Below are 966,085 nucleotides of genomic sequence, written 5' to 3' on the forward strand. Positions count from 1 at the left end.
ACACCGGGTTAGAGAAAGGTGATCTTGGCTCTTTGAGTCTCAACACCCGCCATCACTACAGAGCTCACTCCGATTGTGTGTTCTCTCGCGTTTCAACCCTCCTCCCAGCCTTTTCTCTTAATTATGAAATGCCTTGATTTATGGCGCTTGGGTTGGCTTTTCCAGCTTGCGTAAGGACTCGCCATGATATAGGACGCCGTGGACCCATTTGCTGCCACGTTGGCAGTAACCAATCGCCCTACCGGGCTTCAGGGAAATGGTGTGATGGCGGCCTCTGTAACAGAGCCCCAAAGAAATGGCCCTGCAGAGATTGGACAGGGTTGGGGTATCTCTTAATTTGTGGCTTGCCAAAAATCTGCATTCCTTAGGTTTTGTTGGCACACTTCAAAAGAGCGCCAGGCCTTGAGTGCTGGCAATGAATCACTGCTAGCGAAACTGCATCGCTGCCTATTAATGCGTGAATCCAAAGACGCCCTTCAGCCTTGGTTGCTAACTCCAGATTGGCTGTTTGGGTAGTTGTGGGTTTAGGGCTCCCTGGCGAGCCTTCCAAAGAATGATGAAGCTTTGGGACGGAGGCCTTCTCCAATGGAATTTGGTGTGTGTTGGGATTTTTTATTTAAAAAAAGAAATAAAATCTTCCCCCGTCTACACTTTGATCTCTGTTTTGGTGTCTGCGAAGCTTCACACGCAAAATGCAATTATTTTAACAAAGGGGAGTGCCAATCTTGGTGGAAAATCAGGTGCGAGACCAACACGGTAAACAGATCGAGCAAATAGGGTGTGTAAGAAGCCTGTGGCTGGTTTGGAAAGGATTGGAAGATCACTGTATTACTCATAATCCCTGCACACACATGAGTACAGTCTGCTCTTTCGCTTTGGCGCATGAGGTCATAGCATTGCAGAGTTGGAAGGGGCCACAAGGATCATCAAGTCGAACCCCCTGCAATGTAGGAATCTTTTGGCCAATGTAGAACCCAAGTTGTCTCATGCTCTAACCAACAGAGCTATTCCAGCTGTTAAAATGCTTTCCTCCCTCACATCCCACGCTCATCCCCGTTTCCTATCTGCTGCTTCCCTCTCGAGCAGCTGAAATACAATTTTGCTGTGGCCAAGGATCCCCAAGGTTTCCTAGGAATCAAAATAATTCCTGCCGTGGCTCCCATAACCTGGTGCACTCCAGAAGTTTTGAACTCCCGTCATCTTTTGCCACCACGCTCCCTCCTGCACCCTTTCTAGGCCAGTGCTTGCCACCTTCAATTTTAATCAGCTTGTACCAAAAGTAATTTTATTTTATTTTTAATCTGCATACCTTTTCAGCACATCAGAAAGGTGCATTGGCTAGATAGCTCCATTGGTTAGACTATGGTGCTGATAAGGCCAAGGTTGCATGTTCAATCCCCGTATGGGAAAGCTGCCTTCATATTCCTGCATTGCAGCTGGTTGGGCTAACTAACTGGTCCTTCCAACTCTACGATTCTGTGAATTCCAGTCAATTGATCCAATGCTCAGTCCATTTAAAGCTGGTGATCTGCGACTGAGCGTAAAAACCCTGTTGAATGCAACACAACTCACTTCTTTTAAGCACGTATTGTATGGCTTTATAAATGTTGGAAGCTCTGGTACTCGGTGGTTAAGGATTCACCATTAAGTCAAGTCTTCGCCAACCTGCTGCCTGCAAGGTACCTTGAACCACAACTCCCGCCAGCCCAGCCGCAATGGGAATTGTAGTCCAAAATATCTGGAGGGCATCAGGTTGGCATTAAGGAAGAAGCATGTGCAATGAGCCCTTTAAAGCAGAAAACACACCCTCTCAATGCCATGCCCCTCTCTGCTCCTGCTCTGATTCTTCCTCTTGTGCTTTGGCCTGAACTGCAACTCAGACGGTACAGCAAAAGACTTTTAATCTCAGGGTTGTGGGTTCAAGGCCCATGTTAGGCAAAAATATTCCTGCATTGCAGTGGGCTGGACTAGATGACCCTCAGGGTCCCTTCCAATTCTATGATGAGTCCTTGAACTGAGATAATGCCTCACGCCTGCCTGGGTGAAATATAGAGGCAAGTTGGTTGTGTGTTTGTTAGACCTGTATTTTTCCATGCAAGCAACAGCACAAGAGAGAAACAGAGTTGCTTCCATTGCTCTGCCTCCTTTTTGCCTCTGGCCCCATCAACCGCTCGGATGTGGCCCCCATGAGGCGCTGTGGCCCTCCAGCCGTAAAAGTTTGACCATCCCTGCTTTAGAGCAAAACAGGAGCCATCAGCAGGTCAACAGATTTCAACTGACACTGAAATAGCCATTCAATTTAGCGATTGCTAAAATAGCCTTTTGTGATTGTGCAAAGAAATGAGAGATAAGGTGAAGCCATATTCAGGTCCACCCCGAATTTCAGACGGAAAGTGTCGCCTTCATTCCATACTGCTTCAGACACAATAGAATCAAAGCCTTCAGCTTCGTAAGTTAAAATCATTATTCAATCAACAAAAGTTTTCTAGTTGATTAATTCACTAGGTAAATGGATTAGACATTGCAGCTTTGATAAATAGGAGCCCCAGGACATGAACAGTCACCTCCCCAATAAAGGGTGAGCCCCCTGATGACATAATGGGCTTAGTGGCCAAACCAAGCCTGGCCAATTAGTGAACCAATTTGTCTGCCTTGTCACTTAATCTGCCTGTATCCCTTACCCCTTCCTAGGGCTCAAGGTAGAAACTTGTTTTTTAAAAAAACAAAACAGTACAGTATGACAGAGTTGTGGAATGAAATAAAAACAGTAAACCATTATACAAAATTAAATCATGCTTCACCGAATATCATACTGTATTTTAAATACCCCACCCAAAATGAAGAATGAGAACTTTCTGACAGTAAGGGCTGTTTGACAATCTCCCTTGGGAGGTGGTGGGCTTTCCTTCCTTGAAGGTTTTTAAAGAAAGGTTGGATGGCCATCTGTCATGGATGCTTTAGCTGAGTTTCCTGCATTGTAGGGGGTTGGACTAGATGAACCTTGGGAGTCCCTTCAACTTCTACAGTTCTACGATTCTATGAACCTCTCTGCGAAATGTGGTTTTACATGCATTGGCAGGGGATATGAGGAGACTCTGCTCTGGTCAGACCTCACCTGGAGTATTGTGTCCAGTTCTGGGCACCACAGTTCAAGAAGGATACTGACAAGCTGGAGCGTGTCCAGAAGAGGGCAACCAAAATGGTCAAAGGCCTGGAAACGATGCCTTATGAGGAACGGCTTAGGGAGCTGGGTATGTTTAGCCTGGAGAAGAGAAGGTTAAGGGGTGATATGATAGCCATGTTCAAATATATGAAAGGATGTCATATGGAGGAGGGAGAAAGATTGTTTTCTGCTGCTCCAGAGAAGTGGACACAGAGCAATGGATTCAAACTTCAAGAAAGAAGATTCCACCTAAACATTAGGAAGAACTTCCTGACAGTAAGAGCTGTTCGACAGTGGAATTTGCTGCGAAGGAGTGTGGTGGAGTCTCCTTCTTTGGAGGTCTTTAAGCAGAGGCTTAACAGGCATATGTCAAGAATGCTTTGATGGTGTTTCCTGCTTGGCAGGGGGTTGGACTGGATGGCCCTTGTGGTCTCTTCCAACTCTATGATTCTATGACTCTGTGTCAGAGCTCATGCTTTCCATGCAAAAACAAACGGTCCCAGGTTCAATCCCTCTCCAGGGTAAAGTTGCAAAAAAACTGCTGCCAGAAAGCACACACTGCTAAATGCACCCATTGCCTGACCTGGCCACATTCACACCATGCATTTATGGTATACCTGAAGGAGCGTCTCCACCTCCATCACTCTGCCCAGACACTGAGGTCCAGCTCCGAGGGCCTTCTGGCGGTTCCCTCGCTGTGAGAAGTGAGGTTACAGGGAACCAGGCAGAGGGCCTTCTCGGTAGTGGCACCCGCCCTGTGGAACGCCCTCTCATCAGATGTCAAAGAGAAAAACAACTACCAGATTTTTAGAAGACATCTGAAGGCAGCTCTGTTTAGGGAGGATTTTAATCTTTAAGAAATTAGTGTATTCTAATATTTCTGTTGGAAGCCGCCCAGAGTGGCTGGGGAAACCCAGCCAGATGGGCAGGGTATAAATAATAAATTATTATTAAGGTACATTTAAAACCATCATGGCTTTCCCCAGAGAATCTTGGGAAGTGTAGTTTTTAAGGGTACTGAGAGTTGTTAGAAGGCCCCTAGTCCCTTCCCAGGGCTTCTGCCCTCAGACCCACCAGTCCCTTTTCACAGGGAACTCTGGGAGTTGTAGCTCTAGGAGGGGAATGGTGAGGGTCTCATAAACACTTCCAGCACCCTTAACAAACTACAGCTCCCAGGATTCTGGGGTGGGGGGTGGGGAATGCATTGACTGTTTGAAGTGGCATCACAGTGCTTGCAGTGTACGCTGTGAATGTTGCACCGATATAAGGCCATTTCTGGCAATTTCTTAACTTATGGTCCTACACAAAGGCGGCCTTACAGTTTACCGCAACATATTGTGTTACCTGTGAGCAGAAGTACATTTTCTCGAGCACATTTTAATCCACCCACCAATTTTTTCCAGTGCTGCATTGTAAACATGTGGAAATCACTTGTCCCCGCCCCCTCAAAAAAAAAAAAAACCCACACATGCACACTTGTTTTTTTTAAAAAAGCATTTCAACCCTCCTGTGCGGGAAACAGATCTCCAGTTGCTATCAACACAATCTAGCTGCAGAGGTGTGTAGGGATAAACTAGGGACATCACAACTCGTGAATGGTCATAATTCTTTCCATTAATTAAGCAGGGGAAGATTTTTGCAATAACCATTTTTATTAAAGGCTTCCCAACATCTTCTACAATAACTAATCTGGAAAGAAATAATGCAGAAGAATAGGGAAAGAAATCAGGAAAGAGAGAAGAAATAAAATAGCATAAAATAGTAACAACCACCATGATCGCAATGATCCTAATAATACACAGTTATATATGTATGTATATAGATCTGTACCATTCAATCTGTGCACAGAGAGTTTCCTCCTCCCCGCTCCTACCTGGGAGGGTTAGCAGGGGAAGATTTTCAAGCAATTGCACCTGCAGTCAGAAGACTGGCCTCAGCTGATGATACGATAAGTTGAAAGTTCCCTCCTGACTGAGGAATCCACAGGTGATGCCCACTTTGGTTTAATCACTCATCAGGTGGGGCTCCCCAAGAGAAAAATGGGGGCCCTGATTCTCTGCAGACGAAGACCTTGACATCCCGCAACACTCCTCCACCCAGTGTGGAGAGCCAGTGTGGTGTAGTGGTTAAGAGCGGTAGACTCGTAATCTGGGGGACCGGGTTTGTGTTTCCGCTGCTCCACATGCAGCTGCTGGGTGACCTTGGGCTAGTCACACTTCTCTGAAGTCTTTCAGCCCCGCTCAGCTCACAGAGTGTCTGTTGTGGGGGAGGAAGGGAAAGGAGATTGTTAGCCGCTTTGAGACTCCTTAGGGTAGTGATAAAGCGGGCTATCAAATCCAAACTCTTCTTCTTCTTCTTCTTCCACCCTGCTGCTGTCTTATGGGAAGGAGAGCGTTTTTGCACAAAACCACAAGAGTGAACATCAGGTTCCAAGGTCTGGAAATCAAACTGCAAGATTTGGCTTACAGCTCCATGACATGGCGACCTGAGCATGAATCCTGTTGAATTTGGGTTTAATCGAACCGATCAAGAAAAGATGGATTGAGTGATCGTGTGGGCAAGCTGGAATGAGCAGAGCTGAACGTTAAGGGCCAGACATCCTTGGATGTTGTCTTCTCCAACTAAATAGAAGCCCTTGTTACCTTTTGCCTCTCACATTTGTTTTTGTTGTTTTTCCCTCTCTCAAAATATGTAAGCTCTATGGGGCAGAGATCTCTTTTCCTACGGTTTCTCTGCAAAGTTCTATCTACTTAAAAGCATCAGGCTGATGCTCAAAGATCTGTCTAGTAGTACAACATCCTGAATCCCAACTGCCACCTTTTATTTAGGAAGCCCACAAGCAAGACACAGACTCACCCATAGCTGCCAAGTTTTCCCTTTTCTCGCGAGGAAGCCTATTCAGCATAAGGGAAAATCCCTTAAAATAAGGGATAACTTGGCAGCTATGGACTCACTGAACTGAGTATTTAGGTAAATTAGCTTGGATTCAGGGCAGATCGCAGCTGGAGTCTTTCAGATACGGTACTGCTAATCTCTCCACGGCCCTTGGCATCAGGACTTTTGCACCCTTACTTCCTTTTCATTTCCTGCTTTCAGAAAACCCATACTCTCTCACACACACACATATATACATAACCTTTGCTAAAATGGAACCATCCAGTTGATTTGGACTAAAATTCCCATCAGCACCAGCCTGCCTCCTGAGAAGAGTGTTTCATCAGCAGAAAATCTTGCCCATGTTTTAGCAACTGATGCAGACTAGCGGTTGTGGCTGATGATAGCTCGGGGGGGGGGGTGAATCCAACAACATTGAGCCTATAGAATCATAGAATCTTAGAGTTGGAAGGGATCCCAAGGGTCATCTAGACCAACTCCCCGCATTACAGGAATCTCAGCTAAAGCATCCATGACAGATGGCCATCCAACCTCTGCTTAAAAACCGCCAAGGAAGGAGACTCCACCACCTCTTGTGGGAGACCGTTCTACTGTCAAACAGTTCCTGCTGTCAGAAAGTTCTCGTTCTTCATTGTGGGTGGTGGTGTATTTAAATTCCATTTGATAATATTCTGGCTTCTTCTCAGATCATATAAACCTTTCGCCTTTTAAATTCCATTTGATATTTGGCGGAGTGTGCTTGTGATTTTGTTATTTCATATACTGTAACCGCTTGCTGTTTTAGTTTATTCTGCAATAACGTCAACGTTTTTTAAAGTTTTCTCTGTTCCTTACCTGGTGTGTGGGCAGGGGTGCTCGAAAATGTTTTCCAGGATTTCAGGCGAGATTTCTCACCCGGCCCTTCCTGGAGGTGAGGGAGACTGAACCTTAGACCAGTTTCCAATTAAAGACCATGTCCCAAAGTGAAGGCCAAGCACCTAGAGATTGGTCTGTCTCTGTCTTGGGATTCCTGCGTTGAACGGATTTAGACTAGATGCCCCTTGGCCAACTCTGTAATTCTATGATTCTATGCATGTTGTAAGAAGAGTGTCAAAATGGTTTGAAAATGTTTCCAGCCCTAACTATCCCATTTTGCTCCACGGGGTGGTGGAGACCCTTCTTTCATGTTCTGAATCTACACCAGACCAACAGGTGTGAGGATTCTCCGGGGCTGCTCAGAGGTGGTTGAAAGGGACTCTGCATATGCTCAGGGGCACTGTTCTCCTGTCCATGCAACTGGATGTGTTCCAGAGTTGAACCCAGTCAGTGAAAACACTGCACCTACTCAATGGCACTCTGCACTTGCTCATGGCTACTGTCCTCCTGGCTTCACATATGCCCTAATAAAATCCAGCCCAGCTGTGAAAAGAGGGGCGCTCTGCACTTGCTCTGGGGTACTGTCCTCCTGGCTCCACATATACCCTAATAAAGTCCAGTCCGGCTGTGAAAAGAGGGGCGTTCTGCACGTGCTCAGGGACACTGTCCCCCATGCGTCCCCCCACCCACTTAATGATTGGAAAAGAAGCTGCGCGAGCCCTGGAGGACCCCCGCGTCCCTTCCCCACGCCTCCCTCCCGACGGCGCCAGGCCCTCCTACCCCTCCCCGCGTTCTCTTCCTCCAGCGAGGCAGGCAGGGCGCGCCCGAGGCGGAGCCGGTCCCTCCCCAAGCGGCCCGGGAGGAAGCTCATAAATAGAGCGCGGCCGGGCGGAGGAGGGCGCCTGCCGGAGCGTAGTGCAGTAGATAGAGGGGGACGTCGCCCGCTTGCGCGCCCGCCTGCCCGGGACTCGCCGGTTCGAGACCCGCCAGCCGCCCTCCTGGCATGGCTTCGCTGCTGGGTTCATACGCCTGGTCCGAGACGCTGGAGCTGCCCGACGGGGGCGCAGTATCCGCCGGCGCCGTCGGAGGGAGCCGGCCCGAGAAGGGCCCCCCCGAAAGCCGCATCCGACGCCCCATGAACGCCTTCATGGTGTGGGCCAAAGACGAGAGGAAGCGCTTGGCTGTCCAGAACCCGGATCTGCACAACGCCGAGCTGAGCAAGATGTTGGGTAAGGCGGACGCGGGAATGAGCGAGCAAGGAGTGCGGGAAAGAGCGCATCTCGCTATTCGCGTTTTGTTTTTTGAAAGTTTTTTTTAGGTTTGATTACTTTTTTAAAGTTTTAACAGTCGGTTCTATGTTTTTATTATCTCACAGTTTGCTTTGCAGACCGTCTGATTTAGCCGGCGCTCTGTGCGTAAAAAGCCTTTCTGCGCGTAAAAATCGGTTCAGGGTGCGGGGTGACTGCCCAAAGGCGCTGAGATCGCGGCCTTTAACAAGGAGGAAAGGCCTGATCCGGCTGCAGTTCAGCAGTTCCCATCAAAAACATCGATAAAAGAACCCCGGGTTTAGCTGTCGCTTTGGAGTCGATGGGGACTTTGAAGTGATGGGGTTTGGTCGGCGCGCTCAGGAGTCGCTCCGAAGCGGGTCCCTTTACAGTAGAAGTTCTTAGGTGGGAAAAATCCATCCGGATTTCCCGTCTGCTGCGGTTTGCTCAACCTATCGGATCGGGGCCTTAGTATCTCGGAATCGGGAAAAGCCGGTGAAAAGGAGTCGAGTCGCTTTCTTTTTCACAAAGTTATCAGATTTCGACATCTTTTTTAAAAAAAAAAGTGAGGGGAAAGGTTTCTGAGAGCGCGAGGATGGTGGGTTGTTGTTTTTTTTTGCACGCGTCGCCCTATTTTATTTTATTTTATTGCTTAAAACTGCTTTAAAACCGTGCGAAAGTTTAAAAGATGCCTCCCTAATCCCCCTACCCCCGCCAAAATAAAATTAAAGCTAAATAAATAAATGACCGTGCCTTTTTATGATTAAAAGCTCACCTTTGCAAATAACCCGTTGGGCATAATGAGATCAGTTTTCCCGGAATAAAGCTGGGGGGAATGTCCTAAAGTTTAGGCTACTGCTAACTTGACGTGTCGCAAATGCACACAATAAATCCGGGGGGGGGGGAATGTTTCTTAGCTATGTTCTGTATTGTTCTGAAAAGTGTCAGCGACCTAATATAAACAACATGGTACATATTTTAGGGGAGGTGCTTGGAAAACTTTGAAAGCTCTCTGATAGGCGTCTTTCTGTTTTCTTCCCGAAGTAGTTATTAAAGGGCAGGAGGGAAGAATAGACATACTGTATACTTTTATCTAGGAAATTAAATTGCAGCTTTATTTATTTTTAAATCAATAAATAGGGCATGTAAATTTGGTTTTAATGTTGGATACAGCACACCAAGAAGAATACTGCTGGATATTTTTTTCAAAAGGAATGAAGAATATTTAAATCACGTATAATTAAATCAAAAACAACACAACAGCTGTGATGTACTTATTCATATCTGTATAGTCATTGTCTATTAAACTCACGAGTCCCTCAGTTAAGCAGAAAGGTCTCCAAGCCACTGGCAACATATTTAAAAACATAAAGAAAGAGTAAATATTATACTATAGACGCATTTACACAGAAACAGATGCAATGATATTTTTTTAAAAAAATACACAAAGCAACAATAACAAAAAAACAAAACACATTAAGAACAAGGATCAGCAAACAGTCAATCAAAAGTTTAAGGAGAAAAGGTATTATCTCCAGGTTTTGGTTTTGGTTTTTGGTTTTTGTTTTGCCAAGGGGGTGAGCACTACATGTTAATAAATATTTATTTATCATCTTCCTAGCCATGTTCTACATAAAAAGTGCCTAAAGCAATACATTTTGCTAAAACATTTTTTAAAAAAATTAAAGTTCAACAGCAACAAGGGGGAAAAAACCACTTATAAAATCAAGATAGCACGAACATATTGAACACTTAAATCAAAGCAAATCAGCACATCCCGTATCAAGCACAAATACCAAAGGTTTGTTACACCCGCAACTCCTTGATCTGAATTCATTCTCTTTCTGGGGAGACGCAGAGAGACACTTTCCCTTTCAAAACAATAATTTTATTTACAATAAAAATTGGGATTAATTTAAAATCCGATGTGGGAAAGTGGTAATGAATAGCCAGCTCACAGTTTCCATCGCTGAATACTTTTTAATGTTTCTGCACCTCTAGAAGTAACCATTTAAGCCAGTTATCCTAAGTTTATGTGTCCGTTAGAAGCAAATTCCACTGAAAGGTGCATTAAGCATTCAGTCAGGACCAGTTTTAAATAGGGCACAAGGAACTTTTAAATATTCGCATCAGTGTTTCAGGTTTGCACTGCCTCACCCTAACCAGGCTGACTTAGAAATAAATGCCTCTGCTTTCAATTGCATTTACTTTTCCAAGTAAGCATATGTAAGGTTACAGCCACGACTTGCTCCAAGGTTGTGCAGGGGGAATCTGCAGGAATATCTGTCCTTGAAAACTTTTTCTGCCGGTGATGCTTTCCATTTGATTTCTCAAAAGCTGCAGTGTTAGTTTAAAAGGCGATGCATCGAAATTAGCAAGATGCGGCTTACTTAAAGGTCCATGAATTTAAGTGGGTCTTCTTCGACTAAAACTTACTTCAATGCAACCCACTTTCCCAAGCATGATTACAGATGAGATTTATATAAGGTTCTGCCATATTAGAGGTTCCACTTGGAACCCCTTTCCTAATAATTCCTGCCATGGGTTTTCCTTTATCACAGCTGCTACGCACTGCCTTGACATTTCCCTCAAGCTTGGGCGTCATGACCCCAAGATCTCTTTCCTGCTTAATCGCTGCCAGTTCAGTGTCATGTTTTCATTTAGGGTTTGGTTTTATTTTCGTCCACTGTGGACCACTTTCCAGCTCAGGGTGCTGAATCTCCTGAAACTCCCATTTTGCTGCCTGTTCCCCCAGTTTGGAGAGATCTTTGGGGGGCTCTTTGCGGTCTGTTTGAGGTTTCGCACTCGTGAGTCACTTGATGTTGTCTGCAGACCTGATTCCCTCGCCGTTCGACTCCTCATTCAGCACTCCCTCACACTGTGTTACGAAGGATCAAGCCCCAGTAACAATTTCTGCATCCAAAGGAAATTTCCACCAATAGGAATACCTTGGAACACTGGGAATTCTATAGTTGCTTTTTTAACAAGATCCACCCCCCCCAGTCTATGCCAGGCACTCTTATGCTGGTGATAAATGATGCAAGCTGGATATCATCTACATTATACATTACTTAATTTGCAGGTTCTAGAGAAGACTAGCTGTGCGGGAGCAAAAAAGAGCAAAAGTGCTCAACAGTTAACAAGGCTTTCATTTCTCTATCACTTATCATTTCCATTGGTAGACCGCTTGCTATCTGAGATCTCTGAGTGGTTTGCAATAGATAAAATCATAGAATCATAGAGTTGGAAGAGACCACAAGGGCCATCCAGTCCAACCCCCTGCCAAGCAGGAAACACCATCAAAGCATTGACATATGGCTGTCAAGCCTCTGCTTAAAGACCTCCAAAGAAGGAGACTCCACCACACTCCTTGGTAGCAAATTCCACTGCCGAACAGCTCTTAATGTCAGGAAGTTCTTCCTAATGTTTAGGTGGAATCTTCTTTCTTGTACCGGTAGTTTGAATCCATTGCTCCATGTCCGCTTCTCTGGAGCAGCAGAAAACAACCTTTCTCCATCCTCTATATGACATCCTTTTATATATTTGAACATGGCTATCATATCACCCCTTAACCTTCTCTTCTCCAGGCTAAACCTACCCAGCTCCCTAAGCCGTTCCTCATAAGGCATCGTATCCAGGCCTTTGACCATTTTCATAAATAAATAAATAGATAAATTTTCATAGATAAATAAGTACAAACACAGTAAGCGCCATGAAATCCATATTATTATTATTTATTAAGTGTAAATAATAATAATAATAATAATAATAATAATAATAATAATAATAAATTTATTTATACCTTGCCCATCTGGCTGGGTTTCTCCAACCACTCTCGACGGCTTCCAACCAAATATTAAAAACAGTACAGCATCAAACATTAAAAACTTCCCTAAACAGGGGCGCCTTCAGTTGTCTTCTAAAAGTAAAATAGTTGCTTCTTGCCCTGACATCTGCTGGGAGGGCGTTCCACAGGGCGGGTGCCACTACCGAGAAGGCCCTCTGCCTGGTTCCCTGTAACCTCACTTCTCGCAATGAGGGAACTGCCAGAAGGCCCTCGGTGCTGGATCTCAGTGTCCGGGCTGTATGGTGGGGGTGGAGACGCTCCTTCAGGTATACAGGATCTACCAAACAAAATATATAAACAATGCCCTTGCGCAGAAAGACGGAATTAATACAAACACAAAATCAATACAAAAATCAGAGGGCCTTACAAGGCAGTGTAATGCAAAATTTCAAACAACGTAACAAGCAATATTCACACAACCTCTCAACCTCGCTCACTCTTCTTCTTCTTCTTCTTCTTTGGCGATCACTCGTAGCCGAGTAAGGTTGTCTTCAAAGGCGAGTGTGGAGGGTTGGGACTTTTGGAACACATTTCTTGAGCTGGTGGGGGATCTGTGGAGGGCGACAGAATGGCAGAAACTGGTGTGGGGTGTGAGGAATAGGACTCCCACGCTTTGTTTTTTTCCTCTCCCCTGTAACTTGATGCAGAGCAGGCAGAAGTTCAACAGGTGCACCTCTCTTCCTGCTTCCCCAAGCCCAGCAAATTCTTAGCATGTTTATCATTAATATAACTATTTATTGATCCCTTCACACAACAAACTCACCAGGGGCACACAACGCTAATGGAAAAGAAAAGAAATTAAAGCCACTTGACAGTGCTAAGTGGTTTTACCAATAATAAAACTGCACCTCTTGACATTCTGCCCGTGAATCTGCACCTTAAAATCAGGAAAGGGCGGGGGGAGGTGGCACAGGGTGGGGAAGGTGGATGGAAAGAAACGATTAAAGCTGCTCACAGACTCTGGGTTGTGCCTACCATTAGTCCTGCTCAGAGTAGACCCATTGGAATAAAGGGAGCTGAGGTTGCCATGATCTGCATTGGACGGCAGCTTGCTCTGCTATGATCCGGTGCTGCAGTCTGGGGGAGAAGAAGGATCTGGGGGGAAGTCAAGGCAGGATAGAAATGCAACAGATTCGCCAAGCTCATGCTAAACATCCTTGCTTTAAAACGAAGTGTGGTGCTGATAATGCCAAGGTCGTAGGTTTGATTCCCGTATGGGACAACTGTGTATTCCTGCACTGCAGGGGGGCCAGACTAGATGATCCTCAGGGTCCCTTCCAACTCTACAATTCTATGATCCTAACCAAACCAAGCAAAATTTGATGTTCCTCCCTCCTCCCAGCCCCTGGGAGCATCGCTCGGCATTTAAAACATCAGATTCGGATTGGTTTTGCATGTTTCGGTGGGTTGATTATCTGTCCTTAACCAAGTTGATGTGCATAGTAGGAACACAGGCAGCTCCTTTACGCAGAATCAGGCCAATGGGTCCATCTAGCTCAGTATTGTTGACACTGGCTGGCAACAGCTCTCCAGGGTCTCTCCCAGCCTTACCTGAACATACAAACTGGGGAGTGAACTGGGATCTGCCACTGAGCTGCATCTAAATTCACCTTATGCTCTTTCTGAGATGCTGCAGATTAGAGTGGCCGAAGGTGCGTAAGTTCACCAACAAAAGCTTTTGCTCCTTGCGAGGTGGAGATACCGCCCCTTGACATTTCCTTTTTCCTTCCTTGACGCAGCAAAACTCCAGGAACAAAAGTGCTCTCAACTCACAAACCAGTTGATTACATTTGCACTCGCTAATTAAATTAGCCCTGATCCGGCTATAAACACGCCGGCATTCTTATTGCCGAATTATTTCAGATTTATCTCTCCGCCTTCATCGACTTTGCCCCCTTCCGAAATTCTGGATATACTTGGGTGTCGAGAATGAGATGTTGGGCGATGGCAAAAGCGTGCTCACTCAAGAACATTTAGATGTGAAGCGGGTTTTAGAGGGTTGTCGGTTTGCTCTGAGGCTGCTGGCACACTTGGCAACCATGGCAAGTGGAAGTGGAGTACCCTCGGTGAAGTCCATTGAGTTCAATAGGTCTACTCTGAGTACAGCTAGCGCTGGACATCACCCTATAAAGCCTCAAAGTCGCATTTGCCAGGGGTGTGCAAAGAATCGCCTCTCCCCATATGAACTGACCCAGACCCTGTGATCATTCCCTGAGGGCCTTCTTTGTGTGCCCTCTCCATGAAAGGTCCGGGGGGGGGGCAGCAACACATGAGCAGCACTCAAAGGCTTTGATCAGGTGCCACGCAATACCCGTTCCATATTTGTAAGAACTTGATTGTTCAGTGTGGCAGCACCGGCACTTTGGAACTCCTTGCCACTTGAGATCAAGCAGGTGCCTTTGCTTTTCTCTTTTCGGCACCTGCTAAAAACCATTCTTGTTTAGACAAGCCGGTCCGGATGCTTAGAAAGTTGAGGTGATTTCCAGCTGTTTTGATTTTTGTGTGTTTTTTAAAGTATGGCTGTGAATTTTTCTCGCTTTTATTATTTCATCTTTTCATAAACTGCTTTGAGGTTTTTTTTAAACAACCGAGCGGTGTATAAAATGTATGAAATAAATGAATAGGTTGCACCAAACGAGCTGAATCGTTATTATTATTAATTAATTTGCGCAGAACAGACAATGTTAAATGCGTAGCGTTGGTGGTGTAACATAAGCCGAAACTTTAAAATGATCGCAGTCCTCTGTCCCGAGCAGCCTACATTCTCAACGCCAACATTCTGACTATAACAGGCACATAGAGAAGAGGACTGGAAAGGGAGTTGATGTTAACAGGGGGTGACTGTGAGCCGGTGGGCCGAGTCCAGCTCATTGCAATGCATGCTTTGCTTAATTTTCTCTTTGTGCCAGCCTTAAAGGGGTTTCCCCTCCTCCTTGCTCTCTTCGCAGGCAAATCCTGGAAGGCTCTAACCCTCTCCCAGAAGCGGCCGTACGTGGAAGAGGCCGAGAGGCTGCGGGTGCAGCACATGCAAGACTACCCCAACTACAAATACCGGCCACGGAGGAAGAAGCAGATCAAGCGGATCTGCAAGCGAGTGGATCCGGGTTTCCTGCTGGGGCACCTCTCCAGGGACCAGGACTCTGCTGCGCCAGAGAAGCGAAGGTGTGGCAGGGCGGCTGGAGAAAAAGACGGGCATGCCGACTACTCTCCCGGTCCGGTGTTTCCCAGCCTCGGCAGATACCGGGAGGTTCAGAACAGCGGCGCTGGTACCCCCATGGACACTTACCCCTACGGCCTGCCCACCCCTCCAGAGATGTCCCCCTTGGATGTGATAGACCCTGAGCAGAGCTTCTTCTCCTCCCCCTGCTCCGAAGACCCTTGCCACTCCAATCTGCCCGGGGCCCCCTACTCTCTGGAGTACGCCAGCGGCTCCCTGCAGTGCGGCCGCCCTCTGGGCCACATGCCCATCTCTCAAGCCACCCACCCCGCTTCTTCCGCTTGCTCGGCTCCCCCCTCGTGCAACTACTACCCTCCTCCATCTTTCCACCCGGCCATGCAGCCCCACGGCCTCCACCCCCACCTGGGCCAGCTGTCGCCTCCCCCCGAGCACCAGAACTTCGAGAGCCTGGAGCAACTGAGCCAAGCGGAGCTGTTGGAGGAGATGGACCGCAATGAGTTTGACCAGTACCTGAATGCCCCTGGACATGCGGAGCCCGGTGGGCTGGTCGTCAACGGGCACATCCAGGTGTCTCAGGCACCGGGCGGCTCCCATTCCTCCGAGACCAGCCTCATTTCCGTCCTTGCCGATGCCACAGCCACTTATTACAACAGCTACAGCGTTTCTTAGGCGTGTGGGGAGAAATTGGCTCCGCAGGCTGACCGAGGACAGGCTTTGCCGGACGATAAAAACCTGTGGGTCACCTTTGGCCTCTCTCTGCCCTTTCTCCTCAGGGTTTCTCTCTCCCCCCCCCTTCCCCGCAGCCGTCTGATCTGAAATCACCTTGGACGTTGCCTGCTCGGCTTCAAGACTCTGTCGAGTGCACCTAAATATTATGAGCATCTTAACTTCAGAAAGGCCTTTTGAAAGTTGGAAAGTTTCAGTTGGAAAGGCCCTTTCGGTTCCACTTCAAAGGGTCGTGGGAACCTTTTGATTGACCGCCCGAGCGTCTTAATCTGGAAACATTCCTGTCCCTCTCATTGGATCGAAGTGTCTGCATTTCCCCCTATTGGGACGATATTAAATATGTCATTCTAAAGCAGGCATCCCCAAACTGCGGCCCTCCAGATGTTTTGGCCTACAACTCCCAGGACCCCAAGTTACAGGACCAGTGGTTGGGGAAGATGCGAATTGTAGTCCAAAACATCTGGAGGGCCTAAGTTTGGGTGTGCCTGCTCTAAATCGACACAGGGAATACTCGTCAATTAAAATGTTTTTCACCTTGCCCCCAGTCAAATGTAAGTAATCCCCAACTGGTTGCTGGTTACTCTGCTCCTCCACTCCGGTGTAGCATTTTAATTCTTCCTTCCTCTCTCTCTCCTTCAGTTTAGGGGAAACTGAACACCGCCCCTTGAATACCATTGGAACGGCGGTGGGGGGGGGGGTTGAGTGTGTTCTGTGTTGGAGTTTGAATGCAGTAAAAATATATATAGGTAAAACACTACACGGGGACATATGAGCAGTGTTTCACCAATATAGCAGCAGAAAGCATTTAAAAATTAAGTGATAAGATAGACAAGGCAAAGATGTGTTATGAACGTAAAACATAGAACGTCAGGTGTCCCTCTGAGTCATCAAAACCATTCCTTGATGATCCCTTGACATTAAAAACCATGCGTGTAGATCAGGCATCCCCAAACTTCGGCCCTCCAGATGTTTTGGACTACAATTCCCATCATCCCTGACCACTGGTCCTGCTAGCTAGGGATCATGGGAGTTGTAGGCCAAAACATCTGGAGGGCCGCAGTTTGGGGGTGCCTGGTGTAGATCCTCTCCAGGTCTTCGTCATAGAGTCTATGCTCAGCTTTCTGTCCTTTCCTTCCTTTTTGTGGGGCTGCCGTGGGATAGTTTCTCAGGTTGAAGCCAGAAATAGCCCGTCAGAAGGGTTGAAAGGGATGGGGCATCCCCGGTACACCAGGACATTTCCTTCCCCCCCCCACCTACCGCCAACTACAAAACTTCTTTTAAAAATGATGTTAGTAGGACGAATATTCACCCTTTGGAACCGATACCTCTCTCGTCCACTCCATAAAATCTGACCATCAGTCTTGCAATAACTCCTTTGTAGAAATGGACTTATTTGAAAGGCTGATTTAGCACCTATATTTTCAAACTTGGGAGCATAGTTCATGTAGAAAGCAGTGAGGGTTTTGTTGTTGTTGTTTTAGGTGGGAAAAACCCTGGGAGAACGTGCATGCTTGAGTGATAAGTCATAAGGATTGCTGATCCCCAGAGAGGCCTTACAGTACCAGGAAGAGAAGGGATACCTGAGGACACCTCAATGATTTCTTAAAAAAATAAAATGCAATATTGCCACCAAGTCTCAACATGTGCCCTGCATCTTGGGAAACACAGAAATCCCTTAAGTGTGCCTTGTGAAAGGCAACCTTTGCATCATGGTTGTTTTTTTTCCAGAGCAAGGGTGAAGTTGGTTGACTTCCAGGGGTGTCAGCCTTCTATGCACACATCTGCAAAATGACTAAGCTGCACAGGGAGAATTTCACTTAGAATCATAGAATCATAGAGTTGGAAGAGACCACGAGGGCCATCCAGTCCAACCCCCTGCCAAGCAGGAAACGCCATCAAAGCATTCTTGACAGATGCCTGTCAAGCCTCTGCTTAAAGACCTCCAAAGAAGGAGACTCCACCACACTCCTTGGTAGCAAATTCCACTGCCGAACAGCTCTTGCTGTCAGGAAGTTCTTCCTAATGTTTAGGTGGAATCTTCATTCTTGTAGTTTGAATCCATTGCTCCGTGTCCGCTTCTCTGGAGCAGCAGAAAACAACCTTTCTCCCTCCTCCATATGACATCCTTTCATATATTTGAACATGGCTATCATATCACCCCTTAACCTTCTCTTCTCCAGGCTAAACATACCCAGCTCCCTAAGCTGTTCCTCAGAAGGCATCGTTTCCAGGCCTTTGACCATTTTGGTTGCCCTCTTCTGGACACGTTCCAGCTTGTCAGTATCCTTCTTGAACTGTGGTGCCCAGAACTGGACACAGTTCTCCAGGTGAGGTCTGACCAGAGCAGAATACAGTGGTACTATTACTTCCCTTGATCTAGATGCTATACTCCTGTTGATGCAGCCCAGAATTGCATTGGCTTTTTTAGCTGCTGCATCACACTGCTGACTCATGTCAAGTCTGTGGTCTACCAAGACTCCTAGATCCTTTTTCTTCTGACGCTTCGTGCAGGATCCTTCCCTGGCGAAAGGGTCCAACTCAGGTCTTCTCCATAACGAGAAAGCAAAGAGAGGGAGAGAGCAAAGCTTCCTGTTCTCACGGTGGACAACATGAAACCTACAAGCAGATTTTGAGCATAATACCACTCTCCTCACCTAGTAGCCGTGGTTATTCTTTGACTCCAGTGCCAGGCATTCAGGGATACACTGCCTCTTAACCTGGAGGTTCTCTTTAGATAATCAAGCCTTTGAGACGTCTGTGAATCTGCCCTATGCCCCTTCTCAGGTTCTTCGAGTCACTGGCAATGGTGGCGACTCAAGCAGTGAATGCTCAATGTTTTCTGTGCCTCGTGCAGAGAAGCATTTAATTTTGCTTGGCGACCCCCAGATCTCATCTGGGAGGAGGAGGAGGAGGAAGCAAATTTCTCCCTCTACCCCAGATTTCTTCTCGCCATGCATACTTTTTATAAACCCCTGTTTACATTTCATCAACAGAAAGTACCGAATTAGGGTATTTTCAAGGGGGACTAGTGCTTCAGAGCAGACTGTTTGCTAGTCAAGGTGAAGTTTGGATGTTCTCTGAGAGCCCTGAGAGAAGTGACCTGGCGGCCATCCAACTCTCTCCCCCCCCCCGCCCCCCAAGACAGGTAGCTGCCCTACGATGGCAACAGAGAAAGTGGACACCCCCAGAGAGAAAACCCTCTCTCTCGTAACGCCAGAACTCGTGGACAGCCAATGCAGCTGAATGTTGGAAAGGTTCAGGCCAGATAAAAGGAAGCATTTCTTCAAGGAATGCCATAGATAACCTGTGGAACTCCCTGCCACAAGAGGCAGCCGTGGCCACCAACTTGGATGGCTTTAGAAGAGGATTAGACAAATTCTTGGAGGAGGAGAGGGCTACTAGCCATGGCTACTAGCCAGGATGTCTATGCTCTGCTTCCACAGCTGGAGGCAGCAATGCTTCTGAATCCCAGTTGCTGGAAACTACAGGAGGAGGAAGGGCTCTTGGTGCTCAGGTCCTGCTTGCAGGTTTCCAACATGCATCTGACTGGCCCCTGCGGAGTAGACGGGCCACTGTTCTGACTCAGCCAGCTCTTCTAATGTTCTTAACTGGCCTTCCCTAGAAGCTCCATCTTCCAAGCCAGCTCATTCCATCACTTGAGAGCCAGTGTGGTGTAGTGGTTAAGAGCGGTAGACTCGTAATCTGGGGAGCTGTGTTCGCGTCTCCACTCCTCCACATGCAGCTGCTGGGTGACCTTGGGCTAGTCTCACTTCTCTGAAGTCTCTCAGCCTCACTCACCTCGCAGAGTGTTTGTTGTGGGGGAGGAAGGGAAAGGAGAATGTTAGCCGCTTTGAGACTCCTTCGGGGAGTGATAAAGCGGGATATCAAATCCAAACTCTAAATGCAGGCTTCCTCAAACTCGGCCCTCCAGATGATTTGAGACTACAGTTCCCATCATCCCTGGCCACTGGTCCTGCTAGCTAGGGATCATGGGAATTGTAGGCCAAAAACACCTGGAGGGCCGAGGTTGAGGAAGCCTGACTTAATGACTCTCTTGGCAGCGACGTTTTTGCCCAAACCTTTTATTCCAAATGTAACTTTGAGGGGGGGGGCTTTTCCCCCCACCCACCACAGCTCCTGTGCTTTGTGCCTCTGGAACATCCTTTTTCAGTATGGAGAGGAGCTGTTGTCTCATCTCCTCCTGTATCATTTTTTTTTGTCCTGGTCAGCAATCATTAAATTAGATGGTAGGGTGACAAGCGAACCACTCCCTGATCTGCCACTCTGGGCCATTTCCACACCTGGTGAAACGGCTCTTTGTAGGCCCAGCGTGGCAGGTCAGGTCTGGGTGTGGCTTGTCATTTCCAGGCACTCCTCCAGCTTCACGTTGCTTTGCACAACATGCCGAGATGCCGCGCTCTCGGTGTGGCAAGAAAACGAGAGAGGTTTCCATGTCCCGGCCATCTGCAGCAGACATTGTGTTGCAAGTCGAACCACCCCATGCTTCTCTGAATCTAAACCGTGGTTTCCCAAACTTGGGCCTCCAGCTGTTGTTGGGCTACAACTCCCATCATCCCTAGCTAGCAGGACCCAGTGGTCAGGGATGATGGGAATTGTAGTCCAAAAACAAAAGGAGGCCCAAGTTTGGGAAACCTAGCAGGGCTCTTTCTTAAGGCTACAAACCGGTGCTTCTAGGAAAGGGGGATAAATTTGAGTTTGTTTTCATTTTAATGAGAAACTACCCCATTTGCTCTTGAACCAATATGTAAACTGAGCCGTGTTCGTCCTTCGAAATGTGCAAGAGTTTGAATTTTGCAGTGCCCACCCCTCAACCAAACAGTCTGTGCACTGTTGCATATGTTAGAGAAAGTGCACACAAAACGCGTATCTCAGCAAAAAACAACAACAACATACAGAAACACATTTTATCAGGGGAAACAGCTTGCCAAAATGTGTACGTCGGTCAAAAACTGGATGCAAAATTGTGTTCCTTCAGAGGAATTGGCACTGAAGTGGGGATGAAATTTCATGGGGAATAATAATTTCAAAGATGCAAATTGCTGCCAATAGAAAAATGAGAAAGTGGAAAGATCCCTCCAGGCCTGCCTTGCACGTTTCATTTTGCGGTGCACATGTGCGTTGCGCACTGAAAATGTGTGTCTTTTAAATTGGAACTTAAGGGGGGAAATGCGTGAAACAGGAATTCTGTTTCCTTGGGCAGAGACTGCAGGCAGATTCTCATCCTGTGTCTCTAACAAGGACATCTCCCATGTAAGCAGCTATAGGCTGGCAGCCTCTGTGATCCAGCCTCTCCAAAGATTTTGCCATTTTGCAAGACGAGACGTTTTTGCCCTTGTTTCTTCCCGCGATCCGGAGACTGCTCCCACACTGTTGCAACCCCACTGACGTGAGTGGGAATACGATGGGGCCGTAAATCGTTTGCTCTATCTTTAAAACTCACCGCCCAAGTAAATGTGTGTCGCGGGTGCGGTTTCACGAGCCGCTTGCTCCAGCAGACTAAAAATCAGGGCGCCTTGCAGAAATAGTTATGCAGGCTGACGCTGCCAGTTGAAAAGTTCAGACGTTTCAGATGTTTTGTGATTCATTTCAGAGGCTGGCTATCGGAGAGCATATTCTCAGAGATGTGATTCATTCGTGTGCTCCAGGGCTGAGTCTTGGCTTTAACTAGATCCCCTGACTGTGCGAAATTAATTAATTTAACAGCCTATTCTGCACACACACACACACACACACACACACACACACACACACACACACAATTAATCTTCTGCGTTTCACATCCCAACGTCTTCATCGTCACTGGCACAAAGTCCCTGCAAAGCTTTGTTGGAAAGGATTTCACAACCTCACAACGCTCTGGTGTTTTTGTCAAACTATCACTGAAGGAAGCCGCTTTTAATGTGTTAACCGTCCCCTTTTCCAGCATCAGTATATCTCTGCCTGAAATGACATTGTACATACCGGTATCTGTGTCACAGCATCTCCCCCTTGTCTAGCGCATTCCTGGGACGTTCTTGTATCGATGTAAATTGACTAGTTCCTGCTCCCTCCTTTGTTAATCAGTTATTTAATAGAGTTATTCTTATTGTAATGATTAGTTGGCAGGTTTTATATCATTCTTGTTTTTGTTTTTTCTAATAATGTCCCTGAAGTATGTGATTTAATATACAAATAATACTTCTATATATATATAATAAATATATATATAAATAAATGAATTAAACACCAATGTTTAAGCTAAAACATTCCTTTTAATTTTGCTTCCCTCTGTGATCTTAAGTGTGGACATTTTCTGTTGGCATAAAGTATTTAAGTTAAATAAATGCATTTTTATATGAAAATTGTCAGTCTTTTCGGAGGGCAGAAGGTTTGGGGAAGGTGGATTCTCGTTCCTTTTTTTTCTGTTGCCACAAAGATAAAAGGCCACACGCTACATTTAAAACATTATTATTGAAATTCTTCTAAAAAAATACTAATAGAAAACAAAATTAAAAAGAAGGGAAAAATACATTTAAAGCACTGTAATGCCACTTTAAATAGTTGTGGCGCCCCTCAAATAATTCTGGGTGCTGTAGTGTAATAAAGATAAAGACAATTGTCAGGATCCCCCTCCCAGAGTTCCCTGAGGACAAGGATTGTGATTGACAAACGACTCAGGGAACTGTAGCTCAGGCAGGGGGTGGGGCTGAACAAGGGTTTCCTAGCAACTCTCAGCACCTTTCACAAACTATAGCTCCCACAATTGACTGTTCAAAGCAGCGGTTCTCAAAGGGTGTGGCAGGAGAGGATGGCAAGTGTGACTTGAAGGTTCAAGGGCAATCAAAGAAACATTTAAACATAGAATCGTAGAGTTGGAAGGGACCACAAGGGTCATCTAGTCCAACCCCCTGAAATGCAGGAATCTTTTGCCCAACGTGGGACTCAAACCCACAACGCTAGAATTAAGAGTCTCGTGCTTCAGTGTAGTGTAGTATGTTATCAAAATACTTTTTTGTTGTCTTTAGTTGTGTTCTATGTTCGTTGTTCTTTAGTCGTTTAGTCGTGTCCGACTCTTCGTGACCCCATGGACCAGAGTAACATAGCTGCCAAGTTATCCCTTTTTTTAAGGGATTTTCCCTTATGCTGAATAGGCTTCCTCGCGAGAAAAGGGAAAACTTGGCAGCTATGCAGAGTAACTCAGGGCTGATTTCCTTCAGAATGGATATAGGTTTGATCTTCTTGCAGTCCATGGGACCCTCAAGAGTCTCCTCCAGCACCAAAATTCAAAAGCATCCATTCTTTGGCGATCAGCCTTCTTTATGGTCCAGCTCTCACTTCTCAGATGCATAGGTAAAGGGACCCCTGACCATTAGGTCCAGTCGTGACCGACTCTGGGGTTGCGCGCTCATCTCGCATTATTGGCCGAGGGAGCCGGCGTATAGCTTCCACGTCATGTGGCCAGCATGACAAAGCCGCTTCTGGCAAACCAGAGCAGCACATGGAAACGCCGTTTACCTTCCTGCTGTAGCGGTTCCTATTTATCTACTTGCATTTTGACGTGCTTTCGAACTGCTAGGTTGGCAGGAGCTGGGACCAAGCAACGGGAGCTCACCCCGTCACAGGGATTCGAACCGCCGACCTTCTGATCAGCAAGCCCTAGGCTCAGTGGTTTAATAAATAAACACTCACATTTTTATTGATAGGGAACATTTAAAATAATGAAGAAATGATTCAGTAGATTGTAAGAAACAGCAGTATGTAATAAGGGGGTAACAAACCAGAAATGGAAGCCGAGTGAAGGGGTGAAGATGTAATATGTATGTTATTGATATGAGATGTTTGTAATGACAGAAAAGAAAGTTAATAAAAATTTATTAAAAAACAACAAGCAACAAACTACAAACTACACTTTGTAGCATGCTTTGGATTAAACCATGCGCTTCAAATGTGCTTTAAATGTATGCTGTGTGCATGACACACACATAACACCAGTCTTGAAAGACCTACATTGGCTTCCAGTACATTTCCGAGCACAATTCAAAGTGTTGGTGCTGACCTTTCAAGCCCTAAACTGCCTCAGTCCAGTATACCTGAAGGAGCGTCTCCACCCCCATCGTTCTGCCCGGACACTGAGGTCCAGCACTGAGGGCCTTCTTGCGGTTCCCTCGCTACGAGAAGCCAAGTTACAGGGAGCCAGGCAGAGGGCCTTCTCGGTAGTGGCACCCACCCTGTGGAATGCCCTCCCACCAGAGGTCAAAGAGAACAACAATTACCAGAATTTTAGAAGACATCTGAAGGCAGCCCTGTTTAGGGAAGCTTGTAATATTTAACAGACCAATGTATTTTAATATTTTGTTGGAAGCCACCCAGAGTGGCTGGGGAGGCCCAGCCAGATGGGTGGGGTATAAAAAATAAATTATTATTATTATATATAAGGCTGAGATATGATATGATAGCCATCTTCATGGATCTCAAGGGCTGTCACATGGGAAAAGCTTGTTTTCTGCTGCTCAAGAGGGTAGGACCTGAACCAATGGATTCGATTTACAAGAAAGGATATTCCGACCCAACATCAGGAAGAACTTTCTGACAGCGAGTGCTGTTCGACAGTGGAACAGACACCCACAAAAGGTGGTGGACTCTCCTTCCTTGGAGGTTTTTAAGCAGAGGTTGGGTGGCCATCTGTTGCGGATGCTTTAGCTGAGTTTCCTGCATTGCAGGGGGTTGGACTAGATGACCCTTGGTGTAACTTTTAACTCTACAATTTTTTAAGTCTAGGAAGCATCATCTAAACCTTCCCAGATGGGTGGGGAATAAATATTATTATTATTATTATTATTATTATTATTATTATTATTATTATTATTATTATATTCATAAAACGTTAGGAAAGAGGGAGGGTGTTTCGTGGGATGTTCACTCTCTGGTCACATTAACACTGAATCACCTCAGCCTAGGGGGAAGTACCAGCATCGATTAGCTTCAGCAAATAATAGAGTCATAGAATTGCTGAGTTGCAAGGGACCCTGCAATGGAGGAAGGAAGTCCTTCTGGTAGGACTGCCATATGTCCATGTTTTCCCAGACGTATACGGGATTGACCTGTTGGAGATAGTGTCTGGGCAAAATTTCAGAAAATCTCAAAAGTATCCATGGAAACCCGGAGGTATGACAGCCTTACCATATTGGAAGTGTTGTGTTTTTGCTGAATTTCCTTAAAACAGCTGAATGAAAAAGTTCATTCTATTTACTCTTTTTTAAAAAATTAAAAAATCCCCAAAAGAACAACAACAACAAATTATTTATACCCCGCCCATCCGGGTGGGTTTCCCCATCCACTCTGGGCTGCTCCCAACAGAATATGGAGGAGGGAGAAAGATTGTTTTCTGCTGCTCCAGAGAAGCGGACACGGAGCAATGGATTCCAACTTCAAGAAAGAAGATTCCACCTAAACATTAGGAAGAACTTCCTGACAGTAAGAGCTGTTCAGCAGTGGAATTTGCTACCAAGGAGTGTGGTGGAGTCTCCTTCTTTGGAGGTCTTTAAGCAGAGGCTTGACAGGCATATGTCAAGAATGCTTTGATGGTGTTTCCTGCTTGGCAGGGGGTTGGACTGGATGGCCCTTGTGGTCTCTTCCAACTCTATGATTCTATGGAGTTCTATGAATATTAAAAACATGATAAAACATGAAACATTAAAAACTAATGTTATAGGAATTGGGGGGGGGGCCTTGAAGACCCAGAGAAGTAAGGGTTCTGACCCAGGAGGAGTCCAAGAACCTCAGCAAGAGGAACAAATTAGGAGCTCTTACTGACAGCGAAATGACAGAGACCACACCAGGACTTCCTAAAAAGCAAGGCGATTTATTCTAAGACAAAATAAAAAGCTGTTGCAACAGCGGTTCCCCTCTCACGTCGCAAGACGGAGCGAAGAACCCCGAACAAAGGGAACTCCCCCCCCCCAAATTCCTATAACACTTCCATAAACTGTCCCCTTGGAAACAACAACAACAACAACAACAACAACAAATTATTTATACCCCGTCCATCCCAACAGAATATTAAAAGCACGATAAAACATGAAACATTAAAAACTTCCCTAAACTGTCCCCTTGGAAACAGCAGAGAGCATTATTACTCTAGGTGCATTTACACACAATCTATTTTAATTATTTTGTTCAACAGCATCCCCTCCCTCACATACAGCCAGGGAATGCTGGGGAGCCACGGCAGAGCAGGGACCCATATGAGGCTTGTGGAGGAGAACTTCCCAGAAAGTTCCTTCGCTGCAATTTACGCCCTCAGTTCTCCAGATGGAAGAAAAGCGAAGTGCATGTTAAAAGCGATGGTCTGGTTTGCTTGTTTGTTTATTTCATAAAATTCACATGCTGCTTGGTTGTCATAAAAACCTCAACGTGGGTTATGGAGAGAATAAAGCAATTAAATAGTTAAAAACATTCCAGGGAAACAAAATCAGCAGTGAAATAAAAATGGATTAAAAGACCCTCCAATGTTCTATGCATCTGAGTAGACCTATCTAAACAAAAAACACTTTTAGCAGGCACCAAAGAGCACACAGCCTGAAATCAATAGGCGGGGAGTTCCAAAGTGTAGCCAACGCCAGACTAAAAAAGTGATTTCTTACAAACGTGGAACATTTATTATGTGGGACTTGTAATAGTGCTGGTTCTGTGATGATGGGAAGAGGTTATTGCCATACTTTTCCGTGTGTAAGACTATCTTTTCTTCTGTTCAAAATCTGGGCTCGTCTTATAACAAGGATAGTATCTTCCCCCTATTTTCTTAAATCGGAGTCCCCCCAAATAGGGGGTGTCTTATAGGCGGGAAAATACGGTACAGCCCCATTGAAATGCGTTGGGGGTGCCTCTCCGACTTCATCTGCTTGCCCTAGGAACTGCTACAGAAGGAATCACATCAAAGATCGAGCAATTCTGAGAACATGGGAAACCTCAAGAATGCAATGCAGAGGCGGTTTGTTGATCTGCGTCTGTATGTTGCTTTGAAGTAGGTTTGTGCAACTGCTGGGCGGTACGATGCTATCTTGGTGATAAAGAAGCTATCGACATCTTTTGCCTCACCTGCAATCGAGGCACTTTGAACCAGCCTATTCTGCATCTTAGGTCTGGGTAGAGAAAACCAGCGGTTGCCAAATAGTTCATCCTCCCTGCCCTCCCGCCCCCCTGCTAAAAGGCACCCATCAATCAACAAGCCATTGATTGATAAACCTGGCGGGCTGATGATTGCGTCTCAACCTTTGCAAAGAGCAATCAAACCACAGCAACCCAATTTAGCCCAATCAAGTAATGATAACTTTACATGTCATTAAAAAACGGTGATATGTTTGGACATTGCTTCTCGGAGCATTCCATGTGCACATCAGCATTCCATGTGCAGGATCAGGCCAAGGGCCTGTCTTAGTGCAGCAGCCTGTAGACCAGGCATTGCCAAACTTGGCCCTCCAGCTGTTTGGGGACTACAGTTCCCATCATCCCTGACCACTGGTCCTGTTAGCTAGGGATGATGGGAGTTGTAGTCCCAAAACAGCTGGAGGGCCAAGTTTGGCCATGCCTGCTGTAGACAATCAGATGCCTCAGTGGGAACCATGCAAGCAGGATCCGAGCACAAGAGCCCTCTCCCCTCCTGCGGTTTCCAGCAACTGGAATTCAGAAACGAGAGCATAGCCATCACAGCTAAAAGCTATTCATTGTCTTCTCCATGAATTTGTCTAATCCTCTTTTAAAGCCATCCAAGTTGGTGGCCATCATTGGTTGGTGGCCATTCCTGTGGGAGCGAATGCCTTCTTTTATCCGTCTTGAATCTCCCATCCTTCAGATTCCTTGGATGCATAGCTGCCAAGTTTTCCCTTTTCTCGTGAGGAAGCCTATTCAGCATAAGGGAAAATCCCTTTAAAAAAGGGATAACTTGGCAGCTATGCTTGGATGTCCACAAGTCCCAGTGTTAGGAGAGAGAGAGAGAGAGAGAGAGAGAGAGAGAGAGAGAGAGAGAGAGAGAGAGAGAGAGAGAGAGAGAGAGCTTTCCTCTCTTCTCCATGCCAGGCAATTTTTTTTGCAAACTTCCATCAAGTTGCCTCTTACTTGCCTTTTCTCCAAACTAAAAAGCAGCAATTGCGTTCCATCGACTACCCTTCTCCCGCCAATCTCAGGGGAAATTCCATGCCATGGAATTGTGGTTGGTTAAACTGGCATTCCCTGGGAACTGGTAGCAGAGCGCAGCAGGGACGAAACACTGCTGCTCATTCCACAGCAGGGACAATGGTACCATCTCCTGGGGAGTTGTCATAAACGGCCTTGGCCCAGTATACCTGAATGAGTGTCTCCACCCCCATCGTCCAGCCTGGACATTGAGGTCCAGTGTTGAGGGCCTTCTGGAGGCTCCCTCCCTGCCAGAAGCAAAGTTACAGGGAAGCAGGCAGAGGGCCTTCTCGGTAGTGGCACCAGCCCTGTGGAACACCCTCCCATCAGATATCAAAGAAATAAGATTGAATCCTGACAAGACAGAAGTACTGTTTGTGGGGGACAGGGGGCGGGCAGGTGTGCACCTGGTCCTGAATGAGGTAACTGTGCCCCTGAAGGACCAGGTGCGCAGCCTGGGAGTCATTCTGGACTCACAGCTGTCCATGGAGGCGCAGGTCAATTCTGTGTCCAGGGCGGCTGTCTACCAGCTCCATCTGGAACGCAGGCTGAGACCCTACCTGCCCACAGACTGTCTCACCAGAGTGGTGCATGCTCTGGTTATCTCTCACTTGGACTACTGCAATGTGCTCTGTGTGGGGCTACCTTTGAAGGTGACCCAGAAACTACAACTAACCCAGAATGCGGCAGCTAGACTGGTGACTGGGAGCGGCCGCCGAGACCACATAACACCGGTCCTGAAAGACCTACATTGGCTCCCAGTATGTTTCCGAGCACAATTCAAAGTGTTGGTGCTGACCTTTAAAGCCCTAAACGGCCTCGGCCCAGTATACCTGAAGGAGCGTCTCCCCCCCCCCATCATTCTGCCCGGACACTGAGGTCCAGCGCCGAGGGCCTTCTGGCGGTTCCCTCACTACGAGAAGCCAAGTTACAGGGAACCAGGCAGAGGGCCTTCTCAGTAGTGGCACCCGCCCTGTGGAATGCACTCCCACCAGAGGTCAAAGAGAACAACAATTACCAGACCTCAAGGCAGCCCTGTTTAGGGAAGCTTTTAATGTTTGATGGATTTCTGTATTTTAATATTTTGTTGGAAGCCGCCCTGAGTGGCTGGGGGAACCCGGCCAGATGGGCAGGGTATAAATAATATATTATTATTATTATTATTATTATTATTATTATTATTATTATTATTATTAACAACTATCTGACTTTTACAAGACATCTGAAGGCAGCCCTGTTTAGGGAAGCTTTTAATATTTGATGTTTTATTGTATTTTTAATATTTTGTTGGAAGCCACCCAGAGTTGCTTGGGAAACCCAGCCAGATGAGTGGTGTATACTGTAAATAATAAGTTGTTGTTGTTGTTGTTGTTGTTGTTGTTGTTGTTGTTGTTGTTGTTGTTGTTGTCAATCCTCTGCATGCTAGACATTTTTTCTCAGAGAAGAACTCACTCAATAAATTCAGCAGGGGAAGCAGGTGTGTGTGTGTGTGTGTGTGTGATGTTAGCATGCAGGTCTGAGAGTTAAACTGCCGCTTTTATTTTGGAAAATAAAATAAAAAACCCTGTTAACAAAATAGCAAAACAGCTTTTGGGTTCTCCAGAACCAGTGGAGGATTGACAGGGCTCAATAACCAGCTTGTCTGGAAGTGGCCCCGGATGGTCTGGGAAGTTACTGTCCGCAATGAGGCCTTCGTGATCCTAGTGAGACAGAAGAGAGGAAACTGTCTCCCTCTGGCACATTTTTGCAGCGGTGGCTCTGCTATGAAGCAATTAGAGGCAGCGCCTTCCAAGGGTGAGAGCCACAAAGAGGGAGGGAGGCAGACAGGATTACCTGATGTGGATGGCATGACCCACCTGTTGGGCTGGAGAAGAAATTCAATTCAGTTCAAGCTTAAAGTCAATCACACCCAATTTGCAATTTCCGAGGCAATCCGCAAACCAAAACAGAGCCGTCTTCTGAAATCCTCACTTCTTCGAATTTCGCAATGCGGTTCTCCAGCCAAGCGATGTGTACAAAACTGCAGATAAGTTGGGTAAAGTATGCGTGGAAATGCCTACATCAGTGTAGACAACATGCAGACGCGCATTAGGGACAATTGCTTTGCAAAAAAAAAAATGCAAAAGAAGAAGTGTGCATGCACACGAAAGCTCATACCAATGACAAACTTAGTTGGTCTCTAAGGTGCTACTGGAAGGATGTTTTTATTTTGTTTCAACAATGCATATGTTTGAAATGTTGGTGTGTTTCACAATGACTTTTTAAACAGTCACAAGTTCAGTAGTACCCCCTGCATAGTTCTCTTGCAGGAGCTGGTTCAAATTGTCCGAGGCTGCACCAAGATCCCTGAAGCTAGAGGAGTGGAAATTCAATTTTACTTTTTTAAAAAAATTACCCATCATTCAGGTCCATCTGCAGCCTATATGATTGCCGTGCAGACTGCTGTTGTTAGTAATCATGAGGCAACATTACATCACCCTTCCCGGATAGCCACTGGAACCTGGCCCATGTGTGTGAAGATCATTTCCTTGAATCTTGAGAATCGGGGGGGGGGGTGATTTCCACCCCCCCTCCTCAATACCCTTGATTGCCAGCCCCAGAACTCCGGGAGTTAAAACCCAAGAAAGGAAATGTTGTGGATGCTGCAGCCTTCGGATCAGGACTCTGCAAAATATCTGCTCATAAGAAGAGCAGCTTAGTTCTGGTTTCAGAATAGCCTGGAAATGTGTTGCGTTCCAGCAAATCGTGTTTTCTGCTGCTCCGGAGAATGGGAGTCAAACCAATGGATTCAAATTGCAAGAAAGGAGATTCCACCTAAATCTCAGAAAGGGATTTCTGTTGGTAAGAGCTGCTAGGGGAGCGGACCCCCTCGGAAGGTGATGGACTCATCTTCCTTCCTTGGAGGCTTTTAAGCTGAAGTCGTGGGTGCTTTAGCTGAGATTCCTGCACTACAGGGGGGGGGTTCCTAACATAATAATAATAATAATAATAATAATAATAATAATAATAATAATAACAATAATAATAATAATACTTTATATACCCTGCCCATCTGACTGGGTTTCCCCAGCAACTCTGGGCGGCTTCCATCAGAATATTAAAATACAATGATTAATCAAATATTAAAAGCTTCCCTAAACAGGGCTGCCTTCAGATGTCTTCTAAAAGTCAGATAGTTGATTATTTCCTTGACATCTGATCGGAGGGCGTTCTACAGGGCGGGCGCCACCACCGAGAAGGCCCTCTGCCTGGTTCCCTGCAACTTGGCTTCTCACAATGAGAGAACCGCCAGAAGGCCCTCAGAGCTGGACCTCAGTGTCCGGGCTGAAAAATGGCGGGGGAGATGCTCCTTCAGGTATACAGGACCAAGGCCATTTAGGGCTTTAAAGGTCAGCACTGACACTTTGAATTGTGCTCAGAAGTGTACTGGGAGCCAGTGTAGATCCTTTAGGATACAGTCATACCTTGGGTTGCGAACGCTGCGGGTGATGCGTTTTCGGGTTCTCTGCGCTGAACCCGGAAATACCGGAACGGGTTACTTCTAGGTTTTGGCGCTCGTGCATGCGCAGAAACACAAAATGACGTCATGCGCAGAAGCGCCGAATCGCATCACGCACATGCGCAGACGCGGCGCTGCGGGTTGCAAACGCACCGCCTGCACAGATCACGTTCGCAACCTGAGGTATGACTGTATATGGTCTCGGCAACCATTACCAGTCACCGGTCTGGCTGCCGCATTCTGGATTAGTTGTGGTTTCCCGGTCACCTTCAAAGGTAGCCCCACGTAGAGCGCATTGCAGTAGTCCAAGCGGGAGATAACTAGAGCATGTGCCACTCTGGCAAGACAGTCCACGGGCAGGTAGGGACTCAGCCTGCGTACCAGATGGAGCTGGTTGACAGCTGCCCTGGACTCAGGGTCCCTTCCAGCTCTGCAATGCTATAATTCCATGAAAGAGGTCAATTTTTATCATAGGCCTCTCAAAGCTGGGTTTGCGGCCACCTCTGGGACAAGGTTAGTAGGCGAGACATTAGCCGTTCAGATCCTCCTGCTCTCCCAAGTCAAAATACTTTCTCCTGCTCTAATCTGCTAGGGAAGGGAATATATTTTCCCCCTGCAGAGGCAGGGCTCCCGCTGTGCTAAAGGAGAAGGAATCAAGGCACGACACTGGCGTGTTTTCCTGCCAGATCTTGCCACTGGAGGTGGCTTGGGCTGCCGAGGCGAAGGAGAGGATGTATCCAGAGCTGTTTCCTGCCTGATAACAGAAGCCGGCCCCTCGAGCCGGATGTTATGAGCCCTGGTGCTGCCTTCATGTTTAAGCAAAGGGCTGAGGAGGAGAAATCACGGCTTGTTTATTCTTCAAGAAAAATAGCCCCCCCCCCTACCTCTTTCTCTCTCGCTTTCTTCCTCCTCATGAACACACGTAGAGGGGCTGCCTTGGAAGCATGGGGAAATAAATGGCTCTGTTTGGATTTTTCTCAGTCCTCGTCCCCCCGATCTTAGATTCTGCACTACTTTGCAAACTGGTGTTTTTTTTATATAAAGTCCCCATGAAAATTCACCAGCATTTTAGCATGAGTGTCTCTCCCAATAACACACATTTTTGTACCAACGTCCTTCCGCAGATTTTGGAGAAATCTGCAAGTACTCCTCTTTGTCCTGGCTTTTGATGCTTGAGGCGCAATGCCGCAGCGGTACCTATTTATCTACTTGCACTGGTGTGCTTTCAAACTGCTAGGTTGGCAGGAGCTGAGACGGAGCGATGGGAGCTCACCCCTTCGCAGGGATTCGAACCCGAGGCTCAGTGGTTTAGACCACAGCATCATCCCTGAACCTTAATAAATAAATAATAATACAGTGGTACCTCGAGTTACGAACTTAATTCGTTCTGGAGGTCCGTTCTTAACCTGAAACTGTTCTTAACCTGAGGTACCACTTTAGCTAATGGGGCCTCCCCCTGCCGCGCGATTTCTGTTCTCATCCTGAAGCAAAGTTCTTAACCCAAGGTACTATTTCTGGGTTAGCGGAGTCTGTAACCTGAAGCGTCTGTAACCCGAGGTACCACTGTAATGTGCGTCCTCCCGTTTTTTGTTTTTTGTTTGCAAAGCAATTTTTATAATCCCCAGTGGAGATTTGAACCCTGGTCTGCAAAGTCTCAATCTGACACTATAACCACAACACCACACCGGCTCTCCTAACCGTGACACCATCCTGCAAGTTATCACAGCATTCTGTTCTTACAAGACATGTAACTCGCAACTTGAGCCCACTTCAAATGCACGATTTCAACTTTATGCGATTGAAGGCCGACCCATTGAAATTTTTTAAATTAAATTTATATACCTCTTATACCCGTAGGTCACAGGGCAGTTGACAGCACAAAAATACAAGATTTTAAAAAACACCACAAAATACATAATAAAAAATAAGATTTAGATCATATTTAAAACGGCATCGGATGTCCATCTGCCAAAGGCCTGGTCAAATAGGAACATTTTTGCCTGGTCCCTAAGCAGGGCTGTCTTAAGCATATCTGGCGCCGTGGTGCAAAGATCCCTCCGGCGCCCCCCTCCCCCCGGTTTCCCAGAGTTCTGTGAAACAATTTGGTATTCTTTCTTTTTAAAAATAAAAAAGCGCTCTTTGGGTGAGGCATAAGATATCAAATAAAAACAAAGGACAAAATATTAGGGGAGTTAAAAGGTTGAAACAGGTTTGACATCCACTTGATTGGAAAGTAGTTTTGGTCTCTTTCATCCTAGCCCACCCCTCTATTCAAATAATAATAATAATAATAATAATAATAATAATAATAATAATAATAATTTATTTATACCCCACCCATCTGGCTGGGTTTCCCCAGCCACTCTGGGCGACTTCCAACAGGAGACTAAAATAATCGATTAAAGATTTAAAGCCTCTCTAAATAGGGCTGCCTTCAGATGTCTTCTAAAAATCAGGTAGCTGTTTTTCTCTTTGACATCTGATAGGAGGGCGCCACTACCGAGAAGGCCCTCTGCCTGGTTCCCCGCAACTTGGCTTCTCGCAAGGAGGGAACTGCCAGAAGGCCCTCGGCACCGGATCTCAGTGTCCGGGCAGAACGATGGGGGTGGAGATGCTCCTTCCTTACTCCACCGCAATATTGTCTTATTATAGCAGTTTTGGTAAACAAGAGAGATGGTAAACAAAAGAGAAAGAAGAAGAGATGGACAGGCCGAAAGAGGAGGGATGCACAGGCTCGTAAGGTGATGACGTGGCGCCAAGAGGAGAAAGCGGACAGCGGCGGGAGATCCTCTGCCCGTTGCAGGCTCTTTGCACGCACACACGGCTGCGTCCATGGGCTCGTTGGCTCGCGGGCTTTACCTGGGTCTTTGCGCCTGCTGGTTGCTGGTGGGCTGCGTGGCCGCGAGCAGCAGGAGTCCCAGGGCCACGGAGGTTGTGAGGCTCTGGGGCGCCTCCTCCTCCTCATAGAATCATAGAGTTGGAAGAGACCACAAGGGCCATCCAGTCCAACCCCCTGCCAAGCAGGAAACACCATCAAAGCATTCTTGACATATTCTATGATTCTATGAGTCCTGGAATGAATTAAATTCCTCTTGCGAGGCACCACTGTAGGTGGAAACTAATTGGGAGCTAGTGCAGTCAGACCAGGATCTGTGTAATATGCTCAAACCGTCTTGCCTTGGTGAGCAACCTGGTTGCTGAATTCTGGACCAGCTGAAGTTTCTGAACTGTCTTCAGAGGCAGCCCTACGTATAACGTGTTGCAGTAATCTAACCTTGAAGTTAACAGAGCATAGACAGCAGTAGTTAGGCTGTCTCTGTCCAGATAGGGGCGCAGCTGGGCCACCAGCCGAAGCTGATGGAAGGCAGTCTGGGCCACTGAGGCCCCCAGAGCCTCGAGCGACAGCAAAGGATCCAGGAGCACCCCTAAGCTACGAACCAACTCCATCAGAGTGAGAGTAATCTCATCAAGAGCAGGCAACTTCCCAGCCATTGCACAAATCAAATGCAAGGAAGCTATTTTTGTGCAGGGTTTTTTCTGGCACGCTCTGCAGCAAGATCTCGCAAGAACTGTCTGCCTTGTGGGGTTTTTTTTTTAATGTGGGTGGGGCCTGTTCAACTCTGGAAGGTAACAGGTAGGTAGCCGTGTTGGTCTGGGTCGAAGTAAAATAAAAAAATTCCTTCAGTAGCACCTTAAAGACCAACTAAGTTTTTATTTTGGTATGAGCTTTCGTGTGCATGCACTGAAGAAGTATGCATGCACACGAAGTATCTGAAGAAGTGTGCATGCACACGAAAGCTCATACCAAAATAAAAACTTAGTTGGTCTTTAAGGTGCTACTGAAGGAATCTGAAAGGTAAGATTGCTCAAGTGGGGGCAGTTTGAGTATACATGTTTTTCGGATATATGCGTCGTCCCAGGAACATAACCCCCTCATAAGACGCGAGTTGCCCGTATCTTGTTTTGAACAATGATTTTGTGTTGGTTTTATTTCTTTGATCATTGCTTGCTCTCCTGAGCATTGCTAGGGGATAAGTCACCCCAGATGTTAAGTTAGCTCAGGGGAGGTGTATTCCCTGACTGAAGGCTCTGTTAGAAGAGGATGGGAGCCCCAGGTTACCTGTCCTCTTAGGTTAAACATTCCCTGGCTTCTTGGCGGTTGCTAATGTCATTGGCCACCTCATGAGAAGAGAAGAATCCTTGGAAAAGACCCTGATGTTGGGGAAGATGGAGGGCACTAGGAGAAGGGGACGACAGAGGACGAGATGGTTGGACAGTGTTCTCGAAGCTACGAACATGAGTTTGACCAAACTGCGGGAGGCAGTGCAAGACAGGAGTGCCTGGCGTGCTATGGTCCATTGGGGGCACGAAGAGTCGGACACGACTAAACGACAAAACAACAACAATGTCATGGAGCACATGAAAACATAAGCCATAATAAATCTGTTTGTCTCTTGAAAGGAAGGGTGGAATAGAAAGTTAAGATGATGATGATGATGATGATGAAGAAGAAAATGAAAATTTGGTGCCTCAAAAATTTATTGTTTTTGCTGCACCACTGTCCTTCTGGAAATACTTGGCTCACTTTGGAGCTACAAATTACCTTCTTGTACCATACTTTGTCATTTGAATCCATTGGTTTGTGTCCTACCCTCCAAAACAGCAGAAAATGACAGGATCTTTCACGGGACAGCCCATCTTTGAAGATGTCTATCATGCCATATCACACGCTGAAGTCTAAGGGCCAATTCCCTGGGGAATCATGTGTCTTCCTGGAAGTTCTTCATGCCGTAATTAACAAGGCTGGCTAAACCACAGAGGTTGCTCCTAAATTACCTTCATTAACTGCGGCATTGCTGTTTGAACATAGAAATGTTCACAGCCCGGAAAAGAGAAGACTCAGAGGAGATAGGATAGCCATCTTCAAATTCCTCAAGGGCTGTCACATGGAACATGGAGCAATCTTGTTTTCTCCTGCTCTGGAGGGTTGGACTCGAACCAATGGCTCCAAGTTACAAGGAGATTCCCGACTAAACATATGTGGAAACTTTCTGACAGCAAAAGCTGTTTGACAGTAGAACGGACTCCCTTGGGAGGTTGTGAATTCTCCTTCCTTGGAGCTTTTAAGCATATGTTAGATGGCTACCTGCCAGGGATTTTTATAGTTGTAGTTCCTGCCTTGCAGGGGGTTGGACTAGATGATCTTTGGCGTCCCCTCCAACTCCACAGTTCTCTGATTCTGTGAACATATCCCCATTCAACTGAAGCTTCTTTCATCTTAGATATTTCCATCGTATTAGTTCCTCTCCCCACCCCCAACCACAGACCTTTCCCTCTTATTTCCAGTACGTTCTGGGGACCCTTCCACCGTGATCACGCCCCTCCCTATGAGCTCTGGGGAGAGTGGGACATTAGTCGTCTTGCCGTGGTCTCAGGAAGGAAATTCCCCAATCCGCTTGGATGCAAGGCACCAGCCCAAACAGTGTCTGATCTTCCCCTGAAACCCCATGGAAGGAGAGAGCAAGACTCCCGAGAAGATGGCTCAGAAGTCGAAAGCAATGGATGGGGGGTTTGGGAAGGGTGGGGTCTCTGAGGCTGACTTACCTTCCTGTTTGATTTGTTTATGAAAGGGCAGAAGCGAGAGGTTCCTAAAGAGGAAGACCTGAGCGGAATGAGAGGTTAAATGCCGCTGGGTTTGCTTAAAATATCTGGATTTGTTTTATGTGCTTTCAAAGTGTGTGTGTGTGTGTGTGTGTGTGTGTGTGTGTGTGTGTGTGAGAGAGAGAGAGAGAGAGAGAGAGAGAGAGAGAGAGAGAGAGAGAGAGATTTACTCCCTACTGCAACATAGTGTGCCAACTTGCTTACTTAGATTTCCAAACATTCTGCCGGAATGCTGAGGACTGAGTATTAACAGTGCATTGAAATAGCCAGACTGATCCAGGTACAGTGGTGCCGGGCTAGACGAATTTAATTCCTTCCACGGGTCTTTTCTTATAACGAAAAATTCGTCTAGCGAATCCCATAGGAATGCATTGAATTTTTTTTTGCCCATAGGAACGCATTAATTGAATTTCAATGCATTCCTATGGGAAACCGCGATTCGCTAGACGAATTTCTCATAAAACGAATTCGTCTAGCGAGGCAACCTCCGCTCGAAAAATCATTTCGTTAAGCGGAAATTTCGTTAAGCAGGGCATTCGTTAAGCGAGGCACCACTGTACGTTGATTACACCCCCTCCTACATTTCTCCGATGAAAATAGGGACGTCCCATTACATACACTCCAACATTTCTCCGAACGAAATCAGAGACGTCCGAAGGAAAAGCAGGACATTCTGGGATTAAATCAGAAACCGGGATGGCTTCTGAAATAGGGACACTCGGAGGGCCTGTGATCAGTATGTGTGCAATTGGGATTCTGTGCCCATTATCGCCCATAGAGGTGGTCTATCCCAGGCATCCCCGAACTTCGGCCCTCCAGATGTTTTGGACTACAATTCCCATCATCCCTGACCGCTGGTCCTTTTAGCTAGGGATCATGGGAGTTGTAGGCCAAAGCATCTGGAGGGCCACAGTTTGGGGATGCCTGGTCTATCCCTTTGAATGGAATGTGTCACATTTTGACAAACCCTGAGATGCGCATTCCCAGCCATGCTCTGTGCGCTGCCAGAAACTGGATCAGGACCGAAGGCTGCAAACATAAGCAGGACTAGTTTTCAGGACTGCCTGCCAGTGGGAACTCGGAGGGTAACATAGCTATTTAAAACAATGCCCCCCCCAAAAAAACCACATGCCAGCTTGAGTTGAAAGAAATATTAAATGTTTTAGTTTATTTGGAAGGGTAAAGACAGAAGGAGCTCACGATGAACCCTTTGCAGTATCCAAAACAGTCTCTTTATCCTTCCATAGCCCTGGCGGGAAGAATTTTTGTTGAGAAAGATGGAACGAAACCCTCTGATGTTTTGGTGAATGTTGGTGTTTGCTTCATCTACATTTAGGCACACACATCTGTTTTTGGGTTTCTTTGTAAATCTCTACTACCCCTGTGAACAAAGGGACTTGGGGTTTGTTCTCAGTGAGGGAGTTAACCTGTGTCTGCACGAGACAGCTTAAGGCTGCAAGCTGGGGGGGGGGGGTGTTCACGTGAAAGAGGGAGACAGAAAATTATCTCCATAGAAAACCAGCGTGTCAGAGAGGAAGGCAAGGCCACAACACTTCCCCCCTGATGCGCACGTTTTCTATGGGATGTATTTGAAGGAAAGTGAGGTTCCACCTGCAGTCTGAAGTGGGAAAGCCCCAGACACAGATTTATTGTGGCACTGAGAATTCGCCTCAAAGCCAGAGGATGAAGAAGACGACCTGGAAAAGAGAACACAGGCATGGGATTGAGAATGTCAGGGCATGCCTGGGGGGACCTGAATGCTGTCCTCACTTCTTTTTCTTCTTTGATTTCTTCTCTTCTTTTGCAGCCTTCGCCGCCGCCTTTGCCGCCGCCTTCCTCTCCTTCTCCCTCTCCTTCTCCTTCTCCCTCTCCTCCATCTCCTTCTCCTTAATCTGAGCCTCTAATATTAAGTCCTTCAGCCTCTTCTGCTTGCTGACCTTCCTTCCATCAGAAGGACAGAAGGGTGGGGGGTAAGGTGCAGGCGGGTTGAGCAGCAAAGCCTTCTTCTGGAGCCGGAGCTGAAGGATTTCAAAGGTGGCCTGGATCTCGTTCTGGATGATATCATGCAGACTCTGGACCTGGGCCTTAATCGCTTCTCGGACAAGAGACATCAGAGTCTGGAAAACAAAGACAGGGCATTGTGGCTTCTGACGTTTCCGCTGGACTTAGAATGAACTTGCCAATGGACTCCCAAAATGGTTAACTAGCACAGCAAGGTCGCTTGAGGTTGTTGAGCACGTCAACCCCAACCTCACATCTTTATTGGCATATAGACAAAATTCTGAAAGCTTCAGTACAGTCGTACCTCGGGTTACGAACACCTTGGGTTACGAACACCTTGGGTTACGAACACCTTGGGTTATGAACACCTCGGGTTACAAACACCTCGGGTTACAAACACCTCGGGTTACAAACACCTTGGGATACAAACACCTTGGGTTACGAACGCCGCAAACCCGGAAGTGTTTGCGCATGCGCAAAGCGCAGAAATCACAGAAATTGTGCATGTGCAAAATGGCACTTCGGGTTATGACCATTTCAGGTTACGAACTGCGTCCTGGAAAGGATCGTGTTCGTAACCCGAGGTACCACTATACAATGAAATCACTCCTCAAAATCTGCACCTAACAATTAAAATGCTGTGGTCTGGCATTTGCAAATCCTCATTGCATGCTGCAGAAACTTGGCTACCATCTCCATCTTAATGTGTTCTCCAAGATGTGGAAAAAGGAAAACCGGGACATTTCCAGATCAAATCAGAAACTAGGTCGGCTTCTGTGATTCTGGGACTGTCCCTGGAAAATCAGGGCACTTGGAGGGTATGCACCTCCCCTTTTCACTGTTCAAATTAGATTTCCACGTCCGGTTTATATGCTTGCAAAACAGGTGCATCGCAAACAAATGTGGCCGCTGCCGGCCACCATGTTTGCCCCCGATATTTGCAAGGCCCGCCGCTTCTCAGCGACTAGCTCTGCGAAGGTTTTGACCTTGCGCATTCTGAGAAGCCAGGGTGGAGCTTGGGAACTGGCAAGAAGGCCGGGGAGGGGCCGGGGAGAGAGTGTGGGGGCCAATGTGGGTCAGGGAGGCAACATTTATGATACTTGTCAGCAGAAGCCGTCAGGCAGCTGTGAGGACTGGCCTTGTGCCAATCTCCCAGGAGCTGATCGAGGTTGGAGGAGAGCCACCGGATCTCGAAGGACGTCCACGGCAACGGGACCCAAGCCCAGGAACTGGGAAGGATGGGTGCTGGGTCCCCCCCCCCCCAGTTTGAGCACAGGGTGGTACGCTGAACAACCCACTGAGCACTCCAGGATAGACGTCTCGGCTCGAGTTCAAAAGGTGACATTCTCTGAACTCACCCGCGGCCGTTGCTGGCAGCGCATTGAGGCACACACGTGTGAGCGTTAATTGCCAATTAATTCCACTCCGTAGATGGGCTGGCAGTAATAGTAAAAACACGTCAGAGTTTCATTCGGTTTCCCCAAACAGTGCGCTCCCAGGCAGGGAAGCAAGTCTCAGCAAGGAGGAGATTTTCCGTCTCGAGGGCGATAAGACACGTCGCAGCTTGATTATGCAAATCAGGGCTGGGGAGAAAGTTTTGGATGAGGCAGCCACAGACGTAACTCTGAAGTGCTGTCAACAGGCTGCCAGGGACGGGAGACCCAAAAGACGTAGTTTGGCAGCAAGTGGAACCTGTGGTACAAAGTGGGATCGATGCGCTAGATCCCAAAGAGGGCAGTACCACACCCTGGGGGCCAGTGGGATTACCTAGGGGGCTGCAACGAGGCAAGGGGGAGACAGGGGGATGCTGGGGGGTGCCAACATCCACTAACCGCTACTGCTAGAGGCATGAGCTTCTGAACCCCAGTTGCCAGGAACTGGGGTGCCAAGTTCCAGATGTTACTATTATAACAGAAAGACCTTAACAGCTGGGCGCAACTTTGTGCACAAGATCGCCTTACCCCAACAGGTACCCGCTCGGCCGCTTCGATCCACGGAATTGCCACTACTAAAGGTGCCACACAATACCCCAGCCCCCATTTGCTGCCTCCCAGTCATTTGGTGCACTTTGGAACTCCCTGCCTATTGATCTCAAGCAGGCGCCTTCACCATATTCCTTTCGGCGTCTGCTGAAGGCGTTCCTGTTTAGACAAGTGTACCCAGATGCTTAGAAAGACGGCGTGAATTTCGACCTGCTTTCGTAGTTTTGTATTAAACTATTGAAGGATGGATGGCAGCTAACAGATTGAGGTTGAATCCTGACAAGATAGAAGTACTGTTCGTGGGGGACAGGGGGTGCGGATGACTCCCTGGTCCTGAATAGGGTAACTGTGCAACCCAGGAGTCATTTTGGACTCCCAGCTGTCCATGGAGGCGCAGGTCCATTCTGTGTCCGGGGCAGCTGTCTACCAGCTCCATCTGGTATGCAGGATAAGACCCTACCTGCCTGCGGACTGTCTCGCCAGAGTGGTGCATGCTCTGGTTATCTCCCGCTTGGACTACTGTAATGCACTCTATGTGGGGCTACCTTTGAAGGTGACCCAGAAACTACAACTAATCCAGAATGCGGCAGCTAGACTGGTGACTGGGAGCGGCCACCGAGACTACATAACACCAGTCCTGAAAGACAATTCAAAGTGTTGGTGCTCACCTTTAAAGTCCTAAACAGCCTTGGACCAGTATACCTGAAGGAGCATCTCCATCCCCATCGTTCAGCCCCTACATTGAGGTCCAGCTCCAACTGCCTTTTGGCAGTTCCCTCCCTGCGAAAAGCGAAGTTACAGGGAACCAGGCAGAGGGCCTTCTCGGTAGTGGCACCTGCCCTGTGGAACGCTTCCCATCAGATGTCAAGGAAATAAACAACTATCTGACTTTTAGAAGACATCTGAAGGCAGCCCTGTGTAGGGAAGTGTAGGGAAGTCATTAATGTTTTATGTTTTATTGTGTTTTTAATCATCCGTTGGAAACCGCCCAGGGTGACTGGGGTAACCCAGCCAGATGGGCGGGGTATAAATAAGTTGTTGTTGTTGTTGTTGTTGTTTGTTGCTGCTGCTGCTGCTGCGATTTATTATTATTATTGATGCCATAGAGCAAGCATCCCCAAACTTCGGCCCTCCAGATGTTTTGGACTACAATTCCCATCTTCCCTGACCACTGGCCCTGTTTGCTAGGGATCATGGGAGTTGTAGGCCAAAACATCTGGAGGGCCGCAGTTTGGGGGTGCCTCCCATAGAGTTATCTTTTTTGCAAACTGCTTTGAGGTACGGTACTCTTGTTGTTTACACATTGCATAAATTTTATGGAGCAAACAGTAATAAAAGAAATCAATGCAGCTGTCTGCGAGAAGAGGCTGCTACGATGGAGTCGGCAGTTAGGCTTTTGCCCCAAGCTCACCTCTTTCTCCAGGGTCGCCGTTTGCGTCCGGACGCTCCTGTAGACCTCCTCGAGCATGTTCTCCCTCTCTCTGCACAAGGTTCCCCTGATCCGCACCATTTCGGCCTGCTTTTCCTCCTCCGCTGCAGAGATGGCGGCCAGCTGCTGCTGGTACTTCCAGGCCCTGATTTCCATGCCCCTCCTCAGCGGCAGGGGCTTGGGGGGAGCGTAGACCTCCAGGCTGGCAAAGGTCTGGCAGCGGTCCCTCTCCTGAGCCAGAACGAACTGGTGCAGCCCATAATGTTTAATGAAGGTGTTGTGGAAGTAATCGCAGACGGCACGCAGGTGGAAGTCCGGAAGCGTCACCCGGAAGGCAGAGAGCTTCTCCTGCAGGAGTTTGATGGCTTGTGAGATGGGCAGACCTGGTGGCAGAAGGGAAGGAACTCTGTTGGTTGCATTTACAGTATCCCCCACCTTTTTTCTCCTCTAAGGAGCTCAAGGCAGCGTGCATTGTTTCTCCCCACCCCCACTTAATTCCCCCCTCTAATTTTTATTAAATTTTCTTTTTACATTTTAGAATATTCATTTAAACAACCTTAAAATGTCAAAGACTTCCCTTCTTCTCTTTCCATGGTTCATTTTGCGTAACATAAATCCCTGCATATTTTACATAAATTTTACTAAACCATTATTACACCCAACAAAACTCGTTCACACTGTTGAATTTATCTTAATGCCGCCCACGTTTTCAAATATACACAGTTTCCCCCTATATATTCAAGAAACATTTTCCAATCTTCTTGAAACGTATGTTTTTCTTGTTCTCTTATTCCGTATGTTAGGTCTGCAAGCTGCGCATATTCCAACAGTTCAAGTTGCCATTCTTCTTTGCGCGTGGAAACCCTTTAACCTGGCCTAGAAATAAATTCAGACAGGACTCAAATTTTGGTTTGGTTTAGGCAGAATTTAGGCCATAACTTCATTGATTACAAATCAAGTGAGTGGTTGCATAGGCTCTGGTTCGGCTAAGCTCCTGCAGCATTGCAGGACGCGCTGACTACGGATAGCAACCATCAGTCAGACTTGGGTGAACACCTGGAACAGAGGCAAGCAGGGGTGTCTGCCACCACGCCTCCCCCCTCTCCGCCAGCTTCGCCAACTCCGCATAATTCACCAGTTTTTCTTGCCATTGATCTTTTGTTGGAATTTCTCCAATCTTCCACTTCTGTGCTATCAATATTCTTGCTGCTGCAGTCACATACATAAACAGTGTCCTTTTCTCTTTCGGCAGATCTTGTGCTAAAATACCCAACAGCAGGCATCCCCAAACTTCGGCCCTCCAGATGTTTTGGACTACAATCCCCATCATCCCTGACCACTGGTCCTGTTAGCTAGGGATGATGGGAGTTGTAGGCCAAAACATCTGGAGGGCCGCAGTTTGGGGATGCCTGCCCAACAGGAAGGCATCTGGCTGCTTAACAAATGTTATTTTAAACATTTTTAAAAATTCATTATATATCATTTCTCAATATAACTTAACACTTTTACAATCCCACCACATATGGTAAAAGGTCCCTTCAACCTCTTTACAACTCCAACACTGTTCATTTTTATATAAAAGGTAAAGGGACCCCTGACCATTAGGTCCAGTCGTGACCAACTCTGGGGTTGCGGCGCTCATCTCGCGTTATTAGCTGCGGAAGCCGGCATACAGCTTCCAGGTCATGTGGCCAGCATGACAAAGCCGCTTCTGGCGAACCAGAGCAGCGCAGGGAAATGCTGTTTACCTTCCCGCTGTAGTGGTACCTATTTATCTACTTGCACTTTGACGTGCTTTTGAACTGCTAGGTTGGCAGGGACCGAGCAACGGGAGCTCACCCCGTCGCAGGGATTCAAACCGCCGACCTTCTGATCAGCAAGCCCTAGGCTCTGTGGTTTAACCCACAGCGCCACCTGTGTCCCTCATTTTTATATATTTTGGCCAATTTCACCGGTGAGATATACCATCTATACATCATCTTCATATAATTTTCTTCTAACAATCTGTAAATTTCAATTTTACTTTCCAAAGTTTTATCCAATCTTCGAATTGTATATTGTGGCCCATTTGATCATAACTGATTTTACTTCCTCAGCTTTCGTTTCCCATTCCAAGAGGGTATTGTACATCCTTTTTTTTAAATAATTTTGAGTTCTCTTCTATTACTTCCTTTTGGAATTTAGAAACCGCATATAGAAAGCCTTTCTTATTGCCCTCTTTGAAAATATCTTTTAGCTGCCTATGATGCAACCGACTTTGAAGATGTTCCTTTATTTCATCAATTTTAATCCCCTCCTCCTGCTGTTCGACATCCGCATGAACCTGCTGAGTGGGGCTACCTGGAGTCTCGGAGCGTGTTGGCAGCAGCACCTTGATGATGCTCAGCTCTGCTTCTCCTTGACACCTGCAGGTGTGGCACGGGCTGTGCTAGATTGACGTCTGGCCTTAGCAATGGACTGGACAAGAGCCAACAAACATTTATGCTCAATCCAGGCAAGACGGAAGCACTATTAGTGGGTGGCTCCCTAGGCAGGGTGGGCAGGGTGTGGCCTGCTCCAGATGAGGCTACACTCTCTCTGAAGGAGCAGGGACATAGCTTGTGGGTATTTCTGGATCCACAGAAAAGCTCAGGTGACTTTGGTAGGGCAAAGAGCCTTCCATCAGCTTTGGCCGGTGGCCCAGCTACACTCCAATCTGGACGGGCGCAGCCCAATTTCTGGTGTCTATGTTCTGGCAGTCTTTGCATTAGTTTACATAGAATCATAGAGTTGGAAGAGACCACAAGGGCCATCCAGTCCAACCCCCTGCCAAGCAGGAAACACCATCAAAGCATTCCTGACAGATGGCTGTCAAGCCTCCGCTTAAAGACCTCCAAAGAAGGAGACTCCACCACACTCCTTGGCAGCAAATTCCACTGTCGAACAGCTCTTACTGTCAGGAAGTTCTTCCTAATGTTTAGGTGGAACCTTCTTCTTCATCATCACCTTCTTCTTCATCATCACCTTCTTCTTCTTCTTCTTCTTCTTCGGCAATCACTCGTAGCCGAGTAAGACTGCCTTCCATCAACACGGTTTTAACACTGAGCCCATAAGTGACTGTGGAGTCCAATTCTGGATCCACCCGTCCTTCCATAGTGGGGACATTGGTTTCTGGGCGGGTATTGATCATGGTGAGGGTTTGCCAAGCGTGCCTTCCTCTTAGCACGTTTCTCCCTTTCGCCCTGAGTTCGAGCATCTTCAAAGCCCACGACACCTTTGGTAAAGGCTGTTCTCCAGTTGGAGCACTCGCGGGCCAGTGTTTCCAAGTTGTCAGTGTTTATACTACATTTTAAAAAAAGATTTGCCTTGAGAGAGTTTTAAAGCTCTTTGGTTGACCACCGGGATTACACTTTCAATTTTTAAATTCGGAATAGAGTAGTTGCTTTGGAAGACGATCATCAGGCATCCGCACAAGATGACCAGTCCAGTGAAGTTGATGTTGAAGAATCATTGCTTCAACACTGGTGATCTTTGCTCCTTCCAGTACACTGGCATTAGTTTGCCTGTCTTCCCAAGCGATGTGTACAATTTTTCAGAGACACCGTTGATGGAATATTTTGAGGAGTTGGAGATGGCGTTTATGGTCCACGTTTCACAAGCATAAAGTAAGTGGAACCATAGAGCTGTACAGTCAGAAGGAGATCCAAAGGGCCATTAAATTCAACCCCTTGCATTGCAGGCAATACTTTATACTTATGCTTCTGCAGAGGACCATGGCGTCTGGTGTCTCGGATGACCCATCTCCATCACTGGCTGGGAGTGGGACTGCCAGGAAGAATCTCGAACTCCTACCCCCCTTGCCCGCATTACTCCCAAATATTCCCATCTGTGCAGAGGTCAAACATCTGCAGAAGAACTCGAGGTGTCAAGAGGACAGCAGACATTTGGGAGCCAGTATTTGAACAACATAGCAATTAATACTGAGCAATATTTATCTAATGGGATACTACAGCTGACAACATTTATTATCTCTCCCATTTCATATTTAAAGGCTCTTGTCTCGGGGCGGGTGGCGATGAAAGATCCTTGTTCCTTTCGGCTATTGTTTAGAGAGCGATGTTGAGTCAATAAGGTGGAGCTGTAATGATCCCAATAAATATGGATTTGGGATTATATTGGCTGCAAAGAGAAGAAGGCGGCTGCCTCCTGTCCGCAAGGCTCGAAACAAATCAAGAGTTTGAGAAATGGTCTCAAGGCAAACAATAGACGGTCATTTTCGCAGCTTCTTGTCCCCTGTCCTTTCTATTTTGATGCACTGGTAGCACCAATCATTTCACTTGAAAGAGCAGGCAAATGAACCTCTGCTCGTTTTAGATGCCTAACCTAAAGCTTATCTTGCCCACAATCACAAAAAAAAAGAATCATAGAATCATAGAGTTGGAAGAGACCACAAGGGCCATCCAGTCCAACCCCCTGCCAAGCAGGAAACACCATCAAAGCATTCCTGACAGATGGCTGTCAAGCCTCCGCTTAAAGACCTCCAAAGAAGGAGACTCCACCACACTCCTTGGCAGCAAATTCCACTGTCGAACAGCTCTTACTGTCAGGAAGTTCTTCCTAATGTTTAGGTGGAATCTTCTTTCTTGTAGCTTGAATCCATTGCTCCGTGTCCGCTTCTCTGGAGCAGCAGAAAACAACCTTTCACCCTCCTCTATATGACATCCTTTTATATATTTGAACATGGCTACCATATCACCCCTTAACCTTCTCTTCTCCAAGCTAAACATACCCAGCTCCCTAAGCTGTTCCTCATAAGGCATCGTTTCCAGGCCTTTGACCATTTTGGTTGCCCTCTTCTGGACACGTTCCAGCTTGTCAGTATCCTTCTTGAACTGTGGTGCCCAGAATAACATTGGAGCACAGTTTCCACTAAATGTAAAATACGGCAGCTTCACCAATTTTAGGCTGGCTCAGAAGGGTTTGGAATATTGCTCTGATTACCAAGGCTGCATGCTTTTTGAGAAGTTTTGCTTCAGGGAACAGAATGATTAGATTACTTTAAAATTGATTCTTTGCAACATCGCCGTCATCCTCAATAGCTGTAGTATTATTTGGAATAACAAGTTTCAGGACAAAACAGCAAAGAGTCTTGTGACACCTGAAAGGCTAGCAAATTTATTATGGCACTGCCATGGGCTTTATGCCTACTTCATCAGATTCATGGGTTGTTATCCTGAATTACACACACAAACACACACAGTTATGGGGTGTGTGATATTGTACACGGTGGGTTCAGAAGGAAATGAAAGGCAGAAAATTATAGGTGGTAATAATTACCTTATAATAAGGGCCATTAAAAAAACAGTTTTTGATAACACAGACATCTTGGCATCGGTAAACCAATTAACGCATGAAGTGTGATTAAAATCGATTATGCTGATTCATTAAACAAGGGAACCTCTTGTTCTGGTGCATATCCAAGGACTTTATGCTGCAATGTTCCTTTGTAGAGCTTTAATTCAGTGACCTTAAGGTCAGCTGCAGAATATTTTGGGAGGCTGAAATGCTCGCTTCCCTGATTATTAGTATTATATAAATTATGAGGGACACGGGTGGCGCTGTGGTCTAAACCACTGAGCCTCTTGGGCTTGCCGATTGGAAGGTCAGCGGTTTGAATCCCCGCGACAGGGTGAGCTCCCATTGCTCTCTCCCAGCTCCTGCCAACCTAGCATTTCGAAAGCATACCGGTGCAAGTAGTTAAATAGGCACCACTACAGCGGGAAGGTAAACGGCGTTTCCATGTGCTCTGGTTTCCGTCACAGTGTTCCATTGCACCAGAAGCAGTTTAGTCCTGCTGGCCACATGACCCAGAAAGTTTTATGTGGACAAATGCCGGCTCCGTCGGCCTGAAAGCGAGATGAGCGCCGCAACCCCAGAGTCACCTTTGACTGGACTTAACCGTCCAGGGGTCCTTTACCTTTTTATTTTTTGAACCTTATAAATTATTTACTCCTTATGGGGTCCCGACCGCGGGATCACATTCATCCAGTGCTTTACCAGCTGCACTGGCTCCCGGTGGAGTACAGGATCAGGTTTAAGGTGCTGGTTTTGACCTTTAAAGCCCTATGCGGCTTGGGACCCTCGTACCTACGGGACCGCCTATCCTGGTATGCCCCGCGGAGAACCTTAAGGTCCACAAACAACAATATTCTGGAGCTCCCCAGCCATAACCTGGCTAGATTGGCCTCAACTATGGCCAGGGCCTTCTCAGTATTGGCCCCAACTTGGTGGAACACTCTTTCACAGGAGACCAGGGTCCTGCGGGATTTGTCATCTTTCCGCAGGGCCTGCAAGACAGAGCTGTTCCGCCTGGCCTTTGGGTTGGATTCAGTCTGACCCCTGTGTTTTCCTCCCTCATGGTTTGGATTTATGGACTACTTAAAACGAGGCTGCATTTTAAATTTTAAATTTTAGTATTGTATTTTAATCTGTATTTTAATTAATTCTTTTCTTTTATGTCTTATTGTAATTTTATTGGTGTTAGCCGCCCTGAGCCTGGTTTTGACTGGGGAGGGCGGGGTATAAATAAAAATTATTTATTACTATTACTATTACTATTATTATTATTAATTAAATTCGCATACCACCCTTCATCTGAAGGTCCCGGGGCAGTTCACAACAGAAAAAGGTGTGTTGTTTTAATTTGTGTGAGCCTGCCTTGAATCCTTGTCTGGGGGAAATGCAAGATATGAATAAATATCTCAGGAGTGGGGTCCCTAAGGAGGTTGGGTAGCGCCTTGTACGCCTCCTTCCAGCAACTCCTGAAGTCCAGCTGGTGCCCGATGTCTTGCTCTGCTTTCCTTTGGACCACATCAGCGAGGCCAAGAGGGGGGGGGTCTTGTTGTCTGGGCAGTTCAGGACCTCCAGACACACTGCTTGTATCTATCATCTATCTATCCCCTGCCTTTTTTAGCCGACAGGGACTCCAGGGACCTTACAGATACAGCAGCAGCAGCAGCAGCAGCAGCAACAACAACAACAACAACAACAACAACAACAACAACAACAACAACAACAATTCTGGTTCAGTTAGCAGAGCCTCTTAACCTCAGGGTTGGGGGTTCAAGCCCCATGTTGAGCGAAAGATTCCTGCATTGCAGGGGGTTGGACTAGATGACCCCCGGGATCCCTTCCAACTCCGTGGTTCTATGGTGAAACAGTACCCAACCCAGAAGCCTTTGACATCCCCACGTCTCCAAGCACAAAGAATCAAATGGCAGGTAAAATTTGCACCAGAATGTTGAGAGGCCTTTCAGAAAGAAATGAAGAGAGGATCACAAACTGGTGCGGAAACGTGAAGAAAACCAAACTGAAGGTTGCCGAACCGAGAAACGGAAACGGGTGGGTTCTCCCACCCCAACCGACCTCTCACCGACAAGACGCCTCTTGTCGTTCCCCTTCAGCACCTCGGAGGCATCCCACCTATGAGGACATCACAGGTCTTGGCTCCAGAAATTGGCCTGGTTTCTGCTTGAACAAAGCCCTCTCTTTGAGAGCTGCCACTCACGATTCCCACCGGGGTGAGTCGAGGAAGCGGCATGTTGTTTGTGGGCTCCTTTGGAAAGCTGGGGAGGGGCAGTTGCTTAAAACGAGAGCTGCACCGGGACACCTAGAAGTCAACTCCTAGGGGTCAAGAGGTCTTCAGGCCCCCCAATAAAACATTTGAGGAGGTTGGGGGCCCCCAAAGCTGATGGACATTGCCATTCGAATGGGGTGGTGTGTGTGTGTGTGTGTGTGCCATGTCAGGTGATCAATTATGTGAAACTTTGAAACCAAACATTGCAAACCTGGAAGTAAGTCCAGTATACCTGAAGGAGTGACTCCACCCCCATCATTCTGCCCAGACACTGAGGTCCAGTACCAAGGGCCTTCTGGTGGTTCCCTCGCTACGAGAAGCCAAGTTACAGGGAACCAGGCAGAGGGCCTTCTCGGTAGTGGCACCCACCCTGTGGAACGCCCTCCCACCAGAGGTCAAAAAGAACAACAATTACCAGACCTTTAGAAGGCATCTCAAGGCAGCCCTGTTTAGGGAAGCTTTTAATGTTTGATGGATTTCTGTATTTTAATATTTTGTTGGATTGTTGTTGTTGTTGTTGTTGTTGTTGTTGTTGTTGTTGTGATTCCAGTTTGCAAACATTTTTCAGAAGCCGAACGTGCTCCGTTTTGAGTGTTACGCCGACGAATTTGAGTGCCACACTTCCGTTTTGAGTGTTACGCCGAGGTCTGTCTGTTTCTATTTATTTTGAGTTTCTGTTTCTGCATCTTTTTGGCTTCGTTTTTGTGACAGTGTGGAACCCAGTTCAGCTACTGATTGATTGATTGATTGATTGATTGATTGTATGACTGCAGTACTTTGTTTATTGCTTTCATTTTAGGGATCCATGGTCTCGTTAGATAGTAAAATTCATTTTAAATTACTTTTTTAGGGGTTTTGTTTTTTTAAAAGTCTGGAACAGATCAATCCCTTTTGCATTACTTCCTATGGGAAAGCGTGCCTTGGTTTCGGAACGCTTTGGTTTTGGAATGGACTTCCGGAATGGAGAACCAAGGTACCACTGTATTGTCTACTCTGACTGGCAGCTGCTCTCCAGGGTCCCAAGCCCTGCCTGCAGATGCCAGGACGATCGAACCTGGAACCTCCAGCAGGCAAGACAGAAGTTCTGACGCGGAGCTATGGCCCATTGCGTAAAGCTATCCCTGGTTACTTGTTACGATGGCTGCTGCCGGTCTTAGAGACAATTTGCCTCTGAATCTCAGTGGCTGGGGAATACAAGCGGAAGAGGACTTTCGCACTCAGATCTTGCTCGTGGGGTTCCCAGAGGCATCCGGTTGGCCCCCATGAAAGCAGAAGACTGGATGGGTTAGATCTTTAGTCCAGTTGCAGACCTATGTTTTGTGGGTCCTGGAACTTGAACTGCTACGGGCCCCCCTTTGCAACCAGCAACGAGGTCTGGCTAACCACTGTTTTCTTCTTTCTTTTCATATCATTTTTATAAAGTCTCCAAAAACATTTCAAAGCATTCTATAAAGCAGGGGTCAGCAAACTTTTTCAGCAGGGGGCTGGACCATTGTCCCTCAGACCTTGTTGGGGGGGGGGGCAGACTATATTTTGAAGGGGGGGGAATGAACGAATTCCTATGCCCCACAAATAACCCAGAGATGCATTTTAAATAAAAGGACACATTCTACTCATGTAAAAACATGCTGATTCCCGGACCGTCTGTGGGTTGGATTTAGAAGCCGATTGGGCCAGATCCAGCCCCCAGGCCTTAGTTTGCCTTCCCATGCTATAAAGTCTCCAAAAATATTTCAAAGCATTCATCATCCTATACATTTTTTAACATACAAAGTTTGTTCTTGACTTCCCACCCCTCCTTTCCTGATTTTTTTTTACTCCTTTTTATTAGCTGTTTTATAACACATATTTTTATTGTCTAAACCCCACTGCCATGCAGTAATCTGCTGCTTATATTTCAAATCCTGCCCACAACTTCACATATGGGTGATATTTTGATAGACAATCCACCAGCGGTCTCCATTCTTCCTTAACCACTTTGTCATTGTGTTCTGTTAATTTGGCAATTAATTTCTCCATTCCAGCATAGTCCATCAGTTCCATGAATTGAAAAGGATGTTTAAACTGATAATCCTGTAAAGAAAATAACCCTATAGCCTTTCTGCTAGGAATAAACGGAGGTCCTGAGAAAACTGACTAGTTTATTTATGTACACGAGAACAGCAGCTAAAACTTTATATGCACAAAGGTGGAAAGAGAAAGGATTACCAGCTAAGAAGGAATGGCTTATGAAACCACTGTTGTCTTTTTCAATGGGGTTGTTCCAAGACAGATCACCATATATATTTTTTTCTAAATTAACTACTACACCTCAGATTTTGATTAAAATTGCTGTACCAGATTATCTCACATGTCAACATCACTGATGTGAACAAAAGAAACCCTATGCCTTACAGCTTTTGAGTTATTGGGGAATCATAGAATCTTAGAGTTGAAAGGTACCCCCAAGGGTCATCTAGTCCAACCCCATGCGGTGCAGGAATCTCAGCTAAAGCATCCATGACAGATAGCCAGCCAACCTCTGCTTAAAAACCTCCAAGGAAGGAGAGTCCACCACCTTCGGAGGGAGACCGTTCCACTGCTGAACAGCCCTTACTGTCAGAAAGTTTTTTTTCTGAATGTTTAGTTTGGAATCCCCTTTCTTGGGATTAGGGGCGCCTCTGGGATTAGGGGCCCTGAAGCTTAAACTTCATTAGTTTCATAGCAGATCCGCCCCCTACTTTAACCTTCTCCAACTACAGCGATCTTCCTCTGTGCTTGTGGCTGCATATGCTCTTTCATAGTCTGTGGCAAGGGCACGCCCTTCGTTGGGAAAGCAAGGGATCACAGCCACAGAACGGTGGCGGGTGACTCACCCGCAATCCCTTCCCTAGCGAGGAGGAAGGGGCAAGCTAGCTGGGAGTAGAGGCAGTGTTTGTTTATTAATTTGATGCATTTATATTGCCCCTCTTCCTCCAAGGAGCTCGAGGTGGCATGCTCGGCTCCCCTCTCTTCATTTTATTCCCCAAAACAACAACCCTGCGAGTTAAGTTAAGCTGAGAGGGAGTGGGGATTTGAACCCAGGTCTCCCAGGCCCTTGACTCTAAATACCTACACCGCTATCCATCACACAGGCTCCAAATACTGTTTCTCAATGCCACTTCCTGGAAACCACGGGAGGCGAGGGGGCTTTTGTGCTCAAATCCTCCAGCATTTCTCCAATGAAAATGGGGATGTCCTATTCCATTATTGTTATTATTGTTGTTGTTGTTATTATTATTATTAGCTGGCCCGGCCACACGTTGCTGTGGTTCTTTCCTGTGATTCCCCCCACTCTGTCCGGGCACATGACTTATCCTGCCCCTCCCCCCACCCCCAGCTCATCCCTGTGACTGCCCCCACCCTGTCCCGACCCATGAGCTATCGAGCCCCCTTTCTCCCCCCCCAGCCCTCCGGCACATCCCTGTGACTGGCCCCACCCTGTCCTGATTCAAAAGGTATCAATCCCCCCCATCTGAGCCCTCTGTTGTCTCCGGGGAGTGTTGGCCCCTCCCCGTTTCTCCATACCTTGGCCCCCACCTTTGGAGAAGGAACTGTCAGTTTCTGGTTACAGGTAGGTAGCCGTGTTGGTCTGGATCGAAGTAAAATAAAAAAATTCCTTCAGTAGCACCTTAAAGACCAACTAAGTTTTTATTTTGGTATGAGCTTTCGTGTGCATGCACACTTCTTCAGATACAGTGAAATGGAAGTTTCCAGGCACTTATGTAGAGAAGGGGTGGGGAGGGGTGGGGATGGGGAGGGGGGATCACTCAGAAGGGTGGTGGAAATGGGTGATTGACTGACTGATAGCTGTTGATGACTGCAAACGACTGCAAATGGTTTTGCATGAAAAAGCAAGGGTTGAGATGGCTGAAGATCGCTTATCATGTATAATGAGATAAGAACCCGATATCTCTGTTCAAACCAGGTCCCTCCATGGTTTTGAGCTTGGTGATAAGTTGCAATTCAGCAACTTCTCTTTCCAGTCTATTTCTGAAATTCTTTTGTAGTAAGACAGCTACTTTGAGATCTTGTATAGAATGTCCTGGGAGATTGAAGTGTTCTCCTACTGGTTTTTCTGTCTTCTGGTTCCTGATGTCAGATTTATGTCCATTTATCCTTTGGCGTAGGGTTTGGCCTGTTTGTCCAATATAGAGAGCTGAAGGGCACTGTTGGCATTTGATGGCATACACAATGTTAGAGGATGAGCAATTAAATAGTCCTGAGATGGTGTGTTCTATACAAGATCTCAAAGTAGCTGTCTTACTACAAAAGAATTTCAGAAATAGACTGGAAAGAGAAGTTGCTGAATTGCAACTTATCACCAAGCTCAAAACCATGGAGGGACCTGGTTTGAACAGAGATATCGGGTTCTTATCTCATTATACATGATAAGCGATCTTCAGCCATCTCAACCCTTGCTTTTTCATGCAAAACCATTTGCAGTCGTTTGCAGTCATCAACAGCTATCAGTCAGTCAATCACCCATTTCCACCACCCTTCTGAGTGATCCCCCCTCCCCATCCCCACCCCTCCCCACCCCTTCTCTACATAAGTGCCTGGAAACTTCCATTTCACTGTATCTGAAGAAGTGTGCATGCACACGAAAGCTCATACCAAAATAAAAACTTAGTTGGTCTTTAAGGTGCTACTGAAGGAATTTTTTTATTTTACTTCGATCCAGACCAACACGGCTACCTACCTGTAACCAGAACTATGGAAGGCACCACATTGAGCCGCATGAAATGGAAGTCCATCAACCTCACCAAGAAACTTGCCCAGGTACAAACTGACATCCTCTTTCTATCTAAATGCAAAAACCTGGACATTGTACCTAAGGGTCTTAGAATTAAGAACCCTCTTCAATCAACTTATCCCACAGAATATGCCAGAAAACTATGCCACACTTTATCTAAGAAACTGCTGAAACATCTTATCGGCGTTCTGTATTCCAAACAGAAGTTAATAAAGGAGGAACTCTCTGCACTGGAGAACTCCATCAGGAATCACCCGACCTGGCAGAAGTTCCACAAGGAAAAACAAACCATTTACCACTCTCAACTGGAGTTACTGAAGAACCAGAAAAATAAAAAACTCTGCAACCTTTCCAACCTACAGGCCACCAATCAAAACAAGATCAACAACATTGTCAATCTTTCACAGCAAACACTCAGCCCAGCTGAGGAATCCGTCCTTTCACGGGGACTATCATTCTGCCCTGCCAAATCCCAACACATGATTCAGTTCTGCGGGGACCTGGAAGCATTTTTCCGCCGTTTACGCCTGAAGGAGTATTTTCATCACACACAAGAACAAGACAAAGTAGAACAAACTACATCCCCACAACACAACACCTCTCAACTTACTGGGGAACAACCATCACCCTCCAAACGCATCAATGAACAGAACATTGACCACCAACTACCACCGAAAAGAAGTTACACAAAAAGGGACTCCACATGGACCCCTCCTGATGGACGCAATACCACACTAGATCTGTACATCGAATGCTTCCGCCACAGAATCCAAACGGATGTGACCAGAAAACACCATCGCTTACAACAAAATCTAAACCATGCTGAAAGGAGAGCCATAGAAAATCTCAGGAACAACCCAGACATTATAATTAAAGAGGCAGACAAGGGTGGAGCTGTCGTCATCATGAACAAAACTGATTACATCCAAGAGGCCCACAGACAACTTTCCAATACTGCCTTTTACATGAAATTGGACTCAGACCCCACACAAGCATACAAAAAAGAACTGAACAAGATTATTAAGGAGCTACCCCTACACATCCAAGAACAGATCCTCACAAACACACCAGCGGAACCTCAGCCAGGAACTTTCTATCTTCTACCCAAAATACACAAACCAGGAAACCCAGGACGCCCCATCATCTCAGGTATTGGCACCATTACAGTGGGTGTTTCCGGCTATATGGACTCTGTTCTGAAACCATATGCTATCAGTGCTCCCAGCTACGTACGTGACACCACAGATTTTCTGAGGAAAATACAATATTTGAACAATCTTCCTAACAATACTATACTAGCCACTATGGATGTGGAATCTCTATATACCAACATCCCACACAATGATGGTTTACAAGCCATAAGGAACACCATTTCAGATAAAACCACAGCGGACTTTGCTACCAAACTCTGCCACTTTGTCCTTACCCACAACCACTTCAAATTTGGTGATGACCTGTTCCTCCAGATCAGCGGCACAGCCATGGGCACCCGCATGGCCCCACAGTATGCCAACATCTTCATGGCAGATTTAGAACAACGTTTCCTTAACTCCTACCCACTCAAACCTCTCCTGTACCTGCGATACATTGACGATATTTTTATTATCTGGACACATGGACAACAGACCCTGGAAACCTTCCACCAGACATTCAATGACTTTCACCCCACCATCAACCTAACAATGAACCAATCTATGCAAGAAATACATTTTTTGGACACTACTATAAAAATACAGGATGGACGTATAGACACCACCTTATACAGAAAACCAACTGACCGACAAACATATCTACATGCTTCTAGCTACCATCCCAAACATACCAAACAATCCATCGTATACAGCCAGGCCTTACGTTACAACCGCATCTGTTCCAACTCTACAGACAGAGAATCTCACCTAAGAGATCTACAGCAAACCTTTTTAGAACTAAAATATCCACCTGATGAAGTTAAACAACAGATCAACAGAGCCAGACAGATACCTAGAGAGAACCTGCTGCAAGACAGACCCAAAAAAGAAAATAACAGAACACCACTAGTCATCACATACAGCTCCCAAGCTAAAACAGTACAACGCATCATCAGAGATCTACAGCCTCTCCTGGACAATGACCGCTCCCTTTCTCAAGCTCTGGGAGGAAGACCTTTCATTGCCTACAGACAGCCACCCAATCTTAAACAACTCCTCACCCACAATAATACAACCACCAGACTTAACATGGACTCTGGTACCAGAGCCTGCAATAAACCCAGATGCCAACTTTGCTGCCACATACACCCAGACAACACCATTACTGGCCCCAACAACATCCAACACACCATCTCAGGACTATTTAATTGCTCATCCTCTAACATTGTGTATGCCATCAAATGCCAACAGTGCCCTTCAGCTCTCTATATTGGACAAACAGGCCAAACCCTACGCCAAAGGATAAATGGACATAAATCTGACATCAGGAACCAGAAGACAGAAAAACCAGTAGGAGAACACTTCAATCTCCCAGGACATTCTATACAAGATCTCAAAGTAGCTGTCTTACTACAAAAGAATTTCAGAAATAGACTGGAAAGAGAAGTTGCTGAATTGCAACTTATCACCAAGCTCAAAACCATGGAGGGACCTGGTTTGAACAGAGATATCGGGTTCTTATCTCATTATACATGATAAGCGATCTTCAGCCATCTCAACCCTTGCTTTTTCATGCAAAACCATTTGCAGTCGTTTGCAGTCATCAACAGCTATCAGTCAGTCAATCACCCATTTCCACCACCCTTCTGAGTGATCCCCCCTCCCCATCCCCACCCCTCCCCACCCCTTCTCTACATAAGTGCCTGGAAACTTCCATTTCACTGTATCTGAAGAAGTGTGCATGCACACGAAAGCTCATACCAAAATAAAAACTTAGTTGGTCTTTAAGGTGCTACTGAAGGAATTTTTTTATTTGTCAGTTTCTGGGTTCTATTTCCCAGTATTTACTTATGTCTGAGCCCTCTGTTGTCCCAGGGGAGTGTTGTCCCCTCCCCCCTGTATCTCCATACACTGGCCCCTACGCACGCATCGTGAACATTTTTATATACTTAGATTTTAAAAAATTGAAATAAGAACATGAGAAGCAGAAGTTATTATTGTTTAATTTTATTTTGGGGGTTGTCATTTATTTTGGTGGGTATTGTATGATTTGGGTGTTGTTGTGGGTTTTGTGGGTTTTTTTTTTTGGTTATCTGGATTTTCTAATTTTGGAGTAGGTGTTTTGAATGTAGGATGTGGTGTTGGTTTTTTTGTTTATTGTGCTGTTTGCGATGTTTTATTTCTCTAGTTGGGGTTGTCATTTATTTTGGTGTGTAGTGTATGATTTTGGTGTAGGTGGTTGTTTTTTGGTTTTTTATTTTTGGTGTAATTTTTTGGAACGTAGGATGGGATGTAGTTTGTTTTTTTAATGTGTTGTTTGTAACACATTTTTGTAACAATTTTTTTAAAATAGTTTTTATTGTGGGTATAATTGAGGAGTATTTGGTGTTGAGAAAGGTGGGGAGAAGTCCGTTTGGGCAAAGCCCAAAGCCAGGGGGGAGAGGTCTGTTTGGGCAAAGAAAAGGACCGGGGGTGATGATGCGCCCGGACTCAGAGAACTACTTTAAAAATCCCGATGGGGGGGGATCAAATAGCAAAGCCCCACAGCCCCGTAGCAACAGAAGGCGTGTTCCGAAGTGCCCGAGCTGTTCGGTTCCATAGAAACCCAGGAAGTGGCAAGGGGAAGGTAGGGGATTGTAAATATCCGAGGACTTAAACTGGGGAGAGAAAGTGCATGGTGGTTGTTTTTTTAAAAAGACATAGAAGCTTGCAATCAGTCATAGTATAAAGCCTAGGTTAAAAGGGGCACGACTGCCCTTACTTAAAATGGCCGCCGGAGCCTCGCATGTGATACAACGCCCCTAAATTAAAAAGCAAAAAACCCTTGCCTTGCCCCCAAGTGCGTGTTAGGGGAAATGATGAACGACTGCCTAATGCTGCCAGGCATTTATTAATGCAGCCGCCGGGAGAGGCTTTGGTGGTGGAATGGCCGTTTTGGTGGTTCTTGGACGGTGGTTGATGATGTAACGATTTGGCCCCGCCCTCGGAGATCTGCCTTTCTATTGGATGCTGCCGGAGTCTTCAGACCTTCTGCTGGTGATGTGTAATTTGGGCGCCAGTTTTTTTGTGTGTTTAATCATTATTTTAGGTGTGAAAGGTGTGTTTTTTTGAGGAAAAAATTATGCCAGGTCCCTCCCTGATGGGCAAGGTACGCTTCATCCTAATTTGATGCAATTTGGTTCAGCGGTTACGGTGAAAGGCTGTTACATCTGCATGCACAATGCCTACATTATATATATATATATATATATATATATATATATATATATATATAATTATAATTATAATTATAATTATAATTATAATTATAATTATTACTTGCCCACCTGATTGGGTTGGCCCAGCTACCCTGGGTTGTTTACAACATATATAAAAAACGTAAGAAATCATTAAAGATTTTTTAAAAAAACTTCCCTATACAGGGCAACCTTCAGATGTTTCGGGGGGGGGCAGATAAGTTCCATACCCTCCAACGTTTCTCCACTGAAAATAGGGATGTCCTAAGGAAAAGCGGGGTCAGATTTGATTCTGGGATCAAATCAGAAACTGGGACGGCTTCTGTAAATCCCGGACTGTCCCTCGAAAATAGGGGTGCTTGGAAGGTTTATCTTGTTGGATTCCCACGGACCTCTAGTTGCCCATTGTGAGAAAAGTATCCTCTCCTTATGTGCTTATGGGCTTTCTCCTCAAAGAAAAAGAAGGGAGCTTGGGTGCATTTTAGGGTGCTGGCTGCCTCTCTCTGGCGGTCTGTGGGATCTGGCTTCCTGTTGGCCACATAGAATCATAGAATCATAGAGTTGGAAGAGACCACAAGGGCCATCCAGTCCAACCCCCTGCCAAGCAGGAAACACCATCAAAGCATTCCTGACATATGGCTGTCAAGCCTCTGCTTAAAGACCTCCAAAGAAGGAAACTCCTTGGTAGCAAATTCCACTGCCGAACAGCTCTTACATGACCCAGAAAGCTGCCTGTGGACAAACGCTGGCTCCCTCAGCCTGAAAGCGAGGTGAGCCCCACAACCCCAGAGTCGCCTTAGACTGGACCTAACTGTCCAGGGGTCCCTTTACCTCTCTGTTGGGGAACGTCTTAGAATCAAGAGAACTGCAGAGTTTTGTTTGCACGTGGTTTTGAGGTGGGCATGGCAGCGGCCAAGCCAAGCCAGATTCCTTCCCAATCCCTTGGTAGGGACATTTAGGCCCGCGAATGCACTTTTGCAATGCTCAGGGGAGGTGGGGAAGTGGGGAGGTGTCCTCTGGGTCACCTTTACCCTGCACACTCTCTGTTTGCAAGAGTGTCATCCTAAAACTCTGCAGATCAAGGCAAACAAACAAGCCTTCACATTTCCCAGCTTAAGAGGACAAGATCCTGTTAATGGAGATTTGGCTGGGAGTTAAAGACGCCTGGCTGTTGCTGCTGTGTCTCTCTCTCTCTCTACCGACCCCCCTTCCTCAGGCAATTATTGGCTGTCCGTTCTAAGACACCCAAAACCTCCGCATTTGCAAAGAGAGAGAGAGAACGAAAGATAGGAAATAGTCTCCTAACAAGAGCGAGTCAAAGGCAAAACGCCTTGAAGTGAAGGGCAATGCTGTTTTGATGGAAAGAATCGTGACTTATGGCCGGTTTGTTTTGGCTGCTTAAGAGCATAAAAAGAGTCTTGCAGTATCAGGCCAGTGGTCCACCTTGGTCCAGCATCCTCTTCTCACTGTGGGAAACCAGATGTCCGGGGAACATGTGCAAGATCCGAGCACAAGAACCCGTTGTTTCCACCAACGGGCATTTGGTATTCAGAGCCAGTGTGGGACTACACGCTCTGACATGTCTCTGATGAAAATAGGAACGTCCTAAGGAAAAGCAGGATGCGGGTGGCACTGTGGGTTAAACCACAGAGCCTAGGGCTTGCCGATCAGAAGGTCAGCAGTTCGAATCCCCGCGACGGGGTGAGCTCCCGTTGCTCGGTCCCAGCTCCTGCCAACCTAGCAGTTCAAAAGCACGTCAAAGTGCCAGTAGATAAATAGGTACCACTCCGGCGGGAAGGTAAAGGGCGTTTCCGTGTACTGCTCTGGTTCGCCAGAAGCGGCTTTGTCATGCTGGCCACAAGACCTGGAAGCTGTACGCCGGCTCCCTCAGCCAATAATGCGAGATGAGTGCCACAACCCCAGAGTTGGTCATGACTGGACCTAATGGTCAGGGGTCCCTTTACTTTTAAGGAAAAGCAGGACATTCTGGGATCAGATCAGAAACTGGGAAGGCTTCTGTAAATCTGGGACTGTGCCTGGAAAATAGGTCCGGAGGTGTAGTGGTTAGAGTGTGGGACAAGGACCTGCGAGACCTGGGTTCAAATCCCCAACTATGGAGGCAGAGTGTTGCCATCCTGGCTAGTAGCCATTGACAGCCCTCTCCTCCTCCATGAATTTGTCCAATCCTTTCTTTTTTAAAAAGCCATCCAAGATAGCGGCCATCGCTGCCTTCTGTGGCAGCGAGTTCCACAGTTCAACTGCATGAAGAAGGACTTTCTTTTATCTGCCCCAGATCTTTCACCCTTTCCTGAACCTTATGCAACTCTACAATATCCTCTCGGAGGAGGAAGGTGTCAGCGATGGAATATTCGCAAGCAGTGCATCTTCTGTGGTGGAGGTGGAAGCTCAGAGATGGGTGCTTAAATACCTTTTAAATACCTTTCATTACATCCCGCTGACTTCCCCTGGGGAAAACCACTCTATAGTGGTCAGTTGGAGCAAACGGCCAAGTGGCTGAGCCCAGAATGGCAAGGGAACAAGAATTCCAACCAGTGGCAAACGGATTAAGACTCCCGTTCCGCCTGTCTTTTTCTTGAGACTGGCTTTGGCTTGTGTTTGGAACGGGCGGGGAGCCATCAGGGGGGTGTTACACATCTAATTTGCCCCTAAGACAAATGTGTAACATCTAATTTGGCCCTCAGCCCGGCGAGCGAGTCTCTGGGTGGTTGTGCATCCTTGCACAGCTGTGTCAAAAGACTCCCGCCGGTGTGTGTTTTCCAAACCCCCCTGCAAAAAAAAAAAAAAAAAGTCGGTTCACGTTGCGATGTTTTTTTTACGCTTAATCTGAAATGGATTCTTGTTTGGTTTTGCCCCCCACAAACTTTTGTTTCTGGGGATTAGCTCCCTGGCTCACCCTGCCTCTTTTGCAAGACTTCAATCAGTCATTTTATCACCTCGATCTTCCCTCCCCCCCCAAAGAAGGGTAAATTGGAAAGCACAGGACTGATTTTTATTTTTTATTTTTTAATGGCAGGGCAAGGGAGGTGCAGGTTCCTTCCTGACTGTGCCAGCATGCCCCCGGCTCTTCTCACCCTCCCTCTGACACTCGCCAGGTGAAAGCAGGTAGATAAGATTTCCACGGCAGGATAGGCTCAGGGGTGCTGTGACAAGCCTCGTGGGGGGTTCGTTGAACATGTGCCAGAAAAACAGGGATTATCCCAAGGCCTCCTGCCCCTGAACTGTTTCCATTCCAGCTGGTCATTCTATGAACTTTAAGAATGGGTGCCTTTAAGAACCAGCTTTCCCCTCTTCCCTCCTCACCCCTTTTTCCTTGTGTGTTGTGCCTTTCAGATTGCAAACCTGCAAGCAGAGGCTGTCTCATCTCAATTTACTTTCCGTAAGCTTCTCTTGAGAGCTTTTCTCGTGGCTGAAGAGTGCAGTACAAATGCTCCGAATAAATAAAGTAGGTTTGTTCCCCACCCTGAAATTGACATGCCACGTGGCCCATTTAGTGTTAGCATAAAGGGGGCCTACACACACAATAGCACTGCGGACTCTCCAGCCTATGGGTCTAAGTAAGCCCAGCAAGTGAGGGCATGTGCCCCCCATATATTCCTCTCTGGCAACTGCACTCCCCAGATCTGGCAACTGCTGAGGCTACCACAGGCCCCAGAGCTGCGCTTCTACAAACTCAACTTTTAGCGTTGTACTTCCAAGCCCTCTGGAACAAGTTACAGTACTAGCTGAAATTATGCAAGTGCCTAGCATTATGGTGGGTGATTTAGCTGAGATTCCCGCATTGCAGGGGGTTGGACTAGTTCTATGAATCCATTTGATACCTGAAGATGCTTTTGTTTGAGAAGGCTTTCCTTTGTGTGTGGCTCATTTTAACTGTGCATTTGTAGAAATGGCTTTGTTTTTAGACTTTGTGGAAATGGTTTGATTCGTTTTAAAGAGCTTGCCATTGTGGGGAGAGGGCATTTCATCTTATTATTGCCTTGTGCAATAATAAGATAATAATTGTCTTATTATAACATGTGGAACGTGTGCAGAAGTGGGTGACCGAGATATCGAAGCGTCTGGAAACCAGGGCTGATGAGGAACGGTTGAGGGAGTTGGGTATATTTAGCCTGGAAAAGAGAAGACCGAGGGGCAATATGAGAGCCATCTTCAAGTTTCCGAAGGGCTGTCCCGTGGAAGACAGAGCCAGATTGTTTTCTGGTGTTCCAGAGGGCAGGACCTGGACCAACGAATTAAAATTACAGGAAGGGAGATTCCCAGTAAATAATCAAAAGAACTTTCTGACGGTAAGAGTTGGTGGTGGACTCTCTCCCTCAGGAGGTTCTTAAATCGAGGTTTGAATGGTTTGAATGGCCACCCTGAAGAAAGAGGGTTTGCTATACAAGATTCCATATACAAGGCACCTGCTTCATGGAGTTTTCCAACAGGGCAAACACAGTTGGAGCATGGAAAAGCCCTATGACCACTGAGCCCCTTTTGCACTGGTGACCAGTGGGCAGGGACTGGGGGCATGGCCAATGGGCACACCAGCATCCAAGAGTGGAGTTCGCACGTGTGATCTTGCTCCCCCTTCAAGCTTCCACTGGATACGTGCAAATGCAGGTATAATAGGTGAAGAGATGCCAAGAGAGGATAAAGACTTCTTTATGCGTGCAACGACGGCAGTGAGAATGCTACTTGCTTGCCCAGAGATGGAAGGAGAAGCAGCAACAAAAGAAAATAATGGCAGATGGAACTGATGGAGTAGGCAGAGATGGCGAAACTGACAGGGAAGATCCGAAACCAGGAAGATCAAGTATTTCTAAAAGACTGAAGGAAAATTTCAATTTATTTAAAAGACCACCGTAAACGGTTAAAATCACTGGCAGGGATTTAATGACACTTGTAATGTGGAATCAACTATGGTAACTATAGATATATAACAGCTGGACAACGGTAATAAGATGCAGTGAATTTGATCTTAAATATGGAACCCATGGAGGGAGGGAAGGAGGTCCGAAGGTTCAAAAGAACCTTTTATTTTAATGTTTGAAATGGTTAAAAATGTAATGAACTAATAGTTATTATTATTATTATTATTATTATTTTATTATTATTATTAAAACAGAACCCAAACCCCAAAAAGTGTGTGAAGCAGTCCCGGTGTGGGTTCATCTCCAGGGTCGAAAGATAAAGGGTTGCGCAACAGCAACTAATCTGCCCCCAAATGCAGGAATCTAATCCTTCTGGGATGAGGTGGAGGTAGGGACAGAGCCACACCCTCCTGGTTTCCAAATCAGGTGATGCTTAGTCTGCCCTGACTTTGTGACCTATTTAGGAGCTAAGCACCACAGAACCAGGAAGTCTCTGCCTGCCTGCCTGCCTGCCTGCCTGCCTGCCTGCCTGCCTGCCTGCCTGCCTGCCTGCCTGCCTGCCTGCCTGCCTCTCTCTCTCTCTGCCCAGCTGGCTTCTCTTTGTTTTCGTGAATAATCAACATGTTTCTCTCTAGGGATGTCTTCTTCTTTGGCGATCACTTGTAGCCGAGTAAGATTGTCTTCCATAAACACGGTGTTGGGGCACGATTTTTTATTATTATTATTATTATTATTATTATTATTATTATTATTATATCACGCGATCACTCGTAGCTGAGTAAGATTGTCTTCCATGAACATGGTCTTAAGAGTGAGTCTGTAAGTAACTGTGGAGGCCAATTCTGGATCCACACATCCTTCCACAGTGGGGACATTGGTTTCCAGGCGGGAGTTGATCATGGTGTGGATTTGCCAAGCATGTCTTCCTCTTAGCACATTTTCCCCTTGCGTCCTGAGATCGAGTTTCTTCAAAGCCCATGACACCTTTGGCAAAGGCTGTTCTCCAACTGGAGCGCTCGCAGACCAGTGTTTCCCAGTTGTCAGTGTTTATACTACATTTTTAAAAAAGATTTGCCTTGAGACAGTCTTTAAACCTCTTTTGTTGACCACCAGCATTACACTTTCCATTTTTAAGTTCAGAATAGAATAGTTGCTTTGGAAGACGATCATCAGGCATCCGCACACTATGACCAGTCCAACGAAGTTGATGTTGAAGAATCATTGCTTCAACGCCGGTGATCTTTGCTCCTTCCAGTACACTGGCATTAGTTTGCCTTCCCAAGCGATGTGTAAAAATTTTTGGAGACACCATTGATGGAATCTTTCGAGGAATTGGAGATGGTGTTTATAAGTGGTCCATGTTTCACAAGTGTACAGTAAAGTTGGTAGTACAACAGCTTTGTAAACAAGCATTTTGGTTTCCCTGCGAATGTCCCAGTCCTCAAACCCTCTGCACTTCATTCGGGAGAAAGCTGCACTGGCAGAGCTCAGGTGATGCTGGATTTCAGCATCAATGTTGGCGCAGACGGACCTGTGGCACTGCAGGATTTTAGCTCTCATCCCCGCCCCCCCAGCTGTGGACCATGGCCATACCCTCCGACATTTCTCCAATGAAAATAGTGACTCCCCGCTCCAGCATTTCCCCAATGGAAATGGGGACTCCCTATCCCATACCCTCCAAAAATTATCCAGTGAAAATAGGGACACCCTACCAAACCCTTTTTCTCTGTGGAAAAATTCCCCATATCATGGATCTGCTCTGATCACTAAAACCATCCCGGAGTCCGGGGCGGGCGGGCTGTGCCAAGCTGCTTAATCCAGGGATAGGGGGCCTTATTTCGGCTGTGAAACATTTCCCATCTGGGACACTTTCTGGAGGGTTCATAGAATCATAGAGTTGGAAGAGACCACAAGGGCCATCCAGTCCAACCCCCTGCCAAGCAGGAAACACCATCAAAACATTCTTGACAGATGGCTGTCAAGCCTCTGCTTAAAGACCTCCAAAGAAGGAGACTCCACCCATTTTCTTGGCAGCAAATTCCACTGTCGAACAGCTCTTACTGTCAGGAAGTTCTTCCTAATGTTTAGGTGGAATCTTCTTTCTTGTAGTTTGAATCCATTGCTCCATGTCCGCTTCTCTGGAGCAACAGAAAACAACCTTTCTCCCTCCTCTATATGAAGCCGCTCCGGCAAGGAAGAAACACCCAAGGAAGGCTGGCGAGGGGTGTGGCTTTGGGGAAGTGGGTGTGTCTAGGGAGGAGGCATGGCCTCGAAAGAGCCCCGAAGACTGCCATTGGTCCCTGGACCTGAGGTTCAATGGCACCTGGTGTAGATCATTGGAAATAGCTTTTCCTACCATTGCAAATATTCCATTGATTGATGGATTGATTGATTGATTGTATCTCACCTTTTTTCCTCCATGAAGCTCAAAGCGCCTTACATGGTTCTCCAGATCCTCGCTTAATCACAACCGCCCTGCAAGGTGGGTTAGGCTGAGAGATGGCGACTGACCCATGGGAGGGGCACCCATTGAACTTAATGACCCAAAGTGGGGATTCAAACCTTGGTGTCATGGAATCGCAGAGGTGGAAGGGACCCTGAGGATTATTTAGTCCAACTGCCAACAATATGCAGAAATACACAGCTGTCCCTTATGGGGATCGAACCTGCAACGCTGGCATTATCAGCACCACGCTCTGACCAGCTGAGCTATCCAGCTTCCTCGATTGGTGGAGATCTCGGGGCCACAAATATCCATGGTAATGGGAGAGCATGGGGGTGAGATGGGGCTTAGCCCGCACCACAAGCTCTTCCTGTTGACCACACCTTTGGGTGGAGATTCCCTCCCACACTTTCTCCTCCATCACCCACTTTTTAAGCAGAGAGGTTGGGTGGCCACCTGTCTCGGATGATTTCGTTGAGATTCCAGCATTGCAGGGGGCTGGGCTGGATGACCTCTGGCGGTCCCTCCCCACTCTGCGATTCCATGATCCTTAAGGAGCAGGCCTTATTGGTGGAGCACTTGCTTTGCGTGCAAGATGTCCCCCTGGTACCATCAGGCAGGGCAGGGAGAGACCCCCTTTCGGAAACCATGGAAGGGATCTGACGCAAAATAAGGTGAAACCCCCCCCCCAATGTTCCTCCAAGCCTGATCAACCCTGATCCATGGAGAAGAGGGTGTCTCTTGTTGGCTCCTGGTTCTGGGGGTGAAATGGACTCTCCTGGTGAGAAGCAGTGGCAGGAGAAACGTGTGGGTTTCTTGAAAGGATCCTCTGGGTGGCTACTGTGTGAAACAGGATGCTCTGCCGAATGGATCCTTGACCGTAATCTTTCAAGGGCAGCTCTATAGACACAGGATAATGTTCAGAGAGCAAACAGCATTTGCCATGACACCTGGCCTCTGAAATCTGTCCGTCAAGCCTCTTCTGTCTCCACCCACCCACCCAGAAACCGATGTGAACCAGCCTGGCTTCTCCTGTAAATATTTATCCATTGGTTTGTTGTTGTTTAGTCGTTTAGTCGTGTCCGACTCTTCGTGACCCCATGGACCATAGCACGCCAGGCACTCCTGTCCTGCACTGCCTCCCGCAGTTTGGTCAAACTCATATTCGTAGCTTCGAGAACACTGTCCAACCATCTCGTTCTCTGTCGTCCCCTTCTCCTTGTGCCCTCCATCTTTCCCAACATCTGGGTCTTTTCCAAGGATTCTTCTCTTCTCATGAGGTGGCCAAAGTATTGGAGCCTCAGCTTCACGATCTGTCCTTCCAGGGAGCACTCAGGGCTGATTTCCTTAAGAATGGATAGGTTTGATCTTCTTGCAGTCCATGGGACTCTCAAGAGTCTCCTCCAGCACCATAATTCAAAAGCGTCAATTCTTCGGCGATCAGCCTTCTTTATGGTCCAGCTCTCAATGGATAAATATTTATCCATTGGTTATTTAAAGAATTTCTATCCCGCTCTTTCAGCCAAAAAGAAAAAAGGACACACACATTCACACAGACAGGGAAAAGCTTACAGATCACTTTTTCTTTCTTTTTTTTTTAAAAAAGACAGTTCTCTGCTTTCACGTTTGCAATCTTAAAAGATACGGCATAAAAGGAAAATGGATCAGGAGGGAGGAGGAAACAAGAGCCGAGTTTTCAGTTATAAGTAACTAAACAGCAGCTAAGCCTGATCTCAAGGATGGCAGCCCCCACCCCACCCCCATGTCCCCATCATCCCCCTAAAAAATGTCTCTTGCTCCCTACATGACAGATTCCTAAGGGGTCGTGAAAACAACCAAGTCTCTGAGCATGGATTAGCTGTGTGTGTGTGCAAAACCCAGAGTAACAGTAAATCTGAAAATGGAAGTTTCGATGTTGTCTGCCTGGGTGTAAACCTCTGTAGTGGCGGGTTAATCTCTCTTGATAGTCGGATGATCTGTATTGCCAGACTCTCTCCTGTGTGGGCGGAACCTTATCGCAGCATCACCTGGCAGGTAAGCCCGAGCTGAAGGGAATTGGGAAACTGGGAGAATCTCCTCAGTAAAGACAATATCTTGTCCAACCTTCTTGCCACCGTCCCCAACCTGGTGCCCTCTGGAGTCTCCTTCACTGGGGTTTTTTAGAGCTCAGCTGGGTGGCCGTCTGTCAGGAATTCTTCAGCTGCGATTCCAGCATTGTACGGGGTTGGACTAAATGACCCTTGGGGTCCCTTCCAGCTTTACAGTTCTCTGATTCTCTAATCCAATGATTCCAGCCACCCCCCAAAAACACTCTGGGTACCAAGAAGGGCCCTTGAGGGGCGTGGCTTGGAGAAAAGGGGTGTGGCCCAGTGAGAGGGGTTGTGGGCCAGACAGGGACGGACACATCCGCCCCTAAGGACTTAAAGATTCACAGCCAGGACCTAGGTGTAGAGTTCAGGGCCTCCTCGACTCCACATCTCTTTAAGCCCAGAGCTAAGCCACACCTTAGCTCAGTGTGAACTGATGGTATTATCTCCTATTCAAACAAAAGCAGCTCTGGATTGCTCCTAATTCACTTCTTGGCAATGATATGGGGGCGAAAGCAAAGACGAAGGGGGGTGGGGGTGGGAGAAAACACACAAGCCCTCCTCTCGGGGGAAGAGGTCAGGGCAAATTCCCGTGTGTGTTTGTCGAGAGAGGCAGTGTATACAACCGAAAGCATGTCCATGCCTGTTTAAATGCCAAGCCGCTAATGGGACTGAATAGATGGGTCTCAACGAGGCTCAAGTCTCGTTGGCAGCCAAGACACCTCGCAGGAACGGCCTCAGGCAGAGGCATTTCACTGCCCAAGGTCGACAAGTTGACACACACACACACACACACACACACACACACAGCCGCTTGTTGTTGTTGTTTAGTCGTTTAGTCGTGTCCGACTCTTCGTGACCCCATGGACCATAGCACACGAGGCACTCCTGTCTTCCACTGCCTCCCGCAGTTTGGTCAAACTCATGTCCGTAGCTTCGAGAACACTGTCCAACCATCTCGTCCTCTGTTGTCCCCTTCTCCTAGTGCCCTCAATCTTTCCCAACATCAGGGTCTTTTCCAAGGATTCTTCTCTTCTCATGAGGTGGCCAAAGTATTGGAGCCTCAGCTTCACGATCTGTCCTTCCAGGGAGCACTCAGGGCTGATTTCCTTAAGAATTGATAGGTTTGATCTTCTTGCAGTCCATGGGACTCTCAAGAGTCTCCTCCAGCACCATAATTCAAAAGCATCAATTCTTCGGTGATCAGCCTTCTTTATGGTCCAGCTCTCACTTCCATACATCACTACTGGGGAAACCATAGCTTTAACTATACGGACCTTTGCCGACACACAGCTGCACTAACTCTTAATTCCATGCACAGAATCTGTCTGGACTCATGCAAACCATAGGTCTGATCCATTCGATGCCCATCTAGTCTCTGGCATCCTGGTCTCACCGTGTCCCACAAGCAGGATCCGAGCTCAAGAGAATTCTCTGCACCTGTGATTCCCGTCAACAACTGGTATAAATTATTATTATTATTATTATTATTATTATTATTATTATTATTATTATTAATTCAATTTATACACCACCCTATACTCGGAGGTCTCAGTGCAGTTCACAAACAAGACCAGAACATATAAGATCAAGCCAAAAACAATAACCCAATAAAAACCTCAAAAAAGAGCCGCATTCTAAAAGGGTGTTGGATGTCAATAAGATCAACCAAAGGCCTGGTTAAAAAGGGACGTTTTTGCCTGGTGCCTAAAGGTGTATAATGGAGGCACCAGGCAAACTTCCCTGGGGGGGGGGAGCTTTCCACAGACAGGGAGCCACTGCAGAGAAGGTCCCGTTCTCAGACCTCTTGAGGAGGCGGTACACGAAGGATGCCCTCGGAAGATGACCTCAGGCTCCAGGTAGCTTCATATGGGAAGCGGCGGTCCGTGAGGTATTGCGGTCCTGAGCCGTTTGTCCTGAGCTGTCATGGCTGGTGACTGTGCTAGAGAGTCTGACCTCATAGGATCATAGAGCTGTAGAATTGGAAGGGACACCCCAGGGTCATCTAGTCCAACCCACAGCAATGCAGGAATCACAGCTAAAGGATCCATGACAGATGGCCATTCAACCTCTGTTGAGAAACCTCCAAGGAGGGAGGAGCGCACCACCTTCCGAGAGAGTCTGTTCCACTGTCGAACAGCTCTTGCCCTCTTGCCATAAGTTTCCCCTAATGTTTCGTCAGAATCTCCTTGTAATTCAGATCCACTGGTTCGGGTCTGACCCTCTGGAGCAGCCGCAGAAAGCAAATTTGCTCCATCTCCCATGTGAAAACCCTTTAGATATTTGAAGATGGCTAATTTGTCACCTCTCTGCACACCTTCCAGCTCGTCAACATCCTTCTGCACCTTTAAAAAATAAATTAATCTTGAGCTGTGCAATATCCCAAGAGGGGATGCTGTTTGGACCTGTAAAAGAGTATTGGGAAATAATCCATAATGAATTGGGGGGGGGGATGTTTAAAAGTGCTTTCCGAAAAAAACCCCAAACAGAGTCCCTTTTGGGGGGGATAATTCAGCCATAGCTGCCAAGTTTTCCCTTTTCTCGCGAGGAAGCCTATTCAGCATAAGGGAAAATCCCTTAAAAAAAGGGATAACTTGGCAGCTATGAATTCAGCTGGAAGTTCCCAGGTATCAAAAAAGGTTGTTTATGTATGCTACTGTTTCAGCCTGTGTTTTGTTAGCCCAAAAATGGAACACAAGCGAGGTCCCAACTAAAGAAGAATGGCAACTGAAATTGATGGAATATCTCATCAATAGGAGTATAGCGTCTAGATCAAGGGAAATAATAGTACCACTATATTCTGCTCTGGTCAGACCTCACCTGGAGTACTGTGTCCAGTTCTGGGCACCACAGTTCAAGAAGGATACTGACAAGCTGGAACGTGTCCAGAAGAGGGCAACCAAAATGGTCAAAGGCCTGGAAACGATGCCTTATGAGGAACGGCTTAGGGAGCTGGGCATGTTTAGCCTGGAGAAGAGAAGGTTAAGGGGTGATATGATAGCCATGTTCAAATACCCTGTTTCTCATATTTTAAGACATACCCATAAAATAAGCCACAGCAGGATTTTTAAGCATTCAAGGAATATAAGCCATACCCTGAAAATAAGACATAGTGATAGGCGCAGCAGCAATGCCGGCCGCGGCAGGAGGAGGAGGAAAAAGACATCCCTTGAAAATAAGCCATAGTGGGTTTTTTTTGAGGAAAAAATAAATATAAGACGTGTCTTATAATATGAGAAACACGGTATATAAAAGGATGTCATACAGAGGAGGGTGAAAGGTTGTTTTCTGCTGCTCCAGAGAAGCGGACACGGAGCAATGGATTCAAACTACAAGAAAGAAGATTCCACCTAAACATTAGGAACAACTTCCTGACAGTAAGAGCTGTTCGACAGTGGAATTTGCTGCCAAGAAGTGTGGTGGAGTCTCCTTCTTTGGAGGCCTTTAAGCAGAGGCTTGACAGCCATATGTCAAGAATGCTTTGATGGTGTTTCCTGCTTGGATGGCCCTTGTGGTCTCTTCCAACTCTATGATTCTATGATTCTATCTGCAGCTTGCAGGCCTAACATATAGAATAAGAGAACAAGAAGAACATACTATTCTGTTGGGTGCCGCCCAAACTGGCTGGGGGAAACCCAGCCAGATGGGCGGGGTATAAATACTACTACTACTACTAATTATTATTCAAACACACACAAAAATAACTTTTAGGGAGGGTTTTTTTAAAGGGGGTTTGTTATCAATATTAATTTTGTGTATCTTTATCTTAGATCTTATCATGATTTACGTAGCAATTGATTGATTTGGTTCTGCACTTTTTGATATTTGATATTTATTCTTTATGGCTGCTTTTGCTATGTTTGCAGTCCTGTGTTTTTTTTCATGTTGTAAGCCGCCTTCCAGTACGCTGGCATCAGTTCGCCTGTCTTCCCAAGCGATGTGTAAAATTTTTCTGGGACACCGTTGATGGAATGTTTCGAGGAGTTGGAGATGGCGTTTATAAGTGGTCCATGTTTCACAAGCATACAGTAAAGTTGGTAGTACAATACCGGTAGCTTTGTAAACAAGCATTTTGGTTTCCCTGCGAATGTCCCAGTCCTCAAACAGTGGCACCCAGATCTCGATGCTGGTTGCAAAGGGGCCCCCACGACAGTTCAAGCTTCAGGAACCCCAAAATGTAGGTCTGCCACTGACTTGTTATTGAAAATATCGATAACAAAAATGATGATGATGATGATGATGCATGGTTTTATCCACGGAAAGGCAGCATGCAAATAAAATTACATTTGCATGCATAACCCTCAAATGCCAAAAGGCTGAGCAAAGCGGTGTTTCTTTACAACGCATCTGAATGGAGGGAGTTCTGCAGTTTAAAGGCTAAGAATGATCCCAGACATCTTGTTGTTCTTCCTGCTACTGTTAAAGGAAATCACCTGGATTTCTACCAGGAGATCCTGATCTAACTTCTTCCCACCCCCGCCTTAGGGCAGATCAAACAAGCGCACATCCCCACAGGTAACGCTGTGGTGTATTCAACATGTTCAAAACACCTCCTGGTGAAGGAAGCACAAAATGGGATCACAAGCCTGGGCAAGGCACAGTCAGGATTTGGGGTTGGCAAAGGGGCCTTCAGAATCAGGAAGGGGCAAGGGGTGTGGGGGAGAAACACCCTGTGAGCACCCTAGAACCGTGCAAGCAAACCAGACTCTCCAAGTGTCCCTATTTTCCAGGGGCAGTCCCGGATTTACAGAAGCCACCATGGTTTCTGATCTGATCCCAGAATGCCCTGCTTTTCCTAAGGCCATCCCTATTTTCATCAGAGAAATGTTGGAGGGTATTTTTTTTGTTCGTAGGGACCCCAAAGGTCATCTAGTCCAACCCCCCTGCACTGCAGGACTGCAATATCCCTATTTTCACATGAGAATTGTTGGAGGGCATGCCACTCTAAGCAGTCAAGACTGCTTCCCTCCCAAAGACTCCTGGGGGCTGTAATTTGCAACACGTGCAGAGTTGCTAAGAAGCTCCCTATTCGCTGAGATTTCTGCGTCAAAGTGGGTTGGACTAGATGACCCTCGGGGTCCCCCCAACTCTATTATTCTATTTTACAGTGGTACCTTGGTTCTCAAACTTAATCCATTCCGGAGGTCCGTTCCCAAACCAAAGTGTTCCAAAACCAAGGCGCACTTTCCCATAGAAAGTGATGCAAAACGGATTAATCTGTTCCAGACTTTTAAAAACAACCCCTAAAACAGCAATCTAACATGAATTTTACTATCTAACGAGACCATTGATCCATAAAATGAAAGCAATAATCAATGTACTGTACTAAAAAATAAATGAGACAGTGTTGAACTTGTAGAAGATAAAAATTATCATCCACACAGTCACAAAAACAAGTTAACCGAAAAAGCCTCAAAAACAAAAATGCAAAATAAACAGCAAAAACAAAAGTGCCAAACTTAATCCATTCCGGAAGTCCGTTTGACTTCCGAAATGTTTGAAAACCTGGTGCAGGCGCCCAGAAACAGGAGCTGACAACTATATTGGGCGTTTGGCTTCCAAAAAAAAGTTCGAAAACCGGAACACTTACTTCCAGGTTTTCGGCGTTCGGGAAACAATGTGTTTGAGACCCAAGGCATTTGAGAAACAAGGTACCACTGTAATTCCTGAGGACTGGAGAGGCCTGGTCCCATCAGCCTCAGCCGGGTTGTGCCTCTTGATATTATTTCAATGACCTCTGCCCTGCTCCCCTCCCCAGCTCGCCATTTGAGCTGCCCAGTCATTGTTTTTTTTTCCTGCCTCCCAGAAAAAAGGTCAGTCGAGATCTAAGTCTTAATCAGAAACTGACAGGCAAGGAGCGGCAGAGATGTGTCAGCCAGCCTGTGGCACAGGGCGGGGGCTGTTTCCTAGATCTGCAGCCTGGATCACCCCCGGGCAAAAAAAAAAAAAATGTTGTCCAGGCTACAGGGTCACCTGCCTTTTTTCTGGCAGCTTGCTTGGCTGGAAAAGTCAGCTGGGAACCAGGAGAACTTGCAAAGCATCTCTCTCTTGGGATGCTGAGCTCAGCTGCTTGGGCTGCAGGCTTCCCCAGCTCTGGGTCTCAGCCCCATGGCTGGGGGAAGGGATTCTCTACGCACCCAGCTGCTTGCCGCCTTTGCGGTTCGCCGCCCGGGTGCAATCCCTGCCAGCGGAATCTGCTGGCGGCTGATAACCACAGGATTGATAACTAACGAAGGCGGGCTCGTAAAAAAGGAATTTCCACAGGTGTCGTCTGGAGATGGTGAGACCTGGCACGGGTGCCACAACACACTCCTGCAAGAATTCTTGCAAGGCTACTGGGGGTGTAGTTTCTGTTGCCCGTGCTCTGATAAGGTTTGCTCCTATTAATGAGACAACCATTCTCATTAATCCAAGGGGAACTGATTCCCAGCAAGGGAATCGCTTCACTTTTCCCGCGCCCACACGTTTTACTGTCTCTGCTCCTCCGCCTTCAATGAGAGCCCCCCACTTCCCAATGGAATCTGTTCCACTGTCAAACAGCTCTTACTGTCAGAAATGTATTCCTGAGACTGTGCTGGAATCTCCTTTCTTGTAACTTGAGGGCATTGGTTCGGGTCCTAGCCTATTATATTAGTTTGGGCCCGATCTTATTATTTCATTTATCTATATCCGCCTTTCTCCCTGAGAAGAACGCAATATGGGTCCCAGATAAAATTTGTTTAGTCGTTTAGTCCTGTCCGACTCTTCGTGACCCCATGGACCCCAGATAAAATAGAAACAACAAAAAGCATACGAACGCCCTCTCTCAACAATCATTTTTTTAAAAATTAAACATTAATTGGTTTTTTTATTTTGTTTCACTTTTCCCCCTGACAGGGACTCAAGGCAGTTTTCAGATAAAAGCAACAACAGCCAAATAATGTAGAAAAAAACATTTAAAACACTTAAACATAAAACTACACACACACACACACACACACACACACACACACCCCTACTCTCCAAGTGGCACAATGAGTCAGTGTGTCTGGCTGTTGAACAGAAGGTTGGTGGTTCAAGTCCACCCCAGGGATGGCTGTGAAGAGGATTCCTGCATTGCAGGGGGTTGGACTAGATGACCCCTGGGGCATCTTCCAATTCGACAATGCTATGATTCTTTGAAATCTATTCAAACCATACCGCCAGCCCTTTCATTAAAAGCAGCCAATTCCCAAAGGCCTGTTGGAAGCAGAAAGTCTTCATCCGCTGGCGGAATGACAGCAATGAGGGAGCCAGTCTGGCTTCTCTAGGGAGGGAGTTCCAAAGTGGTTCGGGAGCAACCACCGAGAAGGCCCTCTCCTGCGTCCCCACCAAGCAGGCCAGTGAGGGTAGTGGGGCCGAGAGAAGGGCTACCCCCTAAGATCTTACGAGTCCAGGGAACTATGTGTGAGGGAATATGGTCCTGCAGATAGCTTGGACCTCAATTTTTTTTTTTTTTTGAGATTTTAAAAAATACTTTATTGGAACTTTAAAATGAAACATATATCATTAAAAGACAGATAAATCATAATTTTTAAATCCATTCACTCCTCAAAAAAAGAAAAAAGAAAAAAGAAAGAAAAAAGAAAATTATATACATATAACTCATATAGCTCTTATAAATCATATAAACCATAAATCATATATAATCCATTCCATTCATACATCTTAATATAACGCTTCAAAAAACAACAACAACAAGAGATTAAAAGGGGAAAGACCAGAGATAGGGGGAAAAATAAGGAGAGGGTTAAACAGGAAGAAGAAGAAAGAAGAAAGAAAGAAAAAAGGAAAAGAAAAGAAAGAACGATACAAAAAAAAAAGAACAAAATAATAATAACTAACCTTCCTACTAATTACTACCCGCTTTCCTTCTTCTGAACCTATTGACTGCCATTTCTCATTTCCCCTGTTTTTATAATATTCTGTTTATCTAAATATTCTTTCTCACCTTTTATAGCTTCAATTTATGCACGTTACTAATCTATTTTCTAAATTTTCTTTTTCCAGAAACTCTTGCACATATTTCCATTCTTCTACTATTTTACATCTAGGAATCTCTCTTATTATCGCCGTTAGTTTTGCCAATTTTAGATACTCTACTAATTTCTCTTGCCAATCTTGAGTTGTCGGGATCTTTTCTTCTTTCCACTTTGATGCTATTAAAATTCTTGCAGCCGTGCAAGCATATAATAAGATGTTTATTCTATCCTTTGGGAAATCCAATGGGACCATGCTTAAGAGGAATAGCTCAGGCTTCTTTTCAAAAGTAAATTTCATCATCTTTTTTAATTTTTCATAAACCTCGTTCCAAAATTTTGCCACCTTTGGGCATGTCCACCAGCAGTGATAGAAGGAGCCTGTCTTTTCCTGGCATTTCCAACATTTGCCATCTCCCGATCTATAAAATTTTCCAATCTTTTCCGGGGTTATATACCATCTATAAAACATCTTTAAGATGTTTTCTCTAATTGTTATACATGCAGTAAATTTAACATCTGTTTTCCATAATTTTTCCCACTGACTAGTTAGGATTGGTCTTCCAATATCAATTGCCCAGGTTATCATTACTTTTTTAGTCAATTCATCTTTTAATTCCCAATCTAATAAAAATTTATACATTTTGCCTAATGGTTTTTTATCATTATTTATTATTATTTCTTGTAATTTTGACTCCTTACCTAAAAAGCCAATTGCTTTATGTGAATTAAATATACTTTGTATTTGGTTATATTGTAACCAACTTGAATTCAGGCTGTTTCCCTCCTTCACTACCAGGTCCTTATATGTTGGCCATTTTCCATCTCCCCAACTAGGTCTCATCACTGACATTTCCACGGGGGATGCCCACCAGGGGCTTTTTGGCTCCACTAAGTTTTTAAACTCTTGCCAAATCTGAAATAATGATTTTTTAACTATGTGGTCTGTGAATTCCCTATTGTTTCCTTTTTGTTCCATTAATAAGTAGTTATGCCAACCTTTGATATTACGGAAACCTTCCACCTCCAACAATTCTTTATTCTCTAAGGTTAGCTTGGACCTCAATTTTGTAGAGCTTTATAGTTCTTAACCAGCAGTTTGAATTGTGCCCCAAAACCAGACTAGTAGCTAGTGGAGCTTCTTGGGACAATCTGCTCCCGATAACCAGCCCTGGTCAGCAATTTTGCTCCAGCTCTTTGAGCAAATTGAAGTTTCTGAGCACTTTCCAAAGGCAGCCCCATGTAGAGCAGGTTGTTGCTGTTATTACTACTACTAATATTATATATATTAAATTGGTATACCAATCACAAGGCAGTTCACAGCATAAAAACACAAAACCAAAACGCAAAATACTGAATGAAACAAAAACAAACCAATGACCCCTCTCCCATAAACACCTATAAAAGACCCAAGAATGTTAATCAGCCAAAGAGAAACATTTCCTCCCGACGCCTAAAGATATGTAATGAAGGTGCCAGGCGAGCCGCCCTGGGGAAAGCTTTCCACAAACCAGGGGAGCCACCCCAGAAAAGGACCTGTTCTCGTGCTGCCACCCTCCGGGCCTTTTGTGGAGGGGGCACACAAAGAAGGGCCGCAGGCAATGATCGCAGGGTTTATACATACAGATAGAATCATGACAAGATAAGTGGTACCTTGGTTCTCAAACATAGAATCATAGAATCATAGAATCATAGAGTTGGAAGAGACCACAAGGGCCATCCAGTCCAACCCCCTGCCAAGCAGGAAACACCATCAAAGCATTCCTGACAGATGGCTGTCAAGCCTCTGCTTAAAGACCTCCAAAGAAGGAGACTCCACCACACTCCTTGGCAGCAAATTCCACTGCCGAACAGCTCTTACTGTCAGGAAGTTCTTCCTAATGTTTAGGTGGAATTTTCTTTCTTGTAGTTTGAATCCGTTGCTCCGTGTCCGCTTCTCTGGAGCAGCAGAAAACAACCTTTCTCCCTAATAATCCATTGCGGAAGTCTGTTCCAAAAGCAAAGCATTCCAAAACCAAGGCATGCTTTCCCATCGAAAGTAATGCAAAATGAATTAATCCGTTCCAGACTTTTAAAAACAACCCCTAAAACAGCAATCTAACATGATTTTTACTATCTAACTAGACCATTGATCCATAGAATGAAAGCAATAATCAATGGACTGCACTATAAAATAAAAAAGATAGTATTGTAGATGATGAAAATGGAAATTTAATTTTTTTCTTCCCTGCACTGATCAGGGGCGGCTTGCCCATTGACTCTAGTGGTGCGGGGCCCCAGGGCGCCGGGTCGGCAGGGGGGGCGCTGCGTGGCGGAGCCGCGCAGAAACCACGCTGCGCCCGCCCACCAGCCGCGGGAAGAAACAGGGCGGGGCGGGGGCACCGGAGCGATCTGCGCACCAGGGCGCCCGACCTGCTTAAGACGGCCCTGACACTGATGATAGTCATTGTTTGGATGGGGGGGGGGCTTTTATCCATTTCCACAGTCGCACCATCAATCAATCAATCAATCAATCAGTAGCTGAACTGGGTTCCACACAGTCACAAAAACAAATTAACCGGAAAAGCCTCAAAAACAAAAACGCAAAATAAATAGCAAAAACAAAACCGCCAAACTTAATCTGTTCCGGAAGTCCGTTTGACTCCCGAAATGTTCGAAAACCAAGGTGCAGCTTCTGATTGGTGCAGGTGTCCCAGAAACAATAGCCGACGACAGCCACACCGGACGTTCGGCTTCTGAAAATCGTTCGAAAACCGGAACACACACCTCCGGGTTTTCGGAGTTTGAGAAACAATGTGTTTGAGAACCAAAGCGTTTGAGAACCAAGGTGCCACTGTAAATAAATAAGCAAGCAAAGTGAAATTCTCCCCCCGTCCGTTATGCAGAGGCTATCCGTCACGCTGGCTTGACTCACCTATGGTTTCCTCCAGCAGCTCCCCGGCCAGACTTCCCACTTCCGCCACAGCCACCCAAGACAAGCCCTTCTCGGTGGCGAACACCAGGCTGCGGTAATGGATGTCGAGACGGATGCTCTGCCGCATATCCCGGACCTCGTCAAACTCGTCCCACCCCAGCAAATCCCTCAGGTGCTGGCGGCCCGTTTTCTGCTGATGGAGGAAGGAGGAAGAAACGTGAGCGACACATTGAGGCCTGTTATTCCAAACACGCACCCACCCTACCCCCGGAAACCCTCCGTGATATTTTATCAACCCTGCCTACGAAATTGCCTTACCCCACGTGTGACCGCTTGACCCCTCTGTTCGGCGGAACTGGCGGCAAGACAGGTGCCACGTACTGCCTGTTCCGCATATGTAAGAACTCAGATATGTTCGGGTGGCAATACGTTGCCCTTTGGAACTCCCTGCCTATTGATACTAGGCAAACACCTTTATTGTACTCTTTGTGATGCTTGCTGAAAACATTTCTGTTCAGGCCAAGCCTACCCAAGTGCTTAGAAAGCTCTTGTGAGGTTAAATCTGTTTGTAGCCTATAATCATTTTAACTTTTTTTTTTAAAAAAAGAGTCTTAAATAATTGCTGTTAACTTTTCTTATTGATAATGTTACTGTTTTATCTTTTTTGTAAACCGCTTTGAGAGGCTTAGTTGTTGTTTTTTACAATCAAGCGGTATGTCAATTTTGTGATGATTGATTGATTGATGTATGAATCAATTACTTGATTCATATTTCAAGAGAAATAACTAAGCAGTTTACATATTTTGAGCGTCTGTTTTGAATTGTTTTAGTTTTGTTTGAAACGTATGGCCTCCTTTTTATTGTTTTCAACTGTTATTTTGCTGTTTTCTTGTCAATCACGTTGAGCTGATAGTGTAGAAAGCGATTAACAAATTAACAATGATGATGATGATAATCTCTTGACAAAAGGGGAAACAATTCCAGGCTTTCGCCACCCCTTACGGGCTAACAACCACAGCTCAGAGCTGCAACACATTGCATGCTTCGAATACAGAAGTTCCTGGGTTCAAGCCCCACATCTCCACTTAAGAATACCGTGTCCAGTTCTGGGCACCACAATTTGACAAGCTGGAATGTGTGCAGATGAGGGTGACCAAGATGACCAAGGGTCTGGAAACTAAGCCTTATGAGGAACGGTTGAAGGAGCTGGGTATGTTTAGCCTGGAAAAGAGGAGACTGAGAGGTGATATGAGAGTCATCTTCAAATATCTAAAGTGCCTGGAAGATGGAGCAAGTTTATTTCCCCCTGCTCCAGAGTGTAGGACCTGAACCAATGGATTCAAGTTACAATAAAGGAGATTCCAACTAAACATCAGGAAAAAATTTCTGATGACAAGAACTGTTCGACAGTGGAACGTTCTCTCTCGGGAGGTTGTGGACTCTCCTTCCTTGGAGGTTTTTAAGTAGACGTTGGATGGCCATCTGCCATGGATGCTTTAGCTGAGATTCCTGCATTGCAGGGGGTTGGACTAGATGACCCTTGAGGTCCCTTCTAAGATTCTATGATTCTATAGGCTCAGTGTTCAGTTGGATTCACCCCCCACTGAGCTATCACCAGCCACAACCGCTATTCTGCATCAATTGCTGGAACATGGGCAAGATTTTCTGCTGATGAAACACTCTCCTCAGGAGGCAGGCTGGTGTTGATGGGAATTGTAGTCCAGATAAACTGGATGGTTCCATTTTAGCAAAGTTTGTGTATATGTGTGAAAGAGAGAGTATGGGTTTTCTGAAAGCAGGAAACGAAATGGGAGTAAGGGTGCAAAAGTCCTGATGCCAAGGGCCGTGGAGAGAGATTAGCAGCATCCAAAAGACTCCTGCTGTGATCTGCCCTGTATTCAAGTTAATTCACCTAAAGACTCAGTTAATTATGCCCTTCATTTAAGAGGCCTAGTTATGCACACAGCTAATACTGCCGGCTCTCTTTGGTTCACCTCAAGCAGAATATTTCTCTGAGAAACACAAGCAGGTAAAGGTGGGAGGTTTTTGGTTTTTTTTAATTTCACATATATGTTCATCGGGTCATTACTGGCAGTGACGGACCAGGAATGAGACCTTGGGGTCATAATAGATAGCTCAATGAGTCTGTTGGCCAGGAAAAATGCAAATGGAATTAATTCCAAATATATAAAAGGATGTCATATAGAGGAGGGTGAAAGGTTGTTTTCTGCTGCTCCAGAGAAGCAGACACGGAGCAATGGATTCAAGCTACAAGAAGGAAGATTCCACCTAAACATTAGGAAGAACTTCCTGACAGTAAGAGCTGTTCGGCAGTGGAATTTGCTACCAAGGACTGTGGTGAAGTTTCCTTCTTTGGAGGTCTTTAAGCAGAGGCTTGGCAGCCATCTGCCAGGAATGCTTTGATGGTGTTTCCTGCTTGGCAGGGGGTTAGACTGGATGGCCCTTGTGGTCTCTTCCAACTCTATGATTCTATGATCTTTACAGTACTTGGAGGAGGGTTACAGGAGCAGGAGGCTTTGTGGCATTCAGCAACGCTTTTCCTGGGAACCTACCAGTTCATTGGTTTATTATTCTATTGATGCCTGAGTGGATATCAGCTGCAGATCACTGATGACACCAAAATAGATGTTGTTAAAAGCTAATCACCAATAGATATACAGCAATGAACCCTCAGTTATCATAACTCAACAAGAAAGTGAATGTTCTTTATTAAAGAGGTGTGGCTTTGCCGCTTTATGAATGTATTTCCTGTAACAGTGACTTCTAACTTTATTGTCATTTTCTCTTACATGCTGCCCAGAGAGCAGGTTGTTATAGGGCAGCTTGTGAACCGAATAAATAAGCAAATAAATAAATAAATGCAATCTTCATATCAGAAGGATCTTGCCATGTCATGTTTTATTTCCCCCGAGCACTATGTTGTCAGAATGTGACCTCTCTCCCCCCTGTCTCAAAACACATACACGCAAAAACTATACACAACATTCGCAAATCCGGCCAAATCTGAAAAATCACTCCCAATTGAAGATATCAAACGGTTGACCCCGAACAGTGCCGGATTTATGTACTATATAAGCTAAATATCTATAGCTCTGGGGGGGGGGGCTCCCAAAAAATTAAAGGGGAAAAAACTGGATGCATATTTCCAAAATATAAGGTAAAAAACAAATAAAATAAAACCTACATACAGCAACAGTGTTTTGTGTTGTGTATGGACCTATTTGGTCCATAAATGACCATATAGCATATATTCAACACAGAAAACAGCGGCAATTTGTTGTTGACAAAGGACAGCCGGACATATCAAGGGCCCCATTACCTTCCATAGCTTAGGGCCTCATCAAACCTAATTCCAGCCCTGACATTGAACACTCAGTTCCAAAACCTGAATTCTCACATAAAGCTGAGACAGATCCCTGTTCCATCTACGTAGCTCAATATTGTCTGTACTGGCTGGCAGCAGCTCTCCAGGGCTTCAGGAAAGGAGTCTCACTCTCCCAGCCCTGTCAGAGATGCCTGGGATCAGACACGGGACTTTGTACATACAAACCACAAGCTCTGCCGCTGAGCTACGACCCTCCCCGCACAAAGGTGTCCTCGTGCAAATCTGCCAGGTATTTCTTTGTTCCCAAAATTAATCCGCCTCGTCTTTATATTCTGGTTCCTGAGAAAGTGAAAGTTGGCGAGCCTTTCGTGTATTGCATTTCAGGGCGAAGACCTCAACCCCCTCCACCCCCATCTGCAAAGCTCAGCCTCGACTTTGCTTCCCTTTTTATTTACCGGCAGCTGGAGGACTTCTTCCACACCCTCTGCTGATAATTTGGCCATCCTTCCCGGGACTGGTTGCTAGGAGACGCTGGCTTGTGATGCACAACCATGGAATGAATAGGGAAAAGGAAAGGTTCTGTTAGACGCTCACCGTTCCAAATTAGGTGGCTTCAGGTGAATGCAGCAAGGGGGAATCAAAGGCAGCTCACAAGCAAAAGTGTCAGCCTGCAACATCAGGACCCTTGGCGATTTGGGGAAGGGTCTAGGATGCCAAGTCTTGCCAAGGGTGCCATTCTGCAGCTCGCCTTTGGAAAACAGACATACGGCCAGTTTTCCGACAGCCCCAAACAACCCCCTGTCTGCAAGGAAGATGAATTCACGCAGAGACGGTTGAGCATGACGCTTTCACTATGGTTCTCGTGAAACTGTTGGGCCTTCTCGGTAGTCCCAAGCCATAAGGTGGCTAGATTGGCCTCTACAAGGGCCAGGGCCTTTTCAGTATTGGCCCCAACTTGGTGGAACGCTTTTTCACAGGAGACCAGGGCCCTGCGGGATTTGTCATCCTTCCGCAGGGCCTGCAAGACAGAGCTGTTCCGCATGGCCTTTGGGTTGGACTTAGTCTGACCCCTGTGTTTTCCTCCCTCATGGCTTGGATTTATGGACTACTTAAAATGAGGCTGCATTTTAAATGTTAATATTGTACAGTATTTTAATCTGTATTTTAATTAATTGCTTTTTATGTTTTATTGTAATTTTATTGGTATGAGCTGCCCTGAGCCCGGTTTTGACTGGGGAGGGCGGGGTATAAATAATAATAATAATAATTATTATTATTATTATTATTATTATTATTACCGTAGTTGCGCCCACCCTATGGAGCGCCCTCCCAATGGATGTCAGGGAGATAAATAACTGCGCAACTTTTAGAAGACATCTGAAGGCAGCCCTTTTTCGGGAAGTTTTTAATGTTCAATGTTTTGATATGTGTGTTGGAATAGAGAGGCTGCCCCAACCCAGCCAGATGGATGGGCTATAAGTAATAAAGTTGTTGCTGTTGCTGCAAGTTTTTGGCACCTTTCCCAATGAACTGGAACGCTGGGTTTTCTTTCTCTTGGAAGTGTGACCTAGGGCTTCTCCACACCGGACCAAAATGTGGATTTGTACTAGCCTGTCTTACTGTCCAATACATCCCCCCCCCAGTGGTGCCCCATACTTCATAGAATCATAGAGTTGGAAGGGACCACAAGGATCATCTAGTCCAGCCCCCCTGCAATCCAGGAATCTTTCATCCAACATGGGGCTCGAACCCACAACCCTGAGATTAAGAGTCTCACGCTCTGCTATCCCCATTTGAAAGCAGGGGTCTTTTATGTTTAGAATGTCCCCAAAAGGCTAGTGCAAACACACACACACACACACACACACACACACACACACACACACACACCCCTGCATTTAAAGGAAGAAAAGTCTTGGGCAACCCTGGGGTCTACATTTTGCTCTGGTGTGGACAGGCCCAAGGCCCTAGTCCTCAGTGAGAGGGTTTGGCCTGTGTCTGGACTGTACCACTCAAGGGCTCAGATGAATGAACATTCCTCCGTTAAAAAGAAAAGAAAAAACAGCCCCAAGCTATCATGTCAGGAAAGAGAGGTCTTCTTAGCCTTTGCAACGCCCTCAACTGTGACATAAGGGGCAGTCATAAGGATTTGGAGATAAAGTGTTTTGAACTCTAAAAGGACTACATGCACTTTGGAGAGACAGTGTGGTGCAATGGTTAGAGTGCTGGACTAGGAGCTGGGAGAGACCTGGGTTCAAATCCTCGCTCAGCCATGAAGCTCACTGGGTAAGCCTGGGCCAGTGATTCTCAGCATCACCCAGCAATAACAGGTTTGTTATTGGAATTTACTGGGGAACTGGGGAACAGGAGAACCATTGGAGCTCCTTGCAGGAAAACGTGGGGTGTAGATGCAATAGATAAATAAATACAGCCAACTATCATTTTCTTTTTAAAATATAAAAGTAAGCACAACCTGCTTAAAAAAAAATTCACTGGGGAAAAAGGATGTTCTCGCTTTATAGAGCTGGAGCCGATATCATTTTAAGCAGACACTGGGTGACCATCAGTCATGCATGGTCTAGTTGAGATTCCTGCATCGCCGGGGGCTGGACTAGATGATCGTTGGGGGTCCCTTCCAACTCTACAATTCTATGATGACGGCAATGAAACCCAGTGATGGTGTCAGCCATGCCCAAGGGGCATCGGAAATGCAAACAGAGAACCTTGGGTACCTTCTCTCCTCTCGGTCTTAGAATCACTTCTGCTTGCATAAACTTCAGGGCAGGAGAATGCTACGTGCTTGAGGCTTAAAACCTCCAGGATAATCAGGATTTCAGATTAAGGCTGCTGATTATTACAGACAAGGAAGAGGCCCAGGGGATACAGATCACTCCGGCGCAGCTGTGGGGCCATCGTCAAATGCACTCCCAAGTAGCATAGGGACCCAGGAAGCTGCCGTGTGCAGAGTCAGGCCAATTTGTCTCTGTATTGCCTGCACTGGCCAGCAGAGCCTCTCCAGGTTTTTAGACGGTTCTACCACTGAGCTACAGTTCCTTCCTCCCCAAACATGACCGCGGGATGCTTCAAGCTAAATAACTCTGTATATGGTTTAAAAGAGTTTTTTAAAGTAAAAACAAGGACATCCCAAAAGTTGTTGAGCTTTGCTTTTTTTGGACAAGCCCCCCCCCCAAACAATGTCCAGGAAAATGTACAAAAATTCAACACCTTCTATTCCTGAGAGGCTTAAATGATATTTTCAATGCCAAAAGGAGGAGGAGGAGGAGGAGGAGGAGGAGGAGGAGGAGGAGGAGGAGGAGGAGGAGGAGGAGGAGGAGGAGGAGACACAACACAACATCTCAAAGCCAAAGAGTCCAATATTCTTGCAATAAGTCCAAGAGAATAATTCTCTATGTATATATTTGTTGCTGGTGCGACAAATTTTAATGTTTGATGTTTTATCGTGTTCTTAATATTCTGTTGGAAGCCGCCCAGAGTGGCTGGGAAGCCCAGCAAGATGAGTGGGGTATAAATAATAATAATAATAATAATAATAATAATAATAATAATAATAATAATAATACTTTATTATTATTATTATTATTGCAATACTATTATTGTTATGTTACCGTATATTATTATTACTTGGGCATTCTAAATATCATAGAGGAGGGTGAAAGATTGTTTTCTGCTGCTCCAGAGAAGTGGACACGGAGCAATGGATTCAAACTACAAGAAAGAAGATTCCACCTAAACATTGGGAAGAACTTCCTGACAGTAAGAGCTGTTCGACAGTGGAATTTGCTGCCAAGGAGTGTGATGGAGTCTCCTTCTTTAAGCAGAGGCTTGACAGGCATATGTCAAGAATGCTTTGATGTTGTTTCCTGTTTCGCAGGGGGTTGGACTGGATGGCCCTTGTGGTCTCTTCAAGCTCTATGATTCTATGATTCTACGTGGGAGGTATTACCAGGGTGATTGTCCCGGGTGCAATAAAAATTAGGGGTGCGCCTCTGCAGCTGCTGCCTTCTTCCCACCCACCTCACCTGAGCAGCACACTGAGCAGGAGTTGGTAGAGGGTGGGCCCTTGTATCCCTTGGCCACGCAGCGTTCCCCACCGGAAGTGGCCGGCTCCCTCGGCCAATAATGCGAGATGAGCGCGCAACCCCAGAGTCGGTCACGACTGGACCTAATGGTCAGAGGTACCTTTACCTTTACCTTTATGCAATACCAGTACTGTACTTTCCTTGCCCCAGGCACTAGCAAGCCATGCTATGCCACTGCAAGTGAGGAATCAAGATCTCCATCGAGAGCTGCTGCCCCTGTGGATCCTGCCGGTCACCTCACCTAGCCTCCTGGGTGGGCTGGCCCTGTGGCCTCTGTAACATGGGGGAGGGGACATCTAACAGAACTTCTCCAGATAATCTTAGTGACCATGCTGGGATATAAGGACTTAGTTAGGCGGTTATCCAGGGCTCAAGGTATCCAGGCCTTTGAATATTAATACACGAGCCTTGATCTTAGCACAGTCCCTGCACATTTCTTCTAATACACATGGCTTTGCACAAAATCGTGCTTAATAAACATATTTTGCAAGCACTTCCCCCCGCCCCCAATGAAATGCATTTTACATTATTTCCACCAATAGATGCATTTTCGGGTATTCTTTCCCTGAAGACATTATTGGGTTGGGGAACTGCATCAGATAATCCGGAGATATTTAGCAGGACTAATTCTGGAGTTGCTTCTATTTCTTGTTTTGTTATTTTGCAGATTCCCCTGCAATACTAATATCCAAATGGATTGAATTTGGGGCATTCCCACCACGTGGGGAGGTATGTTCCTGTGGTGGTGCAACAACAACCCCTCCCCTCCCCCCCCCAACACATAAAAACAAACCTCATTGCCACCAAACGAACGCAACCAACTAAACTCTGGACAACTCCAATCTCTTGCAATGCCAACAGATATGAATATATATTTAAGCTACCCTCAAAACGCTGACACAATGACTGCATGAACACTATGCAATAGAATGAAATATCAATATCCCCTATATTTTTCCTCTCTCTCCCCCCAACTGCATATTGCATATATTGTAGGGGGTTGGACTAGATGACCCTCGGGGTCCCTTCCAACTCTCCCTTATGATTCTATGATATGACCACAGGGTCTCATAACAAACGTAAGCGAACTGTGGAAAATAATCTATAAACTGAAATTGGAAACACTACATGTACTTTCCCTTGTTTGGTGCTGACCTTTGAAGCACTAAATGGCCTCGGCTCAGTATACCTGAAGGAGCGTCTCCAACCCCACCGTCCAGACTGGACACTGAGGTCCAGCTCCGAGGGCCTTCTGGCGGTTCCCTCACTGCAAGAAGTGAAGCCACAGGGAACCAGGCAGAGGGCCTTCTCGGTGGTGGCACCCACCCTGTGGAACGCCCTCCCATCAGATGTCAAGGAAATAAACAACTATCTGACTTTAAGAAGACATCTGAAGGCAGCCCTGTTTAGGGAAGCTTTTAATGTTTTATGCCTTATTGTGTTTTAAGAATTCTGTTGGGAGCTGCACAGAGGGGCTGGGGAAACCCAGCCAAGATGGGCAGGGAATGAATGAATGAATGAATGAATGAATGAATGAATGACGTTTGTTACACAAGGAAATCTTAAATGAAAAGCGAGAGACGTCCACGGTTTGCAGGATAGCTGCATTCAGGACGACATGTTGTTTTGGGAAGCATAGATTGGGAAGGTTCGTATTATAATGCTAACCCAAAGAAACATATTTCAATTCTCCCCACTCATGATTCGCAGCCATTAGTATTACTGTACAGTCGTACCTTGGAAGTTGAACAGAATTCGTTCCCGGAAGTCCGTTCGACTTCCAAAACATTTGGAAACCAAAGCGCGGCTTCTGATTGGCTGTGGGAAGCTCCCGCAGCCAATCAGAAGCCCCGTCGGACGTTCAGCTTCCCAAAATAGTTTGCAAACCGGAACAGTCACTTCCGGGCTTGCGGTGTTTGGGAGCCAAAACGTTCGATAACTAAGCTGTTTGAAAACCATGGTACAGCTGTATCTGATACCAGAGGCAATATAGAGCCATTGTGTCCAAACACTTAAGATCACGACTTAACTCTTGCAAAGAAAAGGCGTTGGTGCATTTTTTTGGAGGCCCGCAAGCTGCTGCACCCACCAGGATACGAATAATCTCCATAACCTCATTACTCTCATGAGTTTGCAGATGGTGCCTGGCCTGTAAGCAGCTTTTCTCCTCATCCTAATCCTATTCAGAGTGGCCATTGCCCAGCTAGAGGGACCCACCACTTTCTTCTCGCTTTTCCGGAGAAACAGGCCTCCTCTCACGTAGCCCAGGATGGAGCCAGGATCCCGGAGGCGAAAGGGTGGATTGAGTCCAGGACCACCGTAAAACCCCTTCCGGCCAGACTTGGGAAAAACAATGGGTCACCCCCCAGAAACTGTAGAAACCTTTTCAGATTGAAAGCAATCTAGGTTCTGGAAACTGTGGATTTTGTACACTGTTCCCGGGAAGAGGAGAAAGGCTCCGTTTTGGGTCCCAGCTCAGAACTGAGAGATGTCCTTGGGTGACCTTGGTAAGTCAAGAATGAGATGCATTTTAGATTTGTCAGGATGCTAAACGTCGAACTGCAACCGGGTTTCATCCAAGAATTTGGGCTTGAGCCTTGTGCTGTTGAGGTCTATGGGGACAGGGGTCCGATCCTCAGCTCATTTACTCCAGAGCAGCCCTGTAAACAAGTCATGTGTGCTGTGGCTTAAGTTGGCAGCGATTCTAATTCTAACGCTGAACGGGTTTGTTGGTTGGTTGCCTGATTGAGTCAAAAGCTTATGCGGCAGAATAGTATCTAATATCTAATATCGCTTTCTTTTCCTTTTCGTAAATATTGCAGGTTGCTAGATCTCATGATTGTGGCCTACAGTCACGAGGAAGTGCCTCCCTGCCATTCCCCCTTTAGTAAAAACTTCAAGAAACTTGAAAAGAATACTTGGATCATAGGAAATCTAAATACCCAAGATAAAAGAAATCGATCTTTATTTAATTCTGGCTGCAGAATATGGGTTTTCAATGGGCACAGTTTGATGCTGAGGAGGATCGAGGTAGGAACAGAGCTATGAGCAGTGCAAGCAGGGTAGAGATGGTGGCGCAAGAGAAAAATGTGTTCGGTTTTCATAAGTGAACTTGCCTATTTTGTACATCCTGAACCAGAAAGACAGCTATCCTGCAAAATTTGTCCATCTGCAATCTTTGTGATGCAGGTTCTCCAATTGAAAATTGCTTGTAGAAAATATTGCTGTTTTTATTAGTTTTGTTAATTAAACTTGTATGCCGCCCTTCATCCAAAGATCCCACTCATTAGGAGACATGCTCACCACTTCCAGAAGGTCCAGATCTGTTAATGAGGCACTGCCTGTCCTTTGGAACTCCCCGCCTATTGATATCAGGGGGCACCTTCACTGAATTCTTTCCAGCACCTGCTAACAACATTGTTGTAGACTACAGGTGTGTGCTTTAATCTGTTTTTAGCTTATGTACCGCCCTTGATCCAAAAAATCTCAGGGCTGTGCACAATGTTAGAAACACATCACCAAACATCAATGATAAAAACATAGTAAAAAGCATACTGACAGACAGCCCAATAGTAAAATAATAACAATAATAACAGTCCTCTCGCCTACACTGCCACAGACCATAGAATCATAGAATCATAGAGTTGGAAGAGACCACAAGGGCCATCCAGTCCAACCCCCTGCCAAGCAGGAAACACCATCAAAGCATTCCTGACAGATGGCTGTCAAGCTTCCGCTTAAAGACCTCCAAAGAAGGAGACTCCACCACACTCCTTGGTAGCAAATTCCACTGCCGAACAGCTCTTACTGTCAGGAAGTTCTTCCTAATGTTTAGGTGGAATCTTCTTTCTTGTAGTTTGAATCCATTGCTCCGTGTCCGCTTCTCTGGAGCAGCAGAAAACAACCTTTCTCCCTCCTCTATATGACATCCTTTTATATATTTGAACATGGCTATCATATCACCCCTTAACCTTCTCTTCTCCAGGCTAAACATACCCAGCTCCCTCTTCTCCAGGCTAAACATACCCAGCTTAGTTAATAATCCACAACCTCCCAAGGGAGTCCGATCTGCTGTCAAATAGTGGAAAGTTCTTCCTGATGTTTAGTCAGAATCTCTTTCTTGCAACTTGAATCCATTGGTTTGGGTCCTACCCTCCAGAGCAGGAGAAAACAAGCTTGCTCCATCTTCCATGTGACAGCCCTTGAGATATTTGAAGATGACTCTCCTATCTCCTCTCAGTCTCCTCTTTTCCAGGGTAAACATACTCCTTCAACCATTCCTCAGAAGGCCTGGTTTCCAGACCCTTGATCATCTTGGTTGCCCTCCTCTGCACACCTTCCAGCTTGTCAACATCCTTTCTTAAATGGTGGTGCCTGGAATTTTCCTCCAAAGGCCTCTACCCACGGGTTTCAGGCGGGTTTCACGTCCGAGCCTGGGGATTGAACTTGGGACCTGCTGTGTGCAAATTGGATGCTCTAACCATTGGGCTACAACCCTTCCCAGGGCCAGCCCTGGATGTTTTGCCCCTAGAGGCAAAACTGAAAATGCCATATGAGCCATTCTTAGGAAGTCAAACCGGGCCACCACATGTCTGTATGCTGCGATGAAAGACCATCCCGTTTATAATTCAATACTCGTTCTTATGCACGCTAATCAATATGACTACAGCTTGCTTGGCAAGGGAAATCTGTAGAAAAAGAATCCCCAAATCCTCGAGTATCTCTCCTCCCCTAAATAAGCTGCCCCATAGAACAACCACCCCATGCAAGCAAGATCACTGCACTGGCTAGAACAGGTGAGGGAAACTTTGGCCTCCCAGGTGTTGCTGGACTACAATTCCCATCTTCTCCAGCAAGCACGGCCAGGGGTGCTGGGAGTTGTAGTGCAGCAACATCTGGAGGAACAAAGGTTCCCTGGAGCTGTGCTATAGAAATTCTTCAGCAGATATTACACAGGCATGCAATGGGTGTTGCCTGTCTCTCTTGCAGAAGGCTCTGAATACGTTATATAAAATAATTTTGGAAATGGTTTAGCATCAGGTGCAGTAGTGGATGTGCAGCAGAGGAGGTAGAAGAGGAGACAGGAGGGTGCACAGCTCCTTGGAGAGAGAATCTGCCACCCCTCCCAGCAACTTCATCGGCTCGCATCATGGGTGGGCCAGCCCTGGACCTTCCCCTAAACTGCCACAAGGTCAGCACACACATTATTTCTGGGCAGAGTCTATTCCAGAGTGCTGACTCCGCACATAAAAGGGCCTCCCTTGGTTGCCACCCTGTGGGCATCTAAAGGATCTCTGCAGCTGTCACGTTCCTGGCAACAGGATCACAAGTGCAGTTGTAGAAGCATAGTCTCGCGGAACTGCAGAGTTGGGAGGGACCCTGGGGGTCATCTAGTCCAACCCCCTACGCTGCAGGAATAACAACAACAACAAATCATACTACTACTACTACTACTACTACTACTAATAATAATAATAATAATAATTTATTATTTATACCCTGCCCATCTGGCCGGGTTCCCCCAGCCACTCTGGGCGGCTTCCAAAAAAATATTAAAATACAGAAATCCATCAAACATTAAAAGCTTCCCTAAACAGGGAAATCATAATAAGATCGTAAATCATAATAAGATCTAAGATAAAGATGCGCAAAACCAATATTGATAACAACCCCCCTTAAAAAAAACCTCCCTCAAAGTTATTTTTTGTGTGTGTTTGAATAATAATAATTTATTACTTATATCCCGCGCATCTGGCCGGGCCTCCCCAGCAGCTCTGGGCGGCTTCCAACAGGATATTAAAAACACAACAAAACCTCAAACATTAAAAACTTCCCTAAACAGGACTACCTTCAGATGCCTTCTAAAAGTCAGATACAGTAGTATTTATTTCCTTGACATCTAAAGGGAGGGTGTTCCACACGGCAGGTGCCACCACTGAGAAGGCCCTCTGTCTGGTTTCCCTGTAACCTTCAGTACGGGAACTGCCAGAAGGCCCTCGGAGCTGGACCTCAGTGTCTGGGCTGAACGACGGGGGTGGAGATGCTCCTTCAGGTATATTGGGCTGAGGCTGTTTAGGGCTTTAAAGACCAGCACCATCATTTTGAATTGTGCTCGGAAATGTACTAGGAGCCAATGTAGGTCTTTCAGGACCGGTGTGATATGGTCTCGGCGGCTGCTCCCTTTCAACTAAAGCATCCATGACAGATGGCCATCCAACCTCTGCGTAAAAACCTCCAAGGAAGGAGAGTCCACCACTTCTGAGGGAGTCCGTTCCACTGTCCAACAACTCTTACTGTCAGAAAGTTCTTCCTGATCTTGAGTCGGAATCTCCTTTCTTGCAAATCGAAGCTGTGGGTTCAAGTCCAAGCAGGACAAAACAAGCTTGCTCCATCTTTCATGTGACGGCCCTTGAGATATTTGGAGATGGCTCTCGTATCTCCTCTCGGTCTCCACCACCAGTGTGGTGTAGTGGTTAAGAGCGGTAGATTTAAAGGTAAGTGGGGCACTGACCCACCAACCACCGCCTGTCCTCAACCATTTCTCACCTGCTTGCCATCTTACCCACAAGCTATTCTAGAGGACGGCACTGCCTGTTGGCTTAGTCGCAATGTTGCCCCTTTAGAACTCAGCAGGAAGGAAGATGATGGGGACAAACAAAGCGTTGGCTCTGCCTGTTATTGGCTCTCTGGCGCCACCTGCTGCTCAGCTCCTTGCCTTCTGTCCCACCAGCACCCCCTGGGCGCAATACTTTAGGTTCCCCAAAAACCTATAAGGTAGAAAGGAAAAGAAAGGCACACTCAGAGGGGGTGGTGGTGGTGGAAGGCCAGGGTGAAAGCTGTCGCAAATCCTCTGATGACCCCAGACATCGAGAGCTGCTATAATGGCAGGGCCCTTTTTTGTGGCCCCAAACCTTTGGAACGCCCTTCCTAGGGAAATATGTGCGGCATCAACATTTGGGTGTAAATTTCTCCTGATATTTTTGAATGCAATTTCACCTAATATACACAGTTTTGCAATGACATGCTTCCTCATATAATGTGTTGCCTTGTGGTATTTTCACTAATATTCACTCACGTCCATACACACTTGAGCTTAGCATATATGCATTTCTGTACTGTATATGTAACTCGGCTGGAAAACTGCATTGCAAAATATAGGGTGGCCAGGTCTCGCTTCTCACATCGTTTCGAATGTGAGAATTAGGTTTGCCTTCAAATCAAATTTCTTCCTTAGCTGGGAGCTATTTCCAGGCAGAATGTTTACATTGCCTCCCAAATTCCAACTGGACATTGTTTCCCTCTCCACAAAGAGTTTTCAGATATGGGGGCAGTTTAAAAAATATATGTTAGAATCTCCAGTCATTGAAGTTTCATATGACATTTAGCCTGGTCCTAAGGTTACGATCCTAAACTCAATTTAGTGAATGAGGGCCAAAGAGCCCAGTGGGATTTACTTCTGAGTAACCATGCTCAGGATGGCTCTGCATGGCCAGAAATGGGCAGCTTTCTCCAACCTGATGCCCCCCGAATGTTTTGGACTACAGTTCCCATCAGCCCCAGCCAGCTCGGCTTTGCAGAGTCAAGTAATTTTGAGGCCCAGTAATTTACTCCCAGGGACGCGGGTGGCGCTGTGGGTTAAACCACAGAGCCTAGGGCTTGCCAATCAGAAGGTTGGCAGTTTGAATCCCCGCAACAGGGTGAGCTCCCGTTGCTCAGTCCCTGCTCCTGCCAACCTAGCAGTTCGAAAGCACGTCAAAGTGCAAGTAGATAAATAGGTACCACTCCGGCAGGAAGGTAAACGGCGTTTCCATGCGCTGCTCTGGTTTGCCAGAAGCGGCTTAGTCATGCTGGCCACATGACCCGGAAAAACTGCCTGCGGACGTATGTTGGCTCCCTCGGCCAGTAAAGCGAGATGAGCGCTGCAACCCCAGAGTCGTCCGCGACTGGACCTAATGGTCAGGGGTCCCTTTACCTTTAATTTACTCCCAAGTAAGGAAGTTCAGGATTGCAAGCGAACAGTGGAAACCAAGTAAATACACTTCTGCTTGGAGAATGTCGACTGAACTAATTCATTTTGCAAATGGATGAACATGAAGTGGAATTTCTTCCTCTGGGGGCGTGCTGAACTTCCTCTTTCAAAACGAGCTCTCCAGTTCTGGGCGAGGTGCGGAAGTGGGTGAAGCAACCAAATGGATGCAAACGTCACCTTAGCTCACTAGGCTGGTTTCCGCAGATGCTCAGACATCTCTCTCTGCCCTCCAGTCTGGCATGCAAAAGGCATTCTCAGAGCTCAATGAGACACCCCAGGGAAGAAAAACCACTTTGGGAAGCAAGGAGGGCAGTGAGGGGTGTGGCCTGAGGAGAGAGGGGGTGTGGCCTCAGAAGAGTTTCACAGGCCCCATAAAGAGATTTTGAGGGCCACATTTGGCTCTCTGAACCAGTGGTTCCCCACCCTCGGGGTGCTGTGGGGTTGCAGACTTCCTCTTTCAGCAAAACTGCCAGAGAAATGCAATGAATGCCCGGTGAAAAGTTCCTCTTGCAAGCTGTTGTGCATCTCAGTGTACCTGTTATTGCAAACTGGCCCAGAAACCCTGAATTAAGCTCCACCAGTGAATTTATGCCTCATCACTGGGAGATCCCTTCGCCCACAGATTATTGCACTGTCAGTTTTATTCCTCCGCGTGCGGTTAAAAGATCCTGCTGCGCATTATCTTGCTTCAGCTCTGAACCGCCCTGCCAGGTCAGGCTAAAGTACTTAATGCTTCGACTCCTGTCACAGGTAATCATGGCTAAGATGCCGCTCATTTTGCTTCGCAAGTGACCTCTTCCAGCTATATTAGGAGTGGGGGGTGGGGGAGGAAGTTCTACTTTCATTAAGAAATCCCTTTTTCTCTTCCCCCTCCCCCAACAATTTGTGCACCTTTTAATTTCACACGTTCCAGCTTGTCAACATCCTTCTTAAGCTGTTGCGAATGAGGGAGAGGCGGTGGGCAGATGCAATCCCCACACTGCCGTTTCAGGCGCCCAAGCCACCACGTCACTCCCAGGAGAGACGCGTGGCTCTGGGCACGCTGCAGGCCCCGAGATAAGCCCTGGCCCCCACGGTGTGGCCCCCAGTGGCAGTCACCTTTCATTGCGTTTGTTGGCTGAACTACAGTGGTACCCTTGGTTAGGAACTTAATTCATTCTGGAGATCCATTCTTAAGCTGAAACCGTTCTTATCCTGAGGCGGCGCGCTTTTGATAATGCGGCCTCCCGCTGCGCGCCTGCCTCTGGCGCGCAATTCCTATTCGCATCCTGGGGCATAGCTGCCAAGTCTCCCGTATTCCCCAGGAAACCCCCATTTTTCCAGCTCTTCCCAGCCGAAAAAACGGATTTTTTTGTTTTTCCCAGGTTTATTCTGGCGCGGCAGCCATTTTGGAACTGGGCGGAGCATGCTCAGAAGCGACTTTTGATGCTGCTCTGCCCAGTTCCAAAATGGCTGCAGCGCGACTTCTGGCACGGCGACCATTTTGAAACAGGGCAGAGCAGCATCAAAAGTCGCTTCTGAGCATGCTCCGCCCAGTTCCAAAATGGCGGCAGCGCTACTTCCGGTCTGCTACTTCCGGTCCAGTCCCTTATTTCTCAGGCAGGGACTTGGCAGGTATGTCCTGGGGCAAAAAGTCCGCAACCAGGAGCAGCTACTTCCTGGTTAGCGAAGCTCGTAAGCTGAAGCATTTGTAACCAGAGGTACCACTGTAAAAAAGTTCTGTGAGCCCTTAAAAAACAACAACTCATATTTTTGTCATTTTGTCAAACACCCCCCCCCCCCCAGTGAGGACACCCGGGGTGGCCCGCACCCCTTTCCTCCGCCACTGTCCCCATCTAGTTAGTGCAGAACCTTACAGTTGTCACTATTTAAATACATTCTGTTAGTTTCAGCCCAGTTCTCCAGTCTGTTAAGGTTCATCTTGAATCCCGATTTTGTTCCAGCGTTCTCGGCTACCCCTCCCAGTTTGGTGTCACCTGAAAATGTGATGAGCATCTCCTCAATACCTTCATCCAAGTCGGTTATAAATACCTCTGGATTTTGGACACCTGACTTAGCTGGATAACCGTGCTACAAAATTCATGTAAGTACACATTTTAAAGGGTGGCTGTGTTTTGGTTCCCTGGTTCCCTTTGGAAATTGGCACTTTGGTAAAATAAAGGTAAAGGGGCCCCCGACCATCAGGTCCAGTCGTGTCTGACTCTGGGGTTGCGGCGCTCATCTCACTCTATAGGCCGAGGGAGCCAGCGTTTGTCCGCAGACAGCTTCTGGGTCATGTGGCCAGCATGGCAAAGCTGCTTCTGGCAAACCAGAGCAGCGCACGGAAACGCCGTTTACCTTCCCGCCGGAGCAGTCCCTATTTATCTACTTGCACTTTGACGTGCTTTCGAACTGCTAGGTGGGCAGGAGCTGGGACCGAGCAACGGGAGCTCACCCCGTCGCGGGGATTCGAACTGCCGACCTTCTGATAAGCAAGCCCTAGACTCTGTGGTTTAACCCACAGCGCCACCTGGGTCCCAACACCAAATATAAATACAGTAAAAGCATTAAAAACAAAACCAAATCAAACAAAAAAACCAAACAGTTGATTAAAATATAAGTTATAATACAGTTTAAAATGAAGCTTAAACTGCAGCCTCCTTTTAGTGGTAACCTATCAAAGCCATAAGGGGAGAAAACGTCAAATATTCACCAGGGCCAACTATCCATGCTGGTCCTACATGGGCCAGCAAAAAGAGCCGAGGGAAAATTTATATACAAATCCCATATAAGGGGTTCCATCAAAAATAAATAAATGGGGGGGGGAGACTGAGTCCAGCCCAAAGGCCAGGCGGAACAGCTCCGTCTTGCAGGCCCTGCGGAAAGATGTCCAATCCCGCAGGGCCCTAGTCTCATGTGACATAGCGTTCCACCAGGCCGGGGCCAGAGCTGAAAAGGCCCTGGCCCTGGTTGAGGCCAATCTAACCTCCCTGGGGCTTGGGACTTCCAAAGTGTTGTTATTTATGGACCTTAAGGTCCTCCGCGGGGCATACCAGGAGAGGCGGCCCCTTAGGTACGAGGGTCCTAGGCCGCACAGAATATAAAAATGCAGAAATATATAACAATAACAAAGCAATAACCCTCCCTTCTCCACACACCCCCAGTTTAAAAGGTCGTACAGTGGTACCTCTACTTACAAATAACTCTACTTACGAATTTTTCTACTTACAAATGGAGCTCCATCCGCCATCTTGGTTTAGATAGGATTTTTTCTACTTACGAATTTTTAGATAGGGTTGCTTCGACTTACAAATTTTTTCTCCCAATGCATTCCTATGGGAATTCAACTTACAAATGTGTGTTCGGAACCCATTAAATTCGTAAGTAGAGGTACCACTGTAGATTGTTTAATTAGCCAAAGGCCTACAGAAAACAGTCAGACAAGACACCTAATGATATGCAATGAAGGCACCAGGTGAGTCTCCCTAGGAAGAGCGTCGCAAAAGCTGGGAGCCACCACAGAAAAGGCCGGCTTCTTGTGTTGCCACCCTCTGGACCTCTCATGGAAGAGGCAAACCAAGAAGGGCCTTGGATTAATTGGGCCCAGAAACTAAATACCGTATCTGCATCAGAGTTTTCCCCAGGAGCATCCGTTGACAGGGGAGGTCTGTAGCTCAGTGATAGAGGGTCAAGCTTTGCTTCAACCCTTGGCATCTCTGGGTATGGCTTGGAGAGATCCTCAGTTTGAAATTCCAGAGAGCGGCTGCCGGTCCGTATGGACTGAGGGGGCCGAGAACCTCAGGCCCCAGGAGAAGGGAGGGAGGTTATGTGGTGGCCTTGCCCCCACCTCCAGCCCTAGGAGCCTTCATAGGGGAGCAGTTTCCAGAGGAAGACCTGGGAGGGGAGAGAAACCCTGTTTGCCATCAGGTGGTGGTTGGTTTGGACCTGTGCCATCCCACCTCCTGCCCAAGGAAGCTTCGGAAGGGAGATGCTGCTGCTATTGGCTTTATGTGTATGTGTTTTTTACGCAGTCATAAGGGCAGGGTACTGTTGTTGTTGTTGTTGTTGTTGTTGTTGTTAGCTGAACAGAGTGAAAGATTATGAGTCACAGGGTGTGGAGACTATGTGCATAAACTTAACAGTGCTTGGTTTATCTTTTGGCTGCTATTCTGCTAATGTTGTTGATACCTCGCAAGACGAAAATAATTTGTTCCGCGGGTCGTGCCGTCTTACGGAATTTTCGTCTTGCGGAAACAAACGGCAGACGGCAAAAAAAAAAAACCCGGCAAAAAAAATTCGTCTTGCAAGACGCGACCATAGAAAGCTTTGTCTTGCGAGGCAACAAAGAACCGCTAGACGCTTTCGTCTAGCGAGTTTTTCATTGCGCGAGGCATTCGTCTTGCGAGGTAACACTGTATTGTTTTATAGATTAAAAATGCCATATTTTTAATCATATAATATTACTTTTGCTTTAATTGTGATGTTTCGCTTTTTTTTAGTTGCTGCTTCATTAACAGTGTTTCATAGATTGCAATTGTTTCTCTTACAGTTTGTTAATTATTCCGTACGATTTGTGCTGTATTTGTGGTGTTCTCTTATGAGCTATCCTACCATTGCTATTTATTGTTTGTAAGACGCTTTGGGATTCATATGAATTAAAAGCGGAATAGAAATCAAATAAATCAAATCAAATAAATCAGGGGCTGAATGCAGTCATCCAGGCCTAGCTGGCCTGTTCCCTCAAACACTGATAAGGTCTTTTCCTTTCCTGGTTGGACGATAGAGTGTATAATAACTAGTTCAATGTCAAAGAGCGAGCTGGCAGTACAGTCATACCTTGGAAGTCGAACGGAATCCGTTCCAGAAGTCCGTTTTACTTCCAAAACATTTGAAAACCAATGTGCAGCTTCCAATTGGCTGCAGGAAGCTTCTGCAGCCAATTGGAAGCTGTGGAAGTCCTGTCGGACATTCAGCTTCCAAAAACCATTTGAAAACTAGAACACTCACTTCCGGGTTTTGATTGGGAGCCAAGGCATTCGAGATCCAAGGCACGACTGTAAATCACTCCGTTGAAAGTTGGAGTTAACTCTTTATTAGCAAAAACATGATCTTCACAGACTTGGCTGAGCATCAGGTCTTTATGAGTACAGCAGCCCATTCCCCATGGGTCTTACTGCATGAAATCAGTTGCCAAGACAAGGAAGTCCCTACCTCCCCACAGCCGTCTAAGTCCCCTCCTCTCCAAGGCTTTTCTCATGCAGAGACTGTGCCTGCATGCAGCTTGTAACTGCTCCACTCATTTCAGCCCTCTTCTGGTTCTGGGAGATAGGGCTGGAGAGCTTATTGCAGCAGGAGGGGAAGACAACCTTGGCTCGTCCCCAGCCTGACTCACCTCTGCCTGACTCTCCTTCCTTGGAGGTTTTTAAACAGAGGCTGGATGGCCATCTGTCAATGATGCTTTAGCTGAGATTCCTGCATTGCAGTGGGTTGGCCTAGATGACCCTTGGGTTCCCTTCCAACTCTACAACTTTATGATTCTTGGCCTCCCTCCTCCCGCTCTCCTGCTTTAGCTTCTGCCTCTGATTCTGGACTTCTCTCTGCCACAGACTCTCCCAGGTCTCTAAGCCCTGTTACCTCTTCCCAATCTTCTCCTTCCTACCAGACATCATTGTCCCACATCATTCCTGCATTGCAGGGCGGGGGGGTTGGACTAGATGACTTTGGGTGTCCCTTCCAACTCTATGACTAAAATCAGGAAAGACTTTCCGACAGTAAGACTGTTCAACCGTGGAACAGACTCCCCTCATTGGCAGTTTTTAAGCAGAGGTTGGAAGGCCATCTGTCACGGATTCTTTAGCTGTGACTCCTGCGTGGCAGGGGGTTGGACTGGATGACCCTTGGAGGTCCCTTCCAACTCCGCAATTCTATGATTCTTTGATTCTGCATCAGAGCAAGGGGTGTGGGTATGGGTGGGGGGGGGGAGAGAGAGAGAGCACCAGCAGTGTCAGCTGCCTCCAAAGTTGAAGGTGGCTTTGAATACCTTCCCGAAGCGATTACATGGCTTTGCTGTCTAATGTTAGCAGCAATGTCCCGATTAACCCTGGGAGCTGCATGCTCAGTTATTTCGAGGGCAGGGCGAGCGGCAGTGCAGAGCAGGTGCCCGTGGCCCTGGTCTTGAAGCCCAGCCTTGCGTAAGGGCCTGCGGACATTTTACTTAACCGCTGGTCCCTTCACTGGGCACCGGAAAGGAACAAGGCACTGCGGACTACCAAAAAAAGCATGAAGCCAACTCGTGTAAGTACAGGCACGTATATTTGCCCTGCTTGTGATCCAGAGTTGTATACTTGCCTGCCTGTCTTGCTTTTGGTTTGTGGCCCCTGTTATGTCACCCACCCACCCCCAAACCCCGGAATCCTTGACGTGGCTTTTCCTCCTCTTATCCCACCCAGACCTTATTTGACCTACCCCCAAACACACACATAGTTGTGAGATGCAAAGCGTTTCCTGATGCGCCAACCCATCTTGGTTCTGGGGGAAGGGGGAGAAGCTGTGGGAACCAGACAGAGGGCCTTCTCGGTAGTGGCGCCCACCCTGTGGAACACCCTCCCATCAGATTTCAAGGAGATAAGTTAAAAATACAACCTTTAGAAGACATCTGAAGGCAGCCCTGAATAGGGAAGTTTTCAATGTTTGATGTTTTATTATGTTTCTGTATATGCTGGAAGCTGCTCAGAGTGTTGGGGCACAATTTATTATTATTATTATTATTATTATTATTATTATTATTATTATTATATCACGCGATCACTCATAGCTGAGTAAGATTGTCTTCCATGAACATGGTCTTAAGAGTGAGTCCGTAAGTGACTGTGGAGACCAATTCTGGATCCAAACGTCCTTCCACAGTGGGGACATAGGTTTCTGGGTGGGAGTTGATCACGGTGAGGGTTTGCCAAACATGCCTTCCTATAATTATAATAATAATAATAATAATAATAATAATAATAATAATAATTTATTATTTATACCCCGCCCATCTGGCCGGGTTCCCCCAGCCACTCTGGGCGGCTTCCAACAAAACACTAAAATACAGAAATCCATCAAACATTAAAAGCTTCCCTAAACAGGGGTGCCTTGAGATACCTTCTAAAGGTCTGGTAATTGTTGTTCTTTTTGACCTCTGGTGGGAGGGCGTTCCACAGGGTGGGTGCCACTACCGAGAAGGCCCTCTGCCTGGTTCCCTGTAACTTGGCTTCTCGTAGCGAGGGAACCGCCAGAAGGCCCTCGGAGCTGGACCTCAGTGTCCGGGCAGAACGATGGGGGTGGAGACGCTCCTTCAGGTATACCGGACCGAGGCCGTTTAGGGTTTAGCCCTTAGCACATTTCTCCCTTTCGTACTGAGTTCGGTTTTTATACTACATTTTTAAAGATTTGCCTTGAGAGAGTCTTTGAACCTCTTTTGTTGACCACCAGCATTACGCTTTCCATTTTTAATTATTATTGTAAAGAACAGCTTCCTGGTTTTCGACAAACACCCAAAAGGCTAGACAGCACCCTTAAACCTATCCATGTTTTCTAGTGCAATGGATGTGCTTGTTTTTGCAAAGAAAGTTCTGTGAAAATGGGCACAAACTTTTTTTCAGCATTAGCCTCCGGTCGGTTTCAGCATCCAGCATTAACCACCCAGGGGTCCTTTACCTTTACCTGTATACCTGAAGGAGCGTCTCCACCCCCATCATTCTGCCCGGACACTGACGTCCAGCACCGAGGACCTTCTGGCGGTTCCCTCGCTGCGAGAAGCCAAGTTACAGGGAAGCAGGCAGAGGGCCTTCTCGGTAGTGGCACCCGCCCTGTGGAACGCCCTCCCATCAGATGTCAAAGAGAAAAACAGACTTTTAGAGGACATCTGAAGGCAGCCCTGTTTAGGGAGGCTTTTAATGGTTAATAGATTATTGTTTTTTAATACTTCTGTTGGAAGCCGCCCAGAGTGGCTGGGGAAACCCAGCCAGATGGGCGGGGTATAAATAATAAATTATTGCTATTATTATTATTATTATTATTATTATTATTATTATTACCTTTTACCCTCCACTGGGAGAGTTGTCAATCAGCCACTCCGGAAACTCTTACAGCAGGTGTTCTGCCTAACTTGGCAAGAAAGTAACTGGTTGCATGAGGACATGCGTGGAGGGATCTCAGGGCCCAAATACGGCCCTCCATGTCTCTCCCTCTGGTCCTAAGAACTCTCCCCAGGCCACTTAACTCCGTACCCAAATGGGGAGCCCCCAAGGGAAGGAAGCTCAGAGTCCAGGGAGTGGTGGGGGGATGACAACGAGTGGCCAGAGGAAAAAGGACAGGGAAGAAGAGGTGTTGGAAGCTGAAGAGCAAACAGGGCTTAGTGAGCTGGGAGAGTCTGTAGCAGAGAGAAGTCCAGTGTCAGAGGCAGAAGCTAAAGCAGGGGAGGAGGGGTGCCAAGAGGCAGAAATGAGTCAGGCTGGTACAAAATCACAGGTTTCTTCCCCTCCTGCTGCAACAAGCTCCTGGAACCAGTAGAGGTATAAAGGGGGCAGAGGAGAGGTTGGCTTCATGCAGGCACAGTCTCTGATTGCTTGGGGGGAAACCCTGGAGAGAAGGGGACTTAAATGGCTTTGGGGTGACGGGGACTTTCAGTCTTGGCAACTGATCTATGGGGCAAGACCTAGTGGGGATGAGCTGCTGTGCTCATTAGGCCTGTCACTCTGCCTGGTCTGTGCAGATGGTGTTCTTGGAAATAAAGAGTTAACTCCTCTTTGCACAGCGAGATTTACTGCTGCCTCGCTCCTGGCACTAATAGACCCATGTGTGTGTGTTTTATCAAATATAAACCATACGATTCATAGACACCTCTTGTTCTCGCCTTGCAGTTACCTCTAAGCATTCGTCAGGATGACGCAGGAGCCCACTGACCCCCTCTCCGCCGCCAGCCCCTACAACTATGAACAACCCCTCCCCCCCGTGGCTCGGACCAATGCCTTCACCCAGGTCCCCCCTGCCAAGAAGATAACATTTTACAAGAGCGGGGACCCTCAGTTTGGAGGGGTCAAGATGGCCATCAACCAGCGCAGCTTCAAGAGCTTCAACGCCCTGATGGACGACCTCTCCCACAGGGTCCCCCTGCCTTTCGGGGTGAGGACCATCACGACGCCGCGGGGGTTACACTGCATCAGCACCCTGGACCAGCTGGAGGACGGAGGGTGTTACCTGTGCTCCGATAAGAAATATGTCACGCCCATCAGCATTGGTCCTGCCGGCCGGAGAGCTGTTCCTCAGAAGGTCGGCCAGCCGGCCAGCACGTTGCGGAGAGCAGCCCAAGACATCAAGCGCGAGGACCACTCGACCGCTTTTGCCCAGCAGAGTCCGCGGATACCCAAGAAAGTCACTCTGGTTAAGAACGGGGATGTGGCCACCAGGAGGCCGATAATCCTCAATCGCAGGAACGCGCGGAGCTTCAAGACTCTCTTGGACGAGATTTCGGAGATCATGCAGTTCACGGTGAAGAAGCTGTACACGTTGGACGGGAAGAGGGTGAGTCTTTGTGCCGCAGAACACTTCGTAGAAGAGCAGCCTGACTTGGCTGCTTCGGTCCAAACCGTGTGTACTCTACACTAGTGTTTCCCAACCTTGTGCCTCCAGCTGTTTTCGGTCTACAATTCCCATCATTCCTGACCACTGGTCTTGCTAGCTAGGGATGATGGGAGTTGTAGTCCCAAAACATCTGGAGGCACAAGGTTGGGAAACACTGCTCTACACACCCAAAAGTGCAGGGCGCAAATTGCAGCATGATGGGAACCCCAAGCAGCCCAAGGAAGCTTGGTGGCTTCTCTCTTAGAACCAGGCAGAAGCTGAGCTGATCAACCAGTGGTTCTCAGAGTAGGTGGTAGTGCCTCCTGGGGGGGGCAGTGGGATGACCGGTGGGGGGTGCTAAGAGGCAGCAGGGTGGCAGGGAGGTGCTGGAAGTGCAAATGGCCACCAGACTTTGAAAAGCCGGTATCACTGGATCAAGTCCATCCATTTTGTTGAACTAATTAAACTGAATAGTTTGAACTGGATTTTGGATAAATGTGAGCAATTGAATTTTCTTGTGCTGTTCTCTTCCTTAAGGGTTCTCCCCCTCCCCAATTTTGTCCCTAAAGCAACTTTGTTTGATGTTTTATCGCATTATTATTATTATTATTATTATTATTATTATTATTATTATTATATAGATTAAGGCCAGAGGTTTTCAACCCTTTTGAGTCCACGGCTCCCTTGACCAACTGCATTCTTTCTGCTTGCTTGCTTACTCCGAGGCTGCCTCTGTTCCTGGCACCCAGCACCCCCTGGCCAGCCCCAGGGGCACCCTTAGCCTGCAGAGCTTGTAGCCAGGGCTGCTGCAACAAACAGCTGTGCAAGCCTTTGGGAGACAGAAACGCGAGAGGACATCAGAGGAGGGAGAGAAGGACAGAGGCCGGTGTTGACTGCGGTACCCCTGACCATCATTCAGGGCACCCCAGGGTGCCACAGCACATGGGTTGAAAACCACTGGATTAGGCCAAAAGAGAGCATGAGTAGCTCATAGTCACTCAGCAAGCTTTAGAGTAGACCGAAGTGAGAATCTGAATCCAGGTCTCCCCACTCTGAGGCCATATTCACACCTTGCCTTTAAAGTGCTGTGATACCACTTTAAACATTCATGGCTTCTCCCAAAGAATTCTGGGAGTTGTAGTTTGTTAAGGGTACTGCTGAGAATCATTCTCCTATTTCCCTCCCTGTGAAGAGGTGTTGAGTGTTAAACCCCTCCGTGAAGGGAATGGGGGACTCCTAGCATTTCTCAGAAACCTTAAGAAACTACAGCTCCCAGAATTCTTTGTGAGAAGCCATGACTATTTGAAGTGGTATCATAATGCTTTAAATGTGCTTAATCTTTTTCTTTTTAAGATAATTTTATAAGCTATATAAAAAAAATCCTTCAGTAGCACCTTAAAGACCAACTAAGTTTTTATTTTGGTATGAGCTTTCGTGTGCATGCACGAAATCTGAAGAAGTGTGCATGCACATGAAAGCTCGTACCAAAATAAAAACTTAGTTGGTCTTTAAGGTGCTACTGAAGGAATTTTTTTATTTTGCTTCGACTCAGACCAACACTGCTACCTACCTGTATTTATAAGCTATGTAACCTTCTTGTTCAATTCAGTCTTTTTACATGGTTTTTTAAAAATGCATTGGGATTTTTTTTTTTGTAATTATGTGGTTGTTTTTTTTATAATCTAATAACGATATATTGTAATGGTTGAGAGTGAATTTCTGTTTAATTATTTGTTGATGTGTTGTATGTTAATTTTATTGGGTATGTTTTAATGGATTATTGAATATTACTTTATTTGATCAAAGTTGTTTACTTTAAGTCATATTTTTATTATGATTTATTCGTATTGGATCGGATTGCTATAAGATGCGTGACATTTTATATTTTGCTGCTTTTTCAGCTTGTGAATTGCCTTGTGCATAGTAATATAAGAGAGGTGATATACAAATTAAAAGTGAAACAAAATGAAATGGTGTGAATGTGGCCTAAGTCCATCTTTCACACCATACTGGCTCTTAAATCAGTTTGTGTCAGAACAAAAGACCTGGCGTCAAGGCCAGCCCACCCATGAGTTGAGGCAACTGCCTCAGGCGGCAAGATTCACGGGGCAGCAGATCCTGATTTAGATCTTTATTCCCCCATGTTCCTAATGTAGATCTTCACTCACCCCTTCTTTCCTGGTGGGGAGAGAGCTCATAGCTGCCAAGTCTCCCGTATTCCCTGGGAAATCCCCGTTTTTCCAACTGTTCCTAGCTGGAAAAAAATGGATTTTTTTGTTTCCCCCCGGTTTATTCTGGCACGGCGGCCATTTTGGAACTGGGCGGAGCTTGCTCAGAAGCGACTTGATGCTGCTCTGCCCAGTTCCAAAATGGCTGCAGTGCGACTTCTGGCGCGGCGGCCATTTTGGAACTGGGCAAAGCAGCATCAAAAGTCACTTCTGAGCATGCTCCGCCCAGTTCCAAAATGGCGGCAGCGCTACTTCCGGTCTGCTACTTCTGCCCGGTCCCTTATTTCTCCGACAGCAACTTGGCAGGTATGGAGAGAGCTGCCATTTTGTGATTCGCTTCAGGTGCCAAAATTTCTTGGGCCAGCCCTGCCTGGCATATATGGGACCCGGAAGACATGGAGGTCAGTGGCTAAACTAGTGGATACAATCCTGATCTTCCATGCCTCCTCTTCATATTCCTACATTTGACAAGGGGCTCTGTGTGTATTTGGTCCTTTAATGAGAGCGTACCTTCTTGTTTGCTTCTCATTTTATCTCCTCCCCTTTGCTGAGAACACAATAGGACCCCAAAGATGTATGGAGATGGGGGGATCAGAGGTTCTCCAGATGGTACTAGAAAACAACTGCCTTTATCGCGGTCTGTGCTGGGTGATGGGAGATGGAGGCCAGCAACATCTGGAACGCCACACCTTCCCCTACGAGGGGCTTGTCAATGTGTTCACACGAGCACGGCTTATATTGACATTTACCTTCTGCTTTTGAACTCACCTCCTCTTCCCTTCTCCTTCGTCCAGCTCACAAACTCCTCTCCTGAGCTCACCCCACAAGAGCTGTTTCCCTCGCAATCCCAACAGTCACAGAATCTTGGAATGTTCCTTTCTGGTGCTTGTGAAATAGGGAAGACGGGGGCCCCACCCGTTTATCTCTTTGCTCGGTTGAGTAGTACATCTCAGTGGGTCACAGAATTGACCCTTAGAATTGTAGAGATGGAAGGGACCCCAAGAGTCATCTATTTCTCCCTGATGTTGAGTCAGAATCTCCTTTCTTGTAATTCAAATCCATTAATTTGTTTCCTACTCAAAGTAGCAGCTCCCTCAACTCATAAGGCTTGGTTTCCATAGCCTTGATCATCTTGGTTGCCCTCATTTGTACATGTTCCTGCTTATCATAGAATTATTGTCTATATCCTTCTTAACTTGCAGTGCCCAGAACTGAACACATTATTCCAGGTGTGGTCTAACCAAGGCAGAATAGAGCAGTACCTTGATCTGGACCAGGCATCCCCAAACTTCGCCCCTCCAGATGTTTTGGACTACAATTCCCATCTTCCCTGACCACTGGTCCTGTTAGCTAGGGATCATGGGAGTTGTAGGCCAAAATATCTGGAGGGCCGTAGTTTGGGGGTGCCTGATCTGGACACTAGACCTCTGTTGATGCAGCCTAGAATATCACTTTTTCCCCAGCTACACCACACTGTTGACTCATGTTAAGCTTGTGGTCTACTAGGACCTCTAGATCCTTTGCACATGCACTACTGGCAAATCAGGTGTCCCCCACCTTATATTTGTGCACCAGGTTCTTCCTGCCTAGGTGCAGAACAATATTTACCTGCCTCCATTCTGCAGGGACCTAACCTGTTCTCCAAGAACCCTCCAAGATTGTCTATAAGATTGTCTGAGATTATATCCACAAGCTCCTTTCCTAATCTTAGATGCCGCTCATCAGGCCCTGGAGATTTGAATTCATTCAAAGTAGCTCTAAGTGTTCCTTTAACACCTCTTTTCCTATCTTGGGCTACAGCTCCCTCCTTACATCATTTATTCTGTTATCACCGGGTTGGGCATTGTGGCCCTTTTGGGTGAAGACAGAGACAAAGGAGGTGTCGACCAGTTCTGCATTCTCTCTGTCTTCTCCACCCAGAAAACCATTTGATTGTTCTTCCTCTTGCTTCGGCCATAGCCGAAGAAACCTTTTTTAATTCTTTCCATGGGTGTAGGCAAGGGGGAGGGGGTGGCAGCCAGCTGCCCTCCTAATCAATAAAAATCAATATGAATACATTGATTTATATTATCAAAAGGCCTGCCCCCCCCCCAACAAAAATCCTTTCACCCATGATTATTTCTACTCATTCTGAGCTTTCTCCTGCCTGACCTTCTCCCTGCAACTGTTAGCTACTCGAAATTTCAGCTTACATTCTCCCCAAAGTTTCTGAATTAAATGGCGATTTCCTACCCCCCTTAATAGTATCATCATCATCATCATCATCATCATTTTACTTCCACACCTTTCTCCAGAAGATTCCAGGGCAGGTTTCAGGGATTTAAATGTGCAATGTTATTTGAACGTGTAATATTATTATGCAATTATTTGTACATAATCTTGCCTTTCTTTCTTTCTTTCTTTCTTTATTTATTTATCCGTTCATCCATTTCTTAGGCCACTTTTTAATTTATTCATTAAATTTGTATCCCGTCCTCCCTCCCAAAGGAACCCAAGGTGGCAAACATCAGAAGGTTAAAGGCCACACTATTTTGACCGAGGTACAACTGTATTTTTTAGTACTTCTTCCTTGTCTGGGTAGCCAGGGAATGTGCAGAGAGCAAGCTATGGCACAGAGATAACATTTACATTCATTGTTCCGCCAACTTATGATTGACTGATTGATTGATTTCATTGCATTTGTATCCCACCCTTTTCATTTAATCCCCACAATAACTCTGAGGGAGGTTGGGGCCGAGAGGCAATAATTGAGCCTAAATCCCCCCCCCAGTCAGTTTCATGGCCAAATGGGGATTTGAACCCCAGCTTCCCAGGTCCTAGTCAGACACTCCTTAACCACTAACACTAAACTGGCTCTCTTTTGCTTCTGACCCTGCATGGATTAACTTGTAAAAATACTATCTCGTGACTTTTAATGTAATTTTCGATTAATGTTCCTGGGCTTTGTTTTATGGCGGTTGTTGTTGTTGTTTAGTCCAGGCATCCCCAAACTGCGGCCCTCCATATGTTTTGGCCTACAACTCCCATAATCCCTAGCTAACAGGACCAGTGGTCGGGGAAGATGGGAATTGTAGTCCAAAACATCTGGAGGGCTGAAGTTTGGGGATGCCTGGTTTAGTCGTTTAGTTGTGTCCGACTTCATGACCCCATGGACCAGAGCATGCCAGGCACTCCTGTCTTCCACTGCCTCCTGCAGTTTGGTCAAACTCATGTTCGTAGCTTCGAGAACACTGTCCAACCATCTCATCCTCTGTTGTCCCCTTCTCCTTGTGCCCTCCATCTTTCCCAACATCAGGGTCTTTTCCAGGGAGTCTTCTCTTCTCATGAGGTGGCCAAAGTATTGGAGCCTCAGCTTCAGGATCTGTCCTTCCAGTGAGCACTTAGGGCTGATTTCCTTCAGAATGGATAGGTTTGATCTTCTTGCAGTCCATGGGACTCTCAAGAATCTCCGCCAGCACCATAATTCAAAAGCATCCATTCTTCGGCGACCAGCCTTCTTTATGGTCCAGCTCTCACTTCCATACATCACTGCTGGGAAAACCAAAGCTTTAACTATACGGACCTTTGTCGGCAAGGTGATGTCTCTGCTTTTTAAGATGCTGTCTAGGTTTGTCATTGCTTTTCTCCCAAGAAGCAGGCGTCTTTTAATTTCGTGACTGCTGTCACCATCTGCAGTGATCATGGAACTCTCGCTGCCTCCATTTCTTCCCCTTCTATTTGCCAGGAGGTGATGGGACCAGTGGCCATGATCTTAGTTTTTTTTGATATCTTTTATCCCTTATGAAGGAGTTGTCTCGCAATTTTGCGAATCGATTCTTTGGCAGGTTGATTTGCTCTCATGTTCCTATCTTTGGGTTCTGGATTCCTGTACTTGTTATATCATATCATGCATGTCTTGCGCTTTGGGAGTTGTTTAACCCAGCGATGTACATCACCCATAGAACGTATGATATGGGGCAAGGAGAGATCTTCAATAACCAACCCATAAAAGCCTCTAAAATAGGAGGGGAATTGGACTGGGACTGTAAGGAAGCTAATAATAGAATCAGAGAAACAAAGAATTGTAGAGTTGGGAGGGATACCAAGGGTCTATACAGGAATCGGAACCACAGTGGTACCTTGGTTCTCAAACTTAATCCGTTCCGGAAGTCCGTTCCAAAACCAAAGCGTTCCAAAACCAAAGTGCGCTTTCCCATAGAAAGTAATGCAAAACAGATTAATCTGTTCCAGACTTTTAAAAAAAAACCCCTAAAACAGCAATTTTACATGAACTTTACTATCTAACAAGACCATTGATCCATAAAATGAAAGCAATAAACAATGTACTGCAGTCACACAATCAATCAATCAATAGCTGAACTGGGTTCCACGCAGTCACAAAAAGAAAACAAAAAAGAGCCGCAAGAACAAAAACGCAAAATAAATAGCAAAAACAGACCGATCTCAGCGTAACACTCAAAACAGAAGTGTGGCACTCAAATCGGAAGTGTAACACTCCAATCGGAAGTGTAACACTTAAGATGGAGGCGTGGCACTCAAAACGGAGCATATTTGGCTTCCGGAAAATGTTCGCAAACCGGAACACTTACTTCCGGGTTTGCAGTGTTTGGGTTCCAAGTTGTTTGAATACCAAGGCATCTGAGAACCAAGGTACCACTGTAATCCTTTCATTTCTCTGTGATGTTTGGGAATTTAACCCCCCTTGGAGTTATCCCAAGTGGGATAGCTCAGTCAGTAGAGCATGAGACTCTTAATCTCAGGGTTGTAGATTTGAGCCCCATATCAGGGGGCTGGGCTTGTCATCCCTTCCATTTCCACACTTCTATGATTCTATGATTAGCCTGAGAACAAGGTGGGTGGGGAAGGCAGTTCTCAGTTATGCTGGGCAACATTATAGCAGAAGACCCGTGGTTTTGGGACTGTGACCGAAGGAACTTCAGGCTCCTTGTTGGGGTTCCTTTGTGAGGCTTGGGCTTCCCATCTGCTACTGGGCCAAATATGTTCCGGAATGTGAGGAATTATAACCTGCTACTATTTTTGTGACAGTAGCTTGGCAAGTCCACGTTTGATGAAGCAGCACATAAACTACTTTCATAGTTCCAAAGAATTTTAATTTTTCCTTCTGAAAATGTCAGGTAATGACAAACAAACAAACAAACAAACAAACAAACAAACAGAAACTGCTTGGCAATCATTTCTATGCAATTTTGCACACATTTTTACTTACCAAGCATTAATTTAACTGAAATACCTTTCGGATTCCCAAGTCACGTTGCAAATTTTTAGCACCCCCTCATTTTTCGGAAGTTGAATGTTGAAAAATTCTACATGCCCTACTGCCCTGCGCAAGCGATCTTGCCTTCCGGAGCAGGCACAAAATCTTGCCAGATCTCACGAACGCCTTCCGAACCCATGTGCCACCTTTCCAAAGCCCGGAAGGCAAGGCAGAGGGCTTAAAAACTCTTCCCGTGGTGGGGAAACCTGGAATGGAAAGAGCTTTTAAAGCTTTCTGCCTTGCTTTCCGGGCTCTGAGAGACATTCACATAGTCTCTGGAACCTCTTCCAAGATGTTGAACGGCCCCTTGCAATGGTTTCCCCCTTCTCTCCCACACCCAATTTTAATTTTAATTTCAGCCAAGTCAGTGGCCGACCTACATTTTGGGGGCCCTGAAGCTTGAACTTTCATGGGGGGCCCTTTGCAACCAGCAACAAGGTCTGGGTAACCACTGTTATCTGCTTCCATGGGGTTGTTCCACCACACCTGCACAACATCTGTGGTACTGACTCTCAGACTTTGGGATCTTTGAAATATTAACAACAACAACAACATCAACAACAACAACAACAAATCAATCTGAGTCATGCAATGCAAATTGGGTCTATTAGACCCAAAATGTTTAAGCAATGTGGACTAAAGTTGGTTCTGGGGGCCCTCCAAGGTTAGGGGTCCTGAAGCTTAAGCTTCCTTAGTTTCCTAGCAGATAGACACACACACACACACACACACACACACACACACACACACACGAAGTTCATAATGCTATGATTGCACAAATAAAACCTGTGTAAGTTGCAAGCCTCTGGTACAACTGGATCTTCTTCTTCTTCGGCGTTCACTCATAGCAAAGTAAGATTGTCTTCCATGAACACGGTTTTAACAATGAGTCTGTAAGTGACTGTGGAGGCCAATTCTGGATCCACACATCCTTCCACAGTGGGGACATTGGTTTCCGAGCGGGAGTTGATCACAGTGTGGATTTGCCAAGCGTGCCTTCCTCTTAGCACGTTTCTCCCTTGCGTCCTGAGTTCGAGTGTCAAAGCACATGACACCTTTGGTAAAGGGTGTTCTCCAATTGGAGCGCTCGCAGGCCAGTGTTTCCCAGTTGTCGGTGTTTATACTACATTTTTTAAGATTTGCATTGAGAGTGTCATTGAACCTCTTTTGTTGTCCACCAGCATTACGCTTTCCATTTTTAAGTTCAGAATAGAGCAGTTGCTTTGGAAGACGATCATCAGGCATCCGCACAACATGACCAGTCCAACAAAGTTGATGTTGAAGAATCATTGCTTCGACTCCTGGTGATCTTTGCTTCTTCCAGTACACTGGTATTAGTTCGCCTGTCTTCCCAAGTGATGTGTAAGATAAGTCCAGTTTTGACGTCTGCTGTGCATGCCTCCCCTCCAGATTGACAACATGCAAGCTCTGCTGCACTGCCCCAATGTCCTCGTCTGTGTGGGGAGAGAGCCCTTCAAGCCCATCGTGGTGGAAAACCCCAGGAAGCCCTCCTCGGAAAAGCTGCCCGGCCTGCCTTCACAGTCCAACAGCAGAGGCAACGTTGGCGAAAACCACGAAAGTAAGAAAGAGGGCAGGGGGCTGGATTTGGGTTGGTGGTTTGGAAGCAGTTCGTTCTTTTTCTGGAAAACGTGTTGGTCACCCACCCCATCCAAAGGTCTCAGGGGTGAAGTGACCTAATCTGGATGGCCTTCCTGGATCAGAATGAGGATCCATGTAGGTCTGTATTCAGACTGCAGACAGCAGCCACTCAGGTGCCTTGGGAAACACTTGGTTATATTCCAGCATCTAGAAGCCAAGGGTACACTGCCCCTGACCATGGAGGTTCCATTTAACTTATCCTGACTGAAATTAATTTCATTTGTTTAAATGCTGGTATAATGAATCAGATAATTTCAGGGTTGGAAGGGGCCCAAAGGGACATTTAGTCCAAACCCCTGCAATGCAGGGATCACAGCTAAAGAATTATTATTTTTGTTATGTCGTGAGTGCGATTTCAGCTCTTCGTGAAGTCATCTCAGAATAGTGATTCAGCATACTAGCAAGGAACACCTAGGAGTCAAGTATAACAAGAACAGTCTTCTTTATTGCAGTAGGAATCTTGACTGACTGGAGGGAAAGGGTGAGCTCCTTTCATACTCTCAGGAGCAGGGGTTGGGGAAAGGATACATTTAGATTTTGGCGGGACCCTATCAGAGTGAGGATCCAAATTGTGCTAACAAGTTAACCAATAGCAACTGTCACCGCACTCATTTGAATCGCCCTGGAGTGGGAAAGGTAGTTACAGGACTAGCAGAGAAACTCGTGTACACAAATTAAACCAATACATAACAATTTTCTTTACAGCAATTCTGTAGCTCAGATGGGAACTTGGGGGAATGTTTAAAGTGGGGAGGCTGCATTAAAAATTGATTTTGCATCCTCCTCTAAATGTCGCTTGAGTGATGTTGAAAGGACTGGCAGTTCCAAAGAGCACTTTTGCAAAGGGCCTCCCCCTGCTCCCATTTGAGGCTCTTGTGTCCGGAGGGGAGGGGCTGCCTTAAAAGCCCTTTGCAAACAGCCATAGGGCTTTGAAGATGTTGCAGATTCTTAAGTGTCAGACAGGTCATAAAACAGCAGCAGCAGCAGCAACCTCTGTACCTTGGCTTTTAACACCTGAGGCATATGTTTTTAGGACCCACCTTATATTAATGCTGTGGGTTGTTTTAAATTGTTTTTGATGTTTTGATGTTGTAAGCCACCTTGGGACTTTATGGCAAAGGGCAGGTAATAGTAGTAGTAGTAGTAATAATAATAATATCACTGAGCTCGCAGTTTACTATCTTAAGTACCGCTGTATGGTTGGCATAATTCCTTATATTTTTCCTTTTTGTGTTTCCTCAACACCCCCATCTCCTGCAAACTCCAGTGAACTTTGGACTCAAAGCCAAGAAGAGTGTGATTCACCCCCGGTCGGCCTTGAGCAATCGCTCCACGAGATTCTCTTTGTCGTCGGAAAAATCCTATCCAAACGGCCTTGCAACATCGCCAGAGAATTGCGCCCCCTGCTTGAGCCACTGCCCACACTCCAAAGCGGGCAACCTGGTTCATTCCTTGGTCAACGATGACATCGAGAAGAGGGTGCACGTGAACAAAGATGGCAGCCTGTCCGTTGAGATGAAAGTCCGCTTCCGCCTGCTCAACGATGAGACGCTCCAGTGGTCCACACATATCAAGAAGTCCAGTCTGAGAGGCAAGATACCCTGTGAAGAGATGGGCATAGACGAAGACAATGGAACAGACCCCACAGAGAAAGAGAACCCGGAGGCGAGCTCAGAAGTGGACGACTCATTATATCCCTGCGATGCCGATTCCTACATCTCGAACCTTGACGTGTCCGAAAATGAGGAGGCATGTTGCCGCAATTGTGGCAAGCCGTGCAAAGACTATGACATTTGGAAGAACCCTATGCATGCTTCCCAGAAAGAGGAGCCATGGGTCAAGAACACCTGGTACACCCACTCTTCTTGCTCGAGCACATCGTCCCACCGTAGGGTCGTCCGCAAAAAGACGGCCTCCGTCGAGAGCAGCCATACCTCGTCCAGCGGAGAAGAATATTCCAAGCATGTCGTACGGGAATCCTCATGTTACTCGGAGACTGTAGAGAACAGGGTAGAATACCGTGCGGTCAAAAAATGCCGTTGTCAACATGGCCAGAGCAACACGAGCAAAAGGGGGTCACCCGTGGAAATGGATTCCGCAGCTTGCTTAGCCAATGCCCAAAATGAGGACAGTGCCACAGCGACTGCAGAAGGAATGGAGGGCAACGGCAGCAGGGCAGGGAGCAGCAGGTCAAAATCATCTTGCTGTTCCACAGAAAGCCAGATCAAAGTGTGCGAGGAGAGCAGCAGCGTGGTGAGGACCATCTCCTCCCGTAGCATCGAGGCGAGGGAAGAGGTTGAATTGGAAGAGGCCAGCTGCCCGTCCTCTCCGAAGAGCCCCTGCAGCCAATCCGTTCAGTGTACCACACCTGAGACAAGAGGCAACCCGGATGAGCCTTCAGAAGATGCTCAGCCAATCTCTTCATTCTCCGTGGAGGAAGAGGCGGACAAGGAACAAGAGGAAACCAGCGAAGTTCATTCCGCCTTGGAAAATGTGGCCTCCAACCAATCGGTCAGGGATGAAGTCAGCCAGTGTGGGAGCTGCTCCACAGAACGGTCCTTCCATTCCAAAGCTTGCGATGGGAATAGCCAGAGAGGAGACAGCAATGAAACGCAGGTGTGCAGCGCAGCGGCTTCCTCTTGCTCCAGGAGGAGCAAGCACAGCCGCAGTCACCGAGAGGCAGGCGCCAAAGTCTCCAGGGTGTCCACCATCAAGAAAAAGAGGACAAAAAGGTCTCTGCGTGCAGAAGATGCACGGTCGAGCAGCAGGGCCTCTTGCTACTCCAAAAGCTCCCCAGAGATGGAGGGAAGAGAGGGCGGGTGCCATGCATCTCACGACTCAAGCTCTCCTCGTTCCAACGTGTCGTCCTTAAGCGAAGCGGCGGCACCTCCCGCCAACAAGGTGGAGAGTGCAAGCAGCTCTTCCAGGCATTGCAGCCAGTCCTCCAAGAGCACCAAGAAGGGCGGCCAGCCGGATTCCTCCAGCAAGGAATCATCTCCTGGCTCCAGCTTCTCCAATTCCAACGGGGAAAATGGAACTGACGGACCATCAAGGCCGGGGAGCGTGCTCGAATCCACATGCTCCAAATGCGGCTGCAGGGTGGCAGTGAGAAACAATGGCCTTGGGAGCATCCAGTCGATTGTGTCTTCCCGTTCGGAGAGTAAATGCGCAGAGACAGAGGCGTCAGGCAGGAGCGAGCATGCTGGCTCGCAGTCGAGCATGGCGCAGTCCTCGAAGCCGAGGAGGAAGAAAAGCAGCCTCCATGCCAACACAGAACACTCTAGCCAAGCTTTGGCATCAGAGTCTGCGTCCATGTACAGTTTGCACTGCCCAGCTCCCCCGAAAGGGAGGCCAAGCGACAAAAAAAGTCGGTCTGCTGTGCTGAAGAAGAAACCTAACAATGCCAGCACCGCTGAGTCAGAGCCAGCTGCAAGCAAAGGGGAAGAGGAAGCAGCCCATTCGCAGCCCAGTGAAATGGAGGCGGAGAACAGGCCGGGGGATCCTTCTGAAGCGCTGAATGACGAGGCAGGATCCTGCCAAGGAGAGGCCGAGGTGGAAGGCGATGAGGATGTCATCCCTTCTTCTCTTCCCAATGCCTCTCCAGAAGAAGTTGTGCACGAGTGGTTGAGGAAGATTCCCTCGAAGACTCTGCTGATGAAATGCGAGATGCAGGATGACGGAGACGGCACAGAACTGGATGCTGAAATGCCCAGTTGCTCAAACAACCAGGAATCGTTGGGAGAGGAGTTGGAAGGAAAGAAAGAGGAGGAGGAGGAGGAAGAAGAAGAAGAAGTGGCAGCCAAGGAGGCAGCTGAGGAGGGGGGCGTTGAGGGGGCCATTGAGGAGGGAGCCGACGAGGATCTCATTGATGAGGCAGCTTCCAAAGCGGTTTCAGAAGAGGCTAAGGCAGGCCAAGCAGAATGCAACCACTCTGTCATCTCCAGCCAGAACAACCACAAAAAGGACTTGCCCAGCACCATCCAGACCTCTGTGCAGATCATGAAGGCGCTGCTGGCTTCCAAGCAAGAAGCCAAGTTGGACCGTTCACACAGCTTGCCTGAAGTCTCCCCTACGATGGGCAGAAAGCTCAGCAACTCGGCAAACATTCTGATCACGTGCCTGGCTAGCCTGCAGATCCTTGACGAAGAGCTGGACCCCTCAAGCAAGTCCAGCAAATGCCTGAACAGGCCAAGGTACACTGAGCTCTTGAACATTTTCCAGGCTCTCTGGTTTGGGTGCACGTCAGAGAAAGGTGGCACGAGCTCAGGCCTCCAAGGAGAAGCCCCTGAAAAAGTGCCCTCCACTTTCAAGGACCATAAAGATGGTGACTTCACACCCTTGTCCTCTTCTGGGGTGGATGTGAGCAGTGGCGATGGAGGCTCAGGAGAGGGGAGTGTTGCTGGTGCCCGAGACTGTGCCTTGTCGCCAGAGAAAACGAACGGATCCAAGCCCACCAAAGAAGAGGAGAAAGAGGAGGCAGAACAAGAGGGAGGCTGTAGTGAGGAAGAGGAAGAGGAGCATTCCCAGCCTTGCTTAAAATCTGAAGGAGATGAAAAGGCAGCCTCTACTGGAGGAGAGGAGGTGACAGAAACCAATGAGAACCAGGGCAGCGATGTTGGTGAGGAGGAGGAGGAAGATAAAGAAGTTGTTGGAGAAGAAGAAATGGAGGATGTCGAGGTGGAACAGGCAGAAACTGATAATGCTGGTGTAGACTCTGTTGAGCAGACCCAAGAGGACCCCACTATCAAGGAAGTAGAAGAGAGTCCCAGTCAAGAGAACGCTGATGAAGCTGATGAAGAGCCAAGCAACAATCAAGAGAATGGTGATGAAGTGGCTGAAGAGCCAAGCGATAATCAAGAGAATGTTGAAGTGGCTGAAGAGCCAAGCGATGATCAAGAGAATGGTGATGAAGTGGCTGAAGAGCCAAGCGATGATCAAGAGAATGTTGAAGTTGCTGAAGAGCCAAGTGACGATCAAGAAAATGTTGAAGTGGCTGAAGAGCCAAGCGATGATCAAGAGAATGTTGAAGCGGCTGAAGAGCCAAGCGACAACCAAGAGAATGGTGATGAAGCAGCTGAAGAGCCAAGCAATAATCAAGAGAATGCTGAAGAGCCAAGCAACAGTCAAGCTGAACCCGACCCAAACACAAATAAGAGAGAACCCCAAGCGAGTGTCGAAAATCAGCTGGTGGATGAGTCAGAAGCTGACACAGTAACCAGCAACATAGTTTCCCGCCAACCCACAGCAAAAGCTTCCCTCATCACCCCACAGAAATCTATCGACCCCGACCCGGTTTGGGTGCTAAAGCTTTTGAAAAAGATCGAGAAGGAATTCATGGCTCACTATGTCAGCGCCATGAATGATTTCAAGGTGAAGTGGAACTTGCCAAATAGTGAGGAGTTGGACTTGATGATTGCACAGCTGAAAGAGGAAGTGAGCCGGAGGATCCAAAAGAGCATCGAGAAAGAGTTAGGGAAAATCAGAAGCAGGGCGGGCAGGAGGGTCCCGAGGCCTCCGGATGAGGAGCTGCGCCGTGATTCTTCCATCCTGCAAGTGGAAAACCGAAGGCGCCGTTTGCAGAGCATTCACAAAATGTCCCTCTACAATGACCGCAGCAAGCCGCGCGAGACAAGGGAATTAGATGAGGAATTGGATTTTTTCAGTACGACCATTAGAGACGACATAAGTGACCCCCCTGGGGAAGAGGAGTACTGCCCTTGTGATGCCTGCTTCCAGAAGAAGATGGAGGCCAAAGCCCTGAGGTCTCGAGGGCCGGTGGTGGCAGCCAATGCCCCCATTGTGAAGGCCTTTGACCTACAGCAAATCCTGAGGATGCAGAGAGGCAAGGCAGAAGAGGACATCGCAGAAGAGGAAGCAGAAGGGGAGGCCACTGAAGCTGAGGCAGAGCAGGAAGTGTTGGCTGATGAGGAAGAAGTAGAGCAGGAAGTGACCGAAGGTGAAGCAGCTGAAGCCCCAGCAGATGGGGAGGAAGAAGCATCAGAAAACCAGAACTGTGAGGAAGCCGAGGGGGAGGAAACTGTGAACGAAGAAGTATATGGTGAAGCACAAGAGGAAGCAATGGAGGAAGGAGAAGAGGGAGAGGAGGAAGTAGAAGAAAAGGGCGAGGGGGAAGCAGAAGAAGAAAAGGGAGAGGAAGTAGAAGAAAATGAGGAGGAAGTAGAAGAAAAGGGGGAGGAAGAGGAAGTAGATGAAGAAAAGGAGGAGGAAGCAGCAGAAGAAAACGGGGAGGCAATAGAAGAAAAGGGAGAGGAGGAGGAAGAAGTAGAAGAAGAAAAGGGTGAGGAAGTAGAAGAAAAAGGGGAGGAGGAAGCAGAAGTAGAGGAAGTAAAGGAGGAGGAAGCAGAAGAAGAAAAGGGGGAGGAAGTAGAAGAAAATGAGGAGGAAGTAGAAGAAAAGGGGGAGGAGGAGGAAGAGGAAGTAGATGAAGAAAAGGGGGAGGAGGAAGCAGAAGAAGAAAAGGGGGAGGAAGTAGAAGAAAATGAAGAGAAAGTAGAAGAAAAGGGGGAGGAGGAAGAAGAAGTAGATGAAGAAAAGGAAGCAGAAGAAGAAAAGGGGGAGGAAGTAGAAGAAAAGGGGGAGGAGGAAGCAGAAGAAAAGGAGGGGGAAGGAGAAGAAGCAGAAGCAGAAGAAAAGGAGGGAGAGGGAAGGGAGAGGGAAGAGGAAGAAGGGGGAGAGGAAGTGGAAGCAGAGGAACAAGAGGGGGAAACGGTGGTTGCAATGGAAGAAGATGAGGAAGTGGGAGCCAAAAGTGAAGGAGAGGGGGAAATGAATGAGGAAGAAGAGGCAGTAGACGAAGAAGAAGCAGCTGCAGAGGAACCTAAAACGGCAGCTGATCCAGAGGCAGTTGAAGAAGATAACCAAGGAAATGAACCTGAATGTGCAGAAAACGATGATGGCGAGGTCTCTGAGGCACCAGCAGAAGAAGAGGAACAGCCTCCGGCAGACGGTGCAGAAGAGGATGAGGACGATGCCAAGCCAGAGGCAGAGTATGAAACGGCAGAAGTAGAAGAAGCAGGAGAAAATGAAGCAGAGGCGAACGGCGAGGAAGCAGAGGCAGACGAGGGCAATGAACCTGGGCAGGATGGTGGCAGTGAAGACCCCAGAGAAACGGAAGAAGGAGCCACCGAAGGGGCAGAGACCCAGAGAAAAAGGTCCGCCTTCTCTTCTATGGGGAATTGTTCCCAGCAATCCCAGAAAGGGTCTGAGGAGGGGAATGGCGAAGAAGAAGACGAAGACTGTAAGGAATTGGAGGGTGATGGTGGTGAGGATGGAGAGGCAGAAGGCGACGCAGAGGCCAAACCTACAAAGATGTACCCAGATAGTGAACAGGAGGAGGAGGAAGAAGAAGAGGAAGAGGAAGAGGGAGAAGAAGACCGAGCATCCCCTCAGGCAAAGAAGAAACCCAAAACTGAAAAGAGCAAAGGTGGAAGCGGCTCAGTCCCTAAAAAGGAGGCGAGCTCAGAGGCGATTGATCAAGATGACCTGGACTTTTAGAATAAGCCATCCAAGACCCAGGGGACCATCGGAGAAGCGTCTGTTTTCTCAAGTCCTACTAAACCAGACATCTCTCACCCTCCGATTCCCTTCCATGCTGTTTGCATATATTGACAGCGCAAATACCTGTGCATCTTTGTAACCGGGGGGGGGGGGCGGGGGGGCGGAATCGGCCACAGCAGTGCAGATAAGCAACTTCCTGTGGCGAATATTGCATTACAGGGAGTGTCTTCTGCACATCGCAAACTGGAATTCCTTCAGAGCCCCTTGCACTCAAGTCGTGAGGGCGAAGCATTTGCTCCCAAGGGGACGGGGCATTTGCTTCTTGAATGAGAAGCTTCGCTTATGGACAAACCTGTCCGGTGTTCCAGGGAGTTCCACAAGTGTTTCGTGCGCATAGACAAGGTCACACACACTTCCACACGCATGACGACGTTTACACGTCATTTGAATGTCGCAGCTTACTTGAACTTTTAATATAATCCAATTTTGCTCAACAGATTATGTGTTTACCACGGAGACAATATGTCACCCCTTTTACTTGAGGAGGGAAAGGCAGCAATATTGTATATCTCTGTTCCCTGCCCCCCCCCCCCACCAAGCGAATTGTAGCTTTCCAGGGGGAAATGGTTGATGGAAAAGAACAATCAAATCTCATTTGCACCGCTGTATAAAATGTGTCTGGTTTAAGCAGCAAGGAGGCTGTCTTTCCAAATGTGTGGGTTCCCCCTGCCTTTTTATATTTTGTAAAAAAAAATTAGCTTTTTTTAATTGTTTGTTTTTAGTCAAGCATGTAAATGTGAATGAAATGTGGAAAATGGATGAGCATCACATGAGAAAATAAAACAAACCTGATTTGTTTATCCATGTTTTCTTTATTTTATTTTTTAAAAATGCCCCACCCCAATGGGAAGCTAGAACCATGCACTTGGAAGGTACCTCAAAGGTCATTTGTCCCAACCCACTTCCAAGGAGTCCTGCCCCTTGCATTGCAGGCTGCTCCTCTGTCAAACAGCCAATACCACCAGGGAGTTCCTCCTAAATTCCAGACGAAATCCCATTTCTTGTCATTTGAACCCGCTGGTTTGGGTGGATTGCAGGCAACCCCTTTCCCAAATGCATTGGGAGGCTGGCATGGGGGCAACCCCACTGGTCAAAACGACCTACTGGTTGCAGAGGGGGAAGCTCACGATCCTTTCTCCCACCCTTGACCCATGTAATAGCCCTTCCCAGGTGGCTCAATATATTGTGGTGACTCACAAGATGGTGCCCTAACTGCCTTTGAGTCCCATTTTCCCAGCATCATCTTTGGCAATCACTCGTAGCCGAGTAAGATGGTCTTCCATGAACACGGTCTTAACAGTGAGTCCGTAAGTGACTGTGGGGGCCAATTCTGGATCCACAAGACCTTCCACAGTGGGGTCGTAGGTTTCCGGGCGGGAGTTGACCATGGTGAGGGTTTGCCAAACGTTCCTTCCTCTTAGCACATTTCTCCCTTTCGTTCTGAGTTCGAGCATCTTCGAAGCCCATGACACCTTTGGTAAAGGCTTCTCTCCAACTGGAGCGCTCGCAGGCCAGTGTTTCCCAATTGTCAGTGTTTATACTACATTTTTTAAGATTTGCCTTGAGAGAGTCTTTGAACCTCTTTTGTTGACCACCAGCATTACGCTTTCCATTTTTAAGTTCAGAATACTGTAGAGTATTTGCTTTGGAAGACGATCATCAGGCATCCACACAACATGACAGGGTATGGGGTATGACATGATATGGGGTGTGATACAGGGAGTTCTCCAGCCATGAGGAGTGGTCAGGAGGTTCAGTGGGGGCAGCAGTAAGGGTGTCACTGCTGCCCCCAAATCTGCCCCCTGAGATAATCACGACAATCTGCCTAACAGCAAAGCTGCAGCCTCTAGATATCCGAAGATGGCTATCATGCGCATGAGACTCTTAATCCCAGGGTCGTGGGTTCGAGCCCCACATTGGGCAAAAGATTCCTGCATTGTGGGGGGTTGGACTAGAATACGCAAGTTTCTAGTTCTCAATTGAACCTGGCAGCGTGTCTAATTTTAGCTGCCTCCCTTGCTCTGAACCTTTGTGCCGCGTGAGCTGCTTCTGTAGGTCAGCCAGGAAATGCTCTGGGGCTGAGCTCTCTAATTCGAGACTCTCTGCTCCTTGCATAAAGGCCTCACCTTGCTTCTAAGCATGAACATGGGCAGAAACATCAGGAGCAGAGATGGGAAGAGGCTGGTGAGCTTCGATTCCCACAAATATTTCCTGCAAAGCATCGCCAAATGTCAGCACAAGGAGAGGCTGGCTGCTTTGATCCTCAATACTTTTCCTTTGCCAACCCTCCCCAAGTCTCCTCTTTGCCAGTCAGGCTCCAAGAATTGGATTTTCCAGTGAAACAAGGAAAAGGGTGCTGGGAGGAGACAGAGACTGGAGATTGGAAGCTGCAGGCGGGGACACACACACACACACACACACACACACACACACACACACACACACACCAGAATTGGTTTGCACATTGGATGCAAAGACACTATTGGGATTCTTCCATTTTCCCTTGAACATTTAGGATGGGGGTTTCATCTCCTTGGGAATCTGAGAAGTTGCCAGAGGCACACAAAAATAACCATTACCCAGAAGAAAAACTGGTGATGCTCAGAGCTTGCTGAATCAGGCCCATCCAGGCCACTATCCTATTCCCACGGTAGCCAGCCAGTTACCTGTGGGAAACCTGCAAGCAGGATTCGAACACAAGAGCAACTCTCCCCTCCTGTGGTTTTGAGCAACTGGGATTCCGAAGCATCGCTGCCTCCGACTGAGGAGGCAGAGCCGAGCCACAATGCCTAATAGCCACTGGTACTGCTCTCCTCTTCCTTGAATTCATCCAATCCTCTTTTAAATTAGCCTTCTACTTTGGACTTTGGTGGCCGTCGCTGCCTCCCATGAGAGTGGATTCCATTGTTTAATTGCACAAAAAAGCACTTTCTTTCTCAGAATCATGTGCCTCCCCCCAAAAAATAAAACTGGCAAAACACCTACACACCCAAACAGGGGCGTAGCCAGGATCAAAACTAGGGGGGGGGAAAGCCATGGTCGTTCAGGGGCAGGGCCACAAATTGGGAACGTGGGCGGGGCTACAGGGCCAGCTGGCCTGACGACATCGTGGCGGCGGCAGTGGCGGCGGCAGCGGCCACCTTGTGCTTCTGGGGCTGGCAGCGGCGGCAGCTACCCTGCTTGGCTGGAGAGGACGGGAGGGTCGGGCAGGCGAGAGGGGGTGACAGGGCGAGCGAGGGCGAGGCAAGGCACGGCCGCAGTCACGACGGCTCCGAGGCGTTGCTGCATATCAGCATAATATTTCAACCATGTTGTGGGTTCAAGCCCCACTTTAGGAAAAAATTCCTGCATTGCAGGGGGTTGGACTAGATGACCCTTGTGGTCCCTTCCGACTACAATTCCATGATTCTATTGATATATTACCATAGCATATGCATCATTCTGCTTTCTTGAATTGTCCTACTCCTAGGCATAGCAGCCAACTCCTAGAGGCCTAGGTGCCTCTCCCCCCCCCCTCTGCACCCTCATTAAATCCGCAATAGAACTGTTAATGTGATCCCTGAATGCTCATTAACATCTCTCACTGAAGAACAATAGGGTGAATAGGGTGAACCTTGCCTGAAGGGATATTCTGATCCATTGTCTTAACTGCTTAAGTACCGGTAGCCACTTTGCTTTATTTATTTGATGTGTTTTTGTTACAGCTGTGTTCCCGCCACCCCCCACCCCCAGCAAGTGGAGAGCTGCTCTTGCTAAAGCAAAGCCCTTTCCACTTCAGTTTTTGGAGGGGGAAAGTGCTGGTTATGGTCTGTAAAATACAATAATTTTTTGCTTCTAGGGGGGGCAGCTGCCCCCTCCTGCCCCCCTGTCTACGCCCATGCCCCCAAAACAAAACACAGTCTAAATCTAAAATCTAAATCTCAAATCTTTATTGTGTTAGCATACAGTCATAGCAAAATAAAACAATACAAAAATGCCAGAGACAAGCAACAAAACATAATTCAAGGCGATATTGCTGGCGTAATAGCATTTAAATTACCCTAAGACAATGATGCAAAGGTTTAGGTGCCAGCGCCAAAAATCTAATATACGGATATATGTAAAGCATAAAATAGCCCAAAATAGGCTCGGCACATTAAATTAAAAAAATATAAAAGAGAGAATTAAAACAGAGTCAAAAAATGAAGAGGGAGTTGACAAAACTTTCACTAAAAGTGGGGAGTCAGGTGGTCTTGGTGCGTGCCAAGGGGGCATCTGAGGGAACAACGTGGGGAACCCCAGATCTAGGGCGTGCTGATCTTACCATAGAGTTGGAAGGGACCCTGAGGATCATCTAGTCCAACCCTCCGCAAGACAGGCACATGTAGTTGTCCCATATGAGGATAGAACCCGCAACCTTGGCATCATCAGCACCAGGCTCTAACCAACTGAGCTATCCAGGCTGACTGTGGAAGCCCAGACCTTTGCTCTCTCTTGAGTTGAGGGAGTGCATTAACGCCCACATGGAAGAAGTAAGGGGCTAGAATCTGGAATGGTGGGGGGGGGTTCACATTTCCTACCCACCCCCTCCCACTGCCACACAAGCACATTGCAGACCCTAGAGCCCCAAATGCCTGGATTAGGGAGGCAGGTGCTGTTGCTTTCAGGAGTCTGGGAGCCCTGGAAATGAGAATCTGCGTTCAGGCACCACTGAGCAGAGGTAGGCATTTATTTCACGGGTCTGCCCCAGCACAGAGAGTGTGTCCATGCAGTGCCAGATTTACGTATAAGCTAAACAAGCTATAGCTTAGGGCCCCACTCTCTTGGGGGCCCCCCAAAAAATTAAAGGGGGGAAAAACCGGACGTACATTTCCAAAATATAAGATAAAAAAACAAATAAAATAAAACCGACACACAGCAGCAGTGTTTTGTGTTGTGTAGGCTCCTATGATGTAAGTCATGGGCCCCGCCTGCTAGCCTGCTCCCTAAAATATCACTGGTTTGCTCCTTTCTATATATAGGGTGCCTACATTCTGTATGGGCAAATGGCTTTAGATACCTATTAGGTCCACAAATTACCATATAGTATATATTCAACACAAAGCGACCATTTGTTGTTGGCAAAGGACAGCTGGACATAGAAAGGGCCCCATTACCTTCAGTAGCTCAGGGCCTCATCACACCTACTGTAAATCTGGCCCCATTTCCATGCAAAGGGCAAGACTGTAGCACGATGCGCAGCAGAGAAGCCCATTGCTAAACAGGCTCCTAAATAGCTGCTGGGAAGAGAAAATCACCACGGCCCCAGCCGACGTCACCCCCCCCCCCTCCGGTCAATTCTGCAGAGTCGTGTTTGCAAAGCCAGCTTAAAGTCATTGCATCATGTTCCGTCCCAAAGGTGCAAAGAGGAGAGTGAAAGACTTCCACGGCTCCATTCTTATCACTGGCGGAATTAATTACATTGTCAGCCTCCTGTGGCAGCTGACCAACTGCAGAAGCAGTTTGTGGATCTAATCTGATCAGCCTCACCTTTGGATGACTTTAACCACCTCGGGGAAAAGAGTGTGGATTCAGGCAAGGTACCCAGAAGGTCTGTAGCCCAGGCTATCCAGATGAATGGATAGAGCGCCTTTCTCAGGACCAAACTAGAACAGGGTGTTATTCCAAAAACAGCAGGAGGGCTGGGGCAGAAATTCAGTCCAGCTCATGCGTAAACGTGAACCTTCCTACTTTTAAATTTTGTACGTCTCTGAATTTCGAAAACACAGTTCTCCAGCCACGTAACATGCGGAAAGCTGCATGCATTTGGTTTAAATAATAATAATTACAAAAATGCTTAATATTAGAGGAGATAGCTTTTCAAAAATGTGTCTATCAGGCAGTGCAGGGGCTGTGTGGCGTAGTGGTTAGAGCCAAGGTTCAAATCCCCACTTAGCCAAGAAGCTCAGGGAAATCACTGCCTCTCAGCCTAACCTCCCTCACAGGGTTGTTGTGAGGATAATGTGAGGGGGGAGAACTATGGATACCACTGAGAGCTCCTTGGTAAATGTAATCAATCAATATATATCAGAAGAAATTTGCAATGCGGTGCTGATGAATTTTCATGAGTAGTTTTTTTGGGGGTGGGGGAGAGGACAGCTCCCAAACTGATGTGGAAATGTGGATAAATGAACTTAAGGGTGGAACAATGAAGAACCAAAACAGGCTGATTGGCCTCCCCCAACGGCAACCAAATCTTTGCTCAAAGCTGATAGGGGAAGGAGGAGCCATGGGGCTCAGGGGAAATGGGGGCTGCCACTCTTGAGTCCCCCACCTCACTCTGCCTAATGCTAGGGCCAGAACTGCTTAATATGATGTTGTTAATTTGTTAATTTTATAGATCCATAAATTGGTCAGATTAGCCTCAGCCAGGGCCAGGGCCTTTTCAACACTGGCTCCGGCCTGGTGGAACGCTCTGTCTCATGAGACCAGGGCCCTGTGGGATCTGATTTCGTTCTGCAGGGCCTGTAAGATAGAGTTGTTCTGCCTGGCCTTTGGCTTGGAATCAGCCTGATTCCCTCCTCCTCCTCTTTCCTTTTCCTTCTGTGATAGAACCCCTATTTGGGGACTTCCCTGGCTTTTTTCTGGCCCACGTAGGACTATAGCTGCCAAGTCTCCCGGTTTTCACGGGAAACCCCCGTATTTTAAACCGTTTCCCGCTGGCAGCCTGGATTGGAAAAAATCCCGTAAATCCCCCGGATTTCCTACCTGCCAGGGAGGCTCCATTTTGGGTCCTGGCGCCGCCCGATTTCCGGTGCCTGGACATGGGTAGCGCAGCACCGGAAGTTGCTTCTACGCAGCTATGCGTAGGACCAGCCTGGATAGTTGGCCTTGGTGAAGATTTGATGTTTTCTCCCCCCAAACAGTTTTTGATCTGGGCTTCCCCTGAAATGAGTCTGCATTTTAAATTGTATTTTAATCCTGTTGTTTTTAAGTTGTATTTTAATCAATTGTTTTTATACCCGATGTTAGCCACCCTGAGCCTGGTCTTGGCCAAGGATGGGGGGCTTTTACCTATTTCCGCAGTCACGCAATCAATCAATCATTAGCTGAACTGGGTTCCACACAGTCACAAAAACAATTTAATCAAAAAAGCTTCAAAAACACAAAATAAATAGCAAAAACAAAAGCGCCAAACTTAATCCATTCCGGAAGTCCGTTTGACTTCCGAAATGTTCAAAAACCAAGGCACAGATTCTGATTGGTGCAGGTGCCCCGGAAACAATAGCCGGCAGCCACATTGGATGTTCGGCTTCTGAAAAACGTTTGATAACCGGAACACTGACTTCCGGGTTTTTGGAGGTTGAGAACCAAGGTACCACTGTATGGCCAATAGGGTCAATGCACCCTTAAAGTCAACGGCATCCTTCATGGAAAACAATGTTCCCAAACGAGCAGGACAAGTTCCAGGGAGAGAAAAGTCTCTGTGCTCCTAATTTGAGGCTTTGCTAATTGAGTCCCAAGAGGGGATTCCTGCGTACAGAATGACAGCAACTGCAGAACTGGAACTTTAGCTGTGGCTCCCCAGAGATGACAGTGGCTTCTTTCTGCGTTCATCACATTCAGCTTCAGAAAAAAGCACTCTTTCCCCCCAGGTGAAATAGAAATCGCTTTCTCTCTTTCCTTTGCTTCAGCTGAAAAGGTTCAGATAAGTTTTGGGTGGCATTCTTTTCTCTCCCTGTTTGGGTGAACCTACAGCCTACACCAGCCTACAAAATCGAAATGATAAAATAATTATTATTATTATTATTATTATTATTATTATTATTATTATTATTATTATTATTATTATTTCTACCCCACTCATCTGGCTGGGTTTCCCCAGCCACTCTGTGCGGCTTCCAGCAAAGGATTCAAAATACATTAAAACAGGCACCCCCAAATTTCGTCCCTCCAGATGTTTTGGACTACAATTCCCATCTTCCCCGACAACTGGTCCTGTTAGGGATCATGGGAGTTGTGGGCCAAAAAATCTGGAGGGCCGCAGTTTGAGTATGCCTGCATTAAAACATCAGCCATTAAAAACTTCCCTAAACAGGGCTGCCTTCAGATGTCTTCTAAATGTCAGATAGTTGTTTATTTCCTTGACATCTGATGGGAGGGCGTTCCACAGGGTGGGCGCCACCACCGAAAAGGCCCTCTGCCTGGTTCCCTGTAACTTCGCTTCTCGCAGGGAAGGAACCGCCAGAAGGCCCTCAGAGCTGGACCTCAGTGTCTGCGCTGAACGATGGGGGTGGAGACGCTCCTTCAGGTATACTGGGCCAAGGCCGTTTAGGGCTTTAAAGGTCAGCACCGACACTTTGAATTGTGCTCGGAAACGTACTGGGAGCCAATGTAGGTCTTTCAGGACCGGTGTTATAGGGTCTCATCTTTGCAGGACCATCCCAGGGAATAGCTGAGACGCAGCTTGGGCACTTGGCATCAAGTCCCAAGGCGACGGCGGTTCCCTGAGATGAGCAATACGGAGCGGTACAATTCATGGCAGCAAACGCAAAGAAGGGAGGCAGCAGGAGGTGAGCAGAGAGAGGCCAGGGATCAGCTCTAATGGGAAGGCTTCACTTTGATATATGGGGCCGGGGTGGTTATTAATAGCATGCCGGGGTTTACCTTTAAAAACTTACGGTGGATTATTTATTATGTCACTGCTCTGAGTCTATGATCTATAGAAGGGGCAGGAATATTTTCTCGGAATTTCTTCGGGAGACAGGGTGGTGGCGGTTCCTGTGCAGAGAACGAGAGTCTTTAATTAAGGACTTAATCCATAATTGCTTGCGCCCAGCCCTTCATGGGTGGCAGCCTGCAAACGATATACTTTCGAGTAGGGGATGCGAGAGGAAACCAGTTTGGTTCAAGCTCACTTCCCAAAACAAAGTGCAGTGACTCGTCCGGATTTTGCAATGCATTACTCCAACCAAAGCACATGTCCCAAAAGTGTGCATTTTAAGAAGGGGGGGGTAGTTTGCACCGAAATGCATACGTTAAAGTGAAATACAGAAATGCATTCTGTTAGGGGAAATGGGTTGCCGAAATTAGGCAAAACTGTGTACAAAGATATGTATACAAAGGTGTGTGTCCGGCACCTTTGTGAGAAAGTTATCAGTGAACACTGAAAATGCACCTCTTTAACCTTAGAGGGTTATCTAGTCCAAACCCCTGCAATGCATCTGAGATGTGTCTACCTGGATTTCAAAGGCCAAATTGACATCTGGGGGGAATTTCCGAAAGGCGATGCTTTGTTCTGGATTCAGGCATAGGCAAACTCGGCCCTCCAGATGTTTTGGGACTACAACTCCCATCATCCCTAGCTAACAGGATCAGTGGTCAGAGATGATGGGAGTTGTAGTCCCAAAACATCTGGAGGGCCGAGTTTGCCTATGCCTGTCCTGGATCTTAGAGAAGCCAATCGAAAAATCATGGGGTTTTTTTGGCGATTCAACAACTTTGGATTTTTTACTTTTTGGAATACGACAACCCAATGTGTGTTTTCAGAATACCCCCTATTCCTGTGACAGGAATCTCTTTCCACTGTTTTTAATTCTGAATTTTAAATTATTGTACCTTGCCCTGGGACTCACTGAAGGAAGACAGTTAGTAATGCATGCTGATTTTCAAGAGGATTTGCTTTTTTCTTTCTTTTAAGAACATCGCAAACCGAAGTGGAAATGCAAAGAATCGAACTTACCATTTGAAAAATGAGAATGGGAAACAGACCAATCAGTCCATACGAGCTCCAGAAGGCTAGGGAAACTCACTTGTGGGTGTTTTGAGTTTAATTTTTTGCGTATATGCAGAACCCTTGGAACTGAACCTCCACATAAGATGCAATTGTACTGCAGAAGAGCCGGAGTAACTCAGGTTTCATTGCCCAAGGAAATGGATTCATATTAGGTTCGGGATGAGATCTTGGACAGCTGCTGCCGGTCAGAGTAGGCAGCCCTGGGCCAGAAGGACTGATGATCTGATGCAACAAATAGCAGCTTCGTGTAACCGAGACAAGGAAGTGTGCCTTCTCCATGCAAGAGGTTATTGACTTACCACAAGGTGTGGAGCATAGCTGCCAAGTCCGGGTCGTAAAGATCCGGGATCGGCAGCGCGCGCATGACCGGAAGTTGCGTGACGCAACTTCCGGTGGCGCTACGCCCTTCTATGGGCATCAGAAAATGGCGGCGCCAGCGCCGGAAGTCGCTTCTGCGCATGACCAGAAACACATAAAAGCGACTTCCGGCGCCGCCATTTTCTGATGCCCATAGAAGGGTGAAGCGCCACCGGAAGTGGGCGGGGCTACATTGCCTGCGCCGCCCAGCTCTTCCGAGGAGGCGGGCCCAGGCTCCCGCTCCCGGCGCGAAGCTCCAGAGGCATGCAGGGAACGCGAGCCTGTGGCTGCCTCCTCCGCTTCCCCCCCGCTCCTGCTTAGCGCTCCTCCGCTTACGCTCCCCGCGCGCCTCTGGAGCTTCGCGCCGGGAGCGGGAGCCTGGGGCTGCCACGCCTGCGCCCCTCAGCCTTTTGCTTCTAGGGGGGGGCAATTGCCCCCTCCTGCCCCCCTGCCTATGCCCATGACATCTTAAAAAGCAGAGACATCACCTTGCCGACAAAGGTCCGTATAGTTAAAGCTATGGTTTTCCCAGTAGTGATGTATGGAAGTGAGAGCTGGACCAGAAAGAAGGCTGATCGCCAAAGAATTTATGCTTTTGAATTATGGTGCTGGAGGAGACTCTTGAGAGTCCCATGGACTGCAAGAAGATCAAACCTATCCATTCTTAAGGAAATCAGCCCTGAGTGCTCACTGGAAGGACAGATCCTGAAGCTGAGGCTCCAATACTTTGGCCACCTCATGAAAAGAGAAGACTCCCTGGAAAAGACCCTGATGTTGGGAAAGATGGAGGGCACAAGGAGAAGGGGACGACAGAGGACGAGATGGTTGGGCAGTGTTCTCGAAGCTACCAACATGAGTCTGACTAAACTGCGGGAGGCAATGGAAGACAGGAGTGCCTGGCGTGTTCTGGTCCATGGGGTCACGAAGAGTCGGACACGACTAAACGACTAAACAACAAACAAGCAGACACCGGATGGATCATCTGCCTGAGATTCTTTACCTGCAATTCCTGCATCGCTGGGGGTTGGACTAGAGGACCCTTGGGGGTCCCTTCCAACTCTCCCGCGATTCTAGTCCTGCTGCCGTCTCAGCGATGCCTGTGCGAGCTTGAAGCCAATATGCTGCATCTCAGCGCAGGCTTTTCCTGGTCAATAGCCCCTGCGGAAACCACCCCGGCTTCATTTTTCACACTCCGCAGCTGAAGGATCGGCTTGGGATGATATAATGTTCTCCATAACCTGTCCGTCCGGAGAGACTCCCGGCTCACTCAATACCTTGTCAGCCTGACAGGCCTTCTGCGGCAAAAGGGGCCTTGATGGATCTTCCCCAGCTAGATTTCATATATCTTTGGGCTTCCAAAGGGGGCTTGACAAACATAATTGGTGTCACTCGGCTCAGCCCAGCACCAAATGCTGACAAAACAGTTCGTAACAAGGAGCTCGGCCGAGTCGGCCTCAATCGCATGAAGGAGAAGGATGAAATCCCATGCCTTGGCTCCATGGTTTGGTCTCAGCTTCCTGGGCAGCCCATCACCTTTGAAGGACATATGACATGCTGAACCCTGGGACAGGGTGGCAAACAGCTAAATGGCACCTCCGTGTCTTGAAGAAGTCTGCTTTATGTTTTAATGTATTATATATTTTGATGTTAGACACCCTGAGCCTGGTTCTGGCCGGGGAGGGCGGGATATAAATGAAAACTAGGCCAAGGTCACCCAGGGGGCTTCACAAGCAAGTGGGGATTTGAACCCTGCTCTCCCAGGTCCTAATCTGACACTCTATGACATCACACTGGCAAGATGGAGAGAGAGAGAGAGAGAGAGAGAGAGAGAGAGAGAGAGAGAGAGAGAGAGAGAGAGAGAGAGAGAGAGAATCTGTCTTATTTTCAAGGTTCGAGATTTTGATTTGAAAAGCCCGCCTCAAAAAATGCAATTTGACATCAGCGTTCAACTTGCAGCTCCTCTCGAAGGTTGTGTTTCCTGGTAGGTTAAATGAATGAACGGACAAAGAACAGAATTTACTACACGCTTCTGCATGTCACCTGCCGGCAAACTGTCAAATGTCAATTGCTACTGCGTGCCAATCACCTGACTTGAGTCACATACAATGAATTACCTTCCAGAAAGTGCCAAATATCGACTGTTACATGTCAAACGCTGTCAAATTCTGCTTGCTTCTGCATGTTAGTTGTCAGATACTCTCAGATACTGACTGTTTCATGGCAAACGCTGCCAAATATTGCCAAGCATAGCGAGTCTGCTGTAGTGCAAAGTGTGTTAACAGCTACCAAGAAATCATTCAGGGTCAACTGCGTCCTGCATTGCAGGGGGTTGGACTAGATGACCTTTGAGGTTCCTTCCGACTCTGGGATTCGGTTCTCAAGCAACAATTACCATATTTTTTTTCTGTGTATAAGACGCCCCCATGTATAAGATGACCCCTATTTTTTAAATCCAAAATTAAAAGGTAAAGGTAAAGGGGCCCCTGACCATCAGGTCCAGTCGTATCCGACTCTGGGGTTGCGGCGCTCATCTCGCTCTATAGGCCGAGGGAGCCGGCGTTTGTCCGCAGACAGCTTCCGGGTCATGTGGCCAGCATGACAAAGCTGCTTCTGGCGAACCAGAGCAGCGCACGGAAACGCCGTTTACCTTCCCGCTGGAGCGGTCCCTATTTATCTACTTGCACTTTGATGTACTTTCGAACTGCTAGGTGGGCAGGAGCTGGGACCGAGCAACGGGAGCTCACCCCATTGCAGGGATTCAAACCGCCGACCTTCTGATCAGCAAGCTCTAGACTCTGTGGTTTAACCCACAGAGCCCACAGAGCCACCTTTAAGAAATCAATATTTCAATTTTTGACTATTTTGGGGGTTTTTTTTAGAACATGGTCTTATACACGAAAAACTATGGCACTCACCATCAGATTGGCAGAGGAGAAAGCTGGGAACAGCATTTTGAGGCAAAGTTTCTTTTCGAGCTCTCCTCGACACCCACCTTTCTAGGAAGTCTGTGAAAAATTGGGGGGGTGGGGCAGAGAGACGACGACATGGGTTCTGTCCTGAGAGCTTCCAGCATCTAATTGTTAACCCCCCTCCCCCCCTTTGCCGTATTGTTTGTGTTATCAGCAATTCACATGCACTACACTGCCTCACAGGAAAATATTTCTGCACCTGGCATCCAGCATGTATCCTGTCTGAAAAGGCTCCCATTCAACGATTCAGCCGACACCTACCTGGGGAGGAAATCTAGGGAGAGCACACAATTGATGGAAGATACAGCAGCAGCCAGGCATTGAAATAATGTAGAGAGAAAAAAGTGTTACCCTGAGGTTCCTTCAAGTCCCCTGGGAAAGAGGCAACGGTTCTGTGATAGGGGAGAAACTTCTTTGTCCGCAGAAATGTTCAGTTCAGCGGATGTTTGGCTGAAGGAACTTTATTGGTATGGCTAAAAGAGCGTCTCCATTGAGATCTCCCATTTATTTATATTTTAAGGACAGCCTTTTCCAACCTGGCGTCCTCTAGGTTGCATTGCAGGGGGGTGGGACAAGATGACTCTCGGGGTCCTTTCCAACCCCATAATTCTATTATTCTATGACTTTGTTGTTTAGTCGTTTAGTCGTGTCCGATTCTTCGTGACCCCATGGACCAGAGCACGCCAGGCACTCCTGTCTTGCACTGCCTCCTGCAGTTTGGTCAAACTCATGTTCGTAGCTTCGAGAACACTGTCCAACCATCTTGTCCTCTGTCGTCCCCTTCTCCTAGTGCCCTCAATCTTTCCCAACATCAGGGTCTTTTCCAAGAAGTCTTCTCTTCTCATGAGGTGGCCAAAGTATTGGAGCCTCAGCTTCAGGATCTGTCCTTCCAGTGAGCACTCAGGGCTGATTTCCTTCAGAATGGATAGGTTTGATCTTCTAGCAGTCCATGGGACTCTCAAGAGTCTCCTCCAGCACCATAATTCAAAAGCATCAATTCTTTGGCGATCAGCCTTCTTTATGGTCCAGCTCTCACTTCCATACATCACTACTGGGAAAACCATAGCTTTAACTATACGGACCTTTGTCGGCAAGGTGATGTCTCTGCTTTTTAAGATGCTGTCTAGGTTTGTCATTGCTTTTCTCCCAAGAAGCAGGCGTCTATGAGTATTATTTATTAAATTTGTATACCGTCCTATAACCGTGGATCTCAGGGTGGTTTAGGGAACCAGTGACTCAGAGGCGACATGATAGAAGTTTCTCACATTGTGCATGTCTTGGAATCACAGAATCACAGAAATGTAGAGTTGGGAGGGTCCCTAAGGGCCATCTAGTCCAACCCATTTGCAATGCAGGTATCTCAGCTAGATCATACATGACCTGAAGGAGCGTCTCCACCCCCACCGTTCAGCCAGGACACAGAGGTCCAGCTCCGAGGGCCTTCTGGCGGTTCCCTCCCTGCAAGAGGTGAGGTTGCAGGGAACCAGGCAGAGGGCCTTCTTGGTAGTTGCTCCCACCCTGTGGAACACCCTCCCACTAGATGTCAAGGAAATAAACAACCATCTGACATTTAGAAGACATCTGAAGGTAGCCCTGCACCAGGAAATTTTCAGTGTCTAATATTTTATAATTTTTAATGTGCTATAAGCATCCCAGAGTGACTGAGGAAACCCAGCCAGATAGGCAAGGAATAATATATTATTATTATTATTATTATTATTATTATTATTATTATTATTATTATAGCTTAAAGGTGGATAGGGAAAAGCTTTTTCCCCTCTCTCGTAACACTAGAACTGGTGGACATCCTGGAAGATTCACGAGAGACCAAAGGAAGTCCTTTAAAAGAGGATTAGGCTTTAAGAAAGACATCAGATCTAAGATAAATTAAGGACTAGTCAAATTAGGATAAAAGTGTGTGTAGGCAACAAGCAATGTGTAATTGAAGTAAGGAATAGACAGGAGTTCGGGTCTATAGTTCAAAGACCAATTCTTCCTTTATTGTTTTGTAAGTAATACTGTGTTCTTTTTCATTTCTGTTTTTCTTCTTCTTTTTTTCTTCTCGGTGTATCAACAAAAAAATCAAATAATTTTCTTTTTTTTAAAAGAAAAGAAAGAGGATTGGGCAAACTCATGGCTACTGGCAATGATGGCTGTGCTCTGTCTTCACAGCCAGCGATGCTTCTGAATATCAGTCGCCGGAAACTGCAGGAGGGGAGAGGGTTGCTCTTGCGCTCGAATCCTGCCTGTGGGTTTCCCAGGGTCATCTGCGAAGAATTCGAGATGAGATGGACGTCAGCAAGGAGAGAAACTGAAATTGATTCTCTCATCCACAGTTGTAGTCCACAACACCTGAAGAGGTTTGCTGGGGGTGGAAGCAGGCGATGCCTTTCTGGTTTCCCCCCTTTGCTATTCACACAGTTTTTTAAAAAGCCAGTAGGGCCCTGATGCCCCCTAGTGGCAGTTCCCAATAAAGCAACACAACAAGGGCTGATTCTAGATCGCAGTCCTTGAATGCCACCGCTCTTGTGCGATGAGCTGCATGGCAGAACTGCAACAGACTTTGCACAGTTTCATGGATGTAGCAGTTGTGGGTGTGCACATGCTCTTAGGCTCTATCCAGTTTAGCAGACTTCCGATGGGCTGAAAAAGATACAGGGCCTCCTCTGTCGTAGCCCCGTCGGAGTCCCGTTGCCAAGCAAGGAGTCTGCGATGAAGACTTCCCTGAGAGCAGAATCCACATACAAAGTCAAGTCTGTTCCAAGGGCCGGGCAGGCAGCAATGTGTGTAGTCAGCCAGTCCAGAGGTCAGGGAATCCAGATGATCATAGAGTCAAGGGCCCAGAAGGAGAGCAGGAAGCAGCAAGGTCGGAACAGGAACCACAGGTGTCGTTTCCAGCATCTGACTGATGCTGAGAGCTCTGTTTAAGAAGGCGGAGTTCTCATCAGTGTCTTCTCCTTGAAGGCTGATCAGCTGCAGGTATAGTCACTCCCCCTTCAGGCTGCTGTTCAGAAGGTGAAGCGGACTCATAGAATCATAGAGTTGGTAGAGACCACAAGGGCCATCCAGTCCAACCCCCTGCCAAGCAGGAAACACCATCAAAGCATTCCTGACATATGGCCGTCAAGCCTCTGCTTAAAGACCTCCAAAGAAGGAGACTCCACCACACTCCTTGGTAGCTAATTCCACTGCCGAACAGCTCTTACTGTCTGGAAGTTCTTCCTAATGTTTAGGTGGAATCTTCTTTCTTGTAGTTTGAATCCATTGCTCCGTGTCTGCTTCTCTGGAGCAGCAGAAAACAGCCTTTCTCCCTCCTCTATATGACATCCTTTTATATATTTGAACATGGCTATCATATCACCCCTTAACCTTCTCTTCTCCAGGCTAAACATGCCCAGCTCCCTAAGCCGTTCCTCATAAGGCATCGTTTCCAGGCCTTTGACCATTTTTGTTGCCCCCCTCTGGACACATTCCAGCTTGTCAGTATCCTTCTTGAACTGTGGTGCCCAGAACTGGACACAGTACTTCAGGTGAGGTCTGACCAGAGCAGAATACAGTGGTACTATTACTTCCCTAGATCTAGATGCTATACTCCTATTGATGCAACCCAGAATTGCATTGGCTTTTTTAGCTGCTGCATTACACTGCTGACTCATGTCAAGTTTGTGGTCTACCAAGACTCCTAGACCCTTTTCACATGTACTGCTCTCACCCAGGTGTCACCCATCCTGTATTTGTGCCTTTCAGTTTTTTTTTTTTTTTGCCCAAGTGTAGTACTTTACATTTCTCCCTGTTAAAATTCATCTTGTTTGCTTTGGCCCAGTTGTCTAATCTGTTAAGGTCATTTTAAAGTGTGATCCTGTCCTCTCGGGTATAAGCCACCCCTCCCAATTTGGTGTCATCTGCAAACTTGCTCAGGATGTCCTCAAGCCCATCATCCAAGTCATTGATAGAGATGTTGAATAAGATTGGGCCCAAGGCAGAACCCTGTGATACCCCACTAGTCACTTCTCTCTAGGATGAGGAGGAGCCACTGATGAGCACCCATTGGGTTTGGTCAGTCAGCCAGTTACAAATCCACTGAATGGTAGCATTGTCTAGCCCGCATTTTACCAGCTTCTTTACAAGAATATCATGGGGCACCTTGTCAAAGGCCTTGCTGAAATCAAGATAGGCTACATCCACAGCGTTCCCTCCTGGCTCATGACACCCCCCAGACCGGTGTTTTTCATAGCTTGCTCGGAGGTGCCCTTCTGCAACATCTCATTGCTTCTCCAGTGCCACAAAGGCCTGTCAGCAAGACAGCAAATCTTCGAGAGACCCTTGGAACTCAGATGTGACGGTGCCTGTTAAACTTCTCCTGCAAAACACATGGGACAACGTACAGCACACCTCTGGACGATTCTACCATTGCAGGGGTTGGGCTAGAAGATGAACCTCAGGGGTCCCTTCCAACTCTACAATTCTATGATTCTATGAAATGAGTGATAAAGTTGGGACTATAAGGGCCCCGAGCCAGCTTTTAACGTATCCTGGACCCAAAATAAAAAAAAATCCTTCCAGCAGCACCTTAGAGACCAACTAAGTTTGTCATAGGTATGAGCTTTTGTGTGCATGCACACTTCTTCAGATACACTGAAACAGAAGTCACCAGCCCCTTATGTATAGTCAGAGGGTGGGGAGGGGTATTACTCAGAAGGGTGGTGGGAGTGGGTGATTGACTGATTGATAGCTGTTGACGGCTGTTAACAACTGCAATTGGTCTTACAGGAAAAAGCAAGGGGTGAGATGGCTAAAGATAGCTTTATCATGTATAATGAGATAAGAATCCAATGTCTCCATTCAGACCTGGTCTCTCCATGGTTTTAAGCTTGGTAGTAAGTTGCAGTTCTCTTTCCAGTCTATTTCTGAAATTCTTCTGTAATAAGACAGCTACTTTGAGATCTTGTATAGAATGTCCTGGGAGATTGAAGTGTTCTCCTACTGGTTTCTCTGTCTTGTGATTCCTGATGTCAGATTTATGTCCATTTATCCTTTGGCGTAGGGTTTGGCCTGTTTATCCAATATAGAGAGCTGAAGGGCACTGTTGTTTGTTTTGACTACGTCAGAGCAACACAGCTACCTACCTGTATCCTGGACCCAAGTTCTTCAGGCCTCCAGCTGTGGAAGCAGAGAATAGCCATCCTGGCTAGTAGCCATTGATAGCCTGCTCCTCCCCTGTGAATTTATCTAATCTTCCTTTAAAGCTCATTTGGACCACTCTGAATCATTACACTGCAGACAAAATACATCCTGCAAAACAGCCTCCTTGTGCCCCCCCCCCGGCATTTTGGACTACAACTCCTATCAGCCCCAGGGGCGCCAGGTGGAGGGCACCAGGTTGGGAAACGACGCTTAGAAAGTAAGAGAATGTGCAAATTGCCAGCCTTTGGGGTTCAGCAGCGATGCCGAGAGACCTGGCAGCATGTGTATAGTAGCATCATCTCAGCTACTCCGTTTCCGATTTCTGGTGTGGGACCCGTTGCGCACAATAGAGAGTTCCTTCGATTGGCAGGAGAGAGGAGGCCGTTTCCTGTTATGAAAACACAGCCAAGAGCCTGACACTCGGGGGGGGGGGGATCTGGGTATTGGTGCAATAAACAATGCCGATTCAGATCTGCAACAGAAAACACAATAGCACATCCCCTATCAATGAGAAGGCAGGAGCACTTGGTGTGACCCCAAGCGCATGGACCCTCGGCAATAACTGCTTTATAGGCAGGAACCAAATGCGATTCAGTACACGCAAATCCAAAGTGATACACCAAAGGGAAAAAAGAATAAGAATAAAAAAAAACTCACATATCACTCAAGGGGGCTGAGCTACCAGGAGAGAATCCTTGGGGTCACCCAGTGGGTGCTACCTGTGAAAAAGGTGAACGACATGCAATAGATCAGGGGTGGCCAACTCCCAAGAGACTGCAATCTACTCACAGAGTTAAAAACTGGCAGTGATCTACCCCCTTTTTGGGGGTTCGGGTCAAAGTTGTTGAGTTTTTTTCAGGGAGGAGGTAAAATGTTGAGCTTTTTTTAGGGGAGCCACAGTTGTTCAGCTTTTTTTGGGGAGAAGCCAATGATCTACTAGTGATGTACCACAGACGACCAGTGATCTACCGGTAGATCACGATCTACCTGTTGGACATGCCTGCAATAGATCATTAGGAAGGGGCAACAGAGCACATTCATGTTCTTTTGTTAAATTCCAGGCGGGCCTATTGGGGAAATATTAGCCAATCGTTTTAGAGGACCGTTAGCAAGCTTATATTATATTTACCATACCTTGAAAGTTTATATAGTCATAAAGGTAAAGGTAAAGGAACCCCTGGCCATTAGGTCCAGTCGTGTCCGACTCTGGGGTTGCGCGCTCATCTCGCATTATTGGCCGAGGGAGCCGGCGTACAGCTTCCAGGTCATGTGGCCAGCATGACAAAGCCGCTTCTGGCAAACCAGAGCAGCACACGGAAACGCCGTTTACCTTCCCGCTGTAGCGGTTCCTATTTATCTACTTGCATTTTGACGTGCTTTCGAACTGCTAGGTTGGCAGGAGCTGGGACCAAGCAACGGGAGCTCACCCCGTCACAGGGATTCGAACCGCCGACCTTCTGATCAGCAAGCCCTAGGCTCAGTGGTTTAACCACAGCGCCACCTGGGTCCTACCTCAGGTTAAGTACGCTTCAGGTTGAGTACTTTCAGGTTAAGTACTCTACGGACCCAGAAGTGTTTACTTCTGGGTTCTGCCACGCGCGCATGCGCAGAAGCAATCTGTGCATGCACAGAAGCACTCTATCGGCACTTTGCGCATGCGCGCTATCGCCGCTCGGGTTAAGTACTTTTCGGGGTGCAAATGGCACCCCGGAACCAATTAAGTATTTAACCCAAGGTACCACTGTATTTTGTTAATCTTAAAGGTGCCACTGGAATCATTAAAAAAGATTCTTTCATCTTCCATCTTGTTATTTATTATGACGTTAGCAAGCAAGCAGCCTCAAAAAGGATGGCAGGCCTGCAACTCTAATCTTGCTCCCAGGAGAGGCAGAGAACCACCCCGAGATCTATGGGTATAGTAGGGTGGTATACAAATTTAAATAATAATAACTCTAGTCCTAGGTAACTTACGGTACAACCCAGAATGGGGTCACGCCTTCTGTTTGCAGCAACATCTGGCTAGCAGTTGGGACCGGATGAGCATGTTGATGCAAATAGTTGTCTATATCCATATTGCTGTGCCCAGTAGCCCCTTTGCTTACCAGCATCTCCCTTGCTAGATCTGGATTCGTTAACCCCTAAACGGCTCAGTTGGTAGAGCATGAGACTCTTCATCTCATGGTCGTGAGTTCAAGCCCCACGTTCCTATATAAAGTTTCATGGGGGAAAGCGCTATCAAAGGCCACTAGCAATGATGGCTCTGCTCTGCCTCCATGGCTGGAGGCAACGATGGTTCTGAATATCAGTTTCTGGAAACCACAGGAGGGGAGGGGAATTTCTTGTGATCCGGTCTGGTTTGCAGGCTTCCCACTGTGAGAACAAGAAACTGGACCAGTTGGGCCACTACTCTCATCCAGCAGGCTCTTCTTAACCATCTTAAAAATACTTAGGACATGTGCCTAGTGGCAACATGGGCTCTCCTGGAAACCAGGCTCTAGGAGGAATGGTTGAGTTGGGTATATTCAGCCTGGAGAAGAAAAGCCATAGAGGTGAGAGGGGGCCTGAAGTCCCCTGGGGAAGAGGTGATGGTTCTGTGATAGAGGAGAAACTTCTTTGTCTGCAGGAATTTTCAAGTTCAGTGGATGTTTGGCTGAAGGGACTTTATTGGTGTGGGTATCTCCATTGAGATCTTCCATTTATTTAAATTTTAAAGGACAGCCTTTTCCAACCTGGTGCCCTCCAGATCAAGGGGATGGAACAACTTCCCTATGAAGAAAAGTTGCAGCGTTTGGGATGTTAGTTTATTATCTAGAACAGGCATAGGCAAAATCGGCCCTCCAGATGTTTTGGGAACACAACTCCCATCATCTCTGACCCCTGGGTCCTGTTAGCTAGGGATGATGGGGAGTTGTAGTCCCAAAACATCTGGAGGGTCGAGTTTGCCTATGCCTGTTCTAGAAGCCAAGCCTGATGAGGAACGGTGGAAGGAGCTGGGGATATTTAGCCCGGAAAAGAGCAGAGTGAGAGGAAATAGCCATCTTCAACTATCTCGAGGGCTGTTACGTGGAAGATGGAGCAAGCTTGCTTTCTCCTGCCGTGGACTGTAGGACCCGAACCAATGTCTTCAAGTTACAACAAAGGAGATTCTGACTAAACATAAGGAAGAACTTTCTGATGGTAAGAGCTGTTCGATCCTGGATTGGACTCTCCCAGAGCCTGGTGGACTCTCCTTCATGGGAAGTTTTTAAACAGAGGTTGGAGGTCCATCTGCCAGGGATTCTCTAGCTGTGATTCCTGCACTGTAGGGTGGGATGGACTAGATGGCCCTTGGGGGAACCTTCCAACTCTGCAATTCTCCGATTTGATGACGCTGTGACCTAGTTCCCCAGGACCATCTACACTCCATGTTCAGGAGCATGTGTTCCTTCTTCCACCCTGCATGCCTTCACTGCGGGAAACACCGGTGCATCCCAGTTGTCACGTAAGGCGTGGAAGGGCATCCGAGTATTTTACTAAAACAGTGCTTGCTTTTTCAGAAGGGAAGCTGGGTTTGCCAGGCGCATTCAGAGAAAAAGGAAAGAAAGAAAAAACAACAACTCGGGGAATCGTCCCACGCAATTGCAACATCGCTCATTCGAGAATAATTGCCACGATAATGATTCACCGGGGAATCTGGTGGCCGTAAGAACAACAACCTTTGGTGGAAGGCCTGGAAGCCTGGGTGGTGTTCGCTGGCATCAAACTGACATGGACGCAGCCTGTGTTTTTTCACCATGAATGAGCGCAGAAGTGCCCACGAGGGGAAGAGGAAACCCCTAATGTAGTTCTGAATAGACCTGTGAAGAGGGATAATAAAAGTTGTCCTGGATTTCCTCTCACAGCAGGTGTTTCCTTTGGTCCTTCTATTCATTCATACTTTGGGTAGCCAGAGGCTGCCAAGATTATCATTATTATTATTATTGTAGGAATGCCCCGCCACACTCTACTGACCTGTGTGAGAGAGAAAGCCAATTTACTCGCTCAATTCTCCAACTGTGGCTCTTCCACCAATGCCGAATTAATAGCCGCCAAACTATATGTATTCCCGGGGCAATTAAGATTTACACCTAACATTGAAACATGGGCACCCACTCCACCAATATACCAGCTCCCTCCCCACCCCTCAATGTACCAGCAGTGAAGGTGAAGCATCAAAGTCGTGGCTAGTAACCATCCATAGTCCTTTCCTCTGTGGATTCCTCTTCTATAGCCATGCAAGTTGGGGGCCATCACTGCCTCCTGTGTCAGCGAGATCCGTAGCTTAACTCTGCACAAAGAAGGACTTCCTCTTGTCCCAAATCTTCCAGCATTCAGCTTCATTGGAGACAATCACTGTAGACTGCAATGGACCAGCGATCCGGCTCAGGGTTCTGTAACCAAAAGCAAAACTTCCTCTCCCTTGAAAAGCCCAAGCCCAAGTAGGAGAATCCATGGCTCCCCTTACATCTTTCATGCCCTCCCTAACCCCCAAATCCACGCCGATTCCCCATCCATAGGAGTAGTGGCCTAGAGAGAGGCTTCCCACCTTCCTCTGCCCCTGTGTTGACTTGGATATCTGCAGAGAGATATGGGAGACTGTAAGAGCTCTGTGGGCTCCTTAAATTCCCAATAACTACAGAAGTCTTTTCCCGTGACCCTCTAAATGCTGTTAAGACTACAATTCCCATCATCCCTGTCCTTTGGCGTGCCAATGGGAGTTGGAGTTGTTGTTTAGTCTAGTCCTGTCCGACTCTTCATGACCCCATGGACCAGAGCATGCCAGGCACTCCTGTCTTCCACTGCCTCCCGCAGTTTGGTCAGACTCATGTTCGTAGCTTCGAGAACACTGTCCAACCATCTCGTCCTCTGTCATCCCCTTCTCCTTGTGCCTTCAATCTTTCCCAACATCAGGGTCTTTTCCAGGGAGTCTTCTCTTCTCATGAGGTGGCCAAAGTACTGGAGCCTCAGCTTCACGATCTGTCCTTCCAGTGAGCACTCAGGGCTGATTTCCTTCAGAATGGATAGGTTTGATCTTCTTGCAGTCCATGGGACTCTCAAGAGTCTCCTCCAGCACCATAATTCAAAAGCATCAATCCTTCGGCGATCAGCCTTCTTGATGGTCCAGCTCTCACTTCCATACATCACTGGCATCTTTTCTACTGTCTATCAATTGCATCTATATCCCACTTTTTCCTCAAAGAAGTGTTAGGCAGCACCCACGGTTTTCCTGCCCTCCTCATTTGACCCTTGCAATGATCCAGCAAGGTAGGTTTGGCTGATAGATGGCGTCTGGTCAGTAGTGAGCTTTGTGGCATTTGAACCCTGGTCCTGGTCCAGCACTCCAACAATTGCACGACACTGGCCATCACCACATAATTATTAGTGTGGTGTTGTTGTTGTTTATCTTAGCTTGCTTTGCAAGAGAGGGAAAGGACCTTAGCTTGGTGGTAGTACCGCTGCTTTGCTTGCAGAAGGTCCCAAGTTCCACTCCCAATGTCATCTCTAGATGATCTCTAGGGCTGGGAGAGACTCCGCTTGACAATCCTGGAAAAGCACTGTCAATCTGCGTTAAAAAAAAAAAAGGACCCCTGGATGGTTAAGTCCAGCCATAGGCCCTGGGGTTGCGCACTCTTCTTGCTTTCATTGTCTGTGGACAAATGCCGGCTCCCCTGGCCAGCATGAGTAAAGCGCTTCTGGCGCAACTGGACACCGTGGCGGAAACCAGAGCACACAGGAACGCCGTTTACCTTCCCACCAGAGCAGTACCTATTTATCTACTTGCACTGGCGTGCTTTGGAACTGCTAGGTTGGCAGGAGCTGAGACAGAGCGACGGGAGCTCACCCCATCGCGGGGATTCAAACCGCCGGCCTTCCGATCGGCAAGGCTCAGTGGTTTAGACCACAGCTACAGAGCTAGTTGAACCAATGGTGTTATTGAACATAAGGCAGCTTCTTAGGTTAGAGAGAGAGAGAGAGAGAGAGAGAGAGAGAGAGAGAGAGAGAGAGAGAGAGAGAGAGAGAGAGAGAGAGAGAGAGCACGAACCAATATGAGAATGACCGGGGTGTCTATGCAGATGTTACCGAGGGAAGGTGAGATTCCCACACTGAAGAGGAAATGCTGTGCCTTTTCTGGAAGGCCTGAAATCCGTCTGAGGAAATGGCAGTGAGTCGGATTCTCAGAGGCAGAGGGAGATGAAGGTAAAAGGGGGGTCTGGAAGGCATCTATTCTTAGAGAAAAGGCAGGGGGAGGAGGCAGAACGGCAGCAGGGGGTGGGAAGGGGGATTTATTATTGCGAGACTTTGTTTACTCCAAGAACTGAATGAATCAAATGACCTTGTTGATTGTCAAAAGTCTGAATGGAGAGCAAGGTGTGAAAGGGGGGCGGGGGAGGAGGGCATTATGTTATTATTGTTCATTCACAACTTTTTCCCCCTTTTATTTCCTCTCCTTCATTTTATTGCCAAAAACAAAGCAAAACATAAAAAAGGTGAGGAAGACTGAACCCCCCCCCATCTTCTCAGATCCGTTCATGTGGGTTTCCGAGTAGAGATGAGGGGTGGGGGTGGGGATAAATTCACTTTTGTTTGCACTTTGATGAGAAATGACCCAATTCACACTTTTTGAAGCAGTACACAAACAGAAACGACTATCCTTCGAAATTCGCACTTCTCTGAATTTTGTGATGCAGTTCTCCAGCCCAAGGACGCATGTGAAAATTTGTAAATAAGGGGAAAGTGTGCATTAAAATCCCTAAATGAGTGAAATGAAAAGGTGTTGTGTTACGGGAAATTGCACCACGAAAATATGTGTATTGGCCTAAACTGCCTACAAAATATTAGAAAGAATTTGTTATCTGCTTGGGGAAACCCTTTGGACTCTTCCACGCAAGCTCTTTATGTGGTTCCTGCCTCATCCAGCTGATTTGAGGCCATGGGACAGTCTTCCAGCAGAGGTTCACCAGGCACCCCCCCCCTTTCGACTTCCAGGAGTCCCTTGAACACATTTTAATGCCAACAAACCTATGCAGTTCTTGCGCACACATTTCTTCAGCGCTTAAGTCATTTTGATGATTGTCCTACAGGTGAAACTCGGAAAATTAGAATATCGTCGAAAAGTGCATTTATTTCAGTAATGCAACTTATTATTTTTAATTTTTCTTTTAATTTTTACAAATGCTTTCATTTGGAAATTCCACAGTAATAAAACAAATAGTTACAATAACACAAAAATAAACACCGCTATTACATTTCATTAATTACATTCCATTTATAATTGACCCGACTAATGACAAATAATTACAATTACAACAAATAAAGGCTTGACATATCATAGAATCATAGAGTTGGAAGAGACCACAAGGGCCATCCAGTCCAACCCCCTGCCAAGCAGGAAACACCATCAAAGCATTCTTGACATATGGCTGTCAAGCCTCTACTTAAAGACCTCCAAAGAAGGAGGCTCCACCACACTCCTTGGTAGCAAATTCCACTGCCGAACAGCTCTTACTGTAAGGAAGTTCTTCCTAATGTTTAGGTGGATTCTTCTTTCTTGAAGTTTGAATCCATTGCTCCGTGTCCGCTTCTCTGGAGCAGCAGAAAACAATCTTTCTCCCTCCTCCATATGACATCCTTTCATATATTTGAACATGGCTATCATATCACCCCTTAACCTTCTCTTCTCCAGGCTAAACATACCCAGCTCCCTAAGCCGTTCCTCATAAGGCATTGTTTCCAGGCCTTTGACCATTTTGGTTGTCCTGGACACGTTCAAGCTTGTCAGTATCCTTCTTGAACTGTGGTGCCCAGAACTGGACACAGTACTCCAGGTGAGGTCTGGAGTCATACATCTATCTCATATATTGGTTTCACCTTTTAAGCTGCATTACTGAAATAAATACACTTTTGAACGATATTCTAATTTTCTGAGTTTCACCTGTAAATTGTCTGCTAAGGGTGGCGCTATGCCAATGAGCCTCTTTGGCTTACTGATTGGAAAGTTGGCCATTCAAATCCCCATGACAGGGTGAGCTCCCGTTGCTCTGTCCCAGCTTCTGCCAACCTAGCAGTTCAAAAGCATGCCAGTGCAAGTAGATAAAAAGGTACTACTCCAGTGGGAAGGTAAAGGACGTTCCTGTGTGCTCTGGCTTCTGTCATGGTGTTCTGTTGCACCAGTAGCAGTTCAGTCATGCTGGCCATACGACCCGGAAGCTGTCTGTGGACAAACACCGGCTCCCTCGGCCTGAAGCGAGTTGAGTGCTGCAACCCCCATAGACACCTTTGACTGGACTTAACTGTCCAGGGGTCCTTTCCTTACCTTACCTTTACCTTTATATAAAGGTACAGCACCCTGGTTTTGCAAGAGGGCCATCTAGATATACTTTTATAACTCAATCTATATGAACAAATGCACTAAGTCTTCTCTTGCTTCTCCCACCGCCATGCCAGGTGCTAGGAAGAATGGCCGCCATGCCATGCCAGGTGCTAGGAAGAATGGCAAGCTCCCACAGGGCAGCGCAGAAAGGCACTTATGAGCTTGCATAGGCTGGCATGACCAGTTGCTAGGGAAAGACTCTCAGAAACCAAGTCTCGCCTCCCCGCAACTGTTCCTCCCCCCAAAAAAAGTTTGCCCAGAAAGCTCCTAAAAGATAGCATCAGTTTTGCAGCGAGCGGAGAAGTGTAGCTCATTGCTAAGCAGAACATAAGATATTCCAGAAGACCCTAGTGGGTGGGGAAGGCAATGGTGCCACCTAGGGGCTTTGCTGAGGAACTACACCGTTCCTTGAAAGGACAGTGCGCTTTGCAGCGGGAGACTCGGCCCCTGGAGCTGAGTTGAGCCTCCTTCAGCCTCTTCCAAGGAACTATTTGCCTTGGGCTAACCTCTTGGCTCCCCTTCTAATCCCCCTGCCCTCCCTTCTCCCATGCTCCCCACTGATGTGCTGCTTGCCGAAAGGAATGCAGCATCCATTGAAAGACCCAAGGGGGGACAAGTACCATATTGTCCCGTGTATAACACGCCCCCTATTTTGGGGGACTCCAAATTGAGAAAACGAGGGGAGATTGTATCTGTGTACAAGACGACCCACAATTTTGAACGTAATTTTAAAATTAAAAAAAACCCTAGTCTTATACACGGAAAAATACGGTAAGTTACTTTTAAGTACATCAAGCAATGGGGAATGACAGGGGTGGGAATAAACACACACACACACACACAGGAACAAGGGAAGAAGCTCGGACACTGAGCTATGGTCCTTTCCAAAGTGCTCATCAAGCCCAGCGACACTCTTGTCTCCCAACTGCGTTCAGGCCTTGGCAATGGTGGCTGGAACCCCCTGGGACTCTTGGGGCAGACGGCAGGACACCCAGACAGTAGGTGGTGCCAGAGAGCCAATGATGGGTGGGGCCAAGGAACTCTGGCTTCGTCCCATCATGGATTACTGCAACGTGTTGTCCTTGCATTTGGTCTGGAAGCCGCAGCTACTGCAAAATGCAGCGGCCAGACTGCTCATAGGGGGAGGCTACTGTGGCAACATGGTAGTCAGCTGCTGGGGTGGCTGCACCGATTGCCAATTTGCTACCTGGCCAGGCTCAATGTTTTTGTTGAAACAAAATAAAAAAATTCATTCCAGTAGCACCTTAGAGACCATCTAAGTCTGTCATGGACTGCAAGAAGATCAAACCTATCCATTCTTAAGGAAATCAGCCCCGAGTGCTCACTGGAAGGACAGATCCTGAAGCTGAGGCTCCAATACTTTGGCCACTTCATGAGAAGAGAAGACTCCCTGGAAAAGACCCTGATGTTGGGAAAGATGGAGGGCACAAGGAGAAGGGGACGACAGAGGACGAGATGGTTGGACAGTGTTCTCGGAGCTACGAACATGAGTCTGACCAAACTGCGGGAGGCAGTGGAAGACAGGAGTGCCTGGCGTGCTATGGTCCATGGGGTCACGAAGAGTCGGACACGACTGAATGACTAAACAACAACAAAGTTTGTCATCGGTATGAGCTTTCGTGTGCATGCACGAAAGGTTTTTGTGTTTATCTACAAAGCCCTAACCAACTTGGGCCCAATGCACCTTGGGGTCCACGTTATACCTTATACTACTCCTCAATCCCTGAGATCCTTGGGTGGGGCATGTCTGGTGGTTCCCCAAACCCCCGATGTTCAGTCAGCCTTTACTCAGAACCGATCCTTTAGCATGGCAGGTGTTGTTCTGTGGAACTCCCTGCAGGTGGAGGCTCAGCAGGAATCATCTGTGCTTTCTTTTAGACATCCCCTAAAACTCCGTGGCAGTGCATGCCTTTGCAAAGTGATTTTTTTAAAAAAAACAACAACAACTAGTATTTATTATTTTTTGTACTGATTTTTTAAAAATGTAATTGTTGTTGTAGTTTCAAAATTACAAGGAAAGGAATAAAATTACAGAAGGAAAAGAAGAAAGGGGCGAGAAAAGATACCAACAGAAAAGCAGTATCAGAGCAGACATGGAGAATGATTACACTTGTTGAGGTTTAACGAATACTTCTACATATTTGGAAAAGAAAATATCACGGTAATTACCAATATGTTGAATGCAGAATGGCTTAAACAAAAACGTTAATCTTAATCTTTAGTGATGTCTTATTTATTTATTTATTTATTAAATAATCTTTATTGAAATTCCGATCAAAACCATACAACTAAAATACATACAAACAATAAACAATACAATACATAAACAAAGCAAATTATACATTTCATGCCTCATTATCTAGTGTATACGGTACTGCTAACGATTACTAACACAAATCAAAATCGAGTGCCCAGCACAATTAATTTTATACAGTTGTACCTCTACTTACGAATAATTCTACTTACGAATGTTTCTACTTACGAACGGAGCTCCGTTCGCCATCTTGGATGCGGTTTAGATAGGATTTTTTCTACTTATGAATGTTTAGATAGGGTTGCTTCAACTTACGAATTTTTTCTCCCAATGCATTCCTATGGGATTCGACTTACAATTTTTTTCGACTTACGAATGTGCGTTCGGAACGCATTAAATTCGTAAGTAGAGGTACCACTGTAACCATAAACGATGTAATAACTAGTGATGTCTTTATTTGCCGCATTATAATTTTGCATGCTGAATGCTGGCTTGGTGTGCATTTTTTGTAAACATTTCTCTTTTATCTAAGAAATAAACGGTCGGTACTGTTGATTCAAATGCCTAATACATGCTGGGAGCTGTACAGAAATAAAGAAAGTCTCTTTCCCCTACCGCCAGTAAACAGCCTTAAAAAAAGCATGACACAAAGGGTGAGGAAAGTGGCAGGAAGAGGAGAAAACTTTCCACAGGGCAGGGAATGAAAAGATAAAGATGCGAAGGAATAATTCTCATCTCCCACTGAGAACTTCTCAGCAGTCTCGTTGCAAACAATTTGCTCTTACTGCAGATTTGTGAGCCTACAGTAAGGCAAAAGCCATTAGTAACAGCACTATCAATGATGCAAATGATCCTTCTGCAACCGGCTTCCTTCCAGATGTTGTGGGTGACCCCTCCCCATCATGATGTCATGGAGATTGAGATCAGGTGATTTGTCAGGTGAGTGATGCTGCCCATCTGTCAAAAGGGGACACACTCCTCTGGCATCCTGACCCGGAGTAGCATATTTGGTGGTGCAGGTGTGAGAGAGGAGGGCCAGAGGCAAATTCTGGATTGCCAGGGGTGGGCTAGAGGTGGTCTGTGGCCTACGGAAGCAGCTGATGTATGTACACAGCATCTTCTGTTGCAGTGCAGAGTGTAACCACAAGATGTCCCTCCGTATTGCAAAATGTGCCACTACTTGCAAAAAAACCCCCCCAAGAAGTCAGTCCTGGGGGAAACATGCAGGAAGCATGTTCATTTGAGGGCCCTCAGGTTTCGTTTTTCGGAGCTTTGTTTATTTTACGCATGAAGAAAGCGAGCGAGAACTCGTGCAACAGAGAGAAAGAGCCTTTGCGAAGCGGATTTTATTACAATAAACGGAAAAGTATCGACATCAGAAATGAAGCAACGGCACAGGCGGCGGAAAGGAAGGGAGAGTCAGCCAAACCGGGAACGTGGAATTCGGGATGAGTTATGACAATGTCATAATCCCCTTCGGGGATTAATGGTTTTTCTTCCTCAGCCGTTACCTCTTCCATCTCAGCCAAACCGGGACCAGGGATTTCGGAATCAGCTACGGCAGCGTCCACCCCTTCGGGGATAAATGGTTTTCCTTCCTCGGCCGTTACCTCTTCTATCCAGTTAAGGTAGCTGAAAACCACAGTGTAGAGAGCGGGGCTGCCCTTTCCTTCGCAGGCCTCCCCCTGACTGCCTATCCCAACTGCAAACCATCTCCTGTCTTCTCCAGAAGTGCAAACCAAAGGAGCCCCACGGTCGTCCTGGGAGAAGTCGGAAGGAGGACACAAGAGAAAGAGGTCAACGTCCTCATAGAATCATAGAACTGTGGCGTTGGAAGGGACCCCATGGGCCATCTAGTCCAACCCCCACAACGTAGGAATTGGAGTGAATGAATCCTTAGCAGATGGCTACCCAAACTCTTGTTTACCTTCAAGGTAGCCTCTTTCACTGCTGAACAGCTCCTCCTGCCAGAAAGTTATTCCTAAGGTTTAGTTGGAATCTTCTTTCCTGTAATTTGAAACCACTGTTTCTGGGCCCTACTTTCTGGAGCAGCAGAAAGGAAGCTGATAGCAGAAAGGAAGCTGATAGCTTTGCACTATTATTTGCGGTGAGGGGTTGTTACACCCCTGTTAGGTACCCCAAATCTGAGATGGTCCATAGGCAAGCTTTCCTCTCCATTGGCCCCCAAATTCACACAAGAGCCACTTGATGGGCAACCAAAATACCAGAAAATAGTGTGCAAATGTTGGGAGTTTTCCACAATCCTTCACCACCAGGCTAGGCGTTCAATGACTAAACACCAAATGATTTTATACATCGAAAGCTTCTCCGAGGTTTAGCGACAATTGGGTTGGCCTAATCAAGGAATGGCCCTAACGTGGTGTGAGGGACAAGGTCTACCGACAGCCCCCTCCCATCGTGAGGAGTAGTTCTTCCCCCAGCACCAGTTGCAGCGGGGAGGGGGAAGAGTCTAGTGGGGAAGCAGGAAGTAGAGGACATGGCTCTGGCAGGGTCGCAGAGCCCTTGCACCGCTTGGGACAGGAAGAAAGGGAGAGGGAGAAGGGGAGGAGGGAAAGCCCGGGAAAAAGACCTCTCCCTCCGATGCCGGAATTACGCAAAAAGCAAAGAAGGAGGAGATTTGGGATTCCGAGGCTTCTTTGCTGGAAAAAAACGTGGGAGTCGCCATTCCAGGGTTCTGATTGAACTGAAAGCATGTACACTGCATAGATCTATCACTGTAAATAGATTGCACCTAATAAAAGCATGAAAAGGCAAAGACGGAGTAGCGTCTTCACTCTAGAGTAGTCACCCCCTCTGTGACACGTAGATTGTGGATTTTCAATTTGATCGAAAAACTCAGCCACTTTAGTTTTTTTGTTTTGTTTTAAATGTTACTAAAAACATCAAGGGAGAAGTTTTCTGAGCCCGTTTCCTATGCGTGTTTCAACCAAAACAAAGGCATATTCTTCTCCGTTTACCCCAGTCTCCATTTCATGCTGTAAGGGGGTGGGCCTACAGGGAGCAGCCACCCCCCATCAAATCCAGCTCCTCTGACAGCTCGGACAGCAGCGGAAGGACAAGAGAAAGGAAGCAGGAAATGAGCGGAGGGGGGCGGGGCTCAGACAGTTTACAAGAGCCCTTCCTGCAGCCTGTGGTATCAGCAAGGAAGGAGGGGCCAGCAGAAAGTTCCAGCGGGGAAACAGCAGAGGGGCGTCCTTTCAATTTCACCCCGGAACTGAGGCGATCAGCGGCTCACAAACGCAGGGGGAGGAGATTTGGGGTCTCCAAACTACTCTGCTGGGGGAGGAGCCGAAAAGCGCCATTGGGAGAATCTGATAGCACTGAGTAGACATGTTTTCCTGAAGCTCTTGCTTTGTAAATAGCTTGCATAATAAAAGCACTAAAGACAAGATGGTTTGGAGTGTCGTTGCTTGAGGGTAGCCAGCAACTTCCCTGACACATGCCTTTTCTTTTGTTATCTCCCCTGTGTCAGAGTTGAACATGGGTGCCCCTCAAGGCAGGAGTCCTCTGCTCTCGCAGCCTCGAAGCCCCCAAAGAAGAAGAGGAGGAGTTTGGATTTGATATCCCACTTTATCACTACCCGAAGGAGCCTCAAAGCGGCTAACAATCTCCTTTCCCTTCCTCCCCCACAACAAACACTCTGCGAGGTGAGTGAGGCTGAGAGACTTCAGAGAAGTGTGACTAGCCCAAGGTCACTCAGCAGCTGCATGTGGAAGAGTGGGAATGTGAACCCGGTTCACCAGATTATGAGTCTACCGATCTTAACTGGCTCCCTAGGCGCACCATAGATAATAAATAGCAATCACGTGGTTTATAAATTCCCCACATTCCTCACCCTCCCTTGTTCCCTTTCACTTCTGCATTTTCCATACATTTTCAACCAGTGCTATTTTTCTAGAAAAAGAGGTGCTGGAACTCACCAAAAAAACACCTCCCTCGTTCTCTTACAATGGCAATGGTGCCCACCTGAGAGGTGCTGGAACTAAGTTCTGGTGAGTTCCGGCTGGGGGGGGGGGGAGAGGAAGCCCTGGTTTCAACCCTCTGCAAAACCTCCTCTTGAGTAAAGAATATGCATCCCTTTCTAAAGTGTTTCCACCTCCAGCCACAGGCTCACTCCTCCGATCACACACAGGGTGTATCAGTGGAGGCAGAAATTCAGGACAAGAAAATGAGGAGGGGGATGGAGAGGGAACAATAAGAGAGGGAAGGAAAAAAGGGAAAAGGGAGGGAGAGGAACAAACATAATCGAAAGGAGGGATAAAGGAACATGAAGACATCTCTCTTCCCCTGGGGGACACGGCTTGTATATATCCCTGTATCCCAAGTTGAAGGTGACCAGGACTTCCCCCTACTTGTTAGCTTGCTAAAATAAGTCTTCCCCATCTCTCCGGAGGCTGTGTAGAGAAACATTAGCAGCCCCCAGGAAGCCCGGGGAAGAGATCGAAGATCATTACCGCATCCATCCTGCCTCCCCAGCCTGCGGCACAGCAGCACAGAGCCAGGCTTATTATACCTTGCAGGTCTCCTTCCCTTCTTCGTCAGAGACAGCACACAGCATGCCCTCCGTCAGCTGCTCTACGCTCTTCGAACAGGTCTCCCTGCTGACCAGAGACATTTCCGTTTTCTTTAGCACTCTGATCGGTGTGTTCTCGTCGCCTGCAGGCACAGAGGGAAGAGGGGGAGACAGCGCCATTCAGAAACGACGGGAGGAGAAGAGAGGGGTGAACGGCGGGGGCTTCATTTAGGCCTCACCGCTCTGTGCAGCGCGAAGACTTGTGCTGTTCTGGAATTGAGAAAAGGAGAGCCTGTGTTTCTCGAAGCCAAAGAGGGGCCTGGGATGATTCTAGTGGCATGGCATCAAGGAAGAAGGGGCTGTGCTGCTGGCCAGGGCAAGGGCCAAAGGACCGGGCAATTCAGAGGCCAAATCTATATAGCCTGCCAGCTACAAAGGCTGGTGTTTCCACGCGCTCTAGATCATTTTGTGCTGGTTCCTCCCAGTGAGATCTCGTGGGGAGGTCTCTGTCACAAGCCATTGAGTTCCCAGTTCAAGCTCAGAGTCCAACAGTTTCGGTTCCCCCCCGTTTCTCATTCCTCAAATCTCCCTAAATATTAAGTTCGGTTATCTGTATCTTCCTATCAGTTTGGGGAGGAAAGCCCTTTAAAGTTCTCATGAGAATCAACCAGCACCTTGGTACAAATTTCTCCTGTTTCTATGCAATTTTGTCACACGCACACATTTTTTAAAAAGCAATTCTCCCTAACATAATGCGTTTTTATATATTATTTTCATGTACACTTTACACGAGCATGTGTATTTCCTGCATGTTACTTGGCTGGAGAACTGCATTGCAAAATTCAAATGCAAATTTCAAAGGGGACAGCTGTGTTTGGGTTCGCATGGGGTTTCAGAAACAGAGGATTTGATCGTTTCACCTTGAAATGCAGACCGAGCCATTGGATACCTGCACATTCACACACCCCCATCTGCTCCGACTTACAGCAGCTAGTGTATGTGTGTGTGGCAAACTCAGGGGAGTGTTTTTTTACTGAGCCCTGGACTAGAAAATGCAATACCAGCCGTGGTGGATCTCCAAGTTGCCGCCCAGCAGTCTTGCCACACGCCAAGGTCCTGCAGCGTGGGCAGGCAAATGGGAGTACTCTCTTCACTGAAGTCTATTGGGGAAGCCAGCAGGAGCAAAGCAACGTCGTTGTTCAAGTTTGTACAGTCATAGTCTTCGTGGATGAGCACTCTGTCCAACTTCATCCTCTCCAATTCATGCCCATTCAAAGGAACCACTACATGGAGATCTGAAGGACTTGGGGACAAAGGAAAGAGAGGCAGGGCATCAACAAAGATCAAACAATGAACTGCAGGGCCGTGTCCCAACGAACCAATGACTTGAATTAGCATAAAACAGCTTAGAAAGGATGGGGAAGTAAAATGGTTTGGAAACGGATTGTTAAAAGGAGCTGGACAAAGTTTGCAGGAAATCGCCAATCAGGGGAAGGAGGGGGGGAGTTTTAAAAATGCTTAAAAATGTTTTAATAAATTAAATAGTGATGTTAGTAAGTAAAAATTGGGAATATTTTTTAGGGAAATTATAGGCTAAGGGATCTAGTTTAGAGATGTGATTGAACATTTTCTGGATAAAATTCTATATAAGATGAATATAATTGATGAAGTAATAACTAATACTATGATATAAAGTAATTGATTAAATGAGAAAATTGCTGAAGTGGGGTGTAAAATGAACTCGGGGAGGGAGGGACGGGGAAGCCGAAGTTATGTTAAGGAATATTAGATAAGATTTAAAGAATTTTTTCCTTTTCTTTGTGCTATTTTTACATTTTTCTTTTTTGCTTGCTTTTCTTTTATTTTTGCTTTCTTTTTTTTTCTTTTTTGTGCCTTTTTATTGTTCTTAGGACATTTGATTATGTTATGATGATGTGAAAAATGCTTAAATTGAAAATCTTCAATAAAAATTATTTGAAGAAATAAAAAGAAAGGATGGGGAAGGCTTGTGGGGCAACATTTGTGTGCTGGGATCCATGTGCTCTCCCCCCCACCCCCCACCCCACCATTCCCAAGGTGAAGCAAAACAAATGAGAGGCAAAGTCTCAGGCTGGTACTCAGAAAGTTGAACATGCAGCAAAACATTGCAGTGGGAAACATTCTTGTACAGCATAAAAAAATTCCTTCCAGTGGCACCTTAGAGACCAACTAAATTTGTCATTGGTATGAGCTTTTGTGTGCATGCACACTTCTTCAGATACACTGAAACAGAAGTCACCAGACCCTTATGTATAGTGAGAGGGTGGGGAGGGGTATTACTCAGAAGGGTGGTGGGAATGGGTGATTGGCTGATAGGTGTGGTAAACCTGTTGATGACTGTTAACGACTGCAATTGGTCTTACAGGAAAAAGCAATGTCTCTATTCAGACCAGGTCTCTCTATGACATTGGAAGAAGTGTGCATGCACACAAAAGCTCATACCAATGACAAACTTAGTTGGTCTCTAAGGTGCTACTGGAAGGAATTTTTTAATTTTGTTTCGACTACGGCAGACCAACACGGCTACCTACCTGTAACTAGAATCGTGTACAGGTTTCCTGAAAGCCAGCTCTGCCCTTTTCCAGTACACTCCATTCTATTCCCTCTTTGCCCAGTTTCCATTCCACCCACGCAACAGTTGGGCAGCACTGACCAATGGGCATGCTTAGTAGTCATTAAGCATTAAGCCATTTGACCTCGCTCTCCTTGGGTATTCTTTTTTCTAGTACAGTCGTACCTTGGATCTCAAATGTCTTGGCTCCCGAACAAATCAGCTCCCGAACAACCGAAACACGCAAGTGAGTGTTCCAGTTTTCGAATGTTCTTCTGGAAGCTGAAAGTCCAACAGAGCTTCCGACTGGCTGCAGGAGCTGCTTCCTGCAGCCAATCAGAAGCTGCACTTTGTTTTCTGAACGTTTTGGAAGTTGAACGGTCTCCCGGAACAGATTCCGTTCGACTTCCAAGGCACGACTGTATTAAAACACACCCACCCACACCTGCTCCTCTTACTCCTTGCCAAAGCACCCCTGGACCACCCACTCGCCTGTCTGGGGTGCCCACCCACTCACCTGGTTCATGTGCTGCCTGGCTGACTTGTCTCTCTGTCTTCCGTTCCCTTGTCTGCTTCCTTCCTCTTCGCCCTCCAGGTGTCTCTTTGCACCACACCTTCCCCACAGGCTATGTCAAATTTCCACAGCTTGCCTGGATTGCTTGCCCACCTGGGTGGGCTGCCTGCCTGCCTCACCCACCTAGGCCAGCAGCTGCCCATCTTTCTGCCTCCTTCCCTGGTTCTCATCTCCAGTTCCCTCCTCCTTGCCTTTTATAATGGCCTAACACAGACATAGGCAAACTCGGCCCTCCAGATGTTTTTGGGACTACAATTCCCATCATCCCTGACCATTGGTTTTGTTGGCTAGGGATCATGGGAGTTGTAGTCCCAAAACATCTGGAGGGCTGAGTTTGCCTATGCCTGGCCTAACAGCTCTGAGACCCAAGCTTGCCACCACACTGTAGTTCATAGCACCACCCGTCTGCAGCCAGGTGAACTGCAGCATGATGACATTCCTACATTTTTATTATATATGTGTGTGTGTATTCGAACATGAGCCTTGTGATCCACTTCTGTTGTGTATGGATGGTGCTTAGGATCCAGACCAGGCATCCCCAAACTTCGGCTCTCCAGATGTTTTGGACTACAATTCCCATCTTCCCCGACCACTAGTCCTGTTAGCTAAGGATCATGGGAGTTGTAGGCCAAAACATCTGGAGGGCCGCAGTTTGGGGATGCCGGATCCAGACTCAAAGGATGCGTTTGTGATTAATATATAGTATTGTTTGAAGAGTGCTCCAAAGAGTGTTTGGAGAGTGAGCTTCCTCAGGGACAAAGGTTCTTTTTGGATCATACTCTTAAGTTATCCATTAAAATAACTCAAGGAATTTTTTTTTAAAAAAAAAGACAACTTGATATCTACTTAAAGAGAATCCTCAGTACTCACAGTTCCTCCGTGTAGCAGTGAGCTGCAGACAAGACCCACCAACTGCTCAGAATCACACCTCCACAGAAATGCTGCTCATTTGATTGGATGCTGGCATGCCAGGGAAGTGTCGTTGCTCCTGATCCTGAGATGGCTTTGAATTCAGGCCACAGGCCACAAGGCACAGGGGGCAATGCCTGTAGCTCTGTCAAGAGATAGCAGAATTATTTCATTCCCTGCAAGATTTGTGCCCATATGGCAGACTAGGGAAAGTGAGGCCGTGTTGGCTGGAAGTGTGTGTCTTGGCCATGGGCCTTACAGTACGATGACTTGTGTTTCAAACCTGTTTTCTTTCCCCCCCTGGTTCCTGTGGACAGCACTAAGACTGAGGGCTTTTTGCCACCTAGATATCAGGAATAAACGACGTATCGTGGAAACGGAACCCGCCTACCTGTGTGGGAGATTCTCATGAAGGATGCTAGCAACAGGAGAAGGCACTGCAGCATTTTAGCCTTGTTCTAAAGCGGCCCTCTGTCTTCATGTTCAGACCAGAAGCTACAAGAAGCAACCCCATCATTCCTCATTGTATGGGCCATAAGCAATCTGTTTGCCTCGAAGTGACATCACTCACAGTTCCTCCCACATTGCCAGACCCCATGTGATGTCACCCACCAGCCTATTCCCTTATGGTGATGTCATAATGGAATGCTGGGTCTAGGCAGTGAGTTGGAAGGCTGGCAACCTGCGGATGTCTAGCCTTTGTTAAATTCCCCAGGGGGACCTCTGAATACTGAAAGAGGAAGCGTCACAAGGGAGCCGATGTCGAGATTTGGCAATCCCAAGGAAGAAAAGGGAAGGTGGCTTTTCAAACGAGCTTCTTCTTCTTCTTCTTCTTCTTCTTCTTCTTCTTCTTCTTCTTCTTCTTCTTCTTCTTCTTCTCCTTCTCCTTCTCCTTCTCCTTCTCCTCCTCGTTCTCTCTCTCTCTCTGTGTATGTTAATGGAAAGAAACCAGGAATCTAGTGACAAATGCATCTGCTCTGCGAGGTTTTTTTGTACGCATTTTGGGTTGAAAATCTGCTTTAAATGTGTAAGGCAGATGGGCTCCAAGATATGTGGTGGGCGTGGGGTGGGGGTTGCAGAAATGCCTTAAAAACCATGGAGATAATGGGCAGGTGCGTCTTGCATCCACGCACAGCAGCACTTACGAACGCAGGAGGCCGAGTGAAACCTCTTCCCAAATAGCGGTAGCCCAGCATAGCAATACATATAGCCCCAAACAGCTGAAAGGGGACATTTGTTTTCTGGAATGAGAAAAACCGCTCCAGACACTTGCTGAGCTCAAGGCCCGTGGTATCCGATTTGCTAATAAATCCACAAATCTCTTTGTGCAAAAAGCAAGGCAGCTTCGAGGCTGTAATTTCTTACTGCTCCTTGGAATCAGCTGTAGTGCTATTATGCTCTATTCCCCTTTTCACCCCTGCACCTGGGAAATTACGATAGGGCCAGGTTCCCTGATAGTGAACAACAGAACAATTCAGAGGTATAACGCTCCCACACAATGCGCTCTGTTACTATAGGAACCATGCCTTCTAAGGATGAGGGGGGCAGCTCAGGAGGGAGGGCAAATCCACATGTTAGACCCTAGCCAAGGGCAAACATTGAAAAGGATGGGTGGGTGGGGGATGTTGCTCACCACTGAGCCAGTTTGGCCCCACGGCCGTGGGTGCCATGCAGCGTGCATGGCCTCGGCACCAAAATTTGTGGGTACCCGGTCCCTTCACGGGGAATTTTCTGGGTGCCCAGGGGAGTTGGTGCCTATGCCACGTGACCCATTCCCACCACCCAACTGCAGGGCGGAATGAGAATGCCCTGAAGCAGTTGTGGGACTGTGGTTTTGGGCATGTGGCCATTGAAACGATCCAACCCACATTTGTTTGCCACGGCAGAGCAGATGGAAGCGGGCTGAACGGTGGTGCGAGGATTGATTAGATGGTTGGCGTTCCAGCGGTGGGCAACTCGGCCGAAACCTCAGTTATGGAGGGACCTGATCTGTAGTTTGAAGGCAGCTGAGTCTCGAAGCATAGGTCGGCAGCCTCGCTGTACAGAGCCGAAAAGCAGCTCCTAGGCTTGGGGTACGTGGACTCGAGATAATAGCACAAGACATCTTTTTTTTTCCTTAGCAACCTGTAGCTCTTTATTGCATTACATTTGATACAGTCTCCTTACTGGTCCAGACCACCACGTGGGTCAAGAGAACCCAGGTTTCTTTAGCTTTCCCCATGTCACAGCTGCTCTCACAAATAAGAAACAACTGCATTCTTTACAACTGAGTGAAGGAGTGGGGAGGGAATCACAGAAGTCATTTCAGTGGGGGGGGGGGAATTGCATGCCACAGACATCTGGGGCAGTAACAGAAGGGTACCCGGGGGCCGAAGATCTTATAAAACTGCACATTTGATGCTACAGAAATCAAACCTTGTGGCTCCTCCTTCAGTCAAGAGACTTCTGCACAGTCCAAGCTCTCAATTTTCACACTTATTTCCAGCAGATTCCCCACCCCAAGAGGATAGCAGCTTTATATACCACAGCTGCAAAAGCAACTGAGTTGTGCCCACGTAGCTCCCCTCCCGAAATACCTTCCGACAGAATTAACTTCTGCAAGAGCATACATAAAAGATCGGTGGCCTGAATCCACAGAATTAAGGCATTAGCTGAAAACAGACTGATATAACTGAGCTCTGGCACCAGTTTCAAAATGAATGGGGCCCTATTCACACCTTCAGGATTCCATCGTGGTAGAAGAGGGACCATTCTTGTCATCCCCACCCCTCTCTTGTCACATTCTCGTTGCCTGCCCCTAACCCCCTGCATGTATTGGCGTTGGAAGATGTGAAGTGGGAGCCTGCTTTCCTCATGATGGGGTGTCATGCTGGTGATATAGAACTCTAACAAAACTAGGCTTCTAAATCGTGGGGGGGGGGGAGAGGCTGCAGAGGCTGCTTGCTTCAAACCTTCAGGCCTAGTGCATGGAGGGTGGTGGGAGCTGGGTGACAGGGACACAACAGAAGGTGGGGGCAACCAGAATATCCCCGCCAACCCTGCAAAATATTCTAACCCCGTGAACGGGGCTTGAACAACCAAACGGGGGCTTTGCAAGTATGAGCATTTACAGCAAAGAAGCTGGAGGGGTGTGCAGATGCTTTGCTCTTTCTCCGTTGTCTGCTTCTCAAAATCCTCTCCCGGGGGCTTTCACCCCATCATCTTGTTTTTCCATCTCTCCTCTCTCCTGCATGGGAACACACAGCCTTGCCTTCCAAACCCCCTTCAGATAACAGGGCTAATGTTGGCACACGGCGGGAAACACCCAGTCCGACCCTGGGTTCCATTGCAGAGACTATGTTCACCTAGGTGTTTTTGTTGGGATTCTGAGCCAGGTAGATTCTGCAAAATTACACATGACAGGCCTTCCTGGACTGCACCACTTCAGAATGTAGATTGGGGGAGTGCAATTTTGAATGCTCCCCTTTCTTTTTTTAAAAAAACCCAAACTCTTTGTGCGTAGAAAACTAATATTCCAGGCTATGGTAGTACACTGATGAGCTGATTTTCTTCATTCTGTGAATTCATTTTTACTTAAATGGAGGAGCATGAAACAAAAGTGATTTCCCCCGTCTGCGTCCTGAAGTGGTGGAGTCCAACAAGGACTCCCAGGCATGTGGCTCTGCTAAACGTATAGCTCAGCTCTCAGCCTTTCCTTGCAAGCAGGTGCCTTTGATTTCTCGGCATTCACTCGTGGGGAGAGCACCCCAAAGACTGCAGCCAAATTGTAGGAAAGATCCAGAGCGTGTCCCTTTGTGTCTGGCATCTTGCTTTAAGGTGCTGAGGTGGCAGGCAGGAGGGAAAATCACTTTTAGACGCCGATGGGGCAGGAGACCCCAGTGCCTCCAAGTCCGCAGTAGCCATTAGGGTGCTTGCTGAGGTACTGCTGGTGATATTCTTCAGCGTAATAGAACTCTGGAGCCTCGCGGATCTCAGTGGTGATCGTGCCGAAGCCTTTCTCCGTCAACACCTGCCAGAGGGAGGAAAAGGGGGGAGAATCCCATTAGGAGTTGTGTAAGGGGGAGAGAGTATAGAGGACCTCCCCCTCCCATCAGGAGCAGTTCGTCCCCAAGCAGCCAGGAAACATAGCTGCCAAGTTATCCCTTTTTTAAAGGGATTTTCCCTTATGCTGAATAGGCTTCCTCGCGAGAAAAGGGAAAACTTGGCAGCTATGCCAGGAAAGCGCAGAGTCTGAAGGGGCTAGTCAGAAAACGGAGAGGGAGTGCCAGGTCTCTGGCAGCATGGGAGAGCCCCTACTCCTCAGGAGGGAAGAGAGAGAGGAGGGAAGGGGGGAAAGGGGAAAAACGGAGCGTAGACCCTTTCCCCCGGCACCGGAATTAAGGAGGAGGAGAAAGGGGAGGAGATTTACTGTCCCAAGGCTTTTATGCTGGTCAAAGTTGTGTAAGGGGGCAGTGCCGGATTCTGAGACGGAATGAGAAGACATGAAACCGACAGCTCATTACACTGTAAATAATGTGCACCAATAAAGACTTTAAAAAGACAAGCATGTGGAAAGTTGTTACTCAGGAGTAGCCATAACAACCTGTGACAAGTTGTTTGCGCTGAGGTAAGAAATTCATTTGAGTGACCCACCAGCCAACCAACGGAGTCTATAGCTAGGGGGTCTCCACACACGTGGTTGCACATGGCCCCTCCTCTATATGTGGGTGTCAGGAGAGGGGTCCACAGTGCCAAGGTGAGGGCTACCCAGGGAGGACATAACATAAGCAGAGCCTGATAGATCAGGCCAGTGGTCCATCTATTCCAGCATCCTGTTCTCATGGTGGTCTACCAGATGCTCCAGTCCCATCAAAGTTCCTTCCTTACTGTTTCCTTCCATTTCTGGGTGTGTGTTTAAAGAACCTTTTCTCTTAGTTGCATAGCTTGGAGGGGGAGGGAAGTGGTGTGGTTTTTTTTACTGCAGCTGTCAGAGAACAATTTGGAAACAAATTGGTGTGTGTGAGTGTGTGAAATTACTTTCACTTGCTTTCCAAAATGGTAGCGATATAGGTACTACAGAAAATGGGGGTGGGGGGATTCACTATTTACCAGAGACTTGTTCCAATCCATTGATTGCAAAAATGGATTGCTTTGATCCAATTCCTCCATGCAGAGACTGGCTGTGGGGGATCCCATATAACCGCTTTATCTTGCCAAAGATTTTGGTTGAAATAAATGGTTCTTACATAGTGCAATCTCAGCCAAGAAGGAAATGGAATGAGTGGGAGGATGCTTGTAGAGCTGATTTCTCAGAAATGGGGAGCAGCTAATTCTCACCCCCATTAGGTAAGAATTCTAATACTCACCCCATTAGGTGAGTAACCTGATATCTGTAATCACCTGGGAGAGACATACCTAGCCAGCCATATCCTTCTTGGAACTGAGTCCATAAGCTGACTTCATGGATACAGCACACAGCCCAATTTTGGGCTTTTCTGTTGTCAGGTTTCCCCCCAATTTTTTTCTTGTTCCCCATCACCCCCTGCTATGCGTAGCATTCCACCTGATTTCGACTCCTGAGAACTTGAAAGCTTGCCACAATTTTGGAATGTTTTCAGCTGACCTTAATAAAGGGACCTAGGTGGAGCTGTGGGTTAAACCATTGAGCCTAGGGCTTGCTGATCAGAAGGTTGGTGGTTCGAATCCCCGCGACAGGATGAGCTCCCGTTGCTCAGTCCCAGCTCCTGCCCACCTAGCAGTTCGAAAGCACATCAAAGTGCAAGTAGATAAAAAGGGACCGCTCCGACGGGAAGGTAAACGCCGTTTCCGTGCGCTGCTCTGGTTCGCCAGAAGCAGCTTTGTCATGCTGGCCACATGACCTGGAAGCTGTCTGCGGACAAACGCTGGCTCCCTCAGCCTATAGAGCGAGATGAGCGCCGCAACCCCAGAGTCGGACACGACTGGACCTGATGGTCAGGGGCCCCTGTACCTTTTAATAAAGGCATTGCCTAGCTGAGGATTTGAGGAGTTCCCCCTTCTCCGTGGACCAACACAGCTACCTTTGCTTTTCATGTGCAAACAATTTGAAGGTAGGAGAAAGCCTGTTGGTTTCCTTGAACCCTGTTTACTTACGTATCTCTTCAGTTTATATATACCCTGCCCTTCCTCCCAAAGGAGCCCAGGGGGGAATGTGACCAAGATACCCAGTTTGCTTTAGTGGTTGGCGTGTCATACTAGGACAACGGGAGAGCACAGTTCGAATCCGCACTCAGGGACGGAGCTCAGTGGGTGACTTTGGGCCAGTCTCTGCCTCTCAGCCTAACCTACCTCTCTGGGGTGTTGTGAAGATGAAACAAAGAGCAAGGTGAACTACAACACACAAATAAATAAAGAGTTAAATCCCGAGTCTTCGAAGCAGGCATGTCTAGAGTTAAATCCTGAGTCTTCGAAGCAGGAGTCTAGCGAAGCAGGCATGTCTCCAGGGGGAGCAAAAGGAGGGGGAAATGTATTTTCCCTAACGGCGGAAAAGGTGTTTGGAAGAATCCAATTCCACGGAGTTGGACTGTTGTTGTTTTGGCTGCTGGCACCATACCGTGGGGAGTCTAAGATGGTGTGGAAAAGAAAAGGAAAGCTTTCTTGTTTACATCTGAAGTCTGAAAGTGGTGTGCTGTGAATAAACAAAGGATGCTCCCCCAAAATGCTGTGTCAGCGAAAGGCCCTCCCAGCAAAACAGCTCTGCGGCACATGCCTCTGAGCCAAAGGCGTACAGCAGCAGCTCAACTTTTGCCTTCTGCGCTCTCTTGTTTACCCAGAGCACCCTGTTTCTGGATGCCTTCAAATGGCATCCTGCCCCTCACCCACCCACCCACCTGTGCCTTCTGAAGGCAGAGCGACTAAAGCGGAGTTTGCATGCAGCTGGACCTCTTGAGCAAAGTCAAGTAGTCGTCCTGTGGTTTGGGGGTAGCAGAAATCAGGTCACCTTTCTTCATTCCTGGGAACGTAAGATCTGAAAACAGGAGGCAACGGGAGGCGGCCCAGACGCCAGTTCTGGCTGGCAGAGAAGCAACTTTTGACCTGTAACTCGCCCACGTTCTCCTAGCAGATAAAAAGAGCCCTCCAGACCCTGCCAGTCTCTGAGCGGCCCACGCGCGCTTGCTGCAGGATAGGCTTCCGACCTTGCTTTTGCCACAAACCTGCTGGTGGCAGCTGATAAATCAGGGACGGGGGCTCAGACTCTGACCTCTGTGCCCTTCCGTATATTGCTCTGCTGATGAAACCAGCTGCTAAAATCTCAGAATGGGGTCTAGGGTTAGGACAGGCTGTTCAGTCCTGCAGAGGAGACTTTTAAGTTAAAAAGAGAAAGGATAATTTAAAGTGCACATCTGTGCCCTCTCTTTTTTTCCAGCTCTCAAGGGCGCTGGGCACAACTCCTGCTCAGAGGCTCCCTTTCTGCCCTCTGAACAGGAACTGTGTTTTGCTTTTAACCCCTGCAGATCTGAGTGTGAAATATTCACCAGAGAGGCTGGCTGCTTTGATATCTGCCCATCGCAATGGACACCTAAGCTTCTGGCTGCACCCCTCTCCCCCAAATAGCCACTGGACTATGGAGGCCAACTAGACTATGAGCAAGATGCATTCAGCATGATAAATTTATTGGGGCAAGATTGGAACGGCCCCGTTTCCCATCTCTGGTGGAAGTTGCAGAAGCTCCAATATGCAGGTGAAAGTTAATCTGTGTATGTGACTGAGGGTTTATCCACCTTCTGCCCTGCATGCTTTCTAGGTACAGATATGCACTTTCGTATCCGAGTGCTTCCCCCCCCCCAGACTGCTTTCCTTGAGGAATCCTGATCATTACCACTGAAATGGAGTAAACAGCAATTCAGGTTTTCTGTGAATTGCCGTTTGCTCCTAATCAGTGGCCAATAGTGGCCTTTTGGGGGGGGGAGGGAAGCGGCAAGGTAACCCGTCCCCCCCCCCAAAGCACTTGAACAAGGACCTGGAAAGACCAGACCTCTGCCTAGAAATGTGGAGCAAAGGTTAAGTGTGGATGAGCCCTGCATTTTCCTTTAGACATTATAGCAGCATGTACTTCAACCCATACCATTTCCCTGAAACAGCCCCAATTGACTAATCCACTAGGAAGCCACTCACCCACTAGCTTGCCTATACAGTAATTTGTCTGCTGGGAGAAATCAGGGAAAGCTTCTTTGAAACGACATAAAAAGCATATATGCTTAGGAATATTAGGTGTTAGGAAGGCAGGAAACTGCCTTGTCTGTGTCAGACCAAGGGCCCAGCTGACTTGGTATTGCCTTCACCAGCCTTCTTCAACCTAGTGCCGCCCAGTTGTTTGGGGGCTACAACTTCCCTAACTGGCACACCCAATAGTCAGGGAGGGAGGGAGCTAGAGACCAAACTATCTGGAGGGCACCTGTTTGGTTAAGACAGTTCTACACTGACTGACTGGGACTCTCCCAGGTATTATGCATGGGCAACAGCGGTCCTATTTTTGTCCGCAAAATCCTGGAGATTTTGCAGGGGGTGTTGTGCTCCAAGGAAGGCACGACTCCAGGATCTGACACCTCTTGAAAACCTTCTTCTGTTTTATTGTGTGTTAGTCCTTGCAGCTATTGCTCTTCTCACCTTTATAGCTGTATCTCTTCTGGAGGGCTAGCACTTCCCACGCCACATTCCCACCATACCACTTTAACAGGCACAGCGTCCCCCGGCAAATCCTGGGACATATAATTTGATAAAGGGTGATGTGAGGTGGTAGAGGAGACCTCTCACAGAGCTACAGTTCCCAGCACCCTTAACAAACCCTTTTTTTGGGGGGGGGGGAGCTGTTAAAGTGTATGTGAGTGCTTTAAATATATGGCAGGGCCTCTCTCTCTCTCTCTCTCTCTCTCTCTCTCTCTCTCTCTCTCTCTCTCTCTCTCTCTGCCTTTTAAACAGGGTGCGGTCTTATAAACTACATGCTCTGTCCCCCTGTTAGAGTTGCTCTCCTTCCCATCTTCCATCCTATTGCTCTCTTTCCAGCCACTGCAGAAGCACCAGATGCAAGAGAGGGAAGAGGCAGGCGAGGGAGATGGAGGGAGGGAGGGAGAGTAACAAGGAATGCACCGTGCCTTTCCAAGAGAACTTGGCTTTTGCAGTCCCTCTCCTTCCCTGCCAGCCATGGAACAGCAGTGACTTGGCAAGAGTTAAAGAGACAGATGTCAGTCTCATCTGGTTGCTTTGGCTCCAGTTGTTTGTTCAAAATGAACAGCAAAGCCAAGCAAGCGTGGGGGTCTTTGTGCCCAGAGAGAAAGGAAATGAGCAAAGCCCTTCTGGTCAGCGCCTCTGACTCTTGAAGCCCATGTTGGTTTACATGGCTTGAATGAACTTGACGAAGCTTGCGAGGCACAATTGGGAGAGAGAGAACCATCAGGCCAAAACTTAAACAACAGAGAGAAGGGAATGCTTGACAGCCCCTGCGTTTTGTGGAATGTGCAGAGAGGAGCAACTGATCCTTTTAGCATATTCCAGAGCCATGGCATCGACTCTTTTGAGTGACCAGAAGACCACAATAAGGCCTTCCATCATGGTCTGTGATGCAAGTACTGACGTCCCATTGGCTTCGCTGGAGCAAGTTCATGACTTTATTGCATCATGAGGTTGGGTAGACAAAAGCCTGCTTCTGACACGTGAAATGGACAGAAAAGAGGACTGCTTTATACAGACAGGGATGTTACTAAACAATAGACCAGGTTAACAAAGTAAGAGGTGGGGGGAAAATGGGAACGCAAAACACAAAGAAAGAATGCTTAGGACCATGGCATTATCTCCTACTGATTCTTTTAGCAACCAAGCCTTATAGAATAATAGAATCATAGAGTTGGAAGAGACCACAAGGGCCATCCAGTCCAACCCCCTGCCAAGCAGGAAACACCATCAAAGCATTCTTGACATATGCCTGTCAAGCCTCTGCTTAAAGACCTCCAAAGAAGGAGACTCCACCACAATCCTTGGCAGCAAATTCCACTGCCGAACAGCTCTTACTGTCAGGAAGTTCTTCCTAATGTTTAGGTGGAATCTTCTTTCTTGAAGTTTGAATCCATTGCTCCGTGTCCGCTTCTCTGGAGCAGCAGAAAACAACCTTTCTCCTTCCTCCATATGACATCCTTTCATATATTTGAACATGGCTATCATATCACCCTCTTAACCTTCTCTTCTCCAGGCTAAACATACCCAGCTCCCTAAGCCGTTCCTCATAAGGCATTGTTTCCAGGCCTTTGACCATTTTGGTTGCCCTCCTCTGGACACGTTCCAGCTTGTCAGTATCCTTCTTGAACTGTTGTGCCCAGAACTGGACACAGTACTCCAGGTGAGGTCTGACCAGAGCAGAATACAGTGGTACTATTACTTCCCTTGATTTAGCAAGGGTCTGGATTCCCCTCAAATTTCAACTGAATGGTTAATACTTTGAACTGCTTTTTAATACTTTTTAAACTACTTTTACCTACTTACATTTATATGCTGCCTGTCCTCCAAGGAGCTCAAGGCAACTTCTGTTTTGTCCCCACAACAACCCTATGAGGTATAGAGACTGACCCACCCAGTGGGGATTTGAATCCAGGTCTCACTGGCCTTAGTGGTCTCCTTCTTTGGAGGTCTTTAAGCGGAGGCTTGACAGGCATATGTCAAGAATGCTTTGATGGTGTTTCCTGCTTGGCAGGGGGTTGGACTGGATGGCCCTTGTGGTCTCTTCCAACTCTATGATTCTATGATTCTAAATGCTCGCAGATGCATGGCTCTTTAAACAGAGGTCGCACAGAACCCGGATGCTTTCGGAACGGTTCTCTACTTAGCAATTGCCACTCGAAGTCACTGACCTTCTATGTCAAGTGAAGCTACATCATCAACAACAACAAAAGGGGGGGCGCCGATTGTATGTGCCTCTTTGCATACGCACATCAGTGCATGCAAGAAGAAGGGCCGCTTTGTAGAGAAACTTGCCAACAAACCTACTTTTGGTGCCATCTGCTCTGAAGAGAGTGAGCACCTGTTCGGAGCAGCTGCTGAACGCGGAACGTAGGTAAGGGAGAAATCAGTTTCATTCTCGACTTGGCCTGCTGCAGGTAGCACATGGGCCTCACCAACGGGAATGCCAACTGTTCCCTTTTAAGCTTGTCCTAATTAGGAAGCGGGGAGCGTTCTGAAATCTCAAAACTGTTTGGTTAGATTATTACAGGAAGTTCCAAGAGAAGAGAGGATGGCGAGCCTCCTCCCTCTCCTGAACGCCAGTTTCGGTTGCTCTTTTTTTATCAAGGATGCCAGCTTATTGCTGGGCAAGGGGTGGGGGAAGAGTGGAAAGAGCACCCCGAGCTCCTTTTCACACCTTAAACCAGCCTCCATTGGCACGGTCCCTATCAGCAGAGCATAAACAGCCCTCCCCCTGGCCCTCCGGCTTTCATTTGCAAGTGACTCTTTTGCATGTGATGCTTCTATCAGACACTAAAAATACTGCTGTTTTAAACAGAACATTTCAGAACAAGGATTTAGATTTCAACGAGACTCGTGTAGGGGGCCTGGAAAGGCGACAAAATTGCTGAGAAGAGATAAAGTGTTCCCTCACCCCAAAATGTAACATGAGAAGAGCCCGGCTGCTGGATCAGGCCAAATGGGGGCACATCTAATCCAGCACCTTGTTTCCTACAGTAGCCAAGCAGATGTCCCAAATGGGGAGCCCACAAACTGGGCATTGGGGCAATAGCTGCCTCATGCTCTTCTTCCCCAGTGTTTAGAAGTGTGTTGTCTCTGATCCCGGAGAAGGCCTTATTCTCAATGTATTGGTCTAATCCAGGCATGTCCAAAGTCCATTCCGGGGGCCTAATCTGGCCCACCGGTCGGTTTAATCCGGCCCCTGTGGCAGTTTATTTCCTGGGGTAAAATCCTAAAAAAAACCTCAACAACTTCAACCCTAAAAAAAGGTCAATAGCTTCAATCCTAAAGAAAGGTCAACAACTTGTGGTCGGCCCTCACGGCCCTTCACTTCCTCAAATCTGGCCCTCTTTGAAAAAAAATTGGACACCACTGTAACCGGTCCTTAAAAGCCGATGAAATTGGTGACCATCGCTACACCTTGTGGGAGTGAATTATATAGTTCGACTTTGCTTTGTATGAAGAAGCACGTCCTTTTTCTCTGCCTTGAATCCCCTGACATCCAGTGGCTTTGGGGTTCTAGTAATACAAGAGGTTGAGGAATAACTGCCTCCCATCCACGTCTTCACACCACGCATGCATTCATGTAGCTCTATCGTGGTCCTTCTTTCTCTCTGTTTTATTAAACAAAAAACCTTTCCACATAAGGAAGCCTCCTGACCATGCTCGCTACCCTTCCCTGCGCCTTTTCCTATCCTACAGTAGTCTTCTTGAAGTCACAGAACTGACCACTAGCCCCTCCCTCCCCCCTCCGGCCGCTCACTCTGGAACCCTCCCAAGCAGACGAAGGCTGCACCGAGGGGGAGAGCTCCTCTTCTGGGCCTGTCTGGCCTGTCGCTCAGCCATGTGCAGGACTCTCCTCAAGCGGGGTGTCCGAGGGGGAGGAGGGCCAGCAGGACTGGGACTGCCATGCTGTTGGGGAGAGAGGACAACCTCTGACCCATATCTCTCTCTGCATCTGCACTCACCCTGTGACTCTCAGCCTCTAACCCTGTCCTGGAAGGTCCTCTCCTGATCTCCCTCTGCCCCTAATCGCTCAACCCATCTGCTTCTAACACCTCCTAGTTCATCCCTTCCCCCCAGACTGCTCTTCAGTATCCCAGCGCCACGATCTGGGGTCCACGTTATCGTCTTCTGTGTCCTCCCTGGGAGGCTTTTGGCTGGGCGGCTCCCACCACTCTCCCTCATCCAGCCAGTTCCTGACAGATGGACTGTTGGTTTGATTTGGCATATGGTCAGCTTCCTGTGCTCCTAACACTTAGCCTTGGGTTGATGGTGGGAATTCAAAGTAACGGTTCTTCTTACAAAAGGGGGGGGAAGTCAACACGGAGGTAATTCCGCCGCCCAGCAGGGGTTCCTTCAGTTTGCGTCATTAATCGAGCCTGCAAGTGCCATGGTTTGATCTACAAGGGCTTGGCTCCCTCTTCGCTGCTAATCTCGGTACCATGTAGAGCTCCCAAATGAATAATGTAGTGTTTGTGTTTTCCAAGCCAACTCCATTATCTCGCAAGGTACACCTGGCATTTAGGAGGCAGATTTCCCTTCATCGAAGTGCGCAGGCAATGGCTTGAGCTTTTGAGGTGGAGAGAGTTTTAAATCAGAGTTTGGATACTGACAGTCGTGCAAGTGTTTCCCATGGTCACCTTCACAACAAAGCCTGAGGCCAATATAACACAGGGCCCCGGGTGGGTGGGGAGAGCGGCTTGGACATGAAAAGAAACCTCCCTTTTTTTGCTTTGCAGCAAGAACTAGAAAGACAATAGCATCTGGCAAGATGTCTGGACCAGCCGATTGTGTTATCCTACCCTAGACAGGATGGCACAACCAACACATCTGGCAATGATCATGGCACTTCATTCATGGATTCCTTCCACTTCTCCATTACACGGCAGGAGGAGGAGGAGGAGAAGACAGCTACTGAAGCTGTGCTCAGTTCCTCACTTGGTCTCCTCTGCTCCCTGATGGTAGGAAACATTGGGGAGCTGCCCCTCCAATTATGGGGGGGGGTCCAAAACACTCGGCCCTCTGGAGTTGGCACCCCTGCAGCCATGTATAAAATTCTGCATAGCATGGAGGAAATGAATGAGGTGGTATTTTTCTCCCTGTCTTGTAATATTAGAAGCACCCAATGGTGGCCATGTTGGAAGATTCAGGAAAGAGAAGGAAAATACTTCTCCATACGGCTCATAGGAATTTGTTCCTGCAAATGTGGTGGCCAACAGCTTGGACAGCTTTAAAAGAGGATTGGGCAAATTTATGGGGGATGAGACTATCGATGGGGGAATAAGACTAACCACAATGGCTATGTTCTGCCACCACTGTTGAAAGACAAGCATACTTCTGAAAACAGTTGTTGGGTATCAGAAGTTGAGATACCCAGGTCCTCCTTCTGGGTTTCTCACAGGCGTCTGGTTGGCCACTGTGAAAACAGGATGCTGAACTAAATGGCCTGATCCAGCAGGCTCTTATGCTTTTACGCTTATTCCTCGCGCAATGACTGATAAGCGTCATTACACACACCAAATAACTGCAGTGATCAGGTGACTATTCCAACAGAAGAACAGTGAAATCTAACATCTTTGTGTAGCAAATGAGTAGAGGAGCAAAGACAGCTTTTTAATGTTTTTACAGCAAGGAAAAACCTCTGGTTTTGGATTTTTTTTAAAAAAGGGTGGGGTGGGGTGGGGGGACACAAATCTTTTCAATTCTGGGTCTCCTCTTCATTGCTAAAGCTCCAGATGAACCGAACTGCAAGATCCTCCCCCCATCATGCTGTTAAGAGTTTAGGTTCTGTTGGCATCTCTTCTCTCCGAGAGGAAGACAAGCAGGAAGCCTAACGCGCCACAGCTGAGAACACGCAGATTTAGAAGCAGCAGGCCGGAGCAGATGGGAGAGCGATTGCTGATGCCGAAAGTTATTGTCTTTTAAAAATCTTGGCATTTCAAACAACGGGGGAGGGGAGGGGGCAAGAATGACAAAGAGAATGGCATGGAAGTGGGTTTGGATTTTTGCTTTACTTATCCCACTACTTTTCAAAGCTGGGAAGGGGTTAACCTCCCCCTACATAAAAGGCAGGTCACTGCCATAGGACACCAGCCATGGCAGACTAAAGTTGAGGTGGTCTAACCTTCCTTCTCTGCCTTAGGTGTTCGTACATATCGTTTTGAAACCGATTCTCAGTTCGCTGGACTGTTTCCAAAACTCTCTTATGAAATATCTGCAAATTACCTTGAGACATGTATGCAAAAGGTGATTAATAAATGTACAAATAATAATAAACAAGCAAAACAAAACAAAAAATTGAGGCCGTTGCCAAGGCCTTTGATCAAGGTTTAGCAAAGAACAGCTAAAAAATAAATAAATGCTTGGTACCCTATACTTCATATTCCTAAAATTATTGAGGTAGATCAGGAAGTGAGTTACCTTGAAGGTTTTCTATAAAGCTTTATTCAGACAAGAAGCCTCAAGACAAAACCTTGATAGGATTAAAAATAAATAAATGGATTTCAGTGACTCTCGCAGTAATCCCTAGGCTTTTGTCATGGTATCACTACTGACAAAGCTCTTTAAAGAGTAGCAAGAGTATAAAATTGCTGCAATTGCCACTTAACACACAACATACACAGAGCTAAGGCTCTGCAGTGTGTCAGTGCCATTGGGTGACATGAATAGCCCTATTGCAGAGATGCAACACTTGTCCCAAGGACAAACGGCATCAATGGTGGCAAAGGAGACATAATTCCCACCCCCACTGCAATTGAACAAGATTCAGAATAGGGCATCTGAAAATGATAATTGCAGAAATGCCACCTGTCTGATGCAACTCCTCATGGACAGGAGTGACTAATCGTGGAGGCTGAAGTGTGTTTCGCTGTGTAATGGTGAATAGCGCTGCTAAGGCATTGTGCTGATGAATGGATGTCTCTATTAGAGCTGTGAAGACGGGGAAGTTCTCACCGGGAGCTCAAGAAGAAAGCAAGAGGCAGAACAGGAAGGGGAAATTAGGCCAGGTGCAGAAACACTTCTGCTGGGAACGTCTGCAAGGTAAAGAAAAGCGTGGTTTATTTTTACAGCAGATCTCGAGTTCAATGAATCAGTGGAAGAAAATGTTATGAAGCTTTGGGACAATGGAGGCGGTGCCTTTATGGAATGTGCCCCGGGGACAACTGCTACAAGTCATTAATGTCCCAAAGTTAACATGACCGCTGACTGTACAGGCCGCTGTATCAGACTTCTATGAATATTGTAAGGTCAGCCTAAGGGCCTACTTGCGCTCAGCCTTCATGTCTTCCAACAGCTTGGAAATGATGAAAAGGGTTTCACCTGAGGTCCTCTCCTTAGGGTGTTTGTTTGCAACACGCAGGGAGTTTTTGTAACGGGGGGGGGGGAGCATTCAAATAAAAAACCCCACAGTCTGCAGGAAGAATTCCAGCAAGTCATGTTGGTGGAAGATCAGATCAACCCTCAGCCACTTGTTTGTGCCTCCCCTCAGCAAGGGAAAAAGCAATGTGTCAAGCATCGAATTTTTTTGTTACACTACCTGCTGGTCAAAAACGCCTTAAGTTTAAAAGAACGTGATGTGCAGAAGTAAGGCTGGTGTGAGGGGGTGCCATTTCCCCACTGAGGACATCAACGAGTCAAGAATGGCTGTTAACTCTCATATTTGTAGACTTGAATCTGCCGTTGGTCCAGCTAGCTCAGGGTTGTCTACACAAAATGGGAGTCGCTCTCCAAAGTCTCTGATCCGGCTCTTTCTCAGTCCTCCGAGACTGAACCTGGGACCTCTTGCATGCAAACCACATTTTCCACCGCCGAGCTACAAAGCCATCCTCCTCGGGACATGGGACTTTATACAGTGGTACCTCGACTTACGAACGACTCGACAACCGATTTTTTTTTACTTACGAATGGGGTTAATGGCTGTCTCGGCATCCGGAAAAAAACCGCGGCTGTTTTAGATAGGGATTTTTCGACTTACGAATTTTTAGATAGGGTTGCTTCGACTTACGAATTTTTCCATTTCCAATGGAAATCGCGTTTCCAATGGCGCTTTTCGACTTACAATTTTTTTTGCTTACGAAGGTGCCTTCGGAACGGATTAAATTCATAAGTCGAGGCACCACTATATATGAGACTGGTCCCCTTCATGGTACAAACCTAGGCTTGCTGGCTGATTTCAAGGCCATTTGCTCCAGTGGTTCCGGTTGCCCCTGATCTCTCTCCCCTGCCCAGTTATAGGGAGAAAGCAACCATCAATCCTCCATCCCACCCTCCAGCTCCCCCATCACTCACTTCCTCCTTGAAAGCCCAACCTGAGCAGTCACAAGAAGCGGCCACCATGCCTCCTGCAACTGCCAGTGTTGGTGCCCATTGGAGGCAACCCCAAGCGGCATTCTCTTGGGATTTCCGGGTGGTGTTGCCTGTCAGCCCCTGCCCACACCCCTCCAGAATATGATTATAGTTCTGCCATATGCCAGCATGCAGAACACACAGAGGACATTTGAAAAAAGGGGGGAGGGGAACACACCCAAAGCCTTATGGCTACCTGGGGGCTCTTTGGTGATGACAGGAAGGACGAAGAGGCAGGCTGAGAAGGAAGCAGAAAACCTGTCACAAAGACATGGAAGCCAAGGCAGCGGGTTATGGAATGGGGGCGGGGGAGAGAGAGATGCATGAAGCACAACAGTGTGAACATTAAAAAAAAATACAGTGCATTTCCCCACTGGGGAGGCAAACCGCACAAATTGGAGCAAAACAAACGTGCTGTCATTTGAAACCTTTCCCCGAGTTGTTCAAACACAAATACCAAGACAGTAATAATAATAATAATAATAATAATAATAATAATAATAATAATAATGATATAACAAAAAAAAACCCTCTGCACCAGCCTTTCCAACCTTGCACTGAACTTGGGGGTGTCGTGAAGCATTATTTACACTCCATCTATTTATCACTTCCTCCTCTTAAGCACCTGACCTTGTCAAAAAGCTTAAAGGTTATTTTTTTAAAAAAATTATAAATGAACAAGACTGCTCTACTTATCTGTTAGCATCTGGGAGGCCAGGTGAGGTCAGTCCTGGTTCAGAATTTTGAATATGGTTCAGGGAAGAGAGCGAGAGCGAGAGCGAGGAGGAGAGGGGTCCTGGGTATGCATTGCAATTCTCTGCTCCCTTCAGCCTGGCCTTAGTGTTGCTACATACTAAGTGATTTGTCATGTAGTCAGCTTTAAACAAGTACCAATATGCCCAAAGCTAGTTGCATTTTTGATGTCTTTGCTGTGGAGTTTAGGTCAATCGTCTGGGCAGCAGAGTTTGCTACACTATATGGACGTGGATGTGCCGGACTTGCCTCAGTAATGAGAGCCAATAAACTGAAGCTCGATCCAGATAAGGGTGAGGCACTGTTAGTGGGTGGCTCCCTCGACTGGATGGATGGGAGGTGGCCTGCTCCTGAGGGGGCTACACTCCCTCTGAAAGAGCAGGTGCACACATGGCGAGTGCTTCCGGATCCACTGCTGTTGTTTGAGGCTCAGGTGGCATGGAGTACCTTCGGCTGGTGGCCCAGCTTTGCCCCTATCTGGATAGGGATAACCTAACTTCTGCCATCAATGCCCTGGTAACCTCTAGGCCAGATTACTGCAGTGGGTTATGCGTAGGGCTGCCTCTGAAGATGGTTTGGAAGCTACAGCTGGCGCAGAATTCAGCAGCCAGGTTGCTCACCAGGGCAAGATGGTTTGAGCATTGAAATATACTAGGAGTCCAGAGTGAATTTCATGCTCTTTATTCAGCTCGTAGTCATCAAGGAGAAGAGAAGAAGAATGCCCTTTTCCCAAAACCATCTGCTGATGTACATTATTTTCACAATGGGCTTTGTGTGATTGGCTACTTCAGGGCTACACCAGTGGGCCAATCAGTTTGTGGATTGACTTCTGCTAGCAGCCTGATTGGCTGCTCCTGCAGGCCAATCAGGTTGCGGATTCACTTCTGCCAGCTGCCTGATTGGCTGCTCCTGCAGGCCAATCAGGTTGCGGATTCACTTCCACCTGGAGTTGGATTGGGTGGCTCCTGCGGACCAATCAGTCTGCTGATTCTGGATCCTATTGTTCTATGATTCAGCTCAGCACATAACAAGCATATAACGCTAATCTTGGCCTGACTGCACTGGCTGCCGTTTTCTTTCCAGGCCCGATCGAAAGTGCTGGCTTTGACCTATAAAGCCTTAAATGGCTCAGGACCACAATACCTCAAGGACTGCCTCTCCCCATATGAACCAACTCGGACCCTGCAATCACCTGGGAGGCTTGCCCAGCACAACTGCTATTTATCTTTTAGGCACCAGATGAAAACATGCCTCTTCTCCCTGGCGAATTAAACAACCTATGACCTTTTAAATGGGGGGGGGGGAGTATTCGAAGTTAAGGAAAGTTTAAGTTGTTTCCCCTACAGCAGAGCTGGATTTAGGGCAGTGCGAGTGGTGCAGCCACACTGGGCACACAGCCAAGGAGGGCACCTTCTCAAAGTCCAAAAAGCACTTCCCCAGCTTCCTGGAAGGAGAGAGGAGGGCTGAAAGACGCTGCCAGAGCCTTGTGCCTCCTTCCTAGAGTCCTGTTTAATAATAATAATAATAATAATAATAATAATAATAATAATAATAATATATTATTATTATTATTATTATTTATACCCCGCCCATCTGGCTGGGCCTCCCCAGCCACTCTGGGCGGCTTCCAACAGAAAATGAAATAAAATAATCTATTAAACATTAAAAGCCTCCCTAAACAGGGCTCCCTTCAGATGTCTTCTAAAAATCTGGTAGCTGTTTTTCTCTTTGACATCTGATGGGAGGGCATTCCACAGGGCAGGCGCCACTACCGAGAAGGCAGAGGGCCTTCTCCCCTGCAACTTGGCTTCTTGCAACGAGGGAACCGCCAGAAGGTCCTCGGCGCTGGACCTCAGTGTCCGGGCAGAACGATGGGGGTGGAGACGCTCCTTCAGGTATACTGGACCGAGGCTGTTTAGGGCTTTAAAGGTCAGCACCAACACTTTGAACTGTGCTCGGAAACGTACTGGGAGCCAATGTAGATCTTTCAAGACCGGTGTTATGTGGTCTCGGCGGCTGCTCCCAGTCACCAGTCTAGCTGCCGCATTCTGGATTAGTTGTAGTTTCCGGGTCACCTTCAAAGGTAGCCCCACGTAGAGTGCATTGCAGTAGTCCAAGCGGGAGATAACTAGAGCATTCACCACTCTGGCGAGACAGTCTGCGGGCAGGTAGGGACTCAGCCTGCGTACCAGATGGAGCTGATAAGACAGCTGCCCTAGATACAGAATTGACCTGCGACTCCATGGACAGCTGTGAGTCCAGAATGACTCCCAGGCTACGCACCTGGGTCCTTCAGGGGCACAGTTACCCCAATTCAGGACCAAGGAGTCCTCCGCTCCTGCCCGCCTCCTGTCCCCCCAAAACAGTACTTCTGTCTTGTCAGGATTCAACCTCATGTTTAAGATGGGGGGGGTCCTAGTAGAGTGACATATTACCAAGGTTTTCCCCTGCCCTCAGCGCTATCTGCCCTACACCCCATTCACCAACACAGCGTCTTGGACACACAACTTCCATCCCCGCTTTTCAAACTCAGCTCCTTCTGTTTAGGCGAAATAAGGAGTAAAAGATCAGGAATTCCCTTTTGTTCCCCCAACCTGAAGGTAATAAAAAAGTTTGGGGAAGCAATGCTTCAGACTCATTTCCCCAAGTGGCTCTGTAAATAACACTTTGCCAGAGTGGCACGCTAAATTGCATGGATGAATACATAGATACGATAGACAGACAGCTAGATAGACAGACGGATCTTATTTTGATTGAATTTGTTCTTGTAAGCAGCACGGGAGATGCTACTTTTAAGAAAAACACAGTTAACAGAAATATGGGTTTCCATATTTCCTCGATGTTTTCACATTGCTGGGGGGTGGGGTGGGGTGGGGGAACAGCATTTCTTTAAAGTCCCCAACATTGCCATCAGTTTTATCCTCATTATCAGCAAATGTTTCAATGGGCCTTTATGAAATGTGCAGCCTGCACAGTGTTCTAAAAGGGTGTCTGCTGCACCGCACTTTGTGCATTTTACTGCACTGCAGCTGAAGTAAGAAGAAAAAACACAGGGCGAGTCAAAAATGGAAATTTGTCTTGCCGTGAATTTCTGTTTACTGGGGATGATGGATGATGTTCCTCATGAGGATGATGGAAGGAAGGAACAGGCAGGGTCTGTTAAAGCATTCTGCTGCCTCTCCATGGGAGGAGCCATCATCCCTCTCACCAGACCAACTAGGAGAGCAGGCAGCTCTTTGAGCCATTTCTCCTTGCTCTGCTGGTGAGCTGGGGTGTGTGGCTGATGGCTTGTGCTGCCAGTGGTGGTGCTGGAGTTCCCTGTTCCTTCCACATGTGTGTTGGTCAAGGGGCTGCCTGTTGTACCCTGGTGTGGACATCCCCCTTTCTGCCGTGCTCCTCTGTTCCATGTCTGTCTCTCTCTCTCTCTCCCCCCCCCCCCCGGTCTAGTTCAGTCTCTCAACTGTTAGGTTTTTAGTCACTGACGGAGCTGAAGTTTGAAAGTCCACGCGGGATCAAAGATTTGTCCATTTTGCTGGTCGGTATGGAGAGGGGGCAGAAAGGTGCCTGTTCCTCCCAGTCAGAAGCACCAGGCCAATGAGCAATGTCACCAATTACCCACAGGTAAAGTGGCGCATAACCAGATGTTGCCATGCGGCAACAGTCTCCACAAGAAGGTGAAGCTGGATGCTGTAAAGTTTCAGATTAGCTCCTTGGTTCATGAGAAACAACATCACAGTTGACACGTCCCCCGTGTCTTCCCACACATTCAGCGGAGCCAGAGAACCCTCACCATCGGTTATATCTGTTTGGTTACTCTGACTTTTAAAGCCTCCGAAAAAGTGTTTTTAAGTGGGATGTTGTGCTGGTGCCAAGGCAGCATCTGGAGCTCAATGTCACACTGGTGTAGGAGCAGATGTGGGCCTGTGATGGAGCTGCCCTGACTTCCCATTCACTTTCATGGATGGAGATGTTCTGTGGGATGCAGGCATGAAATGCCCCAACTCGGGGAGAGGGGAGGTGTTCCACAGAGTTTTGCCACTGGTCCCTCTCCACCAATAGGGGTGGGGGTGGAGGGACCAGTGGCAAAGCTGGGCAGTGGAACATTGTGCCACTCTGCTGCCGCCGAAGCCTCCCTTACCTCGGTTGCTTCTGCAGTGGTGCAGGGGGGATGCTTGCAGGGCCACTGCATTTTCAGTTTCTGCCGCCTCACCCCGTGTCATGGGTGAGCCAGATCCGAGCGTAACACACTGACTGTTAGGATTCTTTTCCCGTGTTGCGGTTATGGGATTGTTTATATCACATGACAGTGTATGTTTTCATTCCACGTTGTGGCAAGTAACAGAGACAGGATGTTTATATTACTGTGTTTCCATGATGTCCTCTGTTCTTTCTCTTTGCTGTCTGATGCTGAAGAGGAAGGAGCTGAGTTACGGCGCTCTGAGTGTGTATATGTAAGTAAACATAGTTTAGCCAAATGCTGTGCTACTGAGTGCCTATTCTCTGCTGATCCTGAAGTGTGCTGATGCCTCTTAGGTATCAGTCGCTGTGATGTTCGGGCTGGAGAAAGACTTTGAATCTCCTGAACGAACAACCAGGAGGGAGAGAACATGCCTGACCCCTACTCGTGTGTAGGACCTCCTGACACTGACAGTCACCTGCTCCCCAAGGTTTCAGAGTTCAGACAGGAGCCATTGCCCATTCTAACTGGACATGTTGGGGATTGATGCTGGGGCCTTTTGTTATGGAAAGCAGATGAACTATCACTGAACTTTGGTCCTTCCTGTTGATTTTTTATTTTAAAAAATCTATGTGTCACAATCAATTACAGTTTTACACCTTGAGTATTTTCCTAATATTCAGAATTGGGGGTATTGAAGGGGCTTAGTGGAAATGAATTTTGTTGTTGTGTGCATATTAAAATTATGGGGGGATTCGCCTCCCCCCCAATAATCCTCTACTTGCAACAGAATATCAGTTTGAGAATACCAAAAAGTCGATTTTCCAAAACAAGATGAGATGGATTCTGCCTTTCAAGGAAATGCAGCTTGGAAGCTTTTTTTTTTAAAAAAAACAAACAAACTGAGCACATGCAAGACTGTATACAAATCATGACCAAATGAGTACAAAAACTGAAGAGATAGGTAATATCTGACCCTACAGACGAATGAGTCCATTCAACTTCATCTCAAATGTTGACCTGACAGCCTGCCCCATCTTCCTCCCACAGAGCAGACTAGCACAGAACAGCCCTGACAAGACATGATCCATCCTGATGCATGAATGACTCGGTTTGTCTTCCTCAAATGCATGAACAACAGCAACGGCTCTGCACACAGAAGGCTTTTAGAACTGCAAGGGCACTGGAGAGGTGAGGGCGCTCCAGAGGCATCCCTTTCTCATCTTCTCCTCAGACGGATCAGCAAAAGCAGAGGAAACACAGCACCCCTCTGTTGTGTCTGCCAGCAGTGGGTAAATGTGAAAAGAAGCACAACCTTTCGCTTCTGAGAGCCACAAAGATGTGTGCTGAAAAAGGGGTGGAAATGAGACTTTTAACATCCAATTCACTCTCGGCTAGACAAGCCAAACACTGTTGCAATAGGATCTCAATGACACATATGTTTGCCTTCTCCTTCTCCTTATGGGCCGAACTTAAAGCAAAAGGAGTATTAACTGAATTACTGAAACCCTTACTACCCTTACATGTAGATCTTATGATTTGTATAATTTTTTTCTGGCTGATATTGTTGTTTTTTGATGGATTGATCAATGCTTGATCCATTCTATCAATTTTTGATTGCGTTGGATCCAGACTTAGTCATGTTTAGAGTAAACCTGCTGTGGCTAACTCAGGTTTCAATGATTTCATTATGTTTACTCAAAGGACAAATAAGTCTGGATCTGACTAATTGTATTTAAATGTTTAATTTATTGCTTTGGGGGCATTTTGGCTGAAAAGTAGAATGTGAAAACTACTGCTGCTATTATTACAACTACAGTTATAATTGGAAGCTGGAGTGATATCCTTACACAGAGCCAGGAAGCAGAAACATCCATTTTAGGAGCTCTCCTGAAAGCAGACTAATCCCACAATGTGGAAGAATGGTGCATATACTGCTGTACCAGTTATTCTGTGAAAAGACAATGAGGGAAGAATTGGTTCTGAATGTCCTTTCTCTTGCTGCAACAGAACTCCAAGGATCAATCAATCCAGGGCCTGGGTGTCAGGCCTTGGACTCAAATATGAACTTAGAGGTGAGATCAGCTTAGAGATGAGATCCGTGGTCTTGACCAGGTTTTATCTTTCTGCAGAAGGGTGGGTTTCTCCGCCCCTTTCAATGAATGCATCATGTCAGAGTGGCTAAACGTGGTTAGTGATGAAGAGCTCCTATTCAGACACCCATGGAGTGCTGTGGTTGTCGCTGTATGGTTGGGGCTTATTGTGTCTGGATAAATACTTTGATCCACTCCCACTGTGGGCCAACAGAAGGACCACAGCTCAGTGGCATTCAACTAAGTTTCGCTCGGAACACAGCCACTGAAATCAATGGACCTGACTTAGCCATGCTCATTAATTCCAGTGGGCCAATTCTGTGCAAAGCTTAGTTGAATTTCACCCTTTGTGTCCACAAGGGCCCCAGTTCTTTTCTCAGCATCGCCAGTTAAGAGGATCAGGTCTTCCTTCTTCTTTGGTGATCACTCGACGTCGAGAAAGATTGTCTTCCATAAACACAGTTTTAACAATGAGTCCATAAGTGACTGTGGAGGCCAATTGTTGATCCACACGTCCTTTCACTGTGGGGACATTGGTTCGGTCAGGGGAAAAAGGGAGGCAGACTATGATTAGGGCACCTTTTTAGGCCCCTCGCCCATTTCGGGGTGAGCAGAGTGGATCCTAAAAAGGACTGCTCAGTCGTGGATACAGCTGCCGAGCTGCTCAACTGCCTCGTTCCTTGAGTCAGAACGACCGGATCTGTATCCACTGCCCATGTGCAGGTTCATGACTAGGGGCTTCCAGATTTCACGATCCTGCCCCCGTTACCATTTGCCGATCGCCATGGGACTTTTGAGGTTTGGGTTTGGGGTGGGTTTTTGGAAGACGCCTGTGTGTGAATTTGTTTTATGTGTGTAGATCAGGGCACGCTGACCAATGCACAGTCTTCGCAGGACATGACATGAGTAGTCACGACAACCGGTAGATTCTTATCTGCTGCAGCCTTCATTCGCCTTCACAGCCGTTGTAACATACTGCTTGTTATCACCCACCTGTTCTTGGACTTCTTGGATCATTCTTTGTCTAGCTCCTTCCCTTTGACCTTAACACCTTGGGTGACTCTGCTGGGAGTACGAGATTCCCGACGGCTTCGCTCACAAGGGTCATAGGAACATGCAAACCCACTCACCACGACAAGGTGATGATCCAGTGAGTGAGAGAGGATCAGGTAGCAAGGTCCCTGCCTAGAACATTGGACAGCTGCAGCCAGAGAGAGAGTGGACAATACTGGGCTAGGTGAACAAATAGCCTGACCTGCTGTAAGGCAGAATCCCGTGTTCACTGGCCCCTTTGAAACTACCCACCTCAGCATCATATTCCCTTAGGGCCAGCAGCACTAGGGCAGTTACTTAACAACTTATCTGGATGACTCAACCAAGGAGCGGGTTCAAGCATCTTGAACTTGCAGAAGCAGTTTTTTGTAACAGCAATAAGTCTGGTGGATGAGCACTGGAATCAACCAGAGTATGTAACCAAACGGGGAGCACGGAAACCTTACTTCAAGGTCCTGGAAGGTATGGCCATGCATAAGGAGGATAAAAGTGCTTACTCCTTCTTCCCCTCTTTATCTCAATTGGGTCCTTGTCTTATTTTCGTTTAAAGTTACAGACCAAACCACCAAAGACGATCCCAATCAGAGAGTATGTGCCCAAACAAAACTGGCAAGATAAAAAAGGAAAAGAGAGATGCTTTGGAGGCGAGCCAGAGGAAATCACATCCCCTTGTCAGAGAGAATATTAATAATGTAACAAATTCTCACCCAGTGCTCTCCAGCCTCATGATTTTTTGATGGAAAGATGCTACTAGGATGGTGTGAAGGGATTATGCACTTCATGCGCCAGGCAGCATTGTGCGTCTCGGTCTGGGCAGTGGGGTGAGCGGAGGAGCTGAAAGCCAAGGCAACTTGACCTTCCCATCTGAGAGAACGGCTCTGGATGGCAGCCGAATGTGCCCACCCCCCTGCATTCAGCCAGCCGTGCATCTCCATGACACCCAAAGCAGCTCCAATAAATGTGCTTTTGGTATGGGCATGTTGTTCTCTGAGTCACAGTTAGAGAAGTCAGATTCCGTTCTCTCACTGTGCTGTCAAGTTGGTTTGCCCTGTATCTAGGTCCCTGTCCTGAAAACATTTGGTTCTCGTTCTGCTTTAAAAACACTGCGGTTCTCAGCAGGTGCTAAATAGATGTGTTTTATATAGCAGTGCTATGCTGAATTATTAGCAGTGACAATTCTTTTGTTGCAGAAAGCCCAGGCAATTTGTGCATGATCTTCCTTCATACACTTCTTTGCAGAACCTATCTTCATTTGGCCATTTTCTTTCTCTTTTTATTTTTCTTGCATCCCACCCTGCCTATGATTATTTCATTTCTATCCTACCCTTCCTCTAAGAATCTCAGGGTTGTTCCATGCTCCCTTCCCCTTCATCTTCACAACAAACCCTGGGACACTGAACAGGCTGACAGTCACAGTGACTGCCCCAAGACCACGCAGTGAACTTCACTGCAGGATCGGGGTTTGACCCTAGGTCTCTGTGGCCTTAGTCTGACACTCTAACCCTATACTCTTGGTTCTTTATATCAGGTGTTCTCTCACCACAGATGGTCTCAAAGATCTGATGTTGAAGGCAAGGAGTGGATGAGTGTGAAGAGCTTGGCTTCCATGCAGGAGCTTAAACAGTTGTGACTCAGGGTGATGATCTTCCAACAGTTCTGCCTGGGCAATCCTTCCAGCTGGCCAGATGGAATGATCCCCCCTCTCCTCACCCCACATGCTTTTCAGGGGGCTCTCCCAGAGCCAATTTCAGGGGGCACAGGGGGACATGAGAGGGGAAAGTTCCATTGCAAAAGTGAAAGTCCTTGCACTGGGCTTCCACTGGCGGGGCTGGTTAAGTGAATCCCACCCTTAGAATCCAGCAGCTGAGCTGAGTTCCTTGGATTCAGTTGTTTGTGTCTGTGGTCGCAGTATGGACACAGGAAGGAAGGAACACAGAAAGGTGCCTCATTCTGAGTCACACCTTTGGTCCCTCCAGCTCAGAATGGTCTACAAAGAAGGAAAGAATGGAAAGCTGGAAAGGAAGGCTCAAGAAAGTTGAGGCCACTGTGTCCTAACATGCGGGGTGAAGGGGAAATGTCCATGCCTACATCTGACATGGGCGGCAAGAGCTTCTATCAGGCTCCCAGCTAATCGAAGCCAAGCTAGGAGGAAACCAAGGAGAGGAAGAGAAATCCTGCAGGACACCAGTGAAAGAGCACAGGATCTGCTTCTGAAGTGGTCCGCACTCAACAGCAACTACCTTGCCACTGAGAGTTGGGATGGCTGTGATATAAAATGGAAATACAGGAGCGTCAAATGGGTGGTGCCTTTTTAATATGCGGTATTGGGTTGGCTACACTGTCAGAAGCTCTCTTGTAGAGCTGAAAGAAGGGTGGAAGATAGGCTAAATAGGCTCAAGAGATACAGAGGCATTTTCAGTGCATAATACTGTGATCAGCCTTCTAATTTAGGATAGGACATGACATAAATCTGAGTAAACTAATTAAGCAAGTAAAAAGGATGCTGTCTGGAGCCCTCCTGCGTGTTCTGAACTCCCAAGAACTTCACCAAGGCTCACAATACTGTGACCCCGTGGGTCCCTGGATTAAGTTTAGAGCGTAACCCATTCTAGCACAACCGCATAAAAGCTCTACTGTTCTTAATCTTTTTACTGATATGCCAACATGTAAAAGAAGCACAGGCACCACACAAGAGGAACTTCAGCGGCTACGTAGCTACGAGTTCTAATGCCGTCTGACAATGGAAGACAGCCCAAGGTCCCGGTGAAAAGCCAAAAGGATACTTGGCAAACCGACAAGGATTACAGGTGTGAAGAAGCACATTTAATGTCAAGTGACAGGATGTTTCTCAATTTACATGTAGCTTATTTATTCCCATGACCTGTGTCATAAAAACAAAATGTAAATTAACTCTGGAAAACTTTAATCAGCTGTGGCACCCGCTATATACAGCAACAGTTGCAGATCATGGAATTTACCAGCTTTGAGCATACTTTTGCACACAGATGACAAATTAGAGCTTGGTTCTGTTCCTTCCTTCCTTCCTTCCTTCCTTCCTTCCTTCCTTCCTTCCTTCCAATTGGCCCATTCCAAGGGTTGTGTTTGGGGAAGGGTGAGTGAGGGGTAACAGTTTAGAAACACAATGCTGACAAAAACCAACCAACCAACCACATATATGCAAAATCTTACCCCTTTCATAAGTTGCAAAAACATAGTTGAGCAATATGTTTCCTAGGACCAACCAAAATGCCACAAAATAGAGAGCAGCCATTCCCTCGTTCCTAGATAATGCTACCCAATTTGGCTTTTAATGATTTTTAAAAAAACTAAAACTGATCTCCAGCATTGCTAATATAAAAAAAACTACCATGTTTCTCCCTATTTCTGTTTTTCCTGCCTAACAATGAACCTACATTAGCTTCACTTAAAGATGGGGACAGATCCAGGTAACTGCTGGATTGCATAGTTTTAAAAATAGGGGATCAACCATTCTTGAGTTTTTCCCAGCATTCCTACGTACAAGTGTTAGGTTCAAATTCCTGCTTGGTTGTGGACAACCTGAGAAGGCTTAGCAAGCCAACCACTCTCAACTTCTGCTCTCCAGTTGTAAAATGGGAACCATGCCAATCCATCTCTCAGGTTGTAGTGAGGACAACCAGAAGGAATCTGGAAAGCACATTGTGCCTGTAAAAAGATATAAATTACAATAACAACATTTATTACAGTTCTATATCCCACCTCAAAGGAAATCAGAGAACTATCGGCCTAGAAGGGTCTCAAAGGGTCTCCTAGTCCAGCTCCCTGTGATGCATATATATGGTTTTTATTAGTACAGTGGTACCTCGACTTACGAACGACTCGACAACCGAATTTTTCAACTTACGAATGGGGGTAATGGCCGCGCGCTTAAGAATGTCTCGACATCCGAAATAAAACCGCGGCGGTTTTAGATAGGGATTTTTCAACTTACGAATTTTTAGATAGGGTTGCTTCGACTTATGAATTTTTCCGTTTCCAATACATTCCTATGGGAAATCGCGTTTCCAATGGCGTTTTTCGACTTATGAATTTTTTGACCTACGAAGGTGCCTTCAGAACGGATTAAATTCATAAGTTGAGGCACCACTGTAGTAGTATGCCACCTTTGCATTACAAAAATGTAAGGAAAAATAAGTCGGCATAAGCAATAAATGAAAACATATCAATCAGCATACAATAAAATCAAACAATTCCCATATGATCCATAATAAGGTGTGGCAACAGAAATACAAAAATGAAGTACCAATAACAGCAAAAAAATAAGCATCTCCAAAATTAAATTAAATCCTGACCCCCAATAAAAACTCCTAAATGATGGCCCACCCCAACTGTCTATAAGCATCGTGAGCAGCAGGTTTCGTAGCTGGAGTCCATCATGGCCCAACCTTCCCAGGCCAGGTAGAAATCAGTTAGCAAAATAGGGAACAGGTCTTTTAAGAGTCACAGCAAAGATGGTTCTCCTACCCATTTTATCCATGCGCAACAACCCTGAAAGGTAGGTTAAGAGACAAGAGACTGGACCAAGGTCAGTCAGTGAGCTTCACGGGTGGCTGGGGAGTTGAACCCTGATCTCCCAGGTCCTAGAGTAGACCAACACAACCCGGGCTCAGTAACTTTTGACTCCTTCTGTGCTTCTTTCCCCCTGCCCTCTGATATGGCTTGCCTTCGTTGCATGAAGATCACCTGGAAACTGTCACGGGACAGGGTGGGCTTCATATTTAATGGGATTTAGGAACTGTGTGTGTGTGTGTGTGTGTGTGTGTGTGTGTGTGTGTGATCCCGTGTCCCTGAACCCAATGGCTTTCCACTCTCTCTCTCTCTCCACCCCCCCTTTCTATGATTCTATAATTACACGATCAGAGAGCAAAGAGGGGGGAAATCAAACAAAGCAAAACCTTTTGGTGTTCCAAAGTTCTCCCCCAGTGTTCTTCTTTGAGGCACATTTGGTATTTCCCCCCCTCCCCCTGCCCCCTTTAATTCTGGCCGGCTTTCAATTCCCGAAAACCTGATACAGAGAGTTACTTGGTATTCTGAAGGCGTTATTTTAAGAAGAAACAATGTAAATTGTGATTTGGATGGCAGATGGCTGGCAGTTCACTGCTTGGCAATGCAACATGTATGGTATGTTAGAAAGTCAGAGCAGCAGGTAGCGCAGCCCCGTTTGAAACAACCACAGATGCTAGGAAAGGAGCGGGGGAGGGGCACAAGCTGGTCAGGAAATTAAGAACAGGAGTGAGACTCACAGGGGGAAAGGAAGACCATAATTAGCTGAAAGTTTCTTCCACCAATCAGCACTCCCCCCCCCCCCGCTCCAAAGTGCACCATCAGAGAAGCAAAAGGGTCTGGATGAATCCAGCTTCCTTTCATAGAATCACAGCGTCGGAAGGGGCCAAGAGTGTCATCTAGTCCACCCCTTGCAATGCTGGAGTCACAGCTAAAGAATCTCCGGTAGACGGACATCCAACCTCTGATTAAAAGCCTCCAATGAAGGAGGCAGGCATCCTATTCTACCCTACCCTAGAGTGTTGCCTACATTTCCGGTTCAGTACTAAAAGTCACAAGAAATAGAAGAGGCGCCTACCACCTGGATGAGCAGCTAGGAGTCAGGCTCCACCTGATACAGTTTAAAGGCCTCTCAGCACTGCAAAATACAGTGGTGCCTCGCTAGACGGATTTAATTCGTCCCACGGGTCAATTTGTATAACGAAAAATTCGTCTAGCGAATCCCATAGGAATGCATTGGAAAAAAATTAATTTTTTTGCCCATAGGAACACATTAATTGAATTCCAATGCATTCCTATGGGAAACCGCGATTCGCTAGACGGATTTTTCGTAAAGTGAATTCGTCTAGCGAGGCAACCTCCGCTCGAAAAATCTCTTCGTTAAGTGAAAAATTCGTCTTACAGGGCATTCGTCTAGCGAGGCACCACTGTACTCTCCACCACAATATAATGGTTGCCTCCCCACCTCCCCGAGGCCACATTGTGAAATCTAACCTCCAACATCATACCTTCACAAAAATGAGGGTACTAATTAAATCTGGTCTGCATTTCTAAAGCAGGCTATCCCGAGCCTCTCCACTGTTCTAGTATGGGGAGTGAGGGACAATTTCTCGGCAAGGAAGCCAGAGTGAATGCCTGGGCAAAGTTTTCAGTGGTGGAGGAGATGGAAGCTTCAGCACCCTGGACAGTTCCTCAGTCAACTTCCGCCAAAAATTCTCTCTGCCAAATTAGACTCTGCAAAGTGGCTGAGAGAAAGACTACTGCATACAAGGCAGGAAGTTAATGCTTACCTTTGGCTACATTTCTGCTCAAATTTACCCCTCCTTAAAACTCTTCTTCCAACCATGAAAGAAAATAAGCACAGAGCTGCTGATGCAAGCAATTTTGACAGGAATTGCAGGAGGAGAAGCATGAATATAAGAAGGTATTAGGCATTCTTTGCCTACCTAGCCCCAATGCACTTCCACTCCCAATGGCCACTTTTATGTTTTAAGAATCAGGAAACTGTTACATAGGTCTGCTGTGTAATACAGTGGTACCTTGGTTCTCAAACTTAATCCGTTCCTGAAGTCTGTTCCAAAACCAAAGTGTTCCAAAACCAAGGCACGCTTTCCCATAGAAAGTACATAATGCAAAATGGATTAATCCATTCCAGGCTTTTTAACATGAGTTTTACTATTTAACGAGACCATTGATCCATAAAGTGAAAGCAATAAACAATGTACTGCAGTCACACAATCAATCAATGAATCAGTGGCTGAACTGGGTTCCACAGTCACAGAAACAAAACAAAAAGAGGCACAAAAACAAAAACGCAAAATAAATAGCAAAACCAGACAGGCCTCAGCGTAACACTCAAATCATCAGTGTAACACTCAAATCAGAAGTGTGGCACTCAAATCGTCAGCGTAACACTCAAAATGGAACACGTTCAGCTTACGAAAATGCTTGCAAACAGGAACACTTACTTCTGGGTTTGCAGTGTTTGGGTTCCAAGTTGTTTGAGTACCAAGGCGTTTGAGAACCAAGGTACCGCTGTACCTAACTCTTCCCTGGTCCTCTGCCACACCCAACCCTGCCCAGAAATGTCTTAGTAGCATGAATACTCCAGCATCCAAGATGCCAGGGACTTTCCTAGAGTCTGAGGTTGAGCTGTGCCATTGTAAGCAGGTATGGGTCACTCAGGTGATCTTGAAATACAAAACTTTCGAAGACAGCCCATAGGCATGAACTTTATGAAGGCTAGATCACCTAGAAACAGACTCATAGGGATGCTATTAAGATACTGTTTTCCCTTCTAATCAAATCTGTTTGGATCTTTTAAAGAATGTGTGCACAGGAATAGAAATCTATGTGGTATGGAGGGCAGTGTGCACTCAGACCCATAGCTGTCAAGTTCTCCCTTTTCTTAAGGGAAATTCCCTTATGCTTAATAGGCTTCCTCATGAGAAAAGGGAAATCTTGACAGCTATGCTAAGACCTGGACTAATGTGACAATGGCAACTTAGTTCCCCAACTGGCTTTTGAACTTAACCTAGTGTTCCAACACAGTTCTTGCCTCAAATGCAGCAAAAGGCATTTTAAAATATGCATTTTGGGAGCAAATACATTTAGAAACACACATTTAATTTGAATTTTCTCGCTGACTTAAAAACAAACGAACGTGGAAATAGGATGGAACAGGCTGATGGGCAAACACATGTGAAAGCGAAATGGACTGGAAAGAGGTTCCTTTGTTCATCCATACTTGTGAAGTGTTAGAGGGGTACAACGGCTTGTTTTATGGCTCACTGCAAAACTACAATTCCCAGGATGTTCTGCATTTTCCCATGAGGTTTCAGTACAGTATCTTGGGGCTGTGTTTCATTTGCTTCATGGCTGCTCTCCACAGTTACTGTAATGTTCTGCCGTTTTATCACAAGACTTAACAGCTAGATTTCACATCTGCTGCAGAGAGAGCAAAGGGGCGGGGGAGCCAGTTCACAATAGCAAACGAAAATGCAATTAAGATAAATGGAGCAGAATCAAAAGCATTGTTGTGAAGAAAAAAAAATTGAAAGACTAGTATTAGTTAATCTGTGCTACAGATTAATTTTCAATAACGGAAGAACGAGTCAAAAACAATAGCCAAATTCAAACAGGAAGACGGTCACTGGAGACCAGCAGAGTGCATGCTGAGCTCCTATCAGTATGAATCAGCCCCACCTCAGCTGCAGTTCTCCTTTGTGGCCTTGGACAAGGGCTCATGCCCTCATCTCTAAAACTGCAAAATATTAGCAGCTCAAAGGGACGCCATTTTGCAAGACCGTTAGAGAAAGCATTAATAATAATAATAATAATAATAATAATAATAATAATAATAATACCTTTATTGTCAATGTACAACCTGTGTACAATGAAAGTAACCGAGCTTCCCTCCCCCCAAAAACACTCAATCTCATTGCACTCTGTGTGCTTGTTGCACAACACACCAACCCCGAAAGTCAGTTGCTTTATTATTTTCCGTTCAGCAGCCTAACAGCCCATGGATAGAAACTGTTTTTTAGCCTGTTGGTATGACTGATTATACTTCTATATATCCTGCCCGAGGGTAGAAGATTAAAGAAGTGCTGGCCGGGGTGTGAATCGTCCCTGAGAATTTTTCTCGCTCTTCTAAGGCATCAATCCCTGCGATGCCATCTACCATGTGTTGTGTTCACCACCCTCTGTAAAGACTTTCTGCCCGTGGCTGTTAAACCAACGTACCACACTGTGATACAATATGAGAGGACACTTTCTATTGTGGACTGGTAGAAGGAGGTCATCAATTGTTGCTTAACATTGTTCTTTCGCAAGACCCTGGGCCTTCCTAACCACCTGTGTTATATTGTTTTTCCAAGTGAGGTCTTCACTATGGTAAACTCCCAGGAATTTAAAGGAAGAGACTCTCTCCACACATGCTTCCAGCTCCTCAAGAAGACAGTCAGACCAGCAGCTTGTGCTCATATCAGGGTTGTCCATCAAGCGCCCTGCTTCCACTGAGGCCTCCTGGTGCTCACAGGCATGGGTCTGGCCTCTTGCCCCACAGTGGTGGCAATTCCCACTAGTGCAACCTTCTTCAACCTCAGCAGGCATAGCTAAGAGTCGGGATTGGTAAGAGTGATGCCTGGGGACCCAAGGTTGAAGAACAAGGCTGAAGAACTCTAATGTCAGCTGGTACTAGTGGAAAATGTAATGCTGGTGGTCAACAAAAGAGGTTCAAAGACTCTCTCTCAAGGCAAATCTAAACACTGACAACTGGCCAACACTGGCCTGTGAGTGCTCCAATTGGAGAACAGCTTTGAAGGCAGTCGAACTCAGGATGAAAGGAGAAACATGCTAAGAGGAAAGCATGTTTGGCAAACCCTCACTATGATCAACTCCTGCCCGGAAACCTATGTCCCCACTGGGGAAGGATGTGTGGATCCAGAATTGGCCTCCACAGTCCCTTATGGACTCCCTGTTAAATCTGTGTTTACGGAAGACAATCTTACTCGGCTACGAGTGATCGCCAAATAAAGTGGACATCTTCACTGGGTGACACTGCTGGTCTCTGTTCCTATCATGAAATTACCCTTGTTCACTCAATATTTAGGGGTAATGGTCGGGAAGGGCTGATTTGACTAGTCAAAATACTTAATAATTACCATCTATATCTGCTCAGTATGTATGTACACCCAGAATTCAGGCAGTTGGACCCAGAGATTCCTTTCTCTGATTGAAGGAGACTCCTCTCCAATGGAGAAAAGGAATCTTTAGATCCAAGCCTAATAAAATTCTCTCTCTCTCTCTCTCTCTCTCTCTCTCTCTCTCTCTCTCTCTCTGTGTGTGTGTGTGTGTGTTTTACAGGCAGTGCATGAGATTTTCTTGCGGTAAAAGTAATGTATTTGGGCAAAGCTACTCTCCCATTTTCGCAGATGTTTAGATGCTGCCTATAAAAATAGCACCTGCATTACACAGGAAAAGAAGCTTATATTGACAAATCAATATGTTGGGTAAATATTTTTAAAAGATGAAGAAAGAGAAGATTGGCAGGCCCGTGGTTTACCACAGGACATATGCCTTCAAGGGAAGTAATGAGATTAGAAAGTGAGGGCAAAAACAGATGGCTTAAACAGGCAAAGAATAGCTCATACCACCCAGGCAGAAAGTCTCATCTCAACATCAATCATGTTGAAAGAGGGCTTGCTCCTGAGAAAGTAGCTTATGGAATTCAGGGCATCTAAATGGATTTCTAAGGAATAAAGGCTTAATTGTTGTGCCTTCATTACCTGAGTTGCAGGTTGTTGTTTAGTCGTTTAGTCGTGTCCGACTCTTCGTGACCCCATGGACCATAGCACGCCAGGCACTCCTGTCTTGCACTGCCTCCCGCAGTTTGGTCAAACTCATGTTCGTAGCTTCGAGAACACTGTCCAACCATCTTGTCCTCTGTCGTCCCCTTCTCCTAGTGCCCTCAATCTTTCCCAACATCAGGGTCTTTTCCAAGGATTCTTCTCTTCTCATGAGGTGGCCAAAGTATAATATATCTTTGCAATGGCCACCACACCCTGGAGCTCACATCAGCGGCCTCTAGAGTTATAAATACAAGCAACTGACACAGTGAGGTATATGGTTAGGTTATGGGAGGACTGGGAGTCACACATATTGCCCATTCTTTTTGCTTGGCCCTACCTTCCCAGGGACTTTAAACAGGACTGGTTAACACCCAGGTAATTTCATAGACTCATAGAGTTGGAAGAGACCCCAAGGTCCAACCCCCCTACTCTGAACATGTATGCTGGGTCTTAGGAATGTGTTGCATGTTTACTCAGAAGTCCTTTCAACTGATGTGAAAACGTGACGTTTGTCCAAAGTGCACAGTGTTATTTGTATGCTGCAATTCTGCACAGGTGAAGAATGTGATGCAGAATTTAAACTTCTTGGGAACTTCAGGCACAAAATATTAAAAACACAATAAAACATCAAACATTAAAAACTTCCCTATTCAGGAATGCCTTCAGATGTCTTCTGAAACTTGTCTAGTTATTTATCTCCTTGACATCTTAATCTGACCGAGGGAGCCAGCATTTGTCTGCAGACAGCTTCCAGGTCATGTGGCCAGCATGACTACGTAAGCCGCTTCTGGTGAAACAGAACTCCATTTCCAGGAGATCACCTCCCCCCCCCCAGGTCCAAGGCTGTGCATTTTTAAGAATATTCTGAAGCCTCTTCCTATCAACAGGCAGGTCACAGTAAAGGTAAAGGGACGCCTGACCATTAGGTCCAGTTGCGGACAACTTTGAGGTTGCGGCGCTCATCTTGCGTTATTGGCCGAGGAAGCCGGCGGACAGCTTCCAGGTCATGTGGACGAAGCCGCTTCTGGCAAATCAGAGCAGCACATGGAAACGCCATTTACCTTCCCGCTGTAGCGGTACCTATTTATCTACTTGCACTTTGATGTGCTTTCGAACTGCTGGGTTGGCAGGAGCTGGGACTGAGCAATGGGAGCTCACCCCGTCACGGAGATTCGAACCGCTGACCTTCTGATCGGGAAGCCCTAGGCTCTGTGGTTTAGACCACAGCGCCACCCGCTATGGGATGCCATTTCACCACTACTGAGAAGGCCCTCTGCCTGGTTCCCTGTACCCTCACTTCTCGCATCCGAAGCTGGACCTCAGTGTCTAGGCTGGATGTCGGCAGTGGAGATGCTCCTCCAGATATACAGGGTTGAGGCCATCTAGGGCTTTAAAGGTCAGCCCAAACACTTTGAATTGTGCTCGGAAATGTAATAGGAGCGAATGTAGATCCTTTAGGACCAGCGATATAGTTCTGGCAGCCACTCCCAGTCACCAGTCTAGCTGCCACATTCTGGATTAGTTGTAGTTTCCAGGTCACCTTCAAAGGTAGCCCCACGTAGAGCACATTGTATTCTTGGCTTCTATTGTGCCATGTGTCCTTCAGTGCTTCTCTGGTCTTCCTAAACTGCAAACCTGGAGGTTACAATCTATGTTAGCAAGGACAACGGAAGAGGAGAAGGCAGGCGGAGAGAAGCACCACCACAATGGTGATGCTCAGATTAGCAGAAGGTTACCATGCCTGTCATCATCATGCTCTGTTTATGCACAGGTACAACACTGGACCACTGTTTGACCCAGGGTGGTCATTTCCCCTTTTACATGCACTGCCTCCTTTGAACGGATCCTGTTAATCTGAGGAGGTCATTTCAAAGAGCTGCTGAACTGTTGGGATTTGCCTTCCCTTCACATAGTTTTGTTGACACAGTTTTGCCTGACTATCGTTTCGTTGCTAATGCCCTTCCCACACACACCTAGGAAACCAGCACTGTGTTTAGTGTGTTCTATATATGGATATTGGCATGGAAACAGCATTTTTGCTCCACGGAGCTGATCCACTTTTGCTTCTTATTCCCCACACCTATTAATTACAGTCTTCTGCTCATGACATCATGATTACCGGTAGCTGCCATGGGAACAATGGTGGGGCTGTTTCTCCTAACACCCGTTCCAGGGCAGGTACACCTGATGGCTACCAATGCCACCAGAGCTAACAAGACCTTTGGGTGACCACTTTACAAAGTTGAGTACAGAATTAGTCAAAACAAGCTGCAGCCTGAAGTATTCCAGCCAACTATGCCCTTGCTCACAATACTCCATTGCATTCTCCTTCCTTCCTGGTTTACCACTGCCCACCCCACAAATATGGCATTATTTCATGGGCACTTGGCTCAAACCTGCCTCAACGTACAGGTTTGCTTACCCCACACCTTAGGCCTTTTTTGTGCTTCTGCAAACTTTGAGGTTCTCCCCAAGTCTGACGATCCCTCCCTCTTGTGCACCGAAGGTGCTGCTTTGTCTAGAAAAGCACCAGCGTTCACAGCCTGAACATCAGAAGCAGGAGGAACATCACCCGGAGAAACCAAAGCTGCAATCCTATTGTCCCCCCCCGGAGGATGTAAACAGATGTCTGTGCCCTTACATGGAAGCAAGACCAATAGAAAGCAGTGGAGTGACTTCTGCAAAGGACTCCAACTCACATCGGCCACAGTCTGCATGGCCAATTGCCAGGGATGATGGGACTTGTAGTCCAATGACACCAAATCAGCTGGCCCTGATTTATAGAACAAAACACCATCTCTTCAAACAATGGCTGGTTTCTAAAGTGCCCACACAGCATTCCAGGGCCTTTCCATGTCCCCCACACAATCACCCTGTTTCTCCCTGAAGCCCCCCAAAAGCTGCTCCTGAAGACCGAGGTCCCTCTGGAAAAAGAGTCAATACGGGGAACCCATTAACCTTTCACATGTCTGCAGATTTTTTGCTTGCACACAGGGATCTTGATATGCAAGCCAGGATTGTCTTTTGGTGGATACTGCCAATTAAGTGTGTGCGTGCAAAATAATAATAAAGGTTTTAAAAATAAACCAAGAAACAAATAATGCTCTTGTAGCTGAGGAGGAACAGCAGAACAATGGCTGGGTGTATGGATCGCCTTTGATAATGGAAAGCACAAGGGGAAAGCACTAAATCAGGGCACTGCGTTGGCTGAGATGTTCTGCAATGGTGGTTTGGCCTTGGGCCATGCTTCTCACAAAGCGTTATACTCTCAGCATCTAAGACAGCCTTCCCCAACGTGGTGCCCTCCAAATGCTTTGGGATACATCTCCCATTAGCACCAGCCAGTACAGCTACACTGCCTGTGGCTGATAGGGAATTGCTTTAGCTGAGATTCCTGCATTGTAGCGGGTTGAGCTAGATGATCCTTTGGGTCCTTCCCAACTCTACAATTCTATGACCTGGAGGGCCCCACATTGGGGAGGGCTTTTCTAAGGCAAGCAGAGCTTGTGCACAGAGTCTTTTCCTCCGCCAGCCTTCAATCCGAGACCATTTGGGATTTCTATATAAGCCCATAACAAGACATTCAAAAACCACAGCAGCTCTCCCTCCGTTAGTTCACATATTGGCTGGCAAGAGGCCTTTCTCGCTTTTCTGGTGCTTCTCTGGCTGCTTGCACTGGATCCAATTCTCTTGCCAAGCTTTTAAGTTACAGGAACCCTTTCTCGGGGCGCAGGGGAGGAAAACACCAGTATTGCCAGGCAGTTCCCACTCGCCCCACGGGAGACAGTCCCAATACTTTTGCGTGTCAAACAAAAGGCAGGGAAAGGGACAGGTGAAATACTTCAGGAGCAAAGCACTGCTCTAAAAATATCCAGGCTCTAAACAGAGAGGCGGCGGCGGCAGTGGCTCAGACATGTTACTAAGGAAAGTTAATTAAAAGAGGGAGGGAGATCTATGCATTCAACTGCTGCCTACCCCCCACCTCCAAGTCCCAAGCCCCAAACACAGGGCCTGGCACTTATTCTGATCCCTGGAGTTCGGCGCGCGTTTTGATTCACAGACTGCATCATGTTTGCACCAGATGGCCCAGAGTTAATGAACACAAACTCATCACTTTTGCTCACCCGGGGAATGTGCAACTCAACCTGATTTGTACACGGTGGCTAAAAATATTTGCGTATTTTTAGGGAGTGTTTTACTGTTAGAGAACGCCACTTGAGGGAAGTGTTAAAAAGAACACGGCCTCCTTGACAAATATGCCTGTGCACGTTACAGACCCTGCTGGAGGAGAGCTGGGTTCCGATTCTTTCTCTCTTTTTTGAGTTTTTTTTTGGGGGGGGAATCAGCATCTGACACAAGCAATGCTAGCATGCTCACAAAAAACCCTCAAGGCCTATAAGCTAGCAGTGTGTGTTTGACTGCATGTGCTTCTGTGGGAGAGATGACAGCAAGGTCTGCTTGGATTTCTCTAGAAGTAAACCTCTTAGAAGAGGAAATCTGCAGCGAAATTGTGGCATAGGGAGCTTCCACCACACCCTGCTTTGCACACACACACAGGGGGAGATTCAGTTGATGCTGCTTTTGTGCAAGAGCCTGATGGCATGTTCACAGCGGGGTTTACTGAGGCTCAGGTGTGCCGATTCAGCCCAATGGATTCCCTGCAAGCTACAGAGCAGCCGCAATGAATCTTGCACGAATCCCCAGTAGCTCAGAAGACAAACTGGAGTCTCTCTCTCTCTCTCTCTCTCTCTCTCTCTCTCTCTCTCTCTCTCTCTCTCTCTCTCTGTGTGTGTGTGTGTGTGTGTGCTTCTTACTAATGTGATAGACTGTCACAGCATGGAAACAAGTTCTCTGTTGGCATTCGTGATGACCGTGCAGACAATAAAGTTCCACTCAAGAGTTCACCACTCGATAGCCTGAAGACGGGGATCTCGAACCACATGCAGATGAATTTAATTGTGCAATTAGACTGGCATAGCAAGTCCAGGTTATCAGGGTGGTTGGGCAGGGTGAATGGCAGCTTTGCTGATATAACGGGAGCGTGGCAAGCTCCCTCGCACAGGTAAGGAGGGGAGAGGCCCTCATCTCATGCTTTGTAAAACTCCTCTAGATTGTATAGATTGCAAAAGCAGCCTTGTCGTTTCCTCCTATTTCCCCCAAATCCTGCAGTTCAGGTTTTGCATTATTGGCAGGAGTGCTTGATAGAGGCTGCTAGCAATGGAAATGCAACAGAACTTGGGGGCTGAGAAGGAAAGTGGAAGCAGAGTTGTAGGCTATGCACGTTGTCCAGAGAAGCCACAGAACCACCAGTCGGCTGCTCTTACCTTTACAATACAGGCACTGAGGAACAATGCAGCAAGGGCAGTGATTAAGAGAGTGAGGTGGGAGCCTTGGGTTCAATTCTCCCCTCAGCCATGAACTCACTGTGTGGCCTTGAGGAAGCCACTTGGCAGATTACCTACCTTACAGGATTGCTGCAAAAATCACTAAGATAGCATGCATTGCTCATTTTAGGAATTCTATTCCCAGGGAAGAATTCAGCACTGCACTGTGTTGAAGTCCCTTAGCAGTGTACCAGTTGCACTAGCAGAACGGCATGCCTAAGAGAAAGGCAGGAAGCCGGCAACCCACTGCCATGTTGGCCCTTATAACTGACAACGTTGTGTGCCACAGGCAGATTGCAGCAGTCCTAATCCTTTCTGTTGCACAACTGGCCGCACAACCAGCTTCCGCCTTTACAGCTGTTGTGTTGGGTTTCATATTGCACAATCATCATTCTTATCGTTAGCACAACAGCCCTAGCTGAAGCCGGGCCCTAGAATTTGGAATTTTAATGCCACTTGTTTTATAACTGGATTTGTTAAGGGGAAACTTATGTGTACACCCTCGTGTTACCCAAATTGCACATGGGCTACCTGAACCCCACATCTGCAGTGGAAAATCTTCCTGCTTTTCAAAACACACACTTTCGTTCACTCTTTTGCCGCAAAGATCCCAGTGAGCATCAAATCTGAAGTCTAGAAGGAATTCCCCCTGCCCTGCTCAGGCTTTTCTGCTGCCTGTGGCGCACAATGTGGTTGATTATAAGGACCAACAAGGTGATGAGACGGTTTTGCCTAGGGGTAGGCAGCTGGGACTAGAAACTACCAGCAGAAACTGCTCGAAGGCTGGCACCCCCCGCAAACTTACGAGGGGGGAAATAAAGTTGGAGGGTTACTTCTGTGTGATAACTGCCCCAAACGTTATCCCCCAGCCAGGCGTGACCTTCGATTTGACTCTTGGCAAATGCAGCGCTAGAAAGGCACTCTGTTCCTATTCTGAGAGAAGAGATTAGTTGGGAACTGGGCAGCTGGGCCCCGCAGCTGGCAAAATCGCACCAGTGAGTGGCCCGTGCCAAGCCAATATACTATAGGAAGAGCGCATTCTTCCATTACCTCCATCAGGAGGGAAGCTTGCCAGGCGCGTATTGCTACGAAATGGCTTACTCTACGTACAAGGCTGAATGCAAACACACAGCTTGGAATGCAGGGTTGCTGTTCCAAGTGGCATTCCCAAGTGTAGCATGAGAAGGGAGGGCGAGGGCGAGGTGGGGGGGGGGAGAGCTAAGGGCTCTGGTTATTTCCGTAAGAGCCCTTTATGTGTGTGTGTGTGTGTGTGTGTGTGTGTGTGTGTGTGTGTGTGTCTGGCGAGGGAGATCCTGCCAGCTACTTCCACGTACGTTGCGAAATTACGATAGAGATGTCAAGGGAATGCTGATAATAATAATAATAAAAATGTTAAAAAAAAATGCACAAAACCTCCAGATAGAAACTCATTGTGCAGATTGAACCATTTCGGTTTACAATATTGGTATTAAAGATGAAGTAAAGCTGTTCAAGCCAGATATGCCAGAGTTGTCCTCTAGAGGATGGAAGAGGGAAATTAACCCATATGTGAAGCGGGCTGGAGTCAAGAGGCATTCTTCCTGAAATAATGTTAACACTTTCTACTCCATTTCCCATCTTTTCAGCTGTGTAGCTGTTTTCAGAGGTGTCGTGAGACATTTTTGTTAGATTCACCTTGAATGGTGTGTGTGTGTGTGTGTGTGTGTGTGTGTGTGTGTGTGTGTGCATGGGCAATGTTTTATGTGTCAGACAGGCCATTTTTATACGTGTTTCTATGCATTTTTACTTCTCTGGGGCCTCACATCCACTCCCATTCTACCAAGATGGATTTGCTAACTGCGCGATAACGCACTCTAAAGTTGCACTGCATGCCAAGACCTTGCCTTTTACATGCTTAGCTGGTTAGCGAATTCTATCGGGCTCATAGCTGTCAAGTTTCCCCTTTTCTCGCGAGGAAGCCTATTCAGCATAAGGGAATTTCCCTTAAAAAAAAGGGGAGAACTTGACAGCTATGAGCTGGCTTAGGAACACTGAAAAGGACTTGCACAAATGTAGAACACCTAAATGTGAAAAGGGGTGCTTTCTGAACTGGGCAGAAACGTATAGGCCCTACGACAGTAAGAAGAGCACAGAGAGACACTAAAAATGCATTTCAAGTTTGGTGACACTTCTTCCAGACAGAGATGGACCGATCAGTCTATTTCCATTTTAGATCAGTTCTACATGGACTCAACCACAGGTCCATTCCACACTGTCATCGCCGTCACACCCACCCACCGATTTTTTTTAAAAAATGAAAAATCCAAATTTAAATTATTTGCCTTTTGTATGCATTTTGTAAGCATTAACCCCATAAAATATTTCTGTACGCCTTTCAAAGCATTTATCCTAAGATATGGATTTTTACATGCACTTCCTGACAAAATATGTATGTTTGTGCACATTTGTTTCTACTGAAAGTGCATCAGGAAACACACATAGAGATGCGCATAATCTGAGTGACAGCTGCGTTCTGCAAATTAGGTCAGTTTGCCATAAAATCTGGTCTGAACAAAGCTCTCCTCCGTCCTACTTCGGAGCAACAGCAAAAATGAGGCAAATCCAAGCTGAGTCGGTTGTCATGAAGGCTCTGTTATTTTATACTTATTATTTTTGTAGTCGAAATAATGTGATGTGTTTATACAGTAAAGATATTCTTCTCTCACAATCTGAACCAGGATTTCTAATTTAAAATTAGTAGGTTTCCTCTGTGGAAAGAGCTCACATTTCCCAAGTTCCAAAGAATGCTTTTTGCAGTTCTTAAGAGGCAGGTGTGGGTTAGCGAGGACAAAGAGAGAACTTAACCACAAGTCCCTGTTCGGGCAACATGCTAAGCCAAACTTTGCCTTAGCGCAGGGTGGCAGTAAAGAGGACCAGGGAGGAGGAAAGAGGCTGTGAGCGCCTCTCCAAGTGCCCTACACCAGGCATGTCAAACCTGCGGCCCTCCAGATGTTTTGGCCTACAACTCCCATGATCCCTAGCTAGCAGGACCAGTGGTTGGGGAAGATGGGAATTGTAGTTCAAAACATCTGGAGGGCCGCAGGTTTGACATGCCTGCCCTACACATTCACATGGCCTCACTAACCCACAAAGCGGTTTACCAAGTTGTGTGAATCAGCCTATATGGCTAACAATAACCTAAAACTAATATTAGAAAATGGTATGATGGGGAAAACTAAACCTAGGCAAATAACCAGCTGACCTGGCCTTGGTAACTGTGCCATTTGAACTATGAAGTTTTAATTAGTTGCTTTTCATTGATTTATACTTAAATCTATGTCACACCACGCTTGTCATATTGTATCTGTCTCCGTTTCAGTTTTGTGATGCCCTCTGGTTTTTTTGCTGCATTGTGCATATCCCTCCATTATATTGTTCTACACTGTGATGGCCTATGGTTTTAAGCAATACATTTGAACAGATAGGTTTTTAAAAAAGATTTCACAATTGTCTTGCCATCGATGTGTTCAGCGGGTTATGGATAAGTTCGACTTAGAATCATAGAATCATAGAGTTGCAAGAGACCACAAGGGCCATCCAGTCCAACCCCCTGCCAAGCAGGAAACACCATCAAAGCATTCCTGACATATGTCTGTCAAGCCGCCGCTTAAAGACCTCTAAAGAAGGAGACTCCGCCACACTCCTTGGCAGCAAGTTCCACTGCCGAACAGCTCTTACTGTCAGGAAGTTCTTCCTAATGTTTAGGTGGAATCTTCTTTCTTGTAGCTTGAATCCATTGCTCCGTGTCCGCTTCTCTGGAGCAGCAGAAAACAACCTTTCACCCTCCTCCATATGACATCCTTTTATATATTTGAACATGGCTATCATATCACGCCTTAACCTTCTCTTCTCCAGGCTAAACGTACCCAGCTTCCTAAGCCGTTCCTCATAAGGCATCGTTTCCAGGCCTTTGACCATTTTGGTTGGCCTCTTCTGGACACGTTCTAGCTTGTCAGTATCCTTCTTGAACTGTGGTGCCCAGAACTGGACACAGTACTCCAGGTGAGGTCTTAATGTGAGTGTCTCTTTAGGAGAGCCTCAAAACTTGACAAACAGATTGGGCCAATAAATTGTTTTCAGTGCCCCTATGAGGCTTCCTCCCTACACATTTTTGAGCTGATGCTCCTTTTCCTTCCCCGAATATACGTAACAGCCAGCCTGGTGGTAGCTGATGAACAGAACCTGCTCTCAGATCCCCCCTCTCAGACGTGAAACTTACAAGTTGGCCTTGAGGATATCACTCTCTCTTGCCCAAAGTTGCCCCTCAAAGCTGCGATAACAAAATTGTATAGCCCTAGTAGACAAGCCCCTTGCCACAAGAAGGTATGGCCGTTCTCTTCCATCACACACTGCAGGGCATGCAGACAAATACAGGGACACTTAAGAAGCTGCAAATTGCCAGATCAGTCTCTCTGTCCATCTCCACGTGAGCAGTCGCCACCCAGGGAGAGTATTGGAGAACATGACTGCTGGAAACCGCTGTCCAAGAGTCCCCCGGAAATTTACATCCGGGTCCTGCCCTCGTGAACAGAGTGCAGATCCTTGCCCCTATCAACGGTTATCCATTTTAATCACTTTCATTTTCCATCAATGTCAGCAGTTACTAGCCTCCACAGTTGAAGGAAGCAATGCTTCTGTCAGCTGCTGGAAACCACAGGAGGGGAGAGGGCTCTTCTGCTCGGGTCCTGCTTGCGGGTTTCTGACGGACATCTGATTTGCCACTGTGAGAACAGGATGCTGGACTAGATGGGCCCTTGGCCTGATCCAACAGGCGCTTTTTATGTTCTTATCTAGGTTTCCTTTCAGGTACTTTGCACCTTCCCTGTACGGCTGGGCTCTCCCAAGATGTCTCTGCACTGCCCATTGCCGCTGCTGCACATACAGACCTCAGCTCTCCCTCCATCCCGCTTATCCTCCCGGCTCCTCGCTCACTGGGTCTTATTCTCTCGTCTCAATTTCCCCGTCTCCCTAATTTAGCTCTCTAGTTTAAAGTCTTATTAGTGTTGCATTAGAAGCACGAAGACTCGTGCTGTCATAACAAAGAGACAGAGAGCTTGTAGGCCCACTTTGCAAAGGGATTAAGTGGGAAGCAAGGCACCTTGCTGCATACTAATGATGCTTAAATAATGCTACTCTAGCACCCTCGTGGCTGGGTTAACAGTATGCAGGCTTCACAATAAGCAAGGGATGCAATTTGTGTGCTCGTTATGAGTTAAGATAATGGGAAAATGTACAATCCAGCCAAACAAGTTTGCCATAAACAATAGTGTGCTGGAGACGATAGCCCTTCTCTCCCTTTGTTTCGTTTCTATTTGTCTCCCCCTTCCCTCTCCCAATACCTTTATTTCTGTGATGGCATTAAGTGACCCCCTATTTCATGTGCCTCTCTGATTCCAGTTAAAGAAACAATGCTGCAAGGATGTTTCACACCAATATTTTGAGAGCTTCTTTTCATTCTCCTGCAGATACAATGCCACGTGTGGGTTAATTATGATGCGTCAAGGTTAGTAGGTTTTAAATCTTGCCCCCCCCCCAAAAAAAATCTGTGTTTGCTAAGAAAACCAGTAATTTCCTCTGCATTTCCATTTGGAGTGAGTGCGTCTGTGATATTGTGTGGATGTGGTATCAGCGGTAATTTTCAAAATAAGGTAAGCACACCAGTTTTGGGGAGAACCGGCTTCTTGAACCAAGGCTGCAGAATTTCCCCCCTCTGTGCCATTTTCTACCTTCTATAAATCAAAACCAGTCACTATAATCTCAAGCGTGATGGTAAAATAAACACAAGTGATGAAAGCGGAACTGGTAGATCCAGATTCAAAATTCCACCTCAGCCCTGGCCATGTCAATGAGCATGAACCACCTCGGAGGGTTGTTGTGTGGACCAAAACAATAAGGACGGAAAGTAATGTTTCGTTGAGGCTTTTAATACATAAAAAGAACTGAAAAGGGTTACTGATACAGGCAGCTGAGGTATTCAAGTCACTGAGGGGAAGAGCCGTAGCTCAGTGGTTGAGCATTTGCTTTGCAAACACGAGGCCCCGGGTTCAATCCCCAACATCTCCAGGCAGGGCTGAAAATGTCTCCTGTGAAACCCTGGAAGGTTGCTGCCAGTCAGTGCATACAATACTGGCCTAGACAGACCAATTGGTGGACTATGTATAAGGCTATATTCCTATTTTCCTAAGGTGCAAGCAGGTAGCCGTGTCGGTCTGACACAGTTGAAATAAATAAATAAATAAATTGTCCAGTAGCACCTTAGAGACCAACTAAGTTTGTTCTGGGTATAAGCCAGGCATGGCCATACTTGACCCTCCAGCTGTTTTGGGACTACAGTTCCCATCATCCCTGACCACTCGTCCTGTTAGCTAGGAATGGTGGGAGTTGTAGTCCCAAAACAGATGGAGGGCCAAGTTTGGCCATGCCTGGTGTAAGCTTTCGTGTGCATGCACACTGAAGTATCTGAAGAAGGTATCGTGAATGCATACAAAAGCTTATACCCAGAACAAACTTAGTTTGTTTCTAAGGTGCTACTGGAAAAAAAAATTTTTTTATATTCCTAAGGGTTGAGCAATGATTGACAGATGACACAGAAGGAAGCACGGAACACGCAGACTTGCAAAAAAAATAACCCTTTTCACCATGAACCACACTCTGCATGTACTCATTCTGTGTGGAGCTCTCAGAGGAGGAGTGGGGCTGAGAATATACGCAGAGGAACCTGCCTACAGATCTTTGACACTCTTCTTGCCTTCCTCTCCTGAAGGATAAACAAGAGAAGAAATAACAGATCTTGAGTTCGCCGTACACAGGCCTACCAGCTTAGCATCACTTCAGAGCGCCTCAGAGGATTAGTGGTCCTCGACACAAACAAACAAAACAAAACAAAAATCCCTGCATATTAAACACACATGCACCCACAAAACCTGGAATGCCACAAAAATGGTAGGCAGGAAACCTTCTTCTTGACAGGCTGGTTTTCTACAGGCAGGGAGTTTTGGACATGGCATCTCACTTCATTAATGTGAACCCTCATCTGCAGCCTGAAGAGGGGCAGCCCAGACACAGATCTGACATTTCTGCAAGAACTAGACCTTTGTGACACCAGCTTTCTCAGCGTTTAGGGGGTGTGGGGCGGGGACTCTCTGTTGCGGGCAAGGAAGGAAAAGCTGGCAAGGTAGGAGCTGAGGGTGATTACTTGGGTGTCCAGGGCAAACAACTACCGCAAAGTAAAAAGTCGCTGCTGTTACTAGAAACTGCGCCTCTGCAATGGTCAAGCAGAGAGTGCAAACACTGAATGGTCCAAAAGACACACTGACTTTTTTCCCCAACCTCCAGTTCGATGAGGACAACAATCCGCTGGGCTGTTCTTCACGGGCTGTGCTCCACACGAGCTTCTGCTGCAGCAAGGCACTGTGGTCCACCTCCTGACTAGGGCCGATATTCGAAAGTGACTCATTGAGGAATTGCTCTCCATGGTAAACACAGGTGCAGTTTTTTTGCCCCTTTTAGTGATCAAACTGGCTTGGCGTCTTCAACATTGGCTCCCAGTACGTTTCCAAGCACAATTCAAAGTGTTGGTGCTGACCTTTAAAGCCCTAAATGGCCTCGGTCCAGTATACCTGAAGGAGTGTCTCCTCCCCCATCATTCTGCCCGGACACTGAGGTCCAGCACCGAGGGCCTTCTGGCGGTTCCCTCGTTGCGAGAAGCCAAGTTGCAGGGAACTAGGCAGAGGGCCTTCTCGGTGGTGGCGCCTGCCCTGTGGAACGCCCTCCCAACAGATGTCAAAGAGGAAAACAACTACCAGACTTTTAGAAGACATCTGAAGGCAGCCCTGTTCAGGGAGGCTTTTAATGTTTAATAGATTACTGTGTTTTATTTTTCTGTTGGAAGCCGCCCAGAGTGGCTGGGGAAACCCAGCCAGATGGGCGGGGTATAAATAAAAAATTATTATTATTATTATTAACCCTCTGATAAGAACCATCTGTCCCCTTAGGGATGGCTAGAGGTGCTGAAAGCACGGGCTCCTCTGGGACTCCAAGAGCTCCCTTGTGTCTTCCGTAAAGAAAATCTTTTGGACCTCAAAAAGACTTGATCTAAAAATGGCCAGGCCAAAATCATTAATGCCAACTGTACATATGCTCTTGAGTTTAACCACTAGAAACACAGGGAGGACAGAAAGATTGCAAAGGTGGAACTCCATTTCCAGGAGATCACCTCCCCCCCCCCCAGGTCCAAGGCTGTGCATTTTTAAGAATATTCTGAAGCCTCTTCCTATCAACAGGCAGGTCATAGTAAAGGTAAAGGGACGCCTGACCATTAGGTCCAGTTGCGGACAACTTTGAGGTTGCGGCGCTCATCTTGCGTTATTGGCCGAGGGAGCCGGCGGACAGCTTCCAGGTCATGTGGACGAAGCCGCTTCTGGCAAATCAGAGCAGCACATGGAAACGCCATTTACCTTCCCGCTGTAGCGGTACCTATTTATCTACTTGCACTTTGACGTGCTTTCAAACTGCTAGGTTGGCAGGAGCTGGGACCGAGCAACGGGAGCTCACCCCATTGCGGGGATTTGAACCGCTGACCTTCTGATCGACAAGCCCTAGGCTCTGTGGTTTAGCCTACAGCACCACCCGCGTCCCTAAACACTACTAAATGATTTATAGGGATGGGCTTCAAATATCTGCATTGTATTTTTAATTGAACTGAGATTGCACATTTTATCAACCAAAAAACTATAGTTGAATTAAAGTGATGTACAGTAAGATCACCAGCAGATGGCTGCAGCTACAGCTTTACTATATGTCTCTAGCAGTGGTGCAACACTATTATAAGGTACCGGAAGCAAATGTTCAAGGAATAACAGGAGCTGGATTTTTGCATAGGCCACAAGTTCTCCTTTTAAGTGACACAAGAAAGTACAGTATGTTAAAAACAACAACAATCCCAAGCCAATCACACAAAAAGAGAGTTTGTTTGGAATTTCTTAACTGCTGCCCAAATGATTATTGCAAAGAACTGGGGAAACAACAGCAATCAATTTGCTGAGGAATGGGGTAAGAATTTGGCATACTTTACGAACAAGAAAGCTTACGCTCTTACTCAGATACATTTAAGCAGGCAACGGCCCATAAATGCATTTTGAGGTGTGGGGAATGGCAAGCATTCATAGCTTTTTGCAATGAATAAGATCCTGGAAGAAGAATCTGATCACGTACATAATTTATGTTCTATTATTTACAAATCCAGAGAGAAATTGGGTGTTTTGGTATATATCTGTGAGAGTGTTATTAATTGCAATACTCAGTATACAGTGGTAGGTTGGGTTAAGTACTTAATTGGTTCCAGAAGTCCGTACTTAACCTGAAGCGTACTTAACCTGAAGCGTACTTAACCTGAAGTGAACTTTCCCATTGAAAGTAATGTTGTTGTTGTTTAGTCGTTTAGTCGTGTCCGACTCTTCGTGACCCCATGGACCATAGCACGCCAGGCACTCCTGTCTTGCACTGCCTCCCGCAATTTGGTCAAACTCATGTTCGTAGCTTCGAGAACACTGTCCAACCATCTTGTCCTCTGTCGTCCCCTTCTCCTAGTGCCCTCAATCTTTCCCAACATCAGGGTCTTTTCAAAGGATTCTTCTCTTCTCATGAGGTGGCCAAAGTATTGGAGCCTCAGCTTCACGATCTGTCCTTCCAGATCTGGTTTTCCCCATTCTATTGTTTTCCTCTATTTCTTTGCATTGCTCATTTAAGAAGACCCTCTTGTCTCTCCTTGCTGCTTTTTGGAAATCTGCATTCAGTTTCCTGTATCTTTCCCTATCTCCCTTGCATTTTGCTTGCCTCCTCTCCTCCGCTATTTGTAAGGCCTCGTTGGACAGCCATTTTGCTTTCTTGCATTTTCTTTTCCTTGGGATGGTTTTCGTTGCTGCCTCCTGTATAATGTTACGAGCCTCCATCCATAGTTCTTCAGGCACTCTGTCCACCAAATCTAAATCCTTAAACCTGTTCCTCACTTCCACTGTGTATTCATAAGGGATTTGATTCAGATTGTATCTTACTGGCCCAGTGGTTTTTCCTACTTTCTTCAGTTTAAGCTGGAATTTTGCTATAAGAAGCTGATGATCTGAGTTACAGTCAGCTCCAGGTCTTGTTTTTGCTGACTGTATAGAGCTTCTCCATCTTTGGCTGCAGAGAATATAATCAATCTGATTTCGATGCTGCCCATTTGGTGATATCCATGTGTAGAGTCGTCTCTTGTGTTGTTGGAAGAGAGTGTTTGTGATGACCAGCTTGTTCTCTTGACAGAACTCTATTAGCCTTTGCCCTGCTTCATTTTGAACTCCCAGGCCAAACTTGCCAGTTGTTCCTTTTATCTCTTGATTCCCTACTTTAGCATTCCAATCCCCTGTAATGAGAAGAACATCCTTCTTTGGTGTTATTTCTAGAAGGTGTTGTAGGTCTTCATAGAATTGGTCAATTTCACTTTCTTCAGCACCGGTAGTTGGTGCATAAACTTGGATTACTGTGATGTTAAAAGGTCTGCCTTGGATTCGTATCGAGATCATTCTGTCATTTTTGAGATTGCATCCCATTACAGCTTTTGCCACTCTTTTGTTGACTATGAGGGCCACTCCATTTCTACTACGGGATTCTTGCCCACAGTAGTAGATATGATAGTCACCCGAACTGAATTCGCCCATTCCCTTCCATTTTAGTTCACTGATGCCCAGGATGTCGATATTTATTCTTGTCATCTCATTTTTGACCACATCCAGCTTACCTCCATTCATGGTTCTTACATTCCAGGTTCCTATGCAATATTTTTCTTTACAGCATCGGACTTTCCTTTCGCTTCCAGGCATATCCGCAACTGAGCGTCCTTTTGGCTTTGGCCCAGCCGCTTCATCAGCTCTGAATCTACTTGTACTTGTCCTCTGCTCTTCCTCAGTAGCATGTTGGACGCCTTCCGACCTGAGGGGCTCATCTTCCAGCGTCATAACTTTTATATGCCTGTTGTCTTTGTCCATGGAGTTTTCTTGGCAGGGTTCTTGGAGTGGCTTGCCAGTTCCTTCTCCAGGTGGATCACATTTAGTCAAAACTCTCCACTATGACCTGTCCATCTTGGGTGGTCCTGCATGGCATAGCTCATAGCTTCTCTGAGTTATTCAAGCCCCTTCGCCACGACAAGGCATTGATCCATGAAGGGTATTGAAAGTAATAGAAAGTGGATTAATCCGTTCCAGACGGGTCCGCAGAGTACTTAAATTGAAAGTACTCAACCTGAAGCGTACTTAACCCAAAGTATGAGTGTAATTGGTTCTGGAGGTCCGTACTTAACCTGAAGCAAACTTTCCTATTGAAAGTCATGGAAAGTGGATTAATCCGTTCCAGACGGGTCCGCGGAGTACTTAAATTGAAAGTACTCAACCTGAAGCGTACTTAACCTGAGGTATGACTGTATATCATTACAATTAAGAACCCAAGGTGAAATTGCATGAAAGGAGAAACAACCGTTTTTCATTAACCACCATAAGGCTAGAATTTTAGGAAAATCTCACAGAAGTTATGAAGTGGGAGCCTGTGGACAAATGGCTTTGATTTCAGTACATAGTTGTTCACTTTGGTAAATCTACAGAAAGCGGGAGCTGGGCATTGATTTTTCCAGCATTGACGGGGATTTAGTTGAAAAACCCAGTTACTGGGCAACTCTGGTTTATTCATAGCTGCTGCAGCAAAATAAAGGAGCCGCTTCTTATTTCATTTAAACAACAATGACCAAGTATGTCTCTTGCTTACCCTGATCATCAACCCGTTTTTGGAGACTTGCACCTTGCGCTCTTCTTTTATCCTTGCGTGTGAACATCATGGGGGTGTGGGAGGATAACATAAAAGCAAAGACACTGGCAGTGATCTGGGTGTTTGGGTGATGTGGGTGTCCAGCTGACTTCAAGCAAAAGTTGCTCCATTTACAATGATGTTTCAAGGCACCGTTAATGCTTTGATGAATCACACCAAAGAGAACTCAAATAATTCCTAGGCATCGGGCAGAGAGTTTAACATGCAGGAGGGCAAGCGCTAGAAAGCCCAGGAAAGAGGACGAGGCAGACAATGGAGACATATAGCTTTAAAGAAGCAAAGATTAAGATTTCTTTTCCAAACTTGCTGGCTGGGCTCTTTTCTACGGGCCACGTTTCAAATGCCTCCAAATAGCTCCCTCAATCTGCCAGTGTTGGATGTGATTCTTCTCTTTCCGTTGCCAAGAACGTGGTCGGTCCTTGCAACTCTGGGATTCCCTGAGCAACGAGGCCACGTCAGTAATGAGCACGGAGCCTGCGGTTCACGTTGCGGTCGCACGCTGCAAATGAGAAGTTTCATGAGAGGTTGAGGCACCTTTCGTGGTGGCCAATCGTGGACACCCTGCTCGTGTCAACCGCCTTCCCGTCATTCCATGGGGGGCAGCTAGCTACCAAACGCACCATCCGATTTGCCAGCACAAACTGCGCCAAAAACACTCTCCCCTCGCGTTGTGTGGTTGGTTCTGCTCCTGGCAAGCAAGCGAGATGCTAACCAACAGTTGGAAGAAGCCATGAGCTTTTGGCGGGGTGGGCAGAAGCAGGTACCATGATCATAAAGCAAAGTAGGCCCCATCCACGTACAGAGGTCCTCTAAGGTAATTATGCTACAGCTGGGTCTCCATTCCCTGGTGCACATAGTCTGCAGCATACTTGGACTAATGCTTAATGCAGCTCTTATCATTTGCTGTGTGCTCAAGGGAAATGGGAGCTGAACTCCCAATCATTCATCATTCTAGAGAGTGCCTCATTAAACTAAACAATCCAATAAAAAACAAAGTCAGATAAGATATAGCTAAAGTTCTTCAGAATCAGTTTATCTCTTAGTAGATTTTATTGTGGAGAGGAGGATTGAGGACGGATTTGCTAGTCTCCCGGGGCCCGAATTTGGAAGGTGAGGAAAAATACACTGCAGAGAGAATCAAATGTATTATTTCAAGCTAGAAAAGTTGGATTCTTTGAGGGCTGTTTAAGATTGGCCTGCATATCATGGACCCAGGATTCTTCCAACTGACTTGTTCAGAAGTAACTATGCGCATCTGCAGTGACAGGGAAGGGGTGCAGAATCTGACCCCTGAGCAAGGTATGCCGATGACTAAAATGGCTAAGGTCTGATGCTTCCAAAAATGGCCTTTCCCCAGAAATTTTGGAAATACTTAACCAATTTAAAATTGCATTGACTTCTGATGAAGAAAGGGTTTCTACTGGAGAGTGATCCCTACTTGCACTCTCAGAAGAGGCCTATTTTTTATTTTATTTTTAATCCATCTAGAGGGTTGATATGGGGAGAGGTAGGGATGAACACATAGATGGGACAATGCTTCGGAAAGAAAGGAAGGAAGGAAGAAATCTTTGTAATGAGGTCATGTTTTTCAAAACTACGGGATGTTTGTTTTCCTGGGATCCTTGGTATGGAAAGATCTGTACATGAAACATTACCCACACAAAATCCTAAACCATTAGGCATGTGATAATGTTCCTACTGCAGCAAAGCTCTTTGCATTGCTTCATATTAGGATCATAAGAAGAGCGCTGCTGGATTAGAATAAAAGGGCCAAACAGATCCCTATATTGAGATGTGTGTCTGCTCACAACTGCAGCAATCGGTGTTATGGTTGTGGTTCCAGGGGCTGGGCTGGAGAGAAATAAGTATCAGGTTTTCATGATGCTATTGCAACATTAGCGTCATCACGGGCATACGCACTGTGGCTCCCAAGCCTATCGGCCAGAGCAGTTCCAAACTCACAGGCTGAAGAAGTCGACTGCCCTGAAACAAACCATCTCATTTTTTTAAAAAAGAGTCACATTAGCTAGGTGTTATATTTCTTGGCATCGCTAATACAGCTATGAATTTATAACATGACTCTGGGCATGTGCAAAGTGTTTCCCCCCCCTCCCTGCTTAGCAGAGCTGGAAAAAGCTGAAGCAGTTGCACGCCTGCATGCTGGTGTTTAGGAGTCTGAAACATTTATTTTTAAACAGAATGTGTGAGAGACGGAGGGAGGCAGAGAGAGAGAGAGAGAGAGAGAGAGAGAGAGAGAGAGAGAGAGAGAGAGGGCACGGATCAAAGGAGAACCGAGTTTAAAATTAAATCTGGTCCAGGTGCAGAATGGCCCTCTCGGTCGCTCAATTGTCATAGCAATTCTGATGACAGCTGTGCTGTAAATGGAAGTTAATTATAATATCTGAGGCCTGTCATCTGCATTTCCGCCGTTTGAACTGGCAGGAGGAAAGGCCCCCACGTGCAACTGCATCTGAATCCTAAGCAGTTCAAAAGGAAACGCAGCGAGACATTAAACAAAAGGAGCCCGCCGCTCGCACTTCCCAGCTTGACGACTGTCCTTTGGCGACACCCATACTTGAGGGTCAAGATAATGGCATTGACCGGCAGGGGACCAGGGTGGGTGGGGAGGGGAGGGGGCTCTCAACAGCGCAAGCCGGGCAGGGTGCGCAGCTGGCCATTCAAGTGACCTCTTGGGTGCTGCCCTTCTTTGACATTGCCTGTTAATGCGTCCTGGGCTAAGGGTTGGTCGGAAACAATGGCAGGCAGGCACCCTGCACAGGCAACCCTTGACATGGCAGGCCTTTTCTTCCTGCTTTTGAGGATGCAGCCAATGGGCACGTTCCCTAGGCTGGGTACCATGGCAACCATACTGCAGCTCAGTAGCACATTCGAGGCATCACGTGCAAGAAGATGAATGTGCTGGACGGAAAGGGGGGGGGAAGCAAGGAGGCGAGGAAGGAGGCCAAGAGGCAGATGATTGCGCTCAGAATTATACATTCCCACCAGGGGGAGCGAGTCCTTTTTAAAGTGCAAAGCTGGCCCGTTTCCGTTTTTTAAAGGTCCCAGGCCATCACCACTGTACACACCACATATATAACACACCATATATATATATATCACATTATATTGCATGTTGTATTTTATATATATGTTAGGGTTGCCATATTTCAAAAACGGAAATCAGGACACAAAAGTTGAAGTTTTGGCCAAGTTGTTGTGGCCAAAGTTGTTGATCCCAGACGTTGTATATGTGTGTACACATGTATATACACACAGAGACACGTGTCTGCATTCTTCTCCATTACAGACCTGAAGCAATGATTGTTGTTTTAAAACCAAATGCAACTCTGACCCAATGTTTTGGGAAGATGGGGAAGAACGCCATCCTGCCCAGAGAATCTATTTTCTCTCTCTCTCGCGATTTGCACAGAAATTAATGATACATGAACCCCAAATTCATTGCACCGGAATCCCAAAGAAAAGACCCCCTGAAACGCCTGTACAATGGAACAAATCTACATTTAACTACCCATCCTCCAAAGTTATCACTCAGACTTTCATCATTTATGTAAGTGGTGATGCGGGGAGTTTAAAATTTAAAAAATCATTGATACTGGAGTTGCACCAGTCATCGCTGCTCAAATATGAACAGTTGCTATCTGTACACCAAAAATGGTAATCATTGCTGCCAGACCTCAGGCAGTTTCATTTGCACCAGGCCTGACTAGTGCTTAGTTCCGGGACCTGCAGTCTGGACAGGGCGCACACCTGGAACATGTAATATACTAATGAAGAAGCAGTTCCCTTGACCATGTGTGTAGTCAGCCTGGTGGGCAAGGAGATGGGCCTTTCAGGATGGTGTGTGTGGGTTTCAGGTAACCTTCCATACTTTATACTTGTGAATAAGGCACTGCAACAGGGATATACTTATATCCCATTCTTCAGCTAAACCTATCTAGAGAAATGAGTAATCAACTCATCACAATTAAAACACTCTACCTGTCTTGAACAAACCAATAAATTGAAGAAACTAAGAAACAAACCTATATTTGCAAAGCAGGTGTTAGATCCTACTAGCACCACAGAACACATTCCACCTTTTTATTTGCAGTACCATGAACATTTATATTCCGCTTTCCCCTCTACACTCCAAGCTTTGTATAATGCCGGTAATCCTTTCAACTCTGTAAGGGAAGCCAATATTATTGTGTCAGAACTTGGGTGGATAGAGGCTGAGGGTGAGCAGTAATGACTGGGTTGCTGGTGCCTAGGTGAGCTATGCTATCTGACTGTATCTTTAGCTGTATCTTTAGCTTCAGGCCCAACAATCACCATTCACGAAAGGCTGGTTAATTTGAGTTTCGAGGGAAATCCTTGAAGCTGAAGATGCCCAGCAATCTGAGAGATTTTTTAAAACCCTGAAAGTATTTTCCCAGGAGCTGTCTACAGAGTACACTTATTTTTCACTAAAGAATAAATCCCCAAGATTTTAGTCAACTAACTCAGTGGTTCCCTATCAGGGGTCCGGGGACCCCTGGGGGTCCATGGAATGCACCCAGAAGGTCCACGGCCCCATCCCTTGACTCCCCTGCTTGCAACTATATTTTTGTCATTTTCACATTGTAATATCACAGTTTTTATGGTCTGTTTTAGCGCTGTGCAATTTTTCAATATACCGTCGTACCTTGGTTCTCAAATGGAATCCATTCTGGAAGTCCATTCGACTTCCAAAAACGTTCGAAAACCAAGGCGCTGCTTCCGATTGGCTGCAGGAGTTTCCTGCACTCAACTGGAAGCCGTGGAAGCCACGTCGGACGTTCGGCTTCTAAAAAAAACTTTGCAAACCGGAACACTTACTTCCAGGTTTGGGGCGTTCGGGAGCCAAAACGTTCGAGTCACAAGGCGTTCGAGAACCAAGGTACGACTGTAGTGGTGATAACACTGCGATAACTGTTTGCAGTTACATATGCAGCAATGTATGGGACCCAGGTGGCGCTGTGGTTAAACCACTGAGCCTAGAGCTTGCTGATCAGAAGGTTGGCGGTTCGAATCCCTGTGATGGGGTGAGCTCCCGTTGCTTGGTCCCAGCTCCTGCCAACCTAGCAGTTCGAAAGCACGTCAAAATGCAAGTAGATAAATAGGAACTGCTACAGTGGGAAGGTAAACGGCATTTCCATGTGCTGCTCTGGTTTGCCAGAAGCGGCTTTGTCATGCTGGCCACGTGACCTGGAAGCTATACGCCGGCTCCCTCGGCCAATAATGCGAGATGAGCGCGCAACCCCAGAGTCGGTCACGACTGGACCTAATGGTCAGGGGTGCCTTTACCTTTACCTTTTATGCAGCAATGTATCGCTCCTCGCATGAGGCAAAACAGGGCAGTCGATTTCCAGGCACTGCCGATATTGCACAATGATCTCAGCTGATAACGCTGCTCATCTGAGACCAGGGCAGCTGATCGCTCTCACTTCAAGGCACCGTAGCACTACTCTCCCCTGGCACCAAGGCAGAGCAGCTTTTCTCAGTCATCAGGAAAGAAGAAGCCACAGTGGACATGCATTTTTGCTGGCTGCCACCGCTGGCTGCCCCGCTGACAGCAGCTTGATGTGCCCCCCATCCCCTCCCACTCAAGCCATGTGGCAGAGGTGACTCCGCGTCCTCTCCTCCCCGCACCCATCCAATCTCTGTGACTGCTCCTTCCCTCATCCCCACGCCTGATCTCCAATTTCAGACATCGCGACATATCAGAATATTGCGGCGTTTAGCTGCTGATATATCACGATGTTGAAAACCAGACTATCACTCAGTCCTAGTCTGTTTTTTAGTATACCTAAAATCCTTTGCTTATTAGGGGCTACACCACATTTTGTTCAAAAATTTGCTTTGCAGAGGTAACTACCATAGAGTTATCAAAATTTTCAAAAGTAAAGGGGACCGTTGCTTGGCTTTTGAGAAGTACGGGGTCCTCGGTAATTAGCTAATTGGGAACCACTGAACTAACTGATTGATGGACATAAATTCCTCCAGGCAACTGCTTTCTCCCCTTGAAGATAGAGAAAGAACCCAATAGCCAAATAAACATGACCAAAAATGTTTCCAAACATTTATACATATGCCCTTCAATCTCAGTCACTATTAATGTGACAAACATAGTGTACAGGCTTCATCACCAACCTCTCTACAAGTTCAATTCCCTGTGCTGGATTTGTGAGTAAAACTAATGAGCAGCCGAGCTTTTGTAAAAAGTGTACAGGTGTTTTCTACTTGGTTCCGGGGACCTCCCTGCTTTCCAAGAGACAACAAAAGGGGATACATTATAGGCCGCATCAGATGGCAGGAGGGGTATGTGCTAGGCTGCAAAAATTGTGATAAAAGGGTTGGGAGGAGGCGTTAAAACATATTAAAGATTTCCACAGAAACTCAGATACAGCAGTGGATACATTTGGGCAACAGACAAAAACTCCCGAAGTTTGAGCGACCTAGACCCACGTGCACATCCAGTTTTTAACTAGGCTCCTTTTGGGGTAATTCCCAGTGCTGAGCTGCTTTTTGCAGAGCAAGGTTTAAAAAGCAATTTGTTGTTTTCTGCTGGGAGGCCCTTGAAAAAGTATGGCGTGCCTGTGCTCTTCCTCTGCTGGTTCCTGTGGATTAATTCTTGATGTTGCTTGAGTGTGCCAGTTTCGGTAGTGTTTGACTTTGGTACTCAGAACCACCCCTACCCTACAGGACTCACAACTTTCCAGCTGCCCTACATTTTTAAAACACATCTGCTGGCAAGTTGATCTCCAGCTGTAACTCTGCGTTCCTGCCTTCTCTTGCTCTGGACTAGTTACAGGTAGGTAGCCGTGTTGGTCTGACGTAGTCGGGGGGGGGGGGGGAATTCCTTCCAGTAGCACCTTAGAGATCACGAAAGCTCATACCTATGACAAACTTAGTTGCTCTCTAAGGTTATTTATTTTTTGCTCTGGTTTTTGCTCCTTTGACCAAATTCTGCACTCTGTGGGGCCTTGATCCTGTAAGAAGCATTGGCTCTCGCTAATACACAATAGCCTATGTAGGGGAAGAGGGCACATTCTGATGTGGCTACTGAGGAAAAGGCAGCTTCAGCCAATATACCGTAGGAAAGAGCAAACATGAGCCGCTTCATTTGACTGCGCTGCAGTCATGTCTCAAGGCCACCAGAGGGCAATGAAATAAACCAGGTTCTCCCGTGGTCATAATTCTGAATTTCAACATCTTGCAGCAGGCAAGTCAATTACAGCAGCTTTCCCCTTTGCTGCAATAAAATGCCATTGAATAATGTGGATGTTTATTTGCTGTGGCAGTTGATACTTAACACCAATTTGCACATTTGGAAGAGATAATGACAAGTTTGGAGGGGCACGGGAGGGGGAATGGGGAGAGAAATGATGACACAAGATATAATTAAACAATTGAAATAGTAAGAAATGATTACACCAACACAGAAACAGGGCAGGTGATGCCCGACAGTTGCACAGAGAGATAAATGGGCTATTTAGCATAAGCAACAACTGGAGAGTCAAATATATTAATGCCATTAATGCGGATTCCAGGCAAATATGTTTTAGAACACACCATGCAAGCGTCCAGAGCCATGAAGTGTGATCCACAGATATTCCTGGCACACCACCACATGTGCCAGAGCCAGCTAAGGACCTAGCCTATCCGAGACATCCCTTGGGCTAAGAGACTATAGGGCTCTGCACCCAATTGACATGTGCCTTCTGTAACTGGTCAGAGTAGAGGCAACAGAGCCGTGCTGAGAAACAGGTGACCCTGGATGGGGTCTGCTGCAATGGATCTTACAATTCTATCGGTGGATGGAGCAGATCAGAAGGCTTTCTAGCAGTCAATGATTACTTGAACAACCCTGGCCTACCATAGGGACGGAGGGGAATTTTGTTCGATCTGCATGTTCAAGCAAACTAACCTAATTCACACCTTCCAGACTAACACACAGACTGGAATGTAATTGTCTTTGGATTTTGCCCTTCTCCAAATGTTATGATACGGATTTTAGCTCTAAAAGGTACCCAAATGCATTAAAAGAAATACACCCCGTCATGTTAAACTATGTTTAGAAATGAAAGCATTGAACTAAAATAGTCCTTAATCAAAATGTTGTGATAACATATATATTCAAGTAACGTCTAAATACAAACTTGCATACTTAAAAAGAAAGGAAAAAAGCAGAATGAAAAAGCGTGTGTGAAATCAACCAAGACCAGAAACAGACTGGCCCTTAGCCTATTTATGGATGCCTTTACTGCTTTCATTCTATTTTGCATGTCGCAAAGTTTATGATATACTTTATGAAAGTGTGGCTTATGTATATTTCAATAAATAAAATTAAGTAAGTTTCTTTAGAGGCTTCCTTGATGGTATGGCTCTGCAATTCTCTTCTTCAGCCAGAGCTGGGCAGCGTCACAAAGTCTGAATTGCTGCCTGACACCCTTTGTGTCCCATGTTCAGAACCAGCTGCAGGCTTGAGTCCAGGCAATGGCCTCTGCGGGAATATTTGCAAGCTCCTCTAGCCCACCTTCCCAGCCAAAAACATCTAATACTGAGAAAAGCAGGTATAACATGCTGATTGGCAATTCACTTATCCCCACTGACTCAAGTCCACAAGTCAGATAAGGCAGTGTTTCTCAACCTTTTTTGGGCCACGGCACACTTGTTCCGTGAAAAAAATCACGAGGCACACCACCATTAAAAAAGTTAAAAAATTTAACTCTGTGCCGCCCTATATTATAATTATAACTGTAAGAAACACTTGCCAAATATTGCTTTCCGGTGGGTCAGTGATGAGTCTTGGCGGCCGCCAGGCTCGTTTGCACTGAGCTTTGGGAAAGAGGAGGAGAAATATTGCTTTCCGGCGGGTCAGTGTTGTTTATTGGCGGCCGCCAGGCACGTGACAATGCAAATCGCCCTTCTCGTCGTGGCACGTCGTGGCACACCAGCCAGCGTCTCGCGGCACACTAGTGTGCCGCGGAACAGTGGTTGAGAAACGCTGAGATAAGGAACACACAAAAGCAACTTCCCCAGATTTTCCAGGGTGTGCTTGTTGCCCTGAAAAGAGAAATCCCCACCCCAGCATTCCTTATGACTTAAGCCCTAAGTAGCTGCTTAACACCCACATCTGCTAAAGCGGTCTCTAGTTCACAAAATCTTATGCTATAATAATACTGGTTATCCTTTAATGTGCCACAAGCCTCTTAGTTCTTTTTCTGCTGCAACTGACTCTCTTTGCCTGGAAGTTGCTCACTGAAAATTACAGCTAAACGACACTAAATTACACCCTTCATTCACTGAGATTGCAGAAAGATTATTTAACATACTGTATATTAAATATCTAAGGCTGCAACTCCATATGTACTGAAGCCCCAATAGGGCTCATTTGTTCCAGAAGACACTGCACATTACCTAAATTAAGGACAATATTGTCCCAAGAACAGATAAAGATGTTTCATTTAGACTTCCTATGAATAATTCCACTGACTTGATCTTTCAAGAAACATCTGTGCAGATAAGCAGGAAAAACGGTAAAGAAAAGGGAACTGCTGAATTAAAATGCAAGAATATTAGCATGGGAGGAAGCAAGAGAACAACTCAGAGTAAAAGAGAATGACGAGGTATACATGGAATAAGTAGTAAAATGAACCACTCCAGAGATAAAGAGACACTGAGAAAGAGTCTGGTGAGTATGTTTGGAACAGCCTCACCTCTTTCAATTCATCAAAAAGCCTCTTCAGTCTCCTCATTTAAGGAAGTCAAATATGCATGGGGGACAGTCTCTCTTGAGACTGCATCATCTTGGACTGCAAGTAGGGATCGACTGTGTTGAATGTACCCTTATGCGCAACCCCCCACCCCCACCCAAAACCTTTGCCTGTGGAAAGGTATCCTATCAGTAAGGAGGAAAAGGGGAAAGGGAAGCAAAGGACTGGCTAGAGACAAATCAGGCTGCCATCCCTGATTAGAGGGCCATCGCTTGCATGGTCGCACGGTCACGTCCGACCTCCTATCAGTCAGACACAGGCCAGTGTCCATCCAAGTTGGCAGCCCAAAACAGACAGACAATGACAGGACTGCCAGCTCCAGGCTGAGCACACCAGGAGGGGAGCTGCGGACACTGAACCTCAGCTTGTGGGTGCGATGAAGAGAGTCAAACCTGCCAGCTTAAAATCTGCTTAACCCTTCGCAGGACCCCGCTGACAATCTGTGCCAAGCAATCCTAAATCTACAGGTCTGGTACTGCACTGCCCTGTCCCCCTCGACCCATCCTCACCCTCTCCTTTTGGCATTCATCATGGCAAATTTCTGGAGGTGAGGAAGGAAAGAGTTGTTCTTTCAACTTTCTCCAGGATTTAAATCACATAGCAGCTCTTGGAGCAAGAATACCGACATCATCACTAGAACTACCCACAGCCCTCTGGGGAGGAAAACTACACTGTAAACCCAAGTTTCAAAGGTTACCAGCTGACAAAGAGAGCAAATCCAATATGTTTGGGGGTGAGAAGTCAGAGGTAGAACATATGCTTTGCAGGAGAAGGTCTCAGGTGTGCAAGGGTGATGCTATTGTGTGCTTTAGTATGTAAGGAAGCGGCCAACTTACCAATTGCCAGTCACTCTTGAAAGCTTTACACCTTAAGAAGAGCCTGCAGGATAAGGCCAATGGCCCATCTGGTTCAGCATCCTATTCTCGCAACAGCCAACCAGATGCCTATGGGACTTCTGAAAGCTGGATCTAAGCACAACAGCACTCTCCCCACCTGCGATTCCCAGCAAGTGTGATTCCCAACAACCTTCCAAGATACCCCCAGACAAAAACTATGGAGACGACCTCCTGGTAATCAAGAGCTCCTTGATGTAAGCTCATGTTTGACTACAGAGCTGGGAACTGACATACCGTTGAAGTATCTCTCTCTAGTGCATTGTTCAAACTCTTTCTTGTTGTTGTTTAGTCGTTTAGTCGTGTCCGACTCTTCGTGACCCCATGGACCATAGCACGCCAGGCACTCCTGTCTTCCACTGCCTCCCGCAGTTTGGTCAAACTCATGTTCGTAGCTTCGAGAACACTGTCCAACCATCTTGTCCTCTGTCGTCCCCTTCTCCTAGTGCCCTCAATCTTTCCCAACATCAGGGTCTTTTCCAAGGATTCTTCTCTTCTCATGAGGTGGCCAAAGTATTGGAGCCTCAGCTTCACGATCTGTCCTTCCAGGGAGCACTCAGGGCTGATTTCCTTAAGAATGGATAGGTTTGATCTTCTTGCAGTCCATGGGACTCTCAAGAGTCTCCTCCAGCACCATAATTCAAAAGCATCAATTCTTCGGCGATCAGCCTTCTTTATGGTCCAGCTCTCACTTCCATACATCACTACTGGGAAAACCATAGCTTTAACTATACGGACCTTTGTCGGCAAGGTGATGTCTCTGCTTTTTAAGATGCTGTCTAGGTTTGTCATTGCTTTTCTCCCAAGAAGCAGGCGTCTTTTAATTTCGTGACTGCTGTCACCATCTGCAGTGATCAAGGAGCCCAAGAAAGTAAAATCTCTCACTGCCTCCATTTCTTCCCCTTCTATTTGCCAGGAGGTGATGGGACCAGTGGCCATGATCTTGGTTTTTTTGATGTTCAGCTTCAGACCATATTTTGCGCTCTCCTCTTTCACCCTCATTAAAAGGTTTTTTAATTCCTCCTCGCTTTCTGCCATCAAGGTTGTGTCATCTGCATATCTGAGGTTGTTGATATTTCTTCCGGCAATCTTAATTCCGGCTTGGGATTCATCTAGTCCAGCCTTTCGCATGATGAATTCTGCATATAAGTTAAATAAGCAGGGAGACAATATACAACCTTGTCGTACTCCTTTCCCAATTTTGAACCAATCAGTTATTCCATATCCAGTTCTAACTGTAGCTTCTTGTCCCACATAGAGATTTCTCAGGAGACAGATGAGGTGATCAGGCACTCCCATTTCTTTAAGAACTTGCCATAGTTTGCTGTGGTCGACACAGTCAAAGGCTTTTGCATAGTCAATGAAGCAGAAGTAGACATTTTTCTGGAACTCTCTAGCTTTCTCCATAATCCAGCGCATGTTTGCTATTTGGTCTCTGGTTCCTCTGCCCCTTCGAAATCCAGCTTGCACTTCTGGGAGTTCTCGGTCCACATACTGCCTAAGCCTGCCTTGTAGAATTTTAAGCATGACCTTGCTAGCGTGTGAAATGAGCGCAATTGTGCGGTAGTTGGAGCATTCTTTGGCACTGCCCTTCTTTGGAATTGGGATGTAGACTGATCTTCTCCAATCCTCTGGCCATTGCTGAGTTTTCCAAACTTGCTGGCATATTGGGTGTAGCACCTTAACAGCATCATCTTTTAAAATTTTAAATAGTTCAGCTGGGATATCATCACTTCCACTGGCCTTGTTATTAGCAATGCTTTCTAAGGCCCATTTGACTTCACTCTCCAAGATGTCTGGCTCAAGGTCAGCAGCCACACTACCTGAGGTGTACGAGACCTCCATATCTTTCTGGTATAATTCCTCTGTGTATTCTTGCCACCTCTTCTTGATGTCTTCTGCTTCTGTTAGGTCCTTACCACTTTTGTCCTTGATTATGGTAATCTTTGTACGAAATGTTCCTTTCATATCTCCAATTTTCTTGAACAGATCTCTGGTTTTCCCCATTCTATTGTTTTCCTCTATTTCTTTGCATTGCTCATTTAAGAAGACCCTCTTGTCTCTCCTTGCTGTTTTTTGGAAATCTGCATTCAGTTTCCTGTATCTTTCCCTATCTCCCTTGCATTTTGCTTGCCTCCTCTCCTCCGCTATTTGTAAGGCCTCGTTGGACAGCCATTTTGCTTTCTTGCATTTCCTTTTCCTTGGGATGGTTTTCGTTGCTGCCTCCTGTATAATGTTACGAGCCTCCATCCATAGTTCTTCAGGCACTCTGTCCACCAAATCTAAATCCTTAAACCTGTTCCTCACTTCCACTGTGTATTCATAAGGGATTTGATTTAGATTGTATCTTACTGGCCCAGTGGTTTTTCCTACTTTCTTCAGTTTAAGCTGGAACTCTTTCTAGGCTTCCTTAGAAGCTTATTAGGGGTTCCTCCGGGAAAAGATCATTAATGAAGGCTTGGGTTGACATGGACCAATGGTAAAGCCCAAGAGGTTTGGCCAGTGCCCTGTGTAAACAGCAAGGGCGCTGCTGAATGGGACTCTGAATCTGACATAGGTTCCTCGAGAAATGCATAGACTCACTGGCAAGCAAACAGATAAGGAAAGGGCTCCCTCGGGGGAGGAATATGAAAAGCGTTGCTCTGGTGCTCAGTTATTTTTGACTATGACTGTCAAAAGCGTTAAGAAAAAAGGATGATGCCGGCAGATTTAAATGCAGAAGAAGAAGCTGCAACAGTATAAACCAATGTCATGCAAACCCCAGATGTTCCAACAGAGAGAGATGGCAACATCAGCATGGAGTTCACGGTTCAGAGTGATGAATTCTCTCTTCTGCGAGGTGCGGCACCATGAAAAAAGTATAGCGAGGCCAAAATGATCTCTCATTTGAGTGCACTAATAGCCACGCAGGAAACCCAACAGGGAGCTAGTCTCCAGGAAGGCTGGAAAACTCACGCTGGTACTTAGAACTCTGCAAAACTTTGCAGCAAAGTACAGCCTGACGGCTTAAAAAGTTGGTGATGGCTTTTTTCCACAAAGGCCGGGTGCTTGTGGGGGACCTGAAAGTCCCCCTCACTGTTAAGTTCTACTCAGCCTTACCTTTTGGTAATCTTCTTTGGATCTCAAAGCCGCCTCCATCTGTTCTGGGGAAAACGTGTAGATGGCAGACCGATACTGCGTGCCGACATCATTCCCCTGCCTCATCCCTAAGATTAAAAAAGAAGATGAAGAAGGTGTGGGTGGCTCAGTTCTTCATCCCAGAGGGTGAAAATATAACCAATCAATCTAATGTTAGTGTTGTCCTGCCATAGGTTTAGAAAAACAAGCCCTTCGTGTGTTGTACGCCCACAGTTGACATTTTTGCCAAGTGTATTTCCCTCTTGCTTAACCAGAAGTGAATGCATATTATGGCTTAGTGACATCACTGGCAGCCATGTACAGCTGTAAGGCATTAAGAGAAATCAAGAGAGTGATTGCAATATGTGCTGTCATTTAATTCACTGAAATCAAGAGGCTGCTTAAAAAAAACACGGGAGGGGGGGTATAATAAAATCACTCAAATAATCCAATTGTAAAGAGGCCTTTAGAAACTCTCTAATGAGTGGGGAGTGCTTATCTGAGGAGGCGGTTCTGCACCCTTACAGGAGCTGGAAAGTTTCCCCTATAATCCTGCTCTGCTTTAAATAGAAGGAGGTCCCTTTGCTGGCTCTACAGCAATAGAAGCCTAAGGCTCATTTGTTACTTCGTCACTGTAGGGAAATGGGCTGAAGATTAAGAGAGGGCTGCGTGCCACTATAAGAAGCTTGAGTGGAGGTATGGATGCACACACCAAATTGATGGCATTATGCTGTGAGCTGGCACACAGGCAGACAATGACAAGGTGGAGTGGCCACCGATAAAGGCAGCTCAGGGGTGGCAAGAGCCAAGCCGAAGTTGGCCCTGACCAGGTCAACAAGGACAGCCTTTCTGGCACCTCTGAAGCAGCCAGGTAGAATGGCGGTTGGTGGAAACAGTTCAGGTAAGGAAGGAGCCAAATGGCAAGGGATAGTGGCAGAAGCAGTGAGCATGAGACCATACCTTAAGGTGGCATAACAGGACAGGCCGTTTTTGCCTCTCGTACATAAGCCATCCCATGCGTGTTGCACCCATGATTTTCTAAATGACTCTGGGACTGCGCCACTGCTGTTGTCAAACAGTTTGGACTTGCTTGTGAAATGGAATAGTTTGCCTGCTGCACTGCAAAAAAGGCAGGCCAGGGGAAGAGGGAGATTTTGCCGCCCTGTGAGGCAATGCACGTTTCATATAAGTGCCCCATTTATTGCTGCTGTTTCATATACGTAAATGCACCATTTATTTTCAGGAGAACATCAATGTGGCCTTAAAAAAAAAAACTTTTCTTCTTCTCCTCAAAACGCTGGTGCTTACTATCAACTCCCCCTGGCAACTATTGCTTGTGGAAATCTCAATAAGCAACAAATGAGGCAAGAAATTCAATTTAGGAAACAATAGTGTAGAATGACCGATCCTGATAATCCTTTCTTTGTTGAGAAGACAGTCTACCCAGGCAAGCACTACACTACGTCTGTGAGATGCGTCACCTTAAAATTTCACCTGGAAGCCTTAACTCCCCCCCCCCAAGTGATGCCTTAATCAGCAAATCCGGAGCAACCTTAGATTTGTATCACAGTCGCCAAAACAGAAGGCCTATTTACCATTTTTGGCCAGGTGGTTTGAAAGTCGCATTTTCCAATACAACTTTTTGGTTCCTGAAATTCATTCTGATTGTGCAGATAAAATACCACAGAAAGAACTCTGCAGGATGTGTTGCTGGTGGGTGAAAACGGTCCAGATCCAAGGATTTCCACCTCCTGATGGTGGAGACTTCAGGCACCATCCTGGCGCCCGGGCATCTTCGCTTGGTCACAAGTGACTGATAGCCTGTTACAAAATGCACTAGGTGCATTTCAAACGCTGCATATCACTACTGAGACTTCAGAACCACATCCCCACCTACATAGAAAAGTCATATCGGCGTCTAAAATAAATCAAAACTCAGGTGTCACTTAACCGTCGCCGTTCCCTCGTTGCGAGAAGCCAAGTTGCAGGGAACTAGGCAGAGGGCTTTCTCGGTGGTGGCGCCTGCCCTGTGGAACGCCCTCCCAACAGATGTCAAAAAGGAAAACAACTACCAGACTTTTAGAAGACATCTGAAGGCAGCCCTGTTCAGGGAAGCTTTTAATGTTTAATAGATTATCGTGTTGTATTTTTCTGTTGGAAGCCGCCCAGAGTGGCTGGGGAGACCCGGCCAGATGGGCGGAGTATAAATAATATATTATTATTATTATTATTATTATTATTATTATTATTATTATTATTATTATTATACATCTGAGCCCAGAGGGGTGGTGCATCTGAGGGGAAAGCCCTGCTCCACTTCCCCATTGACCTCATTCCACATACGAAAGGAATTACAAGCTGGACCCACTCCCTTGATCTTGAGGGGTGGCTAGGTCTGTAAAGACTTGCTCCCAAAACTGCGCGCAGAAACCTGGCCATTTAAAGCTTTTCTAGTAAGTAGCACAGGCATAGGCAAACTCGGCCCTCCAGATGTTTGGGGACTACAACTCCCACCATCCCTAGCTAATAGGACCAGTGGTCAGGGATGATGGGAGTTGCAGTCCCAAAACATCTGGAGGGCTGAGTTTGCCTATGCCTGTACTAGCACTTTAGAGTGCTAGTACTCTGAAGAAGTGTGCATGCACATGAAAGCTCATACCAATAGTTGGTCTCTAAGGTGCTACTGGAAGGAATTTTTTTATTTTGTTTCGATTACGGCAGACCAACATGGCTACCTACCTGTATTCAGAGTTGCGGACAGTCTATGAGAAGCCACCACACAGCTCCCCTACAATTGGCTGAATATGAATTAATGTATATATACTAATGGAGCCTAGTCTGCTATGGAAACTTGTTGCCATGCTGACCCTCAGGAACAAGAAATGCAAAATAGTTTGAACCGTGGGCATCTCTGAAACAAGGGCCACCTCACCCAGCCAACACTAAGGATTTACTTGTTCTGAAGCATGGGTTTAATTCTCTTACCAGAACCAACAGAATTTAGAACTTATTGACTTAGACCCAGGTCATGCCAGTTATACAGAGAAGGGCCACTGCTCAGGGCTGGTGCATTTGCTGAACCTGCAGAATCTCTCAGGTTCAGTCCTCATCATCTCCAGGTAGGACTAAGAAGGTCCCTTCTGAAACCTTGGAGAGCCACTGCCAGTCAATGCTCCAGCCAAGACAAAGAGTTAGAGGGATCAAATCGTCTGACTCAGCATGCTTCCTGTATTCCCGAGTTTCTGTGAGCTCTCTGTTAGGTAAGTTCTAAAGAATTTTTAAAAAGCAAACCATACCTTGAGCCAGAGGTAACAAGGGTCACAAGAAAAAGCTTTTCCTCCAGAAGACTGGGAAAGGTGCACACAGACACAACCATACTTGCCTCCATGCAAGGGTTAGGATAAAGCAAGGTTTTTGCTGACATATGTTCTGCTCTCCAGCACCATCACCATGGTGCTGGAGGAGACTCTTGAGAGTCCCATGGACTGCAAGAAGATCAAACCTCTCCATTCTTAAGGAAATCAGCCCTGAGGGCTCACTGGAAGCACAGATCGTGAAGCTGAGGCTCCAATACTTTGGCCACCTCATGAGAAGAGAAGACTCCCTGGAAAAGACCCTGATGTTGGGAAAGATGGAGGGCACTAGGAGAAGGGGACCACAGAGGACGAGATGGTTGGACAGTGTTCTTGAAGCTACGAACATGAGTTTGACCAAACTGCGGGAGGCAGTGCAAGACAGGAGTGCCTGGTGTGCTATGGTCCATGGGGTCACGAAGAGTCGGACACGACTAAACGACTAAACAACAACACATGTTTTGCTCTGGTGTAGATTATAGTGGTCTTCAATGTGCATACGGTATGCAAGTTAGTTGCTAAACCTGGCGCGCTAATTCTCAGCTGTGCGTCATGCAGGCACCATAGGTGAAATTAACTGAAAGTATGAAAGTGAAAGCAAAACTGTTCAGCTAAAAACTGTCAGAAGTTGTGATTAGCTTAAAGAGAAGCTGTGATGTGGAAAAGGCATCCAACAGGAAAGGTGAGCAGTATGTTATAGAAATGCTCCACAGTAGCTGAAATATGGCAATGGAATTGAGATTATGTCGTGCTTCAAACTGGATCAGGAGCACACCAGAATGCAGACCATAATACAGTATGTTACACAGCTGCCTAAGCCTCCTGTTCCAATGTAATGCAACGGTATCATTGAGCCAAGAAGCAAAGGCGGCCTTGAATGCATCCAACAAAGCCTACCATATCTAAGAAGCATTTTGTAGTCACAAAAAACTCACCGGGTGTTGATAAACTACAGATCACGAAGAAGCCAAAATTAATCCTTGCAGTGGGATTAGCAACTAGATGAATAATCTAGGCCTGTGACCATGCTAATTTTCAAAGTGGAATTACCAGGTTTAATTCAGTTCTAGTGTAAACTTGGATTGCAATGGCATTTTGAGAGCATAGCTGCCAAGTTTTCCCTTTTCTCGCGAGGAAGCCTATTCAGCATAATGGAATTTCCCTTAAAAAAAGGGAGAACTTGGCAGCTATGTTTTGAGAGTCGCACACATGGCACTCCTAATCTCCCCCTCTCATGAAAGGCAAGAACCTAATGGAACCATTTTCCATTTCCCTCCATTCTCAAAGGATCCAAGTGGTAATGGAGACAAATTGCTACACTCTGAAGCGCTCTTTTGGCATGGGGCAGTGAAACTGGAAAGGGCAGCTCATAGCTCTTACTTGGGTTGTAAAAATGTTTCTTTGATTTACAGAGTTTTCTGCAGCTGTCACTTGTCTTCTGATATATCGATCCGTGATTTTCCTCTCCCCACAATCAATACCTGCTGAGTTAAGACTAATAAAACTCCCTTCCTGCAGCTCATCATATGATTATTTAGCAGAAGTCATTTGTACCGTGTCGCCCTGGCTTCATCTCATCAGTCACTGTAACGATTCCTGTGGAAAGAGCTTGAGAGTTGCCAATGGAAAAGGGAAAATTTTGAAGAGAAGGTCATGGCATGTTAATGAGTTGGCACTGAGGCCGTCCCACTTGTTTGGCATGGGGAGAAGCAGCTCTACACCCGGAGGAGGAACTCGGTAGCTAAGTTCCCAACTGCAACTGCCCCTGGTGAAGCTGTAGGCCAGAAGGAAATCAGGGCCTCTGCTTTACCAAACTTAACTGCCTGTTTCAGGTTTCACCAAGGCAACAGCTGGAGGTAGAGCAGGGGCAATAACAGCCCCTTACTATGGAGTCACTTGCCAGTTCAGAGCCCGAAGTGTGGGATATTCAAAGGGCAGTCAAACCAATGGTTCATTGATTCAGGTAGGTAGTTGTGTTGGTCTGACGCAGTCAAAATATATATATATATATATATAAAAATCAGTAGCACCTTAAAAAAAAGGTAAAGGACCCCTGGCAGTTAAGTCCAGTCGCAGACTACTCTGGGGTTGCGCCGCTCATCTCGTTTTACAGGCTGAGGGAGCCAGCATTTGTCCACAGACAGTTTTTCTGGGTCATGTGGCCAGCATGACAAAGCTACTTCTGGTGCAACGGAACACTGAAACCAGAGCAGCGCACAGAAACGCTGTTTACCTTCCCACCAGAGTGGTACTTATTTATCTACTTGCACTTTTTGAAGTGCTTTTGAACTGCTAGGTTGGCAGGAGCTGGGACCGAGCAACGGGAGCTCACCCCATTGCAGGGATCCGAACCGCCGACCTTCTGATCAGCAAGCCCAAGAGGCTCAGTGGTTTAGACCACAGCGCCACCTTATAGACCAACTGAGTTTGTTCTTGGTATAAGCTTTCGTACGCATGCATACTTCCTGGTATCTGAAGAAGTGTGCATGCACAAAGCTTATACCCAGAACAAACTTAGTTGGTCTCTAAGGTGCTACTGGACACACATACACACATATGGCAATGGTTCGTTGTTTGCTAAGATAGGCTCATGATAGGAGCTGAAGCTCAAAAGAGTTTTCCTGTAAGTTTGCTAGAGAGAACTCTGTGAGACACTCCCACTGTGCCCTGCTAGGGGTGTTGCCATATATACCGTAGTCTCCTCACCTGCCTGGGCACACTCTCTTTTGCCTCTCTTCTCTCTTCATCTCATCACCAAACCAGAAATCTGAGAACAATCTGCATCTCTGAGCTCCACTGCTCAGACACCACCTTAAGCTAGACTCAAGCATGTCTTTGTAACTGAATCACCACTGTAAGCCTGCCTGAACAAAGCTCCCATAATATTCTAGTGGGAGAAGCTGGTAAAATGTGGGTTAGACGGTGCTACTGTTATGTGGATTTGTAGCTGGCTGACTCCCTCCTCATTTTTAACATGTCAAAATGAAATAGTAGGCCCACAGCAGAATGCAGAATGGTGGCTAAGGCCCCCTTTCACATTCTATATGGGTACAGCTGTTCTTCCATGCCTCTAAGAAGACACATCTGTTCATTAGAAAAAACAATGTAATTTCTAGTGACTAATTTTAATTATTTGCAGATGATAGATTCCTTGTGCATCTATAAAAGGCTCAGGCTTCCCCATTCGGTGACAAACGAACAGGCCCTTTAGGCGAAATGGGATGGAGTAATGAAAATCTGATACAAACTGAGAAAAATGAGTGAATGGGGCAGGTTGGTCTCTTGAGAAAAAGGGGATTCCCTGGGTCCTCCCGCTCATCAGGTGACTCAGAGGCAGCAACCAGAGCAATAAACTGATTTCACAAGCTTGGCTTGCTGTACAGCATGGTTTAATCTTCAGTTGCTGCTGATTATAGGATTCATAAGGTCCTTTTGAAAGCTGTCAATGAGCTGTGAGTCACATATTCCACCACTGCCCCCCCCCCCCGCCACATCCATGGTGGAGGAGTAAATATGGAGACAGCATAGGTAACAGGATTCAGAGTTGCATTTCATGTTGGAAGAAAAATATGGTGGGAGGGTCACCAAATGGCATACAAAGCCCAGCATGCTCATTGCAACTGAGCTACTCCACTAGCCAACCAGGGGGAAGGGAAAGGGCTGGGCAAGCTTGAAAAGTAGCAACAGACAGGGCAAACAGAGGAGGAAAGTGGGAAATATTGGATCATCCTCCTGAAAAGATTCGACTGGGTCTTGTTGAAGGGAGGAGGCAGCCTCTAACTTCCCCCAACCTGCTGCCTTCCAAATGTTTCCGACTGCATCTTCCAGCAGTCCCAGCCAGCAAGGTGGAGAAGGCTGCTCCAAGCCACCTCTCTCACCTCCCCTGCTGCTGGATTCTGAATGCTTTGGGGTGGGAGGAACAGCAACAAGGAGCTGCTCTCAGCAGCGCTGGAGCGTATGCCCACGCTGCCCGGGGCGGGCGCACAGGGCATGCCACCGAGGGGGACGGGGCACAGAGGGCACCCTTCCATGCGCCACAGTTCAAAGTAGGAGAGGGGCGGGGAGGCTGCTGCCCACTCTTCTCCTGCTCTCCGCTGCCAGGTCAGGCCCAACCTGTCAGCGCAGGTGGGAGGAGTTGCTGCGGCCAAGGAGGGCTGCCCTCTGCTGCCGGGCCGTAAGAGCTGCTGCCAACAGGTGCGAGGTGTGCCACGGCCGAGCACAGGTCTGCTCTTCTACTCCAGGTCATGCCTAGCCTGGGGGCGAAGCTGGGCCAGGCACAAGCGCCGCAGCCAAGGTGCAGCTCCTTCTGGCACAAAGCCAGGCTCCGATGAAGGAGCCTGCTGTGGGGGCGCCTGCTTGTGCCCCCTCTCAAAATTGCACTCAGGGCCACGGCACCCCCCACGCTATGCCTCTGGCTCTCAGGCCCCTCTGCTCTCAGTGAGGTGCAAACTGAAGGATAACACCTGAATTCCAGGAACTGGTGAAAACCTGTTGGAAACAGGACACCAATCTAGGTGAAACTTTGGTCTAATCCAGCAATAGTCTGTATAAAAAGTGGGTGTTACCAAGCTCTTGTGGGGGGGGATTATTTTGAATGGGTGGAAGACACCAAGGATCCATCCACCTCTCCCTTTGCTTTTGTGAGGTACAGTCACCTCCAAGATCACAAATCTGTAATGAAGGGACTCATGCTGTGAGTGGCATTTTAGAGCAAGTTATCAGTCAGCAATCCCTAGGCTGAAACTGCCCTGTTTCCTTATTTCTCTTCCTCCAGACATATACTGCTTTCAGCCTGCAGACACTTCCAGGGAGGAGCTAACAAACCAAAGTACTGTACTGTACCTGGCTAAGACAATTGTCTAACTCACTGGTGCTAATGGTCTCTGATCAGCAAGCCCTGCAACCTCTCACTCACTTCTCTCTAATTGTAAGAGATACCTGTAGTAATTCTAGAAAGATGGAAAAAAACGCACCAAATTCACAGAGGATAAAGCTCTGTGCCTGAGTGAAATTATCAACTGTGAAGAGGCCTTTAATTTGAAAGACAAAAGATCGCATTAAGGAAGAAACTGTAATAATCAAAGGTGAAAGGAATGTCTATTGTCTTGTTCTCTGTTCTGTTCTTTCTCTCTGTGGGAATTTTCACAGGCAGGCATCTGAGGGGGGTTGGGGGGAAGGCTGCCTTGTGAGCTTCCTGCTCCTCATTCTTCCCCACCCCATCAATAAATGCCGGCAATCATACTCTCAAGCTGAGGTGTGATTTCAAGGTTCATCTCTTCCTAGCAGCTCGAACACTAATTATCCCAGCTGTAATTAGTAAGATAATTAAATACTGGCTCGCTCATCACTCTACCTTGTGTCGGGTCATGATTCTCCCAGAAGACCTTGAGCAGTTTCTCAAAGCTGATGGTTTCTGGCTGAAATACCACTCGCACAGCTTCGGTATGGCCAGTTCTCCCTTCAACGAAACAAAGAAGAAGAAGAAGTCAAAGTATTACTCACAAAAGGCCACCCCAAAAGAATGGGCATCTGTCTCACTAATAAATAAAAATGGCAATATAAATACGTGGATAGGATAAGGATTTCTAATTTGCTTGCAATTTTACCACATCACTTTTCAGGTGGTTTGAGAGGAGCATTTGCAGTGCATTGCGATGGATTCCTTGAGCAGAAGCCTTGCAAGACGATCACAGAAAGTCCAGCTGGTGCACGTTTGACTGTAGCAGCCATGATGCTGGAGCACAAAGAAAACTAAGCCAGAACCTCTGTTCTGTTCCACAGTTCATGGCGTGAGGAAGGCTGGGCTTAAGTTGCTTATCAAGTTCCACGCTCTCTTTCATTTGTGTGAAAAGTTACCTCCCATTTTCAGGAGGCGGGGTTGATATACGATGCAAGCAAAAGTTGTGCTGCTTTGACACTCTTTTTTTTCTCCATGGTTGTTGCCAGTTTCCATTTTCTTACTTGCTCTCGCTGTCCTCAAGTTCTTTGCTCTCACTGCTGTTAACCAGAAGTTGGCTCTGGCAACACATGCAATTTTATTCATGGCATTGCATTGCTCTGATGTAATGATACCCTACAGTGTGTGTCGTTAAATTATGGCACCAATGATGCCTGCAAATGAATTCACAGCCAGATCAAATGAGGGCAAATGAGGGCTGAGGGCAGCAACAGACAAAGAAGTGCTGAGAGGAGGACACAGTCAGATAAGTAAAGGGGCACCAAAGAGTACTGAATCAGCAGAAGGGCTTGGCAAGGTAAGTAATTCTTCGGCAAGCAGTTTCTGAGCTCTGGGTGCAGTACTGAGCCTAAGATTTCAGATTAAAAACTGCTACTGCTGGAAGAAAAGGAGGACCTTTTCCTGCCTCCCCACTTCCAGCCACTCTCTGAAGACTGGAGAAGAATATTATCATATAATCATAAGAATATGGGGTGGGGGTGGGGAGGGGAAGGACTAGACCATGTGAAAAATGAGCATAATATTTTAGCTGCAGTTCCTTCATTTTCAGCTTTGTATTCTTGCTATTAAAAAAGCATGCCTAGATGCTCCATAGCGGCACCCCTGACCTAGGTTTAAGGTGCCATTTAATTCCTAGCTTTCATATCTCAATTTCTAACACTGGTAGGGCCATTATATTAGCTGTGCTGGAAAACCAGCTCCACAGGGCTTCTCACTCTCTAAACTGCCACCTGACATCAGCTACTTTATTGGGCTGCAGAAAAGACCGAGAAGGGAAACGGGGATGTAAAGAGAGATAAAAATGGCAGTGGCTCGGGCTTTTGGGACCCCAGATCTAAACAACTGTGCTGATACAATGCATAGAGGAAATGAAAGGTTATTTCATGCACACAATTGCATAAACGCATGGGTATGTCAGTTCTAACCCTGGGCTGCTAGTCGTTTTCATGTTAACCAAGCAGTTACCATTTTACGCCTGGTAATAGCAGTTCTCAATTAAAACTATGTACAGTGCAAGGGGGAAAGGCATGATTAATTACAAATTATTCCTGTAATGGAATTACTGCATAATCTACCCAGTGGATTTGGTTACCTCAATAACTCTCAAATTATTAATTGGGGATTATATCTATTTTATGGTTAAGTTCAATCCCAGGATAAGAATCGCTCTTCTGTTGCCAAGAACGCTGATATTCAGCGTTCTGTGAATGAAATTTTCAAATAACTTCAGTCCAGAAGACCAGAGAATCAGAGAATCGTAGAGTTGGAAGGGATTCCCAATTGTCATCTAGTCCAACCCCCTGCCATGCAGAAATCTCAACAAAAGCAGCTAAAACTTAGAACAGGAGTTTGCTTATTTATTTTATATATTAAATAAATTTATATCCTTTATATATGAGATAATTTCTCATAAGGCAGAGAACAATAATATACAGTTAGGCAAACAAATAACAGTATTCTACAAAGCAATCCAATAAAACATAGAACAGCAGCACAATACTCATAGGTAGAATACCAGAAACCGACATTACCCCTACACAAAATGAAACACTAACTACTTGGTTTACCACAACCAGAAGCGAGTTCACCCCTGGCCCATGGTAGTTTTGCATTAAAACTACCGTACCCTTGGAAAACCCTTGGAAAACACAGCAGTAGTTTCAAGCCTATTCCCATCCGTTTTAGTTCACTGATGCCCAGGATGTCAATATTTATTCTGCCCATCTCATTTTTGACCACATCCAGCTTACCAAGCTTCATGGTTCTTACATTCCAGGTTCCTATGCAATGTTTTTCTTTACAGCATTGGACTTTCCTTTTGCTTCCAGGCATATCTGCAACTGGTCAACCTTTCAGCTTTGGCCCAGCTGCTTCATCAGCTCTGAATCTACTTGTACTTGTCCTCTGCTCTTCCTCAGTAGCATGTTGGACACCTTCTGACCTGAGGGGCTCATCTTCCAATGTCATAACTTTTATATGCCTGTTGTCTTTGTCCAGGGAGTTTTATTGGCAGGGATACTGGAGTGGCTTGCCAGTTCCTGCTCCAGGTGGATCACGTTTAGTCAAAACTCTCCACTATGACCTGTCCATCTTGGGTGGCCCTGCATGGCGTAGCTCATAGCTTCTCTGAGTTATTCAAGCCCCTTCCCCACCACAAGGCTGTGATCCATGAAGGAGACTGAGGACCTATAGGGGCTATTAGAATGACACAACAAAAATAAATCTTGGAAGTCTTTGGGGGGAAAGCACAGGGGAAACATCTGTTCATTGCACAACAGGAATAACGGGGAGGGAGAAGTAGGAAGGACATGGAGATATATTAAAACCATTGAATAATAATGGGAGAAAAGGCACAGGAGCTTTTAATTGTGCCTTCAAATCTCAAACCTCCAAATTCAGCACTCATTTCTGTCCTTTTATTGCTAGTTGCAACTGGGGATGGGGAGAGATGAAAGAACCAAAGTGGAATGATGGGGAGGGGGACTGCTTCCTGTTAAGAAAGATATAAGATATTAGGATTAAATGTAGTAGGACACAGTACGGTAGTAAAAATGTGTACAACATAGGGTACTTTTGATTTGTGGGACAGTGCAAATATTTTTGTACATTGCATGTGTGCATGTTCCTTTACTAATTAAGTACTTTCTTCTGATAGTCACACTAAATTTGCAGTGTATGTAAGAGCTGATTGACAGCGGAACAGACGCCCCCGGAAGGTGGTGGTCTCTCCTTCCTTGGAGGTTTTAAAGCAGGCGTTGGTTGGCCACCTGTCAGGGATACTTTAACTGTGATTCTTGTATTGCAGGGAGTTGGTCTAGATGACCCCGAGAGTCCCTTCCATCTTTACAATTCCATGATTCTATGTGTGGGTGGGTGTGCACCAAGTAAGCAACATGCTAGGATGCCGAATGCGAGTGGATGAGAGAATCCAAGGATCTCGTTTTATAGCTTCTTGGTCGGGTCACTTATCGTTGTAGTTTCTGAATCCAGAGCAGCCATCATCACCTCCTGAAGTGTGCCGAGGGGTAAGAAGGAAGACCCGTGCTCCACAAGCCAGAGTGGCCTGGGAGACCTCGTGGTGCTTCCCCCCCCCCTGCCCACCCAACTCTACATAGGCAGAGAAGGCACCCGCCTGGTGTCAAAGGAAGCATGTGAGCAGAGCTGTCTTTCCCATTGGGTTTACTGGCGCATTGCGCCAGGACGCCGACCTCTCAGGGGTGCGCCAGCAAGTGGTGGAGCTGCACGGCTTTGCCGGAGGCCTCCCCTTTCCCTCCTCCACGCCTGCCAGCTGCACCCGGTCAACGATATGGCTGGCGGGCGTGCAGCTTGCCTCCCAAGCCGCCGCAGGAGGAGAGCGATCCCTGCAGAAGCTTAGGATGGAAGCTGCGCCCCGCCAACTATATGGCTGGTGGACATGCAGCTTCCTTCCCAAGCCCCCGCGGGAGGAGAGCGATCTCCGCAGAGGCTTCAGAAAAGGTCGACAACTCTGGGAAACGGGGGGGGGGCACCGGAGGGATCTTTGCACCATGGTGCTGGATATGCTTAAGACGGCCCCGCATATAAGGATGCCTTCCCCCAGTTCTTCTCCTACCCCATCTTCATGATGGCACTGAACTTATGAGCCTTGCCTTACACCTTGCATGCCTCCTTCTGGCAACTCCTGCAGCCAAGCTGGTGCCCAACGTCTTGCTTTTCTTTCCTTTGGACCACGTCAGCAAGGCCAAGAAGGGGGTTTTGTCATCTGGGCAGCCCAGGACCTCACCTGGAGTACTGTGTCCAGTTCTGGGCACTGCAGTTCAAGAAGGATACTGACAAGCTGTAACGTGTCCAGAGGAGGGCAACCAAAATGGCCAAAGGCCTGGAAACGATGCCTTATGAGGAACGGCTTAGGGAGCTGGGTATGTTTAGCCTGGAGAAGAGAAGGTTAAGGGGTGGTATGATAGCCATGTTCAAATATATAAAAGGATGTCATATAGAGGAGGGAGAAAGGTTGTTTTCTGCTGCTCCAGGGAAGCAGACACGGAGCAATGGATTCAAAGTACAAGAAAGAAGATTCCACCTAAACATTAGGAAGAACTTCCTGACAGTAAGAGCTGTTCGGCAGTGGAATTTGCTACCAAGGAGTGTGGGTGGAGTCTCCTTCTTTGGAGGTCTTTAAGCAGAGGCTTGGCAGGCATATGTCAAGAATGCTTTGATGGTGTTTCCTGCTTGGCAGGGGGTTGGACTGGATGACCCTTGTGGTCTCTTCCAACTCTTTGATTCTATGAAATAGTGACCAAGTTGGAGCCCCCTTTCCGTGGGCAGGGCCTATGCTGTTGCTGGGATGCTGGCATGGGGCCTGTGGGTGGACATGGTCTGGGACCCATTGCCAGGCCTGCAAGTCTGTGATTCCACATTTGGAAGCAACGTGAGCCTAAAACTCTATAGAGAATTCTTGGAGACATCAATCGCAAGGTGGAAAGACACACTAAGTCTATTTCAAAGTGCCTTTCTAACGAATATGCATCTTCCACCCCTCTAAGTACACAGCAGATACAAAATCAGCAGGTGTAAGGTAATAAATCTGGATAAAACTCAAATAAGGCTTCCTGTAGGGAACATTTCTGCTCGTTCATGTTATAATAGTTTTGTTGTGCAACTTAATAAAGAAAGGGTCACTGCTGAAGATGAAAACTTCCTGATTCCGGAATGTATTTTCCGATTTTGCTCTTAAAGCATGTTCGTTTCACTCTGAGGGTGCCTTCATATCTCATGTTAAAAACAGAAAGTTCTCCTCAGTCAGATGAGCAGCCACACAGTCTGGGGCAGGAAAATTTCAGGAACCTTCTGTGCTCAATCTTAAAACTTAAGCAGAGCCACGGAACCTTGATGGATTGATCTCAGGTCAGAAAATCTCAGTGTCAAACAGCTTTCTGCTTCTGCTCGCCAAATTCAGCTCAACCACATGAGGCCAGCTTTTCAACAATAAATGTTCATAAGAAGGAAGCTTACAGCTAGAACCGACATGCTGTTCTAGGGCCTATTATCCTTGTTTCTATGTAACAAGGCCTTTGTGCAATCAAGCTCTACGGCAAGCAGCTGGGGGTTGCCATGTGTCCCAAGGCCGCTCGATACGAAGTGTAGATGTGGGTTGAATTGAAAGTGGGTTAAAGCCAAAGTATGCTGAAGCTCCGTTGATTTAAAACAGCACTGGCAATTTCTGCAGAAGTGGCACCTCGCTCCAGTCCGCCTGATCCACATTAGTTCAAGACAGTGCTTCAAGAAACAGGGTGGTGACAACAGGCTTTCCATGGAGGCGCAGGTTGCATCCACAGCTAAGGTGGCATTTTTCCATCTCCGCCGTATTAAGCAGTTGGTCCCTTACCTCTCTCGCCCTGATCTGGCCACAGTGATCCATGCAATGGTCACCTCCAGGCTTGATTATTGTAACTCGCTCTACGCAGGGCTGCCCTTAAAGCTGACCCAGAAACTCCAGTAGGTGCAGAATGCCGCGGCGAGGCTCCTTACGGGATCCCGGCCGCGGCATCACATTCATCCAGTGCTTTACCAGCTGCACTGGCTCCCGATGGAGTACAGGATCAGGTTTAAGGTGCTGGTTTTGACCTTGAAAGCCCTATGCGGCTTGGGACCCTCGTACCTACGGGACCGCCTCTCCTGGTACGCCCCGCAGAGGACCTTAAGGTCCACAAACAACAATATTCTGGAGATCCCGAGCCATAAGGTGGTTAGATTGGCCTCTACTAGAACCAGGGCCTTTTCAGTATTGGCCCCAACTTGGTGGAACGCTCTTTCCCAGGAGACCAGGGCCCTGCGGGATTTGTCATCTTTCCGCAGGGCCTGCAAGACAGAGCTGTTCCGCCTGGCCTTTGGGTTGGACTTAGCCTGACCCCTGTGTTTTCCTCCCTCATGGTCTGGATTTATGGACCACTTGAAATGAGGCTGCATTTTAAATTTTAATACTGTATTTTAATCTGTATTTTAATTAATTGTTTTTATGTTTTATTGTGGTTTTGTTGGTGTGAGCCGCCCTGAGCCCGGTTTTTGGCTGGGGAGGGCGGGGTATAAATAAAAATTTATTATTATTATTAATTATTATTATTATTATTATTATTATTATTACATATTATCACCTATTTTAAAGAAGCTGGAAGCACAGACCCCCCCACCCCACCCCCAAAAAAGAGGTATTTACAACCTCCTGGACCCACTGGACATCCTTTCCCTGCTACACAAGATGAGACAGGAAGGGCAAGTGTCAAGTACTGGTCAAGCGCATACGCTATGGCTCCAATAACTGAAAGCTATTCAATAGACACTACACTGAACACCTTCCCATGTCATGGATGGATGCAAGGAATGCTATTCTCAAAGTGCCTAGCAAGCATGTCACCGCATGCTACAAAGGGTTGTGCCGTATCTCCCCTTGGGTCAAAATGCAAAAGGCCTTGAGCCACATGGAAAAGCTATATTGGGAAACAGTGTAATGCCTGGAAGGGAGACGGTCTTTTGTAGCTCTAACTGCAGCAGGGTAGATTCCTATCACAATTAGACTCATCACAAGCATTTCTCCACCTGCCATATGTATATATACCCTCTATTATGTAAACTTCAGACATGGCAGATACAGCACACTAACAGATGGGATGCCCAGGAGGTGTTCGGATGCAGCATGCGCTGACCCATCATCTCATGTTGCAACGGAGGGTGTGAGGGTGCACTAGCCAGTTGGGTGTCAGGGACTGGCAGGAAGTTGAGTGTGCACTGGGGGAAGGGGGGCCGGAGTCTGACTCGGGAGAGGGGGGAACTGTTCCAGCCAGGAGGCAAGAGTTGGAGGCAGGGGCGGCTCCAGAGATGGAGGCTGGAGCTCAGGATGGATCGGGAGAAGAGGAGGAAGAGGCAGGCCAGGTAAGTGAAGGGCTGGGTGCTTCCCTACCCTCTCCTGAACAGCTGTCTCCCAGAACCAGGAGGGGATTGAAAAGGGATGAGCAGAGGAAGCTTCCACGTAGGTGAAGTCTCCAACTGCGTGCACGGAGTCCGTCAGGGGGCGGTACATAAACTGATGGAGGGGGAGTGGCCCTCAGTTGCTGCAACTGCCCCATAGAGTGTGGAACTGGGACAAAATGCTTGTTTACAAAGCTACTGTGTTGTTGTTTAGTCGTTTAGTCGTGTCCAGCTCTTTGTGACCCCATGGACCAGAGCATGCCAGGCACTCCTGTCTTCCACTGCCTTTCAAATTAAAGGCCTCTTCACAGTTGAAAATTTCACTCAGGCACAGAGCTTTATCCTCTGTGAATTTGGTGCGTTTTTCATTTTTCTAGAATTTCTACAGGTATATTTTGTTGTTGTTTAGTCGTGTCCGTCTCTTCGTGACCCCATGGACCAGAGCACACCAGGCCCTCCTGTCTTCCACTGCCTCCCGCAGTTTGGTCAAACTCATGTTGGTAGCTTCGAGAACACTGTCCAACCATCTCGTCCTCTGTCGTCCCCTTCTCCTTGTGCCCTCCATCTTTTCCCAACATCAGGGTCCTTTCCAGGGAGTCTTCTCTTCTCATGAGGTGGCCAAAGTCTTGGAGCCTCAGCTTCACGATCTGTCCTTCCAGTGAGCACTCAGGGCTGATTTCTTTAAGAATGGATAGGTTTGATCTTCTTGCAGTCCATGGGACTCTCAAGAGTCTCCTCCAGCACCATAATTCAAAAGCATCAATTCTTTGGCGATCAGCCTTCTTTATGGTCCAGCTCTCACTTCCATACATCACTACTGGGAAAACCATAGCTTTAACTATACAGGCCTTTGTCGGCAAGGTGATGTCTCTGCTTTTTAAGATGCTGTCTAGGTTTGTCTTTGTTTTGTTTATGGCAGACAATCTTACTCGGCTACAAGGGATCGCCAAAGAAGTGCAAAGATATCCAGAGCTGCAGAAGCAACTGTGTTATCTTTGACGACAAAGAGTTAACTATCTGCTGTGTGCATTCCTTTGGCTGGGAAGCATCCCTGACCCTAGGAAAGAACTCTGTGGTAGACTCGTAATCTGGTGAACTGGGTTTGGGTCTCCGCTCCTCCACATGCAGCTGCTGGGTGACCTTGGGCTAGTCACACTTCTTTGAAGTCTCTCAGCCTCACTCACCTCACAGAGTGTTTATTGTGGGGTAGGAAGGGAAAGGAGAATGTTAGCCGCTTTGAGACTCCTTCGGGTAGTGAGAAAGCGGGATATCAAATCCAAACTCCTCCTCTTCCTCCTCTTCTTCCTGTAGGTTACTCAAGGAGTGACACCACCCAGGCCAGCAACTGACCAGTCTGATCTGAAGTGGAGAGGGGCTGGACCAAGCCTGACCAGTGCAGGATATGGTCCACAGGCTAACAGCTGTCTGCCCCTGCTGCAATGTGTCCACTACCTGACCCTGCTGCTCTCCCCACTACACCACCCAGCTTACTCCCAGGGAGCCCTGGACCAGTGGAGGATAAAAGTTTATCATGCTGTTGTTGAAAAGCTGTTTGCCGGAAGCTAATTGCCTGTTCAGCCTATATTCATTTCACACTTGGAAAGCATAGCCACTCTTAGAAGATTACATGAAGTAAGCTCTTGCAGTGGATATTCCAAACAAGGGAGATCAGAAACATGCAGTCTTGGAAAAGAGCTATTTGTATGCCACCTAACCACTGTTTGTAAATTTCCCACCAGATTGTCAGTTTAAAATCACTGAAAATAGCTCTCTGATTCGGCTTAATGGAGGCTGCAATCACAGCCTGTGGCAGCTGCATCAAGGGGAGAGAATCTGTCACCTCACCTTATTTTCCTGTGTTGCAGTCATGCTTCTTGGGGAAGGATTAAATATGCAAAAGAAAGCCTGTGTGTTTACAGAGCTCTATCAAGACCTTGTCCTGCCCACAATCATTTCCCCCCTTAAATTGCTTGAACAAGATACCACTGGGTATCTTCTAACATGATGCAGCTCATTGCATAACCACCTGATCTGGCTGTACAGCTGTTCAACGCACACATTTTTTGTTAAACAATCTCCACAGAGTTAAAATTATCATAGGGTAGGTACCGTTCCACAGGGGACATTTTCAAAAGCTCTGACATTCTGCTCTACCACAAGCAGGGATATATGAATTTGTCAGATTTGGTTCTCTCTGTTTCTCATTTTTCCAACCTTAAATTCAGTTCTTCATATTTCCAAAGCATACAAACAAACCAACAAAAACCCACCTTTTAGGAAAAAAAGTTCTCATGAATATTTGTCAACATTTTAGTGCAAATGCCTACTAATAAATATATTTTTGGTATGCAGTTTTGACTAATATACACGTTTCCCCTAATATACTGTAATGCATTTTTTGTATTTCCATTTCACTCATAAATGCATTTCTATGCACACTTTCCCTTGGCATACACATTTTTGTACACACTCCTGGCTAAAGACCTGCATTGCAAACTTCAAAGAAATGTAAATTTCAAAAGCCATCTGTGTTTTGGTTCACATATTGGCTCCAGAAGGGTGACTTTGGTAAGAACACAAGAACATAAGAATAGCTCTGCTGGATCAAGACAGGGACACACCTAGTACAGCACTCTGTTCTCACAGTAGACAACCAGATGCACCTGGGAAGCCCACAAGCAGAGCCTAAGCAGAACCAGCACTCTCCCCTCCTACGGTTTCCATTTACAGAAGTGTGCAGTCTACAGTCATGGAAGCAGAGCATAGCTTCCATAATGGCTATCAGCCATTGAGAGCTTTATCCTCCATGAATTGGTCCAATTCTTTGAAGCCATCCAAGTTAGTGGCCATTGCTGCCCTCTGTAGGAGCAAATTCCATACTTTAGCACCATACTGTGTAAAGAAGCACTTTCTTTTGACTGTCCCGAATCTTCCAACCTTCAGCTTCGTTGACTGTCTATAAGTTCTAGTGCTATGAGACGGAGAGCAAAACTTTCTTCCATCCACTTTCTTCATGCTATGCATGATTTTATAAATTTCTATCATGTTGTCTCTTACTCACCTGTTCTCTAAACTTGTTGTTGTTTAGTCGTTTAGTCGTGTCCGACTCTTCGTGACCCCATAGACCAGAGCACGGCAGGCACTCCTGTCGTCTTACACTGCCTCCCGCAGTTTGGTCAGACTCATGTTGGTAGCTTCGAGAACACTGTCCAACCATCTCATCCTCTGTCGTCCCCTTCTCCTGGTGCCCTCAATGTTTCCCAACATCAGGGTCTTTTCCAGGGAGTCTTCTCTTCTCATGAGGTGGCCAAAGTATTGGAGCTTCTCTAAACTAAAAAGTTCCAAATATGTTTGTAACTTTTCCTTCTTGGGGAGTTTCTCCGTTGCCTTGGTCATTTCACTTGACCTTTTCTGAACCTTTTCTAAGTCAAAAATACCTCAACTTGACCTTTTCTGAACCGTTTCTAACTCAACAATATCCTTTTTGAGGTGAAGCGATTTGGTATTCCAAATAAAGCTGCGCCACAGATTTGTATAATTCCATTATGCTATCGGCAGTTTTATTTCCAATTTCTTTCCTAATTATCATTGATCCCCAGCATGGAATCAGCCTTTGTCACAGCTGCCACATACTGGGTTGACATCTTCATCAAGCTAGCTGCTACGATCCCAAGGTCTCGCTCCTGGTTAATCACTGCCATTTCAGCCCCTGTGAGTATATATGTGAAATTAGTATTTCTTTGCCCCAGCATGCATCACGTTATATTTGTCTGCACTGAATTGCACTGTCCCTGTTGCTTTTTAATCACCCAAACAATTTAGCATCAACTGCAAACGTGGCAACCTAACTGCTCACCTTGAACGCTAGATCATGTATGGACCATTTTAAAAGTGCAGGTCCAAAAGCAATCCTTGGAGGACTCCATTTACTACACACACACCCCCCCAATGAGAACCATCCATTTATTCTTACTCTCTGCTTCCCATGACTTAACCAGTTCCTGCTCCACAAGACTATATCACCAGATATTCCATGACCGCTAAGCTTACGTAGGAGTCTTTGGTGAGGTGTTGTTGTTGTTTAGTCGTTTAGTCGTGTCCGACTCTTCGTGACCCCATGGACCATAGCACGCCAGGCACTCCTGTCTTGCACTGCCTCCCGCAGTTTGGTCAAACTCATGTTCGTAGCTTCGAGAACACTGTCCAACCATCTTGTCCTCTGTCGTCCCCTTCTCCTTGTGCCCTCCATCTTTCCCAGCATCAAGGTCTTTTCCAAGGATTCTTCTCTTCTCATGAGGTGGCCAAAGTATTGGAGCCTCAGCTTCACGATCTGTCCTTCCAGGGAGCACTCAGGGCTGATTTCCTTAAGAATGGATAGGTTTGATCTTCTTGCAGTCCATGGGACTCTCAAGAGTCTCCTCCAGCACCACAATTCAAAAGCATCAATTCTTCGGCGATCAGCCTTCTTTATGGTCCAGCTCTCACTTCCATACATCACTACTGGGAAAACCATAGCTTTAACTATACGGACCTTTGTCGGCAAGGTGATGTCTCTGCTTTTTAAGATGCTGTCTAGGTTTGTCATTGCTTTTCTCCCAAGAAGCAGACGTCTTTTAATTTCGTGACTGCTGTCACCATCTGCAGTGATCAAGGAGCCCAAGAAAGTAAAATCTCTCACTGCCTCCATTTCTTCCCCTTCTATTTGCCAGGAGGTGATGGGACCAGTGGCCATGATCTTGGTTTTTTTGATGTTGAGCTTCAGACCATATTTTGCGCTCTCCTCTTTCACCCTCATTAAAAGGTTCTTTAATTCCTCCTCACTTTCTGCCATCAAGGTTGTGTCATCTGCATATCTGAGGTTGTTGATATTTTTGGTGAGGTACTTTCCCCTTAAACTCATCTCTGATCTATCTGCATTCCTCGCAATCCAAACCATCTCACACCACAGAAATGTTTAAAGGCCACCATGCTTAGCAGGTGTAGCAGGAAAGGGTCATGTGTGACTAAAGGCACACAGAAGTGAGCAACAACCAGCACTTTTATTATCTGTGAACCTAACTGAGGGACAGTGCAGAAGTAAACTGGAGAAAAAACTAGAGGGGGGGGAGATGGGTGACGTAGAGAAAGAGACGCAGAGCAAAGCAAGGTGGGATACAGTGCTCAAATTATGGTTGGGGGAGGGTATGGACGCCCACTCCCTGACTCCCCCATTGACCTTCCCCATAGCCTTCAGTTGTTGAGGGAGTCATCATAAATGGTAAGGGATGCTGGGCCCTCTCTGCCTGCTGTAATTCAAGTACTGCTAGCAAGGGAAATCATTTGCGTGCATCCACCCCACCCCTATTTTTATACAACATTTCCATACACATTCACTCCACTTTTGGTGGTCTTATTCCTAGGGGTGCATAAAATCCTTGCACCCATCTTCCTTGTGCTCATCTCTGGCAAGCCAAGAATTCATGCCTCGTCATTCTGCAACATGGCCTTCTGCCACAGCATTAATTGAAGCTTTTGTTTATTCCCTTGCTCCACATTCAGGACACCACTCCTTTGCAGATAGCATTGATTTCTGCTCTCCCGCTATTAAGGACCAGTTGTACCTTTAAAACAAAACAAAAAAAAGATTTCCTATCTGAAAACAGAACACTCCGAAGCAGCGCTTTAAGATCTGGTTTTATTCTGCCATCAGGTGTTGTTAAACATTAAAAGCTTCCCTAAACAGGGCTGCCTTCAGATACCCTCTAAAAGTCTTACGCTCTTAAAAGTTTGCAAGCCACACTCAGAAACTTCTTCTGGAGCAAGGGATTATGTAGCAAGTTTGAATTTTAGCTGAAGGTGTATACAACTGGTGTTTTTGTTTTTTTTTACAAATTGAACCAATTCAGCCAGAACACCTGAACACTTACTTCTGGGTTTTCATTGTTCGGGAGCCAAAAGGTACGAGTACCAAGGCATTTGAGAACCGAGGTACGACTGTACTTCTCTCTTGTCAGGATTCAACCTCAATCTGTTAGCCACCATCCATCCTCCAACTTCATGTCTTCCATGTACAGCAGAGGAAAAGACATTCCAAACTGCAGGGGCAAGCGTGGAAGACCCCTGCTTCCAGGCCATCGCCCTGTGATATTCTGTAGGGTGCAATGCCGTGATGCTTTTGTACTTAATTACTATGTAAAACTTGATGGCAGAAAGTGAGGAGGAATTAAAGAACCTTTTAATGAGGGTGAAAGAGGAGAGCGCAAAATATGGTCTGAATCTCAACATCAAAAAAACTAAGATCTTGGCCACTGGTCCCATCACCTCCTGTCAAATAGAAGGGGAAGAAATGGAGGCAGTGAAAGATGTTACTTTCTTGGGCTCCATGATCACTGCAGATGGTGACAGCAGTCATGAAATTAAAAGACGCCTGCTTCTTGGGAGAAAAGCAATGACAAACCTAGACAGCATCTTAAAAAGCAGAGACATCACCTTACCGACAAAGGTCCATATAGTTAAAGCTATGGTTTTCCCAGTAGTGATGTATGGAAGTGAGAGCTGGACCATAAAGAAGGCTGATCGCCGAAGAATTGATGCTTTTGAATTATGGTGCTGGAGGAGACTCTTGAGAGTCCCATGGACTGCAAGAAGATCAAACCTATCCATTCTTAAGGAAATCAGCCCTGAGCGCTCACTGGAAGGACAGATCCTGAAGCTGAGGCTTCAGGAGAAGGAGGCAACAGAGGACGAGATGGTTGGACAGTGTTCTCGAAGCTACCAACATGAGTCTGACTAAACTGCGGGAGGCAGTGGAAGACAGGAGTGCCTGGCGTGCTCTGGTCCATGGGGTCATGAAGAGTCAGACACGACTAAACGACTAAACAACAACAACTATATAAAATGTGGCCCTGCAGGGTGAAGGTACTGACCAGTTCTGGAAACTGTTCTGCTAGGTGCTTTTGCATAATTACCATAGAGGCATTGCAGAGTTTCCTGGTCTTATCTCACCTCTGCTATGGCTACCCTTTTGCCAGCCTGACGAAAGAGGAAATGGGGTTTCTACGACACTGCATGGTATTTCAGGTTGGGAAATGGCTTTGACAGAAATGGTTGCCCACTTCTGTCATAAAGCAGTAACTAAAAATGTACATCACAATAAGATTAAGATATACACATATACACAATTTATGCTCTCATATGTGTATCATCTGGGACGCAGGTGGCGCTGTGATCTAAACCACTGAGCCTTGGGCTTGCTGATCGGAAGGTCGGTGGTTCGAATCCCCATGATGGGGTGAGCTCCCGTTGTTCTGTCCCAGCTCCTGCCCACTAGCAGTTCAAAAGCACGTCAAAGTGCAAATAGGTAAATAGGTACCGCTCCGGCGGGAAGGTAAACGGTGTTTCCGTGCGCTGCTCTGGTTTCGCAAGAAGCAGCTTAATCATGCTGGCCACATGACCCGGAAAAACTGTCTACAGACAAACATCGGCTCCCTCGGCCAGTAAAACGAGATGAGCGCTGCAACCGCAGAGTCGTTCGTGACTGGACTTAACTGTCAGGGGTCCTTTACCTTTTTTTATGTATATCATTTATTTTTGTAGCCATGGTCTCACAATTTCACACTTACTGATGGCTAGCATCTTGCCAAGAATATAAATGAAAAGTGAAATATTGTGCTTTCTCACTAAGAAAAAGTTAGCCACTGGGAAATGATCAAGCACCAGCCAACGTATTTCTGTTGGGACCTGACCCAGATTTAAGCTCTCAAGTTTAGCAGATAAAACGCTGAACACATCAATCATTAGCCTTTAATAAATCTTTCCAGATATTTCACTTTTTCTGTGGCAAACCTTTTAGATGTTATTAATTTCCATCCCTTTTTTAATGAATTGCTGTGCCCATGTTTAACCTTCGGAATCCACATAAAATAAATTATTACTGATGATTAATTATGCTGTGAGGGACCAATAAGAGCAACTTAGTTTTGAACCATACAGGGAATTAATTAAAACTGGCTTCAGTAAACAGTTTGCTATTTATGCTGCCACTTCTCCAGAATAAAAGGCCTCTTCCCTCCCCTCTACTCCAATGATCTTGAATTCTCAACAAAAACAATGCAGTGGGACAAAATCCTTGTCTGTTTGCAAAAGTGAAACTGTGAATTGCAATTACAAGAGGTCACCCTTTTTTTAAAAAAAAAACCCTTAATAGCTGATAACATTTCTAAGTATGACTTTAGTACACATGAACCCCACCCTAACCCACAATCTCAAGCCTACCAGTGATGAGAACAGATAATAAAAGAAGCTCCTCCTGGTCATTCTATTAATATACAAAATCCCGAGGAACTTGGATCCACCTTAAGGCCAACCTGCTTGACCACTCAGATCACCTGGAGGAATGCTTTTAGTGGTCTCCCATGTTTCAGAAGTCTGACTGGCATCGACAAAAAGTTGGCACCTGCCTCATGGTGTACAATACTCTGCCAGGACAGATTCGGCAGGCACTCTCGGTGCTAACTTTCAGGACTCTCCTGTACACCTTTTTATGCCAACAGGTCTGTTCAGTTGCCAGTTATTTTCATATTGCTTCATGGTACCTTTTGTTTTGTTGTGTTTGCATATATATTGCGCACACACACGCGCACGCACACACACACACACACGTATGTATGATATTCTACTACAGTGGTGCCTCGACTCACGAATTTAATCCGTTCCAAAGGCACCTTCGTAGGTTGAAAAAATCGGAAGTCGAAAAGCGCCATTGGAAACGCGATTTCCCATAGGAATGCATTGGAAACGGAAAAATTCGTAACCCTATCTAAAAATTCGTAAGTCGAAAAATCCCTATCTAAAACCGCCATGGTTTCCTTTCGGATGTCGAGACATTCATAAGCACGCGGCCATTAGCCCCATTCGTAAGTCGAAAAATTCAGTTGTCGAGTCGTTGCAAGTCGAGGTACCACTGTACACAACTATGATGTGGGTGGGTCTTGAAGCCTTGCCTCAGGAGGACCAAATGCGCCCTGCTGGGAGAGCCTCTTCTGTTTTTAGGTCACATTTTCATTTCTGGGTTGCTTATTTTTCCAGGCTGAGCATACAGCAAACGCTACAATGCAGCAGGATACCCAGTTCTTGAATACATATTACTAGAGCAGCCACATCACTAGAGCATTCACAAAATTTGGTATGATTAACAAACCGTATCACTGCTTGATTATTATTTAATTTCACAGACAACTTCTGCTAAGAAATAGTCTCAAAATGTAATGCAAACAAAGGCCCTCAGTAGAAAAGGGATTCAGATATTATAATGGTGGTGTATCTGTGCATGTGCTAATCTGTTTACATATACATTCCAATTTACATATTCATCAATGTAGATACTGCAGAGTAGTATCACACCTAAATATTTTGCTCCACAGGGAAAATAGTAGATTTGAAGGAAAGGATTGTAACTGGGGAAATTGAATGGATGGGAAATGGTTTGAAATATGCCATGATCCTCATTCCAAATGGGCCTTTCCCTGCCGTGCTGCTTTGATCATATATATCCAATTTCACATCTTTTCTGGTCGTAAGTCCTATGTGGTGAACAGAGTAAGAGATTTATCTAGGTGTTCAGTCATACGTAATGAGATGCAAGACATACAGAAAAATGCAAAAATAAAAATAAAAAATTATGCCACAAAAAGTGCAACAGGAGTAATATCAGCAAACAGCCTGATTTACATATTCTCCTCCCACAATGACATTTAGACATTCTGGAGTTCTCATAATGCCTATATTTCAATTCCCTGATTTTAACATGGAGACAATAGTCATCTTCTCAAGCTTCTTCTCAAGAGAATGCGGGAATGGAATAAAAAATTTTCATGCCGTTATGTTTAAAAGATACATTTCACCATTAAATCAAAACAGTGTGGAGGAGATAGACTACTACTAAGTGAGTCCACTATTCAGCACTTAATTGTTTTTATAAATTTGTCGTTACGAATTGGAAGGATACATCATATGAGCACAGATTCAATTTTGTGAAAATTATGGAGGCGACTACATTTTAAAAGAATGGCATTGCAGGCAATAAGATGAATGGCTAAACCAAAGTGGCCTTCGTTAAGCTTAACTTCCGAATCTCATGTCATTTTCCCCATTCCACTTTCCCCATTTCAGTTCTCCATAAGTTGCTAACATTGATCAGACTGAAAGCAGTAGGGGGTAAGAATCTTTTTTTAAAAAAACAAGAGCAGTCCTGATGTCAACAGGGCAAGACTCCTTCCTTGGAGGTTTTTAAGCAGAGGTTGGATGGCCATCTGTCATGGATGCTTTAGTTGATATTCCTGCATGGCAGGGGGTGGGACTAGATGACCCTCTTGGTCCCTTCCAACCCTTCAATTCTATGATTCTAAGAGATAAGGCCAAACACTACCATACCCCATGTAAGCATTCTTTGGCTATGGTTATTAAACTTAGCATGTGGCTGACCACATGGACCACAATGGCTGTGCAACTGCTTGTGGTTTATTTCATCCTTTAATTCTTAACAGCACTTTTAGCAATCCTGACCCTGCCTATACAGTCCGTACCACCATCCCCTTCTCTGCCACCCCAGTGGTTGACGTAGGTAACAAATATGCCGAGTTATGAAAGCATGAAGCCAAAAGTTGCCTCCACACTTGCTTGTTGTCGTTTTATTCAGAAATGGGAGATTAGACACACTCATGTCAGGCTGCTACAGCACATTCAGCAGAAAGTTCAGCTGCATACACTTTATGGAAATGTGACATTAGAACTGAATAACTGGAAGACATTTCAGCCACAATTAACATTTGATACTGTTTGGAAAGAAAACACAATTCATTTCTAATTTTGCCACTTCGGTGAGCAAACACTGGCTTAAGTCAACTGGGAAATCAGAACACAAACTAGCAAAAGTTGCAGAAGGTGGCTACTCAGAGAGTCTTCACTGAAGTTCTGATTTGGACTACCTCTTTAAATCTCACAGATGTGGCAATGAAGAACTGAAGCATCTCACTCAAGTGTGCAGGCTTGAGATAAAGATGTGTGGTCACACTGAGGCCAAGCATTGCCCTAAAAAATTATCCAGGTAAGTAGGTAGGTTACTCCACATCCAGACAGCCTCCTACATCTCCCAGTATCTGATGACTGTCCTTGCAGCCCTCAATTGCCCTTTGGTCTTCCTCTAGTTTCTTCTGTGAGGAAGTTCCTGGGAGGAGACAGGGTGCCAAAGGAGGTTGCAGGCTGTCAGATGAAGGAACACTGCCACAGATGGAGCATGGCCAGAGTGGGTAGCTGTCAATTTCTCTGCTTGCCCTGGGAAGACAAAACTGGGTGGACTTTGCCTCCTCCCCTCACCAGCTCTTCTCCCTCCCCTCTGTCCCCTTCTCTCTTCTTTTGTGGCAAGAATCAAAAAGGAACAATGAGAAGATTCCACCTAAACAATAGGAAGAACTTCCTGACAGTAAGAGCTGTTCGGCAGTGGAATTTGCTCCCAAGGAGTGTGGTGGAGTCTCCTTCTTTGGAGGTCTTTAAGCAGAGGCTTGACAGGCATATGTCAAGAATGCTTTGATGGTGTTTCCTGCTTGGCAGGGGGTTGGACTGGATGGCCCTTGTAGTCTCTTCCAACTCTACGATTCTATGATTCTACGAGGAATAGAGCATAAGACTCTTAATCTCAGGGTTGTAGGTTCAAGCCCCACGTTGGGTGAAAGATTTCTGCATTGCAGTGGGCTGAACCAGCGGTCCCTCCCAACTCTACAATTCTATGAGTCTCATGGCATCTTAAAGGCCAATAAATATAGTATGGCATATATTTCCACGGAGTACATACATGGATTACATCTGATAAACTGGACTCTCTAGTCTACAAGAGCTGAAGTCATAATACAATTCTTACTCTCTAAGATGCAACAAGGTTCTGCTACTCCCTACCCTACCCAAGCTAACATGGCTATCTCTGTGGAAGTTAATATCAAAAGAGAAAACTGCCTTACTCAAAACATATAAACCCAAAGAAGAACTCAGATAAATAGGAAATAATACAATTGTAGCAAGTTATTTACAGGACTCTGCTCAAAAGCAATAAAAACTGCAGCACACCAATACTCATGTGCTTCAAGGGTCTTCCCAAAATAACAGACACAAAATTATTAGATCATAAATCAGTCCACCGACCAACTGAATGCATTTTGACCATGGGCCTTCCTCAGCCACTCCCAAGTCCCAGCATGGAGCACCCTTGGGAATCCCAAACTCCAGGCACATTCAGCCTGCGCCCAAAGAAGCTTTGATGCAGATCTTCCACAGTGAACTTCTCTGGAGATTTCTGAAAAAGGTCTTTCCATGTGCCTTTCCTGCTTACTGAGCGCTCCCCAGCCCAGCTCCCTATCTTCACACTAAAGCTCCTTGGCACCCACTGCAAGTTGTTTCTGTTTTCAACCTCACTCCATTTCACTAGTTGCCACTTTGAGTGGAAGCAGGAGGCCAAGGAAGAGCAGTTGTTGTCGTTAAAAATTGTATACCGCCCTATACCCATAGGCCCTATACCCCAAGCAAACCTCCCATCAGCCTGCAAAATATGATTATTTTTTAGTTAGATTTATAGCCCTTACTCCTAAGGATGAGATGTAGTGACTTGCCCATGGCCATTGAGCTTCACAGCTGAGCAGACCCTTGGAAGATAGATGGGCATCCCACTCTGACATATGTGCATTAAAGAGAGTCAACAAATTTTACCATATGAGCTCCTTGAGAGACAAACAGAGGAAGGCCCTTGAAGCCTGGAGAATTCACAGGTAGAATTTAGCCTCCTCTTTCAGTTATGTTTGTGAAACCAGTATACAGTGGTACCTCTACTTACAAATAACTCTACTTACGAATGTTTCTACTTGCGAATGGAGCTCCGTCCGCCATCTTGGATGCGGTTTAGATAGGATTTTTTCTACTTACGAATTTTTTCTCCCAATGCATTCCTATGGGATTCGACTTACAATTTTTTTCTACTTACAAATGTGTGTTTGGAACACATTAAATTTGTAAGTAGAGGTACCACTGTAGCTTTATTAGCAACATCTTCATAAGGACAGTGCACTACACTTTTCTCAGTGAAACACAAAATAGGCTATGAAGCCCCCTCCCACCCCCACCCACATTTTAAGTGTGCTCAGAATCATTACCCTAATGTGAAAGAGAATGCACACGACATATGGAGGCTGTTGCTCCTTGGGAACAGCAGTGTATAAATGGCGGCTATAATATTACACACAGCAATTACAGAAATATCACAATTTCAGGGAAATAGGATGTGCCCTGTAAACGTCATCATTATTATCACTGCAGCTCCTTAGTGTTGCATTGTTAAGAGAACGTGCTTGGATATGGAACTGAAATAAGAATATTAATTTTTAACAAAACAAAACGCAGCAGTGGACGAGAGAGATGCGAACAGGCAGCCGACACCATCTGCTGCCCTTTGGAAATCTGCACTGATAGCAGCTGTAGTCCATTCCTGTTGTTCATGGCCATGTCATAGAATCACAGAATTGTAGAGAAGGAAGGTACCCAAGGGTCATCTAGTCCAACCCCCTGTCATGCAGGGTTCTCAATTAGATCATACATGACAAGTAGTCATCCAACCTCTGCTTAAAAACCTCCAAGGAAGGAGAGTCCACCACCTCATGTGGGAGTCTGCTCCACTTTCAAACAGTTCTTGCTGTCAGAAAGTTCTTCCTGCTGTTTCGCCAGAATCTCCTTTCTTGTCACTTGAATCCATTGGTTCAGAAGCTAGCCTCCGGAGCAGGAGAAAACATGCTTGCTCCATCCACCAATGTGACAGTCTTTTGGATATCTGAAGATGGCTATATCTCTTCTCAGCCTGGTCTTTACCAGGTTAAACCTGGGACGCAGGTGGTGCTGTGGTCTAAACCACTGAACCTCTTGGGCTTGCCAATCAGAAGGTTGGCAATTCGAATCCCCGTGGTGGGGTGAGCTCCCATTGCTCTGTCTCAGCTTCTGCCAACCTAGCAGTTCGAAAGCATGCCAGTGGAAGCAGATAAATAAGTACCGCTCCGGCGGGAAGGTAAGCAGCGTTTCTGTGTGCTCTGGTTTCCATCACGGTGTCCTATTGCGCCAGAAGCGGTTCAGTCCTGCTGGCCACATGACCCAGAAAGCTGTCTATGGACAAACGCCAGCTCCCTCGGCCTCAAAGCGAGATGAGCGCCGCAACCCCATAGTCACCTTTGACTGGACTTAACCGTCCAGGGGTCCTTTACCTTATTACCTTACCAGGCTAAATATGCACAATTACCTCAACCATTATTCATAACGCTTGGGTTCCAGATCCTTGATCCTTTGCACACGGTCCAACTTGTGGCACACACCCCTTCTAGCTCTGGGGGCAAACCAATGCACTCGGTCTCCCCACCCCACCCCACCCAAAAACAACCAACACATTTCCCCATCATTTTCTTTGCCTCAATAACAAATGTGTGCATTTCTCAGAAGTATATTTCTCGCCACAGGCACTCATCAATTTTTTGAAAGTCCAGATTTAGCCATCTGAAGGGCAGATATGCAAATGCACTTAATGCCTACCATTTACTCAGTGTGCAGTATCAGCAGTTCAGCAATAGGATCGTTTTTTGCATCGATCTGACTTCTGGGGAATCTGCCAAGTTACAGAAAATGCCAGGCCATGTTCTAGGGGGCACACTAAGTCAATGTCGCGTTTGCCAGGGCTTTTGTGATCACTGATGCCACCATGTGAACTGGACCCAAAGATGCGCCCGTCACTCTTTCGTGACTTCACATTACAGGGCAGAAGCTTGTAGCTGAGAGCAAGCTATCTTTCATGGAAGCTCAGCTCTGATTTTACAGATTGTCTCATCAAGGAACACCTCGTGAGCTTCCAGCAAACCCCAGAGTTCCCCAAGAACATAGTTTGAAACTTCTTTCGTCCAGCAAAATTCCTTATTTTCTATAATGAAATAATGGGCAGCAGCCAACACCTACCATTCCTTCAGATCTTACAGAGTGCTTTGATAGCTTTGTCCTGTCCACCATTTAGCCCAGGTGAATAAGGCTAACCAGAGAAAGTGACAGAATGGTACAGTAAAACAAGCAGAAGAATGTGGAACAATCAAGGGTGCACAACATACTGATAGTCTCCACTGAATCTGTAAACTAGTCATTTAAATCCTTACACCCTTTCCTTATAAGAGAGGCTATAAGGAGTACAGACAAAAGCTCAACAGGAATCCATTCTCTCGACAATGGCTTCAACAATAAAAGGAAATGTTCTGAACCACACTCATTACTGTCTGAAGACTTTAATCTTGTGATCTCCTTCAGAGTCTGTTCTCAAAACCCTTCAGGTATCCTTAGAAGCCATAGAAAATGAGGATAATGTTTGTAGTTTAATTATGCAACTAAAGCATCACAGAAAGCTAGGTGATCTGGCAAGGTGTAATGACGTCTCAGCTATATTGCCAGGAGAGTGATGTCTTTTTCTCTAAGTTATATGATAGCTGAATTTTCTAATGGAGGTGGGGACATCCCACGTACAGGATAGGTGAAACTAGAGGGGGGGAGAGAGAAAACTTTGCACTGCTCATTTTCTTTATTCTGCTCAGAAAGTGGTAATTAACATGGGGAGTGTCATATACTTTTTTTTACATGCCCCTATTATTGTGCACTCGTGTATGTAAGCATGGTTTTTACTTGACAAGATATAAAGCAATGGTTTGGGCATTGGGCAAGCTTTCTAAGTAAGCAACTATATGGAGAAAATTTCATATACAGTCATACCTTCTGATTTCATATACAGTCCTTCTGGTGGTTCCCTCACTGCGAGAAGTGAGGTTACAGGGAACCAGACAGAGGGCCTTCTCGGTAGTGGCACCCGCCCTGTGGAACGCCCTCCCAGCAGATGTCAAGGCAATAAGCAACTATTTTACTTTTAGAAGACAACTGAAGGCAACCCTGTTTAGGGAAGTTTTTAATTTTTGATGCTGTACTGTTTTTAATATTCGGTTGGAAGCCGCCCCGCCAGATGGGCGGGGTATAAATAATAAATTATTATTATTATTATTACCTTGGCTCCCAAATGCCTGGGTACTCGGACGTTTTAGTTCCCAAACGCCGCAAACCCGGAAGGGAGTGTTCCAGTTTGTGAACATTCTTTGGAACCTGAACATCCATTGCTCCTACTGTGGCTTCTGATTGGCTGCAGGAGCCAATCAGAAGCCACGCTTTGGTTTCCGAACGTTTTGGAAGACTTCTGGAATGGATTCCGTTCAACTTCCAAGGTAAAACTGTATTCAGGTTTTAGTTACAGGTAGGTAGCCGTGTTGGTCTGGCTTTTTTTTTCTTCCAGTAGCACCTTAGAGACCAACTAAGTTTGTCATTGGTATGAGCTTTTGTGTGCATGCACACTTCTTGATGCCCAAGTTACACCTTTTCCAGGTAGTATAGGACAGCAACTCTTCCTCTTCAGGTCTGTCCAGAATAAAACACATGTCATTCACGATTTGAATGTGGACTAGGGGGCTGTCCTGAAGTGTATAACCAAGAACAGGATGGATGACCTGGACGGCTCCAGATACTTTTGGTAGTTTGGCCAGCCTCTTGAATGCAGGGAATGACAATCCAGAAGAGGATTTTCTCTGCGACAGCACCTAAATTGTGAAACTACCTCCTCACAGACGTACATCGGGCACTTAAATCATACTGTTTCCACCTTAAGTTGAAGATGCACTTTTGATACCTAACAGTAGATTACACTGTTCTGTTCTGTTTGTAATTGTTTTATAGTTGTATGTATATTATATTATATTACATTATATTAATTGTTGTTGTTGTTGTTGTTTAGTCGTTTAGTCGTGTCCGACTCTTCGTGACCCCATGGACCAGAGCACGCCAGGCACTCCTGTCTTCCACTGCCTCCCGCAGTTTGGTCAAACTCATGTTCGTAGCTTCAAGAACACTGTCCAGCCATCTCGTCCTCTGTCGTCCCCTTCTCCTTGTGCCCTCCATCTTTCCCAACATCATAGTCTTTTCCAGGGAGTCTTCTCTTCTCATGAGGTGGCCAAAGTATTGTAGCCTCAGCTTCAGGATCTGTCCTTCCAGTGAGCATTATATTAATTACATTATATTATATTATTGTAACCTGCCCTGGGACTTTTTGCTGAAGGGCTGCATAATTTTTTAATATAAATAAATAGTTTCCCACCTGCTCAAGGTGAGATCCCAAGGTGGGATTCCAAAGCAGTGTACAAATAGTAGAACTGCACAATAAATGATGCCAAAAATATAAAACAACACAATATAAAACTTATACTGAGTTGGAGAAGGTTGGATAGTGGAAAATTCATCTTCAACATGTGCTCTGAACTCAATAGAATCGGGGCCCACGGTTCCATTCTGCCTTGGCACTATCACATTCTGAGCCTTCCCTACTTTTTCTGGAAAGGTATGCTATGTATCCAATGCAACTCTTTCCCAAATGAAGCTGAACCTGCAGAAGAGGCCTTGAATTTCTTCCCATCAATAAGGGGAAGGTAGAACAGAGAAAAGCATTGTTCAAGATAGTGTTTGTGTCGCCTCCACAAATCCTTAAAAATTCTTAGAAACATTAACCAAGGACACTGGGTTACTTGAGTGGCAATCTCATTTCTCCTTCTCTTCATGCATCCCACAGTAATATCTAAAGTAGCTTTTAGACTAGGATTATAAAAGGAAAAAGCCAACCACAAAGAACATGATCAGGTGGGTCTCCCCCAAAAAGCTAATTATGTGACCAGCATAATTTGTCACACACTGCCGTAGGTATCATGGCAACAAAGCTAATGGCAGGATGCATATATTTAAATTGCTATTAATTTTCAAAGATCACTCACGCATATTAAAAGATAAACTGACAGCTGTTGAGAAAAACCATCAGAGGGTGACAAGATTTAAAACAGGCCAACGAAATGACTTTCGGGGTAACACGATGATAAATAATGTTTAAAGCACATGTTTCCCCATATAATTACTTTTTTAAAAAGCTACCCTAAATTCCGGGAAATTACATGGTTGCATACCCAAGTCTGAATCAGAAATATAATGTAAAAACATTCTGATTTCAAGAAGTGCGGGCGGAGGTAATTGCAGTGAAGCAGCTGATAAACCACCAAGTACTTTCTCCCTCCATCAGATTTCAGTTCCACTTGAGATGTGCAGATTTCAAATAGCTTATGAATACATTGATAAACAAAGAATTGTTCTGAACATCTGTAAGCAAACTATGAAGAGATGTTTCATACTGAATGAACATGAGTTTCACATAATGCTTGCCAAAAAATGTGTATTTGTGTATTGAGTAAAATGCACTGGAAATAGTCCAAACACTTACCCATTGCAAATGCCTTTTCAAATTTGCATCTGTAGGACAATTTACTGTGATGTAAAAATAATTCCCTATCAGAGTACTTATCGGCTTCAGAAATCCGAGCAGGCCGATTGCTCCTTCAGTTCAATGCAGCGTGGCATCCATCTTGCCACCAGAAAAGGTGCTGTGCACTAACTATTCTTAAAATCACATATATAATAACTCATGTTTGCTCCTAGTTTCTGCTAATAGTACATGGCAATCAAAATGGGGTCAATTAATCTTAGAAGGCACTCTGTTACTCCTGATGGTTAAATTACAACATAGCTGTTATGGCACAGAGGCTGGGACACAACCTTTGCACCCTTTATGCATAGGTGCCAACTCCCAGATTGAAAAATCCGGGATCAGCAGCAGCGCGGCACCGGAAGTCGCGCTGCGGCCATTTTGGAACTGGGCAGAGCAGCACCGGAAGTTGCTTCCACGCATGCTCTGCCCATTTAAAAAATGGCCGCAGCACCAGAAATCACTTCTGCGCGTGTCCAGACATGCACAGAAGGAGCCTCCCCGGGCCGGTAAGAATCCGGGGGATTTACGGGGTTTTTAAAAATCCGGGCTGCCAGCGGGAAACGGCTGGAAAACGGGGGGTTCCCGGGGAATACGGGAGACTTGGCAGCTATACCTTTATGGCCAAGAAAAATCCAAGTGCACCCAGTCTCTAATGCCTTATTCTACAAGCTCCTAGCACACAACCCTCTAATTGCATAAGAAGTCAAATTATGCTGAGTCTGCCCATTGGTCCATCTAACTCAGCATTATCTGACTAGCAGGGACTCTCCATTGTTTTGGACATGAGCTTCTTTTCCAGATCTACCTGGAGACGTCTATGATTGAACCCGGGAACTCCTGCATGCAAAGCAGATACTCTATGGCTTTTCCCCATTTTGGACTCGTAACAACACTCCAGTCATTCCAATGACTTCTTGGATTTCCAGGGCAGTTGGGCTGGCCCATTTGAAGACCTTGCACCCACAGGAAACCAAGGACGCCGTAGCACCTTGAGACACTGGTCTTCTACTAGCAGGTCAAGACCCACAAATGACTGTGCTGTGACTTAAGGTAGATTGTAAAAGTAAGCTTCCTAACCTTGCAGATTGTATGCAATCCTCAATGCAAAATATTACCAGGGAATGGGGGTATTTGCTGGGCACATTGTCACAGTTCCCACAATCCCATGTAAGCAGGTAAAAGGTAAAGGGACCCCTGACCATTAGGTCCAGTCGTGACCGACTCTGGGGTTGCATGCTCATCTCGCATTATTGGCTGAGGGAGCCGGCGTATAGCTTCCAGGTCATGTGGCCAGCATGACAAAGCCGCTTCTGGCGAACCAGAGCAGCACACGGAAACGCCGTTTACCTTCCCGCTGTAGCGGTTCCTATTTATTTACTTGCATTTTGACGTGCTTTCGAACTGCTAGGTTGGCAGGAGCTGGGACTGAGCAATGGGAGCTCACCCCATCACAGGGATTCGAACCGCCGACCTTCTGATCAGCAAGCCCTAGGCTCAGTGGTTTAACCCACAATGCCACCTGGGTCCCCATGTAAGCAGAGCACTAGGCAAAACAAATAAATCTGCGCTTAACTGTCAAAATGGATATGGGTTACAGAATTCTCCCTTTTCTTGGCACAAAATCAGGGTTCCATTGATGGAACACTTATTTTATTTATGCTTTTCAGTGCAGAGTGCACAGAGCCCAGCCATAGCTCAGTATTTGAACACTTGGTTTCCATACTGAAGGTCACAGATTCAATCCCTGGCCTGTATCTCCAGCTAAGTGGACCTCTTGGTATCTCAGCTGCCAAAGGCTTTTCTGCCTAAGTCCTTGGCAGGCCAGAGTAGGAAGCCCTGGTCTACATAGAAAGATCAATGTCTGCATGCTTATATGCCACTAATCTTACTTCTATAGATTAGTCTTAACCACCTGTTTGTTTGGGGGAAGGGACTTGCATCACACCGCTTCAGAAAAAGGCTTATAATCCCTGAAAGAGCCAGCCCTACCTGAACAGACCTCTTCATAGGTGGGATTAGGGGTGTGTCCTCCTGCATAGCCCACTTGAGTTGAGTAGACTCCTTTCTGCCGCCAAAATTTCCTCTCTGCGCCCCAGAAGCAGCCCATCCCTGTATGGAACAAAATAAAAGGCATTCTTGTTACAAAAGATTTACAAGGTCTTTGCTTAAAAATGCATATTCAATGTGCCATACAACACAGCTAAAAATAAAATAAACTATTCAAGAGAAACAAAACAAAACCAAGAACAATAAATTCAAAAAAGGGAACCCTGTCTTCCAATCTGCTGTGAAAAACACTGTAAAAATTATAATTAAAAGGGGGAGGGAAAGAAGAAGAAATGATTACTATACATTTAAGAACATTTTTTTTAAAAAAAGCTCTGTCAAAACTGGTGGCACTATGACAGAGTTCAGACACTCACAGGTGTGCCTGGACAGGTTCCCCAGACTCTGAGTTTTCATTTAAAAAGAAAACCTACCTGTGGCAGCCATTTTGAATTATGCTACACCCCATGGCAGCCGTTTTGTGACTGGCACCATTGGTACTCTCCCAAAATTCAAAACATTCCCACTGGTCTAAAAAAGGCTGGTAGCCCCTGCTATAAGATCTATCCCAAGGGATAGACCAGTTGTTTCATGCAGTCACTGTCTGGTATCAATCAGTCCATTAATGTCCTCAGTAGAATACTGCCAACCCCTGCCAGTTCCAGGATGACCAGAAGGATGTGGAGGGCAGCTGGGTCAAAAGTTTATCAGTAGTACCAATAGGATCACACTTCCCCTATGTAACAAGGAAGAATCTGAGCAGACCCTTTGATCCAATGGGAGGGAAAGGAACTCTTCAATGACAACCTAATCAGATGTTCTTGCAGTCGTCATGAACACATGCTTTCCTTAAAATAAAATAAAAAACTAATTCTTCTACACTTTAGATGGCCCATTTCCTTAAAAAAATTGATTTCAAAATGCACAACCTTTAGGGACGAGAATCCTCATCCATGTAAAAGCCTTAGGGTTGGTTAAATGGCAATTGTACATATTTTTACAGCATAATTTTCTTTTAGCTGATTAACAAACTGTCAAAACACAATAATTTGTATTAATGGCAAACATTCATTTAATGTTCTGCTTCCTGGCATCTGCAATCTTTAAAGGTGGCAGAGCAATAATTAACTAAATTAGAGATCATACAGGAATTTGGGGGGGGGACCCTCTCTAGGCTAGTCAATTTATGCATGAAAATAATATTCAAAGTGCACACAAAAATGAGATATTTATTCGCTGACATGGCCAGTTAGCCATTAAGTCTGAGCTTCAACTCAACAGAATTCCACTAATTTTAACAAGAGCTTCACCAATTCAAATTATCTGCAATTACAAGTTAGCAAATATCTAAATATAAACAGGACCTGGCTTGAAAATTCTCCCTTTGAAGCTGAATGCTCCAAAGCAAGCAACAAATTAAATAGCAGACAGGACGGACCTTGGTACAACAGGCGCCAACCTGCAGTCTCTTGCCCTGTGAGTCATTACCTTAAAAAAAAAGCCAACTTAACTAGGGGAAAGGCTTCAGGTAGAAGCAAGGAAAAGTGTCTTTTTGTGTTCTTCCTTGAATCAGAAGTCCTACATATCTAAAGTGGGATTCATGGTGATATCTATTTCTTAGCTCAGAACTGAGAAAGTTTGCTGTTCTTTGTGATCCTTGTGACAGGGAAGGGGTGCTACTCCCCTATGAAATTCATCCCTTCAGATGTCTAGAAGAAACCCAAAAAGTTCAACTGCTTTTGGATGGTAGCCAGTAGGTGCTAGCTTCATTAACCATGTTAGAATAAAGACGAGTTATAACTGGAGAAACTTGGATACTCTTCAAACCTAATGGAAGGAATTCTGCACCACCAAGGCCACCTGAGCCTCAAAAACCGGCAAAGGATCCAGAAGTACCCCCACGTTGTGTACCCACGCCTTTAGAGGGAGTGCAACACCAACAAGAGCAGACAACCTCCCATCCATCCGGTCTAGGGAGCCACCCACTAAGAGTGGGTTAAGCTTCAGTTTGTTGGCTCTCATCCAGTCCATTGGTGAGGCAAGGCAATGGTCCAGCACGTCCACTAAAACACCAGCAGATGTAAAAGACAAGTAGAGCTGTGTGTCATCAGCACATTGCTGACAACATACTTCAAAACTCTGGATGACTCCATTCACCGGTTTCTTGTAGATTTTAAACAGCATGGGAAATAAAATTGAACCCTGAGGAATCCCACATTGAAGGCTCCATGTTTCCCCTGTCTCTCTCCCAACAGACGTCATCATACAGGCCACCAAAACAGTTTCTAGGCCAACACCAGGCCTAAACCCCAATTGAAATGGATCAAGAAAATCTGTTTCCTTCAAGAGTGCCTGGATCTGGTCCACAACTACCCTCTCAAGAACCCTGTCCAAGAAGGGGAGGTTGACCACTGGACAATAGTTACTTAGATCTTCCAAATCCAAGCGGCTTCTTCAAGAGTGGTCTTATCACTGCCTCCTTCAAGCAGTCAGGGGCCACCCCCTCTCGCAAGGAGGCATTAATCAGCTCCCTGGCCCAGCCAGCAATTCCCTCCCTGCTAGTTTTTATCAGCCAAGAGGGGCAAGGGTCCAGAATACAAGTGGTTGCCCTGAAAGAACCAAACATCTTGTCCATATCCTCGAGCCTTACTATCTGAAATTCATCCAATATAACAGGACACCTCTCGAGATTCATCCACTTTAACAGTGGAGTCAAGGTCCTGGTGGATGCAAGCAATTTTATCCTCAACATGCTTTGCAAACAAGTGACAGCCAGCCACCATCGGTTCTGCCACCTCCTTTGGGTCAGACTGTAAAAGGTCCCACACTACCCAGAAAAGCTCTGCTAGACGGCACAATGAGGATGCAATGGAGGCAGCAAAGTATGCCTTTTTGCTGCCTTCACGCCCACTAGGTAGGCACAATGGTGTAGCTGCCTCTCATAAGGAGCAATGGCATCTTTGCCCACACCGCTGCTGCTGCTGCTGCCTGCCAGCCACTTAATTTAAAAGAAATGTACCCCTGCACGCTCACGATGCTGTTGCTGCCAGCTGGGCAGCGGAGGCAGCTGCTTCCTCTATCCCATGGAATGGTCCAGTCTCATTTTCTTCTCTTTTAAATGTGCCAGCCATTTTGTGTTATGCTGTGCCTCCATGGCGGCATTTTTGTGTGATGCCACGTTCCAAGGCATCAACTGTGCAACTTGGCAACCCAGAGCAGTTTCTCAAAATTCCAAATGTGCCCACTGGCCCCAAAAGTTAAACTACAACTCCAAATGGGTTTGGGATTTGTTTTTTTGCTTTCCATCTTTATTTTTAGGGCTGGTTCTACTGGACATCCTGTGGTGCATTCTTTTCTTTCTTTTTTTGCTTTTGCTTTTTCAAAAGTGTTTTAGGCCAGGTCCTCTCTAGGAGTGAATCAGAAGAGCTCTGCGGCCTTCTGACAATTTCAAAGATTCTTTGAAAGCTCAGTTAACAGAACAAAGCCGTACCTGCCATCAAACGGATTACAAAGGTATGGCCTTCCTTTGATACTTCAGAAACCAACTTCAAACTAAGTCATGTACTCTGGCCGGCTCCTACCTTTGTTGCTGGTTGAAATGTACTAAAAACAAAGAGACAATATAATGACAATCTAAGAATAATTGTACATCCAGAATATTCTGTATCCAGCAATGTATAAAAAGAACTGAATAGAGACTGCGCAGAATTGTATTCTGGGTCACAAAACCATTTGCTTCCCAAACTGTACCAGTCGGAGTACATGCTTGCAAAGCAGGACCCAGCAGGATTGAACCCTCCTGCTCTACGCAGTGTGGTCGAGAGCCAGGGAGAAGACACAGTGCCTCCTTCCCCCACTCTATAGGCTTTTGTAAAAAGCATTAGCTCCACCCCACCCCCAATTGGTATCTGGCCAGATCCAGGTCAGGTGTTTCCTGGGTCACCCCAGAGAGTGGGGGCAGGTATAGCCCTAGAAACTAACCAATTATATTTGCCATTTATGATTCTTGGTATTCTTTGGTTTCTTGGAATCCCCAAGCAATGTCAGGTACTTTCAGCTGGTAAGACAAGATTAGGACCCTCAAACAAGGCTAAAAACAACATGTTAGAATGCCTGGGAAAATAAGCATGTTTAGTTAGCCTTGTCTGGGAAGTTATCACTACCTCTGCAACTGATTAATAGACTGCTGACCACTGTGGTCATGTCCACAGCCCAGAGAATAGCTTGAAGGTATGTGATTAAATTTGTCAGCTGAAGCTCAGGAGAACTGGCTCAAAGCAGTGCCTGGATTCAAAACCACCTAGGAATCATTTGTACACTTTAGCCAGTTCTAGGCAGCATTGGGGACATTGAAAAGTTCTCCAGACATGACAATATCATGAACATAGAATCCCAGCATTAAAACTGATCATCTACTTCAAGAGAACATGTATCCCACTTGGATCAATTAATAGACAAAGTGAGGGTTGTTGTTTTTTGTTTTTCAGATCGTGTGACACACTCTGCTCTAAAGGAGACTGGAGAGTGCATGCCAAAGAGATGCCAGACATCCCCTGGTGCATAAAATATAGTAATGAAGGCAACAGGAATGCATGCTTCAGGGCAGGGGAGCCCCATAGTTAGGGTACTATCACTGAAAAAACTCTGGAATGGATTCAACTAAGCAGTATCCCTAGCAGGCTTTCCCCACTCCTCCCCTCACACCATCTCCAAAATTGGCCTGTGACAGTAAGGGAAACCCCCAGAAAAATACACAGGAGGAGGAGGAGGAGGAGGAGGAGGAGGAGGAGGAGGAGGAGGAGGAGGAGGAGGAGGAGGAGGAGGAGGAGGAGGAGGAGGAGGAGGAGGAGAAGAAGAAGAAGAAGAAGAAGAAGAAGAAGAAGAAGAAGAAGAAGAAGAAGAAGAAGAAGAAGAAGAAGAAGAAGAAGAGGAGGAGGAGGAGGAGGAGGAGGAGGAGGAGGAGGAGGAGGAGGAGGAGGGGAGGTCATTCAGTTAGGCAAGCAGATATGTATTTTTAGTGTGGTGTTGAATTCCTCCCTCTATCTCCAGTCACCACCCTTCCTAACTTCGAAAGGCAAGAGCACCTAGAGAAGGGTGCCCAATAAAGATCTTATTTGCCAGGTAGGTTCAAATGCCGGGGGGGGGGCAGATACTCTGAAGTGCCTGGTATGGGGGGGACCATTCTACTGCTCTGTGGAATGGAATGAGGGAAAGGCTGCTCTGGAACTCAGCAGCAGGCAAAAGATCCCAGCAGTGTCAAAGAGCCATGAGTCAACTGGGATGGAGTTTGAGTTCTACAGGATCTTACAGTTCTGTATAGAACTGTTGAGTTGGGAAGGGCCGAGAGGCCACCTAATCCAACAAAATACCAAATATATAAGCATCCACTCAAGAGACTCCTCACAAGTCACCATAAAGCATGCATGCACAAGCAAGTTCACCCAACCAGCCACATCCTGTGGGCAACAAGGAACTTTGCTACCTGCCTCAGGCTGCAAAAACAAGAGGGGAGGCAATGAGAAGGCACCAAATCCTAGAAAAGAAGGGGGGAGACCTCCAGGTACACAAAGACATGTTTTATTCAGCCCAGCGAAGCTTGGGGTTCAATGAAACATACTTCTGTTTAGGGAAGCTTTTAATGTTTGATGGATTTCTGTATTTTAATGTTTTGTTGGAAGCCGCCCAGAGTGGCTGGGGGAACCCGGCCAGATGGGCGGGGTATAAATAAATTATTATTATTATTATTATTATTATTATTATTATTATTATTATTATTATGTGCATCTGGAGCTCTCCTCCTTTTTCTCCCCAAACACCTGGAAAGTAATTGACTGGTGGACTGCAGTGAAGCACAGTGTGTCAAGAGACCAGGTGTCCTTAGTGAACAAATACCTTGAAAGGACATGAAGGCTGCAATCATTTCCAAGGGCAATATTACTGGGGACACACCAATACCACACAGCATACCTCACCGCTTGGTTATGAAAGTCCCTCCCGCAGCGGAGGAACAGAAATGACAAGATATACAACATATATGTTTATCTAACTCTGCATTGAACCCAAGGAGGTGGTCTGTTCCTACACCTACTCCAGGGAGAATATTTTAAGAATTTTTCACTTCTAGAAAGAATGCTATGCTTCTGAAAAGAGTATTCTGCAGATCAAAAAGTCTTTTGAAAAGCAATTTGCACTGACATCAAACTCAACGTGCACTGAGATGGATAAAGAAGATACAAGCTGAGCAGATGAAAAATAAAACATAAACTGCAAAATGTCAGAATGAAAAATACAAATTATGGTACCTTGGGGAAAAGACCATGAAAGAGAGCATAAACAGGACTTACACATACACTCAAGAGTTTACAGTTGCATTGCCTTACAAAAAATCAGAGAGAAAGCATAAAAAAGATATATATGTGATCCTTTGAAATAAGAGAATGCTAATGCAACCTCAATCAAGGACAGTTTCCCGTATTATTGCACACTGTACTTCAAAAATGTCCTTGGTAATGTCACAGTAACTGCAGATGTTTTGAGGGAATCTAGAGCCCAATTCCTTTGCTTCTCCATGCCTCGTGTAACCATTTGCCTAGTGTAAAAGGTGAACACATCAGACCAAAAATGGAACATTTTCAATACAAAAAAATTACTCTCAATTTGCTTTCCAGTGCAAATGATTATAAGTATAGTAAACTGAAAATAATTAAGTTTAAAGTATTTAGAAGATGCAACTGTTCTAAAAAACGAGAAAGCATTGTTTGGTTATTGTTTTTTAATCATTGATTCTCAACTGAATGCTCAGAGAGGACCTGCTCCCAAATCCCAAACCAAAATATATCGACTTGTAACACTCAAAAGCAGAAGGAAGGACTTGTAACCGAGCAATTTATAAAAAGTAAAATCAATAAAAGTGTAGGGCTGCGTTCACATGTCACATTTAAACCACTATGTGCTCATTGCCCAAAAATCTTCCTCCACCACACTAGGAGCGACAAGTCACAAGCCTTGGCTTGTTGCGTCATCTAAACATGAGTTCATGGTTTGTTTCTCTCAAAATCAAACAAACCTTGAATGATAGCCAAGGTTGCAAGGTCTGCCACATTCGGATTCAAGTCCCTGCTCAGTCTTGAAGCTCACTCAGTCATCTTGAATGAGCCACCAAAGAGTTAGGAATTCTAACAACCAAGTGGAATAATAATTGTAAATAATTTTATAGAGCACACACAAAGAGCTGTACTGATTGTCAATATTATTAATGATAGAAAAACTTACCAAATATTGCCATGTGTGTTCCCTCTGGAAAAGGTTCGACCATGCTGTTTCCATTCACATGGTGTTTATCTAAGAAAGAAGGAAATAGGTACCTGTCAGGTAAGAAAATGTATCATGGGAACAAGCCCCTAAAACGTATTTATATCTTCGTTACCTCAACTAGCACGGGTTAATGCTAAGTCCATTATTCATAGCAGTGATGATAAAGGCAATTGCCATTTGCAGTAAGCAAGAGGTTTTTTTAATGTTTGTTCACAATTCACATAACAATTTTTATTTACAGCAGGCCTTCTAGATTTAAGGACCCCGATTCAAATGTTATGGGTGTTACAGAGGCAAGGTGACCATGTAAGCTACCTAAGGAATTTAAGAGGCCCTCTAATACTCTCTACAAGTGCCATTTGACAATTCCTTATTTCGTTTTTTTTTTTAATGTGCTTCCAGGAGGAAGGGGTGGGGACACCAATGACAGTAGTAGTGGAGTGGGAGAGCTGAAAATAATGTCAATATGTATATGTCACATCTGGCAACCAGTGAGCCCCTTTGGTTTCCGATAGCACATGGGTAGACAAGTCTATAAAGCCTGGGACACAAATTTTCACAGCCCTTTAGCAACTAAGATGGCTGATTTACCGGAAGAACTGCATTTAGTGTTAACTCTGGAAGTATATACTTGATTCTGACCAAATTAAGCCTCCTGGTGTATATTTTGCTCTAGGAGGCATAGTTTGGTCAGAATCAAGTCTACACTTCCAAAGTTAACGCCCGGCAGGCATTTGGCACAGATAATTTTATCTATGCCTATTCTCTCATGAAGGCATTCTGTGGTGGGCATTACCTTCGAGGCCACAGGAAGGTAACACCTTGGGGTTGGTTGTCATGGCCTAAAGGTCCACCCCCAGCTCTTTATTTTCATGAGAGCTCAATAATTTTAGCTTGAACTGTTAATGTCTCCACCACATATAATCAATAATGGTTACTTTGTTAGATACTTGTTATTTACAGCTAATAGGCTTTTAAAATACTTGCTTTCAATTATGCCTGTGTGAAATGAAATTCACTTCTGTATTTTATTTCAATACCAATTTATTGTGCTGTTGTTACACACGGGTCTAAAGAAAATATAGAGCGCCATTAATTTTCTTAAACAACCTCCCATTAAGTCAGAGATCTAAAAAACCTTTACAACAATATCCACTACAGTGCCCAGATATTTTAACGTCAGGTTCCATTGGCTTTGATGAGACCACACCAACGCAATTAGCATGTAATTCTGCGGGAACATTTGCAAAAAACAAAAAACTGAACCAGCAATGGTCATGAGGCACAGCCAAGCAGGTTCCAATAAAATGAGCATTTGGGGGAAACAGTACAGTACATATAAAATTGAAGTACATAATTTAATTTTCATGTGTAAGAACAGGATGCTGTACTAATGGACCTTGGTCTGATCCAGCAGAGCTTTTCTTCCGTTCTTAAAGTCTGCAAAAATAAATGGAACAGGCTAAAGCTGCTCCATCTGTACACTTGGAAGAAGCAAAAGATCACCCTCCCGAAGGAAGAGCAGGAGAAGTATCTGGGAAGTATGAAGAAGAAAGAATAAGGAAAAGGCCATACCCAATAGCAGAGCACCTGCTTTTTCCGCAGAAGTTCCCAGGTTCAATCCCCGGAATCTCCAGGAAGGGCTGGGAATATCCCCTCTTTTAAACTGTAGAGAAGCCACAGCAAGTCCATGCAGACAATACAGTGTTACCTTGGTTCTCAAATGCTTTGGTACTCAACAATTTGGAACCCGAACACTGCAAACCCAGAAGTAAGTGTTCCAGTGTTCCATCTTTTTGGTAAGCCAAACATGCTCCATTTTGAGCATTACACTTCTGTTTTGAGTGCCACACTTCCAATTTGAGTGCCACACTTCCGATTTTAGTGCCACGCTTCCGTTTTGAGTGCCACACTTCTGTTTTGATTGTTACGTTGAAGTCTGTCTGTTTTTGCTATTTATTTTGCATTGGGTTTTTGTTTTTGTTTTTGCAGCTCTTTTATTTATTTGTTTTTGTGACTGTGTGGTCAGCTACTGATTGATTGATTGATTGATTGTGTGACTGCAGTACAATGTTTACCGCTTTCATTTTATGGATCAATGGTCTTGTTAGATAGTAAAATTCATGTTAAATTGCTGTTTTAGGGGTTGTTTTTAAAAGTCTGGAATTGATTGATCCATTTTTCATTTCTTTCTACGGGAAAGCACACCTTGGTTTGGGAACACTTTGGTTTCGGAACAGATTAAGTTTGAGAACCAAGGTACCACTGTACTGCGAAAGATGGGCCAATCTATCTCTCTATAAAGCAACTTACAATGTTCCTAGGATATGGACTGTCTGTTCCATTTATTCCTTGCAAGTTAAAAAGCCCCAAATGTTTGTTTTAAGTTCTAAACTAAAAAGAAAAGCACTACTGTAGGAAACGAGTAAATTCCTTTTTTCTGAGAGTTGCATGGCTTAAGGGGGGAGGAAGAAGCACTGGCAATCTGAGATGCAGCAATAAATCACAAGTGCCATGAAAGACAATACCGGTAGGATTGCCATGGGATTACTGTACACTGGCAGAAGTTTCTTCCACCTGATTTCCAGCCCATTCCCAAACTTACCCCTTAACTCCCACTCTTTGTAACAATCCTTCACTGCTGTGAATAAGCATCAAAAAAATATCTGGAAGCCAGTGGTTTGCATTTCAGACTTGCATACAAGATGCGAACCAGAAAGAGATGGAAATAATGTATTTCATTTAAAAGTGGGTATTTGTCACTGTGATTTTCTCTTTCAGTATCTTATAAGTGAAACGTCTAATGTCAGCGGGTGCGGGGAGACAGAGAGAGAGAGAGAGAGAGAGAGAGAGAGAGAGATTGTGTCCATTTGCTAATGCTGCTTTCCACTCAAATGTTCCTCTTCAACAGTAGAAGAGTTAGCTCTCATTGTCATGATTGAAAGAACTTGCTCAACTAGCTTCACTGGGGGGTTACATCTTTGATTCTCAAGCATCTGCTCCTCGTGCTACTCAGCAAACAAAGCTTGGAGTTGGTACTCAAGGGAATTTGAGAAAATTACAAGAGGGTGGGTGTGGGTGGGTGCTTTCAGTGCTGTTTACGTATTTTCTTTTAAACTGAGCCTAAATTAGTTGTTTGTCTCCTGGCCCACTTTAAACTTTCTGCAAGGTCAGGCCAGCATATCAGACAAACACAGTGTTTGCCCCAATGCTACACAACCTCCCCCGATGTCTTAACTGCCTTTTAAATCCCCAATTGCACCCTTTGCTATACACAGTTGTGCAGGATACTGAAAATTCTCATGTTGCAAATGGCAAGCTGTTTAATCTTAACCCCTAGCAAAGGCACTTTAGGCTCCTGCTTCTTAAAAGGATGTCATATAGAGGAGGGAGAAAGGTTGTTTTCTGCTGCTCCAGAGAAGCGGACACGGAGCAATGGATTCAAACTAAAAGAAAGAAGATTCCACCTAAACATTAGAATGAACTTCCTGACAGTAAGAGCTGTTCGGCAGTGGAATTTGCTACCAAGGAGTGTGGTGGAGTCTCCTTCTTTGGAGGTCTTTAAGCAGAGGCTTGACAGGCATATGTCAGGAATGCTTTGATGGTGTTTCCTGCTTGGCAGGGGGTTGGACTGGATGGCCCTTGTGGTCTCTTGCAACTCTATGATTCTATGATTCTAATCTCCTGTTCCGAACACCACTGCCACTGAACCCAATCTCTCTCCCAAGATCTCCAACAGCAGAACAATTCCCAGCTCCAGGGCTTTGAGGGCTGAATGACACTTGCCAGGAGACTAGCAAAAGAAAAGCCCCCATCCTTGAAGAGCAGCCCCCACCAAGTACCCTCAAATACTGCTTTTCATTTGGCTGGACGGGAGCTTTGTGAAAAACAATATGGCTCCAAGTTATACTGGGAACAAATTATTTTCACTTATTAAAATTGACACTGGCAAAGGGCACTGTGGTGGCTTAAAATAGTTCCAGCAATGTTTTCATGCAGTTGATGTATCGCGATGTGACACCCCACATTCGACTGCATCCATTATATCAAGCGGCATTACTGTCTGCACACTGATTGATGCTACAAAATATGAAGTGTTTCAGTACAATATTCAGTACAATATGTCAGTAAATAATTATTTTAAACTGGGCCAAAATTCCTTTAGGTAGGATTTGGAAATTATTATTTTTCTCTTTAAAAAAGTAAAAAAAAAAGTCTGGTTAGGCATTCATAAGAAAAAGAGATTCAGGTAGGTAGGTAGTCGTGCTGGTCTGATGCAGTCAAAATAAAAAAAAATAAATAAATAATTGTCCAGTAGCACCTTATAGACCAACAAAGGGAGCTGGATATGTTTAGCCTGGAGAAGACAAGATTAAGGGGTGATATGATAGCCATGTTCAAATATATAAAAGGATGTCATATAGAGGAGGGAGAGAGGGTGTTTTCTGCTGCTCCAGAGGAGCGGACACGGAGCAATGGATTCAAACTACAAGAAAGAAGATTCCACCTAAACATTAGGAAGAGCTTCCTGACAGTAAGAGCTGTTCGGCAGTGGAATTTGCTACCAAGGAGTGTGGTGGAGTCTCCTTCTTTGGAGGTCTTTAAGCAGAGGCTTGACAGGCATATGTCAAGAATGCTTTGATGGTGTTTCCAGCTTGGCAGGGGGTTGGACTGGATGGCCCTTGTGGTCTCTTCCAACTCTACGATTCTATGAAAGTTTGTTCTGGTATAAGCTTTCGTGTTCAGGTATCTGAAGAAGTGTGCATGCATACTGAAGCTTATACCAGAACAAACTTAGTTGGTCTATAAGGTGCTACTGGACAATTTTTGTAAAAAAAGAAAAACAGTTTGCACCATTGCTGCCAGGAAAGGGAAAGGCAGACTTAAAACATATAGCCTTTTAAATGATTTACACATTTCTCTGAAATTATGAAAATTTACATAGGATTGCAGTTACATAGGATTACCACAGATGGTAAGCAAATCCCTAATCAGTCTCCATACTCCACTGACACCCACATCCACAAGAACCTAGCTCACTGTTCTTCTCTTTATATACATTCGTCAGTGCTCGTTCCCCTTCTCCCTTCCCCTTCTCTTGTTCCCCCTGCTTTACCCTGAGATTTGCAAGCTGTTCCCTGAATTCAATTATTCTCAGGACAGTGGACAGAACAGACAACTGAAGACAGTGAATACGAGCAGACACATGAGAGCTGCATGGTGAATGCAGCTGCACTGAGAGTGAGTAGCTCATCACCCAAACAATAGCCCCAAGCCCCAAGCACTGCTTCCAACCAGACCCTCAAAAACCAGATGGGCCTCTGCTTTGCTCCAGTAGGACTGCTGTTATGGTGAACCGGGACCCACTACCACAGCCTGACCTACAGTGGGTCGCACGCATAAACTTATACGGGAACAAATTAAAGAAGCAGATCACCAAATAAATGCTTGGCTTCAAAGAGGGTCCTGCGTCTGAAAAGGGTGAACACTTCAGATATAAGATAAAGAACACGGGACAATGTATTATTGGATCGCTGAGATCCAGATTTCACACCTCCTACACACCAAGTCAATGACCATGCAATATTTCAAGAGGTAAAAAATAAAGTTGTTGAGCTTTTTCAGGGCAATCCCCTGATAGCCCAAGCCGCCCACGCCAGAGCTAGAGCCACCTGCAACTGAGCACAAGCCTGAACCAGAGCATCCTGCATGCAAACAAAAAAAATAAAAATCCCAAAATCCAGGATATTTGCAAAAATTCCCTCTGGATGGGCATGTAGGACCCCAAAAGTGGACACATCCAGGAATTCCCAGACATATGGCAACTCTACCTTAAGAAACTTTAAGACAGAAATAAGGAGCATGAAAAAGTAGAAATACTTTGCACTGCGCTTCTACTCACTGGATATGGCATCAGAATCATAAAGGGAAAGGATCATTTGGGTCATATATAAACCATTCACTGAATGAACTAAGTGGGAGGCACTGTATTAATCACACAAATGAATGATTTCCTGAGTGTGGACTATCCACTTTGTTGTGAATTACTGAATTGCAATGAAACTTTTACTAACTTTACAGATACATGAAGAGGGAGGAGGATAAAGTGAGGCACATCTGTATAGAAGCATCTTGCAAATATAACTTGCTCAGAGTGAAGAGCCACTATAGGGCCAGCCAGCCTTAAGTCACCTAGTGCTGCTTTCACTGCCATTACATAGCTGGTGGTGCAGCACAGCAAACTAGATCATTAAGTTCCTCTACTTGAAAGCTGTCCTAGTAGTGGACAAGTAGGGCATGATCACCTCATCTGTCTCCTGAGAAATCTCTATGTGGGACAAGAAGCTACAGTTAGAACTGGATATGGAACAACTGATTGGTTCAATATTGGGAAAGGAGTACGACAAGGCTGTATATTGTCTCCCTGCTTATTTAACTTATATGCAGAATTCATCATGTGAAAGGCTGGACTGGATGAATCCCAAACCGGAATTAAGATTGCTGGAAGAAATATCAACAACCTCAGATATGCAGATGACACAACTTTGATGGCAGAAAATGAGGAGGAATTAAAGAACCTCTTAATGAGGATGAAAGAGGAGAGTGCAAAATATGGTCTGAAGCTCAACATCAAAAAAACTAATATCATGGCCACTGGTCCCATCACCTCCTGGTAAATAGAAGGGGAAGAAATAGAGGCAGTGGGAGATTTTACTTTCTTGAGTTCCATGATCAATGCAGATAGTGACAGCAGTCACGAAATTAAAAGACGCCTGCTTCTTGGGAGAAAAGCAATAACAAACCTAGACAGCATCTTAAAAAGCAGAGACATCACCTTGCCGACAAAGGTCCGTATAGTTAAAGCTATGGTTTTCCCAGTAGTGATGTATGGAAGTGAGAGCTGGACCATAAAGAAGGCTGATCGCCGAAGGATTGATGCTTTTGAATTATGGTGCTGGAGGAGACTCTTGAGAGTCCCATGGACTGCAAGAAGATCAAACCTATCCATTCTGAAGGAAATCAGCCCTGAGTGCTCACTGGAAGGACAGATCCTGAAACTGAGGCTCCAATACTTTGGCCACCTCATGAGAAGAGAAGAATCCTTGGAAAAGACCCTGATGTTGGGAAAGATTGAGGGCACTAGGAGAAGGGGACGACAGAGGACGAGATGGTTGGACATTGTTATCGAAGCTACTAACATGAGTTTGACCAAACTGCGGGAGGCAGTGGAAGACAGGAGTGCCTAGCGTGCTGTGGTCCATGGGGTCATGATAGAGTCAGTCACGACTAAACGACTAAACAACAACAAGGGCATCTGGTCCCAGAATCCCTGGTTTAAGTGCTGGTACCAAACAGGTATACCTGTAAAACACCATGGTGGCAAGGCTGGAAGCTACTGACTGGATCTAGAGACAAAGCCACAGAAAGGGGCCTGTGCACACCCCTTGGAGGCTGGAAACTGGGGAGCATCAGAGCTACAATTACTGCTTCCTACTGATATGGAACAGCAAAATATTATTCTTTAAGGAAGGAGTTCGAAATCATTAAACTAGCAATGCTAAAATGTAGAATACTAGTTCACTGTACTCCCTCTTGCTTGCTTCCTTGCCATGTTGCTTAATGGGCCCTAAAGGAAAAGTTGAAATTTCCGGAGCCACAATCCACGAATGCTACATTAACATTGTTCAAATAGTCTGAAATTTCACTTTCTAGAATACTTATTGCAGTAGTTTATAACAATTGCTGTCAACTGTGTTTTAACTGACACCACTTTCAAGCAAAGTTCCATAAAATCTGCCTAAGGTAAAGCATGTGATATGAAATGAATCTCTATACAAATGGGAAGATTTAAAGAATTTGGATGTTAGGATGACGGAAGACTTCCTGAGGTTGCAGCTGCAGCACATGAGTAAAACAGAGGTCATTGTCCAAAACAGCACGTCAAATCCACCAAGCCACAGAGACAATGTATTTTAACCACTAATAACAACAAATAAAACAGGGGGGAGTGGGATTCTGTAAAAACAAAAACAAAAAGTGAAGAACAACATTGCGAAAAGAAACAAATGAACTGGCCAACTAAATTCAGAACAGGGTAAATTCAATATTTGTTTATCCCCATATACTAGGCTGGGGTCAGGGGCTGAGTTGGAGGTTGAGAGAATCATGGCTTGCCTGAGGCTACTGGGTGAGTTCATGGCTGTGGCAGAATCAGAAATGGGGAATCTTCCAACTCACACTATTTTACAGGCTACACTGGCTCCCTTGGACACTGACATTTGTCAGGAGTCAACTCCCTGTGTACAAACGTAGAACAAAAACACTGACACCTTCTCATCTGGCTCACAATGTCGCAGTATTATCATTTTGGAGATTGAACGCACGTCTCCAGTATGCTGCTAATACAGCACAAACGGCAACCCCACCCCCACCCCACCCCACACACAACAGCCCTCGTGAAGATGTCAGTAGCTGTAAGCAATATGCAGGCTGTGATAGAGTATCTTCCTTGTACACACTCCCCCCCCCACCTCCCCTTGATGGCAGATTATCTGCCTGGAGGTTGCATTAAAGCTTCATTCAGCTGTCAGTCAACAGATGAGCAGGAATGGTTCAGTGCCTCTTCCCCACCCCCGCCCACTCCCATCTGACAGTGATAAATGATCAGGAGTAATGCTCAGATAAGCTGGAGAGTTCCAGGCCTCCCTTTTAGAATCTTGTTTCAGACTAGCCCCCCCAGCATTCCCCCCATTGGGGTACCAATGGAAACAACAAACAAATAATAATAAATAAAGCCCCATCCGCAGCACCTCGGTGGCGAATTCCGTGCGGTGTTGGGGTTTAGCGGAAAAGGGAAATTCTGGAAAGGGAATTTCTGCTTTGGTTGGGTTGGGTGCTGAATTTGGGGCGCTCTTGAATGGTTCCTGTTCATTTCAGTGAGCACTGGGCAGAAGAACCACCCACTGGATTGTGCCCCTTGTTGGTTAGTGGAGTGTGTGTGTGTGTATGGTTGGGGACAGGACCACCTTAGGAACCAAAGTATCCTGGGTCAGCAGCAGTTCTTGCCAGGGAAATTAAAGGAAAGCCACAAGTTCTGTGAAGAGCCTCTACAACCAGGTTTCAGTTCACACATCGTCTTTAAATAGATACAGGTTTTGGAAATAAGCAGCAGTGCTTCAGCTGCCCTGTCCAACAAACTGTTTAAAAAAGAGATATCCAAAAGAGAGAAAGTCTGCACATCCTGCTTTGCCCTCTTGGAGATAATCTAGATAAAGAAGTTCCCAGGCCAAGGGAGATTCCATGATTAAAACATGAGATAATGGGTCTCCAGAGGGAATCACAAGGCAAGCAGTTGTCAGGGGACACCCAGTCTTCTTCCTTCCCTCTCCAAATGAATCATAAGGCTGGACAAACAAGCAGAAGCTCAATGTGCTCATGTAATAGTACGGTACCCTCTTTTCTTGTACTGATTTGTTGTTGTTTAGTCATTTAGTCGTGTCCGACTCTTCGTGACCCCATGGACCACAGCACGCCAGGCACTCCTGTCTTCCACTGCCTCCCGCAGTTTGGTCAAACTCACGTACAATTTGCATCATTTCACATTATTGGCATGAAAATTCAGCCAACAGGAAATGGTCATCTGTACAGTTCTGACCAGAATATGAAAACTCAATCAGTATTTTAAGCTACTGTATGTGCAATATTTTTTACAGTTGCAATCAAAATTACTCAACCCACGTTGCAAATCAAGTTTGTTATCAAAATTTACAGACTTTCAGCTACTTGCAATGAGTTTTAAAGCACTGTTAGCACAGCACCAAGTGTACCCCCCCCCAAAAAAAAACCTTCATGAGTGCACACTAGGTATCACACTGCACCCAAATGCATTTCTTGGGATGCAAATCCCATTGATCTTATTGGAGCTTGCCTCAAAGTCGACAAGCCCAAGATGACAGCCAAAGTACCGGTATTCTCTCTCTCCGGTTCTATGATTCATATTATTAATTTTAAAAGTTTTCTAACACTTTTAACTTTCTGGACAGAAGTGGGGGGGGATCAATAGATCTGGGCTCTTTTGTTTCAAACTGGTTACAAATTTCTATATTAAATGCAGATTTCCATTATTACTGATCTAATAAGCCTTATTCTCATCTGGGCTATCAGCGACTCAATAAGTAATTATCATTCACCTTAGGCTGTTCCAGTCCATTAGACCAATACTGATGACTCAGGAGAGACAATAAATGAAGAGCAGAACACTGATAAAAGAGTAGAGAAGCAACATAAGCAGGGAAATGCTGTGGATGTAACTCTTTTAGTCTTGGCTACGCTTGCTGAATGCGTTCAATGCATATAAAGATCGGGGCGATCAAACAGGAAAGTTTTTTCTCAGTAAGGCAAGTCGGGCACCCTACTTCTGCACTCTTATAGGGTGTGCCCTATAAGACCCTACACCAGCAAATAAGCACGCAAGAATGGTGCAATGACTGCCAAGTCAGCTCAGCATAGCAACCCATGGCGTTCTCCAAGCCACCACACAGTATGTGTCAATGGCCCAATGGAAACTGATCCATTAGGGTGAATGGGGCACTGCCCCACTAAGCTCAGCCAGCCCTCAGCTGCCAGCCTCCTTGCTAATAACCAGTCCAGGGGGTGGCAAAGCTGCCAACTTTCCAATATTTGATCTCAGCGCTCCCTTTGTAGAACACAGCAGGGAAGAGTATGAGAACAGTATCAGAATTAACTGGCTCTGCCTAATATTTGCTCTGCCTCCGCCAGTCACTTTTCTGGAATCCATCTACCGTTGGCCTCCCTGCCTTCTAACCTACAAGTCCCAACGAGTACGGGCCTCCACTACTCAATGCTATCACACTAACAACTGACCCTCCCATCCCATGCTGCACATTTGTAATCTACAAGTGCTCCTACATTTATGAGATGCTGCTGATAGGAAGTACAGTGAAGATGGGCCAGAAACAATCCTGAAAGTGGCCTTCTCCTGTGTTCCCAATAGCGACACTGTGCTTGAAATATGAAAGTGACTACCTGTAATGGGATTTTTGGGGAGGGGGGGGGGTGTTGGCAGGCCCTCCCGAGATGGAGGGGTAGCTCTGTCAGAACAAGTCACAGCTTGTTTTGAAATGAATTCCACTGGCTTGGGTAGAACATAGTTCCCAACAGGGTTGTTGTGATATATTTGGTCATTTCCAACCCCCCTCCCATTTTGCTGCAGATTCATGTCTCCGTACACATGCTTTAAATTTTAGTTAAAGGGTGAAGATAAGATAATCCCAAAGCATGTTTAAGCTTCTAAATATTAAACCTGTCTCAAATTGGATTGATACAGCATATTTCCTTTAATAGGCTTTCTATTTGTTTGATTTAAATTAAGTTATAGATTTGGGTGGATCACGTATAAAATAAATGAAGCTAAAATAGATTATGTAAAAGATACAATAAGAAATTTTGCAATTCCAAAATATTCCAATGAAATGAAAGAATAGCCTAGTGAAGTATATCCTCAACTACATCCGTTAAATAAGCTGTCCAGATTCAGATATTAAGAATTAATTAATAACATTACTTAAAATTAGAATGCAATGATAATTTCTCACGGTTAAGTAGTACAGCATTGCTTTAACATGTTCTCTCTAAAAGCTTTTTAGAAAATTAAAGCTCTTCCAATACATATGCCATTGTATTTTCTGTAGCTGACAAAAACTGACAATTATAATTGAAATAAGAAAATTAAATATACTTTAGAAGAAATTCTGCCAAATACACCACTTTTATTATGAACTGTGATGATATGAATATAATCAGAAAGTGGGAAATGGGAGCAAAACAGCAAGTATAAGATTGGGGGGGGGCCTCTGGGTACTCACTGCTTTTCCTGTTATGGAAACCAAGGTTAAAAGAGAAAAACACCCCAAATACTATAGTCAGCATAGTATTCATTTCTATACTGAAGATTAACAGTAAGCTAAAACCAAAACACGTGGAAGGCTCTGCATCCTGAAAGGTGATATTATAAATAACTGTAATAAACAATAAAACCAAATGGAATTGCACCAGCGGTTGATATACTGTAGCATGATAACAAAAATGTATAAACAGCTTTACATACTTTTGACCTGGATCAGCTTTTTCCATTTTTACAAAGTTGGCCCAGTCCATGCAGGTGGCCACTGGAAATGCAACCATGTTTATGAACCTCCACAGAGCTCACCTTTCATATGGCACAGTGGCCCAAGCAGGTCAGGAAATTTCTTCTCTACCAAAACAAGCCAGGAGACACTGTGTACTTGCACTTTCAAAAACCTTGTAATGAATTCAGAATGAGTTCCTGTAATAATCTTGCCTGATATGTGGACCGATTCTTGTAGGGTCTCAACCCCAGATGCCAACGCAGTAACTAAATCAAACTAGTACTGGACATAACAAGGGAAGACACAATAGTTCATTTACCAGGTCATTTTCCACTGTGATACGATAGCAACCATCTCTCAGCAGTGCCTTTCTACATTCCAGGTAGGATAAACAAGCCAGTTCCTGTAAATGTTGTTGGCATCAGTCTGTCTTGAGAGACAATGGAGTGCCTTTCCAGAGGTGAAGTCAAACTGTTGCATTAGCAGCACCAAAGGGTTTCCCCAGTGTGCAAGCCTGGGTAGTGTGTATGGAGGTCCTAGGCTGCCCAGACAAGTCCCCGCTCTTGGCCTCGCTGATGTGGTCTAAAGGAAAGCAGAGCAATATGTTTGACTCTAGTTTAGCCTCAGGAGTTGCCAGGAGGCAGCATACAAGGTGCCATCCAAATCATCTTAAGGTCTCCACTCCAGACTTGCATAAGGTTTACTTATTAGGTTTTTCTTCTCTCAAAGATATCCAGCAAGGCAGTGGAGGCTCAGGGCCAGTGTCCTCCTCCTAGATGGGCTGCCTTTCCAGGTTGAAGAAACCCATCTGTCCCTCACTTCCCTCTCCAGGATGTGCAGAAACCACCTTCTTGACCGTTGGACCCACTCTTGATCTCGTCCGCTCAATCCACTAGAGCCCATCTTTGCATGCGTGGAAAGTCCCAAACTCATTGAGGCTTTGAGACCCATCAGCTACCCTCACCTGGTTTAGCCGGCCAGTTGAAGCTGTTTCCCAGACTTGTGGCCGCTGACAGCTTCTAGGAGTCACAGGTGAGAGCTGAGTGCAGATGGGGACCAAAGGTGGACAAACTACCCCAGAAGGAGCATGACGTGTCCCCCACCAGAGGTACTACCCCACCCCATACACCCCATGGGTGCCAACTTGAACAAAATATGGGCGGGGAAGGAAAGCCCCACCCCACATAATTGATCACATGATGTGGCCCATGCACACCATTTGAATGGCAATGCCCATTAGCTTGGGGGGGGGGGCTCATAAAAAAAATTATTGGCAGGGCCAAAATCCCTAGGAGTTGGCTCCTATACCAGCTCCTGTAAATATATAGGCACAAATCTAACATCAGAATATTCGGAAACAAGTAAGACAGCATTACACCCTACATGGAATTTAAAGTGCCCATCTATGTTGGGCTACTTTTGAAGGTGACTCAGAAACTACAACTAATCCAGAATGCAGCAGCTAAACTGGTGACTGGGAGAGGCCACAGGGACCACACAACACCGGTCCTGAAAGACCTACGTTGGTTCCCAGTACGTTTCCCAGCACAATTCAAAGTGTTGGTGCTGACCTTTAAAGCCCTAAATGGCCTCATTCCATTATACCTGTAGGAGCATCTCCACCCCCATTGTTCAGCCCAGAATTATATTATTATTATTATTATTATTATTATTATTATTATTATTATTATTATTATTATACAAAGCAACTTTAAAGGGAAACTCCAGTATTAAACTGCTGGATTACAACTTATCAATACATAAATTCTATTTATCTAGATCTGAACAAGGGTTATTGTTTCCTGTTCTTCCTCAGAGGCTAATTTACTAAGCAATGGTAAGATTATGCTTATCACCAATTATTGCTATAGTATTGTGAAGGATCACTGTGCTTATTTGGCCTACACTGAAGCTTTAATTAATTTCAGAGAGTGTATGGTGCTTTCTGTGTTTTATTGCCATTTAACTTTCACTGTTTTCTGTCCTCTTCAACCATGTGAACCTGGCAACTGAGGAATACACTTACGCATCTGACATAGTGGGCTCTGGCCCACGAAACGTAATACCGGGGTGCCTAACCCCTGCCTGTGGGGTACGCACGCATGCCCCCGCTCAAGATTTTTTTGTACCCCACATCCTCCCCATTTGACATTTTCTAATATATCTTACTATATAATCTTTTAGTAAGAAAAAAAACACCAGACTGCAGGTTGCATGGCAGCTGGTAGGGGAAGATGCTAACAGGCAAGGCCTCCCTGCAACATGCCGGACGCATTCAGTGGGTGGTTTCTTTTCTGCTTCTGCTCCTTGAAGGCAGATGTAGGGGAGCTGGTGTCACTGAAAATCCTGCTGCTACTGTAGTAATTGCAGCACATGATGATGTTTAGGAAGACCTGCATCTTGTGAGTTGTAAGAGTTCAGCTGTTAGGATAATCCTGAAATGTTTTTCTGCAGTGGAGATTATCCTACTAAAACACTGGTGGCCTTTTCTGTCAAAGAGTTTCATTTCTAAAAAGCCTGCGATCCAAACCCAATGGCTGCTTTGTTATTTTTAAATTGCACCCATGCAGTTTGTCCTCAAGAGCCAAAATGAACTGAACTTGTAAGTTTCAATAAAACTTGCTCTGCTGTGCATGTTTCCCTCCTCCCCTTCAGGGGGGTAAAAGTTTAGACCCTTTGCATCTTGTGCATCAAATTAAGTCCGGCATGGGGACTCATTATCACAACCATCTAATTAAGAAAATACATCAAGACTCCTAAACGTTTATTGGACAACTTCAGCAGGAAGAAAAGGCAAAACTGGCCAGAGGAGAACTAGGAATTAATGGAGATACTTAATTAAATCAATATTTGCAACAGCATTCACTGGAATCAAATTGTTTTCTATGCTGGATGGAATGACACTGCTGGGAAAATTTTACATTGGCATTTTTTAAAAAAATTATTCTCATTCTTATGATTTGTGCGCACGTACATGCGATACTTAGAAATTAGGTGAATCCAGAGCCATTCGGAATATTTCAGGGCAAGGGCTGCATTAGCTCTTATTACCCTGTTTAGTTATTATTGTTTGTAGTAATTACATCACAAGAATTAGCCATGTTAATTATTGGCACAGTAATTCAGTCCTAATTGCTGCCACTGAAAATAGCACCCAAGCAGTATTCAGTAGTGGCAACTTTCAGCGGAACAACTTCTGCTTGTAAATGGAATTAGTCTGGAGACATAGAAACTGGATACCAACCCAAACCGTGGGACTAGTACATGCATAGGCAAACTCGGCCCTCCGGATGTTTTGGGACTACAACTCCCATCATCCCTAGCTAACAGGACCAGTGGTCAGGGATGGTGGGAGCTGTAGTCTCAAAACATCTGGAGGGCCGAGTTTGCCTATGCCTGGACTAGTATGACCCCCTGATACAACTTTGCAGGATGACTCACTGAAGATGCAATGCAGGCAGCAACATCCTTTCCTGGCTTCATCACCACTTGGCAGGCAGAACTCTGTAAACTAAACAAGCGTTCAACCACCTTTAGGGAGCGTTTTCTGCCACCTACACCCAGTCACCTCCCAGTCTGCTTCATTGCTCACAGCTCTTTGGTAAAATTAAGGTGCAGAGCAGAACCAGAGGCAGCGGAGAAGAACCCGTGGGAGCGAGTTTTTTTCCTCATCTCACCAACTCACAGAAAAATCAAGGCATCAAGAGGATCTGAATTCCCCCCCCCCCATTTGTACCATTTATACCGGGCACAGATTTCAGCTTTGTTTGTACAGAACTTAGATGCCCAGGTATGTAATTCTAATTTGCTTTAAAAACACAGAGGGCTCGCACACACATAATGCTAAACCAAGGTTCAGTGTTATACAGGTGATCCTCAGAAATCTAGAGTAAAGGGACAAAGACATACACACTCCGCCCTCCCTTCTTCCACACATCCAGGATAATGACTGCTACTAGCTTTACTTTCATTTTCAAAGAATCTCAGCTGAGCATTAGGTTGCAAATCAGAAATCCTGGTTTAAAACAAATACAGTGGTACCTCGGTTTAATAAGAGTCCGGTTTAAGAACAATTTGGTTTACAAACTCCGTAAAACCGAAAATAGTGTCCTGGTTTGAGAACTTTACCTCGGTCTAAGAATGGAAACCGAATGGTGGAAGGGCACCAGCGGCAGGAGGCCTCATTAGTGAAAGCGCGTCTCGGTTTAAGAACAGATTTGGTTTAAGAACAGACTTCCGGAACTGATTAAGTTCGTAAACCGAAGTACCATTGGTAAGTCAAGGTTTGAAGCTTTCTCAATTAGCAAGAAATAAACACTGCTTATTTTAAACCAGGCCTCCTTGTTCACACGTACACTCGAAACGGAGATTCATGCCGGCAGGCGAGGGAAGCATACAAACTCAATGTTCTACTTCAGCTTGCTGAGCCTTACCCGCATAGCACTGATCACAGGTTAGTGTTCCATGCAGACTAGCCCAGAAAATACACTGTCTTTTGCAACCCTTTCAGAATCTCATTTGCTTAGCCTTTGAAGATATAAGAACCAGAGAATGGTTCCTTATCCCATTAAAATGTGGTGGAACTGAATATCCCTGCACAAAGATCAGAAGACATGTATGCGTGCAAATGCATGGAACATTTTAGGAACCAGAATCCAAATATTGTGATATAGCAACTACAATCAGCTAAAACTGCCCTAGCTTTATAAAACGTAATAATGAAACTGGCCACATGTATGTACTGTAGTTGGTTGTTGGTTTGGGTGTTCTAAAGAGATGTTGCTAAATTTCTCCGCATTAAGCTTCTGCAAACCTCCATTAAAAAGCTTTCACGAGTAACAGTTGCTGTTTCCATAGAAACAGAAGATCATAATTTCTGTGAAAATATAAAATCTTTTCAATGTGTTTGATGGCAATTTTCTCCAAATGACCTCCAGATAATTAACACAATGGTTTAACCCAAGCTTTAACATAACTTTCTATGAGCCAAGCTAATTTTCCCCTTTAAAAAAAAGGAATGTATTGTTCATCCAAGACAAAAAGAAAGTCCTTGAAACTCTGTGATCTTTTCTGAAGAGCTTTTGTGAATGTGGCCTGTTAATGTTTCTTCTCCTATTAACACATTTGATCTAACCTTGTGGAAAATTACACGTATTTATGACCTCTGTGTCTTTGCTGAATTAGCAATCAGAAAACCTGCAGTGCTAAAACCAAATAAATGGAGAAAAGTCCAATCAATTTGCATCCCATTGTGACAGCCCGGACCGCATTCTTTCTGAAATCATGAGACTGCATTTGCTCAATCGAAACCTAAATAAAAGCTGTTGTTAAAGGGATACGAACTATGGGTTTTACTTTTTGATATAATTCTATACCCCCTCTTAGTGTGGGTAGAGATCATAGACTGCAACACTCCAGTAAAAGGACAAAAGCAAATAACAGATTTTTATTACTAAATGATGCTCACTCTTCTAGTGATGCTCTTCCTACAAGCAGTAGGGCCTCTGGGGAACACAGGCGTGGATGGTACCGGTACTAGCAAATGTGCTATGGAAAAGGGAGAGAGATCTAGGGCTGTAGCTGAGCTGTAGAATACATGTTTTGCATACAAAAGGTCCTAGCCTCCATCTCCAGCACTTCCTGACAGGGCTACAAAAGACTCCTGCTTGAAATCCTGGAACACTGCGAGTGGCCAATACAGACAATGCTGAACTAGACGGACCAGCTTCCTATGTTCTTCCTAAAACACAAAGTGAGGAAGAAAGAAGGCAAGGTATGGGTAGAAAGCTAGGGGGAAAGGAATGGGAGTAGAGTAACCCAGCAAAATGGGGTACAAAGAGACTGAGAAGTGCATGGTTCAAGATGGGCAAAATTTGGGGTCAGGCGCCACTTACCACAGAACTGTGGTTGACATACAGGCGCATCAGCCACTCTGGCAGCATGGATGCCCAGCAAGCAAAAGTCTTCTGCCACCTTTCCTGTTGGGTCAAGCCCTGATGGGCTCAGAGAATACTCTGACAACACATAGGTAAAACTGTCTGTCAACATATATGGGAGTCCACTGAGGAGTCTTAAGTAAGCCACTCTTAAGCAATTACCTTTAAAGCCCTAAAAGGCCTCGGCCCTGAAGGAGCGCCCCCACCCCCATTGTTCAGCCAACACACGCTGAGGTCCAGCTTTGAGGGCCTTCTCAGGAGCGGCACCGGCCCTGTGGAACGCCCTCCTATCAGATGTCAAATGTCAGGTGTCAGGTATCAAACAATTACATGGCCTTTTGGAGACACCTGAAGGCGGTCCTATTTTGGTCACCAACTCGAGTGCTTGCTACAAGAGAAGCCTAGAACTAATAATTTATTACTCTCGTGAGATACTTTTAAACAAAAAATAGTGAGGCACCCTGAAAACCAAAGAGCTCCCCCCCCTTGCAGTGTTCAATGTGCAATGAGTCAAACTCATATAAGAGACAAAGGAACCCTGGAGCAGGAAGAAAGAGCAAGCTTGGCTGCCCGAAACCTGGTACAGCTGCCTAGTTGTAGGCAAGGAAAACTTAAAGGATCGGAGGCTGTGGGATGGAGCTGCTTAAGAAAGTGCAATGAACTGATACAGGAGGCAACCAGGCCTGTAAGGCATATGCTCAAGGTGTTGAATCAAGTCTGAACAGGAAAGGAAAGTACCGTATTCGGTCACTCGCTCATTTTCTGGTAAGCCAGACTGCACATTCCCTCAGGCATATTCCGCTGTTGCTGAGTTGCTGCAGCTGAGATTTGTGAGTGGCGACCTAACATGCTGCATTGCCCACACAGCTAGATGACTCTCATGAAAACAGCAATTCCAACATAATCCATGAACAGGTTTTGTGTGCAAAGTACAAGGGAGAAACACTCCTGTTTCTGGGTCCTTTTTTTCAGAACAAGAAGTTATAAACCTTCTCTAAATTCCAATATACAGTATGTCGTTCAAGGGCTGCACTGGTAAATTGCAAATCTAGATCTAGATAGATGCATCTGTGAACATGAATGCTAGTTGCCATCAAAGTTGGCATAACACCGGTCCTGAAAGACCTACATTGGCTCCCAGTACGTTTCCGAGCACAATTCAAAGTGTTGGTGTTGACCTTTAAAACCCTAAACGGCCTCGGTCCGGTATACCTGAAGGAGCGTCTCCACCCCCATCGTTCTGCCCGGACACTGAGGTCCAGCTCCGAGGGCCTTCTGGCGGTTCCCTCACTACGAGAAGCCAAGTTACAGGGAACCAGGCAGAGGGCCTTCTCGGTAGTGGCACCCACCCTGTGGAATGCCCTCCCACTAGAGGGCAAAGAGAACAACAATTACCAGACCTTTAGAAGGCATCTCAAGGCAGCGCTGTTTAGGGAAGCTTTTAATGTTTGATGGATTTCTGTATTTTAATGTTTGATGGATTTCTGTATTTTAGAATTTCTGTTTTGTTGGAAGCCGCCCAGAGTGGCTGGGGGAACCCGGCCAGATGGGCGGGGTATAAATAATAAATTATTATTATTATTATTATAAAGTTTCTTCCCTTGGAAGTTTCTTTCCCTTGCCTACAACCTCAGAAAAAAAGAAATTCTTGAATAAAAACTGCCACCTTCTCAACCACATGTAAAAGGCAATATATTACCATAATATAAAACTGAGGATATTCAAACAAACCTAAACAGGCAGCATCTTCACATCCTACGAGATTGTAAACAAATAAAAGAAAAAACCCAACCATAGGCCCTTGCTCTACAGATGGGATGGAAATAAGCAGGCATCATCAGAGGACACATGAGCAGAGATTCTGACAGGTTGGAATGAATTATGCATACAGCAAAGAATTGCAAAAAATGAAGCTTGGATATTTTCAGCTACGAGACACAAATTCAATAAGCCAACCAGAAGCAGCATTACAATGGATTAAATACATGGCATGTTTCTTTTTCAGATGCATTCCACCATTCTGCAGAATGACAACTTGCCTGAATGTTTTGTTCTGGAATCTACTTACTTGTTTTCAGCTCCTAGCTAATCAAATATCAGAGTATCAGATGGTTATTTGCATCCTTTTTTGCCTTAAACTATCTCAGAAAACAATTGAGCACTTTCACACCCTAGCAAAGACCACTGCCTGAGGCACTCCAGTGAGCCTTAAGCACTCCAATGAGCATCAGGCAATCACCATTTAAATTTCTAACGATGTCCTAGAACAGGGTTAACCAGTGTTGTCTTCTCCAGATGTTGTAGGACTCAAATTCCTATTGGCTCCAGCTAGCATGTCATGGGAGATGGGACTTGCATAGAATTGTAGAGTTGGAAGGTAACCTGAGGGTCATCTAATCTACCCTCTGCAATGCTTGAATCTCAAGTAAAGCAACCATGACAGATGGCCATCCTGTTGTTTAGTCGTTTAGTCGTGTCCAACTCTTCGTGACCCCATAGACCAGAGCACGCCAGGCACTCCTGTCTAGCACTGCCTCCCGCAGTTTGGTCAGACTCATGTTGGTAGCTTCGAGAACACTGTCCAGCCATCTCATCCTCTGTCGTCCCCTTCTCCTTGTGCCCTCCATCTTTCCCAACATCATGGTCTTTTCCAGGGAGTCTTCTCTTCTCATGAGGTAGCCAAAGTATTGGAGCCTCAGCTTCACGATCTGTCCTTCCAGTGAGCACTCAGGGCTGATTTCCTTCAAAATGGATAGGTTTGATCTTCTAGCAGTCCATCCTCGGCTTAAAAAACCTCCAAGGAAGGAGGGTCCACTGCCGAACAGCTCTTACCATCAGAAAGTTCTTCCTGATGTTTAGTTGGAATCTCTTTCCCTGTAACTTGGAGCCATTGGTATGGGTCCTACCCTCCAGAGCAGGAGAAGCCAACTTGCTCCATCTTCCATGTGACAGCCCTTAATATATTTGAAGATGGCTATCATATCTCTTCGCAGTCTCCCCTTTTCCAGGCTAAACATACCCAATTCCTTCACCCGTTCTTCGTAAGGCTTGGTTTCCAGATCCCTGATCATGTTAGTCGCTCTTCTCTGCACACATTCCAGCCTGTAAATATCCTTCTTAAATTGTGGTGCTGAGAACAGGACACATTATTCCAAGTGTGGCCAGACCAAGGCAGAACAGAGTGATGCTATTACTTCCCTTGACCTGGACACTATACTATGCAGTCCAACAACTTATGGAGGGCACCACACGGTATACCGGTACCTTCATCTTTCAGTGCCCCGCTGGATGCTCAAATTCCAACACCTTTTCAAGCTTAAAGCCAGTCCTGGGGTGTTGCTTACAGGAATTACTACCCCACCCTCAGTGTGCCAAAGTTACTTTATCAAGACTGACAGAAAGCCAGTCTGCCAAATCTGAGGAGCACTCAAAGGACCAGAAATGAGCCTGGTTGATGGAGAAACAGCCTGGGGAGAGGGTTGCCACCTCTCCATTTGAAATTGCCCCTGCCATACCTCACATCCTGCCACAGGCCTGCCACCATAGCATCCAGAGAGCTGAAAAATGAGAAACTGCCTCAGTGTCCTAACAGCGATCTGTTCAAAACAATGCCATCAACGCCACATTCACCTATCATTTCATTCTTAAAGTAAGCCTGGCAACACTTCCTCATCAGCTGGAGTTTGAAGAAGAGGCTCAATTCTAGTCATTTCTCCTCTCAAACATCCCAGTTTTGCAGGGGAAGAGGCGCATTTGTGAAACATACAAAATGACAGTAATCATGGAGTTTGCGTGTATCGTCTTAAGCAATCAAGGCAGAGATTTAAGCATAGTCAGATGTGCCTATTCCCAAACTGGCCACCTCTGATGAGCCAGCTGTGAGCTACAATTGCCACATTCTAATATAGGCAAAGGTTGGGGGGAGGAGGAGGCATCTGATTCTACACAGGATTAACATAATTATTCACAGCAGGATACTGCGGAATTAATTTAGCCAATCAGAATTACAGTTGGGGGCTGGGCATGTGCAAGGCTGAATATGAGGGGGGAAAGATAAGCAAACACGGAAAAGGAGGCAGCAAAAATGCTACTTGCGCCTTGCTAATGTTTTGATTATTCATCACTCAGAAGAACTGGAAGACAACCAAGTGAAAATGTAACTGTTACATGAAGGTCCTTGGCTCCCATAAGCAGACTTGAAATTAGAGAAACTGTGAATGTGTGTCAATAAGAAACGAAACAGCATGAATGTTATTACTGAGACGCCGTGTAAGCTGCAAACTGGACAAATGTATATTTCTCGGCGGCGCTGCTCTGGGATTTCTGAAGCAGATATATTCATGATTTCCAGAGGCGCAGGATTAATTTAGCCTGGAAGTCCCTTGACCCATGCAGAATGGAATGGGGGGAAGGGTCTTCATTCAGTGGCAGAGCCCATGCTTTGCAGGCACACAGGTCAAAAGATATCACTGGGCTGGGTGGATAAACAAGTATCTGGTATAAGGCAGGTTCTTCCGTTCCTAAGAAAATGACATGCATAACTCCTAGATGGCTCCTTACGTGTGAGTATATAAAGCTGCCTCATAGGGAGTCAGACTAGTGATTAATTTAACCCAATACTTTATACTTGTTTTGACTCAGGAATTGGATTCCCTACAACCTGGAGAAAGTTCTGAGGACACCATAAAGCACAAGACTGAATGTGAGTATCATCCCTTGAACGAATATCAGAGGACTTCACATAAGAACCTTAAGAAATCCACAGTGCAACAAGCTCCACAATGTGAGGTTATTCTACTCTCCTCCATTGCAAAGAACACCAACGTCAAACCTTCACCTGTGAAGGAAGCCAATCAGCCTTGCTAGAGCCAACAGCTGATCCCAAAGGAACTTTGACCCAACCACAGCCTACCTCAGGCATCCCCAAACTTCGGCCCTCCAGATGTTTTGGACTACAATCCCCATCATCCCTGACCACTGATCCTGTTAGCTGGGGATCATGGGAATTGTAGGCCAAAACATCTGGAGGGCCGCAGTTTGGGGATGCCTGGCCTACCTAAATCATCAGTTACTTTCAGGTTTTCACTAGAGTAGTGTCATAGCCCGCCGTCCCGTATCTTACCCTGTGCGTGTTCTCGGACTTGTGAGAGGACGATTTGGTCTTCATGCCTCCGTGAATTAGCAACAAACTACCTTTTGAATGATGGAGATTGAATATTTTAAAAGTAGCTACTTGAAGTCCGCTCGATTTTCCAAAAAAGAGACACACGTGCGGCACTATTAGCTGCTGGGGGCTGCCATCTTGGCTAAAGGATTCTGGGATGATCCTGTCACATGAGGCATGGGGAAAATGGAAATAATGAAAGCTGATTGGTCTGTGGAAACTAGAAGGGGCGAAGAAATAGGACGCCCAGGGAGGTGGAGTTTGCAGCTGCAAAATCGCCCTTCTCGTCGCCGCACGTCGCGGCACACCAGCCAGCGTCTCGTGGCATACTAGTGTGCCGCGGAACAGCGGTTGAGAAACGCTGCCCTAGACCATAATTCAAGCAGCGACAGATCTAAGGTCTTAGGCCCTGTTTTCTTTCCCACATTGGCAGCAATCCTTTTAACTGGAAATGCAGAGGACTGGCCCTGGGGGTTTCTATATGCAAAGCCTGTACTCTGCCACTGCACTCAAGACCCTCCCCTTGAGCACCTTTGAGAAATGTGGATAGATTTCACCTAGTCTCCATGCTTACACTGGCCTGCTTAGAGTGAAAATTCTGTGTAATATCTTGTCATCCATGGAAGAACCAGCGTTAAGCGGCTGGATCCACAGGGAACTTGGCTAAAGAATGCACACCATGAGCAGAGTTTCCTTTATTCTTCCCTGCAAGATATTTTGATATTAGCATTTTTTTGAGCATCTTGGAGTAGCCAGCAACGAGAGATCCAGCCAAGCATGGTTTTGGACAGCTCTGCACAGGGCCGGTGCAAACAAAAATAAAATAAAAAAACAATTGATCCTCTCCTTCTCCTTCTCCTCCTCCCCCTCCTCCTCCTGCCTGCTTCCTCGGAGCCGCTGCGGGACGAGCTGCCCAAGCGAGGAAGCCATGGAGAGGCGAAGGCGGGATGCTCCCTCACAGCCGACGCCGCTCGGGGCCGACGCCGCATCATCCTCCTCCCCGAACTCGGCTGTGGCGATGGCGGCAGCGCTGTGAGGGGGCGAGGCGGCGGCGGCCAGACGCTCAGCGCACTTCCCCGGGCAAAGAGACTCGCGGCGACAGTGCTGTGACTAGTAGGTGGGTGTGACCTTTCCAGACCTGTTAAAAGACCAAGTCACGTAGCCACCTCCCTTCTTTTTCGTCCTGCCTGCTTCCTGCTTCACCTGGACTAGGTTATCTCCCATATGGGGTAAACCTTTTGTACATATTTGTAACTTTTAAGCCTAAAGCCTGCCTTCAGGGATCACAACGTGCTCTGCCTGATCATGAGTAAAACCGCTTTTTGTTACTTATGAATAAGACTGTTGTGTCTTTATTCTTTTAGAAGGAATAAAATGGATCTTACCGTACTAGGAATAATAGAATATATCTCAATCTGGGCAAGCCAGATTGAATTGTTTATTATTTTAAGAGACTCACACAAGTCTGCAACCAGCTTTCTGCTGTGTAAAAGAGGGAATGCACTCTGCTGTATAAAGAAGGATAATATTAATCAATATATCCCCTCCTGTTACCCACAACATTCCCACAGCTAGAACTCATGGACATCCATTGAAGCTGAATGTTAGAAGATTCATGACAGACAGGAGGCAGTACATAGCTGAACTATGGAAACTCAGGCCCGCGGGACGCAGTGATGATCACCAACACAGATGGCTTTAACAGAGGACTGCACAAATTCATGGAGGATAAGGATATAATGATGGCCATTTTCTCCCTCCGGTGTCAAAAGTGGAAACCCCAGCTGCTGGAAATCCCAAGTAGGGATAGTGCTGTACAAGGCTTGCAGGCTTCCCACTGGGGCATCTTGTTGTCACTGTGATGGTGGACTAGATGGGCGTCTGGCCTGATCCAGCAGGTCTTCTTATGTCCTTCTCACATTGACCCTGAGAACGGCTTGAACTTGCCGGCCTTTACACATTAGACTCAACTGCATGTGCCGTTTGCAGGAGCATAGCCAGTGCCACTGACTTGACGCTTCTACTACGTTGATACAAGCTTTAAAACCTGCACGTTCAATTGGCCAACTGCCCTAGAATGAAAGGACTTGGAGCTTCTCAACTTCAGGTTTCCTATACAATGCAAGGGTGATGGTGTTTGGGGAGTGTAAAATACCGTAGGAAGCCAAACAGCACGTCAGCAAGACAACTGGGCTCTTCTAAGCCCAACAAGAAATTCTTCTCTTGCCTCCTCCTGAATTTCTTCCTCTTTATAAAAGGCAGAATGTGCTGACCGTTCCACAAATGACCTCAAGCTGGTGGCAAAGTCACCATGCCTTATTTGCTCTCGTGAATACTCTGGCTGAAGATGCTCTTTGCACACAAGAGTGCATCCTGTCCCTTTAAATCACTCTCTTCTGGAGTGATGGTATGGTGCACCAGAAGCCTGTTCTTTGTGCCGGAATTCTGCAGGGATCAAAGGCATTAAGTGGGGCAAGCAGCACTCTTTGAGTTTCCTGGAAAAGCTAAACTTGTGTCTTTGCTTCTGGTAATAATGAGAAAAATGACAGGAAGGCTGATGCCATTTTATATCTTGCAATAATGGTTGATCTATGCCACTGTCAATGAGAACCATGATTCAATCTATAAGGATATAGGGCCCCGCGATGGAAATGGTATAACTGCAAATCCTGATTAACAATCACTGCAACACTAAAATGGGTTCCCATAGCAACAGGGCAGAAATTATACAACAAACGCCTTTGCCATATCAAATAAATTATTCCGTGAAATGTTCCTTTTTCGGAAATCATTTGGCTTTCTGCTGCGTTGACGCTTAAAAGTCTGGCAAGTGCTACTTCAGATGCTTGTGCCATACCTCTCAAAAAAAGATGCTAAACTCCATCATCATTTGCAATTCAAATATCTGAGAGCTGCTTTTCTAAAATACATGCAGAAAACCACAAGGCGCAAACTGACTGAAGGTAGAATTGGCCCAATTTAAACAGACGCATTGTTCCTGACTCCAGGCTGTTGCTTGCCCTGCCCAAAACATGGGGTGAAGTTTCAGACTCGCTTATGAATTGCTTAACTTTGATTTCCTTTCCTATGCATCTCCCATTCTTTGAAAAATGGCATCTCTTCCTTAGAAAAAAAGGCACACACTATTTTTCACACTTGGAAGATATATTGCTGCAACTGTGTATTGCTAGTCCAGACAATTCCAAAGGGCTCTGGCCAAGTAACAATGCATGAAGCATCCATAAAAGTCAGCTATAAGCCAATAAGAGAGAGAAAATATTATTAACAGAAACACATACTATTTCAACTCATCGGCTGTCATTATGCATTTATCATTTTAACACTTCTCCAAATCAGCTTACAAAACATGAAATCACACTCCAACAGGTAAGATGAAGGTAAAAAAGGTAAATGACCCTGGATGGTTAAGTCCAGTCTGAGGCAATTATGGGGTGCGGTGCTCATCTAGCTTCAGGCCGAGGGTACCAACATTTGTCCACAAACAGCTTTCTGGGTCATGTGGCCAGCATGACTAAACCACTTCTGGCACAACAGGACACCGTGACGGAAGCCAGAGCAAACGGAAACACCATTTACCTTCCTGCCACAGTGGTACCTATTTATCTACTTGTACTGGTATGCTTTCAGACTGCTAGGTTGGCAGAAGCGGAGACAGAGGAACGGGAGCTCACCCTGTTGCATGGATTTGAACTGCCAATCAGCAAGCCCAAGAGGCAGCATGAAAGAGATAAAATAAAAGTCAGCCATAGATAAAGCCGCCAGCCATCCCCCACAGAGAAAATTTGAAACAGAAGAGACTCACAAGTCTTCCTTACAGTCCACAAACGGAAGCAAAAGCAGCCACTACCAGGCAGGCTGTTCCATAGAAACGGGACAACTACAGGAATACAGAATTGGAGGAAAAGATAACAAGCTAAATAACTTTAGAGACTCTTCAAGGAGCTCCATATTTGTGGGACGGGAACTGAAAATACCTCTTTCCGTGTGCTCAACCTGGTGCAGACTGTGTTTTAAGTTATTTGCAGGTGTTATGCTAGGATGACAGGGGGTCATTATACTGGGTCTCAGCAATGCAGGGCTTTACATGTCAAAATGTCTCTATGTTTTAATGGCAAAAATTTCATCAGGCAGTAGAGAAGAGGATAGCACAGAAGCAAGACTATTCTATCACTTTTGCTGAGAAACCAGCTGCCTTTGGCCTTCCCTCAACAGTCACTTAGCAACAGTCATTTCATCAAGCTCCCTCAGCAGCTCAATCTTAGCTGGCCATTACAAGTTGTAAGAACAGGAGCATGCATTTTTTTCCGCCCTTCCCTTCCCTTCCCTTCCCACCCCATCCCATCCCTTTTCCTTTTGTGTCATGTCATGCCTTTTAGAGGACAATCCTGAGAAGGTGGGGGGATTGTTTTACTACTGACTTCTGATTTTTGAAAGCCACTCTGGGATAGATATGGGGGAGAAAATTGTTTGATTCGCCTTCCAATTTGCACTTCCCAACTTAATAAGCAAGCCGAAACACAACTACCCTCCAAAATTTGTACTTAAAAAACAAAAACAAAGAAAGAATAAGCACCATAGAAACAGAAAATCACCTTAAAATGTTTGCTGTAATTAGGAAAGTCTTTGTTAAGTGCCTGTTAAGTCAGGATCCTATGTGTCTTATCTCAGTCAGGATGGGAAGGAGTCCCACAGGACTGGACCTAAAATACTGAATGGAAAGCTGGTAGTTAGACCAGATGCAAGGGTGGCCTCACATACAGCACACTGCTATAATCAAGCCTTGAGGTTACCAATGAATGATTCACCATGGCGCAGTTATCCCTGTCCAAGAATGATCGTAGTTGAATTACCAGCTGCAGCTGGTAAAAGCCACTCCTGGCCACTGAGGCTAGCTGAGCCCCAAGTATCAAGAGTTGGATCCAGGAGCAGCCACAAAGTACAAATCTGTTCTTTCAGAGGGAGAACAACCCTATCCAGGACTTGCAAGTAGCCAATCTCCCAGACACAGGAACCATTCACAATTCCTCCATCTTCCTGGGGTTCAAACTCAGTTTCTGGGTCATCCATACCAAAACTACATCCATATAACGTACTAGACCAGGGTTTCCCAAACTTGGGTCTCCAGCTTTTTTGGACTACAATTTCCATCATCCCTGACCACTGTTCTTGCTAGCTAGGGATGATGGGAGTTGTAGTCCAAAAAATAGCTGGAGACCCATGTTTGGGAAACCCTGGTCTAGATCATGCTCAGCCTCTCCTGACTCAGATGTTGTAGAGAAATAGAGCTGTGTATCATCAACATACTGATTACACATTGACCCCAAAGCCCCTATGACCAGGGAGGAAAGGAACAACTGTAAAGCAAGGTCTACTCTACAGAGCTGATCCAGGAGGTTGCCATGGTCAATGGTGTTAAAAGCCACAGCAAGATTGAGAAGCAGATGGAAAACTGCATTCCCATGTATCACTCTCAATACAGGTCATCCATCAGGCCAACTAAGGCTGATTCGGTCCAAAAACCATGCCTGAACCCAGACATAGTCTGTATCCTTCAGTTATCCTAGTTATAACTGCTCCATCACTGCTCACTCCCTCACCTTGTCCAAGAAGTGGCATTTGCGACCAGGCTTTTAAATGTTGCAAACCATGGGGTGCTGATGGGCTTCTTCAGTAGTGAATGCATGACTGCTTGTTTAAGGGCAGCTAAAGCAACACTCCCTACTAACTTAAATAATTCCTTTAACAAGACGTTTCTGGAGATTTCCTATATTGATGCTTCTTTTCAATTATACTTTTTTTTAGAAGAAGAAAGTCCAAAGTAGAAAAAAGTGGTCATCAGGTGAAGCATCCTCCTTTGGAAGAATAACAAAACTGATTCAATTTATTCAGAAATGCCAGCCAGTTTACTTTATTATGCTGACTACAATATTTCATTTTCAAAAATCATTTTCAAGAACCATTTTTTACTCTCCAGCTTGGAAATGTAAAAGAATTGCAAACAGACAGCGCTGCAATTATGGAAGCAAATGAGAATATTCTTCATTGATTTTTGTTGTGAAAAGTTTCCAAGTTGCAAGCAAATAAAAATTACAAGCACAATTCAAGAGCAGTGATCAATATCAAGTTACTTTCTCTCATTCTTTCTCATCATACCCCTTACTTATATAAACTTATTCAAAGGCACAATTACTATGCTGGCTACTAGTGACAGAACTGAAAACTTATTTAAGTATTTTTATGCCACTCTTCACTCATATTCCCAGGGTGGTTTACAAAAAAACACTATAAAAATACAAAAAATATAATAAGTTAAAAGTCAAATATATCAAGATTACTTTAATTTTAGAAAGAATCTTTGGAAAATTCATTAAACTTTGCTGCTAAACTTATCATCAATAAATTTAATAGAGGGTTATCCAATGCAGAATTTGGCATTGCTCTCCCTCAAGTCAAGAGCAGTAAGTTACTGGAACTAAAGAGAAGAGGGTGGCCTGCCTTTTCTTAAGCAGCAGCTATGAGCCTTTACAGATGCAGAACCCACTATTCAGCTCCAACCTCCAACAAGACTTCATTTTCCCCTGTATTAATTTTACCTTTACATCTTACATCTATTGATCAAATTCCATCATATCCTCTCCTTCTCCTTTTCTGTTCGCTCTCCCTTTCCCACTCTCACCAGCATTGCATATCCCTCTTAGGTCAGTTCACAAACCACTTGTGAGTTGTGAACAGTGCTATTCTAGAAAAAGTGGTGCCGGAACTCACCATGAACTCCTCCCTTCTTTTCTTAGAATGGCAATGGCGCCTACCTGAGAGGTGACAAAACTGAGTTCTGCCGAGTTCCAGCTGGGGGAAAAGCCCGGGTTGTGACCAATCTATTGAAATCTACTGTTCTAATTTGTGGGGATGGGTTAAGGAGAAAAGCAGCTCTATGGTGCTGCAAAAATGCAACTAAGATTTTAGATGCAAGAATCCCGAATTTCAACCTGAACGCCATTCAGTAGCCTCCTATTGGTCACCACCATTATTGAACTATATAAGCAAGAGCACAGGGGCACTGATCAAAGGAGAATTAAATTATCCTGACTCTTGGGAACAATGCCCCTGTATCTATAATTTTTAAAAGGAGCTGGCCATTTCTACCAGTGTTTCACATTGTTCATGGCTCAGGTTCTTCTGCTGCTTTCTGCTTTTTAGCTCACATTGACTATTAGTGACTTCTCTGGACCTCTTTGTACATCCCAGAGAAACTGCAGCACAAAGCCTCGTCGTGAGTACCCACAACTGCAAGAGCTGCAAAGCATAGTTGAAAATATGATAAGCAAAAGGCACTTAAGGAACGCCTCAGAAGACCAGGCTGGGAAGGATTACAAAGGCTGGCCTCCATTTTCTTGTAGTCCACACAAGGGGGGGGGGCTAATGTTTGTGGGCTAGTCAAATTAACGGGCTTGTTTGCAAAGGTTGGTTGGATCTCAATTGACTAGGATGGGAAGTAAATTAACTTGCAGCTGTACATACTAAGCACTCAGTACCACTTCATGCATTTATGCATTACCCTAGAACAGGGGTGGCCAACTCCCAAGAGACTGCGATCTACTCACAGAGTTAAAAATTGGCAGTGATCTACCCCCTTGTTGGGGGTTCAGATCAAAGTTGGTGAGCTTTTGTTAGGGAGGAAGAAAGCCCCGTTTATTAGGGGTTCAGGTATTCAGGTAAAAGTTGCTGTGCTTCTTTAGGAAGGAAAGCCCTTCTGGGGGGGGGGTTCAGGTACAAGTTGTTGAGCTTTTAATAGGGGAGCAAAAGTTGTTGAGCTGATTTGGGGGGAGCCAGTGATCTACCACAGGTGTCCAGTGATCTACCAGTAGATCACGATCTACCTGTTGGACTTGCCTGCCCTAGAAAAACAATGTTCTATAAACACGTTTTGAAAATCTAACCTATCCCAAGAAGGAAGGCAAATGCTAATAAACACTGGACAATTTTTTGCCTCCAAGTTCCTTGTGGAAAACCGAGCACTGCTGAAATAGGGAACACCAAAAGGTTAAGTATGATGCAAGAAGGCTAATTCCGCCCCCTCCCTCCAAAACAAAAAGTGGGGGGAAACAGTGTTCAGACCTTGAGTACAGATGTCTGTGTTGAAACAATAGTGTGTTTTTTCCCCCAAAAGCATACAGAGCTTGTCCATCTTGCTCCCTGTAATTATAAGAGAACACAAACAAAAGCACACTAGGAACAGAACAGCAATACACAGTCACATCTCATCAGGGAGGAAACATAATTGCACTAGGTCACTTCAAGGGGAGCCACAACTATGCTCTCTCCTTTTGTACAGCTATATAGAAGAACACTGTACTTCAATGTGAATTCCCCCTGCAACCTTGGGGGCTAAAACAAGAGGGGAAAAGCAGCTAAAGACAACTTATATTATTAGACAGACACGAAGGCTGACAGCAGAGAGACAGGCTAAAAGGTCTTGATTTGTAAAAAGCATTGGAGAAAAGAATTGTTTCTTAATAGGGCAGTGAACGTGAAGAAATTGGGACAATTCTCTCATTTCATAAAAGGGAGAGATAGGAAAAGTTCTGCTTCTTTGTTGTTGTTGTTGTTGTTCTAAGGCCGACCTTCGTGTTGCCCTCTCTTGATTAAAAGAAGACTTTTTTCTCTCCCCCCCCAAAAAAAAAGCAAGTGAAAGACATCAGGCACAATCACAGATGTATTTAGAGCCACCTCCACAAAGCAGTTAAGCTGAAAAACTTGGGTTAAGAGCAACTACCGGTAAGATAACTCAGTCCAAATATTTACTTGGAAGTAAACTTGCTTCCAAAGAAGAGCGCTTAAGATTGCAGCATGGATGCTTGCGTGTTAGTACGTAGTAATACCAGTAGGTATATTTAGGATTGTAACCGAGCTATGTGGCTATGGACCTCAACATACGTTCCCTAGAAAACATTGAAGTGAAATCAACAAGACTTAGGACTCCTCCACACCCCCATTTACTCTGCTGCTTTCCCCTGGGGAAACCCGATCTTTAGCGCTGAATGGGAACAAAGGGCAATCAAGTTTTCAGCAGATTCCTGCCTATTCCGATTTAACACCAAAGAGTGGGCTTTCCAGGGGAATGCGGCTGAGCAAAGACAAAACCACCTCCAAAGCATGGGGCAGGTGGAAAACTGCTCAGACCTGTGCTTTCTAGGACAAGCGGAAGTGTGCATGAGCTCTTGCTATCAAGTAAATTCCTTTAAGTACAAGATTTCGAGTAAAGGAGTTCAGACTTTCTCCCAAAACTATACAGCTCTTATCCAAGGATTTCAATTAAAGTACTCCACAGCAAGGAAATTGACTACCGTTTTAATAACTCCAAATCTTAGTTCCAGGTTTGCAATGAAGCCATAGCAAGAGCAAAGGGACAAGCAGTCAGGCAAAAATGTGTAGTTCCTTCCCAGATCTACAGTTCCTTAGATTGTGGTCCTACTAAGGTGAAATTGTTGTTGTTTAGTCGTTTAGTCATGTCTGACTCTTCCTTCATGAGTCGGACACGACTAAACGACTAAACAACACTCTAAGGTGAAATACTGAAATCAAGACTGCTATAGTATACAGTGGTACCTCGGTTTATGAACACAATTGGTTCCGGAAGTCTGTTCATAAACCGAAGCGTTCATAAACCGAAGCGAACTTTCCCATTGAAAGTAATGGGAAGTGGATTAATCCGTTCCAGACAATGAAAAACACCCCCTAAACCAGCAATTTAACACAAATAATACTGTCTACCAAGACCATTGATACATAAAATGAAGGCAATAATCAATATATTGTACTATAAAATAATTACCGTAAGACAGTATTGAAGATGGAAAAAAATAAAATTTATTTTTTCTCTTATCTGGACTGCTGGTAGTCATTGTTTGGATGGGGGCTCAGGGTCCTCTTCGCTTCTGTGGCAGCAGCAGCGGGGGTAGTTCGGCGACGGAGCAACTGGGCTAGGGCCTCCTCCTTACCCCTCCGCACCCCGCTTTTGCCCCTGGGACCCTCCGGCCCCGGATCTTCAGGTGGCCAGGCGATCCCGGCGCAGCGGCGCAGCAGCAGCAGGTGCGGTGGTCAACGGGTCCTAGGCTCCATTCTCAGAGGGACTCCTCTCCCTCTTTGGATTGAGCGTGGCGGCGGCGGCAGAAAGGTCGGGTCCAAGGCCTCGGCGCTCCGCGAGGCGGGACATCCCAGACCACTGGCCCCTGGGGCTCTGCCTGGTCGGCGGCTGCGTGCCCTCAATTTTGGGCTGTTGTGCTCGCCGGGGGAGGGGCGACCTCTCGGCCGGTCCACCAGGCACCCCCGGCACCCACACGCCGTCGGCGGTGTCGGCGTCAGTGGCTCAGGAGCCGCTCGGGCAGCGCGAACATGCTGGCTGCCCTCAGGAGCTCCGCGGACTGGGCCGAAGGCACGGAAGCGCTCCAATGCCTTCGGCCCAGTCCGCGGAGCTCCTGAGGGCAGCAGCCAGCACGTTCGCGCGGCCCAAGCGACTCCTGAGCTGCTGAGACCGTCATCGCTGGGCACCCCCGGCACCCACACGGCGGCGGCGGCGGAGCTGCTCGGGCCGCGCGAACGTGCTGGCTGCCCTCAGGAGCTCCGCGGACTGGGCCGAAGGCAGGGTAAGGAGGGGTAAGGAGGGGTAAGGAGGAGGCCCTGGCCTAGCTGCTCCGCGAAGGCATCGGAGCGCTTTCGCGGATGCTCCGATATCTCAGCGGAGGCCTCAGCAGGCCTTGGAAACCTTGGAAACCTTGGGTTACTTACTTCCGGGTTATGATTGTTCGTAAACCGAAAGTTCGTAACCCGAGGTGTTCGTAAACCGAGGTTCCACTGTACAGTCATATCTCGGGTTACAGACGCTTCAGGTTGCATCTGTTTGGGTTGCGTACCACGCAAACCCGGAAGTACCCGAACAGGTTACTTCCTGTTTTCGGTGCTCGCGCATGCGCAGAAGCACTAAATCACGCTTTGCGCATGCGTAGAAGCGCCAAATTGCGACCCGCGCATGCGCAGACGTGGCGCTGCAAGTTGCAACTGCTGCAGGTTGCAAACGAGCCTCCCGCACGGATCACGTACGCAACCCGAGCATCCACTGTATTATAGTACTGACCCTTACATTTACTTGGATCATTTGAATACCTGCTGAGGGTGCCTTCCTGCTCTATGGCTAACAAATCCAGACCTAAGAAATATACAAACTGGGCTGGTTATGTCTTCTCCTCTAGAATATGAATGGCATCCTTCTTTAAAAGGTGTTAACTAAAAGGGAGTGATAGAAGAGACAACAAACAGACCCACAGCAGGAGGAAGAAGCACAAGTCAGGGATTCTGCACAAATACAAAGGGCTACAAACTGACACAGAGGATCATGGGATGTTTCTTTTGTTATTGCCAAGAGAAACTGGCAGTGCTGATAGATAGGGATGCAAGCATATACCTTGTAGAGCCTTTGAAAGCACAGAGGGAAATGTCTAAGAGCAGCAAAGAAAATTCTCCACCAGTTTTAAGTGCTTTCTTCAGAAGCTGACAAGACTTACAAATATTCAGCAAAATAACCAGGAAGCTTCTGAAGGCGAAGGAGAACATTTAACAGCGACGACAAAAAGAAAAAAGTTTTCCACACTTCTTAGATATCACACACCCAACACAGCAGTGCAGAAGTCAACATGTTCCAATTTCTTACAGTGTTGTAGCAAAGCTTTAGGGGGCATACATTTGCACCATACAGGTTTGCATATATAAGCTTTGATAGAAGAGGTATGCATCCTCCTGCCAAGAGGCAAAAGGCATCAAATGTGGTGTGAAGAGCGTTCTGACAGCACCTTTGATGGGACATGAGGGGAGGGGAGGGGTCATGGGGGAATTGTCAACTTCCTTTTTTTCTCCTGTTTATGTTATTGAACAGTGGGGGGAACGGGAACGGTTCATGTTCTACAAAGGAAAGGAAAAAACCCCATCCCTTGATCTGGAGTCATCAGAACTCCAGCACAGCTTAGGTGGATGTTAAGTCTTCTGAGCAGAATCGGCACCAGTTCTGCACAGCCAACAGAACCAAATAAACGTTGGAAGTAGCAGCATGGTAGCAGATGAATGAATGAATGAATGAATGAATGAATGAATGAATGAATGAATGGAAGAATGAGTGTCAGCAAGGGAGTGTGATGAATCTGTAGGTGGAGTCTGGGTGAGTGACAAGTGGATAGTCAACTGAGAAAGACGGAGAGGTAGAACAGTTGAGACAAAGTGTGAGAGGGCTGAGCAATACTAGAGAGCAGCAGCTTAGGTAAAAAAAAAATGAAATTAGGGTAGCTATTAAAGGGGGAAATAAAGTATGCTTGCTTAGGATAGTAAAATGGCTACTTGTTCAGATTGTTGTTCAGGGCAGTCTCAAGCAGATCAAGCACCCTGGTGCTGAGGGGCGGAGATCGCTCCGGCGCCCCTGCCCTCGTAGGGTGCAGCATGGTTTCCGTGCGGCTTTGCCGCGCAGCGCCCCGCCTACCGGCACGGCGCCCTAACACACCGCACCACCGGGACTCTACCTAGAGCCGGCCCTGTTGTTGTTGTTTTCCATAAATAAATATATGTACATATTTTTAAATTTATGAATGTGTTCTGGTCTGGGGGCTTCCAGGTTAGTAGATCTCACCCCACAACTGTATATTTCAAAGCCAGCACAAGTAAATAAAAGGAGAGTCCCTGGGGAATGCTAGGGTGAGTCTCGACTCCAGGTACCAGCTGCAGAGCTGACCTACTTTCTACTTTCTACTCTTGAATCGGCAAAAATAATCCTGTTAAGAGTTTGCATTGAATGAAGTGTTTGGCAATTCTCATCTTGCAAATCTTCACACGGGACAATAGATGCTTGCACCCAGTGTCCATATCTGACCCCCCCACAGCTTCTTGGTACCGCTGGGTGCCACTGTCCCCAACAGCATGGTAGTACTGATGTTAAATGCAATGTCAGTATGTAATGAGACCATGGTTGTACATGATTTAATAGCAGAGGAGGGTACTGACCCAGTGTGCATCACTGTGACTTAGGGGTGGGGAGAGATGGCTGGTCCAGATTTTACCCAGCTCTGCTTCACTGGATACCCAGCATAGGACCAGCACAGGCTAAAGGGTCGGGAAGGTGAGGGGGACGTATTTCACCGGAGTTTGTTCTATCTAACCAGGAACCCTCTCTGCCCTGGAGCAGATCTAGAGGGCCTGCATCTGGCAACGAGCCTTAGAGGCAGATTAAGGATGCAATTATTGTATCAGTCGCACAGCTGTCCAACAACCTCCCTGACCAAGCTGGGCAAGGTAGTCCCAAGCATAGTGCTGAAGGGATCCTGGATGATTAATTCTGGGTGACTTCAACATTTATGCTGAGGCTACCATTGGACTGGCTCTAAATTTCTTGCCCTCCACAGCAACCATGGGACTGTCTCAATCCATCTGAGGGGCTCTCTCTGTTGAGAGAGCTGACTGGTTGCCAATTTGCTACCAGGCCAGGTCCAAGGTACTTGTGTTAATCCACAAAGCCCTAAACAATTAGGGCTCAATGCACCTTAAGGACTGCCTGATTCCTTATGTTCCACCTTAGTAACCGAAATCCCCTGATGGAGCACTTCTGGTGGTTCCCCACGCCCCTGAGATTCAGCCAGCCAGCCTTTACTAAGGACCAAGCCTTACGGGTAACCACAGAGATTCGGCAGGAACCATCCTTCCCTTCAGATGTCTTGTGAAAATGCTTTTCTTTAGACAGGCCTTTACAGCATTATTTTTTTCTTTTGCCCAATCAGTATTTATATAATTAAATTTATTTTATATAATAAAAAATATTTTTATAATAAATAAAAATATGTTTTATATAATAAAAGGTGCCCGGAGTGGCTGGGGAAACCCAGCCTGATGGGTGGGATATTATTATTATTATTATTATTATTATTATTATTATTATTATTATTATTATTATTTTATTGGTGTTTTTACTGATTTTTAAATTTTCTTCTTCTTCTTATATACTTGCTATATTTTTAATGAAAATACAGATTATAAATTTGCAAATAGATAAATCTGCTTCCTTGAGCAGAGATGTCAAAATATCAGGTATGGCAGGCGGTTTATTTTCCCTGGTACTATTATGTCAGCTGCGTCTGCCCAAGCTCTTCTTTATCTGCCCTTTCCTTGCTGCTGTTCATTACAAATCACTGCCTTTTTATGAGTAAATTATATAGTAATACTAATATGTACCAGGGATAATATATAGGATAACAGATAACTACAGTGTTAATAAAAAGCTGTAATTCTCTGGAGTACACTTCTAGGAGTATAAAATGGACTACACATGTAAATCTCAATATGAATGTTAGCAGACCTTTGTGAATGATTTAGAGTTTTATACTCACTAGTTAAGCAGCACATTTTAAAGAGAACTGTCACTTGTTTAAGAAGCGGTTGAAACTGAAGCACTATCAGCATTGTTATAGTTATCTGTCAATAGATATAGATATAGATATATAGCTTTTCAATTCCTACAAGCAATTAGTTTACTGCTTTTATATGTGCAATTGTTTCATATATTTTTTATAGTATGGTGAAATCACTTTGAGATGTTTCATAGGAAGAGATTTATAAAAGAAATCAATCAATAATTAATTCATTAATTTCCTGCAAAGTGCAGCACTGGATTCATGCATCTCATCTACGATGGGGTGTCTTCACCCCCTTATTCACAGCTGAGATGTACAGGACGAGTCTTTTAAAAGAGGCCCCGTGGAACATGTGTACTCTGTATCCACGGGGCCTCTTTTAAAGGACTCACCCTGTACAAGTGCTCTTTTGCAAGTTACAGCAAAAGCAAAGAAAGGGTGGACACAGCAGGAAGCACATGTGCAACTCCTGTCCCTGCTCTTGTTGAAGCTATGAGGGAAAACAACAGACTGGAGTTGAAAACAGAAGGAACAGCAATTTTTTGCATATGTGGGATTCAATGTCCAACTCACTCTCAATTTTCATTAACAAGACTGTTAGTAACTATGGGAAGTTAATGCATCTTGCAGGTTTTAACAGGGACAATCCCAGCTCCGCTCCACAGAAAGAGCAGGTTTTGCTGTTCTCAGAATACAAAAATAGGTATTCAGCAAGTATTTGTAGCATAAATCCTCTCAATGTGACTTAGCTATTTCTAGTCTAATTAGAACCATATCACCTCTCCAACATCTACTTGATTTCTTTGCTCTGGAGATCAGATTCAACTAGGTAAACTTCAGGTAGTGCACATTATCTATTTTACTCATCTAGAACCTCAGCTTGAAAAGTTTGCTTTCTAGTACTACAAAAAAAAAATGGGACGCGGGTGGCGCTGTGGTTTAAACCACAGAGCCTAGGGCTTGCCGATCAGAAGGTCGGCGGTTTGAATCCCCGTGACGGGGTGAGCTCCTGTTATTCGGTCCCTGCTCCTGCCAACCTAGCAGTTTGAAAGCACGTCAAGTGCAAGTAGATAAATAGGTACTGCTCCGGCGGGAAGGTAAACGGAGTTTCCGTGCGCTGCTCTGGCTTGCCAGAAGTGGCTTTGTCATGCTTGCCACATGACCTGGAAGCTGTACGCCGGCTCCCTCGGCCAGTAACGCAAGACGAGTGCCGCAACCCAAGAGTCGTCCACAACTGGACCCAATGGTCAGGGGTCCCTTTACCTTTTTACTACAAAAAAAATACTTGGGCCAACTATCAAAAGCATAGCTGCCAAGTTATCCCTTTTTTTAAGGGATTTTCCCTTATGCTGAATAGGCTTCCTCGCGAGAAAAGGGAAAACTTGGCAGCTGTGATCAAAGGTGCAATTTTCTACACCGTCAAATGTATATCCAAATCTTTATAAATACAGAAAATGCCGGCCAGGAGCCAAGTAATACGTATCTTAAGCCTGGTGTCATAATCAGCCTGTCCAGCTGAATTAATTTGCCTCTGGTTGGAAACAACTGCTTCTTTTAGTGCTAGGAAGAAGCCTCCTGGCAGAAATACCTGTTTGCTTGGTATATACACAGTATGCATGCCTGCAGCCCACTGCAAACATGACATCTCAATGACTCAGCAAAGTGTGCCATCTAATCCCTGATGGATCATGCTTTCATCATGCCCGAACCAAAACGTGATTACAGTACTCTGGTCGAGTAGCCTCTACATCAGGCATAGGCAAACTCAGCCCTCCAGATGTTTTGGGACTACAATTCCCAACTTCCCTGACCACTGGTCCTGTTAGCTAGGGATCATGGGAGTTGTAGTCACAAAACATCTGGAGGGCCGAGTTTGCCTACCAGATTTTTAGAAGACATCTGAAAGCAGCCCTGTTTAGGGAGGCTTTTAATGTTTAATAGATTATTTTATTTCATTTTTCTGTTGCAAGCTGCCCAGAGTGGCTGGGGAAACCCAGTCAGATGGGTGGGGTATATAATAATAATAATAATAATAATAATTATTATTATTATTATTATTATTATTATTATTATTATTATTATTATTATGCCTGCTCTACATTAAGGCACAGCACCTACCTAATGCTGGTTTGTGTCATCAGTAAAATAGTGGACAGAGCTGACTGGGAGGAGCAATCCCCTCTCAGCCTCTTGGGAACAGACAAGGAGCCAAACCACAGGCTGGGGAGGCAGGAGGTGGAATGCAGCCATCGTAGTCTCTGAATAGCTGCCCCAGGGTGCCAAGGCATCGGATCCAATTGCATGGAAGAGCTGTTTCATATATAGATAAGTCCAAGCAGCCAGAATATATTTATAGAGCAGAAATGTTATGCTTCACATATTTCCCCTCCATATTAGATGTTGATCATCTTTTCATTTTGCACATATTATGTCAGCTCCCCAAAAGATAGCTGTGCCTCTTTTGTGGGTTTTAACAGTGTGTAAGTTGATTTTAAAAAGAAAACACTCTGCAAAGGAGCCCCCTGGGATTTGGAATTCATTAGCATGCTAAGGGAACATGTGCCAACAGGAGAGGTTTAAAACAAGCCCCCTAGGGAATAGGGAGGATTCTTAGTGACTGCCGCATTCAACTCCAAAAGAGAGCATTTGATATAAAGAAAAAGCTTTTGCTATAACCAGCTTTCCAGGGGAATCTAGGAGCCTTGCATCAATCATTCAAATACAGTTTTGTGTTCAGTAAGTTAGTAAATAATCTGGACATTGTTGTTGTTTAGTCATTTAGTCATGTCCAACTCTTCGTGACCCCATGGACCAGAGCATGCCAGGCACTCCTGTCTTCCACTGCCTCCCGCAGTTTGGTCAGACTCATGTTCGTAGCTTCGAGAACACTGTCCAACCATCTCATCCTCTGTCGTCCCCTTCTCCTAGTACCCTCCATCTTTCCCAACATCAGAGTCTTCTCCAGGGAGTCTTCTCTTCTCATGAGGTGGCCAAAGTATTGGAGCCTCAGCTTCACAATCTGTCCTTCCAGGGAGCACTCAGGGCTGATTTCCTTAAGAATGGATAGGTTTGATCTTCTCGCAGTCCATGGGACTCTCAAGAGTCTCCTCCAGCACCATAATTCAAAAGCATCAATTCTTCGGCGATCAGCCTTCTTTATGGTCCAGCTCTCACTTCCATACATCACTGCTGGGAAAACCATAGCTTTAACTATACGGACCTTTGTCGGCAAGGTGATGTCTATGCTTTTGAAGATGCTGTCTAGGTTTGTCATTGCTTTTCTCCCAAGAAGCAGGCGTCTTTTAATTTTGTGACTGCTGTCACCATCTGCAGTGATCAAGGAGCCCAAGAAAGTAAAATCTCTCACTGCCTCCATTTCTTCCCCTTCTATTTGCCAGGAGGTGATGGGACCAGTGGCCATGATCTTGGTTTTTTTGATGTTGAGCTTCATTGTACCCAGTACAATGTTGCTAATAAAGAAACAATGCAGTCCCTGCGGTATTGGTAACAGTGGTTTATAACACCACCATTTATGTGGTCGCCAAACAACCACTCCTGTTGGTCATTCTTGGGAAAACACCACGGTCGAAGAAACAAGGAATCATGGGAACCTTAGAAATTTGGTACAGACTGGGCCTCTGGAAATTGCACAACACAATCCTATGTATGCAACTGTTTATTCAATGGTCTGTTCTCCCAAGCAAGTGTGTTCAGAATTGCAGCCCAAATTAAGCAACAGCCTGAATCATTCAACCTACAGAGTTAAAGGAGATAGCAGAAAAGTTATCAGAAAAGTTCCACATAAGACCAAAACACCCCCACCTGGAACAAGCTAATATTTTTCTAACTGGAAGAAGGATAGAACAATAGCTGTCACTCATCAAAGCCTAACTTTTAGGAAATGAAAGGGTGTCTTAATGAACCTATGGCCATGCTTCCTTTCACTGTAGGAAATGAAAGACACTTAAGGAACCAATGGTCATGTTTGTGTAGAAGACTATTATATAAAACCCATTATCTAGGAGATTTGGTTCATTTTATTTTTGCTTTGTTTTACATGCAATACTTAAAATGCTACATTATTCTAAGCATTAGCCGCCCTAAGCCTTTGGTGAGAAAGTGGATTAAAAATCTAAAGTCCACTCTGAAAGTCAGCCCAGCCTTTAGTACAGCTGTAGCTTGCTTCTTAGCAAAAACTATAAGCTTTCCTCCAACTCATTAAAACACATACAGAGTTGTGAGGTCATTAAATATCATTAAGAAAAATAGAATCATTACGAAATGTAATTTTAATTTAATTTCCCAAGTGAAATGTAGATAATAAAGGGGAGGTTAATAAAAGGTGTGAAAATGCAGCCAGAGGAAAAAGGCGCTCTGTTCTATAAAATTTAATTAACTCTTTCAGGATTCAATTGAATTTCAAAGTTATGTGATATTTTATTTTTATTTTTTTGTCCAACTCCTTTCTCTCACCTTAACTTTTCGGGCAATAAGCTAAGCTATTCCAAGTTTCAGACATCTCATGACCACAAAAGAGACTCCTGCTGAAAACTGGCGCCAGCTTTATTTTTTGAGAAAAAGCATCTAGTCCTCATGACTGACAATTTGATAATATGCATATTCGTCCAGAAATAAGTTACACTGTGAACCATTGCTTACTTTAATGTAAGTGAGCATTCTATTTCAGCCAGAAAAAATATTTTTAATATGTGAGACAATTTTGTTAAAGGATCAGGAATTAAAAGTCCCATCTCTTTTTGTCCTAGACAGCAGGGGATTGCAAAGAGGAGGCCAAAGTTGCTCTGCCCACATGCAAAAACCATGAGACCTAAGCCTTGGGGTTCAAGGAAAATTCAGGTACACATTTGTTTCTATCCTCTCATTGCCTCAAAGTCCAAATCAAAATTGTTTATTTTTGCTATTACAGCAACAGGAGATAATAAGGCATCGTCAACATCATAATTAGCAATGCAAACAGTTTAAAACAATCAACCAGTAGACTTGAACATACAGTATCTTCAGAATTATAATGTTGTCAATTCACAGTATTACAGTATTAGCTCTAATACGATTTGCCAGGCACACAAATATTACAACATATTATTGTCTAATACAGGCACGTCCAACAGGAAGATCGTGATCTACTGGTAGATCACTGGACATCTGTGGTAGATCACTGGCTCTCCCCAAAAAAGCTCAACAACTTTGACCTGAACCCCCCCCATGGGGCTTTCCTACTCCCTAAAACAAGCTCAACAACTTTGACCTGAACCCCAAAAAAGGGGGTAGATCACTGCCAGTTTTTAACTCTGTGAGTAGATCGCAGTCTTTTGGGAGTTGGCCACCCCTGTATAGATGCAGGGCTCAAATTATGAGGAGCAGAGCAAAGTAGGGGGAACTTAATAACATCCCCAAGTCCCACTCTGACTCCCCACCCCTGCTATTTTAGCCGAATCCAGGGTCTTCTGAAATCCATTGTCAAAAAGGAACCATCCCCACCACGGCACGGCCCAGCCCCTAGTATTTTGAGGACTGAAAAGATAAGTTAAGTATAACAATGCAAAGGAAATGTGTATATAAACAAGATTTTCAGTTCAATTTTGGACTGGCAAACACTGCTGTAATTATGAATTTTAAAGTAAAATGCATTGCTTGCACAGCCAGTAGCAATACTTCCCCCCTCAAAAGGAGCACTTTCTGATATTTTGCCGTTGCTACTGAAAAAGGAGTTGCTTCATTCATAATTCAATAAGAAAAATTCTGTATTGGAGACCTCTGAATTGTATCAACTATATTTCAGCATTCTTAGTTTTCCTTTTTAGTAAAATTGTCAGCCTTTTAGTGATAGGGATTTAAAACCATTTACATAAAATTTGGTTGTCCATTCTGAGCCACTAGAATAAAACACTGTAAATTAAAATATTTAATGATTGTGGGAAATTGCAGAGATTGATTCTAAATCCTCTTCAGCCCAGGACATCAATTTTCAGCTGTCTCATGAAGATGCCACTGAAATTATGCACATTAAATGTACATTGTGTAGGCACTATCGTTGTATAAAGCACAGCTATTGTTATTAATTCGGAGACTGTGGAATCGAGCCCCACTGGACAAAAGATTCCTGCATTGCAGGGGGTTGGACTAGATGATCCTCGGGGTCCCTTCCAACTCTACAATTCTGTGATTTATATCCCACCTTTCTACAGAGGAGCTCACGGTTCCCCTTTCCCATTTAGCCTCACAACAACTTTGTGAATAGGTTAGGTCAATAAACAATAACTGGCTCAAGTTCACAGAGCGAGAGCTTCGTGGCTGAGAAGGGATTTGAACCTGATACTCCCCAGTTTTTGTTTGAAACACAAACCACTAAACCACACAGAAGGCGTTACTGTCCCACCAGATATGAAAATTTATTTGAAAATGGCAGTGATGGTTATGGAGACTCAAGCTGGTATCCTATTCTCCTGTGGTCCTCCATGAAGCTCATTCTCCTATCACTTCTATGGCAAATCCTGCATTACTGTGGGCTGGACTAGTTGAAGTTTTGAGGTACCGGTATCTTCCAACTCTGTAATTCTAAGTTAAGTTCTCATTTTGTATGTTCTTGACTTAAGATTGCAGAAAATATATGAGCTGCTTGCTGGACCAAACCGAAAACTGTTTTTAATTTTTATTCCAAATGCCCATCCTATCCTCCAGGAACTCTGCTTGTTTTTTGTTCTTGTTTTTAAAGAGCCCAGCAAAAGCTATCAACTCTCTCCTTTCTGGATGCAACTTCAGTGGGTAGTTTTAGCAGAACAGCTCTAAGATCATTTCCCCTGCAGCAGCTATAAAACGTTTATAGTCTTCAAAAAGCTACACTAAGAACCTGCTGTTGGAATTCTCCCTCATTAATTGAGCAAAACAAGCCCATGCAAAGCCTTTGGTAAAAGACACTATATTGCATTAATTAATCATTTAATTTTCTTCTGAAAAAATATTTCTTCCATTCCCACAGGCAATCCCAGTTCTTCAAAGGCTAAGACTGCAGTTCACTGGGGCAGCTACAAAACAAGATGTAGAGTTGCACACAGGGGCAGCTGAAGCCTATTTATTAGGATCGTATATTATAGCAAAATCACTTTTGCCTATACACTATATATAAAAAATTAAAATGCACCCCTATTTGGGTCCATGTTGAAGAATGCAGCTTTAAAAAATGGGGAAACAAATGCTTTATTTACTTTAGATTTCCATTCTATTGCAATGGCTTGGTGTAAATTATGAACAGAACTGCCAGATGATTAAAGAAATCTGAACTGATAAACTAAATGTGTTTAGTTTATCAATCAGTTAATTAATTGATTAAGATTGCAGCTCATGCACACTTTCCTGGGATAAAGCCCCACTGAACATACTGGGAAGTATTTTTCATGTAAATGTAGAACTGAACTGTGATCTCCCATCATTTACCTACTCCTTCATGAATCACTGCCTTGTGAATAACTCAGAGAAGCTATGAGCTACGCCATGCAGGGCCACCCAAGATGGACAGGTCATAGTGGAGAGTTTTGACTAAACAGGATCCACCTGGAGCAGGAACTGGAAATCCACTCCAGTATCCCTGCCAAGAAAACTCCATGGGCAAAGACTACTGGGCTAGGCTCAGGGTGATATTATTGGTGTAAAGGTAAAGGTAAAGGGACCCCTGACCATTAGGTCCAGTCATGACCGACTCTGGGGTTCCAGCGCTCATCTCGCTCTTTTGTCTGAGGGAGCCGGTGTACAGCTTCCAGGTCATGTGGCCAGTGTACAGAGCCCTAAATAGCTTGGGAATCAGGATACCTGAAGGATCCTCTCTTGCCCTACATACCGAACCAATCACTATGCTCTGCAGTAGAGGGAACCAGCAGATGCCATCAGGAGGCCCTTTTGCAAGGTGTCAGTATCGGGCCTTTAGTGTGGTGCCACCTACACTCTGGAACTCCCTCCCATTAGGTATCCAACAAGCACTGGTTTGTTGTCTTTTCACAATACATGGTAACGCAGGAGAAGGCCTTCTCAGTGGCCGCTCCCAGACTTGGAATTCCCTTCTGAGAGAAGCTAGACTGGCTCTCTCCTTGTCCTTCTACTGGGAGGTGAAGACTGTTTTATGCCTGCTAACTGCTTTTACGGAAAGGGCTTTTAATAGTGCTGTGCTGTTTTTATCTGGAATAGATTTGCTTTAATATCGTTTTAATTTTATTATAGTTCAATAACTTTTTAACTATGATCATTAATATGTTTTTAGCTTTCTGTGTTTTATTCCTGCTTGTTTTGATTTTTGTGAGCCACCTTCAGTCCTAGTTCTGAGAGAATAATGGAACATAAATAAATATAATGATGATGAGGCCCTTAATCTCAGGGTCATGGGTTCAAGCCCCATATTGGGCAGAATATTCCTGCATTGCAGGGAGCTGGCCTAGATGACTCTTGTGGTCCCTTCCAACTCTACAATATGATTCTATTATGGTGATGATAATTTTGGGTGTCTGTTGCAGGCTTTCCTCTTTCAACAAGCCTTCTGATAGTGTAATCCATATTTGGGGAGTCATCATAATTCAAATTAAGATAGCATAAAGTACACAGAATGCATAAACTACATTCAGGCATTGGGCAGTCACTGGCTGAGGCAGCCTAAGCCTGGCAGATGGGAAACAAGGCTTAAAAATAGAGTTTTCAATTAGCTTTTTCACTGGCATAAATTCCACCAGGTTGCTAAGTCATGCTATCAAGATGTACCGGTACAGAGTTAGGATCCAATATAAATCCACCCCCCTCCCAGTACAGTCCCTCCCCCTCCTCCGGAACACCTATTTTTCAGGGCTTACTTGCTGCCTTATGAGACCTCTTCAGTTCAAGAAGGATACTGACAAGATGGAACGTTCCAGAAGAGGGCAACCAAAATGGCCAAAGGCCTGGAAACGATGCCTTATGAGGAACGGCTTAGGGAGCTGGGTATGTTTAGCCTGGAGAAGAGAAGGTTAAGGGGTGATATAATAGGGGTGTTCAAATATATAAAAGGATGTCATATAGAGGAGGGAGAAAGGTTGTTTTCTGCTGCTCCAGAGAAGCAGACACGGAGCAATGGATTCAAACTACAAGAAAGAAGATTCCACCTAAACAGTTGGATGCCTCCTTCCTGCAACTCCTGCAGCCAAATCAGTGCCAAATGTATTGCTTTGCTTTGCTTTCCTTTAAATCAAACCAGTGAGGTCGAGAGCGGGGTTGTGTCCTCTGGGCAGTCCAGAACCTCCATACACAGCACCCAGGCTTGCACCAGGGGCTATTACTTCACTGCTGATAACACAACAATAACAATGCAAGAGGCAGCAGTTACAGCCACAGCAGGTGCTGCACTCTTCCACTGTCTCCCAATACAGACAGATGATAACATGATGGTACCTGTTCTACAAGCCTTGATTTAGACCAGGCTAAGCCAGGATGAGGGAGTTACACCGGCGTATCTCTGGCTGAGCCCGGATTAGGTTATGCAAGTGTAGCCAGAGTGAGCTGGGAACCTGCTCACTGAGCCAGAGATCCACCAAATGTTAAACCTTGCATCGATCTAGGGTTAGAACTGAGCCAGAAGATTATTTTTATCCCAGTCAGGATTGGATTTAAATTTGCTTTATATACATGCTGGTGTGTGTGTGTGTGTGTGTGTGTGTTGTATTGTGAAACTGCTTCAGGCATAGCTGCCAAGTTATCCCTTTTTAAAAGGGATTTTCCCTTATGCTGAATAGGCTTCCTCGTGAGAAAAGGGAAAACTTGGCAGCTATGGCTTCAGGGTGTTTCATAGGAAGTGATTCATTAATGAATGAATGAATATTTGGAATTGGAATCAATTCATTGTTTCAAATGAACTTATAAAACAGATTCCCCCCCCCCACAAAGCCCTGGAAAAATTTCTGCTGCTGACCTCAATCAGCTCAACTAATACTCCAATCAGTTCAAACTATTTTTTATTTGTTTTGTTAATCTGCTGTTGCTAGTTCTTTTTACAGATTACTGCTGTTATTTTATCTCAAAAATTGTTGTTGTTAGCTGCCTTGTGACACTGATGAGAAAGGGGGGGGTTAAATTTTTGAAATGTTTTATTTTAAAAAACTGAAGATCATAAATGGAAAGCCTTTTGATTTGCACTCATTTTTGTTCTTAGACAACAAAATTCCCTTGGGAGTACAACATTGGTAGAAAACTGAACAGCATTTAATCCCCCACTCTTGTCCACTGCTTCAAAGTCATCAAGTGGTTCCCCCATTATTTCCTAATACTTGAACATAAAGGTCAAGTCCTTCTGAGGCAGCCAGTTTTAACTTTGCATTCCTATTTACTTTGAAGCAAGTTGTGTTGATTCCAAACACACTCCCTTTCAAGTGCTTAGGATTGCTTCCATTTCAAGAATTGGCCAGGTCACTAGCAGCAAACTTTCAAATTAGAATGAGAATTATCATAAGAATATAATGATAGGATCACCGTCAGAGACTTTTCCAATATCAATATTTGACTACAGGTTTGCCAAAATATAAATGCTTTTAAAATCAGGAGCGCGGCAAGCGATCAGTAATTGGCAAAGGCTTATAATATATCAAAATAAGAGCACGTCTCTCTTGTACAAAAGCAATAATCCAATCTAGTTTTTTCAAGTGAAGACTAGGAGCCCAAAGGCCAAGCAGTTTATTCAAATAAAGGAACTGGATTATTACCTCATAAAACAGCACAGCACACTGATGATTACCTTTCTGCTACAAGCCTTGTCAAAATAATATCACCCATAAATGCTAAAAACATAACCAGCAGCAGAGAATAAGATGGTGCTGGTGCAGGGAAGGGGGGAGGAAATGCAGGGTTTTTTTTTGTCACTTTCCAGGTAAAATGAAAACTAAGCCTGTCACTTTTGTGGAAATAAGTTCCATTAAAACTAATGAGACTTCCTTCCAGGCAAACATTATTTGGAGGGAACACTCTGTCATACAGCTTAGCATCAGGCTCAAGAACCAGCTACAGACTTGTAGATCTCCTCTTTGGAGGAAATTTCCTAAGTCACTGAACAGCACATTTCCATGGGTTATTCCACTGAAGCAGAGAAAGAATCTTCAGACTTAAATTGTCCATCGTCAAATCTTGTGACCACCTAATCTCTGGCACCCTTGAATGTGAGAGATGCCTCTTGCCCCAAAGCCCTCAGCATCCTGCCTCACCACAATCTCAAGGTAACAACAGGCTTAACAGTATAGCCAGCATGTGTACAAGGCAAGAGCAATGCTGCTTTAAATGTAGGCAGACCCCTCAAAGGGAAGCTGGCCTGGGCAGCATTGTAGAACTCCTGTGCACAGCAACTAAGAGCATTGATGGACTCTGCATTTAGAGTTCCAGTGCTCTGTCCAAGGTACTGAAATATTGCCTGAATTTCCAGCTTTCCTAAATCAACAATCTACTTGATGTCTACCTCGTCAGCATGTAACACCTGTGTTCAGAGATGTGCACTGCTTGCCAATTTGCTACTGGGCCAAGCTCAAGGTGTTACTATAAGCATATAACGATGCCTTATGAGGAACGGCTTGGGGAGTTGGGTATGTTTAGCCTGGAGAAGAGAAGGTTAAGGGGTGATATGATAGCCATGTTCAAATATATGAAAGGATGTCATATGGAGGAGGGAGAAAGGTTGTTTTCTGCTTCTCCAGAGAAGCGGACACAGAGCAATGGATTCAAACTACAAGAAAGAAGATTCCACCTCAACATTAGGAAGAACTTCCTGACAGTAAGAGCTGTTCAGCAGTGGAATTTGCTACCAAGGAGTGTGGTGGAGTCTCCTTCTTTGGAGGTCTTTAAGCAGAGGCTTGACAGGCATATGTCAAGAATGCTTTGGTGGTGTTTCCTGCTTGGCAGGGGGTTGGACTGGATGGCCCTTGTGGTCTCTTCCAACTCTATGATTCTATGATTCTATAAAGTCCTTAACAACTTGGTTCCAGTTTAGCTACAAAATCTGCTTACTCCACATGTGCCTACTCAACCACTTTGATCAACAGAACTGGCACTACCGGTAGTACAGGTACCACATAATACCCGCCCTGAATTTGTAAGAACTTGATTGTTTAGTGTGGTGCCACCTACGCATTGGAACTCCCTGCCTATTGAGATCAAGCTGGCGCCTTCACTGTACTCTTCGACGCCTGCTAAAAGCATTCTTGTTTAGAAAAACCTACACAGATGCTTAGGAAGTTGAGGTATTTTTAATCTGTTTTAGTATTTTAACTTTTGTATGTTTTAAAATACTGTTGTAAACATTTTCTAGATTGTATTGTTTGATCTCTTTGTAAACCACTTTAAGGCATGGGGTTTTTTTCAATCAAGCAGTATGTAAATGTGATTAAGCAAATTAAGCAAAAGAAATAAACTCCCTTCATTCTTCACCATTACCCACACCGGCTGGGGCTGATGGGAGTTGAAGTCTGAAAATATCTGGAGGACCTCAAGTTAGCTACCCTTGACCTAGACCAGGCATCCCCAAACTGCAGCCCTCCAGAAGTTTTGGCCTACAACTCCCATGATCCCTAGCTAACAGGACCAGTGGTCGGGGAAGATGAGAATTGTAGTCCAAAACATCTGGAGGGCCGAAGTTTGGGGATGCCTGACCTAGACAGAAGGTACTCCCCACAGGCCAAGTACACAGTGCTTCCTCCGTGGAATGTGGCTCAGACAATTTACTCTTTCTGTTCTTCTGTATTCCTTGATACATCCCACAAAGCTGACCTTTATGAGGGCCTTCTGGCGGCTCCCTCATTACAAGATGTGAAGTTATAGGGAACCAGGAGGAGGGCCTTCTCAGTTGTCATGCCCAGCCTGTAGAATGCCCTCTCATCAGATGTTAAGGAATTTTCTGACTTTAGAAGACATCTGAAGGTAGAACTGTATAGGGAATTTTTAAAAATTTGATATTTTACTGTGTTTTAATTTGTTGGAAACCAATCAGCGTGGCTTCGGTAGATGGGTGGAATAATAATAATAATAATAATAATAATAATCCCTTGCTTTGCAAACCCAGTCATCTTACTCACTCTTCATTCGCTATACACAGGACATTCAATGACAGTTCAAACTCAAGTTTATGATATCACCTGGTTCCCAAACATATACATAATTGTGCCCACTTGGGTTTATTTATTTCCGGGGTGGGGGTGAACCTACTTTGTTCCTTCATCAAAAGTTTCATTTCAGAATGAAGAACCAGACATACAGCTCTAACTTCTGAACTGCACTCATGGGTAGGAAGTTCTTCCTAAAGGTTTTACCTGCGCTCCCAATTTTGAAGAAATGTTTGTCAGCCTGTCCTGGATGGGGAAGGTGTACAACTGATTCCCCTCTTTCTTCCTCTCTTATTGTTGTTGCTGTAAATTGCCAACAAATCACAGCAACAACTGAGGTTCTATACTTAATTTTTCATGGTGCTTGATTGTCTTTGGATATTATTTTATGCATTATTGTTTAATGATGTTGTGCTTCCTCTTGGAAGGAAAGCGAGATATAAATGAGCACTGAAACAAACAAATGTTTAGGGAGTCTGGCTAAGACAGGCATAGGTAAACTCAGCCCTCCATATGTTTTGGGACTACAACTCCCATGATCTCTAGCTAACAGGACCAGTGGTCAGGGATGATGGGAATTGTAGTCCCAAAACATCTAGAGGGTTGAGTTTGCTAAGACATGCCTGCCACCTTGAAAGCAGAGCGATTGGAGAACTGAGGAAACAGCCTTAACCAGAGTTTCACATCCCAGTATTCTTATAGACAACCATTACTGCTTAGTTTATTCAAGATTAGATTGCTCAGATTTTCATTTAACTAACTAACTTTTCATTGAAACAAACTGTAGCTAAACATTTTGTCTGCCTAAGGCCTAATACATTATTAACACATTGCTGGCAATGGGATTTTCTAACAAAATTCTAACACATGTCATACATGCTGCAGCAAAAAGTGCAAACCCCAGGAACTACTCCTATGCAAACCTCATCAAATCAATGGAGATTGAGCCAGAGCAATGTAATATTTTAATACTCCATTGCGAATCCTAACAATTTCAATGAAAGTTGTGCAGCAGCTACTCTGACTGGATTGAATTCAAATTAGCACCTCTAAAGAAATATAGCATTTCAGAATAAATTGGCAGTTTGTATTTTTGATTTCTCCCCTAAATTACATGATCTGAATCTATTTTAAAGAACATTTCAACATTTGGTTATTTTTCCAGCTGGCTCACTGCACTTTTGGAGAGAATTTCATTCCAAAAGTTTGGAATTTTGGGTCCTTAACACACAAACAATGCACACTTGTGACATCTCAGTTTGGGGGTTCAGAATAATTCCTTGGCAATCATTTGGCTTAAAAGTTTTTTAAGTTTTGAAAAAGGTAAGCAGAATACTAATGCATCTTGCATGAATACGTCAAAGTATATTTAAAGCAGGTTCCTTGGTATCCTCCTTAAAAAATCTGCATACTTTCCCATACATATATGTGTTTAGGAATTGCAAGCAAAAATTAGAATAGGTTTTCAAGACCAAAGGGCACAATCCACCAAAGTAATCCTGCTTAACTGTGTAATCCTACACATCTGCTGTGTTCCCCTGAGTTCAATAGTTTATTCCTATATAACTGGGCATACAATCAGAATCCTAAGCACACCTAGTAGGGAGGAAATCCCATTGGATACAGTGGATCTAACTTTCATAGAATCATGCACCGGATTGGACATTCAATCCCATTCAATCCAATGGAATAATTCAATGTGTTTAAATATCTCTCTTTCAAATCAAAGCGACTTTAAAGTGCTTACCTTTGGCTGAATACTGTTCATCTTATGTTATGTTATGAAGAATTATACAAAAGATAAACACAGAAAAAGCACATTAATAATAATGGTAACTCCAACCTTATAAAATGCAATCAAATCTACATGAATATTAGCATGAATGTTAGAATAAACTACATGCAGACCTTTCATTTCCAAAAAATTAAATTAAATGGGATCTTACAAAGAGAGTCCTATATATCTTTCCAAGAAAGCCATTACAACAAACACTGCAATAAGACACAAAAAGAAGTTCAGTGACAGCATTTGCTTTACTGTAATGACTCTGGAATCTGTTCAGCTAGGCAAGAACTTTGCTTTTAAAAATATATCAACTAAAAACTCCAACTAAAAACTCCAGCTATTTTTGGCTCTTTAACATTCCAGTCCTAAACTTGTTATTCATAAAGTTCTTTGAATTTCAAGGGAATTAATTTCTTCATAAGTGTGCTTGGCATCAGAAACGTAACAATTTTCTGTATCTGAAGAATTTCACTGTATCTGAAGAAGTGTGCATGCACACGAAAGCTCATACCAAAATAAAAACTTAGTTGGTCTTTAAGGTGCTACTGAAGGAATTTTTTTATTTTACTTCGATCCAGACCAACACGGCTACCTACCTGTAACCAGAACTATGGAAGGCACCACATTGAGCCGCATGAAATGGAAGTCCATCAACCTCACCAAGAAACTTGCCCAGGTACAAACTGACATCCTCTTTCTATCTAAATGCAAAAACCTGGACATTGTACCTAAGGGTCTTAGAATTAAGAACCCTCTTCAATCAACTTATCCCACAGAATATGCCAGAAAACTATGCCACACTTTATCTAAGAAACTGCTGAAACATCTTATCGGCGTTCTGTATTCCAAACAGAAGTTAATAAAGGAGGAACTCTCTGCACTGGAGAACTCCATCAGGAATCACCCGGCCTGGCAGAAGTTCCACAAGGAAAAACAAACCATTTACCACTCTCAACTGGAGTTACTGAAGAACCAGAAAAATAAAAAACTCTGCAACCTTTCCAACCTACAGGCCACCAATCAAAACAAGATCAACAACATTGTCAATCTTTCACAGCAAACACTCAGCCCAGCTGAGGAATCCGTCCTTTCACGGGGACTATCATTCTGCCCTGCCAAATCCCAACACATGATTCAGTTCTGCGGGGACCTGGAAGCATTTTTCCGCCGTTTACGCCTGAAGGAGTATTTTCATCACACACAAGAACAAGACAAAGTAGAACAAACTACATCCCCACAACACAACACCTCTCAACTTACTGGGGAACAACCATCACCCTCCAAACGCATCAATGAACAGAACATTGACCACCAACTACCACCGAAAAGAAGTTACACAAAAAGGGACTCCACATGGACCCCTCCTGATGGACGCAATACCACACTAGATCTGTACATCGAATGCTTCCGCCACAGAATCCAAACGGATGTGACCAGAAAACACCATCGCTTACAACAAAATCTAAACCATGCTGAAAGGAGAGCCATAGAAAATCTCAGGAACAACCCAGACATTATAATTAAAGAGGCAGACAAGGGTGGAGCTGTCGTCATCATGAACAAAACTGATTACATCCAAGAGGCCCACAGACAACTTTCCAATACTGCCTTTTACATGAAATTGGACTCAGACCCCACACAAGCATACAAAAAAGAACTGAACAAGATTATTAAGGAGCTACCCCTACACATCCAAGAACAGATCCTCACAAACACACCAGCAGAACCTCGGCCAGGAACTTTCTATCTTCTACCCAAAATACACAAACCAGGAAACCCAGGACGCCCCATCATCTCAGGTATTGGCACCATTACAGTGGGTGTTTCCGGCTATATGGACTCTGTTCTGAAACCATATGCTATCAGTGCTCCCAGCTACGTACGTGACACCACAGATTTTCTGAGGAAAATACAATATTTGAACAATCTTCCTAACAATACTATACTAGCCACTATGGATGTGGAATCTCTATATACCAACATCCCACACAATGATGGTTTACAAGCCATAAGGAACACCATTTCAGATAAAACCACAGCGGACTTTGCTACCAAACTCTGCCACTTTGTCCTTACCCACAACCACTTCAAATTTGGTGATGACCTGTTCCTCCAGATCAGCGGCACAGCCATGGGCACCCGCATGGCCCCACAGTATGCCAACATCTTCATGGCAGATTTAGAACAACGTTTCCTTAACTCCTACCCACTCAAACCTCTCCTGTACCTGCGATACATTGACGATATTTTTATTATCTGGACACATGGACAACAGACCCTGGAAACCTTCCACCAGACATTCAATGACTTTCACCCCACCATCAACCTAACAATGAACCAATCTATGCAAGAAATACATTTTTTGGACACTACTCTAAAAATACAGGATGGACGTATAGACACCACCTTATACAGAAAACCAACTGACCGACAAACATATCTACATGCTTCTAGCTACCATCCCAAACATACCAAACAATCCATCGTATACAGCCAGGCCTTACGTTACAACCGCATCTGTTCCAACTCTACAGACAGAGAATCTCACCTAAGAGATCTACAGCAAACCTTTTTAGAACTAAAATATCCACCTGATGAAGTTAAACAACAGATCAACAGAGCCAGACAGATACCTAGAGAGAACCTGCTGCAAGACAGACCCAAAAAAGAAAATAACAGAACACCACTAGTCATCACATACAGCTCCCAAGCTAAAACAGTACAACGCATCATCAGAGATCTACAGCCTCTCCTGGACAATGACCGCTCCCTTTCTCAAGCTCTGGGAGGAAGACCTTTCATTGCCTACAGACAGCCACCCAATCTTAAACAACTCCTCACCCACAATAATACAACCACCAGACTTAACATGGACACTGGTACCAGAGCCTGCAATAAACCCAGATGCCAACTTTGCTGCCACATACACCCAGACAACACCATTACTGGCCCCAACAACATCCAACATACCATCTCAGGACTATTTAATTGCTCATCCTCTAACATTGTGTATGCCATCAAATGCCAACAGTGCCCTTCAGCTCTCTATATTGGACAAACAGGCCAAACCCTACGCCAAAGGATAAATGGACATAAATCTGACATCAGGAACCAGAAGACAGAAAAACCAGTAGGAGAACACTTCAATCTCCCAGGACATTCTATACAAGATCTCAAAGTAGCTGTCTTACTACAAAAGAATTTCAGAAATAGACTGGAAAGAGAAGTTGCTGAATTGCAACTTATCACCAAGCTCAAAACCATGGAGGGACCTGGTTTGAACAGAGATATCGGGTTCTTATCTCATTATACATGATAAGCGATCTTCAGCCATCCCAACCCTTGCTTTTTCATGCAAAACCATTTGCAGTCGTTTGCGGTCATCAACAGCTATCAGTCAGTCAATCACCCATTTCCACCACCCTTCTGAGTGATCCCCCCTCCCCATCCCCACCCCTCCCCACCCCTTCTCTACATAAGTGCCTGGAAACTTCCATTTCACTGTATCTGAAGAAGTGTGCATGCACACGAAAGCTCATACCAAAATAAAAACTTAGTTGGTCTTTAAGGTGCTACTGAAGGAATTTTTTTGTAACAATTTTCTATGTACATTCAGGATCTGCATAAAGATTTTTTAACACAGTCATGGGCTTGTTTTGCAATATATATATATATATATATATATATATATATATATATATATATATATATATAACAGCTGGTGGCACAACTGAACAATCTCATATTTCAAAAAAAGTTCATCAACTATTTATGCTAAGTGAAAAGGACCCATACTAGACTGTCATAACTCTGAACCAGTAATGAAGGAAAGAAATGGAATAATTCAAGGCCTAGTTGACAAGATATTTGTGTATTTGTTGGTTCAAACTTAGGAATAAACCATTCCACTCCTGTGTCATAAAGTTAAAGACTGTGTTAAGAGAAAATTACTCTGTACTGTATCTAATTGCATAACTAAAATCACACTAAATAAAAAAATTCCTTCAGTAGCACCTTAAAGACCAACTAAGTTTTTATTTTGGTATGAGCTTTCGTGTGCATGCACACTTCTTCAGATACACTGGAAACAGAAGTGGTTTCAAGTGTATCTGAAGAAGTGTGCATGCACACGAAAGCTCATACCAAAATAAAAACTTAGTTGGTCTTTAAGGTGCTACTGAAGGAATATTTTTTATTTTGCTTCGACTCAGACCAACACGGCTACCTACCTGCAACTAAAATCACACTGAATCTGATCTTCAGTCATTGTTAAACTACTTAATTCAATAAACTCAAACTCAAGCAAATAAATTGTGGGGCTTTTTCTACCAGTTATCTCAATCAACAGAACAGAACCTACTTAACCCAAAACTTTCCTCATCCTGAGTGATCAGGTCAAATTGCATTCCCTGCCATCATCAAACAATTTTACAGAATCCATTACAATTTGCTCCTGAAGTATACAATTCGCTAATTTCACAAGTGTCTTTCGAAAGTTATACTATATGCCCAAAACTGTTTCCAGGCACTAAAACAAATTGCCATCTTTCTAGCTGCATGTCTTCAAGCAAAGACTGGTGCCTCCAAGCTGAACATTGTGGGTTTTCCCTGTTGTCAACAATTGAAAGGAAACATGCTAAGTAAAGGAGGAATCATTGAAAACAAATGCTGCTGCTTTAAGAAAACACAAAACACTATTTTACATCAATATTGAAACTATATCATTTCACAGCGGATATAGGAATATATATCAGAGGGGATCCCTTTTAAAAGTTATCATTTGCAATGTATTATAAAGGTGAAAGAAAGAAAAGCTTATACCCTCAAACCAGTTTTTTTGAATAAAAACAACTGTCCAGCTTGATCCTAAAAGCTTAAAGTCAATGAGAACTTTTATTCTGCAAATGTATGCCATTTTAAAAAAAACTTAGAATCTTCCCCCCGCCCCTGCACACTCATCCCCATCTTCCAACCTTACTAAACATACAAAATTCAAATACCGTATTATCCTATATGTATAAAGACAAAACACTGTGGTGGCTTCTTTAAGAAAGGCTGCTATTTCCCAAACCAGTGATGGACGAATTTTAATATACCGCCGCTTTAAAACAAAACAAAACAAAACAAAAAAGCCCAAGCGACTTTTAATAATCTTCTAAGTTTGAACACCGAAAACTTCTGAGTTTTTTTCTGTATCCCAAGATGGTTTTCTTTCCTGAAGCTCAAGCCGAGAAAGCAGACAAAAGAAGCCGATTTGACTGAACAGTGCCAAGTCTTGCCTTTTTTCCCCTTTCTTCAGCTCGCTCGCTTGCTTGCAGCATGGCAACCTTCCCAAACAGTCTTGGCAGAGCTCCAGCCTGTGCCAGGCTGTTGGAAGTTCTTGTTTCCAATAGATGCCCTTTGCAAGTCAATATATAATATAAATATATATATATATATATATATATATATATATATATATATATATATATATTCACACACACACACATATACGTGTACGTGTGTGTGTGTGTGTGTGTGTGTGTGTGTGTGTTTACTTAGCCAAAATTGTTGGTTAGAAACCAAATCCTGGCACCAGCATCGCTTCATCCTGCCAAATCGCCTTACAGCCTTCATGGTTTTGTACACTGCACAATGGTAACAAAAACATTTTACTCAGTAGTCCTGGAGAACTGGATGCAATGCGCACCATTCAGCGATAAGAAATGTGTTCTCTATAAACGTCTGCAAGCAATACCTAAAGATGCCAAGCTTCTTTCGAAGGAGGTTCTACCCATAACATTAAGAAGCATGGAATACTGCATTAATATCAGGCTGACTGGTGATAATGGGGAAAGCGCCACTATGGAAACAGACCTAAATCATGGCTAAAACTGAAATTATAATCATTTTGTTCTCAGAGAAAATACAAGCTATGTTAATTCCCCCCCCTTGTGTCTCATCTTGTCAGATATCTTGTCAGGTGGAACCAGAGACAATGGGTGGTCAGACCACAACACACAACAAGGCATTGAATTGGGACCAGTTCATAAAAAGTGCTTCCCTCTCCTACAAATGCCTGGTGACACTATGCTAGCATTGAAAAGGAACTCTTAAAGGGATCTTGCTGTCCATTTGCAAACATTTCTTCTTCTTCTTCTTCTTTTTACAACAAAAACAGTATCAGGCACACCTAATTATTATCCACCCCAAACCACGATTCCGATGTTACAGTTAAAACACACTCCTACAGAAGGCAGCGATGGCCACTAACTTAAGGTAAAGGTAAAGGGACCCCTGACAACTTCACACAGACAACTTCACACAGCACTTCAAGTAGCTGTAAGACAGCATGAGAGACAATATTTGGGGGAGCACAAAGGACAATTCCCAAGGGGAGAAGAAACCATGCCACTAAAATTCATATCTCCAATTCCCAACACACAAGTGTAGTTGAGAAGGAATCATAGAATCATAGAGTTGGAAGAGACCACAAGGGCCATCCAGTCCAACCCCCTGCCAAGCAGGAAACACCATCAAAGCATTCTTGACATATGCCTGTCAAGCCTCTGCTTAAAGACCTCCAAAGAAGGAGACTCCACCACACTCCTTGGTAGCAAATTCCACTGCCGAACAGCTCTTACTGTCAGGAAGTTCTTCCTAATGTTTAGGTGGAATCTTCTTTCTTGAAGTTTTAATCCATTGCTCCGTGTCCGCTTCTCTGGAGCAGCAGAAAACAATCTTTCTCCCTCCTCCATATGACATCCTTTCATATATTTGAACATGGCTATCATATCACCCCTTAACCTTCTCTTCTCCAGGCTAAACATACCCAGCTCCCTAAGCCGTTCCTCATAAGGCATAGTTTCCAGGCCTTTGACCATTTTGGTTGCCCTCTTCTGGACACGTTCCAGCTTGTCAGTATCCTTCTTGAACTGTGGTGCCCAGAACTGGACACAGTACTCCAGGTGAGGTCTGACCAGAGCAGAATACAGTGGTACTATTACTTCCCTTGATCTAGATGCTATACTCCTATTGATGCAGCCCAGAATTGCATTGGCTTTTTTAGCTGCTGCATCACACTGCTGACTCATGTTAAGTTTGTGGTCTACCAAGACTCCTAGATCCTTTTCACATGTACTGCTCTCAAGCCAGGTGTCACCCATCCTGTATTTGTGCCTTTCATTTTTTTTTTTTGCCCAAGTGTAGTACCTTACATTTCTCCTTGTTAAAATTCATCTTGTTTGCTTTGGGCCCAGTTGTCTAATGTGTTAAGGTCATTTTGAAGTGTGATCCTGTCCTCTGGGGTATTAGCCACCCCTCCCAATTTGGTGTCATCTGCAAACTTGCTCAGGATGCCCTCAAGCCCACCATCCAAGTCATTGATAAAGATGTTGAACAAGACTGGGCCCAAGACAGAACCCTGTGGCACCCCACTAGTCACTACTCTCCAGGATGAGGAGGAGCCATTGATGAGCACCCTTTGGGTTCGGTCAGTAAGGCAGTTACAAATCCACTGAATGGTAGTATTGTCTAGCCCGCATTTTACCAGCTTCTTTACAAGACCATGGCTGATGGTATCAGAAGCCACCAAAAAGACAAGACCGTTAGCAGGGTCATCTTCTTCTCTCCTTCTCTCAGTACAGATAATCAGGTACTGACTTGTATGTAGCTAATATGTATGTACCGTACTTTTCCATGTATAAGACGAGGGGTGTTTTTTTACTGAAAAATTATGTTAAAAATTGGGGCTCGTTTTATACATGGATAGTGCATAGGGGGGCCCAGTTCCAGTTCCGGTCGCAGGAATGGCTGACCCTTTTTCCATCTTTCCGACCTTCATAAGGAATTTGGCGGTTGCTAGGGGAGTAAATGGCAACCTCCCCACCTCTCCGGGGGTTACGGAGAGGGCCGCAGGCCCGCAGATGCCCCTAAACCCACCCCGACTGTTCAAGGGGCGGGGGGGGGCAAGGGCTAAAAGCACTTATGGAGGAGCGGAGCTCCCCGGACGCCGACCTGCGTAGCGGGATCTCCATGATCAAAGAAGATAATTGGGCTTAAATTCATGGACGTGCTTCAAAAAGGAAGGGCAGAAGCTCTGTTTATTGCCAAGGAATTTTCGCTGCTGAGCGTGAGGAGTGAGGGAGTATAACATCGGCAAGAAAGATTGATTGGGACACCACGAGAAGGGAAGTGAGTCTTCTTTATTCTTTCATACACTCTACGAGTTATTTTATACCTTCCCGGACGTGATGTCCTGTTTGTTTGGAACAAATGAGAAATGGAACTTAACTGTGTGAGTTAGACTCTATAAAACTATTGATATGATATGGTTAGAAGCTGTAAAACCGTTGAAGAGAGGGCCTCCCCTCCAACTGGACAATCGGAGTGCGGCTGGAAGCGTTTGGATTTATGAGGTGTGACGCACTTGGAATTTGAACAGCGATCTGAAGTTAAGTTCAGCTATGGGGCAAGGAGAGCTATAAATCTGTTAAGAGTTTCTACATAATGTGACAGCTGTGCCTATGCCCGGAAAGCTGTAAATTTTACTATGATCGTCTGCAAAAAAAAAACGTCGAGAAGAAAACGAAAGTGATCTGAGCTTTTCAAGATGGCGCTGTTTTGTGTTGAAAGACCTACGCAAGAAGAAAGCACTCCAGACAAAGAGGATTTAGGGGGATTTAGGGGGAGGCCGGACTGATTAAAACTCACACAGGAGAATGAATATATGGGAAATCTCATTTGATGCTTATTTCAGCAGCGGTGGAAAAATCGGATGAATGGATGAAAGAAGAAAATATTTTAGTGATTGCAGGGGAAGATCGAGATTATCATGGATTATGAGTGACTATTTGGACTTTAGAATAAAGACGGCAGTAGGCAGTTGCGAGAAAACCCCAATTTTTTGAAGCATGGGAACTCCAAAATTGTATATGATTTGGTATAATATTCGGTTTAATTGATATGGATTTGTATAATTTGGAATAATGGATGTGATATAGTTGTATTTTAATTGGAAAATTAATAAAAATAGATTGTAAAAAAAAAAAAGATAGTGCATAGGGGGGATGTGGTATTGGTTTCTGCCACGATGTGGAAATTGCCAGTGACTATTTGCTGTGTTATTGGTGGCTGCGGCAAGGGCTGGTATTGATTGGCTGTCGCTGTAGCATTAGGGTGGGTGAATGGTGGCTTGTGCCAGCGCGGGGACATATTTTAGGTGGCTTTTGCAACGTGTGCGGGTGAGCGATTTCCTACAACGCCCCCCTAAAAAAGCTCAACAACTCAGGGCGATCTCCTCCCATTTTCTTAATTTTGCGTCCCCAAAAATAGGGGGCATCTTATACACAGGGGGTGTTATGCACAGAAAAAATACGATAAGCCACTCTGGGAGCCTTTTCAGCTGAAGAGTGGGGCACAAATGCTAATAATAATAGTAATAATAGTAACAAATTGTCCAGAAAAGCAAAGTAAGTTTCCATCTTCAAACCATGCATAGAAGTAGCCTTTTACTAGGATCCCTGGGGAAGGATAGGCTGCTGGCTGCCACAGGAGAGCCACAGTTGAAACTGAACAGTGTGCCCAAGTCATAGCACCCTCAGAAGGGTGGCAAGCAGCTCACTGATATAGCAGAGATAGGTTATTTGAGGTCCCTGCAGGAGCCACTCATACAAAGATTGGTAGCTTCAAGAACACTGTCCAACCATCTCGTCCTGTGTCATCCCCTTCTCCTAGTGCCCTCAATCTTTCCCAACATGAGGGTCAAAAGCACCATAATTCAAAAGCATCAATTCTTTGGTGATCAGCCTTCTTTATGGTCCACCACTAGGAGAAGGGGACGACAGGACAAGATGGTTGGACAGTGTTCTCGAAGCTACGAACATGAGTTTGACCAAACTGCGGGAGGCAGTGCAAGACAGGAGTGCCTGGCGTGCTATGGTCCATGGGGTCACGAAGAGTCGGACACGACTAAACGACTAAACAACAACAACAATGGTCCAGCACTCACTTACAGTGCTAGCATGGTCTTTTCCAGGGAGTCTTCTCTTCTCATGAGGTGGCCAAAGTATTGGAGCCTTAAGAGTTTAAGGCTCTTTAATACAGAGTTTAAGGCTCTTTAATCACAGCCCCACTGTCTTACCTATAGGGACACAGGAAGCTGTGTTATACCAAGTCAGACTAGCAGTACCCCTAGTTCAATAGTGTACACTGATTTGACAGTGGCTCTCCAGGGTTTCAGATAGGGAGTCTTTTACAGTCCTAGCTGGTGATGCTGCAAAGGAGATGCTCTACTACTGAGCTATAGACCTTGCCCAATAAAAGCAGATATTAAAAACCAGGGCTTGTTGTTAGCCTCCTGCTAACAAATTAATTCTTTTATGTATTCCAAATGTTTGTATTCCAAAACATGCACTGAAGGCAAAAACCATTAAAGACTGCCAAACTTTATGCCTGAAGGGTAGGTAAGCATTTACATTTCACCCTATAGTGGTGGTAAAGCTTCTGACAGCTAATTTTAAAATCTGCTAAACCTCAGTAGGCTTAGAAAATGTTGAAACCGTACATGCACACATAGCAGGGAAGAAGTCCCCTTGAATTCAGTGGGATTTTCAGTGAAGCTTAGGGCTTCACTGGAACAATGTACATTTGGCTACCTATCAGCACTGTTGTTGGTGTCCAGCTCATCGTGACCCCATGGACCAGAACACACCAGGCACTCCTGTCTTCCACTGCGTCCCGCAGTTTGGTTAGACTCATGTTGGTAGCTTCGAGAACACTGTCCAGCCATCTCGTCCTCTGTCGTCCCCTTCTCCTTGTGCCCTCCATCTTTCCCAACATCAGGTCTTCTCCAGGGAGTCTTCTCTTCTCATGAGGTGGCCAAAGTATATTCTACATTTGTGTGGAAACTAGCTGCAGACCTTGCACAACTTGCAGGTGAGTTGAGCTAGTTTTTGTTTTGACTAAGTCAAGCCAGCTCAGCCCTTGGGAAACTTCTGATACCATAGCCTGGGAAACCACAGAGGAGGAGGAGGAAATGAGCAGACCAACCACAAAGTGGAAATATCACTTTCAAAGCAGGAAAAAGAGAAATGAGCCTGGAAATGAGCTGCCTAAATAGCTAGAGCTGGTTGATCCACAGTGCTAGGCTCAGTTAATGTAAGGATCTTTTATTATTATTCATTAGCAGCTCTGCATACCAAAGGAGTGACTCAGGTCTGTGAAGTGGCAGCACTTCTATTCACAGCAGCAGACATCAGGTCCATACTGATAACCGCAAGTGAACAGAGTTTCTTCATCCCTGGGGTATGGGGAAAGCGGAGACTCTCTCAAGGGAGAATTTGAATAAAAAGAAGGAATCAAACCCAGTAACCGCGGTGGACAAGGCATATTATAATGTTATCTCTGGCACAGCTATTTTGTTAATGATAACCTCAGAAAAGCTTTTGGTATGGTTTGTTAAGCCGTATCACAAATTCATCCCTCAATTGCAGTACATGAAACACTGTCCTTTAAAAAAATGTAAACACAACCTTTGGGAAATTGGAGATAACAGATCCTTTTAAGATATTCTCCCTCTTTGGCGTACATAACCGTTTTATTCATGGATGAACGTTTTCCACAGGTTCCTGAAAGGCTGGTCTTGCTGCCACTGTTAATAAACTATAGAAGCTATAGGACTGCACCTTCATCCCCAGTACAGGACCAGATTTTCAGCAATAAGGGATTTTACACCAGTGTTGCTGCATAGGCTTCCTTGCTCAGCAAGGAAGCAGCACACTTTGATAAACCACAGTTTCTCAGCATAATCTGCCTCACAGGGAAGTTGTAAGAAAAATGAAGTAATACTCTGTAAACAATCTTGACATAGACTGCAGGAAATATTTCAAAATTATTACTCTCTGCTCCATAGTCCCCAGGATGTTTTGATAAAGTGTCCAGAAACAGAAGAGGGTAGGGCCAGGTCTTCTGTATCTTTAATTGGCCCACAGAAGAGGGAATTCCGGAAGGTGCAGTTTTCCTAACCGTTCCAAAATTCCCTCTTCTAAATGCATGTTTGTCTAATCCCAGATACAATGTGAAAAACCAATCAGCTGCTGTATTTTACTTGAGGGGCTTCTCAAGCCTTGGCAGCCAGGCACTGAAGAACGCCCTCATGTCAAGTTATTTTGTTCCATAATCTGGAATAAATTCTCAGAGCAACACACAAACATCATTCTCCGAACAAAGATCTTCTCCGTTTTCTTGTGGTCAGGTTCATGAATATGCAATCTGCTGAATACGTCTCTTTTATGTCTTCTTTGCAATCAAGGGATTGCCATTTGGGTAAACGTGTCCACCCCTCAAGTGATGCTGTTCCCCAGCAACCTGCTTTTTATTGCCAGGGGGGACCCTTCTGGCGAGATACCGTGTTTCCCACATTTTAAGACACCGTCTTATTGCTTTTTTCCCTCAAAAAACCACAGGGTGGCTTATTTTTGGTGGCATGTCTTATTTTTTTTTTACGTTATTACAGTTTTTACAGCACCTTAAGGTCTTCTTGGCCGGGCCAGGCTGCTGGCTCGGGGCACTGCTGGGCACTGCGCGCCATGCTGCTGGGCTGTCTGAGCGCTGCTGGGCGCTTTGAGCAGCTGGGCGCTCCGCGCGCTCCAGCAGCCGTTTCCAGGCGGCGGGACGGCGACGGCGAGGCCACTGGCTCTGGCGCTGAGCTCCGGGGCTGCTCGGCGCTCCGCGCGCTCCAGCAGCCGTTTCCGGGCGGCGGGGCGGCGGGGCGGCGGCGGCCGGGTGGAGGCGAGGCCGCTGGCTCTGGCCCTCAGCTCCGGGGCTGCTGGGCGTTCCGCGCGCTCCAGCAGCCATTTCCGGGTGGCGGGGCGGCGGCGGCTGGATGGAGCTGAGGCCGCTTGCTCTGGCGCTCGGCTCCGGGGCTGCTGGGCGCTCCGTGCGCTCCAGCAGCCGTTTCCGGGCGGCGGGACGGCGGCGGCTGGATGGAGCTGAGGCCGCTTGCTCTGGCGCTCGGCTCCGGGGCTGCTGGGCGCTCCGCGCGCTCCAGCAGCTGTTTCCGGGCGGCGGGACGGCGGCGGCCGGATGGAGGCGAGGCCGCTGGCTCTGGCGCTCGGCTCCGGGGCTGCTGGGCGCTCCGCGCGCTCCAGCAGCCATTTCCGGGTGGCGGGGCGGCGGCGGCTGGATGGAGCTGAGGCCGCTTGCTCTGGCGCTCGGCTCCGGGGCTGCTGGGCGCTCCGTGCGCTCCAGCAGCCGTTTCCGGGCGGCGGGACGGCGGCGGCTGGATGGAGCTGAGGCCGCTTGCTCTGGCGCTCGGCTCCGGGGCTGCTGGGCGCTCCGCGCGCTCCAGCAGCTGTTTCCGGGTGGCGGGACGGCGGCGGCCGGATGGAGGCGAGGCCGCTGGCTCTGGCGCTCGGCTCCGGGGCTGCTGGGCGCTCCGCGCGCTCCAGCAGCCGGTTCCGGGCGGCGGAACAGCAGGCCTCCTCGGCCAGGCAGAGGCAGGGCCGCTGGCTCCGGTGCTCCTGGGTGCTCCAAGCTGCTGGGCTAGAAACTAGAAACTGGGCTAGAAGCAACAGAGGCCCGGCCGCTGGCTCAGCTCTCCGCCCGCGCTGCTGCAGGCATGGAGATACACTATGTCTTATTTTCGGGGTATGGCTTATCTTTCGCAAATGCTTAAAATTGCTGCCCTGGCTTACTTTATGACTACGTATTAAAAAGGGGGAAACACGGTACTTTGGCTTACAAGCCCATCTGAATCCTTCTGGGGTGGGGATCCAACTTTGCACAATAAAGCTTCAGGCCCATGCACACCGCAGTGTGAGAGGAATGTTAAGCAGCTTTTGAAGAACTCCAGGGATTGGAGGGGGGGGGCTTTCAGGTGAAAGTGTTGGTTAATGAATATTGTGTGTAGTACTTAGGAGGTGATAAGACAGTGTTGGGTTTTGAGGACTCCCAGGAGCTGTATTTCTCTGACAGCCGGTCAGGCCATCTGAAATGCATACATATTGGATACTGTTCATCTACCATATTGCTTCTTTTCCACGAAGAATTTCCACCTAAGGAACAGCTGCATTATCCCTGCATCATTCACCTGAAGTATGAACACAAAAAAACTAACACATCCCTGTTTCTGGTTGCTGTTGCTATAAATTCCAGTGGAGAATACATTGTAGGGTACAGGCACATTGCACATGAGAGAAAAGTTCTTTTTTAAAAAAGAGGGGGAGGGAACACTATAAACTTCTATTATGCCATCTCATACTCGCCTTTCCTGGAGGGACGCAGGTGGCACTGTGGTCTAAACCACCAAACCTCTTGGGCTTGCCGATTATAAAGTCAGCAGTTCGAATCCACATGACAGGGTGAGCTCCCATTGCTCTGTCCCAGCTCCTGCTGACCTAGCAGTTCGAAACCATACCAGTGCAAGTAAATAAATAGGTACCGCTGCGGTGTGAAAGTAAATGGTGTTTCTGTGCGCGCCGCTCTGACACTTCTCATGGTGTTCCATGCTCCAGAAGCAGTTTAGTCATGCTGGCCACATGACCCAGAAAGCTGTCTGCAGACAAATGCCAGCTCCTTAGGCCTGAAAGCAGACATGAGCATTGCACCCCATAGCCAAATTCAAGTGGACTTAACTGTCCAGGGGTTCTGTATTTTACCTCACCTTTTCTCACCTTTTCTCTAAACTAAAAAGTCCCACATGCTGCAACCTTTCTGCATAGCAGAATCGCTCCATCCACTTGATCACTTGGGTGGTCCTTTTCTGAACCTTTTTCAACTATACAATATCCTTTTTGAGGTGAGGTGACCAGAACTGTACACAATACAGTGGAACCTCGGTTTATGAACACCTCGGTTTATGAATTTTCAGTTTATGAACACCGCGGACCCGTCTGGAACGGATTAATTCATTTTCCATTACTTTCAATGGGAAAGTTCGCTTCAGTTTATGAACGCTTCAGTTTATGAACAGACTTCCAGAACCAATTACACCCATGCTTCAGTTTATGAACGCTTCAGTTTAAGTACTCCGCGGACCCATCTGGAATGGATTAATCCACTTTCCATTACTTTCAATGGGAAAGTTCGCTTCAGTTTATGAACGCTTCAGTTTATGAACACCGCGGACCCATCTGGAACGGATTAATTCATTTTCCATTACTTTCAATGGGAAAGTTCGCTTCAGTTTATGAACGCTTCAGTTTATGAACAGACTTCCGGAACCAATTGTGTTCATAAACCGAGGTACCACTGTACACCAAATGCAGTCGCAGCATAAATTTCTATAACAGCATTATGATATCATTTTGTTGTCAATTCCTCTCCCAATTCCTAGCATGGAATTTGCCTTTCTCACAGCTGCCGCACACTGGGGTTAAATAATAATAATAATAATTTATTATTTATACCCCGCCCATCTGGCTGGGTTTCCTAAGCCACTCTGGGCGGCTTCCAACAGAAGAATAAAATAATCAATTAAAGATTAAAAGCCTCCCTAAACATCGAGGTATCTACCCTGTTTCTCATATTTTAAGACATACCCATAAAATAAGCCATAGCAAGATTTTTAAGCATTCAAGGAATATAAGCCATACCCCGAAAATAAGACATAGTGATAGGCGCAGCAGCAATGCCGGCCGCGGCAGGAAGAGGAGGAAAAAAATAAGACATCCCTTGAAAATAAGCCATAGTGTGTTTTTTTGAGGAAAAAATAAATATAAGACATGTCTTATAATATGAGAAACACGGTACTATGATCCCAAGGTCATGCTCCGAGTCCTAGTCCGTCGCTTCTGGTTCAGTCCCCATGAGCATGCGCAGTAAGCCTGCAACTTATAAAGGGGGCTATGTTCTGCAGCTTGTGCCTAAAGCCAAAATCGTGTATAGTCAAAACCCTCTGGGTTCAATGATGGGTGGGATGCCAATGTCATTTTCCCAGAACCCTGCCCCCTTAAAAAAAACAAAAACTTTTTTGCCCTGTGCATAAATCTGAAATTTAATGTGTTTAAATTGTGGGCTTACTGTATGCCAAATTAAGGGTTCCCTCACCCTGGCATGTATCACTTTACTGTACACTTATTTGCAAAGAACTGCATATGCCATTTTACCACCCACTCACTTGTTTTGAAGAGCTCCCTTCCTGTTTCAATGACCCCGAACAACTTAACAACCCTCTGCAAACTTGGGCCACACCTCTGCTGCCTTCCCAACTACAAGAGAACATTTTATGCAATGTGTCTTTTTAGGTACTTTTCATTAGAGCACGTCTTCTTTTTGCAAATAAAGGGGGAGGAAAGTAGATATTTTATTGTAATGACATTTTTATTTTATGTATAATGGCATTATGGTAACGTATTATTTTTAGATGTTTCTATTTTAGCTGTAAACCACCTTGAGTTCTTGAGGGGAAAAGGCAGGGTATGTATGTACCGTATGTATGTAGGTATGTATGTAAAAGGTAAAGGGACCCCTGACCATTAGGTCCAGTCGTGACCGACTCTGGGGTTGCGCGCTCATCTGGCATTATTGGCCGAGGGAGCCGGCGTATAGCTTCCAGGTCATGTGGCCAGCATGACAAAGCCGCTTCTGGCAAACCAGAGCAGCACACGGAAACGCCGTTTACCTTCCCGCTGTAGCGGTTCCTATTTATCTACTTGCACTTTGACGTGCTTTCGAACTGCTAGGTTGGCAGGAGCTGGGACCAAGCAACGGGAGCTCACCCCGTCACAGGGATTCGAACCTCCGACCTTCTGATCAGCAAGCCCTAGGCTCTGTGGTTTAACCGCAGCGCCACCTGGGTCCCTCAGGTATGTATGTATAAATAAATAAATAAACATTTTCCCCCAACAGTCAGTTGCAACCCTTAACTTTCCAAAGCCAGAGGTGTGCAAGGAAGTATAATTGAAAAACCGCCTTATGCAGGCTGTGAGTGAGATGGAATGCCCTTTATTGGAGCAAAGCCTGGGGACAGCTCAGTCACTAGAGCACGACACTCTCAATATCAGGGTCGTGGGTTCGAGCCCCACGTGGGGAAAATAGATCCCTGCATTGCAAGGGAGTTGGACTAGATGACCCCCGTGGTCCCTTCCAACTCTAAGTGAAAATCATTGCTTCAGTTGCGAAACAGCCGCCTCCACTGCTCCTTAGAAACAGCCAACCTGATGTAACCTATGCACCAAATATAAGACTCCTTGGGTACTCCTCAATTACCTTATTCATTTGGACTGTGACCTTTAATAACACTTTAAGTTCGGGACTGTCCCCTCGCCTTTGATAGAGGTTGTTTCTACGTACATAATAACAAAAATTTCTTAGTTCATTCTGTATTAGTTTATGCATTTTATTATAGCCGGTTACGGTTGTGTATTACCGTAACCTATGCACCGCCTAAGATTGCGGAGACCCTCGCGGAGCATGCGCACTGGGGCTTGGCTTCTCCCTCGGAGAGAGGCGGGAGGCGGGCAAGAGGCGCGCATGCTCCCTCCGAACACCACCGCGAGGTCCCCGACCCACCTCCTCAGGGCGCAGGCGCCGAGCGCGGCCGGGGAGAGCTCGCGCATGCGCCACAGCCTCGAGAATAACTTCTCCCTCACGAGCTACGCTCTCTCACACACATATCCTCAGACCAGCGCCTCGAGGCGCATGCGCGGCCTTCTCCTTCGCTCTGGCTCGAGGCGTCCGGCTCCCCTCAGGAGGCCGCTTTTTAGTCTTCTCTCTCTCTTCCCGCTCACTTACCCAGGAGGCGCACAAGAGTCCGGCTCCGGCCGGGCAGGACCTCTCGTTCACTGGCTGCCTTGAGGGAAGAAGAGGCGGCTTCTCCCATGGCTGCGATAGCTAGGAAGAGTCTGCGGAGACCGACGGAACTCATCGCCCCTCCCCCACCCCATAAACTGGGGCAAAAGGGACGGAAAGGCGGCATCCGTCAGGTGGCGCGCGCATGCGCAGGGACAGAATCCCTGTCGCGAGGCTCGGGGGGTGGGCGGGAGGGCACGTGGTCAGCGGCTGGGCGCGCGCGATGGGGAGTCACGTGCCCCGGAGAGGAAAGGTGCAGTTGCGCACGCGCGAGTGGGAACATTATTTGCTCAACTTAGCTTGCATAATATTGGGGGTTTTCTAACGCCTTAGGGGAGAAAGGGCGGGCAATGGATCAAATTACGTTGCAAATCTCCCCGCGGTGGTTGGTACAGAAATGCAGTTGTTGATCATAAAATTAATTCTCAATAATAAAGTTTCTTGTAATACAATATAGAGTAACATTATAATAATGTTACTCTATATTAATTTATTATGTCTGCTGCATCAGAGGCTAATTAATGGATTCAGGTTGCAAAGAGGGAGATTCCGACCAAATGTTGCCCAAGCAGGTGTGATGGCATGGGTGTAGCCAGGGACCGAACTGAGTTATCTGTGACACAGTTGGTCAGTTAAGTATTTTTATTTTACCTGATTTCGGGAGGCAGCCTCCCCCCCACGCCCATATGTGATGGTAGTAAAAGGTAAAGTAAAAGATAAAGGACCCCTGGACAGCTGAGTCCAATCAAAGGTGGTTATGGGGTTGCGGCACTCATCTCGCTTTCAGGCCAAGGAAGCCGGCGTTTGTCCATAGACAGCTTTCCAGGTTTTGTGGCCAGCATGACTAAACCACTTACAGCACAACAGAACATTTTGACGGAAGCCAGAGCACATGGAAACGCCATTTACCTTCCTGTCACAGCAGTACCTATTTATCTACTTGTACTGGGCTGCTTTCGAACTACTAGGTTGGCATGAGCTGGGACAGAGCAACGGGAGCTCACTCTGTCATAGGGATTCGAACCGCTGAGCTTCTGATTGGCAAGCCCAAGAGACTCAGAGGTTTAGACCACAATGCCATCCACGTGCTTACGAATTTAATGCGTTCCGAACACACATTCGTAAGTCGAAAAAAATTGTAAGTCGAATCCCATAGGAATGCATTGGGAGAAAAAATTTGTAAGTCACAGCAACCCTATCTAAAAATTCGTAAGTAGAAAAAATCCTATCTAAGCCGCATCCAAGATAGCGGACGGAGCTCCGTTCGTAAGTAGAAACATTCGTAAGTAGTACTAATGTAGTAGATGATGCGCTGAATGGGTGCCTGGATCTTGGGAATGGACTGTCTGAGCACATCTGCATCAGGGGCCGACTTTTTCCCCAAAGAAGGTTTCGTACCTCAGTGACATGAGAGGTAGAAATGCAAAGGGCGCAGCTCACCCTAGCATGGCAATGAAGTGATAGGAAGTGCTGTGCTATTTCTACTTCTTGTGCAGCTGGGGGGGGGGAGGCAATGAAAATCTCTCAGGAAATATAGCACATCAGGAAGAACTTTCTGATGGTAAGAGCTCTTCAACAGTGGGATGTACTCCCATGAGAGGAGGTGGACTCCTGTTCCGTGGAGGTTTTCAAGCAGAGGTTGGACGGCCATTGTCACGTATCATCTCGTCGAGATTCCTGCATGGCAAGGGGTTGGGCTAGATGACCATGAGGTCCCTTCCTGCTCTACAGTTCTATTATTCTATTTACTTACAGCATTCATACCCTACCCTTTTTGGCCAAAACACCTTTCAAGTCAGCTTACAGAAAACATGTCCATAGAGGGCTAACAATAATAAAAATACATGTCGCATGAGGAAAAAAGGAATGGAAGGGAGGAGGAAGGAAACTACCTAAGGCACACAGGTTCCTGAAGTTATAGGCAGTCTCAGTAATAATAATAATTTATTATTCATACCCCGCCCATCTGGCTGAGTTTCCGCAGCCACTCTGGGCAGCTCCCAATCGAGTGTTAAAAACAATACAGCATAAAATATTAAAAACTTCCCTAGACAGCGCTGCCTTCAGATGTCTTTTAAAATTGGGATAGCTGCTTTTTCCCTTGACATCTGGTGGAAGGGCGTTCCACAGGGTGGGTGCTACTACCGAGAAGACCCACTGTCTGGTTCCCTGTAACCTCTCTTCTTGCAATGAGGGAACCGCCAGAAAGCCCTCGGTGCTGGATCTCAGTGTCCCGGCTGAACGATGGGGGTGGAGACGCTCCTTCAGGTATACAGGACCGAGGCCGTTTAGGGTTCAGTGATGGTTCTGGCTGTCTTGCCCTTGAAAAATAAGCCCCTGTCCTGAAGTACTCTTGACTGTCTCCACCCCACAGATCCAGGAGCAGAACTGGAGGAAGCATCTTGGCCTGGAAGTTAGGGCACCTCTTGCCGCATTGTTGTTTTGTAACACAGCGAGAATGGACTTTGCAAAGTTCAGTGGTCGTATTATTGCTTTTGAGGTACTTTAAGGTTTTATATGTCAAAGCATCTACTTTGAATTGGGCCCAGAAACTAATCAGCAGCCAATGCAGCTCCCGAACGCCTCCATTTTGGAACGTTTTGGCTTCCGAACACTGAAAACCTGGAAGTAAATGCTCCAGTTTTCAAACATTTTTTGGAAGCCAAACCTCTGACGCGGCTTCCACTTGAGTGCAGAAAGCTCCTGCAACCAATCAGAAGCCACGCCTTGGTTGTCGAACATTTCGGAACCGAACAGGCTTCCGGAACAGATTACATTCGACAACCAAGGTTTGACTGTACATGCTCAGACCATCATGCCCCGGTGAGTAACCTGGCCACCAAATCCAGGTGAGTAACCTGGCCACCATGCCCCCTCAAATAGTTGCTGACTCCCAGCTCCCATCACCCCTAACTGGGCCATGCTGGCTGGGGCTGATGCTTATTGATGCTTATTAAAGTGAGAGCTGGACCATAAAGAAGGCTGATCGCCAAAGAATTGATGCTTTTGAATTATGGTGCTGGAGGAGACTCTTGAGAGTCCCATGGACTGCAAGAAGATCAAACCTATCAATTCTGAAGGAAATCAGCCCTGAGTGCTCACTGGAAGGACAGATCCTGAAGCTGAGGCTCCAATACTTTGGCCACCTCATGAGAAGAGAAGACTCCCTGGAAAAGACCCTGATGTTGGGAAAGATGGATGGCACAAGGAGAAGGGGACGACAGAGGATGAGATGGTTGGACAGTGTTCTCGAAGCTACGAACATGAGTCTGACCAAACTGCGGGAGGCAATGGAAGACAGGAGTGCCTGGCATGCTCTGGTCCATGGGGTCATGAAGAGTCAGATACGACTAAACCAATAAACAACAACAACGTGATAAAATGTAAACCATTGTATGTCAGTCTTCACTAGAAGAGTGGTACATAAGCACCCTAAACAAACCTTGGGGATTTCCTCTTAACTACAATAACAGCTGGTTTTATTTATTAATAAATAAAGGACCTTAAGGACACAACAAAGTATTCTGGTACCTAAAGCATGGGTAGGCAAACTAAGGCCTGGGGGTCAGATCCGGCCCAATCGGGACGGCCAGGAATCCGCATGTTTTTACATGAGTAGAATGTGTGCTTTTATTTAAAATGCATCCCTGGGTTATTTGTGGGGCAGAGGAATTCGTTCATATTTTTTCCCCAAAAATACAGTCCAGCCCCCCACAAGGCCTGAGGAACAGTAGACCGGCCCCCTGCTGAAAAAGTATGCTGACCCCTGCCTTAAAGACGTAACATTTATTATGACATAAGCTATTATGGAGCAAGGCCCACTTCATCGGATGCAGCTCCATTAGATTTTCAGCGTCTTAAAATTATAAGGTTTCCGTTCAGTTTATTTATATGCCTAAAGCGAATTGCGATAAACATGTCGCTTGCCATCAAAATACAGAACATTTGGGGAAGCATAATTTGTTACGAAACATAAATAAACTCAAACGAAATAAAATCGGCAGCTTAATAAACCTAGGATAACACTTAGGCTCTGTACAGTTAGGCGGGGCTTTCTGACATCTGTTCTCAAAATGCGTCCCAGCTTTACGGTCGTTGCTGCTGCAACCCCCCGTGAGCGAGCAGGCACTGCATGTCACGTAAAACGCAAACTGGGCCTCCAGCTTCTTGCAAATGCTTCCGTCTTAATCTTTTCCGCAGCACCAGTGTTACACGGGCTGAAGAGGGGCTCCCTGAGAGTTAACTGCAGGTGTGCATTTCTTTCACACGGTATTGATTCCTTAATGCAGCCTAAGATGCTCACAGGCAGATTATAAAGAAATGCGCAGGCGTAATGACATGCATCGTGTAGGTTGTTAGTTTGCGTAACGCCACGTTTTCAGAGTTCTGAACGTTACCAAATGGACCATCTCCTTGGGTGGGGCGGGGGGAGGGTTTCTTCTCCTTCGGCAGAAATTTTTGGTTTTTGCAACGGATTCCCTCAAGCCACCTGGTGGATTTCCAGCGTAACTACAGCATCACGGAGCTATGCCGGCAGCTGAACACTCCTAGTGACTCTTGTTAATGCCAGTGTCGGTCCCAAAGATTGAGAACAACAGGGCACGTCCCAAGAAAAGAACACAAATGCCAGAGGGCAGAACTAGCTCCATCCAGGAGGAATCATCCACTGACTAGTGCCCTGAACCACAGGGTACCTGGCGGTGAGTCCTACAGGTGTACATGGTTCCATGGCAGATGCTAACACATAGTCCAACGAGTCCAAAGTCCGGTCAGGCCAGGTTCCTGCCCCTGCAGCTGATCCGGGGTCAGGTCACCTAAAGGTCACTCCCACACAAGAACAGTCCTAAAGAGCATCTCTGAACACTGAAGGAGCGTCTCCACCCCCATCGTTCTGCCTCCGGACACTGAGGTCCAGCACCGAGGGCCTTCTGGCGGTTCCCTCATTGCGAGAAGCCAAGTTGCAGGGAACCAGGCAGAGGGCCTTCTCGGTGGTGGTGCCCACCCTGTGGAACGCCCTCCCATCAGATGTCAAAGAGAAAAACAGCTACCAGATTTTTAGAAGACATCTGAAGGCAGCCCTGTTTAGGGAGGCTTTTAATGTTTAATGGATTATTTCATTTCATTTTTCTGTTGGAAGCCGCCCAGAGTGGCTGGGGAAAGCCAGTCAGATGGGCGGGGTATAAATAATTATTATTATTATTATTATTATTATTATTATTATTATTATTATTATTATCCAAGCCACGATCCAACCATTGTGGGGAGTTGAGCTGACACAACACCTCCGCTCTGCTTCCCTTTTATACCTTGCATGCTGCTTGCAGCATCTGGGCTTGACGAGGCTTGTGACCCTCACCTGTCCTGAGCCTACTTCACCTGGGGAATCGGACAGCTCCTCCCAGAGCTAGCAAGCCTCACCTGGCCAGCTACTGAGCTGGGCTGTGAGCCCTTGGCTGCCTCAGCCTCCTAGAGCATCCCTCCTGCTTCTCCTTAGGCCTCAGAGTCCACTGTGTTCTGGGAGACCCAGGCCCCTCTGGTGATGGGTATTGCTGCTCTGGCTCCCTATGCACTGTCCCCCATCCCCTCAACGTTATCCACTGCCCCACAAGTACTTTCCACACCAATCATCCCCAGCTTGCCACAGTGTGACCCGGTCATGGCTACACCCTTCGCTGGGTTCTTCTTCCTTGTTCCCGCCATTCATGACTTCAAGATTCTGAGTGCTAGGTTTTCATAACTGAGTTAATTGGCATTGGAGGCAAATTGCCTCTCTCGGATTTTAAGCATGGTGCACCAAGCAACATCAACTTGAAGGTGATTTCAGTACAGAAGCACTCATGAAAGGAGAAACAGATCTGTGCTCAAAACAGGTAAGAACTTTCTCCAGTCCAAGGGCCACATTCCCTTCTGGGAAACTTTCTGAGGACAACATGCCAGCAGTGGGCAGAGCAACAGATGTAAATTTAGGCTGGTTTCTGCACACACAAACCCCTGTCTCCCACCTAGAAAACAAATGGTCATCGTCTGAGTTCGAAGACTCATTCCATCCAGGCAGAAACATTTCAGCTGCAAAGGAGAGCCAGTGTGGCCTAATGAAAGTCATGCAGCACAGGTAGAGAGGCCAGGAGAGCCTGAGGTTTTCCACCCCATAGTAGAGCATAGAAGAGACCAGCTGGGGAAATGGGAATCCCCAATGGAATTTCCATATTTCCGTTATCAAGGGCATTTAATTACATCCATTGAAGCTGAATATTTGAAAATTCAGGACAGACAAAAATAATAATAAAAAGGGATGGCTTTAAAAGAGGATTAAAAGGTAAAGGGACCCCTGACCATTAGGTCCAGTCGTGACCGACTCTGGGGTTGCGCGCTCATCTCGCATTATTGGCCGAGGAAGCCGGCGTATAGCTTCCAGGTCATGTGGCCAGCATGACAAAGCCGCTTCTGGCAAACCAGAGCAGCACATGGAAACGCTGTTTACCTTCCCGCTGTAGCGGTTCCTATTTATCTGCTTGCTTTTTGACGTGCTTTCGAACTGCTAGGTTGGCAGGAGCTGGGACCAAGCAACGGGAGCTCACCCCGTCACAGGGATTCGAACCGCCGACCTTCTGATCAGCAAGCCCTAGTCTCAGTGGTTTAACCACAGCGCCACCTGGATCACACACAAAAGAGACTGCCCAAAATATCGATGGCTAGTAGCCACAATGAGCATATTCTGCCTCCACCGTCAGTATGCCTCTGAAGACCATTTGCTGGGGGTCCTAAGAGAGGAGAGTTGTTGCTGCACTCAAGTCCTGATTGCGGGCTTCCCATAGACATCTGGATGGCCACTGTGAGAATAGGATGCTGGACTAAATGGGCCTTTGGCCTGATCCAGCTGGACTCTTCCAATCGTCTTTTCCTCTTAGTCTCATTGTCAATTTTGCCGTTTCAGCGTATTCCGTTACTTTGACTTCCCAATCTTCTTTAGCTGGGACACCTCCTTTCCAATATTGTGCTAATAATGTCCATGTGGCTGTACAGTAGTTGCATACATAAATAAATTCTTTTGTGATTTTTGTAAATCCACTTCTATAATACCTAAAAGAAAAGCTTCTGGTTTTTTAAACATCATCTTCATTTCATTATAAACCATTTCCCAATATTTCTTTACAATTTTACAATCCCACCACATATGAAAAAACGTCCCTTCAATTGTTTTGCATTTCCAACACTTGCTTTCCTTAGTTTTATGCATTTTTGCTCATTTAACTGGCGTTAGATACCATCTATACATCATTTTCATATAATTTTCTTTAATCGCCAACACATGCTGTGAACTTCATCTCATTCTTCCATATTTTTTCCCAACCCTCCATCTGGATATTATGTCCCACATCTTGTGCCCAGACTCTTCCAATATTCTGATGTTCCAGCTATGCCAGTGGTCTGACTTCGGTACGAAGTTGCTTCCTCTGCTCCCATCTGTCCATGCCGAACATCCCACCTCCACCTCCCAGCATCTCCTGGTAGGGCCGGGACCGAATTCTGGAGAGCATCTGCCAGTGAAGGTCTGACACAAGTCGGTCCCTTGCCTTTCCCGCCCCAACCTGGCCACAGTGATCCATGCAACGGTCACCTCCAGGCTTGACTACTGTAACTCGCTCTACGGAAGGCTGCCCTTGAAACTGTCCCAGAAACTTCAGCGGGTGCAGAATGCTGTAGCGAGGCTCCTCACAGGGTCCTTGCCATGGGAGCATATTCACCCTGTGGAATATCGGGTCAGGTTTAAGGTGCTGGTTTTGACCTTTAAAGCCCTATGCGGCGTAGGACCCTCGTACTTATGGGACCGCCTCTCCTGGTATGTCCCGCAGAGGACCCTAAGGTCCATGAATAGCTTAAGTATCCCGGGTCCTAAATAAGCCAGATTGTCCTCCACCAGGGCCAGGGCTTTTTCATTTACAGGTAGGTAGCCGTGTTGGTCTGACGTAGTCAAAACAAAATAAAAAAAATTCCTTCCAGTAGCACCCTAGAGACCAACTAAGTTTGTCATTGGTATGAACTTTTGTGTGCATGCACACTTCTTCAGGGCTTTTTCAGTGATGGCTCCGACCTGGTGGAATGCTCTGTCCCATGAGACTAGGGCCCTGCAGGACTTGATCTCCTTCCGCAGGGCCTGTAAGACAGAGCTATTCCGCCTGGCCTTCAATTTGAATTAGCCTGATCCTCCATTCCCTTTTCTCTTTCCTTTTTCTATGAAGAAACCCTTATGGGACCCCACATTTAAACCCTTCCCTGGTCTCCTTGCTGGCCCTAGCAGGACCAATCTTGGACAGTTAGCCCTGGCGATCACTTGATGTTTACTAAACTGGATTCCCCCCCCCCCAAAAAAAGACCCTGAATTTTTTGAATTTTACTGACATGGATGCTACATTTATGTTGTATTTTATGCTGTTTTTAAGCTGTTTTTTTAAAGTCGCTTTTAATCAATGTTTGTATTTGCTGTTAGCCGCCCAGAGCCCAGTTTTCAAATCGGGAAGGGCGGGTATAAATAAATTATTATTATTATTATTATTATTATTATTATTATTATGCTTCCTATGTTCCGATAAATTGTTCAAGGTGTTGAAAAATGAAGAAAACAAAACAGTCCCTGACTACAGTCTTAATAGAAGCAAAGATTAGGTGGGGACGAGAAGAAGCAAATTTAGCCACTATGTCTTTTTGCAAAGCACCATTGTGTACTATAGGACTTGCACTCGGGAATTGTAGCCATTAATTTATTAAACCAAACCCCCATGAAGATGGCCAGTTGTTATTCACGTGATGGGACAAACATCAGTCATCGAGGTGGAAAGATGGAAAATCAAACTAAATCCACTGAATTTTCATTAAGGCCGAGCCCTCTGCTCCTGTACCCTACTGGCTCCATTCGACATTTATTCATTGTGATAAGGAAGAAAAGGTCGCGCAGAAGTCATTGCCAACACATGGAACCAGGGTGTTCTGTCTTTTATTCCTTTGGCCAATTTAAGTATGTTGACAAATTTATGTTAACATTTCCCCCCCTCCTGACATACTAATGGCCATATAGCTTGTTTTTCCAGCAAATTACACATTATCTCTAATGGAGAAAGTAGGGGAGGGAGTTCCCTCCCACCCCACCCCTTCACTCCAAGGATGCTCAACAATTTCCAGCAGCTGAAATGAGCATTATTGAGAAGACATAACAGAGAGGCATTGGCCACCTCTAGCACCATCATAATATGAGCTTCCATCATCTTTATTACCAGCCACACAATGCACACAAGCACATTTTGGGGGGGCTTCTATAACGGCTTTATATTGTGGTTATCTATAAGACTCCACCTAACATTGCGTCCCAGAATGCGGAAACGCCTTTGTGCTTTCTGATTTAATTGCAAGCAATATACGATCTCGCTAAGCCGTCCAAGGCATCTGCTAATGTGTCCCCTTTTCATTTGCCCACTTAATTTCCCTTTATCTATTTGCACTATTTTACCGTGATTGTGTGAGAAACAACTACAACCAGGCTTATCACTATTAGGGAAGACATGACATTCGTGAGATATGGAGCAGCCGCACTCCTAGCCAGTAGCCTGTGGCTTTTTTTAAAGGGTCAGATTAATATACGGAAAAGAGGTCTCTCTCGGTAGCCCAAAGTGGCCATATAGTCAGGACCACACCTAGGCCTGGGAGCTTACGGATTTGGCCCGGGGGATAAAGAGCCTCCCACTGGCCCATGAACCCACAGGGGTCATTAAAGGTGATATGGAATGCTTGTACATTTCCAAGCCCAATTTGACCTACTGAAAGCTCTACTGCTCAGGACCACAATCTGTTCTGGAGCACCTCAACCAGTAGGAACCTACCTGGGCCTTTAGATCATCACCTGAGGCTCTTCTCTCACTTCCTCCTTTAAGGATCCTCGTTCTATCTCCCCCAGTGCTTATAAGAACATAGAATCATAGAATAGAATCATAGAGTTGGAAGAGACCACAAGGGCCATCCAGTCCAACCCCCTGCCGAGCAGGAAACACCATCAAAGCATAATAATAATAATAATAATAATAATAATAATAATAATAATAATTTATTATTTATACCCCGCCCATCTGGCCGGGTCTCCCCAGCCGCTCTGGACGGCTTCCAACAGAAGAATAAAACACAATAATCTATTAAACATTAAAAGCCTCCCTGAACAGGACTGCCTTCAGATGTCTTCTAAAAGTCTGGTAATTGTTTTCCTTTTTGACATCTGTTGGGAGGGCGTTCCACAGGGTAGGCGCCACCACCGAGAAGGCCCTCTGCCTAGTTCCCTGCAACTTGGCTTCTCGCAATGAGGGAACCGCCAGAAGGCCCTCGGTGCTGGACCTCAGTGTCCGGGCAGAACGATGGAGGTGGAAAAATATGTCAAGAAAAGCATTCTTGACATATGCCTGTCAAGCCTCTGCTTAAAGACCTCCAAAGAAGGAGACTTCTTAGAAGGAGACTAAGAAGTGCTTGCTGTATAGGGCCAATGCCCCATCTAGGCCAGCATCCTGCTCTCACAGTGGCCACCCAGATGACGCCTTGGGAAACTTGCAAGCAGGATTAGAGCACAAGAGGACTCTCCCCTCCTGTGGTTTCTAGCAGCTGGTATTCAATTTCAGAGGCATTGCTTCCTTCCTCCAACTGTGGAGGACAGAGAATGACCATTGTGGCTAGCAACCACCCACACCCCTCTCCCCCATAGATTTGCCTAATCCTCTTTTTAAAGCCATTTACGTCGATGACCATCACTGCCTCCTGTCAGAGTTCCATAGTTTAACTATGTGCTCAAACCATAATATCCTGGTAGTATTTGGGGAGTGTTAGACCAGCCTTCACCAACCTGGTACCCTCCAGGCCCAAGCCACCATGAGGCTGACAAATCGCCCGTAACGGAAGTTAGGAAATGGAAAAGGCTCGTATTGAGCCATAATGAATGAAGATACACGGAGACAACGGGAAAATGATAATTTATTATGTTACTTTACGATATTTTACTTTGTAATTTGGATGTTATATGAATTTATTTTCTGGATGACCATTGGAGATGTCTAGTTAATTATACAGAATTGGGAATGCAGTACTTAGAGAAAAATATCTAAAGAAATCTGAGGTAGAGATAAGTGGAAGTCTTTAGCGGGAGGATTATAGATTTTTGATCAATTAATAGGATATTAATATTGGATCTGTGGGTATGAATGATGGAATGAATGTTTGTTCCTTCTTGTTTTTCTTTTTTCTTTTTCTTATTTTCTTTTCTTTTCTGTCTTCCTTTCTTTTCTCTTCTTTTATTGCTTAAGTATTTTTGAGAACATTTATGGTTTCGCTTTTGATTATTTACACCATTAGTTATGTTTAGATTACTTTATTATTATTTTTTACATGTGATTTTGCATATTATTATTTGGTATGTTTGTGTGTACGTCCTGAATGTATTTTAAACTAAATTTAAATAAAGCTTATTTTAAAATAAAATAAAAAAAGGAAATGGAAAAGGCTACGCAATGAAGAGAAGAATAAGGCAGATTGTGCCTCGTCCTTGACTGTAAGGCTTCAAGACTTGTCCTTAATGATGCAAGGATGAAAAGGGGGAAGTGGCTGGCCGGACAATAGCGTCAAGGAGATCTGCAACAAGAACTTGATTTCAGACCTTGACCACTTGAAGGACTGAATTAAGGAAGGAGGCCCAAATAAGAGATTTGCTACATTAATGCAGCTTGCAGAAGAGAAACTCGGGTTATAGGTATATATGGGTGGTTTTTTCCCCAGGGGTGTATGTGTGTGTTATTTCTCAGTAGTGACCCTCTAATATAGCAGAGGTGGCTCGCTGTTGATTCCATCAGGCTAGCTGAAAGTGGCAGGGGAGATAATGAACGGTGCGAAAAAGGATCACAGACAACTCCTCTTTCTTCTGCTTCATAGCACTAAAGACATCTCTCTGCCACCTGCAAGAGGAGAAGTCGTCAACTGGACCAGGGATGCGGGAGTGAAAGGGAGAAAAATAGATGACATTATACAGTGGTACCTCTACTTACGAATTTAATGCGTTCCGAACGCACATTTGTAAGTCAAAAAAAAATTGTAAGTCGAATCCCATAGGAATGCATTGGGAGAAAAAAATCGTAAGTAGAAGCAACTCTATCTAAAAATTCGTAAGTAGAAAAAATCCTATCTAAACCACATCCAAGATGGCGGACGGAGCTCCATTCGTAAGTAGAAACATTCGTAAGTAGAGTTATTCGTAAGTAGAGGAACTATTATAAAAGGAAACACACGACTCATCTATAAACAGTGTGCAATTAGCTGATAAAATGAACTGCCACAGCTCTTGCTGGGGTCCTGGCTTTTGCTGGGGGGGGGGGTGTTTTTGCATCCTGCAGCCTTCCAGCTGTCCATGCATTGAAGGGGTCATGAACCATGGGCCCCAGCAGCCGGACTTTAGTCCCTTGCCCACCACACCACCATGGCACTTGGATGCGGCAACAAGCTGTGGGCTGGCTCTCCGGAAACATAGGGAGCTGCCTCTTGCTGCGTCAAACCATTGGTCCATCATTGTTGGGGGGGGGGGGACCCTGAGGCTCATCTAGCCCAATACTGGAGTCTCAACTTAAGCATCCATGAGTGATGGCCATCCAACCTCTGCTTTAAAACCTCCAAGGAAGGAGAATCCACCACCTCCCGAGGGAGTCCATTTCCACTGTTGAACAGCTCTTACTGTCAGAAAGTTCTTCCTGGTCTTTCGTTTGGAATCCCCTTTTTTGTAACTTGGAGCCATTGGGTTGAGTCGTTCTCAAGCAGGAGAAAGCAAGCTTGCTCCATCTTCCATGTGGCAGATCTTTCTCTTTGACAATAGTTCGTAGAAGAGGCAAGTGGGCGGTGGTGACATGGCAGAAGCAGGGCTTTTTTTTTTTTTAGCCAGAACTCATGGATACTCAGCCCTTCCGAGTGTCCCTATTCCCCAGGGACATTCTCAGGTTTACAGAAGCCATCCCAGTTTCTGATTTGATCCTAGAATGTCCCGCTATTCCTTAGGATGTCCCTATTTTCATCGGAGAAATCATAGAATCATAGAGTTGGAAGAGACCACAAGGGCCATCCAGTCCAACCCCCTGTCCAATCCCCATGTTAGAGGGGGTGTCTCTGTTTTAATTGGCGAAATGTTGTAGGGTATGGGAACTCTGTTCTGGCATTTCTCAAGAGGCTCCATCCGAGGGCTCCACTCCTTTTGGGTGTAGCCTTCCGGGGCCTCCCTTCTCCTTAGCCAATGATTACCACAGGAGTCGCAAACATTATGAAATCCCTTTTGTGGGGCGACAGCATGTGTTTACCCATTTCACGCACTCAAACCCCCAGCCCAAGCTAGGTCTGCCATTTCCTTGTGATATTTTTTTTTGTCACAATTTCCTCCGCCCTCCCCGCTCCAAATAATCTAAGTGCAGCACTTTCGTAGCTGCTAATGTGATGGAGAATGAGAACTATAATGGCATATAACTAGGGGGGATCTAATTTTAAAGGGAAGCTGTCAAAGTTTAGAGTAATCTAGTCTTAATTAGTCCATTTAGAATTCCACTCTGGTGCCTCAGCTTAAGTATAATTACACAGAGGCCTGACGGTGTTTAACAAGGGACAGACCCACGAAGAGATGCTTCCCATGTGGCAACACAAAAATGTGCAGCCCCAATAAATTCCACGGCGGTGGGCGTACTTTTACAGTGAACTTCCCTGCTAAGAAATTTAAGCTTGGCCAAACAAGAGGAACATTTCCTTTTCACTTTGCTAGCAAAGATCGACATTGGAAAAACATATCAACTGATTTTACAGATCTGCAAGTGAATTCTCTGAAGCTACAAAGTTTGGTGTTTGTACCTTCGCGCAAACCTGCCAAATAATAAAACATACAATCTGATCCATCTTCAGCAGTGTGTGTGTGTGTGTGTGTGTTTGCTATTAGCCAAGCACTAAGCATTGTTTCTTACTTAAAAACAAACACTACACGCAGAGGATGGCAGTCGGAGGAATGTCAACGCTGAAAGATTTCAAGAGGATATCGGGCTAATTTCCATTTCATTGTATTTGAAAAATTCTACCCGGTTATTATTATTATTTTATTATTAGTCCACTTTGTTAGCCACTTGCCAGCCTCCAAAACTTTAAGTTCATAAAGCATAAGCATACATTCAGAAAAAGAATGGTACATTACAATAAGAGCCATATTTTGTTTAGTCGTTTAGTCGTGTCCGACTCTTCGTGACCCCATGGACCATAGCACGCCAGGCACTCCTGTCTTGCACTGCCTCCCGCAGTTTGGTCAAACTCATGTTCGTAGCTTCGAGAACACTGTCCAACCATCTTGTCCTCTGACGTCCCCTTCTCCTAGTGCCCTCAATCTTTCCCAACATCAGGGTCTTTTCCAAGGATTCTTCTCTTCTCATGAGGTGGCCAAAGTATTGGAGCCTCAGCTTCACGATCTGTCCTTCCAGTGAGCACTCAGGGCTGATTTCCTTAAGAATGGATAGGTTTGATCTTCTTGCAGTCCATGGGACTCTCAAGAGTCTCCTCCAGCACCATAATTCAAAAGCATCAATTCTTCAGCGATCAGCCTTCTTTATGGTCCAGCTCTCACTTCCATACATCACTACTGGGAAAACCATAGCTTTAACTATACGGACCTTTGTCGGCAAGGTGATGTCTCTGCTTTTTAAGATGCTGTCTAGGTTTGTCATTGCTTTTCTCCCAAGAAGCAGGCGTCTTTTAATTTCGTGACTGCTGTCACCATCTGCAGTGATCATGGAACCCAAGAAAGTAAAATCTCTCATTGCCTCCATTTCTTCCAATACACACACACACACACACACACACACACACACACACCCCTACTATATGGCTCTTTTATATACAAAACAATAGTCATATAAGAGCCATATAGTAGCCTATAAAAAAAACCAATAAAACAGCAGCAAAACCAGACAACAGAATCATCCCGAGCTGCCAAAGGTCTGTAAGTAAATACAGTCATACCTCAGTTTAAATACGTTTCGGTTTGAGTACTTTCAGTTTAAGTACTCTGCGGACCCGTCTGGAACGGATTAATCCACTTTCCATCACTTTCAATGGGAAAGTACGCTTCAGGTTAAGTACGCTTCAGGTTAAGTACAGATTTCCGGAACCAATTGTGTACTTTAACCGAGGTACCACTGTATACGTTTTTAACCTGCCGTTGAAAGGATGTTAATGATGGCACCAGGCAGACTTCCCTAGGAGGAGCATTCCACAAACGGAGCTATAACTGAAAAGGCCCTCTGTGTTGATACCACCCTCCAAACCTCCCTCAGAGCTGACTGTTAGCAAAGTCACTAAAATAATGCGACTGGAGTCTGGAGAGAAAAGTCCTGACAACACTTCACTGAGGAAACTCAACTCAACTGCATAATCTTCTGAGCAACAGAGGGGTTTTGTCACTTCAGGAACTTTGTCCTTTGCAGGAAAAGCGTTCAACTAAACGTACAGAGGGAAGCTGCCACCAACTTGTACAGTTAAATGAGAATGGAATTAACCTTAAAGTTATACAATGGATGTTCTCTGCTGCTGCTGCAGTTCCAATAGGAGCACCCAAAGGAGGGTCTCGGATGACGTTTGAAGCGTCCAGGTGGCATCATAGCAGGAGATGTGCTCCAAAATATATTGCTAAGCTGTGGGCCGTTTGTGGTGGCTTTCACATCCAATCTCAGGGCTGGGGAACCTGTGGGCCTAAGGGCTGCATGTGAGCCTAATTTTTACCCCAGGAGCAAAGAGGAATAATCTGATTTCAGCTCCTGCCCACTGGTGGTATGCGGCCCCCAACATATTATCCCTGAGGGATTGTGGCCCTGGACAGAAAGCTAGTTCCCCACCAAGGGGAGTGATGGCCACTGACTTGGATGGCTTTAAAGGAGGAGTAGACAAATCCATGGAGGAGAAGGCAACTATCTACGATGGCTGTGCTTTCCCTCCTCCATTAGATGCAGTTATGGCTCTGAATACCATTTGCTGGGAACTGCAGGTGAGGAGAGTTGCTGTTGCATCCAGGTCCTGCTTGCACACGGGACACAGGTGGCACTGTGGTCTAAACCACTGAACCTCTTTGGCTTGCCAAGCAGAAGGTCGGCAGTTTGAATCCCCGCGACGGGGTGAGCTCCCGCTGCTCTGTCCCGCCTCCTGCCGGCCTAGCAGTTCGAAAGCACACCAGCGCAAGTAGATAAATAGGTACCACTCCGGCGGGAAGGTAAACGGCATTTCCATGCTCTCTGGCCTCCACCAGGGTGTTCCGTTGCACCAGTAATGGTTTAGTCATGCTGGCCACATGACCCAGAAAGCTGTATGTGGACAAACACCGGTTCTGTTGGTCTGAAAGTGCCGCACCCCATAGTCACCTTGGACTGGACTTTTTAAAAAAAATTTATAATAAATCTTTATTAGTTTTAAAATAAGTATAAAACAAAACAGAACAAAACATCCAACTGAAATACAAACCAACTTAAAATACAGATAAACAATCATATACATTTCAGCATGCTTTATCCTGTCTTCTACTGCATCCTTTCCCCTGCTTTGTACATTTTCATATTCCTATTTGTATTCAAATCTTCTTTACGTTTCGACTTCCCCTTCTCCTCCTCCCTGGCTTCAGATTTGTTCACATCTCTGCTGCATCCAATATTTTCCTTCTGGGAGTTCTACAAGATATTTGTTTTTAACCCAAGCTCTTTTACATATTTTCCAAATTTTCCCCAATTATTTTTAAATTTTTTATTTGAACCACCCCTTATTGAATTTGTCAGTCTGGCTAGATCAATATAACTAATTAATTTTTCTTGCCAATCTCTGATGGTAGGGACTTCCTGGCTTTTCCATAACTTAGCAATTAGAATTCTAGCTGCCGCCACCTTGGACTGGACTTAACCATCCAGGGGTCCTTTACCTTTTTACCTACCTGCTTGCAGACTTCCCACGTGGGTAGACAGGAAACAGGAAGCTAGACTAGATGGACCTTTGACCTGGTTCACCAGGCACTTTTTATGTCATTAAGTAAGGCAGAGCTTTCCAAACTCATAGCTGCCAAGTTATCCCTTTTTTAAAGGGATTTTCCATTATGCTGAATAGGCTTCCTCGCGAGAAAAGGGAAAACTTGGCAGCTATGCAAACTGTGTTGCGACACATTGCTGTGTCGGCTGCAGTGTGCAGGTTTGTCATGCAAACTCTCCCCGCGCTCCTCCCGGGTCTGGAAAGGGGTTAAATTAACCTCCGGTTTGCTAGTAAAACCGAATCACTGTGTCGTGAAAGGATGCATGTCTAAAAAGTGCTGTCACCAACATGAAAGGTTTGGAAAGCTCTGAAGTAAGGGATGAGAGCGCTGGTCCGGACACATCCTGGCACGTATTCCCAAATTGCAAGTTAACAAGTCGCCTGAATGGAAGCCAACAATGAAACGAGGAGAAGGCAGCCATTTTAAAAAAACAGAGGCGCATCTGAACAGAAAATGTCAAGTGTTGCCGAAAAGGCAGCCACAAATGGAGCGCCTTCACGGGGACAGCCGACGGAACGGGTTCCTTGACGCGGAAAGTGTTTTTGGAGTGTTTAATTGCCAGCCCTACATAACAAACTAGAATCATTATATAATTAGCAAGAAATTACAGATCCCATTAGGCGCTTAGAACAAGCCAGATTAAGTTCTGATTATTTTTTAATAAGGAGGGAAGTTTGATGCATCGTCGAGGTTCTCTGCATAATGATGCTGCCTCCAAGAATGAAACTGTTCTTTCCATCTCCAAACACTTGAAGCTGGAGCAGTTTGGGGGGTTTACACGGCAAATGTGACTGCTACACGTGTGTAGGCCCTGAATGGACCAGGTTTCCTGGTGCCAGGGGTGTAGCTAGCCGCTCCGGCACCTGGAGCAGCGGGGGCGGGGTGATCCGCACACGGGGGCACTGTGGCGATCCACACTCCACCCAGGGTGGGGGGCACCACGACAATCCGCCCAGGGGGGCGCCGCGGCGAGCTGCCCATGGAGACCCCCTGTGGACACAAGCCCCACGCTGCAGTTTCGGGGAGCGCAGGGCCCCGAGCCACCGCATCACTCCTAGGAGAGATGTGTGGCTCAGGTACGCTGCAGGCCAGGCCCCACACTAAGTGCCGCCCCCCCACAGTGTGCCATTTTGTCACCCCCTCAGGGATGACACCCGGGGCGGAAGCACCCCTCGCACCCCCTTCCTACACCCCTGCCTGGCACGAGCATGTGAGCGATGCGTCTGCATTGTGCAGAAATCCTCTTTTTCAAAAGAGATGCCCCGTAGCAGAGGGGCAACGCTGAAGAGTAAGTTTGCTCTGGGGCAAAGGGTGCCAAGTTCAGTCTCCAGCAAATCCACGTAGGGCTGGCAAAGATCCCTGCCTGAAAACCCAGATAGTCACCGCCAGCAAGTGCAGGAAACTCACAACTTGCACAGGGGTTACATTCCAGGGGTCAGCACAAAAAAGCCAAAATTGTTTAGGCTCAAAACAACCCCTTTGAACTGCCCCCTCCACTAACAAACTTTTCTTTTTGGAGCTGGCGCTCTAAATGGGTCTTATCCCCCCCGCCCAAGCAAGAAAGAGAGCTTTAGAAGCCCTTTGCCTTGCTTACTGGGCTCCGCGAGGCTCTTGCAAGATCTCACAGGGCTGTCCAAGTTCCTGTGAGGTTTTGCAAGAGCTCACGAAGCAACTCCGAGAGCTAAAAACTTCTTTCCACGCCGGGAAAAGGTCTGTAAACAAGAGCTTTTAAGCTCTCCACCTTCTGTGCATTTAATTTGTGTGATGTCAGCCAGTTGAGATCGCATATGTTAAACGCACATAAGCTGCGAGTTGGTTGCACAGACAGTAGTGAGCTGGATGGACCACATTGGGCATCTTAATTGCTATAGATCAGGGGTCCCCAGACTTACCCGGCTTTGGGCCGGTGCCCACCGTGCTGATCGCGTGGCGGGCCGGAGGGCGGGGGAGTGCGCGCCCGTGCGCATGCGCACACACACTTACTGGTGCGGTGGCGCGCTTCCAGGTTGGAAAAAATCGCCGAAAATCGTTTGTGCGCATGCGTATGGGCCTCCCCCGCCCCGGAAGTGCACCGGAAATGACCTCTTCTGGGTCGGGAGAGGCCCATACGCATGCGCACAAACGATTTTTGGCGCTTTTTTCCGATCTGGAATAGCACCGCCGTGCTGCGTGTTGTAAGAGCAGGCGGCGGCAGCTGGCGGGGGGGTCATTGCGGGCCGGATTGGGAGGCCAATCGGGCCGCATCTGGCCCGCGGACCGTAGTCTGGGGACCCCTGCTATAGATTGTGGATAACATTACTTGTTCGCTGCTTCCCAATATACTAGTAAGAGTGCACTCACATGCAGAGTAAACAGGGAGTGTGGACAAGGCCTACCTTATTATTATTATTATTATTATTATTTATTAATTAATTATAATTATTATTTATACCCGCCCATCTGGCTGAGTTTCCCCAGCCACTCTGGACGGCCCCCAATTGAGTGTTAAAAACAATACAGCATTAAATATTAAAAACTTCCTTAAACAGGGCTGCCTTCAGATGTCTTTTAAAAATAGGATAGTTGCTTATTTCCTTGACATCTGATGGGAGGGCGTTCCACAGGGTGGGTGCCACTACCAAGAAGGCCCTCTGTCTGGTTCCCTGTAACCTCACTTCTCGCAATGAGGGAACCGCCAGAAGACCCTCGGCGCTGGATCTCAGTGCCCGGGCTGAACAATGGGGGTGGAGATGCTCCTTCAGGTATACTGGACCAAGGCTGTTTAGGGCTTTAAAGGTCAGAACCAACACTTTGAATTGTGCTCGGAAATGTACTGGGAGCCAATGTAGATCTCTCAGGACCAGTATTATGTGGTCCTGGTGGCCAATCCCAGTCACCAGTCTAGCTGCCGCATTCTAGGTAGTCTAGGTAGCCCCATGTAGAGCACATTGCAGTAGTCCAAGCGGGAGATAACTAGAGCATGCACCACTCTGACAAGACAGTCTATGGGCAGGTAGGGTCTCAGCCTGCATACCAGATGGAGCTGGTAGACAGCTGCCCTGGACACAGAATTGACCTGCGCCTCCATGGACAGCTGTGAGTCCAGAATGACTCCCAGGCTGCGCACCTGGTCCTTCAGGGGCACAGTTACCCCATTCAGGACCAGGGAGTCCCCACACACCCACACACCCCCTGTCCCCCCAAAACAGTACTTCTGTCTTGTCAGGATTCAGCCTCAATCTGTTAGCTGCCATCCATCCTCCAACCGCCTCCAGGCACTCACACAGGATCTTCACCGCCTTCACTAGTTTTGATTTAAAAGAGAGGTAGACCTTGGCTCTGGAAGAAAATGGGGCATGATAGTGCCATGGTAGAGCCTGCATGGTGTAATGGATCGAGCATCAGACTAGGGTGTGGGAAAGACCAGAGTTCAAATATTGCCCCCAATTTGGCCTTGTTGTGGGGATTAAATGGGGGGGTGGGGGAGAGAGAGAGAGAGAGAGAGAGAGAGAGAGAGAGAGAGAGAGAGAGAGAGAGAGAGAGAGAGAGAGAGAGAGAGAATGTATGCCTAGCTTGAGCTCCTTGGAGAGAAATATGGTATATACTTGCAAAAAAAAAAGGAATAAATGACATCTCCTGTTAGGGATTATAGGTGCAGAAATCCCCCCCAAAAAAAATGTTAAAATCGTCCATCTATGTAACGAAAGCAGCTAGGATACCGGGTACTATATGCACAGAAATGGAAGAAAGAAGTTCTAACCAAATAAGAATGGATAATTAAGACAATGGACTATGCAGAATTGGCAAAATTAACAGCAAAATTAAGAGAATCTAACAATGACTGTTTTGTGGAAGAATGGGTGCCTTTTTCAGACTATTTAAAGAAATATTATAGTATGATGAACTCACGAGCAGGATTTGCACTATCGTACCTTGGGTTACAGGCACTTCAGGTTACAGACTCTGCTAACCCAGAAATAGTACCTCGGGTTAAGAACTTTGCTTCAGGATGAGAAAATAAATTGCATGACGACGGCAGCGGGAGGCCCCATTAGCTAAATTATGGTAGTACCTCAGGTTAAGAACAGTTTCAGGTTAAGAACGGACCTCCAGAACGGATTAAGTTCTTAACCCGCGGTACCACTGTAATTAGACTATAATACTGTGGTTACGATTTGATAGCAGACTCTCCAAGTGCCCCTCTTTTCCAGGGACACCCCTGATTTAGAGAAGCCACCCCAGTTTCTGATTTCATCCCAGAATGTCCCACATTTCCTAAGGACGTCCCTATTTTCATTGGAGAAACGTTGGACGGTATGGAGTTATCCGACCCCCGAGCCATCTGAAGGCAATCCTGTATAGGGAAGGGAGGTTTTTTTTAAATTAAAAAGTTTAATGTTTTATTATGTTTTTATATATGTTGGAAGGTAAAGGGACCCGGGTGGCTCTGTGGGTTAAACCACTGAGCCTAGGGCTTGCTGATCAGAAGGTCAGCGGTTCGAATCCCTGTGGCGGGGTGAGCTCCCGTTGCTCGGTCCCAGCTCCTGCCAACCTAGCAGTTCGAAAGCACGTCAAATTGCAAGTAGATAAATAGGAACCGCTACAGCGGGAAGGTAAAGGGCGTTTCCATGTGCTGCTCTGGTTCGCCAGAAGTGGCTTTGTCATGCTGGCCACATGACCTGGAAGCTATACGCCGGCTCCCTCGGCCAATAATGCGAGATGAGCGCGCAACCTCAGAGTCGGTCACGACTGGACCTAATGGTCAGGGGTCCCTTTACCTTTACTATATGAGTGGCTGGGGCAACCCCTTAAGACGTGCGGCTTATAAACAATAAAATTATCATTATGGAACGGGATGTTCCTATTTTCATTGGAGAAATGTTGGAGGGGGTGGGACAGACAGAAAACAAGATGCAGCAGCAGAAGGGGAGAAACAACAGCTCCAATTAAAATGGGGTTGGAAGCCAACAAAAATAAGAGAAAAGATGGAATTGCGTTTGGACTGTACTGTATATGTTAGAAATGTTGAAATGTAATAAAAATATAATAGGAGGGGAGAAAATAGCATCTCCCTCCTGTCTTCCTTCCTAGGAGGCGCCATAGCCACCCACTTAACCCCAGGGTGTGACTCAGGATCCATTCCTCATCTGCCTCATTGTCTCAGGCCGTTGACAGGCTTAGCAGAGATCCAAGGAAGCAGGAAAAGAAGCCTTTTCACCGGAGACCTTAATATATGCGCATATGAAGAATGGGCAGAGGGTGCGTTGACAGAAGGCACGTGAGGTCATTGGAGAGCAGATGTCACGTCAGCTGGGGAGAGAGAGGAACTGAAACAGACCAAACTTGGATGAGCCCAGCAGTTTTTCACCTGCTATCCTGGCCTTTCTTTTCTGGTGACAAAAAACCGCAAGAGCCAAGGAAAAAAAGTGTCACTAGAGAGCTGGCCCATTCTCCTTTTCTATTTTATTTTTTGCAGAGATAATCAGCCTAGGTGATGGTGTCTTGCTGCTGGGGGGGGGGGATATGTGGAAGGAAGGCTACAAAGAGTTTTATCTGCGATCAGCACTCTGGCTTTGCGGTAATGAAAAGATTTGCATAACAAATGCTTCCTTGGTTGCTCTTGTTCAGGCCGAAATAATTCATTTCCCCAGCTAAAATAAATCCACCTACTAGTGAGGGTTTGCTTGGTGGGAGGAGGGATCAGCCTCGCTTCCCTCTCTCCCTATGTGATTCCCTTTAATTTGTTGTTTAGTCGTTTAGTCGTGTCCGACTCTTTGTGACCCCATGGACCAGAGCACGCCAGGCACTTCCTCTGATGGCCTCTCATTTCTCTGCCTCCTGAAGGCTTGCACAGCTGTTTGTTGCAGCAGCCCTGGCTACAAGCTCCCCAAGCGAATGGTGCCTCTGGGAGGCACCTCTCTTGGGGGCAGGGGCAGCAGTAGCAGCTGCCCAGAGGACTCCCAAGGAGAGGGGGGGAGGAGAGGAGGCTGAGGGAACACTCCACAAGGGAAGGTGTTCGGGAAAGGGTGAGAGACTGCTAGCTCTGCAGGCAAGGAGTGATATAACTGGGCTCCTGAGCCCTACAGGGGAGTCGCAGAAAGAATGTAGTTGGTCAAGGGAGCCAGGGAGTCTAAAAGGTTGAAAACCTCTGAACTATAGATTTTGCTCCCATTAAGAAGTAATGATGGCCACTAATTTGGATGGCTTTAAAGGTGGACTGGAGAAATTTGTGGAGGATATCAAAGGCTGCTCACCATGGTGGATACGATCTCCCTCCACTGTTGGAGACAGTTGTTGTTGTTTAGTCGTTTAGTCGTGTCCGACTCTTCGTGACCCCATGGACCAGAGCATGCCAGGCACTCCTGTCTTGCACTGCCTCCCGCAGCTTGGTCAAACTCATGTTTGTAGCTTCGAGAACACTGTCCAACCATCTCGTCCTCTGTCGCCCCCTTCTCCTTGTGCCCTCCATTTTCCCAACATCAGGGTCTTTTCCAGGGAGTCTTCTCTTCTCATGAGGTGGCCAAAGTATTGGAGCCTCAGCTTCAGGATCTGTCCTTCCAGGGAGCACTCAGGGCTGATTTCTTTCAGAATGGATAGGTTTGATCTTCTTGCAGTCCATGGGACTCTCAAGAGTCTCTTCCAGCACCATAATTCAAAAGCATCCTTTCTTCGGCGATCAGCCTTCTCTATGGTCCAGCTCTCACTTCCATACATCACTACTGGGAAAACCATTAGTTTTAGTTTATGCACTCCTGTACTCTGTGGCCTCTGCTGCCTTCCAAGCACAACCTAAGGTTCTAGTTTTGGACCCATGAAGAACTTCCCCCCATTTTGTGTCCGCCATATTGACTGAAGAAGCAGTCGTCACGTTCTCAATGGTGCTTCCTGTGAGAGCATCCTCTAGGGTCCTCTGGGCATTAAGAAACCATCAGCGATGGAAAGGAGATGAAGCCCCGACCAGAGAAGAATGGCAGATGAAGTTGATGGACTGTGCCAAAATGGCAAAAATGACCGGAAGAATCAGAAATCATAGAAGACCAAAATTTTAATAAAGAATGGGGGCAATTTATAACTTACCTTAAAGACCATTGTAAATACTGTAGTTAAAATTGTTAGCAGGGTTGGAATATTGCTTGTAGTTTATTGGTGATTTTTGGATATAATGCAGATGTAAAAGATGCAGGAGGAAATGATTATTAATAGGACCCACAAAGGGGAGGTTGGAAGTCCAGGTGATTCCTTGGAATCTTGTTTTTATTATCTGTGTTCGATATATGATTGTAAAATTTTAATCTGAAAAGCCAAATAAATTTAAAAAAATAAAAAGAAACACACATTTTAAAACCAATAAAGATCTTTAAATTAAATAAATAAATAAATTTAAAAAGAAAGAAACCATCAGTGAGAGGAAACACAGAGGCATGGAAGCACCAAATCATCCTGGAATTATGCCTGGCTGCCAAGTCATCAGATTCTGTATTTTCTGTATTTTTCTTTTCTTTTTTCCAAAAAATAAATTATAAGGAATCATCATTACAACACCATAAGATAACTTTACCCCCCCCTTTTTTTTACAAATGAAGTCTAGGGTACTTTAGGGGTCACCTGAACTCTTATATCCCCATATGCCGGGTCAATCACTGAGATCATCCACAGGCACGTAATTGGTCTTTCCCTGAGTTGATACGACAACAAGAAACCAGGGTCGTGGTTCCAGTCCTGTAGAACGCCCTGCTCAGGGCCGTCTTTACCTGGGGGTGCAAGGGGTGCAGGGCACCCGGGCACCAAATTCTGGGGGGCACCAGGCGCTCACTGCTGAAGCAGCCTAAGCTCTTAACTATCTACCTTTTATGAAATAATAAACAATTTTGATCAAGCTAGAGAAACAAAATACATATATACCTGGGTATTACCAAAATGCATACCTACTGTTTCACTAAAGGACTTTCGACTTTGTGCGCTCATTTACCAAAGACGTGCTGTGCCACCAGCAGCGCTTGTCCTTCACAACGGCGGCGCTTAACTCAACAACGGTGCTTGTCATTCACAACGGCGCCGTGCATGCGAAATTAACTCTTACATCAAAATATTGTGTTATGTATTGTATTGAGCTGCTATGCGGAAGTGGGGTCTGTGGCACCTTTGACATGGCTGATGTTTTCTCCTAGGTAGGTGCCTAAGCAATACTTATAAGTTTAAGTGTGGTGGTGGTGTATGCTCAAGTGTAAGTGTATTGTAAATAAATAAGCAAATTAAAAAGTTTGTTTCTTTTTCCTCCCTTCGTAAACAAGAGATAAGGCGTAAACGTGGTGTCTGACATAAGCATAACAAAAGTTAATTTGGGGGCTAAACTAAATTTGGGGGCGCTGGGCAGATCTTTGTACCCTGGTGGCGCATATGCTAAAGACTGCGCTGGCCTTGCCAATGGAGATTCAACAAGCACCTTCTTTGCCAACTAAATGCCTGTGCAAAGCTTTTCTATTCCTCCAGGTCTATGTAGCCACTTAAGAAGACATCCATCCACAAGAGTTAATTGATGCCTGTGCTTTAGTTTTTTATGGTTTTATTGTATGGTTGTAAGTTTTTATTGCTGTAAACCGCTTTGATTTTTTTTTTTAATGACACAGTGGGATAGAAATATAATCAAACAAACAAATTGATTACCCCACATCTTGGGTCCAAGTTAACCTAAGGACCACCTGAGCACTTATATCCCAGACTGATGGTTGAAGGGAGGTTAAGATGTCGCGCCATATTACAGAGGCACCACTGGTCTCAACCAGAAGTCGGGCATTTAGAGTTACGAGTCCCATGCTATGGGACACTCTTTCAGGCACCCTTGCTTTTGATTTTCAGGTGCCTCTAGAACACTTTTTCATGCCAACACTCTTAGGTGGTTGTCCAAAGTTTTCTTAAGCAGCCAGTCATTTTAATGGTGGTTCCTCACTGCTATTAATGTGTTTCTTAATTATTACAGTGGAACCTCGGTTTATGAACACCTCGGTTTACGAATTTTCGGTTTACAAACGCCGCGGACCCATCTGGAACGGATTAATTCACTTTCCATTACTTTCAATGGGAAAGTTCGCTTCAGTTTATGAACGCTTTAGTTAGTTTATGAACAGACTTCCGGAACCAATTACACCCATGCTTCGGGTTAAGTACGCTTCAGGTTGAGTACTCCGCAGACCCATCTGGAATGGATTAATCCACTTTCCATTACTTTCAATGGGAAAGTTCGCTTCAGTTTATGAACAGACGTCCGGAACCAATTGTGTTCATAAACTGAGGTACCACTGTATTTTTAAGAAAGCTTTCACATCGCTGCACAGCACCCTGATATTTTATGTGTTGGTGGTACAGAAATACTTTTATAAATAAATAAACAAGGAAAACAAATTGTAGGCCATTCCTGGCCCGATGGCACTGGCTGCCAATTAGTTTCTGGGTCCAGTTCAGAGTGCTGGTTTTGACCTGTAAAGCCTTCAATGGCTCAGGACTGCCATACCTGCCTCTCCCCTTTTGAACCACCCCAGACCCTGCCATCATCATCTCATCTGAGGCCCTTCTTCATATGCCTCCTCCATGAGAAGTCTGAGAACGGGCCTTTTCTGCAGCGATGCCCACCGCACGACCCTAAGGATTGGCTTAGGCTGCTAAAGTGGTTGCATCTCGAGCTTCCTGGTCCATGGAGTAGAATCATAGAATGGAATCACAGAGTTGTAGACTTGGAGGGGACCCTGAGGATCATCCAACCCCCTGCAATGCCGGACAATGCAGCTGTCCCATACGGGGATCGAACCAGTGCCCTTGGCATTATCATCACCATGCTCTAACCCAGTGTTTCCCAACCTTGTGCCTCCAGATGTTTTGGGACTACAACTCCCATCATCCCTAGCTAGCAAGACCAGTGGTCAGGAATGATGGGAATTGTAGTCCGAAAACAGCTGGAGGCACAAGGTTGGGAATCACTGCTCTAACCAAATGAGAGCTCAGGGGGGGACCATGTGCAAGAAGCATCACAGCTACACCAAGTTCTCAGTGTAAAATTGAGGAGCCTCCCCAACTCCCCTTCAAACTCAGGTCTCTTCCAGCCCCCCACCCCCACCCAGAGGATTCAATGGATTGAAACTGGGACCTTCTACATGCCAAGCAAATCTACCACTAAGGCTACGTCCCTTCCCCACTGATGACCACGGGGCACTCCAGGCCACTGGAATTTTTGACACCCTGCTTAGGCAATGTCTAAGGAAGACATTTCGCAACTTGCCTATGGTCAAGGAAAGAGAGAGCAGCTCGAGTTTTGCGGATGGCGTCGTACAGGAAGCAAAAACTGCTTGTGTACCAGTGAAGAGAGTGGGTTGTGAGCCGGCAGGTCCATGCCCAAATATCAGCTCAGCCATGAACTGATTGGTTGGCTCTGGAGTCCTTTGGATGTTGCGGCTTCCTTGTTTCATGAGGACCAACTAAAGTGTAATTTCACAGCCAGCCACCTCATTAGCAGCAGCTTGCCCCGAAGAAGGAGACAGCATGCATGAGAGCTTTAAATCCAAAAGGGAAATGCTTGCAACCTCTTCTGCAGGACACCCACCAAACGGATCGGCCCCAAAGAAAGAAGCACGTCTGGCTTTGACCTGTGGACACCATTAATACATGTACCGTTCCGGCACAATGAACCGGAGCAGAACAGCAATAATTTTTAATTTCCTCTCTTGGACAGAAAGGGCTGGTTTGCTCCAGTCATGTCTGCCTGGGCATGGCTGATCTCTTTTCGCATGCAGGAACGGGCCCTTCATCTGCCTCCATACTGCAAGGTTAGAGAAGGAGGAGATTCAACACGGGGGGCTTACACAAGCCCTGAAAAAATGTGAATTGACAAGCAAATATGACTGGTGGTTTTTTATTTACACTGGGTGTATTGCCAATGCCCTCATCAAAGGTGGGCAGAAGGGGTTGAGGCTAGACTGCGGATGTGGGCAGACTCCTGTCAGTACATAACACCAGTTTTTGAAAGCTTCACTTCCTGAGAATGGGCTGTTTTGCCAATGACAAGCGTTTGATTTGGCCAAGAAATTAAAGGAAGTTATAGCTCTTTGTTAATTCCCCCTCTAAACTCAAAGAGGAAGACATCTGTAGCTTCAGAAGGCAAGGCTCTTTTCTGCAGCAAAAGTAAGCCATCTGTCTAAAGCAGGGTCCCCAAACTAAGGCCCGGGGGCCAGATGCGGCCCAATTGCCTTCTCAATCCGGCCCCCGGTCGGTCTAGGAATCAGCATGTTTTTACATGAGTAGAATGTGTCCTTTTATTTATAATGCATCTCTGGGTTATTTGTGGGGCCTGACTGGTGTTTTTACATGAGTAGAATGTGTCCTTTTATTTAAAATGCATCTCTGGGTTATTTGTGGGGCATAGGAATTCGTTCATTCCCCCCCCCCAAATATAGTCCGGCCCCCCACAAGGTCTGAGGGACAGTGGACCGGCCCCCTGCTGAAAAAGTTTGCTGACCCCTGGTCTAAAGCACCGAAACAGATGTGGGCGCGAGTTTTGTTCCTGTGCACACCTCTGTTATGCGCACCAGGTACAGGCAGACTTCAAACAAATGGGATCTACTTTGGTTTTTTACTAGGACCTCAAGATCCACCAATCAGTACCAGGTGTGCAGTGCAGGGGCCAGACTCTCAGAAGTAAGGAACAGCATGTCTCTGAGCCACCTGCTGCTCAGCCCAATCATTTATTTCCATTATCAGAAGAAACACCATCATGCGTCTGCTAGTCACTGTAACTCTCCAATGCTTTGACTTTACCCCCTTATGGCACACACTTTCATTGTCTCCTGAGACAGATGGACGCCAGCTTACAACTAATAGCCTGCCTTTCGTCCCAGACTGGAACTCAAGGCGGCTTACACAAATCAAAACAATGCAGATAAAATTCAAAAAGCACATAAAAGATAATCAATATAAAGTAATTAAACTCTAGCAGAATCAGAACAGTATCAAAAATGACTCTGTTAAAACACAGATAATATAAACAGTACAGCACTATTAAAAGCCCGTTCCTTTAAAAAAACCAGCCACTTCCCAAAGGTCTGTCAGAACCTTAAACAGTCTTCTCCCACTGGCAGAAGGACAAGGAGGAATAGGGTTGCCAGACTCAATAGAGGACAGGACTTCTGTGCCTTTAATTGCCCTGCTCTCTTTTGAGTCTGGAAATCTTAAAGAGAAACCAGCAGACCCTTTGTTTTCTGCTGCTCCAGAGAAGCGGACACGGAGCAATGGATTCAAACTACAAGAAAGAAGATTCCACCTCAACATTAGGAAGAACTTCCTGACAGTAAGAGCTGTTCGGCAGTGGAATTTGCTACCAAGGAGTGTGGTGGAGTCTCCTTCTTTGGAGGTCTTTAAGCAGAGGCTTGACAGGCATATGTCAAGAATGCTTTGATGGTGTTTCCTGCTTGGCAGGGGGTTGGACTGGATGGCCCTTGTGGTCTCTTCCAACTCTATGATTCTATGATTCATTTCCAAGCAAAGGGTCTGCTGGTTTCTCTAAGGTTTCCAGACTCAAAAGAGCAGGGCAATTAAAGGCATAGAAGTCCTGTCCTCTATTGAGTCTGGCAACCCTAAGGAGGAAGCTAGTCTAGCTTCTCTAGGAAGAGACTTTCAAAGCCTGGGAGCAGCCGCAAAGAAGGCCCTGTCCTGCGTCCCAACTGCAGACCCTCCAAGTGTCCCTATTTTCCAGGGCCGTCCCTGATTTAGAGAAGCTGTCCCGGTTTCTGATTTGATCCCAGAATATTCCACTTTTCCTTAGGATGTCCCTATTTGCAATGGAGAAATGTCGGAGGGTATGGAGTTATCTAACTCCCGAGCTGTCTGAAGGCAATACTATATAGGGATGGTGCTATGACGCAGTAGTAATAGTTGTGTTGCCAGTCCAACAATCTGTTCATTAACCGGAAAGCACATTTTACGACTGACCAACCATGGAACAATGATGTGCAAATTGCCAAGGGTGCGTTGCCTCTTTCGCTGGGGTTTAGGTGGCAGAAGTAAACTGCAAGCCTGAACAACAAGCCCTGGGTTTAAATAACACGCACCTCCCCAAACACGTTTTGGGTGTATAGTCAACAGTGAACTTCCCAGCTTCCCAAAGGGCCCATCAAATCCTCTCTGCTCATCCCTGAAGAGGCTGTCTTTCTGCCGCGGCTCGCTTTGCTTCCCCAGATTAGCCTGACCAAAAATAGCCAAACCTAATCCCATAATCCAAAGAGCCTTTCCTAATAGCGGATTTGATCTGAGTGTCTTCCTTGCATCGGCCTTTTAACTAGTTCCCCCCACTGTCAGAGACATTGGCCTTTCCTGTTTCCGAGGTAGGGAAGCCGGCCCAACTGTTTTGCAAAATACATAACAAGGCACTTCGAGCTGCTTTTGCACTGCTTCACACTGCAAAATTTCAGGAATTTTGCATGGAAAGCCCCAGGAACAGAGCCTTGCCAGAGTTGCATAGATCTCTGGTTACAACAACTGATGCAATTGGATAACAGCCCCAAACACACACACACACACACACATACACACACACACACACACACACACACACACACACACACACACACACCAAGAACCCTGGAGCTCGCAAGGAAGCTAAGGGTAGGAGAAGGGAAACTTGCCGTTAATTTGAAGACGCTACAATGAATCTGTGCTTTATGACACACTCTGATTCGCTCTGGCCCTGCGAGATTTGTCAAGCCCAGCAGGGACAGCTGCCTATAGATTTTCTTTCCCCTCTCCTTCCTCCCCTCTCTCTACTACCCAAAATTAATTTCTGCTGTGGATTCAACACATCACTTCCACGGCTCCGGAATGAGGTTGCATGTTCCCTGTTCGAGCTGCTGCATTTCCCCACCCCCCCTCCCCACTCCACCTCTGCATGAACAGCAGAAAAAAAGCTGGAAATTCCCTGCAGTCAGCATTTCATCCTTGGTGCAGCCGCCCTGGGCAGCAAATCAAGGGATAAGGCAGGGGTGGCGCTGGGGATGAAATTAGGTTTGCACCATTACGCAACTCGTGGAGGAGCACCATCATTCAGGAGCTATGAAAGGCAAAGTGCGCCAAACACACAAACAAGCCGCCGGGGTCCTGGTTTTTTTGGAAGGCATATAGGGCATTTTTTGAGAGCAGCAAACGCAGCAGCAAAATGCAGTTGTCTCGATGGGGTGGAGAATTTATGTACTGCATTGGGTGGAGCTGGTTTAACCCTCTGCGTTCGCCCTGACCCCCCACCACCACTGTGGAAACGGAGGGGGAGAACGCGGAGCTACGTTGTTCAGATCTGTCCCCTTCTCTTCCACTTGCTCCTTCCTGCTTGCTGGTCTCTGACAGGCAACCTGGCGGACCACTTTGAGAGCAGGATGCTGGCCTAGATTGGCCTGATCCTGCAGGCTCTTCTTATGCTATCGTGTTTTAAGTTTTGTGTGCTGTATGTTTTATTTTATTAATAGTATTATTATTTTCCCTTAAGCCACTTTGAGGCATATAGTGAAAATCAGGGTATAAATTCCTTAAATGGAGAAATGAAACTTAGCTTAGATAGCCACAACTTCCAGACTAGCTAATATTTTCCAATGGTTTATTTTGTGGGGGAGGGGAGGTTCTTCTGTATTTACAGAATGAACCACGTAACACACCTCTGCTGTGCTGGGAGAGAACAGGTGTCACTTTAATAATAATAATAATAATAATAATAATAATAATATTTATACCACACCCATCTGGCTGGGTTTCCCCAGCCACTCTGGGCGGCTTCTAACAGAAAAATGAAATGAAATAATCTATTAAACATTAAAAGCCTCCCTAAACAGGGCTGCCTTCAGATGTCTTCTAAAAATCTGGTAGCTGTTTTTCTCTTTGACATCTGATGGGAGGGCGTTCCACAGGGCGGGCGCCTCCACCGAGAAGGCCCTCTGCCTGGTTCCCTGTAACTTGGCTCCTTGCAATGAGGGAACCGCCAGAAGGCCCTCGGTGCTGGACCTCAGTGTCCGGGCAGAACGATGGGGGTGAAGACGCTCCTTCAGGTATACTGGACCGAGGCCATTTATGCCTTTAAAGGTAAGCACCAACACTTTGAACTGTGCTCGGAAACGTACATTCTTTATCGTTCTTTTCATCCTCGGCATTCCTGGATCTCTCATCTTGGCTTCCAGTGTCTGATTTGGAATCCAGTGCCTTACTGATGAGGAAGGAAGCCAAACACATTTATCTACCTAAGGTTGACTTTATCTGTTTTGGCAGCTGCTAACACACACACACACACACACACACACACACACACACACACACGGAGCTTGCCTTATACTAGGTAAGACTCTTTATCCAGCTCTCCCAGTATTATCTATTTTGATTGGCTCTTCAAGGTCCCCAGCAGAGACCTTTCCCATCACCTGAACTTATTTGGGAAGCATCGCTGTTTCTGAATACCAGTTGCTGGGAACCACAGGAGGGGAGGGGTGCTCAAATACTGCTTGGTGGTTTCCCATAGGCACCTGGCCAGCCACTGTGAGAACAGGATGCTGGACTGGATGAGCCATTGGCCTCTCCTTATTCTCTTATGTTCTCAAATGGGAATGCCAGTGATGGAACTTGCTGTCTTCCTCCTGCCAACATCTATGATCCATGTTCACCCGTTGAGTGACAGCCCCATCTGGAGAGGCGAGCTTCCCATTCTTCCAGCCACACTTTCAAGTTCCATCTTGAGTTCCCCAGCCTGGCGTCCTCTGCAGTAAGCATGGGGCTGAAATTGAAATTGAAATGGTTTATTATGGTTGTAAACCAGCACATTCACAAAAATAAAATCTGCATTTATAAACAGTATACAGCAAACCGCTTAAGACTTAAAATTGAATTAAACAGACGTGTTGTTGTTGTTGTTGTTTAGTCGTTTAGTCGTGTCCGACTCTTCGTGACCCCATGGACCAGAGCACGCCAGGCACTCCTGTCTTCCACTGCCTCCCGCAGTTTGGTCAGACTCATGTTCGTAGCTTCGAGAACACTGTCCAACCACCTCATCCTCTGTTGTCCCTTTCTCCTTGTGCCCTCCATCTTTCCCAACATCAGGGTCTTTTCCAGGGAGTCTTCTCTTCTCATGAGGTGGTCAAAGTAATGGAGCCTCAGCTTCAGGATCTGTCCTTCCAGTGAGCACTCAGGGCTGATTTCCTTCAGAATTGATAGGTTTGATCTTCTTGCAGTCCATGGGACTCTCAAGAGTCTCCTCCAGCACCATAATTCAAAAGCATCAATTCTTCGGCGATCAGCCTTCTTTATGGTCCAGCTCTCAACAGACGTATGAGAACCTAAAAATTTGAGATACCATACGGATTGACCCTATCATCCTGGAGGCTCCCTTTGACTATTTTCCTCACAGGAAAGGGAGGATAAACTGCATCTGCAAATCTGCCTGCAGAATCTGGCGACTGACCAGGTCGTCTTTTGATCTTTTCCTAAGAGGAGGGCATTTAATTTAGACTTCTCTGGAAGGTCAGCAAGCCTCTCCAGTAGGGAGGCAATGGTGTCTCTGCGTGCCTCATCGTAGAAGGGGCATCTAAAGAATAAATGTTCGGGGCTTCCTATTTCCCCTAGTGGGCAGGTACACAGTCTCTGGTCGTATGGGACTTTCCCGAAGGATCCTTCCAGAACCAGCGAGGGTAACGCCGAACTTCGGGCAAGAGTGAAAGCCCTTTTTGCGTTTCTGGATTCGAGAAAATAGAGGTATGCAGCCGGGGCAGCAACGTATCTCTCCTTTTCTGCGATTATGAAGTCAGGGGACCTCAGGCTGTCCTGCTGTCTCTCAGAATCTATAATTCTTTGTTTGACCTCGGATCTTGCTTGACCCAGGCCCAGATTTAAAAGGGCTCACCCTATTGTGGGTGTGGGTGTGCTTGAGGCCGTTTCCAGGATTTCCCCAGGATATGTAGGGTTTCCAGTTCTGTTGTGGAGGTTTTTATGTGATCGGCCTAGTAGCTGTCCCTGGTCCTGATTCCCTGCCTTGGCTTCCCTTGTCTGTGTTAGAATCTTAGAATCATAGAATCGTAGAGTTGGAAGAGACCACAAGGGCCATCCAGTCCAACCCCCTGCCGAGCAGGAAACGCCATCAAAGCATTCTTGACATATGCCTGTCAAGCCTCTGCTTAAAGACCTCCAAAGAAGGAGAATCCACCACACTTCTTGGTAGCAAATTCCACTGCCGAACAGCTCTTACTGTCAGGAAGTTCTTCCTAATGTTTAGGTGGAATCTTCTTTCTTGTAGTTTGTGTTGAACTGGCTCCAGAAACCACTGCCAGCTGCCTCTCATTCCACCACCACTACCACCACGTGATCCCATGCCATGTTCTATAGACTTCATTCAGTCAGGACAAGACACAAATCCAGATGATTGCTTGGGTTGCTGCGTCCTTAGATCTGCCCTGGCCCCTCGGGGTCTCCATCCTTTCTTCTCCCATCATTCTTAAGTAGAGAGGTTTGAAATTTGCCGTTGGGGTGGGAACATATTGCTTTCCTTTGCTATTGTTTCTCTTTCCTTCTGCTATGCACTCTCATGAGGCATAAAAGGGCAGTGTGGAACCAGCGATTTACTCTGCTAGTGACGCCTCCGTAAAATAGATATTTGCATGATGCATATTAAGATATATGTTGCGTCAAATGGTTGCTAATTTTGTTGCAGAAACAAACATGCAAATAAATGTTTTCTTCTCACTGTGTGTGTGTGTGTGTGTAGCACCCATCATGCTATGCAAACCCAGTGATACAAATTCAATCTGACATGGAAAAACATTGCCTCCAGCAGTACTGACTTATTGCTATTGCAGAAGCCTTGCTCACAGACAACACTCTGGAAAATATTTCATACTCTTGTGGGTTTGTGTGTGTGGGCGCGGTGATATAATATATTTAACTAAAGCTGCAATCCTAGCCCCTCTTACCTGAGAATGTGCCCTGTTAATTCAGTAGGCACAGTGTCAGTTTGGGAAGAGGCCTTCCAGTGGAAGGAAGAAGAAGAAGAATTTTTAGATGTTGGATCAGCAGAAGGAAAACTCAAAAGACTATCAATCGTGTTTATTCTTAGAATATTGTTTATCATTAGACATTTCATTAGAACCTATCCTCTGAGATGTGCATGTGTTTATGTGTGAAATATTCTAAATAAATAGCATAAACATTAATAGATCAGATCTGTAGGTTAGGCAACATGATGTTTACCATCTGCTACCTAGGCCATGTGCTACTGAAGCATGCCAAGCAGCCCTTATGCAAGATACATTCTTCATTGCTCAAATTACTGGGTGGGGCATAGGGACACCACACTCCTTATTTTTTACTGATGAACCCTATAGCTGCTATTCTCAGAAGACAACCAGGGGATATCATGATGTGGCTAAAATTGGGGCGGGTGAAGCATGTGGGTAGCCAATGCGATGCCCTCCAGATGTTGTGGGCTATGACTCCCATCACCCCTTAGGGCATCTGAAGAGCCCTGCATCTGGGTCAGGCCAAAGGGGCCCCATGTATTCCAGTATCCTGTTCTCACAGTGGCCAACCAGGTCCCCCAAAGGGAAGGTCCCAAAAAGGCCCTGAGTGCTGTCCCCACATGTGGTTCATAGCATATGGTTATCCAGAGCTCTACTGTCTCCAGTGAAGCTGAGACTGCCCATAGCTGCCAAGTTTTCCCTTTTCTTGCGAGGAAGCCTATTCAGCATAAGGGGAAATCCCTTAAAAAAGAGGCATGAGAAGGCATCAGAGGAAGGAAGGGAAGGGAAGAGGGACAGAGGACAGTGTTGTCTGCAGCACCCCTGACCATCATTCAAGGCACCCCAGGGCGCCACGGCACACTGGTTGAAAACCACTGCCATAGTTTATTTGTATGCTGTTTGAAGAAGTATTTCCTTTTGTCTGTCCCAAACCTTCCAACATTCAGCTTGATTAGCTGTCCCTGAATTCTAGTGTTATTGGAGGGAGGGGGAGAGAGATCTACTTTATCTTTACGATGCATAATTGTATACACACCAATCATTTCGCCTCTCACTTGCCTTTTCTCTAAACCAGTGTTTCCCAAACTTGGGTCTCCAGCTGTTTTTTCAGACTACAATTCCCACCATCCCTGACCGTTGGTCCTGCTAGCTAGGGGTGATGGGATGTTAGCATAAATCCTCTGCATGGCACAGATGCTGCATGTGGATGAATGTTTACTTTATGTGATTGCTGTAACTTTCCCACACAGGAGCTCAAGCTGTAACCTGATCTCCTGTCATGTGATGTTCTTTGTTCTCTTTCTACTTTCACTTTCTTCTGAACTGGAGAGTGATGGCCGAACACACACTCTCTGAATAAACGTAGATTAGCACCTACGATTGTTTGCTGTCTTCTTTACCGAAGCCAGTGGCAGTAGTAAGAATATTGGTGATTTACACCCCAATATTCCAACATGGGAGTTGTAGTCCAACAACAGCCGGAGACCCAAGTTTGGGAAACGTGGCTCTAAACCACAAAGCCCCAAGTGCTGCGAGATTTCCACCTCCTTGATCATTTCGGTTGCCCTTTTCTGAATCTGTTCCAACACTGCAATATACTTTTTGAGTTACAGAAAACAGAGCGCAGAAGAAGAGCCTGCTGCATCTGGCCAAAGAGGGCCCATTTAGGCCAGCACCCTGTTCTCACAGGGGCCAGACAGATGTTTATGGGTGGCCCCTGTGAGATGGTCAGTATGCAGGACTGAGCTCAGCAGTATACTCTCCCTTCCTGTGGTTGCCAGCAGCTGGTGTGCAGAACCATTGCTGCCTCTGAGTGTGGCTAGTAGCCACTGAAAGCCCTCTCCTCCAAAGTTCATGAAAGCCCCAAGGAGGACACCATTCATGTGATTTTAATCACCAGCTGGCACAACTCATAGCTGCCAAGTTCTCCCTTTTTTAAGGGAAATTCCCTTATGCTGAATAGGCTTCCTCACGAGAAAAGGGAAAACTTGGCAGCTATGGCACAACTGTGATATTCCACACACACCTCTGCTGTTTTTCAAGGTTGGGGTCACCAGGGCCGTCTTAAGCCCATCCAGCGCCCTGGCGCTAGGTCCCTCCAGCACCCCCCCTCCAAAGCCTCTCCAAGGGCCCGGGAGTGCCAAGCGGACCATGGCAGCAGCGGGAGGCCACCTCCGAGGACTCCGCGCTGCGCCTCCTTCTCGTTTCCCCAGCGCTGGGTTCTGCTCAGTCAAGCTTCGCCACCAGCGCTCGCACCGCGGGACCAGCAAGAGCTGCTTGGGCGCTGTGCGTGCGCTGGTGACAAAGCTCGACTGAGCGGAACCCAGCGCTGGGGAAACGAGGAGGCGCAGCGCGGAGTCCTTGGAGAAGGAGCACAGTCCTCGCTAGATCGCTGGAACCCTGCGCTCACTTGGCGCCCTTCCAGCGCCCTCCAGCGCCCGGCGCCGTGGTTCTCTGCGCCACTAGCCTCTATGGCTAGGACGGGCCTGGGGGTCACTTATGACAATTGAGACAAATCTGCTTTTGTGGAATTTAAGGTGGGAACTTCTGGGATCTGTGTTTCTTTAGACAAAATTCTTACTGCGGAAAGGGAGCGGAGGCATGATTCATTGCTTTCCCTGCTTTGGGTGATGATCTCTCTTACTTTGAGATGGCACAGGTGTGCATGGTGGATTCCCCAGCAAAAAATAACCTGTGGAAACATATGGAGGGAGTGGAGCACCCAGGAGGGATTTTAAGGTTAACACCTTTCCAAGAAGATCTTTGTGCCAGATTTAACCCAGGCGCCTTAAGGGTTTAACTATTAGAATCTAGCTAGGAGCAAGCGATTACATGACCTCTTTGCAAAAGATGTAACGCAGTGGCTAAGAGCATGAGCTGTGAGCCAGGAAATTATCAGATCAAATCTCATCTAGGCTATGAGTTATTTAGGTGTCCTTAGGTAAACTGCTATCTCTGAACCCTCTCTCCCACCCCACCAGCAATATGTGGGTGACAATGGCCTGCCTTATAGGGCTGGTGTGGAAATGGCTCTTATGGAAGCAACATCTCTTTGCCTTGGAACTCTCCAAGGTACTGAAGGTCCCTTGTAATTGGATTTTGCTAGCCCAGCACCAGCAACAGAGGCCTCCTACTCCAGCCCACATTGCTGAATGCTCTGAAAGCTCTCAAAAAGGCCAAATCAAGCCACATGTAGATCTTTCTCTGTGTGTGCACCCTCCCCCCCTCAAAAAAAAGTTGGGACACGCCCATGTCAGGGATATTCTAGCACAGATTCCTTGCAAGGAATTGGTCTAGATCAGGGTATGGGAAACCTTTTCAGTCCAAAAACTGCACTCCCTTTATAGCAACTTTCTGGGGCCTCATGCACAGAGCTATAAATGGTAGTTTTGCCTCCGTGCCTCCCAAATAGCAGAAGACCTTGCTTTGGCCTCCCCGGTGCCTTCTGAGATTTCCACCAGACATTTCTCACCCACTCTCAAGGCTTGATGGCTTGGAACTTGGGGGACGGCCATAGCTCAGTGCTGAGTGTCTGCATTGCATGCAGAAGCTCCCAGGATTCCATCCCCAGCATCTCCAGGCAATGCTAAGAGAGACCCATGCCTGAAACCCCAGAAAGCTGCTGCCAGTCATTGCTGATCTAGGTGGGCCTAATAATAATAATAATAATAATAATAATAATAATAATAATAATAAATTATTTGTACCCCGCCCATCTGACTGGGTTGCCCCAGCCACTCTGGGCAGCTTATATAAAACATAATACAGTGGTACCTTGGTTCTCAAATGCCTTGGTACTCAAACAACTTGGAACCCAAACACTACAAACCCGGAAGCAAGTGTTCCGGTCTGGGAACTTTTTTTCGGAAGCCGAATGTGCTCCGTTTTGAGTGTTACACTTCCGATTTGAGTTACGCTGAGGTCTGCCTGCTTTTGCCAATCATTTTGCGTATTTGTTTTTTCGGCTTTTTTGTTTTGTTTTTGTGACTGTAGAACCCAGTTCAACTACTGATTGATAGATAGATTGATTGTGTGACTGCAGTACATTTTTCATTTTATGGATTAATAGTGTCATTAGATAGTAAAATTCATGTTGAATTGCTGTTTTAGGGGGTTGCTTTTAAAAGTCTGGAACAGATTAATCCATTTTTGCATTACTTTCTATGGGAAAGCGCTCCTTGGTTTTGGAATGCTTTGGTTTTGGAACGGACTTCCGGAACGGATTAAGTTTGAGAACCAAGGTACCACTGTAAAACATTAAATGTTAACAAGATTAACAAACAAACAAAAGCAACACTAAGCACTGTTGAATTTACACACTCTTTCCCCACCCCATGACTCATAGTCTTCCATTCAGTTCATCCTAGGGCTGGAAGACGAGACAAGGCAGGTGGAACAAGCCCAATGGACCCAATGGGTGGACTCAGTAGAAGACAGCTTCCTATGTTCTAGATATAAAGATAGACAGACAGGCATATTGTGGAGTTGAGATCTGAGTCCTATTCTGATTTATGCGCTTTGACAGAATGTACACAGCCCTAGGTCCACACACCCCAAACATCATTTCAGTGAGGCTCGTTTGGAACGGAGCTTTAACGAAGAAGTGCCATTGAAATGAATAGTGACCATGAATCTGCTGTTCTAGTTGAATCGTTCCTGCGATCAAAAACCTCTGCAATCCATGGGAGGTTTGCCATCGTGGGGAACGAATTGCACGTGGTACCTGAACCTATTTATATTTTATATCCCGCATCTTTTATTTTGTTTTATTGCTGCTGTTCCAAGTACAGAAATGAAACAAGTTGATGTTAATAGGCTAGGCATGAATGCTATAATAATAGTCATGCCTAGGCTCAAGAAACCTCGCAGGGTGGGGGAACATTTTAAAAGGGAAATGAGATCCCAAATTTAGCACCGGGAGATTAAGAACACGGGTGTGCATAGCAACGGATTCTGCGTTGATATGCTCAAACACCCGCCCACCCAAACAAGAGGAAAAACACGTACCTCTTCCAAAAAACAAAACAAAATGCATATACTCCCCCCACTGAAATAATAATAATAATAATAATAATAATAATAATAATAATAATAATTTATACCCCGCCCATCTGGCTGCGTTTCCCCAGCCACTCTGGGCAGCTTCCAACAGAAAATGAAATAAAATAATCTATTAAACATTAAAAGCTTCCCTAAACAGGGCTGCCTTCAGATGTCTTCTAAAAATCTGGTAGCTGTTTTTCTCTTTGACATCTGATGGGAGGGCGTTCCACAGGGCGGGCGCCACTACCGAGAAGGCCCTCTGCCTGGTTCGCTGCAACTTGGCTTCTCGCAACGAGGGAACCGCCAGAAGGCCCTCGGTACTTGACCTCAGTGTCCGGGCAGAGCGATGGGGGTGGAGACGCTCCTTCAGGTATACAGGACCGAGGCCGTTTAGGGCTTTAAAGGTCAGCACCAACACTTTGAACTGTGCTCGGAAACGTACTGGGAGCCAATGTAGATCTTTCAGGACTGGTGTTATGTGGTCTTGGCGGCCACTCCCAGTCACCAGTCTAGCTGCCACATTCTGGATTAGTTGTAGTTTCCGGGTCACCTTCAAAGGTAGCCCCATGTAGAGTGCATTGCAGTAGTCCAAGCGAGAGATAACCAGAGCATGCACCACTCTGGTGAGACAGTCTGCAGGCATGTAGGATCTCAGCCTGCATACCAGATGGAGCTGATAGACAGCTGCCCTGGACACAGAATTGACCTGCGCCTCCATGGACAGCTGTGAGTCCATAAGCACAACAACAACAACAACAACAACAACAACAACAACAACAACAATGGGGGCAGCCTTGGTGGGTGTCAAAGGGGAGAGGCCTGTGGTTCACATTGGAAAACCCAAAATTAGTGACTTTTTGCAGCTAGAAGGGAGTTTTATGCATGCAGCCTCGGTAGTGCTGCCCTGTGCCACAGCATTATGTCGGCTGTGAGTATAGCTACAGTATTCCTTTTTTGTATCTTCTAGTCTTACACAGCCACTAGCTCTTGGAAGGTATGTGACGGAGCACACAGCATATAACCCCATTTCTTCCTGCCACAACTGTTCCACCATGTTCTTCTGTTAAAATCTAAGTAGCTCAAAGCACCATCATTACAATGCAAAATATTGTCGCTATCCCTCCCCCCCAAGCTGGGTATGTTTTTCTACAATAGCAATTAGTACTGGGCTTCAGGTGTGGAGGAGGGAGGAGAACCACATTGAACTCTGGGAGTTTTCAGGTGGCACTACTGTAGAAACATCGGGAGACACAAAGCTGTCACACCATTCTTGGTCCACCAGAATTGCCTTAACTGACTACCTGTGGCTCTCCAGGATCACCGAATCATAGAATGATAAGAGTTGGTAGGGACCCCAAGGGTCATCTAGTCCAACCATGTACCCCACCTCGAGCTCCTTGAGCTGTGGGGGAAGAATATAAATGCAATAATAAATAAATTTGTGGAAGATCTAATGCAGGGAAGCTGTGCCATCGCCACCCATCAAGCTTGCTTGCTGGCCTGCGCAACAAGGAGACCTTCTAGAGCTGGCTCCAGACTCCTTGTGCTAAACTCAGCAGGCTTAGTTTAAGCTCTCCTTAAGAAACGACTTTCAGAAAGCGCCCAGGCCCCCCCTGAGGTCAAGCAGGCCTTGATCTGAAAGGTTGTTCCAGGGCTCAGGGAGAAGTGACTGATCCATTCTGACATATGGGTGCAAGAAGGACTCCCTTGGCTGCTGCGTAGTTTTCCCTTTTATTATCCAGAACTGGGTGCGTGGCACACAGTGCGGAAGAAGACCTGTGACAGGCTCCAGTCCTGACAGAATTTTCCCAAGGTCAGATGAATGAGCAGTGGCCAGGGAGAGGGGTGTATAGGAAACATAGACAGTGTCATTGATTCTGCTCAGATTTGTTATGAACAATTCCAGGCACACCCATCACCACTGTCAATATTTATTGCAATCGCCTAGCTGGGTTCTCTTTTTTATGAGGATGTTTTGCAAATTGCCTGTTCACTCCAGCCACAGCCACAGCCTCTATGAAGAGGGGCTCACAAATCCATATAAGCCAAGTTAATCTTTGGACTTTGTCTTTCAGAGAGTGAGTTGGAAACTAGGTGAAACTGCATCATTTTTCAGATTTTTACTATTTGTTTTTGTACTCAGACATGTAACCGCAGCTGCAATGGGTGAACTCAAAGGAGCAACATCTGAGTTGCCTGGTTGCTGTCCTTGGTTCTGAAGAACCAGCTTCTGGCTGCCCCATTGACAACACTGGAGAGAAGCTTGGCAGGGGGTTGAACTGGATGGCCCTTGTGGTCTCTTCCAACTCTATGATTCTATGATTCTAAGCATTTCTCTGCACGAACATACTGGACCCTTTCAGTCCAGCTCAGCAACCTATTCACATCTGTGGCAGTGACGTGGACCAAGAAATTGGAATTAATGACAATAGTAGTAGCAGTAGTAATAATTTTACTATTTATACACTGGGCGGCTTCCAGTACATAGACTTACAAAAAAATATCGAGTTGTTCTGAGGCCCTTCAGTTCCTCTCTTTGCCATTTCTGAGACCACATGCCATTGCCATCTTGAACATTGCAATGGGCATGTGCACACAGATCACATATGATAACATACATGTGAACACATGCTCTGCTGCCTAAAGGACTGCTGCACATAACTAAGGATGGCACCACTCATAATGGGGAGTCAGTGGGATGTCGGTGAAGATCTCAACTGTCTGGATGCCAAAATACAAAAATACAAGGGCCAGCAGCAAAGCTCTGGACATAAATGGCAAATCCTTTCTCTGTCTGTTTCCTTCTGAGTAGTATGTGAAATAGCCCCCTTCCAGCCACGTTTCCTGCCTCTGCTTGAAAACCTCCAGGCTAGGAGAGATTCCACACAGCCTCCTGACAGAATAGCTCTTAATAAGATTAGGAAGTCCTTCCTAGTGTTAAGCTCCACCTGTTCTGGTTGCCTTGACTCAAAAAGGATATTGTAGAGTTGGGAAAGGGTGACCAAAACGTTCAAGGCGACTCCCTTCAAGCTTGCAGCATATGAGGCTTGGGGGATAGAGAAAAGATGAGTGAAAGTTGACGTGATGGAAGTTTATAAAATTATGCACAGAATACAGAAAGTGAACAGAGACTCCATGCAGTGCCTAGTTAAACTATGGAACTCCCTGCCACGGGAGGCAATGAGGGCCACCAACCTGGACAGCTTTAAAAGAAGATTGACAGATTCTTGGAGGAGAGGGCAATTAATGGTTGATCTTTGCTTTGTGGTCAGAGGCAGCCATACTTCGGAATACCAAATAAAAAAAATTCTTTCCAGTAGCACCTTAGAGACCAACTAAGTTTGTCATTGATATGAGCTTTCATGTGCGCGCACACTTCTTCGGAATACCAGTTGCTGGAAGCCACAGGAGGGAAGAGGGCTCTTGTGCTTGAACCTTGCTGGTGGGTTTCCCACAGGCGTCTAGTTGGCCACTGTGAGAACAGGATGCTGGACTTAGATGGACCATTGGCCTAATCCAGCAGGCTCTTCTTGTGTTCTGAGTTTAAGGCTGTTGCAGTTGTGCCTCTCTCCTCGGTGGACAGGGAAATGCAACAGCCCCCTCGCTGCCTTCTGCAGATCCTGCAATGAATGGCTCGACATTTATCCCCTTTCTCTACAACCCCCCCTTTTCAATCTCCTTTTCTCTGGGCTAAAGCGCATGCATCTTCTCCCCCATTTCCTCCAGCAAACCTCTGCCTCCTCGCCTTCCGGGCTCTGCCCACCTCCTCCTTGAGCTCCCCTGCCTAGGACTGAAAATCGCACAATAAACAGCCCTCGTCTCCTTCAAATTCACCTTGAATGCAGTAAGGTGGGTTGGAAGTGCGTATGGGTGGGGTGGGGGTGGAGAGGGGGGGAGGAATAGCTCTCCTTTCTCTGACAATAATCAGTAGAGTGGCTGGGGGAGGGAAATAATGGCCTTTAAAAAAAAATAGAGAAAGAGACACACTGTACCACTGCAGCAGCCTGCATGCAGCCTCAGAAATTCTCGTTTCTACTCCACCGCAGTGATGTCAGCTGCAAAAGATGGCTACTCCCTCCCTCCCTTAGCAACTCTCCCCCCACTTCTCTCTCTCTCCCCCCCCCCCAGCCCTGTTCCTAGTTTCATCATCGACAGCAGTCAAACTCCAATGCACAACACATGCTCTGCACACACAGAGAGACCTCAAACCTTCCCATATCTTGCTATTTGTGTCTACATAGGTATCGAAGAGTTTGCTGTTTGTGTTGGGTTTTAACAGGCAGGGTTAAAGCACGGTGCGGGATCTCTCTATTTTGCATGCACCTCTATAGAAAGCTCTCTTTAATCAGGAACCACCTTTCATAGATATCGAGAGGGTTGTGTTTTGGGTTGTTTTTTTGTCCTCAAATTATAGCGAACCACCTGGAGCTTTTGCAAAACGCAAAACCAGAAAGAGGGGCATAGAATTGCCCATCAAGAGGAAATCTCCGGGACGTGGAGGCTGTTGTTGACAATTCGCAGGTTAAATGCTGGCGGCGCATGGATTCCCATGTTCGCAAATGATGTTGTGGGTTACCCAACTCGGACCGCCAGCATTCCATGATGGATGGTGACCAAAACAGGATGGTGTGTGTGTGTGTGTTAATCTGGGATTGTCAGCATGCACATAAAGGATGCCCCATGACGTGCCCGAAATCTGGGGCACTCCACACTGCAGCGTACATGCGTGTGGATCCGTACATACATCCACAAGCGCCCCCACGGAAGAGGAGGGCGGAGAGACTGGGGGTGGGGGGGGGCGCACACACAAACATATCCAAGCGATGAGTTCATTCAATCTTCCCAGCCAAAGAGCTGTCAAGATGGGACCCCTAGATGACCTTTTCTGGTCAAGGTGAAAGCTCAAGAGGATTCTTGGCGATGAGAGGTGGGGCGGGGTGTGTGTGTGTGGGATGCGTTAAGAAACCAGCCTCTCCCTCCCTCCCCAGACTGCTGTCGAGAGAGGCCGAGGTGGATCTTCCAGCGCTTCTTTTATTCCCCCCTCCCCTTCTCCCACCCCTGCCTTAGCAGCCGGGCTGTGGGTGCTGCTGTGGTCCTTCTTAGGCATCTCCAAAGCCTCGTCTCTCCCTCCTCCCTCTCCTTCCCCCAAGATCCCAGCAGCACCACCGAAGAGGAAACTCAAAGAGACGGGAAGGCAAAAGGGCAGCGCCAAGACCTTGCGCAGAGCGCTGGTTACAAGGGGAAGCGGGCGGGGAGGAAAGAATAGGTGGAGGGGGCTGATAAAGCAGCTGCTGATGGAGTTTTTTGGGGGGTTGTTTTTTAAAGGAATAATCCCTCTCCAAGACTAAGGGGAGGAGGAGGGCAGAACGAGGAGGAGGAGTTGCTGGAGAGCCCTGCGGAAGGGCAGGCAAGTGGGCAAGATAAGCGCGGAGGTTTTCTCCTAAGGAAGGACATCCTTTGAGGCTGCCCCTCTCCTCCGCCTCCCCCCCCCTCCCCCAGGTGATCTGCAGCCTCCTTTCTTTCTCTTCCTCCTCCTTCCCCCCATCTCCCCCCTCCCCCCCAACCTCCAGCCTAGGATGGCGCTTCCCGGGTCTCCAGATTGAGCATCAACTGCAGAAGCGCCTCACAGCCCGCAACAAGCCTCGTCCTGCCTGCCTGCCTCTCTCTCTCTGCAGGGCACAGCGCTGCGTGGACCATCGCGGGGGGACCCCGGCTTGCCTCTTCCCCGGGCTGGTCCCATGGACACATCTTTTCCTCTCCGGAAGGTTTGGAAGAGTCTCAAGTCCTGCTTGCGGATTTTTTTTATATAAAAAAATCCCCCCTCTCCTCCTTTTGATCCAGGAAGACTACCCCCCCTTCTTCCCCCTACTCCCGACAGCATCTCTCCCCCCTCTCTCCATCCCTCCCCCCTTTTCTTGTTCTCCCGCTTCCCCCACCCCAGAGAAGAAGCTACCCCCTGGAGGGACAAACCGAGCCCTTCCCATAAAGGGGAGCCCGGAGATGGAGAAAGTGGGGGGGGGTAGTCTTGCTTTCTATACTGGAGGGGCTGGTTTGTTGTATTGGGGTTTGTGGCGTCGTCAGAAGCAGCTTTAAAGCAAAGAAACAACAACAAAAGAGCGTTCGGGAGAGGATGCTAAATGGAACGTCCGTGTCCAGGCGCAGTCTACCGGCTCTTGAATATCAGCTGCTGGGGGTGGGGAGGGGGAACATGTAAAGGCTGGTGGGGCGGGAGTTGCTGCTTGTGGGCTCTTTCCGGAGGCATCTGTTCGGCCGCGGTTGGAAGCAGGAGCCTGGTTCCAGTGAGGCAGGTCCTCTGGAGAAGAAAGTCCGGTTGGGTGTTTGTAGGAAGCTCGTGCTCTTACCGTAGGTGTCATGGGAAAGGGGACTCCGCGGAGTTTCCCCTGCCTCCTCCCCGGGAGCAGGAGAGGTGAGGACGGAGAGGAACCTTGGACCAGGGGAGGTCCTGGGAGATGTTTGGTGCTGTGTGTGTGTAAGAGAGAGAGAGAGAGAGAGAGAGAGAGAGAGAGAGAGAGAGAGAGAGAGAGAGAGAGAGAGAGAGAGAGAGAGAGAGAGAGAGAGAGAGAGAGAGAGCTCTTGCTTTGGGTTGGTGGGGGAATCGCATGATAATCCGAAAATAATCTTGTTGGTGGCCTGCAGAAGGAATGCCGCTGCTTGTATTTGCCCGCATTTATTTGAAGGGGGGGGAGGCCGGTGCCCCCCCCTCCACCTCTCTGGTGGAGGTGTGTGTGTGTGTGTGTGTGTGTGTGTGTGTGTGTCGGCTTTTGGAGGAGGCAGAGAAGAGGTGCCGAGGCTTCGATCTCATGAGTCTCTTTTAATCTGGGGCACCTTGGCAACACCACCCCCCCAAATCCATTTTTAAAAATACGTTTTAAAAAGACACTCTGGGGGGTGACCTTTGGCCACGCTCTGGCCAAACCCATCTACCTAAGCAAGAGAGGGCTTTGAAGCTGGGGCGAGGATACGTTTCTGTGTGCGTGTGCGCGCGGTGGCCGGTGGGGGGGGGAGATCTGGCTCCCTCCCTCCCCCTCCTCTTTCTGCTGCTGCATTTTGCATGAGCTATCTAGGTCATTAGCATTTTAGCGTATGCAAGACTTGACAAAGCAGGAGACAGATGGGCCCCCGCTTCGCCGCCGTGTGGCCCCCCCTCCCCGCCTCCCCCCCACCCTTTGGACCACTTGGGACCTTCGCTTTAGAAGACTGACTGCTGCAGTCAAAGACTGGCTACCTCCCCCATTCCTCCTTTCTTTCTTCCCTTCCCTCTCTGCTTCTCCTTCCATCCTTCCTCCCCGCCGAGCCCAGGCCTCGCTCTGCCTTTGCAGAGGCTGCGCGCTCAGAGCATCCTTTGCAGAAGAACCAAAACGCAGCATCACCGACGCAGCATCCGCAGCATCAGGACCAGTAGGGATGCTCTTCTTCGTCTTCCCCCCCCCCCCAAGAAAGATGCTCTTGCAGGGATGGGTCCGGCGTGCGGGGCGGTGGGTGGGTGGGTGGGATATAAGGGCACTGGCTTCTCCCCTCTCCCCACAACCTAAGGTCCTCTCCCCCCTCCCTCCCTTCTCCTCCGCCCCACTTCTCCTCCTGGCATCAGCTCTTGTGGGGGACGGGGGGGGGCGGAGAAACAGGGCCCACCGCCCACTGCAGAGGTAGCAGATTTGACAGCGGCGCCCGCGAGGGGCTTAAGAACAAAGACGCCCTTTTGCAGAGGCATCGTCATCGCCTCCCTCCCCCCACTATTGTTTGTGGGATGGGGTGGGATGGAAGTGGGGGTGGTGGGAGAGAAAGAGAGGAGAGAAATAGAAGCAGGTTTGGGGAGGGAGGTTGGCTGATCTGACCCCCCCTCCCTCCACTGGTCCTCCTCTCTCTTCCCTCTTCCCCCTCCCCACCTCCACTCCACTCCACTTAGAGGGTGGGGGGTTTGCCCACCTCGATTTGGGCTGCTGCTGCCGCCGCTACCGCTGCCTGCCTGCCTGGGGCAGGATCAGGACCAGCCGAGGCCCCCTTTCTGCGTGTTCACAGCGGACCTTGATTTAAATGTCCATACAATTAAGGCACGCGGTGAATGCTAAGGACGAGGCTGCCGAATCGTCGGGGGGGGGGGGTGGAGGCAAGCCGAGCGACCCAGCAGCCCGGCGCGGCGGAGGTCTCTGGATGATGCGCCAGTCAGTGCCAAAGCCCCCCCTCCCCCCGGATCTCTACTCTAGCCCCCAGCCTATGCGGAAGGAAGCCCCCCGTCCACTCTGACCCACACGCCTCGGACGCCCCCCAGGTAAGTGTGCAGAGAATTCTTGCACCAGCAGCAGCGCCACTTCCATCCGTTGAGCATGCTTAACTCTATGGCGGGTGGGGGCGCCCGCATTGGATTGGGCCCCTGATGTGTTCCGGGCTTAGCCTGCCTTGCCCCGACAGAGAAACCCCCTCCTCTTTTTAGTTTCCAACGGGAGCTGCCCTATGGGGTGCCTCTTACCCCCACCCCCATAGGGGTCACCTTCTGGGCATGTGATATGAGAGACACCCACAGGGTCCCACCTAGGAAGCAAGGAGAGGGGGGGTCCCAGAGGGTCTTCTTCTTTTGTGTGTGTGTCACTAAACCAACCCTTGAAATGTCCCTCGTTATTTGGTGGATTTTTTGTTTTTTTCAAAATTTCCCCACCTGCCGCTGGGGCCCTCAGCCCTAGAGATTGCTGCTAACTTGTCATTTCTGTGGGGATATTGGGGGGGGGGGTATGGAAGCTCTGCGTGTCTTGCTGTGCATCACTGGGGGGGGAGGTTTACTACAGTGGCTTGTAGTCAGCTGAGTCCTACTCAGAGTAGACCCATTGAAATGAAGTGAGCCGTGCCCATTAACGTCCATGGGTCTACTCTGAGTAAGGTTGCATACCACCCAGTGTTTTGTTTCGATATGAAGATGAGTAGGGCACATTGCTACCCTGACTGCAAATGAGGCTGTAAATCTTTTTTATTTAAAAAAGAAAAGAATTAAAAAAACCCCAAAGAACAATTATTTTGTAAATAAATTAATATTACAGGCATGTGACAAATGTAATAGGCAATCAAAGCTTGCAAAGGAATAACCTATTGAGAACAAGAATGTATAGACAGTATAGAAAGCTAAATATGATAGATACAGATAGAGATAGTTGATATAGATATAAAATATCAATCGGTTTCTAGAAATTTGACACACACAGAAAGCTCAAAGAGCTGTTAAAACGCAGACTAGGCTCCTACTAATGTTAAGCACTTTTAGGTTCCATTGGTTTTAATAGGAGAGTAACCAATGTAAGCCGAAATTTCTCCTATTGAACTCAGTTAGTGCTTGAATGTAAATGGATTGTGGCCATGTTCTACCAATGTGTGTGCGTAGGAGCATTGTACTGGGGGTGGGGTGGGCTTGTGATTTACATCATATTGCAATCAATCGGGAAACTCCCATAGATTTAATGGCAGCGTGTAATTGAGAGATAAGTGATAAGCATTTATAAAATCTGGATATGACTGCAAAAACAACAACATTGCACATGATCACAAGGCTACAGTACTATCTAGGACCATTAAATAGGACTGGTGTCATTGGATGTTATGCAGTGTGGATGTCACAGAAACAATTTTGTGTTTGTGTAACACACACACACACACACACACACACACACACACACATTCTTAAGCATTCATGGCAGATTTTTATTGGTTAGATTTGTCATTTAATTTTCTCATCTTATTGTTGTATATTTTACATTTGCAAAAGATTTATCTGCAAAGGCTTGTTCTCTTGAATGCAAAGACTGTATGTTTCTGCAGGATGACATAAGCAAACTTAATACAATTTGCCCTGCAATTTTCTTCTTATTATTATTACTGTCATTAGTAGTAGTACGATGGTGATTATTTGCTGCAATTATTATTTTAAAAGGTCATTTGGGATATCAGTTCGCTTCTCTGCAGCAAATAGCTACCTCTCTCTTGAGTACCTTCTGCTGAGAAATCAAAAATTCTCCTCTAACTATGAATAGCTTTCGTTTATTACTGGGGAAGAGTTCTGTAGGATTATATAGATAACCAGCATTTTAAACACCCAAAACAAATACACCGTAATGGAAAACATATCCCCTCCTAGCATCTATACACAGATGTCCAGTGGGGAGGGGGGTTTTGCACTTTCCCTCCCCCAACCCCCAACTTTAAAAATATAATTTAAAACTGAAGGACCCGAGGAGGGGGACAGCCCCATGTGTGTGATATGGGAGGGGGGTTTTGCCTGTCAGCCTCCTTGCCGGATAAATATGCCATTTTTTCCCCTTTGTATGGTAATACAGACCTTGGCCCCCCTCCCCACAACCACCTCACCCCCCAACAGCTGCCCCAGCATCTCCACAATGGGGACCAATTACCCTGCAGAATTGACCCCCCCCACCGTTCAATTCATTTTACATCCCCTCCCTCCCTTGCCGCAGCAAGGCAGAGAAGAGGCAGCGTATAGATGGCAAGGGGGGGAGGTGGGGGAGGAGATAATAAACCAAATTATTTATAGGATCAAAAGAAAAAGAAGCAGAGGAGGTGGTAAAAGAAGCGGGGGGGTGGCCCTCTCCAAACAAGGGTTGAAAAAATGGCCCAGCGAAGCTACGGACTACAGACAAAGCCAGCTGCCTTGACTTTGAGGGCCTGTGTTTTAAGGTGGGGGGAGGGGGAGGAACACTCTCCCCCATGAAAGCCCTCTTAAGATAAGGAGGTGACAGAATGAAGGGGGCTCTGATCAATATTGGAAGCTAGGAATCCTTCTGGCTTTTTATTTCAAAGAAAATGTGTTTTTGCCCTGTTTAAGGCTACTACACTCCACAATGGGTTTTAAATGCCTTCCAAACAAGCTGGGCTAGAGACGCTGGTGGATCATGCCCCTTATTTCAAGAGTGAGCCAATAATAAGAAGAAGAATAAGAATTAGAATCGTAGAATTCTAGAGTCGGAAGTGTTCCCCCAAGAGTCATCTAGTCCAACCCCCTGCAATGCAGGAATATCTGTTCTTCTAAGTAAGGCCTTGTCGTTTGCAAGCCAGGCTGTCTGCATTGGGGGCAGAGGGGGAGAACGTGCTGATGGGATTTGTAGTCTGAACCATCTGGAGGGCACCAGGTTGAAGAACCTAGGTCTGCAGCCGCAAGCAGAAAAGAGAGCAAGAGGCCACTGATGGAGAAGGCAGGCCAAACCTTTTCAATGCAGTTAACTCCCCACATCAACAGGAACCTAGGAAGGCGTATAATACCAGGCTCTTTGTCCATTGATCCATGTGTTGTCCGCTCTGACTGGCAGCCGCGTTTTTGGGCCTGAGGCAGAAAAATGTCTTTTCCCACCGAGCCTTTGGATTTGGAGATGCAGGGGGCTTGAACCCAACGTTAGGTGCCTTCTGCATCTGAAGCATGTGCTCTGAGCCTCTGAGCTGCACTCCTCCGCCCTCTCCTGCAAGTCATCCAGTCCACAGTCATCTGACCCTAGAGAAAGCAAGTGGGTTGGAGCATTAATGCACATCAGGAGCAGCTCCCTGGGCCATGCATTGTTGCTCGTGGCTGCAATTCGGGCTGCATTGATGCCGAAGGAAGGGGGAAGTTTGCCCGTGCATTAAATGCAAGAAACTTTATTTCTTTTAAAATAATTTTATTAGTTTTTTTTTTACACAAAATGTGACATTATTCTTTTCACTTTCAACAGAATAACTTATGACATGTTGACTTCCTAACCTTAAATCGGTGATGTTCCTGTTGCCTTCCTTTATCTGCTGCCATAACTGCCATTTATTTTCTATAACTCATGTTGTTGTTGTTGTTTAGTCGTGTCCGACTCTTCGTGACCCCATGGACCAGAACACGCCAGGCACTCCTGTCTTCCACTGCCTCCTGCAGTTTGGTCAAACTCATGTTTGTAGCTTCGAGAACACTGTCCAACCATCTCGTCCTCTGTCGTCCCCTTCTCCTAGTGCCCTCAATCTTTCCCAACATCAGGGTCTTTTCCAAGGATTCTTCTCTTCTCATGAGGTGGCCAAAGTATTGGAGCCTCAGCTTCACGATCTGTCTATAACTCATGTTATCATTTATTTATTCTCTTTCCCTTGCCTATTATTCAACTCCTGCTTGCAATTTTATTTGGCTACACTGTAGTTTTTTCTCCCAATAGCCCCCAAAGGACCTCCACTCTTCGACAAAGTTCTCCTCTGTCTGATCTCTTATTTTTGCTGCCCACCTGGGCATCTCCGTGTAGCTGTTGACCTTTAAAACCAATACTTCTTTCGTTAGGACGCCTTCGCCTTTCCATTTCTGCGGATACGGGATTCTGGCTGTGATAGAAGCATACGCAAACAACGTAACCATCTCTTTTGGAACCTCTAAATGCACTGAACTTTAGAGCAGACTGCCACCCCTTCTCAGTTAGGTGTAGATCGGAATGGGCAATTTCTGCTTACGAAAGCAGGGATCCTAGAACACAGGAAGCTGTGGTCAATGGTTCACCTGGCCCAGTGCTGTTGACACTGGCTGGCAGCAGCTCTCCAGAGTTTCAGGCAGGGAGTCTTTCCCCGCCCTACCTGGAGATGCCATTGGGGCCTTCTGGGTGCATGGGAGATGCTGCCCCACTAAGCTGCTTTCCAAAGATCCCACGGAGTGACAGATCCTTTTAAGATGCCATCTGTCCGCTTGTGAGCTGAGTGGCTCATCTGAATGGGCATCCAAGCCGAAGTCGGTGTCCAGCGCAGGAAGGGACAGAAACCTGCAGCATGTTGGACGGGTGCAAGGCTGGACCCTGCATCCCACTGGCACCCCAAGAAAATAGATTCAGGGTCAAGCTGTGATGTGGAAAGCCCTCACATTAATTCAGTGCGTAAGCAGCGCTCCTGAACATAGGCTGGTGTGTTGCAGCCTAGCAGGGCCCTTGATCCTAAAGCCAGCCCCATTCATTTCAACTCGGTTCATTCATTTCCCCAGATTTGTTTGTCCTGCGCCAAAGCGGCGAGAGGATTCCACTTCTATCTGAAATATTGTATTATTCATATAAAGCGGTTTAAGTGGTTTGGGGACTGCACCACAAATCTGGGGCCTATATTTTTTCTCTCCTCCACCCTGTTCTTCGTTCATGGGGAAATTTATCCTGACCATTCTGCTTTCCAGGTAGCGTGCTGAACAAAAACCCTTACCATTTCCCGAAAACCCATTAATCTCAGCATCAAGGAACGAGCATCCACAGCAAGGCGACCATAAAAATGGCAATGAAACCTATATTTGGCGGCCTCATAACTCACTGTTCTCTTGCCTCCATCCCACAGGAATTCTTTTAAAGGGGGGAAAGCAATTCTTTTTAAGGCCACCTTGCAAAGACAGCCTAGGCATGCTTTTCCGATCTTAGAAGTCCCATTCAGCTAGTGCTTTTTTTCTATTAAAATGTTTAAGGGTACTCTCATTTTCCTACTTATATTGAAATGCTGCCCTTCAGTGAGGCCAAACTTAGATTCACAAAATGTTTAGGGGTATGCGTACCCCTGTGCCCCCCCCCAGAAAAAAGCACTGCATTCACCTCAACGAGAGACATTTCCAAACAAACATACTTAGGGGCTGAGCTGCAAGTTAGCCAAGTCTAAAAGGGATGCAAAGTGGGGTGACTTAATTTGACGCACACACCCCCTTCAGAAGCCTACTGCCACCTGCTTATTTATTTCCATGCAATGCATATCCTCAAGATTTTGACATGGCTGGCATTGGTCTTAGTAATTTAGTGGCATTTGTGTCTATGGCACTTTGCAGAGGAATAAACAAATGTAGGTCTCCGCCCCAAAGAGCTACCAAAACAGCAGAGACGGGAGAGGAAAGAAAGGGTTTACAAACCAAAAACCACCCGTTTTGATCAACAAACAGTATCTAAAATAAAGTAAAAAGGCACAATAAAGTAAAAAAGAGCCATTAATGAAAAAAATAAAAACAGCAACCCAAACTCAGATCATGCAGAGTCTAAATTCACAACTCAAATGATTCATGTCTGTTTTGCTGTGTTTGCTAGGTATCTGCAGGGGTGGCCAAAAGGTGGATCTCAGGAGTTTATTGAGTGTGGGGCATATAGGGGGATCAGCCTCAAGTCAGAGCCCATTCCAGATCTCCCCAGGAAAACCTCCTTGCACCTGATTAGAGGACGTTGCAAGATCTGAATCACCCAAGGAGGAAGGTGGAGGTGGCAGAGCTTGGCTCCAGAGCTGAAGGCACATGGCTAAATGCTCATCTAATCATGCATTCTCCCTTTCACCCACACTGTGAGGTCTGCTGCAGGGGAGCGGGGGATGCTAAAACAAAATGGGAACCAAGATTTCTTGCAGGGCTCGAAATACGTTTCTCATTCAACTGGATCCCGAGATCTCATAGGGATATTTTCTCAGTACCTTTTGCAGATGGAGAGGAGGAGGCCTCTGTTATTTTGTTTACAGTTTTAACTAATAAAAAAAATCACATTTCCCCATGTCTTGCTGTTCCTGTATGGGTCAGCCGTTGAAAATTGATTGTCCCACTGTTAACATGTTGGGATTTGGGAAGCTGGCCTAATGAATTTATGATAATCCTTTTCACCATTTCTGGCTCTTGTCTCTAACAGGCATATGTATTAATTGTTTGTGTGTGTGTGTGTGTGTGTGTGTGTGTGTAGTTGCCCCACGGAAGTGCAAACTATGGCCTCAGATTCCCCCCTCCCATTACTGCTAAGATGATGGTAAATAATGATTGATATGCACATCTCTCTGTCTAGCAACAGAAATTTCTACCTCGCCCCAGAAGTTCAGCCGTGGAAGAGGCAGCTAGCGGCACAATCCTAACCATCCCTATGCCACCGTAAGTCCAATTGAATTCAGGGGGGCTTACTTCCAGGTAAGTGGGGTTAGGATCGCAGGCTAAGCCAGGAAGAGGTGAGAGGAAGAAGGGGAGAGGCAAAGGAGCGCTGGATAAATCAGTGTTTAGGTTTTGCTACATATTGGGGGTGAAAAGCATTCAAGAAACTCCCGTATGAATGAACCTTCCCATCTCATGTATTGCTTCATTTATTATTGCCTCTGGGAAGGCCTGGAAGTCAATGGCAGAGGACTGCATGGCCAAGTTCGTGGGCTCGATCCCCACCCGACCCCAGTTATAAAAGGATCTCAGATTCGTGAGAAGATCTGCCCAAATTCTGGACGAGTGTTTGTCAGGAAATGAGCAAAATACTCAAGCGTCCCAGTCCTCCTTTAGCGCAGCTTTGTTTACTAAATCTGTAGCAAGATTTTGATATCAGGATTAGGATGGCAGTGCGAACAGTTATCTGGAACCCCCAGACATTGAAGCATGCGAAGCCTTATTTTTTTTTTTTTATGATTTGGCATAATATTTGGCTTAATTGATATGCATGTGTATAATTGGATATAATTGAAATAACTGAATTGTGTTTTAATTGGAATATTTAATAAAAAGTATTTTAAAAAAATCTGTGGGTTGACAAATTGAAAAGCTTCAGCTCCCATGAACTCTTGACAATGACGTTAGGAGCTGCCAGAAGCCAAATTGCCCCCCAATGAAAAACCTTGCAGGATTTGCAACTTTCACCTTCAGTATGAAAATATATGGAGTTTTGTTGTTGTTTAGTCGTTTAGTCGTGTCGGACTCTCCGTGACCCCGTGGACCAGAGCACGCCAGGCACTCCTGTCTTCCACTGCCTCCCGCAGTTTAGCATGAGCTAAAAAACAAAACTCATAAATTTCGTGTTGCCAAAAGCTTGGAGGGCCCTGAAAAAAATTCTATGCTGCTTGGTGGGGATTTTATCTTAGATGCAGACACACAGAGGACTCCCTCTGCACAGCATGAAACTGAGTTTCCTAAAGGTCTTGAGTGCTCTACCAACCTAATATTAAGTCTTTCTTGGGTATATTGCATAGCTGTTTTGTACTTCTAGTGTTCCTGTTGTACTGATTTGCTTGATTTATTCAATAAAATCTGTTCTGAAAAATGAAAACAAAGATTTGTGAGAAGATCTTTGCCTAAGACAAAACCAGCCTTCCCAGACCCACCCACCCCCCAAAAATCTCCCTATTTTCCAGGGACAGCCTCAGATTTACAGAAGCCGTCCTGGTTTCTGATTTGCTCCTGGGACATCCTGCTTTTCCTTAGGATGTCTCTATTTTCATCGGAGAAACGTTGGAGGGTATGGAGTTATGCGACGCCCGAGCCAAGGAGATAAATAACTACACAATCTTCAGAAGACATCTGAAGGCAGCCCTGTATAGTTTTATTATGTTTTTATATATGTTGGTAGCTGCCTAGAGTGCCTGGGGCAACCCAGTCAGATGGGCAGGGTATAAATAATGAAATCGTTGTTATTATTATTATGGAATGGGACACCCCTATCTTCATCGGAGAAATGTTGGAGGGTATGCCTTCCCCAGCCTGATGTGCTCCAGATGTTAGAATCATAGAATTATCCAACCAGCTACAACGCAGGAATCTCAGCTAAAGCATCCCTGACGGTTCCAATCCCAGCCAGCACTTGGCTCCAGGTTGAAGAAGACTGCCTAAGATCTTGGAGAGCTGCCAGTCAGAGATGGCACAACTGGAGTTGGTGGCCTGGCAACGTCACATGTATTGATTAACAGACACCCATTCATGTGCTGCCTGGATGTGATGGTCATAAAGACGTCGGAAAAGCCCTGTTGGACCAGACCGCCGAGGCCTGCCGGAGCATTTGCTATGCTTGCAGAATGTCCTGGGTTCAAACCCTGGCATCTCCAGGCCAGCATCCAAAACCCTGCAGAGCTGCTGCCAGTCAGTGTTGACCGTCCTGAGCTAGATGGACCAATGATGCATAAGGCAGCTTCTTGCGTGCCTGTGCAAGCCGTGAATGTGGTAGCCTCCTGCTTCTCCTGCGCCCCAGTACCTGATAGTCAAAGCTAGACTGCCTCTCTAGATGGAGGCTCCACTTAGCCCATAGGCTGAAAGCCAGTGAGAGAGTTCTCCTCCTCCAGGAATTTGTCTAATCACCTTTTAAAGCCTTGCAGGTTAGCGGCATAGCTACCAAGTTATCCCTTTTTTAAAGGGATTTTCCCTTATGCTGAATAGGCTTCCTCGCGAGAAAAGGGAAAACTTGGCAGCTATAGTTAGCGGCCATCCTCACATCTTCCAGGCATGTGTATATTAATATTTTAGTGTGGCAGCACATGCACTTTGGAACTCCCTGCCGATTGACATCAGGCTGGCGCCTTCACCGAACTCTTTTCGGCACCAGCCAAAAACATTTTTGGTTAGGCAAGTTTACCCAGGTATGTGGAACGATGACATGCGATTGTGATCACTAAAAGTCAGCATGGGTTCCTGAAAAATAAGTCATGTCAGACTAATCTGATCTCATTTTTTGACAGAATTACAAGCCTGGTAGATGAAGGGAACGCTGTGGATGTAGCCTATCTTGATTTCAGCAAGGCCTTTGACAAGGTGCCCCATGATATTCTTGTAAAGAAGCAGGTAAAATGTGGGCTAGACAATGCTACCATTCAGTGGATTTGTAACTGGCTTACTGACCGAACCCAAAGGGTGCTCATCAATGGCTCCTCCTCATCCTGGAGAGTAGTGACTAGTGGGGTGCCACAGGGTTCTGTCTTGGGCCCAGTCTTGTTCAACATCTTTATCAATGACTTGGATGATGGGCTTGAGGGCATCCTGAGCAAGTTTGCAGATGACACCAAATTGGGAGGGGTGGCTAACACCCCAGAGGACAGGATCACACTTCAGAATGACCTTAACAGATTAGACAACTGGGCCAAAGCAAACAAGATGAATTTTAACAAGGAGATATGTAAAGTACTACACTTGGGCAAAAAAAATGAAAGGCACAAATACAGGATGGGAGACACCTGGCTTGAGAGCAGTACATGTGAAAAGGATCTAGGAGTCTTGGTAGACCACAAACTTTACATGAGTCAGCAGTGTGATGCAGCAGCTAAAAAAGCCAATGCAATTCTGGGCTGCATCAATAGGAGTATAGCATCTAGATCAAGGGAAGTAATAGTACCACTGTATTCTGCTCTGGTCAGACCTCTCCTGGAGTACTGTGTCCAGTTCTGGACACCACAGTTCAAGAAGGATACTGATAAGCTGGAACGTGTCCAGAAGAGGGCAACCAAAATGGTCAAAGGCCTGGAAACGATGCCTTATGAGGAACGGCTTAGGGAGCTGGGTATGTTTAGCCTGGAGAAGAGAAGGTTAAGGGGTGATATGATAACCATGTTCAAATATATAAAAGGATGTCATATAGAGGAGGGAGAAAGGTTGTTTTCTGCTGCTCCAGAGAAGCGGACACGGAGCAACGGATTCAAACTACAAGAAAGAAGATTCCACCTAAACATTAGGAAGAACTTCCTGACAGTAAGAGCTGTTCGGCAGTGGAATTTGCTGCCAAGGAGTGTGGTGGAGTCTCCTTCTTTGGAGGTCTTTAAGCAGAGGCTTGACAGCCATCTGTCAGGAATGCTTTGATGGTGTTTCCTGCTTGGCAGGGGGTTGGACTGGATGGCCCTTGTGGTCTCTTCCAACTCTATGATTCTATGATTCTATGATTCTATGATTGAATCTGTCTTTAGCTTAGCGTTGGTTTCAATTATTTTTTGGCTGTTTTAAATAGTTGCTCTTAGCTGTCAATTTTACTGTATTGGAAAAATCAAACAAAAAACAAACATTGTCGCACATAAGCAGTGGTTTTGGTTTTTAAACAATGGAAACCACGTTTTATGGGACAATTAAAAACAAAACAAAAAAACTCTTCCCCTCTGCTGGAGTTTGCAGATAGTGGGAGAAGATACAAAGACTTGAAAGCAAATTGTGTCTTAGTGCCACCTAATGAATTCTTGGTGGAGGTGAAATTTGAGATGGTTCATAGCTCATGCACTAAGCCAGCCTTCAGGAACCTGGTGCCCTGCAGACATTATTATTATTATTATTATTATTATTATTATTATTATTATTATTATTATTTTATACCCCGCCCATCTGGCTGGGTTTCCCCAGCCACTCTGGCCGGCTTCCAACAGAAAAATAAAACACAGTAATCTATTAAACATTAAAAGCCTCCCTGAACACGGCTGCCTTCAGATGTCTTCTAAAAGTCTGGTAGTTGTTTTCCTCTTTGACATCTGTTGGGAGGGCGTTCCACAGGGCGGGCGCCACTACCGAGAAGGCCCTCCGCCTAGTTCCCTGCAACTTGGCTTCTCGCAATGAGGGAACTGCCAGAAGGCCCCCAGTGCTGGACCTCAGTGTCCGGGCAGAATGATGGAGGTGGAGACGCTCCTTCAGGTATACTGGACCGAGGCCATTTAGGGCTTTAAAGGTCAGAACCAGCACTTTGAATTGTGCTCGGAAACGTACTGGACATTTTGGAGTGCACCTCTCATCAGCACCAAAGCAGCATGGTAAACTCCCTATGGCTGATGGGAGTTGTAGTCCACATAGCAGCCTATCACAGACAGCCTAGCGCAGTCTGTGTGCCCATTCCATCTCCACACTGGGTTTTTTTTAGTCAGAATTCACAGGAACTCAGTTCTGGCGTTTCTCAGGTGGGCGCCAGTGCCATTATAAGAGAACAAGGAAGGCATTCATGGTGAGTTCTGGCACTTCCTTTTCTAGAAAAATAGCACTGTATAATGTGTGTGCAGGTGTACTCACATATAAATAATGTTTCCTTTGTATTGACTGTGCACATAAATATTCCCAAAGCGCACCCTTTCTGCAAAGTCCTTGCTCCTTCTCCCTTCCCTTCTCTTCAAATGTATCACAATGCATTTAAACCCTATTAAGAAGCAATTAAGATCCCATCCATCACAGAACAGTCATCCAACATTTTAAATCACATTATAGCAGAGCAGAAACATCAGACACCAGGAAAAGGGCTTTGGGGGAGGCGGGGGGGTTGGGGGCGGCCCCCTGGCTGACCACACAGCTACCAGCGTTCTGTTTTTATTTTCATTTTCTGCTTGGTGATGAAGCGGGAGGGGCATTCTCCTTCCCTCCAAAGAACATGATAAGGAATTGGTTTTTCTCCAGGACAAATTTTCATCACCAGTGCAACACCTTACGGTACCTTTAAAGGGATGTATAAATGGTATGCAAATACATTTTCCTATCTTGGTTGCAGTCTTATGCTTATGTAATCGAACACCGAATTGGACTCGCTTTGAAGGCTCAGGGTGGGTGGGGATTTACTCACAAAGGAGTGGAATCGGAACCAAGGTTTTAGCTCAACTCAACCCAGTGCTGCTGGGCACCTAGTTGTCCAAAAATATGTTTCCTTGGAGTGAAACCAACAGACTCAAAGGCTAATAGACTAACCGCAGCGTTGGTTTTCGCAACATAGAGGCCACTACATCAGATGCCTGGAGAGAGAGATGTGCCGTGGCAATTTTACGCAGCCACCCAAACACATAGCATAACATTTCTTAGCCACAGAAATATAACACAGTGGTGAGTGGGTACCCATTGGGACCAATGGGGTGAAAGGCCGGGAGGCCAACAGCAGGTGGAGCCAGAGAGCCAGTGACAAGCAGAGCCAACTTACTCTAATTTTGTCCCCATCTTCCTCCTTCCTGGTGAGTTCTTCAAGGGGAAGACTGAGATGCACAGCCAAGGCCTCCTCCTTGACTAGTCGCAGATAAGGAGGCAGGCAAGATGGGGGCAGGCTGAGGACAGAGTGGGGTTGATAGGGTGGCCTCTTTTGCCCTAAAGGATCAGCCTCCGCTGAAGTAACAGACCCAAAGCTACAGCCTTTTTGGTGTATTTATAACATCATTCAAGTCTAGCAAGGCAGTTTCGCTTCTTTGATTCTTTGTACCTTTTTCTCTCAGCAAAGGAAAGCCAAATTATGTTGGAGGAAGAGTGGACCCAAGAGAGAATCGGAATGAGCAATCCCACACCCACTGTTGACCCCAGTTGTAGGGAACAGCTCATGCTCAGGACACCCCGAGAGTTGTTGAGCTTTTTAAAGGAAGACCCCCAAATTGTTGAGCAAACCCAAAAGATCCAGGACAAAGCGCCACCTTTCAGAAATCCCCCCCCGGGTCATCAATTCCACCTTTGAAATTCTCATAATGTCCGGGACATATGGCAGCCAATAGGACATATGCCACATAGCCCATCCTGATCAAATGCCTTCCTCCCCAAAAGCAATAACTTCAAAGTGGTTAAGATCTGGAATAGCAATGTGCAAATGTATGCTGCTAAGACCTCCTTGGAGGCCTGGGTGGTGGTGGTGGTTATGAATTTAATTAATTGGTTGGTTGGTTATCATGGCCATTCAGGATAGCTCTGTTGGTAGAGCATGAGACTGCTAATCTCAGGGACGTGGGTTCGAGCCCCACATTGGCGAAAAGATTCCTGCATTGCAGGGGGTTGGACTAGATGACCCTCGTGGTCCCTCCCAACTTTGCAAGTCTATGAGACAGGGCTCATCCCACACAAGCTTAAAAGATTTGTCCCTTCTGAAGTGCTTATCTACGGTAGGAAGCATCATGGGTTAAGCAAGACGCCCCGTAGAATGTCCTCTCAGCTGGCATTTGAGTAGTCACAGAATTGTAGAATGGTAGAGTTACCACAGGGTCATCTATTCTAGCCCAACCCCCTACGATGCAGTCAGAAAACAGTTCTCCCGTCAAAACAATGGCTGAAGACCGAGACCCCAAACGGAGCATGTTAGTGTAGCCTCTACAAGCCGGAACTGTGGTCCAAGACAACCCTGGATGAATGGGTCTCATTGCACAAGCTACTGCCCCATTCATAAGAGCGTGCATTGCTTGGACTCGAGGCCTCAGTGATTCCAGCTCCAAACTCACTACCCCTCCCCCACCCCTGCTTCATGCATTGACGCGTTGATCTGTCATGAGCTAAACAGGCACCCCCAAACTTCGGCCCTCCAGATGTTTTGGACTACAATCCCCATCTTCCCTGACCACTCGTCCTGTTAGCTAGGGATCATGGGAGCTGTAGGCCAAAAACATCTGGAGGGCCGAAGTTTGGGGATGCCTGAGCTAAGAAAACCCTGGTCTGATTTCAGCACCACCAACCGAAAGGCTTTCTGTGGACAGCTCCCTGGTCTCAAAGGCTGGCGCTGACGCTGCTGCTCTTCCCCTTATTCCGGGAGCGTATTCCTTTCCGGGAGCCAAAAGCAGCCGCTGAAGGGTGATTCACTCAACCAGGCCGGCCTGTGGCACGGCTGCCTTTTGGGGCAGCCTGCCCAGTGGCCAGCTAATTGTGGGCGACTCTGACACTGGGTCAAGGCTTTGCTTTAGAGCGCAGCTAGTTTGCATGGCGAGGGGTTAATCCAAGTGCACCCCCTGGTGGCAAAATATGGGGTTAACATACAGAAGGATAGGGGACCCTGGAAAATGTTGATATTTGGAGGCAGGGCCAAAATGTGGGCTTCTGTGGTCACTGAATACATGAGCTTATTCCATTACACCAAGAGTGGAGCTTTTTTTCCTAGCCTGAGGGCCGCATTGCCCTCTGAAGCAAACTCCCGAGGGCCACATGGCAGTGACGGTTGGGGCCAGAGGCAAAGGTGCGTGGAGCAACAAATGTACATTTTGCCTTTGTACAGAAGCTGGATTCTGCACACATGCATTCTTTCTCTATCTTTCATCCGGGCAAAAAAGAGGCACAATCAGAGTCCAAGGACTCATTCCAGCCAGGCAAAATGAGCCCAGTAGGGCTATGTCCTGGGGGAAGTTCAGAAGGCCAGTTGGCCCCTGGGCCTGTCCTTCCACACCCCAGCATTGCATCTTCTCAACAGCCCTGTGAGGTAGCTTCGACTGAGATACTATCTAAAGGTCGCCCGGTGAGCTTCATAGCTGTGCAGAGGCTTAAAACACATCATTCTCCCTGTTCAAAGCCTCTGATACTGACTCTTTGACCCCGTTGCCAGTTCTTGAATGAAGGATGGCCTCTGTGGTTTTCTTGCAAGAGAAGGGGGGTGGAGGAAGCACCAAGCCATATTTAATACTGCAAATTTGCAAATTCTCAGTAGCAAGACTCATTTTTCTCCTGCTGCAGAATCATTCGAGCCCCCTGTGCATTTCACCAAACCTAGCCTAGTGTTTGTTTTGCAGCTTCCCAACTTGATTTTGCAATTAAAACATCAATGTGATAAGATATTTCCTGCCTCGTTTTATTATTATGAACCTTAACCCACCAGCACCACTAGAAGACCTGTATTTCTAATCCAGTAGAAGACGTGATGTTTTCTGGTTTATTGTCCTGGCTGCCACTGCAGTCTGTACCCCCGCTGCTTGATATTTTAAAAACCTCTATGCGGTGTACAACATAACAGCAATAAACACTAACATCGAAACATTTATAATGCCTGTCACAGTGGCCGGAGTGGACTACTTCAGAGTAACGACGCTACGCAGCTCTGCATTTTATTCTTTTATTGGTGCTGCGTATTTACAGTGCTCAAGTCATTGCTATTTACACGGAGCGATGTTGTCAGTCGGTTTCAGAACCTCCTAATGGCTTTTGGCGCGTCTTTCTCCAACACAAAAGCTTTGGCAGACCCATCCTCTTGCCCCTCCTCTTCCTGCGTAATTCTGGAGTTGGGGGGATGGGTCTTCCCCCCTTACTTGCCCCTTCCTGTCCCACCTGGGACCCTGGCTCCTCTACCTTGCCTAAGCCTCGGACACGACTTCCTGCTTCCCCACTGGAATCGGAACTCTCCCTGCTTTCCCCTTTGCTCGGGGACGGGCTTGAACTCAGGAGGGGAGGGACTTCGCGATATCCCCTGTCCCTCACATCCACCCCCCTCCCAAGCTCTCCTTCACCCCTCCCCAGGCCCCCCCCATGTGTCGGTGACGACTGGAAGCCTAAAAACTCGGTGCTCTCCGAGCCCGTTGGTGTGAACACCTCCCCCCAGTCCTGCGAGCCCCCCCCTTCCGCCTGGGAGGACGGGAATCCCAAAAAGTCCGTGGCGTCAGAGCTGGTGGGGGTAAAAATGTTTTGCCAATCTGCTCCTTCCTCTGACTGGGTGGATCTTGGCGACACCCATACCTCATCCTCTGGTTCCTCAAACTCCGCTTCCCAGCGCCATGGTGAGCTGTTCTCCCGTGCCTCCTCCTCCTCCCCCTCCCTTTCCATGTGCCAGGGCTTGGGTCTGTGGGGAAAGAGGGCGTGAAATTCTTCCACCAAGAATTCCTCCTGTATCTGAGTGGCGGGAACCCATTCATTCTGGGACGGTGGAGCATCCTCCCATGCCATGAGGTACTCCAGGCCCCCCACCCCCCACCTTGAATCCAGGATGGCCGTGGCCTCATTGAGTTGCTCCCTGCTTTCCCTCTCCCCCCCTCCCTCGGGGGTTTGTTCGCTGTCTCTGAGCCTGCTGCTTTCCCTGTACGGCGACAGCAGCGATCTATGAAACACTGGATGCACCCTCATGTCCTCTGGCAGTGCCAGCCTGTATGCCACCGGGTTGACCTGTTGCGTGACCGTGAAGGGGCCCAGCCATTTGGGTGCCAGCTTTTTGCACCTCCCTCTGGTGGGAAGGCCCTCCGAGGACAACCACACCTTGTCCCCCACCCTGATGACCTCCCCTTGTCGCCTGTGGCGATCTGCCCCCTTTTTGTACGCTTCCTTGGCCCTCTCCAAGTGTTCTCTGAGCTGCTGGTGCACCGTCTCCAGTTCCTCTGCCCAATCCTCAGCCTGTGGGCCCTCCTCCTCCTCCTCCCTCTCCCTCTCTGGGAAAGATCTGAGGTCGCGCCCGTAATTGGCCTTAAAGGGCGACACCCCTGTGGAGACGTGCACTGCATTGTTGTAGGCAAATTCTGCTAGTGGCAAGCGATCCACCCAGTCCGTTTGCCGCTGGCTGACGTAGCATCTCAGGTACTGCTGCAGAATGGCGTTGACCCTCTCCGCTTGTCCGTTGGTCTGCGGGTGTCTAGCCGTCGACAAGCTGACCTCCACCTGCAGGAGGTTCATGAGCCGCCGCCAGAACCTGGAAACAAATTGGCGGCCACGATCCGAAATAACCCTTAAAGGTAATCCATGCAGTCTGAAAATGTGATCAACAAACAGTTTGGCTGTCTCTTCTGCCGAGACTGCCCTGGCACACGGTATAAAGTGACACATTTTGGACATGAGGTCCACCACCACCAACACTGCAGTCTTACCCCTGGACGAAGGCAGATCTGTGATGAAGTCCATGGACACCACTTCCCACGGCCTGTGTGGTGTGGCTAAGGGCTCCAGCAACCCTGGTGGCGCTGCTCTGACCACCTTCGCCCGCTGGCAGGTGGTACAGCCCCTTACATAGTCTCGAACATCTTCCCTCACCCCTGGCCACCAGAAGTGTCTCATGACTAGGTGAGTGGTCTTGTCCCTTCCAAAATGCCCCGCTGTAGGGTTGTCGTGCATCTGCTTGAGGACCGTACGTCGAAGCTGGGTGGTGGGTAGGTACAGCGCACCCTTGTAGAAAAGCAGCCCTCTGCGTTCTGCAAAGTCTTTTGCCTGCTCCCTCCCCCCTCTCAGTTCTCTGAAGATGCGGTTGGCAAATTCATCCGCTGCCGTCAGTGCTGTGAGTTCTGCCTCGCTCACCACTGCTGCTCCGCAGGACCATGCCGACGGGGGGAAAATGTGCCTTGGGGCTGGTGGCGCCTCCTCCTCCATGTACTCTGGCTTGCGGGAGAGGGCATCCGCCCTGACATTCTGCTCTCCTGGGATGTAGTGTATGGAGAAGTTGAAGTTCGAGAAGAACTCCGCCCACCGTATCTGCCGCTGGTTGAGCACCCTGGCAGTTCTCCAGAACTCCAGGTTCTTGTGGTCTGTGCACACCTGGATGGGGTGCTTGGCGCCCACCAGGAAGTGTCTCCAGTGCTGGAACGCCGCGTGGATCGCAAGAAGTTCCCGATCAAAAACTGTGTAGTTTCGCTCGGGCTGGGTCAACTTCCTGGAGAAGAAGGCACAGGGTCTCCACTCTCTGTTGGCGTCCAGTTGCAACAAAATGGCGCCCACAGCCTTATCAGAAGCATCTGTTTCAATGCGTAGGGGCGCGTCCTGAACCACGTGGAACAGGTTCTGGTCTGAGGCGAACACCCTCTTGAGGCTTTCGAACGCTGCTTGCGCCTCTGGTGTCCACCTGAACTTCTGCTTGCCTCTCAGGCAGTCAGTGATGGGAGCCGTAACTCGAGAGAAGTTCTTGATGAACTTCCTGTAGAAGTTGGCAAAGCCTAGTAGGCGTTGGGCATCTTTGCGCGTCCTGGGGCTGTGCCAGTCCAGGATGGTCTGCACCTTGTCCTTGTCCATTGCCAGCCCCTTGTCTGACAGCTTGTAGCCCAGGAAGTCCACCTCCTTGGTGTGAAACTTGCACTTCTCCAGCTTCACATACAGGTGGTTCTCCTTCAGGCGCTGTAACACCTCCCTGACGTCCTTCACGTGCTGCACTGGGTCGTTGGAGTAAATAAGGATGTCATCCAGAAAGACCAAGCATTTCCTGAAGAGTAGGGACCCCAGGACGTGGTGCATGAAGGCCTGGAAGCATGCTGAGCCCCCTTGCAACCCGAAGGGCATCACCAGATATTCAAAAGAGCCCAGAGGCGTGAACATCGTGGTTTTCCACTCATCGCCTTCCCGGATCCTGATCAAGTTGTACGCCCCCCTCAGGTCTAGCTTGGTGAAAATCTTGCCTCTGCGTGCCGCTGTCAGGAGATCATCCACTCTGGGCATGGGGAAAGCCACTGGCTCTGTCACCGAATTCAGCCGTCTAAAATCCACCACAAGACGGCGCTGTTGCGTGTCTTTCTTGTCCACCCAGAAGACCGGGCTGCCCCCTGCTGCCTTGCTTTCTCTGATGAACCCCCGCTTGAGGTTCTTGTCGATAAAAGCGCGCAGATCCTCCAGTTCCTGGTCTGACATGGCGTACAGCTTGGCTGGGGGTATAGTTGCCCCAGGCACCAGGTTGATCTGGCAGTCAAAAGGCCTGTGTGGGGGCAGGTGGTCGGACTCCGCTTCACTGAAGACCTCCTGCAGGTCCCAGTATGGTTTGGGTATCGCCTCACCCCCTTTGACGTGCATGGTGGCCACCGTGGCTATCGGAGGCCCCTCCCCTGGTTGGTGCTGCATGCAATGTTCCAGGCAAAAGTCCGATCCAAAAGTGATGCATCTCTGATGCCAACTTATGGAGGGGTCGTGGCGCGCCAGCCAGCTCATGCCCAAAACGATTGGGGGGTCTGAGATGGTGGTGACGTTGAATGCCAGTGTCTCTGAGTGCCTTCCAACCGTCATTCTCATGGGGGGGGTTTGATGAGTGATGGCCCCTCCCAGCAGCTCTCTGCCGTCAATGGTTGCCACGTGCAGAGGAAAATCCAGCTGCAGAAGCTGGATCTGGTGCTCTTCTGCAAAGTTTCTCGAGAAGAAGTTGGCTGAGGCACCACTGTCAATTAGGGCGAGGACCGTCAATGGATAGCCATTTGGGAGCGTGAGCGTCACTTCTAGAACCACTCCTGCTCTGGGAGGGGTGGGCTGGCTCTGCTCCTCTCTGTGCGGGTGGGTGGGCTGGGGCTGTTGTCTGCTGACTGTGCCTGGCTGCCGCCCCTTGTCTCCTGCAGCCAGGCTTTCCCGTTTCCCTGCTGTGGTGCTGCGTCAGTGGGGGAGGGCACAACCGTTCCCGCCTTTCCTTGCCACTCCCTGCGATGTGGGCAGTCTCTGACGAGATGCTGGGGGGAGTTGCAGAGAAAGCAATTCCCACCCCTTCCCTCCTTGCGTCTTGGCGCCGCTGGGGTTTGAAAAGCCCGCGCGCGCGCGCTATCAATCTGCATGGGTTCCTGGTCCTGACTGGCCCCAGGCGTGGCTTGAAAGGGTTGTTGAGGGAGTGGCTTCTCCTGCGACCGTGGGAACCAAGCCCGCTTTGCGCGCGTTGCTTGCTTGTCGCTCCATCTGGATTCCTGCCTCACCCCCACCGCCAGAGCCGCTTTGCTCAGTTGATCCATATTACTGGGCTTTGGACCTCTCGAGAGCTCATCCTTCACCTCCTCATGCAACCCCAAGTAAAACGCCGCTTGCATTGGGGCAGACTCCAGATCCCACCCCAATCTGTGCACCAGCATGGTGAATTTCGCCCAATACGCGCGAACTGTCATATTTCCTTGGCGTAAATTATGAAGTTCCTCCTTAGTCTGGTCCATATGACTATCGGACGAATACATCGTTTTCAAACCTTCTAGAAATAGTTTGACATTCTTCATGCAAGGATTCCTTGTTGCAATTAACGGTCTTAGCCACTCCCTGGCCGCCCCTGTAAGGTGCTCCACAATAAACGCTACTCTGTGCTCATCATCAGGGAACTCATCGTGGTGCAGCTCAAGAGCATACACAATCTCAGTCTCAAAGCCCTGAAACTCCTTCGGGTCTCCATTGAACTTGCTTACTAGGGTCCCGGCTCTCCTTCCTGGCAGCACTTGGACTTGGGGTGCCCCTCCCGCCTTGTTTTTCTCTGCATCCAGCTTGTTTTGGAGGTCTACCGCCACCGCCCTTAAATGCTGCTCTTTTTCCTGGAGCTCTCTCACCTGTTCCGCAAGTTGTAGCCGGTCGTCCTGGACCTTCTTAGTCTCCTCTTTAGCTGCCTTCAATTCTCCCTGCGCCTGCAGCGACAGCTGTTGCAGTTCTAGCTGGGCTTGCTCAGCGATCTGCCGCCACTTCTCCGCCTCTGACACGCTCATCCCGGCAACTCCAAAGTAGCCCAAAAATGATTTAGGAGGTTGCTGTCACAGTGGCCGGAGTGGACTACTTCAGAGTAACGACGCTACGCAGCTCTGCATTTTATTCTTTTATTGGTGCTGCGTATTTACAGTGCTCAAGTCATTGCTATTTACACGGAGCGATGTTGTCAGTCGGTTTCAGAACCTCCTAATGGCTTTTGGCGCGTCTTTCTCCAACACAAAAGCTTTGGCAGACCCATCCTCTTGCCCCTCCTCTTCCTGCGTAATTCTGGAGTTGGGGGGATGGGTCTTCCCCCCTTACTTGCCCCTTCCTGTCCCACCTGGGACCCTGGCTCCTCTACCTTGCCTAAGCCTCGGACACGACTTCCTGCTTCCCCACTGGAATCGGAACTCTCCCTGCTTTCCCCTTTGCTCGGGGACGGGCTTGAACTCAGGAGGGGAGGGACTTCGCGATATCCCCTGTCCCTCACAATGCCCCTTCTGCAAAACTCTCTTTCTCCAGAAACGGTTTTTTTGTTGCAGATTTCGTGAAAGGTGAAGGGTTTGAGCGCCCCCTGGTGTTCTCCTCCCACTGTTTGCTAAGACAACCGGCTTTCCACTGCTATGAGATGCCACTCATTTTGAATGCAGAACCTGTTCTCCTTTTTTTTTTTTGCAAGGTGTGCCTAATTTTGTATATATGATTTTTATTAGATTTTTTTGTTTTACAATTTTAAATACTCATTTAAACATCTTTAGAAAATCAGTGACTTCCCTTCTTCTCTTTCCATGGTTCATTTTGCATACCATAAATCCCTGCCTATTTTACATGAACTAAACCATTCAGTATTCCATTATTACATCCATCGAAACTCATTTACACTGTTGAATTTATCTTAATGCTGCCAATGTTTTTGAGTGTGCACAGTTTCCCCTCATATATTCAATAAACATTTTCCAATCTTCTCTAGAGGAGAGCGCAAAATATGGTCTGAAGCTCAACATAAAAAAAAAATAAGATCTTGGCCACTGGTCCCATCACCTCCTGGCAAATAGAAGGGGAAGAAATGGAGGCAGTGAGAGATTTTACTTTCTTGGGTTCCATGATCACTGCAGATGGTGACAGCAGTCCCGAAATTAAAAGACTGCAAGAAGATCAAACCTCTCCATTCTGAAGGAAATCAGCCCTGAGTGCTCACTGGAAGGACAGATCCTGAAGCTGAGGCTCCAATACTTTGGTCACCTCATGAGAAGAGAAGACTCCCTGGAAAAGACCCTGATGTTGGGAAAGATTGAGGGCCCTAGGAGAAGGGGACGACAGAGGACGAGATGGTTGGGCAGTGTTCTCGAAGCTACAAACATGAGTTTGACCAAACTGCGGGAGGCAGTGGAAGACAGGAGTGCCTGGCATGCTATGGTCCATGGGGTCACGAAGAGTCGGACACGACTAAACGACTAAACAACAACAAAATCTTCTCCAAATGTGTGTTCTTTTTGTTCTGTTATTGAATGTTAAGTCTGCAAGCTGCGCATATTATGTCAACTTAAGTTGCCATTCTTCTTTAGTTGGGACCTCGCTCGTTTTCCATTTGGGGGCTAACAATTTTGGGAGGTCAGGGAGCAAGTGCTTCACACCCCCCCCAAAAAAAAACATTTAGTTGCTTTCCCTGCTCCATAGGAAGAAAAGCGTTCTATATGGTCTCTTTCCCTAAGTTTTAAAGTCCCATTGACTTCAGTGGGGGAGTCAAGCAGAGAAACACAAGCTTTTCAAGTTCGAACATGGCTACTGGTCATGATGCCTCCACAATCAGAGGTAGTGATTCTTCTGAATCCCAGTTGCTGGAAGCCACAGGAGGGGAGAGGGCACTCATACCCGTGTTCTGCTTTGGGTTTCCCAAAAGCATCTGGTTGGCCACTCTGAGAACATTGTCAGGGACTGGCAGGGGACTGCTGAGTGTGTACCGGGAGGAGAGGGGGCCAGGGATTTTTTTTTGGGGGGGGTTGTACCAGCCAGGAGGCAAGAATGAGAGGCAGCTTCAGAGCTGGAAGGTGGAGCACAGAATGGGTCGCAAGAAGAGGCAGGCCAGGCAGGTGAAGGGTAGGGTGCTTCTAGCCGGGAGCCAGCGTGGTGTAGTGGTTAAAAGTGGTGGACTCGTAATCTGGTGAACCGGGTTCGCTTCCCCACTCCTCCCCATGCAGCTGCTGGGTGACCTTGGGCTAGTCACACTTCTCTGAAGTCTCTCAGCCTCACTCACCTCACAGAGTGTTTGTTGTTGGGGAGGAAGGGAAAGGAGATTGTTAGCTGCTTTGAGACTCCTTAAGGGGAGTGATAAAGCGGGATATCAAATCCAAACTCTTCTTCATCTTCATCTTCTTCTTCTCCTCCACCCTCTCCTGCACCGCTGTCTCCCAGAACCAGGAGAGGATCGAAGTGGGAAGAGCAGAGGCAGCTTCCACGTAGGCACAGTCTCCAGCTACATGCACACAGTCTGTCAGGGGAAGGTACATAAACTTGTGGAGCAGGAGCGATCCCCAGTTGTTGCAACTGCTCCAAAGAGCATGGGTGTAGGAATAGCTGCCTGGATGCTACGTTGGCGTGGGGAGGGGGGGTATCCAGAGCTGGAGAAGCAACGGTGTCGCCTTTGACAATAAACAGTTAACTATGTGCTGGGTGCATTCCTTTGGCTGGGATGTGCCCTTGACAGAACAGGATGCTGGAATCGATGGGCCAAGGTCACCCAGTGACCTTCATGGCTGAGAGGGGATCTGAACCCTGCTCTCCCAGGTCCAAGTCACCTGGCTTGAGAGCTGTACATATGAAAAGGATCTAGGAGTCTTGGTAGACCACAAACTTGATATGAGTCAACAGTGTGATGCAGCAGCTAAAAAAGCCAATGCAATTCTGGGCTGCATCAACAGGAGTATAGCATCTAGATCAAGGGAAGTAATAGTACCACTGTATTCTGCTCTATCCATTGTACCTATCCATTCTTAAGGAAATCAGTCGTGATGTATGGAAGTGAGAGCTGGACCATCAAGAAGGCTGATCGCCGAAGAATTGATGCTTTTGAATTATGGTGCTGGAGAAGACTCTTGAGAGTCCCATGGACTGCAAGAAGATCAAACCTATCCATTCTCAAGGAAATCAGCCCTGAGTGCTCACTGGAAGGACAGATCCTGAAGCTGAGGCTCCAATACTTTGGCCACCTCATGAGAAGAGAAGACTCTCTGGAAAAGACCCTGATGTTGGGAAAGATGGAGGGCACTAGGAGAAGGGGACGACAGAGGACGAGATGGTTGGACAGTGTTCTCGAAGCTACCAACATGAGTCTGACCAAACTGCGGGAGGCAGTGCAAGACAGGAGTGCCTGGCGTGCTATGGTCCATGGGGTCACGAAGAGTCGGACACGACTAAACGACTAAACAACAACAACATTCTGCTCTGGTCAGACCTCACCTGGAGTACTGTGTCCAGTTCTGGGCACCACAGTTCAAGAAGGATAGGATCCAGTATAAATCCACCGCCCCTCCCAGTACAGTACAGTCCCTCCCCCTCCCCCGGAACACCTATTTTTCAGGGCTTACTTGCTGCCTTATGAGACATCTTCAGTTCAAGAAGGATACTGACAAGCTGGAACGTGTCCAGAGGAGGGCAACCAAAATGGCCAAAGGCCTGTAAACGATGCCTTATGAGGAACGGCTTAGGGAGCTGGGTATGTTTAGCCTGGAGAAGAGAAGGTTAAGGGGTGATATGATAGCCATGTTCAAATATATAAAAAGATGTCATATAGAAGAGGGTGAAAGGTTGTTTTCTGCTGCTCCAGAGAAGCGGACACGGAGCAATGGATTCAAGCTACAAGAAAGAAGATTCCGCCTAAACATTAGGAAGAACTTCATGACAGTAAGAGCTGTTCAGCAGTGGAATTTGCTACCAAGGAGTGTGGTGGAGTCTCCTTCTTTGGAGGTCTTTACGGCCATATGCAGGAATGCTTTGATGGTGTTTCCTGCTTGGCAGGGGGTTGGACTGGATGGCCCTTGTGGTCTCTTCCAACTCTATGATTCTAAGCCCAACACTCTAACCACTAGGCCACACTGGCTCTCACAATTATATCTCGTGAGAGATGAAGTTGCCAGCAAGCCAAGGCAGGAAGGCACTTTTCCAGACTTCCATATGTCAGAATGACAACTGCAGTTTTGCTTCAGGGAAGTGTCACCTGCATCTTACACTGGGCTGTGCGGTTTGTAGTACTTTATTCTGCAACCACAGCATCACTTTTGCATCTCCCCCTCCTCCTGTCTGCACCCAGATGCTTTCAACAGGAGCTTCCACTCTCAGATTCATGGATTTCCAATCAAGCACATAAATTCTTTACACCCAACTCTACTCTGGCCAGAAGAATTGAAACAGTCGTTTTCTCCATTAATTGGCTGGTGTCCCTTTGCATCCATTAATCTATTGTTAGTTTTCAAAACATGCAACAGATTTAAAAAATTGTTTGACAACCTGCATCCAGCAGAGGGTTTGCGGGTTTCATTCGAGCCCTTATAATTGAAAACACTTTGCACAAATAATTTCTCCCATTAACAAAAACAAAAACGCACCACGGACAAACTTTATTATAATAGGATGAATTTTCTTACTCGTCCACAAGGTGGCACTGGTGCATATCTAAAGTCAGCTGCTCAGAAGGTTTTCATACCCCTGGACACACATTTAAGTCTTGATTACTTTTGCAAGCAGAACTACCGGTAGCAGAAGACTTGGGGATTTCAGTCTTTGTTCCACGTCCCTTGTGCACATGTTTCATCATAGGCTGAGCTGGTTTAGAGATTTGGGGTCATGATAGATGGGTGGATGGCATGGGGAAAGGAATCAGAGAAGGGATTTATGTTATTTTATGCAGAGTAGAGATTGGCATGCATATGACTTAAGTCAGGCATCCCCAAACTTCGGCCCTCCAGATGTTTTGGACTACAATTCCCATCTTCCCCGACCCCTGGTCCTGTTAGCTAGGGATCATGGGAGTTGTAGGCCAAAACATCTGGAGGGCCGCAGTTTGGGGATGCCTGACTTAAGTTAAAATACGCAACGAGATCAGCCCTCAGCGTGAGTCCCTGCAGGCATCCTGCCACAGAATCCAGTCTCCTGAGACACATTTTTTTTAATCTCTCTCTCTGTATGTTTTAAAAACAAAACAGCAGGTTTCTAGTCCCTAATATTGCAAACAGAGGCTTGGAACCTGCAAGCAGGGAACCCTGGTGAGATCTGAGAAGCCAGACAGGGTGTGCCAAATGGCCGGTGCAATCCTGGAAGCCAAAGGGTGTGGTGGCTTCAGCCCAGACCAAGGTGAGGCCCTCCTAAACAGGATTTCTAGTATCTGCTGGGCGGAGGACGGAGCTTGAGTGCTGTGACTAACACGGAGCAGGGTGCAATTTTTTTTTTTTTTAAAAAATGACTACCACTGAAGATAAGGTCTGGGCCTATATATACATGGCCTAGATCCATTCAAATCGGTGAAGCAGTTTTGTGCTAAGCAAAATGACGGACCCGTCTAGCTCAGCAGAACCTCTGCTGACTGGCTGCTCTTCTGCAAGGTCTGTTACATGGGATGAGGGAATTTGGATTTGCAGGGTATTGGTCCTTCGCAGCTTAGCTGGGGCTTGGCAGCAAAGCCCCTCACCCCGGCTCAGCCAGCAAAACTTAAGTCAGTGTGTAAATAATAATAATGATAATAATAATAATAATTTATTATTTATTCCCCGCCCATCTGGCTCGGTTTCCCCAGCCACTCTGGGCGGCTTCCAACAGAACATTAAAATGCAACAATCTATTAAACTTCCCTAAACAGGGCTGCCTTCAGATGTCTTCTAAAAGTCTGGCAGTTGTTTTTCTCTTTGACATCTGGTGGGAGGGTGTTCCACAGGGCGGGCGCCACTACCGAGAAGGCCCTCTGTCTGGTTCCCTGTAACTTGGCTTCTCGCAACGAGGGAACCGCCAGAAGGCCCTCGGCGCTGGACCTCAGTTTTCAGGGCAGAACAATGGGGGTGGAGACGCTCCTTCAGGTATGCTGGACCGAGGCTGTTTAGGGCTTTAAAGGTCAGCAGCAACCCTTTGAACTGTGCTCGGAAACGTACTGTGCTCGATTATCATCTTCAAAAGCAACTACTCTATTCCGATCTTAAAACTGGAAAGTGTAATGTTGGTGGTCAACAAAAGAGGTTCAAAGACCATCTCAAGGCAAATCTTTAAAAATGTAGTATAAACACCAACATCTGGGAAACACTGGCCTGCGAGCGCTCCAGTTGGAGAGCAGCCTTTACCTGTAACTTGGCTTCTCGTAGTGAGGGAACTGCCAGAAGGCCCTCGGCGCTGGACCTCAGTGTCCGGGCTGAAAGATGGGAGTGGAGACGCTTTTTCAGGTATACAGGACCGAGGCTGTTTAGGGCTTTAAAGGTCAGCACCAACATTTTGAATTGTGCTCGGAAATGTACTGGGAGCCAATGTAGGCCTGCCTAGATATGTCCCCCCAAAATGGGCAGGGCAAGGAGAGTTGCTCCACCCCCTTGATCATTTCAATCGCCCCTTTTTCCACAGTGTTTCCATCTCTGCAAAATCCTTCCAGAGGACGCACCATGGATTTTTATAACGCAATTATGACACTGGCGGGTTTGTTTTCAACTCCCTTTCCTGATAATCCCTAACAAGGAATATACCTTCCACTCCATCCCAAAGCAAATCAGACTGTTGCAGGAAGGGGGATCTGAGGCTGAATGTCACTGAAAGGGACAAACTGTTTATGTAATAAGCATATCCCTGGTGACAAAGTGAGCAGCACATTCTCACAAGGCAATCCTCCTCCGCTTGTTAACTTAGAAGTTAACGTGTCCAGAAGAGGGCAACCAAAATGGTCAAAGGCCTGGAAATGATGCCTTATGAGGAACAGCTTAGGGAGCTGGGTATGTTTAGCCTGGAGAAGAGAAGGTTAAGGGGTGATATGATACCCATGTTCAAATATATGAAAGGATGTCATATAGAGGAGGGAGAAAGGTTGTTTTCTGCTGCTCCAGAGAAGCGGACACGGAGCAATGGATTCAAACTACAAGAAAGAAGATTCCACCTAAACATTAGGAAGAACTTCCTGACAGTAAGAGGTGTTCGGCAGTGGGATTTGCTACCAAGGAGTGTGGTGGAGTCTCCTTCTTTGGAGATCTTTAAGCAGAGGCTTGACAGGCATATGTCAAGAACGCTTTGATGGTGTTTCCTGCTCGGCAGGGGGTTGGAATGGATGGCCCTTGTGGTCTCTTCCAACTCTACGATTCTATGATTCTAAGTTAAGTTCTCCTCTATTCAGTCACCATGGGTCTTATTCTCATGCAACTAGCCTGTCCCGGTGAAAATTCCTGCAGTTTCAGCAGAAGGATAAGGCAAGGGTACTTAGCAGCAACTTGGATCAGATCCTTATCCTGTCCCATGATGGAGTGAGCTCCCGTTGCTCTGTCCCAGCTCCTGCCAACCTAGCAGTTCAAAAGCACGCCAGCGCAAGTAGATCAATAGGTACCACTGCGTCGAGAAGGTAAACGGCATTTCCATGCGCCCTGGCTTCCGTCATGGTGTCCCGTTGCACCAGAAGCCGTTTACTCATGCTGGCCACATGACCCGGAAAGCTGTCTGTGGACAAACACCGGCTCCCTCGGTCTGAAAGCGAGATGAGCGCCGCAACCCCATAGTCGCCTTTGACTGGACTTAACCTTTACCTTTTACCTTTTTTACCTAAGTTGGCTGTATAGAACTCTATACCACCAGGTACTATCTAGAGATGGGACGTGGGTGGCACTGTAGTCTAAACCACTGAGCCTCTTGGATTTGCCGATTAGAAGGTCAGCGGTTCGAATCCCCGCGATGGAGCGAGCTCCCGTTGCTCTGTCCCAGCTCCTGCCCACCTAGCAGTTCGAAAGCACACCAGTGTAAGTAGAAAAATAGGTACCGCTCCAGTGGGAAGGTAAACAGTGTTTCCATGCACTCTGACTTCCGTCAGTGTCTGGTTGCGGCAGAAGTGGTTTAGTGCGGCAGAACTGGCTACATGACCCGGAAAGCTGTCTGTGGACAAACGCCGGCTCCCTTGGCCTGTAAAGCAAGATGAGTGCCGCAACCCCATAGTCACCTTTGACTGGACTTAACGGTCCAGGGGTCCTTTACCTCCCCCCCTCTTTTCCCGGAATGATGTAACCTTCACAAAGCAGCGGGGCTTTATTTATAATGGATGCTATTCCTCTCCGGTTGATGGTTCTCTTAAATTCTGGTCTCGACATTTGATTATGGAAGCTAAGAAGAGCCTGCTGGATCAGGCCAAAGGGGCCCATTGAGTCCAACATCCTGTTCTCATAGAAGCCTGTAGGAAAACTGCCAGCAGGATTCACACATAAGAACATTTCTCCCCCTCCTGTGGTTTCCAGTAACGATGCTTTAAAAATGCTGTAAGCCTCCTTGAACCCCAACTTGGGAACAAGGTGGGATATAAATACGTATAATGTTGATGGCATTTGTCCGTCTCGAGAGACAATGGAGTGTGTCTTCAGGGAGAAAAGTCTAAGGCAGGGCAGTGTGTATGGAAGTCCTGGGATGTCCAGATGATTGGCTTCGTTGATGTGGTCCAAAGGAAAGCAGAGCAAAATGTTTGGCCCCTTCTTGGCTGCAGGAATAAGTCCCGCTGCTCGGTCCCAGCTCCTCCCAACTTAGCAGTTCGAAAGCACACCAAAAAGTAGATAAATAGGTACCACTCGGGTGGGAAGGCAAATGGCATTTCCGTGCGCTGTTCTGGTTTGTGCCAGAAGCGGCTCAGTCATGCTGGCGACATGACCTGGAAAAACTGTCTGCGGACAAACGCTGGTTCCCTTGGCCTGTCAAGCGAGATGAGCTCCGCAATCCCAGAGTCGTATGCGACTGGACTTAACTGTCAGGGGTCCTTTACCTTTTTAAAATGATAATATAGTAATACTAGGAGCAGGGTCAACCCTAGATGTGCATATGGGGCTGGGAGAAGACTCATTTTTAGTGGGTATAGTAGGAATAGCAGAACCAGGCTGCCATATCGAAGAGGCCACAAACTCCTCTTCATTTTCTTATGCTGAAGGGACAAACCAAATATTATCACAAAAGCAACCCAGAAAGCATATTCCACGGTGTTATTATTGCACGAGTGCTTGCTTTTCTGCATTCCGCTCCACCCGCCTCCTGATTTAACTCGGGAGAATTTCTCAAATTAATTTCGTATCTGACTCGCGCACGCTGTGATTTAAATGCCGCCTAAACAGGGACCGCCTCCGCATCTCCTTTTGCGTGGAATTTATTTAGTGCACAGACGCACATGAGCGCAACCTGATTCAGCCACAGGGCAAAAGGGGGGGAGCGGGGGGAATGGGTGTGACCCAGCCCTCCTACTCAGATTCGATTTCAATGATGCTTTAATCAATGCACCGAGCAGAAGTAACCTGTAAATGAAGGAAAGCAGGAGATGGAATTGGGAAACTGGGACAAACTGGATGGGCAATAAGTGAGCAGACAAATGGCGGATGCCTAATGGTTTGATGTTGTGCCGCAAGCAAGACCAGGTAGCTCAGATCTGCAGAATCAGGGGAGAAATTCAGGCAAAGGGAAGAAAAGGTAAAAGAGGCATGAAATGAATGAGGGACAAAGTTAAAATCAGGGTCTTCCTGTTTAGGCCAGGCTCCGGAAAGACCTCTCCATGAATTCAGATGAACGGCGGTAAATAAATTTAATAAATAATAATAATAATATAATAGTAATATTGTTGCAGCGGCACAATATTTAATTGGGTATAAATGGGATGCTTAAGGGCTAGATGCAAGCTTTATGCGAAACCAAACTGCATTCCTAACCAATGTTCACAGATTTTTAACTGATTGCATTATTGTATTTTTAAATGGTTATAACTACCATGGGACCTACCCTGATTCCTTCACAATCTAATCAATAGCCTTCGTAATAATTTTATTCCTTAAGTTTATCAATTTTGTTGTCCCACCCTTCCTCCGAGTTGCCCAGAGCTGCTTCCTCCCCTCCAGATTCAAATCTCCCATGAAACCTGCCAGGCCTTTCCCTCTCTTTCAACCTAACCTACCTCGCAGGGTTGTTGCGAGAACAAAAGGAAGGAAGAAGCATGTTTGCCGCCTTGAGTTCCTTGGAGAGATATAAAATGCAATAAATAGCAACACTCACATATACCAGAGCAATCCTTAATTTTCCATGGGAGAAATTTGGAAAACACCAAACTAAACCGTAGCCACGTCCTTTCTGAGGTGCTCAACCTGCTTCCTAGGCTCCTTCAAGGCAACAGCCTTTGACTGGACTTAACCGTCCAGAGGTCCTTTACCCATTTCCCTACATACAGTACCATATATACACACACATACATTCACCCCCTGCACGCCAGTGCAAGATTTAGGTATAAGCTAAACAAGCTATAGCTTAGGGCCCCACTCTCTTGGGGCCCCCTCCAAAATATACTTCTTCTTAATTGTTGTTGTTGTTTAGTCGTTTAGTCGTGTCCGACTCTTCGCGACCCCATGGACCAGAGCACGCCAGGCACTCCTGTCTTCCACTGCCTCCTGCAGTTTGGTCAAACTCATGTTAGTATAGTGGACGCTTGGGCTGCGAATGTGACCCGTGCAGAAGGCATGTTTGCAACCCGCAGCGCTGCGTCTGCGCATGTGCGGGTCGTGATTTGGAGCTTCTGTGCATGCGCAAAGTGCCGAAACCCAGAAGTAACCCGTTCTGGTACTTCCTGGTTCGGTGCGGTCCACAACCCGAAAACGTGCAACCTGACCCGAGGTATGACTGTAGCTTTGAGAACACTGTCCAACCATCTCGTCCTGTCGTCCCCTTCTCCTTGTGCCCACCATCTTCCCCAACATCAGGGTCTTTTCCAGGGAGTCTTCTCTTCTCATGAGGTGGCCAAAGTATTGGAGCCTCAGCTTCACGATCTGTCCTTCCAGTGAGCACTCAGGGCTGGTTTCCTTCAGAATGGATAGGATTGATCTTCTTGCAGTCCATGGGACTCTCAAGAGTCTCCTCCAGCACCAGAATTCAAAAGCATCAATTCTTCGCCAATCAGCCTTCTTTATTGTCATATTTTCATATCTTTATTGTCATTGTCGCCTTGCAGGAACAACAAAATTACTCGGTTGCTACATCCACTCAGATAAAGCATTCCGCATAATTCAGAATTACAAAACCTAATTAACAAAAGTAAATATAATACAAAATAACAAGTAAAATAAGATGACTTCAAAGTCCAGGCTTTCCATTTAAGGCCAAAATCGCTCTAGAGAAGAAACTGTTCCTGAGACGGCTCGTTTATGGTCCAGCTCTCACTTCCATACATCACTGCTGGGAAAACTATAGCTTTAACTATATGGACCTTTGTCGGCAAGGTGATGTCTCTTCTCTGCTTTTTAAGATGCTGATACATTCTGGAGCAGGAACCGGCAAGCCACTCCAGTATCCCTGCCAAGAAAACTCCATAGACAACGACAACAGGTCCATAAATGACCATATAGCATACATTCAACACAAAAAACAGCGACAATTTGTTGTTGACAGCTGGACCCTTCAGTAGCTTATGGCCTCATCAAACCTAAATCCGGCCCTGGCTGAACCTAGAAACCTAGCACGTCAGGCTGTCTGGCTCTCCCCGACGTGCTACTTCTCTGCGTGCGGGGAATTCTCCGCGCAGGTGAGCGCTCAGGCGCGAGAGAGCCGCCAGCCAATCAGGGCCGCGGAAACAAGCCGCCTCCCTCCTCCTCTCTGGAACCGCACCTGCGAATTGCCGCATGGGACTACGCTTCCCAGAACGCACCGCGCCGGGCGAAGCTTTCTCTCCCTTCTCTCTGTCCCTTTCTCCGCACCGCTTTCGGCGGACTACAATTCCCAGCGGGCTTCGGTGCCTCCGTACCCGCCTGGCTGCTCCCAGGACCACGTTTCCCGTTAGGCAGCGGGGCTGCGGGCCGGCGACGGGAGCCGAGAGGGGTCGAAAGAGTGTCGCTGGGGCCGCCGCGGTGCATGCCGGTCGCCGTAGTCCTGGAGGGAGTCTGTGGCTCCGCTCCGCCTCGTCCGCGAAGACGGAAGCCTGGAGAGACCCGGAGAGGATCGGCGGCGGCGGCGGCGGGAGAGGCGCTGCTCTGGCGGAGATGGGGGACTCCAAAGTGAAGGTGGCCGTGCGGGTCCGGCCCATGAACAGGAGGGGTGAGTCATGGGGAGGGAGAGAGGGAGGGAGGGGAGGAGACCCCCCCAAAAAAAGCAGAGAGAGGGGGGAGTCACCCCAAAACCTGGGGAAAGGGGGGGGGAGAAGAGGAGAGACCCCTCACCCAAGGAAGGAAGAATCCCCGGTGGAAACACTCCCCCCCCCGGGAAGATCCCTCCCCCAGTGAAAGTAGGGGAAAGGGGAGACACCCTTGAAAGGAAGAACTTTAACCCCAATGAAAACATGGGGAAGGGGAGACACTCCCCCCCAAAAAACGTGGTGACACCCCCTCAGCTGAGAGATAGGGAGATGAGGAAGCACACCTCCCACACACCGATGGGAGTGGATGGGGGGAGTCTTTTTGCCCCAAGGGATTTGGGGGGGGGAGGTGGACCCCCTGCCTTCTGAAAGGTGGTGGTGGGAGAGAAGGGAAATACCGCATAGGGGGTTGTTCGGAGGAGGAGTGGGGGGAGAAGGAAAGAAGGGTCTCCCCTTCCCCTGGAAATGGTATGCGAAGGGTTAAAGGGGGACTTGCAAAATGGGCAGAATGGTGTTCCTCCCCTCAAAAAGCAGTTGGAAGAGAAGTGGGGGGGGGGAGAAGGAAAGACACCCCCCCAATCTAAATGAAGTTGGAAGGGCACCCCTCACGAGAAGCTGAAGGAGAGAGGGGGCAGACAAAAGACTGGAGGGGTAACAGAGTACTAAGAGAAGATCCCCCCACCCCAAATAAAATTGGGCAGGGGGTGACCCCCCTTCCTTTCAAAAGGAGATGGGGGGAGAAGAGTGAACTCCATTCAGGAGCTGCAAGGAAGGGGCTGCCTTGATTTGATGGGCAGGGATTGCCCCATCCTTTATCAATTGGAGAGGAGTGGGGGGGGGAGAAGTCCCCCCTAAAAAACACAACAACCATGGGGTGTGATAAAGCTTTGCCCTTGGAGAGAGAATCCAGCCCATGCAAAAATACTGCATTGGGAGGGACAGAAAGACCCTCCCTTTCTGTGGGCAGCTTCTTCATAAGGGTGGGGTGGGGGGGGGTCAGAAGAGACCCCAAACTCTGAGAAAGTAAAGAGGGAAGCTGATGCTGTGGGGGAAGGTCCATAGGTTCAATCCTCAGGCCTCCAGGTGCAAAGATCTCAAGGGACCTGGCTGGGTCCTTGGACTGCTGCTGCCAGTCAGAGTTGGGTGGCTGGCTGAATGGCTTGAGCTGGCAGGGGGCAGCTCCCTATGCATTGGCACTATGGTGGCCTGGTAAGTGGTAGACCTCCATCCTGTTTGTAGAACGTGGGGTTCACTTGTCACATGGCAGGGTGAACGACCAAGGAACCCAAACCTTGGAGGGCAGAGTGATGATGTTGAGAGGAGAAAACTCAGTCAGATCCTTGACCCCCTTGCCCAAATACTGAGGACTGGAGGGGTGTGGGGAGAGCACGCAGGAGATGCAAATAAACTCTTGGAAGAGACATCATAGAATCTCAGGAGCTGGAGGGTCCAACCCTCTGCAATGCAGGAATCACAACTGCAGCGTTGAGGCTCCCGCTTTCCTTCTCCCTCCTTGCCCTTTGGGACGACCTTTCCTCATTCCCCAAGCCCATTAGGCGAAAAGACCCCCACCCCCGTGCAGGGGGTGGGACTAGATGACCCTCAGGGACACCTTCCAACTCTGCAGTTCTACGATTCTGCTTCCTGTGAAACCTTGAAACGATACCCTGCGAACGGCCCGCTGCGCTTTTCCCGCCGTTGCGTGTGGGCATTTGGCCTCCTCCATTTCGAACCGAGCTCAGTGGCGGTATTAAGCGTGCAGTCAGATGCATGTTAGGAAATTGGGTGCTCCCAAAAACTTCTGAGCTCCTGTGCCTGCAAGCAACTTTCTGTTTTTTTCCTTACTGCTTAACGTGGTTTAGTGTCAACACACCGTGAGGTCGCAGGAGGTCCGTGGAGGTGGAGGTGGAGGGAGGTTGTGTCATAATACTATTATAGCTGAGGTGTGTCCTGTTAGACGTGAAAAGAGTCACCTTGCCATGCACTCGAAGGGACGGCCAGTTCTCAGTGGGTGTTCCCAGTTGCTATAATGTGAATGTGGAATTTGCAGAGGTGTGCTTTTAAGTACCAGAGGTTAACCTGCATGTTACTTAGCAGGCGTTAGTTGTGGAAGGTCTCGGGTTCGGTCCTTGACATCTCCAGGTGGTGCTTGGAGAGGCCTTGGTCTGCAATCGGTTAGGCGGGGAATCGTTGTTGGCACCCGTCCAAGAGACAATGGAGTGTGCCTTCAGGGGTGAAGTCAAAGCGCTGCGCCAGCAGCACCGAAGTGACCTCCCTGGGGTGCAATACTGGTGGGCAGTGTGTCCGGAGGTCCTGGGCCGCTTGGACAACAAGACCCCCCTCTCGGCCTTGCTGATGTGGGCCAGAGGAAAACAAAGCAAGATGTTGGCTGCAGGAGTTGCAGGAAGGAGGCGTATGAAGTGCCATCCAACCGCCTTATGGACTCCACTCCAGATCTGCGTAGCGTTTTCTCCTTAGCCTCCCGAAGATGTCTCACAAGGCAGCAGAAGTTTAGGATCAGAGTTTCCCTTCCCCTAGATGGGCTCCCTTCCCAGGCTCCCTTCCTCACTTCTCTCTATAGCACACGCAGAAACCACCTTCTTGACCATAGGACCCACTCTTCGCCTCATCCGTTCCATCCGCCCTGTCTTTTCACGCAGGGGAAATCCCCAACACCCTGAGGGTTTGAGACCCATCAGCTGCCTTTATCTGGTTTAGCTTGCCAGTCGAAGCTGTTTGCTGTCTTCTAGGAGCCACCTTTAGAAGGGTGGGGACCAAAGGTGGAAAAACCACCCCAGAAGGAGCAGGGCATTTCCCCCTGCAGAGGTACACGTTCTCCCCAAACACCCCATCCAGGGAGTTGTAATGCACATTTGAAAGCAAAGGGTTTCCCTCCCCACCCAACACGCATAGACATGCCCCCAAAGCAAATGTGCTGCTATCTTCATCCCTTCCCGTCATTGGCTCAAAGGCAAGGAAATTCATATTTCAAAGAGACGGGTCTTAAGCTTTGCATATTAGCAAACATTTGGTATGGGTTGAGATTACCTGTTTCTTTTTGCTGTGCTGGAGAGTGAGTGGAAATTCAGGACTTGCACTGGCCATGAACTCTCATGGAATCGTGGAGTTGGAAGGACCCCCCTGTGTGTGTGGGGGGGGGGGTTGTCATCTAGTCCCACCCCCTGCAGTGGAGGGATCTTTTTGCCCAACGTGCAACTCGAACTCACGACCCTGATAATAAAGAGCCTCAGGCTCTACTGACCGAGCCCTGCAAGGCACAGGCAGCCATGCGTGTGTGGAGCAGGAGAAAAACAAGACTTTCTCACCATGCAGAGTTATTGCAAAGTTTGCAACAAGATAAGGCACGGAAAAACACACCGAAATGCCATGTAATTGGGTGATATCCAGGATCACTTGTACTCTGAGTAGACCCATTGAAATCAACCAAATCCATTAGGTTTGTTCCGAGGGTGGCTAAACGCTGAATGTTGCCCATGGTAATAATAATTTAGTGGTGGTTTGCTAAAGTTTTTGCAACAGGAATGTTGATGGGTGTGAAACCTTGGAAGCTTTTTCTCCTGAATGTGTGTGGGGTTTTTTTAATAAAAAAATTACTATTGTGGATTTGTCATCCCCTGAGGGCAAAGGGGCCAGGCAGGCAGGTTTCATCTCTGAGCTTGGAGAGCAGCCGGTACATCTGCTTCCTTATTACTTATTGATATGCTGCCTTTTTAAAATTTGTGCTCCAGAGCCGGGGTAGAAGATCCCCCTTCTGAATAGCTTTTGTGCTAAGCTGCCAGGCTTGTAAAGCTGGCAAGTCAAGAAATAGCAAATTGGGCTCTTGGGCAAAACAGGTTCGTCCCCTTCCCCTTCCCTTCCCCTTCCCCGTCCCCTCAACCCCGCAAGAGAGCGCAGGAAAGCCCCTTTACACTGTCAACTGCCTGCATCTTTTCCTTGCATTGGCCTTCCGAAAACGCTATTGATTGGGTGCAGCTTGCCCACCGCATCCTCCCTAAGGTGAAGTGGGTCAGAAAGCGGAGACTTCCGCCACCTCTCCTGAGCAGGGGGTCAGGGGTGTGTTGGCGAGGGGTTTTGACGCAAGCCGTACCTGCTTCTGCCCATCTGCTCTTTCACCCCCAAAGAAGTTTTCTGCCTCTGCTCCTTATAAGGGAATTTTATGAGACATCTCGAGAGCAATAACGTCTCTCAGGCTTTGGTTGGGCGGGGGGGGGTATTAAGGAACCCCCTTCCTCAAAAGTGTGAAACCAATTATAACTGGAAGACTAAACAGGCTTGTGTCTGTCGTAGCTTTGTTTTATTTCTTTCGACGCCCGTGCCCTTTTCGGATTCTAAATGCACAAAATATTCAAAATGTACTTTAAGCAGAGAAAAGACTGCATTCGCAAAGGCTATAGGACCAAAGCCGGCCTCTCTTAACCTTTATGTGTGTTTTTTTTTTAAAAAAATTCCAAACCCCCAAAGCAAGGCCATGCGGCTGCGGCACATGTTATCAGAACGTAGATCTATTTTTACATCTGAAACTTGTGCATGCATGTGACCAGCGGAGGGTTGCCCATAGCTTCTTTAAACTGGCAGATTTTCCCCGGCGTTGGGGGGGGGAGGGATGCATTATTTCCTGCATCAATCCTGCCTCTGTTCTCCTTGAATGTGGCATGCACCAAGGCTCCTGCGTCAGTTTGTCTAATGCATGCCATTGTTCCATCTAACAATAGCCTTATCAGGAGAAGATGGCTTTGTGATCTCTGCCCCCTGGGCTACAAATACTTCATTCCTTAGGGCCATATGTTCAAAGCTCCGTCCTTTTAACTCTTTTGCCTTCCAGGTTGCAATTCGCCTTTCAAGGTCCACCCAGTGGTTTGGTGGCAACAGACAGTCAGAGACCTGGTCTAGATGTAGTTTCTGGCTTTCCAAACCACAGTTTAGCAGCCACAAATGACCGTCAAGGCTATGGTCTTAAGTATTAATCGGTGTTAGTAAACCAGGGCAAAGTTTCATAAAAGTTGTTTGCCATCCTTCTGTATGATGCACTTATAGGAATATTGGGAAAGTGCTCTATACCAAGTGTGAGACTCTTAATCTCAGGGTCGCGGGTTCCGAGGCCTACACTGGGCAAAAGATCATTGCATTGCATGTGGTTGGACTGGATGACCTCGGTGGTCCCTTCCGGCTCTACGAAATTCTGTTCCGTGAGTCATTTAGCTCAGCATTGCCTACACTGGCTGGCAGCAGCTCTCCAGGGTTTCAGACATGGGGTGTTCCCAGCCCTTTCTAGCGGTGCCAGGTTTTGAACGTGGGACCTGGATGTTGTACCACCGAGCGACAGCCTCCGGCAGTATCAGGAAACCACCGAATCCATATGTGCTAGAGTATCCGAGCGGTGGAGCCCTGGCTAGGGTACAGCGATGGCGAGAGAGGTGATTGTGTGTTGCAGAAGTACGGAGTCCAAGGGAACTGTGTCATTGGTTCCTCTGTGACTGCATTTGGATGTAACACTAAACCGTGGTTGAGCGTTGCATGAACTTGGGCTCCCCGCCCCCTTGCCTTTCCTCCTCTGGTGTGGCTGCAAGCGGGACTCCCCTGGAAGTGGAGAGGGTAGGCTACGAGCCCCATGCATGCATGCATTTGTAGCACCGCTGCTCTGGCCTCCCTTAGGAGGGAAGGGCGGGATACAAATTTAGGGAATAACTTAATCAGAAGCAAGAAACCACAGTTCCGGCCTGTGTGTTTGCACTGGAACATCAAGGTGCACAACAGGGGAAAGGAGCCTTTTTCAGCCGAAGGGCTGCATTCCCTTCTGGATGGCTTTCCAGGGGCCGCCTAGTGGTGGCGATTGGGGCCAGAGGCAACACGGGGCAGAGCGATGAATGTAAATTTGATCTCCCTTTAGTGCGGTGTTCCTTAACCTTGAGTCTTCAGCTGTTGTTGGACTTGTTACGGAAAAATCTGGGTGCGAGGCTGCTCTGGCACCCAGCCTCGCACCCAGATTTTTTCGTAACGGACTACAACTCCCATCATCCCTGACCTGCTAGATAGGAATGATGGGAGTTGTAGTCCAACAGCAGCGGGGGGGGGGAGTTTGAGAAGCACTGGCTTACTGTCCATGAGCACACAGAGACAAATTCCTCTGTTCAGTGCCAGTATCAGAGTTCAAGGACACATTCCTGCAGACAGAGAAACTCAAGGAAGGGTGCAAGGCATGTCCCTTGGGGGGGGGAGGGAGTAGGGTGCCCAAGAGGGTTGCAAATCCTCTGCCCCTTGGGCCCTGAGCTTTCCCCCACCACGCTGTAAAAGGGTACTGCGGCGCCTTATCTGAATTGCCAGTTTTCAGCCGGGCTGCTTAGGATGGATGGGGAATGAAATTGCTTGTCCTGCCACCTCCTTTCCTCTGTGTTTGTTCTGGTGTTTAATTATACAGCGTGCGCTAGATTCCCTGCTGGAACCAAGGAACCTGTTTACACAAGGTGGTTAACTCCCTTTTCCTGCACAACTCCTGTTTCTGTTGCTTGCCTGTGCTGTTTCTGGGCTGCGTCGACGTGAATACGAGCTGAAAGGTGAAAGCTGGAGTCTTCTTAGGCTTAATTATGCTTGGAATCGTAGAATCATAGAATTGTGGAGTTGGAAGGGACCCTGCGGGGTCATCTAGACCAACCCCCTGCAATGCAGGAATCTCAACTAGTTCATACGTGGCAGGTGGCCATCCTGCCTTAAAGTCGTTTTAAAATTGGCCTTCTTAATGTCCAGAGTGCATGTCTGACTACACTCCACTTTCCCTTGCTTCTGTATCATGAAACCCGGGAGGACACGATCACTTCTTGCCAAGTTTCTGAGTACTTTCACTTCGTCGATCAATTTCTCCCTGTTGGTGAGGACCAGGTCTAGGACAGATGATTCCCTTGTTGCTTCTTTTACCTTCTGGGTAATAATAATAATAATAATAATAATAATAATAATAATAATAATAAAGTCCCTTCCAGTAGCACCTTAGAGACCAACTAAGTTTGTCATTGGTATGAGCTTTCGTGTGCATGCATGGTATCTGAAGAAGTGTGCATGCACACGAAAGCTCATACCAATGACAAACTTAGTTGGACTCTAAGGTGCTACTGGAAGGATTTTTTTTTTAATTTTTTGTTTCGACTACGTCAGACTAACATGGCTACCTACCTGTAACTAGTACTTCTGGGAAATGAAATTGTCAGCGAGGTCGATGGGAGGAATTTGTTGGACTTTACATCCTTGGCAGGAAACAAAAATTGGGGGAAGTCTCCCGTGGCTGCTATATCTCTCCTTTTTGAATGTTTGTTAATCTGCTTCTAAACGGAGTGGCAGCCTTTGCTGACAATTTCCTCCCCCCCCCCCCGTTTTAAGACCAGGAAGATTTTAAACACAGTTCGTTTTATTGGCTTTGAGTGCCCTTGTAAAGTAACTTGCACGGCAGGAGGAGTAAAATCTTGGAGAACGTATGATGGGGAAGCAGACAGGTGCCTGTGTAGTTTGTTTTAGCATGCTTAAAAATAGACCAGTGCCTAATGCAAGCTTTGCAATAACATCAGTATTCCTGAAAGTCTCTTGCACTTGTAAGGCAATTATGCCCATTTTGAGCGAAACTTCTGTAGCTTTGCAGTCCACATGTCTGTTCCTATCAGTAAGAGCTGTTCGACAGTGGAATTGCTCTCCCTTGGAAGATGGGCTCTCCTTCCTTGGAGGCTTTTAGACAGAGGTTGGATGGCCACCTGTCCAGGATTCTTCAGCTGTGATTCCTGCATTTCAGGGGGTTGGCCTAGATGCCCTTTGGGGGTCCCCTCCAACTTTCCAATTTGATGATTCCATCTCTTCCCTCTCCCCCATCTTTGACTATCTTTCTTCTGTGCCTTTAATTCATGGCTGCCTGAAACATTAAAATGGATATGAATGGAGCATATTCATTTAGAATACCTTTTAATTGCTGGGTCAAAAAATTGCTGGGCGGGTTGCATTTTCATTGCATGCAATTACTTAGCAGAAGAACGATTAAGCCGAGAGCGAGAAATGACGCCTCTTTGTTATTTGAAAATTTTGTTTACCGTACCCCAAATACTTAGGACACGCAAGCTGGTCTCTGACCGTAATAAATTTCATGTCATGTACTTAGGGCACTTATGCAAATTCCTCTTTCAGTGGTTTTGACTTCCTCACCCCCCACCTTCCTGCGGCAAGGCAAAATTGGATCACAATTACCTTTTGCGTTTCTGACTCTCCTTACTGCGGAGATCTGGGTGCAAGTATTGTATGTTTCCCTGCAGACGTACCCATGCATAATTAACCAGCTAATTACCACGGTCTGAAAATTTTATGGATTGTAACCCAGACTTTTATTGTAAGGTAGGATTCGGAAAAGAGTGTCTCCGGCTGAACAGAAGCCAGTTCTCTTCCATCTTCTCAAACTCACCTTTTTGGCCACGCTTGCATTTGGAAACCCCCCCTTTTTAATTCATTTATCATATGTTTCTGTGGTGCCTGTGCTGATTATGGGATGCACAACCTAGTTGGGGGTCCCAGCTCACCCGTTAAAGACCAGTGGTTTAAGTCACGCTGCTGTGGACCCCTCCCCTCTCCCAAATTCCCCTATTAATCGTTTCAGTCGTACCTTGGATCTCAAACGCATGGGCTCCCGAACAAATTGGCTACCAAACGATCCAAACCCAGAAGTGAGTGTTCCGGTTTCCGAACAATTTTTGGAAGCTGAACGTCCAACGCAGCTTTTGCGGCTTCCTATTGGCAGCAGGACACTCCTGCAGCCAATGGGAAGCCGCGCCTTGGTTTTCGAACGGTTCTGTTCAAGAACCAAGCTACAAGTGTACTTCAGATAAGTTCAGAGTCACCGGCAACACAATCCTGTGTGTGCTTACTCAAGAGTTAAGTCCTGTTGATTTAAATGCGACTTGCTCCCAAGGAAATATCAGTGTTAGAAGCTCCTTAAGCCACGGTTATGGTCACCAAAATGGAATGCCTAGATGCCATTTTCAGGACAGACGGCTTGAAATTCATATTCTTAAAATAGGACTTTTGGGTTCCTGAAATCCGTTCTGATTGTGCAGATAAAATATCATGGGTAGAATTCTGCAAGATGCGTTTGCTAGTGTGTGAAAACGGTCCAGATCCAAGGATGCCCAGGCAGGCACCTCCAGGTGGTGGAGACGTCAGGCACCAACCTTGGCACCCGGGCACCTTCACTTGGTCGCAAGTGGCCGATAGCCAGGTGCAAAATGCCCCTTGCCAATTTCGAATGCTGGTACTAAATATAGATTGGGTTGAAGCTTAAGGGAAGCTATTGGACTCACATCTGCCCAACCAGAATGGCCATTGGCTAAGGGTGATGGGAACTGTAGTTGAGCAACACAAAAGGGATCGTGCTACAAGTCTCTGAAACTTCAGGAGCGATCTTTCAAGCCACATTTATTGACTTTGGGCACAATCCAAAGGGGGACATCTGGGCAAGCTGCGCTGAAGGAGAGCGCTGTTCTCGCACAGCTTCCCTTCGTCCGAATGCGGCTTAGGCGGCCGAAATTTCAACCGGATTGTGCCCCTGCTTTCTGCAGCTTCTTCCATGCAAGGCTGTGCTTTCTGCAGCTTCTTCCATGCAAGGCTGTGGGCTTTCTGTATTCCCTCCTTTCCCCGCCAGCCGCCATGGAGTCAGTTCAATTTTCACTCAGCAAAGGCACTTGGAAAACGGCATGTGTTGGTGGGAGAAATGGATTGGAGATGTGGTTGTCTCATGTTACTTGATTTCCCTAATCAGTAATGCCTCTTTAGAATCTCTCTCTCTCTCTTTGGAATGCCAACTGGAATCCGTTTGCTCGAAGCAGCCGGGTTTAATTCCAGAAATAAAGAATAAATAGTAATAAACCTCTGTGGGAGGAACTGATCTTCAAGCATTGGCTGCCAGGCCAAATTTGACCCAAATGTTCAATCTCTGTGGTTTTCAGTCTTGGGAATCCTGAGGCTCCTCAGAGGCTGGCTGAAGATTGGACTTCAAGGGAGAGCTTGCTGGATCAGGCCAGAGGCCCATCAAGTCCGGCATCCTGTTCTCACAGTGGCCAACTGGATTCCTGTGGGGAACCTGTGAGCAGGATCCGTGCATGAGTGGCTTCTCCTTTCCTGCGGTTTCCAGCAACTGGTATTCAGGAGCATTATTGCCTGCAGATGTCAAGGTAGAGAGCACAGCCATCGGATAGCCTTCTCTTCCAGGAATTTGTGCAGTCTCCTTTATGTTGGTAGCCAGACTGGCAGACTGACCAGACGAAACACAATCTGTCCACCATTTGTGAGGAGCGTTCGAAATTTTGCACCTGGCTTTCGACCACTTGTGACCAAGTGAAGATGCCTGGGCACTAGAATGGCGCATGACACACCCACCATCTGGGGATCATTGGATCTTGACTGTTTTCACGCACTAATGCCCCATCCTGTAGAATTCTATCAGTTATATTTTATCTGCACAATGGGAATGAATTTCAGGGACCAAATTGCTTTTTCTGTGCAACCTGAGCAGGAGCAGGGAACAACGCCATAGTTCATTTTTGCCACTTCTCTTCCCTTAAACCCACTCCACTGCCCTGCTCACAGTTGCGAAGAATATTCCTACGTTATGAATGGTCTGCGTCACTGACTTTTCTTCTTAACCTAGCTCAAGCTTGTCATCTGAACCAGCCAAATGTTTAACTCATAATCACAGTCAGTCCGTCGTTTGAAAAAGAAGACTTTTGAGCCGTCTTGCCCCAAAATGGTAACTAGACATTCTGTTTTTGTGTATGCCATCAAATGCCAACAGTGCCCTTCAGCTCTCTATATTGGACAAACAGGCCAAACCCTACGCCAAAGGATAAATGGACATAAATCTGACATCAGGAATCACAAGACAGAGAAACCAGTAGGAGAACACTTCAATCTCCCAGGACATTCTATACAAGATCTCAAAGCAGCTGTTTTATTACAGAAAAATTTCAGGAACAGACTGGAAAGAGAAGTTGCTGAATTGGAACTCATTACCAAGCTTAAAACCATGGAGCCACCTGGGATGAATAAAGACATAGGATTCTTATCTCATTATGCATGATCAAGCTTTCTTTAGCGCCTCAGCCCTTGCTTCCCCCCCCCAGGACCAATTGCAGCCATCAGCAGTCGTTAACAGCCATCTACAGGTTTACCACTCCCATCAGCCCATCACCCATTCTCCCCCACCCCCCCACCCTCTGTATATACATAAGGGTCTGACGCTTCTGTTTCAAGAGTATCTGAGGAAGTGTGCATGCACACGAAAGCTCATACCAAAATAAAATCTTAGTTGGTCTTTAAGGTGCTACTGAAGGAATTTTTTTATTTTTGTTTTGGCGACCGCAACCTTGATTTAAGGAACCATTTGGTGCCTGGTATGTGAGTTTCTATGTGAGTTTCTAACACTGGGATGTTTTTTTGGCACTGTACAGCTACAGGAGAGCATGGCATACTTTATAGTGGACCTTTCAGTTTGTGCATGGCAGCAGTGAGGCCAAACTGGCAGAGGGTGCCTGGACCTTAGGAGGTAATCCTGAAACCTTACTTAGGGCAGAGAAATTTTGACTATAATCGCAGCGGCTCTCCAGCCAACAAACTGATGAAGGCTTCCCCAAGGGGGGAAAGTTCAACAGCATCCATTCTAGTTTCACAGTTGCAGTCTTCCTTCTAAAGGTACTCCTTTTCTGTGCTTCTGTACTTGGTTTAATTTCAATAGTAGCTGCCTGTAATGTTCTAGTCTAATCCACGGGACACGGGGGGCGATGCCACATTCTGACAGCGCAATGTACACTGCTGGGCATTGCTACCAACCCTGCTGGTACTTGCCACAAGTGGAGAGGCAAGGATGGAGTTGGAGGGCAGGCCCTGCGAAAGGGAGGCCACCCCAGACTGCAGGATGCCAGCTTGAAATACAGTCATCCCTCATGATGCGTCGGCTTCAGGTTGCGTGTTTTCGTCTTGCGTCCTGCGGCAACTTGGAAGTACCAGAATGAGTTACTTCCGGGTTTCGCCACATGCGCAGAAGCACTAAATCGCGCCTGCGCAGACGTGCCGCTTCGAGTTGCAGGAGTTGCACGTTACGGATGGGCCTCCGGAACAGATCCCGTCCGTAACACGAGGTACCACTGTAAGCTATGTTGAGCAGATTGCTGGGGAGCAAAACATCTGTCTGTAGGCAGCCAGCGTAGCAGGCTGTCAGTATAGTTCTTGCTTATTCATAAACGGGGTTTGGAGGGTGTCCATATTCCCATCCCTGGCAAACTTAGCCTTTTGCCCCGTGCTTCAAGACATCCGCATCAGAAAAATCTGTTGGGTTTTGCATGCCGCTACGCTGACATTAGGAGCCGGAACTCGCCATTATAGGAAATTGCGCCTCTCTCAAAATTCAAATTGGTTCTCAGGTAATGAACGGCACTGTGGCTTTTGTGAGAGGCATTTTGAAACGCATGTTAAGGACTCCTCCTGAAATGAAATAGCTAAATCTCAATGTTTTTTAAATGGCCGTACAGTTACAGAAGATCAAAGGTACCGAAGGAGTATACCTCACTTACTAGATTTGCAGGGACTTGGGAAAAACCTCTACTTTCTGCATCCTCATCCCAAACCAGCAACCTCCTAGGTAGGATCTTCCAGACTTTCTTCTGACCTTGCTGTATCCTTTGAATTGAAAGGGACCTTCATTTCCTGTGTGGACTGATGTCTACCGTAGGCTTCACCTGTAGCGGATATTTCCCAAGGTGGTGATGGGAATTTGACACCCGTGGCTTTTTCCAAACATAGCAAGCCGATAATTATCTCGGGATGGAATTTTCTTTCAGTTTCGGTGAAGCGAAAGAATAGCTCCTTTTAGGACCCGTGGTAGCCCCCTCCTATCCTCTCCCCAACCCTTTCCCCTTCCTGAGATATTCCTTATCTACAAATGGCTTTTCTCATGGCCAGGTTACCTTTTAAAGGAACCCAAACCCCTTTCTATCAGAAAGCCTCCTTCGAATGCCAATGCTACGCTCCGTAAGGCAGAGTGGGAGTGGGGTTAGTTCCGGGAATCCAATTTCTTTTTGGGAGCCAGCCTCAAGAGGGATCCAAATTCATGGGGACTAGCATCATGCTTCGTAGGTGCTTGGGCATTTGGAAATCTTGGGATCCACCCCACCCCCCCACCCCGCCTTTGCAGTAGAACAGTGTATAGCATGTTCCTCACCTTCTGCATTTGAAAGCTTACAGCCTAGCGACTTAAAAATCCCAATTAGTGACAGATTGGAGGTGGGAGGGAAGGCAATGGTAGATTAACCGCCATAGCAGGTGTGCACTTCAAAGGGACACTCAGAAGTGGAAATAAAACCTATTTGCATTTCCCGGAGAAAACCTGGGAAAGCGTTGCGCTGCCTTATCCTCGGTGCAGAGCCTGGTATTTCAGAGATGTCTCGCCATATTTTCCATCTGCCTCCACGCCCCCACTGGCCCGTGGATCGGCTATGCCCCCGAGGCCTTGTCATCCTCAATTTGTCGTCTTGGTGTTGCGATACCTTCAGCGCAGCAGGGAGAGGAAGATGCACGGACCCACTGGAAAGCTGAAACTGTCACAGTAGCGTTGGGTGGGTAGGAGAGAGGATGAGGAGACCCTGCTCTATGGGCATGATGGGCAAGTGTTGGGGACAGTGATGGAATCCCTCCGTTTGCTTAATCGATTCCATTTGTGAATTGCTTCCCATAAAATACCTTGAAGTGAGCTCACAGAATTGATTTACTGCTTTTAATGTGTTGGTACCTGCCTGCCTCTAGGGAGACAATGGAGGAGTATACCTTTTTTGGGTGCGACGTCAAACCGTTGGGAGAGTTAATGGTTGGGCCGGTGACCTGTTTGGGAATTGCGAAAGAAGAAATATTCAGTATTTATTTCATTGCATCTTGCCTTTCCCTGCAGAGACCTCTAGGTGGTTCATGTGATTCTATGATGCTTCCACCCCCATTTTATCCTGACAACAAGCCTGCATCTTGATGGAGTAGGGTGTGATTGACATTTTTCAAAGAGGACCAGATTTGATGAAGTGAACATGTGTGAGGGAGGGCCGACCAAAGTTGTTGATCTTTTTTTAGGGTTGAAGTTGTTGAGCTTTTGGGGGATTTTACCCCAGGAAATAAACTGCCACAGGGGCTGGATTAGGCCCCTGGAGTGGGCTTCGGAAATGCCTGACCTAGGGTCACTTGGTGGCGTTTGTAGCCGAGTGGGGATTTGAACTCTCTGGTTTTTCCAGCCCTAGCCTAACTGCTGCCCCGTGTCAGATCTGATGAAACCCACTCCTGTCATTTCCACATGATTCAGTTCACTCCTTACCCATGCTGTTCTGTTGATATGGCAGAGCAGTTTTTATTTAGGGAGAGAGAGGCAGGGATGGGGGTCTTCAGTTGTTCAGCCTGGGCGCAATGGACTTTGGAGCATCATCTCTCTGGACCGTACCAAGACAGGAAGGTATTCAGACCATAGGAATGAAATGGAGGCACCTGCTCTGGTTTCTTGTGGAAAGACATAGACTGGAGTTGGGCATGATCTTCTGCAACAGCCTTCTCTCTCTAATCTGTCTTCCAACCAGCCCTCCATACATCTTGGACTATGGCCCCGGTCCCTGTGCTTGCTGAGGCTTGATGGGAATTGTAGTCCCAAACATATCCACCTTGTTGTTGTTCTGCATTGCACCTGCTGTTATGCTACGGCCCACCTGAAGGCAGGTAAAAGCCAGAGACTCCCTTGGAAGGTCTTCCTTTCGGTGGCCAACGTTGAGCTTTTAAGTGTGATCTTGTTTTTAGCGTGGCTTCGTTAAAACAACCTTCATCCGTGGGAATGGAGGCTCGGGCAGGAGCACCCGGATGTTCATAGAAAATATATTAGGAATAAATTGCATGCATTTTTCGTGGCGGATGTAGAATCACAGAACTGTAGAGTCGGAAGGGGCCCAAGGGTCATCCAGCTCAACCCCCTGCAATGCAGGAATCACCATGTTGCAGTTGTTCTGTAAGAGTCTTATCCAGAAGTCTCGGTAGTGGCATCCGCCCTGTGGAATGCCCTCCCAGCAGATGTCAAGACAATAAGCAATTATTTTACTTTTAGAAGACAACTGAAGGCGGCCCTGTTTAGGGAAGTTTTTAATGTTTGATGCTGTACTGTTTTTAATATTCGGTTGGCAGCCGCCCAGAGTGGCTGGGGAAACCCAGACAGATGGGCGGGGTATAAATCCTTTCTTGGTGGCATCTCTGTAAAACTGGGGGGACGCTGCTGGAACGACCCGGCAGCTTCTGTGGCCAAGTGCGAAGTTGGAGCTGGACCAACATGCAGATTCGACAATGTGGGTGGGCAGTCAGAGTGAGGCCCTTAGTTTGTGCCAGTGAGTGGGAGGGCTGGGGCCAAACAGGACCCAAGAGGCTAAAAATCTGTATCGAAAGACCGATTTTAAAACACATCAGCAAGAGGACCAGTGAATGAACGCCGGCTTATGGAAGACGCTTTCGTCTGATTTGATTCACTATGTTTCTGTTTGATTTGCTATGTTTTCCTTCAAATGAATCACACAGCGGCTTCCAAAAGATAAATAGCAGTAACATCCCTCAACATTACAAATGCAGCATGAATTACACGGAATAGATGGCAAGTCATCTGCGGAACATTTACAAGTCATCATTAAAACAATTGCGGCCTATGAAACTCTGTTAACAAAACAAAATAAGCCATGCAGCAGAATTACAACAAAAGTCACGCAGGAGTCATTGCAGCCTTCACAATCTATAAATCAGATATAATCTTCAGAGAGCTTCAGAGAGAAATCAAACATATAAATAGATATATCTTGAACTTGAGGAAGGGAGGAGCACAACGAATACAAGGAATGATTTTTTATGAAAACAGAAATAGGACAGGAATATACAACTTTTGAACGTAACTGCACAGAAGGGCACCGTTGACTGTTGCGATTAATAATGATGACGCGTTTTGTAGGTTATCAAGCAACTAAATAACGGCAGCGCAAAACTAGCCGAATCTTTAACCTGACTTTCAAGCATTGGGGTGAATTGGGAAGCTCAGCAGAAGTATTCAAGCAGCGCCACTGAACGCCTCTTATTTATTTTAAGGCAGGTTTTTGACGTTCTCTTTCCTTCCCCTTCCAATAGAAATAGATCTGCATACGAAGTGTGTGGTGGATGTGGACGAAAACAAAGTCATCCTTCATCCTGTGAACACTAACCTTTCAAAGGGAGATGCCAGGTAAGTCTTATTTTTCCTTAGGAAGGAGAAACGGGAGTTTGGTGGTGCTGGTTTAATTGGTTGGCTGCTGACAACGATTTCTTTTCTTGTGTATTTGTGTGTGGCAGATACAGGAGACTGGTTGGGTTTTTTTGGCGGTTGGCACAGCGAGCTGGTCCAAACACGTATTTTTGTCCTGCTTAGCTACTTTTCTGAAAACGTGGTTTCAATATATTGCTGTTGTAAAAAAATGGCTGCTGCTCCTTGCTCCTCAACTCCTATTTCCAACCGCAGTGTGGGGAGTTGCTCAAAACTTGTCTGGTGTCTTCTTCTTCTCCCCTCTCCCTCCTTCCCAGGGCATAAAATACGACTGTTTTCAATGTGACAGCCAGATTTGGGGCAGGCTCAAATGTCATCTTGTTAGAAGGGAATGTATTCAGACGTTGAAGCAAATTTGCTCTCCTGGCTAGTGGGGGAAGGCAGGGGAATTAATAGGTCCTGATTGGAGGGCGACGGCGGGTGCTGTTTCTGGATGTTGGGGTGGAGAGGGTTGCTAAACGCTGAGAGTCTTTCTGTGAGAAAGAAAACCAGCTCAGCTTTGCCCCAGCTGGCGCCTCCGTAATGTTTTGGACTACAGTTCCCATGGGGCTGATGGGAGTTGTGGTCCAAAACATCTGGAAGGTGCCAGCTCTAGGCAGGCTGCTGCTGTTTGGACCACGGCTCCCATCAGGTGGTCGGGGATGAGATTCGGCCTGCTGTTTTGTTTTATTCATTTGATTGGTGGGCTGGTGCATTTCTCCCTCTGCCCTTCAGCCATAAAAGCCCCCTTAGAGCGGCCTGCAACGATCAATAATGCGGCAGACATGTGGCTCAGAGTCATGGGCTCTTGAGGGTTTTGTACTGTAACCCACCAAGGCCTTGATTCAATAAGCTCCCTCTGCAATATGTCGAAGAGCTTGTATTAGTTTCCCTTAATCTCTGACCTCGTATTGACCAGTCCCCCAGAAAGCATCCATACCCCTTTCCCTCGGGAGAATATCTCTTACACGCATGTCTTTGCACACTTCTTGCAAAGGGCAGATGTTTCCCTTGCAGCCTGGGGAGGAGATCCTTTCTCAATCTTGGCCGAAGGAGATTCCCCGAGGCTGCAATTTTATACCCACTTACCTGAGAGTAAGCCTCATTGAAGTCACTGGGCCCTGCTTCTGAGTAGAAGGGTATAGGATTTCACTTGGGCATCTGAATTCATGGAATCGTAGAATTATAGACTTGGAAGGGTAATTGCACCCAGCCCACTGCAATGAAGGAATTTGCTTCCACTAGTTATGGATGGTTGTGAACCGGTTCCTTTCCACGAAATCACACATACGATGCAAACTGCAGCCCTGAGATGCTGCTTTGCGGAGTGGTGAATCCCAGAGAGCAGGTGAAATTCCAGATTCTGGTGTGGCTATGTCTGAGCTGCGCTGCCGTATTACTAATGCTGTTTCAGCTCTCCCTAAGTAGCTGTTTGGTTAGCTGAAGGCACGTATGACGTGTATCTCTAGTAGCAGAGATGAAAAGCAGGGCTATAATCAAGCTCACGTGCATGGTGCGATTCTGCAGAAGCACAGGGGGGACTGCAAAATGTGCAGGATTCCGCTTACGGAAAATATTTGCTAGCAAAATGAGTTTCAATAGGGACCAATGTCAGGTTTTGCGGTTAGGCAGGAAGAACCAGATGTGCAAATACAGGATGGGGGACCCCTGGCTTCCTAGCAGAACATGTGGAAAGGATCTAGGGGTCTTGGTGGACCACAAGCTCAACATGAGTCAGCAGTGTGATGCAGCAGCAAAAAAAGCTAACGCTATTCTAGGCTGCATCAATAGAGGTCTAGTGTCCAGCTCAAGGGAAGTGATAGTACCACTCTATTCTGCCTTGGTCAGACCACACCTGGTGTCCATTTCTGGGCACCGGAGTTTAAGAAGGATGTTGACCAGCTGGAACATGTGCAGAGGATGGCAACCAAGATGATCAGGGGTCTGGAAACCCAGCCTTATGAGGAACGGTTGAAGGAGATGGGTATGTTTTGCCTGTGAAAGAGGAGACTAAGAGGAGATATGAGAGCCATCTCAAGGGCTGTCACATGGAAAGCTGAGCAAGCTTGCTTCCTCCTGCTCCATCTTGGAAGTTCGTATTTATAAAAGCAGCTATAGTTGGAACGTGGCTGTCTTTCAGTATGAGAAGATCTGAGTAAACAACCAGGGTTAGGAGCCCCTAGAATGGCTCCTGTTTGTGGCAGGCCACACAGGCTGGGGGCCAAAGCCCCTTCGTGTTGCAAAACTTTGAGCCCCCCAACATTATCAAGAGGCCATCATATTCTGGCAGTGTTGGTGTCTTTTGATCTTCTCGTTCTGCTCATATAAGCTGCCAACATCTACCTATTCTGTTTGTTGCTGATGAGGGTGTCCGGATTCTACCGGGAAGGAGAGAAGGAGCGAGGTAGAAATTTGGAGGAGGTGGGGGCAGCTACCACCCTCCCATGTGGTCCCTAGAAGCAGTTTGCAGGCACGGTCAGGACTTCTGTGGACTTGAACTTGGAGCTTCTTGATTCCATTGACTCAGCTCCTCGTTGCTGGATTGGAAATTAATGGTCTCTGCCACTTCCCAGCACAGACTAAACACCATTTGGCTTCTGCCTGGCTGGTAGAAAACCACAAGAACGAGGCTGTCGAACATGGGAACCTCGGGGAGCAGCAGGGGAATGTGCAATTAGGATTCATGGCTTTGGGGTGGGCGGCCGGCCGGCCAGCTGAGCGATCCCATGTTTCCGCGCTGCAACTTTCGCTTCCGTGAACTAAGCCCACTCGCTTCAGCACGGGGCAAAGTTCACACTCCCCTATCAGGATTGCAAGGTAGGTTGTGTGCTTTGAACGCTGGCACCCGTCCCGGCGTCTGAGCAAATAGCCCGAATAGCTCCAATGCGGATCTGAGAAACCACAGGGGATGTTGTTGTTATTGTGGCAGAGGCAAGAAGGAGAGGGATTCTTTCTCATCAGGATGCCGGGTCCTGGGGTCACATCGCCACCTCGGGTTTCAGACAAACAGCGACCGAGGTGGTTAGAAAGTTCTGGGCTGCACATTCTTCTCTTTTCCCAGATCTCAGGGAAAAGCAGTGCTGAGTCGAGGTCGGTCCTGCGTCAGCAAGCATGTCATGCAGTGCTCTTCAGTTGCCCAGCTCAGGAAATGCAGGATTTTGCCTTGGTGCAAACTGCCTCCTGGGGGAAGGATGCAACGGATGCTCCTGGAGAAGGGCCTGCAGTGGCCACCTGAATTTTGAGACCTTTTCTGCTCCGCCCCCCTTCTTCCTTTTGCCTTGGAGGCATCTCATAATGTCAGCGTTCTAGAGAGAGAGCTCCGTTTCCTCAACACCACAAAAGATTTCAGGCCGCAGTGAAAAGGGTCCTGTCACCAAGTATGCAAAGCAGGAAGCTAAATGGATCAGAGGCAACATATAGCGGCATTGCACCTAGTGATGTTAAATTCTCGAGAATAATCTTTCAGAGGATATTCTCGATTAATGAGAGCATTAGAGAACTTTCATTTAAAATAGGAGAATATTCATTTTAATGCATTGAAAATGATAAAGTTTTCATGCATTGGAAATGATATAATTAGTTAATATACATGTTTATTCATGGGAAGACTTGTTCAGGTGGCAACCAAAAACTGTTCAGATAATTTTATTCAATGGGGCAATGCAGTGAATTCACATTGTTTGATTTTTCTGCACCAAACTTGAACGTGAATGACTCACGTTAATCACTAAGCCTGCCACTAACCGTATATTTACTATCAACTTATGAATTCCAATTATGTTGTGTATGTGTGAAATGTAGCTTTTAAAATAAATGGAATATAAAAATGTTCATAAAATTAAATGAATAGCATTTTTAAAACTAAAAAAAAAAGTTTTCTGGAGCTCACATTTCAGAACTGCCAATGGTGAATGACACAATGGCCAGCAATGTAACTGGATTTTTTTAAAAAAACATTACTGGCAATATCACAACTTGACTTATTATTTTAAAATGTGGGTTGTAAAACTGGTTCTTACATTAGAATTTACAGTTTGTGGAGAATATTCTCTGGAGAATTTTCTAGCAGAGAATATTCTCATTCTCGAGAATATTCTCCGGAGAATATTCTCACCTCTGAGTAGCGACCCTTGCGTTTCTGCAATAACACCTTGCAGCAGGTCTTGCTGTCAGAAAGTTCTTTGAGTCCTGCCCTCCAGAACACAATAGGATCCTGCCTTTTATCGCGCCAGACCTTGGTTCATCCAGCTCAGTATTGTCTACGCCAGTGGTGTCCAAACTTTTTTCAAAGAGGGCCAGATTTGATGAAGTGAACATGGGTGAGGGCCGACCAAAGTTGTTGACCTTTTTTTAGGGTTGAAGTTGTTGAGGGTTTTTTTTTAAAGGATTTTAACCCAGGAAATAAACTGCCATGAGGGCTGGATTAGGCCCCCGAAACAGACTTTGGACGTGCCTGGTCTACATGGACTGGCAGCAGCTCTCCAGGGTTTTTCAGATGAGGTGACTTTACAGCCCTGCCTGGAGATGCTGGGGATTGTGAACTTCATGGGCCTGGAATAACTCCCAACTGAGGATATTTTAGGATCATGCCCTCTGACAGATAACTCTGTCCAAGTTTTGAGATTATATATATATATATATATATATATATATATATATATATATATGATTTAAATTCTGTTTCAAATATTAGAAAGATAGAATGCATCACTGAATGTTGTTGTTGTTGTTGTTGTTTAGTCGTTTAGTCGTGTCCGACTCTTCGTGACCCCATGGACCAGAGCACGCCAGGCACTCCTGTCTTGCACTGCCTCCCGCAGTTTGGTCATATTCATGTTCGTAGCTTCGAGAACACTGTCCAACCATCTCGTCCTCTGCCGTCCCCTTCTCCTAGTGCCCTCCATCTTTCCCAACATCAGGGTCTTTTCCAGAGAGTCTTCTCTTCTCATGAGGTGGCCAAAGTATTGGAGCCTCAGCTTCAGGATCTGTCCTTCCAGTGAGCACTCAGGGCTGATTTCCTTGAGAATGGATAGGTTTGATCTTCTTGCAGTCCATGGGACTCTCAAGAGTCTCCTCCAGCACCATAATTCAAAAGCATCAATTCTTCGGCGATCAGCCTTCTTTATGGTCCAGCTCTCACTTCCATACATCACTACTGGGAAAACCATAGCATCACTGAATAGCATCACTGAATAGTTTTTAGGTATGGCTCCAGTGTGCCTACATTTTATAACATTTTATAACCCCTGTGCTCTCTAGGCCAGGGGTAGGCAACCTAAGGCCCGTGAGCCAGATGCAGCCCAGTCGCCTTCTCAATCTGGCTCTGCAACGGAGCTATGAGGCCAAACGCCCCCCCAGAGTGCTGAGTTGTGTGCCGACATTTGCAAGCACCTCTCTGACCCGTGTGCACGGGAAGTTAGAATTCGCAGCAAATGTCGTGTGAGCCTTCGGCAGATCATTTGATGATTTGGGCTGGGGCAGAGTATTATTATTATTCATTCAATTTGCATACCACCCCCCCCTCATACCTGCCAAGTTGCTGTCAGAGAAATAAGGGACCGGGCGGAAGTAGCAGACCGGAAGTAGCGCTGCCGCCATTTTGGAACTGGGCAGAGCAGCATCAAAAGTCGCTTCTGAGCATGCTCCGCCCCGTTCCAAAATGGCCGCCGCGCTAGAATAAACCGGGAAAAAACAAAAAAAATCAGTTTTTTCAGCTAGGAACAGCTGGAAAAACGGGGATTTCCCGGGGAATATGGGAGACTTGGCAGCTATGCCCCCCTATAGTCCGCAGGTCTCAGTATGAGGGCTGCGTAGCTATAAGCAATGGTCGTGAAAACGTTTGGGGCATATAGAGCTTTAAGATATGTACCCGCTCCTACTTTCTCGGGGTTTTTTAAGTCGTTGACGCCAGTTTTCCTGGCATCCTTTTTATTTGGAGGCTGATAGTGGACAGGCTGGGTGTCTTTCGAAGGCTCTGTCATAGCTGACTGCCTTTGTTAGGAGGAGCACTTAAATCACAGATAGCCCCTTGGGCAAGAGTATAATAGCATGTAATTGATAAGCCATCAGAATCAATTGCGGACTGGCCTGTCGCAGGCTCGGACCGTCTGCAAAATGAACTGTGGTTCAGTTAAAACCAGCCTACAACCTTCCTTGAAGGAGGGAGCCGGCTGTGCTTTTTGCCACATGTGATATGTTGTGAGCGAAAGAGACATGCTCTCTTGAGGCCTTGGAAGGGTTTGAGACCTGATTCCTGCTGTTCTCCCCCTCACCCCCAACTTCCAACAAAACTCTGGGGGAAGAGCATGTGAACCAGGCCTGCACATTTATTTCTTAATTCCTTTTACAGTCGTACCTTGGTTGCCGAACGCCTTGGAACTCGTACGTTTCGGCTCCCGAACGATCAAAAACCGGAAGTGAGTGTTCCGGTTTTCAAATGATTTTCGGAAACCAAAGTCCGGCGCGGCGTCCAATTGGCTGCAGGATGCTCCTGCAGCCAATCAGAAGCCGCGTCTTGGTTTTCGAACAGTTCCGGATGTTGAACGGACTCCCGGAACGCATTCTGTTTGAGAACCAAGGTATGCAAGAATTTATGGGGAGGCTGGACAGAAAATTCACACAGGAATAGTGACTTTGTGTTAAATCTCGCTTGAAAATATATCAGAAGCTGTGACAAGAGGAAGAGAATAACAAGAAAGAGCTGTTGGGAAAGATTGGGACTATATTGGACTATAATGATTGGAAAGAATTTGGAATTTGGATTAGAATGGCAGCAAGTATCGTTACTCAGAACCCTCAGATTTTGAAGCATGGGAAGTCAAAAATTGTATGATTAGGTATAATATTTGGTTTAATAGATATGTATTTGTATAATTTGGAATAATTGATATGATATGATTGGTTTGTAAGTGAAAAACTTAATAAAAATTGGTTGTTTTTTTTTAAAAAGAGAACCAAGGTACGACTGTATTACATTTGTATACTACCCTGTACCCGTCGATCTCAGGGCAGTTCACAACATAAAATCACAGTAAAAAATGCATAATTAAAAACAAAAACGAAGGAAACCCAATAACCCCACCCCTTCCACAACACGTCTTAAAATGGCATTGATTCTGTGGCAGTGGCCTGAGAGGTTGGACAGAGCCAGGAGATCAGGAGATACAGCCTCTCCCTAGCCATGATTTCATGCCATTTCAAAACTTAAAAAAGAACCCCAAACATTATGGTGATAAATTTGCAACTTTTGACTTGGTGGGCAGTAATGCAGATTATTATTATTATAAGTGTTGACGATGCGGGCATAGGGTTGATGCAGAGGTCATTGCTTACGGTGGAAACATCTGTTCAGAAGGCAGAACTGGGGAAAGAAGCGCTGGATGTGAAACCATGCTCGGAAAAAGCCGCACCCCCCCCCCGATGGTGCGCTTCAATAAATCAGGGCTCTTTCCTCACCTGGAAAAATGAATTTTGCTCTCGGCATCTTACCCTGGAGCAAAGCGTTTGCATCTGCGGTGGGGAGCGTGTCAGTCATCACATGAGGAGAGTTTGAAAAATGTGAGACGGAACCGGGAGTTTCTGTTCCTGTTTTTTTTTTTTTTAAAGAAATGATGGTGGCTGTTGGTTCCCTGCCCCCTTCCTGAGTGGGGAAGCTGTGCCTCTCCCAGTATTGCCAAACTGCAGTTCCCATTATCCCTGACCACTAGCTGGGCTAGCTGGGACTGACGGGAGTTGGGAGTTGCAGGGTCAGAGTTATAGCCTCTCCCCTCCTAAAGTTCTGGGTCCAGATTCAGCTCCCTGTGTAGTTGCGATGTGTATATCTCCAGTGGCACAGTGGATCGGTGTGTCCGGCTGTTAACCCGAAGGCTGATGGTTTGAGCCCACCCTCTCTAGCTCTATAATTTTATTCTGTGAACTGCCCTGAGAGGCCCTCGGATATAGGGCAGTATATAAATTTAAATAATAATAATAATAATAATAATAATAATAATAAGAAGAAGAAGAAGAAGAAGAAGAAGAAGAAGAAGAAGAAGAAGAAGAAGGTAAAGGGACCCCTGACCATTAGGTCCAGTTGCAGACAACTTTGGGGTTGCAGCGCTCATATCGCTTTACTGGCCGAGGGAGCCGGCGTACAGCTTCCAGGTCATGTGGTCAGCATGACAAAGCGCCACCCACGTCCCTTGATAATAATAATAATAATAATAATAATAATAATAATAATAATAATAATAATAAGTCCCAGCCCTAGGGTGGCCTAGGGGAAAATCAATTAATTTTTTAGAAGTATCAACAGCAGGGGATGAGATAAGTTCAACTTTCAGGGCTTTGAAAGAATCAGAGCATTTTTGCTTCAATGAGCTTCCGAAGGACGAGCATTCGATTATTTTCAGGGGCCACCACAGCACAGGCCCTGCTCCTGGTAGACGCAGGTTCTTCTTGGTTAATCTCAGAAGTTGGAGGGAGGTGGATATTTTCCCTGAGACAGTTTGGACCCCAAACAGACAAATGAGAATACTAATTCAGTCCTCAAGGACACGAGCTCTTTGTTAAATCCCTAAAATGAGGGAGAAACTTTCCCCTGGGCATACTCTGCATAACTGTGTAGAGCAAGTTTTTCCCCTTGAGCTCCTTCTGGCAATCCTTGTTGAGCTCTGAATATTGGGTTTAGTCATCCAAAGATGATCATATTAGTGTTTTGTCAACAAACAGCCTGGAGGAGAAATGTGCTTTTTCTTAGGTGGTGTGTTTGGGTCTTTGTATGTGAGATTTTATACTGTCTATGGGGGGGCAGAATTGCCTGTGATTCCCCCCCCCTTTACTCAAAAAAGCTGACCGAGAGGTCAACATAACTGGTATTTCTTGGCTATAGCCAAACATTTGCTCCTGAGCTGGCCCCTTTCATTTTTCATTTTTATTTTTGGTGCAGGAGATTGTTTGCTTTGAGTAAACTTCCAGGTCTCCCATCAAGGCTCTGGAGTGCTTCTGTTATATATTAACCCAGTTTAGCCTTGTGCATGAAGCCTTTTTTGCAATTCCGATTTGCCCATTAGGAAAACCTCATAGGTGTGGCTACCATGAGCCAATCCCTGAGGAAGAGCCAGGTTCCTCGGAAACTTACCCAACGGGTAATTCTGGTCCATAGACTCCAGTCTTGTGACCATCCTCTCTCCCTGGTTGCTGGCACTCCCATTGCAGGGAGATGTCTGGGACCTGGGGCTTAGTGCAAGTCAAGGAACCTGAGGCTAAATATCAGCTTCAGCCAAACTTGGGTCTCCAGCGGTTGTCGGACTACAACTCCCATCATCCCTCACCACTACCATAGCTAGGGATGATGGGTCTTGTACTCCCAACAACAGCTGGGGACCCATGTTTTTGAGAAACACTGGTTACGACTTTAAAGGATCAAAGGAACATAGCTGCCAAGTTTTCCCTTTTCTCGCGAGGAAGCCTATTCAGCATGAGGGAAAATCCCTTTAAAAAAGGGATAACTTGGCAGCTATGCAAAGGAAATAGCAGTATCTGCAACATGCCCGCCCATGTAAACTGGTGTCCAAACCATTTTGGATCCGAATTTATTATCTGTCATGGATGCTTTAGCTGAGATTTCTGCATGGCAGGGGTTGAACTAGATGACCGCTGAGGGTCCCTTCCAAGTTTACAATTCTATGATTCTCAGGCCCACACAACCCACTTTCAAAACAACCCAAACCTTCGCCCTGGAATCGTTTCTTAAGTGCAGGCGGCTGCGTAGGAATTTTCTCGTTGGCGCACTGCGATGATGAGCCGATTACAGTTGCTTGTTCCCAGCTTTGGGTGGTTCGGAGCTGACGATAAATCCCTTTAAATCTCTCTCCACTTAGAAAAAAAAACCCCACTTACCCAGGCAAGCCCGGACACTGTGGTCCAACTCTGAGGGCCTTCTGGAGGTTCCCTCCCTGCGAGAAGTGAGGTTACAGGGAACCAGATAGAGGGCCTTCTCGGTGGTGGTGCCCGCCTTGTTGGGAGCCGCCCAGAGTGGAAGTACGGTACCCTTCAGTTTTCAGCATAGGGTGGCTTCAGCTTGTGGTTTCAAATGAGCTCTTCTTGCTTGGCCAGCCTCGAGAGTGCATCTCTTGCACCCCTTCGTATCTGGCCCGGCTGTCGGTTCTGCCAGCGTGCCGGGGGGGGGGGATCTCCATTGAAATCCATGTGAGCCGCTCCGCTAGAAAACAGATGCAAGATAAAAACAAAAACTGGGGGGGGGGCTTCATTTCCATCCCAAATACACCAGGGCTTCTGCTGAAAGGAAGATTTTTAATTAATGAGATCCCCGGGGACCGAGTAAGATACTTCCCCCTTTGTCTTCTGTGACATCTCTGTCCGTGTCTCTTTGCGCCGGAGACAAAGGTAGAGAAGGCCATTTTCCCTTCCCCACGTAACCCTGCGTTTTATAGGGGCTCTTTTATTGCTGTGTCCTCTTTATAAGTCCGTTTTACAGGAAGGCAGCATCTGCTGTTGGCCGTCCAGAAGGCAAGGACCCTTCCCTCTGGGCTGGAGTGTCTGCCCTTTTGACAAGAGAAACCAGACAAGGGTACCAGGCTTCAGCCGCCGTCCGTCCCCCTTCTTCGCTCTTCTGCTTTTAAGCAATACTGTATGATTTTAATTGGGGCAGCTCCTTCTGTACCTGCTCTGGCATTTCACAAAGGAGGGTCTGGGGCCGGAGGAATCCTTTGGCAGGCGCGCACAACTTGTTGGCTGACTCTCCCTGCCCGAGACGGCTGCTTTGTTCTCCTGTTAAAGCCAGTGCCGTTTTGAGAATGGAGCCTGTTATAGAAGAATGTTCATAATCCTAATATTAAGGAGCAACAAGTAGAGCTGGATAGAAATATTTCGGATTCCTAGGTGCTGGCCTGAGATTTCCTGGAGCCTGCACAAATTTTTAATGCCACCCACTTGCTCCATGCCTTCTGTGCCCCTCAACGCACACTTTCAGAAGTCGCTTTAGTAGTTCCTCTTAAGCAGGGAGAGCGAGGGCAAAATGTCCAAGCCCTTTTGATTGTAGAGCCTTAAATTTAAATTCTAGCACAAGTTTCAAAAGGGTAAAGGGATGCTAGACGCTGCTCCTTGCAAGGTCTTGATTGAAGGCGGTTGACTGACTGAACCCGGAGTACTCACGAATGGTTCCTCATCGTCCTAGAAAAATGTTATGAATGGGGCGCTTCAGGGTTCTCTCTATAAACAACTTGGATGAAGGAATTGTGGAGAAGCCTTAAAAGTTGGGCAAAAGATGGGTTGGATTCGTGGTCCCTTCCAATTCTGCAATTTTGTGATTCTTAAGACAGTGGAACCGTCTCCCTCGGAAGGTGGTGGACTCTCCTTCCTGGAGGTTTTTAAGCAGAGGTTGGATGCCCAACTGTCAGGGATGCTATAGTTGAGATTCCTGCATTGCAGGGGGTTGGACTAGAATTATTATTATTTTTTAAGCATTTGCTCAAAAGTTACAACACAATACATTTTCAATCAGTATATCCCCTTGGGGGTCCCTTCCAACTCTGCAATTCTATGAAACAGCCGTTCTCTTCCTGTTTGTAATTTTTGCAGGAGGGAGCGAGAGGCCTGAGCTGCAAAACCATTCTTGCTGGAGGTCTGAACTGATCGCTGAACTGATCCTGAGCCTCCTCCTCCTCCTCCTCCTCCTCCTCCTCCTCCTCCTCCTCCTCCTCCTCCTCCTCCTCCCATCTTTCCATCTGTTCCCCCCCCCCTCCTGCCTTCCTCCTCTTCCTCCGTGATTCTGCCCACCCCCGTCCACTCACAGAAAATTAGGCCAAGGGCCTGAGGCTGCAGGTTGCCCAGCCCTGCTGCGATGGGGGCGGGGGCAGGCAATCATTTTCACAGCTGAAGGGGGGATCCTTTTGTGAGGAAGGAGATGAGGAGGGTGCCCCCTTTCAAGCTGTTCACCCTCCAAGGCCAGCTTCCTCCACACACCCACACGGGATGAAGGGTATCACCAGGCGGCCAGCCGTAGTTCAGAGCATCTCCTTTTCATGCAGAGGGCCACAGGCTCAGTCCCCGACATCCCCAGGGGAGGCTAGGAGACAACCTTGCCAGAAACCCTGGAAAGCCACTGCCAGCCAGTGTAGGAAGTACTGAGCTATAAGTGCATGGCAGCTTCTTCTGTTCCTAGTCACCAGAGTTATCTCTACTTCCAGGGATGCTCTCTCGTGGCCGGATAGTATTGCCCCTTTGTCAGCTCTTGGTGGGCGTTATTTTTCTGCATGGGTATTTCATCTCTGCTAAGCGATGCAGCCTCAGGCCCTATATTTCTTATAGGCACACTAAATAATAATAATAATATATTTATACCCCGCCCATCTGGCTGGGTTTCCCCAGCCACTCTGAGCAGCTTCCAACAAAATATTAATACAAATACAACAAAACATCAGTCATGAAAAACTTCCCTAAACAGGGCTTCCTTCTGATGTCTTCTGAAAGTCAGATACAGTACAGTGGTATCTCCGGTTTCGTAAACGGAGAGACCACTTCTGCGCACGCGGCAAAAACCCGGAAATATACTTCCCGGGCTTGCCGCTTACGTATCCTGAAGTTTACATAACTGGGGGGAGACGTAAGCGGAGGTATGACTGTAGTTGTTTATTTCCTTGACCTCTGGTGGGAGGGCGTTCCACAGGGTGGGTGCCACTACCAAGAAGGCCCTCTGCTTGGTTCCCTGCAACTTGGCTTCTCGCAACGAGGGAACTGCCAAAAGGCCCTCCTTGGAGCTGGATCTCAGTATCCGGGCTGAAGAATGGGGGTGGAGACGCTCCTTCACATGCAGACTTGACTAACATAAGATGCAATAGTTCTCTACCCTTCTTAGTTTTTATTGTGTGTGATCTGTTGCATTGGCGGCTGGCTTGCACAATTCCCATAAATCTTCTTGTGGTGGATCTGCAGAGAGTTATAGCCCGGAAAGCAGGGGCGCCTTTTGACACCCAGCAAACAAAACTTCCTTCCTAAATCGTAAGGCGACTCGTGGGCGTAGCACTGGATCGCAGCTGGAATGCCTTGCCTTATGCGCTTCGCAGTTTCGCCCTCCCCTGCAGTGACTCTTGCAATGTCATTGTTAATTTGGGATGCAAGAACTTCACAGCGTGAACCTTACCAGGGTCACTGTTGTTGACTTGGTTGTGGTTTTGCTGCCAGGATCTCCTGCTGATCACTTTCCCCTGCCCTGCCGAGGCTTCCTTTACAGGTGGAGGAGGGTTGGATGGTGTCCCACCTCGAATTGCTTAATAAATATCACTGGACTGGTGTCTGTTTGCTTTGCTGAGCTGGCTCAACTCTCCTCCTCCTCCTCCTCCTCCTCCTCCTCCTCCTCCTCCTCTGCTGCCTTGGAGTTTAAGCCCAGGTACTTTCGCAGCATTCCCCCTTCTAGGCCTTTTGTAAGTTTGCAGCCGATAAGGAAGCCTTTATCTACCCAGTGAGCAATAGACCCGGGATGTTTGCATATAGCTTTGTGTCCTCCCTTAAACCCTTCAAGGGCGCTCTCTTGCGTGAGCTGGAGAATCAAGGGACCTTTCTAAAGGGAGGCTCTCCATTCCTGAGCTCGTAGCTTTGAAGGAATCGTGCGCTTGAGAGGCAACCAGTACTAGGCCAACCCAAAAGGAAGCTGTCTTGTGGCATCAGAAAATAAAGAAGGAAGAGTGACAGCTCGGTGGTAGACCATTTGCCTGCACGCAGGAAATCCCCGGCATCTCCGAGCAGGACTGGGAAAACACCCCTGTCTGAAATCCCGCAGAGCTGCTGCCACCCAGTGCTGACATTACTGACATTACTGAGCTAGATTGACCAGTGGTTTTACTTGCTTTAAATCAGGCGGCTAACAGATTGAGGTTGAATCCTGACAAGACAGAAGTACTGTTTTGGGGGGACAGGGGGCGGGCGGGTGTTTAATCTGTGATATTTTAATGTATTTTGCTATTTTTTGGAAGCCGCCCAGAGTGGTGGGGGAAACCCAGCCAGATGGGCGGGGTATAAATAAATAATAAGGGACCCTGAGGGTCATCCAGTCCAGCCCCCATGGGGGGGTCTGTTTGAGATGTGAAATAACCCCACCTCCTCAAAAACAGCAAAATAATGGGCGTAGGAACATTAGGACGGAAAAGCAGTGTGTAGTTCAATTGCGGACGGGCACAAAGGGTTCCACCCAACATTGCGGGAGCCCGGCGTGTGTGTGTGACAATAATAATAATAATAATAATAATAATAATAATAATAATAATAATAATAAATTTTATTTCTACCCCGCCCTCCCCAGTCAAAACCAGGCTCAGGGCGGCTAACACCAATAAAATTACAATAAGACATAAAAGAAAAGAAAACAATTAATTAAAATACAGATTAAAATACAAAATTGTTGTTTGTGGACCTTAAGGTCCTCCGCGGGGCATACCAGGAGAGGCAGTCCTGTAGGTACAAGGGTCCCAAGCTGCATAGGGCTTTAAAGGTCAAAACCAGCACCTTAAACCTGATCCTGTACTCCACCGGGAGCCAGTGCAGCTGGTAAAGCACTGGATGAATGTGATCCCGCGGCCGGGACCCCGTAAGAAGCCTCGCCGCGGCATTCTGCACCCGCTGGAGTTTCTGGGTCAGCTTCAAGGGCAGCCCCGCGTAGAGCGAGTTACAATAATCGAGCCTGGAGGTGACCGTCGCATGGACAAGGCCCGGTGGCGCCTAGAGCAGTCCTGCAGTGATGGCTCCCAACTGGGATGGGTTTAAAAGAGGATTGGGCCCATTAATGGAGGAGGAGAGGGCTAGTAATGGCTGCTAGCCAGGAGGGCAAAGCTCTGCCTTTGCAGTCGAAGGCAGCGGCGCTTCTGAATCCCAGTTGCTACAGGAGGGGAGACTTGCTTTCGTGCCCCAATCCTGCTTGCTGGTTTCCCACAGGCCCCCGGTTGGCCACTGTGAGAACAGGGTGCTGGGCTTGATGGGCCAACAGCCTCTTCTCAATTTCTCACGCTCTCAGTAAAGCAGTGCTCTTCTTTCTCAGCTGGAACTTGCACCGCAAAGCGTCCCCGTGGATTTCCTGCCCTGGATCTGGCTTGAGAGCAGTACATGTGAAAAGGATCTAGGAGTCTTGGTAGACCACAAACTTGATATGAGTCAACAGTGTGATGCAGCAGCTAAAAAAGCCAGTGCAATTCTGGGCTGCATCAATAGGAGTATAGCATCTAGATCAAGGGAAGTAATAGTGTGAGTGTGGTGGAGTCTCCTTCTTTGGAGGTCTTTAAGCAGAGGCTTGACAGGCATATGTCAAGAATGCTTTGATGGTGTTTCCTGCTTGGCAGGGGGTTGGACTGGATGGCCCTTGTGGTCTCTTCCAACTCTATGATTCTAAGTCCAACACTCTAACCAATAGGCCACACTGGCTCTCACAATTATATCTCGTGTGAGATGAAGTTGCCAGCAAGCCAAGGCAGGAAGGCACTTTTCCAGACTTCCATATGTCAGAATGACAACTGCAGTTTTGCTTCAGGGAAGTGTCACCTGTATCTTACACTGGGCTGTGCGGTTTGTAGTACTTTATTCTGCAACCACAGCATCACTTTTGCATCTCCCCCTTGGGATGACCCTTGTGGTCTCTTCCAACTCTATGATTATATGGATCTTTATGGAGAAGAGTTTGCTTTTGCTGTTTCGAGGTGAATCCCTCAGCCTTTTGACGTGCAGGGGCCTTGTTACGGCACGCTAAATATCGCCCCTGTGAGACGACAGCGCCATTGTTGGCTTGAGGGCTTCGCTCGCTTTGGCCTTTTGCGTTAATGGCTTGGGCCAAGTCGAGCTTGAAAGGTTTACGAGCGGCAGATGTGTCGGGGAGCCCGCGGGGGTCTTAAAAACTCACCCCCGGGTGACCCTGACCCGTTGCCATGGCGTCGCCTTTGACCAAGCCAAGGGTGGTCACTGTCCGTACTCTGCGCACCGTGAGATGCCCATGCGCCGGGGCATGTGCCACTCCTTTAGCACAAAGAGAATGTGGCCCTGGAGGGAGGACCGGACGGAGGTTTGTATAAAAGCAAGCAGTGAAAACAGGTTTCCCTTCTCTCTCTCCAACTTGCATAGCACCCAAAACATGAGGTCACCCAGTGGCATTGATTGACAAGGGATTCAGGCCAGGCTAAAGAAATGTCTTCCCAGAAGCAAGAAGTCCCAGCAAAGGAAGAATTGGATACAAAAACATACGGAATATGCAGAAATAGCGAAACTTACCGGAAGAATAGGAAATCAAGATAACAAACTTTTTATAAAAGAATGGAAATAGTTTATTGAATATCTAAATTGTAAACAGATAAGAACATTGGCAGGATTATTGTAATAATAATAATAATGATAATTATTATTATTATTTGTTTGTACTCCGCCCATCTGGCTGGGTTTCCCCAGACACTCTGGGCGGCTTCCAACAAAGATTAAAAATACATTAAAATGTCACATATTAAAAACTTCCCTGAACAGGGCTGCCTACAGATGTCTTCTAAATGTCAGGTTGTTATTTATCTCTTTGACATCTGATGGGAGGGCGTTCCACAGGGCGGGCGCCACTACTGAGAAGGCCCTCTGCCTGGTTCCCTGTTGCTTTGCTTCTTGCAGTGAGGGAACCGCCAGAAGGCCCTCGGTGCTGGACCTCACTGTCCGGGCAGAGCAATTGAGGTGGAGATGCTCCTTCAGGTATACTGGACCGAGGCCATTTAGGGCTTTCAAGGTCAGCACCAACACTTTGAATTGTGCTCGGAAACGTACTGTGAGCCAATGCAGGTCTTTCAGGACCGGTGTCATATGGTCTCGGCGGCTACCCCCAGTCACCAGTCTAGCTGCCGCATTCTGGATTAGTTGTAGTTTCTGGGTCACCTTCAGAGGTAACCCCACATAGAGTGCATTGCAGTAGTCTAAGCGGGAGATAACTAGAGCATGCACCACTCTGGCAAGACAGTCTGCAGGCAGGTAGGGTCTCAGCCTGCGTTACCAGATGGAGCTGGTAGACAGCCGCCCTGGACACAGAATTGACCTGCGCCTCCATGGACAGCTGTGAATCCAAAATGACTCCCAGGCTGCGCACCTGGTCCTTCAGGGGCACAGTTACCCCATTCAGGACCAGGGAGTCCTCCACACCAGCCTGCCCCCTGTTCCCCAACAACAGTACTTCTGTCTTGTCAGGATTCAACCTCAATCCGTTAGCCGCCATCCGTCCTCCAACAGCCTCCAGACACTCACAATTGTGCTCAAGGAGACGAGCCCATCCCCTCTGCCCTTCCATGCCCCAACCGGCCTCAACTGCCTTCCTTGCCCCCTCGCCACAGCTGCCGTTGAAAAGGAAATGCCTTGCAGGAGGCATTTTCATCCGTTCTAAAGGACCACCAAAGCAAAGGAGAGATAAGAGTCTTGGAGAAGACACTTCCTCCTTAGCAGAAACGGCCATGGCAAAAAAAACAAACCTCTTCCTCCCCAGAGCTGAACCCACTCCCCCCCCCAAAAGCCCCAACTGCAATGTTTTGTGGGTGGGTTTCCGTTTTCTGGTTTCTCTTTCCTGATCTTTAAGTGATTTCATGAAAGCGTTGCCTAAAACACCTGGTATCCAATATCAGTTGGAGAGAACATTGAATTGCCTCCAGAGAAACGCCCGAAATTCGCCAGGCACATTTTGCACCCACCCAAGTGTTTTCAATACTGTCTCTTTGCTTTGTAGAGTTAGGCTACTGCAGGTGTCTTTAGGGCAGGAATAGGGAACATGTGGCTTTCTGGGAGTTTTGGGAACGTGATGCTCCCATTACACACAGTCACAGAGTATGCCGATGGGAGCTGGGGTCTGACACCATCCAGAGCAGAGTGTGTTTCTCTAAATGGACTGTGTCGGGTGACATAAGGATGGTTAAACCTGCTGTTGAATAACGATGTGTAAATTTTAGAAACTTGACTCTTCCTTGTGCAGAGACCAGATGTGTTTTCCTGGTAAAACATTTATTTCCTACTGCTTCCCTGTCTCCCAGCTTCTTTTCACTGCCCAAATTTCCTTTACGAGGAGGAGGAGGGGGAGGAGGAGGAGGAGGAGGAGGAGGAGGAGGAGGAGGAGGAGGGGGAGAAAGAAGAAGAAGAAGAAGAAGAAGAAGAAGAAGAAGAAGAAGAAGAAGAAGAAGAAGAAGAAGAAGAAGAAGAAGAATGTTGTTGATGATGATATTCTAAGGAAAAACAACTTCACGCAAAATTTTGTCTACTCACAAGAGGTTTAAAGACTATCTCAAGGCAAATCTAAAAAAAATGTAGTATAAACACCAACAATTGGGAAACACTGGCCTACAAGTGTTCCAATTGGAGAACAGCCTTTACCAAAGGTGTCCTGGGCTTTGAACACACTCGAACTCAGGACGCAACGGAGAAATGTGCTAAGAGGAAGGCAGGCTTGGCAAACCCTCACCATGATCAACTCCTGCCCGGAAACCTATGTCCCCACTGTGGAAGGACGTGTGGATCCAGAATTGGCCTCCACAGTCACTTACGGACCGTATTTATGAAAGACGAAGAAGGAGAAGGAGAAGAAGAAGAGGAGGAGGAGGAAGAAGAAGGAGATGAAGATTGCAGGCACCACCTAACCGTTTTAGGGACTCCACGCTGGATCTGTGTAGCGTATACTCCTGCAAGGCAGCAGAGGTTTAGGATCAGAATTTTCCTTTTCCTGGATGGGCTACCTTGCCAGGTTGACAAGCCTCATCTGCCCCTCACGTCCTGTAATGTGTGTGTGAGATTCCTGCATGGCAGGGGGTTGGACTGGATGACCCTGGGGGTCCCTTCCAACTCTACAATTCTAAAATTCTGTACTGTCTTGGAATTAATTTCCTCTTCTCCCGGCCACACCTGGACTTCTCACTTTACCACGTGAAATCTGAAGCGGTGGTGCCGCTCAGGGTGTTGTCCCTTATTAATTTGTCGAAACAGAGGTTATTATGTGTACGAGTAGCTTTGAAATATTTCAAGATGTGTGCTTTTAACGTCAAAGCAGCAGCGCTTCCCTGCCGCTGCCCGAAACAATGAATGGAAGCCCGTTGTGTTATGTTCACGTAGCCCGATCCTCCCCTGGGAATATTTCATTATTAAGTCATGAGTCTGCCAATATGAAACGTCAAGGAGGGGAAATAACCGAGGGGTGAGGAGAAGGGTTATTTCGGATGCTGTGCGAAGGGTAAGGCTACAGCACAGTCAAAAGAATGATCTCTTTTTCCCTGGCAGGGTGGGTGGGACGGGGTGCCAAGTTTTAAAAACAGGGTGTGTGTTTTTGCCATGCCTCTCTCTAAACTCAAGCTGGCTAGCAACAAACGCAGTTGAAAACCCAAGAACTACCAAGGGGGCAAAGTTGACATAAATGTTCAGTCCTTTAAAATCCAACAAAATCGAGAGCTACACATGATTAAATCAACAACAGTATTTCGTAAAGCCACATAGCCTCATAAGAGAACTTTCAAACCACCACCAGAGGCCTTTTGTAGAATCATAGACCTGTAGAGTTGGAAGGGACCCCAAGGGTCATCTAGTCCAACCCCGTGCAATGCAGGAATCTCAGCTAAAGCATCCCTGACAGATTACCATCCAACCTCTGCTTAAAAACCTCCAAGGAATCATAGAATCATAGAGTTGGAAGAGACCACAAGGGCCATCCAGTCCAACCCCCTGCCAAGCAGGAAACACCATCAAAGCATTCCTGACAGATGGCTGTTAAGCCTCTGCTTAAAGACCTCCAAAGAAGGAGACTCCACCACACTCCTTGGTAGCAAATTCCACTGCCGAACAGCTCTTACTGTCAGGAAGTTCTTCCTAATGTTTAGGTGGAATCTTCTGGAGAGTCCAGAACCTCCCGAGGGACTCTTCTTCCACTGTTGAACAGCTCTTACTGACACAAAGTTCTTCCTCTGACAAGGACCGATGGAGTAAAACTGTCGAGGAAATCGGTGCTTTTCAATAAACCTGCCACGGTTTTACTACATAATGCAATACTGGTAGAACACGGTCGGAGACCTCAGAAAACACTTGTGGGATAAGGTAAAGGTAAAGGCACCTCTGACCATTAGGTCCAGTCGCGGATGACTCTGGGGTTGCGGCGCTCAACTTGCTTTATTGGCTGGGTCATGTGGCCAGCATGACTAAGCCGCTTCTGGCAAAACCAGAGCAGCGCACAGAAACACCATTTACCTTCCCGCCAGAGCGGTACCTATTTATCTACTTGCACTTTGACGTGTTTTCGAACTGCTAGGTTGGCAGGAGCAGGGACCGAACAACGGGAGCTCACCCCACCGTGAGGATTCAAACCACCGACCTTCTAATCGCCAAGCCCTAGGCTCTGTGGTTTAACCCACAGCGCCACCTGCATCCCTTTACTTGTGAAATACCTTTGCTTAAAAACTGAAATTACCTGAAAGTTAAATGTAAATACAGTGGTGCCTCGACTTACAAAGGCGATCCGTTCCACGGCGCTCTTCGTAAGTCGAAGTCTTCGGTTGTCTAAGCGTCCGTGTCAAAGCACGATTTTGTGCTTCTGCGCATGCGCGGACAGTGCGCGCAGCGAAAAGACTTCCGGGTTTGCCGACTTCGTAAGTCGAAATCTTCGGAAGTCAAGTCATTCGGATGTCGAGGTACCACTGTAAATAGACATTCGGCACCTCGGGAAGAGGGGGTTGTTGCTTTTTGTATAAATGAGTGAAAGGAATAAAATATTTTGGGGAACGATCACTAACCTTTAAATCAATTTCCTCCTTTAGAAATCTGTTGCGTATCTTAGCAGCTGTGATTTTTGTGGGCAATTCTCATCCCTCCTGTTTCCTCGCTCCCTTTCTAGCTGCCTCGAGTTTGATTTTGATGTATTTTACATCTGCCAGCCATAGTTTAATCAAAGCAAGTTGTTGTCTCTTAAAGACAGTGGAAGAGAGCCGGAAGTTTGGCAAGGCTCTGATGGGACAGTCGTCTTTTTTTGCTGGGAAACAGCTGCTCAGAGCTAACGATTCGCTTCTTGCAGTGTGTTCAACACCTGGCATCCTATTTGGCCGACCCAATGAAATCTGCAAGGTTCGGGCTGGCTTAGCTCTTAGGCTACGCAAGCTTGTACTCGGGCAGCCCCTGAGCCAAATGGGTTGCCCAGAGTCATGTTAACATAAAAAGTTAGTTCAATATTTCATGGCCCCTTAATGTATTTTTAGGTCGTATGGGTGATGTGCAGGTAGCATAAGAGAATCCCTTTTACTTCTTGGAAAATAAAAAAAATTCCTTCCAATAGCACCTTAGAGATCAACTAAGTTTGTTATTGCTATGAGCTTCCGTGTGCATGCTTTCCCCCTCTATTTTATTTTTAAATTTCTTATTAGATTTCTTTGTTGCCCAGGGCTGTTCACAAGGCCTCCCAGCCCACAAATTTGTTTTAATTTGAATATCAAGAGAGCGCCGTGCGAAGGAAAGGAGCCCTGCAAGGCTCCCCGTGCCAGTCCCGAGAAAGAAGAGGGGAATGTTAGAAAAGAGGACAGAAGTTTTTAAATCTAAGCTTCTTAGGCCTCCCAAGTACAAAACAGGCGTTCGGAATTGCTGGCCTGAAATGCAGCTTATTCTCGGTGGGTGGGAGAACGATGGAGCAGATGTTGAAAGCCCACCCCATGAAACAGAGAAAGCAGGACAAGCCTTTGAGGACGGGGCAGAATGCGACTTGCGCAGAAACATGACTTTTCTTCCCTTCCCCGCGATTCTGGTCCTCATTGCTGAAAGGGAATGGAGGGGCCTCGAATACAAGCCACAGTCCCTTTGGATGTCCCAAACATGTCTCTTTCGTTGCCATCTTTCTGCATCTTCTCCAGGTGCTGCTTGTTATTAAGTCTCCATTTGATTGTTTCCCCAGCTTTTATCCCCCATCTGTCACTAAAATCTGGGCTTGCCTGCTCCCCCCCTGTTCCCACCCACCCTATCTGCCCGTATTTGAAGCCCCCTTTGGTAGACACTGGGCACACAGGGGTGGATTTCTGCCATTTTGACCGGAACGGGGTAGCTGCTGTTTTGCGGGGAGTTTGGCGACGAGGATGAGACCAGTTACCCGAACTCCAAAGCCGTAGCAGAATGGAATCTGTAGACCATATGTAGAAAGTTCTCTTGCAATTTCTGCCAACACAAACACACACACACACACACACACACACACAGAGAGAGAGAGAGAGAGAGAGAGAGAGAGAGAGAGAGAGAGAGAGAGAGAGAGAGAGAGAGAGAATTGTCGCTTTGCTCTTTGGGCAAACCAGGTCATTGAGAGCTTATCCCCCTCCCCTCCTCTCCCACCCATAAAACCCTCCCTGACACGGTGTGGCAAACAGGACAGGCTTGCATGCCATGAAAAACATGGGAGAGTTGTGGCACCAGCAACATGCAGCCAATGCCTGTATATATTTCATAGAATCATAGAGTTGGAAGAGACCACAAGGGCCATCCAGTCCAACCCCCTGCCAAGCAGGAAACACCATCAAAGCATTCCTGACAGATGGCTGCCAAGCCTTTGCTTAAAGACCTCCAAAGAAGGGGACTCCACCACACTCCTTGGTAGCAAATTCCACTGCCGAACAGCTCTTACTGTCAGGAAGTTCTTCCTAATGTTTCGGTGGAATCTTCTTTCTTGTAGCTTGAATCCATTGCTCCGTGTCCGCTTCTCTGGAGCAGCAGAAAACAACCTTTCTCCCTCCTCTATATGACATCCTTTTATATATTTGATGTGTGAGGGTCAACCAAAGTTGTTGACCTTTTTTAGGATTGAAGTTGTTGAGCTTTTTAATTATTATTATTATTATTATTATTATCCCAGGAAATAAACTGTCACAGGGGCCGGATTAGTCCAGCCAGAGGGCCAGGTGAAGTTGCCTGGTCGTTGTTGTAGAAAGGACTGTTGAGCTCTGCCACTCTTAAATTGCACTTTGCTTTCCGTGTGTGTGTCTGTGTCCCTTCCTTAAACCAAAATCGGTCTGGACTAGCAGTAAGTCAAAGGAGAGGAGAAAGAGCCACAGAATCACAGAATTGTAGAGATGGAAGGGCCATTTATTCCAGGGGTGTCCAAACTTTTTTCCAAAGAGAGCCAGATTTGATGAAGTGGACGTAGAATCATAGAGTTGGAAGAGACCACAAGGGCCATCCAGTCCAACCCCCTGCCGAGCAGGAAACACCATCAAAGCATTCTTGACATATGCCTGTCAAGCCTTTGCTTAAAGACCTCCAAAGAAGGAGACTCCACCACACTCCTTGGCAGCAAATCCCACTGCCGAACAGCTCTTACTGTCAGGAAGTTCTTCCTAATGTTTAGGTGGAATCTTCTATCTTGTAGTTTGAATCCATTGCTCCGTGTCCGCTTCTCTGGAGTAGCAGAAAACAATCTTTCTCCCTCCTCCATATGGCATCCTTTCATATATTTGAACATCCTTTCATATATTTGAACATGGCTATTTTAATAGCGTCAACGACAAAAGCAAATTGAAAAGCGTAGCAAGGAAATGCAAACCGTGCAAATCCAATCTGATTTCAGGAATTGGGCATATTCAGGTGCGGACAGCATGCAAATTGCTGGTTGGGGTGGGGGGAAGTGTTGCCAAAGTTTTAGAAAGTCGTGGCTTCAAAACTCTTTCCCCCTTCCCCAACCTTGGTTTAGGGACTCTCCATCCCTTAATTGGACGTGGCTTCTGCATCTGCCAGCGTGGTGCAATTGCTAGAGTACAGTGGAACCTCGGAACTTGAACAGAAGCCATTCCGGAAGTCTGTCCGACTTCCAAAATGTTTGGAAACCAAGGTGCGGCTTCTGATTGGCTGCAGGAAGCTACTGCAGCCAATCGGAAGCTGCGTCGGATGTTCGGGTTCCAAAGAATGTTCACAATCCGGAACACTCACTTCCGGGTTTGCGGCTTTCGGGAGCCAAAACGTTTGACTCGCAAGGTTTTTGGGATCCAAGGTACGACTGTATTAGATCTGGAACCTGGGAGACCATGGAGCTCACTGGGTGATCATGGGCCAGTTCCTGTCTCTCAACCAAGCCTACTTCACAGGGTTGTCGTAAGGGTGAAATGGGGAGGAGGAGAACCATGCGCACCACCTTTAGCTATGGTGCATAAATGCAATAAATAAATAAATAGTAATAAATGCTATGGTCCATGGGGTCAGGAAGAGTTGGACACGACTAAACGACTAAACAACAACAACAAATAAATTTGTCTTTGAAATGTTTTGATTCTAAGCAAGGCATCCCTCCCCTGGGTACTGCGTGGAAGAAAATGGGAAGCCAGGTTATTTTCCCATCTCTCCTTCCTCCTGAGACCTCTCTGCTCTTTTGAGTTCTTTTAATAATAATAATAATAATAATAATAATAATAATAATAATAATAATAATAATTTTTATTATTTGTAGGCCGCCCATCTGGCCGGGTTCCCCCAGCCTCTCTGGGCGGCTTCCAACAAAATATTAAAATACAGAAATCCATCAAACATTAAAAGCTTCCTTAAACAGGGCTGCCTTGAGATGCCTTCTAAAGGTCTGGTAATTGTTGTTCTCTTTGACCTCTGGTGGGAGGGCGTTCCACAGGGTGGGTGCCACTACCGAGAAGGCCCTCTGCCTGGTTCCCTGTAACTTGGCTTCTCATAGTGAGGGAACCGCCAGAAGGCCCTCGGCGCTGGACCTCAGTGTCCGGGCAGAACGATCTCATAATTTTATTGTTCTTTTTGTTAATGTCTTTGAGGTTTTTTTTAAAAAAAATTAAAATTAAAATTAACAGCCAGGCAGCTTGTAAATTTTATGAAATAAATGCATTTATGGGTGCCCAATGTCTAAAAATGGTTTGCAGCTCCCCAAGGGGCTTGCTCTACCCACTCAGCCACAGCATACTTCAAAAACAGATGGTTGGACATAGGCCGAAAGTGGCTGAATGTCCATTGTTGGGTGGGGTGGTGGTTTGTTTTTAAGTCAATGAACTGACACTTTCTGTAAGAAGCTTTCCCTCTTGCAAAGAGGTGCTGAGTGGTGGCAATGCAAAGTTATAAAGATTTTTGGGGAAATGATATATAATGAATTGGAAAAAAAATGCTTAAAATAACTTTTGTTAAAAATCCAGAAGCCTTTTTATTAGGAATAACAGGAAGGGAAATACCCCCCAAATATAAAAATCTATTTATGTATGCAACGCACGGCCACATGCATATTGATAGTCCAATGCTGGAAAGAGGAAAAAATTCCCACGAGAAAAGATTGGCAAATTAAGCTGATGGAATATGCAGAGATGGCAAAATTAACAGGAAGACTCAGAAATCCGGGTAATAACAAATTAAAAAATGAATGGGAAATTTTTATGGCATATATGTCAAAGCATTGTATACAAGGTGATATATCAGCAGGATTCTGAAAATATTTGCAGTACAGTGGTGCCTCGCTAGACAAATTTAATTCGTTCTACGGGTCTATTCTTATAACGAAAAATTTGTCTAGCGAATCCCATAGGAATGCATTGAATATTTTTCAAAAAAAAATTTGCCCATAGGAACGCATTAATTGAATTTCAATGCATTCCTATGGGAAACCGCGATTCGCTAGATGAATTTTTCATAAAATGAATTTGTCTAGCGAGGCAACCTCCGCTCGAAAAATCCTTTCGTTAAGCGAACATTTCGTCTTACAGGGTGTTCGTTAAGCGAGGCACCACTGTATTATGATGATAGATAAGAATTAGATATATACAGATGGAAAATATGACTTGGACATGCTTGAAATAACCAAAAATAATGGAACCATGGAGAAGGTAGAGGGAAGTCACAGGATTGGAAAAATCCCACATTGTGATATTGTATCGATGTTTATTTTATATGATGTTGGTTATGGAAAAACTAATTTAAAAAATTACACACACACACACACACACACACACACACACACACACACACCAAGAAGTGCTGATAACCTTTTCTCAAGCGCTCATTGGACTGCCATTGACCAGCCACAACAAACTAGGCTCCATCTTCCATCTCACCGCTTCCAGCACCCTTCTGGGGAGGGCAGGTCAAAACGATCTAACTGGTTTTGATAAGTGGGTGATTCTGACACTGGGCGGGTTTAGTTGATTCATTAAGGGCGGCACCCACAATGGAGCAAATAGGCATGACTTTATTATTAGCAGAGACCTTTGCAAAGGCATTGCAAAGAGCCACATCTAATTCACCTTCTACAGCCTCGGCTTCCAGAAAAACTTGCACCTTCCAGAAGAGCTTGGCTGGGTGTGAATCCGAATGCTAGTTGCAGGAAGGGAGAGGGTTCTTGCGCCCGGGTCTTGCTTGTGGGTTTCCCCACAGGCAGTGTTTCTCAAACTTTGGTCCCCGGCTGTTGCTGGACTACAACTCCCATTATCCCTTAGCTAGTCAGGGATGATGGGAGTTGTAGTCCAACAACAGCCGGGGACCCAAGGTTGAGAAACACTGCACAGGTAATACCGTCTCTCTCTTTCAAGTGCCACTTGTGTTTTCACCTGCAGCATTTTGCTCCGATTGGACCCCCCTCGGTTCCTCACAGTCCTCTCCTCTGTCCGCCCGCAGCCTTGCCACCCTTTTGATTTTAAGCTCCAGCAGTCTGGTTCCATCCTGGCTCAAGTGGAGCCCATCCTGGCTTGCCCTGGAATGTCCCCCAGTGCCTTGTTGTTGTTGTTTAGTCGTTTAGTCGTGTCCGACTCTTCATGACCCCATGGACCAGAGCACGCCAGGCACTCCTGTCTTGCACTGCCTCCCGCAGTTTGGTCAAATTCATGTTCGTAGCTTCGAGAACACTGTCCAACCATCTCGTCCTCTGCCGTCCCCTTCTCCTAGTGCCCTCCATCTTTCCCAACATCAGGGTCTTTTCCAGGGAGTTTTCTCTTCTCATGAGGTGGCCAAAGTATTGGAGCCTCAGCTTCAGGATCTGTCCTTCCAGTGAGCGCTCAGGGCTGATTTCCTTCAGAATGGATTGGCTTGATCTTCTTGCAGTCCATGGGACTCTCAAGAGTCTCCTCCAGCAGCAGAATTCAAAAGCATCAATTCTTCGGCGATCAGCCTTCTTTATGGTCCAGCTCTCACTTCCATCCCCCAGTGCTAACAAACCCCAAATTCCAACCTCTTGACACCATAGTCACATCCGTAGGTTGAGACCGCAAAGCTGTGCCTGTTTTCATGGCATTAAAATGAGCAGCAAAAGAATAATAATTAAAGGAAGCATGCTGGAAATGCCTAAGGAAGGTGAGGAACGGAGAGTTGGGTGCCTCTTATTGCTCAGGGTTTTCCCCTTTTGACTTTTTATTAGCCTTTTCTCCTCCAGAGCAGACGCACTTAACCATCCTGACTCACTAATTGCTGCCACAGTCTATTGTGGTTTTCACAAATTAAACAAACCGCACATCATAAGCCCACGTGTATTGGCTACTTACTATAATTTACAAGCCTAGTCTCAAAATGAGCCACCACTGGCTGAGTGAAAGGGTGTGTATTTTAGGAAGGTGAAATGAGCATGAGCCTATTCCTCATTTCCCCCCCCTTTCTCAACAAACATTCTGATGTCTCTCCAAGGACTTTCCTGAAAATTTTAACGAACACCCTTTAATTATTTGAGATTAGTGCCGTTAAAAGAGAATGAGGATGTGAAAGGCCGGGATTTAATCTCTTTCCCAGACAAACGCAGATGATTCCCAGATGGAAACCGAGCATCTCCTCTCATCTGTGTTGCACTTCGGATGTGATAAAAATCTGTGTCGCTCACCTTCCCTGCCGCCAAACTGGAGCCCGCTGAAGCCTGAGTCAGGGCTGGCAAGAAATGCAACGGGAAGGAGTAAGGCGAGCCAGCAGGAGTAGTTTTTCTGCAAATAATATCCACGCATCCTAACACATTTCCAATGTTTCCTAGAAGACAAAAGAGACGGAGATCATGAAGAGATGGGTTGTTGTTGTTTAGTTGTTTAGTCGTGTCCGACTCTTCGTGACCCCATGGACCATAGCCCGCCAGGCACTCCTGTCTTCCACTGCCTCCCGCAGTTTGGTCATATTCATGTTCGTAGCTTCGAGAACACTGTCCAACCATCTCGTCCTCTGCCGTCCCCTTCTCCTAGTGCCCTCCATCTTTCCCAACATCAGGGTCTTTTCCAGGGAGTCTTCTCTTCTCATGAGGTGTCCAAAGTATTGGAGCCTCAGCTTCACGATCTGTCCTTCCAGTGAGCACTCAGGGCTGGTTTCCTTCAGAATGGAGAGGTTTGATCTTCTTGCAGTCCATGGGACTCTCAAGAGTCTCCTCCAGCACCATAATTCAAAAGCATCAATTCTTCAGCGACCAGCCTTCTTTACGGTCCAGCTCTCACTTCCATACATCAGAGATGGGTTACCTAACCTTGAAGCTGAGTATTGAAGAACATGCTTTGTGGACTTCGTTCCCAGCAGAAAGGGACCCACCTGGCGAGCTTTGACCATCAAGTAAAGACTTACTTATACTAGAAGGCCTTTGCTGTGACCTGATATCTGCTCCCTGCATCTCCCAGCAGCAGGTGTTCAGAGCCATCCTGCCTCATTGCTTATAGCTTACCAGGCGAGTGCTTAAATGCAAGGTTGTGCAAACGGGCCTTTTCTGCAGTGGCTCCCCATTTGTGGGATTCTTTCCCCAGAGAGGTTCACCGGGCGCCTTCATTAGGCATCTTTAGGCGCCAGGCAAAAACGTTCCTCTTCAACCAGGCTGAGTGACATCCAATGCCCTTTTTAAAATGTGCTGGGCACAGGGGAGGGGGTTATTGGGTAACACCGTTTACCTTCCCGCTGTAGCGGTTCCTATTTATCTACTTGCACTTTGACGTGTTTTCGAACTGCTAGGTTGGCAGGAGCTGGGACTGAGCAATGGGAGCTCACCCTGTCGCGGGGATTCGAACTGCCGACCTTCTGATCGGCAAGCCCAAGAGGCTCAGTGGTTTAACCCACAGTGGAAAAATACGGTAATGTTGCCGTGCTGAGAATTTCTCTCACTTTTGTCCTCAGCGCTCATTAGCTGTCTCTTTCACGGACAGGAGAAGAATTATCTGCATCCAGGTCCCCAGGGTCATGCATGTGTGTACATGTACGTGGTCCGCTTTGATGTGGGCAAAACTAGTACGTAGGCAGCCACCTTCGCAGGGCAGGTGCCCTGCAGATGTTTCGGCTGATAGGAATTGTGGCCTAACCCATCTAAGGACCCCAGGTTTGGGGGAGGCTGCCCACAGGGATTGCCTGAGCTGCAAGCTGTGCCTGGCTGCCCTGTGGTTTGCTTTCTGGTCCTCCGCTTAGCCGCGAACATCAAATGAGGCTGTGTGTGCATCTTTGTGGAAAGAACACAATGCTTATTTGAAATCAGCCTTTTGGCCTATATTGAGCTGCTTGTTTTACACAGCGTAATCCTCTTTTTGAAACCTCCATATGCAGGAAAGGGCCACAGGGATTATGTTCTTATTGCTGCTTTTAATCCCAAGCGCTGAATAATACGAGCACAATAAAGACCTAAACGTTTTAAGTGATATATAATAACATAATCCTGTCTCGCAGTTTTGGGGGGGCGGGGACGAAAAGCCTTCGCCGCTGGAGGTTGCTTGGCTGGACAGCTGCGTTGAAAGGCAAGTTTCAAATGGGCTGTTGTGAATTGCGCGGCTCTCATTGCATTTCCTGCTTCAGTCACATGCTTGCACGTAATGATAATAAACCATGGTTTAGTGTGGCGTGCATGAACCACAGTAGGTCTTTCTTGTCCTTTCACATCTCCTTGTCCCACACAACTGAGAGGAGAAATTCAGCAGCTTCCACTTCTGCTTTTAGCTAACCATGGTTTGCTGTGCCTTTCAAACCCAGAATTGCTGTTAAGGCTAACCACAGTTGTTTTTAAAAAAACCTGCTTAGAACTCATCTCTTCACCTGGACTTTCCCGAGGGGTAAATCAGATGTGTCAATGTATTAAGATGATTTACAGATTCGTGACACATTTTGTGCTTACCTTAGGAATGTAAATTCTCCTGTTCCTTTTATGCTATTTACCACCGTGATGGTTTTTGCCCCTTAATGTTGGTGTTTCAATCTCCTCCCTGCCGACAGAGAAATACATAAATCAAAGCCAGCTTCAGAAACCGCTGTTTGATGCCAGCTTCTTTGAAATTAGCCATAGTTAGCGCAAACCACATTTTTGTTGTAACAGACCACATGACAAACTGCAGTTAAGCAAGAGCTCCCAGTCTTTCCCTTTTCTTGGAGGCACAAAGTTTGCTCCGTCTTGTTCCTCTCCATGCACGCCGTACTAAGCCGCTTGCGCGATGTGCGAACGCAGCCAGCTTTTTGGAACTCACACCATATTGCAAAAAATGGCTTCTTTCCTGCTGTATGTGCGTGGATGCTTGCCAGTCCGCTGTGTGGCATGCTCGTTCACACAACCCAGGTGACATGAACGTGACACGAGGGCTGGCAACGTCAACCCCACCGTGTGGGAATCCCATGCACACAACCACAGTGCCTGGAAACAGGCAGTCTGATTATGCATCCATAGCAGTGACCAGAGGAGGAATGGCCTAAGAAGAGCCTGCTGGATCAGGCCAATGGCCCGTCCAATCCAGCATCCTGTACTCACAGTTGCCAGCCTGTGGGGAACCAGCATGCACAAGAACATCTCTTCCCAGTTTCCAGCAACTGATCTCCAGAAGCATTGCTGCCTCTGACTAAGGATGGCAGAGCACAGCCATCCTGGCTAGCAGCCATCATTGACCTCTCTTCTTCTTCTTCTTCTTCCTCCTCCTCCTCCTCCTCCTCCTCCTCCTCCTCCTCCTCCTCCTCCTCCTCCTCCTCCTCCATCATCATGAATTTGGTTCATCCTTTCTTTAAAGCCATCTAGGTTGCTGGCTTAACTGTGCGGTGAGTGAAGAAGTACAGTGGTACCTCGCAAGACGAATGCCTCTTGCAACGAAAAACTCGCAAGACGAAAGCATTTTGCGATGTTTTTGGTAATTTGCAAGACGAAGTTTTCTATGGCCGTGCTTCGCAAGACGAAATTTCTTTGCGGATTTTTTTTTTTTGCTGCGGCAAACCGCATTTCGCAAGACGAAATTATTGTGATTTCAAAATTTCTGTACATCTGTGGTCTCATGAGTGCAGTGTACAGTAATACCTCGGGTTTACGAACACAATCCGTTCCGGGTCGCAGTTCGTAACCCGAAAAGTTCGTAACCCGAACGCGACCCGAACTGCCATTTTGCGCATGCGCGCGTGCTGCTTTTGCGCATGCGCGCGCGGCGAAAGTACTTCTGGGTTTGCGCAGTTTGTAACCCGAGCTGTTCGTAACCCGAGGTGTTCGTAACCCGAGGTGTTCGTAACCCGAGGTACGACTGTATAACGTTCAATTCTCTACAACAATCGCAAGACGAAGCGACTTGTGGAACGAATTAATTTCATCTTGCAAGGCATCATTGTACTTTCCTAAATCTTCCCACACCCAGCTTCGTTGGGCGTCCAGAGTTCTGGTGTTGTGTGTGTGTGTGTGTGTGAGAGAGAGAGAGAGAAGCTTTTCTCTATTGCCTTTCTCCACCCCGTGCATCATTTATTTTTTAAAAAATCCTGTCGTGTCGCCTCTTGCTCTCCTCTCTAGACTTAGAAGTCCCAAACGCAGTAGCCTTTCTTTGCAAGAATCATAGAGTTGGAAGAGACCACAAGGGCCATCCAGTCCAACCCCCTGCCAAGCAGGAATCACCATCAAAGCATTCTTGACATGTGCCTGTCAAGCGGAGTTACTCCAGCCAGAAGCGTTGGTCCTAGCACTGCACTCTGACTTCTGCTGCTGCTCCTACGGTGCTTTTCTCTGTGTGCCTGTTGACTCTTAATCGGACGCAGGTCAAGGTCAGATCATTGTGCCAGGAGACAGTCCAAGCGACACACATACCTCGAGAGCTGGACGGCACCTCTCCTTTTAAGCACAAGTGGCCAATGAGAGAGGACCTGCAATTCGTGTTTTATTCCTGTGACTCTCTCTGTCTCTCTCTCCCTTCCTCCTCCACCCACTCCTCCTGCTGGCCAGAGGCGGCTGGAAAATGTCAGGGTCAGTCTGCTTACACCTGATGGGGGAGATGACAGGGTGTTTCGTCGCTAATATTGCTGGTTCCTCTCTCTCCCCCCCCCCCCCGGCAGTCTCATCATGTGGTTATCTCACATTGGGAATGGCATTTGGATTTCTGAGAACTGCTTGCCTTGGGAGAGGTGGTCAGTGCTTTCCCTGAAAAGCGGGGTAAAAATATAATAAATTGGGAGGCAAAGATACGCACAAAAACGAGAGCGCACTTTGGAGACTCATCTTCTTGCAAACAGGGCTGGGTGATATATCGATATGCCGTCCAAAACCCTTTTCAAGTTCATATCATGATATCGGTTTCATCATTTTTAACCTGGCAATATATTGTGAATCATAGAGCTGGAAGAGACCACAAGGGCCATCCAGTCCAACCCCCTGCCAAGCAGGAAACACCATCAAAGCATTCCTGACAGATGGCTGTCAAGCCTCTGCTTAAAGACCTCCAAAGAAGGAGACTCCACCACACTCCTTGGCAGCAAATTCCACTGTTGAACAGCTCTTACTGTCAGGAAGTTCTTCCTAATGTTTAGGTGGAATCAGGCTAAACATACCCAGCTTCCTAAGCCGTGATGTGTGTGTTTGTGTTATGCAAAAAATCACAATGTGGGGGAAACCGTGAAGCCAGCCAGTGCCTCGACATAGCTCCATCCTTATTTCAGACATTGCGATATATCGGTACATCGCTATGTTTAGCTGGTGATGTATCGCGATGTTGGAAACCAGATATCTCCCAGCCCTACTTTCAGGATTTGAATTTCTGCAAAATCTGCGGGATCTTGACCCTGTCGTATCTGCGATCCTATACAGTGGGATCTCGTGTTACATATCGTCCCCCTTGTGAACGCTTCAGGTTACGAGCTTCACCAACCTGGAAGTAGATGCTCCCAGTTGCAAACTTTCACCCCGGGATGCGAGTGGATGTTGCGCAGCGGCGGCAGCAGGCACCATTAGCGAAAGCGCACCTCATGTTAAGAAGGGTTTTGGCTTAAGAACGGACCTCCAGAACGAATTAAGTTCATAACTGGAGGTAGCACTGTATCTATTTACTTGGGTGTATCGCACCATAAGTTTTTTACTCGTCTCTTCTGGAAGTCTGTCCTGTGTGTGGAAATGCCTTTCTTCTGCCAAGCCGGCATATTTGCAGGGAAAAAAACCTGATTATTAAAAGTGATATTGAAGCGAACACTTTTGAATATTTCTACAGTGGTACCTCTACTTACGAATTTAATGCGTTCCGAACGCACATTCACAAGTCGAAAAAAATTGTAAGTCGAATCCTATAGGAATGCATTGGGAGAAAAAAAATTGTAAGTAGAAGCAACCCTATCTAAAAATTCGTAAGTAGAAAAAATCCTATCTAAACCGCATCCAAGATGGCGGACGGAGCTCCATTCGTAAGTAGAAACATTCGTAAGTAGAGTTATTCGTAAGTAGAGGTGCCACTGTATCTGCGTCAGTGACCAGAACTGCCTTCTTGTGCATTTTTAAACTTGTGATTTCTTTTGCACTTACAAAAAAAAAAAGACTGAGCGAGCGAGCAAGGTGTTAACCTGTTATTTTCCTTCTCTCCCTCTTTCCATCCCATACCACTTTCTCTTTGCATGTCCCGTGATGTTCCTGTTTCTGAACTGTAGGAGCCAGCCCAAGGTAAGTCTTTTCCGATTGCACTTTGGAGCCTGGTGTGTGTGTGTGGGGGGGGGATCCTGATATTTATTTGCCTTTGGATTCTGTGCAGGAAAATATTTACCACTTTCTTTCTAAATGTGCTCGCTGCTACTGTGCAAGGAAGGGTGGCGGTGGAACAAAACATTAAAAGCTCTTCTCTCCAGAAGCACCATTGGCAGCCAAGATATGAGTCACAGGAAGAAATGACAGCATGGTCACACACTGAACGCTGGGGATTGTGGATGAAAGATGGTGTTGTGTGGGGTTTTTTTTTCTTATTAAACCACACAAACCGTCTCCTCCCATTTGCACAGCGTTGGAAAGTTGCAGTTGCTGCCTGTCAGAATTCTCTGTGTCTCTCTTCTGACTCTGTTCCCTGTCATCTTCTCCAAAGGTTTTTATTTTCGGACAGTTTCGTTTGCAGCGTTTGAAAGAAGTTGCAGGCCCAAAGGGGGGGAGGCAAAACAGCCTTGAATGGCTGCATTCCAGGGGGTTGGATTGGATGACCGTGGGGGGTCCCTTCCAACTCTGCAATTTTATGACCGGGAAAACTAGTGGGTGCTTAGAGTATGTGGGAATGTATCCTCATGGAAGCTTTGGTCAATGCTTGTTTGTTATCGGGGTGGAGTTGTGTTGTGAGCACACATCTCAGTTCTTCTCTCATCCTCACTCGCTTTCTCCGTGCATGTCTGAAAGGCTGCAGAAGTGCATCAGACTGCAGATTCCAGACTTGCGGGTCGCTGCAGTCAACACTGGTCCCTGCCAGTTTGAGCCTGGGTATCAGGGAGCCACTAAAATCTTGCTGTCAAATAGACAGGGGGAGGAATTGCCCCAAGAATTGCCATTGCCATTCCATCAACCTCTAGTCTAGCATTCTTCCAAGTCTGGGTTCCCAGTTGTTGGGCTCCAACTCAATAATAATAATAATAATAATAATAATAATAATAATAATAATACTGTATATTATTTTTACCCCACCCATCTGGCTGGGTTTCCCCAGCCACTCTGGGCAGCTCCCAACAGAATCTTAAAAACACGATAAAACAACAAACGTTAAAAACTTCCCTAAACAGGGCTGCCTTCAGATGTCTTCTAAAAGTCAAATTGTTGTTTATTTCTTTGACATCTGGTGGGAGGGTGTTCCACAGGGCGGGTGCCACTACCAAGAAGGCCCTCTGCTTGGTTCCCTGTAACTTCGCTTCTTGCAGTGAGGGAACCACCAGAAGGCCCTCAGCGCTGGACCTCAGTGTCCAGGCAGAACGATGGGGGGGTGGGGTGGAGACGCTCCTTCAGGTATACTGGGCCGAGAGCATTGGTCAATGCCGGACTGATGGGAGTTGTAACTGCAACATCTGGAAGACCACAGGTTAGTTGCCAGTGACCTACATGGAATGTTGGCAGCATCTCCAATCCAGATGTTTCTGGGCTACAACTTCCATCTTCCCCGGCCCATGACTAAGCTGGCTGCGGGTGGTGGGAGTCAGGAGTCCCGACAGCATCTGATCAAACAGGGTTTCCCAAACTTGGGTCTCCAGTTGCTTTTGGTCTACAACTCCCATCACCTCTAGCTAGCAAGACTAGTGGGCAGGGCTGATGGGAACTGTAGTCTGAAAAACACCTGGAGACCCAAATTTGGGAATCCCTGTGATAGAAGTGCACTGCCTTGGTTAATTTGAAATGCACACAGCCCCTTTCGAAGTGTAGCTGCTGAGCAGGGACCATACACATCCTAAAGTTATTGTTGGACAACCGCTGGGTGTCTTGTTTTCTGTACGGCCTGTTAAGCTGGTTGGATTGTTCACCTCGTAAAAGTAAGACTTTCATGTGTGTCTGGTTTGTCTCTCTGCAGGTGTTTGCCTACGATCACTGCTTCTGGTCTATGGACGAAGCTGTCAAGGAAAAATATGCAGGTAGTATTTCAGGGCTGAGATACAGACCTAGTATTGATCTTGCAAGGAACAGAAGAACCTGCATTATACCAAGTCAGGCTATTAGTCCATCCAGCTCATTATTATCCACACTGACTGGCAGCAACTGTCTGGGGTTTTCTCCCAGCTCTGCCTGGACATGGAGCAGAATATTTGTCTGAGGGGGAGGCTTAGTTTAAAAGTCAATTTCAGAAAGTCAGTCTGCTGGGCCAGAGGTTTTCAACCTTTTTGAGTCCACGGCTCCCTTGGCCAACTACAGTGCTAGCTTGGTTCTCAAACTTAATCCGTTCCGGAAGTCCGTTCCAAAACCAAAGCGTTCCAAAACCAAGGCGCGCTTTCCCATAGAAAGTAATGCAAAATGGATGGATCCGTTCCAGACTTTTAAAAACAACCCCTAAAACAGCAATTTAACGTGAATTTTACTATCTAACGAGACCATTGAGCCATAAAATGAAAGCAATAAACAATATACTGCGGTCACAAAATCAATCAATCAATCAATCAATCAATAGCTGAACTAGGTTCCACATAGCTGCAAAAACAAAACAAAAAGAGCTGCAAAAGCAGACAGACCTCAGCGTAACGCTCAAAACGGAACTGAGGCACTCAAAATCGAATTGTGGCACTCAAATCGGAAGCGTAAGACTCAAAACGGAGCACGTTTGGCTTCCGGAAAAAGTTTGCAAACTGGAACACTTACTTCCGGGTTTGTAGTGTTTGGGTTCCAAGTTGTTTGAGTACCAAGGCGTCTGAGAACCAAGGTACCACTGTAGATTCTTTCTGTGGCTCCTTTGTGGGGAAACGTGGTCTGAGCCTCAGAAGCCCAGTTAAGTCACCCCTTGCCTGCAGAACCAGCAGCCCCTCACCCCTTTTCAAGCTCCTTCCCTTTTCAAGCCACACAAGCCTTTGGGAGGCAGAGATGCGAGAGGTTCATCAGAGGAGGGAGTGAAGGAAAGAGGGACTGAGGCCAGTGTTGCCCATGGCACCCCTGACCATCATTCAGGGCACCCCAGGGTTGAAAACCACTGTGCCAGACTGAGGCAGACTCCCCCAGAGGCAATATTTCAAGCGACAAAGGCTGAAATTATTATTATTATTATTAATAATAATAATAATAATAATAATTTTTATTTATACCCCGCCCTTCCCAGTCAAGACCGGGCTCAGGGCGACTAACAACAAATAATATCAACACAAGTATAAAAGAAACAATTCAGTTAAAACGCAGATTAATACAATGTTAAAATTCAGTTTTAAAATTAAAAATCTACGAATAAGATAAAACCATTATGAAATAAAACCTTAGGGGAGGGTAACCGTGGGGTCAGACTGCGTCAGTCCAAAGGCCAAACGGAACAGCTCTGTCTTGGCAGGCCCCACGAAAAGATGACAAATCCCGCAGGGCCCTAGTCTCCTGGGACAGAGCGTTCCACCAGGTAGGGGCCAGTACTGAGAAGGCCCTGGTCCTGGTCGAGGCCAGCCTAACCACCTTGTGAATCGGGATCTCCAGTATGTTATTATTTGTGGACCTTAATGTCCTCTGTGGGTCATACCGGGAGAGGCGGTCCCGTAGGTACGAGGGTCCTAAGCCGCATTATGACTAGCAAACGGTTCACTCAAGGCCCCAGAGAGTCCGTGGGGCCCCCCCACCTTAAGGGTTAACACAGAGATTCACAGCGGAGGCTGAAAATTATCTGGGCGCATACCAACAGGGACTGTCCTGTTACTTCCTGAGAAATCGCCAGTCTGAGCGGAGGAATGATGGGTGGGCAGAGGGGGCTGCTGAACATTTTCCCAGCTCTAAATTTGCCCTTCCCAAGTTGCTTCCAAAGTTTAAAAGACTAAAAGACTAAATCTTACCAAGTCTGGCTGCACACCAATGTTCCCTGCTGGATGCCGGCATGGGCAGCCAAGGTAAGCAACCGTGTTTTCTTAAACTCGAGTTTTTCCACATCCCCAGTTTTTATATGGGTTCTGTATGATCACAAGCATTTGCTTAAAAGCCTGCAGGGCAATGGACAAACCATTATTTTTTTAAAAGGGAAAACACAGGCACTTCCACTGAGCAAGAAAAGTGGTCTTATAATACATGATCAATAATGAAATTCAAACTTCAAGAAAGAAGATTCCACCTAAACATTAGGAAGAACTTCCTGACAGTAAGAGCTGTTCGGCAGTGGAATTTGCTACCAAGGAGTGTGGTGGAGTCTCCTTCTTTGGAGGTCTTTAAGCAGAGGCTTGACAGGCATATGTCAAGAATGCTTTGATGGTGTTTCCTGCTTGGCAGGGGGTTGGACTGGATGGCCCTTGTGGTCTCTTCCAACTCTAGGATTCTATGAAATAATAATACTAATAATAATAATTACACATCCTCCTTACAGAGCCATCTCCTCAGCCTTGGTCCTTTTGCAGCCAGGCTCTGAAAAAATGATCTTATCTGTAGCTCAGGCTGGATTCAGACACAGATAATCAGTGTGGCCTAATGGATGGAGCTGAGCCTGGGAGACCTGGGTTCGAATTCCCTGCTCGTTTGCCAAGCTCTCTGGGAGACCTTTGCCCTGCAGCTATCTCTCAGTCTGGCCTTCCTAGCAGGGTAGTGGGTGAGGGCTAAACCAAGTAGCTCTCCCCCGCCCTGCGGTGCTTCCTTGGAGGAAAGGTGTACTAAATCGCAAGAGAGAGGGCCCACAGTCCCAAGTCTGTACGCTGCCTTATCGTGATCCAGGCCACGTTCGTGTAAACGCAGAGTAACACAATAGGGACTTACTGGAGACTTCAGTGCGATCGGAATAAAGATCTGCTCTGCAGCTTCCGCCTTTAAAGGCTTCATTTACTTTGGACACACATGAAAGACGTTAACAGTTCTCATATGATGTGTTTTGAAGTCCTGGAGGGTCTTATCAAAAGAGGTTTATGACTTCTTCCTCTTCTGGCCGAGCCATTTGAATCTTTTTGTTCTAATTTTAGGCCAAGACGTTGTTTTCAAGTGCCTTGGAGAGAACATTCTCCAGAATGCTTTTGATGGCTACAACGCGTGCATCTTTGCCTATGGACAGACCGGTAAGCGCTTGCCCCTTGGGAGGATGGGAAAATAAAATAAAATAAAAAGTTTCTGATTATATAAGATTACGCTTTGGCAGTTTGGTTAGGAACCCCCCCCCCCCCCGCTGCCAGACTACGACTTCCATCATCCCTGACTGCTGCACCTGCTGACTATGGATGATGGGAATTGTAGTCCCACATCTGGGAACCCAAGATTGAGAAAGGCTGATTTAGCGCAGCCGCAAGGAGCAGAAGCCAGGATGGGGCTAGAGAGAGACGAGCATACCCTCCTTTGCTGAGCAGTTGGCCATTGATTCCTACGGAGACTGCGCTTCTCTGGCCCTGAAAACTGTGGTCTGTTTGGGGTTTTGCTCTTCTTCTGGCAGGAGCCTATGTAGGTGGGTGGTAGAAGGGTAGCTCACTTCATCACCATCCTAGTCCCCATGGAGGCTGTTGGCTGTTGCACATCGAGCAAAAGCTTAGTTGATACAGTGAGTGGAGAGGATAATAATAATAATAATAATAATAATAATAATAATAATTTTTATTTATACCCCACCCTTCCCATCAAAAACCCAGGCTCAGGGTGGCTAACAACAAATTTAAAACACTTAATTGTAATACAACACAAAAGCAGCATAAAATACAGTATTAAAGCATGAATCTTAATAAAATTCAAGTTCAAGAATCAATTTGGGGACAAGTCAAACGGTACAGTGGAACCTCCGGTTGCAAACGGGATCCATTCTGGAGGTCCGGCCGCATCCCGAGGAATTTGCAACGGGAGGACTGCTTTTGCGCACAGCATGGTTTAGTGCTTCTGCACATGCGTGTGTGGCGAAACACGGAAAAATACTCCCAGGTTTGCCGCGTTTGCATCCCGAAGTTTACGTATCCAGAGGGGTACGTAAGCGGAGGTACAACTGTACATTAATGTTTGTGGAAGGATACGTCTTCCCGTGGAATTTCTTCCATGAATTCGGAGTAGTTTTGTTTCATCTTCCCACCTCCAAATCTAGGACAGTCCTTTTTTTGCTGGTCTCCTTGGTGGCTCGTTTACGAAGGCACCCTGAAACTCTCCCTTTCTTCCAATCCGCCGCCCTTCTCCTCCCTTCTTCCTAAAGCGCCTCTTCCTTCCCCTTTTTACGCAGGGTCCGGAAAGTCTTATACCATGATGGGCACAGCTGACCAGCCTGGACTAATCCCTCGCCTGTGCAGCACACTCTTCGAAAGAGCCCAGAAAGAGGAGAACGAAGAGCAGAGTTTCAAAGTGGAGGTTTCCTACATGGAGATTTACAACGAGAAAGTCCGAGACCTGCTGGACCCAAAGGGGTAAGGTGGAACGCGGCAGGAATCGAGATGGCCAGCAACCTATTGAGCCAGGCGGTGAAAGCCTGCCTCTTCTCAAGGCACACCTTTGGGGGCCCAGCTGAACGAACGTGTCTTTCTCTGAACAAAATGGACAGTTTTCGCTTAGCGGGGAGGGCCAGCCCTCTGTAGCAGGGCGTGTGCTTTGCTTGAGAAATATCCTGAGTCCTCAGCGTTTAGGGGTAGGGCTGCAGAGCCATTGCAGGACTCCTGTGGAGGAGGGCTAAGCAATATTGGGTTTTCAACATTGTGATATATCACCAGCCAAACATCACAGTGTCCTCAGTACCTCGGAAGTCAAACGCCTTGCGACTTGTACGTTTTGTCTCCTGGACACCGTAAAGACAGAAGTGAGTGTTCCGGTTTGTGAACATTCTTTGGAACCTGAACGTCTGATACAGCTTCTGCGGCTTCCGATTGGCTGCAGGAGCTTCCTGCAGCCAATCGGAAGCTGCGCCTTGGTTTCCGAACGTTTTGGAAGTCAAACGGACTCCCGGAACGGATTCCGTTTGCCTTCTAAGGTACGATTGTACGAATAAGGCTGGAACTATAAAAATAATAATTCCTTATTTATACCCCGCCCATCTGGCTGGGTTTCCTCAGCCACTCTGGGTGGCTCTCAATAGAATATTAAAAACATGATAAAACATCAAACATTAAAAACCTCCCTAAACAGGGCTGCCTTCAAATGTCTCCTATGTAGAGGCATTGGCTGGCTTCATGGTTTTCCCCGCATCGTGATTTTGCATAGCACACAAACACACCATAATTTGCCATATATTGCCAGGGTCAAAACTATGAAACCAATATCACGATACGGACTTGAAACTGGTTTTGGACGATACAGTATATCAATATATCTATCTCCCAGCCTTACTGGAGAGCCTCTGCTGGCCAGTGTAGATATCACTGAGCTAGTTGGACTGGTGGTAGAAGACAGTTTCATGCATTCCTAGTACGTCTCGTCATAACTGCAGTTAATGTGGCAGATCCATAACTGGGATCTCCCATGTTTTGCTTTCTTTTTCATTTACTTTACCTGTTTGGGCTGCCTGTTGTTGTTGTTGTTGTTGTTATTACTATTATGATTATTTAAATGGATTATCTGCCCTTCACCCTAAGGTCCCGGGGCGGGTTACAGCAATATAAAATACAGCATTAAAAACAGTTTTGAATCGTTTAGAATTACAAAAACAATGCACTCACGTCTAACAACAACAACAACACACTGTAATAGAAAGTAATAAAAGCTCCTGCAATTGCTTATATTCGGAGTTCCAATCTTTCTGCATCAGAGAAAGGGTCAAGGCTAAGTCATGAAAGGGGAGGGAAGTCTAAATAGCCCCAGACGCAAGTCCTTGGCAAATATCTCTTATCCTTCCCTCTTCCCAGCCCTCCTAAGATAATTGTCGCCTTGCATTAACTTGAATGCCTTTCAAACCTAAGGAGTGTTAACAGTTATTTGTCTGTATTTCCCTGTTAGCATGGAAAGAGATGTGCAGCCCTTATCTCTTTTATCTTTTTTTAAAAAGAAGTTGTGTGGCTGCATTCCTGCCCTCCACCAATTGCGGGAATTGCTTGGCAAAAGGTGCCTAGACTTGGAGCACACTGGGCATGATCTAAGCCAGGCATCCCCAAACTTTGGCCCTCCAGATGTTTTGGACTACAATTCCCATCATCCCTGACCACTGGTCCTGTTAGCTAGGCATCATGGGAGTTGTAGGCCAAAAATCTGGGGGGGGCGCAGGTTGGGGATGCCTGATCTAAGCTGAGCATCCTTTGGTTTCAAGAGGAAGGGTTTAAACTCTCCCGTTGGAAACCGGGAGCACTTAGCATCAGCTGCCTGGGTCGCGGCCCCAACATTTGCAAGGAGAGTAACGCCTTGTTCTCTGTGTGCTTGCTTTGGAAACAGGAGTCGACAGTCGTTGAAAGTCAGAGAGCACAGCGTTTATGGACCTTACGTGGATGGGCTTTCCAAACTGGCTGTTGCCTGTTACAAGGTAAAGAAATCTAATTGTTTCGTGGCAAGAACAGCCAAAGCTGCTTACAGTACATAAGAAAATAACAATGGTGCAGTTGAGATGCTACGGTCCCAGTCCAATAAACCGTGGTTTGCATCTGTGAAAACAAGGTGGTGGACTTGAGAGCAGTACATGTGAAAAGGATCTAGGAGTCTTGGTAGACCACAAACTTGACATGAGTCAGCAGTGTGATGCAGCAGCTAAAAAAGCCAATGCAATTATGGGCTGCATCAATAGGACTATAGCATCTAGATCAAGGGAAGGAATAGTACCACTGTATTCTGCTCTGGTCAGACCTCACCTGGAGTACTGTGTCCAGTTCTGGGCACCACAGTTCAAGAAGGATACTGACAAGCTGGAACGTGTCCAGAGGAGGGCAACCAAAATGGTCAAAGGCCTGGAAACGATGCCTTATGAGGAACGGCTTAGGGAGCTGGGTATGTTTAGCCTGGAGAAGAGAAGGTTAAGGAGTGATATGATAGCCATGTTCAAATATATGAAAGGATGTCATATGGAGGAGGGAGAAAGATTGTTTTCTGCTGCTCCAGAGAAGCGGACACAGAGCAATGGATTCAAACTTCAAGAAAGAAGATTCCACCTAAACAGTAGGAAGAACTTCCTGACAGTAAGAGCTGTTCGACAGTGGAATTTGCTGCCATGGAGTATGGTGGAGTCTCCTTCTTTGGAGGTCTTTAAGCAGAGGCTTGACGGGCATATGTCAAGAATGCTTTGATGGTGTTTCCTGCTTGGCAGGGGGTTGGACTGGATGGCCTTTGTGGTCTCTTCCAACTCTATGATTCTATGATTCTAATGAATCAGCCACAAATTAAAACGGATTAAATACCTATCCTGCCTCCATGATTGGGATGCCTTCCCTCAGCACCAGCCTGGCTGTGCTCCAGGAAAACTCGAATATTTGCGAGTCTATTACTTAATAATAGGTTGGTGTTCCGTATCGCCCACCTCTGGGTATGCAAGCCCTGCCAGGATGAAGGATATGATATGCTCTCGCAGGCGTACACAGAGGTCTTGAACGCCTTCGTTCTCCCGGTCTTAAGAAATAAAATAAAAAATCTTGTAAAACCGGTTTAACGAGCGAGCACACTGTTTGCAGAAATGTTAGCGGTAGCCTGAAGCACTTATAGAAAGTTTAGCATGGAGGGAAGGTGGTTGGGGCCTCTTGGCTGTCTTTGCGGCAGCCACACGTGGAGAACAAAAAGCAGACAAACCCAGAAACACAGGAAGTAGCGTTATGCTGAATCTGCCCGGTGCCGGCCCACTCATGAGGCAAGATGAGGCTACTGCCTCAGGCGGCAGGATACACAGGGGCAGCAGATGTAATCTCCAAGGACTGCACTACTTGCCTCTGCAGTGGCAACGATGGCTGTGACGTTCCCTTCAGGGGCCAGATTTGTCCCCCGCCCAAATGTCGCCTCTACAGTGGCCTGTTAGGGTACCTTCCCGAGGTAGATCTTAATTCCCTCCTTGTTCCTGGTGGCGATCTTCACTCACCTGCAATACTGCGCCCAGTTCTGGGCGCCACAATTTAAGAAGGATGTCGACGAGCTGGAAGTTGCGCAGAGGGGGGCGACCAAGATGATCAAGGGTCTTGGAAGCCAAGCCTTATGAGGAACGCTTGAAGGAGCTGGGTATGTTTAGCCTGGAAAAGAGGAGGGCTGTCCCATGGAAGATGGAGCAAGCTTATTTTCTTTGCTCTGGGCCGTGGAGGGTAGGACTTGAACTTGTAACTTGAATCCATTGGTTTCAAGCCTCCAGAGCAGGAGAAAACAAGCTTACTCCATCTTCTATGCAACAGCTCTTGAGATAGCTGAAGATGGCTATCCTATCTCCTCTCAGCCTCCTCTTTTCCAGGCTGAACATACTCAGGTCCTTCGACCATTCCTCATCAGGCTTGGAGGAAAGGGCTATGGGTGGCTACCAGACACATTCTTTGTGTTCTGCTTTCCACAGCTGGAGACAGCAATGCCTCCATGTAACAGTTTCTGGAAACCCCGGGCGGAGAGAGGGCTCTGTGTGTTCAGATCCTGCTTGCATCCAGTCAACTGCTTTGAGCAGGGGGCCATTGGACTGATCCAGCAGGCTCTTCTCCTGCTCCTAAGTTGGACAGATGCAGAGTGCCTTTCCTCCCCCACTGAGAAGTGGGGGACTTCCAGATCGCAGAGCCAGGACTCCAAGCTTTCTCTGGGGGAAGGGGTGCTTGCCTTGCATAGTTGGAAATGGAGCCCTGAGCAGAACGGGATCAACCCAGCAGCTCTCGTGATGGGTTAAGTTGGGGGTTTAATCTTCCGAGCTCGAAGCTTGTTTAATTTCGAGGCCGGGTTGTTCTGTGCGGCCAGATTGTTTTCCTTTGCTCTGAATTAATGTTTTGTTACCCAGCCGACTTGTCAAAATAGGGGAAGGAATGTGCCCAGAGATGGTCAAGGGCAATTGGAGCAAGATGAGTTGTGTAGGGCTCTCTCTCGAAATGGCATCTCTCCGCAAGGGTCCCCGGATGGCACGAGATGTACGTTGTTTTGCTAATTCTTACAGCAGTCCTGAAAGAGAGGCATATTTTGATGTTATCGCCATACGGCAGATGGGCAACATGGAGGCTCAGGAACGACTGCCTGGCATAGTCAGAATTCGAACCAGGGGCTTTCCAGCCCCAGGCTGCACACGTTTGTTTACCCTTCTCAGAGCTACAGTTCCCAGCACCCTTAAACTACAGTTCCCAGGATTCTTTGGGGGGGGGGAAGCTGTGTGCTTTGAATATCTGGCACCAACAGAGCTCCATTCTGTTTGCCTCTGTGCTAGGCCATCTCCCAGGATGCAGGCATTGCAGGGGGCTGGACTAGATGACACTTGGGGTCCCTTCCAACGTTCCGATCCTAGGATTCCGTGATAAGCCTAGTTCTCATTTTCCTGCACGTATTGAGCACGGGTGACGCTGTGGGTTAAACCACCGAGCCTAGGGCTTGCCGATCAGAAGGTCGGCAGTTCGAATCCCTACGACGGAGTGAGCTCCCGTTGCTCGGTCCCTGCTCCTGCCCACCTAGCAGTTTGAAAGCATGTCAAAGTGCAAGTAGATAAATAGGTACCCCTACAGCGGGAAGGTAAATGGCGTTTCCGTGTGCTGCTCTGGTTCACCAGAAGCGGCTTTGTCATGCTGGCCACATGACCTGGAAGCTGTATGCCGGCTCCCTCGGCCAAAAGAGCGAGATGAGCGCCGCAACCCCAGTTTCGGTCACGACTGGACCTAATGGTCAGGGGCCTCTTTACCTTTATTGAGCAAAGAGCTCTTTCCACGAATCGCCAGCGTGCTATGTAAGCTGCCTCAAGAGTGCTTCCTTTTTTTTAAAAAAAAAAGTGGGGAATAAATAATTAAAATGAGCGTTAAATAAATGGATTTTAGAAAGAAACAGCCCTGTATCTGTGAGAGCAAGGGAAAGGAGGAGTTGAGGGCACCCTTCTCCACGATCAGCTCTGAGGGTTCTAATCTTCTGCTTCCATTTTCAGGTTTATTTTTTTGTAATGTTCCGTAACATAGTGATATTTTCATGCTTGGGTAACCGGCTCTTGTACTCCTGAGTGGCTCAGAAGCCTATTTCGGCATTAAGCGGCACATAAATTAATTAATTAACAGTTTGGCGTTGTTTCTGTTCCAACTTCACACGGCTCTATCTAAGCAGCGCGCAGTAAAATCAGTGCATAAAATACAGGATTGACAAAAATGCGCATCGCAGACGCTGATTGCAACGTCCAAAGATGCCTAACACCAGAAACTGTGTGGAGAGATGAAAATGCAAATTTGGCTGAGCCTTAATCAGCCAATGTTTGTGTCAATAAGCCCCTCCCCACCCGTGGTACTAGGAGTATGTTGGGGGGGGTGGTATTTGAGCTCAGTAAATACAGGGAGGTTTCACTGTGATGCACTTTTGGGGACATGGAATCAAGGATGCTGAAATTACTGTATTTTTCCGTGTATTAGAGGAGGTTTTTTGACTAAAAAATTATAGCAAAAAATGGGGTCGTCCTATGCACGGATAGTGGTGGTGGGGGAGCGCAACTCCCTCCCCGATATCGCTGTGGGAGGCGCATGCTTTAGGGAGCATTTTGTGGAGGGGAAGCCGCCAGCTCTAGGGAGCTTCCTGCCCGCAGTGGCGTGGGGGGAGCGGCTGCCCACTTTGCCAGCCCCCAGCAACGGCTCTGCTGGGGTGATGGCGTGCGTGCGTGCGTGCAATTCCCCCTAAAGAAAGCTCAACAGCTTTGGGTCATCTCCCCTCATTCTCCTTAAATTTAGTCCCCCAAAATAGAGGGCATCTTATACATGGGGACATCTTATATACGAAAAAATACGGTAGTTGCCCTGTCAGCCTTGATAGCTCAATAGGTTAGCAGGGGTCAGCAACCTTTTTCAGCCCACTGTCCCTCAGACCATGTGGTGGGCCGGACTATATTTTGAAGGGGGGGGGGGGAGAACGAATTCCTATGCCCCACAAATAACCCAGAGATCCATTTTAAATAAAAGCACATATTCTACTCATGTAAAAACCCGCTGATTCCCAGACCGTCCGTGGGCTGGATTGAGAAGGCGATTGGGCCGCATCCGGCCCACAGGCCTTAGGTTGCCTACCCCTGGGTTAGAGCATCTTGCTGATCATGCCAAGGCTGCAGGTTCAATCCCCTTATGGGATAGCTACACATTCCTGTACTGGAGGAGAGTTGTCTTAGACGGTCTTCAGGATACCTTCTAACTCTCTGTGAACCCTTTGGGATGGGAATGGACATAAATCTAAATCTCTAATGAAATCTTTCTCTAATGAAAACGGCAGTCGTGCCACCAGTGCTGCTATCCTCTTCAAGTTGGAGCACAAACTGGTTTAATGGAGAGATCCCAAGCACCCGTTTGCAGTGAAGATCGGGCAGCTACCGCTGTGTGAAGTGTGAAGCCACGCCCAAATTTAGGAAGTTCTTCCTGATGTGTTCGCGCCGCACCTGCCTTCCTGCAGATCCTCACTGCGGTTGCTTTTCAATCGTGTCTTTTGTTTAGGACATAGAGTCTCTGATGTCCGAAGGCAACAAATCTCGGACGGTCGCCGCCACCAACATGAACGAAGAGAGCAGCCGATCCCACGCCGTCTTCAAGATTATCCTCACGCACACATTGTACGATGCAAAGTCGGGGGTGAGTTCTCCAATTCTGCACTTCTGGTCTCTTCTGAGGAGTGGTGCCCTCGTACTGTAGGGGGGGGGGTCTTTACAGTTTCTGGGGCGAATGGAAGTTGCAGCCCAAAATATCTGGATGACACCAGCTTGGGGAAAGTGGAATTGGTGGGTTTGCTTTATCCTAAGTCAAGAAACCGCATGTTATGCGCTCAGTTTAACAGGCGTTTGCACACAAACAAGGGCTTAACATACAACACAGAGTATACGAATGCAGTGCTGTGGTTAGGGCAGCCTTTCTCAGATGTTGTTGGACTACAACCCCCATCATCCATGACCACTGCTCCTGCTAGCTGTGGATGATGGGAGTTGTAGTCCAATAACAGCTGGGGACCCAAGGCTGAGAACCACTGGCTTAGGGTGTCAGACTAGGACAGGCATCCCCAAACCTTGGCCCTCCAGATGTTTTGGCCTACAATTCCCATCATCCCTGACCACTGGTCCTGTTAGCTAGGGATCATGGGAGTTGTAGGCCAAAAACATCTGGAGGGCCGCAGTTTGGGGATGCCTGGACTAGGACCCTGGAGACCAGGGTTCTAATCTCCACTCAACTGTGATGTTCACTTTTGGGGGCCAGTGCCCCCCTGGTTCCACAAACTCATCCTCAGGGCCCCCTAGCCTATAAAAAGCACTTTTCAAAATAGAGGTTTGCATAACTCACTAAGGAGGATAATAATGTTAAGGATAATAATGTAAATGTCTGTATTCTTAACATATAGAATAAGAGAAGTAGAAGAGCAGACTGGAAAATGTTTAATGATTATACGGGAAATAATTGTGTACAGCTGAAAACGCTGGCTGCATTAAGATAAATTTGCAGCGATTTATGATATGTAAAATGAAGCATGGAAAGAGAAGGGAAGTCATTGATATCTTAAAATGAGTACAGAAAATGTAAAAAATATTATATATCATATATGTATATACTAGTCTCATTCAGCCCGTTAAGAAAACGGGCGCTAGAGGTGCGACGGGGCCGCGGCCTCCCCTCGCTTTCTGCGCTTGGCCGCGGGGCGCGCCAGGAAGGCAATTAAACAAAGCGCTCTCCCGTCGTGTCCTGCGGCCGAGCGCAGAGAGGGAGGGAAGGCCGCGGCCCCGTTGCTCCTCCCACGGGCCAGGTAGGGTTGTCAGGAGGAGGGGGCGGCGGACCAAGATGGCGGCATCGGGCTCCGGGGCTGTGGCCCGCGGCGGCGGGGGGAGCCGGACCAGACTCCCGCCGCCGCGGCCCTGGAGCCCGATGCCGCCATCTTGGTCCACCGCCGCAGGGGAACGGGAGGCAGAGGGTTGAGGGGGGAGAGAGAGCGCACGTCCCTCTGTCCATGGGGCGCATGCACATTAGCGCGGACACAGGGACTGGATGCAGAGACACAGGGACTTTATTATATAGGATAGAGTGCTTTTTTCTAAAAACTGTTTAGGGGTACTCTCGTTTTCCTACTCATATTGAAATACTGCCCCTCAATGAGGCCAAAACATTCACAAAATGTTTAGGGGTTTGCGTACCCGTGCACACACACACCACAGAAAAAAGCACTGTGTGTGTGTGTGCACGTTTATTCAAAATTTCATTTATCTATTTGAGCAAAACAGACCAACTTGATCAAATAAATAATGCACTATCCCTTTGGCACTGCGGTTTTCTTCCCCTCCAACCATTTCCCGAAACATCCCCCTGTGGTTTCCTCCATCTAAAGCGGAGGCGCCCTGAACCGTGCTGCTTGGGCCCGAGTTCAGGCGCTGCGTTTCCGGGCTAACTCCCTACTCTTCGTCCCGCAGACGTCTGGCGAGAAGGTGGGAAAGCTGAGCCTAGTCGACCTGGCGGGCAGCGAAAGAGCCACGAAGACCGGGGCTGCGGGTGACCGGCTGAAGGAAGGAAGCAACATCAACAAGTAAAAGCTTGGGTTCATAGGGCGCTGAATACTTTAAAGGGATGAATAAGGGGAAGGGGTTCGCGTGCCCCAGCATATTCCGTTAATCCTTGAGAATAGCAGCAAGAGACGAAAGGAAGTAGAGTCATACCTCAGTTTACGACCGCAATTCATTCCGGGGAGCTGGTTGCTCCCCGAGTACGCCGTAAATGGAGCGGCTCTTCTGCACGCTGCGGAACCCAGATGTAAACACTTCCGGGTCCGTGGCAGTCGCAAACCGATCGGTCGCAAACCGCGGCGGTCGTAAAACGAGGTATGACTGTAGTAGCAGGATCAGAGCGCCTGATCTCACAGGAGCGGAAATACCCGCCTTGGATACCTGGATTAGGGTAGTTAGAATGGGTCTCTGGGCTGAATTTATTTTGCTTTTGTGGATGGCGGGAGTGTGTAGTGGAGACATGCATTGTGTGAAGAAATACTTAACTTCTTTCCTTTTTTTTTACATAAATAATTTTTATTATTTTTCAATAACAAAAGTCCAATATAAGCCTTATTATATCAAAACCGAATTACAATACCACTTCAAATACCAATCGGTCATATAATCAATTACACAATTTAGGTGGCCTCCTGCATGCCAGATTCCAAAGTTTAACCCTCCTTCCAAAATATTATTCAATCCAATTACAATCCAGTCTCAATAGTAATCCCTTATACCACAGCTACAATATTTTTAACTTCAATTCGTGTTGACACATTTAATAACTTACGGTGTGCAAGTGAAGTTCTCTTTTCTTCTTCCTATGTGTGCTTTTTATTTTAACCATGTTGTTCCATCTTGTCCTTGGCAAATATTATGCCCGTTTTGGTTATGCCTAATCCCATCATGCCTTGTGGCATTGTTGTCCTTTGTTTTCAGTCTCTGGCTGTAGCTGCAAAAATCTGTCACTAAAATTCTTAACTTTTCCAGGACAGAAATGAAAGCTAAGAATCCTGTCCCTGGCTCTGCCCACTTCATACCTGCCAAATTCCGGCCAGAGAAATAAGGGACTGGACCAGAAGTAGCAGACCAGAAGTAGCACTGCCGCCATTTTGGAACTGGGCGGAGCATGCTCAGAAGCGACTTTTGATGCTGCTCTGCCCTGTTCCAAAATGGCCACCACACCAGAAGTCGTGCTGCAGCCATTTTGGAACTGGGCAAAGCAGCATCAAAAGTCGCTTCTGAGCATGCTCCGTCCAGTTCCAAAATGGCCGCCGCGCCAGAATAACCCGGGGGAAAACAAAAAAATCAGTTTTTTCGGTTGGGGGCAGCTGGAAAAACAGGGGTTTCCTGGGGAATACGGGAAACTTGGCAGCTATGGCCCACTTTTGCCATTGGCCCCGCCCACCTGCGCCCTTTTTTTTTTTTGCTGCGTCATCCAAAACCAAACCCAATAAATGGTTCAAGGGGCAAATTTAAAGCGAAGGAAAGTAGTTGAACCTCCTTGTGCAACGGCTTTTTGTTGGAAAGGAATGCTCTCTCCAGGGAAGCTCACCGGGTGCCAACACCTTTGGCAAAGATCACTCTTGGTCCCGTGGGCATTTGGGCAGTGCCGGAAAGGGCTTTTTTGAGATCCGCTTTAACTCATTCATGCGACTGTGGCCTTGTCTTTTCATTTTAGAAAATGGTTGCAAATACTTTCAGGGCTTCTTAGAGGGAAGCTATATATAAATTCAGTGAACCTGAACCTAGTGCCACATGGGAGAGTTTCGTTGCTAAAAGCAAGATTCCAGTTATGTGACGCTCATATGCTGCCGTTTGACGAGGTCAGGTGCTGCTAAGCTTTGGAAGTTGTCCTCCAAATGATGCTACATGCGATTTCAAAATGTTTTTTCCCTCCCATCCAGGTCCCTCACGACTCTCGGGTTGGTCATTTCTGCCCTCGCGGATCAGGCCGCCGGGAAAAATAAGAACAAGTTTGTCCCCTACCGCGACTCGGTGCTCACCTGGCTCCTCAAAGTAAGTCGAACGGTCTTTTGGCATTTCAGGTGTGAGAGCGTGAGAAGTCATAGAATCATAGAATCCTAGAGTTGGAAGAGACCACAAGGGCCATCCAGTCCAACCCCCTGCCAAGCAGGAAACACCATCAAAGCATTCTTGACATATGCCTGTCAAGCCTCTGCTTAAAGACCTCCAAAGAAGGAGACTCCACCACACTCCTTGGTAGCAAATTCCACTGCCGAACAGCTCTTACTGTCAGGAAGTTCTTCCTAATGTTTAGGTGGAATCTTCTTTCTTGAAGTTTGAATCCATTGTCTCTGCCTTAAGTCACAGGAGGCGACAATGGCGGCCAACTTGGATGGTTTTAAAAGAGGATTAGACAGAATCATGGAGGGAGGAGAGGGCTATTGATGCCTACTAGCTCTGCTTCCAGGGTCTGAGGCAGCAATGCTTCTGAACCCCAATTGCTGGAAACCTTAGAAGTGGAGAGTGAAATTGTGCTCAGATCCTGCTTGCTGGCTTCCCAAAGGCCTCTGATTAGCCCCAGCCCGATCCGATAAGCTCTTTTTACATTGGTATCTTTCTTATCCGTCAGTCTTCCCTCCCTCCTTCTCAGTGCTGCTGCTTGTCAGGGCAGGAGATGTGGCTGTTTTAGGTCCATTATTATTATTTTTTAAAATGGAAAAGCCTGTTGGAAAAAGGAGGGATGCATCTCCCTGTTCAAATCTGCCCAGGTGCTAAGATCCTCAGGTGAGCAGCTTCTCTGGGTCCCATCGACATCTGAACCATACTTGGTAGTGACACGAGAGAGAGAGAGAGGGGGCCTTTTCTGTGGCTGCTCCCAGACAGTGGAATTCCCTCCCAAGAGAGGCCAGACTGGCTCCCTCCTTGTTATCCTTCCGCTGGCAGGCTAAGACCTTCCTGTTCAGGAAATTAAGGCGCGGGTGTTGCTGATCACTGGGCTGTTCTTTAGGCAAACTGTACTTAACCACCGGTTCTGAACGTGCTTCCTAATGTATTTCAGTTATTCCAACCTGTTGCTTTTATTCCTTTGTGTTTTATAATGCTGTTTTAAAATCTTATAAGCTGCCTCGAATCCCGACTTGGTGGGATATAAAGGCATTAAAAGCAAGAATAACAAGAGCAAAAACTTGCAAGTCACAAACTTCAGCCGGAAGCTGTGATGGCTGTCAGCCTCTCTGGTTTTGTGAGCTGTTGGTTCTTGTTAGGGCAAAATTCTACTGTTAGGGAATTTTATTGGGGGGGGGCACCCAAGCGAGGCTTCATTTGGGAATCAAGACTGGCACAAATGCCCTCAAGGGGACCCCGTCTGATCCTACAACACCACTCTAGTATCGCACCAACACGAACCCCTCAAGATCAAGCCCTGTGTAATAAAGGCTCCCTTTCCTACCCTTTCTCTGTTGCCTGAGACTCTATGTAACCATATTTCTTTATGAATGAATACCGTGTATCTGTATTTCTGAATGAAACCCCCTTTTGCTACTCTGGCCAAGGGCTCTCAGGGATGCAAGGAACAGCCATAATCCTTTAAGCGAGAGGTCACGTAGCCAGGGTTGGTGCTCCTCTGCATCTCCATAATCCATTCAGGTACTATCTCCTGCCACTCCCAACCCTCCGAAGCCAGCGGCAATACACACACCTGGACCCATTGTGTCCGTCCATCCCCCCCCCCCCCCGCCAGGTACTCAAGGATCCTCTCCCAGATACTTACTGGTACTTGCTTATCAATGTCCTGGGACATCGTACATTGTTACCTTATGTTAATCCTGTTTACCTCCTGTTTACCTGTATGCTAATGCCCCTTGCACCTTCCCCAGAGGCAGAACTTTGTACATTCTCTTGCATTTTTGTGGCTTCCCATTTCAGTTTGTTCGTAGTCAATAGGCAGGCTGGTTCTGAGTCTGTTTACTTACTAGCAGCACCCAGACACCAACACCCCCTTTTATTTTCATAATGAGTTCTTAACCTTGCGTAACCCAAAAAATTTGCATCGTGTCATCGCTGCGGACCTCAGAGATTAGCCCTTTGCTTCCAGTCTGCGAGAGGGAGGCAATCGTGAAACAGATACCAACCGCAGGTCAAAGGGGGAAGGGTTGGAGGAGGCCGTGCAACCATTCTCCTGCAAAATGCCACAGATACAGGGTGGCTCCGTGCTCCGGGAAAGACGCCTGGCTCGATGGCTGCTGTTGCAAAAGTATAACTGCGCTGGGCAGGAATTTGAACAGAATGTTGGCAAGGGCTCAGTGAAGTTGCCTGATCGTTGTTGTAGAAAGGACTGTTGAGCTCTGGCCACTCTTAATTTGCTTTCCGTGTGTGTGTGTGTGTGTGTGTGTGTGTGTGTGTGTGTGTGTGTCCCTTCCTTAAACCAAAATCGGCCTGGACTAGCAGTAAGTCAAAGGAGAGGAGAAAGAGCCACAGAATCACAGAATTGTAGAGATGGAAGGGCCATTTAGTCCAGGGGTGTCCAAACTTTTTCCAAAGAGGGCCAGATTTGATGAAGTGGACATAGAACCATAGAGTTGGAAGAGACCACAAGGGCCATCCAGTCCGACCCCCTGCCGAGCAGGAAACACCATCAAAGCATTCTTGACATATGCCTGTCAAGCCTCTGCTTAAAGACCTCCAAGGAAGGAGACTCCACCACACTCCTTGGCAGCAAATTCCACTGCCGAACAGCTCTTACTGTCAGGAAGTTCTTCCTAATGTTTAGGTGGAATCTTCTTTCTTGTAGTTTGAATCCATTGCTCCGTGTCCGCTTCTCTGGAGCAGCAGAAAACAACCTTTCTCCCTCCTCTATATGACATCCTTTTATATATTTGATGTGTGAGGGTCAACCAAAGTTGTTGACCTTTTTTTAGGATTGAAGTTGTTGAGCTTTATTATTATTATTATTATTAGCCGAGGAAATAAACTGTCACAGGGGCCGGATTAGTCCAGCCAGAGGGCCAGGTTAGGCCACCAGGCTGGACTTTGGACATGCCCGATTTAGTCCAAGGCAGGAATCACAAGGGGGAGAGGCTGATCCCCTTCCCCCACTTAATTTTCAACTCAAAATCACATTTTCCAATACTTTTTTTTTTCCAAACAACCTGGATTTTTTTTATGGGAGAGGGGAGAGATGGGGGGAATCAGCTGTGTCTTTGCTACTGTTGGTGAAAGCCCAGGTTGCGGAGGGAGGTTTGTTTGGGTGTTGTAAACTAGAAAACGGCCGCCATGGTAAGGATAAAGCCTCACCCTTCTTGCCCCATGCTGGGTCTGCCCAGCCTGAGCCTGTGTGTATCTGAAAGCTCTGGAGGAAGACACAGGAGTCTTTGCTCAGGTAATTGATGAGCTCTTGTTTCCAGGCTCAACACAATTCCCAGGAGCTACAGCTTTTGGGTTTTTTCCGGACAGCAACCTAAAAAGACCACGCCAGCCTGGCCTCGTACCCGGTGTTGGTGCCTGGCATCACTTTTTAAAGTACAATAATAATTAGAATAATAATTATTTATTATTTATACCCCGCCCATCTGGCTGGGTTTCCCCAGCCACTCTGGGCGGCTTCCAACCAAGGATTCCCACCCCCTTATCTACCTCGTTTCCCCTCTGTCTTCTTAGTGTCTCAACAAATGAAACCGTTTTGCAAAAACGATACATGTGGAAATATGAGAGAAACTGCACACACCTTTGCAATTCAAAAAATCTTTAATAAAAAATACTTTTTTTAAAAAAACCCCACAATACAGCATTAAACATTAAAAACATCCCTAAACAGGGCTGCCTTCAGATAAATCCATTTAATCCACATAAATACAATGTTTTATTTCTCTCTCTCTCTCTCTTTTAACCCAGGCACTGGTTTTATGCAGAGGGCAAGAGGGAGAAAAACACGCAACCCTCTTGATTCTTCAGTTCCTTTTGCATCCTGCCAGCGTTTTGGTGCCAGCACATACCTGGCCGGCTTAGTCGTGTTGCACAATTATTCAGCTCTGTACCTGCCTCAAGTATTTCATTAGCTTTGATTGTTTACCCCCTGTTTAGAGGTGAAATCTTGGGCAGCTTTCTCGGGTGGAGGGGCTTAGAGTCATAGCTCTCCCTTTTGCCTATCCTTCCCCCTCTTCTCCTGATCCGAAATACCCTCCCAGGCTTACTGCTGCAGAGCTACAGCTTCCAGGGTTTTATTGGTTAAATTAAAAGCTAAACGAAACCCGATTTGTAGCCTGCTGCATGTCTCCCAAGAAGGCTTCAGGGCAGCTTAGAACACAATAAAGGCAGCAATTAAATTGAGCAGGGCCTTCCGAGTAGTGGCACTCGGGTTACGGAAAACTCGTAGTACTAGCTACTCTTGTTGCAGTTTCCAGGGAAATGAGGAAGACCCTTTTAAAATATTCCTTCAAGTTGACCTTGGGGTGTATGTGTATGTGTGGATGATGCTTGTGGGAAGGTTTTAAAAAACTGGATGCTGTGAAGTTTAATAGCCTTTGATAGTCCTCTCCTCCTCCGTGGATCTGTCCAATCCTCTTTCAAAGCCATCCCAGTTGGTTGGTTTTCACTGTCTCCTGTGGCAGGGAGTTCCACAGTCCAGCTATTTGCTGCGTGAATAAATCCTTCTATTTGTTCTGAATTTTCGGCTTCCCTGGAAGTCCACGAGTTATTACAGTGTTATGAGAGAGGGAGGAAAAATTTCCCCTACGCTTCCTGCACGCCTTGCATAGAGAAAAGCTGCAGCTATGAGCAGTTTCGTCTCCATCTCTATCCCTTCCTCCAAGGAGACGGAGCTACCTCCTTTTTTTCCGCCCCCATCCCCTTGGGCCTAGATTGGGCCGATAAGTCACTTGCCTCAGGTCCGAACCTGTGTTTTCCCGCATCCAAACCAACCATTCTCACCGCTGCCCCCCTGGATTTAATGAGGGTTGTTATGAAAAGCTTAAATTCAGCAAAACAATTAGGAGTGGTAGGGATGAGGGTGGGGAGGGGGGAGGCAGGATAAAAACAATGTTAATGATGGCCGGTGGCGACGCATGACCTAGATTTCACAGGCAACTTGAAAGTGTGCCGTTCCTGCAGCTTTTTGCCTGCACCTTGCTTTGGCTACGATCTCTCTCCACGGCAACCGGAACACTTACGTCCGGGTTTTTGGCATTTGGGAACCAAGGCATTTGAGTACCAAGGTGTTTGAGAACCAAGGTCCCACTGTACTGGGGTAGGTGGACAAGTAATCTTGTCTCATATCAGGCACCATCACGGCATTACAGTGTGGGAATCGTAGCAGCAGTAAAAACAATGTTTTAAAGTGATTTTTGGAAGAACTGGGTTGGATCCAGCTGAGTTCTGCTCAGAGTACGCCCTCTAAAATTAATGGACGTAAATTGGCCATATCTGTTTGTTTGTTTAACAGGGTTTATATACCCCATTACTTCTGAAACCTCTAGGCCAGTTGTTCCCAGTTAGCTAAGAACTGCGGATACCCTGTTTTTCGAAAGCCTAGGCCATGGATGCCAAACTTTTGAAAATTTTGATATATCTATGGTATTTTTGTTATGTCAATGGTGCTATGGATCCCTGAGTGGGTTATGTGGACCCCTCTGCAGGCCACCAATCGGAAACCACTGTTCTAAGTGGTTTGCATGAAATATACGATATAATTATTTATAAAACTTCTATACTGCCCTTCCTCTGAAGATCACACGGCATTTTACAGTATAAAAACAAAAAAGCATAATATAGTAACAAACAAAAGCTATGCTCTCCCCCCTTGCGCACAGTTTAAAAGGCCATAGATTGTTTAATTATCCAAAGGCCTGAGAGAGAAGAGGACTGCCTTGCCTGGCGCCTTAATTTTAAAATGCCTTAGAATTACTGATGAAATCAAATATTCAGAACCAGTTAGCCGTAACAAAAATTCAAAAGCAAACCAAGAGTTTTAAGAAAATACATTACAGTGGTACCTCAACTTAAGAACGACTCGACAACCGAATTTTTTGACTTATGAATGGGGGTAATGGCCGCGCGCCTACGAATGTCTTGACATCTGGAAAAAAACCGCGGTGGTTTTAGATAGGGATTTTTCGATTTACGAATTTTTAGATAGAGTTGCTTCGACTTACGAATTTTTCCGTTTCCAGTGCGTTCCTATGGAGAATCGCATTTCCAATGGCGTTTTTCGACTTACGAATTTTTCGACTTGCGAAGGTGCCTTCGGAACGGATTAAATTCGCAAGTCGAGGCACCACTGTACAAAACAAATTAAACGCTAAAATGCACATCAAACATAAATGTCCCGGTAGGCCGGCTTAAACAAAAGCATTTTTGGCAGAGGCGGAAAATAGCACAGCAAAGGCAGTTGCCTGATATCAATCAGCAGGGAGTTCCAAAGTGCAGATGCTGGACTTCCTTGAACAAGGCTGCCTTTTCGTTCTAAGGTTGAAAACCACGAGCTATTTGCCAACATGGGTGGATATAGAAATTGCTCTTCAGCCGACATAGGTATTTTGGGAGTTTACTTGTGTATAACAAAATGTGTGTCAAGTGGAGCGGAGGGCGAGTTCCTTCTGCAAAAAATCTCTTCCCTCTGTTGTCCAAAGTGTGCAAAAGTGCCCACATTCTTACCCCCTGACGTCACTTCCCAGGACAGCCTCGGCGGCAACAGCAAAACCGCTATGGTCGCTACAGTGAGCCCTGCGGCCGATAATTACGACGAGACCCTTTCCACCTTGCGGTACGCCGACCGGGCCAAGAACATCGTCAACCACGCCGTGGTGAATGAGGACCCCAACGCCCGGATCATCCGGGAACTGCGGGAGGAGGTGGAGAAACTCAGGGAACAGCTCACCAAAGCAGAGGTGGGTCTGCTGCGTGGAATGAGTTTCCTTGGTCCTGCAGTGCCAAGTTAGCCGATTAAATCAGCTTCTATTTTTTTCTAATGGATTGATTTAACTGTCCACAAAGACCCGCACCAGATTTTGCAGATATATTCAGTTCCTTGCCAACTGGTGGTAGGTGACACCTGAGACAAGGCACCCCTCTGCCTGGGACCAAGAAGTGCAACTCTAAAAAAAGTTGTTCATTCATTTGCAAAATTCATGCAGCTATGAGTTCCTTTAATTGAGTGACAGCCATCCTGTAAGAGGAAGGGAGTACAGGGAACCCCCTCCTCTAATCAGGAGCAGCTCATTGACTAGTAGTCATGAGAGCGCAGACTCGGCAGAGGCAAGGCAGGAAATAGGAAGAGGGGACCGGGGCTCTGACAGCCTGGGAGAGCATGAGCCCCACAGCCAGGAATGGAGTGAGGAGAGCAGGGAGGAAAGGGAAAACATGGAGCGCAGACCTTTGCCCCTGGTTCCGGAATTAAGGAAAAGACGGAAAGGGAAGAGTCTGTCCGTCCCGCGCCTTTTATGTTGGAAAAGGGGGCGCAGGGGGGCAGTCCCGGATTCTGCATCGGACTGAGAAGACATGTTTCCTGACACCCCGTTACACTGTACATAGAGCGCACCAATAAAGATTGTTTAAAGACAAGCAGGTGCAGAGTCGTTACTCGAGAGTAGCCGCAACAACCTCTGACACATCCAATTTACAGCTCATTAAAGAGTTCCCATAAAGTTTTTTTTCACCCAGGCATCTCAAATCTCTCTCACGGATTGTTGTTGGTTTTTTTCTAAGGTTTGTTTTCTTGCTCTGTTGGGCAACCCAAAGTCCCCCTCTGCCGGTGCCTTTTAACTCCTCTCACCTTGGCACAGACCTTGGCCATCTTATAACCGTTTGTTTTGCACTCATGAAGTCAAGTTGGTTCTTTTCCCATGCTGGTGCCCTCAGCTAAAACCTCACGCATCACGGCTGCCGATTCCTGAGCGCAGCATCTTTGGTTCCTTTTCTCAGTAACTCGGATCACAGCGATAAGAGAGCAGGGAGCCCCCCGCCCCACCCCGAAGCCTTAAGCAGTGGCACGTCCGAGAAATATTCCTTCTCCTGCTTTCTCTCCCCCTTCCTTTCTTTCTGCGACTTCACAGGCTATGAAGTCCCCAGAACTGAAAGACCGCTTGGAGGAGTCTGAGAAGCTTATCCAGGAGATGACTGTGACCTGGGAGGAGAAACTGAGGAAAACAGAGGAGATTGCACAGGTCTGCATTTCTGGTTTGAGGGTGGCTGGGGGTGCAAAATGAGGGGCACTTTCCCCACTCAAATCATCCCTTCACATGAGTTGATGGTATTTTGGGGTAAGCTGGCCAATTCATGCCCTCCAAATGGGTCTTTGCTTAATTCCCGGGGGGTTGTTTTCCAAGAGAGCTTATTACTGTTTCCAGAAACAAAGGACGTGTTTACTAGCAAACAGATTTATTACGGCATTACCTTCCGTGGACTAGATACCACTTTGCTTGTTTTGTTTGCTTGTTATTTCCGATTTGTAATCCGATCTCCCTCCCCAAAGGGGAGGTGGCAAACGATAATAGAATTACGAAAAAAACAATGGTAAAGGCGGAGGTTACATATTGCAGAGGGAAGCTAAAACCAGCAACGGAAAAACTTCATAAAACTATCAACTGGGTAAATGTAGAAGAAACGTTTACATTTCCCCCTGGGAGGGAGTTCCACAGAGGAGGGGACAGCACCAAGAGTGCCCTGTATCAGGACCCCTCTTCTTGCTAGTCCTCCTCGCAGGAGGATGAGTAGGGCCTCTTCCCCAGATCATAAATTTGGAGGGTCCTAGTGAAGGTAATGCTTTGTAGTCATTTAGTACATTTTACGCTTGATCTCCTTCCGCAGGGCCTGTAAGACAGAGCTATTCCACCTGGCCTTCAATTTGAATTAGCCTGATCCTCTATCCCCCCTTCCCTTTCCTCTTCTATGAAGAAACCCTTTCTGGGACCCCACATTTAAATTCTTCCCTGGTCTCCTTGCTGGCCCTAGTAGGACCGACTTGGCCAGTTAGACCTGGTGATCATTTGACGTCTACTGACTGGGTCCTTCACTCCCCCCACCCCCCGAAATGATCCCTGAAATTTTTGAATTTTCTTGATATTGATGCTGCGTTTTATGTTGTATTTTATGCTGTTTTATGCCGTGTTAAAATCACATTTTAATCAGTGTTTTATATTTGCTGTTAGCCACCCTGTGCCCGGTTTTTAAACCAGGAAGGGTGGGGTATAAGTAAAAAATTATGATTATTTATTATACTAATTGTGTAGAACTTGGGTAGAACCCAATAGCTTCTAGGTCAGGCATCCCCAAATTGCGGCCCTCCAGATGTTTTGGCCTACAACTCCCATGATCCCTAGCTAATAGGACCAGTGGTTGGGGAAGATGGGAATTGTAGTCCAAAACATCTGGAGGGCCGAAGTTTGGGGATGCCTCTTCTAGGTCTTGGGAATATCGGTTATAAGGTAACTTTTTGCCTCTCTGTACCATAACCAGGCAGCAGCATTCTGTGCTGGCTGAAGCTTCCACCTTCAAGGGTAGCCCCATGTAGAGTGCATTGTAGTAATCTAACTTGGAGCTTGTTGGACCACTGAGGCCAGAATCTCCCTGTCCAGAATTGACCCTCGCTGCATGGATTACCCCTTGCCACTAAGGCTTACCCCAAAGTACCCCTAAGCTGCGTGCCTGCTTGCTTGGTACCCTGGTTCCCAAACCTGAGCACTAGGTTGACCCGCAGGACCCTCCGTCTTGCCAGGCTTTAACTTCAGTTTGGGGATGCAGGTGGCACTGTGGTCTAAACCACTGAGCCTCTTGGGCTTGCCGATCGGAAGGTCGGCAGTTCGAATCCCTACAACAGAGTGGGCTCCCGTCACTCTGTCCCAGCTCCTGCCAACCTAGCAGTTCAAAAGCACACCAGTGCAAGTAGATAAATAGGTACCTCTCCGGTGGGAAGGTAAACGGCATTTCCGTGCGCGGTGTTCCGTTGCGCCAGAAGTGGTTTAGTCCTGCTGGACACATGACCCGGAAAGCTGTCTGTGGACAAACGCCGGCTCCCTCAGCCTGAAAACGAGATGAGCGCTGCAACCCCATAGTCGCCTTGGACTGGACGTAACTGTCCAGGGGTCCTTTAGCTTTTTTCTACCTTTTAACTTCAGTTTATTGGCCTTCACCCAGTCCATCATCCCTCCCGCCCCCCCCCCCCGCCCCCCAACTCTGGTTTCTCATAAGATTTTTGTTCCTTCGTTCAGGAGCGGCAGAAGCAGCTCGAAAGCCTCGGCATCTCTCTCCAGTCTTCTGGGATCAAGGTTGGCGATAACAAGTGCTTCCTGGTGAATCTGAATGCGGATCCCGCTCTCAACGAGCTCCTGGTCTACTACTTAAAGGTGAAATACCGGAATGTTAGATGGGGTCATTTCAAAACGAAAGCTGCGTTAAATGGGCGCAGTGTGGGGACTTGCTTCTGCAGCACCGGAAATCGCATCTGCGCAGATGTGGACGCCAGAAATCGTGTCTGTGCAGACGCTCACACACACGCAATCCCGCCCACGGAGGGATCTCTGCTAGAGCGAACCGGCCCTGGTGAGGTAAACCTTGCCCTAAAAGGCCTTGGCCCTGTATACCTGAAGGAGGGTCTCCACCCCCATCATTCTGCCCTGACACTGAGGTCCAGCTCCGAGGGCCTTCTGGCGGTTCCCTCCCTGCAAGAAGCCAAGTTACAGGGAACCAGTTAGAGGGCCTTCTCAGTGGTGGCAACCGCCCTGTGGAACACCCTCCCATCAGATGTCAAGGAAATAAACAACTACCGGTATCTGACTTTCAGGAGACATCTGAAGGCAGCCCTGTTTAGGGAAGTTTTTAATGACTTATTGTTTCGATGTATTTTTAATCTTTTGTTGGCAGCCGCCCAGAGTGGCTGGGGAAACCCAGCCAGATGGGCGGGGTATAAATTATTATTATTATTATTATTAATAATAATAATAATAATAATAATAATAATAGGAGAAGAGATCAGGGCTCCAGATCTGTAAGCCACAATTTGCAAGGAAAACAATGAAAAGGTAAACTACCGTGAAGTGCAAATATTTTAAAAATATATGCACCAACAACCTTCACATATACAAGGAGTTTCAAAAATGTGTACAAAATCTCATGCTCGAAGTCTTAAAAGTCCAGTATAAAGTGCAATAATCAAGTCCAATAGTAAAGTGCTATGATGTATCATGTGTTCTTATCTCTTCCCATGCGTTCTTATCTCATCCGACGGGTGGCCAGCTTCTTCCCCGTTTCACAGGAATGGTTTCCTCAGGGGGCGGACTCTTTCTTAAGTAATAAATTTGTATAAATTTATATGATGCACCATAAATACTTATACATTTCTTTAAAACATTGTACAGAAATGTTTAAAATACTCACCAAAGGTTCATGTGCGAAAGCTTAACAAGACTACCGAAGCTCACAATTCTCAAAGAATGATGAAAATGCAACAGTTACTTACAAGGTTAAATACAAGGTTCAATGTGAGTATTTTAAACATTTCTGATTTTGTACACATTTTTGAAACTCCTTGTATATGTGAAGGTTGTTGGTGCACATACTTTTAAACATTTGCACTTCACGGTGGTTTACCTTTTCATTGTTTTGCTAACATTACCGTGTTGTCCGTTTGTTGCTGCTACAATTTGTAAGGAGACACACCTGCGCCAGACCCCTGAGGCTGTTGCGCAAACAGTCTTGATGATCTCAGTGGTCCCAGATTCAATCCCCAGCATTTCCAGCTAGGACTGGGGAATACTACCATCTGCCTGACTCCTCGGGGAGCTGCTGCCAGTCAGTGCAAGCAATGCAGAGCCGTTGGTAGCTGGAAGAGCTCCCTCTTTAAGGAGAGCTTGCTTTGCAGCGGAGGACAGCAGCCGGAGGAACGCAGGTCTGGGGGGTGGGGTCCTCAGACCCCCCCCCGCTTGCTTGATAAGAAGCAACAGAAGAGCTGATCGGAGGCTTTTGGAGCGGATCCGGCGAACTTCCCGGAGGTGTAGGCGTCTGGACTGCGACTCAAAAGTGCTTTGTCAGCCGACAACACACAGACACACCCATTTCTGAGCCCGAAGGCGCAGCAGGAATGCCTTGGCAGCAGGACAGATTCAGGAGGGTGACCTTGAGGTGCTTGCAGAAGGATCGAGTTTCCTCTTGGCGCCCTGATAAGTTAGAGGTCAGGAGAATATGGGGAGGGGAGGAAAGAGGAAGCCGGCGCTTTCAGATCCTGGTGCGATGGAGAAAAAAAACAAGGTCCTCCTTATTTAATGCAGTCAGTCCTCTTTCTAGGAAAGAGTCGGCAGGTGTTCTGAAGACAGCGGACCTGATCAAAGATATGTTATTCCCAGGAATCTCTGCAAACAAACTCACAATGGCAGATTTGCTTCTCCTCTGACCAATAAAAAATAATTTTAAAAAGTGGGATTTTTTGCTCTTGGAATCAAGAGAGACACCAGCAGTTGGAGAGGCGCAATAAATATTGACCTCGTTTCATGGCATCCTAGTTTCATGTCAGTGGCAAGGAGAGGACGCAACAGGGGTGGAAGGAAGAAAGAGAGAATAGGGGGTGATGCAGAGAGAGGGGGGGGAGAGAGAGGGGGGCCCTACTCAATTTGGGAGGTATGTTAGCAGAAATTGTTTTTTTCTGATATAAGATTGAATTGGTGCAGGGCGGATTCTTCATAAGATAGGGACACTGAAAGCTGCCTTATACCGAGTCAGACCCACTGGCTCAGTTATAGTTTTATTTCTTTCCGTATTTTTAGTAGATACAGGGTGGGGTGGGTGTGTTTTGCATTGTTTTAATTCCATAGATAGTTTAATTACTTTTTAAACAGTTGTCCCGTGTGTGTGTGTGTGTGTGTGTGTGTGTGTGTGTGTGTGTGTGTGTAGCTAGTTGTGTCTTATCTGTGTATGTTTACATTTTTGTGAGTCACCTGGAGTCCTGGTTCTGGGGGGAAAGCAGGATATAAACAACAACAACAACAACAACAACAACAACAACAACAACAACAACAGCTATACTGACTGGCAGCAGCTCTCCAGGGTTTCAGGCTGGGGCCTCTGGGGCTGCCTGGGATTGAACCTGGGATTTTTCGGGTGCCTAGAATCGTAGAATTGGAAGGGACCCCGTGGGTCATCTAGCCCAACCCCCTGCAATTCAATGCAGGTGCTCTGCCATTGAGCTCGCGTGTTGAACAAATGCACCCACACACTTTTGCTGTCTTCTAAACCACTCATCAACCTTGAACCTTTTGCAGGAGCACACATTGATTGGGTCAGATAACTCCCAAGACATCCAGCTTTGTGGGATGGGAATTCTGCCTGAGCACTGTATAATTGACATCACCTTGGACGGCCAGGTTATGCTGACACCCCAGAAGAATACTAGGTAAGATGGGGGTTTGTTTGCTTGTTTCTCTCTCTCTCTCCCTCTCTCTCCCTCCTTCCTTCCTTCTGTTACAAGAAAAACTTCTCCCTTTCCCTTATGGGGTATTCCGGAGCCCGTATAGAGTCCTTAAGTGGGTTCCCCATCAGTAGGAGAAAATAATAGAGGACAACCAGAGAATATTGAGAAGCAAAGCGGCTTGTAAGCCTGATCTTTATTAAACTGTTGCAACAGGGTCCTCCCTCACCACATGCAGGAGGGAGGAGGAACCCAGAACAATGGTGCGCAAAATAGACTTTTGAAATTGCCCACCTTGTAGCTCAAGACCACCACCCCTCCAAAAAAAACAACAACCACACATCATACATACATCATAGAAGGAGGCGGTCTACAGCAGAAATCCTGCCTGTCAGGATACCTGATAATGGTCACGGATTGCATTACCTGGGCACTCTAGTCATTCTTTTGTGATGGTCAATACTTTAGTTTCTGAGTCCAGGTCCCTTAAGACAGGATTTGCAAGCAAAAAGACAATGGGAAGGCTTTCCCCATTTGCCTCCCTCACTGCAGAGGAATATTTGAGGTCATTGGGAGAGTCAAAATGGCTTCAGGATTTCTCTTCCGTACTATTCTGCTCTGGTCAGACCTCACCTGGCGTACTGTGTCCAATTCTGGGCGTCACAGTTCAAGAAGGATACAGACAAGCTGGAACGTGTCCAGAAGAGGGCAACCAAAATGGTCAAAGGCCTGGAAACGATGCCTTATGGGGAACGGCTTAGGGAGCTGGGTATGTTTAGCCTGGAGAAGAGAAGGTTAAGGGGTGATATGATAGCCATGTTCAAATATATAAAAGGATGTCATATAGAAGAGGGAGAAAGGTTGTTTTCTGCTGCTCCAGAGAAGTGGACACGGAGCAATGGATTCAAACTACAAGAAAGAAGATTCCACCTCAACATTAGGAAGAACTTCCTGACAGTAAGAGCTGTTCGGCAGTGGAATTTGCTCCCAAGGAGTGTGGTGGAGTCTCCTTCTTTGGAGGTCTTTAAGCAGAGGCTTGACAGGCATATGTCAAGAATGCTTTGATGGTGTTTCCTGCTTGGCAGGGGGTTGGACTGGATGGCCCTTGTGGTCTCTTCCAACTCTATGATTCTATGATTCTATTTCTGACACGTGGTTCATATATTTAGATATGTGTGCATTTATGAATATTTACTCTATATTTGAGACCTTAAAATTCATATAACCCTCCCTCCCTCCCTCCCTCCCTCCCTCCCTCCCTCCCTCCCTCCCTCCCTCCCTCCCTTGCCTCCATCCATCCATCTTTCTCTCTTTCCCTCCCTCCTTCTCTTTCTTTCCTGAAAGAAAGCCTTGTGGCTTTTACTGCAGTGTGGTTCATAAAGCATGGAAGGAATTCTGAAATTCCACTTTGGGAAATTAGGGGAATCTGCCCAGCTCCCCCATCCGCCGCTTGCACCTCCCTTCTCTGCTTTCTTTTTCGACATCCCACTTCTTTCTAAACAGAACAAATAAATGCAGGGAATTTAAATGGAGGTGTGGTGCCAAAACTGTGGGCTTTCTCGGCTTCGAATTTTTTATGTATTCAGTAAAAAGAGAGAGAGGGAGGGAGGGAGGGAGGGAGAGACAGACTCTCCGTGAGGCTCCCTGCCACTCCCTGCAATGACTTAGAGCTTCCGGGGCCATCTTGGCTGTGAGTCCTGGAAGACCTGCTCCCTACAGGCCTTTTCGCACCTGGCCCTGGAGGGCCAGGACTGACTCCAGCTACAAAAGCTCTTGGGCCATAGGGAGCAAGGCACCCACAGTGGGAAACCAGACTGGCTGCCTTGCTGTCTGCTCCCTGCCAGGGTGGACAGAAAAAGACCAAGACCACCTTGGAGAACTTGGAAACAGAAGTTGGCCCGGTTTCCGGGAACAGAGAGCCAAGAGGACTCGGAAGAGATCGAGTAAGGGCTTTGCGGCAACCAAGAGAGTGCGGTTCTGCCTCCTCCCACAGCAAGGAGAACTAAGCTGTCAGGAGGAGAGGGCACTTCCATTCACAAGGATTTTGACTTCCCAAACTGAGGTGCTGAGGATCTGCAGGGTGAGGGAAATTGGAGTCCGGAGGAGGAGGAGATGCTCAGTTATTTTCAATTTTCCTTAGCTGTGCAGGATCTTGGTGGCTGCTCCCAGAAAACTTTTTAACTCCCTCCCTAGAGAAGCGTATCTGAAGAAGTGTGCACGCACACGAAAGCTCATACCAAGAATAAACTTAGTTGGTCTCTAAGGTGCTACTGGACAATTTTTTAAATTTTTTAAATATATATTTCTACTGTGTCAGACCAACATGGCTACCTGCCTGAATCTGGTTTCCTCCTCGTCCTCCTGCTGGCAGACAAAGGCTATTTTATCCCTGCAGGCTTTTGGGAACTTTGGGAAAGAACATTTAATAGTGCCGTGCCATTTATATTATCTGTGTTCAATTTGTTTTTTATATCGTTCAAATTCTATTACAGTTTTGCAATTACCTTTGATGTGCTTTTAGCTTTTTGCATTTTATCTGTCTTATGTAAGCCACCTTGAGTCCAGGAAAAAAGGCAGGGTATAAATAAAAAGAACAGGGCCCTTCCTTCCTGGCCCTAATAGATCCAGTCTCCTTTGCTCCTCGCACTGCAGCCTTCTAAGAATTGGGCTGCAGGATCCAGGGCCTAACTCTGTTCCTCTTCCTCCTCCTCCTCCGCAGGACCTTCGTCAATGGCACGGCTGTGACGGGCCCCACACAGCTGCACCATGGAGACAGGATTCTGTGGGGAAACAATCATTTTTTCAGGTAGGCGGCTGCTCTTTGTTTCCCCCCTGGCTTTGTCTTTTGTGCTTTTTGGAAAGCTCTCAGGGTCCCGGAGTGGAGCTGAACTGCGTTCGCCAAATAGAACCGCCGGATCTCACCCAAACCTGCTGGCGGAGGCCCCTCTTCTCTGGGGGCTGCAGCTGCTGTTGTGAAATGCACATCTCCTGAACGGGGTGTTGTCAGAGGTACCGATTTATTTCATGCCGGGGGTCTGATCCTTGCTTCAGTTTTTCTTTCTCCTCTTTTTTTGTTTGTTTTCAAAGTAGGTTACTCGAGTGCTTGAATTACAGCAACAGGTGGAAGAAAAGGCCCTCTTAGCTTTTTTTGCGTTTTAGAAGTGCGTGTATTCGGGAAGGCGAAATGATTTCTCCAAAACAAGATTTCGTGAAGCCCCTCTCCTCCGCTCAAGGGCTGGGGTCTTGGCCAGCTTGCATATTGAATGTGAGCAACCAATGGGTTTGCCTTTCAAAGCGCATAGAGTCAGTGCAATTTTTCTCGAAAGAGGTGCCATGACCACCTCCCTCATTCTCTTATAACGGCAATGGTGCCCACCTGAGAATCGATATAATTAAATGCAAAGTGGGCTGTACACCCCCCCAGGGGGGAATTACCGGGGGGGGGGGAGCGCTAAGAGGAAAGTGGGTGGCAGGGGGCACTGGAGGTGTAAATGGCTATCGGACTTGAAAAGCTTGAAAAGATGATATCACTTGGGTCAAGTTGATCAGTTTTGTTCAGTAAATTAAATAGTTTTAATCGGGACATTGAATGAACGTGCAATTAACTGTTACTGTTCTGAAATTTCTGGTGCCGTTCCTTAGTGGGTCATGCAAAAACAGCTGTTCTGAATGATGCTTTTTTATAGGGGAGGGGACACTGGAGGGGTGAGTTTATGGAACCCAGGGGGCAGTGCCCCGAAAAGGTTTGGGAACCCCTGATTTAATGGGTCCCAGCAGTCAAGAGGAAGGAAGATCCGCTCTTAATAGCTGCTCCTTCCCATCTCTACACCCTCCTAAGGACACTTTTTGGTTTATTGGTTTTTGTAGCCACCCCTTACCAAGTGGTCCCGGGGTGGGTTGCAAAAACCCAACGATGAGTAATAAAAGCAAAACCAGTCCATATCAGAATAACAGGACTGCATTGCACACCAGTCTACCTTAAGTTTTCCATTACCAGGGTGGAGCCTGACATTTAAATTAGGCTGCAAGAAGGCTGTGTAACTTTGCACTGCTATGTCACCAAATGTCCTGGTTTAATTTAAAAGCATTACAAAAAATCTTTGAAAATCAGGAGCCTGGCAAGTCTACTCCTTGGCCTGTAGGAATACCTTGACTTCTGGCATTACAGATGAATCCCTGGGATTTTTTTTTTATAACTCCCTTGGGTGCCTTTTAATTCCGGATAAAAGCTGCATATCCATCTCGATGGGGAAGGCAGGGCGTGCCTGTGGTTTTCTGCTTGAAGGATATAATCCTTAGAGCTGTTTGGTTAGTTAGAGCTCACCAGAGGAATTCTGGCTTTAGAAAACTTGAGCGGCACACGCCCTCTTGCCAAGTAACAAGGCAGCGCACTCCTCCCAGATGTTCGCCTGCAAATGCCTTACTGCACCCTTCCCCAACCTGGTGCCCTCCAGAGGCAGAGTGCTGCTGATGGGAGTTGTAGTTCAAATCGTCTAGACTGGAGTGGTGTCCAGACTTTTTTCAAAGAGGGCCAGATTTGATGAAGTGAAGGGCTGTGAGGGCCGGCCAAAGTTGTTAACCTCTTTTTGGGTTTGAAGTTGTTGAGGTTTTTTTTTTAAATAGGATTTTACCCCAGGAAGTAAACTGCCACAGGGGCCGGATTAAACCGACCGGCGGGCCATCTAGTCCAACCCCCTGCAGTGCGGGGATCTTTCGTATTGACCAGAGTTTTAATGGGACCCCTCCCTCCTTTCCAGGCTGAATTTGCCGAAAAAGAAAAAGAAGTCGGAAGCCGAGGACGACGACAAAGACAATTCGATGAAAGGAAGCAACAGTTCAGAGCAGCTGGATTTGGACGGGGACAGCTCCAGCGAGGTTTCCAGCGAAATTAACTTCAGCTACGAATATGCGCAGATGGAGGTCACCATGAAAGCTCTGGGTGGGAACGGTAAGGAGCATGGGTGCTCTTGCTCTGAATTCATAGCTGCAATGCAGAGCAGCATTGCCTGGGATTGCTCGCCGTAGAAACGCACCTAGGGCGAGGCTTGTAAGGAATGGCGCCTCTCTGTGGTTCTCTGTCTTCTTTGGCAATTCCTCATAGCCGAGTAAGATTGTTTTTCATGGTGAGGGTTTGCCAAGCGTGCCTTCCTCTTAGCACATTTCTCCCTTGCGTCCTGAGTTCGAGGGTCTTCAAAGCCCACAACACCTTTGGTAAAGGCTGCTCTCCAACTGGAGCGCTCGCAGGCCAGTGTTTCCCAGTTGTTGGTGTTTATACTACATTTTTTAAGATTTGCCTTGAGATGGTCTTTGAACCTCTTTTGTTGACCGCCAACATTACACTTTCCAGTTTTAAGATCGGAATAGAGTAATTGCTTTTGAAGATGATAATCGGGCACAGTACGTTTCCGAGCACAGTTCAAAGTGTTGGTGCTGACTTTTAAAGCCCTAAACGGCCTCGGTCCAGTATACCTGAAGGAGCGTCTCCACCCCCATCGTTCTGCCCGGACACTGAGGTCCAGCGCCGAGGGTTCCCTCGCTACAAGAAGCCAAGTTACAGGGAACCAGACAGAGGGCCTTCTCGGTAGTGGCACCCACCCTGTGGAATGCCCTCCCACCAGAGGCCAAAGAGAACAATTACCAGACCTTTAGAAGGCATCTTAAGGCAGCCCTGTTTAGGGAAGCTTTTAATGTTTGATGGATTTCTGTATTTTCATGTTTTGTTGGAAGCCGCCCAGAGTGGCTGGGGGAACCCGGCCAGATGGGTGGGGTATAAATATATTATTATTATTATTATTATTATTATTATTATTATTATTATTGGGCATCCTCACAACATGACCAGTCCAACGAAGTTAAGGTTGAAGAATCATTGCTTCGACACGGGTGATCTTTGCTTCTTCCAGTACACTGGCGTTAGTCTGCCTGTCTTCCCAAGTGATGTGTAAAAATTTTCAGAGACACCTTTGATGGAATGGTTCTCTGTAGACAACATTGAGCTCCACGGAGTTAACCTGTTTTTGAATTTTTTGATAGTGTCTTCGATATTGTTGGGACTTTCTGAATATATATGGATTTTGCAGAGATTATTTGTTAGTGGCCCGTTAAGGGAACTCTCAAATTGAAAGACAGAGCATTGATTAAACATAGCAATTTCTTTTTGGAAAATAATTGGACTGAGCAAAATGGGGTCTAGGACAAGAGCTGTTACTTCAGCAGCAAGAAAACAGTCTACCTCAAATGACAATGATCCTCTGGCGGATATCAGAGATCTAATAACTGAAATGAATAAAACACTAAATGATACTCAGTGGAGGCAAAGTTGGAAAGTAACTCCAGAGTAATTTTAGAAATGACAGGCCCACATCCGACTGAAGCAGACTCTTCCGCCTTCCTAGATCCCATGCAGTCGGTTTTGCAAAGCCTGGAGCAGCAGCACGAGGAGGAGAAGCGGACCGCGCTCGAGCGGCAGAGGCTGATGTACGAGCACGAGCTGGAGCAGCTCCGGAGGCGCCTGTCCCCCGAAAAGCAGCACTTCCGCACAATGGACAGGTTCTCCTGGCACTCTCCCAATGCTCAGCAGCGCCTTCGGCAGTGGGCGGAAGAGAGGTGAGTGGAGGGGATGCTGCAGCTCAGTGGGAGGAGCACCCGCGTAGAAACGCATAGGACTGCTAGACTGGTGACTGGGAGCGGCCGCTGCCGAGACCACATAACACCGGTCTTGAAAGACCTACACTGGCTCCCAGTACGTTTCCAAGCACAATTCAAAGTGTTGGTGCTGACCTTGAAAGCCCTAAATCAGGGATCCCCAAACTGTGGCCCTCCAGATGTTTTGGCCTACAACTCCCATGATCCCTAGCTAAGAGGACCAGTGGTCAAGAAGGATGGGAATTGAAGTCCAAAACATCTGGAGGGCCGAAGTTTGGGGATGCCTGCCCTAAATGGCCTCGGTCCAGTATACCTGAAGGAGCGTCTCCTCCCCCATCGTTCTGCCCGGACACTGAGGTCCAGTGGTGAGTGCCTTCTGGAATTTTCTTGTTGGCGCACTGCGATGATGAACCAATTACAGTAGTTTTGGGTGGTTCGGAGTTGACGATAAATCCCTTTAAATCTCTCTCCACTTAGAAAAAACGCCCACTTACCCAGGCAAGCCCGGACACTGAGGTCCAACTCTGAAGGCCTTCTGGAGGTTCCCTCCCTGCGAGAAGTGAGGTTCCAGGGAACTAGGCAGAGGGCCTTCTCGGTAGTGGCGCCCTCCCTGTGGAACGCCCTCCCACCAGATGTCAAAGAGAACAACAACTACCAGACTTTTAGGAGACATCTGAAGGCAGCCCTGTTTAGGGAAGCTTTTAATGTTTAATAGATTATTGTATTTTAATATTCTGTTGGAAGCCGCCCAGAGTGGCTGGGGAAACCCAGCCAGATGGGCAGGGTATAAATAATACATTATTATTATTATTATTATTATTCACAGCCGTTTGGGGAACGGAGCCCCTGCTCCCCCTCCTAGCTCCTCCTGATTCCTCTGTGGTCCATCTCCTCCCTTGGGCTCCCACCATTGTGATGGGAAGTCTGTGTGCTCGCATGCATACCCCATTTTACAGATGTATAACTGAGGCTAAATGAATCCCTTGGATCTGATAACAATGAGAGGGGGGAGAACCACAGGCTCTACCTTGAGCACTTTGGGGAAAAGACGGGGGAAGCATGCAATAAATAAACAATTTGTGAATCGTATTTATAACCCCACGTCTCTTTTAAGGTAGCACACATGGTTCCCCTCACAAGAACCCTGCGAGGTAGGTTAGGCTGAGAGATAGTTGCTGGCCCAAGGTCATCCAGTCAGGATTTGAACCCTGGCTTTCCAGGTCCTAATCCAGCACTCTAATCCTTACTGCCCACTGACTCTCAGCATGAGTGGAACATATCCCTAGGTAAGTGAGTTTAGGGCTGCAACCTTAGCCTTTTATATTTTATAGGTGCATTGTGACCCCATTCAGGCACGATGACAAATCCGTTCACCAGGGACACGTTTTTGGGCCTGTGTGCTCCGTCCTTCCATTTCCTGGTTCATGGAAACCATGGTTTACTGGAAGGGTGGGAAACGTGTGTGGCTCTTGGACGTTATTGGGCTTCCGACAGCCCCAGCCTTTATGGCCAGTGGCCGGTGATTATTTAATAGTAGTCCAACAACCACTTGAACAGCCACACTTTAACATGTTTAACATGGTGTCCCAACAGGGTAAACTATGGTTAGCGATAACCATGGTTCGCCTCCAAACCATGATCTAAAAACCATAGTTCAAAGTGACAAACTGCTTACTGCTTACAAGCCAGTCCCTCTAAATCTAGGAATTATGGAAGATGCAAAACCACACCTACCCTGTTCAGATACCAGCATAGTGGTTCCATAAACAGTTGAGCTTTTGATTAGAGGTTTCCATTCGGCTACATGCCGTAGTGTCGCCATATTACAATGCCCGGAACAAGTTCCAAAACTAATCCTTGGGGATTTGCATCCTTAGCAGCCGTTGAAATGCTCTTTTCCAAATCGTTCCCCCAAGGGAAGAGATGCTGACCCACAGCCTCAGGAAGCTGAGGGAGCAGATTATGAAGGCCAACTTGTACGTGAGAGAAGCCAGCTTCATCGCCGAAGAGATGGACAAACGGACGGAATACAAGGTCACCCTGCAGATCCCAGCCTCCAGCCTTAATGCAAACAGAAAGGTGAGGATCCTACCCGGCCACATCCACCGTCTTTCGAGAATGGATTCCATTGGCCAGCTGGAATTTCGATGATTATCACGTATTGATTTAGTGCATTTGTATTTTTACGCCAAAAATGGCAGCTTTACTTTAAAAACAAACAAACAAACCCAAAACATGCACCTTATTTATTTGCACGGTCAGTTAGGTACGGCATGTGCTTTTTGAACAGAATATAGTGGGACCTTCGTTTTGGAACATCTCGAAAGCCGAAACGTTTCAGCTTTCGAACGCCGAAAACCTGGAAGCAAATGCTTTCATTTTCGAACGTTTCTCGGAAGTCGAACAGCTTCCGCTGAGTTCCCCGTCCCCTGTCCCCAATTTTCTCCATTGCATTTGCAGACAGGCCTTTGCGCCTCAGTTTTCAAACGTTTCAGAAGTCGAACGGTCTTCCGGAACGGATTACGTCCAAAAACTGAGCTACCACTGTATGGGGTACAGTATACCACTGTACAGTGGTACCTTGGTTTACAGCCATAATCTGTTCCGGAGGTCCATTTGCAAACCAAAACAGGTTGTAACCCAAGGCGTGCTTTCACCAATGGGGCCTCCAAAAAATTTTTTTGTTCGTAATCCAAAAAAAAATGGGTTGTAATCCAAAAAAAAGGTTGCAAACCAAGACACACAGTTCTGGGTTTGACTTGTTTGTAATCCGAAACATATGCAAACCAAGACCGCTGTATAGGGGTCTTCTTGAAAAATAAAGTGGTTAAGCTATCTGTCAGGGGGTTGTTGCAGCTACTCGCGAGTAAAGACGCTCCAGTCTGCACTGTCTTTAAGGATTTTATTGTGCATACTATTTATAGTGCAGAGGTAACAGAAAACATGACTGCCTAGTCCAGGCATAGTCAACCTTGGCTCTCCAGATGTTTTGGAACTACAACTCCCATGATCCCTAGCTAACAGGGCCAGTGGTCAGGGAACATGGGAGTTGTAGTTCCAAAACATATGGAGAGCCAAGGTTGACTATGTCTGGCCTAGTCCGATTCAGAACCCGGCAATGGCTGCCACCTGCTCTTCGGCCAGCATAAAAGCCTTGGCACCCCAAAACGCCACCCCTTCGCCCTACGTGTGGGGGCGCGCTTCAATGCGGGCGCCGGAAGGAGAGGTTTCCCCTCTTGCTGGCTGGGGCGGTGCCTAGACTCTCATCCACCGACCCTCGACCAGAGCAGTGCCAGGGCTCTGACCCGTCTCTGAGCCCTTCCTGCACTCTCTGTTCTCCATAGTGTTGCCATGGCTCAGACACCTCACTGAGCCCTCTCTCCAAACCGCTGAGCCCTCTCTTCGTAAACCTCTTTGGGGTTGTTTTCTTAACAATTTATGAAATAAATAAAGGATCAAATACATATCCTGGGTCTTCTCCAGCATGTGCAATACTTAGAATCATAGAATCGTAGAGTTGGAAGAGACCACGAGGGCCATCCAGTCCAACCCCCTGCCAAGCAGGAAACACCATCAAAGCATTCCTGACAGATGGCTGTCAAGCCTCTGCTTAAAGACCTCCAAAGAAGGAGACTCCACCACACTCCTTGGTAGCAAATTTCACTGCCGAACAGCTCTTACTGTCAGGAAGTTCTTCCTAATGTTTAGGTGGAAGCTTCTTTCTTGTAGTTTGAGTCCATTGCTCCATGTCCGCTTCTCTGGAGCAGCAGAAAACAACCTTTCTCCCTCCTCTATATGACATCCTTTTATATATTTGAACACGGCTATCTTATACTTATATTTCACTACATAAAAACATTCCAGTTCTAGCTGCTCTCTTTATTATGAGTGAGTTTTTTTGTGTTTTAAAGGAAATTCCAAGCACATTCCCAAATTAATTTTTGCCTTGATATTTTATTTCTGCTTCTCTCCCCCCCCCCCGCCCATCTCCTCCTTTGTCCTTTTCCCCCCGCAGCGAGGTGCCGTCCTTAGTGAGCCGGCCATCCAAGTGCGGAGGAAAGGGAAAGGCAAGCAGATCTGGTCCTTGGAGAAGCTGGAGAATCGGCTGGTCGACATGAGGGACCTCTATCAAGAATGGAAGGACTGTGAGGAAGACAACTTGGTAGGGAGCCGCTGCTTCTCCTGAGTGATAGAACGGCCTTCCCCAACCTGGTGCTCTCTAGGTCCCTTGGACTACAGTTCCCACCAGTGGCCAGGGACGATGGGAGCTGAAGTTCCACAACATCGGAAGTGCCCCAGGTTCCTCGTCCCCGGGGTGTGGAGTCGCAGCGTGAGAGAATGTTAGGAAGGCCCCCGGTTCAAATCTCACCCCTGCCATGGGTGCACTGGGCCAGCTCTTCCTGATATTCCCCCGGATGTTGTTGTTGGACTACAATTCCCACCATCCATTGGGCCACGCTGGCTGGGGCTGATGGGAGTTGTAGTCTCAGCAACACCCGGGGGAACTCAGGCGTTTGGAAAGGCCGTATGAGGTGTGGCCAGCCTTCCCCAACCTGGTGCCCCCTCTGTAGATATAGTTTTAATAAAGCTTTTCAACATAATGGTAAAAAAAAACCAGAATTATGAAATTATTGTGAGGTTTAATAAGTTAACTGTTTAGATTTGGGCAACTTTTCTGCTATACTTTATTGGAAAGAGAAAAACAATCGTTTCCTTAATAACAATTTAAACAATTTATTTAACTAAAGCAATAGCTTAAAGCATATGTATCCATGTTTGTGAACTGATGTGGTTAAACTTTTTTTTTTAAAAAAAAACTTAGACTGAGTTTTAGCACACACGAAAAACTTAAAACAAATCCTTATTTCCTGATGAATAGCCTTTGGACTGTAATGTAACTTAAGTAGAAAACTATCTTTAGACAGATTTTTCCTCCAAAAGCATTTTATTTTAAAAATCTGATTTAAATAAAAACAAAAATCCAATTTAATCATTGATTTTTATCTACCCTGGTAAAAAGTGACTTCCAACTATGCATCTATCAGTTGTGCCTGCAAGAGTTCCTGTGTTCAATCCAGAGTAATATCTAGTTATTCCTCCCACTGCTAGCTGATGTTTTCCTAGTGTTCAATCCAGGCATCACAAGTCCCTTCATATTCCTTTCCATCCAAGAAGTCCAAAAGAGGTTCACATATAATTGTATGCAAAGATCAGCCATTATCTTTCCCCATATATTTTGGACCACAAGGCCCCAGCCAGCATGGTCAGAGATGCTTTTTCTTGAAACAGTACATCTGTACCACTTTAATTTTAGGGACGCGGGTGGCGCTGTGGGTTAAACCACTGAGCCTAGGGCTTGCCAATTGGAAGGTTGGCGGTTTGAATCCCCGTGACGGGGTGAGCTCCCATTGCTTGGTCCCAGCTCCTGCCAACCTAGCAGTTTGAAAGCATGTCAAAGTGCAAGTAGATAAATAGGTACCACTTGGGCGGGGAAGGTAAACGGTGTTTCCATGTGCTGCACTGGTTCGCCAGAAGCGGCTTTGTCATGCTGGCCACATGACCTGGAAAAAAAATGTCTGCGAAAGTGGCCAAACGCCGGCTCCCTCAGCCTTTAAAGCGAGATGAGTGCCGCAACCCCAGAGTCGTTTCCGACTGGACTTAATTGTCAGGGGTCCCTTTACCTTTACCTTTACCGCTTTAATTTACAATGTTGTGTAGCCACCTTGGGTTCCCTGGAGAGGAAGGGCGGAATAGAAAGCAAGATTCGCCGTCCTCAATCCTGTGAGATAGTGCCATGGCAGCTGTCTGTGGATCTGGTCCCCATAGAACTCTGCTGTTTGTCTCCCTTTCGCGAATCAAGGTCATGAGGTCATACTTCAGGCGAGCGGATCCGTTCTACGACGAGCAGGAGAACCACAGCCTCATCGGCGTGGCGAACGTCTTCCTCGAGTCCCTCTTCTACGATGTGAAACTGCAGTACGCTGTGCCCATCATCAATCAGAAAGGAGAGGTGAGTCTCGTGGGTGACCTAAGCACAGTCTGTGAGGTCATCGTCGCAGAATTACGCAGTCACTGATCGGAGAAATACAGTTTAGGGCATAATTACAATCAATTCTCTTGGCGCAGATGCTGGAAACAGCTAGTTGCAATTAATTATATCTTAGCCCTTCATAATCCCTGCCCCAAAACACCTCTTTGTCTTGGGTAAATCTTTCAAATCATATCAATGGACAACTGTTTATATGCAGTTATTTCTTTTTAAAATGGCATATGAATTGTGAACTTTGATTTCCCTATAAAAACATTGTTTAATATCTCTCCCCATCCAAACCAACCCAGACCCTGTGATTATTGTGGGGGGTTATTGGGTGGTTTTTGTTTTGTTAGGTACTTTCTGGTGTTTATATTGTGATTTTATGTTGTGAGAACTATAGGTATAAGGCGGTATACAAATTTAACAAATAATCATCATCATCACCTGAGGCCCTTCCTCACGTGCCCCCTCCCCTCCTCTATAAAAAGCATGAATCAGAAGAGTGGGAAGGTAGAAACACCAGTGCTTTTTTTCTTAAAAAAATGTTTAGGGGTACTCTCATTTTGACTCAAGAAAGTCACCGTTTTATAGTTCAAATCGGGGAAAATCAATAACAGTAAATGGACAAAAGTACAAAGATTCACAAAATGTTTAGGGGTATGCGTACTCCGGCCTACCCCCCCCCCCCCGGGCAAGAAAAAAGCCACTGAGTAACACCATACAATTAAAAACAGTTACAATTGCACATTTATTCAAAATCCAACAAAAACGGTTTAGTTTAATCAAGCTGATGAACTTGTTCCCGTGATACCGGCTTTCCAGAGTCCGATAGTCATTTACACCTCCAAAGCCCCCTCCACTGTGCCTCTTAGTGCCCCCCAGGAAGTGGTACCATCCAAATTTGGAACCGCTGGCCTAACACCTTACTGAGAATAGGACCCATGATCCTGTCCCAAACAGGGGAGGCAGGAGGTAGAGCTCAGCACCAAACTCTGCTGCCTCCAGTCCCCCCGCCAAACTCGCACGAAGTTGCAGTTCCACTGTCCCTGTTTGTAATGCTCGGAGCTACCCCCCCCAAAAAATACCCAACCCCTATTGTTGCTGCATATCCCAACTGGGATTGTAAAACTGTGCGCTCTGTATTTACTGGTGGCACATCACGGCGCCCTGTGAGTTTGTATAGAAATAGTGTACGGTTTGGGCTGGGTTGGGTTTTTAGTTTAGGTTCCTAAAAATCTCTTCCCTCCTGGGTGTCAAGGTGGGAGTCAGGGGCAGCTCTCCAGCCGGTTGGTCTCCCGACACTCCTCGGCATCCACCCGGCCGGTCCATGAACCTGGGGTTTTTATTCCCCCCCCTTAACAGGTGGCCGGACGCCTCCACGTCGAAGTTGTGCGGGTGAGCGGTGAGATTGGGGAGCGCATTGCAGGAGGTGAAGACAGCATGGAAGGGTTCGGCGAGAACGACCTGCAGGAACACAAGTTGGCATGCATGGTGAGTTTGCAGAGACAATGCCCCCCGCTTTCCTTTGTGAAACACCGAGGCACAGAAAATGGGCAATTGGTAGCTGTCTGATAGCTATAGAGACAACATAAGTGCCCTATATGCAAGGCCGGATTTAGGTTTGATGAGGCCCCTAAGCTTCTGAAGGCAATGGGGCCCTTTCTATGTCCAGCTGTCCTTTGTCAACAACAAATGGTTGCTGTTTTTTGTGTTGAATATATGCTATATGGTCATTTATGGACCTAGTAGGTATCTAAAGCCTTTTGCACATAACAAAATATGTATTTTACGAACGTAATTGTTGAACCGAAATACAATTAAGAAGAAGTATATTAATAGTGAAATACAACTGAGAAGAAGTATATTAATAGTGAAATGCAATTAAGAAGAAGTATATTAATAGTGAAATAATTATTAAGCTCTAACTTAAAATGATTTTTTATTCATAACAAACTTAATAATGCAAACACCTTGGCATTTGGCAATAACAAAGGTTCCTTCAGAAACACAATTTACAAAGACTCATAATCTAGTCTCTAGAAACTTGCTATAACATGAAATAATAATAGGTGTGAATATATGATGCAAACTACTAATAATTATAAATAGCAGAATGTAGGCACCCTATATATAGAAAGGAGCAAACCAGTGATACTTTAGGGAGCAGGCTAGCAGGCGGGGCCCATCCATGACTTACATCATAGGAGCCTACAAAACACAAAATGCTGTCGCTGTATGTAGGTTTTATTTTATTTGTTTTTTATCTTATATTTTGGAAATGTACATCCAGGTTTTTTCCTTTGGGGGGGGCAAGAGAGTGGGGCCCTGAGCTATAGCTTGTTTAGCTTATACGTAAATCTGGCACTGCCCATTTGTGCCCACTCGACTGCTTCAATAGGCCGAAGTGCCACATAATGCCCATTCCACCATTTGTCAGAACTCGATCTTTAAATGTGGCAGCAACTGATCTTTTTTGAAATCCACTTTGAGCAGTGTATCCATTTTATGAAACAAAAAATGTAAAATAAACGCACATGCTAATGTTGTGTTAGAGGAGCGCCATCTTTTTTTCACGCCTTCCTTGTGGACGTTGTGAAGGCGCCTGACTGTCCTCCATTGGAAACGGGATACAGGGCTAGATGGGCCGTCAGGGAATCCGGCAAAGCTGCAAGGATACCCAGGAAATTAACCAGAAATAATAATAATAATAATAATAATAATAATAATAATAATAATAATAATATATTATTTATACCTCACCCATCTGGCTGAGTCTCCCCAGCCACTCGGGGCAGCTCCCAATTGAATATTAAAACAATACAAATGTCCCTCTCGGCTATTCCCTAGTCGATGAGACTGGATGAGACCACAGCAGCAGCAGTCCGAGCTATGAGCAGTTCCAGTGGAGTCCGATTTGAAACATTATGGTTTGAAGTAGTGTGCCAGTTGTATTTAATTCCATTTGGGAAGCAGGTGTGCATCAAGACAGCCAAGGAAAATCCTCTGGGTCGTCCCCCCCCCAATAAAACCCCAGCTGTGCCGCCCCAAAGCCGGTTATTCAGTGACCCCTAGTGGGGATTTTCATTCTGCGTTATCATCTGTATCTGTTTCATTGGATATTTTACTCGAATACAGCCATCTATATTTAGCCCCCCCCTCTCGTCTCAGCAAATCAGTTTGAGCTTTTACCGTATTTATCGCTCAGTACGACACACTTTCCCCCTCCTAAAAAGTAAGGGGAAATGCCTGTGCATCTTACGGAGCGAATGTGTGGTCCCTGGCAGCGGCGGTGCTGGGGACTTCAGTTCCCAGAGCGGTCGGGGGCATGGCACGCCGCCCATACGAGCGTCCTAATGGCGGTGCCCGCGCGGGCGGGGAAAGGTGAGGCAGGGGAGGGGGAAAAGGGCTTTAGAACACTCTTCAGAGTTCCCTCCATCCGAGGGCCTCTGTGACTTGCATGAGAGCAGCCAGGAGCCAGCGCGGAGGGGGCATCTTTCTCCGTCACGCCCTCTGTCCAATTGGGACGGGGAGCTCCCGCCAAGCAATATATTCGCCTCTTACCCCGAGGCTTAGCTGCCAGGTGCCCATGTGTGTCTGAAGGCTCTGCCCAGAAGTAGAGGAAACGGGTCTCTTTATCCCTTGGATGAGCACGCAAGGCTGGCAGGCAACACTTTTGGGGTTTTGTTTTTTGTTTTTGCAAGGTGAGGCGAGGCGGCGACCTTCTGTTTTTGTTTTGCATTTTTATGTTGTGATCTTCGGATGGAGAGCAGTATACAAATGGACAACAACAACTGATCTGGACAAGTACTCTCTCTCTCTCTCTCTCTCTCTCTCTCTCTCTCTCTCTCTTTCCACCCCCCTCCCCGGCGTCCTCTCTCCCAGGGGAGCGGATGTAGTTGCAGCGGGAGTTTGCTGCAGCTTAATGCCAGGCCAGAGAGGGGGGGGGGCAACTGCCAGAGCCGAATAATGTCTGAGCAAACATTGCCCAGGGAGATAGATGTTGCGGCTGGAGAATGAGGGTCATTGAAAAGAGCGGCAGCGGCTGTTGGTGCCGCTGCCGGGAAAGCCAATGAGTTCAGTTTCGCCGCTGCCACACTACACCAGTGTGGTGTAGTGGGAGAGCCATTGTGGTGTAGTGGTTAAGAGCGGTGGACTCGTAATCTGGTGAACCGGGTTCGCGTCTCCGCTCCTCCACATGCAGCTGCTGGGTGACCTTGGGCTAGTGACACTTCTTTGAAGTCTCTCAGCCCCACTCACCTCACAGAGTGTTTGTTGTGGGGGAGGAAGGGAAAGGAGATTGTTAGCCGCTTTGAGACTCCTTCGGGGAGTGATAAAGCGGGATATCAAATCCAAACTCTTCTGCTGCTGCCGCCTTTGGAGACAGGCTGACTGAGCTGCAGGCGGTGTCCCGTTGCCAAGGCTCCAGCGGGAGAAGGTGCTTCTTATGATCATGTGCGTCTTATGGAGTGAAAAATGCGGTAATTAAAGCTTGCTGTATGATAATACAGTTAGAACGTTACTCCATGTGTGTGTTTCCTTCCTCCTAGATCAAAATCCTTCAGGCTACCGGCTTGCCGCAGCACCTCTCCAACTTCGTCTTCTGCAAATATTCCTTCTGGGATCAGCTGGAACCCGTGACAGTGGCCCCAGAAGTGGACCCCTCTCTATCTCCCATCAGCAAGGAGCCACGGGGCATGGTGGTCTTCGATCACTGCAATGTAATTTTGCTTTTGCTTTTAGTCAGTATACCTGAAGGAGCGTCTCCCCATCGTTCAGCCCGGACACTGAGGTTCATCACCGAGGGCCTTCTGGCGGTTCCCTCACTGCGAGAAGTGAGGTTCCAGGGAACCAGGCAGAGGGCCTTCTCAGTAGTGGTGCCCGCACTGTGGAACACCCTGCCATCAGATGTCAAAGAGATAAACGACTACCTGACATTTAGAAGACATCTGAAGGCAGCCCTGTTTAGGGAAGTTTTTAATGTGTGACATTTTAATGTACAGTGGTACCTCTACTTACGAATTTAATGCGTTCCAAACTCACATTCGTAAGTCGAATCCCATAGGAATGCATTGGGAGAAGAAAATTCGTAAGTCGAAGCAACCCTATCTAAAAATTCGTAAGTAGAAAAAATCTAAACTGCATCCAAGATGGCAGACGGAGCTCCGTTCGTAAGTAGAAACATTCGTAAGTAGAATTATTCATAAGTCGAGGTACCACTGTATTTTTAATCTTTGTGGGAAGCCGCCCAGAGTGGATGGGGAAACCCAGCCAGATGGGCGGGGTACAAATAATTTATTATTATTATTATTATTATTATTATTATTATTATTATTATTATTCCCTGCAGACAAAGTGTGGGCTTTTACGCTGTGGGTGTATCTGTTGCCTGCACCTTGCTGCCTTCCGGTGAAAATTGTAAAGAGGGGAGGAGATGGAGAAGAGTCTTTACAGTGGTACCTTGCTCCTCAAACTGAATCCGTTCCAGAAATCTGCTCCAAAACCAAAGCATTCCAAAACCAAGGCATGCTTTCCCATAGAAAGTAATGCAAAACGGATTAATCCGTTCCAAACTTTTAAAAACAATCCCTAACATAGCCATTTAACATGAATTTTACAGTGGTACCTCGGTTTATGAACACAATTGGTTCCGGAAGTCTGTTCATAAACTGAAGCGTTCATAAACTGAAGCGAACTTTCCCATTGAAAGTAATGTAAAGTGGATTAATCTGTTCCAGACGGGTCCGCGGAGTACTTAAACTGAAGCATTCATAAACTGAAGCGAACTTTCCCATCGAAAGTAATGGAAAGTGGATTAATCTGTTCCAGACGGGTCCGCAGAGTACTTAAACTGATGCGTTCATAAACTGAAGCGAACTTTCCCATCGAAAGTACTGGAAAGTGGATTAATCCGTTCCAGATGGGTTTGCGGCGTTCGTAAACTGAAAATTCGTAAACCGGGGTGTTCATAAACCGAGGTTCCACTGTACTATCTAACTAGACCATTGATCCATAAAATGAAAGCAATAATCAGTGTACTGAACTGAACTATAAAATAAATAAGACAGTATTGTAGATGATAAAAATTAAAATTGATATTTTTTCTTACTTGCACTGATGCTAGTCATTATTTGGATGAGGGGCTTTGATCCATTTCCGCAGTCACAAAAACAAATTAACCGGAAAAGCCTCAAAAATGAAAATGCAAAATAAATAGCAAAAACAAAAGCACCAAACTTAATCTGTTCCAGAAGTCTGTTTGACTTCCGAAATGTTCAAAAACCAAGGCATAGCTTCTGATTGGTGCAGGTGCCTCGGAAACAACAGCCGGCAGCCACATCGGGCGTTTGGCTTCCGAAAACCATCCAAAACCGGAACACTTATTTCTGGGTTTTCGGCATTTGAGAACTAAGGCATTTGAGTACCAAGGCACCACTGTACTTTTTATGGGGAAAAAAATTCTTAATTGCTCTAAATTCAAAGGAATCTCAAAGCAATGCACAAAACAATTAGGTCATACTGATTCGAGCTTCCTGTAAATTTTTGCATCTCTGAGCTGTTGATTTCAAGCATTCTTGGGCAGATTTCTTGGCTTTGCATAGTTGAAACTTTTCTAGCGTCTTATTTTTTTGCAGGTTTCATGTATCTGTGGAACAGAGACTAAATTTGAAGTGCTGCAATTGTTCTCCCTTTCCCCCCCCCTGACCTAGGAATTCTCCGTCAACATCACTGAAGATTTCATGGAGTACCTTTCTGACGGTGCTTTGGCCATCGAAGTTTATGGGCACAAGGTGTGCGACCCCCGCAAAAACCCGGCGCTGTGGGATTTGGGGATCATCCAGGCCAAAACGCGAAGCCTCCGAGACAGGTGAGAGAGATGGCGTTTCACTTGCAAATGAGCTGGAAGTGTGTGGAGAGCTCTGCATTTACAGGAGGCCATGGCTGCTGTCAGGGTTGTTGTGACTACTCTTGAGTAACGACCTTCCACATGCTTGTCTTTTGGAAGCTTTTATTAGTGCACATTATTTACAGTGTAACGAACGGCTGGATTCACGTCTACTCGCTCGAGTCAGATTCCTGCACTGCCCCCCTCCGCGTTTTAGACCAACATAAAAGCCTCGGAACTGTGAAGCGCCTCCCTTTTCTCCTCCTCCTCAATTCCGGCGTCGGGGGGGAAGGGTCTCCGTTCTGACTGATTCCTGTCCTCTCTTTCCCCCTCCCTCTCTCCCTGCCTATGGAGCAGGGGCTCTTGGATGTTGCCAGAGGCCTGACACTCCCTTTCCGTTTCCTGACTCCCTCCAGCAAACCCTTCACTCTCATGACTGCTGGGAGACAGGCTGCTTCGGATGGGGGGGGCTGTTCTCTGTAGGCCCTCCCCCTCACAGTTGCTGACCAAGAAGATGGGTTGTTCTTTATTTATTTTTTTTAAAAAAATAATTTTTATTGGTTTTATATACACCTCAACATCACACATCACACATAAGATAGATATTAAAAGAAAAATGGGTTGTTCTTTAGATCTGGCACAGGCAACTACTCTCTGCCCTTCTTCAAAACTCTCTCTCCTGTTGCCCCAAGACCCTCTTCTTCATCTCTCTCTTTTTTATTTTTTATTTATTCAGAGTAAGTTCTTTTTTTAATTATTATTAATATTAATATTTATTCTGCACATACAGAGAATTACACCATATACAAGCAACACATTATAAAAGGGAAAAGGGGGCGGGGGAGAGAAACTAAGTCAACATAACCTTCTTCCAATAAGGAATAATAAGAAGAAGAATACATTCACTTCCTTGTTTAGCTTCTGTTCTAGTTACATTGTGTTGCTACAGTGGTCCCTCGCAAGACGAATTTAATTCGTTCTGTGAGTCAATTCGTTTTGTGAAAAATTCGTCTAGCGAATCCCATAGGAATGCATTGAATTATTATTATTATTATTGTTGTTGTTGTTTAGTCGTTTAGTCGTGTCCGACTCTTCATGACCCCACGGACCAGAGCACGCCAGGCACTCCTGTCTTGCACTGCCTCCCGCAGTTTGGTCAAACTCATGTTCGTAGCTTCGAGAACACTGTCCAACCATCTTGTCCTCTGTCGTCCCCTTCTCCTAGTGCCCTCAATCTTTCCCAACACCAGGGTCTTTTCCAAGGATTATTATTATTATTATTATTATTATTATTATTATGTCCATAAAGGTAAAGGGACCCCTGACCATTAGGTCCAGTTGTGACCGACTCTGGGGTTGTGCGCTCATCTCGCATTATTAGCTGAGGGAGCCGGTGTATAGCTTCCAGGTCATGTGGCCAGCATGACAAAGCCGCTTCTGGCAAACCAGAGCAGCACACAGAAACGCCGTTTACCTTCCTGCTGTAGCGGTTCCTATTTATCTACTTGCATTTTGACGTGCTTTCGAACTGCTAGGTTGGCAGGAGCTGGGACCAAGCAACGGGAGCTCACCCCATCACAGGGATTCGAACCGCCGACCTTCTGATCAGCAAGCCCTAGGCTCAGTGGTTTAACCCACAGCACCACCTGGGTCCCCATTTTGTCCATAGGAATGCATTAATTGAATTTCAATGCATTCCTATGGGAAACCGCGATTCGCTAGATGAATTTTTCACAAAACGAATTCGTCTTGCGAGGCAACCTCCAATCGCAAAACCCATTCGTCTAGCGAAAAATTCGTTTAGCAGGGCATTCGCCTAGCGAGGTACCACTGTATTCTGTAAGAATCTATTATATCCTTTTCTCTCGCATATGTTTTTTTTATTTCTTAAATTCTATCTATCCCTCCCCTCCCCTCCTCCCCATTGCTTCCCTTCACCCGTGTGGGATCTTACTGTCACTAAATTGTTTCTAGTTGTTTTAGTACAATAAACTGGCATGAGAGCTTATTTCTATAATGTCTAGTAAACTGTGATTGCTTCTTTTATCCTTACATACTTAACAATTGCTTATTAGAAGTTCTGCATTAACACCATAATTTTCCCCCTATACCTTTCCATTCTGTATTTATTTTTTGGGTAGAGCAGCCCCTAATTGCTGCAGTCATTTTTGCCAGCTCAGCAAACTCACAGGTCTTAACTTGCCATTCTGTCATTTTTCTGTTTTTCAATATTTCACCACTAAAATTCTTGCCGCTACGGTCAAATAAAGAAATATGTTCCTTTTATCCTTGGGGATGTCGCTTGTTAATAAGCTCAGTAAATATGACTCTGGTTCTCTCTCTCTCTCTTTCTCTCTCTCTCTCTCTATATATATATATACACACACACACACTAGCTGGCCCTGCACACGTTGCTGTGCGTTAGTCTGTGAGATGGAGGGTAATAGCCCCCCTTCAGATCCCCCTGAGCCTCAGAGTCCCCCTGAGTCGAGGTGAGATACTGTGGAGAGGGCAGGTTTCATCCCTGTGTCTCCCCCCACCCTGTTCTGACCCATTACGTACAACAATCTGGAGCTGATTTCCACCACACCACCCTGCTCTCATCCTCTTCGATGTTTTCAGACCTTTCCCAGGGATTAGCCAGGCTGCCGAAGGCCTCTGTCAAGAGGCAAAGTTATACATTGGTCACAGAAGTGTTGTTATTTGCAGGTGGAGCGAAGTCACCCGCAAAGTGGAGCTGTGGGTTCAGATTCTGGAGCTTAATGAGAATGGAGAATACTGCCCAGTAGAGGTGATTCCGGCAAAAGATGTACACACAGGTGGCATCTTTCAACTCAGGCAGGTAAGATGGAAAGTAAGGCAACCCACACTGCCTTGTTCAATCAATTAATGAAATATCAGTTAATCAGTGAAACCACTAAGCGTCACTCTGCTGGCAAGATATTTGCGATACTTCAGCGGTTGGAGGGTGGATGGCGGCTAACAGATTGAGATTGAATCCTGACAAGACAGAAGTACTGTTTGTGGGGGACAGGAGGCAGGCAGGTATGGGGAATTCCCTGGTCCTGAATGGGGTAACTGTGCCCCTGAAGGACCAGGTGCGCAGCCTGGGAGTCATTCTGGACTCACAGCTGTCCATGGAGGTGCAGGTCCAGGTTAGCTGTCTATCAGCTCCATCTGGTACGCAGGCTGAGACCCTACCTGCCCGCTGACTGTCTCGCCAGAGTGGTGCATGCACTGGTTATCTCCTGCTTGGATTACTGCAATGCGCTCTATGTGGGGCTACCTTTGAAGGTGACCCGGAAACTACAACTAATCCAGAATGCGGCAGCTAGACTGGTGACTGGGAGCGGCCGCCGAGACCACATAACACCACATAAGACCTACATTGGCTCCCAGTACGTTTCTGAGCACAATTCAAAGTGTTGATGCTGACCTTTAAAGCCCTAAACGGCCTTGGTCCAGTATACCTGAAGGAGCGTCTCCTTCCCCATCGTTCTGCCCAGACACTGAGGTCCAGCTCCGAGGGCCTTCTGGTGGTTCCCTCACGGCGAGAAGCAAAGCTACAGGGAACCAGGCAGAGGGCCTTCTCGGTAGTGGCACCCGCCCTGTGGAACGCCCTCCCATCAGAGGTCAGAGAGATAAACGACTACCTGACATTTAGAAAATACCTAAAGGCAGCCTTGTTTTTAATCTGTGATAGTTGATGTATTTTAATGTTTGTTGGAAGCCGCCCAGAGTGGCAGGGGAAGCCCAGCGAGATGGGCGGGGTATAAGTAATAAATTATTATTATTATTATTATTATTATTATTATTATTATTATTATTATTATTATACTTGCTAAGGTAGGCTTCCGTGGCTGCGTTCAGACATTGTGATAAGCCGTGGCTTTATCGTGACATCAAAACGCAGCCAGATTGCTGTATGTGGGAACTGCTGGATCAGGCCAGTGGTCCATCTTGCCCAGCATCCTTTTCTCACAGCCCAAATATCTTCGGGAAGCCTGAAAGCGAGACCTGAGTAAAGCAGCCCTCTCCCTGCTTTGGATTCCCAGGAATCAATATTTCAGAAGAATGCTGCCTCCGGCATCGAGCCCCTTCCACTCGTGTTTAAAAGCCTAAACGACACAGGCCCCAAATATTTGAAAGGCTGCCTCATTCTCTACTGATCAGCTCATTATAACAAAACTCCGTTCTTCTTGAACAAGAAGAACATTTGTTTAAAGAAGATTTTAAAAAATGTTTATTGAATATATATGGGGGGGATTGTGTAGACAGTGCTAAGATATATTCAACAGTGTAATAATAATAATAATAATAATAATAATAATAATAATAATAATTTATTATTTATACCCACCCATCTGGCCGGGCTCCCCCAGCCACTCTGGGCGGCTTCCAACAAAACACTAAAATACAGAAATCCATCAAACATTAAAAGCTTCCCTAAGCAGGGCTGCCTTGAGATGCCTTCTAAAGGTCTGGTAATTGTTGTTCTCTTTGACCTCTAGTAGGAGGGCATTCCACAGGGTGGGTGCCACTACCGAGAAGCCACTACCGAAAATAAGTTTTGATGGAAGTAATAATGGAACACTGAATGGTTTAGTTTATATAAAATATGCAGGGATTTATGATGTGCAAAATGAACCATGGAAAGAGAAAAAGGGAAGTCATTGACATTTTAAGGCTGTTTAAATGTATATTCTAAATTGTAAAACAGAAAATCTAATAAAAATTAGATATAGTCGTACCTTGGTTTTCGAACAGCTTCGTTCTCGGACGTTTTGGCTCCCGAACGCCGCAAACCTGGAAGTGACTGTTCCGGTTTGCAAACTATTTTTGGAACCTGAACACCCAACGGGGTTTCCAATTGGCTGCAGCAGCTTCCTGCAGCCAATTGGAAGCCGCACTTTGGTTTTCAAACGTTTTGGAAGTCAAATGGACTTCCGGAACGGATTCTGTTTGACTTCCAAGCAAATGCTGAAGACGCATCTCTTTTTGTTGGCATTCGACACCTGGATATATAACTTCAGAATTTCACCTTTTTTGTTGATTGTGGGGTTTTGTTTTGTTTTGTAATTGCAAGTTTAAAAACTCTTTTTAATATTGCATCTTAAATCGTACTTCTTTTGGACGGAGCGGGTTGTCAGTCTGGAGATACACGGCCAAGTCAGTGTATTTCTGGTGCAATGCTGTTTAGAAAGCAGTTGCCAGTAGAGGTCTCCCCCCTACCATCATTTCCCCCCTTCCAACGTGCCGGGTTTTTTTGCGTTCCCCGGGCTTGCAGGGCCAGTCGCACCGAATTCAAGTGGAAGTGAAGTCCGTGCAAGAGTCGGGCACGTTGCCTCTGATGGAAGAATCCATCCTCTCAGTCGGGGTGGGCTGCGTTCAGATCAAGCACGCCAGGTCTCCGAAAGGCCACGAGATGCATCAGGTAAGAGCCCTCGCTTGTACAGTGGTACCTCGGTTTAAGTACACAATTGGTTCCGGAAGTCTGTACTTAACCTGAAGCGTACTTAACCTGAAGCGAACTTTCCCATTGAAAGTCATGAAAAGTGGATTAATCTGTTCCAGACGGGTCCGCGGAGTACTCAACCTGAAGTGTACTTAACCCGAGGTATGAGTGTTAATTGGTTCCGGAAGTCCATACTTAACCTGAAGCGTACTTAACCTGAAGCGAACTTTCCCATTGAAAGTAATGGAAAGTGGATTAATCCGTTCCAGACAGGTCCACGGAGTACTTAAACTAAAAATACTCAAACCGAGGCGTACTTAAACCGAGGTATGACTGTAATGTAAATATCGGAGCTCTGTGCTGCATGCAGAAGGTCCCCAGATCATATATCTGTAGCCACACTGCAACCGTCCAACAGTTAAACTTCACCCCCAAAGGCACGCTCCTCCCTCCTCCTTTGTCCCCCGAGACAGACAGAAGCCAGCAGACAGACAGGGAGGAGTTTCAATTCTATCAATGCTTAATGGTTTTTTAATTATTATTTTTTCTCCTTGTGTTTTTTTCCTGCCAGGGCCGGATTTACATATAAGCTAAACAAGCTGTAGCTTAGGGCCCCACTCTCTTCGGGGCCTCAAAAAAGATTTAAAGGGGGGGGGAATTGGACCTACATTTCCAAAATATAAGATAGAAAACAAAATAAAACCTACATACAGCAACAGTGTTTTGTGTTGTGTAGGCTCCTATGATGTAAGTCATGGGCCCCGCCTGCTAGCCTGCTCCCTAAAATATCACTAGTTTGCTCCTTTCTATATATAGGGTGCCTACATTCTGTATATGGGACCCAGGTGGCGCTGTGGGTTAAACCACAGAGTCTAGGGCTTGATGATCAGAAGGTCGGCAGTTCGAATCCCTGCAACGGGGTGAGCTCCCGTTGCTCGGTCCCAGCTCCTGTCCACCTAGCAGTTGGAAAGCACATCAAAGTGCAAGTAGATAAATAGGGACCGCTCCAACGGGAAGGTAAACGGCGTTTCCGTGCGCTGCTCTGGTTCGCCAGAAGCGGCTTTGTCATGCTGGCCACATGACCCAGAAGCTGTCTGCGGACAAACGGCGGCTCCCTCGGCCTATAGAGCGAGATGAGCGCCGCAACCCCAGAGTCGGACACGACTGGACCTGATGATCAGGGGCCCCTTTACCTTTACATTCTGTATGGGCAAATGGCTTTAGATACCTATTAGATCCATAAATTACCATATAGTATATATTCAACACAAAAAACAGCGACCATTTGTTGTTGACAAAGGACAGCTGGACATATAAAGGGCCCCATTACCTTCAGTAGCTTAGGGCCTCATCCAACCTAAATCCGGCTCTGTTACCTGCTCTCATTTTTATCTGTAAGCCTCCTTGAGCCCCTGTCAGGGAAAAAGTCAAAGTACAATAATAATGACCGCTTTGAATTTACCTGCTTTTGCATGGTTTTTGCCTAGGAAGAAGATGACGACATGGACAGCTACCAGGTAAGTCCTTTCAGATCATGCGGTCCTAACATTCCTTCATCCATCAGACCATCAGCATTATAGGATGGAAGTCACAAGCAAAGGCCATCAGAGTCTCCGCCGCCACTATTTGAGTCTTCTTCTTCTTTGGCGATCCCTCGTAGCTGAGTAAGATTGTCTTCCATAAACACGGTTTTAACAAAGAGTCTGTAAGTGACTGTGGAGGCCAATTCTGGATCCACACGTCCTTCCACAGTGGGGACATTGGTTTCCAGGTGGGAGTTGATCACGGTGTGGATTTGCCAAGCATGCCTTCCTCTTGGCACGTTTCTCCCTTGCGTCCTGAGTTCGAGTGTCTTCAAAACCTACGACACCTTTGGTAAAGGCTGTTCTCCAACTGGAGCGCTCACAGGCCAGTGTTTCCCAGTTGTCAGTGTTTATACTACATTTTTAAAAGATTTGTCTTTGAACCTCTTTGGTTGACCACCAGCATTACGCTTTCCATTTTTAAGTTGGGAATAGAGTAGTTCCTTTGGAAGACGATAATCAGGCATCCGAACAACACGACCGGTCCAACAAAGTTGATGTTGGAAGAATCATTACTTTGACACTGGTGATCTTTGCTTCTTCCCGTACACTGGCATTAGTTCGCCTGTCTTCCCAAGTGATATGTAAAAAAAATTTGGAGACACCATTGATGGAATCTTTTGAGGAGTTGGAGACTGTTTAAGTAACACAGTTTAGGCTCTTCCTCTCTGAGAAATGGGTGAGTTGGACAGGGAATGGAGGATCTCGCCTAGGAAAAGAACAGCGCCTTCATGTTTCTAGTCCTCAAGGTCTACACAGGACCTGGTTTCTGCACATAAACACAGACCCTCCTGTCCTCCATCCAGACAAGTAAAGAGGCATTGTCAGAATTCAAGGACATGTCCCAGCCAGACAAAGAAACACTCAAGGAGGTTGTGAAGGAAACCCACTGCGGGGTGTGGCCTGGGGAGACTTCTGAGGGCCAGATAGAGCAGTCTGGGGGCCACATTTCACCCCTGGTTTACCTGTGTGTAGGTTGTGCGGAAGGTGACACAATCGGAAATGCAACCTCAGGGCGTGGCATTCTCTACCACACTCTCTCTCTGCGCTGTCTCAGGAGCCTGCCTTTCCGCCTCTGCTCACAAGCAGCTGCTTGCTTAAAGAATAAATTGAAATTGAATGGTCTCAAACTTCTTCGCAGGACAGAGACCTGGAGAGGCTACGTCGGAAATGGCTGAACACGCTCACAAAACGCCAGGAGTATTTAGATCAGCAGCTGCAGAAACTGGTTGGGAAGCCTGGTAAGCAAAAAATATGGTTTCTGCTGCTGGTTGTTGGGAAGCAAATAGGCCGGGGAAAGAGTCCAGAGGTAGCCTACAAGGTATATTACTCAAGCCTCCATGCTCAAAGAGAGTCTATCTCTGAGTGCTGCCCACCGGGGACGAACAACAGGGGAAGCAGTGACCATAATGCGCTATTTGTGAGCTTCAGTGAATATCTGACCGACCTCTGCTGAAGATCATGTGTCCCTTTTCGGGTCAATTTAATTCAAATCTATGGGGCATGTGGGCCACAGAGTTTTAATTGAGTTGAAAGAGCTCATAGGCTTCCCCCATGGAATTATGGTTCTCTGATAGGTGTTGATTCCCAGTTAGAGATTTCTAGCCCAGCCTTTCTGCAAGCTGGTGCTTTCCAGATGTTTTGGGCTTTCGTGGTTGGGTGGGGGTTGGTCTAGATGACCGTCGGGGTCCCTTTCAACTCGACAGTTCTACAATTCTATGAATAGGATTCTGTGCTTAGGAGCCATTGCTCTGGAGCAGATCAGTGCCAGTTTAAGCTTCTGCTCTGGGGAAACCTATCTAAATTTATTATCGTTGCCATCATTATTATTATTGTTGTTTATTAAATTTGCATATAGCCCTTCATCCATAGATCACAGGGTGGTTCAAGACATAAAAATATGATACAAAAACACAAAGTACATGATAAAAACCAGAACAAAACACACACACACACACACACACACACCAATACCCCCACCCCATGTTATTGTTATTTCATTTCATTTGTTAATTGCTACCTATGAAGCATACTGAAGTGATATAACGATACAATAATATAGATACAGATAGGATTCTTTAGCTGGGAATCTTCCATTACAAGGGGTTGGACTAGATGAGCCTTGGGGGTCCCAACACTACAATTCTATGCTTCTAAAATGAGTCCCCATCAGTTGAAGCCCATGGAAGGACTTCTGCTTGCATCCCAGGGCTTTCACTCCCCCCATGCATGCGTGAAATTACTCAGGGTTGGGCGGGGGTCATGGGAACCCCCCACGTTGAACAGCATCTATGGGGAGGCGGGTGGGAGAGGGGAAATCATTCCACCTGGAAAGCTGAAGGACTTGCCCTGCAGTGTTTGAAACTCCCGTCGTTCTAGGCGCATTTTGCGACAGGGAATTTCATTAGGGCGGGCAGTTTCTGAGCTCTGGGCGCAGTACGGTGCCTAAGATTTCAGATTAAAACTGCAGAGTTGGGAGGAAAGGGGGACCCTTTTCTGCCTCCCAGCCACTCTCTGAAAACTAGAGAAGAGACCCTCTTGGGAATATTAGGGGGTGGGGGGTGGGCAGGGGAAGGACTAGACGCAGGGGTCAGCAAACTTTTTCAGCAGGGGGCCGGTCCAGAGTCCCTCAGACCTTGTGGGGGGGGCCAGTCTGTATTTTGGAAAAAAATAAAAATGAATGAATTCCTATGCCCCACAAATAACCTAGAGATGCATTTTAAATAAAAGGACACATCCTACTCATGTGAAAACACGCTGATTCCCGGACCACCTGCAGGCCAGATTGAGAAGGCGGTTGGGCCAGATCCAGGCCTTACTTTGCCCACCCATGGACTAGAGCATGTGAAAAAGGAACACGATATTTTAGCAGCAATTCCGTTGTTGCACCCATAACCTAGGTTTTAGGTGCCATTTAAGTCCTAGCTTTCATATCTCTTTTTCTAACACTGTTGCCCTGACAGAGCGATTGGCCCAGTGCAATCTTGAATTCCTCCCTTATAAAGCAGTTGCATGTTATATGTATAAAAGCAATTTCAAACCCAGCACAGGTGCTGACTGCTGCAAACTGGCCTCTCCTTCTGTGAACGTTTTGTAAACTCAAGTTTGGGCAGCTCCTGTGTTTTTAATTAACGAGCTTCTCGCCCCGGAGCACGGGGATTATTGTTATTATTTACCTTTTTTAGAACTTCATTTCTTTAAGGCGTTTGGGGACAAACCAACCCACAAAGTTTTCTGGGGGGCTGCTCAGACGCCAGATCTTTCAGAACTTTAATCAAAACATTAAAAGTCAATTGCTCAGTTTCCTGGCTTTTAGAAATCAGCACGGGGAGGGCATTTGCTGTTCTGGGAGCTCCCAGCCGAGCTCCACCCTGTGGCACAGCAGTCGGGATAGGAGCCCCATGAACCAGAGCATGCCAGGCACTCCTGCCTTCCACTGCCTCCCGCAGTTTGGTCAAACTCATGTTGAACACTGTCCAACCATCTCGTCCTCTGTTGTCCCCTTCTCCTTGTGCCCTCCATCTTTCCCAACATCAGGGTGTTATCCAGAGAGTCTTCCCTTCTCATGAGGTGGCCAAAGTATTGGAGCCTTAGCTTCAGGATCTGTCCTTCCAATGAGCACTCAGGGCTGATTTCCTTCAGAATGGATAGGTTTGATCTTCTTGCAGTCCATGGGACTCTCAAGAGTCTCCTCCAGCACCACAATTCAAAAGCATCAATTATTCGGCGATCAGCCGTCTTTATGGTCCAGCTCTCACTTCCATACATCACTACTGGGAAAACCAAAGCTTTAACTATACGGACCTTTGTAGGCAAGGAGATGTCTCTGCTACCGTATAACTTTGTTGAACTCTTGCAGACAAAACAGAAGACGACACGGACCGGGAAGCCCAACTGCTGGAGATGAGGCTGACCTTAACGGAAGAAAGGAACGCTGTCTTGGTGCCTTCTGCAGGGAGCGGAATTCCTGGCGCGCCCGCTGAGTGGTAAGGCGCCTTTGCAACTAAGCCACAGTGCAATGCAGCAGAAGGGCTGTGTTTTGCAGCTTGCTTAGAAGAAAAGCTTGCGCCATGTGCCGAAACCTTATTATCTGTGTTGGCGCCAGCCGCCTTCTTCTCTTTGGCGATCCCTCGTAGCCGAGTAAGATTGTCTTCCATAAACATGGTTTAAACAATGAGTCCGTAAGTGACTGTGGAAGCCAATTCTGGGTCCACACATCCTTCGTCAGTGGGGACATTGGTTTCCAGGCGGGAGTTGATCCAGGTGTGGATTTGCCAAACGTGCCAAACGTTTCTCCCTTGCGTCCTGAGTTCGAGTGTCTTCAAAACCCATGACACCTTTGGTAAAGCGTGTTCTGCAATTGGAGCGCTCGCAGGCCAGTGTTTCCCAGTTGTCAGTACATTTTTAAAGATTTGCCTTGAGAGAGTCTTTAAACCTCTTTTGTTGACCACCAGCATTACGCTTTCCATTTTTAAGTTCGGAATAGAGTAGTCGCTTCGGAAGACGATCATCAGGCATCTGAACATAACCAGTCCAATGAAGTTGATGTTGAAGAACCTCTAGGGGAAGAGAGGAAGGTGGTGGACTCTCCTTCCTTGGAGATTTTAAGCAGAGGTTGGATGGCCATCTGTCCTGGATGTTTGAGCTGAGATCCCTGCATTGCAGGGGGTTGGGCTGCGTGACCTGTGGGGTCCCTTCCAACTCTACCATTCTATGATGTTAACAGTGCTTCAGAGTTAGGGTGCTGCCACTGAGAAGGCCCTATTCTGAAGGCCAATCATCTGGACTTTGTTAGGAGATGGTACGACCAAAAGGAGACTCCCAAACAGATCTGAACTTACTGGCAGGGCTCCCACGTTCCTACTTGGTGGTGTGATCTCGGCGCTGTTCTCTTCTCCTCGAACTCCCCTTTGCCTCTGCAATGACCCTGAATAGCAGATCCATAACCCCAGTTTGGGACCATTCTGCCACACCTCCTTGCACCGAGGAAAGGAAGATTTTGCATTTGTGGGGAGGTGGGGGGCGGAACTTGCCTGATTTGAATCTTTGGAATTTACTATAGATAGCAGAAGATAAGATGAGCCTGCTGGATCAGGGCCGTGTCCCATCTAGTCCAGCATCCTGTTCTCACAGTGGCCAACCGGACGCCCCCCCAATGGGGAACCCGCAAGCAGGATCGGAGCACAAGGGCAGCTCTCCCCTCCTGTGGTTTCCAGCAGCTGGCATTCAGGAGCATTCAGGCTGTTAAAGCTGTGGAACTCCCTGCCACAGGAGGCACTGGTGGCCACCAACCTATGTGGCTTTAAAAGAGGATTTGGGAAATTCACGGAGGAGGAGAGGGCTATCGATGGCTGTGCTTTGCCTCCACCTTTCAAGGCAGCAGCGCTTCTGAGTCCCACTTGCCGGGAACCACAGGAGCGGAGAGGGCTCTTGTTCTTGGATCCTGCTTATGGGTTCCCCGTGATGAGCATCTGGTTGGCCACTGAGGACAGGATGCCAGACTAGATGGGCCACTGGCCTTGATCCGGCAGGCTCTTCTAGCTTAAGTATACAAGGGAGTAACTTGGCAGCCCAGAGAGGAGGCTTTCTCCCTCTCTAAGAGACAGGTGTGCCCTGCTGTGTCCCAGAAGCCATGGCAAAGCTTGAATTTGTGGAGTGAAATTGTTTCCTCCTGCCTGAGATTCTTGAGAGGGCTTGAAATGACACCCGAGAGGGTGGAGGGCGAATGGGGAGGGTGGGAAAAGGGAAGGAAGGAAGGAAGGAAGGAAGGAAGGAAGGAGAGAAGACAGAAGCCGAAACGACTTGAATAATTTCCCCTAGGCTCTATATAACGCAAGCAGCAAAATGTCCTCATCTTAAAGCAGCGGGGTTATTAGCCAGAGTTTAATTATGATCCTCTGTAGGAACGGAATCAATATTTATTGCTGCTGCACTTTAGCTGATTTGAAGGGAAAATGGTAATGCTAATTGCCCAGTTCATTCACTTAAGAGGGGGCCGCTCCGTACTCGCGATAACCGCTCCGGTCAGAACATCGGCCTGGATTCCGGGTTTCACGTACTTCCCCACCCCGCCAGAGTCTCTGTAGTCAGCAGATACGACACGGAATCTTTCATTCGTGACGCTGGTAATAGAATCAGGTCCAGCCTGCCCTGGCCTCCGGGTCACAGGAGCTGCACTTATCGGCAAGCCAGGAAATTCTACGCCCAAAACTGAATTTGAGGTCTGGTTAAGAGAGTGATCCGTCAGCCAGGGAGTCGCCAGTTCAAATATCATGTCGGCCATGAACTTACTTGAATGTTCTTAGGCAAACTAATATCCACCAGCCTGAATTAACACTCCACACACACCTTTCCAATCCCTTGCCTAATGAGAAAAGTAATGTCTTTTTTTTTAAAGGGTTCTTATAAAGATTCCTGAGATAATGTTTGTGAACTGTTCCAAGTACAGGGGGAAATGTCATATAAGTACCGGGTTTTATTATTTTTAGAACTTCTATAGCTTCCTTTTCAACCTCCTCAAAGTCAAGGTTGGATTCGGTTCCGATTTTAATTGTGAGTGGCCTATAGATCACTACAAACAAGAAGGGCCCTCCAGCCAGGCTTAGAATCTGAAAAGACATGGCACAGAAGGAAAGCGGGTTGGGAGGGAGGAGGAAATGAGCAAGTTTTTGCTTCTTAAGGAGGTTGAAACGTTCAAGGAACAGAGGGGCCAAAAGTTGCTGGTCTCTCGGCCGCACCAGTGTAAAGGAGGAACATTTTAGCTGTGTTCATGCTTTACCTTACGTCTTTTCGGTAAACGCCTGACGTATTTTAAGATCACACCTGCACATGTTGAATGTCTGTGTCACTGAGAGAGGGGTTTAAATGAGCTTGTTTATTTTGCAATGATCTACCTACATGCGCTTGGTGTAAGCAGCGTGGGTGAGCTCCTTAGCATTTGACAGCAACACACACTCATTTCTGTTACTGAGAATGCAGCCCTGGTTGAAAAGAGGCCCCGAAAGTACAGAATGTCCTCTGCGTCTAGCAGAGTAAATTTGAGATGAAGCCACAGCCCACCAAGGTTACCGTTGCCTTGACCTACAATTGCCTGGGTACTGAGTGTAATAACACGGTTGCTGTGATGCTCCCAGGGACATGTCCTGTGTTAAATCTGCCTCCATTGATATGCCGGTGTTGACTATGTCTCTCTCTCTTTTAGGACCCCTGTGCCAGGTATGGAGACGCACATCCCGGTCATCTTCCTTGATTTAAACGGTAAGTGAGATCAGAAATGACAACACTTAAGGGACATGGAAAGGAATGCAGCCAGAATTGGGTGGGGGTAGGGAGTGAATGAAAAGCAGGCGTTCCAAGTGGTTGCTCGTGGTGTCAGTCAACCATTGAACTGTCCAAAAAACTGTCCTAGGTATCACTTTTGTATCATCATCATCATTCAGTTTATAAACCACCGTTTATCCAAAGGTCCAAGGGCGCTGTGCAACCTTGAGAGCATAATTTATGCAGCAAAATGATAAAGGCATAAAACTCAATAATGCACAGCATGTTAATGAAATTTTGAGACCTGCGGGTATAAGGAGGTATACAAATTCACACGAATCCTTTATAATAAAGTCCCTGTGTCTCTGCGTCCAGTCCCTGTGTCCGCGCTACTGCGCATGTGCCCCACACAGGGATTGGACGCAGAGACTTGGAGCACAGAGACCAGCCCCTTCTCCGCCTCCTCCCACTGTCCTGAGTGGCGATGGCCTCCTCCACCTCCCTTCTCCTGAGGAGAAGGAAGAGGCCTCTGCCGCCTCCTCCTGCAGCGCGCCTCAGGTAAGCGCGCCGCCACTCGCTCTCCCGCTCGCCGCCCCACGTCACTCCGCTGCAGCAGGGAGGTGGAGGAGGGGCCGGTGGGCCTCAGGCGCTCGCCGGCGGGTGGGGCGAGAGCGGGAGCTGCGGCGGAGTGACGCGGGGGCGGCGAGGCGGGAGAGCAAGGGGCGGCACGCTTACCTGAGGCGCGCTGCAGGAGGCGGCGGCAGAGGCCTCTTCCTTCTCCTCAGGTGAGGAGGAGAAGGGAGGTGGAGAAGGCCATCGCCACTCGGGACAGCGGGAGGAGGCGGAGGAGGGGCCGGTGGGCCTCAGGCGCTCGACGGAGGCGACGCCTGCACGGTCCCAGGCCTCCCCCCCCGTTCCCACCCGGCTAGCGCCCGTTTACTGAACGGGCTGAATGACACTAGTAGTAGTAATAATAATAATAATTGAAATCATCATACCAGCAGTGTGTGTCCCCCCACACACACACATTTAACAGGCCGTAGATTGTTTAGTAATGCCCATTTCATAGAGGAAACATTGGCAATGCCCATGCAAACAAGAGAGAAAAGGATGCACATCTTCCAAAAATCATAATGCATATAAAAAACAGCCCCTGCCCTCTGTTAAGCAACAGCTACTAAACCAGGGGTCGGCAACCTAAAGCCCATGGGCCGGAAGCGGCCCACGGAGGCCATTTAACTGGCCCACGAGCTGCACCCAAACCAAGCTGCCTGCTCAGAGAGTCCCCACGTGCTGCACTAAACCGGTGCGGTGCAGCCCAGCACGGGGACTCTTCTGTGGCTCCAGAAATCGCTTCTGTGGATGCCCAGATGCTGGAAATCGCATCTGCGCATGTCCGCGGTGCTGGAAATCGCTTCTGCACATGCCCAAACGCCAAAAATCACTTCTGTGGTCTGGCCCACGGAGGATCTCTGCGGGAGTGATCCAGCCTTGCTGACTCCTGAACTAAACCCTCAATTTGGTTAATCTGCCTGTTTTCTGCTCTGGTGCCACCTGCTGTTTGCCTCCCTGCCTGCTGGGCAACCAGCTGGGCAACAGCTACCACTGTTTATATTGCAGGAGTTGCTTTTGGTGGAGAGGGTTTGCCTTGTCCAGAGTTTCCTGTTGAGCCTGCAACCCAGGGTTTCCCAGGTCCGCTGTGCTGCATTAGCAACCACAGCACATCCTGAACTTCTCCCTCCCTCCCTCCCTTTCTACAGCGGATGACTTCAGCTCTCAGGATAACCTCGACGAGCCAGAAGCTGGCGGCTGGGATGCCACCCTGGTTGCCGAAGACGAAGACGAATTCTTCGAGCTGCAGATTGTGAAGCACCACGAGAGCGAGGTAAGGTGCAGAGCGAGTCGTAAGCTCCCTTTCCGAGGCTGTCAATGGAGCAGCCTTAATAGCAGCCCTGGGAGAGATGTGACCAGTATCTGTTCTTTGTACAGTGGTACCTTGGTTCTTGAACTTAATCTGTTCTGGAAGTCTGTTCTAAAACCAAAGCGTTCCAAAACCAAGGCGTGCTTCCTATAGAATGTAATGCAAAACAGATGATAAATGTACAGTGGTGCCTCGCAAGACGAATTTAAATCTCAATGCATTCCTATGGGAAACCACGATTCGCAAGACGAATTTTTCGCAAAATGAATTCGTCTTGCGAGTCACCAGATCATTCGTCTTGCGAAAAATGCGTCTTGCAGGGCATTCGTCTTGCGAGGTACCACTGTACTGTACTATAAAATAAATAAGACAGCATTGTAGATGATTTTTTAAAAAAAATCTTACCTGCACTGATGAAAGTCATTGTTTGGATGGGGGGCTTTTATCCATTTTTGCAGTCACACAATCAATCAATCAGTTAATCAAGCAGTAGCTGAACTGGGTTCCACACAGTCACATAAATAAACTAACCGAAAAAGCGTCAAAAACGAAAACGCAAAATAAATAGCAAAAACAAAACCGCCAAACTTGATCCATTCCAGAAGTCCATTTGACAATAGAAACAATAGCCGACAGCCGCATCGGATGTTCGGCTTCCGAAAAACGTTCGAAAACCGGAACACTTACTTAAATGGTTTATTGAGTATTTACAGATAAATTGCAAACAGATAAAACATTGGCAGCATTATTGTAATAAGCTGCAGTTTGATAAGAGTATACATTTAAAGTAGATAAAAAAATGAGCAAATTAGCTGAATTAGTATATGCATAAGACATATAAAAAATAACTTTTAACAAACCGCAGAAAGAGGAGGGAAGGAAGTTAAGTTTTGAAATGTTAAAATGATTGTAAAATTAATGAAATGTATAAACCTGAAAAGTTTTTTAAAAAATTATTATTATTTTTAAAAAGGCCTGGCGGGGGGAAAAACAGCCCTCAGGAAGGACAAGGAGGGAGCCAGGCTAGGCAGGGAGTTCCAAAGTTTGGGAGCGGCCACTGAGAATGCCCTTTCCCCAGTTGTGAGCCCCTTTGAGCGTGGTTTTACCCTGGGAATGTGTCTTACAGACAAACAAGGATGTTGGTGTGTTGACCAAGGATGTTGTGCTTGTGTGTTGTTTCGCAGGTGAAGGCTGAAGCTTCTTGGGACTCCACCGTCCACAACTGTGCACAGCTCAGCAGAGGAACAGCCCCCGAGCAGAGGGTTTTCCTGATCGTCCGAGTGACGGTACAGCTCAGCCACCCGGCCGAGATGCAGCTGGTCCTCCGCAAGCGGATTTGCGTCAGCGTCTACGGCAAGCAGGTACAGCAGCCCTCCTAGGTGTTAATTATCTTCATTTGCTATCGGCGTGATACAGTTGCACTCCTAGAAGCATTCCTGCTGTTGCAGCGAGCAGGAAACCCCAAGGCATGGTTTTGATGAAGCCAATGTCTCTTGACATGGGATGAGGTAGAAACATTGGGGCAAAGCTCTACTGCTTGCTAACAGCGGCTGTCTCAAAAAAACAGTGGCGGAGCAAGCCGATCGGGCGGCAGGGGCGGCATGTGTGCCCTGTGCCCAAGGGCGGGGCCAGCCATCTGTAGGGGCAGGACGCTCCACGGGGCCTCCGGAGTCTGCCTGCCTCCTCCCACTCAGACGCCCTACAGCTGAGCGGGAGGTGGCAGGCAGACCGTTCGGGGCAGCGCGGAGCCTGCGCGCACCCAAACCACTGTGTCTCTCCCAGGAGAGATGTGTGGCTCGGGTGTGCTGCAGGCCCCACGGTGAGTGTCGCCCGGTATTTTATCACCCCCCTCACCTGGGGTGGCCCACCCCCCACTGCACCCCCTTCCCCCCCCCTGCCTCAAAAGAAATGACTGTCTTTCTAGTTTAGTGTTTTCAATTAGAAATGACTTTTGGCGTGTCCCCTTTCCTCTGCTTCTTTGATCCATGGGGATTTGGAAAAGGGAATCCACTGGCTTCACCCAGCAGCTTTGGGACTCAGCCGTGGAGCATTGATACAAGCTTAAACCCTCCTGCCTCAACTGACTCTCTTCCTCTCCTTTTCCTCCTTCCTCTCTTCCTTCCTCCGGGCTCCGCGGCAGTGGCGAGAATGTTGCAGAGAGGCTTCAGGAGGGTAGTAACCCATTGCCGATCCTGCACCTGTGCCAATGCCTCTATATGCATGGCTTCGATGTGTGCAAGGAGCTGGAGTACCGAGGACCGCTTGTGTTGTAGCATCCCTTTGCCACTGGAATAAGATGCTTCCTTCATTCCCCTTGGTGCCTTGTTGGTTTTTTGGTTTGTTTTTGGTAACCGGGCAGTGTTGCGCAGGTTGTATACCTTCATGGGCCTTTTCTGCATGCGAGCAAACCGTGCTTCAGCGATTCTACGTTGCCAGCAGGTCACCCCATCTCTTGTCATTTCATGTTGCCAGCTTTGTTTGGGCAGCGTTTGTGACCCCCTTTTCTGTTGCCCTGTGTGCTGGGATGTGGCTGTTGTGACTGGAACGTGAGGTATGCGTGTGTGCTTTTTTTCCTGCCTCACTTTACCAGGACAAGTAGGAATAGATGAAGAGGCCTTCTACCTAGCTCAGCGCTGACTGCCAGAGTTTGTCCAGGGTTTCAGACAGATTCTTTCCCAGCCCTCCCTAGAGATAAAAAAAGGTAAAGGACCCCTGACAATTAAGTACAGTCGTGGATGACTTTGGAGTTGCGGCACTCATCTCGCTTCACTGGCCGACGGGGCCGGCGTTTTTCCGCAGACAGTTTTTCCGGGTCATGTGGCCAGCATGACTGAGCCACTTCTGGTGCAACGGAACACCGAAACCAGAGCAGCACATGGAAACGCCGTTTACCTTCCCGCCAGAGCTGTACCTATTGATTCTACTTGCACTTTTTGGCGTGCTTTCGAACTGCTAGGTTGGCAGGAGCAGGGACCGAGCAACGGGAGCTCACCCCATCACGGGGATTCGAACCCGGGGGCCAAACCTGGAACCCTTTGCATGCAAAGCTGGTTGCTCTGCCACTGAGCCATGGTCCTTTTCCCTAAGTGAATTCAGACGGGTCGCCTGTCTTCCTGGGTCTCCACAGTGCACCACGGAAGTTCAGTCAAGCAGTTAAGCTCACTGCAGGAAAAAACTACGTAGCAGAGATAGATTTTGCTTGGCATATACACACAGACACAAAAGTTATTTACAGTTGCTACAAGAAGTCTCCACTCTCTGAGCCCAGAGAGGGTTCCGGCTTACAAAGACAGAGAGTCCACGCAGCAAGTGCAAAGTCCAGTTGCTCACAAAGTCCTGCAACTGCAAGAGTTCTCTTGAGTCCAGAAGTCTTGCAAGATGTCCAACTTCCCTCGCATGAGCTCTTCACAAAACCTGCCACATTTGCAAAGGATCTCTCCAACAGTCTCCATGTCTCCAGCAGATTCTCCTGTACTCCCCAACAAGGACTGCTGTGACTTGAGCCCTACTGTGCCTGTTTGCCCAGCAACACAGATAAGGCAGTCCCAAAGTGTGTCATGGAGAATTAACCCTTTCCCCGCTTTCCTTACCATCATCATCCCAGAGTAGCCAGTTATGTCTGAGGGCCATTGCTGAGAACACCTTTGAGATGCACTGGTGATGTGTCAAAAATATATCTTTTACACTGCCCCTGATCTTTCCCCTTTGTGCACAGTTCTTTGCAAGAGGGCTCTGCTCCTAAACCCTTCAGATTCTGAGGACTGACAGGTGTCCGTGAAGAGGTTAGACGGGCGCCCTGCCTGCAGAGTGCTTAGCCTAGGGAGGCACCTCAGCCCTCACCAGGTGCATACTTGCACCAATGCAGTGCTCTCCTCCAGCATTGTTCTTTTTTTAAGCCCCTGAGCCGTGATCTGGGTGAGTTCCCTCCATGCAGCTCTTTTCCCACCCTGAAACTTAGGGTGCTGTTGTGGTTTGTGCGACGGTTTTTAGCTTCCTTAATTTAGTGTCGCTTGGGTTTCCGTACGTTATCCCTTGTGCTTTTCCGTTGCACGAGGGGAGACGGCGAAGATGTCCTCGCAGCGCGCGGGAGAGATGGGAGCAAAACAAAACAAATGCCTTGCAATGCAGGGGATTGGATTAGACCAATCTTGGGCTGCCTTCTACAATTCTACAATGCTTTCCATTTTCATCCCATAACCTCTGGGCCTGTTTCACTGTCAATTCTCCTGGGGTCATATGAACCCCCTGCCCCTTGAATACACTTAAATATCTCGTTTGCCCACGTTTCTGTTCAGCTGCTAGGTTTTTGGGGGACCCCTGGGAGGTGGAGCATTTGGGGAAATTGCAAAACTTCACCCGCCCACCTTCGCAGGAACTTCCTGTTGATTCCCAGCAGCCATTGACAGCAGCCTTCTCCTCCTCGAGGAGCTCTCAAGTTCTGATCTTTCCCAGCCCTTTCTCCCAGAGGTGGTTGTATTGGAGATGTTGAGGATCGGACATGGGACCTTCTGCTTTGCAGACCATGACCCCCCCCACTCCTCAGCTGTGACCCCCCCCTCTGTGTTTTCCACACACCAGCCATAGGCAGCACCCTCCACAAATCCCTTTCCTGCTCTGACTGCAGAGCTTGTTGGGCTTCTTAGCTATTCTGCGCCGCCACCGACGTGCAGCCCAAATGTGCATTTCAAAAGCGTATCAATAACCTTCCGAGGCGCCCACTCGTTTTGCAGCAAGATCGGGATGACTCATCTCTGCATTAATTCAGGAGTCGGGATTTTAACCTCGCGAGGCACCCTGTCAGCATAAACAATGGCTCTGCCCCCGTCTTAAATCATTGCTGGCAATGATCTCTGTGGCCAAGGATTCAGTGGCCAGACTTGTCTGCGATTCGAAGCACAAATAACTGAGCTCACAAGAAAAAAAATAGAATAAGAGAGAGGCTTGCGCTAGTTCTGCAGGTTAAGTCGTCACCTTCCTAGGTTTTCTGTAGTTCATTTGTTCGTTTGCAGCATTTATACCCTGCCCAAAGAGGCTAACTAAAATCAGTCCTAAGACAGTCCCTGCCCGCCGGCTCTTGATCTGGAAAGACACGACATGCAAGGAAAAAGGGAAGGGGAGGGAAGAGGGGAAAGCAAGCACAAGTTCTTCAAGTTGCTGTTCTTATGATACAGTTGTGTGTAGTTCCTTCTATGCACACTCTGGGTTGTTTGGAAGAGCAGCAACTCCTCCGCGATATCAGTGTTGGTTCTGGATGACTTGCCCCTGATAAAGAACAGTAACCCCCCAGGTTAGATCTAGGAGCAGAGCTGGTGGCAATGTTCCCCTTGCAGGAGGGGAAGTTACCACTGGCAGATCTAATGGTCTTTCCTCCCTCCCTGGAAGCGCAGGTGGCAACATCCAGACTGGGTCATCTAAGCCAACGTAACATTTGCGCCAGCGCAAGAAACTCGAGGTCAATTCACATGTTTGCTTTCTGGGGATCAAAACATCTCTAACCATCACAGATCCTGTTTTCAATGTGGCACCGAGCCTCTCCGAAACACTCAGTCCCACAGATCCTTCCACCTGCCGGAAAGGTTCGGGGGGGGGGTGTCCCCAGAAACCAGGACAACCGATGTATAGTTCGGTTTGTGAATGTCCTCCATCACCTGAGGCACCAAATGCAGAGCTATGCATGCTTTTTATATATATACCTGCATTCCAGGGGGTTGGACTAGATGGCATCTGGGGTCCCTTCAAGCTCTATGTGTTGGGTTTTCTTCCCCTCCGCTGCCTCCACCCCGAAAGAAGAAGTGACCTTTCCTTTTAAGAATAGTTCTTGGTTTTTATATTTACAAAATACAATTCCTTGCACACTCTAGAAGGTTGCCATGGGTTTAAATGGGATCGACTTGAATATAATTGCTTAAAAGTGACAGATCAACTAAAACCTTTCTCAGCTGGCAAGTGATCATACTTGCGCCTATGTTTGTTTTGAGTGGAACTGAAACAGGAATTTCAGGTTGTAAAAGGCCTCTATTTCGTCTTCCTTTGAGCTGAATGGGAGCTGCTTGTTTTTATCTTGTGCTAGGCTGCTGCTGCTGATGTGCAAATTGGCTTTCTCCCGTTGAAAGAGTCCTCCTTGTATTTGCCATCAACTTAATTGAAGCTGCAAGTTTTCCTCTCTCTCTCTCCCCCCCCCCACTCCCAGGGTTTTGCTCAGAGTTTCCTGAGAAGAATGTCTTACCGGAGTTCCGTTCCTGGTTGCGGAGTCACCTTTGAAATCGTCTCAAATATCCCAGAGGTGAATATATATATATATAAAGAAGGTGGGGGGGGGAAGCCTCTTCCCTCAACTGCTGTCATATACAGTGGTACCTCGGATTAAGTACACAATTGGTTCCGGAAGTCCGTACTTAACCTGAAGCAAACTTTCCCATTGAAAGTAATGGGAAGTGGATTAATCCATTCCAGACGATGAAAAACACCCCCTAAAACAGCAATTTCACACGAATTTTACTGTCTAACGAGACCATTTATCCATAAAATGAAGGCAATAATCAATGTACTGTACTATAAAATAAATAGGACAGTATTGTAGATGAAAAAAATCAACATTTACAGTGGTACCTCAGGTTAAGTACTTAATTGGTTCCGGGGTGCCATTCGAACCCCGAAAAGTACATAACCTGAGTGGCGATAGCGTGCGCAAAGCGCCGATGGATCGCTTCTGCGCATGCGCGCGCGGCAGAACCCGAAAGTAAACACTTCCGGGTCTGCAGAGTACTTAACCTGAAAGTACCCAACCTGAAGCGTACTTAACCCGAGGTGTGACTGCAGTTGTATAGAGCATTTGCATAATGGCAACAAGAGAACTATCCTTTTCTGTGGTGGCTCCTGAGGTTACAGGGAACCAGGCAGAGGGCCTTCTCGGTAGTGGCACCCGCCCAGTGGAACGCCCTCCCAGCAGATGTCAAGGCAATAAGCAACTATTTTACTTTTAAAAGACAACTGAAGGCAGCCCTGTTTAGGGAAGCTCATCATGTTTGATGTTTTATCGTGTTTTTAATATTCTGTTGGGAGCCGCCCAGAGTGGCTGGGGAAACACAGCCAGATGGGGTGGATTATAAATAATAAATTACTATTGTAATATTATTATTATAGGAGGGGGAGACTGGTATTGCACTCCTCTGGTCCTTTTGGAGGCTTCCCATTAAGGATTACTATTATTGGAGCGTGGCTAACTCCGTCCGGCTTGTCTTCCTTCCAGGATGCCCAGGGGGCAGAGGAGAGGGAGGCCCTGGCGAGAATGGCCGCCAATGTTGAGAACGCAGCTTCAGCTGATTCGGAGGCCCGGATAGAGAAGTACCTTCGGAGTGTCCTGGCCGTTGAGAACATCCTTACTTTGGACCGGGTTCGTCAGGTGAGCAGACGCCGAGTTGAAACGCCACGTGGCTATTGGTTTGCTTTGGAGTTGTGGCCTCTGATGCAAAATCACAGAACCCTGGGAATTCTTCCTGTTGCATTCCTGTTTGTAATAAATGGATCACTTTTTATGAAATACCTGTAAATGGATAAATATTTTTGGGAAGAATATTGGGTTTGTAGTCCTCAAGTCTGCAAAGAACAAGCGTTGGTGTCCCCCCACCCTCCTTGTCTTCATTCAGCTCAGGTATTTACCTCTCCTCTTGTTTCTGAAAGACCTACATTGGCTCCCAGTACGTTTCCAGGCCTCGGCCCAGTATATCGGAAGGAGCATCCCCACCCCCATTGCTCAGCCTGGACCCTGAGGTCCAGCTCTGAGGACCTTCTGGCGGTTCCCTCCCTGCGAGAAGTGATGTTACACGGAACCAGGCAGAGGGCCTTCTGGGTGGTGGCGCCTGCCCTGTGGAACGCCCTCCCATCAGATGTCGAGGAAATAAGCAACTATCTGACTTTTAGAAGACATCTGAAGGCAGCCCTGTTTGGGGAAGCTTTTAACGTTTGGTGTTTTGTCATGTTTTTAATATTCTGTTGGGAGCTTGCCCAGAGTGAGCGGGAAATTAATGAATGGATGGATGAATTATTATTTATTTATTTATTTCTATGTCGCAGGAGGTTGCAGTGAAGGAACAGCTAACAGGCAAAGGAAAGCTCTACCGAAAGAGCCTCAGCTCGCCCAACGTCAACCGAGTGAGTCTCCACAATTGTGTTTCTCCTGCCCCGGGAAATGCCTGGCAGCGGTGGGCATCAGTGTGGCAGAGAAATGTGCCAGCTGGGGAACAGTATGTGCTTGGGAATGGGGAGACCACCCCACCAGTCTCAGTACCTTTGTAAGCACACCTGTCCTTCAGGTGAGGGCTGGCATCCCCCTCTGCTGCCAAGCCAAGAAGGCAGGGCTCCAAAATCCTTGTGGGAGCTCCACTCAGCTCACCTCTTCTTGCACACATTTTCCTGAAGTTTTAAAATCAAGTTTTCCAAAATTTCACACGCACATCTCAATACATAATAAGAACAAATCCCCCCCCCGACTTCCCACCCGCTTTTCCATGCTGTTTCTGTTTCCATGCTGTTTTCTGTCTCTTAAATCTTAACAAAGCTACTATAACTTTTATCCCTTTCTGCTGCTCATAGTTCAAATTTTGCCCACGTCTTCATCATATAATAATATTTATTTAAATAATGCAAAAAGGGTTTCCGTTCTTCCACAAAACATTCGTCATTAGGTTCTCTTATTTTAGCTGTTCACTTTTGCCACACACAAAAAATAAGTTAGCAAAGGTTTTTTTTTCTTTTTTAAAGTCCCCTCTTCCTTTTCACTCTTCCAGCTCTCCGGAAGCCGCCAGGATCTGAACCCGCCATACAACCTCGCAACTTACAAAGTAAGATTTCAGAATTGCTTAGCAGGGTTGGTTTTTTTAAAAAAAAAAAAAGTTTATGAGAGAGCACGCCCTAGGACAGGCATCCCCAATCTGCGGCCCTCCAGATGTTTTAGCCTACAACTCCCATGATCTCTAGCTAACAGGATCAGTGGTCAGGGATGATGGGGATTGTAGTCCAAAACATCTGGAGGGCCGAAGTTTGGGGATGCCTGCCCTAGGAGGATGAAAAATGCCCTGTCAGGAGCATAGACAGCTGTGTTACACTGATCCCAGCCATTGGTCCACTTAGCTCAGTATTGCTTTCACTGGCAGGCAGCAGCTTTGCAGGACTTCAGACAAGGATGTCGCCCAGCCTCCCCTGGAGAAGCCAGGGATCGAATTTGGGGCCTTCTGCATGTTAGGATGTGAATAGATGCTAGGAGATGTTCTATTTATTAGATCTTATCCTTCTTTCCTTCCTTCCTATCCCGTTGCAGCTTAAAAGGGAAGCTTAGATAGGCTAGTTTTAGCCTTTTTAAGTCATCCGAGATGCTCTAAGGCAGACTGGATTCTCCTGGTATTTCCCCCTTAAAATAACAATAACACAGACAGTCTTGCAAAAGGCAGAAAATAATGTTTAGGGCTTGAAAGGTCAGCACCAACACTTTGAATTGTGTTCGGAAACGTACTTACTGGGAGCCAATGTAGGTCTTTCACATTGGCTCTACACATCCGATCAATACTTTCTGCACTAAGAAATGCAGGCTGATACCAGGGACATTCTGCATGCAAGGCAAGATGATCTGCTGCTTCTTCGCCTTCCCCTTGTAACAGAACGGGATGCTAGGACGTAGCTTCGATTCAGCGGAGGAATCTTCTCCCCAACCATTTTTCAGGTTGTGAAATGCCCATGCACTTTTAGCACTTGTGTCCATTAAGTGCAAACTGGGGGAGGACCGTAGACGGTGCGATCCCAGGCATCTCCAGGAAAGGCCAGGAAGGAATTCTGCCCAGAACCCCGGGAGTTGTTGGCGGTTATTGCAGACAGCTCTGAGCTAGGTAGACCGGTGGCTCTGACTCAGTGAAAGGCAGCTTGAACCCAGCCACAGCTAAGCACTTTCTCAGCCCTGTTGTTTTCGGCGAGAGCAAGTTGGTTGCTTCCTTGATTCTCCTGCTTGGAAGTCAACGGGACTTGAGTGCTCCACTTCTGCTGGGCTGCGTCTCGTGGTTTATCTCTGTAAGAGCCCAGGGCCGGCTCTAAGGCAAGGCTGGGTGGCGCCGGGTGCCGGGCCACCAGGGGGGTGCTGCGCAACTGTGCCCGTGGCTGCCAGACAGCCATGGTGGGAAATGGGGGGGGGGCGCGGAGCGATCTTCGCACCACGGCGCCCGGGCGCCCGATATGCTTAAGACGGCCCTGTAAGAGCCGTAACTTCTGCTGGAAAAGCGTTGGAGGAAATCCGTGGCTCCTTTGGGGGGGGGGGGCTTCTGCATTTCCCAATATTTCTGTCGGATTCTGGAGCATCTGCAAAACAACCCGTGAAGGCATGTTCCCTTTGACCAAGCTAAGGGGGCTTTTAATTTGCGCTGGGGTGGGGAGGGTGGTTGTGTACAGAATCATTTGTAATCCGGATTTTCATTGTTCTCTCTTTCTTTCTTTTATGTTTTTGTTTCTTAACCCTTCACCGGTATCCACCCCTCATTGCATGTGTCAGTATCCAAAGGTCCAGGCAGAGGTAAAATTTTCATTAGGTTCACCTAATGAACGGATAAATCTATTATCCCATTCTGGAGTGCTTTCCCGTGAACCTCCTTGCTCACTAACCCTTAAAACCTGCTTTGGAAATGCTGTTGTCGTTCTTGGTTTTCGCCCTGTGCTTAGTTAACCCGGGAGTAGGCGTAACTCTTCGGAAGGTGGTGGGCAGCGTGTCAGCGTGGAATGCGCATTGCTCCCTGAGCCGTGAGCCTGCTGACTTTACCCGACTAGTCAAATAAGTCTTGCTTCTGATATCCTATCTCTTGTACAGTGCCATCAATTTACAGAGAACTTTTAGACCACAAAATAAGCCCCAGACATTGGGTATCTGCCCCAAAGACCCTACAGTGTTGACAAAAAGCACGTGGGGATAAAAATACGTAGCAATAGATGCACACGAGCCAATGGAATTATAAGCATAAACACACACATAGATCAAGTGTGTTGGACTGCACCAGGGGATCATAGAATCATAGAGTTGGAAGAGACCACAAGGGCCATCCAGTCCAACCCCCTGCCAAGCAGGAAACACCACCAAAGCATTCTTGACATATGCCTGTCAAGCCTCTGCTTAAAGACCTCCAAAGAAGGAGACTCCACCACACTCCTTGGTAGCAAATTCCACTGCCGAACAGCTCTTACTGTCAGGGATCAGAATCATGTCCCAACAGCGAACAGGAAGTCAACAGGGAGGACATGAAGACGAAACCCAAAACTTTGTTTGTGCCCAGGCACCTAATATTCGGTGCTATACTGCCACAGAACATGGAGGTTTTGTTTCGGCTATCAAGCCTGCTGCCGTCCTTCAGTGAATTTGTCTAACGTTACTTTGTACATTTGGCTCGTCCTGAATCCAATGTCCGTTCTGAATCTCTTATCACCCCTGAATGTAGTAAGTAAAGCTGGGCTGGAAATGTTAAAACAGTGAGCACTGAGCCAGTCCTCATGACCAAACTGGTGAGGTTCAACTATGGGACGGGTGACTTTGTATAGCATTCAGTAGCTAACAGTTCCTTCGGCATGTCGCCGGTCTTGCAATTTGGCCCATTGGTCCAGTTTGACCGCTGTCCAGTAGACTCTGCAGCAGACACAGTAAGTGTCGGTCAGGTTGTAGATTTGGCTGCACCCCCAAAGCAGGCACATGACACCCCCACCCATCTATGCCAAGCGCTGCAGAGGTCCTTGCTGTCCACAGCCACAAAAATCTCCATTTTTGGCGTCCCAGACATTTTGGTGTGCCAAAATCCCAGACTCAGAATAAGCTGTGTGTCCCTGCTCTTTTGCAAATTTAGAATGAAATGTGGGGGGTGGTTCTTGATGGTACCTGGACATGGCTTTGGTTGTGCACAGATGTCTTGCATGGGAATGCATATAATGCTTGTTTCTTGGCTGTTTTCTCCGTGTGCCTCAGAGAGGGTTAACCCAGGGGTGACAGTGGCCTGCAGCCTGAGCTGACGCCTGCCTGGTTTAGTGGTGATCAGGTCGTGTGATCTGTGAGTGCAGCCTAACAATGATTGACTCACACGTGCAAGTTGTTTGGGTTTTTTTGCATTCCTAAGGCTTGCCGATCAGAAGGTCGGAGGTTCGAATCCCCGCGATGGGGTGAGCTCTCATTGCTTGGTCCCTGCTCCTGCCCACCTAGCAGTGCGAAAGCACGTCAAAGTGCAAGTAGATAAATGGGTACCGCTCCGACGGGAAGGTAAACGGCGTTTCCATGCGCTGCTCGGCTTAGTCATGCTGGCCACATGACCTGGAAAAACTGTCTGCGGACAAACATCGGCTCCCTTGGCCAGTAAAGTGAGATGAGCGCTGCAACCCCAAAGTCGTCTGCGACTGGACCTAACCGTCAGGGGTCCCTTTACCTTTAGTAAGCTGGCAGTAAAAAGAGGAGGCTCATCAACTGAGCCGCTGCCTGTGTTCGGTGCTTAACATTTGGCTGTTTGTGGGTGCAGGGGGTCAGTCATTGTTTGGGGTCTTGTGCCCTCACACTGGTTTTCAGCCCTGTTATGCCTGCAACGCTTAAAAAGCCGTCCAAGGAAAGTGGGGAGAATTATTCATTGTTTGTCAGCAGAAGCACCAGATAAACATCCAGATTAATTTCCCTCCTTTGCTGGCTGTCCTGTGAAGCAGAAGGAAGGACCTATAGACAGCTCTCCCCAACCTGCTGTTTTTTGGACTACAACTCCCATGACCACACCAGCCAGCGTGGCTGCATTTGCTGGAGCTGATGGGAGTTGTAGTCCAAAACTTTCTAGGTTGGCAAAGCCTGGGCTCAGAAATTTTTGTATTTGTGTTGGACGGGGTGGAGAGGAGAGGAATTTAGCAAATAGAGCAAGAAGTTGTGTTTTTTTCCCAACCGTAGAATCAGTGGTATCAGTTTTGCAAGTTTTTTTTTCTGATACCCAAGACTCTGGCTGATGAAATGAGATCTCTGTGGCAACTGGTCCAGCATTATTTGTTTTTCCAAAACGGAGCGCTTCAGTGGGGTTTCTGTTAAAAGAAGCACCTTGATTATGCCCCTGGGCAAACCTGGATTTCCCCCCTCTGGGCTTGGGCTCACTTCCTTTCACCTTACACATTTTGGCTTGGCGGGATCAGGACAAGACCCACCCAGCCTAGATGCAGCAACTCTTTGCTTTTAAGATGACAGCAGCAGGCCGAGATTTCCCCTCAGCTTCTTCCCGGATCGTCTGCAAAACAGGTGCATGGAGAGGGGCAGGGCAGGCGAAAGATCGCGCGGAAGGCGCTGAGGCATCTTTGCAGCGACCTCTCAAGGGCAAGGGAAGAGCAAGATGTTCTTAAAAGTGGCTGCTGAGAATTAGCTTAATGAAGTCTGACCTCTTTGCCCAGTCATTTGGCAGAGGTTTCGCCAGACAAATAATGAATAAGTCCGTTCTTGCCTTTCTCTATTATTACGGTCCTTTTCAGGAGGCTGAAGTGATGAGTGTTATCATTCTCTCTCTCTCTCTGCCTGAAACCGCATCAGGGGAGCGATAGGTCTGTGGGTGGGATTCAGCCTGAGCTTGTAGGAAGGTCTACAGTGCTGATGTCTCTCTTTGAACGTTACGGATCCGTACCACCAAGGGATGGGAGTTGCCGTCCAAGACACCTGGCTCTTTCTGTGCATTCCGTCCCCACCATGACTCTAATCGCAGATGATAAAATTACGACTTTGCAAAAAAAATCACAAAATGTGGGGTAACTGTAGATGATAATAGGAACAACCTCCAATGGCGTTGTGGGCAAAATGTTCTCATTGCCATAATCTTCTGATTACAGCAGGTCACACATTGGACCAAAGGCTGGAGGCTCCTTAAACCTGTCTTAATTTCCTAATTAGGCTGCGGAAGGCTAAGCCAGGTTCTCCCAAAAGAGCAGTAGCCTCTACAACTGTGTTGTGGTTCCGCGTTATCCGAAGAGAAGCAACACCTCCGCAGCTGCCGCTTGTGGGACAAAGCAATCGGAATATTTTCTACGGACTGATATCATTTAAGCCCATCTGATTGCTACTCCGCACTCTTTGCAGGGGGTTTAGGACAGTCTTCTCCAACCTGGTGCCCTCCAGATGTTTTTTGACCACAGCTGACGGGACTGTGGCTGTGCTGACTGCGTCTAATAATAATAATAATAATAATAATAATAATAATAATAATATTATTTCCCCAGCCGCTCTGTGGCTTGCAGCATATTAAAAAACATAATACAGTCATGCCTTTGTTGCCAAATGCCTTGAAACTTGTACATTTCAGCTCCTGAACAATCAAAACCGGAAGTGAATGTTCCGGTTTTTGAACGATTTTCGGAAGCCTGGTGCGGCTTCCAATTGGCTGCAGGACGCTCCTGTAGCCAATTGGAAGCCGCGCCTTGGTTTTCAAACGGACTCCTGGAACGCATTCTGTTTGAGAACCAAGGTACAAGTGTAAAGGGGAATTGTATTCCGAAATTTCTGAAAGGGTGCTGAGGGCAGTTTAGAAATCTCAAGAGAGCATTGTTTGTACGTTATTGTACCGCCCTTCATCTGAGGAGCACAAGACTGTTTGCGATATAAAAACCCAAAAATACATAACATGGTAGCGAGCAAAAATAATGCCGCCCCCCAGTTTCAAAGGCCATAGGTTGTTTAATTAGCCCAAGGCCTGGAAGAAGAGGACTGCTTTTGCCTGGTGCCTAAAGATATGCAACAGAGGTACCAGGCGAGTCTCCCTGGGGAGAGCATTTCCCAAATGGGGAGCGACTGCAGAAAAGGCCCTGCTCTTGTGTCGCCACCCTCCAGACCTCAGAGAAGGCACACAAAGAAGGGTTGCGGTTGATGACCTCATGGTCCAAATCGGTTCGTATGGGAAGAGGCGGTCCTTGAGGTATTGCGATCCTGAGCCGTTTTAAGGCTTCATAGGTCAAAAACAGCACTTTGAATCGAACTGTTCTTTGGGACAAGGATTCCTTTCTTGCTGTTCTGCTTCTTTTGCTTATGACGTTTTCTACGGGAAACTTTGGCCAAGTATTTCCTGAGTGTTGGAACTTCCGGTTTTATCTCTCTTGGTTTCTCTCCCCCCCCCCGCCCGCCCCCTTTTTGAATTCTTTTTAGAGTCGTTGGGAAAGCCAGCAAGACGTATCACAAAATTCAGTGCATTCCAACAGGTCCAGGTCAAGCCTCTCGAACTCTCCACATCAGAACGGTTCTGTAGACCCAGGTAAGAATATGCCCAGCGAAAGAAGCCCTTGTGGTTAGCCAGGGTAGAAGAGAGAGAGAGAGAGCGCGCACACACACACACACACACACACACCAGTTGTAGTTAGGCTACTTCTTAATAAGTACTTGGGTTTGCTAAGATGTATAAGATTGAATCAGATAAGTGCTGGAGATGTAAAGAGGCGGAGGGAACGTTCTTTCATATGTGGTGGACTTGTATAAGGGTAAAAGAGTATTGGGAAACGATCCATAATGAATTGAAAAAAATGTTCAAAAGTACTTTCCCAAAAAGATCAGAGTCCTTTCTGTTGGGGATAATTCAGGCGGAAATTCCCAGGTGTCAAAAAAGGTTATTTATGTATGCCACTACTGCGGCCCGTGTTTTATTAGCCCAAAAATGGAAAACGAGCAGGGTCCCAGCTAAAGAAGAATGGCAACTTAAGTTGATGGAATATGCACAACTTGTAGACCTAACATAAAGAATAAGAGAACAAGAAGAACATAGGTTTAGAGAAGACTGGAAAACGTTTTTTGAATATATGGGGAGTAATTGTGTGCAGCTGAAAAGATAAATTCAACAGTGTAAATAAGTTTTGATGGGTGTAATAACTGAATACTGAATGGTATAGGTTTTTTTGTAAAATATGCAGGGATTTATGATATGTAAAATGAAGCATGGAAAGAGAAGAAGGGAAGTCACTGATATCTTAAGGATGTAAAAATGAGTATTTTAAATTGTAAAACAGAAAATGTAATAGAAATTATATACAGAAGCATTGCTGTCTCAGACACTGGCGGCAGAGCCCTCTCCTCCTCCTCCGTGAATTTCTCTAACCCTCTTTTAAAGCCATCCAAGTTGGTGGCCGTCCCTGCCTCCTGTGGCAGGGAGTTCCACAGTCTAACTGTGCGCTGCATGGCAAAACCTTTTCTTGTATCTCGGGACTCCTGGCTTTAGCCGAACCAGCCCAAAGGCTTGGAATTGGTTCAGGCTGGGTTTGTCATAGCGCTGTGGGCGTTCAGTAGGCCAAGAGGATGGCAGAGTTTTGAATTAATTGTTGTCGTTGTTATTCCTAGGACTTAGTAGCCTGGCAGCATCCTACTTGAATCCTGTGAAGTCCTTCGTGCCTCAGATGCCAAAGCTGCTTAAATCCCTGTTTCCTGTACGGGATGAGAAAAAGGGCCGGCAACTGTCCCCCCTGGCGCAACAGGTATAATAAACTCATGATATATGGGGGAAGCAGAGAAAAGAGAATTATGCACAATTTCTGGTCGATATACATAATCTCCAACAGGCTTTGGGGCAGTGTGCCTATCGGAACTCCCATTTTCTGCATCCTCCAGCTATTTATACATCATAACCCAATGGAGATTACGTATTTGGTTTTGTTGCGTTTTTGTATTTTGCTAGAAGTCGCCCAGAGTGGCTGGGGCAACGCAGTCAGATGGGCGGCATATGAATAACAAAACAACAACAAATATTATTGTTATTACGACTTGGAAATGTGCCCATTTCCCTCTACATAAAAAGATTAGCTGGTGAATGTGCAAAGCGGCCAGTTGTTATGCATATTAACGACACAAGTTGCATAACCTCTAACATACATGATAAATTCGACATAGTGCCATTGCAAAGCAGGTTACAGACGAACTCAGAGGAGCTCAAGAATCGGGTTGCTGGGCTATTGAAACGAAAACTATTGCCACTCTTCCGTAATAAATGCTTTCAATAAATGATTGAAAGTCATAACGGTATTGAGTGTTTAGAGACTCAAGCTGAAAGGTTGTGTTTGGGTCAGTGTCTGGCAATCACTGTTTCTGGGCTATTTTATGTCCCCCCATTTTTACTTGGCGTGCTGTTTTTGTGGGAATGTTAAAGATAGTAGGAAAGGATATATTGAATAAATATTATCCTTCCTTCACTCATGCTAGTAAGTGATGCAGCAGAGCAGATTCCTCTCCATAAACAATAGCTGGAAGCTAGTTTGCAGATTCATTTGAATCTCTTAGTTAATATTATTCCTGGTGTCCCCTTTGATCCCTCGTAAAAGAATACAAAAGACACGAGAGTCTTTCTGAGTAAAGTAACAAAAAGTTTACTCACATTTCAGTTCACGATTTGAACCCTGAATGGCAGGCTTTGCTTAATAGTTACACAAAGAAACTCTGAGTTAATCTCATGGATACAGAACTCGTGTGTTGCTAGCTGAGAGCCAGCAGACATAAAAATTACATATAATTTTTTTAAAAAATTGTCCAGTAGCACCTTAGAGACCAACTAAGTTTGTTCTTGGTATGAGCTTTTGTGTGCACGCATATATCTTCAGATACACATGCACACGAAAGCTCACACCAAGAACAAACTTAGTTGGTCTCTAAGGTGCGACTGGACAATTTTCTTATTTTATTTTTTATATATATTTCTACTGCATCAGACCAACACGGCTACCTACCTGAATCTATAAAAATTACATTTGGAGTGCAAAATGACTGCAGGAGAGCAGCATGACAGCAAAAGGTAGAATAAAACAACAGAAGTATCAAGACCAGGGGTCCCCAGACTTACCCGCCTTTGGGCCGGAGGGCGGGGGAGTGCGCGTGCAGTGGGCTGGAGGGTAGGGGAGTGTGCGCCAGTGCGCATGCACAAACCCATTTACTGGCGCGGTGGCGTGCTTCCAGGCCGGAAAAATCGCCGAAAATTGTTTGTGTGCATGCGTATGGGCCTCCCCCGACCCGGAAGTGCACCGTAAATGACCTCTCCTGGGTTGGGAGAGGCCCATACGCATGCGCAGAAACGATTTTCGGCGATTTTTTCCAGATCTGGAAGTGCGCCGCTGCGCGGCGCGCCGCAAGAGCAGGCGGCGCAAGAGCGGGCGGCAGGAGGTCGCCGCGGGCCGGATTGGGAGGCCAATTGGGCCGCATCTGGCCCGCGGACCGTAGTCTGGGGACCCCTGATCAAGACGAACTAGACTGGGAAAATGGCTCTTTTATGGAGTCAGCCAGAGGCACCCCATCTCGCAAATCACATGCAGGGAGAGAAGCTCCAGACTAGTGGAACAGGAAGTTACGCTTAATGGATGTCCCCCCGCCTGTGCCGACTCTAGGGAAACAAGGAATGTTGCACTTGACACCCCAGAGTTTTCAGTTTGTGAAATGCTCCAGCATTGCGGTGGCTCTCTTGATATTTTGGCATTCCGTTTCCTGGTGCAAACGTCGGTTCCCCTTTAATAATAATAATAATAATAATAATAATAATTTTTTATTTATACCCCGCCCTCCCCAGTCAGAACCGGGCTCAGGGCGGCTCACACCAATAAAATTACAATAAAACATAAAAAGCAATTAATTAAAATACAGATTAAAATGCAATATTAAAATTTAAAATGCAGCCTCATTTCGAGTAGTCCACAAATCCAAACCATGAGGGAGGAAAACACAGGGGTCAGGCTGAGTCCAGCCCAAAGGCCAGGCGGACCAGCTCTGTCTTGCAGGCCCTGCGGAAAGATGACAAATCCCGCAGGGCCCTTGTCTCCTGTGAAAGAGCGTTCCACCAAGTTGGGGCCAATACTGAAAAGGCCCTGGCCCTAGTAAAGGCCAATCTAGCCACCTTATGGCTCGGGATCTCCAGAATATTGTTGTTTGTGGACCTTAAGGTCCTCCGCGGGGCATACCAGGAGAGGCGGTCCCGTAGGTACGAGGGTCCCAAACCGCATAGGGTTTTAAAGGTCAAAACCAGCACCTTAAACCTGATCCTGTACTCCACCGGGAGCCAGTGCAGCTGGTAAAGCACTGGATGAATGTGATCCGGCGGCTGGGACCCCGTAAGGAGCCTCGCCGCGGCATTCTGCACCCGCTGGAGTTTCTGGGTCAGCTTCAAGGGCAGCCCCGTGTAGAGCGAGTTACAATAATAAAGCCTGGAGGTGACTGTCGCATGGATCACTGTGGCCGGATCAGGGCGAGAGAGGTAAAGGACCAACTGCTTGATACGGCGGAGATGGAAAAATGCCACCTTTGCTGTGGCTGCAACCTGCGCCTCCATGGAAAGGGAGGCGTCGGAGGTTACACCCAAACTCTTGACAGAAGGCGCTGGCACTAATTGAGCCCCTGCAAGAGATGGGAGTTCATCTAGGCATGCCTGTAAGTTGAAGCTTCACAAGCAGATGGGGCTCAAAAGCCCCCGGATTCCATTCCGTGCATGTCTTGCCTCGGGCGGGAGATCTCTGCCAAAGAGCGGCATTTCAATATCATCTTTCATTCTATTAAATCTGTAAAGGTTAGCTTTAAGAAGCAGCTATTTGAGTTGCATGTTAAGTATGTGCAATAACCCATTTCACGAGGCTGGAGTGGCATACTTGCCGCAGTTCCAGGCCCGGGTCCCCGGCATTAATTACATGGCTTCTTTCCGGGAGTCAAGAGGTAGCTTGGAGTTAACCTTCAGGAAACAATAACCAGCGATTGGTTGGCCGGGCCGGGGCATGTAGCACTAGACTAGAATTTATTAAGTTAGTCAGCAGAGCATCTCAAAAGAGCACAGAATTCAATTCAAAACTTCAAAGTAGGCATAACATAATTTAATATTAGTCATATAAAATGGAACGGAAATAAAATAGCGGAGATATACACATCTTAATGTGTAGATCCTCTCAGAACTTGGAAGCTCCACAACAGTTGGGTGAAATAGATTTTCAAATTTTATTTATTTTTCTGTGGCTGCCCTCCAGGTCACGTAACAGGTTATTTATAAGCAACAGAAAGCTCAGTTTTTATTACACATTCCAGAAGGTCTTGTTCTTTAGCAAGGGATCTAGGTAGCTTTCTCCGATATCAGAATAAAGCAGGATAAACCCCCCAAAATGGCTGCTCCAAAAAATACCTTCAGCGCACTCTAAGCGCTGGTTTGCATCCCAAAAGGTGGGATACAAATTTAACGAGCATAAACAGGTATGCAGACAGTAAGCAACATAACAATAAAAAGGGCAGTCTTTGAATTGAAGAGACCAAAAGCTCTCCATTTACATGGAGGAAACTCTGTAGCCCAGCTTATAATTCGGAGTAGATTTTGTATTGGCAACACAGAAATCAGCTAAATTCTAGTTCGCTTATCATAGACTTATAGAATTGTAGAGTTGGAAGGGACCCCAAGGGCCATGCAGTCCACGCCCCCCGCAATGTAGGAATTTATTTATTTGTTCAAAATATTTCTTTTCGTCCCCGTCCCCCCGCCCCTTCACAACAAGGTCCCGGGGGCAGGTTGCAACTATAGAATATGCAGTTACAAAAATAAATAAAACCATTGCAATTATAAAACCATTCCAAATGAGACAGAACAACAGGGATTCACCAAAAGAGGTGGCTCCCACGAAACAAAATAACTGTCAGAGGTGGTAAAGAGGTTGGAGGATGGATGGCGGCTAACAGATTGAGGTTGAATCCTGACAAGACAGAAGTACTGTTCTTGGGGGACAGGAGGCAGGCAGGTGTGGAGGACTCCCTGGTCCTCAATGGGGTCACTGTGCCCCTGAAGGACCAGGTGCGCAGCCTGGGAGTCATTTTGGACTCACAGCTGTCCATGGAGCCACCAGGTCAATTCTGTATCCAGGGCAGCTGTCTATCAGCTTCATCTGGTACGCAGGCTGAGCCCCTACCTGCCTGCAGACTGTCTTGCCAGGGTGGTGAATGCTCTAGTTATCTCCCGCTTGGACTACTGCAATGTGCTCTACGTGGGGCTACCTTTGAAGGTGACCCGGAAACTGCAATTAATCCAGAATGCGGCAGCTAGACTGGTGACTGGGAGTGGCCGCCGAGACCATATAACACCGGTCCTAAGAGACCTACATTGGCTCCCAGTATGTTTCCAAGCACAATTCAAAGTGTTGGTGCTGACCTTTAAAGCCCTAAACGGCCTTGGTCCAGTATACCTGAAGGAGCGTGTTCACCCCCATCGTTTAGCCCGGACACTGAGATCCAGTGCTGAGGGCCTTCTGGCAGTTCCCTCACTGCGAGAAGCAAAGCTACAGGGAACCAGGCAGAGGGCCTTTTCGGTAGTGGCGCCCGCCCTCTGGAACGCCCTCCCATCGGAGGTCAAGGAGATAAACAACTACCTGACATTTAGAAAACACCTCAAGGCAGCCCTGTTTAGGGAAGTTTTTAATCTGTGATATTTTAATGTATTTTGCTATTTGTTGGAAGCTGCCCAGAGTGGTGGGGGAAACCCAGCCAGATGGGCGGGGTATAAATAAATAAATAGTAATTTTGGCAAACGGCAAAATATGAAAGAATCCCAAGAGAACTGCCATGGTTTTGTCAGTCTGTAAGTGATAAGTGAGTTTGTGTGTCCATGTCCACATCTGGACAGGTGTGTCTCCCCCTCACGCCCAACAGCTGGAGGCTGACCCACCTCCATGTTCCTGCGGATACCCTCCTCAGCTGTGGCTCTGCCTGGTCTTTTGGATCAACGGGGTTTACCAGAAGGAGAGACTGGGGGAATAAAATTCACGGATTAAAAATAGAAGCCGCATTTTCCATTTGGCAAGTCGCAAACAACCCTAAGTGCACATCGTAAATTTTACCATTGTTGCTGGAACTGATGTTACGGTAAATCACATTAGTTGAAAACGCCTCGTGCAAAATGGGATTCGGGCAGATGCGGCAGCCAATAAGTGTAAACAGCGCAGTCGGTTTTCTGTTTGAATGGAGGGTGTGAGATGCCCGATTCCTGTGAGAGAGGTAGCAGTGGGGGTTGATGGAGATGATGGAGTATTTATTAATTAATTCTTTTAAAACATTTATATGCATCCTTTCTGAGTAGCACTCTTTCACATGTCAATTTCTTTGAGTATGCAACAGCAATATTATTATTAATAATAATAATTAATAATAATAATGTCTTCCCGCACCCCATGCCAGGAAGCTCAAAACTTATCGTTCATTTTGTGTATTGGTTTAACAAGATGTGTGGATGATTTAATCACACACATATGGAGGCATTAAAATTCCCACTAAAGTGATTGTTCTGTCAAGCCAGGCATTTTGATTTCCAAGATGGAATGAGCCCCTTTCTGCCCCCTCCCCACTGTTCTGGGGGGTTCTCCTGACCCCCTTGAGGCAATTCCCCGGGGGGGGGGGGATGCAGTGGGAAAAGAAGGTGGGAAGCCCCATTGCACAAGGCTTCCGCTGGCAAGACTCATTCTGCAAACCCTGCCCACATTTCACCCAGAACAGTATCTTTAAAAACCCATTAGAAAATACCAGTGAAATCATCAGACTTTAAAAAAAACCAGGTAGACATAACAAGAGTATCAAAATAGCTAGACATCACCTTGCCGACAAAGGTCCGTATAGTTAAAGCTATGGATTTCCCAGTAGTGATGTATGGAAGTGAGAGCTGGACCATAAAGAAGGTTGATCGCCGAAGAATTGATGCTTTTGAATTATGGTGCTGGAGGAGACTCTTGAGAGTCCCATGGACTGCAAGAAGATCAAACCTATCCATTCTGAAGGAAATCAGCCCTGAGTGCTCACTGGAAGGGCAGATCCTGAAGCTGAGGCTCCAAGACTTTGGCCACCTCATGAGAAGAGAAGACTCCCTGGAAAAGACCCTGATGTTGGGAAAGATGGAGGGCACTAGGAGAAGGGGGCGACAGAGGACGAGATGGTTGGACAGTGTTCTTGAAACTACCAACATGAGTCTGACCAAACTGCGTGAAGCAGTGGAAGACAGGAGTGCCTGGCGTGCTCTGGTCCATGAGGTCACGAAGAGTCGGACACGACTAAACGACTATAACAACAACAGATCTATGTTTGCATTCAACAGTGGTGGTACAAACTTGTACCATGGGTGGGCGGGTGTGTAAGATTTGTCTCCAGCAGCAAATCTTGGGGTGTGTGTTTCAGGAGGGAGAGAGATTTTCCCTTCCTTCTTCTCCGGTCCAGATCCCAAGATGTTTCAGGTGTCTTCCTATGCCTCTTCAAAAGCAGATGTGCTTTTGAAGTCTTGCTTTTGCGGGTGAAGGCAAAGGGATGGAGGGTGCAATCGATGCGCGATCGAATTAACGAACAAGTTAAAAATGGCATTGGGGGAGGAGCTGGCAAACCCAAAAGTTGTGGATGCGGAATTAAATCGTGCATATTCGATCATCAGTTGGGAAATGTATTTGCAGTCCTTGCTATAAAACTAGGCTTCCATAGGACTAAGCAATCACCTTCTTGGGCTTGCCAAGAAAATTTATTACCGCAAAAGAGGACGTGATGGGTGTCCCTATGGAGCCGAGGGCTTGCTTCAGTCGGTGGCTGTGCCACTCCTGGGGTGCCCTTGGGTGCCATAGAAACAGAAGATTATTTGTTAGAAAGCAATCGGTTTGTTGGAAGGAATCCGGAATGAGGAGCAAGAAAAACGAGTTACGTGATTTCCGAGGGAAATACTGAAAACTAAATTGTCGCAGCCTTTCCTCTCCGCACTTATGGAAAAGCAAATACCAAAGAGAGGACAGAAAAGTTTCCACTTGTTGGTTATGAAATGCTTTCAACAACTTGGGGGAATATGCACTTTTAATTTTGCTGTATCAGATAGTGCCTGTTATGAATATATGTACAGTACAGTCAAACCTCGGTTCCCGAATGCCTCTGTTTTGGAACATTTCGGCTCCTGAGCGCCAAAATCCTAGACGTAACTGTGATTTTTGGAAGCCGAACAGCTTCCGAGCCGCATTTTTCCCATTTGACATTGCAGCCAGCTCATTGATCCTTGGTTTTCAAACTTTTTGGAAACCAAACGGTTTTCGAAAAAACGGTCCTCGAGTATGTGGGCAGTCTCTCCCAAAGCCTAGACTCTTAGGAATCTGGAGTTGGAAGGGGCCACGAAGGTCATCTAGGCGATGGTGAGGGCGCCTGGCATGAACTGGGTGCGCACCCTCAAACGTGAAGCTTCCCCTGGCAGGCCCTTGCAAGACCCCCAAGCTGAGAGCAGCTAGGTATGGCTCCCTGAATTTGGAAAGCTAGAACAGCTGCTGATGACAGTGAAAAAAAATATTGGAATACTCTAAATTATCGGTTCACCGAGAGGGGCTCAGCAAGGTGACCCGTAGCCCAGGGAGCGCACTCTGTCTTGCTGACGTCTTGCTGAGGCAGTAAAGAATTCAGCAGGGTTGAAAGCATTAATTGATAATTACAGCCAGTTCATTGATTGGAACTTGATCGATCAGGAAGATTGCAGGGTGGGAAAGTGGGCTTTTTATTCCTTAAGAATCATGTCTGTCCCACCCCACAGCCTCTAGGTGTAAGAGCTCCCTCCTCGCCCCATAGTTTGGTGTGTTTCTTCAACTAGCCTTCCAGACTCCTGTTTCATTTTGGTGGGATTCCAAAAGTTGAGCAGGTGGCCGGGGGGGGGGGGGAGTTTGTGCCAAGGTCCAGAGACCTGGGGGTTGCAAATTTCTAAAATCATGCATTCTGTCTTTTAAATTATTTTTATGCATAGACCTAGGTTTGGAAGGGACATCTGTGGTCGTCTAGACCAAGCAGGGTCTCCCCCGTCCCCCCCCCCCCGCAAATTGTCCTTTCCCTACCCACCAACTTTCTATTTGGTCTGTCACTGATTTTCACAGTCTGGAGTTTCTGGAGGCGGCAGCGAGCAGAGCAGCTGCCTCTGACACACACACACACACACACACACACACACACACACACACGCCAAACCTCCACCGCACATTCGGGGGCGAATCTGTAGAAATAAGGAAGCCACAATTAATGCACCCTGCTCTCGTATTCAAGTGCGTTTCTCAGAAGGTACATAAAATAATTGAAAGAACTTCCTGCTCTCTAATTAGTCAGATTGAATTAATTTGGCATAATAGGATTCTTCGCGTAACTCGCGGCTTGGCTTCCGATGGAAGCTGCTCCGCGCACCTAAAAGGGGGCTTTCTGATTAAGCTGTTTATGCGCTGCTTAAGATTTAGGGGGAGGGGGATCCTGTTGGACTGATGCTGCACCTCTTAGCATCTCTGAGTGGGGGGGGTGTCATGTGAACAGAGAGGCACCTTCCCTTTTAATCCCTTTTGTCTCAACTCCCATGGGGGATCTAGCCAGGGGGGGCTTGGTGGCTATAGCCTACCCCAGCTCCAAACTCATAACAGTGTGTTTGTAGTGAGTTTCACCTGGCAGGTATGCCACACGGGAAGATGGAGGGGCGTTGTCTCCCTCCGAACTTCCTTATAGAATTAGAATCTCCTATTATTATTATTATTATTATTATTATTATTATTATTATTATTATTATTACGGTCATACCTCAGAAGTTCGTTTGACTTATGAAAGTGTTTGAAAACCACGGCACGGCTTCTGATTGGCTGCAGGAAGCTCCTGCAGCCAATCGGAAGCCGCGTCGGACATTGGACTTCCAAAAAATGTTCAAAAGCCGGAACACTCACTTCCGGGTTTGCGGCATTTGGGAGCCAAAACGTTCGAGTCATGAGACGTTCGAGAACCAAGGTACGACTGTATTATTATATAATGATGGTGATAATAATAATAATAATAATAATAATAATAATAATAATAATAATAATTTATTATTTATACCCCACCCATCTGCCTGGGTTTCCCCAGCCACTCTGGGCGGCTTCCAACAGAAAATTAAAACACAATAATCTATTAAACATTAAAAGCCTCCCTGAACAGGGCTGCCTTCAGATGTCTTCTGAAAGTCTGGTAGTTGTTTTCCTCTTTGACATCTGTTGGGAGGGCGTTCCACAGGGCAGGCGCCACCACGAAGAAGTCCCTCTGCCTAGTTCCCTGCAACTTGGCATCTCGCAACGAGGGAACCGCCAGAAGGCCCTCGGTGCTGGACCTCAGTGTCTGGGCAGAATGATGGCGGTGGAGACGCTCCTTCAGGTATACTGGACCGAGGGCATTTAGGGCTTTAAAGGTAAGCACCAACACTTTGAATTGTGCTCGGAAACGTACTGGGAGCCAATGTAGATCTTTCAAGACTGGTGTTATGTGGTCTCGGCGGCCGCTCCCGGTCACCAGTCTAGCTGCCGCATTCTGGATTAGTTGTAGTTTCCGAGTCACCTTCAAGGGTAGCCCCACGTAGAGCGCATTGCAGTAGTCCAAGCGGGAGATAACTAGAGCATGCACCACTCTTGCTAGACAGTCTGCAGGCAGGTAGGGTCTCAGCCTGCGTACCAGATGGAGCTGATAGACAGCTGCCCTGGACACAGAATTGACCTGCGCCTCCATGGACAGCTGTGAGTCCAAAATGACTCCCAGGCTGCGCACCTGGTCCTTCAGGGGCACACTTACCCCATTCAGAACCAGGGAGTCCTCCACTCCTGCCCGCCTCCTGTCCCCCACGAACAGTACTTCTGTCTTGTCAGGATTCAACCTCAATCTGTTAGCCGCCATCCATCCTCCAACCGCCTCCAGGCACTCACACAGGACCTTCACTGCCTTCACTGGTTCTGATTTGAAAGAGAGGTAGAGCTGGGTATCATCCGCATACTGATGAACACCCAGCCCAACCCCCCTGATGATCTCTCCCGGCGGCTGCATGTAGATGTTAAAAAGCATGGGGGAGAGGACAGAACCCTGAGGAACCCCACAAGTGAGAGCCCAGGGGTCCGAACACTCATCCCCCACCACCACTTTCTGAACACGGCCCAGGAGGAAGGAGCGGAACCACTGTATGACGGTGCCCCTAGCTCCCAAGCCCTCTAGACAGTCCAGAAGGATGTTATGGTCGATGGTGTCAAAAGCCGCTGAGAGATCCAGCAGAACTAGGAAACAGCTCTCACCTTTGTCCCTAGCCCACCTATCATCTACCAGTGCGACCAAGGCAGTTTCAGTCCCATGATGAGGCCTGAAGGGATCCAAATGGTCCGCTTATTATTATTATTATTATTATTGTTATTATTATTCGTTTTATCCAGAAATCCAACATTAAGAGCATAATTTACACAGCATAATTAAAAAAAAACATATAATACAGATCATAATGATAACACAGCATTATAATCAAAATAACAGTCCCCCCCCCCACGGCATTTAACATAAAAACCCAGGGGGCTTCTATCTCCCCCCCTTACCCCACCAACCATGAATTCCCAAATGCAGATATCTATAAAACACTTGCCATTGATTGTGTTTCTTCCTGTCTCATGGAAAAGATTTGTTCCTCTACTTCCCGCCCCCCAGCAGTGGGCTGGGGGTGGGGGCTTCTCTTAAGCCATCTATTTGCTGTCAACAGCAAAGTTATTTAATTGGCACTTTTGATAATTGCTATTTTTCTCTTTCCTTTTTTAATTTTTAAGCATTGGCTTGAGAAAGTGTGGGGGATTCTTAACACATTCGTCATCCGTTCGGGAGTGGAGGGGGGGGCTACTTTGCAAAGGAAAATGAAATAAATCCATTTTTTCTTCTTCTTCGAAAGAGAAGCTTCAGACGCTTGAATGGTTGACCCATTCAATTGACAAAATAAATGCTGAGGAATTCGGAGCAGCATTTGGATTTGGGGAGGTGAAGGCTAGGAACGCAGTATTAAGAATGATTTTGGACCATTCCAATTCATTCGTTGAAATAATTTCCGTCCTGCTCTTCAGCCAAATAAAAGCTCCATTAGCAGCCTACAGATCACTACTAACAAGACAGCTCCTGCCATCAGGCATGCAGTTTAAAAAGACATGGCACAAAAGGACAATGTATTGGGAGGGAGGAGGAAATGAGCAAGCTCATGTACAAGTTCATAGTTGCATGTCTACCAACTGGGGTGAGACGTTTTAAGGAACGGAGGCACCCAAAGTTGCTGGCTCCTCATTCCTTCCTTTCCCTTCCCTACTGCACCTTCACATCGGTCCTGATCCAGCACTCATCCTGCTGTGGCGTTTCTTTGTCCCTCTTGTCCAGGCTTCCTCAACCTCGGCCCTCCAGAAGTTTTGAGACTACAGTTCCCATCATCCCTGACCACTGGTTCTGCTAGCTAGGGATCATGGGAGTTGTAGGCCATTATTATTATATTTATTTATTTATTTATTTATACCCCGCCCATCTGGCTTGGTTTCCCCAGCCACTCTGGGCGGCTTCCAACTGAATATTAAAAACCGTACAGCATCAAACATCTGGAGGGCCGAGATTGAGGAAGCCTGCTCTTGGCCTTGCAATAGACGGCGGGGGGGGGGGCATTTAATTTTGGCATGGGTGTGTAAGTACTTTTGCATTTGGTGCTTGCTTTTTATTTTTTATGGATGAATAATAATAATAATAATAATTTTCCCAAGTCACTCTGGGCGGCTTCCAGCAAAATATTAAAATACATTAATTCACCAAATATTAAAAGCTTCCCTAAACAGGGCTGCCTTCAGATGTCTTCTAAAAGTCAGGTAGTTGTTTATTTCCTTGACATCTGATAGGAGGGCATTCCATACGGCAGGTGCCACCACCGAGAAGGCCCTCTGCCTGGTTCCCTGTAACCTCACTTCTCACAGGGAGGGAACCGCCAGAAGGCCCTCGGCACTGGACCTCAGTTTCCAGGCAGAGCGATGGGGGTGGAGACGCTCCTTCAGGTATACTGGGCCGAGGCCGTTTAGGGCTTTAAAGGTCAGCACCAACACTTTGAATTGTGCCCGGAAACGTACTGGGAGCCAATGTAGGTCTTTCATACCGATGTTATGTGGTCTCGGCGGCCGCTCCAAGTCACCAGTCTAGCTGCCGCATTCTGGATTAGTTGTAGTTTCTGGGTCACCTTCAAAGGTAGCCCCACATTGAGCGTGTTGCAGTAGTCCAAGCGAGAGATAACCAGAGCATGCACCACTCTGGTGAGACACTCCAGAATATTGCTGCGTTTGGCTGCTTGTGTGTTTAGGGATGTCTTCCTTTCTTTCCCTCCCTGCAGCCAGTCCCGAGAATTATGGTTCAGTCCGCCAGCGTCGATGCCACCGCAGCAAAAGTGAAGCAGGTAAGCCCTTTGCCAGGTTCTCGCTGCATCCTGCTCTTGCACCTGTGACCTGGGTAGCCCCTTGCAGAGATCTCACCTTTGCCAAAGGTCCTCGAAAACTGCTGACCTCTCTGCCCTGAAAGCGCCCCTTCCACACATACTCTGTGGTTGACGACACAGACCCACCCCCTGTTTTCTGGAGGCAACATCTCCGCTTGTCTTCAAATTCCTCTGGGTTAGCAGAAGCATCTTCCTGGTCCTCCTGAAAGACCTGGTCTCCTCCAGTGCCGGATTTAGGTATAAGTTAAACAAGCTATAGCTTAGGGCCCCACTCTCTTGTTGTTGTTTAGTCGTGTCTGACTCTTCGTGACCCCATGGACCAGAGAACGCCTGGCACTCCTGTCTTCCACTGCCTCCCGCAGTTTAGTCAAACTCATGTTCGTAACTTCGAGAACACTGTCCAACCATCTCGTCCTCTGTCGTCCCCTTCTCCTAGTGCCCTCCATCTTTCCCAACATCAGGGTCTTTTCCAGGGAGTCTTCTCTTCTCATGAGGTGGCCAGAGTATTGGAGCCTCAGCTTCAGGATCTGTCCTTCCAGTGAGCACTCAGGGCTGATTTCCTTCAGAATGAATCTTCTTGCAGTCCATGGGACTGCAAGTTTAAAAGGAAAAAACCTGGATGTACATTTCCAAAATATGAGATTAAAAAACAAAATAAAACCTACATACAACAACAGTGTTTTGTAGGCTGTAAGTCAGGCATCCCCAAACTTCGGCCCCCCAGATGTTTTGGACTACAATTCCCATCTTCCCCGACCACTGGTCCTGTTAGCTAGGGACCATGGGAGTTGTAGGCCAAAACATCTGGAGGGCCAGAGTTTGGGGATGCCTGCTGTAAGTCATGGGCCCCGCCTGTTAGCCTGCTCCCTAAAATATCACTGGTTTGCTCCTTTCTATGTGCCTACATTCTGCTATTTATAATTATTAGTAGTTTGCATCATATATTCACACCTATTATTATTTCATATTATAGCAAGTTTCTAGAGACTAGATTATGAGTCTTTGTAAACTGTGTTTCTAAAGGAACTTTTGTTATTGCCAAATGCCAAGGTGTTTGCATTATTAAGTTTGTTATGAATAAAAAAATCATTTTAAGTTAGAGCTTCATAATTATTTCACTATTGATATACTTCTTCTTAGTTGCATTTCAGTTCAACAATTACTTTGATAAAATACATGTTTTGTTATGTGCAAATGGCTTTAGATACCTACTAGGTCCATAAATGACCATATAGCATATATTCAACACAAAAAACAGCGACAATTTGTTGCTGACAAAGGACAGCTGGCCATATAAAGGGCCCCATTACCTTCAGTAGCTTAGGGCCTCATCAAACCGAAATCCGGCCCTGCTCCCCTCCCATCTGATGAGGCATCTTAGGATGCTGCAGTGGCCAACCCACCCCACCCCCCACGCTCGAAGACATGGGGACAACATAGAATCATGGACTAGAATTGTAGAGTTGGAAGGGACCCTGAGGGTCATCCAGTCCAACCCTCTGCAATTCAGGACTCGAACCCAAGACCCTGAGATGAAGAGTCTCACGCTCTACGGACTGGGCTATCTTGCTGAGCACCTTGCTCGAGCCCTTCCGATACTTACCTCCCCGTTCCCTGCTAAAGAGGGGTTTGTGGAGTGTAAAGTCATCTTAACAGGGAACGGCTTGGCAGGAGCGATTGATTCTTCGGAGTTTGTCAATGCTGTTGCCAAGATATATATCACCAGGATGGACTGTTAACCTTAGCAGGTGCTGTTAACTCTGTACCCTACAGGTTTGTCCAGCCGCAGTTAACGCATTTGCGAAGGGATTCTGAGTTTGTAGCGCGGGACTCTGTGCAGCCTGGCGCCTGGGCTTGCGCGCGAGTGATTTATCCCTCCTGCGAATTAAGCCAAATAACTGGGAGAGACTTATAGATCTGGCTTCTTTCCCCCCGTTCACATAAATCGCCCTTTTCAAACAGCAGGTGCCCATTCCCGTAATATAAATAATATTTCGGTAAATAATAGGGGGCATATTTATTGTGCTCCGTACATTTGTATATTAATCCTACCAGGCCTTTCTGGAAGAAACTGGCTATTAGCAAAACTGCCTGCTAAACCACTGGCAGTTCAGATAATCTGCAATCTCACCGGCGTGTGTTGCTACCTCTCTGTGAATCATTTGGGCTCTGGCTTCTATAACAGGAGCATGCCTGAGCATTTTGAATTATGAAATGTGAGAGGATGCTGCTGCAGAGATTTGTGGCCTGTTCTGAATGTGTAAATCATTGTGTGTGTGTGTGTGTGTGTGTGTTAAGAACAGGTCTCAGGGTTTTTGGAAAATGTTATTGCAGTACTGCTAATGTTTCCATCTGCTTACAATGGTGTCCAAGATAAATTATACATTTTCCTCCTTCTTTGTTAAAGTTTTGGTCTTCTTGGTTCCTGATCTTTCCGGTCAGTTTTGCCATTTCGGCATAGTCCAACAGTTTAATTTGCCATTCTTCTCTGGTAGGGACTTTATCTTCTTTCCATCTCTGGGCTGATAACATCCACACAGCTGTCGTTGCATACATAAAAAGTCTTTTCTGCTCCTTTGGAATATTGGCACCTGCAATTCCTATGGGACGCAGGTGGTGCTGTGGTCTAAACCACTGAGCCTCTTGGGCTTGCCAATCTGAAGGTCGGCGGTTCGAATCCCCGCGGCAGAGTGAGCTCCCGTTGCTCGGTCCCAGCTCCTGCCAACCTAGCAGTTCAAAAGCACGTCAAAGTGCAAGTAGATAAATAGGTACAGCTCTGGCGGGAAGGTAAATGGTGTTTCCGTTCGCTGCTCTGGTTCGCCAGAAGCGGCTTAGTCATGCTGGCCACATGACCCGGAAGCTGTACGCCGGCTCCCTCGGCCAGTAAAGCGAGATGAGCACCACAACCCCAGAGTCGTCCGCAACTGGACTTAACTGTCAGGGGTCCTTTACCTTTTACCTACAATTCCTAATAGAAAAGCTATAGTTTTTTATATAAAAGTTATTTTAAACATTTTTAGAAATTCATTATATATCACAGGCATGCCCAACTCCCAAGAGACTGCGATCTGCTCCCAGTATAAAAAAACTGGCAGTGATCTACCCATTGTCATTGCCAATAGTTATTGAGCTTTCTGGGGGAAGGTTGACCCACAGTTGTTGAGCTTTTTGGGGGGGAGGGAGCCCAGAGTTGTTGAGTTTCTTGGGGGGGGGTGTTGACCTAGAGCAAGCCTGTGATCGACGGTAGATTGCCATCGACCTGCTGGACATGCCTGATATATCATTTTTTATTACCTTCTCGGTGCTTTGCTGTTTCCTGAACGGGTTGTAATTCTGGCGTCTCCTTTTGTCCTCTAGGTCTCCCAAGGGGAAGGCAGTGCCAAGGAGCCCTTCGAGGTGGCCGCACAGTTGACGGAGCCGGAGCAGACCCCCGAAAGGCCCCCCAAAGTGCCTCCGCAGCCGCCCACGGCCGACATACAGGCGCAGGACTCCCAGGACGGTCCGCCGAGCCCCCTGAGCGAGGCGTCCAGCGGCTATTTCTCCCACAGCGTTTCCACGGCCACCCTTTCCGAGGCGCTCGCACCGGGGAACGACACCCAGCTCCCGGCCAGCGGGCAAACGCCCACCACGAGCGACACGATGCAGCCCGCTCCGGCTGGCCAGGCGGGGGCCGCCATGGATGCGCTTGTGAAACCGTGTCCCACTTCCTCTCCTGAGCCTTGCTTTCCTCCTCTAGCAAGAGATGACCTGGTCACCCCCGGCCTTAACAAAACAGATCAGGCAAGAACTAAGGGTGGCGGAGACCGAGGGCACAGCGACAGCACCTTGAAGCAAAAGCCCATGGCCTCTTCCGCAGCTCCGAGCGAGGACAGCCCTCCTTCTTCCTCCCCGTCAAAGAACGACTCGCACGCGACACAGCAGCCTAGTGCTTCCCCAGCTCGGAGCCCCCCTTTGGCAACCAAATCTCTCCCCGACGCAGGGCTTTCCAGGTCTCCGGTTCCTGCCGAGCCACCGCCTCAGCCCGGCATCGTGAGCTCCCCCTTCAAAATCCAGAGAGTCCGGACGTCGGAGCTGAGGTCCTTCTCCAGCATGCTGGGAGGAGAGCCGGGGGGGTTCTCGAGTTCCGAGGAGGCGGGAGAGGAGAGAGATGGGCAGAGCCTGCAAAGCCCTGGCCAGAACAACGGCACAGCGGCCAGCGCCTCCGAGGAGAAGCCGGACGCCGCGTCCGACTCGGAAGAAACCAACGAGGTCCCGGACTGGCTGAAGGAGGGCGAATACGTGACCGTTGGTACGAATAAGACCGGGACCGTGAGATATGTCGGGCCGACCGACTTCCAGGAGGGCACCTGGGTAGGAGTTGAGTTGGATATGCCGTCAGGTAAGCGTGACTGGGGAGGTAACGGGCTGCTTTGCAGGGTGGTGTCCAGCCTCAGGGCAAATTCGCTTCCTCAGAACGGAGGAAGCCTTGGCACAGATTTGCTGCAGAAAGCGAGAGAGGCGTCTGCGGGAGAAATTGCCTTAGCGGGTTCAAGCATGGAGGCTCACACCAAGTTCCCAATTGGCGGCATCAAATCAGATTTGCATTGGTCAGACTTTGTTCGGTAATTTATTTATTTATACATTGGAACCTCGGCTTTTGAACGTAATCCATTCTGGAAGACCGTTCGACTTCCGAAGCGTTCAAAAACCAAGGATCAATGGACGGTTGGGAAAATCTATTGAAAAAATGGAGAAGCGCGCCTCGGAAGCCGTTCGACTTCTGCGGTGCGTTCGAAAACAGAAGCAATTACTTCTGGGTTTTGGGTGTTCGGGTTCTGAATTGTTCAGCTTCCGAGATGCTCGAAAACCAAGGTTCCACTGTATTAAATTTGCGTGCTGCCCTTTATCGGTAGATCTCGGGGCAGTTCAGGGCATAAAAACACAAAATACACAATAGAAACAAAACAATATCCCTGCCCCGTGTTACTGGACAGAGTAACGTGTTGCTCGACAGAGTTCTAAGAGTCTGCAAGAGCATTTCCATTATGGCACAAACTATGTAGGGAATTGGGATGTCGATCAGAAGGTCGGCGGTTTGAATCCCTGCTATGGGGTGAGCTCCCGTTGCTCGGTCCCAGCTCCTGCCAACCTAGCAGTTTGAAAGCACGTCAACGTGCAAGTAGATAAATAGGTACCGCTACAACAGGAAGGTAAATGGCGTTTCCGTGTGCTGCTCTGGTTCACCAGAAGCGGCTTTGCCATGCTGGCCACATGACCTGGAAGCTGTACGCCGGCTCCCTCGGCCAATAACACGAGATGAGCGCCACAACTCCAGAGTCGGTCACGACTGGACCTAATGGTCAGGGGTCCCTTTACCTTTACTATGTAGGAAATATATTAAGTTTTTATTTATTTTTTATTTTATTTACCAACTAAGTTTTTATTTTGGTATGAGCTTTCGTGTGCATACACACTTCTTCAGATACACTGAAAAAAATGTACACTTCTTCAGTGTATCTGAAGAAGTGTGCATGCACACGAAAGCTCATACCAAAATAAAAACTTAGTTGGTCTTTAAGGTGCTACTGAAGGATTTTTTTTATTTTACTTCGACCCAGACCAATACGGCTACCTACCTGTAACTAGGAAATATATGTTATCTTGCCTGTTTCATCCTCTCCCCAAACACCTTATGCCACCTCATCTCCCTTCGTCTCTCATCCAGCCACACTTCTTGGAACTATTTTACTCAACCCATTCTTCTTCTTTTTAAAACTGTATATGCAGAGCCTTCTTTGTACCTTACCTGCAGTTCTTTTAATCTTTAAAACCCAGCCCTTCGGTTCCCCATGAACTGACTATTGCCAGGTTTGTGATCAAGCCTTCCACACAACTCTGGCCTCACGGATAATGGGTTTTTGCAGAAACTCCTCCTCTCACATCACCCAGTGAATCTGCTAAAGTAACTCAAAGCTGTGCAGATCACTGGGCCCTTGTTGCTCTCTCAGACAGCCTTGCGTACGACTGCACTCGATAAGCCAGAGAGACGTTCCTAGATGCTTGCTACCAGGGGGTGGGGCATATATTGACATATTCTTGGGATCCTGAAATTAAGATGTCCCTTTGCGTGATCTCTGGATCCTTATCCTCTATCAGGGATTTTAAGCACTGAGGTTCAGACCCCCTTGGAATTTTCTGTATAACAGGGGATAATAAATTATACATTTTGGACAAAAGTTTCTCTTTGTGAAACCTCTACTTTTCTTCCCCCCACCCCCCCACCCCAGGCAAGAATGACGGCTCGATCGGAGGGCGGCAATACTTCAAGTGCAATCCAGGCTATGGGCTCCTTGTGAAGCCGAGCCGGGTCAAGAAAGCCACGGGGCCGGCCAGGCGACGCAGCGCAGGAACGAGACTGCAGGGTGGGGGGACAACCCCCGAGCAGCGCAAGAGCGGCTCCTTCTCGGGCTCTGCCTCCAACCTCGCTTCCCTGACCGCCTTGGCCAAAGCAGAAAAGACCCCCAAGAACACAGAGAATCGGAAGTCGTGGGCCAACTGAGCGGGGCACCGGCCAGACACTGCCTTGCGAGAATCTGACACTTCCTTGGAAGCAGCCTTACTTTGCACAACTAGACAAAGCCAGCGGAGGCAGTCGGGGCCTTGCAGGGCCCGGGGGTGTGTGTGCATTCGTTCTTTCCTTGGGTCGTCGGTTGAATTCTTGCCATGAAGGGGTATCGACCTGCTACTCCTGATGCAAATGGTGACCCTTTTCCACCCCTCTCTTCACCCCCTGCCCCGCCCCAGGCCAGGTGAGGTTAAAAAAAAAAAAGCCATCCACGGTCGTGACTGCACAGATTTCCAGCCCTCCTGCAAGAGGCAATGTTCACGGAGCCTCTTTTTAAGGAAAGGCGCTGTTGCTCGGGGCCTCGTCCTTAAACCACTGGAAAGAGAAGAAGAGACTTGTGTGTCCTGGCGGATGGCGGCTTCAGAGAAAGAGCGCCTGCCTTGAGTATTACTCTCTGGTCTTTTTGCCACTCTTGCCGGCATCACTGGGAAGGTATCGCCCCCTCGCTGCACTGGGACGAGGCTTTTTGGGGGCTGGCCAGTTGGGTGGTGGGTTGTCGTCCCCCCCCCCAAAAAAAATGCCTGAATCTTTAAAAGCAAAGACACCTTGCATCTAGCTGACGACGCTGCTCTAGTGCTTTTTCTATTTAAAGGAGAAAAAGAGACTGCAGGGAGGTCCGCTTTTCTCGTGAGGTCCTGCTTGGGTTTTTTAGAATTTATTATTTCAGCATGCCCTCTGGTGCTACTGTATTTATGAAACCAGTTCCCAGTACGGTTGGTTAAAAGTTTGGTCCACCATGCCTTGGGGGGGGCTTCCTCCTTTGCGGTTTAATCCGTGTGTAAAGCAGATTTGTCCCCCTTCTCTTCCCCCCCCCCAAAAAAATTCTATGGTATTTATTTCTTATTTATTGCTAAAAGAATGAGAGCACAGCCCTTGCGATTTGCAATCAGCACACCGCTTGCCAGCTTGTTGCACCGGCCTCTTTGCACTGCTCCGCGCAGGTTCCCTTCAGCTGGTCTCCTTCCCGTTGAAGAATTGAAACGTCTCTCCAGATTTTAAGCTGGCAATCGGACTGATGTGTGTAGTTAATGCAGCTGCATTGAGCCCAGAACAGAAGCACTTTGTGGCTCGCTCAGCTCAATGCAGCCCCCCCCCCGAGCTACAGATGGAGGCTGGGAAATTTTCACAGATTCCCAGCGGCCTAGAACACCGCCCCCCCTTAGTCGGCCACTGCATTGCTCTTGCCTGTTTTATGCTTTCCCATCGAAGGCGGCAGGACACTAGCAATGGCCTGCTAAAACTCAGAGCTGATTTCCTGTTGCCTGGCGCAGTCGCAGGGGGCCCCCCTCACACACACCCGTTCTGCAAGAGCATCTCCTGCAAGCACGCGTGGCGTTAATCTTGCGAGTGGACCTCTTGGGACGACTTGCTCCTCGTCGAGCCTTCATTTCTGCTTTGAACCCCTTTCTGGGATTTCCCGTGGGCAAACGCCATTGCACTCTGGCTCTCTCGCTATCTTTTGGCTTGCCGAAGGAGAGACCAGGAGCCTCGGCCCGGCTGTGGATATATGTGAGTTCTGTTGGCGACTTTTTCTCGCAGCCTCCCCGTTCTTCCTCTCTCCTTCCTGTGCGGTTGCGCAGCCAAGTTGTGCCTTGATCATCCAGCTGGAAGGAAAAGCCCTTTGCGGAAGGGTGTCCGGACGATTAGGAAGGAAGGGCAGAGTGCTTTGCATGCCGAAGGCCGCAGGTTCAATCGGCAGCGGCATCCCCTGCGACAGACTCCCTTCCTGACCCCCTGGAGAGCTGCTGCCAGTCAGTGTAGACAATACTGAATCCGATGGACCAACAGCCTGACTTGGCAGAAAGCAGGTTCCTGTATCTCTTACGCAGGAGGTTCCGCTGCTGACTGGACTCTCATTTGGCCTTGGAAGGAGCACAAATGTGATGTTTGAATAAGAAGCCATATGGGTCAGGAAATGGTCGGCTGGGGAAGACTGGGGGGGGGGAGAGGGGCAGACAGGCACCAAGCGGAGAACTGGCAGACTTGACTTGGCATGATAGAACAGTAGAGTTGGCCGGGACCCTAAGGGTTCCTCTAGTCTGACCCCCGCAATCACAGCTAACTGGGGGTACTCTTCTCCAGGCAGAAAAGGAAGACTAAGCGCATGGTCTTTTCAGTGATGCATGCACCACTACAATGGGCAAAGGGGACTGGGGATAAATTGAGTACTACAGAGAAAGGACCCTTTCAGTCCTCTCGAAACATTCTGCAGATCAAGAAAACCCAGAGGCTTTAGATGCGTAAGAGACGGTGGCAGCGCAGAAGGGGGGGGGTCTTTGGAGCAAGCCGAGCTCCAGGACTGAGGGGGCTGGGTTATAAAAACAGCTGGCTCCCTATGCCCCCACCCCGCTGGGAATTTTAATAAAGCACACTTGGGTGGGTTAGGAAGATATTTCACCGTTGCGTCTCTTAAGCGCCTCCTCGCGGCTTTCTAACTGGAGGAGAAATGCTCAACACAGGCTACAGTTGTCTCCCAGCACAGCTTAAGAGAAATGAAATGAGCCCCAGAATCTAGGTGTTTTAATATCCAGCCAGAGTTTTACTGAAAAAGAAAAAGGAAATTTTATATAAAGTTCTGTGGGGGAATCCTTCAAACCTATCAGTCCTGATCCATACAGAATTAAGCCCACCTGAGTCCCGTTGAAATTGATTAGGCTGGGTTTTGTGACTCCATGAGGGCTAGTAGCTTGTCTGTTAAGTGGAGGTTTCTAGGATTCCACGTTGGGTTCCTACACCCTGCAGTCTCAGCAGAGTCCTCTCTCAGGGCTGCTGTGCTGAACAACACAAGTGGCAACAGTTTTCCGACCGTGGCGATGGGCATCCTTAACGAATTACCATTACCTTCCTTATTTCCGGCATGTGTGAGCAATCCCAGGTGAGCTGAGGCTTGCTTGGCAGGTAAGCCTGCCGTGCTCACTGCCATCGGGGCCCCTGGGTTTTGCCAGAATTTTTCATGCACTTTACAAAGGGGAAAGGGCGCTGGTTGGGCAAGTTGTGTTGGCAGCCCATGAGCCAGAGAACGCCTTTGAGGCCAGCCTTTGCCAATCTAATGCCCTCCAGTTCTTTAGGGCTACAGCAGCCTCCATCAGTCCCAGCCAGTTCAGAGGGCGCCAGGTTGGCGAAGGCCTCTTGAAGCCTTTGCAGTTCTCTGATTCGGGGGCAGCCTCCCTCTCCCCCCAGTGCTTTGACACTTTCTCCCTTTTATATTTAATTCATTGTCCGAGCTAAAGAGCCCTTTGCGTAAAGAAAAGCTTTCAAGTATGATTGGGAACAGGACTCGAGACAGTGAAATAAAATGGTTTGTTGCAATTAAAAGCCCTGCTGTGGGTACTTGTGCGGTTTTCTGGATCATGCCCCCCGTCTTTTCAACAAGATGTAACGTCTTTTCCTTTCATCTTGAATTAACTATTGTTGTTTTTTAAAAATAAAATTAAAAAACCCCTCCAGGTCTGCTTTTTCCAACAACTTGCGGCAGCTCTTAAGCCAGAATGCTGCTGGAAAGTTGTTTTTCCACGTTAACAAGGAAACGCAAGCTTGCACCAGCCGTTGAGACTCCCCATGTAATTTGACGTGGAACGGACTTTGAAAGAGAGGAGCTCCTAGGAGCTCCACCTCCAAAAATAACCTTTTTCTTTTTTAAAAATCATGGAGCAAAGGGTTTCTACAGTACGTTCAATGGGTCCACCGTAGAATTCTCCATCGCTAAGACTTTGAAGTTCAAATACTTTTTTTAAGAAGTGCAGTTCCTTGGGTTTGCAGCTGTGTGTACACTTTGCTTGCATCGAAAGCTTTTATATAGTTGAATTGGAGGTGCTGAACACATGGGACACCCTCTGCCCCAGTGGCTCGTACTGCCGGCTTCCTTTTAACCAAGCCGCAATTCCTTCTACTGTGCCTTATCGATTTGACAGCTGGCTTGCCCACTAAACCAGGGATTGGGGACCTCTGACCCTCCAAATGGGATTCCTAACCCCCACCAGCCTCAGCCTGGCCCCTGGGCTCCCCAGTCCTGCTCTTAAGACAATAGCAGGCGCTCCCAGGTCTGTAGGGTCAACGATTTGGCTGGAGAGATGGCTGCAGAGGAATCGTCGTCATCTTGAAAGGTGGAAGGTTTTCTTTAGCACCACTTTCCAGCTGGGGCAGTCCATCGGCACCAGCTCCATTAGCAGGCTGCGTCCCAGTAGAGTCGCAGAATTGTGGAGTCGGAAGAGGAACCCAGAGGTCATCTAGCCCAACCCCCTGCGATGCAGCCCTGCCTTTCTTCAGCCAGCTCTGCCACGGCCGTGTCTTGTTCCAGCATCTCTGAAAGAGCTCCCCAGTTTCCCCAGGGCTGGCGATGCCAGCAACCTGCCACATTTTGTGTGTGTGCGTAGTAGGCGCCAGGTATAGAATGGTAGCTGCCAAGGAGGCAACACCCAGTGGGAATTTTACCTGGCAAGAGTCACAGGCAGACATTTGGGTGATCTGATTCAACCCTCAAATTCATCCCAAGTCTGCATGATTGGGAAACTGGCCTGATCCTTCCTCCCCCACTGCAGGCACACATAAACACTACACATCAGCACAAGAGGCGTTTGCCAAGGCGGCAACCTTGACTCTGTGCAGAATGCGCCCCCACGCGGTCATGATTCGAGGGTCACTAACTTTCTCTCCCTTCTTCAGGAGGGGAGCGGGCTTTCAGAGTTAACTACTTTCCGTTGATTTGTGTCGTGATCTTTACTTCTTTGTAAATGTAGGGAGACTGTATATAAAGGACGGGTGTTTAGCTGGTTTTGGAAGTGTTTGTTGGTTGTACCTTTTTAAAATGCGCTAAAAATCCAAAGATAAACTGTAATGAAGTGTAAAGTTTTTAATGCTCTCTTGTATCATACTAAACTTGTAATATTGTACCATACCTGTGACATGGTGTACGTTACCTAAAATAAAACCACCTCCTTTACGTTATGCCTCGAATCCTTGCTCGCTCTGTTTCGCCCACCCTCCCAGACTTGAGACCTCCGGGTATAGGGCGGTGTATAAATTCAATAAATAAATAAAAATAAAAGCCGGCTTGCCTGCTGGGTTAAGGAAACTCAAGCAAATAAGCATCAGCGGACGAGTCAAACTGGATCACCTGGCCAGAGCTCTGTGCTTAAAAATGAAATCCAGATTTATTTATTGTCCTGGATGCATTTTAAATAAAAGGACACATTCTACTACTACTACTACTACTACTACTACTAATAATAATAATAATAATTTCTTATACCTCGTCCATCTGGTTGGGTTTCCCCAGCCTCTCTGGGCGGCTTCCAACCGAATATTAAAAACAGTACAGCATCAAACATTAAAAACCGAATATTAAAAACAGTACAGCATCAAACATTAAAAACAATGATCCCCCGACTGTCCGTGGGCCGGATTGAGAAGGCGATTGGGCTGGATCCCACCCCTGGGCCTTAGTTTGCCTACCCATGCTCTAACCCTCCTCCCCATTCACTTTCAGAGAGAGCTCAGTTGGTAGAGCATGAGACTGTGACTCTCAGGGTCATGGGTGAAATATTCCTGCATTGCAGGGGGTTGGATTAGATGACCCCCGGGGACCCTTCCTACTTCGATTTTTTGATTCTATAACTTCAGCAAACTTTGCCAACACTGCGCCTTCTTTTCATAGGGGATAGAAACTTGTAAGGAGGTTCTCCAGGCGACTGTGAGTCATCACACTTCCATGCCCCTGTGAAATTACAGTATACAGACATGTGTACTGCGGCGCTATTTTACTTTAAATAAATAAAATGTCCAGTAGCACCTTAGAGACCAACTAAGCTTGTTGTGGGTATAAGTGTTTCTGAAAAAGTGTGCATGCACACAAAAGCTTATACCCAGAACAAACTTAGTTGGTCTCTAAGGTGCTACTAGACAATTTTTTAAAATTTATTTCGACTGTGTCAGACCAACACGGCTACCTACCTTACTTTAAAAAGAGCAATATTTTAATCGAGTGCAGGGCAAGAAGTCCAGGACTTCTTAAGAAATGCCAGGACTTCGGAGAAATCGTGAAGCTAGCATGAGACTGACGACAGCCATCCTTTATAGGTGTCAAAGCCCCCAGCTGGACCCATACATAGCCTCATTCACACATCACAGTAAACCCAAAGGCAGGCTTGCTGGGACCAGCCTTGGGGAGAGGAACTCACAACCACTTTGCACTTCCACTTGGACTACTGCAATGCGCTCTACGTGGGGCTCCCTTTGAAGGTGACCTGGAAACTGCAACTAATCCAGAATGCGGCAGCTAGACTGGTGACTAGGGGGCAGCCGCCAAGACCAAATGACACCAGTCCTGAAAGGCCTACATTGGCTCCCAGTACGTTTCCGAGCACAATTCAAAGTGTTGGTGCTGACCTTGAAGGCCCTAAACGGCCTTGGCCCAGTATACCCGAAGGAGCATCTCCACCCCCATCCTTCATTCCGGACACTGAGCTCCAGGGCCGAGGGCCTTCTAGCAGTTCCCTCACTGTGAGAAGTGAGGTTACAGGGAACCAGGCAGAGGGCCTTCTCGGTGGTGGCGCCCGCCCTGTGGGACACCCTCCCATCAGATGTCAAAGAGATAAACAACTACCTGACATTTAGAAGGCACCTGAAGGTAGCCCTGTTTAGGGAAGTTTTTAATGTGTGGCATTTTAATGTATTATTAATTTTTTGTTGGAAGCTGCCCAGAGTGTCTGGGGAAACCCAGCCATTTAACTGTTGTGTTGTTGCACCGAGCTAAGCCAAGCTTTGACTTTGTGGATCATCCAGAGCCAGGCTTCTGTTAAAGCTCGCTCTCTGTGCCCTACCTGCTTCTTGCAAATGCTTCCCCAGCTCACTACCTGTGTTAATGCAATCACCACCGCAATTATCACTAATCTGCCGCTGTAAAAATGTCTGCCTATTTAACGTGCGTTTACAAGCTCTCATTCGCACAGCTGCAATCTTTTTGCATTGTGCTGCCATGCAACACCCACCTGGCTATTTTCTCCTTTAATCCACTTGCCAACAGAGACGTCACTTGTGCAGCGGACAAGGCAGGCCCAAGTCTATAAAACCTTATGCCGTGATATATATTTTAGTGCCCTAAGTTGTCACAAGACCCCCCCTTTTACAACAAATTGGTCATAGTCCTGACCCCCAAAACACTTGTGTAACTTTTTACGATGATGTGGTTGTAGTTCAAGGTGTTAGCTGTTAGTATGGCGCCCTTAGAAACTTGGGACCCGTTTACCTAGAAATGCCCTCTCAACCGCTTTGATCAGTCAAACTGGCCCCGTTACTGGTGTCATATTAAAATCCCCCCTGCCTAAGAACTTTGATCTTTCTCTATGGTAGCACCTGCACTGTGGAACTCCCTGCCACTTGACATCAGGCATGTGCCTCCACTGTATTTTTTTAGGCACCTGCCAAAATCATTTTTGTTTGGACACTTTCCCCTTGACATTTAGAAAGCTGAAGCGAGTTTTCAGTCTCTTGTCATTTTCAAATGTCTTAAATGGCTATTAACTCTTTCTTATTGTGTGTTTTATTGCTTTGGCTTTTCTGTAAACCACTTTGCAGTGTTTCTTCCCTCTGCCCCCCAATCTAGCACTGTACCAAATTTTAAAAAAGAAAGAGACTGAATTCCGCCGTAAAGGCAATTCTCCGACGTCGTCCCCCCCATTTTTTTTTTGAAAAGCTAAAGATGAATCTTCTGAACAGCGCCATTCTCAGGACAATCCTGCCAAAGAAGTGGGCCATGCGGCTGGGTGACCGATGGCGGCTGTGTCATGAGACTTCGGGGACCCCGCCAACACCCAGAGAAATGAAACCGACGACATTTCGCACACAAAAAAGGACCGAACCAGAACTTTCTTTCAGTTATACATTTTAATTTTCTAGTAGGTACAATACTAAAATAAACACAAATTAAAAAAAAGTTTTATTTAAAACAAAACTGTACAAAAAAGCAGTTATACTACAATTTAATTACAGAACAGTCTACTGTCCAAAAAGGCACTAATAATCCAGCAGAATAGGAGATTACAAGGATACAAGGACTCGGTTGTCGTTTGTTTTTGTAATTTTCTTTTTAAACTAGTATTTAATCAATACAATAGAGCACTTGTTTCTCTCTTTCTCTCTCCCCACCCCCCCTTCACGTACAGAAACAAGGACGTCTCTCACAGTCAGTACACATTGGTATAAATATGAGCCCTACGTAGAAAGATGTCGTCTCTCTCGCTCTCGCTCTCGTTTCCCCTCATTGCCACCCCTGCTTTTTTGGGGGTAGGGGGAGGCAAGAGGTAATTATATATATATGGCATTTTATCTTTTAATGGAGAGATGGGAAAATATCTGAATAATTCCTCTCTGCAAGAATGCCTTGTATTAAATGGGTGAGGAAATCAAGGCCCCCCGGGGGGGGGGGACGGGGGGAACTGACCCAAAAGAGACTCTGAGACTTAAGCCCCTCTCTTAATTATGGCTGCAACTTCGTTTTAGGAAGAAGCTCTCGGCGAATCGATTCCATCATCCAATAAAACTGTTCTTGGGAGCGCACGGTGTCGAATGCCTCCCCGCAAACACAAAATTAGCACAGAAGGGGAAATTACGTTTCTCCCTGCTGTGCGAGTTTTGGCTTTTTCCACAGGGCTGAGCATTCAAAAGCATGCGTCCCTCACCTGCAACGGGGGGTGGCGCAGACCAAGCGCGTTTTTTACCCTGGTTTTGTTGCAGAGGTGTCCCTTGTTTGTTTGTCTGGTTCTTTCTCGAAAGGGCCTTTTGTGAGTGTGTCCGTGTACATGCTAGCAAAGAACTCAAGGCACTGACCGTCCTGTAAAAAAATGCAGAGGGTTTAAACAACCCTGTGGTCCCAGTGTTTTGCACTAGCCGTTTGGGAAGAATTCCTGCAGGGGGCTTGGGACTAGCCTTGCGTTGAGGAAGGAAGGAGATCCTTAAACAAAACCCTTCGCAAATTAGGATGCAATTATTAATGATTTGGAGGAGGGAAATGCACTCGTTGGCTCTTTTGCTGGTTGTTACACCGGGGGGGGGGGGGCAGTTTTGTGAGAAATTGCCTCCTCCTCTCTTACGTACAGGGCGGCAACACAGATTATGGAGGAGATGGAAAATTAAGATTACTAGCGTTCACCAACCTGGTAAACCCTTTGAGCTGTTTTGGACTGCCCTAAACCACCTTTGAGGGGCAGGAGGTGGCCAGGTGACGCCGTGGCCCAAACCATCACGGCACAAAGCTGCCATTTTGGTTTGGGTGGGGTCAAAGTGGCCTCAAAGTGACCATTCCCCCCCCCACTTCCCTCCCCACCCCACCCCCATTCCTGTGGGCCATGATTGGGAAATCCCCCAAATGTCTCTGCCAATCGCTTCTGGCGTGATTTGATAACGGCGTTCTTTGCAGCGATATCTCGGCTAAGAGATTTGGATACTCGGGGCCAGTGTGAAGAAGGACCTGCAAGGATGATTTAAGCAAGAGCAGAGAGGCTTCTGAGCAACGCAACGGCGCCACGAAGAGCGACGGCAGGGAAGCCTCTCCAATGAGTCTTCTGATATTGGCAGCCGTCTGTTACTCAGACGTCTGTCACTCAGGGGGTTTCTGGGTCTCGGAATAAGGTGGGGGTGGGGGGGGGGTGGCAGACCCGAACCGGTCCTGAAATACAGGACCAAAAGCAAGAGGGTGAGAGAAAGAGAGAGAGAGAGAGAGAGAGACCACAGCTTTTTCAGAAAACTGTGTCATACATACAGAAGACGAAGACAGGCATATAGATGTTAACAAAAATAAGTAGCAAAAGAAATTTGATTAAAAAAAATTCTCTCACATCATCCTATATACTACATCCTCCCTTCTGCTTAGCAGAAAAATTTTACGTACACAAAAATACAAATACACAATTTTGTAGAACAGTCTGATTTTAATATATTTATATATATTTATATTTATATGAGTGGCAGGTTAGTTTATTATATGGAGCTTTTTGCACTTTTGGCTCATATGCAACAAGGCTTATAAGTTCAGCTTTAGCTTTTCATTCAGGTTTTTTTATTTTTTTTGTTTTTTTATTTTCTTCTCTTCCTTATATAGCTTTTTTTTTAAAACAACTGTTTCTCTTTTTTCACATTTAAAGCAGCATCCGATCTGCAAGAGGAATTGGTGGCAACAGCAAGGGTGGGGGGGCTTGGGGGGGGGTTGTCAGTGGTGGATTTTGAGGGAGGGGGATAGAGATACACATACATTCCAGTGCATTGCGTGTTGTGTTTTTTTTTTTTGCGTGGAGAGCGGACATTTGCGGACGAAAACGAAAACAAGGGTTGCGAGCTGCGGGGCGGGCGAGACACAGATTTACCTCTTGAGGTAGGCTGAGACATAGGTTGGCAGGGCAGGGGCACCAGGCCGGGGGTGCCCATTGCCACCGCAATAGTGAGTTGAGGAGGGGGCGACGCTCAGGGCGAGACGCAGGAGACCCCGGGACTGAGGAAACGCACAGGTAAAACACACAAAGGCTTGTCAATGGCAGGTGGCGGCAAAAAGGCAATGAGCTCCTACGACGGGGTGGGTCTTGTCTCCCCGTTAATGCAGACAGCGGAAGAATCGAGAAGTCTGAGGTCCCCTCGCCAGTTACAAGGCAGACTGGCTAGCTTCCTTTTTTAAAAAATAATGATTTCTTTGTCATTAGTTTTCCAATTTACCCCCAATAATGACCAAAATATAACAATAGCAGTTAATTCCCAAATTATACAGTTATCAAAATGCCAATCAACTTGGACCGGCTAGACTCCAGGGGTGTCAACTGAAATATAGCAGTACATGGTTTGCAACCGTTTTGGATTACAACCACATCAAACCCGGAAGTGCGTGTCCCTTTTTTTGGATTACAACCCCCCCTTTTTTGGATTGCAACCAACTTTTGGGGGGAGGCCCCATTGGCGAAAGCGAGCCTTGGGTTACGACCTGTTTTGGTTTACAACCGGACCTCCGGAACGGATTATGGTTGTAAACCAAGGTACCACTGTAACCAATTTTTTTGTGGGGGAGGGCAGGTAAGCCCCACTAAGCATAACCGATCACGTGACACGATGCAATGCCCATAAACCTGGGGGCCCTCAAATATTTTATTTGGGGGGGGGGGGCGAAGGGACCTCGGCTCCTGGGAGTTTGGCTCCTATGCTTCCATTTTCCAAATGCAATGTTTAATGCCCTTCCCCGCTGCCCCCCCCCCCCGGAGCAATATTGATGCCGCACAAAGCCACACGCGGGGAACTTTGAAACGAAACAGAGGTAGCCTCTTCCCACACCGCTAACAACACCCGATGATGCAGGGATGCAGCCATGATACAGTTGAAATGCAATGACTTGAAGGGGGGGGGGTCAGGATCCGTCCTGCCTTTTTCATTTTTCAAGAGGGGAAAGAGCCCAGAGGAGGATGCAACCGCCCTTGCCCACCCATCACTGATCACTGAACGAGAGACGCTGGCCGAAGGCACGGAGCAGGGACCCCCCCCCAGCAGCACGACACCCTTTCAGGAGGTGGGAGGGAGAAGAACCAAGAGTTGCTACTGGTACAGGAACAACACGCCACCCCACCCCCACCCCGCTGCTTCACCTTGGCCCTTCTGAGCCGATAAAGGCACCACCGTCTCCCTCGCAGCCCCCCCCCACTGCAACACCAACGCAAGCAAGATGAACGGCAGCGGAGGAAGCCCCTGCACCTCTTGGGTAAGGGGGAGGGACTTCAGCAGGCTGTGGGCTGTGCTACCTTCTGCTGCCAAAATCTTCTGCTTAAAGTAAGGCGCAGGGACCCCACCCTCTTCTGGATGGTTCCTTTTCAGAAAGGGGCTTTCTCATCCGGGTAATGTGTCGGCAGGCGGATGGCATCGCCCCGGAACAGGCTAAGGCGTGACATCAGGATGCCTGGCAGGCTGTGTTCCACACTCCTTTTTTTCTGCGCCAGGGAGGGAAAGAGCTTTCTGACTACAGAGCCGCTGTCTGGGAACAGTGCAACAAAGCCGTCTGGTATTTTGGCTTCTGGTGCCAAGGCATGCTTTTCCTGCAGGGTGGACCAGCCGAATAATCTGGAACCACGTGTGCTTCGCACTCGGGACTCGTCAAGCAGTGTGGAAACCAGCCTTTCCCCAACATGGTGCAAGAACCTTTTTCGCTTTGCAACCGGAGGGGCAAGATCGCGATGCCTATGAAACCAGCACGCAAATTGCATGCCACAAAACAACGTCAAACTAACGGCAAATCTGGGGGGAGATACTTTTCCTTTCAGAATTGTTTATAATAAACATACATTTGTTTTTGGAAGGAAAAAAAAATAAGATTAACCAAGAACACTTTCCACTAACGCATTTACAAACTTAGGGCGACCCGTGACCGTTTACAAAAACAAGCCTGACCGAAAAAGAAGAAGGCATTTTTTGGGAAACCTGATTTAAGAACTTGGTCGGAAGCTTCAGCTACAGAGGGATGCAATTCAGACAGTCGCCTGTCCAGTTAGAAAGAGATCCCTCCAGGTGGAATTAAATGCACAGCTCTGGGATCCCGGAAAACAAATCCTGCCCTGCTTTAGATCTGCAATGAGGGTCCCTTTCGGGACAGAGGCTAAGTTGCAATGGTTGGCAGTCTGGGCCAGGAGAATGACTTTGCGATAGGGGGCGCGAACCTCCCTGCGGTATCGCGATGTCCGAGGAGTGCGTGAAATGCAGAGGTGCTGAAAATCCCCCCCGCCCCCACAATTACCCGGTTTGTCCAGGGATGCAATGGCGACTCAGGGAAGAGGGCGGGCAGGAGAAGGTTTGGCTGGGGGGGGGGGAGAGCAAGAGGAGGAATCTCCGCATGTTCAGGTGTGGGTGGGTGTCACTCGTTGGGACGGCCCTGCCTCCCTGCCACCAGACGCAAGCAACACACATCTCTGAAGCATCGGGGTGATCTATACCCCTGCTGCCCACACCCAAACAGGAGACTGAAAGGGACCTCTCCAAGGATGCCCAAATTTCACAGAGGTTTTCCAGACACAGAATTCAAGTCAAGAGGAGAGGAAAGAGAGGCAGCGGAGGCGCCTGCCATGGCATCTGCCTGGCATTTGTTGAGCAGCGAATGCAACCTTCTGGGGTCTCCTGCCCTCCGAGTCCTGCAGGCGGAAGGCATACAAGGGAGAGATGCCCTTTCGTCGTCCGTCTGTCGTCGTCGTTGTCCCCGGCAACTGGTGAGGCCAGGGGGGCCTCTTGCTTGCTATTCTCCCTCCCCCCCCCCCAGCCGCTCGTATAGGCACTTTTAGAAAATGAACACCTAAGACAGACAACAACTACTCCGTAGCGCACTGGCCACTCTCGGGACTCAAGGAAGCAGATGTTTCTACCCACAGGCAGTTGGCCCAGAGCGCCACACCCAAGATGGCGGAGCCAAGGACAGATCTTCTATCTCAGCTTTCCAATGCTGGCCTTTTCTCGGAGAGAGGGGAAGCCTTCCTTCTCCCAGAACAGCGGCCTCGCCACACTGATGGCCCACATGCCGAGGAAGTGGCGACTTGCGCCTCCCACTTCGGAAGCACCACAAACTTAAGGGCAAGCGGCGCAGAGCTCGCTCCTCGCATCAGGATGGGAAGGTGTCAGCAGTGGCTGCTGAATACCAAACGGTTTATCGGAGTTCACAGAATCAGAGAGAGGGAAGGGACCCCAAGGGTCATCCAGTCCAACCCCCTGCAATGCAGGAATCACATCTCGAGAATCCCTGGCAGACGGCCACCCAACCTCTGCTTTAAAATCTCCAAAGAAGGAGAGCCCCGCACCTTCCAACGTCAAACAGCTCTTACTGTCACAAAGCTCTTCCTAAGCTTGAGTTGGAATCTCATTCCTTAAAAGTCCAGTGCGATCTCGGTTCCACAGAGGTGTTTCTGCGCTTGGACACCAGAAATAACAGGCTGTGCGCCACCGAAAGCCAACCAGTCAGCTGTACCAAAGCCATTCCGACCGCAGACCCAGGCAGAGACCCCGTTCCCAGCCGCAAACGGAACGTAAAAGACACGACCACAGGCATTTTAGCACAAAGTGATTTCTCGGCTGGGTGGCTGGCCTAAACCGAAACCTCATTAAAGACTGGTTGCTGAGGATCAACAGCGCGACAGAGGCCAACTGGTACCTTGTTCATCTCTGTGGGAAAATGGGAAGACGAACTAGACCAGCCAGAAATGGCCACTAGTCCTTATCAGCTTTCAATGTTGGCCTGGAGCGGCAAAAGGCCATGGTCTGGTTGGCCCCTGGGAGAACAGGATGCTGGACCAGATCCAGCCAGGCCAGGATTTGTGGCAGACAAATCACATGGTGCGTGTTGACATAGCCAGGCTACCATGTGACGGCTGCCATAGCTGCAGAGCCAACTTGGTGTGCAAATCACCCTTATATACAAGATCGTGTGGGATAAGGAGAGTGGAAGGTTCTCCTGAAGGCTGAAGGTTAGACAAGGAGAGCTTTGCTTTCAACGCAAGGCTAAGCTACACTTTAGCTCCTTCCTCTGATGTGGCCACCAGGAGTTCAGAAACCTCTGGCTTGCTTTTGTAACGGTTTAGTGTTACGTTCAATGCCCGGCAAACATTTAGCGCTACATCCGAACGTGGCCACGGTCACAGAGGCAGGCACGGCACAGGCTGGTCCCCGAGGAGAAGGGGAAGACCGGAAAACTTGGCTTTAGCATGGAAGAAAAGACTCTTAATGGCTACTAACCACAATGGCTATGTTTTAGCTCCACAGTCGGAGGCCTCTGAATATTAGTTGTTGGGAATCACAGGTGAAGAGAGCCTTGCTGGGCCCAGGTTCTGCTTGTGGGCTCCGCCTGGGTATCGAGCTGGCCACAGTGAAAACAGAGTGCTGGACTGGTCGGGCTACTGGCCTGATCCAACTCCAAAGAATAGGGTAGAGAAATGTAAAAATGGATTTGGGTGGGAGAGCCTGGGAGAAGCTTCAGCTTCCCTCAGGAAGGGCTGCTGCCAGTCAGAGTGGACATTTCTAGGCTAGGGAAGCCAGTGGACGTATGGCAGCTTCAGTTACATGGAAGGCACAACCTACAATTATTGTTGTTGTTGTTATTATTAACTGAATTTACATACCGCCCTAAACCCGGAAGCAGTTCATGGAATAAAATCAAAATATAAAACCACAAGATACATAATCAAAGTAAAAACAAAAACCCTATACCCACCCGCCCCCACCCCCACAAACCCACATTATGAAAAGGCATACAATGTCAGACCCCGGTATGAGATATACAAGCTCCAACAGACCAGGCAAGAGTCTCCACAGGAACCTTTTATCCACAAGGAGGATGACAAAAAGGCTGGGTGCATTCAAAATTTTGTTTCTTGGGCAAAAAAAAGGAGGCCAAGTATGAACAGGTCCTGAGGAGCACACAAGGACAGCAAGCAGTGCAATTCTAACCATGTTTAGTCAGAAGTAAGCCCTGCTGAATTCAGGGGGGCTTACTCCTAAGTAACCAGGATTGGGGCTGCAGCCTAAGAAACTGGGGGGGGGGGCCTGGCAGTTTGCATGCGTTCAGCCGCAAAGACCTGAGCAAATACGCTAAACTGGAAAAACACAAAAAAAGATCCAGCGCATGGAAATGGAGCGGTTCTTGCTCTGCCAGGGGGATCTAGTTGCTCTCACTGGGAGCCCCTGAGGTCCATCTGGCATTTGTGGTTCAAAGAGGGGCCTCAATTCGAGGCAGAGGTGCTTCTGAAACCCAGTGGCTGCAAGATGGAAAAGGGGCCTTGTGGTCCAATCCTGCTTGCTGGTTCCCCATGATGGGCATCTGGTTGGCCACGGTGAGAACAGGATGCTGGGCTTAGATGGGCCACTGGGCCTGATCCAGCAGGCTCTCTCTTCTGCTCTGCAGTGGCAGAGACACTTCTTGAAATGGATGGGGCAGCCCATCCGCAAGAGCCACAGGTGCGCATCAAGCGCGCATGAGAAGGTGTAGATCAGCCAAGTGGAAGTTCAGGAGACAAGGAAAGGTAAGGGAAGGTTGCCATTGGTTAGCACAGGTGGGCTTTGAACCATGCTCCTTTTGTGGACAGGAAATGTCAAATCTCAAATCTCAGCAGCATCTCCCTTTCGTTCCTCGCCTTGTCCCCATCATACCGGCCATAGCAGCCCTGAGTGCAGAAGGCTCCAGGTCTAATTCTTGCCATTCCCAGGAAGAGCTGGCAAAAGCCCCTCTCTGTAATATGGGAGGCTCTGCTGCCTGCCAGTCTGGAAAAGATGGCGCTGGTCTGATTCGGGAGGAGGCAGATTCCCTCCGACAGAACTGATAAAGCGTCATCTACCATGGAACGTAAAACAGTTGTCGGCTTGCGCATGGATACAGCAAAAGGAGCCCAGATTCTGACGTGCCACAGAAGGAAGTTGACGTCACTGGAGGGAACTGCAATAGGCGCTGAGTTTCGCCACGTTTGCCCAGACAGGCCAAACATCGACAAGACCCCACCCACCCAAGCCAACGCTTATTGCCAAAAAATTCTTTCCAATCCCAATCGCTGAAAAGAACAAGTAGTGCAGAGTGCCAAAAAAATAAATATAAATAAATCTCAACAGGAAGCACTTTTCTAAACATGAACATGGAATTTTCTTCTGGTAGGAAATCTCAGCGTTTCCTGGTCATCTTCCAACCAGGTTATCCCCATCTCCAAAGCACCCCCTGCCATTCCAAATTTGCGGAAAGGCAGGGTTTGGGATATAATAATACATATCAGGAAGGAAGTGAAAGATACACAGAACAACATGGAATGTTCTAGAGGAAGCTGCTCTTCATTGACTCTGGCTGTATGTCTAGAGCACATGGCTTTCTCCAAAGTATCCTGGGAACTGGAGTTCACCCTTGGCAAACCAGCGCCGTTAACAAGCTACAGTTCCCAGGATCCTTTGGGCTGGGGAGCTTTAAAGGTATACGCCACCTCCACCTCCACAGGTAACGTTATACAGTTTCAAAGTAAAGCTCTGGCTCGAAATTGCAAACAGAAGACTATGGATGGAAGGAAGGAAGGAAGGAAGGAAGGAAGGAAGGAAGGAAGGAAGGAAGGAAGGAAGGAAGGAAGGAAGTGGACACCTTGGGTGCCAAAAAATTAAGATCTACCCCAGTGTTATCCCAGTTGTTTCACAAAACCATAGAGTTGGGCGGTATTGGAAGACCAGACCAGACCATTCCTGCCAAGTCCCGGACTGCAGAATCCGGGACCGGCAGCCGCGTGATACCGGAAGTTGCGTCAATGGGCACCAAAAATGGCCGCTGCCGCCGCCGACACCGGAATTCGCGTCTATGCACTTCCGGACATGCGTAGATGTGACTTTCAAAGCCGGCGCCGGCCATTTTCGGTGCCCATAGATGGGCAAATCAGAAAAAAATAAATGGCCGCCGGCAGGAGAATATAAGGGAGAATAACGGGAGACGAATTGATACGGGGGGCCATCGGGAAAAGGTAAGAAAAAACGAGGGTTTCCCGGGGAAAACGGGGTACTTGGCAGCTATGGACCAGACCCTTCTGCTGGGAGTAAAGGCTTTATCTTCCCACCAAAGGCTATCTTCCCACCAAACTTACAACAGAGGGAGTTTGCGCGTGGCCAAAGGGATTTACGGGTCAAATCATTGAGACAAATTCCTCCTCATACTTTTTTTTTTTGCTCATGAGTTGGCTAAGTCGATCTGCGACTACTTTCCGAAAACCTCAACCCTTCCCACGATGGTTAAGACGCCTAATAAAGGTGCGGGTATAGCAGCTGTGGCCAACCTGGTGCCCTCCAGATGTTTTCAACTTCAACACCCATCAATCCCAGCTGGCATGGCTGTGTGATGCTGAGGCTCATGGGAATTGCAGTTCCAAACACCAGGAACTTGGCGAAGGCTGGGGTGGGAGGTTAGGCACCCGGCAGTGCATCTAGAAAACTCTCGTTGGACCATAAAGGCAACTTGGAAAGAAAAGAGAAGGAAGAAAGAAGAGAGCTTGGGAGCTTGGCGCGAGAGAGGATGGGGCTGAACTGACTGCTCTGACAATACTGATGGAAACTTCAACCATTCTACATCAGGCACAAAGAGCAACTGAGCGGCTGCGTCTCGTATTTCCATTGAGATACTATATCCGAAAAGGGTGGCAATAGCAGCCTATTGCTACCAGACAACTCAGGACGATGCCAGGACTTTCGTTGCCTCGACACACACACAGCCTGCCTCCTCTGCGACTCCTCCTAGATCTGTACAAACATGCCCTCTGCACATTTATGGCTGTGTCCACACACCCTCCCACAATCAAGGTCCAAGCCCCCCACCCCTGGGGCCAGGCTCCTTTCCTTCTGTAACCCAGTGCACCATTCTCCTTTCAGCCTTAGGAGCAAAACCTTCTGAAAACATTTGTTCCGGAACGGCTGCCATTTTGAATTCATTCTGACAATACAGCCGCCGCCAACGTTTGCATCAATAGCAAAAGGCCATCGCTGCAACAAGTGGCCCAGAGCCCAAACTCACACGAGATCTCAGTGTTTCTTTCGAAGACTGGATGCGGCGGAGGTGAAACTGCAAGTCCGTCGGCGGGGAAAAGGGACAGTCTGCTTGAGCCAATGGCCCTGATGTTACGTTACTGTACTTCGGAAAGTGAGCTGTTCCTGCAGGCTAATTTCTCCCCCCCCCTTTTTTTTTTACTAAAGTTGGCCGCCGGAACAAATTCGGAACCGGAATAACATCAAGGGCAACATTATCAGTGCGGAGAAGGCATTGACCATTGAACGGTCCTCCCGAATCCAGATAATTTGCTTGCCAGCTCCGCCTGTGATTGAACACTAGGTCAAAATCCTACCGCAGCAGCTCTGGTTTTCCTGGTTCGTTCGCTCGGATGGGTGAATCCAAAACTCTCCTTCATTGGAGGGTTGGAAGGGACCCCAGGGTCATCGAGTCCAACCCCCTTGAAATGCAGGAACGACAGGGGGTTATCCAACCTCTGCTGAGAACCCTCCAAGGAAGGAGAGACCACCACCTTCCGAGGGAGTCCGTTCCACTGCTGAACAGCTCTTACCATCAGAAAGTTCTTCCTGATGTTTAGTCAGAATCCCCCGTATTTTAACTTGAATCCATTGGTTTGGGTCCTACCCAACAGGAGACACCAAATCTCCCCACCTCTTCACTCCCCAGCACTGAGAGGGTCCCAAGGTCTGCCCAACAGGGAGAGAATCTCTCTCTCCAGGCGCCAGACTAATCTCACAACATCCCTGAGTCTAAGTCCAAGGCCCATTGAAAGCTGGCCTGCTCTGGACAAGGCAGTTCTGGGCAGGAGACAAGCAGCTGCTTACGTTTCAGTGGAGGGAGGGGGAAACAAGAAACGAGATATGTTTTGGTCAGTAAAATCTACCAGAGAAAAACGTGGCTAAGACACGTCACCAGAGCATCCGAGGATCGGGAGGAGGGGAAGAAGGGGCGCAAGAAGTCAACGGACTGAAGATTTGCACCTGAGAGATGCTGAGCGGCACGGGCTACCATCCCGCCAGGTACGACTCCCAGGTAAATTCCACTGATGTGATCGGAAAGCGGCGAAAGGCAGCGGCGATGAGTGAACTCAGGTGCTCAGCCCAGCTGCCTTCACCACGCTGGTGCCTGCCAGAGATTTCGGACCACAACTCTCCCACTGAGCTCCGTGGCAGGGCTGATGGGAACTGTAGTCCAAAACATCTGGAAGGGACCAGCGTGGCAAAGGGACTGGAGCATCTCCTGAGCAACAGGTGAGGCTCCTTTTCACCTGAGATGCTCCGGACTGATGATTCCGCAAGATGTAACTGGGATGGTTTAGCACAAGCTTTTAGATAGATAGATAGATAGATAGATAGATAGATAGATAGATAGATAGATAGATAGATAGATATAGATAGTTTAGGCTAATCCAATGTTATATATATATATTTAAAAAAGGGAAATTATCAAATACAAATATATCTATATTTACGGGGGGAAAGTAAGAAACCCAAAGTGCTACATCGGATCCAAGATGAACAAAACTCAAAGGAAACGCACCTCCATTTGTTTCTGCTGTTTAGAAGTCGGTTCTTTTCCTACGTAGCCAGAGCGTTCTGACCCAACCAAAGGCATATATATCCCTGGGCAGCCTGCCTCCCCTGAAACAGACCTCACGGCGACCCAACCAAAGAGCGCAAAAGGAAGTAGAAACCAACCCGCATCGTGCTAGGAGGTCAACGGAAACTGGACCCCAGCTGCTGAATACCTGGCTCAAAGCTAAATCCGTTCTCCGGCTTACTTATGGCTTCCAATGATTATTTCACCTGCCCCCCCCAATTCAGGTTTCTAGCTCCTGAGCAACAGCAGGACGAAGAGAAAAGACACCAAGAAATTTGCACCCGGTTTCCTTTCGGGTCAATTGTGCGATACTGCGGGGAACAGGGTACAGAAGAGGCACACTCTCCGATGGACTAATTGTGGCGCTCGTAAGACTCGCCACCTACGTTTCCGTAATGCTTTAGGGGGGGACCAGCTAACAGGCGATGGTCAAGCTTTCCTTGAGAGCACTGCGTTTCTTGTGGGGAGGGGGGGGGCTGCAGAGTAAGTAGCCATAAGACTTTAGAGCCATTTCCCAAACTTCTGAGAGCTGGGGCCGAGTTTGCAAAAGTAAGACCCATTTCGCCACAGAGTGTTCACATTTAGAGACAGCTACCCATCCTCACGGAAGCCCAGCCCTTCCCACTCTGCCCGAGTCACTGTTCCACCCTCTGCATGTGGGTCTTTTGCTAGATCTCTGTGGCCGGCAGATCCGTTCACAGCCCATTGCACAGACACACAAGACCAAACCACAACCCCCATCACCTCCACCAAGAAAGACTTCCTTATTTACAAAGCTTCCAAGCCACACAATGATATGATGTTCTCTCTGGAAGAAGACACGCCCATGGCTGCCACACAGAGACACAGCGGGCACCCTCTTCTACGGATGGAAGCTTACAAGAGACCCTTGGCTTCTTTCAAGGTCGGCTGGCATCTCGCATCCCAAAGTTTGCAAGAAAAGAAGGCTGAGTTGAATATCAAGAGGGACATCGCTCACTGGCAACCAGGCGCTCAAATCTCACCCTGGTTTCCCCCATTCCCTGCCAAAACCCTGCCACGCACCGGCCGCGAGCCCCGAAGCCACGAAAACTCCCGTTCTGTGGAATCGTAGAACTGTGGAGTTGAAAGGGACCCCCCAGCGGCTAGCTAGCCCAACCCCCAGCAATGCAGCAACAACAGCTTCCCCCAGACTTGGGGCAGGGAAAGCATCCACGGGGGACGTTGGGAGGGGCGGACGCAAAGCTGCACTGGCTTTTTCCTAAATCCGGATTTAAGCTGGAATCGAGGGCTGGCGGTGATGCCAGGAAGCACAGTCATGGAATGCGAGAGAGAGCAGCAGCAGCAACAGCAGAGGTTTTTTGCCTAGCTGTGAGACGGGGGGGCAGGGGGAGGTCAGTCGTTTGGTTGCTTATTGGACCAGGAGAGTTAATACTGAGAGTTTATACGCAGAGTCGGAGGGCACGGTGCCCTCTTCACACAGGACGACGAGACCCTAAACGGCTAACTTGACATACAAGAGACTGCAAAGAGTTATACTGTTAAGAAGAACACATTTTAGAGACCAGGGGTGCGGTGGGGGGTGGGGCACGGGGTGGGGCTGGGGGGGGTCGGAAAAGGCTGCTAAGGTGCTACGGCTAAAAACTAAGTTTACTTTCTCGTTTCGGAGCCCCTCCCCCTCCGTCGCGTCATCAGTCGTCGTCCAGGGCCTCTGTTTTGATCTCGCTGGTTCCTTGCCGGGCCAACGCCAGGATGGTGTGATTCACAGCTGCCATCTCCACGGCTAGTGAGATAGGGTCTTGGTGGTCGCTATGACTAGTGCTGTCATCCTGGGGAGGCGGAGGGGGAGGGAGGGGGGGAGGGAGAAGGAGAGGAAAGTCCCATTAGCAAGCCAAACCATCACTTGATAGGAGTTCAGAATAAAGTCGTATTATGCAACAGTCCAAGGGCGGCAAATGACTTTAATCACCCAGTGGGTTTTATTTCCAAAGATGGCATCGCATGCTGGTCAGGCACTGGTGGGAGGGAGAAGAGGCGTGCAGAGATAACCACGTTTTCAGGGGTTTTCTTAGAGGAAGGTTCATTGTTCCTGCATTGCAGGGGGCTGTGCTACATGCCCCTTGAGGGGCCCTTCCAACTCTAAGATGGAAAGGAAAGAGACCAAGATGGAAGGAGCAACCTCCATTCTTCCGAGTCCTGCGGGGAATTATGGAGAGGCATGAAAACCACAATGCACCTTAAACTTCTACAGTTCTTCTCTCGGCAGTGCGAAAAGACTGAGAAGGGGGCTTTTAAGATGAACGTAATTTGTTTTGTTTATTTGGGAAATTTGATAAAAATTATTTTAAAAGAAAAAGAAGAAAAAGAATAAGAAAACCACAATGCACCTAAAAGGGAACTTTTGGGAAAGGTGGCCTCTCTCCTTCCTGTCTCTCCCCACCCAAATTCCGCAATCTTAAATTCCGCAACCTTAAATTCCGCAAGCGGAAACCTGAAAATCTGCAAGCGGGGCGGCAGTATGAAAACCAGAGCAGAGGGCCACATGTCAGCTTACGAAGGCAGAGCTGAGGAATGTCTCTGCAGGTTTGCCATGGGATTTGGGTGCTATTTATCAGTTTAGCAAGGCCAAGCTCACGGGCAACCAGAGAGACGCCGTCCTAACTAGCGATGACTGCTGGCCCCAAATGCTTGACTCTTCAGGGCTCTTGGCGAGGGTCTTAGAATAAAAGCGATTCTGCAAGACCTCTGAATTTGTACAATCTAAGACCCCGTCCATCATCTCAGTGGTGGAGAGGAGACTGATGTGCTTAGCTGCACAAGCACACATACAGCTCACATCTGGCCAAATATTTCAGTTTTTTTAAAAAAAAAAAAGACAAGGAAGGAAGGAAGGAAGGAAGGAAGGAAGGAAGGAAGGAAGGAAGGAAGGAAGGAAGGAAGGAAGGGAGTGTGCAAACAAGGCATTTTTAGAACTATGCTGAGAGTGGAGGCTGTGCATTCCTGGAAGTGATCTAACACTCCCTTTTTTTTAATTTCAGCTGCAGAAGACGGATATAGAAGCTTGTTTGTGAAAGGGGTGTTGACGTGCATATGAATAAAATACATGTTTATGTGTTTCTCTTTTTCTCCCCCCTCTCTCTGCGGGAACATTTTGCCTTCTCTTTCCGTGTCCCAGGGATGGATGTTTTATCCATTTGTCGCTCGGAGCTCAAGACACACATCGACATTTGCATCTTAGCACGCTCGCAAATCAAAATAAAACATGACGCTTCAACCTGTTCCCAGGAAGAAAATGGGGAGGGGGGCAGATAATACGGGAAGAAATGTATTTTTTGGGAGGGGGGATAGTTACATTGAGCACCTCTGAAAAATAATTTCAGCGGCTTTGGGGCAAAATACCAGGCAAAGTGGCATTATGATTTGTAATGCTTATAACTGAATCAAGAGAGAAGGGGGGTGGGAATGTTATTTCCTTATTTATTTGGACCATAAACCCGTCCCAGCAGACAAGTTCAGCGGGAGGTAGGAATGCAAGAGCTGTGTTTTTATTGTATATATTCAAGGTTCAAGTCCTCAGTGAGGCCAGGAAGCTCCCTGTATGACAGAGGCAAGTCCTCAGCTCTCAGCCTAATTTAACTTCAATGCCTTGATGTGAGGGGGGAGAAAACTTAAATACTATGTGCTTAGTACTTTGGACACAGCAATTCGGGGGGGGGGGTAGTAGGACAAAATAAAATGGAGAGCACCAGTTTCTTTCCTCTATTGAAAATATTTCTGTGCCAGCCTCCCTGCTCTAAACGCTTCTGGCTCTGCCTCAGCACTATCTGATTCATGCCCGCTCTCTGTGTATCTTTGTGTACGTTGAGAAATGCCAATTGCTTAAACCACATAACTCAAGAACTGTTTGTGGGGGACAGGAGGCGGGCAGGTGTGGAGGACTCCCTGGTCCTGAATGGGGCAACTGTGCCCCTGAAGGACCAGGTGCGCAGCCTAGGAGTCATTTTGGACTCCCAGCTGTCCATGGAGGCGCAGGTCAATTCTGTGTCCAGGGCAGCTGTTTACCAGCTCCATCTGGTACGCAGGATAAGACCCTACCTGCCCGCAGACTGTCTCGCCAGAGTGGTGCATGCTCTGGTTATCGCCTGCTTGGACTACGGCAATGGGGCTCTACGTGGGGCTACCTTTGAAGGTGACCTGGAAGCTACAACTAATCCAGAATGCGGCAGCTAGACTGGTGACTGGGAGCGGCCGCCGAGACCACATAACACCAGTCTTGAAAGATCTACATTGGCTCCCAGTACGTTTCCGAGCCCAATTCAAAGTGTTGGTTCTGACCTTGGCCCAGTATACCTGAAGGAGCGTCTCCACCCCCATCGTCCAGCCCAGACACTGAGGTCCAGCTCCAAGGGCCTTCTGGCGGTTCCCTCACTGCGAGAAGTGAGGTTACAGGGAATCGGGCAGAGGGCCTTCTCAGTAGTGGCTCCCTCCCAACAGATGTCAAGGAAAAAAACAACTATATGACTTTTAGAAGACATCAGAAGGCAGCCTTGTTTAGGGAAATTTTAAATGTTTGCTGTTTTATCAGTTTTTTAAAAAATTATTATTAATATTCTGTTGGAGGCTGCCCAGAGTGGCTGGAAAAATGCAGCCACATGGGCAGGGTATAAATAAAATTATTATTATTATTATTATTATTATTATTATTATTATTATTATTATTATTATGCCTAAGCTGCCCTCCAGCTGCTCCGCACTACAATTCCCATCAGCCCCAGGCAGCACACCAGAGAGGATTCTGTGGCCAATGGGAGCGCAGCTAGGCTGGCTGGGGCTGATGGGAACTGTAGTCCAAAGTGTGTAGTCTGGAGCGTGCCAGACTAGGAAAGCTGATCTAAAGACAATCATATCCATGGGTTTATTAAAAAAACACAAAAATAACCTTAACAAAGAGGAGACGGAGTAGCTTCTGCTTTTTCTAAGGAAGTAATTTGTGGGGGTTTTTTCCACATCTGAGAAAGCAGTGAATACACATAGGTGCTGGAACATGCATGTGCTCCGAGATTAAAATGCTTTGGCCTTTAACGTCTCTTTAACTAAGCATGGCGAGATTTAATGTACTGGATTAACTGGGTTCTTTTTGTCTGTACAATGACATTCTATTAACAAAACAAAACAAAAAGATGAAAAGTTAAAAACCATAGCCTTCATATTTGTAAAGAACCTCAGAGGAAACTTGAAGCGCTACCTAGTTATTCTTTCATTTTTGTGTCATTCCTCCTCCCAAACAGCAGCCCAGGGCAGCGCACAAGTAAATTAGAACGCCATTAAAAAAATAATCCACAATGACAATAAGAAAACTAAAAACACAGCTGGAAAGGGGGACGTGTATGGGGTCATTTTGCTTCCTTTTGATCGCCCTTCATACAAGATCCCCAGATGAGTTAGGGCGTGGAAAATCTGAACAGAATGTCGGGTATAACACACCCAAGAAAGCATTTTTAAACTGCAGAGAAAGCTTTTTTTTTTTAAGGACAAAGAAGGTGCAAGGGTTCAGATTTTCACCTCCCTCAGCGAAGAGAGAAAGAATCTAGAAGAAAAACTATTCCCCCAGTCCAGCAGTATATTCTTTTGCGTTACTTCTTAAAATGTTTCAGTAACCTTTTCAACTTAAAGTGACCACGGTGAAATAGGGTGCCTCCATTATATGCCTCCAGGAGTTCGGCAAAAACGTTCCACTGCAAACAGGAATTGGTCTGATTAACATCCTATTCTGCTTTAAAATGTTTTTAGGACCGGGGGGGTGGGGGTGTTATTTGTTCTTGTTTTTGCTTTGTTCTTGTTTTTCTTATGCATTTTGTGTTTTTCACCTTGTATTTTTATGTTGTGAACCGCCCTGAGATCTATGGGTGAATGGCAGTATACAAATTTAATATCATCATCGTCATCATCATCCGAGGCTCGAAACACTGCATCTTGGTGCCTCTGGTGGGGTTCTCCTAAAAAAAGGCGCCCGGAAGCCTTAAGTTAAAGGACCCCCATAGCAGAAAGCTTCCATTGCCTGGGTAGCTCAGTTGGTTACAGCACGGTGCTGATAACATCAAGGTTGCAGGTTCGATCCCCATCTGGGACAGCTGCATATTCCTACAATGCAGGATGGTTGGGCAAGATCAGGCGTAGGCAAACTCAGCCCTCCAGATGTTTTGGGACTACAATTCCCATCATCCCTGTTAGCTAGGGATCATGGGAGCTGTAGGCCAAAAACATCTGGAGGGCCGAGTTTGCCTATGCCTGGCCGCGATAATCCTCAGGGCCCCTTTCCCACCCTACAATTGGTGGCCAGTTTACACAGCGGTGGGAAGGGGGCTACTGGGCAACCTGAAAAGATGGCAAAGCCCTGGGCAGCTTGCGGTAAGCTCAGCGAGGAATTATCAACTTAAATACGTGTGCGGCGAAGCAATCGGGTGACCTCTTCGCCAAAGCTGACCACCACCGTTCGAAATGCTCACAGCCAGTCACATACTGAAGGCTCGGGGTCACTGAATCATGCGGTCATAGCTTTAAAGACCACCTAATTCCACAGCTGGGGAAAAAACTGGACCCCGAGAAAAGCTCCGCCAGGAGAGACTCCTGAGTAAGAGGGGACTGGCGATGCTCTGTATTTTCCTGGTGAGAGAAGTGGGGCATCGCGCGGGCCTCATGCGCTGAGAATCGTGAAGTCTTTCCTCAGCACAGGGCAGAGGAAGATGGAAGGGGTTGCAATCACGCGTGGGGGCGAAGGAGCAGCCGATTCCTGGCCCCACGATCCTCCTCTACGCTTTTGGGAAGGTGTGCAGAGGAGGGCGACCGAGGCCGACCAAGGGTGCGGAAACCAAGCCCGGTGAGGAGCGGCGGAAGGCATTGGGGATGTTTAGCCCGGAGGAGAGTGAGAGGAGAAATGACAGACATCTTCAAAGATCCAAAGGCCCGTGAAAGAGGGAGGGAACAAGCTTGTTTCCCCCTGCTCCGGAGGGGAGGACCCGAACCCATGGCTTCAAGTGACAAGAAAGGAGATTATGACAAAACATTAGGAAGAACTTCCTGTTGGTAGGAGCTGTTCAACGGTGCAACTGTCTCCCTCGGGAGGCCGTGGGCTCTCCTTCCTTGGAGGTTTTTAAGCAGAGGTTGGGTGGCCATCTGTCAGGGATGCTTTAGCTGAGATTCCTGCATTGCAGGGGGTTGGACTAGATGACCCATGTGGTCTATACAAACTCAACAATTCTATGATTCTTTAGCCCATGGACTGAATCATGAGAAGGTGGACTGGGAGGGGTTCTTCCCTTATTGCGCATCGAGCTTCCATACTACTAAGTCGCGATCATTGCATTCATACCGGGGGGGGGAGCATGCATCTCTTTGCATTCCTTGCACTAGGAGGGGAAAGGGGGGGACGACAACTTTCTATATTTTTGTGCTATAAGCAGGGCTGTGTGTTCCACACCAAACGTGCCATTCAAAAGCCTAGGCGCTCAGAAACGCATCCTGCGCATTATGCAAATACATGTGCCTTGATCTGGATTGCATCATTATGGATTTCGTTCCCAAGTTCCGTGCCGTCAGAAGGATTTGTAATTCGTTGGCAAGGAGCAGGGGGGGGGAGGGAGGCCGAGGAGAGGCCAAGGCTATGCAGCCAATGGAATTAGAGGGCAGGGGGATGGCTGCCTGGCAATGGGAAACAAGAGAGCGGCCGTCACTCTGTCAAATCAACTCTGTTTCGCAATGGGCTGTTTGGAGAAAAAACAACAACCCAAAACGCGACCGTGCGCACAACCCTCTGGTTTCCGAAACTTTATTGAAAGCCGTTTCCAGGCTTCTCCCTCCCACTAGAACAATGAGCACTGAAAATATTTGTTGCCTTTCCCCCTCTTTTTTTTATATAAAATAATAATAACAACAACACCAGGATAGATTTTCGTAGGATACACACAGCTCTGGTTACGAGGGCACACGGGAGAAACAAGACCGCGGGGTTACTATGCATGGCGGTGCAAAATTTGGAGAGTCAAATCATGCCCTTGTATTCATTTATGTTTTTTTGCAAACGGAGCGTTAACTTGCTTGTTTTGAGCAGATCCTCCTGTCTTCTTCTAACTTCTCTGCTTCTCTGCCTCCCTCTGAACATCGGCCCTCCTCCTCCCCATTGCGCACTTGCCAAGTGTCCTGTTGTATGACAATAAATCCATGTGGGTGAAGGCTGGTCCGGCGAAAGGGTTTTGCCGCCTTTCCCCCATTACGCGACAGAGCAGAAAAAGCCGGGAGGGTTGATCCAGGAAGCGAAGGAGGGGGGGGCAGGTCCACACCGCCACCTTCCCACCCCCCACCCCAAACGAGGATCGGCGGCCACCGGTGGGAGAGACGTGCCGCTCGGGGTTGTGGGGGGGGGGCACCTGGCACGCCTCGGATACTTACCTGCTCCGAATAGTCATTCCCGTCTATGTCATCACTGTTGGAGTGGCCTCCGGGACTTTGAACATCTATGCCATGACTCTCCAGGATTGCTGCTTCTTCGAAAAAAGCAAATGGAGCCCTAAATTATCTGCTGCAAGGATAAAGATGAAGAATGGGGACCCCCCCTACACACAGAAACACACACACAAACGGGGCACGTTGTTTCTTGTAAGAACCACAAAAAGACAACCAGAGCTGTGTGTACCCCACGCTAGAAAAATAAAGAAATAAGGAGTTAAAAGTTCCTGCAACTGAGACGACCCAGATTTGGCAAAACAAGAAACTGGGCAAGCTTGCCTGGTTTGAAGGTTTGTTATGCACACCTGCGTAGTGTTTTATTTTGCATTTTTAAATTTTATTTTGCTATTGCCCAAGGAGGAGGGGAGGTGCCCTGATACGGGACCCTGAAATCCAGGACGCTGGCCACGTAATCTTATGCAGGCATTTCTCCGGCTCCTGAGATTTCGGCAGGCACTATCTTTTCAGTCATAAGGGCTAGTGACTTGCCTTTCAAACGAGAGCAGCAGTTCTCAGGAAGCCAAATAATGCTACCTGGAGTATTCCCTGATATGAACCTTCCTGGGCTCTGAGATCCTTATGGGAGCCCCTTCTCTCTTCTCTCAGTCCCACCACCAACTCTGGCTCCCTTGGTATGGACGAGGGAGAGGGCCTTCTCTCCCAGGCAACTTTGGAACTCCCTGCCTACAGAAGTTAGACTCCCTCCTTGTTGTCCTTCTAGTGGCAGGTAAAGACCTTCCGATCCCGACAGGCTTTTAAAAACTAACTGCTTTTTAATGAAAAAGGGGATGTTTTTATTGCAATTATCTGTATGTTTGTTTGTTTTTTGATATTCATATTTTTACTAAAAGTATTCAGTGAGGGAGTAGTGTGAAAGAAAAGCGAAAAGCGAAATGTTGAAACAATAGAGTATGTGGGTACATGACTAATATCATTATTCCAATAAATTATTCACATTATACCTTTTACAAATGGATTCCAGATATCGTTATACTTATCCATACACAACCTGCGCCTACTCTGTATGTTTTGATATATATTTATATGAAGTTTATATAGAGAGTTTATATAAAGATAATATAATGTTTAATAGATTATTGTGTTTTATTTTTCTGTTGGAAGCTGCCCAGAGTGGCTGGGGAAACCCAGCCAGATGGGCGGGGTATAAATAATAAATTATATTATTATTATATATAATATATATTTTTATATAGTTTATATACAGTTCATATGGTTTTAATTCTATCAACCTTTAATTGTTTTTTTTTTATGATTTTCCCCATACGTTTATAACCGTTCCTATTTTATCTGTAAGCTACCTTGAGTCCCTGGGGAAGAAGGGGAAGAAGTGGGAAATAAACAAACAAACAAACAAATATTTGGACTCAAGAGACAGCCCTGGCGAGGCCTGCCAGGCATCGCGAGTGAACCAACAGCTCACTGTTTCACATACCTAAGTTCAAGTTCAAGGCATAATGATATAATAGTACATAAAGGCATTAGAAACTGGGATCAGCTTACCTATGAAATCACCTTCCCCCACATGTATCCACTTAACCACATAAAATGGGCGGAACTGGCATTGCTACAGGTGCCACAAAAATGCCCGTTCTGCACTTGTCAAGAACTTGATTGTTTAGTGTGGAAGCGCCTACACTTCGGAACCCTGTCCAGGTATCTAGAATACTGGTGTGATTTCTAAGTTGCTTTTAAGTCTGCTGTTAGATGACCTCTTTAAAGTTGTAAATTACAGCTGTTCGTTTTTGTTATTGTTCTCTTGTTTTGCCTTTTTTGCAAACCGCTTTGAGGTCTTTTTTTTAAACAATCCACAGTTGTATAATTTTTAATGAACTTAATAATAATAATAATAATAATAATAATAATAAATACCTAATGCTCCCTCACTCCGGGTTGCAGGTGAAGGAATCTCGCCTGCCACTACGGATGTTTTCAAAGCAAGAAGAGCAACCTGAGGTTTTCCTGGAGCACATAATTTGAAAGCCCTCGGGCCTTTAAAGCAGCTTAGGAGAGCAATTGCACCCACAACCACCAACTGCTTTGGAGACACCTGAACTGAAGCCTGTACATGTCCCCGTGGGGCAGGGGGAGTGGGGCAAGCGATCTGTTTTGACCAAGCCCCCTAGATCCCTCCACGTTCCCCTTAAAGAAAGCCAAATCAAATCCCATTTCTCGGGGGGAGCTCTTATAAGGCGCTTGTGATACATTACCAATGTTAGCTCTCCTCTTGATTTCCTTCCTTCGGTTGGCGAACCAGTTGTACACTTTGAGGGAGGTGACGCGCTCCAAATCGGACAGTTTCTTCCCTGCATTTTAAAAAAACAAAAACACCCACCCCCAAACAAGCTGTGTCAACATATATTTCGCACCGGGTACCGAGGATTTGGGGGGGGGGGGCGTTAACCACACACAGGCACACAAAACCCTCTTTCCCTACCTGGTTTCTGAATCACCGCATTACAGGCATTTGCGATTTCTTCCCTCTTGGCTTCATCGGGATATTGATTCTCGTTGAAGTAGCTGCGGGAAAAAAGGAAAGGGCCATTTGTTTTTTGGACGCCAACAACCCCTTCTCCCCCAGCCCTCAAGACAAAACACAGGCTTCTGAGAAACTTTTCTTGTGGGGGAAAAAGAAATCGTCACCCTCGAGCTTGTCAGATATCGATTCGCTCCTGAAGCTATTCCTGCTAGCGCAACTTTCTCTGTCCTTTCTCTAAGCGCATGTGAAGCTTTTCTCCGCGAACTTGACCTTTCACTTCCCTCGCAGAAACTGTCCGGTTTCTCAACGTTCTATTGGTGGCACCAAGACATCCCACCCACCGAGACATCACACCGATTCCATGAACTGCAGGGTGGGAGGGAGGGAGGGAGGGACACCCAGGTCATAGGTGTGTGGCAGGTAAGGGTAAAGGACCCCTGACAGTTAAGTCCAGTTGCGAACGACTCTGGGGTTGCAGCGCTCATCTCGCTTTACTGGCCGAGGGAGCCGACGTTTGTCCGCAGACAGTTTTTCCGGGTCATGTGGCCAGCAGGACTAAGCCGCTTGTGGCGAAACCAGAGCAGGACACGGAAACGCTGTTTACCTTCCAACCAGAGCGGTACCTATTTATCTACTTGCACTTTGATGTGCTTTCGAACTGCTAGGTGGGCAGGAGCTGGGACCGAGCAACGTGAGCTCACCCTGTCATGGGGATTCGAACCGCCGACCTTCCGATCGGCAAGTCCTAGGCCAGGGGTCAGCAACCTTTTTCAGCCATGGGCCGGTCCACTGTCCCTCAGACCATGTGATGGGCCGGACTATATTGGGGTGAGGGGTGGGTAAACGAATTCCTATGCCCCACAAATAACCCAAAGATGCATTTTAAATCAAAGGACACATTCTACTCATTTAAAACACGCTGATTCCCAGACCGTTCGTGGGCCAGATTGAGAAGGCGGTTAGGCCGCATCCAGCCCACAGGCCTTAGGTTGTCTATCCCTGCCTAAGGCTCAGTGGTTTAGACCACAGCGCCACCCGCATCCCACATGTGCTTGGCAGGTAAAGGTAAAGGTACCCCTGACCATTAGGTCCAGTCGTGGACGACTCTGGGGTTGTGGCACTCATCTCGCTTTACTGGCCGAGGGAGCCGGCACACAGCTTCCGGGTCATGTGGCCAGCATCACTAAGCCACTTCTGGTGAACCAGAGCAGCGCACGGAAACGCCGTTTACCTTCCCGCTGGAGCGGTCCCTATTTATCTACTTGCACTTGATGTGCTTTCAGACTGCTAGGTTGGCAGGAGCTGGGACCGAGCAACGGGAGCTCACCCCGTTGCGGGGATTCGAACTGCTGACGTTCTGATCGGCAAGCCCTAGGCTCAGTGGTTTAGACCATAAGACCCCAAATTCCAATCCTTTTTTCCATAGAAGTACTGAGTTTGGAGCAGAGGCAAGGGTGGGCGGGCAGAAGGAAAGAGGAAGCAACGGATCACAAAGGCTCAGGTATAAGCCTTTATCCCAGACGCAATTGTGTTTTCTAGACAATAGGCGCCCATCAACATGCCAGTGGCTGATCAGGGAGGTAATCAAATGATCTCTTTTGTACAGGACTACAGTAAAGGATTGAAAGGGCGGGATCCGTGTGCAGATACAGGGAAAGGCAGAAAAATCCTTGATGTTTCATTTCCACCAGGGGCCAGGAATATTGCCGCCTCTGACAAATCTGCGCCACCAGGGATAACGCCGGCAGAGCAGCAGGAATAAATGCATCTCAGGCTGTGGCCTGGGAGCAAGGAATCTTTTGCTGCCGGACGGTGCTGCTTCCACGGGATGCTCTGTTTATCTCAGATAAGCTCGGCTGCACCCTGCGTTCAGGGCAAGGCTTCTCCATTGATCCTGCATGCAAAGAATTCCGCGTGGAACCTGTATGTTTCTATTTTGAACAGCTCGACAAAAATAAGTAAATGTGAGGTTCAAACCGGTCATGTTTCTAGTCCTCAAGGAGGCATTCTCAGTCACAGGCTGGCGGTGCTTGCTAGTATCTCTATTGGCCCTTATTTTCTGCAATGCCATTTTTCTGAGCACCACAACCACCATTCGCTCCTGCTTATCTAATGCCAGCACCCTGCGATGAAGACCGCTCCATTTCAGGGTATTTGCCTGACAGCCATGTGCTTTTCCCAGGGTACTCCATTCGCACCCACTCCTCTATTCCATGCCCACTTAAGCAAACTCAGCCCACGGGCCCCACTTTGCAGCTTGAGAGTCAGAGGTGGGTCTCAGGTCTGGAGACTCACCGGTCTAAGCCATGGCTGGGCTTAATGTGACGTGTTAACCAAGCCAGTGTCTCTCAGCCTAGCCTACCTCACAGGGTTCTTGTGGGAACAAAATGGGGAGAGGACAAGAACCTCAGAGGCCACCTCTAGCTCCTCAAGGAGAAAGATGGGCTAGAAATAGGGAAATGAAATAATAAAAAATCTTTCGGACCACAGCTGCCTGCCGTTAGCCCCAGCCTGACAGCCGTTGTACCCCAAAACATTTTGAGAGTGCCAAGTTGGTCTAGGTGAGCCGATATGGAAGAGATTTGGGGCAGGAGAGAGAGAGAGAGAAAGAGAGAGAGAGAGAACCCACTTCTGTAAGGATTACTGAGAATCAGATGTGAATCACTTTGCAACACCTGCCGGCAGCAACATTAATACAGTGGTACCTCGACTTACGAAGACGATCCGTTCCACGCCCGTCTTCGTAAGTCGAGGTTTTCGGATGTCGAAGCACTCCTCGTGCGCATGCACAAAGCGCAATTTCGCACTTCTGCGCATGCGCCGACCGCATGCGCCGCTCTGCGCAGGCACAGAATGCGCACGCGGCGAAAAGAATTTTGGCGTTGTCGACTTCGGAAGTCGAAACCTTCAGAAGTCGAAGCGTTCAGATGTCAAGGTATGACTGTACAACACTCTCATTTTGCATTCCCCTAATGTTACTCTTGTGAACCGCTTTGCAATCTTTTGATGAAGGGAGGCCTATAAATCTAATAAATCAAAATAAATTAAAATAAACACTCGCCCTGAGCTTCTGGGGTGGAGCAGGCTGCAAATTTGCACAAATAATCAACGAGGCTTCCCGCCTGAACCTCCATTTACGCCCAAAGCGACCTCTTGGCTGTCCTCGCAAGCGGAGAGCAGGCCACCCTCACGAGACCAGGGCAAGGCTAGCATATTTTATTGGGGGGGGGCAACAAACAAAGGTTATGTTCATGCAGGTGGGGTAAAGACTGCACAGCCATGAGAGAGATCGCACGATGCAGTTTATCTAGAACCACACCCATCCTGCAGCTACGAGCGCAGAAGTCCGCTCGCTGCTCCTCTTTAACCTTCAGCTCGTAAATATTCCGAGAGAAGTTTTTAAGAAGCGGGGAAGGGAGGGGACGGAGGAGAGATGCGAGAGATTCTGGATCTCCAGCACAAAAGCCGCGCCCTGGCAGCCCGTAATGTGCACTGGGAGGAATTCCAAAGCAGCAGCGAAGGAATAGAGAATTGAATTACAAGCGGGCTGCAGATCCCTCGGCATGCAATACTCATGCAGTGGGGGCGAAGGAACAGGACGCCCAGAGATGTTCCTGGGAGCGATCAGCTATGCAACAGGCTGCCCAATGTGACCAGGCAGTCTTTGTTGCTGCCTGCCATTCCCAGCTCCATCCTCTCCAGTGGATCCCTGGGGATCTACAACCAGCCTTGCAAAATCAGCCAGGATGGGGAACAGGAGGGTGAAGGGCCGAACGTGATCCTATGAGAACCAACATGTGGGCCTCAGGACTTTTCCATGCCAGCCATGCCTCCTCTGCAACTACTGCCTGGAGTGCGATTGACTGGCAGGAATGTGTCCTTAAACTGTGATGAAGGAGGGTATTGTGGGTTTTTGGAGGGGAGGGAAGTGTTAGAAGCCTCTGGCTTCTGTAGGGTTGGAATGTAGTGATGCAACTAATAACAATTCTATTATTTATTCTTCGCTCATCTAGCTGGGTTGCCCCAGCCACTTTGGGCAGCTTCCAACAAATACAAAACAATAATAAAACATCAAATATTAAAAATGTCCCTATACGGGGCTGCCTTCAGATGCCTTCTGAAAGTCAGGTTGTTGTTCCCTTCCTTGACATCTGCTGGGAGGGCGTTCCACAGGGCAGGCGCCACTACCGAGAAGGCCCTCTGCCTGGTTCCCTGTAACTTCGCTTCTCACAGGGAGGGAACCGCCAGAAGGCCCTCGGAGCTGGGCTTCGCTGTCCAGGCTGAACGATGGAGGTGGAGATGCTCCTTCAGGTATACTGGGCCGAGGCCGTTTAGGGCTTTCAAGGTCAGCACCAACACTTTGAATTGTGCTCAGAATTGTACTGGGAGCCAGTGAAGATCCTTTAGGCTATATGGTCCTGGCAGCTGCTCCCAGTCACAAGTTTGGCAGCTACAATCTGAATTCCTTGTAGTTTCTGAATCACCTTCAAAGGTAGAGCCCCATGTTTCCCACTGGAGAAATCTCAGGCACCCCACCTATTGCTGTGCCCACTTTTCGCTCCTATGCCTGCCCACCATGGGCACAAACACCCGGGAAAGGCTAACCAAGAAGGAATTTATTTCATTTATTAAATCCATACCCTGCCCTTTCTCCCAAAGGAGCGCAGGGCATCAAACCACAAGCAATAAGAACACCTTTTGAAAGACTCGGAACGCCATTCCAATATACAGATCCAAAGATCTCCGCTTAAGAAGCTTGTTGGGAGAAGGAGATCTTCAGCAGGTGTCAAAAGAACAGCAGAGGTGGCACCTGTCTGGTATGCAATAGGGAGGGAATCCCAAAGGGGCGATGCCACCACGCTTAAGGCCCTGCTGATGAGACGGGATCTGCATTGCCTTGCGGGCATTGCCTTGCGAGAGAAACTTTTGAGAACGAACACCTGGGCTGGAAAAGGTGCACCGTCCTTGCCAGCACTAGATACACAGCCCTGCCTGGAGTGGCTACTGACCAACAATGGTACACAACTAGGAAGCAGATCCTGCAGATCAAGTTGATGGACTATGCCGAAATGGCTAAAATGACCGGAAGAATCAGAAACCAGGAAGACCAAAATCGCAATAAGGAATTTTTTTTGGGGGGGGGGGGTTGTAGCACAAGTGCCAGAATGTCCTTCCTGAATTTGCTCCTAGGTTCTGCTTTAACTCGAGTATTAGCAGCTGCCTTTGGGCCCAAGTGGGGAACTCTCCCAGCTAACAGGAGGCAAGACCCCGCTCTCTGCTCTGAAAGTCAAGACCGTAGGAAGCTGCTTTTATACAGAGCCAGAGCAGAGGTCCCACCTGGCTTCTTCCTCCTCCTCCTCCTCCTTCTTTGGCAGTCCCTCGTAGCCGAATAAGATTGTCTTCCATGAACACGGTCTTAACAGTGAGTCTTTAAGTGACCGTGGAGGCCAATTCTGGATCCACACATCCTTCCACAGTGGAGACATGTCTTTAATTTGTCTTACAAACCGTTGTAAACAGTTACAACCGCTAGTAGGATTGGAATAACACTTGCGGTTTAATGGTGAATTTTGGACACAACGGAGATGTAAAAGTTTCGGATTATCATAAAAGATGCAGGAGGGAATGATTAACAACAGGATGCACAAAGGGGAGGAGGGAAGTCCAGGAGATTCTTTGGAATCTTGGGTTTTATGTTGTATGTTGGATATGTGATCATAAAATGTTAATCTGAAAAACCAAATAAATAAATAAATAAATAAGGAAGCTGCTCCAGCAGCAAATAATGGTGCAAATTCTGCTTGGGCAACAGGACCACATCAGCATCTCAGGGGCTGCTCACCTCGACATCCTCCAGTACGATCTATAACCTTCTGTGGTTTCCTTCGGGAACCACTGGTGTAGATAATATAGTCGTGCCTTGGAAGCTGAACGGAATCCGTTCCAGGAGTCCGTTCGACTTCCATAATAATAATAATAATAATAATAATAATAATAATAATAATAATAATAATAATTTATTATTTATACCCCGCCCATCTGGCTGGGTTTCCCCAGCCACTCTGGGCGGCTTCCAACAGAAAAATAAAACACAGAAATCTATTAAACATTAAAAGCCTCCCTGAACAGGGCTGCCTTCAGATGTCTTCTAAAAGTCTGGTAGCTGTTTTCCTCTTTGACATCTGTTGGGAAGGCGTTCCACAGGGCAGGCGCCACCACCGAGAAGGCCCTCTGCCTGGTTCCCTGCAACTTGGCTTCTCGCAACGAGGGAACCGCCAGAAGGCCCACGGTGCTGGACCAAAACATTTGAAAACCAAATTGTGGCTTCTGATTGGCTACAGGAAGCTCCTGCAGCCAATCAGAAGCTGCGGAAGCCCCATCCGACGTTCGGGTTCCAAAAGAGTGATGTTTGCAAATCACATCTGGGTTTGCGGCGTTTGGGAGCCAAAACGTGTCTGTTCCAGGTCGTTTGGGACCCAAGGTAAAACAGTATTGGGAAGAAATACTCCCCCCCCCGCTCTTTTTTTTTTTAGGCTCCGTAGCATAATAGGTCCACCCAGCCCTTTGAGGTTCCTTACCTTTCCATGACGGCCAAGCACTCTTTCCGCCAGGTGAACCGACTTCCCCGCCGTAGGCGGAAGGTGCCAGAGGTAGCTGTGACGGGGGGAGGAGTCTGCCTCCATTCAGGTTCTTCTACCGGGATCGGGGCCGGCCTCATGCTTAACGTCGCCCCTGGAAAAAAAGCAAAGCGGGACACGAAAGTGTTTCCCAGCGGAACTGGAAAGCCCCTGCTCAACACCAAAGGAACACAGCGGCCCACCTAGTCTGGCATCCTGTTCTCACAGAGCCCAACCAGATGCTTCTTCTGGGAAACCTGCAAGAAGGATTCAAGCGCAAGAGCGGCTCTCCCTCTCTGGTGGCTTCCAGCAGCGTTGCCGCCTCTGAGCATCAAGGCAGAGCACAGCCATAACTACTAGCCATTAAGACTGTCCTTCCGTAAATTTGCTTCTTTCTAAAACAGCACCTGCCCTGATGAAACACAGGAGCTCGGCTAAAAGTACAGCACACCTGCTCTTTCATTTTTTTTTTTAAAGCCTCTTTTGCTCAGGTAAAAAGGTACGCAGGTCTAACCAAACTCCTATAATTTACAACCTCGTTTCCTCCATATCCACTTTGCACATCATTCATATTCTGTATCCCTCCCTCTCTCGCACACACAGTAGCCCACTACCACTGTGGCGGTTCTGCCTTCTCCACACTGCTGCCCATAATCAGATCTCCGCTTTATTATTAATAATCATCATCATTAATTGCTTCCGAACTGCTGAAATGCTTGTGAACACGCCAAAACTCCTCTGCAGTTAAGCCGATGGTCTAAGTTCAGAGAAGGCCATAATTCTTCCACCCAACAGCAATGCAGGTTTAAACACGCACACGCACACGCACACACACACACACACACACACAAACAGGAAACATGCTTTTCATGTGCAAGTTCCAAGCCAGAGCAGTGGGCCAATGATCCGACCCAACATAGCACAGGAACCTAGAAAGTTGCCTTGCACAGAGTCTGTCCCTTTGGCTGGGTATTCCCTGCACAGACTGGCAGCAGCATTTCAGGGAGAGAGTTTTTCGCAGCCTTACCTGGAGCAACTGGGGATTGAACCTGGGGGATTCTGCATGCAAGGCATGCAAGGTTTCCCAAACTTTTAAAGTCATCTAGGCCAGAGTTTCCCAAACTTGGGTCTCTCTTCAGCAGTTTTGGGACTACAATTCCCATCTTCACCCCTGACCACTGGATCTTGCTAGCTAGGGATGATGGGAGTTGGCATCCAAAAAACAACAGGAGCCCCAAGTTTGGGGAATCCTGCTAAACAAACATGCTTGGACTACTATCGAGTCAGTGCAATTGACGTCAAAGCAGGGGGCGGGGGCTGGAAACAGATTTCTGTGCTGATGTAGCATCCAGGTGCAAAGAAATTCTGCAAGAGGAGCATTACAGAGATCCTCCTTAGTTAAAAAGAGGACCAAAAGAAAAAGAAAAACCCTATATGTTCTCAACTACCTTTGAAGGTGACCAGGAAACTACAATTAAATCAGAATGCGGGAGCTACACTGGTGACTGGGAGTGGCCGCAAAGACCACATAACAACGGTCTTGAAATACCTACATTGGCTCCCAGTACATTTCTGAGCACAATTCAAAGTGTTGGTGCTGACCTTGAAAGCCCTAAACGGCCTCGACCCAGTATACCTGAAGGAGCGTCTCCACCCCCATCGCTCCACAGAGGTCCAGTGCCGAGGGCCTTCTGGCGGTTCCCTCACTGACTGCAGGAAGCAAAGTTACAGGGAACCAGGCAGAGGGCCTTCTCAGGAGTGGTGCCCGCCCTGTGGTCGCAGTTGGACCCGTGCCAGTTACAAAATGCGCTTGGCGCCTGTCTAATTTCTAGCACTGATTCAGCAGCTGTGGTGCAGTCTTAGCTCATTGGCAGAGCATCTGTTTTGCATACAAAAGACCCTAGGTTTGCATCCCCAGGTGCTCCAGGTAGGGCAGACATATATTCTCTTCCTGAAACTCTAGAGGCAGCTGCTGCCAGCCAGTGTCAACAGTACCATGCCAGATGGAACCCAAATAGGGGACTGGTCATGTTGTGCGGATGCCTGATGATCGCCTTCCAAAGCAACTACTCTATTCCGAACTTAAAAATGGAAAGCGCAATGCTGGTGGTCAACAAAAGAGGTTTAAAGACTGTCTCAAGGCAAATCTAAAAAAAATGTTGTATAAACACAGACAACTGGGAAACACTGTCCTGCGAGTGCTCCAACTGGAGAACAGCCTTTACCAAAGGTGTCCTGGGCTTTGAAGACCCTCAAACTCAGGACGCAAGGGAGAAATGTGCTAAGAGGAAGACATGCTTGGCAAATCCACACCATGATCAACTCCCACCTGGCAACCTATGTCCCCACTGTGGAAGGATGTGTAGATCCAGAATTGGGCTCCACAGTCACTTACAGACTCACTGTTAAGACCGTGTTCATGGAAGACAATCTTACTCGGCTATGAGGGACTGCCAAAGAAGGAGGAGGAGGAGGAGGAGGAGGAGGAGGAAGAAGCCAGATGGGACCTCTGCTCTGGCTCTGTATAAAAGCAGCTTCCTACAGTCTTGACTTTCAGAGCAGAGAGCGGGGTCTTGCCTCCTGTTAGCTGGGAGAGTTCCCCACTTGGGCCCAAAGGCAGCTGCTAATACTCGCGTTAAAGCAGAACCTAGGAGCAAATTCAGGAAGGACATTCTGGCACTTGTGCTAAAAAAACAACAACAACATCCCCAAAACAGACGCAGGTGGTTAGTGCCTCGTATCTCCAAGCCAGCCCGAGTCTGTGACGGCCAAGGGAAGAAGAGACGGGGAGCTCAGCCAAGGGAACTCATTCATCCTCTCCCACTTGGCTGGCTACCTGCCGGCCTTGCCAGACTGATCCGGTCCGTCCTAATGAATCAGTGCTGCTGGTGTCAAAGCGTGGGTGCTCCGAGGTGGGTCGGCCAATGCGGCAAAACTCCGACCCGGTTCCCAAACGCGCATTGCTCGGAACGCTGGCGGATGAGTCGCAGGGCCCTTGCGGGAAGAAGCGCCAGCCAGCTTGGTGGAGGAGAGCCCTGCGAGTTTGTGGCCCTTCTCGTCCGGCAGCCTGCTCTCGCAGCGGTCAAGCAAGATGCTTACGGGGAAGCCCACGAGCAGGACCCGGGTGCAACAGCAGCACTCTTTCCCCTCCTGTGGTTTCCGGCAGCTGGCGTCCGGAGGCATGCGACCTCCAGCAGCGGAGGAAGAGCACAGCTGTTGTGACTAGAAGCCCTGGCCAGTCTTATCCTCCATGAATTATCTACCATGGGCTAGCCATGGTGGTTTGGTTTGGCTTGGCTTGGCCTCCATGGTTGGAGGCAGCCACACTCCTGAAGACCAGTTGCTGGAAACGGCTGGAGGGGAGAGTGCTGCTCTTGGGTCAGATTCAAACTACAAGAAAGAAGATTCCACCTCAACATTAGGAAGAACTTCCTGACAGTAAGAGCTGTTTGGCAGTGGAATTTGCTACCAAGGAGTGTGGTGGAGTCTCCTTCTTTGGAGGTCTTTAAGCAGAGGCTTGACAGCCATCTGTCAGGAATGCTTTGATGGGGTTTCCTGCTTGGCAGGGGGATGGACTGGATGGCCCACGTGGTCTCTTCCAACTCTGTGATTCTATGATTCTAGATCCTGGCTTGACAGCTTCCCATGTTGTCGGCCGCTGTGAGAACAATATGCCAGACTTGGTGGGCCATTGTCCTGATTCAGCAATGCTCTTCTTGTGCTCTTAGGACAACCTTCTCCTCCATGAAGTTGGTGGCTGTCCCTACATCTGCTGGGAGAAGCTTCCACTCTTTGCTATGAGTTCTGTACCTCTCTTTGGCCTGTCCTGAATCTCCCAGACTTCAGCTTCGTTGGATGACTGTCGGCCAGAGGTACATGGAAACTTCCATGTGCGGTGGCCGTACATGCTGGGGGTCCCCCTCTTAATTTATAATAAGTCATATGTTGGAAGACAGGAGCGCAGAGTGGCAGAGGTATCTCACAAAAATAATAGCGGGACAATGCAAAAAATCCTCAACTTTTCAGGAGGAAGTGGCCGTGTCATAAAATCTGCATTAAAATACGAAACTGCCCTATAACCGGTAAGATCGTTTTGTCCATCCAGCCTGGTATTGTGCAGGATCTAAGGCAGAGGTCCCCCTGAAGGGCCATAGCTGGGAGAGAGCCGTCTCTGGAAGCCAGGAGAGCCTCTGCCAGTCAGTGTAAACAATACAGAGCTAGGGGGACCAATGATCTTCCACAGAAAATGCTCTACCAATGAGCCACGGTGCTTCTGCAAAACACAAAGCTGGGCATTGTACCCCTGGGCTTGCACTTCACTCACCAGACACTTGGCAATTTGTGGGCTAAGCCCCCCAAGTAGAAAAGCACACCTATTCCTTTTGGTTACTTTGGAAGTAATCGCCGAAGAATGGATGCTTTTGAATTATGGTGCTGGAGGAGACTCTTGAGAGTCCCATGGACTGCAAGAAGATCAAACCTATCCATTCTGAAGGAAATCAGCCCTGAGTGCTCACTGGAAGGGCAGATCCTGAAGCTGAGGCTACAATACTTTGAGCACCTCATGAGAAGAGAAGACTCCCTGGAAAAGACCCTGATGTTGGGAAAGATGGAGGGCACTAGGAGAAGGGGACGACAGAGGACGAGATGGTTGGACAGTGTTCTTGAAGCTACGAACATGAGTCTGACCAAACTGCGGGAGGCAGTGCAAGACAGGAGTGCCTGGCGTGCTCTGGTCCATGGGGTCACAAAGAGTCGGACACGAATAAACAACAACAACACTTTGTAAGTAAGAGAAGAGGCAACCTCCAACTGCAAATCCTCATTGACAAACCCAGAGAAGGAAGGAAGGAAGGAAGGAAGGAAGGAAGGAAGGAAGGAAGGAAGGAAGGAAGGAAGGAAGGAAGGAAGGAAGGAAGGAAGGAAGGAAGGAAGATTAGAAGCACCTATCAGCTTAAATACTACTGTGTTGTTCCAGAGCACTCTACCTGCTTCAGCTGAAAGTGACTCAATTTCATTTTGCCCGGACAATTTCCAATGGCCTTAAGGAGCCTGAGAGCCACTCATTACAGGCTTACCCAAGAATTAACCCTGATCACCGACACCAGCAAAAACCCACCATGTTTTAGCCATGTCGTCTTCAAGGGGAAAGACCTCTCATTTTGCCTCACTCGCTGCAGGAGGAAGGAACACGCACTGGGTGGACCAACTTGAAGAACTACAAAACATCTGCTACTTAATCTGCACAGCAGATTTCTGGGTATCCAGAAATTGTGGGAGGTGGGGGAAAGGGGGCAGCCCCCAACCTCAGATGCACCATAGTCCTCTAGCTTTTATTTTAAAGAAAGAGAAAGCAAGTTTCTAGTGTTTGTTGACCCTGAGGCAGGAGACAAAATGTACAGGCACTCTCCTTTCTTGTTTTGTGTGCGAGAGGAATTAGCTCAACGTCCCCTTTTAAGCATGCTATTGCACACATCCTGTGGATGCTCATGAGCAAGTGGCCGTGTTATCCACAGAAACGGAGATGCACAGCTACAGAATGCCCACCCCATCGAGGTCCCGTCCTTTGATGTGGATCCGGTTGCCACCGCAGGTCCCCTGAGTCCCCGGGCTCTAATATCTCAGCCCTGGAAAAGACCTGGCAGTCCTGGGCAGGGAGGGAAGCAGGGAGCCTGCAGCCAGAGAGTGGACCACCTCATCGCCATCGAAGGAAAGGCAAGGGGGAACAGCTTCACCCGCCCACCGAGAACGAAGGCCCAGGGCTGCAGGGAGGAGGAGATGCTACCCCAAAGCAGTCCTGAGCAAACTCTTATTGCATTTGGGGATCCTTAAGGACTGAGAGGCGGGAGGACAGAAACCAAATAAACAAGAATTCAGAGGCCACGGGCGATAGCTGTCATGGCATTTAAAGTTCTCGTTCTTGTTCCACAGTCTCCCTCCGGTTAAACAAAACAGCAGCGCCACCTGCTGACGAGTGAAGGAACCGCAGCACAATGTTGTTCAGCGCACTTTTGTATCTTTCAAGTTGACAGCCCCGCTGTTAATTCCACGCACGCCCCAAACCTCTGCCAGCCCTCTTTGGGAAACAAGGCCCCCGGTGCAGACCCACTTGCAGGGAAGTCCCCCAAACCTTGCTCTGCCCGATGCAAGCCTCCTCCCACCCCCTCCCACCCCCACTCCTGAGCATGGACTGTAACTGGGGGGGGGGGAGCAGGGGAGGGAGGAGGGAGGGGAGGGTCCATGCCGACCGAAGCACGATGAAGCCAACAACACTCACAGCCGCTGGGGAAAAGGTTTGGTTCAGAGGGAACAGCTGGAGTGTCTCGGCTTGGTTTTGTTTACCGGGGTTTGTCTTCTCAAGCTGGTACCATCGGTAAAAGGCCCTTTTCTTTTGCTCGCTCAGGTCCGATCCCTGTTGCAACAGCCAGTGGGAGATCCGGCTCTGACTGATACCTGCAGGCGAGAGCAAAGAGAGGAGAGAGGGTGGATCTACACATGGGGGGGGGGGAACCGCTATAAATAAGTCATAAATTAAAACGTTATAATAAAAAAGGAAAAGAAAAAAAAACAACCGCTATGTAAAATCGCATAGAAAAGGTTTGTGCTTTACAGCGCCACCTGGTGTTGCATGTTTATAACACATTCAAAATGCTGGGTTTTTTTTACTAATGTAGCTGAGTCCAGAGAGAGAGAGAGAGAGAGAGAGAGAGAGAGAGAGAGAGAGAGAAACTATGCAACTGATTTGATTGCCACACCATGTGGCTCCTCCTCTTGCGCACATGTTTTCATCACGCCCTACGGACAACCTGTGATCAAGCCACACGTGCTGTTCCCAATTCTTGTCCTGCCAGGGAGCATTAGGAAAGGAACTGAAAATAAAACTGCCTATTTATCATAACGCCATCAGACAAAATTTGACATTTGGTCGCCTCATGTCAAAAGGGATATTGCAGGGTTGGAAAAGGTTCAGAAAAAAGGCTGCCAAAATGTCCCAGGGGGTGGAGAGACTCCCCTATGGGAAAACCCTGAAGCGCTTGGGACTTTTAGTTAGAGAAAAGGTGAGACAGAAGATTATAAAAATTGTGCCTGGCATGGATGGAGAAAAGGTTTTCTCCCTCTCTCGTGACGCCAGAACTCCAGACCATCCGAATGAAGCTGAATGTCAGAAGATTCAGGACAGATAAAAGAAAGTCCTTCTTCACACAACACTTAGTTAAACTGTGGAACTCCCTGCCGCAGGAGGCAGCGATGGCCACCGGCTTAGGTGGCTTTAAAAGAGAGATGGAGAAATTCATGGAGGAGGAGAGGGCTGCTAGCCAGGATGTGCCTCCAATGACATTTGCTGGGAACCGCAGGAGGGGAGAGGGCTCTTGTGTTTACCTAAGCATGTGAGCGTTTGGCTGCTGGATCAGGCCAAAGGGGGCCCATGTAGCCCAGCAGCCTGCTCTTGCACGAGCCAACCAGATGCTCTAGTGCAAAGCCTGAAAGCGGGACCTGGCAGCGCTCTCCCCCACTTGTGACTCTCAGAAACCAGCATTCGGAGACATGCTGAATTTTCCTCCCTCTTCCCCTACTGCCGCCTGTTGGGATCGCTACTGTCACCAGCGCTGAACAGGGCCAGAGTCAAAAGTGCATCTCCATTCCCCCTTCTTTCTCCCCCCCCCCAACAAAACGATGCTCAAAGCCGTAGGTGTCACCAGGGTGGCCGACTGTCCACCTTTGCCAACCTGATGCCCAACAGCTATTTTGGACCCCGGGTCCCCTGAGCCCCTGTCGACTTTGCCATGTTGGCTGCTGGCTGAGTGGAGTTTTGCCCCAAAACTTCCCAAGGCTACCAGCTTGATGATGGGTTGGTCTGGGCAACCTTGAGGCAGGCGGGTCAAAGATCTGACCTGCCCATCAAGAAGCGTCCTCTGCCCCCCATGACTGTAAGACAGTGGTTCCCAAATCTTTTCGGGTCACTGCCACCTTGGTTCTATGAGCTCACCCCCGGTGCCCGCTACCCTGTCCTATAAAAAGGATTATTTGGAGTAACAGTTTCTTGCACGAAGCACTAAGGGAGAGTGCAACGCAATACAGTTCAAAACAGGAGCAATCCGTTGCACGCTTATTCAAAAAACCAATTAAAGCCATTTAATAAATTCAACAAAACTGATGGGGCTTGGTTCAGTGGTGCCAACTTCTCAAAGTCTAGTACTCGTTTACATCTCCAGGGTGCCCCCTGCTGCCCCCTTGCCTCTTAGTGTGCCCCATAGCAGCCAACTCCTTGGGGCCAAGGTCCCTTCGCAACGCACACACCCACCCCGTAAAATATTTGAAGGCCTCCCCAAGTTTATGGGCATTGCCATTCAAATGGTGTGTGTGTGTGCTGCATCTTGTGATCAGTTATGTGAGGCAGGGCTTACCTGGGCCCCCCAATATTTTATTCAAGTTAGCACTCTGGCACTCCCCTGGGTAATCCCACTGCCACCCGGGGGGGGGGGTAACCTCCCTACTTTGGAACCACCACCTTAATATCCCCATTCTACATTAAATCCTATATGGAATTTGCATTCCACCAGGCATATCTTGCAAGGTGTGTGGAACATCACAACACCAGTTTGGGAATGGGATCCCTAACCCTACTCTGGACACACAGTTTGGATGCTTTGGGGCTAGAATACACAGACCCGGGCATTCTTATTTTAATTTAAAAAGAGCCCATACATTATATGGCTTGGAGCTCTCACGTTTAAGAGACCAAATTTTCAAATGCCATTATTGTGATTAATTGCTCCTACTGCTTACATAGATAGACAACGACTGGGGGGGGGGGGGGAGAACGAGAGAGAGAGAGAGAGAGAGAGAGAGAGAGAGCGAGCAGAATAGCAGCTCATAGGACATTACGAACACGTCCACCAGGAAATGGAATGACTCACTCGGCCGTTCATTCTGTTCTGGACACAACGATCCAGTTACGCATGCGTACTACCCAGGAGTAAATAGCAGTCAGTCGCTCCTCATTCCTGGGTGCATCAGAAATGCAGACTGGGAAGGAAGCGATAAAAACTGCCACATCTTTAAGATAACTTTGCATGCGGAAGAGAAGGGAGCGGGTGCTAATCCTAGACCACGGACTGAATTTTTTGGTATGAGGAGGAGCCATAGGTGCCAACTCCCTGGGGTTTGCCAAACTTGTGTCTCCCGCTTTTTTCAGACTACAATTCCCATTATCCCTGACCACTGGTCCTGCCAGCTAGAGATGATGGGAGTTGTAGTCCAAAAAACAAGCACTGGGTCCCTTCCAACTCCACAATTCTATGAAAACCAGGCCACTGTGATCAAGGGAAGAGCTTTTGACACATCGAAGGAATCTGCGTCTACTTCATAATTCACAGCTTGGGGGGAGAGCTTTATTTTTATAAAGTGTTTTAAACTCGACATTTGAAACGTATTCTTTTTGAATTTTTATTTGGTTGCCAGCCGATTGGTTTCCACTAAAACACCCTTTTTGCCTGCAGAACACGGCTGGGGCTGAAGAACCTGGGAGACCCTCTTCCCACATTACAGCCCCCACCGGAGCTCCCCCCCCCATCCCAAATTAGTTCCCATTATTGTGTGCTTTTCCCCAATCTCATCTCTAGAGGGAGCAAGCGTGAAAGGAAGAGCCCCTTTCCACCGGGTCTTCTTGCACAGGCTATTATTAGCTCCGGTTCACGCTGTCATTTGCCTTATCTGCATATTATTAATAAGCCGCCTTGCCCATCAGTGTCTTGTTTGTCTTACTACACAACCCTTGAAAGGCAGCTTCTATAAATAAAAGACTTCCGTATTCCGGGCTAGTGCTTATCAGTTGCTGCTTTGTGTAGGGCATCCCGTAACAACAAACAAACAAACAAACAAACAAACAAACAACAACAACAACAACAACAACGAACTGCAGCAGCATGCTTTTGGGCTTTTCCCTTTTTCAGCTTTTCAGCTTTATTTTGCTGCACGGCATGACTTTGCTTTTGTTTCATTGCATTTATAGCTTGCCCTTTTTCTCTAAGGACCTCGAGGTGCCACGCCTGAGAAAGCGGAACACAAAATTTCAAGCAGGGCTACGGGGTGGGGGGAATTGAATGCAGCCTCCCAGGCTTTTTCCTCCAGTCCCAGACCGTATCCCTCCTCACCCCCCCCCTGCTCTGTGTATCCCCACCACCACCACTCCCCAAGTCCAGTGGCTTAGCTAGAATGTGCCCCTGAAATACAGAAATGCTTCTTGCTCGGAGGGAGGGAGGGAGGGAGGGAAAGGGAGTTGGGTGGGTGACTTTAGCATGATGGCAACATAGCCTACTGTGCAAAGAATCATGGAATTGTAGAGTTGGCAGGGACACCAACGGTCATCTAGTCCAACCCCCTACAATGCAGGAATCTCAGCTAAAGCACCCCTGACAGATGGCCATCCAACCTCTGCTTTAAAACCTTCAAGGAAGGAGAGCCCACCACCTCCTGAGAAACTCGGTTCCACTCTCAAACAGCTCTTACAGCCCGAAAGTTCTTCCTGATGTTGAGTCGGAATCTCCCTTCTTATTACTTGTGGTTCGAGTTCTACTCTCCAGAGCAGGAGAAAACAAGCTTGGTCCCTCTTCCATGGGACAGCCCTTGAGATATCTGACGATGGCTATCACATCTCCTCTCCATCTCCTCTTTTCTAGGCTAAATGTACCCAGCTCCTTCAACCATTCCTCCTAAGGCTTGGTTTCCAGACCCTTGACTATCTTGGTCAACCTTCCTCTGCACACATTCCAGCATGTCAATATCCTTCTTAAATTGTGGTGCCCAGAACTGGACACAGTATATTTTCATGGGCATCCTTCATGAGAACTCTTGAGAGTGGCAACACGAGAACGGGCCTTTTCCCATTTGTTCGCCTGGCCCCTTTATTCTACACCTTTAGGCGCCAGGCAAAAATGTTCCTCTTCATCCAGGCCTTTGGCTGATTACATCCGATACCCTTTTAAATGTGTTGTGGGAGGCGATGGGGGAAGGGGGGGTATTTGGTTTGTTTCTGTTATTGTTTTAATTGTGGATTGTGTGTTTTTTGTGCAATTCCCTCCCATCAGATGTCAAGGATGTCAACTTTTAGAACAGTGTTTCCCAACCTTGTGCCTCCAGCTGTTTTTGGACTACAATTCCCATCATTCCTGACCACTGGTCTTGCTAGCTGGGGATGATGGGAGTTGTAGTCCCAAAACATCTGGAGGCACAAGGTTGGGAAACACTGTTTTAGAAGACATCTGAATCCAGCCCTGTATCGGGAAGTTTTTAATGTTTGACGTTTTATTAATGTTTTAATGTTTGACGTTTTATTATGTTTTCATGTGTGTTGGAAGCCGCCCAGAGTGACTGGGGTATTATTATTATTATTATTATTATTATTATTATTATTATTATTATTTCTTCTACTACCAGTAGTAGTATTTTTAGGCTGCGAATCACCCTAAGATCTACGGATGCAGGGCGAGAGAGTTTCATCTGTTACTCCCTCCCTTTTCCCTTCTGGTCACACCGTCCTCTGGCACACGGGCCCTGGAAGCTTCCATACGAGCAAATGTATGATAAAGGTTCTGCGCTCCTGATTTAAGCCTCACATTTCCAGAGGACGCTGCCTGCTGCTTTGTTAAATGCCTGCCTGGGTCAGGGGAGTTAACAACTATAAACCAGAAGCTCGCTGCTGCTTATTGAGAAGAAGAAGAAGAGAGGGAATTATGCTCGGAATCGGCCTGCGCTGAAATGACAAATTAAGGGGAGAGGGCACACAAAGCCCTTCGCTTAAGCCGGAAAGGCCCGGCTGTCAAGATTTGAAGCAAAGCTATTGTCCTTACGCTGGCACACGACACACTTCTGCAGCGAGCGCTCCGGGGTCTGCCACCACACAGTGCAAGAGATATTATCCGTCTACAGTGGTACCTCGAGTTACAAACGCCTCAGGTTACAAACGCTTCAGGTTGCAAACTCCGCTAGCCTGGAAGAGTTCCCTCGAGTTGAGAACTTTGCCCCAGGATGAGAATGGAAATCGTGTGCCGGCGGCAAAACGGCAGCAAGAGGCCCCATTAGCGAAAGCACGCCTCTAGTTAAGAACAGTTTCAGGTTGAGAATGGACCTCCGGAACAAATTAAGTTTGTAACTAGAGGTACCACTGTTTTTAATTTAGTCTTTGTTTCTATTTGTTATTTATATTTGTAGCTTGCCCATCCACGCTGTCGTTATTGCAGTCGGCTCCCAGGTGCAACAGGCCTCCCGTATTAGTAAAGGTAAAGGGACCCCTGACCATTAGGTCCCGTCGCGGACGACTCTGGGGTTGCGGCGCTCATCTCACTTTACTGGCCGAGGGAGTCGGCGCACAGCTTCTGGTTCATGTGGTCAGCATAACTAAGCTGCTTCAGGCGAACCAGAGCAGCGCACGGGAACGCCGTTTACCTTCCCACCGGAGCAGTACCTATTTATCTACTTGCACTTTGACGTGCTTTTGAACTGCTAGATTGGCAGGAGCAGCGACCGAGCAACGGGAGCTCACCCCGTCGCGGGGATTCGAACCACCGACCTTCTGATCGGCAAGCCCTAGGCTCTGTGGTTTAACCCACAGCGCCACCCGCGTCCCATATTAGCTAACAACAACAACAACAACTTATTATTTATACCCAGCCCATCTGGCTGGGTTCCCCCAGCCACTCTGGGCGGCTCCCAATCAAATATTAAAAACACAATACAGCATTAAACATTAAAAACTTCCCTAAACAAGGCCTAAACAAATCCCCCCCCCCTAAAAGCCAAGACCGGGAGGGGTGATTTCCCTGCGGCTTACGCTCCCAGTTAACTGGTAGCAAGACCGGCTGAACTCAATGGCGCTTAGCTCAAGAGTATACGTGTAGAATGTCATAGACTGGCTAGATGCTGAGAAGCAGTGAGAGGCTCCAGCTGGGGAACCCCGAGGGGAACCCCAAGGGGAAGAAGGCTCAGAGCCAGGGGCCGATGATGGTTGGGCAGAGGGAGAAAGAAGGAGAAGACCGGGAGGAGGAGGTGTCGGAAGCTGAAGGGGCAACAGGGTTTAGTGAGCTGTCCAGAATCAGACAGCTGGAGGAGGGAGAGGGAGGGAGGCCAGAAGACAGAGATGAGGCAGGATGCTGCAGAAAACAAGGAATCTATTCCCGGTTGCATCAACAGTAGTCGAGTGTTCAGATCAAGGGAAGTCATAGTACTACTATTCTGTGTTGGTCAGACCACACCTGGAATATGGTGTCCAGTTCTGGGTGCCACCGCTTAAGAAGGATGTTGACAAGCTGGAATGTGGGCAGAGGAGGGCGACCAAGATGATCAAGGGGTCTGGAAACCAAGCCTTATGAGGAACGGTTGAAGGAGCTGGGAATGTTTAGCCTGGAAAAGAGGAGACTGAGAGGAGATATGATAACCATCTTCAAGTATCTCAAGGGCTGTCACATGGAAGAGGGAGCAAGCTTATTTCTTCCCCTGCTGCAGAAGATAGAACTCGAACCCATGGCTTCGAGTTACAAGAAAGGGGATTCCAACTCAATATCAGGAAAAACTTTCTGACGGTAAGAGCTGTTTGAGAGTGGAATGATCTCTCTTGCAAGGTGGTGGCCTCTCCTTCCTTGGAGGTTTTCAAGCAGAGGTTGGATGGCCATCTGTCATGGGTGCTTTAGCTGAGATTCCTGCATTGCAGGGGGTTGGACTGGATGACCCTTGGAGGCACCTTCCGACTTTACAATTCTATTATTCTAAGAGCCTTATGCTCTCCTGACTGAGCTATTCACTCTCTTTAGCATCTAGCAAGACAGAGGGTTGGGAGGAGACAGCCTTAGTGTTTACCCACGCTTGGCTTAAGTAGGCAGGTTGGGTTATTGGGCTAATAAAACAACTGCGGGTGCAATTCAACAACCCCTTTCCAGCCAAGCGCCCCGCAGGGACTGGACGTCCTCCTCCGAAGCCTAAAAGTGCCGGGACCTCACCTTCTCACTCTCAACAGAAGGGCTGTGGATGACGTTCACAATTTTAAAAAAGCCATTTCGGCTCTAAGCACTTGATGCTTGTTACAGCATTCCTAAACTTGCTGACGTAAGCCACGTAAGGAACAGGAGGAGAGAAGATTAGGCAGGGCAAGGGAGGTGGGGGGGGGTGCAGAGAGAGAGAGAGAGAGAGAGAGAGAGAGAGAGAGAGAGAGAGAGAGAGAGAGAGAGAGACTGATTCACTAGGGAAGTTCCACAATGGGTCTTAAATCAAAGGCATACATTATCATGACTAAGCTGACAGATCTGCACCGCAATGCAGAAAGCCAAGCGATATCCCAACATCTGCGCCGGCAGGAGAAGGCGGCGAGACGGTGGTGCTGAGCTATGGAGAGGGGTTGGGGGTCGGGGGGGGGAGGAAGGCGTTTCCGAGCTCTTACCTGTTACCTGCGCTACGACGGCTTGCGAAATCCTCCGGTTGGCCAGGAAGGCTTTGATTTCCTCTTTTATCACGCTGCTGTCCCTCCTAAGAAAACAGGGGAGGGTTGGGGGGGTGCAAGGTGGAAGAGCGGATGGGAGGGGAGAGGAAGAAGAAGAAGAAGAAGATTAAAAAGAGAGGTGGGTGCAAGAAAGAGGGCCTGAGTTGAAAACGCCTTTAATGGGAGGGGGCAAAGGGAGCGAAGGGCCTGAGGGGTGGCGCTCACTAGCGGACGTTGCTTTTAATCCGTGTCGCCGGCTGATCAAAGCACACAAGGAGGAGAACAGATAACTCGCGGTCCGTATAAATTCGTGCAAGCCATATGGGATGCGCAAAGTTTCATTACGGAGGGATGAATAAATCTCCCCCACCAGTGACTTAAATTTTTAAAAAGTGGCAACGCCAGCATCAAACTAGGGTGGTGCGCTTGGGGATGTGGCTCAGCGCATATGGGAAGAGCCTCTGCTCGGGGATAGAGAGCATGTTCTGCATATCGAAGCCCCCAGGTTCAATCACGCCTTCAAGAGTCTGAAATCCCGAGAGAGCTGCTGCCAGCCTGTGTAGACAAATTAGGCCCCTCCAGGCCTCGCTGTCTGGCCTCAGGACTCTGCCCAGGACTCCCCACCCACCCCAAATGCCTTTGCCCAGCTGGAATGTGTCCTCATCACGACGCCTCTTGCTTCCCTGAGGAAGGATATAGAGAGGGTGGAATGAAAATGTGCAGAAACTCAGCCGCCGAACCAAGGTGGAAATTATGCTCCTTGCTCCGCCCACTTTCCCCTCTGGCCCCGCCCACCACTGCCTTGTGGCCCTCAGATGACTGGCCAGATGGGAAAACGGCCCTTGGATTCCCAACCCCTGATCTTAAGGCCTGCTTGGGCTGCATGGAATTCTGACTATTATAATTATAATTTATAACCACCTTTCTCCCTGACAGTGACTCAAGGCAGTTTGCAGGTAAAATAGGAACATCTGAAAACTTAGGGTCAGGGGACGATGACAACAATTAGAGAAAAAAAACACAATTATACACTAACAGAATTAAAACACCGATGCATAGGATTGCAGGGCTGGAAGGGACACTGAGAGTAATCTAGTCCAACCCCATGCAATGCAGGGATCTCGACTAAAGCATCCACAACATGTCTGTCTGTCTGTCTGTCTAGGAGCAGCCACTAAATAGTAGCAGGAACTCTCTCCACGAAATTTTCATTAGTTTTCACAATACAATAAAATTCTTTCTAGAATAAATGAAATAGAAAGAAAGAGAATAAATGAAATAGAAATGAAATAGAGAGAGAGAGAGAGAGAGAGAGAGAGAGAGAGAGAGAGAGAGAGAGAGAGAGAGAGAGAGAGAAAGAAAGAAAGAAAGAAAGAAAGAAAGAAAGAGAACAACAAAAGGAAAGGGAGGAAGGCAAAGGAAGGAAGAAAAGAGAGGGAAAATACAATATAAATATTAAAACACACAGAGAGAGATATCCCCCTCTATTCTAATTATACCCTAATTTCCAATCCACATACATTAGGAGGAACTTTCTGTCGGTAAGAGCTCCTTGACCGTGGAACGATCTCCCTCTGCAGACGGTAGAGCAGACATCCCCAAACTCAGCCTCCAGATGTTTTGGGATTACAACTCCCATCATCCCTAGCTAACAGGACCAGTCGTCAAGGATGATGGGAATTGTAGTCCCAAAACATCTGGAGGGCCGAGTCTGGGGATGCCTGCGGTAGAGCTTCCTTGGAGATTTTCAAGGAGAGGTCAAATGCCCCCTCGTCGTGGATGCTACAGTCGAGATCCCTGAATTGCAGGGGGTTGGCCTAGATGGCATCTGGGGGTCCCTCCCAACTCTACAACTCTGCACGCTCCCATTGAGGAAAGGGAGGTCAGAATTAAGGGATGTGGTGGTAACGGCAAGCCCATAAACAGGAGTGTGCGCCCCCCAAGCCCCAAGAGCTCACCTCATCAGCTCCTCCACCTTGTCGTCCACGTCCAGGTCTTCTTCGGAGGCCTCGAAGCTGTACGACCTCTGCGCCATGCTGCTGGCCAGCGGGTACCGCGTGGGCGACATCTTCCCGTTGAAGGCGGACAGCCGCTCGCTGCTCTCCCGGCCGTTCTGGTTGGTCGTGCAGGGCTGCGGGGAGGTGTCATAGCTGTTGCTGGGCGAGGGGGACATCCCCGAGTGCTGCGTCTGCGTGGAGGCCGTGGCGGTGGAGGACGAGGCGGCCACGTTGTTGGTGCTGTTGCTGCAGGAGCCGCCGCTGGCCCCGTAGGCCGACCGCCGGCCAAACTTGTCGCTGTGCTCCTGGTCGAGGCGGTCGAAGGTCTCCAGGGCGTGGAGGATCTCGTGACGCGTCATCCCGGTGCGCCGCAGGCGCTGCAGCAGGTCGATCTGCTCTATGGTGAACCGGGGCTCGTCGGTGTAGTGAAACATGGTTTCCAGCAGGCTGCGGAGGCACAGGGGAAGAAGGTGAGGAGGAGGAGGAGGAAAGAAGGCACAGGGATGCGAGAAAGAGGCCAGGATCAGGCCAAAGGGGGCCCATTTGCAGGAGCGAGTCAGCAGTAGATCACACGGAAGGAGTAAGAGCTAAATCATTATTAGCAAAAACGGGATCTAAACGGACGTGCAAGGTCTAATGCGCACAGGAACGGGTCTGGGCTCGCCCCAATTAAGAAGTGGTTGGAACTAAAGATCCCCACCTCCTCTCCAAGGCTCCCCCAAGCAATCAGAGACGGCTCCTGTGGGCGGCCAACCTCTCCTTCACCCTTTTCATGCCTCTTCTGGTTCTGGGAGATCAGGTGGTGAAAGGAGCTTGTCGCAACAGGAGGGGGAGGCCCCTGTGACTCTTCACCAGCCCAATTCATCTCGGCCTCTTGGCCTCCCTCCTCATCTGGCTACCAACAGAATATTAAAAACACAATAAAACTTCCCTTAAGATGTCTTCTAAAAGTCAGATAATTGTTTATTTCCTTGACATCTGATGGGGAGGGCGTTCCACAGGGCGGGCACCACTACCGAGAAGGCCCTCTGCCTGGTTCCCTGTAACCTCACTTCTCGCAGGGAGGGAACTGCCAGAAGGCCCCCAGCATGGGACCTCAAGTGTCCTGGTTGAACGATGAGGGTGGAGACACTCCATCAGGTATACTGGGCCAAGTCCGTTTAGGGCTTTAAAGGTCAGCACCAACACTTTGAACTGTGCTCAGAAATTCCCACCTCTTCCTCTCCAGGGTTTCCCCCCAAGCAATCAGAGACGTCTCCTGCAGGCAGCCAACCTCTCCTCCACCCTTTTCACGACTCTTCTGGTTCTGGAAGATCAGGTGGTGAGGGGAGCTTGTCGCAGCAGGAGGGGGAGGCCCCTGTGACTCTTCACCAGCCCAACTCATCTTGGCCTCTCGGCCCCCCTCCTCATCCTCTGCTTCATCTTCTGCCTCTGATTCTGGACTTTCTCTGCCACAGACTCCCTGCTCCCTAAGCCCTGTTACCTCTTCAGCTTCCAACACCTCTTCTCCGCATGCTCCCTCTTTTCCCTCGGACCGCTCATCACCATCCCATCACCACTCCCTGGGCTCTGAGCCTTCATCCCTTAAGGTTCCCCAGCTGGTTCTCCCCCACCTTTCCTCTGCATCCAGCCAGTCCCTGACACCCATCTAGGTCTCCCGTGGGAGAGAGTTCCACAGTTTAACAATGTGCTGCATGAAAAAGGACTTCCTTTTATCTGTCCCGAAGTTTTCACCATTCAGGCCCCTTGGACATCCAGAGTTTGTGTCTGACGTACACACGCTCCAGCTTGTTCATCCCCCAACCTTTGCACAGCCGCTGTTCTGCCACTGAAATCCCACGGGACACGAAAGGAACCCTGATTAAAGACAGAGATGGTTGAATGCCACTCTGGAAAGTTTTCCAGCTTTCAGAAACAAGTGGCTTGAGGAGTCCTGGCATGCTTGCAGATTCCTCTCTGGACACCAGCCAAGATCGCTGAACCTACACTTTTAAAGGACACCAGGAGGGAAGGCTGACATGATCTGGTGGGCAGGACGGCGGCTGTCTTGGTGGCAAAAGTCCAGCTTCCATCGCCAGCCAGAGACCTCATTAAAGTGAAAGACGCTGCCAGGGAGGCTCTTTGATCAGAGCTCTGAATTACAGCTGGGATCCAAAGAGCTATTTCTGGCATGCCCAGGGACTGTGTTGCTGGCGACGCATCTTTGGAACTCGCTGCCTCTTGACGTTGGCGCAATTCCTTCCCTCCCAACTTTTCAGACAGATCCACTTTCCCAGGCCTTCGCTACTTGGCGGGGATTCTTAACTTTGTCTTTCTCAATAGTCCTTCCAGCATAGTTAAGAGTGCTGGACCGGGACCTGGGAGACCAGGGTTCGAATCCCCCGTTCGGTCATGAAGCTCACTGGGTGACCTTGGGCCAGTTGCTGCCTCTCAGCCTAACTAACCTTGCAGGGTTGTTGTAGGGGGATTAAACGAGGATTGGGAGAACCATGTGGGGCGCCTTGAGCTCCAAAGGTGGGATGGAAATGCGATGAATAGATAAAAATAAATACATTGATATATCCTTCTCCTCCCCCCCCCCATTGGGGCAGTGGCAGACTGGGACACTATCGCGCCCTGGGAAGAAGGCATGATGTAGAGCCCTTCTACCTCCTTTCCAAATCCAGCACATGTGCTCTGCTCACACAGCCCTAAATCCACCCCCAATTGCGGGAGGGTCATTAGATCAGTCGTAGGACGCCTGCATCGCATGCAGAAGTTCATTCCCTGGTATTTTCAGGTTAGGGTGAGCTGAAACCCAGAAGAGCTGCTGCCAGTCAGTGCAAACAATACTGAGATAGACGGACTGACTCTGCATAAGGCAGATTACTCTGTTTCTAACCTAGGCATGTCTACTGAGTAGGAGGTTCTACTGAGCACAATGAGACTTGCTCCCAGGGCTTTTTAACTGTTCAGGAATTGCAAAAAGGGGCATGCCACATATTCAGATAAATCCTGGAGATGATATATACTGCAGATAGATAGAGCCAGGGGTGACTCAGTTGGTAGAGCGTGAGACTCTTGATCTCGGGGTCGTGGGTTCGAGCCCCACGTTGACTGCTGCAGGGGGTTGGAATAGATGACCCTCAGGGGTACCTTTCAACTCTACAATGCTATGATTAGACAGATAGATAGATGAGGCAGCCACACAGCAAGCTTGCAATTATCGAGGAAATTAAAGCTTAATGATCACTACGGAACCAATGATTACCATTATGAGGATTTTTTGAAAAGAGGGGTTAAGATTAAAGATACAAAAGTTGTGAAGATGACGGCCCACAGTTGGTGATCACAAGGAACTGGGAACTGAAATAAGTTCTGAGAGGTAAGAGAAATTCTGGGCACGGCGCTTGGACCGATACAGCTCGGGTTAAATGAATGAACAACGGAACGATATACCGCTTTTCCTGGAGAAACTAGGTCTGCGCATTTGGATAAAAAATGCTTGAGTCAAGAAATTTGTTTCTGTCTTTCCGCATGGGAAACGTACACCTATCAGCAAACGACAGAAATGAAGATGATGCTCGAACACACTTTGGTTAGAATCCAAAAATCTCTTGGAATCCTTAATTCTCTTGGAATCCTAAATGCACTTGCTAGACTCATCGAGCACTTGGGGCAATTGCACACAGTCATAGAATCATAGAGTTGGAAGAGACCACAAGGGCCATCCAGTCCAACCCCCTGCCAAGCAGGAAACACCATCAAAGCATTCCTGACAGATGGCTGTCAAGCCTCCACTTAAAGACCTCCAAAGAAGGAGATACCACCACACTCCTTGGCAGCAAGTTCCACTGTCGAACAGCTCTTACTGTCAGGAAGTTCTTCCTGATGTTTAGGTGGAATCTTCTTTCTTGTACTGTAGTTTGAATCCATTGCTCCGTGTCCGCTTCTCAGTGCAGGCAGCTGGGCTGGGATTTGCCTAACAAGTCTCGTCAGAGGAAGCCCTGTGCAAGCTCTTCTGCTTCGGCAACGGGGCTTTCCCTCCTGCACCCCCGAAATTGGCTTTGGGGGCAGTGGAACCCTAGAGCAGCCCTTGCGGGGAGGAGAGAAAGGTCCTTCTGCCTGGAAAGCCGAAATGCTTGCGCTGGTGGAACACACTCCTTTATTACAACAGGGAATTCCTCCTGCCTAACTACTGGTGAAAAATCTGGCTTTTCTGCCATGTCCGTCCGAGTCTTTAGAACTGCAACACTCAGCCGTAAATTTCACCGTTCACCAAATTTCTGCTGTAACAGACACCTGCCTCTCCGTACAAACGTATCACACAAGTGCTACTAAAGAGTCTCATTCAGGAAATCCTTAATCGCTTCCAAAAAAAATGTCTGTGATTGAAGCCGGGTGCGGAACCGCAGTTGCAGGCGGTCCAATGTGGCCTCCAGGTCTCTCTTTGTGGCCCTCAAAACTCTCTCCAGGCCACATCTGCCTCACGCCCCAAATGATATTGCCTGGCTGAAATGGGTCCTTGGATTCTGGTAACGCCTCTTGCTGGTCTGGCTGTAGGATGGGGAGAAGGGGAGTGGGGGCATGCATAGAAAATAGCCCACTGCACAAAGGGATATTTCACATCCACTGCCCCGCCCACTTTTGCCTCTGGCCACGCCCACCACTGCCATGCGGCCCCAGGGAGGCTCCTCAGGAGGGAAGGCGGCCCTCGGGATAAACAAGTTTGCTGCAACACCCTTGGCTCTCGCTCATGTGAGGAACGGAACTCTAACTTCAGAGGTGTTGAATTTCTCAGCTTTCAAGTTCCCAAAAATGAGGGGTGCTTAAAAGTCGCAACGTGACTTGGGAATTCAAAAGAAGGGTTTATTTGTGTGTTTGTTTTGTTTTTTACCTTGCATTTTTGTGTTGTGTACGGCCCTGAGATTTACGGATAGAGGGCAGTATGCAAACTAACAGGTAAGGTTAAGATAAAACATGTTGGTTAAATTCATATAATTTAGTTTCGCTTGGTAAGCAAAATGTGTGTAAAATTCCATAGAAATAAACCTGTGGTGGTGGTATTATTATTATTATTATTATTATTATTATTATTATTATTATTATTTATTTATTTATTTATTTATTATTATTATTTTATCGTTTAGCATCTCCTGACATTTTCAGAGGGCAAAATCAAAAGAGTTTGATTTTCCAAAAGCGATTTGCGTGCTTCTTCATTGAACGCGGACTTGCCGAGCTAAATGCGGTCCCATCACAAAAAAGGAATAGCTGATTTGAATTCCTCCCACCCAAAACCATATTTTCAAGACTCCTCACTTTAAAAAAAATGTTTTAAAAAATTCAAGTTTCACCTCCCAAACGATGCGCCCTAACCCAACATGAATATCCTGCCCCAGCTATTTCTGAGACGTCCACAGAAGCGGCAACTTCAAATCCCAAGACAGCCCTGGAAACGGCAGTGAGTGGACCATATCAGAAGAATAGAAAGAGATGAAAGTGTCGTCTTCCTAAGGGTGACCCATAGCCTAAAGGGGCATGCCCCAGTTACAACAGAGGCTGCAAGTCCCTGGTGAAAACCCCTTGTGTAAACGTGGGCCCTGAGCTCCAGCCGGCCAATTTACAAAGCAGTTCTGCAGCCAGACATTTAAGAATAATGTGATGCTCCTCGTTAATTAAGGGACACACTTTCCCATTAGCGGTTTATCGCTACATAATGTTTGCAAGACCTTATAATTCGCCGCAACACCTTTAACTGCACTGCTTCAATTTGTTTCTTTTGAAGGGGGCGGTGCTGGCCACTTTTTAAATTTTTATTTTCCTTCCCTGGGCTTGACCAACTGTTGGGGGAAAGTGGGGTGGGGTGGGGAGGGGAGGAGGAAAGAGCAAGACTTTCTTTTCAAACAAAAAAAAAGATAGGAGCAGATAAATAAAGGAAGGGTGTTCACGCCTGCGAAGAGTCATCTCTCTTTCAGAGTTACGAGAGCAGGAGATTGTCAAATGAGGCTGCCTCTGGAAGCAGAAATATTTGCAACAGAATCGGGCATCATTCATCAACCTCATGCTTAAAAAAAAATCTCACTGAAACGGTATTATAAGAAAAATAAAAAAATTCCTTCAGTAGCACCTTAAAGACCAACTAAGTTTATATTTTGGTATGAGCTTTCGTGTGCATGCACACTTCTTCAGATACTTCTTCAGGTATCTGAAGAAGTGTGCATGCACACGAAAGCTCATACCAAAATATAAACTTAGTTGGTCTTTAAGGTGCTACTGAAGGAATTTTTTTATTTTGCTTCGACTCAGACCAACACGGCTACCTACCTGTAACTGGTATTATAAGAAGGTAGTGATACAGACTGGCTGTGGGGGATGGAGAAGGCTTGCAAAAAAACAGGGACAGGGTGACTTTCTGGAATTATTATATTCATTTTATTATATTTCCATTTCATCAGACTGCAGCGGGGAGACAGACAGACAGACAGACAGAGATGGAAAACCAGGCCTGCTCTATTATTATTATTATTATTATTATTATTATTATTATTATTATTATTATTATTGGCTTGGCTGAGAGATCAATGGCCATCTGGATGCTCCCATCCCTTAAGCTGGCCATTATAAGGACTTTGTAGCTTTAAGTCTGTGTCTGCTTGTTTTCCTCTTCCCTCCTCAGCTGTTTTTCCTTTTGTGCCACATATTTTGCCCTGTGCTGCCTTGTTTTTATTGCTCCTACGTATGCAGCTCTGGGAATCTTTGGACCCGACGGGCTGCGTTAAATTGCTGCCGATATGGAAATTTAATAAATAATATAGGATTTTAAAAAATAATAATGTCATGAAATGTTATTATTGTTACTGTAAGCCAGTTTTAATGGCAATAAAAATCAAAAGCATTTTACTTGAATAGTAATGGTTGATAATGCAATGCATTTTAAATAATTTTTTATTACATAATAAATGAAGATACGGAGTATTTAAAGTCACGGTGCGCCGGCTCACAGCCCCACATGGCAGACCAATAAATGACCCCCAATTGTGCCCTTTAACTGTCTCCAAGGGGGGTCCGTGGGGGGGGGGGGTGCCTGGATTTAATCCACTGAACAGGTTCTCAAACAAAACAATTGTTTTGTAAAGCACTTTGAGGTCTCCTACAACCAAGTGGTGTATAAAGGTTGTGAAACAAATAAAATAATAATATAAATAAAGTCGCCTGGAACCAGGTAATGCTTTCTCTTCTTCCTTGCCCCAAATGTGGAGCCCCCATGTCCAGAGCCAGTTTACTGCTGAATACCAGTTGTTGGGCAGCAACACTGCAAAAAGGTCCTTGCTTTCGTATCCTGCTTGCTGGCTTTCCAGAAGCACCGGGCTGCTCATTGCAGGAGAAAAGATACTGGGGAAGGCAAGCAGCAGTGTTTGAAATTAGCCAGGCGCCAGGCGCATTTTGCACCTGGCGTTCAACCACTTGCAACCAAGTGAAGATGCCTGGGTGGCAGGATGGCGCCTGACATCTCCACCATCTGAGGATTGTTGGGTCTGGACTGTTTTCACACACTAATGCCCCATCCTGTAGAATTATATCCCTTATATGTTATCTGCACAATCAGAATGAATTTCAGGGACCAAATTGCTTTTTGTGTGCAGCCTCACCACTGAGAAAAAGGGGTCGGAATAGGCCAATATATATGCGGACTGTCTCCGGATCAAGCGACTTTTGCTCTTTAAATTCTAGGAGCTCTTAACCTAGCTCAAGGTTGCCATCCAAACTAGCTAGATGTTTAATCAATCCCAGTCAGTCCCATCATTTGAAAAAAGAAGACTTTAGAGCTGTCTTGCCCCAAAATGGCAACCAGGCACCCTGTTTGGACGACAGCAACCTTGGTTCAAGGAGCCATTTGGCGCTAATAATAATAATAATAATAATAATAATAATAATAATAATTTATTATTTATACCCCGCCCATCTAGCTGGGTTTCCCCAGCCACTCTGTGCGGCTTCCGACAGAAAAATAAAACACAATAATCTATTAAACATTAAAAGCCTCCCTGAACAGGGCTGCCTTCAGATGTCTTCTAAAAGTCTGGTAGTTGTTTTCCTCTTTGACATCTGTTGGGAGGGTGTTCCACAGGGCAGGCGCCACCACCGAGAAGGCCCTCTGCCTAGTTCCCTGTAACCTCACTTCTCACAGTGAGGAAACTGCTAGAAGGCCCTCGGTGCTGGACCTCAGTGTCCGGGCAGAATGATGGAGGTGGAGACGCTGCTTCAGGTATACTGGACCGAGGCCATTTAGGGCTTTCAAGGTCAGCACCAACACTTTGAATTGTGCTCGGAAACGTACTGGGAGCCAATGTAGATCTTTCAAGACCGGTGTTATGTGGTCTCAACGGCTGCTCCCAGTCACCACTCTAGCTGCCGCATTCTGGATTAGTTGTAGTTTCCGAGTCACCTTCAAAGGTAGCCCCACGTAGAGCGCATTGCAGTAGTCCAAGCGGGAGATAACCAGAGCATGCACCACTCTGGCGAGACAGTCTGCAGGCAGGTAGGGTCTCAGCCTGTGTACCAGATGGAGCTGGTAGACAGCTGCCCTGGACACAAATTGACCTGTGCCTCCATGGACAGCTGTGAGTCCAAAATGACTCCCAGGCTGCGCACCTGGTCCTTCAGGGGCACAGTTACCCCATTCAGAACCAGGGAGTCCTCCACACCTGCCCGCCTCCTGTCCCCCACAAACAGTACTTCTGTCTTGTCAGGATTCAACCTCAATCTGTTAGCCGCCATTCATCCTCCAGCCGCCTCCAGGCACTCACACAGGACCTTCACTGCCTTCACTGGTTCTGATTTGAAAGAGAGGTAGAGCGGGGTATCACCAGCAGTCCCTACAAGGGGGTGGGGGTGGGATCCAGACTCTCAGCGACAACACTCACTACCCATAGGGATCCTTAAAAGAAATGTTCACCCTGCCCCATTGCGGGTGCCTCCGCTGTACATATTATTTTTTAATGCTGCTTTTAAACCTCTTTTGAATGTTTTTAGACGCCTGTTTTTATCTGTGTGGTTGTTTATTAAAAAAAATCAACAGGAGAATGTTAATGTTTTCTTTTACATTTTTGTAAACTGCTTAGAGAGCAATGGTGCCCCAAGTGGGGGGGCACTGCCCCCTATGGGGCACTGGGAATACCCAAGGGGGCACAAAGAGGCGAAGGGGCGGCAGTGGGAGTGCCGGATATGTAAATGACTAGCGGACTTTGAAAAGCTGGTATCATTGGATCAAGTTAATCAATTTTGTTGAATTAATTGAATTAAGCACTTTTAATTGGATTGTGAATAAATGTGCAATTCATCGTTGCTGTTTTGAATTGCTATTATCTTCTTTAGTGGGTCATGCAAACCACTATTCTGAATGATGCCTTTTACAGAGAAGGGGGGACTGGGGATAAGTTTATGGAACCAAGATGTAGTAACCTGAAAAAGTTTGGGAACTAGTAGCTTAGAGGTATTCTCGAAATCAAGTGGAACATAAATATAGCTGAATAAAACGAATAAATAAATCCTCACTTTAGCATCTTCCCACTTGCCCCGACCCTGAAAACCAGCTCTGCCCCAGTGACATGCAAGGTGAAATGGTTTAAAGGTCCTCTTTGCACCTTGCAACAACCTGCAAACCCAGGGCTTCTGTTTAGGCATGCAAGCCAGGCGCTACAGATGCAGAAATCCGCCACACGCTTTCGATCAAAGCGATGACAGTTAATAAGAACAGCCCCAGACGTCTGAAAATAAATCCAGCATAATCAAATGCTCGACGCCGCACGACTTCTACAACTCAGGCCAAGAATGGAATAGCAACACATCGTTCTTGTGAGTGTCCTCGAGTCCTTCAAAGCTGCCTCATTCAAGCAGAGGCTTTGAACAAAGCTATTATTCCGGGCGGAGGCTGAACCTGGGCGTCACAGCAAACTGCGGTTTGCGCTAACCATACATAGCCTAGTATCTACACAACGGAGGGTCCACAGAGAAACTGTGGTTCAAAGATGCCTGCTTTGGCTTTCGGCGTGTGCAACGAATCACAATAAAGAACAGCCTTTCCCAACATGGTTAGCACTGGATGAAGCTGTTGGGAACTGCAGCCCACAATATCTAGAGCAGGCTTCCTCAAACTCGGCCCTCCAGATGTTTTTGGCCTCCAACTCCCATGATCCCTAGCTAGCAGGACCCAGCGGTCAGGGATGATGGGAATTGTAGTCTCAAAACATCTGGAGGGCCAAGTTTGAGGAAGCCTGATCTAGAGTGTGCCAGTTTGGAGAAGGCTGGTGTAGAATTGCTTTGGTTTTCCATCAGACTCAGGTAAGGAGAGGCTGCTGGATCAGGCCCATGGCCCATCTAGTCCAGCATCCTGTTCTCACAGTGGTGTGGGAAACCAGCAAGCAGGATCCAAGCATAAGAGCCCTCTCCTGTCTCTGCGGTTTCCAGCAAGTGATGTTCAGACGCAATGCTACCTCCAACTGTGGGAGCAGAGCAGAGCCATGTGGCTAGTAGCCATTGACAACCTCCTCCTCCTCCTCCTCCTCAAATTTGTCCCATCCCCTTTTAATACCACCCAGGTTGGTGGCTCTCACTGCCTCCTGTGGCAGGGAGTTCCCCAGTTTGTGCTGCTTGAAGAAGTAGTACTTCCTTTATGTGTCCTGAATCTTCTGATCTTTGGCTGATCCAAAGGGTGGATCACCAATCCAGAAATCATGCCAAACCACGTCGGAGGTTCCTTAGCCGTGGTTTCGTGTACGATGTGGCATTCTTTGCTGCAACGGGAACATACCCTCACCACCGCAGATGAAGCTCAAAGAGTTACGCTTTAGTAATGCAGCTGTTATGTTTAAATCAGTTACAACATCAGTTGTTGTTGTTTTTTGAACACATCAATCAACTAATAAGTTGCCCCAGATTCAACCGGGCATCAATATTCCTTAACAAAAATTAGGTCCCAAGCACCACCTCAAAAGATACATTATCCCTCCTCTCACATACGGGAGGGGATGCCTCTGAGATGATGCTCCTACAAAACATGCAAGCCTCGTGTAAGAAAATGCACTTCCGCTTCATAAATATTGTTTTTACCCATATGCAAATTCAATTGCAAGATCAATTAAACAGACTTAAGACTTGTGTGATTAAATCAATCAAAAACATTTTAAATAAGTTTGCAGCCCTAATTGCCACATCAAATATACAATTAAAAGTGGGGGGGGGGAGGAAAGGGAAAATATGCCACCTAAGTCACTTGTTTTAGAAGTCCAGAAGGAAGCAGTTGACAACAGAATGCTCACAGACTGACAAGGCCAATATTTTTGGTCCTGCGCTCCCTCGAAGGAAATAATCCAGATACTTGAGGGCTGGTGGTTGGTTTTTTGTCCTTTCTTAGTTTCGTCTGAAAACCTGTGTCAGGGGGCTGCTGTCAAGTGCGGACCAATCTGGGGGTCTCCGGCAGGCGGTTTCTCAGAGCTCGCCCCTGAGGACTTCCGACGCTGCTGGCGGCATGGAGGGAGACAGGAAGAAAGGGAAGGAAGAGACAGGAAGCGGCAAAGCACAAGGCAGAACAGAACCGGGTGGGAAGAGATGCAGGGCCAGGTCATAGAATCATAGAGTTGGAAGAGACCACAAGGGCCATCCAAATCCAACCACCTGCCAAGCAGGAAACACCATCAAAGCATTCTTGACATATGCCCGTCAAGCCTCTGCTTAAAGACCTCCAAAGAAGGAGACTCCACCACACTCCTTGGTAGCAAATTCCACTGCCGAACAGCTCTTACTGTCAGAAAGTTCTTCCTAATGTTTAGGTGGAATCTTCTTTCTTGTAGTTTCTTTTTTGTAGGTCAAAACTGACTTTCCGCCCAGAGCAGACACTCAGGGGCAGAGAAGCTGCTGCATGCAGAAGGCATCGGTTTCCATTGCCAAGGGCTGAAAATGTGCCCCGTCTGAAACCCAGGAGAGCTGCTGCCAGCCCGTGCAGGCAATACTGAGCCATAAGGGCCAAAGCTATGAGGGGTGGCTAATACCCCAGAGGACAGGATCACACTTCAAAATGACCTTAACAGATTAGACAACTGGGCCAAAGCAAACAAGATGAATTTTAACAAGGAGAAATGTAAAGTACTACACTTGGGCAAAGAAAATGAAAGGCACAAACACCTTGCTTGAGAGCAGTACATGTGAAAAGGATCTAGGAGTCTTGGTAGACCACAGACTTGACATGAGTCAGCAGTGTGATGCAGCAGCTAAAAAAGCCAATGCAATTCTGGGCTGCATCAATAGGAGTATAGCATCTAGATCTAGGGAAGTAATAGTACCACTGTATTCTGCTCTGGTCAGACCTCCCCTGGAGTACTGTGTCCAGTTCTGGGCACCACAGTTCAAGAAGGATACTGACAAGCTGGAACGTGTCCAGAAGAGGGCAACCAAAATGGTCAAAGGCCTGGAAACGATGCCTTATGAGGAACGGCTTAGGGAGCTGGGTATGTTTAGCCTGGAGAAGAGAAGGTTAAGGGGTGATATGATAGCCATGTTCAAATATATAAAAGGATGTCATATAGAGGAGGGAGAAAGGTTGTTTTCTGCTGCTCCAGAGAAGCGGAGCAATGGATTCAAGCTACAAGAAAGAAGATTCCACCTAAACATTAGGAAGAACTTTCTGACAGTAAGAGCTGTTCGGCAGTGGAATTTGCTACCAAGGAGTGTGGTGGAGTCTCCTTCTTTGGAGGTCTTTAAGCAGAGGCTTGACAGGCATATGTCAAGAATGCTTTGATGGTGTTTCCTGCTCGGCAGGGGGTTGGACTGGATGGCCCTTGTGGTCTCTTCCAACTCTATGATTCTATGATTCGAACGCAGTTAACCCTGTACAAAAGGGTTTTGCTTTTTTCTCTCCTCCTACATGGATAAAAGAAAAAGGACTGCCATCACCGCTGAAGGTGGAAATTGAGCCATGCCTGCATGTTCTGCAAGGGCACTTCCGGGCATGGGGTGAGGTGAGGTCACCTTGAGAGTCATTGTCATAGGATCAGAATTGTCAAGTTGGAAGGGACCACGACAGTCTGCTAGTTCAACCCCCTGCAATGCAGGAATCTTCCGCCCCACGTGGGGCTCGAACCCACAACCTCAGGGTTTCTCATGCTCTACCGACTGAGCTACCCCGGGCGCAGTTGGCCAAGGGGCAAGGCTGCAACCTCCCGGGAACTCCTCCCGAAGAGGGGCTGAGCTGAGCTGAGATGCCACTACCAAACAGTGACAGGAAAGGCTGTCTGGTCAGTGATGGCCCCAGTCCTCTGGCCACCACCATCGCTGTCCACACAGAAGCCATGAGGCTGAATCCTGCCCCAGGCAGAAGTTTTATGCAACTCATACTGCACTTGCAAATGGCAGGTGAGAAGGAGAGCTTGCATACAGGGGTTAGGTTAAAAAAAAAATCTTACCTACCTGGCTGCGTAAGAACAGAAAAAGCGCCGGCTGGATCAGGCCAATAGCCCATTTGGTCCAGCGTCCTGTTCTCACAGTGGCCAACCAGATGCCCATTATGGGAAACCCGCAAGCAGGATCCAAACACAAGAACAACTCTCCCCCTCCTGTGGTTTCCAGCAACTGATATTCAGAAGTGCAGTTGCCTCCAACTGTGGCTAGTAGCCTTCAATAGCCCTGGATTTGGCCGTTTCACACAGAATATTTTTTAGGCTTCCTTATCCTTCCCCCCCCCCCGCCCCCTCCCTACCCCAAATGCAGAAACCCTAAGAATAATGGTAGTCCTTCGCCCCAAAAAATCTAAATAAATCAAGACTCCAACGGAAACAGCATGCATTATGCATTTCAGAGCAAGGGAAGGTTGTGCAGATCTGACAGATTATGAATCAGCAGTTTGCCAATTCTTTCCCCTCCGGGGACCCTGTTCCCTTTGCTTGATCAGCTGATCGGGCCCCCCCCCCCACACCTATCTGCTCAAAAGCTCCTTTTTGCAGAGGATTCTGGGGTATTGTCTAGGGCACGTTCCCAGGCGGCAACCACGCAACCAAGTTCCACCCCTGCTCCCAGCCAAATGGAGAACTCTGCATATATATACACACACACACACACACACACCTTGGAAGTTGAACGGAATCCGTTCCAGAAGTCTGTTCAACTTCCAAAATGTTTGGGAACCAAACTGCGGCATCTGATTGGCTGCAGGAAGCTCCTGCAGCCAATCGGAAGCCCCGTCGGAACGTCCAGCTTCCAAAAATCATTTGATAACCAGAACACTCACTTCCGGGTTTTGATCACTCGGGAGCCGATCTGTTCGGGAGCCAAGGCGTTCAGGATCCAAGGTACGACTGTACCTTCTACAGACTGAAAGAGGGTCCCATGCTCTTCCCGTAACTGTCTGGCAAATACCTTAATGACAGCACGCCAGGGGGTTGACCCACGGCTTCTCCCCCTTTTCTGCTCTTTTACACACATCATGGTTTTGAAACTGAACAGGGGGGTGGGGTTAATAATAATAATAATAATAATAATAATAATAATAATTTATTATTTATACCCCGCCCATCTGGCTGGGTTTCCCCAGCCACTCTGGGCGGCTTCCAACAGAAAAATAAAATACAATAATGGATTAAACATTAAAAGCCTCCCAAGTAAGTTGAGCTTGTACTTACACCACTGGAAAGGTTCTCAGCATACTTTACATGGGGAGAGGAAGTCAGAAAGCCTCCGGGAGGTCTTCGGCATTAGCTACCATTCTGAAACAGATAAGCAAAAGACTGAGGAAAAACATAGGTTGACAAGACACAGGCGGAGAGATGAATACAAAAGTACGTTCGCAATAATTATCTCATACAACTGCAGAGCCAGCTTGTGATGTACATGTCTACCCTATCCTTCCCCCTGCTTTGAAACTCCCTTCTAACCAGGTACAGCCAGAATTTCTCTTCTAAAAGATGGGACATCTTTCCTGACTACAAGTAAATATCTTATGATGTGCCCTTTGCTCTATTCTGCACTCTGACCCTTCAAGGAACGGTTAGAAATCAGCCAGGAGCCAGGCGCGTTTTGCGACTGGAACGGGTACAATTGCGACCACATGGAGATCTCTGGATGCCAGGTGGGCGACTGGGGAAAGCAAAATGTCACTTCGAGAAGGATCTGAAAGGATCTGCTTGAAGCTTGAATTAAATTTATTCTAGATTGTTTTATTTGATGTTTGAATGTAAACCGGGTCCCTTCCAACTCTACATTTCTAGGACTGAAACTCTATTAATGAGATCTGTTCTTTAAAACATAAATTAATATAGAAATGAAAATAACAACAACAACATCCACCACTTAAAAAACAAACAAAACAGCACCTAGACATTCTACTTTGGCAACAGTAACCTAGGTTTAAGGTGTCATTTGGTGAGTAGATTATACCAGTGTTTCCCAACCTTGTGCCTCCAGATGTTTTTGGACTACAACTCCCATCATCCCTAGCTAGCAAGACCAGTGGTCAGGAATGATGGGAATTGTAGTCCGAAAACAGCTGGAGGCACAAGGTTGGGAAACACTGGATTATACACCTGAGCTTCTAACACTGCTTCAAGGTCATAATGGGTTAAAAAAAAACCACAATTAACAAGCGAAATATAAAACTAAGATACCACTTCCTCAGAAAGATGCATTGGTATAGGAAACTCAAGCCAACAATGAGATGCTGTGGCAATCAAAGCCAATACAGTGGCACCTTGGTTGTCAAACTTAATCTGTTCTGGCAGTCCGTTCGACTCCCAGAACTGTTTGAAAACCAAGGGGCAACTTCCAATTGGCTGCAGGAGCTTCTTGCACTCAATCGGAAGCCACAGAAGCAGCGTCGGACGTGCAGCTTCCAAAGAACATTCAGAAACCAGAACACTCATTTCTGGGTTTTTTGGCGTCCAGGAGCCAAAACATACAGGTACCAAGGCGTTCGAGAACCAAGGTACGATGGTACGTTGTTGCGTATTGAGAGTTTTGCACACTACAGATATGGGCAGACGAGGAAGGATTGGGGGGAAGCTACATGGAACGATAAAATACAAGGGGCAAAAACCAGAAGGGAAGGGTGGAGGAATCGAACTCAACAAGCTTAAAGGGAAGAAGGTTATGAAAGGCCCTTTTGACAGCTCTCGGTTTTAGTTTGGGGTTTAAAGAATGGCACAGAGATCAGCAGGGAACAGCAGCTGATCTGATCCCCTGAAAAGCTAACACAGAATGTATTTAAGATTCATGTTAAATATTTGTCAAAAGCTCCTAACCTTTGGGGAAATTCAACAGCGAGAAAACAAGACTCGGGAATCACCTTTCCTGGAATGGTACAAAAAAGAAGAAGCCAGCTAATGACTTTCCAGGATAGCTTCCCTTTCAGCTAGATATGGACCAGCCTATCCATTTCAAGTTCTCCCAGTTTTCCCATGTTAAGTTCAGTTTGTTACATTTAAGTTTGCAATTAAATGAAATCACCATGGGAAACCATCACCGTTGCAGTTCTCCCGGCACAGGCATCCTGTATACAATTTTGCTCAATGGACACTTTTCTTTTGCAAGTAATGGTCCTTCAAAGTAATGTATTTTGGGTACATTCCCACCAATATGTGCTTATTTTTCCATCCTTGGGATCTCTGTCATTTTCCTTTCCCCTAGGAACAACGATGCATCTTTCTTGTGGGGGGTTTGTCTGAGATCAGGTAGCCTGTAGGAAGCAGTGGTGGCTACCAACGGAGGAGAGGGTACTAGCAATTATGGCTACGCTATACCTCCACAGTTGGAGGCAGCAAAGTTTCTGAACACCAGTTGCTGCAAACTGCAGGAGGGAAGAGTGCTGTTCTTGTGCTCGTATCCTCCTAGTGGATGACCACTGTGAGAACAGGATGCAGGACTAGATAGGCCATTGGCCTGATCCAGCAGACTCTTCTTACATCAGTATGGAGATGCCGGAAATTGAACCTGGGATCTTCTGCTTGCAAGGCAGACACCCACCCAAACGCTGGCCTTTCCCCATTCAAGGGATGTGGCTTTGAACAGTGATGGAGCCACACTCTTGCCTGGATGGAGGAAGGAATGTGATGTGCGTCCACACCAAAATCTGCCAGGCGCAAGGTGCACTTTGCACCTGGCTACGGGCCACTCGCGACCAAGTGAAGATGCTCGGGCACTAGGGTGGTGCCTGAGGTCTCCACCATCTGGTGGCACATGCTTGGGGAACCTTTGGATCTGGACTGTTTTCACACACTAGCACCACATCCTATAGAATTCTCTCCGTGATATTTCATCTGCACAATCAGAATGAATTTCAGCACCCCAAAAGATCGTATTGAAAGATACAACCATCGAGCTGTTTTGGTGACTGTAACCCTGGCATAAGGAGCCATTTGGCACCTAGATTATACATCTGAGTTTCTAACACGGCTACCAACTGTTGTTCAGTTGTCTTAGTTGTGTACAACTTTTCGTGACCCCATGAACCAGAGAATGCCTTGGAAACTTACTTTCTTCCCAAAGCTTCTCCTTTTTTATGCCCAATGAGTTTTCTTGGCAATATACTGGAGTGGTTTGCCAGTTCCTTCTCCAGGTAGATGACATTTAGTCTAAACTCTCGGCTATGACCTGTCCATCTTCCACAGTCCAAGAAGGATACTGACAAGCTGGAACGTGTCCAGAGGAGGGCAACCAAAATGGTCAAAGGCCTGGAAACGATGCCTTATGAGGAACGGCTTAGGGAGCTGGGTATGTTTAGCCTGGAGAAGAGAAGGTTAAGGGGTGATATGATAGCCATGTTCAAATATATAAAAGGATGTCATATAGAGGAGGGAGAAAGGTTGTTTTCTGCTGCTCCAGAGAAGCGGACACGGAGCAATGGATTCAAGCTACAAGAAAGAAGATTCCACCTAAACATTAGGAAGAACTTCCTGGCAGTAAGAGCTGTTCGGCAGTGGAATTTGCTACCAAGGAGTCTCTGTCTTTGGAGGTCTTTAAGCAGAGGCTTGAGAGGCATATGTCAAGAATGCTTTGATGGTGTTTCCTGCTTGGCAGGGGGTTGGACTGGATGGCCCTTGTGGTCTCTTCCAACTCTATGATTCTATGTTTCTAAGATCTTGAGTGGCCCTGCACAGTATAGCTCACAGCTTCTTGGAGTTATTCAAGCCCCTTCGCCACGACAAGGCAGTGATCCATGAAGGGGCTACCAACTGTTTTAAAAAAAAAAGAGGTAAAGGACCCCTGACAGTTAATTCCAGTCGTGAACGACTCTGGGGTTGCGGCACTCATCTTGCTTTACTGGCTGAGGGAGCCAACATTTGTCCACAGACAGTTTTTCCGGGTCATGTGGCCAGCATGAGTAAGCCGCTTCTGGCGATATCAGAGCAGCGCACGCTGTTTACCTTCCCGCCGGAGCGGTATCTATTAATCTGCTTGCACTTTGACGTGCTTTCGAACTGCTAGGTGGGCAGGAGCAGGGACCGAGCAACGGGAGCTCACCCCGTCGCGAGGATTCGAACCGCCAACCTTCTGATCTGAAAGCCCTCGGCTCAGTGGTTTAGACCACAGCGCCACCTGCGTCCCAGCTACCAACTACACGGGCTCCCCAAAAGATGTCAATGAGGGGAAGTGGTCCTCCGGCTCAAAACAGTTCCCCACCCCTTATGCTGAAAGAACATTCATTCACACCACCTGATTTTTAGTAAAGTTCCAGGCCTTCGCCCTCCAGCTTCCTATCAGGGACCCAGGTCTCCCTTGCTAGCATTACCCAGCCAGAGCAATCGGTGTCATTAATCTCTATAACTAATGCAGACGTTAAAGCTGACAAACCTTTGTCCTGTCTGCATTATTCATTAATGAAATTAACTTGTTAAGGGGATGGAGAGAAGGAGGGGGAGGAGGGGGAGGGAAGGGAGCATCAGAGGCCAAAAAAATAAAATAAAAAATAAGGGGAGTTCTTCCATCTTTGGTGCAGTCAACTCAAAGGCAGGAGGGAGGGGCGGAGAAATTACATATTAGTATGAAAATCGTGGCAGCAACTGTGGAACAGAACGAACAATCCAATCCCCAGCTTAAAAGCCCCACTAAAAGGCAGCTCAAATTTACAATGGATGAGCCTCCGTGGCAATCTGTTTTTCCGATATTAAAAATCTCATTTTCTCAGTGCCAAGGACAAGTGGATGCGTGAGGCACTGGAGTATCAACTCGGCATTTGTCTCATTTGACATTAAATCATTCTCATTTTCAGCTCGGATTTTCTAATATCTCCTTGGGAGCCACTTCAGTTTTCTTCAGCTCTCTCTCTCTGGTTGCAATTAAGATGTTTGAGTACAGTCTGCCCTACCATCGCCACCCTCCTCCGTCAGCAACGCCAGCTCCCTTTAAGGAAGGGCTACGTGCTTTTGAAGCAGCTTCACAGCAGGCAATAAAACCAACAGGTGCAATCTAGCGTCACCTGTTGAATTTCTGCCTGTCGGGCAGAAGCAAACTTGCCCTGATCCCAAACAGCTGGAAGTAGCAAGGGTGAAGAGGTTCAGGCTGATTACAATCAGAAAGGCGATTTAATTAAATAATAATAATTGGATGGATCACTTTTAATTGTTACTTTTCTCCAAAGCACTCCTGCAGGGGCCAGGCTGTGGGTGCAGCTAAATCCAGGCCTGGAGTGAGTCTTCTTCAGCTCAAGATCCCAGAATTGTATGCTCTTGGAGGAAAGAGACCTGTGCTATTGTATCCTGGAAAGTGTGGTGTACTTTGGTGGTGCTATTTAAATAAGTGTGTGTGTGTGTGTGTGTGTGTGTGTGCGTGTGTGACATGGTGACCCTTCTGCGACGGCCCTCAGTGACCGCCCCACCATCTTCCTGTTTGTAGCTGCTCAAGATTGCATCACCAAATAGATCTAGCAAAGAGCTTTTATAGCACGGCACTATGAAATTGCTTCCAAACGTTCTCCAACTTTTCCTTCTTTTTCTTGCCACCTTTTGGCAAGCTGTGGCGATTGCATCAAGGGCAGCGCTGATCCAATGAAGGGAATCACACAAGTGTACAGGATCACAGAATCACAGAGCTGCAGAGTTGAAAGGGACCCCCAAGGGTCATCTAGTCCAACCCCCTGCAATGCAGGAGTCTTCCGCCCAACACAGGGTCGAACCCACAACCCTGAGATTAAAAGTCTCATGCTCTTCCGAATGAGCTATCCTGTATGATGAACACCCAGTTCAACAACCTGCTACGGTATATGTCATTTTCATTTTTTAAAAGAAAGAAAGAAAGAGCAAGCAATAAAAGTTTGTAGCTCAACACTACAAGGAAACTGGCAGGTAGTGGCAGCTGAGAAGCTAGAGGACAGGCTAAGAAGCCAAATTTCCAGGGCACAAAGAGAAGAGGGCATCTGTAGAATTATTTGCCCCACCCTTGGGAGCAGGCAAAACAGAATTTCACAAAAATATTGCAAATTTCTCACTATTAGAATCAGTTGTTATTGTTGTTTACAGTTTGGAAACAACACAAACGGCATGTTTAACCGACCTGTATATATATGCCAATATGTCTATAAAATCGATTAAATAAATACATCTTGTGCGCTTTACAAATTGAAACAAAATAAGCAAATTGCAATAGTTTTGCATCAATGTATAAATAGAACAGAATGTATTTATTTCGTCCATTTTTACCCTGTTGGCATTCATGTATGAACCAGTTGATCATGCCTTCTTGGCAGCCCATAAATAACCACCACCACCACTAAATGCCACACCAGTGCAAAATCAGTATAAAACCAGCACAAGATCAATAAAAATAGCACTAAAACCCAGCATGTGGTGGCAAGGGAAAACTATAGTTTGAAGAACTAATTTCATAGAATCATAGAGTTGGAAGAGACCACAAGGGTCATCCAGTCCAACCCCCTGCCAAACAGGAAACACCATCAAAGCATTCTTGACATATGCCTGTCAAGCCTCTGCTTAAAGACCTCCAAAGAAGGAGACTCCACCACACTCCTTGGTAGCAAATTCCACTGCCGAACAGCTCTTACTGTCAGGAAGTTCTTCCTAATGTTTAGGTGGAATCTTCTTTCTTGAAGTTTGAATCCATTGCTCCGTGTCCGCTTCTCTGGAGCAGCAGAAAAACAATCTTTCTCCTTCCTCCATATGACATCCTTTCATATATTTGAACATGGCTATCATATCACCCCTTAACTTTCCCTTCTCCAGGCTAAACATACCCAGCTCCCTAAGCCGTTCCTCATAAGGCATCGTTTCCAGGCCTTTGACCATTTTGGTTGCCCTCTTCTGGACACGTTCCAGCTTGTCAGTATCCTTCTTGAACTGTGGTGCAGTTAATTAAATTAGTTTGAAATTTAATTTTAATTTAATTTAAATTTTAAATTTAAAAGGTTTGGGAGAGCATAGAATCATAGAACTGTAGCGTTGAAAGGGACCTGGGGATCATCTCGTCCCAACTCCATGCAATGCAAGAATATCGAACCTGCAACCTTGGCGTTACCAACAGAGCTCTTCAGGCACTGAAAGGGCAAATACATCTGGAGAGACCATTCACAGAGTTGGGTGCCACCATTTCCCAAAAAGACCTTGATACCTTAAGGCCAAGGGCCCATCCAATCCAGCATCCTGTTCTCTCAGTAGCCACCCGGATGCCTGCGGGAAACTAGCAAGCAGGATCCGAGCGCAAGAGCAGCTCTCTCCTTTTGGGGATTCCAGCAACAGGCATTCAGAAGCATCGCTGCCCCCAAATGTCAAAGCAGAGAACAGCTTCCTTGGCTAGTGGCCATCGATAGCCCTCTCCTCCCTCCCTGAGTCTGTCTAATCCGCTTTTAAAGCCCTCTAAGTTGGTGGCCCTCACTGCCTCCTGTGGCAGGGAGTTCCACAGTTTAACTATGCGCTGCGTGAAGAAGGGCTTTCGTTTATGAAGCTCCTGACAAAATATACAAACATACAATATAATATTTATCCACAAGCATGCATGCATAGGAAGATGCCCTATATAAATCAGAGATCAGTGCACGTAGCTTACTCCGCAGGGTCTGCTCTGGTGGGAAGCAGCTCTCCGTGATCAAAGGAGATCCTGCCATCTGAGATCCTTTTACCTGGAGATGTGCAGGGCAAACCTGGACCGCTGGCAAGCACAGCGCAGGCCTTGCCACTCAGCCATGCCCCTCCCGCATCAAGGGCCACTGTCCAAAACAGCAGAGCCAGGGGAAAGTGATCCCTTAAGTGGTTAGCGATGCTTTTTTTATAGGAGGCAGCAGGAAAGCAAAAGATGCAATTAGGAATGCTAAATGTCTAAACTGGCTTCTGACAACCTGGTGCCCCCCCCCCGAAGCTTCGGGCTACAACTCCCATCAGCCAGCAGTGGTCCAAAGCATCTAGAGGGGCACCAGGTTGGCGCTGGAAAGCAAGGCATCCTCTGTGGCTTCTGCAGATTGCCTTCCTCGCCTCGTGTGTTTCAGATCTGCAAGCGATCCTAAACCTGACACGCACCCAAGAGACGCTCCGCTCCGCTCCTTTGGATATCGCGCAACAGGGGCGGCTTTTCCTGCCTCCTGAATGGAAAATCCAGCGCTCCCGCCGACCCCTGCCCCTTAAGCGAGCTGCTAAAATCCCTGTCCTTAAGTAGGATTGTGATAGTTACAGGTAGGTAGCCGTGTTGGTCTGAGTCAAAGCAAAATTAAAAAATTCCTTCAGTAGCACCTTAAAGACCAACTAAGTTTTTATTTTGGTATGAGCTTTCGTGTGCATGCACACTTCTGTCACTTTAAAAGCACAAAACAACCAGGCTTGAACTCACGGACAAGCTGGGGTAGACCGATGACACCTTCCTGTGTTGGACTAGGACTCTGGCAAGACCTGGGTTCAAATCCTCACTTGGCCATGAAGCTCGCTGGGCGACATTAGGCAGCCCCTAGCTTAGACCCACTGAGCGCTGTTAAACACAGAGTCTCTTTTCGGTTGGACCAGGTAGGACTCTAGGGGCTGCCTAATGTCACCCAGCGAGATTCATGGCCAAGTGAGGATTTGAACCCAGGTCTTGCCAGAGTTCTAGTCCAACAGAGGAAGATGCTATCGGTCTACCTGCACTGACACGTGGAGGGGCTTCTCCTGGGCTCCAGAAAGGGGGCCCTCCCGGCCCTATCTGGGATTTTCTGCATGCAAGATAGATGCTCTACCATTTTTCTTCCTGATAAAACAGTTTTGCATGCCACCTTGCCATGCCCCAAACCAGTGACGTGCAGCGTTTTCCCAGCATGGATACTTGCCACATCAGAAAAAAACCTCAGCAGACAGAGGTCCATCCCTACGAGAGGCAGAAATCAGATAAAAACGAAACAGGAAAAAAGCCTTTGTTTCCCTACCCCCTTGCCCCCCCACCCCGAGATAAAACTCCCCTTTGCACCCAAAACGCATCCTTAAACCTCCCTCCGAATGGCGCTGCAAGAAGGCATTATTATTATGACAGGGGCCAGCTAATAAAAGAGAGGGGGGGGCGGAAACCCTCCAAAGATGGCAGAAGACTTCGAAATGCATAATTTAACAAGAGGACAGCCAGCCCAGATTCATAAAAAGCGAAGGTCACGGCTGACAAATCTGCTGAAATCCGGTTTTATTATACGACCAAATCGTTAGCTTAGACAAGACTGAAACGGCAGACATACGTTATCAGGGTCTTCGGGAAGAAAGCATTTGATTTGGTGCCGCTCAGGCTGATTTACAAAGTCATAAAGTGTCGCACGGAGGAGATTGTGTGGCAGGGGGGTGGGGTGCAGAGGCATAAATGGATTAAACAACATTGGCGGAGGGAGGAGCAGGAGGAAAGCTTTGGGGAGCGGAAACTGGTTTGAACACAGCCAGGATTGGGGGGGGCGGCGGAAGAGAGAGAATAAAAAGGTCAGCCTGTCATTTGTTTACCTTGTTATAGTATGGAGGACCTCGAGGACTATATATATATGTGTGTGTAGTTTGTTTGTAGCTGGCCGTAATGGAGCGTGCAAAGTCCTAGGATCAGGCGGAGGAAGGAAGCCGTTCAAATGAAAGAATGCTGTAAACTTAGAAACAATGTTTTCCGCTGCCCCCCCCCCCCCGGAAAGCCAGGAAGCCCCCGCTTATGGAATTTGAAACAGGAGAGCATTCTAGTCCATGGAGGCAGGGAGAGGCAGCTCTCAGGGCGGACCTCCCCAACCTGGTGCCTTTTGGGTGCTTTGAACTACAACTCCCACCATCCCCAGCCCTAAGGGCTGATGGGAGTTGTAGTCCCAAACGTCTGGAGCAGGCACTCCCAAACTTCAGCCCTCCAGATGTTTTGGACTACAATTCCCATCTTCCCCGACCACTGGTCCTGTTAGCTAGGGATCATGGGAGTTGTAGGCCAAAACATCTGGAGGGCCGCAGTTTGGGGATGCCTGATCTGGAGGGTGGGATGTGTTAAGACTGGGATGGGTAGGTGTGGATGCACCAACAACTTTAGCTTTTACTTTTGTATCAGTTTTAATTTTCGTATCGCACAGCAAGTCTTTTCACTTTAAAAAAAAGAGACAAGTGTTAAGTCCAATAAATAAACAAAGTCTCTCAAAATAATTGAAGCATGGATAGCCTGTGGCAGATCCATCAGCAGGGCATTCCAAAGTTGTGAGACAAAAACACACACACGCACACACACAGCGACCATAGTAAGTCGGTTTTGATCCATTGGCAGTTGTAAATTTATGCATTCCAATCCAAACCTAGGCTTGCTACCAGTCACATTCAAATATAACACTAAACCATGGTTTGCTGTTGCACGGTTGAGCTGCAAGAAGCGTCAATCTCATACACCTCCCACCTCTCCTCTCCTTTTCCTGTACAACCCAGGAGACTTTTGTCCAAGTTCAGTTTCACTTTTAAAGAATGTTGCATTCAAAGCAGGGACCCTGGTTTAAAGCAAAATGGACAAAACAAAACAAAAATGGTTCGTTTAATAGCCAAGCTTCATATCCCATGGCATGAAAGATTCCACATGCTCCTTGAAAAACGGGGGAACCTAACGGCAGTGGTTTTCAACCCATGTGCTGCGGCAGCCTGGGGTGCCCTGAATGATGGTCAGGGGTGCAGTGGGCAACCCTGGCCTCTGTCCCTCTTTCCTTCGCTCCCTCTTCTGATGAACCTCTCACATCTCTGCCTCTCAAAGGCTTGCACAGCTGTTTGTTGCAGCAGCCCTGGCTACAAGCTCCACAGGTGAAGGGTGCCTCTGGGGCTGGCCAGGGGGTGCTGGGTGCCAGGAACAGAGGCAGCCTCAGAGTAAGCAGGCAAGCAAGCGGGCGAGGGAGCCCAGCCAGCCAGTCCACCAGCCCTTGGTGCTGGGAATGGACAGACAAGTCCCAGGCCTCTGTGGGGCAGTGTGACGAGGCATCTCTCTTTGGGGGGGGGGGAGCAACTCAGAGACCAGGGGTGGCAACAGCGGCTTCCTGGAGGACTCCCAAGGAGAGGGGAGAGGAGAGGAGAGGAGGCTAAGGGAACACTCCACAAGGGAGGGTGTTCGAAAAAGGCTGAAAGGCTGCCAGCTCGGCAGGCAAGGGGTGATATAACTGGGCTCCTGAGCCCCACAGGGGTGCCGCAGAAAGAATGTTGTTGGTCAAGGGAGCTGTGGACCCAAAACGGTTGAAAACCTCGGCCTTACGGATTTACTGAGAAAACAACACAGAATCTAACATTAAGAAATATAACGGGCCCTATTGATTGCAAGGAGCCTTCGTTACGCATTTCGGGGAAAGGAATTGCAAAACTTTGCATGCGTGTTCTGTGCATAAGAAAAGCCATGTGCATGAGTTAAATGTGCATTTAAAAAACATACAAGTTGCAAGGATTTGGGAAGCAGAAAGCAAAGGGGGGGGAGAAACACGATGGAGCAGGTTGCCTGTTGGGTTTGACCACGCAGGCCGACATTCCTGCTCAGAAGCAGCTCAGAGGGGGTCAACGTTCAGCATAACGTTCACGCAGCGCATAGTCAAACTATGGAACTCCCTGCCACAGGAGGCAGTGATGGCCACCAACTTGGATGGCTTTAAAAGAAGGCTGGACAAATTCAGGGAGGAGGAGAGGGCTATCAATGGCTACTAGTCACAATGGCTATACTCTCCCTCCTCGGTTGGAGGCTGCAGGGCTTCTGAATAGGTATCAGTTGATGGAAACCAGAGGAGGCGAGAGTGCTCTTGTGTTCGAATCCTGCTTGCGGGTTTGCCACAGGCATCTACCTCACTGCAGGAGGCAGGGGAGAGCTGAACCGGCTGAGTTAACAGGGGCTGCAGGAACTGAGAGAAGCATTGGCTGGATTCACGGTTTTTCCCACATTGTGATTTTTGCAGACACGCGCATGATGATTCGCAATATATTGCCAGGTCAAAAATTATGAAACTGATATAGCAATACGGATTTCAAACCGGTTTAGGGTGATATGTTGATATATCTTTAAAAGCCGACAAAGGTCCCTATAGTTAAAGCTATGGTTTTCCCAGTAGTGATGTATGGAAGTGAGAGCTGGACCATAAAGAAGGCTGATCGCCGAAGAATTGATGCTTTTGAATTATGGTGCTGGAGGAGACTCTTGAGAGTCCCATGGACTGCAAGAAGATCAAACCTATCCATTCTGAAGGAAATCAGCCCTGAGTGCTCAATGGAAGGACAGATCGTGAAGCTGAGGCTCCAATACTTTGGCCACCTCATGAGAAGAGAAGAATCCTTGGAAAAGACCCTGATGTTGGGAAAGATGGAGGGCACTAGGAGAAGGGGACGACAGAGGATGAGATGGTTGGACAGTGTTCTCGAAGCCACCAACATGAGTCTGACCAAACTGCGGGAGGCAGTGGAAGACAGGAATGCCTGGCGTGCTCTGGTCTATGGGATCACGAAGAGTCGGACACGACTAAACGACTAAACAACAACAACAACAAATTGATATAACACCCAGCCCTAGCCACCATAAGAGCAAGTTGGCCAGGTCCCGTCTGTTTTCCAGCTGTTCCCTCCTCTGGACATTCAGCCTGCCCAGATTACTTCATTAACAAAAACAAGCCTGTCATCTTCACAGAAGACCTGTGCAAAACCGTGAGCTTCCTCGCTTTGTACTGGGCTCCTGGAAACATCAAAGCATTGTAAGAGTCACCCGTGCTGCTTTAATATTTCTCCCCAAGAGTGCAGCAGAAACCGAAAACACAGTGGTGGGGTCAGGGCAGCGGGCCTTGCACAAGGTTCACATTTCCGGGCATTTGCCCAAGTCAGCTGAACTCTGACACTGACCCTGGCAAGTAGGTCGCCAGGCAAAACTTATACAGTGCCCTGAAGATGTTTTGAAGCACAAGTTCCATAAGCCCCAGCTAGCTGAGCTGTGCTCCTAGAATCTCATAGAAACATGGAACTGTAGATCCGGAAGGGACCCACAAGAGTCATCTAGTCCAACCCCCCCCTGCAATGCAGGAATCTCAACTAAAGCATAATGAGTGATGGCCATCCAACCTCTGCTTAGAAACCTCAGAGAAAGGAGAGTCCCGAGGGAGTCCATAGAGCTGGCTAGAACTGAGTTTCAGTCCAAAATATCTGGAGGACACAGAGATGGCAAAGGGTGCCCCAGAGAGTGGCCCACCAGTCTCCCTGCAAATAAATCAGGATGAATGAGTAATAAACAGGCCGTCTGTGACGCTTGTTCTCTTAATTCATGAACTTAATTCGTCCTGGAGGTCTGTTCTTAACCTGAAACTGTTCTTAATCTGAGGTACCACTTTAGCTAATGGGGCCTCCCGCTGCCGCTGCGCCACCGCCACACAATTTCTGTTCTCATCCTGAAGCAAAGTTCTTAACCCGAGGTACTATTTCTGGGTTAGCAGAGTCTGTAACCTGAAGCGTTTGTAACCTGAAGCATCTGTAACCCGAAGTACCGGTACTACTGCAATTCGCAATTCTTATTTGTCTGACCATGTTTGGGGTTTTTTCCAATTTTGCAGCCAGAAATACAGTTTGACTAAAAGAAATATTCAGTTAGGCATTTATCTAGGGGCAATAGTCCCATGCTGTGTGGAAGACCCTTTCAGCAGAAATCCATCAGGCATCCTCAGTTTTTCGACTTTCAGTCACCTATTGAAGACCTTTTCACGCTAACACAGCCCTTCGCAGCTACTTCAAATTTCTTTCTTTATTCCGGAACATTAATGATCACTTGCATTGTTTTTAATGGTTTTTAATACTTTTATCTTTTTTTGAACCGACCAGATATTTTATGCCATGAAGTACAGAAATGCTTCTATAAATAAATAAGGAGTTCTCCCTCCCCCTAAAAAGAGAGAGAAGACTATAACAGATCTACGTTTTGAGAATGGGCATTCTTTCATTCAGTGGGGTAAGAGACAGGGAGATCAGAGGGATCTATGGGTCTCTATTGACCAATCTGCTGAGAATAAGACACATTCGTATTTATGAAATTAACTAAGACTGTTCTCTGCCTACATTTGTATTGTGAAAATGATGTGCCACATGTTAATGGGTTTTTAAAAATAATAATAATAGTTTAAATAATAGTTTAAAGCAAAGATTTTAAAGGAAAGTATCTTTAGCTGAATTCTAGTCTCCATCAAGCAATTTACCTAAAACGCATAACCGCGCCACTGGCAAAAAAAAGGAAAAGTTCTACATATTCTTGGTGAGAAACCAAATCTACTGCCAAAAAGAGTTGATCCCTGGGGACAAGACATTCTTATTCCACCGTTCCAACAGAAATGTACCCAAATTGTGATTCAGATAGAAAGAGAGAGAGAGAGACTGGTCACTCGCAGAACCTCAGAGGGTTCCAACACAAATGCAGCCTTTTCCATATGATATGAGTCACCAATCGATACTGGGAAGCAAAATTAAAATTAAATTCTGGGCTAGGAGATTTAGATTGAGAAATTGCTCCCTATATTAATAAAGCAGGCTATTCAGATGCACCCATCCCTTGTGGGTGGAGGGGGGGTTCTGCTGAGAATGGATTTGGGGGACAGGGCATTTACTGAGTTTCTATTTTTATCATCATCATTACCACCACCAATTGCTTTTGTACCCCCTCATCAAGGTAAAGGTAAAGGGGCCCCTGACCATCAGGTCCAGTCGTGTCCAACTCTGGGGCTGCGGCGCTCATCTCGTTCTATAGGCCGAGGGAGCTGGCGTTTGTCCGCAGACAGCTCCCGGGTCATGTGGCCAGCATGATAAAGCTGCTTCTGGCGAACCAAAGCAGCGCACGGAAACGCCGTTTACCTTCCCGCCGGAGCGGTCCCTATTTATCTACTTGCACTTTGATGTGCTTTCGAACTGCTAGGTGGGCAGGAGCTGGGACCGAGCAAAGAGAGCTCACCCCGTTGCAGGGATTTGAACCGCCGACCTTCTGATCTGAAAGCCCTAGACTCTGTGGTTTAACCCACAGCGCCACCTGGGGAGCTCAAAGTTGCATAAATGGTTCTCTCTCTCTCTCTCTCTCTCTCTCTCTCTGACACATACACACACACAAACACACACACACAAACACACACACACCAGACTTCAGTTAATCGCTGCAACAACCTTGTAAGGTAGGTGAAGAGAATAGGACTGGCCCAAAGTCACCCAGTGAGCTTCATGGCCGAGTGGGGATCTGAACTCTGATCTCCCAGGTCCTAATTCGCCACTATAACCACTGCACTGCATTTACTCTCAGGTTGAAAAGGGCTCGTTTCCCCCCACGGATCATCAACGCCCCCCACTTTCAGCTCCCCCAGCTCCTCCACCCCCTCAAAGCAGGCCAGATCCCTTGCTTGCAGAAAGCGGTTCATGTCAGATGTTTCCAGCGCGGCCATGACCCAGATGTCCCAAGGCAGGACAAAAGATATTAAAACCAGAACAAAGAATATATAAAGCAGGGGTCGGCCTCTCCGACTAGGAACTTCAATTGGGGCCACGGCTGGAAATTTTAGTACCTTCCTTGATGAAATCATTGCTGTGTCCCAACAGGGGTCTATAGGTCAGCGTTTCTCAACCGGTGTTCTGCAGCACAGTAGTGTGCCGCGAGACACCGGCTGGTGTGCCGCGACGTACGGCGAGGAAAAGGGCGCTTTGCATTGCTGCCGGACTTCCGGCGAGGCAAGATGGCACGCGGCACGGCAGTGCGAAGCTCCTGAGAGCGACCAGCGTGCCCGTGCCGCCAGCCTAGCCTCTGGACCGCCGGAACCGCCGCCGCCGGTACGCGGGCGCCAAGTGAGCCCGGAGGATCGACCGGGGAGCCGCTGGAGGCCTCCCCCGCGACCCCACCGGAGCGACACCGAAAGCGCCCGGCTGGAGGATCGACGGACCCCTGGGCTCCGCGGCAGCCGCGTGGGCGTCGGAATCGCCCGGCGGATCAAGCGGGGAGCCGCTAAAGCCCCCCAGCGAGCCCGCCTGCGGCCAGGAAGAGCTCTGAAGCCCGGGACCTCCCACCACGCGACGGCCCTGCCTCGTCGCCGCAGCCGCCGCCACCCCAGCCGCCCCAGAAGAAGAGGAAAAGGAGGGAGGCCCCCCCCAGGTGAGGGAAAAAGGGAAAGATAGGGAGGAGAGGGCCCCTCGCCACCCCCCAACCCAGGTGAGAGCCCCTGGTGGGTCCGCCTGGCTACCGCGCAGCAGTTCTTCAGTGGCATGCTTTACGTCTCCCCTCCAAACTAAACTAAATATAGGGCGGCACAGAGTTGGTGTGCCGCGGGATTTTTTTTCATAGAACAAGTGTGCCGTGGCCCAAAAAAGGTTGAGAAACACTGCTATAGGTTAAGCAGAAGTTGGGTGGCCATCTGTCAAGGATAGTGTTATAAGAATTTTAAGGTCTCAAATATAGAATAAATATCTATAAATGCACACCATATCTAAATATATGGACCATGTGTCTCAAATAGTATGGGAGAGCAATTCCAGAGCCATTTTGACTCTCCCAGTGACCTCAAATATTCCTCTGCAGGGAGGCAAATGGGGAAAGCCTTCCCATTGTCTTTTTGCTTGCAAATCCTGTCTTAAGGGTGTATTTGTGTATGAATAGGGTGAGCCTGTGACCTGGATTCAGGAACTAGAGTATTGACCATCACAAAAGAATGCCCAGGCTGCCCAGGTAATGCAGTCAGTGACCATTATCAGGTATCCTGGCAGGCAGGATTTCTGCTGTAGACCGCCTCCTTCTGTGATGTATGTATGATGTTTTTTGGGGGTAGTCTTGGGCTACGGGCGGACAATTTCAAAAGTCTATATAAGAGCTTGCGCACCATTGTTCAGAGCTCTCCTCCCTTCCTGGGGAGGGTGTGTGCAGTGGGCCGCGGGGACCCTGTTGCAACAATTCCTTGAATAAAGATCAGGCTTACTAGCCGCTTTGCTTCTCAATATACTCTGGTTGGCCTCTGTTTTCTCCTACCGATAGGGAACCCACTTAAGGACTCTATACGGGCTCCGGAATACTCCATAAGGGAAAGGGAGCAGTTTTACTTATAACAATGCTTTAGTTGAGATTCCTGCATTGTAGGGGGTTGGACTAGATGACCCTTGGACCCCTTGCAGCTCTGCGATTCTGATTCTATCGGTTACAGACAGGTAAAGCACAGACGGCACAGAGCTAGGCTTAGCCCAAATGTGCCACGAATCCATTTCGAAGTGCATCAACTGGAACAAAGCATTTATTTTGCGATTTGGAAGAGAGAGAGAAAAAGTAGGAAGCACAAGCTAATGTGGCAACAAGACTGAAAAAGGCCCATGAACGAACACTGGGGAAGCAGACAGAGGCCCGGAAATTGACTGAATCCTCTTCCTAGCCTTTAATGGCCTCTATCTCAGCTATCTGGAAGCCAAAGAAGCTATTTTGCCTATATTAGTGGGAAATGGAGCGTCTCCTTTTTATTGCGTAGGATCTCGCCCAACATGTGAGAAAGAAAAACACGCCATTTCCTGCTAACGCGCAGCCGAAATTAATAAGAGGCCTCTCTAACAGTTGTTTACCACTGCGCAAGAGTCAACGCGATTTCCAGTCAGTGCCACTGATACACCCATAAATTAGCACTAAGTACTCCATTAAAATCTAGAGTTCTAATGCTTCTGCAGAATTTCCCCCTGCCTTTCCGGCACCCCCTGGGCATAGCCTTCCTCTCCGGGTCCCCGGTGAGGATGCCCTCATGGAAGGGGAGCGATAACCAGCCCTTGCTCGCAGCATCAGCGCAGGGGAGATAGCGGGACCCGGCATCTGTTGCAAGAGCTTCTCCAAAGAGATGCAGACCCCAAAACTTCCAGGGCTTGTTTGGGGCCACGGCCACTCACTCCAGCGCACATTGAGGAAAGGGTTTGGGGCGCCTGGCAAAAAGCTTAAAGGAAGCTTCTGCCGCCTCTTCTTTTGCAGGTGGAGCTCAGTTCCTTCCTGACAGCATGTGGCCGCTTTGCGCTGGGTTGTCAAAGCCTTCCAAAAAGCGCATGCCTTTGTTGCTTTAAAATCAGAGGCAGAATCATAGAACTGTGGAGTTGGGAGGGACCCCCAAGGGTAATCCAATCCAACCCCCTGCGATGCAGGAAGCCTGCCCACAGCCATCCCTGGGTGGCCTCGAACCACCAACCTTCTGGTTAGCAGCCAGCTGCACCGAGCCATTGCAGGCCACAATTTAAAACAGGGCTGGGGAACGTCAGGCCTGAGGGCCAAATGTGCCCACCCCGAGGCATCACTCCCTGGCCCCCAGGACTCTCTCCAGGCTGCCCACCTCACTGGCCCTACTTTGCATCCCCCTTAGAATCACAGAACCATAGAATCGTGCAATTGTAGAGTTGGAAGGGACCCTTAAGGATCATCTAGCCCAACCCCCTGGTACCTACAAAGCGTCTGATCCCCCCCCCCCATTAAAGAATCATAGTATTTCAGAGTTGGGAGGAACCATGGGGCACAGTCAAAGGACTTCCAATCCCCAAATATCAAAAATTGTTATTTGTGTATGCCGCTACTGTGGCCCATGTTTCATTAGTCCAAAAATGGAAAATGAGAGAGGTCCCAACTAAAGAAGAATGGCAGCTTAAACGGATGGAATATGCAAAGCTTACAGACTTAACATACAGAATAAGAGAACAAGAAGAACATCTGTTTAAAAAAGGTTTGAAAATGTTTATTCAAAAGTCAACAATTCAGAGTGTTGGTGTTAACCTTTAAAGCCCTAAACTGCTTGGCCCAGTATACCTGAAGGAGTGTCTCCACCCCCATCGTTCTGCCCCAAAAACTGACATCCAGGGCCCTCGCGGTTCCCTCACTGCGAGAAGCAAAGCTACAGGGAACCAGGCAGAGGGCCTTCTCGGTAGCGGCACCCGCCCTGTGGAACACCCTCCCAGCAGATGTCAAAGAGATAAATAACTACCTGACATTTAGAAGACATCCGAAGGCAGCCCTATTCAGGGAAGTTTTTAATGTGTGACATTTTAATGTATTTTAACGCACTCGGATTTCTGTTGTAGTCTGCCCCTTCTGTGATGTATGTATGATGTATGGAGGGGTGGTCTTGGGCTGCAGGGGGGCAGCTCAAAAGTCTATATAAGAGCTTGCACACCTTTGTCCTGGGGTCCTCCTCCTCTCTCCTGCATGTGGGGGGGGGGGGGAAGCAACCTGTTGCAACAGCTTTAATAAAGAAAAAAATTCCTTCCAGTAGCGCCTTAGAAACCAACTAAGTTTGTCATTGGTATGAGCTTTCGTGTGCATGCACACTTCTTCAGATACACTGAAACAGAAGTCCCCAGACCCTTATGTATAGTGAGAGGGTGAGGAGGGGTATTACTCAGAAGGGTAGTGGGAATGGGTGATTGGCTGATAGGTGTGGTAAACCTGGTGAGGATGTTAACGACTGCAATTGGTCTTACAGGAAAAAGCAAGGGGTGAGATGGCTCAAAATGGCTTTATCATGTTTCATGAGATAAGAATCCAATGTCTCCATTCAGACCAGGTCTCTCCATGGTTTTAAGTTTGGTAAAGGTAAAGGTAAAGGTAAAGGGGCCCCTGACCATTAGGTCCAGTCGTGACCGACTGGGGTTGCGGTGCTCATCTCATGTTATTGGCCGAGGGAGCCGCGTACAGCTTCCAGGTCATGTGGACAAAGCAGCACATGGAAACGCCGTTTACCTTCCCGCTGTAGCAGTACCTATTTATCTACTCGCACTTTGAGGTGCTTTCGAACTGCTAGGTGGGCAGGAGCTGGGACCAAGCAACGGGAGCTCACCCCGTCGAGGGGATTCAAACCGCTGACCTTCTGATCGGCAAGCCCTAGGCTCTGTGGTTTAACCCACAGCGCCACCCGCGTCCCTTTTTAAGTTTGGTAATAAGTTTTAAGTTTGGTAATAGGTTTGGTATTAAGTTGCAATTCAGCAACTTCTCTTTCCAGTCTATTTCTGAAATTTTGAGAGCTTGTATACAATGTCCTGGGAGACTGAAGTGTTCTCCTACTGGTTTCTCTGTCTTGTAATTCCTAATGTCAGATTTATGTCCATTTATCCTTTGGCGTAGGGTTTGGCCTGTTTGTCCAATATAGAGAGCTGAAGGGCACTGTTGGCATCTAGCTTTAATAAAGATCTGGCTGCTTTGCTTCTTAATATTCTCTGGTTAGCCTCTGTTATTTTCTCCTACCGACGGAGAACCTACAAAGGATTCTATAAGGGCTCTTGGGTACCCCATAAGGCAGGGGTGTCAAACTCAAATTAATCGGGGGCCGCATCAGCAGTTTGGTCACCCTCAAAGGGCCAGTTGTATCTGTAGGACTATGTGTCCACTCTTTATTATCATAAATTATTGTCACTGCCTGTTGTCTTTGTCCATGGAGTTTTCTTGGCAGGGATACTGGAGTGGCTTGCCAGTTCCTTCTCCAGGTGGATCACGTTTAGTCAAAACTCTCCACTATGACCTGTCCATCTTGGGTGGCCCTGCATGGCATAGCTCATAGCTTCTCTGAGTTATTCAAGCCCCTTCGCCACGACAAGGCATTGATCCATGAAGGGGATCAATGCTTCAATGATCTGCTTCATTGACTATGCAAAAGCCTTTGACTGTGTCGACCACAGCAAACTATGGCAAGTTCTTAAAGAAATGGGAGTGCCTGATCACCTCATCTGTCTCCTGAGAAATCTCTATGTGGGACAAGAAGCTACAGTTAGAACTGGATATGGAACAACTGATTGGTTCAAAATTGGGAAAGGAGTACGACAAGGTTGTATATTGTCTCCCTGCTTATTTAACTTATATGCAGAATTCATCATGCGAAAGGCTGGACTAGATGAATCCCAAGCCGGAATTAAGATTGCTGGAAGAAATATCAACAACCTCAGATATGCAGATGACACAACCTTGATGGCAGAAAGTGAGGAGGAATTAAAGAACCTTTTAATGAGGGTGAAAGAGGAGAGCGCAAAATATGGTCTGAAGCTCAACATCAAAAAAACCAAGATCATGGCCACTGGTCCCATCACCTCCTGGCAAATAGAAGGGGAAGAAATGGAGGCAGTGAGAGATTTTACTTTCTTGGGCTCCTTGATCACTGCAGATGGTGACAGCAGTCACGAAATTAAAAGACGCCTGCTTCTTGGGAGAAAAGCAATGACAAACCTAGACAGCATCTTAAAAAGCAGAGACATCACCTTGCCGACAAAGGTCCGTATAGTTAAAGCTATGGTTTTCCCAGTAGTGATGTATGGAAGTGAGAGTTGGACCATAAAGAAGGCTGATCGCCGAAGAATTGATGCTTTTGAATTATGGTGCTGGAGGAGACTCTTGAGAGTCCCATGGACTGCAAGAAGATCAAACCAATCCATTCTTAAGGAAATCAGCCCTGAGTGCTCCCTGGAAGGACAGATCGTGAAGCTGAGGCTCCAATACTTTGGCCACCTCATGAGAAGAGAAGAATCCTTGGAAAAGACCCTGATGTTGGGAAAGATTGAGGGCACTAGGAGAAGGGGACGACAGAGGACAAGATGGTTGGACAGTGTTCTCGAAGCTACGAACATGAGTTTGACCAAACTGCGGGAGGCAGTGCAAGACAGGAGTGCCTGGCGTGCTCTGGTCCATGGGGTCACGAAGAGTCGGACACGACTAAACGACTAAACAACAACAACATTGTCACTGCATTCAATTATTACTGTTTTTTGTAATAATGTAAGTAATAACTAGCTGTGAAAGCAGAAACATAGTCAGAATAATGGCAAGTAGATATTCAAATGTACAATTATTGTACAATTTATTGAAAAATGATTTTTGGTAACTGCACTGGGTGGTGGAGGCTTGCTAGGGTTTCATGCAGGAGCTTTGCAGAGCTACTGGTACCTGGAGATGCTGGGGTCCTTCTGCATGCAGGACAGATGTTCTGCCAGTGAGCCACCACCCTTCACCAAAGGGACTGGCTGAGGTTGACTCACTGGAGCTGCTCTCCTGGTTCCAGGGTTTAAGGGCCAGAAGTATAAAGCAGCATCCTATGTTTCTGAGGAGAGGGAGAGGGAGGGGAGGGGAGGGGAGGGAGGGAGGGAGGGAGGGAGGGGAGGGAGGGAGGGAGGGAGGGAGGAAGGAAGGAAGGAAGGAAGGAAGGAAAGAGGGAGTGGGAGGGAGAGAGGAAGGAAGGAAAGAAAGAGGGGAGAGAAAGAAGAGTAGGAAATAAGGAAGGGAATAAAGAAGGAAAGAAAAAGAAAGAGGGAGAGAACACGGAAAGGGAGAAAGAAGGAAGGAAGTAGAGGGAAAGAAAGAATAAGAATGAGGGAGAGGAAGAAAGATGGGAAGGACGGAAGGAAGGAAGGAAGGAAGGAAGAAAAAGAAAAGAGGGAGCAGGAGGGAGAGAGGAAGGAAAGAGGTGAGAGAAAGAAGAGTAGGAAAGAAGGAATAAAGAAGGAAAGAAAAAGAAAGAGGGAGAGAAGACAGAGATAAAGAAGGAAGGAAGGAGAGGGAAAGAAAGAATAAGAACGAGAGAGAGGAAGAAAGAAAGGGAAGGGGGGGTCGCCGCCTTGATTCAGCGCCAGAAAAGAGTGCGAAGGGACCCAGGGGCAAAAAGCATTTCCCGTGCAGAGTGAGGCAGCGGGTGTCCGTTTTAGAAGTGCGTAAAGCCTCAGAGTTGCACGTTCGTGAGGCCGAGCCGCTGCTGAGCTCACGTTCATGAGGCTGAGCCGCGGCAGGAGGAGGAGGAGGTGAGGCAAGAGGAGGTGGAGGCGGCGGCTTGCCGGGTCGGTGCCCGACAGCGCCGTGTGGAGAGTCCCGAGCCTCTGGGACGCAGCAGTGCTCTGTAGCACTTTGAATCCTCCTCCTCCTCCACACGGCGCTGCTGGGTGCTTTGTGCTTCAGCTTCAGCAGCAGCAGCAGCAGCAGCCGTTTCCAGGCGCCGAGCCGTGGCAGGAGGAGGAGGATTCAAAGTGCTACAGAGCACTACTGCGTCGCAGAGGCTCGGGACTCTCCGTGCGGCGCTGCCGGGCACTGACCCGGCAAGCTGCCTCCTCCTCCTCCTGCTGTGGCTCGGGGCGCTCCACGCAGCGCTGCTCTGGCCGCCTTTCTACCCCCCCGGCCCCAGCTGTTTGTCGGCGCTTTGTCGACACGGCGCTTCAGCAGCAAGGTCCCGCTGCTGGGTCCCGCTGGCTGGGGCGCTCGGCGGGCCACATGACGAGGTCTGGCGGGCCGGATTTGGCCCCCGGGCCTTGTGTTTGACACCCGTGCCATAAGGGAATAAGGGCAGATTTTGTTTACAACAATGGCTATTAGCCGGGATGGCTCTGATCTACCCCAGTGGCAGTAATGCTTCTGAGTACCACTTGCTGGAAACTGCAGGAGGGGAGATGAATTTTGCGTTTTTCATATTGTAATTTTATGTTGTGACCTGCCCTGAGACCTACGAGTATAGGCCGGTATAATAATAATGGTGCTCAAATACTGCTTGCAATTTCCCACAGGCACCACTGTAAGAAGTGGATGCTGGACTCTTTCTACCTTTTTATGTAAAAAAAAAAAGAGAGAGAGAGTTTCTCAGATTACAAAGAAAGCTCCTCTGGTGGCCGGGGAAATTTGGAGAGCATTTCCCAAGAGCAGAAGCAAAGGACCACGGTTTGAAATCGTAGCTGCAAAAGGGATCTCTGCAACCGCTCCAGGCACGCCCTGTCCCAGAGAGCTGCTCCCGCCGCTGCTATTTTGAGGGTGTAAATAATTAACCGCTTTAAGAGTAGGTCTTTTCATCGAAAGAAGGGGAACAGAAAGGCACACACGCTCACACCCGTCACAGGGAGAAAGCAGCCCGAACAAAGATGGCTGGGAGATCTTCTATCGATTTCAATTAGAGATTGAGCCGTACTGTACTAGAAAACGTCTTGTTTTCCCAAAGCTGCCTCCTGGTCCATTTTTAGATTCGGAGGATGTTGGGGAAGGCCTGCACAGCTTATCGTAGAATCATAGAGTCCGGAGGGACCCCCAAGGGTCATATAAGTCAACCCCCACCCCACCCCCGCAATGCAAGAATTACAGCAATGTCCCAGACCAAATGCAGACCACCAGCTCCCAAAGGCTTGGCAAACATCTGGTTTTTCTAGCCTACCGGGGACTGCACACCTGGAAAGTCCTAATATAGAGCTGATGGGGTGAGACTATAGGAAGCCTACTGAGTCAGACCAATTGGCCCATCCGCCTCAATATTTTCTGCACTGACGGGCAGCAGTTATCCACTGTTTCAGGCACTGAGCCACAGCACTTCGCCTAACATAGAAGCTTCTCTATGTTATCAGAATTCTAAGGTACCATAAATGAAATGCAGTTTCAGAAGTGCACAAGGTAAATGCATAAACCGCGTGTCTGAAATAGTGCAGAGAGCAAAACAGCAGGGATGTTTGACCTCAGAGACACCCTCAAGTCATACAGCAGGAAACCCCTGATTAGGGTTGAATGGCCATGCTGGCCTGTCAAAGGAGAAGGGGCCTGTGTAGGAATGAAACAGGTCCTGGACAATGGATTCTGGAAACAAGGTCTACTCTTCACCATTTCCAAAGGATGCCTCGGACAGGCCAGGAGGAGGAGGAGGAGGAGGAGGAGGAGGAGGAGGAAGAAGAAGAAGAAGAAGAAGAAGAAGAAGAAGAAGAAGAAGAAGAAGAAGAAGAAGAAGAAGAAGAAGAAGAAGAGGAGGAGTTTGGATTTGATATCCCGCTTTATCACTACCTGAAGGAGTCTCAAAGAGGCTAACATTCTCCTTTCCCTTCCTCCCCCACAACAAACACTCTGCGAGGTGAGAGAGTTCTGAGACTTCAGAGAAGTGTGACTAGCCCAAGGTCACCCAGCAGCTGCATGTGGAGGAGCGGAGGGTTCACCAGATTACGAGTCTGCCGCTCTTAACCACTACACCACACTGGCTCTCCAGGAAGGGCAATGATCAAGACTTGTCAGACATCTTGATCGACAGACTTGTAAATAGCTGGAGAAACAAACTCTGAGCATGATCTTATTTACATGCACAACCTATTTTGCGATGTATCTGTGCCTTTTTTGGGGGGTGGTCTGCCTGAGAAAGGGAAGGGTGCTATCCAAGGGTTTTAAAACTGTAGCATGCTTTCTGTTCTGGGCTCCTCGCCTCCTTGGGCTGCAAAATTTTGGGCTGCAAAAGCCAACCCCAATTTCCTCACAACATGAAAAAGAAGGAAGAGAAGCAACACTTCCTTCACTCGCAAATAGTCAGCTCTGGAAATGATTTAGGACAGATGTTTTAAGTAGAAGAGTTGGACTAGATTGTAGGAACAGGTAGGTAGCCGTGTTGGTCTGAGTCAAAACAAAATAAAAAAATTCCTTCAGTAGCACCTTAAAGATCAACTAAGTTTTTATTTTGGTATGAGTTTCGAGTTTTTTTAGATTGTAGGAGTTTCTTTTATTTTTCTCCTTCCACCCCCCCCCCAAAAAAAACTCCTACACAACGCTATACTATTTAATTTAAAATAATTTTTAAGGCTACAGCCAACTGGCTTTCTCCCTCATTAAAGTCTGATGAACTGTAATTGAGTCAGTATATTTTTACATTTAAAACGGTGATTTAACAGCTATATTTAACCCTTAATTTGGGGAAGTGATAAGTATTAAAAATCAAGACCCAATTTGAAATTAAAAACTCAATCAATTTTTATTCGCCCTGATTACCAGCCCAAATTTGCTCTGGTTTATCCCAACTCTGCAACGTTAAAAAACAGAGAGAGAGAGAGAGAGAGAGATTTGAGGAGCTGCCAGTGACTGGTCCTAAACACCTGTGCCTACCTTTTTCTGAATATACTGTGGGTTAGTCCATACAGGGGCCTTGATCGTGAATCGTGGCAAGTCAGAAGCCATGGCATGCAACAAACAGGCAGAGAGACTGCTGGGTGAAAAAGACGGAAATGAATATGAATTTCACCTAGCCAGCCAAATGCGTTGTGGTGACAGGTCTCTAAAGTTATCCTGTTTGTTTGGCTCATCGCCGCTTTGTTGGCAGATGACCTAGAGCAGGGGTTCCCAACAAAATTTTCTCGAGGACCCCTCATCGAGCCGCTATTGTGACAAGGACCCCCATTAATTCCTAATCCTAAAATTAAAAAGTGAGAGCCAAATTAAGAGTCTTTTTTATATTTTATATTTATACGGTTTTTACAGTTACAACAGAGTACTCCATCAGTATACAGTTAGTTTTAATTTTCAGTTCTTAATGAGATGAACCACTTTTTAACCAACGGTCCATTTTTAACTACGCGAACTGTAGCTTCCAGGAAAAACAACACTTTGTTTACAAACACTATGTTTTGCAAAGAGGCAGCGCGCGCCAGGGAGGAGAGAGGGGAATGGAGAAGACAGGGTACCTGCGCAGTAGCGCACAAATGAAGCCGACGCACGCAAAGCATCTTGGGGAGGTGAGCATTAGTAGAATGCGCGCGAAGCCTCTTTGCAAAACAGTAGTGTTTGTAAAGCGCCACCTAACGGCATACAGCAGAACTAACTGCCTCTATCTAATTCTAGTTTTGCGCTAGACTCTGCTCATGCAGGAAGCGGCCAAAACAAAAAATCTGTTATCATATGAAATATATTTTTTATTCTAATAGCATCTTGAGGACCCCTCTGGCATAGCTCGCGGACCCATGGGGGTCCCCGGACCACCTCTTGGGAACCACCGACCTAGAGAACGGTCTTACGTACCCATTAGCATCAAGTGCGTCTGAAATGGCTTTTCTCTCTTTCCTTAAAAAAAGAGAGGAAAAAAGCAGGAAGCAAACACTTCCTGTTTCCTGTCCTCTGTCAAGAAGCAGCCAAAGTAATGCGTAAGGTCCTTTCCTTAGCAGGAGAAAGTCAAGCCATGCAGTTTATGCACCTGGGGAGCCCAGGGCAGGTGACGGCAACCTTGGCGGCATGACTGTGAAAAGGCACGCTGCTTTCTGGATCCTTTCCTGAGCAGACAGGCGAAAAGCAGGATGCTCTGAAACGGAGTAAACATCTTGTCGGAGAACAACCGAAGGCACTTTTCTGCTGCCCTGGTTTTTTTAAAAAAATATTTTAAACCTTAAGTAGCTGGGAATGTTGCCAGCGTCAATATGGACTTTGCAAAGATGGTATCCTCGGTATCAGAGAGCGAGAGAGAGAGACATAAAGGGAAGGTTCTCCTTTTTCCTCCCGCTGAGGAGGAGATCACGGAGAGAAGCAAGCATTTTTTTAAAAAAAAGAAGGCCCAATGTATTAATCAGGCTGAAGGTTATGATGAGACAGCAGGCTTGTGTATTCTCTGCTCAAAAAGAAAATAAGTACATCCTCTCAATTCTACGTCAAGGTCACCAGAATCGCGGAAAGCTCAAGGAAAGCTGAATTCAGCACCCTGCGTGTAAAAATCATGCGAAAGAAGCAAAACATTGCATCCCTGACTCGTTCAGCATACAGGTAGGTAGCCGTGTTGGTCTGACGTAGTCAAAAAAAAATAAAAAAAATCCTTCCACTAGCACCTTAGAGACCAACTAAGTTTGTCATAGGTATGAGCTTTCATGTGTATGCACACTTCCAACTCCTCTTCATGGTGGGGCAAGGCAAGAAGAAGAGGAGTTTGGATTTGATATCCCGCTTTATCACTACCCAAAGGAGTCTCAAACCGGCTAACATTCTCCTTTCCCTTCCTCCCCCCCAACAAACACTCTGCGAGGTGAGTGAGGCTGAGAGACTTCAAAGAAGTGTGACTAGCCCAAGGTCACCCAGCAGCTGCATGTGGAGGAGTGGGGATGCGAACCCGGTTCCCCAGATTACGAGTCTACCGCTCTTAACCACTACACCACACTGGCTCTCAGCAGCAAGGGCAGAAGAGGGAGAGACTTGACCCACAGAGATGGCCCACCTCTGGCTGTTGAGAGTAGCCAGGTATCCATTGCTGGTCTACTCTTGTCGCCACAAGGGACAACAGTACTACTTTGTGGGGTGGGGGGTGGAGGGGACCAAATGAGGCTTCCATCTTTTGTCATGTTCAGTTCTTAAATAATCTGGGAAAGTGTTGCTCACAGCATCACACACACCCCTCCCCAAGTTAGTAAGGTAAAAAGGTAAAGGACCCCTGGACGGTTAAGTCCGGTCAAAGGTGACTACGGGGTGCAGTGCTCATTTCGCTTTCAGGCTGAGAGTGCCGGCGTTTGTCCACAGACAGCTTTTCAATTCTCCTAGCCAACAGGACTAAACCGCTTCTGGAGCAACAGAACACCTTGACAGAAGCCAGAGCGCATGGAAACGCCATTTACCTTTCTGCTGCAGTGGTACCTATTTATCTACTTGCACTGGCGTGCTTTCGAACTGCTAGGTTGGCAACAGCTGGGACAAAGCAACGGGAGCTCACCCCATCGCGGGGATTCGAACCGCTGACCTTCCGACTGGCAAGTCCAAGAGGCTCAGTGGTTTAGACCTCAGCACCACCCGTGTCCCCAGAATAACCACAGACCCCGAAATGGGGAGTTTTCTGCTTTGGCCACTGAACTTTGGAATGGCCTTCCCTTTGCCCAACCCTTTCCCTGACCCCAGGAAATTGGACTCTCTTATGACTGGATTCCTGTTTCTCACAAAATGAAAACCAGTATAGACCTATTGTGTCTCTGCTTTTAGGATAGTGTTTTGTTTTATTTAAAAGCATTTCTTCTTCTTTCTTTAAAGCAGGTTCGAATTTTTTAAAAGTTCTATAAGCGGTGCACGAAAATGCAATACATTTTTTAAAAAATATTGCATGTTTATTTTTCCACGCCTGCAAGGAGCTCAAGCACACATGCATGAACTTTTCCCCACCACACTATGAGGTAAGGTAAAGGTAAAGGGACCCCTGACCATTAGGTCCAGTCGTGACCGACTCTGGGGTTGCGCGCTCATCTCGCATTATTGGCCGAGGGAGCCGGCGTATAGCTTCCAGGTCATGTGGCCAGCATGACAAAGCCGCTTCTGGCAATCCAGAGCAGCACATGGAAACGCCGTTTACCTTCCCGCTGTAGCGGTTCCTATTTATCTACTTGCATTTTGACGTGCTTTCGAACTGCTAGGTTGGCAGGAGCTGAGACCAAGCAACGGGAGCTCACCCCGTCACAGGGATTCGAACCGCCGACCTTCTGATCAGCAAGCCCTAGGCTCAGTGGTTTAACCACAGCGCCACCTGGGTCCCAACACTATGAGGTAGGTTAGGTTAAAGTAGAGATAGCAACTAGCTCAAAGCCACCAAATGAATTTCATTGGTTTAGGGGCATTAAATTCAGATCCCCTCCACATGTGACTTCTGTTGAATCATGCACCAGATTAAATTGCACTGAATTTTCACCCCGAAATACAGGGGGAGGCAAGAAGGGAGAAGTTTCACCACCCATTGGCAGTTCCTTTTCTCAATCAGCAGTTTCGGTACCACTAAAATAAAATAAAAACCAGGGTCTTCCTCCTGATGCAACTCCAGCAAATAAGGGAACATGCACGCAGAAGTATGACATTGCAATGGTGCATGCCAATCTGATTTTTTCCCCCATGGTAGTATCGTAGATCATGACTACAGCACAGCTGGCATCAAAATACACCCCTAAATGAACTTCACTGACCCTGTTCTAGCTCTTGTCTCAAAAGGGTCCTGCGAGGCATTGATCACACCTCCTGAGCTCCTCAGACTATAGGTAAAGATCACTGCAAATAATCTAGTTACCAGGAAAATTCAATTATCTGCCTCCTGTAGAAGAATAGAACTCGGGAGACAAACAAAGATAACCGGTTTGCCATTCCTCGCTAAGATCACACACTTTCAACAACCAACTCGGCAAATTAAACGAAATAGGAAATAGGCAAGGACTTGCAGGAAGAGGCAATAGAACAAAGAAATATAACAAGGCTACTCATCTCCTCCCCATTGAGATGCACTGGCTAAAATCAGTACAAAAACCCTGGTTTTTCAAGGGTTCTCTAAGCGCCATCAAAGAACTTCATTTTACTCTACGCCCTCAAGGAACCAACACTCCAGACAGGTATTCCCTTCTCCTGCTCTTTCTTACATTAATTTCAGTGTGGGTTCTGTGGCAAAACGATCACACTCGCTTCCCTTAGGCTTTGGGGGGATAGTTGGGGGTTCTTTTGCCGTCTAGAACAAGGTGCATTTGCCTTGTAGATTTGCTGTGTTGCAGTTTTGCTGCCTGCAGCTGCAGCACCAACATATCCTGTCTCACTTCATGCGACAAAACCAAACTGCAGGCCTCTCGCCACTTGAACACAGACCCGCGTGGTCCAAGAAACAGAAGGCAGGCAGCGCAGCATTTCCTCTGTGCACACCCCGCCTACAAAAGGTGCCTTCTGCCTCACGTACGGCGGCTTTGATCGGTGGCCAGAAGTGCTGGGCTGTCTGCGAGACTCTAGCCGCTCAGCTCGAGAGGCTCAATCATTAGGACAATTTAGTGGATGAGTAACTTGAGCATCTCCCCAGCTGGCTAAAGTTCCAGAATCTGATGAAAGCAAGAGGCTGGAAAGATATGTAGTTGTTTCATTCTTCCATGGTGTCGTGTCAAACATCACCACCGTGGCCAACGGGGGTCAGAACGGTGGAAGAGAGGTGGTTGGGAGGGGGCGGGTAAACCTTTGTCCGAATCAAGTTCTCCCCCGGGGAAACGGGATGGTCAGGTTATGGTTCCCTTTCAGGGGCCTAAAAAGGAGGGGGCATCATTCATGGCGCAAAGAGTGCGGTGAACATCTCTGGGTGCCCCTGAGATAGGATAAAGTGATGCACATTGGGTGGGGGGACACCCCCAACGGAGCAATGGATTCAAACTTCAAGAAAGAAGATTCCACCTAAACATTAGGAAGAACTTCCTGACAGTAAGAGCTGTTCGGCAGTAGAATTTGCTACCAAGGAGTGTGGTGGAGTCTCCTTCTTTGGAGGTCTTTAAGCAGAGGCTTGACAGGCATATGTCAAGAATGCTTTGATGGTGTTTCCTGCTTGGCAGGGGGTTGGACTTCATGGCCCTTGTGGTCTCTTCCAACTCTATGATTCTATGAACCTCACAGACATCACCAGTTCCTGAAAGATCTGCATGAGTTGCCCATATGCTCCTGAGCCAGTTTCAAGGTTCTAGACCAGGCAGGCAAACCTGTAACTAACTTAGGACCTCCTTACCTGCAAGACAGCCCTCTATAGGATAACCTGTGTTTTAAAATCAGCTAGGGAGGCTCTCTTGGCAGAGGCGCCTGCTACCAGGGTTCAATTGGTGGTGCCATGAGGGAGAGCCTTCTTGGTGGAGCCTCCCCATCTTTGGAACTCCCTCCCCTCCGAGATATGGCTGGTGGAGATGCTGGACTCAGAATAATTTGCAGCAAAGGTCCTACTGGCTTTTTCAGGCATTAAGATCTGCAGGGAGAACCACTCTTATTTATTCCACCAACCTGAGAAGTGCTGGGAATAATTATCCGTGGAAAGGGCCTTCCCCGGGGCAGCTGCTAAATTGTGGAATTCCCCCTCACACACACAGAGAGAGAGAGAGAGGAGTAAGCCAAGCATCTTCATTGTCCTTTGAGATGTAATATATTTTGGTTTGGGGAACATAGACCTCTTTTGCCGTATTTATAATGTTCTCTTCCATTTGGAATGGTTTTATGTATTTTTTTTTAAATCACTGCAATGTCTTTGTCCGCTTTTAGAATCGTCTCGTCTACTGCTTCAACCTGCCCAGGGAACGTACGGTGAAGGGCAGGATAAGAATTCCTACCAAAATAATTCTTCCAATTGTGTAATCCGAGGTTTGTATCTCATCTTCTTTATGACACTTGTGCTTCCGTTTTACGTATTTTTTATTGCCATCTTGTTCTGGAATGGCTTTTTGCAACGACGTGTTGGGATAGAAAGGATTTTAATAAAATAAAAATATACCGACGAGGGTCCAAGCTGACGGTGACCTGGCTGAAAGAGGGGACCCAAGATTATGGTGGAGAGCTCAATGGAAGCATCGGTCCGGTGTGTGTCAGCTGCCAAAAATCGAATTCAGTATTGTGCATCACTAGGAAAGAGATCTGGGGTGAAAGTCTTTAGCTCAGTGGTTTCCAAAGTGGGCTTTAGGGTCCCCTGTGGGGGCGGTGGGATTACCTAAAGGGGTGCTAAGAGACAAGGAGGCAGGAGGAGGGGGGTGCTAGAGGTGCAAATGCCTATCAAGCTTTGAAAAGCTGTTATCCCTGGATCAAGTTCACCTGTTTCATTGTACTAATTAAACTAACTTGTTTTAATTGGATTGTGAGTAAGTGTGCAATTAATTGTTGCTGTTTTGAATTGAACCGTGTCATTATTTAGTGGGTTGTGCAAATTACTATTCTGAATATTGCTTTTTATAGGGTATTGGTAGTGGGCACTGGGGATGAGTTTACAGTGGCCCAAAAAGTTTGGGAATGACAGGTTTAGACAAATCTGTGACAAATCTTGTTGTTAGCCGCCCTGAGCCTGGCTTTGGCCGGGGAGAGCAGGATATAAATTAAAAAATATTGTTATTATTTATTATTATATATAATAATATATAATACGCAGGTGGCGCTGTGGGTTAAACCACTGAGCCTAGGGCTTGCCAATCAGAAGGTCAGCGGTTCGAATCCCCGCGACGGGATGAGCGCCCGTTGCTCGGTCCCAGCTCCTGCCAACCTAGCAGTTCGAAAGCACATCAAAGTGCAAGTAGATAAATAGGTACTGCTCCGGTGGGAAGGTAAACAGCATTTCCGTGCAGTGCTCTGGTTTCACCAGAAGCGGCTTAGTCATGCTGGCCACATGACCCGGAAGCTGTACGCCTGCTCCCTCGGCCAGTAACGCGAGATGAGCGCCACAATCCCAGAGTCGGCCATGAGTAGACCTAATGGGCAGGGGTCCCTTTACCATTATTATTATTATTATTGGCACAAGTTGGAGCGCTGTGTACAGCTCCGCTTGCCGCACCTCAAAAAATATTGCAGAATTGGGAAAAGGTCAGATTTCCTCAGTGCCTGGATGTTTTTAACGCTTGTCTCCAAAGCCGATTCACAACCTAGTTAATGTTTAGAATCCAATCCCAGGATGACCAGCTGAGAGTTCATAACCCGCCCCGCCGCCCCCCCCCCCGCCCCACCAAGCTCGTTTTCGTAGTTAGGAAGGTCTCTCGTAAAAATTGCCAAACGCCGCACAGCACGTATGAGAGAGAGAGGACACCCAGCACACTCGTCCTGCTCCGTCTAACCCAGCAAGGGAACTCCGGGGCAAGTACAGATAATAAAAGACCCGTCGAGGAACAGATCAGCAGTCGTGCATGGCGAGGCTGTAAACTCCACAGCTGGGAAAAGCTGAAGAGTAACCTCGGGTAATGTAATTATTGTGTGTTCACAAATCTTAACGCCGAGGCCAGACATTTTAACGCAAATGTACCACACCACCTTACAAAGTTCGCAATCTGCCCCTTGGACAAAAAGCGCCACGTTATGAGAAAGGAATCTATGGGGGAAAGCCTGTTTGCTAAGTGGAAAGAGCTCGATCTCTCCCCTCGCTTATACCATACGATGGTCACCTCCAGGCTCGATTGTTGTAATTTACTCTACGCAGGGATGCCCATGAAGCTGACCCAGAAACTCCAGCGGGTGCAGAATGCCACGGCGAGGCTACTTAAGGGGTCCGTGCCGTGGGATCACATTCATCCAGTGCTACACCAGCTACACTGGCTCCCGGTGGAGTACAGGGTCAGGTTTAAGGTGCTGGTTTTGACCTTTAAAGCCCTATACGGCCTGGGACCCTCATACCTACAGGACCGCATCTCCTGGTATGCCCCGCGGAGGACCTTACGGTCCACAAACAGTATCTTGGAGGTCCCTGGCCTCAAGAAGGTTAAACTGGCCTTTTCGGCCCTGGCCCCAGTCTGGTGGAACGCTCTGTCGCAAGAGACCAGGGCCCTGCGGGATTTGACATCTTTCCACTTGGCCTGCAAGATGGAGCTGTTCCGCCAGGCCGTGTGTTGGGCCACCCTGTTCTACACAAACCCCTCTGTCCTCCAGCCAGGGAAGCGAGTGGGATTATCGCAGCTCAAGGACAAATTCCAGCCAGGCAAAAACTCTCTGAGCAGTGTGGCGTTTGGTGGGTGGGGAGGGGATGTTGCTGGGGAGGGGGGCATGGGGAGCACCCCACGGGCTGCATAGAGAGGCTTGGTGGGCCACATTTGGCCTCTGGGCCCACAGTGGTTCCCCTCCCCTGGCATAGAAAAGTGAAGGACCCAAAGACATGATATAATCTCCAGTTTGGGACGCTCTCCGCCTTTGAGGAACAGACACTGCCAACACTCTGCCAACGCCCCCCCCCCAAGTGCATCTTCTGAACACGCAGGGCGTTTCGTGAAGGACGCGAAGCGGCACCAAGCCTTCTTGTAGCAACGTTACAGGAAAAGAGCTCATCCCTAATGTAATCAAGCCCTGCGTTGCGGCCATATGGAAGCAATTTTAGTCAATAAGGCACTCCTGGAGGGGAGATGGAGGAGCAGAAACGATGGGGAAATTTAGAAAGGAGGCAGGAAACTCAGCGGTTGCACTGAGAAGGGAAGCCTCCCCTGCCAACAGGAGCTTCGGGTCCCCGGTGAGACAATGAAAGTTAAACTACTGCTGTGGTTTGTCCACCTAGGAAGTTGACCCCTCTAGTTGGAAAACTCTGATCCTAAAACTCTGCTGCCTTGTGGAATGTCTTCGGGAGAAGAAAAGGCTAAGGAGTGAACCCTACACGAATTCAGAGTAGAGTCCCTAAGACGGTTGGATGGCGCCCTTGCACGCCTCCTTCCGGCAACTCCTGCAGCCAAGCTGGTGCCAAACAGTTGCCAATGGAGATTGAAAATTAGGGTTAAGAGACATCATGCTTAATCAGATGCTGCTAGCGGCTCAACGAGTCATTTCATGGAGAAGAGGGCTATTGGCGACTACTTGTCACAGTGGCGATGCTCTGCCTCCACAACAACACAATGTTTCTGAATCCCAGTTTCTGGAAACCGCAGGAGGGGAGAGTTGCTCTTGGGCTAGGATCCTGCTTGTGGTTGGCACCTCTGTAGAACAGGATGCTGGACTAGATGGGCCACTCGTCTGTTCCAGAAGACTCTCATGCTCTTATTTATGAGAACAACCTCTGCTGGGAAGGCGGGGGAACATTGGAAGTAGCCTGGCACCAGGTCAGACCACACCAGCTCTCCCAGCTTTCAAGCATGAAAGAACCTCACCTATAACCAGCTATTCTGTTTTTCTACCCCTAAATGTCAGAGACTGAACTTGAGACCTTCCAAGTGCAACTAGTGGCTTTAAAGAGGGTTAGACAGATTCACAGCTATCGAAGGCTGCTAGCCATGGTAGTTATATATGTCTGGTTAAGTGTGGGTGGCGTCATCATCTAAACCACTGGACCTCTTGGGCTTGCTGATCAGAAGGTCGGCAGTTTGATCGGCATGACGGGGTGAGCTCCCGTTGCGCTGTCCTAGCTCCTGCCAACATAGCAGTTCGAAAGCATACCAGCGCGAGTAGATGAAAAGGTACCGCTGCAGTGGGAAGGTAAATGGTGTTTCTGTGCACTCTATCTTCCATCACGGTGTCCCGTTGCGCCAGAAGCGGTTTAGTCATGCTGGCCACATGACCCGGAAAGCTGTCTGTGGACAGATGCTGGCTGAAAAGCGAGATGAGTGTCGCACCCCATAGCTGCCCTTGACTGGACTTAACCGTCCAGGGGTCCTTTGACTTTTTTACCTATATGCCTGTGAGTACCCTTGACTAAAATACACAATAAATCAAGCCAGTTGAAAAGCATGAAAAAGCAGTTGAAAAGCAGTTAAATCAGTAAGATCAGACATTCAAGTTCACGGGAATGCTTGCCTGAACAGGTCAGTCTTCAGGGGCCGGCGGAATGCCAATACTGATGGGGCCTCTCGCATCTCAGATGTGCCAGTATTTGACTTGGAGAGCATGTGGGTAGATGGACTCCTAGAATCCCCACTAATGGAATACCGCTACCCCCTGATTTCCCTCTCCATCTACAACCCTTTCCAGGGGAAGAGGACACGGCACATGAAGGTTACCCACCCTTCCCCTCACTTATTTGGAGAGAATAAGTGAACAGGCCACAACAGCAAGCAAGAAGAGCAGCGCAGCCAAGGCTCTCAAGGGTCTGGCAACGGGCGTTGGCAAGCGCCCAGCAACGCCGATGTCCAACGCCAGCCTTAACAAGCCAAGCGCTTGGCTCGAGGTTTACTGTCATCCTGGAAGTGAAGTCACTATCCCATTTACAAAGCGGAGAAGCTTCGAAGAGAACCTGAAGCAGTAAGTTCGGGGAAGGGATGGAGGAGAGGAGGACTGCAGCAACACGACAGGCTCCGAGGAAAAAAGAAAAAGAAAAGAAAGTATTTATAGAAAACTGTCACTGCTCGAAATCTCAGAGGTCAGCTTTGCGACCCAAGCATTTGCGGTTGTACATTAAGTTACAAATATCCGGGAACGCTGGCAGAGAGAGAGAGAGAGAGAAAGCTTAAACCGCTACCGAGAAAACAACACTGTGTACAGAAATCATCACTTGGATATAAAGGTCTAGGCAGCGGATTCAAAGATTAACCAGTTCGAGAAAACTGCAGGCGACAGGCAGGATTACGGAAAGAAACGAGGAACCCGTTTTTCTCCCTAATACCCAGCTAAACGCCAGAGGTTTTTCATAGGAGAGCCGAATGTTGCCAGATGTGGCACATGGAAAACAACAACTCAACCACAACAGGAAGGCAGACACACCCAGTGCTCCTGATCTGCAGAGGGGAGATACTGACTGTCGTAATCCTGCTACTACACATCCAGCAGAAGCGAATCTAGAATAGCAGAGGTTGAGAATAGCAAGGAACTTCCTCTCCCATCTGTGCTGCTTTGTGCTTGCAGCCACTAACATCGATTAGCTACAGGGGTGGCCAACTCCCAAGAGACTGTGATCTACTCACAGAGTTAAAAACTGACAGTGATCTACACCCTTCTTGGGGGTTAAGGTCATAGTTGTTGAGCTTTTTTTAGGGAGGAGGGCCCTTTTTTTAGGGGTTTAGGTCAAAGTTGTTGAGCTTTTTTTAGGGAGGAGGAAAGTGCCTTTTTGATGGGGCTGCAGGGCAAAAATGTTGAGCCATAGTTGTTGAGCTTCTTTGGGGAGAGCCAGTGATCTACTACAGACGTTCAGTGATCTACTGGTAGATCACGATCTACCTGTTGGACGTGCCTGGATTAGCAGAATCGGGGCGACAGCACAGAACGTTCACAAACATCTCAACTCTCGGTTCTTTTTTGCCAGAATGTCTGAAGTCCCGTTTCCGAGGGAGAAGGGGAACTTGTCGATCTTGCAGGGATTAAACCTGACATGAGTCCAAGTGATGGGCCTTCGGAGCAGCTTTGTGGGGATGGCTGAGACCCGCGAAATGACGCAAGGAAGCAGAGGAAGAGGGAACCCAGGAAAGCATGGTGGCTGGAGGAAATGTGAAGAGAGGCAATGTAAGGCAAATAAGAGTGAGACTTAAGACAAAGGGGAAGGGGAGACAGAGCAGTGAGGATAGGGAGGGAGGGAGGGAGGGAGGGAGGGAGGGAGGGAGGGAGGGAAAGAAAGAAAGAAAGAAAGAAAGAAAGAAAGAAAGAAAGAAAGAAAGAAAGAAAGAAAGAAAGAAAGAAAGAAAGAAAACAATAGAATTGTAGAGTTGGAAGGGACCCTGAGGATCATCTAGTCCAACCCCCTGCAATGCAGGAATATGCAGCTGTCCAAACGGTGATCAAACTCACAACCTTGCCATTATCAGCACCATGCTCACCAACTGAGCTATCCAGGCTCACAGGTGGAAGGAAGGAAGGAAGGAAGGAAGGAAGGAAGGAAGGAAGGAAGGAAGGAAGGAAGGAAGGAAGGAAGGGGGATGCAAGCCAAAAGAGAAAATGTGGCTAGACAATCAGATAAAGGAGACAGAGAGATGGAGAACCAAAGGCTGTTAACGGGCCCAGTGCTTTAAAAAATAATAATCAAGGAACTAAAAGAGAACACAATAGTAAGGAATATTTGGGTCCCCAGGGACTGTGGGTAAGGGAGCCAGTGCACATTGCATTGCCAGGTATAGCCTGAGCCTAGACTCCTAGCAGGACCGAGATGGCAGAATTGCACAGGAGAGGAGTTCAGCGAGCTGAGGCATCCACTGTCCCTGAAGCATTGTGACCTGGCAATGCTAAGGGGCAACCGAGCAGAAGGAATGTGAAGGAAGGCTGAAAGTCATAGGTTGGCCTTGCCTTGAACTAGCCAGCGAGCTCTTTGCTTGCAGTCCCCGAGTACTGGTAATATATGAATTCTGAGTTACCCAACAAGGTAACAGGTACCGCTTCACATTAAGAACAGCCCAGTACCTGATAGCCTTTAGCGAGTACAGTGGAACCTCGGTTCTCAAACTGCTCCGCTCCCAAACGTTTCGGTTTCCAAACATCAAAAACCCAGAAGGAAGTGTTTTCAAACATTCCTTGGAACCCAAACGTCCAACACGGCTTCCAACCTGCAAAAAGCCTAGCTGTCAGCCAATCGGAAGCCATGCCTCGGGATTCAAACGTTTCGGAAGTCGAACGTCCTTCCAGAACGGATTACGTTCCACTGTAACAACTTCCTTCAGGCAATCCTGTATACTTCATAAATGGGAAGAGACGGATGATTCTCTCTCTTATTCCAGACCACCAAAGTCCTAAAAATAGACATCCACCAGGATCCACAGCATGCAACGAAGGTAACAAAGTGGGTGGGCTGTGGACAAAACCGAGAACCAGCAAGCATGACCAGGGAATGACACCCAAATTTGTCAGAATTATCTCTGGCAAATGAGCCAAAGGGAAATTCATGAGCGGCGTCAGCAGCAGCTCCCAGCTATGATTCAAACTGTGCTCCCATCATGATTTCCAAAGACCTGTATGGCAGGAGACGGAATCGATACCAGGAAGCCGAGTGGAGTCACTGGAACCCTCTCACATTACAAGAGTAAAATCCTGTGTGGAAATCCACAGACTACCCCAGTTTCAAAACCTCTGCCTTTGTGCATAGTTAATACCCTTCCCATTTCCAGATCGTGCTTCTCCTTGCATACTGGGACAAGTGAATTGTCATAAGTCAAGCAATGTAGCTGAGATCATAGAATCATAGTGTTGGAAGGGACCCCAAGGGTCATCTGATTCAACCCCCTGGCAAACAGGTCGCTGTGGCAGCCTTAACCTAGATTTCATAGAATCATAGAGTTGGAAGAGACCACAAGGGCCATCCAATCCAACCCCCTGCCAAGCAGGAAACACCATCAAAACATTCCTGACATATGCCTGTCAAGCCTCTGCTTAAAGACCTAGAATCGTAGAATCATAGAATTGTAAGAGACCACAAGGGCCATCCAGTCCAACCCCCTGCCAAGCAGGAAACACCATCAAAGCATTCTTGACATATGCCTGTCAAGCCTCCACTTAAAGACCTCCAAAGAAGGAGACTCCACCACACTTCTTGGCAGCAAATTCTGTCAGGAACAGCTCTTACTGTCAAAGAAGGAGACTCCACCACACTCCTTGGTAGCAATTCCACTGCCGAACAGCTCTTACTGTCAGGAAGTTCTTCCTAATGTTTAGGTGGAATCCTCTTTCTTGTAGTTTGAATCTATTGCTCCATGTCCGCTTCTCTGGAGCGGCAGAAAACAACCTTTCACCCTCTTCTATATGACATCCTTTTATATACTGTATTTGATCATGGCTATCATATCACTCCTTAACCTTCTCTTCTCCAGGCTAAACATACCCAGCTCCCTAAGCCGTTCCTCATAAGGCATCGTTTCCAGGCCTTTGACCATTTTGGTTGCCCTCCTCTGGACACGCTCCAGCTTGTCAGTATCCTTCTTGAACTGTGGTGCCCAGAACTGGACACAGTACTCCAGGTGAGGTCTGACCAGAGCAGAATACAGTGGTACTATTACTTCCCTTGATCTAGATGCTATACTCCTATTGATGCAGCACAGAATTGCATTGGCTTTTTTAGCTGCTGCATCACACATTTGGCGCCTGGATTCTATATCTGGGTTTCTTAGGGCCACATCACACTAACTCAACTTACAGACAGGTAAGCCTTTGGCTAAGAATCTTTCATCCCCATCGAAAGGAAGACCAGCTCCCTTTTCAAACAGCCTCCCCCAACCTGGCACCCTACAGGTGTATTGGACTACAAGCCCCATCAGCCCCTGGCAGCGCAGAATGAGTCCAAAAACATCTGGAAGACACACCAGGTTGAGGAATGCTGCAATATTGTTCCCTGCCCTGCTACTTTCTCAGAGGCTGCTCTGCTTTTAACCGGTATGCCATCGCGATGCTGCAATATTACTATGTTTAGTCCGTTTTGCAAGTTTCATATGCTTAAGTCGGCCGCTTTGGGCAATTATAAAAAGAAAGGGCAGGTAACCAATAGTTGAGAACGGTAAACAGGGATGTTTTTTAGCCACCGGGTTGTCCAACCACCGACAGACCAGCCCTTTGTGCTATCTGAGTATTTTACTGCAATACAAAGTATGCCACCGATTTCATTGTACGTTTTTAAACAGAGGTTGGATGGCCATTTGTCAGGGATCCTATAGCAGGGATTCCTGCAGTGCAGCGGGTCAGCCTAGTAGTAGACTGACAGACAGTGCAACTCCCATTAAAAAGGTGTTATACCTGGCCACTGTACACACCCCAGGGGGGTTGGACTAGATGACCCTCAGGGTCCCTTCCCAACTCTACTCTTCTATGATTCTATGTGCCCCAGGCACCTTCCATCCCTTCACCAGAAAATGTTCACGTTTTACTCCAAGCCTTCACCATAAACTACCCACATACATCCAAGCTGTTTTGTGCCACAATAAGGACTAGAATCTTGCTTTGTTGTTGTTGTTTTTTCAAAAAATGAGATTTATAGGATGCCTTGTTCTCATGCAGTGAACAGAGCCGGCAAATGAATAGGGCCCACGCGAGGAAGAACTACATCTGAGAGAAAACAGAGTTAACTCAGAACCTAGAATTTCACATTAGCAAGTGCAGTGGGTTTTTAAAATATATATATATAAAACAAAAAACGCAGGCACAGGATAAAAATAAAAGTGTGCATTTCACAGTTACACGGTGAGATTTTCAGTCGGCCAACTAGTAGAGGAACGATTTCCCACTCCTGAAGACCGGATGGCTGTGTAACAGAGGAGGAAAGAGCCCTAATGTTTTATGTGCTAATCTTAAACTTAAATTGCATCTATTTGCGAACACTCTCCCATCTTTCCCCCTTCGGTGTTTAATCAAAAAAGCTTCTCACACCACAAACAGTGGCGGGGGTAGGGGAGAGAACAGCCACCCATGTCTCGCTCGCAGGAAAACTATTTTGGGATGGTATTAAATTAGGAAGCCGTGCTCTAAACAAAGGAAGATGGTTGAGGAGGAAGATCAGATGCGACTAGGGCCTTCCGTTCTCTTCGCAGGGCTTCGCTCAATCCAACTAGCCGTGCGATGAAACAGTTACCTCTCAGCTGGAAGCATTGTCCCAGGATATTGAGATACCTTGCCCCACTTCCCCAACAGTAGGGCTGGTTTGTTACTTAGAAACTATGGTTTAGGACAAACTCTGCTCCATGTGTAAACAAGCCAAACTGAAACCAAACTGAAGCCACCGTGACAGCAGGGTTTCCCAAACTCTGAATATAATTTTTTATTAGACTTTCTGTTTCACATTTTAAAATACTCACTTTACATCCTTAAGATATCAATGACTTCCCTACAACGACCCTGCAAGGGAGGTGAAGAGGCTGTTGCGACTGACTCCAAGGTCACCCAGCGAGCTTCACAGCTGAGTGGGGATTTGAACCCTGATCTCCCAGGTCCTAGTCTCTGACATCCTAACCACTGCACCACCCTGCCTTCTTACAGTACCGGTACTTCTGCTACAGGTATGGGGAAGCTGTATAAAGTAAGTAGATAAATAAGCAGGGGGAAAGCAAAATGTTCCTTAGAGAAGGATTTGAAATACTGTACTTTCCTTGAAGCTTGAATATTTTTTTCCTGGATTGTTTCATTTGATACTTTAATGTGTTGTAAACCACTTTGAGATGCAATAATTAATAATAATAATATTTTGTCCTAAGCAAAAACAAAAAACTGGCACCTAGACATTATGTTGTAGCGAGCGTAATCTAGGTTTAAGGTAAAGGTAAAGGGACCCCTGACCATTAGGTCCAGTCGTGACCGACTCTGGGGTTGCGCGCTCATCTCGCATTATTGGCCAAGGGAGCCGGCGTACAGCTTCCAGGTCATGTGGCCAGCATGACAAAGCCGCTTCTGGCAAACCAGAGCAGCACATGGAAACGCCGTTTACCTTCCCACTGTAGCGGTTCCTATTTATCTACTTGCATTTTTGACGTGCTTTCAAACTGCTAGGTTGGCAGGAGCTGGGACCAAGCAACGGGAGCTCACCCCGTCACAGGAATTCGAACCGCCGACCTTCTGATCAGCAAGCCCTAGGCTCAGTGGTTTAACCACAGCGCCACCTGGGTCCCTTACCTGGGTAATCTAGGTTTAAGGTACCACTTGGCTTATATATCTGAGTTTCTAACACTGTATCCTTTGTAGATAAATAGAAACAGTGGTAGCATAATATATTTTTTAAAAAACCAGGATTCCTTTCCTGTTGCGCTTTCCGAGGGAGCTTCTACAGAATCACCTCCTCCCCTATTTTATCAACCCGCTGCTGTTCAAAAAGTTGCCCGGGAGACTTTCAATTAGGCTGCTAAGCTGCCGTGGTCTTGAGCCCCCATCATCATCTGCTACTGATCTGGTAGACAAGGGACCCCTGGCTTTCAGCCCATCAAGGCTGCCCACAGGCAACAGCAGACCTTGCTGCGATTCTGCTTTTTACACAGCCCTTTGCCCTTGGCAGCCACCCAGGAATCTTATGCAGAAATATTTGTTGGCCAAAAAAAGAGAGAGGCAAGTATACTGTTTTTTTCCAAGCTCCGACCCCCATCGTTTCTCCCTGAATCTGTTATACTGTACTGCTTTATTCATTAAGACGTTCTCTGCAAGGACAGTGACTTTATTTAAAACCCCTGGAAAGCTCCAAACTTTATTCACATCGCTATGGGGTATCTTCCGGTATGGGAAGTGGAAAATTTCACCCACTAAACCCATTTCTCGAAGTCTGAGAAAGCCAGGATCTTGTCATTCCCAAACAAAAATCCCTTATTAGGTTTGTTAGGAACGCAATTGCTCCCATTCACTTTGGAGGGGAGTTTTACTTTAGTCTGCCGAAACCGTGGTGCTGCTAAACAGTCTTTTGTTGCTGCCCCCCCAAATGCAATTAACAGTCTCCCCCACTTCCCCCCCCAGCCCTCTGGGCATTTTCCTGGTCCTTGTTTGAAGCACTTCATCTCAGATAAGTCTTCCGACAGGGAGGAAGCGCGGCTCCAAAAATTATCGAGAGAACTGACCCCGTTGTATGAACTTGTTCTCTCCTCCTCGAAACGCATCCTTGCCAACTTCCAACACGCAAATGCCTGAGCCGGCCAAGGAGATTCCCAATTAATAGAAAGTTTCCTGCCTGCTGCTAAAGAACTCTGTCCCAGCGTGATCTGGCAGTGATGGGAGGAGGAAGAAAAACCGCCTGCGATTCCAGGCAGGATTGTGAATGGAGAAAGAGAGACAGACAGACAGACAGACAGACAGACAGACAGACAGACAGACAGACAGACCAAACACACCTGCTTATTTTGGCCATAGCTCAGCAGCTGAACACCTGCTTGGCATGCAGAAGGTCCCAGCTTCAAGCCCCAGCAGCATCTCCTGGAAGGACTTGTTATGGAAATGACGGGAGGGGGGGGCGACAACGACGCATCTTTAAAGTTGTTTCAATGTTACAAATATTATACCTGAATGTATCCTTTCAACTTGACAGCTCAGGGAAGATACCTAGCTTTATAAATTCGTAGAAAATCCATACTTTAAACAATCTTAAGAAAGATTGTTTTCTGCTGCTCCAGAGAAGCGGACACGGAGCAATGGATTCAAACTTCAAGAAAGAAGATTCCACCTAAACATTAGGAAGAACTTCCTGACAGTAAGAACTGTTCGGCAGTGGAATTTGCTACCAAGGAGTGTGGTGGAGTATCCTTCTTTGGAGGTCTTTAAGCAGAGGCTTGACAGCCATATGTCCAGAATGCTTTGATGGTGTTTCCTGCTTGGCAGGGGGTTGGACTGGATGGCCCTTGTGGTCTCTTCCAACTCTATGATTCTATGATTCTAACTCTCCATTTTAACCCTTTAAAAAAGGTGAATTTGGGCTCCACCTCCCTCCATGAACCAAGAAGCAGGAAGTCACGTAGGCAGCAGGAACAGGGCATCCCGCCATATTTCCCCAACACAGCCCCCCACCCAGGGAGTGACGGGGGGGGGGGGCAACACTAGACATCCGCAGAGGCAGTTTAACAAGTCAGGTGCTCTGAAAGCCCATCTCCGGACAAGTCCTGAGGGCAAGGATGTGTAAAGATTTTTATTGTTCTTTGGCTGATGGGTACTTAAGAGGTGTTGGGAAAGGTGTCTGATAAAGGTACAGTGGTACCTCGCAAGACGAATGCCCTGCAAGATGAATTTTTCGCAAGACGAATGCGTCTTGCGATCTGATGGTGACTCGCAAGACGAATTGGTTTTGCGAAAAATTCATCTTGCGAATTGCGGTTTCACATAGGAATGCATTGAAATTTAATTAATGAGTTCCTATGGGCAAAAAAAAAAAAGAAATTTCAATGCATTCCTATGGGAAACCGCGATTCGCAAGACGAATTTTTCGCAAAACGAATTGACCCGCGGAACGAATTAAATTCGTCTTGCGAGGCACCACTGTAAAGTTAAAGGTAAAGGTACCCCTGACTGTTAGGTCCAGTTGTGGACTCTGGGGTTGCGGCGTTCATCTCGCTCTATAGGCCGAGGGAGCCGGTGTTTGTCTGCAGACAGCTTCCAGGTCATGTGGCAGCTCATGTTCAGCAGGAAAATGGGAAATGCTGGATTCCATGATTGGCGTTTGTGGCTGCTGTTGGGTTTTACAATTTTGGGAGGGGAAACTTGCAATATTGATTGTCACTCCACAGAAGTTGAGCATACAAAATATTGTAAGCCAATATATTCAGCCCAGGGCGATGAACAGGCTAACGATTAAGGAATTAAAACATTTTCAGCACAGTTCCAGTGTGGATGCACACCAGGAAAGAGCTCAGCTTAAAAAGCTTGTTGGAAGAGGGAGGTCTTTGACAAGGTGCCTTAAAAGACGGCTGAGACAGAGCCTGCCTAATATCCAAGGAGAGGGAATTCCAAACACTCAAGGCTTGGCTCCTACATTGTGTGCAATGGACTTCCGGGTAAGATGGCATCGCAGGAGGCTCTCGGCTGATCGATTAGGTGCATAAGGGGTGAGACGACCTTTTAGGAACATGCACATACCGTCTGCCTTGCATGACAGGGATGAATCATAGCTGCCAATAACTCATCAAAGTTGTGAAGGGGGCAGGGTATTGCAATGCACCGGAAGCAAAGCAAGCAAACAAACAATAAATAATTTTAAGAGAGCTTTTGGAAAAAGGTGTTCAGTGGGCTACAAAAGCTCTTTTAAATAAGAATAAGTTTTTTTGGGGGGGAGGAGTGTGGAGCAGGCACTGAAGATGCTCCGCCCCCCCAAAGTATGCATTTCTAAGCGTCTTTTACCCTAAAACGGTTTATAATCCCCTATCTTGGAGCCGATAGCTGCACCGCGAAATCTGGAGAGGAAATCCAAATCCCAAGGGTGAGCTGTGTTCCAAAACATGCAACTCATACTGGGATTTGCAGCGAACAGGTTCCTCGGGCATCCCTACTAAGGACTCCCAACTTCCAAACCATTCCCAGCACCGCCCGCCAGCCCCGAAAACACCGATGCGTTGCTAGCGACATTCCGGACGGATTTATTTCTGCCCTCCTGGGAGAAATAAAGGCCAGCTTCCCGATCCTTAGGAAGGAAACGGCAACACACGCAAGCCCAGCACCTGATAAGCACTGCAGAAATGAGCTGCTCCTATCATGGGACCAGCCTTCCACGGTGATGGGAGCCCATGAGCCAGCAGTTTCTCTCCCTCCTCTCTCCAGCCGAGGCTCCTCTTTCACAACTTGAACACTGCATCACCCATATGCAGAGAGGACATCCCAAAGAACCCACCTTGGGACCTTTTGCAGGACAGGTAGACAGAATTCTTTCCTGAGCATTATAAACAAACAAACAAACTTTTATTTATATGCCGCCCTCCCCGGCCGAAGTCAGGCTCAGGGCGGCTAACATTGGTATAAAACCAAGCAATAATTAAACTACCTCCTAAAAACAGGTCAAAATCAAATTAAAATCTAATTAGATGGCTTTTCGTAGGGTTAGGGTTGGGAACACTAAGTGCTCATCAGGCCCAACTGTTTACGCTGATCTCATATGGGCCTGTGAGAATGCTGGGAGGCCTCTTTCATACTAGTTCTTATACAAAATGAGAAGGGGAGCCAGGCTGAGCCCTGACCAAAGGCCTGGCGGAACAATTCCGTCTTGCAGGCACTGCGGAAAGATGTCAAATCCTGCAGGGACCTGATCTCTTGTGGCAGAGAGTTCCACCAGGCCAGGGCCAAGGCCGAAAAGGCCCTGGCCCTGGTTGAGGTTAGCCTAAGGCCTGGGATCTCCAAGGTGTTATTATTTGCAGATCGTAAGGTCCTCCGTGGGGCGTACCAGGAGAGGCGGTCCCATAGCTATGAGGGTCCTAGGCCGTATAGGGCTTTAAAGGTTAAAACCAGCACCTTAAACTTGGTCCTGTACTCCACCAGGAGCCAGTGCAACTGGTATAGCGCTGGATGAATGTGATCCCGCGGCAAAGACCCCGCAAGGAGTCTCGCTGCAGCATTCTGCACCCGCTGGAGTTTCTGGGTCAGCTTCAAGGGCAGCAACAGGACCAGCCCCTTACGCCCATCCCAAATCCAGGATCAACACTGCCCTTGTTAAACAGCCACCTCTTCCCTAAAACATTTAATAATAATAAAAAAACAGTACCCAGCTCCAGATCACAAGTATGGGATCTGACATTGCTTGCACCCAGAAAAAAAAAATGTTTTAAAACGCCCTTCTGTTCAGCATTCATTAGCCTGAAGCGATGAGGTCATCTCCTGGACTCGCACTGGCCGTAAAAAATGGATTGGGGGGGAAATCATCTACAAACAGGGACGCAAGGAGCAAGTGAGTTTTGAGCCTGCGAAGCAAGTAAGTTAAAAAGTGCAAGAGGGGTAGTTTTATTACCGAGTTAGTTATCTTGAGGATACATCCACAGAGCTGGGATGTTGTCCTCTCCAGACATGCATGGAATCACGCTGCAACAATGCCACCCCAGGCACACTTACTAGAGGGAAAGTGCCATGGAAATCGGGGGACACAGCCGCCTGCTCATTTATTGCTCTTTCAACTTAATTCTACCTGTGAGCATTAAGAGATCTCTTGTCCCTGCACTGTGCTAAACCGGCGCAGCACGGTGCAGGGACTAGCTTCCATAGCACCGGAAATCATGTCTGCGCAGACGCAGATGCCAGAAATCGCAGACGCACGCAGTCACACTCGCGCGCAATCCAGCCCACGGAGGGATCTCCGCTGGAATGAACCTTGCCGACCCCTGCTCTAGTACATGCCCGCATGGTCTGAAGGGTCCAGGCACAGATGTCCACAACCTGAGCAGACCTGCTCAATGCCTGTCATCCCCCCTACAGTTATTGAAAAGCAACAGGAGAGGAGGTTTCCCAAATAGGAGGTTTTTAACAGCTGGGCAGTGGGTGCTATGCAACAGGGGGGTGGGCAAGATTCCGGCTTGCGTAACCTACTGTGATTCTTATTAGAAAACCAAGACCCGCCAACCAGAATCAGGTGCGAATGACGTGCAGGTAGAGTTAAAGAAAAGGGTGCCTCTGAGCACATTCCGAGCCTAAGGATTTGTTTCCAGCCTCAGAGTATCAAATGCCCACTCCTCCTGGCTAGTGGTCTTCCCATAAGATACTTTTGTTGTCACTGCCCTTAGTGGGGGCCAGTAACCCTAACAAAAGATTTGCCAGTAGATCCCAGTCTACCTTCTCCTGCTGTGTGGGAAGAACAGTAGTATGCGTAGACTAGTCATGTTCAACGAGCTTAAAAACCACATTCAATGCACTGTGTATCTGTTAGCATTTCACAGATTGCATGTACTTTTTGGTCTGATCCAGCAGGATTCATGTGTTCTTTAGGATGAGGTCAGCAGATTGGAAACACAACGTATTCTTTTATACACACAGCCCCATCCGTACAATGCATTTTTTAACATAAACGGGACTACGAGAAGCCTCTGCCCCAAGGAGCTTACAAACCTACAGTTTGACACCAGCAGGGGAACAAATGAGGAAGTGGAGGGGGCAGGAGAGGGAAGGCTAACAAGGGATGAATGTTAGCAAATGAGGCCGTATGTACTTAGTGACTTCCTTTCACCTATGGCAAGGCCTGGAGAGGGGGCTTAAAGCGGTTCAAAGAAAAAGAGCGTTTGGAAGACAATGGAAGAGAGGTAACTAAGTGCACACAAACCAATACATTTAAAGCACATGACTTCTCCCAAAGAATCCTGGGAACCCCTTCGCAGAGCTGCAACTCCCAGCAGCACTAAGGAACCACAGTTCCCATGATTGTTTCTGGGGATGCATGGTGCAGCCAAAAACCTGTTTCTTCATCCTGTGAAGCCTGAGCTCACAGTCAAAGATGAACTCATGGTTAAGAGTCCCTCAGATCTTCCACAGGGGTGGAAGCGATTCATCTCGATCGCCCTGTCCTGTCCCAGGCTGCCCTCAACTCAGGAAGTGAGCTCAGGCCCTGTGGAAATGGAGCAGACTCCACAATAACCAAAAGAAAGGAAAGGGAAAGGTACAGGCTTTCAGAAAAGCCAGCGTTTTATTCCAAGCACAGCATACAAGCGACGACAGCAGCAGCCAAGAGAGATTTATACCATTGCAATCTGCAAAACTCTGCTTTAGCTAGCTGGGGTTTACCCATCAGCTTCAAATGCACGGCAAATATTTTTATCCTTCCAGAAAGCACTAAGAAAATAGAAAGCTGGAAAGCAGCTTGGAAAACAATGGCGTTTAGGTACAACTCCCAAGGTCAGGGAAACGCTGCCAGACATTAACTAGGCTTCCTCTCTCTCTCTTTTTTGGAGAGGGGGTGACTTCAGTTCACAGCTAACTTGTTATCCAAACAGCAGCTGACTTTCAGCAGCAAACCAGCCACTAGAAGCCCACAGCAAGCCTTGGCCATTCATTTGTGGCACCGGGGAATATGACCAAGGTTGGGCTGCTGCAATCCTTGTAAACGTCAGTCGAGCACATGCTTTGCCTGCCAGAAGTCACAGGTGCAATCTAACGGGGATCCCTGGTAGCAGTCACAGAATCATAGAACTGTAGAGCTGGAAGGGACCGCCAAGTGTCATCTAGCCCAACCCCCCTGCAATGCAGTCACTAAGGAAGATCTTTGCCCAAGACCCTGGAGAGCAGCTGCCCGTCAGAGCAGCCAGTATACTCCTCCCAGTGCCTTTTCTTTTTTCTGCTACTTCTTTTAGATGGCAAGCCCAAGTGCTGGGACTGCCGTATTGCTAACACTTGTAAGGCACTCTTTCTGACTGAAGAGGGATATTATATTTAAAAAAAAAACCAAACACCACTCTAAATAAATACATTATGATGGCAGGTTTGGTAATCCAATGGTCTAATGCAATGTCAGTCAGAGGCATAGAGCAAAACATCACCAATCCGGTTCTGAACACTCAACCAGAAATGCTGCCTCTTTGTCTGAATTCATTCTGTGCTTCCTGGCTAATTCAAAACATGATTTCTCTTCATTAGGTTGAGAGTCACACCTTTCTCCAGTCTCCCACCCTCTCATCTTTTAACCTCAGTCTCTCTTACCGTACTTACACAGCCAAAAGACAGCTGCCCAAACAGAAGTAGAAAAAGCTCACTTCCCACAGGATGAGCCTTTTAAACCCCATCAGGAAAGTCTGGTCCTATTTGGGCATAACAGGTGATGCTTCAATGAAAAAAGAACGAGCAGTTTTCAAGGCAGCCCCTCCTTTATATTTTCCTCCTGCCAAGGCACACAAGAGGATTTAAAAATAATAATACTTATTCAGATTACCCATGGAGATAAGAGCATCAAGGCCTCACTTTCTCACCCACCTTCCTATTTTACAGATAGGATGCAAGTCTAGAAAATAGAAATACTACAGCTTAGCACTAGAATAATGCTTTTGGGTGTTCAAAGAGCTCCCCATTTTCTCCCTTAGTAACCCTTACAAACAACCCTGTAAGGTGGATCAGTGTTGCTATCCCTAGGGTGCAGGTGAAAAAAAGGTTGAGAGTAGGAATTGGTGTTCCGTCCAAGACTGGTGTGTATAGGGCTGTAGCCTATCTAGGAATAACACCCCCCCCCAATGAACTAACTCAAAGGACCTGACTTCTAAGTAAACATGAATAGAGCTGCACTGCTAATGATCTCATGGCGAACAGTGCAATCTTAACCAAGCATACGCAGACGTAAATCCTACTGACTTCCATGGGGCTTAATCTCAATGGTTCATTTACATTATCCTCACACATCTTGGAAGGATGCATCGTGAAATCCGTCCCACTGGATTTGGAGGCACTTAACTTTCTGAGAGGTGGGGAAGGAAAACTTTCAAAACTCCTAGGCGCTTGCATCAGATTTTAGGTGCTGGAGACCAGCCCCAGAAACATCTGAGGTGCGCATAGCGCAGAAAGCAGCCTTTACCCACGTTCCAAACAAGGTCTGAATCAGCAATATTATGTGAGTAAAAGGGACGAAAATCTTATGACATCCAAGTGCCATACAAATTGCCTTGGTTTCCTTAAGACTAAGGCATTCATTTCTCCTGTACCAAGCCAATATGCCCAACCCCTCCCTCTAAAGGTCTGGATGCAGCAACAGTTCACACCTTCTGCTTGTCATCCTCTCTTCTTTGAGGAGGATCTTTTAGCCTTGGTGTCTCAGGTATCCTGACACAGACCCATCAGCAACCTTAAGAAGCACCTTCTCCCTTTTCAACCTGTGCACATTTTGCATACTGACATTCTCATCATGCCAAAAAGAAAAAAATTATAGAACAGCTTCTTCAGCACAAGCTCTGTGTGTCGAAAAACTTCCCTGCTTCCTGCACAGTCCAGTCCACAACTCAGTGAGGTCAAAACATTTCAGCTCATTTAAGTGCACTCAAGGCAAGAGGAATAGGAAAGTTTGAGATTAATGCAGCTGTAGCTAAAGCTGCCCATAAGCAGAGCATCAGTTGCCCCAGCCGGTACTGAGCCCAATTCCCCAGCAAGACTTGGCAGACATGAAACCCCACCTCCCAACCTCATATCCTTATTTTCATTTCTTAAAATATTAATAATAATAATTCCCCATTTCAGGCACTCTGAAAAGTACCAGGACCATCAAGATAAAGACAGCTGCCCTGCAAGATCATCAAAAAATAATTTGTCATTGGTCTGGCTCCTAAGATCCCAGCAAACCCTAGCCGTAAAGTAGCAAGCAGAAACCATCCTGCCATCACCACACACAAGTCATTCAAATCCCACACATCATGCAAAACAGGATTTTTTTTGTTCATGTGGTTTGCACTGAAGGAGAGAGAAGCATCCCTCTTTGACTTTTCTCATGCCCTGAGGGATCACCACCTTGACCTAAGCAAGAACACATTTGTTAGGAAACAATCATGTCAGACTGGTGTGGCTTTGCCTGGCTAATTCAATGCAAAGATTATCAGGGCTCTCTGTTAAGCCTAAGGTTTTCAGATGCTTGGGATGGGAAAATGCAAACTAAAATCCAGACAACACCACATCTTCCCTTTCAAGTAATTAATCCAGAATAAACATGATCGGCATCACCGACAACCGTCTCTCAACCCAGTTCAGGAGCACGAAAACCACTCAAGACATATGAGCACATCAAGACGATTTTCAGGCAAATGCAACCTTTCATTTCACTTTGCCTGCTTCCCAAAAGGATGGCTAAAGTGAGATAAGAGGCAACTACGAACCAGTGATAAGTGATCATGAGCAAGCACCCAACCAGGCATTTCATCCCCACCTCTTTTTGCCCCCAAACCAGACCTTTCAATGGGAAAGGATGGCACACCCATATTCATTGGGTTTTTAAAAACTTCCCCACCCAAAATTAAAAAAAATAAGAAATAACCCCCCCTTTAAAAAAAAGGTATTTGCAAAAGACTTCACCGCCACACACGAAACTCAGAAGGAAAAACATTCCCCCTCCTTCCATTGACTCTTAAAAATTCTCATACCCCACAAAAGTTACTTAGGGTGCATTTTTTAAAAGAGCCACTTTTTGCCACCTCCCTCCCACCCCCCTCCAAACTCCCAAAGGTTGCAATGAATTCCTCCCACCAGAACCCCCCAAAAAGAGGTGAGGGGGGGAAGAGAGGAAGAGGTAGTGGAAGTCATGTCCCGCTTTCCTCTCCCCTTTTGCAATATCACTTCCACCCCCACCCCCCAACTCACCACCCCAGATCATGCCCTTCCCTGCCAAAAGGACAACTCACCTTTGGGTCCTGCTCTCTTCCTTCTCCACTTGACCATTGAACAGCAGGAGTTGTGGGGTATGGAGGGGGGTGGCTCCCAAAATATAGAAAAGGAAAGAGGTTGGTTTGGTGGGGGGGTTTCTCCCCCTTTTCCTTGCAGGGGGGGTCTGCAACAATACAATGAGGGGGGGCAGTGTGCCCAGGGGTGTGTGCAAAGCCCTGCAAGCCCCCAGCCCTAGCTTCCCCTGGCGCCCCCCAAGGAAGGGAAGGGGGAAAAAACCCTCCCACTCCTCCCTGCTCCCCTCTGAGCTCAATCAGACCAGACTGGCTGCCTTTGTCTGTCTGACAAGCGCCATGTTGATATCAACATCCAAGCTCCCACCTGCCGCCGCGGGGAGGCCCTGGGATTTGTAGTCCTCCTTTCCCAAGGGGGCCGGCGCCGGCCGGGAGGGATGGGACTACGACTCCCGGCGGCCCCCGCGCGCGCCGCCGCCGCGCCAATGGGGCGGCAGGAGACGGGAGAGCGATGATCAGGTTGGCGTCGGGGTGAGACGCAGCCAAGAGGGGACTACGGTTCCCGGCATGCTCTTCGGCCGGCTGCCCATGACTTCATTCGGGGACGGGGATGAGGAGGGCACCACGGAGAGACTACATATCCCAGCGTGCTTTGAGGGGGAGAAGAGGCCTAGGCCGGGAAAGGGGACGGTCCTCAGCAAATAACAGCCGGGTGAAGCATGAAGCTGGTGAGTTGGGGTGGCTGGTTGGGAGGCGGGGGACCGGCATGAGGGGGACACACACACGCCCTGCAACCCTGCAAGGTAGACCTTGGCTCCCTTTAGGGTGGGGACTGGGGAGATTTAATCTGGTGGCTATTATTATTCATATTATATATGAAAGAGCCTCATTTCTTCCTTGGAGGTTCTCTGACAGGGATGCTTTAGCTGAGAATCTTGCAGCTTTCCTATAAAGAAGGGGGAATCTCTGGATTTATGAGCCCCGGGTTTTATAGTAGCTGCACGACTCCAAAGAAATCACCGTTTTAGTGTCCGTCGCATATCATTCGTGTCTTGTGTGAATATTGATGGTTGGTCTTAAATTCAAACGCAAGTATTTCATGCAAAACACATATTAGCTTGTGGAACTCCCTGCTACAAGATGACTTTAAAGCAGAAATGGGGAACAGTTGTGGCCCCTTGTGATGTTGAATTCCCAACTCCCATCGTTCACAGCCAGCACTGGCAATGGCCAGGGATTATGGGAATTGCAAGTCTCCCAAAATCTGGAGATCCGCATTTTCCCCATTCCCTGCTTTGTGGGACGATTAGACAGATTGGTAAAGGACAACAGGACCAGCGTTACATCTGTAGAGGGGAAATCACAATACTATCTGAATGGAACCTCCATATTGGGAGCAGTCTACCTCTGAGAACTTGGTGTTGGGGGCAAGCAGTGGGTGAGCTGCTTGAGGGCTTTCCAGAAGAGTCTGGCTGGCCGCTGTTAGGAGCAGCTTGCTAGGCTAGAGGGACCCTGACTTAGTGATGTGAGGTGAGAATATTCTGCAGAATGTGAATTCACTGCGTTGCCCCATTGAATAACAGTATCTGTACAGTTTTGGGTTGCCACCTGAACAAGTTTACCCATGAATAAACATGTATATTAACTAATTATATCATTTTCAATGCATTAAAATGAATATTCTCCTACTGTAAATGAAAATTCTCTAATATTCTCATTAATTGAGAATATTCTCGGTAATATTCTCCAAAAGATTATTCTCGAGAATTTAACATCACTACCTTGACTTCGATCCTGGAAGATGCATCTTTTTATTTAAGCCATTGTAGGAGACATTGGGGAAGAGAGATATTTTAAAATCACATGTACTTTCTTACTTTAAGTACAGCTAATTTAATTCTCACATGTGAAAACATCTTGCCTCTCCACCAGAAACAAACCAGATGAACAGCCATTGCTTCCTCAATGATCCCCAGGGGTAATAATACATACTCGTAGTCCTAAATCCAACGCAGAATTTCAGATCTGAGGGTTCCTTACAGCATAGATTTAACATTAAAAGACACCCCGATCCTCTATCATACCATTTGTGCCTAATATTATTATGCTGGGATAGCTCAGTCTGTAGAGCATGAGACTCGTAAGCTTGGGGTTGCGGGTTCGAGTCCCATGTTGGGTGAAAGATTCCTGCATTGCAGGGGGTTGGACTAGATGACCCTCGTGATCCTTTCCAACCCCTACAATTCTGTGATACTATTATTATTATTATTATTATTATTATTATTATAAAAATGCTTTAAAATTTCTAGGGGCTGTGCAAAAATTAAACTGCAGCACAAATCATTCCCCACGGGTTTAGAATCTAAAACACACAGGAGGAGGAGGAGGAGAGAGGGTTTTCTCCCCCCTCTCATAATCTTAGAACCCCTCAGGGCTGGGGGGGACGACCCCATGCAATTTAACTGCAGAAAAGTCAGGATAGCATCTGGAGGTTCCTCATCCCTGGTGTGAATTTTACTCTCTATTTAATGGCTGCAGGAGATTTGCAAAGTAGTAAGCCCTATCAAGGAATGCGGGTGGCGCTGTGGGTTAAACCACAGAGCCTAGGGCTTGCTGATCAGAAGGTCAGCAGTTCGAATCCCCGCAACAGGGTGAGCTCCCGTTGCTTGGTCCCAGCTCCTGCCAACCTAGCAGTTCGAAAGCACGTCAAAGTGAAAGTAGATAAATAGGTACCGCTCTGGCGGGAAGGTAAACGGCGTTTCCATGCGCTGCTCTGGTTCGCCAGAAGCAGCTTTGTCATGCTGGCCACATGACCTGGAAGCTGTACTCCGGCTCCCTCGGCCAGTAAAGCGAGATGGGCGCTGCAACCCCAGAGTCATCCGCGACTGGACCTAACGGTCAGGGGTCCCTTTACCTTAAGCCCTATCAAACACAGTGAGGCTTATTTCAGAGAAAGCAGGCATAGGATTACAGTATGTGTGAATGGTGTGTAGTTTGTGTCATCATGCCCCCCTTCCTATTATTTCACTCTGTGTGTGATTATTGTGTATTTCTGCTATATGGGCGTTCATAAATGCCACACGTAATTCTTGTTTTAAATCAAAAGTCCAAACCATAAAACTGTAGACAATGAAATGATTTTTTTAAAAAAATGTGTGTTCTACCTGGTATAGAACGTTTGGAGTGATTTCACCAGCAAGTGGATTAGCGTTTGTTGCCTGCATTCTCTTTGCCTTAACTCTCACCGTATTTGCATTTGCATTTTTCTGCCTCGCACACAAATGCACCCATGTTTGCATATTATGATTTCATATGTTTGGTATTATTTGAGTCTCAAAGAGCTCTCTGGTAATGTACTTAAGGGAATAGGCCAGCCTTCTTTGCTTTGGCACAGTCAGAGATCAAGATCTCCTCCCTCGTTGAGATTTCCCTCTTTTCCATCTTGGGCGATGGGTAATGCTTTTCCGCTTAGCGTCAACCTATGTTCCCATCAATACCTCTTAAGTGGTTGCATGAACCTGCCTCTTCTGCAAGGTTGTCCCCAGGCATCTGACTGCCCAAACTTTGGACAAACACTTGGTCTTATTTCCTGCCCTCCTCTGCCAACGAAGGCTTTTGGCGATAGAACCGAGAACGATATATCTTGCACTCCAGCTGTTTCTGCTAGTACATAGTTTCTGGTGATCCTGCTCTTTGCAAAAGGGTTCTTTTTGTTTGCAAAGACCTAGTGGCTCAGTTAGTTCAGACCAAATTGTGAAATTGAGCTCTGCTCCTTCTGCTATTATTATTATTATTAATCATTTCTACCCTGCCTATCTGGCTGGATTTCCCCAGCCACTCTGGGCGGCTCCCAACAGAATTAAAAGCACAATTAATAGTACTTTGCCCCTCTTTTTTTGCACCCCTCTTAGATTTTCCAAGTCATGAGGCTGCCGTGATAGGAGAAGCCACAACTCTTAAGGTCTAGACCAGGGATGGGTGTCATGCCCCAGTCAGGGGTCTCCTCATCAGAGGAGGACCAGGAGCCCCTGACCTTACACCAATCCCTGGGTAATGTTGCATCTGAAGTGAGCTATCAGGATCCTTCAGTGAAGTTGAGGAGAGGCTGTCTGTACCCAGGTTGGGTCCAGCCTCTGACATTGAGGTCCTAAGCCCATGCGAAAGGCAGTATCCTAAACACTTTCCCATCTGGAGAAGTGTCCCATCCAAACTGACAACATCCCCTTCCCTCACAGAACCTGGACTGAAACGAGCTCCATTCACTGAGTTGCTGAACATTTTGAGCCATTACTGCAGCTTAGCCAGTCAGTGATAGGAGCATCATTGCCACACATGTAATAGATATGTAGACTATAGACTAGTAAACCTGAGCAGCATTCCTGTTGCATGTGACTTGCCCTTTCTATTAATACTTTTCATGAGATGGACTCACTAGGAAGTTTCCAATAATAAATGTGAAAAAGTTCCATTATTAAATCACTTCTGTCGCCATGGTTGCTCGGACTAACATTTGTGATGCTCCTGTATTTATTTACGGTTTGTTTATTTATTTATGTATTTATTTATACATACATACATACATACATACATACATACATACCCTGCCCAGGAAGCTCGCAATAGAATATTAAAAGCACAATAAAATGTCAAACATTAAAAACTTCCCTAAACAGGGCTGCCTTCGGATGTCTCCTAAAAGTCAGATAGTTGTTTATTTCATTGACAACTGATGGGAGGGGCATTCCACAGGGCAGGAGCCACTACCGAGAAGGCCCTCTGCCTAGTTACCTGTAACCTCACTTCTTGCAGGGAGGGAACCACCAGAAGGCCCTTGGAGCTGGACCTCAGTGTCCTGGCTGGATGATGGGGGTGGAGACGCTCCTTCAGGTACACTGGGCTGAGGCCATTTAGGACTTTCAAGGTCAGCACCAACATTTTGAATTGTGCTCAGAAACGTAAAAAGGTAAAGGACCCCTGACAGTTAAGTCCAGTCGCGAATGACTCTGGGGTTGCAGCGCTCATCTCACTTTACTGGCCAAGGGAGCTGACATTTGTCTGCAGGCAGTTTTTCTGGGTCATGTGGCCACCATGACTAAGCCACTTCTGGCGAAACCAGAGCAGTGCACAGAAGCACCGTTTACCTTCCCGCCAGAGTGGTACCTATTTATCTACTTGCACTTTGACGTGCTTTCGAACTGCTAGGTTAGCAGGAGCTGGGACCGAACAACGGGAGCTCACTCCGTCGCGGGGATTCGAACCGCCGAGCTTCCGATCGGAAAGCCCTAGGCCCGGTGATTTAGACCACAGCGCCACACTCGGAAACGTACTGGGAGCCAATTTAGGTCTTTCAGTACCAGTGTTATACGGTCTCGGCGGCCACTCCCAGTCACCAGTCTAGCCGGAAGTGAATGATCCAATGAAGCCCACCTCAAATACATAGGTGAAGTAACAAATGAGTTAAGAGAAGCCATAGTTCCTCAAATGAAGCAGTTGCTGTCCAGTGTCAATGCTCCATGTTGCTGTTCAACAAAATACAATGCAAATTGCCACACAATAGTTACTGAAATGCTAACTGTTCTGGAGCAAATTCAAATACCTGCTCACCATAGTTTAACAGCTGCTCTGCGAGAAATATAGTGCATTACAGAAGGCTTGTTTTTGATTCTGTGTCTTTACATTTTTGTTTTCCTCTCTTTTTTGGTAAACTGCCTCCTTGTGATCAAGCGCTGTGTAAATTTTGCTCAGTGAATAAGTGTCAAAGAGAAGGGGGGGCAGGTCATGCTAACCTTGAACTGTTATGAGATTGTTTAAAAATACGGCGAGGATTCTTGGGCAGCAGACTGGTTGGCAAAGCTTCTTCCCTCCTTTCCAGGCCTGCGAATTCCTTTTGCTTTTTATTGGGGCTGGTTATTTATTGGATCCCATCTCATTCCTTTAGTACTGCCTGTCCGGACACCCAACGCTGCCATGCAACGTCCTCAAGTTCAAATCGACCACCATTATGCTCGACTGTGGGCTGGATATGACCTCGACGCTCAACTTTCTCCCCCTGCCTTTGGTCCAGAGGTACGTCCCGAGGCTCCTTGCATACTTTCCGCTTCTGCTTTCCGCTTCATAAGCTAGATTTTGGGGAGGGAAGAGTTTAGGGGGCGGGGGTGATGCCATTATTTCTGGGAGGTAGCCCAGAGCTGACTTGCCTGGGAGAGGAGGTTTTGTTTTTTTTTTTCAAATGAGCACACAGCGTCGCCCGTTAGCATAAATAGACTTAGTCCACTTAAAAATTCCCTTTATCAAAATAACGTCCTTTGGCTCAGTAGATGGAAAACGGTTTATGGATTTATCGATTCGGTTTTCCAGATAATTTATTCTAAGCTTCAGTAAAGTATTGCGGCAGCGGCTCAGCGCAAGTGAGGTCACAGATCTGTCATCTTTTCTGGCTTCTTCATGCAAGGAGAGATAAATGGGAGGCAGGAGGAAAGTGCAAGCATGCCAGGCGTATATCTCCCCCTCCCCAACACACACACACACACCAGCCCACCCCACAAATTTAAAAAATAGATATGTTACAGGATCTTCAACATCATCAGAAAGGGAAGTGGTCTCCCGATGGGTCCCGATTCCTGTGCACTGGGAAATCCGTGCCGCAGCTCAGATGAAGCAACTGAGATGACTTTCACGGGAGGGCAAGGGGGCAGCGGCGCTCCTGGCTTTGCATTTCTCTGCCTTATCACTGCTCCCAGGTTGGGGCTAGTTTGCAAGGAGAGAATCTCCCTTGATTAGACGCCGGCCGGCAAAGGGACTGATTGCTGCCCAGGCCACGGGGGGGGGGGGGGTTGCAACACTTGCCCCGTCACGGGCACCAGCAACCCATGTTACGCCTCTGGACTAGATGGGCCATTGGTCTGATCCGACAGGTCTCTTTTTATGTGCTAAGCATGCTCCTTCAGACCATGCAGACCCTGACCTTCGGACCGTACAAGCAGTTTGCACACACCTGGAGAGTTGCTGCCTGTACAGACTCCTAGCTTCCTTTTTTGTGATAGTAAGTTGTTTTTAACTGTAACCTTCCCTGAGACCTTAGAGTAAAGGGTGTGTGATTGATAACAATAGATAATAATAATAGTAATGAATACAAATAATAATAAATAGTAATAGATGTGATCGCACCACCACCAGAACTCATTTTCCAAGGAGCGTGGCTTTACTTTCATAAGGAGCCTGTACGTGTTTCTGGGAAGCAGGTTGAACAATCGAAACTTCTCCTCTTTTAACAGAATCCGACTGTGGAGATGGTGAAATCCAGTCGCAGGGAGGCTGTTAACCTTTCTTGTCTGGAGGAGCGTCACATTTGCTTGTTTTATTTATGTGTCGTGTCGAGCTATTTAGGATTAATCAATCACTTCATTACGCTGTCAGGAGCCCATCGGGGAGAGTTGCTTTATTTGGGAGGCTTCTGGGAAGAGAGCCTCAATATCGGGGGAGACGTTGGTTTCCCCCCTCCTCCCCCCCACTCCCCTTTTCCAAATTGCATCATCGAAAGCGAACATCTTGTGCTTATCAAGGAGGAGCGTAAAGTTCCTGGGCAAGCAGCTCACCTCTTCATCTTCTTCTCTCTTTAAAGAGTTTATTCCAGAGGTGAGGAAACCTGTGGCCGCCCCCAGACGTTGCTGGTACCCCTTTTCTGCCACGAGGACTCGTGGTGTCCTGGCATGGTGGCTGTGGCGGAGGAGGTAGTCTCAGTGTGCAATCTTTGCCTTGCACTGCTCTTTCTCGGCTCCTTGCGTGGATCAAGGAGTTGGAAGGGACCCCAGGGGTCATTTATTATTATTATTATTATTATTATTATTAATTATTCGTACCCCGCCCATCTGGTTGGGTTTCCCCAGTCTGGGCGGCTTCCAACAAAGATTGGAAGAGTAGTGACTAGTGGGCTGGAGAGTAGTGACTAGTGGGGTGCCACAGGGTTCTGTCTTAGGCCCAAACTTATTCAACATCTTTATCAATGACTTGGATGATGGGCTTGAGGGCATCCTGAGCAAGTTTGCAGATGACACCAAATTGGGAGGGGTGGCTAATACCCCAGAGGACAGGATCCCACTTCAAAATGACCTTAACAGATTAGACAACTGAGCCAAAGCAAACAAGATGAATTTTAACAAGCAGAAATGTAAAGTACTACACTTGAGCAAAAATAAATGAAAGGCACGAATACAGGATGGGTGACACCTGGCTTGAGAGCAGTACATGTGAAAAGGATCTAGGAGTCCTGGTAGACCACAAACTTGACATGAGTCAGCAGTGTGATGCAGCAGCTTAAAAAGCCAATGCAATTCTGGGCTGCATCAATAGGAGTATAGCATCTAGATCAAGGGAAGTAATAGTACCACTGTATTCTGCTCTGGTCAGACCTCTCCTGGAGTACTGTGTCCAGTTCTGGGCACCACAGTTCAAGAAGGATACTGACAAGCTGGAAAGTGTCCAGAAGAGGGCAACGAAAATGGTCAAAGGCCTGGAAACGATGCCTTATGAGGAACGGCTTAGGGAGCTGGGTATGTTTAGCCTGGAGAAGAGAAGGTTAAGGGGTGATATGATAGCCATGTTCAAATATATCAAAGGATGTCATATAGGGGAGGGAGAAAGGTTGTTTTCTGCTGCTCCAGAGAAGCGGACACGGAGCAATGGATTCAAACTTCAAGAAAGAAGATTCCACCTAAACATTAGGAAGAACTTCCTGACAGTAAGAGCTGTTCGGCAGTGGAATTTGCTACCAAGGAGTGTGGTGGAGTCTCATTCTTTGGAGGTCTTTAAGCAGAGGCTTGACAGGCATATGTCAAGAATGCTTTGATGGTGTTTCCTGCTCGGCAGGGGGTTGGACTGGATGGCCCTTGTGGTCTCTTCCAACTCTATGATTCTATGATTCTAAGATTTAAAATACATTAAAATGTCGCACTTCCCTGAACAGGGCTGCCTTCAGATGTCTTCTAAATGTCAGGTAGTTATTTATCTCTTTGACATCTGATGGGAGGGCGTTCCACAGGGCGGGTGCCACTACCGAAAAGGCCCTCTGCCTTGTTCCCTGTGGCTTTGCTTCTCGCAGTGAGGGAACCGCCAGAAGGCCCTTGGCCAGGGCCGTCTCTAAGGCTGGGGTGGGTGGCGCAATGTGCCAGGGCGCCAAGCTCCGGAGGGCGCCTAGTTGGGAGTCCGGGCTGAGCTGGAGCCGCCCGGGACTCCAGGGAACAGCCGAGAGCTGAACAGAGCTCGGAAAGAGCCCTGCAGTGCCTGAAGCTGCCACTGGGGGCGCATCGAGGGGCGCATCGAGGAGGAAGGCACACAGAGCAGCCCGCGTGCCCGCCTCACCCGCTTTGCTGCTTTCCCAGCGGCGGTGCCTGAAGCGGGGCGGTGGCGGTGGCGGAGCTGCCTCCGCCGAGGGGCGGCGCCCCCACCTGCTCAGACCAGACCAGCCACCCGACGGCGCACGCTCCTTGGGGCGCAGATCACCACGTCTCCGACACACCCACCTTGACTACCCCACAATAGTCACACCTTGGCGCTTTGCAGCCTCTCCTCTGCGCGCATGTTTCCCAAGGGCGCCCTGCTGCTGCTGCTGCCGCCACCACCTTTGAATGGCGATTTCCTGCTTCTCCAGGAAGCAGAGCCCAGGTCAGTCGCCCAGTCTGGAGGGCTTGGTGCCCCCCTCCCCTTTGCCTACCGCTGCTTGCAACTTCCCCCATTTAATGTGGGGAAGAAGACACCTCCTTTCGCGTCTATCTGGCGCTCGGTTCCTCCATGAGGCTCGCTGAGGATTTCTCCACCCCCCCCCACATCCCGGTGGGGGGCACATTCCCCAAATGGGGGAGAGCCGGAAATGCCCCCGTGCAAAGGACCATAGGGGATCTTCAAAGTGGCGCAGCGTTTGCAAGAGCATCTTTTTGGATCCCAATCCCTGAAGGCGGGGAGGGGCGCCGGGGATGTTCCTAGGACGGTCCCACCGCCGGGTTCCCCATGGGGCGAAAGCGGCTCCTCCGGTGCAGTGCAGCTGGAAAAGTTGTTGTGTTGTAGCTGTTTGGAAGTAAGCACCGCTTACAGGCTTACTTCTGTGTAAGGGTGAAAAAGACTGTGGTTTTAAAAGGGATTATCTAGGCACATGGGGGGGGGCGCTGGAGGAATCTTTGCACCACGGCGCCCAATATGCTTAAGACGGCCCTGCCCTTGGCGCTGGACCTTAGTGTCCGGGCAGAACGATGGGGATGGAGACGCTTCTTCAGGTACAACCCCTTTTGATGCAGGAATCTCAGCTAAAGCATCCATGGCAGATCACCACCCAACCTCTGCTTTAAAACCTCCAAGGAAGGAGAGTCCACCACCTTTGCAGGGGGTTAGACTGGATGGCCCTTGTGGTCTCTTCCAACTCTATGATCCTATGGCCTCCGGAGGGAGACGGCTCCACTGTCGATCAGCTCTTGCCATCAGAAAGTTCTTCCTGATGTTTAGTCGGAATCTCCTTTCTTGTAACTTGAACCACGTCCAACTGCTCTCAGCTTCCCTTTACCTCTGTATCACGAAACCCTGAGACATGATCACTTTTCTCTCAAGGTTCTCAGTAGGAACCTCTCTGAGATCTATGGATGTAGTATACAAATTTAATAAATGATAATGCTAACAGGAATGGAGCTGAAATATTAGACTACCGCAATGTGTTGCATGGAGGGGCTACCCTTGGAAACTGCTTAGAAGCGGTTGGCTTCCCAGGATTTAAAATTTAATCCATTAATGGTAGGGCCAGGAAGTATTAAAGCTCAGTCGTGGCTCTGCCTGGGCTCAATATTTTCAAATTTTCAAATCATTTTTTATAATCTGGCTGGGTCTACTACGAGTTGCAGCCTGAAACTTCTGGAGGGCACCACATTGGGGAAAGGTGACTTAGCTGTGCTACATTTGTGAAATGTACATGGAGCATCAATAACTTAATTTATTATTGATTATTATTATTATTATTTTATTAAATTTTTATATCGCCCTATACCCGGAGGTCGTATTATGCCGTTCTCTGAAAACGGGTGCTGCTTTTGTCATAAAACCCATTAACACAGCCTTTCTCTCCCCCCCCCTTTTCCTGCAGTCCAAGGCTATCTAAGCTCCCTGGTTGGATCTTAAAAGATGGGAGCACTTTTCTAGACAAGGTAATGTACAACTGGGATTGGGCTTTTCAGCAAGCCTGCCTAATTAGCCAGCACCGTTGAGCTTGAACAAACTCTGATTTAACTGGGGAGAAAAGCAAGAGTGTTGCCAAAAGCAATTGCATTTCCAGGCCAAATCCTTTTGAGTCCTGCTCTTTATGATTTTTAACCCCGTCTTTTACAAAATTATTAATAAAATATTATTATTTTCAAAAAATAATTAATTTTTTTTACCAAAAGAGTACAGTGGTACCTTGGTTCCCAAACTTAATCCGTTCCGGTAGTCCGTTCCAAAACCAAAGCGTTCCAAAACCAAGGCGCGCTCTCCCATAGAAAGTAATGCAAAATGGATTAATCTGTTCCAGACTTTTAAAAGCAACCCCTAAAACAGCAATTAACATGATTTTTACTATCAAACGAGACCATTCCATAAAATGAAAGCAAAAAACATTGTACTGCAGTCACACAATCAATCAGTAGCTGAACTGGGTTCCACACAGTCACAAAAACAAACAAAACAAGTGCAAAAACAAAAGCACAAAATAAATAGCAAAAAACAGACAGGCCTCAGCGTAACACTCAAAACGGAAGTGTGGCACTCAAAACGGAGCACGTTCGGCTTCCGAAAAAAGTTCGCAAACCAGAACACTTACTTCCACATTTGCAGTGTTTGGGTTCCAAGTTGTTTGAGTACCAAGGCGTTTGAGAACCAAGGTATCACTGTACCTTGAAATGTCTCCTTGCCCCTTGTGCTCTTCCCCTGGACTCTGTTGGAGACTTTGGAAGGAATTCGTAAGAACCTAAGAAGTGTCTGCGGGGTCAGGCCATCTGGTCCAGCATCCTGTTCTCGCAGGGAATGCCCAAGTGTGCCGGGCGCAAGTTGAATCTCTGAACATTGCAAGAAGCCCCGTCAGCCGCATGGATACAATGCGTTCCACAATCGTATCAGAAGCCTCTTGGAGGCGCTGCCTGTAGTGGGCACCTTTAATTATGAATCCTGCTGTGCTTCTTATATTGACCATTGCGCTTGCTTAGAATGACAAATGAATTGACCAGTTCTCCACACAGTTGGGAGTCTGGGGCCAAAGGTGGAAGGCCCTTGTTTTTAAGACTAGAGGAGGCATTGAAATTCACCCAGCCTCCCCATAATTCACCTTTTAACTTACCTGCATGAGGTTAAGCGCCTCCTGCCATTTGAGGTAATTGCTTGTTTGTTAGAAGTTGCCAAAAAATTGCTAGAATTTCTTAAGAGCTGGAGCCCAGGGAACACACTGTAGAGGGAGGGGGAGGTAAAGCACTGTTTGGTAAACATGCAACCTTTAACTTTGGGGGGAGCTCCAAAGAAAAACCCTTTTCCCCGTGCAGAGAACTGTATAGCAGCATAGTTCATGCACCAGTTGGCTGCTGAGAGGCATCGCTGCCTTCGTTGTCTAAGCAGCCCATTGCTCCAATCTCATCTCAGACCTATTTGCATGAGAAGCAACCAACTTGTCGGACTAAGCAAAGGGAGAAAGACTCATTTAACAGGCCTGCGAGAATATTAATGTGGATGTCTGGAGGAACTAGCAGGGCAGTTTCCATCTCCAAACCCGACGGGAGTAAAAGTTTGACCATCCCAGCCTATAAGCACCAGCAGGTGAAACCCAGAGTATGCTCCTCTCCCCTCGCTGTCACCTAGCCTCGTATTTCTTCCTTTTCAGCTGAGCATCTTCCCTCTTCTCCTCCCCTCCCATTTCCCAGGAGCTGAAAGACTGTGCAGGCCGGGCCTTTGTGGATTCCGTTCCAGAGTTCTGCTTGCCGGAGGTGAGTCTTCCCAGGAGCCTGGGTGCCAAACCCACTTTTGGTCCCCAGCTGGAACTATAGAGGGGGTCTCGAACCCGCTGCTTTCCTTCCACTGATTTCAGAGAGGCTTGCAGCGGTCAGAGGAGTCCCAAGCCACCTGCCTTCTTTGGAGAAAACACACGTTTCACAGGAGGCTCTTATTGAAAGAATGCCCGTTGCTAGATGACGACTTTCCGATCCATTTCTCAAGCCACTTACAGCTCCTGTTACAATTTAAGGGAAAGCGGAACTGCAAACAGCCATGTTTTTTGAACATTTATTTCGCTGTGGGCCCCTTAAGGGCAAAACAGCAGCTTACTGAGTGCGCAAAATAATAACACTCAGCGCTTCATATAGTGCTTTCCAGCAGGGAGCATTACATATATTATCTCGGGGATTGTCACAAACAACCCTGTAAGGTGGGCTAAAGTTGTTTTTGTCTGTGCTGCTGGATTTGCTGAAAGAGAGAATGGCTTTCCCAAAACCTACTGGTGTTCCAGCTCCCCACCTGGCCAATATATATATATAAAATTTGGACACTTGAACGCACCTCATTCCTCAGAATGAAATCATTTTGTACCTTTTTTTGCTTGGACAGTGTAATATACGATTTGCCTCATTTATTTGTCTCAGAAATTCCAGCTGCTGGTTGAGCATGAGACTCTTAATCTCAGGGCCGTGGGTTCGAATCCCACTTTGGGCAAAAGCTTCCTGCATTGCAGGGGATTTGGACTACAGATTCTTACCAGTCCAGGGGGCAGCGCTGCCTGCTGTCTTCCTCCCTCTCAGTCTCAGTGTTGCCCTTGCAGGACTCAGCAGGGGCGAGGAAGATGGGGGCAAACCCAGAATCAGCTGGCTCTAGCACCAGCTACTGTTAGTCTCCTTGCATTCCACCCTACCAGTCCCACTGCGCACCAGCCACCCCTGAGAGCACCTGCTTGGCATGCAGAAGTCCCCAGATTTCAATCCACGACACCAGCGGCTTAGGATCGGGCAACGGATGTGTCGGGGAGGAGACATTTCTCTGCTTGAGACGCGCTGCCTGTCACAGCAGATTGTCCCGAGCAAATGGGACCAAATGTTTCCTGAGAACATAAGGAGAACCTGCAGGATCAGGCCAGTGGCCCACCTAGACCAGCATCCTGTTCTCACAGTGAGATGCCCCTTTTGGAAGCCCCGCAAGCAGCTCTCTCCAGTGGTTTCCGGCAGCTGGTATTCAGAAGCATACTGCCTCCGACGGGAGGGAAAACACATCCATCAGGCTTAGCAGCTACAGAGGGCCTTATCCTCGGTGAATCTGCCTAATCCTCTTTTCAAGCCCACCTCCGTTGGTGGCCCTGTCTGCCTGACTCTGCACAAGGCAGCGCCGTAAAATTGTGGAACCAGAAGGTCCCCAAAGACGCATTTTGTCCGCCCCCCGCCCCCGCAACACAGAGATCTCGGTGGTAGTTCTCCTGCGTGCAGAAAGTCCCCAACTTCCTCTCCAGCCGAAATGAACTTCCTGGCAGGACAGGGGAAGGACGGAGAGCCCAGGGAATGCAAGTGGGACCCTGCAACAAAATGTTGCCGTTTGGAGTGGGCCTGGAAGAGCAGTCAGTGAGCCATGCCATGCTCTCCTCCATGATGCAGGAGGAGTTAGAGGCTGCCGGGGGGGGGGGGAGCCAGGCAGTGTCCCACCCAGAGGCCGAAGCAGGATTTCAAGGCACCCAGAGGGCCTTTAAGGTCCTGGGAGAGCTCCCAGGGTCCTACTCTAGTCACTTTCATGGACTCATATAACAACAACAACAACAACAACAACAACAACAACAACAACAATAATAATATTTATACCCCACCCATCAGGCTGGGTTTTCCCAGCCACTCTGGGCAGCTCCGAACAGAATATTAAAAACACGATAAAAGATCAAACATTAAAAACAGATGCCTTCAGATGTCTCCTAAAAGTCAGATAATTGTTTATTTCCTTGAGGGCGTTCCACAGGGCAGGTGCCACTACCAAGAAGGCCCTCTGCCTGGTTCCCTGTAAGCTCACTTTTCGCAGTGAGGGAACCACCAGAAGGCCCTTGGCACTGGACCTCAGTGTCCAGGCAGAACGATGAGGGTGGAGACACTCCTTCAGGTATACTAGGCTGAGGCCGTTAAAAGTCAGCACCAACACTTTGAATTGTGCTCAGAAACGTACTGGGAGTCAATGTAGGTCTTTCAGGACCGGTGTTCTATGGTCTTGGCGGCCACTCCCAGTCCCCAGTCTTGCTGCCACATTCTGGATTAGTTGTAGGTCGCCTTCAAAAGTAGCCCCACGTAGAGGGCATTGCAGTAGTCTAAGCGGGAGATAACCAGAGCATGCACCACTCTGGCAAGACAGTCTGCGGGCAGGAAGGGTCTCAGCCTGTGTACCAGATGGAGCTAGTCAACAGATGCCCTGGACGCAGAATTGACCTGTGCTTCCATGGACAGCTGTGAGTCCAAATGACTCCCAGGCTGCACATCAGGTCCTTCGCAGTTACCCCATTCAGGACCAGGGATTCGCTTGGCCTTTCATTGGCATAATTTTAGACAATAAGATCGCAAAGGTGAAAGGAAAATAAAACCCATAAAACATTGGCAATCCAGACATATCAAACACAAAAAACGAATTCATAGAGTTGGAAGGGACCCCCAAGGGTCATCAAGTCCAACCCCCCCATTTCATTCTCACAGCAACCTTGTGAGGCAGGCCAGGCTGAAAGATGGTGACTAAGCCCCAGCTCACCTGGTGAGTTTCCTGGCCGAGTGGAGATTTGAACCCCGGTCTCTCTGGTGCTCTCACCACTGTACCACACTGCCTCTCTCCTTCTTTGGTTCCTGCAAGGCTAAGGAAGCAGGGAACCAGCAGAGGGCAGAGGCTGCACCCTACAGTCAAGGGGGTCATGAAGACAACCCTGGCAGGGTGAAGACTCTGACTCCTCCTCCCTGCACTTGGTTAGAGTGTGGTGCTGGTAACGCCAAGGTTGCAGGTTCGATTCCCGCGTGGGACAGCTGCTTATTCCTGTATTTTGAGGGGGTTGGACTAGAACAGGCACCCCCAAACTGTGGCCCTCCAGATGTTTTGGCCTACAACTCCCATGATCCCTAGCTAACAGGACCAGTGATCAGGGGAGATGGGAATTGTAGTCCAAAACATCTGGAGGGCCAAAGTTTGGGGGTGCCTGGACTAGAATCAGAGGTCAGCAAACTTTTTCCGCAGGGGGCCGGTCCACTGTCCCTCAGACTTTGTGGTGGGCTGGAATATATATTTGGGGGGGGGGGATGAACGAATTCCTATGCCCCACATAAAACCCAGAGATGCCTTTTAAATAAAAAGACACATTCTACTCATGTAAAAACACACTATTCCCGGACCATCCGCGGGCTGGATTGAGAAGGCGATTAGGCTGGATCTACCTTAGTTTGCCTACCCTACTCTGCAATTCTATGATTCCACTGCCCAGCAGCACATGGTCTCTGGGTTGTGGGTTACGACAGATGCTCTTATTTCATTCCACCTCCCACCCAGTTTTCCATTTTCTTTGGACTGACTGCCTCTCCCCCCCCTCCACCTCCCCTAAAAAAGCAAAAGAACCATCAGGTCGTAAGTTAACTGCTGCGGGACTTCCGTTTTTTGAGCAGCCACGTTGACCCATTTCTCGGCTGTTACCTTCGAATCAATGGGAAGATAATTTTTCCACTTGGCAACTATTGAATGCCATTAACTGTTCCATAATAACTGAGTTAGAGGTTTAAGTTTCTGGTAAGTTTTCCAGACCAACGTAATCGGGGGTTGTAGCCTTACCAGTAAATATTTCCAATTACAATTCCTATTATGCAGATGCAAAAATCTTTTTTTTTTCTCCTCCTCCGACCTTGGCTGATCCTACCTATGTATTCCTCTGCCTGGAGAACAGTATGGAGAGGACAGGTTTAGTTCCAGCCCCAAATGTGACTATTGTTGTTGTTTAGTCGTTTAGTCATGTCCGACTCTTTGTGACCCCATGGACCAGAGCACGCCAGGCACTCCTGTCTTCCACTGCCTCCCGCAGTTTAGTCAGACTCATGTTGGTAGCTTCGAGAACACTGTCCAACCATCTCGTCCTCTGCCGTCCCCTTCTCCTAGTGCCCTCCATCTTTCCCAACATCAAGGTCTTTTCCAAGGATTCTTCTCTTCTCATGAGGTGGCCAAAGTATTGGAGCCTCAGCTTCACGATCTGTCCTTCCAATGAACACTCAGGGCTGATTTCCTTCAGAATGGATAGGTTTGATCTTCTTGCAGTCCATGGGACTCTCAAGAGTCTCCTCCAGCACCATAATTCAAAAGCATCAATTCTTCGGCGATCAGCCTTCCTTATGGTCCAGCTCTCACTTCCATACATCACTACTGGGAAAACCATAGCTTTAACTATACGGACCTTTGTCGGCAAGGTGATGTCTCTGCTTTTTAAGATGCTGTCTAGGTTTGTCATTGCTTTTCTCCCAAGAAGCAGGCGTCTTTTAATTTCATGACTGCTGTCTCCATCTGCAGTGATCATGGAGCCCAAGAAAGTAAACTCTCTCAATGCCTCCATGTGACTATTATATCCTGACTATTATAAGTCAAACTTATATTTGAGATTCTAGGCCATCCTTGAGGCCTCAGGCCTTGCCTTCCAGCTGCTTCTCACCTCCCCTTCTATAGGTTGCCTCTCAACTTTTCATCTTAGATTCCCCTTGAATAGAATCACAGAAATGTCGAGTTGGAAGGGAATATGAGGGTCATCTAGCCCAACCCTTTGAAATGCAGGAATATTTTCCCCAACGTGGAACTCGAACCCACAACCCCAGGAGTAAGGGTCTCACGATCTACTGCAGTGGGCCCCTGGGTGAATTCCAGGGTCAAACAGGCCCAAGAAGGAGGGAAACTAAATAGGGCCAAAGGAGCAGAAACGAGAGTGAGACGTAGCCTCAAGAAATCTGGAGAAAAGGGAAAAGTCATGTGAGAAGCAGAGCATTGCTGGGCGTTCACTACACCCTGAGCAGTGTAGTGGTCAGAGTACTGAACTAAGACCTGGGAGACCAGAGTTCGAATCCTAACACTCCAATGATGCTGAAAAGGAAGCATTTCTTCATGTGATGCCATAGTTAAACTGTGGAACTCCCTGCCACAGGAGGCAGTGGTGGCCACAAACCTGGGTGGCTTTAAAAGAGGATCGGACCAATTCTGCCTCCATAGTTGGAGGCAACAGTGCTTCCGGGTACCAGTTGCTGCAAACCACAGGAGGGGGAGAGTTGCTCTTGGGTTTGAATCCTCCGTGCAGGTTTCCCACAGGCGCCTGGTTGGCCACTGCGGGAACAGGACGCTGGGCTCGATAGCCTCCTCTTACATTCTGATTGAGGGAGAAGCCTTTTAGGAGGCTGCGTTTCCCAACACCGCCTTGCGCTCTCCGTTTTCAGATGGAGCTGATTGACCTGACAACGGTGGACGTCATCCTGATCTCAAACTACCACTGCATGATGTCCTTGCCCTACATTACGGAGCACACCGGGTTCTCTGGAACCGTCTACGCCACCGAGCCGACGGTTCAGATTGGCAGGTGAGGGGGAAAAGCCTCGCCTTTGGGGGAAGATGTAGAGGACGACACGGGGAAGAGGAGCGTTGCCTCTAATGTTCTTGAGAGGCTTTTAAGACGCGGCTGGAAGCGAGCCAAGGAAGTTCTTCTTCGCGGCTTTAAGTGTGTGCACTGCAGGTTTGGCTCTGCTCTTCCTGAATGTTGTGAGTCAGTTCGGGCTCCTCTGTTTGGCAGGCCTGGGCGGAGGGATTAAATGGTGCTAGACAGTGTTGCGCTCACAGGAAACCTCTGCCGCTGCTTCTGTGGTGGGCAGCGCACATCAGGGACACACTCCTCTGTTTTGCAAGTTGCTAAATGCAGAATCACAGGATCATAGAATTGGAAGGAACCCTGGGGATCATCTAGTCCAACCCCCTGCAAGAGGCAGGAACACACAGCTGTCCCTTCCGGGGATCGAACCTGCAAACTTGGTGTTATCAGCACCGTGCTCTAACCAACTCAGCCATCCAGAAGGATAAGTCACTGGATTGAATGGGAAGGCTTAGGTTGTACCGCTTCTGGCTGTAGCTCTTCAACCTGGTGGGGAAACAGGCCACTCCCCGCTTGTAGAAAACTAGCGTGTCAGGAAAGAAGGGTTGAGCATTACCTCCCAGACCTGCTTGGAATTTTTAATACTGGGGAGGAAACAGACATGAGAGTGCTCACTCACTACAATCTGGTCCTGATAAGCCAGTGTGAGAGCCAGTGTGGTTGTAGTGGTTAGGAGCAGTGGACTCGTAATCTGGTGAACTGGGTTCGATTCCCCGCTCCTCCACATGCAGCTGCTGGGTGACCTTGGGCTAGTCACACTTCTCTGAAGTCTCTCTGCCTCACTCATCTCACAGATTTACCACTCCTATCAGCCAATCACCTATTCCCACCACCCTTCTGAATAATATCCCTCCCCACCCTCTGACTATACATAAGGGTCTGGTGACTTCTGTTTCAGTGTATCTGAAGAAGTGTGCATGCACACGAAAGCTCATACCAATGACACACTTAGCTGGTCTCTAAGGTGATACTGGAAGGAATTTTTTTTATTTTTTTGTTTCACTTCACAGAGTGTTTGTTGTGGGGGAGGAAGGGAAAGGAGAATGTTAGCCGCTCTGAGACTCCTTCGGGTTGTGATAAAGCGAGATATCAAATCCAAACTCCTCCTCCTCCTCCTCCTCCTCCTCCAAGTGAGACCTGCAACAAAAAAGTTGCAGTCTGTGAAACCTGCCCACCTCCAAGGTACTCTGGTTTGCATGGAACTAAGTTGCAGTTAATATAGTCATTAGGGTGGGTCATTTTAAAAAAAAAATCGAAAATGTTTCCTCCCTTGATCTTATCTCAGGCGTATGGTATAAACATAGTCAAATTTCAAATTTGGGACAAATCGGTTAATATTTAGACCCTGCTCCTACAGATTGAAATGTTGCCTAATAGTCATGTTTATTCGTTTCAAAGCGTCTACTCTGAGTAGGATATAACATTGGTTGCAGGGATCAATTAGCGTCCTGTGACCACCCTCCGTTGTTTTGGGACTTCTTCCCCCACCTTAAGGGTGTTCCCCCCCCCCCAAAGCATTTTTATACCTCTGCCAGTCATGGGGTCCCACCAAGCCAGCTGATGCCTGTTGCTTGAGTCTTGAGTCTGAGTAGTGGCATCTTGGCTACATAAGGGCAGGGCCGTCTTAAGCCCACCCAGCGCCCTGGCGCTAAGGTCCCTCCAGCGCCCCCCTCCAGAGCCTCTCCAAGGGCCCGAGAGTGCCAAGTGGACTGCGGCAGCAGCGGGACGCCACCTCCGAGGACTCCGCGCTGCGCCTCCTTCTCGTTTCCCCAGCGCTGGGTTCCGCTTAGTAAAGCTTCGCCACCAGCGCGTGCACCACGGGACCAGCAAGAGCTGCTTGGGCGCTGTGCGCACGCTGGTGGCGAAGCTCGACTGAGCGGAACCCAGCGCTCGGGAAACGAGAAGGAGGCGCAGCGCGGAGTCCTCGGAGAAGGAGAGAGACGTGGCGCAGCCTCTCAGCTAGTGGAGCGCAGTCCTGGCCAGATCGCCGGAACCCTGCGCTCACTTGGCGCCCTTCCAGTGCCTGGCGCCGTGGTTCTATGCGCCACTAGCCTCTATGGCTAGGACGGGCCTGCATAAGGGGACCTGCCTCCTCGCCCCTGACCTTTGGAAATGGGGAGAGCAGTTCCGGTGTGCCATCAAAACCACCTGTCTTTTGTCCTTGCGGCTGAGATCCGAGCCTTTCCTTGCAGCTGCTGCTGCTGCTGCTGCTGATAATAATAATGATGATGATGATGATGATGATGATGATGATGATGGATGCTCCTCCTCTCTGCAGGCTTCTGATGGAGGAGCTTGTCAACTTCATTGAGCGGGTGCCCAAGGCTCAGTCTGCCTCCATGTGGAAGAATAAGGAAGTGCAAAGGTAAGGATGGGCACCTGCCCTCCACAGGGCACCTCCCTTGGGAATGTGTCTCTGAAGGGGGGGTCGGGGGGGCACTGTCTCCTTCACGGTTTGGTTTCTCGCTCAGCTAGCTGACCCTCCGAGCTGCTTACGTCAGTCAGAACAGCATTTCCCAAACATTTTTTGGGGCCATTTGACCCATTGGTTCCACAATCTCATCCCCAGTGTCCCTCTACCCTACCCTATAAAAAGCATTATTATTATTATTATTATTATTATTATTATTATTATTTATTTATTTATTTTTAATTTTATTTTTATACATCTTCATCCGTAGATCTGGGGGCTGTTCACAACATTAAAAACAGTGGTTTGCACGGCCCACTAAGGAAGATAATAGCACGATAAAATTCGAAACAAGGAGGATTAATTTGCACGTTTATTCAAAATCCAATTGGAACTATTCAGTTTAATTAACTAATTCAGCAAAATTGATGGACTCGGCCCAGTGATGCCAGCTTGAAGTCATTTACACCTTCCTGCTGCCCCCCCCCTTGCCTCTTAGGACGCCCCCACCCCCACCCCGGTAATCCCCACCTCTAGGCAGGGGAGGGGGAGAACCACCAACTTTGGGAACCACTGACTTAGAACAATAAAATCAGCAATACCTCAGGGACCGCAGAACCTCAAGGGCCACCTCTCCCCATATGAACGTACCCGGACCCTGCAATCATCCTCTGAGGTCCTTCTTCGTTTGCCTGCTCCATGTGAGCCCTGGAGGGTAGTAAAACGTGAACGGGGGCTTTTCTGCAGTGGCTCCCATATGTGGGATGCTTGCCCCAGGGAGGCTCGCCTGGCACCTTCATTATACACCTTTAGGTGCCAGGCGAAAACATTCCTCTTCAACCAGGTTGACATTTTACTGTGTTTTTAAATATTTTGTTGGGAGCAGCCCAGAGTGGCTGGGGCAACTCAGTCTTATGGATGGCACATAAATAGCAAAATTATTATTATTATTATTATTATTATTATTATCATTATCATTATCATTATCATTATTATTATTTGGCTAATTGACATCCGATGCCCTCTTAAATGTGCTGTGGAAGCGGGTGGGCATTGCTGGGTTACCTTTGTTCTTATTTTTATTACGTACTTTGTGTGTGTGCATTTATATCATCATTTTCTGTTGTGAACCGCGGCCAGAGATCTACGTCTATCGGGCGCCATGCAGATTAAAAAAATATCAATAATACAATAATGGAAAAAAATTATCACAACAAAACAGCAGAGTGGACAAAAGCCCATGCTTTTGAATACTGATGAACAGATAGATCTTAAAGGCCCCTGGGCAGACCTGAGCGCGATGGGACTCTCCCCAGCGCAAAGAATCATAGAATCATAGAGTTGGAAGAGACCACAAGGGCCATCCAGTCCAACCCCCTGCCAAGCAGGAAACACCATCAAAGCATTCTTGACATATAGATGTCAAGCCTCTGCTTAAAGACTTCCAAAGAAGGAGACTCCACCACACTTCTTGGCAGCAAATTCCACTGTCGAACAGCTCTTACTGTCAGGAAGTTCTTCCTAATGTTTAGGTGAAATCTTCTTTCTTGTAGTTTGAATCCATTGCTCTGTGTCCGCTTCTCTGGAGCAGCAGGAAACAACCTTTCTCCCTCCTCTATATGACATCCATTTATATATTTGAACATGGCTATCATATCACCCCTTAACCTTCTCTCCTCCAGGCTAAACATACCCAGCTCCCTAAGCCCTTCCTCATAAGGCATCGTTTCCAGGCCTTTGACCATTTTGGTTGCCCTCCTCTGGGCATGGCACCAGTGCCTTTGAAACAGAGCATGGCCAGCAAATCAGTGAATCAATTAAGGTTTTGAGCATCTGCGCTTGGCACTGTCAGATCGGGTCTTCGGTGTCAGCCCCAAGTCGGGCTGCCTGTGCCCAAATTGGCGCCTCTTTCCTGGGGTTGGTGAGATAGCGGCTTTTGAAAACAGGGAACACCCCCAAGCAAGCCCAACGTTAAGCGATGGCCAAGCTGATCTCCTTTTATTTTGAGTTACCCGTGAGCCTCGTGCCAGGCTGCGTGCCAGTGGCGCCTCTTCCCCTCTTTGCACAGCAGCCTGGAACTTTCCTTGTGTTTATATCACTTTGCAGCTCAGACACTTCCAGCCCCGGTTGGGCTGTGTGCAACTGAGCCTCTCCCTTTATTGTAGGAAACGCCGGCGCCTTTGAAATGGAAAGCTCTGCAAGGAATAGACTTAGTGCATCAGGGCAGCTGACGGCTTTACCCCATTACCATCTGCAATCTGAGCTAATGGCCGGCAACTCCGAACCCCACTGAGTTGTGGCCGTGGGGTGGCTTACATCGTATTTCCCCTTTCATTCCTCCACCTCAAAACAGTGGATGAGTTCCATGGAGTTGGGGTGCTTTTGGGGGGGAGGAAGACAGAGGGGGCGTCCTCCCTTTATCAGTGTTTCTAAGCATGGTTTTATGCAAGGGTCAGCAAACTTTTAAAGCAGGGGGCCGGTCCACTGTCCTTCAGACCTTGTGGGGGGGGGGGGGAGACTATTAAAAAAAATAATTAATGAATTCCTATGCCCCACTAATAACCCAAAGATGCATTTTAAATAAAAGCACACATTCTACTCATGTAAAAACATGCTGATTCCCGGACCATCCGCGGGCTGGATTTAGAAGGCGATTGGGCCAGATCCGGCCCCCAGGCCTTAGTTTGCCTACCCATGGTTTTATGGATCTCTCTCTTTTTTTTAATGAAAGTGCGTCTTAGAAATTTGTAATAACTTGGAAAAAAACTGGCTGGCTGTTGGGTTTCCTGGGGCCTCCCATCCAAAGAGGACACATTATTTTATTATTTTTACATTTATACGCCACCTTCTCCTCCAAGGAGCTCAAGGTATGATTCTCCCCCTCCCTCATTTAATCTCCCACGTCAACCCTGTGAGGTAGGTTAGGCTGAGAGGCAGTGACTGGCCCAAGGTCACCCAGGGAACTTCATAGCTGAGCGAGGATTTGAACCCAGATGTCTCCCAGGTCCTAGTTTTTGACACTCTAACCACCCCACCCCACACTGGCTCTCTTCCATTGGCATCTGTAGAAATTACAGGTTTTGTGTGCTAGGCGTACAGGGAGACATTGGCAGGAGCAATTCTCAACACTTGCTTCATTCTCCTAAAAATTATGGAGGAGGAGGTCAGTGGCCCAACCGATTCCCCCGTAAATCATCTCCTTTCAAACAAATGGATCGACAGAAGTTGACCGGTTTTCACAAATCACTGGAAATGGGTTGGAATGAGCTTTTGATTTAGCATCTGTTTAATATACAAAGTGAGAACCCAATTCTTCTTCCCCTCGTTGGCAGCTCTCACTGCCTTCCTGCCTGGGCTCCTCGTACTGCAAGAGATTTATGTCAAAAGAGACGGCCATCCTTTTTATGTGCCTCGACGCTGCCATTCTCGGATGTCATTCTCCAACTTCAGTGAAATGCTTCTCCAGCATTTCACTGTATCTGAAGAAGTGTGCATGCACACGAAAGCTCATACCAAAACAAAAACTTAGTTGGTCTTTAAGGTGCTACTGAAGGAATTTTTTTTTATTTTACTTCGATCCAGACCAACACGGCTACCTACCTGTAACCATTCTCCAACTTCCTTTGCGAAGAAAGGGGGGAAGTCTGCAACAATGGCGGCTTTTCCAGGGAATAAAATGTTTTAATGGTTTTGTCAAAGTTTCTGTTTAAAAAAGCAGTTTCCTCCCCTTCCTTTTGCCTTCTGAGTGCTTCTTCACACAGCCCACAATCTGCTCATGTTTTCCAACTCTTCCAGCACATCTTTGTGCTCTGGATATGCATATTGCATATTGCTTTCTCTTCATTGAACTACAGAACACCCTCCCGCAGGAAGGAGTTGGGATTTCTAAAACTCAGCATGAGTTTCTCAAAAATAAGGCATGCCAGACCAATCTGATTTCATTCTTTCTTTTGATGGAATTACAAACTTGGTGGATCAGGGGAATGCTGTGGATATAGTGTACTGTATCTTGATTTCAGTAAGGCTTTGGACATGATATTCCCCATGATATTCTCACGAGGAAGCTGGGAAAATGTGGGTTCAACGAGGTGACCGTTAGGTGGATTTGTAGCTGGTTGACTGACCGATCCCAAAGAGGACTCCTTAATGGTTCCTCGTCATCCTGGAAAAAAGTGACAAGTGGGGTGCCGCAGGGTTCTGTCCTGGGCCTGTTGTTGTTCAACGTCTTTATAAATGACTTGAATGAAGGAGATGAGGGGATGCTCATCCAATTTGCAGATGACACCAAACTGGGAGGGGTAGCTAACGCTGCAGAAGGCAGAATCAGAATTCAAAATGGCCTTAATGGATTGGAGAACTGGGCACAGGCTAACAAAATGAATTTCAATAGGGACAAACGTAAGGTTCTGCACTTAGGCAGGAAAAGCCAGGTGCACAAATATAGGATGGGGAACACCTGGCTTACTGGCAGTACATGTGAACAGGTCTTGGTGGACCTAAGTGTGCCCAGAGTCTTGGCGCATTGCTGAGCCTGATCCAATCTTTCTCTTTCACAAGGCTGCTTCCCACCCCTCTGAAAGACGCGGTCGAGGTCGCCATGTGGAGAAGGTGCTACAATATGCAGGAAGTGAACTCGGCGCTCAGTAAGATCCAGCTGGTGGGGTATTCCCAGAAAATAGTGAGTATCCATGGTCATGTCCTGCTTTTTGTAGGATGCGGGGAGGCATAGTAAGGTGGTCACCTGCCCTGTGACCTGATGGCAAAGGGCAGGTAACAAATCTGAAAATATCATAGAATCATAGAGTTGGAAGAGACCACAAGGGCCATCCAGTCCAACCCCCTGCCAAGCAGGAAACACCATCAAAGCATTCTTGACATATGTCTGTCAAGCCTCCGCTTAAAGACCTCCAAAGACGGAGACTCCACCACACTCCTTGGCAGCAAGTTCCACTGTCAAACAGCTCTTACTGCCAGGACGTTCTTCCTAACGTTTAGGTGGAATCTTCTTTCTTGTAGCTTGAATCCATTGCTCCATGTCCGCTTCTCTGGAGCAGCAGAAAACACCCTTTCTCCCTCTTCTATATGGCATCCTTTTATATATTTGAACATGGCTATCATATCACCCCTTATCACCTTCTCTTCTCCAGGCTAAACAAAATATGCGTAAAATAAAATCGTACGTTGGGAAATACTTTCTGGAATTCTTCCATGTGTTGTTTTTCTCCTCTCCTCCCCAACAGGAGCTGTTTGGTGCAGTCCAGGTCTCCCCTCTCAGTTCCGGTTATGCCCTTGGCAGCTCCAACTGGATCATCCAGTCGCATTACGAGAAGGTTTCCTACGTCTCGGGATCCTCGCTCCTCACGACGCACCCGCAGGTACGACGCCCTCCCAGAACTCTGAGGTTTCACCTTCCGTACGGGGTGGCGTTCTCCTTCCTCAACACAGCTTGTCTACTGCGCATGCGCAACTCCATAGCTCCTCGATCTTGTGCGGCAGGAGTGAGCCCATTGGATTGGCTGCAACTGATAGGAGCTGGAGTTTGACAACAGCCAGTGAACAGATTAGGGACAGCTCTGAGCAGGGCCGGATTTAGGTTTGATGAGGCCCTAAGCTACTGAAGGTAATGGGGCCCTTTATATGTCCAGCTGTCCTTTGTCAACAACAAATGGTCACTGGTTTTTGTGTTGAATTCATGCTATACTGTACAGTAATTTATAGACCTAAAGCCATTTGCACCTGTTGCCCTGCAACCAGTCCATGCAGAATGTCAGCACCCTATATATAGAAAGGAGCAAAGCAGTGATATTTTAGGGAGCAGGCTAGCAGGCGGGGCCCATTCCTTACATCAGGGGTCAGCAAAGATTTTCAGCAGGGGCCCTGTCCACTATCCCTCACACCTTGTGGGGGACCAGACTATATATATTTGCAGGGGGGGGGGTTGAACGAATTCCTATGCCCCACAAATAACCCAGAGATGCATTTTAAATCAAAGGACACATTCTACTCATGTAAAAACACGCTGATTGTCCGCGAGCCAGATTGAGAAGGCGATTGGGCCGGATCCAGCCCCTGGGCCTTAGTTTGCCTACCCATAACTTACATCATACCGTGTTTCCCCTTTTTTAAGACACCGTCTTATTACTTTTTTTTCTCAAAAAACCACAGGGTGGCTTATTTTTGGTGGGGTGTCTTACTGGTATTTTTATTATGAGTCTGAGGGAAGGGAGGTGTGTGCGTCCCTGGCCCAGCCCTCTCTCCCCGGCCCTGGGATGTTCGCAAAGGGCTGCTCTCTCTCTCCTCCAAGGTGGGGACTCACTTAATAGCAATCTGCTACACTGGAGCTTCTTAAATCTAAACCAGTATAATGGAATCTATCTGTGTGATACAGTCCTAGCAGTAGCCTATACGTAAAAGCAAATAAGAATCTCTACTAGCCAGCTGCCCAAGACTTAAGTTCCAACAATGTAACACTTTGTAGTGCTAAAATAAAAAAAATCCTTCAGTAGCACCTTAAAGACCAACTAAGTTTTATTTTGGTATGAGTCTTTAAGGTGCTACTGAAGGAATTTTTTTATTTTACTTCGACCCAGACCAACACGGCTACCTACCTGTAACCAGAACTTTGTAGTGCTATCACTGATAGCAAAGAAGCTACCTGCTGAGAACAAAGAAGCCAGCTAAACAGCAATTAAGATTGCTGACTTGGTAAATGGTAGCAATTAAGAAGCAATTGAGCTAGCAAGGTAAAATTTTGTGGGTAAAGGAAGCTAGGACCGGCAGTTTAACTTTTGTGCTCACAAACAGCAAGAAGGAAAAAGTCCTTAATTTTTTTAAAAAAGTCCCCAAGGCAAGGACTGCGATCCAGACTACTTACAAATCCTTAAAGGGGCAGCTCCACAGACAAGCAAGCATAAGGTAGAAAGGAAGGCTGCAAGGAGACAACAATCAGACACAGGAGACTGCCGTCAAGAGGAAATCAACAGGCAACTCATGGGTGGACGCATAGAATGGAAGGGAAAGGTGGAGGGAAGCGAGAGGTGGGTTCTGTGTGTGTGTGAGAGAGAGAGACAGAGAGACAGAGAGACACAGACGCGCACACGGAGATCTCTCCCTTAAAGGGAAAACAGCCTTTGCATTCAATCGCTCCTCTCCCGTCAAGAGGAAATCAACAGGCAACTCATGGGTGGACGCATAGAATGGAAGGGAAAGGTGGAGGGAAGCGAGAGGTGGGTTCTGTGTGTGTGAGAGAGAGAGAGAGAGAGAGAGAGACAGAGAGACAGAGGACACAGACGCGCACACGGAGATCTCTCCCTTAAAGGGAAAACAGCCTTTGCATTCAATCGCCCCTCTCCCGTCAAGAGGAAATCAACAGGCAACTCAGGGGTGGGCGCATAGAATGGAAGGGAAAGGTGGGGGGAAGCGAGAGGTGGGTGCTCTCTCTCTCTCTGTGTGTGTGTGTGTGTGAGAGAGAGAGAGAGAGAGAGAGAGAGAGAGAGAGAGAGAGAGAGAGAGAGAGAGACGCAGGGGGCGGGGGGAGAGAGAGAGACAGACGCGCTCACGGAGGTCACGAGGCTTCGGCAGCCAACAGCTACGGCTCTTCAGTGCATTTTTACAAGCTTTTAAAGGAAATACGTGTCTGTGGAGCGACAGCAAAATGGAGATATTTTTAAGGGGGGGTTGGCTGGCGGGAGGGGGGTTATTGCTACTGGGTGAAGGGTCTATCAGTATGTCTTATTTTCGGGGTATGGCTTGTATCGCGCAATTGCTTAGAAATCCTGCTATGGCTTATATAATGACTACGTCTTAAAAAAGGGGAAACACGGTAGGAGCCTACACAACACATAATAATAATAATTTATTATTAATACTCCGCCCATCTGGCTGGGTTTCCCCAGCCACTCTGGGCGGCTTCTAACAGAGCATTAAAATGCAATAATCTATTAAACATTAAAAGCTTCTCTAAACAGGGCTGCCTTCAGATGTGTCCTAAAAGTCTGGTAGTTGTTTTTCTCTCTGACATCTGGTGGGAGGGCTTTCCACAGGGTGGGGGCCACCACTGAGAAGGCCCTCTGCCTAATTACCTGTAGCTCTGCTTCTCGCAGGGAGGGAACCTCCAGAAGGTCCTCGGTGCTGGACCTCAGTGTCTGGGCTGAATGATGGGGGTGGAGACGCTCCTTCAGGTATGCTGGACTGAGGCCGTTTAGGGCTTTCAAGGTCAGCACCAACACTTTGAATTGTGCTCGCAAATGTAAAGGTAAAGGTAAAGGGACCCCTGACCATTAGGTCCAGTCGTGACCGACTCTGGGGTTGCGGCGCTCATCTCGCGTTATTGGCTGAGGGAGCCGGCGTACAGCTTCCAGGTCATGTGGCCAGCATGACAAAGCCGCTTCTGGCAAACCAGAGCAGCACACGGAAACGGTGTTTACCTTCCCGCTGTAGCGGTCCCTATTTATCTACTTGCACTTTGACGTGCTTTCGAACTGCTAGGTTGGCTCGGAAATGTACTGGGAGCCAAAACACTGTTGCTGTATGTAGGTTTTATTTTATTTGTTTTCTAGCTTATATTTTGGAAATGTACATCCAGTTTTTCCCCTTTAAATTTTTTTTGGGCCCCCAGGAGAGTGGGGCCCTAAGCTATAGCTTGTTAAGCTTATACGTAAATCTGGCACTGGTTGTCTGCTAAGCAGGGATCCCGTTCCCGCGCCCTCTTGAAGAAAGCAGCACACATTGTCTTTCCCACTTCCCTTGGAGGTGCAGGGCCCTGCAGCAGAAGAGGCAGCGGCAAGAAAGTCCTGGAATCGTAGAGTTGTATAGTTGGAGGGAACCCATAGGGTCATCTAGTCCAACCTCCTACCATGCAGGAATCACAGCTAAAGCATCCCTGAGAGACTTTTCCAAGGAAGGAGAGTCCACCACCTTCTCAATGAGTCCCTTTAAAACCTTTTAACATAGTCCTTTCGATGTAACCTGAGCCCATTGCAAAATATCAAAGAAGAGATACGGCGTCCTGCTTTTTCATTAAGAAAAACAACCGGTTGCATATTAATAACAGGCCAGGTATTAATAATGCGATTACCTTCCCAGTTTAAGGCACCTATGAAAGCCCCACAGATTCTCTGCGCCCGCTTCCCCTCCCTCCCCCTTTTTATTTATTATTTAAACGCCACATATTTCAACTCCGCAATATCTGAAGGCGGCTTCCAGGCTACATCTATATCGCCCCTTGAATTATCTTTTTTTTCTCGAAGGGATGATGGCTTAACTGGCTGCCAACTCGTCCACCCCGCTTGTCTAAGGGCAAACTCTTCAAAGTGCTATAGATGTAATTTCCAGTAAATTAATTCTCACAAGATCCATAATTTCCCTCCACGCCCCCCCCCCCAGAAAGACAGCCACATCTTTGGATGGGCTGATGGATTCGGCAGGCAGAGCTCTGAGCTACAATCGCTGCCTGTCGCAGACTAGGGAAAGCAGCCATGCCCAGTTTTTGTCCTTGGATTTTTTTTTTTTTAGGGCAAAAAGTGTGATTTGGCAGAGGGGTGGGGCATCCAAATAGGTCCTGCCTCTTCCCTTCTCTTTTTTGTAGAGTGTTCACCAGCTGTTTGCAGCTGTAACAGCAGGTTTTGCCTTTCTAGAGCCAGCCAGTTTCAACAAGAGAGACAGCGGTCGCATAGTGGTTAGAGTGCTGGACTAGGACCCAGGAGACCAGGATTTGAATTCCCACTCGGCTATGAATCTCACTGGCTGACCTTAGGGATAGTCACGCTGGCCCTTAGCCTAACCTACCTCGCAGGGTTGTTGCAGGGAATTAAATGAGGGAGAGCAAGCCGCTTTGAACTCGGTGGAGGGAAAATGGTGGGATAGAAATGCAAAAACAGAGTCCAGTCTCCACCCAGACAAGGAAAAGGCAATATCAGAGTCGAAGGACACAATCCAGACATCTCCATCACCACAAATGTGTCTGGTTCTTGTTTTGAAAAGCCTTCTAAGCTGAGGTTTCCACGTTCTGCTGCAGAAAGAAGCCTAGCACAAGGGGATTCTTCCGCTGTGGTTCCTGTGTCACGGGGTTGGACTAGATGACCCTGGGGGTGCCCTTCCAACCCTACAACTCTGTGTTTCTAACGAAGGCTAGAGAACCAGTGTAGCTGGGCGTAGGGAGAGGGAGAGAGACCTCTGAGCGAGCTTTCAAAAAACAACAACAGACAAATGAAATGCCTGTCATCCAAAAATGCCAATAAGACAGTAAAAGTAATATTGAACCTGCCCGTGGAAAATATATGTAATGATTATGCCGGTATTCAATAGTCATAATTTCATCTTCCGTTGAGTTGAGGGGGGCTGGCATTGATTCACTGCGGAGAACTTTAAAAGACTTTCGGCCAAACTTCTGATCTGCTCTCACTCCGACCTCCTCCCAGTTGTCAAAGTCAGGCTTTCTTTTCTGAGCCAAGAGTCTTTATTTTTCTGCCCCTGTGCTGTTGAGTGGCTGTGGTCTTATTTTTGTGTTTATACATTGTAAAACACCCTGTGACCCTCGGATGAAGGGCGGTAGAGGCAACAGGGATTTTTGTGCCAAAATTAAACAAACAGGCTGTGGCTACGAGCATGCAATTGATTGTGTTTCTGGAGCGGATTTAGGACAAGAGACGGTCTTTTTCAATGTAGCCCCCTCCCAGCTATGGAGTACTCTCCCCAGTGAAGGCCCACCTTGCACCTGGCCAAGACTTTCCCCTTCCCCCCAGGCATTTGTTGAGCTGTGATGGCTGAGACTCGTAGAATTGGAAGGGACTCTAGAGGTCATCTAGCTCAACCCCCTGCATGCAGGCTTGTCAAGGCCCATGTGCTGCTGATATCCTTGCTGTTGCTGCTGGAACAGGACTCTGGACTAGAAGGGCCTTTGGCCTGACCCAGCTAGGTTCGCCTTAACGTTATTCCTGTGCATCCATGGCCAAGAGATGGAATCTGTTCCCCACCAGCCTGCAGTGATGGGCACCAATGTGAATAACTTTTAAAGACGATCCCTGGGACTGTGTTCAGCCTCCAAATGCTGCCTTTGTATGCCAGTCGCTGGAAGTGGTACATGCTCTAGTTATCTCTTGCTTGGACTACTGCAGTGCGCTCTACGTGGGGCTCCCTTTGAAGGTGACCCAGAAACTACAACTAATCCAGAATGCAGCAGTTAGACTGGCGACTGGGAGCGGCCCCTGAGACCATATAACACCGGTCCTGAAAGACCTACATTGGCTCCCAGTTCGTTTCCGAGCACAATTCAAAGTGTTGGTGCTGACCTTTCCATCCCTAAACGGCCTCGGCCCAGTATACCTGAAGGAGCATCTCCACCCCCATCGTTCAGCCCAGACACTGAGGTCCAGCTCCGAGGGCCTTCTGGCAGTTCCCTCCCTGCAAGAAGTGAGGTTACAGGGAACCAGGCAGAGGGCCTTCTCGGTGGTGGCGCCCGCCCTGTGGAACGCCCTCCCATCAGATGTCAAGGAAATAAACAACTATCTGACTTTTAGAAGACATCTGAAGGCAGAGCTGTTTAGGGAAGTTTTTAATGTTTGATGTTTATGCATGTTTTTAATATTCTGTTGGGAATCGTCCAAAGTGGCTGGGGAAACCCAGCCAGATGGGCGGGGTTTAAATAATAAATTATTATAATAAAAGGGGAGACTGGTCCCATTAAGGATCTGGCTGGTCCCTGTGAGAAAAGGATGCTGGGCGAGACACGCCCATTTGACCTGCTCCATCATCTTCTGCGTGCATTGAGGATCGCGATGCCTCTAACTCTCCACTTTTGTCCTCTTTGCAAGATGCCCGGAGTCTATTTTGGTTTAGAATTGGGCGGCTAATAATAAATAAATATAAAAATATAAAAAGGGCATGTAGGTGGGTATCCACTTTTCTCCGAAACCGCTTGACCGATTGCGTTCAAATTTGGACACAACCTCACATGCGAATACGCGAATAATCTTATACAGTTTGCTAAGACAGATGTCTAAGCAAGACCTGAGGCAGGTAAAGCAGGTAAAACCCACTGTTTCCAGAACAGACAACCGGGGATGCTGGGAGCACAGGAGAGGTTGCAAAACAGTGCCCTCTAGTGACGGCTACACTGGTACTGCACCTAGGAAAGCTTCCCTCTCCACAACAGCTCGACTCTGCTTCTGCTTTGCAGACTGGGCCAAGTGGAGGTGGGGGCTCTTCTGGGTGGTGGATGGGGCGGGATAGGTCATGGGGCGGGACAGGGTGGGGCCAAACACAGGGATGAGCCGGGGCTGGGGGAAGGAGGGTTTGGGATAGCTCATGGGTCGGGACAGGGTGGGGGCAGTCACAGGGATGAGCCACAGCAACGCGTGGCTGGGCCAGCTAGTAATAAATAAACAAACAAGCTCGCTCTCTCGGACGTTCCCTTTCAGCCCATGGACCAAGCTTCCCTGAAAAACAGCGATGTCCTCATCCTGACTGGCCTCACCCAGATTCCCACCGCAAATCCTGATGGCATGGTGGGAGAATTCTGCAGTAACCTTGGTAAGGCGGCCGTGGGTGGGGTATGTGGGGGGGGGCAGCAATGGCCGTGTTGCTGCTGGTTGGGTTGGGGTCCTGTTGCGCCTGCTTGCTTTATAATCTGACTCATAACCCCCATGTGGGAAACTGCTCCAAGATTCCCGGAACAGAAGTAACGGCTTGACTCCCTCTCCCTCTCCCTGGCATAAAAACTAGCAGTTGAGATTTTTTACGATGTGCCTTTGCCTCTCTCATTAATACAGTAAGTGCTTTTGAGAGATGCAAGTTGTACCTTTCGGAAGGCGGCTGCAAGGGGGGGGGCACCCGGTTTTGGAACGGAACGGGCATAATGAGATTGAATCGCCCGCTCTCGTTGGCTTGCTTAAGTGGCTGGCTTCGTTGCCAGCAGTTTGTGTTTCGACAAGGCTCTCCAATCGGCAGGTGTCCCCTGCCGCTTCCTGGCTGCCTCTTAGCCAGTTTCACATCTTCGCGTGTGCTTTGTTAAAAGCCAGCCTCCCATTTCTCGAAAGCCGCAGTCATCGCCAATAATAATAATAATAATAATAATAATAATAATTTATTATTTATACCCCGCCCATCTGGCTGGGTTTCCCCAGTCACTCTGGGCGGCTTCCAACCGAATATTAAAACGGTACAGGATTAAACATTAAAAACTTCCCTAAACAGGGCCGCCTTCAGTTGTCTTCTAAAAGTAAAATAATTACTTATTGCCTTGACATCTGCTGGGAGGGCGTTCCACAGGACAGGTGCCACTACCGAGAAGGCCAACACCTGGCGACCCAAAAGCCTGTGCAAGGCAGCGGCAGTGCAGCCCACAAGCTTGGACTGGCCTTACATAGAACCATAGAATGGTAGAGTTGGAAGGGACACCAACGGTCATCTAGTCCAACCCCCTGCAATGCAGGAATAAATGGCCAGCTGATTGCGTATCACGGCTACCGATAGCCAAGCTGAAAATGGTGGTTTTCAAAACAGTGACAGGGATTGGGCTAAGTGACCCTTTGGGTCCCTTCCAGCTCTACATTCCATGAAGACCCTAACCCTCCTCTTGTCCAGGATCCCTGCATGAAGTTAAGCTCAGTCCTGGGCTCCCCCCCCCCATATCCAAGCTTGGAGCAAGAGAGCTCAGTAGCAGAGTGCAAGCTTTGAATGCAGAATTTCTGGTGTCAATAGATATTCAATCGATGGTGTAGATATTAATATTGCGCAGCTTGAAATGATTAGATGCCTAGAAACTGACTCCTCTTGGAATAAACATTTGTTTGATGCAAAACTTCATTTGCAGAACTTTCTTCAAAACAGAACAAAAAAAAAACACCACCCCAGTAAATGATACTTCTAAATAATTCCATAATTACATTGTGCTGTTCAGCACGGGCTCATCGCCTTAGAAATAAAAGATAATTCCAGACCAACCTCCTAAAAGCATAGGTCTCTCTCTTCCTTCAGCCTCCATTTTGCCTGGATCTGTATTCACTCCCTTCAGGAGAGTCTCAGAGCCTGAGAACAAAAAGCCAAAGGCCTTTCAAGGTGGCCAGTTTGCCATTCAGTAGCGTCTCATGGGATCTAAGGTTAAACATACATGGGTTAGCTAGCAGAAAGCTCTTAGTATACAGCTGTGGAATTTCCCCATGTTAAACCTTTTCAGCAATACACACAGGTGTTCTCCATTTCATTGTCAATTAAACCATTATACTTGACAAACGCTAGGGAAGACTCCCTGGCTAAAACTCCTGCCAGTCACGGGAGACCCATTGGCCTGGCTCTGTATAAGGTACTTTTCTTCCCTAAAATGACATCAAGGCCACAATGCTTCTGAATACCAGTTTCATTGAATCCTGCTTCAATGGCCTTAAACACTCTTGGGTATTTTGTCGGATTGTGACCCTCGGTTTTATCAGGCTGCTATTATAAACAGGTGTGTTGCCTTTTAAGGTTTGTGTTTTTGTTTTGTATTTTGTATTTCCCTGGATGGCTTTTAAGTGCTGTTCGAATTTTTCTGGTCCAATTGGATTTCTTCTGTTTAAATTGAGACTTTGATTTAAGTTAATAGTTTTTTCTTATTTTGGACCCTTGTCCCTCTTTGCATATAGCAGAGGTTTCCAACCTTTTTGGGTCCACGGCTCCCTTGACCAACTTCATTCTTTCTGCGGCCCCCCTGGGGGGCTCAGGAGCCCAGTTATGTCACCCCTTGCCTGCAGAGCCGGCAGCCCCTCACCCTTTTTTGAACACCCTCCCTTGTGGAGTGTTCCCTCAGTCTCCTCTCCTCCAGGCAAATTCAGCTGCTGCCCCTGGTCTCTGAGCTGTCCCCCCTGCCCCAAAGTGAGCTGGCACCAGGGCTGCCCGCGGCACCCCTGCCATCATTCAAGGCACCCCGAGGTGCTATGGCACACGGGTTGAAAACCACTGGCATGTAATAATTGTATCCCCTGCTGATTGTATCCCCTGCTGATTGTATCCCCTGCTGATTGTCGTGGACGTTGGTGAAGACGATAAAATGCACAGCACAGGAAAAGGGATGTTCTGCCCCCAAGCCAGTGTAACTAAACCCAAAAGACGTCAGTGGGTTCAGAAGCTTTAAACAATGCGAAATGCTTCTACATGCCATAGAAAGATGAAGTACAATTTTAATCCACCTTCAAAATATGGAAATGTAATCAAAGCAGATAAAATTACAAAGATGGTCCAAAAACAAATTGACTTTGCTATTCAGGTCAAAGCCTGATCCAGCTCTCCATATCGACCAATAGATGACTGCAAAATTTGTCAGAGGCCAGTAGTCAAAACAGATCAGATTACAAATGGGATATAATAACAAATAGACTTGCCAAAGCATGATCAAAATCCTTATATGACTAATAGATGACTACAAAATTTGCCAAAGGCCCAACACACTTTGACCCAATTGGTCTTACTCAGCAATCAGGAGAAAATTATTAGATGCAACTTGGTCACAGAGAATTGGTTAGTCTGTCGAGACCTTAAAGTGACAATATCCCTTTCATTTACATCTACAAAATGAATCTCTCTCTCTCTCTCTCTCTCTCTCTTTGATGGTTTATAGGGAGACATAGCAACAGCTGGTATTACATATTTAGAATTAACTAGCAAATTAATTTTCACCATCAGAAAAGCTGTTAATTGTCAAGCTGTATGATGCCGTGGGTGTGAACAGCATCACTTAGCTGCTTGAAATGTGCCTTGGGAGGGCAAGGTTATCAGTGGCTATTAGCTGTCATGGAAATGTTCTCCTTCCACTGTCAGAGGGTTGTGGGTTTGAGCCCCACGTTGGGCAAGATATTCCTGCATTTCCAGGGGTTGGACTAGATGACCCTTGTGGTCCCTTCCGATTCTGTGACGAGAAGCTGAGAATAAAGTTTCCTAGGTGCTGAATTCCTTTCAATGTCATTTCTGTTCCTGGAACCCTTTGAGAGGGTATATTTGTGCTACCTTGGCTATTTAATGCACACCACGTGACTTGGCTCACTTCCTCGAGTCGTCTGTTGGCATTCTGATGGTGGCACTGTTGTCGTCTGGATTATATCATTTGCTGGGAAGGGCCTTGTAAGCCCACACCTCAGAGCCAGGGTTAGACAATGTGGTGCCCACCAGATGTTGCTGGACTCCCTTCAGCCATACCTGGCATGACCCCAGTGTTCAGGGATGCTGGGAATTGTAGTTCAACAACAACTGCACCTCACCACCTTGGCTACAGAGCCTTAGAAGATCAGAGCATTTTCTGCCGGTTTTTCCTTCGTGGTTCTCAGGATCTGCCTCCATGCCCAGTTGAGTATCAGAATTTTATCCCCCCCCCCCCCCCAAGGAGTTGGCATGAGATGCTTCTGGTTTCTCTTGTTTGTGTTTTGCTGCCAGAGAGCTGTAAATGCTCCCAACTTGCAATTTTTTCACATTTTGGAGCTCTTCTGCCCTCTTCAGGAAAAGGATGTAACTACATTGGAACAGACCAGATTGTTGTTGTTTAGTCATTTAGTCGTGCCCGACTCTTCGTGACCCCATGGACCAGAGCACGCCAGGCACTCCTGTCTTCCACTGCCTCCCACAGCTTGGTCAAACTCATGTTCGTAGCTTCGAGAACACTGTCCAACCATCTTGTCCTCTATCGTCCCCTTCTCTTTCCCAACATCAGGATCTTTTCTAGGGAGTCTTCTCTTCTCATGAGGTGGCCAAAGTATTGGAGCCTCAGCTTCAGGATCTGTCCTTCCAGTGAGCACTCAGGGATCATTTCCTTCAGAATCCAACAGACCAGATAGGTAAAGGTAAAAGGACCCCTGGCCATTAGGTCCAGTCGCAGAAGACTCTGGGGTTGCGGCGCACATCTCGCTTTATTGGCCGCGGGAGCCGGCATACAGCTTCTAGATCATGTGGCCAGCATGACAAAGCTGTTCCTGGCGAACCAGAGCAGCACACGAAAATGCCGTTTACCTTCCCACCAGAGTGGTACCTATTTATCTACTTGCACTTTAACGTGCTTTCGAACTGCTAGGTTGGCAGGAGCTGGGACTGAAGCTCACCCCGTCGCGGGGATTCGAATCGTCGACCTTCTGATCAGCAAGCCCTAGGCTCTGTGGTTTAACCCACAGCGCCACCCATCTTCAAATGTCTTAAAGGAAGAGGGAACATGGAAGAGGGAACATGTTTGTCACATGGAAGAGGGAACATGTTTGTTTTCTCCTGCTCTGGAGGGTAGGACTCAAACCAATGGCTTCAAGTTGCAAGAAAGGAGATTCCGACTAAACATCAGGAAAAACCTTCTGACAGTTTGTGACAGCGGGAATTCTCTTTCTCGGGAGGCGGTGGACTCTCCTTCCTTGGTGTTTTTTAAGCAGAGGTTGGAGGGCCATCTGTCATGGATGCCTTAGCCAAGATTCCTGCATTACAGGGGGTTGGACTAGATGACCCGTGGTGCCCCTTCCAGCTCTAAGATTCTGTGATCAGCACACAGGATGACATTGTCACGACTGTGTGGCTTTTCAGATGTGAGGAATTATATTACAGCATTCTAGTGATGTCATAAACCTAAATCCTTTTTGTTTGTTTTTTGTCCCCAGGCCTAGATGCAATTCCCCCCCACCTTTTATTGCATTTCCAAATGCTTAATTTCAAGTGAGAAGGTTAAAGTAGCAAAGGCGTGATTCTATTTGAATCGTCTCTTTTCTTTCCGCACTCGAAAACGACGACATGTTAGTGTTGATATTACTGCTGCCTCTTTTAAACGTCATCGCTTGCTGTGTCCGGATATCGATTTGCTGTTTTGGTGTGTGTTTTATCATTATTATAATTCATATTGCAACCCGCTTGGGTTGAGGAGCAGAGGTGGCAAATGTTTAAAAGGAATAATGGGGAAAGAACGAAGGAGAGATGCAGAGATATCCCTTCTTTAATGTAACAGTAGACAGGATATTAAACTGCCACCCCCTGGATCTCGAGGGAACACGGTGCTCTGAAAATATTGGTGCAATGCGTGTGTAACAGCAGCAGGTGTGTTTTGTTTAAAGGACAATTGCAGCATTTGAAAAGGCAAGGTTGCCAACTTACCATATGTCCAGGAATTCCCGGACATGGCCTCTTTTGCAGGTCCAGGAGGAATTTTACATTTTAGAGCAAATGTCCTGGATTTGGGGTGTGTGTGTGTGTGTTTTGGTCTTTTTAAAATGTGCATGGGTGACTCTGGGTTCTGGCTCCGGTGTGGGCGATTTGGGCTCGGATTTTGTGTCCGGCTTTTTACCTCTTGAAATATGGCAACTCTAGGAAAAAAGGCGAGGAAAAGGAATTGCAAATGAAGCAGCGAAGATCTCTGCTGTGTGAATTCTCATTTGGAATTCCGTGTGCAGTTCTGGTCTCTCTCCATCTTGAAAAATGATCTAGTAAAAAAGTACGAAAGGACCAGGAGATTGAAACCTGCCAGGGAATATGGAAACCAGTCCATTGGGAAGGCCGGTTAAGTGTTTTGGACAATGGAGCAATTGAAAGCACCTAGACGTGTAACCCTTGTTTTATTTTTCTTATGTTCTTCTTTATTTATTACATTTTACTTATTAAACTCACCTCTGAATGCTGTCAGCTACTGTAAGCATTTTGTGCAGACGTTTGGCATATTTATATGAAGGCCAATGGGAAGATGTCCCAAAGCTGGCAATATTACTTAAATTTCTGCATATTCCATAAGTTTTTGTATCCATTCTTCCTTCACTGGGACTTCTGCTTCTTTCCATTTTGGGGCAAGTAACATTCTTGCCGCTGTAGTCGCCTACATGAATAGGTTTCTATACAGCTAAGGTAGTTCTGTCCCTACAATTCCCAAAAGAAAAGCTTCTGTTTTTTGTTTGCTTGTTTACCAAAGGTCATTTTAAACATCCTTTTCATTTCATTATATATCATTTCCCATTTTTTAAAGGAATAGGATATGAGTTTGTCGGGAGGGACAACATAAACAATGGGGCAGGGGATATTATAGAGCAGCCTTCAATAACCTGGCGCCCTCCAGATGTTTTGTACTACAACTCCCATCATCCCAAGGAGAGCACAGTGTACACAACACTTTTTTTGTTTTGTTTTGTTTTGTTTTTAAAAAAGAGGTGTCTGTACTCTGAACCATTGAGCGCCATTGAAAAAGAAAACTGAATAGTTATTATTGTCTCTTCCCCATCCACTCACTCAAAAACATGTCCTTGCTCTTTGTTAAGCTATGACCGTCCGGAATGGGGGGAACGTTCTGGTCCCCTGCTACCCGTCTGGCGTGATCTATGACCTCCTCGAGTGCCTGTACCAGTACATCGATTCTGCTGGCCTCTCCAATGTTCCCTTCTACTTCATTTCGCCGGTGGCAAACAGCTCCCTCGAGTTTTCCCAGATCTTTGCTGAGTGGTAAGTGTCGGCAGCAAAGAGGTACACACACACACACACCAGGCATGGCTGCGTGGACGGGGGCACCTCCGACACAGGAAGAAAGAGGGCGGTACGGCAAAGCTACTACAGTGGTACCTTGGTTCTCAAACTTAATCCGTTCCAGAAATCCATTCCAAAACCAAGGCACGCTTTCCCATAGAAAGGAATGCAAAATGGATCGATCCGTTCCAGACTTTTAAAAGCAACCCCTAAAACAGCAATTTAACATGAATTTTGCTATCTAACCACACCATTGCTCCCTAAAAATGAAAGCAATAAACAATGTCCTGCAGTCACACAATCAATCCATCAGTAGCTGAACTGGGTTCCACACAGTCACCAAAGAAAAAAAGAGCCACAAAAACAAAAAAACAAAATAAGTGGCAAAAACAGACAGACCTCAGCGTAACACTCAAAACGGAAGCGTAACACTCAAAACGGAGCACGTTCGGCTTTCGAAAAAAATGTGCAAGCTGGAAAGCTTACTTCCAGGTTTGTAGTGTTTGGGTTCCAAGTTGTTTGAGTACCAAGGCATTTGAGAACCAAGGTACCACTATATTCTGAAAAATGTTTTTTTTATAGGATAGGGGAATGGTTTTCGACCAGTGTGCCATGGCACCCTGGGGTGCCTTGAAGGATGGTCAGGGTGCAGAGGGCAACACTGGCCTCTGTCCCTCTTTCTTTCCCTCCCTTCCTCCGATTCCTTTTCACGTCTCTGCCTCCCAAAGACTTGCACAGCTGTTTGTTGCAGCAGCCCTGGCTGCAAGCTCCGCAGGCGAAGGGTGCCTCTGGGGCTGGCCAGGGGGTGCTTGGTGCCAGGAACAGAGGCAGCCTTGGAGTAAGCAAGCAAGCGGGCGAGGGAGCCCAGCCAGCCAGTTCTCTGGCCCTTGCTGTTGGGAATGGACGGACAAGCGGGAGGCCGGGCAGACAGGAAGGCACCATGCTGACGTTTTTTTATGCTTGCCTTGTGCAAGGCCTGCCTGGGAGCGCCCGCTGCTGCCTCCCAGGGTGAGCAAGGTGCTGGCCTCGCATTCACCTTTGGCCAGTCTCCGTCAGGCCACTAAGTCTGGGGGCATCCTCTTCCCAGGCCCCTGTGGGGCGGCGGGAGAAAGCACCTCTCTTTGGGGTGAGGCGGGTGGCTCAGAGATCAGGGGCGGCAGCAGCGGCTGCCCAGAGGACTCTCAAGGAGAGGGGAGAGGAGAGAAGACAGAGGGAACACGCCACCAGGGAGGGTGTTCGAGAAAGGGCGAGAGGCTGCCAGCTCTGCAGGCAAGTGGGGGACATAGCTGGGCTCCCGAGCCCCCCAGGGGGGGCCGCAGAAAGAATGCAGTTGGGCAAGAGCTACACAATGCTGCCAGCTGCCAGCACAGAACTTCTCTGCTTGGTTGAGAGATCTGAGCACTAGGTGGCGGTGCTGAACTGCAATGGGTTGTCAGATGGGTTTGTAAATCTGGCTTGTTTTTCTCTGTCTTTTTCAGGCTGTGTCACAATAAGCAGACGAAGGTATACCTGCCAGAACCACCCTTCCCCCATGCGGAGGTAAGAGAATTGCCCTGCCCACCTGATCCCATCTCACGCACAGGAGGAGGGCGGAAGGAAAGGGGGGAGAAATGCCAGCCGGTTCGCGTTTAAAAGGCTTTCCAAAACAATACGAGACCCGGGACGCGGCCCTCTTTCGGAATTCACGCTTCTTCCAATTTTGCAGCGCGCTCCTCCAGCCAGCATCTACCGGGGTAAAGCGTGCATAAAAAGGCATACGATAGCGAAATGGCATTTTAAGGGGGGGATTGCTTTGCAAAGATACGTAGTTCTTCAGAATTGCAGAAACCTCCAGAAATGCCTTCCTCCCTTAAAAGAAAAATCGTTTAGCTAAGAGTCTCCAGGTGCAGAAAAAGTTCTCTGCCAAGTGTCACATTTTAAGGAGGCCCCATTCAGTTGCAGGGGATTCTGTCGTTATTAAGAAGCTCTGTGACTTTTTCTGAGGATGCTTTCTGGCACCTCTCGGAGGGATGTGGCTGAAACGTCATTACTGAGCAGTGGTTCTGTTGCTGTACTTTCTTTTTCTTTCTTTTTGCAGTACTGCCTCCTCCCATGTTCAAACCCATAAGTGCTAATATAGGCTTGCCAAATTTCAAGAACTAAAAACCCTAGCATGGCAAAAGGCCTTTCCCCCTCCCACTAAGGGCAGCCAGAGGGAGCGAGGGGTGTGAATTCAACCCACAGAGCACCTGCTTCCTTATTGATCTTCAAACGGAGGTTTTAAATTTCCGGGCGCGCAGACCCACACAAAATGAATTGCCAATGTATTTTGGCCTTGCCAGACAAAGACGGCACCCTAGATTTCTCTGATTTACGGCCTTGCTTATTGACCTTCCGAATGCTACAAATGAGGGACAAAAGTTGGTTTTTATCGCCACCGGTTTTGGGTCAATAAAGAATCGTCGCACTGCTCAGAGATGCCCTTGACATCGATTCTCCTCTTTCCATACGTGAAAAGGGTCCACTTTCAGAAATCTATGTCTATGAAGTGGGTGCTCCATCTTTCCATTTTAAATGAATATTCGAGGCAGATTACATCAGAAATTCAAACCCTTTAAAATTCCAGGCCTCTCCTCCTCCATGAATTTGTCCAGTTCTGTTTTAAAGCCACTGGAGTCGTTGGCCACCACTGCCTCCTGCAGCAGGGAGTTCCATAGTTTAACTCTGCGCTGCAGGAACAAGTCCTTTATTTTATCTGTCCTGAATCTTCCACCATTCGGCTTCACGGCATAGCCACAAGTGCTAGCGTTCTGATTTAAACCGTGGTCTCCAGGGTCTTAGTCCAATACTCTGATCATTTGCACTGCGCACGGTCACAGGATTTCCTAGGGTCATGAGAGAGGGAGATGAACTTTTCTCTATCTGCTTCCTTCATGCTGTGAACAATTTTATCAAACTTCCATCTTTTTCACCTTTCCTCTAAACAGAAAATTCCCAAAGGTTGTGGCGTATCTTCGTAGGGGAGCCATCCCTTTGATCACTCTGCCTGCCCTATCTCTAAACCTTTTCCAACGCTTACAGGATAGCTCAGTCAGTAGAGCACGAGACTCTTAATCTCGGAGTTGTTGGTTCGAGTCCGCTTTGGGCAAATATTCCCTGCATTGCAGGGGGTTGGGCTATATGACCCTCGGGATCCCTTTCAACAATTCTGTGATTTCAATATCCCTATTGAGATTGTTGTTGTTGTTGTTTAGTCGTTTAGTCGTGTCCGACTCTTTGTGACCCCATGGACCATAGCACGCCAGGCACTCCTGTCTCCCACTGCCTCCCGCAGTTTGGTCAAACTCATGTTCGTAGCTTCGAGAACACTGTCCAACCATCTCGTCCTCTGTCGTCCCCTTCTCCTAGTGCCCTCCATTTTCCCAACATCAGGGTCTTTTCCAGGGAGTCTTCTCTTCTCATGAGGTGGCCAAAGTTTTGGAGCCTCAGCTTCAGGATCTGTCCTTCCAGTGAGCACTCAGGGCTGATTTCCTTCAGAATGGATAGGTTTGATCTTCTTGCAGTCCATGGGACTCTCAAGAGTCTCCTCCAGCACCATAATTCAAAAGCATCAATTCTTCCGCGATCAGCCTTCTTTATGGTCCAGCTCTTACTTCCATATATCACTATTGAGATTATGTGCCTTTTATTAGGCGCGTTTTGGGGTGAGGCTTCCTTTCAGGTGAGTCAACTCACCTGAGCAGGCCCACCCAGGCCACCTTTGATGGAGGAAGAGATATAGCAAAACCTGCTGTGGAAATCTCATCCTTCCCTTACTAATCCATAGAAAAATCTAACGGCATTTATGGCATCTCACAAACCCGCTTTCCTTGTTGTGGAAAATGCTCGCCAGCACCTCTGAGGCAGGTCCTGCTTCCTTCGGGTTGCCTCTGAAATTTCAAGAGCTGCTTGCAGAGAGATCTCTCTCCCTCTTTCTTTCTCTGTCTCCATGAAATCCACGTTTTGAAGTATAATCCTCATCTCGCACGTCCTTTGCTGGGCCGCTGCCTCCCGTTGCTGGAGGTAACGCTTAGATGTTGGCTCCGGTGAGAAATCTCTTCCAGGCTTAATTACAGGCACACTCGCAAGACGGAGGGCTTATTAGCTCCCAGCATGCCTTGCATATGCGCATTTAGATTTCTTGCTAGGAAACGAGTGGGGGGGGGTTGTGAGCAGCCATCTTGTAGAAAGAGGAGGGCACGCCAAATAGATCGCGAGACTCCCACTCTTGGGGTTGTGGGTTCGAGCCCCACGTCAGGCAAAAAATATATATACAGTGGTGCCTCGCTAGACGAATTTAATTCGTTCCATGGGTCTTTTCTTATAACAAAAAATTCGTCTACCGAATCCCATAGGAATGCATTGAATTTTTTTTTGCCCATAGGAACGCATTAATTGAATTTCCATGCATTCCTATGGGAAACCGCGATTCGCTAGACGAATTTTTCATAAAACGAATTCGTCTAGCGAGGCAACCTCCACTTGAAAAATCCTTTCGTTAAGCAGGGCATTTGTTAAGCGAGGCACCACTGTATCCTGCATTGCAGGGGGTTGGACTACATGACCCTTGGGTCCCTTCCAATGCTACAATTCCATGATTCTACGCTGGCCTCTCAGGTGGTTTCCACTGAGCCCAGGACCCAGCTGATAACTGTCAGGTACCAGGGGCACGCGATGCCTTGTATTGAGTCAGGCCATTGGTCCACCCAGCTTAGTATTCCGACTTCCGAAACGTTCGACAACCGAGGCGCAAAGCGAGAATGTCAATTTCAATGGTGAAAATTGGGAGGAAACACACAGTGGAAGCCGTTCGACTTCCGGGGCGCATTCAAAAATGGAAGCGTTTACTTCCGGGTTTCCGGTGTTCGGGATCCGAAATGTTTGTCAACGGAGATGTTAGAGAACCGAGGTTCCGTTGTACGATTATCGCTATAACCTTGGTTGCTAATACACGAGCTTTCCTTGCGATCTGAAAGGGTCTTTTAGCATAGATTGTACAATTGCTATTCCAAAGTTATGCTTTGGAATGAATGAACATGTGGCTGTTTTTGCAGGGATGTATCAACACACGTTTTTGCAGGGACGCTTTGAACACGTTTGTGTGCAAGAGAGGCACGCGAGCCGGTTCTGTAGGTAGCAATAAATAACTTGCGTCAAGAGCAGTGCTCGAATGTCAGTAAAGGAAGAATGCAGGAAAGGAAAAGGAGGTTTCTGACAGCCTCCCTTCTCTCTTTCCAGCTCATTCAGACCAACAAGCTGAAGCATTATCCCAGCATCCACGGAGACTTCAGCAATGACTTCAAGCAGCCCTGCGTGGTCTTCACGGGGCACCCCTCGCTCCGGTTTGGGGACGTGGTGCATTTCATGGAGCTGTGGGGGAAGTCCAGCCTTAACACCATTATATTTACAGGTAAGAGCCTGGCCTGGGAGAGCGGAGTGCGGACTGACTCCAGCTACAAAAATGAGGCTGTTGAACAGATTCTTGGGCTGGAGTATTGAGTATTATGGGAGGTTGAGAGAGCTTGTTGCTGTTATTGATATTGTTGTTATATCTTTAGTTTTAGATCTTACGATTTACGTGGAAATTGTTTCCGTTTGGTTGTGTACGTTTTGATGTGTTTTATTGATTGTTTATGACTTCCGCTGTGTTTGTAATTACATAAATCTTGTCACGTTGTAAGCTGCCTTGAGCATAGTTTCAACTATGGAAAGGCAGCATACAAATAAAAATGATGATGGTGTTGGTGATAAGAGCAAAAGAAGAGCCTTCAGCTGGATCAGGCCCAATGGCCCACCTGGTCCAGCATCCTGTTCTCACAGTGGCCGACTAGATGCCCCTGGAGAGCCCAGAAGTAGGACCCAAGTGCCCTCCCCTTTTATGGTTTCCAGTACCCGGAATTCAGAACCATGTTACCTCCAACCGTGAATGCAGAGCATAGCCTCTCCCCCTCCGTGAATTCCTCTAATCCTGTTTTAAAGCTGGCCATCACTTCCTCTTGTGGGAGGGAGTTCCACAGTTTAACCACGTGCTATGCAAAGGAAGCCCTTTCCTTTGTCCCAAATCGTCTTAACGTTCAGCTTCGTTGCATGGCCCCAGGCTCTGGAATTAGGAAAGAGGAATTAAGACATTTCTCTCCCACCCCACTTGCATTCATACATCTCTGGGCTTCGGAGTCCTGGCATCCTGGATGGCCAGGAAAGGCTGGATTCCTGATCCGAGAGCACCCTGGGTTTGAAATTCGAAGGGGAGTTTTAGGAAATGCTTATCCAGGAGCCCGGCAAAGGGGTCAAAGAAGGCAAGAATGCCAACAGGACTAGGGTTAAAGGATTATGTGCTGCCCCCCACCCTCCCCAATCATTGTTCTCTCCCTCCTTGCTATCTGCAAAGATGGTTTGGGGGGTTCCTGTTGTCTTCCACACAGTATGGGAACGTTCAGAGGGGCAGCCATGTCTGGCAGCAAAAGCAACAGGGATTCTTGCCAGCCCTTGGACACGAGCAAATTTTTATCACGGCATAATCATTTATGGACCATTGTTGGCATTCATCTGTCTTGGAAGACAATGGAGGAGTTCGCCTTGGGGAGGGGGGGTGAGGTCAAGCTGTTGGAGCGTTGCACAGTTCGCTTCATCCGAATCGACGTGTTTTCCTGAGTTACAAATGCATAACAGCCACCCTTAGGTACATTCAAAGCAACACTTTAAAAGCAGGGGTGCCCAAACTTTTTCCAAAGAGCGCCAGCCAGATTTGATGAGGTGAACATGTGTGAGGGCCAACCAAAGTTGTTGACCTTTTTTTAAGATTGAAGTTGTTGGCCGCAGGGGTCGGATTAAGCCCCTGGAGCGGACTTTGGACATGCCTGCTTTAAAGTCATAGGTAAAGGTAAAAGGTAAAGGGGCCCCTGACCATCAGGTCCAGTCGTGTCCGACTCTGGGGTTGCGGCACTCATCTCGCTCTATAGGCCGAGGGAGCCTGCGTTTGTCCGCAGACAGCTTCCGGGTCATGTGGCCAGCATGACAAAGCTGCTTCTGGCGAACCAGAGCAGCGCACGGAAACGCCGTTTACCTTCCCACCGGAGCGGTACCTATTTATCTACTTGCACTTTGAGGTGCTTTCGAATTGCTAGGTAGGCAGGAGCTGGGACCGAGCAACAGGAGCTCACCCCGTTGCAGGGATTCGAACTGCCGGCCTTCTGATCAGCAAGCCCTAGACTCTGTGGTTTAACCCACAGCGCCACCTGGGACTCCTGAGAAGTGTAGTTTGTAATAATAAATTATAATAATTATTATTTAGGAGACTCCTGAAAGCAGCCCTGTATAGGGAGGTTTTTCACGTTTGACCTTTGACTTTGGTTTTATAATTTGTCGGAAGCCGCCCAGAGTGGCTGGGGCGACCCACGCAGATGGACAGTGTATAAATAATATTCATTTCTTATTTGTGAAGAGGGTTGAGCGTTGTTAGGAGACCGCCGTTCCCGAACCGGAGGAGACCACCCCCAAGGTCTGCGTGTGTTTTGTCTGAATCCCTCCCTCTCTCTCTTTCGATTTACAGAGCCCGACTTCTCCTATCTCGATGCTTTGGCTCCATACCAGCCGCTGGCTATGAAATGCGTTTACTGCCCCATCGACACCAGGCTGAACTTCATCCAGGTCTCCAAACTACTCAAAGAAGTTCAGGTACACCACTTGACAGGCCTCGCCGCAGGTCCAAGGTGGGCATTTCCCACTAAACCAAGGCCAGGGCCTTCCAGGCCAGCGATGGTGGGACACGGCAGCATCTCGAACGCCACAGCCTCCCCATTTTTGCCCCAAACATTTCCAAAACACAGCAGTTGTGCGTCGTAGAATCATAAGAGTTGAACAGGGACTGGAAGGTCACCTGGCCCAGCCGCAGGTTCGATGCACGTGGCGGCCTCTGCTTGAAGACCTCCAGCCCGGGAGAGGCCACCTACCCTTCCTAGGCAATGGGTTCCATTGTTGAACCTATCTGACCGTCAACATGTTTCTCCTATTGCACTGAACTGAAATCTAGCCTCCTGGCAACGGACACATCCAGGACCAGATTTAGGTTGGATGTGGCCCTAAGCTACTGAAGGTAATGGGGCCCTTTATATGTCCAGCTGTCCTTTGTCAGCAACAAATTGTCACCGTTTTTTGTGTTGAATATATAATTTATGGACCTAATAGGTCTCTAAAGCCATTTGCACATGCAGAATGTAGGCACCCTATATATGGAAAGGAGCAAACCAGTGATATTTTAGGGAGCAGGCAAGCAGGCGGGGCCCATTCCTTACATCATAGGAGCCTACACAACACAAAACACTGTTGCTGTGTGTAGGTTTCCTTTCATTTGTTTTTTTATCTTATATTTTGGAAATGTACATCCAGTTTTTTCCCTTTTAATTTTTGGGGGGTCTCCAAGAGAGTGGGGCCCTAAGCCATAGCTTGTTTAGCTTATATGTGAATCTGGCACCGGACACACCCACCTGCTAAACCCTGCTGATGCTTAGGCTGTTCTCTGCAGGGACCAGGTGTGCACATCCGACACAGGTTTTAACTCTGCCCATCAGCTGGCATCCCTTGTGACCTCATGGCAGGTACGGTAGGAAATGGCCTCGCAGCTCAATTTTTTGCCTCCTTCTGAGCCAGGATTGGCCTGCAGGCTGGAAGTTCCCCACCCCTGATTTAGGGTACAGCAAGAGCGTTGCACTTTAAAATATTTTCCAATATGTCTGTATACATCTTCATTTATTATTATTATTATTATTATTATTATTATTATTATTACTATTTTAAACAACAACAACACCCTGCTGGTAGAAATGCAGCAGAGCAGGAACAGGGCCATCCCTAGGCCCGGGCTGGGTGGCGCAAGGCGCCAGGGCACCTGGCCATCAGGGGCGCGGAAGGGGCACCAAACGCTGGTGTCGCCTCTGCTGTTGAGCGGCTTCAGGCAGCTCTCCGGAGGCGCATGGGGAGCGCGGGCCTGGGGCCGCCTCTGCCGCGCTTCTGTCTCAGCTGTTGAGCGGCTTCAGGCCACTCTCCAGAGGTGCGTGGGGAGCGCTGGCCTGGGGCCGCCTGAACAGCTGAGAGGCGCAACGCGGCGGCCCCAGGCTCACGCTCGCACGAGGAGCAGGAGCCTAGGGCCGCCTCCTCCGCGCCTCTCAGTTGTTTAGTGGCTTCAGGCCACTCTCCAGAGGTGCGCAGGGAGCGCAAGCCTGGGGTTGCCTCCTCCGCGCCTCTCCACTCCCCGCGTGCCCCTCCTGCCCGCCTCACTCACGGTTAAGACGCGGCCCTGAGCAGGAAAGCAGGCTAGAGCATCTCTGCCTGGCGTGCTAGATGTTTTTTTGTTAGCTTGCTTTGTTATTAATTGCTTGATGGCTTAAATTTGTATCCCGCCCCTCATCCATAGATCTCAGGGCACTTCACAGCATAAGAAGGCAATATAAAAAAATGCAAAATACGTAATAGAAATAAGAATAATAATCCCCTCGGAAATGTGAAAATTCTAAACATCCACTATAGATGATGAAGTTGATGGATTATGCCAAAATGGCTAAAATGACTAGAAGAATCAGAAATCAGGAAGACCAAAAATTTAATAAGGAATGGGGGAAATGTATAACTTATCTTAAAGACCATTGTAAACAGTTAAAATTTGTAGTAGGATTGGAATATCACTTTGTCGTTTAAGAGTGAATTCTGGACACAATGGAGATCTAAAAGATTTAGATTATTATGAAAGATGCAGGAGGAAATGATAAATAATAGGACCCACAAAGGAGAGGAGGGAAGTCCAGGAGATTCCCTGGACTCCTGTTTTTATGACCTGGGTTCGATATAGGATTGCAAAATTTGAATTTGAAAAACCAGATAAATGAATAAATTTATTTTTTTATAGAAGAAAGAGATTCTTGCTTTGATCCTTGGGTGAAGGGCAACGTTTAAAACAAATGTAATAAATTATAGGGATGCATCTCCTGCAGGGGCTTCCGGGTCAGGGCCTGGATGTGTGTCTGTCCCTTGATTCTTTATTTTCCTCCCTCCCTCCCCCCGGCAGCCTCTCCACGTTGTTTGTCCGGAGCAGTACACCCAGCCCCCTCCCACCCAGGCCCACCGCACGGACCTGATGGTCGACTGCCTGCCCCCACCCATGTCCTACCGCAGAGCCGAGGTGCTGACCCTCCCCTTCAAACGCCGCTATGAGAAGATTGAAATCACGCCAGAGGTGAGTGAGTGAAGGCAAACCAAGGTGTGGGGTGGAGGTGTGTGTGTGGGGGGGAACTGTCAGGAACTGGAATGAAGAGGAGGGGCAATGGTGGAGATTGCCCTCCCCCCCTTCTCCTGTAGTTGACAGGGAAGAGGGAGGCCGTATAGAAAGACACCCAAACTATGAAGGAGATAACAAGTCAGCCAAATTACGAGGTGTTGGGAGAAGCGGGGGGGGGGGGGACAGAACAGCCAGCAGACACTTCTTTAGACAGCATAGATCGGGGATGTCCAACAGGTCGATTGCGGTCTACTGTTAGGTCACCAGGAGGTTTCGGTAGATCGAGGTCAATCGCTTGGTCCCTTTCCTTAGCATCGAATCCGGCCCCGGCCCCTCCTCGCCCCTCCCTCGACCATTGCACAATCTGCAGAATGGAAGACCGAATTTACTCAGTGAGGCCGTTTGTTTCCCCTAAAAAAAAAAAAGCTCAACAACTTCAACCTGAAATCCCCAAAAATGGAGGAGATCACTGGCCATTTTTAAATCTGTAAATAGATCGCAGTCTCTTGGGAGTTGGCCACCCCTGGCATATAGACGATCCGCCGTCCCCTAGAACGCGATGCTTGTTTAGGGTGCAGGAGCATTTGGCCACAGGGGGCTTCCGTAGGTTCAGGTGCTGTTGGAGAGAGGGAAGGGCGAGGAGCCAGAGTGAGCAACTCGCATCATTGACGGGTGTCTGGATTCTTGGTCTCTCACCGTGAGGACTGAATGAATCATAAGTAAGAGCTTTCTTGTTTCGTCCCTGCTTCTTGAAACCATCGGGGGGGGGGGGAGAGAAGAGAATTCCTCAAGCCTGACAGGAACGTAGTGAGAAACTCAGGGGGCTGGCTTATCCTGCACCTATCCTTTGGTTTCTGTAGCTCAGTGTTGCTCACACTGGCCGGCAGCAGCAGCAGCAGCTTCTCCGTGATTTCAGGCAGGATTCGATCCCAGCCCCGAACCTGGGGATTGGAACCTGGGGCCTTCTGCTCGCAGAGCAGATGTTCTCGCCCTGAGCCACGGCTCCTCCTCAAACCTTTGGAAACCGGGGTCTTCACACCGACAGAGGATTTCAGGCAGGACATTCCCAGACCTGCCTGGACATGCGACCATCTGCTTTAGTTGCAATTCCTGCATGGACACGGGCTGGACTATCGATGGCCCTTGGTGGCTCCTTCCAGCCATATGGTTCTGTGCACACTCGCTGGACCTTGTCGTGGTGAATGGGCTTGCACGTTCCTATGACCCTTGTGAGTGAAGAAAAAGCAAAGATCACCAGTGTCGAAGCAATGATTCTTCAACATCCACTTCGTAGGACTGGTCATGTTGTGCAGATGATCATCTTCCAAAGCAACTACTCTATTCCCAACTTAAAACTGGAAAGTGTAATGCTGGTAGTCAACAAAAGAGGTTCAAAGGCTCTCTCATTGCAAATCTAAAAAGAAAATGTAGTATAAACACCTACAACTGGGAAACTCTGGCCTGTGAACGCTCCAGTTGGAGAACAGCCTTTACCAAAGGTGTTGTGGGCTTTGAAGACACTTGAACTCAGAACACAAGGGAGAAACGCACTAAGAGGAAGGCACGCTTGGCAAACCCTCACCGTGATCAACTCCCGCCTGGAAAGCAATGACCCCACTGTGGAAGGATGTGTGGATCCAGAATTGGCCTCCGCAGTCACTTACAGACTCATTGTTAAAACCGTGTTGTTTATGGAAGGCAATCTTACTCGGCTACGAGGGATCGCCAAAGAAGAAGATGATTCTGTGATTCAAGCATCTCACGGCTTGCAAGACAGCAGGTTTGTCCCCACCTGGGTTCAAGCCCCAATTGCTGCTTTTAGCTGAGCCCTCTGAATCCATTTCTGGCAGCTGAGGCTAGTTTTTGTCCCAATCCTGGTGGCTTCATGTGACTTGCGTTCAAGGTGCTTGGAGGAGTCAGCTGCCACATAGTTTGCATTAGCTAAATGCAAACTAAAGAGGGAGCCATTTCTCTGTTTTGCCTGGCAACTGCACAGCCCACAAAAAATACACAGAATCGCAGGGTTGGAAGGGCCCCTAGTTCAACCCCCCTGAAACGCAGGAATCTGAGCTCAAGTATCCCTGACAGGTGGACACCCAACGTCTGCTTTAAAAGCCTTGAACGCTTCTTATTGCCAGACAGTTCCTCCTAAGTTTTAGTCAGAATCTCCTTTCTTGCAACTCCGTTTGGGTCTTCCCCTCCAGAGTAGCAGAGAAGAAGCTTGCTCACTCTTCCTTGTGGCAGCTCTTCATATATCTGAAGGTGACCATCATTCCAGTACAGTGGTATCTTGGTTCTCAAACGCCTTGGTACTCAAACAGCTTGGAACCCAAACACTGCAAACCCGGAAGTAAGTGTTCCAGCTTGCGAACTTTTTTCGGAAGCCGAACGTGCTCCGTTTTGAGTGTTACGCTTCCATTTTGAGTGTTATGCTGAGGTCTGTCTGTTTTTGCTATTTATTTTTGTGTTTTTGTTTTACTGGCTCTTTTTGGGGGGTGACTATGTGGAAACCAGTTCAGCTACTGATTGATTGATTGATTGATTGTGTGACTGCAGTACATTGTTCCTTGCTTTCATTTTATGGATCAATGGTCTCGTTAGATAGCAGAATTCATGTTAAATTGCTGTTTTAGGGGTTGCTTTTAAAAATCTGGAAGGGATTAAACCATTTTGTATTACTTTCTATGGGAACGTGCGCGGTGGTTTTGGAACGGATTAAGTTTGAGAACCAAGATACCACTGCATTGGAATGAGTCACAGGCTAGCCTTGCGTGATCTCGGAAGAATCCAATGGAATCCAGTTCCGCCTCTGATCTTAAGCGCTGCCAACAGATTTTGCACCACTTTAGAAAGAGCCCACAAGCTAGAACTGGTTCCCGCCCCCGCCCCCCCGCCCCCGGCCTTTTATTGCAGCTCAAAGGGGTGTCATTTAGCACATGGTGTAAAAACGCAACGTGGAGCCCTGTGTGCAATTAACTGGCTTCCCTAACGAACGCAGGGCTTGCCCCCACTGTTGCAGCTCCCCATCCAATTTAGAAGGGAGCGCCGATATGCTCATTTGCATTTAAAGAGCCCATTTGCCTGAATTGGAACTCCAAGTCCAGGAGCGTGTTTCTAATTGGGAAAATAATTGCCCCCCTTGTAGCAGACTGCCCATGTACTTAGCTGTTCTCGAAATGTGCTTGTTTCTCTGGTCCCATCAAGTCGAGGAGTCATACAATGAGGTGGGGCTTCTTTTCGGCGACAGTGGGGGTTGCATTGAACTGTAAAAGTCAGCCCCATACAGAGGGAGCCCACTGGGCTTATGAATGGGCACTACCTAGGGGTGGCCTGTACCCCCATGTTTAATTTCCCAGCGGAAAGATTTTGGTTTGCTTGAGAAATTCTTGACGCCCTGGAAAAATACCTATTCGTCCCCGTTTTGTATTTCTCAAAATGTTGCCTGAGCAGAGCCATTTCCACCTGGAAAATACACTACACCCCTCCTTCCAAACTTCTCTCCAAACCCCTGCTATTAAAGCTATATGGGGTTTTGTGGTGGCAGCTGGGATCACTACGAAAGTGATGGGCTGAGTGCAGGAAGGTGCCTTAAGCATTAGGGAGAACTTTCTGACGGCCTTCTTCTTCTTCTTCTTTGGCGATCCCTCATAGCCGAGTAAGATTGTCTTTCACAAACACACTCTTAACAGTGAGTCTGTGATAGTGGAGGCCAATTCTGGATCCACGCGTCCTTCCACAGTGGGGACTTAGGTTTCCGGGCAGGAGTAAGCTCCTGTTGCTCTGTCCCAACTCCTGCCTACCTAGCAGTTTGAAAGCACGCCAGTGCAAGTAGATAAATAGGTACTGCTGCTGCGGGAAGGTAAACAGCGTTTCCATGCACTCTGGTTTCCATCACAGTGTTCTGTTGCGCCAGAAACGATTCAGTCATGCTTGGCCACATGACCCAGAAAGCTATCTGCGGACAAACGCCAGCTCCCTCGGCCAGTAAAGCGAGATGAGTGCCGCAACCCCATAGTCACCTTTGACTGGACTTTACCATCCAGGGGCCCTTTACCTACCTGATCACAGTTACAGGTAGGTAGCCGTGTTGGTCTGACGTAGTTGGGAAAAAATAATCTGAAGAAGTGTGCATGCACACAAAAGCTCATACCAGTGACAAACTTAGTTGGTCTCTAAGGTGCTACTGGAAGGAATTTTTTAAAAAAAATTCTACCTGATCATGGTGAGGGTTTGCCAAGCGTGCCTTCCTCTTAGCACGTTTCTCCCTTTCGTCCTGAGTTTGAGCGTTTTCAAAGCCCATGACACCTTTGATAAAGGCTGTTCTCCAACTGGAGCGCTCGCAGGCCAGAGTTTCCCAGTTGTAGGTGTTTATACTACATTTTTTTAGATTTGCCTTGAGAATCTTTAAACCTCTTTTGTTGACCACCAGCATTACAGTTTTCATTTTTAAGTTTCTGACAGCAAGAGCTGATCGACAGCGGAATGGTCTCCCTCCAGAGGATGTGGACTCTCCCTCCTTGCAGGTTGGATAGCCATCTCTCAGGGATTCTTTAGCTGCGATTCCTGCCTTGCAGGGGGTCAGACTGGATGGCCCCTTGATGTCCCTCCCAGCTCGACGATTCTATGATTCTGTGAGTCAGACCAATGGTCCGCCCAGCTCAGTGGTTCCCAAGCCCGCTCAGTGACCTGAGCCGTTTCAGATGTGGGTCGCGATACTCTCCCCACCCATCCTTTGGTGCCAGACAGGCCGCCCCCGCCAACATCGTCCCCCTTGCCTGGCAAGCGCCTCTGCCCTTTCTGCTGTGTCCTTGGGAAATTAACTTCTACGGGTTTATGAAAGCCGCTCATCTAGGCAAAGGCACCTCCCTGCTTTATTCCTTAAACGTTTTCAAGCGGCCCTCGAGACTCATTACGGTCCCTGTAGCAGCAAAATGGCTTTAATGATGTCTGTGATGAAAGGCTTTTTAATGAAAAATTCAAAAGCCTCCGCTCGGCACACCCCGCCTCCAAAAAGGAATGGAGAGGGAGGGAGGGAGGGCGGATCGCACTTGCCCGTCTACCGCAGGCCGGATCCTCTGTTGTTCCCGCCTTCCTTCCAGGCCACAGAATACAGTGGTTCCCGTTTGCCTGCCCTGGACCTCTCTCTCCTTCTTCCTCTTAATGGCAGACCCCAATGCAGCGCTGCTTGGAAACATACTGGGAAGCCAACATAGAATAATTAACAACTCATCAGCGAAACAACTGCAATCTATAAGACTCCATTAACGAAGCAACAGCTGAGAAATAGGCCGAGCGTCACAATTAAAGCAAAAGTCTTTTTAAAAAAATGCTTTATAGATTTAAAAAAAGGGTGGAAAGGTAACAAGAAAAAAATCAAAGGATAATGCAAATTACAAAAAATAAGTTAATTTCTTGCAACACAAGTTCTACTATGACTTCCAGTCACCCCATCGAGGGTCCCAAGTTTCTTTTGAGTAGCACACTTTTCATTATCACTCCATAAAGGTAAAGGTAAAGGGACCCCTGACCATTAGGTCCAGTCGTGACCGACTCTGGGGTTGCGCGCTCATCTCGCATTATTGGCCGAGGAAGCCGGCGTATAGCTTCCAGGTCATGTGGTCAGCATGACTAAGCCGCTTCTGGCGAACCAGAGCAGCACACGGAAACGCCGTTTACCTTCCCGCTGTAGCGGTCCCTATTTATCTACTTGCATTTTGACGTGCTTTCGAACTGCTAGGTTGGCAGGAGCTGGGACCAAGCAACGGGAGCTCACCCCGTCACAGGGATTCGAACCGCCCACCTTCTGATTGGCAAGCCCTAGGCTCTGTGGTTTAGCCCAGAGCGCCACCTGGGTCCCCTATCACTCCATACTTCACCCAAATTTTTATTTTAATAAGGTTTTCTATGTTCATACAGTCTGAGCCTTCCAGAGAATTCACATTTTTACAATGCCCTTGAAGATATTTTCTGTAAACGCCCCACTCTCTAATAAACTTTTGTTCTGTATTATCTCTTCTTCTGTATTATCTATTCTTCCCGTCACCCTTGCTCATTCTGTGTATTCTAACAATTTCGTCTGCCAATCCACTTTGGTCAGGGTGGAATCTCCTTTCCATTCTGTCGGGCTGTTGAGATTCTTGCTGCCCCTGTAGCATACATGAAAACCTTCCTCAGATTTTTATCACATTCGCCTCGCACAATTAAGGCAGAAGTCATGTCATGGGAGTAACAAATTAACACGGCATCTATCTATAGTCTACATAACAACGTTGGCAAAATAGCAGCCGAAAGATAAATGGAGCACTGTTAAGTCCAGGCACATAACACACGACTCTCAATCTTCCCCTCATTTCAGCTCCTTAAAAGACACATGCGCAGGGTAGGGGCAGACGGAGGCCCCGCGCGTGTCGGGAGCCAAGCCCTCGAGCACCTTAACCCCATGGCTTGCTTTAAACTATGGCTCAGTATTCTGGTTTTTTAACACAAGTATTTTTCAATGACAAACCTAGACAGCATCTTAAAAAGCAGAGACATCACCTTGCCGACAAAGGTCCGTATAGTTAAAGCTATGGTTTTCCCAGTAGTGATGTATGGAAGTGAGAGCTGGACCATAAAGAAGGCTGATCGCCGAAGAATTGATGCTTTTGAATTATGGTGCTGGAGGAGACTCTTGAGAGTCCCATGGACTGCAAGAAGATCAAACCTATCTATTCTGAAGGAAATCAGCCCTGAGTGCTCCCTGGAAGGACAGATCCTGAAACTGAGGCTCCAATACTTTGGCCACCTCATGAGAAGAGAAGAATCCCGGGAAAAGACTCTGATGTTGGGAAAGATGGAGGGCACAAGGAGAAGGGGACGACAGAGGACGAGATGGTTGGACAGTGTTCTCGAAGCTACGAACATGAGTTTGACCAAACTGCGGGAGGCAGTGGAAGACAGGAGTGCCTGGCGTGCTCTGGTCCATGGGGTCACGAAGAGTCGGACATGACTAAACGACTAAACAACAATTTTTAAATATTTTCTTTAACTTATTATATACCATTTCCCAGAAAGCCTTTACCTCTTTCCAAGTCCTTTTTACTGGGTAGAGTGGTGAAGAGATACTAAGGGAAGATAAAAGACCATTTATGTATGCAACAACAGCGGCAAGAATTCTTTTAGCCCCAAAATGGAAACAACAAGAAGTACCAACAAAAGAAGAGGGGCAGATGAAGATGATGGACTGACAGGCGGAGCTGACAGGAAAAACCCGAAACCACCAAGATCAAATATTCCAAAAGGACTGGAGTGAATTTATACGATATCTGAAAGACTACTGTAAGCAGTTAACATCACTAGCAGAGTCGTCTGAAGACTTGTAATGAGAAGTTTTTCTACCTCCCTATTCATTTAAATTTGGAACTATTTTGTAATGAGTGTAATAGTGGCTGGAAAAGATACAAAATGCAATGATATAAAGGTTAACTTTGAAAACCGTGAGGTGGGAGGGAAGGAAGTCTATAGGCTCTAAAGAGCCAGAGAGATAAAGTTTATATTAATGATGTGAATGTTTACACACACACACACACACACACACACACAAGGCCTGAGTAAATCTTCCTCTCCTCCTCCATCTAAAAATATGGAAACTCGGCCGTATACAGTACTGAATACTGTATACAGAAGCCCAGTGTCTCTTTAGCCGCTTGCTTCAGGGAAGAGCTTTCCCGGGTGGCAATAAATTTATTTATCGGGAGGCACACCTCGGTTTTTTTTATTGAAAGCAGCCATCGTTCGGCCGCTGCTCCTTCTTTATGGCAGCACCAGGAAGTTGCTTCCGATCGCTCGCTACCCTCTTTGAATTTAGATATGCTCTTGCAACACACACCACTGTGACAGGAGCCCAAGAAACAGGGAGTTTGGAGGCATAGTTAAACCATGGAACTCGCCGTCGCAGGAGGCAGCGATGGTCCCCATCCCCGCAGACCATAGCTGCCAAGTGGAAGGAAGGAAGGAAGGAAGGAAGGAAGGAAGGAAGGAAGGAAGGAAGGAAGGAAGGAAGGAAGGAAGGAAGGAAGGAAGGAAGGAAGGAAGGAAGGAAGGAAGGAAGGAAGGAAGGAAGGTAGTGGTTGCGCAAATAATCCCTGCATTCTGTGGGAGGAGTGTTGTGCATCCTACTGGTTTTTGTGACAATCAAATTGCCTGATTGCACCTGAAGTGCCTAATTTGCTCGTGTGTGTGTGTGTGTGTGTGTGTGTGTGTGTGTGTGTGTGTGTGAAATAAAATAAAAAGTGGCACCATCTTTCTTTCTCCAGCTTGCAGATTCGCTGGTGCCCACCGAGATGAAGCCGGGGATCTCCTTGGCGACCGTTACGGCTGTTTTGCACACGAAAGACAACAAACATGTGCTTCAGGTAGGGTGTGAATACTGGGGTGCGGGGGGGGGAGCACGGGGGGGGGGAAGCGTACTGGCAGGGGGAGGGTTTGGGTGAAGGCCTCTCCCCGTAGCTCTGATTCCTGGGGTTTCCCAGTTAGTTAACCAGCAGAAGCGCTCACCAAATCCCAGCAAAACCCCTGGGACAAAACATTTCTCTTTTTTGTGTGTGCTGGGGTTCGCAAGAGAAGCTGAACTCCTTAATCAAAATCAATTCCATTTTGGAACAATCAGCAGGCAGCTGAGAAGGATCCTAGGGCTCAAACCTGTTAATTTTTATTGCTGTTTATTTGACTTGTGTTTCTGTGTACACACACACGATAAACAGCTCAGAACTAAGGTAAGCTGAAAGTACCCCCCACCCCCCAAAAAATCTCCACAATGCACAGTTAAAGCAACAACATGGTTATAAAGCGGGAGAAGGCAATGCTTTTTTATGCATCAGACTTCCCCAAACAGGCACCCTCCATATGCTTCAACCATCTCTGAACAGTTTGCAGAATCGTTCTCCCCCCCCCCCATCAAGACGTGACTTGGCATCGGCTGGACTAACTGCCCTTTCTTCCTCTCTGCCCATCTCCTTTTGCAGCTGCCCCCAAAGCCCCCTCAGCCTCAAGGGGGCAAGAAGAGGAAGCGGGTGGCAGATGAAGTTCCGGAGCTGAAACCCGTCAAGCCTTTGCTGAGCGGCTCCATCCCCATGGACCAGCTGGTGCAGACCCTGGAGAAGGTAAGCTGCGGCTGCCTTCGCAGCCAGAGCACTGGGGAGGCTGTTGGCACCCGTCTGCCTCAAGAGACAATGGAGTGCACCTCCGGGGGGCAGGGGGAATCAAACCGCTGTGCCAGCAGCATCAAAGTGACCTCCCTGGGGTGCAAACCTGGGCAGTGTGTCCGGAGGTCCTGAGCTGCCCAGACGACAAGACACACACACACCCCTCGGCATCGCTGATGTTCCGGTAATCCGACATTTCGTCGCTTAAGAGCTTAGTTGTCGAGCTTTGTAGTAAATAATATACAGCAGTATATTATTGGTTCTCAAACGCCTTGGTACTCAAACGCCTTGGTTCCCAAATGCTGAAAACCCAGAAGTAAATGTTCCGGTTTTCGAACGTTTTTCAGAAGTCGAACATCTGATGGGGCTGTTGGCTATTGTTTCCGGGGCGCCTGCACCAATCAGAAGCCGCGCCTTGGTTTTCAAACATTTCGGAAGTCAAACGGAGTTCTGGAACAGATTAAGTTGGAGAACCAAGGTTGTTGTTGTTTAGTCGTTTAGTCGTGTCCGACTCTTCGTGACCAAGGTACCACTGTCCAAGAGAAGACAGTATGTAAACGATTGAAAGCAGGGGTATATCTGTCCCCATCTGCATGTTCCCATCGGGAGGAGCATAGAAAGAGGACATCAGTTTGTTAAGATAAAACCTATTTAGGAAAGAAGCTACTTTTGCCATTTTTATGAACGTTTAGTGTTCGTTGATGGATACTTGCCTTGGTGATACCATCTTGTGTCAATTGCAGTAGTCATTGTATCACCATCCTGTTCATTGTTTTATAAATATAAACGTGGATGGCACTGTGGTCTAAACCACTGAGCCTCTTGAGCTTGCTAATCAGAAGGTCAGTGGTTTGAATCCCCGTTGCTCTGTCCCAGCTCCTGCCAACCTACGGTAGCAGTTTGAAGGCACGCCAGTGCAAGTAGATAAATAGGTACCACTCCGGCAGGAAGGTAAACAGCATTTCTGTGCGCTCTGGTTTCCATCACAATGTCCTTTTGCGTCAGAAGCGGTTCAGTCCTGCCGGCCACATGACCCGGAAGGCTGTCTGTGGACAAACACTGGCTCCCTTGGCCTGAAAGCAAGATGAGCGCCACAACCCCATAGTTGCCTTGGACTGGACTTAACCGTCCAGGGGTCCTTTACCTTTTAAATATAATTCAGGCAAGGGGCGGTCGACCCCTGGACACCTTTGTTCATCCCAAGTCATAGAACTGGAGAGCCCAACCCCTGCAATGCACATCCTCCCATTTGTCACACTGCCTCCGGTTTGCCAGCTGAGCACCTCCCCCTTCCCTTTTCCTCTGCAGCATGGCTTCAGCGACGTGAAGGTGGAGGACACCCCGAAAGGCCACATCGTGCTCTTCCAGGACGTGGAGACCCTCATCCGCATTGAGGACGACTCCACGCATATCATGTGCGAAAGCGACGAGGCGCTCCGGGTGAAGCTGCAGGACCTGGTCCTCAAATTCCTGCAGAAGTTCTGAGGCCTCGGCCTGCCTCAGAGCCCAGCTGCCCCCGCCACTCCCCAGCAGGGACAGAAAAAGGAAGGGGCATCAAAGGGAGAGCTCAGAGAGGCTCGTTTTACAGTGGCAATAAATGGCACAGTACTCCAGAGTGTGGTTGCCGGGACTGCTGTGCCATTTTAAAAACCAGGAATAGTTAAACAGGCACAATTTTTCCACTATCGTGGCACAACGATGGAGGCAGCTGTCCCTTATCCCCACCACCCACCACCCCAAATGCCGACATCACTAGGACATTTTGTAGAATTCCAGCAGGCTGCTTAGCAGACCTCCATGGTCCCCGGTAGAAGTTGGGGGGGGGGGGAAGGAGGCAAAACTTTTGTAAACAAACAAACATGAAGTGCTCATGAACTGCGTTTCCTGTTCCATTCTCCAGAACGTTTAACAGAACACTTTTGGACTGTATACCAAAATACCTGACAGGTACCAGCTTGGCAAAAGTTGAATTAAAGCGTTTTCTCTCCCCACCCCACCCCCTTTTTTTGGTAGGGAGCAGCCCCTATTATTTTTAAATGAAGTATTTTCCTTTAAGATCATTTGTGATGATGTGTTTTGCCACCTGTCAGTTCTCCTTTGTGTTTTCATGTTTGTAATACTGATTGTAATACTCAAAGCAATGCTTTTTTTCTAAAATAAAACCGACAGACCCGGTCATAGTTTATCCCCTTTGTTATGAAAAGAAACCACCACCTTATTGTTGTGGGCATCCAAGACTGCATTGGGCATCAATAAAGGCTTTTCTTAAGGAGTGTGGTCAGATAACCAGCTCGCTGGTCTTTTGAATTATTTGCAGGTCCTTCATGGATCCTGCGTAGTATGTTCACGGGGAGGAAATTCCAAAGGGTTTGGGGGCCACAACAGGAATGGACCTCCTGATAAGACTGCTATGCTTGCTCCTTTCCTCCTGGGCCTGGCCCAGCAGCCTCTCTGCATATCTGGGCTCCAAATGCATAATGAGCTCCCCCAACAAATGAAAAGAGAGACTGTTAAGGAGAGATCAGACCAGAGTGATTGGCGGCTGTGGGAATAGCCAAACCTCGAAGCCACCATCTCATCGGTCTGCCTTGCAAATGGTGACACCTGTCTGAGTCTTGTATTAATCGCCTGCCTAATAGCCTCAGATTTCCCTCTGCCTTATCTATATTTACAATTTCTAATCACAGCCATATTTTACTGCAACCTGCTGTCAAGGCAGCAGCGATCCTTCACTGGTCGACTGCAGAAGTTTTGTTCTGTCAGTAATTGATGGCTTTTGCTTCCCACCACTTTCTTTCCTTCCTGGATGCCATTCATTATTAACTGCAGGGCAAAGAGAGAGAGAGAGAGAGAGAGAGAGAGAGAGAGAGAGAGAGAGAGAGAGAGAGAGAGAGAGAGAGAGAGAGAGAGAGAGAGAGAGAGGTGGGGAGGAATATAATCCAATTAAATTCCAAGTTTTAACAGGCTTATTCCAGAGCTCCTGGGAATTCTGGATTTGTGCACGTTGGTGCTCATTAGCTCTCCCAGACTCCCAGCTGTCACTTCTTTCAAAAAGCAAGGTGCTAGTCCACATGGAACTGAAGGCAACGGTAAAAATATGGAGACAGGTTTGTGCCTGCATGAGTGCTTCCCCGCAATCCATCCTTATATCTTGCTAGGATAGACATGGAAGCAAGAGGTAGGAAAATGTCAATCATAGTTCAGTAGTCTGGAGCCAATATTTTTGCATGTCTGTGACTGGGGAGCACCGTCCTCTTCCAACAGACGAAAAGACAGCATTAAAAATAAAGAGGAGTTTGTGCTCTGGCTCTAGTTTTACATTGTATGGGAAATGTGATTCCTCATCTCCTTTATTAACAAGTAAAAATTGTGCTGAATGTGCCAATATAGTTGATTATCTCGTAACAAGTAGAACTGGACCAGTATTGTAACTTACCATACGGCCTTGGTCCTGTATACCTGAAGGAGCGTCTCCACCCCCACCGTTCAGCCCGGACACTGAGGTCCAGCACCGAGGGCCTTCTGGCGGTTCCCTCCTTACAAGAGGCGAGGTTGCAGGGAACCAGACAGAGGGCCTTCTCGGTGGCAGCACCCACCCTGTGGAATGCCCTTCCATCAGATGTCAAGGAAATAAGCAGCTATCTTAATTTTAAAAGACACCTGAAGGCAGCCCTGTTTAGGGAAGCTTTTAATATTAAATGCTGTATTGTTTTAATATTCGATTGGGAGCCACCCAGAGTGGCTGGGGAGACTCAGCCAGATGGGCGGGGATAATTATTATTATTATTATTATTATTATTATTATTATTATTATTATTTTATTATTATTACAGCACCCCTGAAATGCAGTGCAGTGTTAGTACTATAGGTGGGGCTGGAGGCTGCTTTGCCTTTCCAGCCAATTTAATTTAATTCCACACACAAACACACATATCCCAGCCCAAATCCAGTGTTCAAACAGCACAGACAAGTTGCATATTCCAATATTTTAAAAGAGGAAATGCGTTATGTCCAAACTAAGAGCAGGCATTTGCACAGCTAGTGAACCGTTTCCCGTAATTTGCAAGCCTGTGTTGCCCAGATGCTGAGACTTGGGGTTTTACAAGCTCAGGATGTTGGGGTGGGCTGGACCCTCAAACTGTCAGCTGCTGATCTCTGTGCCTTTGCTCTGCAAAGCGGGAGGGAGAATGATTTGTCGCCCCCCCCCCTCGCCCTGTGCAACCCAGTTTGCATTCCAGTGCTGCAAGGCCTGCAGAGTGAGGCTGGAATCCCAGGCGTGGGAATTGCCTTTTCGGAGCCCGAGAAGAGATGCTGTTTATTCCTCGCCGCAGCCGGCGACACCGGTTCCACGTCCATCACATTTATGCTAAATTGAAATAACACAGATGCAAACAAATTGGAACAGCGAGGGGCCGAAGACCTTCCCTGTGCAGAAACAGCACGCAGAAGCCGATGTCTGAAATCGGGAACAAATTATTCCCCACTGGGGCCCACAGCGAGAACCTGCAATGTGCTGCTCAGTGGGGCACAGAGCAAGTGAGCAGAGGCGCATGGGGGGGGGGCAAGAAAGCTTTCTATTCTCATCCACCCCACTGGCAAGGTTTCTGCCGCCTTCCCCTGCAACACACCACCTCCATTTCTGTATTTTCTTGGGTCCGTGGCCAGAATCTTTAGCTGAACAGAACATTTTCCTTGGTAGTTCCTCCAAGCTGGGGAGTGCGGGATACATTGAATCATAGAATCCTACAGTTTGAAGAGACCACAAGGGCCATCCAGTCCAACCCCCTGCCAAGCAGGAAACACCATCAAAGCATTCTTGACATATGTCTGTCAAGCCTCTGCTTAAAGACCTCCAAAGAAGGAGACTCCACCACACTTCTTGGCAGCAAATTCCACTGTCGAACAGCTCTTACTGTCAGGAAGTTCTTCCTAATTGGTCCTGGCTAAAGCTAGGATTCCCCAACCCATAGCTGTAATTGCAAACGGAGGTGGGAATTAGTTTCTCCGTCTATTTTAGCTGAGAAGGGACGGGAGAGGAGTTTGGTGGCATTAGCTAGGACCAGGCCAGAAGTCCACATAGATGGGGGAAATAAACACTATGCAATATTCTGTTACCGGGCAATCTCAACACCAAGTAAGAAAGAAAATCAGGCTACTAGGCTGATGTCAGTGGAAACAGAAGGCAACTAAATGCAGCGTTCGTTCACAAAGGTGTTGATAACAGACATCTTGGCATCGGTAAGCCAAGTAATGGATTTATTTCCAGTAGAATTAAGGAACTAGGCCACCCAAGGCTCTGCTGCTCAAAAGACAGGGTGGCATATTCAGTGTAATTTAGGGGTATCTCACAGGCTGCCCTTTCACCCCCACAGCAGACTTTTGCTTGCACAACAAAACTTCCCCTTCCTTCTCCCCTGATGGACTCTCAAAATCTGCTGCTGAAGGTTAGGGAGGAGGACTGTCCAGAACAGATTTGGGGGAGAGGAGTGAGAGTAGTCCCATTTCTCTCATTCAGACAAGGTGAAAAATCTCCTCTCTGGCAAGATCAACTTCCTTCGGAATAAAACCACCCGGCCTTTATTTGAAAGCATGAACTATTCTTAACTGGGAGCTGCGTTGCTTAAAATAAACAGTGATAGCTCAAAAACAGCCTCGCCTCGCCCTGCGTTGCTCAAGAGCTCGTGCTCAAATTTGTTTTGACTGCACATAACAAAAAAATCCCCTTCCACGTTAAATATTGTATTAACTAATAGCATCGGATTAAAACCCCAGTCTCACTCTAGAAAGGTGATTTATGATCTGCTTTTCCTTTCATAACAAGTCTGCTCTTATTCAAGGCAGCAGAAGAAGAGGGGTATGCCCTCATAAGGGATGTGGGGTAGAAAATGGGAAGGGAGAGCTGGAGGTGGGGGCAGGGAGAATTCCACCAGACCCATGGCATGGTTGGAAATGGGTCAACCCCTCCTCCCCATTCATCCTGGTCTTTGGCCAGTTCCCGGCCAGTTTATTTGCCAGTCCTCTTGGCAAGTTTATTTTTAAAGGGGGGGCGAGGAGAGAGAGCCAGAGACATTCAATGTGCTAATGTAGAAGTTTCCAAATTCTCCATCCCACACTGACCACTTGAAAATTGCTGAGGGTTTTGGTGGGATACTTGATGTATTTTCTGCCTGTTGAAGTAATTGCAATGAACCGTGCTCTGTGCAGTTTGATCTTTTAATTCTAGCTTCCCATTCACTCCACTCCTTTCAAGTGTCTTCTCCTCTCAAACTTCCCTTCCCTTCTGGGCAGAGGGACACATTCTAAGAACAATGGAGCAGTCCCTGCCCTTGCCGTTGTTCACAGAGATGCCACGGACCACAGTTTGGGAATCCCCCAAATTAATGCATGGATGCATTAATTCCTCAATTGCAGGAAGCAGGTGGCGCTGTGGGTTAAACCACTGAGCCTAGGGCTTGCCAATCAGAAGGTCGGCGGTTTGAATCCCCGTGACAGGGTGAGCTCCCATTGCTCGGTCCCAGCTCCTGCCAACCTAGCAGTTCGAAAGCACGTCAAAGTGCAAGTAGATAAATAGGTACCGCTCCGGTGGAAAGGTAAACAGCGTTTCCGTGCACTGCTCTGGTTCGCCAGAAGCGGCTTAGTCATGCTGGCCACATGACCCGGAAGCTGTACGCTGGCTCCCTCGGCCAATAAAGCGAGATGAGTGCCGCAACCCCAGAGTTCTCCACGAATGGATCTAATGGTCGGGGTCCCGTTACCTTGCTTTCCAACTGTACAACTGATTTAGTGTATCGTCTAGTTTGGCCTGTAGGCAAGACACTGTGCCTCCTTCAGCCTCAGTAGTCCCCCGTCTGGACTAAAGGGATAACATTGGCACCCGTTTCTCTCGGGAAACTATGGAGGAGGGTGCTTTTGCAGGTGAAGTCACACGGCTGGAGAGTCACAGGGCCTTGCTGTAGCTGTAGGGACCGATACAGGAGAGACATGTTTTGTTGCAGCTGGGGCAGATGGAGGAGTCCGGTTGTGCTGCTGCAGATCCACCAGGCCGATTCTTCTCTCTGCTCTCCTCCCAGCAGTCATTCCTAGTCTGACCTGACTGCCTGTCTCCAGGCACTGTGGTCATCTGCAAGAGATGCTCCCCTAGCTTACAGGGGGGTTCTGGGGGGAAATTAAGAGCTTTGAACATTTGAAAGCATGATACTGAATGTTCAGTAGCATTACTGCCTGCCTGAATGATAACTTCAAAATAGTCCCAGTAACCTGTGATACCAATAACCTGTGATAAATCTGCTTGGAAAAACTTAAAAATCTCCTTCTTATATCTCACTGATGCCAACTGCTTTCACTGTTACTGTTAATTTACGAAGAACTCTTGCAATGTGGTAGATAATCGATCAACGTAAAAAGTGAGCACCACTCAGAGGAAACCGCAATGAAAGGTTGCAAGGCCACCTTATCTGTATGAAATACCAGATTGGGGGAGTCACAATGCAGTGTTGCTAACTGAGAGTGTTGCTTCAGAGACATTGCAGTGACTGAAGATGCGGTCCTAGACATCAGCCATCAAGGAGCGCAGTTGGGGTGTTCAGAAAGTGCTGTGGGTCGCCAGTCACACAATGTGCTGTGGGTTGCCAGTCACACAATGATGGCCGTGTGGACTTGACTGTAACACAAAACGGCTGCCGTGAGGGTGTGGACTGACACCATATGGCTGCTGGTGTGGGCTGGGGTGGCATAATACAAAACGGCTCCCACTGCGCTCACTGGGAGAGAGATGCTCTTTGAACCTCTTTGCCATCTTCACATATCTGATAGGACTGTCCCATGGAAGAGGGAGCAAGCTTGTTTTCTGATGCTCTAAGCCAGGCATCCCCAAACTTCGGCCCTCCAGATGTTTTGAACTACAATCCCCATCATCCCGGACCACTGGTCCTATTAACTAGGGATCATGGGAGTTGTAGGCCTAAACATCTGGAGGGCCGCAGTTTGGGGATGCCTGCTCTAAGCCAATGGGTTCAAGTTGTAAGAAAGGAGGTTCCAACTCAGCCGTGGGGATAATTTCCTGACAGTGAGAGCCGTTCAACAGCGGAAGAGACCTCCCCCAAGAGGTGGTGGACTCTCTCCTCCATTGGAGATTTTTAAGCAGATATTGGATGGCCAATATCCGGGATTTGTGAGCTGCAAGTGCTGTGTTGCAGCAATCTATCCCTACCTGATAGATGGTAGGGACGTGGGTGGCACTGTGGTCGAAACCACTGAGCCTCTTGGGCTTGCTGATCAGAAGGTTGGCAGTTCGAATCACCGCGACGGGGTGAGCTCCCGTAGCTCTGTCCCAGCTCCTGCCAACCCAGCAGTTCGAAAGCACACCAGTGCAAATAGATAAATAGGTACCGCTGTGGCAGGAAGGTAAACAGCATTTCCGTGCGCTCTGGTTTCAGTCACGGTGTTCCGTTGTGCCAGAAGCGGTTTAGTCCTGCTGGCCACATGACCCAGAAAACTATCTGTGGGCAAACGCCGGCTCCCTCGGCCTGAAAGCAAGATGAGTGCCGCAACCCCATAGATGCCTTTGACTGGACTTAACCATCCAGGGGTCCTTGAGCTTTTCTTTTGTACCATTGCTTCTGGCCCCACCATCCCATGAAACATGGCCCTTGGAAGCTTGCTCAGAAGGCAATGCGGCCCTCAGGCTGGAAATTCCCCACCCCACCCTGCCTTACCCTGGCTACCTTCCCTGGATCTTTTTGGCATTTGGCTTTTCTTTAGGATGGTTGTTTTTCATTCATACAGCAATCAAGCACCGCAACCCCATAGTCGCCTTTGACTGAACTTAACCGTCCAGGGGTCCTTTACCTTTTACCTGTTGAGAACAGATGGGAGGGTAGGCATCCAGTCCTGGCATCCCATGAAAGGTGGCCAGGTTTATGGGGTGCACGTTCAATACAGAGGAGGATGAGCTGGTGCCAAGCAGGGAGTGAGCAGGGAGAGAAAAAGGTCTCCTGCAACAGTGGATTTTGGAGGGGATGTTTGTAGAGCGTTTCTGAGGCCTTGGTGTTGGCAGGTACATGGGGGGCCCATGGGCACTGCGTTGGCAAACCCTGCTAAGCAGCCTATGCTATAAATACACACTGCACAGAACACTAACTTCTCCAGGTGTAAGCCCCATTGATCTCAGCGGGCTTGTCTCTGCGCAGGCAATTGTGCCGTGAAAAGCCTTTTCAGAGACGAGAGCTTTACGACCCACAACTGACGCATTCCTCTTCTCTCTGCTTTCCTTTTTTGTCCTCGGCAACTTAGCAAGGAAGAGCTGGAGTCAAAAGCCCACTGCTATGCCAATCTCGGTGCAGGGAGATACAAATCGCTGGAAACCTTTTGAAAACTGTTTAGCTGGGGGGGGAGGAGGGCGGAGGGGGGAGAACGAGCTGGACTGCTGAGACCACATGAACAGATAAGGTTGACAAAAAGCCGTTTGGGGCGAACTGCAAATTAACCTCAATTTCCTCGAAGGCAATAAAGATTGTAATGCAGTAATGACATTGCCTATTAGAAAGAGGCAACTTTTGCTCCTAGGTGAGCCCATATTGTGAAACTCATTTATTCAGGTATGGGAGTTTTCCTAGAAACTGGCCACACATCATTTATTGCATGCATCCAATCATTTTGCATGTCTATCTTCTTACTTGATGGTTCCCAAAGTGGGGGGGGATTTCCAGGGGAGGGTGCTAAGAGGAAGGGCTGTGCTAGAAGTGTAAATGGCTATCAGTCTTTGAAAAGCTGGTATAACTGGATGGTTCAAGTTGATCAGTTTTGTCGAATTAAACCAAATAATTTTAATAGGATTTAGAGTAAATGTGCAACGAATGCTTACTATTCTGAATTTTATTGCGGGCGCTTCCGTGCAAGCTGCTACTCTGAATAACGCTTCACACAGGATTGGGGCCCTTGGGGATCACCAAGGGAGACAGGCCCCCAAAGACGTTTGGAGATCATTATTCTAACCCCTTAGTGAAAGGAAGTAGAGATTGCAACACCCCTCGGTGCCAACGCTTGTCCCCCTTCTGAAAGGTGGCAAAGAGTCTCGAGACGCATTCAAGTTAAACTGAGTTTATTTCACCCTTTTACAAAATCCAACATATGAACAATTGTGCTCGTGTCAAGGTTTTAGATCCCGCCCCCTCCCGCCTCCCACTTTTTGCTTTCCCGCCTTTTAAAATTTGGTGCTCACAGAGCTTTTAAAACACATTCATAGTGGCAAGGAATTGAGGGCCCGCCTTGGCTGTTGCGCTGGGCGGGGGAGAGCAGAGGAAATAAAGTCGAGCAGCTGCACCCGGTTGCAGAAGATGCCAGAATGCCTTGAATGAGGAAGCCCCCCCCCTCTTCACGCAGACCCCACCTTTTCCTATCTCCTCAAAGAAATGAAAAAGGGCCGCCATTTTGAGCAGCGGAGGAAGGCGGCCTCTTAGGAGGAATGGCACCAACACAGGTGTCCAAGGTCTGGCAAAAGCCACTGAAATGCCTCCAGATGAAAGGGAGTTTCTCTCACCTAACCACTACCTTCTTCTGCTGCAGGACCTGGGTTCCAATCAGCCTGAGGGATGGGTCCAATAATCGACCAGCTCCTTTTCCCAGCAGGAAAAAAACAAACCTAGCACGACATGGAGAGGGCAGCACGGCAAGGCTCTACCTTGGCCTGCTAAGGTTATCTTTTTAAAAATCTCCATTTGGCATGATCGCAACATTGAAGGGGGCGATTAAAAACAGCCCCCGTTATTTTAAGAAGCCCAAAGTGCATGTGTGTGTGTATGTGTGTGGTTTTATTTTTTTAAAAAAACACCTGGTCGTATTTCAAAAAGAGTGAGTGCTTGCATGTGTTTGAACTGTGCATTGTGGTTCTAATCTGGGTTTCCACACATCGAACGGAGGTCAGAAAACACCGCAGGGGGAGCAGGATGGAGAGCAGCCTGTGCCTTTTTTGGGAGGGGGGGGTTCCAAGTTGGGTAAGCTCCAACCAGCACAGCAGAGGAGGAGGAGGAGGAGGAGGAGGAGGAACCATGTAAACACATTTTTGAGTGGATGCTCAAAACCTAGCTTGGCACCTTACAGAGGTTTAAATGCATTGAGGAAAACAGAAGGGGCGATGCTTATCATGGACGAGGAGAGATGAAGTTCCTTTCATGTCACTTTCCCATCCACCAGATCAAGCATCCCCAAACTCGGCCCTCCAGATGTTTTGGGACTACAATCCCCACCATCCCTGACCACTGGTCCTGTCAGCTACGGTAGGGATGATGGGAGTTGTAGTCCCCAAACATCTGGAGGGCCGAGTTTGGGGGTGCCTGCACTAGACGGAGAGACCATCTGCACATGGCCTCCTTTTAAGCCTTGCGCACCCAACAGAGGAGGCCTGTATATGTTGTGGACACACGAGGGAGGCTGATCACCCTGGAGACTCCGACACTTTATGTACCACCGTCTCTTTTGCCCTGGCCGAGGATTAATCATTCATCCAGGCAGGGAGCAGAGTATGGGGAGAACACGACTAGTGGGACGGGGGCTGCCTAAGGAGAACCCGCTTCCGTTGGGACAGCCCTTTTGTTTCCCTCGCTGCATTTCACCTCGCATGGCGACAGTCTGCATTATTGGGTTACCGGGTGAAAAAGAGAGACTCTCCTTTTGAAAATGCGACTGCCAGCAAGAGAGAGAATTGCAGGCCCTGCAGACTATCCAAAAAAGGACGGAGAGGTCTGTAAACATTCATGAGTCGCAGCCATCAAACATGCCAGCGAGCGAATGCGCTTCCTGCCCAAATGGGGCAGAGGGAGCCCCCCACCTTCCACCTGCATTTTCACAAGAGGGTGATGGTGACCTTTTAGCAGTGCAGAGCTCCAGCCAGTACCCATGACATGCAAGAAGCAGGACACCAGGACAGGAATCGCAGTGGGAGAATATATCAACGGGACGGCCAACCTTTGCAGATGCTACAGGAAGGAGGCTATTTCAACACCGCCTTTCTATAAATAAAAAGGGGAAGGGGAATCTAAATTGCAGCCGGGGTGAGGGGCAGCAAGTTGCTCCACACAATCTTTTGCAGTTTTGCAAAGACTGCACACAATGGCCTACTTTGCCAATGTGATGTCGAAGAGAGAGCCTTTCGAGAAACGGCACCCTGAGGAACCAAAACTCTGTGCAGAAGTAGCTTGAAAGCAGGGGGGGGGGGCCGCAGAGACGGCCTGCACTCTTTAGAACAATAATATTAATTTGCGTGCAGTTTCCTGTGGGGTCCAGCGCTTCTGGGGAGTAGACCACTCGCCTGTCGCTCTCCAGCAGCTGCTGGTACCCCAGTCCCAAGAGCCATAGGGGGGGGGGAAGCACAGAAAGGGGTGAGGACAAGCAGGGGCAGTTTGAGGCATCGGGGCCGAGAGAGCTGTTGAGACCAGGCATGATTGCTTGACAGAGGATGGATTTAGGGTACATACACTTCATGATACAGCACCTTTCATCCGGAACACACCACAGACCCGTTACGGGGGGGGGGGAGTGCGTCTTGTTGAAGAATCCCTAAGAGGCCACATCAAATGAGTTTTTAAAACCGCACTCCCAAGCAGAGCCCAGCCCCGTCACCCTGGCGTGGTGGCCCTTGCCTGCAGCATGGAAACTTCCCGCGCTGCACAAGCAATGCTTAAATTAAGACCTTTGAGCTTCCGCAAAGGGAGGTGGGGCGCTCATGCGATGCCCCCACGTGGCACAGAGAGAAGCAGCGGCAAAAGGGCACCTGAGGACTTTCCCGCCCGGTGGCTAGGTGGGTGTGTCGAGAGGCCACCTCAAAAAAAGGGTGCTGCGGCAGGATCCTTTAGCGCAGGCGGGAGGAGAGGTGAAGGCAGCATTTTTCAACAGAAAGGGATCCTTGGTTTCCTCCGGGAAATCCCAAGCCGGTCTTATTGAGAAGCAAACGGACTGAGGCCTCAGGTGGCCAAGTCTTCCCTCCTTGAGAACAAGAAAGAAATCTGGGATGTTGGCCGGGGTGGGCAAGAGGGCGTGGGGCGCAGCTTCCTGGGGCCTCTGCTTCTCCCCAAGCAACATCACGGCAGGGGATGAAACGAACATGAAATATCCCCTCCCTCCCTCCCAGCAGCCCCCTCCCACCTTCTGGAAAAAAAATAGAAAGCCTTACGTAAGGCATATCTAAAACACTTCCATTTTAAATAATAATTAATATTTTTAAAACCCCAGTTTTTCCCCTTGGCTAACCCACTACCTGGGGGACTAACCAGTCTCACTTTTTCCTTTTTCCTCAGTACACGATACCAAGCAAAAGTCTTTAATGGGTGGTGCCCCACGGCATACCGTCCCCGTGGGGCTGGCACAGGATGCGGGAGCCACCACTGTGTCCGTCTCCTTAGGCAGAAAGAGGCGCCTGTCCCAGGGGATGAGGAGGAGCAGCAGCAGCAGCAGGAGGAGGAGGAGGAGGAAGAGAAGCCCCTCCATGCCTCCCTCCTCGCCTCCGGTCTCCGGTTCCAGAAGTCCACAGCCAATGCACACACAGACGCGTCTCCATGCGCGCCTAGATGAACTTGAAGCACTTTGTCTTGTCGTGGGGCAGCCTCGTCTTGAAGAGGACAGAGTCCACCCGGAACTGGGTGTAGAGCAAGGGCATGTAGCCGTAGACTTTGACAAAGAAGTTGATGCATTTGTGCCGCTCGTGGAAGTGGGAGTCGTCGTGGGAGAGGGCCTGGGGGCAGCCGGGGCAGCGGAAGGTCCAGCGGGACGTCACCTGCAAACAGGAGGAGGGCAAGGGAAGGCCGTCAGCAGGGAGGAGGAGTCCCCCGAGCCCCTCCAAGAGGAGTCAGCAGCCCAAAGTCGTGTGCTGGGCTGAGGGTGCTCAGCCAGGGTCCCTACCAGAGTGGAGTGGACTGGCAGACAAAACTATGATGGGCTATGCAGAGGTGGCAAGAATGACTGGGGAAACCAGAAAGCAGGGGGATCAAAACTTCAGCAAAGAATGGGAGAGATTCACATGAGATTTGACAGACCACTGTAAACATCTGAAATCTTTGGCAGGTCTTAAAGAACTCTTGTAGCGTTACATAGACTTTGGATACAACGGGGGAATGAAAAATTAGGAGCATTTATAGTATGCAGCTGAAAAGATTAACTAATGAACCCACAGAGGGGAGGGAAGAAGTCTAGAGATTTCGGAAGAATCATGTATAATTCTTACTACTTGTGATTTTGAGTGTGAATGAATTTGTAAAACCGAATAAAAATTATTATTATTATTATTATTATTATTATTATTATTATTATTATTATTAAAAAAGGATGTTCAAGCAGAAGCTGAGCCTACAAGCCACCCTCTCCCGGATCGCCCCGGCTTCCTATCACCTTCCAAACAGCCCTGGTATCCATGTTGACCTGGGGGAAGTTCTGGGTTGGGAACAAGGAGCTACCCAAGGCCCACTCAAGGTCTTGTGATGAGTGCCCAGTGGAATCACGTTAGGTAGTGCAGTTAAACCTGTGGAACTCACTGTCACAGGAGACAGTGATGCCCACCAACCTAGGAAGCAAATTCGTAGAGGAGGCAAGGGCTACTGAGAGCTGCTAGCCAGGATGACTGTGCTCTGCTGCCCTCCAGAGTCGGAGGCAGCGATGCTTCTGAATCCCCACTGGTGGAAACCACTTGTGCTCAAATCCTGCTTATGGGTTTCCCACCGAGTGAATCTGATTGGCCATTGTGAGAACAAGATGCTGGACTAGATGGGCCACGGGCCTGATCCAGACTGGCTCTTCTTATGTCTGTTATGTCTGTGCCCTGGAAGGCAGACACATTCCCCTTCCTTTCCTGATGTAGGAGCGCAACCTCTCTTTTTCTGAAACTGACTGTCTCTAGGGATGGGAGGGAGGGGCAGTGGCTTTGAGCTGCTGGAGAGAGATGGGGGAGAGAGGTGGCCAGCAGCTCTATGACCCCCCCTCCAGCTTTCTCTGCCTGCCCTCCAGGGGAGTGTCAGAGTTGCCAAGGATCTTGCCCCAAGTGCAGAGGGGATGAACAAAACATGCGCTCAAGACTCTTGGGAACCCAGTGGAGTCATCGGCTCTGCCTGCAGGCTGGCCTTTCTGCTCTCTCGATCTGGTATCCTCCCTGTTGCCTTCGATGCTGTGACAATTCTGGTTTCTGGAAACTATGCACTTCACTAGGGCACCTCCCCAAGGGTGGGCACACCCAGCTACACCAACTGAGGCTGAGGCCAAGGAGTGGCGGGGAGGGAGAGGGAGGCCATGTGCCCACCTCCTCTGGATCCCTCGCGGCGACTCCGGGAAGTCAAAGGCTTGCTGTGCCCGCGCGCCAAGCAGCTGCCCTTATCCGCAAAGGCTCGTTTTAATGAAGAGACACATTAGGCCTGGCAGGGACCTCAGCAGGTCGGCTTCAGCTAGAAGCCTCCTCCCTCTTCCTCGTGCCCACTCTGGCCGCTAAAGCAGAGCCAAAAGGTCAAAGCAATTACTAACAGCCGCTGATGGACTTTGCTCCAGAGAAATACCAGCTAATGACGGTGCCAAATTAAAGGGGCTCTGGAGACCTGTCCTAGCCCTTACGCAGTGGGTACCCTGACCCCTATGCCAAGGGCTGGTCCCATCTCAAGTAATACTCCAAGGAATTGTGCAAGTCAGTAAGATCCACTCCTTCTTTTGCATGGGGAACACCACAACTTTGCATGTTGTAGAATGCTTCCAAAACATTCAAAGCACCCCCTGTGCGTTGTCTAAAATCCGAGGACTTTTGGCTCTGACAACCAAACGAGCTTCCCTTGCCAAAGGTATCTGAATGGAGACCTTTCTCGTCTCGCTGGGCCTAAAGCCACACACACCTTGTCCCCGTGCTGTTGGAAGAGCCATTTCAAGGAATGCCAGTGTCTTCTCCTTCTGGGGTGTCTGGAGCCTATTCGTGCCTTGAAACAACTGCAGGTGAGATCTAGCAGAATACCTAAAAGATCACCTTACTCCTTCTATGCACTACCAATTGCTGTGCATACAACCTGTACGAGACGGCCTCCTGAAGATGTCACCCCATTAGGAGGTTCATTCTGCTGCACAATGCAGGAATCGGGCCTTTAGTGTGGTGGCCCCTGACCTGGCCCATAGGTAACTCCTACACTATCTCTCCGGCACCTGCTGAAGACTGCCAAAGTGTTTTAAGCAGATATTTTCTTTACCCGCACTGGAGCAGATCCTGTATTTATATGCTGCTTTCTAATTGCTGTTGTCTTTACTGTTAATTGCTTTGTGGTGTTTCATGGGAAGCGGCTCCTAAATTAAATTAATAATACAAAATACAGGATTTCCTAAGTCGCGGAGTGGTTCTCAATCCTGGGGGGTCTCTACTTCTGATTCTTTTGCCCACATCCCAGGGCCAGTTTGACAGGCCTGGTCTAGATCATACAGGTGAAACTCGGAAAATTAGAATATCGTCGCAAAGTGCATTTATTTCAGTAACGCAACTTAAAAGGTGAAACCAATATATGAGATAGATGCATGACATGCAAAGCAAGCTATGTCAAGCCTTTAATAATAATTTATTATAAAATTATAAAAATTTATTATTTATACCCCGCCCATCTGGCCGGGTTCCCCCAGCCACTCTGGGCGGCTTCCAACAAAACAGAAATTCTAAAATACAGAAATCCATCAAACATTAAAATACAGAAATCCATCACATATTAAAAGCTTCCCTAAACAGGGCTGCCTTGAGATGCCTTCTAAAGGTCTGGTAATTGTTGTTCTCTTTGACCTCTAGTGGGAGGGCATTCCACAGGGTGGGTGCCACTTTATTTGTTGTAATTGTAATTATTTGTCGTTAGGCGGGTCAATTATAAATGGAATGTAATTAATGAAATGTAACAGCGATGTTTATTTTTGTTTTATTGTGCTATTTGTTTTATTACTGTGGAATTTCCAAAAGAAAGCCTTTGTAAAAAATTAAAAGAAAAAAATGATAATAAGTTGCATTACTGAAATAAATGCACTTTTCGACGATATTCTAATTTTCCGAGTTTCACCTGTACTGTATCAAACCCAAAGGGAAAGAGAAAACAGCAGTGAAAACGGGCTTGGGTGTGTGTGTGAGAGAGTGTGTGTCTGTTTATATATAGGGGAAGTTTTTTACTTGATGAGAAGTTTCTTCCACTTGACCTAACAGTTTACTTGATTAAATGCTGCAATCCATTGTTCAGAGGCATGCCCTGGTAGCTCAGGAAAGACAAATAAGTTTGCCCTAGCAAAAAAACAAAGAAAGAGGAAACGGTCCCCTCAAGTCCCCCGCCAAGCAATTACCTTGATAGGAGGCTTCCTGGTGATATGAGAGACCAGGAAGTTCATAGCGATATCCTCACAGTTGATGTATTCATCTACCATGTCTCGGATGGCCTGGGGCATCACATAGGAATACAGGTAGGCATAGTACTGCAGGTGAAAGGGGGGGAGGGAGGGAGGGAAGGAGAATGGGAAAACATCAGAAAATGGCCAAGACACCCCCCCCCACACACACAAATGCCACTGATTTACCATAGCTGAGTCCAAAAATACACACCTTGCGAAAAAGAGAACAGTATTGTGCAGGTGAAATGGACCCAATATAACACAACTGCATGTTCTATTTCATTTTCACCTCTGCTTCTCTGCCTCAGAAGAACCACATTGGATCTGGGTCTAAGCCAGGGATGGGGATGCTCTGGAACTCCAGATGTTCCTGCACTCCAACTACCATCATCTCTGGATATTGGCCATGCTGGCTGAGGATGATGGGAGTTGGAGTCCAACAGCATCTGTGCCCCGTTCTAGGTCCAAACTACTTCCACTGGCTCTCTAACTGCCCACCTTGACAAGTCCATTTGCACTGAAAAGCCAGCCCGATATTGGTTCCACCCGCTAGATCACGAGTTTCTGCACCCCTTCCCTCTACTTTGCCTAAAAGGACAATATCTCAGCCCTGTACTGTATATTTCTGTTTTCTCCATCCTCCCCAAACAGGTGGAAGGACAGGACAGCTTGAGTTTGGCTCCTGGCTCCTGTGGATGTGGCCTGTGAGAATAACAGCTCCCTCTGCCCGCCAGGAAGAGGCAGGTTGGCAAAGGAAGCTCCAGAAGGGACAGAGAACACGAGAATTGGGGTGCTTTTCTTGTGGGGGCTTTTTTTGCAACTCCCCTTTTTATAAAAATATGTGAGCTGAGAGCCACTCCCAGCAACTGGGGTCCCCCCTCCCTTACCTTGTGGAAGAAGGCAGCGCCCGTCAGCACCATGGAGAGCTCACAGGAGTAGTTGGAGTTGTAGAGCCAGGATTGATGAGGGATGTCCCACGCGTGGTAGCGCCCAGGGAAGCCGACAATGCGGTCCCTGGCTTCTCTCCAGACCCTGAAGATGCAAAGTGGGAAGGGAAGAGATGCAACAAGCCGGACAGACTGGGGAGAAAGAGGGCCGCTCAGCCCACACAAGCGGCCCTCTCATCAAGCGGACGGCGGCTGATTCATACATTGTTTTAGGCGGACATCACAGGGCATTCACTGTTAAGCTGGGCGGCAAATATTCAGCAAAGAAAATGGGCAACACTAAGAACAGAGGCTGACTGTAATGCAAAGCTTTCCCCACACCCAGAGGACTCCCCCACTTTCTTTTTGACTTTTAACATCCAGCTTTTTCTTGGTTTCTACCCTTTTCTTCAGCAAACACACACACATTTTGATTCTTATTGTAATGATAATAGAAACAGCTCGTCCTTCCTAAAGTTACTGGTAGGGCGAGGGCAGGACTGCGAATCACAGCCACTTTCTTGGAGAAAATAAGGAAAAGTTGGATTTCAGGGTAGCAAACCAGAGCTTTAGCTTACAGAGCCGCGCATTTCACAAAATGATCCTGCTGCTATTTTACCTCGTATGGCCGTTACATTTTACCCTCCAGGAAGCTCAAGGTGGTGCACACGGTCTATATATCTCCCGCTTGGACTACTGCAATGCGCTCTACATGGGGCTTCCTTTGAAGGTGACCTAGCCCAACCCCCTGCAATGCAGGAATTTAAACTAAAGCGTCTGTGACAGATGGCCAGGCAAACTCTGCTTAAAAACCTCCAAGGAAGGAGAGTCCATGGATCGACATGGGGATTCCGTGCTCTCTTTTTTGCGGCACCATTTTTTCCCTCGTCGTAGGGACCGACTTCTTTTGCCGGGGAGTGGACCAGACCGGCCTCAAAAAACGTTGCCGACCCCTGGACTAGATGACTCTTGGGGTCCCTTCCAATTCTACAATTCTATGGTTCTATGCACACACACAGCTTTGATGATTATCTGAAGTGAAGCCCATATCTCAAAAGAAAATAGAAAAATTCCTTCCAGTAGCACCTTAGAGACCAACTAAGTTTGTCATTGGTATGAGCTTTCGTGTGCATGCACACTTCTTCAGATACCGTATCTCAAGTGAGGTCCACGTTGATCATCTGACCGGGGCCATATATGGCTATACAGGCCTCTCCTCATCCTCTTAAAAACAAGATTTATAGAGGAAAAAGCAAATCCCGCCATCTCTCCCTGTCTCTTCCCCCCACCGACTCCTGCCGCAATGCCAGCTTCATACATGTGGTTGGGGCTTATTCCCCTTCCTACAAAAACACTCCCAAGACTCGTCACGTTGTGCTGGCAAGGAGCAGTCCCACTTGCACTGCTATTATAAATAGAGGTACGTTTCTAAAAATAAGGATTTGTTGCAGCCAAGCATCTGCGTGCAGTGGGAATTTAGAGCAAATGCTGAGAAATAAGACCCCGCAGCTCATTTTTCCTGAAGATATCCTCTCGTGCAGATAGGGAGAATAAGATCCATGAACAAGACGCAGTTTCCCTTGTTGGGGGGCATGCAGGAGACCAGAGCTCCTCGGGAAAGGTGGAGGAGAGGATAGAGACCCTTTGGGCCACTGCGCAAAAACAGTCTCTCTCACATGCAAACTGAGAGGGAAGTAGAAGTTAGAACTCAAAGCAGAAAGGACTGCGTAATTATGCAAGTGGAAGGGAGGAAAACCACCCTTGTTTGGTGCTTGTTTGACCACAAAGTGCCCAGTGGTTGCTAAAATGGTTGGTACGCCCTTGGGGGGGGGGTTTCCAGGGGGGCACTAAGAGGCAAGAGGGAAGCAGAGGGAGATTAGAGGTGTAAATGGCTTTCAGGCTTTGAAAAGCTGGTATCACTGGATCAAATTCATCAGTTTTATTTCACCTAAACATTTTTCATAGGATTTTGAACAGGTGTAGGCAAACTCGGCCCTCCAGATGTTTTGGTACTACAACTCCCATCATCCCTAGCTAACAGGACCAGTGGTCAGGGATGATGGGAGTTGTAGTCCCAAAACATCTGGAGGGCTGAATTTGCCTATGCCTGATTTTGAATAAAGGTGCAACCAGTTGTTACCATTTTGGATTTTATTGCATTCTCTTTCTCTGTTCAAACCACTGCTCTGAATAATGTTTTCTACAGGGGAGGCACTGAGAATGAGATAACGAAACCAAGGTGGTGGGGACCTGAAAATGCTCGGGAACCACTGGGTTAGCTGAGTTGGGCTTGATGGAGAGAGGCAACAGCGAATGGCCCCGATGGAATGGGAAGGAAGGGAAGAGGCTGCTGGGCCTCTTGGCAGGATCCATCCCTTGCCTGTTAAAGAGCAAAGCTTTTGGCTCACCGGAATCCAAACATGATCTCGTCATGGCGCAGGTGGGCGTCGTCGTCAATGGACAGGATGGCCTCCGTCTCAATTTCATCCCAGGGCAGGAAGCGGTTGTTCAGACTGTTCTTCTCTGTGCGCACCACCTATGGAACGGAAGTAATTTTTTTAAAACAACAACAACTTGTGCTGGGCAAGATCTCACAGTGGACATAACAGGGAGGGGGTTCCCATGTTCCAGAGATCTCCTAAGGTATCACACAAGCATGGAGGCACAGAACCCCCTAACAGGTATGTGGATAACAGCAGCCAGGAGGAGCAACTCGGGAGAGAATGATTTGGAGCAGAGTCTATGGGGGCTAACCTCTCCTAAAGATGCTCCTGTCCGATAGACAGGTGGAGAGTCCACTTTCAGCCACCTATGACTTGGGTCATGTGAGGGGGAAACAGTACAGAGAGCCCCCTTCCATCTTGAGGAGCAACTCTTCCACCAGCAGCGGAGCCAGCGGGGAGGGGGAAGAGTCCAGTGGGGAAGGAGGAAGTAGGAGACAGGGCTCTGGCAGGATAGCAGAGCCTCTGCTGCACGTGAGAGAGGAAGAGGGGGGGGAAGGGGGAGAAGGAAAACATGGAAAGGAGACCCTGTTTCCCTCCGGTTCCGGAATTACGCAGGAGGAAACACGGAAGGAGATTTGGGGTGCCCAGACTCTTATGTTGGAAGAAAACGCGGGAAGCGTCACTCCAGGGTTCTGGGTCAGACTAAGAACATGTACCCTGTACAGCTCTAGCACTGTAAATAGCCTGCACACAATAAAAGCATGAAAAGGCAACGGTTTGGAGAGTCGTTACTTTAGAGTAGTCGCAACGCTCCCTCTCTGACAGGTCACCTTCAGCCCTTGGACCTAGGACTTATTATACAACTTATTATTTTTTCTTTTTCTTTTAATTTTTACAAATGATTTCTTTTGGAAATTCCACAGCAATAAAACAAATAGTTACAATAATACAAAAATAAACATCGCTATTACATTTCATTAATTACATTCCATTTATAATTGACCCGCTTAACGACAAATAATTACCGGTACAACTACAACAAATAAAGGCTTGACATATCTTGCTTTGCATGTCATGCATCTATCTCATGTATTGGTTTCAGCTTTTAAGTTGCATTACTGAAATAAATGCACTTTTCGACGATATTCTAATTTCCCGAGTTTTACCTGTATTCTCATTGTGCTATTTTACAATTTGGTGGTCTATACGCATTTCATTTTTGTTACTTTGGTTTCCAATTTTTCCCCTCTACACAAATTTTTCGATATATTCCTCTATTTTCTAGATTCGTTCTATATCTAACAGGAGATTTGTCTTCATTATTTGCTTTTTGTATAGTATTTCCTCTTATTCTCCCTGTTAACTTGGCAAGATGTCAATATTCAATCATTTTTACTCGCCGGTCTGTTTTACTGAGTGCTTGATTGCTGTATGAATGAAAAACAAGCATCCTAAAGAAAAGCCAAATGCCAAAAAGATCCAGAGAAGGTAGCCAGGGTAAGGCAGGGTGGGGTGGGGAATTTCCAGCCTGAGGGCCGCATTGCCTTCTGAGCAAGCTTCCAAGGGCCATGTTACATGGGATGGTGGGGCCAGAAGCAATGGTAAAAAAGAAAAGCTCAAGGACCCCTGGAAAGTTAAGTCCAGTCAAAGGCATCTATGGGGTTGCGGCACTCATCTCACTTTCAGGCCAAGGAAGCCGGCGTTTGTCCACAGATAGTTTTCTGGGTCATGTGGCCAGCAGGACTGAACACTGTGACGGAAACCAGAGCACACAGAAATGCCATTTACCTTCCTGCCACAGTGGTACCTATTTTATCTACTTGCGCTGGCATGCTTTCGAACTTCTAGGTTGGCAGGAGCTGGGACAGAGCAAAAGCAGCTCATCCCGTTGCGGGGATTTGAACCGCCAACCTTCCAATTGGCAAGCCCCAGAGGCTCAGTGGTTTAGACCAGTGGTCCTCAACCTTGGGCCTCCATATGTTTTGAGACTACAATTCCCATCATCCCTGACCACTGGTCCTGCTAGCTAGGGATCATGGGAGTTGTAGGCCAAAAACATCTGGAGGCCCAAGGTTGAGGACCACTGGTTTAGACCACACCGCCACCCGCGTCCCATGGGGCCAGAGGCAAAAGTGGGTGGGGCAATAAATGCAATTTTTAGCTTTTTACAGTGGGCTAGATTGATCAGAGTTGAAGGGCACATTCCAGCCAGGCAAGAGAACTCAAGGAGGGTGTGAAGCAGGGCTGGCAGGGGGTGTGGCCTGGGAGATGGGCGTGGCCTGGGAAGAAAGTTCTGATGACCAAGCAAAGGATTTTTAGATCTTATTATGGTTTATCTGGAAATCATTCAATTTGGTTGCGCACCTTTTTTTTTATGTCTTTGATTTATCGTTTATGGCCACTTGTTGTAATTAAGCAAATATTTTCACATCGGAATGCCGCCTTGAGCATGGCTGTTAACTATGGAAAGGCCTACATTGGACCCTCGGACGCAAGTTTCCACATCACGGCTCTTAAGATGTCTAGCTCCTGTTCCAAAACACAGAAGTTCCCCTTACCGCCCCGCCCCCCCATGCCTATATTTTTCATATAGTGAGCAAAGTCTTTAAACAAGCGTTGAGAAATTCAGCATTACAGCGGTGAAATGCTATTAAATAAGATTACATTTGGATCGCATTAACAAAAAAATAAAATCTGGCGCTGAAACCATTAACGGTGGAAAATATTTGTCGGAAGGAACCAGGTGACAGCTGGCATGATTAAATCCCCGCATTAAGCCAACATTAGTACTTTCCCCTGTCAATAGCGGGGGGGGGAGGGGAGAGAGAGAGAGAGAGAGAGAGAGAGAGAGAGAGAGAGAGAGAGAGAGAGAGAGAGAGAGAGAGAGAGAAATATGGAACATTCGACAGGCAGGCATTTAGAATGTTCCAAGAAAGAGCCATCAAAAGCAGAAGGGAAATCCAAGGCAAGCGAAGAAGGCAGCTGGCCAGGGTGAATGGCGGAGGCGCATGGTTGGCATCGCGGATCATGCAGCGAGCAGCGCACTGAAAGAGGCACACATGCACCTGGGCTCCTCCCCCTGCCTTTGCAACATCCCAGAAGCACCGGGCAGGAACAGCCCAGGTCACCTGGCCAGCGTCAAACGAAGGCGTTTCCAAACAAGGAAGATTCCACCTCAAGAAAGAAGATTCCACCTAAACATTAGGAAGAACTTCCTGACAGTAAGAGCTATTCGGCAGAGGAATTTGCTACCAAGGAGTGTGGTGGAGTCTCCTTCTTTGGAGGTCTTTAAGCAGAGGCTTGGCAGGCATATGTCAAGAATGCTTTGATGGTGTTTCCTGCTCGGCAGGGGATTGGACTGGATGGCCCTTGTGGTCTCCTCCAACTCTATGATTCTATGATTCTATGACACCCAGCGCGTGGCGTCACTACGTAGGGCGTGTGTGCGGCATTGCTACGTACGGCACATGCATCCTACGTAGCGATGCCGCACATGCGCTGTACATAGCAGTTTGCCGTCGCCGGTGTTACAGCACCGTACAAACACTGCCGGGATCCCTCCATCGCTGCTAAAGCCGTGAACGGAGGATCCTCTACATGCGGCTGCAATGGTTGCTTGCGCTGATCCGTGGTGGGGCGAGCTCCCGCAGGGTATCTTCTAGTCACCCCCCCCCCAGACATAGCACCCAGGGCGCGCACACACACACCCCACACCTCCGTTGCGACGCCACTGCACCTGGCTTTTGCTAGGCAAGCGCACACAAGGCTCCCGCTACTTGCTTTAGAAAATGCACCACCTCTCACCAATGTGCAGGGAGCAGCACTTCCATTTTTATGAATTTGCGTATTATTTGTTTGCAAGGTTTCTCACCCGCCTTCCCCGGGACAGCTTACAGCAGTGGTGTTCAAAGGGTGTAAGAGGAAAATTCAAGGACAATCAAAGAAACACTTTGATTAAATAAAAAAAAAATGCAGAATATGGATAGTGCTCTATGTTATCAATTTTGTTTTCCAGCGTATTTCTTATCAATATTGGTGCAGTGCGAGCAAATGTTTATCCTGAAAAGTGTGGCCCAGAGAAGAAAGTTTGAGAACCGTTGGCTTACAGCAACGTAATATACATATCAAACAGTTACGGGTTGTTTTTTAAAAAAACAAAAAACAAAACAAAACAAGCTGTTTCAACCAGAACAGAATACTTATCCAGCAAAAGAGGTGGGAGCCACTAAACAAAATATCTTAACTGCCAATTGACAGGGTAAAATGGAAACAGGGAGCAAGGCAGAGGGCCTTCTCGGTGGTGGCTCCCTCCCTGTGGAACGCCATCAGATGTCATGGAGATAAAGAATTACACAACATATGTGAATTACTGGCATCTGAAGTCCGCCTATGACAAGGAAACAGGTCACAATGCAGTTACACATTTCAAATCACCAAGAGGGAATAATTAAAGATTATAGGCAGAACATCAGCCTTTCCATTTCCCGTATCTTAAATATTAAGCTGTCCAGACTTCATGGTGCATTAAGGCAGCTTTTAAATCCTAGTTCCTAGTAATCAATAATAACGATAGCAGCAAGAATAATGCAGCTGTACACATATATAGATTTCTGCATAATGAGACAATATTTATTTGGAGATATTTAAGATGCAAACACCCTGCGGATCAATATACCGTAGTCTAAGGAAGCAGCTCAAACGGTTACATTGATTCCCCTGCCGTTTTTCCTGTAAACGAGCCGGAGACCGAAATGCGAATGCTGCCTCCTGTGGAAAGAGAGCGCGGATTCCTTCCTCGTGCAACTGGAATGGGCAACGTCTCTGGAGAAGCAGATTAATGGACACCATAACTCTGAACACATTAATTGAAAGCAGGCGCCATTTAATCTCTGGGATTCCTTATCAGGAATCTGGGGTCAGTATGTTAGAGGTTTGGGTAGATAATACTGGTATTTAAAATAATGTTTCTTTTTATTTGTTTACTCAAAAACCTATAACTCAATAACGTATTGAAGGAAACAAATAAAAAGGAAACAGTAGTACATGAAAACTAAAATTGAACATACAAAATGCAAAATTTGGTCACTCCATTCACATTTCCTAGGATGGTGATGATTGCTATTGGGAGGTAGTTGTTGTTGTTTAGTCGTTTAGTCGTGTCCGACTCTTCGTGACCCCATAGACCAGAGCACGCCAGGCACTCCTGTCTTGCACTGCCTCCCGCAGTTTGGTCAAACTCATGTTGGTAATAATAATAATAATAATAATAATAATAATAATAATAATAATTTTTTATTTGTACCCCGCCCATCTGGCTGAGTCTCCCCAGCCACTCTGGGCGGCTTCCAGTCGAATATCAAAACAATACAGCAATAGTACAATTACAAAAGTCACAAAAAATACATAAACCACATCAAAAAAATACACAACCTAATAGAAAACAATTTCGACATAAATCAAAATCTAAAACTAAGAATACATCCTTAATACAGTTTAAAATAACATAGGTAAAAAATAACAGGAATTTAAACAAAAAACAAAACAAAATGGAGCCCTCTCTGCCCAGCAGCGGCGGCGGCAACAGTCCTTTATAAAGCCCATCAGGCCCCGCCCTGGGCCAGGTGGTGAGTGGCAGGACTGGGGCCTCCAGGCGCTGAGCAGGGGAGTCCAGCCATCTCGTCCTCTGTCGTCCCCTTCTCCTAGTGCCCTCAATCTTTCCCAGCATCAGGGTCTTTTCCAGGGAGTCTTCTCTTCTCATGAGGTGGCCAAAGTATTGGAGCCTCAGCTTCAGGATCTGTCCTTCCAGTGAGCACTCAGGGCTGATTTCCTTCAGAATGGAGAGGTTTGATCTTCTTGCAGTCCATGGGACTCTCAAGAGTCTCCTCCAGCACCATAATTCAAAAGCATCAATTTTTCATCATCAATTGGGAGGTAGTAACATGTTCTTTTTTCTTTTCTTTTTATCTGGTTTATAAATATCAGGGAATTGTCCTAGGGGTCTTATGATATTGCCACTTGAAACTGAAAAGTTACTAAGAATTCATGGATCTCACAGTAGGCAATTGAACTGCCTGGACAACTCAGCTGGTTAGACTGTGGTGCTGATGACAGCGAGATTGCAGGTTCGATCCCCGTACGGGATGGCTGCATATTCCTACATTGCAGGGGTTGGACTAGATGATCCTCAGGGTCCCTTCCTTTGCTACAACTCTATGATTCTATCATTATTGACCTTAATATATAAAACAACTTTTTTTGCCATATGCTTGAAAATGAATCTTCCTCCTTTCTTTGCCCTCCAGGACACCTCAACAGGATTGAGAAGAGAACATATAAGTAAGGCTGATTGAGTTTGCAAGAAGTAGGGCAATCATAACCTCCACAAACTCAAAAAACCCCAAACTGTGCAGAAGCCTTGGTGGACAGACTTCAATATTGTTAGATCTCAGATTTTTAGGTCTACCAACCAGAGGTGGGTTCAAAGAACATGTGCAGTTGGAATGAAAGGAGAGGGGGCCTCTGAGCACCTTCTGAGCCTGGGAGCTTTGATCTGAGCACCGTAACTCAACAGAGCTCATAATCCAGAGTTCCCCTCTGCTTACCTCAAGCTATCTTCATTTTGGTGGCATAACTCAAGCAGGCAGTGGGGGGGGGGCAGCTTTTTGTTGAAGTTGCCAAATGTTACACAACTGGGAGACAGAGACCCTTACTAAACTGCTGCAAGCCACCCTGAGATGCATCTGTAGTACCTGATATGCCTTCTGTCCAGCCCATCCTCCAAAAAAACAAAAATCAAAACCTCAAGTGTGTCTTGTTGATGGATGAGGTGGAAGCAGTGGGGACCTTGGGAGGAAGTGACCATTTTCCTCTTAGGATTCATTATACAGAGGAAAGGGAAACCTGAATGTAGTGAGACGCACATTCTGGACTTCAGCAAAGCTGAATACAAAAAGCGTAAGAAACTAATGGGTGACATCCTGTTGTTTAGGGAAGTTTTTAACGACTGATGTTTCATTGTAATGTTTCAATGTTTCTAATCTTTTGTTGGAAGCCGCCCAGAGTGGCTGGGGAAACCCAGTCAGATGGGCGCAGTATAACTTTATTATTATTAATTATTATTATTATTATTATTATTGCAAATAGAAGGGGAAGAAATGGAGGCAGTGAGAGATTTTTCTTTCTTGGGTTCCATGATCACTGCAGATGGTGACAGCCGTCACGAAATTAAAAGACGCCTGCTTCTTGGGAGAAAAGCAATGACAAACCTAGACAGCATCTTCAAAAGCAGGGACATCACCTTGCCGACAAAGGTCCGTATAGTTAAAGCTATGGTTTTCCTGGGCATCAGTGAACTAAAATGGAAGGGAATGGGCGAATTCAGTTCGGGTGACTATCATATCTACTACTGTGGGCAAGAATCCTGTAGCAGAAATGGAGTGGCCCTCATAGTCAACAAAAGAGTGGCAAAAGCTGTAATGGGATGCAATCTCAAAAATGACAGAATGATCTCGATACGAATCCAAGGCAGACCTTTTAACATCACAGTAATCCAAGTTTATGCACCAACTACCGGTGCTGAAGAAAGTGAAATTGACCAATTCTATGAAGACCTACAACAACTTCTAGAAATGACACCAAAGAAGGATGTTCTTCTCATTACAGGGGATTGGAATGCTAAAGTAGGGAATCAAGAGATAAAAGGAACAACTGGCAAGTTTGGCCTTGGAGTTCAAAATGAAGCAGGGCAAAGGCTAATAGAGTTCTGTCAAGAGAACAAGCTGGTCATCACAAACACTCTCTTCCAACAACACAAGAGACGACTCTACACATGGATATCACCAAATGGGCAGCATCGAAATCAGATTGATTATATTCTCTGCAGCCAAAGATGGAGAAGCTCTATACAGTCAGCAAAAACAAGACCTGGAGCTGACTGTAACTCAGATCATCAGCTTCTTATAGCAAAATTCCAGCTTAAACTGAAGAAAGTAGGAAAAACCACTGGGCCAGTAAGATACAATCTGAATCAAATCCCTTATGAATACACAGTGGAAGTGAGGAACAGGTTTAAGGATTTAGATTTGGTGGACAGAGTGCCTGAAGAACTATGGATGGAGGCTCGTAACATTATACAGGAGGCAGCAACGAAAACCATCCCAAGGAAAAGGAAATGCAAGAAAGCAAAATGGCTATCCAACGAGGCCTTACAAATAGTGGAGGAGAGGAGGCAAGCAAAATGCAAGGGAGATAGGGAAAGATACAGGAAACTGAATGCAGATTTCCAAAAAACAGCAAGGAGAGACAAGAGGGTCTTCTTAAATGAGCAATGCAAAGAAATAGAGGAAAACAATAGAATGGGGAAAACCAGAGATCTGTTCAAGAAAATTGGAGATATGAAAGGAACATTTCGTACAAAGATTACCATAATCAAGGACAAAAGTGGTAAGGACCTAACAGAAGCAGAAGACATCAAGAAGAGGTGGCAAGAATACACAGAGGAATTATACCAGAAAGATATGGAGGTCTCATACACCCCAGGTAGTGTGGTTGCTGACCTTGAGCCAGACATCTTGGAGAGTGAAGTCAAATGGGCCTTAGAAAGCATTGCTAATAACAAGGCCAGTGGAAGTGATGATATTCCAGCTGAACTATTTAAAATTTTAAAAGATGATGCTGTTAAGGTGCTACACCCAATATGCCAGCAAGTTTGGAAAACTCAGCAATGGCCAGAGGATTGGAGAAGATCAGTCTACATCCCAATTCCAAAGAAGGGCAGTGCCAAAGAATGCTCCAACTACCGCACAATTGCGCTCATTTCACACGCTAGCAAGGTTATGCTTAAAATTCTACAAGGCAGGCTTAGGCAGTATGTGGACCGAGAACTCCCAGAAGTGCAAGCTGGATTTCGAAAGGGCAGAGGAACCAGAGACCAAATAGCAAACATGCGCTGGATTATGGAGAAAGCTAGAGAGTTCCAGAAAAACGTCTACTTCTGCTTCATTGACTATGCAAAAGCCTTTGACTGTGTCGACCACAGCAAACTATGGCAAGTTCTTAAAGAAATGGGAGTGCCTGATCACCTCATCTGTCTCCTGAGAAATCTCTATGTGGGACAAGAAGCTACAGTTAGAACTGGATATGGAACAACTGATTGGTTCAAAATTGGGAAAGGAGTACGACAAGGTTGTATATTGTCTCCCTGCTTATTTAACTTATATGCAGAATTCATCATGCGAAAGGCTGGACTAGATGAATCCCAAGCCGGAATTAAGATTGCCGGAAGAAATATCAACAACCTCAGATATGCAGATGACACAACCTTGATGGCAGAAAGCGAGGAGGAATTAAAGAACCTTTTAATGAGGGTGAAAGAGGAGAGCGCAAAATATGGTCTGAAGCTCAACATCAAAAAACCAAGATCATGGCCACTGGTCCCATCACCTCCTGGCAAATAGAAGGGGAAGAAATGGAGGCAGTGAGAGATTTTACTTTCTTGGGCTCCTTGATCACTGCAGATGGTGACAGCAGTCACGAAATTAAAAGACGCCTGCTTCTTGGGAGAAAAGCAATGACAAACCTAGACAGCATCTTAAAAAGCAGAGACATCACTTTGCCGACAAAGGTCCGTATAGTTAAAGCTATGGTTTTCCCAGTAGTGATGTATGGAAGTGAGAGCTGGACCATAAAGAAGGCTGATCGTCGAAGAATTGATGCTTTTGAATTATGGTGCTGGAGGAGACTCTTGAGAGTCCCATGGACTGCAAGAAGATCAAACCTATCCATTCTGAAGGAGATCAGCCCTGAGTGCTCACTGGAAGGACAGATCCTGAAGTTGAGGCACCAATACTTTGGCCACCTCATGAGAAGAGAAGACTCCCTGGAAAAGACCCTGATGTTGGGAAAGATTGAGGGCACAAGGAGAAGGGGGCGACAGAGGACGAGATGGTTGGACAGTGTTCTCGAAGCTACCAACATGAGTCTGACCAAACTGCGGGAGGCAGTGGAAGACAGGAGTGCCTGGCGTGCTATGGTCCATGGGGTCACAAAGAGTCAGACACGACTAAACGACTAAACAACAAACAACAACAACAACTATTATTATTATTATTATTATTATTATTATTATTATTACCCAGGGTCAGAAATACTCCAAGTGAGGGTTGTCCATGGTGGATGGGAGTTTCTTAAAAGCGAGATATTGAAAGCGCAATCACAAATAGTTATAACAGGAAAGAGAAAATGGGAGCCACGTCCGCAGAGGGGAAGCCTGCCAAATGGGTCTTGTGTCTCCCCATGCGCTGGAACCCTGCGTGTGGAGAAAAGGACACGCAAATAAAATTATGCTTGGAAGGCTCATGCAGGAACTGGCCTTGGGGCTACAAACTCCACCATGCCCAAGTCTCTTTGACAAGGAACAGAAAATCATTGTTGATTCAAGACAACAACTCGGAGACATGGCCATGGAAAAACACAAACACTCGCCCACTCTCCCCCCCAAGCCATCTGGATGCACTGGAAACCAATAACAGTAGTCATCCGAGAGCAGCGGTTCCCAGTTGGTGGTCCGCGGAACCCAGGGGGTCCTTGTAATCCACCCAGGGGGTCCGAGGCACCATTCAGGAAACAAAAGCTACCATATATAAAAAATGTCAAAAGTCAGGGGTCCAGGCCTTGGCTTTTGAAAAACGGGGTTCACGGTACTTAGCTAGAGGTACTGGCCTAGAGTTACAACGGGAACAGTCAGCTGATCCCAGTCCCTTAAAAGAGGTCACAGAGCTTGCATTCTGCTGGAAGGGTGAAAAGACAGAAAGTTCATCGCAAGGTCAAAGCCCTCAAGAGCCGTCAGTGCACTACAAAAACACCCATTGTTCCTGGAGTCAGCAAAATACCAAAATGATGCTGGACCCCCTCGTTTACAATGTCTATTGCTCTGTGACAGCAGCCCACAGCACAACAATATGCTTCAAGGAGACACTTGAGCAGCCTCACCCTTGGGTCAAACTGGCTCGCTCGCTCGCTGCCGCGTCGGAACGGACAAGCAGACTTGGCAGAAACAACCCCCTGCAGCAATTCTGCGCAGCTGAGAAGCCCTGGGAATGGTTAAAACCTTTGTTTCATTAAATTCCATCCCATGGGTTTGTGCAGCCAATACGTCATTTCATTCTGGAGTGAAGGGTCCCGGGTCAAGGCTTCAGGGGGCGGACCACGCAGTTTCACCTGCTCTCACTTGCATCACTGCAGAGACAAAATCTGATTGGCTCTGGCTTCATGACGTCATGGCAGTTGCTATACTTTCCACCCTATTGGTTGTGAGCATGCAATGAGTAAGAAAAACAATGCAATTCGAAAGCACTGGGTGGTCTTGGAAATAGTAAGGGTTATGTTCACATGGCTTAGCGCCACCACAATGGCTCCTGGGGAGGAGATTGCAGCCTCTTTGCTCCTTCCTGGACTTTTTGGATCAGTGTGGCACAAGAAACTAAGCCAAGGTTGCCTGAACTCAGAATCATGGTTACGCTCTCCTCCTCAGCCGCAATCTGGAGCCAAGGTTCGTCCTATGGTTACAGTTAGTGGCTAAGGAGCAGAGACCATGCGTTTGGGCAATATGCTTAGTTGTCATCCCACAAAGACCTAGAAAGACCAGGATGGAGCAACGTGGTTGCGAGATCCTTGCGTTGGAGGCAGCATGTTCACGTGGTCACAGTAAGCCATAGTGTGGCTCACTTCAATGTAGAAACCAAGCCAATGGCTGCATGCAGCAATGAAAAGCATCCCCCAAAGTGAAAGGCATAAAGATTTGGGAATGTTTTTGGGGGGATGTTTTCCCCAAAGATTTGGGAATGTTTCTCCTAGAAGGGAAGCTTTTCGCCTCCCAAATGTTTGAGGGCCAATAGAAATCTCTGTGTGGGACGAGAAGCAACAGTTGGAACTGAATATGGAACAACTGATTGGTTCAAAATTGGGAAAGGAGTACGGCAAGGCTGTATATTGTCTCCCTGCTTATTTAACTTACATGCAGAATTCATCATGCGAAAGGCTGGACTGGATGAACCCAAGCCAGAATTAAGATTCCCAGAAGAAATATCAACAACCTCAGATATGCAGATGACACAACCTTGATGGCAGAAAGCGAGGAAGAATTAAAGACCTCTTAACGAGGGTGAAAGAGGAGAGTGCAAAATATGGTCTGAAGCTCAACATCAAAAAAACCAAGATCATGGCCACTGGTCCCATCACCTCCTGGCAAATAGAAGGGGAAGAAATGGAGGCAGTGAGAGATTTTACTTTCTTGGGCTCCTTGATCACTGCAGATGGTGACAGCAGTCACGAAATTAAAAGACGCCTGCTTCTTGGGAGAAAAGCAATGACAAACCTAGACAGCATCTTAAAAAGCAGAGACATCACCTTGCTGACAAAGGTCCGTATAGTTAAAGCTATGGTTTTCCCAGTAGTGATGTATGGAAGTGAGAGCTGGACCATAAAGAAGGCTGATCACCAAAGAATTGATGCTTTTGAATTATGGTGCTGGAGGAGACTCTTGAGAGTCCCATGGACTGCAAGAAGATCAAACCTATCCATTCTGAAGGAAATCAGCCCCGAGTGCTCACTGGAAGGACAGATCCTGAAGCTGAGGCTCCAATACTTTGGCCACCTCATGAGAAGACTCCCTGGAAAAGACCCTGATGTTGGGAAAGATGGAGGGCACAAGGAGAAGGGGACGACAGAGGACGAGATGGTTGGACAGTGTTCGCGAAGCTACCAACATGAGTTTGACCAAACTGCGGGAGGCAGTGCAAGACAGGAGTGCCTGGTGTGCTGTGGTCCATGGGGTCATGAAGAGTCGGACAGGACTAAACAACTAAACAACAACAACAAATTTGGCACCGCTGCGGGTTCTTCCGTTTAATTTTAGATTTTCAATTCCAACACTGCAATGATTTTGTTTGACATTAATGGCTCTATTTTTTTGCTCCTCCTTCGTTGCATCCAATAGCCAATTAAAATGTATGTTATTTCTTATTTTATTTACTGTACTGCATTTATAGCCCAATTTTTCCTCTAAGGAACTTAAGTCAGCATACATTATTACCCCCTCCTCATTTAATCCCCACAACGACCCTGTGAGGTAGGTTAGGCTGAGAGGCAGTGACTGGCCCAGGGTCAGCCAGCGAGCATCATGGCTGAGTGAGGATTTGAACCCTGGTCTCCCAGGTCCTAGTCTCTAACCACTACACCGCAATGGTTCTCACAAAAACAACACAAACGTTTATTTACTAGCCTGATTCAGGTAACAGTTGATAATAAAGTGTGTTTGGGGAGGAGAATACTATTAAGATGGGTGAATGTTCTCTTCGTACTAGAGACCTATATGTCAATAGCACTACGTGAAATAATTTAATACACAAGCTATTGTTTCATATGTCACCAATTTGGGAATTTGGCCTCTGTCTTGTCGTGAGTGTGCGTGCGTGGAAAAATCACAGGTTACAGGTAAAACTAAAACAAATACAGCCAACTGCATGCCCTCTTCCATTCAGACCCATTACCACTGGGAGGTTTTACACTCAAGTCTTGAATTAAATGTCAAATATAATTTGCTGCCGGAAACAGGAGAGCGCGTCTGTGCCCTCGGAGGAATTTCTGACAGACCAGCTCTGTGCGCTGCACTTAGCTTCTGCCGGGAGGAGAGCGGATGGCATTGACCTCTCTGGATGAAAAATGAGGGCACCTGTAGCAGAAACATGGGTCTGCCACTGTTTCCTTGTTAACAAGTCGAGGTGCAAGCGGAGGAAATGGTCGCTGACCAGAGTTTGAGTCTTCCCTCACTCATTTTGGTCACAACAGGCAGCTGACTTTGAGGGTCTGCTTCAAGAGGCTGCGTATCCCACTGCAGTAAGCTACTCCTGGCGGATCGGTCTTTTTCATGTTATCTGACAAAGCTGGGATCCGAGTGCAACATGACTTTTCCCACTTAGGATTCCCAGCAACTGGTATTTGGAGGAATACTGCCGTCATGACTAGCAGCCACTGGGAGCCTTACCAGTCTAATCCATTCTATATCAGGTGTGGGGAACCTTCGGCTGAACTACAACTCCCATCAGCCCTTGCAACCGTGGCCAATGGCCAGAGATGATAAGGACCTGTAGTTCAGCAACACTGGGAGGGCCAAGGATTCCCCAGCACCTACTGCTAGATCAGTCCTGCCAAGCCAGGCCACAACTTGGGAAACCTTTCCTGCCCACAGGGAGATGCCCCAACCTGAAGCCCTGATTACTCACAGCCACATGAGACAGTTGCACGCAGAGGTCCAGGTTCCGGCTTCCAGCCATGGATGCAGCAAAATGAATGTGAAGCCCATCTGGGGTTCTGGAAGGCGCCTGTTTTGTGTTTTTGTTTGCTTGGGAGGGGGTTGCTAAGCACCAGGAGGGCATAAAAGTTGCACTGGGATTGACGGGTGACGAACAGAGGATGTCAGTGCTAAGCAAACATTAAATGGATAGTTACAGCTGGGATGCGAATGAGGCCAGCTCTACCACTTTTTTTATTTTATTTTATTGCAGCCGTTTCCAAAAAAAGGAAAGGAGAGGTGCCCTCTAAATTTGGAAGCTAAGATGCATCTCTTACAAGCGAGTGGAGCTGCAGCAACTTCATCTGAGGGTTCTGCCAAATCAGGAAAGCCTTCTGTCAGCGCCCGTGTCTCCGTGGGTGTTCTCAGCAGTGATGGAAAGGAGTATATTTAGACAGTGTTTTGACACTGTTACTTAAAGCAAGGTTAAGATTGTGGAACAACCGCTCATTACGGCTCATCTAGGAGCCCCGAGAAAGAGGATTCGCGGCTCTCCCGCTTCAGATGCTTGGCCACTGAGAGCAGGGAAAAGAGGGGGAGGGTCTGTGCTAATGGAGGGTCTCAAGCTCACAGGGTTGGACGGCAGCTCAGTTTGGGGGGCATTATTTAGTCCTGCTATTTTGTCTCAAGGGTGTGCTTCCTTGCAGGCTGCAGGCTCCGCTCTGACAGGGAAGTGGAAGAGAGGGAGGAGTCCATGAGGGGCAAAGTCAGTGTTTCCCCCCCCCCCAAGGGGTACTCAAGGAGACAAATTACCCCCACCTCTTTTTGTTATTGTTAAAAAGTGTGGCACTTACTGTGACAATTTAATGGCGAATACTGGCACCTATTTTTTTTTAAGAACAAAATCACTGGGCAAAGCCCATGCAGAGAGAGGGTCTTGAGGCAAAGTCAACAGGGAGGAAAGGCAGGCACTTTCCAGCAATGTTATAGGCAGAGGAAGGGCAAGGCTGATAAGGAATCCACAGCGGGTCTGCTCCAAAGAGAAGGAAACGCCGAAGAGGAAGAGAAGAGCAAAGGGGGCCTTGTCAACCTCCTTCCCACTGCAAAAATACTACGCTAACCAGAGAGTTGTCCATGTTTGAAACCCATGTACCAGTAAGTGGCCTAAGGCTCTGAAAGTGCTGTATGTGTATTTAAGACAGGGCCTGCCCCCAGGCTCACAAAAGGGAAAAGGAAGAAGAAGAAGAAGAAGAAGAAGAAGAAGAAGAAGAAGAAGAAGAAGAAGAAGAAGAAGAAGAAGAAGAAGAAGAAGAAGGAGGAGGAGGAGGAGGAGGAGGAGGAGGAGGAGGAGGAGGAGGAGGAGGAGGAGGAGGAGGAGTTTGGATTTGATATCCCGCTTTATCACTACCCGAAGGAGTCTCAAAGCGGCTAACAATCTCCTTTCCCTTCCTCCCCCACAACAAACACTCTGTGAGGTGAGTGGGGCTGAGAGACTTCAGAGAAGTGTGACTAGCCCAAGGTCACCCAGCAGCTGAATGTGGAAGAGCGGAGACGCGAACCCGGTTCCCTAGATTACGAGTCTACTGCTCTTAACCACTACACCACACTGGCTTCCCAGGAGAGGGAAGAGAAACGCAAGTGTTTGATGAGTTACTCCTTCACTGGCTGCTGGTCTCCCCTTTGCCCTGACGTTCTCCCTGGAGGCAAATGGTGCAGAGCTCCTGGCCAATGACTGTGGCCTGAGACCACCTCTGAGGGTTGGCACAGAGCGTCCATCCTGGCAAGGTTGGGAGAAATCTAGATCCCTGCTCCATCTCAGTCCAACGGATGAGGCCAAGTTGATCTCCCTCTTTTTGAGATGCCCTTCCTGGGAAGGAAGGCGGCCACTAGCCCCGGGTCTCCTGGCTGGTGGGCAGCAGAGGCCACCGAGTGACCCCCCTTAAACTCTGAATTCATTCCTACACAACCTAGAGCCCACCTTCATGATTGTGGGCCTTAGTAATGCAGATCTCTAAGATCTGACCCACACGGGGCATCAAACAGGAGTTACTTCTTCCCCCTCCCATGTTAGAAACAGTTGAAACAGAACCATTTTTCTTCTCTCTTTTTCAAACGTACCCCAATTAAAAATAGATAGAGCACCACTACTAGAAAATTAGACAGCAGGCAAAAAAGGGTGAAGAGACGTTCACTGTGGCTGCTCCCAATGATTCAAAACTCCTACACAGATTCAGCACCCAGGGTTAAATGTGAAGCTTTAACCTTATGTCGAAATTAGTTCCATTGGATGACCCCCGAGTCTAATATTATGAAACACGGAGAAGCTTCTCTCGATCCACTTTCTCCACACAATGCCTAATTTTCTGCAGCTCTATCATGTCCTGGCTTATTCACCATTTTTCTTAAACAAGAAAACCCAAAATAGGACAACACTTCCTCATAGTTGTTCCAACCCCTTGGTCGTTTTGGTTGCCCCTTTCTAAGAAGAAGAAGAAGAAGAAGAAGAAGAAGAAGAAGAAGAAGAAGAAGAAGAAGAAGAGGAGTAGTAGTAGTAGTTTGGATTTGATATCCCGCTTTATCACTACCCGAAGGAGTCTCAAACCGGCTAACATTCTCCTTTCCCTTCCTCCCTCACAACAAACACTCTGTGAAGTGAGTGGGGCTGAGAGACTTCAAAGAAGTGTGACTAGCCCAAGGTCACCCAGCAGCTTATGTGGAGGAGCGGAGATGCGAACCCGGTTCCCCAGATTACAAGTCTACCGCTCTTAACCACTACACTACATTGGCTCTTATAATCTTTTCCAGCTCCACAATATCATTTTCTGAGGTGTGGGTACCAAGAACTGCATCACAGTGGTTTCCAAGTGTGGCTTCACCACATCTTTGAACAAAGGCATGGTGACATTAGCTTTTATAATTTCAATCGTTTTCCTAATGATCCCCAACACGGAAATTGCCCTTTTCATAGCTGCCCCACACTGGGTTGACTTTCCATTCAGTCACCCACTAAGAACCCAAAATCTCATTCCTGGGCAGTCACTGTCGGCTCAGACTTCATCAGTACATAGTGTGAAGCGAAGGAGTTTTCACCCCAATGTGCATCACTTTGCACCTGCCATTTTATGGTAGTGGGTCCCAAATGTTTTCCTCCACGGACCACCCGAAAATTGCTGAGGATCTTTGGCAAGTGATTTTTCTGCCTGCTACAGCCACTGTATTTTTACGGCTTCTTTTATTTTTTTACAAAATAAAAAAAAATCCTTCCAGTAGCACCTTAGAGACCATCTAAGCTTGTCATTGGTATGAGCTTTCGTGTGCATGCACACTTCTTCAGATACACTGAAACAAAAGTCACCAGACCCTTATATATATTGAGAGGGTGGGGAGGGGTATTACTCAGAAGGGTGGTGGGAATGGGTGATTGGCTGATAGGTGTGGTAAACCTGTAGGCGACTGTTAACGACTGCAATTGGTCTTACAGGAAAAAGCAAGGGGTGAGATGGCTCAAAATAGCTTTATCGTGTATAATGAGATAAGAATTCAATGTCTCCATTCAGACCAGGTCTCTCCATGGTTTTAAGTTTGGTAATAAGTTGCAATTCAGCAACTTCTCTTTCCAGTCTGTTTCTGAAATTTTTCTGTAATAAAACAGCTCCTTTGAGATCTTGTATAGAATGTCGTGGGAGATTGAAGTGTTCTCCTACTGGCTTCTCTGTCGTGTGATTCCTCATGCCAGATTTATGTCCATTTATCCTTTGGCATAGTGTTTGGCCTGTTTGTCCAATATAGAGAGCTGAAGGGCACTGTTGGCATTTGATGGCATACACAATGTTAGAAGATGAGCAATTAAATAGTCCTGAGATGGTATGTTTGATGTTGTTGGGGCCAGTAATGGTGTTGTCCAGGTGTATGTGGCAGCAAAGTTGGCATCTGGGTTTATTGCAAGCTCTGGTACTAGTGTCCATGTTAAGTCTGATGGTTATATTATTGTGGGTGAGGAGTTGTTTAAGATTGGGTGGCTGTCTGTAGGCAATGAAAGGTCTTCCTCCCAGAGCTTGAGAAAGAGAACTGTCATTGTCTAGGAGAGGTTGTAGATCTCTGATGATGCATCGAACTGTTTTAACTTGGGAGCTGTATGTGATTACCAGTGGTGTTCTGTTATTTTCTTTTGGGGGGGTCTGTCTTGCGGCAAGTTCTCTCTGGGTATCAGTCTGGCTCTGTTGATCTGTTGTTTAACTTCAGGTGGATATTTTAGTTCTAACAAGGTTTGCTGTAGATCTCTTAGGTTCTTGCGTATTGCATTTCATTGCAATTTGGATTCCACAGTACAGTATTCAAATCTGTATTGCAACAACATGCAAAATACTAAGAAATAAAAGAAGCGATAAAATCTAATTAAAAATCAATATGGGTATTTTGCATGGTAGATGTGCCATCTGCAGTCTTCAGCCACAAATCCAGAGGCACACCCCAGACCACCAAAATGAAACTTGGGGAATACGGTTCGGGTACTCCCAGCCCCTGGGTTCTCAAGGATTTCTCTCCTTCGAAATGCTTGCATCCTCTTGGATCTGAACTGAGCAGCTCACTCCTAATTCTGCTGCCTGGTCTCGTCTCCTCCCCCCCCCTCCGGCCTCCCTTTGCTCATTTTGTCAGTACATCCAAGAGCAAGGAGAAAATCCCCCTGATGCAAGCAGAAAAAGAAAGACACCACCGCAAATGCGAGACCATTTGCAAAGCCTTTTGAAACCAGGTAGGATCAAAGCTGGCGCTCTGAGTGCCACATGTCATTAAGCAAGAGGGGCGAAGTCGACAGGATCAAATATAAAGCACTCAAGCCCCACTCTCCTTGTCAGCTTTTCACTCTTCAAAAATCACCTTCTTAACAAGCTCGTCTGCAAAAGCAAAACCCTCTCAAAAGGCTCTCTCGCATCTCATCTGCATAAGCCATGGATAGGCAACCTAAGGCCCAGGGGCCGGATGCGGCCCCATTCTAAATCTGGCCCACAGACAGTCGGGGAATCAGCGTGTCTTTACATGAGTAGAATGTGTCCTTTTATTTAAAATGCATCTCTGGGTTATTTGTGGGGCCTGCCTGGTGTTTTTATATGAGTAGAATGTATCCTTTCATTTAAAACAAATCTCTGGGTTATTTGTGGGACACAGGAATTCGTTCATTATTATTTTTCTTTCAGAATATCGTCCGGCCCCCAACAAGGTCTCAGGGACAGTGGACTGGCCCCCTGTGAAAAAGTTTGCTGACCCCTGGTGAAGATTTCCAACTCTGCAACACCCTCAGCTTGGCAGCTTTGGGGGAGCTGCCTGGCAAAGCCCCACTCTTCCCAAACTCCATTCCTTCTGTCATAAGACTTCTAAGGTCCCAAATATAAAATAAGCGTTCATAAATTTACAAGGCAAACACATACATAAGTATATAAACCATGTGTCTAAAATAGTATAGGAGAGCAATCCTGAAGTCATCTTGACTCTCCCAGTGACCTCAAATATTTCTCTGCAAGGAGGAAGGAAATGGGAAACCTCTCCATTTTCTTTTGCTTACCTGTCTTAAGGGCCTATGTGTGTATGAACAGGGTGAGCCTGTAACCCGGATTCAGGAATTAAAGTATTTACCATCACGAAAGAATGGCCGGGCTGTCCAGGTAATGCAATCAGAGACCATTATCAGGTATCCTGGCAGACAGGATTTCTGCTGTAGACGGCCTCTTTCTGTTATGTGTGTATGATGTTTTGGGGGGTGGTCTTGGGCTACAGGGTGGGCAATTTCAAAAGTATAGTACAAGGGCTTGCGCGCCATTGTTCTGGGTCCCCCCTTCCTCCTGCATGTGGTGAGTGAGGACCCTGTTGTAACAGATTAATAAAGATCAGGCTTACTAGCTGCCTCGCTTCTCAATATTCTCTGGTTGACCTCTGTTATTTTCTCCTTCCGATAGGGAACCCACTTAAGGACTCTATACGGGCTCTTGGATACCCCATAAGGGAAAAGGAGCAGTTTTTCCTTTTAACACTTCAAACAGCTGCAAAGGGGGCCACTTTCAAGAAATGTTCCATGTGAGACACGATGGCAGTTTAACCATGCCACTTGCACGAAAGGAGGTTGAAACAGATTTCGCCACGAAAACACAACAGTCGTTTCCAGGACCAAAACATCTTTTTCACAAGAGATTCAGGGACCAACAGCTCTGCTGTTTTAAGGTTTAAGGGCTTCTGCATCTTCAAGCAGAATTTCTGCTTGGTGGCAGAGCATCTAATCATGAACAATTTCCACAGCAATAGTAAAGCAAACCTCCAGCACATTGAAATTACATTTCAATGTGCGGAACGGGTACCATTTGCAAGAACTTGAATGTATCAAATGCATTCACTCAGCAGTGCAAAGTGTAGAAGGCTTTAAATGATGTGTTCTGCAGCCTCTCTCTCAAAACTGCAGGCTAAGAAAAATCCAAAAAATTATCAGAGAACTGTGCTGGGAACCTCCGCTAGCCTTGGGACTAGTCTCTCCCCTCATGCACGAAACCTTCTGAAATTCTTTTGTAATATGACAGCTACTTTGAGATCTTGTATAGAATGTCCTGGGAGATTGAAGTGTTCTCCTACTGGCTTCTCTGTCTTGTGATTCCTGATGTCAGATTTATGTCCATTTATCCTTTGGCGTAGGGTTTGGCCTGTTTGTCCAATATAGAGAGCTGAAGGGCACTGTTGGCATTTGATGGCATACACAATGTTAGAAGATGAGCAATTGAATAGTCCTGAGATGGTATGTTGGATGTTGTTGGGGCCAGTAATGGTGTTGTCCAGGTGTACGTGGCAGCAAAGTTGGCATCTGGGTTTATTGTCAGTAGTGCATGTGAATCTCATTTTTGACCACAAAATGAGATGACAAGAATAAATCAAAAATGAGATGACAAGAATAAATATCGACATCCTGGGCATCAGTGAACTAAAATGGAAGGGAATGGGCGAATTCAGTTCGGGTGACTATCATATCTACTACTGTGGGCAAGAATCCTGTAGCAGAAATGGAGTGGCCCTCATAGTCAACAAAAGAGTGGCAAAAGCTGTAATGGGATGCAATCTCAAAAATGACAGAATGATCTTGATACGAATCCAAGGCAGACCTTTTAACATCACAGTAATCCAAGTTTATGCACCAACTACCGGTGCTGAAGAAAGTGAAATTGACCAATTCTATGAAGACCTACAACAACTTCTAGAAATGACACCAAAGAAGGATGTTCTTCTCATTACAGGGGATTGGAATGCTAAAGTAGGGAATCAAGAGATAAAAGGAACAACTGGCAAGTTTGGCCTTGGAGTTCAAAATGAAGCAGGGCAAAGGCTAATAGAGTTCTGTCAAGAGAACAAGCTGGTCATCACAAACACTCTCTTCCAACAACACAAGAGACGACTCTACACATGGATATCACCAAATGGGCAGCATCGAAATCAGATTGATTATATTCTCTGCAGCCAAAGATGGAGAAGCTCTATACAGTCAGCAAAAACAAGACCTGGAGCTGACTGTAACTCAGATCATCAGCTTCTTATAGCAAAATTCCAGCTTAAACTGAAGAAAGTAGGAAAAAGCACTGGGCCAGTAAGATACAATCTGAATCAAATCCCTTATGAATACACAGTGGAAGTGAGGAACAGGTTTAAGGATTTAGATTTGGTGGACAGAGTGCCTGAAGAACTATGGATGGAGGCTCGTAACATTATACAGGAGGCAGCAACGAAAACCATCCCAAGGAAAAGGAAATGCAAGAAAGCAAAATGGCTATCCAACGAGGCCTTACAAATAGCGGAGGAGAGGAGGCAAGCAAAATGCAAGGGAGATAGGGAAAGATACAGGAAACTGAATGCAGATTTCCAAAAAACAGCAAGGAGAGACAAGAGGGTCTTCTTAAATGAGCAATGCAAAGAAATAGAGGAAAACAATAGAATGGGGAAAACCAGAGATCTGTTCAAGAAAATTGGAGATATGAAAGGAACATTTCGTACAAAGATTACCATAATCAAGGACAAAAGTGGTAAGGACCTAACAGAAGCAGAAGACATCAAGAAGAGGTGGCAGGAATACACAGAGGAATTATACCAGAAAGATATGGAGGTCTCGTACACCCCAGGTAGTGTGGTTGCTGACCTTGAGCCAGACATCTTGGAGAGTGAAGTCAAATGGGCCTTAGAAAGCACTGCTAATAACAAGGCCAGTGGAAGTGATGATATTCCAGCTGAACTATTTAAAATTTTAAAAGATGATGCTGTTAAGGTGCTACACCCAATATGCCAGCAAGTTTGGAAAACTCAGCAATGGCCAGAGGATTGGAGAAGAGGATTGGAGAATATCAGTCTACATCCCAATTCCAAAGAAGGGCAGTGCCAAAGAATGCTCCAACTACCGCACAATTGCGCTCATTTCACACGCTAGCAAGGTTATGCTTAAAATTCTACAAGGCAGGCTTAGGCAGTATGTGGACCGAGAACTCCCAGAAGTGCAAGCTGGATTTCGAAAGGGCAGAGGAACCAGAGACCAAATAGCAAACATGCGCTGGATTATGGAGAAAGCTAGAGAGTTCCAGAAAAACGTCTACTTCTGCTTCATTGACTATGCAAAAGCCTTCGACTGTGTCGACCACAGCAAACTATGGCAAATTCTTAAAGAAATGGGAGTGCCTGATCACCTCATCTGTCTCCTGAGAAATCTCTATGTGGGACAAGAAGCTACAGTTAGAACTGGATATGGAACAACTGATTGGTTCAAAATTGGGAAAGGAGTACGACAAGGTTGTATATTGTCTCCCTGCTTATTTAACTTATATGCAGAATTCATCATGCGAAAGGCTGGACTAGATGAATCCCAAGCCGGAATTAAGATTGCCGGAAGAAATATCAACAACCTCAGATATGCAGATGACACAACCTTGATGGCAGAAAGTGAGGAGGAATTAAAGAACCTTTTAATGAGGGTGAAAGAGGAGAGCGCAAAATATGGTCTGAAGCTCAACATCAAAAAAACCAAGATCATGGCCACTGGTCCCATCACCTCCTGGCAAATAGAAGGGGAAGAAATGGAGGCAGTGAGAGATTTTACTTTCTTGGGCTCCTTGATCACTGCAGATGGTGACAGCAGTCACGAAATTAAAAGACGCCTGCTTCTTGGGAGAAAAGCAATGACAAACCTAGACAGCATCTTAAAAAGCAGAGACATCACTTTGCCGACAAAGGTCCGTATAGTTAAAGCTATGGTTTTCCCAGTAGTGATGTATGGAAGTGAGAGCTGGACCATAAAGAAGGCTGATCGTCGAAGAATTGATGCTTTTGAATTATGGTGCTGGAGGAGACTCTTGAGAGTCCCATGGACTGCTAGAAGATCAAACCTATCCATTCTTAAGGAAATCAGCCCTGAGTGCTCCCTGGAAGGACAGATCGTGAAGCTGAGGCTCCAATACTTTGGCCACCTCATGAGAAGAGAAGAATCCTTGGAAAAGACCCTGATGTTGGGAAAGATGGAGGGCACTAGAAGAAGGGGACGACAGAGGACGAGATGGTTGGACAGTGTTCTCGAAGCTACGAACATGAGTTTGACCAAACTGCGGGAGGCAGTGCAAGACAGGAGTGCCTGGCGTGCTATGGTCCATGGGGTCACGAAGAGTCGGACACGACTAAACGACTAAACAACAACAGTGCATGTGAATAGGATTCAGGGGTCTTAGTAGAGCACAAGCTTAACATGAGTCAACAGTGTGTTGCAGCAGCAAAAAAAAGCTAATGCTACTCTAGGCTGCATCAACAAAAATATGGTGTCATAGTCCCGCCCTATTCAGTTCTGGGAGCCACAATTTAAGAAGGACACTAACAAGTTGGAACATGTGCAGAGGAGAGCAACCAAGATGATCGAGGGTCTGGAAACCCAGCCTTTTGAGGGGAGCTGGATATGCTTAGCCTGGAAAAGAGGAATCATAGAATTATAGAATCATAGAGTTGGAAGAGAGCACAAGGGTCATCCAGTCCAACTCCCTGCCAAGCAGGAAACACCATAAAAGCATTCTTGACATATGGCTGTCAAGCCTCTGCTTAAAGACCTCCAAAGAAGGAGACTCCACCACACTCCTTGGCAGCAAATTCCACTGCCAAACAGCTCTTACTGTCAGGAAGTTCTTCCTAATGTTGAGGTGGAATCTTCTTTCTTGTAGTTTGAATCCATTGCTCCATGTCCACTTCTCTGGAGCAGCAGAAAACAACCTTTCTCGACTGAGGGGAGATATGATAGCCATCTTCAAACATCTCAAAGGCTGTCACATGGAAGATGGAGGCAGCATGTTTTCTCTTGCTCTGGAGGGGGCAAGACCCAAATGAATGGCTTCAAGTGACAAGAAAGGAGATTCTGACTAAGCAACAGGAAGAACTTTCTGGCAGTAAGGGCTGTTTGGCAGTGGAAAGGATTCCCTTAGTAGGTGGTGGACTCTCCTTCCTTAGAGGTTTTTAAGTAGAGGTTTGATGGCCATCTGTAAACTAGTTTTCAGGTGTCAAGTAGCAATAATAACAATAACAATAACAATTTATTTGCACTCCACCCATCTGGCTGGGTTTCCTCAGCCACTCTGGGCTGCTCCCAACAGAAATAAAAGCACAATAAAATGTCAAACATTAAAAAACGTCCCTGAACAGGGCTACCTTCAGATGTCTTCTAAAAGTCAGGTAGTTGTTTATTTCCTTGAAATCTGATGGGAGGGTGTTTCACAGGGTGGGTGCCACCACCGAGAAGGCCCTCTTCTGCCTGGTTCCCTGGAACCTCACTTCTCACAGTGAGGGAACCGCCAGAAGGCCCTCGGAGCCGGACCCCAGTGTCTACCTGACTTTCTAACACTGGTCTACACCAGTTCCCCAATTCGTTCAAGGTGTTACTATGGGGGTATATAAAGCCCTTAACAGAACAGCAATATATTCTTTAATGGTTTAGCTAAGCATGCTGTCAACTGAGTAAGTTTTCATTCAAATTTAGATTTTTATTTCTTCCAATTTTTGCCCAGATCATTATAAGCCCCAGCCTCATTTCAGACATTGCGATATATTGAGATATCGCAATGCTTAGCTGGTAATATATCGTGATATTGAAAACCAGATATGGCCCAGCCCTACATCTGCCTCCATCCTTTCCACTGCGACAGGTGCTCTCTTTTGAGATCTTATTTCTGAGGCAGGAGGCACCTCCAAAAGCTCAGCCAGGGCGGTTGCTGGCCTGAACAATCCCGGCAAGAGCACAGGCAGTTTCGAAGCCCTCAAGCTGGCCGTGCCAACAAAGGCAATATGCAAATACCAAAGATAAAGCAAAGGGCTCTCTGAAAACTGTGAGAACCAGCTTGTTCAGACTGCAAAGCTCTTTGGAGTCCTTCCAGGTTTAAAGTGGTACAAAATGCACATTCCTGAAAAATAAATCCTTTTGATACGGATCTGCAAGATAAACATACAGAGTTCTTGCCAGCACTCCAGTCCTCCCCAGAGAGCCCCACCGATTCAGGCAGTGGAGTTAAAAACATCCAGAGGCATGCGGGCATGCCAGCATTTACAGAGTCACCTTGACCCCGCATTTAATTTGTGTTTTTGGAAGGCGTTAGGAAAAGTGGTAGGAAGCTCTTTCCCGACAGCTTCAATATCGCAGGTGGCGGGGTGGTGGTCAGCGCTACGCAGCAGATCTCGCTCAAAGAAATAAGGCAGGCAAGTTCCCCCACTCATCTATCCTCGCCTTGGCGCCCAGCCTACAGAAACAGATCTTGCCACCATCGCGTAAACAGAATTCTTTTTATGGGGAAAAAAGAAACAGAAATCCGAAACTGAGATTTTAGGGCAAGAGAGCTTTCCTCCACCTTTCTGTTTAGGCCACATACTTCCACCTCCTTTTCAAAGCAGATTTGGTCCACACTGAGGCCTCCTAAAACTTACCAGAGGGTTGACAATCTGAAACTGACATGATAGGGGCTGCTGTTGGGGTACCAAGTCAGCCACAGAAGGCAAGGGTGTTGCACTTCAGCAGGCGCCCAAGGGTTCAGGGTCCCGTCCCCCCTCCATTATTGCTTCAGAAATGTGATTAAGGCTCTTGCCAACCTTACTCTGGGCATCTGACCAACTCTTCCAGTCCAAAATGACCAGTGTAGAGCAGAAATTTTTAAAATAATGCACAGGCTTCGGCAGTGCGAGAAAGGGCAGCCAGGCTTCATCAGCCCACGATGATGCTGTGCACAGAATATGGACTTCGGACTAGTGATATTCTGGCCAAGTCCAACCCTCTTACCTGAATGACATGGCTGTTACCTTGACTAATCACTTCCCATGAAGCATGCCTGAGCTAGGGAAGCTCAGTCGGTAGAGCATTAGGCTCAATCTCAGAGTTGCGGGTTCAAGTCCCACGTTGGGCAAAAGATTCCTGCATTGCAGGGGGTTGGACTCAATGACCCTCGTGCCTCCTTCCAACTCTGCAACTCTATGATCTCAAAGCAAACAGAATAAGCACTTTTTCTGCAGCAATTGGATCTATAAAACAACATGTCAAACCCAGTGCTGTACGGTTTTTAATTGCACAAGGCAGGCCACCTGAATGAAACTTGCAGACCAGTAATGATGAAATGGGCTCAAGACCTAGGTAGACCAATATATAGAGTACAATGGGATAAACTGTGGAAAACCAATATGAGATTTACAGCATGTGTTGGAATTAAAGAGTATAGGTGGCATTTGACACCAGAAAAGATGGCAAAAGTTTTAAAAACTAAAACGAATGAATGCTGGAAATGCCAGGAAAAGGTAGGCAGTTATTTTTATTGTTGGTGGAAATGTATAAAGATTTATAAGTTGTGGAGCGAAATATATGAGAATTTGAAAAGGATGTTGAAAATTACGTTTGAGGAAAAACCAGAGGCCTTTCTCTTGAGTATAATCCCCGAAAATATTCCTGAAGATAGAAAAAAAATATTTTTTTATATGCATGTGCAGCAGCCAGGTTACTTATAGCCCAAAATTGGAAAGGAGAGAGAGTCCCAACAGTTAAAAAATGGCAGATTAAATTAGTAGAATTTATGAATTCGGTGAGAATGACAGCAGCAATAAGAAACATTTCAAAACAAAGATCTAAAGCGGAGTGGAAATATGTTGGAGATTATTTGAAAAAAGAAGGTATAAAAACAGAGTTGGTGATTTGCTTTGATTAAGATATCACACGGGAACTTGTATATTAAAGAGTGAAAAATTAGTTATTTCTTTTTTTAATTTGCATGAGGTAAAGCAAGTTACGTTCAATTATCAAGAGAAGTGGTATAGGAACAATTGGAAGTCAATTTTAAGTTGTTGTTTATATGTTTCTAAGTCTGTATTTTATGATTTTGTACTTTAGGATTTGTTTATGGTTTATCTATTGTCTACTGTTTAATTTGTTTTATTTTGCATATTTGTTTATTGTCTATTGTTAGTGTTTATTATTTATTGTTTAGATTTTGTTTGCTGTATATTTGTGTAGATATTTTAAGAATTTGAATAAAGATTATTTTTAAATTTAAAAAAAACCAACAACTTGCAGACCACTGGTGTTCCATGGACCATGGTCTGGAAAGCTCTGGGATGTTACACTGGCCGGCAGTGGCTCTCCAAGCACTTCAGAGAGGGGGACATCCCCACCCCTGCCTGGAAACACTGGGAATTAAATCTGGGACCTTCCACATGCTCTGCCACTGAGTTACAGCCCGCCCTGCTTCTCTGAACACGGCCAGGGTGGTCTTCCCAATTGTTTCCCTGAAAGGCAGGGATTAGGACTGGTCAAAATATCAATATATCGTGTCCAAAACCGGTTCAAAGCCCATATTGTGCTATCGGTTTCATAACTTTTGACCTGGCAATATATCGTGAATCATGATGTGTGTGTCTGCAAGGAAAAAATCACAATGTGGGGGAAAGCCGTAAAGCCAGCCAATGCTTGTCTTGATTCCTGCAGCCCCTATTTAACTCTGCCGGATCAGCCCCCCCCCCTGCCGCCGCCTCCTGCCGTGGGGCAGTGAATCACAATGCGGGGAAACCGTGAAGCCAGCCAGTGCCTCTACATAGCTCCATCCTTATTTCAGACATTGGGATATATTGCAATGTTTAGCTGGTGATATATCACGGTGTTAAAAACCAGATATTGCCCAGCCCTAGTAGGGATGGGGAACCTGTGTCTCTCTTGATGTCCTTGGGTTTAAATTCCCTTCGACCCAACAGGAATGGCCTTTTGGCAGGGATGGAGGGAACTGTTGGCCAACAACACCTGGAGGGAGACAGGTCCTTCTTTCTTTTTAGGCGATCACTCACAGGCAAGTAAGATTGTCTTCCATGAACACGGTCTTAACAGTGAGTCCATGAGTGACTGTGGAAGCCAGTTCTGGATCCACACGTCCTTCCACAATGGGGACATAGGTTTACAGGCGGGAGTTGATGATGGTGAGGGTTTGCCAATTGTGCCTTCCTCTTAGCACGTTTCTCCCTTTCATCCTGAGTTCGAGCGTCTTCAAAACCCATGACACCTTTGGTAAAGGCTATTCTCCAACTGGAGCGCTCGCAGGCCAATGTTTCCCAGTTGTAGGTGTTTATACTACATTTTTTTAAGATTTGCCTTGAGAGAGTCTTTGAACCTCTTTGGTTGACCACCAGCATTACGCTTTCCATTTTTAAGTTCGGAATAGAGTAGTTGCTTTGGAAGACGATCATCAGGCATCCGCACAAAATGACCAGACCAACAAAGTGGATGTTGAAGAGTCATTGCTTCAACACTGATGATCCTTGCTTCTTCCATCAACCGCAGAACCGCCTTGTGGTCACTCATGCCCACCTGTAGGTCTGACTCTCACTCGGTAGAGCTACTATCTAGGAGCATCACAATCCTATCTGATGCCAGTAGACATGAATTCTGCCAGCGTACAAGCTGAAGAAGCATCTGAATGGATCCACTGCCAAGCTTGCCCCGCAACACGCAGGCAGGTAACTGTTTTGAATTTTTGTTCCCTTGGCAACTTGAGGAGGTTTGTACTTACATGCAAGTCTGAATCGCATGCATACAAATGCGGGCCTCTCTGCATAATCACTGCAAGGCAATGTGCACCCCCTTCAGCGTGTTTGTACAATAGGATGCAGATTAGCATACACACATCTGCAGGGGGGGGAGGCAGCCTTGAGTGACAAGTTTATGCCTCGGCAATGATGGAAAGGCTCCGTCCTGCCCTGTAGCAGTCGCAACAGAATGCTCAAGAGTAGAGAGTGCCTTAAGAGGGGAAAAAAGGAAGACTTGCTGCACCAGCAGCAGGTTGAATATTCATGGCGTGGGGGTTTAATAAGAAATGCTAGATTGAATCTTTCCTACAGGGACACACTCTTTGCTCGAGTACAAGCTCCAGGATTCTGCAGGTGGGAGAATTAATCCAAATCCTACATACCACATTCCCACAGGTACAGCTAATACCCGGCTCGTGGATGTATGCATATTCATCCTTTATGTAAAAAGAGGCAGCTCCGGGGCTCAGTCTCTTGCCAAACTGAAACGCCACCAGAAACTTTGCATTTACCACGGGGGTTCTCAGCGGCTCCTGTTCAGCTTTATGGGACCAAATAAAACCCAACGCAGCCGAGAGGCTGTGGCTCAGTGGGAGAATGTGTGCTTTGTACGCAGAAGGCCCCAAGTTGAGACCCCTGTCATCTGCCGCTAAAAACATTTAGGTAATAGAAAATGAGAATGCCAGCCCTAACCAGCCACAATGCGCACGGCTGTTGGGCAGTGAGTAAAGTCTGCCCTCTACGAAAGAACTGGGGAAGTTTGAGCTAGGACCCCTGGACGGTTAAATCCAGTCCAAGGCGACTATGGGGTTGCAGCGCTCATCTCGCTTTCAGGCCGAGGGAGCCAGCATTTGTCCACAGACAGCTTTCTGGGCCATGTGGCCAGCAGGACTAAACCACTTCTGGTGCAACGGGACACCGTGACAGAAGCCAGAGCGCACAGAAATGGCGTTTACCTTCCCACTGCAATAGTACCTATTTATCTACTTGTGCAGGCATGCTTTCGAACTGCTAGGTTGACAGGAGCTGGGACAGAGCAATAGGAGCTCATCCCGTCACAGGGATTCAAACCGCCCACCTTCTGATGGGCAAGCCCAAGAGGCTCAGTGATTTAGACCACAGCACCACCCGCGTCCCCATTTTTTTAAAAACCTTTTTTTACCGTTCCAGTGGCATCCTTGGGCACTCACTTTTATTTTCTCCCAAAGAGATGAGAGGCTTCCATTGATTCCAACAGGCAAAACATCGCATTTGAGGATACTTTTGAAGAAAGGGTGAAACCTGTCGCAGAAACTCCATTGGCTGGGATGGATCTTGGAGCCCCACAGAAGGGTGAAGTCAGATATGCGAGCAAGTCCTTGCAAGATACAAGCCCTTTGCAGTGAGGGTAATAATGGCAAATATTTTGCACACGCTCAATATAAAAGAATGTGCCTATACCTACCTACTCAATGTTAATTGCTTGCTGGCTACTGCACATGGCATGGGTCTCCCCCCTAAGATTCCTACACGCAAGTTCACAGCATTGAATGCACCAGGAGAGCTTTCACAATGCATACACATTTCCAAATATTTGGATCAGTCCCCAGCTCTGAGGGAGTAGAGAATATCTGTGTTCAGATTGCTCACCCATTACAATCACACTGTTAATGCTTGGGGCCAGGGGAAGGAAATGAGCTCCTCAGCATTAATAAGCCAAAACACCCGGATTTAGCAAATGTGTGCATAACTCTAGCCACATGAATAATCCCTATTACATTCAGAGGAATAACTTGCTGGAGAAACCTGGCATGCTTTCTGCATAATCTGCCAGAGCTGGCAAATCTGCAAAGCTACAAATAAGTCTTCATTGTGATTTTTGTAGCACCATGAACGTTTGTGATGCTTTACTAAGCAAATTAAGCAAAAATGACACAGGCCTCTGTCCCCCATGAGTATACAATCCAAGTTTCATCAGCCTAAACACCGCAGGGTATAAATAAAATGTTGTTGCTGTTGTTAATATATATATAAAGGGAAGCTACATGAGGTACGCCTCATGTTGGCTCCGGGTGGAAATTGAGGGGTTAAAAGGTGGACCTTTTATTTTCCGAAGGGGCTAACCTCTCCTGCAAAGCCCTGCAAATGAGGTAGGCACAGGGTGGGTGGCTGGATAAACGCGAGGGTGTTTCATAAAGGAAAGGCAATTTGCAACATATTTGCCTCCCTTTTCCAAACCCTGATAATTACTTCATTTCCATTCTCCAAATTATCCCAGTTTGACACGCACAGCTTCTTGGCAGAGAAGGTATTTTGACTGGGCTGGTGGTGACCTGTGAATGGATCACATAAAGTGTAGGATGGAAGTGATCCAACAGATCCCCTACTCCAGGCCCGTCCAACTCACAACAGAATGTGATCTACTCCCAGCACAAAAAACTGGCAGTGATCTACCCACTGTCATTGAGGATTGACCAGATATTGGAATGAACTGGTGGGAACTGAGAAGACCATGGGTAGACAAACTAGCCAATCGCCTTCTCAATCTGGCCCGCGGACGGTCCAGGAATCAGCATGTTTTTACATGAGTAGAATGCGTCCTTTTATTTAAAACTAGTATCATGAAGCCCGTTAAATTAACGGGTGCTAGAACATATGTGGAGAAACATTTGTAATAACAGCTCCTTTTATTTTATGTGGGGCACATGCGCAGTAGTTTTTTATCACACACACACCCCCAGCCATCCTCCCCTCACTGACTAGCGGGGAACCGTATTCGCCCCTCACTTCAAAACGGGGCAGCCAGGCCAAGGGGAGCGGGCGGCGCTTTGCACACCTGCGGGCCAGGTATGTGTGAGTGGGGGGGAGGGGAAGAAGCCCCGGCACAGCCCCGCTTTTGTCCCGTCCCCCACAAAAAAGAGGGTCCTTCCATGCCAGCCCTTTTGCACGCAAGTAAACATGCACAGTTTCAGGCCCGCTCTCCGTTTGGACGTATATTTTGCACATGCGCTTGAGCTCGGGGCTTTTTTCACTCGCTCCTGCTTGGCGCCGAGCTCCTAGCGAGACTCACTGCCGCCTCCGCGTGCAGCAGTTCAAAGCTCCGGTGAGGCGGCCTCTTTGCAAAGGAGCTCCGGGAGGGACCAGCAAGTGGCAGCCGCGGCGGCCAATGGAGGCTCGGCCAGGTGTTTTTTGTTTTTGTTCTACCCCCCCCCCCCGCTGGCACTTGCGACGCGGCTCTGGGCTAGACGGCGGAAGGCAGGGAGCCAAGAGGGTGGCTGGGCTGCCCCACAACACACAGGCCTCTCTCTCTCCCCCTCTCTGCGCTGCGCCTCCCGCTCACTCGACGCCCAGGCCAGCCGTTCCCCTCAGACCCGCGCGCGTGCGCATGAGAGTGTCCTGGGCGCGCGAGCAAGTTTCTCCGCGCTCCAAGTCCCAATGGCTGTCCGTGGGGCACATGCGCAGTAGCGCAATCCCACGGACACAGGGACCGGGCGCAGAGACACTTGGATATTATTATAGAGGATACATCTCTGGGTTGTTTGTGGGGCCTGCCTGGTGTTTTTACATGAATAGAATGTGTGCTTTTATTTAAAATACATCTCTGGGTTATTTGTAAAGGGTAAAGTTAAAGGGACCCCTGACAATTAAGTCCAGTCACGAACGACTCTGGGGTTGCGGCGTTCATCTTGCTTTAAAGACCGAGGGAGCCGGCATTTGTCCGCTTCCACAGGTAGGTTTTTTCCGGGTCATGTGCCAGCAAGACTAAGCTGCTTCTGGTGAAACCAGAGCAGCACACAGAAACACCGTTTACCTTCCCGCCGGAGCGGTACCTATTTATCTACTTGCACTGTCTGCTTTCGAACTGCTAGGTTAGCAGGAGCTGGGACCGAGCAACGGGAGCTCACCCCATTGCAGGGATTCAAATCGGCAAGCCCAAGCGGCACAGTGGTTTAACCCACAGCGCCACCCACGGGGCATAGGAATTCATTCACCACCACCCCCAAAAATATAGTCAGACCACAAGGTCTGAGGGACAGTGGACCAGCCCCCTGCTGAAAAAGTTTGCTGGCCCCTGGAGAAGACCCTCGATCAAATCTCGCCTCAGCCATGGACTCATGTTGAAGAAGTCTGTTTTTAGGACTGAGAAGTTTTCACCTGAGAAGTCTGTTTTTAGGACCCACCCTCTATCTTCATCATCATTCCCGACACCCTGTGCGTAAGAGACTGCAGTGTCCCCCTCCCTCATGTTCTCTGTATTAACTTTTACTTGCTTTCTTTTTTTAAAAAAAACAACAACACATTTTTATTAAATCTCCAAAAGTATTCCAAAACATTTATCATCATATACATTTTTTTTTCTGTCCCAACAAAAAAAATATTCTCGACTTCCCGTCCCTCCTTTCATGATGTTTGGGGTTTGTTTTTTTTACTTCTTTTTATTAGCTGTTTTACAATACAGTACATATGGTTGGACAGTGTTCTCGAAGCTACGAACATGAGTTTGACCAAACTGTGGGAGGCAGTGCAAGACAGGAGTGCCTGGCGTGCTATGGTCCATGGAGTCACGAAGAGTCGGACACGACTAAACGACTAAACAACAACAACAACAACATATGATTTTGTTATCTAAATTTCACTACCAACTTTTACTTGATTTCCAGGACAGTGGCTGTTTTGGTTTGCTGTACAAAAACAACCCTCTATACAAGGTGCTGCTGGAAGGAATTTTTTTTATTTTGTTTCAACCCTCTATATAAATGAGAGTAACCCCATCAAACTCAGTGGGGCTTACTTCTGAACAGACCAGCGTAAATCTGGGAATTCTACTTTTTAATGGTAAATGCTTTTTATTAAGTTATTACTACAGCACATACACACACGGCACTTAGAAAACAAACTACAAAAGAAAACACAAGATAAATGAAAAACATATATCCATAAATCTGCAAGTATCTGCACATGAATTTAATGTTAGCCATTGTTAGTTCTTATTCTATTCTAATAGACTTCCTTCCTCCTCAACACGGGTCTGATTTTAAACTTGATGAACTGTTTCTTTCTCATTTCGTCTTTTCTACCCTTCTCCATATGTTGCATGTGTAAACCATATTTTGTTCTGCCAAAATTATTCGAAGCAAGTCCAGGTTTTAATTTGAGGGCACTTTTGTTGTTGTTTTTTAAAAATAATCTCTTTCCCCACTCTTTTTGAATTTTTTGTTTAGACTGTCCCCTAATTGCATCTGTCATTTTTGCCAACTCAAGGTAATCAAATAATCTCCCTTGCCACTCTCTTTTATCACTTTTCCAGTTTTTCGCAATTAGTATTCTTGCTGCAGATGTTGCGTAAAGGAATATTCTCTTATTTTCATTTGTGATGTCTGAATCTATTATGGGCACTTTTTTTATAAATCCTGAGTTTTTTGTTTTGTTTTGTTTTGTTTTGTTTTGTTTTGTTATACTTAGGATTTTTAAAAAGTGCCCTGCTGCTCCAATTTCCACCTGGCATCTTGGATTAATTACAAAAGGGATGGGAAGTATCTGTGTACAAAGGTAGTGAGTGTATATATTCTGTTTCTTTCTTTTTTTCTAGAGGACAGGCTTTGTTTGAATGTTTTTTTTTAGATAAGTCTTCTTAGCTTTTTTCTTTTTTTCTCTTTTTTTCTCTTTTTTTCTGAATTTGTAATTTTGTGTATTCTTCTTATGTACATTTGTGTTTTTATTCATCGTGCTTTTAAACAACAAAATTTAAAACTTTTTTCAAATAAAAAAATAAAAATAAAAATCCTAAGTTTAATTGACCCAGGACATGTTTGTCTTGGGCTCTGCCTATTTCCAGCTCTGGCGCTGCCTATCAGTGACTGGTTACAGGCAAGAGGAGAAAAGTTTGCCCACCCCTGGCCTAGATATTGCATGACTGCCTCGAGGATCCCTGAAAGGTAGTTGGAAAGGCAGCGCACTGCAAGCCACTTCTCATATCACACCAATTACAGGCTCCTCTCCTGGCTGAAGAGATAGCCAAGCACATTTCCTGAGCATGTAAAAAAAAAAAGGGGGGGGGGAGATTTTTTTATATTTTTTAAAAAATCAATTGCTATCGTTAAAACCGTTGCAGCTGTTTGGCATCCCTCTGCTTTGAGGATGCGTCATAATTGCCCTTTCCAAAAAACAAGCATTTTATGTTCCATGGAGGAGAATTCTGAGTATGGGCAAAGCTGGCTCCCTTTCCTTTTTATAAAAAAAAATAACAGCAAATTTATTTCTTCACAAAAATCTCTCTCTCTCTCTCTCTCTCTCTCTCTCTCTCTCTCTCTCTCTCTCTCTCTCTCTCTCTCTCTCTCTGCAAATCCAACCTGCCATTTCCTTCCAAGTTTTTATAATGAAGATCAGGCTGGAGAAAACAACAAGAGCATTGCCACCCTGGAAGATCATGCCCTTCTGGAGGTTTGGTAGACAACGCTGGATTACACAAGGCCAGAGGGGCTGAAGGTGTTAACCCTTCCATTCCTACCCCACAAATAGGGCCGGATTTAGGTTTGATGAGGCCCTAAGCTACTGAAGGTAATGGGGCCCTTTATATGTCCAGTTGTTCTTTGTCAACAACAAATTGTCACTGTTTTTTGTGTTGAATACAGTGGACCCGGATAATAATAATAATAATAATAATAATAATAATAATAATAATAATTTATTATTTATACCCCGCCCATCTGGCCGGGTCTCCCCAGCCACTCTGGGCGGCATCCAACAGAAGAATAAAACACAATAATCTATTAAACATTAAAAGCCTCCCTGAACAGGGCTGCCTTCAGATGTCTTCTAAAAGTCTGGTAGTTGTTTTCCTTTTTGACATCTGTTGGGAGGGCGTTCCACAAGGTAGGCGCCACCACCGAGAAGGCCATCTGCCTAGTTCCCTGCAACCTGGCTTCTCGCAACGAGGGAACCGCCAGAAGGCCCTCGGTGCTGGACCTCAGGGGTCCGTCCGCAACCCGAAAGGCCGTAGGGAGAGGGGCCATTTCTGTGCACGCGCGTGGCACAATTTTGCACATGCATGCCGCGTTCGTAACCCAAAAGTTACATATCCAGAGCGGTATGTAACTAGAGGGTCCACTGTATATGCTTTATGGTAATTTGTAGAGCAAATAGATATCTAAAGCCATTTGCGCATGTTGCCATACAACCAGTCCATGCAGAATGTAGGCACCCTATATATAGAAATGAGCAAACCAGTGATATTTGAGGGAACAGGCGTCACTGCCCATAAAGCTTGTTTGCATGTGGAAGTTCATCAAGTGATATCTTGGCATCAGATTACTCCCCTGACAACTATCAACGGGATTTACAAACCCAGTGAAAAAGTAAATTGGCATATTCCTGCATTGCAGGAGGTTGGACTAAATCAGAGCTTTCCAAAATGTTCACGTTGGCGACACACTTTTTAGACATGATTCATTTCACGACACGGTAACTCAGTTATACTAGCAAACCGGAGGTTGGACTAACCCCTTTCCTGCCCCGGGAGGAGCAAAAAAGCGAGAGTTTGTGCTCCAGTTCGTAGTTTCTGCGTATTGGGTGCTCTATAGCTTTGGAGACTCTGACTACTTCACGATGCACAGGGTATTCTCCTCATTACGCTGTAATTTGTTGGAGTTCATTAGCCGTCTGCTTTCGGTGCTTTGATCAGCAATCATTTTGTCACAGTCGCATTATCACTGCTCTGCACCTGGTGGTCTTATGATGCTTGAAATTGTTTTGGTGTTAATAGAAAAAAGCAATTTTTAAATGGCGGCGGTTCTCCCCCGCCCCCTCCATCCTTAATTAGAAGGTGGGGGGGAAACTTCTTCCCCAACCCCCAACGCCTCGTACTAAGTAGCTTACAATAAATTAATAACAAGAAACGAAAGGGGGGAAAAAACACACACACACATTTGGATGCCCGTGTTATAGAAAGGGAATATGTTTTGTTTCCAGACTCCAGCATCAGGTTCTGAAAGCACACGGATAGATTCTCCAGCCCAATTTGCTCAGGATTAATGAATGGGAAGTACAAGCATGCCTGTTCATGTTGTTGTTGTTTAGTCGTTTAGTCGTGTCCGACTCTTCGTGACCCCATGGACCATAGCACGCCAGGCACTCCTGTCTTGCACTGCCTCCCGTAGTTTGGTCAAACTCATGTTCGTAGCTTCGAGAACACTGTCCAACCATCTCGTCCTCTGTCGTCCCCTTCTCCTAGTGCCCTCAATCTTTCCCAACATCAGAGTCTTTTCCAAGGATTCTTCTCTTCTCATGAGGTGGCCAAAGTATTGGAGCCTCAGCTTCACGATCTGTCCTTCCAGGGAGCACTCAGGGCTGATTTCCTTAAGAATTGATAGGTTTGATCTTCTAGCAGTCCATGGGACTCTCAAGAGTCTCCTCCAGCACCATAATTCAAAAGCATCAATTCTTCGGCGATCAGCCTTCTTTATGGTCCAGCTCTCACTTCCATACATCACTACTGGGAAAACCATAGCTTTAACTATACGGACCTTTGTCGGCAAGGTGATGTCTCTGCTTTTTAAGATGCTGTCTAGGTTTGTCATTGCTTTTCTCCCAAGAAGCAGGCGTCTTTTAATTTCGTGACTGCTGTCACCATCTGCAGTGATCAAGGAGCCCAAGAAAGTAAAATCTCTCACTGCCTCCATTTCTTCCCCTTCTATTTGCCAGGAGGTGATGGGACCAGTGGCCATGATCTTGGTTTTTTTGATGTTGAGCTTCAGACCATATTTTGCGCTCTCCTCTTTCACCCTCATTAAAAGGTTCTTTAATTCCTCCTCACTTTCTGCCATCAAGGTTGTGTCATCTGCATATCTGAGGTTGTTGATATTTCTTCCGGCAATCTTAATTCCTGCTTGTGATTCATCTAGTCCAGCCTTTCGCATGATGAATTCTGCATATAAGTTAAATAAGCAGGGAGACAATATACAACCTTGTCGTACTCCTTTCCCAATTTTGAACCAATCAGTTGTTCCATATCCAGTTCTAACTGTAGCTTCTTGTCCCACATAGAGATTTCTCAGGAGACAGATGAGGTGATCAGGCACTCCCATTTCTTTAAGAACTTGCCATAGTTTGCTGTGGTCGACACAGTCAAAGGCTTTTGCATAGTCAATGAAGCAGAAGTAGACGTTTTTCTGGAACTCTCTAGCTTTCTCCATAATCCAGCGCATGTTTGCTATTTGGTCTCTGGTTCCTCTGCCCTTTCGAAATCCAGCTTGCACTTCTGGGAGTTCTCGGTCCACATACTGCCTAAGCCTGCCTTGTAGAATTTTAAGCATAACCTTGCTAGCGTGTGAAATGAGCGCAATTGTGCGGTAGTTGGAGCATTCTTTGGCACTGCCCTTCTTTGGAATTGGGATGTAGACTGATCTTCTCCAATCCTCTGGCCATTGCTGAGTTTTCCAAACTTGCTGGCATATTGGGTGTAGCACCTTAACAGCATCATCTTTTAAAATTTTAAACAGTTCAGCCCCTTCATGGATCAATGCCTTGTCGTGGCGAAGGGGCTTGAATAACTCAGAGAAGCTATGAGCTATGCCATGCAGGGCCACCCAAGATGGACAGGTCATAGTGGAGAGTTTTGACTAAACGTGATCCACCTGGAGAAGGAACTGGCAAGCCACTCCAGTATCTCTGCCAAGAAAACTCCATGGACAAAGACAACAGGCCTGTTCATGTACAAGAAAAATAAAAACTCTGCCCCAGTTTGGTGGCCCACATAAATTGATCCAAGTTAAAAGGATGTGCATGTGTTCTCTTATTTTGTACTACTTTCTGGTGTGACTAGGAGTGAATGCAGCTGTAAATCAGGGAATTGAACCCTAGTTTCAATTCCAGCTCTGCAATGAACCCCACAGCTGTCTTCGGGTGCCACTATCGTCTCAGCCTCAGTTCATCTACCTGAAATATTGGCACAACAATGCTGATCTACAGTGGTACCTTGGTTCTCAAATGCCTTGGTACTCAAACAACGTGGAACCCAAACACTGCAAACCCGAAAGTGTTCCAGTTTGCGAACCTTTTTCGGAAGCCAAACATGCTCCGTTTTGAGTGCCACACATCCATTTGAGGTCTGTCCGTTTTTGCAATTTATTTTGTGGTTTTGTTTTTGCGGCTCTTTGTTTTTGTGACTATGTGGAACCCAAACATATAAATAAAAAATAAATAAAAATTGTCCAGTTTGTCGTTGTTGTTGTTTAGTCGTGTCCAACTCTTCGTGGCCCCATGGACCAGAGCACGCCGGGCACTCCTGTCTTCCACTGCCTCCCGCAGTTTGGTCAAACTCATGTTCGTAGCTTCGAGAACACTGTCAAACCATCTCATCCTCTGTCGTCCCCTTCTCCTTGTGCCCTCAATCTTTCCCAACATCAGGGTCTTTTCCAGGGAGTCTTCTCTTCTCATGAGGTGGCCAGAGTTTTGGAGCCTCAGCTTCAGGATCTGTCCTTCCAGTGAGCACTCAGGGCTGATTTCCTTCAGAATGGATAGGTTTGATCTTATTGCAGTCCATGGGACTCTCAAGAGTCTCCTCCAGCACCATAATTCAAAAGCATCAATCCTTCAGTGATCAGCCTTCTTTATGGTCCAGCTCTCACTTCCATACATCACTACTGGGAAAACCAACTAAGCACCTTAGAGACCAACTAAGTTTGTTCTTGGTATAAGCTTCCGTATGCATGCACACTTATTCAGGTGCCACTGTGGAAGTGTGGAACCCAGTTCAGCTACTTATTGATTGTGTGACTGCAGTACATTGTTTATTGCTTTCATTTTACGGATCAATAGTCTCAATAGATAGTAAAATTAGATACTGTGGTACCTCTACTTACGAATTTAATGCGTTCCGAACGCACATTTGTAAGTTGAAAAAATTTGTAAGTCGAATCCCATAGGAATGCATTGGGAGAAAAAATTCGTAAGTAGAAGCAACCCTATCTAAAAATTCGTAAGTAGAAAAAATCCTATCTAAACCGCATCCAAGATGGCGGATGGAGCTCCATTCGTAAGTAGAAACATTTTTAAGTAGAGTTATTTGTAAGTAGAGGTAAGTAGAGATATCTCATTAGATAGTAAAATTCATGTTAAATTGCTGTTTTAAGGGTTGCTTTTAAAAGTCTGGAACAGATTGATCCATTTTGCATTACTTTCTATGGGAAAGCACGCCTTGGCTTTGGAACACTTTGGTTTTGGAACGGATTAAGTTTGAGAACCAAGGTACCAAGATTCTTCCATACCCCTAGGTAAGTCAGCAAGACCCTGACTTCAAACGTCTCACCAGTTATTACACATATAGTGCCAAACGCGTTTCACATCCCTAAGAATAAGATAGTTTCCTTTTAAAACATCAGCGAAAGCCAACTTTTTCCTGGTGGGCAATTGCAGTTTCCCTGCAGTTCCACAGATTCATAGTACAAAGCGCATAACCTTGTGTGAAGTGAAGGAGTGTCAAAAGGCTGGGCTTCCAAGCAGATCTGGCCACACAGGGAAATATGTGGAGAGATTCTGCAGATTCCCTAAATGCCTGCGGCACCTGAGCCCCCTGTCTCCGTCTCAACAAAAATCCAAGTGCAAAACTGACTGGGCTGTTTGGCACAAGGAGCCTAGGAGGGGCTTGCAGATTCTTTAAGAAACACAGTTCAAGAAGGATACTGACAAGCTGGAATGTGTCCAGAAGAGGGCAACCAAAATGGTCAAAGGCCTGGAAACGATGCCTTATGAGGAACGGCTTAGGGAGCTGGGTATGTTTAGCCTGGAGAAGAGAAGGTTAAGGGGTGATATGGTAGCCATGTTCAAATATATAAAAGGATGTCATATAGAGGAGGGAGAAAGGTTGTTTTCTGCTGCTCCAGAGAAGCGGACACGGAGCAACGGATTCAAACTACAAGAAAGAAGATTCCACCTAAACATTAGGAAGAACTTCCTGACAGTAAGAGCTGTTCGGCAGTGGAATTTGCTACCAAGGAGTGTGGTGGAGTCTCCTTCTTTGGAGGTCTTTAAGCAGAGGCTTGACAGGCTGTCGAGAATGCTTTGATGGTGTTTCCTGCTTGCCAGGGGGTTGGACTGGATGGCCCTTGTGGTCTCTTCCAACTCTATGATTCTTAGCTTCCTTGCAGAAACATATGCCTTACACCCTGAAAATCGTGTGAGGGCTTTCAACTCCCAATCATGTACATTGCAAGCTACAACCTCCTATTCCTACTTCTTGCAGCCTTGAAGGATGAACTGGTACACATCAGACATAAGTCAATCCACAGAAGCAGACATCAGTTTTATATTATTTCTAATTTTTGTTTTTAAAAAATGCAATTGGGGTCCATCCATTTTTCACTAGAGATTCTATCCCACAGGTTTTATGTACTCTGCCTTTAATGAGCTATTGCCAATTAGAATGGGGCAAGCTGAAACTTGCAAATAAATAACAATAAGTTTCCATTAACATTCCTCTAATCAGAGCAAATTCAGGGTTGTAGGCAGAGGTGGACTAATTTGGGGAAGATCTGCCGGGTTGTTAAGAGACCTGCTCATTCTTATGTACATCGTGCCCAAGAAGGCTGCCATTCTGCAGAAGCGACGGAGGAGTTAATTTTCCTTTAGGTGGGGCATTATTTCAAGGATTTTGTTTAAAAAGAAGAGCAAAAGACGCAGCAGGACTAATGTGAATGTTCATTTCACAGTGACATGAGCAATTCTAACTCATTTTGCTGCTCCTGGGAGAAAGATAATCTTTTCATTCACTCCTGCCTGTGAGCAGTGTGATTTACTAGTCAGAAACAATAAGATGAAATGTTAAGAATAAGTTCATTTCATGGCAGTGCTCAGATCCCTAAAGTCAAAACGGGAGCCGGTGTCTCTGTGCCCTAGTCTCATGGAAGCTCCACGTTTCCCTTCTGCTACAAAATACCACCTTTCTCTGCTTTTGGCATCTCGGCATTTTTCCTTTTTGTGTTATAACTCTCCATAAAGGTAAAGGTAAGGTCAAGGACCCCTGGACGGTTAAGTCCAGTCAAAGGTGACTATGGGGTCGCGGCACTCATCTCGCTTTCAGGCCTAGGGAGCCAGCGTTTGTCCACAGACAGCTCTCCGGGTCATGTGGCCAGCAGGACTAAACCGCTTCTGGCACAACGGAGCACTGTGACGGAAACCAGAGCGCACGGAAACGCCGTTTACCTTCTCGCCACAGTGGTACCTATTGATCTACCTGCACGGGCATGCTTTTGAACTGCTAGGTTGGCAGGAGCTGGGACAGAGCAATGGGAGCTCACTCCGCCGCAGGGATTCGAACCGCCAACCTTCTCATCAGCAAGCCCAAGAGGCTCAGTGGTTTAGACCACTGCGTTCATATTCACAAGAGACTTTAGGATAGGCCAGGGTACAAGCCCCAAATATCCCACCCAATACCCCGGCCCAAACTGGTGTCAGGGGAAATGGGGAACGTCTCAAAATACCCACTGAATGCCCTCTGGCCTGCACTGTGCCACCTTCAATGAAAACACAACTCACATCGACATCCAAATGGTCACTTTTTCCACCCACAGAGGGATTAGCTCTTGAATGTGCATCACCCATGCGCAAGCCACGAACATTTTCACAGATGCACACTTGCCTTACACCCACAGCTAACCCCAGTATCTGCACGAAACTCAGATTAAGTTGTGAGGCTCAGTCGTCAAACGTATCAAAAATGCCACATTCAAAAGGAGAAACGACTGATTGGCTAGGACGGCAAAACAACAACAACAACCCACGGTATATATTTTTTTAAAAAACAGAAAAGTGCTCCAGACAAGATATTTTTGAAGGAAGTCTCGCTAGTGTAGGAAACAAATAGCCATTTGTGTTCCACCCTCGCCCAGTGTGGCAGCACACAATTGTTCAGATTTTAAATTTGTTTATTTTTCTTTTTTTAAAAAAAGCTTTTAGCAAGCTATGAAATGTTCTGCACTTGAACATGCTGTTTCTCTCTCTCTCTCTCTTTATCTTGCATGTAAACTGCCCGGACCAAGAAGCAACTCAAGAGAAGCAAATGAGACACAATTTAAGATTGTGTAATTTAAATCCTACCGGTTTGTCCTTTTGTGCCACAGCATCAGTCCATTTAAGACCATTTTGCTACTCTGCTTGTTGACGGGTCTCTTTGAAAAAGTACATTAACGGCACCCGCAGCGGATGACTCCATCCCTTCACAATTCTGGTAAGCCTCACAATCACTGCTGCAAAGTCCTGACTGCAAGGGAGCCGTAACTCTGTTTTAGGGGCCGTAAGGAAGTTGTATGGTGTAGCAAACTAGTATCTGAGGAGCACAGAGAAGCGCCCTTCCTTCAGGGGATGGAAGAAACACAGGCCGCGATAGCTCACTTTTATTCCACCCAATAAAAAGCACTGCAGGCACTTGTGGCTTGAGAAGACTTATTCTAGGCCCTCAACAGCAGCACTCCTTCAACCGAAACTATTAAACTAAAATAGTCATCTTCCACACAGCGTTCAGGCTTTAAAGGCGAGACATCCATTTCTCAAAAGTCCTCTGCTTGCGGGCTGAACATGTTGAGATGTTACCCATGCAAGGATGTACATTCTCCTTTGGACAATAAAGAAGCAGGTCAAGACTCCTACCTCTGACCGGGGATACGAAAGGGAGAGGGTGAACTTCTACAGCACCAAGCTGCAGTAGCCACTGCCCTGAAGCCCAGCAGGTGACCAGACACTCAAGGGACAAGACTGGCTCATCCCCATCTCCCTTGGGCAACCAAGGTCATATCAGTTTAGTAGCTAGCCATGAGAGAAGCTGGTAGCGAATGGCGATAGAGCCGTCTTTCCCAGAAACATGATCAGTTCCTAAGGAGCCCTTGCTATTACCTCTCCTCCTTCAGCTGCAGAGAAACTTGGACTTGAACCATTACTACCCTTTGGCCAAACAGCCTACAAATCTCCACTCTGAACTTGCTGCCTGGACTTTGGGACTCCTCGGATGCTAACATCATTGAGGATTCACACGAGGAACTTTGAGTCTGCTTTGCTCCAAGCCTTGCAAAGACTTGCCCAGAGGATAAGATTGTAGGTACTTTTACAATATTTCCATACAGAGTTGGATTCTGAGACTATGCTGGTAAAAAGGGGGCAGTGGTGGAATCAGGCAACCTGTTCCTTCTCTCTCTCTCTCTCTCTCTCTCTCTCTCTCTCTCTCTCTCTCTCTCTCTCTCACACACACACACACACACACACACACACACACACACACAGCCCACTGCAAGTATTTGAAAGAATCTAAACCAGAATTTATTTCTTTTCTTTTTTTACAGTGCTTCTAAAAACATAATGCACAACCCTCAACGCTCCACATTGCAACAAAATAATTCTGAAGCCTCTCCACTTCTCTCCTTGGAGAGAGGCAAAAGAAGCCAAATATTTCCAACTGCTCTTACCACAATTGGGACGCCGATGTCCGGCCACAGGAGGTCCTCTGATGGCAGCTTGGGAGAATTCCAGACCACCACCACTTTGTTTAAGTAGGGGAGGCCGTTGAGTCTCTCCAGGGAGTTCATGAGCACTTCCTCTCGCTCGTAGGTCAGCATGACGACGGTGAACTGCTCCCTGGGGACGTTGCCTCCCAGCGCAGCTTGGAACTCCTTCCCGGAGCCACCAGCTCCTCCTCCGATGGGCCGGAACCCGGTCCCAGATCCGAGGAACTTGGCTTCCGACGGCAGGACAGGGTCAAAGGGCGTGTGGGGGAAGAGGTGGAAAGGGCCGGGGGCAGAGTTCCAGTTTCTGTAAATATCCATTGCGGTGAGGGTGAAATTGCGCAGGTATTTGGGTGAGGAGTATGGCGGCTCCGTCTCCACCGGCCCCAAGTCTAAGTCCCCATTGTCGGCCATGTTGGGGTCTGTGCCAGCAGCCTTTCCGGACCGGTGGGGGATCTCCACCGCAGCCTCCTCCCGGATGGGGATGGCTGGGATTTGGATTCGAGTCCTTATGATAGCTAGAACTGTGCTGAAGATGCTGTCTGAGGTGGAGAAGTAGGTCTCCCACAGGAAGCGGCCTTGCCTCCTCATGGCCAGGAGGTCGTTGTCGGAAATGCTCCGCAGAAGAAAGTGCACTTCCGTGATACGTGGCTTTGGTATGATTAAGGCTGCCTCGTTCCACCGGATCACATCGTGGTAGGGCAGCTGGATCTGCTCTCCAAGGATCACCGGGATCGCCCCAACCTCCAGGGCCTCAAAAAGACGCATTGCGCACCCAGCGGAGATGACAAGGTGGGTGTCCCCCGGGGTGATTATCAGTGCAAAAGTAGATAGTTTCAGTAGCTCTAGTCTGTCTTCCCTTTCTCCACAAAGAGCCCACTCAGTGGGCAGGCTTGGCTTGGGCTGGTTCTTACACGTGAATTCCACCAAGACAAAGTCCAGCTTGCTGTCTTGGACAGCCTTCAGGGTGGTAATGATCCTGTCATCATAGTCTGCTGGGGCGTTGCCTTCGATTTCTTCTTCGAACGAGCGCACTTCTTGCAAGCTGGACCGGAGAGACTCGACCTTCTCCCCTTGGAAACTGAACAGGTATTTCCGCTTGACCGGCACCTGGGGCGGGATCTCTAGGAAATTGGGCTCAGACATGGCGTGGACAAGAGGGGACACCACAATATCGAAACCCGGGCGATACTGTACATCGTAAAAGGTGGACTGGGCGACCATGGCCCGCCCCGTGCTGACGTTATAAAGGAAGTTCTGAGTTTCCGACTTCCTGGACAAGTTGATGATCAGGTGGTTGTGCCCATCGGTCCTCCAATAGGGCAGTGTGTGCAACTGTTGCTCGAGTTCAGTAGGTTTAGGCGTGACGGGCTCCTGCATTTCCCCCACAAGGATTATATACAAACAGGCAATGTTTGCGTTTTCAGTAACGTACACGTTAGTTCTGACAGTGGACTCAAAGGCTTGCTTAATTAAGGGGTCTAACGAGCTCCCGAAATCGAACTGGTCACTGTTGTACACATACACAGGGAAGCCGGAGGTCAGCGGGCAGCGGGAGTAGTCGAAGCAGTTGTGTAGCCGGCAGCTCCTGTGGGATTTTGGCAAGGGGAAGTTGGAGTCGTCCTTGTCCGGCAGCAGCCGGATGGGCAGGGAGAGCTTGGGCTGGTTCTGTGCCATGAGTTCTTTATAGGAGTGCTCCGTCTGGCTGATGACATTCTTCAGCTGCAGGAGGTCCTGCTTGGCGTTCTCAATGCTCTTCTTGCAGGCTTCGATCTTGAGGTTCAGCTTGGCGATCTCGCTGTTCAGCTCCTGCCTTTTGGCCTCCAGCTGCAGCAGCTCCTCACTCACAGACTCCCGGATGCGGCAGAGGTCCTGGACGTGCTTCACCTCACACAGCTCGTTGCCCGTGCGCGGCCCGAAGATGCGCTTGCCGGCGTCGTCCGCGTCATCTATGGTGGTTAGGTAGTAGTGGGCGATGAGGGGGAAGAAGACCAGGATGATGAACAAGGTGAAGCTGAGCCAAGTGAGTCGAATGCGGCTGGACCATCGCAGCATCCAGGGTTGGCCTCCGTTGCCTACCCCTCCATTCCGCAACATGGTATACCCAGTCATGAGTCCAAGAGTTGGTGCTGCCCCTCTTATCACGTTGGATCAGTAGCCATAACCAAGGCGGTTTTTACCGGCGAGGCTCCAGGAGGAAAGGCTATTGCGCCCCTTGGACCAAGGGCCAATAGAACGGAAATTTCATCTTCTCCTTGAGACGGTGGGCGCAACTTCCGATCCAGTTGGAACCAAGGACGAAACTCTTCTTCTTGGCCTCCAGTTAACTGGGTGTTGCTAGGAGAGCGCGGGCAGGGTCACCACAGCAATCGGTTGCCCCCTCCGGGCCGGAGAATTGCAACGGGAGGAAGGCAACCTTCAATGTCCCCCTCCACATTCTGTATTAGCATCCAATGAACAAGACAAGCAGGGGGAAGCTCATGCAATCATGATTCTTTGTCGCCTCTGTGCTGCCAGGATTTCACCATTCCTAAAAGAGAGAGAGAGGAGACAACCATGATATACCAGGCAATATAGGATGTGCCTCCTTCATTGCATTACAAAAACAGAGACCAAGAAAGCATTAGTAAAGAGGACAACATCCTTCCTTCTGCCTAGATCTGACCTGCGGCTTATACAGTAAGCCCACAACTTATGTTGCACATTCAGCTTCACACGCTTGGTGTAAACTTTCTTTGAAAAAATAGAAAGGGGGCAGGGGCAGGCATCCAGGGGGGGGGAAACACACTTTGGTAATCCCACCTGCCATGGCATCCTATGAATTTTCACTATATGCAATTTTGGCTTGAAGCATTATCCCCTGTGTAAGTCGCGGGCTTAGTGTAAAGCCAAGCTGGCCACATGCTGCTTGGGCTGTGGTCAGATGCTACGTTCCAAACTTGATACAGTACAAGAAAGTCCTAGGATAGCCAATGCCCACAGTTCATCATATAAAACAGGCACGTCCAACAGGTAGATCGTGATCTACCGGTAGATCACTGGGTGTCTGTGGTAGATCGCTGCTAGATCCCTGGCACTCCCCAAAAATAGCTCACCCCAAATTTTTCTCCTCCCTAAAAAAAGCTGAACAACTATTACCTGAAGCCCTAAACAAAAATGGGCCTTCCTCCCTCCTAAAAGAAGTTCAACAAGTTTGACCTAAACCTCAAAAAACAGGGCTTCCCTTGCTTAAAAAAACTCAACAGCTTTGACCCGAACCCAAAAAAGGGGGTAGTTCACTGCCAGTTTTTTACTCTGTGAGTAGATCGCAGTCTCTTGGGAGTTGGCCACCCCTGATATAAAACATTACTACGCAAAACCCCTCTCTCCCTCAAATTAGAATCATAGAATCGTAGAGTTGGAAGGGTCGTCGGTCTACGTAGCTTGAAACATTTCAGAACCAGGGCTCACTTTTAACCCAAACATGCATTTGGGGATCCATTTATTAACATTTTACCATATATTTGCATGGTGGTAGTGCTCCTGTTGCAACCGAACTCGGATCAGGCCACAGGCCACTAGTCGGTCCCTACCCCACCCGTTGAAGACCAGTGATTCAACCCAAACTCCTGCAACGCAGAAATCATAGCTGAAGCATCCCTGACAGAGGGACATCCAACCTCTGTTTAAAAACCTCCAATGAATTATTATGGAGGATGCCGTGTGTGTGGATTACGAGAAGAAGAAGAAGAAGAAGAAGAAGAAGAAGAAGAAGAAGAAGAAGAAGAAGAAGAAGAAGAAGAAGAAGAAGAAGAAGAAGAATTTTATTCATGGGTGGAGGTCTTTGGGGTGGAGTAAATAGTTATTCGTTCTATTGTTCCTTGATGTTATTACATTCATCAACCATTGCAATAACTGTTAGTGACTCAAAAATGAGAAATATCTGCTTGAAGACTGTCAGGGTGTGTTGTGACTACTCTTGAGTAACGACCTTCCACATGCTTGTCTTTCAGACTTTTTTTATTGGTGCACATTATTTACAGTGTAACAGATTGCTCATTTCATATCTACCCGCTCGAGTCAGATTCCTGCACTACCCCCCTCCGCGTTCGTGACCAGCATAAAAGCCTCAGAACTGAGAAGCGCCTCCCTTTCATCCTCCTCCTCAATTCCGGCGTCGGGGGGGGGGGGACGGGTCTTCTCTTTGACCTATTCCTGTCCACTTTTTCCGCCTCCCTCTCTTCCTGCCTATGGAACAGGGGCTCTTTGATGTTGCCAGAGCCCTGGCACTCCCTCTCCGTTTCCTGACTCCCCCCTTCAGACCCCTCAATCTCATGACTGCTGGGAGACGGGCTGCTTCTGATGAGGGGGGAGGGTTCTCTATAATCCCTCCCCCTTACAAAGACATTCTTGTTATTCTGTACCTAGTTTTGTTATTGAAAATAAACCAAAGTACACACAAAAAACCCACCACCCTCCAATGAAGGAGAGTTTATCACCTTCAGGAGTCATCCGTTCCACTGCTGAACAGCTTTTACCATCAGAAAATTCTTCCTAATGTTTACTTGGAATCTCCTTTCTTGTAATTTGAATCCATTGGTTTGAGTCCTATCCTCTACACACAGATTCGTTTGAACTCACTATGCAAGCCTGGGTCAAATATGGGTGGGGTGGAGGCCCTCTGATGCCAGGCTCAAAATACAACATTAGGCCGGGCTCCCTTGATTTCATCCAACTTTGGCAAAACGTCAGGACGCCAAATGATTAGAACAGAAGAGCAGCTGCAATTTTCTGAGCTGGAACCTTACAAACAATTTCAGTCTTTGCAAAATAAGAAAATTCCTTCAGTAGCACCTTAAAGACCAACTAAGTTTATATTTTGGTATGAGCTTTCGTGTGCATGCACACTTCTTCAGATACACTAGAAACAGAAGTGTCAGACCCTATATATATACAGAGGGTGGTGGGTGGGAATGGGAGATGGGCTGATGGGAGTGGTAAACCTGTAGATGGGTGTTAATGGCTGCTGATGGCTGCAATTAGTCCTGGGCTGAGGTGCTAAAGAAAGCTTGATCATGCATAATGAGATAAGAATCCGATATCTCTATTCATCCCAGGTGCTTCCATGGTTTTAAGCTTGGTATAATTTCAGTCTTTGTTTGCCTCAGATCCTGCACCTTTAGAAACAAGCAGCTTACATAGGTTTCTGCCACCTTTGATGCAAATGACACGGAAAAGTTACATTGCGGGGAGGGGGTGGAATATTCGCACTCTATGAATTTAAAGGAAGAGAAAAGGGGAAGGAAATGTTGCAGTAATCCACTGAAAGGCAGCAGACTTAAGGGATGAAGAGCGATTCTTCACATATGACATAATTAGCTGGTGGAATTTATTGCAAGCCATGATGGACACAAGCAGCTTTCTTTCAAGAGAGAAAGAGAGAGGGAGAGAGGAGAGCATTTTGTGCAGCAGGCCAGCAGTGCGCCAAGTTTAGGCCAGCAGTGCGCCAAGTTTAGACAGCAAGGGCACGTGAGACAGCCATTCTTGGTAGTCGCCCCATAATAATGGAAAACTCTTCCCTTGGAGCAAAGGTGAGGAACCTCAAGCCCAGGGGATGAATGCAGCCCCCCAGGTTTCTCTTATCTGGTGCTAAGAACTCCCCCCAAGCCGCCGGCACCCTCCATGAGTCCTTTAGCCTGAGTCCTTGCAATTCGATCAAACCTTTTGCTTGCCTCTCTCCCTCTCCCTCTTCCCCCCCCCACCCCCTGTGTAGAAACAAATGACTTTTTTGGTGAAGTACCTTGGAATGCAGGCTACTGTACAAAAGTACGAGCCACGCCCTTTGCTCCTCTCGCTTTTGCCACTGTGACTATCCACCAGTAAGGTAAAGGGACCCCTGACCATTAGGTCCAGTCGCAGACGACTCTGGGGTTGCGGCGCTCATCTCGCTTTACTTGCCGAGGGAGCCGGCGTACAGCTTCCTGGTCATGTGGCCAGCATGACAAAGCTGCTTCTGGCGAACCAGAGCAGCGTTTGGAAATGTCGTTTACCTTCCCACCAGAGCGCTACCTACTTATCTACTTGCACTTTGACATGCTTTTGAACTGCTAGGTTGGCAGGAGCTGGGACAGAGCAACAGGAGCTCACCCCATTGCAGGGATTGAACCACCGACCTTCCAATTGGCAAGCCCTAGGTTCTGTGATTCAGACCACAGTGCCAACCGCGTCTACAGCCCCCAGTACGGCTGGGCAATACATCCATATATCGTCCAAAACCAGTTTGAAGTCCACATTGTGATATCGGTTTCATAATTTTTGACCTGGAAATATATCGCAAATCATTCTCTCTCTCTCTCTCTCCCTCCCTCCCTCCGCCCCCTCTGTGTGTGTGTGTGTTATGCAAAAATCACAATGTGGGGGAAACTGTGAAGCCAGCCAATGCTTCTCTCGATTCCTGTAGCCCCTGCTAACTCTGCTGGCTAAGCTCTCCCTGGCCTCCTGCAGTGGGGCAGGACATTACAAGAGCAGGCGCTGGCAAAAATCACAATGCAGGGAAAAACCATGAAACCAGCCAATGCCTCTACAGTACATATAGCTCCATCCTTATTCAGACATTGGTATATCGCAATGCTTAGCTGGTGATATACCACAATGTTGAAAATCAGATATTGCCCAGCTCTGATCCCCAGAAAGTTGCCCATGAATGAAAAAGGTTCCCCACCCCTGTCTTTGGGGTTCCAGAAGCATTGTTGTAAGGGCTTAAGAAGAGCCTGCTGGATCAAGCCAGTGGCTCAACCAGTCCGCCATCCTGTCTTTGCAGTGGCCAACCAGATGTTAGACATCACTGCCACAGTTCTCTGCCCACCTGCAACTTCCGGCAACTGGTACACAAGGGCACACTGCCACCTTTGCTTTTAGCAGGCCACTGCCCACCATCCACCAAGGCATTTACCACACACACACACACACACACAATCTTTGCTACTCTGGCTAGTACAAGAACATGCAACTGAGGAGAACCTTCAATACCAAGGGCGATGTTGGAATAAACACCAGCGAGGTTACCGACCAGCAGGTTGTTCCATTAATTCCCAATATCACCGAGCAAAGGGCATCCATGTAAATCACAGAAGACGTCTGGAAGGAGAGAACTGCTAGAGGGTCCAGGGAGAAAAAAGGATGAACAGCTTTCTGGGTTCTTGGCAGTGCAAGTTCAGATGTGTGCGTGCAGGAGAAGAATCACCTCAGCCAGAACCATCTTTGTGCCGTACATGTGCCCACATTTGTATGCTGGAGAAGGAAGCTGTCTGTCAAACTCTGTTAAACCTTCAAATTAACAAGTTATTCTCATAGTGCCCCTGGGTCCCACTGCTACCACGCTGCCTTATGGAACAGACGAGGTTCATCGGATGCAAGGCACAAGCAGCGACTAATTGGTTGAGCTAACAGAAACAGCCTGGAGTGCGCTTAAAAGCCAGTCGTAATTTTAATGTCCTGCCGTCTGCCAGGGAAGAAGGTGACTCCTGGAGAGGGGAAATGCCTGCCCAACTCCTGTTCCCGGCCTCCGTGTCTGCTTTCCCCCCTCTCCCACAGGCTTCTTCCATGCTTGGGGGGGGGGGGTGTCTCTCAAGACCCCAGCTTGCTTTGTGAGACTGTCACTGTCTTCTGTCCACATGGCAAATGGTGGTTTGGTCCTACGCAGGGAAGAAGAAGAAGAAGAAGAAGAAGAAGAAGAAGAAGAAGAAGAAGAAGAAGAAGAAGAAGAAGAAGAAGAAGAAGAAGAAGAAGAAGAAGAAGAAGTTTGGATTTGATATCCCGCTTTATCACTACCCGAAGGAGTCTCAAACCGGCTAACATTCTCCTTTCCCTTCCTCCCCCACAACAAACACTCTGTGAAGTGAGTGGGGCTGAGAGACTTCAAAGAAGTGTGACTAGCCCAAGGTCACCCAGCAGCTGCATGTGGAGGAGCGGAGACGCGAACCCGGTTCCCCAGATTACGAGTCCACCGCTCTTAACCACTACACCACACAGAGAAACCTCCGCAAAGCCAAGTAATGCAACAGGCTCTCACCCTGAACAGGACTTCTGGTATCTTTCAACGGTTGCCATTTTTAATATATAGGTATATCTATCAATGCAATAAAATAATACAAATTAGGTTGGTAAGGAGGGCCCCATTTTAGATGGCTGCACTCTATCAGGCCTTTTCAGTGGCAGCACCGCGGTCATGTAACTTCCTCGTCGTAAAAGTTCACGTGGCATGAAATTTGATGCTCTTCAGACACCGGGTGAAACGAATTGTGTTTTCCTACCTTTTAATGGGTTGTCAAACTGCTTTTAGCAGTTCTCAGCTATCTGGCGGCATTTAAAGATTCCCTTGCTGCTTAAATGTATTGTTTTAAATCGGTCTAATAGTTTTAGCTTTTTGCCAATTGTTTTATTGTGTTTGTTCCCAATTGGCTTTTGTACCCTATCTTGCTTCTTTACCCGAAAGGCGGCATAATTTATTTTATTTTAATAATAATAATAATAATAATAATAATAATAAGGATGTTTTGTACAGGGGCTACAATATTTCCCTCTCCCTGCTGGAACAGCCTATCTGTTTCTATACCCAGAATTGGGATAAAAGAGCATCCCTTTTTACGCTTGTATCACTGCAGGCAGAAAGTGCTTTTGGACATGAAATTGCTTTACGCCACTAATCTCGAGCAGAAGCCACACAGCAGAGATTTAGAAAGAGCCGCTGGAGAATTGATCAGCCGCGAGATGCCAGATTGCATAATGCTGTGGCATGTTTCGTGTTACAAAAGACACACCGAGATTTGCAGGGTGCCTAGGAAATGACAGCCACGGGGAGCAGACTGTTTGCTTCCTAGCTGGTACAACCTAGACTTCCTTAAGGCCACAAAGGGAGTAATTTTTGGGTCGGGCGAGAAAATAAAGTCCAGATTCATAGTCCTAATATCATCTTCAATGAGAAGCATCAGGGAGAGTCTGAGAGAGAGAGGGGGCTCTCCTACCCTACCCCATTGCACTTGAGATCCAATTGCAGCTCCTTTCCCCCCTGCTGTTTAATTTTATCTTTACAGCCTGCCTCCTTTTCCCTCCTTTTTGTTCTGCTTATCTGTTGGCTTTTAATATCCTTTGCATACTTTGTACGAAAAATTTCACTCCTACCTTCGTACAGCGCCCTGGAATCCTCCTGATGAAGGGAGGTGCAGAAATATTTTAAAATAAGTAAGACTGGAACTTGTCGACAAATACAGTGGTGCCTCGCTTAACGAATGCCCTGCTTAACGAAATTTCCGCTTAACGAAAGGATTTTTCGAGCGGAGCTTGCCTCGCTAGACGAATGCGTTTTACGAAAAATTCATCTAGCGAATCGCGGTTTCCCATAGGAATGCATTGAAATTCAATTAATGCGTTCCTATGGGCAAATTTTTTTAAAAAAAAAAATCAATGCATTCCTATGGGATTCGCTAGACGAGTTTTTCGCTATAAGAAAAGACCCGTAGAACGAATTAATTTCGTCTAGTGAGGCACCACTGTATACCACTCGCATTTGGACCGATGGGTGCAGGTTCATACCTGGGAATTCTGTACGTGATACAGGGCAATAGGAGTACCCCTGCCTCACCATGCTTGCAACATTGCAAATGTGACAATGCAAAGGCACACCCACCCACAAGTTCAGGACGCGTGAAGGATTGGTTTCAAATAGAAGGTGCTCGGAATTCCAGTTCAGATAAGGAAAATAGTCATGAGCATTAAAACACTCAGCCCTCTCTCTGCTTAAGCCAAGCCCCCTAAGCTAGACAGACCAAAAGCTCTTGCAGCCTCCACAAAGAGTGCCACGCCTAGGGAAGATCCAACAAGCTGTACTTTTCATAGAATCATAGAATAGTGGAGTTGGAAGGGACCCTGAGGATCATCTAGTCCAACCCCCTGCAATGCAGGAATATGCAGTCGTCCCATACAGGAATCGAACATGCAGCCTCGGCGTTATCAAACACCACTCTCTAAGCAATTGAGCCATCCAGGCTTTTGCAGCGTAACTGACAAGAAATGACGCTCTCCAGGTGGCCTCACCTTGGGCTGCCTTCGGACTGTCACAATTTTGTGGGAGAAATGCAAGCACACACCATGAATTTAGCTTTGGCCAATTAAAGGGGATTAAAGCACTCTGTGCACCCCCTGACACAACAAATCCACTTTAAAACAGACGCTGGCTTTTTAATGTTAGGAAAGTGCCTTAACTCCCAAACCTAGATTTTGTGCATGGCCAGACAAGGGTTGCGAGGGGGTAATATATAGGCAGGCCTGCACTTCTCAACCACTGCTGTTAACAGATGCAGCTGAGGACAGCCCCGTTTTTGAAGGCCAAAGGAAAAGAATAATGGAGCAGCTCCACCCTAGACAGAAATGTGCCCCTTCCCCAGAGTCTTGCCTTGCGGATCCTTTCCTTTAAGTTACTCAAAATCAACCTTGAAGAAGAGCTTTGCCAAGTAACTGAGTTTTGATTTATGACTGTTGAATTACAGCAATTACTTATTGATGTGGGGAACCTGGCCCACCCGATGACCACAAAATCTGTTTCGGGGGAAAGGTACCTTTTTTAAAAGATCAGTTTTTGAATAGAGGCAGCAACCGTTTTCGGTGTGTCTGATATATGTGTGACAAGGCACGCGGGTGGCGCTGTGGTCTAAAGCATTGAGCCTCTTGGGATTGCCAATCGGAAGGTCGGCAGTTCGAATCCCCGTGACGGAATGAGCTCCCGTTCCTCTGTTCCAGCTCCTGCCCACCTAGCAGTTCGAAAGCACGCCAGTGCAAGTAGATAAATAGGTACCACTGTGGCAGGAAGGTAAACGGCATTTCCATGCACTCTAGTTTCCATCACGGTGTTCCGTTGCACCAGAAGTGGTTTAGTCCTGCTGGACACATGACCCGGAAAGCTGTCTGTGGACAAACGCCGGTTCCCTTGGGCTGAAAGCGACCCCAGAGTCGCCTTTGACTGGACTTAACATCTAGGGGTCCTTTACCTTTACCTTATGTGTGTGGCACACAAAACCTGGAAGTAACCCCAAAACATCACAAAAAGGGGCTGAATGGGGTCTTTGCAGGCTATATGCAATTTTAATTAAACGTGTGGTGCCTTGGGTAAAGCCCACTCCATCGCTCCGTCAACAAATGCCAAGCTGAGGCTCCAAACAATGGCACTGTGTTCTGCTGGTTGATGCGCTGCAGAAGAAATGCCTTTGCCCATTACCGCTGTGTGTCTGATTTCACCGCTTGCAAAACTCCCCATGGCACCGACAGAAGTAGCGATGAGCATCTGCAAGAAGTGCCACATTTTCAAGACTCAAGAAGCGACTGTATTGCTCCGCTGAGCACCTGGCAGGACGCATCTGAAGTGCAGCATTCTGTTTTGGGCACCGCATTTCAAAGGAACAAGCTGGAAATGATTTTGGGGGAGAGCTGTGGAAGATGGCATTTGTATTAAGGATCAAATCCAAATGCTGTAACGATAGGCTGAAGGGCCTGGGTATATTCATCCTAGAGGAATGGATATAAAGAGGGGGAGCCGCTGACAGCTCCGAAATATTAGAAAGATCTCAGGGATTAAATCGGCACCTGGGCTGCAGCAAGCATCAATGGGTTTGAAGTACTGGGCGGTTTTTACTCATGTAAAAACACCAGGCAGGCCCCACAAATAACCCAGAGATGCATTTTAAATAAAAGGACACATTCTACTCATGTAAAAACACACTGATTACCGGACCGTCCGCGGGCCAATTGAGAAGGTGATTGGGTCGCATCCAGCCCCTGGGCCTTAGGAATCTAAAGGGGAGGCCACCACCCACCCCAAAAAACTTGGAAACCGCTGGTCTAAAAGAATAAAAATTGTATAAGCATCGGTCCTCCATCTCCTTCCATGACCATATACTAAATAAATGGGGCCACAGTGACAAGGCCTAGTGGATGCCGCTAGAGCCATGTACGATATCAGGCATGGATGATCCAGCCAATACAACAATAGCTAAACTTCCTGCCTTGAAGCATCCTCTCGGCTGACCTACAGCACAGAGGGCTGGTATGCCCAGAGCGGGAACAAATGCGCTAGAAACAGAATGGTGCAAGAGCTGCTTGCTGTTTTGGAGTAAACAGACGAGGGTGAACTAGGTAGAGCTGGCAGCTTTTATGTTTATTTTAAGAAGTATGCTGCACTCTGCCTTGAGCCACAGGTGGGGGTTTTGTTGTTTCTTAAAAGGCGGGGGGGGGGGGGGTGGGAGAGAAAGGAAGGAGCCTATGCCTCCATTAACAAGCTCTTTGCCCTCCAAAGTGGGGGGGTGGTGGTCTCTAAACCACAACTTAATAGAACAAAATAAACAGCAGAAGAGATTTAAGAACCACACATTTGGAGCCAGTCGGAGAGCTGCCAAAAGGGTGGCTAATTTCACAGCTCCATCTAGCAGCTATCTCAGCCCATTAGCCTTTCATTTCTGCCTCGCACCTCAGACTTTAAGTAAGAACCCATCAGCAAATCATTAAAGGGCTTTATACAAGGCTCTCCTAATAGAGCTCTAATACCAGCTGGCACAGAGCAGAAAGCTAATTTCATATAATGGTCTTCCAGACGAGGCGCAAAAGGCAGGCAATACTCAGGTGACAAGATGTTCTTGCCTTTTTAAAAAAATTAGACCTCTGTACTCTCCTGGCAGGGAGTGGGGAGGAAAATGTGCCAACTCACTCATGTGCACAGCATGCCCCAGTTGGCCTTTAAAAATGTGTTTTTTATATATTTAAAAAAACCTGTGCCAACTCTGCACGCATCTTTCCCAGGCAGAAAAGAACAGTCGTCATTTGCACAATAACATAGTCAATGAAAGGAAGCCACAACCAATTGATTGATTGATTGATTGATTTATCTATTGCATCTATATCCCGCCTTTTCCATGGTTCTCCCCCTGAAAGAGGAGGAGAGGACAGAGGGTGAAAAAAGAGGTATGAGTGGAGGGGCCCTAATAATAATTTATGCCCTGCCCACCTGGCTGGGTTTCCCCAGCCACTCTGGGCAGCTCCCAACAGAATTATTAAAAACGCTATAAAGTATCAAACATTAAAAACTTCCCTAAACAGGGCTGCCTTCAGATGTCTTTCTTCTAAAAGTCATAGAGTTGTCTATTTTCTTGACATCTGATGGGAGAGCCACCACTGAGAAGGTCCTCTGCCTGGTTCCCTGTAACCTCACTTCTCGCAGGTAGGGAACCACCAGAAGGCCCTCAGAGCTGGACCTCAGTGTCCGGGCAGAACGATGGGGATGGGAAACCCACGAAACCTGCCACAGCTGGAACTGGGTGTGGAGAGGGCAGCTGAACGGGACACAGCTGTGGGCAGCCTGAGGAAGGACCATCCACTTTGCTCATAAAAAGCAAGCCTACAGAGAGAGACCAGGGTGATGTGTGCTGTTTCCAGAGACTCTTCTTGTGTGGTGAGAATTTTTTGGGTGAGCTGAGAGTTTGTTTGGAGCTTGGACGGGAACCCGGAGGCTGAGAGGGAGGGCGTGTCGGAAGGAAATGAACTGATATTGATTTTTAAATATTAGTAACTTTGTATTGATGTAACATTGTTATATGTAACTGCATATTCTTGTAATGTTTGTGTTTAAGTTGCCTCTTGTGGCTTCAGGTTTTTGAATACCGCTTAATATATTAAAGTACAGTAGTATAGAAATTCAATAATCAATCAATCCCCACGACAACCCTGTCAGGTAGGTTTGGCCGAGAGGCAGTGACTGGCCCAAAGTCATTCGGCGAGTTTCCTGGCTGAGTGAGGATTTGAACCCTAGTCTCTCCAAGGTAAAACCCCAACACTCTAACCATTGCACTCCACTGTCTCCCTATGCCACAGGGACTGATGGCCAGGGAACTGCAGGAAGTACTGCAGAAAAAAACCTAACAAACAGGTGCAGAGTCTTACTATTTTAATAATTTCTAGCACCCCAATCTGGAACTTAAGATTGTGCAATTATAGTATCATAAGTATCATATAGTATCATTACCCTGCACTTATTACTGGAACACTGCTCAGAGGGGGCTTTTTTAACTGAACTTCAACATCTTATTTCACACACTGCTTCTTCAGAAGCTACAGAGGAAGACTTGTTTTACCACTTTGGGCTCACTTTCTACACGTACCGGTAGGTTTGGGGGAACGTTTATCAGTATTTGGAAGTGGTGAGGAACTTCCTCCTTGGAGATACCCCGTTATTACTACGGCTCACTTAAAAGAAAAGTCATCCCTATTCTCCTGCTGCTTTTAGAGAATTTGCTGCCAGAATCTATACGTTACACCAGATGTTTTCAGCCTTTCTGGGTCCACGGCTCCCTTGACCAACTGCATTCTTTCTCCGGCACCCCTGGGGGGCTTAGGAGCCCAGTTATGTCACCCCTTCCTTGCCTGCGGAGCTGGCAGCCTCTTGCCCCTTTTCAAACACCCTCTCTTCTCCCACCCCTGCTTGGCCCCCATGCTTCCAGGAAACCCGTCCCAGCACTCAGGAGAGCAGAAGCAAACCAACCCCAGAGGTCTATAGGTGGCTAACTATGCAGTGCAGCGCACAATATCTTGCCGAGCTGCATCCTCTCCTTATTCAAATTTCACCTTTGCCAAGGACATGAACTATGGGGGCGACAGAAGGGTTGCTGGGAAGAAGAGATGGGGTTGGAGTGGGCGAGAGACGGAGTAGGTTGACTGCCAGAGGACATTACAACTAAGAGAAGGATAATACGGTTTTGAATCGGACTGTTTAAAGATGCTGGTCGGGCCATCCAGAGAAGGGCCACTCGGGTGAAGGAGGGTGGTCTTTTGTATTGATTTAAAAGAATAATTTTTTTTGTTAGAAATTGCTAGAAATTGAGATTTGAGGAGATTTTTAGGGATAACAGGAGGCTAAAGGGGATTATTATAGATTTAAAGTGTGGGGAGTATAATAGACGGGATTTTATTTACGGTTACAGGGATTTTATTTAATTTGATTCTATAAGAATTTATTTGAGATATTTGGATTAATGTAAATAATTAGGAAAATTGCCAAAATGGGATATAATAAGACTTGGGAAGTCAAAGTTCATTACAATGGTTTATATATTAGATGTTTAGGTTTTTTTTAAAAAAAAATATCACTTTTTTCTTTTCTTTTTTTGATATTTTTTGTTTTTTTTCTCTTTTTTGTACTTTTCTTTCTTTTTTCTATTTCTGCTGATGATATAAAGATGTGAAGGTTAATGATCTATAACGTTGGAAAATTCAATAAATATTATTTTTTTAAAAAAAAACCCAAATTTCACCTTTGCCATAAGGCAGGGAAAACCAGTAGGGGCAGACCTCACCCCCCCTCCCCACTTTATCTAACAATAAAAGGTAAAGGACCACTGGGCGGTTAAGACCAGTCCAAGGTGACTATGGGGTTGCAGTGCTCATCTCGTTTTCAGGCCGAGGGAGCCAGCGTTTGTCTGCAGTCAGCTGTCTGGGTCATGTGGCCGGCAGGACTAAACCGCTTCTGGCGCAACGGGACACCGTGACAGAAACCAGAGCACACGGAAACACCGTTTACCTTCCCGCCACAATGATACCTATTTATCTACTTGCACTGGTGTGCTTTTGAACTGCTGGGTTGGCAGAAGCTGGGACAGAGCAACGGGAGCTCACCTTCTCACAGGGATTCGAACCGCCGACCCAATCAGCAAGCCCAAGAGGCTCAGTGGTTTAGACCACAGCGCCACTCACCAGCCTTCAGCTGCACACCTGTTGTAGCTCCTGGGCATATGTTTTCTATGCTCAACCCTTGAACACGGTAGGCTTAGAGCATCTCTTCCTTCCCTGATGGATCCCTACCACTCCCAGGTTGCCATGTGGGACGATACAACAACAGTGTTTGAAATTAGCCAGGAGCCAGGCACATTTTGCACCTGGTTTTTGACCACTTGCGACCAAGTGAAGATGCCTGGGCGCCAGGATGGTGACTTGAGGTCTCCACCATCTAGAGCTGCAAGCACGCTAGCAACACATCCGGCAGAATTCTACCCGGGATATTTTATCCGCACAATCAGAATGAATTTCAGGAACCAAAACGTCATATTGAACAATACAACTTTTGAGTCATCTCGCCCAAAAATGGCAACTAGACATTCCGCTTTATTGGCTGGAACCCTTGTTTAAGGGGCCATACGGCACCTAGCTTCTTATATAATAAAATAAATAAATAATAATAATAATACCCCACCTGTAAGGAGGAGAGGTTACAGAGAACCCCCCCCCCTCATCAAAAGCAGCCCGTCTCCAAGCAGTCATGAAAGCGCGGGGTCTGAAGGGGTGAGTCAGGAGACGGAGAAGGAGTGCCAGGGCTCTGGCATCATTGGAGAGCCACTGCTCCACAGGCAGGAAGAGAGAGAGGCGGGAAGGGTGGACAGGCAGAAGGCTGACCGTAGACCCTTCCTCCCGACACTGGTATTGAGGAGGAGGAGAAGGGGGAGGAGATTCACTGTCCCGAGGCTTTTATGTTGGTCAAAGTCGCGAAAAGGGGCAGTGCCGGATTCTGATTCGGAATAAGGAGACAGGAAACCAGCAGCTCGTTACACTGTAAATAATGTGCACCAATCAAGACTTTTGAAAGACAAGCATGTGGAAGGTCGTTACTCAGGAGTAGTCGTAACAACCCTGACACCACCCATCTGGCTGGGTTTTGTAACACTGCACAACGTAGATCTGTAAAGCATGGCATTGGATGCCATCTGCAAACCACTGGGTTCAAGAGCATGTGGCACACTACCTGCCAGCTCAGGCATCCTGCTTGTGGTCCCTTCTATGGGTATTGTCTGTGGGGCAGTGGCACAAGACAGGCCCTTCTCGGTGGTGGTTCCCTGTCTGTGGAATTCCCCCCTCTGTGCAAATTCAGTTGTTCCCCATGTTGCTATCATTTCAGGGCTGACTTTAAAAACGCTTTGTTTGCTGAGGTGTTTTCAGATCATAACTGGAGCAGAGTTGAGTGGTTAAGTTGTCTGCTGCATTATATATTTGTTGTTCTTATAAATGGATGTGGATTTTAATTAGCGCTTTTATGTTGGCTGTATTTTATGGCCGTCGTTAGCTGCCCTAGACTCCTATGAGAGGAAGGGTGGGAGATAAAAAAATAAAAGTAAATAAAAACAGCTACAGCTGCCCCCTCCTCGCTTTTCAGGGGTCCATGATCAGGGAAGGCCAGTCTCAGGGCTCTGACTGCAGAACGTACCAACATGGGAATTGTGAAGCTCTGGTAATTAAGAAAACGTTTTGATAAGCTTTTCAGTTTTATGAGGGCAGCCATAAAAACCTCCTCCAGAGAAGGAGATCCAGCAGCAGTTGTTCTGGTGCAGCAGCAGAGTAGGCAGGGGTGGGGGTGGGGTCTTTTTCAAGGATGACGGGGTCCTCTTTAGCAAACCGTCCTTTTGGCTTGCACTCCTCCCGCCTGTAGAGGGGACGCTGTGAGCTCCTCGGGGAGCGAGCGGGCGGGTGGCGGCGGCGCGGGGTATTGCGGGGCAGGCTCGGCAGCGCCCCCTCCATTTTGGCACCCTAGGCAATGGCCTAGTCCGCCTAAATGGACGCACCAGCCCTGTGTGCAGCACCCAAATAGAGGAAGCAGTGTGGAGGGTTTTCTGCATGTGATCATCTGCAGGGGCCGGCAGGGGCAGGACACCATTTTGCAGGCTCTGGTTTCCAACGCAGAAGTCTAAAGGCAATGGTTAGCATGGGGTGGGGAACCCCCTCCCCAAATATGTCTGTACATCCACCTGCTGGGGTACTACTTAGGTCCAGCTTCCTGACAGTCCTGCTCCACACCCTCCTTTGGCCTCGCTAGAGTGTGTCCTCGAACAGTAATAAATTTATACAAATTATGCATGAAGTTTACAGTATGCATAGCATGGAGAAAGCAGACAGAGAAACGGTTTTTCCTCCCCTTCTTGCAAAACTAGAACTTGTCGTCATCCACAGAAGCTGAACGTTGGAAAACTCAAGACGGATAAAAAGACGTCCTTCTTGATGCAGTGGCAGAGATAAACTTTGGAACTCACTGCCATAGGAGGCAGAGATGGACACCAGTCTGGATGGCTTTAAAAGAGAGTTAGACAAATTTATGGGGGACGGTGCTATGCTCTGCCTTCAGAGCTGGAGGCAGCATTGCCAGTTGCTGGAAACCACAGGGGGGATCTTGTGTTCATATCCTGCTTGCAGTTTTCCCCCCAGGCATCTGTGAGAACCACTGTGAGAACAGGATGCTGGACTAGATGGGCCATTGGCCTGATCCAGCAGGCTCCTCTTAGGTTCTCATGATAGTGCCCCTTGCTCATTTGGAGAGAGAAGGGAGGAGTATGTGTGTGATTCCATGTGTGAACCTTTAAGTTCTGTTTGGCTGGAGCATAGCTTAGTCTTAGTGTGCAACAGGTAAGAGTGAATCATAGAATCATAGAGTTGGAAGAGACCACAAGGCCATCCAGTCCAACCCCCTGCCAAGCAGGAAACACCACCAAAGCATTCTTGACATATGCCTGTCAAGCCTCTGCTTAAAGACCTCCAAAGAAGGAGACTCCACCACACTCCTTGGTAGCAAATTCCACTGCCGAACAGCTCATACTGTCATGAAATTCTTCCTAATGTTTAGGTGGAATCTTCTTTCTTGAAGTTTGAATCCATTGCTCCGTGTCCGCTTCTCTGGAGCAGCAGAAATCAATCTTTCTCCCTCCTCCATATGACATCCTTTCATATATTGGAACATGGCTAGTGATATGCATTGCCCTGCTAACTTTTGCCCACCACTAGGCATGGGGTCCCCAGTTGTTTGGCTGGCTCTGGACCTCAGAGGCATAGGGACTGACCTTCTGCGATGCTCATTCAATCCGCCATCTGCAGGACAGATTGCCCATTACTCTGGGCCCATTATTTGGGTCCAAAATCTAATCACGCCGGCCAGGGAGTGACTACGCCAACTGAAGAAACAGAAGGAAACCCTGTCAGGGTGGAGAGATCCACCCTAACCTGCCAGGAACAACGTAACTATGGTTAAGAACTGGCTGGGCCAGGAATGATACCTCCCTGATCCAATCAATGTTGAAAATTGTTTTGAAGCTTTGATCTATTCTAAAGGGTACAAAGATTGAGCTCTAGTCCCTCAAATCTGCTCTGCCCGAAATGGCTTGGGTGAGTCACTTTTGCTGCCAGGCAAACAAAAGTCAGGGATCTGAGTCTCCCGCTATCCTCCGGGTCTCCAACTTGCTGCAGCCAGAGTCCTTTCGAGGACTCCACTTTGGTTCCTGCTTTCCCTGGCGCCCTGCGAGCTGAAGCAGAAATCTTTATTCCAGCCATCAAGCAGCCATTCCCGGGGTTCCCTCTTGCTTGCTGCCTTTATTGTTTCCCTGCCTAGCCCAAGTCTCTCTTTTTTTCTTTTTCTTTTTAAAATAAATTTATTTATTTGGATGTTCAAATCAGAGTTTTACAATCACATATCCAACATGCAACATAAAAACGTGATTCCGAAGAATCTCCTGGACTGCCCTGCTCCCCTTCGTGGATCCTCTTATTAATCACTTCCTCCTGCATCTTTTATAATAATCCAAATATTTTCCATGTCCCATTATATCCAAAATTCACTCCTAACCCAAGTTTCAACATGGCCAAGTTCTAGTTCTCCAGGGCTGCCCACCAGGGCTCGGAAAGGTGCCAATTTGCTCCCTGTTCTTCCTTACGGATGTACTTTTCCTACAAATTGTGGCTTCCACATCTGTTCCATCTTCCTACTGTGTGTGTGTGTGTGTGTGTGTGTGTGTGTGTGTGTGTGTGTGTGTGTGTGTGTTTTAGAAACCACTCTTCTCCTCCCTGCCCAGCTGCAATTGCCTCAAGCATAGGCTGCCGGGTGAGCCCAGAGCAAGCCACAAACAGCGCTCCTCTCTTATACGTGGCCTGAGTTTCCATTTATTAGTCTTCATTCAACTCCAGGCCTCATCAGCTGTGAAGGCAAGAAGCAGGATTGTGCTGAGGAGACAGATGGATTACTTGCCATAGCAATGCGTCAGGGAGGCACATGAAGCAGCAATCTTTTCAAGCCCTCATTCATGCAAACGCAAGGGCTAGAAGCTCGCTGAACGCTCAAGCCAAATTCTGTGTTTCGGTCCTGCCAACCGCATGGAAGGCATCTAGATGCCCCAGGTAAATGGACAATCTCTCCAAGGCACAGCTGTTTTGCAGGCAAAACCCACATCCGTCCAGCAGAAGGCAGCAACTTGCACGTAACTATTGGACCCACCACATGCCAAAAGCTACATTCCAGAGAGTGAGAAGTAATGCAGGCTATTAACTTTATACAAGCTTCACAGGAGAACAATCTAAATCACATAATGTTCCAGCAACAGGCAATTCAATCGTTCCAAATGAGCAGTCGGCTGAACAATGGCAGTGTTGTGGGAAAACACAGACAGGGAAAACCAAAAATCGATAGGCTCCAATTATGAACTCTAGTAAAAGTGGAGTTTAAAGGGGGAGAGAACCAACTTTCCCCTCCCCCTAGTCACTTCTCATGCACCTTAAAACTACCGACAGCTTGGTTTGCTGCTGCTGCTGCTGCCTCCATAGCTGTTCCAAATCACGGTGACTTCTCAGTTGTGGAGTCCTAACTTCTCAGACTGAAGTGATAATAACATGGGCAGAAGGATGTTGAGCATGCCAGTCAAAGGGATATACATGCACACATCGAATAAGGGCAAAACCAGGAAATGAACTTCTATCACATCAGACCATTGGCCTACCGAGCTCAGTACTGTCTACACTGACCAGCAGTCTCTCTCCAGGGCTTCAGATGGGATCTCATCCAGCCCATGGATCTGGGATCTAGGGACTTTTGCTCTCTACCACTGAGCTACAGAACTTCCCCTAAGCAGCTTCTGCCAACCTGATCAAAGTAGTAGTAGGATTATGATAATGATATTATGGTTCCACTCATCTGACTGAGTTGCCCCAGCCACTCTGGAGGGCTCCCAACAAAAAAACAGTAAAAACACAGCATATATTCCACCTAGGGCTTACTGGAGGAAAGGTGAGTTTATGTATGTTAAATAAATAGGCTTCAAGGTGCAAGGTTCACCTAAACTATAAACTCCCTGGGTGGCTTTGGTGATCATTGTATGTTGCATTCACAATCAGGAAGCCTTTTGTGGCTAAATTTCCTAAGAGCAGCCCTGCTGGATCAGATGGACGACCCCTTGATTGCAGCCTCCTGTCTCCCATATTGGCTGTCAGGAGTCCAGTTCCCAGCTTGATAACACAGTAAGCGTAGATATCAAAAGGAGGATTTATTGCAAAAACAAACAGATAACTCCGGACGGCTGGAACAAAGCCTCTGGCATCAATACTCGAGATGACCCTTCTAAAGACTTCTTCCAGGATCTACAGAAGATATTGAACTTATGACTCTTACATCTCTTGTTTTGCTTCCTGTCTAACAACCCTCCCATTTGCCAACTCTGAGGACTTAGTGGGTCAGGCCCACCTTCTTCTTGGTCTGAGAGGCTGCCTCTGAGACTCTTCACACCTTTTGGTGTTTCCGGCGAGCTCTGGCTGTGTGCTAGCCTGCACTCCATTACTGCCTTATCATCTTGCCTGTCTCACATCTAAGTCTCCCTGTTCCTGGCTGCTTTCTGCAGCTGGCTGCAGGCCTTTGCTTAGAGCTGGCTCATTCCTGACATTGGCCAACCAGATGTCACACTGGGGAAGCCCACAAGCAGGATATGAACACGACAGCAATCTCTCCTTCAACTGCCTCCCATGCATCTCACATTGATGATGCATAGTCTCTCCAGCCAAGGAGTTTTCCAATTTGCTATCAATAAGAACCGTAACGTTGTTATACAAATCCATAGCATGATCTGCATTTGGAATACCGTGTTCAGTTGTGGTCGTCTCACCCCAAAAAGGATAATGTAGAGTTGGAAAAGGTTCTGAAAAGGGCCATCACAATTAGAATCAGAGTTGGAAGGGACACCCAGGGGTCATCTAGTCCAACCCCCTGCAGTGCAGAAATCTCAGCAGTATGTTTCTGAATGGAATGGAAACCACCGGAGGGAAAAGTGCCATGCACTCAGATCCTGCTTGTAGGCTGGACTAGATCAGCTACTAGTTATTCTCATGTTCTTAAGAATATTAGAAGAGTCCTCTTGGATCAGATCAAGGTCATTTCTAGTCCAGACTCTCATTTCCACAATGGTCAACCAGATGCTTCTTGCAAGCCCACTAGCAGGACACAAAGGCACTAAGCATCTTCCCACGGTTGTTCCCCAGCAAGTGATATTCTCAGCCATGGTGCCTCCCAAAGCTGGAGGTAGCATACAGCCATTGGAGGACTGCTAGCCAGGACAGCTCTGCTCTGCTTCCATTGTTGGAGGCAGAAAAAGGGAGAATAGCCAACATATACAGATGAAACTTGGAAAATTAGAATATAATTGAAAAGTGCATTTATTTCAGTATTGCAACTTTTTATTTTTTTTTTATTTTTACAAATGCTTTCTTTTGGAAATTCCACAGTAATAAAACAAATAGTTACAATAATACAAAAATAAACATTGCTATTACATTTCATTAATTACATTCCATTTATAATTGACCCGCCTAACAACAAATAATTACAATTACAACAAATAAAGGCTTGACATATCTTGCTTTGCATGTCATGCATCTATCTCATATATTGGTTTCACCTTTTAAGTTGTGTTACTGAAATAAATGCACTTTTTGACGATATTCTAATTTTCCGAGTTTCACCTGTAGAGATTTATTGGTAGAACAGGAGGGAAAATTAAAACTGAAAGAATATGAAAAAATAAAAGAGTATCTTCAAAGTTGGTTGCACCATAGACAGCTAAAGGATATTTTAAGAGGACAATAAGAAAGGTTTCTCATACTGTATTCGGTTTCCAAATTCCAAAAGGAAGTGATAGAAGAAAACTCGAAATTATTTTTTAAAAAGGCATACAATATCCTTTTGGAGTGGGAAACTAAAGATGAAGAAGTAAAGTCGGTAATGATAAAATGGGCACAAGATATAGGCCACAATCTACAATTTGATGACTAGATCAAATTGTGGAAAGTAAATTTCCACAATTTACTGTATACTGTATACTGTTGAGAGAGAATTACATGAAGATGATGTATAGATGGTATATATCACCGGTCAAACTAGCAAAAACGTATTAAAATGAAAATAAGGAGTGTTGGATGTGTGAAGCTAAAGGTACTTTTTATCATATGTGGTGGGATTGTAAAAATGTATTGGGAAATGATATATAATGAATTGAAGAAAATGTTGAAAATTTACTAAACAACCAGAAGCCTTTATGTTAGGTATTTTAGGTCAAGATCTGCCGAAAGAGAAGAGGTCATTATTTATGTATGCTACTACAGCGGTGAGAATTCTGATAGCACAAAAATGGAAGACTGGAGAAATTGCAACTAAGGGAAAATGGCAAGAGAAATTGATGAATTATACAGAACTGGCAAAATTGACGGACAGACTTCGAGAAAAGACAACAGTGACTTTGAAAAAGAGTGGGAACCATTTATAATTGCAGAAACAAAGGAAGACTACTGACTTGATGGCATGATATAAATAAGCACTCACATCTTTATTAACAAAGAACATTTAAAGAATGAACAAAGAAACAGCAGGATGTAATAAGGGGGAAAGAAACCAGAAGTGGAAGCTGAGGGAAGCCCGGGAGGGGAGGGAAGAGGTGATGTAATATAAATGTTATTGATATGAGGTGTATGTAATGATAGAAAAAGAAAAGTGAATAAAAATTTAATAAAAAAAAATACTCCAGCCCAAGAATCTGTTCAACAGCCTCAGCTTTTGTAGCTGGAGTCAGTCCGCACTCCACTCTCCCAGGCCAGATGGGAAAGGGCCAGCAAGGCAGGGTGCAGGTTTTCCAGGGCTCACAGCCAAGATGGTCTCATTGAAAACAACCCAGAGAGAAAATAGAAATAATTTAAAAGAGGAGCCCTCTCTGCTGAGCAGCAGCAGCAGTCCTTAGGAGCCTGTCAGGCCCCGCCCTAAGCCAGGTGGAGAGAGGCAAGGGCAGGACCCCTGAGTTAAACAGCGAACCAGGGCAGAGAGTCTCCTACACTCCAACCCAGGATGCTGGGTTTTGCTGCTTGCGCCCAGCGAAGGTGAAAATTGGTGCTTTGGCACCAGCTCTTCACACACACTGCAGACGCAGAAGCAAACCTTTCAGCAGCTCGGCAGGTGCTTGGCTTCCCCTCCGACAGCATTTTATCAGCCATGTCCGCAAAACCGGTTCAAAGAAGAGGACAGAGCCCCTCACCTTGGGAAAGGGAGAGGAAGAAATGAAGAAGGGGCCTGCCCCTACCATTCTTGGCTGGATTTAAAGCTCTGGTGCTGTCTCCCAAGCGAGTTTCACCCCACACTTTCCACCCTTGCTGTTCTCTGGCGTTTAAAGCAAGGTCCACTTCATACTCTAAGGGACGCGGGTGGCATTGTGGGTTAAACCACAGAGCCTAGGGCTTGCCGATCAGAAGGTCAGCGGTTTGAATCCCCGCGACGGGGTGAGCTCCCGTTGCTCGGTCCCTGCCAACCTAGCAGTTCAAAAGCACGTCAAAGTGCGTGTAGATAAATAGGTACCGCTCCTGCGGAAAGGTAAACGGTGTTTCCGTGCGCTGCTCTCTGGTTTGCCAGAAGCAGCTTAGTCATGCTGGCCACATGACCCGGAAGCTGTACCCCGGCTCCCTTAGCCAGTAAAGTGAGATGAGCGCCGCAACCCCAGAGTCATCCGTGACTGGACCCAATGGTCAGGGGTCCCTTTACCTTTTACTTAATACTCTACTCCACCCTCTCTCTCTCTCTCTCTCTCTCTCTCTCTCTCTCTCTCTCTCTCTCTCTCTCTCTCTCTCTCTCTCTCACACACACACACACACACACACAAAAGAAAGGATCTCCCACTCCTTTCTTAGCCTTCCCCCCCTTGCCCACAAGACAAGGAGGTGGGGCAAGGAAGGAGATGGAGGTCCTTGGGCACAGACTCAGACAACAAAAAGGTCATTATGAGGAATTGTGACAAAGTTCCAGAACAGCTAACAGTGGCTCAAACAGCTGCACTGCCCTCTTGGTTTCCAGCTAAAAGGGGCTGGGTCAGAGATTCCTTCAAAATCATTCCTCCATTGGATCCTAACTGCTTTAGAGGGCAGAGGGATGGTTTGAGAACCTTAACCCTTCGGCTGCCTGCCTGAAAAGGGAAAGACACATAAGCAATGGCTGTGGTGGGGTGAGGTGGAGATGAGAATGGAACAAGCACGAGTGCTGGATCAAATCCACAAGGGTTACCAGCCGGGCCAAAAGCTACTAATCTGGGACAAAAAAGGTTCATTTGACAAAGGGACTTGGCAACAGAGCTTGTGTTTTTTTGGGGGGTCCAGGTCTCTAAGGCTGCCTAACTCCGAAGCTACCTGGCTTATTTTGACTGACAACCGTCCCCCAAAGTCTCTGGTAGATCTGCTCCCCCATACAGTTTTAGCAAGAGGTGCCAAGGATGGGGGGCAATTCCTGACAGATGTTTATGGCGTGATCGCTGCCCTCAGATCTACGGGTATATAGGGCAGTGTACAAACTTAATGAATAAAAATAATAACAATCAGGGCTCCACAGGCCTGAAATATTTTTGCACGTAACGACTCCATTCATTGGCTTCAGAATGCCAACCTGTATTCACTGCTCCTCCTTTAACCCAGATTTCCCCTTTGCAGGAGGAATCAAGTGCAAAGAGCAGGTGGCCCAGTGACCCTTTCGCAATATCTCAGTGACCCATTGGGGGTTGCCTTGAATTGGAGGCTTTTTGTATGTGAAGTCCCAGAACCGTGAGTACAGCTGGTTCCTCTAACAATAAAGGACTACAATGAGGGAGGGGGAATTGGAAGCTCATAGTGAACCCGTTATCAACAGCAGCCAGTCAGAAATTTGCCAGGACAACATAATGCTGGAGGAAATTCTCAATACCACTGAAGTCAGAAGTGCTTTTAAGAAGCTTCCAGCATGTTAATGGGGCTGAACTTTGGCTTTAAATTCCTCTATGCCCATCCTTGTTAGGATATGCAGGGGGTGGTGGTGCTGAATATCTGCTCCCAATTCGCTGCCCTGCCTGCAACAGCAACACCTCCATCGAGGTCCACCTCCCTATAGGTCCAGCCACTCAGGGGCCTGGGGAGGCAGCCAGCTGCCCCGTTTCCCCAAAGAGCAGTAAACTAGCAGATATAAAAGAGCAGCAGAGAGATATTAACCAGCACACCTAGGGCTCCTGCCCCCAGGGAGCCATGAAATGTGCTAATGCATCGGAGGAGGGGCTAAATAATGTATAGAGACTCCTGCCAAGTCCTGTCAGAGAGGCTTTTATCATTGATCCGAAAGAGGGGTTGAAAGCGCTCCGTCACGGCACATTCCAAACAGATCCAGGGACGGAAGGAAGGGCCCCCTCACCAGGCATGGCCCACTTCTGTGGGGATAACCCCGCCGTGGGCCATGTCTAACTCCTTTTCCTTTAGGATTCGTTTTCCAATCACCCGGCTATGACAACAAGGGCACTAGAATGAGAAGCCTGGACTGAGATCATCTCATGCCTCTGATAGCTGGCTACCTAACCACCAGCCTTTCCCAATCTACCTGGAGAATCGTGATCTCCCTCTCAGACCCAGCTAGGAGGCAAAACTAAGGGGAAGAGGAGACCATCTCTCTTAACAAGTGGCAGTGAAGTCCCTTCAGCGAATGAATCTGACCTGCAAGCTTTTAGAGCCAGCGTGGTGTAGTGGTTAAGAGCAGTGGACTCGTAATCTGGGGAACCGGGTTCGCGACCCTGCTCCTCCACATGGAGCTGCTGGGTGACCTTGGGCTAGTCACACTTCTCTGAAGTCTCTCAGCCTCACTCACGTCACAGAGTGTTTGTTGTGGGGGAGGAAGGGAAAGGAGAATGATAGCCGCTTTGAGACTCCTTCGGGTAGTGATAAAGCGGGATATCAAATCCAAACTACTACTACTCCTCCTCTTTATGAGAATTAGGGTCACAGGACCCTATTCTGGCTCCCATTGTTAAAAAGTATCTCTGGCTTTTCTCATTAGGTTCACTGCTCATCCATTGAGAAGAGATGAACAGAAGCAGCCTAGGCTGAATCACCCCACCCCACCCCAACATCCAGAATATACCAAGTCAGGCCATTCTTTAGTCTACCTCTAAATGATGGCAGCTCCCCATGATATTTCTCAGGCCTACACTGCATGTAGAAGAGAAGATGCTGCAGAGATAGGCCCACCTACAGGAGTGCAAAAATCCAGGCACCCCAGTAGCTTCTGGAAGTGTAAAAACCAGACCCGGCATGTGGAGCCCAGGGCTGCTGCAATTGCAGAGAAGCACATTTTCCCTCTTCCTAGCTCCTAGAAAATCTCATCGGCTCAAAATTTAGCAAGAAGGGTTTGCACCCCTGCCTATATGCATGGCAGAGTCCCAAAAGCAAGGCTCAGCACGGACCCAATTCTCTCCTAAGCCTCATCCTGAAAAGTTAGTCTTAGTTGGTCTCTAAGGTGCTACTGGAAGGATTTTTTTATTTTGTTTTGACTGCATCAGACCAACACGGCTACCTACCTGTAACCAGAAAAGTTCGGCAGCCAGAACCTGTAAAGTCATCGACAGCCTAAGTCCAAGCCTCGACCTTCCAAGCTGTTTCACACAATAATTGTGTCTGCAAAGGCTACACAATAAACACCCAGAGTGTGAAGGGAAGACGTGTATCTGTGGATTGCTGCAAGCAATCAAAGCTCCCCAGTGCATCGTTGTGGCACGTTTAGCATTCTTCACCTGCCCTCCACGTTTTATGGATTTGTTGTCAGAAACATGTAAAATGTGGCAGGTCTAAGTGGCATAGCAAGCGAGTCCCAAGGACAACTAAATCATTTTATTTTACGTTGGATCCCAATGGTTGGACATGTAAGCATACACATTGAAGGGGAAGAGGCTCGAGGCAACAAAAGCAGTAGTGCCTTCCCCCCGCCCCTCCGTTCTGCAAATTTTCATCCCTGATCTTTCGTTGCAAGCCTTTCGCCATTCCCAATATAGCCGTGTTATGGAACTTCATACTTCAGGGCAGATCAGCTGCTGGAGCCCGGCCAGTTGACAATATCAGCTCAAAAGCAAGGAGGTACATTTATCTCCATGTTAACACCTCCCACAGCAACGCGTTCCAGCCAACACAGCAGCAGCGGACTTGAAAATCCAGAGTGCTGCATGCAGCTCAACTCCATCGCCCAAGGCGCGTTTCTCTCTCTTTTACGTTACAAGGCGTATTCTTTTGCCTCCCCTCTTTCCTCCACCAAAACCGCCTTCCCCACCTGCTTTGAGCAGACCACAACCAGGCCTCAAAGCAGCAAAATCTTTTGAACTCCGAGAGGGCCAAGACCTCTTGGGAACTGAGCATCGAGGCTTCTTCAAAGGAAGAAAAGGATGTACTGTGGAGGGAAAAGCAAAGGATGCAAGGCCTGGAGTACAAGGAGTTTGGAAAGGGAGCTTTTGCAACTTTTGACGCTGCCAGGATAGAGGGGGTGACCCAAGGTCACGAAACAAAAATTGGTATTCTGCAGCTTACTAGGGTGGATGGGTGTACCCTGTGGATTAAATAAGCACGACTTAAAAGGCTTGGCTCAAATGTGGAAGCACATCACGGAATTGTTACACACTTGATAAGCATCAGCTGAAGAAATAAACAGATCCCCGAGCTCAAAAAGAAGCGAGGGAGCAGCAAAAGCTCTTATCTGTAGTGACTCATTTCCAAAAACATGCCAGGTCTTCAAATTATTAGAGGAAGGTTTGGGGGATTCACATGCCGCTGGGTTCCTCCCGCTACCCCATGCAGCAAGTGAAGAGGACCAGAGCGAGTCTGCATAGAAGGGCTTTCAAGAAAAGGCACCTTGCGTTCTCTTCCAAGGATGAAATTGGTGGGCGAAGAACCAGACAGGGCATGAGAACCTACAGTGCAGAGACATCCTGAACTGAGCCTTGAGATATGCTTTGAATCGTAGGCTTGGGAATGGCTTGGGGCATCATTCCAGTTCACCACCCGATCCCAAACACCTGCAATTCCCTGTGGCTGTTGGTCCCAGCTGCCATGCTCCCTTACAATGCTGGGCACTTTTACATGGACACCTAGGCAAACATGCATCTGGGCGATGGGAGCCACTACATGAAACTAACAGAAACAGATTGAGGAAGACTGAGGTGCTGGAGGTGCACAAGCAGGAGGTGTGACTATCCTATTCCAGCCAATCATCATCCAGGAAGCTTGGCTCTTCTCTTATGCTCAGGAAACCCCGGACATCCCTGCCACAATCTAGTTGGGCCCTCAAACCCCAACATCTTCCCCACAGTACCTTTTCACATTCTGCTCTTGGGCTCATCAGGGACGCACATTCCCCTCATCGCTCGACAACTTCGCAGCACGGAATGCTGATCTCCAGGGGTTTGCCTCCTGTTTAATGCAAAAAGAGTGATGCTTGCTTAGATACAGACCGGAGGCTTTCTGCAAGAAAAGGCTCTGCCTCGGCGTGTCGGCTGGAAACAAGCCTGGCAGTCATTCCATCAATGAAAGGGGGAGTGGGGGGGGGGAATAATGAGCCTAGGTTGCGACACAGAGACCTTCCTTCATGACGGAGCTCAGCCAAGTGCAGAGAGGCTGGATAAAATGAGCGGGCAGAGGAAAGCCCCCTTCAATTCTCTGTGCCCTATACCAGATTCCATGACATGCCAAACTCCCTGGTCTCTCTGGCTGCAATATGACCTCAAGCAACCTTTCCAAATGTGCTAACAGGGGCTGATAAGAGCTATAGCCCCAAACACCTAGAGAACGCCAGGCTGGAGGCGGCTGTCTTGAAGTAAGAGCAAAGTTGAACACATAGTCTCAATCACTTCAAGCATTATGGGTGGGGGAAAGGCACGTTTACGGTAAATGCTACACACACACACACACACACACACACACACACACACACACACCATAAGCAGACCAAAGCAATGCAAAAATCACACAGGTCACTTCCTGATATCACAATTTTGCAAGACGGACTTCAGTTGCATTCTATCAAAATCCACAAAACGTGGATTTCTTCTGCATGGAAAGCATATTCCACATAACAATGGGCTCCCTCCTGTTACTCCTCATCCACCAACATGGCAACATGAGGACATAAAGTCTCCTGTTACTTGGATAGATGAGGGGATATTATAATCCTCACCCATCTCCTCTTTTTGCCTCCCCAGAGACAACCACGTGTCTAACGTCCCTGCTATGCCCAGTCTCAATCTGCAACCATGCTTCTCTGCTGAAACTGTGCATGTGAGACATATGCAGACTTTGTTATAGGAATTCTAAGGTCTCAAATATAGAATAAATGTGGATCATTGCACACACATACACAAGTGTATAACCACATGTCTAAAATAGTACAGGAGAGCAATCCAAAAGCCATCTTGGCTCTCCTAAAGACTAAATATTTCCTCTGCCTCCTTAATCCCCCTTGCCTGAGAACAGGTAGGCAGATAGTGATCAGGGGAAGATCCTGAAGGGATTCCTCTCCTTGGTATTAATTGTCATTGTTTGCCCAGATGCTCTGCATTGAGGGATGTCTGACAGGCATCCTGATTGTCTTATCAAATGCTGATGTTTTGCGTAAACTGTGTCTGGAACTATTTAACTATTCCTACGAAATCCTCAGGAATATCACACCTTGGCCTGCCTGAGCCACAGTAACCCCCACCTTATGTGTGATGTAATTTCTGACTGTTTGTAGAGGGGGTGGCCTTCTTCTCCACACCAAAATGCAAACCCTTAAAAGAGATGTTTCCTCATTGTTCGAGGTCTCTCTCGCCTCCTTGCAAGGAGGGGAGGGAACTCTGCTACAACAGAAAAATAAAGATCTGCCCTGCTTTCACTGCATCCTGCCTCCATCCATTCATCTCTGACCAAGCATGAACTTAGGGGGCTCAGTCCCTTAGGGAGTTGGGCAGCAAAAGCCAACCACCCCTATTTTTCCTGTTAACACTTGACAGCCTTAACTTCAGTCTCAGGAGCCATTGCAAACCTAGGAGATAGAATCATAGAGTTGGAAGGGACCATGAGAGTCATCTAGTCCACCCCCCAGCCCTGAGACTCAGAGATTAAGAGACTCATATGCTCTACCAAGTGAACTATCCCAGCTTCTTCACACAGTTGCAGAGGCAGTGAAGATGGGAGAAGGAAAGGCAGGAACCTGCTAGATCACCTCCTGAAGAGCAGAACACCACCCAGCACATCAACCCTACCACTACTAGAGTTGTTTAACACGCAAGAAGTATAACATGCCTTTGTCAAGCACAGGAGAAGCCGAAGCCATTGCCGCCCGCTACAGCCTCTGACAATCTGCTTAACTAGTGATGGGCGCTTGTCTGTTTCCAATACACACACCCCCAATGCTCCCCGCAGAGGCAGAGTACAGTACCTGTTTTCCCATGGAGAGGACCTCAGGCTCAAACTGGGAGCGGCTGCCGAGACCACATAACGCCGGTCCTGAAAGACCTACACTGGCTCCCAGTACGTATCCGAGCACAATTCAAAATGTTGGTGCTGACCTTTAAAGCCCTAAACAGCCTCGGTCCAGTATATCTGAAGGATATACTGAGGTCCAGCGCTGAGGGCGTTCTGCCGGTTCCCTCACTGCGAGAAGCAAAGCTACAGGGAATCAGGCAGAGGGCCTTCTCAGTAGTGGCACCCGCCCTGTGGAATGCCCTCCCACCAGATGTCAAAGAGAACAACAACTACCAGACTTCTGAAGGCAGCTCTGTTTAGGGAAGCTTTAAATGTTTGGTGGATTACTGTATTTTAATATTTTGTTGGAAGCCGCTCAGAGTGGCTGGGGAAGCCCAGTCAGATGGGCGGGGTATAAATTTATTATTATTATTATCAGTATTATTATCCTAGCCTCTCCAGTTAAAAAGGCAGCAGGGAGCTAAGATGGAAAGAGACAACTGGCCAAGTGGGCCAGCATCTGAACGGAAGCAGGCTGGCTCCATCATACCAGCTTCACTGTGAAAGGCAGGCCACAGATTAGAGTCACAAAAGAAGCAGCGCACGGGTTGTCCAGGTTGCAAAAGCAAGACTCTCTAAGCAAGCAGGGGCTCCTTCTCCTTCCATTACAGATAATCAGAGCGTTGCAGCTGCAATACAGTTTCCCGGATTGCTATCAATAGCTGTAAACAAGGATCTTAAGCTTCTCCTTATCTGATTCATGCTCTCCCGAGTGCAACTTGCTGAAGGAAAACAGATCAACCGCTCCAGCCCAGTACGCTAATCTAAGTGTGTCTGTCAAAGCACATTTAGGCACAGTTGATATTTTTCCCCACAGTTTCATTGTTCTGCTTGAAAAGCTGGTGCAACACCCGTAGGATACCCTGCTTTTAACAGGAACTGCACACACAGCTGGAGATCAAAAAATAGGACTTGTCTCCTATGGGCAACTATTGGGCTTGGCTTTACAAACTGGCCCCAACCTGGAGTGGCCACCAGCCCCTGCTTATGAACAAATGACTACGGTGTTACCCTTTTTGATCCAACAGGCTCATTTGGAGTTTTGAGCGAGTGCTATGGGTCCCCACTTCCTCTGGTCATTCTCCTCACCCCTCACCCAGATCACTCTCCTCCCCACCCGAAAGAAATAGGGAAAGGAAGGGAACATGCCTCACTTTCCCAAGGGATCTTGGCAAAGGCTGGACACAGAAGAATTAATCTGAGCCTTGAGAAGCCAAAAAGGGGAAGCCAGAAAGAGGGACATTCTGCCAAATTCCTTCTTCAGCAACTACCTTCACCCCCTGTCTAAGGTGACCTCGGTGGCTTCGTAATAGAGCGTGGGGCTGAGAATGCTAAGGTTGCAGGTTCGATCCCCATACGGGACAGCTGCATATTCCTGCATTGCAGGGGGTTGGACTGGATGACCCTCGGGGGTCCCTTCCAGCTCTGCAATTCTGCGATTCTATGAAGTGCACCACCGTGCCCACATGTGTTGTGTTAACAAAAACAAAGATGATGGGCTAATGCTGCCAATTTCTTCAAAAGTCCAAAATAAAACAAGCAGCACGCAAAGGCACCAAATTCAATCCAGTTTCAATCAAGTATTATTAATCCAAAGAGAAAACAATAAGAGAACCATATACAAGTGCTGACACAAGAGCCAAAATCAAACGTTAAACAGATAGCATGTACAAATTAAAGGCAAACCAGTCTTTATAGGTAGTCTTTGAGGCTATCTAGCGGTCAGCAAGTGGCAGCAGGTCGAACGAGGTGTCAATGGTAGTAGACAGGCTGCCGGCGTTTTTTTGCCTGTTTCGCCCATATGACGGGCTTCTTCAGTAGTTCTCCTTGTACTTTTATGTTTAGTGCATTCAAATTTGTATGAAACCACTTATCTTGGCTTAGGCCACAATGCTCAGGTGTTTTTTCAAAAGGTTCTCTCATTTACATATTCACTGGTAATACAAATCAAATTCTAATTATTGTTTGAAATAATACAGTAATACAATTTCTAAAATACATGTACACATAAAGAGATACTTACAGATAATACAGATAGATAATACAGAAAGGTCAAGATCTGAGTTTAAACCGTCCGGTTGTAATGTCTTAAACATAAAAATCAATTTAGTTTCTTGTTGTCTCAATATTTTAAGGATATCCTGCTTGTGGTATTTCTTGGGTGTGTACTGCCATAAGCCAAAAAACATTAAATCGGAGTCACTGTGTTTCATTTGTAAAAAATGAGGTGTAAGAGGGGCTTCCATCACTTTATTGCGGATGCGTGATCTGTGTTCTCCTATACGTACCTTTAATCAAACTAAATTGATTTTTATGTTTAAGACATTACAACCGGACGGTTTAAACTCAGATCTTGACCTTTCTGTATTCATTTAAACGAACACACTAGCAGTATAACATACAGTAATCATAGAGATACTGTAAGTGTTATCAGTACTCACATTCTTCTGCCCCCTCCTAATTGTCATCTTTAATTATTATCACCTGTGAACCTACTTTTTGTATATAAGTGTGCTCCAAACACAGGATATTTGCTTAGTCAATACATGCTCAAACCAAAAATACTCTGAATACAAGAAATGTAAGTATCTCTTTATGTGTACATGTATTTTAGAAATTGTATTACTGTATTATTTCAAACAATAATTAGAATTTGATTTGTATTACCAGTGAATATGTAAATGAGAGAACCTTTTGAAAAAACACCTGAGCATTGTGGCCTAAGCCAAGATAAGTGGTTTCATACAAATTTGAATGCACTAAACATAAAAGTACAAGGAGAACTACTGAAGAAGCCCGTCATATGGGCGAAACAGGCAAAAAAACGCCGGCAGCCTGTCTACTACCATTGACACCTCGTTCGACCTGCTGCCACTTGCTGACCGCTAGATAGCCTCAAAGACTATAAAGACTGGTTTGCCTTTAATTTGTACATGCTATCTGTTTAACGTTTGATTTTGGCTCTTGTGTCAGCACTTGTATATGGTTCTCTTATTGTTTTCTCTTTGGATTAATAATACTTGATTGAAACTGGATTGAATTTGGTGCCTTTGCGTGCTGCTTGTTTTATTTTGGACACATGTGTTGTGTTGGCAGTCTCTGCAATAGTTGCTATTAACAGTTAGCAACAGCAGCTGCGGAACAGCCACTGGCAAAAGAAACATGAAACTTTGGAACCAGTAGCTGGTTTCTTTCTCTTTTTTAGTTAAAGCTGGGATTAAACGTTTCACACAAATGATACAAGGCGGCAGAATCATGGAAGAAACTGTGACTGCTAATGGGTGGCAATAAATACCGGGAAGCAATGGATTCCTCTTCGTCAAGCAGTATCAACCTCGCATGATCATCATAATCCCATCTGCACACTTCAATTTGGATTACAAATTACTGCGTTCACTCCTGAAAGCGCCCCGTGGGATTCCCAGTTTCCGGTTGCACTCATGCGTTCTCATGCTTCATTATCGCTTTTAATTTGTCAAATGCTTTTTGCGTCTTTCCACAGAGGACAAGGCTATGTTCTGCCTCCACGGCCGGAGACATCGGACTACTAGGAAGCCGGACTGGATGTGCCATTGTCCCGATTCAGCAGACCCTTCTTATGGCAACGATGACACAGAACCACAAATATTATCAGTTTACAATGGGAGTTGCATCTCAAGGGCAACTGCCCTTCTAAAGATCACAAAACCATGGAGGTTGAACACAGAGGATGGATTCCACTTTTCCATCCATTGGACCATAGTATTAAGACTCCAGAAAAGGGGACATAGCATTTTTTTAAAAGACACTTGGCAATGCTTTCTGGTATTTGGAAATGCATCCTTGACTCTTTCAGAGGGGACATAAGTCAAGAGGTGTTTCTTAGCAAAACCAAAATATCTCTGTGGTTTCCTGCCATACAAGACAGAGATGGCTACTTCTGCAATGTATGGGGAATAATTACACCTAGGTAGTAGGTAATACACGCTAGAGGTCAAAAAGACAGAAACGGTACGCTAATCAAACACGATTATCAGGCGATAAAATGGATGAGTGTGAATGCACCTGTTACCCACTATAATAAAATAATAATAATAATAATAATAATAATAATAATAATAATAATATATTATTTATACCCGCCCATCTGGCCGGGTTCCCCCAGCCACTCTGGGCGGCTTCCAACAAAACATTTAAATACAGAAATCAAACATTAAAAGCTTCCCTAAACAGGGCTGCCTTGAGATGCCTTCTAAAGGTCTGGTAATTGTTGTTCTCTTTGACCTCTAGTGGGAGGGCATTCCACAGGGCGGGTGCCACTACCGAGAAGGCCCTCTGCCTGATTCCCTGTAACTTGGCTTCTCGTAGCGAGGGAACTGCCAGAAGGCCCTCGGCGCTGGACCTCAGTGTCCGGGCAGAACGATGGGGATGGAGACGCTCCTTCAGGTATACTGGACCCACTAAACCAATTGGAATGATAAACAGAAAAAGGATGGGGTTTAAATGGAAGATTCTCCGGCAGAAGCAGATTAGCATTTTTACCGTATTTTTCTTTCCATAGGACACACTTTTCCCCTCCTAAAAACGAAGGGGAAATGTCTGTGCGTCTTATGGAGCGAAGGCCCTGGACAGCAGCGGGATCCCTCGAGCAGAGGGATGCCTCTGCTGCTCCCCCCGCCGCCGCCAGCAGCTGAGGGGCGGGGTAGCGGCGAAGAGCCTGAAATCGGGCTGCTCCCCCCTCCACCAACGCCAGCGTCAGAAGGGCGGGGGAGCAACAAACAGCCTGAAATCAGGCTGCACCCCCCTCTGCTGCTGCTGCCGCCAGTGGCAGTGGTGGGACCAGTGGCCCGAAAGGAGCCCTTTTGGGCCACTGGTCTCTCTGCCGCTCGCAAGAGCAGGCTTGGTGGCCGCCGTTGGGAGAGGCTCAGCGCAGCACCTCCCCCAACGGCGGCTCCTCTGCCTGCCTGTGCAAGAGGCAGCAGCAGGATGAGCAGAAAGAAAGGAGGTTTAATCCCCAACAACATCGCCAGGAAGAGTGAGCCTTATCTGGAGGTTGGGTGGCCATCTGTCATGGATGCTTTAGCTGAGATTCCTGCATTTTGGGGGGTTGGGCTAGATGACCCTTGGATCCCTGTTGCCTGTCAGTGTAGACAATACTGAGCAAGATGGACCAATGGTCTTGACTCTGTATAAGGCAACTTCCTATAAGAAGGAAGGAAGGAAGGAAGGAAGGAAGGAAGGAAGGAAGGAAGGAAGGAAGGAAGGAAGGAAGGAAGGAAGGAAGGAAGGAAGGATCTGCAAACAGACTGTCTCTGGTGCAGCCCATTTGTGGTCAGTGAAAGACCAGTAAGGAAGGCCAATGGTGGTCCACTGAACCCCAGGAGCCTAAAAAAGTTTCAAAGAGGCCGACAACAGTGACACTGGTTCCCCCAAACACTTACGCAGCCAATCCAGGCCGAACTGCAAAATTTCATCTCAAAGCTTCCCTGGAATGCATCTCTGCTTTGTCAGCGCACATTCGCATGCCAAGCTTCTCCAGCTGTCTCCTCTTTGCCCCATCCTCACACAGAGAGGAAAATCCCAAGGCAGGCTAATCGGGAGCAGCCTAAAAGGGAGCTTGCCTGCGAAAGACAAATGGCAAAAGGGAAGCAGAACGCAACGCATTCAGGATGTTGATCTAAGCTGACACCACTCGTCATTCCGGCTCATTAAGCCTGGCAGCATTTCTTCCCTGCCAAGGAGAAACAACTTCATCAGGGGAAAATTCCATCAACACCAACTCCAAAAGAGGGGAGAGGCCGTCCCACCGATGGCAGGGGGTGGGGAGAGGAAGATATGTGAGGGGGGGAGGGAAGGGGGGAAGAAAAGAGGAGGGAGACCCTTTGCTGAGCAACAGCCCAAGAACAATTATTCCTGGGAAGCGGATGAGTCTGCTCTAGGGAGATAATTCAGAAGGTGAAATACACACAGTGCTGGTTCCATTATGTACAGCACTCCGAGAGATGAGACGCGTCTGTCTGCAGGTTCACTGGAAGAAGAGGCGTCAAGAGCTGAGCTGCCTTTTCCATGAAAGAGGGTAGGAGAAACCCACTTCTCTTAGGAAGGGTGGATTTCACAGCCACACATCAGCTCCAGGCAGGGTATGGGTTTGCATCAGATCTGCGGCTTTTCCGTTTTCATCTGAATGTAAGAAGAGACCAAAAAGCCTAAGTCCAGCATCCCACATCCCCCAGTGGCCAACAAGCGGAGCAGAAGTGCAACAGTGCGCTGCCCACTCATGTTCTAAGCGCACAAGCACAGCAGGTGAAATAGCTCCTTCCCCTCCGCCATCCTTCCCAGGGGAGACCCCAGACCTTCAACTGCACAGCCGGGGGGGGGGAGGGGGCTGCAATCCTCTCCTGCCTTTCCAATTACAAGAGCTCTCTGCATGGGAAGCCGGCCGTGCAGCCGTACACAGCCAGTACGGGTCCCAAGCTAGCTCCTGTCATCCCTGCGAGTTGATGAGAGCAAGGGGGAAGAATCGCATTAAGAATACATGTCAGTGCTGCTACAGATATTAGTTTTGGGCTGACAGCAGGATGCCGATCACGACCGATTGGGGGCCGAGCTGCTGTGGGCCGCGACCGTTCCTGGCTCCGCGGCGGCGGCGGCACATGCACGGGAGGCAACATTTATCGCCACTGGCGTCTCCATGGCATCATGCCCATACTTCAGCACATCAGCATCATTTTAGTCGTTCCTGGCTTCCCGGCGCAGTGCGTATGCCTGGATAGGTGAACAGCAGAGAGAATGGCATGTTTGGGAAGGAGGCTAACACTAGTGGCAAGGGAGAAGTTGAGAATGATGGGAGGAAGCAGTGCCTCTCTAGTAAGCAGAGGTTGGATGGTGGCTGCATGAGTTCCACCACCACTGTTCCACCACTCATGGTGTTCTTTCATTCCCGCTACGACAGCTTTTATGAGGCCTGGGGGGTGCCAGGACTCATCCAAAGGGGCAGGAATCTTAAGGGGTTGATTGCCAGGCTGAGCCAGCAACAAGCTACTGAGCCCAGTGCTCAGTTTTGCCCTATTTGGGCACAAGGAAGAATGATATGCAGCTCAGATTCTTGCTCTTGGCACAGCAGGCCCAAGAAACGGAACCCTCTGAACCATTTGGACACCTGTTTTTATTATGCAATATTACAGCTGCTTCTTTCCAAGGTTCAGATTAGCTTGAACAGGCTCTCGCTCCAGAAGCTGATCAGGCACACATCTCCTTGGCTTCATCAGAACTCTTGATACTGGAGTAGGACTTTCTTTCTGGCCATTCCTTGGCACCGATAGAAGCTCCACACCAGTCCTACTATCCAACAGACGCAGAGCTTGTCTTAGTTCTAGGACACCAAAGCTTTTGTTTTCACTTCTGCCACGGACTCATGGAATTTCAGATAGTGCTCCTCAATGGCATTATCCAACCCCAACAGGGTTGTTGGAAAAGCAGATGTTCACATCAGAAGAGCTCCACGAAGAATGAAGAGCACCAGAATTCTAGATCTTCATCTTCCTCCATGGGACAGGCGTGATCTTTGGGTCACATGCTTTAATGGAGGGGAATAATGTGTGCCCTTCTGCAGTACATCTAATCAACACAACACACAGAGGTCAGGGTTCTTCCCTCAATGCAAGCCTAACCCTGGCCTGTCCACAGGCCAACAGAACAGTCCAAGGACACGAAGCCATGCGTCACCTTACTTTTACACAGGGACTCAAGAGAAGCAGTAAGCAAAATGAACCCACATCCAAGCAACAGCACAAACGATCAGCCCAACTGAAAGTAATAATAATAATGACAATAATGATGATGATGATACTAATAATGATACTTTATTATTTATACCACGCCCATCTGGCTGAGTTTCCCCAGCCACTCTGGGCGGCTCCCAAGAGAATATTAAAAACATGATAAAACATCAAACATTAAAAACTTCCCTAAACAGGGCTCCCTTCAGGTGTCTTCTAAAAGTCTGATAGTTGTTTTTCTCTTTGACATCTGGTGGGAGGGCGTTCCACAGGGCGGGTGCCACTACAGAGAAGGCTCTCTTCTGCCTGGTCCTCTGTCACCTCACTTCTCACAGGGAGGGAACTGCCAGAAGACCCTTGGAGGTGGACCTCGGTGTCCGGGGTGGAGATGCCCCTTCCGATATATTTATTTGGATAAACTGAGCTTGGGGTGGGGAGGAGAGGCTACTTTGCTCATGGGGGTTCTGCTCGATTCTCAGATCTGATCCAGAGGAGTTTGGGAAGCAGGCCCGACACCCGGGACGAATGCCCCACAGAGGGCCTTCCAAGCTATACAGAATCAATGCCCCTGGGATCTACAATGGCATATCCTGCTGAAGTGAGAGAGTGCATTGTATGACACCCTAATTACAGAGAAAAGAGGCCATGCCGTTTCTCTTTCCTCACATTCATACTGCCCAGGAGAATCTTTTGCTTCCACTGCATTGAAATCTCTCCCCCCCCCCCCCGCCCAGGATCATCTTACTCGGCCTGGATCCGCTGTCCAGGCCAGCGGTAAAAGACCCCACTGCACATCCTCTCCTTTTCGTGTTATCCACACACACACAGAGATCCCATGGTGCAACGTCTCGGCATTCTGTACCACATCAACACCCTATCCCTACTGAGATTGGCTATTCTTGTTTCCTCCTAGGTCAATCCCCAAATGTGCAGTCCGATAAATAATAATAATAATAGCCTTGTCGTGGCGAAAGGGCTTGAATAACTCAGAGAAGCTATGAGCTATGCCATGCAGGGCCACCCAAGATGGACAGGTCATAGTGGAGAGTTTTGACTAAACGTGATCCACCTGGAGAAGGAACTGGCAAGCCACTCCAGTAACCCTGCCAAGAAAACTCCATGGACAAAGACAACAGGCATATAAAAGTTATGACGCTGGAAGATGAGCCCCTCAGGTCGGAAGGCGTCCAACATGCTACTGAGGAAGAGCGGAGGACAAGTACAAGTAGATTCAGAGCTGATGAAGCGGCTGGGCCAAAGCCGAAAGGACGCTCAGTTGCGGATATGCCTGGAAGCGAAAGGAAAGTCCGATGCTGTAAAGAAAAATATTGCATAGGAACCTGGAATGTAAGAACCATGAATGGAGGTAAGCTGGATGTGGTCAAAAATGAGATGACAAGAATAAATATCGACATCCTGGGCATCAGTGAACTAAAATGGAAGGGAATGGGCGAATTCAGTTCGGATGACTATCATATCTACTACTGTGGGCAAGAATCCCGTAGTAGAAATGGAGTGGCCCTCATAGTCAACAAAAGAGTGGCAAAAGCTGTAATGGGATGCAATCTCAAAAATGACAGAATGATCTCGATACGAATCCAAGGCAGACCTTTTAACATCACAGTAATCCAAGTTTATGCACCAACTACCGGTGCTGAAGAAAGTGAAATTGACCAATTCTATGAAGACCTACAACACCTTCTAGAAATGACACCAAAGAAGGATGTTCTTCTCATTACAGGGGATTGGAATGCTAAAGTAGGGAATCAAGAGATAAAAGGAACAACTGGCAAGTTTGGCCTGGGAGTTCAAAATGAAGCAGGGCAAAGGCTAATAGAGTTCTGTCAAGAGAACAAGCTGGTCATCACAAACACTCTCTTCCAACAACACAAGAGACGACTCTACACATGGATATCACCAAATGGGCAGCATCGAAATCAGATTGATTATATTCTCTGCAGCCAAAGATGGAGAAGCTCTATACAGTCAGCAAAAACAAGACCTGGAGCTGACTGTAACTCAGATCATCAGCTTCTTATAGCAAAATTCCAGCTTAAACTGAAGAAAGTAGGAAAAACCACTGGGCCAGTAAGATACAATCTGAATCAAATCCCTTATGAATACACAGTGGAAGTGAGGAACAGGTTTAAGGATTTAGATTTGGTGGGCAGAGTGCCTGAAGAACTATGGATGGAGGCTCGTAACATTATACAGGAGGCAGCAACGAAAACCATCCCAAGGAAAAGGAAATGCAAGAAAGCAAAATGGCTGTCCAACGAGGCCTTACAAATAGCAGAGGAGAGGAGGCAAGCAAAATGCAAGGGAGATAGGGAAAGATACAAGAAACTGAATGCAGATTTCCAAAAAACAGCAAGGAGAGACAAGAGGGTCTTCTTAAATGAGCAATGCAAAGAAATAGAGGAAAACAATAGAATGGGGAAAACCAGAGATCTGTTCAAGAAAATTGGAGATATGAAAGGAACATTTCGTACAAAGATTACCATAATCAAGGACAAAAGTGGTAAGGACCTAACAGAAGCAGAAGACATCAAGAAGAGGTGGCAAGAATACACAGAGGAATTATACCAGAAAGATATGGAGGTCTCGTACACCCCAGGTAGTGTGGTTGCTGACCTTGAGCCAGACATCTTGGAGAGTGAAGTCAAATGGGCCTTAGAAAGCACTGCTAATAACAAGGCCAGTGGAAGTGATGATATTCCAGCTGAACTATTTAAAATTTTAAAAGATGATGCTGTTAAGGTGCTACACCCAATATGCCAGCAAGTTTGGAAAACTCAGCAATGGCCAGAGGATTGGAGAAGATCAGTCTACATCCCAATCCCAAAGAAGGGCAGTGCCAAAGAATGCTCCAACTACCGCACAATTGCACTCATTTCACACGCTAGCAAGGTTATGCTTAAAATTCTACAAGGCAGGCTTAGGCAGTATGTGGACCGAGAACTCCCAGAAGTGCAAGCTGGATTTCGAAAGGGCAGAGGAACCAGAGACCAAATAGCAAACATGCGCTGGATTATGGAGAAAGCTAGAGAGTTCCAGAAAAACGTCTACTTCTGCTTCATTGACTATGCAAAAGCCTTTGACTGTGTCGACCACAGCAAACTATGGCAAGTTCTTAAAGAAATGGGAGTGCCTGATCACCTCATCTGTCTCCTGAGAAATCTCTATGTGGGACAAGAAGCCACAGTTAGAACTGGATATGGAACAACTGAGTGGTTCAAAATTGGGAAAGGAGTACGACAAGGTTGTATATTGTCTCCCTGCTTATTTAACTTATATGCAGAATTCATCATGCGAAAGGCTGGACTAGATGAATCCCAAGCCGGAATTAAGATTGCCGGAAGAAATATCAACAACCTCAGATATGCAGATGACACAACCTTGATGGCAGAAAGCGAGGAGGAATTAAAGAACCTTTTAATGAGGGTGAAAGAGGAGAGCGCAAAATATGGTCTGAAGCTCAACATCAAAAAAACCAAGATCATGGCCACTGGTCCCATCACCTCCTGGCAAATAGAAGGGGAAGAAATGGAGGCAGTGAGAGATTTTACTTTCTTGGGCTCCTTGATCACTGCAGATGGTGACAGCAGTCACGAAATTAAAAGACGCCTGCTTCTTGGGAGAAAAGCAATGACAAACCTAGACAGCATCTTAAAAAGCAGAGACATCACCTTGCCGACAAAGGTCCGTATAGTTAAAGCTATGGTTTTCCCAGTAGTGATGTATGGAAGTGAGAGCTGGACCATAAAGAAGGCTGATCGCCGAAGAATTGATGCTTTTGAATTATGGTGCTGGAGGAGACTCTTGAGAGTCCCATGGACTGCAAGAAGATCAAACCTATCCATTCTTAAGGAAATCAGCCCTGAGTGCTCCCTGGAAGGACAGATCGTGAAGCTGAGGCTCCAATACTTTGGCCACCTCATGAGAAGAGAAGAATCCTTGGAAAAGACCCTGATGTTGGGAAAGATTGAGGGCACTAGGAGAAGGGGACGACAGAGGACAAGATGGTTGGACAGTGTTCTCGAAGCTACGAACATGAGTTTGACCAAATTGCGGGAGGCAGTGCAAGACAGGAGTGCCTGGCGTGCTATGGTCCATGGGGTCACGAAGAGTCGGACACGACTAAACGACTAAACAACAACAACAACAATAATAATAATAATAATTTATTATTTATACCCCGCCCATCTGGCCGGGTTCCCCCAGCCACTCTGGGCGGCATCCAACAAAATATTAAAATACAGAAATCAAACATTGTGCTCGGAAACGTACTGGGAGCCAATGTAGGTCTTTTTGCCATGTTGAAAATAATTTTTATTGGATTTTTCAAGCGTAAAATTATAATACCAAAAACAAACAAACCCACATTTAGAGATTTCTCTGAATCTATAGACTTTCGTCCATCCCCTCCATGGGTCTCATTGTCATCATATTCAACTGCACTTTGTTTCATACTCCATATTTTTGTATCCGTCCATATTATCCATAGTAATTGTTACATTACAAGTGTTATTAAAATCCTGCTGATGTTTCCATCCGCTTACAGCGGTCTCCTAATCAGGAAGGCAGTTCAGGTGTAGCTGCAGCTTCCAGAGTAGCCCCCTGCTTGTCTTCGTTACGTTTGGAGCCAAGGAAGAAGATATGGAAAATGGGTGGTGGGTGATCCTGCGATTCCCCAATCTAAATTGGCATTCCCATCAAAATGTAACAAGCAACGGCAAAAGGTTTCCGGGGGGGGGGGGGGACACACACGCACCACTTGACTGTTATTCCTCCTGTGCAATCAAAAATTACTTCAGACAATGGAAAACTGCCATGGGAAGTTGAGGTTATTGTCCAAAGTCACTTGGCCCTCCAGGGTGCAGTTCCCTATTCTGTCCCCATGGTCTCCGCGTTCTGTTCAAAGGTGTGGTAGGTGGGCTCTAATGAGCTCTGAAGCAGGCGGGAGAAAGGAAGGGAACAAAGGCGGAATGAGTTTCGTAGGAATTAAGCCTACTGCAGACCCCAGGAAGCAGGCAGGCCAGCTCATAAGAACGCCAGTAACCTCTATTTATCACAGCAATTCCAAGCCCAATGAATATAAATGAATCTCCATCTCTCTACGAGAAGGAGGAAAAAGTTATCACCAAAATAGCAGAGCTAAAAGGCGATCAGTCAAAACACCCTGCAAAATTCACCCAGTTTTCACCAGGTAGTTGTGGCGAGAGAAGAAAAGCTACATTGAGCAACAACACCTCACAACCTTATCCCTGAATGTCATGCTCTCTCCCACTTTAGTACTTCTGAAAATTCCCTGGGCAGCCTATGCAATTGTCAGCCTTATACCCACAGCCATGAGGACTAGAAACATTTATTTAAATTTGGGGGGGAGGGTAGCTGGTATGAGAAGAACACAAAGAGCTCTACATACCTTAGTGTATTAGTACTCAAAAGTGCAGAATGGACAGGAGAGGGAGGCTGAACAGAAGATGATCAACGGGTCTTTCACAAATCACTGTTCCTTTCCATGTTGACCCCTTTCTAAAATTTACACTGCAAAACTGGGTGCGAATTATTTTTAAAAAACAGATTCCTGAAAAGTCTATCTTTGATTATCACTGTTGCAATGTCAACAAACAATGAAATAACTTGAAGCCATTGGTTCGAGTCCTACCTTCCAGAGCAGGAGAAAACAAGCTTGCTCCCTCCTCCATGTGACAGCCCTTAAGATATTTGAAGATGGCTGTCATATCTCCTCTCAGTCTCCTCTTTTCCAGGCTAAACATCCCCAGCTCCTTCAGGCGCTCCTCATAAGCCTTAGTTTCCAGACCGCTGATCATCTTGTTTGCCCTCCTCTGCACACATTCCAGCTTGTCAACATCCTTCTTAAATTGTAGTGCCCATAATTGGACACAGTATTCCAGGTGTGGTCTGACCAAGGCAGAATAGAGTGGGACTATTACTTCCCTTGATCTGGACACTAAACCTCTGTTGATGCAGTCTAAAATAGCATTAGCCTTTTTTGCTGCTGCATCACACTGTTGACTCATATTAAGCTTGTTGTCCACCAAGACCCCTAGATCATTTTCACATATACTGCTAGGAAGCCAGGTGTCCATCCCACCCACCCCCCATCCTATATTTGTGCACCTGGTTCTTCCTGCCTAAGTGCAGAACCTTACGTTTGTCCCTATTGAAGTTCATTTTGTTAGCTTGTGCCCAGTTCTCCAATTTGTTAAGGTCATTTTGAATTCTGATTCTGCCTTCTGCGGCATTAGCTACCCCTCCCAGTTTGGTGTCATCTGCAAATTTGATGAGCATGCCCTCAAATCCTTCACTCAAGTAATTTATAAAGATGTTGAACAATAACAGGCCCAGGACAGAACCCTGCAGCACCTCACTTGTCACTTTTTTCCAGGATGACGAGGAACCATTAAGGAGTCCTCTTTGGGTTCGGTCAGTTAACCAGCTACAAATACACCTAACAGTCACCTCGTTCAACCCACATTTTCCCAGCTTCCTCGTGAGAATATCATGGGGGACTTTGTCCACAGCCTTACTGAAATCAATATATACTATGTCCACAGCATTCCACTAATCCACCAAGTTTGCAATTCCATCAAAAAAGAGAGAAATCAACCCCTTTTCATAGCAACACAGAGAAGGAAACCATTTCCTTTCCAAAACAGCAACAAAACTTCTGCAGATGACATTTAACTTGGTGGCACCAGCTCAGAAGCAGGCTAGAGAGCACCAAAGTGGCCGCCCCAGGGCACAAGCCTGGGCAGTGTCTATGGAGGTACACGTGGTTCCAAAGTAAAGCAGAGCAATAAGTTTGACGCCAGCTTGGCTGCAGGAGTCGCCGGAAGGAGGCGTACAAGGCGCCACCCAACCATCTTAGCCTCATGAAAAATATATATGAACAAAACAGACAAGCAGGAGCTTAAAACTTAGCAGAGAAGAGCCCCACATCGCTCCTGATGTTTTATAGGGTTAGCGGCGTCGCTAGCCTTCTGGCTGCCCCTCACCGCTCCGCCTCCACCTGAGTAGGAAAAAGACAAAGCGCACTATGGATCGGCTTGCCACGCGCTTTGTCTTCTTCCTACTCAGGCGGAGACAGAGCGGCGAGGGGCTTCAGTGGCCGCCGCTGATGCTACTCTCTGGCCCGCCCCTTGCCTCCGCCCCACCAGGAAGTGAGGGGCGAGAACAGAAACATTGGGGCCTCTGCAATGGCAGCTGCGCTGCCGCCACAGTAGCGAGGGGGCACCGTGCTGCCCCCCGCAGCCACGCTGCCCCCCACCCCCTATTGCGATGCCCCTGTATAGGGTATCCTGGCACAGTTCAAGTCCCCCCCCAAAAAAATTGTATAATAGCATTAGCGGGAATCATTATGAAGTCTGCATCAAAATGATTACAAAGCCTGGCTGCTGCTTCCCAAGTCCTCCCGTCCCTGCGCTGGCTGCTTAAACTTTCACCTGTGCACATCTCTGCATCATTTTGGGACATTCCCAAATCACTTCCCAAGCACCTTGAAGACTCCCATCTTTCTCATCATCAACCCTCACTTGCCTTCCCATTCTCTCTATCAAGTTTCCTACAAATAAGAAGCCATGATATTAATGAGAAACATGCACCTCCCCACAAGCCAAGCATTGATGGAAAGGTCAGTTGCCAACCTGGCGCTCAGAAATCTCTATTTAGTTGCAATTGGACCCACACCAGTAGCAAAACCCTCCTGGAGCCTGGGAAATTTCAAACACTGCTTTCCACTGCCTGCCGGCTCCGGAACTATGGGTATCAGCATACAAACAAGGTGGGATATTAAGCTAATATATAGACCTTTCCAATCAGTTGTCCAAGAGGGTCTAAATAAAAAATATATATTATTCTTTTCCAAATTACACCATTGCTCTTTGCAACCCCCCTACCCATGGCGATGTTTCAAAATATAAAGTACCATAGGTAGGCTCTTTCATGCAACAGTACTTGGAGGAAAGGTAAACTGTGGAGCCACCTTTGGGTAACAGAGGGAATGCAAGCAAGCAGCAGTTACAAGACAAATGGAGGACTTTATACTTTAGCAGGGTAGATTTGCTGTTGATCAATAGAAAATCAAGATTTATTTTTTTTCAAATATGCATTTCATTATTTGTGTGTGACCTCTCCTCATGGGGATGTAGCGGACCAAAAAAAATAATCAATCTCATTTTTGCATAAAGACAGATGCTGCAAAGAAAGTAGCTCGCTTAAGATGCAGAATTTCACCTTACCTCAATTTCGTGACCAGCCTGCCACCTGGAATGAGCCTCCAATGTGTCCAACAGGTAAGACACTGGAAAAACTTTTAACGTCCAGATTTCCCACCAGAAACAGGATTTTATGGATTATCAACAGGATCAGCTGCAAGAAGAGTAAAGAGAGAGAGATAATGAAGGAAAGATAGAAAAGGTAGTATTCTCTAGCACCAAGTAGAGTGAGTCAGCAATTGGGCTGCTTGAACAGTAATGGGAGAGCATGGTGGAGATAATAATGGCCTGTGGAACAGAAAGATCCTCCACCAAGTACATTTCTCAATGACGAGGTTGAAGATCCAAAATTATCAAAACACATTTAAGATGCAAAGCAAGCCCAAAATGCTGGGCAAGAAAACATTTCGGGCAAAAATAAACCATTCTAATGACAACTGTACTTTTAAAATATGTTTAGCCTGGAGAAGAGGAGATATGAGTGCCATCTTCAAAAATCTGAAGGGCTGCCACATGGAAGGGGGAACAAGCTTGTTTTCTACTGCTCCGGAAGGGTAGGACTCAAACCAGTGGAGTCAAGTTACAAGAAAGGAGATTCCGACTAAACATCAGGAAGAACTTCCTGACGGCAAGAGTTGTCCGGCTGTGGAACGGGCTCCCTCAGGAGGTGGTGGACTCTCCTTCCTTGGAGAAGCATCTGTCATGTGGATGCTTTAAGTTGAGATTCCTGTATTGTAGGGGGTTGGACTAGATGACACTCTGGGTCCCTTTCAACTCTACAATTCTGTGATTCTAAATTGTAACCATCTCCTGTTTCAGGAAGGAAAGTGCCCAGTTCGGATTTAAAGAAAAATAATAATAATACTCTCTCTCACACACACACTCCCTTCAGCTTCATGGAATGAGAGTTTCCTTCCCATTATACACATTAAGAAAAATCTCCCGGGCATTCTGCAAGTACCTCCCCCCCCCAATCGATAAGCCACTCCTGGATTTCCAATATTTAACACAACAGCCAATCTAGCAGCTGTTGAAAGAATGAATACTAAATCTACATTCCTTTGGGGAATTCTCCCTTCTGTATCTCCTGGCTCGAAATAACTCTGATAAGCAAACTATGTCGAAACAAAATAAAAAAATTCCTTCCAGTAGCACCTTAGAGACCAACTAAGTTTGTTATTGGTATGAGCTATTGTGTAGCATGCACACTTCTTCAGATACCAAGTGTGCAGGCACACGAAAGCATGCACATAACAAAAGCAAACTATGCACACTGATGGCGCTGTGTGTCACAGTGGGGAGAGCAACTTTGACAGTGTGTGTGTGTGCGTGCGTGCGTGCGTGCGTGCATGCATGCAACAACTCCAATTAGATTTTAAATATATAATTTTATTTATTTCCTCGTAATTTTTGCAAATGTTGAGAAGCAGCCTATATATTCCAAGACAAGTCATAATGTGTAGCTCTGGAACTCCCTGCCTATTGACACCAGGTCTTCACTGACCTCTTTTTTGGCGCCTGCTAAAATTGTTCTTGTTTACACAAGCCCATCCAGACATGTAGAATGTTGATGTATGCTTTAATTTCCTTTGAGTTTATTGCTGGTTTTATCTTTTGAATGTTCGAAAGGGTTGCTTCTATCAATAATTTTATAGTTTTATTCTCTTTGTAAACAGCTTTGAGAAATTATTATTATTCTTAATCTTACAATCCATCAGTTTGTAAATTTTATGAAATAAATCCAAATAAATACTCCGCCTGAAGTCCAAACGAGATACCGTGTTTCCCTGAAAATAAGACACTGTCTTATATTTATTTTTCCTCAAGAAGACACACTATGGCTTATTTTCAGGGGATGTCTGATTTTTTTTATTACGTGTCCAGCCTTGCCTCTTCCTTGGCACCCTCCAGAACTGCGCCTATCACTATTTCTTATTTTCGGGGTATGGCTTATATTGCGCAAATGCTTAGAAATCCTGCTACGGCTTTTTTATGGGTATGTCTTATTTTCGGGGAAACAGGGTATACAGAATGCCTGTAGAAGCCCATTAGCAGGTTCAAGCAGTGCTAAATTTGTTCCTTTCTCTAGAAGCTCCTCTTAACACTAGAGACATATCTCTGATTTAATCACAGTTTCGCAACAGAAGCCAACGCCCAATCTCTTTTTATCCTATTTCAGCATTACGCCAGTAAGTGCATGGAAGCAGGCCATGCCTTTGACGGCGGACGCGTCAGTTTGGGGTCTTTAGATTAATGGTGGCAAAAAGTCTCCATATGTTTAGCCAGTCCACAAAGCCTCCCCCCCCCCAAAAAAAGCCAGAAGAACTCATATTAAACGATGAGTCAGAGAACAGGCAGGCAACAGGCTCAGACTGCAACAACAGAAACCCAAGCAAAATGCTAGGAATTTGGAGAGACATATTTACAGCTGTATGTACTGTGTTAGAAAAGGGGGCTGGGGTGTTGGACGCACAAATCGTTGACCCGACAAGCAGAGGAAAAGCATTTTTTCTTTTTTTTCTGAGCAGAGACACAATCACCGCAAAGGCCCATCCGCAGAATAGAGGAAATACAGTGGTACCTCGACTTATGAACAACTCGACAACCAAATTTTTAGACTTGCGAGTGGGGCAAATGGCCGCACGCTTACGAATTTCTCGACATCCGAATGGAAACCGTGGCGGTTTTAGATAGGGTTTTTTCGACTTACGAATTTTTAGATGGGGTTGCTTCGATTTATGAATTTTTCCGTTTCCAATGCATTCCTATAGGAAATCGCGTTTCCAATGGCGCTTTTCGACTTACGAATTTTTCGACCTACGAAGGTGCCTTCGGAACGGATTAAATTCGTAAGTCGAGGCACCACTGTAGCCTGGCCCCAGAATTCACTTACCACGTCTAAAAGGTAAAAAAAGGTAAAGGACCCCTGGACGGTTAAGTCCAGTCAAAGGTGACTATGGGGTTGCGGTGCTCATCTTGCTTTTCAGGCCGAGGGAGCCAGTGTTTGTCCGCACACAGTTTTCTGGATCATGTGGCCACCATGACTAAACCACTACTGGCACAAGGAGGACCGTGACGAGTACCAGATTGCATGGAAACACCGTTTACCTTCCCACTGCAGCAGTACCTATTTATCTACTTGCACTGGCGTGCTTTCGAACTGCTAGGTTGGCAGGAGCTGGGACAGAGCAACAGGAGCTCACTCCATTGTGGGGAACCGAACTGCCGACCTTCCGATCAGCAAGTCCAAGAGGTTCAGTGGTTTAGACCACAGCACCACCCGCATCCCCATGTCTAGAACTGTTTTGCCAAGCGACAAGAGCAGAGATCCATTTTTTCAACCCAGGGTTTTACCATTTATTCCTCGTCGCCTTTGCAACCAACTGGATTTGGACAAAGAGACAGTGCAGTCTGCTTTCGAAAGATAAGCTCCGAGGGCAGGGGGAGAGGAAGATTAGATTTGGTTGGGACTGCAAAGTTCAGAGCTACAGAAGCCCAGCCATATCTAAAGCCCAGCCTTTCCCAACCTGGTGCCCTCTGCATGTTTTGGACTACAACTTCCATCAGCCCTAGCCAGCACCGCCGTGTGGTTTGCTGGTTTCTAGATTTCCAAGCTCTGCTACTAGCCTAAACCCTCCATTGAAAGCTAACCAACTGACCCCAACGCAGAGAGTTGTTGATGGGACTGCTAAGCAGAGCTTAGTTGCACAGTGGGTATGAGCATGCCAGCCGGGATTCTTGCTTTCTGTTTCAGCCCAGTTTCAAATGCTTGATCCATTGCTAATCCCATATATATATATATATATATATATATATAGTTAAAGAGCCTCTTGACCCAGTTGTTTCCTTCCATCCTTACGGCAGCCCTTGTAATCCTGAAACGATGGGAATGCGCAGCGAACTGCCTCACTTTCCAATAAGGAGCAAACGAAACCATCCCTTCCCTGGTTGGAATTTACTCCTCTCCCTCCGCCCTATCCTATATAATAAAGTCCAAATGTGTCTGCGTCCAGTCCCTGTGTTCGTGGGTTTGTGCTACTGCGCATGTGCCCCACGGACAGCCGTTGGGACTTGGAGCGCAGAGACACTTGGAGCACGAGAGAGAGAGACGGACAACATGGCGGCGGCGGCGGCGGCCGAATGAAGCGCCAGGCGGCGGCCGGATCCGCTCGAGCTTCTCCCTCCCTTCCCAGCCCTCAGGGCTACCTTTCCTGAGAGGGCAGAGAGAGCGCTGAAAGCCGCGGAAGCGTGTGGAGGGGGACGTCCGCTTCCTACAAAGGGGCCTGGTTGCAAACGGAGCCTCGGGGACCGGGGTCCTCCCTCCCTCCCCCCATCCTCCATACTTCCCCCGTTGTCCTCCTCTTCTTCCTCCTCCCACCGACAGACCCCTTGAAATCCTGGCTTTTTTGTACCGGGAGCTCCTTGAGGAGAAACTCGACAGTCGGGCGCTCAACATGTGAATAAGCCCCTCTCTCCCTCAGTCGCCATGGCGAGCAGCAGAGGCTCCAAGGCCGAGTTCATTGTCGGGGGGGAAATACAAGCTGGTGCGGAAGATCGGCTCAGGCTCCTTCAGGGACATATACTTGGCCTTAAATATCACCAACGGGGAGGTAAAGGCTGGCAGGCACCCGGGCCTCTCTCTCCCCCCCCTCTCTCCCCATCGCGTCAGAGAAGAGGGGTCACTTCTCACTCCTCCCCCCCCCGGCCTGGCGGAACATCAACTTGGGGGGAAAGCGACAGGGAGCGAGTGGAAGCCCCCCCCCGAACACTCTTGCCACAAAGCCTGGCCGCCCAGGAAGGGACTGAGTGAGGGGCTGAGGTGGTGGCGGTGGGTGAGTCACCGGGGGGGGGGACCCCGCTAATTAATTCTAGCACCCGTTAATTTAACGGGCTTCATGATACTAGTAATGAAATAAAATCCTTGCTTCTTCTCTCAGTATGTCGGCAACCTAGAATTAAGACTGCCCACATATTCTGCACAATTGAAATCTGAACGGCCTTTATTTCACCACGCAAGATGTCCTCCCTTGGCTTAGTTCAGCATCCTTCACCTGAAATCAAAACTGCATGATCCATTACTTCATAAGGGCTAGAAGCCTAATTTAAGGAATCTTCATACTGAGACCAATGTGCTGTACAGGAGCTGGACATGCTTAGCCTGGAAAAGAGGAGACTGAGAATAGATGGGATAGCCATCTTCAAATATTTTCAGGGAGATGGAGTGAGCTTGTTTTCTCTTGCTCTGGAAGGTAGGACTCGAACCAACAGCTTTAAGTTGCAAGAAAAGAGAGTCCAACTCAACATCAGGGGAAACATTCTGACAGTGTAACTGAAGAAGTGTGCATGCACATGAAAGCTCGTAACAATAACAAACTGAGTTGGTCTCTAAGGTGCTACTGGAAGGATTTTTTTAATTTTTTTTCAACCGTGGAACGGTCTCCCTCAGGAGGTTTTTCACTGGAGGTTTTTAAGCAGAGGTTGGAGAACCAACTGTCATGGATGCTGTAGTTGAGATTCCTGCATTGCAGGGGGTTGGACTGGATGACCCTCAGGGTCCCTTTCAACTCTTCACTTCTACGATTCTATGGTATAGTGATCAGAGTGCCAGACAAGGGCTGGGAAGTTTGTTCCACGCAGCCATGAATTTCACATGGACCATTTACGCACTTTCAGCCTAGTTGGTTATTGGTTACAAACCAATGCCTGTCTGCAGGATTATCCCTCAGCTGCCCTTCCAACATGCCAGCCCTGGAGAGTAGTCGCTGCCAGGGCCGGCGTGTCCATTTAGGCGAACTAGGCAGCTGCCTAGGGCGCCAAAATGGAGGGGGCGCTGGCCAGCCTGCCCGCTGCCCCCCAGTGCTGCCTGTGGCTGCCTCCACTGCACCTGTCACCTGTTGAGCGGCTTCAGGCAGCTACCCTGAGGCGTGCACGTTCCTCCAGAGAGGGGCCTGAAGCCGCTCAACAGCTGACAGCCGCAGTGGAGGCGCCCCAGGCTCCCGCTCCCCGCATGAAGCTCTGGAGGCGCGCAGGGATCGTGAGCCTGGGGCCACCTCGCCGCACCTCTCAGATGTTTTTTATTTTATTTTTATTTTTTATTTTGTCTACTTTTTAATTTCTTTTTCTATTTTTTCTATTTTTATTTTTTCTATTTTCTATTTTTATTTTCTATTTTTATTTTTATTTTTATTAATTGGGGGAGGGGCAGAAGGTGATCTCGCCTAGGGCACAAAAAACCCTAGCACCGGCCCTGGTCGCTGCCACCTTTTATTCTCCCTTCCCCATATAATACCGCAACAGCCACCTTCTTCGTTGAGCAGGAACCTTTTCCAATCCATCATTTTGGCATTCTTTATTTATAAAATCATTTATACCACACCCTGAAAAAATATTTAAAAGGTCCTCTAGGCAACTCACAACCATAAAAATACAAATGCAATAAAAACAGGGAGCTTCAAAACAGAGTCATTAAAACACAATCAAGCAGAAAAGGGGAATTCAAAACAAACTCAAAAGCCCGGTGGAATAAAAAGAGGTTTGCAGCGCCGCACCCCTGCAAGAACCACAAGAGGGGTTTCCTCCTCTCCACCTTTGGTGAAGTTTCCCCTCTTGCACAAGACCTGAGTACAGTCGACCCTTAGGTCTCGAAGGCCTTGCGACTCGAACGATTTGGCTCCCAAACGTCGCAAACCCGGAAGTGAGTGTTGTGGTTTGCGAACGTTCTTTGTAACCCAAAGGTCCACCGCGGCTTCCGATTGGGTGCAGGAAGCTCCTGCAGCCAATGAGAAGCCGTGCCTTGGTTTTCGAACATTTTCGGAAGTCGAATGGACTTCCGGAACAGATTCCGTTTGAGAGCCAAAGTACAACAGCATCTCACACAAGGGTCATTCATCAAGTCTGATGCCAACCTGTAACAATGCAACTCCTCTAATAATAACAATAATAATAATTTATTATTTATACCCCACAAATCTGGCTGGGTTTCCCCAGCCACTCTGGGCAGCTCCCAATAGAATACTGCATTAAAAACACCGTAAAACATCAAACGTTAAAAACTTCCCTAAACAGGGCTGCCATCAGATGTCTTCTAAAAGTCAGATAGTTGCTTATTTCCTTGGCATCTGATGGGAGGGCATTCCACAGGGTGGGCGCCACCACCAAGAAGGCCCTGTGCCTGGTTCCCAGTAACCTCACTTCTTGCAGGGACGGAACTGCCAGAAGGCCCTCGGAGCTGGACCTCAGTGTCCAGGCTGAACAATGGGGGTGGAGACGCTCCTTCAGGCATACTGGGTCGAGGCCATTGAGGCCGTTTAGCTTCTAATCGTGAGAAGTGGAGTAAAAGTGGCCAGGAAAAGGGAAGTGTTTCGTCACCCTGTGTATTGCCTATATAAGGAATCCCGCTTATTCCGCCTGCCGTAATGGGAATCCTCATTTCCCTTAAGGGACAGGTAGGTAGCCATGTTGGTCTGCCGTAGTCGAAGCAAAAATAAAAAAATTCCTTCCAATAGCACCTTAGAGACCAACTAAGTTTGTCATTGTATGCGCTTTCGTGTGCATGCACACTTCTTAAGATACACTATATAAGGGTCTGGTGACTTCTGTTTCAGTGTCTCTGAAGAAGCGTGCATGCACACGAAAGCTCATATGAATGACAAACTTAGTTGGTCTCTAAGGTGCTACTGGAAGGAATTTTTTTTATTTTGTTTCCCGTAAGGGAGTTTTCCAACACCAAGGACTCTTCTCCCCTTTCCCAGCTTCTGCTCATCCTTCTAAGCTTAAACCTTCCTTGGGAAAACTAGAGGCTGCACAGCAAGAATCCACCCCCTGCCAACACTTCTCAGGGCATTCAAGGGTCAGATTTTGTCCTTTTTTACAAACACACGCAAGCATCTAAGAACAAGGACAAGAAAGGACTGGGAAGGAACATGGGAAGCAGTTCCGTTCCTGTTGTTCGGGCTTTGCTAGTGCAAGCAAATAGCTTCAGCATCAACACTGCCTACACAATGTATCCAGACAAGATCACCAGCAGTTCAGACCCAAGCGGGGTGAACTGCAGCACCCAAAAGAGCACTATGGTAGAAAAGGAATCGAATCCCAGAAAGAAACCATGGAGCTTGTTCTTATTTGTAAAACACGAAGATGGTAAAGACAATGCAGAAAACTTAACATTTCAGAAGGGCTGGCTTGTCATTTCTGTTGATGTAAGGGAATAACAGTATCTGTAAGGGAATATCTGGATTTGTGTGTGAGAGAGAATCTGAAGTTTATATTGTAGGGTTTTTGGTTGAGTGAAAATTCACTTAAAGCAAAAATTCAAGGTGCATTTTGTAATCGTTTTGGGAGCAAACTATCTGAGAATTTTCACAGCATTTCGCAAGAGGGGTTTTTTTTGGGGGGGGGGTTGGATCCTGCTTTTTAAAGACACTTAGAACAGGTCTTTCTTCCAGGCTTCCTCTGGGGAAACAGCCACACAAGTTTAGATATTTGTGCTTCCTTAAGTTCTGTATTTGAGGACCATTTTCTGCCTCCACACTTCCAGCCACTCTCTGAAGATTGGGGAAGGGACCCTCTTAAACAGGGGTCAGCAACCTTTTTCAGCCGTGGGCCGGTCCACCGTCCCTCAGACCATGTGGTGGGCCGGACTATATTTTGAAAGAAATATATGAATGAATTCCTATGACCCACAAATAACCCAGAGATGCATTTTAAATAAAAGGACACATGCTCATGTAAAAACACGATGATTCCTGGACCGTCCGTGGGCCAGATTGAGAAGGAGATTGGGCCGCACCTGGCCCACGGGCCTTAGGTTGCTTACCCCTGCTCTTAAGAATATATGGGGTGGGATGGGCAAAGGAATCACAGAGAAACACTATCAAAGCATTCCTGACATATGGCTGTCAAGCCTCTGCTTAAAGACCTCCAAAGATGGAGACTCCACCACACTCCTTGGCAGCAAATTCCACTGTCGAACAGCTCTTACTGTCAGGAAGTTCTTCCTAATGTTTAGGGGGAATCTTCTTTCTTATAGTTTGAATCCATTGCTCCTGGGAGGTGCCAGGGATAGAACCGGGACCTTCTGCATGCAAAGCATTATTATTATTATTATTATTATTATTATTATTATTATTATTATTATTATTTGTATACTGCCCTATGCCTGCCGATCTCAGGGTGGTTCACAACATAAAATCACTATATAAGAAACACAAAACATCAGCTCTGCCTCCAAAGTAGAGCTCTTATCACAGTTTTGCATCCCATTCACTTGCGGCTCTGGCAGGGAAGTTAACACACCAAAATACAGAGAGAGAGAGCTTGAGAATGAGCAGCGATTCCCAAAAGTGATCCCTGCCTAGCAATCAAACAGCGAGATGGCAATTCCAGTCTTTTTGGTCTTCTAAGAATAGTGAAAGTCATGGGGGCTAGGGCTAATCCATGGACATTAGCCATGAAAGTGACTATGGGGCCCCCACATTCAGAGGGCGCATACCTCTGAATATCAGTTGTTTGTCTGTTGCCTTCATGCAACACGCTTGTGTGGACTTCCTAAAAGCATCCAGTTGGCCACGGACGGTGGAGAAACAAGTTGCTGGATGATACAGCCATGCCCTTGCGTCTCAACTCAAAAGAAATCCATTACACAACCCCGGAAGTGAGATTTAGAATTCCATCCTGTGGCTGTGCACATGTACTTTGCGTGAGATACAACCCCACCGACAGAGTACAGCATCGTTTTTCAAGGGGTGTTCAGCTTGTCTTGCCATTGCACACAGATAAACCAATTGCACTTGCTTCAAGATCTGGGACACCAGGCAAGTAACACACACACAGAGAGAGAGAAAATCAATATGTTGGTATTTTTACACAGTGCTCACGGTGTCCCTGGAACCTCAAAAAGAGAGCCGTTTTTCTTTTTAATTTAAAAAGCCCTCCCACTCAGGCCCTGTGTTCTTTACAGACATTTCTGAAGATGTTAAAAGTGTGCAATTCTGTGTTGGAGGCAGATGCATCATCCTTCCAATTTAGGCTTATTAAGCAAGGCCCAGCTGTTCAATAGCTGGCAGCCAGTTTCTGTCCCGTTTTCCAAATCATGACTCAAGATGTGCCGATTTACACAGTGCCAAGGTGAACAGGAAAAGAGAACGGTTAAGGAAGAGACAGACCCAAACATGTAGCTACATTCCTTATAGACGGAAGGACTTTTGTCTTTACAATCGAACAAATGTACTGAGAAAGTGCAGAGATGGGCAAGTGCAGAATTCAATACCTTGAGGATCTCAGCTTTTTAAATAGCAGGTTTCTAGTCCCTAAGGCAGAGGTTCCCAACAGGTGGTCCGGGGACCCCCAGGGGTCCGCGAGCTATGCCAGAGGGGTCTGCAAGATGCTATTAGAATAAAAAATATATGAAATATATTTCGTATGATAACAGATTATTTGTTTTGGCCGCTTCCTGCATGAGCAGAATCTAGCGCAAAACTAGAATTAGATAGAGGCAGTAGTTCTGCTGTATGCCGTTAGGTGGCGCTTTACAAACACTACTGTTTTGCAAAGAGGCAGTGCGCGCATTCTACTAACGCTCACCTCCCCAAGATGCTTTGCGCGCGTCGGCTTCATTTGTGCGCTACTGCGCAAGTACCCTGTCTTCTCCATTCCCCTCCCTCCTCCCTGGCGCGCGCTGCCTCTTTGCAAAACAGTAGTGTTTGTAAACAAAGCGTTGTTTTTCGCGGAAGCTACAGTTCACATAGTTAAAAATGGACCGTTGGTTAAAAAGTGGTTCGTTAAAACGACAAAGGCCTACAGATGAAGAGGAAGGACTGTAAAAAACGTATAAATATAAAATATAAAAAGACTCTTAATTTGGCTCTCACTTTTTAATTTTAGGATTAGGAATTAATGGGGGTCCTTGTCACAATAGCAGCTCGATGAGGGGTCCTCGAGAAAATTTTGTTGGGAACCCCTGCCCTAAGGAAAAAAACGACAGACCTGAAGGTATGCAGGCAATGGCCTGGTTTGCACACAGCAATGGATTTATAGAACTGTAGAGTAGGAAGGTGGCGCTGTGGGTTAAACCACAGAGTCTAGGGCTTGCTGATCAGAAGGTCGGCGGTTCAAATCCCTGCGAAGGGGTGAGCTCCCGTTGCTCGGTCCCAGCTCCTGCCCACCTAGCAGTTCGAAAGCACGTCAAAGTGCAAGTAGATAAATAGGGACCGCTCCAGCGGGAAGGTAAACAGCGTTTCCGGCGCTGCTCTGGTTTGCTAGAAGCAGCTTTGTCATGCTGGCCACATGACCCGGAAGCTGTCTGCGGACAAACGCCGACTCCCTCGGCCTATAGAGCGAGATGAGCACCACAACCCCAGAGTCGGACACGGCTGGACCTGATGGTCAGGGGCCCCTTTACCTTTACCTTTAGAGTAGGAAGGGACCCTCAGGGTCATCTAGTCCAACCCCCTGCAATACAGGAATCTCAACTAAAGCATCCATTGCAGATGGCCACCCAACCTCTGCTTAAAAGCTTCCAGGGAAGGAAGGTCCACCCCCTTTATTAAACCATGATTTAGTACTTGTATTATATGGAGAGGCTTTTAAGCAGAGGTTGGAGGGTCATCTGTCTTGGATCCTTTAGTTGAAATTCCTGCATTGCAGAGGGTTGGACTAGATGACCCCTGGAGTCCCTTCCAACTCTACAATTCTATGATTTAAGTGCAGCCCAGCCACGTAACTATGATTTAAAGTTGCTCACTAACCCAAGTTTGTAATTTCAAAACCTTAGTTAAAATATAAACCATAGTTTGGCATTATCAGCCACTTGCAGCCAAGCAAAGATGCCTGAGCGCCAGGATGACACCTGACATCTCCACCATCTGGACGTGCATGCCTGGGGAATCCTTGGATGTGTACTGTTTTCACACACTAGCAACACATCCTGCAGAATTCTACCTGGGGTATTTTATCTGCACAATCAGAACGGATTTCAGGAACCAAAAAGTCACATTGCAAAATACAAGTTTTGAGCTGTCTGGCCCCCAAACGGCAACTAGGCAGTCTGTTTTGGCAACTGTAACCCTGGTTTAAGAAGCCATTTGGTGCCTAGCTTATATATCTTGAGTTTCTAACACTGTTCACCTGATTACTACAAAAAAGCAGCAGGCAGTCCATTGGAGATGGGAACTCTACATGCAAAAAGTGGTGTTACAGGAGATGCCCAATCAATACTGGCCTAAGAGAGGGTGACTGTTTTGTCCTTCACCACATCAAATCCTCACCAAGGCAAATCCCCTTTGTTTCTGAAGTGACCTTGGGGGTACATTAGCATTAAAAAATAATAATAAATACAGGTTGCTCTGCTGAGAGACAGCCAGACAACCTTCTGAGTGCAAAGGCCGCCATTGAAAACTAACCAAAGACGGGTTAGAAGATGTTTTCCTTGACACGTAAGAACCAAAAGTTCTACCAAAGCATCATCCCATATTGGACCACATGGCCAGGTGCTCATAAGCCATTCCAAGACTGTTCATTTCCAGCATCAGGTAACTGAGATGCCTACTGAATCTCTCTCAGCATGGAGATTCCATCTAACTACTGTGGTTAACTGCCAAAAGGCCAATTCTCAGTGGACCTGCTTTATCATCCTGCGGCAGTGAATTCCATAATACATTTTTAATCCACTTTTTAAAAGTCCCTGTTTTTTAGAATACTGTTTTATTGGGTTTTACTATACTGTTTTCTTGTACTGCATTTCTGTATAGCACTTAAGAGATTTCTTTTTTTTAAAAAAAAATGTTAAGCTGGTTAAAAATGCTTTTGAACAAAAGCCAGTAACTCAAGTCCCTTCTGCCTAATGTGAACCAAGGACCAGTCTGCCGCAAACCGGATGCCAATCAGTTGAACTGGGGAGGACCTCAAGTTCTGGGACCGTGCAGGTGGGAGAACATTTTTGCAAACCTTGGCCGGAGTCCCCCTCGCCTTAATCATCTTTTTTTTCTTCTAAACGACAACAACAAAAGAACACAAAAACAGCCTGCTGCGCATCAGGCCAATGGCCTGTTTAGTCCAGTACTGTATCCTGTTCTCACTGTGGCTAAACAGTGAGAAGCCTGAATGCAGGATCTGAGCAATTCCCAGCAACCAGCATTCAGAGGCAAGCTGCTGGCGGCAGAACATCCAATAGCAAGCGCTAGCATCCAAAGGCTATCGACCCGTCACCAGCAGGAAATCCCACCCCACCTCTCCCCAGTACATGAATTAGCTTACAATTTTCCCATGCTAAAATTCCATCCACTTTCACCCCTGCCTGCAACTCTGGGGCTCATCACACTCCTCCTAGAATTTCTTTATGACCCCCTAGGGAGCTGACTCGTCTCCAGCAAATTGACATTCGCTTGCCACTGCCCAGGCTATGAATATACTACAAGCTGACACCAATAGAGCCCTATTACGACTCGGCTCCCCAACTGCAGTAGACAGATATGGTTAGTTAGCAGCATCTTGCATCAGCAATTTTTCAGCAAGCCCGGGGCTTTACCTCTGCACACAGGCTTTTCTTAATAAGTCCCCACTGGTTTGCCCTTACATAGCATCCTTCACCTTGAAGGACACAAAGTTGTTTTCACTGTCTGGGGTGCAGGATAGCACCAGCTGCTCTGCACACATAACGCCACCTACCACCAACAGGTGTTATCTAGGAGAGTCAGCAGTGGTTCTCAACCTTTTTTCTTCTGGGCCACACTTCCAGAATAGAAATTTGCAAATGCCACACTGAATTTAGTTATTTGTTATAAAAAAAATACATTGGAAAACAAGAAGAAGAAAACAGTGCTTGATTTATAACAGGCATGCCCGACAGATCGATCGGAATCTACTGGTCGATCGCAGGGCATCCTTGGTCGATCACGTGATACTTAGCTCAACAACTCTGGCCTGATTTGTAACACAGAACACACCTGCTTTATAATATGACCATGGGATACTCAGAAAGTATAAAATACTGCAGCTACGTAAGAACACGAAGGATTCCCAAAATGTAATATTGTCCCTGAATCTCCTTGCCACATTTGGCATCCTCTCCTGACACACAACTGGGTTGGTGGACTCTGGGAGACCAGGGTTCGAATCCCCACTCAGCCATGAAGCTAGTTGGGTGACCCTCGGCCAGTCGTCGCCTCTCAGACTAACCCACCTCACAGGATGAGGAAGAGAGTGGTTTGCCCAACACAAAGGACAAGACTGAAACCAGTGGCTTCTTAATTCGTAGCCACCGTGTTCAACAATGAATTATAAGAACATGGTAAGAGGCTGCTGGGCCAGGAAAATGGACCATCTAGTCCAGCATCCTGTTCTCACTACAGCCAGTATTCAAAATCCACCAGGTGCATTTTGCACCTGGCTATCAACCACTTGCAACCAAGTAAAGATGCCCGGGTGTCAGGATGGCGCCTGACATCTCCACCACCTGGAGGTGCATTCTTGGGGAATCTTTGGATCTGGACTGTTTTCACACACGAGCAAGACATCCTGCAGAATTCTATCTTATACAGTGGTTCCGCTCCTTCCTCCTGGGCCGTGTCCAGAAAGTGGGGGATGAGTGTTCAGACCCCTGGGCTCTCACTTGTGGGGTGCCTCAGGGTTCTGTCCTCTCCCCCATGCTTTTTAACATCTATATGCAGTCGCTGGGAGAGATCATCAGGGGGTTTGGGCTGGGTGTCCATCAATATGCAGATGATACCCAGCTCTACCTCTCTTTTAAATCAGAACCAGTGAAAGTCCTGTGTGAGTGCCTAGAGGCGGTTGGAGGATAGATGGATGGCGGTTAATGGATTGAGGTTGAATCCTGACAAGACAGAAGTACTGTTCTTGGGGGACAGGGGGCGGGCTGGTATGGAGGACTTCCTGACCCTGAATGGGTCATCTTGGACTCCCAGCTGTCCACGGAGGCGCAAGTCAATTCTGTGTCCAGGGCAGCTGTCTACCAGCTGCATCTATTACGCAGGCTGAGTCCCTACCTGCCTGCAGACTGTCTCGCCAGAGTGGTGCATGCTCTGGTTATCTTCCACTTGGACTACTGCAATGCACTCTACATGGGACTAACCTTGAAGGTGACCTGGAAACTACAACTAATCCAGAACGCGGCAGTTAGACTGGTGACTGGAAGCAGCTGCCGAGACCATATAACACCGGTCCTGAAAGACCTACATTGGCTCCCAGTACGTTTCCGAGCACAATTCAAAGTGTTGGTGTGACCTTTAAAGCCCTAAATGGCCTTGGTCCAGTATACCTGAAGGAGCGTCTGCACCCCCATCGTTCTGCCCGGACACTGAGGTCCAGCGCTGAGGGCCTTCTGGCGGTTCCCACGTTGCGAGAAGCCAAGTTGCAGGGAACCAGGCAGAGGGCCTTCTCAGTAGTGGCACCTGCTCTGTAGAATGCCCTCCCATCAGATGTCAAAGAGGAAAACAACTACCTGGCATTTAGAAGACATCTGAAGGCAGCCCTGTTCAGGGAAGTTTTTAATGTGTGACATTTTAATGTGTTAATCTTTGTTGGAAGCTACCCAGAGTGGCTGGGGAGACCCAGTCAGATGGACGGGGTACAAATAATATATTATTATTATTATTATCCATATTTTATCTGCCCAATCAGAATGAATTTCAGGAACCCCGAAGTCATATTGAAAAATACAACTTTGAGCCGTCTGGCCCCCAAATGGCAACTTACACATTCCATTTTGGCGCCTGTAAGCCTGGTTTAAATAGCCATTGGGCACCTAGCTTATATATCTGAGTTTCTAACTGTCAGTTGGCCAACCAGATGCCTGGGGGGGAAGGACCCACAAGCAGGACCTGAGCACAAGAGCCCTCTCCTCTTGTGTGGCTTCCAGCAACTGGTACTTGGAAGCATTCATGCCTCCAACTGTGGAGGAACACATTAGCCATTAAGGAATAATCACAGACTCACGGAAGAGTAAATTGGGCAAAGCTAAGCAAGCCAAAGAAGAAATACACTGAATTATTCTGGCTACTATGTTTATTGTGCATGGAATATGCGCAGCCTAGGGCCGAGATGTCTTTAAATCCAGCCCTGCAGAAAAAGGCAGCTTCTAGCCAAATTCCATCAGGGGCCATGATAAAGACTGGTGCTTGCTTTACCTGAAGACTGTAAATCTTTACACGTCAAAAGCAGTGTTGCTCGTAAAGCATGGTATTAAATATTTCCCAGCCCACAGCGCTGCAGGGCTAAGTGCTCTCTCTGGGCTCTGCAGGGGAAACAGAAAACTGGCTCGTCGCCCTCAGCTGGAATCATGCCTCAACAATGCAAGAGCATGATACAAAAGTTCACTTTACTGCTTCAGCAAAAGCCAGTTGCAAAAAAAGGAATACTTTCTCAGGGATGAAATTAAAGTGAAATGGACTCTTTTCATGTTTGTCAATAAGGAGAGCGACTAGCTTTTTTACGCAAAGCGGCAGGGCCAATTGCAAAGGATCTCAGAAGGAGCCGTGAACTATCTTGGCCTCTTCTTTCACTGTCCAAGTTCGCTCCCTCCAGGCAGCCAATCTAAATGCAAATTGTAAAGAGGCAAGGGCGGCAATGTTTTGGAAGAAGAAGAGCAGGAGGGGGGAAAAAATAATTGCAGACAAAGCAGCAAAGGAAGTACTTGAAGACATAATCCTGCATAGGTCAAGAGAGCCTGACTGGATTAATCACTATGCTAACGGCAACAGAGTCCGAACTGTGCTGTGGCCCAATTATCCAGGAGTCAAGTCAGTGCGTTGAAAAGTACATCTGCTTGTGCTACCAGGATTGATCTCCTTGAAAGTTCCTTGCAAAGTGGAACCTAGTTCTACACAACCTACTAGGGCTGGGTGACATATTGATATATTGTCCAAAACGGGGATTCGAGTGGCACTGTGGTCTAAAGCACTGAGCCTCTTGGGCTTGCCGATCAGAAGATCGGCGGTTCGAACCGCCTTGACGGAGTGAGCTCCTGTTGCTCTGCCCCAGCTCCTGCCAACCTAGCAGTTCGGAAGCACACAAGTGCAAGTAGATAAATAGGCATCATTGCTGCGGGAAGGGAAACGGCATTTCCGTGCGCTCTGGCTTCTGTCATGGTGTCCCGTTGCACCAAAAGCAGTTTAGTCATGCTGGCCACACGACCCGGAAAACTGTCGGTGGACAAACGCCGGCTCCCTTGACCTGAAAGCGAAATGAGTGTTACAACCTCATAGTCGCCCTGGACTGGACTTAACCATCCAGGGGTCCTTTACCGGTTTTTTTGTTTTTGTTTTTTACTCTTCATACCCACCTCCTAAGCCGCTGACTTTGCACATTGCAAGCCCTACACAGCCGAACCTTTTGTAGCTAGAGGCTCCTTCAAAGTTGTGCAGAAAGGTCTATCGGGGGTCACTTGAGAGATGCAGCAAGTTCTTAGTTAGGCCTGATTCTTAGCTAGGCTAAAGAGTCGCCAGATCTAGACATGAAATTGCCATTTGAAAAGGAAGCAGGGGGAGAAAGCGAGAGTGTTAATTGTACAATTCCTGCACTGCTGAAGAAATTTTTCCCATGGATGCCTCCCAATGTAGCTCACGCTGAGTTATGTTAAAAAACCTCGATCTCATGTCCAGAACGCTTTTGACTCTGAAAATACAAGCCCATTTATAACCAAATAAGGGGCTGAACAATGAGCACCCTTTTCCCGAATATGCAAACTTCACCCCAAGCCAGATACCAAGTCTCTGCACACACAAAAACCCTTCAAGGACTCAAGGGAGACATTTGTCGGAGCCACATTCAGACCACCAGAAGTTAACACCAGCCCTTCCATGGATGCTTCTCAACTTGATTCCTTACAAGCAACTCAGAAGGAACCATTCAAAGCCAAGTATCAGTCCGAAACCCCAGTCCACCATGCTGCAGGGTTATTTTGATGCAGCTTAGTTATTCCTCTGCACAGCCTGCTCCTGTCAACAGGATACCTACACCTATTAAGAGCACCTGCTCAAATCAAGGCCAGGTAGAAGCAGTGTTGGAAATTAGCCATTCTTTTTTAAGGTGATGCATACCAGAAAGCATTGTCTCCCCAATTATGACAGCTGAGTAACAGTGTTCAAAATCAACCAGGTGCCAGGCACAATTTGCACCTGGCTATTGGCCACTTGAGACCAGGGGAAGATGCCTGGGTGCCAGGATGGCACCTGGAGTCTCCACCATCTGAAAGTGCATACCTGGAGATCCTTGGGTATGCTGGTTTCGCACACGAACAACACATCCTATAGAATTCTATCCTCCTATGAAATTCAGGGACGAAAATGCTTTTTCTGTGCAGCCTGAGCAGGAGCTGTGAACGATGTTATGAATGGACCATGTCACCATTAAGAGAAAGAGGCCAGATTAGGCCAATATATATGTGGACTGTCCCTGGATCAAGGGATTTTTAGTCTTTAAGTTCTCAAAGTTTTTAACCTAGCTCAAAGTGGTCATCTGAACTAGCCAGATGTCTAACTGATAATCAATCACAGCTAGTCCATCATTTGAAAAATAAGAGAAGCCTTGCCCCAAAAATGGCAACTAGACATTCTGTTTTGGTGACTGTAACCTTGGTTACAAATAGCATGTTAAAAAGCAGAGATATCACCTTGCCTACAAAGGTCTGTATAGTTAAAGCTATGGTTTTCCCAGTAGTGATGTATGGAAGTGAGAGTGAACCATAAAGAAGGCTGATCGCCGAAGAATGGATGCTTTTGAATTTTGGTGCTGGAGGAGACTCTTGAGAGTCCCATGGACTGCAAGAAGATCAAACCTCTCCATTCTGAAGGAAATCAGCTCTGAGCTGAGGCTCCAATACTTTGGCCACCTCATGAGAAGAGAAGACTCCCTGGAAAAGACCCTGATGTTGGGAAGGATTGAGGGCACAAGGAGAAGGGGACGACAGAGGACGAGATGGTTGGACAGTGTTCTTGAAGCTACAAGCATGAGTCTGACCAAACTGCGGGAGGCAGTGGAAGACAGGAGGGCCTGGCGTGCTCTGGTCCATGAGGTCACGAAGAGTCGGACACGACTAAACGACTAAACAACAACCTTGGTTTAAGGAGCCTGCTGGTAGTAGCTAGGGAAAATCCTTAGTATGTAGCTTTTTTGGAAAGTAGCACGGCTGAATCCAGAGCAAGCACCAGGACTGTGGAGCAGTACTCTTAAGAAACATCGCTGTTGCCAACCACAGGTTAGGATTGCACCTGCATAAATTTACAGTAGCATAAACTTTCATTTTTGGACTACATCCCATCAGATGCATGAAGTGCTATCCAAGCTGCAGGTACATATACCTATTTGCAGGTTTGGCAGTAGGATGTGTTTGTGTGTACATATATACAGTGAGGTCAGAAAGGAATGAAATGCAGAAAAGTGCAGGTGGTGATCATGGTAGTTTTAAAACTGCTCCTTCCCAAAGAACAGTTGGGATGATAACAGGGGCATCCTGGCACTGATAAACCAATTACGATTGCTAAGCCACTTAATGCATGTAGTGAGATGAAAACCCATCCAATCAATCCAGTCCACAGGTGATGGCGCTTAACCCCTTGACGCACCACAAATTCAGTGATCTCACATCGGGAGCATCCCCAATTGAGAGGGACATTTCTGCACCCACTGAACACCCGGGGGAATCCATGTTATGTAATTCCAAGTACAGTGGTGCCTCACTAGACGAATTTAATTCGTTCCACGGGTCTTTTTTTATAACGAAAAATTCGTCTAGCAAATCCCATAGGAATGCATTGAATTTTTTTTTGAATTTTATTTTGCCCATAGGAACACATTAATTGAATTTCAATGCATTCCTATGGGAAACCGCGATTCGCTAGACGAATTTTTCATAAAACGAATTCGTCTAGCGAAGCAACCTCCGCTCGAAAAATCCTTTCGTTAAGCGGAAATTTCGTTAAGCAGGGCATTCGTTAAGCGAGGCACCACTGTAAATCCTCTCCATGTCTGCATTTGTGGGCAAGAATTAGGAACTCCACTCCAGAAAGAAACATGCACCAAAAAAGGTGGCAGGGGAGGGAGGGAGGGAGGGGAGAGAAGACCCCAAGCATTTTTTTAAAAAAAAGAAAAGAAAAAGCCTGCACCATAGCTAGGAAGAATCAAAGGTTTCTCCAAACATCCGACTCTAGCACCACAGCTCAACCAGCACCCTGTCGGCTTTTTCTCACGCTCAAACAAATCCCACCCACTGGATTTCTGATTAAACAATGTATTTTAAACCATAGTTACTGTTAATCTTCAAGGTGCCATAAGACTCCTGACTGTTTCCCATGACCATGGAAGAGACTTAGCCACAGTTACCACCAACCACCGATTGCTCTCCTATGTTTGCAAATGCCAAATTTCTGCCTGCCTTCCCCTTTCTCTCTTTCTGTATTTATACCCAACAGTTCTTCTGCGATGGAACGCAAGACGGCTCACAGAGGATCAGAAATGCAGGAAGCTGCCTTGAACAGAGTCAGGCCATGGGGTCCGTTCTGATCAGTCTTGTTTATGCCACCCAGCAGTGGCTCAACAGGTTTCCAAGTGGGACTCTCCCTCAGCCCTCCCTAGAGATGCCAAGGATTGGCTATGGCAACATTTTGCATGCAATGAATATTCTCTAACCCTGAGCTGCAGTCCTTCCTAGGCAATGCCCTGTCAGGGCATTGACCAGACCCAGACCCAGACCAGATTAACTTCAACATGTGCTTCAGACAGTGTCCTGGGGCCTACCTGCTTGCAGGCCAGACAGACACACTGGCATCCAAATTACAGCTTGCAGCTGAGTATTCCCTGCAGAATAAAACTACTGATTTTGTGCATGTTCACTCCACCTTCAGCCAACCGCACCTCACTTTGCCAAGTGACAAAGCAGCTCCTCATGAGAGCATTTTTGGGTTTTGGCTACTGCTGCAGTCAGGAATTAATTCTGCTAGGAGCTGGGCCAACAGGCTGCAACCCACCTGGGTGTGTCAGCCTAAATCTGGAAGCTGGAGCATGTCGGCGGGATCCATGCTTACTCAACAGTTTCAAGGAAAAAACCATCGATGTGGTCTGATCACATGGGAGAGGGCTTAGTGTCAAGGCTCCAGGAAATCAGAAGGAAAAGAAGTCCTGGCTTACTCTGGTTGCAAGCTGCGGGAGAAAGGAGCGCCCTGGGCATATGGGGCAGAGGAGAGAAGACAGCAGGGGGAAGGTGATCCAGCTCAGGAGCTGACAAAACACCACAGTCAAATCAGAAGGTGAGCCTAAATGCCAAATCGAAGCCTTAGGAACGCAAGGGAAACAGTTTTCCACCAATTTCTATCCCTCCCTTACTTGGCAAGTGGCTGAGATCACAACCCCCAGATCTAGATTCTCTGCCAACCAGTTTCCAATCATCTCATACTGAGAGAGACAGGCTCTGACAGTTAATTCGCCTTTTCGGAGGATTCAAAGCAGAACACAATTTCCAGAATTTAAATGTGCCCCTTTTCACATTCTGAATCTCAAATAACTAATGGCGGGCATCCATCTCTGAAAGACAAGATGGCCTGGCACTCCCCATCTTCCCCTGAAATAGAGACGCTGCAGGGGGCACAGAGTACACTCTTGCCCCCCCCCCCAAGGGTGCAGAAAAATAAATCAGGGTCTACCCTACTGGGAAGGAATCTATTGGGTTTATAGAACTTTGGATGCAGATCAGCAAAGGTTTCTCCTAGCTGAACGCAAGAGTCCAGCATTTTGCTCTCCCAGCTGCTAAGCAGATGCCTGTGGGAAGCCCGCAAGTCAGACCTGAGCAAAATAGCCCTCTCCCCTCCTGCTGTTTCCAGCGACTGGTATCAAGCTGGTTAACAAAAGTGACCAAAAGGTCTCTTTCCTTATATATATAAAAAAGATGTAAGATACTGATTTGTATTTGTATATTGTCAGAGGTTATTACGGCTACTCCTGAGTAACGACTCTCAACATACTTGTCTTTTAAAGTCTTTATTGGTGCACGTTATTTACAGTGTGATGAGCTGTCGGTTTCATGTCCGCTTATTCCGTGTCAGAATCCGGCACTGCCCCTTTCCGCCCCTTTGACCAACATAAGAGCCTGGGGACAGCGAATCTCCTCCCTTTTCTCCTCCTCCTTAATTCTGGTGCCGGGTGAAAGGGTCTACGCTCCGTCTTTTCCCTCTCCCCCCTTTCCGTCTCTCTCTCTCTCTTCCCGCCTGTGGAGCAGGGGCTCTTCCCTGCTGCCAGAGCCCTGGCTCTCCCTCTCTGTTTCCTGACTCGCTCCTTCAGACCCTGCGCTTCCATGGCTGCTTGGGGAGGAGCTGCTCCTGATGATAGGGGGAGGTTCTCTATACTCTCTCCCCCTTACATATATGAAGTTCATGTCTAGGTGCCATTTTTTAAATGAGCAATAATAATAATAATAATAATAATTTCATATCTACACCATTTTATATTTTAAAAGGGGGGAAATCTCAAAGCAGCTTGCAACACACTGAAACATCAAATCAAACAACCCAGCATAAAACAAATTCAAGCTTCAAGGAAAAGATTTCAAGGTCCTTCTCCAAGGGCCATTTTGCTTTCCCCAGTCGCCAACCTGGCATCCTGAGATCTCCACATGGTCACAACTGGACCTGTGCCAGTCACAAAATGTGCCTGGCTCATTTCTAGCACTGCCCCCTGAGTTGCCACTTTGCTTCCAGCTCTGCTCCCCCCCCCCGCCCCACTGCACCCAGCTCTGGTGGGTGGGCCTCCGGGTCCGGTCTGCCCAGTTCACAGAGCAACAACCGAGCACGAACCGAGTGTGTGGCCTCGAAACACTCCCCAGAATCACCCCCAGCATGCCAGAGGTTCAGCAACATGCACGTCAACATGAGGAAGGCTCCCTGAAGCTGAGAAAGTCTTGAAAACCACCACTGCCGTAGGATGTATCACGTCTGCCAGTTCAGAGGACATTTGCCTGGTACTGTATATTATAGTGCGCCTTTGCCTCTCTTGGGCTGGGGCCCAACACACATGCCAGCGTTTGCTCTCGGAGGGCTCTCCATGCTACAGACACCTCCAGCTCTTTAATAAGGTTTGAGCTTCTCGAGAACAAAAAGGCAGGCATGTGCTTTGCAAGGGTAATGTTCAAATCAAAGGCCCCGGGGCAAAAAACGCTGCCTTCCCAAAGGGGGGGGGCAGAGAGAGAGAGAGAGAGAGAGAAGCAGCTCCTTTCTTTTTTGGCAGCAGCCCACGATAACACTCATAATCCTGCAAAATGGAGTAGAATACATTTCCAAATCCCTATCAGCAAATCTCATAAACGGAAGGTTTGTTACACGCTAGAGCTCAAAGGAGAGAGGAGGCTGGTCCAGGATCGCGGCAGCTGCCATGGGGCAGGATGCTCTTCCACAGGCCCCCCCTCCCAGGATCCTCTCATCTGCATGCTGGACGTCCCCCACCTCTAAGCAACAGACTCTTCAGAAAGGTAACCAAAGATCCTGCAATGCTCTGAGAGGCTGCGCGCCTGGGTGCTCTGGCGCTCCCACAACACAACAAGTGCGCTTACTCACAGCAGCTGTTCTGCAGGCAAATGAAAGAGCCCCCCCCCCCCCGCTTTTAATAGCGCAAGGATCAGAGGGAGGCTTCAGCCCAAGCTGCAAGTGCAATCAATGAGGAAAACACAGCCGGGGGAAAGGCTTTGCTGGAGACGAGAGGGAAAGCTGTGCAAGGTCTTCAAAAGGGGTGGGGGTGGGGAGGAGGGAAGAAAAGGAAAGCTTTGGCATGGGCTGTCAGGAAGCACCGCCCGCAGCTGCAAGGTCAGGGGTGCAAATGCACGGCTGTGCAGCTGTTTCGGTTTTGGGCACAGAACCTGGATCTGGAGAATTTCAGCTTTCATTTAGCCTGGAGAAGAGAAGGTTTAGCCTGGAGAAGAGAAGGTTAAGGGGTGATATGATAGCCATGTTCAAATATATAAAAGGATGTCATAGAGAGGAGGGAGAAAGGTTGTTTTCTGCTGCTGCAGAGAAGCGGACACGGAGCAATGGATTCAAGCTACAAGAAAGAAGATTCCACCTAAACATTAGGAAGAACTTCCTGACAGCAAGAGCTGTTCGACAGTGGAATTTGCTGCCAAGAAGTGTGGTGGAGTCCCCTTCTTTGGAGGTCTTTAAGCAGAGGCTTGACAGCCATATGTCAAGAATGCTTTGATGGTGTTTCCTGCTCGGCAGGGGGTTGGACTGGATGGCCCTTGTGGTCTCTTCCAACTCTATGATTCTATGATTTAAAATGGTGGGGGAAAGAGAGTATTAATAAGTTCCTGGCTGCACTGGGACCTGTTCCAGCCCATGTTGTTCAGCCCAGCAATACGTAGTGAGGCTATACTCAGTCCTTTATTCCTTGTGAGCCTTGCCTCCTGGAACGTAAGCCATCAGTTTCACTTTCAGTACATATAGCGCTTTGTAAACTTCCAAACCATAACAACACAGGTGAGAAGACTAGGAGAGTCTGAACTACAAATGGAGAGAAGCCCTCGGTTCACATCCCCCCTAGGCTATGTGCTCACTAAGCTGGCCTTGGGCAAAGCACAATTTCTCCGTTTTGCAGGAGGGAAACTTCTTAGAACATACAAAACTGCCTCATGCAAAGTCAGACCATCTGATCCACCTAGCTCAGTATTGTCTTCACTGACTGGCAGCTGCTCCCCAGGGTTTCAGGCAGGGGGGCATTCCCGGCTCTACCCTGGAGATGCCAGGGATTGAAACCGGGGCTTCCTGCATGCAAGGCAGGTGCTTTGCCATTGAGCCTTGCTCGTGCTCCTCTGCAAAACCCACAAAATACAAGGCCAAACCTGAGCGAAGAGAAATGTAAATCTTGCCCTGAAAAATGAGAGAGACAGAGAAAGCAAATCACTCAGACACACGCACATTAAGACCATCAGGGCAGCTTCCTGTTGACATGCTAAGGCAGAGAGGGCCAGCCTGCAGCACAAGACGGCCAAACCACGAGGAACGAAGATGGCAATGAAAAAACAGCTAAATTTACTTCTTTGCGGATATTCACTGGGATCGGCAGCTGTAGCCAATTACTGCTAGGAAATGGCACTGAGGAAGCAGAGATGAGTTGAATTAAGCAATGTATCAACTCTTCATTATTATGATTTATTTATTTTTAAAGACCTAGCCAGTGAAAACTAGGAAAGCCCAAATTGCAGAAGGGAAGGTAAACGGGAACTCGGAGGGGCAGGAGGAAGGAAAGGAGCCAGTATTTACTTGCAAGTATTGAAGGCACTGGGACCAAAACAGTGGGACCTAAGAGCAGAGAGAGAGAGAGAAATATCTTCTTTCCCAGAACTGGCCATAGAGCACTTTTCTGAAAGAACAACAGCAGTTGAGAAATACAGTGGTATCTTGGTTTGCATACGTTTTGGATTACAAACACGTCAAACCCGGAAGTGTGTTTCCCGGTTTGCAACCTTTTTATTATTATTATTAGAATCCTTTGGGGGGGGGGATTACAAACAAAAAAATTTTTGGAGGCCCCATTGGCGGAAGCGCACCTTGGGTTACAACCCATTTTGGTTTACAAACAGACCTCCGGAACGGATTATGGTTGTAAACCAAGGTCCCACAGTACTGGAAATAAACTGGAGTCCATGAGTTAAATGGGGGGGCTGGTTTGAATAAATATGTGCCCTCCCCCAATCGCTCAACTGGTGGATGATGTGACTAGCCTTCATGCAATCAGGTTAGCCAAATGATCTCAGAGATGCCAACCCAACATTCCTCAAGAGCTCTTGGCCTGCAACGCCAGCTATGCCCAGTCACCTTGTCCCACTGGTTCCATAAAATGATGAAGGCAGAAGAAACTCTTCTGAGATGCAACGCCGCACCTCATTCGTCTTCCGGTCGCTGCCAAGGGTTAGAGATAAAAGGTGAGTGCCGGGATAGTTCCAGTGTTTGAAACTACCGTTGTTCTAGGCGCATTTTGCAACAGGGAATTTCATTAGGGCGAGCAGTTAACTGAGCTCTGGGCGCAGTATGGCGCCTAAAGTTTCAGATTATAACTGCAGAAGAGGAGGAGGAGGAGGAGGAGGAGTTTGGATTTGATAACCTGCTTTATCACTACCCGAAGGAGTCTCAAGGCAGGTTTCGACATTCTCCAAATGTTCTCATTAGCAATAGCCTGCACGAATATCCCCTCCCCTCCTGGGATTTTGCAAAAGGTGGTGGCATGAGGAGCTGTGAGGTCCTGCCGCCCCTCCCTGCGAAAGTCCTCCTCCCTGTTGTTCTTCCCTCTAAAAAGCATTCGTTTTGCCACATTTATGCCTTGTTGGACAAAGGGGAGGAGCTGCACAGCTTCCAGACATGGCAAAAGTTGTACTCTCAACTCTGCACAGACGCACACAATAGTAAGAGAGAAAACACGTGGGAAACGACCATTCTTCCTCGGGATTATCGGAACCCCAGATGCCTTGACCAAAAGCTCAACACTTTAAAACCAGAGCTCTCTCTCTCCGCAGAAAACTTGTGGGCGTCCAACCGGGTATGTTGAAGGGGGTGGGGAGAGGATTGCTGGAGGCAGATTAAAAAGGCCTCATTGTAAGTTTCACAGCATGAAGTGTTAGTATAATGAAAACCGCATTTGTGTTTCTCTTGTTCCTGCTGCTAATCCAATGCCATTGCTGGGAATTCAGTGCGGGGTCTGCTAGTGACAGACCGCTGCCCAGACTTGGAAAACCAACTCTCGCTGGAGCCTCACTTTCTCCAAATTCTTACAGTTTTATGGGGGTGCAGCTTTATTTGCGAGTGATGACTCCCGAGGCTGGAATTGCTCCCATCTTCCAACTTTTCTCTTTCGCCTTTGGCTTCTTTTTTGTTCCTGGCGCATCGCTCCCTCTCTAGATCCACCCTTGACCCCCTCTGGGATGTAGTTTTTTTTTTCCTGGGGCGTTTTCCAGCTGGGAAAGGAGGGTTTTAGCAAGTCTCTGTGAGCCAGTTGGCCCATGCACTTCAGAAAAATCCTCGTGCCAGGAAAACTGGCTGAAAACATTTGCAGCACAGGGCTTGTTAAACCGTCTCTGAGCAAACAGGCATCTTCCCACATGCATCTGGTTGGCCACTTTGAGAACAGGATACTGGATGAAATGGGTCATTGGCCTGCTGCAGCAACCAAGCTCTTCCGATGTTCTCTGGGGTGGCTCAAGACGTAGGCACTGCTTGAAGCTTCAGAAACCAGAGGCACGCACTCATACTGGTCCCTACAGTGACAACTGGCAAGGCTCCGATGATGGACCAGCACAGGCTACAGAGTCAAAGAGCATGGATGGAGATGGAGATGGAGATGGAGATGGAGATGGAGATGGAGAGACATCCTGGGGCAGGCATCCCCAAACTTCGGCCCTCCAGATGTTTTGGACTACAATTCCCATCATCCCTGACCACTGGTCCTGTTAGCTAGGGATCATGGGAGTTGTAGGCCAAAACATCTGGAGGGCTTCAGTTTGGGGATGCCTGTCCTGGGGCAACGGGCAACTCAATTACTTATGGATGTTGTTTGCCATTATGTTTTGGAAAGGCTAGCTCTAAGAGAATGAGCTAGGAAAATAAATTTTTAAGATTCCAACAACTAGGTATCTGGGTTCTCACATGCAAACATCCTACACTGCCCTGCTCTGGTGACTTTCTGCCATTCTGGGGTCGGAAGGAGGACTTGCTGTTCCTATATGCTTCTCCAGTGAGCAAAAGCACATTATGTCCCCTGGGTGTCTGCAACCAAGACTGGAGCCCCTTTCTTTCCGCACCAAGAGGCAAGACTGCCAAGACCTTTCATAAAAAGTGATGCACAGGCCAGTGTAATATGGGCAAGAGCTCTTAAATAGGTACCCTGCAGTATTAGAAACTCAGATATATAAGGTAGGAACCAAATAGCTCCTTAAACCTGGGTTACGGTGGCCAAAATGGAATGCCTAGTTGCCATTTTTGGGCCAGACAGCTCAGGAGACGTATTTTATCAATATGACATTTTGGTTCCTGAAATTCATTCTGATTTTGCAAATAAAAGGGGTCAGAATGCCACAGGATGTGTTGCTAATGCGTGAAAACAGTCAAGGGCCAAGGATCCCCAGGCATGCACCTCTAGGTGCTGGAGACATCAGGTGCCATCCTGGCGCCCAGGCTTCTTCACTTGGTTGCAAGTGGCCAATTGCCAGGTGGAAAATGCGCCTGGCACCTGGCAAATTTCAAACGCTGGTACCCTGTGATCTTGTACTGTACATTTACTATAAGTGATAGTGGTGGTGTTTTCCTGATGGTGCAGTTTTGTCCTTAGTTATCTATTGGTAGCCGCCACCTGACCATGCAGATAAGGAGATTTGGGAGTGAGTGGGGGAGTTCTGGGGGAATAAGAACCTCTGCCTACAGTGGAAATTCATCTCCCCATCTTCATCAAAATTAGCAGCGAGTTGGCATAATGCTACTGTTCCATAAGTTGCCTGAAACTGCTTTTTTTGGGGGGGGGGACGACTGAAATTGCACACTGCCTTCAATATGCCTGGCAGGAGACACCAGGGCACAGGGTATCTCTTACCAGCTAAAGTGCAGCAAAAGTTTGCAGGTGGCTACGGTAGCCAATACCCTTTTAAAGAAGAAATCCAATGGAGGAATTGGGCCAAAACTAACAAACTGACTTTCCAAAGGAGATAATGTGAACTTCTGCATCCTTTGTAGGAAGAACCAGATGCAGCAATTCAGGATGAGCAGCAAGTGTGAAAAGGATGCCAAGGCTTTTAGAAGACTGCGAGCAAAACATGAGTCGGCAGTGTGACGCCACTTAAGAAAAGACTTATGCAATTCAAGGTTGTACCAACAGAAGTATAATACCCAGACTGTAATGATATCAGTATTTCCTGCTTTGGCCAGCCTGCACATGCAGCATTCAAAATTCACCAGGTGCATTTTACACCTGGCTATTGTGCCTGACAAGGAACGCGGGTGGCGCTGTGGGTTAAACCACAGAGCCTAGGGCTTGCCGATCAGAAGGTCAGCAGTTTGAATCCCCGCCACAGGGTGAGCTCCCGTGGCTCGGTCCCTGCTCCTGCCAACCTAGCAGTTCGAAAGCATGAAGTGCACGTAGATAAATAGGTACCGCTCCAGTGGGAAGGTAAACGGCGTTTCCGTGTGCTGCTTTGGTTTGCCAGAAGCAGCTTAGTCATGCTAGCCACATGACCTTGAAGCTGTACACTGGCTCCCTCGGCCAATAAAGCGAGATGAGCACCGCAACTCCAGAGTCGGTCACTGGACCTAATGGTCAGGGATCCCTTTACCTTTACTTATTGTGCCTGATGTCTCCACCATCTGGAGGTGCATGCCTGGCGGTCCTTGGATCTGGACTGTTTTCCACACAGTAGCACCACATCTTGTAGAATTCTACCCATTATATTTTATCTGCACAATCAGAACGAATTTCAGGAATCCAAAAGCCACATTGAAAAATTCAACCTTCAATCCGTCTAGCCCAAAAATCCCAATTTTGGTTTAAGGAGCCATTTGGATCCTAGCTAATAATAATAATAATAATAATAATAATAAATATTTATTATTTATTATTTATACCTCGCCCATCTGGCTTGGTTTCCCCAGCCACTCTGAGCGGCTCCCAACAGATTATTAAAAACACAATACAGCATTAAACATTAAAAACTTCCCTAAACAGGGCTGCCTTCAGATGTCTTCTAAAAGTAAGATAGTTGCTTATTTCCTTGACATCTGATGGGAAGGCGTTCCACAGGGCAGGCAGCGATACCGAGAAGGCCCTATTACTCTCCATTTGACAGACTAACGCACAGCAACACGTGCAGGGCCAGCTAGTATATACAAGAACTAGAAGTTAAGATGCTATTGGTAAATAAATGCCAAGCTATTGGGGTTTTTGTTTTGTTTTTTAATAAAAATGGGGCACTGCAAAACATTCCAACAATAGAACGTCTCCAGTGAAATGTAAACCTCTTAACGAAAAGCAGCTGCTCTTCAGTTCTGCTGTTCAGAAAAAGGCCCACTGGCAAGCAATGAGTATTCCTTGTGGGTTTAGCATGCAGGGGGAAGTAGGAGCAGATCATTCCTCTTACGGTTTTGCTTTCGTCATATTAGAAATATAAACAAGAGTTTGTCTAAAACAGAAACCCCATTAACAGCACAATCCTATGTGAAAGTCCGTCCAAACTCAGTCCCACTAGCTAAGATCCTGCAGGATTGAAGGCTAAAGGTTCGATTTCATTCACTGACCTCCTTCTTAGATGGCCACCAACTAACCTGGCAAATTAATACTGAACATAGGGCAAGAATCTCACTTCACAGCTAGTCAGCATCTTCCAATCAGGGCCAGAAACAGAATGAAAAGAATGGTTAGAAATGTTCTGCCTATCACCTTTTACCATATGTGGTGGCTATGTAAGGTAATAAAAGCATTATGGGAAATGATATATAATGAATTGAAAAAAATGTTTTAAATGACTTTTTTTAAAAAAAACCAAAGTTTTTTTATTAGGAATTGTAGGTACGTACCAAGATCCCAAAGGAGCAGAAAAGTCGTTTCATGTATGCAACGACAGCCACACAGATGCTACTAGCCCGGAGATGGAAAAAGGATGAAGTCCCTACCAGAGAAGAATGGCAATCTAATGTGTTGGATTATGCCGAAATGGCAAAAGTGACCAGGAAGCTCAGAAACCAATAAGACCAAAACTTCAATAAAGAATGGGGGGGATTATAATTTACTTGAGAGACCACTGTAAGCAGATGAAAACATTAGCAGGATTGGAATAACACTTGTAATGTAGAAGATATTATGGACAAAATGGAGAGATATAAAATTTGGATGATGAAATAATATGCAGTTGAAAAGGTCTATAATAGGACCCATGGAGGGGAAGGTGGGAAATCTAGAGATTTGGAGAAATCTCTAAATATGGATATGCATTTTGCATTGTTATAACGCTACACTTGTAAAATCAAATATTGTAAAAATTATTTCAAAAAAGAAATGTTCTGCCTATCATTTCCCAGGCCAGTCACCTTTAAAAGATAATGGCTGCCTTTAAACCTGGTGCTGATGGGAGTTATAGTCCAAAACGTGTCGAAGGCCCCAAGTTGGTGAAGGCTGCTTTAAAGACTCGATGCAATCTTCCCTTCCCACGCTCATGCTTTCCACAAGCTGATTGCATCAATACACCTACGAAAATTGGTTGACTGGTTTATCAGGAGCCAGCAAGGGAAGAACAAAAAAGAATGATGGTTGTATCTTTGATGGGTATCAGATTAGCACGCGCACAAACACAAAGCTCATGCCCCAGCAAACCAAAAGGATGTAAAAGTGAATGCTACTAAAAGTAGTTGGGGGAGAGAAGCCTGTTCCAATCTATACAGAATTATAGCAGTTTGGAGTCATTTCAAATATTGGCCTTGAACGACTTGTTTCCCCCCAGAACTTAATCCATTTGCAGTGGATTAGCCAAACCACTCTCAACAGAAGGAGACTTCAATTAGCAATGATATTTCAAAGATAGGGTATCACTTTGCAGTTCAAAGAAATAAAAATAAAACCCTCCTCCGCTTGACGATAGCATCAGTTTTCCTGGCTGGACAGCAGTCAAGGCTTCCAATTCCCACATTACCTGCAGAACGACTTGCCAAAAGAGATGGAGCCCTTACATCCTGGCAAACACCCCACCTTAGCCCCATGGTCTGTACCAGCCCTAACAAATCCTCTAGCAGCCAGACTGTCAGGGAAATGACTCAGGTCGTCTGGAGAACAGCCCCAAAGGCAAACTTCGCCAAAAAGCAGTGCTGAAGCATCAAAATTTGGCTGCAGTCGTTAGATAAAAGCAATCTGAAGCCGTAATTAGAATACGCTCTGCCAGGTGATCTCCCCACTCGCCACTTCCTCTGGCACATCAGGTACCGCCACAGAGATCAAGTGTCAGGCGGCATATTCACGGTTAAGTATCTCTTGTGAAAATGACGAGGGCCATTTCCTAAGAACCGAAGCAGAACCCTGTTGGTTCAGGCCAATGGCGCATTTAGACAAGCAGCCTCTTCTTAGGGTGGCTAACCAGCAAGCAGGATCCGAGCAGCCCTCCATAGCCTTTTTCCTCCATGAATTTGCCTAATCCTCTTTTAAAGTCATCTAGGTTAACAGTTATCATTGCCCCCTGCAGGACCGAGTTCCACAAGGGCACACAACCATACTGATTTTCTTCATGGTGGTGGGTATATTTTGGAGCCACCAGACATCACAGTGGCAAAACACCCAGGAGGATATGTGTGTGAGAGTGTGTGAGAGTAAGTGTGAATTAGCAGAAGCTGATATAAATCCTGGACTCAACTGAATCGAATTCAACCAAATGCCCAGGTGAGGGGGGAAGTCTTAACCTGGTGCTGAAAAGATGTCAATATCACTATTGCAGGACTCACTCAGGAGCAGTATCCAGATACAATATCCTAAAAAGAAGAAATAGCCTCCAGTCCAGACTGTATTTGCATTTAAAAAACAAACAAACTTTCAAAATCAAATTTAAAGTCTACAGTTGTCCTCTGTATATCCTAACGTGTTTGTAAATAACATACAACAAAATGAGTATCTTATCCATGAATGAGAAGCAGAGGGCCACAACTGAGGTGCTACCACCAAAAAGGCCTTGCCCCTCATATGCCCACCAGCTGCCCCTGAGGTTCTTATGGCATCTCCATGTGGTCACAGCCTAACTGTGAGCTAGATAGCAGCATCACACAGGGGCTGCCATGTGCAAGTCAACCTTCAGAATCCGTCCGGCATCCGTAATTGAGGTTAGAAAGGCATTTTCCTCCAGACTGCCGCTACCCCTCCCTTTCATTACATTCACCCCCTGCTGAAATATTTATTTTATGTTCCTGGTGAGGGAAGGCTGCCTTTTTCACTTACGTTACTCCCACAAATTCCCACATACACACTGATGTGCCCTTTTTACAGCTAACAACAACAATTTGCCTCACGCTCCCAGGTTAGAAGCTAGCAGGGCTACAACTGCAGATTTAAAGCAGTTAAGGAAGCAGCACAGCAGGGCAAACAACAAAGAACCATTATGAGCTGTAAAGCCGTACTCAAGTCATGCAAATAAGAGCCTGGCCACACACAAAAATACCAAAAGGAGCTTCTCCAGAATCTGCAAACAGCAAACCTCTAGAAATGCTTTCCAGAATGAAAACCCAGAAATCTCAAATTCTAAATGCACCTGAGCCTGGATTGACAGTAACTGTTGTTACTCTCTAAAGACCTTAAGGTAGTTAAACACACACACACACACACACACAGCCATCCGTGAAAAGCCCCAGGACCACAAGGGTCTCACCATCATTTTGCTTTTAAGATGCACCTTTGATCATCTGGCCTTTCCAACTATAACAGCTGCCCACATCTGAATGCCACAAGCCTCCAATATCTCTTCCCGCCACCACCCCACTCCAAACAACAACAACGAGGCGTATTTTTTAAAAAAAGGTTGTTTTGACATCCCTTTTGCAACGAAATGTCAGTCGGTTCACAGGCTGTTTGTACCACTGTTTTGCTGCCAAGACCCTTTGGCCGTGCATGAAGCCGAGCTCTGAACCAAAATAAAACTGTCATTGCTCGAAGGAAGAGAAAAAGTGGCTCAGACAATAGCAAAACTCTGCACCAACGGACTGGAGGGGCATTTTCGTCACCATTCAGTTGCGGACAGAGAACGCAAGAATCCCCTCCCCCCCACACACACAAAAACTCCCCTTAGCGTTTCAGTAAATACCAAGAGAAGTTAGTCATTACTGCCACACAGGCCTCCCTACCGAACATAACATTTCCCCAGTCTGGATCCTTCGCCTTCCATCAAAGCTGTTGAATCCATCCATTTAATATTGATTTCATCCAGCAGCGAAGACAGACGACGATAATAAATTATTTGATAAGTCCTGGCAAGAGTACAAGAGAAGCCTCCGGCCCCCGAGGAACTCAATGGCACAACGCACAGGGGAAGATACATTTGTCTGATCAGGAGCCAAGTTAGCCACCTAACTTGTGTACAACGTGAAGCCCTTCTGCCCAGTTCCAAGATAAAAAGGCTTTATTCCTCCCTAAGTGTGCTAGGGAATCTTGCAATTCCTTTCGACCAAAGAGCTCCAGATAAAGATCAGGCAATAAAAGAAAAGAAAATTCTGATTAATGCAAGAACTCAGAGGGCAGCATTTCCTTTTCTCTCTCTGTTGACAGAAGGCCTCTTTAAAAAATGGCATCTCCGGTGACATGCCCTCACATCATCTAGAAAACAAAGTATTCTTTTCCCCCTTCAGAAAGGATTTGCTTTGATTCACACAGAAGTTTGACAATTTAAATCCAATCCTCTATAGCTTAAGTGATTCGTTGACTAAAATTGCTCTTCAAAGTTTGGCAATTTGGTCTAACCCAGGGGTAGGCAACCTAAGGTCCGTTGGCCAGATTGCCTTCTCAATCCGGCCAGCGGACAGTCCGGGAATCAGCGTGTTTTTTACATGAGTAGAATGTGTGCTTTGATTTAAAATGCAACTTTGGGTTATTTATGGGGCATAGGAATTCATTCATTCCCCCCCCCCCCTAAAAATAATAGTCTGGCCCACCACATGGTCTGAGGGGTGGTGGACCGTCCGACAGCTGAAAAACAGTTGCTGACCCCTGGTCTAATCAGCTGTAACATAAATGATTCATTGACTAAGGCTGCAATCCTAAACAACTTTACCGTTTGAATTCAATGGGACTTACTTCCAAGGAGACATGACGGGGATTGCAGCCTCTAAGATTTATTAAACTGGGCGACAAGTCAAAACCAGATTACATGAGTATATATATCTTTCCAACTACAAGGCAGCTAAGTTTCATCACAATTGCCCCAAAACTTTGCCAGGCAAGATCACAGTGTGGCAAAGTGGCTGGCGTGTTGGGAGTCCTGGGTTCAAATCCTCACTCCACCATGGATCTCACTCAGGTGACCTTGGGCCAGTCACCATCTCTCAACCCTAACCTACCTCACAGGGTTGTTGTGAGGATGAAATGGAGAGGGGGAGAAACAGCTATGCCACACTGGAAGGAACGCAAGGTAAGAATGCAGGAAATCATAGTGGAAGTAGTGTTTCGTATCTGGAAACAAGCAGGGATTGAGAGGCAGAGAGGAAACTATCCTGAGCTCACAGGAGGATGCTGTACCAGATGGAACACTGCCTTGATCCAGCAGGCTCTGGCAGACTGAGCAGACAGGAACAAGACAGTAAGAGCTGTTCGACAGTGGAACTTGCTGCCAAGGAGTGTGGTGGAGTCTCCTTCTTTGGAGGTCTTTAAGTGGAGGCTTGACAGCCATCTGTCAGGAATGCTTTGATGGTGTTTCCTCCTTGGCAGGGGGTTGGACTGGATGGCCCTTGTGGTCCCTTCCAACTCTATGATTCTAAGAGGGTGTCCAACAGTCAAGAAGGTGGTTTCTGCACATGCTGGAAGCAAGGGGCAGATGGGCCTCATCCACCTGGGAAGGGAGCCCATCTAGGAGAAAGAAAACTGTCATCATAAACCTCTGCTGCCTTGCAGGACATCTTCAGGAGAAGAAAAGGCTAAGGAGTAAACCCTACACAAATCCAGAGGGGAGTCCCTAAGAGGGTTGGATGGCGCCTTGTATGTCTCCTTCCAGCAACTCCTGCAGCCAAGCTGGTGCCAGCCATCTTGCTCTGCTTTCCTCTAGCAGGCATGTCAAACCTGCGGCCCTCCAGATGTTTTGGCCTACAACTCCCATGATCCCTAGCTAGCAGGACCAGTGGTTGGGGAAGATGGGAATTGTAGTCCGAAACATCTGGAGGGCCGCAGGTTTGACATGCCTGCTAGAGTCTCTAGACCACAACAGCAAGGCCAAGGGGGGGGTGGGGGTCTTGTCTGGGCAGTCCAGGCTTGTGCCCCAGGGAGGTCACTTCAGAGCTGCTAAAGCAGCAGTTTAACTTCACCCTTGAGACAGACAGATAGATGCCAAGAAGAATAGGTTCGTAAACTGAGCCTGATGGGAGTTGTAGTCCAACAACATCTGGAAAGACATGGTCTCTAACCACTCCTTACTTTAGGCAAGACGCTGAGTCTGCCCCATTCTTTCATTTTAATCCTTTCTATACTACTTTGCATTTCTGAAGAAGAAAAAAGCCTAAGAAATTTTCAGCCTCTCTTTAAAACACCGCGTTACAAAATATCGAAATGAAACAGATGTCAATCAAGAACAAAATACAAAAATAAAAAATCACGCATAAAGCATCGTAAGCAGCTAAACAAAATAAATGAATGTGGGCAAAGAAGTTCATATGGGCTGCTGTTGTTTTTAACTTATCTTAGGCTGATCTATTGCTCATTATAACTTCATGTCCCACCATTATCAAAAGTTCACCTGGTGGGAATAAGAGACAGAGCCTCCTGAAAGTCTCCTGGAGATTTTGATAACAACCAACTAATTAATAATAACAAAACATAATAAAAATGATAATGATGATAATATAGTGGTGACTAAAACATGGACCGCACACCTGCCTTTTGACAGTTTTCTCCCTGCCATCTGAAGGCTTTTATCCATGTGGCCTTTTTAAAAATCCTCTGTTTTTCTGTCGTTCAGTTTTTAAAAATGGATACTGATACTGTTACGGAAACAGTGTATATGCTAGGATATACACTGTTTCAAACAATCCATTTGGAGAGTGGGTGGGTGGAAATGCAGGAAGCAAACCCTGAAACAAATAAATGTAACCACTGCTTTTATTGCTGTAACTGACATAACATACCGTGGCGGTACTCTCCCAATCTGCTGTTTGGCATTTTATAATAATAATAATAACACCAATGTTTTATATGAGATTAGGTGAAATGCCAGCCAGGGCAAAAGAAGACAGGATTTGGTATTTAAAACAACCACCACAACAATGAGATGGTTTGATCTCGTTTCACATTGTTTTAGCTTCTTCTCCCCCCCCCCCCCACCTACATAATGGCATTTTATTATTGTTGTTATTATTATCATTCTGATCTGATTTCAGCGAGCTAGTTATTCCACAAAACCAAACACACCAGTGACCAGATCAATGGCCCAAACACCACACACCAAGCCTCTGACGTGTAAATGCAATACATTATTATTAATGGCAATATTAATAATAAAGAGCCTGTGCTTTCAAAAACCACACACACATACACAGGTGAAAGACCCAAGACCCAAGGAACAGGGGGATACTTCTTTGCCCTCCAAAGTTGGTAGTCCCTAATTTTTGGAGGGTGTCCCCAGAATACAGTACCCCCAAGCAGCACCCCCAGATGGAGAGACCCCCCTCTCCAAAGCTACCTTAAAGGGGATGGGGGTTCTCCTTCTTTAGGCAGTACCATTGTCCAAAAAGGGGGGTATTCCGCCCTCCAAAGCCTCAAGATATCCCCCCAAAAAAATCGCATACTTGCCTTGTGCGCACACACCCCTCTCCTTCATCACTCGTGGTACGTTCCATCTCTGCCTCACCCCCCCACGCTTTCACCTTCTTAGCTTAACCCTCCCGCAGTGTTAAGGCAGCCGCTCCCGGGATCCGTAGGCAGCGACCATTAGGACAAGGAGCGGGGGGGGGGCGGCGCGGGTGGAGAGACGCGCTGCTGTTTTCACCTCCTGTTTTCGCCTCCCCGCACCCTCCGCGAAATCCCGCATTCCCTCCGTCCTTCCCCCCGTCTCGCCTACCTCCGAGCCAGGCGCAGATGGTTCGTCCCACGGAGAGAGCGACCCTATCCGCGCGCGACAGCCCGCCTCACCTCTCACATCCCCTCGCCCGCCGCCGGTTCCTTCAGCGCGTCTTCGGCCGTTTCCGAAAGGGGGCGGGCGGAAAGGAACGAGGGGCGGGGCTGGAAGGGACTGAGGCGGACGGAGATTGCCGAGAAAGCGGTGGGGGGGAGGGGGCGGGGCAGCAGGGAGGAGATTCGGAAGGCGACGGAAACTAACGAACCTCCCTCCTCTCCGTCAACTCTCCCTCCCTACACGCCACAAGTGTGACGCATGCGCAGTCGACAAGACGGCATTTCCCGCCCAAAAACGGGTCAAGTCATAGGAGCAAATCCTGTCATTTAATTTTATCTATTGTTTAATTGAAAGGAATACACCTTTTGGACTGTAAAACAAAAAACACCTCAACACGTTGTTGTTTAGTCGTGTCCGACTCTTCGTGACCCCATGGACCATAACATGCCAGGCACTCCTGTCTTGCACTGCCTCCTGCAGTTTGGTCAAACTCATGTTCGTAGCTTCGAGAACACTGTCCAACCACCTCGCCCTCCATCTTTCCCAACATCAGGGTCTTTTCCAAGGATTCTTCTCTTCTCATGAGGTGGCCAAAGTATTGGAGCCTCAGCTTCACGATTTGTCCTTCCAGGGAGCACTCAGGGCTGATTTCCTTAAGAATGGATAGGTTTGATCTTCTTGCAGTCCATGGGACTCTCAAGAGTCTCCTCCAGCACCATAATTCAAAAGCATCAATTCTTCGACGATCAGCCTTCTTTATGGTCCAGCTCTCACTTCCATACATCACTACTGGGAAAACCAAAGCTCTAACTATACGGACCTTTGTCGGCAAGGTAATGTCTCTGCTTTTAGGATGCTGTCTAGGTTTGTCATTGCTTTTCTCCCAAGAAGCAGGCGTCTTTTAATTTCGTGACTGCTGTCACCATCTGCAGTGATCAAGGAGCCCAAGAAAGTAAAATCTCTCACTGCCTCCATTTTTTCCCCTTCCATTTGCCAGGAGGTGATGGGACCAGTGGCAATGATCTTGGTTTTTTTGATGTTGAGCTTCAGATCATATTTTGCGCTCTCCTCTTTCACCCTCATTAAAAGGTTCTTTAATTCCTCCTCACTTTCTGCCATCAAGGTTGTGTCATCTGCATATCTGAGGTTGTTGGTATTTCTTCCGGCAATCTTAATTCCGGCTTGGGATTCATCTAGTCCAGCCTTTCGCATGATGAATTCTGCATATAAGTTAAATAAGCAGGGAGACAATATACAACTTGTCGTACTCCTTTCCCAATTTTGAACCAACTACTGAAGGTAATGGGGCCCTTTATATGTCCAGCTGTCCTGCGTCAACAACAAATTGGCACTGTTTTTTGTGTTGAATATATGCTACTGTATATGGTAATTTATGGACCCAATAGGTATCTCAAGCCATTTGCATATAACAAAATAACCAGCCCATGCAGAATGTAGGCACCCTGTATATAGAAAGGAGCAAACCAGTGATATTTTAGGGAGCAGGCTAGCAGGCGGGGCCCATGACTTACATCACAGGAGCCGACACAACACAAAACACTGCTGCTGTATGTAGGTTTTATTTGTGTTTTATCTTATATTTTGGAAATGTACATCCTTTTTTTCCTTTTAATTTTTTTGGGGGGCCCCCAAGAGAGTGGGGCACTAAGCTATAGCTTGTTTAACTTTTACATAAATCTGACCCTGCTAGCAGCCCTCAGTATCCTAGCTGGCAGTCCCTACCACAACTTGTGGAAGCCAGATTTCTAGTATTATGTGGGTGAAAATATGCTACACAGTTTTTCTCCAGACCATGCATAATTTTATAAACCTTGCCCATCTTTCTCTATCCCTTACACTTCTTCTAAACCAGTGATGGCCAAACTTGGCCCTCCAGCTGTTTTGGGGAATACAATTCCCACTGTCCCTGAACACTGGTCCTGTTAGCTAGGGATGATGGGAGTTGTAGTCCCAAAACAGCTGGAGGGCCACGTTTGGCCATCACTGTTCTAAACTAAGAAGCCTCAGACACCATAGTCTAACCCAGTGTTTCTCAACCAGTGTGCCTCCAGATGTTTTGGGACTACAACTCCCATCATCCCTAGCTAGCAAGACCAGTGGTCAGGAATGATGGGAGTTGTAGTCCCAAAACATCTGGAGGCACACTGGTTGAGAAACACTGGTCTAACCTCAGGTAGGGAAGAGAAGGAAGCATCTTACATCAGCTGTTCCCTCTTTTTTTCTTTAATCCTGCCACCCATAGAATCATAGAGTTGGAAGAGACCACAAGGGCCATCCAGTCCAACCCCCTGCCAAGCAGGAAACACCATCAAAGCATTCTTGACATATGTCTGTCAAGAACCTTGGAAAATGGAAAACCTTGGCGCTCAAAGTACATTGGTACTGTCTCCATAGCTGTTGCCACATTTAGATCGGCCCAGAGGAAAAGAGCCTCAAGAACACAAACAGGTCAAACTTCTGCGCTGTGCTGAATCTGGCAAGCGTATTATTAAGCAGCTATTAAAAATGGGCTTATAGGAGCCTCAGCTCAGGAACAAGAGTGGGACTCTCTCTCCACTGAAAGCGCCGCGGGTGTGCATGAGCAAAAACAGTCAGCAAGCCAAGGGCTCATTTCCTTTAATGCCCTAAAAACGCCACATGGTACTCACAAAATCAGGGTGGCTACAGAACAGAATTTACCACATCCTTTCAAGGTATACTTATGGGAGAATCCTTTCTTCTAACAGTAAAGGGCAGGGGGAAGCTATGGCTGGGTCGATGGGGCAGGCCAGGGAGGGGAAAGAGGGCTAAGGCTGTAAAAAATAATAATCCGAGGCGCAATCATTGCTAATTGAAAACTTTCCCTTTTCTGGAAATCTGTAGAGCCTTGCCAACTTGTCGTCAGACCTTGTGGCACCACTGCTAAATGCCAAGTCAGTGTGTAGGAAATCCACTCTTTAGCTGCATGATGGGATCTTGGCGAAGGAGGCAGGCTTGGTCTGCATTACCTGGGCTGCAGAAGAGTTAATCTCTCCCACTTGGCTTTTTCCATAAACCATTGCCTGGGATTCCTGGTTGCTGACAGCTAAAGGTGAGTTGTTAAATATCATTTGTTTATTTGTTTATTAAATTTTGTTACTGCCCTTCATCTGAGGATCACAGTGGTGGTTTACCGTTTAGAAACACAAAATACATAGTAACAAATATATACCGGACTAGGCGCAACCAGAGATGCCTATCAGATTGGCCATGCGGCAAGAATATTCCCACAAGGCTCTTTTGAGAGTAATAGTGCTGAAGAGCAAGATATACACCCTTCTAAATTAATTAATCAGTAAGAAACTAAGGGCAGAGCTGCAACACACACTGGGTGCACATGGCTTCCCCCAAAGAATCCTGGGAACTGTAGTTTGTTGTGGATGCTGGGAATTGTAGCTCAGTGAGGGGGGGACTACAGTTCCCAGTAATCTATGGGGGAAGCACATGTGTACTCTCTCACAGGCCCATATAAGTTCAGCACAAACAGTTGGGCCTGGTGAACATTTAAGGTTCCCAACCCTAATCTGCGGGTTGCCATCTGCTTGGATTTTATTCTGATCTTGATCTGATTTTAGGATGTGTTTTAATTGATGGCCTGATTTTATGTTAGTGTGTTATACATTTGATGTTAGCCGCTCTGAGCGCGGTTCTGGCCAGGGAGGGTGGGGTATAAATAAAAACAATAAGTATTATTATTATTATTACTATTGTTACTAAATGTGCTATGGCTGTATGGAGTGGATCTGCCCTAGTTGTGAATTTGACCATTATAATAAGAAGTTCAAGGGAGCTGGAAGTGTTTGTGTGTTTGTGTGGTCTCTCTGCATTTAAAGTTTGCTCTTGTGCACAAACGCACTCACGCACTCCTCTGTGGGGAGAGATCCAAGGCCTTAGCTTTGGGCTTTCTAAAACAAGCGTGGGAAGAAGCAGCAAAATTCACTCGACCGCCCTCCTTTCTCTCTCCCCCCCCTCCCCACCGCACTTGTTTAAAATACCCAAAGCCACATTCAATCCTCTCTTTGTTAGGTGGCACGCTATTCAGGATCAAGAACTGGGGAACCAGCCGCTGCGGAGAGAGAGACAAAAGCAGCATTATAGGTGCACACCTACAGAGAGCAATTGGAAAGTGTACATCAAAGTGCCTTTTCCCTGAGAGACAATTACTGCATTATGTGCAACTTAGGCAAAATGTCATTGAAACGGCTGAAGACGCCCACACATCTTTTCCTCTTCAAAATATAAACACCTTTGCCCATGGTTTCCCCCCACACACACCTTTCTGCCATTCTTAACACAACCAACAATGCCATGTACAACCTTTGAGGAAAGGGCAACAGCTGCAAAAATATTCTATGTATTATTGCGCAAATATTTAGTCTATCTTTCTTCTTAGACAAGAATGGATAGTGCCACCTGCGTGCTTTCAAGGCAGATGTTTTTTCATCCGCTTGGAAGTTACGCAAGAGGAGCCCTACCTGGATCAGACCAAAGGCAATAGTGGTCCCAGTTACTGCAGCTGGCATAATCTTCACAGCACCCCTGCAATATAGGCTAGGCCGAGAGGCGGCAAGCTTTATAGCTGAGCTGGGCTTTGAACCCCCGTTTCCCAGGTCCTGTGGTCTGGCACTCCAACCACAACACCAAATTGGCTCAGGTGTCATCATACCTCAAATCTACCACATTACTAGCACTGGGGTTTTTTCAGGGCTGTACAGGCTGGCTTTTTGGACAAATGCTGAGTTTGCATCTTATATTAAAGTTGGTTTTTGCTTTTAGATGTGGTTGGGGTAAGCTACACTTCTGTGAATCCTCTCTCTCCAAACCTGCTCCTCCGTTTATTATTTTTATTTTGCAAGGCACCAACTGCCACTCATTTGTTTCTTCCTCTCCCCAAAGTCCCCCGGGGGCTGCTGTCTCCCACGCTATTAATTTAAACGGAATGTCTACCAGGGAAACCAAAGTCGCTTCCCACCCTCCAGGTCCCACTTCTCAGCAGATGGCAAAGTTATAAATATCAACACATTCGTCAGCTAGTGGTACTCAAACCAGGCAGAGCTTAAAAATACCACAATGGATTCACAGAATCATAGAATTTCAGGGTTGGGAGGGGCCCAAAAGGGCAGCTAATCGAACCTCCTGCAATGCAGGAATCACAGCAAGAGAATCCTTGATCGGCAAGCAACGTTTATTTCAACTCTGGCGTTGCACCTCCAAAATGCAGAGCCTGAGTTCCTGCAGTGGAGGTGCATCGAGAATTATGGAGCTCCATGCAGACATTTATTTGCTGTGCGCAATCCGTACCATTGGAGCATGAAAGGCTGGGCTTATATAAACCCTTGGGTGCCCGGGACATAAATTCAAGCACATGAACAGGACAATGAATGGTACAAATTAAGTAGATCTGTGGGAGGTTCAGCACAGATGAAAGAAACTAGGAGGTGATAGAATCATAGAATCATAGAGTTGGAAGAGACCACAAGGGCCATCCAGTCCAACCCCCTGCCAAGCAGGAAACACCATCAAAGCATTCTTGACATATGCCTGTCAAGCCTCTGCTTAAAGACCTCCAAAAAAGGAGATTCCACCACACTTCTTGGACGCAAATTCCACTGTCGAACAGCTCTTACTGTCAGGAAGTTCTTCCTAATGTTTAGGTGGAAGCTTCTTTCTTGTAGTTTGAATCCATTGCTCCGTGTCCGCTTCTCTGGAGCAGCAGAAAACAATCTTTCACCCTCCTCTATATGGCATCCTTTAATATATTTGAACATGGCTATCATATCACCCCTTAACCTTCTCTTCTCCAGGTTAAACATACCCAGCTCCCTAAGCCGTTCCTCATAAGGCATCGTTTCCAGGCCTTTGACCGTTTTGGTTGCCCTCTTCTGGACACGTTCCAGCTTGTCAGTATCCTTCTTGAACTGTGGTGCCCAGAACTGGACACAGTACTCCAGGTGAGGTCTGACCAGAGCAGAATACAGTGGTACTATTACTTCCCTTGATCTAGACACTATACTCCTATTGATGCAGTGATGAAGCTGGCCTCAAACCACCCAGTCTCCTGGGTACTCTCCTGGCATCCAACACTCGGGGTCATCAGGCAGACTAGGCCCTAGGGCAGCCTTTGCCAAGTTGGTGCGCTCCAGGCATTTTGGACTACAATTCCCAGCAGCCTCAGCCAGCATGGCCATGGAGGGTACCTGGTTGGCTGCCATAGGGGAAAAGAAATGGGCTGCATTTCTAGCCTGAAGCAACACAGCTGACTCTCCAAGGCAATTGAGGCTCTATAAGGCCCAATAATCCCAAACCGGAATTAAGATTGCCGGAAGAAATATCAACAACCTCAGATATGCAGATGACACAACCTTGATGGCAGAAAGCGAGGAGGAATTAAAGAACCTTTTAATGAGGGTGAAAGAGGAGAGCGCAAAATATGGTCTGAAGCTCAACATCAAAAAAACCAAGATCATGGCCACTGGTCCCATCACCTCCTGGCAAATAGAAGGGGAAGAAATGGAGGCAGTGAGAGATTTTACCTTCTTGGGCTCCTTGATCACTGCAGATGGTGACAGCAGTCACGAAATTAAAAGACGCCTGCTTCTTGGGAGAAAAGCAATGACAAACCTAGACAGCATCTTAAAAAGCAGAGACATCACCTTGCCGACAAAGGTCCGTATAGTTAAAGCTATGGTTTTCCCAGTAGTGATGTATGGAAGTGAGAGCTGGACCATCAAGAAGGCTGATCGCCGAAGAATTGATGCTTTTGAATTATGGTGCTGGAGGAGACTCTTGAGAGTCCCATGGACTGCAAGAAGATCAAACCTATCCATTCTTAAGGAAATCAGCCCTGAGTGCTCCCTGGAAGGACAGATCGTGAAGCTGAGGCTCCAATACTTTGGCCACCTCATGAGAAGAGAAGAATCCTTGGAAAAGACCCTGATGTTGGGAAAGATTGAGGGCACTAGGAGAAGGGGACGTCAGAGGACAAGATGGTTGGACAGTGTTCTCGAAGCTACGAACATGAGTTTGACCAAACTGCGGGAGGCAGTGCAAGACAGGAGTGCCTGGCGTGCTATGGTCCATGGGGTCACGAAGAGTCGGACACGACTAAACGACTAAACAACAACAAAGGCCCAATAAATCCTTTGCAGCCAAGCCAGCTAGTTAGTGCGTTCTGCCTGTTATTTTGTCAAAAAATAAAGCATCCTTGCCCTGCCTTTCTGCCAAACAAGGTTCCCAGACTGGTTTGCAAGGTCCAAAAATAAGACAGTCCTTGCCCTAAGGTTTGCAATCTATAAAATACATGTGACAAAAGGAAAGGTGATTGGGAGGGAGGAGGGGGAAAGCAGCTTGTTCACCAGTTCAAGGAGGGTGATGATGCGAGAACACCTGCATCATTCGCTGCTTCCCCCTGCCTTTTCCAAAATTTGGCAGGTGACACAATTAAGGTAGCAGTGAAACAGAGCTGAAATATTTCTCCAGCAGGGCAAAATCTCTAATGCTGTTCTGGTTGTTGTTGTTGCTGCTGCTGCTACTTTTCCTGGCACCATTATTCTCTCCTTCTGGGCTCTGCTTCCATCTTCTCCTGCAGCCCCATTAATCACAAGTGTCAGAGAAGGGGAAGGAAACATGCCCACCAAAATGTTTTCAGGATTTCCCCCTCTTTGGGCACACAGAGAAATTTCTCAACTGCCCTGGAAGAAGCTGCAACCCCGTGTGCAGTCAACCTTCTTGAATCCCACCGATTTCAAATAAGCCACAACCTCTCGGAGTACAGAATTCTCCGCTGACATCTAAACCTGCCTTATAGTCAGTCAAGCCGTTTGTCCAGGGTGGGGCAACCAGTGGCCCTGCAAAGCATTGCAACTCCTTGCAATGTAGGAATCTCAGCTAAAGCATCCCTGACAGATCCAACCTCTGCTTAAAAACCTCCAAGGAAGGAGAGGCCACCACCTCTTGAAGGAGTCCGTTCCACTGTTCAACAGCTCTTACTGTCAGAAAGTTCTTCCTGACGTTTAGTTGGAATCTACCGTATTTTCTTGTAATTTGAATCCATTGGTTCAGCTCCTCCCCTCCGCAGCAGCAGAAAAAAATGTTGTGGGACTACGACTCTTGACATCACTGGTTGTGTTGGCTAGGGTGGATAGGAAAGGACTTATTCATGCAATGTTAAACTGCGGAACTCACTCCCACAAGATGCAGCAATGGCCACCAACACGGGTGTCTCCAAAAGAGGATTGGACAAATTTGTGGAGGATAAGGCTGCCAATGGCTACTAGCTATGATGGCTATAGTTCACCTCCACCGTGAGAACAGGATGGTGGACTAGATGGGCTGCTGGCTTGATCCAGCAGGGCACAGTAAAAAAAAAACATCTAGGAGTGCTAGCACCAGGCGGAGGAATGGTTCTCTACCATAGAGCTTTCATTATCCCCATATTAATACATACATCAATATCATCACCATTCAAACTGAAGTTGCTTCTATTGTACGAAATTATGAAGTATGTATCTTTCATTGGACAGCTCGTGAAGTTCAGATCCAAGTCCATCTTTCTTTGATCCGTCTTTTTCCTTTGTTTCCAAATTTTTACATTTGGTTTTTCTTACGAGAGAGGACGCTCAAACAGCCTTCTCGTAATCTGGAGCGATGGAGAACTCTCAATCTGTTTTACGGCATCGTAAAAAGAAATGCCAGTGGGATCATTTAAGGCCCATGCAAGTGAAAATGTTTATCATCGGGAAGGAGCCAAGACGTAAAATTGGATTTTACTTGGTGTGCTCCACGACGGAACATCAATAAAAAAGGGAATTCCATAAAACTAATAAGAGATCTTGCTTATTGGGCCGGTCAGCATATAAAAATACTCTTGGCTAAACCTCTCAGGGAGTAAATTACTGTAACTCTATAATTAGTAGGACAACAGCATAAGACCATGGCTAGCCATATAGAAGCGGGTGCAAAACCAGTGACTCCTCGAGAAGTTATTGGATTCCCAGCAGCCTCAAAAGCCAGAGATGGTGGGGTACTGTTCATCTGGAGGGCACAGGTTCCCTTCAGTCAGCCCTAAGAAGCAACACAGTTAACAGAACAAGCCAGGATCCATCATAAAATACATTTAAAGCAACAACTTTGGGCTGGATATATTAGCTAGCTCGCTGCAAAAACACCATGCTACCCACCCACATATAAAAGTGAAAGCAATTCCAAAATTAGAAGTTTAGGGCACGGATTTCCCCCTTGCATCAAAAGAAATTGCCAGGAAGGTATTTTTTAAAAGCACTACAAGGATCAAGGCTCTGGGATCGCAGAATACCCGAGTGCTGTTTGAGGACAGAGTAAAATAAGGAGAGAGATATCTAAGAAGTAGCTACTTGTTTCTCCTTATGGTGACTGGCAAGCCATGTCTGTCACTCATCGCCAGTAAACTGTGTGTGATAAACACACACAAATATATCCTTTAACTACAGGGCAGCGCAGCCCAGAGACTGAACATCAAAGGGCCAAAGAATCATTTGCATCCCACTCTCTTTCCCGTTTTCCCAAACCACAACCATGGCGAGGAGGGAGAATTCTCTGTGGCTCAACAACAAGGATCCTTGATGGCTGAATAATCTGGCAATGGAATACAAAAGTTCCAGTCAAATCATGCACAGACACACACACAGGGCGAGGGGAGAAAGATGCCATTCCATATGCCTGGTGCTATTGCTCAGATGGGCACCCTGTTGTTGTTTAGTCGTTTAGTCATGTCCGACTCTTCGTGACCCCATGGACCATAGCACGCCAGGCACTCCTGTCTTGCACTGCCTCCCGCAGTTTGGTCAAACTCATGTTCGTAGCTTCGAGAACACTGTCCAACCATCTTGTCCTCTGTCGTCCCCTTCTCCTAGTGCCCTCAATCTTTCCCAACATCAGGGTCTTTTCCAAGGATTCTTCTCTTCTCATGAGGTAGCCAAAGTATTGGAGCCTCAGCTTCACGATCTGTCCTTCCAGGGAGCACTCAGGGCTGATTTCCTTCAGAATGGATAGGTTTGATCTTCTTGCAGTCCATGGGACTCTCAAGAGTCTCCTCCAGCACCATAATTCAAATGGGCACCCTAAACTTCCTCATTGCCACTGCAATCACTGGTCAATCTGTCTTAGCATTGCCTACACACTAACACCCATTGGTCCCCCAGTTTCAGGCTTAGGCTGCATGCAAAGCAATGTAAGGAAAGCCTGCTGGATCAGGCCAAAAGAGGCCCATCTAGTCCAGCAAGCTGTTCTCACAATGGCCAACCAGATGCCTATTATGGGAAACCTGAAAGCTGGATTCTAGACCAAGCCAGGGTTCGAAATTGGCCAGGCGCATTTTGCACCTGGCTCTGGGCCACTTGTGACCAAGTGAAGATGCCCAGGTGCAAGGAATGGCACCTGGCACCTCCAACATCTGGTGAGGCATGCTTGGAGAGCCTTGGATCTGGACTGCTTTCACACACTAGCAACACACCCTGTAGAATTCCACCCGTGGTATTTTATCTGCACAATCAGAATGAATTTCAAGAACCAAAAAGTTGTTATTGAAAAGAGCCGCCTGGCCCCAAAATGCCAACGAGGCGTTCAGTTTCGGCGACCATAACCCTGGTTGAAGGAGCCATTTGGTGCCTAGTTTATATATCTGAGTTTCTAGGACTGCCAAGAGTGCTCTCCCCTCCTGTGGTTTCCAGCAACTGGTATTCAGAAGCACTGCTGCCTTGAACCATGGATGCAGAGCAAAGCCATAACTGATCAGTGAAAAAATCTGTAGGCCAGCTCTATGGCTACCAATGTTATCCCCCCCTCCCAACCCCAATTCCAAGAGGATGTTGGAGGGTGTCCAGATCCAAGGCCTCTCCAAACATGCCCTTGAAATGCTTCCCTTTTTTTTTGCTTTCTCCATTATCTAGCCACAAATGACGGGGGAAGGGAAAATTCAAGATTTCTGCAGCAATGAGTGGCTGCATTCCTCCTCTCCCCAGATCTGCAAAATTTTATCAATATCTCCTCCAGGTGACCATAGGTTGGCCCCTTTCAATTTACCTGGGGCTGCCAGTGGCTCAGCCTAGATTCATCCAAGCTGTAAAGGGTATGCATTATCTCTGTTGCTATAAGAGCGGGGAGTTTGGCAGGAGCTGCTGTATATATTGCTCATTATTAGTTTTAATTTTATATATATTGTACTTTTAATAGCATGCTCTTGGGTAAGCCACCCCGGGGAATATTGAATGATGGGCAGCTCTATAAATCAAAATTTGAATAAATAAACAATGCCTTTGCCAGAGTCTCTGGGGAGCTTCTGTTTTAGAGTAGAGATGGCACCAAACCATCTGGGCTGAATCCCTCTGGGCTCCATGTAAGGCCATTTCATACATCTCCTGGCACCACATGTGAATTAAGTTTAGCCGTTCCAAGGGCTGTCCACTTCCAGGGAAGCGCAAGAAATCATTCTGCGTGGTTTATGTTCGCAGCAAGAGAAAACAGGAGTGTTTTTCTTCACTGCAGCCAGGCCTTGCAGGAAACTGAACCAGAAATCGATAGAATGACCATCAAACAGCATCCTTCAACCCCACAAATTATTATTATTGTTGTTGTTGTTGTTGTTGTTTATACCCCATCCATTTGGGTATTATGGATAAAATGGGGTCGAAACAGCAATGGAGCAGAAAACAGGGTGAAGTTTCCAGAGTGGCAAAGGAAACAAAATGAACTATTGGGGGTGCCGAGGGGAACAGGTAGGCAGGCGACCAGAGACAAGGCGAGAGGAAGCACATTCTACCGAGGTCGAGAGCAACCCCATCCCGAGACAAAAATAAATAATTCCGGGAACATGAATGTTTGCGTTTGTACAAGGCTCCGGCAGCCCTGGGCAGATGAGAGGCAAGGGTGTGTTTGTATTAACTTTGGCCTGGTTTTCCCATCCCAATGTGCTCTCCCGGCTCTGACAGAGATTTTCTACAAAATAATTTTTCAGCCTTTCCACAGCCAGGAGGGCACGAGGGGCTCCTCTGTTAGTTATCTCAATAAACCAAACTTTCCGACTGTTCAGCATCTCTGAACCTGTGCCTGTAGGTGTGTGATACACTCAACCATAAAGCCATCTAGGTTAGTGGTCCTGTGGGAATGAGTTTCACAGTCTAACAATCACATATTCCTGATCCATGTATAGTCTGGCCTCCCTGTGGCAGTGTTCGCACATAATCTTAAACCATAGTTCAACATTGCCAGGAAAAGCTGCAGTGAGCCTCGCATCTGTATAGACTTGAGCCTCGCCCTTCTTTCCATGAGGCCATCATGAGAGATTTGGAAGCCTTTGCTTCCTTTCCAACAGTTTGACGTGGCTCCCAAACCTTGTCAAAATTGGGTAGCCTTGACTATTGTTAGTGGAAATTACTCAACTTCAAAACAGAGTTTTTAAAAAGCTGGCTTTGTTTTCAGTAAACTTAAAGATCAACCATAGCTTAGGGTTGAGATGTCATAGTTAACCTCCAATTTGCAGTGTTGGAGGAGAGGGGGAAGGAAGATTGTGCAAGTTCAAGATTTGCTGCAGCTCACCCTTGCAAGGTTAAACTGTGGTTTGACATTATGAGGAAACCAAGGCACAGTGTGTTTGTTGCTGGGGTTTGAGCCTGCATTATTCAGTTTGCAGCATCCACTGCTACCTCCACAGGTTGTCCTCACTTCTGATCGAAGCTTGCAGGTAAGCGGATGAGGTACCCAGCAGGCCACTAATTGACTGGTGGATTTCTCTGTTTCCCTTCCAATCTCCCAAGCAGTTCACCAAACACAAACCAAACATTCCATTTCTTTCAATATTTAAACAAATAAAGCATGATTAAACATCAGGAATAGCTTTCTAAGAGCTGTTGGATAGTGGAACGGATTCAGGAAGTGGTGGATTCTCCTTCCTTGGAGGGGCTAGATGGTCACCTGTCATGGATGCTTTAGCTGAGATTCCTGCATTGCAGGGGGTTGGACTAGATGACCCTCGGGGTCCCTTCTAATTTTACAATTCTACGATGCTATGATAACGCAGTCCTGCCAGCCTAGTAGTTCGAAAGCACGTCAAAGTGCAAGTAGATAAGTAGGTACCGTTCTGGTGGGAAAGTAAACGGCGTTTCCGTGTGCTGCTCTGGTTCGCCAGAAGCGGCTTATTCATGCTGGCCACATGACCTGGAAGTTGTCTGCGGACAAACGCCGGCTCCCTTGGCCTACAGAGCAAGATGAGCATGCAACCCCAGAGTCGTCCGCGACTGGACCCAACAGTCAGGGGTCCCTTCACCTTTATAATAACGCAGAGTAGCATTAAAAATACAACAAAATATACACACAGCAACGTCTTTGCCGAAACAAGCAGGTTTTAGTCAAATATGTCTCAAGAAAAAGATTGGAGGGGGTGGGTTGAGGAAAACTTAATTCAGAAGTTTGGTTCATGACTCTTGGGTAAGGAAGGAATAAGGGATGTTGGCATTCCATCTAAAAACACATCTACCTGGGAGCTAGCTCCCTGTACCATGCTATCCTTGAGCACCCCTATACACTTGGACATCTGTAGGCAGGGCCGGTCCACCCATGAGGCAAGGTGAGGCGGCCGCTTCGGGCAGCAGGATCCGTAGGGGTAGCAGATACGGCCTCCAATAAATGCATCACCCACTGCTGCACGGCCCTTGGAGGTTGGATCTGCCGCCTCCTTGGCAGTCCCTCTATGCCTCCTCCTCCCCAGCAGCCTCTTGGTGAACAGGAGACACTGTCCATTGGTCTCCTTCCACCTCACTATACTAACTCCAGAAACCCAAGACCACGTGGAGGAGGCTCCTCCCCACGCCAGCATCGTCCAATCCAAAAGCCAAGGCCATCCTGATGGTGACAGAGAGCGGTAAGGGTGCACCTGGGGCCCACCAGGTGTTCTGCACTACAACTCCCAGCAGCCATGACAGCCATTAGTCAAGGGAAATGGGAGTTGTGCTCCAACAACATCTGGAGAGCTCCAGGTTGAGCAAGGCTGATCTGAATAATCTGAGAGCAGTTATAAGGAGGAAAATGAGAGAAGTCTGTGGATGATGATTCTTTATTAAATTGGTATATCGCCCCTCACCCAGGGTGATTCACAACATAAAAACACAAAATGACAACTCGCACAATATATAATAAAAACAAACTAAAGACACCTCCCTCCCACGAACACATTTAAATGGTGACTTCAAGTTCCTTTCAGAAGCACCAAGAAATTGATGATCAACATGGCATACAGACAATTCTCCCCTTTCAAAATATCACACTCACAGACCCACATAATTATTCCCCCACCCCTCCCAGCAGAAAGAAATCCAAGTCTAACAGGAGCATTCATATCCTACTTTCCCTCAAATCTCCCATTGCAAAAAAAAAAAAAAAAAAAACAGGAAGGAAGGCAGAATCAGAGCATATGTTTTAAAGACAAGAAAACATGGGGTTTCTCTCCCGGAAACTAAAAACACTATCCCAGAGTATCATGTAGCGCGTTTCCGAGAGTTAATCTTCAGAATCTGCAATCCTAAAATGTCAACGGGGAAGGGTTGTAACTTTGTAGTAAGGAAAATGCTTTGCACATTAAAAAAAAAACACTCTGGTTTGAGACACCTCTTGGAAATATATTTTTTCAGAGAGCAAGGCGGGAAACAGAGATATTTAAGAAGGAGGAGGAGGACTGTCGCTCTGAGCTAAAAGCATGGGCCGGACTGAATAACAATCTGACACAGTGACCCTCGGAGGGTATTTCTGAGCAAGCAGGTCCACAATGCCTGCCACAAAACGCCCGGTCCCTTTCGCCATGCTTTACGGATCCATTCTGATCCACTGCTCACCACCCAAAACAAACAGCCTGCATTGCTATGATCGTTGCTTCTGTTATAGGATTCCTGTCTTTTTGGGACACAGTCACAGGGCAGAAAGGCATGTGTACCTCTCAGGATGAGGTGCACTCACGGTTAGCGCATGGGGCTGGCTCCCAAGAAGCCACAGGGCGAGCGCATGGACCCTTTTCAGCAGACATGGGGAAGGGCCCCCACTTGCCACAACAAGGGAGAAGGTGCTCCAAAACTCCACAAGTACATTTCCTAGGAAAACTCACTGGGGGGTGGGGTGGGGATGTCCTAATGTATAACCGGGACCACTAGATCCCCTCTGACTGCCTGGACCTGACTGTCTGCTCCCATTCCGGAGAGCACATGGACGGAGCATATGCTCAGAACTCCCCATCCAAGACTGGGAGTCCACTCTCTGCCTGCTTCTTCCCGGCTGCTTCCTGAGCGGATCCTGCAACGAGGAGGCTCCCGGGAGGCCATGAGGAGCTGGCAGGAGTGCCAGCTTGGCCCCGTGGCCGTGGGTGCGGGGGGGGGCAGTGGGTGCCATGCAGCCCTGGCGCCTAAATATGTGGGTGCCCGGCCTCTTCATGGGGAATTCTGTGGCTGCTCGGGCACCCAGGGCCCCAGCATGCATGGGAGCTGGTCATTCATTGCAGCCCCCGGCCCCGGATCTGTATCCTCGACGCCTTGGCTTGCATTGCAAGCCATTATATCCCCCAGGCTCCTTCTTCCCCCAGACGCCAGGCACGTGAAACCGTTCCGGGCTGCGGAAGGGAGGGGAACCGGGGCTGATCCTGCACCGGAGGGAAATGCATGCAAGCCAAAACAAACCCCTTCCTCTGCAAGAGCAAGGAGGGGCTGTCCTGTGCAAAGTCAGAGCCACCCCACCCGGCGCACCCCGGGGTCGCCCTCTAGAAATCTCTGCAGCGCTTACCTCGTAGCTGCAGGGAGGCGAGCAAGTTCTCGCACAGCTGCCGGCAAGCGGGAGGAAAGGGCTTCCGAGGGAGGGAAGGAAGGAAGGAAGGAGGCAGGCTAAGCCCGGGCGCCGCTGCCTGCGCGCTGCCTGCCTGCCACCGTCCCGCGTCTGCAGCCCAGCGGCGCCGGCGGCCAATGCTCGGCGCGCCGTGGGAAGCGGAGCTTTTAAGACGGGGAAGGAAAGGGGGGCCGGCGCGCCCCCTGGTGGAGATGTGAGGGAGACCATAAATAGTAGAAATGGAAGGGTGCACCCAAGGGTCATCCAGTCCAACCCCCTGCAATGCAAGCATCTCAGCTAAAGCATCCATGACAGATGAGCATCCAACCTCTGCTTAAAAACCTCCAAGGAAGAAGAGTCCACAACCTTCCAAGGGAGACCGTTCCACTGTCTAGCCCAGGCTTCCTCGACCAGCTTGAGGAAGCCTGGTCTAGCAGTTCTTCCTATCAGAAAGTTCTCCCTGATGTCGGAATTTCCTTTCTTGTAATTTGAAGCCATTGGTTCGAGTCCTACCCTCCAGAGCAGGAGAAAACAAGCTTGCTCCCTCTTCCATGTGACAGCCCTTGAGATATTGGAAGATGACTCTCCTATCTCCTCTCAGTCTCTTTTCCAGGGTAAACATACTCCTTCATTCCTCATAAGCAGGCACCCCCAAACTTCGGCCCTCCGGATGTTTTGGACTACAATTCCCATCATCCCTGACCACTAGTCCTGTTAGCTAGGGACCATGGGAGTTGTAGGCCAAAACATCTGGAGGGCCGCAGTTTGAGGATGCCTGCTCATAAGGCTTGGTTTCCAGACCCTTGATCATCTTGGTTGCCCCTCTCTGCACACCTCCAGCTTGTCAACATCTTTCTTAAACTGTGGTGCCCAGAACTGGTACTCCAAGTGTGGTCTGACCAACGCAGAATAGAATGGTACTATAATTTCCATTGATCTGGACACTAGACTTCTGTTGATGCAGCCTAGAATAGCGTTAGCTCTTTTTGCTGCTGCATCACATAGATGGAGCTTGAAGAAGAAGACAACGATGAAAGCAAGCCTCTGTTCCAGGCTTCCTCAAACTCGGCCCTCTAGATGTTTTGGGCCTACAACTCCCATGTTCCCTAGCTAGCAGGACCAGTGGCCAGGGTTGATGGGAATTGTAGTCTCAAAACATCTAGAAAGTTGAGTTTGAGGAAGCCTGCTCTATCCTTTAACATTTTATGTTGCTCGTTCAGGGAAAATGGCGGGGCTACCTAAACAAAGCTCCGATTAGTTTGTATGGCAGGCTGAAAAACTGGGGCTGGTTTTCCTGGGATGAATAATAGATTTGTGGAGTTGAAAGGCACTCCAAAGGTCATCCAGTCTAACCCCCTCCAATCAGCGTTTGAAATTCTCCAGGCACATTTAGTACCTGGCTTTCGGCCACTTGTGACGAAGTGAAGATGCCCGGGTGCCAGGATTGGTGCCTGATGTCTCCACCATCTGGAGGTTCATGTCTGGGTAGCCTTGGATCTTGACTATCTTCACCCCCTAGCAACACATCGTGTAGAATACTATCTTCCGTGTTTTATCTGCAGTCAGAACGAATTTCAGGAACCCAAAAGTCGCATTGAAAAATGACTTTTGAGCCGTCTCCCCCCCCAAGGCAACTGGGCATTCCGTTCTGGCGGCTGTAACCCTGGTTTAAGGAGCCACTTGGCGCCTAGCTTAAATATCTGATTTCTAGCTGCCTGCAATGCAGGAAATCACAGCTAAGTAAATATGCAAGAAGTTTCTGTTTTCATACCGCCTCAGCCCATTGAGTCGTTTGCTTTACTGCATTGATAGCTCGCCTCTTTGGGATACATGGTTCTCCCCCTCCTCTTCATTCAATCCCCACAACAATCCAGTGAGGTAGGTTACACTGAGAGGCAGCAGCTGGCCCAGTTTCACCCAGGGAGCTTCACAGCCAAGTGGGGGGTCTGAACCCTTGCTTCCCAGGTCCTAGTCCCATCAGCCCCCAGCAAGCACAGGTGTTTGGTGCTGGGGTTGATGGGAGTTGTAGTCCCAAACATCAGGAGCACACCAGGCTGCGAAAGGCGGAGTAATCTCAGGCAGAGCCTTTCCCCCAGGAAGGGAATTAAATGCTAGGCCACCACAGAAAAGGCCCTGCCAATGGACATTACGTTGGTGGGTTACAAATACCTTTAAATAAATAAATAAGTAAATAAATAAATAAATAAATAGGTAGACTTCACCTTTGAAGACCTGGGGACAGGCCTTAGAGCAGAATCTTGGTCTTCAGGCAGATTTGCATGGGAGGAAGCAATCTTAAATAGGACAAATCCTTTTACCAACTCAGACCATTGATCCACCTGGCCTGGTATTGTCTCTCCTGCATCTCGTTGTAGCATCCTTGCAACAGAGATGCTTAGGCCTCTGGGCATCTTGTGAACTTATAAATCAACAAAATGCAACCCAGTAACAGCAAAAAAGTTTCTGAAACTACTAATTCAATATCATTTAAAAAAAACAGCTGAGGAAAAAAACCTGGTGTAAACACACGCACACACATACACATTTTACAAAACCTCCATTCAATCCCCAAGGCATTACATATGTCAGTGTGGTGAGGTGGTTGGAGTGTTGGATTAGGACCTGGGAGACACTCAGCCATGAAGCATTAAAACCTTTGGAAAGGCTTCGTCTCCTGATCTTTGTTCTCCGGCAACTGGGAGTCAGGACATCGCAGTCTTGATAATAATAATAATAATAATAATAATTTATTATTTATACCCCGCCCATCTGGCCGGGTTCCCCCAGCCACTCTGGGCGGCTTCCAAAAAAAAACAGAAATTCTAAAATACAGAAATCCATCAAACATTAAAAGCTTCCCTAAACAGGGCTGCCTTGAGATGCCTTCTAAAGGTCTGGTAATTGTTCTCTTTGACCTCTAGTGGGAGGGCATTCCACAGGGTGGGTGCCACTACCGAGAAGGCCCTCTGCCTGGTTCCCTGTAACTTGGCCAAAGATTCTCGTGAGTGAGCAGGCCAGGCCTTGTCTTTAAAAAGTTGGCGGGAGAGGCAGGGAAGCTTGTTGGGACACCTTCGTCATTTCGGTCCGTTTCCGAACTTTTTGACCTGCTCCTGAACTCATGAATTGTGACACCCAAGTCCTATGTCGGCTGTACCTCTATAAATGTATATCTTTCATGCTTCCAAGTACAGTGGTACCTCTAGTTGCATACTGCTCTTGTTACGGACTTTCAGCTTACAAACCCGGCAGTGTTTACTTCCGGGTTCGCCATGTGCGCATGTGCAGAAGCGATCTGTGCGCTTCACGCATGCGCAGAAGTGCTCGATCGCGCTGCACACATGTGCGGAAGAGGCGCTCTTGTTGCGGACTTTTCAGGGTGCGAACGGCACCCCGAAACTGATTAGGTCTGCAACTAAAAGTACCACTGTAAGAGCCTCTCTCTGCAGGGGCGTAGGAAGGGGTGGGGTGGAGGTGCGGACCGCCCCGGGTGTTATCCTGAAGGGGGCTGACATTTGGTGCGGGGGGGGGGCGCCTGCAACTCCCCGAAGCCCAGCAAGCAGCAAAGTGGCAAGAGACGAAGCAGCTGCTGCGGCTCTCCTCCTTCCCTTGGCTCCCTGTAGGCTTGGGAATCGCGGGGTGGGCACTGAATGTCACCCCCCCCCGTGCCAAGATTGGCCCCTGAGGGTGAACGGCATGTGTGTTGCTCCAGGTGCCTGACTCTCTGCTTGTATTGGAGCTGGGGAGACATGACAGACTCCACACTGCTGCAAAGTGTCCTGCATATTTTTGTTTCACCGCATGAAGTGAATGGGTGCTAGAATCAGAATTGCGCAGGATGGAACCCGGCGTTGCTCAAAACTTTCCAGCCCTGCATTCCGGGTAAGGATCCAAGCTAGAACTTTCACCCTTGCCCCCAAAATGTGCTATAAAATCATATGCCCCCGGCACGCCGGCCTCTTTCAGATTAAAAAAAAGGCTCCCATCTCTATTATTTTGGGAAGATCAATTGCTTCCTCGTTTAAATGTGAAGCTGTTTGTGTGCCTCTTGAGCTGCGGTGGGTGAGAAGGAGAGTCATGGAGAAAACCCGATGGGGAAGGCGATGCGTCACGGCCCGTCTGTCGGGGTAATCTGCTAACATGAGACACAAAGTCCTTCGCAAGCCTTATGCAGATGAAAGGAAAGATATCAGTGTTGGAGGGGAGAGAGAGCAAAGCAGCACCAGAGCTAGCAAAGCTCATACATGGTATGAAAAGGAAACAGCACCAGCCCGCGAGGAGAGCCTTTTGTTAGCTAATTGGATCTGAGTCTGCCCGGACTGAAAACTAAAGCAGGTGCGATCTGGCATATAGATTTCCTTTCCGCCGGCTCAGGTGGCCTCGCTGTGAGGTGCCGATAGTGGCGTCATTGTGGCAGATCTCCTGCACAGGCCCTGCGTCATGGAATGGAAGCTGTATATCCGCAAATCATACGCTGAACCCGGAGGTGGCTGCTGCCCATTGAGACTGATAGGGAAGAAGGCAAGGCGGAAAACACTTGGTGGAGTCAGGCCTCCTCTGCACTACACATTTAAAGCTGCGTCGTGACACTTCAAACAGTCATGGCTCCTTCCAGGAGTGTCGGCTTGGCCCAGCAACCATGAGTGGAGCAATGGATTCAAACTACAAGAAAGAAGATTCCACCTAAACATTAGAAAGAACTTCCTGACAGTAAGAGCTGTTCGGCAGTGGAATTTGCTACCAAGGAGTGTGGTGGAGTCTCCTTCTTTGGAGGTCTTTAAGCAGAGGCTTGACAGGCATATGTCAAGAATGCTTTGATGGTGTTTCCTGCTCGGCAGGGGGTTGGACTGGATGGCCCTTGTGGTCTCTTCCAACTCTACGATTCTATGATTCTACCGGTATGATTCTACGAGTGCCAGGAGCTGTGGGTGCCATGAAGCGTGCATGGCCCTGGCACCTAAATTTGTGGCTGCCTGGCCCTTTTATGGGGAATTTTGTGGGTGTTCGGGCACTCAAGGCTCCAGGGAGTTGGCACCTATGGCTCCCTCGGCCCAAAGAATCCAGGGAACTGTAGTTTTGTAGGGCACTGAGAGTTGGTCGGAGGCCCCCTCTTGCCTGCACAGACTGGCAATTTCCAAAGTGGAATAACTTTGCTTCGCTCTTCCCAGGAAACTCTGAATGGGATCGGTTGGTATATGGTGACTGTGCTATTTTATATGGTTTTGATTTGCTTGTATTTAATGTACCTTAATTCGTATTTAAAGGTTTGGGGGACCTTGGGGCAAAAAATTGTTGTAGGTTTGTGGGTGCTAGGCACTTCTAAATTCCTGGACCCAGTAAGTGTTAGAATTTTATCAAGCCTCTCTGGACTTCCTACCTTCCCCTCCTTGGGTCCTATTATTAAACCTTTTCTACTGCATCTTTTTCAATAATCCATATTTTATATAAATCCACTATCTCCATAGTACTTGTTACATTACGAGCGCTAACATCCTGCTAATGTTTCCATCTGCTTACAGTGGTCTCCAATATAAATTATAAATTCCCCCATTCTTTGTTAAAAGTTTTGGTCTTCTTGATTCATGATCTTTCCGGTCAGTTTTGCCATTTTGGCATAGTCCAACAGTTTAATTTGCCATTCCTCTCTGGTAGGGACTTTCTCATCTTTCCAATGAGTCAGTATTGTCTACAGTGACACTGATTGAATCTGGGTTCAGTGCAAAGCATTTCCTCTGCCGCTGAGCTACATCCCTTCCCCTAAACTTTAAGTTTCTAGTCCTCGTCGTTCTGAAGAATGGGCTGAATTAAATGGCTACGCAGAATGCGTCCTTAATACTGAATTAGAAGGGATCCTGAGGGTCATCTAGTCCAACCCCCTGCAATGCGACAATCTCAACATACGGTTCCCCATCCATTTTGAAACAAAACCGGACTCTGCTTAGTTTTGCAAATGTGCTAGCAGGTTTATTGCTGCACCACTAGGAGGACTAGAACATAAGAATATAATAAGAGCCTTATTGTGGCGCAATGGAGTCCAGCTGTTAACCAAAAGGTTGGTGGTTTGAGGCCACCCAGCAACGTGGGCAAAAGATTCCTGCTTTGCAGGGATAGTTCTCTGAAATTCTCCCTCCCTCTCTCTGGATCAGGCCAAATGGCCCTTTAGGCCATCCTGCTCTCACACTGGCCAATCAGATGCCCTTTATGGGAAACCCCACAGGCAGGACCAGAGCGCAAGAGCACTCTCTCCACCTGTGGCTTCCAGCTCCTGGGATTCGGAAGCATTGCTGCCCCCCAAATCATGTAATTGGTCAATCTAGCTCACTATTGTCCACACGGGCCGGCAGCAGCTCTCCAGGAATTCAGGCAAAGGATATTCTTAGCCTTACCTGGAGATGCTAGGATTTGAACTTGGGACCTTCTACATGCACAGGAGATGCCCTTCCACTGAGCTGTGGGATATTTGCGGGATTTCTTTTCCTCTTGAAGCAAAGAGGCTTCTCAGTCCTTTCGCCTGGCGCTGCTGCCCCAGCTCCCTCGTTAAAGAATATTAACAGCACTGCAGTGGGACACAGCCATAAGCCATTTTTATGGGCGTTTTCTGCAGGCTGCTTTGCTTTCCCCTTAACAAGCAATTAACCCGGTTTTAAAGAGGGGTATCCCTGCCAGAAAGGAATCCCGCTCAGGCTGCTCCCCATCCCCTCTAGGCTGCAGCACCTATGGTTGCGGGGAGCAGCATTCACGCATATCAGCGCCCCATCCATCACTCACATCGCAAGCCGAAAGACCAGCCGTGCTGAACGGAGGAGGAATCAAAGGCCATAAACTCAGAACTCACAATTCGCCTGCAACAAACAACAGGCCAGGTTATATTTCTAGCAAAACACCAGTTGAAACGCATCATTACAAGAGCATCATTTTTGGGTAGCACGTCCTCTCCATAATTAGAGTTTAAGTAGTTCTAACTCTCGCAACCTCCACCATCCTTCATCAACCTGGTGCCCTCCAGATTGGACTACAACTCCCATCAGCCCCAGCTTCATACAGGCCCCACTTGGAGTCCTGTGTCCAGTTCTGGGCACCACAATTCAAGAAGGATATTGACAGGCTGGAAGGTGTGGAGAGGAGGGCAACCAAGATGATGAAAGGTCTAGAAACCAAGCCGTATGAGGAACGGTCGAAGGAGTATGTTTAGCCTGGAAAAGAGGAGACATGAGAGTCATCTTCAAATATCTCAAGGGCTGTCACATGGAAGAGGGAGCAAGCTTGTTTTCTCTGGAGGGTAGGACTCAAACCTGTGGCTTCAAGCTGCAAGAAGGGAGATTCCGACTAAACGTCAGGAAAAACTTTCTGACAGAAAGAACTGTTCAATAGCGGAATGGACTCTCTCGGGAGGCTGTGTTCTCTCATTCCTTGGAGGGTTCTAGGCAAAGGTTGGGTGGCCATCTGCCAGGGATTATTGACCTCTAATTCCTGCATTGCAGGGGGTTGGACTGGATGACCCTTGGAGGTATCTTCGGACTCTCCAATTCTACGATTTGAAGGTGAGAGAGCCTGGTGTGCAATCAGACAAAAGTGGCAAGTAACCGTATCCCGCCAGATAAACAACCATTAAGATTTAATTGAAAATCCAACAGGAAGAGAGGGGAGGGAGGCAGCCAAGCACACCAGCCAGCCCCTCCTTCAGGACAGAGCACAGCAATTCACTGCTTAGGGAAACTGGAGAAGTGGGGTGAGGGGCAGATCTGATGGGGTTTGTGATTCCTTAAGACTAATAGATTTATTCAGGAGTAGTGTGATTAAAGGGACCCAGGTGGCACTGTGGGTTAAACCACAGAGTCTAGGGCTTGCTGATCGGAAGGCCGGCGGTTCAAATCCCCATGACGGGGTGAGCTCCCGTTGCTCGGTCCCAGCTCCTGTCCACCTAGCAGTTCGAAAGCATATCAAAGTGCAAGTAGATAAATAGGGACCGCTCCGGCGGGAAGGTAAACGGCGTTTCCGTGCGCTGCTCTGGTTCGCCAGAAGCAGCTTTGTCATGCTGGCCACATGACCCGAAAGCTATTTGCGGACAAACGCCGGCTTCCCTCGGCCTATAGAGCGAGATGAGCGCTGCAACCCTAGAGTCGGACACGACTGGACCTGATGGTCAGGGGCCCCTTTACCTTTACTAATGTGATTAAGGGCTACAGGCATTTCATAAATTATATTTTTGCATTTTCTATTTTACATAAAGAAATGAAATAAATACATAAACATAAAATCCCTTTTGACTCCCCCCCCCCACATTGTGGATCTTAATGTAATGATTTCCCCTTTATTGGAAGACCATAGATCAGTGGCAGAACGAAAGCTTTGCACGCAGAAGGTCCTAGGAGGAATTTCAGTTTTTTAAACCCCTTTTTTTCAAATGGAGCAAGTGAAGACCTATTGACTGAAACCCTGGAGAGCTGCTGCCAGTTAGAGTAGGTTCCACTGGGCTGAATGGCCCAGGTGGGCCATAGCTTACTGGTACAGCCTTAGCCTCTGCCAGAGGACCACAGATCACTGATAGAGCATCTGCACTGTCTGCAAAAGGTCCCAGATTCAACCCCCAGCATCTCCTGAGACCGCTGCCCATCAGTGTAGACAATACTGAGCTAGATGGACCATGGGCCTAACCCGGTATTAGGCACCGTCCTCTGTACACCCTGTGGCTGCATGAGGAGACCACTCACCATCACTGCCTCGCAGAAGGTTTTCCTCCAGGGATATTTATTTTGGCCGTATCCTGGAAATCCATTCCAGGCAGAAGCAGAACTTGGGCAGTTTATTCAGCAGATGCCCGTGCAGTGCAGACGGGATCAATAAACACTTCTCATTACAAGTCTCAGTACTTTGATTTAACAAGAAACCGATAACCAGATGCTCAAGCTGCTTTCTGAAGTGCACATATCTTCCTCTGCTTCCTCCCCGCCAGCTCCGCCCAATATACTATACTCCTTTTCCCTCTCCCAAGTGGCACAGTGCTATGCCTCTCCTGCAAGAAACCGCAAAGCTGGACATTCCCTTTGCTTTCTGGGCATCCAGGAGGCATTTATTTGCCTTTCCCCCCAATGTAATAAGGATTTTTGCCACTGAATTCTGCTACGTTAATGTAGAACTTGCAATTTGCTCTTGGAGATCTGACCTTTGTGCCGTGTGTGTGTGTGTGTGTGTGTGTTACGGCTCACCTGGTACTCCGAGGTAGACTGCCTCTGTCAGAGAGGCTCCATTTAGCTCTCAGGCTAGCAGGTTCACCTTTCCTCCCACAGACGTTTCTAACCCTCATCGCCCCTTTCTGTAGCACTGAGCTGGAAAAGCTAATCATCTGAAGAAGAATTTGATTTTCTCTGCCCTGAACCTAAGAATGCTGGTGATACCCAGCTCTGTTTCTCTGTAACATCTGGATCAAGAAAGGCGTGCCTAGGTTTGGTGGTCGGCTGAAGGTCAATAAACCAGCTCTGAATCTTGGCAAGACGAATGTGCTCAGGATGGGTGCTTTGGAGTCCAGATAACTGATCAATTGCCTGCTGAGCAAGGATTTGAACCCTGGTCTCCAAGGTTCTAGTCCAACACCCTAGCCACTACACCACACTGTCTTCCTATTGTTGTTGTTGTTGTTTAGTCGTTTAGTCGTGTCTGACTCTTCGTGACCTCTTGGACCAGAGCACGTCAGGCACTCCTGTCTTGCACTGCCTCCCGCAGTTTGGTCAAACTCATGTTCGTAGCTTCGAGAACACTGTCCAGCCATCTCATCCTCTGTCGTCCCCTTCTCCTAGTGCCCTCAATCTTTCCCAACATCAGGGTCTTTTCCAGGGAGTCTTCTCTTCTCATGAGGTGGCCAAAGTCTTGGAGCCTCAGCTTCAGGATCTGTCCTTCCAGTGAGCACTCAGGGCTCATTTCCTTAAGAATGGATAGGTTTGATCTTCTTGCAGTCCATGGGACTCTCAAGAGTCTCCTCCAGCACCATAATTCAAAAGCATCAATTCTTCGGCGATCAGCCTTCTTTATGGTCCAGCTCTCACTTCCATACATCACTACTGGGAAAACCATAGCTTTAACTATACGGACCTTTGTCGGCAAGGTGATGTCTCTGCTTTTTAAGATGCTGTCTAGGTTTGTCATTGCTTTTCTCCCAAGAAGCAGGTGTCTTTTAATTTCGTGACTGCTGTCACCATCTGCAGTAATCATGGAACCCAAGAAAGTAAAATCTCTCACTGCCTCCATTTGTTCTCCTTCTATTTGCCAGGAGGTGATGGGACCAGTGGCCATGATCTTAGTTTTTTTGATGTTGAGCTTCAGACCATATTTTGCGCTCTCCTCTTTCACCCTCATTAAAAGGTTCTTTAATTCCTCCTCGCTTTCTGCCATCAAGGTTGTGTCATCTGCGTATCTGAGGTTGTTGATATTTCTTCCGGCAATCTTAATTCCGGTTTGGGATTCATCCAGTCCAGCCTTTCGCATGATGAATTCTGCATATAAGTTAAATAAGCAGGGAGACAATATATAGCCTTGTCATACCCCTTTCCCAATTTTGAACCAATCAGTTATTCCGTATCCAGTTCTAACTGTAGCTTATTGTCCCACATATAGATTTCTCAGGAGACAGATGAGGTGATCAGGCACTCCCATTTCTTTAAGAGATTTCTATAGTTTGCTGTGGTCGACACAGTCAAATGCTTTTGCATAGTCAATGAAGCAGAAGTAGATGTTTTTCTGGAACTTCCCATTCTTATTCTTATTTTATTGTGACAAAGTAATAATCATACATAAATAAGAATAATAATGTGTACCCCACCACTGAGACCATTCCATTGCAACTATCCAACCTCCCAAAATTTCAACACCTCTTCCGATGGTTTGACTCCTTTAACAGTACAAATTCTACAAACACCCTCCATACCTCCTCAAAATAATTTTCCCTGCATATTCCCTGCCTTTTACCTTAATGGGACATGCTAATTTATCATTAATAAGCTATATTCCACACCTCTCTATGCCATTCTTCCATTTTACATTCTGCTTGCCCCTTCCTAGGTGTAATAATTCGTGCAGCTGTCAATAAATTTTTGAGCAAGTCCTTCATAGCCTGCGAACCTTCCACCCTATCGCAAATTGATAATAATGCTACCTCTGGACTTTTGGTCATCTCCTTGACCAAATTGTACATAACACACTCTCTTCCTATATTATGTTTTAAATTGTCCAGTAGCACCTTATAGACCAGGCATAGACAAACTCGGCCCTCCAGATGTTCTGAGACTACAATTCCCACCATCCCTGACCACTGGTTCTGTTAGCTAGGGATGATGGGAGTTGTAGTCCCAAAACATCTGGAGGGCCGAGTTTGCCTATGCCTGTTATAGATCAACTATGTTAGTTCTGGTATAAGCTTTCGTGTGCATGCACAGTGCACACTTCTTCATAGACAGAAGATCCCAGGATCTGAAGAAGTGTGCATGCACACAAAAGCTTATGCCAGAACTAACTTAGTCTATAAGGTGCTACTGAGCAATTTTTTTTATTTATTTTTAGTATTTTTATTTTGACTGCATCAGACCAACACGGCTACCTACCTGTTCCTATATTAAGTTCAGGTGAATCTGCATTGCACGTCTACACTAACCAGCAGTGGATCTCCAGAGATTAAGGCGGGGAGTCCTTCCTAGTCCTATTTGGAGATGCCAGAGGTTGATCCTGGGACCTTCTGCAAGCAAAGCAGATGCTCTAACACGGAGCTCCTGCCCTTCCCCAGAACTGTTATTTTTCTTGAAATGAATTCAAAATGCATTTTAATAATAATAATAATAATAATAATAATAATTTTAAAAAAACAAATAAAGAACAAGGAAGTCCGCCCCCTTCTCCTTTCCCAGAGGCCCAGTTTGGATGCGATGATCAGCATGACTGATCAGCAGACGGCTATCCTGCGATGTAATTAATGGCATATCATCTTCTGTCTATCTGTGTCGCTGCTGTTGCCATGACTACGTCCATCCCGTGCGATGCCTTGATGCATTGTCCTGGTGTTAAAAAACAAACAACAGCCCGCAACTGTTGTTTTGCAAACCTTCCGAATAATGGCCTTCCCCTGAACTGTTCCGCAAAACACCAAAATAACCAAAATAGATGGCTACAAAGAAATACATTTCAGCCACGGGGTGGGGTGGGGAGGGGAGGGGCTTAACTGTAAAAAGGACCACTCCTTCTGTCTTTTTTCACCCTGGGATCTCCTGGTGGCAGGGGGAGGAGAGGGGATGGAGGAGAGGGGAAGGGTGGGGAGTGAAATACACACACACACACACTGTATATTCCTGCGTATAAGACTACTTTTTAACCCAGGAAAATCTTCTCAAAAGTCGGGGGTCGTCTTATACGCCGGGTCATATTTCTTATACGGCGAGTATATCCCAAACTCTATATTTTAACTGGAAAAGTTGGGAGTCGTCTTATACGCCCAGTCGTCTTATACACCGGAATATACGGTGTGTGTCTGTGTATATATATATACACACACACACACACATAACACACACACACATAACAGGAAAGATAGCATAGAAATCTGAGGAATTTAAAATAAAGGTTAGTTTTATTGAAATTGATTAAAAATATGATATATGAAAACTGCTAAAGAAAACTGCTTAAAAATATGATACAGTGGTGCCTCACAAGACAAATTTAATTTGTGCCGCAAGTCAGTTCGTTTGGCGAAAAATTCATCTTGCGAATTTAAATGAATTTCATTGCATTCCTATGGGAAACCGCGATTCGCAAGACGAATTTTTCGCAAAACGAATTCGTCTTGCGAGTCACCATCAGATCGCAAGACGCATTCGTCTTGTGAAAAATTCGTCTTGCAGGGCATTTGTCTTGCGAGGTACCACTGTATATGAAAACTGCTAAAGAAAACTGCTAAATTTAAAATCAGAAAGGGGGATCGAGGAAGTCCACAAAACAATGTTTAGTAAAGCAGAGGATTAAAAGTATGTATTTGTATTGTTTGAGTTTCTTTTTTAATAGTTGTTGTTGTATTGTATGTTTTTTTCCCCTGTGTCTCTCTGTGTGTGCATTTATAAAATGAATAAAAAAAGTTTTTTAAAAAAAGAAAGAAATAAATTTCAAAAGATTTGCCTCTCAAGGAGAAGGAAGCAAATGTCAAGCATCTCTTATACCTTCCCTGATGCTGAAGCGGCAGGGATGAATGCCCCCCAGAGACAGCGAAATTAAATCCAAGCAAAGTCTACAGGTGGCATCTTGATGGAGTTAGGCAATGAATGGGTCATATTGGTTTCTAAGAAGAGCCTCTTGGATTAAGCTAGTGCTCCATCTGGTCCAGCATCCTATTCTCACAGTGGCTCACCAGACGCTTGTAAGAAACCTACAAGCAGGACCTGAGCACAAGAGCAGCATTGTTTCTGAGAAAGCAAGCAGAAAAGCAGCAGTGACTCTCTCTCTCTGAGATCATTTTGAAGGGATCCCCAAGGATCATCCAGCCTGCAATGCAGGGATCTCCCTGAGCTGCACTGAGCCTAGCACTCCAACCAGCAAGCCACCAGACGTGCAATTTGATCCCTCCATGTTCCGTCTGAATCCGGGCAAGCGCGCTGCCTGCCCCTCTCGTTGCCTCCCTGCGTGGATCCCATGCCACGCCCAGCCCAGCGACACAACTTACCGAGAAACTACAAACCCCACAATGCCTTGCGCCAAAACCCGGGATTCTCCCATCATCTGATTGGCCAGGACTTGTTGACAGTGACTGGCCAGGACTGGCTGGCGCTAGTCACGTCTACGCATGTCTGGAAGTGCGTAGATGCAACTTCCAGTGTCACTTTGCCCATCTATGGGCACCGAAAATGGCTGGCGCCAGAAGTCGCGTCTACGCATGTCCGGAAGTGTATAGACGCAACTTCCGGTGCCGGCCGATTTTGGTGCCAGAAAAATGGCCGCCGACAGGAGCCAAAATAAGGGAGATTAACGGGAAAGGAGCTGAAACGGGAAACGGTAAGGAAAAACGGGGATTTCCCGGGAAATATGGGGTACTTGGTTGGAAGAAGCGAAAAGACCCAGGCTGTTTTATGCTGCTGTCCCAAGGCTATGTAGGCTATTATATAATATTGCAGAGTTAAACGTTTACTTATTGAATTTACATAGTAATAAGCGGATTGCTGACTCATTTGAGTCCTTCCTGCCTTCTTGGTTGTTAATCCCTTTTGTCCCTCTTGAAAGAATAAATACACATGAATCTGAATGATAGCAATATAAACTAGTTTACTGTCAGATTCATTGAGTACATACTTAGGTTACAATAGATATAAACTATATACAAGATATATATATATATATTGAGTCCTAGAAAGACTCCATCAGAGCATTTACTTCTTAACACTTCTACAGTCGTACCTCGGGTTACGACCACATCGGGTTGCGAACAATTCGGGTTACGAACTCCACAAACCCGGAAGTATTTTTCGTCGCACGTACGTTCCGCGCAAAATGGCGCTTCGGTTTACGACCTTTTTGGGTTACGAACTGTGATCCGGAATGGATTGCGTTCGTAACCCGAGGTACTACTGTATAAGCAGCAGGGGCATTCCGTGAAAAGTGGTCCTGCAGTCTAAAATATTAAAATTAAAGATAAAATTCCCCCAAAAAAATTTTATGTAGTTGAAAGTGTAAATTTTGTTAAAATGACAATATAATTTGATATAAAGAAAATTGGGGGGGGGGTGAAAATTGGAAATAACTGTACAAGTTCAGAAAGTCACTTTTTAAAACGAAATCTTAATGATGAGTTCATTTTTAAAAAAATGCAATGAACATAATCAATAATAAAATATTAACATATATCATAACAAGTATATCTGTTCTGACAAAAAATATTTGGCAGAAACAATATTTTTGATTGTGATTAAATTTTGTCCATGTTAAAGTGACTGTTTCTGGCTTCCAGTGTCACACACGTCACAATAAGTTAATATTTTTTATCTAATAACTTAGCCATGAACTTCACCATGCTGAATTCATTTTATAAGCTTATTAAACTTAAAAACACTTAAAAAATTTTTTTAAAAATTGGGCTTTTAAAATCTATTTGTGACGTGTGTGACAGGAGCATATTTTTTATTATAAATGCAAATACATACATGTAAATAATAAAATATTAACATAGATCATAACGAGTACATCTGTTCTGCCAAAATATATATATTTGACAGAAAAATTTATTAGATGATGATTAAGCTTTGCAGTATTTTGCTCCATAATTTGGCATCAAACGCCTAACTGTGACTGTGCCATCTTCAAACATCACAAAAAAATTACACTCCATCAATATTCATCTGCTGACCAAATATTTTGTTCTGTTGAGTAACAATTCACAAATTTGAAGTTGCATTTGCAAGTCAAGGTAAGAGTAGTATGCTTAAAAATAAATAAATAATGTTAAATGTGGAAGGCCTCCTTCCACCTGCCTTGCCCCACCTTCTAGTGTCTTGTATTAGTATTAGGTATTGTATACAAATGGTATTGTATTAGTTTGCTTTGTTTTGTTTTATTGATAAGTTTAGAAATTGTTTATTGTAAAAGTTGATTAACTTTTATATGTTGATATTGTTTTATATTACTTTAATTGTTGAATTTTTGATGTAGGTTGCTTATTTTGTGGTTTTGTTTTATTATCAAGCTGGTAAAATGCGGGCTAGACAATGCTACCATACAGTGGATTTGTAACTGGCTTACTGACCGAACCCAAAGGGTGCTAATCAATGGCTCCTCCTCATCCTGGAGAGTAGTGACTAGTGGGGTGCCACAGGGTTCTGTCTTGGGCCCAATCTTATTCAACATCTTTATCAATGACTTGGATGATGGGCTTGAGGGCATCCTGAGCAAGTTTGCAGACAACACCAAATTGGGAGGGGTGGCTAATACCCCAGAGAACAGGATCACACTTCAGAATGACCTTAACAGATTAGACAACTGGGCCAAAGCAAACAAGATGAATTTTAACAAGGAGAAATGTAAAGTACTACACTTGGGCAAAAAAATATGAAAGGCACAAATACAGGATGGGTGACACCTGGCTTGAGAGCAGTACATGTGAAAAGGATCTAGGAGTCTTAGTAGACCACAAACTTGACATGAGTCAGCAGTGTGATGCAGCAGCTAAAAAAGCCAATGCAATTCTGGGCTGCATCAATAGGAGTATAACATCTAGATCTAGGGAAGTAATAGTACCACTGTATTCTGCTCTGGTCAGACCTCACCTGGAGTACTGTGTCCAGTTCTGGGCACCACAGTTCAAGAAGGATACTGACAAGCTGGAACATGTCCAGAAGAGGGCAACCAAAATGGTCAAAGGCCTGGAAACGATGCCTTATGAGGAACGGCTTAGGGAGCTGGGTATGTTTAGCCTGGAGAAGGTTAAAGGGTGATATGATAGCCATGTTCAAATATATAAAATGCCCCTTTTGGGAAACCTACAAACAGGACTTGAGCAGAAGAACAACTCTCTCCTCCTGCGGTTTCCAGCTTCGAAGGCAGCGATGCTTCTGAATCCCAGTTGCTGGAAACTGCAGAATGAGAGAGTTGTTCTTGTGCTCAAATCCTGTTTGTAGGTTTCACAAAAGGGGAAAGAACTTCCAACCAAGGACTTGTGTCAGAGTTTGCTTATTTCCCCTTCCTTGCTAGCATTTTCCATCTCTGAGCTCCAGGGATATAAACGTCCAGAGGAAAGCAAAGGTCCCTGTGGGAGAGTCCTTTCCCCAGCGCTCTGTCCAAGGAGCCTTTCCTGCGCAAAGGCAAGTGGGCTGAGAGCTCTCCAAATACGCTGCATGTGTGAAGCCTATGCCCCAGGCCACCCCCGGAAGAGTTGCTGACTTCCCCCATCTTATGCAAGACCGTGAGTCACAGCAGCCTTGGGGCTTCGGGCGCAGTGGCGTCGGCCCACCTCAGGCGTCGCACCTTGCGGCCCAGGGTGGCGCTGATCTCAATCTCCAGGGGCTTGGCCTTCGGGCTGGCGGCTCTGGTCTCCGACTGCCCCCGCCATCCCTCTCCTTCTCCTTGGGTATGCCGGGTCTGCTCAGCTCCTTGGCCAGGGGGCTTTTGCCAAGGCCGAAGAGGCCAAGCAGGGTCTCCAGGCCCTCCTTGGCGGCCTCGCTGCCCACCTCGCCTGTGGCCAGGCCCCAGAGGCTGCTGTCAAACTGTTGCAGAGTCAAGCAGCCTGCCGAGCCGGCTTGAGACTTAGCCGTGGATGGATGGAGCCTGGCTTTTGAAAATGAAGCTGTATCCCATCCATTCCGAGTCATGCGACTGTTTGGGTTTTTCTTATGTTTACTGATTTTTATACAACAGGCAAAACATTGGCCCTGTCTCCTTCCTCCCTGTCCCCAGATTCATGGCTGGTTAGGATGTGTTATCCCACAAGTTCAACATGTGTTTCAGGCAGATGAAGGCCATGTTCTTTTGCCATTGCATAGGAAATAGAATTCGACCGAATAGGATTAAAATTGTCTGTAGCAGAGTCTTTTTCTTTTTCTTGCTGGCAGTTCCTGTATTAATTCTTTCCATGAGGGTGAGATGCCGTTCTAGATTCCATTCTAGAATCCGTTCTCCAGTGCTTTGAAATTACCAACCTAAGTCGCTTCCAAAGTTCCCCACTCCCATTACCATAGCAAAGAAAGAGAACACACACATTTGGTAAGTTAAAAATGGTTTACTTACAAACTCTTCAAATTCACAAGCTTTTTCACACAGCAGTAAGAAAACACAGACATTAAAACTGAAGTTCCAAAGTGGTGCATGTTTCTAAATTATTTGTGTAGGAACACAAAGATGGCTTGCTTAAGCCATGTGGTCTAAGCTTGGAGCATCTTGCCTACCGGTAAATCTCCTTGCTAACAGAGTTCACATGGTGGAATGGGAAAAACAAAGTCTTGATAACCCTTCCTCCCAAAATTAAGGGGAGTGACCTAGCTAAGCCTGTCAGGACAGCTTCCTCTATGGTCTTAACCCCTTTGTGCATTAATTAGAGTTGAGATTGTTGGTTATAAGAGGCTGAATATCCCACACAAATTTCAAAGAATGGCTGTGTTTCAGTTCTTCTACTGTTTTGGAAAGCGTGAATTAGTTCGATTCACCTTTAAACGCAAACTGAAACAAAATTCTCTCCAACCCGCTCTTGTGATTGATGGTGAGCAATGAACTGTTCCTGGATTTCATTCCCCAGCCCCTCTGCCATCTCTAAGCTCGTTCCATGTCTGAGACCACAGAGGCTGGATGTTAGTCCACCCTGAAGGCTTTTCTGCAAAGTGGAAAGGCAGAGGAGAAACATTTTAAAATAAAACAAATGGAACAAAGTTCCTGTTGCCCCATTGCTTTAGTCGAGCTGATCTCACAATGCATTTAGAGGGCTTTGAGTGCCTCCTTTTTAATCAAAGCTAGGGATGGGGAAAGGAATTTAATTTAGTTTACTATTAAAGGTTTAAACCTGAAGGAGCATCTCCACCCCAGCCCAGGCACTGAGGTCCTTCTCTGAGGGTCTTCTGGCAGTTCCCTCACTGTGAGAAGTGAAGTTACTGGGCAGAGGGCCTTCTCGGTAGTGACGCCCTCCCATCAGATGTCAAGGAGATAAGTCTTCTTCTTCTTTGGCGATCACTCATAGCCAAGTAAGATTGTCTTCCATGAACACGGTTTTAACAATGAGTCCGTAAGTGACTGTGGAGGCCAATTCTGGATCCACACGTTCTTCCACAGTGGGGACATTGGTTTCCAGGCAAGAGTTGATCACAGTGAGGGCTTGCCAAGCGTGCCTCCCTTTTAGCATGTTTCTCCCTTGCGTTCTGAGTTCAAGCGTCTTCAAAGCCCAAGACACCTTTGGTAAAGGCTGTTCTTTAACAGGAGCGCTCGCAGGCCAGTGTTTCCCAGTTGTCAGTGTTTATACTACTTTTTAAAGATTTGCCTTGAGACAGTCTTTAAACCTCTTTTATATAACCTTTAGTAGACATCTGAAGGCAGCCCTGTATTGGAAAGTTTTTAATGTTTGATGTTTTGCTGTGATTCTAGAAGCTGCCCAGAGTGACTGGAGCAACTCAGTCAGATGAGTGGGGGTATAAGTAATAAATCACCATCATCCAGGGCCAGGGCCTTTTCAGCTCTGGCCCCGGCCTGGTAGAACGCCCTACTGCAGGAGATCAGGGCCCTGTGGGACATCTTTCCGCAGGGCCTGCAGACGGAGCTGTTCTGCCTGGCCTTTGGGCTGGACTCAATCTACCCCCCCCCTCTCTTTTTTGATGGCGTTTGTAAGTGGTCCATGTTTCACAAGCATACAGTAAGGTTGGTAGTACAATAGCTTTGTAAAGAAGCACTTTGGTTTCCCTGTGAATGTCCCGGTCCCCAAACACTCTGCAATTCAATTGGGAGAAAGCTGCACTCGCAGAGCTCAGGCGATGCTGGATTTCAGCATCAATGTTGACCCTTGTGGAAAGATAACTGCCTAGGTAGGAGAAGTGATCGACATTTTCCAACATTACACCATTGAGTTGGATTTGTGGCACTGCAGAGGGGTTATTTTGTACATGTTGGTGCAGCACTTTGGTTTTTTGGATTTCGAGCAACAGGCCAAGTTTTTTTGTAAGATATTTAGGATGGTTGGAGGTCATCCTCTGAGCGTGCACACACTACGTTGTCATCAGCATACTGAAGCTCTATGATGGAAGTTACGGTAACCTTACTCTTTGCTTTCAGCCTGCTCAGATTGAAGAGCTTTCCCAGTGGGGAGTTTCCCTTCAACAAAGTGTAGGATAATGCAATGAAAATAATGAATAGTTAGGGCAATAAGACAACCCTGTTTAACACCTGATCCCACTGCGAATGCTCGCTCTCTCCTGACCGTGACAGGGCCCTAGAGCAGCCTTCCCCAACCTGGTGCCCTCCACATATTTTGGAACACAACTTTGTGCTGATGGGAGTTGCCGACCGAAAGCTCTGGAGGGTACCAAGATGGGGAAAGTTACTGGGGAAACAATGCTAGTTTGGTCCACATCTTCTGATCTGCTGTGCAATGCTGAGTAGGAAGAGAAGGCAGCTTGGCAGCCTTTGCTACCCTCTGAACTGCATGTAGGAAAACAGACAAGTGGGGCCTAGACCAGTCTCCATTGGTGGCCACATCTTGCCTCTGACTCATTGATCTTCTCTTGCCGTCAATATCTAGCACTGACCCACAAGTTTGCAGACTGATGGCTGGAGACAGCCGGATGGGTTCAATGGACCTTTGGCTTGACCCAGCAGGGCAATTTTTAATGGTCCGCCCCAAAGGAATTTTGCCCTTCTGTTCTTGCAGCCAAATATGACGGTTTTGAAAAGCTATTTTTATTCACCAGTCAAGAAAAAAAGATATTTAAAGCTGGTGTAACTCCTGGGGCCTCTAATTGTGAATTGATCACAGGGCTTGAATGTGTGAACTCTTGGTCGGAGGTCTCTTGTTCTGGCTTCTTGCAAGAGCGATGACGCGGAAAAGGCTCTTAAATGAAATGCAGACTATTCCACTAAATTGATTTCTGGCGTAAATCTCTTTCTCTTTCTCCCCTCATCATCCCTTGCAGGCTCCTATGTCACCTTCAGTTTTTCCTCTGACAAATCTACTGCCAAAATAAGTATGATCTGTCAAATTGGCTCATTTACCCACTCTGTACTGGGGGGTCCTCTTATATACATTTGCAGGAGGTGCATTCCTGCAGGTGGAAATCTATTTTCTGAACTTTTACTTTCTCTCCAATCCCATCTCCGGAACTAGCCCTGTTACAAAACTTTAGTTTGCAAATGTCCCAGGTTGTGTTTTGCTTTGATCTAGGAAACTCAGCTTTTGGACAATTTTAAAAAAAATACAAAACGCTGTGGGAGCACAGATAATGAAGTTGGCTCCTTGCAACCACGGTTTGAAAATTGGGAGCTAACCATGGGTGCATGTGATCCCTCTCCAGATTTTCTCCAGTTTCTCTATCTGAAGCCTTAGCAATGTCACGTTTTATGTGTACTGGCACAAGCCATAGTTAACATGCAACAGGTTTCCAAATCTCTGACTTGAAAGGGAAGACCTGGATTAATGTGAGGTTATTTCATTAATTTATTAGGCACTTAATAGCCAACTACATACAAGTTCCTTCAGAATAGCGCTGTTGAGGTTGAAAGCCTCCTCCAAGTAAGCTTATAGAATTCATCCTGATTTGCTTGCACAGAGTTGAGGCTATGTTTGGTCTTTATTGAGCGTTCATTTGTTTCTGTGTGAGGGAGAAATTGGATATTAATGACCTCTCACGGGTGATCTATAAAAGAGTTGGGGCTAAGAGAAGGGGCTAAATTCACTCTCTTCTCAGTGGCGTATTGGGGGGTTGCTGGGGCCCAGGGCGGGCAAGCCGCTGACACCACCAGAATGCCCTCCCCAGCGGAGCCAAGCAGGGCTGTGCTGTGCCAGGGCGAAGAAGCTGCTGCCTGCATGGGAGCACCTGGTTGTGCCCCCTCAGAATTTTGTACCTGGGGCCACAGTCCCCCCTCCACTGCCACTCCACACTACATCACTGTCTCTAGCGAAAGAGAGAGCCCCCCAGTCGAGTTTTATGGTCACAAAAGCAAGCAGCAGTATAGCATGGGGATTTGGGCTGTTAGAACTTTTAAATGCAGGCATCCCCTCACCCCAGTTATGCACAATCTAAATAATTAAATTCTATTCAAACCCAGAAGTGGCAGAAGAGAGCTGGAGAGTCCTCACGGCTCACATTTGAATTCTTTGAGGCCTCTTGGGTGGATGGCATCTGGAACCCAGCAATCTGTCAAGTTTTTATTTCATCTCTTAAGCCTAGAACTTGACAGTGCCGGATTTACGTACAGTATAAGATAAAAAAGCTATAGCTTAGGGCCCCACTCTCTTGGGGGCCCCCCAAAAAAATTAAAGGGGAAAAAATCCTGGATGTACTTTGATAAAATACATATTTTGTTATGTGCAAATGGCTTTAGATACCTATTAGGTCCATAAATTACCATATAGCATATATTCAACACATACAACAGTGACAAATTGTTGTTGACAAAGGACACCTGGAGCCTCATCAGACCTAAATCCGGCCCTGGAACATGACCTCGTATCAATGCTATTTGCCTCACTCTGTTTTCCCATGGACTCCAGGGTGCGTTGCAGCAATAAAGCACACAACAATAAATAGTCCAAAATTAAAATAAATTGGACAATAGCACCATTAGCGGTGCAATTCAGTGTAGCTATGGATTAAAGATGCAATATACTCATGAGTATTCACCTTGACTCTGGCCAGTTTTAATGGCTCCATCTGGGCAGTGTTAGAGAACAACTCTCAAGATGATTTGCAAACTTCCTTATGCATTCAGCGCCCACCTGAAATGGCATCTGGTTTCCGGATGTGCACTATTTTAGCACCCCCATACACCCCTTTGCTCTGGTCAGTCCCTGCTCTAATCAACCACATTTCAGAAGACCCTGTTTTTCATCAAACGTCCTGTTTGGCCCTAAATCCAAGTGGACGTTACACAAAGCACCCAGTTGACTATTAATAAACGGCCCTGCTGTGTCTCAGTGCTGCATGAAAACGTCAAGGCATCAAGTCCATCCTTCACGTTACAACAGGAAAAGGGGGCCCTTAAATATTCCCAAGCATACCTTGTAGACGTGCAAGAATTAAAGAGAGGCTCATTGATCTGATTTAATTTAAAACATCAGTGCACTCTTGAGATGTGCAAGGCTTATCTGACATCTACCAACCAAAGCCATTTGTAACCATTATAAATATAACTGGGATGGGATGAGCAGGGTTTGGGGAGAGAAAACAAAGCACATCTGTAAGGTTGGGTTTTTTAAAAAAATGAATAGACGAAAAGAACTCCATAATTCACTGTTTGTTCATTCCTTGCATTATATTTCTTGTCATTGAACTAGGCAGATCTAAAAGCCTGGGATTGAAATGGAGACTTTGTGGAGTTGTTCCTCCCCAGTTTCTGTTTTCAGTTTGTAACTATGCCGCTATGTAAACTGCATTTTGCATTAATTAGATGTTGCTATTGCTGCTAACCATTTCTTGGTTCCTATCGTGTGCTTTACAGCTTCAAATCGGACTGCCTTCCAAATTATCACGTTTAGGATTAGGATTAGGGATAAAGACTTTGGGTGGTACGGTATTTAACTTTTACTCAAGGTAGGTCCATAGAAAATAATGAACAGGACTACTCAGTGGGTCTACTCTGACTCAAAGTGAGTCAAATGCCACCTTGAATTCTGATTTTACAGTAGCCATATTGGAACAAAGACCACAATATGAAACTGCTGAATTGCACATCCATCAAGGGCTTCAGTGCTTTCACTTCTGAACAATCAGGATCAGGTTTTTTTTTTCAGCCAGGACTCACCGAAACACAGTCCTGGCACTTCTCGGGAAAGTGCCATTGCCATTATAAGAGAACAATAGCACTGATCAGGACTAATGGTGTTGCTTTTTTAATTGCACTACATGTTTAATTGGCTTACCAATGCCAAGATGCCTGTGGTATCAATCATAAGTGTGTGAATATCTTTTGTCTGTGTATTTCTACATTTAATGTCCTTCTGCCCTCCCTGTTTACAAACCTCCCCACTCCCTGCTATCCCTACCATGTGTATATATACCAGTACCTCAGGAGAACACTTCAAGCATCTGATGAACTGGATTGTAATATAGAAAGCTAATGCAAGGCTGTATCCTTAGGCAAGTATGCCTGATATCAGATCCTCCAAGGATCGTTTTACTTTCCAGGGACAGTCCTGGATTTACAGAAGCTGGATGTTATTTTGCAAATAAAGAATAATAAATGCATTAACATAAATACCTAAAGGGACACCTTCAAAAGTTGGCAGCCCTGGCCTACATCACATACTGTACATTTCTCTGATGAAAATAGGGGCATCCTATTCCAGGTGGCGCTGTGGGTTAAACCACAGAGTCCAGGGCTTACTGATCAGAAGGTTGGCGGTTCGAATCCCTGCAATGGGGTGAGCTCCTGTTGCTCGGTCCCAGCTCCTGCCCACCTAGCAGTTCGAAAGCACATCAAAGTGCAAGTAGATACCCTGTTTCTCCTATTTTAAGACGTAGCCATAAAATAAGCCATAGCAGGATTTTTAAGCATTCAAGGAATATAAGCCATACCCCGAAAATAAGACATAGTGATAGGTGCAGCAGCAATGTCGGCCGCGGCAGGAGGAGGAGGGAAAAAATAAGACATCCCCTGAAAATAAGCCATAGTGTGTTTTTTTGAGGAAAAATAAATATAAGACGGTGTCTTATTTTCGGAGAAACATGGTAAATAGGGACCGCTCCGGCGGGAAGGTAAACGGCGTTTCTGTGCGCTGCTCTGGTTCGCCAGAAGCAGCTTCTCATGCTGGCCACATGACCCAGAAGCTGTCTGCGGACAAACGCTGGCTCCCTCGGCCTATAGAGCGAGATGAGCGCCGCAACCCCAGAGTCGGACACGACTGGACCTGATGGTCAGGGGCCCCTTTACCTTATTCCATAATAGTTTTATTATTTATTTCTTTATACCCCACCCATCTGACATTTAAAAACTTCCCTATACAGAGCTGCCTTCAGATGTCTTCTGAAGGTTGTATAGTTACTAATCTCCTTGGTTCGGGGGGGGGTCGCATAGCGACATGGTTATTAGGCAAGCATCGCAACATGACAGTTGAGCACAGATGAATTTTGGTGTGATCACTTGTTGTTGTTGTTTAGTCGTTTAGTCATGTCCGACTCTTCGTGACCCCATGGACCATAGCACGCCAGGCACTCCTGTCTTGCACTGCCTCCCGCAGTTTGGTCAAACTCATGTTCGCAGCTTCGAGAACACTGTCCAACCATCTCGTCCTCTGTCGTCCCCTTCTCCTAGTGCCCTCAATCTTTCCCAACATCAGGGTCTTTTCCAAGGATTCTTCTCTTCTCATGAGGTGGCCAAAGTATTGGAGCCTCAGCTTCACGATCTGTCCTTCCAGGGAGCACTCAGGGCTGATTTCCTTAAGAATGGATAGGTTTGATCTTCTTGCGGTCCATGGGACTCTCAAGAGTCTCTTCCAGCACCATAATTCAAAAGCATCAATTCTTCAGCGACCAGCCTTCTTTACGGTCCAGCTCTCACTTCCATACATCACTACTGGGAAAACCATAGCTTTAACTATACGCACCTTTGTCGGCAAGGTGATGTCTCTGCTTTTTAAGATGCTGTCTAGGTTTGTCATTGCTTTTCTCCCAAGAAGCAGGCGTCTTTTAATTTCGTGACTGCTGTCACCATCTGCAGTGATCAAGGAGCCCAAGAAAGTAAAATCTCTCACTGCCTCCATTTCTTCACTTAGGGCTCAGTAAAAACCTTCTAGGCTAATCTGCAAAGAAAAATTGTAACTGGATAAATGAGCAGTGAAGGGCGACACATAGGCATCTAGATTACATGCAGGCGATGACCATTTTAGGCAAACGTGACCCTGCATGGCAGCCCTAAGCGCGCCTACCTTCTCTTCTGAATCAACAGGACTGAGTTGAAGAGGCGGGAAGCCACTTTGGTTCGTTCTCGCGAGATTTTCCCAGCTCTCGCGTTGCGCGACGGCTTCTCGGCCTGCTCTCGCAAAGATCGGGAAATCTCGCGAAGCGTTGCCCGGGTCCTAAGCAGCCGCGTCGCCGCTGTCGTCAAGCGGGCCATGGGGAGCGGGGCGGCAGAGGAGGCTGGCGCGCGGGCCGGGGTTCGGGGCGGCGGCGGCGGCGGCGAGGGGTTCCCTTGAGCCTCAGCGAGTCCAGCCCGCGCCCTTCGAGAGATGGAGGCGAAGCGGAAAGAGCCGCGGAAGGCGCTGAGAATTAAAGTTATCTCCATGGGCAACGCGGAGGTGGGCAAGGTAAGAGGTAGGAGGGGGCGGGGCGGGGAAGGAGGGGCCTTATTGGCTCGCGGGACGGGGAGTGACAAGGCGCGCAACCAGTCGGTCGCCCCCCTGCCGTTTTGGCCGTTATGGCAGTTGGGCGTTAGGGTGGGGTACGGCGGCGGGCGCTCATTCTTTGGCCAAGCGCAAAGGCTTCTGGGAGGGGAGGAGCAATCCTTATCTGCAATCCGTATCTGTTGTGTTATATTTGCATATATGTATATTGCAGGCATCCCCAAACTCGGCCCTCCAGATGTTTTGGGACTACAATTCCCATCATCACTAGCTAACAGGACCAGTGGTCAGGGATGATGAGAATTGTAGTCCCCAAACATCTAGAGGGCCGACTTTGTTGGTGCCTGGTATATTGTATGTGTGTGTGTATATATATATATATATATATATATATATATATATATATATATATATATACGGTATATGCAAATATAACTCAAATACACGCGCACACACACACACACACTCACATACATATACTGTATATACAGTATATACTAATGTTTCTATACTGACTTTCCTCCAAGGGACTCAATTAAGGCAGCATAACATGGTTCTGATTACCACCCACGAGGTACGTTAGGTGAGAGGGGCGTGTGGAGGACTCATTTCCCGCTTTGCTTTTTGTGCCGGACCCTCACCGTTTTATCCAACCAGGACACACGAATCATTATCTTTTAATTTGAAAATAAATAAAGGCCCACCCAATCCTCTTTGATTTGGCTTTGGTTGAGTGCTGCTGGGGAAGGGGAATCCATTGGATTTCATCCACAAACAGTAGAAGTATAATAGGTCACCATTTTCCCTCTACAAACACTGACATTTGAAGAGTTGGGGAAGTTTTGCTTCCAATGTTGTTGCTGTTAATACTGGTAATAATAATAATAATAATAATAATAATAATAATAATAATAATAATAATATATTATTTATACCCCACCCATCTGGCTGGATTTCCCCAGCCACTCTGGGCAGATTCCAACAGAAAAATAAAATACAATTTATTAAACATTAAAAGCCTCCCTAAACAGGGCTGCCTTCAGATGTCTTCTAAAAATCTGGTAGTTGTTTTTCTCTTTGACATCTGATGGGAGGGCATTCCACAGGGCAGGTGCCACTACCGAGAAGACCCTTTGCTTGGTTCCCTGCAACCTGGCTTCTCACACCGAGGGAACTGCCAGAAGGCCCTTGGCGCTGGACCTCAGTGTCTGGGCAGAACAATGGGGGTGGAGACTCTCCTTCAGGTATATTGGACCGAGGCCATAATGATAATTTCAGGGGCAGACTTCTTGTTTTTGTTTTGCTTATTATGTTAATATAGAATGATTGCAGCATGTTTAAACTATAATAACTTGGGAATTTATCCTAGCAATTTTTTGGAAGATGTAAATTGTAGGTGTTTTAAAATAGAAAACATATACAGTGGTACCTCGGTTTGCGAACGCAATCCGTTCCGCGGAGGCATTTGCTTGCCGAGGCATTTGCTCGCCAAAGGCATGCTTCTGCACGTGCGCGAAGCACCGATAGAGCACTTCTACGTGTGCTCGTGCTGCACAGATCACGTCTGCACGTCCAACGCCGCGGAACCCAGGTGTAAACACTTCCGGGTCCGCGGCGTTCATAAACGGAGGTTTTCGTAAACGGAGGTAGGCGTAAACCAAGGTTCCACTGTATTCCGAACCATTCATATCATGACTTACTAAAGCAAGATATGCACAGACTTTTTGCCTGCTCAGCCTCTTTGCTTTTCCCTTTTGCTGCAATTCATAATTAGGAATCTTATAATTAACCACAGCATACCAGTTCAGATGAAATAGGAAACCTATGGTTAATTAGAAGCTTCCTGGTTTAATCAAACTGGAGTGTGCTTGTTTCAACCGCCCTTTTGCTTCTTAAGTTGAAAACAAAATTTAAAATAGCTTATATTGAATCAAATTTGCCAGTCATGCACATACGCATACAGATATGTGCTTTAAAAAGACGTGCTTTGCACTTAAACCTGGCAAAATACGGAATACAGTGGGTTGAATAGACAGCTCAGCCAATTGGGTAACAATCTCCATTCTTTTGCATTTTAGAGCTGCATTATAAAGCGATACTGTGAGAAGAGGTTTGTGCCCAAGTACCTTGCAACAATTGGCATCGATTATGGTGTCACCAAGTGAGTACCCTGCTTTCACAATAGACAACACTTGACACAGCAGCTCCTGAAAATAAGAACCAAGGCGTTTTGTGTGTGTGTGTGTGTGTGTGTGTGTGAGAGAGAGAGAGAGAGAGAGAGAGAGAAACAGAAAGATGGTGGGAAGTCATGCTCTGATTTTTCACTTACTGCCATCATTCATCATTTTGTTGCTATGATATTAATGGAAATTGCTACTGGGAAACTGCAGGTGTATGTGGGCATCTCATCGTGTGTTATATTTTGCATACACGTTGGGCACATCCCAGTGGAGCAGATTTTACATCTCTGATCAATCCCTTAAAAAGGTTCCATTCCTGCTTCCTGCACATGTTGGCAGAGTGCACATAACTGCACCCTGCCCCATTATGTTCCGCCCCCATTCTGCCCTCTTCTTGGTCCTAAAGGACCTGTGCGTCCATGACTGCATGTCAATTGGGCGTGCCTAAAATGGTCATCGCCTGTATGTAATCTGGATGCTTTGTGTCGCCCATCACTGATCATTTATCCAGTTACAATTTTTCTTTACAGATTAGCCCAGAAGATTTTTACTGAGCCCTAAGTGATCACACCAAAATTCATCTGTGCTCAACTGTCATGTTGCGATGCTTGCCTAATACCCATGTCATAGAAAAGTTGAACTTGGTCTGGAGTGTGTGCACTTGTGTCTTATGGCTGTGTTCCTCTTTCTTTCAGAGTGCAGGTTCGGGATCGGGAAATCAAAGTGAATATTTTTGACATGGCTGGACACCCCTTCTTCTATGAGGTAAGCTAGGTGGCAGTTTTCTGGCCATTAGTTTAGGACAAGGGTCGGCAAAGCTTTTGTGGCTTGAGCCGGTTCACTGTCCTGCAGACGCCACGGTGGGCTGGAGTGTGTGCATGTGCGCTCACATGCGCAAATGCTATTTCCAGCGCTCCTTTCGGCGCGGAGGAGGCATGTGCAGCTTCCCATTGGCTGCAGGAGCTTCCTGCAGCCAATGGGAAGCCAGCCAGTATCGCGGAAGGCGGTCTATGCTCTGCGCTGGTTTAGCATGGTGCATGGGAGCCGACTCAGCAGGCAGCAGAGGTCCCTGAGTGGGCGGCGGGGGTCCATGGGCTGGTTAAATTACCCCCATGGGCCCCCCATGGGCCTTAGGTTGCCAACCCCTGGTTTAGGACACAAATCCATAGACTTCTGATCTTGGCAAGCTAAATTGCTCCATGGTGAAAAATGTGACCCGCTTCATACCGTCTCAGGAGCCTGGAGGGCTGTGACTAATTTGCATTTAACATATATAGATTGGCTGGGCATTTTGGCTTATGGTCATCGTAACTGTAGGATATCTATTTTAAATCTTAGTACAGTGGTACCTCGGTTTACAAACACAGTTGGTTCCGGAAGTCTGTACTTAACCTGAAGCCATCAAGAACCATCAATAATGCTTTGATGGTGTTTCCTGCTCGGCAGGGGGTTGGACTGGATGACCCTAGTGGTCTCTTCCAACTCTATGATTCTATGAAGCGTACTTAACCTGAAGCGAACTTTCCCATTGAAAGTAATGGAAAGTGGATTAATCTGTTCCAGATAGGTCCGCGGAGTACTCAACCTGAAGTGTACTTAACCCGAGGTATGAGTGTAATTGGTTCCGGAAGTTCGTACTTAACCTGAAGCGTACTTAACCTGAAGCGAACTTTCCCATTGAAAGTAACGGAAAGTAGATTAATCCGTTCCAGACAGTTCCGTGGAGTACTTAAACTGAAAATGCTCAAACCGGGGCATACTTAAACCGAGGTATGACTGTAACTATTTGAGAATCATATGAGAGCTGAAAAGGAACGAAATTGTGCTTAGCCATAATGGCCTGTCCTGATGCAGACCAATCTGCTAAGATTGCTGGTCAGTCCAGCAGCAGCACTTTTCTGCCTGCACAGATGGTGTCAGATCAATTGAAAAGAAGAGAAGAGTTTGGATTTGTTATCTTGCTCTGTCACTACCCGAAGGAGTCTCAAAGCGGCTAACAATCTCCTTTCCTTTCCTCCCCCACAACAAACACTCTGTGAGGTGGGTGGGGCTTAGAGACTTCAGAGAAGTGTGAATAGCCCAAGGTCACCCAGCAGCTGCATGTGGAGGAGCGGAGACGCGAACCCGGTTCCCCAGATTAGGAGTCTTAACCACTGCACCATACTACACCACAGTGGCGCACATGTAAAGGGAAACTGAACCAGAGATCCCAAGCCATTCTGTTGATAATATATGGTTCTTGTGGTCACTTCTCGTTCCTGTAGCAGTAGCACCCTCTTGGTCCCAAATATCCAGTTGTTTGTTTCTGTGCTCTGTTAGGTACGCAATGAGTTTTACAAGGACACGCAGGGTGTAATCCTGGTGTATGATGTTGGGCTGAAGGAGTCATTTGATGCCCTCGACTCGTGGCTCGCTGAGATGAAGCAGGAACTTGGACCACATGGAAACATGGAGAATATTGTCTTTGTTGTTTGTGCCAACAAGGTAACCATTCCCAAGAGGAGACTTAAGGTGTAGAAAATCTTGCTTGTAATCCTGGGCTCTTTCAGAGACTGTCCCCACTCACAAATCAGTGTGGTTGGAAGACTTTACCAGTGTGAATTACTGGATTTCAAAAAGGTTAGATAATGACATGGAGGATAGGTCAGTAGCTGTGAGCCAGGATCATGCTTCCTCCCACCCACTTGTGTTTCAGGTTGATTGTACCAAGCACCGTTCTGTGGACGAAAGTGAGGGGCGGCTGTGGGCAGAGAGCAGAGGCTTCCTTTATTTTGAGACTTCTGCTCAGACTGGAGAAGGAATCAACGAGATGTTCCAGGTAAAACCAACTGTGTCAAACCTAGAAGCCCTCATCCAACCCTTTTCCTTGGCTCCCAATAGTCTGTGCTCTGTAAGGTTTCCAATAAATGCAACAAATGATAATAAATATTTGGTAAAAGAATTATATCAAGAGAGTTATCCTTAGAGGTGAAGTTGTATTCCCCAAACAATTTGTTTGGCTTATTTCTGCATTGCAGGGGGTTTGGGCTAAATGACCCTCTGGGTCCCTTCAGCTCTACATTTCTTTGAGTCTGATCACAATGCACCTGCTGAGCACATCACCACTTTTTAATTTTTAGAGCTGCTTCTGCAATTTTCATTCTCTGGGGATTCACACCCTACACACCCACTTGTCTTCTCTCAAATATATTTTTTCCTGTCCCATGTTAAAATTCAGGGAATGACTTAATTGCTTGAATTCCATTTTGTTGTCATCTGTTTTTAATGACCTTCAAATGAGCAGCCCTTCACTTTTAAATAAATTAAACAATAGGAGCGAGTAAGACAAGAGACTGGCCCTGCTGTGGGAGGCCTTGTGGATTTGGGGTCAAGAGAGACAAGGAACAGTGGTCTGGCAGATTATAGGTGAAGACAACCTCTTTTGACTGTGGGGTGGCTAAGTGGCCATTGATGTGAGGGAACTGAAAACCCCAAAGAATGGTCTGGAGGTCACTGAAAGCCCCAGAGAGCCATGCAGTGGCTGTTCTGACCCCTTCAGATAAAAAAGGAACTGGCTGAGGAAGGAGCAGCAGTGGAGATGAGAGGGTGCTAGATGGTAGGTTTAAGAGTTGATCTTCCCCACAAAATCTATAGACGTTCTCCCTTTCTCAGGTTTCTCGATATGAGGTAGCAGAAGGACCTGAGGTTTGGTCCCATTAACGAAATAGGGATTGTCGAGCTACGGGCACATACAAAACTTTGCTACCTGTTCCTTCTGTGTGCTTGTAGACTTTCTACTCTGCCATCGTTGATTTGTGCGACAATGGGGGAAAGCGGCCCATGGTCAGCATGAGCATCAGTTTCACCAAGGAGCAAGCGGACACCATCCGAAGAATCCGCAGCAGCAAGGACTCCTGGGACATGCTGGGTGTCAAGCCAGGGGCCACCAGGTAATGGGGGAAATCCCTGCTGGTGTAGAAGCCAGCAAGGGAGAATTTGGCAGACAGAGAATGGGAAGGGGCCTTTGGGCGAAGCTATAACTTTGGGAGCTTATTACGCTTGTGCTTGTGGTGGCCGCTCATAATGAATGCCTGTCTTTCCCTCCAGGGATGAGGTGAACAAGGCCTATCGGAAGCTGGCGGTGCTGCTCCACCCGGATAAGTGCATGGCTCCTGGGAGCGAGGACGCCTTCAAAGCTGTGGTCAATGCACGGACTGCCTTGCTTAAAAACATCAAGTGAGAAAGGGAGGAAGCAGCTTCTCCCAAGGACAACTGATCCCTTTTGAGAGGGCTGCCTTTCTCCAGTCCAAATGAGAGACCTCAAGCGTTGCCTTTGAGCAAGGATGGTAGGAGCAAGAACCAGAGGGAACCACTACAGACTGTTTCCCCTCCTGCTGTGCTCCTCAACCATCCAGAACTGTTTCCCGCACTGTTGCAACCAGCTTGTCCGTCTGTGAGGTTGCCCATCTGTGGTGGATTGCCAAATCCATTTGAATGCCTCCATAGCAGTACTTTCGTCTGCAGGGAAGCTGGCCTTTGATTGAGTTGTCTCTAAAAATTATTTATTCTTTGTTTAAAGAGCTGCTCCTCTGGCCTCTCTGTACTTTGTTATCCCAAACTTGGTGCTTTTAAGTCCAGCCTTTTCTCCTCTTCATCCTATGCCTGGCAATGTGTCCTCAATGAGTGAGCTATGGTTCTCTGCCCTCCCTTTCCCATGGTCATAGCTGTGTAAGGTGGTCACCTCACATAGCATATAGCGACTCAGACGGGAGCACGGGGAGGAGTGGCTTAGGAGGTGGGCTGACCCAGGTGCTTTAAGGCAGAGAAGGAAACTGCTGAAGTGGGATTCAAGGGGCACTTGAGTTGTGCGAGGCAGGATTCAGAATTTCGCTGGTTGCTCCTCAATCTCGTGACTCAAAGCTGAAACAGCAAGAAACTTGCTTCGCCAAGTGTTCCCTGACATTTTATCCTTGAGTGCTATAAGGCAATAAATAGGATAAATAGTAGGCAGTGCTTTCTCAAGTCAGAGCATGGTGCCTGCAGATTCAGAAATGAGTTATTTTCACTCCCTCTCTGGCCTGTGATAGCCTTTTGTCCAAAGTGAAATCTCTGCCATGGAATCTCTCTGAAACAGTTTTCATTTCATTTTCATTTCACTTTCAATTGTATGTCGCCTTTCCATATTGCCGCACACAAGGTGGTTTACAAGCTGATGAAACAACAAAATATACAACAAAGGTCCCATGATTGATCTAACTAACACAGGATTCAGTGCCTGGGATGGGACTTGGCCTTGCAGAGCAGTTTGTGATTACTCTGGTGAGGATTTCGGATTATAGCACTGGGAAAGAGAAACCTGCACCATGAGCAGGAAGATGGGGTTGAGTAGCTGAGATCCTAAATGGTTGTGCTTCTCAAGTTCAGAGGGAGAGAGTTGCACTCCCAGGAAACCATTTTTAGCCCTTCACTAGGCTAAAATGTAAGAATCGGCATTCTCAATATCACTTTTTTAAAAACTCTAGTGATCTGGTTAGTGAATATACAGGTATGTGGAATTATGCCAGTTGATTGGCTACATGATTTTTCATTGTAATCTATTGTGGAAAACTTAAATCTATATCTTTTCTTTTTGCCAATGGACTACTAGTAAGACCACCTCCTCTCTCCCTGACTCCTCTCCCCACCCTGCCCCATCAATGCTACCGTATCTAGAACACCTCAAAAACATAACTGGAAATGGAGGAGAAAAGAGGGTGGAGATAGGATCCTCCCCTTTTGCTCATGCCCTCTGTTCATTTCCCTTCCTCCAGTCTCCTAAGGCAATTGGTTTGTCTGGCAGGGAAGATTAACTGGAAAATGTGCTTGTGAGGGACGGGAGGTAGCAGGATTCCCTCTGAGGCCCTGCAGTTGCCATCTTTTGCATCCCTTTGCCTGACTACTCATAAAGTGGCATTTGCCCCTACAGGTGTCACGAGGCCACTTTTCAGAAAATTATCCAGGGAGCACCAAAATGTTCCAACTGGGAAAGACTGAGATTCTCTCTCTGCAGCCCTGCTTCCTGGAGTGTCTCTGAACCACGGGAAAAGGAAGCTCTCTCGTGGATTACCTTTGGGTCAGAGATTGAGATGAGCGAGAACTGCAAGACTGTACCCCTTGACATTTCTTGCCTGCCTTCAGTGCAAACTGTTTAGCTTTTGATCAGATAATGGAGGGAGAGATTTGCACACACACACACGAGCCAAAAGTGATGCCCTTCCTTGCGATGTGTGTATAGATATATATTGATTCACATGTGCACTTTAAGCCTTGGGCAGTGGTTTTAAGCTTGCAGACTTGTATGAATCCCACAATAGTTTCTTTCCCTCCGATCGCCCATGAAGCTCAGTCTTAACAACCATTGTAAATGCCTCGTGGTGTAAATTCCCTGTGAACTTGAGGTTTTGCTGTGTATCCTTGCGATTGCACTTTCCTGCCTTTTGTTTTCTGCCCAAGGTGTTGCGTGACTGAGACCTGCCTTCGTTCCCCCTGCCATTTTGTTCGGTTGACCTTTTGACCTTGTGAACTCCCATCTCCAGGGCAAGCTTTTCTACCTGTGGAAGGTACTGCAAGCCCTACTGGCTCCCTCAGCAGTTGGTGCGGTCCCTGACAAAGATTGCTGTGCAAACCAGAGCAGGCTTGGCACCACAGGAAGCTGCCTTGTAGTGATTCAGACCATTGGCCCAGCCAGCCCAGCGTTAGCCACACTCAGTAGCAGCTGCTCTCCAGGGTTTCAGATAAGGGGCAATCCCTTCACTACCTAGAAATGCCACGGAAGTGAACCTGCAATCCTGCATGCCAAGCAAGCGTTCCGCCATGAGCTATGTCCCTTCCGCTCCTCAGTCTGCTGTAAGTGTAGGGCTGCCTCCACAGAGAAAGGGTACCTTTGCATTTTAGGAGACTGTAGATCTATACTGGCTACTCTTTTATTTCTACTTCAGGTCTGGCAATTGAGGCAGTCTAGCAGGCATGAAACTAAGCTAGGGTGGAGGTGGGGAAAATCCAACGTAATCTTTCCTAATGTGAATTATATTTATCTTTTTTCTCCTTTCTCAGGCAGATTTTTTTTTACCTCTTTGCATCATCCCGCCCCCCCCCCTTCTCTTTGGGTGCAGAGCCTTTATGTTTTTATTTCATAAGGCTATTGAAGCTGCAAGCAGCTGTCCCACCACAAGGGAAGACTTTGTTGGGAGGTCTTGCTCTGTAACAAAATGCCATCCCATCAGAACCAGAGTGCAACATGAAGAGATCAGAGCACCCAATATTGCCACTGTGATTTATCCGGGTCAGATCCTGCCCCCAAGAATGGGCAGTGGCTTCCTGTACTTTTGATGTAATCCTGGCATGCTGAGTGGGGGCAAATGGGAGGTACACTGTTTGCTAGTGCATTATTTTTGGGGTGCTTGTATAAAACTTTGCATGATCTCTGTTGAATCCTTACTTGCGCAGCCTCTGGATGAGCAGGGAAATGGAATAAGCCTGGGACATGGAGCAAATGTGTGCTCCCTCTTTGCATCTACCCAAGAACCTTCAGCGATCATGACCTTGGGACTGATTTCTCTGTAAAATTCCCTCCCAGTGCAGGCTTTTCTTCTGAAAGTGGAAAAAGGCAAATGCAGGGTGATTTAAACTCCAAGCCATAAAGGCAGGGATCTCTTTCAAAGCATTTTCTGTTTTTCAGAAACAGTTCCTACTCTCCACCCACCCCATTCTCAGCCTAACTTGTGTAATAAATGGATTTGAATGCACTGTATTTTTTGGTATTTACTTACACTCGCCCTCTCTCACCAGACATCTGAAGGTGTGGATCAGCTTACTGTGAGATGACTTGAAGTTGTTGGAACACCAGACACCTGCATGTTCTTGCATAGAAAACGTTTCTTCTTTTGAAGTTTATGTATTATTTTTTTACAAAATTAAATTGGATTTTAAACACACTTGATGCTTGTGTTTTCGAACATGCGCACTACTGCCTTTTTGAGACCCTTGTATACTTTTCTAGAATGATGGAAGGGGTACAAAAGCAGCTTGATTGGGGTTTGGTGAAGTGCTGTTGAGCCAGTCCAGTAAATTGGTCTGGTTGGATTTTGACATTTGGCAATTTCAGATTCAACCCCTACCTCAGCCCTAATTCATGAGTGGCTCGGTTGCGGGGCATGACAGTCCCAAAGCTTTATTCGTGTTACTCCTTTGCCTGCGAGTGCTGCCCCCATTTTACTTGTACTGAGTTTCAGTTAGTAAGGCTCGAGGATATGGACAAGAAGTTTGGTTCTTTCAGGGCAACCGCTTGCACTCTGGACCCTTGCACCTCTTGGCTGATAAAAACTAGCAGGAAGGGGACAGTTGGATGGGCCAGGGAGGTGATTAATGCCTCCTTGCGAGAGGGGGTGGTCCCTGACTGCTTCAAAGAGGCAGTGGTAAGTAAGACCACTCTTCAAGAAACCCACCTGGATTCAGAAAACGTAACTACCGACCAGTTGACACAAATCTCCCCTTCTTGGATAAGGTTCTTGAGTGAGTGGTCACAGACCAGATCAGGCAGTCTTGGAGGAAACTGATTTTCTAAATCCATTTTGATCAGGGTTTAGGCCCGGTTTGGCACAAAAACTGTCTTGGTCAACCTGTATGATGGCCTCAGCCAGGAGAGAGACTGGTATATCCTAAGTTTGGTTTTCTATTATTTGGTAACCTCTGGTAGATTACTGCAACGTGTTATACCGGTACGTAGGGCTGCCTCTGAAGATGGTCCAAATGCTTCAGTTGGTGCAGAATTTGGTGGCCAGGTTGCTCACTGGGGCAAGACCGTTTGAGGATATGACATGGATTCCAGCCTGACTACACTGGCTGCCAGTTAGTTTCTGGGCCCAATTCAAAGGGCTGCTTTTGACCCATAAAGCCTAATGTGGCTCAGGACTGCAATACCTCAAGGACCGCCTCTCCCCCCATATGAAGCAGCCTGGATCCTGCGATTACCCTCTGATCCCCTTCTTCATGTGCCTCTTCCCAAAGAGTGGCAGCATGAGAATGGGCCTTTTCTGCAGCTGCTCCCTTGCTTGTGCAACGCTTTCCACAGAGAGGCTTGCCTGGCTCCTTCCTTACACATCTTTATGCACCAGGCAAAAACTTCCCTCTTTAACTCAGCCTTTGGCTGATTAACAATCTGTGGCTTTTTAAACATGTTTGTGGGAGGGGGTTATTGGCTTGTTTTTGTTTTATTTTGTATTCATTGTTATTGTTTTGTATTTTTTATGTTGTGAACTGCCCTGTGATCTTTGGATGAAGGACAGTATCTTCTTCTTCTTCTTCTTCTTCTTCTTCTTCTTCTTCTTCTTCTTCTTCTTCTTCTTCTTCTTCTTCTTCTTCTTCTTCTTCTTCTTCTTCTTCTTCTTCTTCTTCTTCTTCTTCTCAAACCTAAGCTCCCCCCACCCCCAATCACAGAAAGAGGGATAAACACTGACTTAATATATTAGCCCCAACGTGATTGGGGAACATGTTTCTGCAATGTTCTTGCACCCCTTTATTTCCCATTCTGTAGCTCAGTCTTCGAGCATCAGCTTCGCATGCAGAAGATTCCATCTCTGGTATCTCCTGGTAGCAGTGGGAAAGACTTCTACCAGAAACACACCAAACTGTTGCCACAAGTCAGTGTGGACAATACCAACCAAGATGGACCATGATAAGGCAACTTCATGTGCTCTGTGTAACACACACACACACACACACCTGGGAACCAGCACAGCCAGTGACGTAACAGGACCCATGTCCCTCTTGCCTTGCTGGTCCCTCTCTTTGTGCTGGAACACCTAAGCTTTTATTGTAATGGGCATTTCTGTTAAGCCCTGCTGGAGAAGCTACCTGAGTTTTCCTTCAGTGACCACTGGGTGGCACTATAGGCCCATGCTTAAAGTAGAGCTCTTAAAAAGTGTATTCTGAGTCTATTACCTCTGCTTTAAAAGCTGGTCTTTCCTAAAGCTTTCAGTGTCGATGTTGTTGATGATGATGATGCAGTTGGATTAGGCCTTGGAGCCAGCACATCTTCCAAAGCCAAATTCTGCCTGTCTCTACTCCACTTTCAAGGGGCAAAGAGGTGGCGGGGGTGGGCTGAGGTTAGAACTTAAAGAAAAGGCTATTGTGCAGTTATCTGAATTGGGCTTGGAGAATATACAGCATAGGCCTGTTTCCCTTTCAGCATTCCCCTTGCTGACAAAGACCCTTTTTCTACCCAGTACTCTTCCCATTCAGTGACAATATTAGGCTGTGTACACGCTATACCTTTAAAACACACTCAAAGCGCATTTCCACCCTCAAAGAATTCTGGGTGCTGTAGTTTATCCCTCACAGAGAAAGAGGAGTTACTATTTTATTGTCCACCCTTTCCCCCGAGGTCCCAGGGTGGGTTAAGAGTTGCAACAATTTAAAATACAACACGATTCCCAGCCGCCCTTAACAGACCGCAAACTCAGGCCATTTGTAGGATTTTGGATTTGTTTATTTATCTGCCCCCGTTTGAGAGGTCCAGCTGTTTAATCCCTTTGAACAATTTAAATCTGTGTTTCCTATAGTATGTTGAATTGGGTACCACCAGCAACCAGACAAGTGTTACGTAAACGAGTTACATAACTCCTACGGTAATGTATGAATACTGAAATGTAGGCAAGGAGAAGAAGTGTATTAATGAATACTGAGCAAGGAGCTGCACATTCATAAACGATGAATAGGAATTTCACAGCAGTTTACTGAAAATCGTAGACTCATAGAATCGTAGAGTTGGGTGGGACCCAAAGAGGGTCATTAGTCCAATCCCCTGCAATGCAGAAATATTTTGCCCAATGTGGGTCTCAAACCCACAACTCTGAGATTAAGACTCTCGTGCTCTACATCAGGGGTCAGCGAACTTTTTCAGCAGGGGGCCGGTCCACTGTCCCTCAGACCTTGTGGGGGGCCAGACTATATTTTGGCAAAAAATATGAATGAATTCCTATGCCCCACAAATAACCCAGAGATGCATTTTAAATAAAATGACACATTCTACTCATGTAAAAACATGCTGATTCCTGGACCGTCCGGGGGCCGGATTGAGAAGGCAATTGGGCTGCATCCGGCCCCCCGGGCCTTAGTTTGGGACCCCTGCTCTACATGTTCTACTGACTGAGCTATCTTATTGATAACCAGCCGTGCCTGGTCTGGAAGCACATGAGGGTAAAAAGGTAAAGGACCCCTGGAGGGTTAAGTCCAGTCAAAGGTGTGTATGGGGTGTGGCGGTCATTTTTGCTTTCAGGCTGAGGGAGCTGACATTTGTCCACAGGCAGCTTTCTGGGTCTTGTGGCCAGCAGGATTATACCGCTTCTGGCGCAATGGAACACCGTGATGGAAATCAGAGCGCATGGAAATGCCATTTAGCTTCCCACTGCAGTGGTACCTATTTATCTGCTTCCACTGGCATGCTTTCAAACTGCTAGATTGGCAGAAGCTGGGATAGAGCAACGGGAGCTCACCCTGTCGCGGGGATTCAAACTGTTGATGTTCCAAAAGGACCAGCCCAAACTTGAGTAAATTGGAAGTAAACTGGCTAATGCAATTCAATATAATCAAGTATAAAATCAAGGTGAAAACATCTTAATTTCACATACAACTCACAGGGTCTGAACTGGCGGTGACTTGACCAGGAACAAGAGCTGAGGTTTGAAGCAGATGAAGAAGGAGATCCAGTGTGCAGTGTGGAAAAGGCAAATTCCATGGTAGGGATCACTTGGAAAGGAACTGAAAAGAAAATACTGATATCATTTGGCCGTTATACCAATCTAAGGTGCAATTGCGATTGGAATACTGTGTACGGTTTTGGTTGCCTCATCCCAAAAAAGGATATGGTAGACTTGGAAAAGGTTCAGAAAGGGCAGGGGCAGCTGAAATTATCAATGGGAGTGGAATGATTCTCCTATGAACAAGTGTTGCAGTGTTTGGGATGTTCTAGATTTAGATAAAGGTGAGTAAGGTTGTTGCTGTTGTTTAGTCGTTTAGTTGTGTCCGACTCTTCGTGACCCCATGGACCAGAGCACGCCAGGCACTTCTGTCTTCCACTGCCTCCCGCAGTTTGGTCAAACTCATATTCGTAGCTTCGAGAACACTGTCCAACCATCTCGTCCTCTGTCGTCCCCTTCTCCTTGTGCCCTCCATCTTTCCCAACATCAGGGTCTTTGCCAGGGAATCTTCTCTTCTCATGAGGTGGCCAAAGTATTGGAGCCTGAGCTTCATGATCTGTCCTTCCAGGGAGCACTCAGGGCTGATTTCCTTAAGAATGGATAGGTTTGATCTTCTTGCAGTCCATGGGACTCTCAAGAGTCTCCTCCAGCACCATAATTCAAAAGCATCAATTCTTCGGCGATCAGCCTTCTTTATGGTCCAGCTCTCACTTCTATACATAACTACTGGGAAAAGTTACAGGTAGGTAGTAGCTGTGTTGGTCTGAGTCGAAGCAAAATAAAAAAAATTCCTTCAGTAGAACCTTAAAGACCAACTAAGTTTTTATTTTGGTATGAGCTTTCGTGTGCATGCACACACGAAAGCTCATACCAAAATAAAAACTTACGGTAGTTGGTCTTTAAGGTGCTACTGAAGGAATTTTTTTTATTTTACTGGGAAAAGTGTATAAACTTGGCGAAGAAGTGTATAAACTTGGCGAAGCATGGAGAAAGTGGGGTTCAGTTTTCCTCCCTCTTTGATAACACTAGGGCTGGATCTACGCAGATATTAAAAAACGCTATGAACAAGCTATGGAAAAACTGTATGTATGCAAATACTGTATGTATGCAATTTGCCATTGAGCCATCTTGTGTCACTTTTTTATAACGCACTTAAAACATTGTAATTGCAGCTGCGTAGCTGAGTCCCAAAACTAGTAGACATTCAACGAAGCTGAACGTTGGAAGATTTAGGACAGATAAAAGAAAGGACTTCTTCATGTAGTGTAGTTAAACCTTGGAACTCACTGCCACAGGAGGCAGTGATGGCAACCATCCGTTCATGGAATTAAAGGCTAGCCAACATGGCAATATTCTGCTGCCACAATCCTATGGTGGGCCACTGGGAGGATAGGATTTTATTTTATTTTATTTAAACACATCCCTTTCTTTCTTTTCCTTATACCTGGAACTGCCTTGCACATCGCACCTCTATTACTTTTTTCCCAAACCCCTCCTCAAAGCTACCTTTTCCACGAAGTGCTTGGACTAATAAATGCCCTCTTGTACCTAATCCTAAACCCTGGTGTGGAGAGACAGCCCCACTTTTATTCTTGATATGTGAGGAAAACCAGCTTTTATTTACCATGGCTTATTCACCTTCCAACTGCTGCCACCAAATGTCTGCGCTCTATTGCTTTGCCAACACCTTTCCAATCACTGTAGTGTTTTAAATGTGGTATAAAACCAGCCAGACACACTTTATAAGGTAATAAAAATAGCAAGATGCTCTTTGTTTATTATTAGCTGTAAAGGTAAAATAAGGTAAATTTGTTACTGTCACCTTAAGGTTTAATGCTTACTTTTAAAGGGGGACTGTTATTTTAAATGACATTTAAAAATAAGCTGATTTTGTAAAGTGCTAACCCTGCTTAATTTATATGTTCTAACCCTGTTTAATTTATTTGTTAATTACCGTTATTCCTCTTTCCCCAGTTAGCAAATTCCCAGCAACCCTTAACCAACAACAGTGCCCAGAATATTTGATGGAAACAATGTGCTTCAAATGTGCTTTAAAGGCATAGTGCGTATGCAACAGTGTGATGCAGCAGCAAAAAAAACGTGAATTTTTTCTATTCTAGGCTGTATCAACACAAGTCTAGTGTCCAGATCAAGGGAAGTCATAGTATCACTTTATTCTGCCTTGGTCGGACCCCACCTGGAATACTGTGTCCAGTTCTGGGCACCACAATTTAAGAAGGATACTGACAAGTTGGAGCGACCAACATGATCAGGGGTCTGGAAACCAAACCTTATGAGGAACAGTTGAAGGAGCTGGGTATGTTTAGCCTGGAAAAGGAGACAGAGAGGAGATAGGATAGCCATTTTCAAATATCTCAAGGGCTGTCACATGGAAGATGGAGCAAGCTTGTTTTCTCCTGCTCTGGAGGGTAGGACTTGAACCAAAGTTATAAGAAAGGAGATTCCGACTAAACTTCAGGAAGAACTTTGTCAGTAAGAGCTGTTTGGTAGTGGAACTTACTCTCACTTTCCATAATCGTTTTTATTGGTTTTTTTTTTTTCTCTACATACATCATCAGAAATCGGAAAGTGACATTTCAGTACAAAAAAAAAAAGTTCAATAAAAAATATACAAATTCCAAAATATGTCTTATCGTATTTTTTAGCTAAACTGAGAATTGCTACAATTTATCAACTTCATCTTATGACTTATTTGTTTCTGTACACTTTCTTGTTTCTATACATATTTTCCTTCTACTCCACTTGTAGTCGACTTCCTCCTCTCTCTCTTTCGGACTTATTCTTTCATTTAATCAGTTTCGCGCTCCCTAAAATTGTACCCGTCACAAATTATCTTACAAATTAAACATAGATTTTTGACTTAGGTTATTTTACAACTGTTGCAGTTTGTAATGTTATATTAACATGCCGGCGTTTCATGTCTTACCAAGCAAGCTTGTTTTCTCCTGCTCTGGAGGGTAGGACTTGAACCAAAGTTATAAGAAAGGAGATTCCGACTAAACTTCAGGAAGAACTTTGTCAGTAAGAGCTGTTTGGTAGTGGAACTTACTCTCACAAGAGGTGGTGGACTCTCCTTCCTTGGAGGTTTTTAAGCAGAGGTTGGGTAGCCACCTGTCATGGATGCTTTATCTGAGATTCCTGCATTGCAGGGGGTTGGACTAGATGACCCTTGAGGTCCCTTCCAACAGTACAGTACTATGATTCTGCCCCAGTGTTGACTCCACAGACTGACAACAGCTTTCTTGGGTTTCAAGCAGTTTCCTTTCAGTCACATAAATGTTTTTTTGGGTGCCATCCAGTTGTCAGACCCAGTACATTTTATATCCTCGTTTTAAACTGGAGTGAAATTGCAGCATGAAAACCTGCAAAAACAAAGTGCCTCTCTTTGGCAGTGGACATATGGCAACCCTAAATAATAGTAACCACAAGAAGAGAAAATGCTCACCCATCAAGTGATGAAAGCACTTCACATTATCTAGTTGCAACCACCTTGCATGGTGTTGGCTATTTGGGCTTCTTTATTGACCCAAACCCTTATGAAATAATAATCCTGTAAACCCATCTATTTATTAGAATTATATTCCCCTACCCCTTTGAAGTTGCGGTAGAATGGCAGTGCAATTTGTAATGCGAATTCACCAGAATATTTGGTACAGTATTTGCTTTGCTCTGCCTCCAGTTGTTGCAAATCACGGGAGGGACCGAACTTCTGCTCAAATCCTGCGTGCGGGAAACAAGATGCTGGGCTAGCCGCTAGATCAGGCATCCCCAAACTGCGGCCCTCCAGATGTTTTGGCCTACAACTCCCATGATCCCTACCTAAGAGGACCAGTGGTCAGGGATGACGGGAATTGTAGTCCAAAACATCTGCAGGGCCGAAGTTTGGGGATGTCTGCGCTAGAAGGACCATTGGCCTGATCCAGCAAACTCTTCTTACGTTCAGCCAGCCCCAAAGGAAACCAAGGCCGGCCACGAGCACCCCGCCATCTGATGGCGCGGCGCGCTCCTGAGCGCGTGCAGAGCGCCCTTCTTTCCTTCCCTCGCGCGCCGAGCATCCTTCCTGGGCGCGGGGCGGAAAGGGTTACCTCCGCAAGCGGCCGGCGGAGGGTGGGATCTCCTTCCCTTTCCCAGGCTCCGCAGCACCGGAGCGGAGCGTGGGAGAGGCCAAGCCGGGCCGCCGGGAGAGCTAGAGCGACGAAAGCGGCTCCTCCTGTTGCAGCGGGTCTTCCTTGGCCGGAGCCCGGTCGAGGGCCACCCCAGAGGGGG

General features: G+C 47.0%; 11 protein-coding genes, 2 long non-coding RNA genes, 1 other non-coding gene and 1 pseudogene across 38 annotated transcripts in view; 8 read left to right on the forward strand and 7 right to left on the reverse strand.

The window, feature by feature from the left end:
* LOC148686476 (PIN2/TERF1-interacting telomerase inhibitor 1-like) overlaps positions 1–648 on the forward strand; it is a 51,536-nt gene extending 50,888 nt beyond the window's left edge. For all 4 annotated transcript variants that reach the window (XM_088666927.1, XM_088666928.1, XM_088666929.1 and 1 more), the window contains exon 7: positions 1–648. This exon is cut by the window's left edge. The gene's annotated coding sequence lies outside the window, so the exon portion shown is untranslated.
* A 7,149-nt stretch (positions 649–7,797) lies between these two features.
* LOC118082966 (transcription factor SOX-7) lies at positions 7,798–22,291 on the forward strand. Of its 2 annotated transcripts, XR_015949242.1 has the most exons (3): positions 7,798–8,142; positions 14,974–20,453; positions 20,587–22,291. XR_015949242.1 is itself a non-coding variant. In XM_035110869.3 (2 exons), the coding sequence occupies exons 1-2, from the start codon at positions 7,917–7,919 to the stop codon at positions 15,870–15,872; spliced, it is 1,125 nt and encodes a 374-aa protein (XP_034966760.1). In that variant the 5' UTR covers positions 7,798–7,916; the 3' UTR covers positions 15,873–22,291. The 2 variants fall into 2 exon arrangements, 1 of the variants encoding a protein (XP_034966760.1); XM_035110869.3 differs by having other exon boundaries at positions 14,974–22,291.
* Positions 11,904–13,661, reverse strand: LOC148686477 (uncharacterized). Its single transcript, XR_015949252.1, has 4 exons — positions 13,577–13,661; positions 13,001–13,120; positions 12,446–12,576; positions 11,904–12,302 (listed from the first exon to the last, which is right to left on the reverse strand). It is a non-coding gene; the product is annotated as an uncharacterized LOC148686477 (long non-coding RNA).
* Positions 22,292–38,401: 16,110 nt separating the features above from the next.
* Positions 38,402–83,623, reverse strand: C3H8orf74 (chromosome 3 C8orf74 homolog). The gene is made up of 4 exons (XM_088666935.1): positions 83,544–83,623; positions 79,743–79,935; positions 42,655–43,055; positions 38,402–39,377 (listed from the first exon to the last, which is right to left on the reverse strand). Exons 1-4 carry the CDS (start codon positions 83,589–83,591, stop codon positions 39,027–39,029), a joined length of 993 nt encoding a protein of 330 aa, XP_088523061.1. The 5' UTR covers positions 83,592–83,623; the 3' UTR covers positions 38,402–39,026.
* Positions 83,624–97,168: 13,545 nt separating this feature from the next.
* RP1L1 (RP1 like 1) lies at positions 97,169–122,302 on the forward strand. Its single transcript, XM_088666939.1, has 4 exons — positions 97,169–97,300; positions 104,100–104,760; positions 113,713–113,881; positions 115,229–122,302. Exons 2-4 carry the CDS (start codon positions 104,122–104,124, stop codon positions 121,474–121,476), a joined length of 7,056 nt encoding a protein of 2,351 aa, XP_088523065.1. The 5' UTR covers positions 97,169–97,300; positions 104,100–104,121; the 3' UTR covers positions 121,477–122,302.
* A 29,388-nt stretch (positions 122,303–151,690) lies between these two features.
* On the reverse strand, positions 151,691–159,671 carry PRSS55 (serine protease 55). The gene is made up of 5 exons (XM_035110473.3): positions 159,466–159,671; positions 159,036–159,219; positions 156,063–156,304; positions 155,002–155,144; positions 151,691–152,227 (listed from the first exon to the last, which is right to left on the reverse strand). The coding sequence occupies exons 1-5, from the start codon at positions 159,518–159,520 to the stop codon at positions 151,817–151,819; spliced, it is 1,035 nt and encodes a 344-aa protein (XP_034966364.3). The 5' UTR covers positions 159,521–159,671; the 3' UTR covers positions 151,691–151,816.
* Positions 159,672–161,179: 1,508 nt separating this feature from the next.
* Positions 161,180–340,256, reverse strand: MSRA (methionine sulfoxide reductase A). Of its 4 annotated transcripts, none has more exons than XM_035110866.3 (6): positions 340,015–340,256; positions 269,661–269,729; positions 262,332–262,451; positions 234,365–234,469; positions 225,641–225,747; positions 161,180–163,083 (listed from the first exon to the last, which is right to left on the reverse strand). In XM_035110866.3, exons 1-6 carry the CDS (start codon positions 340,196–340,198, stop codon positions 162,925–162,927), a joined length of 744 nt encoding a protein of 247 aa, XP_034966757.1. In that variant the 5' UTR covers positions 340,199–340,256; the 3' UTR covers positions 161,180–162,924. The 4 variants fall into 4 exon arrangements, with proteins under 4 accessions (XP_034966757.1, XP_088523066.1, XP_088523068.1 ...); XM_088666940.1 differs by lacking the exon at positions 340,015–340,256 and adding an exon at positions 327,582–327,689; XM_088666942.1 differs by lacking the exon at positions 340,015–340,256 and adding an exon at positions 327,303–327,689.
* On the reverse strand, positions 264,096–265,519 carry LOC148686479 (uncharacterized; annotated as a pseudogene).
* Positions 340,257–401,527: 61,271 nt separating the features above from the next.
* On the forward strand, positions 401,528–401,602 carry TRNAS-GCU (transfer RNA serine (anticodon GCU)). The gene has a single exon. It is a non-coding gene; the product is annotated as a tRNA-Ser (tRNA).
* Positions 401,603–421,012: 19,410 nt separating this feature from the next.
* On the forward strand, positions 421,013–578,718 carry KIF13B (kinesin family member 13B). 3 transcript variants are annotated; one of them, XM_060273162.2, is made up of 41 exons: positions 421,013–421,171; positions 437,421–437,514; positions 471,340–471,352; positions 473,220–473,280; positions 476,263–476,355; positions 477,489–477,669; positions 479,618–479,705; positions 484,777–484,911; positions 486,726–486,838; positions 488,705–488,816; positions 495,431–495,643; positions 496,808–496,918; positions 498,962–499,096; positions 502,004–502,134; positions 504,869–504,955; positions 506,907–507,097; positions 508,545–508,755; positions 510,711–510,873; positions 512,810–512,956; positions 514,655–514,804; positions 516,191–516,319; positions 519,376–519,546; positions 521,536–521,693; positions 524,421–524,553; positions 526,999–527,145; positions 528,654–528,683; positions 529,891–529,990; positions 532,609–532,735; positions 535,951–536,006; positions 537,770–537,894; positions 539,115–539,291; positions 544,121–544,213; positions 545,180–545,332; positions 546,004–546,081; positions 546,717–546,770; positions 548,462–548,482; positions 553,088–553,193; positions 554,267–554,400; positions 567,069–567,131; positions 570,528–571,548; positions 573,437–578,718. In XM_060273162.2, exons 1-41 carry the CDS (start codon positions 421,117–421,119, stop codon positions 573,706–573,708), a joined length of 5,832 nt encoding a protein of 1,943 aa, XP_060129145.1. In that variant the 5' UTR covers positions 421,013–421,116; the 3' UTR covers positions 573,709–578,718. The 3 variants fall into 3 exon arrangements, with proteins under 3 accessions (XP_060129145.1, XP_060129147.1, XP_060129146.1); XM_060273164.2 differs by lacking the exon at positions 567,069–567,131; XM_060273163.2 differs by lacking the exon at positions 548,462–548,482.
* A 2,918-nt stretch (positions 578,719–581,636) lies between these two features.
* Positions 581,637–695,453, reverse strand: HMBOX1 (homeobox containing 1). 11 transcript variants are annotated; one of them, XM_060273165.2, is made up of 13 exons: positions 695,083–695,222; positions 642,592–642,675; positions 627,902–628,387; positions 625,905–625,990; positions 617,819–617,929; positions 611,438–611,591; positions 604,818–604,900; positions 604,591–604,686; positions 604,253–604,342; positions 602,306–602,400; positions 601,955–602,056; positions 595,515–595,689; positions 582,464–582,601 (listed from the first exon to the last, which is right to left on the reverse strand). In XM_060273165.2, the coding sequence occupies exons 2-12, from the start codon at positions 642,612–642,614 to the stop codon at positions 595,552–595,554; spliced, it is 1,464 nt and encodes a 487-aa protein (XP_060129148.1). In that variant the 5' UTR covers positions 642,615–642,675; positions 695,083–695,222; the 3' UTR covers positions 582,464–582,601; positions 595,515–595,551. The 11 variants fall into 11 exon arrangements, with proteins under 11 accessions (XP_088523072.1, XP_088523069.1, XP_088523076.1 ...); XM_088666944.1 differs by lacking the exon at positions 604,253–604,342 and adding an exon at positions 668,177–668,273 and having other exon boundaries at positions 695,083–695,216; XM_088666946.1 differs by lacking the exon at positions 604,253–604,342 and having other exon boundaries at positions 581,637–582,601; positions 602,306–602,394; positions 695,083–695,453.
* A 104-nt stretch (positions 695,454–695,557) lies between these two features.
* INTS9 (integrator complex subunit 9) lies at positions 695,558–757,218 on the forward strand. 2 transcript variants are annotated; one of them, XM_035110854.3, is made up of 17 exons: positions 695,558–695,804; positions 701,015–701,142; positions 706,196–706,256; positions 707,994–708,056; positions 713,520–713,659; positions 716,004–716,090; positions 720,693–720,813; positions 721,376–721,510; positions 728,552–728,663; positions 735,365–735,545; positions 737,045–737,105; positions 740,823–740,994; positions 743,134–743,258; positions 745,642–745,809; positions 754,146–754,244; positions 754,854–754,991; positions 756,342–757,218. In XM_035110854.3, exons 1-17 carry the CDS (start codon positions 695,796–695,798, stop codon positions 756,516–756,518), a joined length of 1,977 nt encoding a protein of 658 aa, XP_034966745.3. In that variant the 5' UTR covers positions 695,558–695,795; the 3' UTR covers positions 756,519–757,218. The 2 variants fall into 2 exon arrangements, with proteins under 2 accessions (XP_034966745.3, XP_034966747.3); XM_035110856.3 differs by having other exon boundaries at positions 695,776–695,879.
* Positions 757,219–765,115: 7,897 nt separating this feature from the next.
* Positions 765,116–922,051, reverse strand: EXTL3 (exostosin like glycosyltransferase 3). Of its 5 annotated transcripts, none has more exons than XM_035110850.3 (8): positions 921,891–922,051; positions 868,286–868,415; positions 850,073–850,170; positions 820,564–823,129; positions 775,729–775,856; positions 773,282–773,426; positions 772,350–772,478; positions 765,116–768,798 (listed from the first exon to the last, which is right to left on the reverse strand). In XM_035110850.3, the coding sequence occupies exons 4-8, from the start codon at positions 822,709–822,711 to the stop codon at positions 768,589–768,591; spliced, it is 2,760 nt and encodes a 919-aa protein (XP_034966741.3). In that variant the 5' UTR covers positions 822,712–823,129; positions 850,073–850,170; positions 868,286–868,415; positions 921,891–922,051; the 3' UTR covers positions 765,116–768,588. The 5 variants fall into 5 exon arrangements, with proteins under 5 accessions (XP_034966741.3, XP_034966740.3, XP_088523081.1 ...); XM_035110849.3 differs by lacking the exon at positions 921,891–922,051 and adding an exon at positions 906,006–906,145; XM_088666955.1 differs by lacking the exon at positions 921,891–922,051 and adding an exon at positions 905,738–905,984.
* LOC148686481 (uncharacterized) lies at positions 854,765–855,306 on the forward strand. The gene is made up of 2 exons (XR_015949421.1): positions 854,765–854,842; positions 854,932–855,306. It is a non-coding gene; the product is annotated as an uncharacterized LOC148686481 (long non-coding RNA).
* A 25,522-nt stretch (positions 922,052–947,573) lies between the features above and the next one.
* DNAJC27 (DnaJ heat shock protein family (Hsp40) member C27) lies at positions 947,574–958,036 on the forward strand. Its single transcript, XM_035110848.3, has 7 exons — positions 947,574–947,868; positions 949,983–950,065; positions 950,780–950,849; positions 952,404–952,568; positions 952,780–952,902; positions 953,853–954,013; positions 954,171–958,036. The coding sequence occupies exons 1-7, from the start codon at positions 947,791–947,793 to the stop codon at positions 954,301–954,303; spliced, it is 813 nt and encodes a 270-aa protein (XP_034966739.3). The 5' UTR covers positions 947,574–947,790; the 3' UTR covers positions 954,304–958,036.
* Positions 958,037–966,085: the final 8,049 nt, after the last annotated feature.

Source organism: Zootoca vivipara, chromosome 3, assembly GCF_965207765.1.
Source record: "Zootoca vivipara chromosome 3, rZooViv2.hap1.1, whole genome shotgun sequence".
NCBI classification, from domain to species: domain Eukaryota; kingdom Metazoa; phylum Chordata; class Lepidosauria; order Squamata; family Lacertidae; genus Zootoca; species Zootoca vivipara.

What these genes read in the sequence shown, in the direction of transcription:
- LOC118082966 (XM_035110869.3), top strand. Translation starts at nt 7,917, where the DNA reads ATGGCTTCGCTGCTGGGTTCATACGCCTGGTCCGAGACGCTGGAGCTG. An exon ending in CGAGCTGAGCAAGATGTTGG is followed by an intron (nt 8,143 to 14,973) that starts GTAAGGCGGACG and finishes CTCTCTTCGCAG; the next exon opens with GCAAATCCTGGAAGGCTCTA.
- C3H8orf74 (XM_088666935.1), bottom strand. Translation starts at nt 83,591, where the DNA reads ATGGCCAAATTATCAGCAGAGGGTGTGGAAGAAGTCCTCCAGCTGCCG. An exon ending in AAGAAGTCCTCCAGCTGCCG is followed by an intron (nt 79,936 to 83,543) that starts GTAAATAAAAAG and finishes TTCCTCCATCAG; the next exon opens with CAGAAAACGGGCCGCCAGCA. An exon ending in GCTGCTGGAGGAAACCATAG is followed by an intron (nt 43,056 to 79,742) that starts GTGAGTCAAGCC and finishes TTCTGCCACCAG; the next exon opens with GTCTGCCCATCTCACAAGCC.
- RP1L1 (XM_088666939.1), top strand. Translation starts at nt 104,122, where the DNA reads ATGACGCAGGAGCCCACTGACCCCCTCTCCGCCGCCAGCCCCTACAAC. An exon ending in ACACGTTGGACGGGAAGAGG is followed by an intron (nt 104,761 to 113,712) that starts GTGAGTCTTTGT and finishes CCTCCCCTCCAG; the next exon opens with ATTGACAACATGCAAGCTCT. An exon ending in CGTTGGCGAAAACCACGAAA is followed by an intron (nt 113,882 to 115,228) that starts GTAAGAAAGAGG and finishes TGCAAACTCCAG; the next exon opens with TGAACTTTGGACTCAAAGCC.
- PRSS55 (XM_035110473.3), bottom strand. Translation starts at nt 159,520, where the DNA reads ATGCTGCAGTGCCTTCTCCTGTTGCTAGCATCCTTCATGAGAATCTCC. An exon ending in CACTGCTACACGGAGGAACT is followed by an intron (nt 156,305 to 159,035) that starts GTGAGTACTGAG and finishes TTTGTCCCCAAG; the next exon opens with TCCTTCAGATCTCCATGTAG. An exon ending in TTGGAGATCCACCACGGCTG is followed by an intron (nt 155,145 to 156,062) that starts GTATTGCATTTT and finishes CTGTGCCTGCAG; the next exon opens with GCGACGAGAACACACCGATC.
- MSRA (XM_035110866.3), bottom strand. Translation starts at nt 340,198, where the DNA reads ATGCCGCCTTTCCGTCCCTTTTGCCCCAGTTTATGGGGTGGGGGAGGG. An exon ending in CTATGAAGAGGTCTGTTCAG is followed by an intron (nt 234,470 to 262,331) that starts GTAGGGCTGGCT and finishes GTTTCGTTGAAG; the next exon opens with GGAGAACTGGCCATACCGAA. An exon ending in CCAAAGAAGATTACCAAAAG is followed by an intron (nt 163,084 to 225,640) that starts GTAAGGCTGAGT and finishes TCCCTCTGGCAG; the next exon opens with GTGTTGACGGAGAAAGGCTT.
- KIF13B (XM_060273162.2), top strand. Translation starts at nt 421,117, where the DNA reads ATGGGGGACTCCAAAGTGAAGGTGGCCGTGCGGGTCCGGCCCATGAAC. An exon ending in TGTCAAGGAAAAATATGCAG is followed by an intron (nt 473,281 to 476,262) that starts GTAGTATTTCAG and finishes TTCTAATTTTAG; the next exon opens with GCCAAGACGTTGTTTTCAAG. An exon ending in TGAGTTGGATATGCCGTCAG is followed by an intron (nt 571,549 to 573,436) that starts GTAAGCGTGACT and finishes CCCCCACCCCAG; the next exon opens with GCAAGAATGACGGCTCGATC.
- HMBOX1 (XM_060273165.2), bottom strand. Translation starts at nt 642,614, where the DNA reads ATGCTGAGAACCTTTCCAGTGGT. An exon ending in TGCGGTGATTCAGAAACCAG is followed by an intron (nt 604,687 to 604,817) that starts GTAGGGAAAGAG and finishes TTTAAAATGCAG; the next exon opens with GGAAGAAACTGTCCGATTTG. An exon ending in CAAGAGGAGAGCTAACATTG is followed by an intron (nt 604,343 to 604,590) that starts GTAATGTATCAC and finishes TATGTGCTCCAG; the next exon opens with GAAAACCTCAGGTTGCTCTT.
- INTS9 (XM_035110854.3), top strand. An exon ending in CCGACGGTTCAGATTGGCAG is followed by an intron (nt 713,660 to 716,003) that starts GTGAGGGGGAAA and finishes TCCTCTCTGCAG; the next exon opens with GCTTCTGATGGAGGAGCTTG. An exon ending in CACCCTTCCCCCATGCGGAG is followed by an intron (nt 737,106 to 740,822) that starts GTAAGAGAATTG and finishes CTCTCTTTCCAG; the next exon opens with CTCATTCAGACCAACAAGCT.
- EXTL3 (XM_035110850.3), bottom strand. Translation starts at nt 822,711, where the DNA reads ATGACTGGGTATACCATGTTGCGGAATGGAGGGGTAGGCAACGGAGGC. An exon ending in GAGATCATGTTTGGATTCCG is followed by an intron (nt 773,427 to 775,728) that starts GTGAGCCAAAAG and finishes TTGCATCTTCAG; the next exon opens with GGTCTGGAGAGAAGCCAGGG. An exon ending in GCGCTGCCTTCTTCCACAAG is followed by an intron (nt 772,479 to 773,281) that starts GTAAGGGAGGGG and finishes TTTCACCTGCAG; the next exon opens with TACTATGCCTACCTGTATTC.
- DNAJC27 (XM_035110848.3), top strand. Translation starts at nt 947,791, where the DNA reads ATGGAGGCGAAGCGGAAAGAGCCGCGGAAGGCGCTGAGAATTAAAGTT. An exon ending in GCAACGCGGAGGTGGGCAAG is followed by an intron (nt 947,869 to 949,982) that starts GTAAGAGGTAGG and finishes TTTGCATTTTAG; the next exon opens with AGCTGCATTATAAAGCGATA. An exon ending in TTGTTGTTTGTGCCAACAAG is followed by an intron (nt 952,569 to 952,779) that starts GTAACCATTCCC and finishes CTTGTGTTTCAG; the next exon opens with GTTGATTGTACCAAGCACCG.